This window comes from Heloderma suspectum, chromosome 2 (assembly GCF_057233095.1).
Source record: "Heloderma suspectum isolate Gila_16-S chromosome 2, 16-S_ref, whole genome shotgun sequence".
Classification (NCBI taxonomy): domain Eukaryota; kingdom Metazoa; phylum Chordata; class Lepidosauria; order Squamata; family Helodermatidae; genus Heloderma; species Heloderma suspectum.
In genome coordinates this window covers 299,117,247-300,070,585 of record NC_139459.1, presented here as the reverse complement: position 1 = coordinate 300,070,585, position 953,339 = coordinate 299,117,247, and the positions used below count along the sequence as shown (strand labels likewise).

At 42.8% G+C, this 953,339-nt stretch overlaps 3 protein-coding genes across 20 annotated transcripts; 2 read left to right on the top strand and 1 right to left on the bottom strand.

The window, feature by feature from the left end:
- Positions 1-12,325: 12,325 nt before the first annotated feature.
- On the top strand, positions 12,326-83,230 carry TASOR (transcription activation suppressor). 6 transcript variants are annotated; one of them, XR_014788526.1, is made up of 25 exons: positions 12,326-12,862; positions 21,962-22,107; positions 23,577-23,669; positions 24,898-24,970; positions 28,228-28,319; positions 29,365-29,517; positions 29,946-30,067; positions 31,281-31,312; positions 34,568-34,673; positions 36,398-36,498; positions 40,035-40,138; positions 40,310-40,382; positions 40,478-40,552; positions 45,828-46,520; positions 47,034-47,434; positions 50,984-51,131; positions 53,290-53,346; positions 59,869-60,821; positions 61,456-61,578; positions 61,811-61,970; positions 63,307-63,415; positions 63,807-63,985; positions 64,074-64,232; positions 64,554-64,757; positions 65,228-65,584. XR_014788526.1 is itself a non-coding variant. In XM_084840040.1 (25 exons), the coding sequence occupies exons 1-24, from the start codon at positions 12,496-12,498 to the stop codon at positions 82,550-82,552; spliced, it is 4,557 nt and encodes a 1,518-aa protein (XP_084696166.1). In that variant the 5' UTR covers positions 12,326-12,495; the 3' UTR covers positions 82,553-82,591; positions 83,099-83,230. The 6 variants fall into 6 exon arrangements, 5 of the variants coding, with proteins under 5 accessions (XP_084696166.1, XP_084696163.1, XP_084696165.1 ...); XM_084840040.1 differs by lacking the exons at positions 64,554-64,757; positions 65,228-65,584 and adding exons at positions 82,515-82,591; positions 83,099-83,230; XM_084840037.1 differs by lacking the exon at positions 64,554-64,757 and having other exon boundaries at positions 64,830-65,584.
- Positions 71,541-129,042, bottom strand: CCDC66 (coiled-coil domain containing 66). Of its 13 annotated transcripts, none has more exons than XM_084840042.1 (20): positions 128,862-129,042; positions 125,385-125,449; positions 124,304-124,329; positions 122,474-122,909; positions 119,245-119,410; positions 118,747-118,850; positions 117,726-117,853; positions 117,095-117,268; positions 115,837-115,968; positions 114,817-115,049; positions 114,418-114,502; positions 112,978-113,139; positions 108,240-108,387; positions 106,176-106,328; positions 91,483-91,958; positions 87,956-87,993; positions 84,281-84,555; positions 83,233-83,351; positions 72,931-72,981; positions 71,541-71,710 (listed from the first exon to the last, which is right to left on the bottom strand). In XM_084840042.1, the coding sequence occupies exons 1-20, from the start codon at positions 128,870-128,872 to the stop codon at positions 71,636-71,638; spliced, it is 3,057 nt and encodes a 1,018-aa protein (XP_084696168.1). In that variant the 5' UTR covers positions 128,873-129,042; the 3' UTR covers positions 71,541-71,635. The 13 variants fall into 13 exon arrangements, 10 of the variants coding, with proteins under 10 accessions (XP_084696168.1, XP_084696169.1, XP_084696176.1 ...); XM_084840043.1 differs by having other exon boundaries at positions 118,747-118,847; XM_084840050.1 differs by having other exon boundaries at positions 122,474-122,680.
- A 78,484-nt stretch (positions 129,043-207,526) lies between these two features.
- ERC2 (ELKS/RAB6-interacting/CAST family member 2) lies at positions 207,527-912,570 on the top strand. The gene is made up of 17 exons (XM_084832475.1): positions 207,527-207,791; positions 235,155-235,968; positions 351,632-352,048; positions 458,248-458,322; positions 463,123-463,164; positions 468,349-468,504; positions 476,195-476,362; positions 555,073-555,240; positions 595,806-595,943; positions 600,521-600,661; positions 604,774-604,914; positions 619,969-620,162; positions 653,996-654,131; positions 727,728-727,888; positions 844,659-844,806; positions 897,212-897,346; positions 911,679-912,570. The coding sequence occupies exons 2-17, from the start codon at positions 235,312-235,314 to the stop codon at positions 911,703-911,705; spliced, it is 2,904 nt and encodes a 967-aa protein (XP_084688601.1). The 5' UTR covers positions 207,527-207,791; positions 235,155-235,311; the 3' UTR covers positions 911,706-912,570.
- Positions 912,571-953,339: the final 40,769 nt, after the last annotated feature.

Sequence of the window (953,339 nt, the reverse complement as noted above, 5' to 3'; positions counted from 1 at the left end):
CATTTTGGAAAGAAAACTTAAAAACAGACTGTGATAGTTCCTTCTTCACAAACCCTGGTAATCTTCTGATTCTAGGAGGGGAGGTTTACTCTGGCAGCCAGGAATGTATGTCTAAGCTGTATGTTCCAGCACAGGTTTTTTTTCTGACTTGTTTGTATGCTCTGTAGAAGAGGGCCTTTTCTTTACGCTTTTCAAAACTCATTTTTGTTAATATTAGATACAGAGACTAATTCACAGGCCTCAGTGATACAAGTGCTCTGAGCTGCTTAAATTATCCTTTACCACTGGTTGTGTTGAGTTGGTATAAACTCCACCCACTGTGCATGTTAACACGGTTATTAACTAGCTCGCCACCAGCTGCTGGGGAACACAAGTGGGAGGGTGCTATTGCACTCATGCCCCACCTGTAGGCTTCCCATGGGCATCTAGCTGGCCATTGTGTGTGCAGAGCCAGGGCCTGCAGGAGAAGCCACCACCACCGGGGAAGAGGCGTGCCTGCTGCTGCCGGGCCTGCTGCTGCGGCTGCTGCTGCCGCCACCACCACCACCACCACCACCACCACCACCACCACCAGGCCTTCCCTGTAGACTTCTGCCTGGCAGACCGCCAGTCCCTGCAGGACCAGGCCCCCAGGTACCGAGCCAGCTGTGCTGCTCCACCTGCTCCTCCCTGGAGGGGCTACATAAGCTGGCTGGCTGAGGTGGCCTGGAAGAGCCAGGACCTGCAGGAGAAGACACCACCACCACCGGGGAAGAGGCGTGCCTGCTGCTGCTGCTGCTGCTGCTGCTGCTGCCGCCGCTGCCGCCACCGCCGCCGCCACCACCACCACCACCACCACCACCAGGCCTTCCCTGTGGACTCCTGCCTGGCATTATTTTTAAGGGGATTTTAATTGGTTTGTTTGTTTTGTTTTGGGGGGGGATTTTGTTGTGTTTTTAGGGGTGGGTAGCCTGTCTGATAGGCAGGAGCGAGGGGGCATGTGTCCACCTGATGCAGGCAGTGGGGGGAGTGTTGGGGGCCAGAACATACCGAGGCTGGGTGGCAGGCACTGGCGGAGCGCTAGGGGCAGGCCATGCCAGGTAAGGGGAACAAGGGAGAGATGTGTAATATCTGTCCCCTGTTCTGGGCCTGTCCAGAGCCAAAGGATGGTTGGGGGAGGCGTGACCCCATCTTCTGGCCTTCGTTTGCTGCTCTGCAATGCCAGGTCTGTTACCCAGAAAACCTCCCTCATCCATGACATGATCCTGGATGGGGGTGCAGACCTGGCATGTATTACGGAGACCTGGCTGGCCGAGGCTGCTGCTCCAACCTTTGCAGCCATGTGTCCAGCTGGATTTTCGTATGCACAGCAGCCGAGGGCTGGGGATCGGGGAGGGGGAGTGGCTGTTATCTACCGAGAATCCTTAGTCTTCACCAGACCCCCTCTCCGGGAGACCAAGGTTGCTGAGTGCATGTACTGGAGGTTGGGCCCGAAGGGCAGTCTGGGGATTCTGCTCATGTACCGTCCACCCCGCTGCACGACTGACTCCCTGGCTGAGGTGCTTGAGGTGGTCTCTGATGTGCGTGTACAGTCCCCTAACTTATTGGTGTTGGGGGACTTCAACGTACATTCGGAGGCCATCCTCACAGGAGCACTTTGGGACTTCATGGCGACCATGGCCTCCTGGGAGCTGCACCATATTCTAACTGGGCCCACCCATGTAGCCGGTCATGCACTAGACCTTGTGTTTGTTTCTGGAGAAGCGGGGAGTGATCTGGAAGTCGGGGGTATATCCACCACCCCCTTGTCATGGTCAGATCACTATCTGGTGACGTTGGACTTCTCGGTTCCACAACCCCTCAGCAGGGGTGGAGGACCCATTAAAATGGTCCGCCCCAGGCGTCTTATGGATCCAAATGGATTCCTGAACACGCTTGGGGATTCTCTGGGGCACTTCCGGTGGCGGAAGTCTCGCTCCAAAGACGATCAGACACGGGCTAGAGCTGTATCTTCAGCCTATCACGTGGCGGTGAAGGCAGCAAAAAAGGAATATTATGCTGCCTCTATCGCGTCTGCAGAGTGCTGTCCCAGGAGGCTGTTCCAAGTGGTCCGGAGCCTGGTCGGTCCTGTGGCTCCAGAACCACTGGAGCATTCTAAGGCCTCCTGTGAGGCCTTGGCAAGGCACTTTGCAGATAAAATTGATCAGATTAGGTGTGTTACTCTGCACGCTGTGGATACAGTTAGTGAGCAAGAGGCGGCCTGTGGCAAACCGGTTTTGTGGGATCGGTTCCAGCTTCTTCCTCCTGATGAAGTGGACAAGGTGCTTTTCAAATGTCTGGAGACGGTGAGTGGCTGGATGGGGAGGAATAAGCTGAACCCTGACAAGACCGAGGTACTTTTGGTGGGAGAGAAGAGGAGGCTAGGGGATGTTGGCCTGGTGTTGAATGGGGTACGGCTACCCTTGAAAGACCAGGTCCGCAGCCTGGGGGTCATTTTGGACTCCCAGCTGTCCATGGAGGCTCAGGTGTCAGCTGTGAGCCAGACAGTGCTGTATCAACTCCATTTGATACAGCGGCTGCGCCCCTTCCTTCCCGACCATCTGCTCCCATCGGTAGTACATGCCCTGGTCTCCTCTCGTTTAGACTACTGTAATGCACTCTACGTGGGGTTACCCTTGAAGACGGTTCAGAAACTGCAGCTGGTACAGAATGCGGCGGCTCGCCTGATTAAAGGCAGCCACCGGCAAGATCACATCACTCCAGTGCTGAAGGAGTTGCACTGGTTACCAGTTGTTTTCCGAGCCAAATTCAAGGTGTTGGTTTTGACCTTTAAAACCCTATATGGTTCCGGCCCAGCCTATCTTAAGGAGCGCCTCCAGCAGCACCAGACAGGTCGCTTAACAAGATCAGCCTCGGATGGCCTTCTCTCTGTCCCATCAGCCAGGACAGCTAGACTGGTGGGGACGAGGGAGAGGGCCTTTTCTGTGGTGGCCCCCACTCTGTGGAACTCCCTCCCTAGGGAACTCCGTCATGCCCCCTCTTTAATGAGCTTCCGTCATGCATTAAAAACGTGGTTGTTCAGGCAGGCATTTGGGGTGGGTTAGGGTATTTTAGAAAATGTTTTTATTGTAGAATTTTATTGTTTTAAACTGTTTTATTGTATGTTGTACATCGCCCAGAGCGGCTGGGTGACCAGCCAGATGGGTGATTAATAAATTTAATAATAAATGAATAAACAATGCCAGACTAGATAAGCCTATGGTCTGCGACAGCATAGCTGTTCTTATGTTCTTAATCTAAGAGCAGAACGACATGTTATACACAACACAAGTCTGCTGCTATAAGTGGCGGATGTGTTGTGCCCTACCCCAATACACAGCACAATGTATCTTGCATTCCGATAACACACAGCCCGATGACTTGGATTTATATACCATGTCCTATATCATGTTCTTGGCCAAAGCTCTCCATGTGGCTTAAAACATTATTATGTGCCTATGAAAATCCAGTCAGGTTGGTCAAGTTTATGCTCCTGTTTGCCAGTATTTTACTCTAATCTTCATAAGCAGCTTTTAATAAGTTGAATTCCACCACTGTTCCATCAGGCTTTTAACTTACACATTTCATTTCCAGTTTTGACTTTAATTTGTAACACTCGCTGCTGCCTGTGTTGTGTCATTTTGCTGCTATAATTTCCTGAATTTTATTGTGATGTTTTTAATTATTAGCTGACTTTGTGTTGATTTTTTTGTTTTACTTATAAGCTACTTTGGTTAGAATTTATAGAAAAGCGGGGTATAAATACAGTAAGAGAGCAATCCTATGGTCCCTGGGAGAGCATCCCAGGGATCATAGGATGGCTCATAAAACTGCTCCAAGGCTGGAGGCAGTGCTCCAACCTCAGATGGGGGAGTTGGAGATTTGACCCCAGATACTGCCCCTTTACAGCTGGTACACAGAAAACCACACCAGCTGCTTCTCCAAGGTCAGAAAAGTAACCTCAGAGGAGGAGGAAAGGGGATGTTTCAGTGGGTGGGGAGGAGACCGGAGAAGCCAGGATACAAATTGTCCTGACCCTCCTCCAGCCTCCTTTCCTCCCCCTCCAAAGTGCCCTAGCTAAAAAGCCCATCTAGCAAAAATACAGGAGATCAGAGGATGGGAAGGTGAAGATTGTCTCTGCCATTCCTCATACCCTGCCAGCTTCAGCCTAGCAGGGCTTAGGAGACTTGGAAGCCTCCAAGTTTGGGGTCCTTCAAGCAACGAGGGCACAATCAATAGGATTGCACCCTAATAACTTAAAATGGATTTTGGAGTTTAGGAATACTCTCCCTGCACCACATAATGTAATCACAAGGCCCTTGGACTAAAAGCCCATGAAGAATTCACAAAAATCTGGGCTTTGTGATGAGAAATCACACAGGCCAGGATGCAAAGAATGATTGAGCTAGTCCCATGAACCCAAGATGGGATTAAAATTTGTTTTTCCTTGAACAGTACCCTTCCATATCTGATAGCAAACTCATGTTCAAAGTGAGACTTTCAGAAGCATTTCGTTACTGAGGACAGTTGTTAAAAGCAAAAATATTCCACTAGGCTATGAAAATCCATTCCCAGAAAGCTTAGAAGCTCTTTGTATCCCAACCAAAATCATATTTTAGGTAATTCATTTTATTGTTAAATGTAACACACACAAAAAGAACACAGTGAAGTTGTTAGACTATTGCTGCCATCTGCTGGGACTATTTTAGTAAGTAAAATGACCTGGGAAAAAGGAATGATCTCTAGTACTAGTTTGTATTAAAATTTAATATTCAGTAATACAAAATTATTACAATCTAAATACTTAAGTATCCAATTTAGAATAAAATATGAAAAAAGGAAGAACTAAAATGCAACAATGAAGAAAATGTTAAGATATCTAAATATGGAGAAAGGGATATGTATGTGTGAGGGTTATCTTACTTTCACATGCATAAATGAACCAATCAAATCATCACATATCACTACTGCATCTTGGAGTTATGGTGGATAGCTGAAGGGAAACATCAACTCTGTATGGCCTCATTTCTTTTTTGACAGGCTTTTAATGCATCAACAGTTTTGCTGCTGTCTGCTTTGTATTATATTTTAGATTGCTGAGTTTAGGGTGCAATCCTATCCAGATGGTTGCCAAACTCAGAGGCTGCTGACTATCCTATGCAGGGCGGCTGGAGGACGGAGGAGATCCTGACCTCCGTGCTCCGGCCACCCTGAATTTTTGCCTGGAAGGGCAATTTTGGAGAGGGGGAGGGAAGGGACCTGGAGACTAGATAGGAAGCTGCATAAAGCAGCTTCTACGGTATCCTCTCCTTCCCACCCCCGGGACCACCCCCTTTTCCCTGTGTCTGTGCTCCATTTCTAAACGCGGAGATGTAGCCAGCATAGAGAGAACCACACTGGCTATGAGGGGGCGGGAAACACAGTTCCCAGAAAGAGAACAATCCTATGGCCCTCTAGACAATGTCTAGTGGCCATAGGATTGTTCCCTCCATCTGTTTCTGGTAGTATTTTTAAATGTGCTTGCTGTTTTGAAATGTGCTTTTGTGTTGCATATTTCCTACATTGTAAAGTTGTTCAGAATGCCCTATGAGTCAAAGTGCTTGTTTAAATGTAGACCTACTTAAATCATGGTATCTGTTTTAATAGCAAAAGGAACATGCAGATGAGTGCAGAACCCTTCCCTCCACTCCCTGGCTTACCTCACTTCAGTCTGTCCCCCAGGTGTTTTGTCCATAGTTGAGCTCCTACACCAGAAGCAACCATTTCCAAGGGGGTAGCTATGTTAGTCTATTGCAGAAAAAATAAAGCATTTTGCAGCACCTTAAAAGATAGCAATTGTAAACAGTGAGATCAGAAGGAAATTAAATGCAGAAAGTACTGACCGTGACAATCACATTATTAACATATGGCTAATTTTGGATGCCATCAAAGGCAGTAAATTGTTAATTATTTATGATTATTGTATTTTACTGCCTGGGAAAGGGAAAGATGCTTGTGGAATTTTCTGCCTTTGATACTTAAATAACTTGGCTAGCCAGGGGAGAGGGGGGTGCGATTTGCTGCTCTGCCTCAGGCAGCAAAATGTCTTGGGCCAGCCCTGACAGAGATATGAAAGTATATGGAAGTGAGTACATTAGACTGAAGATAAAAATAATTCTAATAACGTTATAATTTCCCATTTAATGTGTTCATATTGACATGACAATTTTTAATTTTGTACATTCTAAGTAAACATGTGTGCCTTTTGGTCTGTAATTTACCAACGAGTTATTCCAAAAACATTCTTCCTTGTTCTAGCCGTTGATAAAAATTGTCACTAAGTACTACTAGTCTTCTAGAACTACACACAGATGTTTAAATGCTGCCATTTTGTGCTGCTTTAATTTAGTACAACCATCTTCCCCAGTTCAGTAATGGTGACCACTAATACAGAGTAGAACCCACATTTGCCCATAAGGTAGAAGCTTTTTTTTAAGGCCACCTTTTTACTACTTTAGGGTGCAATCCTATGCATGTTTAGACAGAAAATGCTCTACGACTCCCAGCATTCCCCAGCCAGACATTCTGTGTGGGGAATGCTGGGAGTTGTAGGACTTCTTTCTGTCTAAACATGCATAGGATTGCACCCTTAATTATCCTTACTCTGAGTGCAAGAGCATAAGAGCAGCCCTGCTGGATCTGCTAGATGCTTCCTGAAAGTCACAAGCTGGGCAAGAAAACAACAGCATTCCTCCGTTGTTTCTTCCAGCAACTGGGGTACAAAGGTACACTGCCTCGGAATGTGAAGATTTTTGTTCAACCTTCTCCGGTCTGGGAATGATGGGAGTTGCAGTCCAACACCTCTAGAGGCACTAAGTGGGGAAGGCTGTTCTAGTTGGTTATCAAGGCTAATAGCTATTGATAGGCATACCCTCCATTAATTTGTCAAATCCCCCCTTTTATTTATTTTTTTATTCATTAAATTTATTAATCGCCCATCTGGCTGGTCACCCAGCCACTCTGGGCGATATACAAAGTATATAATAAAACAGTTTAAAACAATACAATTCTACAGTAAAAACATTTTCTAAAATACCTTAACCCATCCCAAATGCCTGCCTGAACAACCATGTTTTTAATGCGCGGCGGAAGCTCATTAAAGAGGGGGCATGGCGGAGTTCTACAGAGTGGGTGCCACCACAGAGACTTTTAAAGTCATTTAAGCTAGTGGCCAGCCACACTGTGGCAGAGCCAGACCATCTGTTCCCTCTGTTTAAGTCGACTTAGAGAGCAATCCTATGGCCGCTAGACACTGTCTAGAGGGCCATAGGATATGCTCATTTCTGGGAACCTGGAAAACAAACCGCCCCCCTCGTCCATGCTGCCTCGGAGGCAGTGCAGAGAAGCCCTGTCCTCCATGCTTGGAAGAGGAGTGCAGAGCGACTGAAAAGGGGCGGGGCTGGGGGTGTTCCAGGGTGGGGAGAGCGGAGCTGCGCGTATGACACATCCAATGTGTCATGCGGCAGCTTCCACTCCCAGTTGGCCCCCCCACTGCTAGACAGCCGAAAACGGCTGTCTAGTGAAAAATAGCAAGGCAGGAGAGGCGTGGAGGGAATGATCCCCCTGTGCCTCTCCTGCCTTGCTTTGGATAGGCGGTCACCTCTGAGGTCGGAGGCAGCTGCCTATCTAGTTAGGATTGCGTGCTTATAGTACTAGCATCAGGCTTGCTAGATGCAAGGGTCTCTCCAGTGATTCATGAGAAGATGGCATAACCCACTGAAACTTCTTTATCCTGGTGATTCAGTGGGGGACCAATGGGGGGGTGGATTCAGTGGGAGACTAATGGCAACCTGTGAATGGTTGTCATTGTACAAGGATGGGGAGCTTTAGGGTATTTGTACAAATAGCCAGGATTATGAGGTGAGAGACAGATTGAGGGCTTCTCTACATGAAGCTAAAATTGCTCGATGTTACCGGGCCTTTTGCTTCCAGAGTCCTTGAGAGATTGCAATCGGCTCCTTTCCATGTGTCCCCCCCCCGGTCTGCTTTTCTTTGTTTCTGGGCAAGTTCTATATGTTTCATTATAGAGCCACTAGATGGCGCTGTGATATTGCTATGATAAAGCGCTGTTTCATCAGTACACTATAGATTTACTGCGGCTCATAGCAGTAGGAGGAAAAATGCTGGACTTTCGTCATGATGAAAAAAACCGTGATAAAGGTTGCAAAGAGTGGGAGGTGCCCTGGAGGATGACGACGTGTATAATGTGAGGGGAAAAACGGGGGCTAAACTTCCAGGGCACCCGGTATTAAACACTTGGGCATGCCTTCTTCATGTAACTCCTGTTTTGGGCCTGAAATTGTAGGTGAGGTTCCTTTGAGGATTCAATTCAGTCAGATTATACAGTTAAAGGCTAAAACAGCAACATAAGCTAAATGTGTTTTATTAAAGATAGGAAAAGTTTAACAAACATACAAACCTTCACTCAGCAAAGCAAAGATAAAATACATTTACAAATAACTTGCCACTTTAAGTTACCATCATCCACACCTGTACTTTACTGGTAAAGGTCCCTCTTCTTCAGCAAAGGGACGCCCTCCTCCAAAGGGCAAGACTATGGAGCCATTGAGGCCTAAATACTAGTCTCAGAGCAACTTGAGTCTTGTGCCCAAAGGAGAAGAAAGACCCCCTTCTCTACCGCGCTTGAGCTTAAATATCCTTTCTAACACTGGTGACCTCATTTCTAATATATATTCCAATGTTTTCAAATCTATTGGTTTCAAATCACATTCTAGGCCAGTGTAGTGTAGTGTAGCCAGTGTAGTGTAGTGGTGAGAGTGACGGACTGGGAGCTGGGAGATCCGGGTTCTAGTCCCCACTTGGCCATGGAAGCTCACTGGGTGACTTTGGGCCAGTCACAGACTCTCAGCCCAACCTACCTCACAGGGTTGTTGTTGTGAGGATACAACGGTGAGGAGGAAGATAATGTAAGCCGCCTTGAGTTCCTTGCGAGAGGGAGAAAGGCGGGGTATAAATGCAATAAATAAATAAATAAATAATAGGCCACCCTTTCCCCAAACAGTCCATCCTTGATCCAGTCCTGATTTTGCTGGGTTATTTTGGTCCTGATATTTCAGCACTCTAGACTGATTTGTTTTCTTCTCACTGCAGCAAAGTTTCAGATGGCTAAAAGATACAGAAAGCCTCCGATAGTTAAAAGTTGTTATAAGGAAGTGTGGAAATTTTAAAGTGTGGATTTGTTAAATTTCTCTGCAAATCTAAACTTCAATTAATTTTAAGTTTTCATCTGCATTTTATGAGAGATAGTTTCCTTTGCTTTCATATGTAGACAAGACAAAGACATTGGGGCTGTATCCAATTGTGGCTTTCGGTTATCAGAAAACACTTCCACTTACTTCATGTTTTGGACTTACAGCTCCCAGAATCCTTGATTATTGGCCATGCTGGCTGGGGCTTATGGGAGTCGCAGTCCAATTAATTTAGTGATTATCAATTTATTTTAATTTGTAATTGTACTTTTAACTGTGTCTCCGTAGAATGTTTAAATATTTAATCTCATATTTTATGTTGATTTCCAATTGTACCTGGAGAACTTTGGAAAAAAAATATCCAAACATTTAAAAAAACATGTGTGCCACTGGCAAGCATATTTGTGGGCTGCTGTTTGTCCTCTAACAGTCAAATAGCCTTGCCGGCTGGTCCAGTGCTTCTGCTGTATTTAGATAAATGTTTATTATATTTATTTTTTTAGGAATTGGTTCAACTTCTGTTTTGCTTATCTTACTGTCAGGTTTACCACAGTTTAGTATCCCAAGACACTAAATCTCTAGATTCAGTCCAGCGAGATAACTGCTATGGAATATATAAAACTACAGATAAATATGAGCGACTTAAGACTACAAATAATGCTTTTGGGAACAGGCAGATTACTTTTCAGAACTACTTACTTAATGCCAGAAGTGTAATTTTCTACTGTTCTGAAAAAGATATGCAGCAGCCTACATGCACTAGCAGGCACGAGCATTCATTCCATTTTGTTCAGAACCTAAGTGAAGCACTGAGGGAGACCATCAAAACCATAAGCATTCATCCAAAAGGAAAATTAACTTGTAAAAGAATCATTTCTATATATTAGAAGTGATATAAAAACTAATTTTATTTTATCTTTGCTGACAGGAGAACAAAACCACATCTCCAGATTTTCTGTTTTACATGATTTTATTTATTTATTGAAATTATTTTTGCCCTGCTTTTTAGCTGAAAAGACTCCCAGCAGGCCTACATACAATCAATAAAACAAGACAGCCCCTGCCCACAGGGTTACAATCTAAAAGAATACAACACAAAAGGAAAAAGGGATGAGGAAGGAAGAGGAAAACAAACACAGGCACCAATCCTTAAAGTTTCATAGTAGTTCTTGTGATAAGCATCTGGAACAGAAACAGTTCAAGGAGAGGAAGAGCTAGCTGATTTCTCAGCAGACTTGGGGGTGTAGCCTTCCCTTCTATTCTCCCTCTGCTGCAGCCTGATGGAATGGCTGCTGCCAGGTAACAAAGAAAGACTTGTCAGTTACAGACTGAGTCATGAGCATTATCATCCCCCCCCTGCCCTGCCCGAGGGTTGCTCTGCCTTTAGCAGTTGAATGACGCACAAATGTCAACACAATGAAATTCAGCAGGAGCAACTTTCGACTATTGTTGCAGTTACATTTGCTTCTCTGCTTGCAATGCAGCTTGTCAAGGGAGAAAAGCCAAGCCAGGAGAAAAGCTGTGTGCCCAACCACCAGTAGAAGCTCCTGGAAAGAGATCTTCCTCTCTAGAGAATGAATGATTTCCACATAGAGACTACTGCTGTCTCTTTCTCATTTAGATCTGGTATGATAATCAACTCAGTCATGTTTTGATTTATCAAGGAACCAGGCACACATCCCAAGTTGATCTGGAAATAGTCACATGATGTTTTGCTTAGGGCAAAAGCACAAGATGCATGCAAGTTGGGCAAACACAATGCCCCTGACTGTATTTGAATGCTGGCTTTGGGCTGGGAGGAGGAGAGCAACTATAATGAGCTTTGCTGTGATCTGAAGGGTGTTTTGTGGGGTGGATTTTGGCTAGAAATCCAACCATTACAAATGTGGAGAGAACAGAGCTCTATAAGTTTTGTTAAGACAGGTGGTATCAAAAATTCCTTCATGGAAAAATGTTAAGGCCACAATTTTTAAAAACCAGCCTCAATTTATTTTGGCCACAGTGTATCCCAAACTGTATGCAAATTCAAAGCTGTGCTCTTTTAGATGGTTTTTGATTTGTTAATTCAAACAAATTGGACTACTGAGGTGAGCCAGTAAAGAGTGATAGTACATCCCAGCTACTGATCAGTAACACAATCTTGGGCTAAATTTTACAAGCACCCCTGAAGAGAATAGTAGCACTTAAAATTCTCATTTCAATCTTTTTGCTGGCCATGAGAATGGAAAAGAGCAAAAATGGAAGAGGAGTGTGTGCGTGTGTGGAATGCTACCATTTTCTGCTACAGTTCTTAAAATTTGTGAGGGAAACATAAATTAGCATAGATTCAAACCTTGTTCAGACACCCAGGAGAAAACAATAGCACAGCTAATTGCTGGACCTTAGGGCCAAAGGCCTTGGCTCCAAGCCCAGGTGGCCCTCAAAGGACCAGCCAAGAGTGTGGCAGGTGATGAGGGCAACAGATGCAAACTCCATTTTATTCCTCTAGCCATGATGGTGCTATGCCTTAACCGAGTTTAAAATTTCCACATGCTCAGTGTAAGCATATCAGTATATATCGCATCAGGGTTGGCAAACATTTTTGTGTTGGTTATCAAGAATGTAGACGCAGTTATAAAGGATGGAATGGCAACGGGGAGGGGCCTGAGAAATATTAGCTGGGCACTTTACAACTGAAGCAACATACACGGCCATCTGAAGGAGCCCCCTACGACCGTTAAGTCCAGGGTCTAAAATTATCTCTGACAGAGAAAGGCAAGTGAGGAAGCGCGCCGTTTCTTTTCACCAAGATGAAGACTAGCAAACAATCCCGTCGCGATTTTATGGCGACAGAAAGAAAATAAGTGAATATTCCAGCCACACTTTTCTTGTTCGGGTGGAATATAATATTTCCGACCGCAGCGCCAACATTCGCCTCGGCCCGCTCGGAGCCCCTCCAGCCCTCTCCAAGGCAAGCACAAGGCGTGACTCCTCGCATTTATAAGAAGCGCTGTACACTGATTGGCCGCAAACGGAGGGGAACAAGCTCCTCCTCTTTCCTGACGCCCCAGCGCCATGTTAGAGTGAAAGCGGGGAAGGAGGGAGAGAGGAGTGGTTGTTTGCTGTGTGGGAAGCCGAGGGCAGTATCCTTGGTGGCGCCGTGCATGGCTCGGAGGAAAGGGCGGCTTGTTGGGGGGACAAAGATCACCAGCGCGGGGGGGCGTTTCTCCTGATTGTGTTGTACGTCTTCATGGCGGATGTCGCGGCTATGAGCGGCGGTGAGAAAACGCCGGAGCCGCCTCAACGGGTGGGGAGCAGCAGCGGCCTCTCCCTTGGAGAGAACAGAGCTGCAGCAGCCGAAGCGGACGATTCCACACAAAATGGCGGCCGCCCTGAGAGAAGCCGAAGCGATGAGGAGCCGCCACTGGGGGCCGCCGCCGCCGAGGACAGGGGATCCCCGCGCAATGGCCACCGCAAGAGTAGCGTCTCCGCGGCCCAGGAGCAGGCACAGCCGCCGCAGCTTAGCGAGGGGCTGGGGGCCTCGCTCCCCAAAGCCTCTGAAGACCTGCCTCTTAAGAAAAACTTTCAGATTCCCAGGAAGAGCAGAGAAAAGAAAGGTTGTTCTCTCGCATCTCCCACCCCCACCCCTTCCTCCTCCCTTCTTCCCCCTTTTCGCTCCACATGCGTAGCGACATCTCGCGCAGCTGCATGCAAAGCCTTGCGGGTGTGGAGAAAAGCCTGCGCCATGGCGGGCTCGGATAGGCGCCCGGGCAGACGGATGTTCTTTTTTAGGAGAGAGAGAGAGAGAGAGCAAACGCCACCCGTTGGGGGTTTAAACAGCTGCGTTAGCGTGGAAAGAGGCTGGACGTGATGTTGGGGGGCTGGGAAATGGCTGGATGCTCCCCACAGCCCGACGTTCTCGCCAGCTCGCAGAGAAGATGGGTTCTCTGGGGAGCGCGGAGAAGATGGCTTGCCTGCCTCCTTTGCGCTCTCTGCAGTAAAGGAAAAGCATCCTTTGGTAGAGTGGGCTGCTAACCGAGTTAAACACGTCCACCTCAGAGAAGTTCTCGAATATCGGCTGTTTCATTCCCATGGAAAGCCACTTGTACCTCCCACACGTTTCAGGAGGGAAGTGGATGCCAGTACCACGTGCCCTTCAAAGGAAGTTCAGTCGCTGATCCGAGTTCCCTCGGTGTTTGACTGATCTTCTTACCTAATAACTCTTGGGTGGCAATGTGCTAATTTTTTTTTTTTTGTCTCCAGTTAGCTTTCTAATGAGAGTCTACTTTGAATCTTTTTCTTCCAAAGTGACCTCATTCTTGAACCTCAGTAAAGAATTGGGGATCAGCTGTTCTCAGGAGGCTGCCATTACTGTTCTTATGGAGTTTTTATCCTCCAAGAAGACTGTTTTAACTTAGGTAATGCAAAAATAGAGCAACTCTTGTTTTGTACGGCAGATGCCAAGGTAGGTTGGTTTGGAACCTCCCTGAAGCTGGCGTCTGTGTCTAGCATACATACAAAGATGAACCAAGTGTCCTCATAGGTTGAGAATCTTTCTTCATTATCAGCTGGTAGAAAAACCATAGACCAAGTAGGGTCTCTTTAGCTCTGTCCAAAAATCATGTAATATTACGTAGATAAAGCTAAAGGACCGGTTAGTTTCATATGTTTATGGACATTTTTAGGACTTCATTCCATTCTGAACTTTATTCAAACTTCAGGTATACAAGTTGGAACTGCACTACGTGACAGTTTCTAATTCTTTATTGCATGATCTCTATTAGGATGTATAGTGATACATCCTATAGATACTTTTAGGTCTACAACATAGATTGCTGCACCTTGCAGTGGCAAATTTAATTCTGGCTGCTCCTAAATAAACTTAATTCTGCAATTAAATTTTAAAAACAATACTCAGTGAGCCTCTTACAAATTCTGATTATTCCAGTAATTATAGGTCAATCTCTCTTAGCTCTTTTATCCTCTTCATGTCTTGACAGTTGGACAGTTCCTGTGTCTTAGTATAAGGTGTAGCTGTCTCGCTTATCAAAAGTGTCAGTTCAGTGTTAATATAACTATTGGAAACAACCAAAGTGTTTCAAGAGGTACCATTATTCAGTAATAAATCAGCTGTGGATGATAGAAGACTTGTGTACTAATACTACTTGCGCTTTTTGGATGTGTTGGAAGAATGTTCATAAAAAAACGTAGCAGTAGATGTGTGTTGTGAACACTCATAACATTGGAAACCAAGGGGAGTGCCTTCTTTTTTTCCAGAAAGCTTCAGATGAAAACTTACTTTATTCAGCATAATAGATGTATCTTTTTCCACTGGAAGAATTAAAGTCTGTCTGGTTCAGTTATGTATTTTCCACCCTTTGGAGTCCTTTTTTTTGTTACAATTGTATCTTACCCTTCTTCTAAGAAGCTCAGAGGAGGGTTGTTTCATAGACAGTTATCCAGGTATTGGCCAGACATGAATCTTCAGAACAGAAAGTATCTAGGATATCTTTTAGACCATTCTGAAGCTGCAAGTTTCTGTTGATGTCAGTTGTTTTCTCTCATCTCCTTAAAAAGAATACTGTGAAGTTGCAACTTTTTGTGGACAGCCTTAATTTAGAGACATTTTTAAAGTTCTAAATTTAATCGGAAAAATGTAAGAAATGTTATAGGCAAATGCTGGCCGTTTTCACACCTTGGCCCCTTATTATACAGCAGTAAAGTTTAATAAATAAGATGGAACATGATATTGTGGGAACCATAATGTCCAGAGAATTGTAGAAAATGTTTGACTCAAAAAGAGCAAAGCAATGAAGGAACTAATGGAGTGATTATGTAATTACCCTTTTCCCAGAGATTATTTGTGGCGAGTCATAGCTCCTCGGAGACATTATTTTCTAAATACCATTAAGTGATGGGGAAACTTGCTTTCTTTTTCAGAGGCATAAACTAGAGAACAATCCTTAAAAGATTTGAAATATGATTTAAAAAAAAGTTAAGGTGCATGAGGCCAGATTTAACACAGTCAGTTACCCTTTATCAAGTAGGGTAGTACATCTTTGCTTTTCTTTCAGGAGTGTTATCTCAAGTTTCTAGGTTAAACCTCAGGTTGAGATCATTTTTTCCCTTTAATTGTGGAACTTCTGTGACAATTTTATGCTTTATACTTTAAGGAAGTCAATTAATTAATGCACTAGTAGCAGAATGATATGTTCTAGAATGATTCCTTAAGTGATTGCAAGGACTCTGGAATTCTGTCTTGTTCCAGGGTAACAATGGGCAACTTGTGGCCCTCCAGGTGCTTTGGCCTACAACTCATCAGCCCTAGCCAGCGGTGAGGGATGATGGGAGATGTAGGCCAAAACGTCTGGAGGAAGTTACCCGCCCTTGTTCTAAGGGAACTAGCTTGAAACTATTTTCTTTAAAGGAAATATAAAGGCTTGAACAGCAGTATCATACTTGCTGACCTTACAGATGAAGGAAATAAATCCCTTCTTTCCAGTTTATATGGCAGGGATAATAGTTCAGTGGTAGAGCATATGCTTTCACATACCAAAAGTGCCAGGTTCAATCTGCAGCATCTCCAGTTTTTTTTAAAAAATGTTCAAGTAGCAGGTGATGGAAAAGACTTCTGCCTGAGACCCTGGAGATACTCCTCCAGTCAGAGTAGATGATACTGAGTTACATGGTAGTTTGACAGTATGGGTTAGCTTCTTACATGCCTACTATCAAGCCAAGATTCAGATGGCAAACTGCAAAGCAAACTAAGAAAGGTTCTTCCATAAAAATATAGGTGAACTGAAAAGCAGAAGAGTCTTCATGGAATTTAGGAGGACGACTGTAGTTGCTATTCAGTTCCTATTCTTTGTGCTTGGAATACAGCTTGCAGTTCTTGGAACTATAACCAATTCTTTCTGGTCCATATCTCTACCTTCTGGTTCATACTACACATAATCTGCTGTGCTCATCTTTTTATTTAGTGAGCAGGACCCAATGTATCTAATTCTTAGTTGCTATATTTCATGCAGTTGTGTTTACTTTGCAGAATTTTGTAAATGAATAGTGAAGATTGAAAACTATTTAAATAATTATTGACTCCAGTTTTCTGCTGCGGTTTTCTAATGTGTTATTCACCATGTGTAAATTTGGTAGACATCCTTATTTAGTGCTGGTGCTTGTTTGTTAAGCCACTGGTATAATGTACAATCTACATAGTCTCACGAACATATCTTCTGTGCTTCCTCCTTTTTTGGCCAGCCACTTCCTTCAAGAATTAAAGTAAACATTAACAAAGGCTGCTGGAAATGAAATGAGCCTCAGTTCTTCTTTCTCCTTTGCGAACTGCTCCCCCCCCCCTCACCATCCTCTTTACATGCAGAGAGGCTTGGGGGAAGGACAGGGGCATGCTTCCTCTCTTGAGGGGCTTCCGAAAAGGCCTTATTGTTAACCGCTGAGAGTACCAACTGCTGAGAGTTCCAAGCGGTCCGGAGTCTGGTCGGTCCAGTGGCTCCGGAACCTCTGGAGCATTCTAAGGCCTCCTGTAAGGCCTTGGCAAGGCACTTTGCGGATAAAATTGATCGGATTAGGAGTGTTGTGGATACAGTTAGTGAGCAAGAGGGGGTCTGTGGCAAACCGGTTTTGTGGGACCGATTCCAGCTTCTGATGAAGTGGACAAGGTGCTTTCATCTGTAATGCCGACCACCTGCTTACGTGATCATAGAATCATAGAATAGATCCTTGCCCATCTTGGCTCATTATGGGCTGCAGAGAGAGATTGGGTGAGAGGATCAGGGTGGTGGTGAACGCCTCCCTTGAGGAGGGAGTGATGCCATCAGCCCTCAAGGAGGCAGTGATAAGACCGCTCTTAAAGAAGCCCTCCTTGGATCCCCAAGTTCTGAACAACTTTCGCCTAGTCTCGAATCTGCCATTGTTGGGCAAGGTGATTGAGCGTGTGATCTTCCACACTTGGAAGAAGCTGGTTATCTAGATCCATTTCAGTCAGCCTTCAGGCCTGGGCATGAGACAGAAATGGCCTTGGTCACCTTGGTGGATGATATGAGGAGGGCTCTGGATAGGGGCGAATGCCCCTTCCTTGTTCTCGACCTCTCAGCGACTTTTGATACCGTTGACCACGGTATCCTCCTGGACCGCCTGGAGGGGTTGGGCATTGGAGACACTGTATTGCGGTGGTTCCGGTCCTTCCTTTCTGGCAGGTACCAGAGGGTAGCACTGGGAGAGGAGGTTTCAGACCCGTGGCTGTTCACTTGTGGGGTGCCACAGGGTTCCATCCTCTCCCCAATGCTATTTAACATCTATGTGAAGCCGCTGGGGGCTATCATCAGGAGGTTTGGGGTGCAGTGTCATCAATATGCGGATGACACGCAGCTCTACCTCTCATTCAAATCTTCACCAAAGTTGGCCGTAGAATCCCTGTCCAAATGTCTGGAGACGGTGAGTGGCTGGATGGGGAGGAATAAGCTGAAGCTGAACCCTGACAAGACCGAGGTACTTTTGGTGGGAGACAAGAGGAGGTTGGGGTATGTTGACTTGGCATTGAATGGGGCACGGCTACCCTTGAAAGACCAGGTCCGCAGCCTGGGAGTCATTTTGTACTCCCAGCTGTCCATGGAGGCTCAGGTGTCAGCTGTGAGCTGGACAGCGCCATACCAACTCCATCTGACGCAGCGGCTACGCCCCTACTTTCCCGACCATCTGCTCCCGTAGTATGTGCCCTGGTCTCCTCTCATTTAGACTACTGTAATGTGCTCTACGTGGGGTTACCCTTGAAGATGGTTCGGAAGCTGCAGCTGGTACAGAATGCGGCGGCTTGCCTGATTAAAGGCAGCCGCTGGTGAGATCACATCACTCCAGTGCTGAAGGAGTTGCACTGGTCACCAGTTGTTTTCTGGGCCAAATTCAAGGTGTTGGTTTTGACCTTTAAAACCCTATATGGTTCTGGCCCAGCCTATCTCAAGGAGCACCTCCAGCAGCACCAGACAGGCCGCTTAACAAGATCAGCCTTGGATGGCCTTCTCTCTGTCCCATCAGCCAGGACAGCTAGACTGGTGAGGACGAGGGAGAGGGCCTTCTCTGTGGTGGCCCCCACTCTGTGGAACTCCCTCCCTAGGGAACTCCGTCATGCCCCCTCTTTAATGAGCTTCCACTGTGCATTAAAAACGTGGTTGTTCAGGCAGGCATTTGGGGAGGTTAGAGTATTTTTAGAAATACGATGTTTTTAACATAGAATTCTATTATTTTAAACTCTTTCTATTATTGTACATCACCCAGAATGGCTGGGTGACCAGCCAGATGGGGGATAAATAAATTTAATAAATAAAATAAATAAATAATTGGATGGTATAAAAATGATGTAAATAGAATAGGTGCAAGTTCCTTCCAACATAAACTTTCCATAGCATTGGATAAAGGGGAAGTAGTAAGAGAGACTTGAGTGACTACTTGCTTTCTTGGAAGTTCCATAGGAGGTAAAATGCCCTGCCCCTATCCTCCAAGGTGCCTGTGTGTGTCTTGGGTATCATTTGAGTTCTGGTGAGGCTTTTTCAGAAAGGCTGTTGTACTGTTTCTGCAAAAGCCCCATCTGAAATCAGTTAAGATCCAGCCCCTCCCCATATCCTTTGTCATGTGGAGGATTCACAATACCACTTCAGACTGCAGGTGAAGAATTACATTTGAGTGCTCCCCTGTGTAAAACAGGAACAAAAATTCCAGGTGGAAAAGTAGCATAGAAGTAAGGTTGTACCACAGTATTCTTCCTTTCTCCTACTTTTGTATGTTTGAGACAGCCTTCCCCAACATGATATCCTCTAGATGTTTTGGACTACAACTCCCATAATACCTTACCATTGGGCCTACTGATGGGCTGATGAGAGTTGTAGTCCAAAATATTTGGAGAACACCACACTGAGGAAGGTTGGTAACATAAGGGAGCATTCCTTTATTTATTTAGAATTATACCCTGTCTTCCTTCAAAAAGGAGCACAAAGTGGCTTACAATATTAATAAAATGATAATAAAATCATACCACATTAAAACTACTAAAATACAACAATAATATAGTTATTAGTATAGTTACAGTATAAGTGACAGAAAAAACTGGAAAGCAGAGCAAGTGGCCACTGACTACGAAATACCTCATTTGCCAGTGTATTGAGCATTTATGGTAATGCCAGACTTTCTCTGTACGCTGGAAGGACTTAGGACTGCCTAATGGTTCTAGAAGTTTATTATGTAACCTAGCATCAGAATATAGTGTGGCGCTGGGCTGAAAACCATATTATGCAAGTAGACTTCCACTCGTGCAACAAGAGTTTCCCTTCACCTCCTTCCTCCTGCAGCCCCCTGCATATCCTACAAATCTGCCTTGGAGCATTCCTCACCCCTTTGAGCAGATTTGGGGTGTGCTTGGGGTGGGGTGGGGATGCAAGTGGGAGAGATAATTGGATCCCTTTCTGGTGTCTGTTCTGGTGGCAGGAGGTTATCATGGATGCAGCCCACTGTGAGGAAGAATGAAAGTAGAAGGAGTCAAAGGGAATATACAGTATGATCGGTTTATTTTTAGAATCTGATGTTTACGGATGGATGCTAAACATATGCCCAATGGAAGAAAATGAAAGCTAGGCTTTCATAACCTGGTATTTGTACTGTCAAATTATACCAGGCATAATTCCTATTATTCATTTGCTTAGATCACAATATAACTTTGAGTAAATCATATTTTAATTTATTCATTTCATTAGGCATAAGCATGCTTAATTCTTCATTGGATTGCGGCCATAATGTTTACGATGTGGAATTTCAGGTCGACTGAAGGGTATATTTACAATGTTCATTTGGTGTCAGACCTATAGGAGTAGGATATTTGCCTTGTTTAAATTTTTAGCTTTCCCAGAAACACAAAATACACAGTTAACCTAGATGGTAAACATGTAGCACATGTTGAAATCTTTTGCCTGCTACAACTGTAACCCTGTAATGCACCACAGGTACCCTACATCTATTCTGGAAGGTGCTTATAGTTTAGTTTTCTAGAAAGGAAAGAGTTGGGTAGTAGGGTACGTGTTAGCTGAATAGAAAGTATGTCTGTAGGCAGTAATATTGTAGAAGTCTTCTAGGAAAGGTTGCATACAGTGCTGGCAAAAAATGTTACTAAAAGCAAACAACCTACTCAGACCTGGGCAAAAATTGAAGATTAGATTACTGAACATTAATTTTTCTCTAGGTCTGAATGGGTACTTTATTAACAGGGAAACATGCAACCAAGTTTTCTTACGATTACATCTATAGCTGTGTATTTCTGTTCAGTGTGATAGAAGCACATTTGTTTGCTTCATCTCTGTTACTCGTGCTCCTCTAAACTTGTATAACCTCTTTCTGGCACAGCATCTTAACTGTCCAGCATACCTAATTAGTGATGAATACTTGTAACTGAATATTCAAACCACGCATATTGCAGTGATGGGGGGGCAGAAAGTGTTCCACTCTTAGAAATGTATTGTTCCCTAAGATTAATTAGTAACACAACAAATAATGAGTAGTGCAACAAATAAACATAATAGAAGTCAAATTGAATAGATGCAGCATTAGTCAAATATTAAAAAATCTGTAATTTTTTTTTCAGTTGACTATTCTTGAAAAAGCGCATGTTCATGTACACAACTTTTCAGGCATGGTAAAGTTAGTATGTTAACAATTTTCAATGCCTTTGCTCCCTTCAAATCTAAATCACATAAGGGAAGTCTGTGCTGTGATGTCTTAAAATATTTACAAATATTACACCAAAAATAATTTCCAAATAAAATGTTGAATTTGTTTGAATATAATACTTAAACCACAGTAAGTGTAATTCATTGACACATACACACAGGTCAGATGTTTCATTTCAACTACTTTTGACATCTAGAAAAACTTTTCAAATACACAGCATGTAAAATTAACCTGACTTGTTTAATTTGTTTTCTAAATATTAATTCTAACATGGTAAATCACACTTCCATCACTTTGAATATAGCAGAGAAGTTTCTGGAAAATCTTATGATTCATATGTGGAAAAATCACATCAAAAGCATTGTTTTGGATTGTTGTCTTTACAATTTGTTCATAGGAATAATAATTATTATGCCCACAAGTTAGTCCTTTCAAGTGCTTTGCAAACAGTTCAACAACTGATATCTTGGAAGCTTTTTTTCTTGCTGCAGCTCTATATATCCTGCGCCATGTTAAGTATATTGGGTATCTTGATACTGAGAACATTTACACAGTGGCTTACCTAGGTTTACTGTGAACAAGCAGAATGCTCATGCATGCAACTCATTCCCTCCCACTTCGCATGAGTGGATGAAACAAATCAGAAATGGGGAGCTTTGTGTGGCATCTGAATCTAGGATCCTGGTTTGTTGTTCCCAGACAAGGCAGGATTTGTAAGCCAAGAACAAACCCTGGTTTATTTCTGGCTTATGAACCTGCCTGTTTTAGGACAACAACCCAGGAGCCCAGGTTTGGATGTCACACAAAGCTTTTCATTTCTGAGTGGTTTTACCTGTACAAAAAGGAAGGAGCAAAGAAGCTGTATGCACCAGCACGTTGCTTGTTCACAGTAAAAGGATAAGGCAGCAATTTTGACTTAGGTGAGAATGTGGTCATTTAATAGCGAACACAAACTTGAATGATCAGAAGGTAACACTTTTCTTTCTCTGAAGCTCTTTTTCAGCCATTAACAAATGAATCTCGTGAATTTGAAGATGTGGTGAACATTTTGCATTCATCGTATTTAGAAATCCATTCAAAGGAGAACTTCACCTACAAAAAAGCTAGTTTGGTTCATAGTGAACTGTTGGAAAAGGAGGTGAGTACTCATTATTCACACATAATGAAATATTGCCTGAAATTCATACATAAAAACATGCAGCATTTATTCAATATCTGTTTACTTAGATGATTGAGTCCATTTTATTGATGGCTGTACCCTATGTAAGGAAAATTGTATTGAAAATGAAATACTTGTTTAATTTGAAGATACCAGATGTAACAAATAGGTAATGTATTTATTTAAATGAATAAAATAGCTTCCAGTGAGTTAAGTTACTTCAGTATAACAAGTGCACTTCAAGTCTGTAATGCTTTAATTCCTGTACTGTATGTACTGAAAGGATAATTGACAGGGCTGAAAAGCAGCAGGGTAGGAGTCATTTTATAAATAAAATATGTCCTGTTCCATCCTCTCTTCACCACCACCCCCTGTAGTCCCTACGTTCCACTTGAAAAACCTCTCCATGAGGTCTGGGGACCTTCCCATACAGAATAGGCATTGGTGTGTGTGTGTATGTGCCCCCAACTTGAGCAGAGGCATCATGTGAGTATGCAGCTCTGCTTGTGCTTGATGCCTCCTCCCACTTTGGGGCAATTTCCCCCTCCCACTGCATATCCACAGTCCATGGTGTTCAGAAGGATCTCCAGCCTCCAGAGAGGCTTTTGTAGGGGGCTGGGCAAGGGACAGGAGGGGATGACATACTTATTTTTCTTACTTACAAAATGATTTCTTTCCTGCCTTTTGGCCTTCAAAAGGGCCCCCAAAGCAGCTTACATCCATAAAAATATACAAATTGACATTAAAATATAACAGATATACCATTTGCGTGAGTAGCCTTCCACTCGCACAACCTTTGGATCCAACCTAGTTTCTTTGTGACTGAGTTCGCACAATTGCTGTAGGTCAATTTGGCTTATTTGAGTCGCGGCGTCCATGGGCGCCATCCTGAATATTTTAGCCATAGCTTGTTGTGTAGTCTGAACTGGGGGACCGTGAGCTATGTGAGGGTTAAACAACCCTCGCAGAACCCATGGCCTGTTTTAGGGATACGTGAAGGTTGTTTAACGCACGTATAATGCACTGTCCCCAAGTTCGGACAACACAAAAAGCCACGGTCGCCGCTTGAATATTAAAAATGGCCACTGCCATGTGCTGCAACCCACCATTGCTTAAATAAGTCATATGTCAAACATAGTGGGCTGTTTGGTTGTGTGAACCAGCCCTATGTGTGTGTCAGTCCTGGTACTTGGTTGGGTTAGTTTCCTGTGTTTTGCATAGCTCCTTGTTCCTCTGCTATAGCTTGCAAAGGTACAATAAATTATAGAAATGTAAATAATTTATATATAAGCATTTTAATAACATATTCAGGTCACAAAATTGTCTTTTGACACTCCGTTTATGTTTCTGCAGGATTCACATTTGTAAAAGCATAGACTTTGCATATTCCTTAAATTATAATGTGTGCTAGCTTTTCTTGTCTATATTTAAACCTTATCTTTTGAAAGTTCATAGAGAAACGAAGAGAATTAAAACGAGATGGCCGATCAGAAAAAGAGCTAGCTGAAACATATGCATTTCTGAAGGTTGACCGTGCTCTGGTGAGAATGGTATTTTTATGGAATTAACTATTAAAGAATATTTGTGTTGAAGGAGCCAGAGTTTATGTATGTTTGTGAAACATTTCAACTGACACTATTTTGCGTGAATTGAATTATGGAAAATGTAGATCTGATCTAGGTCCTAGATCCAGTAGTATAGAGAACCCATGCTGCTATTTGTCCTCCCTTCCTAGCACCAATTGACGGCTCAGCACTTAAGTGCGTGAAGTATGCAGGAAATCCAGTCTATTTTCTGGGCTTCCTTCTTCACAGGAAAAAGTGCTACTAGGAATAGCACATCAATGTCATGAGCTGTCTTGGTAACTTCAGTCTGACTGTACAATTGGAAAAGTGGTATCAGGGAGTACTGAGCTAGTTGCCAACAGTGTGATTTCCACAGGGAACAACAGAAACCTGTTTTGTACAAGTATATTAAAATATTTACAAGAAAACCGAGGTAACTCGGTGTCCCCTTGAAAAACATAGCATTCCTGCCTCAAAAGTACCACTGTGAATTATTCATATTCAGTCCTCTCCAAAAGAAGCTTCATGCTGCCTAAGCTCCTAGTCATGTACTCCATATCCATGCCCAGATCTCAAATACCGAGGCTTAGCTTACTTGCTCTGTGCAGTATGCTACCTCACCTAATGTTAACAGCTTCTGCTACTTTAATAGGCCCAATATGTACCTGTTGTCCTAAAGGTTAATTCAGGGTTCAGATATTTTGGCAGGCCTTGGTGGCCAACCAAAAATTTGTGATTGCCAGGAACATGCCCTATCTCAAATGAATGAGGTCCCTGATTTTGTGATTTAGCAAGAGGAGGCAGACATGTATGTTCGCTTGTGTCTACACTTTCTGGGCAGTCCAAGGTTAACACTTGACACCGGCAGAGACAAGCCAACACATCTCTGTCTTTGCTGCCGCCTTGGAGCCATAGAGCGGAGGTGAAGACTTGTTTTGTCTCTTGCTCCTGGCAAAAGGGAGTTTGTCAGCAAACATTCATGATGCGAACACTGTTAGTGCCTAACTCCTTTTCCCCCCGAGCATTTGGAATGATTATGAACATTCTGTGGCATTGCACAGGCTGAGCCAGTGAACGTTAGACGTTTCACTACCACAAGCTCAATATAGTATAATTGCAGTTTGAACACTATGTTTGGCATCTAATGCCATCTGTCTCCACTATAGTTACTTCAATTCTTATTAAACTATATGTTTAATTTCAGGTGCAAAATATATGTGAAAATGGCTTGCAGGTGGGCCATTCCAAGATAACCGTTCTTGGCAGCCCTTCTATGGGTAATTATCTCTTTTCATTGTCACTGAATTTGTGGCTTACAGAATACTAGAGAGATGATTCATTATTTCTGATCAGTATGGGAAGTTCAGCTCCTCCTGTCTCTAAACCTAGTGTAATATTTTCTTTTGGTATTGCTGACCTTCTGGTGCTCTTAATTCAGCTACATCAATCATTGGCTTTGTCTGACGAGTCCTTGTTGAACTTTTGAAATTTAATGATTACGTTTTTTTGAACGACTTGTCAGTTTGTGCTCTAAGAACAGTAGCTTTTCCAAGTTTCATTATAAAGATAAATTTTGCAAAAGTAAAGATTGGATTTTTTAATGAATTACTAGGGCTTGGAGCCTGTGCAGGGGTGGGGAACCAGTTAAGATGGCCCATCCCAGGAGGCTGATGAATCCAAGCAGTTTCCTGACTGTTCTTGGGGGCTTCTTGTCACCTTGGCAGGTGATTCTGTTGAAGGTACTGGCTTACCTCTGGAATGGAGAAATGGCTTGAGCCATTTACACAGTTGCTCCTGAGCACCATCTCCTGCAGAGTAGAGCCAACAGAGCAACCCGGTTCTCAAGGGACCTGGCGTGATGAAATAATGCCAAGAGACACACATTGATGAAAAACTAGAGCCTGTTTGAAGGCCTACTCTGCTGGTGATGGCAATGAAGAAATTATTTTTCGCCAGCGCAGTTGTGTCTGCACAGTTGTCCAAATGAGCTTTTCTGGATGGTCAAAGGCCACAAAATGTTGACCACTTGATAGCCTGTTGTGACCATTTTGTGCGATGCTTTGCAGATAAAATTGTTCATAAGTGTGCCAGCTTGGATGCCACAGTTGGTACAGGTCCAATGGATGTAACTTCTGCTTCTGGTTGTCTGGTTATTCAGCCCGAGGCTATTGACAGGATCCTTGGAAAAGTGAGATCTACCACATGTGTGATTGATCCTTGCCCCTCCTGGCTTATAAAAGTGGCAGGGGTGGAGGGAGATGGGCCAAGTGGGAGGGGTGGAGGGAGATGGGCCAAGTGGGAGGGGTGGAGGGAGATGGGCCAAGTGGGAGGGGTGGAGGGAGATGGGCCAAGTGGGTAAGAGTAGTGTAGCGAACAACTCTTTAAAACAGGATGTGATTCCATCATGCCTAAAAGATGCACTGGTGAGACCTTTGTAAAATAATAATAAAAATAACCCTCCCGAAACCCTACTAAATTCGATCATTTCTGGCTAGTCTCCAGTTCTTGGGCAAAGTGTGGAGTGTATGGTGGCATGTCAGCTCCAGGTGTTCCTGGATGAGGTGGAGTATCTCGCTTCAAGCCAGGTTATGGGATAGAGTCTGCTTTGATCACTTTGGTGGATAATCTGTGCCGAGAACTGGACAGGGGGAGTATATCCCTGTTGATTCTGCTGGATCTCTCAGTGGCTTTTGATACCATCAGTTGTATCCTCTTGACTGCCTAGCTGGATTAAGTCTCAAAGGCGCTGTTTTATGGTGGCTCCGGTCTGTCCCGAAGGGGGATTTTAGAAGGGGGTGCTAGGGGACTCCAGTTTGACGCTGTGGCCATTAGCCTATGGTATCCCTCAAGATTCTATCTTGCCCCCCATGCTATTTAACACATACATGAAACTGCTGGGAAAGGTCGTCCGGAGTTTTGGGGCTTGGTGTCATCAGTATGCTGATAACCTCCAACTTCTGGGCTGGTTCGCAAAATCACAACAAGCCACCATGGCTTGTTGTGAGCTGTGGTGTGTGCCAGCTGCGACTGGCATAATCACCATCCAGCCGTAGCTTATGTCACCTGAACCCGGGTGGCATGGCTTGTTGGAGGGTTAAGCAACCTTCAAATAACCCATGGGCTGTTGAAGAGTTATTTGAGCTTTGTTTAACCCTCCAACAAACCATGCTGGCTGGGTTTGGACAACATAAGCCTTGGCTGGGAGGTGATTATGTAAATTGCGGCTGGCATGCGCTGGAACACACCGCAGGTCACAACAGGCTAGTGTGGCTTGTTGTGATAGTGCAAACTGGGTCATTGTCTCCTTTCCATCTAAATCCAAGGAGGCTGTTCTAGTTCTAAATCTGTGTTTGATGTTGGTAATGGACTGGGTGAGGGAGACCAATTGAAGCATAATCCAGGCAAGACAGATGTGCTTCTGGTCAGTCGAAAGGCAGATCAGGGAATAGTGACTCAACTTGGTTTTGAAGACCCAAGTTCATAGTTTGGGTGTGCTGCTGGCCCTGATCTAGCCCTGAACCTGAATGTCCAGGTTTCGGTGGTGGCCAGGAATGCATTTGCACAGCTAAGGCTTGTGCCAATTGCATCCATTTCTGGAGATGTTGGGTTTGGCCATGATGACACGTGCCGTAGAACATCCTGTTTTGACTATGGTAACATGCTCTTTGTGGGGGTGATTTTGAAGACTCTTTGGATGCTTCTGCTGGACCAAAATATTGCAGCCAGACTGTTGATTGGGGTCAGCTATAGGGACCACTTGACACCCTTTTTACAACGGCTTCACTGGCCGTTGTACAGTTTCCAGGTACAGTTCAAAATTCTGGTTTTGACCTATAAAGCCCTACCCAACTTGGGATCAGTTATTTGAAATAACTGCATTCTCCCTTGAGGACTTGACCAGGAGAGGCTTTTATCTCTGTCCCATCGCCATTGGAGGCACATTTGGTGGGAACCCAAGAGACGGCCTTTCCGACAGCTACTCTCACGCTCTGGAACTCCCTGCCAAGGTGGGCAAGGCTAGCTCCATCTTTATTATCTCTCTTTTAGTAGGCAAACGCTCTTATTCAGTCAGGCTTTTGGCGGTAAGGCTGTTTTTTTGCTGAACTAAGTTTTAACTGGTGGATGCTTTTTATTTCTTACTACTTTGTAGCTGATGTGATTTTATGTGTTTTTAACTGATGTGTTAATTGATGTGGGTATATTTTTATTATGTAATACTTTAACTGTTTTTTATTTGTAGCCACCTTGAACATTAGTGGAAAAACGGGCCATAAATCAAATAAATAAAAATAGACTTATCATTATAGACAGTTAAATATTTGCATTTCTTTCTTGCGTGTATCACTACTGCCCTTTCAGATGTGGCAGGTTTTAGTAGTGTAATGGAAAGTTTAAAAAAATCCTTGAAATCACGTTTTTGTGGTGATGGTCATTCTGGTGCTCCTTGTATATTGCCAGTAAACAATTCTGATGTTTGAATAATTCCATAAAAGTTAAATCTTAGCTTGGCATTTGTTCTCTTCATACCCTGCAGGAGTGTATCTCTCTAAGTATGCTGATTTGTTGCAAGCCAATACTCTGGAGGCTAGAGCAACTGGTGATATTATTATTTTTAAAGTAATAAGGGTAAGTTTATAAGAGTTTGAGTTCACTCATGGTTCACTAGTGATATATTGCATTCCCTTTTCGTAAACTTTTTTAAGTTTAAAAAAGTTGCTGGCATGAGGCACTTCAAAGAGCCTTTTTCTATATAAATCAGATTGTAGTATTTTAAAATGTAAACATCTGTTACCAAGGAGTGGTTGTGCATATTGGGTACTATGCAATGGGGCCATGCGCGTGCGGCAAGCCCCACCAGGCCTCGGTCCACGCGTGTCCAGCCCCGCCAGCTGAGGTCCATGCACAGCTGCTATATAGTGCTTCTGGGGGCCTGCCGTGATGCGAGCGAAAACACTTGTTTCTGGAAGGGACGCAACGTGCCCCTTCCAGAAACCAACATTTTTGCTTGTGCAGGGCTTGACCCTGCAAGGACTATATTGTGGCCACATCTGGACCTGGGCTGGGGGTGCGCAGTCCAGGGCCCAGCTGGGCTGGCTGTGTGTGCACGGCCCCTATTGGATGCTGCCCAATGTCTGTATGATAAGATCGTTCCATAGGTGTAGATAATTTTCAGAACTGAAAAGAGCAGCCGGAGATGGAGTTAATAACATTGCAAGTAGACTTTTGAAAATGAAGAGATTAGGCTAAAGGAAAATATGTTCTTAGAGTATCGTGAATGAACTGTAAGAACATAAGTACTGTGCTGGATCAGACCAAGGTCCGTCTGGTCCAGCATTCTGTTCACACAGCGTCCAGCCAGCTGTCCCCATGAGAAACCCACCAGCAGGACTCTCCCACCCATGTTCCCCAGCAACTGGTGTACATAGGTATATTGCCTCTGATACTGGAGATAGCACATAGCTTTCAGGACAAGTAGCCATTGATAGCCTTCTCCTCCAGGAATTTATCTTTTAAAGTTATCTTTTAAAGATAACTTTTAAAGTTATTCAAATTACACTACTGTTTAATGTTTTGTGTGTGACTTTCTTGGATGGAAAGTGGTATGGGTTTATCTGTTTGTTATATGTATTGTACCTGGCACCTTTCTGATAGTCACTTTCTTACCTTTTAGGGGAAAATGAAGACTATATCTGACAACCGGGGAGGAATGGACTCCACTGTTAAAAGTACATTAGACCCTACGCCAAAGCACGAATGCCATGTTTCAAGGAATGCAAGCAGAATTACTTCTGTCTTAACTTATAGAGCATATGAGCGCACACAGGTAAGAGAATGGCAGTTATGTGAACACAACTGCACGTAAATGTTTCTGTACGTGCGGTTAACTTTGTAGGTTTTATATAATGGAGAGGTTACAATATAACCAATATAGCCTTTTGCAGCATAATGCATGTTAATTTTTGAAGAGTACTTAACATTTTTATTTATTTCATTTTTTAACAGGAAAATGTATACTCTGAACACACATTTAATTTGTTTTGTAGCAATTTGTTTTAAAAGTTCATTTTTGATTTCACAATGCTTTATCATTTTGTCCTTATGATAACTTTCAGCATAACTAGCACTATAGTCTAATTTCAGTGATGAAATAAGGAGTTTGAGACTTTGTTTATAAAATAAATTCAGTACATACCTGACAACATTGTACAAAACTACAAAGTTATATCTATGTTATTATGAATTTCTTTCCAGTATTATTTCTATGAATATGGCTTCGATGAGATCAGACAAAGACCAAGACATGTATGTCCATATGCAGTTGTATCATTTTCTTACAAGGATGAAAAGATACAGAAGTATTTGCCTCAAGTGAGGTAAGTTACGGGTTTATTTTTTTCAAAAGTAGTATTTAGAGTGAAAGACTTTAATTGTTAGTATTCTCAACTTACTATTACTTGCTGGCCATGATCCTGTATGCATACTTACTGCTTTGATTAAGAACTGAAAATGGGAGTATATAGCTCGCTCACACTGTGCAAGTGTTTGATTATTTAAAGCATATTTATCTTGCTTGTTAGTCAAAAAGGCTCTCCGAGCGGCTTAAGATGCAGCACAAAATGAAAAAGGGATGAAGAGGGAAACAAGCAAACTCGGTCACCAGTTCTTAAAATGTTATATAGTTCTTATAACGACTAGCTTGAGTGCAAACAGTTCAGGGAAAAGAGAAGCCCAGTGGAGCTGGTCTTGGGAGCCAGAGGGCAGTGCTACACTTAGCGATGTTAGAGAACAGGCTACGTAAATACGCAAGTATTTACGTAGCCTATCATAGCTAATGCAGGGACGCAAAGGGTGGCCGCAGCCCGGCAGCGGACGGAAGTCTGGCTGTGGGCGGCCCTGGCCGGCGGCTCCACAGGCTCCCCATGGAGCGGAGCTGGCCGGGGAGGATACTGAGGGGGTGGGATGGATTGCCTCCCCCCCCCCCAGCGGATGGCCCCAGCAGAACAGGGTACGTAATCCGTATACCCCTAGCTACAGTTGCCATGGCTAGCATGCATGCGTAATTGTTGAAGTCTGGAAATACCCTGAGCATGTTTTCTGTTTGGGGCTTAGGTCAATTTCAGGGTGGAACTTACTTACCTCATTTATTGCTGGGCTGGTAAGAAAAAAAATACCACTCATGCTATCTTCTGTCTTAAATTTTGATGATTATGGAAGCAGTTTAATCTGTTTGTGCTAGGAATTAATCTAGTACCTTGGAACAACTGGAATTTTTAGGGATACCACAGGATGATTTCAGAACATTTCTACACTACAGGTTATCTTGTAATTCTAGTGAATTGAGTCTCTTATTGACGAGCTGGGTAGTATCCATTGTGAAGAAACCCCATTTTCTGTACCAGAAATGTTGATTCTTTAAGTTGTGTACATTTATACCATCTTCAAGGTTGTTTGAGAAGAAAACATGTACATAAAGAGTTATTTAGTGCATGGCAGTTCAGTAATCAAGATCATAGAGTGGGAAATTACATGTGACGGAGAACACTACTTCTGGCTTTTTGATTTTAATTGTATGTATTTTGCTTGTAGATCAAAAATTTCTAATATGGATAAGAGCACCGGTAAGAATACAATTATTAAATAAAGCTGTGTGTCACTGACTGGAATTCTAACATGCATTGCATACTTATGGTGCTTCCAGAGCCTCCTGTCAAGTGGTTTTCTTTCCCTGCAACCCTCTGCTGTGCTTTGAGTCTTAGCAAAGTGACCTTGATTCTTTCTTATTGTATTAAATGGTGACCTTACATCAAAGGAGAGGGTGCTTAGATTCTTAGCTTAATACCCAGAATCATAGAATAGTAGGGTTGGAAGGGGCCTACAAGGCCATTGAGTCCAACCCCCGAAGAAGCTTCGGTGCCTTTGAGAGATCCCCTCAAAAGTTCTTTAATTTCCTCCATCTAATGTGCAACTTTCGTTCTCCTGAAGCCTGTACAATTTGCAATAATTTTAATCTCTTAATAATATTTATAGATGGAATTCCAAATATGAATAAAAACAAAATTGTTAAACCAATAAAAAATTAAATGTTATAAAACAGTGAAATTATTCCCAAAATGTCTGTTTTTTGCTCTATATGAAAGGAGACCAGGGAAGAATATACACATATATTCACAATTCCTGGGCTATTTCAGAAAAGGCCATGCTCCTGGTAGATCTTATCTTTCTAAAGGAAGGAAACTAGAGCAGGGCCTCTCTGGTAGATCATAAGGCTGGGGGGTGGGATGGGCAGGATTGACTGGAAGAAGGTCTTCCTCCAGATCCTTGGGACCCAGACTGTAGGGTTTTAAAGATCAAATCTAGTACCTTGAATTGAGCCTGGAAACAAATGCAGATGTGTTCAAAACTGGTGTAATGTGTTCTTGCATGCATACCTGTCAGCAGATGGATACAGTTTTGTACCAGCTACAGTTCCATGCCATCTTCAGGGGCAGCATAAGGTAGAGGATGTGGTAGTAGTCTATTCTGGAAGTCACGAAGAAAGGAATGAGAGTAATGGCATAACTGACGAATCGATAAAGTTGATAAAATTCCCTCCTGACCACAGCCACCACCTGAGAATCCAGAAGCAATGCTGTAGGTTCAGGAGCACCCTTGGACTACAAACCTGCCCCTAAGAAAAGCCAAAAGATTGACATTGCGTTGCTTTGCTGGACCACTTAGTCTTCCACCATCATGAACTCGATCTTATCTGGATTTGACTTTTGTTTACTCTTATTGAGTCAAGCACTATTCTTGGAGACCCCTTTAGGGAAACAGTCACATTACCTGGATCTGATGAAAAGGAGAAAATAGAGCCGAGTGTCAACTGAAATTTAGCCTCTGCTGTAGGGTTTACTTGCTTTCCAGGCAATACTTTGGTAGAGCCAAGGGGCCACTAAGCCATCTATTCCAAAGGATCTGTTCGTTGTCAGTCAGTGATTGTCCAGTGAAACTGATCCAAGACGAAAGGAGCATAAATAGGCGGGAGTTGACATCAGACTCCCAAGTACTTCAGATCTTTGGGAAGATCCCGAGACAAAGTTCCGATGAAAGCATGTATCTAGGAACTATAAGGCTCCATCTGTAACCTTAAATATTTGAGCAGAGTCAGGGTTCAAACCATGATGTCCACTTCTGATTTGACGTAACCATGATCTGCTCAATTTAGGCATTGTGGCACACTTTAATAATCGTGACTCAGGGAGTGAATCAGAGTGTGTAAGGTTGGAGGAGAGAGGGGACCTGAGGCATGGTTCTAACAACCAAACCATGATTTGGCGATGATGTCTGAACCAGGCCACTGACAGCAGCAGTGAAAGGTAGCACATGGAGAATATTTGCAGGACAGAGTTAAAGGTGTAAGTGTATATCTTTACAAAACACTAAACGGTGGACACCTTCACTTCAACAAAAGCTGCTTTTAGGTGAAAGATCCTGTACAGGTTTTTCCCATGCAGAGGAGTCCATTGAGGAGGTCACTGTTCTTGAGCAACCTGAATGTGACTACCGTCATTGCAATGGGGAAAGGAAGGCTATAACATTTCATTCTATTAAGTGAAGGAGAGAGGTTAAAGCTATGCCTACTATGTCATAGTCTCAGATTAGATAGATTAAGACCTGAGAGGCAAGGAGGAGATGTCCTTCACTATTTTTCTGTCTTTCTCTGTTCTCTGCTACACGTAGTCCTGGTTCACATGACACAACAGCCAGGTGCTGTTTTAACATGGCGCCTATGGGCATCCAACTTGCTGTGGCTTGTGTCGTGTGAACACAGGCGGCAGGAGGTGTTTGAACCCTCAAATAACCCATAGCTTCTTTTAGGGTTATTTGAGGGTTGTCTAACCCTCAACCTTGGCTGCCTGGGTTTGCATGCCTCGATAACCTATGGGAACATAACAGCCCCCATGCGTAAATTGGCCCGTGGTGGTATGTCATGTTGTGCGAACCAGCCCGCTGCTACTGTCAGAATGTGTGGTTTTACTTTTTCTTGATGTTCAGTGTATGTATATGGGAGTAGAACGAAACTAATACTTCGTGAGAGGGTATACTCTCCTTCTACTTGATAGCTTAGAAATTTACGTCAAATAACATTTCCAGTCGTTCTTGTTTTGGTGGCAGTGGATGAAAACATTTTGGAGGGATGTAATTTGACAATGTAATAGTGTTTTTAACTTGTGTTGCAATATTTCAGTAAAATGCAATAAATTCCCCTTTAGGCTGGGAGCTGTCATGTGCAGAAAAGTACTTTTATCTGCACAAAAAAAGACTTTCCAAGCCCATTACCTAAACGCACATAAGTTAACCCCTCCTCTGTAGCCAGCATGGAAACACAGGGTACTAGTCTCTTAGCAGGCTTGTTTTTAAAAAAGCCTTCTACTAAACTGGTTGGTGGAGGAGGGACAGAGCTGAGGGATGAGCTTCATCCCACCCCCAGCCAGCAAACAGAGGAGGAATAGTGAGATCTGTCCTTCCTCTGCTAGCCCAATTACTGGCCTGCCTGGAATTCCTGATTGCTTATGGCTACCAGATGAGTTGTTAAATACATGGATATCCATTTCTTGATGTTACCAATGGCATTTTAATTTTGAATATCACTACTTTGGATAGGTGACCCGTTAAATCCCCCAGTTCCCAACGAAACATTCTCCTTCAAGAAAATTCTTAGCTTCTTTGCTTGTGTCTGCATAGCCTTTTCATAATCCAAGACTTGGGGGGGATAAATGAATCTCATCAGAATTCTCTCTTTATATCCTTAGTCCCTTTAAAAATAAATAATTTTCAATGCAACATTATTTATGGAAAGGAAGTATTACACAGATTGTTCTTTTTTAATATAGATAAGACAAGTTACACATTATGGAAAGGGCAGCTTTTAAACAGAGGGACACTTGTATGTCATGCTGCTCTGAAATCGGAAATGCGTCCTTCACTTCCCTGTAAACTGTAAGTATTAAACATTCAAAACCAGACCTGAAATCAGTGTATGTTACACCAGATTGTGACAAATCTTGAAGGCCTAGAACATTCCAGTTCTGGACAACTCTTGAAGGTTTATAACATTTCAGTTCCAGGCTGGATAAAATTTTAAAATTTTTTAACAAATCAGAATTTTGAATATTTTTTTAAAATAAAAAATGAAATACTCTATTTCCCTCTAACTTAAAAAAAAACAGTTACAATTGAATTCCATCATAAATACGCTAAATTTTGAATATTCAAGCCAGCTTGTGTTGTCTGAACCCAGGTGATGGGTTCTGTGGGTTCAAGCCCTGCGTGCCTGGGTTCGAATGACACGGCAAGCCATGGTTGCAGCTCTGAATATTAAAAAACACAGCCCGGTATGTGCTTCCAGTTCACCATGGCTTAAAGCAACCAGATCAAAGAATGACCCACCAATCAAACATTGTCATTTATTTCAATTTTTAATCGCATGAAATTGGTTCTGTCCAGCCTCACTGCCACCTCTTGCTTCTTGAAAATTTTGGGTTTTCAGTTGTTGCTTCTCTGACGAAATCACATGTGTGAAGGTACAGGCTAGATAGGATGATTGTTGTTCTGTGCTTATGTGGTGATGGAGCTAGGCCACACAAGGCAGAGGAGTTGGTTACGACAGACAGACAGTAGAGGAGGGTAGATAAAAATCGATAATTAAAAAAATAAGAAAAACAAGATTTTTCAAAAATTCAGTTGGATTTTTTGATTTCTTTAAAAATGTAAATATTTAATTTATCTTAATAATAACTAAGTTAACATTACATAATCTGAATACAAGCATGTTAGCTGTAGAGAATCAACTGAATCAATTAATGCCTGTACCAGATACATTGAGTTGAAGGAGGCTTTTATATGAAGATGAAGAACCAATCTGATCCCTTCTCAGATACGAATAGTTACCCTCAACAGCCTACTCAACAGTGATGAAAATAAATTATACAGTTCTGTTCAGCAACTATCAAACTTTGCTTTGGTCTAATTAGTCATGGGCATTTTATTTTTGTTTTCTGCTTCGTTTTTGTGAGGCTGAGGCTGGGCTGAGACAAGTGAAACAGAAAGGAGCAACTCTGGAAAGAAAAAGAGAAGGCAAAATTGTCCAGTGTACATCTTCCTGTATTCCCATACTTCAGCTACAAGCCCATAACTGCTTGTCTGGGAGTAAGCCCCACTGAACTCAGTGCAACTTACTTCTGAGTAGACAAGTGTAGGATTGTGCTGTTAACTTTAAAATGTCATTGTCATACGAAAGACCCTATGGGAATATTTTAAAAGACATTCCCTCTATAGATAAAAAAGGAAAACATGCAGAATATACAGTGAGACAATGAGATGCAAAGGCTACTTGTAAGACTGAAACAGTGTAAATAATACTTAGTTTAAATAATACTTAGTTTGTGCTGTAGTTCAGGGAATATATGAGAAAGTTTCACTGGGAAACTTGATTTAAATCAGTTATTTAAAATGACCCTTTTCACCTTGATTAAAATCAGTCCACCCTGTCCAGTTCTATGGGTGATACCAAATTTTATTTTTTTGTTGCTACAAAGCTTTTCTAGCTTCTTTTATGCAAAATTCCAAAAGTACTTTTTAAGATGGTGTAAGAAAAACTGTTTACATTTGTGAAAAATGTCTGGTGACAGAAATCTTAGATTCCTTTATTGTTTGACTGCTAGGCCTGAAAAACTTGATGTTGAGATGGTTATGAGCATTGAACATTTGACAAAGTTCTCACCGCGTGTGTTAAATAAAGAATCGTATTCGGGAGAAAGGGAAGGTAAGACCTCTTGTAATTAAGGAAAGCATTTAATCATCAAAGTACCCTCAGTGTTGGATACCTGTATGTACTTGAAGAGATAATCAACCTATGCCCTTTGTAGTTAATAATGTTTAAGTGAAGGGGGATGATTGGCTTGGTTTAAAGGGTAATTAGTGCTTCTAAGAGAGTGTCTCAGCTTCTTTGAAGGAGCCAGTTGTGGTCTTTAGATAAAAATAGCTATAATAACAATGGTTGGTCACAAATCTCCCTTTTTGGGTCAAAGTATCTGAGTATTTGGTGGCAGTATACCTCTAGACACTATTAGATGAAACATTACTGAGGTCCATTTCAATTTGGATAAAGACCCATGTTTTGCATTAAAATTGCATTGATTGCCCTGGTGACAGTTACAAAGGTAGTACAAAGTGACAGCCACAAAGGGTATACAACTTTGCTGGGTCTTGATCTCTTTGTTCTGCTCCTTCAGTACCATTAGCCGTGGCTTGCTTCTGGTTTGCCCATCTGGAGTCTGGGTAGGAGGCACCATTTTGACGTGGTTCTGCTCCTACCTAGCAGGTATATTTCAGAAGGTGGTGCTGGGGATGACATGCCATTTGGTGTTCCACAGGGACCAGTTTTGTTTCTCATGCTGCTTAACGTCTACATGAAATTGCTGTGAGAGGTTGTCCAGAACCTTGGTGAGAGGTGACATCAGTATGTTAATGACACCAGTTCTGTTTCTCCTTTACGTTAAAATCTAATGAGAAGGTGGTAGTGCTTAACTTCTGCCCAGAGTCTGTAATGGGTTGGATGAGGGCTAATAGTGAAACTCAATCTACAGTGGCAAGAAAAAGTTTGTGAACCCTAATGATAATTACAGAAATTCCTTAGTTGTACTGTGTGATAGCCTTCATGAATCAAAACCAGTCCAATAAATTTCCAATAGGCTTTATATTAACCAGTTCCATGTCTTGTGAAATAAAATGATGTATAAATTAGGCAAACAGTGAGTACTTAAGAGTCAGGAAAAGTAAGTGAACCACTGGTTGCAACAGCTCTGTTAAAGGGAATAATTTGAATCAGATGTAATCCGTAATCAGGTAGATCATCGGGGTGACTTTGCAAGGCCCCACCCTATAGAAAGATCAGAAACTTTGTGAGTTTGGTCTTCACCATATGGTTGTGTGGAAACATGTCATGCCACACTCAAAGGACATCTCTGAGGACCTCAGAAATGCAGTTATTGCTGCTCATCAGTCCAGAAAGGGTTACAAAACCATTTCTAAGGGTTTGGGGTTCCACCAATCCACTGTCAGACAGATAGTCTACAAATGGAGAGAGTTCAAGGCCACAGTCACTCTACCCAGGAGCAGTTGTCCTACCAAAATCTCTTCAAGAACAAACCGGTGCATCATCCAGGAAGTCAAAAAGAACCCCAGAGTAACATCCAAGGATCTGCAGGCCACTGTCGCCTTGCTAATGTGAGTGTTTATGACTCAACAATCAGGAAAGCCTGAATAAGAATGGTGTTCATGGGAGGATAGCCAGGAGGAAACCACTGCTCTCTAAAAACATTGCTGCCCGTCTGAAGTTTGCTAAAGTTCACATAGATGATCCCCAAGACTTCTGGAACAATGTTCTCTGGACAGATGAGTCAAAGGTAGAACTTTTGGCCTTCAATGAGAAACGTTATGTTTGGAGAAAAACAAACACCGAATTCGAGCAGAAGAACCTCATTCCGACTGTCAAGTGTGGTGTGGGAATGTGATGATTTGGGCCTGCTTTGCTGCCGCAGGACCTGGACGGTTTGCCATCATTGACACAACCATTAATTCTGCAGTGTATCAGAAGGTTCTAGAGGAGAAAGCCGTCTGTGATCTGAAGGTGAACCAAAAGTGGGTTATGCAAGACGACAATGATCCTAAACATACAAGCAGATTTACAAAAGAATGGCTGCAGAAGAAGAAATTCCATGTTTTAGAATGGCCTAGTCAAAGTCTGGACCTAAACCCCATTGAAATGTTGTGGCAGGACCTGAAGCGAGCTGTTCATAGAAGCCCTCAAATGTCACTGAGTTGAAGCAGTTCTGTAAGGAGGAGTGGGTCAAAATTCCTCAAAACTGATGTGAGAGACCAACTGTTACAGGAAATGCTTACTTGAAGTCATTGCTGCTCAAGGTGGTGCCACCAGGTACTGAATCTAAAGGTTCACATGCTTTTTTGACATTTATTTATCCACAACTGATTCAACATTCGATATCCATGTGTGAAAAAGTAACATGTTTGTCTGTCATCTGTTACTCAGGTTATCTGTTCTTTATCTAGGATTATGGGGTTAGAGTAAGATCTAATAACATTTTAGGTTGGAAATATATGACAATCCTAAGGGTTCACAAACTTTTTCTCGCTGCTTTACTCTTAGTGGGTGATTCAGTGGACCTGGAAAACTGTCTTGCTGACTCTGGATGGGTTCACGCTTGTCTTTAAATACCAGGTTTGCAGCTTGGGTGTGCTGCTAGACCTTCCCTGGGGATGCTAAAGTAGTATGTATGGCATGAAGTGACTTTCACCAACTTGGGCTAATTCAGAACATACAGTAGCAGCCAAACTGTTAGCTGGGGTGCACCAGTCTTGAACGTATAATGCCTGCCTTCAGAGATTTACCATTTAACAAAGATTTACTGGCTTGGGACCAAGGTATTTAAAGGACCATCTTTCTCCCAGACGAACTTGCCTGCAACATAAGATCTGCGTCAGATCCTGCCATGCCCTAACCAGTAGAGGGTAGGGCATGGCAACTAGGAGGAGGGCCTTTTCAGTGGGTGGCACACGTTGTTTATGGAACCTTGACAGATTGATAGAGGCACCAATGCTGCTTTTATTTTGATGCTGGGTCAACCCTTTTTTTATTTTAAAAAACTTTAGTGGCCTTAGTTGTTCATTCTATTACAGGCTACTTTGGGTTTACAGATTTCGTTCTGCTTTTAAAATAAATGTTTAATTATTTTAGAGTAGGTTTTGCTGTTTTTATGATAAACTGCTTCTATTTTTGTGAGTTGCTGTTAAATAGAAAAGCAGCGTAGAAAAGTGTGTAAAATAATAATGGTTTGGATCCTAAGTCTCACAAGCAAAAGGAAGCTCACACAAAGGGACTTTCCCATCCCCTCCTCCCCCGACGCTCCTCAATCCTCTCTGGAGAGTTGGGGGACCCTCTGGAAGGTATGGGATCAAGAAATTACTCAAATTAGGTGGAGCCACCTGTGTAATCAGAGTACAGCCTGTACGATGTAGCTTTGCCCAATTTGGGACAATCCCCCCCCCCCCCGCTTCTCAGCTGCCCCCTGTTCGCCATCCAATATTGATTAGGAGGATCCTAAAACCTTTTGTGGAGTGCAGCTGGTAGTAGGGGATGAGAAAGTCTCACTGCACTAGCCTTCTTCTGCTCTCTCACTACTTAGAATCGAAGCCAATATAGGCAGAAAAAATATTTGCTTGTTTTGTGCCCTTCCAGAGGAGATGGTTTATGGATAGACTTTGTTCTTTCTATATTCTCAGAATTCAGGAATGGACTGTATTGTAGTCTATATGAAGTCGTGGAAAAGACTAGATCAGGAAGTAATTTGGAAGGTTTACTTCAAAAGCTAGAAAAAGACAAACTAGTGAGTATAGATTCTTTACATATTTACTATGTGTGTGGTTAACTTGGTTACTGTACTTTCTAATAATACACCATGAGCAGTCTTGCTCTACGCTTAGTAGTGTTCCAAATTTAAAATGCATATCTAGTGTTGCAGGCATATTTTTACAGTGTGTAAACTTCGTTTTTGCAGGTTATTATAAAACCACTTGTAGACAGAGGATACCTCTTACTTCTTTCTCCTGATCAAATGGCTTCCCCATATGGTATGCAACTTCTTATTTCTTCAACAGCATAGGTTTTTTTCTTTTAATAAGCAGCTTCATTATCTTATGGGTGTATTTTTTTTTTTTCTGGCTAGACAACCGAACAGGAAGGCCTCGCACTCTGCAAGCATTGTTTCTGTTTCGGAATCCTAGAGGTGTAGTGACTTCAGGTAAGTTTAAGTGTTTAATGTACAAGTGTGTTAATTGTTAGGTCATATGTTACTACTGGTGCTGCAATAGTGTCTGGGATACTAGGCCCATGACGTGACTCCAACCAAGAGAAGCAGGGCTGGAGAGAAGGCAGCGAAGGCAGTCCTGGTTTTCCCAGTTTTCCTTTCAGTGATGGGCAGGAGGGACAGTTGGGATTTGCTGACCATGTTTACTAGCCTAGTAACAGTCATTAAGGATCAGGAATGGGACTGAGAGTGTTCAGACGGCTGTTGTGCTGCCAGGGGAAAACAGCAACAATCGATGCATCACAGATGTCATACATGAGTCTGAGAGGCCCCTGGAAGCATGCACAACATGTACTGCTTACTTAATTTAAAGGACTGGGTGGTGGGCTAGCTCTCCCTTTGGAGAGGATGGTGGTTAAGGTATTGTCTGACTTCCTTCCATATCTGAGGCCTGAGAGGGTTGAGGATTGATACAGGTGGGCCCTGAGATCCTGCCAACGAACAGGACTGACTCTGTAAGCCCCAGATGAATACTTCCAAATGCAAAACACACCCTACATCAGGCAAAACACACCCATACACCACAACAAAGTGAACAAAACAAACTAGCTAACACACTGGTGAAACACATATACACACAGGCAAAACACCTCCTGTTACTCCCCACCAACCTGCCTAGCCACCATGACACTCCCTACCCCCCCCCCCAGCTTACCAGTTCTCTTTTCTGGATGGCTGGGCATTGTTGAATATAAAGGTGGTGCTGGAGGTGGTACTTCGCTTTGCATCATGACTGCCTCCCAGTTAAATATTTTTTAATTTAAATTAAAAAAAACAAAAAGAGGAGGGGCAGGGAGCCTGATGGGTGTCCCCTGGAGGTACCACAAGGTTCTGTTCTGTCCTCCATGATTTGAAATGTCTATATGAAACTACTGGAGGAAAGGCATCAGGATGTTTGGGCCCAGTGTCATCAATATCCAGATGACATTTAGATCTATCATCCCAGGGAGGTGGTGGAATCCTTGAACAAGTGTCTTCAGGTAGTTTTGGGGTGAATTGTGGTGAACAAGCTGAAATTTAATCTAGAAAAGATGGAGGGGATATGAGAGGGAAATCACCTGTTTTGGGTATAGGTTTACACCTAGTCCTAGAAGGGGTTGCACTCTCCCTGAAGGACCAAGTGCACAATTTGGAGAACTGGGGAGCCTCAGCTAGCAGTAGTGGCCAGGAATGTTTATTACCAGTTTAGGTTGCGAGCCTATCTCGAAAGGTCTGACTTTGCTTATTGATTATTCCAGGATCCTGGAAAAAGACTTCACTTTCTTATCAAATTAACTTATACATAATTTGTCAATGTGATTATATAGACCAGAAGTAGGCAACCTGGTCCCCTCCAGTTGTCTTGAATTGAAACTCCCATTACCCTTACTACTGGCCATGCTGATGGGAGTTGTAGTCCAAAATACCTGGAGGGCACCAGATTGCCTACCCCTGATACAGACTATATGTCCCACATCCTATTAATTTACTCATCAATCCTTTTTCAATTATAGGAGACAGCCATATGAGCTGCTGTTAAAACGTACATGATTATTTCAATATCATCTTTGTGAACTATTTCCCTAACAAAACTAACAATGGATATAATGATATATCATATCCTGTCCAGGGTCACTAACATGTTGTCCAGTAGGCCAATGGCTATGAAGTGGAACAAAGGTCCCCTAGCACCACCTTCTGAAACTGCTGTGCTAGAAATCACAGTAACACCGTACCACCTAAGCCCAACCCAGATAACTGTTCAAGAAGGCAGCTATTGTCAATGGTATTGAAAGGCTCTGAGAGGCCAGGAGAACCAACAGGGTTGCACTACCTCCATCGGTTCCTCAGCACAAGTCAACAGGGAGACCAGGGCTGTATCCATCCCAAATCCATGTCTGAAGCTGGATTCGAATGGATCTAAATAATCAGTCTCATCCTGCCAGCACTGTGGAACATGCTCCAATACCTTGCCCCACATTTGACACTTGATGGTAATTATCAGAAACCATAGGAAACTTAGTTTCTCCAACAGTGTCTTCACCACTGCTTCCTTATATTATTTATACACTGCTTCCCACTACTTTTTGGGGATCATGCCATACCCCAAGGAGGGGTATTAACCACTTCTGAAGTCCAGATAGCCTAGCCCAGGCCTATCACACAAGCCAGGATGGGCAAGGATTCAAGACGTGTGGGCAGTGTCAATCCTCCAAACAAGTTGTCCGTGTACTTGGATTGCACAGATGAAAATCATTAACAACATGATTAAAGGGTGCACTAGTCCTGGATCTCTGACTCTGTCACAACAATGGCATCCAGGTTAGCATAGATATGAGTGATGATCCACAAAAGGTTCAGCAAATTACTCACAGCAGGCTTTCAAGAGTTTCAAGCTATTGCGTTCCAGTGCCTACTCCAAGGAGGCCTTTAACCACTCGAAAACTTTGCTGGACAACACTGAGTGGGTGCAGTGGTGGTGAAGTAAGATTTCTTTGCCAACATCACTGCCACTGAATAAGATTGAAAATGGATACTTAGTCTGTGTTGAATCATATTTATTAGAGGTCTTCTGCCATTTCCTCTCTAAAAGTCAATCCTGATGTTTCATTACCCTCAGCTCCTCAAGATATCAAGGAGCTGATATGGTTCTGTGACTAGGTTGAGGACTTTAGGAGTGATTGTATCAATCACCTGGGTCATCTCATTACTGGTGTTGACCAGGGTCAAGGCAGGTATAAATAAAAATAATAAATATAGACAGGGAATTATTTCAAGAATGTAATACGATACCGTAACACTATCATTCAACAACCACAGTAAAAATAAATTAAAAATGCAATTTCTGTTACAAAGGCAGTCTAAAGTTATATAAATTAAAATGCCTGGGGAAAAAGATACGCCTTAATCTGGCACCAAGAAGATAGTAAATTAGGCACTAGGCATTCCTCCTTAGGGAGGACATTCCAAAGGTGGGGTGCCAGCTCAGAGAGAGACCTATGTATTATAACCAGATAGGGCACTTGGAGTAGTGCCTCAGTAGAAATCCTTAAGACGCAGGCAGGCAGGTATGGGAAGAGACAGTCCTTCAAATATGTGGGTCCCAAGCCTTTTAGAGCTTTAAATGGCCCCTTGAATTGTGTCCAGAAATGAATAGGCAACCAGTGCAATTCTTTTAAGATTGTAGTGATGTGAACCACTTGGGCAGTACCAGTTAATAGTTTGGCAACTGAATTTTGCAGTAATTCGAGCTTCTGAGTTGTGAAGGGCAGCTCCTGATAAATTGAGCTTTATCAATTTACACCATTACAGTAATCTATCTGGGAGGTTACCAGAACATAGATCGCCATGGCTAGACTATCCCTGTCCAGAAATGGCTACAACTTGTGAACCACCTTAAGCTGGTTAAAGGGTACAAAGCTGGATCTTGGAGCATTTCCAAGCTTGAAACGCATTTTTTTGGAATCCCATTTCAAATGCAGTTCCATTCAAAACAGATTGAACACCATTTTCCCAGACCCAGGAACCATCTACTGAAAATGCCTCCCAACAAACTCCAGGCACCAGTTCAGCACCTGCGGAACCACTCTTGATTCCAATGTCAAAGAGAAATAGAACGGAGTATCATCAGCATATTGATGGTGCTTCACTCCAAATCCTTGAATGACCTCACCCAGCAGCTTTAAATACAAGTTAATGAGCATGAGGGACAGAATACAAATTTGTAGGAACCCTAAATTGTTGTGGGGTTGAGCAGAAATCCCCCAAGGCCATCTTCTGGAGATGGTGCTGTAGAAGCAGAATCACCATGCCATGCTACACCCAATCCACAGAACTGATCTAGCAAGAGACCATGGTCAGTTGCACTAAATGCCACTAAAATGTTAAGGAGAAACAACAGGCTTGCATTCCCCTGGTTTCTTCTTCATCAGGGTGGCTAAGGTTGTTTCAGCACCAAAACCAGGTCTTAATTCAGATTGAAATGTGTCCAGGTAATTGGTTTCATCCAAAAGCACCTGGGGTTGAATCACCATCACCCTCTTGTGTACCTTGTCCAAAAGGGATATTTATGACCGAGTGATAATTGTTGCAGTCCTCTGATCCAGAGAGGGTTTCTTAAGAAGTGGTCACACAAAGTGCCTTGCGAACTTGTCATAGCAGGCTTCTAATACATCTGTTCTAGGATTTGGTTGTAATAAATCTTTACCATCCAGATGATGTGATAATGAGTAAAAGCACTCTGTATAGCATTAATGGAATGCAGATATTTAGAATCAGTGGGTTCTATCTAGTGGTGGCTATCTGCCAGGGGAATGGAAACCACTGGCATATTGGATCCCCCTTGCCCAGGAGTTGGGGGACCCTCCAGAGCAGATTTGGAGAACTTGTGGGGGGCTGCAGGAGAGAGGAGAGCAAGGGGAAGACCAGTTGTGTGAGAGGAAGTCTGCTCGTGGTGTTGGGTGTAACCCAATGTGCTTTCTCCTCAAATGTATAAGTATAACATCTAAAAAGTGAGTCATGTAAAGATTTTACAGTGATGCAATTCATCAAGTTAATCTTGGCAAAAGTCTTCATCAGCTCCTGGATAGCCAAATCTAGTTACTTTGCTTGTAACACATATATCTTGGATAGGAGAAGTATTATTTCAGCTCTTTCCTTGGTTTTGTTGATACTCGTCAGATTCAAAATTAATTTCTCCTTTGAGTCAGAATATAAGAATAATAATGATCCATCTTCTTCTACAGGAAAACCACAAGTACAAAGGTGCTATTTATAGCGTCCCTTCAGATATTATGAGGGCACAGTTTGTAATCTCACTGCCAAAAATGCTTTCTGAAAAGATAAGTAATTTTCAGAATCATGGAATATTGTTAAAAGGCAGGGGAGATCTATGATTTCTGATAGTCCCTTAGTAATGTAATTTGCTGTCTGTGGATCTCATAATGTATTTAATTTTACTTTAAACCTAGGCCTGTGAAGATCAAGGTTCAGATACTCGGCCATGAAGCTCACTAGATTACCTTGAATTTGTTACTGTCTTTCTGCCTGACCTGCCTCAGGGGGTTGGATAAAATGGCAGGGTATGTGTGTGTGAGAGAGAACTGTGTACACTGCCCTCTTGAAAGAAAGGCAGGATATAAATAAGTTTACTATGCGTTAATAATTGTGTTGCTTACTTAATGAATGATTTTCTCCCTTGATTTTCTTTCCGTCCTTACTTTGAACACAGCACACAAAAATGAACAGAAAAGTGGAAATACTTCATTATTACAAGAAACCCCTGTGGTTATGCCAGAACTTACAAGATTTATTCAGTCATTGCATTATGCTTATGTTCAGTCTCGTAAAGATCCTAAACCTGACTTAAATAATGTGGTGGAAAAGTATATAAATGACTATCTGAAACGATATAGTAAATATAAAGAGTTTATTTTATATAAGTATAAAGACTCCTTGGATGAGAGAAGGTTCTTGTATCCTGGCCCCAAAAATAAATCCCACCTTGAGAGCTCCTTGCGTGCATATATTTTTGGTTCTGAAGCCTACCAGATTCCTGTTTCTAAAGCCAAAAAAATAATGGATGGGAATCGAAAACCTCAGCAGTTCAGTCCTGTTTCAGATTATGAAGCTCCAGAAGAAGAATCTGACTTTACAAAGAGAAAAGGTGGCAAAAGAAATGGTTCTAAATGTGAAACAGTGGTTGCCAAGAGAAAGCCTAGTCACCCTGGAGACTATGATCAAGAAAGTATCCAAGAACTGATTAACTTAATTCAGTGTAAGAAGAAAAATGTCGATCGAGAATCTGATACAGAGGACAATAGAAATGAAAACAGACTGAAACGAAAGCTGGAATGTAAAAGAGAGAGCCCACAGAAACATTTAAAACTTAGCAATTCTTCAGAAAACATTTGTCAGTATGAAGGTAAGAGCTTCCAGACTACTATTGTTGACTTTGGAAAAATATGGCCTCATTTTTGCCATCTGTGTCAGGAACTTGCTCTTCTGGTCACTCTATAGCCCTAGCACAGCTGGAAATTAATTTGTGGGCATGAGCTTCCATAAAGAGCCTGCTTAATCTGATTCAGTCTAATGTTTGTGAATGCAATATCTCCCCTATCCTCCAATTCATTTAAAATGACAAGCAGCCAACTGCTTCAGTGCTGTGGTTTTCTTACACCCACGAAATTGGTAGTAAGCATACTGCAAGTCATTGGGCTTGAAGGAGGGGTGTAAATATAACATGGTGGTGCTTATACAAAAGAAGGCTATCCCTATATTGTGCCAGTACAGCCTTTTTCATTACCTTCCAACGGTTAGCGTAGAAATGTTTTTCCAGTCTATATTTTATATTAGTTATGTCAGCTGACTAAATGATGGCACAAGGCTTTTAGCACTTCCTGCTTTTCTCTCCCCCCCCCCCCCCCCAATTTTCTAGGTGGCAGGGCACCAGAATCAGTTCTTTCAGTGATAGCTGATCTTGGTGGACGTGACACTGATTTGAGACAGCAAAATGTTTCTGATCCTCCTGTTACTGACCTACCTCGTGTCCTGAAGATACTTTCAGAAATGTTTGCTAATGAAGATTTGCCATTGGCAAGATTGGTTAAACAAGTTTCAGCAGAAAACTATTCAAGGCAAAGTCTTGAGTACAACCCCATTCCAGTCAAGGAAGAACCTGAGGGAGAACCTGAGCTTCCTAACACTGCACGTGTTGAAAATACTCAATTCAAGGATCCCCAAAACCCAGTCAAACTGGAAACCAATGCACCATGCTTGCCTTACTCTGTTGATGTCTCTAATAATGAAGCAGACACGGATCATATGCTAAATTTAAAAGTAAGAACTTTTTCTTTTTGGAACGACAAACTCACTTTTTAAAATCTCAATATGTTATGTGACTATAAAATTGGGTTTGTTTTAGCATTTGCATCCGCAACTTCTGGTTTGACTGCTACAATGACTTAATGAATGCGTTCAACTCTTTTGAATAGAGGAAAAGTAAAGTAGTGTAGATTGAGCAAGACTAATGCAAAATTCTCATACACACATTTCTTAGAGAAGTAGGGGAGGCGTAGAAATAGTTGGGGGACATAGGTGGGAGGATGCTGTTGCACTCATTATCCTGCTTCTGGGTTTCCCACAGGCAGCTGATTGGCCACTGTGTGAACAGAATGCTGCACTAGGTGAACCTTGGTCTGATCCAGCATGGCTCTTCTTAGGTTCCTATAGTATGAGGGCAGGGATAGTTTTTCTGTAATGAACAATTCTTTTTGTGTCAGTTAAATTGTGACATTGAGGTGGCAAAAGCTTTAACTTGAAATTGAAGAATAATTATCAGCTGAGATACTATGTACATTCTCTTTCTCTAGATGCATGCTGCCAGTGAGTCTTGTTTTTCTTCAGTGAAGGGGGGCATCTGCAAGCTAATCCAGTTTTCTTGTCTCTTCAAATGGAGACCTCCCCCTACCCTTCTTTAGCAGGCTTTGCTATCCAGGGTCAAAATACAACTAGACAATTTATCTTTTTATTTGTTCCCCTCAGGCTAATGCAGAGTACATTATGACAGAATTTTCTGCAAGGATTGGCTTATAGGAAGGACTGTAGCTTATGGTAGAACATATGATCTGCATGCAGTTGGTCCCAAGTTCAGTCTCCAACATCTCTAGTTAAGGCTATGAAAGACTCCTGTCTGAAATCCCGAATCATGTAGCAGTACTGATCTAGATGGAACAATGGATTGACAGTGTAAGGCAGCTTCCTGTGACTACTGAGCTTCCAGGTGGATGAGTGCTCAGTAGGTGAGCATATTGGCACCGAGGTGTCCGGAATGCTTCCAGGAAAAGACTCAAAATGGCCTGCACCCACAGAGTGTGTTACAAGTTTGCGGTGTAAGCAGTGATGTGGGTTTTCCAGAGAATTTTCTGGAAAGTGTTCCAATGCAAATTACATTAATTTGCATATTCCATTGGAAAATGTTCAGTTTGCACTGGAAAATCACTAGAGAGTGATCTAATTTATCATGTTTACTAAATACAAGTAAAATAAACAACAAAGTTTTAAAAAGTGTCCATGTTAATTTTTTGTTTCGATAAACCACAGGTACATATTTGACATATTTACCTGACATATTTGAGGAATAAAATCAAAGTGCACATAATGCAATTAAATGTCATATTATGTAGACATTTTTATTGGAATACTTGTCAAAATTTAAAGATGATAGCTTATACTTAGAAACAAAGGTTAACACACTAATTCAGCCTTCCCCAACCTGGTGCCCTCCAGATATGTTGGACTACAACTCCGAGCATTCTTCAGTCAGCATGGAAGGCACCAGGTTGAGGGTAGGCTGCACAAATTACTTTTAGCAACCCTAAGAACTACGCATGATATCCTGAGAACCACTCACATATTTCAATACAGTTCAATTCTCTTCCACTGCGGTTGTTGGGACACCTTCAGTTTTACTGTCAATACTTATTAGTTCCATTTCACAATGACACATACATGTATTTCAGTGATTTATGCACATTTTCTCATATACTTCCTAAAGATAATCACCTGAAAACCATTAATTACAATTTTGAAACTGCCAAGCTTGCCTAACATTGTATTTGCAATTGGCATCCATTCATTGTTACTAATAACCTTATGAAATTGAAAGTTTTCTGCCAAAAAATTAGGGATGTTGGAGAATTCCACCATGGACTCCAGTGAGGCCAGATTCATGAGAATCCGGCCCCCTGGAGTCTGTGGTGGAATGGACTACCCCCCCCTCCGAAATTCCCCCCTGGAACGGACCTACCTGGTGGCGGCAGCGGCTCCAGGTCATCTTCTGGCCGCTGCTGGGCTGTGGCCGCAAATGGAGGCCGCTATGCCGGCCGCCATTTGCGTCCCTGCCAAGCTGTGATAGGCTATGTAAGCATCTACATAGCCTATTATGGCAAAAGGCAGAGACGCAAATGGTGGCTGCTACGCCATTTGCGTCCCTGTCTTTTGCCATGATATGCTACGTAGATACTTGCGTAGCCTATCATGGCTTGGCAGGGACACAACTGGCGGCCGGCATGGCGGTTGCCATTTGTGGCTGCAGCCCAGCAGCAGCTGGAAGTCTGGCTGGAGCCAGCCAGGGAGGATTCTGGGGGGGAGGGACGGATCGCCTCCCCCCCACACCATGGACTGCTGGCCAGAACGGGGTAAGTGTTTCGCACACCCCTAGAGAAAATAAAACACTGGAAAATTTTCTGTTATGGGTTTGCAATTTATCTTGATCCCAACCCTCCCAAGTCATATTATGTTTGTCACATAGTGCCAATTTGGGTCCTGGGAATGTCCCTCTGTCCTATTGTACTCTTTGTGTTTTTATTGATGTTAATTTGTTGAAAGCATTCTTCATTAAAGAGTATTATAAGGAAAAGCAGAAACAAGGCATGCATGCATGTGCGTGTGTTGTGGGGAGGAGGTAGGAATTTCTTCACAAGCAAAAACAAAGAAATTAGATTGGGCCTTCCTTGGGACTCTGGGAAGGGTTACCTGTTCCTAGGATGCCCTCCCTCCAACTGAAAAAAAGGAATAATTCATAGTAAATCCAGTGTTCCAGATACTGCAGACTTGCAAGTAATTGTGCAAACACAAACCACCTGTTGGACAACAAATTTGAGAACTGACTCCCTTTCTGGGTGTCTCAAAGTGATTCTTGCTTGCCACAATCCTAAGTCACTGGGCTGATTCATACAATCACCACAGCCCACTGTGGCTTATAAAAATCACAATAGGTTGTGGCCCATGCTGGTGGCCATTTTGAAAATTCCAACCCTGTCGGGGGGTTTCCATGGTTCTGTGATTTGAACCTGTGCAGCTCAGGTTGTTTGAGGGTTAAACAACCCTCAAATAACCCATGGTCTTTTTAAGGTTATTTGAGTAACCCTCAAACAACCCTTGCAGCTCAGGTTTGGATGACATGAGAAACTCTGGCAACCCCTTGCCAGGAGCTGATTATTGAAAATGACCGCTGGCATGCACTGCAGCCTACTAAAAAACCCACAGTGGGCTGCAGTGATAGTGCAAACCTAGTGAGTGTCTAAGTAAAGCATCAGCCTTTAAAGTGTTTTAGGCTGCAGTCCGATCCACACTTCCTTGTGAGTTAGTCCTGTTAAATATAGTTGTATTTCTGAGTAAGCATGCATGGGTTTGGACTTTCAGAATGTTTTTTTTTTGTAAGTGGTTGAATGGAGAATACTTTTGCGAGTGCTAAGGTTGGATATACAGGCATAATTGTTTTTGTAGACACTCTTAACATATTTTTACATAAAGGTGGGCAAAAGGTAATAGTACTAACATGACTGAAGTATAATTATCAATTGAAATGACTATGTATTTGTTTAGGACACGAGCACAGGAAGTGTAAGTAGTTTTGATGGCTGCAGCAGCCCATGTCCTAGCACACCCATCGAACAGAACTATCATAGGCAGCATTCCAACTCAAATAACGGTGAGGGGACTGAAATACACTGGAAACTGATTCCCATCACAGGTAAGTAACAGCTTTATAAGCATACAATCTAAAGTTTTGTATCTTTCAGAGATCCAGTTTTGAAATTAGCAGAGGGATGTGTGTGTTCAACTGCCTATCTCATTTTTGGGGTTCTCTTCTCATCCTTGGGAGCCTCGTGTAGCACAGAGTGGTAGGCAGCAGTATTGCAGCCGAAACTCTCCCCACGACCTGAGTTCGATCCCAGCAGAAGCTGGGTCCTGGGTAGCCGGCTCAGGTCAACTCAGCCCTCCATCCTTATGAGGTCGGTAAAATGAGTACCAAGCATGGTGGGGGAAAGGTAGGCATGACTGGGGAAGGCAATGGCAAGCCACCCTGCTATAGTCTGCCATGAAAATGCCAGTGAGAGTGGCGTCCCTCTAGGAGTCAGCAATGACTCGGTGCTTGCACAGGAGGAACTTTTCCTTTCCTTTCTCATCCTTAGGATATTCCTAATAGTGTTTGGTTACGGCGGTGGAGACTCTCCTTTGTGTGTACTGTAGTATGCCTGAGTTTGGTTTTTAAATAAGCAACTATGCAATAAATGTTGAGATTAGATCAGATGGTTTGCTAGAATTGATCTGTCATACACAGTGTATTGAGCTGGAATTGGGTACATTAGAATTATGTGAGGGAGTCAACTTGGAAGAGACCCAGGATGTCATGAAGTCTTTTAAGTTCCTACCCTGCATTACAGTACATACCATATGATGCCTGAATTGCCAGTTTCTATATTTTTGGGGCCTTCTCTGTTCCCCAGACACTGTTCTGTAGTTGGAAGTAATTTTTTGCCAGACACTGACTTGTTCCTGGATGGTCAGGCTGTAAAGTATGCTCTCTAACAGCAAGAGCTTCACTATTACAAGTGCATGCATTCATACATAGCTCAGGACATTGCGTACACTATTCAAAGAGGTGTTATAAAGAGTATGGAGTTTCCAGAGGGGTAGTTGTGTTAGTCTCTTACAGCAAAAACAACAGTCCTGTCGCACCATAAAAACTAACAAATTTATTACTTATTAATATGTTTTTGTGGACTGGTGTTCCACTTCTGATGCAAGATGTACCTTGAATTCTTTTTTTTTTCTTTATGACTGAAACTTACCAAATGTTCTACTACATTTCCATCAAAATTCGATAGGGAAGCCAAGACATCAGGTGAAATTGCTTCATAGGCTGGATTTGGTCCAGAGGTTGCCATTCCTAATCTAAAGCATTAAATGCAATTTCAGTCTTATTAAAAAAAAAAAAAGTCAAAGGAGGGATACAGAAACTTTCTAGGCAACCTCTTTGTCCAGCAGCATCATAATTTGAAGATGATAATGAACCTCATAGTGGAAAGCATTGCAAAAACAAACTTGTCTTACTGGAGTGTTTCAGGTGTTCTGTTAATTGGCTCTAACCCCCCCGCCCCCAAGAATGAAGTTTTTCTTTTTGTCAGTAGTTATCTTAACTTTTCTAAAAATCTGCAGGCTTGTGCAAGAGCATTTTTAGGCTAGTGTACTGAAAGGAGAGAGAAATATATTAATTATTCTGAGGCTAGTTTCTCAAAGATCCTTTTTTTCAACTGCAAATTGTCCAGTGGAATGCCTTTTTATTGTTGCATCACATTAATTCAACTAATTCCTGATTATCTTCTAAAATGCTGTATTGATACTGGGAAAAGGATTTGTTTGATCAAACAGCAGCAACTATATTTAAACATTCCTGGATTGACTTGCTTTTCGTGGTGGTTTCCGTATTTGTCTTTATGGACTTCAAAGAAAATGACGAGATCTGTACCATAGCATATTCAACTACATTGTATTTTTTTTCATTGAGGAATGCAAAGTCTTTGACACAATATGGGTGTGGAAGCAGCAGTGGCATGGTTAGGTAGCTCAAACCTTCTTAGTACACCAAAAATACTTAAGATAGGAATTCCGAGGCTGCTGCTTTTTGCAGTTTTAATAGATGTAATGAACTCTGGAATTCAAATCTTGAATGAAAAGGAAATTCCATGATATCCAAAGATTCTGGAAATTAATAGCAATCATCATTAATTTTATACTCTCTAAAGTGGGCTATTTTAAATTGGTATTGTAGCACAAAAAGTATGTGAAAGGATGTACTTTATACATATTGAGAAACTCTAAACTTGCTAACTGCTGCTCTCCCTCAGGAGGGGCAGGAAGAGTTCCTGAGGAGCAACTGAGAAAACATGGAGATAACAAAACAGGTGAGAAGGATGGCCTCTATTGCATATGCCCCTTGCTATCCAGATAGCTCAGAAGAAACCTTTTTGTAGTATTGGATTTTCAGCAGGAGACTGAGGGCCAGTTCAGTAGTTTTATGTAGTTGGGGAAATTAATCCACTAAAGCAAGTATATTCAGAGTTTGAACCTTAAGAAATACAGTCCGTTTAAAGCTATATAAGACATAATGTGGGTAATTGTGCAGTTGTACTGAATTTCATGTCTATAGGTCAGAATAGAAAAATTCTGCTTTAAGACTGTAACACTTTACAGTCTTACAGCATTAGCACATAATATTCTTGGCAAAGCTGCCCATTTCTAATCCAAAGTTGCTCTAGTTGCCACTTGAATTGGGGGCAGATCTACGTTTGTATGCATTCCAGCAGTTTCAAGTGTTAGACTGGCCTGTTTTCCACAAGGGAGAGTGTTACAAATTAATATGTCATGAAGAATGATAAATTGGGAGATAAAGAAGGAGAAATCAGTGCGAAAAAGACAAGATGTCGTAACGTAGACACAACCTATGTATTTTGAAGAAATGAAATTGCAAGTATTGTAGTGGTGCTAAATAAACTTTTGGTAGTGTGTTAGTATCATTTGAGAATTTTTTGTATTTCCGCACGAATGGTAGAAATGGGACTTTTAGCTTTAATTACTGTAGGAAGAAATAAGATCCAGAAGCCTCTATCTTCTGACTTGCTTTTGCAGGCAAACAAGTTTTTTCTTTCACTCACACACTGTAAGAATACTTCGTTGTTATCATTCGTACAATAGTACGATTGGAAATATATCAAGTTTTAAGTATTAAATCATGCACATGTGACTGTACAAAGTGCTTTATATTTCTTACTCATCCTCAGAACAACTTGGTAAGGTAGGTTCGTTCTTCCATTTTACAAATAGGGAGCTGAGGCTGAAGTCCTAGCATCCTATGTAAGACCATCCAGATGAATTAATATTGTAACTAAGATTCAAAGTCTGGCTCAAGCCCTTCATAATAAAGTATAATCATATGGAAAACAGCTTCATATTCTATAATTATGTGTATGGTTGTGCTGAGAAATTTGCCTGGAATTTATGCGGGTTTTTTGTCGGTTTGGGGGATTCATAACATAGCGTCCTCAGCATCTTTTTACAGTTATGCTAGATTTTGTCTTGAACTCCAGAAATATCCCAGGGTTACAATGTGTCTATTCAGCTGTTGCATAGGTACGAAGTAGCAGAAGTGCCAACAAGGTGAATGTGTTCTTCCTTGCATAGCCACTGTAGTGTCCTGAGAGGAAAGTGATAGCAGAGATGAGCAAACATTATGCCCATCTGAAACATGCACAGCTTCCAGTACAATTTTCCCTTTGGGCACTACAGGAGAAGTACAAAAGAAAAGTCTTGGAGCTATCTGCATTTGCGGTATTGTACATAACATGTGAAATATGTAACCTTATATCCAAACCAAAGAGAGAAGATCATGATGTTTGTCCCCATTATTAATTTTGCTCTTAGTTTACTGACCATAGCAGAATATTAAATGCTCTGCTTTTGCCTTTATCCTATTCAAACAAGCCTATTGAATAATGCTAGCCCGAATAATCTGTGTTGCTGCCTGATGGAAATCTCTTGATTTGACTCAGAATTTTGTAAGTCATGTTTTATTACTGATAACATTTTAAAAGCATCCCTCTCTTGAATGAAGCTGTTTTTTCACTGTCTTGTTCAGGTAGAATTTCAAGGTTTTGGAGAAAAAACTGTTGAAAATTGATCCAGACTTTGGGGCGGGAGGAGGCTCCCCCCCCCCCAATCTTCATATTTGTTCAATAAAACATTATTGACATTAAAATTTACTGAATCATAGAATAGCAGGGTTGGAAGGGGCCTACAAGGCCATCGAGTCCAACCCCCCTGAAAAATACATGGCCTGAAATACTCTTTGACAATAAATGCTTTCTTTTGAAGTTGCATTTTAGCAGCACAAGAGGCTGTATTGTGCCATGTTTAATGATGTCTAATAGCATTTATTTTTCTATCTTAAGTATATTGCTCATTGCTTCCCATTAAGCACTATGATGGATTTGGGGATGATCAAAGCCTTATAGAGAGAGGAGAAAGGGTAACTCAAAATAAAACAAAGTACTGAAATGAAAAGGTTCTTCTGGAAAATGTGAATTCAACATTGTATCACCATAATACTAAGCTTTCAAACTTGCCTAGGGGGTGTGAGACAGCTTGGTGTGCAGCCCCTCCCTTCCTTGTATAAAAGGGGAAATAAACAACCCCAGCAGAGTGACCTGGTTTGGGTAAAAACTGTGTGAGTTCACACAATTATGGAGGGAAAATAAGCCACAGTGACTTATTTTCCCTCTCTGCGCATGCTGATCATGAGGTGCCTAATTAGCATAATTACTGTCACCAGGAGCTGGTTGCCAGGACATCTGAACCCAGTGAGGGTGGCTGGCTGGGGTGGTTTACAGACCGCCCAGAAACCCATGGCAGAGATTGGATTCGGACAATCGCATAGGGAGAGGAGGCTGTCGTGGCTTCACTTCTCCCCTGCACACATGACTGCCATTTGCATAATTCCGCATGATGCAGTGCAGGTTGGCATGTGGGGGTGGCTTCATATCCAGCCTACAACCTGCGACTTGCAGTAGGGGTTGTAAGGCTTCAGACAACCTGTCAACCCACTCTGTATCGCAGGGAATTATGGAACTGACGGTTGTAGGAGCAGGGAGAGAAGCCACAATGGCTGCTCCTCCCTATGTGATCGTCTGAACACTCCCAGTCACTGCTCCGAAAAGGAACCATGAAAATGGGGGAAGCTAGGATTCCCCCTTTCTGGACTTGCTAGAGACTTGGGGAAGTGTTGAAAAGGTGGAGGACATTGACAAGTTTCGGTTTAACATTTAAAAGTGAGAGGATTTCATTGTCAAGTGGGAAATAATTGTCTCCCCTCCCTTTTTTTTTTGGTGCACCTACTTCTCTCACTTCCCTGCTCCTTTTGACAGCTGAAACATACAAGGAAATTGAAAAGGCAAGGCTACACTTATCAGACAGGCCTGTGCACTTGTGAAAAAGCCCCATTTGCATACTCCCACAGCCTTGAAAAATGAAAAATAAGGTGGCAGACAAGCAACAGTCCCTCTAAAATGCCGTTTGGGCATTGGTGGAGGGGCAGTAACTGGCAAGGGAGGCTGGAGGTGGCACTGGCAAGATAGTGAAGAGCGGCACAGGCTTTTTTGCTTTTCTTGCCGAGTGGCTCTGTAGCCAATCCTGGCAACCCACAATAAAATTGCTCTCTCAGGTTCTGACAACACGATAGCCCTCCATGGGTATGAGCATTCCCTACAACAAGCCATGGGTTCTCAGAGGGGCTTCTTGGCAGAAGTTAAGCTTCCCTGCGGCTGGCTGGCCGGCCATGTTGGGTTGTCGTGTTATGCAAACCCAGTCTGAAGAGCTCTGCTCGAGAGGCGATGATTAGGACTATTTCTCCCCTATATTCCTGCAACTGAGACAGACAACTAAGTGCACATGGCCTAGAACAGAGTCTCTCTGAAGGCTGCACAGTGGGCTGTCTTCCTTTTATTCGTGGAGTGGCCGTGGGGGAATGGGGGAAGAAATGGTCCCACATGCTGCCTCCAGAAAGGACCTCTGTCTTAAATAGGGTCCAGTTTTCAAATAATGTGCAAAGTGGCTAGACTTGCCTTCTCTTTCTATCTCCTGTAAGGAGGACCAAGAAGGTGAGTCCATGACATCTCCTGTATGTTCACCAGCTGCGCAAATGCAAATGATCCAGTTGCTTCATTTCTTTGTCCCTCCTCATGCTAGACAGAGAACACAGGCCAGGGATAGCTTGCTACCTCCTGTTTTTACTCTCATCCTGTCCCTCAGAGACAGAATGGAAGCCCATATTTCAGTCTCCTCCCTTCAGGGTCTGCTTTCTTTATCCCACCCAGATTTAAAGCCTTTAACTCTAAGCCAGAGGAAGGCCACCTTTTTGGGCCTGTGAGCACATTTGGCAATTTGAGAAACTGTGGGCAGCACCATAAAATGGCTGCTGTGGGAGGCGTGGCTAGTCACAAATGACAACCTAAAAATAAGATTGAGTGTAAAGTTCGCACATAATGGCAGCATAATGTGGGTTAATTAACCCACGATTTGCTGGGCTTGTGTGCCATTACTACTTTGAATAGACAATGCCCCACTGGACTGATCAGAGGTTATTTCATGATGTGCAAACCCAGACGCTATGGGTTAATTGTGGGTTAAACAATTCACAGTTAACCTACAATTAGTTCTTAGGTTCCAAACAACAAAAAGGACCTACCATGCTGTCTGGGGGTTGGTGGAAGTTGTAGGACTTCTTTTGTCTAAACATGCATAGGATTGCACCCTTAAAGAATTTTGGAATAGTCAACAAATTACTATGATTGGTAGCTAAATTTTTGTCGATACAAAGCAGAGGAAAGTTTGGCATAATCTGACGATTGAGTATGCTGTTGTTTTTTTCCTTTTGTTAAACGTCATATTCACATTTTGATAAACATTTGGCTAAATGCAACAGTTCTCATGGTCTTTAGTGATTTAAGAGTAGAAATAGAAATTTTGAGAGATGACCCTTAAAAGGGGTTGTTCAATACAACTTGTTAATAGGAGTTGATGTTGATAGGAGCTTAGCAGAACAAGTCTGTAGTCCATAGAGAGTGTCCCAGGGACCATAGGATTTCTTGGATTCTCCTTCTCGAAGCCACAGACAGTGCTATGTGCAGCCATAGATATAATATGATTCCTCTCCCCCACACTCTCACAGCCGTTACGGAAAGAATTGCGGTGCCTGCGTTCCGAGATTGCAAAAGCAGCTTTGGAGGACCTCATAGAGGTCAAAAAGGAGAGATTCTGGTGGGTGGGGAGGGGAAAGGAGAGGTCTGGATACAAAAAATGCTATGGTCTCTCCAGCCCCACACCTGCCAGTGTGCCTCTGCTAGACTGGATCAAAAGCCTGTTTAGAGGGAAAAAATGTAAAAGGATGATGGGGGCAAAAATCACCTCAGTTGCTCCTCCCAACCTATTGGCAACAGTCCAGCAGGGCATATGATACTCAGAAGCTTCTGATATTGGAGGCATCTGTCTAGTGGGTATCAACCCAATAGGGTTGCGGCCCAACACTGATTTGTTTCCCAGTGCTCCCTTAGTGGCTGATCTGTTTGTATACAGTGTTTGACGGTAGAACCGGAGCTCTAATTGTTAAGCTTAACACCCCCTGCTCCCCCCCCCCCGTTTTAATGATTTACAGGAGTGTTAGTCAAAACCCATTTTACTCTGCTGTGAAAGTTGCAAGCCAAAAGTGGAATCAGCTCAGTGAAACCTTGACTGTTTTCTGTGTTTATCAGTTGTGCTATTAATAATTTGATAAAACTAATCATCTTTTTTTGCCAGCAATGTGTGCCAATGGTTCAAAGGGTTCTTGAGTGTTTGCAGAACACAAATGAGATTTGTTTAAAAGTTTCTAGTGCAGTCCTTTAATTTCGTATGACAAATGTCCATTCAGAAGTCTCTATACCCTTTATCTTATGTTAAACTACCAAGTGATTTGTAGTTCAAATCGTACTACCAAGTGATTTGTACGTCTTTGGTGCTTCATGTTTTCTGCACGCTCCAGTGTTAAGCATTATTGCCAATCCAGCATATTTATTAAGCTCTGCATTCCTCATGTTAAAAAATACAGGAGGGAAACCTCTTGTTGAAGTTTTTCTTAAATAACATAACCTGTTAACGTGTGAATAGTTTATAGATAATATTATTTTCCTGGGAGCAATAGTAAGTTAGACATACATGCATAGCTGGAACATTAGAGTGGCATGCAGACAAAATTAATATTGGATTAAAAGATAAGATTTTGTATACAATTGGCAATAGTTACCAAAATAATAGAATATTTTTTGTGGTTGGCGTTTGAGGATTGATGGTTTCCATGTAGTTTGCATTTTTCTCTGATATTCTTTATTTTCGTGTCTGGAGTTTTAGAAATGTTGTATCCGGAACTAACAAAAATAAATGTGGGAGAAAAGCCAAATAGCAGCAACAAAAAAATCCTATGTCTTGTGCCACAGAGCTCATCAGGCAGAGTCATCTAGCACTGCCTGCCATAATAAATGCCTTGCTACTAAAATGGCAGGTACAGGACTGGCTACCTGATTCCTGGGCCTCTAGAAAGCTTTTCCCTTATGCTGTTCCACTTGCTACTGTGACAGGAACAGCAGTGCTGCACTGGTGCTGAGGCTGTGTTCATGAAGTTGTATAAGAGCATCAGATGTAAATTAGACCCATAGGCCTAATTTAGTGAGCTTTTGTTCTAACGTAATAGGTAAGGTGGTTAGACTACAATACTGAAAAAATGGCTCACGTGTAGCTTGAAATGGTTAACATATTCTTAATAGTTGTCAATTAAATGCACTTCAGCAAATTTATTGCTGTGGACTATAAATGTGTAATGCATATTGACTCTTCCTGTGCAGGCTTGAAATCTCCAGATGAGTCATTGGCTTATTCACCACCAAAGGATGCATCTGAAAATGACCCCCGGGTAATAAACAGGCAAAGAAGTTCTGATTATCAGTGTGCATACTCTGCATTTTCAGACATACAAAAGGGAAGGATAGAAGATGGAGTGTATACAGGTCAAGAAGAGAAATGTGAAGATGAGAGTGAACTTGAGAGAAATCACTGTGTGGCAAGTGAACACTCTATAAGTAGAATAATTGAAACAGTGATATTAGAAGAATACAATCTCTTTATCAGTAAGATCCAGGATATTTTGCAGCAGAAGAATATTATGTATGTTGGTGGAATATCCAAGCCTGTCCTTTCAGCTCAGGAAAGGGTCATGAAACTTTCTGAATATATATGTTTACAGGCATCAAATACTGCTGTCCAGGAATATGTAGAGAGACTGAGTGAAAAGCTCAACAATGTTGCTTTGTCATCGTCCTATGGTATCCAGAGTATGCCAGTTACTTCCAGTCCTGGGCCACCAGATGATTCAGTTACTGACACTGGATTGAATCCACCATCAGAAGAGGTTGTACCTCTTCCAAGAGATTTTGACATGGGACAGTTTCCAGAACTACCATGTAACAGTGTAGAAGGAGATTCAAACATTAATGAGCAGCATCCGTTGCTGAATTTGAACACAGGAAAAGAACAGAGCCCAGTGAGCACCAACACAGAGGTGAAGTTGACAGCTGATCCAAACATGTCTACTGCTGACCCTTTGCAACAAACAGATAAGATCCCGGAGCCTGTAGATAACTCAAACATTACAACCCAGCCAGCCCTGGCTGGTTTAATAAGCCAATTAAAACCTGAAGTGTTTGACAGCATTGTCAAAATTATTAAAGATGTACAAAAAAACATTGTGAAATTCTACATTCATGAAGAACAAGAAAGTATACTTTGCAAAGAAATAAAGGTATGCTTTCCTTTTTAATCAAGTCTCTGTGTATTGAGGTTATCTGCATGCTTCTTAGCAGGATATTTGGGAAATAAATTCGTGCTTGCCTAATACACGTTATTGGGAGAAGTTTAAGCATGGCACTGAGGCAGTCATTAATAAGTCATATCTTAGCTCATATATTTTTTGTATTTGCAGTTTAATTGTGTGTTCTTTGTAAATCACCCTTGTAATATAATTGAAGTGGTGTAGAAATACAATAATTACTCAAGCCATTACTATGTTGAATGAGGACAAAAGCAAGGTACACAGAATTGTTTACAACAAAACAAAGAGTGTTTACAGTGTGTTAAAAAGCAGTTGATACTAGAAAGCATTTTCCTTGTATAGACTTATTAAGGGTGGTAAGATTAATTTTTCTCTTGACAAGTCTATTTAGGATGCTGCAAGACTGGAAAATTGCTTGTTGGTTTTACAATAACATCATGATGTTGCAGGCAGAATAGCGTAATACGTTTTGCAAAGCATGCTAAGTAATCAAACATAACTGATGTAAAGCATGTTGTTTTACTAAGTTTCCTGATAATTAAATATGTTCGCTGGATATTTTAAATGTACTGTATTGGTTTAATACTTTCTATCCTTGGTTTAGGAATACCTTGTTAAACTAGGTAATACAGAGTGCCATCCTGAGCAGTTCTTGAGAAGAAGAGCTGACTTGGATAAGTTGCTTATAATTATTCAAAATGAAGATATTGCCAATCTAATTCATAAGGTATGTGAAATACGCAACCAACACTTCTGTGCATTAAAGTGGCTCTGATAATTTGTTGTGTTGCTGAGTAAATCTAACAGTGTCTTTTCCAGTCAAGTCTCGATTGGCATTTATAGGCTGTGTTGATAAGCTGCGGTGCATAAACATAGAGAAGTGCAATGGCCAATGTATAATCTGCAGTAATTTATTTTCATTGTATTATTATCTAATTATAATCGTATACTTTCTTTAGATACCATGTTTAGTAGCTTTGAAGAGGCAATCGTGTGTCAATTTTGCTGGTGTTGACAGTTTGGATGATGTGAAAAATCATACCTATAATGAATTATTTGTTTCTGGTGGCTTCATTGTCTCTGATGAATCTGTTCTCAATCCCGAGTTGGTCTCAGTTGGTAAGATGTTAATTTTTAATATAGCCAAGGGCAGAGTTTGAAGAACATTTCAGATTCCTAATTTACCTGTGTAATTTCTAGGTGCTCAAGTAGCCAATTACCAGTTTGTGTTTAAATCTTCAGTGGTTTTGTTTTAAAATACTGCTGTGGAATTCTGTTGTATAGGGTAGGATTTCTTATATCACTAAAACCCACTAGTTGTGAAAACATTGCTCAATCATAAATAAAAGTTGTTCTAAAGTGCCTCAGCTCTAGGTGCTATACAAAAGTAAAAGCAAATCGGCTTCTAGCCACAGGCACACAAATGTGGGTTAGCCATTATTGCTGTTTTTGGCTAGCAATAAGGTCCAGCACAGATTAAATATTCCTGATTTCCTAATGACTGGGAGATTTGGGGCATATGCTGCAGGCTTGCACTATCCATCCTCCTCCGTTTCATAGCATGATGTAGTGTTAAATCCATATCAGTGGTAACTCTGGTTAATGGTAACCAGATTCTCATGTACACATATGGACTCACTTCACATCCTGGTTAATCTTAACCATGGTTAGCTCCAATGCCCATGTAACACTAGACCATGGCTAAAGCAAAGCAGAGTTCTGCTTGGAAAAAAGGGGGTAGTGAGCCTGTGTATACTCCCAGTCTCCTAATTGTATTTAGGAGATTGGGATATGGACCCTCACCATTTGATGCTATCTACAGTGTTTTCCAACAAATGATGTAAGTTCATACCATTGATCCTGACTATGAATTTCTAAAATGGGAAACTTTTATACTACTAGTTCAAAGGATTGTCTAGTTTTCAACCAATGTTTGTTACTTTATGAAAATCTTGTTTTCTTTAGAAGTAATCACCACATGCAAATATAAAAACACAGTAGACCGAGCAGTAAAATTTTGCCTGTGATAATTACTCCATGCTTCTGAAAACGTTCTGTGAAACAAGAATGCTGGGAAAAGTTCAATTCTGAGACTGCTAAAATTAGAATGATGCAGTGGAAAGAGAAATAATTTTAGATGTAATTGACTTCTAGAATTTAAAAGGAGCTGTACTGGATCAGACCAAAGGTCCATTTATTCAGGCATCTTGTTTCCCATAGTGGCCAACCAAATGCTTCTAAGGAGATCACAAGCAAGGCATGAAGGCAATAACCTCCTCCCACTACTGATCCCCAGCAGTCCATATTCAGTGGGATACTGCCTCTGAACCTAAAGGCTCCACTCAGTCATTGTAACTGGTAGCTGTTGATATGATATCATGAATTTGTCTAATCCCCCTTTGAAGCCATCTAAGATAGTTGCCATTATCCCATTTTACTTTGTTTTCAAAATCAGATAAGCTTAAGAGTTTTCTGAAGTTCCTTGAAGAGTTGAGTACTCCAGATGGAAAGTGGCAATGGAAAGTTCACTGTAAAATACAGAAAAAATTGAAGGAACTTGGGAGGCAAGTATTCTTTCTTGGGTATCCAAATATTATAAACATCTGGGAATAACAAAATCATAGAATTTAGTCAGTTTTAGAATGTTGAAATAGCTTCATGGTCCTATCATGCTTTCAGCCACTTTTGCAGCTGCATTCTTTTGCTCTTCATATTAGTTTCATGCCCATGTTTAAAAAAAAAATTTTTTGCCTTCACAGGTCACCTTTTCCAAAGCAACACTTTCATTTAATAATTCTGCTTTCATTTTAAATGTTATTTAGGTTGTACTTACTGTTTGTTCTGAAAAAGTAAGGAACTAGCTTGTACATTTTTATCTAAGATGTCTGCGTTATGGTATATGCACATACCACACCTGCTTTTAAACAACGAAGGCTCCTTGCTCTTCCTCCACAGAACAAATACAAATGCCACAAGCTTGCTGACACTACTGAATGCTTATCAAAAGAAACATATGGTTGAGATTCTGTCGTACCATAGCTGTGATTCTCAAACTCGAAATCCTCCAGAATTAGATTGCCTCATAAGACTTCAAGCTCAGAATATACAACAAAGGCACATTGTCTTCTTGACAGGTAGGAAATCACTATTGGGATTGTCCTTTAAAGTAAGTGTGTGTGTGTGTGTGTGTATAAACTGAAGCATGTTTTTGTTTTCTCTTAGAAAAGAATGTGCTAACATTTGGGACTTACACTGATTATGGAATTGTGGTCACTACAGTTGATTACTTCATGCACAACTTTAAAAGCCTTGTTGGCTACCATAATTCAATTACTGAAGACAACTGCCTTTCTGCCCCTATTGATCATGAAAGACAATCAGGTAAATAACATGTTTCATTAATTTTGCTTACCTATAGATAGCTAGCAATGGGGAAGGGGTATCTTGGTGTCTCTACTAATTATAATTGAAATAGCAATAGGTCCAAGTTGCAGTTCACAATTTAAACTGAAAAGTGGAATGTAGTGCTGTGTGGCATCTTAAAATATAATTGGTCTAATGGGGTATCCAAGACATTCCGATTACATGTAGTGGGATTATGAGAAAGCTAGTGGAGATGAGGTTTGTCAGTAGTGAGTGAGGGTGTCAGTAATTGTGTTAGGTAATTTTCATATCAAATACTGACCTAATGTATAACTTTAGATGCTGTTTTGACATTAAATCCTTTGGAGCTGGAAGTTGGGGTTTCCCAACAGTAAGCATGAACACATTTCGCAGAAGCTTTTAGCATCGGAATATCCGGACGCTCACACAGAGGGTTAAATGTGTGTTGAGTAAGTGAACAAAAATGACAGAAGACCAGCCCTTAAGTGATATGCGACTTTCAGACCTGAAGCCTAACACTGTGTGAGTAGTGCGTAGTATTTTTAAACACGTTTTTTATTTCAATAGAGTAGGATTTTTCTCTTCTTAATGTAGTTCTTGTAGAAAATGATGAGAAGGATGAGGAGGACATGTCTTTGGATTCAGGGGATGAAGCATCACAAATAGAAGTTTGCAATGATGCCTCAAAGTATGATTCCCACTTGGAAGCTTTTCAGACAGAGACCAAAGGATCACTTGGAACAGACTCTAAGCAAAGCTTTCAAACTGATGCACTGCTGTCTACTGAAGGACGACACTGCCTTCTGACAGAACATGCTTCTAAAATTGACATGCAGGATATACAGCCAGTTACTCCTGTTTCTACAACATGCTGTACTGAAGGAGAGAGAACTAATGCAGTTGAACAAGTTCCTCTCAATAACTTTCAGATTTACAATAGACAGTTAAGTGTGCCCCATCAGTTCAGTCATTTTAATGTTCTCACTCATCAGACATTTCTGGGAACAACGTACCCCATGTCTACAAGTCAGAACCAAGAAGGTGGGAACTACTTTCTGACAGCCTACAGCCAGAACATGGATACGGACCAGTCTTCATCTCCCAGTAATTGGGATGTCAGTTGTGAATCTTCCAGGGTGTTTTCCAAGCAGAATTAAGCAAAGCTGAAATGTTTTTTTATAATTTGTTGTGGACTTTTCTGTTTAAAAAAAGTGAATTAACTGTTTTTATTCTCCGATCTAAACATTTCCTGTCTCTTATCTCAAATGTTTTCCTGTCTTATTTAAATCATGAATGGTCTGTACCAGGTGAAGCACCTGAAGTTTGAAATAAATATATATATTTTTTAACATTTATTGTACTTGAATGAACTTGTTTGGCACTTTTAAGTTTTTACATTTTGTAGTTCATGTGTAATTGAGGCTTCCAACTTGAAGTCTGTCTTACTGTAAACTGAATGTTTGCCTGAAGCATATGTGAAAGGCAAAGGCTTCATTTTTAAAGCAAAGTGTAACAGGATATTCAAACCACCTTTTCTTTATCAAAGCTGTTATGTATGTATGTGAAAGTTTTGTACAAAATCTTTATATAGCTATAAAGGCAGTTCTAGTTACTTTATCAAATATCCTGGATTTTTGGCGACATACCTCAGTTAGAACAAACAATGGGTGCAGTTCATTTTGAAAATAAAAAAATCATCCAGATGGGACCTAGTAGCAAGTTGCATTTTGTCTTGCATTCTGTTTCCAGGAAATAGATGCAGCAAAAGGGTTTTTTTGCTTTTGTCACTATAAATCAGATTGTACAGTAATCAAAAACACATGACATATGTGTTACTGTTCCAAGCCTAAAGCTCAAATTTTTCATATCAGTATTGCAATATTAAAATTAATCTCAAATGCAGATAAGTACTGTAGCGACTGTTTGGACACAATGCTTGCAGGCAGTGGTAGCTGGTGACTCCAGTTCCGGAGGGGCTGATTCCACGGGTTTTAGCCACTTTGGAGATAAGGTTCAGCACCTTGGATAGCACCGTTAGAGTTTTGGCTGGTAGTAACAAACCCAGAATGGAATCACCACTCCTCTGGTACGAGTCACCAGATGCCACTGCTTACAGGTCAATTCTATATAGCACAGGTGGGAAACATGTGGCCTTCCAGCTGTTAGACTGCAACTCCCATCTTCCCTTACATCTGGAGGGCCACACATCTCTCATTGCTGCTATATAGTAAGTGCACTGACTTCACTGAAATTAGGGGGCTTAAGGACATCTAATTCTGCATGGAGTTGCAACCTTAATACACTATTAAGTGTAATTTCTCTTATTGGCAGACTGCCATGATACAGGATTCTGGGTCTGAGTTTTTATTCAAGGCCTAACTGGAGAGAAGGCTATGATATGTAATTACAGGCCTCTTACATATGTAGTGGGGTGTTCTGTTTATTAATAAGAACTTAGCACTGTTCATGGTGTCTAAAACTCAGTCTCCTCTCCCACATCCCACAGATGTGCAGCATCCCACAACATAAAATACCATCAGTCTGTGTAATACTAATTCTGAGAACAGAAGAGATTGTTTTTGATTATATACATCATCTGCCATAAAAATGGCATGTGCTGTACAATAAAAAATGAAAAGCTAAAAGTCTAATTTAAACTACGTATTTACTTGATTAGAATGCTGGAGTAGAAGCAGGTCATTTAAGCATTAAATAAGTAGGCAAGGAAAGCCTTTGGAGAAGGCCTTAAATGTGGGCTGAAGCAAAGCAAACTTTGGTAATGGCTGAGTGTTTGATTTGGACACAAGGATGGCAGACATGAATAGAGTGGTCCAAGAGGTCTATTTATGGGTAAAGTGATTGGGCAAGCTAGAACCTTCTCACAGCTCATGTTTGAGCAGTGGTAATGGGAAAGTGAAGAAGAGTGAGGAGGACATTGCTATCTGGAGACTCTAATCCATAGTATATTTTTAAGAGTGATAGAGAGGGGGCAGGTTTTAAATGTTACTTGAGGAGAACTTGCACATAGAACTTGGATGTACAGCAGAAACTGAAAAGATTCAATTACATGAAAGGGATGAGTGATGTGCATATTTGCCTTAATAATTTTACAGTATTACTAAAACAGTTGTAAATGGCCAGCAACCTTGTCAGTTATGGGAGATAAGAACTGTCTCACAATCAGGCAGGTAAGCATTATAAAGCAAATGTGGAGTAGTGGATAGTGTGCTGGACTAGGACTGGGGAGCCCCAGTTAAAATCCATACTCTACCATGAAGCTCACTAAGCAACTTAATGCCACCCTTTCTTAGCCTAACCTACCTCATAGGGTTATTGTGAGGATAAAACATGTTGTAGCTGTGGGAAAAATAACTATGCCATCTTGAGCTCTTCAGAGGAAATAAGGGATATAAATGGTGTTCTTAGGCCACTTGTGACTACAATAGGTATGCATAGGCCAGGTTAGAAAAACAAAGTTGTAGGTTAGGATTTGTTTGCAAGATTGCAAGCCATGAGTTCCATGAGTTATTACAGTAGAGACAAAGCCAAGACTGGTTCTAGGTTTGAGGGGGCCATAGGCAGATCACCCCCTGGTGGGGTCTAGTGGGTGGTAGTACTCCCAAGCATAATCAGGCCTCTGTGTCTAGGCAGTGTTGTTCTGGGGCACTGAGAAATTAAAATGGCAGCTAGTTTCAGATGCCCAGCACTGATCAGAGCAGCACTTGGCTACTACCATAAATGTTGAAGGAAATTTTACTCATTTCTTGTTTTCTCTGCGTGGTCTGATTTGATTGTTTCAGTTTATGAGTATGTACTTGTAAGTGTATTCAGCAGAAAAGCTGACGACATACACTGTATTTAGCCGCTACTGCAATCCAATGTTCAAGTCAGCTAGACAAACAAAATTATTTTCTGCCTAGGGGGTGTAAAAATTTTAAACTGGTGTTGTGGGAACGTCATGCTGACATTGCAAGGAAATGTACTCTATACAAATAGCTTTTTCTTCTGAACATTACATCTCTTTTCATGTTCTATTTAATTTATATCCTGGCCGTCCTCACAAAGAACCCATGGCAGCTAACAGCCTATATAAAACACAGTACACCACATAAACAAGACTCTAAAACCACAAATATATAATAAAATACAATAAAACCATCAGCAATCGAGCAGTCAAAACCAAATAGAACACTTGCCTATACCCTCAAAACCTGTACAAATAAATAGGTTTTTAACTGGCATCCAAATGACAGCAGTGTGGGGGCAGCTGAATCTTTACCAGAAATGAGTCCATAGCTATGGTACTGCCACCAAAAGGGGGCTGCCATGTGTGGTAGCCCAAATGGCTACATTCATCAAGGGTTCCACAAGCAAAGCCTCTTTAGCGTGATCTTAACTCCCAGAATGGTTGGTATTGGGGGAGGTGGTCCTTCAGGTACCTAGGTCCTGAGCCATTTAGGGCTTTGTACAGTACAAAGCCAATTCAACTAGTACCAGTTCCTTGAACTGGACCCAGTAGTTCACTGTTGATAATTTGTTGGTTGTATTTAAACTGGAGTGTGTTGTATTAAGCCAGTTTAGTCCACAGACTTTTAAAGCCCCAACTTGGAAAATATTAACATTCCAGCTCAAAGATACATTGTTTCAAAAGAGTAGTATGTTCCAAATCCATAACAGTCTTGCCTGAGTACCATAGACATAACTAGGCTGCAGCTTTGTTCAACAAACATGTTCAAGGAAAACACTGGTGGAAAACCCTTACTGTCACTCAAGTCCTATATGATATTCCCACAAGTGTGATATCCAGTCTAAAACTAATAGATGGAATGGGGATGGTGTTACCGCTAGAGTTGGCCATGTCCAAGGCCACCTAAAATATATGCCAAGCCGTGTATATGACAAGTGCAGCAATGGCAAGTCTGAACACAGGGCAACTTGGTGGCCAAACCATTTTTGGATGACACATTGATGTCCAACAGAACAAATAGGTGGAACCAACATACCATGAACTCTGGTCTTCTGGATGTAGATCTAGTACAGCAAACAGGCAGAATACACATGGCATTGTGAATGCCTGCAAATTAGCTATCAGTTGTCTGAATGCTACGATATGCACGCTGGGCTTCTCTACACCAGACTTTTATCCTGCGATCCAGGTTGGTTACCCACGGAAGTTTGCGGGTCCTTCGTCAACCTCCAGGGCCTCTCCCATGCTTTGTGACCATTTCCCTGGCTTTATTTTTAATCATAGAATCATATAGTAGGGTTGGAAAGGGCCTACAAGGCCATCGAGTCCAACCCCCTGCTCAATGCAGGAATCCAAGGCAGAGCATCCCTGATAAATGGCTGTCCAGCCTCGTCTCGAAGGCCTCCATTGTGGGAGAGCCCACTACCTCCCCAGGTAATTGGTTCCATTGTATTGCTCTTACAGTCAGGATGTTTTTCCTGATGTTCAACCGGAATCTGGCTTCCTGTAACTTGAGCCCATTATTCCATGTCCTGCACTCTGGGATGATCAAGAAGAGATCCTTGCCTTCTCTGTGACAACCTTTCAAGTACTTAAAGAGTGCTATCATATCTCCCCTCAGTCTTCTCTTCTCAAGGCTAAACATGCCCAGTTCTTTCAGTCTCTCTTCATAGGGCTTTGTTTCCAGTGCCCTGATCATCTTTGTTGCCCTCCTCTGAACCCTCTCCAGTTTGTCTGCATCCTTCTTAAAAGTGTGGTGCCCAGAACTGGACACAGAACTCCAGATGAGGCCAAACCAGTGCTGAGTAGAGGGGAACTAGTACTTCCCGGGATTTGGAAGCTATGCTTCTATTAATGCAGCCCAAAAGACCATTTGCCCTTTTTGCAGCCACATGACATTGTTGGCTCATATTCAGCTTGTGATCGACAACAATTCCAAGATCCTTCTCACTTGTAGTGTTGTTGAGCCACGTATCCCCCATCTTTTAACTGTGCATTTGGTTTCTTTTTCCTAGGTGCAGAACTTGGCATTTATCCCTATGAAATGTCATTCTGTTGTTTTCTGCCCAGCGCTCCAGTCTATCCAGATCACTTTGAATTTTGTTTCTGTCTTCCAAAGTATTAGCTATCCCGCCCAATTTTGTGTCAACTGCAAATTCAATCAGCATTCCCTGCACCTCCTCTTCCAAGTCATTAATAACAATGTTGAAGAGCACTGGGCCCAGGACTGAGCCCTGCGGTACCCCACTCGTTACCTCTCCCCAGTTTGAGAAGGTCCCATTGATAAGCACTCTTTGAGTCCAATTCTGTAGCCAACTGTGGATCCACCGGATCGTTGTTTCATCTAGCCCACTTTGAGCTAGTTTGCTCATCAGGATAATTGGGAAAATGTGCCATTTTAACATGTTGGTTTGAATTGCGCATGTAATTACAGATTTGCACTGTAACCACAGCACCATCTAGTGGCTGTACAATGAAACATATAGAACTTGCAGAAAAAGGAAGTCCTTGGGGGGAAAAAGGGACGCGCATGTAAAGGACCGAACTTAATGCTGCAAAGACAGAAGCAGAAGCCTTGCAAAAGTTGCAGGCTAAAAAGCCTGGTGTAGATAAGCCCTCCATATTCTTCATAAATTGTATATCTATTGACAGATGGGAGGGAAACCATACTATAGTGATGTTCACCATCTGATTAGATGGAATTATAACCATTCGTAATTGTGATTGAATACAGCTATAATTATGCAAGCATAATAGACCGTAATATAAGGGCTAGCTAGGATCTCATCGGATCGGGATGGAAGACCTATGGGAGTTGAGAGGTATAATTCTGGAAGAGGGCATACACTGCCCACTATCTTCTGGGAAGACTGGCTGTAAAACTGGTAATTGTATTGCAGATTGATTTAATAAATAGGCTTTCATGCTTCTCACTGTGTCAACTTGCTTATCAGTGTGTTCCATACGTGCTGACACATTCTCTACAAGGTAACTAGCCCTGTTAGGGGGGACAGATACACTGCTGTTGTCATTTTTTTTTTAAATGGGGAGTGTTAGGAGTGTATAGCAGAAAGGGATACACGGCTCTCCCCACCTATCATGTATAAATCGATCTATCATCTATCGACATTTTTAAGAGGAGTACTAGCCTTGAGGACTTGTTGCTCTTCACTTACTACATTGTGTATCATAGGTACCTACTAGATATTCAACAATCACAATAGCAATGAATGCTCCATCTGTCAGAAGAATTGCATTAGCCCAATTACCAAAATACTGCTTTCAGTGCTCAAAAAAATCAAAACCAATATTGTTGCAACAGAAGCATGAACCTGATGGAAGATACAAAGATTGTATATAAGAAATAAGAGACTCACATTCTTGCACAATAAACTGATAGGGAAGACTGTTCTTAAGTGATTATTTCTACACATTATAAAACCTGACTGGAAGATGATCTGAGGAAGCCTCTCTGAGATCTGTATTCTTCAAAGTGTTTGAAAGAGACCTGAAAAATGATAAAACCAAACCTACTACTCAGTATGCCTTCCTGTAATAAGATAATAATGGATGACTGGGTTTCTGCGCATCTGCAGCAGAGAGCTTGGTATGGAATTTGGCAGAATCTGGCAATAGATGCAGAATCTGAATGCCAGCTTTAATTTAGAAAATGACAAGTTTCAGAATCTCCTTGGCTACTGCACGCTGGATAACCCCAGGCTACCTCGCTGATCCCTCCCCTCTCCCCAACAACACCAACTCTGTTGCTCACCATTTACTCAGACAACTCATACTGCTAAAGAAAAACCAATAGTTAAGAGTCACTTCAAGTTTTACGAACACTATTTGCACACTGCATTATTGGCTGTAGATAATGGGGTGTTTTTTTTTCCTTATTTTGAGCTTACTTTAGCACAGCAAGATTCAAAAACAGGGCTGAGTCATGGCTCTTCAATTAACGTCATTTATGGAATCATGGTGATGGTTCCTAAAATATAGCCGCTGTTTTAAAATGCATAAAGTTGAGCATACCGTTTACATAATTTAGTATTTTTTTTATAAGGCGTTGTATTAGCATTACTTTATAACACACAACCTGGTATTTTTATTTTGGGGATACTATATAATCTACTTAATTGCTTTTGAACACTACTTCTTGGCACAAATCCCTTCCATGCAACTAGCAACTTCGAGTTCTTCATACTCTTGTCACATTATTGCCATACAGATGGAGAGCACATGTGTGTGTTTAGATTTTGGTGCTTTGGCTAGCTGGGCTCTCAGTTTTCATCAAAAGCTCTTTAAAATGTAGGTTTTGTACTACTCTGGATGGTAATACAGGCTTGATGGTAACAACCATTACTTAAAATCAAAGATAAAACTTAAAGGCAACATAAACAGGCATGGCATTCAAATGCCCAATACTTTATTCCTCATGCTAAGAATATACATAATGTTTAAATTAGTTATACAAATATTCCATGTAAACAAAGCCACATGCACTGTTGCCTGCTAAATAAGTTCTTCCATTACTGGAAGTTTATCCTAAACATACAAAATATGTAATCAGTTATTCAAGCATCCTCAAACTGAATGAACAAAAGCCCACATTCTACAGACTTGGTTCATAATTACAGTAGTAAGTATAAAGTGCCAACGCAGCAAAATATCCATTTATCCAACTTGGAATTCTTAAAATGGTGAAATAAAGTTCTCTTCTTGACTTACACTGCTTGGAATAAAACATATCTCCAGTTCTTTCTGCTTCTGGAGGAGGCCCTGAAAAGATAAATGAGTGAAATTTTTACAAAAGTCTTAAAACAGTTCTGAATAGTAATAATCGACCCACACAGACAAGAAGGTAAAGAAGTAGTGTGAAGATATCCTAGAAAGCAAATGGCAACTGCATTCTCCTTATACCATAGGAGAAATTTCATTGCTCAAGGATGAAGAAGAGTGGCTGGCTGAGTCCGGTGTTGCATTTTATCTGGAAATAAGTATCTGTATTAGCATGGTATGAAGGTGAGCCTAATGCCAATGAACTGTACAAATTAGCAGTTCCTATTGGATGAGGCAATTATGAGTATATTCCGTTATTCTATTGCCTTTTCATCTACAATTCCCCACCTCTTTTGCCTGTGCTGTGTTTACTGCTTCAGGTTTTAGATGGTGTCAGAAATGAAGGAAAAACAATCTACCATTGAAACCTCTAAATTTTTTGACACACGGTGTTGAGAATCCATAAATAGGAAACCAAATTTCTTCATAAATATTCAGCTTAGCAAAGCAATGCAACTTGTCCAAGGGTGGAATAATTCCACCTATAACGGATGTATAAATTCAACAGAAAAACTTGCTTTCATGACCACTCTTATGATAATTTTGATTGTGTCCTCTTTAACAAAGAGGAATAGCTAGAAAAAAGGATGCATTCATCAGTCCTTGTTTAAGAGACAAAGAAAGAAAAATAACCCACACAAAGGCAACTGGATAAAGTTGGAAGCACTGTAGTACACTACTGGATGGGAGATTATTCAACATAGTTTCCTTCTTCCATTTGAAATGTTTCTTGGATTTAAACAAAGCTAGTACATGTGTTTGATTCTTCCTCAACTGCTACTGTGACATTTCTAGAACAGACACATTTCATGTCTATTTTTATAGATACTAAGGAACATGTTGAGTTGGATCCAAACTGTCAGTGGAAAGAAGATAGCTGCCCGTACTGTTCTACAGTGTTCGTGTAAGAGTTAAATAGCTCACATGCTTCTATTGATGCAAGAGGCTGCTCAAGCAGAAGAACATATTTTAGATTTAGGTTCACTTTTCTCATGCACTTCTTTACACAAGATGTAAAGCAGCCCTCCAGAGCATGAAAGATGCTTTCTGCATACATCTTTAGATCCAAACCATTATCCTTTTGGCTTCTCTCCTTCAGCTTCCTGGCTGCCTCTAGCCATGCTTACTCTTCTCATCCACCACTCAACAAAGATCCATATAGGGGATGGAAGTATAGATGGAGCCCAGTTTTCTTTACTTCTATTCCCCTGCTAAAAAAAAAAACCCACCCCCAGGTTTAGGGCTATAATGGTACCTATGTCCTCAAAAAGCACATCTAAATTTAAAGTTCCATAAATCCCTAGTTAATCTCTTGAGAAGTTAAGTTCTAAAGAATTTAGTTCTTTACTATGGTAGGGCCCATCCTCTTTGTTTTCTTGAAGCTTCTTAATTGAAGGACTGCATTTATAATTTAAAGCATTTTGAATATATATAGTGAGAGGGAGCAGGGGAGAGCGAGAGCGAAAGCATACTTCGATAATTACATTTCTAATTATTTTATAAATAGCAATTCAATTAAGAGGAAAAAGTAAATAGGGTTGCTATAAGTACATAAATTAATAGACTATGAATTTTTCATAAAAAACATTTCACAACAATGGGTAAAGGTACTGTAAAGGTACTCTACAACATTGTTGAATAATGGAGAACTGTTTTGTTCCGGACAAGCACAAAAGTGAGTAAAAATAAAATGCTGAATCTTGACAGTTTCAAGCAAAATGCTTTATTAAGCTTACTCTCTGAAGGTCAAGAACAATATGAAAATAGCCTCTTTTCTGTAGAAGGAGCAAAAACATTAGTCGCTCAATTCAAAAAGGTAGTTAAACGTAACGTTTTAGTTTTGCTTGAGACCTAACTATTGGCATTCTTCCTGCCTAGACGTTAATCCCACTACCTTTGTCACATTGTATTCTTGGAGATGGGTGACCTAGCCAAAGGACTACTGTAGCAACATTTAGACATTTCTACCTACTGTAACAAGATTACAAAAGTTTTGAAATAATTTGTGTTATTATTTCACTTATTTTAAACTTGCGTTTAAAAGAAGTTAGAATCAATATTTATCTAAATGGATCACTATAAGAAATTTTGAAGGAAGCATACATGCATGTCTCATACTGCTAGCGAAACCCTGTTGTGCACATTTCAATTTAGTACTGTTAACTGTATTTGGTTAAGAGCAACTATGAATGTAACACATGCTAAGCATACTGAACTTGGTTTCAATCTTATTTTGCAACATCTTCCAAATTAAAAGTAGCAATGGTACAGATACACAGCATGCTTTTAATGCCACAAAAGAAACATACAATCGAATGGAATAGAGTGACTCAGTCTACATATTATGTGGCCTTTTACTATAAGGCCCTATTTCAAAGTCAGACTAGCTTCTAAAAAAACATACAGGTCTGGCATCACATTCTGCTTCTTTTATTAGGATGCTGCATGTACCATGTACCTCTAACACACTAACAGTGCGATCTTGTACATATATCTTCAGTTTCATGTTTATTTTCATACTGTTCAGGATGTACTACTTATATTGTACCTACTGCTATACTGTTCACAGAAAGAGGATCTAAAGAATATGAATGAGTAATAGCCTAACTTCTGCCCTGTCTGTTAGTGTAAACTTTTAAAGAGTAGGATCAGTGCTTCTCAGTACCACAGAGATTATGGCAATTTACACTGTAGGAAAGAAGGCTAAGAGGAAATTCTTTTCTGTTCTTAAAGTACATGGAGAGCAGAAGGCAAGCTCTTTGCAATCATCTCAACAGAAGTACCTATTGCCATTTGTATAGATTCATGTAATTCACAACCTAAGTTGCACTGAAAGGCTGAATTTGTGAAGGGATTAACAAATCATGAATAGCATAACTCAAACAGCTACCATATAAGGCAGACAACATGGCCAGTCTTGAAAGCACGAGAATTGGAGGGTTCCAAAGAAGCAGGAAATCATGCCACAGAATCAAATAATAAAGGTTCAAGGCCAATTGACCTTGACGCCTACATTTAATAGCTGGCCCTACCATCGAGCAGAATGAGGTGCCCCCCCAGACGATGGATATTGGGGGTCAGTGGCAGCGAGGTGCTGGATGACAGAGCTGTGTTTGATGGATGGTGTGCCTTGTGCCCCCTAACCTAGCCTGCTGTCCTCAGGTTCAGTGGAGGACACTGTCCCATCACTATTGTCGAAGTAAGATTCAATTGTCAGTCTGGTCAGTTTTTGAACATGAAATGAGAATGGCACGATCTGGTCCTTTGTCTCAGGTAGCAAAATGTCTTGGGTAAACCCTGTTAATGCATGCTAAGCGAACATGAACTCCTCACCTTATCCTAGTTACTTATTCTTACCGCAGTCCAGTTAAAGTCTATGTAGGACTGATAAAGTCACTGGCATCCCCGACTCAGCTATAAAATGAGGGTTGCCAGGATAGTGTGGGGGTACATTCACTTCTTTTGAATGTAATAGGTAGTTTCCTGCAAAGCATTCTGGGACTGCCCATCTGCTCAAATGTAGGTATGTGCCTAAGTTATTAATCTAATCAAGGATCTGCTACTGATTTTCTCATTGTTTGGTATCCAGATGCCTTTATAAAATAGACTAGAAGCAACAAGACAACCAGAATGGAACAAAGAGCACTTACGATTATTCAGTCTAGAGTACCTTTGAACCCAATTGCTTTGAAGCAGGAACAGATCATCTTGTCTATACCACTGTTCCTTATAGAAGCTTTGGCAAGTTCAGAATCAGTAGGTGTTTACCAGATAAAGCTCTCATCTACTTAATGGTCTTTTACAACTCTATTCTGAGGTACATACACAACTTCTATTTCCTTGCTATGGGCTTTTTGTGTAGGTGGACTGTCGCGACAGGAGGCTAGTCACTTTACTAATAGCAGATAAGCGACTATAATGATAATGTCTTTATGCTGCAAATTGGCACAAGCAAAGTAGAGAGGAGAATGGGCTTAGGAGTTGTCTATATACAAAAAGAAAGATCGAGAGGTGAATCCAGTTACTTGATAACATAATAAAAATAATAAAAATATGAACGAAGGATAAAATAGCTTCAGAGGACAAGTGGGATTAAAAGCTTGGACAGGAAAATTTGGTTTTTTTCTTCAAACTCCCTCCACCCCCCATGGAAAAACCTAAGAACTTTATGAACAGATGTTATCAAAACAGAGCTAGAGCAGAGCTACACTGCTACCAAGCCTGTTCACAGGTGGACTGGCCTTCACTGGAGGGTAGCTGTGAAATAAGCAAGAAGATCCAACAAGCAAGCAAGCATGCACCTAATGGAAGAGTGTGATAGAGTTAATTGGGCGGCAATACTATTGATTGATTGATTGATTGTATTTTTATCTCACTCCTCAGCCAGAAAAGGCTTCTAGAGCAGCTTATGATCAATCAGTAAAACAAGACAGTCCCTGCCCACAGGTTTACAATCTAAAAAAGACACGACACACAAGAAAAAAGGGATAGGGAGGGAAGAGGAAAAATTAAGTAGGCTTTCAGCAGTATCCATGTATATCGTTTCCTTGCAAATATCCACATGACATCATGGTCTTGCCACTAATTCTTCATGGATAATTAAGGCTGAAGGGATGAATCTTGACAAAAATGAGTGGGAGCACATCAGGACATAAACAAATGGTCCACACACCTTCTGCAAAGCCTCTGCAACTAAGACAGAAAACTTTGTATTGGTGGCTGTCCTGCTTCTGGATCCAACCAAGGTGGTTAAGTGGGAGCTTGCTGGGTAACTTTGAGTCACAGTGTGAGTCCCAGATTAGTGTACCATTCTACAGAGAGGATAATTTGTTCTTGCATTCACCAGAAGACCCATAATCTTAAAAGGATGGACTAATGCTAGCTTCATGGATCACTGCCTTGTTGTAGCGAAGGGGCTTGCGTAACTCAGTGAAGCCATAAGCTATGCCGTGCAGGGCCACCCAAGACGGACAGGTCATGGCAGAGAGTTCTGACAAAATGTGGTCCACTGGAGAAGGAAATGGCAACCCACTCCAGTATTCTTGCCAAGAAAACCCCATGGAACGTATCACAAGGCTAAAAGAGATGACGCCGGAAGATGAGCCCCTCAGGTCGGAAGGTGTCCAATATACTACTGGGGAAGAGCAGAGGGTATTTCCAAGTAGCGCCAGAAAGAGTGAAGGGGCTGGGCCAAAGCCGAAAGGACACTCAGCTGTGGATGTGTCTGGTGGTGAAAAGAAAATCCGATGCTGTAAAGAACAATATTGTTTAGGAACCTGGAATGTCAGATCAATGAATCAAGGTAAGCTGGAGGTGGTCAAACATGAGATGGCAAGACTGAACATCAACATCTTGGGAATAAGCAAACTAAAATGGACAGGCATGGGCGAATTTAATTCAGGTGACCATCATATCTACTACTGTGGGCAAGAATCCCTTAGAAGAAATGGAGTAGCACTCATAGTCAACAAAAGGGTGGGAAAAGCAGTACTGGGGTACAATCTCAAAAACGATAGAATGATCTCAGTACGAATCCAAGGCAAACCATTCAACATCACAGTAATTCAAGTCTATGCCCCAACCACTGATGCCGAAGAAGCTGAGGTTGATCAGTTCTATGAAGACCTACAACACCTTCTAGAACTAACACCAAAAAAAGATGTCCTCTTCATCGTAGGGGATTGGAATGCTAAAGTAGGAAGTCAAGAAATCACCGGGATAACAGGCAGGCATGGCCTTGGTATACAAAATGGAGCAGGACAAAAGCTAATAGAGTTTTGCCAAGAGAACACACTGATCATAGCAAACACTCTTTTCCAACAGCACAAGAGATGACTCTACACATGGACATCATCAGATGGTCCATATCGAAATCAGATTGATTATGTCCTTTGCAGCCAAAGATGGAGAAGCTCTATACAGTCAGTAAAAACAAGACCTGGAGCTGACTGTGGCTCAGATCATGAGCTTCTTGTTGCAAAATTTCGGCTTAAATTGAAGAACGTAGGGAAAACCACTAAACCATTCCGGTATGACCTAAATCATATCCCTTATGAATATACAGTGGAGGTGAGGAATAGATTTAAGGGATTAGACCTGATAGACAGAGTGCCTGAGGAACTATGGACGGAGGTCTGTAACATTGTTCAGGAGGCAGCAACGAAATCCATCCCAAAGAAAAAGAAGTGCAAGAAAGCCAAGTGGCTGTCTGATGAGGCTTTACAAGTAGCTGAGGAAAGAAGGGAAGTGAAAAGCAAGGGAGAAAGGGGAAGATATATCCAACTGAATGCAGAGTTTCAGAGAATAGCAAGGAGAGACAAGAAGGCCTTCTTAAGGGAACAATGCAAAGAAATGGAGGAAAACAACAGAATGGGAAAGACTAGAGATCTCGTCAAGAAAATCGGAGATGTCAAGGGAATGTTTTGTGCAAAGACGGGCATGATAAAGGACAAAGAAGGCAGGGACCTAACAGAAGCAGATGAGATTAAGAAGAGGTGAAAAGAATACACAGAAGAACTATACAGGAAAGATCTTAATGTCCCCGATAGCCGTGATAGTGCCGTCACTGAACGTGAGCCGGACATCCTAGAGAGTGAAGTCAAGTGGGCCTTAGGAAGCATTAGTAACAACAAAGCTAGCAGAGATGACAGTCTTCCAGCTGAGCTATTTAAAATCCTAAAAGATGATGCTGTTAAAGTGTGGCACTCAATATGCCAACAAATTTGGAATACTCAACAGTGGCCACAAGACTGGAAAAGGTCAGTTTACATTCCAATTCCAAAGAAGGGCAACGCCAAAGAGTGTTCAAACTACCGCACAATTGCGCTCATTTCACATGCCAGCAAGGTGATGCTCAAAATCGTACAAGCTAGCCTTTAGCAGTATGCGAACCGAGAACTACCGGAAGTACAAGCTGGGTTTCGAAGAGGCAGAGGAACTAGAGATCAAATCGCCAACATTCGCTGGATCATGGAGAAAGCAAGAGAATTCCAGAAAAACGTCTATTTCTGCTTCATTCACTACGCTAAAGCCTTTGATTGTGTGGATCACAACAAACTGGCGAATTCTTAAAGTGATGGGAGTACCAGACCACCTTACCTGTCTCCTGAGAAACCTGTACGAGGGTCAAGAAGCAACAGTAAGAACCAGACATGGAACAACCGAGTGGTTCAAAATTGGGAAAGGAGTACGACAAGGCTGCATATTGTCGCCCTGCTTATTTAACTTATATGCAGAGTACATCATGAGAAATGCCGGGTTGGATGAATCACAGGTCGGAATTAAGATTGCCAGGAGAATTATCAACAACCTCCGATATGCAGACGATACCACCCTAATGGCAGAAAGCGAAGAGGATCTAAAGAGCCTCTTGTTGAGGGTGAAAGAGAAGAGTGCAAAAGCTGACTTGAAACTCAACATTGAAAAAACGAAGATCATGGCATCTCGCCCCATCATGTCCTGGCATATAGAAGGGGAAGAAATGGAAGCAGTGACAGATTTTACTTTCTTGGGCTCCAAGATCACCGCAGACGGTGACTGTAGCCATGAAATTAAAAGACGCTTGCTCCTTGGGAGAAAAGCTATGGCAAACCTAGACAGCATAGTAAGAAGCAGAGACATCACCTTGCCGACAAAGGTCCGTCTAATCAAAGCTATGGTTTTCCCAGTAGTAATGTATGGCTGTGAGAGCTAGGCTATAGGGAAGGCTGAGCGCCGAAGAATTGATGCTTTCGAACTGTGGTGCTGGAGAAGACTCTTATGAGTCCCCTGGACTGCAAGGAGGTCAAATCGATCAATCCTAAAGGAAATCAACCCTGAGTGCTCATTGGAAGGACAGATACTGAAGCTGAAGCTCAAATATTTTGGCCACCTAATGTGAAGAGAAAACTCTCTGGAAAAGACCCTGATGCTGGGAAAGACTGAAGGCAAAAGGAGAAGGGGACGGCAGAGGATGAGATGGCTAGATAGCATCACCAATGCAATGAATATGAACATGAGCACGCTCCGGGAGAGAGTGCAGGACAGGAAGGCCTGGCGTGCTATGGTCCATGGGGTCACAAAGAGTCAGACACGACTGAACGACTGAACAACAAATGCTAGCTACATATCAAAACAAACTACTAAAATTTTCTCAGAAAATGAAGGAAGATGGCATTTCTTTGTTAAATATTTCAGAATGTTGGGACTCTCATGTTACTATAGAACCATTTCTAACCTTCATGAAGTATGAAGAACCATGCTTGAAAGGGAAAATGTTTTGCTACACTAAATGTTTAAAAATTAAAAGGCAATACAAAGCCACACCTGAATTGGGACATTCAAAACCATCACATGATGTCGATCATTTTGACATTAACATCATGAGACTTTCAGAAAAAGCGAATGGCTAGAAGACCTCACTGATCAGAAGTGCCTTGCCATTCTTGCAATGTCAGGAGGGACAGGAATGGTATCTTGAGAGTTGAATACTATAAACTATACAACTAAAGAAATATGGCTCATGCAAGGTTGAACATTCATGGAGATTAAAGAAGATGGACAATATTTCTTGCTATTTGCAGTTCTTTTCATCACTCAAGAGAACTCATAACAGTTTTGTGGCTACTATACAGTAATGGACAGAAAATATTTGATGTAAATTTCTACCAAACTTCTGGACAGACGAATCATGCAACCCTAGGAGCAGACATCCACTTGGGAGCATACATTAATAGACAAGTGTTTTCATTCCTTGAACAAACCGAGATTGCAACTCTAAATCTTTAGCAACTATCACATTGGTCTTAAAACAGACATTTCACAAAATGACACCATGAAAAAAGACAAGTAAGTCCAGTGGCAGTAATTTTTATGTTCATCATCTCCCAGCAATTATGATCTATCTATCTATCTGAGATACAAAACTGCATCTCAACTATGAACTATCACTCCGACCCAAAAGGTTTATACGTAAGTATAATTCAATACAGAACCATAATTTTGTTCAGTTGAGTATTTTTAATTAATTGTTGTTGTCCCCCCCGCCCCCATTTGTTTTATGATATCTTAAACTGGAGAGTTTTATAACAGAATTGTTGTTTTTATGAAGATTATGAGATACTTTGTGGACTCTGGTCAAAAGGTGGGATACAAATCTAAAAATAAATATACAGAAAAGAATTATGCAATGGACATTATTGATAAGCCCATTATCAATAGTGTAAATAGGGCTTTAAGCATTAAACAGTCTCTTTCTCAAATGCTGATTCAGAAAGAAATGAAATGTCTTCACTTTTCCTTTTAATTTATAGATCTTTTACAAAGCAATAATGCCTTGGGGTCTTATCTTAGGGTAAACAGCAAGATGACTGAGAAGAACGTCAACTCTCAGTGCTGTCAGCTGTGCATTAATCTTTTTTTGTGGCAAATGTGCATCAATGTACCTTTTAAAATAGACATTTGTAAACACAATCTGGTTCTCTCTCTTACTGCAGGCCACTTAGCAAAAGAACATCCAGATGCCAGATATTAGTCATCTAATCATTCACTGATGCCACAATCAAACTCCAGAGTAAGTTTCATTGTGATTTATTCCTGTATCTTTCATTTCGTATTTAATCAATGAAGCTATGTAGTTTTTAGAGCAACTAAAAACTTAGAATGTCTGAAATGGTATATATTTCATAGCCATGTCCATTGTTCAACTGAAAAATGCATCAGATACTACAAGAATTGTGCATAGTCTCAGACCAAGTCTATGCATTACACAGAATGAGGTGGTAGAATTCTGGACTGTAGCACTTCAGATTGCAGCTGGAGCGGAGGCTCATTTTTTTTAACTCCTTCCCTCCGTAAAAAGCTTCCTGCATCTACCAAGTGTAGCACATCACAGAAAGGCTATTCTAATCTTCTTTCTCAGATGTGCCACTTTACATACAGTGGATTTTCAGATGGTCCATCTGTAGTCTGAAGTGGTACAGCCCAGAATTCTACACCTCATTCTGTGGAATATGAAGATTGGCTGTAATGTGTGCATGGATAAACTTAACATAGATTTTCTCTCTCTCTCTCTTAAAAGATGAAAACACAGAATGTGAAAAGAAATGGATGTTAAGAGGGGAGGAGGAGAATTGAACTAAACAAAGATGGAACTCACTAATTCTGAGCATGTAATACTAAAAAACTAAATAATGAATTCAGCTAATACTGTACCTGTCGTAGTTCTGAAAGTCCTTTGAGTATGGCCTGCTGCCTCTCTCTCACCATGTTAGGATTAAAAAGCGGATCCCTTACATGATCGGAGCTAAAAATCTGCCGTGGTGTATAAGTATCTAAAGGTAAATCCAGATGAAATTAACTGTATTGTAAATGCTGTGCAAGAGTTAAACCATTTTTAAAAAATAGTCCTAACTTCAAAATGGATATAGAAAGAAGACAATACATATATAAGCTTCTAAAATAATAACGTGTTTACAGGGCAATCCTATCTGCTGTTGTGGAGCACTCCGATGTCTGAACCTCTGAGACATCTAAAGCCTGAGAAACAGAATTGCTGCTCTTCTCTCCATCCTTGGGGCCAGTGTCTTCCATTTTCCTCTGAATTATCTCCCACTGAAACCAATGCGAGGGAATCAGTCTATGCCAGCTTCAGTGCTGCCATAAATAATTAGCTGAACTAGGGGCATAACTGAGGGCCAGGCATGCTGATGATACACAGTCCCTTCCAGCATGCCTCTTTTTACCCCTTTCCAACATCAGAAAGGAACCACCACTGACATTTCTGCAGGGGCTGGGAGGTGGGGGGAAATCTGAGGTCAGATCTCCCGCTCCAAGGATGGAGCTCTCTCCCTGCCCTAAAAAGGGGACATTCAACCCATTCTATGGCCCTGGGACTATAGGACTGCAGCCTTAATACACCTTTAGCAAATCTTAAAAAACATAGGGCAGCTTTCCCCAATGTGGTGATCTCCAGATGCTTTCAACTACAACTCCCATCTGTCCAAATACCTGGAGAGCACCATGTTGGGGAAGACTGTTCTAGGGTGATATTCACTCGTACAAAATGAGATTACCGCTGGAATATATTAGTAGATTGATTGATTTTCAGTGAATCGTTTTATGTTAGACTAATATTTCATTTTACACAATGTTGCACCAGAAGCAGTTCATTAGAACAAATACTTTTAGTAAAATAAAATTTTCAGTGAAATTGTAAAATATTCATTAATCATAGGCATTTCTTCAACTCTTACTGTAGTACCATTCAGCTGTTCATATTGCGGATCGTGCGTTGAGGGTCTAGTCATGGGTGCATCTGGATCAAGGTAATACACTTCATTTGTTCGCACGTAGGGAACAAAGTGAGATGAAGGTGGCCTTTCAGTTTCAGCACTTGGAGGAGATCTATCACTCTGATGCTTATCTGTATAGATACTTTTCTCTCTTCCATCATTGCTATTCTGAGCTGGGAAATCAGGAGTCTTTATTTGTTGCTGTAATCTGTTTTTAACTGCTGGAACAGGCGGTGAGTCAGATCTGTTTAAAAACAAAACAACCACCCAACTGTAGTAACTAGTTTCAAGGAGAGAGCTTAATGCGTTTTCTTGATGGAGTTAATATTAAATTATGCTTATGGGAGGCTCTGAATTCCTTATTTCTTCTAGCTCACTGACTTATCTCAGCAAAACTGCTGAGATACTATATGTCTAAAAGAGATGGTTCAGGTATATCTGAGCCATACCTTTTAAAATCTTGTTTTCATCTCTAAAAGCCTTCACTTAAGAGCATTCAGTATTGTACTCTGTAGCAGCACACCACATAGGCACAAGCTCTACCTACAGCTAAAGCAAATATTTTAAATTACATTTATAGCCTGCCTTTCCTCCAAGGTGCTCAAGGTGGTGTCCATGGTACCCTCAATTTTCAGCATCACAATAACCCTGTGAGTAAGTTAGACTGATGTAAAGCCAGACTTGCAGAACATTTGTCAAAGAATGACTTAAATCAGAAATGTATACAGATTCATTAAATTAAGGAAAAACAGTGGGTTTGATCCATTCGTGCCCTTCTGCAAACAGAAGGCTCCTTGCATTCACAGGATCCAGTGGATGCTTATCACTGGAGGAGGTGGGTGGGACAGTAGTTTTTGCTGATTTTCCTCTTGCTCCTTGCTCCTTCTTGCTCTTGCTCCCTCCTCCCACCACTGCTGCCCGCTTCCCAGCCGGTTTTCAAAACCATATCCTTATCCTCACCCATGTGCACCAAAAGGGGGGTAGGGGCTCTAACTCTATGACAGTTTGCTGGAATGGGGCAAAATGTTGTATGTGGGATCTCCTCATGGGGAGCCACCAAATGCTATACTGGATAACTGCTTGACTTTTCCTTTTCACGGAAAAGTGACCAGCTGCTTGTTACCCTTTCATTCCTTCGCTTCCCCACACTCTTCACCTTCCCTTCCCATCCCCCACCTCTTATTCGTATCCTGCAGCTCCTGACACTAACCCTAGCCTCCCCCCGCCACCAGCCAGCGGTAAAGTAACAACACAGAAATAAAGGGAAACTGTTTATGGGAATACAAAGCGGCTTGTTTGGCTTCTCTTGCTTGCTTGGAACTGGGCTTGCTTAATACTGCATTGAAGCTGCTAAGTGCAATCTGTTGCTAGACAGATCTCGGAAAAAGAGATCTGTTGGCTGGGGCAGAGCGGTGGCAGTAGTTTTGACCGCTCTTGCCAAGCGACTCTGTAGGTGATCTTTAAGCCACTCTTTAAGCCACTGTGGAGCACCAGAGAACACAATAAGCCATGATGGTTTAAATAAGCCACACTGCAGATCATAGCTTATCAGGGTGGCTTTTTTTGGCTAAATAAGCCACTGTGGTTGGCTTATGACACACATGACACAGTAATGGTGGTTTATAAGCTACTGTGAGTAGCTTATAAACCACCATAGCTTAAAGTGATGTGCGAACCCAGTCATAGAGTTGGAAGGGACCTCAAACATTATTGAGTCCAACCCCCTCCTAATGCAGGAAATCCACTGCTACAACATCCCTGATGTTGCTTAAATACCTCTAACGAAGTCCACCACCTCTGGGACACCTCAGTGAGATAGGAACAGGCTTATTGTGTTCTCTGGTGCTCCGCAGGCTAGCAAAAGTTTCCTGGGGCGATATGTTTGACACACAAGGTAACTTGGATAAAGATGAAGAAAAAAATATTTGTAATTAAATTTGATCGGGGAATTCTGAAGTATTTAAAATTGTTCACAATATGGTTCTAATATGAAACCATTATAGAACTGAAAAATGAGGACAACCTGTATAGTATTTTCACATACAGTAATGCTGGTCACTGTGTACTGAGTAATGTTTTAAGTAGGCAAGACCATCAGATGTCACTTCATGTTTGTAAATGGATTGCCTCAATAAACTTTAGAAACCTGATTTAATAGAAAACAGCTGTGCTCATGTTTGATATTTCATGGTTGATATTTGAGAGGGGGAGTGAGGCCATTCCACCAGCCCTGTTGAAAGAGTACTTAATTATTTGAGCAATATATATGATTGAATAATGAAGCCAGAGCTGGTGGCAAGGCCAGGAGCTGATAACTAATTAATGTCTGGTGTTGCGAGCTACACAGATAAACAGTCTACTTCTTGTCATATGATCCAGAACAACCGGCAGAGTTGAGCAGTAAGGCTGAGCCTCAGAAACTCACTCTCTCTGAGATTTCAAGACTTCAGAGAACTCCTTGACACTTGGTAGACTTTTTATTTCTATAATAAAATTGCACTAAACATGTAGAACACCTTAGATCTAAAGGTGTCTATTGTGGTTAAGTTGCATCACGTTAAGTTAAGGGACATGGATGAAACTTCTACCAGTTGTCATGGTGCCACCTTGGCTCAAAATCTACTTCTATTAAGGGTGCTGGCTGGTGAATGCTGGGAGTTGTACGACTTTATTCTGTCTAAACATGCATCGGATTGCACCTTAAGTCTTTGTAAACCACTCTGAGGGCAATTACTTTTAGTCTTTCCGTTTCTGTTGTTTTTAAATCTGTTGTTGTATTTTTAAACCTCTACACAGCTGCTGATTTTTACTTTGGTTTTATACTGTAGTTTTAAACTTTTCAGGCTGCAATCCTATGCATGTTTAGACAGAAAAAATCCTACAACTCCCAGCATTCCTCAGCCAACATGGCTGGATGGAAAATGCTGAGAGTTGTAGATTTTTTTTTCTATCTAAATATGCATAGGATTGCACCCTTAACATTTTATATTCTGTTTTAGCATGCTTTATTTTATTGTTTTAATTACTGTGAACTGCTCAGAGAGCTTGGGCCATAGGGTGGTACAGAAATACATACATACATACATACATACATACATACAATTGTAAACTGCCCTGAAGGCATTTGCCAGTGGGTGGTATACAAATCCAATCAATCAATGAATCGCTTAATTCCCAAAAGACATAAAGCCAAGAATGTGTAACTACGTCTGTTTGCATTCATCTCTTCTTACGCTGGCCCCTCCCCATCTTGTCTCCCCACCTGCCATCTCTGAATTCAGACTGCAGGGGCAAATGCACTGATGACACTATACAAATTAAAAACAGAAGGAATAATTAGATTTGGGTATTAAGAGTACAGTCCTATGCCCACTTACCTATGAGTAAGCCCCACTTAACTCAGTGGGGTTTACATCTCAAATGACATGAGCTGCAAGAGACACATTTTTATCTTTGCTATAGTCAAAAACTTCCATAGCTCTTAAATTTGGTTTCTCAACACAGGTTTTGTCTCTAAAGATAATTTTTGGAGAGAGAATTTATAGTCATTACACATTTAAAACTAAGTTCAAAAAGTTGTGAGAACCCTGATCTTGTGAACTTATACAAAAACTCATTGAATAGTTTAATAGAGAAGGAGATACCTTTGTTCAAGCAAACCGTTTTTTGCAGATGGTTCTTCCTAAAATAAAACCAAAATAAATGATAAGCAATTTCTCACCACTCTATTTTGTAGTTAATGCTTCAGTTAGCTTGCTTTTTTCTACCCTTTGAATGTTTTAAAAGCACCTTTTAAAACTTGTTTGGAGTTTCTATGGCACATATCAAAGGTAAGTTAGGAATTTATCTAGCTATAAACCACCATTACTGACATTGTGACATACTCTCCCAACCTTGTGTCACATACTAGTGTCTGGGATAAAAATGAGAGGGAGTGGTAAATACAGGTGGGGATGGGGTTGTGAAGAGAACTCTTCATCCCCACCTATCAGACTTGATGATAATTTTACTCAGCCTTCCCCCAATCTGGTGCCATCCAGATACTTTGGACTACAATTCCCATAATTTCTAGTCAGCATGGCCACTGGGGCTAGCCAGGTTGGCCAAGGCCGCTGTAACGAGGGACAGAATCCAACATAAGTCCTACTTAGAGTAGACCCATTGACATGAATGGGGCCTAATTGTTGTTGTTGTTCAGTCGTTAAGTCGTGTCCGACTCTTCGTGACCCCATGGACCATAGCACGCCAGGCCTTCCTGTCCTCTGCTCTCTCCCGGAGTGTGCTCAAATACATACTAATTGCATCGGTGATGCCATCTCGCCATCTCATCCTCTGCCGTCCCCTTCTCCTTTTGCCTTCAATCTTTCCCAGCATCAGAGTCTTTTCCAGTGACTTTTCTCTTCGCATTAGGTGGCCAAAATAGTTGAGCTTCAGCTTCAGTATCTGTCCTTCCAGTGAGCACTCAGGGTTGATTTCCTTTAGGATTGACTGATTTGACCTCCTTGCAGTCCAGGGGACTCGTAAAAGTCTTCTCCAGCACCACAGTTTGAAAGCATCAATTCTTCGGCGCTCAGCCTTCCTTATAGTCCAGCTCTCACAGCCATACATTGCTACTGGGGAAACCATAGCTTTGATTAGACGGACCTTTGTCGGCAAGGTGATGTCTCTGCTTCTTACTATGCTGTCTAGGTTTGCCATAGCTTTCCTCCCAAGGAGCAAGCATCTTTTAATTTCATGGCTACAGTCACCGTCTGCAATGATCTTGGAGCCCAAGCAAATACAATCTGTCACTGCTTCCATTTCTTCCCCTTCTATATGTCAGGAAGTGATGGGGCCAGATGCCATGATCTTAGTTTTTTAATGCTGAGGTTCAAACCAGCTTTTGCACTCTCCACTTTCACCCTCTAAGTTGTTCCATTCGTGTCAGTGGGTCTACCCTAAGTAGGACTTATGTTGGATTTTATCAAAGGTCTTATATTTGCATCCCATCCTTCTTCTACAGTGCTCAATATGACATCAGGGTTCTTCTCTTATCCTTATAACAATCCTGTGAGACGGGCCAGTTACTCAAGTCTAACCTAAGAGCACTTTGCAGGCATTTAGGTCAAAGAGTATCTCGAAATACCCTCAAATAACATTGAATTAAGTCAGGTGGTACAAGGCTGAAACTTCTGACATTTGATATAAAAATGTGCCCCGATACACAAAATATGGAATGTGCCGAAAAACACTGATAAACATTTGGGGTATGTACCTAAGTACATATTAATGTACTTTATTGTCTGAGCCACCCAGAGAATTTTTTGTTAAAGAGCAGCATATACATTATAAATACATAAGTAAACAAATAGGTAAATTACAAAATCTTACACAACACTAGAAGTCTTATCCATCACAGGGGCCCTTCCACTTAAATTACCTTGTATGTCATATACAAATTACCAAAAGATAAAATCAAGTACACTTGACTGCATTAAGAGGTGAGCGTGAAAGACGGAGGGGAAGCATAGTGGGCCTTAATGTGCCAATCCACATAGGAAGGAAGAAAACTAGTGAGGGCGGAGGTGGCCCCTGGGAAATTAGTTGGCAGATGCATTCAGGATTTGAAGTATTTTGATTCAGTCCTGTGGTTGTTGAACTACATGTCTGGGGATTTAAAACTGCTGCTCTAAATTGAATGAATTAAAAATTGCACATCAGCCTAAGCAATTGAGAGGGAAGCACATAAAATTGTATATAAATACCATCAATGCAAAAGCATTTAGCTGTTTGCTAGCACTAAATAAAGGTTCCCAGTAAAGGCTCATATGACTGCAGCCTCAGGGGCTTTTCTGGATGATTCGTTTATTATTCAATAAATACGGTTTAGGTTCTCATTTGTTGTATACAGTCAAGGCTGCATTTCTGTTGCGAGGATATTGCATTTTCTCAGCAATTATTCTTTCCCCATAGAGCACATTTCAGCCTTTCCCAACCTGCCACGCTCCAGATGTTTTAGACTACAATTCCCATCAGCCAGAGTGAGCATAACCTGTTTGGGGATGATGGGAGTGGTAGCCCAAAAATCTGGAGGACACCAGGGTAACCCTATAAACAGTATTACTAAAGATGGTGTGAAAACGGACGTTTTTAGCACAATGGTTACATTTTTTTCAGATATGATATTGTTCTCTTATTCCTGTAAGCCACCTTGAAGCCAGCTGTGGCAAAAGGCAGGATGTAAATTCTGTAAATAAATACTACAAAGATACATTGCCAGTTTGTTTCATTATTTTCTCAAATGTATGTGTTCATCATAGAAAAGTAATTCTGACCATGGAAATACGTCCTTGGAAAACCCAATTTCTTCTTTTTTTAAAAAACAAATCACTATTAAGTTTTGATGAATGAAAGGGATATATTCTATGACAGCATGCGAGCCGAGTATAAACAACAATTGTATTTTTGGGGGATAAAAACTGGTACTAGTGATTTATGTGAATATTCTCCATGAGCTACCAACTCTTTCAGGGGCAAACCCACTGCACGGGTGAGAGCAGCTTGAAGGGAAAGTATGGCTGCAATCCTATGCACACTTACTTAGGAGTAAACGCCACTGAACTCTATTGGAGTTACTACTGAGTGAACAGGCAATATGATCAGGCTTCACATCATGGTTAAGGCCATGTTCAGAGGAAGAACTACTTTAGTTTAATACAGGCTTAAGTCTATCACTGGGATAGAGGTGTTCCAGTGCAGATGTAGCAGCATTATCTTACTTTTGAATGGGAAGTGTCAGGTGGGACTGACACGCTCTTGAATACTGACCAGTTTGCATCTGTTTGGACTGTTTGCAATCAGAAGTGATTGAAACCCACAATACAACCAAACTGTGGAGTACAGCATTGTTTTCTATTCTGTTTCTAGAAATTTCCATTTATTTCCTGTATTTCTTGTGCAATGACTGGTATGTGTTAGAAATGCTCGCAGATATTGAGTATTTACCCTTGATTTTATTTTCTTTACATTTAAATCCTGTTTTTGTCTGATACATTGTGTCTTTCCTATTTCTCAGGTTTCATGCATTTAACTATTGTTATGAACATTTACATGTGTATGTGAACACAGCCTAAGCTAGGAAATGATTACTTTTGAATACGATATTAGTCATCGCATTTTTTACTGCATTCACCTTATTTTTAACATCATCTTCATGGTGAGGTGAGGGGGATCTATCTGGAGAAATGCCTTTCTTTTGACTGAGATTTCCAGGGCTATTTCTTTCAACCAACTGAAGCAGCTCCATTTGTCGTCGAGCTTTCTTTTCTTCCCTTTGCTTTTGCAGACGTCTTGGATATTTTTCTGATGCTGGAATATACCTTCTGCAAGGTTTGTTTATGTTCCAATCTGGTCTTTTCCCATTCCTTTCCATTGTCTTGGTTTGTTTCTGTTTTTGTGCATATTGTTTATGTAGATTGCTAAAACTGACAATATTCTCTTTTTCTGAAATCTTTTTATCTAGATACTGTGGTTCTTTCTTGCATTTTTTGCTGTTGAAGTCTACTTTATATTCTACAGCAATATCTGGAGATGCACAGCCCACTCTTCCTTTCCCAATTTGCTTGCTGCACATTTCAGAATTAATGTGTGCATCAATGTTAACACTCTCTGAAAAATAAAAATACATATTTGCACTTTTAAGTAGTCCTTTCAGCATACTACTACTAGGTTTATTCAAACATCACTCGGCTATTGGGCGGTATAGAAATAAATAAATCACTCAGATTTGTAGTGACCAATATTAGTCTATCATTTTTTCTTCGAATAGCCAAGCAACATAAGAACCACACATTCAGCATTAGTAAGCAATACTCAAAACTGAACAGATAATGAAATTAAAAACTAAGCACAATCCTACATGTCTAATCAGAATTACTCCTATTAATTTCAAAGAGTCTTACTCCAAGGTAAGTAAGTGCAGGATTGCAGCTGTACACCATGGGCAGGATCCAGAGTTAGGCTGGATCAATGGCACTAGAGGAAGTGTACTTTCCTGATCCCTCCTTCCCATGGCAGCCCCTCCGGCCCCCTGAAAATGCTACACAGAGAGTCAGGAGACCCTGATGAATGGGGAGAGCTGTGGTGTCAGCAGGAGGGGGAATCCTCTAAAATCAGGTAGAGGGGCCTTCCATGGGCACAGCCCTTCGTCTTGCTTTGGACAGATCTTAGATGGAACCCTAGAATGATCTACTCAGATACAAGTCACACTGAGTTCAGTGGGGCTAAGTCCTGGGTTAGTAAAGCTCACATTGTGTTGATAATTAAAGTTATTAATAACTTCACATCTCAGTCACTGGTTTCTACCCTACTTTATAAAACTGACAGGATATAATACACATTGCTTTTCTTCCAAGAAAAAAAAAATCAGTGATGCAAATTGTATTACTTTTATTAATGCACATGTAAAGATTCCTCTTACAATATAACTGTTCAACATTCCGTACTTTTTCTACTAGAGCATTTAAAAAATGAATAGCCTTTGTAAGCAGTTATAAACAAACAGAATGACTAGGTACTTTCACACGTTTTTATGGCGTTGATTTCACTGAATGTTTGAAACCTATTGTTCCTTGATAGCAGTGGATATTTGCTCCTAATCTTTTTTTCAGAGAAGTTGTCTACACCAATACCTCCAGTTACCTGATATTCAGCAAGGAGATGATTTCAGACCTCATATATTCACCAACCAACTTTATATTTCTTTAAGCAAGCAGAAACAGCTGTCTAGCCCTAAATCAGGGTCTGGAAGGTTTGGTCAGATGAACAAGGGTCAAGAAGCTAAATCCAGAGAAGGTGAAAATTATGCTAGCCCCATCGAGAGCATCTGGATCATAGCCCCATTGAGAGCATCTGGATCAAAATAAATGGAGCAAAGAATAAAAGGAACCTGATGGTCGGAGTCTACTACCGGCCACCCAATCAAGGAGAAGATGAGGATGAAACTTTTGAAAAGCAAATAGCCAATGTTTCAAGGGAGCATGATGTAGTAGTAATGGGGGACTTCAATTTCCCCGATATTTGTTGGGAGACAAATTCTGCAAAACATGGCCCCTCCAGTGTAGCAGCCATATCGGGGGTCAGACTAAGTAGCCTCATGCAGTCTCTTGCTTCATGTTCTTGCTGAGCTCTTGCTCTCTGAAATATATGTTTGTAAGCTGACGAGATGCAGGAATCTCTTAACTTGTCACCAAGGCTGAGGTCGTAGTAATATGTATATCATGTTCTCTGCTGTTCTCTGCTTATCATGGCTACCCTATAACCCATTTCTTGTATTATAAACAATGGTGCTAGGAGAGGAAATGCTGAATACTGCAAACCCACACAGAAAGGGGCGGGGGGGATTTTGCATATGTGTCATAATGTCTATAAAAACAATTTGCTGATATAAATCGGGGCTTTTGGCTCTTTGGAAGTGATTCCAGCCATAAAGCCCGCGCGTTAAATAAAGAAAAACTCATTTTCCTTCACTCCGTGGTCTCTCTGACTCTGAGTTCTGCAACATAAATGGTGCCGTGACTCGGATGTGGCAGGCGCTGAGACAGAGAGGTGGCAGTTGCCTGCTCTTGATCGCTGCACCGGGAGGGAAGGCTCGGCGCACGCCTCCCTTTCTTGGCGCCAGCGACCTTTTTGTCGGGTGAACGGGAGAAAGCCTGCGCCGGGACTGCCCGAATGGCTGTGCATGTCAAGAGAACCTTGGGAAGCGGAAGAAGGAACTTGAGCCCTGCCCATACTGCAGCTGCAATTGAGTTGAAACCCACATTGGAAGCCTTCAGGAGAAAGGCCACTGGGCAGAAAAAAAAGAGGGCCCCGCCTTATGAAGAAGGTCAGTTAGTATACGTTTACAAAAGGTGACCCACCCGATTGGGGGTGGAGGGGGGACTTGATCACTCCCCCGAGCAGGCACTAATACTCAGCAAGGCGCTGAGGAAACTGCTTCGCTCTAGTGGGAAAGTGGGTGGCAGGGACATATGAATGAAGTGGTGAAATTGATGATTGTGTGAGCGGCTACTGCGGTTTCTGTTGCATACCGTTGACCGTCCGGGTGCCCAGGCCAGTAGCAAAATGCGTGGTGTAAAAATTCCTTTTGTGTCGGTCAGTGAGACCCCTTACTCACTGACCAATCCCCTTTCCTTCATTGTGTCCATCTTTATCTTAGGAGGGAGGCTATGGGAGGTGGGGGAAGCAAGACTTGCACCCCCTTGAGATGTATGTTAAAAAAAAAGGAAAAAGATTTTTTTTAAAAAGAATTCAGAATAGAGAGAGGAAACAGCAAAGCGCTCAAGGTCGAGCTGAGAGGAAAAAAAAGAACAAGATCTGAGGCTGTTAATTAGAGAAATGTTGCACGACAGCCTACCTTTTAACGAAGCGTGGGAGTGTGAGGCCGAAGAAGTAGCCATTAGCCTAGCGCGCCGAGAGGGGGGGCAGGAGAATTGCCCACAATGTTCTGTGTTGTGCAACATCATCACCTCGCCTAATTGAGATGAAATCCCTAAAAAATGGAAACTGAAAATGAAGACCCAGAAGATAAAGGCGCAAAATGGAATAAAGGTGAAGAATCAGCCCACAGGGCACAGGCTAGACCCCTCTTCGAGTAGAAAGTGTGCCATAAGACTGTCCCAAGGCAGAATAAAGCGGAAAGACCATGATGAAGATCTCTGTCAAGGTAGCCGAATTTCATAGAGCCTGTAGACCATCAGCTATATGATTTCTGAAGAGCGTAACTGTTAAGCTTTTGCCGTGGGATTCCCTGCAATGAAGAAATCTCACTAATTTAAGTGTCCAGTGTTAGACTGCCTGAGTGTGTGTGCTGAAGAGACCGAGAATCTAGACAGCATGTTCCTGGCCAAGCCAAAATCACGCTACTACCATGCTCCTGGAAGCTGCAATAAACTGTGTAAGCTAGGAGACCCAACCTGATTAAGAAGAAAGAGAAGGCAAGAGGCAAAGAAAAAAACATTTGTAAAGAATAAGCATGGCCATAGTTGCCCCCAGGGTGAATTAAAAGCAGCTGATTGTGCCTGGAGCTTATTACCTGGGATAAAGTAGCCACAATAATGTAATAGTTCTTTAAGATGAGAAAATGTAACTAGAAAGAGAAGAGCCTATCCCAAATGTGCATCATTGGGACTAGTGTAGGGCAGAAAGGTTTAAGTAAGTGAGTTTAACTTGCAAAAAAGACAAATACAGAGACAAGGCTGGTGCATGAAGCGGAAAGTTTTATGTAAAAAGTTTGAAACATGATCTGCAATACAGGCAGATCAGCAAGAAAAAGAAAGCAAAAGAAAGAGAGAGAGAGATTTCTCTTCCCATACCAGTGAGTAAAAGTGTTATCAAGCACTTTGCCTGGGAAGCGAAGTTTGTTTACAGGAAGCTGTGCCTGAGAACCAAACACTTCTAGCCTATGCTGAAAATGCTTGCTAGTGTTGTGCTGCCTCATGGGTAACATGTATGGTATAAAACCCATTTAGCCCAATAGCTCGTGGTTCAGAAAAGCTGTCTGATCCAACCATTAGGTACGCCTGTGTGCTGTAAGTTACCCAATAAAGTCTCCTTATAAAAACAACAACAACAACAACCCTGCTGTTAGAAGCCATGAAGGCAGGTATGAAGAAGTCAGTTAATATGACCAAGGTGTCTAAAGTGCTGCAAGGTGCCACCAAGGCCCCAGAGCGTGCTTGGAGCGTCTTTTAGATGCCTATCGCCAATATACCCCCCTCGACCCAGAGGCCCAAGAAGACGTGGACGAAAAAATAGAAGACCCAGCAGAGGCACAGTGTGCCCAGTGTGGACAAGATGGACATCGGTGGCATGAATGCCCAAATAAAATAAATCAAATACACAAAAAAGAAAACCAAAGGAGCCAGAACGGGCGAGAGAGAAGAAAGCTTGAGAGGGGCCATGACATTGACTGTGAGGGGCCGTGTCATTGACTTCATGATTGACACTGGAGCGGCATCAAGAGCAAGCAAACGTTAGCCTTAAACAAGAAGTCCAAACACTGGGCAAAGTTCTTCAAGCCCAGCGTCACTTTGTCTTAGAAAATAAGCCCCAATTCCCATTACAGAAGTTCATCCTTTCCAACCAAGAGATAAAGTATGGGTCAAAAAGTGAAAAAATGACCCTTTGACTCCCAGATGGAGAGGGCCAAAAACTGTTATACTTTCCACCCCCACAGCTGTGAAAGTAGCTGGAGTTAAACCCTGGATACATTGGACACGAGTCAAAAGAGCGAGGGGGGGGGGAGTGGACTGTGACCAGAAATCCTGAAAATCCTTTAAAAATCATTCTGAAAAAGCAGTAAGAAGACTCAGGCTAGACCTTACTGTAGACACACCGGGAGACTGTCCACCCTGCGTACGGTCAGACCTGCAACTGGGGAAATTTGAAGAAGGGGACTAGACCCTACTGCAGCTAGCCAGGTGAATAGCTGCCCAGCGTACGGTGAGATTCCAAAGAAGATCAAATATGCATGTTGTAGTGTTAGTGGTGTTATATTATAGTTCCTCAATAAGGTGCGAAAAAGGGGGGTCTGCCCCTGAAGGAAAAAGTCTGTCCCAGCGATTCGCTGATAATTACTGGCTTCACCTAGCTAACATCACTGGAGTAAAGCATTTTTGTTTACCAAGGGATAAACCTGTAAACAGGCTTATTAGCTCTTGCCTAATACCTGTCTGTAAGCATCCTGAAAAAATTCAAAACGAGACTATGTTAAGCAATTTTAATATAAACTTGACTTATTCCCAAAATTCTGACTGAGGCATAGTTACGAAAATCTTACCCCCTACAGAGTTCACTCTACGTACTCCCATCGTAGCTGGAATAAATGCCACTTGTGCACAAATAATTGTCAAAAAAATCTTCTGAGAAATATAAAGCTATCCCTGGCCCCCTCTTCCACTGTAATGAAATTCAGAACATATCTTTTAATGCACATATACTTCTGCCTCATGGATAGTTTTGGACCTGTGGTTCCCGTACCTGGTCATTCATTCCAGCCAACTTGTCTGATAACCACCCATGTTGCCTTAGCTGCCTGGTGCCAATTCTTCCCCCGTGGCCAGAGAAAATCCGCCGACGGCAGCCTAAAGCACTCCAACTAACTGAAAATTGTAATAGCCACCTACAGCTATACGCTGACTCAGAAAAATTGGCACTGGCAGTATCGTTAGTTGGAGTTCCAGGTCTAGCATTGACTGATGGTCTAAAAATCAACTGGTTGGCTTGCAGCTTGGCCAAGAGCATAAATGCCACCTCACGAGCATTGTCATTATTAAATAAAGAGTTGCGTGATCTAAGAGGTGCTGTTCTAGAAAATCGAGCTAGTATAGATTACCTCTTCCTTCTTCATCATCTGGGTTGTGAGACGCACCAAAAGCTTTGCTGTTTTAATTTAACTAATAATAGTAACTCTGTAGATGAACAGATCAACAATCTGCACCATATAGTGGCTGACATAACAATGGGACAAAACAATTGGCTAGATTGGTTAACCTCTTGGCTCCCAAATCTTAGCTGGCTTAAAGCATTGTTCATCCTAATTCTACCAGTGTTGTTCATAGAGATACTGTTATGCCTTTGCATTCCTTGTCTTATGCGCTGTTTAACCAATCTGTTTTATGTCTCAGCTAGTAAAACTGCTGCCCTCTACACTCTAATAGCCCAAAAGGAGGTTAAGTGATATGTATCTTATAAAAAGTTTTGTATTGTGCTTTGCAGACTATTATGAGCATTCGCTTATCAGAAATGCTATAATTGTAATAAAATTATGCATTTAAGGGGGGAATGTAGCAGCCATATCGGGGGTCAGACTACGTAGCCTCATGCAGTCTCATGCTTCATGTTCTTGCTGAGCTCTTGCTGTCTGAAATATATGTTTGTAAGCTGACGAGACGCAGGAATCTCTTGTCACCAAGGCTAAGGTCGTAGTAATATGTATATCATGTTCTCTGCTTATCATGGCTACCCTATAACCCATTTCTTGCATTATAAACAATGGTGCTAGGAGAGGAAATGCTGAATACTGCAAACCCACACAGAAAGGGGTGGGGGAGATTTTGCATATGTGTCATAATGTCTATAAAAACAATTTGCTGATATAAATCGGGGCTTTTGGCTCTTTGGAAGTGATTCCAGCCATAAAGCCCGCGCGTTAAATAAAGAAAAACTCATTTTCCTTCACTCCGTGGTCTCTCTGACTGTAAGTTCTGCAACACCAGGAAATTCCTGACTTGTGTGGCGGATAACGTCCTCCTACAGAAAGTAGAAGAAGGAACTAGAGGATTGGCTATCCTTGACTTGATCCTAATCAACAGAGATGACTCAGTGGATAAAGTAGCAGTTACAGGAACTCTGGGGGAAAGCGACCATGTTATATTTGAGTTCTTGGTTCTAAGGGAAACAAAAGCCGAGTGTAGTCAAACGCGTACCTTGGATTTTAGGAAAGCTGATTTTAATAAACTCATCAGTGATCAGTAAGGTCCCATGGTAAGCGACGCTAATGAGAAAAGGAGTCCAAGATGGGTGGGAGCTTTTAAAAAAGGAAATTCTCAAGGCACAATTACAAACAATTCCAACAAGAAGAAAAGGTGGAAGACAACAGAAGAAGCCAATGTGGCTTCACAAAAAACATAGAGATGACCTGAAAACAAAAAAGGACACATATAGGAAGTGGAAAGAAGGCCAAGTAACAAAGGAAGAGTACAGGCAGGTAGCACAGAATTGCAGGGATGGTGTCAGGAAGGCTAAAGCTGCGAACGAGCTGAGGTTAGCGAGGGATGCTAAAAGCAACAAAAAGGCTTTCTTCAGCTACGTGCATAGTAAAAGGCAGAGGAAAGAAATGGTTGTTCAGTTATTAAATAAGGATGGCAGAACGATAACAGATGACAAAGAAAAGGGAGAGGTGCTCAATTCCTACTTGGGCTCAGTCTTCTCCCCAAAGAGGGTCTATGACCCCCCTGGCAAAGGCGAAGTACAGGCTGAAGGGGCAGGATTGCAGCTTGAGATCAATAGGCATATGGTCAAGGAACACCTAATTACTTTGAATGAGTTCAAATCTCCAGGGCCAGATGAACTGCATCCTAGAGTAATAAAGGAATTGGCAGAAGAACTCTCAGAACCGCTGCCTATTCTCTTTGAGAAATCATGGAGAACGGGGGAAGTGCCAGATGACTGGAGGAGAGCTAATGTTGTCCCTATCGTCAAAAAGGGTAAAAAGGAGGAACCTGGGAACTACAGACCAGTCAGTCTGACATCAATCCCTGGGAAAATTCTGGAGCAGATCATAAAGCAATCTATCTGTAAGCACCTTGAAAACAATGCCGTGATTACTCGAAGCCAACATGGATTTGTCAAGAACAAGTCCTGCCAGATGAATCTGATCTCATTTTTTGATCAGGTAACCTCCCTTGTGGATCGTAGGAATGCTGTAGACATAATATACCTCGACTTCAGCAAAGCTTTCGACAAAGTGTCCCATGATATCCTGATGAGCAAACTAGCTCAAAGTGGGCTAGATGAAACAACGATCCAGTGGATCCACAGTTGGCTACAGAATTGGACTCAAAGAGTGCTTATCGATGGGACCTGCTCAAACTGGGGAGAGGTAACGAGTGGGGTACCGCAGGGCTCAGTCCTGGGCCCAGTGCTCTTCAACATTTGTATTAATGACTTGGAGGAGGAGGTGCAGGGAATGCTGATCAAATTTGCAGATGACACAAAATTGGGTGGGATAGCTAATACTTTGGAAGACAGAAACCAAATTCAAAGTGATCTTGATAGACTGGAGCGCTGGGCAGAAAACAACAGAATGACATTTAATAGGGATACATGCCAAGTTCTGCACCTAGGAAAAAGAAACCAAATGCAAAGTTACAAGATGGGGGATACGTGGCTCAACAACACTACAAGCGAGAAGGTTATTGGAAATGTTGTAGATCACAAGCTGAAGATGAGCCAACAATGTCATGTGGCTGCAAAAAAGGCAAATGCTATTTTGGGCTGCATTAATAGAAGCATAGCTTCCAAATCCCGTGAAGTACTAGTTCCCCTCTACTCAACACTGGTTAGGCCTCATCTGGACTACTGTGTCCAGTTCTGGGCACCACACTTTAAGAAGGATGCAGACCAACTGGAGAGGGTTCAGAGGAGGGCAACAAAGATGATCAGGGCACTGGAAACAAAGCCCTATGAAGAGAGACTGAAAGAACTGGGCATGTTTAGACTTGAGAAGAGACGACTGAGGGGAGATATGATAGTGCTGTTCAAGTCCTTGAAAGGCTGTCACAGAGAGGAAGGCCAGGATCTCTTCTCGATCATCCCAGAGTGCACAACACGGAATAATGGGCTCAAGTGACAGGAAGCCAGATTCCGGCTGAACATCAGGAAAAACTTCCTGACTGTTAGAGCAATACGACAATGGAACCAATGACCTAGGGAGGTGGTGGGCTCTCCCACACTGGGGGCGTTCAAGGCGAGGCTGGATGGCCATCTGTCAGCGATGCTCTGACTTGGATTCCTGCACTGAGCAAGGGGTTGGACTCGATGGCCTTGTAGGCCCCTTCCAACCCTACTATTCTATGCTGATTTGGGAGGCTGGAGGCTTTAGAATGTTGCAATTTGTTATTGATATGATGCACGTTGCACTACTGGAACAACTGTACAGCCTAGGTGTTCTGTCACTACTATTGGATGAAGAGGTGCAGCACTGGCAGCCAGGAGTGCTTTGTAAGTTATCTAGTACACTATGACTGGGTTCAGACGACACGATAATTCACAATGGGTTAAATAAGCTACGATGGCTTATTTAACCCATCGTAGGTTATTGTGGCGCCTGTTGGGAATTTTTTAATCCATGATGGCTTCTTTGGCCAAAATAACCCACTCTGATAACACACAGTCTGCAGTAGGGGTTATGTAACCCACCGTGGGTTCTTGTGTTGTCTATCGGACACCATGGGTTGTTTTGCTCGCCTACAGAGTTGTGCGGCAAGAGTGATTCAGATCACTGCTGCACTGTTCCTTGCAGGCATTCTCTGTATAATGGGAACACCTGAAACCATCTCTGACACACAGCCTCCCCTAGTCAGGAGGTACCCGATCCACCATCAAAATCCTGCACAATTACTCCAGAGGACCAAAAATCCCAAGTGCTGCAAAAAGGGTTAGAGTTAGTACATAGGCAGCCTCCCCTAGTGGGGGGGAGAGGGAATGCACAAGTCCACTTTGGTGCTCTAACGATATTAGGAATATTTCCCAATCTTGCTATAACGCCAAAGCGGAATTGCGCATCCCCCCCCCCCCCCAGACTAGGGTAGGCTGCCTATCAACTTTTTCCTGATCCTGCCAACTTCCAAGGGCTTTGATGGTGGATCGGGTGCATCCTGACTAGGGGAGGCTGTGTGTCAACTTTGGTCCCAATCCTACAGTCCCCCAAGGTTTTATAACCACACCCCCTTTTTGCTGCACTTGGGATTTTTGCTGCTTAGTGAGTGATCGTGCGGGGTTTTGATGGTGCCTCCTAACTGGGGCAGGCTGTGTATGAAGTTTGTCTGGATTCGGCAAATGTCCAGCACTTCAGAGGTGAAACAGTGCCACTGTTTGGGTGGGAGGACTGCAGCAGGACAGGGGTCGGTGTGTGTGTGTCAAATTATACACAGTAGCTTAATAAACTAATAAGCTACTCACAGTAGCTTATTAGCCTGGTTGTGTAGCAGGGCATTGTGGACTATTTAAAAAATACGCTACTGTATCTTATTAAGCCACCATGGATTCTCATGATGTCCAAATGCGGCCTACCTTTGTCCCTTCATAGACAGTCGAAATCACACAACAGTAATCCATACCTTTGTAACCTTAAGGATCAAGTATGCGCTTTACATGGGGCTGCTCTTGAGAATAGTTTGGAAGCTGCACTATACGTGTTGGTGAGGGTCAGTGGATGATCACTTATTTAACCATTTCTGTGCAAACTGCATTGGCTATTTGGCTGTGGAACCTTAATTTAAGGTTCCTCTGGCCTGGAATGCTGCTTATAGGAGCCCACTTGCCTTGTAATATCAAGCACTGTGCTCTCTATTCAGGGAGTAAGATTTCTGTGTACAGATAACTTTCTCAGTGGTTGCCCTGGTTTAATAGAAAGACCTCCCCAAGACATGCATTTTTCAGTTCCTAATTTTAGGCACCTGTTCCAGGCCCATCTGCTTCATAAGGCCTTTGGTGAGGTGGAGGAAAGACTTTGTAGGGCTTAGGCTATTGATTCACACTTCGTTGCTGCATCTTTCTTTAGTTGTTTTAATAGATAAATCCAGCCTTCCCAGCATTGCTCAAGGTAGCTCATAAGTATTTTAAATAAACATCCACAATGTTAGACACATTTTTATGACTTAAAATTGCCCTGCTTTCCCCTAAAGCTCAAGAGACATGAAACATCAACTCATTTTCTATACCAACAGCTATGGGAATCCAACAGGACCTCCTCCCTCTGAGTATTTCAGCAAGTACTTATATATTTGGGAACAGACTTTGGAGCAGATTTCAGGGGGAATGAGAGAGGGAGAACGTCCCATTGCACAAGCAGACCTGCTCACACCATGTTGGATTCTGCCCACTGCATACTGGGTTGCAGCTTGACTGTCATTTAGGAGTGATTTGAAGTAGTAGCCTATCAACCTGGGATCTGCTCAGCCTTATTAAGAATTGGTCTATTGTGTAAAATTTATGATGGATTGTGAAAAGAATTCTAAGACTATAAGGCTACGCCATCATTCCCTCTAATTTGAAACTCAGTGGGTGAGTGCTGACAAGATTGTAGCCAAAATTTTAGCCACAGAGAAACAAGACAGCTATCAGCATGCTCAGGGAAACTGTAAAGGTTACGCAAGTACAACAAATCTTTAGGAAAAAACCCTAGGGAGACAGAACACCCCCCCCCCCCCCAATGAGGACTGAACATGTTCAGTGGCCTTCCAACAAATTAGTATGGCACATCATGCTATTGACTATGGCTCTAAAGCCATTGTGAGCACAGTTGGTCTGAGATGCCACACCTGGCTCTGATCCTCCAGCCTCTCCAAGCATTCCTGCTCGAGAATAGATGAGCTCCTTTTTTATGGCGAAAGACTCTTCAATGCTACAACCAATGACTCCCTGGAGAGAGTCCAGCACCTCCACACCATAGTCTTCAAGATGGGCATCAGTAAGCCGCTTCCCCAGCAACCCACCTCTCTTGCCCATGACAAGGATACTATTTATTCCACAACCAAGAATCTAGGTCTTCCTCCGCTTTTCAGCATCAATCCTACTCTCAACATAAATGCTCCTTCTTTCCACCCAAGAGCAGAGCTAACACCTGTAAGAGTTGACCTAACACCTATAATTTTGTTTCTGACTGTCCCCCATTTGGGAATTGCCTTGTCCACTTCCTCCCAGTGTGGCAGGCCATCACACCCGACTCTTGGGTCCTCAAAATTGTTGCCAAGGGGTACGGTGTAGAGTTCAATGCCCTACCATCTTCGGCCACTGTCAGTACCACTCTCCCTTCCCCAACTGTCCTTTCAGAAATCTGCTCCCTCATATGCAAGGGTGGCATCGAACCGGAAACGGCTGGCACTGAACACCTGGGTTTCTATTCCTGATATTTCAGTGTTCCAAAACACAATGGCAGACTTCATCCCATCCTGGATCTCTGGGATGTGAACTTCTTTATGTGCCCCAGGAAGTTTCAGATAGTCACCTTATTCCAGATCCTACCCCCCCTCCACAGGGACAATTGGTTTGCAGTCAATGACCTAAAACATACTTATTGTCACATCGTCATCCATCCTCACACCATCAGTATCTCCACTTTTGGGTCCTCAACCACTCGTACCAGTTCAAGATTCTTTCATTCTGTCTCTCAACAGCATCCTGGGTATTCATGAAGTGCATGGGGATCATAGCCACACACTTTTGCCTCCATGAACTTATCACCTTCCTATACATTGACAACTGGTTCCTGCGGAATCTCTTCCATTTACACAAGCCTTGTCCTCCTCCCTGTAGCCTCTCTATTGTCCTTGTTGGCCTCAGGGGAAAACCCTCTATGCCTATAGCAATGACGGATTTTCATCTGCTTAGCTTCAAAACTCTCTTCTTCATGGCTATAGCTTTGGCTTGTTGAGGTGGTGAACTCTGTGCTCTTTGGGCGGATGGATACCTTACCTTCCACAGAAATAAAGTTGTCCTCCATCCAGACATATCCTTTTCCCCCCAAATAGTCTCGAATTTCCACCTACAACAGGACATCTTCTTGCCCATGTTCTTTCCATCATCCTCGTCACTGCTGGAAATGTCTCTCCACATCCTAAATCTTCAAAGAGCTCTAGCATTCTACATTGATAGGACTTGATCATCCCAGCCATCACCCACATGATTTCTTTGTTACCAAGGCCCTCATAAGGATCCTCCTGTCTCCTTCCAGCAACTTGCCAACAGAGTTTGAGACTATACACCTTGTGTATGAACTGGTATCTCTCCCTCTTCCAGGTACCATTTGGCCCCATTCCACTAGAGTTTCTACTGCCTTTGCTAGAGAGTTTCAGTTTCAGTTCTGGACCTTTGCAGAGCTGCTATTTGTTTCCAACCATCAACCTTTGTCCGTCATTACCAGCTTGATCTACAGATGCTGCCTTTGGCAGAGCTGTTCTTTATTCAGTGCTGTGTTAGCACCCTGCCCCACCTCCAGTAAGTGTATAGCTTGCTACTCACTCATGTGTGTGTGATGCACAGAGACCATAAAGAAGTAAACATAGCTCGCTTACCTGTAGCCATAGTTTGAGTGGTCATCTTGCATTCACATGACCCATCCTCCATCCCCACGCAGGGTGCCTCCCTCAGTATCCTTCCGACTCCGTTCTCAAGGAACTAGGGAAGGCAGGAGCTGCACCTGGGGATATGCCAGATGGATGGGCTCCTGCCAAAACATTCTTCAGCTCTAGAATGTTCCAACCACGGCACTGCACAGGCACAGCACCCGTATGTGTGTGAATGCACAGATGAACACTCAAAGGACTACAATTACAGGCAAGCAACCTGTATTTCCCCTCTTACATCCTGGTAAGATTACCTAGATCTCCCTTTTCAGTCCCCTCCCCTCTTTACCAACATCTCATATGGCTGGAAATGTATATCCCACCATTTTCATGCTTCTCCCTCTGCCAGATAGCCTATGATTCTCACTCAGGGGAACTGCATAATCAGAGCTATATTGAACTCCTCCACATTGTTCTTCCTCTCCTTGCAATAGTTTAAAATCCAAACACAGTTTAGGAATACAGTCTCGCTCTGCATTTTCCTGGCTGTATCACTGATTTCAGGAATGGCTGAAATATTACAAATGGATTTCTTAAATATCTCCTTCCAATAAATCTCCTTAACTCTATCAAATTGGGCTTTGTTCTTCCACAGTTGTTACTCTTAAACTTAAAGGAAAGTTTAACGTCTCATTTTCTCGTACACTATCCCTGAGGTGGGGAACAAGTGGCCCTCCAGATGTTGCTGAACTACAATACCCGTCAGCCCTAGCCAGCATAGCCAGCATGGTGAGGGACGATGGGAATTGCAGCCCAACATCTGGAGGGCCACACACTCACCCCCTTCCCTGTGCTATGTCGCACATTATTGATTTAATGCTAAACCCACTTCATCAAAAAATCTCATGACAACTCATTAATGAACATGAACATGGGAAATCTTTCTAGCTAAATGTTCTGTTTTACTTGTAATAGTTGAAATACGATACCTAGGTCTATAGATAAGATAAAGAACATGCTGCTTAATGAACCTGTGTACCTGTCTGCACAGCAGTGTCCTTCCGAGGAGAGAAAGTAGTTTTGACATCCTGATTCAATATATTGCTTTTCTCTCCTGAACAGTGATCATGGTGATCACTGATATCCAGAAAGCTGTTCAGGTCAGTACAATAACTCTCACATGGTACATCACCTAAAAGAAAATGGGAGAGGGGGGAAATGTATACACATAATACTCCTTAAAACTCTAGAAATTAATGTTCTACATAATTACATCAGCTTAATGCAGAATTCACAACTTCATATGAATTTGTCAATTACTAAAAAAGGATTGTGCTGGAATAAAGGAGTTGTAAATTGTCAACACAGTTAATAACTAAAGATTATGGCATCTCTGTCCATCTTGACTAAAGCCAGTCTGAAATTTCACTGCAAATATTTGCAGGATAAGAAGGCTATCAGGAGATGTAAATGCCCCCACCCTCCAACCCTAACCCTATCTTTTCTGTGGTTCTTTGTGGCTGTTTACAGCACTATGTGTCCCCTTCCCGTTCCGCATTCAGTGCCATTTCAAAACAAACAAAGGCTTCCTGTTCTTTACAACAAGAGGTTAACCTGTTATGCAATTGACGTCATTGCACCAGATTTGGCTCTGTGGTACGTAGGACAAACCAACTTCTCTTATTACTCTCAGTAGGGATAGTTGGGCAGGGGAAGATGGAATGCACTCCCCTCATTGCCAAAGCTATTGCGCCAATGCCACTCCTCCCCAAACAGAAACATTTTAATGCCCCTTCATGTCCTGAGAGATTGCTGGAAAGTGTGGGTGGACATTTCAGAAATTCAGCACTTTGTTTTGGCTCATACATAGATTGTGTATCAGTGAATCAGAATCAGTCTGATTGTGGGCAGGTTAATAGACATCTCTGGAAAATGTTTTTTAAAAATACCTTGTATAACTGAGTCCTCTTGAAGGGCAATATGTTAGTGCCACATAAAATCATATAACAGCCTGCCTTTATTGGATGAAAGTGTTCCTGAGGTATGAATGAAAGTGTTACTAGAGGAAACATGCAGTATTAAAGGTTGAAGATTTGGGAAAAGCAAGGGGTGTGTACATGCAAAGTTGACTGGGGAATGTGAACAACAAGATGCAGTTAACCAATGGAATCTGGAAGAGAAAAACAATGGACAAAGAGACTTCCAAGATAAGCCTGGAGCCTGAGGCAAAGGCTGCATGAGTGCCAGCAAGTGAAATAGTAGTCAAGACCTCTGGAGAAAAGTAATGTCCTTTAGCATTGATGAGTCCAATTAATGTACAACCAGGACACATAAGCAACAGACATGCTTTTCCACATTGTGCTAAGGCTTAGGAAAGAAGAGTATTTAAGATACTCCCAAATCAACAGGACTACAAGGGAAGACCGGAACACCAGCGAAGCAGCTGCACACAGCGCACCTCCTGCTTCTGAGTATACAGCCTGGCTGGCCTCCAGGCCCTGTGGCTCCAACATGGGTAATGAATCTGAGTGTGGAAAGTGTGAATGGATTGAATTGCACTGCATTCTATCTAAATAAAGGTGTTCTAAAAATTGCATTTGGATTGTGTGTCTCAGTCTGAATCTCAGCCCATCTCAGCTGCGATTCCTAATTTTAGTGTATCAGAATTCCCAGGAGGGTCCGAAAACAATTCCAATTCCATTCTGTATAAATTAATGATGGATTTCAATCTTGAAGTATTATTATTTATATACTACCATTAATGTGCAGAGTATGAGAGGAAAGATCCCTGCCTCATACACCTTACAAACTAAAATTCAACACCAGGGAAACAGGGGACAGGGAATGAAAGGGAGGCTGGGGGTAGACTGAGGAAGAATGTGCCATTATTCCAGTTACATGTACTTAGCCTTAGTTACAGTAGGGCATGGTAACCTGGGGGCTGTACCCAAGCTTTAATGGAAAAGACGGGCTTTTGAAATCTCCTACCACCAAGCATTATAAAAAGGCACACATTTTATTCTTTGTATGTGGTTATCAAGGAGCAATTAAACATATGTCTAATCAGCTCTGTATAATTACCCCATTTATGCCTGGTACTTACCGCCACCAAGATTCTTCTGCAATTTGGAAATATCATGCCCTTTCTGAGCAAGATCTTTAATACGCTGTTCCTGTTTTAATCTCTGGGCCAGCTCTTGAGCTCTTTGCATTGTCTGATATAGCTCATTTGTTTTAAGGGTCATAATTTCCTAACAGAATAAAGAAGATATATACACATAAAAGCATTTAGCAAGGGAACAAAAAGGAAACCTTAATGCTGTCTTATACACTACTTATTTCTATGAATTGCATATTATAGGGATTTTTTTAAAGCAGGAGGTAGGGGTGTGTGTGTGTGTGAGAGAGAGAGATTGAGAGAGAGAGAGAGAGAGAGAGATTGAGAGAGAGAGAGAGAGCGCGAGCGAGCGAACTCACATGAACACAGGTATATACTAACAAATGGAAAAAGGTTTTCACTTGCAACCATATTCCTGTATCTAAAGCTAATGCGGCCTGGGATCTGAATGTGAGGCTGCCTGTGCTGGGCTGTGGTGAGCCAGAAGCTGGGGGACAAGCCAGTGTTCAGGGCTGAAGAGTAAGTCAGAACCAAGGGACAAACTAGGAGGAAGAAGCAAATCAAGAAAGAAGGACGACCAAAGGATACAGGAACAGGCTCAGAGCTCAGGAGGAACTTGGTGTTTGAGCAAGACTTAACTGGAACATGAAGACCTCTTCTACTTCTTCCTGCCCAGGAGGATTCCATAGCCACCCTGGCTGGGAGCTGTCAGTCAAGGGCTTGAAGATATTAAGCTATCTACGCAGAGACAGCAACACACAGTTCAGTGGCTCACTGCATGGGGCAGCTGCACACAAATTCAAAAGACTCCCAGTTCAAGCCCAAGCAGCTCTGGCAGAGGCAGAACCATTTGGAAATCTCCCTGAAGAACCAACTACTTCATGGGATCAGTGTAGAATTTCAGCTGATCCACCAACTACGGCCTTTCCTGGACAGGGATAACCTAGCCACAGTACTACATGCACTGGTAACTTCCTGATTAGACTACTGCAATGCATTTTACATAGGGCCGCCCTTGAAGACAACTCGGAAGTTGCAGCTAGTGCAAAATGCAGCAGCTAGACTGCTGACTGGAAATATCTCGTAAAAATCATATAACATCAGTTTTAAAGGGGTTGCACTGGCTGCCAGCATGCTTCCGGTCAGAATTCAAGGTTTGGGTAATGACATTTAAAGCCCTAAACGGCTTGGGACCTCGATATTTGAGAGTGCCTTTTCCTATATATGCCTGGCCAAGGACTGAGATCTGTTGGAGGGGCCCTCCTCTGCATCCCACCAGTGCAAGACATACACTACGGTAGGACTTGGGAGAGGATCTTCTCTGCTGTGGCACCCCGGTTGTGGAATGCCCTCCCCTTGGAGGCCCAATTGGTGAAGACATTGGTTTTATTTTGGTGCCAAGTAAAAACATGGCTTTTTACCAAAGCCTTTGAGGGCTAAATAATTCCTAACTAGCACACTGTTTTAACTGTTTTATTGTTTTAGATTTTAATTGATATTAGCTTGTTTAATAGTTTAATATGTTTTAGGTGTTTAAATTATTTATTGTTTTATACTGTTTAAACTGATTTTATCTGTACGCCGCCATGAAATCTTAATGATATAGGGCGGGATACAAATGTTTTAAAAAATACAATAAAATAAAATAATGAGCAACAGTCCCAAAGCCCTATAGAATCAAACAACCCCTCCCTTCCTGCTGATACTCCTTGAACTGCCACAAAAGATGATCCCAGAGGTTGGGGAACCCTCTGTAAGGGCGTGCAATGCAGTGCACAGCTGTGTGAATCAACATCAGCCTCCCCAGCCCTGACATGCACAGGTGGGTGTGTTCAGGTCATGGAAAGGGTACTTTGAATCCAAGCCTACGTAAAGAGCCAAAAAAGGGACAATGTCACAATCATAGGTGTCCACAGGAAGGGGCAAGGGGAGCAGTTAACTCCCCTCTGACTGAGCCATAATTTCTAGATTCCCAGCTTTCATTTTAAAAAAAGGCAAGTCTCTTCCCTTGTAGAATCCAAGATATGAGGCAAAATGTATAGCCACTATTCTCCCCATTTGTTTTGTGAGAAACTGTGAGAAACTAGCCCGCTCATCTTTCAGGGTTTTTAGTCAATGAATGAAGTCATGGCAATGGTCAATACATCTACCACCTGGGTGTGTTAAGCCTTCGGGGTGTGTTAAGCCTTTTTGGGGCCTTCCCTGTTAGGAAGTAATTGCAGCCTCATAAAAAAAAATTTAGAAATCCAGGAATTTAGTGTAGCTGTGGACAGTAGTGTGTCTACCAAAAACCAAAACATAGCAGCAATCATTAATATTTTTTTCTGAGTTTAGAAATAAATGAAAAATACCATGACACGGCATGTAGATAACATTCATTATTATTATACCCATATTGCAGGCTATGGCTGACAAAGTGTGGGTTACACCAGTCCTGCAAAGTACCCCAGTGTTGTTATCCCTATGGGAAGTGGGGTTAGAGTAGTTTAAGACAACTCTGCAGTGTAGTCCAGTGTTGTTATCCAGTCTCCTGGTGTGTTGGTGTTCCAGGGAAATGAAGATGGGGCTGCGAAGGTGATTGTAGCAGCAGTGCAATTTATTAAGGGCTACAGCACATTGTTGTTATGTATATAGCTTTAAGAGAACGTGCCATTCTTGGCTTTTGCAGGAGGTCCAAGTGAAACCTCTCCCTATCTCTCTCTTAGTGCAGGCTTTGGAGCTGAGAAAGTGTGCCATGCACTTCCGAAGTTAGTGTTTTCTCATGTACTGTAGTAATAAATAACCCTGTTGTGAATGTATCTAAATCTATTGTGCATTGCCTACACAGCAGGACCTAGGAGTGGAATGCAAGCCAAGCAGGTCCTCCCCACCCCAATAGTAATCATGCTCTTTACCGCTCTAATGATCCTTGGACCAAGGGCCATTACAAGGGGTAAAGGTAATCAGGGAAAGAATTGAGAGTTTCAGCTGCAGGTGGAAAGACACTGTCCAGACACCAGGTGTACCCACTGAGAAACAACAAAGGGGTAGATGCCATATACAAATTTCTCAGAGGCCAGGTCTACTTATTTTGGTAGACCTGATGCCCAGGCCGTGTTGCTGCTGAGTCACCAGAATTACCAGAAATGGTAGACCTCTGATGCTATTAGGGCTTTTAAAAAATGTGCAGCCATACACAAAATGTGCAGTTCCAGGGAAAAATATGCAATTCCAAAAGAACATTGCTGAAGTTCAAAATTCAAATCATGAAAGTTGTATTGTTAGCTGATGTAAAAAGTGGCTGATAATGTGAAAAGTAAAGTGAGTAGTCCAGGCTCTTCTAGAAGACACTCTGCACAGACTCCACTGCTACTCTCTAGAGTTGCCTTCCCCAACCTTATGCCTCTTAGATATTTTGGACTTTAACTCCCATCAGCCATAGCCAGAGTGGCCAATGGTCAGAAATGCTGAGAGCTGTAGTCGAAAACATCTGGGAGGCACCAGGTAGGGAATGGCTGCTCTAGAGAGTGTTCACCAATGTTTCCAAGATGAAGGAAACCATTCTAGAACAAATCATGTGAAGTTGTCAATGTTACGATAAAGGCAGTGATGCCACAAAATATCCAACATGAAATTCTTAAGACACCTGTACTGTGTTTGTGCCTCTGGATTTTTTCTCTTGTTCCTAGGGTTTTTTATCCCTCATTCCAAATGAAGGTTTTCATGATGCTTCTTGAATACAACACTCCTCTGCATTACTGTTACTCAATTCCCAGGACCTTCTACTACTCTGTGTAGGCTTGTAATTGTCATGGAATGTGATTCTAAGCAACAAAGCACACACACAAGGAAAACGCACAGGTGTGTTATAGAGGCACATGCTATGTGCACAAATGACAACCACAAACTGTTGTGCAGTTTTGCCCCTCCTGTAAAATTCCTGCGGATGACCATGGTAACTGTGTCCCTGTGTTAGAGCTGGCTGCTATACCTGGGATGCTGGAACTCAGTTCACTGAGCAGAGACTCATAATACCAGAAGCCTTGAGAGTGAAGAATTCATCTAAAGTAGGGGTGGACACTTTGAGGCCCTCCAGATGTTTTGGCCTACAACTCCCATTGGCCTTAGCCAGCATAGCCAATGGTGAGGATGATGGGAGTTTTAGGCCCAAACATCTGGAAGGCTACAAGCTGCTCACCCCTGATCTAAATCTAAAAGGAGGAGCGTGTTGACACCAAAGGAACCACAAAATAGAACTAACAGGAGGTTGGATCCAACTTTGTTGTTCCACCAGCAGAAGAGATACTGCTGGCGGATAGGATTTCCCTATCCTTTCTTTGCCCTGCAGCCTCCCAACCCTCAGGAGCAGATTTGGAGAACACCCAGGGGGAGACTGCAGAGAGGAGGAGAGGATAGGCAAGTCCTGTTCTGCCAATGATAGTCATTCCACTGGTGGAATGACAAAGTTGGCTCCAACCCAAAGCCTCATGGCACCTTAAAGACTAACAGATATGACACATGTTTTCATGGACTACAGCCCACTTCTATTGAGTCTTGTAAAGCATAGCACTTATTGCATAATTTATTTCAATGTTTATTTGGCATAATTTATTCTGGCTTGTAATCATGTGGAGGAGTAACTGGAAACAAATATTCTCAGGAATTCTGCACAAAGTACCATTATCGGCACTTGATACTAATTGCCCAGTTTAAATTTTGACATAGTACACTGTGAGATGCCTACCTCTTTTTGCTTTTGTTTGAGCAGATCTTCTTCAAACTGCTTCTTCATCAATTCCTGTTCTTTTGCAAGCCGGAGCTCGTCCTCTTGCTCTTCCTGTTTCCTTTGTTCCTCTTCAAGTTGTTTCTTCTGTCGTTTTTCTTCCACTTGAGCCATTATGGCTTTCTGGAAAAAATCATGATAAAATGCTCTTGAGAGATGTGGATAAGTAGATTTTAATGATTATTAAAAACAGACAGAGACATAGACACACACACCAATCGGGAAAAAAAAGCCCTAAAACGAAGACCCTCTTGGAATTATCTTCCATAAGACTTTTCCCCATTATTATATTATTATTATTATTATTATTATTATTATACTATCCTATTAATACCATTAGACTTCTTAAATTTCTCAATCTGGATTATGACTGTTAATGCTGTGTTTATCTTGGTCTAGTTTATTTACTTTTTCATTTTATAAAACAAATAGCTATCGCTCCCTCCTTTTTAGCATCTGCATTATATGGATTGTAATAGTTTTGTAAGTATATTAGAAAAACATTCTCATGGCTATATTTGGATTAGACAGGAATTGCATTGAACAGAAAGTATTTTCTGGTGCATGCAACTTAAGCGAGACTTCTAGAAGACGTTTAAACTTCAGAAGCAGCAGTGAAGAAACTCCCCTTTCTGCTACCTCACAAAAGAGATTTTAATCAGTTACTTGGGTAAGAGCGGACTTCAGGCCTGCTGATTAATTGCTCAGGTGACAAGAGCCAGAATGGTTTTTGCCTAGAGCACCTTGCACCTCTATTTTCTATTCCCATCCCCCCAAGGTCCTAAGCAAACAAATGAGTGTGGAAGTGTATGCGTGGGAGGAAGGAGTGGGCAGTGTAGCACCTAGGATTTGGGTGAAGATGAAGCTAATTTTTTAAAAAGAGCAGCTGAAGGTTTGGGAAATTAAACCTCAGATGTGCTATGGTTTCTAAAATTATAATATTTTGACTGATATCATGTGGCTCAGCTAAAGGTTTAAAGGAGAACGGAAAGTGATAACAGGGGAATCTATATTGTTAAGAGAGTTGTATAATGTCTGGAATAATGAAACTCTGATGGTGATTTCAACTAAGATGAGGGACCATTCAATGAAATACTGATAAAAGTTTATTAATAGTAGGCTTTCAGATCACCTGAGAAAAACTCAGCTGCAACATCCCAATGAAAGAAAGGTAAAGAAAGGTAACTTTTCCTTGTGGTGCTTCAGGTTATGTTTAAGAAAAGAAAAGCAATTTGTTATGGTCCTAACCACAATCCAAGCCTAACTACATCAGTGTGTTTCCTCTCACTTGTTCAGTTTTTTGTTCGTGGGGGGTTTCAGATATTAATATTTTCACAATCTTTGCGGCAAAACAGAAAATAAAAAAAGGAGTAACACTACATCAACACGTAGTGAGTCTACCTGATGTTCTAATTGTTTTTGCCGCCGCCTTTCTCTTTCCTCAAGTTGAGCAGGATCCAAAAGGGCAGTCATGGAACGAAGGAAACTATGAACAGAAAAGCATTTAGAGACACACATTATTATTTACATGAACATATCAAAGTACTGTGTAAGGACCCTATGACATTTCTCCACATCAGCTGTTATATTCACAATAATTTTGCACAATGTTTTTGTTCACTGATCAGCAATTTCAGTGCAGTAAGACAAATCTGAAGAAAATTGTACATGCGTACAGAACGCTAAAACCAAAACAAATGTATTGAGCGCAAAGTCTCCAAGGAACAGACAACATTATAAAATATTATGCTAATGAAATGCTGGCAGCAAGTTGACTGGAAAACTGAGGGGGACATTCACCTGGCTTTCTGATTTGGCTCTGAAATACTGTTTCCCATTGCTTTTCCTGAGATCTCCACCTCTGTAGGTGTAAAAGCTGTAGGTGTAAAAGCAGTCTGGTCCTGAGGTTCAAGGGAAAGGTATAAAGCTTCGGGTTGCTTTTTATACGTTGTATTTAAAGGGCATTGTGAAAAAGAGTTAGCATGATTCCTGAAAGAATCAAAATGCATTGTCCATTTGTCATGCTCTTCACCCTAAAGAAGCAGGAACAAAACATTTACATTTAATTTTATGCCTAGGTTTTCTGCCATAAATTCCTCAAAAACAGCAAACACCATAAATTACTTCCTGTAAATGCATGGATTATAGAAATATTTTAAGATCATTGCTATTTTAGATGCAAGTCCTTAAAGAGCAAGACTTGCATTTTTAGGTTCACTGGACAAGACACAAAGCTACTGAATGTGCACAAGCAAATCCCAAAGAGTATAACAGAACTTTGCATGCTCCATACTTCTTAACATTTTCCTTAAATGCTCTCCTATTGTAGTATCTAAAAGAAAGCATTGGGCTGCAAGTTAAGCTTATTTACTTGGAACTAAGACCCACTATTTTCAGTAGGAGTTCTGAGTGCTATTTTTCTTGCTAGAAAGGCAGGGTACAAATCATATAAATAAATGTGCACAGCTCTGTAGTATGAGGCTGTTTGTACAATCCTCAAGCAGGAGATATTTTTTTTGCTCCTTTGAGAGACGGCGGGATATAATGAAAATGGATAAATAACAGCTCACCCTCCTCCCTACATAGCCCAGGTAACATGCAACACAGGGGCTTACGCACAATACACACACACACACACGTGCACACACACAGATATAAATACATAAGGCAGAGTAGAAATGGCAATGTGCACCCACATGACAAAAACAAATGTTATTTCATTTCTTATTAGATGAGGGGAAAAACCTGTTCCTCAAACTGTTAATTCATTTTAAAACTATTACTTTTTTATTTCAAATTACACTTCATAATCACAGCTACCTTGGATAAATTATATTTTTCTTCTATTTTTCGTAGTTTGTCAGCTTCTTTTTGTTTATCAAGCTCTTCAAGCCACTTTTTCTGTTGTTCACGTTTGACAGCACTAAATGGATGCTCTACTGGTGTTGCTTCCTAAAAGAAGAAGACATGTTTTATTTCCATTAACCCTTTACTTTATTCAAACATATGTACACGTCTCCTGTACCTGTATAAAACATCCCATTTTTGAAGTGTAAAGGATGAAGATGAATTCAGGTGGATTCATTCAGCCTTTGCACTACAAAAATGGGACACTTCATCCAAATACAGCAGACATTCAAACCCACGTTGAATAATCACAAGCCGCTACGAGCAGACTGGATTCTGCAGTATTCTAAACCCATGCTGACATTTCTATGCACAGGTCTTGCTATTTATGGTGCACATGGAACATAGGGTCCCAACACTGGATGAAGACCTTGTCACTGTGGACCATAGTTACTGGATACACATCACATGTGCACTGAATCCTTAAGAAACAGCTAAAATCCATATGCATTTTATAAATCACACTTTGCTGGTTCACAATAAATCCATATTAAAAGATCTGTTTGGCTAGTGCATTATCTACCTTCTAGAAATGCAGATAAAATCTTATAAAATATAGTTCAGGCAACAGACTTTTCCCACACCACATTTCCTTAAGACTTTTTTTAATGGTTCCCTATATAGCATCTCATGCCATTTTATGTAACTGGAATAAATGACATCTTTCTTTAATTTACTTGGAGTGCTCTAGAACTAGTACTGTCTTGGTACCCACATCAAGTTCCAAAATTTTAAGAATGGCTTCTTTTCAATAACGAAGCTCAAGCGCTACATCCAACATTCTACCACACTACTGTTTGTTCACTATTGTTTCTTTTGTGTATATAATTGGAATGTACCTAAAAAGTTTAACGTCAAACTAAAACTAGAATTCAACGCAAAGTGTGCCCGAAAATCTATTTTTTCTTAGACGGGACAAGAGGACAGGAGGCAAAACATTACAACCTCTAAAGAGTTCCACATGACATATTAGGCTCTGTTTCTGATCCTTTGTAGGTTAACCAATCCTACCATTGCCCTTAAACTGGATATCCTATGCCTATGGCATCTCTGAATGTTGCCTGCCCAGCCAACCACTTGAAAACTGCCACAGAAGGGCATTCCATAAGCAGAGTAATACACTGACATTTAAGGCTTCAAAACACAAAAACACTGCACTGTAAATTCTTACCCCTAACACAAAGGCTGTTCGAATAGCAGCTGGTAAGTCAGGAGAACTGAAACTAGAGAACTGTCCAGTTTGGCCACTTGAAACACTGGGTGAAGCTTCACTAGCCTCAATGGTTAAACTTCCACAAGTGTGGATATCTTCCATCGCAGCACTCAAGTCATCTGAAAATGTCATCTACAAACAAAGTATCTTGGTGATTTCAAACAAAGTGCTTTTTTGCATTGGTGTTAAAATGTAAACACAATGTTTTATACAATTACATATTATGCAATTACATTTGTCCAGTAAGAAAGCAACCACCTCCCGTATTAGACATCAAAATTAATTCTAGGAGCCTTTGGCAGAGGATATCCCAAGGATATCACTGTTTCTTTAGGATGGGCCTGTAAAGATGTTTGGAACAGAGTGTGGAACCAAATGATCTGCCTAATCATAAAAGCAGTACGAATGCATGCCTACTGGTGGGGCTGGGAGTGGAAGAACAGCAGCAATAAAACGCAAAAGAGTTAAATGCAGACATCTATTTTCACTAACAGCATAGTGTGGAATTAGAATATAAATAAAAATATCAACTTTTTATAAGCAATGGATGCATTAAACAAAATGGTTCTTTTAATTTTTTTTTTTTTACCTTAGCTTGATCAGCCATTAGCACTTTTTCTGAGCAGCTTTTTCCTGTATCAGTTTTCTGCCATGGGTGAAGTTTTGACTCCGTTTCCAAATTTTCTTTGAGCTTCTTCTTTAAAGCTATCTGTTCGTCTTTTAAAAACAGAAACAATTGGTGGAACTACTCTTTGCCTACATGAACCTAGGCGAGTCTCAAGCTAGTGTGCTTTCCTCATCCCCTCTCTCCTCTGGCACAGCCATGAGGAGATCTGAAGCTCTCTTCCCATTTTTATTAGCTACAGTTCAGTGTTTTGTCCAAACCTTAAACCATGACTATGGTTGTGAAACAAACCAGCTTCATCAATCATGGTTTTGAGTTGGCTTGTTTCAAACAAAGCATAGTTAAGAATAACCAGTTTGACGATACAACAAGCTGCAGTTAATAAAAAATGGAAGCGAAAGCGTTTTAACTCCTCCTTGTGGCTGCTTTAGAAGAGGGAGCATGCAAGCCTAGGTTTATTGTGATTTCCAAGTGCAACCACTAAATATAAATAAATACATTGGCATAAGCAATAATATGAGGCCTTAAAAATCCACAGGATAATAATAGTGTCAGATAAGAAAAAAAGCTTTTATCAGCCATTGAAAATAGATGTTCGTTCTAAATTAAAAAACGTTCACCAATAGAAATTGCAGAGAATGTGGTAAGTAAAGGGGGAAAATCTACTTGGAGTAGATCCATTGAAATGAACGGGATTTAAGTTAGATTAACATTGGATACATCCCCTTAGTTTAAATACTGACCACTGAAGTTTGTATTAATTTTATTTATTTAATTTCTATACCACCCAATAGCCAAAGCTCTTAATATAGTTATATAAAATTAATAACACAAAAAACAGAACTACCCTATAAAGCTTCGGTTGTGGATTGATCATAGTTTACCACTTTATATACATTTAACTGAAGTAACAAAGTATTTACATAAAAGATGCCTATTTAACAATCAGTTGTCTAAAATATAAATGCAGCCAATTACACTCTACCCAGTTCCTTCTTCCATTGGGACTTCTTAGCATCCAACAGGGTTTTATCTCTCTCTCTTTCTCCCAAAGTACTAAACATGTCAGCTGGTTTCCATGAATTCCTGCTGAAGAAAATTAGAAGAGTTGTTTAAATCTAAGGTTAAAAGAACTACTAATTAGTAATGACAGAATCAGGGATGGAAGGAGACTATTAACGTAGGTTCATCCTGTTGTATTCTTTAAAGTTTTGCCTGCCTGCATGGTAAAAGAATCAGAGACCGAAGCTGTCTTCCTATTTTGTACAGGAGAGAGCAAGTGTCTTCTCTAATAACTCCCTCCTGAAGAAACAGATTAGCAGAGCCCTTCTAACCACAGAAAGCAGATCGTGGATCCAACTCTTATAGTATGCAAGGGCCTATCCTCCACCTACCCTGCTTATGGTAATATTCTCTTTCAAAAGCATTCATATCATTATAAAGTCAAACTAATCTGAAATTTTAGTTGATAAGAACTACATACATGATTGCTTTCTGTTCAGCATGCTTGGATGTTCCTTGTTTTTTGTTTGAAATGAAACTACTTTCACTTGGAACAGATGGAACTTCACCAGCCTTTTGGAGTAATCCCATTATGTTTTCCTCTGGAGTCTGATCAGCACGAGTGTTGCTACCTGCACTCTTTGAAACTAAAAAGAAAAAAAGGGCTCTTTAAAATTAATGCTACAGTAGATTTTCCTTGTGTCCAGCATAAAACCCTTTAAAGAAGCAGTAAAAGCCAGCTAAATTATACTAAGACCCAGTATACTAAATTATCCTTTCTTTGATAAAGGGTTATACTCCTAAGTTACTGCTGTGATTCCCAATCTACTTGTGAATAAAATGCAGGTGCATTAATCTGTTTCCGAAATATTCAACTTACTTATGTTTGTGGTTGAATTCACACTTTTAAAACACTGCCTGGATTTAAATTGCAACATTCACACACATTACAATCTATCGTGAATGGCATACACATTTTGTCACAATAAAAACAAATGGAGGCATAATTTTCCCTGTTGCTGCTTCCATTTATTGTAAAAAATAAAACATATAAATACAACTGGCTATTTAAATACCTGTATATTTTCCAATAAAACTCTGCAAAGTACGAAACAACTTTAAATCAACTTAGACTTGAGAGCAGACACAAATGCAGGTCTGATGCTATTTTTTATCACAATTGAAAAGTATTATTATGCCCTGTCAGTGAAATAATAAGGCTAAGTCTGCAAACCAGTAGACTCATTGAACTCAGTGGGATCTACTTCTCCGTGCAGACAATCATTGTAAGACTGCAATCCTACTAGAGAAGTCACTCATTTCCATGGGGCCTGTGTCTGAATGAATATGCTTACTGACTGCATTGTAAGATGACATTTCCAGTCTTTTGTCCTACTTAGCAAAGCTGTGTGTGTTAAAAAGCACAGTGCATATTAGCTAATGCTGGGAACCTGAAAGTATCTAACTTGCCTAGCAAATTATAGCAGCGGTTCCTATAGACAAGAGTGCTATTTTAAAATGGTTACATCAAAATGGAGAATTCAGATGAATTTAAATAACTCGAGAAAGCAGGCTTCTATTATATTGTGAATGAGCACAATGCAGATTACATTCAAAATACACAATCAGATGTGATGTCATTAAAGGGAAAGACTCCACACCAGGGCAGTTAAAAATCAGCAGAAAAGGAGGGTATGCCAAGAGGGAAGGGCCCAGGAGACTCCAGCTTTTCTTGGCTGACTTGTTTCCTTGAACCAGGAAACCTGCTCTTCTCAAGCCACAAGGATGGTAGACTTTTCTATCATGCCATAACACCGGCCAGAGTTACAAAATTCATTCTTGCTACACTTAGGGTGCAATCCTATCCGGATAGTCACCAGCCTACAAAATCAGAGGCTGCCAACTATCCTATGCAGGGCGGCTGAGCACAGAAGGGATCCACTCCTTCGTGCTCTGGCCTCCCCGCATTTTTGCCTAGACTGGCGATTTCGCCCATCTAGGTGCAGCTTCAGGCGGGGGAGGGATGGAAGGGGCCTGGCGACCTGATAGGAAGCGGCATAAAGCAGCTTCTGCAGTCTCCTCCCCTTCCCTCCCCACCTCTGGGACTGCCCCGTTTTCCCCGTCTCCGTGTTCCATTTCCAAGCATGGAGACATAGCTGGCATGGAAACAACCACGCCAGCTACGAGGGGATGGGGGAGGGGAGTGTGGTTTCTGGGAACCAAGGTCAGAGCCCGGGCTCCAACCTCAGTTACCAACAACTGAACAATCCTGTGTCAGCCTAGACAGTGTGTAGTGACCAAAGAATTGCTCCCTTATTTGATGATATTTTTTGCACCATGTTGCTACTTGCTGGCATGAAATGCCTGCTAGCTGTGACAAATGTTAACTGAGCTTGATGTTACATAGAAAATTGGAATTAGGGTGAAAGATAAAGAGTGAAAAATTTACAAGATGCTTTTCATGTAAAAAAGATATAAGTTGGCAAAATATGGAGATTAGAATATTGCAAGAGGATATAATAAAGGATGTCAGCACATGGAGAGATTTTTAGGAAGTGCTTTATGTTGTTCTGTTCTTTTCCACAAAATGAGTTCAGGCTGCAGTCCTATACACACACTTTCCTGGGAGTAAGTCCCATTGGATTCCCTTTGAATTCAATGTGACTTACTTCAGAATAGACATGCATAGGATTGCATTGCCAGAGGCTCAGTTCAGACACCACGCCTAAACCAAGGTTTGTGCTAATCAGAGTTTGGAACTCAAAGCATGGTTTGAGCTTTGCAACATTCACACATAAACCATGGTTTCTCTGCCTTCATTTCCAACCTTTCTGCTTTCAGCTTCATAAATTCAGTCCAGCCTCCCTGATGCAGCAGCTCAAATATTTCAGCAGACTTCACCATAGTTTGACAATTGGCATGTTGTCTGAATTCAGCTAGTTATTTAAAGATGCTTTTGCATTGTAATTGTCCATTTCCTCTATACAGAAACACAGACTCCTAGCTATAACTGGACACTGTCTTCCAGTCCATGTTGGAGGTTATATCAGTGTTCCTTCCTGGAGACAGACAATTAAAGTTCAGCTAGCTTGATAAACATACATGAAGGAAGTACTGATTGAAGACCTAGTTTGGAACATGGTAAAAATGTGTGGGCATCAAGATGTAGCAAATTTTCACTGTCCCAGCTTAGTGGGAGAATTGTCTTCTGGTATAATTAATACTAGCATGTGTCACCACAGGGTGCTAGGAACTATTAATACACCAAGCAGGTTTATAAGCAACTCACTACTCACTGACTTCTGCCTACCCCCCTCCTGAGGAGGATGTGTCTGTACTGCGTGAAAAATATGCATTTTCTAAATATGTGGACATGATCAATCAGTCTTCCACATTAGGACCCTTTAAGGGCATATAATAACAACAAGAATCATATGGGATTGGAATCTAAATTTACAAGAAATCTAACTATTTTTTTCTAAGCTCAAACAACTCCAAATATATATTTACTAAATATATATTATGGCTATGAATACAAGGGCCAGTGAAAAACTATTCAGCAATAAAGGAATTTTCCCATTTTTATCCCAATAGTAGCTTATTTGATCATTTAATTTCAGTGTAAACCTCTCCCTATTTCCAAAGCATCTGCCTTTGTTTAAAGCTACTAGGAAAATAATTTGGTTCTTAGTAGAAGATAAATATCTTACTTGTTTTTTCCTTCTTTTCATCTCGAAGCTGGGAGACTCCTTTGGTTCCTTCTTTTACAGCCATCAAAATCTGTTCAAGCTGCTGTTGTGTCAGACATACCAAATTGTCTCGTAGATCCTCAACAGAAGGCTTTTTAAGCTTCTTGTTGGACGCCAAAGGTTTCTTAACTGACATTCCAGTGTTATCAGGCTTACCAGTTGTGCTGTCTTTTTGGATAATAAAAGCATGATCTTTATTGCAGGGTTCCTTTGGTGAATCCTTAGTCAATATCAAAGTCTCGGGAGTTTTACCACCTTTTGTCACAGAAAGTCTTGATCCAGTTTTGTGTTTTGTTGAACATTCATTCTTCTCGCAGGAAGTTTGCACTGATTTCAGAATATGCCCATTCTGTTTTGCTCTCAATGTATGCTTTAAGATTTTGTTTTTATTACACATCTGTTAAAACAGTAATGATTTACCTATTATAATCGCCTCTAGTCTATAACTTGAAACTGCTCACCTAACCATGCCAATGAAATTACTTTTTAGTTGTCCCAGCTTTGGAAGTAGGACAATTCTTGCATAATTAATTTTAAGAATATAAGCCTATTTTAAAAGGAGCTGTACTGGTGGAACACAAAAGGTTTAAGCAGAAGTTCCTTTATTTGATCTCTCTCATCTCGATACTAAAAACTAGGGGTGGGCACAGAAGTCAATATTTGATTCAGGCCCCACTTTGGATAGTGGGCAGATTCAGCTTGGACCACTCTGGAAGAGAGCCATAGAACCTTTCTTCAGAAATTCTTGCTTTATGTCTCCCCACTGAATATCATAGGGAATTGTGAGAGGGAGGGGAGCCCACACCCCCACAAAGCACCCCATAGGCAATAAGGTCCTTGGCGTGGGTAGCCTTAATCCCCAAACCACCACCTTGGGGGGGGGGTATAGGCTTTTTTTTCTATCCTATGCAAACTAAAGGAGACATCAATCTCTCCACTGGTTTGCGTACCACAGAAAAAAAGCATCTGCAACTTTGAAAATGACTGCCTCATAGGGGAAAAATAAAGTCTGTGTATCCCTGAAAATGGATATGGGGGAGGGAGCCAATCCTTCACCAAGGACTCTTGGCAATATGGTACTTGGTAGGGTGTGGACCCCGCCTCACCCCCTATTTTGTGGGCACATAGATTGTATTTCCCCCCTTTGATGGCTGCCCTAATATGCACTTTTCAGAGCAGCATCAGTGCCAACAAGGACTGATCTGAAGGTGTGTATATCAGGGCAGCTGGCGAAGCCTCGATGCCCGGGAGACTGCTCTGAAGGAATGCATCAGGGCTCTGACAGCTGCCTTGAAGCACTCTGAAGCTCCCAAGCAGTCCAAAATTCAGGATGAGCCCATTCATGTGAGAGCAAAAACAAACCAACCCATATCAGCTAAAATAAAAGCAACGTGTAAGATCTTCACCTGACAACAAAAGATATCAAGGCCAGCACCAGGCCCTATCGCAGGTCATTACCTGCCTCACCTGATGGCAAGGGGACCCAAAGAAGGACCACCAAGGAAGATCTTAATAGCTGGGCACACGTTCATATGAGAGAAAGTGGTCCTTAAGTACTCTGAACCCAAGCCATTAGGGCTTTAAAGACAAAGACCTACAATTTTGCTGTGAGCTCCATATTGCTCGTAACATTTTCCTGAACTACAGTGGTTTCTAGTGAAATGCAAAATCAGAACAAATCTAGCTACAATTTTCTGCAACAGAAGCACTACAATAAAATGATATCATGGCTCTTATACTACAAGAAGGAGTTAGGTATGGCTATCAGTTTATGGAAAATAGTACACTTACTTTTATGCTTGCTTTGGACTTGCCCACTGTGAAAAATAAACAACAACACAAGCACAAATGAGAACAAGGACTAAGACAATTTCCACTTATTCTAGGGAAAATTATATCAGCTGGAAAAATCTTAGTGGCTGTAAGACTAGATCCTTTGTTTTCAATCATACAAAGTTTATTGAATATACATATTCTGCCCATATAATTCAGTACAACTGGGTGCTTCTGAACTTGGCAAATGGTGATTTGCCACAGTTTGTTAAACACACACACACACACAAGCAAATCAGGATCTGATTCTCATTGGTACAAGGATATATCTTGTTTTCTTCAGTTATGAGCCAGCTTCTTCCTTTGCACCACTGGCACTACTTCACTAGCACTCCAAGAATGCTTATACTTGGCAATGTGACAGAATGTTTCTTTGACTGTTGCAGCACATACCTCCGCTTGCACTGGAGCAGCTAAAAATGAGGAAGAGGTCAGGCTGCCCATATACTTTCTGACTTTCTAATGCAAATATTACTATAGAGGTATATTTTCCCTTTCTCCAAACCTTATTTAAGACAGATTAACTAACACTCTGAAGAAGCTTTAAAAACAGAAATAAGCTCAAAAGAAAAAAAGACCTGAAGTTTCACCAAAAAATCTCCCATAGGAGGTAACATGATATGCTATGGTGAACACAGAAAGCTGCCTTCTACCAAGGGAGACTATTTGTCCATCTAGGCCAGTAGTGTCTACTCTGACTGGCAGTGACTCTCCAGGATTTCAGGCAGAAGTCACCTGCCTGGCTGATCCTATCACCTTCCCATCACCTGCTACCTGATCCTTTGAACTGGAGCTGTCAGCAGGGATTGAACCTGGGACCTTCCGTACGCAAAGCAGGTGCTCTGCCTCTGAGCTACAGTCACTCCCCGATTATTGCGGCTACTGTGTTCACTGGATTGTGGCCAGTGTCTTCAGCATACCCCTATACTGGTAATCAAAACATAGCCATTCAAATAAATTAAAACGTGTGTTGTCATATGTTGTCAAAGTCACTTGGACAAAAGAACACTGTAATACATATAGACAGAAGTAACCATACCACAAGAAGCCAATATCAGCCTAGGTTTTCCATCCAGTATTTCAGTTTCAAGCTTTAAACCATCCCTGCAATATAACAGAAAGTGAAATGTTTCCATAATGGAAATTAACTTGGGAAAAATATGGAGTTTAATTTGTAAATAAGCCAGCAAGGCTGGCTTCTAATTTAAGGCTTTTCACAACAGTAAACAGCGGTTACAGTATGCCTTCTGACATAGGATGTCTTTCCCTCCTCCCCTCGCCCACTTTCAGTTGTTTCTCTTACAACCACACAATCCAATAATAGATTATATAGAAGAGGAATTAATCTGCCATTGTGGAATCACCCACTATCACTGTGGATAGAAAAGATAAATCAGCCTAAGTGGAATGCATATATATTAAGTGGATTTAGATTTCTAACACACTCTATGACTGAGGGTTTGTACAGATAATTATTTTGTGGACTGTTCTGTGCCCTAGGCTCAACCCTACAAAAAGAGGGGGAGCTGTTTATCTTTTAAAAATATTTGACCAGGAATGGGTGATATGTTCTATAATACAGAAAAAAGGGTTTAACTCATTACATTGCCACCACCAACAAACCTGAGCCTGCATGCTTCAAATTATTATTGAATACTGATGCTAGTGCTTTGCTATGGGGAAAGGGATTTTTTTTTCTCTTTTAAAATAGATATTAGCACATATATGGTAACATGCACACACATATGCCCCTTTAAAATGTGTATTTTAACAGGAGGACAAGAGCAGTTCCACATCTCTGAAAATTTACAGCACCATAATCTCAGGCTAGATAACATATATGGTATTTCTTAAGAGACTGTTAACAGTATACAAGTCATTACAACCAAAATATATGGGTGTGAACTGCCTAGAGAGCTTCGGCTATGGGATGGTATAGAAATATAATAAATGAAATGAATGAAATTAAATGAAAATATTTACAAGACAGGAAACTAAGGGTAGAATCCAATTAAAGTCCTACTTAGAGTAGACCCACTGAAATGGATGAGACTTGTTAGTCATGACTAACTTAAGTCCCATTCATTTCAATGGGTCTACTCTAAGGACTTTAATTGGATTCTACCCAAAGGGTTGTATGTAACATTTGTTTGTTTATTTATTTAATAAAATAAAAGGGACGTAAGATATATTAATATTGGACAACCCTAAATAACATGACGGTGAATCCTGGCTATTAAATGCCAGATTATATAAAAAATATTTTGTATTTCTACCAGAAAATGCTTGGTAGTCAAATGCTTCACCTTGGCAGACCACCAAGTATTCTGGGGAGGGGCTGAGAACATGATCATGGAGCCACTCTCGTGGAGGTTGGGAAAGAACAAGCTTGCCAAAAACCACTTCCTTGTGGTGAATAAAAATGGCATACTCGGGAGATCTCTGTACTCCATTTTGTCTGTCCCTGTGTCTCTGTCTGTCTCTCCCTCTCTCAAGGACAGACACAGGAGTCCTTCCACATACACACCCTGCCAGACACGCACTGAGTTTTCCCACTTGGGGAATGCCACAAGTCTTGGTGGCTGCCATCCTTCTGACTCAGGGGAGAGACAGAGAGAAAACGCAAATGCTCAAGTGCCTTGATTTGTTGGTTGAGCCAAGCAGCCCCAAATGAGGCAAGCTGGCTGCTTGTGCTGATCCTGTGCTCAGTCTCTGTGGCACTTGTGGAGTCCGTGCATGAGCTTCCTTTCTCTTTCTCCCTCCAGACTAAGACTTCTGGACATAATTCTTAATCCAGGGAGTGGAGGAAAAAGGGAATAGTCACATATCAGTACTGCGGAAACAACTGATTCCCTTTCTCTCTTGGGAGGAGGGGAGAAGAGAGAAGTGAATTACCAGCAGAGGCTCTGAGGAACAGATTGGAGATTGGGCAATTGTCCTCTATTTCTTTTTATTTGCAAGTCTAGGTCAGACACAGAAGCTAGGCCTTATATAGGGCCCCAGTTAAACATCCCCTGGAATTGTTCCTAGAAATCTAAAGAAAGCTATTCTTACTCTTCTATAGATAATTTATGTACAGCACATTGCACCAATAGGCAAACCTTGAAGTTATAATGGCATAAATGTCATCTGGCCTGACAAATCTAAGAAAAATGTCTAGTCTTCTTAGCAGATGGAAGTAGTAAGAAGCACCATGTTGTAACTTGAAGAGCCAGACACAGGTTGAATCTAGTAACATCTGAAAGCTGTAGGCCAAAGTACCTCCTCCATCCCTTGGAAAATATTTTGAGAACTGTTTAGCTACATCTCATTTACATGCTCTAAAGTTCACGTCATGGGGTATATGGGCAGAATATTTTTATTCTATAAAATAGAGAGGTTCATTTCCATTTTGGATAGGGATGTTTTACAAAAACAAAGAATGTCAACAAGACATTCAACTAGCTGATACTAGAGGATGATATTCATGAACCCTAGCGTTTATGCCTCTTGCCACTGAGACAGCTAACTCAGGCAGCAGATTCTGGGGCAGGGTGGCAGCTTCTGACCATTTCTCTCAAGTCCCCTAAGCTAGCCTGTTGCTCCTAGCTGTGGTGGAGGAAGCTGTCCCATCATGTGTAATGGATGGGGGACGCCATCTTGTCCTTTCCCTCGGGCAATAGAATGTCTTGGGCCAGCCCTGTTTGCGTCCATATAATTAGGGTTGCCAACTGACCAGAAAACAATGCCTTGGTCTGCTCCTGTGCCTTGAACATCAGCCCAGAACATCAGCAAACAACATTTTTCACCCCATAGACAAAAGCATTTCCATGGGTTCATTGCTGCTGATCCACGTTATTTGTGGCTGTTTAGAAACACAGCCACAAGGACTTGTTCAGAAGTTGGCACCCTTACATATAACAGCCTCCGTCCAACCGCACTGCTAGACTTGCTGTGCCATCACAACAATTTCTGGGACGGTACTGCTAGCCATATCTTAAGATCAAAGCAAGCATTTTCCAGGTTGAACATACTACAGAGGGGAGGGGGGAGAGGAATAATGCACGAGACCCTGAAGATCACACATCCTTTGCTCAGGTACACATAGATTTTGACATGCAGAGTCTAGCCACAGAATAACGTTTGCGGCAGGTCTTTCAACTTCCTAGGAAGCCACGTATGTATGAAGGCAGCCTTCCATCCGGGCAGATCTCCTGCATTCAGGGAATCCGCTCAGGGGTCAGGTAAGGCGGTTCCGCCTCGTGCCACCTCGGAGAGATTTACAAGGAAACCTCTCTGCTCTGGTGATCACAGCGGGGGAGCCACTGACATTACAGTCCAGCCTTCCCCAAGCTGTCACCCTCCAGATGTGTCGGACAACTCCCATAATCTGTGCTGGCTGGGGGATTATGGGAGGTGTAGTCCGACACATCTGGAGGGCGCCAGCTTGAGGAGGAAGGCTGCATTAGGCACACAAGGCGAGGCGGCTCGGCGCAGACAGCGGGGGTTCAGCCGCGCCGCGTCTCCGCTTCCTTACCCCAGATTCATGCTTCTTCCTCTGCTCTGGACTGGCACAGCAGCCCGTCAGCGAGCGCCTCGGCGCAAAGACAGCGACAGAAAAAGGAGCAGCAGCAGCAGCACAGGGCAGCTCTTGGGGATGCTGAGGCTGGACCGATCCCTGCTTAATGTGTGTACGTCGGTTGCTGCCACCGCACAATGAGAGGGGAGCCGATAGGTCTGTCGGGGCCCCGGTCCTTTCGCCAATGAGCTCCGCTCACACTGAGCGGGTAGCGCGGCCTGTCTGCAAAGCATTGTGGGAGTTGGAGTCCAGCCGAGTCTTTGAGTCTCCTCTCCCTCCCGCCCCCGTTCGTCCCGCCCTCCAGTGGCGCGCGCGCCGCCCCTTGACCGGGCGGGTGGAAAATGCCGTTAGAGGCGCCTTCGATGCCTTTGAGGAGGTCGTGCCTGGCTGGACGTTGTTCCGAAGCGGGTTCGGGTGAGAGAGCGTCTCGCTCTCGCTCAGCGGCTATTCGACCTCTTTTCCAGAGTCACTTAGTCCCACTTCCCCAGTCTCTCTCTCTCTCTCTCTCTCTCTCACACACACACACACACACACACGCACACTCTGGACGCGTTAGAGAGAGAGAGAGAGAAATTACATCTTTACCGGTGTTAGGCAAAGTCTCGAAAAGGCTCTGTTACCTGTCGTTCGAATAAATAAACCACAAAATAGGGAAAAAAGAGGCCGAATCTGACAGCAGTATATCCACCACGTGCACGCATGGGTTTTCATGCCTGCACTGTGTGCGTGTGTGTTTTAAATTATTAGTTGTTGTTTAGAGCAGCTTGTCTGATAGAAATCCATCTTTCTTCGGTGCTGTCTTCCCCTAAGGGTGGTTTTACGGCTCAAGATTGCTTGAGAATATTTGTGACCACAGATTTGGTTTGGCACGTGTCTGTCTGATACATGCTGTTTCATAGAATCATAGAATCGTGGGGTTGGAAGGGGCCTACAAGGCCATCGAGTCCAACCCCCTGCTCAGTGCAGGAATCCAGGTCACAGCATCCCTGACAGATGGCTGTCCAGCCGCATCTTGAACGCCTCCAGTGTGGGAGAGCCCTCTGCCTCCCTAGGTAATTGGTTCCATTGTCGTATTGCTCCAACAGTTGGGAAGCTTTTCCTGATGTTCAGCCGGAATCTGGCTTCCTGTCACTTGAGCCCATTACTCTGTGTCCTGCAGTCTGGGATGATCGAGAAGATATCCTGGCCTTCCTCTCTGTGACAACCTTTCAAGTACTTGAAGAGTGCTATCATATCTCCCCTCAGTCTTCTCTTCTCGAGGCTAAACATGCCCAGTTCTTTCAGTCTCTCTTCATAGGGCTTTGTTTCCACTGCCCTGATCATCTCTGTTGCCCTCCTCTGAACCCTCTCCAGTTTGTCTGCATCCTTCTTAAAGTGTGGTGTCCAGAAATGGAGACAGTACTCTAGATGAGGCCTAACCAGTGCTGAACTAGTTAGTAGTGAACTAGTTAGCAGTGCTGAACTACTAGGGGAACTAGTACTTCCTGGGATTTGGAAACTATGTTTCTATTAATGCAGCCCAAAAGCTCATTTGCCTTTTTTGCAGCCACATCACATTGTTGGCTCATATTCAGCTTGTGATCGACAACAATTCCAAGATCCTTCTTGCTTGTAGTGTTGTTGAGCCACGTATCCCCCATCTTGTAACTGTGCATTTCATTTCTTTTTCCTAGGTGCAGAACTTGGCATGTATCCGTATTAAATGCCATTCTGATGTTTTCTGCCCAGCGCTCCAGTCTATCCAGATCACTTTGAATTCTGTTTCTGTCTTCCAAAGTATTAGCTATCCTGCCCAAGTTTGTGTCATCTGCAAATGTGATCAGCATTCCCTGCACCTCCTCCTCCAAGTCATTCATAACAATGTTGAAGAGCACTGGGCCCAGGACTGAGCCCTGCGGTACCCCACTCGTTACCTTTCCCCAGTTTGAGAAGGTCCCATTGATAAGCACTCTTTGAGTCCGATTCTGTAGCCAACTGTGGATCCAGTGGATCGTTGTTTCATCTAGTCCACTTTGAGCTAGTTTGCTCATCAGGATATCATGGGGCACTTTGTCAAAAGCTTTGCTGAAGTCAAGGTATATGATGTCTACAGCATTCCCACAGTCCACAAGGGAGGTGACTTGATCAAAAAATGAGATCAGATTCATCTGGCAGGTCTTGTTTTTGACAAATCCATCAAAAGTTTAGTGTTGTGTATGCTGCTTTGTGAGGGCATGGCTTGGAAAAGTGGTCTAGAAGTGCCTTAAATAAATAAATAAAACCAAACTCCATTTCCTGGGCAAGATCTATCCCAGAAGTTTCACCTATGGCCCTTTCATCATTATGTAAAATTTAAAATTCATTCAGCAAGTAGCACCCTTTGTAAGAGATGTTTGGAAAACTGCTGCAAATTTACTCCAGATCAGCTAAAACAACAACATGCTACAACAGGCTACGTGGAAATTATACAGGGAACAGAATAATTACCATTCATCACAGAAACTATAACATCATTAAATAAATTAGCAAAAACTATGCTACCAGCAGCACAGCATACTCAGGGAGGTCAACTGTGCAAACACCCATGATTTAAACTTCAGCCAACACCACAGCAATATAATTATTAACAACAACAACAGTATATGTATATCCTTTTCAAACATAATGGTTCTCAGAACAATTCACACCAATAAAATTAGATTTATAGGCAGATGATATCAAACCAATGGTATCCTGCGGCTCCTGGCTGGCTCCCCTGAAAAGTGAGTGGGGGGAAAGGTGCTTCCCTGAAAGGGGTTGCTAGGGAAGCAGAGACCATTTCGCCAGATCACCATGTGTTCCTGCTGCCTCTGCTGCTGCTCTAAACAGAAGTATCGATGGCTCCCTCCCACCACAAAGAACTCATGGAGGCAGTGGCTGTTGGAGACACTGTGGGGGACAGCAACTTATAAAGTGTTTACAGTCCTGCTGGTGTCGCTGCATCACAAGGTCTGCAGTGATGACCATAGGAAACCACCACCACCCTTCCTGAAACAAGGTGCTAGGTTTATGGTTAGCAGACAGATGTTTTCAGTTTATGGGAGCAGGCTTCCTCACCTAGGCTGATGCCCAACTGGTGTTGTTCCTGGTTCTGCTCCCTGAAATGGGGTGGCAAAGGAAGATCCGTATGTTCTTCGGTGTCCTCTTCCCAGCCTCCCAGATGTTCCTGCTGCCACTCCTGCTACTGCTCTCATGTTCATGTGCTACAGCTATTTTTAACCAGGACAGAAATATCAGTAATCTCCACATGAATTAATTTCTGCACCTCCGCAAAACCTAGAAAGAGAGCACATTTTTAATTTATTATTATCTGTTTGAAGTATTTTTATGCTGCTCCCCAGCCAAAAAGGTGCCCGGAGTGGCTGAAGGTAAAGGTGTCCCCAGCCAGTTGTGTCCGACTCTAGGGGGTGGTGCTCATCTCCATTTCTAAGCCGAAGAGCCAGCGCTGTCCGAAGACGCTTCCGTGGTCATGTGGCCGCCATGACTGAACACCGAGGTGCATGGAACACTGTTACCTTTCCCGCCGAAGCGGTACCTATTTATCTACTTGCAATTTCTTGCTTTTGAACTGCTAGGTTGGCAGGAGCTGGGACTGAAGACGGGAGCTCACTCCGTCATGCAGCACTCGGGTCTCGAACTGCTGTCCTGCTGACCTTCTGGTCTGCAGTTCAGTGTCTTAACCACTAAGCCACCACAGTCCCACTGGAGCGGCTTACATATAATCAACTAAACAAGACAGTCCATGCCCACAGTCTTACAATATAAAAAGTCATGATACAGAAGGAAAAAGGAATGGGTACGAAAGGTGGGTGGGGGGAGAATTAATTCTTTCAGCAGGGCTGGTAAAATGGCTCCGTCTCATCTCAGTACAACCTGTTGGAATGGCTGCTGCTGTTGAGGGAGGAGGGGCCTTCATGCGGGAGGCCTTTCAGCAAGGCTGGTGGAATGGGTCTGCTCCCTCTCATGGTTCAGTCCCTGGTATCTCCTTCTTTAAAAACGTAGGTAGCTGGGAAGATCAATATCTAGGACCTTGAAGGCTCGGAGCAGGCAGGAGTGGCCGAGAATAAAACAGTATTGAGTAAAATAGCATTACAACGCATACTGTCAACATACACTGCACAGGGCCAGCATTAAGGAATGTGTCAGTGAAGGGTGCTGCCATCGAGGAGAGGAAAATTGTCCCATATCAGAAGGATAAAACATCTTGTAATCTGTTTTTTAATGATGGGTTGATAGCAACCCTGAAGGTCTGGTAGGGATAGGAAGGCAGGTTAAAATATTTTAATGAATCAAGAGCTGCTTGAGTGGTTGCAGCTGGGAACAGGAGGAGTGTTCTCCTACCTTCAGAGGCAAAAACAACTTCTGGCATAGTTTTGTGCGTTGGTTCTTTGCAGAATGATATATGTAAACTGTCATATATCAGCTGGCTCAATCCATGTCTTCAAAGGCTCCTCAGACAGGCAAGTTTTCTCACTCTGGGAAGCCTCCCCATCTGAGGAGGAGGAGCTTTGAAGGCCACACAGACAAACAAGCAACATTTTGTTGCATGGCCCCACTTGTGTCAGGGCCAGTGGGAAGCTGTCTTGCACCGAGTCAGACGGCTGCTCTACCTAGTTCATTGAGTGGCGGTAGTTTCAGACAAGAGTATTTCCCAATCCTGCCTAGAGATGGCAGCAATTGTACCTGGGACCTTTTGCACGCAAAGCACAAGCTTTCACAAGACTTATTTTACTGAAACTTCCTGTCCTTCCGAGTGGTCAGGCTCCAGAATGAGAAAACTATTTTCAGATGCTCAAACAATATGTAAGTTTAGTTGAGGAGCCACCAAACAAGGAATGCAAGTTGGATTTAGAAGTCATATATTAGAGATGACAAAGATTAGCAGAGGCACAAATTTCATTTCTAAATTATCTAGACAATAAGGATCTACAAGTCTGGAGAAATGCCAGAAATCTATCAGATGCACAGTTCCAAACTGCAAAGAACAGAGACAGAAAAATTACGGCAGAGGATGAAAGATACAAATCCTTGGTGGCTGCTGTAAAAGCAATTAATGAGTCTCTTGAGGGATGTATTCATAAGTCAAACAACAGCCTTGGAGAGTACTGTAGCATAGTGTGCTGCTCCCTCTGTGAGTTTCAATAGGTGTTTGCAAGGCTCACACGTAGATGTGTCTCTAAAATAATCTAATCTTAGTTTCAGTAAAAGTCTGGGAAGAAGTACAGAGAACTACAAAAGGACAAAGGAAATTTAGCAATTTTCAGATACCTGCTGATACTTGAATTAGTAGTCTATATTATTTTATGTTCCTGTTATTGTGCAATCTTCTATACACTTTTTTTTGTTTCTTTCTGTACATTTAGTTTCTTCAGTAGTGAAGAGTATTTTTGACCTTTTTATCTATAAGAGACTTCTTTATATCAACTATATTAAATAGCTACAATGAATAAAATGTAAATGAAATATTTATTTACCACATGTACTGGAGAGTAAGAGCAATTTAATCTCAACTAGGGAATAAGTGGGATTTAATCCCAAATTAATGGGGTTTACTTCTGAGTAAACATGCTCAGGATTGCATTATAAAGATAGATGACATTAATCAGCATGAAATGTATCTGAATTTTGCAAAGTTAATAATGGACCTAGAAGTTAGGAAATAAGTACTGAACTGAAATGTAACTAAACCCAAAATTTAAATTGTCAGCTCCCTGTTGTATTCAGATCGTCCATTACTTTAAAAAGAACACATTATAAATGTCTATTTGAAGGCAATATCTGACAATAATGTGAGTTCATGAGTTTACCTTATTTTAAACAGCTAATTTGTCCAATAATAGATGCTTGGTCACTTGTAATCTTGTAATCCTTATTGCAACCAGCAGGTGGCAGAAGATTCAAGGCAGAAACATTTTGTAACTTAAAGGAGAGTCATGTGAAGACACTGACATTTGGAAGTGTTTTTCAAAATATTTTACGTTAATTTTAATATATTTGAATTAACAACCCCAGCTTACAGGAGGAGGGTCTTTTTTAGTCAAAATAAATTTAGATATGGGCAGAACAAACCTAATGTGGGGGTGCAAGGGTGGGAAAGGTCTGTGGCAGCAGAGGAACTTACTACTTTAGCTCTTCGATTGGTGTAGTTTCCAGCTTTGTTTAGGGGTGTGTAAGGTGAACAAGGGGCCTAGGATTTTGCAGATCCTCAGCTGCCCTACCATGCCCCAAATCGCCCCACTGTCAGTGCAGCACTGCCAGCGAGGCAGCCACAGTGGCAGAAAGCTCTGCTGCCATCCAAGGAGGGCCTCCGTGGTCAGAGAGGGAGGCCCACAGCATCCAATCATATCTCAGCAGTAACATAAGATTGCTTCCTAAGTAGTATTCCAGTTGAAGGAAAACCTCCTTTGTGTACCTATAGAAATTATTTTATTGTTTACTGCAATACCATACATACTTTAGCCTCGTGTAAATCCATTAAAATATTGGCTCTTATTCCAAAGCAGAAACACAACTGACTGCCTATCACTTTGTGTTTCTGCTTTGTCAATTTACTTATGTGAAAGGATGTACTAATGTGGTGCAGTAAGGAGTAGGGATGTGAAGTGAGGAGACCCAAATTCAAATCCCCACTCACCTATGAAGCTCACTAAGTAGGCTTGGGCAAGTATAGTGTAGCTTACTTTAAAGTTTGCAGTGAGGTACAAAATACTGGTACAAAAATAGAATGTATGTTGCCTGAGCTCTTTTGAATAAGGGTAGAATACAAAAATAATAAGCCTAGGCAGGTTCTGCAGGATAACAAGGGTGAAAGTAGCCTAACTCACCAAAGTCTGAAGGGAGGAAAAAAAATCCAGATGGGGTAGCAAATTGGTAAATTCTTTTAGTCTGTTGTAGCAAAAGTCTTGTGCCACTAAAAAGTAAGAAAATTATTATGGCACAGTTGAATATACACATACACATGCATATAGAGAGACAGCTATTTGTAAACAGCGGGGGCAAAAGGCTGTGAAGTGCAAGAGGTAGCAGTAGATCTGTTACAAATGGCTGATTAGAGCCCAAACATTTACCAAATAACCGAAAGCAGCATCTTTGTTTAAAGCCACATTGGCTGGATCCAGTTCCGTCATTCCATCAGCAGAAGGATACTATTTGTGGAATGGGATTTCCATGTCATCTCCACCCTGCAGCCCCCCCCCCCCATATCTATTCCAGAGGGTTAGGGAATCCTCTACAGAACATTTTGGGAGGTATGAGGGGCTGCAGGGGGAATGTACCATTGTGTTACACATAAAAAGACTGGAGTCTACATGTACTTGAGGAATCTCATGTCTTGTTTCCCAAAGCTAGTATCTTTAGAATTAGCTGAGACAATCTTTTCAAAGATGATGGTACCTTCATGTACCAAGCCCAAACAGCAAGGGCACAAAGACAGACATTGGGTTGGATCCAGAATCTGCTTTCTGTGAGAGGAAGGGTCCTTCCATTAGAGGACTGGAGGATCTGCCATGGGAAGGAGGACGCAGGGAAGTCCACTTCTGCCAGTGCAGTTGATCTAGCATAAAACTGGATCCAACCCATAGTTCCTCACTTTTGAAACTCCCTTCCTCAGAATATCTGAAAAGCACATTTATCTTTCAAAAGCATATGTGGACAAGTATTGGCTGGTGCCCAGGCAATATCTAGGGCACTGAACACAGGTTTTATTTAGTTATTTATTACATTTACAGTCAGGGCCAGAAATATTGGAACAAGGATAATTGTTTTGGCAGTTGGCCTCTGTACACCACCGCATTGAAGTTGAAAGGAAACACACCCAGATGGGAGTGAAGTCAGGACATTCAGCTGTAATTCAAGGGGTTTGACAAAAGTGGGGCACTAACCATTCAGGAAGTACAGCCAGTGGCATACACACACACCCATCGTTGGTAGCTCATGAGTAATGGAACGAATGGCTGACAAGCACCTGCATGGCCAGATGTGGCCTGTTTCCTGGGCACCCCATGACCAATCAAGCAGATAAAAGGCCTGGAGGTGGTTCTGAGTGTTACATTTGCATTCGGTAGCTGTTCACTGGAACACCCAACATGAGGCCCAAAGAGGTGTCCATTTGAGTGAAGGAGGCCATCATTAGGCTGAGGAAACAAAATAAACCCATCACAGAGATAGCAAAAACATTAGGAGTGGCCAGCACAACAGTTTGGAGCATCCTGAAAAAGAAGGAATTAACTGGCAAGCTCAGCAACTGCAGAAGGCCTGGCAGACCACGGAAGACAATTAAAGTGGGTTACTGCAGAATTCTGCTCATGGTGAAGAGGAACCCTTTCACAACATCTAGCCAGGTCAAGAATGCTCTTGAGGAGGTAGGCATGTCATTGTCAACATCTACAGTCAAGAGATGGCTTTAGGAATGTAAATACAGAGGCTTCACAACCAGGTGCAAACCACTGGTAATGCTCAAGAACAGACAGGCCAGATTAGCCTTTGCCAGCAAACACCTACAAAAGCCTGCCCAGTTCTGGAATAAGATTCTTTGGACTGATGAAACCAAGATTAACTTGTACCAGGGAAGAGAAAAGTATGGAGAAGGAAAGGAACAGCTCATGATCCGAAGCATACCACATCATCTGTCAAACATGGTGGAGGCAGTGTCATGGCATGGGCATGTATGGCTGCCAATGGAACCAGGTCAGTGATGTTTATTGATGACCTGACTGCTGATAAAAGCAGCAGGTTGAATTCTGAAGTTTATAGGCATATACTTTCTGCTCAGATTCAGCCAAATGCTGCCAAACTGATAGGACGCCGCTTCATATTGCAGATGGATAATGAGCCAAAACATACAGCAAAAGCTACCCAAGGGTTTCTCAAGGCAACGAAGTGGATGTTCTTCAATGGCCAAGTCAGTCATCTGATCTCAACCCAATAGAGCATGCTTTTCACTCACTGAAGACAAGACTGAAGGCAGAAAGACCCACAAACAAGCAGCAGCTGAAGGCAGCTGCAGTAAAGGCCTGGTAAAGCATCTCGAGGGAGGAAACTCAGCATTTGGTCATGTCCATGGGTTCTAGACTTCAGGCAGTCATTGACTGCAAAGGATTTTCATCCAGGTATTAAAGGCGATCCTTAAGTTTGAAAGGATTTGGTTTGTTCCATTACTTATGAGCCACCAATGATGGGGGGGCGTGTATGCCACTGGCTGTCCTCCCTGAATGCCCTACTTTTGTCACACCCCTTGAATTACAGCTGAAAGTCCTGACTTCGCTCCCATCTGGGTGTGTTTCCTTCGACTTCAATGTGGTAGTGTACAGAGGCCAACTGCCAAAACAGTTATCTTTTTTCCAATATTTCTGGCCCTGATTGTATATCTTCCAAGGAGCTTAAGACAACGTATGTAGGGTTCCCAAGCAGTCTTCTATCCAGGCGTTAACGAAACCTGCTTAGCTTCTACAAGATCCTCTGTCATGTGCCTTCAGACCTCCATGCACTGTTCTGCAGGAGGTCTAGTCTCATGCAGGGAAAATGTTAACTCCTCTAATGGAGACTGGCAATTTTTTACCTTCACTTCTTCATGTTATTTAACTGTGTAGCTGCAGTGTGTATTCCCCTCAGTTCCCTCACTTACTGTAAGAAACAGGAGTTCACAGTGACACAAGGACAGGCAGAAAACCAGGTAATTGTCAAAACAGCATCACATTGGAAGGTGCTGTTCTTAAAGATGTTTTGTTGCCCAAGAACTGTTGAAGAAGCAAGCATAACATCCAGAAAGCATTTGGCACCTCCCCCCCAACCTACGCCTGGAATGGACCATCCACCCCTTGTGCATTCTCTGTCCTCCACAATACCTGCAGGTCTCACATGGTTCCCAGTGTGCCCTCATGCTGTTTATGTCTCATTTTGTGCTGAAAAGGAGGAAGGGAAGAGCATATATTTTAAATTCTGCGCTGTCCTAAAAAAAAGTCTTGCTATGGCATCAGAGGCTGGACATGAGCTGAGGGTTTGTGTTTTTAAGGCTATTTTGGTATTTTTATTTTGTGGTTTTAAATGTTTCCAGCCCTGAGCCATCAAGGACAGAGCAGGCTAAACAATCCAAATGGCTAAATGGAGAAAAAACCAAACCCACAGGAACACATTAGTTGGTTTTCCATCTAAAACAGCACAGTTTGTATGCTGTTCGTATGCTACCGATCGTTGGGTGGTTACCCGGCTTTTGTGCAGTTTCCCCCCAGTTCTAAAAGGTTGAAATGCCTCTCCTAAGGCTTAGTTCCTGGCTTTAAGAGCTTTAAGCTACAATACACTGGTATTTGACGGTATTTTTTAGCCCTTCCCCTTTTGCTTTTGGCCCTGCCCACCACTGGAATGTGGCCTGAGAGCTTCTCCAAAGTGGAATTTGGCCCTCAGCCTGAAAGAGGTTGTACAGCCCTGGTTTAAGACATCAACAAGTCATTATGTAGTGATACTAATTTAGAATGCTATGAGTCTTCACATTAGGGGTCTCCAGTATATGGCTTCTGCACTACACCTACACTATGCTACAAATCAGATGGTGAATACTACAGGGGAGTCCAGTAATCTTTGTCGGTGTAGAAACTTATTTTCGCCTAGGCTGGTAAGCACAACATTCCATCTAAGACTTCCGTGTGAAGAAAGCAGGTGATGCATTGAATAGGCAGCAGTGATTGGGCTATATATGTGCCAATGTCTCACAGGTTCATGAAGCTTTAATGAATTCCTGTTGTCAGTCTTCGAGCTGCAAGAATGTATTTGGAGAAACCAATCGGCCTTTGAAAGAAACGTGTGCATTATGGTGCCAAGTTTGTCATGAGGACCTCATTCCATTAAAGCCCCCCATCTTGCATGTTTCGCTCTTTGATGTTTTTCTTGGCAATGCTGCCCGATGACATATTCAGAAATGGAAATGTGGTGGTGAGGACTGAAGAAGGCAGAACTAAATTGTCCATATAATCTCTCTTGATACACCATCTGCACATGTAGCAGATTAACTGCTGACATGACTAGCTCCATCAAGCTTCCATTCCCAAAAGATCTGACTCAGTATTAGCTGCAGAAGTGGTTTTATTCAAGGAAATAGTGCTGGCCACTACAAGATAAATTTGTTATTCAAAATTGGCTTAAACTGATCTGAAGATAGGGATGGATGAATCTGTCAGTTTCAGTTTCTCTCTGTTTTTCATTTTTCCAGTTTTCAGTGTGGGTGGTCCCAAATTTTGAGGGTTTTTTTTTAAAGTTTGCATGAAGATTGATAAGCATTTTTGTGCATATTTCTCCTAGTGCATGCATTTTTGTATGCATTTTGCCTAAGATACACATTTTTTGCAAGCGATCTTCCTAACATAATGCATTTTAATGTAATTTTCCTTAATATACACATTTTCTATGCATTTTTTAAAATTGGAGAACTTCATTACAAAATTTGGAGAAGTGTGAATTTTGAAGGATAACTGAGTTTCGGCTCACATAGTGGTTCAAAAGTGTGAAATTAGGTAAGAACTGAACAAATGTCTCCCCCATCCCTGTCTGAATTAATAGTCTCAGAAAGGCAAACCCCTAGTAAGACTGGGTACACTGAAGGTATCTCAACATGGTATTGAATGTACACTTAGGCTGAAACCCTGAACACACTTACTAGGGAGTAAGCCACACTGAACACAGTATTTTATTTATTTTACTTTATTTATAGGCTGCCCCATAATAGAAATCCCTCTGGGCAGCTTACATAGTAAAATAATACCATTTAAAGATATCACATCGGAATAAAATTCAACAGATAAAAACTCATTTTAAGATCAAAACAGATTAATCAAAAGCAGGAAGTGGATGAATAATAATAATAATAATACTTTTTTTAAAAAAAGAGAGCTAAAACAAGAGTAAGAACAACAGGATAATTTGAAAGGCCTTGGAAAATAAAGAAGTTTTTGCCTGGCACTGAAGAGACACCAAAATAGGTTCTAGGTGGGCCTTCCTGTGTGTGTGTGCGCGCGCGTGCGTGCGTGTGTGTATTCCACAAATTTGTAGCCACCCACCATACCTCATTTGATTGGGCACTTGAAAAAGCACCCCAGATGAGTATCTCAGAGTACAGATAGATTATATGTGGGAAGAGACGATGCTTCAGTTACTGAGGTCCCAAACCATGGAAGACTTTAAAAGTTAAAACTAGCCCTTTGAATTGGTGGGACATTCCTCTGAGTAAACATGCACAGGATTGCGCTGTTAAATATAATTATGCATTCTGGTGTCTCCTAGACATTCTGCTAAGAGAATTGCTAGCCATTAGCATTGGTGGCACTGGTCTCCTGGATCACTTTGGGGACCTCCGTCTTCTTTTCCCTAAGAATCCATGCAGCCATCAACTGTTGCTTCTGAAGTTCAGTACTTTGGAACTGGTGAAAATGACATCAAACCAAAATTTAGGCATAATGGACTTGGTTGGAAAAGAAGGGAGACCATTCGCTTGTTCTAGGATCTTCATGCTGCCCACAGGGCTTCCTTATGCAAAGACGCACACAAAGGCATTTGAGAGAGGGCTCATTCTTGTGTACCATGAAAAAGCATTGTGCCTGCACCTTCTTTCCTCTGTTCATTCATTCAGATGCCATCCCTTAGTTCCAGGTTCCCAACATACCATTGTTTACCATTTCTTCTGAACCCAGTAAACTACAGTTTGTGCAATCCATACTTTTATTGTCATTATTTTATTACCCTGCTCTTAAGAACGCAGGAAGCTACCTTCTACTAGCCCATCTAGTTTGTCCATCTACTCTGATTGGCAGTGTCTCTAGGGTCTCTTTCATGTCATTTTTACCAAGGATGGCAGAGGTTGAACCTGGGACCTTTGGCATGCAAAGCATGTGTTCTGACACTGAGCTATGGTCCTTCCCCTTTCAGGGCTCAAGGCAGCATACATAGCCCCCATATTTATTAATATAGCAACCCTGTGAGATGGCTTTAGGCAGAGAGTTAGTAATGAGGATAAGGTCACTCAAGCTTTGTGGCTGAGTATGGATTTGTATCTGGGTTTCCCCAGTCTAGGTCTAGCACTCTAAACAGTACACCACAGTGGCTCTCATTTAGACATAATGACAAACTGTGGTGTGCTGAAAACCTTGAACTCAGGACCAAAACAGACAATATTTTAATTGTGTGTCTAGCAGCCACATTTCCCCCTCTTTTACTCTAGGGTAGGCACAGGGGGACTGATCCAGATCAGAACCCTAGCATAGGAGGTGAGCTTTTAAGATCCAGATTCAAGCCCTGCACCTACTCTAGGATATATATATATTTTTAAAAGGCATGACTGCTAGCCACAGATTTAAAGTAATGTCTGTTCTGACTGTAAGGGAGGGAAGGTGCATGTGCAAAGGGAGGAGGGAACTGGAGGCAAGGAGGGACTGCATTGGTGAAAGATTAAGGGCATCTCTACATGAAGTTTTTATCGTGCGCTTGTGATTGGTCAATCATAGAGGTTTATGGGTCCTTTACACAATGTTGTCAACTTCCAGGGCCTCTCCCATGCTTTATAACCTTTATCCTGTGTTTTTTTTTAAGATTGGGAAAAGACTGGCATCTTTCTAGAAGTGCAATGAAGCGTCTCAATGGCTGAGTGTACTTCCAATCCAATATACCACAGCACCATCTAGTGGCTGTATAATGAAACATATAGAACTTGCAGAGAAAGGAAATCCCTAAAAAAAAGCATGTGTGTGTAAGTACATGTAAAGGAGCCAATCTTAATCCCACAAAGAAGCTGGAAGCAGAAGCCTGGGTAAAAGTGTGGGATAAAACCCTGGTGTAGAGATGCCTTAATTCATGTAGTGCCTAACTGTGGTTAAGTGTTACATCTGAGACCCTATGAGATCCTTGGTTCAGATACACCTTGACTGGTTTTATTCAAAGTATTTCATTGCAGAGAAACACAATGAACAGTTTCCCACCTTCCTGGCACCAGTTTGTATCCTGATTTGGAATACACAAGTGAGCCTTTCAGGTTACATATTAAAATCACACATGAGCTCATGAGACAAAGAACAATAATTTTCAAATAACCAATACAAAGAATGTGCTTGAGTAAGATTACTGTTTCTTTCTGTTACTTGACATCTTTACATGTCAACTTGAAAGTGTAATAGAAAAGTCCTCAGCTCTTTAAGTAGCTGAAATAATAATTTTAGGGGAATAGTCCAGTTTCACTATGTCCACTGGCTCCAACCCAGTGAAAATTATCTATACCTAAATCTCATTGGATTAAACAGAACTTAAGTTGTTGGGGCAGATTGTTTTGCATCCTGTATGATCTCATGTTGATCTGATTAGGGAAATGCCAGCACCGATTGCATTCAGCTCTACTCTTCTGTCTATAAAACAGGGCTAGGCAACATGTGGCCCTCAGATGTTTTGGTCTACAACTCCCAGCATCCCTAGTGAAACATCTGGAGGGCCACAAGTCCCCCCCACACACACACACTATAGAACTAGGCTGGAAAATGGTGCTGCCTTCCTGGCTTGATTCTGCAGAAGGAGAAATAGAGCTGAAGGCTAATGTTGCTGCCACTGTTTTTCAAGCCTGGCTCAGTCCCAAACCAGAGCTTAGGGAAAATATTGATCCTAAATGATTTTTGCATGCAGAATCAGCCAGCGTGGCTTTTTCTCCAGTCAGGTTTTGATATTAAAGTAGCAAGGGAAATGCTGGTAGCTGAGGTTTCTTTATTCCAACTCCTCTCCAGATACAAGGCCAGAAAAATGGACACATGTTATAGATTTCCATGATCGAATTCTATATATATTTAAAAATATTCCTATTAAAGTAGCCTATACATGAAACCCCTTCATGGATCACTGCCTTGTTGTGGTGAAGGGGCTTGCATAACTCAGTGAAGCCATAAGCTATGCCGTGCAGGGCCACCCAAGACGGACAGGTCATGGCAGAGAGTTCTGACAAAATGTGGTCCACTGGAGAAGGAAATGGCAACCCACTCCAGTATTCTTGCCAAGAAAACCCCATGGAACGTATCACAAGGCTAAAAGATATGATGCCGGAAGATGAGCCCCTCAGGTCGGAAGGTGTCCAATATACTACTGGGGAAGAGCAGAGGGTATTTCCAAGTAGCGCCAGAAAGAGTGAAGCGGATGGGCCAAAGCTGAAAGGACACTCAGCTGTGGATGTGTCTGGTGGTGAAAAGAAAATCCGATGCTGTAAAGAACAATATTGTTTAGGAACCTGGAATGTCAGATCAATGAATCAAGGTAAGCTGGAGGTGGTCAAACATGAGATGGCAAGACTGAACATCGACATCTTGGGAATCAGCGAACTAAAATGGACAGGCATGGGCGAATTTAATTCAGGTGACCATCATATCTACTATTGTGGGCAAGAATCCCTTAGAAGAAATGTAGTAGCACTCATAGTCAACAAAAGGGTGGGAAAAGCAGTACTGGGGTACAATCTTAAAAATGATAGAATGATCTCAGTACGAATCCAAGGCAAACCATTCAACATCACAGTAATTCAAGTCTATGCCCCAACCACTGAGGCCGAAGAAGCTGAGGTTGATCGGTTCTATGAAGACCTACAACACCTTCTAGAACTAACACCAAAAAAAGATGTCCTCTTCATCATAGGGGATTGGAATGCTAAAGTAGGAAGTCAAGAAATCACCGGGATAACAGGCAGGCATGGCCTTGGTGTACAAAATGAAGCAGGACAAAAGCTAATAGAGTTTTGCCAAGAGAACATGCTGATCATAGCAAACACTCTTTTCCAACAGCACAAGAGGTGACTCTACACATGGACGTCACCAGATGGTCAATATCGAAATCAGATTGATTATGTCCTTTGCAGCCAAAGATGGAGAAGCTCCATACAGTCAGTAAAAACAAGACCTGGAGCTGACTGTGGCTCAGATCATGAGCTGCTTCTTGCAAAATTTCGGCTTAAATTGAAGAACGTTGGGAAAACCACTAAACCGTTCAGGTATGACCTAAATCATATCCCTTATGAATATACAGTGGAGGTGAGGAATACATTTCAGGGATTAGACCTGATAGACAGAGTGCCTGAGGAACTATGGACGGAGGTCCGTAACATTGTTCAGGAGGCAGCAACGAAATCCATCCCAAAGAAAAAGAAATGCAAGAAAGCCAAGTGGCTGTCTGATGAGGCTTTACAAGTAGCTCACAAAAGAAGGGAAGCGAAAAGCAAGGGAGAAAGGGGAAGATATACCCAACTGAATGCAGAGTTCCAGAGAATAGCAAGGAGAGACAAGAAGGCCTTCTTAAATGAACAATGCAAAGAAATCGAGGAAAACAACAGAATGGGAAAGACTAGAGATCTCTTCAAGAAAATTGGAGATCTCAAGGGAACGTTTTGTGCAAAGACGGGCATGATAAAGGACAAAGAAGGCAGGGACCTAACAGAAGCAGATGAGATTAAGAAGAGGTGGCAAGAATACACAGAAGAACTATACAGGAAAGATCTGAATGTCCCTGATAGCCATGATAGTGCGGTCACTGAACTTGAGCCGGACATCCTAGAGAGTGAAGTCAAGTGGGCCTTAGGAAGCATTACTAACAACAAAGCTAGCGGAGATGACAGTATTCCAGCCGAGCTATTTAAAATCCTAAAAGATGATGCTGTTAAAGTGCTGCATTCAGTATGCCAACAAATCTGGAACACTCAACAGTGGCCACAAGACTGGAAAAGGTCAGTTTACATTCCAATTCCAAAGAAGGGCAACGCCAAAGAGTGTTCAAACTACCGCACAATTGCGCTCATTTCACATGCCAGCAAGGTGATGCTCAAAATCCTACAAGCTAGGCTTCAGCAGTATGCGAACCGAGAACTACCGGAAGTACAAGCTGGGTTTAGAAGAGGCAGAGGAACTAGAGATCAAATCGCCAACATTCGCTGCATCATGGAGAAAGCAAGAGAATTCCAGAAAAACGTCTATTTCTGCTTCATTGACTACACTAAAGCCTTTGATTGTGTGGATCACAACAAACTGTGGCAAATTCTTAAAGTGATGGGAGTACCAGACCACCTTACCTGTCTCCTGAGAAACCTGTACGAGGGTCAAGAAGCAACAGTAAGAACCAGACATGGAACAACCGAGTGGTTCAAAATTGGGAAAGGAGTACGACAAGGCTGCATATTGTCACCCTGCTTATTTAACTTATATGCAGAGTACATCATGAGAAATGCCGGGTTGGATGAATCAGAGGTCGGAATTAAGATTGCTGGGAGAATTATCAATAACCTCCGATATGCAGACGATACCACCCTAATGGCAGAAAGCGAAGAGGATCTCAAGAGCCTCTTGTTGAGGGTGAAAGAGGAGAGTTTAAAAGCTGGTTTGAAACTCAACATTACAAAAACTAAGATCATGGCATCTGGCCCCATCACTTCCTGGCATATAGAAGGGGAAGAAATGGAAGCAGTGACAGATTTTACTTTCTTGGGCTCCAAGATCACCGCAGACGGTGACTGTAGCCATGAAATTAAAAGACGCTTGCTCCTTGGGAGGAAAGCTATGGCCAACCTAGACAGCATAGTAAGAAGCAGAGACATCACCTTGCCGACAAAGGTCCGTCTAATCAAAGCTATGGTTTTCCCAGTAGTAATGTATGGCTGTGAGAGCTGGACTATAAGGAAGGCTGAGCGCCGAAGAATTGATGCTTTCGAACTGTGGTGCTGGAGAAGACTCTTACGAGTGCCCTGGACTGCAAGGAGGTCAAATCAGTCCATCCTAAAGGAAATCAACCCTGACTGCTCATTGGAAGGACAGATAATGAAGCTGAAGCTCCAATATTTTGGCCACCTAATGCGAAGAGAAAACTCCCTGGAAAAGACCCTGATGCTGGGAAAGACTGAAGGCAAAAGGAGAAGGGGACGGCAGAGGATGAGATGGCTAGATAGCATCACGGATGCAATGAATATGAACTTGAGCACGCTCCGGGAGAGAGCGCAGGACAGGAAGGCCTGGCGTGCTATGGTCCATGGGGTCACGAAGAGTCGGACACGACTGAACGACTGAACAACAACAATACATGAAACACAGTTTTCCATTATTGATATTTCAGTGGGTGGAGATGGGAAGTATTCACTGACATTTGCATACTTCCGTGATGATATTTATAGCTCCTTCTTTGTCCTGCCACTTGGGTTTCACGCATCAGAACATTTCCTTCTATTTATTTAGTTTTATATAGAAAAAATATCTGTCACAAACAGATAACCATTTCCTCAGATTCGACGATGCCATGTCTTCTCCTCCAGAGATGGACAGCCCTTTAATTTTCCTTCCTCAGCTCCAAATTGGAACCAGTTTTCACTTATTTGAAACTCTAAGGGAGAAATTTGGAGCTCATGCAATACATGCATCATTCAGAATCAATGGAGGGTATTCACTGTCTGAGCTCAGTCCAAGATTGCATACTTTATTCTTCACAGGAAGGACCCAAACATCTGTTTAACTAATACCAAATAATTGCAACTACACTGGCTAAAAGATACCTTTTGCTTTCCAAGTGTGGTAAGCAGTGCTCATTATGTGCTGAACCAGGCAGAGAGCAAATAATCAAGGGTTTCTTATTTCCAGCCTTCTCCCTGCCTAAACTACAGACTTGTTGAAATGCTTATGTATTTTCTCTTCATGTTGTATAAGTTGAAGAGACCAAACAAGAAGCTTAGCAAACCTATATATGTTCTAAACATTCACTGAAATGGTTTGTGTTTGTGTATGTTGACCTCTTTTGTTGTCCTTTTTTGTGATTCTTATATGATTGCCACATTCAGTTTGAAACCAGTTTAGAAGATTCTCAGGGGGCGTTTCCACCAGTGATTTAGTTCAAGCTGGCAGTGTGTTGAGGTCGTTAGGGATTCATGACATTGTGGCCATCCAGCAGCCACCCCAGAGCTTATCAAAGAAAAACTGGATTTTCTGAGACTGCTTAAAGTCCAATTCTTTTCCTTAAGTCGGGTTCTCCCTGATATAGTTGTTGTATGCCCCAACCCCCACATTTAGCTGGGTTATGCTAGCCCTGCCCAGGGATGTGCCTTTCAGCATGACTCCGGTCAAGGGGTGTTTCCTCCCATTGTGCTGATTGAGGCTTGCCCTCTCACTGCCCACAGAAATAACAGAGAAGCCCCTGAATTGACATGGCACATTTTAACACCCAATTCCTTAAGTATGATTGAGCATGATCTCGAGGCTCCAATTCATTGCCTTAGGAAGAAAGTACTTCACAGCTTCCTTATAGAGATCCTGTGTGTTAAAATGGGGTCTGGTTTCTGTCTTTGTGTTTACTGCTCTCTCTCCCACAACAAACCCATTACTGTCTCATCAGAAGTAACTCCCATTGTGTTCAATGATGACCTGTGGGTTAAAATGGGGTCTGTTTTCCCTCTTTGTGTCCCTCCCCCTCTCCTAGAACAAGCATTTGTGTCTACTCAGAAGTAACCCCCATTGTGCTCAATGAGGCTTGCTCCTGAAATGCAGGTCCATCTGGGCTTTCAGGGGAAAGGAGAAAGGGTGGGAGGGGGGAAGCCTCTCTTATTGGTTGAGCAGCCCCTGCCAGTCAGATGACGTTCACTCCAACCCCCTCCCCCACCAGGAAGTATGTTCTGTGAAGTGATTCTTACTGCTGTGGAGAACCTGCTCGTGGAGCCCTGCTCACAGCAAAGCCAATTACTTTTAAAAAATCCAATACCACTCCATTAGCTTCTCCTTCTGTTGTCATGGAAACACGGCCTCAGTATTTTTGTTTACATTTCATTGTAATAGGTATTTTGATGATAAGTTACATACAGAAGATGGAAAGAAAAAAACAAAAAAACTTTTCTTTATCAGTAAAATGGTGTAATAATCAACCAAAGAGTTTATATGCTTCATAGCAGACTCCCATATTAAAGAATTCTTCATAAAAAACGATCCTAGAGCAATATTTCCTATAGCCTTTTTACCCAGCTTTGATTACATCTGATTAGAGAACTTTAGCTGATTTAGCTAAACTTCTTGGCATGGTTCAGAGACAATTAGGGTATGGTTTGACCTCATTGACTTAACTGGGATTGTGCGTTTTGCTTTTACAAAGCATTATTCATATACTTCAGCTAAAACAGGACTGTAGCTCAGTGGAAGGGCATATGCTTTGCAGGCAGAAGGTCCAATATTCAATCACTTGCCATTCCAAGCAGGGTGGGAAGAGACTCTGTGACCTGTCTGAAATGCTGGACAGCTGCTGCCAACCAGCATATACAGTACTGAACAAAATAGATTCATGGTATGGCTAGAGCAAGGGTAGGGAACGTGTGGCCCTCCCAATGTTGCCGGACTGCATCTCCCATAATCCCTCACCATTGCCTATGCTGGCTACGGATGGTGCTCATAGATGTCCATGTAGAAAGTGCACTAGCAGTGGCCAAAGTGGAGCTCTTGGGACCAGCCATGACAAGTACACGCACCAGAGGGTGTGCTATGAGGGTGGGATCCATAGAGGGGAAGATGATGCCAGCTACCTGTCTGTCCAGCAGGTGGCACCATTCTATACTCTCCCCAGACATGCATAGAGATCTCCAAGAGTCACTGGTATGGCTTCTACCACAAGTGATAGCTACAATTGTGACCTTGGGAGTAAGGTGTGGATATACGGCATGTTGTGGCTGCTTCCCATTCTGGGGAGCCTCCAGCTGGAAGCCAGAAACACTGGCTCTGGATCCAGGGCCTGGAACTGTGTGATAGGGAGGGCTGATGACTAGTGTCACTGGAGATGTTTCCCTCTTCTCTTCCTCCTCCAAGGGTGGGGCACAAAACACAGCATCTTACACAAATGAGTGGTTGCAGACATCCTGGGGTCTTCCATCACCCTTGATACTCCACCACTCTGGGCAGGATGTGCTGTGGGAGGTCTTGCTGGTAAAAGCCAATAATCTCAAGTGGTTCTAGTTTTAGGATAGCCCTGACTTGCTGCTCTCTGTCCAGTGACCACTTCTATTGGCAGGGACAGAGAAACACACCAGAGAGTGCAGGACGGACGGGCAGGGGGCAAGTGGGAGAGAAATGGTATGGTAGAGCCCCCTTCCCAATAACTCACCCAGCAGATGAACTACAGATTATCATTGAAGGTCTGGATGTCATACACCAGCCTTCCCCATCCTGATGTCCTTCAGATGTGTTAGACTGCAACTCCTATCATTCCCAGCTAACATGGCCGATCTTTACACCATCCATTGCTTTCCCTGTGGCTTGACTATGGCTTAGAACTGTCTCTCCACCTGTAGTGGCAATGGCATCTCTATGCAGCTGTGGGCCTGGGAAAGGGTATGTCAGTCCCAAAATGCCATCTATGCATGATGTGCCAGCACATGCCTCCTAGACTCCAGCTTGCCTGCTCCAATCTTCCCAGTACTTGGGATCCCTAGCAGCAGTGATATCTGCTCAATATCTAGTTGATGGAGAGATCCTGCAGTGAGCAAAGTTGGCTCCACAGCTAATCTATTTTCTCACATGGTTCTGTAGACCTCCCCACTTATGCTTGCAGGGATCTGGTATCTTCACCCACCATTACTTGAGATCATTGGTACTGCCAGCCATCTGCCTCCAGAAACTGGCTCTGGATCAGCTCACACAGAGCAAGTCACTAGCATGTCTGTGGCTGTTTCTCCCCAGTTTGGCTGCCCCTGGCATTTACAGGCTGGGCAGGGCAACAGAAAGGAGAGGAGGCCAGCCCTTACATTATCTCAGAGCTGCTAGACAAGAGCACAATCCTCATGGAGCTGCTGGACCCACAGCTCTCTCTCCAAAGCCTGCTGCCCCCCCTGGTTCATGAACAGAAGCATTCATGCATGCAGCTGCTGAGAACGTGCTGGCCTCTGCCACACCAGCCCCATGTGGGCATTGCCAGTAGAGTGTGGCCCCCCGCTTTGGCATCTCCTTGCAAGTGGCCAGCTACTTGAGGATCCCGCGGCCAACATGAACAGACTTAATTGAAGAAGCTGTTGAGTGACAAGACACGGATCCAACTGTGATTGAAATAAGAATGAAGATGGAGCTGGCATTGCACATAATCTCTGTGACATTGTCATGCTCCTTATGGTGTGTGTACAGATTGTGTCTTGCATCTTCTAGCCAAAGACCTGCACAGTGGTGCAGTGGTAATGTTGAAATGCAGGTGCTCGTCATGACAGCCACCATGGCCATGCCAGCAAGGAGAAGCCAAAAATGCAGGTAGCTGTATTGATCCATATCAAAACACCAGTTCTCACAGTTTTATCTTCATCAGGAGCAAGTCTTCTGTGATGCTAATGGCTCTTAGTTGCCCATTGAAGATCAAGACACCCCCAATTCCTGTGCATTACAAATATTCAAAACAATATATTGTTGCTGGGAAAATTCATTCCCACCCAATATTATTGCAGCTAAGCTCAGAGTGAATTCTGAGGGGCAGGGGGTGGCAGATGAGGTCGGCATCCCTGCTAATCAAAATGTGCTGGCACTGCATCCCTGTGAGCCCTGGCTCCACTACGCCATTGGGCATGCACCTTCACACACAGTGATATTGGATGCTCAGGCTAGTACTGCCTAGATTGTGACTCCATTCTGTTCTTATTTGGTTTCAGGAGTGAAGGCTGTAGGTTTAAACCCCAAACCCCTCAACATTAAAAAAACAAAACAAAAAACAAATGCAGAAGCTGGTCACTGGATGGATAGTGACCTGGGGGTCACTGGCCCAAATGTTAGGTTTTCAGGGCCAAATGATGAGGCTGATAGAAGACCCCCGACATGGAGAGGGAGTTTGTGGCTGTGTGGTGGAATTTTCAGGAAGTTCATGGCTTCATCCAGGCACTGCAGTTTACCATCGGGCACCCAGATGGGAGGAAGATGGATATACAGGAACTGCCACATATTCCATACATCCATATGCAGGCGACAGTTTTTTCCCAGCCTCCATTGAACACATTGTCTGGACTGCACTTGCACAGATGGACTACACATGCCCCCTCAGGGGCTCCCTGCATGTGGACTGCTGGATGTGGCTACCCACTGTCCCTTCTTACTTGTGTAACCCACTGATACATTTTTCTTTAAGAATTCCGAGGGAATATTCCTACACATGCTCACTAAAAGAGTGAGTTAAGGAGTGGCCATCATTTTAGGCAGTTACCAAACTGGAGCATAGAAGAAGCTTGCTTTCTCTTCCCTGTAAAACCTGAACCTTGGAGACAGAACTGTTTAACAATGTTGCTGTGGTGCTGGATCCTGATCCATATTGAGAAGGTTGCTGTGGAGCTGGAGGGAACTGAGTAGAGACTGTTTTTCCTTCTTTGGCCAGCAGAAAAAAAATCAAGCTTCAGAGAGAAGTTTTATTTATATGTTTGAATCATAGAATCATAGAATAGTAGGGTTGGAAGGGGCCTACAAGGCCATCGAGTCCAACCCCCTTTGTTGTGGACTCAAGCTATAAGACAGAACTTTGGGAGGGCTGTGCTCTGTTTTATTGTTTTGATGATAAGTGTATGGTTATGCATGTAAAATTATCACATGTGCATTATTATTGTTTTTAATTAAGATATTAAAATATATGTTAATTGTCCCTTGTATAAAGCCTTTGCTATGAGTCACCTTAGAGACCCTGAAGGAAAGTGTTACAAAATTACCTGAACAGCAGAGCTTGAAGGCTGTACAGAGGCAAATATTTTTTTAGTCATGGATGCCTGTATGCAATATGGTTTTGATACTTTTAAAACTGTTTTTAGTGGAGTTTCCCCTGTAGAAACTAAAGGAGAAATCAGAAGAGGCCTTAGGGCCTTTGGTCAAATAACTGATCTGCAGAGGATGAAGGGGGAACAAGAAGATATAGTTCTGTGTGAGTTTGAGGATTTTCCTTCTGTTATAAGGATAGGGGAGGAATGTGTTCTGCAAAAGCTGCAGCAGAAATGGGATGTTATGCTAGTTCATGATGATGCTATACAGCAAATTATGGTTAAGAGTATGGGATTAGAAGCCCAAAACAGACATTATGAGGATTTTGCAAATGTTGATGGAGTTCATTTTATTGACTCTAGAACTCCAGCTGTGAAAAACCCTGAGAATAAGAGACAGAGTATGCAAACAGTGACTAGGGGCTCCATCACACGGGCAGAGAATTCCACATTGATGCCAGTTCTTTCCCCATCCAGCATCATTGCAGGACTGGGTCATTCTCTTTAGATGGCTGCCCCCCATTGCATTATTTTTCGTTTCTTTCTTTCTCACAGGGGTGGTAATGCCACTAAGGGTGTAGCAATAATTCCTCCCTGGTTCCTGCCCCTTTCCCTCCCCTTGCACGTTACTGGTGGATGGGGACTGATGCGCTGTAAGTCTGCAACCCTCAACACACTTACTTGGGAGTAAGCCCCACTGAACTTAATGGGGTGCTCTGAATCAACAGAGGACGTTGATTCTGAGCTTGGTGGGGAGGGGGATCAGATCTGTCTCCCTTCATTGCAGGGAGGAATTTTACCCTCTTCTCCCTCCAATCAAGAAATGTGCTCAAGCATCTACATGGCAGACACGTGGTTTGAGAGCAATTCACTTCTTTGGCACCTGCTGTCTGGCGCTGCTGTTGCTGAGCGGGAGGTGCGCTGCGCTGCAGCCAATATTTGGGCAGTTTGGCAGCGGGTTCGCCTTGAGGCAAAGGGGAAAATCACTGGCGCAGGGGGGATGGGCACAGATCTTTCCTTCCTCAGCAAGACTTGAGTGCAGGCAGGAGTCGCCTTCAAACCATGCGCCCTTCCCTCCTTGCAAGGCAGGGAGACAGCACAAGCCTGCGCCTGTCAAATCTGCCCACAACCCCGCAGCCCATTCTCAATGCCTTCGTCATACTAACTGTGCCTTCAACAACTGAAAACAAATGCTCACAGCCAGTTTCTTTCTGCTATTGGAGAATTTCACAGGGAGGTCATGGCGCTCCTGTTCCATGGGCTGGAAAAAATACCACTTTTTTTGTGTTTGGGGAAAACATGAGATAGGCTGGGGGAAATGGCAGGAGACACCCTGGAGGGTAACAGCGTCATCTAAAGAGCCCGTAAACTTCCGTGACAGAGCCATCTTAATAGCAGGATAAAAGTTCCATGTGAAGAAGCCCTAGAACTCCTTTTACAGGCAGAGGCCTAGTGGAAACCTCCACTCCTGCTGCAGGGTTTTCTTTAGAGAAGCAACAACGTTTAGTGGAGCAGGTACTTGAAGTAGCTAATGGAACTGAATCTACGAAAGAGATAACGGTTAAATTAAAATGCTCTTCAGGCAATGTACTTAAATCTACTGGGGAAGCTGATTTTTCCACCTGGTGAGTACAGGTTAGATAATTGCTGGAAGACGATGCAATAACAGACAGGGCTAAAAGGAGAAAGATTATAGAAAGTTTGTTACCCCCTGTTTGCCCCGGCCGTGGGCTACTAAGGTTTGGAGGTGCCAAGATAATAATGAGCCAGATCCAGGTTTGCTTACAAGGAGACTTTATTGAGTACTAACAGCACACAGGCTTACCCAATGGTTGGATCAGACAGTTTCTCTGAACACAGAGCCAAGGGGTACAATGGGTCTTATACTATACATGTTAGCAGTGAGGCAGCATGACAGCAGCAAACATTAATTAGCATTCACCTGCAACTTTCCCAGCATAGACTAGCAGCCCCACATCAGAGGGGAACGATTAGAACTTTCCCAGCACAGACACCTGTAAACATAGCCTCACTTCTCAGGCACTTCCCAGGCCCTGATAAGATTCAGAGCTTGTTAGCATGGAATGTGCTGAGGCGGTGATATCGACCTTTGACTCATTTCACAAGCTCAGAGGCCCACTAGCAAGGAAACTGCACTAATAATGAACCTAAAGAAAGCATTATAGAACTCCAGGCCCCTCTAAAACTACAGGTGACCTGGTTACAGGCCTGGGGCCATTACACCCCCATTGCACGTAGCTCATGGGGTAGATAGCAAGGCAAGTGCTGAGGAATGCTATATAATTCTGGAAAAAGCTTATGGGAGTGTTATAAGTATTTCAAAGCTTAATGCTCAGCTCTCAGAGACTCATCAGTATATAAAAGAGTCAGCTTCATCATATCTGAGCAGATTACATACACAAGCTCAAGAAATTGTAGAAGCTGGTGGGATAAAGAGTAGTGCACTGGACTGCTATATAAAAGACCAGTTTTTCAGTGGATGTTGGCATGAGTCTTTGCTGACAAAACTTAAGCTCAAAAGAACTGTACAGGTCCCATATGCAGAATTCCTTTTTCAGGTGAGATCTATAGAAAAAGAACAATCTAATAAGCAAAAGCGGAAGCTTAGAGACAGGGGTTTGAGGAGAGAGGAAGGCCCATGAGTAAGAGCAGCTTGCAATTTGTGAAAGAGCCAAAAAGGTTCATAAGCAACAGGAAGAGGACAGAGAAATAAATTGGAGAGAGAGATGTCTGCAGCTTGAGCAGGAACTGGCACAACTAAAGATTACCCAGCAAAGATTGGATATGGCATTAAAAGATAAATCTGCCAGATTTAAGGAGAAAAATCGTACAGAAAGGCCAGCTATAAAGCAAAGAGACTGTGTGTGTTTTAACTGAGGGAAAACAGGGCATCAGCAGCGAAATTGTGAAAATGCTGCTAACCTCACATTAGTACATCAGCAGCTAACCAGTCAGTGCTTTAACACGGAAGGGATCTCAAAAAAGTGAGCCTCACAGTAATGCTGTTAGACAGTGGATTCCTGAAACAGATTTGGCTAAGGAGGACACTAAAGAGATAATTTAATACCTAGTAAGACCCCCTTGCAACAGATATGTCTCTTTAGATGCAGTCAAGGCTTCTTGTTTAATAGACACAGGTTCCCAAGTGACATGTATATGTGAGACCTTTTATTTCAAGCTCCTACTTCATAGAGAGTTGCAGTCCATTGGTTGCATCCTGCAAATTGAAGGAGCTGGAGGACAGCTAGTACCATATCTTGGATTTATATCCTTGGAAATAAGTTTACCAAAGGCTATCTGTGGGATCAACAGTAAGCATGAAGTTTTAGTTCTTGTCTGCCCAGATCAACGCATGAATCAAGAAGTCTCTGCATTAGAGGCATCAATGTATTGAAGCACTTGATAGAAGATGAAGAGGAAATGGGGTTCCAACTTTCTGAATAAGATCTCATCAGAAGTGTGGGCAAGTGTTTGTAGTAACCTTTTATGCAGTCAAAGAGCATGCCAAGAGACTGAAGATGAAACAGAGGTGATCCTGTGAGGATCCCTCAGGCAAAGTCACAACTGTGTCAGGAACGTTACACACAGCATCTGTGGGAAAGGAAGGTTCCATATTGCTGGAAGACCCAGGGGTTACACCTGGACCAGGTGGGCTTGCCATTTTTCCTCAGTTTGTAAAGATTACTAGTTCCAGTATGAGAATAGGGGTACAGATCAGAAGTTTGACTGAAAAGAATATAGTCTTGAAACCTCACACTGTCATTGCTAAAGGACAAGCGGTTGAATGGGTAAAACCTGTTCCTGTTCCAACATTTGTGATGGAAGAAAGAAAAAGTGTCTATAAACTACCCCTTGATTTTGAAAGTTCTCCCCTAACTATGGCTGAAAGAGAAGTGATAGCAGAGACCATTAATAAAAAAACACCCAATGCCTTTTCTATGCATGATATGGATTTTGGAAGAGTCTCAGGAGTGACACACAAAATGGAACTCACAAGTGATATGCCTTTTAAAGAACAGACTTGAAGAGTATCACCTTCTGATTTTGAAGATCTGCGTCAACATTTGAGTGAATTAGTAGCATTAGGTGTGTGATTGAGGAAACCTGCAGCCCTTACGTCTCATCAGTGGTGTTGGTGCATAAGAAAACTGGAGCACTTAGAATGGTGGTAGATTATAGAAAACTTAACAGCATGACTTGAAAAGATGCTTATCCTCTGCCTTGAATTGAAGAAACATTTGCATCATTGGCAGGAGCAAAGTGGTTCTCCGTACTGGACCTCAAAAGTGGATATTATTAGATACCAGTTCAGCCAAGTGATTGCCCCCAAATGGTCTTCACCAAACCATTTGGAAATTTACAGTTCAAGAGGATGCCACAAGGCCTAACAAATGCCCCAGCTACCTTCCAGAGGATGATAGAATGTGTCATGCATGGCATGCATCTAGTTGAGACAGTAACAATTTTAGATTATTTGATTATTTTCTCAGCGACTTGTGAGGAACACGAAGAGCGTCTCTTGAAAGTTCTGAAACAACTACAAGAATATGGATTGAAGTTGGCACCATCAAAGTGTTAACTGTTCCATACTTCTGTAAAATATTTGAGACATGTGATTTCTCAAAATGGAATTCACCCAGATAAAGAGAAAATCAGTGCTATTACAACGTGGCCAGTGCCAACTACTATAAAATAATTATGCAGATTTTAAGGATTTGCTGGATATTACTGGAGGTTTGTGGATAGATACTCTCTTACTGCAAAACCTTTGAATTCCCTTCTTGCTGGAGGTGGAAAAGGGAGGAGATGGGATGGAAGACAAATCCTTGCTGGTAGATGGGATGAAAATGGTCAAAATGCTTCCGAGACTTTAAAATTGAAGGTCACCACGGCACCAATTCTTGGATTTGCTGATTGGAAACTTCCATATATTATTCATACTGATGCAAGTTTCACTGGACTAGGAGCTGCCCTGTACCAGGCACAGAATGGAAAACCTTGAGTCACTGCTTATGCTAGCAGAGGACTGAGTTCTAGTGAACGCAATTATCCAGTTCATAAATTAGAATTTCTTGCCTTAAAGTGGGTTGTTTGTGATAAATTTCATGATTTTTATATGGTTTAGAATTTTTTTTATACGGTTTAGAATTTAGAGTGATGGCAGACAACAATCCAATGACATATGTGCTGAAGACTGCAAAATTGAATGCAGCTAGTCACAGGTGGGTGGCAGCTTTGCCCCTGTACAACCTTGATATTGTCTATAAATCTGGAACAGCAAATGTAGATGCAGATGCACTATCAAGAAGGCCACATGAAGCTATAATAGATGACCAGGAAAATCTGAAACAACAAGAGCATGTTGTTAGAATGCTTTCTCGTGCTCAGCCTAACCCTGAAGAGTGGAGTATTTGGAACAATGAAGTCTGTAAGGCAATTATGCAAACCCATGAAGTACAGATAGGCGCTGAAGCAGATAATTCTGGTGAGGAAGTACTACCATCTAGAAGCTGTGGCCAACTTGGCCACAGGTTCCCCCAAAGTTGACCCAGTAGCTCCCTTCCCAGGCCAATAGGCACTGTATTTAGCACTGAAGTTATACAGGACACACCACACCAACTGGAGGTTGGATAAAAGTTTATTAGGGGAAAGGAACAAAGAGGAAGGAATGGGGAGAGGTGGTAGGTTGTACAGGAAATTACAAGCAAGTTACAATATTCAATGCAAAACCAGAAATGCCAAACACCAAGGCACACACTCCCAAGAGCAAAATAATAAAGCTAGCTAGTCTATCCTATACATACCAAAGTATGGGCCTCTCAGGATAGCCATTGACCAGCAGCACATCCTAGTACCATCAGGGCCAAGAAGAGACACCTGCCCCTTTTTTAGCCCTCTTTTTATTGCCTAGCCCTAGCAACTCAGGGCAGATTTGAAACACCCAATCAAAGCCCAGACCCAGGACACCCCACTCCACCCCCCAAGGAGGCTGAATCTTCCCACCAGGCACAGCTGTTATCATTTTTCCAATTAGCTGGAGCAGAGCCTGGCCTTGAGCTGCTGGGCTGAGAAACAAAAAACAATCAACCTCCAGGTGGCTACTTTGTACGTGACTACCCAAGTGGCCCTCATGGCTCCTGCTTCTACCATCCCATTCTTGACAGGTAGACTTTAGTGGAATGTGGTCACATAAGGAAAGCTTCAGGAGCCTGTCTTCTGGCATACAGATTAGTTTAGGCCAATCATTGAATAAACAATAGAGACTCACATTTCTATTGGGAACATTCAAGTTGTGGTTCTGAACAGAACTGAAAAAGTGCTCCTGGGGGTCTTCTAACAAGGATTTGAGATTTCATTTTGAACACGTGCCCCCCCCCATTAGTTGTTCCTTGGAAGTCCCGTATTTCAGTACCATACAAGATAGTGAACATAACTTCTCTATAAGATTTTCAGGAATGGTGCAACTTGTCAACCCCCTTGAATCCACCAACATTTGAATATACTAGACATTGACTGCGTCATTTTTAAACTGGGTAGAGCTTAATGACTTTCTCAGCTGCCTATGCTGAAAAATACCAGCCCAAGAAAACAGTCAATTTGAACTTGCTCAATTTTAGGCAAGTAAATTCACCATTATATGATGAATAATATATTGGGTGTTTATGCTTTTGGGTGTTTATGGCCAAATACAACCACTTTTGTATTTTTGAAATTTATTCCCCTTCAAAAATCTTATTTATTTATTTATTTATTTATTTATTTATTTATTTATAGCAGTTGTATTCCATCCTATATCATTAAGATCTCAGAGTGGCATACAGGTAAAATAAATTTAAGGAGTATAAAACAATACATAATTTAAACACCTAAAACATATTAAACCATTTAACATGCTAATACCAATTAAAATTTAAAACAATAAAACAGTCAAAACACTGTTCTACTTTAGGGAATGCATTTAGCTCTCAAAGGTTTTGGTAAATAGCCATGTTTTTTACTTGGTGCTGAAATTAAATCACTGTCTGCGCCAATCAGGCCTCCAAGAGGAGGGCATTCTACAGCTAGGGTGCAGAGAAGGCCCTCTCCCACATCCCACCATAATGTTCGTCTTGCACTGGTAGGATGCAGAAGAGGGCCTGTCCAACAGATCTCAGTTCTTGGGCAGGCATATATAGGGAGAGTCGCTCTCTCAAATATCGAGGCCCCAAGCCACTTAGGGCTTTAAATGTCGTCACTAAAACCATGAATTCCGACCAGAAGCATATTGGCAACCAGTGCAATTATTTAAAACTGGTGTCATATGGTTTTTATGTGATGTTCCGGTCAGCAGTCTAGCTGCTGCATTTTGCACTAGCTGCAACATAAAAGTCATTTTCAAGGGCAGCCCCACATAAAGTGCATTGCAGTAGTCTAATCGGGAAGTTACCAGTGCATGTAGTACTGTGGCTAGGTTATCCCTGTCCAGGAAAGGCCCTGTCCAGGAAAGGACTCAGCCAAAGCTGGCCCCAAGTACTCTGGGCCACAGAGTCCTCTTGGGACTCCAGTGACAGGGATGGATCTAGGAGTACTTCCAAGCTACATACCTGCTCCTTCAGGGGGAGTGCAACCCCATCCAGGACAGGTCATTTACCTAATTCCTAGACTCAGAACCACCAGTCCACACAGCTTCCATTTTGTCAGGATTTAGCTTCAGTTTATTGGCTCTCATCCAGCTCATTATTGCCTCTAGGCACTGGTCCAGCACCTTCATCACCTCAGCCAACTCCAACGACAAGAAGCAATAGAGCTGAATATCATCAGCGTACTGGTGACACCCCACCCCAAAACTCCTAATGACCTCACCCAATGGCTTCATATAGATGTTGAACAGCATGGGGGATAGAATAGAACCCTGTGGCACCCCACAATTTCATAGCCATGGGGTAGAACAGGAATCCCCCAATACCACTCTCTGGAAGTGGCCCTGCAGGTAGGAGGGGAACCACTGTAGCACAGTGCCCGCAACTCCCATCCCGCAGAGCTGATCCACTGAGACACCATGATCAATGATGTCAAAAGCTGCAGAGAGATCCAGGAAGATCAACAGGGTAGCACTCCCCTTGTCTTTCACCTGGAGTAGGTCGTCCCTCAGAGCAACCAAGGCCGTTTCAGTGCCGTACCCTGGCCTGAAACTACACTGATATGGGTCCAGATAATCGGTTTCCTCCCAGAACATCTGAATCTGCCTAGCCACCACATGCTCAAGCACCTTGCCCCCAAAGGGGATATTAGCAATGGGGCGATAGTTCTCTGGGTCCAGGGGGGCCTCTTCAGGCAAGGGTGCACTACAGCCTCTTTCAAGGCAGCAGGCACCACCCCATGACAGAGTGAAGCATTTACCACCCCCTGGACCTGCCCAATCAATCCACCCCTGCTAGATCGTATTAGCCAAGATGGGCAAGGGTCAAATTTACATCTGGTGGGATAGACTGATTTAAGCATCTTGTCCACATCATCAGGCTGCAACAACTGAAACTGGTCCCAGGAAACGCAACCAGATGGAACACAGGACACCTCCCCAGACTCTGCGATAACCGTGGTGTCAAGTTCCAAAACAGTACGACCAACTTTCTCCTTGAAGTGCCTAGCAAATTTATTACAGCAAATGACTGAGGGTTCCAATCCCAATTTCTCTGAGCCCAAGCCAGATCCCAACAGGATCTTCACCACTTGGAACAATTCTGCCTGGCGACATTTTGAGGATGAGATAATAGAGGTGTAATAAGATTTTTTTTTTGCCATCCTCACTGCCACATAATAGGCATAAGGAAGAGTCTTTGCTAATCTTCTATTGTACTCACTCCAAGACCTGCACCACCTGTCATCCGGCCTGTTTCATTGCCCGTAGATCTTCTGTAAACCAAGGTAAATTATGGGCTCCACAGCACCGGAGTGGGCACTTGGGATCGATTGTATCAATGGCCTTTTCCCATCTCACCATTCCATAGTGAGACCAAGGCCTCTACCGAATCACCAGCCCTATCAGACAGAAAATCTCCCAGACCATTCAGAAATCCATCGGATTCCGTAAGTCTCCGGGGGCGGACCATCTGAATTGGTCCCCCACCCCTGCAGGGAGGATCTGCTACCGCCAAACCAAACTTCACTAGCAAATGATCTGACCATGATGATGGGGTTGTTGACCCCCCCCCCCCCCGCAAACCAGATCATCCATCATCCGCCCAACAGCAAGAAACAGGTCCAGGGTATGTCCTGCCACATGTGTCGGGCCAGTGATGTACTGAGACAGCCCCATGGTTGTCATGGTTGCCATGAAGTCCCGAGTGGGCCCTGTCAGGATAGCCTCGGCGTGGCCGTTGAAGTCCCCCAGAAGCACAGTCCTAGGGCTCTCCAGCACCACCTCTGAGACCATCTCAGCCAGCTCAGGCAGGGAAACTGCTGGACAGCAGGGTATGCAGTACACCAACAGCATACGTATCTCTTTGGCCCAACACAAGGTACAGATCCTCAAAACTGGTGCTCAGATGAATGGGTTTCCTTGTGAAGGAGATGGAATCCTTATGGATGATGGCAACTCCTCCCTCCTGACCCTCCAGTCCAGGTTGGTGCTGCACTGAGGACCCAGGTGGACAAAGCTGAGACAGATCCACCATGCCCAGCTCATCCATCCAGGTCAGCCCATTCATCCACAATCATGTAATGGATAGTAATTGTTTTATTATGGACCGACCTGGCATTCAAAAGGAGCACCAACAGATCAGAGGGCAGGCTGATAGGGCAACCTAGATTTTGAGGTATGGGGGAAGGACCGAAAGATGGGATAGATTTCAAATATACTGTATGTCCCACCATTCCCTTACTTGACATGTCCAACTCCCAACGCTATACCTCCCTCTGCCCAAGATTACTCCAACAGGGGCACCCTGTTCCTCCCCGCTCCCCTCGGATTCATCTGAGCACATATACAACTTTAAAATAATATAAAACTAATAACAAAAGGCCAGTACAGCCAGACAACAAACCAGGCCAATAAAAGATTGTAGCAACAACCTAAAATTAAATAGGCCTACTCCCCCTCCCCCCTCAAGCACTCCGTGTTTATACATTCCCATGAGGCTGTCAACCAGGCTATGGCTAGCCTCTCACCCTAGCCAATTGCCCCCACCCCTCAGCTCTCACCTAAGGGATGGTTGGACCTCAGCCTCCCCAGCTATCCCACACTCTCACTCTGGGATTGCTTACTCACCCAAAACATTCACGCACATGCATACACAGAGAGAGTTGCTTGAGAAGGGGGTGGTGCCCTCGTCACTCCCCGAAGGAGCGTCCCAAAGGGGTGTGCTCGCTTTGGTTTCACCCCTTTCAGTGGCAACCTCCAGGGAAGTTAATAAATGATGTGAATATGAGACAATAGCACCATCTCATCTGCATACAGGAAAACTGACAACTGTCTTTTGTTATTTATAAGGAAATTAAACAAAAAACGAGCAAGGGTACAGTCTTCCTGAACCTCACCAAGGCCACAGGAGTACTATTTGTAAACAGCCCTGTGGGAGTAGTTCTTATCATCAAGCCAGTATGGTTTCTCATGTGATCATTCATAAGTCCCTTCCATTCCATTTCTGCATCACGCTGTGAATTTAGAACACACACGTCTAATTTGCATGTTTTTAAAAAAACACCTATAAAATATGCATTGCTGTATGCATTCTACACCAAAACATGTGTATCTTAATATGTATATTTTGTATACATTTAAAATATGCATTTTATACACATTTTGGTACATTTTTTGAGATGAGAACTCTATCACAAAATTTGGAGAAGTGCAAAAATGGGAGGATAACTGTGTTTCAATCTGCATATTAGTGTGGGAAGTGCATATCAGGTCAGTTTTCTTTAAAATGTGGGCTGAATGAAATCCTTGAACATCTCTATTGCAAACAAATGTCAGCAATCTGTGATCTGTGTGATCTTAGAAAATGTATCCCACAGTTTCCCTCTATTGATTAGAGAGACAGTCAAAGGCTGTCTCAAAATCCACAAAAGCTCTGAACAGCCCATCATTCTTCATGTTGGTATATTTGTTTACTAAGGCTGCCATCCTATACACATTTGCTTTGGAGTAAGTCCCACTGAACTCACTGGGGCTTACGTCTGAGTAGACATGTACACGATTGCATTGTAAATGACCATTAGAAGGCAGTTGTCCATTGTGGAATAATCCAGTCTGAACCCTGACTGCTCTTCAGAGAGAATATTTTTAAGCCTCTTCTGCTCATCAGGGTCCAACAGCATGTAACAGACCCACCTCCCCAAGGATCTTGTTCATATCATCAGGGTGCACAAGCTGGAAGATATGCAAATGACCAGGTCAAGCGCAATCTCTATTCACACCTAGAACTATCTCTGGAAGTCAAGTAGCTTCCACGTTAGAACAGATACAAGGGTTTCCCTCCACAAAGTGCTTGTCAGATGGAAACAGCAGGCGAAGGGTTCCTCCATTTCCCTCTGCAGGCCAAGCTACAGTAGTGTCAGGAGCTACCAAGGGTCAAACTGGCAGCCTTTGGATCTGTGTGTGGGTTGAACTGCTCTGAACTGTGGGCTGCACCATCTACCTAGGCAATGGAAGAATCTTAAGTCCTGGCCCAACCCACCCAGGCTGGCCACTGGGCTTTCCTGGACCGGAAGGCTCAGGCCTTGTCTGATAACAGTATCTTCCTGAACTCTGGTGCATTCAGTCCTGACTTCTGGCTTTGTCTCACAGATTCAGCCCCAGCTGCTCCTTGGTTCTGGTTCCTGCTTGTTCCTTGCCTCTGATTCCTGACATACCCTTCAGCTCCAACTCCCTGGCGCAGCTCTTGGCTCCTGGTTCCTGGTTAATCTCTGACTGTTGCCTGTGGCTCAGTACTGACAAATAGGCCCTAATCACTCAGAAGTTGGAGCAGCTTCACTGGATGTCATTACAGAAACATAATGGAGATTCTAAGGCAGCAGTGTTGAACTTCTTTCAGCCCCAGGACCACATTTCATTGTGGAGAAGCTCTGGGGGCCACATCCTGGTGGTGGGTGAGGATGAAGGCTGAAAAGGCAGGGCTGAAGGCAATAGGAGTGGAGACGAAATACCAAACATGCCATCATATTTTTGCTTAAACCTCTTCCTGCCAGTAATTAAGCCTTTGGAGAGGCATTGGAACAATTTAGAAAAAACTGCACAAAAGTGGGAAACCATCAAATGATCGGCAGTCATGGGAAAGGTGATGGGGCTGGGGTTAAGGGGGCAATCCTGATGATCACTTTGGTCATTTCCCTGTTCCAGAAGTGGACTGTAGTTTTGACAGAACCACCAGCCATACTCCCCAAAGGTGGTATTATTGAATTATTGTTATTATTGAACTGGATCCAATTCTAATTTCATCCGACTGTTCTGCTCCTGGCTCACATCAAAACTCAAGGAATAGAAATGCACATTTTTATTCTCTTAATTGCTTCCCTGTAAAAAGAGAATAGAAATGAACAATCAACTCCCTGAAATCAAATGCCAGTATGAGATCACCTTATCTAACTAGCACTCTTGGCAATTAAGGAACTGGGCAAACAAACTATAAAGCAACAAGGGTTATTGCTGGAATCAAGCAAAAACCTTTCTCAAGAAAAGTGTGTGGATTTGAAAGAAATCTTTTCAGGTTGGAATGTCATGTTTCCTGCCTTTAGAGCAACTGTCCCTTGACATCATCACTTTCCCTCTTATCTTCCAGTCTCCCTGAGCAAGTGCTCAAACCCTGACGCCAAACTGCCCCAGCTTGGTGCTCTCCAGAAGTGTTGGACTACAACTCCCATAATTCCTGGCTTGAGTATTATGGGAGTTGCAGTCCAACACATCTGGAAGGCACCTGGTTGGGAAGGCTGCTTTATGCTGCCTTGCCTCCCAGTGGGCTTTGGCAGGAGCTCCAGGTGGTTAAGGAGGACTGGCCCTCCCCACACTGGAGCCAACCAAGATGTCTGGGTACGTCAGGCAGGAAATCCAAATGCCCCTCTATTCTAAAATAAAATAATCAAGTCAACTGTTATTTCTTTACCATGCCCACTCCCAACCTGCCTCTTAAGGTGGGCTTTTGTCAGCCTCCTTAATGGTAGGACTGGACCTGCATTCTTCAGTGTCTAGAATACTCATCTATATGACGGCCACTTCTGGACCACCCAAAAGAGGAAATGCATCACCAAAAAAGAGGACAAAAGAGGATAATGATGGCATAAATTAGCATATGCTAATTTAGATAGATAGTAAAAAAAAAAAAAAAAGGTAAAGGTGTCCCCAGCCAGTCATGTCCGACTCTAGGGTGCGGTGCTCATCCCCGTTTCTAAGCTGAAGAGCCAGCACTGTCTGAAGACGCTTCCGTGGTCATGTGGCCGGCATGACTGAACACTGAGGTGCGTGGAACGCTGTTACCTTTCCCGCCGAGGCGGTACCTATTTATCTACTTGCAATTTCTTGCTTTCGAACTGCTAGGTTGGCAGGAGCTGGGACTGAAGACGGGAGCTCACTCCGTCACGCGGCACTCGGGTCTCGAACTGCTGACCTGCCGACCTTCCGGTCTGCAGTTCAGCGTCTTAACCACTAAGCCACCACGGCCCCTGGATAGATAGTAGATAGATGCAAATTTAGAAATTATTATATTTTAATGATAATTATAATTTATTATTATAATTTAGTGTGAAGACTGACCAGGTAACCTGTGTGTCTTGCTCAGTCTGCTGTCCAGGTGCGGCTGATGGGCAACTTCAGGGCCCAGCTCTTCCTTCTCTTTCTCTTAGCCTTAGACTGGACATCCCTTCAAACAGAGGATGCATTCAAAACAGAGGATGGTTCTCTGGCAGCATTCAAATAAAGGACCTTGAGTGTGTGTGAACCGAGTCTCTGTAAGGCATTTTCAGGGGGCTGGAGAGGCTACCCTGGGAAGGAGGGGGTGGGGAAGTCCTCTTCTGCCAGCACAGTTGATCCAGCTTAAATCTGAGTCCAACCACAGAGTGTCTATGTGGCTCAGATAATCATTAAATACTCGCGTGCTGCAGTACCGATGACTACTGGATCCCCACCCCTCACACACATGCCTGGTATTTATTTTTTATTTAAAAAACAAACAAACAATGACATGATTGCTATTTACATCATTAATTTCATGTGTTGTGAGGCCGTAAGCATATCGGTGACAGGAACCAAAGTGGAAGGGACCTTTGCTGTGTCAGAGGATGGGACAGATTATGAGATTAGGTGGGTGTTCAAACCAGAAACAAGGGAAAATCAGTGGGATACTTGTTTATTGTATAAGCAAATATACAATATTTACTGTATATGTATGTCCGGCATTTTCTCATACATACAGGAGAACACATTGGCCCAGTTCACATGATCACGGAGGGGAAATAAGCCCCCTGCTCTGGTCATGTGCTGGTCATATGCCAGGGGGTTTGCATAATTATTGTTGCAAGCATGGCTTGTTATGTCATGTGAACCCGGCCAGGGTGGCTTGTTTCTGTGGGTAACAAACCCATGGGCTGTTGTACACAGGGTGGTAGGTGGGGGGACATAAGCCACTGTGGCTCATTTCCCCTCCATGATCGTGTGAACCTGGTTGCAGTGGAGGTATTTGGAAGATTATTTTGCACATTTGATGTTATGTGAAACAGGCATATTGATGCTTTTGATATTTGAACTTCTTCACCCCACTTTTACAAGTAGGCCAAGGGTGGTTACATACAATGATATTGTACATAATATCATATAACGGTGATATTAATATGGGCATGTTAACAATTCTCGACAAATTCTTAAATCTGGAGGATGTTCTAAAAGGTGAAGGAGTGTAGCGATACTATCCACTGCACTCCACAATGTCACCAGCAGAGGGCAGGGTTCAATGGTAAAAAATGTGAAGAAGAGAGAACTGTTTCCTATATTTAATTGCATTATTCTTGAAAGAATTTGCGTAATGCAGAAAGAGCACTTACATTCATGAAAGCTGAGAGAAATTACTGTGAACATGTCATCCTGGAGAAAAGTAATGAAGCATCCACATTTAGCCAGCTGCATAAATATAATACCAAATGACAGCTTTATCTAATGAATGCTGGTAATTATGTTTGCATCACTCTCCAATATATTTGTGTTGCATTTTCTTAGTGGAGAGCTGCATTTATTCAACATCTAAATTGCAGACTTTCAGAACCTTAGCAGAGGGAATTTAATGAAGTACAGTGGGGTATTATCTATCCATGTAACTTCCTTTTCTCACAAAAGAGAACTAGGATCAAACAACGGGCCCGTTTCTATGAGTGATTTACTCCAAACTGGCTGCATGTGGAGGCAGTGGGATACATGACATTGTGGCCATCCAGCAGTCACCCCAGAGCTTATCATGGAAAAACCAGATTTCCTGAGACTGCTTAAAGTCGGATTCTTTTCCACAAGTTGGGTTCTCCCCAGTATAGTTGCTGTGTGCCCCAACCCCTGCATTGACCTCGGGTATGCTATCCTTGCTCAGGGGTGTGCCTTTCACTGTGACCCCAGTCAAGGGGTGTTTCCCCAGTGTTTTTCCCCACCTGCGTTTCTCTGATGTTTCCACCATTTTCCCACTGGCTACCAGAGTCCCCCCCTTTTTTTTTTTAAGTAAATAATTAAACCAAAACAGCACTTTAGTGCTACGTTGCAAACCAGAAGTAAGCACTCCTCATTCACCAGCCACCAACTATATTGATGTTGGACATTTAAAGTCATTACTCTATCAAGGGCTAAGGCTTACACTACTAAAAGAGTGATGGGGTGAGGTGTACATTTTGAAGTTCCTGGCCAGGTCACAGTTCTAGAGCTAGAGGTAGTTACTGCTGAATCCTCAGTTGCACATTTAGAAGGCATCACTATCATGCCACAGTGAAAATGCCACAGTTCTCCAGCAGCACCACTACCTCATTACAACAGCATTGTGCATTTTTGCCATCAATACGCATACCGCATCTCAGTATTTCACTATCACTGTATCGCGAAATAGTGCTAACATGCATATGCACTATTGCGTGATAGCGCATCAGTTGAGGGGTTCTCGCTAACTCCCATTGTGCTCAGGGAGGCTTAGAATCATAGAATCATAGAATCATAGAATCATAGAAGAGTAGGGTTGGAAGGGGCCTACAAGGCCATCGAGTCCAACCGCTTGCTCAATGCAGGAATCCAAGTCAGAGCATCCCTGACAGATGGCTGTCTAGCCTCGTCTTGAATGCCTCCAGTATGGGAGAGCCCACTACCTCCCTAGGTAATTGGTTCCATTGTCGTATTGCTCTAACAGTCAGGAAGTTTTTCCTGATGTTCAGCCGGAATCTGGATTCCTGTAACTTGAGCCCATCATTCCATGTCCTGCACTCTGGGATGATCGAGAAGAGATCCTGGCCTTCCTCTCTGTGACAACCTTCCAAGGACTTGAAGAGCGCTATCATATCTCCCTTCAGTCTTCTCTTCTCAAGGCGAAACATGCCCAGTTCTTTCAGTCTTTCTTCATAGCGCTTCGTTTCCAGTCCCCTGATCATCTTTGTTGCCCTCCTCTGAACCCTTTCCAGTTTGTCTGCATCCTTCTTAAAGTGTGGTGGCCAGAACTGGACACAGTAGTCCAGATGAGGCCTAACCAGTGCTTGTACTTCCTGGGGAACTAGTACTTCCTGAGATTTGGAAGCTATGTTTCTATTAATGCAGCCCAAAATGGCATTTGCCTTTTTTGCAGCCATATCACATTGTTGGCTCATATTCAGCTTGTGATCGACAACAATTCCAAGATCCTTCTCTCTTGTAGTGTTGTTGAGTCACGTATCCCCCATCTTGTAACTGTGCATTTCGTTTCTTTTTCCTAGGTGCAGAAGTTCGCATGTATCCCTATTAAATGTCATTCTGTTGTTTTCTGCCCAGCACTCCAGTCTATCAAGATCACTTTGAATTTGGTTTCTGTCTTCCAAAGTATTAGCTATCCCGCCCAATTTAGTGTCATCTGCAAATTTGAACAGCATTCCCTGCACCTCCTCCTCCAAGTCATTAATACAAATGTTGAAGAGCACTGGGCCCAGGACTGAGCCCTGCGGTACCCCACTCATTACCTCTCCCCAGTTTGAGAAGGTCCCATTGATAAGCACTCTTTGAGTCCGATTCTGTAGCCAACTGTGGATCGTTGTTTCATCTAGTCCACCTTGAGCTAGTTTGCTCATCAGGATATCATGGGGCACTTTGTCGAAAGCTTTGCTGAAGTCATGGTATATTATGTCCACAGCATTCCCATGGTCTACAAGGGAGGTTACTTGATCAAAAATGAGATCAGATTCATCATGTTGGCTTCGAGTAATCACTGCATTGTTTTCAAGGTGCTTACAGATGGATTGCTTTATCATCTGCTCCAGAATTTTCCCAGGGATTGATGTCAGACTGACTGGTCTGTAGTTCCCAGGTTCCTCCTTTTTACCCTTTCTGAAGATAGGGACAACATCAGCCCTCATCCAGTCAACTGGCACTTCACAATTTCAGCCTGCTCCTGAAATTGCACTATCATGCATTTGTGCTATTGCGCAATAGCACTATCATGCAACAGCACATATATTCAAGGGTTCCTACTAATACGGTAGTGCGGGTTTAGAGGAAAAGCAGGAAAAATTGGTGGAATCGGGCATAGGTTGGGGAAGCAGAATACTAAGTAGACCCAGGGTACATCATGTATTCATTGGGTGAAAGGCAAACTAACTCCGCTAAATGCTGTGAAGTGCTGTTTCGAAAGCTGTATATCTCTGATATTTGGTTCAAGGCTTCTCGGGAGTAATTAATACCAGTTTCAATCCTTTGCATCATCGCCTACCCAGAGCTTCAGGGGGCAGGAGAAAGTGGGGGAGAGCCGGGGGGGGAGTCTCTCTGATTGGTTGAGCAGTCCCTGCCAGTCTGATGATGTTCACTTCCAATCCCCCCACCCCACCCAGAAGTATGTTTCCATCAGCGACTTATAATGGTGCGGAGAAGTTGTTAGTGGAGCCCAGCGTGGAGCCATACTGATTCCATGAAATATCTGGTATTCCTCCATTTGCTTCACCCTTCCATTGTCGTGGAAACACAGCCCACATGTTTTGTTTCCTTGACTGGAACTACACGCATCTTTTTCTGTTACAAAAGGTAGCTGTGAGGTGTGTGTGTGTGTGACAAAAATTGGGGCCATCGCTTGGGGGAGGTCTAAACTTTTGCCCAGGGACAATTCCTTGACTTAAATCACCTCCCACCAAAGCTGCTATTAGCCAGGGAGAGGAAAATGCATGGTTCCAGGCTACAATCCTATACACACTCACCTTGGGGTAAGTCCTATTGACTGAACTTACCTTGGAGCAAGTCCCATTGAACTTATTTTTGAGTAGACACACATAGGATTGTGCAGTTAAATTCTTAAGCCCATATGTTTTTCCCTCTATGGCTAAAAGCAGCTTCAAGGGGAGATTTAGATTGAGGCTGTGCCTGTGACAAAGGATTAGACCCCATCCCCTTCCTCCCTCCCACTACCTTTCAGAATTGAAAAAGACAGTGGGAATTCCTCCCTTGTCATGTGCCATTAGTGGGGAAGATGAGGGAGTCACTGCTCCTATGGCCTGCCCCTCCTTAGGTCTTGTTGTCCACCTCCTCCCTGCGTGCCGTAATAAACCAGGTTGTACTTGTATCTGAGGCTGGATCTATACCTCATGTCATATCAATATGATCCCATCATAGTGACGCTATGGGCGTTTTTACACAAGACATTTATTGTGTGCTTGTGATTGTTCACTCACAGAAGTTAGTGGGTCCTTTTCATGATGTTATCGACCTCCTTTGCATTTCTTGTTGTTTTTAAGGTTTATTCTGCCATTTTAAAAATGGCAGAAAATGCAGTAACAACACCCCCCCCCACACACACACACAAAACCGCATCAAAGAGATGGTGTAAAGAATCATGTCATATTTTAGAAATCTTGCAGTGTCATCTACTGACTGAAAAAAAATGAAATATATGAAATGTGCCCACAAAGGGATCTGGAAAAACAAGGGGAGCATTGTGCCCATTGTAAACCTGCGAACACTCTGGAAGAGGAAGCAGCAGTACATTCGTAGGATTTTTCCTCAATGTCCCTCTTGCGCATTTATACCTCATAGCACACACAATGACATCTGTTGCAGTATTTTGGATAATATGGAATAAGGAGCTGGAAATAATGCTAGAAAAGCAGTATACAGAATGTGTGATGTGCCCCAAAAGTTACCAGCACACTTCAATACCAATAAAAAGGACTAGTGTAGATCTCCCCAGAGCCACGGAGAAGGCCAGAGAGGGCAGGCAGCAGATGGCAGAATGTGGTGTGGGATGGACAGGAGATATTGCAGCTGCCTCAGCTCCCAGGGCATCTGGGAATTTAAATATTCAGTGTGGATCCCTAAGGCCTAGTTCTCGCAAACAGCAAAACAAAGCTACTCTTCTCCCCATCTAGTTTGCTTTGTGTAGCAAGTTATTTATTTAGTATGAAGGAGCAACTAAACTAAACTAATTCCACTGGCATACCATAAGAACTCTGAGTGAGCTGAAGGCTGCAATCTAATACACACTTACTTGGAAGTAAACCTTATTGAACTGAATGGGATGTATGACACAGCAGAGATGTATAGGACCACATTGTTAGTAATTCTTTGGATCCTGGACTTGGAAACAAGAGAATAGTTAATGGATGGAAATTATAATAAAAATACGGCTGTTATACAGTTAGCACAATGACTTGGCACAATGACTTGACCAAAATATATCTATTTGGAAAAGAGTATTTATGAAGGAGGTTGTAGGAGAGAACCTAAGGATACAATGTGACAGATTACTGATTAAAAGCAATACATTTCACTGTACAAAATACTGTGGGCAGGAACATAGGAAGCTGGCTTATACCAAGTCAGACCGTGTGCTCTACCATTCAGCTAGACTTCCTCTGGGGTGAACCCTCCTTGTAATCCAAGCTGGGGAAATAAAGCTTTTTAGTGCACAAGCAGGTCATTGTAACTGTGAAGATTCTGTATGTCTGATCTTATATCTCACACACCATCTTTGTTTTACAAACCACATCATGAAAGCAATTTACAGCTGGCGAAGGAAAGTAATATGTATCTCAGGAAACCTTCACTTATCTGTTGTACCATCACCCCCCAAAATTCACTACAACCCATTTGCATCTTCTACTCTAATGATCAGTCCAGCCTATTCTTCTGCTACCAGTTTCAAAACTACCTCATTGTTCCAGCATCAACATATGCAAGCAGAATCAAATTAATACCTTGTTTGTAGACCCTTGAGACCATCCTAAATAAATATTTCTGTTGATGCTTCTTATGCAAACTGTACTTTAATGGTGTGATCCTACGCATGTCAGACATTCAATGGGGCTTACTCCCAGGTAAGTGTGTATGGGACTGCTGCCTAACTTAGAATCATAGAATAGTAGGGTTGGAAGGGCTTACAAGACCATCGAGACCCTTCTCAATTCAGGAATCCAAGTCAGAGCATCCCTGACAGATGGCTGTCCAGCCTCATCTTGAATGCCTCCAGTGTGGGAGAGCCCACTACCTCCCTAGGTAATTGGTTCCATTGTCATATTGCTCTAACAGTCAGGAAGTTTTTCCTGACGTTCAGCCGGAATCTGGCTTCCTGTAACGTGAGCCCATTATTCCATGTCCTGCGCTCTGGGATGATCGGGAAGAGATCCTGGCCTTTCTCTCTGTGACAACCTTTCAACTTAACATAGAATTGGATCCCATTTTCTTCATAACTGATTAACAGAGGAGATCTTTAGATCTTACTTTATAAAACCAGAATTTGATTTCTCACTCACTTGATAATATCATGTTCATTTTACACTGATATCAAATACTTCTAAAACTGTACATGTTCACTTTACACAGCTGTAGGTGACTGCATGAGGTGCATAACTGACAAAACCTATACAAATCTATACAAATTAATCTCTTTACTCCAGATTAATTAATCCAGAATCATAACTATCTTTTGTTTCAGTACTCACAGTAACAAATGTGCATTGAAAGGATGGGTGAAATACACATTTTTGTTGGACTGGTTTACAAGTACAGTAGTCTAAATTGTATGCAGGAGTAACTCATTGGCTGTAGGCAATATTAAGGGGTGGCTTGAGAATGTCGCTTCTGTTCTAAGCCTATCTGCTTCTTATCTGCTTTTTAACCAGTTCTAATCTTGGAGCAAATTTTGTCTTGGAGCAAATCGTTTAATTTCCTCCATCAAAACAGATAGAAATAGGAAAAGCATGGTTTATATAAATATAAATTGTTCCTCTGGTGCCTTGTACACAGGGGCAGCCCTAGACTAGCTGCCAGCAACTGGCGCCATAGGTGAACCATGCAATCATTGCCCCCATCCCAAATCCGAAGGACAGATCTAAGCTGAGGTTTTTGGTAAACTGGGGAACATTTTGCCCCTATTTTCCATTTAATGAAGAGGCAACCCCCCACCCGACCACATCTTTGGAAGCAGAAATATTATCATTTACAATAAAATGCACCTTTTAATTTTATTTTTTTTTACTAAGCACTGTATCAGCACAGAGCGTCTGATAAAACAACAAAGGAAATGAGCACAGCCCTCTGCTCTGGGAAGGAACAGAAGTCCCATTTCAATGCCCAAGAGAAATCCCTGGAAGAAGGGTCCTGGTTGCATCCTCGGGGCGATGCACAGGCAGCCCCCAGGCTCAGCCCTCCAGAGGCAAAGGAAGTGGCTACTCTTTGGGGACCCTCTCACTCTTTGCCTCCAACTGGGAGCAGCCGCAGACTTAGCCCCACCATCCCCAGTCAGTCCCTTGGTCACCTCCACAGCCTTGGTCATATTTTCTCTGTACATGGACAGGAATGGAAATTCCTTCGTTGTTTTATGTGCATTTTTTAAGGTGTATTTTTTTCCTCGAATTTGGCACCCCACTTTCGACTGCCTAGTTCACCTATATGGACCAGCCACCCCTGTTGTACAAGCACTTCCTCCTGTGAACAGAAAGCAACAAAGAGACCATCTGCCCAGGTAGACTGTGACTGAGAGCTTTACCATCTGGCTGTGTCCCCTCCACCTGTGGCAGCTCCAGAGAGGCTGCTGAAGGCCAGAGAATATTGTCTCTTTGCAGGATCAGAGCCCCAATGCAGCATTTTCTCCAGGAGTCTCCCTGCCATCTGGCAAGAGCTTGCATCAGCCTCCTGGGGGTAGTGCATAAAAAGGTGGGCTGCCACCAAAGGGTCAGCGCAAAGAGGGGATTGCCCCTTTGGAGGAGCTGCTTTGGAGTGAGACACAACGGCAAGTGCCACCCCTCTAGCATTGAGTTGTCTGGCCTTTTTGACTGGGGGGAGTGGGGAGCGCTGGCTTCTCTTTTAGGCCCTGATCATGTGCCTGGGAGAGAGGATATGGGGTCAAGTGGGAGGACCTGAGGGCCCCCAATTAGTGTGGTGTCAAGTAGGGGGAGGTATGGTGTTGGGAGGAGGGCTAGCCAGGGAAGGGGAATGTGGCCCAGACAGTTAAGGCTGTACTATGTTCAGGCCCTCCCCACAATTGCAGGTCTGGTGGTTGTCCTTGGGCCTCCAGATTCTGCTTTCAAATGTCAGAACGGTTCAAAATAAGATCTCACTCATCTATGATCCAACATTGGATGAGGCAGCCAATCTGGCATGTATGACTGTGACCCAGGTGGGTGAGCAGGATGGAGGTAGTTTCTCCCAGCTATGCCTACTGGGGACTTGGTTAGGGTTAGGGTAGACCTGAGAGTCAGGGAGGGGGGTTTCTGTTGTCTATAGGAATTCTCTCTCTCTCTCTCTCTCTCTCTCCAGGCTCCCTGTCCATCTGACTACTAGTCCAGAGTGTTTGCTGTATGAGTAGAAGTCATATAGCTCCATGGTATACCCTGGAGCTGAGAATGATGCAACAAAATAGGAAATGGCTTGAGTTCAAATGGAAGAAAACTCCCAGTGGATGTCATCCAACACTGGTATACCATGGAGCTGTATGAGCTCTACTGCAGAGAGAGCGCTCAGGAGCAATCATGTCAGCTGCCCAGGTCATGTCTGCATTTCACAGATCGACCAGGGTTTTGACAGGAAAGCCAAACATATCAGCTGAAAACAAACAAACCCCAGAACCACCTGGAAGCCATTCAGATTCATTTGCTTCTGGGGGCAGACCATCTTAATAGGTCCCCTACCTTTGCAGAGGGTTGTAAGTCCACGATCGAGTATATTCAGGGACAGTGAAGGTGGCAAGGAAATGCTATCTCTTTGCCTCTGTTGTCTCCTCTATACGCTGCCAGCTGAGGTGTTTAAGGTTGTTTGGGGCTTATCATATGCTAGCCTTAGGGAGGCTGTGGAGCCATCAGAGGCCTGCTGTTATATGTTTGCAAGGCACTTCCAGGATAAAATCTCTTGCATCCACTGGGGCTCAGACTCCAGTGTTATAGCAGGTGAATCAGGTGAGGTATCCAGAGGACAGCCTTGCTGGATGAGCTTCAGTTGGTAGAGCTCAATGATGTTGGTAGAGCTCAACAAAGCCCTATGAAGAGAGACTGAAAGAACTGGGCAGGTTTAGCCTTGAGAAGAGAAGACTGAGGGGAGATATGAGAGCGCTCTTCAAGTATTTGAAAGGTTGTCACAGAGAAGGAGGCCAGGATCTCTTCTTGATCATCCCAGAGTGCAAGACACGGAATGATGGGCTCAAGTTACAGGAAGCCAGATTCCGGCTGAACATCAGGAGAAACTTCCTGACTGTTAGAGCAACACAACAGTGGAACCAATTACCTGGGGAGGTGGTGGGCTCTCCCACACTGGAGGCCTTCAAGACGAGGCTGGACAGCCATTTGTCAGGGATGCTCTGACTTGGATTCCTGCATTGAGCAGGGGGTTGGACTCGATGGCCTTGTAGGCCCCTTCCAACCCTACTATACTATTCTATGATTCTATGTCAACAAAGTACTTGGACAGGGTCAAGCAACCAATGCCATACTGGATCCTCCCCCCACCCTGGCTTATAAAAACTGGCAGGGAGGAAACACCTGGCTGGACCAGGGAGGAGAGTAACGCCTCTTTGACAGTGTTCCTTTCCAGGGCAAGGTCCTTCAGTGGGTGGTTGCCAACCAGCACCAGATGCTCTTGGACGAGACCAATTATTTGGATCCATTTTAGTTGGGGTTCAGGCTGGGTCTTGGCACAGGAACAGCCTTGGTTGTCCTGCACAATGACCCCTGTCATGAGAGAGATGGGGGAGTGTGACCCTGTTTATTCTCCTCAATGGCTTTCAGTACTATCGACCATGGTATAATTCTGGGGCAACTGGGATTACTGCATTACAGTGGTTTTGCTTCTGCTTGGATGGTTGGCTCCAGAAGGTGGTGCATAGTGGGTTTTGCTTGGCCCAATGGATTCTCCAGTATGGGGTTCTGCAGGGATCGGTTTTGCTCCTCATGTCGTTTAACATATACATGAAACTGTTAGTGGGATCATCAGGCATTTTGGAGTGCGTTGCCATCAGTATGCTGATGACACGCAGCTCTATTTCTGCTTTTCATTTTCATCAAATGAGGTTATAGATGTGCTAAATAGGTGTCTGGCTGCCACAACGGAGTGGATGAGGGCTAATAAACGGAAGCTCAATCCAGATAAGACTGAGATGCGGTTAGTGGATGGTTCTTTTGACCAGATGGAGGGTGTTTAACCTGTTCTGGATGGGGTTGCATTCCCCCTGAAAGAACAGGTTTGTCGTTTGAGGCTACTCCTGGAGTCATCATTGTCATTTGAGGCTGTGGTGGCCTCCGTGGCATAAAGTGCCTTTACCAGCTTCAGTTGGTGGCCCAGCTATGCTCTAACTGGGATAACATGGCTTCAGTCATCCATTGCTCTGGTAAGGTCCAAGTTAGATTACTGAAATGCCCTCTGTGTGGTGCTGCCTTTGAAGATGGTTCAGAAGCTGCAGTTTGTGCAAAATGTGGGGGCCAGATTGGTAACAGGGACAAGAGGGTCCAAATATAATAACAGCAATTCTGGCCTGCTTGCACTGGGTGCCTCTATGTTTCAGAGCCCGATTCAGGATGCTGGTTTTGACCTATAAAGCCTTACATGTCTCAGGACCACAATACCTGATGGACTGCCTCTTCCGGCATGAACCGACCCATCCACTATGCTCATCATCTGAGGCCCTCCTTCAAGTGCCTCCTCCAAGGGAGGCTCACAAGATGGCAACAAGGGAGAGGGCCTTCTTGGTGGTAGCCCCCCGATTGTGGAATGCTCTTCCCACTGAGGTCTGCCTGGTGCTAACATTGTCATCTTTTCTGGGCCAGGTTACAACTGTCCTCTTCTCCCAGGCAATTGGGTACATATGGTTGTGTTTTCATATGAGTTGTTTTATCAGGTCCTGGTATATTATTGTAACTGGGAATTTTTATAGCTGTTCTAAATAGTTTTTTTTTTAAATTGTATGTTAAAGTTTTTTATATTATGTTTTTGTTTCATAATTTTGTGAGCTTTGGGTATTGGGCAGTATAGAAATGGAATGAATGACAAAACCTTCACTTTTGTCAACTTCTTTTTGAAAAACCTATTTGGCTGTAATTTGCTGTTTTTAACCCATTTTGGATTTGGCGTTGAATTTATCTCAAAAATAATCTTAACAAGAAAAGCTCAGCAAATGCTGTGCTGCATGTAATTGAGGTTTTGTGATGGTAGGTGCTATAAATAAACAAACACACACACACACACACACACTTTTGTATTCCCAAAGATTAAAATCCACTTAATCCTTTTCAAACTGTATGGAAGGAGGAGTTATCATACTGGGTGATAATTGTGGGATTATCTTCTTCTTGAAATTAGGAAAATAATCAGGCTTTCCTTCAGATTCATAGCATACTGGGATATAGGCCTGCTGAATGAAACCCTTTTTTTTTTGTTTTTGTTCTGCTATGAAGGTTATATTTTCTTTTTCTGTCAGCCCTTAAAGCTTGGTGCTGTTGAATTAGATAAGTTTGAATAGATATATATAGGGACACTAGTAATTCGGGATATTTCTTTTGAACACACAAAGGAGATTTGTTGGGGAGATGCGATAAAGATGTTGAGCTATGGCTTTCAGAAATGTTTTTGTCAGCCTCAAAAGGGAAATAGGTTTATCTGTCCGACTACAAGATGGGACCAAAATTGTGATGACATGCATGGCAAGGCTTTGTGTTGCTAACTATGGTTCAAGGCGGGCTGCCAAAGCTTTCTCCCATGATGGTTTCCCCTGTGAATGCACTGTACACAGTTAAGTCCAGTGTCTATTCTTTTAGAGATAAGCAACAACCTGTAGCAAGGAAAGGCTTCCTCTGTTTTCAAGGAAATGTCATCTGCATGCAAAATCAATGGCAAATTGTTTTCTGAAATACTCAAAGCCCCCTGACAGCAACAATGTAGTAAAAAAAAACAAGATTGCACAGAAACCAATATTATCTGAAATGTGCATTCTTGCAACCCACTGTACTTTGGTGACTCACTCATATTTACCTGACAATTTTGCTGAGGTAAACAGAAACATAGGAATGAACTAAGCCACATTTATTAAACACTTTCCCCCTCATAGATTCCAAGCACCTCTAACCAACCATCACTAGAATGACCCAGTGAGCTTCATGGCCAAGTGCAGACTAGAACCCAGGTCTCCTGAGTCCCAGTCCAACACCCTAACCATTACCATGGGTCCATGCGTGCTGGCCTTGCCCCCAACATCTATGTGTTAACCAGAACCTCCTTTTCTCTGTGTGAAGCTCCTACCAATCAGCCACATGGGATGACCCTGGGTTCTAGTATTATGTAGGGGTGTACGAAACCCTGCTTACCTGGCTCCGCTGGGGTCCGCAGGTGGGGGGAGGCGATCTGTTCCTCCCCCCCCCCCGGAATCCTGCCCGGCCGGCTCCATGGCCAGTCCGCAGAGCCTCCGGCCAGGCCAACTTGCAGTGGGACCTCCAGCCACTGCTGGGCTGCTGCGGACGCAAATGGCGTCCTGCATAGGGGATGCCATATGTGTCCCTATGCCAGCCCATGATAGGCTACATATATATTTACATAGCCTATCACGGCTAAAGCGGGAACGCAAATGACGTAGGGGAAGCCATTTGCGTCCCTGCTTTAGCCGTGATAGGCTACATAAATATATAAGTAGCCTATCACAGGCCGGCGTAGGGACGCAAATGGCAGCCACTACGACAGCCACCATTTGTGGCCACAGCAGCCCGGCAGCGGCTGGAGCCACCGCCATCGCTGCCACCACCGCTTCATCTGCCGCCGGAGCTGCCGCCGCTGCTGCCACCAGGTAGGCTCCATTTCGCGGGGCTTTCGCGGGGTGGTGGGGCAGGTTGCTCCATTCCGCCACGGATTCTGGGGGGCCGAATTCACTGGAATTCGGCCTCCCTGGCAGAATTCTCTAACATCCCTAGTATTATGAGAGAAGGAGAAAAAATGTCTCCCTATCCACTTTCTTCACACCATGCATAATTTTGTATACCTCTGTCATGTCTCCCCTTACTCGCCTTTTTCCTCCCAAGTCCCAGATCTTGTAACTTTTCCTCATAGGGGAGAACTATGGGCAGAGGGACCTTCTATGAGCCCTTTCTCTCATGGAAGCTTCCTTCCTCTTATGGAAGGCAGGTCCTGGTTCCAACCCAATATCTGTAAAGGGGATCTTATAAAGCTGTACTTCTTCAAAATATCTCTAGGCCACCTTAAAGGAAAAGTCTTACCAAGGTGGCTTGCATCATAACACCCCATACAACAAATCCTATAGCAGTGATGTGAATAGGGTCCTCTTTACAGATGTTCTGGTGAATGCATTGATGGGAACATAGGAAGCTACTCTATACTAAGTCAGACCATGGGTACATCTAGCCCAGTGTTGTCAGCACTGGCCCAGTTCGCATACAATGAGAAGCCACCTTGAGTGAATTCTTCTACAGGGCTTCTCATTGCCATGGCAGGCGCCATTTTGAATATTTGAGCTGTGGCAAGGGAGCACTGTAGTTTTTTGTTACATGCAAACTCAGTGACGGTAGGTTGTTGGGATGGTTAACAAGCTACCCTCAACACTAAAATAGCCCATGGCTACTGGGTTGCTTGTCAACCACCCCAACAACCCACCCTCATGGGGTTTGCATGTAATAACAAGCTATAGTGCTCCCCCCCCCCGCTGCAATTTGAATCTTCAAAATGGTGGTAGCGGCCACTGCAACAAGAAGCCCTGCAGGGAAATTCATACATGGTGGCTTCTCATTATGTGTGAACCAGATCACTGACTGGTAGTGGCTTTCCAGGGCTTTAAGTAGGAATTTTCCCAGCCCCACGTGGAGATGCTGGGGATTGAACCTGGGACCTTCTGAATGCAAAGCAGGTGCTCTTCCATTGATCTACAGCCCTTCCTGGATGTTGGGGCAGGTCCAGCGGAGGGGGAGATGTCAGCAGAGGATGGCCTTGGTAGATGCAGTCACACTCTCCCCTCCATGCTTCATGTTTGTGGATGGAAAGGAATGGAGGAACAGGGTATCGATCTATCTATCTTTAATTTTCCCTAGGAGTTGGGAGAGGGGAGCAGGGGAAACTGGTCACAAGAAGAGAATTAACAGGAGATGAACAACACATGGAGAAAGGTGTGTGAAATTTCTCTCCTTCTGTTGAGCGGGGGGGGGGGGGGGCTTCAGGATTCTTAACAGTCAGGGCTCTGCCCATGGGGCTGCTCTCACATAGTATGTGTAATGTGCAATCAGGCTGTCATTAGTCCAATTTGAAATCAGTGGGGCAATCAATGCCACATGCACTGCAATCCAAAGCATGTTTATTTAGAAGTCCCATAGTAAGAAGTTCCTTAGTAAGTGTACTTAGGACAGCAACCTTAGTTGCAAACAACTTTTATTGGATTATGTCTAAAACCATAAGCTTTAAGTTTTCTGAAAGGCATTGGAGTTATCATTCTAGAACATTTGCCTGCAGGATTTGGCATAAGACTGAAAAGAAAAATACGCATTCTTTCTAGTAATTAGTGTTTCCAAGCTAAAGTATTGGTGGTGGTTGAACAAGCATGTTGCTTAGGAATGTGGTGGGGGGAGTTGGGGGAGACGGGACAAAAGAATATTGAGTTCGTCATAGGTGTAAAGTTTAGGTGTAAACTTGCAAGTGACACAATTTCTAAAGGTGAAGAAAACGAGGACAGCAAATTGCATATGTGTTGTTATTTGTATTAGATTGCTGCAAGGTTTACATATCTGACCTCATCTTTTGTTGAATCTTCATTACCTTCTACATATAATCTCTTCTACAAATGGCAAGAAAAAGGGGGAATTATTCAGGAACTAACATCCACTTCCATTTTCTATACTGACAAGTCATAGATAGATGGATAGGTAGATACATTTGTAGAAAAGGTCAGTTTGGACCGATACAATTGTCTTTCTCTGTGAAGGTTTTTCTACTGTTTGAAAAGTTTTACCATTTATGATCCTCCAGAAAACACTGGAGGAAAAGCAGCTGGGGCTATTTTCAGTGTGCATGCACGTATGCATGCGGGAACACACACATCCTCTTCACATGTTGTTACACAAAGGGGCAACATGGATATAAAGGGGTGGTGGGCCTGGATTTCATGCAGGGAGCCTGCACGAGTAGAGCAGGCTCCCCACAGCAGAAGCTCACCTAGGGTACAGGTAAGGCTCTTATGTTGCCATCACCCTGCCTCATTCACAAAATTTTAAGGGGCGGGGGAGGCATTGTCTTCAACTCTTAACTCTTCCATGTTTTCCCACTGCTTTTTCCATCTTTTCTCTTAACATAGATAATCTGTTAAGAAAGAAGAAGTGGAATAGCTGCACAATGCCTTCTCATTGGTAGTGCTAGGAGGTCTCCATCTGGAAGGACCTCCTGGACTCATGTGATTGGACTCAAGCCTTGCGTGAGCAGATGTCTGCTCAAGAAATGGGACCTCTGCTGGCGCTATGGGACTTCTCCATCCTCTCCTCCCCCTGCAGCCTCCCCCCCATACCCTCCAAACATGATCTGGAGAGTCTCCCAACCCTCTAGAGAAACTCTGGGGTGCATGTGGGGGGAAGGGAGCTGCAGGGGGAGGGGCAAATCCATTCCACCAGTGGTTCCCTCCCATTGATGGAACGACACTATTCGATACCACCCATGGGAAACTGGAAGGAGCCACGTGACCTTGGGGCAGGGCTAAAAATAGCCCCTGCCTGTTTGCATGAGTGCTGCTCTTTCACATGGCTCACATGTGAAGAGGGCTAAAGCCAGTCAAGCAGGAAATGTTAAGAAGCTCATCTCCTTCATGAGTCTGCCAAGGCAGCTTCCATGGCAGCATTTCATGGGGGGGGGGCAGGCGGGCGGGGAACCACCTTCAGGGAAAACCCACACACCATTCAGGTCCATGTGTAGTATGTTCTTCAAGTCAATGACTGAACCACTCCATGCCTACTGCTTGCCAAGAAAACCCCAGCACAAATATTTCATGGTGATGTATTTAAGATGGGTTGAGGAGAGAATTAATCATATTTGGCGTTGAGGGGTGAGGTTATGTTTCCTCAGGAATAAATGGATTTGTTCCAGTTCAGTGGTGTAATGAGGAGCAAATACCGCTTCTCCAAAGCAGTGCTGCATATGTTACTTTTGAAATGAGGCATCAGGGTGCTTTCCCACCTCATTTGAGGGCTCATAGACCTATCAACCAGACTTCAGTGAACAGAGCTTATTAGAAGAAAAGCCATTCATTTTATCATGGCAAAACAAGCTACATTGAATTACACTGCTCCTCTAACGGGAAACTAACTGCATGTGTCATTCATATGGACTGTTCATGAAATCATACCTTATTTTGTGAACTATTTGCTTTCATTCCACCAGATCATTACCACTGGAAAATAATACATTGTGGTCAGTATCCCCCCCCCCCACCCTGCTTGCATAATTAGGTGATGAAATATAGAACAGCATATGAAAAAGGCATGTGTGGTAGGTAAATTAAAGGCTTGTATATTGCTTACCTAAAAATCAAAGGCTTACAATAATTGTATGGAAAAGGCATACAGGAAAAACAGGAGTCTTGACTGCCAGAAAGCAAATGACTGAGTCATCAGCTTGAGCCTGCATCCATTTGTGTACACAGCTCTGGAACAATACAACAGCTCTGGAACAATACAACATAGTTCAGACAATTACCTGACATATTGGTGAATAGGAATGAGCCATGGCAAACCTTGGACTCATGTGCTTTCCCTCCCCTCCCCACTCCACCTCAACACTTCGGCTTCAGAGCAAATCACAGCTCTGTGTTTTTTTGTTTTTTTTTTAAACTCAGGGAAGAGTGGTTTGTTCTAACCATAGTTAGCTAAAACAAATCGGGATCAAGCCATGGGGAAGCAGATAAGCCCAAATGTTGCTGCAGCTTGTTACACAACTCTTGCCCAAGAATTTCAAACACCACAGGAGGTCTACATATTGAGTGAAAGGGGGAAAAACAAACAAACCTCTATAGTTATTGGTCTATAGGGTTGAGCTCAGATACTATGTTATGTTTTGCTCCCATAAGAATCTTTGTTGTGATTTAAGTCCCCAATCCTGTGCATGTTTATGTGGGAATAAAGATTTCTATAGAACTCAGAAGAATGTAAACCCAGTAAATAGGGATAGGATCAGGCTGCCTGCTATGCCCTCCATTTCTACCCATGATTCCTTAAAAATATGACCTGTTTTTCAGTTGCTATTGCTTTTTGTAATCTGGTCTCCAGAATGAAATCTTGCTTGACATTAGTTCTGTTCATTGTAATGGCATGTGCTAGTCCTACCCCACTGAAGTCCAAAAAGAAAACCAACCAACTCCTATTTAGTGTTGTATCATGGTGCCTTTTTTCTTTAAGTAAACTGTTAGCTTGATAATTAGCTTGTTTCCACTTTATTTTTTTATTTTTTATATGGGTTTGAGTTTGGGATTTGGTTTTTGGGACAGTGATGTGGCCTCTGCATGTTGGGATATTTTAAAACAAGATCTAGAACATGACAGCAAGCAAGCAAGCAGGCAAGATTTTGATAACAACATAGATAATCTTAATTTACAAATATGGCTGCATGCATTCCCCCCTCCCCCTGTTTTGATTACTGAGTGAACTCTTCTCTATGCAAAATAATTCCTGCAAAACTTAACCAATGCACAGGATATTGTAGGAAAATGGTGAACAAGAACTTACTGTACCTCAACATCCTGCTTCATGCTGAGAACTCTGAAGAAGTCAAATTAGGCTCCCCAAAAGCTGCTGTTGTACACACTTGGATGTTGATTGCAAGCATTATCTTAAGAGACTCATTTCTTACATTTGAAGAAAATTGCCTCTCTTTAAAAAGGCCCCAATTTGTGCTTTCATACTCCTGATGGCTTCACAACAGCTTCACCAGGAGGTGACTAAGAGCATCATCCCTTTTATTTTGAAGGTGTGGGGGGGGGGAGTGGAAGAAAAACACACACCTTAATGTCAGGAAAAGAGAATCTCATTCTATTTAGGAACAAATGGGCAGATTGCATCACAGTTTGCAGCCACTCTGGTTTACATGCACAAACGAATGATGGCAAGATGAAAGCAGGATGTAGCAGGGAATACGTTACCTTACTGCGTTAGCACCTAGTGCTGTAGGGTCTCTGCAAGGAAGCAGGTAGTCCTGATGAAACAGTGTGCTACCCAAAGAGCTTGCCAACATAAAGATATGCAGGTGAGGGAAAAAGCTCATACATACAGGTCTCTATAATCTTGCCATACCTGGTGTAGAGAAGAAAGAAGTTACCTGTATTGTCTTTGAGTGTGGTGTAATTCTTTATCATGCTTGCTGTTCCGAGGGGAGAGAGAATGTGCCTAATTCAGTCAGCCATCTAACTGTTGCATTGTGGAGAGTGGCTGGGTGATGCAGACCATGCTCAACTGTGCTCCAAAGACTGCATGAAAGCAAATGTGCTAACAATTTCATTGAGCTGTCCACCAGAACCCCAGAGTCTCTTCCTTGGTCAGTCACTACTAACTTGGATCCCACCAGGATATGAGAAGTTGGATTTTTTTTGTTCCAATATGCATCATTTTACACTTGTTTACACTGAACTGTGTTTGGCATTTTGATGCCCATTCTTCCAGTTTGGAGATATCCTTTTGGAGCTCTTCGCAGTCCCTTTTTATTTTAACCAGCCTAAATAATTTGGTGTCATCAGAAAACTCGGCCACCTCACTGGTCACTCCTAATCATTTATGAATAGATTAAAAGGCATTGGTTCCAATACAGATCATTGTATTGGGACCAGTGCTTTACATCCCATGGAGCAACGTAAACAGAGGCCACTAGTGACATCTTTCCTTCACAAAAATTGACCATTTATTCTTTATCTCTGCTTTCTGTTCTTTAACCAGTTACCTATTCGTAAGATGACCTCACCTCTTATTCCAAGACTAAGTTTGCTCTGGAGCTTTTGGTGAGGTACAAAGCCTTTTGGAATTCCACGTAAATATTATCTACCAGATCATCGCCCTGTCCACATGTGTACTGACATTCTATAAAAGGTTAGTGAGACAGGATATAACTTTGCAGAAGCCATGATTATTCTTTTTCAGCAGGACTTGTCCTTCTATATGCTTGATAATTTTATCTTTAATAACACTTTCCACCAAATTTATCTGGACTCGTTTATTAAAATTGGCATTACATTGGCCACTCTCCTATCCTCTGGTACAGAAGCTGATCTTAGGGACATGTTACATATTTTTGTTAGAAGATAAGCAATTTCACATTTGAATTCTTTAGGGTGCAATCCTATTGGGATAGGCAGCTGCCTCTGAACTTGGAAGCAACCACCTATCCAATGCAGGGCAGGAGCAGTGTGGAGGGGATCATCCCCTCCGTGCTTGAGCTGCCCTGCATTTATGGCTAGACAGCTGATTTCAGAGCGGGGGGGAGGGGGGAAGCTGGACGACACATAGGAAGTACCCCCAGGAACACCCCGTTTTTGCTGCTCTGCACTCCTCTTACAAGTGTGGAGTGTGGGGCCGATGAGGCAGTGCAGGAGGGGTAGTGGTCGGTTCTCAGCGTGGACTCCGGGGTTGGTTCCCAGGAACCAACGTATCCTATGGCTGTCTAGCCGCTGACTAGCGGCCATAGAATGGATGCCATCTGGACTTGGTGACTGGTTAGTTTTAAATTTGTCAATAATTTTCAGTAAGGTCAAAAACTTCATCTATCACCACTATTTGCTTCAGACTCCCTTTCTGAAAATATCAATTCAAGCACAGGTATCTGCCCTACATCCTCTGCAGTGAAGACAGATGAACATAATTCATTCAGCTTCTCTGCAGTCTCCTTATCCTACTTTAGTACTCCTTTAACTCAGTTGTCATCCAATACTCCAACCGTCTTCCTACCCAGTTTCCAGCTTCTGATATATTTAAAGAATTCTTTATTGTTGTCCTTAATGTTATTAGTGATATACTCCTCAAAATACTTTATTTGCACCTCTTATTGTCTTCTTGCATTTTCTTGTGCAAGTTTGTGTTCCTTTTTGTTGTCCTCGTTTGAGCAAGACTTCCAGTTTCTGAAGGAAGTCTTCTTTTTCTCTAATACTCTTCCTTGACACTGCTCGTTAACCACACTGGTGACCTCTTGGACTTGGTGCTGCCTTTCCTGACCTGTGGTAGACTCTACACTCTAGCTGAGCTATGGCTATTATGGTCTTGAGTAACCACCAAGCACTTTGAAGAAATTTAACCATCTTGGCCTCCCTTTTAGCTCCTTTTCACCAGTTCCCTCATTTTTGAGAACTTTACTCTTTTGAAGTCCAATGTGACAGTGATGGACTTTCTTGGCAATTTTCCACTTATGCATAGATTAAATTTGATAGCACAGTGGTCACCGTTTCCAATTGGTTCAACCTCTATTTAACCTCTTTGTTGTGACTGGAACATGTATACACCCAGTCAATGTGAGGGTAATTGAAGTTACCCATTACTGCAACTCCTCTTCATTTGGATGCCTCCCTGATTTCACTCTCCATCTCAAGATCACCCTGTACCCCTGGTCAGGGGATAATAACATGGGGCCTAGTATTGTCACCCACAGTGATTCTGTAGAGGAATCTGCCTCTGTTAAGGTTTCTGGTTTGCTTGACTCTGTGGCCTCTTTGACATACAGAGCAACACCACATTCAGTATGCCCTTCCCTGTCCTTCCTATAGAGTTTGTATGCAGGGATTATTGTATCCCAGTGTTCCCCCCCCCATTCCACCAGATTTCCATTATTCCCATATTTATTTAGTTATTGCATTTCTATACCACCCAATAGCTGAAGCTCTCTGGGAGTTCCACAAAAATTAAAACCACACAGTACAGCATAAATACAATTTAAAATATAAAAGCTTAAAACTACAGTATAAAAATACAACCGAAAAAAACTAGGAGCAATGCAAAGATTTAAAATACAGTAAGATTTAAAACAGCAAAGCTAAAAGACTAGAATGCTATAAAAATGCTGGGAAAATATAAAGGTCTTTACCTGGCACTGGAAAGAGCACAACATACATGCCAGGTAAACCCCCCTAAGGAGCTAATTCCACAGCCAGGGTGCCACAGCAGAAAAGGCCCTCTTCCTGGTAGCCACTATATCTAGGTTCTCCCTTAAAATGAAGCACCCCAACTCTCTCATCTTGGTTTCGAAGCTTCTAATATTAGCATAGAAGCACCTATACATGGTGTCCCTTTCCAGAGGTCTCTGGTGTATGCATTTTCTGCTAAGGCCCTTAGGCCTCTTTGATTATTTGGTACTACTGGTAAGGACAGGGAGCATTTTGCTTTAACAATTCCATTGTGATTTCCAAATGGCAAGAGAGCTGTTGCCCACCTGATATGTAATGGGGAAAGAATTACACCACTTTCTTATTTCTTGAGGATATATATATTTTCTAAGAGAATGGCACAGAGGAGAAAAGACCCTCAATCCTCTTTCTCAAATAATTATGCTGCAGAAGTATCCCTGTTTGGCATGAGCCTTACTTTGTAGTCCTTGTTGCCTGGTAGTTAATTGAAGAGCTTCATACTAGCTTCTGAATTAAAAAAGGTATTTTTCTTTAGGGGCTATATCTGGTTGCCATTTGATTCCTAGGTAGTTGACAGATGATTGAGTTGTCAGTAGCCACCCATTAGTATTTCAGTGGAGTAGAAATAAGCCATATATTATGCAGAGTACTTGTCATATCCACACCCTCTACATTCAAGGGTAGATTTTCAGCCCTTGCTCCCCTGGTTAGTGAGATCAATTCATCAAACTTGTTTTTTTTATTCTTACTGTGTCTCTCTTACTGTGTTCCCAAAGACACTTTTACATGTTACTAAATGGATGTTATTAAATGCATCTTGGACACTCATGGAGAATGATTAATTATGTTCTAGAAAAGGTTTTGCGACTTGCCTTATTTTAATGTGACTCTAACTATCCCATGTATATTAAATATAGTAGCAGTGCATTAGGCAGAGTTTGCTGTAGAAATCCAGAATGATGACTCCCCTTATTGTAACCTGAACTTTTGTGGCTTGGAAAATCTTTAATTGAGCTATTCTTCAGTGCATGAGACATCTATCATCCTTTTTATAGTAACTGCTGATATTCTAACATATGGTTCACTGTTTTTTTGCAGTACACACTTGCTCTCTGCTTAAGCCAAAGACCTGAAATACTTCCATTTGGAAGGCTAATCCATTTCACTCTTCCCCCAGTGTAAGTGAACCTAGAAGATCATTTAATAGAGTTCCACTTTTAGATAGCTTTTTCATAAATTAAGAAACCTATATTGTATTTTAATATTTATTTATTTTAAAATTTCCAGACTACGCTAAGGCTTATTTATTTATTTATTTATTTATTTGAAACAGTAATCATCCATGCCTTCATCCTAAAAAAGGTGGTGTACATAAAACAACCTAATATAATATAGTGCAATAAAACAACCTAAACTCTAAACATCAAAAAGTAACATTGTCAGACATACAACTATTTCAACAAGCTAAAAAGATACAAACTTGAATCTAAAAATCTACACTGGGGGGCAGGGAGCTTGTTTTAACATACCTGTGCAAATAAAAAGCTTTTCATCTGGTGCCAAAAAGAGTACAACATTGGCACCAGGTGGATCTCCCATGGAAAGGCATTCCAGAGTTGGAGTACCACCACAGAGAAGGCCCTGTCTTATGTAGATGTTAAACGTACTCCTCCTATGGTATGAGTGCAGAGGAGGGCCTGCACTGATGATCTTAATGCATGGGCAGGCTGATATGGGAGGGGGTGCTCTTTCAGATATTTGGGCCCCAAGCTCTTTTGTTGTCTACAACCACCATAAAACCTTGACCAAATCACCAATAAAATCCCCTAAATCTATAGTGCATACTTGCATGCACATGTACATCCTATGATACACAGCAGCAGTTTACCCCCCAAGGCTTGGTAGAATGGAAAGGTTTTACCTAGCCTCCCACAAATACAGTGTATTTGTGTCTCAGTACTGTGATCTCACCCATGCAGGGCAGTGTAAAGCAAAAGCAAACCATCACTCTTGTGCCAGATTCTCCAGAAGAACCACAGCTTTCCCTGCCATGGACCTCACACTCCTCATTCCTGCTCACCAATGCAGGCCATAATGGGGAGGTGATGGAGTGCTTGGCTTCAGGCCTGAAGGCTGCCCCTTGAAGGCTCTCCATTCCTGCCTGGGAGAGGTAGTAGAGGTCAGAAGGTATGTTGTTGTTGTTCAGTCGTTAAGTCGTGTCCGACTCTTCGTGACCCCATGGCCCACAGCACGCCAGGCCTTCCTGTCCTCTGCTGCGGTGATCTTGGAGCCCAAGAAAGTAAAATCTGTCACTGCTTCCATTTCTTCCCCTTCTATATGCCAGGAAGTGATGGGGCCAGATGCCATGATCTTCGTTTTTGTAATGTTGAGTTTCAAACCAGCTTTTAAACTCTCCTCTTTCACCCTCAACAAGAGGCTCTTTAGATCCTCTTCGCTTTCTGCCATTAGGGTGGTATCGTCTGCGTATCTGAGGTTGTTGATAATTCCCCCGGCAATCTTAATTCCGACCTGTGATTCATCCAGCCCGGCATCTCTTGATGTACTCTGCATATAAGTTAAATAAGCAGGGCGACAATATGCAGCCTTGTCGTACTCCTTTCCCAATTTTGAACCACTCGGTTGTTCCATGTCCGGTTCTTACTGTTGCTTCTTGACCCTCGTACAGGTTTCTCAGGAGACAGGTAAGGTGGTCTGGTACCCCCATCACTTTAAGAATTTGCCACAGTTTGTTGTGATCCACACAATCAAAGGCTTTAGCGTAGTCAATGAAGCAGAAATAGACGTTTTTCTGGAATTCTCTTGCTCTCTCCATGATGCAGCGAACGTTGGCGAATTGATCTCTAGTTCCTCTGCCTCTTCGAAACCCCGCTTGTACTTCCGGTAGTTCTCGGTGTGTAAGGGTTCATTTTGAGCCAAGACTCTGTGGGAACAAGAGATCAGCACTCTGTGACCTGTCCAGGGTGCTGAAAGTTATGTATCTGACTGCCGCTGCTTGTGGAATATATGTCCTATGTTTTCCTCTGCATTTGTATTCTGGGATCTGGATCGCAGCGCAGACTCTGCCTGCCCTGCCAGTTCCTGCTCAACTCGTTTGGCTGGGAGTGCTGATTACACCATCTTCTTCCCAAGGACACCTTGGTATTAAACCTACCACACCTTCCCTCTGCTCCACCAAGCCAAACCTCCTTCTGTTTTCTTCACCCACCTCCTGTCTTCCACGATAATTAAATGGAACCTCCATGTTCAGGGGCAGTAGAACTCTGAATAACCAATGTGGGGTAGCAAAAAACAGGGAAACATTGTTGCCCTCATGTCTTCCTTGTGAACTTTCTATAGGATTTGGCTGGCCTTTGTTGGAAACAAGCAGAGTGTTCCGCGCTGGACTGGATGGAGACTAGTAACCTCCCAAGGTCACAAACGAAGTATGAGGCAGGGGAGTGGCTCTGAGTCTCAAATGTCAAACTATTCCTTTGACCCAACATTTGCTGCTGCAATACAACATCTATTTTACAAAAGGAAAACCAGCGAGGCTGACAGACAATGGACTTGCCTGTGAAACAGTATGTCAGAAATAGATCATCCTTTCCCTTCTTAATCAACACCACAATAGACAAAGCTTCAGGCTAATGTGACTTTATTTTGCTAGAGAGACTAGCCTCTCTACAAATGCAGATTCAAGGAAACTATCAGACTGCCTCAGGCACTAAACAACTAATCAATCAACAATCTCTAAACAGAGGAGAAGAACCAGAGGGTGGAGAAGTTGCCAGCAGTTTGGGTATGAACCGCACAGCCAAGCTTGCTTTGCAGTGATGGCCTCCCTTAGGGTGGCTCCCTCCTATGTTGGCTTCCAAGAGTGGGTGTCTGGGCAGAGCATCTGAGCCCTGCCCCTAACTTTTCCCACTTCGCTTTGTGACATGCCCTAGCATTTCTCAAGTCATGCCCCTCCTCCTCCTCTGAAACTTGAGTTCCCATGGTGGAAGGAGGGGGCAGGGACTCAGCCTGGGCCATCTGTTTGCCAAGACCTTTGGAAGAATCTGTCCCAGCATCTAGGTGCTCCAGGGAGTGTCCCTCCCACACCTTTGATCTAGCAGCTCTAACTCTGACTCAGAATCGGAGCCGTCAGACATCTCAAAGGGCTGGGACTCATCCCTGACACAGTACAAGACAAGAAAGGGGTCTCAGACCCAAATACCAAGCCCTCCAAAATAATTTCCCTTTCCACAAATGACCAGTAATTTGCCCCAGAATTTGACACAAATTCATGGCATGACATGCTCTAAATTGCTCCTCATCTCCACCCCCCCACAAGATCTCATGTTTGCAAAGAGAAAAACAAAAAAAGCACAAGTTAAGGCAGTAAAGGCAGTCTCCTAAAGCAATGGTTCAAACACTACTTCTTCACATGGGGCTTCACAGATGGATAGAATTCATTGTCACAAGGTGCAGAGATGGCCACTCACTTAGATAACTTTAAAAATGCTTACATAAATTCATGGGTGGCGGGGGGGGGGGAGGTATATTGATGATCATGGTAGCTAAATGGAACCTTTCCCAACCTTAGTCCCCAGATGCTTTGATCTCAGCATATACCAAGAACTAGATGTGATACACTCAATACTAATGCAAACTGTACTTACATTTTATTGTTACCTGAATCAAAGATTGGTAACATTGTATTGCTACACAGCATGGTTCCTCCCCTTTCTTGGTTACCATGGGTTACACCTGGCAGAATGGTGGGGAGAGGAGAAGGCTCTTGAAAAAGTAAGCTTGTTCAATTTTCCTGCTTTTCACAGTAATAAATGTGGAAATTGACTCTGCTTTGGTGGAGTTGAAGAAATAAGTTTATGAAATTTATGTATCAATTATATATTAGTTTTCATTGAGGACAATATATGTTTATACTTAAGGACTCACCTTGCTGATTGGGTTTGATGAAATTTTCTCAGTGGGTTGTTGTGGGAGGTGGGGGAGGGTTGTTGTTGTTGTTTTGCATTGTTTTTGTTCTTAGCAAGCAAAAATAAAATAAAATAAAATAAAGGAAGGAAGGATTGTTGAAAAGAGAGTGGGGATAGGAGGTAGGTAGGTAAATATATTTGCAAAGTAGTTGGAAAGAGGGAGGGAGAAAGGGAGGAAGATTTGTTGGGGGGAGAGAGAGAGAGAGAGAAAGAAAGAAAGAAAGAAAGAAAGAAAGAAAGAAGCTGGCAGGGAAAGATATACAAAGTGGTTAAAAGGAAGGAGGGAGGAAGGAAGGATAGTTGAAAAGAGAGCGTGGGGATAGGAGGTAGGCTAACATATTTCCAAAGTAAGTGAATAGATGGAGGATGGGAGAAAAGGGAGGAAGACTGATGAGTGAGAGAGAAAGAAAGAAAGAAGCAGGCAGGGAAAGATATACAAAGTGGTTAAAAGAAGGAAGGAAGGTGGAAAGAAGGATTCTTGGAAAGAGAAACTGGGGACCATAATGTTATGGACAAATTGGATTTCCTATGTAATGTTTGTATTTTGTCAGAATTTAAAAAAAAAAACCAAAAAGAAAGAAAATGACTATGCTGGATGGCAATTAGTAGCCAATCAATTTTACTTCTAGTGCAAATGTTTAAAATATCAAATAGTATTCTCGAATGCAGAGTATTGCTAAGACGAAGAGACTAGCACTGTCTTTTTTCTTTTTCAAGGACGCCGTGACTGCATGTATGGCTGTATGAATTACTACCTGTTCTGCCATGTACAGACAAAAATCTACTTACAACAAACCATTTGGGAACCACTGTAACCTGCCTGGTCATAGAAATGGGATGGGAGAGCAATGTTACTTTATTTATTTACTTGAAACATTTATAGACCACCTTGCTACTACTCAAGGTGGCTCATAAAAGCACATTCAAACCAGTAATCTAACTTCAGCAATACTAATAAAAGATAAGTCATTTCCAAGAAGAAAAGAAATGCAAGGACCAAATCAACCAAATTTTCTTTTAGAATAAGTGAGGTGGTGAAGGAAGGATGAGTTTTCTAAAATTTACCTTCCCTTGCATGGGGCTAAAAGAGAGAGAGAGAGAGAGAGAGAGAGAGAGAGAGAGAGTCCATAGGCACGTCTAGAGGGGCTGAGGGAAGGAAATGGAAGGTATGTTTGTGTGTGGAAGGTTCTGCACTCTTTATATGCATGCTTCTTTTGATCTTAACATGGGCACTCTTCTCTCAGTCTTATACATTACTGATGGCAGTCCAATTTCACCAACCTTGACTGTTGAGGACAGAAACTGCAAAAGCTAGTCTTGAGGGATGAGGCCTGGACCAGCCAGGGAGCTGTCCAGCAGGACCCAGGCAGAAAGAGCTGTATTTGCAGAGCTCAGTGAGCAGTGAGCAAACTGTTCTCTAAGGATGGATGTATCAGTCTATTTCCAGTCTGGAACTAGGGATGTCAGAGAATTCCGCCACGGATCTTGGTGAGGCTGAATGCCAGTGCATTCGGCCCCCCGAACTCTGTGGCAGAATGGCTTGCCGCCCCCCGCCCCCCCGCGGATCCCCCCTGGGATGAGACTCACCTGGGGCAGATCTTCCGGGTAGCAGCGGCTCCAGCGGCGACTTCGGCGGCAGCGGCTTTGGCGGTGGCCGGTCTTCCAACCGGCTGCCACCGCCGCCATTTCCAGTCCAGGCTTGTGTAAAAAAAAAAAAAAAAAGACGTGATAGGCTACGTAAAGATTTATGTAGCCTATCATGGCTAGGTTAAAAAAAAAAAGACGTGATAGGCTACGTAAATCTTTACGTAGCCTATCATGGTTGGGTGGGTTTAAAAAACAACATCTGCATTCCTTCTTTTTACCGTCTTAATCTACGTAAATATTTACGTAGACTATGACGGCAAAAATAAAGGGGAACGCAAATAGCGTAGCGGGCGGTATTTGCATCCCCTTTTGATTCGCCGTTTTAGCCTACGTAAAGATTTACATAGGATAAAACGGTGAATGAAAAAGGGACGCAAATAGCGCCCGCTACGCTATTTGTGTTCCCCTTTATTTTCGCCGTCATAGTCTACGTAAATATTTACGTAGATTAAGATGGCCAAAAAGAAGGAACACAAATGGCAGCAGCCGTAGCCGCCGCCATTTGCATACACGGTTTATTTGTTTTTTACCCAGAGCCCTCCGCGGCCGGAAATCGGGCTGCGGACGGCTCTGGCCTGGCTGGGCCGGGCCTGGCCGGCTGCTCCGCGGAGCTTCCGTGGAGCACAGCCAGCCGTTCGAGGATTCCAGGGGGAGGAACGGAACACCTCCCCCCCCCAACATCAACATAATCCGCGAAAGGTAAGTCACTTTCGTACATCCCTATCTGGAATGGTTTTGCATGGTTCATAGTCCCCTTCCAACCCTACTATTCTATGATTCTATGGCCCTTCATAGATTCTATTCTATGATTCCAACCCTACTATTCTTTGATTCTATCTATGATTCATACAGAGCTGTTGTACATTTTTAGGCAACTGTGTGCACAGAGGGCCTGAGAGGTAAGACCAGAGGGGACTTCTTTGGGTAGGTGGTAGGGGAAGGATAGCTGAGATCCACCTTCCTGTTCAGATATTTTGGACTTCAGTTCCCATCAGCCCCAGCCAACATGGCCAATGGGCAGGAATATTGGGAGTAGTACTCCAAATCAACTGGCGGTCACCAGTCCGGGGGAGGCTGGCTTAGAACATGTAGCTTGCCTAATCTGGAAGCAAAAGGACCAATCAGCTACTCTGGATGGAACCAGCTTCCAATTGGCAGTCAATAGTGCTCTTACAGCAGTGCTACTAAAATAGTTACAGAAATTTCTACTGATACATTCAACTTCTGCTCCAAAACAATCCAAGTCAATATTCTCCATGAAATACATTGGATTTCCTTGAGGGTTTTTTGGGTGTAAACTGAGAATGCTCGATTATGTTGTATAAATTAAGGGAATATTTCTTATAGACTCCATTCTGGGGAAAAAATATTACAAAGGAGAGATATTTTCATTGTAAAGTATTTATTTCCAATCTCACACATGGTGGAACAGTCTCATTTACAGCTGAAGCAAAAATAAGTATGAAGTTTTTTTTAAAAATCCCATTTTATTATGTAGACACCAGTAATGTGCAAAAATTAACAAGCTTGAGATTAGGCAGGTTTAAAGTAAAATCTACAATAAGTTTAATGTTACGACATTGTGACTGTGCATAAATGTTGGAAGCATTTCTTATTCTCCATGCAGATTTTAATCATGAATATGCAAAATTACACACAAGGTGTTGTGCACAGGTCAAGGCCCTGGGTGGGGTTGGACATTCCCATCCCCATAGACAGATGCATCTTGCAAACTCAGTGGAGTCAAGATGAGTATTACAATTACAGCTACATTTCCAGAGCCAGATGGGGAGGTTCATCTGCATCAGCACCACAGGATCCACGCCCAGGGACCTGCTACCGCTTGCCTATCTCCTTCGCTCGACAGAGGCATTTGTCTAGACTGTGGAATTTAAGAAAGCAGCAATCTTCAATAGTAAAGGAGGAGGTGTGTCTGTCTGTCTGTCACCATCATAGATCCAAGACTGTGAAACTTAGACACCTGAAAATTAGCATGCATACTGAGAGGATCCTATTGATATGCACCCTGGGATTATTTAGTTTTTAAAACATATTAGGACGCAATCCTGTGCACGTTTAGACAGAGAAAAGTCCTACAATTCCCAGCATTCCCCAGCCAGCCATGCTGTAGGACTTTTCTCTGCCTAAATATGCATAGGATTGCAGCCTTAATTAATTTAAATTTATTTAAATGTGCCCATGTGTTTGAAGCCTACAGTACTGTCTTCAGTCATTAGGGGGCAGACCTCTGTAACCAGCACATAGCTTTGCTGATTGCTGTCCGTACCATTTGAAGTCAATGGGGATTAGTTGAAAGGACAGAGTTATATGGCTGCCTTCTACCTCTTGCTGTGGGGTAGCCCTCCATCAGGGGAATGGAGTGGGCAGAACCCACCCTCAAGGAGGTATAAGGGTGCACCATAACATGAAAATGTATCCAAGTCTGACAGCTGCATAACTTTACTAGATAGCTTCACTGTATAAAGTGAAGGACTATTCTAAACTATGCAAAGCTGGGTACGTTCGGAAGTGATTTATAAACTGAAAATGACATATTGGACTGATGAAGGTCAAAGGAAGAAGAGTTGAATGGGCTGTTAATATACATTACTATGTTGATTCACAAATTAAGGTTTGACAGACTGAGCTCTGTGGGTAGAAGCAGAAATAACTATAATTAACCCCCTTTTGATGTTGGCTGTCTCAATATTTGTTCCCAATACGTAATAACATTCTCATCCCAGATGTGGCCTAATATGATTGCTATAGTTTTTCTTATACATCCCTGTTCTAGATTTTTCATAGCCCAAATCAATATGTGAATTTATAATACCAACCCTGTCTTTGGCTGAAGCGTTACCCATCCATCTTCTTTTTTCATCATTTGGTTAGAAGGCAAATTTGCTCTCTCCCTTTTATTGGCAGTAATCATAGGGAATCATAGGGGCTTAGGTTGTTTCCTAGCTATGATTAACTGCATATTTCAATTCACAGAGTCACAGAAATGGCCAGGATCAAAACGTTCCCCCCACCCTGCCCCCATGCGGAGCAGAACTGTGCATGTGAAAAAAGCACCACGATGACAGAATAGAGGAGCTGCAGAAAGTTGTTTGCAAACAGCACCAAATGACAGCTCAAGTGAGGCAATCCAAACACTGTAAAAGCCGACCCCACTGTGCACAGGTTTTAAAAAAATACACATTAATTTCAAAATATTATTTTAAATGCATGTCTTTTCATTCACTTCATTTTCCAGTTCTTGCTTTGGAAAAGAGTGATAGAAAACACAGAAGAATATTTTACCGGGCATGTGGGTGGGTTGGTGGGGTTATAGTCATTACTTTGATTTGAGCCCTTTGCTTTCAGTTTTTTTTTTTTTTTTTTAAGCATTACATCATGCTGCTGCTGCTGCTGCTGCTGCTGCTGCTGATATTATTATTATTTTGGTCCTGGAGGAGCTGCTTTGTGTACTTCTGGTTATTGTCATGATTTTTCCTGGGTGGTTCCTGTTCAAGCTGTGCTTTTTTGTGAGGAAGTGACCAAAACTATTTGTGAATCATAACTTTATATGTGTGTCACTTTTCTAAAGCATCCAACATGTAATTCCTAACAAAAGAAAAGAAAGCAAAATGAGCTTCTGTTTAACGGCCACTTTTATGTGATTGCAACAGAAAGTGGAAGTGGAAACCAGCTTTGCTACTAAAGAGGCCAAGATAAAAGTAGCAGGAAGGAAACAGGTGATTAGTCATAAAGTTTAAACACAACTGTTCACCTCCTTGGCTCCTCCATTTTAATGATCAAGCATGCACCTGTAGTTGCTATTTTCAGTTGAGCAACGAGTGCTATTCATATTTAATTTTCTGTTTAAGGATGAAAAAAAAAAACCCTGCTAAGGAGCTCAAATATTCTCCATTTTAATTGAATCTTAAAATATGAAAGGGACCAGCTGCTTCTGAAAGGTAATTGTCACAGGTAAGGGGAGATGAGCAATGCTTGTGAAGGAAATGTTTTAACTGAAAGCAGTCAACAATTCTATTTATCTTCATGTCAAGGCCAGCAAGCAAATTCTGAACAAAATGTCTCTACATCTTTTAAATCAGCACAATGATGTAGGTAGAACTGGATTTTCCTATCTCAGAGATAACTGTTCTAAATATAAAAAGGGAGAACTCTGAATAAGTTTTCTGATAATAATACAGACCATACAGCATACATTCCTCAGTGCTGGCTGGGGAATGCTGGGGGTTGTAGGCCTTTTTTCTGTCTAAACTTGCATAGGATTGCACCCTTATTAACAATAGTAAAATGAAAGTGATTTGTTTGGGGGGCTTATCTGATCTTGTGTTTTCTGAGGGTTTAGGACAGCCTTCCCAACCTGGTATCCTCCAGATGTATTGGACTGCAATCCCCATAATTCCTAGCCAGCATGGCCAATGGCTGCACTGAAGGCAGCAGAGAGGACAAGAAACATTGAGGACTGAATTGGGACATTTATCATTGGCAGTGGAGGGGTCACTGGAGATCTTTGTGAGTGCAGTTTCAGTGGAGTGCAGGGGGCAGCTGAAGAAGCCAGATTGGAGGGGGTCAAAAGCGGAGTTGGAGGACAGAAAAGCCAAGATGTCAAGAGTAAGGAGCAGCATGCCTCAAGTTTAGAGGCAATGGGTAAAAGACTGGGTAGAAGCTGGAGTGGGAGTGAGGGTCAAGGGGTAGTTTTTTCATAATGGGAGTGTCATGTTTGAACACAGTAGGGTTGGAACTAAAGGCAAGAGAAAGGCTGATTATGTGATGAAGAGAGGGAATAATGGCAGGGTAGATGGCAATCAAGAGTTGGAAGGGAATGGTAACATGCATGAGTTAGATGAGGACAACAGTCAACCCATCAAGGAAGTTGGGAGGGAAGAGGAAAGGGCTGGGGGATGACAGAGGAGAGAGAGCTGAAAGAGGAGGGGTAATATCGGAGGGAGGAAGAGAGATTAGAGCAGATGCTTTCAATTTTAGCACTGAAGAAGGCAAAGTCTTGGGAAGACTCAGCAAAGCAGTTGGCGGTGGAAGAAGCTTTAGCAGGGCATCGATGGTAGAGAAGAGGCACTGAGGATTCCTGCTTATGCCTGCCTGCAAGACTTCTCAAAGTCAGAACAGTGGCTAAAAGAACATTGACAGGTGGGCAGAAAGGGAAGAGAAATGTCAAATGGAGCCCCTGAGCACTTTATTAACTGAGAGTTGGGAGGCACAGAGGAAGCAGCAGCAAGTGAGTCTACCAGATGCCCCATAGTAACCAACTGGCTGGGAGAGTATACAGAGGGCATATAGGCTGAGGCAATAAGGCCAGTGCTAGGGCAGATGAGGCACTATGACTATCAGGTGCTTGAAAGGTGGAAGCTGTCGCTGCCAGTGGGGCTGCTTAAATTCACAGAGTGGGACTACTAAGCACATATGGGCACCAAAAATATGCAGGGCTACTCTCTGTCTAGAGAAGCAACTGAGGAAGGTCTGGGGTGGGTGAACCTGCTGCCCCTCCCTAATGCAACCAATGAGGAAAAGCCAGTCTGGGATAGGCTGTGGGCATTCAGGTCAGGTGACTCTTGAGTTCTGGTTACTAGCACAAGGCTTGTGATACCAAGGTTCCAGGTCGCTCTGTCAGCTGCGGGACAAGAAGGCTGCAATCCCAGTAATAAGTGAGTCAGACATTTTCTTGAGTGAACATAGCTAAGACTGGGTTTTCTATTTATATCAGCCCGTGAGGTGAATTATGAATAAGGGTGTTTCTGGGAAAGAGCCTCTGAAATTCTGATTCCAGGTGATGATATATTTACAATATGACGTCCAATATAGTTAGCACTGAAGATGGTGAACTTGTTGAACTGTTACTAATGTTGAAGGTTATTAAAACAACTACTTCAGAGTGACGTTAGAGAAAGAGGCAGAGTTCTTAAGGAGTATCAGTATGGATTTGCTTTATATTTTACATTTTTGGCAGTGGCACCCAGACTACAGGACTCTCTCCCTGGAGAAATCTGTTAAGCCCTCTCTCTATGCATTTAGGAGCACTTTGAAAATGCTTTTATTTAGGTGGGCCTTTTAGAATCAGGTTTAATCTAGATGGGTTGGCATGAATTTTTAAAAATAATTTTTAGTTGCGCTGTTTTGTTATCTTGTGATTATCTTGGTTTTTATTGATTATGTGATGTTTTATTGTTTTAAATTTTTGTAAGCCACCTTGTGTAAATATATAAAATAAAGAGATATATTTCTCGGAATTCAGAGTGTGTAACATCTTTTCCCTTGATTCCCTCCTTGCTCCTACAGAGTATCCTCCAAACTCATACTTGCAGATAATATTGACACAACATTTGTAGTAAAAATGGCCAGATAATGCCCACAAATAACATATCCTTGAGCCTGCTCTTGTGTTACATGGGCAGATGGGCAAAGATTGCACAGCAACAATAATCTTGATCAGCAATATTCTCTGGAAGGAATATTCATGTCTGTAAACAATTTCAACTGGTTTTAGATACAGCAAATGTTATATCATGGGAAAGGATTAAATAACTATACAGTCTGAATGAAATCAACTTTAGTTTGTCCAAAACTGATATAGAAACTCTATCCACAGCAAGATAGTTTAGCAGCAGTACACATGCACAAAACAGAAATAAAATCAGCTTTTCTGTTTAAAAAACTGTAAGAAAAAAGTCAGTTTGTCAGACTAGGGCAAGGTTCGAGACAAGGCTTTTATCATGCAAGTGCTCTGCCTCATTCATGAAATTCCAGGAGCCTGTGTGTCCAGATGTTGTTTTCAGCTTGTAACACGCCCATGTTTTCCAACTACTTCTGCCTTTTTTCTTCCCTTTACTTCCCATAACACAAGCTGGAATGATGAGCTCTCCTAGAACTACTCAGCCATTGCTATTCTCTGTACACTACACAAAGAATTGCGATTTACTTTCCACACTTCAGGGGCTGGGGATAGTGCATTTATTGTGTGTGTACATTCCACTATGTTCCATCCACACTAGTAAGCATGACACAGCAGTGTGGGCAGGAAAGGGACAATTAATCCGAGCATCCCATTTTTTAAAACCATTTCTCCCTATCATTTTTTTTGTTTTTGTTTTTGCTAAAGCACTTTTAAATTCATTTAATAAATTAAAAAAAACAAAGTGGCAAATTTCATTCTAAAAATGAAATTAAAGTGTGTTTAAATTAATGTTAAAATTTGCACTAAAGCACTTCTAAAATTTCAGTGCAATTTCACAATTTCTTCATTCATCATGGTTCAGAATAGGGCCTTTAGAGAGCAATCCTATGCATGTTTAGGCAAGAAAACTTCTACATGGCTGGCTGGGAAATGCTGGGAGTTGTAGGACATGTTTCCTGTTTAAACATGCATAGGACTGCACCTTTAAGGTGCAATCCCATTGCCACTAGGCTGTGGCTAGACGGCCATAGGACTGTTCGGTTCCCAGAAAACTGCCCCGTAGGCAGCGCGGATTGTCCCTGGGCTATGCACTCAGAAGAGCAGAGCGGGGAAATAGGGGGTGTCCCTGGGGGCAGGGAGTGCAGAAGGGCTGGTACAATGCTTCCTATGCGTCGTCCAGTATCCCCCCCACTCTGAAGTCCCGTGGGTAGACAGCCAAAATTGGCCATCTAGCCATGAATGCTGGATGGCTGGAGCGCAGAGCAGAAGATCCCCTCCGCACTCCACCTGCTCTGCATTGGATAGGCCGTTGCCTCCGAGTTTGGAGACAGTCCTGCTAGGGTTGCTCCCTAAGTGACCTAGTGCCCTCTCTCTGTAACTCTTGATCACTACAAATTAGGCAGGGCCACCCCTTCTGGGTTTTCAGCACCTACTAAAACTCAACTGGAAAACACGCCTTTTCCAACAGGCATTCTCAGGAAGGTACTCTTGTCCTCTGTACATCACTTTGGGAACTAATATAAACAATTCATAAATATCATTCAATAAATAACTTCAGTAATGTGACAACGCAAAACACAGGTAAATGCTGAACAAAACCATGTGGTGATGAAAAGGCTTATTCAACACTCCCCCAGCAATAATTAAAAGCTATAATAAATAACCCAACAATAACACTATAGCTCTGTAATGTTAATTATGATCTGCCCATCTTTGTATTATTATTATATTATTATTATAAAGCTGTTTAAAGCCGGAGCTAGGAGCCTGAGTTCACTGAACTCAGTGAAGCCATAAGCTGTGCCGTGCAGGGCCACCCAAGACGGACAGGTCATGGCAGAGAGTTCTGACAAAATGTGGTCCACTGGAGAAGGAAATGGCAACCCACTCCAGGATTCTTGCCAAGAAAACCCCATGGAACGTATCACAAGGCTAAAAGAGATGACGCCGGAAGATGAGACCCTCAGGTCAGAAGGTGTCCAATATACTACTGGGGAAGAGCAGAGGGTATTTCCAAATAGCGCCAGAAAGAGTGAAGCGGCTGGGCCAAACCCGAAAGGACACTCAGCTGTGGATGTGTCTGGTGGTGAAAAGAAAATCCGATGCTGTAAAGAACAATATTGTTTAGGAACCTGGAATGTCAGATCAACGAATCAAGATAAGTTGGAGGTGGTCAAACATGAGATGGCAAGACTGAACATCGACATCTTGGGAATCAGTGAACTAAAATGGACAGGCATGGACGAATTTAATTCAGGTGACCGTCATATCTATTACTGTGGACAAGAATCCCTTAGAAGAAATGGAGTAACACTCATAGTCAACAAAAGGGTGGGAAAAGCAGTACTGGGGTACAATCTCAAAAACAATAGAATGATCTCAGTACGAATCCAAGGCAAACCATTCAACATCACAGTAATTCAAGTCTATGCCCCAACCACTGATGCCGAAGAAGCTGAGGTTGATCGGTTCTATGAAGACCTACAACACCTTCTAGAACTAACACCAAAAAAGATGTCCTCTTCATCATAGGGGATTGGAATGCTAAAGTAGGCAGTCAAGAAATCACCGGGATAACAGGCAAGCATGGCCTTGGTGTACAAAATGAAGCAGGACAAAAGCTAATAGAGTTTTGCCAAGAGAACACACTGATCATAGCAAACACTCTTTTCCAACAGCACAAGAGACGACTCTACACATGGACATCACCAGATGGTCAATATCGACATCAGATTGATTATGTCCTTTGCAGCCAAAGATGGAGAAGCTCTATACAGTCAGTCAAAACAAGACCTGTAGCTGACTGTGGCTCAGATCATGAGCTTCTTGTTGCAAAATTTCAGCTTAAATTGAAGAACGTCGGGAAAACCACTAAACCATTCAGGTATGACCTAAATCATATCCCTTATGAATATACAGTGGAGGTGACAAATAGATTTCAGGGATGAGACCTGATAGACAGAGTGCCTGAGGAACTATGGACGGAGGTCCGTAACATTGTTCAGGAGGCAGCAACGAAATCCATCCCAAAGAAAAAGAAATGCAAGAAAGCTAAGTGGCTGTCTGATGAGGCTTTACAAGTAGCTGAGGAAAGAAGGGAAGCGAAAAGCAAGGGAGAAAGGGGAAGATATACCCAACTGAATGCAGAGTTCCAGAGAATAGCAAGGAGAGACAAGAAGGCCTTCTTAAATGAACAATGCAAAGAAATCGAGGAAAACAACAGAATGGGAAAGACTAGAGATCTCTTCAAGAAAATCGGAGATCTCAAGGCAACGTTTTGTGCAAAGACGGGCATGATAAATGATAAAGAAGGCAGGGATCTAACAGAAGCAGATGAGATTAAGAAGAGGTGGAAAGAATACACAGAAGAACTATACAGGAAAGATCTGAATGTCCCTGATAGCCATGATAGTGCGGTCACTGAACTTGAGCCAGACATCCTAGAGAGTGAAGTCAATTGGGCCTTAGGAAGCATTAGTAACAACAAAGCTAGCGGAGATGACAGTATTCCAGTTGAGCTATTTAAAATCCTAAAAGATGATGCTGTTAAAGTGCTGCATTCAATATGCCAACAAATTTGGAACACTCAACAGTGGCCGCAAGACTGGAAAAGGTCAGTTTACATTCCAATTCCAAAGAAGGGCAACGCCAAAGAGTGTTCACACTACCGCACAATTGCGCTCATTTCACATGCCAGCAAGGTGTTGCTCAAAATCCTGCAAGCTAGGCTTCAGCAGTATGTGAACCGAGAACTACCGGAAGTACAAGCTGGGTTTCGAAGAGGCAGAGGAACTAGAGATCAAATCGCCAACATTCGCTGCATCATGGAGAAAGCAAGAGAATTCCAGAAAAACGTCTATTTCTGCTTCATTGACTACGCTAAAGCCTTTGATTGTGTGGATCACAACAAACTGTGGCAAATTCTTAAAGAGATGGGAGTACCAGACCACCTTACCTGTCTCCTGAGAAACCTGTAGAAGGGTCAAGAAGCAACAGTAAGAACCAGACATGGAACAACCGAGTGGTTCAAAATTGGGAAAGGAGTACGACAAGGCTGCATATTGTCACCCTGCTTATTTAACTTCTATGCAGAGTACATCATGAGAAATGCCGGGTTGGATGAATCAGAGGTCGGAATTAAGATTGCTGGGAGAATTATCAACAACCTCAGATACGCAGACGATACCACCCTAATGGCAGAAAGCGAAGAGGATCTCAAGAGCCTCTTGTTGAGGGTGAAAGAGGAGAGTGCAAAAGCTGGTTTGAAACTCAACATTAAAAAAACGAAGATCATGGCATCTGGCCCCATCACTTCCTGGCATATAGAAGGGGAAGAAATGGAAGCAGTGACAGATTTTACTTTCTTGGGCTCCAAGATCACCGCAGACGGTGACTGTAGCCATGAAATTAAAAGACGCTTGCTCCTTGGGAGGAAAGCTATGGCAAACCTAGACAGCATAGTAAGAAGCAGAGACATCATCTTGCCGACAAAGGTCCGTCTAATCAAAGCTATGGTTTTCCCAGTAGTAATGTATGACTGTGAGAGCTGGACTATAAGGAAGGCTGAGTGCCGAAGAATTGCTGCTTTCGAACTGTGGTGCTGGAGAAGACTCTTATGAGTCCCCTGGACTGCAAGGAGGTCAAATCAGTCCATCCTAAAGGAAATCAACCCTGAGTGCTCATTGGAAGGACAGATACTGAAGCTGACGCTCCAATATTTTGGCCACCGAATGCGAAGAGAAAACTCTCTGGAAAAGACCCTGATACTAGGAAAGACTGAAGGCAAAAGGAGAAGGGGACGGCAGAGGATGAGATGGCTAGATAGCATCATGGATGCAATGAATATGAACTTGAGCACACTCCGGGAGAGAGCGGAGGACAGGAAGGCCTGGCGTGCTATGGTCCATGGGGTCACGAGGAGTCGGACACGACTGAACGACTGAACAACAACAAGGAGCCTGTTGTTTATTCGGTCAGTCGCTTCCGACTCTTTGTGACTTCATGGACCAGCCCACGCCAGAGCTTCCTGTCAGCTGTCGCCACCCCCAGCTCCCCCAAGGTCGAGTCCGTCTCCCCCAGAATATCATCCATCCACCTTGCCCTTGGTCAGCCCCTCTTCCTTTTGCCTTCCACTTTCCCTAGCATCAGCATCTTCTCCAGGGTATCCTGTCTTCTCATGATGTGGCCAAAGTACTTCAGTTTTGCCTTTAATATCCTTCCCTCAAGTGAGCAGTCTGGCTTTATTTCCTGGAGTATGGACTGGTTTGATCTTCTTGCAGTCCAAGGCACTCTCAGAATTTTCCTCCAGCACCAAAAGCATCTATTGGGAGGTCAAATCAGTCCATCTTAAAATAATCAACCCTGAGTGCTCATTGGAAGGACAGATACTGGAGCTGAAGCTGAAATATTTTGGCCACCTAATGCGAAGAGAAAACTCTCTGGAAAAGACCCTGATGCTGGGAAAGATTGAAGGCAAAAGGAGAAGGGGCGGCAGAGGATGAGATGGCTAGATAGCATCACTGATGCAATGAATATGAACTTGAGCACGCTCCGGGAGAGAGCGCAGGACAGGAAGGCCTGGCGTGCCATGGTCTATGGGGTCACGAAGAGTCGGACACGACTGAACGACTGAACAGCAACAAAAATGCACGTGCATCCACCCATCTATCCAAAGGTATTCACACACGGTAATTTGGCAATTTTTAAAAATATATTCTCCATTGCCCCCTGTTTGCCTTGAAGGCAGGAGAAAAGAAATTGGGTCATGCCTCTCCCGCCCCCTTCAGGGATGTACGCAAACCTGGGTATGGGGGGGGGGGGTTCTCTGTTCTCGACAGCAGCGCTTCGGTGCCTACCTCCCCCTCTCTCCCCCACCCCTATTCTTTAAGAAAATAATAATAAACACAGAAATAAACACCCCGCCCCCCCGCTCTAGGGTGGGGACTTGAAGCCGCCGGGCTCGCAGAGAGCGAGAAGCGCGCGAGGGAGAAGCCTTCGCGGCGCCGGTTGTGTCAGGTCGGGTTCGCCGCGGCAGCCTCTCTGACGAGGGAGCTCGCTGCTGCCCCTAGCGGAGAGCCGCTGCGCCCCAGCGTAGCAGGCAGCTCCCCGGGAATGCTGGGAATGTTGAGTCAGGGGCTGGCAAGCCAGCGAGTCGGGCTCGCGGCTGCCTGGAGGGAGCCTCGCTTGGAGGGGGCGGGCAAGCAAGCGTGGGGCTGGCAAGGCGGAAGCCTCCCCTGGCTGCAGCAGGGTCTCCCCTCGCCTCGCCCCGCGCCTGCCCCTCTCCCCGCGCGCCGGCTGCACCGCAATGGGCTGCCCGCGAGGCGTGAGGTTGTAGCATCCGTGTGAGGAGGAGGACGCGAGGCAGATGCAATGATTTGAAAGGTGAGGAGCTGAAGCTCGAATATGGCCATTATGCATCTCGATGCATCAATTTGGACTCTCCCTCCCTCTCTCTCTCCCTCCCTCTCTCTCTCTCTCTCTCTCTCTCACACACACACACACTTAATTGTCTCTGCCTGTATAAACCATCCAGGGGTCGGCAAGGGCGGGGGATGAAAAGCGGGGTGGGGAGGAAGCCTCCTTTTGGAGAGAGCATTTAAAAAGAAAAGAAAAAAAGATACATGGCAATAAATGTGACCCAGCGCACATCTCCTTCTGGGAGTAGCGCTGAGTGCCTCTCCCTTCCAGAATCGCTGTCCTCTTTGCAATATTTCCTAGAAAATAGCCATGTAATTGCCTGCCTCTGTGTGTGTGTGTGTGTGTGTGAGAGAGAGAGAGAGAGAGAGATCCATTCAGAATTAATCTCATTCCCAAAGTGTTCTTGCACGAACTTGAGAAGAATCGGAAATGCCTGGGTTTGAAATAGCTGACATATGCGTAAAGCTTTTTCTTTTAAACAAATGTAAGGAAAAGAAGAGCCCCCCCCCCCACCGTTTCCCCGGCCGCCTGCGATGGAAGAAGGGCTCCCAGAAAGAAACAAGGATATATTATATTAGCAGTTACACAATGCACAAATGCAGGCGAGGGGTTTGTACATTTTAGTTCGATTTACGGTTGGAATATTATTTTAGGCGGCATAATCTTAGGATACAGGATGCAACCCGTGCGTATTTGGTTTGCATGCATGCCTTGCCTATTTGTGTATATTGTATGTGTATGTATATATCTGTTTTGCATAAAGATCTGTAGTAATAGCGTGGCGGGGCCGGGGGGTGGAATGCCTGTTTTATTAGCGAGTGTGATTGATTTCTAGGCGGCTACCTGCTAAGCCTAGAAAGGACAGCGGGGGATGATCTCCCTTAGCCGCGAATGGACATTTCTGTTTTGATGGACAAACCCATAGGCCAGTTGCATTGACTTGAAGTGAGCTCGGCCAATCGGTGCGGCCAGGAGGAGGGCAAATCCTCTTGTCAGGGATAGTTTCCTGGTTGGCTTTGTAAATCAGTGGTTTCGCTTAACTGTTTAGTCCTCTCCCCCACCCCACCCCTTTCTCCTCCGCAGTGAAATACAACCAGGAAGGATTCCCCCTCCCCATTGGTGGTACCCTCTACACCTTTCCCAGGCCTTTGCCAGAGCCCCTTGTTACTCAAATTGTGGTGGTCCTGTAAGAGAGGTGTCCTTTCCTGTTTTGGGGTGCAGCAGAAGCCATCCCATCACTCTTCGTACCCCAGAAGAGAGGGGGTGGCAGTGGCCAAGGGAGACTCCTCTTGCTGTTTCCTGTTCATTTTCCCAATGGTGGAATAATCTGATTTGATTTTAAAGGGACACTAGAGCCAGTGTGGTGTAGTGGCAAGAGTGTTGGAAAGGGAGATCCAGGTTCTAGTCCCCACTCGGCCATGGAAGCTCACTGGGTGACTTTGGGCCAGTCACACACTCTCAGCCCAACCCACCTCACAGGGTTGTTGTTGTGAGGATGAAATGGAGAGGAGGAGGATAATGTAAGCCGCCTTGGGTGCCTTGCAAGAGGAAAAAAGGCGGGATATAAATGCAATAATAAATAATAAATATATTTCTCTAGGTTTTTCTCTCACTAGAGTAAAGAAACCTTAGGTAACCTAACTCCAGTTATTTATGGCTAGATAGCATCACCGATGCAATGAATATGGACTTGAGCACACTCCGGGAGAGAGCGCAGGACAGGAAGGCCTGGCGTGCTATGGTCCATGGGGTCACGAACAGTCGGACACGACTGAACGACTGAACAACAACAACAGCAATACCATTCCATATCTAAAACAGATAGGTTGGCCGCTACTTCCCATGGGCTTCTACACTGAAAGATACAAGAGCCTTCACTTCTCAGTCTCACAGACATCATCCTAAAAAAGCATAGTAGGTAGGACTTGCCAGTGCTTGTGAGAGAAGAGCAACTTTACTCTTCTCCCCTCCCTGTCATGCCTTGCCAAATGTCACTTTTGTTGCCCCTTCATTTGGGAGGAAAGCATTTTCTCAGGGCTCCTTCACCCCTGAATAGAGAAGTTGTGAAAGATGGATCTGTTGATTATCTTCATGATGATATTATTGTGCTCTCACCTCTGGAGTAGAGGTTACATCTTCCAAAACATGCGACAAAATGCTGGCCTTTGGCACATCCCATTTTAAAGTGTCAGAAGCTAACCTGGACAGTTTTGGAAATTGTCATTTTTCCAACCCTGAAAATGTATGACCCAGAGAGAGTTTGGGGTAAGGGTGAAGGCAGGGCCCTTGTGCAGGCCTTGAAGTCAAAATGAAATATGATGGTGGTAGTGGTGATGGTTTTGACATCTCCAACACCTACCATATTCAGATTTCACCACCAAAAGAAATTTTGTGCACACATTACCCTGGGGTTACTTGTCATCTCTCTCCACATTGCACTGACGGTAGGGTGCGTATATTTGGTAGGTCGTCACAGCCATCTAATGATAAATCCTTCAGTTTCTTTTTAGGAAAATTCAGTGTGTGGTGTGCACAAACTTTCATCTCAGTTGAACATGAGAAATACGGTTCTTCTGCTTCTCCAATGCCCCTTTCTTTGTTTCTGTTTGGAGATGATAGCTGAGGGCCCTTGGGGTCATATTTGATCTCTATGCTTCTCCTTCCCTAGCCAATAGTGGCCAAATACTTTTGTTTCTTTTCAGCATCTCCAAGATCTCCCCTTTCCTCTTTACTGAATCCTAAAAACCTTATCATTGTTGTAGCAGCCTCCCATCTAAACTACTGCTACAGATTCCTTACTACTCCTATAGCTGGCGCTCCCTACTTTTGTTTCTTCCTTCCCCAGTCTGTTTGGCTCTTTCTCCCACATTGTGATGGCTGTATTACTGGTCTTCTTAAATCTTAGTGTAGGCTTCCTGACATAATACTTATGAATGTCAAGGTTCTAGTCCTTATTTTTTAAACTCTCAACTCCTGGCTCCTTCCCCATTTCTCCCTACACCCTTTTAGCTTCCTATACTTTACTCAAACATATTTCCAATCTGCTCCCTTTGTCTCATTCTACACTGACTCAGTGCCCTCTGTCATGCTGCTTGCTATGCTCAGAATTGACTACACCCTCTTTTGCCTCTCTCTCTCTCTCTCTCTCTCTCTCTCTGCATGTCCTGATTCAGATCTCTCCACAATCATGACCAGACCTCCAACCACATCCCTCATTCCACATCCTTTTCTTAATAGTTATTCAAGTGTTTGTGTGAATGCAGAATACTTGCCTTTGGGTGAACACCTCCATTTAACAACCTATCCTGATTTATATATGGCAGTGAAAATAGGTGTGTAACTTTCCAGCTCTACTTCCCATGGTTTAAAGGGCAAAATATCAGTGAAAATAAGATAGAGGGGTGTGTGAGAGAGATTGTGGGGGGGGGGAGGGAAAGACAGTAATGTCTGAGGTGGATGTTTCTATGCTAAGTGTACATATGGGCACTCAAGAGACAAAGGGCTTAGAAATTTCAAGAAGACAGAATATATTTGTGTGAAACATGCACAGGCTTTGCCCCCCCCCCCCCCATGACTAGATTACAGTTAATTGATTTAAAAATGTGAATGAACGTGAAACACAAATATTTCAGCGGAAGCAAAATATAATTGGAAGGGAGAAATTGGAATAGGCTTTAGCATGATGCATAATCTAGAATGTGTGACTTTAATAATGGGGCACCCAGCATGACACATTTGATATATCCATGTATACATAGTAGATTGTATGCACTGATTCAAGGATTGTCCGCACAATCCATTGAATCCAGAATTCAATGGATTGCATTTTAAAATAAAATAAAAGGAAGGATCTGTAATTGGTTTCAGTGCAGCAGAGTGTGTTTTTTGTGGTGCAAATATTTATTTGCATGTTGATTGCAATGTGATCCACGATTGCAGCTATGGATCGTGTGTGTGTATAGATATAGATAGTGTACTTCTGCTGTGCTCATGTATGATGTGTGTGAGATCTAACCATAGTAGGAAGACAACATGATCCATTACTAGAAATCTTGTGGAAGATGAGCAAGTTGTGAGGAAATAGCCAGATTCCTATTTCAGACTGGATTGTAGATTTTCTTTACAGATTATGAAGTGAAAATGTTTTGTTCCATCTCAAATCACTGAGAAAGGATCTGTGTTTGTTTACGCTCCGGATCCAATTTTTCTTGTTGCTGTAAGACTGGCAATGCAAGAGTTGTTTTAGGGCATCAGGGAAAACAGATGTAATAACTCTGAGGACAAAGACATTTTTGTATTGAGATATCTCTGTGTCTCTCAGCTACCTTTCCCCTATTCTGTGAAAGAAGGGAGCTTTGGGATGCACAGGTGCCTTAAAACAGACTCACAATTCCCCATATTATTTACTTAGTGGCTCATGATATTCAGTCTCTATAGCTGGGAGATGAAATTGGAGGTGTTCTCACTGGGAGCAGCAGAGGTAAATCAGCTTCTTCTAGTATTTTCAAGAAGTGAAAACGATACACTGACTAGATGCCAACATGTTTTGTAAGATGCACAGCATAAAACTACATTCTGTTGCTGCAAAGATCTGCTGAATCCCAAGTGATTCAAAAGGAAATGTGTTTTCTTCACTTTCTGAAGCTGTCAGCTATATAATGGCTGATGACTCTGTTAGGAATAGCATTAACACTGGTTCTAGGGATGTGTTCACACAAATATGTTTCTTTTAACCTTAGCATATTTCCCTCTTTCCTTGTCCTTGTGCAAAATGCTTCATAAGCCTTGCAACATTTACTCTGTTGGCCGTACAGATATACTTCCTCTTCTCTTTATTACTGGGTGGCTTTTTATACATTTTGGGATCCAGTGGGGTGTGTGTATATGTATATATGTTTAATTGTAGTTAAAAGCACCAAATTGATGCTGTTAAATTTGCTGGTGTTTGTAAAATGTTAAAAAGAGAAGGGAGGAAATGTTAAAGATTATTTCTGTAAGGGGTTGCAAAATAGGGTGATATGTACCACGTCAGAGAACATTGAAAGAGGCAACAAAATCTTTTGTGAAAATTAAGGGAAATAAGGCACTTTTAAAGCTTTGATAAAGCCAGGGGAGGAAGGGTTGGACAATGGCAGAGATGAAAGTAGTCGTGAAACTTTTGTCCTCTGACCTATTGCTACGATCAAGGAACATTGCAGTAAGATTGGTGTCTCTTTTTCTGAAGTATTAATTTCCATGATTAAAAACCAAGAAGCAAAGTGCAAATTGGGACAGGACATGGTGTTATATAGGTGGAGAGAATTTGTTTGCACAGTGCTGAGTCACTGAAGAAGATAGCAGTTTGCTTGACACTGCTGACTGGAGGAGACACCATCCATCAATTGCGGTATTATAGTGTGTTCAGGGTTTGAATCAAGTACGTTCTGCTCTGCGGTGGGGACCGAGTCCTAGCTAAAGCTGTATGTGACCAGTCTTCTGAATGTCCCTGCTACTTGCTTCTTGGCAAAATTTCCAGCCTCTAAACTGTGGTTTTTACTTGAACAAATTATACAAAACTTTATTGCTGTGGACATATCACAAGTATCTGTTTGTGGGCACACTCTGTTGCTAGACCATATGCTCTTTCCCTAAAGCTACACTGCCTGTCATGTATTCTTTTTCACCTGCAGAACCTGGTCCGCTAACACCATGCCCATTTTGTATCTATGGGTGTGAGGATTAAGCCTAGCCTATACACGACATTTTACTTGAGGTTTCTTTTGACACCTCGCAGGTGTAGATACAAGCCAGCTACATCCAATGTCATTTGAGGCAACATCCGTTCATGCAATGGTTCTTCTCCTTGCTCTCCTCCCCTCTGCCTGTCCCCCAGATTTGCTCCAGAGGAGGAATCCATTCCACCAGAGGTTTCTGTTCCGTTGGCGGATGGGTAGCATTGGATTCAACCCAGTGTATGGAAAAGAGGGCACAGTTTACAGAATCATTGTGTATTTCATTGGTACTAAGCATGAAACTTGCTGTGATGTGGAATATTTGTGGAGAGTATCTTCGGTGCTGGTTTTTAAGAATGTTAATAACAGCTTAAATTTGGATTAGCATGAGGCAGGGGGAGGGGACTTGGTCTTTTTCTAATGAAAACTACCCCTGAAACTATTTTCTCAGCAGAACAAAACATACAGTTACCGATATCATACATGTATGTGTGTTGTAGTTCCTTAGGCAATAGGCAGCTTTGGTGGGGGCGATTCTCATTGACAAGAAAGGAAGGTACAGGGTGCAAAGGCTTAAACAACCTCCCCACTTCCAGTCCCTGTCAGAACAGGAGCGCTCACAGCTGCTGTTAACATTTTGTAAGAAGGCAAAAGATCTTGTTCACAGATTTCCGTCCTACATCACATGTTTAGTTTGGCCCTAAGAGTTTTACATTAGAAGGTATATGAAAAGGGTGACGGCAGGGGAGACTCCTAAGAAAAGTGCTGCACATTACGATCAACCGAGGTATGTGTTGGCTCTAGAAACAGTGAGCAGTTTCCACACTGATTATATTCCTCCCGCACATACTCTGTACACATATGGGCATTACAAACATAATAGATTCTACCAATGAACCACCTAATTTGAGTTTCAGCAGCATTCAGTAGATGACACTTTTCCTTTTTTCTTTTCTTTTTTTTACTTTCCCACCTGTCAAACTTTCAAGGTCTTTTCACTGTTTGTTTTCATTAGTTGTTCCACAACTTAGGGTTGTATCCAATGGTGGCTTTGCTGTAGTGGAAAGTGCTTCCTCTTGTGCAAGTCAGGGGAAGCAATTTTTGCTGATCCCCCAAACTACTTCATTTCCACATCCCATCTGAGGGTCATGGCACTGTCTGGAATGGAATGGGTTATGGAATGGAGGGCTGCAGGAGCTGGGGGGATCATTGAAACTTTGCGTGCCCCAAATAGCCCAAGTGGAAGCACCTTCTGCTAAGGTAAAGCCACCATTGGATACAAACGTTTTTCTTCTATTATAGGTTGCTCAAAAACTTCTACTTGGTTCTTATCATTTCCCCCTCTTCATCCTGCAATTATTTGCTAAAGTTACTCTCATGTCTTCCTCTTCCTCTCATCTGTATGGATTTGATGTGCTTAGCCAGAGTTTTCTGGATTTCTCCAGCCTTTGCTAAACCTCACGTAAGGAGCATTTGCTTAAGATACCTGTTTCTGCTCCTGTCTTTCCAAGTCGTATGGTAGGTTGGTTTCTAACAGGGGAAGAATTAGTACTTTGTTAGTAACACTCTATTCTCTTTTTATTTTTCATTTCATGAAAGATTTGTCTGTCTTTCCTATCACAAAATATCTCATTTCCCCTTCATAAGCATATTTTGCTGATTATTTGTCAGTTGTGACAGCAGCGGACAAGGTTGAAGAGGTAGTTCATGCAAGTTTTAACAGAATATCAATCAGAGTTGGGATAGTGAATGAAACCGATATGAAAAGGAGAACTGCATTCATTATAACCATTCCCAGTGAGGGTACATTCTTCTAATCTACAGTCAGGGCCAGAAATATTGGAACAAGGATAACTGTTTTGGCAGTTGGCCTCTGTACACCACCACATTGAAGTTGAAAGGAAACACACCCAGATGGGAGCGAAGTCAGGACTTTCAACTGTAATTCAAGGGGTTTGACAAAAGTGGGGCACTACCCATTCAGGAAGTACAACCACTGGCATACCCCCCCCCCCATCGTTGGTGGCTCATAAGTAATGGAACAAACCAACATTTCAAACTTAAGGATCGCCTTTAATACCTGGATGAAAATCCTTTGCAGTCAATGACTGCCTGCAGTCTGGAACCCATGGACATGACCAAATGCTGTGTTTCCTCCCTCAAGATGCTTTGCTGGGCCTTTTCTGCAGCTGCCTTCAGCTGCTGCTTGTTTGTGGGTCTTTCTGCCTTCAGTCTTGTCTTCAGTAAGTGAAAAGCATGCTCTATTGGGTTGATATCAGGTGACTGACTTGGCCATTGAAGAACATCCCACTTCTTTGCCTTGAGAAACCCTTGCGTAGCTTTTGCTGTATGTCTTGGCTCATTATCCATCTGCAATATGAAGTGGCGTCCTATCAGTTTGGCAGCATTCGGCTGAATCTGAGCAGAAAGTATAGCCCTATACACTTCAGAATTCATCCTGCTGCGTTTATCAGCAGTTAGGTCATCAATAAACACCAGTGACCCGGTTCCATTGGCAGCCATACACGCCCACGCCATAACACTGCCTCCACCATGTTTGACAGATGATGTGGTATGCTTCAGATCATGAGCTGTTCCTTTCCTTTTCCATACTTTTCTCTTCCCATCATTCTGGTACAAGTTAATTCTGGTTTCATCAGTCCAAAGAATCTTATTCCAGAGCTGGGCAGGCTTTTTTAGGTGTTTGCTGGCAAAGGCTAATCTGGCCTTTCAGTTCTTGAGCACCTTGTTTTGCACCTTGTTGTGAAGCCTCTGTATTTACATTCATAAAGCCATCTCTTGACTGTAGATGTTGACAACGACATGCCTACCTCTGCAAGAGCGTTCTTGACCTGGCTAGATGTTGTGAAAGGGTTCCTCTTCACCATGAGCAGAATTCTGCAGTCATCCGCTTTAGTTGTCTTCCGTGGTCTTCCAGGCCTTCTGCTGTTGCTGAGCTTGCCAGTTAATTCCTTCTTTTTCAGGATGTTCTAAACTGTTGTGTTGGCCACTCCCACTGTTTCTGCTATCTCTCTGATGGGTTTATTTTGTTTCCTCAGCCTAATGATGGCCTCCTTCACTCGCATGGACACCTCTTTGGACCTCATGTTGGGAGTTCCAGTGAACAGCTACCAAATGCAAATATAACACTCAGAACCACCTCCAGGCCTTTTATCTGCTTGATTGGTCATGGGGTGCCCAGGAAACAGGCCACACCTGGCCATGCAGCTGCTTGTCAGCCATTCGTTCCATTACTTATGAGCCACCAATGATGGGTGTGTGTGTATGCCACTGGCTGTACTTCCTGAATGGGTAGTGCCCTACTTTTCTCAAACCCCTTGAATTACAGCTGAAAGTCCTGACTTCGCTCCCATCTGGATGTGTTTCCTTTCAACTTCAATGTGGTGCTGTACAGAGGCCAACTGCCAAAACAGTTATCCTTGTTCCAATATTTCTAGCCCTGACTGTATCTGGGCTGCTTTACCTTTTATAGCTGCTTGAAAGGATCACTTTAAATAGCTGCACATGGATGCTTTCACCATTTGGAGAGCAGCTTATTATGATGCTTACGCAGTTCCCTCCATGCCATGGCTGGCCCTTTTGGAAGTTTGCAGTAGCATGGATAAAAATTGCCTGAGCTGTGTGGTGAGTCACTGCCAATGAATGACTTGCCCAGGGGTGACTGCACAGCTGCCATGTAGAATGTTTTAAAATGGCATCCATGTGGCCGCTGTAATGTGCAAACGGACCCCCTCTCATTGTACAACAAGAAAAAAAAATATCTGGTGAAATTGAAAGAAAGTAAAACGTTAATATTCAAATACTTTTTAATATTATTGAAAAGCAGCATGTTGAGACAGAATATCAATGTAGTTTCTAAGAGAAAGTGCATTTGTCATATCATCTATTTTTCTCATAGCATTTATTGTCCTGCAATATACTGTGATTTGCTATGCACTTGGCTGTATTGCTCATTTAAGGAAAGACTTTAAAATCCTTCACCAAAGGACAGCATTTTATTACCTCCATTTTAAATGCACCTATAAAAGTCTTGGGTAGATTTATGTACTATGAAAACGGTTTCAGTGTGTACTGTTCCATTGGTCTTCAGTGAATGGGTTGGGCCCCAAAACTGAGTTGAAGCCCAACCTAAGGTGGATCACATCAGGGGTACAACTACCATTTTGTTTTGTGGTGGTGTTTCACACGTTTTCTTTAAAAAGAGAAGCTGAAAAATGAAGTGTGTGGCAGGAGAGAGATAGCAGAGTTGTAGAGATAGAGAACAAGAAAGATGGTCATGCACAACAATAAATTAAAAGTGGGTCCTGTGCTGCAGGTGAGAGTTAAAAGTTGGGTCTTGGGTCTCAGCAGTTTGAAGACCACTGCACTGTTCTATATGTTTTTCTGTACTAGAATAGTTTTTCTAACAGTGCCTACTCTTAGCATATTATCTGATGTTTTTGCATTTTTAAGGTGGTTTAAAGCCCGAGATTGCAGGTCTGTCACAAGTGGGAACCTCACGCTTTATGTAAAAGAATTAAGTTCCAACTCCTTTGATTGCACACAAAATCTGGAAATATTTCCTATTATATACCCAGTAGATCCTTACTGTAAACAGAGTTGATGTTTTAATTTGATATCTATGAAAACATAACCAATAATAATTAACAATATACTACCTTGGTGATGGCTACCAACTAGGACATTAAAAGGAGATTAGACTAAGAATGGGTGAATCTGTCAGTTTTGCTTTCTTCTTCATTCAATTTTTTTTAAAATCTCAAGTTCTTTTTGTTCCAGATATGGAGAACATAGCAAATTTCAGTAAATTCTTATCAAAACCGAACGGAACTGAAATTCTCACCCATCCCTAGATTAGACAGATGGATAAAGCTATTCATGGCTATTAGCCATGATGGCTAAATGTTACCTAAGAGCAGGAGGATGCTAAATTGTGTTGGATCAGATCAACACCCTATCTAGTCACTTTCACACCAGTGGGACTCTGCTTTTAACCTCTACTGAGTAGAGGAGCAGGCACAGGCTAGTCTAGAACAATCACAAAGCTAGACACAAAAAGGGAAAAGAGGCTATGGAAGGACAAGACTCTCCAGTGGTGGTGACCTGCAAGGTGTGTGCAATGTTTGTTTTCTTGCCTGAGAACAACATGGCCTACACCTGCAACAAGTGCAAGTTGATCACGCTGCTGGAAGAACAGGTAAGTGGACTGGAGCGGTGACTGTCGACCCTCAGGGGAATAAGAGAACACGAAGAGTTCTTGGACAGAATGGGGGAACTACAGCAGCAAAGGGCAGACCAGAAGCTTGAAGAGCGACAGCAAGATGAGGCAGTGGGAAATGCTGAGGTGAAGAAAAATGGAATAGAGGATACTCCTTGGAAAAGGGTGACAGTTAGGAGAAGAAGAACTAGACGCCACTCTGCACCAGTGGAAGCAGTGGAGCTGTGGAACCAATTCCAGGTACTTGCGGATGAGACTGGAGGACAGCCTGCAGAGGAAGAATCACAGGGGAACCTGCATGAGAGTGAGCAAGAGGCTGAAGGTCAGTCAAACAGAGGCGATGAAACCCAGGCCTACAAGAAGAAGAAGAGAAGAGTGGTAGTAGTGGGAGACTCCTTGCTGCGTGGGATCGAGACCCAAGTATGTCGCGAAGACCCATGGACTCGCCAGGTATGTTGTCTTCTGGGAGGACAGATTAGAGACGTGACTGAAAGGTTGCCTGCACTCATAAAGCCCACTGACAGGTATCCCTTTCTTCTCATCCATGTGGGAACAAATGATACCGCCAAGCGGAGCTACGAAGAGATCACATCAGACTTTGAAGCTTTGGGAAGGAAACTCAAGAACTTTGGGGCCCAGATAGTTTTCTCATCCATCCTTCCAGTAGTTAGAAGAGGGATAGAAAGGGAATGAAAAATACTCCGGGTGAATGACTGGCTACGAAGGTGGTGCCGATGACAGAGATTTGGATTCTGGGACCACAGGCTATACTTCCTGGAAGATGGGCTGTTGGCTAGGGATGGGTTGCACCTCACAAAGGATGGGAAGAATGTGTTTGGCCACAGCATGAAGAACTTCATCAGGAGGGCTTTAAACTGAATCCTACGGGGAAGGGAGATGTAATGTTGGGGGTAACAGTGGACGTAGGCGCATGCACTGCAATGGAAAGAACAGCTCTGATAGCGCCCAATAATAGTCTTCAGACACATGTAGGAAGAAAGCCAGACTATGACGCACATGGTCTTCGATGTCTATATACTAATGCCCAGAGTATGGGAAACAAACAGAACGAACTTGAACTCTTAATTCAAGAGGGAAATTATGACCTGATAGGTATAACTGAGACTTGGTGGGATGACTCTCATGACTGGAATACAGCAATTGAAGGATATAACTTGTTCAAAAAGAACAGGAGGAACAGAAAGGGAGGTGGGGTTGCACTGTTTGTGAAAAATACATATCTCTGCACAGAAATACAGGAGGAGGAGCTTGGTAGCCCCATCGAGAGCATCTGGGTTGAAATAAATGGAGCAAAGAATAAAAGGAACCTGGTGGTCGGAGTCTACTACCGGCCACCCAATCAAGGAGAAGACAAGGATGAAACTTTTGAAAAGCAAATAGCCAATGTTTTAAGGAAGCATGATGTAGTAGTAATGCGGGACTTCAATTTCCCCGATATTTGTTGGGAGACAAATTCTGCAAAACATGGCCCCTCCAGGAAATTCCTGACTTGTGTGGTGGATAACTTCCTCCTACAGAAAGTAGAGGAAGGAACTAGAGGATCGGCTATCCTTGACTTGATCCTAACCAACAGAGATGACTTAGTGGATAAAGTAGCAGTTACAGGAACTCTGGGGGAAAGCGACCATGTTGTACTTGAGTTCTTGGTTCTAAGGGAAGCAAAAGCCGAGTGTAGTCAAACGCGTACCCTGGATTTTAGGAAAGCTGATTTTCACAAACTCAGAACAATGATCAGTAAGGTCCCATGGCAAGCGATGCTAGCGAGAAAAGGAGTCCAAGATGGGTGGGAGCTTTTAAAAAAGGAAATTCTCAAGGCACAATCACAAGCAATTCCAACAAGAAGAAAAGGTGGAAGACAATAGAAGAAGCCAATGTGGCTTCACAAAAAGCTTAGAGATGACCTGAAAACAAAAAAGGACACATATAGGAAGTGGAAAGAAGGCCAAGTAACAAAGGAAGAGTACAGGCAGATAGCACAGAATTGCAGGGATGGCGTCAGGAAGGCTAAAGCTGAGAATGAGTTGAGGTTAGCAAGGGATGTTAAAAACAACAAAAAGGCTTTCTTCAGCTACGTGCATAGTAAAAGGCAGAGGAAAGAAATGGTGGTTCAGCTATTAAATAAGGATGGCAAAACGATAACAGATGACAAAGAAAAGGCAGAGGTGCTCAATTCCTACTTGGGCTCAGTCTTCTCCCAAAAGAGGGTCTGTGACCCCCCTGGCAAAGGCGAAGTACAGGCTGAAGGGGCAGGATTGCAGCTTGAGATCGACAGGCATATGGTCAAGGAACACCTCATTACTTTGAATGAGTTCAAATCTCCAGGGCCAGATGAACTGCATCCTAGAGTCATAAAGGAACTGGCAGAAGAACTCTCAGAACCGCTGTTTATTCTCTTTGAGAATCATGGAGGACGGGGGAAGTGCCAGATGACTGGAGGAGGGCTAACGTTGTCCCTATCTTCAAAAAGGGTAAAAAGGAGGAACCTGGGAACTACAGACCGGTCAGTCTGACATCAATCCCTGGGAAAATTCTGGAGCAGATCATAAAGCAATCCATCTGGAAGCACCTTGACAACAATGCAGTGATTACTCGAAGCCAACATGGATTTGTCAAAAACAAGTCCTGCCAGACAAATCTGATCTCATTTTTTGATCAAGTAACCTCCCTTGTAGACTGTGGGAATGCTGTAGACATCATATACCTTGACTTCAGCAAAGCTTTCGACAAAGTGCCCCATGATATCCTGATGAGCAAACTAGCTCAAAGTGGGCTAGATGAAACAACGGTCCGGTGGATCCACAGTTGGCTACATAATCGGACTCAAAGAGTGCTTATCAATGGGACCTTCTCAAACTGGGGAGAGGTAATGAGTGGGGTACCGCAGGGCTCGGTCCTGGGCCCAGTGCTCTTCAACATTTTTATTAATGACTTGGAGGAGGAGGTGCAGGGAATGCTGATCAAATTTGCAGATGACACAAAATTGGGTGGGATAGCTAATACTTTGGAAGACAGAAACCAAATTCAAAGTGATCTTGATAGACTGGAGCGCTGGGCAGAAAACAACAGAATGACATTTAATAGGGACAAATGCCAAGTTCTGCACCTAGGAAAAAGAAACCAAATGCACAGTTACAAGATGGGGGATACATGGCTCAACCACACTACAAGCGAGAAGGATCTTGGAATTGTTGTCGATCACAAGCTGAATATGAGCCAACAGTGTGATGTGGCTGCAAAAAAGGCAAATGCTCTTTTGGGCTGCATTCATAGAAGCATCACTTCCAAATCCCAGGAAGTACTAGTTCCCCTCTACTCAGCACTGGTTAGGCCTCATCTGGAGTACTGTGTCCAGTTCTGGGCACCACACTTTTAAGAAGGATGCAGACAAACTGGAGAGGGTTCAGAGGAGGGCAACAAAGATGATCAGGGCACTGGAAACAAAGCCCTATGAAGAGAGACTGAAAGAACTGGGCATGTTTAGCCTTGAGAAGAGAAGACTGAGGGGAGATATGATAGCACTCTTCAAGTACTTGAAAGGTTGTCACAGAGAAGAAGGCCAGGATCTCTTCTTGATCATCCCAGAGTGCAGGACACGGAATAATGGGCTCAAGTTACAGGAAGCCAGATTCCGGCTGAACATCAGGAAAAACTTCCTGACTGTAAGAGCAATACGACAATGGAACCAATTACCTGGGGAGGTGGTGGGCTCTCCCACACTGGGGGCGTTCAAGACGAGGCTGGACAGCCATTTGTCAGGGATGCTCTGACTTGGATTCCTGCCTTGAGCAGGGGGTTGGACTCGATGGCCTTGTAGGCCCCTTCCAACCCTATTATTCTATGAATCTATGAATCTATGAATAAGAACATAAGAAGAGCCCTGCTGGATCAGACCATGGGTCCATCTAGTCCAGCATTCCAACCAGCTGTCCACAGGAAACCTACAAGCAGGTTATGAGTGCAACAGCATTCTCCTTCCCATGTTGCCCAGAAACTGGTGTACAAAGGCATGCTGCCTGTGATTCTGGAGGTGGCATATAGCCAAGAGGGCTAATAGCCATTGATAGCTTTCTCTTCTAGGAATTTGTCTAACCCCCTTTTAAATCCATCCAAATTGGTGGCCATCGCTACATCTTGTGGTGGCAAATTCCATCGTTTAATTGTGCACTGTGTGAAGTCCAGCATTCTGTTCCCACTGTGACCAACCTGATGCCTATGGGATGCCCACAAGCGAGGTATGTGCAGTAGCCTTCTCCTGCTGCTCCCCAGTGCCTGATGTTCGGAGGCATGCTGCATTCTGCCTCTGACACTAGAGGTAATGCATAGCCATCATGACTAGTATCTTAGCAGAAAAGGGCAGGATTGATCAGATATGAGACTTGTCTTTGATAGGAGGGTTAATTCATTGAGACCTTGCTCTGGCATTGATATGTTATATACATAATTATCGTGCTTTGAAGCATGCAGAAGCACAAATTCTGAAATATTTCCATTCGAAGATATAAGACAGAACTAGAAGATTGACTAAACTGCAGTATGGTTTAAAAAAACAAACACTGGAACTACAAATTGTGTTCTGAATGTGTGTCTGATTATAGGTATGTACTAGCTGTGTGTGCCCTCCACATGTGGGACTACAACTCCCATCAGCCCCAGCCAACATGGCCTGGTGGACGTTGTAGTCTAACATATATAGAGGCTGCAAGGTTGGGGAAGGCTGTTATGTGTTCACAGTTTTTCCAAACACTGAAACAAATGGGGAACACATGGATTTCCATGAGTTCACATTGGCGCTTCCACACGGCCACTGGGATGGCTAGACTGAGTTTCAAATCCTATTGCTTTGGCTGACACTGTTAGGTACGAAGGTGGTGCTAACGTTTTCTTCTAGGGGCAGACATTCCTTCAAGGCAGCATACTTCTCAGAGCAGGAGTGGAGAATGTCTGTTCCTCCAGACGTTGTTGAACTACAGCTTCTATTACCATTGGCCATGCTGGCTGGGGCTGATAGGAGTTGCAGTCCAACATAAACTGGCAAGCCACACATTATCCACTCCTGCTCTAGAGCATCCAGGTTGTATTAAACTGATGTATCTCTTCACCAGTCTCCCAGCAACCTCCTCTTTCTCTTTTATGTTAGGTTGGAATTCAGTGTTATGTTGGAACTTAGCCCTAAAGTACTAGGGCAGGGACAGAGTGGTAATACCGTAAAATGCACTATGAGAGCGAGGGCTAAAGCCAACGTTATGCACGCGGACTTCCACACATGCAACAGGAGTTTCCATTCCCTCCTCCCCCCTGCACTTCTCCACACCCCCCAACCCTCTGGAGCAGATTTGGAGAGCACTTGGGGGCTGCAGGCAGAGTGGTAATTCCATCTGCCAGCAGTCTCTATTCTGCTTCCAGAAGGACACCATTGGATACAACCCAGAGACTGGAATGGAATGCCTGTTTTGTAGAACACCGCCTTTAGTAAAGTGTCTATTTAAAGCACTTTGGGTATTGTATTGAGTGCTGATCCAGAGATAATTTTCTGAATTATCAGCAGCACTTCATACGCAACCAGTGTTCCTTGGAGAGTTCCAGTCCAGAGCTGAGATTCATTCATTTTCTAAGTTTTGATGAGAAAGCAGCTTGAGATGTTATGGCTGTAAGTCATACTGCAAATATGTGTGTACACCCCCCCGCCCCTGAAAAGTTATTTGTTAATTGGATTTTGTTTTGCATTATCTGGATTGGAATATAAAGTTAAGCATAATTGTAACTTTTTATGCAAAACAAATAGTGCGATGTTGTATTTTTGCAATATTAAGTAATCCAGAATATTGATTTGTATAACACACCCTTCTGAACAAATGGTATATATTGAGGTCCAGCCTCTTCTATTTGCATCTCTCTCTGTGCTCATTCTCCACCATTTTCCTGGCTTCTGTTAATTCCATCACTACTGGAGTGGGCAGCTCCCTAAAGCAGCTGTATTATTCTTGGAGCAGATGCTTCATTCAGCATCTGCTGAATTTAGGGTCAAACTATGTGTTATAGTAAATGCATAGTATGCAACTGTGTCTGGGTTTGCTTGTTTTTAAACTTCATACTAAGCACATGGGTCCCTGATTTTCATCAGGGCTGCAACATATGGGGTTTAACCAATCTCTCTCCAGCTGCAATCCTGATAACACCCCTGTCTCCTCAGATGCAGTTTGCCTTAAAGAAGAGAGAAAGTTTCCTTTAGCAATAATGACAATGTTTTCCCTAAGGCTAACTGCAGCACTGGGGAAAGGGAGGCAATTTTCACCAGGATTGTGGATGGGGAGGGAAGGGATAAACCTCCCCTCCCCATGCACTGCAGTCTTAATGAAAATGATCACCTCATGTGTATTAAAAAAAGAAAGAAAAATTGCACACTATGCATTTAATGTAAAGTCTAGTTTGACTCTTAGAAGTGATGCACAATAAGGGTTGTAATAATCATGTTTAAAAATCACATAAAATAGTAATCACTGACAGCAGCTGAATGAGTTGCTTTCCTGACTGACTAGAATCAATAATAGGATGATAGCAGGGAACTGGCTAGTTGGGGAAATGCATGTTCTGGATGGGATCACATTCATGTAAGGAGAAGGTTCCTAACTTGGGCTGTACTCATGGACAGCACCTAAGTATGGGAGGCTGCGAAGGTGACATTTTACTTGGGCTCAGGGTTCTGTGGAGGCAGCAGTCTGGGATGCAAGCCCCATTCACTGAGATAAAAATTGAGGCTGAATTGTAGATCATGCTTGAGGATATTTATGCAAACCTATTTTCCTGTATCTATATACATATAGTGTAAACTTGTGAAAGTTGCTTCAGCCAGTTGGAAGCAGTGTTAGAACAGAACAAGCAGCATTTTGATCAGCCCAGTCTGTCTGCTAGAACAGAGAAAGAGAACACTCAGAATTTTTTTTTTTAATCTCCAGGACACTACAGTGGTTCAGTTTTATGCTATTCTTGCCAAATTGGTTGGCATGAAAAAAATGAGGATTGCTTTTTGAAATTTCAAAATTGATTAGTTTCTCTTTTCACTTTTACATTTTAAAAAAGCCATCAATGGCTGCATTCATGAATTGCTTTAAAGGTCACATTTGCACGTTGCATGCCCTATACCTGACTCTTTTGAACTTGGGAATTCCCAAGGCAATTGATTTCTGAAATGGACAAGAAATAAGAATTGAACAAAACAGGAATAATAGCTTGGATCCTGGGCAATCAATGACAATTTCATTGAGGGGGAGGTGTTAAAGCAGGGGAGTTGAACCTCAGGCCCAGGGGCCAAATTTGGTCCCAATCCAGTGCTCTGGAGCTCCCCAGGTGGCCACACCCCATACATCACCTGGTGGTTACCGCTTTTTCCTGCTTATCATTTGGTGGTTTCCTGGTTTTTGTGCGCCCGTCCCTCCATTCTAAAAGGTGGAAATGTCTCTCCTAAGGCCTAGTTACAGGAAGTAAGAACTTTAAGCTAGAATATACTGGCATTTTTGGCCCCACCCCTTTGCCTTCAGGCCCACCCACACTGGAATGCAGCCCCCAAGAGCTTCCTCGAAAGTGCACTCAGCCCTCAGGCTGGAAGAGATTTGGCCCTCCTGTGTTAAAGTGATCAACTCATAAGCATGTGCCAACACTGGCTGCTGGCTGGTTTTGAGTATCTGATCTGATGATGCAGGTAGCAGTGGTATAAAATCAGCACATATGCTCATAACATTCTTATCCTACGTGAGAATTTTAGGGCAAAGCAGCTCTCCTCAGAATACATTCAGGCTTTATGAGCTGGGAAAACTTGTATTCTGAGCCCATTATTTCCAAACTTCAGTGACATCATTAGCCCGCTGTCTGGAGCCACCGAGGCTAACTGGCACCCCAAATGCCTCAAACCTCTTTCAGCCCAAGGGCAGAATTCAGTTTCAGAGAAGCACTTGAGTCGAATGCCACCACCCACTTGTCAACAGGCAAGGACTCAGTGATGAAGCATATGCTTTACATGTAAAAGGTCCCAGGCAAAATCCCTAATATCTGCAGAAAGGGCAGGAAAAGACCCCTTTCTTTAACCCTGGAGAGCCCCTTCCCAGGAAACTCTAGAAAAATGGTATCTCTGATTCATATTGGAATAACGGAGTTCAAGGTGCTGCAAATCCTTATATGTTATTGGATACACATTTTTTAAAAATTGAAAGTTAAAATTAGTCTTGGGAATGGTTCAGATATGCAATGATTATTTGTGGATTACTTATTTATTTCTGATTATGGCAATTTTATTAAATTTATTTTCATTTGTATTTATTGTGCTTGAATTTTAATAGTTTGTCTTGGATTCTATCATCACTATCTCCATTGACTTGCACAGGGGCAAATGAAAGGGTGTATCCTTGAAAATAACTGGTGGATGGGGAGAAGCTCACACATTCAGCAAGGACCCTGTTACTCAAGGGTCACTGGTAAGGGGTAGGGCTTTCTTTAAGGGGTGCCACTTACAGGTAGCTCAGTGGCAGAGTCCCTGCTTTGCATGCAGAAGGTCCCAGGTTCAACCCCCGGCTTCTCCAGGTAGGGCTGAAAAAACTCCTGCCTGAAACCCTGGACAGCCACTGCCAGTCAGTGTCAGAAATACTGAGCTAGATGGGCCAATGGTCTGGCTCAGTATAAGGCAGCTTCTTAAGTTCCTATGAAATCCAAATTAAGAAAAAACAAATGCAAGTTTCCCAAAATAAATAAATTATGGAAATTATTTTAAATCTGAAAAACTAAATACAAAAACATGAAATATTTTCCAGTGCACATCCCTATTGTTCCCACATAGAAGACTCCTCATAAACATTCCATCTAAATCCAAGGAAGTTGTTCCGGTTCTAAATCGGTGCCTGATGTCAGTAATGGACTGGATGAGGGCAAACAAATTGAAGCTTAAACCAGCCAAGACAGAAGTGCCTTTGGTCAGTTGACAGACATATCAGGGAACAAGGGATGGGGTTACACTCCCCCTGAAGACTCTGACTCACAGTTTGGGTGTATTCTTGGACTCAGCCCTGAACCTGGATGGCCAGGTCTCTGCAGTGGTCAGGAGGATGTTCACACAGCTGATCTCATTCCTACAGACGTCTGATATGGCCATGGTTACACATGCATTAGTTACATCCTATTTGGAGTCAATGTGTGGCTGCTTCAAAAACTGTTCAGAAACTTCGGCTGGTCCAGAATGCTGCAGCCAGATTGTTGACCAGGGCTGGTTACAGGGAGCATGTGACTGTTTCCAGGCACAATTCAAAGATGCATATAATAACCGTATATGGCTTGGGACCATGCTACCTGAAAGACCACCTTGTCCGTACAAGCCTGCCCAGTTCCTAAAATCTTCTGGAGAGGCCCTTCTTTTGAGACCACCACCTTCAGAGGCACATTTGGTGGCAACCCAAGAGAGGGCCTTTTCGGAGGCCGCTGCCAAGCTATGGAGCCCCAATGAGGCCTTTTGCCAAGGGTGACGTCTGCTTGAAGAGATGAAGGCTGAATTTTAAAAGGGGAATGATAGTGCAGTTGAGGACAGAGGGTGGAGTGGGCAGTGGACTATAAACCTATCATGTTGTTGACTGCTTTCCCTGGCCCTCACCATATTTGTTACCTTAGTCATATAGATCATGTCATATGTGATTTTAAATTCAGAATTAGTTGATCTGGATTAATTTTAATTTATATTTGTTAAATCCAGATTAAATATGAATGGGGCTCTTTTGTATTTATTTTGTTCTTTCAAATTGAATGAAAGCATGTCCTTAGTGTTCAGCTAAAGGCACTTAGGGCACAACCCTATGCATGTTTAGGCAGAAAAAAGCCCTACAACTCCCAGCATGCTCCAGTCCAGCCAGTGATGGCTGGCTGGGACATGCTGGGAGTCGTTGGACTTTTTTTCTGTCTAAACATGCATAGGATTGCGCCTTTAGAATCTCTCTTCAGGCCTTCATGCTAAACATGTGAAGGTCTCGAGTGGAGGGCACAGAGCGTGTGTTCTGTAAATAACACACATTATTTCTTCATGTGTTCTGGCTAAACGTCTGAATAGGGCTCACGCATAAATGATACTATGCACCAAGGTGCACTGCAGCGATAGACTCTTCCCAGCAAGGGTATTTTATTGGGATTATTATGGAAATGTTCTGGACTGTCTTGACAAGGTCCAGACAATTGACAAATAGATTCCTAGTGCTATAGTTCCACACTTTTTCACCATATGCCCTGAGCTATCAACAACTGTTAATCTGGTGACTGAATTGGGAATGTTGCCACCATCACAACTGTGTTTCATTTTCATAGATTCCAGAAACTTGAATTTAGTCAGTGACTTATGGTGCAGTGCTATGCTTGCTGGCTGAGGAATGCTGGGAGTTGTAGGACTTTTTTCTGTCTAAACATGCATAGGATTGTGCCCTTAGTATCTTCCTCTTGTTTGCCAAATTTTGATAGAGAACATTTTGCTTCAAAGCAGGAGGCTGAATTAGCTGATCTTCAGGTCCCAGACCTAAATTTCTATACTTTTATGTGGACATAAAAGCTTAACACTCTTTCAATTGTACGTTGAGCTATCATTTAAACAAGATGCATCTAAGGGTAAGTTAACAATACATTAGAAATAAGGAGCATTGACAAAAAAGATCATCATTTGGAAATTGGATTCAGTCCCATTTTCGATTTGAAGATGAGGACATGCTTTTTTTTAAAAAAGTCCTTTATGAAGTATCCTTAGATGTTGCCAAGCTAATCTTATTTTTAAAATAAGTGTGCTTCTCTTATTAGAAGCCCCTCTTCTTCTGAAGTGTTCAAAACTGTTGGAAAGAGAAGTGTTGTTAAAGAACAGAAAGATCCTGCTCATGTCTGTCTTTTCTCTTTTTTTGCCTCCAGGCTCTTGCTGTGTGTTTGCTTTCTTTATTTCTCTCCATGGAGTTGTAAAGATGACCAACTGCTTATGGCTTACATAAAGCATTATGCACAACAATATGTATGTTTGAAGAAAAACTCAATAAAGAACAAAAGTTTGTTTTCTTGAAATGTGCTGTGCTTCATACATTATTTCACAATATGTGTATTGACCTCTAGGAGCTGATGCTGACATAATACCCTTGACTCCTTAACTGTGGCTAAAGGATAAAGTGGGCTGTGGGATTATTTGCTCTCTCCTGACTTGAGTGCAGATCCCACTCCACGTGCCCTGTCTCAGTCATAGTTAAAGGATATATCAGGACTAATGTTAAGCATGGTCAGTCCTAACCAGGGTTACTCTTAACCAGGATTTGAGACCATTAAACTCTGGTTAGCATTAGCCATGGTTAAAGTTGGCATCAGTGCTCATGCTTGGGGTTTCTAACTGATTTGAAGCTGGGGAGGATTTTTCTCCAAGTTAAATTTGACTTTGCCATTCTTTGGCATTCCATCTAGTATTTCTTTTGGTTCTGTTGCTTGAGTTATCTGGATCTATTTGCTCTCTGAGCACCTTTCCACATGACATCTGTCATTTGTTCATTGGCATGCTGTGTTCTGCACTGAATTATACTGTGGTCAAGATTGTGGGTCTGTGGGGGATAATCTGTGACTCAGATTAGATTACCTTTGATCTCTTCATCCTTTGATTCTATGGATTGTATAAGGTTTAAGGAATGATACTAGCCTTGGTAAATACTATATTTCCTACTCCTTGTCTTCAGTCTCCTATGTTGAGCTGGCTGATTTTGTTTATACTTTCACTCGCACAGCCTGGTCCCCTCCAGTCTGTTCCTCTGTTTTAATTTCTTTCCTCTTTCCTAGGTTCTGCTTTCTAGTATGTTCAAATATTTTCAGTCTTTTAAAATTGTTTCTGCACCTTGTCTTCTCGATATATCTTCCATTTCTGATGCTGTGATTGTCTCTTTCTTGGTTTTGTAAATTAAATGATGGGATAATATATGCATAAGAGTATTGCATTTTTTTAAAAAAGCTTCTGTGTTATTGTATTTGTTCTCTGCGATCCACAGTTGAACAGTATCTTTATTAGGTCCAACCAAAATTGCATAAAACATTGTGAAAGCTTTCAAGTTCTCCAGAACTCTACATCAGGCTAGATGGTACAAAAAGCAAGGGGTAAGGAAACAAAGGACAAAAATTGGTCCAGATGTGGTCATGAGGTTTGCATCTTAGATCCAGTCTCAAGGTGGAGGTTGTAGACTGACTGAATTGATCACTGCCAGGTGCTGTAGGTATCAAATTACACCTAGCATTCTGGGAAAAATAAGCATTTCTGAAAATATAAAAGGTGAGCTGATCTGATAAGGCAGAAATCTTGAAAATAAATGAACCCTAATTTAGAATGTGCTTTTTCCTAAAATAGACATTTCTATGTTGGTTGAGATGTTTAAAGCAGATGTTGCTGTTAAAGGAAGACAAAATAGAACAGAGGCATTCTTTTTATCTCATTTTCTGCTTTGAATTGTCTGTAAATGTGACTACAGGAAATGAGGATTTCATCTCATGCAGTCACATTTTGTCCAGAGGATTTAATCTAAAATTCATATTAAAATCCCTAAAACATTTATTGAAAAATGTTAATGAAATAAGAAATGGTTGTTCTAAAATTGTTATATCTGATTCTGTATCTGATACCTCTCCTCACTGAACACATTGGAATATGTCCAAGTGTAACCCTTGTCTGATGGTTCCTGCAAGAGAGTTGCTGAGGCGCAGTTTCTAAGTACAGAGAAAGAGCGGTCTTTGGGTTACTGGATAAATTCAGTTTTTTCAATACAACATCCACACAGCAGCTCAGAAGTGGATACTTGTGGCTGTCAAAACAACATCTGGCCTCCCCTTTACTGAAAAATATGGACAATGGATATTTGTGGTTGTGGACGTGCATGCTTTGAAAGCCTCTGCCTCTGGATCTCGTTTTACTTTTTATCCCTCTCTTCATAGGAATACATGCTACACTTGTCACAGCAGCATCTAGGGTTGGATTCAGATCTAGCTGTGTGCAAATGGACTTGCAGCAGTTGACTTCCCTGCCCCCTCCTCTCCATGGCAGCCCCTCCAGCCCCCTGTAATGCTACACAGAAGGTCAGGAGACCCTGCTGAATGGGCTGAGCTGTGGTGAGGGGAGAAGGGGGGGAAGCCTGAAAATCAGGTGGAGGCACTTTCCACGAGCAGAGTCCTCCGATCAATGGAAGGCAGATCCTGGATGCAAGTTGAAATTGCCATTACAATTGTCTCATCATGTGGGGTAATGGCCTTGAGACCCATTCCTGATCAGCTAGCCAGAAGATGAAGCAGCATTAGTGACTGAGCAACCTAATGAAACTCCTCCTGACCCAATCATAGGACTGGCCCAGCGATATACTAGGGGCCAGACATGCCTGCCTTGGCTTTGTAAATGTTGTGACAAGAGCACTGTTGCACCCCCAGCACTTTTGGTGGAGGCATACAGAGGTAGCTCAGCATCATCTCAGCTTGTTGCTATCCTTGCAACATGACAGCCTTCTGATCTCTCAGGTCATAAAACGCGCTTTTAAAGGGGAGGAAGAAAAGAAGCAACAGATATTGAAAATGAAATAAGAAAATACAAATAGTGTCCAGCCAACCCTTGATAATTTAATACACTTTTGTTATGCTGCTCAATATACAAGACGATGCAAGGTTTGTGTGTGCCTGTGCATTCGTGCCTGTGCATGTGCGTGTGCCTAGGGCAGCAAAATCCTTCGGTGGGCACAGGCACTGATCCCTAGTATAGCTATAGGACCTGTAATACATGGTCGTATAGCTATAGGACCTGGTGTAGCTATAGGACCTGTAATACATGGGGACCTCTGTATGTTTTCATGTAGAAAAGCAAGTAATACATTCATAAATAAAAAGCAATCAATAAATACCATAGAGCAGATCAGTAAAAGAATAAGAGACACTTTTGAAAAAAATGTTAGTAGGATGGATTGATGGACCAACACCATAAGTGGGACACACAAAACCCAAATTATTGCTGTACGTTAGCTATTAATCTTAGACTTCAAACAAGCCAAGAAAGAAAAGAATTTAATAGTCTATAGTTAAGATGTCCAGAATGTCAAAATAAGTATGTAAATATATATATAGGTCAAAAATGTAAACTGAGAACGAGGCAGAGTAACAAATAGCTATGCACCTTACCAGTGTTGTGCTACCCATTAGAACTGCAGATCTCTGGAGAGATACTCACTGATCATAGGAAGAAGGTTAACATGTTCAGTACCTGATTTGCTTCAGATTGTACAAAGAAGGTAAATTTTAATGAGACAAGAAGAAATATTGGCAGGAACAGAAGAGAATAGTGTAGGTGGGGTGAAGGGAGAGAGACATCTTAAAGAATGCTTTATTAGTTTTGAATTAATTCATGTCAGAAGGACATAAGATCATGAAGCAAATGTCATGACTAAGTACCACACACAAGGTTAGTTTGTAGGTTATCCAGAAATGAGCCTTGGGGTCAGCCCACTGCCACACACACAGCCAGAGCTTGAATATGTAAAGCTTATAATTTGAGTATAGTTAAGAGCAGAGACATCAGACTGACAACAAAGGTCCGCATAGTTAAAGCAATGGTATTCCCCGTAGTAACCTATGGCTGCAAGAGCTGGACCATAAGGAAGGCTGAGCGAAGGAAGATAGATGCTTTTGAACTGTGGTGCTGGAGGAAAATTCTGAGAGTGCCTTGGACTGCAAGAAGATCAAACCAGTCCATACTCCAGGAAATAAAGCCAGACTGCTCACTTGAGGGAATGATATTAAAGGAAAACTGAAGTACTTTGGCCACATCATGAGAAGACAGGACACCCTGGAGAAGACGCTGATGCTAGGGAAAGTGGAAGGCAAAAGGAAGAGGGGCCGACCAAGGGCAAGATGGATGGATGATATTCTGGAGGTGACGGACTTGACCTTGGGGGAGCTGAGGGTGGCGACGGCCGACAGGAAGCTCTGGCGTGGGCTGGTCCATGAAGTCACGAAGAGTCGGAAGCGACTGACCGAATAAACAACATATGGCTTGAGTATGCAGACTGTTCACTCTCTTGTTGCAGTGGATGAACTGCATGAATGGAGCCAGTTCACATTTAAGCTTCTGCTTGTCAAAAGGGTGGACATGTGATCACTTCCATACTCACTAGGTGCATAAAAAATAGACAATCTTGTATTTAGTTACGTGCTTAATGGAATTTATGCTTATATAGTACACACTGCTACATGGCCAATACAATTTAAGCATCTAATAGGCAACAGAGTTACATAAAGCAGAAATATAGTAGACCAACATCTTCTTTGAGAAAGGTAACTGATTCACTAGGTGTATGTCGACTTCTGTAAGTACTGCTTGCTCTCTGCTTCTTTACACAATCCTGATAACCCTCATTTGCATGCTGTGTTTTGATGAAGCATTGCTTGGGGAGGGAGTGGGTCTGTCTCTCTCTCTCTGTGTGTATTTTAGCAGAGAAGTAGCAGCATGTTTATACTTAATGTTTTCCTTTCCTCCAGCTGTTTTTACTTCTTCCCGACACACATTTTGGAACCTTGCAGAGGGAGTAAGCAGTGTTAGGAGTGGGAGATTCAGAGCAGAGAAGTGACAGGTCTAGGGAGAGTTAAACAACTCCTCTCCTTGATATTTCTCTACTCAAAATATCTGACCCCAAGTTACCTTTTGCTAAAACAAAGAAAAAGAGACTGTCCAGGGCTTATTAACACATCTTTGCCTAGATTATTCATGATTGTTGTCCTCCTCCCCCTCCTCGCAGTTGCATGAGAGAATTGGTGAGTTCACAAAGGAGACCATCTTTTTATTGCCTCCCAGACTGGTTCTTGTTATTGATAGTTGTGTGCGTATATTCCAGCAGCAATTAAAAAGGACGAAACAAAGCTATAAGTAATTAAAAGTAATTAAAAGCTATAAGTAATTAAAAGATGCTTTTTCCAGAGAACTTGTGTACCTGTAGAGTGGTTCTTTCTGGGTTCATTTCCTTCTATATTTAGGCATTCTTATTACTTCCTTCTGTCTATTATTTTCAACACACAGCGTTAACTGTGCTACCTAGTGTATGTTCTAGCAATCCATCTATCCTAATATTGTGTCCGCATACCATGTGTCATTTTTACACATTTCACCTTTACTTAACATTATAAGCCCATCGGCAATAAAAGTAAATATGCCACACAGAGTCACTACTTTAAAAACTTGTTCCCAAATGTAGATGGTGCACACTTGCGATTTCATAAATACATAAATAAAATGAATCTGTGCTTTCAGATTTTGGCACTGTAAACTTACTGTTACTAAATTCTAATTCTATGTTTTATTTCCAGATTTTCTGTCTGGGGAAGACATTTTTAAGGAAACTGTTGCCTTCTAAAAGAATACTGTGAAGCAGTTTGCCAACAACAGCAACTGGAAACAGAGGTTGAATCTCCCACTTAAGTGTGATTAATTTCTTATTAAGTAGTACCTCACATTAAAATAAAAATGTATGGAAGTGCAAGAACAATCAGTAACTTGGATGGCAGTCCTGCCAGATCCCCTCGGTTGCCGAGATCTCCTCGTCTGGGCCATAGGCGAACAAGTAGTGGAGGAGGTGGAGGGACAGGTAAGACGTTATCGATGGAGAATATCCAGTCACTTAATGCCGCCTATGCAACGTCTGGACCAATGTATCTGAGCGATCATGAAGGTGTGGCATCCACTACATTCCCAAAGGGCACGATGACTCTTGGAAGGGCTACAAATCGAGCAGTGTATGGTGGCCGAGTCACAGCTATGGGCAGCAGTCCTAATATTGCTTCCGCTGGTCTTTCCCACTCGGATCTCCTTTCCTATACCGATCAGCATGGAGGACTGACCACTTCAGCACATCATCACCATCATCAGATCCCTTCTATGCTGAGGCAGGTAAGGGATAGCACCATGCTAGATCTACAGGCTCAGCTTAAGGAGTTACAGAGGGAAAACGAACTTCTAAGGAAAGAACTAGACATCAAGGACAGCAAGCTCGGCTCCTCCATGAACAGCATCAAAACCTTCTGGAGTCCTGAACTCAAAAAGGAAAGAGTGTTGCGGAAGGAAGAAGCCGCCAGAATGTCTGTCCTGAAAGAGCAGATGAGGGTTTCTCATGAGGAGAACCAGGTAAGCAATTGTAAATGAAAAATAATGGAATGTTTAAGAAGCATCTGGTAAAATGTCTTGGCTTTGTAACCTAATTCCTTGTTGATGTTTCTGGCTACTATGTAGCACAAAAGTGCACCAATAGGCTGTATATAGTTTGCAGTTCCTTTGATGCATTGTAGCTGCAAATAACGACTTGGTCATTACCTGTTTTTTGAAGTAGCTTAAGTACGTTCAGCAAACTTTACTATGGAAAATGCCATATCTTTACTAGACTGAGAAAATGTACTCAGTGGCAGGTATGTGCTGGGCAGGGGCTTAACACAGTAAACAGTAGATCAAGTACTGTAAATTACAGTAAACAGTAAATCAACCATTGTAACCTTGTTGTGACTATTTTCTGACATTATGGGCCAGCTACAGAAAGAATTCAGTTACAAATATTGTGTAACAGTGGTGTTCCTTAAAGATAGCCATCTTGAAAAATTTAAGCATATTTTGGAGAACAGCTACTAATAAACTTCTGTTGATTGATAAAATGGGAACACATGATACTGGACCTCAAATTGCCCCAGCAATATTAAATGCTGCTCATGGATTTCTCTGTTTAAGGTGTGATAATTGTGGTGTACATTTCCCTCAGTGGTGTACATCTCATACTAAGTTTGAAAGTGAGCTAATAACTGCTCTCTTGCAAGTTATGGCCTGTGGTATATGAAAACAGAATTGAACACTGAATTATCACCTGAACATCTTCAAGCAAGCATCCAAGACTACAATAACTGGGATGGGGAAATTAAGCCTGAGGAAACTCTCCCGGTCGCTACTGGGAAATTCTCATGACTGCAGTATAATGATGTTAATGACAGGGTAGGAAATATGGCAACTACTTCATATGATACTTTGGGCTGGTTTACACTGGTGGTGATGGCATTGTCAAGTTTCCTTGCTCACACATGGACATCATATGAACCAAAAGTATATGCACACTAGATTACAAATTATTGCTGTGATTCCAGCAATGATGGCATGTTACCAAGCTTCTTTAGGACATGTATATCTATACATGTCTAAGGGCACAATCCTATGCATGTTTAGACAGAAAAAAGGCCTACAACTCCCAGCACTCCCCAGCCAGCATTCCCCAAACCAGTCTTTTACACTGGAGAAATAAATCCCTCCAGAACAGCAGATGACCGGGGGAATTCAGTCTGCTCCTAGAACAACCTCTTCTCTCTGCAGCCCCTGCCTCTGTTCTCTGCCAAATTAGCAGGAGCACAGCATAGGCAACTTTGGATCTTTGGTCCAGATAGTGGACCAACCCTGTAAGGTTCCCAATGAAGGGAAGCATATGAGACTTCATGACTTAACCCATACGAGAGTTTTATTAAAGGCAATTACTACCAAAAATCACTACCAAGTTACTGAAGGTTAGCAGATAAGCAGCTGTCCCAGAAAAAGAAAAGGAGGTGTCTACCTCTCCTTTATCTGCTGGGGTGGCTGGAGTGCAGGAGTGGGAGAGGGACCCTCAGTGGTAGAGTAAATCCTAAAGACAGGGCATGTGTTCCCAGGCCACAGGAGAACTTCTACAGGGCAGGACTGAGGGATGCAGAAGTGTAAGAACTGACACCAAGCTGGATGCTTTGAGAGAGAGCCACGGCAATGTGGATGCCAGCAAGACTCCTCTCTTGAAAAGTGTACTTAATTCAGGTGAATGAAACCACTTGTGGTGTTAAGAAACAGAAACCACGGTGTCTGCTGAAAGAAATGTGTTGGGAGAGAAAAAAGGGCTGGAGATGAGAGGGCTACTTTCTGGGAAAGGGACAATAGATGCAAGATGGGTGTGTTTGATGCTGGGTGGAAAATCACAAAACTGCACAGGGCTGTTAGTGCCTCTGGTAACAGGCAGCTCCAGAAAGGGCAGTCATATGTAACTGGGTAGATATCAATTTCTGCTTTTGGTTCACATATTCCTCCATGCAAATGAATCCAGAAGCATTCACTGAACATAAGGAGTTCCGTAGCACTACTATATATATGAACTGACCCAAAGGGTCCTTTGAAATAGATGGTTTTAAAATTCAGGCACATTGATTCCGTCTGTTCCATATGCATAAGTCCCACAGTGACTATGGTGATCTGAATCTGGGTGCTACATTGCAAATAGCCATTATTGTTGGAAAAGCTCCAAGTAACGATACCTCTTCCTTACAGTACCTTCAAGATTTGAGGTAAATTCCATCTATCTTACTCCTGGTGACTCCACATTAGCATCTGTTGTACATAAAATAAAATCTGTTTTTTCCCCCCCAAATGACTGGAAAATAGAGGTATGATGAAATTCAAAGATCTTAGTAAAGGGAATGAAGCTCTTCCCTACGGTGTTGATTATATTGAATGCGAAGGATTAAACTATGCATCAGTACCTACAGTTGACATCAATTTAATTTTCTGGTTACAAAATAGACTACCATCTAAATGTGAAAGTCAGGGTCTGTGGCCACAACCTAAGGGTATAATGATTTATAAGTGCTTTGTCTTAAATGATATTGATGGCTTTTCTACTAATGTGGAAAAAGAGATGGGAATGCTGATCTTGAAAGAAACAGGAAATTACTTTTGGTAGTAGGCTTTTCCTTTATAGCTAATTTAATATGAGAGTTTTTTAAACAAAAACTTAATCAACTAGGATCTCAACCATGTTGCAATAAGTATAAAAAACTTGCTCTGAGATGTTTCAAAAGTCGAAGTGTGATTTATTTATTTATTCGTGTCAGAAGCATCACAATTAAAAGACATACTATAACACATAACATTTAAAATATAAAATGTAGAGGTTAAAATATATAGAAATTAGACAAATCTTGCCCAGAAACTAGCAACATTAATTGCTTTCTGTCGTGCTGTCATAAGGTCCTCATGTGTACATTGGTCAGGGCACAAAGGACAAGTATACATATGTGTTGTTGTCTGCAAGTCTCCACAGTCACATAGGGCAGAGATCACTGGATAACCTCATTTATTCAAAGTGTCTCTAGATCTTGTTATACTCGTACGCAGTCTATTCAATGATTTCCAAACTTCCCAGCTTTCATCGAAACCGGGTGTGATGGGTTTCATTTATCATGGGTGAATAAACAAATTAGTTAATGTTTCTAAGACGGGGTGCAGAAACTCCAGATGATGGGCCTAATCTAGGCCACAGGGCAACCCAATCCATCTGATGCCCCCTGATGTCTTCCGGCCCATGAGGTGGGGGACCAGTCCAGCCCCCCACCCCAAAACAATTCTGCATCCTTGTTCTAATACATTTAGAAGATATTCTGGAATATATTTTCGTGATGCCACTGGCTTATCTTGTGATTTATGAAGATTCAGAACTAGTCTAGAATCACTTTTCTACAGCAAAGGTCTAATTGCTAAATATTTGTGTCCCAATCCAGTAAGGGAGAGCCATGTGTGACAGCAGAGTTTTGTGAGCAGAGTAGATACAGATGTGCATCTAGATGCACATCATAAGCCAGGCTGCATTGAATTGACTGGATGTATCTTTTCATGCACTTGAGGATGCGCATCCACATCAAGGGCCACCAGCTCTTGCAACTGGTTCCCATAATTAGAGTGGTGTTGGGACCATGGGATGCAAGCTTTAGCCAGCGGAATCAGCTAAAACTTCATTTGTTCCATTGGTAGGGTATGAATTGGTGGCACTTGCTTATTTCTTGAAGCTGTTTTGGTTCCAGTGTGTTACAGTGGTAGGGCATGAAAAAAAAATTAAAGATAGACTTCTAACTCATGTTAGCTTATATTAACAGAATTGTAAATTACCTTATTTTTGTCAGTATCTGAAAGCAGCAACTGTCTTGAGGTTATGGTAAATGTGCAAATCAATACGGCTGGTGTGCTGCTTAGAGACTGAACTGCTTAGAGATTTTATTATATTAAGTGCTACAGAAGTATTACAAATAATAAATAAATAAATAAATAAATAAATAAATAAATAAATAAATAGTGTCTGTCTGTGTCTCTCTCTGTACATGATGCACATACTGTATTCATGTATAATTTAATAGTTCTCTAAGCATGTGGGTAAAATAAGTTCTTGACCATTGTTCCTAAAAGCTTTAGAGAATTTAACAAATGAGGCCAGGGAGTCTGGTATTCTACGGTGGGTGTATGGTAGCAACAATTCCTGAAATATGACAGAAACAATTTGAGAATGCAGGGGAAAAAGTTCAGGAGTTGTTAAAGTAAATTGCCTATGAAATAAAGTATCCTGGAAAGCAATACAAACTCTTGCATGTATTTATGGTATCAGTATTAGCTCAAAACAAACACACAAGGAGGAAGTGACTTAACAGAAGTCTAAGCGACTGCACTAGACCAATAAGATCTTTTTATACAATGTTTGTAAATAAAGCCCTTGATGGTACACAAGCAATCACACCAATGGCATAACAATCGTATCAGTAATATCAGTTTTGGAGTTTCCTCCTAGAAGGACTATCTCACTCTCGACCTACAAACATAATTGACTATGTTGCCTTATTGTCCAGTACACTACTGAAAATTTATTCAGGAAGTGAAACAATCTTTCGATGGTATTAGTTATTAGAGTTTGTTACTAGTGTGTGTTATGTACCTTAAGAATTGTCTATAGGAGTTCCTGATGAAGACTATCTGCAGTTGAAACAGGAATATACCAGGGTTCCATAGACTGATTTGACTGATATGGTTGTTATGACATTGGTATGATTGTTTGCATGCCATCAAGGGCTTTATTTATAAACATTGTATAAAATTATCTTACTGGTCTAGTGCAGTTCTGTTAAGTCTCTTGCACCTTGTGCGTTTGTTTTGAGTGGTTATTGCAGACTTCGTTTTTTCTGTTTTGCATGGCATCAGTATTAGAGCATCAGGGACTTTCCAGAAGACAAACACTCTGTTTGTTTAGTGTGCCATGCTGTTACTGATCTAGCCTATGCAGTTCATTGTGCAAGGAAGTTTTGGGGAAGGGGAGTATGGCCTTGCCACAAGAGTGTTCCCTCCAACATGGCTTTCCGCCATTTTAAGCGTGGTGAAGATGGAGCTGTGAGCTCTTATGCTGGAATGAGGCAGCAAAGTACCTCTGAAGGACTAAATTTAAACCAAAAATAAAAAAATGGAAAGAAAGGTTCTCAAAACAATGAGGTGTTTCTGTGGGGATAGCAGGTGATGGGGTTGGAGGCAATCGTGCTGGTGATTTTTAAGTTTGGGGAAGGGTGAATTGAAAGGGCTTCATGTTTAATTGTCACAGCAGGGGAGCTCAGGATGTTAATATTTAAAAATGAACAATGAGAAAAGGTCACAAAATGGTGCAATCATGGAAAGAGGGGAAGTAGCAATGCTAATTACCACTGATATCATGGAGAATGCAATAGGTGTCCGTGGTACTCCATACAATGATATTCCACACAGCATTTACTATTGGACCTGGCATGCTAGAGGTAGGTGTGTGTGTGTGTGTGTGTGTGTGAGAGAGAGAGAGAAGATAGGAAAATGGGGTACTGCATCTTCCCAGAAACCAAATATTGAGACTAGTATTTTTGGGAAATGCAACAATCCCACAACAGAGGCAGAATATGAGTCTCCTTCAATAACTGAATTACAAGTGTGAATTTATTGCACAATGAAACCATTGCCTGGAAAGTTCCTCAGTCAAGATATTGTAATTTTGATCTAGATTGATCTCAAGCCAGTTAAGCTCAGAGTGTTAAAACAAAATTTGAAAATGGAAAGTGCCAAATTATTCTAAACACGGTTAATGCTTAGTGCCTATTGTTTTCATGACTTCTCTTTCTGTAGCCAGTTAGCCCTTATGCTGTTATTCAGTGCTTATGACGTGTAAAATATGCCTGTATTAACCCTTATCATAGTTGTCAGCTCTCCAGTCTATGGGAATTTCAGATGCTTTAAGGAAAAGGGCCTCAACTAAGGGAAGAGCTTATATCTTTGATTATCTCTTTTTAGGCGTTTTGACATATATGTACAAGCCAGTTCTTGGTTTCTGTCTCTTCATCACTCTCCAGCAAGATCAAGACATGGTAATGACCAGGGCCAGCCAGGTGACCAAGTCCTTTGTCTCAGGTGGCAGATGTGGCGGTGGAAAACAAGCAAGCCCTTTGTTGCTGCCTCTCTGAAACCCTGCCACTGTGTAGCCACCGCATCAGAATGGCCACACCCTTTCCTCCTGCCACTGCTGCTTCGGCCCCTGCTGCTGGCAGTCATCTGGCTGGGTATTCCTCAGCCAGGCCGGCACCCTGCCACACTGCTAGAGACCTGCTGCCAGCCAGGTGCTCCACAGCCAGGCTGACTCCCTCCTGAGCTGCTAGAGCTCACTGCCACTGTCCAGGTGCCCCATGGCAAGGCTGGCTCCCTTCTGGGCTGTGCAGCACTATTGATCGGTCATTTTCTTTCTTGCTTGAAGGTCAGATGCTGCTGCACTTTGAACGAATGAGAAAGGAAGGAGGGGCAGCTGCGCTGTCAGGCCTTCCATGGTCACCAGCATCCGGCTGGGCTGGCCAGCAGCCCTGAGGGACCAGATGCCCACAGACTGAGGATGAGCCCTGTGGCGAGAGGCCTTGAATAGGCCTCCCCCAAGTCTCACCTGGCCAAGACTCACAAGAGGTATCATGAGAATTAGGGATGTCTCGTAAGAGTTTGCCACAGGCTTCACAGGTGAAGTCTCATGAGACTTTGGCAAAACCTTGTGAGATTCGGAGCCGTTTCTTCACAGTGCTGCAGTGCTTGCAGTAAGTAGCTGTGGGCAGCGCAGCGGGTGGCAGAGGCGCTGCTTCTCTGTTTCAGGCCATGACGTGGTTTGGACCAGCACTGCTGAGGGTGGGTCAATGAAGGTTAAAGTGAGGGTTGGAGAGAAGGATGCTATACAGATAGGAGATAGCCTAGCTACTATTGGCTCACACAGTAACTTCTATGGGACAAAATATATGAAGCAAAATTAAAGGAGGGGCAAAGCCCAGTCTTCCACACCCCCAAATAGAGTTCACTCAGGTAGTGTTGTTTGATGCATGGCTTTTATTCACCCTCATGGGGAAATGTAAAGTCTGCACTTAGACGCTGTTTCAACTAGAACAAGATTTGTCCCCATCCCTGGCACTGGATAAGTGAACATACTGTGTTCTCCCAGATATGTCTGCAATATACAGGCCCGCTCTGCCATGTTCAGCTGCCTGAGTATAATAATAACAATAACAATAATAATAATAATCGCCATTTACCTTTCTGAAAATATTTACTTTGGCATTCTTTCACACTCAAAGATGTGTCAGTTTATGATCTCATAATCTTAAAATGAGATCCTGTGGGATGGTGGGGGTGGAGTATAATAGATTTGTTCTAAATATAGTTGCTGTAAGCGCATGGGCTCACAAAAGTAAAAAGAATCCTTACTAGGAAGAGCTCTGTGACATATTGAATAAAGTGTATCTGTGATATCTGTCATAAAAGGCATCTTCTACATAGTTTTAATTAATACCCACATGCCAGAGGCTTCAGAGAGGACTTGAAGCAGACTTGCAGTGTAATCCTATATGTCTACTACTCAGAAGTAAGCCTCACTGAGCTCAATGGGAATTATTCCCAAGTTAGGGTGCAGTCCTATGCATGTTTAGGCAGACAAAGTCTGGCTGGCTGGGGAATTCTAGGAGTCGTAGGATTTTTTTTCTGTCTGGACAGGATTGCGCCCTAAGTATGTCTTAAGATTTCCACCTTAATCAACTTGATTTGAGCACTGAATTCAGCAGTGCCTCCATCATTGTAAGTAATATGTGCTTTTTGTGTGTATTAGCACAGATCCCCTCATTAAAGATGCTCCCTGTGTACTCACAGCATATCTTTTGTAAAAGAATGGTTAGGATTAGTTACATTCTGCATTTGTGATTAATATTTGAACACACTATTAGAGAAAAAATAAACTTTTCTGTCTTTAAATCCCTTCCAGAAACATCTCTGTTTAAATCTCTTCCAGAGAAGAATGTCTATGGATATCGTGAAATGCAACGACCAAATGTGGGGGAAAATATTCTCATGGATGGATGACGTGAATATTCCTCCCACCCCCCTGCCACAGACACACAGACACACACACACATTTGGTCGTTGTTCTTCATGGTATTCTTAGACATTATTCTCTGTTAGGAGTTTACATAGAGAAGGTACTAAGAAGTTCCGACGCTGACACAGACTTTGAGTTGCCCACTTTGGTTTTCCAAAATTATGGTACATCAGGGTGAATGCTCATGAGTATATATGAAGATTGACTGTTCTTTATGAAGGGAACAGCCTGGGTCTGGTGTGGAATCTGGTATCTGGAATCTTGCTACCACAAGATGTAGTGAGGCCACCAATTTGGATGGCTTTAAAAGGGGTTAGACAAAGTCCTGGAGAAGAAGGCTTTCAACCACTACTAGTCCTGATGGCTATATGCTACTTCCACTATCAGAGGCAGTATGCCTCTGTTTGTCAGTTGCTGGGGAACATGGACATGAGGGTGCTGTTGCACTCATGCCCTGCTGGTGGGTTCCCTGTGTGTGAACAGAATGCTGAACTGATGGACCCTTGGTCCAATCCAGCATGGCTTTTCTTATGTTCTTATCCTGTGCGGTGTTCTCTGCTTGGCTGGTTACAGCTCTAGCAGCCTGCTGCTTGGGTTGAGATAGCTCATAGCTGGAAGTCTGTAGACTGAGTGGGAGACTGTGGTCTGTGCTGTCCGGCTTTCCTGCATGTAGCAACTGGAAAGCCAATGCATATGTCTGCAGGCTGACTGAATGCAGCCTGAAAAATGCCACCACTACATGCCTCATATTACGGGGAGGATTTCCACATGGCAGCAGCGTGTGTATGCATTTGCATTCATAGCATGCAGCATTAATGCTAACAGGAAAAATAGAGCTTGGCTGGATTTCTTCCCCTGGCTTTGCAGCCTCCCTTTTTGGGAACCAGCCATGAAGGTTAAATTCTAGCCAGTTGGCAGATCTACGCAAATGAAGGTAAAATTTTGGCAGGTTGCAAACCTACTCAAAGGAACATGAAGAAGTACCTCTAGACACATGAATAAATGAGTGCAAGATAGTGAAATACTCCTTGGTGGCAACCCCATACAAATCAATGTAAGATATGCAAAATGTTGTTATAGGACACACACAGAAAATCCAGTATAAAACCTAGTTGATTACTATATGCAGAAAAAATGATTTTCAGTCACTGATGTAACTGTTGGCTTCAAGGAAGAATTTCCTTACTTTTTTTCTTATTGGCAGATACAACCTCACTAATTTGTATCTGGAGCCATAGCGTAGCTTAGCTGATCTTTTATTTTTCATTTTGCTTGTATGATCTCATCTCAAAATCACACATTTCATTTGTGATTTAATGCAAGATAAGTGAGAAAAAAGATCAAACGTATAGCTTCAAATGTAAGAGTGTTGCTTGAATTTGACAGTCCAGTTATGAAAAATAACAAATTATACTGTCTGTAGTTTATAGGAAACGTTTGAACAGTAAAATAATGAATGCAAGTCCTCCAAAACTACAAACACAGTACCCCATTCATGCAAAAGTGGAAATAAAATAGGGTAAGAAATGTCAATTGTTACAAAATTAAAGTGTATTCCTCCCTTACAACATGGTCCTGTGCAAGTTTACTCAGAAGTGAGTCTTACTGTATTAAATGGGGCTTATTCTCAATTGTGTAGAGGTTTGCGAAGTTCATAGAGTTCAATGGGGCTTATTTTCAGGCAAATGGGTATAGGATTGCAGCCTTACTCATACATGATTTAGGCTGCAATCCAATGCAGATGGAGTAAGTCCCATTGAAGTTAATATGTCTTATTTCTGAGTAGACATGTATAAGATTGTGCTGTAAGTAGTTTAGGTACATACTGATATTCTAGTTTTATGCGGTCATCTAGTGTACAGCTCTACAAGGGCCATTTTGTCTTATATGTTCTAGTTAGACTGTCCTTTTCCTACAGGTTTCCTGGGCCTTCAGTCATTTTTTTTATTCCTGTTTGTACATTTGTTTGTGTTTTGTTTGTGTGAACATGTATAAATGAAGTATCACAGATGTTGAGAGTGTTATAGATATAAAATTAATTCATGTAATTCCTTATTTGTCATGTTAAGATCTTGTCTAAAATTAAAGTAAAAACACTGAGTTTCAACTTGAGTCCTGCCACCAAATGTTCTGTTTCCGCTCATTTCTTTTAACATTTCTTTTTTATCTTTTAAAATGTTATTTTTGTATATAGTTGCTCATTTTTAATTTTGTGTTGGATTGTATTCTTTATTTCTTTCACTGTCATTCTCTGGAACTGAGGACATTTTAGGTAAGTAAAACTATCCATTTTATGTTTTTGTGTGTGTCTGTGTTCAAGACGTGAGAAATTGTGTAGAAGTGTTGAGGAGATTGTAGTTGTTTTAGTGTTTTCAAAATGGTGTTTTAATAATGTGTATGTAGGTATATTTAGGTATAACATTTGTGACTGATCTATAATGTATTCATAGTTTACTTAGATATGCAGAATAGATTAAAATTATTTCAAAAGCCAAATTACTGCAGTATCAGTGAGAACAGAAAAACCGGTATTCTGAATCTAGCTGTATTTTCTGTATGTATAAGCCATCAATGTTGAACTCAATCTCTCTGTTTGTTCAGCTTCCTGTCTAGCTCAGAGGTCCAGATGTTTTGGACTTCAACTCCCAGAACTCTTGACCACTGGCCATGCTGGCAGGGGCTTCTGGGAGTTGAAGTCCAAAAAATCGGGACATCTACCTTCGGCCCAGCCCTGATCTAGGTAGTCCAGATTGCACTCACCAGTTCTGCAGCAGTCCTTTATAGAATCCACTTACAGTGCAATCTTATACGTGTCTTTAAAAGGAAGCCCAGTTGAGTTCAAGAGGACTTTCTCCCAGATAAGCGACTAGAGCAGAGACAGGGAGTGTGTAGCCCTTCAGGTGATGTTGGACTTCAGCTCCCACTATTGGCTATGCAGGCTAGGGTTCATGGAAGTTGCAGTCCAATGACATCTGGAAAGCGTCACACTCCCCATCCCTAGAGTATAACATGCCAGCCCTATCATTTCCCCTCCGCATTGGGTATTTAGAGAGTGGCTGTAAGGAAGTATGCCGTAAGCATTTCCTCCCATTTCTCCAGATATGTGGTGGGAGAGGATTATGTACTTCTTACTGAGATCTTGCTTGGATGAAATACGGGGATACAGCACAAAATTAAGTCATTTCCCAAACACTAGTGGACACTTTATAGGAACATAGTGACATTATTAATTTTTCAAGATGTTATGAAGTACTTCACTGCCAAATATTTCAGTGTTTTCATCAAAAGGCTTTCTTGTCTTGGGTAAATTCCCTCTCTCTGTACGTTCCTATGTGGTGATGATGGAGCTCTGAGGAAACAATGCACCCCGCCCCCAAGTGTTAGCTTTCTTTTCTGTCTGTTAACCTCAAGGCTCTCCAATTTGCCTGAAGAAGACTAGAAATCACCCCCCCACACACACACACACTAGAATGAGGGAGAAAACTGTAGAGAGATCAAGTCACTCCCATCTCATTATAATTTCAGTCCATTGAGAGCATCTGGGTTAAAATAAATGGAGCAAAGAATAAAAGGAACCTGGCGGTTGGAGTCTACTACCGGCCACCCAATCAAAGAGAAGACGAGGATGAAACTTTTGAAAAGCAAATAGCCAATGTTTCAAGGAAGCATGGTGTCGTAGTAACGGGGGACTTCAGTTTCCCCGATATTTGTTGGGAGACAAATTCTGCAAAACATGGCCCCTCCAGGAAATTCCTGACTTGTGTGGTGGATAACTTCCTCCTACAGAAGGTAGAGGAAGGAACTAGAGGATCTGCAATCCTTGACTTGATCCTAACCAACAGAAATTACTTAGTGGATAAAGTAGCAGTTACAGGAACTCTGGGGGAAAGCGACCATGTTGCACTTGAGTTCTTGGTTCTAAGGGAAGCAAAAGCCGAGTGTAGCCAAATGCGTACCCTGGATTTTAGGAAAGCTGATTTTAATAAACTCAGAACAATGATAAGTAAGGTCCCATGGCAAGCGACTCTAATGAGAAAAGGAGTCCAAGATGGGTGGGAGTTTTTTAAAAAAGGAAATTCTCAAGGCACAATCACAAGCAATTCCAGCAAGAAGAAAAGGTGGAAGACAACAGAAGAAGCCAACGTGGCTTCACAAAAAGCTTAGAGATGACCTGAAAACAAAAAGGGACACATATAGGAAGTGGAAAGAAGGCCAAGCAACAAAGGAAGAGTACAGGCAGGTAGCACAGAATTGCAGGGATGACGTCAGGAAGGCTAAAGCTGAGAACAAGCTGAGGTGAGCGAGGGATGCTAAAAGCAACAAAAAGGCTTTCTTCAGCTACCTGCATAGTAAAAGGCAGAGGAAAGAAATGGTGGTTCAGCTATTAAATAAGGATGGCAAAACGATAACAGATGACAAAGAAAAGGCGGAAGTGCTCAATTCCTACTTCAGCTCAGTCTTCTCCCAAAAGAGGGTCTATGACCCCCCTGGCAAAGGCAAAGTACAGGCTGAAGGGGCAGGATTGCAGCTGATAGGCATATGGTCAAGGAACACCTCATTACTTTGAATGAGTTCAGATCTACAAGGCCTGATGAGCTGTACCCTAGAGTAATAAAGGAACTGGCAGAAGAACTCTCAGAACCGCTGTCTATTCTCTTTGAGAAATCATGGAGGACGGGGGAAGTGCCAGATGACTGGAGGAGGGCTAATGTTGTCCCTATCTTCAAAAAGGGTAAAAAGGAGGAACCTGGGAACTACAGACCAGTCAGTATGACATCAGTCCCTGGGAAAATTCTGGAGCAGATCATAAAGCAATCCATCTGTAAGCACCTTGAAAACAGTGCAGTGATTACTTGAAGCCAACATGGATTTGTCAAGAACAAATCCTGCCTAGGGGTGTATGGATTCCCCCCATCTGTTCCGTTGGGGAATCTGTGGGGGGGAAGGCGATCTGTTCCTCCCCCCGCCCGGAATCCTCCAGAGCGGTTCCGCTCCGCTTGGATTCCGGGGCGGGGGGAACTGGCTTGAGGGTGCTTACCTTCCCTCCTGCCAGCCAGAGCCATTCGCCTCCTCTCTGTCCCTGCTGATTGCCTTTAAAAAAAAGTCCTTTAAAAAAAAAAAAAGGCTATCGCGAGGATGTGCCCATAGACTTATACGCAAATAGAGCGGTGAATCTTGTGTATAAGCCTATGGACATATAGACTTATACGCAAGATTCATGACTCTATTTGCGTATAAGTCTATTGGCACATCCTCCCTATGGCCTTTTTTTTTTTAAAGACTTTTTTTTTAAAGGCAATCGGCAGGGACAGGGAGGAGGCGAATGGCTCTGGCTGGAAGAAGCAGCTGAGTGCCATTTCGCCTCCAGTCCTCCTGGAGCAGAGGTAAGTGGTCCCGATCCGCTGCGGATACCTGAGGCCAGATGATCTCATTTTTTGATCAAGTCACCTCCCTTGTGGACTGTGGGAGTGCTGTGGACATAATATACCTCAGCTTCAGCAAAGCTTTCGACAAAGTGCCCCATGATACCCTGATGAGCAAACTAGCTCAAAGTGGGCTAGATGAAACAATGATCCGGTGGATCCACAGTTGGCTACAGAATCGGACTGAAAGAGTGCTTCTCAATGGGACCTTCTCAAACTGGGGAGAGGTACGAGCGGGGTACCGCAGGGCTCAGTCCTGGGCCCAGTGCTCTTCAACATTGTTATGAATGACTTGGAGGAGGAGGTGCAGGGAATGCTGATCAAATTTGCAGATGACACAAAATTGGGCGGGATAGCTAATACTTTGGAAGACAGAAACCAAATTCAAAGTGATCTTGATAGACTGGAGCGCTGGGCAGAAAAGAACAGAATGACATTTAATAGGGATAAATGCCAAGTTCTGCACCTAGGAAAAAGAAACGAAATGCACAGTTACAAGATGGGGGATACGTGGCTGAACCACACTACAAGTGAGAAGGATCTTGGAATTGTTGTCGATCACAAGCTGAAGATGAGCCAACAATGTCATGTGGCTGCAAAAAAGGCAAATGCTATTTTGGGCTGCATTAATAGAAGCATAGCTTCCAAATACCGTGAAGTTCTAGTCCCTCTCTACTCAGCACTGGTTAGGCCTCATCTGGAGTACTGTGTCCAGTTCTGGGCACCGCACTTTAAGAAAGATGCTGACAAGCTGGAGAGGGTTCAGAGGAGGGCAACAAAGTTGATCAGGGTACTGGAAACAAAGCCCTATGAAGAGAGACTGAAAGAACTGGGCATGTTTAGCCTTGAGAAGAGAAGACTGAGGGGACATAGGATAGCGCTCTTCAAGTCCTTGGAAGGTTGTCACAGAGAGGAAGGCCAGGATCTCTTCTCGATCATCCCAGAGTGCAGGACATGGAATAATGGGCTCAAGTGACAGGAATCCAGATTCCGGCTGAACATCAGGAAAAACTTCCTGACTGTTAGAGCAATTTGACAATGGAACCAATGACCTAGGGAGGTGGTGGGCTCTCCCACACTGGAGGCCTTCAAGATGAGGCTGGACAGTCATCTGTCAGGTATGCTCTGACTTGGATTCCTGCATTGAGCAGGGGGTTGGACTCGATGGCCTTGTAGGCCCCTTCCAACCCTACTATTCTATGATTCTGTCATTCTATGAAATCTTTACTGCTTCAGATACTACCCTTCATTTTAGTTCTCCTCTCTTTATTTTCTGAGTTGTGCACCTAATCTTTCTGTTGTGCAGTTTACAGTGTCTTGTTCAATTCGTAGAGGATGCCACCCTGTAGGCTATATCTGAGGTACAGAACCCTTTAAGGTGCCATGTGGAGAGAAACACACACACACACACACACACACACACACTCCATGTGATATTCTGTGGATTGACCTTCTACAATTACTTCTCTTGCACTAATAATTGTCATGGGTTTTTGGTTGTAGAAACAGACCATTCAAAGAATAATGTACACTGCAATCCCATTTTAGACAGAAAAAATCCTGCCAACATGCATAGGATTGCACCCTTAGCCAGGTCCTCAGAGTGCGCACATTTCTTGGATTAAAGTAATTGAGGAACAGGACTCTTGTTTGCCAGTTCCTCTATTTGAAGTATGCTTCATCATAGAACTGCATTGTGCTGCCTTAATGCCAAAGGGATAGTCATAATGCTAAAGGGATAGTCACGATTCCTGTCAGTCACTGGACCAGGCCTGGCACTTCAGGCTTTTGTTAGGGGGTCTACATCAGTTGTCTTGGCTCTGGTAACATTCATAGTAGCTCTAGTTATGTTATTTGTAGGGACAAGTAAGGTCCTAGCTTTATTACCTAGAACAGAAGAAGATTCTTGATAACACTTGCTTTAGAATTTTGGACTTGTAGCATGGAAGACATATACTTCATTTTCAGAGTTTCCTTAAGCAACTGGCACAACTTGGCTGTTTTCCATGGTCTTCTATAATTCTGGGGAGAAACGTGGTAGTCCATCATTTTAGGGTGCCTCACATAGAACATGAAGACAAAACACTACTTTTGCCTTATGAAAACCCTAAGGCAAATAAATGCTCCTATTTCTGATTGCTGTATATGAAGAGAAAAAGGGCCCCCATTATGTCAGTGTTAATCCATTCTATTTTGGGTCCCTCTGTGATAAAGGGAGGGTGTATTTGCTGTACCTCCAAAAGAAAAAAAGAGGTTATATTTTGTAGTCAAAAAACAACTCCTGGCTGCTGCATTGTCCTCTTGTTGGATAATTACAATTTTATTCAAAAAGAGTATTTTATTAGAAGTTTAACCTTCTCTGTGCTTTGGAAGGAATCAGTGCATTATCCTAAAAGGCCAAAATCCACTGTCAAATTAAACATGCTTAAACCCACTGAAATCAATGGGCTTGAGCACATTCTGTATTGGATTGTGGCCAAATTGTATTTAAGTGCAAAGACTGTACTTTGCCTTTAATATAGTTTAATATCTTGATCGCACACAAAAACATACACATTTTGTAGTGTGTATGTGGGACTTTTTTTAAATCAAGGAGTGAGAATCAAAGGGTGCGCAAACAGACACTTGGTCATCTAACCAATCTTTATTGTCCCCATCCCTACAGCCCCCAAAAGCCACTCCCAGAGATCAGTGGGCCTGAACAGTGGGCTGTGTCATGGGGGGTGCCAATTGGAGGGGAGAGTCATCCAGAATTGTGCATAAGAATGTGGTGCAACCTTTGGATACTACCTACAGTTTGGGTTGTTCTTTGGGCCTCATGAAATTGAAAGCCTTCATCAAAACAAACGAAGCCCAAAATTAAAAAAACAACTACCACACACACACAACATCCTTGGTTAGAATTCTGACATGCCATTATTTATATTAAATTTGGGGAAAGTCATTGATATTTGTAATTGATTTATTTATTGTTAGATTTATTAGCCGCCTATCTGGCTGGCTACCTGGCTGCTCTAGGTGGCGTACAATACAAATAACAACACAAAATGCAACATAGTCAATGAAACAAAACAACATTGCTCTAAAAAAAACCCTAACCCACCCCAAATGCCTGCCTGAACAGCCAGGTTTTCAAAGCCTGGTGGAAGCTCATCAAAGAGGAGGCATGGCAGTGGTCACTAGGGAGGGAATTCCACAAAGTGGGGGCCACCACAGAAAAGGCCCTCTCCCTAGTCCTCACCAGCCTAACTGTCCTTGCTGATGGGACAGACAGAAGGCATTCCGAGTCTGATCTCACTGAGTGGCATCCCTGGTGTTCCTGGAGGTGCTCCTTAAGATAGACTGGGCCGGAACCGTATAGGGTTTTAAAGGTCAATACCAACACCTTGCATTGGGCCTGGAAAAAAACTGGTACCCAGTGCAACTCCTTCAGCACTGGAGTGATGTGATCTCACCAATGGCTGCCTTTAATGAGGCGGGCCATGTTCTACACCAGCTGCAGCTTCTGAACCGTCTTCAAGGGTAACCCCACATAGAGCGCATTACAGTAGTCTGGGCGAGAGGAGACCAGGGCATGAGCTACTGATGGGAGCAGATAGTTAGGGAGGTAGGGGTGCAGCTGCCATATCAGATGGAGTTGGTAACAGCGCCACCCGGCTCACGGCCGACACATGAGCCTCTATGGACAGCTGAGGACCCAGGCTGAGGACCTGGTCCTTCAGGGGGAGCCGCACCCCATTAAACACCAGGTCTGCATCTCCCAACCTCTCCTTGTCTCCCACAAAAAGTACTTCGGTTTTGTCGGGGTTCAGTTTCAGCTTAGTCCTTTCCATCCAGCCACTCACTGACTCCAGGCACTTGGACAGGGTTTCTACAGCCAACCTTGGCGAGGATTTAAAGGAGAAGTAGAGTTGCGTGTCATCTGCATATTGGTGACACTGCACCCCAAACCTCCTGATGATAGCCCCCAGTAGCTTTATATAGATGTTAAATAACATCAGGGAGAGAATAGAACCCTGTGGCACCTTGCAAGTGAGCAGCCAAGGGTCTGAAGTCTCCTCCCCCAGAGCTACCCCCTGGTACCTGACAGAGAGGAAGGAATGGAAGCACTGTAATACAGTGTCCCCTATGCCCAACCCCTCCAGATGGTCTAGGAGGATACCGTGGTCATTGGTAGCAAAAGCCCCTGCGAGATTGAGGAGAACAACGAAGGAGCATTCGCCCCGTCCAGAGTCCTCCTCATATCATCCACCAAGGCAACCAAGGCCGTTTCTGTCCCATGCCCAGGCCTGAAGTCCAACTGAAATGGATCCAGATAATTTGGCTTCTTCCAAGTGTGCCTGCAACTGCAACGCCACCACCTGCTCAATCATGTTGCCCCCAAATGGCAGATTTGAGACCAGGCAAAAGTTGTCAAGTCTTAGGGATCCAAGGAGGGCTTCTTTAACAGTGGGCTTATCACCGCCTCCTTGAAGGCTGATGGCATCACTCCTGCCTCGAGAGAGGCATTCACTACTGCCTTGAACCCCTCCCAGAGTCTCTCCCTGCAGGTCATAATGAGCCAGGATGGGCAAGGATTGAGTAAGCAGGTGGTCGGCCTTAGAGATGAAAGCACCTTGTCCACTTCGTCAGAAGGAAGAAGCTGGAACCGATCCCACACAACCGGCCTGCCACTGGCTGCCCCTCACTCACTAACTGTATCCACAGCACACGGAATAGCACTCCTGATCCAGTCGATTTTATCCACAAAGTGCTTTGCAAGCTCATCACAGGAAACCTTAGAATGTGCTATTGGTTCCAGAATAACTGGACCAACCAGGTTCTGGACCACTTGGAATAGCCTCCTAGGACAGCACTCTGCGGATGTGATAGAGGCAGCATAAAAATCCTTTTTTGCTGCTCTTATTGCCATGTGGTAGGTTGAAGCTACAGCTCTAACCTGTGTTCGATCATCTTCAGAGTGAGATTTCTGCCACTGGTGCTCTAGCTGTCTCACCTCCTGCTTCAGAGCTTGCAACCATGGGGTGAACCATGGTGCAGTCTGAGCTCTGTTCAGGGGGAGAGGGCGTTTCAGAGCCACCTGGTCTAATGCCCCAGCATTCCAGCCATCCACCAGGGTCTCAGCCAAGCGGCCGTTTGCATGCTCCAAAGAATCCCCAAGCACAGTCAGGAATCCATTTGAATCCATAAGATGCCTGGGGTGGGCCATCTTAATGGGTCCTCCACCCCTGTGGAGGGGTTGTGGAACCAAAAAGTACAACCCCACCAAGTAGTGATCTGACCATGACAAGGGTTGGTGGATATACCCCCGATTTCCAGATCACTCCCTGCCTCTCCAGAAACAAATACAAGGTCTAACACATGACCGGCTATATGGGTGGGCCCAGTTGGAATAGGGTGTAGCTCCCAGGAAGCCATGGTCTCCATGAAGTCCCAAGGTGCCCCCACGATGATGGCCTCCGAATGTACATTGAAGTCCCCCAACACCGACAAGTTAAGGGACTGCGCACGCACATCAGAGACCACCTCAAGCACCTCGGCCAGGGAGTCAGTCGTGCAGCGGGGTGGATGGGTATTTGTGTTTCATTTACACTGAATATTCAAACTCCTTCCAAACTGACTTTCAAAGGTAGTTAGCAACTTCCATGAGCGTGATATATAATTCACAGTTTTATCTGTAAAACTGGATTTCCCTTAAATGTAGCCTTTCTGTCATTCTGTCACCCATACATACATTGTTTTTGAATTCCATCTCGGGCTCCCTTTGACTGCAAAGCCTCAAAAAAATCAACACTGCTGTTTCTCAGAAAGTTCTACATCATGAGCAGTTTCAGTCTCCAGAGTGGCCAGCGAGAATCAATATCCAGAGTGAAAAATACACATGGCTCCGATAATGACTGTCTACTTCACGGGTAAGCAACCTGGTGCTTTCCATATGTTTTGGACTACAACCCCCATAATCCATGACCATTGGCAATGCTGGCTCAGGCTTATGGGAGTTATAGTCCAAAACCTATGAAGGGCACCAGGTTGCCTACCCCTGGCCAAGTTCATAGAAGTTTTAACTCTTGCTCACAGAGGTATGGTGGTCCATGTTTGGCAGGTGTTGAACCAATATCTTGGTAACCTATTTAGTAAAGAGAGGGCAAGGTGTTAATGAGGTTCTAGAGCAGTAGAGATTACGCTTTTCTTAGTGAGGCACAAATAGTGGATATGATCAAAAGCAGGGGTGGGCAACACATGGCCCAGGATCTGTATGCAGCCCTCCCTGGCCTTGAGATTGATCCGTGCTATCCTTGCTGAAATTCGGCAGCACAGTGGCAAAAAAATGATGGTTTGTTGCCGAATTTTGGCAGCAAACCACTGCGTTTTTTTCCACTGTGGGTGGTGTGGCAGCAGGAGTGTGGCCTTTGGGGGCATGGATAGGCTGGAAATTGGTCCCTGGACCACCCAAAGTTGTCTACCCTGATCTAAAGGTTCATAGGGTTCAGATGTGGTCACAGATCTCAGTCTGACCAGGAGCTATGCTTCTCTGTGCATTGAGAATAATCTCAGGGATCTTCATCATGCTTTTACCTTTTTTCCCTCTCTCTCTCACTGTTTCTGATAGGGGAAGGTAAAAAAACCAAACTAGATTCTATCCTGTGCTCCTCTGAGCCATGAGATGGGAGAATTGCTGGGAGAGGATATACTGAGTGTTCCTTCTGTTAGAGAAGGGAGTCCATAAAATAGCAACTGTCTCTCATGCTAACATAGTGAGAATCAAAATTATGAAAGATCAAAATTGGTTGAAGTTACTCTATTATAAGTTACTAAGGGCACAATCCTATGGCTGCTAGTCAGTGGCTAGATGGCCATAGGATAGGTCGGTTCCCTGAGAACCAACCTCCACCCCCTCCCATGCTGCCTCGTAGGCAGCACGGATCAGCTCCGCACTTGTAAGAGCACGCAGAGCAGCGAAAATGGGGCCTTCCTCGGGGCAGGGAGGGCATAAGAGCCTTTCCGATGCTTCCTATCTGTCATCCAGCGTCCACCTCCCCTGCTCTGACTTCCCATGGCTAGACAGCCAAAATCGGCTGTCTAGCTGCAAATGCAGGGCAGCTGAAGCATGGAGGGGAAGATCCCCTCTGCACTGCTCCTGCCCTGCATTGGATAGGTGGTCGCCCCTGAGTTCGGAGGCAGCTGCTTATCCTGATAGGATTGCGCCCTAAGGTGATTTTTTTAATGGCTGCCCAAAAAAGACTGAGTGCCGGTGGGTTTTCACATCTAGCTCCTAGGTGTACTGGCTAGTTGACATACATATGATAAAGTGACAGCTAAGAACACATGACATGTGGTGACAAATGATCAAAAGTGGTGTGATAGAATTATCTGAGATGTCATGGAACAGCTTACTCTCAGAGGAGGCTGTTCATTGCCATTTAGACTCTCCAAAAGACCTTTTACTGTGTAAGAGTGAAATGTCCTCCCAATTTTAGTTGAGAAAAAAACATGTGTGCTTTAGCTATCAGGATTTGGGAAACACTTGTCTAGAATGTACAGTTCTGTTACCTTCTGTATTCTCTTCCACCTTAACAATCACGTGTGATGCAATTATACCATCAGAGATCCTTAAATGCCTTTTTAGCTGCACTTTGAAAATGGCCATATATTTCTGCTTTTATATTTTGGGCTTCTAGTCAAGTGAATGAACAGGATGGAGAATATTAAGTCCACTGTGAATTCAAGCTCCCAGAGAATTACTGAAGATTCTTGGGGGAAAGCATGACAAATTAGCAGAAAAGAGCAAAATTTTGTTTGCCCTCAGTAGAGGAGCATTTCTTGGTTACCTCTCTCACCGTTTTTGTTATATTTGTCTAGTTTTGTCTACAATACGTTGGTCTAATACATGTAGTCACTGGTACAGAATGTTTTGTCAAGATAATAGTATTCTACTTAGAAAATAGATGTCTCTGCCAAGCCACAATGCTAATTTCCCATATTTGCATTACTTGCTTGTCGTCATCAATTACAGTGTTATAGGGAAACGATTATTGTGTCCGTTTTAATTTTCTCCTTGGATTTTTTAATCCAGTAATTTGATTATATCCTTATTAAAACAGTCAGCATACATATTATGATAAACCACTGAATACATTTAAAATGTATTCATAGATAAAAATACAAACCAGGGTTCTTTTTGCTACCTGCTTTGCTTACCCATCCATAATAAATGTTAAAGTAGCCTTAGGCAAGAACACCACCCTTGATAACACAGAACTGAAGATATAGATTGCAATAACTGGTAAATAAACGTATTCTAATGATTCAGAGGTATTATATCGATGAGTACATCTTAATATACAAATCTTTATAAGTACACATCTTAAACCCAAAGCTAATTTGTATGAACAGTGTGTTTCCATTTAGAAATGAAATGATCATATTAAAACAAAAAGTAGTTTGTGATCCCGACACAAGATTTACTGTGCAAATCTGATGTATGTCTATTCGGTATCTTCTGTTGAGTTCAATGGGACCTAGTCCTGGGTAAGTATGTATAGGATTTGCTGCCTTAGTTATATAGAATTCAAAAGCTCCAGGTTTAGTGGCCTTCTGCTTCGTTTGCTATTCGGTAAGAATAATAACACAGCAGCTTTTATTCGTTATACATTAACATGTGTGGCCTGGTTTTTGTTTTAATGCAAACTTGGAAAGTCTAATGCTCGCCTTCCACAAGTGGGAGCTCTGCTAGTGGAAGGTGACTCAACCCGATTTTCAAGGATCTTCTCCTTCCCTCTCAGCCGGGTCCCCCAACCCTCTCTGTCATATTTATTTGGTAGGTGGTAGACTACCATGGAGAGGAGGGGGCAGTGAAGTCCACTTCCACCAGCCCCATTATGCACACTTATTCAAACCTATTAGAAATAAGTGCATAAATGATACCTTATATTCAGAACTATATTATGTAACTGTACACAATTATGTCAAGTTGTAATTCTGCAGCAGCCTTCCCCAAGTGGGTGCCTTCCAGGTGTTTTGAACTTCAGTTTCTGTCAGCCCCAACCAGCATGGCCAATGGTCAGGAATGCTCGGAGTTACAGCCCAAAACAGCTGGAGGGCAACAGGTTGGGGAAGGCTGTTCTATAGTATTCAGAAGCTCACTTTTTGAGGGCTGCTAAGGTGAATAGTTAAGCGCAGGAGCTGGAAGCGCCTGATTCAAATTGTAGCTCAACCCATGAATTGCTTCAACTGTAGTTTTAATACATGGACATATTAATCCTGTAGGAAAAAGTAAGTCATGTATGAAACTTGGCCACAAATGTTTTTCATCACAAGTATGCAATTTGGGCAACAGTTTCATGCATAGCTAGTGTACCCATTCTGCACCCATTCCTAGAGACCTCTGATCTGACCACAGTCATGCCTGCCTTAGTTACATCCCATTTGGGCTAGTGTAATGTGCTGTATGTGGGGCTGCTTTTGAAAACTTTTCAGAAACTACAGCTGGTCCAGAATGCTGTGGCCAGACTAATATCAGGGCAAGTTACAGAGAACATGTGATTCCATTGTTACAACAGTTTCATTGGCTACTGGTTTGTTTCCTGGCACAATTCAAAGTGCTGGTTCTGACCTATAAAGCCCTATATGCTTGGAACCAGGCTATCTGAAAGACCGCCTTCTCACATCTTGAGATCTTTTGGAGAGGCCCTTCTTTTGAGACTGGAACCTTCAGGGGTGCTGTTGGTGGTGATGTGAGTGAGGGCCTTCTTGGTGGTTTCTCCCAGGCTGTGGAACTCCCTGCCAAAGGAGGCTAGGTTGGTTCCCTCTCTGCTGTCCTTCCACAGACGGGCAGAGGTGGTTTTACTGAAGTGGGCTTTTGATGTGTATGTGGGTCTAACGGGTTGGATGCTGTTTTTATTCTTCATTGTATTTTTAATTGTGTTTTAATGTATTTGTTATTGTTTTAATCGAGTTTTATTTGTAACTGTAAGCTGCCTTGAATGCCATTTTCTCGGTAGAAAGGCGGGTACAAATCAAATCAATAAATATAGAATGGATGGGCTTTGCACGCATAAATGCACAATACTTTTTTGTCAGGCCTTGGCTAGAATCAGGCTTCAGCCACTTGGTTCCTGGGACCAACATCAGTCCAAGCGGCCTAGGAACAGATGCATGATCCAGAACAAGCAGGGTCTGATACCGAGTCAGCAGCTGAGGGTAAGAGGCAGGCGCTTAGGCAGGCAGTGTCTTCATACAAGAAACAAGTTGCTCAGACTGAGGAGCAAACTGTGAGGCGAAGGATTTATAGGGCCTGTTGGACAAGGGTGAATCCTTGGGGTCAACTGACTGTGTACTCAGGCAGGCTGACTTACGCATCACCAAAAATGAACACAAAAGAGGGCATAGATTTACATAAAATTTGCATATGCTAATTTATATGCAGCCTTGTAAATATGGAAATAATTAGCTTAGAAAAACCTGATGACTGAACGATGTGATATGAACACTAGCATGCCAAACACCCTTACAGAAATCTGTTTTTTTCCTAACCCAAAGTCTGTTTTTCCCCTTTATGTAAGTGACACTGGTAGCATTCAATACATGTTCAGTGAATTTTAGTTCGAAGTGGCCTCTCCTCTTTCTAAATTATATGAAAAAAAAAAATAGCTACATGGTGAAGTCTGGCAGAGATGTAATTTCACTTCCTATAACAAGAAAATAGGTGTTTCAGCATTAAGGAATGACAGAAGTTTAGACACTGAGGATATTACAGGACTTGTAAAGAAGGTAATTGCTGAATTGTTTAGCTGGAAAAAAGAATTGTACCAAAAATAAACAAGGCACGTGTACTGTACATTACATTTTATTTTGAAATATCCTTAATTGATATTATACTCCTTGTGTTGTCACTGTTCGTTTTCTAGTGTCCATATTCAGAGACTTCTGTGTGTACATGGATATTCTTGTTTTTGCATATATGGGAGCCTTCATTCATTTCAAAGGAGAAAACCAATCTCTGTATGCAAAGAAATGAGTATGCAGATCAGATTCCTCTGTTCCAACTTCTGTCCCTGGAACGCATGCCCAGATTTTTCTCTTGGAGGTGGTAGAGTTCAGTATGTCCCATGGCTCTCTTAACATCATCCATGAGCATTTTCTCAGAGCTTGGGCTATTCATTTCCTTAGCTCTTTTCCGACATTCAATGAACACACAGGGTGGGAGTGGGTGGAAGATTCAGAGTAGCATAGAACAGCCCTGACCTACAAGTATTTAGTGTAAGATCTGTAAAAGACTCCATAGAGGACTCTTGAATCCACGCAGGGTTTATTTCAGTCCTTACAGTGAATGCATGTAGGTCTGGATCAGCACTTCCCACCATGATCTCCTCCCATCTCCGTCTAGAAAAGTCCCTACACTGTTCAAGGTTCCCTCTCTGTCTGAGAGTCGTGGTTCCCTATCTGAGTGTCCTAGCTACTAGTCCTGATGGCTATGTGCTACCTCTAGTATCAGAGGCAGTATGTCTTTATACACCAGTTGCTGGGGAACATGGGCGGGAGGGTGCTGTTGCACTTGTGCCCTGCTTGTGAGTTTCCCATGGGCAGCTCGTTGGCCACTGTGTGAACAGAATGCTGGACTAGATGGACCCTTGGTCTGATCCAGCAGGGCTCTTCTTATGTCCTTATGTTCTGAAAGGAGGATGTTGCTGTTAGTCATCTTTTGATTGTTCCTCCTCCTCCCCTCTTATACAATCCTAATATGGCAAAATGGACCCTGATGTTAAATAGAAATAAGTTCTAGTAGATCTGCATTATCCATTGGTTACTACATAAGCTGAAGGCAGAGTTCACTGGTGCAGCAGAAGGAGCAGACAGTGATATTCAGGGCAAGGATGAACTATGACTACAACTCTAATTGTTCACAGTCCTGCCCACCAGAACTGGGAAAGCAATTGCTGACTGCATATATGGCTTTCAAAGTTGTCTGCAGAGCAGTTCAGAGGAAAAGTCCATGATTCTGGTCAGCATGGACCGATATGAAAGGATCGATGCAGGGTCCAGGGAGGAGGGTGATAAGTAGTAGAGCACATGCTCCGTAGTGGAGATTAGACAAAGTAATGGAAGATAAGGCTATCAATGGTGATTAGCTGTGATGTCTATATATTACCTCCAGTATTGGAGGCAGTCTGAATAACAATTGTTGGGGAACACAAATGGGACGGAGCTATTGTGTGTATGTCCTGCATGTGGGCATCCCATAGGCATGTGGTTGGTGACTGGGGGAACAGAAAGCTGAACTAAATAGGCCGCTTATCCAGTAGGGTTCTTCTTAAGTTCTTCTTAAGCATCTCCAGCAGTAAGGATGTTAGGTACCAGGTGTAGAAAAGAATTCTTTCTATCTGGGATCTTTGAGAGCCATTATCAGTTGGAGTAAATACTGGCCAAGATGGACCAGTGGGCTGATTTCGTATTAGCTAGTTTCATATGTTCATTTGCTTTAAATATCCATATGCTTAGGAGAGCCCAGACAGAGAAAGATTGGGGGTGATGGTTAAGTCTTGTTTCTGAGGCTGTTAGAGTAAGGGAGATTTCCCAGGTTTTGAGGCTGTTGGTGGCCACTCTTAGCTTAATGTGAAAGCTAAGATGGCTGCCATCAACTCTTTATTAGCACAATCTTTCTCTTACAGCCACATTGCTTAACCAATTTTGATGCCATTTATTGGCAAGCTAATATTAGGCTTAACATTTAACCAAAAGTTTTTTTTAGAAGAAATGTATTTTGAACAACAAAGCAAAACGTTTTGAGCAACAAAGCAACATTGTACAAAGTATGTTATGAAACCAACTATGTTAGTTGCACTGTGTTAAATAACACATAGTTTGGTGTATAAAACTACAATGTATAATTCAGCATTCATCAAAATTCATGAAGCAATGTGGCTGCAAAAGCAAGTTTATGCTGGCAAGGAGTTGGTGTTAGCCACTGAGGCTGCCTCCATTGGTTTTAGAGTCAAAGCTAAAGTGTACTGAGCAGGCACAGCTAGATTGGGATTCAGCAAGTTAAAAATTAAAAACAAACAAACACTCAAGCAAACAAGTATCCCTCACATGGCCTCAAAACTTGGTGAAACTCCCTGAGTCTTAAGGATGGCTGGTGAAGGGAGAAGGAATACACTGGGTTTGAGCCTCAAGAGCTATGCACTGTCCTCACCCCAGCTGCTTGATATCACTGACTTCTACTGACTCTGAGAGTGCATCCGCAGTGACAGGTACTCAAGCTGCCTGTCATGTCAGTAGCCATTTTCTTAAAACAAAATGGTGTGAGCTGAAAGTCCCTGAGAGAGTAAAACAATCAAAAGTTCTGTGTGAAGATTTCTAGAGAATACATTAACCAGATATTTGATATTTCATAGAGTAATGTGCTAAATAACAAGTTGTGATTAAAAATAGTATTGTTTATATACCCAAATGATGAATTATGATGAAAGGAGATGTTTTCTCATTACGCATTAATCCATCATAGTGTTTTTCATTTTAGTAGTTCATTTCATTTTGGCAAAGACTACCTGATTTGCTCTCAGATAGAGTGGTAAAAGGACTTATGAAAAGAGATGAATTAGCAACATGTAATGGATTCAGACCTATTTTAAGTTGCCTGTCAGACTGTCAGCTGCATGAAAAATCAGTGCTTTTTAGCAAATATATTAAAAAGACATGACTGGAGAAAAAATCATTGCAGTCGATAATCTGATCTGTTTAAGAAATTTAATTTGCTATTTTGATTTATGGGTGTATATTTTAACAGTTCATTTGTATAATACTTTTCCCATGACCCCCAATTCGACCTTGAAGTAAGTTAACCTTAAAGAACACTTGTCACCACTAGTTTTGAGTGTTAACATATAGTAAATGATAAAACGAAATCGCAGGTTTAGGATATAGCTGGAGAGTTATTCTTCAGGGCTGTGGGTAAAAGCATAGAAATATTTATGCATCTCCATAAGGGAAATTTTTGTTTACAATAGTTTGCTAAAGTTTGTTAATTGTTTTAACACAGTTAGTAAAATAAGAGGAATAGACCTTGATTAAGTATTTGGTCAAGTAAATGGAATCATTTTCAGTTACTTAGGCAGAAGTAGGGAATTCGAACTTTGCAAATTTCAATATGAACTGACCTGATTGTCACTTCCTGGACAGATGTTCAGATTGAAATATAGCTATTTGTTGAATTTTGCACTCCTCTGAATATTGCCAGGACTGATTCTTGGCTTGACAAAAGTATTGAAATATGTTTAATAATACATATTCTGAAATAAAATGTGTTTAGAAAGGCGTATGTTGGGATTTAAATGTGGTTTTAAATTCAGATGTTCATATAGAGTAAAATAAAACACTTGCAAATTAATGCGGAGCTGGGATTTACTTACAAATTAATGCGGAGCTGAGTGAACACGTGCAAAAAGTAACGCAGATCCGAAATAGACTGATCCATCCATTCTGTTGACCTTATAGACCTTACATGAACAAGCGTTGCTTAAGAAGTTTATACAGATTTTAAGGGGTTTCCCTTATCTGTTGACTATCAATCCTTCAAGGATTTGAAATTCTACAGCTTAGAAGCATGTGGCTGAATGCATTTACCACTCTTATTAGTGTGCTTTACAAACGGGATCTGATGCAGATTACACCACAGTTAGGTTTGCTCAGCTTACATCTGAGTTATGTGAATGCATATATTGACAAAGAACACACACATTGGTCTCAGAATATTACAAAAATACATTTGCAAACAATATATAATACTAGAACCACCACAGAAAGAAAGCTGTCTGAGTAAAAACATACGTACGCTCAGGAGATCTGTGTTCAAATCCCTGTCAGTCATGAAGCTCACTGCATGACTTTGGGCTAGTCACTATCTTTCAGCCTATCCTACTTCACAGGGCTTGAGGGAATTGAGGGAGGGAAGTAATGTACATCACCCTGTGGTGATTGAGGAGGGAAATAATGTACATCACCCTGAGCACCTTGGACAAAAGGTGGGATAGAATAACAACAAGTATGCACTTGCTTCTGTCTGTATCACCACAGGTCCCTCCGAACCATTGTCTTTATTTTCTTTCTCTATCCCAGAACACACGTTTTATTGTCCTCCCCACTTTTCTTTCTCACTGCACCACTACCACATAGCTGTTGATTGACTGCTTTAATTTATCAGTTTTGTTCTCTTGGTGCTTTGCTCCTTCTTGCTTGCATTGTCCATTTTGCAATGGCAGTGTTTATGGTTTAGATCTGGTCTTTCTATACCTGGGTGTTGCTGTTGCTGTTGCTCATCCTATTCATCTTTTCCAACAAAAAAGGCTGAGAGTCTTATGGTTTTTATGTTTGCCCTTCTTGGACTTCCAATGTATGCCAAGTTTTTATTTTCTATGCTCCTACTGTACAGCATATTTGGAGGCAATTATTACATGTTATTCATAATTGCCCATTTAAACTCTGTTCTCTTCACAACTGCCACGGCAAATGTCATATTCTGTAATATGGTGGTTTTCAAAGTGCATTTTGAGTAGTTCTCAGCTGAAGGAAGAATGCTTTGGCTCGAATTCAGAGACGGTGGGAACTTATCGCCCTGAAAATCGGTGTGATTGAGGGAATTCTTCAAAAAGTTTGGTGTGGCAGATAGTTCCTTTCCCCACTTTTGCTATTTTTGTGCCACTGCCTGTGATAGCAGTGGAGCTTCTCTCAGCAGCAGCCACCCCCCCCAATGCCCAGGGCATTGGGGGCATCTTGGGGGGAAATGGTAGCCACAAAAAAAGGCCATCTCCCACCCCAAGAATGCGTTGCAAAGACACCATATCTGGAGCATTTTGGGAAAAAATAGTGTCCAGGAAGATAGGCAGTGGCACTAAAATACTAACGGAGTAGGGGGAAGAAATGGTAAGTCCCCAAACTGTATGAAGAATCTTTACCCCCACAGAAATCACTGAATGGCTCCCACAAATTCAATACCTGTGAAAGGGACAATTAATTTGGGGGATGGGCATTTTGTTCAGCCCCATGAACCCCTGGGATCATCAGGGGCTTTTCGATTAGAAGATATCAGACAAACATGCCTGAAAAATAGCTTGTCCTTAACTACCAAATGTCCCCTGCAATGTGCAGCTGTTTGGCAGCATTAGGCTTGCCTATGGCCAAGCAGTCAGTTCAACTATGTGAACGGAACTTGAGCACAAGAGCATTTTCCCCTTCTCCAGACTATCTGCAACACACAGAGGTTCCAGGGCAGACAAGCTGATGCGGAAAAGTTTCCTTGAAGGCTGAAAATTACTTTCCTAACACATGTTTAGGGATTGTACCTGTAATCTGAAAATTACGAGTTCAGCACAGTATTAGGGCCAAAACAGACACAATGGGAGATCCATGATTGGTTCTGCCAACTTTTAAAATCTTTTTAAGGCAGCTGTGAAGGGCTCTGCTTTTGATTTAGCACAAAGCTGCTGGGGAAAGGAGGGATTAATTATTTGCCTATGGCTTTTCCCTGATCTGGAATGACCCCACCCCTCCATGCATGCACTAGTGCACGCATGCACACACACTTGTCCAGTGCCTATTTGTTTTGCTGGGGGATAAAAGAAGGTACATACATGAGATAGGTACCTGTATTTTTCTTGCAGTTGGACAAATAGCAGCTTAAGTGTGAGTGTTTGTGTACGTGTTAAGGATAGATGGAAGAGTATTTCCTATCTATATCAATTTGAATCTATTCATTTATGTCCCATTTCTGCATCAATCTGCAATTTAAAAACTCCTTGAAAATGTACATTATTTTTAAACATTCTCAAAAGGCACTCATTTTTGCATGCATTTTGTCCAAAAACTTAAATTTTGACACAGTTTATAACTAGGCTGACCATATTTCCTTGAGACAAAAACAGGATATTGGGATGACAAAAATGGGACGGGGTTATATAATATTCCGTATTCATGAAAAACCACAATATAACAAAACAACTGCAGCTCCCTTTGTGGTCTCTCAGACTATAAGAGACCTAAAAAACAACCTAAACTCACTGCAAAAGAACATGGAAAGGGGCGCAAATGAATAACACTTATTTGCATATACACACAAAAAAACCACTCATAAATATACATATATAAAATACTTTTAAAATATCGCATGAGCAGTAAACAAATCTGTATGGCATACCACACTGAACACTCTAATGCAGGACTGCAGTGGCCAGACTGCAAAAAATCATAAACGTACACCAAAAAGGAAAAAAAAAAGAAAAAGGAATGAACACCCCGACTGCTGTCACAAGTCGGTATATGCTAATGTCCCACCGGAGAGTTAAGCTGTAATAAAAAGCTAACAGCCTGTTGAACCGAAATATGAGTCTGAAAAGTTCGAATCAAACTGAATGTAGGGCAGAACGAATCTCTATGGGCGGAATGATGGTAGAAATAACAGCAAGACTCACCCTCCTGGCTCCCACACGCTGAATGGGGCTTAGCGACTGCCTCTTGAATTCCCCGCCACTGCAGACAAGCAAGGGGGCGGTGTCTGATCGTCGCTAGCTCAAGAAGCCTGGCCCTGGCTGGACAAAGGAAACGGAACTTCCTCTTTCGTCACACTAGTAGTTTTACTGCACGCGTTGATTAGCAAAGAGCCTTATGATAAACACGTTCAGTTTTTTACAAAAAATTAAAAACGGGACAAAATTGACATTTATATAAAATGACGGGATGGTCGGGAAATATGAAAAAAACGGTACTGTCCCATTTAAAATGGTATGTATAGTCAGCCTATTTATAACCTAAAATACACACTCGTACACATCTTGGTACATTTTTTTGAGCTGAGAGCGGTATCACAAAATTCAGAGACATGTGGACACCACAGGATAACTGTATCTGCATTAGTCTCAGAAGTGTAAATCACTTCACTTAAAAATGCAAACTGAGCAAAATCCTCAACCATCCCATGTGTGTGTCTATGATTTAGTTAGGGGAAACAGCATGGGGTGGGGTGGGGGGAATCAAGATCCTTTCCCTCAGTGCTACTGCTGTGATCAAAATCAAACTACCCACGACTGCTTTATAGTTCTGAAAAAGGTTGCAAGATTTGATAATGGATCTTCCACATCACATCTGTTTTGCCACTAAAGCAGATTCTTTTGAAAGCTCATCATTGAGGTCAAAACAAATATTGTGAATTCTTTTAAAAATATATGTTACATGTAGGAATAGTCATCACTGTTGTGCATTAACGGCAAGGACAACTTTTTCTTTGCTTTCAAGGGAATGAGAATGCAAGTAATGAATATTAAACAAGCATCTGGTGCAGTATAGCTAACCTAATTATTATAATTCTAATTATGTAGATTGCTTTTGTTAATAAGCAAGAGGAAGGCATAAACCTTGCTTTCATTGAATTCCTGCCCATATTTTTTCAGATAATTCTGGGATCTGCAAATGATACACTGTAATTTTCCACATAGCCTATTATTGTTCAACAAGTGTAGTTCAAAATAACCATTTTGGTTAGCAGCACCAAACTCCAGTATTGGACCTAAGTAACTCTGTGAATGTGTACTTACGAGGCAGAACGTAAGGGTAAGAATTTAAGGGTTTTCTTCCTAATGCATAGTTTTAATATTTATGTTCCTGAATTACTGATAAGTCAACTGTTCTTTAGGATGTGGGCAAAGCTCCTTGCTATGACCACAGAAAAAAATGAAAATGCCATTAACAAATATATAGGAATGTGTGCTAATTGCTATCACACAGGACTATTTATTTATTTTTTTAAAATGGTCACCTTTAAGAGTAGAACCCTCTCAAGGCAGCGCCTTAATATGTAATTGTACATATTAATCCTTGGCAGAATTCTGATAAAAAAGACCTAATATTAATATCACTAGAAATTGGCATTGTCCCTTTTTCAATGACTCTTTCTTTATGGTCCCTTTAAATCAGTAGCGTAAGTACGAGTAGCAGCAGCAGCAGCATTGTTTTAAATCTCAGTGTGTTTGTATTGTGAGCAGATGGGGTTGTATTTTAGACAGGTGGTTATGTTCATTTTAGTTTTCTTTTTTTTTAAGAGCAAATTTAATCACCCACTCACCAGCCTGCCTTGAGACTAATGAACCCACATGTTCAGAAATTAATTTCTAAGGGCTTCATGTTACACCAATCTGAGGTGAGTTGCTGCTGTGTGTCCCCACAGATGCTATTTGTGGCAGGTAGCAGCACCAGGAGATGCTGGCGAGATGTCAAGGTGTTGCAGAACCCAGAGTCAGAGAGACCACGGAGTGAAGGAAAAAGAGATTCTTTATTTAACGCGCGGGCTTAAGGCTGGAATCGTTTCCAAAGAGCCAGAAGCCCCGATTTACATTAGCACATTGTTTTTATAGACATTGTGACACATATGAAACGGCTCCTCCTCCCCCTCCCGCATGGGGTTGCAGTCCTCAACATTTCTCCTCCTAGCACCATTGTTTATAATACAAGAACTGGGTTATAGGGTAGCCATGATAAGGAGAGAACAGAAGAGAACAGCAGAGAACAAGATATACAATTGTATGACCTTTGACAAGATAAGGAATTCCTGTGTCTCGTCAGCTTACAACAATATATTCAAGGGAGAAAGAGCTCAGCAAGAACATGAAGCATGAGACTGCAAGAGGCTACTTAGTCTGACCCCCGATATGGCTGCTACAAAGGTTAAATATAGACATTTTGGGTGTCAGTGAACTGCAATGGACCGGAATGGGCCACTTCGCATCAGATGGCCACCAGATCTACTACTGTGGACAGGAGGACCACAGAAGAAATGGAGTAGCCCTCATAATTAATAATAAAGTGGCTAAAGCAGTGCTTGGATACAATCCAACAAATGACAGAATGATCTCAATTGGAATTCAGGGTAAGCCATTTAACATCACAGTGATCCCAATATACGCCCCAACCACAGATGCTGAAGAAGCAGAAGTAGATCAGTTCTGTGAGGATCTGCAGCACCTACTGGTTGTTGTTCAGTCGTTCAGTCGTGTCCGACTCTTCGTGACCCCATGGACCATAGCACTCCAGGCCTTCCTGTCCTCCACTCTCTCCCGGAGCGTGCTCAGGTTCATATTCATTACATCGGTGATGCTACCTAGCCATCTCATCCTCTGCCGTCCCCTTCTCCTTTTGCCTTCGATCTTTCCCAGCATCAGGGTCTTTTCCAGGGAGTTTTCTCTTCGCATTAGGTGGCCAAAATAGTTGAGCTTCAGCTTCTGTATCTGTCCTTCCAGTGAGCACTCAGGGTTGATTTCCTTTAGGATTGACTGATTGGACCTCCTTGCAGTCCAGGGGACTTGTAAGAGTCTTCTCCAGCACCACAGTTCGAAAGCATCAATTCTTCGGCGCTCAGCCTTCCTTATAGTCCAGCTCTCACAGCCATACATTTATTTTATTTATTTTATTTATTTATTTCATTTCTATACCACCCAATAGCCGAAGCTCTCTGGGCGGTTCACAAAAATTAAAACCAAACAACACACAATAAAACAATTTAAAATATATAGAACATTAAAACCACAATATAACAATACAACCACAATAAAACCTAGTAGCAGTGCAAGAGTTTAAAATACAGATTTAAAACAGCAAAGATAAAAATTTAGAAAGCTAAAATGCTGAAATGCCTGGGAAAATAAAAAGGTCTTCACCTGGCGCCGAAAGGAATACAATGTAGGCACCAGGCGAACCTCACTAGGGAGCTCATTCCAGAGCTGGGGTGCCACCGCAGAAAAATCCCTCCGCCTAGTAGCCACCCGCCTCACTTCCTTTGGCAGGGGCTCACGGAGAAGGGCCGCTGATGATGATCTTAAGGTCCGGGCAGGCACATATGGGAGGAGGCGATCCTTCAGGTAACCTGGCCCCAAGCCGTTAAGGGCTTTGAATGTTAACACCAGCACTTTGAATCGGGCCCGGAAATGGACTGGCAGCCAGTGCAGCTGGAAAAGTACATTACTACTGGGAAAACCATAGCTTTGATTATACGAACTTTTGTCAGCAAGGTGATGTCTCTGCTTCTTACCATGCTATCTAGGTGTGCTTTCCTCCCAAGGAGCAAGTGTCTTTTAATTTCATGGCTACAGTCACTGTCTGCGGTGATCTTGGAGCCCAAGAAAGTAAAATCTGTCACTGTCATTTCTTCCCCTTCTATATGCCAGGAAGTGATGGGGCCAGATGCCATGATCTTAGTTTTTTTAACGTTGAGTTTCAAACCAGCTTTTGCACTCTCCACTTTTACCCTCAACAAGAGGCTCTTTAGATCCTCTTTGCTTTCTGCCATTAGGGTGGTATCGTCTGCGTATCAGAGGTTGATAATTCTCCCGGCAATCTTAATTCCGACTTGTGATTCATCCAACCCGGCGTTTCTCATGATGTACTCAGCATATAAATTAAATAAGCAGGGCAACAATATACAGCCTTGTCATACTCCTTTCCCAGTTTTGAACCAATCCATTGTTCCATGTCTGGTTCTTACTGTTGCTTCTTGACACTCATACAGGTTTCTCAGGAGACAGGTAAGGTGGTCTGGTACTCCCATCTCTTTAAGAATTTGCCAGTTTTTTGTGATCCACACAGTCAAAGGCTTCAGCGTAGTCAATGAAGCAGAAATAGATGTTTTCTGGGATTCTCTTGCTTTCTCCATGATCCAGCGAATGTTGGCGATTTGATCTCTAGTTCCTCTGCCTCTTCGAAACCCCGCTTGTACTTCCGGTAGTTCTTGGTTCACATGCTGCTGAAGCCTAGCTTATAGGATTTTGAGCATCCCCTTGCTGGCATGTGAAATGAGCGCAATTGTGCGGTACTTTGAACACTCTTTGGCGTTGCCCTTCTTTGGAATTGGAATGTAAACTGACTTTTTCCAGTCTTGTGGCCACTGCTGAGTATTCCAAATTTGTTGGCATATTGAGTGGAGCACTTTAACAGCATCATCTTTTAGGATTTTAAATAGCTCAGCTGGAATACTGTCATGTCCGCTACCTTTGTTGTTACTAATGCTTCCTAAGGCCCAATTGACTTCACTCTCTAGGATGTCCGGCTCAAGTTCCATGACCGCACTATCATGGCTATCAGGTGACCATTATATCTACTACTGTCGGCAAGAATCCCTTAGAAGAAATGGAGTAGCAATCATAGTCAACAAAAGGGTGGGAAAAGCAGTATTGGGGTACAATCTCAAAAACAATAGAATGATCTCAGTATGAATCCAAGGCAAACCATTCAACATCACAGTAATTCAAGTCTATGCCCCAACCACTGAGGCCGAAGAAGCTGAGGTTGATCGGTTCTATGAAGACCTACAACACCTTCTAGAACTAACACCAAAAAAAGATGTCCTCTTCATCATAGGGGACTGGAATGCTAAAGTAGGAAGTCGAGAAAGAACCGGGATAACAGGCAAGCATGGCCTTGGTGTACAAAATGAAGCAGGACAAAGGCTAATCGAGTTTTGCCAAGAGAACACACTGATCATAGCAAACACTCTTTTCCAACAGCACAAGAGACGACTCTACACATGGACATCACCAGATGGTCAATATCGACATCAGATTGATTATGTCCTTTGCAGCCAAAGATGGAGAAGCTCTATACAGTCAGTCAAAACAAGACCTGGAGCTGACTGTGGCTCAGATCATGAGCTTCTTATTGCAAACTTTCAGCTTCAATTGAAGAACGTAGGGAAAACCACTAAACCATTCAGGTATGACCTAAATCATATCCCTTATGAATATAAAGTGGAGGTGAGGAATAGATTTAAGGGATTAGACCGGATAGACAGAGTGCCTGAGGAAATATGAACGGAGGTCTGTAACATTGTTTAGGAGGCAGCAACTCAATCCATCCCAAAGAAAAAGAAATGCAAGAAAGCCAAGGGGCTGTCTGATGAAGCTTTACAAGTAGCTGAGGAAAGAAGGGAAGCGAAGCCAAAAAAAGATGTTATTTTCATTATAGGAGACTGGAATACTAAGGTGGGTAGTCAAACGACACCTGGAATTACGGGCAAGCATGGTCTGGGAGAACAAAATGAAGCAGGACATAGGCTGATAGAATTTTGCCAAGACAACTCACGTTGCATAACAAACACTCTCTTTCAACAACCTAAGAGACGACGTTATACATGGACTTCACCAGACGATCGACACCGAAATCAGATTGACTACATCCTTTGTAGCCAAAGGTGGCGGACATCTGTGCAGTTGGTAAAAACAAGACCTGGAGCTGATTGTAGTTCAGATCACGAACTTCTTATTGCACAATTTAGAATCAGATTGAAGAGAATAGGGAAGACCCACAGATCAGTTAGATATGAGCTCACTAATATTCCTCATGAATATGCAGTGGAGGTGAAGAATAGATTTAAGGGGCTAGATTTAGTAGACAGGGTCCCGGAAGAACTATGGACAGAAGTTCGCAACATTGTTCAGGAGGCGGCAACAAAAAACGTCCCAAAGAAAAAGAAAACCAAGAAGGCAAGATGGCTGTCTGCTGAGACACTGGAAGCAGCCCAAGAAAGAAGGAAAGCAAAAGGCAACAGTGATAGGGGGAGATATGCCCAATTAAATGCAAAATTCCAGAGGTTATCCAGAAGAGATAAAGAATGATTTTTAAACAAGCAATGTGTGGAAACGGAAGAAGATAATAGAATAGGAAGGACAAGAGACCTCTTCCAGAAAATTAGAAACATCGGAGGTAAATTCCAGGCAAAAATGGATATGATCAAAAACAAAGATGGCAAGGACCTAACAGAAGCAGAAGAGAGCAAGAAAAGGTGGCAAGAATATATGGAAGATCTGTATAGGAAGGATAATAATATCGGGGATAGATTTGACGATGTGGTCAGTGAGCTAGAGCCAGACATCCTGAAGAGTGAGGTTGAATGGGCCTTAAGAAACGTTGCTAATAACAAGGCAGCAGGAGATGACGGTATCCCAGCTGAACTGTTTAAAATCTTGCAAGATGATGCTGTCAAGGTGATGCATGCCATATGCCAGCAAATTTGGAAAACACAAGAATGGCCAACAGATTGGAAAAAAATCAAGTTATATCCCCATACCAAAAAAGGGAAGCATCAAAGAATGTTCAAACAATCGAACAGTGGCACTTATTTCACATGCCAGTAAGCTAATGCTCAAGATCTTTCAAGGTAGACTCCAGCAATTCATGGAACGAGAATTGCTAGATGTACAAGCTGGGTTTAGAAAAGGCAGAGGAACTAGAGACCAAATTGCCAATATCCGCTGGATAATGGAGAAAGCCAGGGAGTTTCAGAAAAACATCTATTTCTGTTTTATTGACTATTCTAAAGCCTTTGACTGTGTGGATCATCACAAATTGTTGCAAGTTCTTGGTGGTATGGGGATACCAGGTCATCTTGTCTGCCTCCTGAGGAATCTGTATAACGACAACGTAGCAACGGTAAGAACAGACCACGGAACAACTGACTGGTTTAAGATTGGGAAAGGAGTACAGCAGGTTGTATACTCTCACCCTACCTATTCAACCTGTACGCAGAACACATGCGACGTGCTGGGCTTGATGAAGCCAAGGCTGGAGTTAAAATCGCTGGAAGAAACATTAACAATCTCAGATATGCAGATGATACCACTTTGATGGCTGAAAGTGAGGAGGAGCTGAGGAACCTCATGACGAAGGTGAAAGAAGAAAGTGCAAGAGCTGGGTTGCAGTTAAACCTCAAAAAACCCAAGATTATGGCAACCAGCTTGATTGATAACTGGCAAATAGAGGGAGAAAATGTGGAGGCAGTGACAGACTTTGGCTTTCTAGGCGCAAAGATTACTGCAGACGCTGACTGCAGCCAGGAAATCAGAAGACGTTTACTTCTTGGGAGGAGAGCAATGACCAATCTTGATAAAATAGTGAAGAGCAGAGACATCACACTGACAACAAAGGTCCGCATAGTTCAAGCAATGGTATTCCCCGTAGTAACCTATGGCTGTGAGAGCTGGACCATAAGGAAGGCTGAGCGAAGGAAGATAGATGCTTTTGCACTGTGGTGCTGGAGGAAAATTCTGAGAGTGCCTTGGACTGCAAGAAGATCAAACCAGTCCATACTCCAGGAAATAAAGCCAGACTGCTCACTTGAGGGAATGATCTTAAAGGCAAAACTGAAGTGCTTTGGCCACATCATGAGAAGACAGGATACCCTGGAGAAGATGCTGATGCTAGGGAAAGTGGAAGGCAAAAGGAAGAGGGGCCGACCAAGGGCAAGATGGATGGATGATATTCTGGTGGTGATGGGCTTGACCTTGGGGGAGCTGGGGGTGGCGACGGCCGACAGGAAGCTCTGGCGTGGGCTGGTCCATGAAGTCACGAAGAGTCGGAAGCGACTGACCAAATAAACAACAACAACAACAGCAGCTCCAGGATCGATTTTTGGTGGGAAAAGACTGCTAAACCCACTCTCTTTGGGCTGCTGTCCTGATCCAGATTGGGGCCTTGTGTGGCTGCTTTAATAAAGCATGTGTGTAACGTAACATACAGTTTGATCCTCGGAGCTTGTTCCTTAGTCCAGGCAAGTCGATGGCGTGGAATACGCTTAAGTTCATGGTGTTCATTAGAACCACTCTGTTGCATTTTATTTGTTGCTGTTTTTGAGAAAATCCCTAGGTAAGAGCTGAATTTCTTTAATACCAATCAGAGGTCAGGATCCAGCAAACTGCTTGACTACTTCTGGGCATCCAGCTTTGTACTTCTGTTTCTCAAACCACAGCCAGCCTCCCATACTGGATGGCATGCAACTAACCTAGATAGCAAAAGGAATCTGTGATATTGCAATGGGAGGTGTGATGTTCAAAGGAAAAAAGGGTTAAAAGAAAAAGAAAACCCATTGGATTAGCACAAGGCTCTGGACTTCATGACCTTATGGGGGAGGAGCTCTTTGGATGATAATGTGCATTACTTTACTTCAAGTATGGGAGCTGTAGTCCAACACATCTGGAGGGCAACAGGCTGGGAAAGGCTGGGTTAACATAAAGTAGCTCCAGACACCAGCCAGAATTAGTAACTTTTATAAAGTACAGGGTTAGTAACATTTATAAAGTACAAACTGGAAATAATCAACCAAAATCATGGCCAAGTCTTGGCTTCAGATGGTTTAATATGTTGTCTGGATTATAGATGCTGCACAGGAAAAGGGAGCTTGTTGGGTGGAGGCCTTGGAATAGAAGGCCTTGTGGTCTTTTCAGATCTATGATCGAAACAGTGGAAGGTGTTTTCAGAGTCTGGCTTTGAATTTTTGTTTTATCATACACCTTACTTTACATGTTATAGCTACATTGTTATGCCTCACTCTGCACCTGAGATAAGCATTAATCAGCCAGTTAAGCATTCCTGCTTAATTGCCTCACACTTAAAAGAACATAGTGATCCATAAAATACTGTGTAGGGGGTTATGTTAGAAAAGTGATTAAAATAATCTCAGGGACAGTTTTTGTCGTCTTATGTCAAACTGCCTGATTTGTTGTCTCTAGATAGTGGCTTTCTACTTCCGCTAGGAGAAATCTACATTGCTCTTTTAGATTTGTCAATTTATTTAAATATACGACCACCTAAAAATTCTCACTGCCCAAGTCTGAAGCTGAGGGTTGAAAAAGTGGTTGGGCAGGTGAAAAAAACACGTGTGGGGGTGATGTTTGCATCTAGATTTAAGCTGGAACAACTGTGCTGGCAAAAGTGGACTTCCATGCCCCCTTCATTCCACGGCAGCCCCTCCAGCCCCCTGAAAATGCTACACGGAATCAGGACAGCCTGTTGAATGGGATGAGATCTGGTGTGGGGGAGAGGGGGATCCCCATAAGTCAGGTGGAGGGACTGTCCATGGGCAGAACCCTTCCTTTTGTGGAAGGTAGATTCTGGATCTAACCCATTGTCAGGCCAATTGAAAACTCATAGTAATCTTGTGTATATCTTGTCTTGCCAATTACTTTTCCCCTTTTGAAGTAAATATATTCTCACTTTTTAAAAATAAAAGTACTAACATGCAGCATTTCCTTCATAAATGAGAATGCTCATGAAAAATGGAGCAAATTTCATTGTGCCTATAGTTTTTATTCTTGACTTGAAGTATCAAAACACTAGATGTCCCTTTTGGAATGGAGTCCTACTTCATCTTCATACCATAATCCTACAATCCGCCCATCATAGCTGAGTTAATTAAACAGATGTTGAGTTAACATTAAACAGATTAGTTGAGTTAATTAAACAGATGTATGCATTTGCTTTTCATATAAACAAATAACATACTTAGGACATATATTTAGTTATATTTTCATTGTCATGCAGAGATGCATTATTTGCACATCTGCTAGCTAAGGAGGAAATTATCCTGAGCAGCCATCAGCCCTGACATTGATATAGGCACATAACAGTAGCTACAGAATTAAAGTTCTCATGCAGTTGCAAACTGTACGAACTAGACAATACACTGTTTAGGTATCTTTAGTACTTTGGAATTTAACAGTCGCTGTACATTAGGAATCAAATGGTTGCTGCGTCACTAAGTTTATCCTGAGAAAAAGCAAGGTGTACACCATGAATAGAAAACCCATGGCTCTCAAGAAGTTTTTGGACCACCTTACTAGTTATTCACCAAACTTAGTTTCCTCTACTCTCTCATTGTTATTATTTAGTTACCTTTAATTCATAATATCATTGAATAGGTAGTAGATACCTAGGCTAGTAGTTTAACTTTTGAATATACATGTATTGTTCGTCTAATGTTGAATCAACTGTTAAATACTAAAGATGATTGAAAAGAACAAGAAGTATAATTTACATCTGGAACGCCCCAGCATGAAGTGTGGGGGAGGAAATCTCATCTCTAAGTTTAGCATTTTAAAGGCTGTATCCTATATTTGCTGACCCAGGATTAAGCTCCACTGAATCAATGAGATTTTCTTCGGAGTAGTCATGCGTAGGATTGCGCTATAAAACTGCAGTCCTTTGTGTAATTATCTCTGAGTAAGCCCCACTGAACCCAGTAGGACTTATTTTCAAGTAAACATGGATAGACTTGAGAGGCAATTCAGTATTTCCCTTTCCACTGTCATCTTTCCTTTAGTGATCTTCTGCCTACAATAGGGGTAGGCAAAGGGGGGCCTTCCAGATGTTTTGGCCTACAACTCCCATCAGCCCTAGCCAGTGTAGCCAATGGTGAGGGATGCTAGTAACTGTCAGTCAAAACATCTCGAGGGTCACAGGTTGCCCATCCTGGACTACAAAACGGCAACTCTGCCTGCAGCTTGCAAACTTTGTTAGTAAAGCTGTCAGTAGCAATAGCACGTATCTAGTTTTTTAACTTTTAAGATTATGCATTTGAGAGTCAAGGCCAAGCCACCACTGCAAGAGAATCCAACCTGATGCTGACATATACTGGCTGGGATCCAAAGAACTACTTTAGATTATATCAAAGGTTTGGCCATGCCTAACACAATCCCATATCACCAATTGATGTCTAAAGTCTTCTGCATTTCAAAAGTGGTTTGCCATGCAGTATTGGGGGTTGCTCAGATACAAGTCCAAAGCCCTCTGGAATGTTTGGCACCAGTGGCATGGTTCTTTGGATCCTGGCCATTAATATGCTTTATAAGAGTTATGCATGGGACCTGCAACAAAAAGTTGCTGTCTGGAGTCCTTCTGCTTGAGATACTCTGTTGAATCCCCCCGCCTTCCAGTTTCCGGTCTTCCCTCAATATTCGGTCATCATTGAGCAGGCATAGATTCTTTTTACCCCACCCCCTTCCTCCCTTGGTTTTTTTATTTTTGTACTTCTGCAAACCTTGGTGTTCTCCTGAGTCTGATGATATTTCCTCTTGTGTGTGGTTGGTGTCATTTTGCCTACGTAAGGAGTGGCACTTGGAGATTTTTTACCACTATTGGTATAGGATTAATTGGAAACCCGGAAGGCAAATTCAGTGTGAAATCGCAAGTCCCTGTTTACTCAAAGTTCTCTGCATATTCACTTCAACCTGAATTTGAATGTAGGCATCAGTAGTATTAGAACTCATTGTGGAATCCTGCTGGATGATATGTCCGGAAAATTTACTGTTTGTTTATAGTGCAATCCATTGAATGGACAGTGATTGCTGGAAGAACTGGCTATAAAATATATATAGGTTGTCAAGGCAAAACCTACAGTGACTAAAAGCAGAGTCCTTTCAAAGGGATGCATCTATTTAAGAACAGTCTGCTTAGCCAGATAAATACTGTATTGTGTCTCATAGTAAATCCTGTAATCTTTCCTAGTATATGGTTCCCTCTAGAATAAGAACAAATGTTTGAATGCTGAATTAAAATGTCATTGTCTTAATGAATATACAGAGAAGAGGTTCCAAGCTCTGACTTAGACTGGAGCTTTATCATTAATTTATGACTGAGATTTACAGTTTATGCTAATAATATATGCATGAGAGGAAGCTGGTAAGATACTATATGAAACTTGAAGTAGTTGAAGCTATACCTCTTCCTGCTCTGCGTGTCTCTTGAGATTAGAGCAGCTCAGCCAATCACTGCCAGAGGCTTCTCATCGCCACCAAATCCCTTAGAGCAGGGGTGGGCAACCTGTGGCCCTAGGCCTAATTTCATGTAGCTTTTGGCCTAATTGAAAGCAATCAGCTCAGAACTCTGGAAAGAGTGATCTGTCCCTCCCTGACAGCCTGTTGGGTGGGGAAGAACGGGGGGGGGGAGGGGAGAGAGGGAAGGAGGTGGCAAAAAAGGGATAGCCTTGTCCACTTTTCGTTCTGGCATTAACCACCACTGGTTTCAGCCATGCATACCATCAGCATGTGTCCCCCAACAGATTACTGTCAAGGGTAATCCTGCCTTCATTCATTCATTTATTATGTTTCTATATCACCCCATAGCTGAAGCTGTCTGGGCACTTCACAAGAATTAAAAACCATTACAATACATTACACAAAGTACAAAAAAACATTTGCATAAAAACATATAGATAGATAATATGCACAAGGACAACATATATCTGAAATGATTTTTTAAACAATTGGCCAAAGGCAGTCCAAGATGTAATTAAAACTCATTATATGCTGCCAAATACCTGGGAGAAGAGGGCAGTTTTCACCTGGCACTGAAAAGATGACAGTCTTGGTGCCAGGTGGGCCTCATCGGGGACATCCTTCCATAATTGGGGGTCCCACCACTGAGAAGGCCATCTGTCTTGCTGCCTCCCTCCGAGCCTTCCGTGGATGTTGAGCATAGTGTACAGGTCGGTTCATGCCGTGAGAGGCACTCCATCAGGTACTGTGGTCCCAAGCCATTCTGTGTAAACAGAATGCAGGACTAGATGGACCCTTGGTCTGATTCAGCATGGCTCTTCTAGGTCAAAACCATCACTTTGAATTGGGATCAGAAACATATAGGCAGCCAGTGCAAGCGGGCCAGAATTGGTGTTATATATTCGGACCTGCTCGTCCCTGTTATCAATCTGGCCGCTGCATTTTGCACAAGCTGTGGCTTCTGAACAATCATCAAAGGCAGCCCCACATAGAGTGCATTGCAGTAAACTAATGTGGAGGTTACCTTAGAGCATTACATTATAGATTAGCGTTTAATATATATCAGCACATTCACTTTGTTATGTGAAATCTATACATCGGTAAACACTACTGCTGTGTGCCGCATTAGGTCTTGAGGATGGTTTGAGGATGGCAAGATCCCCTTTCCTCCTCGTGAAAATAACGCAAAGTTCTCATGCCATTTTAAAAGTATTCACATCTAATAGGCAATTATGTGTTTAATTAAACCTCTCTCGATTTAGCTGTTTGGAGCCCTGGGGGATAACAGTTTATTTCTGAAAAAAGATTTGATGCATACAGACCTGATTCATCTCTCATTCGCATTGGTTTTTGCACTGGCTCACCTCCACTGGCTTCAGTAGTTGCTCCATGATTGAATATTTGTGGAAGTGAGAAGAATTTAGCTGCAATGTCTTTTTTTGTTCCTGCAGATGTCCCAGTTTCATCATGTTTCCCTGGGACTGTAGGTGTAAATTAAACCCGTTAGATGTTCAGTCATCTGTTAAAACAATTTTGGATTGTTGAACAAGATAGATCACCCACAGTTTTCAGGCACAGATAGAAATAATTGACTCATGTTTCAAATGTGTTCTTATTTAGAAGAGACTTTATGGCAGCTTCAAGAATTAGTAGGAACATTTACATTTAAATATTGTTGTAAGACTGGAATTACCCTAAGACTAGGAATTTGGACAGGAGAGGGTTCATGGCCCCGAAGGACTGCTTAAGGTTGGTCTAACCTGCTAGCCAGGCATACATATTTTTGTTAGGCAAACTACAGGTGGTTTGTTGCCATGGGAACTGAATGGTTACACAATTGCTTCTTGATGCAGGACCATTTTGGGAATGTTCTGAATAGGCAAAAACAATAATAGAATAAAGCTCCCAGCTCTGGATGAGGTAATCCAGGTGTCTGTGTACTGAAGAGAGATTGCAGTTTTAAAGAAACAGAGAAATACAAAGCTGAGATTGAGCTCTTTAAACGAACAGAGAAGTGCCTCTTTCTGGAGATCTGGTGTGGGGGTAGTGGACTTGGAGTGTTTAAGTTGGCTGCCTCCACCTATGCTCACCCTGTGTATTTATAAATAAACTCAAACATCATAAAATGCCAATAAGCCTCCAGTGACCTCCTTCCCAAGGGAACCAAACCTGGGTAAGTAGTGAGCCCCTGGAACTTTTCGATGTTCAGAGAAGTGGGTTAAGTATAATGACAACAACAGACACACACACATACATACACACACGTGTGTGTGTGTGTGTGTGTGTGTATGTGTGTGTGCAGCCCTATATCTATATCTGTAATTGCAAGGGGACAGGGAAAAGCAGTGAGCCCTCTGCCAACAGGAGCCATGTGTGCTTGGAAGATTTTGTCTCAGAGGTTGTGTGCCATGGTGCCTATATCTTCTGAGGCCAATACCACCCTGAGATACCTTCACAATCAAAGGGGATGTCTTACTTAATGCTGAAAGGCTCATTTGCAGGGGATAAGAATGGAAAATGCAGTTTCTGTTCCCCTCCACAATTCAGCTGCAAAGGGAAGTCAGTCATGTTCTCTGACTCTCAGAGGTGGAGGAGGTGTTGTCCAGTAAGCAATCATCTGTTACCCTGGGACCTTCCAGGCCAGAGGATGTGGCATTACTGCCTGTGATATAGTTATTTAACGGATTTCCCTTGAAGTACAATTTTTATGTGAGGGCTACCATTTTGCGGGGTACACTGAAAACATACATTCAATGTTACTTTTTTCTCATGTGAATTCTTACAAAAATAGAATTTGTAGAGGTCTTGCTATTCATCAAAATACAAGGCTTTAAAGTTCTCATTCAAATAATGTTCTTAATTATGTAGCGGAAGAACACAATTCTGGCAGATGACCACATCTCACTCACTGTGCCATGACACTATGCCATGACAACCTGCACATGCTGAAGCTTCTACCAGGGCCAGAAGAGTGAGACAGCTGGCTCAGGCAAGCAGGTGCTGCAGGGCAATGGTAGCCCCCTGACCATTCCTCCTGAGTCACCCATTTGTTTCCAGTGGTGATGAAGCTTGTTTGTTGCTGGCTTTTATGCCCACCCTGTAGCCCCAGAACTAGCCTGTTGCCCTCAGGTGCAATGGGGGATGCTGTCCCATCACCTGTATTGAAGATCCAGCTGCCAGTCTGGTAGGCTTCTGTATGTGGAATAGGGGCAACAAAATATCTTGGGCCAACCCTAAACAACTAGTAATGATACAGGAGCCCTGTCTTCTATTGTATCTGGTCATCCTAACTCAATTTATAGCATTTTCCTAGCTATCTGCTTGCTTGCTTTTTGGCATGACTTGAATTTATAGCTCTTTTAGTTTTCTACTGCCTGAACTCTGCATACAGTTTTTAGGCAGGTGACACCCAAAGTGTATTCCTTCCTATCTCAAGAATACTAAGACTTTCTGATGTGGGGCCAATACACCGTGCAACTGAGAAGTTGTTTGCTACTGATTTGCACACATTATGAAATCTAGTCCTAGATCTTTGTAGAACTTTCTTGAAACATATTTCCTGGTTAAGTCAAAGAAATATCTCAAAAATATTCTGATGGTTTCACAACACAATGGGCAGTTCACCAGAAAGCATTCCATGCCATCTGTGTGAATTTTTGTCAGTAACAATGTGGAGGTGGCTGTCATTCAGAAATAAAATATATCCCATCTGGCATTTTTTAGTCTTGAAACAAGGAACATTAGAGATATCTTCTAAGGTGTCTTTATAGGAAACAAAGGCAGGTTGCCATAAATTACAGCCCACAATGACCCATGTATGAAACACCCCCGTGACATTGTTCTTCATAGTTCACACACACTACACACAGCAGACATTTAGGGAGAGATGACAGGATCTCACAGCAGTCAACTCCAGGAGTTGCCTCATACTTCAGTGGGAAAGAACACAGTGGAAAAGAGGAGATGTGCATTCGAGTCCTGCCCCAGGAAGATGATTAAGTGATCTTTGTATGACCTGTTTTGGCTGCTCTGCCTGCAATAATGATTTGAGCTGCTAAAAAAACAAAACAAAATGGGTCTGGGAAGAAGTAGCATTGGAACTCATACCTCACACTCCACGGAGCATCTCCATAACCAAAGGAACAGATAGGAGCAAGACATATGATTTTATTTATTTAATAATTACATTTATATCCCACCTTTTTTTCTCTTACAAGGAACCCAAGGGGGCTTATGGGGTCCAACTTCTCTATGTTTTATTCTCAAAACAACCCTATGAGGTAGGTTAGTCTGAGAGTCTGTGACTGGCCCAAAGTTACCCAGTGAGCTTCATGGCTGAATGGGGACTGAAACCCAGATCTCCTGAGTCCCAGTCCAACACTCTAACCACTACACCACACTGGCTCTCATATGATGGGGATTTTGTAATCTTCCAGCCCGTGACATGCCTCCTTCCCTCCACCCCAACTCCATGCCAGCAGTAAATAGCGAGAAGCAGGAAGATAACCTGCACTGTTGGGTCCCATGCCATCACCCCTGCTGGGAGCATGGCCCAGGATAAGCTGTAGATTCCCAGTAGCGAATGGTGGAACCCAAGCCCAGCCCCCTGCTTGCACAGCTCATCCTGAAGACAGGCGAGATGAATGACAAAGGAAGGTGTCTGGTAATTATCAGAGAGTAGAGAGACCCTTGGCACAGTTTCAGCTTTTACTGAAAACAAAGGAATAAGGTTGCCAACTTTTCTCATAACGCAAGACCCCTGTACCTTTGAAAGCTGCAAGACAGACATGGGAGCAACAGGCTCAGCTTTCATCATTTATTTATTTATTTATTTATTTATTGCATTTATACCCCGCCTTTCTCCCTCTCGCAAGGAACTCAAGGCGGCTTACATTATCCTCCTCCTCACTGTTGTATCCTCACAACAACAACCCTGTGAGGTAGGTTGGGCTGAGAGTCTGCGACTGGCCCAAAGTCACCCAGTGAGCTTCCATGGCCAAGTGGGAACTAGAACCCGGATCTCCCGGCTCCCAGTCCGTCACTCTCACCACTACACTACACTGGCTCTCAAATTTATGTGTCAAATCATTCATATGTCACTTCTTCCACCCAACTAGTGCTCAAGGCAGCTTACAGATAGAATAAAAAGACTAAAATAATAGAACAAAATAAAACTACGAATGTAGCACTATGACACAAAAACTAAACAGCAGTCAAAAAGAGGAATCAATGAGCAGCATTGTAAAAAGTACATTCTTACTTGCCATCTGAATGCGATCAGCAAAATAGCTAGCCAGGTCTCCTTTGACAATGAGCTTCAAGGTCTGGGTGCCACTACCAAGAAGGCCTGATCATGCACCCCTGTCTTCTACTACACGACAGTAGTAGTAGAAGACAGGGACTACACGACTACTACATGAATCATTGCAATCTGGGTACAGCTACACCTACTGCACTACTATCTGTCCTAGATTCTTGAGAAACATAGGAGTACTGGATGACAAACGGGTGGCAAGCCCACAGGGGAATAGCTGGCTTTCTGCTGATCATTGCCGCTGCTAGTTTTGCTGTAGACCTCACCGATCTGTGGTGCACTGGGCAAGGGGAACATCCTCTCCTCTACTCCTATGGATGGCTGCTTGGGTGTCTGAGGAGAGGCAAGAGAGAGTCAGTCACTTCAACTAATAGTCCCTGTGCCTAGATGTTCAACAGGGGGGTGAGTGACTGTGGGGGAGTGCCTCCACTTAGGCACTCTTCCGGTCTTCATGCCTCAGCCCTACTCCCCCATTGGTAGTCTCACTGAGATTAATCTTGTGGCAGTAAATAAGTCTTTAATATGCACCTGTCCCTTGTGGGGAGTTGCACTGGATCTCAGTCAACAGTGCCAGTAGGTAAAATGGAGCCCCTGGTGTTTTGGTGGCATCCTGACAGTATTCTCAAGTGTTCTAAAAAGTCAGCTGTTCAATAGTGTGCTCTCCCAACTTTATTGTTAGTCCAGGCAAAGTCCTCCCTTTTCTGCTGTGCCCTTTCACCAGAGTTTCCATCACCAAATGACCATGTGAATTCAAAAGATGATTGCAAAAAATCACACCATAAAAAGCAAAAATAAAGCAAATTGTGCCAACAAAGAACCAATTGACTGTTGAGGTGTGGACCAGAGCACACCTATTTTGTATATTGAGCCTTGACACCAGTTAAGATCTGTCTGCAACTCTATAGATGGTCATCATGCATGTTTACCTCAAAATTAGGTGCTGATAACAATACTGAAATGTTTTGGTAAACATATTTCTCGTATATTTACAAGAACACTGGCATGCAGTTGTTCTTGGATTTTGGATCTTGGATTTTTAATATCCTCCACCAGTTTTTCATGGTCTCTAATATCAAGCAAGGTGCTTCTTATTAATTGATGAATGGAATCACTGAGGCTGCTTATAGCTGTCTGGGAAGAGACTCAAATCCTGCGGTTACCATGGCATGGAGGATTAGGGAGAATTGAGAAGCTGCCTTCGTTTTCCTGAGCTATACTAACCCATGCATTTTATAATGTGTATCTGATGATATTCTGCAAATACAATAAAATGGGCCAATATTGAAATACTTTGCATTTTAATTGGCTTGAGAAAAAGAGTACAGTCCACATGAGGAAGGACTCATGCTATGGTTGTAATCTGTTGCACACTTATTTACGTCTACTAGTTTGACATTTCTATCCTGCCTTTCTACAAAAAGTGTCCAAGGTGGCTAAAAAAATAACACTATGAAAATCCATAAAAGAAAAATAAGACTGCAGTCAAATAAATAAAGATCAGGGAAACCCTCCTAGTGACAATCAAGGAACTATTTAAAAAATCAACTAAAAAAAACCCTGTTGGAAAAGGTGAGTTGTCTTCGCTGCTCATTGAAAGGTGAGTAGTAATAGGGTCAGGTGGACTTCATCTGGCAGGGCATTCTACTAGTCTTGGTGCCATTAATTTTGTGGGAGGCAAAACCTCAAAATTAATAGGAAAAGTATTATTTTTGCCCCTGAAATAGGCCTTGCTGAAACACACTGGGCATTTTATAATTTTAAACAATTTTGTTTTCTAGTACCATTTTGAGGTTTTGTCTCTTTTTCGCTTTCTGTGTTTGGAAACTGCTCTCCTTTTTTCCTCTTTGATGGCACCATCACAGGCAAGGCCTTGTCTCTTGTGCACTCCTGCCATACTTCAGACTGGGGAGTGGAGGGACAGGAGATGGAGCAGCCTCGGTAAATGATCTAATAGGAAGACTGATATGGGTAGAGGTGATTCCTAAGATACTTTGTTTAGTGCTTTAAAGGGCAAAACTAACACTTTTAATTGAGTCAGAAAGCAAATTAGTAACCAGCAGAGATAATATGAAATTAAAGAAGTTGATCTTTTAAAACATAAGTACATGTTCTCCAATATGCCTCTATGTTCTTGTCAGTGGCCTGGCAGCAACATACTGTACCAATGGAAGTTTCTGAACAGTGTTCAAAGGCAACCACATAGAGCATATTAAAATAATGTAAGCGACTCAAGCCAGGTCTGCTTATCAAACAAAGTGTGCAGTTGGCATACCAGCTGGAGTTAACAGAACCAACTCCTAGAGGCACTGCTGCTACTTATTTTCTCCAGTACTGCGACACCTTCCATTTCTGATATCAGTGGTCTAGACAGCAAATAAAAAAATTACTTTAGGTGCAGTCCAATGCATGTTTAGATGAAAGAAAAGTTTTACAACTCCCAGCAGCCCTCCAGCCAGCCATATAGGCTGGGGCATGCTGGGAATTGTATGATTTTTTTCTGTCTAAATATGCATAGGACTGCACCCTAGTGGCTGGACCCACCGTCTTGATGATCCTACACTTGAATGATAACAGAGCTAGCCAGTTCCAACTGAACCAAACATTGTTTTAGATGCATTTTCAGAGACGAAGCACAGGATGTATGCTTATTCAGGCTTTCCAGCATGGTGTCAACTTACCAGATGCCCTAGGGGGCAGTGTTGAGCTACATCAGAATGTAGGAGTCTGGTGATTCCACATGTACAATATGTAAATAGTAAAGGTTTGTATATATGTATGGTGGCTGGTATGTATCTGGAATGATTGACAGGTCAGTGTGAGCGGGGTTTGGCAGAGCGTGGGCAAGAATGACAGTCTGGCAAGTGGAGGAAAGGGGGAGTGGCTGAGTGAGAATGGAATGCAGTGTGATTGGATGACAGCCTGTGCATAAAAGGTGGGGTAATTGCTTCTGTGAGTGAGGTAAGTCTTGGAGTTAGATAGACTGGAACAGCTCGATAAGTCTGGGATTAGACTGGGAGATAAAAGCGAGAACACCTAGTGAGATAGGCTGTGGGTGAGCGAGAGTGTGTCAGATAGTGTGGGAGAGGGTGTGAAGGGTTTTGAATATAGAACTAAAAGCAAGAGTTGTACCGTGCAGTTCATAGCGTTGCCATATTTTAATCATCATTCCTGATGTCCTTTCCTCATCCCAACCCAGTTCCTATTTCCAATCCTGTTGTACCAAATAAACCTGCTTTGTTTTCAGTTTTAAAAGACAGTTTCCTTTTTAGTTACTAAGAAGGGTTTTGTGGAATAACGCCCACGGGCTGGCTGCTTGGTCTGTGCTACCGAAAAGGAAGACAGCAGCTGTAAAAGGGTTATTGGTGGCAGCAGATGAGAGAGTGGTGAAGCATCACAATACACCAACACAGGGTTGTGGGTGAGAGCCTAACGGTGGCAGGGTGAGGAGAGACGTTGACCAAAGCACCTGACCTCGTGACTAGTAAAGGCAGACCCAGTGGCAAGGAGTTCTGTAGTCACACAGGGGGATGTGGAAAAGAGGGATTTGGGGGAGAATCTCTCCAGTGCAGAAGCATAGGTACTGGTTGGAAGAAGGGAGACAGCCCCTGCCCCTCTGGAGGTAAAGGGAGCCCCACAAGTGGTGACTACAAGTGGGATCATGAGGTGGTCAAAAAGGCCTCAGGATCCTACAAGGTGTTTTCACAGAAGGTCACTGAGAGATCTAGGAGAATCAGTAGGCTTGCACTATCTCAGTCCATCACCAAAGTGATGGTCATCCACTAAGGTGACCAAGGCAGTTTCAGTCCCCAAACTGGACCACAGGCCAGATGAAACAGATACAAATAATTAGTTTCTTTCAAGAAACCAATCAGTCAAGTGGCATTTGTGGTACTGTGTCCAGTTCTGGGTGCCCCATTTTAAGAAGGGTGTTGACAAGTTGGAACGCTTCCAGAGAAGTCCTATGAGGAATGGTTGAAGGAGCTGGTTACATTTAGTCTGGAGAAGAGTAGATTAAGGGGAGACATGATATCTTCAAATATCTGAAAAGCTGTCATGCAGACGATGAAGCAAAGTTGTTCTCTGTTGCTCCAGAGGGCAGGACTGGAACCAATGGGTGGAAATTGCAGGGAGGGAGATTTCAGCTACGTTCCATGCTAAAAGATATGACGCCGGAAGATGAGCCCCTCAGGTCGGAAGGTGTCCAATATACTACTGGGGAAGAGCAGAGGGGATTTCCAAGTAGCGCCAGGAAGAGTGAAGCGGCTGGGCCAAAGCCGAAAGCACACTCAGCTGTGGATGTGTCTGGTGGTGAAAAGAAAATCCGATGCTGTAAAGAATAATATTGTTTAGGAACCTGGAATGTAAGATCAATGAATCAAGGTAAGCTGGAGGTGGTCAAACATGAGATGGCAAGACTGAACATCGACATCTTGGGAATCAGTGAACTAAAATGGACAGGCATGGGCGAATTTAATTCAGGTGACCATCATATCTACTACTGTGGGCAAGAATCCCTTAGAAGAAATGGAGTAGCACTCATAGTCAACAAAAGGGTGGGAAAAGCAGTACTGGGGTACAATCTCAAAAACGATAGAATGATCTCAATATGAATCCAAGGCAAACCATTCAACATCACAGTAATTCAAGTCTATGCCCCAACCACTGAGGCCGAAGAAGCTGAGGTTGATCGGTTCTATGAAGACCTACAACACCTTCTAGAAGTAACACCAAAAAAAGATGTCCTCTTCATCATAGGGAATTGGAATGCTAAAGTAGGAAGTCAAGAAATCACCAGGATAACAGGCAGGCATGGCCTTGGTGTACAAAATGAAGCAGGACAAAAGCTAATAGAGTTTTGCCAAGAGAACACACTGATCATAGCAAACACTCTTTTCCAACAGCACAAGAGGCGACTCTACACATGGACATCGCCAGATGGTCAATATCGAAATCAGATTGATTATGTACTTTGCAAGCAGCTGAGGAAAGAAGGGAAGCGAAAAGCATGGGAGAAAGGGGAAGATATATCCAACTGAATGCAGAGTTCCAGAGAATAGCAAGGAGAGACAAGAAGGCCTTCTTAAATGAACAATGCAAAGAAATGGAAGAAAACAACAGAATGGGAAAGACTAGAGATCTCTTCAAGAAAATCGGAGATCTCAAGGGAACGTTTTGTGCAAAGACGGGCATGATAAATGATAAAGAAGGCAGGGACCTAACAGAAGCAGATGAGGTTAAGAAGAGGTGGAAAGAATACACAGAAGAACTATACAGGAAAGAACTGAATGTCCCTGATAGCCATGATAGTGCGCTCACTGAACTTGAGCCAGACATCCTTGAGAGTGAAGTCAAGTGGGCCTTAGGAAGCATTACTAACAACAAAGCTAGCGGAGATGACAGTCTTCCAGCTGAGCTATTTAAAATCCTAAAAGATGATGCTGTTAAAGTGCTGCACTCAATATGCCAACAAATTTGGAACTCTCAACAGTGGCCGCAAGACTGGAAAAGGTCAGTTTACATTCCAATTCCAAAGAAGGGCAACGCCAAAGAGTGTTCAAACTACCGCACAATTGCGCTCATTTCACATGCCAGCAAGGGGATGCTCAAAATCCTACAAGCTAGGCTTCAGCAGTATGCGAACCGAGAACTACTGGAAGTACAAGCTGGGTTTCGAAGAGGCAGAGGAACTAGAGATCAAATCTCCAACGTTCGCTGGGTCATGGAGAAAGCAAGAGAATTCCAGAAAAACATCTATTTCTGCTTCATTGACTACGCTAAAGCCTTTGATTGTGTGGATCACAACAAACTGTGGCAAATTCTTAAAGTGATGGGAATACCAGACCACCTTACCTGTCTCCTGAGAAACCTGTACGAGGGTCAAGAAGCAACAGTAAGAACCAGACATGGAACAACCGATTGGTTCAAAACTGGGAAAGGAGTACGACAAGGCTGCATATTGTCACCCTGCTTATTTAACTTCTATGCAGAGTACATCATGAGAAATGCCGGGTTGGATGAATCACAGGTCGGAATTAAGATTGCCGGGAGAATTATCAACAACCTCCGATATGCAGATGATGCCACCCTAATGGCAGAAATCGAAGAGGATCTAAAGAGCCTCTTGTTGAGGGTGAAAGAGGAGAGTGCAAAAGCTGGTTTGAAACTCAACATTAAAAAAACTAAGATCATGGCATCTGGCCCCATCACTTCCTGGTGTATAGAAGGGGAAGAAATGGAAGCAGTGACAGATTTTATTTTCTTGGGCCCCAAGATCACCGCAGACGGTGACTGTAGCCATGAAATTAAAAGACGCTTGCTCCTTTGGAGGAAAACTATGGCAAACCTAGACAGCATAGTAAGAAGCAGAGACATCACCTTGCCGACAAAGGTCCGTCTAATCAAAGCTATGGTTTTCCCAGTAGTAATGTATGGCTGTGAGAGCTGGACTATAAGGAAGGCTGAGCGCCGAAGAATCGATGCTTTCGAATTGTGGTGCTGGAGAAGACGCTTACGAGTCCCCTGGACTGCAAGGAGGTCAAATCAGTCAATCCTAAAGGAAATCAACCCTGAGTGCTCATTGGAAGGACAGATACTGAAGCTGAAGCTCCAATATTTTGGCCACCTAATGCGAAGAGAAAACTCTCTGGAAAAGACCCTGATGCTGGGAAAGATCGAAGGCAAAAGGAGAAGGGGATGGCAGAGGATGAGATGGCTAGATAGCATCACGGATGCAATGAATATGAACTTGAGCACGCTCCGGGAGAGAGCACAGGACAGGAAGGCCTGGCGTGCTATGGTCCATGGGGTCACGAAGAGTTGGACACGACTGAACAACAACAAGAAGATTTCAACTAAACATTAGGAAGAACACCCTTACAGTAATAGCTGTTCAGCAGTGGGACAGATTGCCTTGGGAGGTGATGGGTTCTGCCTCATTGGAGGCATTTAAGCAGAGGCTGGATGGCCATCTTCCTGGGATTGCTGGAGCTGCACCCTGCAGTGAAGAGCCTGCAATGTGCAGGGGGTTGGACTAGATGATCTCTGAGGTATCTTTCAACTCTGTGATTCTATGATTCTAACTCAGTGGAATTTACTTCAAAGTAAATATGCATACAACTGGGCTGTAGGTCACTTAACTCTTTTTGCCTACATACAATGGAGGCTCGTGGCTCTGATTTTGGTGAGGCTGTGATTCCATTCTGGGTTTCAGTCAGAACCCTAAAGGAGATATCCAAGGTACTGAACCCACTTTGGGGAGTTTTGGCTGGTTCTGACTAAAACCCAGGATGGAATCACAGCCCCACTGAAATTGGAACTCCCAGCCTCTACTGCCTGTATAATATGTACTTTTCCATGCCAAGCTTTTTATTCAGTTAATATTGCAATTGAAAGGAGTCATTTTGTGAAGTTATCCTATCTAAAACTTAATCCACAGACAGTGGTGTTCAATGTGTGTCACATAAAGATTTTCAGCTTGTCATCAAAGGAAGAAAAGAGCAAAATGCACGTACCCAGCTATGGGGCAGGAGTAGTATCGTGAGTGACATGCAGCATTTAGCATAAAATGTTAATAGAATGGTTTTTAAATTAGGTATGAGGCTGTTAACAATCTAAGGACACACTCAAGGCAAAGCTAGGCACTTCTAGGCTTCACTGATTTCAATGGGAGATTTAGTCTCCCATTAGAAATAAATTGGCTCTAGGGTGCTTGATTCTGCCCATTTTTTAAACCAGCAAATGGCATGATTAATTTTTCTGTATCTTTATCTGAACCTGATAAATATTTTCAGAAAATCAGTGCTTTCTTTAGTAAGTTTTTGGGAAGTTTCTCCCCGCCAAGATTATCTCTAGCAAGGATGCACCTTCCAATTAAAGAAGACGGATTTAGTTTTCCTGATCTTCCTTCTCTGCTGATTCATACTGAATTTTGGTCTTTCTCGTCAGCATCAGATCTTCTGCCTTGGTCAGTTTTGGAATTTGCTTGTCTGGTTCCTCTCTGTGAATGGATGGCAATAGGTTCTAGTCATACAAGAGTGCATAGGGTTCCTCTCTACAGTTAGAGATGTGTGGCATATAATGTCAAGTCAGTTACACTTTGATCCATTTTCTCATGCTAAGTTCACTTTATGGAGCAATCCAGATCTAAAAATTGGTAAGAAAATGTTTTTGTGGCGGACATGGACAGATAAGGCAATTTTTATTTTGTATCTACTGATGGGTGCAGATGATGAGTTTTTGTCATTTTCTATCTTGCATGCCAAATGTGACTTGCCAGCTATGGCTGTATAGCAACACTTGCAATGGCAGCTTTTGTTAGTATCTAGATGTGGCCCTGCTGCTTTTACAGCATCAGAGACTCTGTCATTATTGGGAGCACTTATTGAGGCTGGTCAGGCAAAGCGACTCACGATCCACGTCTATAAATGCTTGTTATTGGTGAATAAATATGATATACAGGGTTTTAAGAAGGAATGGAATAGGGACTTGGGTTGTCGCATTCTGCCTAATCAGTGACTGGAAGAGTGTTTTCGATTGGACCACAGTAAGCTTGAGGTTTACCAATCCAGAGCTTCTTTCAGGAAGGCACAGCTTTATAGCCCAACTTCAGCTATAAGCTGGTACATAAGAGGACCTAAAGCTCCATGGGATTCCTCCCTCCAGTCCCATCAATACTCTCAACTGTTTTGTGCATATAATATAGCTTCAACTTTCATGGAAAAAATCAGTAAAAAAACAAAAACAAACCTCCTTTCCCTTTATGAAGCTTTAAAAAGCCAGACAAATTGAACTTTCATTTGTATGGATAGAAACATATCAAACCCAATATTTTCCAGGACATACCAATGGACAATTTGCAAAAAAGCACCCTGACAACACATATTAATGTCTAGTGTGTACATCTGGTGAGTACTAAAACAGGTAATCCAATTGTAAAGCTGAAAGCACGGACAGGCTTTCTGATCCGATAGGCAGCCCAAAGGCAAAAATCTACCTTCACTGTTGATGATAGATAATTCCCTCCCCCTCCACTCAGACCACTTTCCCACCCACAATTGAGTGCTAGTCCTTTACTTCTGAAATACCAGAGCTGCAGCCTACAGTGACAACCAAATTACAGCATAGCACAAGCAGAATGGACCAAGGTGTATTAATGCTCATGTTTCCTGGTTTTGCAGGGAGCTAATTAATAGGACTTAACAGATGGGCAAGGGAAAAAATGCCCTTCATGCTCTCTGCAGGGAAAAGAGCAGAGTGTGTCTGACTGATTTTTGTGTGCGTATTTGTAGCGGAACCAGCACGGTGGTGTATAAAACAATGTCTGAGTTGCTCTATCATAGCATGGTGCATGTTGTTTACTATTTTGCTTCAGTAGGAAGAAGCAGAAATAGTTATTCATTAGATTTAAAATATTCTTACATTATTAAAAGCTTCTTCATACTTGTTATGGGCTACCTTCTCCTAGTATTTGCCTAGTAGCATTATGTATGAGTGTACATGAAATGGAAACCTCTTTTGTAGGAAAAAGACATTCTCTAACACCTTTGTAAGCAAGAAGAAACCTGAAGCCACAGCTTCATTTCAAATCCATGTGGGGACTTCAGTTTTCCTCAGCCCTGTGGTTTGTAACTTTGTCTATCTGTCCTCTGGCTTTGCCCAGTCTTTCTCTGAGTGTGCTTCTATATTCGAAGTTTAGTGTGGAATTGTCATGCTTTGTTCTTTCAATTAAAAAAATATAGCCGGGAAAGCATTTTGGAACTAATTTAAAACACTGATTTTAAGAAAATAAATGGGGTGATAAAATGGTGCCCACCACAAAAGGGAGCAATCCTAAATGAGGGGAACACAATGGCAGAATCTCCAACACTTCCAAAGCCCTGCTGGCTCATGGGATGGCTTTTCCTGGCCTAATTGTTCAGCAGATCTTTCTCCCTCCTCAGTTTCTTCACTGGAAAGCAGAGCACCTGCTCTAGGCAGGTGCAGTTGAGGAACCCAGTCCTGGGGCTCCTCAATGGAATGAAGGTGCTTTGGATCCATTTGGGGGTTACTGCTGGCAGGAACACAGCTGGTGGTAGATTTCTCCTAGTAATATATGAACATTGAAAATGAATTCTTCTAGGTCTGTGTTCTTGAGCTGTAGCAGATCAGCCAATAACAAATGGTTTTGATCCCAAAGAAAAAAGTAAGGCTTTGAGCCATGGACATACATAAAGTAGAAGCAGTTTTTAGTTGTCTTCCTATAACATTAGAGAAGCAGGGGGTACATTTTAGGGACACCTTTTTGCAGGTGCCCAAAGAAGAGTAATGTCAAGCGTGGTAGGTTCCAGTAACATGTGGCTTCATCACTGTGGGGAAACTGGGTGATGTGAGCCATTGTATATCATCTTTGAACACTATTTGACTTCCTGTTGTCCACTGAGTATCAGCAACTAATACAAATGAACTGTTAATATGGCTGCTATTCTAGACCTGTAGATGACCTAAATAATGCTAAGAACACAACAGTCATGGTTAGTAATGAATATTATAAGGTCAGTGGAGCATGATGACATCTTGTAGGACTGTCATTGTCTATTCCAGATATTCTCTCAATTACCCTTGTTACCTCAACAAGGGATTCTGTATCCAAATCAAATGATAAGGTTCAGGGAAAATTGTTTTTTGTGATTCTATGCTGACAGGAACACTAGATGAGACTTCAGAAAATTTGTAGTAGATAGCAATCAAATGGATTGTATTTACACATTTGATAAAATTTGTGTAAATATCTATAGCTTTCAATATCTTAAGAAAAAGCAGAAGGACAAATACTTCCTCCCATCTGAGGCATACTAATGGATAGACATTACAGCATCATGGACAGAGCTTGACTGCTTTTGTTTATAATTCCTAGATGTAGAAGAGCACTGGCTTCTCCCCTGTTTCCTCTAGTCTGATGCTGACTGGTGCTTCTTTAATTGGGAAAAGCTTGAGGAATGCTTCCTACAATGGAGTAATTCTCTCCTCTGTTCCCTGGGTTGGCAAAATGTCTAGGCAGGTTGAAGCACTACTACACCGACCAATAAATACTTACTAGGTATGCCTTAATAGCAAGGACTAGGTCAATTTTCTATCTATCCAATTGATGGACTAACATTGAGCACAATATTTTAATAGTAGTTGAAAGATTTTAATATATGAACTGGCTTTCTATCTGTACATCTTATAACTTATAAAATCAGCATGATTTATACAATCAGTTGGGATGCTATAATGGCATCCTGCATTGCAGATCTTGCATTGATCTCGAGATGGGATAAAATAACTTCCAAGGTCCCTTTCAACTATAGAATTCTATGAATGCTACTCACCATGGTCCAATTGCATGGAAAGTCTTCCAAAAGCACTGGTAGCTACTGAGAATATGGGGGACTCCCAATACAGTCTCGACAATCTACATGATGAGCAGCTTTTAATATTATGGCCATCATATGGAGCTGATAGAAAACTGGAATGCAGCTGCAAATGCATTGAAGACAATGAATTGGTCATCACTGTTCATTTCTCCATAGCATTTACCATATGGAGTTAATATACTGAGCAAAGTTCAAAATTACAAAGCTCCATGCTTTGTATCCATACAAAGCTCCAAGATACAAAGCTTTGTATCTCAGAATAACTGAGATGGGAATCCTGTCGTGATGCTTCATACAAACATGATGATTAAGCTTCAGCATATATAGAACACACATGGTTATTCTAAGACAATAATGGTATCCGTCAATGTTAATCAGTGTCAGATGGAAAGTGACTCTGGCTCTGGGGTATTAATAGTCAACAAGAAACTACTTCTTTGCTATTGCTGAGTTTTCAAGCCCGCTGTTTATGCAGATATGATTAAAATGAACAAAAGATTGTTTTTACATTGAAGTGTGCGTGCGTGTGTGTGTGTGTCTGGGGCAGTACCTCCTTTGCCATAGTATATGATGTAACCAGAGCTGGACCCAAGGCAGCGTACCAGAACAGATGGTGGACAGCCTGCACCATAACATAGAAACATCAAGGAAAAAGATCCACAGGTGAGGAGAAGCCTATACCATATAGCTCCATAGAGACACACCTATAAGATAAAGGCATAGGCAAAGCCCAGCTGCAGCATTAAGAAAGAGAAGATCCTCCTCCCTCATTGTGGTCAAGAGATGACACATGACCACTAAAGGAGGAACAGTTCCTTTTCTAAAATGTAAGATCAAAGGTCATTCAGGTATTGTACTCATCTTTAAACTGTTGGTAGCATGCAGCCCTCTTACCTGATTTTCTACTGAGATTCTGCAAGGTCATCCACATGGACTCATATTCAAGATAAAATGCCAGGGATTGTCACTCCCATGGAATTTCTTCATGGTGAGCATTTTCTGACAATGCTTGCCCACCTGAGACCATCCTTTAAGAAACTCACAGTTAGCATTACTACTTTTTAATTGGCTGTGCTTCCCTGCCTGTAACAGAAGTCTGACACATATAAATGTAGTAGATGAAGGTTTTCCTGGCCTGGCTATAAGCAGTGGAAAACGCTTTACACTGGGATTTCTGTATGTTGGATTGCTGTTAAATGACTAGGAGTAGGACCAGTCACCCTGTGGTAACCCTACTCCCATGATGTTATGTGCTTTCCAAGGGAACATGCCTGTTATATTACTGCTGAAATAATGCAAGAACCTCTTAGGAATTACATGTCCACGCATTTGAAAATGGTGTTCCTGCATCTGCACTGTCACGGGTCAGCTATTATTGAAGATCTCTTCCCCATTCAGTGAAACAGAGTATTCTCTCATGGGCTGGAAGACTGAGTTTCTGAAAAGTTATTATAGAAAGGAGTATTGGGTATACCTAGTGAGTACAGCGATTTAGGATGAGTATGGACTGGAAATAGGTTTATCTGCTTGCTAAGGGGAAACATTTTTTCCCCTATGGAAGGATAGTTGAAGCGGCAAGATTCTCTTCTGTTTTGTGTTTTAACATAATAGTTTGTACCATGTTTGAATCCTCAGTAAAATTTGCATTGGTTTAGTGATGCAAGCAGACTTGCAGGAATGATTACATGCAAGGAAAACAATGTTTCATAAGCTGTTACCTTCTCTTAGCTTTTATTCAGAATTCTTTCTTATAGTGCCACCAGTACACAAGGGAAGCACAATGGTCTGCTCTTAATTTTATTTTTCTTGGGATAGACTGACCTATACAAAACAATGTGTAAAAATAAATGTGGCTTCACATTGCATTTTTTTTTAAATTATTTCAGTACCTTATAATGTATTTCCTGTGGCTTGTGGTATCTGGCACTAATTTTAAATAGTCTCACAAGAGTGCTTCCCAACTTTTGTGTAGTTTCCCCCATTATAAAAGGTTGAAATGCTTCTCCTAAGGGGCTCGGTCACTGGCAGTAAGAGCTTTAAGCCACAATATGCTGGCATTTTTGGTATTTGTTTTGTGATTTTGGCCCCACCCCTTTACCTTTGGCCCCACCCACCACTGGAATGCGGCTCCTGAGAGTTTCTCTGAATTGAATTCCTCACCCATCCCAGAGGAAAGAAAGTCAGAGCTGTTGGAACTGGAGAACTGGTTGAGAGAGAGCTGGACCAATAACAGTAAAATATTGCTTAGATATTTTATCTCCAGTTTATTGCACATTCATGACTGGCCACTCACTGAATTGTGCAGGCCCATTACATGATGTTGTCATCGTCCAGTCATTGTCCCACCATAATCATTATCCCACCCACCTCTCCCATGTTTTCCTCAAACGGAAAAAATGTGGTATTTTTCCAGATAGGCGCAAATGGAACGCCATGACCTCCCCATGTATTTCTCCCCTAGCGCGAATGAACCACTGTGTGTTGGCGGCTGCGGGTGGTTGTTTTGGGTTGTCGGGGGTGTGGTCATGATGGTGAAGGTGATGACAACAGGCTGTGGGGCGTGCCGCCTCCCCAGGCCTGCACCGCTTTGGGTCCTTGCCATTTTCAGCCGGCAGCGTTCTGAACAAGGCAGCAGGACAGCAGAGTGGCAGTTCAGCAGAGCAGTGCGACAGCCTTCTGACCTGCTGGGACACCCCCCGTTGTGCATTCCCAGTGAGTAAATGGCAGAGATTGTCAAAAACACTGAACAGGGAGGCGGAGGGGTGGGGAAATTGGTGGGGGGACTGTCTGCATGTCAGTCCCCATCCACCAGTAACGTGCAAGGGGAGGGAAAAGGGCAGGAACCAGGGAGGAGCCGTCGCTACGCTCCAGGTTCGTGCAATGCTTTTTTGCGGAAAGGTGGTGATGCCTCTGAGCAGCATCACCACCCCCGTGAGAAGGAAAGAAACGAAAAATAACGTGTCGGGGACAGCCATCTAAAGAGAACGACCCAGTCCTGCAGTGATACTGGATGGGGAAAGAACTGGTATTGATGTGGAATTCTCCGCCTGTGTGATGGAGCCCAAAGGATCTGAATAAAATGGGGACACAGTCTAGTTAGGTTAGTTGGATGCCTTTATCCCTGTTTCTTTTATTACCTCATTGGTCATATGGGTTTTTGTGGTGTGTGTGTGTGTGTGTGTGTATCTCCATTCAGATTTTTATTTTTCCCCTGATTGACATTTTTCTTCAGTAAAATTTAAGCTTTGTCATTTGAAATATTGTGGTCTCTTTTGGGAGGGGGTTTACCTACCCTACAGTTAATATACAACCCCCACACTACCTAAAGTATATAGCTGAAAACCAGAGAGTTTTAGGGCTGGTTTGCTGGGAGTTTTCTACCCCCTGGCATTGGAAAAGGTCACAGAGCAAAGATGTGTGTGGGCACTCCCTTGTTTTCTCTTCCACTCACAGAGCAGGTCATTGACAGTTTAAGACACAGGGGCACAATCCTGCCACCCGGGGAACACTGCTCATTTCCCTATTCATTGGTGGGTTACATAAACACAGGATGAGTTTGTGTGGCTGCTGCCTATGATTCATGGAAACCCATCCCGGACTCAATATGTGTAGTGTACTTGCAGGTTGCTTACTTTGCCCAATATGCTCTCATCTTTTCCCAATACAGTCCCCCGTCATCTTTTCCCCAGCCACCTAAGAGTCAGGGCACTGAGTAGAGTGGATGGCCCTGTTCCTTTGCCCAAGGAACCACTTGGTTGTGCGGTGGGGCCGTTTGCTCCATCTCAGCAGGAGGGGTGCTGCCCACAGCCCCAGCTTCCTGTGCACATGATCCAGGTAGGGAGCAGGGCAAGAAGGCGCTTCCTGGCACAGCTGGCTCTTCCTCCTGCTCACTGCTTCTGAAGGGTTGAGTGGCAATGTAGGTTGCCAGTGTGGCAGGGATCCACCCTATGAGATGGTTTAAGTGCCCAAAGCACTGAAGAGGCACTCATGTATGAGGAAAGGGTCTGAGTACAGTCGTTTCGGATTTGTTTTAAAACAGACCGTTCCCCAAGTGATAGAGATACAAGAGATACAAGAGATACAAGCAAAATCCTGTTCAAGTTCCTATCCATTCTGTATCATGCAACAAAAATGGAGATGTGCATTTATACACAGGCCTGCAGTCACTGTTCTATCCTTGGGCATTTATTTTATTTTTAAGCACAATAGTGGCAGTGCCACCTGCTGCACTCCTGTGCCCTAGTATTGCCTATGACTGGTCAGTTGTTTTCCCTGCTTCCTGAGACACCGGGAATCCATTCTACTCTCCACAGTTGTAGACATTTCGGACTCCAGATGATATATTCTTAGTGGTTTGTTCAGTACCAGGGATCAGGAAATACAGGATTGCTAAAAATTGCACATCAATGCATTGCAGCGTTCATGCACTCTGTTGGAGGCAGCTTCATCTTAGTGTAGTAGACGATATGAAAATATATAGTGCAGTGGTAGTTATGCAGTTTCCGCCATTACTGCAATATTAATTTTCAGCACAATTTATTTTCCTATGCCTCTTTAAAATAAAAGCGGCCCTCAAAAAACTGCAAATGAACTATTTTTATTTCAAAATATGTATTTATACATTTTAAAAAGTGTGTGTGTATATATACTCTCCCTGGTATCCTCCAGATGTTTTGGAATACATCTCCAACATCCCTGACTGTTGGCCATGCTGGCTGGGGCTGATGGTAGTTGTAGTCCAAAACATCTGGAAGGCACCTGGTTGCTTATCCCTGAATGGGATAATAGTAAGATATTAAAATATTCCACTGCACAAAATATTCAGTTCAAATCCATACATAGCAAGAAATGTGCACTTAAAATTTGCAGTAATGACTGATACAGCAGCAGCAGAAGAACAAAAGTAATTGCATGTTTAATTCACCCTCATCTACCTGACAGCTGACTAGTTCTCCTCTTTTTGTATCTTCAACCATAATCAGGAGTAAATTAGCCAGTTGAAGAGCTCCAGCTTGGCAGGTAAGCCTGCTGGTTTTATATTTCAAGAAGGTCAGGGTGTTAGCATTCCTGGAAGGGATCTTCTCTAGCTTTAGCTTCCATTTGATAAAGTTCCTTAATGTATTGGAAGAAATGGCACAGTAAGCAGATTAGGGGGAAGCATGCGATTTATACAAATTCAACAGTTTTCTTCAGCATTTGTAAAATGAAAATAGTACCCATCCAGTATATTAACTGCTTCTAAAAGAAGGCTACTAGCTCCCCGCCCCACTTTGTGTTGTCAGAGATACAAAGTCTTGGTGTTTTTAATGTATTGTTTTCCTAAATCAGTAATTTCAACAACAGTTCAGCCCTGAGCTATGGGAAATGGACAGAATAGCGATCGAACTTCTCCATGCGTGGCAGTGCCACCTGCCGTAACGTATATAGGTCTTAGGAGCAGGATGGCTGACAAACAGTCAAAGCAGGAAGACTCAGATTGTACACAAGGGCTGCAAATCTCTCCTTAAAAAAAGCAAGAAAAATACCTTTATATGTCATGTTTTTCTGCAGTGGAACACAAGAGCTAAATAAAATCAGCATTTGCAGTGGGGAAGCCATGTGACCAGCAGGCTGCCGTCACAACATGGACATCAACACCTTTAATTCTACAGAGAAGTGCTTCCCATGGGGTTCCTCTAACTCACAAAGGGCCAAACTACATGTTCTTCAAATCAAGCATAGGAGAGCTATTAATTACCATAGTGTAAGCACGTGTGAGCCCAATTCGGATCGGGACCATGGCACTGTGGGAGCGTGGAATTTAACCTTCCCTCATCTCATTTTTGTCCTGAAATTCCACTCCCCCTGCATGGGGGGATTAAAAACACACACACACACACACACACACACACACACATCTGCATTGATTTCATTGAGCTTACACTGAGGTAATTAATTTATGTGACATTTGAAGAACATATAGCTTGGCCCTAATATCCTTTGGTTTTCACTTTTGTAGCCACCTTTTACTATAGAGAATTGGCCCTCAATTTTCTGACGATATCTTTTTTTTTTTCAGTGTTAGCAGGATGAGGATATTCCACTAAACTGAAAGTCTACTAGAACAAGTATCACCTCAGCTACAGACTCATTGGCAGGCCTGAGACAGGCCATGGTTCTCTCATTCTTGAACTTTGCTACCCTTATGCTTGAAAGTGCTTCCCAGGGTACCTGCGTGATGCTGCTGCTCTTTCTTTTTTCAAATCCTTGCTTAAAACCAACCTTTTTCCGTGAAGCCTTTGGCACAACCCCCTACTTCCCACTGCAACTAAGCCCGTAACCAAACCTAACTGCACATAGCTAAAATAACCACACATTCTTTCCCTGTTCACCCATGCCTCCATGTTCCACCCCTGCCTCTGTTGTTTCCCCTGTCGAGTTTTATAGTTAGCTCCTCAAAGCAAAGACCTGTCTTCCTGTAGTCTGTGAAGCACCGAGCACACTGATGATGCTATATAAATAATATATGGCAGCCTCCTATTTGCAATATGGGGATGATAATATTTTCCTACCTTAAGGAATGTAATATAAACATTCTTGGGGTAAGAGATATGTAAAGTACACTGAACACTTGCAATGGACTCTGTAGACCTTTATTATTATTACTATTAACCTAGGTTACACTGTGCCATGGCAATATAAATTTTGTAGGCTAGAGCAGTGGTCTCCAAACTTCTTTGATTGTGTACCCCTGTCAGTAAAAATGTTTTGAACATGCAGCCCAAAATATGTATATTTATTTATTTATAAATTATATACATGTATTACTGTACTAATATATACATTATAAAACATACACAAACACAAATTAAAAAAGGATGAGATAAAGATGAAGTAATCAATATTTTTAAAATAATGTTTTGTTTATTTTATTTATTAATGGTACAACCCCCCTTTTTGCTCTCACTAAAAATATTATTACTAATATTTTTTTTTAGTGGGAGTAATGTGATTGAATCTGCTTCATTACTTTTGAAAATCTTGGTTTAACACATCATGATACAGCGATTCAACAGTCTGTTTCTAAGTTCAGTACTTGGTTTTAATGGTGGTCATAGCTGACATAGCTCTTTCAGCTTCATTCTCCCAAAGGATAGCGGAAAGGGTTAACCTCCTCCTGGGCTGTTAACCCTTCCTGCTGTCCTTTGGCAGGATGGCAGCTGACAGGAAAGTACAGGCTTTCTTCTTGGGTTCATTCTGCCAAAGGAGAGTGGGAAGGGTTAATCTCCTTCCTGCTCTCCTTCAGCAGGAAGGCAGCTGCTCCGATGCCACTGAGCAAGCAACTGTGCCTTCCGCTGCTGTGCCTGGCAGAGACTGGCGCAGTTGCTCTCAGTGACTGCAGCAGAGGCAGGACAGGACTGGAGCCGAGAGAGAAATGCCGTGGATCTTCCCTCTCGGCTCCCGTCCCATCCTGCTGTTACTGCTCCCACCACCCTCATTGCACACAATGGCAGCTTGTCAGGGCAGCAGGAGGCTGCTCAATTATCAGGTGGCTCGTACACCCCAATGGATCGTCTTGCACACCCACTTTGGAGATCACTGGCCTAGGGATGACAATGAATTAGACCTTAAGATAGCCACAACATCTAGCTTAATGGGAAGACAGTGGCCTCATTCAGACGTAAATATAAACCAGGAGTACACAGCCCCTTTGCCTCCAAGGGCTGCATCCAGCATTGGATGCAGAAGCTGCATACATGGACGGACATGTTGTATTGTCCCTGCAGTAGGCTTTGAACTCTTAATTTAGAGGTGCCAAGATAGTGATAAATCAGATCCAGGTTTACTTACAAGGAGATACTTTATTGAGTACAATCAACACACAGGCGTACCCAATGGTTGGATCAGACAGCTTCTCTGAACCCAGAGCCATGGGGTAAAATGGGTTTTATACCATACATGTTAGCAGTGAGGCAGCATGACAGCAGCAAGCGTTAATTAGCGTTCATTCCCAGTATAGACTAACAGTGCTTGTTCAGAAGGAAAACAATTGGAGCTTTCTCAGCACAGAAACCTGCAGCTTGGCATAAACATAGCCTCACTTCCCAGGCACGTACTAGGCCCCGGTAAGATACTAGCCCCCTTCATGGATCACTGCCTTGTTGTGGCGAAGGAGCTTGCGTAACTCAGTGAAGCCATAAGCTATGCCGTGCAAGGCCACCCAAGATGGACAGGTCATGGTGGAGAGTTCTGACAAAATGTGGTCCACTGGAGAAGGAAATGGCAACCCACTCCAGGATTCTTGCCAAGAAAACCCCATGGAACGTATCACAAGGCTAAAAGAGATGACGCCGGAAGATGAGCCCCTCAGGTCGGAAGGTGTCCAATATACTACTGGGGAATAGCAGAGGGAATTTCCAAGTAGCACCAGAAAGAGTGAAGCGGCTGGGCCAAAGCTGAAAGGACACTCAGCTGTGGATGTGTCTGGTGGTGAAAAGAAAGTCCAATGCTGTAAAGAACAATATTGTTTAGGAACCTGGAATGTCAGATCAATGAATCAAGGTAAGCTGGAGGTGGTCAAACATGAGATGGCAAGATTGAACACCAACATCTTGGGAATCAGCGAACTAAAATGAACAAGTGTGGACAAATTTAATTCAGGTGACCATTATATCTACTACTGTGGGCAAGAATCCCTTAGAAGAAATGGAGTAGCACTCATAGTCAACAAAAGGGTGGGAAAAGCAGTACTGGGGTACAATCTCAAAAATGATAGAATGATCTCAGTACGAATCCAAGGCAAACCATTCAACATCACAGTAATTCAAGTCTATGCCCCAACCACTGAGGCCGAAGAAGCTGAGGTTGATCGGTTCTATGAAGACCTACAACACCTTCTAGAACTAACACCAAAAAAAGATGTCCTCTTCATCATAGGGAATTGGAATGCTAAAGTAGGAAGTCAAGAAATCACCGGGATAATAGGCAAGCATGGCCTTGGTGTACAAAATGAAGCAGGACAAAGGCTAATAGAGTTTTGTCAAGAGAACACGCTGATCATAGCAAACACTCTTTTCCAACAGCACAAGAGGCGACTCTACACATGGACATCGCCAGATGGTCAATATCGACATCAGATTGATTATGTCCTTTGCAGCCAAAGATGGAGAAGCTCCATACAGTCAGTAAAAACAAGACCTGCAGCTGACTGTGGCTCAGATCATGAGCTGTTTCTGGCAAAATTTCGGCTTAACTTGGAAGAACGTAGGGAAAACCACTAAACCATTCAGGTACGACCTAAATCATATCCCTTATGAATATACAGTGGAGGTGAGGAATAGATTTAAGGGATTAGACCTGATGGACAGAGTGCCTGAGAAACTATGGATGGAGGTCCGTAACATTGTTCAGGAGGCAGCAACTAAATCCATCCCAAAGAAAAAAAAATGCAAGAAAGCCAAGTGGCTGTCTGATGAGGCTTTACAAGTAGCTGAGGAAAGAAGGGCAGCGAAAAACAAGGGAGAAAGGGGAAGATATATCCAACTGAATGCAGAGTTCCAGAGAATAGCAAGGAGAGACAAGAAGGCCTTCTTAAATGAACAATGCAAAGAAATGGAGGAAAACAATAGAATGGGAAAGAGTAGAGATCTCTTCAAGAAAATTGGAGATCTCAAGGGAACGTTTTGTGCAAAGACGGGCATGATAAAGGACAAAGAAGGCAGGGACCTAACAGAAACAGATGAGATTAAGAAGAGGTGGAAAGAATACACAGAAGAACTATACAGGAAAGATCTTCATGTCCCTGATAGCCATGATAGTGCGGTCACGGAACTTGAGCCGGACATCCTCGAGAGTGAAGTCAAGTGGGCCTTAGGAAGCATTACTAACAACAAAGCTAGCGGGGATGACAGTATTCCAGCTGAGCCATTTAAAATCCTAAAAGATGATGCTGTTAAAGTGCTGCACTCAATATGCCAACAAATTTGGAACACTCAATAGTGGCCATAAGACTGGAAAAGGTCAGTTTACATTCCAATTCCAAAGAAGGGCAACGCCAAAAAGTGTTCAAACTACCATACAATTGTGCTCATTTCACATGCCAGCAAGGTTATGCTCAAAATCCTACAAGCTAGGCTTCAGCAGTATGTGAACCGAGAACTACCGGAAGTACAAGCGGGGTTTCGAAGAGGCAGAGGAACTAGAGATCAAATCTCCAACATTTGCTGGATCATGGAGAAAGCAAGAGAATTCCAGAAAAAACGTATATTTCTGCTTCATTGACTACGCTAAAGCCTTTGATTGTGTGGATCACAATAAACTGTGGCAAATTCTGAAAGAAATGGGAGTACCAGACCACCTTACCTGTCTCCTGAGAAACCTGTATAAGGGTCAAGAAGCAACAGTAAGAACCGGACATGGAACAACCAATTAGTTCAAAACTGGGAAAGGAGTATGACAAGGCTGTATATTGTCGCCCTGCTTATTTAATTTATATGCAGAGTACATCATGAGAAACGCCGGGTTGGATGAATCAGAGGTCGGAATTAAGATTGCCGGGAGAATTATCAACAACCTCCGATATGCAGACGATACCACCCTAATGGCAGAAAGCGAAGAGGATCTAAAGAGCCTCTTGTTGAGAGTGAAAGAGGAGAGTGCAAAAGCTGGTTTGAAACTCAACATTAAAAAAACGAAGAACATGGCATCTGGCCCCATCACTTCCTGGTGTATAGAAGGGGAAGAAGTGGAAGCAGTGACAGATTGTATTTTCTTGGGCTCCAAGATCAGCACAGATGGTGACTGTAGCCATGAAATTCAAAGACTCTTGCTCCTTGGGAGGAAAGCTATGGCTAACCTAGACAGCATAGTAATAAGCAGAGACATCACCTTGCCGACAAAGATTCGTATAATCAAAGCTGTGGTTTTCCCAGTAGCAACGTATGCCTGTGAGAGCTGGAGTATAAGGAAGGCTGAGCGCCGAAGAATTGATGCGTTTGAACTGTGGTGCTGGAGAAGACTTTTACGAGTCCCTTGGACTGCAAGGAGGTCAAATCAGTCAATCCTAAAGGAAATCAACCCTGAGTGCTCATTGGAAGGACAGATAATGAAGCTGAAGCTCAACTGTTTTGGCCACCTAATGTGAAGAGAAAACACCCTGGAAAAGACCCTGATGCTGGGAAAGATCGAAGGCGAAAGGAGAAGGGGATGGCAGAGGATGAGATGGCTAGGTAGCATCACCGATTCAATGAATATGAATTTGAGCACACTCTGGGAGAGAGTGGAGGACAGGAAGGCCTGGTGTGCTATGGTCCATGGGGTCATGAAGAGTCAGACACGACTTAACGACTGAACAACAACAAGATACTAGCCTTCATTAGCATGGAATGTGCTGAGGCTGCTACTATCGACCTTTGACTCATCTCACATGCTCAGAGGCCCACTAGCAAGGAAATTGCACCAATAATGAACCTAATGAACCTATGCATCTCTAGGCCCCTCTAAAACTACAGGTGGCTTGGTTACAGGCCTGGGGCCAATACACACACATATACATACACACACACACTGTCAGGTTTCCCTTTTGTCCCCGCTGAACTCCAATAGCAAAATCAAAATACAGACAAGAGGCTTCTATCAATGACTCTTTAATCCTTTTAATTCAGTGGGTCATTTTATTGTTCAGTCGTTCAGTCGTGTCCGACTCTTCGTGACCCCATGGACCATAGCACGCCAGGCCTTCCTGTCCTGTGCTTTCTCCCGGAGCGTGCTCAAGTTCATATTCATTGCATCGGTGATGCTATCTAGCCATCTCTTCCTCTGCCGTCCCCTTCTCCTTTTGCCTTCAGTCTTTCCCAGCATCAGGGTCTTTTCCAGAGAATTTTCTCTTCTCATTAGGTGGCCAAAATATTTGAGCTTCAGCTTCAGTATCTGTCCTTCCAATGAGCACTCAGGGTTGATTTCCTTTAGGATGGACTGATTTGACCTCCTTGCAGTCCAGGGGACTCATAAGAGTCTTCTCCAGCACCACAGTTCGAAAGCATCAATTCTTCGGCGCTAAGCCTTCCTTATAGTCCAGCTCTCACAGCCATACATTACTACTGGGAAAACCATAGCTTTGATTAGACGGACCTTTGTCGGCAAGGTGATGCCTTCTCCATCTTTGGCTGCAAAGTACATAATCAATCTGATTTCGATATTGACCATCTGGTGATGTCCATGTGTAGAGTCGTCTATTGTGCTGTTGGAAAAGAGTGTTTGCTATGAACAGCGTGTTCTCTTGGCAAAACTCTATTAGCTTTTGACCTGCTTCATTTTGTACATCAAGGCCATGCCTGCCTGTTATCCCGGTGATTTCTTGACTTCCTACTTTAGCATTCCAATCCCCTATGATGAAGAGGACATCTTTTTTGGTGTTAGTTCTAGAAGGTGTTGTAGGTCTTCATAGAACTGATCAACCTCAGCTTCTTTGGCATCAGTGGTTGGGGCATAGACTTGAATTACTGTGATGTTGAATGGTTTGCCTTGGATTCGTACTGAGATCATTCTATCATTTTTGAGATTGTACCCCAGTACTGCTTTTCCCACCCTTTTGTTGACTATGAGTGCTACTCCATTTCTTCTAAGGGATTCTTCCCCAGAATAGTAGATATGATGGTCACCTGAATTAAATTCGCCCATGCCTGTCCATTTTAGTTCACTGATTCCCAAGATGTCGATTTTCAATCTTGCCATCTCATGTTTGACCACCTCCAGCTTACCTTGATTCATTGATCTGACATTCCAGGTTCCTAAACAATATTGTTCTTTACAGCATCGGATTTTCTTTTCACCACCAGACACATCCGCAGCTGAGTGTCCTTTCAGCTTTGGCCCATCCGCTTCACTCTTTCTGGCGCTACTTGGAAATCCCCTCTGCTCTTCCCCAGTAGTATATTGGACACCTTCCAACCTGAGGGGCTCATCTTCCGGCGTCATCTCTTTTAGCCTTGTGATACGTTCCATGGGGTTTTCTTGGCAAGAATCCTGGAGTGGGTTGCCATTTCCTTCTCCAGTGGACCACATTTTGTCAGAACTCTCAGCCATGACCTGTCCGTCTTGGGTGGCCCTGCACGGCATAGCTTATGGCTTCACTGAGTTACGCAAGCCCCTTCGCCACAACAAGGCAGTGATCCTTGAAGGGGTCAGTGGGTCATACAGATGCTAATTGTCAGTAACTCACAGTCTACAAAGGAAAAGCCTTCAGGGAATTCAAAGGGTAACCAGGAAGATTGGAAGTTGCCTACTGTTTGAGAAAAGGCGGGCACACTTCCCTAATTTAAGGGGTGGGGTGGGGATCTCCCTCTGTTTCGTGTGGTATCTACACATAGCTGTTCCCGCCGGCCCAATCAGGCAGATCGCCTAAGCTCCACCGCTGCCATCTGTCTCTTGGCCCCGTGTCTGCGCCTGACGTCTAAGAATTCAGGCTGTCCAAGCCCCACCTCTCCCTGTTCACTATCTCTCATGGGGGTGTGTGAAGAGAGGCTCTCTCTGTCCAGCTGAACTACTGACACCTGAGGAGTCTGTCCTTCCCTGTCTGGAAGAGTCTGGGAAAGTTTCTCCCCCACGTTTTGCGTTTCCTCTTTGGACTGTGAGCTACTCTTCCACTGCCTATGCTCAGAAGCACCCCTGACACACATACTTCTTCCCACATACACACTCTTGTCCCCACACATACATTTCTTTTCCTCCCTTCTATTTCTCTAATATATTTATGTTATTCCCTTTTCATTTATTTTATCCTGTTCCATCATTTTTATAAAGGTCATTTGCTTTCTGCACCCTCCTCCTTCATTTTTACATTTTCTGAGAAAAAAGATGTGATTTACTATGCCTCTTGGCAGCAGCAGCAGCAGCAAGCAGAAAATCTCTCTTAGGCAGATCATTTTTAGGAGATGCTCCTAGAGGGTTCTAAGGGGAGATGCTCTAAGAGGGCTCTGTGGTTCGTGCCATAGGAGCCTAATTCCTAGGGTTTCCCTAGAAGCAGGAAGATGCTGGAAAATGAAGCTTTGCAATGGGCCTTATTCATTTTGAGGTTTCTGGCAGTGGCAGCAGATGCTGAGGGGCTGCTCGAAAGGGCTTGGGGGGGGCGCCTATAGGTCACACTTTTTATGCCCCTGTACTAAACGGTACTCTAGCATTATGAGGAAGAGCCTAGCCAGCCCTTGGGACATGTGTTTTCCCCCTTCTCTGGTGCAGCCATGAGAAGGAGTTTGGACTGTTTTAGATTAACTGTGGCTTGCTGTGTCGTGCAAGCTTGGAAAAACTGTGGTTAACGTTAATTATGGTTACTTAAAACAAGCCCACTTCAAATAAAAGTTGATGAAGATGCCTTGTTTCAATTAACAGTAGTTAAGCTTAATCACACTTTAGGCTTTGTATGTAACACTAAATGGTGGTTAATATAAAATGGAAGCAGGAGCTTCCAATCTCGCAGCTATCCCAGAAAAGGAGGGGGGGGGAGAGTGTGAGCCTTCTACATTAAGCGACCCCCCCGCAAAACCCCACATCCTTTACGGAGCTTCCTGCTTTCAGTTTCTTTGCAGGATTAGGAAGGGCTTCTTTACACTGCGGCCATGTGGTTTGAACTGAAGGAGTGCCTTCCTCTCTCCATGGCATGGCAAGGGGAGCCTTGTTTTCGTAGCGTAACTTCTGCTGTACTGTTTTATTGCAGCCCCCAGGAAACCTCTGACTTACTTCTGAGTAGACATAAAATGTAAGATTGTGCTGTAAGTCTGCACACTTGGCACACTTATGTGGGAGTAAGCCGCATTGAACTCAATGGGACTTACTTCTGAGTAGACATACAATCATCCTGTAAGTCTGTAACCGTTGGCACACTTACTTGGGAGGAAGCTCCATTGAACTTAATAGGGTGCTCTGAACAAGAGAGGACATTGCTTCTGAGCTTGGTGGGGTGGGGTATCAGATGTGTCTCCCTTGGTTGCAAGGAGGCGTTTTACCCTCTTCTCCCTCCAGTTGAGAAATGCAGATGCAGGAGATGCAATCGGCAGGCGGTTCTTGCCCTTGCTCCTGTCAAATCACATCCTGACTGCCCCCAACAACTGAAAACAAACGCGCACAGCAGGCAGACACGGTGGTTTCTTCCGCTATTGGAGAATTTCACAGAGAGGTCATGGCCCTCCTGTTTCGTGGGCTGGAAAAAATACCACATTTTTGCGTTTGGGGAAAACATGAGATAGGCTGGAGAAAATGGCAGGTAATGGCGTCATCTAAAGATCCCGCAAACTTCCAAGAGAGAGCGCGCGCGAGAGAGAGCCATCTCAATAGCTGGATAAAAGCTCCGTGTGATGAACCCGAGGTTCAAACTGGCTCATTTTTGTAAGGCTAAACCATAGATTAGCATTATGTCTGATTGCAGCCAGTATGTTTGTTTGTTTGTTTCAGCATGTATGCTCCAACTCTTTATGATTAATCATACTCAAGATTACAAATAAAATATATATCAGAACTAATTAAAAATAACTTTAACACTAAAACAAACTGCGGTTTTAAAAAATGCAGCATCATAAAGAACCATATTTGAGAGCCAGTGTGGTGTAGTGGCTACAGTGTTGGACTGGAGTCAGGAGATCCGGGTTGTAGTCCCCACTTGGCCATGGAAGCTCACTGGGTGAGTGAGGCTAAAATGGAGAGGAGGAGGATTATGTACGCCGCCTTGGGTTCTTTAAGGAGAAAAAAAGGCGGGGTGTAAATGTTAATAACAACAACAACAACAACCATATTGGCAGACAGGAAACAAGAGCCCATTTAAAAGGAGCAGGCCAGACGAAAAACGATTTCATAGTTTAGGCACCTACCCCTGAAAACTTCCTCTCTTGTTTCCACCAACTTGTTTTGATGAAGGACAATGACAAGGGCCTCAGAAACTGAATGCAGATTCATATGGGAGCACATGATTCTTGAGTTGTTCTGGTCCCGGTATATGAGAGTCTGTTGTCCTCATAATTCCTTAGAGAGTTATGCATCTCAAATGTGTTTATTTTTTATTGTACCAGCTGAAACATTTGGGGTTTTAATATGTGCACAGTAATTATTGCCACAATGATCAGAATTTGCTTTGTTTCTATCAAGAACAAACTGTTCAGTAGAACAAACGTTCATTATGATGAAGTTTTGGTGGAAATTGAGATGAATGCTGTTGGCAGTCTCCGAGTGTTATATCCATGACATTTATTTGAATTTCTTTTTCATTCAGAATATTAAGGAAATTATCAAAGTGCATTTGGCAGTTCCTTTGACAGTCAGTGATGGGATTGGTCCTTTCCTGTCATTTACGCTTTAGAAAAAATCTCTTTTGTAAAAGAATATCCCCCAGTCTGAAAAGTCATAATTGCAGCACTCGTTACTCTTGAGACCAATGATGACGCTAGCAAGTTTTTATTTTCGGCAGTGCTGTTGGCCTTTAACTGGAGAAATTAAACAAAAAAGGAATGGGAAATCGTAAAATTAGGGACAAATAAAAGCAAATGCTGTAAAACCTATTGACTTCAGTGGGCTAGGAACACCCTGAATATATTCCAGGAAATAAGAATGTCGCACTAAGGACTGAAATTGGGAAACCAATGTTTTTCCAAAGAGAGTTTTCAAGATTATAGAAACAAGAGGAAAGAATGAAGCAGTAGAGACATACTACATTGCTCTAGAGAAGAGAAGGGTTTGGGATAAAGTAATTTGTTTTTACTCTTAAAAAGAAAAAAGAAAGATACCATCCGGATTATTATTTAAATAAAGGGATAGAGGGTTACAGTATTAATTAGCAATAGTTGTCCTGTTCAATATATTTGTGAAGCAGCAAGATGTGAGGGAATAGCAATGTTGGCATGGGGACTTTATTTCCAGTTGTTGGCATAGTTATGTGATGGCTTGACCCTCCTTCCCCACCTCCACGACTTTCCCTTCAGGTGTCATCACTACCATCATCAGACTACAGCAACTCTCTCCTGGCATCTACAGGGACTGGTCTTACAGACAAGTAGCCACATTCCCACTGACCATCAAAAACTCACTATTGGTATTCATATTAAAAAGTCGGATCTGCATCAAAAATGCAGTGTGAAGTTCAAGAATTGCACTCTTAGTGTTCATGATGCTTCAGGTATCTTAATGTAAATATTCTATCAACTGTCCATTTGAAATTGGTGGTTGACTGAATCTCCAGAGATGCCTTTCAATAATTAGGGTTCCTTTCTCTAGAAAGAACTGCCAGGGTTATGTCTGGATATCCTTGCAGTTTAATGACGCTTATATCATTATCTCATTTGTGGGACCATGTGAGTCCTCTTTGCCCTTTAAAGAGTGAGTCATTGGGATAGCTTTTCATTCCCTGATTTTGGAGTTCTGTTCACTTAAAGGTCTTGCATCCAATTGATCTGGTGCTTTAGACGGGAAGGAAACAACTAGATTGTTTAAAAATTCCCCCTACTGGTGTGAGTGAGAGCATCTCTATGCCGGCCTAAAATCCTGCATTTAAAACGAGGCTTTCTGCTTCCATTTTAAATGCAGGATCACGATGGACTCCCTTTACATGCGCTTCCTTCCACCCCCCCTTTCCCCCTCCTTTTCTCTCTTATCTGAGTCTTCTATATGTTTCATTATACAGCCACTAGATGGCGCTATGGTCTAGCTCCTGTTATTGTGGCTTTTCCTTTTTCAAAGAGGGAACTCAAGTGGAACTCAAGCACTGTAATTTAATAGCTCATTAATTCCGATCTATTTAAAAAAAGAATAAAGGTCATTTAGTGCAGGAGACGCCCTGGAGGTTGACGATGTCATCTAAAGGGCCTGCAAATTTCTGTGAGTGAGCAATCTCAATGACAGGATAAAAGGTCTGTGTGAAGAAGCCCTGACAGAGGAACATACAGCGGAGGCAGTCAGCCCAGTAGAGGTGGGGCTTCGTGTGAATGAAGAGGATGGTGCTAGGGATGGTAACTAACAGGCCAGGATATGATAAAACAGACAACGCAGGGGTATAATTTTTCCCTTCCCCTTTAACATTAATTAAATCCTGTTGATCTGAGAAAATATTAGCCAGTTTAAAGCCTCTCATTTTAAAATAAGTTGACTGAATGTATGGTGACTGCTCAGCTCTTGGCTCAGCTCCAGCTGGATGAAACTTTTTTTTTAAAATCCCTTCTATTTGGGCTTCTGCACTGGATTAAGCAGGGCCAGCCCAAGATATTTTGCTGCCTGAGGTGAAGAACAAGATTGCGCTTCCTCCCATTTCATGTACAGAAGCTGACAGGACTGGCAGTTAAATTGTTCTTTAGTACTGGCAACAGGACAACATCCTCCACCACATCTGCAGGCAGCAGGCTAGCTTAGGGGTCGCAGAGCAGGGCATGTGGCACTCAGCTTTCTCTTCTAACACCTTACTGCTGCCTCTTGGCATCTGCCGCCTGAGGCAACCACCTCACTCTGCCTAATGGTAGAACTGGCACTGGGATTTGGGATGAAGATAACTTCTTTTGGCCCTGGCAGGCAATCTGCATCTGGAGCATCCTTCCACAACCTGGTGCCCTCAGATGTTTTGGACTACAACTCTTAAGTATTTCTGACCATTGGCCATGCTGGCTGGGGCTGATGGGAGTTGAAGTACAAAACATCTGGAAGGTACCAGGTTGGGGCAGGCTGATTTTGAAGCTGGCAGGGGTGATGCAAATGCTTTTTTAGGAAAGCATTTAAAAAACACACATTTAAAACAGTATTTATGTAGTTATGCTTACATTTTCCGCTTTGGGCCTCTTCTGAAGGGGAAAGGGAATGCAATAAGGCTTTATCATTAACTGAGGAATTACATTTTGTGCTTGTTTTTGCTTCTGTTTTCCTTCAGTTGGCAGTAATAAGTCTGCACAAATTCTTTTGGAAGTGTAGTCCCTATTCCTATACCTAAGCCAAAATATAGCTCTCTTGGGGATAAGGATTTTTTTTTTAAAAAAATCACATGAATGACTAGTTGTTTGCATTGCTAGCTCCTGCTGTCAGTGAATCAACGGGTCAAATGTTCCAGACATCTTAGCAGTGCAAATTGCTCTAACTTGGCTCAGAATTTCAAACCTCAAAATCCCCATGCTTGGATGGCTTCCTTCCACATCTAGAGCTGCCAGATGGCAAGGTTGCCCACCTATTACTTTCTCACATGCATCAGTGCCATTGGCAAGCTCCACAACACTGATCCCCTTGCCAGAGAAAAATGATTGAATCTCAGCAGCAAAGGCAATATAGAATCATGTTTGGGGATCTGAGGAGATTAGAGACAAGGACTGGACTTAGAAGTGCCTAGACAGTAGACAATGGACAATTTCTTTAAGAAAAGTGACTCCTCCATTTGGGAAAGTGAAGACGTGGAAGTGGCTGGGAAATATCAGGCCTTCTTCTTGAGTGTCCCGTGGTAAAGAAAATTGCAAGCCCTCTATGAAGAGGACTTTATCTCATTCCACTCACCTGCCATTTATTGCCATTTTTGTATTACTGATTTATCTTGTGATATTTGTATACTATTTTCTTAATGGTTCTCAAAGCAGTTCTGAATAACATTAGATATATAGGTGGATGTATAAGCAGATATTCTTTAAGCTATTTGCCTTTGGAATACCACTTGTTGCCAAAATATCAAACAAACCTGGACCGATATCTAACTGGGATGGCTCCTGGCCCTGAGACCCCTAAAGGTGGCAGCGGCAAAGGTAGATCTTGGGGCAGATGTTTTTCAGAGCCCTCTCTCCCTAGTGCACTAGGTGTTTCTGCTGCCACTACTACTCTGAGCATGTTTTGTGTCTTTGGACTGTACACCTTGAATAAATTAGTGGATTAATAAAAGGGCAGAACTCTCCCCGTGTCCTTATGCTTGCATTTGACTCCGTGCAAACAATTTTTGGAGAAAATGACCAGTTAACATATAAGTTGCTCTAATACTGACTAGCACTGTACAGGCACAAAGATAGATAGATAGATAGATAGATAGACGTAGGGATGCTGGAGAAATGTGTTTGGTTCGCATTCTTAAGCGAATGGTCCTAATTCGCATTTTCTGGACTGATGTGTGGATCAGAACGCAAGTTATCCATTAGATTGCACACTTCTCTGAATTTTGCATTGGAATTCCCAGCTCGAAAACGGCATACAAAATGTGTATTGTAGGGACGTTGCACACAAAAATACATATATTATAGATAGATACATACAAAGATATGTATATTAGGAAAGATGCATACTGTATGTGCATGTTAGGGAAGGTTGCATACAAAACTAAATGCAAATGTTTGTGCAGGGTATTTTTTTAAATTGTAGAATAATGCAGAAATGTGGTGGAATGGATTTATGACTGAATACATGCAAAATCAAGATGGACTGGTTATAGACTGATTCATACATCCCTAGATATAAGATAAATTAAACCTTTTTCCCTGAGGAAATTATAGCCTGAATAGTGGACCGTATCCAACACTGCCAGTCCACTTTGATGTACCACTACGAAAGCGACCTCTAGTGGTATGCCAATAGAGTGAGCTTGTGTGATGCGTTTCCCTGGAAAACTAGTTGCACCAGTTTACGCTACTGGCGTACCACTAGAGGTTGCTTATGCTAGTGATACGTCATAGTGGTGCGTCAATAGCATAAGCACACTGGCAGTGCTGGAAACTGTCCAATATCTTGAACAAGTACAGCAAAAGGGTATTTATTGCAGAAAGGCTATGTTGTTTGAAACCCATTTGCTCATACATCTGGCTCCATAGATTGGAATTTTCAGTGGGTGAGATTGCTCCCGTGGATGGGTATGGGAAGGTATATTAAAGGAGGAGCAAATATGTCTCCAGCCCCTTTGTCATGAACAATCTTAATTTACATACCTACTCTGACTGCTTTATCCCACTCATAAAGATTCAATATCTGTAGATATTTATTGCACCTCTATCCAAATAAATGTAATGTAGGCACTGGCAGCCATGTGCTTTACATTTATACTAAGTGACAGTACAGGAGACCAATGCTGGTATTCCCTAAGGCTGTGTAGAATTGGGCCCATGGGGCCCTTTTCCATTCTATGTGTCATTTGATCTGCTGGGACTTTTATCTCTGGGACAAAAGTGAGCTATGCTAGCTAGTTTATCTGTGCTATGTCTTAGCTGCACTTGCCTACGTTTAGGGAAGGTTACACTATTTGTTTTTGCATATAGAGAAGCTCATGTTATGACAGAATTTGAGAACATGGAGTTCTAGTGAGGGCCAGAGAGTGTGTGTAGATGGATTATTTCTGTGGTGCTTCCAAAGAGTAATTTGAAAGGAATCTTTATGATAGTTCTATGTCAGACAGAGAACTCTGCTGCTGCCTTTTCCCTCCGGCCCAGATTCAGCACTTGGAGCCCTAGGCCACCTCTCTTCTTCCTGGCAGGTCCCACTGCTACCCTGGGTTCCCAGCTGTGGGCTCCCTCGGCTCCCACCTGACAGCAGTAGTGGTGGGTAACCAACTGAGTTTCCAAGAATGCCCCTGACATAGGATTCCTCTGGGGCATTTTTGGAAATTCTAATAGAGGAGAGGCGGCCTACCAAACATATGAGAGGGGACATGTGTCCGGTAAGCATTTTGCCGAAGGTCCTGCCAGCCCCAGCTCTGCTCTTAATCCTCTCAGCCATATTTTCTGGCTAGGATATGGAATGTAGGGAGCTGCCTTGTACTCAGTCAGACCATCAGCCCATCTAGCCCGCTATTGACAACAATGACTGGCAGCAGCTCTCCAGGGTTTCAGGCAGGATTGACCCTTGGACCTTCGGCATGCACAGCTGGTGCTAAGATGTTAAGTCAGCCACAAAGATAGATAGCAGCTTCTTATGATGTTTCAGTTGCTTATTTTTCACTTTTGTTTTTTAAGATTTCCGTGCCACTTTTCAGGACTGAAGTCTTCTCAAAAAGATATACTATTACCACAAAGCAATGTACAGTAAGCCATCCAATAGTAAAGCATACAACAATTAAAAACTGTAAATTGATTAAAACCCACAACTCTGAACGAGCTAAAATAGCAGCGTAACAACAAAACATCAGCCTAATGTCAATTAAAAATGTCTAAAATTAAGCAAGAGCAATAATTAAACCATCCCCAAACCATAAGCGGACTGGAACAAAAATGTCTTCAGGGCCCATGTAGAAGGAAACAAAAAGGGGGCCAAATATCTCTCTCTGTTGTTGTTCAGTTGTTAAGTTGTGTCCGACTCTTCGTGACCCCATGGACCTTAGCACGCCAGGCCTTCCTGTCCTCCGCTCTCTCCTGGAGTGTGCTGAAGTTCATATTCATTGCAACAGTGATGCTATCTAGCCATCTCATCCTCTGCCGTCCCCTTCTCCTTTTGCCTTCAATCTTTCCCAGCATCAGAGTCTTTTCCAGGGAGTTTTCTCTTCACATTAGGTGGCCAAAATAGTTGAGCTTCAGCTTCAGTATTTGTCCTTCCAATGAGCAGTCAGGGTTGATTTCCTTTAGGATGGACTGATTTGACCTCCTTGCAGTCCACGGGACTCGTAAGAGTCTTCTCCAGCACCACAGTTCGAAAGCATCAATTCTTCAGCACTCAGCCTTCCTTATAGTCCAGCTCTCACAGCCATACGTTGCTACTGGGAAAACCATAGCTTTGATTATATGAATCTCTGTCGGCAAGGTGATGTCTCTGCTTCTTACTATGCTGTCTAGGTTGGCCATAGCTTTCCTCCCAAGGAGCAAGTGTCTTTTAATGTCATGGCTACAGTCACTGTCTGCGGTGATCTTGGAGCCCAAGAAAATAAAATCTGTCACTGCTTCCATTTCTTCCCCTTCTATATGCCAGGAAGTGATGGGGCCAGATGCCATGATCTTCGTTTTTTTAATGTTGAGTTTCAAACCAGCTTTTGCACTCTCCTCTTTCACCCTCAACAAGAGGCTCTTTAGATCGTCTTCGCTTTCTGCCATTAGGGTGGTATCGTCTGCGTATCTGATAATACGCAGACGATGTTGTTGATAATTCTCCAGGCAATCTTAATTCTGACTTGTGATTCATCCAACCCTTTCTCATGATGTACTCTGCATTTAAATTAAATAAGCAGGGCGACAATATACAGCACTGTCGTACTCCTTTCCCAGTTTTGAACCAATTGGTTGTTCCATGTCTGGTTCTTACTGTTGCTTCCTGACCCTCGTACAGGTTTCTCAGGAGACAGGTAAGGTGGTCTGGTACTCCCATCTCTTTGAGAATTTGTCACAGTTTGTTGTGATTCACACAATCAAAGGCTTTAGCATAGTCAATGAAGCAGAAATAGACGTTTTTCTGGAATTCTCTTGCTTTCTCCATGATCCAGCAAATGTTGGAGATTTGATCTCTAGTTCCTCTGCCTCTTCGAAACCCCACTTGTACTTCCGGCAGTTCTCGGTTCACATACTGCTGAAGCCTAGCTTGTAGGATTTTGAGCATCACCTTGCTGGCATGTGAAATGAGCGCAATTGTGCAGTAGTTCGAACACTCTTTGGCATTGCTCTTCTTTGGAGTTGGAATGTAAACTGACTTTTTCTAGTCTTGTGGCCACTGTTGAGTCTTCCACATTTGTTGGCATATTGAGTGCAGCACTTTCACTGCATCATCTTTTAGGATTTTAAATAGTTCAGCTGGAATACTGTCATCTCCGCTAGCTTTGTTGTTAGTAATGCTTCCTAAGGCCCACTTGACTTCACTCTCGAGGATGTCCGGCTCAAGTTCCGTGACTGCACTATCATGGCTATCAGGGACATTCAGATCTTTCCTGTATAGTTCTTCTGTGTATTCTTTCCACCTCTTCTTAATCTCATCTGCTTCTGTTCGGTCCCTGCCTTCTTTGTCCTTTATCATGCCCGTCATTGCACAAAACGTTCCCTTGAGATCTCCGATGTTCTTGAAAAGATCTCTAGTCTTTCCCATTCTATTGTGTTCCTCGATTTCTTTGCATTGTTCATTTAAGAAGGCCTTCTTGTCTCTCCTTGCTATTCTCTGGAACTCTGCATTCATTTGGGTATATCTTCCCCTTTCTCCCTTGCTTTTCGCTTCCCTTCTTTCCTCAGCTACTTGTAAAGCCTCATCAGCCAGCCACTTTGCTTTCTTGCATTTCTTTTTCTTTGCGATGGATTGAGTTGCTGCCTCCTGAACAATGTTACGGACCTCCGTCCATAGTTCCTCAGGCACTCTGTCTATCCGGTCTAATCCCTTAAATCTATTCATCACCTCCACTGTATTTTCATAAGGGATATGATTGAGGTCATACCTGAATGGTTTAGTGGTTCTCCCTACATTCTTCAATTTAAGCTGAAATTTTGCAAGAAGGAGCTCATGATCTGAGCCACAGTCAGCTGCAGGTCTTGTTTTTACTGACTGTATGGAGCTTCTCCATCTTTGGCTGCAAAGGACATAATCAATCTGATTTCGATATTGACCATCTGGTGATGTCCATGTGTAGAGTCGTCTCTTGTGCTGTTGGAAAAGAGTGTTTGCTATGATCAGCGTGTTCTCTTGGCAAAACTCTATTAGCTTTTGTCCTGCTTCATTTTGTACATCAAGGCCATGCCTGCCTGTTATCCCGGTGATTTCTTGACTTCCTACTTTAGCATTCCAATCCCCTATGATGAAGAGGACATCTTTTTTGGTGTTAGTTCTAGAAGGTGTTGTAGGTCTTCATAGAAACGATCAACCTCAGCTTCTTTGGCCTCAGCGGTTGGGGCATAGACTTGAATTACTGTGATGTTGAATGGTTTGCCTTGGATTCGTACTGAGATCATTCTGTTGTTTTTGAGATTGTACCCCAGTACTGCTTTTCCCACCCTTTTGTTGACTATGAGTGCTACTCCATTTCTTCTAAGGGATTCTTGCCCACAGTAGTAGATATAATGGTCACCTGGATTAAATTCGCCCATGCTTGTCCATTTTAGTTCGCTGATTCCCAAGATGTTGATGTTCAATCTTGCCTTCTCATGTTTTACCACCTCCAGCTTACCTTGATTCATTGATCTGACATTCCAGGTTCCTAAACAATATTGTTCTTTACAGCATCGGATTTTCTTTTCACCACCAGACACATCCACAGCTGAGTGTCCTTTCGGCTTTGGCCCAGCTGCTTCACTCTTTCTGGCGCTACTTGGAAATCCCCTCTGCTCTTCCCCAGTAGTATATTGGACACCTTCTGATCTGAGGGGCTTATCTTCCGGCGTCATCTCTTTTAGCCTTGTGATACGTTCCATGGGGTTTTCTTGGCAAGAATCCTGGAGTGGGTTGCCATTTCCTTCTCCAGTGGACCACATTTTGTCAGAACTCTCCGCCATGACCTGTCCATCTTGGGTGGCCCTGCACGGCATAGCTTATGGCTTCACTGAGTTACGCAAGCCCCTTCGCCACAACAAGGCAGTGATCTGGGAAGGAGAATATTTCTCTCTAGGGAGCAAGTTACATAAATGGTAAGCCAACAACAGGCTTACCAACTTGATTGTACCTACTGGTGGGTTGGCAAGCAGGATCTCCACATTTAACTGATTATGGGCTGCCTGTGATGACCTACCTGCACCAATATTCACCAAGTCTTGAGCAGTTAAAAAAAAGGAATGCTAGGCTGCAATAACTTGAATTAAAGCATCTGTGACCTGATTTTTCAAAAGAGCTGCACTTTCACACCTTCCATTTCAAATGAAATGGGAAACAGAGAGTGAAAAGCACCTGTAAAAGTCAAGCCATAAAATTCTCTTCATTACTGTCAAAGGAATTCAGAGTACACTGACTCTGCCTTTAAGAAAATGCTCTACACTGCTCCAGGAAAATTTGGCAGTGTCACAAATAATTTATAAACCTAGTTTCTCTCTGCACATGGGTTCCAGTACTGAAAATGACTTGGGCCAGGTTACAGGGAAGGCTGAGATTTATAATTAAAAAACAAACACAAAACCCCTTGGCTTTCATTCCTGTCAGATGCCATTATTAACATTAAAATGTATGTTGTCTCCTGCATTGGACAATATATATTTCAGTTGCAGGATGAGATGCTTATGAAGATCTCCTGACCTAAAGGCAGAGGAACAATTAAATAAACCTTGAGATTTCCTTTTATTGTGTTTTTGTGGGTGGTGGGGCGGGGGAGAGATGTGCCTCATCTTTTTGTGCCAGTTATCTACTGTAGGATGTCTATATTTATTTATTAAAGCCCCAAAACATTGCCTGTAATTTATGGTACTATCAGCAGCACTTCAGACAAGTACAGGCAATTGGTGATCTGGTGCCAACGTTGTGACCTAAACATAGCCATCTCAATTATCTAAACATCTCAACAAGTACTAAACAATGCTCCATAGTGACCCTTTAATGCAGGGATGCAGAATCTCGAGCCCGGGAGTCAGATCCACCTGGGATTTAAATCTGGCCCTTCCAAGGTTCCCCCAATGGCTACCCCCTTCCTCTTCCCCCCTCCCAACCACCAATAGTTTGTGGTTTCCTAGTCCCCCACCATTCTAAAAGGTTGACATGATTCTTCTAAGGCCTTGTTATTGGCAGTAAGAGCTTTAAGCTAAAACATGCTGGTATTTTTAACCTTGCTCCTTTGGCCCTGCCCCCTTTGACTTCAACTATGCCCACCACTTCCCTTCATGGACCACTGCCTTGTTGTGGCGAAGGGGCTTGCGCAACTCAGTGAAGCCATAAGCTATGCCGTGCAGGGCCACCCAAGACGGACAGGTCATGGCAGAGAGTTCTGACAAAATGTGGTCCACTGGAGAAGGAAATGGCAACCCACTCCAGGATTCTTGCCAAGAAAACCCCATGGAACGTTATAACAAGGCTAAAAGATATGATGCCGGAAGATGACCTCTCAGGTCGGAAGGTGTCCAATATACTACTGGGGAAGAGCAGAGGGGATTTCCAAGTAGCGCCAGAAAGAGTGAAGCAGCTGGGCCAAAGCCGAAAGGACACTCAGCTGTGGATGTGTCTGGTGGTGAAAAGAAAATCCGATGCTGTAAAGAACAATATTGTTTAGGAACCTGGAATGTCAGATCAATGAATCAAGGTAAGCTGGAGGTGGTAAAACATGAGATGGCAAGACTGAACATCGACATCTTGGGAATCAGCGAACTAAAATGGACAAGCATGGGCGAATTTAATTCAGGTGACCATTATATCTGCTACTGTGGGCAAGAATTCCTTAGAAGAAATGGAGTAGCACTCATAGTCAACAAAAGGGCGGGAAAAGCAGTACTGGGGTACAATCTCAAAAACGACAGAATGATCTCAGTACGAATCCAAGGCAAACCATTCAACATCACAGTAATTCAAGTTTATGCCCCAACCACTGACGCCGAAGAAGCTGAGCTCAATCGGTTATATGAAGACCTATAACACCTTCTAGAACTACCACCAAAAAAAGATGTCCTCTTCATCATAGGGACTGGAATGCTAAAGTAGGAAGTCAAGAAAGAACCGGAATAACAGGCAAGCATGGCCTTGGTGTACAAATTGAAGCAGGACAAAGGCTAATAGAGTTTTACCAAGAGAACATGCTGATCATAGCAAACACTCTTTTCCAACAGCACAAGAGGCGACTCTACACATGGACATCGCCAGATGGTCAATATCGACATCAGATTGATTATGTGCTTTGCAGTCAAAGATGGAGAAGCTCTACACAGTCAGTAAAAACAAGACCTGGAGCTGACTGTGGCTGAGATCATGAGTTTCTTGTTGCAAAATTTTGGCTTAAATTGAAGAATGTAGGGAAAACCACTAAACCATTCAGGTATGATCTAAATCATATCCCTTAGGAATATAAAGTGGAGGTGAGGAATAGATTTCAGGGATTAGACCTGATAGACAGAGTGCCTGAGGAACTATGGATGGAGTTCCGTAACATTGTTCAGGAGGCAGCAACGAAATCCATCCCAAAGAAAAAGAAATGCAAGAAAGCAAAGTGGCTGTCTGATGAGGCTTTACAAGTAGCTCACGAAAGAAGGGAAGCAAAAAGCAAGGGAGAAAGGGGAAGATATATCCAACTGAATGCAGAGTTCCAGAGCATAGCAAGGAGAGACAAGAAGGCCTTCTTAAATGAACAATGCAAAGAAATCGAGGAAAATAATAGAATGGGAAAGACTAGAGATCTTTTCAAGAAAATTGGAGATTTCAAGGGAACGTTTTGTGCAAAGACGGGCATAATAAAGGACAAAGAAGGCAGGGACCGAACAGAAGCAGATGAGATTAAGAAGAGGTGGAAAGAATACACAGAAGAACTATACAGGAAAGATCTTAATGTCCCTGATAGCCATGATAGTGCGGTCACGGAACTTGAGCCAGACATCCTAGAGGGTGAAGTCAAGTGGGCCTTAGGAAGCATTACTAACAACAAAGTTAGCGGAGATGACAGTATTCCACCTGAGCTATTTAAAATCCTAAAAGGTGATGCTGTTAAAGTGCTGCACTCAATATGCCAACAAATTTGGAATACTTAACAGTGGCCACAAGACTGGAAAAGGTCAGTTTACATTCCAGTTCCAAAGAAGGGCAATGCCAAAGAGTGTTCAAACTACCACACAATTGCGCTCATTTCACATGCCAGCAAGGTTATGCTCAAAATCCTACAAGCTAGGCTTCAGCAGCATGTGAACCGAGAACTACCGGAAGTACAAGCGGGGTTTCGAAGAGGCAGAGGAACTAGAGATCAAATCTCCAACATTTGCTGGATCATGGAGAAAGCAAGAGAATTCCAGAAAAACGTCTATTTCTGCTTCATTGACTATGCTAAAGGCATAAGCAATTTATGTCTTTAGGCAAAAGCAGAGACATCACCTTGCCGACAAAGGTTCGTCTAATCAAAGCTATGGTTTTCCCAGTAGTAATGTATGGCTATGAGAGCTGGACTATAGGGAAGGCTGAGCGCTGAAGAATTGATGCTTTCGCACTGTGGTGCTGGAGAAGACCCTTACGAGTCCCCTGGACTGCAAAGAGGTCAAATCAGTCCATCCTAAAGGAAATCAACCCTGACTGCTCATTGGAAGGACAGATACTGAAGCTGAAGCTCAACTATTTTGGCCACCTAATGGAAAGGGAAAACTCCCTGGAAAAGACCCTGATGCTGGGAAAGATTGAAGGCAAAAGGAGAAGGGGACAGCAGAGGATGAGGTGGCTAGATAGCATCACTGATGCAGTGAATATGAACTTGAGCATGCTCTGGGAGAGAGTGGAGGACAGGAAGGCCTGGTGTGCTATGGTCCATGGGGTCACGAAGAGTTAGACACGACTTAACGACTGAACGACACATGCCCGCTAATGGAATGCAGCCCCTGAGAGCTTCTCTGAAATTGAATTTGGCCCTCATACTGGTAGAGGTTGAACACCCCTATATTTTTGCAAAGAGCTGTTCAGTCTTTAGTATATTTTTTTTTACAAAAATATTTATTTGAAGATTTTTCAATTACAAAATACCTTAACCAACATTTCATTAACCAATACCACATAAAGCACTCACTTCCAACATAACCACCAGTTTTCAGTTGCATTTTCTTTTTTCAGAGTCTCCAGAGATCCAGTTAATTGAAAGTACAAACACATCATATATCAATAGAGAGACAGACACAGAGAATTGTGTTTAGCAGGCCTTTTGCACATCTTTTTAGAGTCAAAATGATGCAGAAAACCCAGGAACTGTTCCCCCAAGAAATTATCCTTGCGTTTTAGGATGTAAAATGATCCTAATTTGCATAGATATTTTGTCAATTAAAGGCAATTCCCAAATGCCCCTTAATAGGTAGTACCTGGGGCATTTCCATTGTGAAGCCAACTTACATTTGTCTGCGGGTAACAGAAGTTGTATTAATTTCTGTTGATTACTAGTAGTGGTGTACGGATTCCCCACTGTCTGTTCTGGAGGGGAATCTGTGGCGGGGGGAGGCGATCCATTCCTCCCCCCCGGAATCCTCCAGAGCGGGTCCATTCGGCCCGGATTCCGGGCGGGGGGGGGGGACTGGCTTGGGAGCGCTTACCTTCCCTCCTGCCAGCCAGAGCTGTTTGTCTCCTCCCTGTCCTGCCGATTGCCATGTCTTAAAAACAAAAAAAAGGCTATTGGGAGGATGTGCCCATAGACTTATACGCAAATAGAGTCATGAAACTTGCGTATAAGTCTATGTGTCCATAGGCTTATACGCAAGATTCACCACTCTATTTTGCATATAAGTCTATGGGCACATCCTCCTGATCTCCATTTTTTTTAAGGCATGGCAATCGGCAGGGACAGGGAGGAGGCGAATGGCTCTGGCTGGCAAGAAGCAGCCGAGTGCCATTCCGCCTACAGTCCTCCTGGAGCGGAGGTAAGTGGTCCTGATCCGCTGCGGATTCCTGAGGCCATATTCCAAAGAATCCGGCCTCATTTGAATCTGCAGTGGATTTCTCTGACATCCCTAGTTACTAGGATTACTCTTTGGTGGGTCCTGTATACCCTACAATGGACTTGATATAGCTAAGGATCATTCCAGTGATCCTTCAGCATGACACCAAATATGTAAATATGTTCCTCTGTTGCACCACCTCTTCCAACACTTATTAGGTTATTTCTTGTTAAAAGAATCTTACTGGGGTATAATACTTTCTTGTCAACTCTCTGATATTGGTGGATGGTGATGGAATGAATGAATTCCAAATCATTGTCCATTGAAGATGGGATGAATTCCAAATCATTGTCCATATTTCCTGCTTCTTCCACTTCCTTTGACCATTTCATTGCATATGGAAGTTCTGTATCCCAGTAGTGGTAGCCCATATATTAGTACAGAAACCAGGTATCACCTCTAAGGTAAGCATGTCTGTTAGCTACTACATTTTCAAAACTCACAGGGCTCCTGCAGACCTGGGCAATAATTCCCTTCACCTCCATAAGACATGGTAACTGCAAGTCCTGGTACCAGGGAATAGATTTCAGCTTAAATGTACTTTCGATGTTTTGTTGCTTTGTTTGGATACCAACATCTTCTGCTTTAACATATCACAGAAACTATGAGCTTTAAATCTCCTCTGGGAAAAGAAGAAGCCTGCAAGCCAGTTTTTAAAAATCATTTTCAGTCTATATTAATCTTTACAACAACTCTTTGAGGTAGGGCTACTATCATTCTGTTTCCCGCCTCCTAGCTGAGCAGAGCAGAGGAAGCTGCTCCAGCTGGTCTAGGGAATATATAAGCAAGCAAGCTCCCAGAGAGCAAGTGATGAGAGAGAGTGAACAGAGAGAGCAAACAGGAGTTTGGCAGAGGAATTACAGTGGAAGAGGAGACAAAGGCAAAGTGCTGAGAGGGCTGGAGTAAGCCCAGGGGACTGTCCTTTCCATTCTGAGTCACCATGTGCTTGCCATGTGCTCCTGAGAGCTCCAATTGAATTGAAGGGCTGTGGCCTGAGTACTCCAGGCAGCTGTGTGGGCAGGGAGTTTCAGTCTGTTTCCTGCCTCCTAGCTGAGCAGAACAGAGCAGAGGAAGCTGCTCCAGCTGGTCTAGGGGCTATACAAGGAAGCAAGCTCCCAGAGAGTGAGCGAACAGGGAGAGCAAACAGGAGTTTGGCAGGGGAGGTCAAGGGGGAGGCCCCTAACAAATTTTTGTTTTCAATTTCTTTTCTTGTAACTCATACCTCCATACTAGTGGGACTCTGTTGTTAACCTCCAGTGAATAGAGGACAAAGCACAGGCCATCCCAGTACCACCAGAAAGCTAGAAACATAAAGGGAATAGAGACTATGGAAGGAAAAGACTGTCCAGTGGTGGTGACCTGCAAGGTGTGTGCAGTGTTGGTTTTCTTGCCTGAGATCAACATGGCCTACACGTGCAACAAATGCAAGTTGATTACACTGTTGAAAGAAAAGGTAAGAGGACTGGAGTGGCAAGTGTCGACTCTCCAAGGAATAAGAGAAGATGACAAGTTCTTAGAATGATGGAGCTACAGCAGCAAAGCGAAGTGTAGAAGCTAGAAGAGCACAGCAAGATGAGGCAGAAAAGGAAAATGCTGTGGCAAGGAAAAGTGAAGTAGAGGATACTTCTGGAAAAGGGTGACTGTTAGGAGCAGAAGAACTAGAAGCCACTTGGCACCAATGGAAACAGTGGAACTATGGAGCCATTTTCAGGTACTTGAGGATGAGACTGGAGGACAGTCTGCAGAGGAAGAAGTACAGGGGACCCCGCATGAGAGCAAGCAAGAGGCTGAAGGTCAGTCAAGCAGAGGCAATGAAACCAAGACCTACGACAATAAGAAAAGAAGAGTAGTAGTTGTGGGAGACTCCTTGCAGTGTGAGATAGAAATCCAGGTATGTCGCGAAGACCCATGGACTCAACAGGTATGCTGTCTCCCAGGAGGATGGATTAGAGACATGACTGAAGGGTTACCTACACTCATAAAGCCCACTGACAGGTATCCCTTTCTTCTCATCCATGTGGGAATGATTGATACTGCCAAGTGGAGCTATGAAGAAATCATGTCAGACTTTGAAGTGTTGGGAAGGAAACTTAAGAACTTTGGGGCCTAGATAGTTTTCTCATCCATCTTTCCAGTAGTTAGAAAGGGAAAGAAAAATACTCTGGGTGAATGACTGGCTATGAAGGTAGTGCTGATGTGAGAGATTTGGATTCTGGGACCATGGGCTATACTTCCTGGAAGATGGACTGCTGGCAAGGGATGGGTTGCACCTCACAAGGGCTGGGAAGAATGTGTTTGGCCACAGCATGAATAACTTCATTAGAAGGGTTTTAAACTGAATCCTACAGGGGAGGGAGATGTAAAGTTGGGGGTAACAATGGATGAAAGCTCATGCATCACCATGGACACAACAGCTCTAATAGCACCCAACAATAGTCTTCAAAAACATGTAGGAAGAAAGCCAGACTAAAAAGCACATGGTCTTAGATGTCTATATACTAATGCCCAGAGTATGGGAAACAAACAGAATGAACTTGAACTCTTAATATGGGAGGGAAATTATGACTTGATAGGTGTAACTGAAACTTGGTGGGATGACTCCCATGACTGGAATATAGGAACTGAAGGATATAACTTGTTCTAAAAGAACAGAAGGAACAGAAAGGGTGGTGGAGTTGCACTATATATTAAAATACATCTCTCTGCACAGAAATACAGGAGAATGAGCTTGGCAGACCCACCAAGAACACCTGGGTTAAAATAAATGGAGCAAAGAATAAAAGGAACATGGTGGTTGGAGTCTACTACCGGCCACCCAGTCAAGGAGAAGACAAGGATGAAACTTTTGAAAAGGAAATTGCCAATGTTTCAAGGAAGCAAGATGTAGTAGTAATGGGGGACTTCAATTCAGAATCCTGGAGTGGGTTGCCATTTCCTTCTCCAGTGGACCACATTTTGTCAGAACTCTCTGCCATGACCTGTCCGTCTTGGGTGGCCCTGCACGGCATAGCTTATGGCTTCACTGAGTTACGCAAGCCCCTTCACCACAACAAGCAGTGATCCATGAAGGGGACAAAAAGCTTAGAGATGACCTGAAAACAAAAAAACAAAGGACACATATAGGAAGTGGAAAGAAGTCCAAGCTACAAAGGAAGAGTACAGACAGGTAGCACAGAATTTCAGGGATGGCATCAGGAAGTCTAAAGTTGAGAACAAGCTGAGGTTAGTGAGGGATGCTAAAAGCAACAAAGAGGCTTTCTTCAGATATGTGCATAGTAAAAGACAGAGGAAAGAAATGGTGGTTCAACTACCAAATAAGGATGGCAAAGTATAACAGATGACAAAGAAAAGGCAGAAGTGCTCAATTCCTACTTGGGCTCAGTCTTCTCCCAAAAGAGGGTCTGTGACCCCCCCCCCTCGGTAAAGGCGAAATACAGGCTGAAGGGGCAGGATCGCAGCTTGAGATTGATAGGTCAAGGAACACCTAATTACTTTGAATGAGTTCAAATTTCCAGGGCTAGATGGACTGCATCCTAGAGTAATAAAGGAACTGGCAGAAGAGCTCTCAGAACCACTGTCTATTATCTTTGAGAAATCATGGAAGACAAGTGCCAGATGACTGGAGGAGGGCAAATGTTGTCCCTATCTACAAAAAGGGGGAACCTGGGAACTACAGACCAGTCAGTCTGACATCAGTCCTTGGGAAAATTCTATAGCAGATCATAAAGTGATCAGTATGTAAGCACCTTGAAAACAATGCAGTGATTACTTGAAGCCAACATGGATTTGTCAAGAACAAGTCCTGCCAGACAAATCCTGCAACAAAGATGATCAGGGGACTGGAAACAAAGCCCTATGATGTGAGACTGAAAGACCTGGGCATGTTTAGCCTTGAGAAGAGAAGACTGAGGGGAGATATGATAGCGCTCTTCAAGTACTCGGAAGGTTGTCACAGAGAAGAAGGCCAGGATCTCTTCTCGATCATCCCAGAGTGCAGGACACGGAATAATGAGCTCAAGTGACAGGAAGCCAGATTCCGGCTGAACATCAGGAAAAACGTCCTGACTGTTAGAGCAATACGACAATGGAATTGACTACCTAGGGAGGTGGTGGGCTCTCCCACACTGGAGGCCTTCAAGACGAGGCTGGACAGCCATCTGTCGGGGATGCTCTGACTTGGATTCCTGCACTGAGCAGGGGGTTGGACTCGATGGTCTTATAGGCCCCTTCCAACCCTACTATTCTATGATTCTATGATTCCTGTTTTATGAAAAACTGGGTCTGAGAGGAGATAACATGTCAAAGCTCACACTGTCAGTTTATGGCAGGGTGTGTGCACCTTGAACCTAGGTACTATTTATTAAGTAGATCACATGTGCACGCGCACACACACACATTTATATTTATGTATAATGGTCTGTGTAATTTGCAAACTAGGTGAAAAGAGGGAGGGAGGAAGAAAGGGAGGACGATTGGTTGGTTGGGGGGGGGAGAAGCTGGCAGGGAAAGGTATACAAAGTGGTTAAATGGAGGGAGGAAGGAAGGAAGGAAGGAAGGAAGGAAGGATTGTTGGAAAGGGAGACTGGGGATCATCATGTCATAGACAGATATGGAGAGATATATTTCAGCAATTACAACTGAATCTTAAATCTCTGAAGAGCTTCTGTGGATAAATATAAGGTTGTTAATATATTGAAACTCCTGTAATCCCAGGTGACTGTAATCAGATTTCCTATGTAATGTTTATGGGTTGTTAGAAATTTTAAAAAATGAAGCACTATAAAACAGAAAAAAGCAAGTTAACGCAAAAAAACACAGAAACAAAAAATACCCCAACTCCAAAATGGCAGGGCGTGTGCACCTTGAACCTAGGTACTAACTCTAAGTAGATCACATGCAGACACACACAATTATATTTGTGCGGAATGGACCTTGTTATTGTGAAAGGATATAAGAACTAGAACAAAGAACAGGGATTAGACTGCAATCCAATGCTCACAAACCTATAAGGTCCTCTGAACACAGTGGGACATATTTCCGAGTAAACATGAATAGGAATGCTCTGGTAAAGGTTTTTTTAAAAAAATACTTTCACATAGCAGGACGTTTGTAGCATACATGTGAATATTTAACAATAGGGCCACAAGACTGCAAACCTGAAGGCAATTTGTTCCCAGTGATTTGTTGTATCCAGATTGTACCGTGAAGAATCCATCTATAAGTTTCCATTGGTCTTTCTGCTCACATGTATTTTTCATCTTTAGTTGTAGGACATGCATTTAGTGCCATCTTGTGGCCAAATGTTAGTCTTGCATTCCTTTCTTATTCTGTATGTCAGTTACAACAATTAGGGACTGATGATGAATCCAACAGAGAAAAATGCCAGGTTAACTGGTGACGTGGAGCTTGAGCTTCCCCCATTTAGACACTGTACTTAAAGGGTTTTTCAAAACCTGAGATGCTGCTTTTCTAGCGATCAACCCTTCTTACTCATCTACTCTGCTTTATTATCTCAGGATGGAACAACTTTTCCAGATGGTCATTTTCTCTGTTGGAGTGTCCTGAACTGCCTTTCAAGGGGGGGAAGCCATGTTAGTCTGTTGTGGCAAAAACAACAAAGAGTCTTATTTCACCTTAAAGACTAACAAATGGTTGTGATTGGAGCTACTGTGGGTTTGTTTGTTTGTTTCTTTGTTTGTTTATTTTAGTGCATGTCTAATCTGCCCAGTAACTAATTTTCTCTGGGCAGATTACAACCAGTTAAAAAACTAAAATGCCATTTTAAAACACAGTTAAAATATACCAGCCTAAAATCTCACATTTAAAATGGGGCTTGTTGCTTCCATTTTAAATGCAGGATCATCATGGATTCCCTTTACATGCACTTCCTTCCTCCCCGCCTTTTCCCCTCCTTTTCTCTCTTATCTGAGTCTTTGATATGTTTCATTATACAACCACTAGATGGTGCTGTGATCTAGCTCCTCTTATTGTGGCTTTTCCTTTTTCATGAGGGAACTCAAGTGGAACTCGAGTGTTGTAATTTGATAGCTCATTATCTCCGATCGTTTAAAAAATGGAATAAAGGTCATTTAGTGCGGGAGACGCCGTGGAGGTTGACATCATCTAAAGGACCCGCAAACTTCTGTGACTGAACAATCTCAACAGTAGGATAAAAGCTGTGTGAAGAAGCCCCTTCTTTCCTTTTATTTTCTCTAGCAGAGCATAGGGACAGATTTTGTTTTTCACAGGATTTGAATGGAAACTGATTATACACTGCAATTACTTAGTTCTTACAGAGGTTGACATTCTGAGCTGGAAAGCAAGTATTGGCACTGGAGTATGGAGAATGCTCTTTTAAAAATTTGGCTCACATGAAGTAGGAAACATTTGCTGCAGTTTCAGACTTGCTTTGTTTCTGGTTTGCCAGATGTAGTTTTTATAGCAGAGATGCCGTGTTTATTCCTCTCCAGCTTGCCCGGGCCACAGGGGATCCAGCCTGGGGCGGGTGTGCGTGTGTGTCATCTGCCTCTTTTTCATTGCAGGTACAGCTGATATTGTTATATGAGTCACTCAAACCTTTAGGTTTCAGTGTGCAATTGGAAATAATCTTGATTTAAAGTAATGAGAATTATTTCCAAGTAAATATGGTTAGGAAGGACTGGGTTTTGAGATTCTCTTTATGTATAATGTTTCGCTGCCTGGAGATTGTGGCAAAAATGGGTAATAATTATCCTGTTACTAGTAGTTTTATCACTGAGTAGCCTTAGCAAACCAGTTTTGAAATGAACTACATAGGTGGATGGATATTTTCACAAGGAGCATTGTGGAAAGTAGAAAATATGCTATTGTTGTTGTTCAGTCATTTAGTCGTGTCCGACTCTTCGTGACCCCATGGACCATAGCACACCAGGCCTTCCTGTCCTGCGCTCTCTCCCGGAGCGGAACTCTCCACCATGACCTGTCCGTCTTGGGTGGCCCTGCACGGTATAGCTTATGGCTTCACTGAGTTACGCAAGCCCCTTCACCACAACAAGGCAGTGATCCATGAAGGGGAGAAAATATGCTATACTAGCCACCATTTTCTTTATTACAAAATATCACATCAGCACAGAAGCCAACACATTTAGCAGAATGAGGCAGCGATAGAATCCGAGGGTGATAGAATGGACTGTACCACTTCAGACTGCAGGTAAATGACCTGAATTTTGAATATTCCCATACATTAAAAATCCATGCAACTAGAAAGCTAGCATGGCAGCACCTTTCACCTTGATAGTCTAGTTTTCCACTTAGAAGGAGCTTTAAAAAAACTCACGGAAAAACATTCAAAAATTGTTGAATGAATTAAAATGCGCACACACTCCATCTCCAGAAGCGGGTTATAGATGGAAAATACAAGACAGTAGTCATCCGAGATGGCTATAATGCTATCAGCTCCTAGGCTACTCTACAGTTAATGAAAATTTCATGTAAGAAGGCCAAGTGTGTGTCAGAACTTTGCAGGTGCCATCACCATGGATTTGCAGGCACTGACATGTATAGCTGTCAGAAAGTGAACAAGAATGCCACTCAGAAGTGTGACAATAATACGATGGAGGACACACAGACATCAGAAGATGGCAGTGAATGTAATTGATACATATACAGTTGTATGCATGCTTTCGTGATCTGAGTTGCACTATATAAGATCTATGAGCGACATATGCTATTATCACTAACGTGTTTGCTGTTGCCTTCTGTATAGCACAAAACAATACCTCATGGATGAACATGTTTGCTCACAATTGCATGTACTGAATAGTAGTTACTCACATATGCACTGATGATGGATGGAATAAATAAATAAAATTATATAATTCTTATTAAGCTCTTCACTAGCTCAAATAACAGTAATTTCAGGTTCTACAATATTGATTTCTAGCCAAATCTTAACTGATACTACTTATAAAATAGTGGAGGTATTATTTATAAAGAAACATTGCAAAAATATGGGTCCCTCCCATATTTCCCTCCCTCCTGTTCTCATTAATCCAAACATAGACCAAAGCTATATAACATAAAATGATGGTTAGTTATGTTCATGAATACTTTCTGTACAGTCATAAATGTGGGAGATATTGGCAATTTTCTGGACAAGCTAGCAGCCATTTTGAATGTCTGCCTCCTGCCCCCTCTGCAACACATGTCGATTTGGCACTATTGGGGGGATGTCTTAAAAACACACACACACACACTATGTCCTAATATTATAGCACAACTTTTCCTCAGAATCCTCAAATCTTATCAATTGTTCTTAGATTCAGTCATTCAGAGAGAAAGATTTTCCAGACATGACATGGCTCCTATGCCTTTAACAGCTTAGAAAGGAGGCTTTTGCTACCTCTGCTTTCCCCATCATTTTCTTACAGGGGAAGGAGAAGCTGTGCTTGCCATGCCATCCCCCCAATCCCCTCCTCTGCAGCTTTTTAGAAACAGGAGCTCTAATCTATATTCATCCATGCTGTATGATAAAGACTGGCTGTATTGGTTTTTCATTTTGTGTTATTGATCCTGCAGAGATATACTGTACCTCAAAAATTCTGTACTCATGTGGCCTATAAATAAAATGAATTTTCCACAGTCAGGGATTCTGAGAGAAGGACTGACTCACACACACAAAAAGACTATAGTAGTCCAGTGCATTAACAGACATAGTGTATAGAGTGCAAAACAATTGTACAATACTATGTGTGGTGTAGTGGTGAAAGTATTGGACTGGGAGCTGGGAGATCTGGGTTCTAGTCCCCACTCAGCCGTGGAAGCTCACTGGGTGACTTTGGGCCAGTCACAGACTTTCAGCCCAACCTACCTCACAGGGTGGTTGTTGTGAGGATAAAACGGAGAGGTGGAGGATAACGTAAGCTGCCTTGGGTTCCTTGCAAGAGGAAAAAAGGCGGGATATACATGCAATAAATAAATAATGAATAAAATTACGTAAAGGTTGGAATACTTTGGCCAGTTTTAAGCACCTTTATTATGAGAAAAAAGTAGGGAATTTTTGGAGAGAATTGAATGAAGCTGTCACCCAGAAAACAGGAGAGAGAGAGAGAGAGAGAGGAAGGAAGGAAGGAAGGAAGGTAGGTAGGACATGGCCTTTTTAGCCTAGTAAAACACGGTAAGTGTGGGGAACTTCATAACACAATGCTCAGATATTATGAGCAGGTGCCAAACAAAACGATGTTCAGTGAGCAGGGGAAGCTTTAATTTGAAATTACTTGGTAATGGTAACTGATAAAGTCATTAATTAATTGCATTTCTAATAGCCAAAGCTTTCTGGGCGGTTCATGAATATTAAAACCCTCCAATACAACATGATAAGACATAATATAAACCCTTTAACATTCAAAAATTTTAAACAGTTTGAAACAGCTAAAAACAATTAACAATAACAATAAACTACCAGGACCTGATAAAACAACTAATACTTTAAAAGCCCCATTGTATGTTTTCAAATGCCTGGTAGTGGTCATACGATGAAGCGAAGAGCTGTTGCTTATGAAGTGCACTTCTGGTGTCCAGGGATTACCACTTTAGTCCAGGGGTGGGCAACTTGTTTTGCCTTACAGCTCTCTCAGCAGCCCTTGCCAGCATAGCCAATGGTGAGGGCTGATGAGAGTTTTAGGCCAAAGCACCTGAAACTCAACATTAAAAAAACAAAGATCATGGCATCTGGCCCCATCACTACCTGGCATATAGAAGGGGAAGAAATGGAAGCAGTGACAGATTTTATTTTCTTGGGCTCCAAGATCACTGCAGACGGTGACTGTAGCCATGAAATTAAAAGACACTTGCTCCTTGGAGGAAAGCTATGGCACACCTAGACAGCATAGTAAGAAGCAGAGACATCACCTTGCTGACAAAGATTCATATAATCAAAGCTATGGTTTTCCCAGTAGCAACGTATGGCTGTGAGAGCTGGACTATAAGGAAGGCTGAGAATTGATGCCTTCGAACTGTGGTTCTGGAGAAGACTCTTACGAGTAGGGTTGGCAGAGAATTTCTCCATGAAACTTCGGGAGGCTGAGTGCCGACGCATTCGGCCCCCCGAAAGTGTTGGGGAAATTCTCTGCCGGCCCCCCGCCCCCCCCCCCGGGATGGGACTTACCTTCAGCGAATGTCCCTCTCGGCGGCGGGTCCTGGCGGCATTTCGGCGGCGCTTCGTCAGGGGTGGTGGCGGTGGCCGGTCTCCCGACCGGCTGCCACCGCCGCCATTGCAAAAAAAAAAGTAAAGTAAAAAACACACACACACACCCCCGTGATGGGCTACGTAACGATTTACGTAGCCTATCACGGCTAGATTTCCAAAGTCAGCTGTGATAGGCTACGTAAATCGTCACGTAGCCTATCACGGGTGACTTTGGGGGAAAAAAAAAAGCGCGTACGGAAATGGCGGCGCCCATGGGGCGCTGCCATTTGCGTTCCTTATTTTGGCACTTCTAGTCTACGTAAAGATTTATGTAGACTACGGCGAAAATAAGGGAACACTATTTGCGTTGCCCTTATTTTCGCCGTAGTCTGCGTAAATCTTTACGTATACTAGATGTGCCAAAATAAGGAACGCAAATGGCGGTCCCCATGGGAGCCGCCATTTGCGTATGTGCTTTTTTTTTTTTTTCCAAAGTCACCCGTGATAGGCTACGTGACAATTTACATAGCCTATCACGGCTGACTTTGGAAATCTAGCCGTGATAGGCTACGTAAATCATTACGTAGCCTATCACGGGTGTGTGTTCTTTTGTTTTTTTGTTACTTTTTTTTTCGCGGCCGGGTAGACGGGGCGCTCCTACCCGGCCTGAATTTCGCTGGCGAGGGATGGGGCGCCTCCCCCCCGGCCTGAATTTTGGCCGGCCGAGGCGGGGCGCCTCCCCCCCTCACCTGAACTTCGGGGGGAGAACCGAAGCGCCTCCCCCTCACCGCGAAGCAAGCTGCGGGACGAGGTAAGTCCCTTTCGTCCATCCCTACTTACAAGTCCCCTGGACTGCAAGGAGAGCAAATCAGTCAATCCTAAAGGAAATCAACCCTGACTGCTCATTGGAAGGACAGAGACTGAAGCTGAAGCTCAACTATTTTGGCCACCTAATGCGAAGAGAAAACTCACTGGAAAAGACGCTGATGCTGGGAAAGACTGAAGGCAAAAGGAGAAGGGGACGGCAGAGGATGAGATGGCTAGATAGCATCACCGATGCAATGAATATGAACTTGAGCACACACCGGGAGAGAGAGCGGAGGACAGGAAGGCCTGGCGTGCTATGGTCCATGGGGTCACGAGGAGTTGGACATGACTTAACGACTGAACAACAACAACCTGGACAGCCACAAGTTGCCCACGGCTTCCCTATTCAGTTAAAACTTGGGCCTTTTAGAATTAAAGCCTTGGTTCCACAAAGTGCCTAATGTGGCATTTCATCCCAATAACCTGGCAATGTTCATTCCCACTGCTAAGGGCAATGCTTTTACTGAGCAAGAAAAAAACCCAAAAACATAAGAATGGAACATTTGCTCTTTAACAGAAATTACTATTACCACACGCGTGCCTTGAAGTGGGCAATGCGTACCATCATCGTGGAGGGATAATTGTTGGGGCAATGGAAGGAGGAGAATTTGGCCCCTGGGGAAGAAATGAGGCCTTTTTCCTTGGCTCTTCTCTGTAAATGTCTCCTTTTGTTGGAGAGGTTTAGGCTACAGTCCTATGCAGTCCCTGGGAATTAGGCCCACTGAATGCCATAAGACCTACTTCTGAGAAAACATGCATTGCATGGGCTATGCAAAAGCCATGTCACTGTTGTTGCAACTATTTCTGAGGCCTCGCTACACACTTCATCTCTCCCTCCTCCCCTCCAAGGGTTATCTCCCCCTCTGAGTCACTTTGCAGCACCAGCTGGGGAACCAGCAGCACTGCCCCTAAATCTGGCATGGGTAAAGTAAACTGGCTTTCCTTGAGCTGAGGACAGTGCTTGCTCCAGGTTTTGGAGGGCCCTTGGGCAGGACATCCTGAACGGGCCCCTCTTCCTCCATGAGTCGACCTGCTCACCAGCATTGTTGTCAGCTGCTGTTCTTCCTCATTATTGCTACCACCTGCTTGTCTGCTAGGCAGAGGGGCAATGAGCAAGCAGGCAGTGGCAACTGCCTCCTCCTCCTGCCATCACCGTTGTGCTGGCCCGAGTGGGAGTCAAGTGGAAAAAGAGGTTACATGGGCACTTGTCAGTGGGCCCACTGCTAGGGTATGGGACCTTGGCAGGTGCCCAGCTATACCAACCCTTAATGCTGGGCCTGGCTTAGGAAGCCCCACTTCCTCCACTCCTGCCCTCTCCATATTTGATGTCAGCTGAGGACAAGTGATCCAGGCAGCCACTGACTCCACAACAATACCTTTTGGAAGCCACAGCTCAGGTGCTGTCCTAGGTATGGTGGCAAAAGAGCACAGGGCCCTTGCACCTTTCATCGTTGTGTAGAAGAGGGAATTTCAGCAGGTATAGTTTTCATGACACTCTACGCCCACTGAGATTCCATCTTCTGTACAACTAACAAAGGGGTGGGAACTCTGTCCTCTTAAGCATTGGGAAGGGGGAGAACAAAATGGGGAGGGGTATCACCAAATGGTACCTGCTGTGTGTGTGTGGGGGGGGGGGAATCAAAGGGCCCTCAGCTAGGCAGCCCAGATCAATGCTTTAATTGCTAGTTTTCTCAACCCATTCCACTTCATCCACACATGCAGTGGCTCTGTTTTCATGAAGCAATAGCACCACTTCATAATTCATTTTTTTAGTTCTATTGTTATCAAAATTATTTAAATAAATAAGGGCACAATCCTATTGATTGCACCCTTGATGATCAGAAGCCGCCGATCTTGGAGGCTTCTTTCCACGCCAGTTGGATCGCCAACCCCCACCCCCCAAGGTCAGAGCTCTGTCTCTGACTTACAAAAGTTTTTATAAGCAGTCCTATGGTCCTTGGGACAGTCACCCAGGGACCATAGGATTATTCTCTAAATAAAGAAATAATATGAGTATTGGCACTGTGCACACACAAAGTAAAATAAGCAGAACACAGAATGGAGGAATTATCATAGCATTATCACAGAATTATCTGGCTTAGAAACCAGCGCAAAGAATGCTGAAAGGTGAAGCATCACTAAGAACATCACCAGCAGGCCTGGAGCACATGCCTCCTTGGACAAGCTAGCCCTGCAGTTGCATTCAAACAAAATTGCAACAAGCCAGGTCTTTAAAAAGATGGGATGACATAACAGAAACATTTGCAGTGCAGTGGGCTGACAATGACATTGTCTGTATCCTCCATTACAACGGAGTGAATAAACAATGGTAATTCTAGAAAAAAAAGCCAGTGCAGAAACATCTTCAGTCAGAAAGAACGTCACAGGGTTCTCGGAGAGTTCTGTCTTCATAGTACATTGCCTTGGCTACTACTGATGGCTTTGTGCTACCTCCAGTACCAGAGGCAGTGAGCCTATATGTACTCCACTTGCTGAAACACATGGGTGTGAGGGTGCTGCATTCGTGTCCTGCTTATGGGTTCCTGGTCAATAGCTGGTTGGCCACTGTGTGAACAGAATGCTGGACTAGATGGACCCTGGGTCTGAACCAGCACAGCTCTTCTTATGGGTTGATTTTTCACCATCAGGAGGTGTGACTGTTGTCTTTTTTCTTCTCAATTCCCTCCTTTCTCACTGTAGCCAGCCCTCCCATGGGGCACATGGAGCCTCTTGTCTCAGGAGGCATATAGGGATGGCAGCAGGATGGCGGGATGGCACTTCTGAATAGGAGCCCACTTCTCACTCAGCTTCAAACCATCAGCAGCAGGCACCTGCCATTGTTAATCCCCCCCAGTGCAGTGCCTGATGTGACATTGACATCAGGCATTGCCCTTCTGGGAATTAACAATGATAGTTAATTGTAGAGAGGCAAGTGAGAGTTCAGCTCCTATTAAGAAGTGCCATCCTGTCACTCTTCCTGCTGGACCAGGTAAGGTGCTCATGGGGGGGTGGGGGGTGAGTGACGCAGCAGCAACTGCAGCTGGGGCCCAGAGGCCGATGGGGGGAGTCTGCTTATCTGCCTCAGGTGGCATCATGCCTTAGCCAAACCCTGTTTCTCCCATTCCCTTACAACAGAGGTGAGAAATTTGTGGCCCTCCAGATGTTTTGGTCTACAACACTTAGCCCCAGCAAGCGCAGTCAATAGTGAGGAATCATGAGAGTTGTAGGCCCAAACATCTGGAGGGCCACAGGTTCCTCAACCCTGCCTTACATTAATATAAACAAATTAAACTACTTTAGTCATGTTTATTTCATGTCTTTTTAAAAATGGCTAGTACGGTTTTAATTATGGTATAAATAATAGGAATAATCCCAAGGAGTGCATTGCATTTTGCTTTCTATTAGGCAAGGAAAAGCTAGTGAGAACATAATCTAAATTCATGTCCTTCAATGTTCATTAACAAGGGCTAACCTGGGATTCTCCTCCTCTACCCCTCTCTTGCTGTTTAAAGGAGTTTGAATGCATTTGAGCTTCCTTAATGTTCTATTCATGGTCTAATTGCGGCTGGGATTAAAAAAAAATGCTGAGGATTCTGTTCAAGAACATCAGAATAGTTGCCCGCAGTAAACTGTATGATTCAAATTTTGAGAGCTTTTTGTAGACAAGACACATTTGAGAATCTAAACTCAGGCGGGAATGGTTACGTTTCAGTTCTTTTAAAGAATTTTGTGAGAACTGAGGCTTTTTAACAATCCAAATACCAAGGCTCTCTGGAGAAGGAATATTAGTATCTTCAGCCTACAAGGAGAATAGAGAATTGTTGATGCAGTGAAAAGGCAGAATCTGAGTAACTGTGATTTTGATAAGAGCAATGTGTCCCCCCCACCCATATACTGATGTTCTGATTATAGAAGAAATAATTATGAAGCATGAGTGCCAAACAAAAAAAGAGTCTTCAAATTTGTTTTATTTAGTAAAAGTATCAAATAACAAATTATGTCACACTTCTGTGTTTATAATTTCATTTTAACTTGTCTATTTTAGTCAAAATAATTAAATAATTATTTAAAATACTTCTAGTATAAAGCTTTGTATGTATACATCTGACTTGTATACAAATGAAATTGACAGTTGGTTTTATGTCATGTATGTAGGACTATGTAGTAAGATGAGGTATTAACCAGATCTTAAACACTTTTACTTAGAAGTTAGTGTAATGGCAGGAGAATTCACTCCCAAGTAAGTATGATCACAACTGCAATCTTGGAGTTGGAAAATTGTCCCACAGGATCTGCTGACTGCATGATTCTATGTATATCTGCCCAGAAGTAAATTTCACTGTATTCAGCCTACTCTCAAGAAAGAGTGCCTAGGATTGCACTCTGAGTGTATAAATCTGCATATTCACTTAGGAGTATATTCCACTGAATTCAGTTGGACTAACTTCTAAGTAAACATGCAACAGGATTGGGCTGCAGATCCATGTTACTTTGGAATAGCCCTCTGTTACAGAGAGAAGGTTCCTGGTGCAATATTTTTATTGGTATATTATGTCTTAATGATCACCAGTTCCCTATCCTTTGTATGAAATCTGAATAAGGCTGCTTTTACTTCCTTGGGAGTTAAGCTCTGCTGAACTCAGTGGGACTTACTTCTGAGTAAACATGTGTGGGATAAGGCTGTAAGTCTAAGAAGTGATTTTATTGTGGTGCCCCTTTGTAAAGATTGTGTCAGTAGCAGAGTAGACGTCTTTTTTTAAAAAAAAATAATCTTTTATTGTGAATTTTTACAAAACAAAACAAACTGAAAACATTACAAAACCTAAAAAAGAGAACAAAATAAAAATAAAAATACAACAACATGTTCAAAATCCTCAGTTTCTAACATTACAATATTCAAGAGAGAGAAAGGGGAAAAAAGGGTACACATAAACTTCAGTAAAAGCAGACCAAATATCCTCATTTAAGTCCATTTGCAAGTTATGCCTATATACCACTGTTTCAAATGTTGCTAGTGTTGGTAAGTCTTCAGTCCATTGCATTATAGGCGGTGAGCTTTTATCCTTCCAATATCGTAGTATCAGTCTTTTAGCAACCAAAAATCCATTTACGCTGACCATATGTTAGATTCCAAGAAGCAGGTAAGTAGTTTAAAAGAACATTTACGTCAGTAAATCTTAAAGAGCTTTCCAATACAAAATTTATCTGTACAATAACTTCCTCCCAAAAGGAGATGGCCATTGGCCATTTCCAAAACATATGAGTAAAAGAAGCATTGACTGCATTACACCTCCAACAATTAGCTGAATTTGACAAGTCTTTACTAAAAAGATGTTGTGGCATCCAAAAGACCCTAAACAAGAGCTTTTGCTGCATAAGGTGTAACCGAAGATCCATTGAAATGTCCAATACAGACGCCAAAACGGCAGTTCATTGATTAAACAAAATAGGATGTACCAACCCCTCTTCCATTCCTGCTGCAAAACAATTGTGTGATATGTATTCATTGATAATAAATGTTTATAAACATGAATCGTAGGTCAATACATCTGATCAGCTTCAATAAGTATTTCCAATAGCGAAGGAGACTCTGAGGCAGTAAAAGCAGCAGGACCGCATCTAGATACCAACAAATGTTTTGATTGCAAGTACTGCCATTCTGCTGAAGCCGGCAGACCAAATTGATCTCGCAAAGTTGAAAATGCCAAAAACTCATCATCAACCCTCATTGATTGATCTAAAGTAAAGATCATCTTATCTGTCCAGGTCTGCCATAAAAACATTTTCTTGCCAGTTCTTAAATCTGGATTTCCCCATAAAGTCAATTTAGCATGGGAAAATGGATGAAACTGTAATTGACATGACATTATATGCCAAACTTCCCTAACTGCCAAAATTGTGGGAGGAACTCTGTCTAGCTTGATATGCCGAGAACCTAATTTAAAGAGAGGCTCCAGACAAGAATAGACGTCTTGCTTTTGCTGAGATGGCAGGCTGATATTGAAAACAGTTCACTTTTTTGTCTGTGCTGATTCAGGGGTAGGCATGGCTTACCAGCTTCTGCAGTGCCAGGTCTTCCCTGCCTTTTCCCTGTTCTCAGCTTGGAGTGTAAGCATGCCCTAAACATCCTATGTCCTTCCCTCTACCCAGTTAAATAAGAGCTTCTGTTGTATATGTGAATAGGGTGGGCATACAAAAAGAAATATGTCTCCACCACTATTATACCAAGTTTGGCCCTGAGGCACCAACATGTGCACAACTTGGTGTTTTTTTCCTGCTGCAACAGGTGAGATTCATTTTGAACTCTTAAGGATGATGCCATATATTATAGGACAGTGACTTTGTTTAGTTGTAATGGTAAAGTTTATGGTTTAGCATTACATGACTGAGCCTTGGACTTAGGCACTCATTCTCCTCCTCCAGCATGGCTGATTGAGGAGATTAGAAGCATTTATTTCCATTTTTTTTTAACTAACCATGGTTTATAGTTATGTCCAAACCTGAACAAACTGTAGTTAGTCTTTACTATGGTTTAGAAGAACAAGCTGACTTCAGCCTGTGATTTATGATCCTGGCTTGTTTCCCTAATCCATAGTTAATACTATTTCAGTTTTGCATTTGGACATAACAATAGACCATGGTTAATCAAAAGTGAAAGCTTCCAATATCCATTGTGCAACCACACTGGAGAAGAGGGAGTGAATGACCCTGAGGCTTGTTCACATAGTGTTTTAGCATTACTTCTGAACCAGATTGGTATGTGTCTCCCAGAAAGTAATTCTTTGTTATGAAAATAAGGATGTTAATAAACTCGCCAGGCTGCCCCTATTTTCATCTGTGAAATATTGGAGAGTAAGGGTGCAAACTCAACAGTGGCCACAAGACTGGAAAAGGTCAGTTTACATTCCAGTTCCAAAGAAGGGCAATGCAAAAGAGTGTTCAAACTACCATACAATTGCGCTCATTTCACATGCCAGCAAGGTTATGCTCAAAATCCTACAAGCTAGGCTTCGGCAGTATGTGAACCGAGAACTACTGGAAGTACAAGCTGGGTTCCGAAGAGGCAGGGGAACTAGAGATCAAATTGCCAACATTTGCTGGATCATGGAGAAAGCAAGAGAATTCCAGAAAAACGTCTATTTCTGCTTCATTGACTATGCTAAAGCCTTTGATTGTGTGGATCACAACAAACTGTGGCAAATTCTCAAAGACATGGGAGTACCAGATCACCTTACCTGTCTCCTGAGAAACCTGTATGAGGGTCAAGAATCAACAGTAAGAACCAGACATGGAGCAACCAATTGGTTCAAAATAGGGAAAGGAGTATGACAAGGCTGCATATTGTTACCCTGCTTATTTAATTTATATGCAGAGTACATCATGAGAAACGCTGGGTTGGATGAATCACAGGTGAGAATTAAGATTGCCGGGAGAATTATCAACAACCTCAGATATGCAGACGATACCACCCTAATGGCAGAAAGCGAAGAGGATCTAAAGAGCCTCTTGTTGAGGGTGAAAGTGGAGAGTGCAAAAGCTGGTTTGAAACTCAACATTAAAAAAAACGAAGATCATGGCACCTGGCCCCATCACTTCCTGGCATATAGAAGGGGAAGAAATGGAAGCAATGACAGATTTTATTTTCTTGGGCTCCTAGATCACCGTAGCCATGAAATTAAAAGACGCTTGCTCCTTGGGAGGAAAGCTATGTCAAACCTAGACAGCATAGTAAGAAGCAGAGACATCACCTTGCCGACAAAGATTCGTATAATCAAAGCTATGGTTTTCCCAGTAGTAACGTATGGCTGTGAGAGCTGGACTATAAGGAAGGCTGAGCGCCGAAGAATCGATGCTTTCGAACTGTGGTGCTGGAGAAGACTCTTATGAGTCCCCTGGACTGCAAGGAGGTCAAATCAATCAATCCTAAAGGAAATCAACCCTGAGTGCTCATTGGAAGGACAGATACTGAAGCTGAAGCTCCAATATTTTGGCCACCTAATGCGAAGAGAAAACTCTCTGGAAAAGACCCTGATGCTGGGAAAGATTGAAGGCAAAAGGAGAAGGGGATGGCAGAGGATGAGATGGCTAGACAGCATCACCGATGCAATGAATATGAATGTGGGCATGCTCCGGGAGAGAGTGGAGGACAGGAAGGCCTGGCGTGCTATGGTCCATGCAGTCACGAAGAGTCGGACACGACTGAATGACTGAACAACAACAAGGGCGCAATCCTATGCGTGTTTAGACTTGATTGCATAATGTGTTGTGCATAGAATTGTGCCCTAAATGAATCTAATTGGAAGTTAATCACTCAGTGGCATAGAGAGAGGCTCCTTCTGCACAAAAGCTATTTCAAGTACATTAGCTTTCATATTGGAACAAAGTTCACTTTCCTGGAAGTGCTTTTAGCTGCAATTTTTCCTTTCCTGAACTTCGAGAAGGTTTGCCTGTTTCTGTCCATTATTTGCCTGCTACTTCCTCCTTGGCTGGTAGGCCATCTTTTGAGCTTTGCTTGTATCTCATTGTGTTGATCTAATAGGCTGAAAGGGACACAAACGGCCTAGATCTTACAGGGTGCTCCCAGACAGACAACTCCTAGTGCTACCCAATCATTGCTCTTCTGCTCTAAGAACAAGCAGAATTGCAATTGACCTTCCACATTTCAGGGGTTATAGCACTTTTTGGGGTGTATACATCTCACTGTGTTCTGTCTACACCGTGGCTGTCACATAGCCCTGTGAGCAGCATTTGTCCTCTCCCCTCATCATTGTTTTAACTCTGAAGCCCCTGCTTTTATGAATTGTTTAATTACTGGCAGCAGTTGAAACAGACAAGCTGCATCTCAGTTTCTCCCCCACCCCCTCCTGCAGCAGCAGCAGCTTTTATTAATTCCTTCTCGTCATCCCCCTCTTCTCCTAACATTTCAAGCAGGAACTTCATTCTTTGCCCCCTGCTCCCTGTTCTCAGCACCATGTGTTTTGGATGCACGTTTACAGGTTTAAATTTTTGCAAAAATGCACCTACACTAAAAGAACAAACAAACAGCAAAGTATTTGCGCTATTTAACTAAAGTGAAATTCTGGAATATATAAAAGAAGATGATCTTGGAGTTTACCAGTCTCCTGCATGCTGCTAAGCTTTGAAAGAACAATTGGGTAAGCAGAGGAGCTCCTTGCACAATTGGAATAGGGATTTACTCCACCCCACCTTACCCTATTTTAGTATTTGGGCTGTCTATATTTGGGAGGGTGCTGTTGCAATTATGTCCTGCTTGTGGTTTTCCTGTGGGCAGCTGGATGGCCACTATGTGAACAGAATGCTGGACTTGATGGACCCTTGGTCTGATCCAGCAGGGCTCTTCTTATGTACTTACACATCCTGGGGGTGGGAGACAGGAGCTTTGCTCCACCAGGAAACCTCCTCACCAGGCTGTACACTCCATAGACTGGAGAAAGTCAGGGAGATGGCCGGTTGCTGAGCTATCTAGAGGTGCGAGAAGGGAAAGTTCATAGCAGCACTGGGCTACAGAGAAGCCTCCAAAGCAGTGAAAGGTCTCCTTGATTTTATCTGTTTTTATGTATTTTATTGCTTTATTGTAAGCTGCCTTGGGAGGGCTTCTGTCCTGAAAGGCGGCCAAGAAATATTTTAAGTAAATAAATAAATTGATTTCCATGCTTTTCCGAGAAATAAAAAATCCCCTTGCACTTCTCTTGCTGTCAGGTTCCTTGGTCCTCTCTGTTCGCAGTCACACACCCCAAGGCACCAGGCTTCAGGCTCACTACTTTATTGGTTAGCTACCAGGTTCTTTACAAATGCAAATCCTCGGAGACTCTCAGGCTACAAAGGAAAACAGCTACTCCGCACAATTACGAATATCAATAGAGGAGCCAAGTGGGAATCAGAGAGGTTGCCAGCAGTTTGAACAAGAACTTACTGGCCAGAATAACTCAAGGGGGGGATGCCCCTCCCTTACAGTTGTGCCCTCCTACGTAGGCTATCGCGCATAGCCAACCGGGTGGAACATCTGAGCTCCGCCTCTAACTTTTCCCGCTTCAATCTGTACTGGACTTTAGCACCCTTCAGGTCACACCCTGCACTCTCCTCCTCCTCCGAGACCTGGGTTCTCATGGGGGAGGAAGGGGGAGGGCCTTCAGGTCGAGCCATCTGTAAGCCAAGTTCCTGAGAAGAACGCCTATCCATATCTGAGCTCACTAGGGAGGAAGCCTCACCCAGTTCTGTCTGTTCCCATTCTGAGTCTGAGCTACTCACTATCTCCACACGCTCAGAATTGTTCCTGATGCCTGCCCCCAGAGAAAGGCTCTGCAAGTCTGTCAATGGGCTTTCAATGCTTCTACAGATCTTCCTTGCTTCCTGCCCCCAAGCTCTAGGCCAGGGAGGGGGAGCCTCTGATATGGCCTGGGGAGCCTTTCAGTTTGGCCATCAGCCTCACATCTCATCCAAGGCTCCTTCAGCAGTTCCACCAACCCCTACCTCCACAGCATCACTTTCTCTTCTGAGTTTGGGTTTTCTGTCTTTGCTTTCTCCTTTCTTTGTCTGCAACTCTCTAACTTGGTTCGCATGATCACAGGGGGAAAAAAGCCATGGTGGCTTATTTTCCCTGTCCGCATGTGCTGGTTGCGAGCCTCCTCATTAGCATAATTACCCTCACCAGGTGCAGGTTGTCATGATGTCCAAACTGGGCAGAGATGGGTGGCTGGGGTGATTTACAAATGACCCTGAAACCCATGGCTTGTTCTAGGGTCTTGTATGCTTGGTTATAACATCTTCTTTAGGAGTATGGAGCTTTTTGTAAAATTTATTATTTGACCTTACACTACCAATTTTATAGGACTAGATGGGTTCTCCTCCCACCTCAATGTGCATCACTAGTGCATTCATTATTTACTAAAGTGACATTTTATAGCTGCTGTAACAGTTAAGTGATCATATTTAGGCACAGTTCATAAAATCTTATGCACTTTATCTCTGAGCAGACATCTGCTGAACATTGGCTAAAAGAACACACCAGAAATCAATTTGCCTTAGCTAGTAACAACAGACAACAACATTCATATATGCAAATACATATAATATGATAATCTGGTAAGTCTAGGAAGCTAGCAAAGGAAATATATATGCAATTGTAACAAGTTCAACGCTAATAAAAAAAATTGAAGATACGAAATTATAAGAACAAGGAGGTGAAGTGATAAGGTTTTTATTATAATATGAATATTTTAAGCTGGATTTTCGCATTTGTCATTGTCTGTCCTAGCAGTTATTTTTATTTTATGTTCAATAGTATGTATGTACATTCTCTAAAAGTAACGTTGACCACTATATTTCTCCGTCACACAAAGCGTGAGAACTTCAAAAGTAAGACAAGTGCTTACTTTTAAAAATAAGTTTTTAAAACTTATTTTTAAAAGTAAAAATAAGCTTACTGCAAGTGCCTCAGGAGGAAGAATTTCAATGGCAATTTTTTTGTGCAGTGCTTTGTTACTAGGAGTTCTCCCCCGCCCCCCGCTCCTCTGGAATTTTAAGGCATGCTGTGAGCCCACGTGGCTGTCATCCCCAACCTTTCTCTCAATTGCTTGTCCCCAGTGAACTACCAAACAAATTACCTGTGCGCGATTTGCCTTAGAGCCAGAGCACACGGAACGGCTTCTGTATGATGACTTATCCCTCTAGCAGCTGTAATTTGTAGCACCAGCCATCATGCTGTTTTAGTGCTTGTTGCAGATTCTATGCCAGCACTGCCATTTTTGAGAAGCAGCTGACTCTGGCCTGGGCTCTTTCTGGTCAGGTGCAAGAATGACATCATGGTTGGCATGACGTGTTTTGGCCATGCCTGAGGGAATCCATCATGTGGACACTGTCTTTGATAGTCTCCACCTGATGGAAGTCACATGTGTTTCATCCTTTTGGTGTCAGTTCAAAGGCCATGAATTCTCTCCCCCCATCCCCCACCCCGGTCATCCAATCTGGTTTTCTTTTTGTTTTACCAGATTTGAATGAGAAATTGGTGCACCTTTCACCTAAAAATCAGGGCTGGGGAACCTATGGCCCTCTAGATGACATTGGACTCCAATTCCCATGAGCCTCAGCCAATGGTGAGGGAGGATGGAAGTAGTCATTCATCAGCATCTAGGGGGCCATTGTTCCCCCATCCCTGACCTAAATGATGATGGTTCACATTTTCATATTTAATCCAAGCTGACAAAAAGGTCACCAGTAAATCTCCAAAGTGCTCACGTGACTCAGTCATTAATTATACTTTTGGAGGCTCCATCTGTTGTTGTTGCTGTTTTCATTCTTGATATATTGTCCAGTTGTGAGTAGGGATGTACGAAAGTCACTTACCTGTTCACGGATTATGTTTATTGGGGGGGGGAGGCGTTCCGTCCCTCCCCCCGGAATCCAGCTGAATAATATATATATTATATTATATATATCAGTATCTGTCTTGCCAAAATTATGTGAATGATTACTGAGGTTAATATCTCTGTTTTAAAGACTGGGCATGAGGCAGCCAAAATTAAGTAAAGATCCAATGGGCTGGATCCAAAGTTGTGCAGAGCAGAACTCTGCAAATTGGATGATTCCACAGGTGGAAGGGGAGAAGTGATTTTTGCCAGTTCCCCTGCCCTTTTGCAGCCCCCTGTACTCCCCAAACCTGCTCTGGTGAGTTGTGGGACCCTTCAGAACAGGGTGTGAGGAGGCACTGCAGAGGGAAGGAGGAACTGGTGGAAATTGCCATCCCGACCCCACCGCCTTTCTCCAGTGGGGAGACTGCACTGGATCCCAGTTCTCTCCATCAATTCTCTCTCCCAGTTCTCCGCCCTTCTGTGTGCAGAGGATGAGCTCTGGATCCAACCCACTGGTTTCAGCGAGACACTTAAACGAGTCTTGAACTCATTCACTGAAATCAATGGAACTTATACACGCTTAACTCTTACTGGATCATGCCCATCCAAGTCTTAGATACCACACTTCAGGCCTCGCCCCATACGGTGACTGTGACGTTCTGTTATGGCATCCATGCCCCTTCCCCTCAGATATTTTAAAAATCGCCACCCCCAGTCCAAGGTTGGGTGCACTGGCTCCCAAGTGCAGCACTGGCTCAGACCCCAGCCATCATCCCATCATAATTTCCCCAGAGGGTTTCTGGAGCCATGTTGGATCCCACATCACCCCTGAAGCACTCTGGGAAAACAGATAGCAGGGCAGCTGGAGCTGGAGCCAGTGCTGTGCTTTTACGGCATGCTCCCCTATCCGGGAAAGAGTTTTTAAAAAGGGATTTTTTAAAAATGAACCATGGGTTGCATCAAAAGGATGCAGAAGGTTTCTTTTGGAGAAGCTGCCTTTTGCTTACGGAAAGGCTGTTCTATACCTTGTGCTAGAATGTTGCATGAAAAAAGTGAGATTAATCCAAATATGTTCTTCCACCAGCACAATCTCTTACGCAAGTGTGAGAACTGCTGTTCTGACAGTGACTGAACTTTTACACTAGCACTTGCACAAGTATTTGCAGAACAGGGCTAGAAGTTTAATTTTTGCGGTAATCATGGTTCTTTGGATCCAACCGAAATGCTTCCTGGCCTCCATACAAGAGTGTAATTGTTTTGCTTGAGGTGTGTGTGTGTGTGTGTGTGTATGAAAATACTGTAGAATTGTGACTGTATTGTATAAAACAATAGTGTGTTCTTTTCTGTTTATGGTACTTTATGTTAAATTTAGTTCTTTCTGTTGAATCTCCTTTGCTTGCACCTAAACTTTATGTTGATTTTGCTTCATTTTTTTTCATTTCCCATGCTGTTCAGTTTTTGGATGCCAGGAGAACAAAGGTTTGTTCACTCTTTGCAGTCAATTTGTTTACAAAATGCAGTATTGCTTATTGAATGATAATTATATGCCTGTTATAGATGCAGCAATCCTGCTTACTAAACTAGCTCATAATTTTTGTTAACAGTATCATTTAACAGTTTAATTCCTTTAGTTTCATACAGAGTGATTAGCGCTAACAACTTGCACAGTTGCACTGTACGAAGATACAAACTTCAAGTCTAAGAACTCCCCCCCCCCCCTGAATATTCAGGCTTGTTGGATACAGTGTTTGCTTGTGGAAGTGTCACTCTTTGACATTTACATTTTAATGCTGTTCTTTTCACTTCCTTGTCTTAGAATTTATTGTTACTATTATTGGTAGCTGTAATTGGCTCTGTCTGTCTGTGTTTGCATTCATCTCTTCATGATTTTTAACAGCAGCCAAGAAACTTCATTACAAATAACGTCACTTGCACATTTAGATTTTCACCACTAATTTTATTAATGATCGTGGCATTGCATTTTTGTAGACCAGTTGAATAAACCTTTATTCAGGTATTCCTTTTACATTGCAGCATCTTCAGCTAACTATTCAAGCACTCCAAGATGAGCTTCGGACCCAGAGAGACCTTAATCATCTCCTTCAACAAGAAAGCGGGAATCGAGGCGCAGAGCATTTTACCATTGAGCTGACAGAGGAGAATTTTCGAAGGCTTCAAGCTGAACATGACAGACAAGCAAAAGAGCTATTTCTCTTGAGAAAAACACTGGAAGAAATGGAACTGAGAATTGAAACCCAGAAACAGACACTAAATGCCCGAGATGAATCCATCAAAAAGCTTCTAGAAATGTTGCAGAGCAAAGGGTTGCCATCCAAAGGAATGGATGATGACAATGAACGGACTCGAAGGATGGCAGAGGCTGAATCTCAGGTTAATCATTTGGAAGTGATATTAGACCAGAAAGAGAAGGAAAACATACATCTTAGAGAGGTAAGGAAAGCATGTTCATTTTTAAGAAAGCACGTCCATTAAGGTTTTTTGTCATGATTTGAAAATAAAATGGAAAGCTGTTGGCCTGCTTTTCTTAACGGGCTTTTCAAATGGACATAGTTCATCAATCTACTTGTTAAGTGGAATAATAAATGTAGAATGTAGGTTTCAAAGCAGATCAGCCTTCCCCAGCCTGGTGCCTTCCAGAGGTATTGGGCTGGGAGTTGTAGCCCAACACATCTGGAGGGCATCAGGTTGGGGAAGACTGAAATAGATCATCATTCCTTGAGACTGTGCCCCTTTAAATTCTGGATTGTAATTCTATGGAAGTTCAATTACACTTTGTAACATTGCTGGTAAATTTTTTTTAGGTCACATAATATATTTATTTTGCTAGTTTAAGGTTAATTAGTTGATTTGTGTGTGTGTGTATGTGGGGGGGTCCTTGTGCGTCATATGCTGCATTCACTTAGTCAAATGCAACCTATTCCTCATGTTAAGCTGCTGGCTGCAATCCCACAGAGCAGCCACAGGCAGCGCTGAACTCAGAGTTCTCTTTAGGTCACCTGTTTAGAAGGGATGGTGGGCTAAAACCAGCTCCCCCTCCCTCCCCATGCCAAGCTGCTGTCTGGTGGGATTTTAGCTTTTAAAAAGGGCTCCACTCATTCAGTTCTGTCAGCTGGCTTGGGGAGGGCTGATGAGAATTGTACATGGTATTCATTTCCACATGTGGTTCTTCATCCAGCTAGGGATGCCTGCGTGTCCCCCAGCTGGATTGGGGCAACTGGTTATGCCAGACAGTTCCAGAAATTACATGCTCAATTGTTATAATTCTAATCTGTGCAAATGTTCATTTCAGCAATGTTTAAATTAAATCATACATGATTATGCGGAATATGAAAAACCACTACACACTGTAGACCATTACTGTAGACTATTACCTTTTAAAGGATGGGGAATCTGATATATTATGTGAATACCTGATTTAAACACTTGGGAATTAAGAGATTGCCTCACTGATACTACTTGCTGCCTGTTTTCATGGGGCAAAAGCTTCATATGGAGTTTGTCAGAGGTGATAGTGAAGACCAAAAGAAAGTACTCTTTTGGCTATTGGATTTCTCTTTCTCAGTTTTTCAGTGCTGCAAGGGCAATAATGCAGCACATCATCCCCTTTGTCATTATAAGCTGAACCAGCACTTCCTTCAGTTCTTTGCAAGTTGCTCCCTGGCTTATTTTCATTCAAGGAATGTTCACATATGTTGCATGATTCAGGTCATCATTGTGGTTTAGTCTAACCTGAACATACGAACATGATCTCAAACATTATGCAACAAGTCATCACAGTCTATATAATTGCTTTTCCTCTTTTCACATCAGCCAGTTGGACAGCAGTTGGAGACTAACACTTACGTGAAATGTGTGGAGTCCTGTCTCTAAAAGTGACACCAAAATTACCATTTGCCAGGAAGCAGTTAGCAGAAAGGAAGTCCCAGTTTGGTGTATCTTCTAGAAATATTTTTTTTCATGCTGCTTTCAGTGTTTTACTGTTGTCTTTACGATGGTTGTTAGTTGCCTTAAGAAACATTTGTGACTAAAATGCAAAGTAAGAGATACTGTAATGAACATTTAAAAAAAAATGTATTCTAGCACTTGCAGGAAAAAGAGTCTCCTTTCAGGATTGAGTTAAAGGGACCAGTGGGATCAAACAAACAAACAAAAAATTGCATCAGGAGCATTTTGATAATCCTAAAGAAATATATACATCTGCCATTTCTTGATATGCAGATTGCTACATCTTGTGAGAGAAGAATGAAGCAGCCTGAGATCACTCTTATTTCAGGGATATCTGTTGACTTTCATTGGACAAATTGTCTTACCTGAGTTTCCCTGTTTGCAAAATGGAAGACATGGCCTCTTTTACACAGGTTCCTCAGACGGTTGTGGCCTGATGGAATAATTGCCCCAGTACGTAAATACAGGTATCTGCTGTTATTCACACATAAATTCAAACACAGAGGGGGTTCTTGTCTTGTTGGAACCGCAACCTTTCTTCCTACACACTGCATTACAAACCATTTTAAACATGGTGGAAGTGGGGAGGAATTCAAATGTGCCCTGTCTCATAGCATTGGAAGTGGGTGAGCCAGTGTTTTCCAAAAAGAATGAAGCTTGCCTTATATGTCTTCCAGCTCTTGTATGCGCATGAATAAAACAGCTGAACTATGGACCACAGGAAGAAGGAGGACCATATTCTGGGCAGACCGTTGCTTTTTTTTCTTGTTATGGCCTTCTCATATTCATGGAAAATGTGTGTGGATCGGTACCAGCGTGCTTGTTAATATGGGTTTAGAGACATTTGTTCCTTGTTCTCATACTGTTTTCAAGTTCATAGAGCTGAAACTGGGTCTTTGCTTCAGCCGTGACGGCAGAAATATATTTTCTGAATCAATCCTAAGCCACCTTCAAAATGCTTTTTGCATTTACCTTAGGACATGTTTTCTGTTCTTGGTGTAAAACTAAGTGGAGGCATATTTGAGAATGGCTGGGTTCAGATATCTAGTCTTTCCCCCACACACAGATGACATCTGGCCAACGTAGTAACACCCTGATTTATAAAACAAAAGTAGTACTCATGTGTTAACAGTTTGTCTTCTGAATTATTTCTCTTCCAAGCTTCCCTCATATGGAGGTATCTTTCTTATTCTACTATGCTTTTGAAAGGCAATTTATTAACGCACAAGTGGAACAACAGAAGAACAAGCAATATTTCCATTTGATAATATTTTCCTTTTTATTACAACAGGGTTGGGTGATTTTGATTAACACATCTGCCCACTTTTCAAATGGTTCCCACTTGGTTGGATGGCTCAGCAGTGGTATTACCTAGTAGTTTGCTCACTTTGTCAAATGCTTCTAATGATTAATAACATTTCTGACAAGCATTTCTTTATCCTGATGATGGGCTTTATGATTTTATTTCATGGATATTTTTATGAGGAAAGAGTCATATCTGATGAAAATATACTTAAAAACCAAGTGTCTTAGAAGTGTGTCTTTTAAATTAAGAGTAATTTTCAACAACAACAATATTGGCCCCAATTTTATTATTGTCATGATTATCATAATCCATTAGTTTCAACAGAACTCAATCATAACTAACTTTAGTTGGACTTAGGGCCATTTGTATTTATAAAGTGTGTATGATCATTCCATGGTATACAGTCGTTAAAAAGATAGATGCCCTGGCAAAGGCGAAGTACAGGCTGAAGGGGCAGGATTGCAGCTTGAGATTGACAGGCATATGGTCAAGGAACACCTAATTACTTTGAATGAGTTCAAATCTCCAGGGCCAGATGAATTGCATCCTAGAGTCATAAAGGAACTGGCAGAAGAACTCTCAGAACTGCTGTCTATTCTCTTTGAGAAATCATGGAGAACGGGGGAAGTGCCAGATGACTGGAGGAGGGCTAACGTTGTCCCTATCTTCAAAAAGAGTAAAAAGGAGGAACCTGGGAACTACAGACCAGTCAGTCTGACATCAATCCCTGGGAAAATTCTGGAGCAGATCATAAAGCAATCCATCTGGAAGCACCTTGACAACAATGCCGTGATTACTCGAAGCCAACATGGATTTGTCAAAAACAAGTCCTGCCAGACAAATCTGATCTCATTTTTTGATCAAGTCACCTCCCTTGTAGACCGTGGGAATGCTGTAGACATCATATACCTCGACTTCAGCAAAGCTTTCGACAAAGTGCCCCATGATATCCTGATGAGCAAACTAGCTCAAAGTGGGCTAGATGAAACAACGATCCGGTGGATCCACAGTTGGCTACAGAATCGGACTCGAAGAGTGCTTATCAATGGGACCTTCTCAAGCTGGGGAGAGGTAACGAGTGGGGTACCGCAGGGCTCAGTCCTGGGCCCAGTGCTCTTCAACATTGTTATGAATGACTTGGAGGAGGAGGTGCAGGGAATGCTGATCAAATTTGCAGATGACACAAAATTGGGTGGGATAGCTAATACTTTGGAAGACAGAAACCAAATTCAAAGTGATCTTGATAGACTGGAGCGCTGGGCAGAAAACAACAGAATGGCATTTAATAGGGACAAATGCCAAGTTCTGCACCTAGGAAAAAGAAACCAAATGCACAGTTACAAGATGGGGGATACATGGCTCAACCACACTACAAGCGAGAAGGATCTTGGAATTGTTGTCGATCACAAGCTGAATATGAGCCAACAATGTGATGTGGCTGCAAAAAAGGCCAATGCTCTTTTGGGCTGCATTCATAGAAGCATCGCTTCCAAATCCCGGGAAGTACTAGTTCCCCTCTACTCAGCACTGGTTAGGCCTCATCTGGAGTACTGTGTCCAGTTCTGGGCACCACACTTTAAGAAGGATGCAGACAAACTGGAGAGGGTTCAGAGGAGGGCAACAAAGATGATCAGGGGACTGGAAACAAAGCCCTATGAAGAGAGACTGAAAGAACTGGGCATGTTTAGCCTGGAGAAGAGAAGACTGAGGGGAGATATGATAGCACTCTTCAAGTACTTGAAAGGTTGTCACAGAGAAGAAGGCCAGGATCTCTTCTTGATCATCCCAGAGTGCAGGACACGGAATAATGGGCTCAGGTTACAGGAAGCCAGATTCCGGCTGAACATCAGGAAAAACTTCCTGACTGTAAGAGCAATACGACAATGGAACCAATTACCTAGGGAGGTGGTGGGCTCTCCCACACTGGGGGCGTTCAAGACGAGGCTGGACAGCCATTTGTCAGGGATGCTCTGACTTGGATTCCTGCATTGAGCAGGGGGTTGGACTCGATGGCTTGTAGGCCCCTTCCAACCCTGCTATTCTATGATTCTATTATTCTATAAAGCTTACAACTGAATAAGACACAAAGCTAGGGGGAAAGGGGCATCGCGCAAAAAGTATGGAAAGTAAGAGGACCCTAAGGAAAAGTTGCTCTTTAAATGAGTTTTAAGAAAATACAATATGGACTATTTTATTCATTACATTTATACCCTTTCCTCCAAGAATCTCAGTGTGTCAGTTTAACCTCACAACAGCCCTGTGAGGTAGGTTAGGCTGAGTAATAATTACTTTCTCAAGGCCACCTAGTGAGCTTCATAGCTAAGTGGGGATATCATCCCCGGTTTTCCATGTCCAAGGCGAGCAGTCGATTAAATAGTGTAAACACAAACCACAGACTATGCATTCCAACTGCAAAACATAGGATGTCTGTTTTTTATTTTTTAAATTTAGTTATCACATCTCTCTTCATTTTTTTTTAAATTGTCCATAAGTCTGAGAGAACCTTAGTGAATATGGTTATTTTTTATCATGTGGAAATCTAGTACAGATGTTTGGTATTACTCTTTCTTAAACATAGTGACCACACGTGCTTTACCCTAAGTACCATTAAGTATTTTTTTATTATTGCTATTAAAATCTTGCCTTCGGCAAAGTCCCACTAAATCTCCAGTAAAGTCTAATGTTAAAATTCCAGCAAGTACTTTATATATACAAATACTCTCACACACTGTCTCTGTATATACTCTTGCATATTTAATACATTTTCCCTAAAATCAGAATCTGATGTCATCATTGTATGTAATTTGTAATCCAGGCCTTCTATGATAGCCCTTATCTTAAAATGTAAAGCAAGGCAGTGGTGCATGTGTATGTTCATAGAATGTAACAGGAAAATTTAAAATGTGAAAACCTTTGCTTCTGTCTTTGAAAATAGCCACCTTAAATGCTGAAGGTTGATAATAGGACGTGAACTGCTGGTGTGAATTATGTATTGCATGTTTTTAGAAGTTATTCATGGAGTAACGTTCCTTCTTCCATAGAACAGATGCTTTGCAGACGTTTTGTGTTTACTGTAAATGCCTTTCACTGGAGCCAGTAGTAATTTATGAAGGAAACGTTTTATCGACACCAAGCATTTCTTCCCCCACCCCTCCTGAGAAGTTAGTTACATAGATTAACAACCACTCTAGCTCCAGCCTCTTTATTAGGTTCATTAGTGTCTCTTTTCTTTTTATTTCTTTTGGCCAGGCTCAAAATATTAAACTAATCAGGGGCAGATGAATGGTGTTTCTTTAAAAACAACAACCCAAACACACATATATATGGCAAGAACCTAACTACCTTCCCCGCACAATCTGTATATGTGAGTCTTTTATTTTTTTAAATTATATTTTCTATAAATATCATTCTATAGAAAATATTATCCTTAAGACAATTACGTTCTATTAAAATTCTCTGTGTATATTAGAATACAATATTTTGAAGTGACTAGGTAGGTGTGGAGGAGGATTATGTAATCTTGGCAAGCGCCCCAGACAGGAAAAAATAGATTTACTCCAATTATACCCTAGAGAACAGTAATTATGCTCAGGGCTGGCCCTAGACATTTTACTGGCTCAAAGGCCCTCCCAAAGTAAAGGTACATAGTACCCAAGGCTGGTCAGGTTATTTTGGCACCTGAGGCAGAACATCCCGCAAGTGCCTCCCCCCACCCCCCCAGTAGTAAAAAAGACAATAATAATAAATTAAATGAATATGTACTTCCCTTTCATGACACAAAAAATTGGCTACCTGAAGCAGCCAATTCTGTTTTCATAATGGTAGAGCTGTCTCTGAACATTATGCCTGATGGCCTTCCTGCGAGGGTTGCATCAGTTTCCACAGTGTATATGAAAGATCATAAGACTTGAGGCCAGGTTGACCTTTTTGTGCTTTTCATCTTGGAAGGGTACACTGTTGCCTATCTTGGGGAAATGATAGGGTGTGCCAGTGATGATGCCCCGGCAATTTGCACTGAAATGCACAGCTCTTGTAACTGCATGGATCCCATTGGAGACCAGCCTTCCAGCAATGGCACCTGCCTCACCTGATGTGAAGTCTGCGTCACCAAGAACCAGCACAGCCGGTTTCCAAGCGCTACTGAAGGAGCCATGATAAAGACATAGCAGTCCAGCTGTACATCCAGGGTAAACTGAGCCCAGGGTTGGACCAAGCACTAGGATCAAGCCCAAAGGCTAGATCAGGGCATCTGTGGGATCTAGGGATTTACGAAAGTGCCCTTACCTGGCTCCGCCGGGTTCCGCTGGGGGGGGAAGGCGCTCCGTCCCTCCCCCTGGAATCCTGGCTGGCCGGCTCCGCTCCGTGGGGATTTCGCAGAGCCGCCGGCCAGCTCCGCCAGCAGCCAGACATCCGGCCACTGTCTAGCAGGGATGCAAATGGTGGCGGCCGTTTGCGTCCCTGTAGTCAGCCGTGATAGGCTACGTAAATCTTTACATAGACTATCATGTCTGACTTTAAAAAAAAACAAAAAACGCGCATACGCAAATGGCAGCGGCTACGGCTGCCGCCATTTGCGTTCCTTATTTTTGGCCGTCTTAGTCTGCGTAAATATTTACATAGACTATGACGGCAAAAATAAAGGGGAACGCAAATAGCGTAGCGGGCGCTATTTGCGTCCCTTTTTGATTCGCCGTTTTAGCCTACGTAAATATTTACATAGGCTACAACGGCAAATCAAAAAGGGATGCAAATAGCGCCCGCTACGCTATTTGCGTTCTCCTTTATTTTCCATAGTCTACGTAAATATTTATGTAGACTAAGACGGCCAAAAATAAGGAACACAAATGGCGGCGGCCATAGCGTTTTTTTTTTAAACCCACGCGTATCCATTTAGTTTTCATGGCATGAATACTGGGGTGGATTGCCATTTCCTTCCCCAAGGATCGTATTTAGTCTGACCTCTCTGCCATGACTTTCCCATCTTGGGTGTCCCTTCACGGTTTAGCTCATGGCGTCATTGAGGTGCTCAAGCTCCAGCACCACAACAAGGTAATGATTTCCTCTGCTGGAGTTGTACACTAGTAACAAAACCTTAAACCTGGCCCAGTAATGAATAGGCAGCCAGTATATATGTAAAACAAACAAACAAATAAAATGAATACACTTGCCAACATAGCATAAAACATGTTATCACATTGCAAGGGCTTGGATAAAATATCATAGTGCAGGAACTAAGATACGCATTTTTTGCATACGTGTTTTTTTTTAAACCCACCCAGCCATGATAGGCTACATTACGTAGCCTATCACGTCGTGTGTGTGTGTTTTTTTTTTAAACCCAGCCATGATAGGCTACGTAAATCTGTACGTAGCCTATCACGTCTTTCTTTTCTTTTTTTTTAAACAAGACTGGAAATGGCAGCGGCGGCGGCAGCTGGTTGGAAGACCAGCCGCCGCTGCTGCCGCCGCTGCCGCCGCTGCCGAAGCCCCCGCCAGAGCCGCTGCCGCCTGGAAGATCTGCCCCAGGTAAGTCTTGTCCTGGGGGGGATCCACGGGGGGGGGGCAGGCTGTTCCGCCACGGAGTTCAGGGGCCGAATGCACTGGAATTCGGCCTCACTGAGATCCGTGGCAGAATTCTCTGACATCCCTAGTGGGATCAGAGCCAGAGGATCAGCTCATGTTTGGCAAATCAGTGAGAGCCAGTATGGTGTAGTGGCTAGAGAGTTGGGCTAGGAGTTGGGAGATCTGGGTTCTAGTCCCCACTTGGCCATGGAAGCTCACTGGGTGACTGTGGGCCAGCAACTGACTCTCAGCTCAACCTGCCGCACAGGGTTGTTGTTGTGTGGATAAAATGGAGAGGGAAGGATTATGTACAGCGCCTTGGTTTCTTTAAGGAGGAAAAAAGGTGGGATATAAATGTAATAAATAAATAATAATTGTTGGAGGCACAGTTGGGCCTCCAATAGATAAGGCGATCAGTCAAAAAAAGGGTTCCGCTTCATAAGGCAATACAGGACCAGGAGCATCTTTACTGGTCTCAGCCACTCCATCCTCCCAATCTGGATTTGAGACTGAAAGACCCAGGAAAAGTGTGGGTGCATAGAGGGTAAGTTGTAAGCAAGCACAATTTGTGACATTGCCCAAAGTCATGACTGATCACAGGGCACGTCAGATAAGGCATCAACCTTAGCTTCCAATATCCTGGCTTTGTGGAGTTTGGGCCAATGTAAGATAGCCTTATAGTCTGGTCTTTTGAACTGACAGGTTTTTTGATAATTGAATAAATAAATCCAATAAATCCAACATCTAGGTCCGGGATGAAGAACCTCAGGCCTGGCATCCCAATCCGGCCTTCCTGGGGTACCAATCTGGCCCTCTGGGGTTTCCAAGATGGTCATGCCCCCTACATGTGGTATTTATTGTGCACTCGTCATTACCCTGATCACGGTTCTTTATGGGTTCTTTAGATGATGTAGTGACCCTCCAGTTTCGCTGCTGTTTTTAAAGAGCACTTTCAGCAAGTTTTTATTTAGAGCGGGGAAAATGCGATATTATTTATGAAAGCAAAAAAACCTGTGCTTTCCATGTGTGCAGTTGAACTATTCCACTGTATCACTGTGCCACCTAGAGGTTATGTAGTAGAAAAGCAGGAAGGGAAATACTCTTTGTGTAATGCTCAGATCTCAATTCTGCGACAAAACAGAAAGCAGATACAGTGGATTAACCGCCTTGTGTAGAAAAGCCCTACGGATGAGTTACTGGTAGCAAGACCTTTAAGCTAAAATATGCTCATATCTTTGGCCCGGCCCCCTTTTGCCTTCAGCTCCACCCACCACTGGAACACAGCCCCCAAGAGCTTCTCCTAAATGACATCCCTGGTCAAGATCAAGGTTCAAATCTCAAAGCAACCCATCAGTTAAGCAATAAAGAGCTGGCACAAGACCTTTTGCGGCCTGACATGAAGGGCAAGGACCCCCCCCCCCCAGTACAGAAGCTGGATTGGCAGTTGACTGGCAGTTACTTCAATGTTGTTGACAACGTTCACCCCACCTGAAGGCAGCATGCTAGCATTAGGAGTGCAGGGCTGTAACAGATGGAACAAAAGAAATCCGTTACTTTGAATGCAAACTCGATAGCAAAATAGATATCAGAGAATCACCACTATGAATGCAGAAGCAGCAAGCCGTCAATTTCTGACTTCCAAGACTTCACTGCTTCTCTCTGCCTTCCAGCAGCCATCTTTTCAGGCAGCCGCCTCACTCTGCTTAATGGTGGGGCTGGCCCTGGACTTAAGGTCCTGGACTTAAGGCTATGAAAACCCCTTCCCTGCTCTCTGCTTGGTTTCTCTCCTCTCTTTCCCTCCCACAGCCTTGTATTTTCTTTCTCCTGTCATAATTTTGCATCGGTGATGCTGCTTCTTTAACTGATGCTGTCTAAGGGCCAAACGACATGTTATGCTAATTGCGTCGCGTGTTCCTGAGCCTGATAGTTTAATTTACTCTTCTTTAAGCATGCACAGCACCAATTTGGATTGGGACCACTGCAGTCTGGAATGGGAGGATTAGACCTCCCCCCATCTCTCCCCCAAAATGACACCACCACCCCCGCAGTGGAGTTAAAAAAGAAAACAGAAAACAAAGTCTCAATTGGAGTCAATGTAGGCATTTTTTCTTGGGGGGACTGGATTTGGGGGGGGGGAAATACGTGGGGGGAAGATTTAACCCTTCCATCCCAGAGAGAGTCCCAGTCCAAATCAGGTACATGCTTAGATGAGAGTAGAAAAGAGAGATCAGCCTCAGCTATGCATTACATGATTAGCGTAACATGTAGTTTGGATCTAGAACATGGAATCCTGTTAGCAGTGACTTGGATGCTATCATTTTGGACATCTGGCTCACTAAGATCAGAGCCAGGGCATTTCAATAGCTATAGCAATAGTCACCCCACGCTCAGTTCACCGCCTGAGAATGGAGTAGCAGTTTGGCGGATACATGCATTCAGAAGCTCTTCCTGGCAGCTGGCAGCCATCAAGCCCCCTGCATGATGACTTGGGGGTTTGTGGAGGGGAAAAAATGGTGGCTGTGAGCAGTAGCATGAGGACAGAGTGAGTTTTGCACACCTGAATTGTGATTCCTACCTAATATTTATTTATTTAATTAAAACATGTACTGTATATCCCACCCTATATCATAGAATCATAGAATAGTAGGGTTGGAAGGGGCCTATAAGACCATCAAGTCCAATGCCCTGTTCAGTGCAGGAATCCAAGTCAGTTAGGATCTTAGGGTGGCGTACAGATAAAATTAATTTAGACAGTATGAAAGAATAAATAATTTAAACAGCTAAAACCGATTAAACCATTAAGCAGGCTAATACCAATTTAAAACAATAAAACAGTTAAAACAGTGTGCTACTTTAGGGAGTGCATTTAGCCCTCAAGGCTTTGATAAAAAGCCATGTTTTAACTTGGCACTGAAATGAAACCAAAATCTGTGGCAATCGGACCTCCAAGGGGAGGGCATTCCACAGCTGGGGTGCCACAGCAGAAAAAGCCCTCTCCTCCTTTTCACAATTACTGCGTAAGCGCCGTCCTTTCTTGGACAGATGAGATCTTGCTAGTTAGGTACATGCTTTTGTAGCCTTCAGATTTGACTGTTGTAATGTGTTCTATCTGGGACTGAACTAGAAGTTGAACCAGAAGCTAAAGCAAAATGGCTCTTACCTGGTTGCTTAGGATCAGTGGGAGGTGGGACCATATTCAGCCCATGTTATTATCATTTACATGAACTGCCAGTACGCTTCTACACTCAGTTTAAGATGCTAGTTTTAAGCTTTAAAGCCCTTAATCTCCTGGGAACTTCATATATCTGAGACTGACTTTCCTATCAGCCCTCAGTTATGTTCCTCAAATCAGGTTCTGCTTCATATTCTAACAGTGTGTAAGGTGAGCACCTCAGTTGTTAGAAGCAGGGCCTTTACAGTGACTGCCCTTAGGTCATGTAATGTGCCTGAGGTGTGAAGTTGCAACTCCAGGGGCTTCCAGGTGAGGCTTTTATTGTGTAATCACACTGCCTTGTTCACAGCATTTTACTAGGGGTTCAGGCATCATCATCTTCTACTTGCAAACTTTCTGTATTTTCCCAGTGCTTCTTTTTTCTTTCCACAAAAAATGTGGTAAGGAGGAAAAGACACAATGGCTGTACAATTGCTTTTGATTTGTAACACCAGGAAGGAACTCTCCCTCTGGAAGCACCCTGTCTTTAATTCCCTTTCAGGAAGAGTTGTAAGGCATGCTTATTCTTTTCCATCTGGCTTTTGGTGAGGCATGTTAGATGAGGCTGTGCTAGATGACTTTTCAGAGTCAGTAGATATTATTTTGCATTGTGTTTATGTTTGCAGTATTCTGTTTTTATTTATTTATTTTGCTAGCAAAAATTTATGGGAAAGTACCCATAAATCCTTTAAATAAAAAGAAATAAAACAAATAGTGTGAGTGGGATTATGGAGATGGTGCCCTTCTTTTGTATAATTTAATTCAAGATAGCTAAACATGTTCTTTCTATTTCTCTGTCTCATCAGACATTTAACTGTTTCAACACTAAGGGCTGGCTTGGAAACTCATGTCTAGCAGAACTGCTTATTTTATTAATAGAAATGTGAGCTATGATCCAACCCTTCTGGGAAAGCACTGGCTTCACACACACATCTGGTGAGAGAGGGGTAGCTCATAACCAAGAGGGAGGAAGAGAAATTGGTCGGCCTGGTTTATTTTTTTCTCCCTACCCCACCTAAGGTAGCCAGTTGTCCTAATTTACAGAGCACAGCCTTCTATTGGAAAGATTGTCAGAGGACAGTCCTCTATTGGAAGGTGTCCTCTATTTGAAAGCCTGTCTAGTTCAAGTCCTGTGACAAGATAAAGAACTGTAAGAAGGGAGAAGAAGGGCCTGGAAGTCATCCATCAGGAGTTAGCACCTTGGACAGCAGACTGAGCAGGCATGCAGGTCACCAGGTCACAATCTTCCTCACTATGATGAAATCTAATGTGTTTCTATTTAAATTGTATTTATTCTTTCCAGGGATAGCTAATACTTTGGAAGACAGAAACCAAATTCAAAGTGATCTGGATAGACTGGAGCGCTGGGCAGAAAACAACAGAATGGCATTTAATAGGGACAAATGCCAAGTTCTGCACCTAGGAAAAAGAAACCAAATGCACAGTTACAAGATGGGGGATACGTGGCTCAACCACACTACAAGCGAGAAGGATCTTGGAATTGTTGTCGATCACAAGCTGAATATGAGCCAACAATGTGATGTGGCTGCAAAAAAGGCCAATGCTCTTTTGGGCTGCATTCATAGAAGCATCGCTTCCAAATCCCGGGAAGTACTAGTTCCCCTCTACTCAGCACTGGTTAGGCCTCATCTGGAGTACTATGTCCAGTTCTGGGCACCACACTTTAAGAAGGATGCAGACAAACTGGAGAGGGTTCAGAGGAGGGCAACAAAGATGATCAGGGGACTGGAAACAAAGCCCTATGAAGAGAGACTGAAAGAACTGGGCATGTTTAGCCTGGAGAAGAGAAGACTGAGGGGAGATATGATAGCACTCTTCAAGTACTTGAAAGGTTGTCACAGAGAAGAAGGCCAGGATCTCTTCTTGATCATCCCAGAGTGCAGGACACGGAATAATGGGCTCAGGTTACAGGAAGCCAGATTCCGGCTGAACATCAGGAAAAACTTCCTGACTGTAAGAGCAATACGACAATGGAACCAATTACCTGGGGAGGTGGTGGGCTCTCCCACACTGGAGGCCTTCATGATGAGGCTGGACAGCCATTTGTCAGGGATGCTCTGACTTGGATTCCTGCATTGAGCAGGGGGTTGGACTCGATGGCCTTGTGGGCCCCTTCCAACCCTACTATTCTATGATTCTATGATTCTATGATTTGCAGCTCTACCTTCAAATTAATATTTGCTGTTCAGTGGTTCAGTCATGTTCGACTCTTCGTGACCCCAAGGACCATAGCACGCCAGGCCTTCCGGTCCTCCACTCTCTCCCGGAGTGTGCTCAAGTCCATATTCATTGCATCGGTGATGCTTTATAGCCATCCCATCCTCTGCCGTCCCCTTCTCCTTTTGCCTTCAGTCTTTCCCAGCATCAGGGTCTTTTCCAAGGACTTTTCTCTTCTCATTAGGTGGCCAAAATAGTTGAGCTTCAGCTTCAGTATCTGTCCTTCCAATGAGCAGTCAGGGTTGATTTCCTTTAGGATGGACTGATTTGACCTCCTTGCAGTCCAGAGGACTCGTAAGAGTCTTCTCCAGCACCACAGTTCGAAAGCATCGATTCTTCGGCGCTCAGCCTTCCTTATAGTCCAACTCTCACAGCCATATGTTGCTACTGGGAAAACCATAGCTTTGATTATTTGAACCTTTGTCAGCAAGGTGATGTCTCTGCTTCTTACTATGCTGTCTAGGTTGGCCATAGCTTTCCTCCCAAGGAGCAAGCGTCTTTTAATGTCATGGCTACAGTCACCGTCTGCGGTGATCTTGGAGCCCAAGAAAATAAAATCTGTCACTGCTTCCATTTCTTCCCCTTCTATACGCCAGGAAGTGATGGGGCCAGATGCCATGATCTTAGTTTTTTTTAACGTTGAGTTTCAAACCAGCTTTTGCACTCTCCACTTTCACCCTCAACAAGAGGCTCTTTAGATCGTCTTCGCTTTCTGCCATTAGGGTGGTATCGTCTGCGTATCTGAGGTTGTTGATAATTCTCCTGGCAATCTTAATTCTGACCTGTGATTCACCCAACCTGGCGTTTCTCATGATGTACTCTGCATATAAATTAAATAAGCAGGGCGACAATATACAGCCTTGTCGTACTCCTTTCCCTATTTTGAACCACTCGGTTGTTCCATGTCCGGTTCTTACTGTTGCTTCTTGACTCTCATACAGGTTTCTCAGGAGACAGGTAAGGTGATCTGGTACTCCCACTCTTTCAGAATTTGCCACAGTTTGTTGTGATCCACACAATCAAAGGCTTTAGTGTAGTCAATGAAGCAGAAATAGACGTTTTTCTGGAATTCTCTTGCTTTTTCTATGATCCAGCGAATGTTGGCGATTTGATCTCTAGTTCCTCTGCCTCTTTGGAACCCAGCTTTTACTTCCAGCAGTTCTCAGTTCACATGCTGCTGAAGCCTAGCTTGTAGGATTTTGAGCATAACCTTGCTGGCATGTGAAATGAGCGCAATTGTGCGGTAGTTTGAACACTCTTTGGCATTGCCCTTCTTTGGAATTGGAATGTAAACTGACCTTTTCCAGTCTTGTGGCCATTGTTGAGTGTTCCAAATTTGTTGGCATATTGAGTGCAGCACTTTAACAGCATCATCTTTTAGGATCTTAAATAGCTCAGCTGGAAGACTGTCATCTCCGCTAGCTTTGTTGTTAGTAATGCTTCCTAAGGCACACTTGACTTCACTCTCGAGGATGTCCGGCTCAAGTTCCGTGACCGCACTATCATGGCTATCAGGGACATTAAGATCTTTCCTGTATAGTTCTTCTGTGTATTCTTGCCACCTCTTCTTAATCTCATCTGCTTCTGTTAAGTCCCTGCCTTCTTTGTCCTTTATCATGCCTGTCTTTGCACAAAACGTTCCGTTGAGATCTCCGATTTTCTTGAAGAGATCTCTAGTCTTTCCCATTCTGTTGTTTTCTTCGATTTCTTTGCATTATTAATTTAAGAAGGCCTTCTTGTCCCTCCTTGCTATTCTCTGGAACTCTGCATTCATTTGGGTATATCTTCCCCTTTCTCCCTTGCTTTTCACTTCCCTTCTTTCCTCAGCTACTTGTAAAGCCTCATCAGACAGCCACTTTGCTTTCTTGCATTTCTTTTTCTTTGGGATGGATTGAGTTGCTGCCTCCTGAACAATGTTACGGACCTCCGTCCATAGTTCCTCAGGCACTCTGTATATCACGTCTAATCCCTTAAATCTATTTGTCACCTTCACTGTATATTCATAAGGGATATGATTGAGGTCATACCTGAATGGTTTAGTGGTTTTCCCTACGTTCTTCAATTTAAGCTGAAATTTTGCAATAAGAAGCTCATGATCTGAGCCACAGTCAGCTCCAGGTCTTGTTTTTACTGACTGTATGGAGCTTCTCCATCTTTGGCTGCAAAGGACATAATCAGTCTGATTTCAATATTGACCATCTGGTGATGTCCATGTGTAGAGTCGCCTCTTGTGCTGTTGGAAAAGCGTGTTCGCTATGATCAGCGTGTTCTCTTGGCAAAACTCTATTAGCTTTTGTCCTGCTTCATTACACCAAGGCCATGCTTGCCTGTTATCCCGGTGATTTCTTGACTTCCTACTTTAGCATTCCAATCCCCTATGATGAAGAGGACATCTTTTTTGGTGTTAGTTCTAGAAGGCGTTGTAGGTCTTCATAGAACCGATCAACCTCAGCTTCTTTGGCCTCAGTGGTTGGGACATAGACTTGAATTACTGTGATGTTGAATGGTTTGCCTTGGATTCGTACTGAGATCATTCTGTCGTTTTTGAGATTGTACCCCAGTACTGCTTTTCCTGCTCTTTTGTTGACTATGAGTGCTACTCCATTTCTTTTAAGGGATTCTTGCCCACAGTAGTAGATATAATGGTCACCTGGATTAAATTCGCCCATGCTTGTCCATTTTAGTTCGCTGATTCCCAAGATGTCCATGTTCAATCTTGTCATCTCATGTTTGACCACCTCCAGCTTACCTTGATTCATTGATCTGACATTCCAGGTTCCTAAACAATATTGTTCTTTACAGCATCGGATTTTCTTTTCACCACCAGACACATCCACAGCTGAGTGTCCTTTCGGCTTTGGCCCAGCTGCTTCACTCTTTCTGGTGCTACTTGGAAATTCTCTCAGCTCTTCCCCAGTAGTATATTGGACACCTTCCGACCTGAGGGTCTCATCTTCCGGCGTCATCTCTTTTAGCCTTGTGATACGTTCCATGGGGTTTTCTTGGCAAGAATCCTGGAGTGAGTTGCCATTTCCTTCTCCAGTGGACCACATTTTGTCAGAACTCTCCGCCATGACCTGTCCGTCTTGGGTGGCCCTGCACGGCATAGCTTATGGCTTCACTGAGTTATGCAAGCCCCTTCCCCACAACAAGGCAGTGATCCATGAAGGAGCAAATTAATATATGCAGGTTTTATTTAAATCCATGTCCTCTTTTGTCCTCTTCTTTGGTGATATGTAAGTTCCCACCCTAACTCCATCTCTTCCTCTCTGGTTTCTCAGCAGAGAGTGACTGATGGTAAACTCTAGGTACATGTGGCAATCCAGTCTCACCTGCACAGGCTACTCCCACCAGGAAGATGGAATAGCTCTGCACAGGGGCTTGAATCACAGGGTGTGTCAAGAGAAGATGCATACCATCAAGCAGCCTTGGTTAAGGTACAATTGGCTGCAGGAAGCTGTGACTGTATGAGGTTTTGGGGAGCCCTTGGGCAAGATGCTCAGTACCTCCACTCCTTGAGTATGCCTACCTCCTCCTCAGTGCTGTTGCCACCTCCTGTTCACTTGCCTTCCCCTCTGGACTCAGTTGTTGCCACCTCCCAGAGAGAGAGGGAAACGAAGGTGTGCAGAAGTTGCCTCTCTTTCTCCTTGTTCTTCTCACTGCTTGCTCACTCATAGATGGCAAATGAACAGGCAGCAACAGCAAGAAGGAGAAACAGCAGGGCCAGGGGTCTCCAGGGGTTCACAGTAGAGCCCCCTACTGGGGCGTAGGCCTTGGTATGTATCTGACAGTGCTGACCCCACATGCCAGTCCTTAAGGAGAGTAAGCTGGGCTGCTGTGACGCCTTTCTCCCAATCGCTCTTTAGCCACCCCCTCACTGGCCTCCAAATACATGCAGCCAATGTGCCATGCTCTCCCGATGAAGAACGGCTGCATTATGTACTACATCTCTAAGCTGCTATACATACACTAGACGATGGGTGTTTCCATATATGAGACTTAAAACAGCTGTTGCTTTATGTGTTGTGCAATTCAAATGTAAAATCTACATTGGTCAGCATGCTGATTCACCTTATGAATGCCTGTCCTTCTTGTTCTCTTCCTCACTGACAATATATCAGATAGTAATATAGATTGCAAGAGATACGGTTAAAGGTGATTTTAGTCTATCTCATAAAAATGTATGGTCTGTGCCTACTGTTTGCAGAAGAATGTGTTAGAAGTTTTGATAGGATTTTGTGTTTCTTCACACTATTGTAGAGCCTTTCCTGACTTGGTGAACTCCAGAAGTGTTGGACTGCAATTCCAGTCATTTCCAGCCAGCATGACCTGGCTAGGAATGATGGAAGTTGCTTTCCAGCACATCTGGACAGCACCAGGTTGGGGAAAGTATGAGGAAGAGCTGTTGGAATACACTACAGCCATTAGTTACCACCCACTGAATGGAAGGGAAAATAACTGGCTGAAAAGCCACTAAATGGTTAATGCATGTAGGGAGTTGGGATGCTGGTTTTGATGTCACTTTTGCCTGTCTTGCTTCGCCTGTTTTTGTTGTAAGAAGATGCCTACTGATATTAAAGTAAAGGTCGTGTTTAAAGCTTACAGTGGTCTTCTGTCTCAAGTGTGGTCAGATAAAACTTACTCTGTAACAAGAGCATGGGTAGATTGGCTTTTTCCTTTTGTATGCAAATTTAAAAAAATTTCCCACCTCAACTGTTGAGGTCTCTCTTCATAAATGTTTTTTTCTCTTAATGAAACTCCCAAACTTTTCTGCTTCCAACTGCTCTTCCCTTATTTCACTAAATAAGTCCTGTATCCCTATAAGGCCAACATAGCCAAAAGTGAACTATACCCAATTAGTGCAGATTCATTCACCTGTGGATTGAGTTTGAAAGACTAATGAGGCATTAACAACCTATATAATCACTAGCTCATCAGGCATCTTCTTTATCCAGCTCAATTTTATATTATTATTATTATTATTAGCTTGAATTACAGCCTGCTGATTTTACTGTTGATGTTCAGTACTGTACTATAGAAATACGATCTGCGAAGCTGAAGCTTTTCACTTCTGTGAAATTAGTTAAGTCAAAGCTTTTTCTCCAATATAATCTCATTTATCAAAATGTGGTGGAGACATCAGAAATGTGGATCAGGTGAGTGCTACCTACAGAGGAGTTATACTGATATCTGTCTGCCTACCAAAGGATTCTCTGCATTAGGTTATGCATTTCAGAACATCTGAAGTTTTGGTTGTGTGGATGTTGTTGCATTTTGTTCCTAAGGAAGATGAGAAAATATCTGATGATAACATGAAAATGCATGTTGTAAACTTCTTCTTTTTTGCTGTAGAGGTTAATACAACTGATCTTCACCCAAAACCCTCACACATGCAAAGCTGAGTTTAGTTACTAACAGTGCAATCCTAAGCATATTCACTCAGAATTAAATATACTAAATTCTCTGGGAATTACCCCCAAATAAACGTGTTTAGGACTAGGAATGTAGCCTAAAGGTATGCCATCACCACTTACAGTTCTATGGTTATTAGCTATGTGAATGTTGTCTAAATGTTCTCCTTCTCTTCAGTATTTATTTTCTCACTAAAGGAATAGAATTATGGTTTAATTACAAGTATCAGAAGGGGTAGCAGCAACGTCTTGAAGATTTTGAATCAGGAAATAGCTGTTTGGTGAAAAAATAATTACCTTTCTAAAATGTTTAATTTTGAGGGGATATACATACATACACGGGGGGGCGGGGAGCGCTCAGGCTGTATTTCAGACATCGATATACCTCCATTTGCAATTAGGGCACTTGTTCGGTAAGCATTTAGACTTGTCCTTCCATCTCAAAATATCTTCCCAATAGCTTGGTTTGTGGTGTCATCTAAAAGTATTAAAACCCATATTCTCTGTTGTCACTTACCAACTGGATCTCCAGTTGGTTTTATCATTTTTTTTAGAGAGAAAGGTTAAGTTGATCTAAGTGTAAATAAGCATGAATGCAACATAGATTGTATGAACAGTATGGCTACAATTATATATGGATGCATATATATGTTTTCACTAGATGGCACTCTTGAATGAGGTTTGTGAGATTTTGCCCTTTTGTGACTGAGCAGTGAGTTGTGGGAAACCCTTCCAATATGCTGTTTCTAAAAATGACTGCTTCTGCATTGTTAAATTGGTAAGTGTAACTTTTCATAGGGATTTGGTAACAATTTGGTACAATCGCAAACGAACTATTTCCCTGGTTGCAAAAGGAACAATCAGTTGTTCTCTTACTCGATACAAAAGAACTGTGTCTCATTCTTACATAGTTAACAAATATTTTATCATGGATACTTACTATTTTGGGATAGTAATGTTTAACAGAATGTTTGAGATAGTAATGTTTAACAGAAACATTAGTCAGGCTTTTGCTATTGATCTGAAATGTCTACATAAAATCAAAATGAGTAAAGTTTAAATGACAGTTTATGCCCCAATTAATGTGTTAGTTGTTTTGCTGCAACAGACTAATAGCATGACTTCCCCTGTGGAATTTGCCACCGTGTTCATCATGCCTTACTGTCATCTTCATATATATAGGATTGTAGCCTTAGGTAGTAGATACGAGAGACCACTTTCTTACAAGTGCTCACATTTGAGCAGTCATGTTTTGAGAAGGAAACATAATGTTCCAAAGCGATTCCTCTACATTCAGCTAAAAATGTAATACCAGTACATTAAAAGACAGACCAGCTGGCACATAAACACAGCTACAGAATCTCAGAGAATAAGTTATAAAGCTTGAACTGAGGGGGATTTACTTAAGAGTAAGCATGCATAGGATTGGGCTGCACAGTGATCATAGAAAATGTTTACTTTAAAAACATTTTTGGTTTGGAGTTAAAATTCTTTTTACTGAACAGATATGGACTTGAAATAACTAACTTATTTGTCTCTAGTTGAAATTAAATAATTGTTCTGGAATAATGGCAAAATCATCTTACTCTCTATCACAGACAAAATAGTTTCTCCCCCTCCCTGATTTATTTGATGGAATCAGCAGTACTTTCAAGGCAAGAATATGAAATTTTTATTTGTCCTTGCAATACTGATGTGACTGATGATTGATTTTATTGCTTGTCTGACTGTATTTTCTACCAGTCAATGAAAGCATGCGGGACCAATGCATAATTGATTTCCAGTACTAGTGATGCAGTAGTTGTCATTTTTTATGATGTAACTGAAATACAAAATGTATGAATGTGTTAAATCAGAAATTAGACCGCTAGGGGTGTGTGTGTGTGTGTGAGGGAGAGAGAGAAAGAGAGAGAGAGGGATTATTCCATGATTCCTACTAAGTATTTTAAAAGGAATATATGGCTTCCTTCTGAGGTTTTTTGCTTTGCTGTTCTAATATCACAGAAATGCATAACCCCTTGTGATGTCATAAGAACTGGGTAAGAATTAGAACATGCTTCTAAGCATCTTGGGAACCCTGAATCTGACAGCTGTGGAAGTCATGGGCTAGGTTAGGGACACATTTCCCGAGCAAGGATTAGAATATGTGGAAAAAAACAGCCCAGCCATGGTGTTAAAGCCATATATCTAGGAATAGAAGTGACATTTGGATGGGCTTTCTAGGTTAATGGCAACATCAAGGCAGCATTACAGAAAGAAGAGAATTTAATCTTCCTCCAAGACAGTAAGAGATCATCAGTGATGAGCGACAGACAGAACCAATAACCCCAGGCTTTGTGAATTTACACACACACACATGCACACGCACTAACACGTGTGTGTGTGTGTGTGTGTAATCTCCACTGTCATTTCAAACCTTGTGAAGTAAAGTATGAATAAGTCCCTTGCAACTGGGTGGTGGTGCTCATTGTAGTAACAACTTGCACCATCAGAATTTGAGGGACGAGCAAGATTATTGCAGAGCAGTGCAAATAAGATCAGAAGACACTAAAAGGATTTTTTTTAATGCAGAAGAATCCATTTAAAGGTTTGTTTCCTCAGCCTGTGTGCCAACTGGCATGAAAATTATACAGCTTAAACCCTGGAGGATTTGAGAAGATGTGAGCATTTTGTATCGGCCTGCTCGCTTCTCTGCCGCTCAGGTTCCCCCTGTAGCAATATGAACAGTGAGCCTCGAAGAGCAACATAATGTGCAGTTGTTTGGGGGAAAGCAAAGAATATATTTCAGTGCTTACTATCTGAGGTGTTCTTGATGTCTTGGCAAGCAATTACTATATAAACATGAGTGCTGGATTTATTTTTACAGTAATTTCTGTAAACTGTTAAAATGCAGGCACATCAATGAGTGCAGGAAAGTTTTAAAAATTGTGTTACAGTGAGCTTTTAGTTTAAGATTGTTTCCCAAGTATCTAAGCTTTAAAGAAATGGTGGTGTATGTGTGTTTTTTCTTTTCAAATCTTCAGTGGATTTAGGAAGCAGGGTGTTGTATGTCTAAGTCTTTGTTGGCTTCAAAAACCTCGTCTAAAATGACTAATGCTGCCATAGTGATCTGTATTCATTTACAGTGTAAAATGCTTTTAGAAAGCTGTACTCTTGGAAGAGAAGGAGCTGGAGCTGGTTTAAAAACAAAAAATAAAGCCACATTGTTTTTTGATGTACTACTTGGAGCTGTGTGATAAAACTCCTAGATAGGCATTTGCAGAATCTAAGCTAAAATACGAAATAATCTTGTTAGAAACATATGATCTCTACATGTCGTGACACTAATGGGATGGAATATATGCAAAATGTATATAGAATTTGGGCTTTGGGTTTTTGTGATGTAAAGCCAGCCTAGGTCATGTTGTTACAAGGTAGCAAAGACCTGAAAACAAATGAGCCAGATGAGAAACCAAACTGCCAGTTTTGCTCTTAGCTTCCAACATAAAGATTTCTTGGCCTGATTGCTGCATATTCAAATATGTTTGGCAGTATTTCTAAAAAACACTGCTTTACTATACTTAGCATTTACAGTGCTGGACTTTGTCTTTAATACAGGAAGCCCCTCCGGGATTCTGTAATGTGCTAAAAAAGATCTTGTCTAAAACTCATGAAAATAAATAACATCTAAATCTGGTTTGAATAAATGAGTAAAATGAACAAAACCCTTTTTTGTGTGTTCAGTTTATATGTACAGTTTACGTGTATATTTATATATGTGTACATACTGGCATCCCTATAGCTACAGGGCGACATATATTATAAAACCCACAGTCATGCATCCAAAGCCTGCTTCATTCACATATCTCCCTTTTTCTTTGAGATAGATGGGTTGACCATCTTTCCAGCAATATATATTCCAGTCTTCTTCCACACTCAAAAAGGAATATTAACAGGCCCATCAATTTATTTATTTGTTTATTTGCACTGTTACAGGAAACTCTGTTCCCTGCTTAATCTGGAAATATGGTCATCCCAATCAACAAAGTGTTTTATTTTTATGTGTTTCATTATATGGCTGGTTAAATTGAAACATGGCTTTTCTTTCTCACTTTCTGGTTATTTTCTATGGGGTTGATAGCTTAAATAGGCAACAGAGATTTCACTTGCTGGCCTAAACATTGGTTGAACATCTAGATTACTTCATGCACAACTAGATTCTGGGGAGGGAAATAACAAATGAACCCATTGGGAATCTGATGCAGTCAGATTTAGGAGACAACCCCATGCCCGCTTTCCTGCATTGAACTCAGTGGGATTTACTTCTGAGTAGACATGAATAAGATTGTCCTTCAAAGGACACATACCACTGATATCAACAAGAGCTCAATATTAGGTGAGCAGAGCCCTTGTCAGTGATAGACCCCCAGTTATAGGTAAAGTCTAGGTAAATCCTTTTTAAAATTATTTTTGTGGGCTTTTAAAACAGTTGTATTGCTGCTCTGTTTTAAAGTGGTTTGCCTCTGTGACTTTTTTTTTTATTTTTTTAGGTCTTCACAGTGTGTGGTGACTGCTATGTTTTAGTCTCTGCTGATTTTAAATGGATTGTTTTATGGTGCTGGTTTTGATTTTGATCCTATGTATGGAGTTTTTATGGAACTTTAATTGTATTTTATTTGTATTTATATAAGTCACTATGAGAATAGCTTGAGTGCCATTTTTCTCGGTAGGAAGGCGATCCATCCATCCATCCATCCATCCATCCAATAAATACATAAATAAAAATTATAGGGCAACTAATAAACTGAATGAATGAATAAATAAATAGGTGCCTCCATTTGAAATTAAGTGCTTCACTCTGGCTAAATCATGTTTTATGCCATGTTAGCAAGCAGAAAATGGTCCAAATGGAGAGGTGGGGAGAGAAATGTACAAAAAGTAAACATTCTCAAAAGTACTTGGACTGAACCTGTGAAGCTATTTATTTGCAGGGGAACCATTTCAGATTTTAACTGTAGATGATATTCAGAGCCAGCAGGTAGATATGCTAAAAGTTTAATCATGAAAAAGCACCCCATTTGGGGAAGTTCTGTTACTATTCTCTGTCATGTTTAAAAACAAAACAAAAACACTTCATAATAATTTGGGACTTCAATTCAAGTTGGACTGGCTTGGTATTGAAAGCAGATTGCCAGATGTTTCTATGGTATGGAGGTTTAAAACATGACACACACACACAAAAGAGTAACTGAGCTCTGCTGTGGATCCTACTTACACTTCCTGGTTGCCATTCATGCTTCTAAGCATGAGCAGCAGGAGTGCTTGTTTTCTTGTGAAATAAGTCTAAGAGGGAGGGGCCATAGTTCAGTGGTAGAACCCATGCTCTGCAGAAGGCCCCAGGTTCAATCCCTGACATCTCCTTCCTGAAACTGAACAGCCACTGCCACTCAGGGCAGCAGATTATGCTGAGCTACATGGACCAATGGTCCAACTTGGTAAAAGACAGCTTCCACTGAATAGGTGGGGAGGAATACTAGTCAGGGGAAGACGTACTGAGGAAGAATGGAGCTCACCAGGAATCCAGGAGAGGGAAGACAAACCTTTGAATGAAGTTCTTTAGGAAAGGCTCCTGCTCATCCCACAGTGTCAGAAAAAAGTTTTCTTTTGTCATCACCTGAAAACTCTCCAGAAGCAATAAACATGAAAGATGGTCTATACAGCATGATGAAGATTGTGGCCAACCCCAGGATCCATCTGCAGACTTCCCACTTTGGAAGAGATCCTATCCCTTCTTCCATCTGTCCCTGTGAGCCCCAGTTTACATCACAGTTACGTCTCCAGAAGATGATGATTTGTTCAAACCTATAAATATCCAGCCCTGATTTCCACCCACAGCGAATAAATGACCCTATTCAGGGAGTTCTTTTCATCTTAGTGACCCCAGAGCTCCAATTTGCTGGGCAACTCTCCTGGAGGTCTCAGTTAATTGACTGAATACTGTCAGTAGTTGTTGTTGTTCAGTCGTTAAGTCATGTCTGACTCTTGGTGACCCCATGGACCATAGCACGCCAGGCCTTCCTGTCCTCCGCTCTCTCCCAGAGTGTGCTCAAGTTCATATTCATTGCATCGGTGATGCTATCTAGCCATCCCATCCTCTGCCGTCCCCTTCTCCTTTTGCCTTCAATCTTTCCCAGCATCAGGGTCTTTTCCAGGGAGTTTTCTCTTCGCATTAGGTGGCCAAAATATTTGAGCTTCAGCTTCAGTATCTGTCCTTCCAATGAGCAGTCAGGGTTGATTTTCTTTAGGATGGACTGATTTGACCTCCTTGTAGTCCAGGGGACTTGTAAGAGGCTTCTCCTGCACCACAGTTCAAAAGCATTGATTCTTCGGCGCTCAGCCTTCCTTATAGTCCAGCTCTCACAGCCATACGTTACTACTGGGAAAACCATAGCTTTGATTAGACAGACCTTTGTCGGCAAGGTGATGTCTCTGCTTCTTACTATGCTGTCTAGGCTTGCCATAGCTTTCCTCCCAAGGAGCAAGCGTCTTTTAATTTCATGGCTACAGTCACTGTCTGTGGTGATCTTGGAGCCCAAGAAAATAAAATCTGTCATTGCTTCCATTTCTTCCCCTTCTATATGCCAGGAAGTGATGGAGCCAGATGCCATGATCTTCGTTTTTTTAATGTTGAGTTTCAAACCAGCTTTTGCACTCTCCACTTTCACCCTCAACAAGAGGCTCTTTAGATCCTCTTCGCTTTCTGCCATTAGGATGGTATCGTCTGCATATTTGAGGTTGATAATTCTCCCAGCAATCTTAATTCCGACCTGTGATTCATCCAACCCGGTGTTTCTCATGATGTACTCTGCATATAAATTAAATAAGCAGGGCGACAATATACAGCCTTGTCATACTCCTTTCCCATTTTTGAACCAATTAGTTGTTCCATGTCTGGTTCTTACTGTTGCGTCTTGACCCTCGTACAGGTTTCTCAGGAGACAGGTAAGGTGGTCTGGTACTCCCATCTATTTGAAAATTTGCCACAGTTTGTTGTGATCCACACAATCAAAGGCTTTAGCATAGTCAATGAAGCAGAAATAGACATTTTTCTGGAATTCTCTTGCTTTCTCCATGATGCAGCGAATGTTGGCGATTTGATCTCTTGTTCCTCTGCCTCTTTGGAACCCAGCTTGTACTTCTGGTAGTTCTCGGTTCACATGCTGCTGAAGCCTAGCTTGTAGGATTTTGAGCATCACCTTGCTGGCATGTGAAATGAGCTCAATTGTACGGTAGTTCAAACACTCTTTGGCATTGTCCTTCTTTGAAATTGGAATGTAAACTGACCTTTTCCAGTCTTGTGGCCACAGTTGAGTGTTCCAAATGTGTTGGCATATTGAATGCAGCACTTTAACAGCATCATCTTTTAGGATTTTAAATAGTTCAGCTGGAAGACTGTCATCTCCGCTAGCTTTGTTATTAGTAATGCTTCCTAAGGCCCACTTGACTTCACTCTCAAGGATGTCCGGCTCAAGTTCAGTGACTTGAGTATCATGGCTATCAGGGACATTCAGATCTTTCCTGTATAGTTCTTCTGTGTATTCTTTCCACCTCTTCTTAATCTCATCTGCTTCTGTTAGGTCCCTGCCTTCTTTGTCCTTTATCATGCCCGTCTTTGCACAAAACGTTCCGTTGAGATCTCCGATTTTCTTGAAAAGATCTCTAGTCTTTCCCATTCTGTTGTTTTCCTCAATTTCTTTGCATTGTTCATTTAAGAAGGCCTTCTTGTTTTTCCTTGCTATTCTCTGAAACTCTGCATTCAGTTGGATATATCTTCCCCTTTCTCCCTTGCTTTTCAGTGCCCTTCTTTCCTCAGCTACTTGTAAAGCCTCATCAGACAGCCACTTTGCTTTCTTGCATTTCTTTTTCTTTGGGATGGATTGAGTTGCTGCCTCCTGAACAATGTTACGGACCTCCGTCCATAGTTCCTCAGGCACTCTGTCTATCAGGTCTAATCCCTTAAATCTATTCCTCACCTTCACTGTATATTCATAAGGGATATGATTGAGGTCATACCTGAATGGTTTAGTGGTTTTCCCTATGTTCTTCAATTTAAGCCAAAATTTTGCAATAAGAAGCTCATGATCTGAGCCACAGTCAGCTCCAGGTCTTGTTTTTACTGACTGTATGGAGCTTCTCCATCTTTGACTGCAAAGTACATAATCAATCTCATTTCAATATTGACCATCTGGTGATGTCCATGTGTAGAGTTGCCTCTTGTGCTGTTGGAAAAAATTGTTTGCTATGATCAGCGTGTTCTCTTGACAAAACTCTATTAGCCTTTGTCCTGCTTCATTTTGTACACCAAGGCCATGCTTGCCTGTTATCCCGGTGATTTCTTGACTTCCTACTTTAGCTTTCCAATCCCCTATGATGAAAAGGACATCTTTTTTTGGTGTTAGTTTGTAGAATCATTATCAAATGAAGAATATTTTATGGCTTCCTGGCAGGACATGAAATCCTCTAACATTGCCACATTGCTTTTCAAGTATGGTGTTTAATTGCTAGAATTATTCAGGACCATCTGTTTTTTTCTTTTCTTTTAAAAGGTGACATTTTTCATTGGTGGCAGAACCTTACTGGTAGATACAAACCATGGATTGTGGGAAAAGGTTTACCTATAAAGACAGGGAAAGGACGTAATAGGATAGACAGGGATTTCCACCTTCACTGATCTGGATTGGTCAAATTGGTTGCTTAAAATAAATTGGGTCCAAGGAAGCAAGAGGAACAGCATATATCACTCTAGCACATAATTTTCTCTACTAACACGGGGCTAAGGAACAAGGATAAAATTTGATTGTGTGATAGGCTTTTGCAGACTACATATCCCTGGGAACATTGGTTTATTCAATAATGACTCAATATATATAGGGCAAAGATACAGGCATGTCCTGAACCATTATCATATATGGTATCAAGGGGGCAACTCCCCCCATGCCCTCTAAATGACAATTCTGAGTATTTGATTTGAGTGGTTTAAATACGTAAAAATTCAGGGGTGCAGAAATGTGTCCACTCTAATAGGAATGAATCATACCTGGAATAACTGCCACAGTCTGGGTATGTGTGTGTGTTCACTAGCGATTTACTTCAAGCGGGCTGCGTGTTGAGGTTGTTAGGGATACATGACATCGTGGCCATCCAGCAGCCACCCCGGAACTTATCAGGGAAAAACTGAATTTCCTGAGACTGCTTAAAGTCCGATTCTTTTCCTTAAGTCGGGTTGTCTGGAGTATAGCTGTTGTGTGCCCCAACCCCTGCATTTACCTCGGGCATGCTAGCCCTGCCCAGGGGTGTGCCTTGACCCCAGTCAAGGAGTGTTTCCTGTCCCCGGTGTTTCCCAGCATAAACCAATTCAACTATTAAATAAGGATGGCAAAATGATAACAGATGACAAAGAAAAGGCAGAAGTGCTCAATTCCTACTTGGGCTCAGTCTTCTCCCAAAAGAGGGTCTATGACGCCAAGGCGAAGTACAGGCTGAAGGAGCAGGATTGCAGCTTGAGAGTGATAGGAATATGGTCAAGGAACACCTCATTACTTTGAATGAGTTCAAATCCCCAGGGCCAGATGAACTGCACCCTAGAGCAATAAAGGAACTGGCAGAAGAACTCTCAGAACCACTATGTATTATCTTTGAGAAATCATGGAGTGCCAGATAGGGATGTTGGAGAATTTCTCCACGAATCTCCGGGAGGCCGAATGCCAATGCATTCGGCCCCCTGAAATTGGTGGGAAAATTCTCCAACACCCCCCCGCCCCCCCTGGGATGGGACTTACCTCATGCGAATGTCCCTCGCGGCGGTGGGTCCCGGCGGCGGTTCGGCGGCGGTTCGGTGGCAGTTCGGCGGCGGTTCGGCGGTGGCTGGTCTTCTGACCGGCTGCCGCCGCTGCCATTTCAAAGTAAAAAAACAAACGTGATAGGCTACATAAAGATTTACGTAGCCTATCACGGCTGACTTTGAAAAAAAAAAAAAAGCGTGTACGCTATTTGCGTTGCCCTTATTTTCGCCGTAGTCTACGTAAATCTTTATGTAGGCTACCCATGCCCAAATAAGGAATGCAAATGGCGGCGCCCATGGGCACCGCCATTTGCGTACGCGCTTTCCTTTTTTTTTTTTTCCAAAGTCAGCTGTGATAGGCTACGTAAAGATTTATGTAGCCTATCATGGCTGACTTTGAAAATCTAGCCGTGATAGGCTACATAAATCTTTACGTAGCCTATCACTTTTTTTTTTACTTTACTTTTTTCTTTCGCAGCCGGAGAGGCAGGGCACTCCCCTCCGGCCACAATTTCGGTGGGGAGGGATGGGGCGCCTCCCCCCCACCAGAATTTCACCAGGGAGGGACGGGGCGCCTCCCCACCCACCAAGAATTTCGGGGGGAGAAACGGAGCGCCTCCCCCCCCACCGAAAAAAGCTGCGGGACCAGGTAAGGGACTTTCGTCCATCCCTAGTGGAGGAGGGCTAATGTTGTCCCTAACCTGGGAACTACAGACCACGACCAGTCAGTCTGACATCATTTACTAGGAACATTCTGGAGCACATTATAAAGCAATCCATAAGGTAAGCACCTTGAAAACAATGCAGTGATTACTTGAAGCCAACATGGATTTGTCAAGAACAAATCCTGCCAGACTAATCTGATCTCATTTTTTGATCAAGTAACCTCACTTGTGGACTGTGGGAATGCTGTGGACATAATATACCTTGACTTCAGCAAAGCTTTCAGCAGAGTGCCCCATGATATCCTGATGAGCAAACAAGCTCAAAGTGGGCTAGATGAAACAATGATCCAGTGGATCCACAGTTGGCTACAGAATCGGACTCGAAGAGTGCTTACCAATGGGATCTTCTCCAACTGGGGAGAGGTAATGAGTGGGGTACTGCGGGGCTCAGTTCTGGGCCCAGTGCTCTTCAACATTGTTATGAATGATTTGGAGGAAGAAGTGCAGGGAATGCTGTCAAATTTGCAGATGACACAAAATTGGGCGGGATAGCTAATACTTTGGAAGACAGAAACCAAATTCAAAGTGATCTTGATACACTGGAGCGCTGGGCAGAAAATAACAGAATGAAATTTAGTAAGGATAAATGCCAAGTTCTGCACCTAGGAAAAAGAAACCAAAGGCACAGTTACAAGATGGGGGATACATGGCTCAACCACACTACAAGCGAGAAGGATCTTGGAATTGTTGTCGATCACAAGCTGAAGATGAGCCAACAATGTGATGTGGCTGCAAAAAAAGGCAAATGCGCTTTTGGGCTGCATTAATAGAAGCATCGCTTCCAAATCCCGGGAAGTACTAGTTCCCCTCTACTCAGCACTGGTTAGGCCTCATCTGGAGTACTGTGTCCAGTTCTGGGCACCATGCTTTAAGAAAGATGCAGACAAACTGGAGAGGGTTCAGAGGAGGGCAACAGAGATGATCAGGGGACTGGAAACAAAGCCCTATGAAGAGAGACTGAAAGAACTGGGCATGTTTAGCCTTGAGAAGAGAAGACTGAGGGGAGATATGATAGGGCTGTTCAAGTAATTGAAAGGTTGTCGCAGAGAGGAAGGCCAGGATCTCTTCTCGATCATCCCAGAATGCAGGACACAGAATAATGGGCTCAAGTGACAGGAAGCCAGATTCCGGCTGAACATCAGGAAAAACTTCCTGACTGTTAGAGCAATACGACAATGGAACCAATTACCCAGGGAGGTGGTGGGCTCTCCCACACTGGAGGCATTCAAGATGAGGCTGTACAGCCATCTGTCAGGGATGCTCTGACTTGGATTCCTGCATTGAGCAGGGGGTTGGACTCGATGGTCTTGTAGGCCCCTTCCAACCCTACTTCTGTTCTGTTCTGTTTTGTTCTGTTCTATTCTATTCTAGTAACTCCCATTGTGCTCAATGAGGCTTGTGCACATCAGAATTTACAGAGTTCCCCCTGAATACAGATTTTAAACACTGATTCCCTGAAGCCTGTAAAGCTCTTTGCTGAACTTGCAGTTCTCCATGGCTTGGTTTATTGCCTAAGGAAGTAACTACTTCACACCTCTGTTACAGTGCTCTTGCACAGCATCGGGTTACAATGGGGGTTGGTTTGCTGTCCCTGTGTTTACTGCTGTCTTTCCCAGAACAAACCCATTAGTGTCTCCTCAGAAGTACCCCCCATTGTTCTCAATGAGGCTTCCCCTCTGAATGCCCACATCATAATTTACAGAGATCCCCCTGAATTGAATACAGAGTTTAAAGTACTGATTCCCTGAAGCCTGTAAAGTGCTTTATCGAAACTGCAATTCTCCGTGGCTTGGTTTATTGCCTTAGGAAGTAACTACTTCCTTATAGAGATCTTGCAGTTAGAAACAGGGCTGGTTTCCCATCTTTGTGCCCCCCCCTCATTCCCAGCACAAGCATATGTATGTCTACTCAGAAGTAACTCCCATTGTGCTCAATGAGGCTTGCTCCTGAAATGCAGGTGCACCTGGGGTTTCAGGGGAAAGGGGGGAGCCTCTCTTATTGGTTGAGCAGCCCCTGCCAGTCAGATGATGTTTACTCCACTCACCCACCCCCAACCAGGAAGTATGTTCTGTCAAGCAATTTTTACTGGTGCAGAGCACTTGCATGTGGATCCCTGCATGGACCAAAGTGCAGCACAGCTGATTCCTTTTTCAAAATTCGGTACTCCTCCATTCGCGTCTCCTTCTGTTGTTGTGGAGACACGGTCCAGAAGTCTTTGAGTTTTTCAGTGCTGCTAGCTATGTAAGTCATAGATCACTGCATGCCCCCATGCAATCTCGGATTTTTAACTTTCCATAGCCAACACAGCACTGGAATGTGGCTGAGGCTTCCTAGGGTTGGGCATCCTTTTATTTCCCTGGGGATTAGGAGACCCCCTAGGAGACTCACCATATTTGATAAATGGTTTCGTTATCTATTGCTCTGAGGGAGAACGTTGAGCATCAACAAAGTAGATTAATGAAGACCTTTGTGTAGATCCTTAGACGGATATTGCTGAAAGAAGGAACGGCTGAGCAGGCTGAGGAACACCTTCTTAGATGTTTTTTTCTTTTAACCTGTGCATATAAAACAGGTGGAGGAAGTAAAGTTCAGAGGATGAACAAAAGAATGATATATAAGCTGTGAAACAGATAGAATGTTACCATATTTGGTTGCTTTATACAGAGTCAGATCATAGGAGTCAGCCCTGGCTCTCCAAGGGCCTTTCTCAGCTCTACTACTCATGAGATCCTCTTTAGTCAATGAATTAATTCATTCGTTCATTCAATTTCTATACTGCCCAGTACCCAAAGCTCTCTGGATGGTTCACAGCATGATAAAACATAATATAAAACTTTAACATTCAAGAATTTAAAACAAGTTAAAAACAAGTTAAAAGCAGTAAGACTACCAGGACCTGATGACAAAAACCTAAAACATGCCATCATGTGCCATCAAATGCCAGGGTGGAGGTGGGGGGAGAGAAAAGTCTTAAGCTGGCACTGAAATGATGACAATGTTGGCACTAGATGGACCTCACTGGGGAAAACATTCCAAAGCTGGGGGGCCATTTTCCAAACTGCCGTTGGAGGAGGCACTTGGAAGTCAGAGGAGAGCGTCAGATATTGATAGTAGTGTATGGATAAGTTCATACCAGGAGAGGAACTGCCTTAGGTATTGCAGTCCTGAACCATGCAAGGTTTTATAGGTCAAGGTCAGTAGCTGAGAAACACACAAGCAGCCAGTGCAATTGGGCCAGAATCAGTATTATATGCTCAGACCTTCTGGCCATGCATTTTGCACAAGCTGTAGCTTCTGACCCATCTTCAAGTGCAGTCCCATGTAAGTACATTGCAGTAATATAACTTGGAGGGTACCAGAGCATAGACTACTGAAGCCCAGTTATCTAAATAGGGGCTTAGCTGGGCCACCAGCCAAAGCTGGTAAAAGGCATGCCATGGGACTGAGACCAACTGACCCTACAGTGACAATGATGATTCCAGGAGAACTCCTGAGCTACAAACCTACTCTTTCATGGGGAGTACAACAGTTTGAACTCCCTCCATCCAATGAACAAAGTCATAGCAATGAATGACACACCCATTATCTTGAAAAGGAGCTTCATAGTTCATTTTTAAGCTGGTGGGGAGGTCTTCACTGTTGGGAAGTGACTGCTGCCCCCCAAACAATTCAGTAATCCAGGGTTGTAGTTTAGCTGTGATGGGGCAATAGTGTGTCTAACATCCAAAACGTAGGGAGTTCATTATCTTTCTTACTCAGGTCTTTTTTCTTTTCTTTTTTAATGATCTTTTCCCCTGAATTTCTAAACATCTTAAAATTACACTGCCAACGCATGTTGATAACATCCGTTATTATTATACCCATATTGAAAGAGCAGGGTCTGTGCCTGAAAGAGTGTGGGTTATGCCAGCCCTGCAAATTAGCCCAGTGTTTTTATACTCATTTTGCTGTTGGGAGTGAGGAGGTAGATTCGTATGACAATCCTGCAGTGTAGTCCAGTGTTGTTACCCAATCTCCTGGTTTGCTGGGTTTTTTAAAAAAATTATTTTTAGGGAAATGCAGGGGGCGAGCTGTGAAGTTGATTGTAGCAATGGTGCAAGTTTCTGTTTTCTCCTGTAGGACTTGAGGGGTGGTGTGTTCTCTCTCTCTCTCTCTCTCTCTCTCTCTCAGTGTAGGAGCTGAGGCAGTATGTCATGCAGTTTCCCAGAAGTTAGTGTTTTCTCATATATTGTAGTAATTAGGAACCCTGTTGTGAAGGTACTTGTATGTTGCCTAGAGAGCAGAGCCTAGAGGTGGACCGCAAGCTGAGCACATAAGCTCACCTCTCATATAAATCACTGCCACAGCCATTGCAGAGATGAAGGGAGCCAAAGTAAGAATTGAGGACTTTAGCTACAGGTGGAAAGGTGTTGTCTACCCCAGGTCTACCCACTGAGAAAAAACAGAGCAGTAGACCTAGAATGCAAGTTTTCAGAGGCCAGATCTGTCTATCTGTCTTGGGAGACCTGGTGCCCAGGCCTTGTTGCTGCTGTGTCACCAGATCTACCAGAAATGGTGGACCTGTTCTCTGATTCTGTCAGGACCTTTTAAAAATGTGCAACCAGACTGAAATGTGCAGGTCCAAAAGTACATCTGTATAGATCAAAATTCAAATCATGTAGAATTTGTATTATATATGCTGATATAAAAATTAACAAAGTTAAAAGTGAAGTGAGTAGTCCAGACTAATCACCCACACATAGGCTGCATAAATGTGTGTTCCTGTCATGACAACAAGAGGGCCTAAACATGACAACAAGAGGGCCTAAACAACTACTCTACAACATGGAACCAATGGAGGAGGGGTAACCCTGGACTTAATCCTAAATGGTGTCCAGGGCTAGTACAAGATGTGAGTGTTGTTGAACCAGTTGGAAACAGTGATCACAGCACTATCACATTTAATTTATATGGAAGTGGAAAATTGCCAAAGATGTCCAACACAGCCAGTAGGACACTTTTCAAGAATGATAGGATTAGTAAAAAAATAAAGTTGAAAGGGAAGGTCAAGAGGGTTACATCTCTCCAGAATGCTTGGGGCTTACTAAAAACCACAATGACAAAAGCTCAGCTAGAATGTGTGCTGCAGGTCACAAAAGGTACCACCAAGTCCAAGAGGACACCAGCAAGGTAATGAGGAGTGTCAGAGAGGTATTAGGGATTAGAAGGCTTCCTTCAGGAAATGGAGGTGTTGCCCAAATGAAGAGAACAAAAAGGAAGACAAGAAACTTGCACAAAAGAAATGCAAGCAGACACTATGGGAGGCAGAAAAGGATTTTGAAGTACGTATTGTTAACAACATTAAGACCAACAATAAAAAAATCTTTAAATGCCTCAGAAGCAGGAAGCCAGCCAGGGAGGCTTACTAAAGGAGGCTAAAGAGATTGCAGATAAGCTGAATGAATTCTTTGCATTTGTCTTCATGGTAGGAAGTATAGGGCATATACCCATGCCTGAACTAATATTTTCAGGAAGAGAATTGGAGGTACTCGGGCAAATTGTGGTGATGGTGACAAGAGATGAAGTTGTACATCTTATTGCCAAATTGAAAACTAAGAAATCACTGGGTGAAGATAGTATTCATCAAAGAGTTCTTAAAGAACTCAAATGTGAAATTGCTAATCTTTTAACAAAAATATGTAATGTGTCCCTAAGATTGGTCTCTGTACTAGAGTACTGGAAAGTGTAATGCCAATTTTTTAAAACAGATGCAGTGTGGATCCAGGAAAGTACAGGCTGTTCTGGGTAAATTGTTTTGGGTAATGTCTGTTCTTTCCACTTTGTTGGAAAGAAAAAAAAAATTGTTAAAGAAAAAAAATATCAAGCATATAGAAGGACAAGCATGTAAATACAGATGATCTGAAAGACATAGTTTACTTTGACTTTCAAAAGGTTTTGGACAACGTCCCTCACCAAAGACTCCTGAACAAACTTAGCAGTCATGGAATTAGGGGAAAGGTCCTCATATGGATTGGTAACTGGCTAAAGCACAGAAAGCATAGAGTAGGAATAAATGGACAGTGGAAAGATGTAAACAGTGGAGTCCCTTAAGGATTTGTTTTGAGACTGGTACTTTAAACTTGTTCATAAATTATCTGGAGTTAGGGGTTACCAGTGAGGTGGCAAAGTTTGGTGATAACACCAAATTATTTAGGATGGTTAAAACAAAAAGGGACACCAAGGAGGTCCAAAAGGATCTCTCCTGACTGAGGGAATAGGCATTAAAAATATTTATTTGTTTGTTTCTATACCGCCCAATAGCCGAAGCTCTCTGGGCGGTTCACAAAAATTAAAACCAAACAGCACACAATAAAATAATTTAAAATATATAGAACATTAAAACCACAATATAACAATACAACCACAATAAAACCTACCAGCAGTGCAGGAGTTTAAAATACAGGTTTAAAACACCAAAGCTAAAAGTTTAGAAAGCTAAAATGCTAAAATGCCTGGGAAAATAAAAAGGTCTTCACCTGGCGCCGAAATGAATACAATGTAGGTGCCAGGCGAACCTCACTAGGGAACTCATTCCAGAGCCAGGGTGCCACAGCAGAAAAAGCCCTCCTCCTAGTAGCCACCCACCTCACTTCCTTTGGCAGGGGCTCACGGAGAAGGGCCGCTGACAATGATCTTAAGGTCTGGGCAGGCACAAATGGGAGGAGGCGATCCTTCAGGTAATCTGGCCCCAAGCCCTAATGGCTTTAAATGTTAATACCAGCACTTTGAATCGGGCCCGGAAATGGACTGGCAGCCAGCGCAACTGAAAAAGTACTGGCGCAATATGAGCTCGCTGGCCAGTCCCTGTTAACAATCTTGCTGCCCTATTTTGGACCAGCTGAAGTTTCCGGACCGTTTTCAAAGGCAGCCCCACGTATAACACACTGCAGTAATCCAGACGAGAAGTTATCAGAGCATGGATAACTGTAGCTAGGCTATCTCTGTCCAGATAAGGGCGTAGTTGGTATACCAGTCTAAGCTGATAAAAAGTGCTCCGTGCCACTGAGTTCACCTGTGCCTCAAGTGACAGTTCTGGATTGATGTAAGCAAGTATAAAGTGATGCATTCCTTCTGTCATAATACTAGAACCTGGAGTCATCCAGTGAAGGTCAATGGTGGGAGATTCAAGACAGATAAAAGGAAGTGCTTTTAAACACAGCACATACTTAAGCTATGGAACTCACAATTACAAGTCTAGTGATGACTGCAACTTGAATGGTTTTAAAAGGGGATTATAAAAATTCATGGAAGATAAGGTTATCAGTGGCCAATAGACATGATGAGTATGTATTACTTCCAGTATCAGAGGCAATTTCCGAATACAGCTTGCTGGGAAACATGAGTGGGAATCCTGCTTGTGGGCTTCCTATGAGCATCTGATTGGCTGCTGTAGGAACAGAATGCTGAACTAGATAGGCATTCAATCTGATCCAACACAGTTTTTCTTATGGTTTTATGTACCCTGACTAAGTCTACCCATTTCTCCTCTCCCTGCCAAACAAAGACATTCCCCACAAGTGATGTGAAGTTGTCAGTGTTATGATACGAGTGGTAATGTCAGGGAGAGAGCAATCCTATGTCCCCTCTAGACAGGAAACTGTGCTCCCCACCCCCTCCCCCTCCTAGCTGGTGCAGAGAGAACCATGCCAGCTACCTCTCTACACTCACAAAACAGAGTGCAGAGATGGGGGAAAAGGAGGCATTCCCAGGGGAGGGGAGGGGACTGGGTACATGGAGCTATGAGGTATCCCTAGCCATCCCCAGCCTCCTTCTGTCCCCAAAACCTCCACTAGATGTGCAAAATCATCCATCTAGCGAAAATGCAGAGCAGAAGGCATGAGGCACCTCCTGCCCTGCATTGGATAAATGTAAGCCTCCTACAGCCCTGAGGACCCCCAAATAGTTGGCACCAAAACAGTTGCCTACAATGTCTTTTTTATAACTTACAGCAGAAGAGGTCAGGTATGCTGCAGAGTGAAGCCATGGTTAGGCCTGGCATCTTCACTTCCCCAGAAGGCCTCCCCACATAGGCCCAGAGGAATCAAGAACTCAGAGAAATCAAGATGGCGGGCACAGCTGGGAGGGGAAAGAAGGTGCCTCTTGCTCCAGTGCTGCATGGTAAGAGGCAGAGAGCAAGCTGGGGGAAGTGAGCACAGAGGAGAAAGAGAGAGCACTGAGGGGGTGGCATCAAGGAGTGAGGAGAAGAGCAAGCAGGGGGCAGTTGGAAAGACCAATGAGGGGGAGAGAGTGAGAGTGCAAGCAGAAACATGTAGAGGGTGACTGGAAAGAGCGAGGAGAGAGATCTATTGGTAAGTTTAGTTTTTAATTATTTTAATTAGCAGTCTCTGTTTTTATGGATTTTATTGAAATGTGTTCATGGATTTAAAAAAAAAATTGTATTGACTTTGTGTGGGTTTTATCTTGTATGTTTTCTTAAGAGGGTTCCACCCTTAAAGGTGGCCTAGAAATAGTTTTAGATGGTGAGAGACATAGAACATACAGGCACTGAAAAGACTGAGGCAGGAGAGAAGCCAGGGAGATGGAGCACCCAGGAGTGGTCCCCCCTGGAGGGCATCTTGCTCAGGGCCCCTCAACCCTGACAGCACCACTGGAGGAGAAATTAATTCTGTTTCATAGTTTAATGTGAACTTACCTAATTTTGCACTTTTGAACAAATACACAAATTGAAACTCAGCTATCCTTCAAAATTCGCATTTCTCCAAATTTTGCAATGGAAAGCTTCAATCAAAAAATGCTTACAACAGTGCATATCTTGGAGGGGGACACACACACAAATACATATATTAGTGAAAATAATGTTCAAAAATGCATTCTATTAGGAAAATTTCTTGTAAAATGTGTATATTAGGCAAAATTGTGTACAAAAATGAGGGCATTAGTAGAAATGCACACGAACATGTATGAATTTTCATTCGAACAGTAAAAAAAAATCTCGAAGTTCAGGATGAACTGAATTTAAGACAAGAAAAATGTGAAACTGACAGAAATCCAAACTGACCAATTTGACCATACTTAGCTGTGTGTGCTATGCACATTAATTAAAATTACATACCACCATGCTGCTTTTCCCTCCCTCCATAAAAATTCCTATGGACACCCATGATTAGTCCCAGCTGAGCTGATGGACTGGGCTGTGCTCTTTCTCCTCTCCTTTAATTGCACCCAAGTGGACTACAAACCTGTGCTGTGCATCCTCCAAGCTCAGTTTCCCCTCTGAGGGCCCCTTTCAGCTATGAAGGAATACTGCCTCACCTCAGTTTAAAGCAGGGATGAAAAAAGTGTGGCTGGAAGTGTGCTCTCCAATGAGCCCCAGACCCCCAGCATCTGCTGCTGAAGAAGAAATGGGGGTGATGGGGAGGGAAGGAAAACAAATTCTAAGAGCAGGCTCTGTGGTTACTACCATAGAATCCTCATTCCTTTAGAGTCCCTGGAGGTTCCTAGGAAGCAGTGCTTGAAAGTTCCTGTGTCAGGAGCACCCTAGCTGCCTCTTGCAGTCCCCACCAATAGCCAACTCAGGACACAGACGATGAGGAATTCTTTCCAAGACTTTATTCCTATATTACTTTATGACTCTTTCAGAATACTAGTTGCTAGTGCCAAAGCAAGGAACAGCACTGGGGAAAGATAGCTGAGTAGCCTAAGCTCCAGGTAAGGCAGTTGGTCCCCGTTTGAAGGAGAATCACGGGAAGACTCTGAACTTATGGGCCTCTTTCCCTTGGGTCCTCGGGACGCGACCGTTGTTTGCACACCAAACGAGCGCTACGCCTCCTTTCCGCGGCCTCCATCTGTCGTCACTCCCTGCATCTGCACCGAGCATCCAGCAAGCCCCCCCTCCAGCGCTCTCTTGCTGCCAGGGTCACTATCTATCCCAGGAATGCTGGCAGGAGGAATCTCTGCCAGCTGCTGTGCCTGTGAGGGATGAGTGGGCTCCTCTCCCACGGATTGCTGTTCCTTCTCAGAATCAGAACTGCTCTGGGGCTCTATTGGCTCAGTTTCCATCCTGCCAGATTCCTAGGACATCTTTGGGATGCTCTAGGAACAAGGCTTCTATGTTAGGAACCATAGAGCCCGTTCCTAGAGTGGTTCCCCCCCCTTTGGGGGTTGTGATCAGATTGGGGTGGTTGGGGAAGGCTTCAGCTCCTTGATTCTGTGAAATGGGACAGTCACTGTTGCAGTAAGACCAAGATATTTTGCTGCTGGGGTAAGTGTGTGAATGTGTGTGTGCATATGTGAGAGAGAATGTGTGTGAGTGATGTGTGTTTGTGTGTGCCCATGCAAGTGCATTTGCACACATATGTGCAGCCCCTGACACCTAAGCAGATATCTGATGTGGCCCTTGGGGCCAAAATAGTTGTGCATCACTGGTTTAAAGGATTGCAAAAGTAATCCTTTATAGTACTGGCCTCAGAGGGTGTGAGCTTCGGGGTATGCATCTTCCAACACCCTGAGGACATCTTAAGGTATAAGGGTGGCTGCCCCTTCAAAGCATAAAAGAACACAAGGGGGGAAGAATTTGGACTTCAAGGATGCTGAGAGAAAATACCTCCCCCTCCCCCTTTGAAATTGTCATGGGTCCCAACTTGAGTAGAGGGAGAAGGGGAAACCAAGCATGACAGGCTGGCAAAAATTGGTAAATATTTTATTAGTACCATTTAATCTTGACAAATATTCGTTACTCTTACAAGTTTTCATTATTGTTCCATTCAGTAACCTATTCCTGATGTTGAAGATTAGCTTTCATGCAGTCCTTGATGTTTTTGGCTCATTTACTAGATTTCTTTCATAAATGCAGAATCTTGATTGAAACTTCAAAAATGTCACGCTCTGTGCTGCAGTAGGAAGTTCTTGTAGGTGGGTTGCAACAGCCAACGTATTCATTGCCTTTAGAAGTTTCTGACTCCGTTGATGTATTGAATATGGACGCAGGTGTGTGGATGTTTTGAGTTTACATCTCTAAATTCAAAGGTGCTGGTTAGAATTAGCACTAGTTTTCTTTTCTTTTGCCACCCTTTGGATTCTATTTGAACTCTAAAGCTTATTTGTCATGGTCTGAAAGTACTAGCCTTAATCAAAGGCTGTGATTCTGAAACCTGAGGCAGCAGAATGAGCCCCATTCATTTTATGCATTGAAGATCAGGCTCCAGACTAACAAGGGTACTTATTCTTATACACCAATTAACAGAGATGGGAACAAACTATGAACAAGTGCTAGTCTGTTACTGTGTGTAACATCAACTTTTATTTTAGCCATATTTCTGTTTCCTTGTTTGTATGATTCAGTAGCAAGTAGGTTTTAAAATGAGGCCAGCAGGAATGTTCAAACATTCTGAACATCACATTTTGGAGAGTGTGCATTCCACTTACACATTGCATTCTTTCTGGAGAGAGCTGCTCTTACTAGACAAAATCCGGTAACTGTTGGTCACAAAGAGCAATAACTATGGGCATTGCTTATACCAGCCATCCCCTTTATTAGTCTGTAGGTAAACACTGTGCTAATTGAAGGCATATGTCCTTTCAGTTAATGTTGAGGTTAAAGCAACATTAGAAACTGGGGAATTGGGAAGACACCTTATCCCTTTGAAAAATATATGTTTAACGAGGAAGATTACTTATTTCTAAGTACTTGGCACTAAAGCTCTGCTGAGCAGGATTTTGTGTTAAATATTTTATGTTTGCTTTTCTTTCTAAAAATAGTTCTTGGAATTGTAAAATACACAATACAAAGGTGCCCACTTCCAGTCTTAAAACTGTTTAGTATGCAAATTTTGTTTGAAGCCTTTTATACTGTAGTCTGCTGTGTGTGTGTATTTCTTGATGTGGATTTCTAGCCCTTTGCCATTCAAGGGCTTAGGAGAGGTTAAACACTGCTCCTTTGGATAGTAGATTTGTGATTCTCCTCCTTTCTCCTTTTTTTTAAAGTTTGAAAGCAGCTGTGGTCAGCCCAAATCGGGTTGGGGTCACAGTGCTAGGAAAGTGATGTTCAACCTTTAACTTGTATATTACCTATATGTTTTCCCCAGTGGGGCAAATATGAGCTCCAGGGGCAGGTGGGCAGTTAGATCAGGAAACAGCATGGGGGAAATGGTTTACCTCCCTCCCCCACCAGCATCATTGCCCCATTCAGATTCAACCTCCCTGTATCTCCTTATTTTTTTAAAAAAGGGAACATAGGATTGCCCAATCATAAATCTTCAGCTTCTTATTGAGCTTTGTTCTAAGAGCCATTAGCCCAAGGGTCAAACTAGATGTGACTTTAAGTATTTTTTTAAAAATCCTGTGCTTGTGACTGGCCACATCTTTCTTTAAATTAAAAAACCAACAGCTATTAGGAAGCCTCAAACTGGATGGGACTGTGGTATAGAGGGAAAGGGTGACGCCCATCCCCCGTGCTATATTTCGACTGAAAGTCGCTTCCCAAAGTTGCTATATGCCCTGAATTTTTAAAAAGAAATTACAAATTTTTAAAAATTGAACAAATGGCTTTGGGGAGCAGTTTTCAGTAGGGTGACCACTTATGTGTCACCGAAAAAGCGGAAATGGATGACCAAAAACGGGGACAAAAGAGGACACAGATTTGCATAAAATGTGCATATACCTATATAGGTTGAGATGCACATTAGAAATAATTACTATAATTCAAATAGAAATAATAAATCTCACCATAGTGGGGAAGAAGGCTGTGACCAGCTGGCCTGTGTGCCTGCTCAGTCTGCTGCCCAGGTATGAACTGCTAAAGGGTAACCAGGGCCCTGATCTCTCTTCTTATGGTTCTTTATCTTTAAAACCAGCTTGGATATAGAGGATACCTTCAAACAGAGGACTGTCCTCTGATAGTCCTTCAATTAGAGGATGGTCCTCTGTAAAGTAAGGCACATGGCCACCCTAGGTTTCGGCAGTTTTCCCTAGTGGTATGGTTCCAACAGGATCAGCACTCCCCCCACCCCCCGAATGCATTATGAACCTCAATGGCTTTATATGGGCAACCATTTTATTTGTAAAGGATTGTATTTCGTCATTGCTAGAAAGATTTATACATAGGAAATGCTTTCCGTGTACAGTATATGCTATCATACATGTAGTAACAAAAGTATTTTCCCCCTATCAATTTTCCTGAGTTTGTGCAAATTTCTTCCTTTTAGCTTTCACAGAATAATGTAAAACAACTCCTGGCTTTATTGTTACTGAAATGTAACACTGAAACTTTCCAGTAAGGATTGCTATCATGTACCAAGCAACATTCTGAAATGAGTTCTACATATTTTTTATATATTAGAACATTTTGCAGATGTGGATGGTATTTTTAAAGGGAAACCCCTTTCCAATGATTTCTCCAACAAATGAGCTGTCAAAACTCTTGCCTGGAAAAGGAAATGCATTTTTCAAAAACACTCAGTTTACTGGCAGGAAGGTCTAATGAACAGTATTCTAAGGATGGATTTATACACAGCAGTACCTGGAAAAATAAAATGACTAATGTTAGTACTGTGATGATTAAACTGAAAGTGAATTATTGTCACTGTGCTAAATTGAATTTGAGAGGGGAAGAAGTTTTACATTGTGCTTTTCTGGTAATAGATGTAGGCTATCAGAATTCAACTTGTATCATGCTCAGAGACTGAAATCTAAGTTATCCTGGAAAACATAAAGGACATGAAATAGAAGAAAGAGTGAGGCTCAGTTCATGGGCTGTTTCCAATGTTCATCTAATTTAAATCCCATTCATATCAATGGGTCTATTTGAAGTAGGACTAACATTGGATATAACCCAGCATTTCTAAGATGGAAGAAAATAGTACCGCTACTCATCTTGAGGAATGAAAGAGTATGGTATAGTATTTTGATTATTGTTACCACCTGATAAGGCAAAAAAGAGAGTGCATTTTTAGAGAGAGCTCATTGCATGTCCACTTAAGTATACAACTGTGTTTCAGCGATAAGAGTCAGCAGGTCTGGCATGGTATAATAAAATGTCATTCTGGTCGAAAAGTAAGTTTGTAGCATAACCAGTTTCTGACCCTAGTTTGGAATATCCAGGAGATCGGTTAAAAAATACAAATGATTTTCTTAAAAGTTACTCACTTTTCTTATTTGTTTGTTTCTTTACTGTCAATAATTATAACCCGGGACAGCAAACAAAATACATCCATAAAAATACAATGATATAATATTAGAGTAAAACTTTAAAATAAAAGTACAAAACCCCCAATCTATTAAAAAGTAATGTAGTCAGTATAATATAATTTCCAGAGCCACAACAATAAAACATCCAATAAAACAGCAGCATGACCAATAAAACACACAAAACAAGTGGAAAGCCATTTGAACAGGTGGGTTCTCAAAGCCTCTTTCAGGACTGCAACTGAAGGGGCCAACTGCAGATCCATTAGGAGGGAGCTCCAGAAGGGTGGGACCACTACCAAGAAGAGCCTTCCCTAGTGGTTTCCAATATAACAGATATTAATGGTGGACCAATGAATAGAGTGTTCTATGCCAATACTTTCTTGTTATTCATGAAGTGATGCAATATCTGTTATCAGAGAAATAGAAGTTTAGCCCTCTCAAATAAATGCTGCATCTTACCATCTCAGAAAACATTGTTCTGAGATTTACAAAGGCCCACATCATTTACTATTAGGTTCGGGGTCTTATTGTACTAATAATAGCTTAATTATGAATTATAATAAATCTAAGGTCTTGGTGTTTTATCAAAAACCATAAGAGGTCTAAATGGGTTCTAAATGGTAATGCAGTAGAAGAAGCCACTCATATAAAATACTTAGATATTCAAATGCAAAATACCCCAGCCAGCGTGGCTTATTGTCAGAAATGCTGGGAGTTGTAGTCCAAAGCATTTGGGAAGCACCAGCTTGGGGAAAGCTGCTTTAACTATTTCAGACTATAAAGCCCAGTCTCTGGCATAACTACATTTGGCCGCATGGAGTACTGGCTTTAACGCTCAACTGGAAAGGATACAATCTGGTTTCCTTAGAAAGGTTTTGGGTTACCACTTCATGTGGGGAACATAGCTGTATATCTGGGAGTGAGTATGCTATCAGTTGAATCTAAAACCTAGATAAATGCCCTAAAATGGTGGTTTTGTTTGTACTTTTCCATTGTCTCTTCTAGTTATATTCACTTCTTGCTTTCCAATTCCATCATTAGTCAGTGGATGTAAGCTGTGAAAAAAGATTATTTTGCTATGTTTCTCTACTGAGATTTGAAGTAATTGTGGTCTAAAGAGGCTCAGCTTTCTGTTGCCCAGAGGTTGATAGAGGTCTATCAACTTAGATTTACATCATTTGAGAATTGCAGCTGATATGTTTTCCTCTTCGCTATCTTTAATATTCCAAATTATGGATGTGTCGGGGCTTCATATTTAAGACATCAACTATTTAGACCTACAGGAGAGTATTTGTGCTTGCTTGTTTTACTGCTTTGCCCTCTGCTTTCCTAACTGGACAACTGGAGAGCCAGCGTGGTGTAGTGGCAAGAGTGTTGGACTAGGATCTGGGAGATCCGGGTTCTAGTCCCCACTCGGCCATGGAAGCTCACTGGGTGACTTTGGGCCAGTCACAGGCTCTCAGCCCAACCCACCTCACAGGGTTGTTGTTGTGAGGATAAGATGGAGAGGAGGAGGATAATGTAAGCCGCCTTGGGTTCCTTGCAAGAGGAAAATAGGCGGGGTATAAATGCAATAAATAAAATAAAATAAATAAATTTAATAAGATTCCACTTAGTGAATGACTTTGGACTTGTGGAACTGGAAAGATAGAATCTGTTGGTCATGTACTGCAATTTGTATAGGGAACCCAGAAAGAAGCTGATTATTAAGAACTCTACCTAGTTCTCCACCACTGAAACACTGATATCTTTCTGATATCTAATTGATGTCTTTGTTTATATGATGCCTATGTTTCTTCTATCTTCAGTGCAAATCAGGAAACAAATGGTGAAGTAAGAACCTCCTTTTGGCTCCTCTGTAAAGTTATCTCAATTTTTTCCTGTATTAAGGGAGCTATCCTATGGCTGCTAGTCAGCTAGACGGCCGTAGGATATGTCGGAGCCCATACTCCAAGGTCGGTTCCCTGAGAACCGACCTTCCCCCCCTCCACGCTGCCCGCAGGCAGCTCGGAACGGCCCCGCGCTCCGCGCTCGGAAGGGACGCATGGAACAGCAAAAATGGGGTGTTCTGGGGGGCGTTCCAGGGCTGGAAGGTGGAAATGCTGGTACGAGACATCCAATGTGTCGTCCGGGAGCCGCTTCCCCCGCTCCACCGTTCCACAGCTAGACAGCCAAAATCGGGTGTCTAGCCGCAAATGCAGGGCGGCTGAAGCGCGGAGGGGATGACCCCTCCGTGCTTCTCCTGCCCTGCAATGGATAGGCGGTCACCTCCGAGTTTGGAAGCAGCTGCCTATCCCAGTAGGATTGCTCCCTAAATGTTATTGGACTGTGACCTTCATTCATTCTTTTGAGATTTACAAAATCAGGGGGACTCAGGGATGTATCCAGGAAATTAATCTTGTTGGAGTCCAAGAAATTCTGCTGGGGCTGATTGTTTTTGGACAAAATGTGCATGCATGCATGCGCACTCCAGGACACCTAATGTGGGCAGATTCTGGGGTGGAGTCAAAGGGATCGGGGCAGATCTTCATGTCCCCAAGGCCTTTGACATTAATTGTACAGTGCCCAATTACAGAACAGTATGGCTTTAAGGACCATTTTGAATTGCACAGTGACGTGTCATTGTACTTTATGCACATAGGGTGCACCTTTACAAAATATCTCTGCATTTTCCGTGTGTGTGTATACATGCTTTGTTGCTTACAGTCACATTCCATGACATTAGAAAACTGTACTGAGTGTCAAAAAATCCCTCAGAACTGGGAATTTGACAGCACTAATGCCAAAGAGGCATCAAGCTACACATAAGAGGTATCATGAACTCTAGCAAAACTTTATTTGGTGTGAGGGATATAAAAACCTAAAAAACAAGAGGGAGAAAAAAACAGATGCACAAACATAGTACAGCAATCTCTGATACCAATGTCATATTGGATATTTCCAGGCATCACTGTCCTAGTCATAACGTTGACATTGAGAGCCAATGTGGTGTAGTCAGGAGATCCGGGTTCTAGTCCCCACTCGGCCATGGAAGCTCACTGGGTGACTTTGGGCCAATCGTAGACTCTCAGCCTAACCTACCTCACAGGGTTGTTGTTGTGAAGCTAAAATGGAGAGGAGGAGGATTATGTATGCTGTCTTGGGTTCCTTAAGGAGGAAAAAAGATGGGATATAAATGTAATAAATAAATAAACTTTACCTGACTTGATTTCCTTCATCTTGGTAAACACTCCATGGAGAGTAGCAGTGGAATCTATGGGGAATGTCTTTGGCAGGGGGAAGAGAAATGGTTATGCTTGCTCAGGATTTAGGGTTCTCGTTCTTAAGGAACCTGGACCTTGACTTTTTGCACTTTGATCAGCCGCTTTTTACATCAACTTCCACATGCCTGGAATTTTGCTCCTTGACTTTTTGCACTATGATCAGCCACTTTTTACATCAACTTCTGCATGCCTGGAATTTTGAACTGGAGAAATGTTCTTTTGGAACTGCACATTTTATGTCTGGTTGCACATTTTGAAAGAGCCCTGCTACAGAGAGCCTGGATAAGGCCTTCCATTGTGAATGTAGACTGGTAGAAACAGTACCCAAACAATTCTTTAGGCTTTCAGCAGGTATAGCTTGTCATGCAAGTTACACCTGCTGAAATTCTCTCATCTACACAACTAAAAGTGTAGGGGTCCTGACTTTTTTTCATCTGGCTATCCTAACTATAACATAATTCAGACTGGTGATGGGTGAAAAATGTCAGTTTGGTTTTGATAAGAATTTACCAAAATTCACGAAGTTCTCCATATTCGAGGCAAAAAGAACTTGAGGCCAAAAGTTTGTGTGTCTATATTAATAGAATCCGGGAGAGTTCATTTGAGGTGCTGGGGATGATGGGAGCTGTAGTCCAACATATCTGGAGGGCACCAGGTTGGGAAAGGCTGGCATGGACTATACAGAGAATGGGATAACACAGAAATAATGAGTAGGAAGCACACAAAACCAAAGGTTGCATTCAGTGCTGTGCTCTCACACAAGGATGCTTGTACAGAGGGAATTCTCCTCGCCACTGCTGCCCTCTGCCCCCTGAAAAGCTTCTCCCGAGGGTCAGTGAACCCTCTGTAAATGCCTAGGGTGTAGGGTGGAGGCTGCAGTGCGAGGGGAAATGGGGGAAAATTGGATGGAGGTGTTATTTTGTAGTTGTGTGTTTGTAAAAACAAATAAATAAATAAATTGGCCAATAAAAATATGAAAGAAAATTAGAAAGGTGTAAAAGAATGGTGAAAGTCTGTGGCATTATACATGGCTATCCTGTCATAGTCACTTTCCTGGGGAAAATGATAATAAGAATAATACAAGGGTTTGCTGAACTTCTCTGAGAATTGAGGTCAAGAGCAATATATATGAAAGATAGAAAGACTAAAAACTTGTTTTAGTCTTTCTATCTTTCTTAAATATTTTACCTTAAGACTGACTGCATCCATAGCTCTCTCTCTCTCTCTCTCTCTCTCTCCACACACACACACACACACACACACACACCGCAATCCTATGAACGTCTACTGGGAAGTAAGTCCCATGGAGTTCGGTGGGACCTACTCCCCAGTAAATATATATAGGATTGCAGCCAAAGTGTCTTTCAGTACTCTTGTCATCTGTTTAGCTTCTGTTATAATAGAAATTCTAAGAAATAGTAGTTTTCATCATTTGTTTTAGATGGATACTTCTAAATCTACATATAAAAATCCAGTGTTCACTTAGACAGGTATTCAGTGAGGCTTGATTGCCCACTTCCTAATATCATTTGCCAGTTTTGAATTCATTTTTTTTTGTTTGTACAAGCTTTTCCTTTAGAATGCCCAACATTACCCTCCATGTAGACAGAATCTACCTTTAACGTAACCTTTGGATTAGTGGCCATAGACTTCAAAGTATTTTGTGAAGGTTGGAAGGAATACCTGCTTTCTTTCTAAAATTAAAATAGGCACAGCAGGATTAAATTACTTACTCAAGCAAGCATAAAGTAACTTGCTTATTACATTTAAAGATGAGCTTTTCCATCCCACCAGCTCACTGCCATCTTCTAAAAGTTCTGAAAGTTGCTGCCTTCTGAACAATGTTACGGACCTCCGTCCATAGTTCCTCACGCGCTCTGTCTATCAGGTCTAATCCCTTAAATCTATTCCTCACCTCCACTGTATATTCAGTGACTGAACTGAACAACAACAACAACAAAAGTTCTGAAATGGAACAAATCATATTACAATCAATGTCCTAATATTATTTCCTCAAATTCAAGACCGTTCATAGTTTTGGACAACTCATCTACAGCCCAGTGCAGTACAGTTGTGTTCAACACCCTAATCCAAGCTCAGTTCCTTGTTGTTGTTGTTCAGTCGTTAAGTCGTTTCCGACTCTTTGTGACCCCATGGACTATAGCACGCCAGGCCTTCCTATCCTCCGCTCTCTCCCGGAGTGTGCTCAAGTTCATATTCATTGCATCGGTGATGCTATCTAGCCATCTCATCCTCTGCCGTCCCCTTCTCCTTTTGCCTTCAGTCTTTCCCAGCATCAGCGTCTTTTCCAGGGAGTTTTCTCTTCGCATTAGGTGACCAAAATATTTGAGCTTCAGCTTCAGTATCTGTCCTTCCAATGAGCACTCAGGGTTGATTTCCTTTAGGATGGACTGATTTGACCTCCTTGCAGTCCAGGGGACTCGTAAGAGTCTTCTCCAGCACCACAGTTCGAAAGCATCAATTCTTTGGCGCTCAGCCTTCCTTATAGTCCAGCTCTCACAGCCATACATTACTACTGGGAAAACCATAGCTTTGATTATACAGACCTTTGTTGGCAAGGTGATGTCTCTGCTTCTTACTATGCTGTCTAGGCTTGCCATAGCTTTCCTCCCAAGGAGCAAGCGTCCTTTAATTTCATGGCTACGGTGATCTTGGAGCCCAAGAAAATAAAATCTGTCATTGCTTCCATTTCTTCCCCTTCTATATGCCAGGAAGAGATGGAGCCAGATGCCATGATCTTCGTTTTTTTAATGTTGAGTTTCAAACCAGCTTTTGCACTCTCCACTTTCACCCTCAACAAGAGGCTCTTTAGATCCTCTTCGCTTTCTGCCATTAGGGTGGTATTGTCTGCGTATCTGAGGGTGATAATTCTCCCGGCAATCTTAATTCCGACCTGTGATTCATCCATCCCGGCATTTCTCATGATGTACTCTGCATATAAGTTAAATAAGCAGGGCGACAATATGCAGCCTTGTCGTACTCCTTTCCCATTTTTGAACCACTCAGTTGTTCCATGTCTGGTTCTTACTGTTGCTTCTTGACCCTCATACAGGTTTCTCAGGAGACAGGTAAGGTGGTCTGGTACTCCCATCACTTTAAGAATTTGCCACAGTTTGTTGTGATCCACACAATCAAAGCTTTAGCATAGTCAATGAAGCAGAAATAGACGTTTTTCTGGAATTCTCTTGCTTTCTCCATGATCCAGCGAATGTTGGCGATTTGATCTCTAGTTCCTCTGCCTCTTCGGAACCAAGCTTGTACTTCCGGTAGTTCTCGGTTCACATACTGCTGAAGCCTAGCTTGTAGGATTTTGAGCATAACCTTGCTGGCTTGTGAAATGAGCGCAATTGTGCGGTAGTTTGAACACTCTTTTGCATTGCCCTTCTTTGTAATTGGAATGTAAATAGGGATGTCAGAGAATTCCACCATGGATCTCGGTGAGGCCGAATGCCAGTGCATTCGGCCCCCCAAACTCCATGGCGGAACGGCCTGCCACCCCCCCGCCACCCCGCGGATCCCCCCCGGGACGCGACTTACCTGGGGCGGATGTTCCAGACGGCGGCAGCTCAGTAGGCGGCTTCGGTGGCGGCAGCGGTGGCTGGTCTTCCAAACAGCTGCCGCTGCCGCTGCCGCCGCCATTTGCAGTCTGTTCCCCCCCCCATTCGTGATAGGCTATGTAAAGACTTATGTAGCCTATCACATCTGGGTTAAAAACAAAAATGTGTACGCAAATGGCGGCGGCTACGACCACCGCCATTTGTGTTCCTTATTTTTGGCCGTCTTAGTCTACGTAAATATTTACGTAGACTAAGATGGCGAAAATAAAGAACACAAATGGCGGCAGCCGTAGCCGCCATTTGCGTACGCGTTCTGTTTTGTTTTTAACCCAGACGTGATAGGCTACGTAAGTCTTTACGTAGCCTCTCACGGCTGAATACAGGAACGCAAACGGTGGTGGTTACGGCAGCCGCCATTTGCGTCCCTGCTAGCCAGTGGCCGGATGTCTGGCTGCTGGCGGAGCCAGCTGGCGGCTCCGCAGAATCCCCGTGGAGCGTAGCCAGCCAGCCAGGATTCCAGGGGGAGCGCCTCCCCCCCCAGCGGAACCCGGTGGAGCCAGGTAAGTGGGGTTTCGTACACCCCTAAATGTAAACTGACCTTTTCCAGTCTTGTGGCCACTGTTGAGTGTTCCAAATGTGTTGGCATATTGAGTGCAGCACTTTAACAGCATCATCTTTTAGGATTTTAAATAGCTCAGCTGGAATACTGTCATCTCCGCTAGCTTTGTTGTTAGTAATGCGTCCTAAGGCCCACTTGACTTCACTCTCTAGGATGTCCGGCTCAAGTTCAGGTTCTTAGTATCTAAGGTTGTTGATAATTCTCCCAGCAATCTTAATTCTGACCTGTGATTCACCCAACCCGGCGTTTCTCATGATGTACTCTGCATATAAGTTAAATAAGCAGGGCAACAATATGCAGCCCATGTATTAAAAATCCTTTGTCGTCTTTGAATGGTTCAGCTTCATATCATCACTCTACTGATTTACCTCAACATTTATAATCACATATTAAAATTAGCTCGCACTTTTTATTTCAAAAAATTACTTATTTTCTCTTGGACTACAAGAAGACATCCGTGAGCTTTTGTTCCTACATCATTTACCAACACACTGTTATTACCAGTTGAAAACATCTTTAGTTGTGTGTGCCATTTAGTGAGAACAGCAAAGATTAAAATTTCAAGAATCAAAGCATAGCTGTCAAGAATGAAGGAAATTATGCAAGAGGACCAAGAGACTTGCACAAAGCAAGGCTGTCAGGGAATAAGGTGTGGGCGGCAGCATGTATGCAAGGGGAAAATTGCCTGTGGGAGTTTACAGGCTCTTTGATAATGTATCTGTAACTTTGTTTCCAAAGATTGGTAAGGGTCATTAACAAAAGTGCCTGCATTTCAAAAGAGTGGCCATGCTGATCTGTGAATGAACAAAAGTGCTGTGGCAATTGAGAGTCTGATTTACTGTGGCCTAAACATTTGTAGGTAATATTGCAGTCCCTCCAGTGCAAATAGCATTGTTTACCAGGATAACTTAATGTTATTTATTTATTTTACTCATTTGTTTCATTTCATTTCTATACCTTCCAATAGCCGAAGCTCTCTGGGCAGTTCACAGAAATTAAAACCACAAAACACAGCATAAAACAATATAAAATATGAAAGCTTAAAACCAATATAACAATACAACCAGAATAAAACCTAGCAGCAATGCAGAGATTTAAAATACAGATTTAAAACACAAGAGCTAAAAGATCAGGAAGCTAAAATGCTAAAATACTGGTAGAATAAAAAGGTCTTCACCTGGTGAGTAAATGTGTTTAGGATTGCAGGAACTGAACATTTGTGTGTATGTATGTATATGCACATAAGTAAAATTTACATATATGTGTTACGTCCCACATCTGCCAGTGAGAAATCTGCTAAAGTCTGGGTGCGTCCCACTAACTTAATAGTGTGATGGGAACATAAGCAATGATGAGAAGATTTCATGTAAGACATCCACTTTAATGAAATTAGACTGAGTAGATAGCTGTTTAGCATTAAGATAGCATCAACACATTTTTTCTGATTAAACTCCCTCCCCACTTCTGAGATCCAAATAAATTGTTTTGCATACAGCTTGGTTCTGGAAAAAAGTTCAGTTAACACAGATCATGTTTGCCTTGTGTATTGCTTAGATCTACTTTCATCCTTCCACCCACCCACCCATTTATTACATGTCTATACCACCCAATAGCTGAAGCTCTCTGGGTGATTTACAAAGATTAAAAACTATTAAAATACATTATACATATTAACCATTTAAATACATTTTATACATAGCAAAAGAACCATTTACATGCAAACATATAAAAAGACAACACACACAGACACGCATATATCTAAACAATTTTAAACCAATAAGACAAATCCAAGCTCTGACTAAAGCCTTTTAGGAATGATTTTGCACCAGGGCTCAGCCCAGTGTTCCAGATTGCCTCGAAGGATATACTAAGTGCCTAATCTAATGACTGTTCCTTCACAACTGAAGAACTGTCTATAGCAATTCTCTAACATTAAATAGATTATTTACTGTATGTAACTAATTAGTCCCTACTGTGAAGGGAAATATTGGGAAGGATCTGCATCTAGGATTACTTTAAGAAGCAGTGGTTCTTGATAAAAAGAAAAAGAAAAAAAAAAGCTTTATTTCTAGGCAGGCTTGAGCCCAAACACCTCACATTTCAATTTAGAAATATATGAATTTATGAAGAAGCGTTGTAAGTATACATGGTAATATGCATGCTGGGGGAACTCCGTATCATAGAGTTCCATAAATTTACCCATGCATGAATGAGGAAGCAGAGGGCTTCGTCATCTTGTCAGCTTTTTTGCACCAGCTTCCAGTATCCGAGGCTGAGGTTACTTCACCCTGTGAACTCATTAGCCAGGATGTGGCCTTTATGGTTCCTCCAGTCCTTGCAAAGTGGCCATGTGGCCTCTTTTGGAGAGGACAGTGGTCTATTTGAACGGCTGCCAGAGGACTGTCCTCTGTTTTGATGTTGTCCTCTATTTGAAGGGCTGTCCAGTCCATGTTTGGTATAAAGATGAAGAACCCTCAGAAGGAAGAACTGGGCCTTGAAGTTGCCCATCAACAGCAACTAGATAGCAGATAGAGTAAGGCACACAGGCCACCTGATCATGGTCTTCCACTAGGGTGAGATGGACCATATTTCTATTTAAATTATAATAATTATTTCTAAATTTGCATCTATACATATAAATCAGCACATGTACATTTTATGCAGATTTGTGTCTTCTTTTTTGACAATGCGTGTCCTCTTTTTGGGCTATTCACAAGTGGTCACCCTAGTATCTGGACCGCTTTCTGCTTTATTTACCGTGCCAAAGGGCCTTCTTTCATTACCTTAAATGCTCTGCCTGGAAACAGAGCCTTCTGCAGAGTCTCTCTCCACCTTCTGCTGCCAGCTAGTCTTGCCATCCCTTCATGCCTGGTGTCAAGCTCCAGCCTGGGGGCCTTCTCTCTCCAGGTCATGCTCTTCTTCCTCACGTGCCCTCCTTCCCTCATCTGCTTCCTCCACAAATGCTCCCCTTCCCTGGGCCATGCCCTTCCCTTTTGACTCCTCAGTCGCCTGGCTCTGCCCCTTCCTTAGCCTTTCTCTTGTCTTTAACTCTTCTTCTTTTATTATGTATTTATTATGTATTTATTTATTACATTTACGTATATCCCGCCTTTTTTCCTCCTTAAGGAACCCAAGGCAGCGTACATAATTCTCCTCTCCATTCTATCCTTACAACAACAACCCTATGAGGTAGGTTGGGCTGAGAGCCTGTGACTGGCCAAAGTCACCCAGTGAGCTTCCATGGCTGAGTGGGGACTACAACCCGCCCGACTCCCAGTCCAACACTCTAGCCGCTACACCACACCAGTTCTTCTTTTGCTAGGCTTGCTTAGCCCACCACGGCCCTGCCTCCTCTGGGCTCTTTCCCATGCCATCATCCTCTCCACATGCTCCTTCCCAGGTATCTCACAGCATCATAAATATAGCTATGCAGATTTGTGGGGTGAGAATGTGTTTCTAAACATTTTATTTCTTGGGAAAATCTGTGTGCCAGCTAACACGATTGGCATTGCGCTAGCACGACATAATTTACCTTAATGGTTGTATTCTGTTGGATACTGCCCTATGTCTTCTAACACCTTGCTGCCATTTCCGGCCATCCAGCATCCCACTGAGGTGGCTGCCTCCCTCTGACTAATAATGGTAGGCCCTGATGAGCTTCATCAAGAAAGTAAAAGCGACATGATAAGCACAGAAAATGGGACAGAGCTGTCTAGTAATTCTTAACATCCCCCTTGCTGCAGTACCTTCTTGACTTACAAGTATGCCAGAACTCAGAGGGGTTGTCCACATTTAGCCTTGCTTACAAGGAGCAAGCCTGTGTCGGCATATGAGAAAAGGAAGACAGGGTGCAGCAAACAATAGGATTGAGCAGTGAATGTGATTTAATTTGTTTTCTCTGGATGCACAGCTGTGAGCTATGATTACAACAGATGTCATCTCACACAATAACTACACTTTTATGATTAAGTGAAAATACTGGTTCTGCCATAACTAGATATTGTCCAGCCAGGGTGGTTTAAATTATTACCGTCAACCAACGCCCTGAGCAAGATGAGACAGATACAGAAACTAATGAGAAAAGACTAGATTGAAAGTAGCAGAACAAAAGACATATGTTACAGGAGGAAAGGGAAATCATGTTGTTGCAGATGCATACTAAGGAATAGCTAGGAGACTCTTGAGAATAGAAATTAGAAATAGAAATACTAGAAATACTAATAGAAATTCTAAGTACTAGCTAGGAGAATCTTTAGAATAGAAATTGGAGGGAAGAGACCATTATTATTATTATTACTACTACTACTACTACTACTACTACTACTACCACCACTACCACCACCACCATTGCTATTATTATTATTATTGGTTTACTTATAGCCTACCTTTAAGTAGGCTATAAGTAAACCAATAGCTGCCTTGGGTTCAAAAGGGAACCCAAGGCAGCTAACCAACAACCAAAGTGAAAAACAAAACAAACATAGTAATTAAATTAGGCAATAAAACAAAACATTACAATACCAAATCAATGACAAAAAGAACACAGCAAGAGGGGAGGAGTCATTCAAGTCTATCAGCACCAATGAGATAGTTTTCACCAAATGCCCAAACATGGTTGGAGAGCAGGTGAGGTGAGCTCCTGGGTCAAGGGGTTTCATAGTCTGGACAGTCCAGCCAAACAGGCTTTGCTGTCTGACCCACATTTCCACCATCTGCACTTCCAATGGTGGGGAGATGGAGAGCAGGGCCTCCAAAGATTGTCTAAGTGGGCTGGCAGGATCATGCAAAGGGCTGGGCGCACCCGATCTCGTCTGATCTCGTAAGCTAAGCAGGGTCAGCCCTGGTTAGTACTTAGATGGGAGATCGCCTGGGAATCAGGCTTCCTGCATTGAGGAGGGGTTTGGACTCGATGGTCTTGTAGGCCCCTTCCAAGTCTATGATTCTATGTTGGGGAAAGGCAGTCTTTAAATATCCTAGTCCCAAGCTATTTAGGGCTTTAACAAGGATCACCAGCACTTTGACTTGTGCTGAGAAACAGTCGGGAGGCCGTTGCACTGCCACAAGGTATGGAAAGGCAAAGGGCAGGACAAACAAGGGAAAATACATAGAGAAGAACAAATCCTGGATTTAATGGATACTTTTAAAAAACATGGTAGATGTTTTTCTTTTATACCATTTGGATTCAAAACCTCTAATGTTCTGGATTTTTTTCAAAATATTTTAAAGAGAGAATATGATGTAAAGGGCCCATTTTTTCATGACACACACACAGATAATTTATATATATATATATATATATATATATATATATATATATATGTATGTGAATGTAAACAGCACTCAATACATATGAAGCGTTTATGAAAGAGGGTGCCTTACTTAAGAACACAAGAGCCCTGCTGGGTCAGACAGAAGGTCAGTCTAGTCCGGCATTCTGTTCCCAGAGTGTTCTGGGAAGGCCACAAGCCGGATATGAGTGCAAGAGCACCCTCCCGCCCATGTTCTCCAGCAACCTGTTGTATTTTTCAGTATTAAGAGGCATGTTGCTTCTGACCCTGACTAGTAGGCACTGATAGATTTGTAAGAACCAGGGTATATGACACTTCCCATACCCACCCTGGATTAGGTAAAAGAATGAGATGATATATATCAGAGTTTTTATTGGCTCTGCTTCCTGCAAATTGTCAAACTTTCTGTGGAGGACAGAAGCACCTGGAAAGGTCCACTTATGTGCAGGAGCTAATGGGTGGATGGATAGCAATGTACCACATATGCTTTGCATGTCAGAAGTCCCAGGTTCAATCCCTGGCATCTCCAATTATAGACTAATTAAGATGGTTCTTATGACATGATAACCCAGCATAGGTGATCACCCATGATGGGTTGTTGTGGCATCCAAACCCAGTACGGTTCCAGCAAGGTGGTTTATTTTTCACAAATAAGCCACCCTGAGAACCCATGGCTTGTTGTTGGGTTGTTCAGGATGGCTTGTTTTCAGGGTGGCTTGTTGTGATGTCTGAACCCAGCAGGGTGACTTCAACTTGAGTTATTGGGAACGGCTAGAGAACCACCCAGCAAAAGTGGTGAAAACCCCTGCCACTCTTCACAATCTCACTAGTGTCACCACCATCCTCCTTCATCCCTTGTAATTGCTGTCCAACCCGTGCTCCTAAAAATCAAGAAGAAAGGACACCAAACATGTTCACAAGCTTCCCCCCCCCAGTCTTGTGCAAGTGCACGCAAATGAAAGTCCACTGATATGAAATTTGCATAATTTCCCCCTCAGCTTTACTGCTCCGCCTTGAAATTTGCATATTTTCAGCAATTTACCTCACTGCTCTGCCATGGAATTTGCATAATTTTCCCCTCAGTTTTACTGCTCTGCCTTGACATGTGTGTATATTTACCAATCCTCTTCACTGCTCTGCCTTGAAATATGGGTCTGATTTGCATATCTTTTCCAATCCACTTCACTGCCCTGCTGTGCCTTGGAAGTTGCATATGTTTACTGATCCCCTTCACTGCTCTCTAACCCACATGGATATCTGACAGCTAACAATGGAGGGCCAGTGGAGGGAAGTGATGACCAGGAATGGGGGAGGGGAACTGAAAGTGACCGGCAACTTCAGGAGAAGGATCTCTCTTTTTTTGTAAGTGTTCTCTAGCAAGGGATGTGCTGGTATGCTTGGCTAAATAGCAGACAGGTGGTCTCGCGCAAGACCCCCCCAATAATAATAATAATAATAATAATAATTGCAAATGTGTTACCACCTTCATAAAAGCACAGAAAATGAATTCCATTTCATGATGTCATGTGGGGAGGGGGGGGAGTTTCCCTTGGGAGCTGGCCCACCAATTGCAGAAAGACTGCCGATGTAGGGACTGAGGAAATGAGTTCTGCTGCAAAGGCACCTGGGATACATGCCAGGAGCTGGCAGAAGGACTGAGGGAGGAAGCCACTGAACGCCTGATTGTCTTTCAGGTTAGCAAGCCAACAAGCAACCCATGGTGGCTTATTCTCAGCATGGCTTAGTGTGATGTGCAAACTCACCCATTGTTTGTTGAGTCCAGATCAGCACTCTTCTTCTCTCATTGGTAGCAGCCTGGAGGATTTCCTAATCCTGCTATCCAGGGTTACAGTGGTGGTGGGGTTTCATGAGGTTGAAAACCCGGGACTTTTTTTGGAGCTGGGTCTCAGCTGGGTCCCTCTCACTCCCAGCCTACCGCTGTGGGGCAGGTTGTGGGTGGCCACCACTACTGCTTTTGCAGCAGCTACTCGCCCCGAAGTGCCAGGCATGGGGCAGGAAGAGTGGCGAATTCCTCCTCCCCCATCCGGACAGCCCGTCTGGGCAAGTCAACCTCACCCAGCAAAGGGTTTATTTACCCTCTCTTGCAGCCCACCTTCCCTCCCTCCAAGATGGAGAGATGGAGGAGCTGCCCACCATGCCTTCGGCTGTGCCTGCGCCTGCGCCATCACCATCCAGTTTCAGGGAAGGACGAGAGCATGTGGGTCAGGCTAAGTTGCTTGCTGGAAATGCTGATCCTCATCGTCAATCCTGTGCCCTCAGCAAGCCCAGCCAGTTGTAGAGTGGTGGCAACCCAGCACACATGTGGCAGACACAAAGTGCCCTGCCCGAGAACACACGGGCCAACATCAGACTCAGATAGGTCAGCTCGGTCAATTTGTTGGGTGGCGGTGGTGGCAGCCAAAAAAGGCAGCGGGGTGTGCAGGGGCAGGGGTGTGTGGAGGACAGAGAAGAAGGAGGAAGTCTATATGAGTGAAAAATAAATGAAAAGACATTTTAAAAATTAAATTAAAATGGTAAGAAATACCTGGGAATACACCGCATTGCAATCTATAGGCTTACTCCCAGGAAGACATATATGTGGATATTGGGAGCCCTGATGCAGCGGCCACTTTGCCTGCCTCTACACAGCCCGCACAGCTCTGGGCAGGGGCCGCAGAACTTGTCCATCGCATCTCTCACCCAGCCTTTCCCAACCTTGTGCCTTCCAGATGTGTTCGACTGCAAATCCTATCATCCCCTCTCCCAGCCAGCATGGCCAATATGCTGCCTGGAGCTGATGGGAGTTGTCGTCCAGAAAATATGGAGGGTGCCAGGTTGGGGAAGGCTGCAGTCTGCTGTGTTTTTTCTTCTTCGCTGTTCCTGCAGAGGGTGAGGGCCTAAAGTGCATATTACCAGCAACCCTGATGGCCTTTAAGTAAAGCAGCTTTTTTCTTGTTCTCCCTCTCCCTCTCTCTCCACACACACACACACACACATTTCCTCCATATATGTGCTTTGTGCTTACTTGAGAGTAAGCCCCATCACCATGAGTCTTTATTCTATCCATATGATAGGGTCACTATTTTATCTGAGGTAGAAAAAATACATCATCATCATTGTCCATACTTGATGTATTATTTATTTAATTAATTGACTGGATGTATCGTCCACTTCATCCCAAAGGCTCAGGGCTGGTAACAACATATGCTAATCAATCTACTTTATCTTTCCCTGTTGCTAGTCACCAAATGACAGTTTGAATAAAACATGTCCTCACTCAGCTGCTTCCGGAAGATGCACAGACTTTAGTGTTTACAATATATGTGGTACTTAATAGAGAATCATTAGCAAAAAAGTCAGGTCTCTGCCCATTGTTGTTGTTGTTTATTCAGTCAGTCGTTTCCGACTCTTCGTGACTTCATGTACCAGCCCACGCCAGAGCTTCCTGTTGGCCGTTGCCACCCCCAGCTCCCCCAAGGTCGAGTCCGTCACCTCCAGAATATCATCCATCCATCTTGCCCTTGGTTGGCCCCTCTTCCTTTTGCCTTCCACTTTCCCTAGCATCAGCATCTTCTCCAGGGTATCCTGTCTTCTCATGATGTGGCCAAAGTACTTCAGTTTTGCCTTTAATATCTAGGGATGTCAGAGAATTTCGCCATTAATCTTGGGGAGGCCGAATACCAGCACATTCAGCCCCCCGAAATCGGTGGCGGAACGGTCTGCCCCCCCCCCCGGGACGGGACTTACCTTGGGTGGATCTTCCTGGCGGTGGCGGATCCGGCAGCGGTTCGGCGACGGCAGCGGCGGCTGGTCTTCTGACCGGCTGCCGCTGCCGCCATTTCCAGTAAAAAAAAAACAAAAAACAAAAACAGTGATAGGCTACGTAAAGATTTATGTAGCCTATTACGGCTAGATTTTTAAAAAACACTGTGATAGGCTACGTAAATGTTTACGTAGCCTATCACGGCTGATTTAAAAGAAAAATAAACACACGTGCGTGTGCAAATGGCGGCGCCCATGGGCGCCGCCATTTGCGTTCCTTATTTTGGCACGTCTTAGTCTATGTAAACATTTACGTAGACTAAGACGGCGAAAATAAGGGGAACGCAAATAGCATAGACGCTACGCTATTTGCGTTCCCCTTATTTTCGCCATCTTAGTCTACGTAAGTGTTTACGTAGACTAAGACGTGCCAAAATAAGGAACGCAAATGGCGGTGCGCATGGGCGCCGCCATTTGCATACGCGCATTGTTTTGCGGAGCCGGCTGTCGGCTCCGCAGAATCCCTGCAGAGTGGAGCTGGCCGGCCAGAATTTCAGGGGGGAGGGATGGAGCGCCTCCCCCCCTGGCCAGAATTTCGGGGGGAGGGACGGAGCTCCTCCCCACCACCACGAATGTCACCCTTTGAAAAGGTAAGTGACTTTCGTACATCCCTATTAATATCATTCCCTCAGGTGAGCAGTCTGGCTTTATTTCCTGGAGTACGGACTGGTTTGGTTTTCTTGCAGTCCAAGGCACTCTCAGAATTTTCCTCCAGCACCACAGTTCTTGCAGCCATAGGTAACTATGGGGAATACCATTGCTTTAACTATGCGGACCTTTGTTGTCAGTGTGATGTCTCTGCTCTTCACTATTTTATCAAGATTGGTCATTGCTCTCCTCCCAAGAAGTAAACGTCTTCTGATTTCCTGGCTGCAGTCAGCGTTTGCAGTAATCTTTGCACTTAGAAAGACAAAGTCTGTCACTGCCTCCACGTTTTCTCCCTCTATTTGCCAGTTATCAATCAAGCTGGTTGCCATAATCTTGGTTCTTTTGAGGTTTAACTGCAACCCAGCTTTTGCACTTTCTTCTTTCACCTTCGTCATGAGGTTCCTCAGCTCCTTCTCGCTTTCAGCCATCAAAGTGGTATCATCTGCATATCTGAGATTGTTAATGTTTCTTCCAGCGATTTTAACTCCAGCCTTGACTTCATCAAGCCCAGCATGTCGCATGATGTATTCTGCGTACAGGTTGAATAGGTAGGGTGAGAGTATACAACCCTGCCGTACTCCTTTCCCAATCTTAAACCTGTCCGTTGTTCCGTGGTCTGTTCTTACCATTGCTACTTGGTCGTTATACAGATTCCTCAGGAGGCAGACAAGATGACTTGGTATCCCCATACCACCAAGAACTTGCCACAATTTGTGATGATCCACACAGTCAAAGGCTTTAGAATAGTCAATAAAACAGAAATAGATGTTTTTCTGAAACTCCCTGGCTTTCTCCATTATCCAGCGGATATTGGCAATTTGCTCTGCCCTCTAGTTCCTCTGCCTTTTCTAAATCCAGCTTGTACATCTGGCAATTATTGTTCCATGAATTGCTGGAGTCTACCTTGCAAGATCTTGAGCATTAGCTTACTGGCATGTGAAATAAGTGCCACTGTTTGATAGTTGGAACATTCTTTGGTGCTTCCCTTTCTTGGTATGGGGATATAAGTTGATCTTTTCCAATCTGTTGGCCATTCTTGTGTTTTCCAAATTTGCTGGCATATGGCATGCATCACCTTGACAGCATCATCTTGCAAGTTTTTAAACAGTTCAGCTGGGATACCGTCATCTCCTGATGCCTTGTTATTAGCAATGGTTCTTAAGGCCCATTCAACCTCACTCTTCAGGATGTCTGGCTCTAGCTCACTGACCACACCGTCAAATCAATCCCTGATATTATTATCCTTCCTATACAGATCTTCCATATATTCTTGCCACCTTTTCTTGCTCTCTTCTGCTTCTGTTAGGTCCTTGCCATCTTTGTTTTTGATCATACCCATTTTTGCCTGGAATTTACCTCCGATGTTTCTAATTTTCTGGAAGAGGTCTCTTGTCCTTCCTATTCTATTATCTTCTTCCGCTTCCATGCATTGCTTGTTTAAAAATCATTCCTTATCTCTTCTGGCTAACCTCTGGAATTTTGCATTGAATTGGGCATATCTCCCCCTATCACTGTTGCCTTTTGCTTTCCTTCTTTCTTGGGCTGCTTCCAGTGTCTCAGCAGACAGCCATCTTGCCTTCTTGGTTTTCTTTTTCTTTGGGACGTTTTTTGTTGCCGCCTCCTGAACAATGTTGCGAAATTCTGTCCATAGTTCTTCCGGGAGACTATCTACTAAATCTAGTCCCTTAAATCTATTCTTCACCTCCACTGCATATTCATGAGGAATATTCGTGAGCTCATATCGAACTGATCTGTGGGTCTTCCCTATTCTCTTTAGTCTGATTCTAATTTGTGCAATAAGAAGTTTGTGATCTGAACTACGGTCAGCTCCAGGTCTTGTTTTTACCAACTGCATAGATGTCCGCCACCTTTGGCTACAAAGGATGTAGTCAATCTGATTTCGGTGTCAACCATCTGGTGAAGTCCATGTATAAAGTCGTCTCTTTGGTTGTTGGAAGAGAGTGTTTGTTATGCACAGGGAGTTGTCTTGGCAAAATTCTATCAGCCTATGTCCCGCTTCATTTTGTTCTCCCAGACCATGCTTGCCTGTAATTCCAGGTGTCGTTTGACTACCCACCTTAGCATTCCAGTCTCCTGTAATGAAAATAACATCTTTTTTTGGCGTACTATCCAGTAGGTGCTGCAGATCCTCATAGAACTGATCTACTTCTGCTTCTTCAGCATCTGTGGTTGGGGCTATATTGGGATCACTGTGATGTTAAATGGCTTACCCTGAATTCGAATTGAGATCATTCTGTCATTTGTTGGATTGTATCCAAGCACTGCTTTAGCCACTTTATTATTAATTATGAAGGCTACTCCATTTCTTCTGTGGTCCTCCTGTCCACAGTAGTAGATCTGGTGGCCATTTGATGTGAAGTGGCCCATTCCAGTCCATTTCAGTTCACTGATACCCAAAATGTCTATATTTAATCTTGACATCTCCCCAATAAACACATTCAATTTTCCCTGGCTCATAGATCTTACATTCCAGGTTCCTATGGTGTGTTGATCTTTAGAACATCAGATTTGTCATTCACCACCAGCACCATCGCCGCTAGCCGTCCTTTCGGCTTTGAGCTAGCTGCATCATCACATCTGTGGCTAGTTGAACTTATCCTCTGTTCCTCCCCAGTAGCATTTTGACCATCTTCTGACCTGGGAGTCCCATCTTCTGATGGTATACCGACATATCTCTGGTTGTACTGATCCATTTAAGTTTTCATGGCAAGAATACTGGGGTGGGTTGCTGTTTCCTCCCCCAGGGATCGTATTTAGTCTGACCTCTCTGCCATGATCTTCCCATCTTGGGCGTCCCTTCACAGTTTAGCTCATGACATCATTGAGGTGCTCAAGCTCCAGCACCACAACAAGGTAACGATCTCCTTTGCTGGAGATCTCTGCCCATAGAAGCTTATAAATCTAAATTGAAATTCAAATTGAATTTGTAATCTAAAGTTACATAGTGGTCTGAAACTTAATTTGATTAAGTTTTGATTATACAAGTGATGATGATGATGATGATGTTCTCCTTTTTTTTCACACCTTTTAGATATAATGTGCCTTTAGGAAGTAAGGGTGTGGAGATGTGAATGACCTAGACCCTTGTCCTCCTCTTGAAAATAAGCTCCCATTGTTTTGTACCTTTTACTAAAAACACACACATAAAGCTGATTTACATACCCTTAACTGAGGTTTGTTGCGGGGGGGACGGGACTCATTACTTTCTTAAAACTCCTGATGCTTAAACGTGTTCTTGGAGTTGTCAAACTATACCCCAGAACCAGCAGCCATAGCCAGCTAGAGCAGCATCCTATCCCACTCTGACAGTTCCAGGGCAGGAAAGGAGAACAGGGCCACAGCAGTACACCAGCTCTCTCAGTAAGTGTGTTTAGGATTGGTAACTTTTTGTGCTTAACAGTGGTGGGGGGGGGGCGAGGGAGGGCTTGGAGAAAAGATATAGAAAAGTTTCCTTCACATTTTGATGAACATGAAGAAGATAGAGGCAGATGGGTGGTGCAAATGAGAAGCAAGGTGATGCCTTGTTCAGCTGTTGAAGTAACATTTATTGTAAGAGTTCCCCTTCATGGATCACTGCCTTGTTGTGGTGTAGGGGCTGGCGTAACTTAGTGAAGCCATAAGCTATGCCGTGCAGGGCCACCCAAGACAGACAGGTCATGGCAGAGAGTTCTGACAAAATGTGGTCCACTGGAGAAGGAAATGGCAACCCACTCCAGGATTCTTGCCAAGAAAACCCCATGGAACGTATCACAAGGCTAAAAGAGATGATGCCGGAAGATGAGCCCCACAGGTCGGAAGGTGTCCAATATACTACTGGGGAAGAGCAGAGGGAATTTCCAAGTAGCGCCAGAAAGAGTGAAGCGGCTGGGCCAAAGCCGAAAGCACACTCAGCTGTGGATGTGTCTGGTGGTGAAAAGAAAGTCCGATGCTGTAAAGAACAATATTGTTTAGGAACCTGGAATGTCAGATCAATGAATCAAGGTAAGCTGGAGGTGGTCAAATGTGAGATGGCAAGACTGAACATCGACATCTTGGGAATCAGCAAACTAAAATGGACAAGCATGGGCGAATTTAATTCAGGTGACCATTATATCTATTGCTGTGGGCAAGAATCCCTTAGAAGAAATGGAGTAGCACTCATAGTCAACAAAAGGGTGGGAAAAGCAGTACTGGGGTACAATCTGAAAAATGATAGAATGATCTCAGTACGAATCCAAGGCAAACCATTCAACATCACAGTAATTCAAGTCTATGCCCCAACCACTGAGGCTGAAGAAGCTTCAAAATGAAGCAGGACAAAGGCTAATAGAGTTTTGCCAAGAGAACACGCTGATCATAGCAAACACTCTTTTCCAACAGCACAAGAGGCGACTCTACACATGGACATCACCAGATGGTCAATATCGAAATCAGATTGATTATGTACTTTGCCACCAAAGATGGAGAAGCTCTATACAGTCAGTAAAAACAAGACCTGGAGCTGACTGTGGCTCAGATCATGAGCTTCTTATTGCAAAATTTTGGCTTAAATTGAAGAATGTAGGGAAAACCACTAAACCATTCCGGTATGACCTCAATCATATCCCTTATGAATATACAGTGGAGGTGAGGAATAGATTTAAGGGATTAGACCTGATAGACAGAGTGCCTGAGGAACTATGGACGGAGGTCTGTAACATTGCTCAGGAGGCAGCAACTCAATCCATCCCAAAGAAAAAGAAATGCAAGAAAGCAAAGTGGCTGTCTGATGAGGCTTTACAAGTAGCTGAGGAAAGAAGGGAAGCGAAAAGCAAGGGAGAAAGGGGAAGATATACCCAACTGAATGCAGAGTTCCAGAGAATAGCAAGGAGAGACAAGAAGGCCTTCTTCAATGAACAATGCAAAGAAATCGAGGAAAACAACAGAATGGGAAAGACTAGAGATCTCTTCAAGAAAATTGGAGATCTCAAGGGAACGTTTTGTGCAAAGACGGGCATGATAAAGGACAAAGAAGGCAGGGACCTAACAGAAACAGATGAGATTAAGAAGAGGTGGAAAGAATACACAGAAGAACTATACAGGAAAGATCTTCATGTCCCCGATAGCCATGATAGTGCCGTCACTGAACTTGAGCCAGACATCCTAGAGAGTGAAGTCAATTGGGCCTTAGGAAGCATTAGTAACAACAAAGCTAGCGGAGATGACAGTATTCCAGCTGAGCTATTTAAAACCCTAAAAGATGATGTTGTTAAAGTGCTGCATTCAATACGCCAACACATTTAGAACACTCAACAGTGGCCACAAGACTGGAAAAGGTCAGTTTACATTTAGGGGTGTACGAAACCCCACTTACCTGGCTCCACTGGGTTCCGCTGGGGGGGGAGGCGCTCCCCCTGGAATCCTGGCTGGCTGGCTCAGCTCCACGGGGATTCTGCGGAGCCACCAGCTGGCTCCGCCAGCTGCCTGACATCCGGCCACTGGCTAGCAGGGACGCAAATGGCGGCTGCCTTAACCGCCACCGTTTGCATTCCTGTATTCAGCCGTGAGAGGCTACGGGTTAAAAACAAAACAAAACGTCTGGGTTAAAAACAAAACAAAACGCGTACGCAAATGGCGGCGGCTACGGCTGCCGCCATTTGTGTTCTTTATTTTCGCCATCTTAGTCTACGTAAATATTTACGTAGACTAAGACGGCCAAAAATAAGGAATGCAAATGGCGGTGGTTGTAGCCTCCGCCATTTGCGTACACATTTTTGTTTTTAACCCAGATGTGATAGGCTACATAAGTCTTTACATAGCCTATCACGAATGGGGGGGGGGAACAGACTGCAAATGGCAGCGGCGGCAGCTGTTTGGAAGACCAGCCACCGCTGCCGCCGCCGAAGCCGCCTACAGAGCTGCCGCCATCTGGAACATCCGCCCCAGGTAAGTCGCATCCCGGGGGGGATCCGCAGGGTGGTGGGGGGGTGGCAGGCCGTTCCGCCATGGAGTTTGGGGGGCCGAATGCACTGGCATTCGGCCTCACCGAGATCCATGGTGGAATTCTCTGACATCCCTATTTACATTCCAATTACAAAGAAGGGCAATGCAAAAGAGTGTTCAAACTACCGTACAATTGCGCTCATTTCACATGCCAGCAAGGTTATGCTCAAAATCCTACAAGCTAGGCTTCAGCAGTATGTGAACCGAGAACTACCGGAAGTACAAGCTGGGTTCCGAAGAGGCAGAAGAACTAGAGATCAAATTGCCAACATTTGCTGGATCATGGAGAAAGCAAGAGAATTCCAGAAAAACGTCTATTTCCGCTTCATTGACTATGCTCAAGCTTTGATTGTGTGGATCACAACAAACTGTGGCAAATTCTTAAAGTGATGAGAGTACCAGACCACCTTACCTGTCTCCTGAGAAACCTGTACCAGGGTCAAGAAGCAACAGTAAGAACCAGAGATGGAACAACCGATTGGTTCAAAATTGGGAAAGGAGTATGACAAGGCTGTATATTGTCGCCCTGCTTATTTAACTTATATGCAGAGTACATCATGAGAAATGCCGGGATGGATGAATCAGAGGTCGGAATTAAGATTGCCGGGAGAATTATCAACCTCAGATACGCAGACGATACCACCCTAATGGCAGAAAGCGAAGAAGATCTAAAGAGCCTCTTGTTGAGGGTGAAAGTGGAGAGTGCAAAAGCTGGTTTGAAAGTCAACATTAAAAAAACGAAGATCATGGCACCTGGCCCTATCACTTCCTGGCATATAGAAGGGGAAGAAATGGAAACACTGACAGATTTTATTTTCTTGGGCTCCAAGATCACCGCAGACAGTGACTGTAGCCATGGAATTGAAAGATGCTTGCTCCTTGGGAGGAAAGCTATGGCAAGCCTAGACATCATAGTAAGAAGCAGAGACATCACCTTGCCGACAAAGGTCCGTCTAATCAAAGCTATGGTTTTCCCAGTAGCAATGTATGGCTGTGAGAGCTGGACTATAAGGAAGGCTGAGCGCCGAAGAATTGATGCTTTCGAACTGTGGTGCTGGAGAAGACTCTTACAAGTCCCCTGGACTGCAAGGAGGTCAAATCAGTCCATCCTAAAGGAAATCAACCCTGAGTGCTCATTGGAAGGACAGATACTGAAGCTGAAGCTGAAATATTTTGGCCTCCTAATGTGAAGAGAAAACTCCCTGGAAAAGACCCTGATGCTGGGAAAGATCGAAGGCAAAAGGAGAAGGGGACGGCAGAGGATGAGATGGCTAGATAGCATCTCCAATGCAATGAATATGAACTTGAGCATACTCCGGGAGAGAGCAGAGGACAGGAAGGCCTGGCGTGCTATGGTCCATGGGGTCACGAAGAGTCGGACACAACTTAATGACTGAACAACAACAATTGTAAGAATTGGTTTGTGCCAGTTTTTAGGATTTATCACACAGTCCTATGCATGTTTACTCAGAAGTCAGTCCCACTATGTTCAATTGCCAATTGGGCTTTCTCCTAGGTAAGTGTGCCTAGGACTGCAGCCTTAGCTGCTTTCTCAAGATCTCTGTAAATTTAATTCGAAATAAACACCTACTGGATTGCACTGTTAATTCTTGAACATTAATTTCTACTTATTAAGTGGAATTGCCAAATGCAACCTGCTCTGTCAGCTAAAATTTTTCGTACAATGTACCTGGGCAAACAAATGCTAGTGGAGGGAAGGGAAACAGAAAAAAATCAGTTGTGGGGAGGGGAGGGGAGAAATAAGGTGTGTGTGTGTGTGTGTGTGTGTGTGTGTAATTCAATCCAGCTGGGTGTGTGGACATTTCTGTTGGAGGGTGAGGGGGGAGAGATAATGAAGGAGCTTAGGGAAGGCTAATGGGTAATGTTGGGGTTCTAAGGGAGTGTGCAAGGGGGCTGTTTAAATGAGAAGGGATCTGTCCATGAGGCCTGAGTTGAGAGGGTGAAGCTTCCATAGAGTATCATATTTTGAAAACCCCAAATGTTTGTGAGTGAGTGAGTGGGTGGGTGAAAAATATTTTAACACCCCTGCATTTTTTTCTCAGACGTCCAACTGAAATACCACTGCCCTACTCTCAGCTGCACTGTTTTTGGATCACAGGTGAAGGCTGTATATCTTACAAGGTTGTACAATCTTAGAAGGAGTTGTGGCTGTGAGGGGGCGTGGCTGTGACTATCATGAAGGGACCCTGAAGGTTTGAATTTGCGACTACACTACTGCTACTATCTATTAACCTCCATGTGAATATCAGGAAGCTCACTGTATATGGAAAAGTAGTTCATCAAGGAGAAGGATGTGGGGACGTATTCAGACATGGAATTCTGCATCTGTGTTCTCATACCATCCAACAAAGATCATAGCATATTATTTTCATCATGGCCAATTCAGCTTTCAGTGAGAGTACTATAGGGGTTTAAACGAACTGAGAACTGAACATACATTAATTAAATGGAACTAACTATTCACATTAACAGGCTACAGTGAGACACATCTTCATGAGCAAAAAATACAGCTCAACCTTAATTTAAGACATGGCTGGCCTTTTTTTTAAAGTAGCAACTCAGTAACATGCTTTTTTCTGTGTTTGGCATTATCTTGCATTAATGCAAGAGGTGGTATTGAGGGGCAGATTTAGAAGGTACCATTCCATCAAGTTCCGGTAGCTGCCTGGAAAAGTAAAGGATTGGCAGCTACCAAGAAAAGTGCTGCTACCTAAACATTTTCTAAGATTCGTTATTGAATATCGGTTCATTAATTAATTGGCTTTACGGAGTGAATGTTCTTCAGGCGATGAATTAAAAATTTTAAAGAAATATATCCGAATGTGATATTTGCTTTTTTATTTAACGTTTCAGTGATTTAAAAGCTAGATTTAGTAGATTAAGTGCTTGGTTTGGAGGCAATTCATTACTGAAAATATGGAGCCTAATTCCATGCTATTCTTCAAATTGACAGGTGATCTTTATCATCAATGAAATAAGCGGTTGGCCTACCCTGTACAGATTTAATCAATAGCTACATTGTGGGGAGAGAAGGGGTTAGAAAAACAACAAAAGTGGGGCATCTACAGATATACAGAGGTATGCATACAACAGCCAGTGAATGAACACAGGGTACTGGTCATGGCTGGAACCACGGAAATCAGTACAAGACCTCTTGTGGTAAGTTTCTCCTGGTTAATGGAATCACTTTTTAGATGCATTTGTGTTGTTTGTTTTTCATCAAAGAAGTCACAGTGACATATTCAACAAAATATTTTTTCTTTTCTCATTCCCCCTCCCCTTCTCTGTCAAAATTACTTTACCATATTTTTTCCCCAGTTTCTTTGCAATCATTCTTGGTAGGAGGTGGGAGGAGGATGGAGAAAAAAATATGTGAACCGAATATCAGTTTAGTTTCTTTCCATTTCTCTTGCAGGTAAAATACTATGTCATCTGTTAGGAATTATACAGCTAGAAGAGAAGAGTATGAAAATGCCATTAATGATCCTCAATCTAAAGGATTTTAAACCAAGCAGGTACGATTGGAGTTCTTTGGCATGTGTTTCTTTGTCTTTGATAGAAGTGTTGTGTTGCCGCTGTATTCTTGAAGTGTTGCTATGAATGAAGCAAGTAATTGATAAGAGTATGAATAGTTAAGAGATTGGTTTTTTGAGTTTCTGTAAAAGTATTAGCATAATAAACTATCCTTTTTTTCATTATAGATTTTAAAGATTGCATAGGGGGAATTCATTTACCTAGCAGATTTTCTCTCAGAAGACTGAGGAAGATGGGAATGCAAGGAGTTTGACAAAAAATAATGTGCACTTCACCGTCTGCTGCAAGCTTAATGTCACATTGTGGATTGTTCTCAGGAAAGAGTGAAAATTCAAATTGTGCAATTTGTTTTTGCCTGTTTTTAATAATGTATACCTCTGTCTGTCTGTTTATCTATTTGTGCTTGCTTGCGTGCGTATAGACAAATACACCCTGTAGAAATAAATATCATGGCAAAAGTGCGGGTAGGGAAGATGTTTACTGTAGAGGACTTCTTATTCTGTCTTCCTGATGACTGGGGAACCACTGTATTTTATGGATCGTTTTAACTTCTGGAATATTGACGAGAATGTGATATTCATTTTGACTTTTTGCTAATTTTATATTATGTAACTAATATCATGTCTTCTTCATTCATGCAATTATTTTGAAATCAATCAACATATAGGAACCACTTTGCCCTGTAAAATGCAAGCATATGCACACTAGCTTTTTTTTTTTTAGAATTTTGAGAAAAGTTTCCACATACTGGAATCTCACATTTCTTACATATTTCTTAAAAGCAAAGTTACAGTTATAAAAATATAAATTATTACACATTCATGTGATGTTAATAGAGGCTTAACAATTTACACTAAACAGCGAATGGTTAAACTATTGGGGTCTAAAGAGGGTTAGATTCTGTGGGCAGGTTTCAAGGGGAGGGGAAGAAACAGTTATAAACATATATAATAAACAAGTAGAATTATTATACTAAGATATTAGCAGAGTTAAATTTTGTTGGAAATTTATAGCTTTTTTCTTTCGGTTATTATACTTAACTTGAATAATCCTCATTGTTAAGGTTGGCATATATTGACACTAATCTAAGGGACCCTTTTGACAGAATAAATATTTTAACAACAGCAGCTACGACATACAATGTAACAGCCACTGATTACTGCTAATAGAACGTCAAGGAAAAGATGCCTGCAGAGGCTCCCACACAATTAAGGTAATGCCACTCAAAAGTCCTACATTGGGGTATTAGTTAAATAATCAAGGATAAACCAATCTTGGTAGATAGAGGTGTCTTGGAAAAGCCTTCTAGAACTAAATGTTCAGTGTGGACTACATCTCAGGTAACAATAGTTTATTGACTTGTAGTTGCTCAACCTTTACACTCTTTGGAATCAGATACATTGTTAGCATGGTTAGGTATTAATGAGTTAACAGTTGCATAGAAATTATTGCAATTAGTATTAGAAGCAAATGGAAGCAGTTTTATATGTCAGAAAAGATGAAAATATTGCTTTTAAACAAAATACAGTTTCTTCAACCTCATGTAAGCACTTATTTATTTCATTTTTATACTGCCCAATGGCTGAACTGCTCTGGGTGTTTCACAAAATTAAAACCACAAAAATGCAACGGGAAATACAATATAAAATATAATAGATTAAAACTACAGAATAAAGATACAACCAGAGTAAAAGTAACAACAGTGCAGATATTTAAAATGCAACAGCAGTTTTAAGACAGCTGAGCTAAAAAAACCTGGAATGTTAAAATGCTAAAAATGCCTGGGAAAATAAAAAGGTCTTCACCTGGTGCCCAGAAGAGTACAACATAGGCGCCGTGCAAACCTCTCTAGGGAGTTTGTTCCACAGCTGGGGTGCTACAGCAGAAAATGCCCTTTTCCTGGTAGCCACTTGCCTTACCTCTTTTGGCAGGGGCTCCTGGAGAAGGACCCCTGAAGATGGTCTTAGGGTCCGGGCAGGCACATATGGGGGGAGGTGATCCTTCAGATAACCTGCCCCAAGCCGTTTAGGGCTTTGAATGTTAATATCAGCACTTTGAATCCGGCTCAGAAAGGGACTGGCAGCCAGTGCAGCTGGGAACGTACTGCCATAATATGATCTCATTGGCCAGTCCCTGTTAGCGATCTCGCTGACCTGTTTTGGACCAGCTGAAGTTTGCAGACCATTTTCAAAGGCAGCCCTTTGATATTAATTAATTAATTAATTAATTAATTAAGTCATTTGTATAAATATAGTTAGTGAGCTGCATCCTGATGGGGTTTTTGGTGTCTGTGGCTAAAACTGGAGCCAAATCAGCCCAATGCAGCTCATATTGGATGTATCCCTAAGGTAGATGGGGGAAAAGAAAAATAGTAATCTGGTAGTGGATGGGTAGTAAATCTAGCTCTAGATATTTGCAGAGCTGTTGTTATCATTTAATTGCCACTTGACTGAGGGCTTTCAGAATGTGCATGTGTGCACACACACAGAGATTTTATAAAATGTGGGGGCTAAGTCATCATGTCAATTTAAACTTAACACCTTTGCACTTATTACTTGATTAATTTAATTCTAATGTAGAAAGAAATTACTGAAGCATTAGTACAGTTTCCTCTCCTTAGACAAAAAATAATGAAGTTCGTTTGTTTGTTTAGACTTCTATTTTGCTTTCTTGGCCCAAACTCTCAGAACAGCTTACAATAAAAGCATCATTTAAAATCAAACAGAACATCCCGCAGTTAAACCCTGTCTAAAATTTTGAAATTAACTGTAATACGAATAGGGGTGGACGAAAGTTACTTACCTGTCCTCAAAGGACGTTCGCGGTGGGGGGGAGGCGCTTCGCTGCTTCCCCCGTGAAATTCAGGCCGGGGGGGAGGCTTCCCACCTTGCCCCGGCCGAAATTCAGGCCGGGGAGGAGGCTTCCCGCCTCACCCGGCCGCGAACGCGAAAGTTAAAAAAACAAAAACAAACGCCCCCTGATAGGCTACGTGACGATTCACGTAGCCTATCACGGCTAAATCTGCAAAGTCAGCCGTGATAGGCTACTTCAATCGTCACGTAGCCTATCACGGGTGACTTAAAAAAAAAAGCACGTACGCTAATGGCGGCCCCCATAGGGAGCCGCCATTCGCGTTCCTTATTTAGTCGCTGTAGTCTACGTAAATGTTTACGTAGACTACGGCGAAATAAGGGCAATGCAAATAGCGTTGCCCTTATTTTCGCCGTAGTCTACGTAAATCTTTACGTAGACTACAGCGACCAAATAAGGAACGGGAATGGCGGCTCCCTATGGGGGCCGCCATTATCCATACACACTTTTTTTTTTTTAAAGTCACCCGTGATAGGCTACGTGACGATTGACGTAGCCTATCACGGCTGACTTTGCAAATCTAGCCGTGATAGGCTACGTGAATCGTCACGTAGCCTATCAGGGGGCGTTTTTGTTTTTTCTTTGATTGCAATGGCGGCGGCGGCAGCCGGTCGAAAGACCGGCTGCTGCTCCCGCCCCGCTCGAACACCCGCCGAACTGCTGGCCGGACCCGCTGCCGGGAGGGACATTCGGCGAAGGTAAGTCCCGTCCCGGGGGGGGGGTGCGGGGGGGGTTCGGAGGATTTCTCCCCGAAACTTGTTTGGGGGGCCGAACACGTTGGCGCTCGGCCCCCCGAAGTTTCGGGGAGAAATTCTCCGCCAACCCTAAATACGAAGTCAAACAACAACAGAGAGGAAGAACCGTGAGTGTTTATTCTAGGGTTCATTCAATAATAGCTCATCAAATCATCTTCGCTTCAGGAGATGAATGTCCTCTGGAAAAGCCTGTCAACCCTATTTTGCAAAAGGTGAGGAAAGATTTGGTGGCCCTTTCTATAGACTGCGTGGGGCCACAACTGAAAAGGTCCTAGCATTTGTGACCACCTACCATGCTTGAGAGCAGGGATCATTTACAGAAGGATACAACTGATCTCAGAGAATTGAGTGGGACCTATGGGCAAAAGTGCTTCTTAAGATAATCAGGACCCAGATAATTTAGGCTGCAATACTATACAATCTTACCCAAGGGTAAGCACCATTGAATGCAGACATGTATAGGATTGTGCTGTTTGAGTTTTAAAGTTTGAAGCCATTTCTCGAATTGGCACTGGTAACATCCTTTTATGTGCAGCTGGAATGATCCCTTCAGCTGTCTTCCATCATTAAGCCTCCTGCTGTAGGGTGAGCAGTACATTCAACTGGCCCTGTGAAAATACCCCACATCTCATGTCAGTAATTTTACTTCCCTCTGGTATAGTAAGGCTTCTTTTGTCTCAAATGTCAAAGGGTTTTATACACAGTTATGTCTTGGTGTATTTTCAATTTTACAATCCACAGGGAATACGTTGTAGGAAAGTGCGCAGACTTTAGTGCATTCATCTAGCAAAGAACTGGTTATGTGCCCACAGAATTTTTATCAGCATTTGGTCTCCAGGGCTGGGAAAAATACCTAGAAATTGGGACTGATTTTCTTCTTCCCCAGACCACATAGTAATTAAATAAAGACATCTTGTATCTGCATGTGCTTCCTAAGAAATTCTAATTATATTATAATGTCATAGGGTAAACATTTAGAAAATGAAAGGTTTGCGTACTGGTAATGTATGTATAAAATAGTCCTAAATCAGAGAAATCTAGAGTTTTCTCTGATCCCCCACCCTCAATTGTTTCTAGGAAGCCTTACCAGATTGTGTTTTACAAATATAATGACTTTTATTCAGTCAAACCCTGCTAATACAAATCATTCTGCTAAAACAGTAGACCCTTGTGTCAAGATTTGCTTTTTGTAAATCAGACATCAGCCCCCAGGTAGTTTTACCCTTTAAGCTCTTAGTTCTGTAATCAGGAGGAAGAAATAAGACCAGGAATTTTATTTGTATGTTCATTTATGAGAATGTCTGCTGCTGGTTTTATTTTAATTATGATTTTTTAAAAGGGTATGTAGATTGCATCACTGGTATAGCACAAATCTGGCAAGAATAAAAAGACAAAAGCATGCATACTAAGTGGCCTATGAATTCTTATATAGCTGCAAGCATGTATAACTTGTGTTTTACGCCATAGTTGTGTCCAATACTATTCAGATAAAATGAAGATTATCTGCATTCTAGTGGGTGTGAACATCTATAGCCTTGAATTTACAGGGGAGGCACAAAAACAAGGATGAAGTTACTGAGCTGAAACTTTTCAGAAAATTATTTTCTGACTTTTTTTTTAAATGTTCCTTTTCAAGCTCCTCCTGAACTGCTGCAGAATTTCAATACTTCCTGGGGAATATTCAGCGAAATGGCCTCCCAATTTCACTGTCAATGAATTTTGACTGCAACTTTGGATCCACTTTTAATATTTAATCTTTGTTGAAGGAAGCAATGGGTTTGGCCCCTACTCTTTTTAGTCCTCTCATTGCCCACTGCATCCTTCATCTGGTGCTAGTATGTACTAACGATAGTTTCATTCAACATTAAGGGTGCAATGCGATGCATATTTAGACAGAAAAATGTCCTACAGTTCCCAGCATTCCCCAGCCAGTTATGCTGGGAGTTGTAGGACCTTCTTGTCAGGAGCGCCCTAGCTGCCTCTTACAGTCCCCTCCAATAGCCAACTCAAGACACAGACGAAAGGGATTCTTTCCAAGGCTTTATTCCTTTTTCAACTTAATGACTCTTTCAGATGCTAATCACCAGCAACTAAGCCAGGAACTGCACTGAGGTAGCTAGCAGAGTAGCCTAAGCTCCAGGTAAGGCAGTTGGTCCCTGTTTGAAGGAGGAGGGCGGGAAGATTCTGAACTTATGGGCTATGGAGAGGTCCTCCCTCTTACCCTTGGGTCCTTGGGACGCGACCGTTGTTTTAGCACCAAGCGAGCAGAGCGCCTCCTCTCGGCGCCCTCCATCTGGCGCCACTCCCTGCGTCTGCGCCGAGCATCCAGCAAGGCCCCATCCCCCGCTCTCTCGCTCTCAGGGTTCGCTATCTCAGGAATGCAGGCAGGAGGACTCTCTCCCTGCCGCTGTGCCTGTGAGAGATGAGCAGGCTCCTTTTCCACGGGTTGTTGCTCTTCCTCAGAATCAGAACGGCTCTGGGGCTCTATGGGCTCAGTTTCCACCCTGACACTTCTTCTGTCGAAACATGCATAGGATTGCGCCTTAAGCAAGCCAAAATTCATAATACTTGAGAAAGCTGTCCTAGGAATAATCTGGGAACTGGGGCAAACTTCCAGCGGCTGATGCTGTAAAAATCCCCCTCCCCTAAGGAAGAACTTCTCAGAGGAGACATAATCATGGGTTTAATCCTGGCCCTTCGTTACTACAAAGTTTAATCTTCCTCAGTGCCCTGGAAAAATGTCATAATGGAACATTGCAATTTATGGCATATCGTTGCAAATAGGAATGCAGGTGTTTGTTAAGACAAGCTAGTGGAATCATAGTGCACGGCTGTGCTTCTTACATGACCCCTGTGTGATAGTCAAGGGAAACTACCGTAGTTGGGATTTCTTTGAAGACAGAGGAGCTTCCATGCAATGTGCTTGTATTCACCATGAGTAAAGTGGGAGCTCATTGTTAGAACTGAAGAAAATACTCAAGTTTGTCAAAGGTTTAGGACTTGGTTGCTGGGCTCTCTATTAGTACTTTGAAGTGCCCATGATAACCAGCTGGAAGTTCTGTATTGCTACAATTTCTTAACAATAACAATAATAATAAAATAAAGGAAGCATTAATCACGCTTAAGATTTCTGATGTTTCTTATGATTCTTTCTAGAGCAGTAAATCTACAAAACACGCTGGTCCTTTTCCCCTCTAAAATATAATCTAGAGTCTCAGTACTTGGTAAAATACACATAACAGCTCTGGACCAGAGCTACAGTTTTTTTAAAGGGATTGCCAGCTTTGCTGTAGCACTTTGTGCTTTGCATCCTGGTGACACATGGAAGGTCCTGCTGGAGGGCTCTGACACACCAATTCCTCCCTCTCTCTAACTAGAGGGAGTGAGGAAGATTTATTGCTAAATAGTGTTACATGTATGCAACCTACTTCCAAGCAGCAAGAAGTTTCAGAGGTACTTACTCAGATTTCAGTTTCCTTGGAAAGAGATTCTTGGAGACTTATACCATTTCTGTGTTATAAGGTTTATTTACACATATTACATATAGGTGAGTATAACATATGGATCCACAACTTTAGCACTCCAACAGATTCCTGTTCCCCATCAGATGTCTAGGGAACCCGTAGTATCATAAGATTTCTTGCAGACAGCAAGTCAGTTCTCTACCTTCTTTTCAGATCCATTTCCAGAAAGACTGACTTCCTGTTATCCACACACATACTTAGCTTCCTTCTATTGTTCTCATCAGGAATGGATAGTGGCCTTCTATAATTTGGTGGATCCAAAGAGGCCTGAAAGAAAGGAAAATAGCCATTAGTGCCATTCTGCTAAGGCTCTTGTGCAAGAGTTCAGGCACTGCCAATAGGTAAGTTCTACAGGAGTTCTTCTGGTTCTGCTTGCACAAGAGGTTGTGCAAGATCTTATGCTAGAAAAATAACATCTCTTAAATAAATTTTATTATGCAGTAACCCAACATGAATGGAAGATGCCTTCTCCCTATGGAAGGGTAGCTTTGGATCAATTTAGTTTAATACCATGATACCGCTTCCTGTATTAACAACAACAAAAGGTCTTAGTTGGCAAATGTTTGACCATTGCACTTTGGCAACGGATGAAGAGCATTGAATTACCATTGCTATAAAGTTGTACATTGTAATTTGCTTCTGTTACAATAAAAAAATTAAGAAGCAGACCTGTAGCTTAGTGGTAGATCACATGCTTAGCATGTGCATAGTCCCAAGAACAATACACAGCACCTCTGGTCAGAGATCCATGAATTTTGACTGGTCTTAATGGCCAACCACAACTTTATGGTCATGAGGACCTTGTCCTTTCTTGTCGTTCCCAGGACCAAGGCCTTGCCCCTTCTTCAAAACACAGAATGATGTCAGGGACAGATTCCCACTTCCCTTTCCAGCTTGGAGTACCTGGAAAGTGCAGAGCCAAGCCAAAACACCTCCACCTCCCCTCTTTAGCTTGGAGCTAGGCTTTGGTTTTGCATTTGCTGGGGGCTTGAACTTTTGACAAGCACAGATTCAAAACAAATCCAAGACTTCCTCTGAACTTTATGGAGCTGTGGAGACCTCCCCACAGGGGTTGGGAAGAAGCCTGGGGCTTGTCACACTTTCCAGAGCCTACCCAACATGCACCATGTCAAGTGTGGTGAACAAAATTGTGGATTCCTATTTCCAGGTAATGGTTCTCAAATAGCAGTGTTGGGAAACGTCTCTGCCTGGAGACATTTCAGAGTAGATAATACTGGACTAGCTAGACTAGTGGCATGACTGAATATCAAGCATGCTCTTACACCTTTGCCTTAAAGCCACCTTCTGGTTTGCATTTAATCTATAGCAAGGGGGTCAAACCCTGTGTATGGTACATACTGACATCACATGTCAGTGTTTTAGTGTTTTACAGCTTGTACATAAAACATGTCGAAGTGTAAGCTATTGGTTTAAGATTTGTGATAAATGCTTTTAGTGCTAGTTACAGTCATCCTGACATTTTTATGATATGAGCTTCAATACCCAGAGTAATGGAAATTTGACCTTGTTTAAGATTAGTATGTACTGGTAAAGGACTGATTGGGCAAAATGCCCGCAGGAGCATCCATTTATTCCTGTGTTGTCTAGATCTGATAAAGCTAATCAAACATATCACATGGCCACAAATCTTTTTACTGTGCTGCCAAATATCTTGAATTGTAGGAAGTTAGAAAACTTCTAGGCATTTTAAGATAGAGGAGAAGGAACAATAAAATCCATTTATTCTAATAGTAGATATGACATGTATCTGAATGTAACAGTAGCTGAAAAAATGATAGTGGGTATTGTCAATGTACATTTGAATTGCAGTGTGAGATTTTGGGTGGAGGGAACCTCTAGCAGCCTTATATTTATGCTCTATTTATTTTTTGGTAAAATCTCATTTGGCTTGGTAGCATTGTGTCAGGGTTCAGTAGTAAAAACCCTTGGAGTATTGCCTAAATATATGCTGTATCTTGTCCTATGAGTCGCAAATGGTTTAAGAGCAGCCTATGATCTTCTGTTTTTATCATTGTTTTACTCCAGGGTCCCCCAACCATTTTGGCCTGGTGGGGCACATTTGAAATGTTTAGAGTGTGCCATGGGTGCTTTCAGAAAATGGCTACCGTGGGAGGTGGTGGTGGGGTGCCCATTCACATAATGGTTGCCATGGAGGTTGCCTGGCTAGTTACAAACACCCATTTCCCAGAAGGCAAACTGGTGAGGCTAAAAGAAAGAAAATTTGCCCAAGAACCTAAGTACAAGGTAGAGGTGGGATCTGAGTCCAGAATGCTGAATCATGTATTTGCCCCCATCAAGCACAACAAAATACCCATTTCATAGAAGGTAACCTAATGTTCAGAGGAACACACACACACTTTCAGGGAACAGATGCACACCAGGCAGCCGCACCAAAAAAGAAAGGAAATGACCCAGGCAAAAACACACACAACATACACCAAATCGGCAAAACACATACCACTCCACCCACCCCCAGACTCATGTAAAACACACACACACACATGCACAATCCAGGCAAACATACACACCACACACAAACCCACTGGCAAAACACAGACCATACCAACAAATAAACCAGCTAGCACTCACGTGCACGCTCATGTGCGCAACTGACAAAACATTCCCCTTGTTCCCTGCTGCCTCCTCTAACTGCCCCCCCAGAATGTTCTCTACGGCCGCCACCACCCAGCTTACCTTTTTTCTTTTTTCTGGGTGGCTGGGCACACTTCAAAATGAAATTGCAGCCACTCGCCATCTATTTCCAAAAACACCTCTGGGCTGCACATGGGCCCCAGGCAGATTCTTGGAAATTTAGATGGTACTGGAGGTTGGCACTTGGCTTTGCAGCATGACAGCTTCCCAGTTTTAATCAAATTTTTTTTGATGATTTAATCAAAAAATTAAAATAAATCTTAAAAAATAAAAGAAAATCAGGAGGGGGAGAGAACCTGGTGGTCATCTTATAGGCCCTATACCTCCCTTGGTGACTGCCAGGCTCCCTGGCCCTCCTAATAAGACAGAACCTTACAACACCCCATAAGCCAATGGCCATGGAGTAGAGCAAGAGTCTCTACAGCACTACCTTCTGAGGCTGATTGCCAGGAAGTACTGCATTAACACCATGCTTCCCAAACCAAACCCATGATCCAGAAGGATATCTGATGGTCCAGAAGGATATCATGGTCGATGGTACTGAAAGCTGCTGAGTGTTCCAGGAGAACCAACAGGGTTGCACTCCCTCCATCAATTTCCCAGTGTAAGTCATCCACCAGGGTGACTAAGACCCTGTGGGTCTGAATCCCAAGTGGGTCTGAATCTAAATGGAATGGATCTAATAATCAGCATCGTCCAACCCTGCCTGGAGTTGAAAAGCCACCACTCCAACACCTTGCCCAAGAATTGAAGATTAGACACAGGATTAGGTAGGGATGGTGGAGAATTCATCCACGGACTCCAATGAGGATTCTCAAGAATCCGGCCCCCCAGAGTCCGTGGCAGAACAGAACACTTAATCTCCGCCTCCCCGCAGAATCCTCTTCGGCTGGATCCTCTGGCTCCGGATTGCCAGCGATATGGCCGCCATGCCATTTCGCTGGCTGAAGGGGACTGACTGCGGACGCAAATGGTATCCAGGACGCCATTTGGGGCCGTAAAGGTCTTAGTCCAGGATGCCATTTGTGGCCGTAAAGGTCTTAGTTTAAGCTAAATGCAGCCATTTACGGCTGCATTTACCTCAAACTAAGACCTTTACAGCCACAAATGGCATCCTGGATGCTATTTGTGTCCACAGTCAGTCCCCTTCAGCTAGCAATATGGCATGGCAGCTGTACTGCTGGCACTTAGGAGCCAGCCAGTGGCTCTGCGGAATTGCCGTGGAGCGGAGCCAGCTGAAGAGGATTCCAGGGGGAGGAACGGCGGGCAGATTCCCCATGGACCGGCAGGTAGGGAATCCACCCATCCCTAAGATTAGGTGAAATTCCGCATCATTGGATCTAAATTTGGTTTATTTAATGAAGGCCTCACCACAGCCTCCTTCAATGCCTTAAAGAAGCATTAACCACCTCCGAGGTCCAAATCTTGGTCACAGTGGGACATCAGGCATGCCAGATCTTGTACACCAGAGCCTACACCACGTAGACCCTTTACCACCTGAAGAAGCTGCACTGGACAACATCGAGCAGACACAATGGTGACAGAGGAGTAAGACTCCTTTGCTGCCATCAGCACCATGCAGTAAGATCAAGCTGGATTCTTGCCTGTATTTGGTCATATTCATTACAAGTATTTCACCATTTGTGTTATAATAACTGAGACTGTTGTTTCATCACTGTCAAGGGCTCCTTGGAGGCCTTTCTCAGTCTAATCCAGTAGCCAAGTCCAGACACAGACAAAGGGATTCTTTTCAAAGCTTTATTCCTCTTTTACAACTTAACAACTCTACTGTTAGCAACTAGATATGAGCAGCAGAGTACCTATGCCCTAAGTTGAAACAGTTGGTCCCCGTTTGAAAGGGAATCACTGGCAGACCCCTGAACCTAAGGGCTAGGGAGAGTCCCTCCCCTTTTCCCTTGGATCCTCTGGGCGCAGCCGTTGTTTGCACGCCAACTGGGCACTATGCCTCCTTTCCGTGCCCTCCATTTGGCGCCGCTCTCTGCGTCAGTGTCGCACATCCATCAAGTCTGCTTCCCGCGCTCTGTCACTCCCAGGACTGCTATCTAAGCTAGGAATGCTGGTGGGAGGAATCTCCGTCAGCTGTTGGCCCTGGGAAAGAGGAGCACGCTCCGCTCCCAGGAGCAACTCCTCTTCCTCAGAATCAGAACTACTCTGGGATTCTATGGGCTCAGTGTCCACCCTGACAATCACCCTCAGCTACTCAGAATACCAAGGAGCTGATGTGGCTGTACAACTGGACTGAGGACATTTGGGAGCAATCATACTGATAGCCTGAGCTGTTCCTAGCAGAGACCAGGGCCATGGCAGGACTGCCTGCTAAACTTTAGGGATGTACGAAAGTCACTTACCATTTCGCGGATTGTGTTCATGGGGGGGGGGGGGAAGGCGCTCCGTCCCTCCACCCCGGAATCCTCAACGGTGGGGGGGAGGCGATCACGGCCGCCTCTGCTCCGCGGCAGCTCCGCGGAGCAGCCGGCCAGGCCAGCGTCATCCACAGCTGGATTTCCGGCCCTGGACTGGCTAGTGCGGACGCAAATGGTGGCTGCCATAGCAGCCGCCATTTGCATCCAGCCAGGGAGCTGTGATAGGCTACATAAGTCTTTACGTAGCCTATCATGTCTGGGTAAAAAACAACAACACAAAAAACGGCATATGCAAATGGCGGTGGCTACGGCAGCCACCATTTGTACTCCTTATTTTTCGCTGTTTTAGTCTACGTAAATATTTACATAGGTTAAAACAGTGTATAAAAAAGGAACGCAATTAGCACCCACTATGCTATTTGCATTCCCCTTTTTTTTTGCCGTAATAGTCTACGTAAATATTTACGTAGACTAAAACGGCAAAAAATAAGGAATTCAAATGGCGGCCGCTGTAGCCACCGCCATTTGCGTACGCCGTTTTTTTGGGGGGGGGTTGGCTTGCTGTGATAGGCTATGTAAAGACTTACGTAGCCTATCATGGCAAAGGCCAGAATGCAAATGGCGGCTGTGGCAGCCGGTCGAAAGACCAGCCGCCGCCGAAGCCGCTGCTGGAGCCGTTGCCGTCCGGAACATCTGCCCCAGGTAAGTCTCGTCCCAGGGGGGATCCGCGGGGGGGGCAGGGGGGGCAGGCCGTTCCGCCATGGATTTTGGGGGGCCGAATGCCAGTGCATTCGGCCTCACTGAAATCTGTGGTGGAATTCCCCACCATCCCTACTAAACTTGCAGGAAAATCCTCAAGAGACCTAAAAAACAAACAGCTCCCCCTTCCAGTCTCTTCAGCCTCCAAGGGTTGACCATCACATTTGGTACTCCACACCTGCAGAGATTACAGGTAGCTCAAAGGTCCGACTTTGATGATCAGGTAACCATCATCAGTCCATGCCAACAGAGCCACAATTGGCTTCCCCAAGAACTGCTAATTTTTCCCCTGTCCAGTCCAGAAGACAGATCCAATGTGTGTCCTGTCACAAGTGTTGAGTCAGATATAATTTGACATGGTATCTATGAAATCCTGAGCTACACCGAAAATTAGCCCCAGTGTGAATGTTCAAGTCCCCCAAGAGGAGACTCTGCAGAGGTATGAGGGAGATTTAAATGGTTGCTATTTGTTTAAGCCACTGCTCTTTTGTGCTCCACAAACGGTGCATGCAGGGCTTAATTGTGCCAGAGTTTGCCAGGCATCTGTTTCCAGTGTCTAACATCATGCCTAGAATATATTCAGAACAGGTGAAAGTGCCCAGAGTCACAGTCCCAATGGTAGCATTGCCACACAGACCTGAGCCCCAGTATCTTAAAAAGAAGAAAGCAATTAAGCACCGAGTGAATGTACAAATTTTTAAAAAGGAACCTAAATTGTACCTTGCTTCCTATTCATACAGAAATAAGATGCAAACAATTTCCAGCAAATAGATGCTGATGTCCATGGCTGATTTCTAGTTAGCTCTAATTCTGAAAAAGTATGTTTTGTACTGATTTTTCAAAAAAATTGATTGTATACATACACACATACATACATACGTATGCACATTCTTCAACCTGGTTACAATTTAAGGATGTTTACTCAGCAGTAAGTTCCACAGTGTTCAATGTGTACAGGATTGTTGTGTACAGGATTGTGTACAGGATTCCAATCTAAATGTACTTTTTAATAGCTGGTCTCCTTGTAAGGTCAAAAACAGGTTTGGAGTATTGTATTGATTTATGGGACACGGATTGACATAGGTCCCAAACAAACCAGATTCGTGGTTGCTGAAGTGAGACAAATCACAAATGTATCAGTTTAACAGTTTATTGATTACACAAAGATGATATATGGAGGCAGAAAGAATATACAAAGAAAGCTCACATCCCCTCAATTGACAAGAGCAGCCCTCTGTCACAGCTGATTGTGTGCTGGAGACCTCACAGCACATGAGATGCCACCCCACGGACTAACAGATTCTCCAGGCTGGTAGCATGCTTATTCCCCTTGGAGCAAGACCAAATTGGTCTGCTCTTGGCACAAGCTTATATAGTTCCCTATATGCTCTTTCCCTAAGTTGCTCAAAGCATTGCAGGTTGGGAAATCAATCACCCTTTCCCTGAGTTCCCCTCACCCCCATAGGAGGGGGAGTTTCTCAGCTCCTCCATGAGAATCAGGGCATGACACCCTTATCTTTAGAAGGACGAGGTAGCTTGGCATAGGCCTTGCAGCTCTAAGGTTTGTTGACATATGGAGCTGTACTTGCTTGGTACCAATTAAGGTGTGTGAGAGGCCCACTTGAAGCTGCCCATTATACCTTAGTTAGCTAAAGCTTCCTAAAATCTACTTACTATATAAAGCTATGCAAGCCTCTGCATTCAAACAGCATATAAGTCACCGTGTCAGTTCACATCTGACTCCTCGCCAATTCTTCCTGTGTCAATCCGCTACAAGCATTTATAAATAGACGGATTGATTAATTTTATATAGTGCTCCAAACCAGTACTTGAGGGTGGTTTATAATTAAAAAACAAACATACAATACAAACACTAAACAATGATCCATAAAACAAAAACTTTATAAAAATAACACCCCAAACCTCACATGAGGCAAGATATAAACCTAACAATTCTCCAAGTAAAAATAACAGTCCAGTCCTAGGCTTGAACAATGCCAGCTGTGCAAAGATTGCTACTGACATCATTCCAAATTATGCTGGTGTATTGAAATTATTATGGCATAGCATTGACATTACAGCATCATATCTTTAGGACAGTGTAAATGCGACAGCATAACAACTCTGGCTAAGGAGAGGAAACAGGCAGAGTTCGAGCCAAGGCGCGGGTGGATCAGAGGGGTGGCCAACTTGATCCAGAAGATAAGCTCTAGTGGGTTAGTCCTTTCTTATTTTATTTATTTTTATTAAATTTATATGCCACCTTTCCAGCCAAAATAGCACTCAAACCAGCTAACAATAATAAAATAAGATTAAAAACTGAATCTTAATCAAAACATAAAAAACAATGAAAAACACAATTAAAACACAACAATAAATAAATAGACAGCACCCAACCAGTTAAAAACCCCTTCCCCACCAGACAAGCTTACATGCCAGAAAAGTCAATGAAGAGCCCAGATGCCCATCCATGCACCACATAGAATGATAGAGAACAGGAGTCTGACAACCTCAGTAGCCAGTCACTGCACAGCATCAGGTAAATCTAAACCCCAGCAAGGGAACACAGCTCATGTATCAAGATGTGTGGTATAGGGCTGAATTCTTCTGTTCCCAAACCTACAGAACCATGAGTATACAAGTGGGAATGGTGATGGTGAACTTTAGTGAAACGAGGATTCTTTGAACAGAGGAAGCACTTTGCATAACAACAAACAACCAAGATTAAAACAAAACAAAACAGGAAGGATAGATGGATAACACTTATGTTATCAGGACCATTACAGGTGCTCTGCCTTAAGACTCCAGATACACATGCCCAACAGGAATAACAGGCTCACTGCTGCAAGGAAAAGACATCTCAACACAGGTAAGCAAGGTGTGTGGGGTGCGGCTGGTGTTGGCCACCAGGGAACAGGGTCCATGACTCAAAGGAGGACTCCTGGAAAGCTTTTAGCCCAAACTGCATAAAGTCAATAGATCTTTTATGCAGTTTGCATAAAGGATCTGTTGCCAACATACACACATGCACCTTCCCATATTTATTTATTGCATGTTGACCTTGCTCCTAATACAGCTAAGCTCCTATTGTATACTGGAGAAAGCAATTGAGAATAAAGCAATCTTTGTTGCGGAATACCAACTGGTCCATTCCATTAGTACTACTGCTGGCCAAACACTTCTAATTTCTTGTTTCTTGCAGGATTAGAGTCAAAGCAAAACAAACAGAACTGGCAGACTGAATTCCACTGCAACACTCTTGAGGGGATGAGTGAGTATTGGCTTAATGACAGCTTTATATCCCTGTTCATTAATGCCAATGTAAACGTCAGAGGAATCACCAGCGGGAGAGTGGGAAGTTAGGCTGAGGCATGCGGATTGCATGAACATCTAGGTAATAGTTCTCTTTCTCTCATACTCACCTACTAATGGGTAGCTACTACTGGTATGCAACTACTAGCAGTCGCAGGTGCTATGCATGATTTAGTACTATCTCTATGTCTCTCTTGTCTCCCCACAGGCAACCAGGCAGCCATCCAGTATGCAGAGAGGCAAGGATGTTCTCTACTTCATCCCATGCAGGCTACAAGCAAGGCCTACAGCATCAGCAGGGATCAGTGGGGAACCAGTTATTTCCATGTAGAGTTGCTGCTGTTGTGCTCCCAGGGCTCCTGTGTCTTTCAAAAGTATATGGCAGATGAGTCTAACAGGTGCAGCTGCTGCTGCCACCATGAAGGTTCAGTGATGGGGACAGCTGCAAGCTGTTACTCCTCTGTCTGTCACACAGCTTTTACAGCCTTCCCCACTCAGGTGTCTTCCAAATGTTTTGGACTACAGCTCCCAGCATTTCAGACCATTGACCATGTTTGCTGGAGCTGATGGAGTTGAAGTCCAACACTTATGAGGGGCACCAGGCTGAGAAGGCTGTTATATAGGCACAGTAGCCCTGCAAAATCAAACCGATTGGCGACCACATCCTTCTGTATTGCTGTCAGAACTTATTCCACAACTGATGCTGATAAATAAGAGCTGTGACTATTTTAGCTGTGTCTCTGGTTTCTTCTTCTTCTTACAGATAGCAGATTCCACCCTCATGCACCACATATCTCACCTAAAATGTCTTCATGATGGGAAAAGAGTGGCAAGGGAGAGTGAGATTGCAACCACAACACCCCACTAGGTATAAGAGTCTGTCTCTTGTCCCAGTGTTGCCAGTAGATCACCCTGAAATCTTATTTGATGATGGGTGTTATAAAAATATTTCACATAAATAAATAGCATGGGTGATAGGGACATGCTACAATAGGGCAGTGCCCTTTTGCAACCCTTCATGGTTACTGCTAGTGTGAGAAATCAAGTTGGTGTGCATAAAAGAGAAGTGGGATGGGAGAAAGCGAGTCCTTGATTGGAAAAACAACCAGCAGCTGCTGGCAAGCAACCAAGTGAACACAGGGAAGGCATAGCTGGTTGAGATGAAGGGGTTTGGTAAAATGAAATGCACCTCGAGGCCTGAATAGAGCACACGGTTGGCAGAGAGAGGCCATTTGTTTTGGGGCCAATCATTCTGGCTGTAACACTGCGCTGTCTCTGTGTTGTATGCATGTGCATCATACTGCTCTTATACAGATCTACGGTGTGACCACGCTTGTAATACTGTGTGCAGTTCTGTTCACTACATGTAAGAAGATCACAGAGTTGAAAAAAGTGCAGAAAAGGCCAACTAAAGTGATGACTAGGCTGCAGCAACTCCCCTATGAGGAAAGGTTACAACAGCGTTTGGGATTCTTTAGCTTAGATAAAAGGCGAGTAAGGGGAGACATGATAGAGGTGTACAAAATTATGCATGGAATGGAGAAAGTGGGTAGGGAGACATTTTTCTCCCTCTCTCAAAATACTAGAACCTGGGGTCATCCTATGAAGCTGATTGGTGGGAGATTCAGGACAGCTAAAAGGATATACTTTTCACACAGCGCATAGTTAAACTATGACATTTGCTCCCGCAAGATGTAGTGATGGCCACGAATCTGGATGGCTTTAAAGGGAAATTGGACAAATTCCTGGAGGAGAAGGCTATCAATGGCTACTAGTCCTGATGGCTATATGCTACCTCCAGTATCAGAGGCAGTATGCCTATATACACCAATTGCTGGAGAACACAGGTGGGAGAGTGCTATTGCACTGGACTGATGGACCCTTGGTCAGATCATGTGTTCAGCCAAATGTCCATTTGTCCTGTTTCTACATTAATCTGTGATTTTTAAAGAAAAATTCACACCAAAATTAATATTGAAATATATATTTTCTCTCAAAGTATGTGTTTCTAATCTTTATCCTAAAATATGCATTTTGGTACATTTTGGAGCTGAGAACTGCATCACAAAATTCAGAGAAGTGTCAAACCCAAAGCATAACTGACTAAGGTGACCTTCCTGGAGAAAAAGGCTATCAATGGTTAGCTACTAGTCCTGATGGCTATGTGCAACCTCCAGTACCAGAAGCAGTGAGCCTATGTACACCAGTTGCTGGGGAACATTGGCAGGAAGGTGCTATTGCACTCATGCCCTGCTTGTGGTTTCCTGGTCCACAGCTGGTTGGCCACTGGGTGAACAGAATGCTGGACTAGATGGACCCTTGGTCTGATCCAGCAGGGCTCTTCTTATGTTTTTAGGTGCATGTCAGAATTTGCAAAGAATAAATTCCATCATGAACTCCCCCCCCCCACACACACACACACTCACACTAGGACTGTGTGGTTAGGGTGTAGCTCTCTGGTGTAGGAGGCTTAGGTTCTAGCCCTCTCCTTTTTCCTATCCAAAGTTAACGGAGGCTTGTGGAGGCCACCATAGCTTTCCCCTGCAGTGGGAGTTGACACTCCTCCATTGTTGCCCTCTTTCCCATTGGCCTACCAACCACATCATAGTTGTGGCAGTCAGGTGGAAGAATACCAGCTCCACTTGACATGTCTGCCCACCCTACAGTTGTGTGGGTTGGAGTCTGCCACAGAGGTCAAAGAGGGTTGGAACCACCAATAGGAAGGGGACTGGGCTCCTTTCTAGATATAACAGCCCCATCATTTACTCTGCAAGAGGATAGAATGATGGAGGAAACCTTCCTGGTTGGATAGTTCACCCCCTCCAGGAAGATAAAAGGCAAGAGCAACTGACGAATCAAATCCTGTTCTCAAAGCCATATAGACAAGGGTACAACCATGTCAGAATACCATCTCCATAGCTCAAACATCGAGCACTCCTATAGGGAAAGGAGAAAGATCCCGAGAAAGCCAGTGGTGGAACTAGGCAAGCTGAGCCACATCATACTGGGTTGTTCTCCCCCGGTCTACTTTCCTAGATTATTTCTGTTTTCCCTTCCCCTGTTCATTAAATAGTAGAAGCTGTATTCCAGCCTGGGACTCTGCAGAGGTCACGGCAACCGCCTGTGCCTGTTAGGAGGACTCCAAAGTGCCGACTCCAGCAGAAAGCACAGTGATTCCCTCTGGTCTGGCTCTCTGTTGCTCTATGGGCAGACCCCGAGGCTTGCGGCACACATGCGCCACACCTACAGCGCTGGCCCTACCACTATGCAGACTGACGAGGCTGCATGAGGTGGCAGAGCAGGAGCAGTGAAAGGTTATTCCACTCCCGTGCCCCCCCCCAGGACAGGAGGGCCCACCGCTGCCGCCGGCTGCAAATGCTCTGAAGAGCCCCGCCAGCGGCTCCCTTGCCATGGCATTTGCCATGGCAAAAGAGTGACCGGCAGGGCTCTCTGGAGCAGTTGCCCATTTTCCTGTTGCACGCCCCCACTTTCCCTCACAGGAGCCAAGGGGTCTCGTGAGGGTTCAGGCGAGCCCTCATGGGTGCCTGCAACTGAGCAGCAGAAGGAGGAGGAGGGGAGAGCAGCGGCAGCAGCAGCATGAGTTCTCACCTCAGGCAATGAGATACCTCGGACTGGGGTTGTGCATCTGCAGTATACAGTATCCCGTGTTTACAACTTGGTATTTGGGAGATGTTTACAACTGTCAATTTCAGCATTTTTGACAGAAGGAGAACTGTCGACCTGTTCCCTTTTACATTGCTGCGTTTATGAACAGAAGGTGGCTTTTTTGGTAGAAAATCCTACTTCGCTTTCATCTGCTTTAGGCTACTATTTTTGTTTTGTTGAGCAGATTTACATCCAGATGTTTTCACAAATAAAATGTCACAATCGTTTAATATCATTTAAGAAACAAATAGGTAGAATGAGACACCATAAATTTTGTTTCACCATTCCAGTCCAGTCAGGGGAGCTCGGGTCATCTCCATTTTCTTTCCTGAGCTTCACTGAAGCTTGGCCATTCCCCAGAATTGTGGATTGATACCTTTAAGCTTTTGAATAAGCTTTCATGAGAACTATGCTGCTGTGAGAAGTCAATACTGTTCTGTATAAATAATAATGCATCCAATCAATTGCATTAAATATGCAACCTACCAAGTCTGCACCTTCTTTGTAAAATTGTTCTTATAAAATCAGAGGGCTGCTAAGTTGATACTAGAACATTAATGAACTGTCTTACTGAGTCCTTGACTATTTGTGAGTCTTTTTTGGAAATGCTTATGTGAATGTGTGGTTTACCTTCTTCAAAAGAAGAAGAAGTGGCTAGAGTATTCCATGTCTAGGAAAGTTTGCTTTTAACTTTAAGGGAGCAGTCCTTTGTCCCCCAGACAGCATCTGGTGGACTTAGGATTATTTGGTTTCTGGGCTCTGAGGTTAAAAACAGTTCTCTGACCTCAGAGCCCAGAAACCGTCGACCCTGCCCCCATCCTCCATGGAGCCAGTGTAGCTCTGGCTACATCTCCATGCTTGGAAACAGCACAGAAATGAGAAGAGAGGGCATTCCCAGGGACAGGCAGGGAATAAGAATGGGGCGGTGGCCATACAATGCTTCCTATGGCCTCCCCAGCCTCCTTCCCTACCTCTCTAAAGCCCTGCTGTTAGACGGGAAAAATCACCCGTCTAGCAGCAATGCAGGGCGGCCGGAGAGCGGAGGTGAAGATCGCCTCCACGCTCCAGCTGCCCTTCACTGGATACCCAGCAGCCTCCAAGTTTGGAGGCTGCCAACTGTCTTCATAGGATTGCACCGTTCGACTCTTGAATGGTTGAGCAGCAAATCGGCGACTCTTCCAAATTGATCAGGCTGCTAATCAAAAGGTTATTTAGCAAAGGGATTTGTACTACAACTGAATATGGCAGTTAAATTAAAGGAGAATGGTTGATATTTTTTAAGAACTTTTGATATGCTATTAATGGACAGAAAAATTTCCCATCAGATGGTAATGTTACACTAGGGACAGTCTCTTCTATCTTGCAGATCTTGACATATCGGCCCAAATGAACAATACTAGTATCTCCTTCACCAATCCTATATTATAAATGTAAAAAACAAGGCAAAACACTGAAGTTAAGATTAGTGTGGTATTCAAAAGCACCAGATTATTCTCTGTAACTAAACTGTAAAGAGGCAGATGTCATTTAGTTATTTCTTTGGTTAAGGGTTTCGGACAGAATATATAAAAATCTCTGTTGCAATTCACAATTTTCTTTAGGTTTTATGGTATTAATTCAGTAGCATAGCACCTGAACATAGCATTGTGTCTTTTCGTTTTCCTAGGTGTTTTAAATTAGAAATCAACCACAGCCAACTGCAGTTCTGTTTTTGTTCCTTTTTTTTTTTAACTATTTCACAGAAAATTAACCATTTTAAATATTTTTATGTGATGTTATTGGTATATTTTTTATTATATTCCCTGCATCATCATTAGATTTTCTAAAATTAATAGCTGGCCAAATATTTTGCAGGAAAAAAAATGACAAATCCTGAGGTAAAGATATGAGCCCTCCCCAGCCATTGGCTCATCTGGTGTGAAGTCACAGTATCCTGGGAGGGGGGGAGGATCTTCATGACAATGGAATAAGAAGTATGTTGGGGTCTTACCCGTATTTTCATGGAATTGGCTTTGGTCTATCAGGGACACATGAAGCAAGATAAGCCGAGTGTAGCATACCTTTAAAATCTGGTTTTCAGGGGTCACATAGCGCTTGAAAGGAATGTATGTCAGGGTCGAATGAGGGGGAGTAGAACTGAATGTTATCAACCTGGCAGGGGCTGCTCAACCAATGAGAGAGGCTTGTTTCCTGCCCCTGTCCAGGCTCCCCCCCTCCGCTACTACATTATTATGAATGGAGAGCAACTTATTTTCCCCATGTGTGCAGATTTCCCTGAAGAAGCCAAAATCCACAGTTTTCTGATGCAGCATTTGAAGGCTTCCCCTGAGAGCTTTCTCCCACCCAAATTTCACCACATTCCAGCAATCTGCTGCAGAGTTATTGCTCCCACCCCATTTTTCTCCATGTGTTCAGTTTTACCTATTGCTTCCAACCTGCCCCTTCTTTCTTTCTCCTTCTCCCTGCTTGCAATGAGAAGCTACTGTAAACCCGAAAGATCATTACTGTGATAAAGTGATAAAGTGGAGAAGGGACTTTATATAACAATGGCGAAATGACTTTACATCAGAGAAACTACAGAATATCAAAGAAGCACAACATCGCAGTAGTGATTTCACAGAGCAATGGAGAAGTGAAATAGCTCTTTAGGACAAGTTACTAAAGTTAACCCTTTCACTTCAGGGGAGCAAGATTTATTTCCTACTTTTGAGTAAACATGCACAGAAGGGCAGGAGCATGTTAAAGATTAAAAGCAGGCTAGCTAAGATGAATGCGTGTCCCTACTGCTGTGGTAATGTGAGGGGTTGCAGCCTGCAGCTGCAGCTCAGCCCAAAACTGTGTCACCCTGAGACAGGTCTGGGAGACTCTACCTATGGATAAGTTTTTTTATAGCACTCCATCCACTCCTATTTTTGTTTAGAGATTTACCATAAGCTATATACTTGATTTGTCCTTATTTTCTCATCTTCTTTCCTGTTCCGTAAACACTAGTTGTTATTTCTGTTTTATTGAGTTGTCTTCTGGTTCCTGCTACATCCTTGCAGGAAATGTGGGGCTGTTGAGTTGGAGGCATCACATCACACACAATTCTGGGACCCTGGCCTCCTTCTGCCTCATCCATCTCACTACAATTTGAACCCAGTTTCCATATCTCCTCGCCAACGCATGCACACACACACACACACACACACACACGGTTGCTGGTGGGGAAAATGGGGTTAAAAATTCATAAACTTTCCACTTAAAACAGAACAAGGATGAGTGCATGAAGCGTAATTTGTAAGTGAGCATAATCTGCAAGACTGTATAACATCTTAACTGCTTGTATGGCATGGCTGTTGAGGTCCGTCCCTTAATTTATAATTTATGTGCTTTTCGTAGTATGAGTGAAAATGTTAAGTGCCTTAACTCTCATCTTAAATGGATGGATTTTAAAAAAAAAAAATTATCATGGAATGTTTACTTAAACTAGATCAGATAAACTTCACATACTTTATAGACTTTGCCAGAGACTGAAGAAAAGCCCCTGCGGCCATGATTTCTGGAAAGCATTTTGCACTAAAGGGAATGCTATGGCCACTATGCTTGAATTTTCTTTTGTCTTGCACAGCACTGAGTCAGTATTATTTAGACTCTTTCCCAGCTGCCTGTAGGTTTGCATTGTTCTGGAGCCAACATTTTGTTTGACTCCATCTTAGATGTGACTGGGACAATGTGGCATTTCAGCAATTATAGTTAGAATGACACAAGCAGAACTTGTACCTTTCCCACTGTTTTAGTAATGATGTTCTCGACTGTTCACTCCTGACCAGATATTTTAATTAATGACAAGGTAATTGGTCAGATTGTTCAAATAACTGTTGGTTCTAAATGTTTAGGTTCAATCAGGAATGTCAAAATGAGATAGTCAAATGTGTTTTCTTGGTATGATGATTGAAGCCGTCTGTGTTGTGGAGGTGTAGAATTGCTATTACATATGCCACCAACCTGCTGTGATTTTATTGCTTTAGAGAACAATCCTATGGTCCCTAAGTGAGCATCTCAGGAACCATAGGATAGTTTGGATTCCCCCTCCAAGGTCAGAGACAGTGGTCCAACCTCGGAAGCGGGAGTCAGAGGTCCAACCCCACCCCCTCGCAGCCAGCATGGAGAGAATCACATTAGCTGCCTCTCTGAGGTCAGAAGCTTGGCCTCAGAGAGGGGGAAACAGGGGTTTTCCAGTGGGCAGGGAGAACAGGAAACTAGAAAGGCCAGGATATGATTTATCCTGAGCCTCCTCCAGCTGTCTTCCCTCTCCCTCTGAAGCACACTCGCTAGATGAAAAATCAAAAGAATGGAGGGCGGGGAGGCAAAGATCACCTCCGCTGCTCCTCCCATCCTGCTGGCTTCACCCCGACAGGCATAACAATCTCAGAAGTCCCTGAATTTAGGGGCTTCTGAGCAGCAATGGCTCAATTGATAGGGTTACACCCATAGCTATTTTTTAACCTGGGAGTGATTGGAACAAGGCTGACAATGAGGGGGAAACAGAACTTGAACTCTGCTGGAGAAGGCATGAGCTGATGGTTTAACAAGCAAAAGACACTCATATCTTTGTGCATTCTTGCACAGCTTAGTTACTGCTACACAGTAACAATAACACCCTTTTGTGTGTGCAAAATATACCCTAGAGATAGGGCTGTACAAATCAGTTACCTGTTCTGATCGGGGCATCCACTGGCGGGGGGAGGCGCTCCGTCCCTCCCTCCGGAATCCTCAACGGGGGGAGGAGGCGCTCCCGGGGATTCCGCGGAGCCGCCGGCCAGCTCCGCCAGCAGCTGGACATCCGGCCACTGGCTAGCAGGGACGCAAATGGCGGCTACCATAGCCGCCACCGTTTACGTCCCTGTATTCAGCCATGATAGGCTACGTAAAGACTTAGCTGGTCTTCCAACTAGCTGCCACTGCTGCCATTTGCAGTCTGGTCACTTCTTTTTTTTTTTTTTACATAGATGTGATAGGCTACATAAAGACTTACGTAGCCTATCACGTCTGGGTTAAAAAAAAAACACCCGTGTCCGCAAATGGCGGCGGCTACGGCCACCACCATTTGCGTTCCTTATTTTTGGCCGTCTTAGTCTATGTAAATATTTATGTAGACTAAGACGGCAAAAATAAGGGGGAACGCAAATAGCGTAGCTGGCGCTATTTGCGTTCCCCTTTATTTTCACCGTCTTAGTCTACGTAAATATTTATGTAGACTAAGACGGCCAAAAATAAGGAACGCAAATCGCGGCGGCCATAGCCGCTGCCATTTGTGTACGCGGTTGTGTTTTTTTTAACCCAGACGTGATAGGCTACGTAAGTCTTTATGTAGCCTATCACATCTATGTAAAAAAAAAAAAAAGAAGTGACCAGACTGCAAATGGCAGCGGTGGCAGCTAGTTGGAAGACCAGCCGCCACCACTGGAGCTGCCGCTGTCCGGAACATCCGCCCCAGGTAAGTCTCATCCCGGGGGGGATCCGCGGGGGTGGTGGCAGGCCGTTCTGCCATGGATTTCGGGGGGCCGAATGCACTGGCATTTGGCCTCACCAAGATCCGTGGCAGAATTCTCTGACATACCTACCTAGAGGGCAGAAAGAAGTTAGGCAAGACCAATCGTGGTCAGGTCTGCATTCACTGGAAGTCAGATAGCACTGGATGTGCTATGAACTGATAACCTTGGATAAGGTCCAGATATGTTGGATCAACTGCGCTGGTGGAAGTGGACTTCCCTGCCCTCTCCTTCCCATGGCAGCCCCTCCAGCCCTCTGAAAATGTTACCAAGAGTGTCAGGAGACCCTGCTGAATGGTCTAGCTGTGGTGTGGGGGGAAGGGGGAACCCCCCAAAATCAAAATGCGAGCAGAGCCCTTCCTGTCGCTGAAGGGAGATCCTGGATCCAATCTTTTATCTCTTGCTGAATTTACCTCACTTAGGTTTCATGCCATCAGCAATGCATCACAATTAAAGTAAATGTCCAGGCTGGAGATAAGATAAAATAGCTGCAGTCCTAATTGGTTTGTCTGTAACATCAGACCTAGTGCTTCTCATGGGGTAGTCACCCAAGTGTTCATGCTCTGGTCTTTGTCATAAGCCTTCAGAAGTCAATGTTGAAGACTGAAATTCCAACTATGCTGGACTACTGGATGGAAGAGGTTTCTTAGCATACTGACGGTAATAGTCAAATACTTCACGCTGCCATCTGACACAAGAAGGGGAGGCTTTTAGGCCAAGCTTCCCTAGCAAGTCAACTTCCCTAATAGGTCAATCTTAATGTCCAAGGCTGATGTGGGGCCCCATTCTGGATCAGGAAGAAGGCTGCAACAAAGCCTTTATCTATCTTATTCTGAGAACAAGCTCTTCTGAGATCAAGAGAGTGCACTTCTGCCAAATATTTCCCCGTTGAAAAGAGTTAGCATATGTACAATCACCTCAGCAGGTTCATTGGGGCTGATACATATTACAAGAAGCTTTTCAGACCTCAAATTACAGCAGCTTCATGAAATATTCAGCATTTAATCTATGTAATTTTTAAATCTAAATATGCTTCAGAGGAGTTGTGGAGGGAAAAAGTCTATTTAAAAAAGTGTGACACTACAAACGTGTCATAATTCTAAAAAAAGAAACTCTACAGAACAAATTATATACAGAACACTGTATGCCTTGTGGGAGCTTATAAACATTTGAATCTGATTGGAAGGGTTACCTACACAGAATAATAAACTGCAAGTCATTTTCTGATCTTCTCCAGAATTCCATTGTCTGTTGCATTTTACCAGAAGGAATAGGAAAGAAAAGCTTTTAAGTAAGTTTGATTTATACTGCAAACAGGAAAAGTATTATGAGACAAGGCTGCGTATTATGATAGACATCTAGGAATACTCATCTCTGGCAGTCTATACATCTTTGACAAAAGGGGTGGAAACTCTGGCTTGTTTCCATGGGTGATGTATAACATTTTGTTCATACGCCAATTCATTCTAAGTACCCTTTGGGAGCTGTTCAGTTTTAAAACCAACCGTAATATCTGTTGATGAGATCCTGGCACGATTGCTCTTTGAACAGCCAGGTTTTCCCCTCTCTCTGTCCTGACACAATGCAGTTGTCAGATATTCTGAAGATGTTATACATTAATGTTTAAACTTTCCCAATTGATTCACTTCTTACTTTAGGGCCAATTTGGATGTTACTCTAAATGTGGGGATTATGGAAATGGCAGTCACCTCAACTTCTGCATTCCCTGCATTTAAAGTAATGTCTGATTTGGCCCTCCGACTTTTGGCTGAGACATACAGTTAGGACATAATGCTGCCAAAGTTAAACACTTTTAAGCCCCATTGCTTTCAATGGGAGAATTAAGTACATTATCAAAACTCTACAATTTAAAGCAATGGTGGCTAAATGTCCTTAACTTTGGTCAGATCAAGACCTAAGTGCACAATGCTATGCATGTTTACTCAGATGTAAGCTCCATTTTGCTCAATGGGGCTTTCTCCCTAGTAAGTGTGTTTAGGATTGCAGAAAAACTAAGGGGCAAAGCAGACATGCCAAATATATGATTGCATTTAATGCAGGGGTGCAGAACCTCTGGCCTGGGAGCCAAATCTGGCCCTCCAGCGGTTGCAGTTGAGCCCTCTGGGGTGCTCCAGAAGGCACACACCCTTCCCCGGGCCCTCTCCTTTCCCCCCATCACCAATCATTTGGTGGTTTCCTGGATTTTGTGCAGGCTTTCCCCACTCTAAAAGCTTGAAATGCCTCTCTTAAGATGTTGTTACTAGTATTAAAATTTTAAGTGAAATAGGCTGGTATTGTCAAGTTCCTCCATCCTCACTACTTTATTAGTTAGCGACTAGCTTCTTTACAAATGGAAATTCTAGAAAACTCTCAGACTGCAATGAAACAGCTAATCCACACATCTACAAATATCAATGGAGGAGCTGAAGTGGAAGTTAGAAAAGTTGCCAGTAGTCTGGGCAAGAACTTCTCAGCCAGACTAGCTTTGCAGGGATGCACCTTGCTTAGGGAGGCTCCCTCCTACATAGGCTCCCATGAGTGGTCAACCTGGCGGAATGTCTGAGCCCTGCCCCTAACCTTTCCCACTTCGCTCTGCGACGGACCCTAGCATCCCCCAAGTCACGCCCCTCGTTCTCCTCCCCCTCTGAAACCTGGGTTCTCATGATAGAGGAAAGGCGGGGCATTCAGGCTGAGCCATCTGTGAGTCAAGGTCTTGGGAAGAAAGCCTTGCCGTATCTGAGCTCACTTGGGAGGGTGCCTCCCCCTGTTCTGGCTGTTCCCATTTGGATTCTGAATCTGATATGCCAGATATCTCCACACTCACATTCATTTCTGACAGATATTTGGGGTATTTTAGCCTCACCCATTTTGCCTTCAGCCCTGCCCACCTCTAAAATGCAGACCTAAGAGCTTCTCTGAAATGGAATTCAGTCCTGGAGCTGAAACAGGTTCTGCACCCCTGATTTCAGGTGCAATCCTATGCATTTTTAGAGAGAAGAAATTCCCAAAGGACTTTTACAACCTTAATGTGTCTTGTTTTTTCTTCTAAATAACTACTGTTATGGGTTCCCAATCAGGACCATGGTGAGCAGGGAAGGGTTCCCCCCGCATCTCTTTGCCCCTCACTGTAGTCTCTATGAAATTGCACCTTGAAGCCATTAGCTCCCTCCCAGGCCTAATAACAGCTTCAGGAGGACAATTTTCATTGACAGTGTAGCAGTGGAGAGGGTTAAATCCCCTTCCCCATGCACCATGGTCCCAGTACTGATCCCTTATGCCCTCCTGCAGCTGTTATTTGGAAGGGGGGAAAGGCTAGACACACTAAATGCAACCACACATTTAACAACATACCTAGTTTGAACCCGCAAGACCTAATTGAAAATTTGTATTTTTTTACATTAGTTTTAGTGTAAGGATAAAGGGCAATTCAAACACCTTAACAAAACGCATTTCAAAATTGTATTTAAAGCCTACAAAACACTTCAAGACAATAGGCAAAATCCATTGGGAATATTACACTGTAAAAAATATTTCACAGTTGCTATGGAGCTAAGAAAATAACTGCGCTAAAAGGTATAAGGCATGCTCCATTGGCTCTTACGTACATCCTTGACAGCAGTAATGGTAGGGACAACTTTCCAAGTTCAGTACATACACAGAACTTTCCCTGACACTGAAGGGAAAGGTACAGCTCTGATCGAACAGGCTTTTTAAAAAACACGCAGTACCCTATGATCACTCAGTAGCTGCCACCACAAAGAAAATAACTGTGCTTATGTTGAAATCAGATAATTCTGTGATTGTAACTTTCTGCAGACTAGCCAACAATCTCACTATTGCTGTTTTATTTTGTACTGATTTATTTTTATAATAAGAAGCCATGGGGGAAGACACTGTACATAACAAAAAGCCAAGCAGTTTGATTCAGGAACACCTCAAATCTAAGAAGCGTACTGAGGGAGCAGTCCTATGTCCCTTAGACAGTGTCTGGGGGACATAAGATTTTTTTGTTTCCTGGCTCCATGCTCTTAGACAGGGCTCTGAGCTCAGAGCCTGTCAAGATTCCCTTTTGCCCCTGCTGTAAACTTCAGAACCCAAATCAAAACACAGACAAGAGGCTTCAGTTCTCGGCTTTTACTCCACTACTTCAGTGGGTCATACAGATGCAAATGGTGAGTGACTCACAGTCTACAAAAGAAACGCCTTCAGGGAGTTCAAAGGAAAGCTACGAAAGTTGCCTACCGTTTGAAGAAAAGGCGGGCTACTGTCCAAACTTAAGGAGTGGGGGTGGGGGATCTCCCTCTCTCTCATGAGGCCTCTAAGCGCCGCTGTTCACACTGGGCCAATTGGGCAGACCATCTAAGCTCTGCCCCTGCCATCTCTTCCTTGATTCTGCATCTGTGCCTGGCGTCTAAGAATTCAGGCTCTCCAAGCCCCACCTCTCCCTGTTCGCTATCTCTCACAGGGGTGTGTGAAGAGAGGCCCTCTCCGTCCAGCTGGGCCTTTGAAGCCTGAGGAGTCTGTGTCTCTATCTTTGGACAAGCCTGGGAAATTTCCTCCTCCACCTCCTGCAATTCCTCTTCAGAGTCTGAGCCACTGAGCCACTCCCTGTGCTCAGAGGCAACCCTGACAGAGGCAGGAAACCGTGTTCCTCTCCCCCTCATATCTGCTGTGGAGAAAACCGCACCAGCTGCCTCTTCACACTCCGTAAATGGAGTGAGGAGACAGGGGAAAGGAGACATTCCTGGGGGCAGGGAAGAGGCTGGGGCAGCTGGCTTAGACCATTTCCTATTGCCGCCCAAGCCTCCTTCTCTCCCCCTCCCCAAAGCCTCTGTTAGACAGGTGAAACTGCCTGTAGTTAAAATGCAGTGTGGGAGGCACAAGGTGCCTCCCTCCCTGCATAGGATACTCATAACCCTCCAAGTCTGGGGGCTTATGAGTACCTGGGCACAATACATAGCATTACGCCCTTACTCAGTGTATTGGATCTGATTTTGAAAGAATGCCAAAGACTCGGGTGTGAATTTACACAGAGTCATAGGCGTGTTTAATTACATAGGTATATTGATCTGCTAAAGCAGCTGGAAATTTTTATGAAGTTACAGCTGGTTCTCATACCTGTGTTTACAAACAATGAAGGCTAATGCTTTTTGCTACTAACAGAAGCTGAACAATGCACAGTAGTCATTCTTCACATGTGTACCTTCTAGTTGATAAGGATGCTTCTTTCCATGCTGTGAGTAACTTACTTTCCTGCCAAGAGAAAGCACCCCCCCTTCTCCTCTTTGGCTGAAGGGAGGACAGTATGTGTGGGTCTTCTGACAGTCTGAACTAGGTGATGACATCAGCTCTATAAAATCCTGAGCAGATTGGCTTGTTACCTGTTCTCATCTGCGAGGGGGAAGATGCACCACCTCTCAGATAACCAGACCTGGGATGGCGCCTGTCATTTATTGGGGAACCGGGGTGACTGAACTGAGAGTTAAGGGCATGTGTAAGCTTCTTTGCTTTTATTATCTGCATCCATTTTTCATCAGTCAATTTTATCATTCTTTCAGACAAGTGAACTTGAGTTATATTGGTACCTTCAATTCTGTTTAGTGTGTGGGTCCTGGCTAGATTAGGCCCCAGATTTAAGACACTCACATTGCTGTTCAAGGAGAAATGTGAGAATCCAAAATGCTTTGGTTTTAATTCTTTGAAACTAATTTTATTTTCTAATAAGCAAATCGATCGTCGTATTTATTTATTTATTTTACTATATACATTTACGTACATTTCTTGTTATACCTGGCTTCTTGAAGCTGCTTACCACTATAAAAATAAGGGGAAAGGATTTCTCAGAGGTGCCTGAGGGAGCAATCCTATGCCTCCTGACAGCATGGGGGGAGGGGATAGGATAGTTTGGTTTCCTGGCTCCACAGACCTCAGAGCCAAGATACCATGCTCCGTGCCCCTTCTCCCCTCACAGCCAGCATGGAGAGACCTGCACTGGCTACCTCTCCACACAGAAAACAGAGCACAGAGATGGGGAAAAGGGAGTGTTCCCGGGAGCAAGGAACAGAGGAGACCAGGGTGGCTGTGATACAACGTATCCTATGGCCTTCCCAGCCTCTTTCACTCCTTCTCTGAGGCACCACCACTAGATGGACAAAATCGCCATCTAGAAGCAATGCAGGGTGATTGGAGTGCAGAGGCAAATATCTCCTTCACTGTCCTCCTGCCTTGCATTGGATACTCGGCCACCTCCAAGTTTGGAGGCTGTTGGCAATCCACAAAGGATTGTGTCTTAAATTTTTTAACCACTTTCAGTGCCTGTTCATCAAACCTAATAATGAACATAGTCAGATCACCTCATCAAACCGAAGAGTTTAATCTCTCTTTTATCAACAGAGGAGAGGGTGCATTCAGAACCTTCAGCTTAATAAGCAATGTGACAGTTGTTTAGATTTCCCATTTAGGAGCAAGAAGAGTGAATGGAGTGTAGCCTTCTCCCTGATTTCCTGGCTCCTGTCTGACAAAACAAAACACTAATAGGAGTTTACAGGTAATGTTTTGAGGAGAAGAGTACAAGCTTACTTCCCACCACTAACACTACTGGAATAAGGGTGCTGATGGATTCTTCAACCTATGAAAGCACTCAGGACAGTGCCTATAGCCTTTAGGTCAGGGGTGGGAAACATGTGGCTCTCCAGATGTTGTTGGAATAGAAATCCCATCAACCCTGACCATTGCCCAACCTGCTGGGACTGGAGTCCTACAACATCTACTGTTCCTTGAGGTGGAGGGCCACGTTGGGATGTGCATCCCATTGAAAGTAATGCAGTGTAGAGAAAGAACATCATCCCAATGCACATTTTGGTGTACATCTGAATGAAGATTTTGTTTCTGGAATTCACATCTAGATTTGCATCCAAATCTCAGCATGTGTCAGCTGCTTTCCTTCTTCCCCTAATACATGCTCCCTTGCAAATGTTTTTACACCCTGTTGCTAGGGGGGTGAAATACTGCAGAAGGGATGGAGGACATTCATGGAAGTCTCTCCCCTCATTTGAGCTCAGCATGACTCTGCAGTGTCAGGGCTGACGTTCTGGAAGGACACAGGGTGGTAATCCAGCAGCTCAGCAGAGGTTAAAAGATGGCTCTGGGCAAGGATTCATGCAGCCTTTGAGTGCAGCTCAGCCTACACAGAGTAACAAGTTGCTCAAACTGGGGAGCCAGGCCCGAAGCAGCAGTTATGGAAGGCCAGGCTGCACTATTCTATTGCAGGGGTGTTGAATCTCTTTCAGTCTGAGGACCAAATTCAATTCTGGAGGAGCTCTTGGGGGAGGGGGCTGCATTCCAGTGCTGAATGGGGTCAAAGGCAAAAAGGATGGGGCCAAGACTGCCAGTTGAATGGGGAAAACAAAGTGCAAAAGTTGGGAAACCACCAAATGAGCGATGGGCTTGGGGAAAATGGTGGGGCCAGAGGAAGGGGGTATGGCCATCTGGGGAAGTCTGGAGCACCAGATTGGGACCGCAGGAAGGCCAGATTTGGCCTGAGGTTCAACACCCCTGCCCTATTGGCTCCTCAAGTCCCCAGATTCTTGCAGGGCTGAAAGCTGCAATATACTTTTCACCTGCAGTGGTGGTGCTGTATAGCGCAGCTGAGCCCTGCCACCAGAGACTCCGTTTTGTTATCCCTGGTACCTTACATGAAGCCAGAAGCGTCACAGACTTTGAACTAACATGCCTAACTAACATGCCTAAAGGATACAGGCCAAGCTGCTATAAGAGAAAACCTGGGGGTGAGTTTCAGAGGGTTATGCTTGTTGCCTGCTGTTTTGGTCAGTTGTTGTGTCTCTTATTCAAAGGGCTGGTGATTATGATGGATGTTTTTCTCAGTCACTAAGGGCCAAACTAGACATGACATCAGAGATGCATGGATGGATAGCTAACACCTTTTTTGTTTTTTGTTTGTTGATAAAAGTAGTAATGGGTGGGGCTGATTTGCTGGAGCACTGGGGAGGGAGAAAGGGTTTAAATGAAATCACTAACAATGCAAATTGCTTCCCAGAGCTGCTGTTAGCTGTGGAGGGGAACATGCAGGAACCTTCTTATATGTTTTCTTCTCCATGGCTCCGGGGGGTGGGGGTGGGGTTTTGGATCATGGCTTCAGCATGGGGGGAAAAAAACCCCTAACTCCTTTCCCCAGTGCCAGTGCCCTGATCCAAATTGGCTCCCAATTTAGCAAAGAAATAGATGTCAGAGGTTTATTCATAGAATCATAGAATCATAGAATAGTAGGGTTGGAAGGGGCCTACAAGACCATCGAGTCCAACCCCCTGCTCAGTGCAGGAATCCAAGTCAAAGCATCCCTGACAGATGGCTGTCCAGCCTCGTCTTGAATGCCTCCAGTGTGGGAGAGCCCACCACCTCCCTAGATAATCGGTTCCATTATTTGTACATCCCTAATGTTGTGTGGCCCTCATATCCATTATATAATAGTGTAATTAGGGCATCCAACAAGATATTTAGATTATTGTTGAAGTGAAATGATAAACTGTCTGCTTTGAATGGAGAAGTGAAGAGTGAATGACATGCTCAGGAAATTATTCTTTTTCAATATTTTTCCATCCACCATTTGCAGAAGCACAACCTGTAGTTTACCTTTTGGATGGTTCAGCCAAGCACATTATAGAAGACTAGAGCATGGGCAGGGCACCTGTGGTCCTCCATATGTTGTTGTACTCCAACACCCAGTAGCCCCTGTCAGAATGGCCCATGGTCAGGGATGATGGGAACTGTAGTCCAAATACACATCTGCAGGGCCACAGGTTCCCCATCTCTGGAGTGGGCAGCTGGTTGGCCACTGTGTGAACAGAATGCTAGACTAGATGGATTCTTGGTCTGATCCAGCAGGGCTCTTGTTATGTTCTTATGATAAGCAGGAAAGAAGTTGTAGTTGAATTCCAAATTTGTTTGGTCATTCCCCATAGCAGGATACTGAAAAGGTGATGAGTGAAGGAGCCAGAAGACAATTAGCATGCATAAGTCACAGATAACAGAGGGGTCGTTGTTTGTCTGAATCTTTTAAAATGTCATCAAATTGAAAATATCTGAACTCTCCTTTAACTTTTAAGTGCACAGTTGGGAAGTTCTGCCAGAGTCTGCTGAAGTGAATGGGTAGTGCTCATGTGCAACTTGCATCCATTTCAATGAGGCTTGTTCCAGAGAACTGTGCCTGCTGCTGGACAGTGCTTTATGTTAATTCTCTAATTACGAATTCGCAGGTAGTAAAACGTAGCATCCTGTACGTTTTACGAATATTACCTGTTCATAAAACCCTGATCCTTAAACATGTTAATCTGGACGTGAGTTGTACTGAAATTACTTGAACTAACTTCCAAGAAAATATCTTTAGGGACTGAAGTGCAAGTTCAAAAAATATCGTATCACGAAAGAAAAAGATGAGCCAACATAATAGACCTACTTTAGATGGTTCTGCATCAATTCACTATATAATTACTATTCGTAAAATGTCAAATTTGAATGTAATGTCTGTAAATGTCTTATTTCAACTATCAGTGGAAAAACTCTGAGCAGTGAAGTTCAGCAGAAGATTTTAAATGATGTTTATTTCTTCCCTACCATTTTTTTTTTAAATTAGCAATATAATGTACTATTATTGAATGCCTTATTATTTCGTGCCCTGGCAGAGAGGCAGCTGTGTTGTAATCTCTCTCAGTCCAAATACAACATGCTGCCTTTGTCACAGTTGACATTCATTATTGATAAAGGTTTCAGAAATAGCGCATGTGCTGGCAGCCTTGCCTGTAATATAAGATAGAGACTGCGGTGATGCTCGAGATGCCACAATGCACCTGTAGCATTTAGGCTTATGCATCTCTTCTGAACTCTGAATTCTGCTGTGGACTGTAAAAGATCTGTGTTATATTGACAAAAGAACGGGAAGATGAGTCACCAGGCTTACTTCTATCGTGTCCCTCCACAGGAACTGCACAGAAGGACCCAACTTCAGCCTGAGCCAGCGAAGACGAAAGCTCTTCAGACAGTCATAGAGATGAAGGTATGAACTTTGAATGCTTGCCAGTACCCTTCATTTTAGTGGAATAGCCACTATGCGTGCCTGGTGGTTTGAGCAGTAAGTCATCCCTACCTTTTATTATGGAAAATACACAGGTTTGCACAGCATGATTGTGTCAGATTGCCTCCCACACCTTGTTCCCAAATGGGTATCCATCTGTTAAATGTCCCATAGTTTAGTGTGGGTGAAAAATGCTGCCTTTTAGTCTAAACCGACATAGCTGAGAGAGCAAAATATAATAATATTAATTGTCTCCCAAAAGGAGATATATTTTGTTTTGCAGTATTTTTCTGTCAAATTCCATTTTTCCAGTCTCTTCTCGCAGCAAACACAGCTTTTCTTTCAAGCAACTTGTTTCGTGAGATATTTTTAGCAAGAATCCTAACAAACTGTTTTTGGCAGAATTTAGGAAATAGGAAAAGAAAATGGCTTTCTGGTTTAATAACCATACTCTTTGTAGTTTCACCTGGTATCAAAGCAGGCTGATTATTTTCCAGTATGCATCATAGTCATTCTTTGCACCTGTTGCCATAATTCCTTGTCTGGAAGAAGATTCCTTTAGATATTAGGCATACCATGAACATTCTAAAAACAATAGAACGTTCACATTCATAACGTACATAAATATTGGGAATTTATTTATTTGTCAGTAATTATAGCAACTTTGGGATCTGATCTCGTGAAAGCAGCCAATATGTTGATTTGGCTTGAGGCAGCTACTTACATGATAGTATGCGTCTTATTAACCATTTTTCTGTCACTGTAGCAGAATGCTTTATACTCTTGGCTTTATTTATTCACAGAGTGCTCCTGTGAGGTAAGTCCTATTTCACAGATAGAAATTCAGGCTGAGAGAGATGGGCACAAATAACTATTCATTTGACTACACTGGCTCTCACTATTTGAATTGTTCCTAAATTTGTACCCATTTTCAAACAGAGAGGAGAGAGGAGTGATAGTGAGATGTTTGGGAGGATTTAGATGAGCATTTCCCCCCTGCATGGATGACTTCTGCAAGTCACTGCAGTGAGGTCTGTTATCTGACAGGGATGATCATGGTATGCCTCATCAAAGTAATGGATTCCAATGACATGTTGCTTTTGACAAACTGCAAATATTTTGCTTTTTGAAAATCTAGTTGCAGTGAATGCATCACAGGACTCGTTCCAACTACTGAGTTCCATGTGATTCCTTCCAAGCATGACTGGAAAAGAAAGCCATGAAGCTTACTTGGTGATTTTGGGCCATCACTCTCTCTTAGGTTAACCTATTTTACAGGATTGTTATGAGGAATGGGGGAGGGAAATTTAGAACCATGTATGCTCCCTCAGGTTCCTTGGAGAAAAGGTGGGATATTAAATAAATAAATAAATAAATAAGCAAGCAAGCAAGCAAGCCAGCCACCCAGCCAGCCAGCCATTAGCCAAAGAAAAATATATTGGAAGATCTATTCACAGATCTCCCATTGCATGCCTAGTTATGACCATCAACTCTATATTGATTTTGGTACTATATCTAGGATTGTAACTATATGTTTTTATATCACCTAGTCATTCAAACAATATCATATAACATATTGGAAGATCAAGAATTGAAGTATATGATATATTTCAGTAACAGGACTAGGAATTAGTCAAATGGTTACTCTTTTAGACAGTATAAAGATAAGAGACACACCTAACCAACATGTATTTTGTATTTGCCAAACTTAGTTATGCTAAAAGGCACAAGTAAAAATAAAGTGTATATACAATGACATGCATTCAGAAGAGTGATAGTATATTATAATTCTGTATCTGATTCTTAAATAGGGCTTTATTCCTTTTATTTTCGTTTTAAGCTTTCTCAGCTTATGAATACTAGAGACTGTCAGCCAAACATCTGGCTGATTTAGTTCAATATGTGACACCCAACCTTACTTACACAACCTTTTTCATCTCTTAGCTCATGGTGTCCCAGCCTCATTACCAAAGGGACTGGGACCCAATCCCCATGAACCCCTTCCCCATGCTGGTAGTTGCCATGTGGTCTCAGTAGCTAGTTTGGCACCACTACTTCTATGATAAACTTGTGTAATGGGCTCCTGGGCAAAGAGTGTAGGTACAGTGTAGATCCAGATAATTTATCCTGGATGGCTGTGAGGTTTGTAGGTACACCAGAAATGATGTGGGTCTGTGAGTCCATCTCATGTTTCCTCTGGATACCTGTAAATTGTTTTGTCTGGCCTGCCTCTCCCTTTCTTCACCCTCATACAGCCTCTCCTATCCCTATACCCCAATGCATCATTCCCCCCCTTTTCATTGGTCACAACTTTCATTGTCTCTCTGACCCTCTTTTCATCAGGACCCTGCCTCATCCATCTACTCTTCCTTCAGTCTTTTGTTTCTCAGAGCCCTTCCTACTCTGACCCTTTTCTTTAGTCGTGCTGCCTCCAAGCTCCCTTAGTTTCCCTATCTTCTGGACCATTTTCCCACTGAATTTCACAGCCCTCAGAATCCCTGCTTGCCATAATGGGCTCAGGTCTTCCATCCCTTAAGCCCCGTGTACGGTTTTTCTTACTGTTTCATTTTTCTAACAGTACTGCCATATTGTTTGCAAGCTTCCTGCTGTAGATAGTTTCTTCTGAGCACTTAGAATGTTCCTGAACATTTCATGACATTGCAGCAGCTCAGCCAGGGGTGGGAGATGGATGCAGGCAGTTAGCCGAAAACTACTTCTTTGTATTCTGTAGAAGATCAGAGTTCCTACATAAAGGAAAAGCACAAAGAAAGTTAGTCGACTGGGATGAAACAGTGCAGAATATTGCTTCTGAAGTGTTTTCTTTTAAAATATGAAAACCTTTTTGTCAGGCTCATCAGACCACAAACCTTCTGGGTGCTACACTGCTGCTTCCAGAGAGGAACACGGGCAAGATGCCCTCAGTAGCTTCCTCCTCCCTCAGTGGATCTACATGCTCCTCACCGTTGCCTCCTGGGTGACCCTGGCTGGCTGCTGTTGTAGCGTCTCCTTCTCGTTGTTGTCAACACCATATGCGTGCTTGTCATTGAGAGCTGGTTAGCAACTGAGCAGGTGTTGGCTGCTGATGCTCCCCTTCCTCCTCATCAGTTTGCTTGCCTGTCTCCTTGCTTTCCCCCAATAGGATGAGTGGGAGATTGCATGAGCAGCAATGCTGGTGAAGAGGAAACGCAACAGCCACTGCTGCCTGATCATTCATTTCATCCTATCCCACTCGGAGAAAGAGGCAAATGGATCCAGGCTGGCTTCAATCCCAGCAGCAGATGCTTCTTAACCTTCTTGCCACCATCAGCACTTGCACTCTCTTTCTTTATGCCTTCCTGTCCCAATCTCTACCCCCCTCCTGGCCAGACCATGCTGTCCCTAATGCTGGCCTTGGGGAGTGGGCGCTGTTCCTTAGCCTTTGTATCTCTTCAGAAAACTGTACATGTCCTTGATGCTCCTAAGTAGCTTTACTTCACCCATTCCCCATTGTAATCAGTCACTGTCATTTTCTGTCTTTGTATATTATATTTTCCCGTCCTGTTAGCAAATTTTGGCTCTGCACCTTTGGCCTACAACTGATAGACTTGGTTCTTCTCTCTCCCCATATCTGTTTCAGTTCTGCTTACTGGCCCTGCAAGCCCTTCCTTAGTGCCCCAGTCTACATACTGTTTCCCTTCTCTAGATCTTCCTTACTTGTCTGGACTGCTGTTTGGGAATTGATCTCAATTTTCTTCTCTGGCTTATCATTTTGCCTCACTCCTAGATTAGATGGCTTGGCCCAGTTCGCTCAGTGAAAAAGCAACAATCTTTCAGAGATCCAGGTCTCCTTCTCTCTTCCTCAGAGGCCCAGATCCTCGAGGGGTATGGGCTCCCTCCACATGGGATATTATTTGTATATTTTTTAGTGTTCAGTAAATAACGAATACTTAAGACAGAACAAAATGTTACTCACTGTGTTCCCAATCCAAAGGGATATTTGCAACACAGTTTCAGAACCCCTTTCTGGATGCAGCTCCCCTCACCTCCAGATAATTGACTTCAACAACATAAGTAGAGCTGTGCTGAATAAGGCCAAAGGCCGATCTAATCCGGTGTTCGGTTCCCACTGTGGCCAACCAGATGTCTATGGGAAGCCCACGACAAGAATATGAGTGCACTACCATCCTTCTGGTCATGTTCCCTACCAACTGGCACTCAGATCTCAGTGAAGCATCAGAAATAGCCTCTAAAGAGGCTGATCTCAGAGAAAATCTGGTATAAGAGCACGAGCCCTTGCACATACACAAAGCATCTCATTGAATTGTGAGCTTTGGCTGCAGTCCTGAGGATCAGATACTTCACCCATAGACAGCATCCAGGACTTTTCTTCTTTAAAACTAGAGAAAGATAATTTTTTAAAGCTAGAAAGCTTTAACTATTCTTCCAGATTTAGGAGGGGGGATTGCCCTACTGTGGCATCCTAGTTAATCTGGATCAGGTTCTCCTTACAATAAAAGACCTTAGTAAGTCCCTGATAATACTCATAACATGCAAACCAAACAAATTTCTTCCCCATCCAGACTCAGAACTTATTCTGAGCAAGACCAGTGATAATAACAAAGATTTGCAAGAACCCATTTCAGTCCACTTATTTCAAGAGGCGGATTTATATTAGGTGTGCAAAATATGGAAAAATAGTGATATACATAGTGAAAACTCTGTCTAGTGTACAAGAGAGGAAGTCGGTGTATCAACAGTTCTTAAGTGAATTAAATTTTTTGTGGCTTACCTTGCTTCTTGCAGAGAGAACCATCTCTATGTATTGATCCAGCTGTGATATTTCAGGTATGTTACAGCATTGTTGCTGAAAAGCTGAGTGTGTAGTGTGTAGTGCATAATGTTTACGCTGCATCAGCCTGCCTTTACTCTAGTTTTGAAGCTAAACGTAGATCTTTCTATGACTCTAGTATGAACACATACACGAACAGAGTCACAATACACTTCGCATGAGATTCTTTGATTTCTCTTTTTGTGAACTACTCCTTATGCTTTGCTATCTTATAATAGGATATCACTTTTGACAGGGCATTTCCTCTTCTTAAGCTTACTCTGTTTAGTCTGTTTCCTCTAAACATTTTAAATCATCTTTCAAAGTCTGGGAGCTTAGGAGGAGGCAGAGACCTACTATGCAGCAAGGTTCTATAGTAAAGCCCAGTTGCTTCTTAAAGATTCTTAGACTGCTTTTTACACACGCACGCACACACACACACACACACACACACACATGGCTGTAAAAGCTGGCAGATAGGCCAGAGTTTTTAAACCATTCACTCTTTACAAGTTGTTCTTTTTGCTCTTTTTCGATTTCAGTTAATGCCTCAAGATTGCTTCTTAAATTTTTATTACATGCTCTGCTTCATGCTCATTAAGTCGGTTTGTGAGTAATCTACTCACAAATTCATAATTACCCACCAAATTACCCACGGAAAGAATTTTCAGATAATTCTAAGTAACATATATTATAGTATTATCATTTGTTCACTGACATTTCATGAAAATAGAGTCAGTGTTCTTTTAATTTACTGCTTATGAGATGAATCTTTAGCTTTGCTGAATATTTCTTAGAAAGGTGGGATATAAACGCTGGGGGAAAGGGGTAATAATAAAGAATACCAGGCAATTTAGAGCATTTTTTCACCATGCATTTCCATGGGATGGTTGTATGTTGGCTCCATGCTATGGCTACGGATGTGCAAATCACCAAAATTTGAGCTTGTGGAGTTTCTGTCAATTCCATCTCAAAGCTTGTTCCTATTTGTGACCATATCAAATTGAGAGCTTTGTTTTTTGCTTTTCACATGAAAATTTGTGCATGTTTTCAGGCACATTTCCCCAAACATACAGATCGATGCACATTTTTAAAATATATGCATTTTCTTCCAGTGATTAAAGCATGTTCATGCACATTTTTCAAAAGTACAGGTATTTCAATGTGCATTTTTCAAATGTACCCATGTTGCAAATGCTTTTTCTTGTTATTCTGCGAATCGCATCGCAAACTCAGAAAGATATGAATGTCATGATCATGTTTGGTTCCTTGTTTGATTCCAGGAGGTGTGAACTTAGTAAACTCTGTTGAAAAACAAGCTGAAACAAAATTCCCATGCATCCCTAGCTATGGCTTCAAGCTGGAAGACCCTATGGCAGATATGTGTAATTGTGCTCCAGCAGTATACGTATTCCTTTAATACTGGTGGCAGGGTGTCTTGTGTCTTTTGTTTTGGAGGTATGGGTTTCTTCACCATTTTGTCTTTACTTCCTGCTGGGATGGAGCATCAGGAAGGAAAGTGGAAGGCATTGCCTTACCAGTAGTTTTATTATAATGCTTGATACATCATTCATAGAACATAATTATGCATCCCGGTTATGGAGGATACTGAAATGCACAACTTGACAATGCACATATTTCCCAAAGACATAAGATGTAAAGATGCCAATGCTGTGATTTTATCACTCCCTTTGTTTAATTATTCGAGAAGTTAGTTACACCCAGTGTTGGAAGTGATCTTATTTCGAGTAAGCACCTTTCATGTCAGCTGTTGCATCAGCTTCTTTTAACCACACAGACTGAACTCTTCAGGCCTTCTGTCTAGAGGTTTGCTTTTTACACCTCACTAGTTTTGTAGTAGATGTTTGAACTCCCTGTACATGTTGGTTATCAATGAGGATGTTATCAGCAAGGGTGTTATCAATGAGGATGTCAGACACATTTAGCTTTACTTTCCAGGTGCTCTTTCGTTTTGAGTTTACAGTGTAGTATAGATAAGTGGGGCCTGCAGCAGAATGTTGCAGTGTGGAGTGCTCTTGTTCAGGGTGTCAGCTAACCATCCAGCCAGCCATGCCCTCTTCCAAGATCCTCCATTTCATCCTTCCTCCCCTGCCTCTGCTTTTTCAGTTTTCTGCCCAACCACTGAGTATGCCCTCATTGAGCTGTTTGGGTCCCCGCCCCCCTTAGTGGGTTTCCCCCCCCCCAAAAAATATTTTTTGTACTCCCGCAAACCTTTGGGTTTCCAAATGCCTGCTAATATCTCTGACTTGCACATGGATGGTGCCATTTTGGTTAACTAAGGATCCATACTCTCAGAATTGAGTTCTCTATTATTATATAGCAGGGCTGTGGAACCCCTCCGTTAGAACATATGAACATAAAGTCACAATTTGTGTTGCTCAAACGTATGCAAGGACTTCCCACTTTGCAAGGTATTTTGGTATAGTTGGGATCCTAAGGTAATTTAACTTGAGGAAGTTCACAGAAGGAAAGTTTCTCATCCTGACCTATCCTCTGCAGCTACCTGCACGGTGCACCTCCCAAAAAGCCTCTGCAGAGGGTCAGAGGCCCTTCTGAACAAAGTTGCCTGGGGGGCTACTGGGGGGAGGAAGAATTGTTTAAAATCTGGAAGAACTCTAAATCTTTAAAGGGTTTTTTCACCTTTTAATTAAAAAAACTTTCAAGATCGCTTCCTAAAAACAAACATAAAATAAGGCAGAAGGACTCCAAGGCACAAGGCCCGCCCAGTTCTAAAGAGTTTCTATGTGGAGCTGTTGCAGAGTGGAATAGCACAGGCTTAGCATACCAGGAGTCCCAGGTTCAGTAGCTGGCTACAAAGACCTGGGATAAAGGCTGAGAAGACATCTACAGGAACATAAGAAGACCCGTGCTAGATCTGACCAAGGGTCCATCAGTCTAGTATTGTGTTCACGCAGTGGTCAACTAGCTGCCTGTGGGAAACTCAGAAGCATGACATGAGTGCAACAGAACCCTCCCACCCATGTTCCCCAGCAACTGGTGTACATAGGCATACTGCCTCTGATACCGAAGGTAGCATATAGCCATCAGGACTAATAGCCATTGATAGCCTTCTCCTCCAGGATTTTGTCCAATCCCCTTTTAAAGCCATCCAAATTGGTGGCCATTATCACTACATCTTGAGGAAGTGAATTCCATAATTTAACTATGCAATGTGTGAAGATCAATACATACTCAATTAAATAAAAAGCAGAAGTGACTTACTATAGATTAATCCTCTTCTTTGCAATGTTCTGCTAGCAATGCACTGAAATATGTGCCAGTGGAACAATTAAAGATTGTAAACCAGTACCCATACCATAAAATGCAGGCCTAAAGTAACAGCTATGGCTAATACAAATACAAAGTGTTTGGGAAATGCTTGCTGACTTGATCAAGTTAAATTTATAGACTGAAATATGTGAAACAAATGTTTCAATCCTTTGTTAAACACAGAGTGGTAAGAGGGATACCTGCTTTGGAGCAAAAGCCCCCAGGACAAGTTAAAGGACTATGAGCTGAATGACAGATTCATGTTAAGTACTTGATTTCATGTATCTTGGCCACTCGCAGCTGAATTTGTCAACTACATCCATTGGAAAGATCTGGTGATCTGAAAGTTCTGGACATAGCTACATTGAAGTCATCACTTGATGTTGCTAGCACTGAGTGATGAATAATGATGAGTGATTCAGCCCTTAGACTTGGAGAGAAAGGTGGCTATGGCAGATCATATTTTGTGGGCCTAGGTGCGCCCCGTGCATAGAGATGGGGGCTCACAAATGCAGCCAAATGTGCACATAGAGTTTGTTACACCATCATCACATTATCCTGCCCTACCTTTAAACATTTCCTGTCCCTCATGTTGAGTACCAGCATTCTAAATTGTAATCTACCTGAAAACATGGTAACTGTTTCTCTGTATTGTACAGAAAAAAATGACTCCATAGTCTGAGTGGCAGGAACTTTTCAGCATCTCAGTGAATTTATTAGGTGAGCCTTGAGGCACTGGGATAGTTCTCCACGTTAGGGACCAATGAAACAAGTGCAGCATAGTGGAGGCTTCCATTTGGCTTGGATGTATCCCAGAGCTATTTTTCTGAATGCTTAAATTAGCTTTAGTTAGAATGTTGTAGTATGTATGTATTTATTTAATTGCATTTCTATACCGCCCAATGGCTGAAGCTCTCTGGGCGGTTCACAGAAATTAAAACCAAAGAGCACACAATAAAACAATATAAAATATATAAAACATTAAAACCACAGTATAACCATACAACCAGAAGAAAACCAGAAGAAAACCTAGCAGCAATACAGGGATTTAAAATACAGATTTAAAACAGCAAAGTTAAAAGTCTAGTATTTAAAGAGACTGTTGCTTTTCATACCAGGGAATGTGGCTTTATTTCCCATGGATCACCAGGCTGGCAAAATAGGCATCTCACAAGAGTTGTAGATGCTACACTTAGTATCCCAAGATTTATTTATTTATTTACTGTACTTTTTAATTGCCCAATAACCAGGGTACAATACATGAAAAAGATACAGTACAAACATTAAAAACAAAAAATAAAAACAACATAGAATAAAATCAAGATAAAACCACCAGCAAAGAATAAAAACATGACAACATTATAAAAACAAATTAAAACCAGCAGCAGAATAGAGTACTAAAATAACTAAAAGCAGTTCTTCAGATGCTTGGGGGAATAGAAAGGGTGTTCACCTGGGACTGGAAAGACCATAACATAGGTGCCAGATGAGCCTCTCTGAGATTCCACAAATGGGGTGTCACCACTGAAAAGACCCTCTCTCTTGTAGCTCCCTGCTGTACCTCATTTGGCAGGGTCTCCTGGAGGAGGGCCTCTGACGATGATCTGAATGTCTGGGTAGATAAATATATACTTATATTCAGCCTTGACAATAATTTCTGTAGTTTATCTCTGTGTGGTTTACTGGCTTTAGAGTCGAGGCAAGGTTTTTACTACAGTGTGTCTTGACATCTTTTCTTGTACAACTATCTGTGGGCTTATTCCAGGGCAATTAGACCAGAAACAGCTCCAATTTCTTGTGCCAACATTGTTCTTTTGCTTTGTTGCTCTTGTATTTCAGTTTCTATGTGTGCCTTTTATATAAACAATTTTTATAATAATTGCATACCAACACTTCTTTTAAAAAATTAGGACACAAAAATAGCTTCACTGGAGCGCAATATCAGAGACCTTGAAGATGAAATACAGATGTTGAAGACGAATGGAGTTCTGAACACAGAAGACCGAGAAGAAGAAATCAAACAAATAGAAGTTTACAAGAGTCACTCAAAGTTCATGAAAAATAAGGTATACTCATGTCATAAAATGAGAGCCATTGCAAGTTCTGATTTTGGAGGGAGGTGATTTTACTGTCTTGACCATTAATTTGAAGAGGCTAGTATTAAAGAAAACTTTCCTGAAAAGTAAAATAATATTACGTAGGTATACTGCTTTCATTGGTAATTTACTTCAGTGAGAGAGCTTTCCATGTTATATTCTACGTACACAGATGGCCTTTGTTAGAGCCATGTCAAACTAGTGTGAAAAACGTGATGTAGTTTGATAGCATTCCCTGGGGGGAAACCATATTAAGTTGCCACAGAATGAGGAAGTACTTTTGTCCCCTTGAATAAAAATCATGGCAATAGCATCCTTGTTATCAATTCTCTGGTATCAATTCTTGCTAAGTAATTACAGCAAATGCACCTGTGGGATTGAAGTCAGTTCAGAGTTCCTTCGTGGGGTAGGCTTTCCACGTGCACAACAGAGACTCGTATGCTGTTAGCAATGTGTAAAAACGTGTAGCTGTACATGCAGCTTTTAGGCACTACACAGGTTTAGAATCTACTGGAATGTGAAGATGACACATGTACTTCAGGCATAAATCCCTTGAGTTACCCCTCCTATATTAGACACCCACAATCGCTACTTTAAATAATGGGCGAAACAAAAATATGCTTGGTTTGGTTTGCTTTCTCTTTAGAATAACACTTCTCACAATGAACCATATCAGTTTGGGGTCATATATGAATGGATTGGAATTTCATTAACATAAAAAGGAAGTTATAATGACTTTGAAAGGAAGGGATGCAATAGATTCTTCAGCTGTTAAAGTGCAGATGAATGAGAAGAAGACGGTTGCATATGGTTGTTTTGTCACAGCCATCTGATCAGTCCTTTGATAATCATGCCACATTCTGATGAAAGTCTGTATAACCTCTGTCAGCAGGCCTGTCCTTCCTCTGACAATTGAGATTTGCAGCAAAAGATACTACTTCTGCCATTCATCAGAGGACCTTTCAAGGTGGAAAAAATATTTATATGGCTGTCAGCAAGGAGATCTTGTTATACCCTATCTGTCGAACCTGAGATCACTGATACGGAACTTTGATAAATATAAGTCCTGACTGATGGCAAACAGTAGAACAAGGCTCCTTTCATGGCCATCAACTCTAGGTGTTATAATGCTCTTTGAATTGAAAAAGTATTTAAAGACCTTTCTAATTTAAATGAAGGAACATATGTCTGCTAAAGGCAGACTATTGTGGACACATTGCTTCCCCTCGCCCCCTTCATCAAGATCTTCTGCTTTTTCTCTATAAAAATTGAGGCCATTAATATTAAACAGTTTCTTCCTAGCTCCATAACCATATAGCCTTTTATAGCTTAAATGACAAAAGGTTGGAAAATGGAAGGCGGAGATGGGGAAGAGCTCCCTCTCGTGTGACAGTCTTCGGCTCTGATGGTACATAACGGTCTAGGCATCCCAAAATGTTTTAGACCTTTATAGAAATGTCATAATGCTGGAGATAAATGGATAATCAGAATTCTAAGAACTAGAAAAGATGGTGCTCAGCCCTACACTGATGTGTTGTGCCCCAGCACAACCATCTTAAGTGCCAGCAGTGGTGTATGCTTCTGCCGCCAAAAGTTCTCCTTAGCCTTCATTTCCTGGTCATACAGTTGCATCTGACTGGTGCACGTTTGTGCAGTACTTAAAATACCTATATGGGGCTGTACAAAGTAGAAAAGCCTAGTCCCCCTCCCCCTACTTCTTAAGGGAGGATAACCAATATCACTGTTACAGACACAGCTGCTGTGCTGGTGTTGGGGCCCGGATCAAGTCCTCACACCTACATCACAGGCTGAGTGCAATCTACTCTGTTGTACTTCCATGCCAGAGGGTGAATATAGATGGCCGTTTACCATGGTATGTATGTAAGCACTTAGTATTCCAGCCATTGGGAATACCCTACCAATTCTTGAACAGAGTTTTATTGCTTACCTGATTCCTTCAGTTTCTGAAGTGGTATAAGTGAATTCTTATAATCACTTGACTGTGAAACACAACTCCCTTACCAAATTTAACAATGGCAAATAAAGTCTCCTGTGTAAACCCTGAATATGAGATCAGTTCAGTGGGACCATCCAGGCTATCACAATTGAATGCAAATGATTCCATGCAACATATTGATAATTGTTTTAATATTTCCAGTCATGATACAAGAACGATCCTCCTCCTCGTGGCTTCATTATTGTTAAGTCTGCCCTTATCTTTCTAGTGTAGTAATCCAAACATTTCATGTAGCCATGCAAAACAATTTAAAGAATTGCTTATATTTTTCAGACAAGAGCCTGGATCCATTGGCATTGTTGTGTGAGTGTAAGACCTTTCCGCTAGTACACATATAACCCCATTGATTTTTGCCAACTTCCCTTTCCAGCTGCAGCCTCCTATGCAACATTCAAGAGGGTCCCTCTATACTCAGGAGCAACTTCGCAGTACAGTAGGCTACAATGAGAAGGGGGAGGCTAGAAAGCCTTGTTTAATAAGCAGAGCCCTCTTCACCAAAGTTGGATCAAAGCCAAGATATCCTATATATCAATATACAAACTAGCTTCAAAAATATGCGTACAAAGAATAAAAGGCACAAAATATTCCTCAGTCAAAAAACCTATTAAGCCAGGAACAGACGTAGGGAAAAAACAAATACGTACACAATATCAGGATCCTTTATCACATAAGCTAATAGTTACATATAATGACACACAAATAATAAAAATCCTAATAGGCCTACTACTATAAAATATGTTACAAGACCAAATACATGTTGACAAAAAGTCTTCATCAGTGGCCTAATATAACATCACAACATAACAACTCTGTAAAAAAAAATAAGAGCAATTAAAAGTTAGCACATCCAAAATAAAAAATTAACAATATATTTTTTAAAAACATAAATACTCACCAATAGAGTTTGTCTCTTATACACCAAACTTTAAAAAAAGAAGACAAAACAATTCTTTTCAATTATCTGTTGTAAACTATCATTCTAAATAGACTGACAATTTTCCATACTGATTTGAATCATACACACTTACTGTCTCAGGGTTGTATCCAATATTAGTCTAACTTAAATCCCATTCATTGTAATAGGTCTACTGTAAGTAGGACTAACACTAGATAACACCCTCAATTCCCAGTCCACAAAATTAGCTTTCACATAACTTACCAATGATACATTATTAGGCCTTATTAATAATTTATCATTGGTGATGAAGACTTTTGTTTTGAAACACATATGGCTTATGTTGTGATATATTTTATAATACTAGGCCTATTAGGATTTTTATTATTTGTGTGTTACATGTAACTATTAGATTATGTAATAAAGGATCATGTACAGTGTTCATTTATGTATAAGTTTTTCCTTAAATCTGTTCCTGGTCAAAAATATATGTGCTATAAATCTACTCTTTACAAATTATGGGACTGAGTCAAAACACAGTTTGTGTTTTCGAACAAACTTTGCCCCTGTGAAATGCAGCCTTCATTTTGGTGATTGTTTTGTGGCCTTGCGAAAAAGGGTAGAAATGTTTGCCCATTCAAAATGAGGACAGAAAGCATTGCCATTCTTATGGCTTCCTGCAGCCAAATTCTATTTGCCAGCAGGTCTCTTCAGAGTGAGGGCAATACTTTCTGCCCTCACTCTGCTGGCTGCATGATGACATCATTATGCTGTGTGATCCCTGATTGGTAGGGTTGCCAGGAAAAATATGCCCATTTTTTTTGCTTAAACAATGGTGCTGAAACTGTAGATTGAGGAAAATATGAACAATATTTCTTCATTGCAAATATGCAATGAACAAACAGGCAATAAATGGAAAAAGTAAGTGTGATGTTCCTACCCGAGGTTCCACCTTTTCCCCAGCCTCCACTCTGAAACTGAGAAACAAACCGCTCAGGAACGCCTGCTTTCACTTTGGGACAGCTGTACCCACTGCCCCACAAGCTTCAGCCCTTTTACCTTCTCTGGGTTCCAGAGAAACTCAATATGCTCAATTGGTTCTCTCAACCCACTACAGGAGAAGTAACCAAGAAATGGATATAATAAAGGTAGCATAAAATCAAATAACATGTGGGAATTAGGATTTTAAAAAACAAATAAAAAATTATTTAAAACATGAAAAGTTATAAGTTATTATTATTCATTAATACTTGGTCCTAACTTCCCTACCCCTTCTAAAATCCTATACACAAACCCCGCTAACTAGATGTTGCTTCCACGATCCCGAAGGTCCTATCTGACTAACTGACAGCTCATCCTTTATGATTAATCCTTTATTTATCAATCCTTTATTTATCCTCAGAATCCTCACACACACTCAGGCCCCTCCCACCTTTCACTCACTCTCTGGCATACTATTAACCCTATCTTATTTGGGTTACATTTAACAATGCGAACACAAACATTAATACAACAGGCATACGTTACAGTAAGCAAAAGGGGTTTTATGAAACTTTTTGCACACCAAAACCCTGCCTTTTGGCCCTCTAAGAAATTATGAGATACTTTGTTTCATAAAAAGAGCCTTAGCCTTTTGTTTTGTTTCAAGCATTAAATAATTCACCAAAAAAGACCTGGTTATTCTAACTTGCTTCAGATACTTTCTTTTTTATATGTGTACAGCAAACCTTTCTTCCAGTTTGCAAATTAGCTAGCTGGAGCTATTTGCTAATGAACAGATAGGCATAGCATATCTGCAATGAAACTGACACTATGTTCCATGACTGTTTATCAGGGGCTGGTTATATTGAGGTCGAGGATAAAATTCGGAAGATCTTTTGGTAAAGATTAGGTTGTGGGATGGCCATATGGGACTCATATAAAACACATGCTCAAGTACATATTGGCTTCAACTTTGCCTCCATTTGTATTGTGTGGAATTACTCTCACCTTATTGTTTTTATTTCAGTTTTGGCTCTATATCTGAGCTTACTTATAATGGGCTGGCAGTTTTGTGATCAATGCATGGGAGATATTTGCCATTTTTACAAATCCCTTTTTTAAATGGTGTGCTTCTGAGTAAGTTGAATACTATGTTTCAGTTTTATCCTTTAATTTTTTTCTGAACTCCACCTTCACATTTTTGTGCATTCAGATTATTCATAACTTGCCATTCCTTCCTCCTTTGCTCTTCGTCTCCCCTTTAGACTGTAAACCTATGTACTGGGGCTACTTTTTAAAGAAATATCCATAAAGTATTAGCTAATTTTGAGTGTTTCACATATAATTAATGCTAATTATTATTAAAAGGTCACTAGAAAATTGTTCTATCAAGATAACAAATCTTACGAAGAAAAATGAGCTTGCTTTCTACTGTAAATATCCCACATGTGCACAGGAACACAGGAAGCTGCCTTATACTGAGTCAGACCCTGGGTCCATCTAGCGCAGTATTGTTGACACTGACTGGCAGCGGCTCTCCAGGGTTTCAGGCAGGATTCTTTCCTAGCCCTACCTGGAGAAGCCGGGGATTGAACCTGGGACCTTCATGTGCTCTATCACACTGAGATAATCGCATAATGCCTTTTGGATTTGATTCTAAAAGAATTCATTTCATGTGGTGAACTGAAATAAAACAGTGTGGGACTTGTAAGAAATATTTTCCTGTAACATGGGACTCTCTACTATTACAGCTTATAAATACTGTACTTTACTAATTTGGAGCACATGCATTAAGCATTATAAAGTTGTGATCAAAATCCACACTCTAGTTCTACATCCTCTTTTCTCCTCTTCTCTCAAACTGTAGCTGTGGGATAAATGGGATCACATTATGGCCTTGTAGTAGGCCCCTTCCAACCCTACTATACTATTCTATGATTATTGGTAAAGGTGGTTCAGCATCTTATAGTCACACACAAACACAACTTGTGTCCCCCAGTTAAATATTTGTTTTAGTACTTATGTTACTGAGAAAAACATGGGGCCATTTTGATAATGCCAATTGATATATGGATTTTTGACAACTGAATTTCCTCCTAATAAATGCCAGTTTTTAGATGACAGTTCTTTATTGTCATAAACAAAATTAAATCCTATTACACCTTTGTCTATCTTACAGCAGTGGGAATTCAGTTGTTCTGAATGTTGTGGGGTGTCTGTTTGAACCCATACAATTTCATGTGTGGAAAATGGTCCATTTGACCTGAATCACCACTACTCAGTCCAGTTTACAAAGAACAGGGGATGGGAAGGTGAGTTTAGGTATTCATCCTCCTGGGCCAGGCCTTTGGATCATGTGTGTTAACTACTGGTGAATATGAAGTCACATATGATCTGGGCATACATACAATTTTAATTTTCTTTCTTTCCCTTTTGGGAGGGGGAAAGATTGTGGAAATTAGGTAAATCATGCATACATGCAGATGCCCAGGTCACATGAGACTTTCCACCTCTTGAAGAAGGTGCATGCCATCACAAGGCATGTCCCTCTCCCCACCATGTGCAGACCATTTCCAGAAAGATGAATTCTTGAATGAACTCTGAACTGTAGGATGATGGCTTGAGCCACATATTCTGTCTAAATGTTAAGCTGTATCATAGGAGCTTATTTGCCATGGATTATCAGTTCCACAGCACCGCCGTAATATTTAAGTGTCCTCCCTACATAAAGCCCAGCTGTTTGGGTCCTGGCCAGGATTGGAGGTGACAGTGTTGTGATTGGTGCCATCCACATGGTTGCTGGCTGTGAAATATTACAGCAACACCATGAGGTGGACTCACAGAAAAGCAGCTTCCACGCAGCACTAGTGAAATGTTTAAAGGGCATGACAACCCTCATTTACATGTTAATAACATAAAGGGGGTCCACATGAAGGGCATCATGCCCCTGACATCCGCATGTTGAGCATGGACATCTGAGGTGGGGAAGTCTAAGCATTTAGACCTCTACGTTTGCAGGCTTCTCCAGCTCAGACATCTACACCCAATGGGGCTGTTCACACAACATGCTAACCCACACTCAGTGGTTGAGTGTGGATTGTTGTTAAATGACGGGTTGTTTGTTGAACTGTGGGTTAGTGTGTTGTCTGAACCCATGATATTTTCTGAAGGGTGGCTTGTTAACCACTCTGAACAACCCAACAACAAACCATGGGTTCTCAAGCTGGCTTGTTCGAGAAAAATAAGCCACAGTGCATGGCTAATAAGCCACCCTGTAGAAAATGTCCTGGGTTCAGACAACAGGCTAACCCACAGTTCAACAAACAACCCATGGCTCAACAACAACCTACACCCAACCACTGAGTGTTCTCATGTTGTGTGAACCCAGTCCCTATGTAGCTATTGGAGAGTGGGGTTGGGAAGCTGCACAACCTTGGGCTCTGGGCCAGCGGCATGGCTCTGCTGCTCCATTCGATGCATACACCTCCTTCTTGTGCTTAATGCATGAACAGAGGTACAGTCTGCCCTTGATTGGGAAGGAGCAGTATTGGAGGAGCATTGGCCTTTTGAATACTTTGAGTGTGAGATAGAGCTATGCAATAATGATAAAGAGTACCCATTCTTTAAAATGCTAATCATATGTGAACATAACTAGATTTACTTTGACTTGTTTGTTTCTCTTTTGTCTTGATGACTCTTCTCTGAACTCAGAAAGTAGTATGACATGGAAATTGCTGAAATGAATTGTTTTTTTTTTTTAATTGCAGATTGATCAACTGAAGCAGGAGCTTTCAAAGAAAGAATCAGAACTTCTTGCCTTACAAACTAAGCTTGAAACCCTTAGCAATCAGAATTCAGATTGCAAGCAACACATTGAAGTGCTTAAAGAGTCGCTTACTGCCAAAGAACAGAGAGCTGCCATACTTCAGACAGAGGTAAGGTATTTTATTAGCATCTAATGTAGTATAAATGTTTAGTGAATAGAGTGTGTCAGAATTAGAAATGATGTATTGGGTACAAGACTGTGCAGAAGACAAAATTTGACCTTTTAAAAATTGTTATAAAATAGTAAGATAGCTTGAGCAATTAGCTGATGCCAGGACCAGCCTGGTAATACTTGCAAAATATCTACTGAGTTTGATAGCAGGTGGGCTTTTGTTGGAATTGGAAACCAACAATCAGTGTACGCGCATATAATTTAATTTCTCCCTTGCTGCTAGTATTCAGTACAGTTGCTTTCAGTTATCTCTTTTATAATGCTGTTTTAGTTGTACATTTGGAATTGGCAAACAGTTCAGAAGAATGGACACATTTGTATAAAGAAAATAAACACTTGCCTGTCAGGAAAAAATGCATTAAGAGGAACATTACAGACTTCTGCAAGCTAGGGCCAAATGATACATTACATGGGAGATACGTAAAGTTTCATTTGGTAAAGCCTTCCCTCCCTTTATTCCAATCAAATTTGGAGCTCCCATAGCTTTTAAGGTTAACAACAACTATTACTACTTCTGCTGGGAGGCATGCATCACTTCTCACTTGGCCCTTAATTCTTCCCACCTGATAGAATTCATGGGACAAAAGGTTAACAATTGTTTAGCTCTTCTTAACTGTTGGAGAAGAAAGCCCTATTGTATACCACACGCTATACTGCATCCCCTTACAATTTACAAATAAAGGATGTTTAAGGGAGCAATCTTATTGGGATAGGCGGCCATCTGTGAACTCAGAGGCGACCGCCTATCCAATGCCTGGCGGGCAGAGCATGGGGGAGATCGTCTCCTCCGCGCTGCAGCCATCCTGCATTCATGTCTAGACGGACGATTTTGGCTGTCTAGCTGCGGGACTTCGGAGCATGGGGGGGAGGCTGGATGATGCATAGGAAGCACTGTACCAGCACTTCTGCACTAGCCATCCCTGCCCACCCTCAGAAACACCTCCCTTTGCCCCGCTGCACGCTGCTCTTCCACCCTACGAGGCAGTGGGGGTGGGGGCGGAGGCGGTTCCTGAAAACTGAACAATCCTATCGCCATCTAGCTGCTGTCTAGTGGCCCTAGGGTTGCGCCCTAAATAAAATCTAGAGGTTATAAATCTACTATCACTGGTGCAACAGAAACATCCCTAATTCAAAATACAGGTTTATTTGCACCATCACGATATTGACAAAAGAAAAATGAGCCTAACCTTTAAACCTGAAATAATTATACTGTCATGCTTTAAATCCTTTTGTGGCTGTATGTCATCTTTCAATTGCTCTGATCTTGATTATGATGAAGCATCCCACTTTACTGACTCTTAAAAAGTCTCAAATTTGTTATATTTGTCATTAGCAGGTGAACTCAATCACTTAGATGTTTAACTACTTAGATGTGATTTCCCCTTTATTTTAAAAATAAATAATGTAGGAAGGATGAGTGTCCCTTAGGCTCAACTAAATAAGAGTTCTGGATATTATCTTGTGTTCTCCATTAATATCTATGACAGTTGCAGTTAAAGTGGTAAAAACTGACACCATTTTAACTGAGAGTTCAGGATTGCCTCATGATGAACTGTTGGAGCTGAACCTGCATGATAAGATATTATTGTTCTTTTTGTTCCTTCTTTCCTGTTCCACTCTGTCTCATTTGCTCAATTACAAAAAGTTCAAAGGAACTTGATGCAATTTTTAAATTTAATTTTGTTTTGGTGTATATTTTTCCTTTAAAATAGGGTGCCTCTTATTAAAATATTGCACAAAACGTGCATAGAAAAAAGGGCTGGTGGTGTTAACCGGTGTTCAAGTGGCAGATTAATCAGATTAATTAATTGATTGACTGGTGAGTTCAGTTTTGATCAGTGAGAACAAATTTTAATTGATTGTTATTCTATTGTTACATTTTGTTATGGACATTATCGAAAACAAATAAATTAAACTGAACTGAATTGGTGAGACTCAGAAAAGGGTATACTTTTAAAAAGGCTGTTTTGATACTGGTATGTTGTTGTAATAGAGGATTATAAAGAAAATACTACCAATGGTCTTTTTTCCTGACGAGTGGTATATTTTGCTTATTGAAATGTAAGCTATCTTAATTTTATTTCATTATCTCAAAAAGGCACCTGTATAATGTAAATTCAGATAAAATAAGTCAAAGGGCAGATCAACTAAACTATTATCTAATCAACTGACAGTTCTAATAAATTGTTAAGACCTTATGATATTCGAAGCTGTGTTTATATTATGGCGGACACCTCATCGCCGCTATTCCTTTGAGTACTTACTGTCTCTAATACTCAAGAACCATGAAGATCTAGACACATGTCACAGGCTATGGCTCTTGTCAAGGCTGCACCCCTGCTGCATAGCTTGGCTGAGGGGGAGCATCCTTGTGCTTTAGGAGCCACTGGGGAAAGAAAGCCATTTCCCTACATTCTGCCCACCACTAAATCCCTGCACATGTAGCAGAAGGTCCTCACCAGGTCATGGAAGGCCAATAAATTGTGGACAAAGTGAGAGGTAGGATTGTTTGTTGCATTGTCTTTTCATCCATCATTCAAAGCTCAATGAACTTTTTTGCTCTGCTGATGGGCCTGTTGGAAACATTTTTCCTTTATTCTGTTTGCCACCCAGTGGAATGCAAGCTGATTTTGCCCCAGTATTTATCCGAACCAAATCAGACCCAACATTCAGTGAAGTCCTGTATCTCATTCACAGGCCATGCCTAACAATAACCAAGGGGGTGGGACCTGGAGGGCCCAAGGACCCATGGGCCAGATAGGGAACCTCTGCAGGCAGGATAAGGCCAGAGGTTCACCATCCCTTTACTAAAACATATTTTATTTAGCTTAACTCTGGCTTGTTTGTGCACCCCATCCTGTCCAAGCCAACTAACTATGGATTTTTTTTGTGGGGGACGGGAGGGGCAGGAAACTATGATCTGAAGCCATGGTTTTAAGTCTGCTGATATTAACTGTGGCTTGACATCCAAATTTGGTCTCTTAGCTTAATCCTAGTTCATTGTGTCGTTCCTCTTCTGCTGCCTGCCTAGCTACAGAGATGCAAAGGAAGAATGGCTAGACAACCAAACTGCTCACACAGCTCAGACACTCTCACTGGCACTTTCGCAGGCCTCGCTGTCCCTCTTCATTCACCCTCAACAGACTTGTTTCCTTGCCCACCAGCTTGCTAGAAGGTTTCGCTCTCCAGTCTGGCTGCCTAGCTCTGCAGCAACCTTGCAGTGGAAAGAAATGTGAAGGGATCATGGGCACTTTTACCCAAAGGATATATGTTACGACCATCTTTATTCTTAGGAAGTTATACCAGCAGTTCAACACATGCATCTACAATTTGATATAAAAGCTTCACCCTATGACCTCTACAGCCTTCCACTCACTTTCTGGTAAACTTTTTTCTGCAACAATCTATCCTGAAGTCTATCCTGAAAACCCAAGCTATTGCTACCACCTGTTCATCTACTAGCTTGTCCCTAAAGTTTTAGTACTGTGGGAAAAAATCCCCATGTGTCTTCACTGAAACAGTAGCCACAGCAGGAAAGACTTTTGTTGGGATAGTTGGGAGGAAAGAGTTAAGAAACAGAAGCTTTAGGACTGTGTTTTGCTTTAGGGACTTGCTCAGAGCAGCAGAAGACCTCAGAGGAGGAGAGCATTTATGTGCCATTTTTCTGCAGCCATCCAAAGTCAAGAAAACTGGTGATGTGGTGACACCTTCCCAGTCCTTGGATGACAGAAAACACTTTGTTTGATAGTCTGCAAGAGGGATCTTAGTTTCTTCAACAAACCATGGTTAAAGCAAACAATGACTTAGTGTTATGCTTGAATGTGGCTAATATCTATTAGTTTAGATTAGTTTATTAAGGGCGCAATCCTATGGGTTATGCCCTGGGTACTTGTAAGCCCCCGAACTCGGAGGCTTACAACTATCCTATGCAGAGAGGGAGGTACCTTGTGCCTCCCATGCTGCATTTGAGCTAGACAGTTGATTTCACATGCCTAGTGGAGGCTTTGAGGAGGGAAAGAGGCTGGGGTGGTAGGAAAAGGCATAAGCCAGCCGCCCCAGCCTCCTCCTCTCCCTGCCCCCAGGGATGCCTCCTTTCCTCCGTCTTCACGCTCCATTTACCAACTGCAGAGAGGTAGCTGGCATGGTTCACTCCATGCTGGCTGGGAGGGGGAGGGGGAGGGGAGCATGGTTTTTTGGCTCTGAGCCCTGTCTTCGAGTGCGAAGCCAGGAAAATGAAAAATGCTATGTTCTCCAGAAGCTGTCTAGGGGACATAGGATTGCTCCCTTCATTTATATATCACTTCACATAACTAAATGGAATCTTGAAGCAATTCACAAAAAAGAAAAAAAGATCACTTCCGCCACATTTTGAATGTCTGCCTTCATCCTCTGTCATGTGATAACTTCTTAGGACACCAGGATATTGGAATGAAACTGAATCCACTTAGAATGGGCACATTTGTACCTACAGTACCTACCTTATTACGCAATCTGATGAACCATGGTGTTGACTTATAAGAGAAAGCACAAATTCATGGGAAAGAAGACTCAATTAGCTACCTCAGTAAGCTTCAATTAAGTAGACAGAGATCGTTTCACCTGTGAGAAGTCGTTCCAAAACACAGAGGTGTCAAAACTTTAAGGATGCCCACTTTACAATTGTCCCCACTTGTACTTTGGCTGAAGTTTGACTTCAGATAATTGCTTACTAAGGTGTGAAAGCATTTGGTTAGATGAATATTTTTGTTTATTTAATTTTGTTTTACCCTACATCTCCCACTGTTGAAATGGTTTATGAGATATTTAAAATGTATTAGTACTATAGTAGGAGGTGAATGCAAATATTGTATGAAAAGAAAGAAATACAAGCAAATTATGTGGAGTTTTGGTTATAGACTACCAAAATAATGTATTGGGAATACTCTGAAGGACGCTTGCCTTTCAGCGAAGGATTTGCTGGTGGTGGTAAGGTACAACTTCCATGAACAGAAAAGGTAGCTAATGGCTTGTAATATAACAGCGAAAAGAGGAGGAAGTGTCTAACTTTTCATTCAAGTCAGGATATCTAATAGGAAGGCTGTATATAAACATGATTCCTATTACAAAGTCTTCAATGATAAGAGAGGTTTGGATGTGGTAGATTGCACCTTATTTGAGATTTGTATGCACCTTCCAATTTTACAGCTATATTAAACGGAATGCCCTTTTAAGCTACATGTTCTATAAAAAACAGCATTAATTTATAATAAGAATAATTTGTAATATTATGACAATATTAACAGTGAATATAATTATATTTATGATAAATGATTATCATATTTATTCAAAATAATACTGGCGTTTTGATAACTAAGGGCGCAATCCTATGCATGTTTACACTGAAAAATGTCCTACAATTCCCAGCATTCCCCAGCCAGCATGGGGAATGCTGAGAGTGTAGGTTGAAGGACTTTTTTTCTGTGTAAGCATGCATAGGATTGTGCCTTAAAGATGGTATAAAAGTCTTTAGTCTTCTGCGCTGAAACTTAGACTGCATTTTGAGCAATTTATGTCACACTTACATAATTAAATAGCCTAATAAATTGATGTCGCTTTGAAGCACAGCATGCTACTTTTACTTTATATGTTCCATTGAGGGCTAGGTGATTTTCATCCTATGCTTTGAACTAAGTAGCGTGAGCCTAATGATTTTATCAGACAGCATCACAAAGAGCTTTCTTTTCTATCTTTAAGACTTCTTTGTAAAAGGAAATGGAGAAAGATTCTTAATGATGTCCACTTCATACAGGAAGCAATTTGGTTAAAATTAGCTGTAATTGTTCATGTGCAAGAGCTATTTGGCAGCAGAACTGAATACATTAAAGGCACCTTTTTCTGGGGGATCAGATGGAAATGAGAGCCTCCATATGTGTAATAGGTTAATACGACGCTTAGGCTTAATTCAGTGGTGCTCATTTCAGAACAGAGTAGAAAGCAAGAATTCCAACATAAAGCAACTACATAGCTGTATTAACGGGTGTACATTAATTTTGTAGTTTTCTGAAATTTTATTAGTAAATAATAATACATCCTCAAAGAGGAGCATGGTTTGTTAGCTCTAAAATAATGTTGTGCCACTCACGGATTCAAATGAGTTCAGATTTCTATGAATCCAGCCTCAGCGGACTGCCTTTTTCGGAGTCATGTGAATTCCCCAGGCTTTTAGACCATTCGTTGACTTTTTGCTAGAATTTGCGCAAATGTGCATTTGCAAACAAGAATGACATTCTCATACAAAAATCCAATTCCATCAGTGAGTGGATGACAGAACAAAAGATGCCTGAGAATGCGAAACACATATAGGATGGGTTTAACAAAGTCTGTACTTCCGTACCTTCAGACCCCACTTTTTTTTACAAACATTTTCCCTTTGTAGACAAGTTTCAGCATCCATCATCATCACCACCACCTCACCACCACCACCACCACCACCACCATTATTCCTGTTAATAGTTTGAATAGCATTGGGTGCAATCCTGGGAACTGACCTCAGAGCCCGCACTCCGAGGTCGGTTCTTTGAGAACTGACCTCCACCCCCTCCTGTACTGCCTTGTAGGCAGTGCAGAATGCCCCCGTGCTCTGTGCTCAGAAGAGGAGTGCAGAGTGGAGAAAACGGGGCGTTCCTGGGGGCATGCTGGGGTGAGGAGGGCGGAAGTGCCATTCCGATGCTTTCTATGCATCATCTGGCATCCACCACCAGCCCTGTTCCCCCTTCCCGCAGCTAGAGAGCCGAAATCAGCTGTCTAGCTGTGAGTGCAGGGTGGCTGAAGTGCGGAGAGGACAATCCCCTCCTTGCTGCTCCTGCCCTGCATTGGATAGGTGGCCGCCTCTGAGTTTGGAGGTGGCCGCCTGTCCTGATAGGATTGTGCCCTTAATGGCCATCCTGTGCCTTTTGGTATGGCAGCAAAAGTAGGACACTCATGGACAGTGTAAGTTACAAACTTCTTGGGGTACTCTGCAAGCATGCAGAAAAATATTAGCTCATAAACAAAAAGTGTGTGTGTGGGTGGGGGGTGGGGAATCAAATGGCCCTAAGAGGACTGAGCCCAGTCATGGTCTTACAGGGGACACTGTACACTGAAGCCAGTTGAGGTTGAGGATCAGATCCGTATGAATCAGCTTTAAGTGTTGGGGACTTAAAGAACCAATTATCACTTGACTTTTTATATTCCAGATCTACTACTCTGGCTCCCCAAAAGTCTCCTGCTCATTCTTGCTTGTTGCGCCTTATACCTTGAACTTTTTTCCAGAACATCCACATGATAACATCCTAAAACCCCCTCCTGAATATCTAGCTTTTTTATGAAGCCTTTAGTTTAACGCATTACTCCACGTTCCCCACTAAAACAAAGCCTAGAGGTGTGTCTAATCACATTTGCTCATGTCCATACCTTCTTACCCTTGCTTCTCTCTTGCCTCTGTTGACTCTCTATTGCCAGAATTTTAGATTGCAAGCTCCCTGAGGGAGGAACCCATTTTTTTATTCATATTGTGTTCCTCTGTAAAGTCTTATGCACATTGATGACACTAAATCAGCCAATAACTAATCTTAAGGGCGTATTTATATTTGTTGACTTCTGTTAATGTTTAAAGGTCTGATTTCAGAAATATTTAAAGATGAAGAATTGTTAAAGAAACTTTTAGTGGAGCAGCTATGTCCACACTAGCAGCTTTCTAATATCTATTGTCTTACTAAGGTCAGTGGCATAACATTTCAAACTATATATTGACCTAAAAAGTTAGTGTATGACTTTTGTTGACAAGTAACAAAAGCTTTAACAGAAAGATATTCTTCTCTCTTTCACTGGCTGTCATGATGTCCAGGCTGGAAAATGATTTACTGCCAGTCATTATGAGGTTCGCTGCCTCTGCTGCCTGCATTTCATTTTGTCCCATGTTGAGGGTGCACATGATGGCATTGCTGAACTTTGCAAACGTATATACAGTTTGTTTTGATTCTTTATTAATGATGGGAAAACCCTAAGGTCATACAAAAATAAACCAAAGTCCTTCTACTCCAGCTACAGTACATTGAAAATATCATTATGCTCTATGGACCATTGGGAAAGGAAAGATATTACAGTAATGGGAGCCCCTTTTTGTTCGGTAGAACCTTTTCCCACACATACTGTCTTTTAAAATATGACTTTGAGTTGCTGTTACATAAGGAGAATTAAATCAAATCCATATTTTTTAAAGAATGCATGTGTAGACATTTATTATTTCTACATTAAAGTTAGTGCTGATCCATAATATGGAACAATGTGGGATTTTCCAGGGAAATTGATGAGCCAGCTAACGTGATTGGCATTGCGTTAAAGCAGTTTACTCTAGTGCAACATAATTTATCTTAGCAGTTGTGCCCTGTTGGATACTGCCCTATATTTCTGGTATTACTATGTACAGTGACTGGATTTTTAATTTGTGCACACATTATCAGGAATTATCTTATATGACTTAATGTTAAAGCAAGCCAAGCAGGAAGTTTATTGAAGCACACTTTCAGTTTGTAAGGAGTTCTTGACCTAGAATCATAGAATAGTAGGGTTGAAAGGGGCCTACAAGGCCATCGAGCCCAACCTCAATGCTCAATGCAGGAATCCAAGTCAGAGCATCCCTGACAGATGGCTGTCCAGTCTCGTCTTGAACGCCTCCAGTGTGAGAGAGCCCACTACCTCCCTGGGTAACTGGTTCCATTGTCGTATTGCTCTAACAGTCAGGAAGTTTTTCCTGATGTTCAGCTGGAATCTGGCTTCCTGTCACTTGAGCCCATTATTCCATGTCCTGCACTCTGGGATGATCGAGAAGAGATGCTGGCCTTTCTGTCTGTGACAACCTTTCAAGGACTTGAAGAGCGCTATCATATCTCCCTTAGTCTTCTCTTCTCAAGGCTAAACATGCCCAGTTCTTTCAGTCTCTCTTCATAGGGCTTTGTTTCCAGTACCTCTTTTTATTTAGTATAGAGCCAGCTCTTCAAGCAACACAAACCCAATTTGGCAGGTGTGTTGCTTGAATGTAAATGAACTGAAAAATCAGTAGCTGTCTAAAAGGAAACTCTGTGCATTCTAAATACAGTCTTGCCAGCCAAATTTGGTTGATGAGAACAATACAGTAAGTCTGTAACTCAGTACTGATGTACTGAATGCTTTTGCATTAAAATTTTTTAAAAAATGAAACTGAGGTGGAAAGGTCATTATGATAGATGTCCAGTATATTCATTTTAAAGAAATAATCTTTTTGAACATAGATTGGGCTACAGATAGTAGCTACTTTACTATTATTTGTAGTAAAAAGTATAGACAGGAGAAGACAGTATATAATTCCTAGCGCAAAATTAAGCATCTTTCTTTCATTTAGTGTTGGGTAATTTTTCTGTCAGTTCACAAAGACATGTTCATCATGTCATGACATGGGTGCATATGCATGTGCAGCAGGAACCACTGGGGCTAGAACCTGGATTTTTTCGATCTGCAGTCTTCTGCCCCATGTGATGAGCTACTCAAGGTTGCAAGACAGACAATTCCCTAGTTATAATGTGCTCTTAGTCTCTAGGGAAGGGATGGAAAATGAGTGGCGCTCCAGATGTTGTAGGAGTGCAACTCTCAGCAGCCCTTACCACTGGCTGTACTGGCTAGGGCTGATGGGAGTTGTAGTCCAACAACAACAGGAGGGCCACGCTCTAGGGTAACTCCACCCATCCAGGCAGCCCAGTACTGGAACCTGTACTTTTTAATTTGATCTGGAGTTAGGGAAGAGCAGTGAAGTGGCCAAATTTGCAGATTATACCAAATTATTCACTGTGGTAAAACAAAATGGGGTTGCAAAGAGCTACAAAAGGATCTCTCTAGGCTGGGGAAATAGGTTCCACAAATGCAGTTCAATGTTAGCAAGTGTAAAGTGAGGCACATTGGGGCAAAAATTGTACCTTCATGTATACACTGATGGGATCTGAGCTGGTGGTGACTGATCAGAAAAGAGATATTGGGGTCATTGTGTACAGGTCAATGAAAACTTCAAATCAGTGTGCAGCAGCTATCCAAAGGGAAATTCCATATGACATGCAAGCATACACATGTTCAGTGTTTCCCCGTCTAAGGGACCTTTGAATGTTGGTTGTAGCACATATTGGCAGAGGTGAGCCAATGATGCACACACACACACACACACACACAAGTCTCTTAAAAAACAGGAGAATTTTATTAAACCCAGAAGGATTAAAATATACACAATAATTACTCTTGGGAATTAGGTGGTTGGCAAAAGGTGCTATATGAACTCCAGAATGGGCTGAATTAGTTTATATATAATAAACAAGCCTACATATATTAAGCAAATGAAACAAAAGGCAGAATGAATAGCATAGATCGAAGCTGGGCAGAAAGTAGGGCTCCAGATGTTTGGGACTTCAACTCCCATAAGCTTCTGCCATCATGGCCAATGGTCAAGAATGCTGGGAGTTGAAGTCCCAAACACCTGGAGATATACCTTCTGTCCACCCTGATCATTTGCCTTTTGTTTCATTTGCTTAATATGTATAGGTTTGCTTGTCATATACGAACTAATTGAGTCCATTCTCTTGGCATAGATATCCATGCACTGGTTTCAAGTGGTGGGGAAATTGGAAGGAAGACTAGGCCATAGGCATGCATGGACCATCTGGGTCAGACTGGATTGGGTAGAATCTAATCAAAATGGGGTGGTGCTAAAACTGCAGTGTGTGAGATTGGGGAAATCCCTGTCCAACTACTATACTTTTCAGAAATTATGCCATGCCTGGGGGGAATCACTCTGTGCCTGAGCTGCATATGTATCTACGTTTTTGATTGCTGTTCCCTATCTAATTATGGGACACTTAATCCAGTGCTGCTTGGTCAGATGGTGTTGCTAAATCTGAGGCCTAGTGAGTGACCAGATTTTGATGCCGGCATGGCAAAATCGCTTGCTGAATACCTTGTCATTCAGCTGGTCCTGTAAATTCTCAATGCCTTGACTTACTCCATGCTAGGCTGAATTTATTAAAGTGACTGTACTATATCCTTTCAACTACTGGGGTGGGATGTCTTATATGCTATGCACCAAACAGCTTGCCAAGAGGGTCAAGCTACACTATACATTAAATATGTAGCATTTAGCTGACCCCCTCTTTGTTTTTTTATTCCCAAGTAAGTGTGTGGGACCCAGATCCAAATTGGAACTACTGTGCATAGGTAAGGGAGGTTTAAACCTTCTCCCTACAGCTCTTGGTTGCCTCAAATTTGCTTTAAAATACCCTCTGTTGCTAGTCTTACATACTTGTATTCAAAATAGATTATATATTTAGAAAAATAGTGAAAGTTCAGCCCCATTCTGATATAACTTACATTCAGTTATGGAATTTCCTACCACAGGATGGAGTGATGACCACCAGCTTAGATGACTTTAAAAGGGGATTAGACATATTCATGGAGGATAAGGCTATCAATGGCCAGAGGGTACTTTTGCAAGCATATCCTTCTTGTGGGCTTCCCAAAGGCATCTGGTTGACCACTACAGGAGCAGAATGCTGGACTAGGTTGATCTGATCCAGCATGATACTTCTTACGTTGTTATGAATTAAAGAGAAGCATATGATTTTGTAACACTGGCTAGAAGTTATAGTACATTTCTCTGCCTTGTGTTTTAAACAGAAATGACATAGTTCTATATAAACTTGTATTCCTAGATTGATATTGTTCAGAGGGACTGCCAGCCTGAAATAATTAGGCAAATAGCTCTTCAGAAACAACTTCATTGAAACATGTTTGTATGACCTTTTACTATATAAACAGCTTTGACAGCATTTTACTAAAAAGCGGTTAAATGTTAAAAAAAAACCTTCAAAATAAACAAAAAAAATGTTGGTGAGTCAGTAACTATTCCCATAGATTTTTAAATGGTTAATAATTTGTAATCCTATTGTACTGTCTCTCTTATACAAACAGGTACAGGGTTTCCTTGTTAATTCAACATATTCTGGGGGAAATTCTGAAACCTTGATGATATTTTAAGGAATGGCATGTAAGGATGTCATAAGTACACAAATCATCTCTTGACATAGATGTTAAAGTTAACTTGTCGTCACTACTACTCCAATATTTTTGAGTTAAGCACACACCAGAGAACTTCAGCTTCGTCTTTTTAGCTATCCATCTTCTTGCAGATCTACAGGGCTCTCAACATCTGTTTAGTGGGAATTATGTCTTTAGTATAGGCTACTGGCAGTGGCAGGATTGTGTGTCTTACACAATTTTGCAATTGCACCATGCAAGAACAGAATTTAGTAGTGGGTACAACATTTAGCAGCCTGAGAATCTTGGGATGTATTTATGTTGCATTTCTATCTTTCTTTCATGGTGCTTGTAGGCCTTATGGTTGTGAAGATGCCTAGTGTGGAGCATCAGCTAGACCATGGGGTTTGGATGTGGGAAACCCAGATTCAAATTCCCACATAGTTGTAAAGCTCATTGGGTAGCTCTTGGTCAAATCAGTTTCTCTCAACCTAATGTACCCAAAGCAGCACTTTGAGCTCTTTACAGACAGGGTGGATACAAAGTAAACAATTAAGCCTTGATTGATTGATTGATTGATTGACTGATTGACTGTTAGACATGTATGGGTGATTTGATCAGGGAAGCAGTGTATCCTCTTCCCAACCTAAATTGCTCAAGGTGCTGTTACTCTGAGGAAGGGAGAATACAGTCATCTGTATCATGTCTGTATTCTCCCCCTCAGTGCAGAAGAAATAGGAGCTGGGGGTAATTTAGATCGGGAAACACTGCAGGAGGAAGTGTTAAATGCCCCCAAACCCCACACCACTTCTCCAATCAAATGACTAGTCCTCCACAGCTGCATTGAGTAAAAACAAAACACCAGGTAGTTGGAAGATCAGACGGATCTCCAATCATAAAAGATAGCTTGACCCTTCGACACATTTGACTACAATATGAAAGGCTCTGGTAACTTGATGGGGATTGTAACTAGTATGGATTTCTTCATTTTTAGTTTGTACCAACAAAGAGTTTTCTGTGGGTTAATCTAACCGAGCCATATGAATATATCAAATGTAATAGTGTGCTTTCATGTCTTCAAGCAAGGAAAAATAGGAGTGTAGGCAAAGAGCTTTTCTGATGCCGATAGACTGCCTCACAACTTTTCCATGATGAGTCAGTTGGGCAGCCTGAAGGCTCTAGTAAATAAAAAGTCTGTGGACTGCCTGGCACTAACATGCGGGAACAATTTTCTTAGTTTTCAGTTGCTGTGGGAAGAAATTACAGTTGTTGAACATAGTGAGCTATGAAAGTTGTGGTCATATACTGCAGAAGAAGTTGTAGTAAACTGCTACTGTGCACAATAACACCTTGTTAAAAATGCTGTTTTTGTTCAAGCAGTGTTTGTTGAAAGGAGACACAAGTTAATGAGTAGCCTCTTTATTAAAATAATAGCTTTTATTACACATGAACAGTATAGAAAATCTTCAACAGTAAAGTGCTAATTCACCCTTGCTGTATTTGTTCTATAATAAATTATCAAACCTCTTTGAAAAGTGGTCTAATTTTTCTTGTAACCATGGGAAGGATTAGTTTTTAACAAAATAATTGATTCAACAATAAACATCCTTGGTATTTTCCTCTTCATTATGTTACTTATTCATATCAGATGAGATCTCTCAGATCCATCTCTCTTTTAATTATTGATAGCTTTCACTTCAAGTATATTGAACTCAACATTCACATTCTAGACAGAGCTGGATCTACATTTTTGTTAAATATCTGAATATGAAAACATACCTGTGGAATGATTGCATGCTTATTTGTGTTTTAACTTAAGCAGTTCATTCTAGCAGTACATTAAGAAAAGTATTGTAGCAGTTTTAAAAATAATACATTTAACAGAGCAAGAGGGAAGCCACAAGATATGGCTTGTTAATCGCTATTCCAGGGATGTTGAACGTGTGGCTCTCCAGATGTTTTTGGGCCACAACTCCCATAATAGTTCACTATTGTCTACGTTCGCTAAGGCTGATAGAAGTTGCTGTCCCACAACATCTCGTCCTCACCCCTGCTCTATTCTGTATAGTATTATTTCCCACTCTGAACACTTCCCCAACCTTTACCCCTAGGGTAGCATCCTGGTGTCCTCCAGATGTGTTGGACTACAACTCCCATCTGACATTGAACATGCTGGCTGGGGCTTATGGTAGTTGTAGACCAACACATCTGGACTACAGGTTGCCTACCCCTGCTTTCACTCCATTTGAACATATTTAGATGAACATGTTTGATTGTGAGTATATTTGAACAAGGTGACAAATCGGGGAATGCCATTTTCTGGTGGTGGAGCATGGTTACAATTTGAGTAACTGGCCTACCTTTTGTTTTATTTATTTACTTACATACTTACTTACTTACATCATTTACAAACTGTTCTACATCTAAAAAAGATTCCTGAGCAGTGAACAATGAAGGGGGGGGGAAATAAAATAATATAAATATTTCAAATGAAGTTATACCTATAAAACCATGGCTGGTCATTCAGGAAAAGCTTGTCTAAATACAAATGGTTTTAGCAAATGCCGAAAAGAAGCAACGTTGATGGCTGCCTGACATCAGCTGGCAAAAAATTCAACAGAGAGGGAGCCAGTAATCTAGAAGCTCTGCTCCCAAGTGGACTGTAGAAGGGCCTCAGATCCATGCACAACCACCAAGAATACCTCATCTGATTACCTCAATGACCAGGCAAGTTGATAAGGGAGAAGGTGCACTCTCAAATATTCTATTGTTTAGGTCCCAAGTTGTTTAGGGCTTTATAAACTGGTAACAACATCTTAAACCTGGCCCAGTAGCAAATAGGCAGCGAGTACAGTTCCCCCACCCCTTCATGGATCACTGCCTTGTTGTGGTGAAGGGGCTTGCGTAACTCAGTGAAGCCATAAGCTATGCCATGCAGGGCCACCCAAGATGGACAGGTCATGGCAGAGAGTTCTGACAAAATGTGGTCCACTGGAGAAGGAAATGGCAACCCACTCCAGTATTCTTGCCAAGAAAACCCCATGGAACGTATCACAAGGCTAAAAGATATGACGCCGGAAGATGAGCCCCTCAGGTCGGACGGTGTCCAATATACTACTGGGGAAGAGCAGAGGGAATTTCCAAGTAGCGCCAGAAAGAGTGAAGCGGCTGGGCCAAAGCCGAAAGGACGCTCAGCTGTGGATGTGTCTGGTGGTGAAAAGAAAGTCCGATGCTGTAAAGAACAATATTGTTTAGGAACCTGGAATGTCAGATCAATGAATCAAGGTAAGCTGGAGGTGGTCAAACATGAGATGGCAAGATTGAACATCGACATCTTGGGAATCAGCGAACTAAAATGGACAAGCATGGACAAATTTAATTCAGGTGACCATTATATCTACTACTGTGGGCAAGAATCCCTTAGAAGTAATGGAGTAGCACTCATAGTCAATAAAAGGGTGGGAAAAGCAGTACTGGGGTACAATCTCAAAAACGATAGAATGATCTCAGTACGAATCCAAGGCAAACCATTCAACATCACAGTAATTCAAGTCTATGCCCCAACCACTGAGGCCGAAGAAGCTGAGGTTGATCGGTTCTATGAAGACCTACAACACCTTCTAGAACTAACACCAAAACAAGATGTCCTCTTCATCATAGGGGATTGGAATGCTAAAGTAGGAAGTCAAGAAATCACTGGGATAACAGGCAGGCATGGCCTTGGTGTACAAAATGAAGCAGGACAAAGGCTAATAGAGTTTTGCCAAGAGAACACACTGATCATAGCAAACACTCTTTTCCAACAGCACAAGAGACGACTCTACACATGGACATCACCAGATGGTCAATATCGACATCAGATTGATTATGTACTTTGCCACCAAAGATGGAGAAGCTCTATACAGTCAGTAAAAACAAGTTCTGGAGCTGACTGTGGCTCAGATCATGAGCTTCTTCTTGCAAAATTTCGGCTTAAATTGAAGAACGTAGGGAAAACCACTAAACCATTCAGGTATGACCTAAATCATATCCCTTATGAATATACAGTGGAGGTGAGGAATAGATTTTAGGGATTAGAACTGATAGACAGAGTGCCTGAGGAACTATGGACGGAGGTCCATAATATTGTTCAGGAGGCAGCAACTAAATCCATCCCAAAGAAAAAGAAATGCAAGAAAGCAAAGTGGCTGTCTGATGAGGCTTTACAAGTAGCTGAGGAAAGAAGGGAAGCGAAAAGCAAAGGAGAAAGGGGAAGATATATCCAACTGAATGCAGAGTTCCAGAGAATAGCAAGGAGAGACAAGAAGGCCTTCTTAAATGAACAATGCAAAGAAATGGAGGAAAACAACAGAATGGGAAAGACTAGAGATCTCTTCAAGAAAATTGGAGATCTCAAGGGAACGTTTTGTGCAAAGACGGGCATGATAAAGGACAAAGAAGGCAGGGACCTAACAGAAACAGATGAGATTAAGAAGAGGTGGCAAGAATACACAGAAGAACTATACAGGAAAGATCTTCATGTCCCCGATAGCCATGATAGTGCGGTCACTGAACTTGAGCCAGACATCCTAGAGAGTGAAGTCAAGTGGGCCTTAGGAAGCATTACTAACAACAAAGCTAGCGGAGATGACAGTCTTCCAGCTGAGCTATTTAAAATCCTAAAAGATGATGTTGTTAAAGTGCTGTACTCAATATGCCAACACATTTGGAACACTCAACAGTGGCCACAAGACTGGACAAGGTCAGTTTACATTCCAATTCCAAAGAAGGGCAGCGCCAAAGAGTGTTCAAACTACCGTGCAATTGTTCTCATTTCATATGCCAGCAAGGTGATGCTCAAAATCCTACAAGCTAGGCTTCAGCAGTTTGTGAACCGAGAACTACCGGAAATACAAGCTGGGTTTCAAAGAGGCAGGGGAACTAGAGATCAAATCGCCAACGTTCGCTGGATCATGGAGAAAGCAAGAGAATTCCAGAAAAATGTCTATTTCAGCTTCATTGACTACGCTAAAGCCTTTGATTGTGTGGATCACAACAAACTGTGGCAAATTCTTAAAGAGATGGGAGTACCAGACCACCTTACCTGTCTCCTGAGAAACCTGTACGAGGGTCAGGAAGCAACAGTAAGAACTGGACATGGAATCACTGATTGGTTCAAAATTGTTGTTTTGTGAGGATTGGGTTGTCAGGATAAAATGGAGTGGAGGGTGAGGATAATGTAAGCCGCCTTGGGTTCCTTGAAAGAGGAAAAAAGGTGGGATATAAATGCAATAAATAAATAAATAAATAAAATTGGGAAAGGAATATGACAAGGCTGTATATTGTCACCCTGCTTATTTAACTTATATGCAGTGTACATCATGAGAAACGCCGGGTTGGATGAATCACAGGTCAGAATTAAGATTGCTGGGAGAATTATCAACATCAGATACGCAGACAATACCACCCTAATGGCAGAAAGCGAAGAGGATCTAAAGAGGGTGAAAGTGGAGAGTGCAAAAGCTGGTCTGAAACTCAACATTAAAAAAACAAAGATCATGGCATCTGGCCCCATCACTTCCTGGCATATAGAAGGGGAAGAAATGGAAGCAGTGACAGATTGTATTTTCTTGGGCTCCAAGATCACCGCAGACGGTGACTGTAGCCATGAAATTAAAAGACGCTTGCTCCTTGGGAGGAAAGCTATGGCAAAGCTAGACAGCATAGTAAGAAGCAGAGACATCACCTTGCCTACAAATGTCCGTATAATTAAAGCTATGGTTCTCCCAGTAGTAACGTATGGCTGTGAGAGCTGGACTATAAGGAAGGCTGAGCGCCGCCGCTGAAGAATTGATGCTTTTGAACTATGGTGCTAGAGAAGACTCCTACGAGTCCCCTGGACTGCAAGGAGGTCCAATCAATCCATCCTAAAGAAAATCCACCCTGACTGCTCATTGGAAGGACAGATACTGAAACTGAAGCTCAACTATTTTGGCCACCTAATGCAAAGAGAAAAGTCACTGGAAAAGACCCTGATGCTGAGAAAGATTGAAGGCAGAAGGAGAAGGGGACGGCAGAGGATGAGATGGCTAGATAGCATCACTGATGCAATGAATATGAACTTGAGCACACTCCGGGAGAGAGTGGAAGACAGGAAGGCCTGGCGTGCTATGGTCATTGGGGTCACGAAGAGTTGGACACGACTGAACGACTGAACAACAACAACATTTCCCCCAGCAACCATGTTACATGCTGAAAAGGTGAAGCATTCTTCACCAGCTGCAGCTTCCAAACCAACCTTAGGGTCAGCATCACACTGAGGGCATTGCAGTAATCCAGTCTTGAGGTTACTAGAGCCTGTACCACTGTGGCCAAGCTATCCCTGTCCAAGAGAGGTCATAGCTAGTGTACAAGCTGAAACTGGTAGAAGACATTCTGAGCTGCCGTGGCCACTTGGCACTAGGGATGGACAAACCATCCGGGGCAGGGGAGCTCGACAAGCTGACCCCGCAGCTCGTGCAGCTCGTGCCCGCTCAGAGAACTTCCTTGCTCGCTCCGCCTGCCCGCGAGCTGTGCGAGCTGCCCCTCTTCCTCGCGCCAACTGTCAAAGGTTGGTGCAGGGAAGAGGGGCCTTGGCGCAGCCAGCGTGCGGCCTCTTGCCCTGGCCTCTAGCAGGTTGGGGGAGGGAGAAGAGGATAGGTGTCTCCTTCTCCCCGCCCCCAACCTGCTACAGAGGTGGCGGCAAGGGACAAGCTGGTCGTTTTCCTTAAGGCCAGGAAAACTTACGGAAAACGACCAGCCTTCCCCGTGCCACTGCCACTGTAGCAAGGATGGGAGAAGGTGGAGAGGCGCTGCCTTCTTCCTCTCTCCTTGCTGAGGGAGCAGGCGCCCGACCTCTTGCCTGACTCAGCAGGCCGCGAGTTGGGCGAGAGCTCAGGTCTGCCAGCTGGTGTCCGGGGGCCAAACCAGCAACTTCTCGCCAGGCTTCAAGCCCCAGCCGGATGCTCACAACATCCCTACTTGGCACTCCAGTGACAAAGAAGGACCCAGGACAGGAGTACGCCCAGAATATGAACTTGATCTTTCAGAGGGAGTGCAACCCCATCCAGAACAGGCAATGAGCCAATCCCCTGGACTTGGAAACCACTCACCCACAGGGCCTCCATCTTGCCAGGATTCAGCCTCAGTTTATTCGCCCTCATCCAGATCATCACTGAGTCCAGACACTGATCCAGGACTTGCACAGCTTCACCAGATTCAGATGTCAAGGAGATAATGCTGTGTCACCAGTATACTGATGGTACGTTGTTCCAAATCCCCTAATGACCACTCCTAGCAGCTTCCTATAGATGTCAAGCAACATTGGGCACAAAATAGTACCCTTTGGAACTCCATAGTTCAGTTGCCAAGGAATCAAGGGAAAGTCACGCAGTGTTACTTTCTGAAATTGGCCCCATAGGTAGGATGGAACCACCATAACACAGTGCCTCCAATGCCCAACCCATCATTCCAGTCCAGGAGGATGCCATGTTTGGTGAGAGCTCAAGCAGAATTAATAGAGTCACATTCTCCCTGTCCTTCTCGCAATAAAAGGCATCCAGCAGGGAGACCAAGACTGATTCAGTCCTGTAACCAGCTAGGAACCCAGTTTGAAATGGGTCAAGATCAGGGGTGGGCAACATGCAGACTGCGGGCTGCATGAAGCCTCTGCTGCTCCCCCCCCCCAGTGCATTCCCCCTGTCCCTGCATGCCGCTGAATTTTGCGGCAGTGGCAAAAAAATAAATAGCTAACTTGCTGCAGAAAATTATACAGAACTATATAATGGTCAAATTTAGCTTCAAATTTAGCTTTTCAAACTAAATTTGGCCATTGTAGCATTCTGTAGCTGTTTGCCACTGAAAATCAGTAGCAAATTGGCAGTTCTTTTTGCCACCACTTCATTCTCCAGGGCTATGGCAGGAGTGCACCCCACAGGCAGCAAAAATTGCCCCCAGACCTCTCCAAGTTGCTCACATGGTTAATCAGTATCCTCCAAGAGTGCTTGCAGTTGTCCCACCATCACCCTCCCAACTATCTTCACTAAGAAATGGGTATTCACAACTGGGTAATAGTTGTTGAATATCATTGGGTCCAGAGTGGGTTTGTTCAAGAGTGGGTGCACTAGTGCCTCCTTCAGGCACCAGGCATGAGCTCTTCACATAAATGTGCATTTTCACACTCTGGACCCAGTCATAACCCCCCCCCCCTTTCCTGGCTAGCTCTTTTTAACCAAGAAGGGCAAGAATTGAGAGGGCACGTGGTCAGTCGCATTGCTTCCAGCATCTTGTCCGCATTGTTAGGCTGCAACAATGGAAACTGATTCCCCAAATCAAGCAGATGGTGGCATCCGAAACCTCAGCTCATTGGACAGTGTTAACCCCCAAAGCACTGGAAAGAGCTCGACTGGATGGCTGCTCAAGGATGCAATGGAGGCTGCAAAATAGGCCTTCTTTGCTGCCTGCACAACCATACAGTAGGTACAGTTATATGTTCTAGTACATGCTTGGTCATCTTCACTTGAAGTCTTATGACATTTGTGCTCTAGCCAACATCCAGTCTTTCATTGTCCACAGCTTCCCCAGTGTACCAAGAAGCAAGGTAGGCTCTACAGAATTGGAGAGGGCACTCAAGTACAATGGAATTAATGGCCTGCTGCATATCACAATTCCACAGCGAGACCAGGGCCTCAGTTGAATTACCAGCTCTCTCCACTGGAAGAAATCTCTAAGAGCATTTAGAAATCTATTGGCTTCCTCTGGGGTGGGCTATCTGAATGAGTACCCCACACCTGCAGGAGGGAAATAATGCCGTCAGTCCAAACCAGGGAATGGTCTGACCACGACGGTGGGATTATGCGGATCTGCACCCTCCATTTTCAGACAATGGAGCAACACGGCAATTCACAGATCTCCTCTGCCTCCAGTGGTATAGAATCATAGAATAGTAGGGTTGGAAGGGGCCTACAAGGCCATCGAGTCCAACCCCCTGCTCAATGCAGGAATCCAAGTCAGAGCATCCCTGACAAAGGTATATCACTTGCACACACTAAATAGCCCTGGACTATTGTACTTTCCCCTCTGCTTGCCTGTCTTATTGCAAGGCTGACAGTGGCAAGGTGTGCGCTTGTATACAGTTACAATACTTGGCCGGGATAAGCTGTAACCCATGTGCCAATGCCAACGATACACTGAGGAGATAATTTTTTCCCCTCATGCCATTATGATTCTATCTCTGAGCCTTACTCCAATGTCCTGAGAGCACAACAGTTGCTCTGTGCCCAGAAAAGGCAGCCTGTGTTTCCCCCGCCTGTATTGCCCTGTCTTGCAAGATCAGCTAGAGGATCAGTAGCAAAATGGCAAGGGCCAAGCAGCTCATATATAAAACAGTTCACTAGAGAAGCACAATTAGTATTTTATCTTCAAAGGAATTACACACTGGAAAAAAAACTTTTGCAAATGTACATTTTTATTGAAGTAGTTCGAAAGCAAGAAATTGCAAGTAGATAAACAGGTACCGCTTCGCTGGGAAAGGTAACAGTGTTCCGTGCACCTCGGTCTTCAGTCATGGCGGCCACATGACCACGGAAGCGTCTTCGGACAGCACTGGCTCTTCGGCTTAGAAATGGAGATGAGCACCACCCCCCTAGAGTCGGACACGACTGGCTGGGGACACCTTTACCTTTTTTACCTAGTTTTACATTATATTATTTGCTCAGAAACATGCAGTGGCCATAAATATTACCAAGAGAGCTTTAATTATTCCATATTCTTCCATTGTTCTAAGTTTGTACCCTGCCCCATTTTGAATGCTTGAATTTGCTAACACTAATGTAAAAGAAATCTTCAGTGCGCATACATACAGGAATGTAGGAAGCTGCCTTATACTTAGTCAGACTGTTGGTCTATCTAGCTCAGTATTATCGACACTGACTAGCAGCAGCAGGGACTCCTCACGGTTTCAGGCAGGATTCTTTCCTGCCCTACCTGGAGACACCATGGATTGAACCTAGGACCTTCTACAAGCAAAGCAGGGGCTCTACCACTGAACTACAACCCTTTGCTTGCATCCCCCAAATTCCCAAGTGTTTCAGGAGGGCTGAAAGCACTTGGTACACACTGCTTTAGTTCTTACCCCTCTCAGTATTGATGATGATAACAATAAAATATGCCCAGCCTCAACCAGCTTAATCACAGCCACCAAAAACCAATCAAACCAGAAAAGTTTCACATGGTTGTATTTTATGTTTCATGAGGCATATATTATTATAATTATGTCACAATGCAGTCATATTACAATTGCTCTATGTGGTTCAAGGGGAATGAAAAGGCATCTTTCATGAAACCCCTTTTTCTGTCCTTTCAGTGTTTCATCTTCTGTCCCACTATGGGATCCAAAGCCACTCGTTGGATTAAACATGGGCAGGTAGAAGAGGCTGCAGGGGAAAAATCAGGGGTCACTTCTTGGTAGATATCCTTACCCTCACTCTTGACCCTGCAGCCTCTTTCTGCTCTGTCTGGCAGCAGGCCTCCAGGATCTCAAGCAGAGTTCTTTCACCTGCTACCTATCCTCTTTAACTGGAGATCACAGGAATTGAATCTGGGACCTAACATATATAAAGCATTTTGCTCTACCACCAAGCTTTGGTCCCTCTTTCAAAGCGACACTGCTGCAATGGAGGAGGAGGAGGAATCACTGTTGAATTGTCAGGATTTAGTTACATAAATTGCTTTAAAATCTAATGGAGAACAAAGTAGTTCTAACATAATGATGATTGACATTCTACCCGAAAGTATACTCTCAATTTTCAGTTTCAGTTTTCAGTTTCTCCCTTTTCCTGTAGGTGCCTTTATTTTGAGGACAAACCTCCCCTCAAAATGGATGATGAACAAACAGTGCATCTTGAGGTTCAGGAAAATGCCTGTCTTTATGAAAGGTGGGAAGAATGGGGAAAGAAGGTCTATATATTTCAGGGATCCTTGTGAGGGGGCACAGGCACACGTTGCACCTGAGTCCTTGTTGGTGAAGGCTAGGATGTCATAGTGAGGTAAAACTGCCCAGAGACCTAATGTGAGCAGATAGAGCAGGGCGGCAGAACTTCAGGCCTGGGGTTCAGGTCTGGCCCTCTGGGGGTCCCAATCCAGTCCTCCAGGATTCCTCAGAGGTCCATGCCTCTTCCCCCCAACCAACATTCTTTCAGTGGTTTCCTGGCTTTTTTTCCAGTTTCCCACCCATTCTAAAAGATTGAAATGTCTCTCCTAAGACTTAGTTGCTGGCAGTAAGAGCCTGAAGCTAATCTACAGCCAGGGCCAGAAATATTGGAGCAAGGATAACTGTTTTGGCAGTTGGCCTCTGTACACCACATTGAAGTTGAAAGGAAACACTTGACAAAGACAAAGACAATCATAATGGCATGAGGGTTTTGACAAAAGTGGGGCACTAACCTTTCAGGAAGTACAGCCAGTGGCATACACCCCCCTCCTTCATTGGTGGCTCATAAGTAATGGAACAAACCAACATCATTTCAAACTTAAGAATCGCCTTTAATACCTGGATGAAAATCCTTTGTAGTCAATAACTGCCTGAAGTGTGGAACCCATGGACATGACCAAATGCTGAGTTTCCTCCCTCGAGATGCTTTGCTGGGTCTTTACTGCAGCTGCCTTCAGCTGCTGCTTGTTTGTGGGTCTTTTTGCCTTCAGTCTTGTCTTCAGTAAGTGAAAAGCATGCTCTATTGGGTTGAGATTAGGTGACTGACTTGGCCATTGAAGAACATCCCACTTCTTTGCCTTGAGAAACCCTTGGGTAGCTTTTGCTGTATGTTTTGGCTCATTATCCATCTGCAATATGAAGTGGCGTCCTATCAGTTTGGCAGCATTCGGCTGAATCTGAGAAGAAAGTATAGCCCTATACACTTCAGAATTCACCCTGCTGCTTTTATCAGCAGTCAGGTCATCAATAAACACCAGTGACCCGGTTCCATTGGCAGCCATACATGCCCATGCCATAACACTGCCTCCACCATGTTTGACAGATGATGTGGTATGCTTTGGATCATGAGCTGTTCCTTTCCTTCTCCATACTTTTCTCTTCCCATCATTCTGGTACAAGTTAATCTTGGTTTCATCAGTCCAAAGAATTGTATTCCAGAACTGGGCAGGCTTTTTTAGGTGTTTGCTGGCAAAGGCTAATCTGGCCTTTCTGTTCTTGAGTGTTACCAGTGGTTTGCACCTTGTTGTGAAGCCTCTGTATTTACATTCATAAAGCCGTCTCTTGACTGTAGATGTTGACAATGACATGCCTACCTCCTCAAGAGCGTTCTTGATCTGGCTAGATGTTGTGAAAGGGTTCCTCTTCACCATAAGCAGAATTCTGCAGTCATCCACTTTAGTTGTCTTGTGTGGTCTGCCAGGCCTTTTGCTGTTGCTGAGCTTGCCAGTTAATTCCTTTTTTTTCAGGATGTTCCAAACTGTTGTATTGGCCACTCTCACTGTTTTTGCTATCTCTCTGATGGGTTTATTTTGTTTCCTCAGCCTAATGATGGCCTCCTTCACTCGCATGGACACCTCTTTGGACCTCATGTTGGGAGTTGCAACATGCAAATGTAACACTCAGAACCACCTCCAAGCCTTTTATCTGCTTGCTTGGTCATGGGGTTCCCAGGAAACAGGCCACACCTGGCCATGCAGCTGCTTGTCAGCCATTCGTTCCATTACTTATGAGCCACCACCGATGGGGGGGGGGGTGTATGCCACTGGCTGTACTTCCTGAATAGTTAGTGCCCCACTTTTGTCAAAACCCTTGAATTCCAGCTGAAAGCCCTGACTTTGCTCCCGTCTGGGTGTGTTTCCTTTCAACTTGAGTGTGGTGGTGTACAGAGGCCAACTGCCAAAACAGTTATCCTTGTTCCAATATTTCTGGCCCTGACTCTATGTTGGTATTGCTGGAATTTTTAAAATATTTTGGCCCCACCCCCTTTTAACTTTGATCCTGCCCACCCCTGGAAGGTGGCCCTGAGAGTTTCTCCAAATCGAATTCATCCCTCAGGCTGAAAGAAGTTCGGCATATAAATCAAAGTAACTGTAATGAAGGATATGTATAATGAAGACAATCACCCTAATCTAGTGAGGTGTGTATAGCTGTTCTGTTGGGGCATCCATCATGACCTTTCGCCCTTGTATCAATGGGAAGTTTAGATCTGTGCACATAAGCAGATGGATGTTTCAGAGCTTCCCTCTCTATTGAAGTGAAAATGGAAGCCCACTTACTATCAGGCAAAAGCTCCATGTATCAATCAGAGCATGCACTAAGACCTAGACTGTAACGTTGAGCCAGTTAAGAACATAGTAAGAATCCTGCTGGATCAGACTAAAAACCTATCTAGTCCTGCATTCTGCTCACACAGTGACCAATTAGATGCTCCTGGGAAGCTCACAAGCAGGATACAAAGGCAAATGCACCCTTTGACTCATGTTCACCAGTAGTTCCCCCCCCCTCCATCATCATCATCATTTCAATGTATGAGGTAATATATAACCATAATGACTATCAGCTACTGATAGCCTTATACTGCCATTAGGTGGCCATCACTGCATCATATGGTAGCAAATTCCATTATTTAACTATGCATTGAGTGAAGAAGTGCTTCCCTTTGTCTATCCTGAAACTCTCACCATTCAGCTGTATTGGATGACCCCAGGTTCAATTATTATAAGAGAGTGAGAAAGGCAAAGGCTATGTTCTCAAGACATAGCCCCCCAAAGCAGGGCTATGTCTTTTCTTTCATTTTTTTACCATTTATCTGGATAACTCATAAGCTGGGCTGAACATTGCTTGACTTTTCTTGTCACCTTTTTGGTGCTCTGCCAAAACTTCCTCCAATTTCCTGAAGGTTTCCTCCTCCGAAGTTTGTCTGCCTCATTCTTAAAACACTTTAAATTTCCTTTAAATGTCTTTTAATGTTGCTTTTCAGCTTACCTTATAGTTGCAGGTGGTAGAGGGTGCTGTGTTTTTTCTTTCTCTCTATTATACATCATTGATCGCTTTGTAGCCCCCCTAGCTGCCCGCACTTCCTGTTCTGAAAAAGCCCCATGGAAGGAGTTACCTCATGATGTCTTCACCTGAGCTTTAATTGAAGTGTGGGAAGCCAGGGTCACTGCAGACTCTGGAGAGAGGATTGAACAGTGCAAGTCAGAACACTCACACGCACCCCTCAGCCACCTCATAACTATGGTAACCACAAGTCCCATGCACCTCACCCATGAGAATTTAACTGAAATGTTCTTCTCCCTTGACTAAAAAAATGAAAGCAGTTTCTTTTCACTGTGTATGGAGAGATGCTTTATCCATAAAAAACACCTAGATTAGAGACATTCTGTGAACAATGAGGTGAAACAATGAGATGCTTTAAATATTACCCATTACAAGACAAGCTTTCTGTATTTTTATACTGAAGTCCCTAAGACACAAATATAGACATTTTTGTAGTCATTGTGGTCATTGGTAACAGTACTGGAGCAAATAAATAAAACCTAAATCTTTCAGTAAATCCTTTCCTAATAATTCTGGCACACACGGGCTTTTTTTTTTTTTTAAGAGCAGATATTCCCAGGACTAGTCCTGCCTTATCTCCTCCTCAAAGAAAGACTGTTAATCATCACCAAAGCCGAAACCTGAGGATGTTCTAGAAAATTGTAAGACCTTGTTATTTGAGCAGATTTAGAGTGGACAGGTTTAGCCAGGAATGAAGAGAGGTATTTGTTGGAATTATTTGGTACGTTGATATTTGTTTTATTGAATGTTTGTTGTATATATTTTGTACGTAAGGGTTTTTTTTTAATCCTTTGGTTGTAACCCGGTGTAAAACATTGACGATGAACTAAAAGTCTAAATAAGTACAGTAGTATGTACCTATTTTGCAGTAGCCTAGAAGTGCAGCTGCCATGTAGATATGCCTTCATATATCTTTTGGAAAGGCACTGCTGTCAATCAGGCATCAGCAACAGGGAATAAAACTTGTGTGCCAAGATTATTAGGAAAATATGAACTCTTCATTTGGGCAGGTAGCAACATTAGATTCATGTAGAATAGAAGAACATGTTCAGCTCAGATAGTTCATTCTTCAAAAGCTTTCATTCTCAAGAAAGTGCCTCCTGTACTTTATCCAGGGGTACTAAATTATTTGTTCATGTCTCCTTACCTTTATTTTGACCTTCATGACCTTTATATTTTCTTGGACACATTTCTAAAAAGGCTGTTCTTTTCATCTCATCATTTTCTTGCTCCTTACATTCTGGCAGACCTATTCCTGGGAAAGTTATATAGTGTCAGAAATGAATGCTTTATGACAGACAATTTCAGAACCCGGTAAGTTTCAGCTCTTAGTAATTAGCAACCTCTACCGGCTAAGCGAATGATCCCTTAGAATTTATCTATTACCAAGCATAATCTTCCAATAATTATATATCATTCAAAGGAAAAAAATAGAATTAAAAAAGATACACACAAGGAGTCATCTTTTAATCACATAGACCAGTTATAAAATTAAGAGTGCAACCCCATTGATCATGCCCTCAGTGATCGGAAGTCCTGAACTTGGAGGCTTCTGATCATCCAGGGCAGGGCAGGAGGAGCAGTGGAGGTGATCTTCGCTTCCCCATCCTCCCAGTCTGCACTTTTTGCAAAATGAGTTTTTTTAGCCCATCTAGCTAAATCTGAAGTGCAATGGCACTTCAGAGGGGCAAGGACGGAGGCTGGCAAGAGGCTCATGACAGCTTGTATCCTGGCTTCTTCAGTCTCCTCCCTGCCCCACCCACTGGAATGCACCCTTTTTCCCCTCTCCAAGGTAGATTTTCTGACCACAGAGGGCAACCAGCATGCTTGTTTCTGCACCAGCTTCGAGGGGGAGGGCAGCAGACCTCCAACTCCCCCTTCCAAGGTAGAATGCTGTCTCTGACCTTGGAGTGGGGTATCTCCAGTATCTGATGACCTCTTTGACTATGTATGTCTAGGGGTCACAGGATTGCTCCCTTAATCAATAATTTATAGAAATGAATTCATTAACTGTAGGATTCCCCCCTTTAAATATCAAAATGAGGAATAGAATTATTTATTATTTATTACATTTCTATACTGCCCAATAGCCAAAGAATTCTGATAGCTTCTTATTAATTAATTTGCTCATCTCATACTAATTCAATTCTTTTTATAAAGCAATTCAAAGCAAAAAATGGTCAGAGTTGATTAATTAAAGCCATTTAAATAGCACCCATCAAATCCTTTAATTAAGCAGTGAATCAAGCAGACAATTAAATAGATTAATCAATACCAAGTTAATCAACAGCAAGCTAATCAAAGAGGAAATCAAATATTCAAGTAATTTATCCCCAAGGTCCATTAAAAGTTAAGTAAAAGAGTGTTGAACTGTCAAAAGATTCTTACAGATTTTCAGAGTTGATTGCTTCTGTTGTTTTGCTACAAAAGTCTTTCAATGAGCAATCACATAATTCAGTTCATTCAGACTAATTAGAAGCAAGATATTTGGTCAGTTCCCTTATAAACAGACACAATATAATTCTGTCAATCCAAGGCAACAGCCTGAAGTGGGTTAAAGTGCAGAGTCCAATGATCAAAATCCTGAAAAGTTCAGTCCAGCCAGCCAAGATAGAGTCTCTAGATTTCCTTTTCAATAACTTCCAAGACACTAAGTGAAGCAGCTGTAGCATCATCAACTGTAAAGAGCCTCCCCTTGCTGTTCTTGCTTGCTACCAAAGCAGCGTACAAAAGTGGCAAGAGCCTCTGGCTGCACCCCCCTTGGTATCTGCAGAAAATATCTGATTGTCAGGAATCCTCCTGCAGCCTTCTGAGCCCTCCAATAGCCAGAATCAACAGTTAGACAAAAGGGCTGCTTTCCAAAGCTTTATTTCCATTCAGCCTAATGAGGCTTACAGATGCTAATTGCCTGAGACTAGAGGAAATACAAAGGAACAATCTACCAGAGGTTTCTAAGGGTTAGGACATCAGTTGTTCTCCATTTGGAGAAAAGTGTGGCAACTCTCTGAACTTAAGGAGTAAGAGGGGAAATTCTTCCCCTTTCGCATGGGACCTCAGGGCACAGCTGCTGACGTCGAGCCAAACAGACACCTCAGCTCAGCTCCTACAACCTCTTGCTTGAGCTTGCTCCTGCACCTCGTGTTTAAAAGCTCAAGTTGTCCCTCCCTTTCCATACCAGGGTCAGTATCGCTCCCAGGAATGTGAGCAGCCCCCCCCTCCAGCTGTGCCTCTGAAACCTGAGGGGGTTCCTCTCCCATGAACTTTATCTCCTCCTCAGAATCAGAGCTACTTTGGGACTCTATGGGCTCAGATCCAACCCTGACACTGATGAGCAAACAGCTGCAGCACCAATCTCTTCCCTGGTTTCCAGCCACGATGGCTGATGAGTGAGTTGGGCATACATGGGTGGGACTGAGGATTGATGACGGGGACCCTGCATACCTCCTGCTAGCTGCTTATTTTTTATTTTTTTAATTCCCCTCTTCTTACATTAGTACAACTAATAATTAACAATAGATTTATCATAATGGGAAAGATAAGGGCAAAAACAAAACAAAAAAGAGATAAGGAAGAACAAAATCATTACTGCACAGACCTCTGGTTGCTGCAACATTCTGAGCATAAAATAAAGGAGTATATTGTAACTACACAACTATAGAATGCCTGATCAAGATGCTTGCTGTTGCTGAGTAAGATGTTGAATGATGAAGTTCATAGAAAATTTGGTCGTACTGTCTTAGAAGACTTGGGATGAAATGGTCTTTTTTCATTCTTTATTTTTGTAATCTAATTCAACTAGATAGAAATATTTTCTCACATTTTAAAGTGGGGGGCAAGAAGACACCCCCCTTCCCACCCAATTTATCCTGGATAGATATAATTCATGTAAGGTGGAAACCGATCAGGTTGCTGCCCACTATATGGAAGCCTCTATTCTTGGAGGCTTCCAAAATTCCTATGCCCTTCCAGGCTGCTCTTGGCAGGGCTGGAGGAGCGATAGAGGCAATGTTTGCCTCTCCATCCTTGTTTTCACATTTTCCCACTAGACGGGCCACTGAGCACATCTAGTAGAGTTGGATTGGTGGGGGTAGGTCCGAGGCTGGACAGGCTGCCGGATACAGTGGATCCTGGCCTCCCTTGCTTGCTCACTGCCATGCCCCTCCCTTTCCTCTCCTCCTCCAAGGTCATGACACCAGTCTCAGAAGAGGAGTCATTGTGGACCTTTCTATGGTGGCTGGAAGGGGAGTGGGGGTGAAGAACTAAGAGGGGATTTTCACCTCAGCTCTTTCTACGGCCTCAAAAGTGAAAATCCCCGGTATCCTATGACCCCTCAGACAATGTCTAGGGATTGCGCCCTTAGTGTCATACCATTTTGGGATCAAGCAACAATGACAAAGTCAACACAGCTGCACCAGTACATATTCTCCATAGAAAGCACTCAACCGAAAAAATAATATTGACTGAATATAGCAATATGAATTCTTTTAATAAACTTTGAGAAATCCTATGACCCCAAACGTGTTGGAATTTTGTACCCATTGTGGTTACATTCAGATGCTAAACATTTATTTTCTTCTAAGGTCTTTTATATTGTATCCAAGGATATGTATTTGTAATTTACTTGAACGTGACAGACAATTCACACTAAACATGGGAGATCTTGTGTGATTTCTTGTGAACACCATGAAGTGTGAAAGGGAGATGTGTGTCTGTTAAGTAATTAGGATGAACTGCGGGCAGCCATGTGCCAGAAAGGGGTCGCTGACCTTGTTCTGTGGCAGCACTAGTTCGTGCTCAACATGGCAACTGAGTCTGTCACATAAAGTGTGAATTGGCTTTCACTCAAGGTTGCTTTCCTTAATTTGAGGAGACCAATGAGAAAAGAGTATTGTCCCAACATGTACGATTTGGTTTGAATCATCTCAGTTTAAAACGAACAAAGTTCCTCCTCACTATGTATGGTAAAAGATTAAAAAAATGAATGTGAGACTGAGAGAATTTTTTAAACAAGACTAGTCGAGACCCTCCTGGACTTGATTGACTTGAATTAGCTTGATTGCCTTTTATCAATTGCAGCTGCTCTGTTTAGCATAAAAATGCAAAACATCTAAAAATCATTTGCCTTGCAGCATAGTAGAAAGATGTTTTTGCTTAGTTTTTAAGATGTTTCAAATGTGTATTCTATACAGATTCCCTGAGAATAGATCCAGAACGTATCTAGTTACAGAGAATTAGTACAAATTTTGTAAACTTTCAGAAAATTAATTGAAGAAAAAAATGCTGCATTATGAATGACATATTTAGGTATTTTTAAGCTTTTAACTGTTGTAAATTAAACAATTCTGAGATGTTTGTTATAGTGTCATAGTCAAACATCTGTTGCTAAAGATTCAAAGAAACGTCTCCAGAACTTTTCACATAATGTACAATTAGTCTCACTTGGCTGAACACTGTCATGGTTCAAAGAAAAATCCAGAAGTCATGTAAAACTAATTTTCTGTCAGAATCAGAGGAGAGACTTATAGCCTGTTATGGTATATTGCAACCTGATTTTGAATATATATTTTAATTTAAATAAGGGAGGAAAATAATGTTTAGGAATGCGCTGCACAATGCTTGGGGCATATTTTTCAGGCCCTAGGGTGAAAAAATACTGCCTTCCCCACCCTGCTTCCTGTTATGTGTGGGATATGCAAGTTTTGACTTGATTGTCTTTCATAGGTGTACTTGAAATGAAGGGGAAGCAGAAATAATTGCCCTATCATGTGTATATGAAAGAGGCACAGAGACTCTCCACCCCCGCCCCATGACTTTGTAAAACTGAAATTGGACTTCCAGTCACAGCTTCCATCAGGAGGATATTCAGCCTCCCCACTGTGCAAAGTTACACACTAGCGCATTATCCATTTAAATTTACATTCCTTTCACGCTCAGTTAAGAAGAGGAGTTTGGCCATCACGGGGGCTATAAGATTAACATGAGATAGGACAACGTCTGTGTAACTCATGGAGCTGTCCTGGGTTCTATAGATTCTGCTGCTGAACTTGGGAACGGCTACCTTGCTACTCTGCTTCCAATAACTCACTGTCTCCATTTTCTACCTGGTACTGGCCACCTCTGCCATCTCATATCTACCTGTTTACAGTTTAGATGTAACTCTCAGTACCCAAGCTTAATAATCAAGAAGTTATTGCAGCAAAACTAAAAGAAACCTATTTTATTCGTTTGTTTGTTTGATTTATAGAATCATAGAATAGTAGGGTTGGAAGGGGCCTACAAGGCCATCGAGTCCGACCCCCTGCTCAGTGCAGGAATCCAAGTCAGAGCATCCCTGACAGATGGCTGTCCAGCCTCGTCTTGAACGCCTCCAGTGTGGGAGAGCCCACCACATCCCTAGGTAATTGGTTCCATTGTCGTATTGCTCTAACAGTCAGGAAGGTTTTCCTGATGTTCAGCCAGAATCTGGTTTCCTGTAACTTGAGCCCATGATTCCGTGTCCTGCACTCTGGGATGATCAAGAAGAGATCCTGGCCTTCCTCTCTGTGACAACCTTACAAGGACTTGAAGAGCGCTATCATATCTCCCCTCAGTCTTCTCTTCTCAATGCTAAACATGCCCAGTTCTTTCAGTCTCTCCTCATAGGGCTTTGTTTCCAGTCCCTGATCATCTTTGTTGCCCTCCTCTGAACCTTCTCCAGTTTGTCTGCATCCTTTTTAAATTGTGGTGCCCAGAACTGCACACAGTACTCCAGATGAGGCCTAACCAGTGCTGAACAGAGGGGAACTAGTACTTCCCGGGATTTGGAAGCTATGCTTCTATGAATGCAGCCCTTTTTTTGCAGCCACATCACATTGTTGGCTCATATTCAGCTTGTGATCGACAACAATTCCAAGTTCCTTCTTGCTTGTAGTGTTGTTGAGCCACGTTTTCCCCATCTTGTAACTGTTTCTTTTTCCTAGGTGCAGAACTTGACACTTATCCCTATTAAATGTCATTCTGTTGTTTTCTGCCCAGCGCTCCAGTCTATCCAGATCACTTTGAATTTTGTTTCTGTCTTCCAAAGTATTAGCTATCCCGCCCAATTTAGTGTCATCTGCAAATTTGATCAGCATTCCCTGCACCTCCTCCTCCAAGTCATTCATAACAATGTTGAAGAGCACTGGGCCCAGGACTGAGCCCTGCGGTACCCCACTCGTTACCTCTCCCCAGTTTGAGAAGGTCCTATTGATAAGCACTCTTTGAGTCCGATTCTGTAGCCAACTGTGGATCCATCGGATCGTTGTTTCATCTAGCCCACTTTGAGCTAGTTTGCTCATCAGAATATCATGGGGCACTTTGTCGAAAGCTTTGCTGAAGTCGAGGTATATGATGTCTACAGCATTCCCACGGTCTACAAGGGAGGTTACTTGATCAAAAAATGAGATCAGATTAGTCTGGCAGGACTTGTTCTTGACAAATCCATGTTGGCTTAGAGTAATCACTGCATTGTTTTCAAGGTGCTTCCAGATGGATTGCATTATCATCTGCTCCAGAATTTTCCCAGGGATTGATGTCAGACTGACTGGTCTGTAGTTCCCAGGTTCCCCCTTTTTACCCTTTTTGAAGATAGGGACAACATTAGCCCTTCTCCAGTCATCTGGCACTTCCCCTATCCTCCATGATTTCTCAAACAGAATAGACAGCGGTTCTGAGAGTTCTTCTGCCAGTTTCTTTCTTACTCTAGGAAGCAGTTTATCTGGCCCTGGAGATTTGAACTCATTCAAATTAATTAGGTGTTCCTTGACCATATGCCTATCAATCTCAAGCTGCAATCCTGCCCCTTCAGCCTGTACTTCGCCTTTGCCAGGGGGGTAATAGATCCTCTTTTGGGAAAAGACTGAGCCAAAGTAGGAATTGAGCACCTCTGCCTTTTCTTTCTCATCTGTTATTGTTTTGCCATCCTTATTTAATAGCTGAACCACCATTTCTTTCCTCTGCCTTTTACTGTGCACGTAGCTGAAGAAAGCCTCTTTGTTGTTTTTAGCATCCCTCGTTAACCTCAGCTCGTTCTCAGCTTTAGCCTTCCTGACACCATCCCTGTAATTCTGTGCTACCTGCCTGTACTCTTCCTTTGTTACTTGGCCTTTTTTCCACTTCCTATATGTGTCCTTTTTTGTTTTCAGGTCATCTCTAAGCTTTTTGTGAAGCCACATTGGCTTCTTCTGTTGTCTTCCACCTTTTCTTCTTGTTGGAATTGTTTGTCCAACAGGAAGTCAGGAATTTCCTGGAGGGGCCATGTTTTGCAGAATTTGTCTCCCAACAAATATTGGGGAAATTGAAGTCCCCCATTACTACTACATCATGCTTCCTTAAAACATTGGCTATTTGCTTTTCAAAAGTTTCATCCTCGTCTCCTCCCTGATCGGGTGGTCTGTAGTAGTCTCCGACAACCAGGTTCCTTTTAAAAATAAATGCTCCATTTATTTTGTCCAGATTCTCTTGATGGGGCTACCAAGCTCATCCTCCTGTATTTCTGTGCAGAGATATGTATTTTTCACATACAGTGCAACCCCACCCCACTTTCTGTTCCTCCTGTTCTTTTTGAACAAGTTATATCCTTCAATTGCTGTATTCCAGTCATGAGAGTCATCCCACCAAGTCTCAGTCATACCTATCAAGTCATAATTTCCCTCCTGTTTTAAAAGTTGAAGTTTGTTCTGTTTGTTTCCCATACTCTGGGCATTAGTAAATAGACATCGAAGACCATGTGCTTCATAGTCTGGCTTTCTTCCTACATGTTTCTGAAGACTATTATTAGGCACTATCAGAGCTGTTCTTTCCATTGCAGTGCATGCTCCTACGTCCATTGTTACCCCCAACATTACATCTCCCTTCCCCATAGGATTCAGTTTAAAGCCCTCCTAATGAAGTTCTTCATGCTGTGGCCAAACATTCTTCCCATCCTTCGTGAGGTGCAACCTGTCCCTTGCCAGCAGTCCATCTTCCAGGAAGTATAGGCCATGGTCCCAGAATCCAAATCTCTCTCGTCAGCACCACCTTCGTAGCCAGTCATTCATCCGGAGTATTTTTCGTTCCCTTTCTATCCCTCTTCTAACTACTGGAAGGATGGATGAGAAAACTATCTGGGCCCCAAAGTTCTTGAGTTTCCTTCCCAAAGCTTCAAAGTCTGACATGATCTCTTTGTAGCTCTGCTTGGCGGTATCATTTGTTCCCACATGGATGAGAAGAAAGGGATACCTGTCAGTGGGCTTTATAAGTGCAGGCAACCTTTCAGTCACGTCTCTAAGCCGTCCTCCTGGCAGACAACATACCTGGCAAGTCCACGGGTCTTCACGACATACTTGGGTCTTGATCCCACGCAGCAAGGAGTCTCCCACTACTACCACTCTTCTCTTCTTGTTGTAGGCCTGGGTTTCATTGCCTCTGTTTGACCGACCTTCAGCCTCTTGCTCACTCTCATGTAGGTTCCCCTGTGATTCTTCCTCTGCAGGCTGTCCTCCAGTCTCATCCACAAGTACCTGGAATCGGTTCCACAGCTCCACTGCTTCCACTGGTGCAGAGTGGCGTCTAGTTCTTCTTCTCCTAACTGTCACCCTTTTCCACGGAGTATCCTCTACTCCATTTTTCTTCACCTCAGCATTTCCCACTTCTGCCTCATCTTGCTGTTGCTCTTCAAGCTTCTGGTCTTCCCTTTGCTGCTGTAGTTCCCCCATTCTGTCCAAGAACGCTTCGTGTTCTCTTATTTCCAGGAGGGTCGACAGTCGCCGCTCCAGTCCACTTACTTTTTCTTCCAGCAGCGTGATCAACTTGCACTTGTTGCAGGTGTAGGCCATGTTGTTCTCAGGCAAGGAAACAAACCTTGCACACACCTTGCAGGTCACCACCACTGGAGAGTCCTGTCCTTCCATTGCCTCTTTTCCCTTTTTGTGTCTAGCTTTGTGATTGTTCTAGACTAGCCTGTGTCTGCTCCTCTACTCAGTAGAGGTTAAAAGCAGAGTCCCACTGGTGTGGAAGTGTGTGTTACAAGACAAATAAATGGAAAAAAGTTAGTTAAAAAATAAAATGAAATTAAAAAATGAAAAAAAAATGTTAGGGGCCTCCCCCTTGACCTCCCCTGCCGAACTCCCCTGTCCAACTCCTGTTTGCTCCCCCTGTGCGCTCACCCTGGTCGCTTGATCTCTGGGAGCTTGCTTGCTTCTGTAGTCCCTGGACCAGCTGGAGCAGCTTGCTCTGCTCTGCTCTGCTCAGCTGGGAGGCGGGAAACAGACTGAAGCTTCCCGCCCACTCAGCTGCTGGGAGTACTCAGGCCACACCCCTCCAATTTATATCCTGCCTTTCCATGAGAATGTGCCCAGCCAGTGGCTAACAGTCAAATTAATACAAAATACATGATCATAATAAAAATATCTCACCATATAAAAACTGAGCAGATTTCTGTACTTTATACAGTAGCTTCTTCGGCACACTATATTCTTCCAGAGTTATTTTTATACAGCACATAGTATTTTCTAATAAAGTGGTCTGTATATATCTTCTTGTGACAAAAATGGTATCACTTGAAGATAGTTTTTTTTCCTATGTGCAAGTGTACATTCCAAGTATGCAGAGCAATGCAATGCAAAAGAGTAGGCAAATGGTGGTTGAACTGGATTTGATCCCTTCTTGAACAGGAAGACACATCAAGATTCCACAAGATTTAGGGAGCTTGTTGCTAACTCTGTTGGCAATACATTCTAAACTGTGTAAACCAAAACGCTGTGTCTATCCCTTGAATGTTGGGTTGCACAATGACTGAAACAATAGTTCTTTGTGTCCTTGCTTCTCTGAGATTGTCGTAACAGATACTTGTTAACCCAGCTTCAAACTATCTGTGGTAGACTAATTAGGGAGTAATCTGCATTCAGTGCCTCTTGTGTTTCTCCTGTTTTGGTGATTCCCTGTGCTGTGTATAGCTTTGGGTCCCAATGACAGAAGTATGTGGCATTTAGAGATACAATTACGAGTATTGTAACTGGAGGCAAAATAGGACATTTGTGATGTGACATTTTCATGTAATGTTTATATGTTTGCTGTTTGCCCTGAAGGTCTGTTAACTGCTGTCATTCAGAATAATATTTGGCATTAATACAGTGCTTTTTAAGTGTCCAAAAGACATAAACGTTAATGCTTACCAACAACCTTGTAAGGGAAGCCAGTATTTTTGCTCTCTGTTGTAGAAGTGGGACTCAGGCTGAGTGATAATGACTTGTCTAAGACCAACTAGTGAGCTCAAGGCAGAGGCAAGATTTGATTGGGGGCTTACTGGCTTACAGCTCAAATACCCTCTACATATCACTGCATACATGTGTAATGTCTCATGCTTAACATTTATGTATTACTATCCATTTGATTTGTTTCCTTCTGCAAGTACTCCCCCCCTTGTTTATCACATTTTATTGCCTGTAAATTAGAGTTCTCTGTAATTTAAGACAGCAGGGCAACATTTGCCAATGTCTAGAATCTAGATCCATCCTATTCTTAGTTAGTGAAAATCACTGAAGTGACTACTGTAGGCAGAAATGTTAGCAGCTTCTCAGCATATCACCTTTAGCTTTATCAAGTCTCCAAAACAGCTCTTCTGTTTTCTGTTTCATTCTGTGATATTATGATACTGTTAAGTATGTGATGATAAATGTAATGAAATTTGCATAGTGCAGGACCCCAGGAAGTTAATCTCTGGAAGACTTAATATTAAGGCTCTTTCTGTATGCTAGCATTGTCCTGTTCTGCAAAATGAACCTTTCGTTTTGCAAACTTTTGAAAAAAAAAAAATAGAGCAAAGAGCTGAATGTCACCCATCTGCAGAATAATCTGTGTCTGGAAAAAAGATTACTCTTAGAATGTTTTCCATGAAAAGGAAAACAGATCAGGAATGGTATTTGTTTTGTTTTTATATATTAAACATTAATGGCAGATTTATAAGACTCCTGTGTTAATGTCAACTGTCCGTGATCAAGGAGTAAGTTTTCATATTCAGGGCCTCTTACTTCACCATTCTAGTAAATCTGCCTTCACATTACATTTATTTCTGCAGTAAATAATTTGTCTCCTAATTATTTCCACAGTATTTCATAGAGGAATCCCTACCAATATTTATCTGTCCATATACAATTACTTAAATCAGCGAAGGGGTATCACGCTTTACGGTTCTGTAGAAAGAGGTACACAGCTCTCGTGGTATGACATCAGTTTTCTAGACCCACTTCAATTCTGTTTCAGGCATGGCTTTGGCACAGAAACTGCTTTGCTTGTCCTGATGGATTACCTATTTGGGGTGAGAGATGGGGGAAATGCAACCTTGTTGATTCTCCTTGACTCTTGATAGCTTTTGAACCATCAACTATGTTATCATCCTGGACCAGATGTGAACTGGAGTTGCTGGGGCAGGGGCATAATGATATGGTGGTCCCATTCCTGCTTGCATGGCCAGTACCAGAGGGCACTTTTGGAGGACAACTGAAATTGTACTTGTGTTATAGGGGCCCACATGCTATTTAACATCTGTGTGAAGCTGCTGGGAGGGGTCATTCGGGGGTTTTGGATTAAGGGTTATCGCCATGTGGATGACATGCCTCTCTCGCACCCTCTTTGGGTTTCACCAAAGAGGGCTTTGCTATCAGCATGGCAGGAGCTGGGGATGTGTGCTCCTGCTCCACACCCTTCAGCCCCTGCATCACTCCCAAACTATTTGTGTGACCAAACTTTTCCTCTGCTATTAGGATCTTAAAAAGTAGTGGGCAGTCTCCACTCAGCACTTCATGTGCTGGATCTCTTCAACCATCTGCCTGTCTTACCAGCTGGCAAAGCTTCCGGTTCCAGACTCAGTGTGGGCACACTCCACTACATAAGAATGTGAGAAGAGCCCTGCTGGGTCAGACCAAGGGTCCATCCAGTCCAGCACTCTGTTCACACAGTAGCCAACCAGCTGCCCATGGGAAAACCACAAGCAGGGCATGAGTGCAACTGCACCCTCCTGCCCATGTTCCCCAGCAACCGGTGTACATAGGCTCACTGCCTCTGGTGCTGGAGGTAGCACATAGCCATCAGGACTAGTAGCCATTGATAGCCTTTTTCCTCCAGGAATTTGTTGAACCCCCTTTTAAAGCCATCCAAATGGGTGGCCATGACTACATCCTGTGGTAGCGAATTCCATAGTTTAACCATGTGCTGTGTGAAGAAGTACTTCCTTTTCTCTGTCCTGAATCTCCCACCAATGAGCATCATAGGATGACCCCGGGTTCTAGTATTTTGAGAGAGGGAGAAAAATTTCTCCCTATCCACATTCTCCACACCATGCATGATTTTTTACATGTCTATCATGTCTCCCCTTACTTGCCTTTTTTCCAAGCCAGACAGTCCCAGCTGCTGTAACCTTCCCTCATAGAGGAGTTGCTCCAGCCCCTTGATCATTTTAGTTGTCCTCCTCTGTACTTTTCCCGATCTACAATATCTTTTTTTTTAGGTACAGTGACCAGAACTGTACACAGTATTCTAAGTGTGGTTGCACCATAGACTTGTATAAAGGCAGTATGATATTGGCAGTTTTATTGTGAATTCCCTTCCTAATTATGGCTAACATGGAGTTTGCTTCTTCTTCTTTCTTTTTTTCAGTGACTGCACTCTGGATTGACATTTTCATCAAACTGTCCACCACAACCCCCAGATCACTTTTTTGGTCGGTCACGGCTAGCTCAGATCCCACTGCTAGCTCAGGTTATACTTGAAGTTGGGATTTTTTGCCCCAACGTGCACCACTTTACACTTGCTTACACTGAACCACATTTGCCATTGGATACCCATTCTGCCAGTTTGGAGACATCCTTTTGGAGCTCCTCACAATCCTTTTTTGTTTTAACCACCCTCAATAATTTGATGTCATCAACAAACGTGGCCACTTCACTGCTCACTCCTAATTCCAGATCATTTATGAACAAGTTGAAAAGCATTGGTCCCAATACAGATCTCTGTGGGAGCGCACGATTTACTTTCCTCCTTTGGAAGAATTTACCATTTATTCCCACTCTCTGCTTTCTGTTCTTTAACCAGTTACTGATCCATAAGAGGACCTCTCCTCTTATTCCATGTCTGCTAAGTTTGCTCAGGAGTCTTTGGTGAGGGACTTTATCAAAAGCCTTCTGGAAGTCCAAGTAAACAACATCTACTGGATCACCCCTGTCCACACATGTTTATTGACACTCTCAAAGAACTCTAAAAGGTTAGTGAGACAGGACTTACCTTCATGGAAGACATGTTGTGACGTCCGCCCCTCCTTTTACTCAGACTTTCCCCTATTATGCCTTCACCCCTAGGATAACGAGCTTAAAGGAGTGGGACATCACTGCCAAGTCAGCTGTACTCACTGTCTTAGCTAACCTTTTACCCAGCCACAATTAATGCCAAGTGTGTCAAACTGATGATCACTGTTACTGTTATTTATAATTTAGGTAGTGTAAATGAAGATCAAGCTGGCACATGGATTTAATTTAGGAAAATAAAATAAAAGTTTATTATTTTTGAGATGTAATTTCAGTGTTATAGATGTTATTATTTCATTTACATAGATATTGTTAAGTGACCTCAACCTGCCTCACTACCCCTCTAAATCCTCCTTTCCCATCCGAGGTGGTGGTCTGTTGAACTCCAGATCCCCTCTCCCTCAAAAACTAATTCCTAACTAAACTGAAAACAAGCCCTCCCCAGGCATCACTCCTCCTCTCCCCCAGGTAGAACTAAAACAGCCAATCACATACAAACCCCATCCTGCTCACAGTTAACCCCTTCTTACCTGTACATACTTTCCCTACAAAATTAAACACATTAATACAAATACAGCAAAACAGATCCACATAAAAAGCAGGTGATTTTGTCACACACGTTCATTCTTTTTCAGCAGGGCTTGTCTTTCTATATGCTTACTAATTTTCTTTAATAATGCTTTCGACCAGCTTACCCGGAACAGACATTAAGCTCACCAGTGTGCAATTTCCCAGGTCCCCCCTGAATCCCTTTGCTGTTACATTGCTGTTGTATTGCTGTTACATTAGCCATCTTCCAGTCCACTGATCTGTCATTTAATTTCATTTATTATATTTCTATACCTCCCCATAGCCGAAGCTCTCTAGGCGGTTCACACAAATTTAAAACCATTAAAATACATTATGTAAAATATAAAAACCATTCACATAATGACATAAAACAAATAACACACACAAGAACAACATATAGAGAGCTCCGGCTATTGGGTGGTATAGAAATGAAATAAATAAAAGATAAATATCTAAAACAATTTAAAACCATCAGCCAGAGACAATCAAGAGACTCATTATACGCCGCCAAATGCCTGAGAGAAGGGGGCAGTTTTAGCCTGGCACCAAAAAGATGACTATGTTGGCGCCAGGCGGGCCTCATCAGGGACATTATTCCATAAATGGGGAGCCACCACCAAAAAGGCCCTCTCCCTTGTTGCCACCCTCCGAGCCTCCCTCAGAGGAGGCTTCCAGAGGAGGATCCTAGATGTAGAGCATACAGGTCAGTTCATGCCAAGAAAGGCGTTCTGTCAGTTGCTGTGGTCCCAAGCTGTGTAGGGCTTTATGGGTCAAAACCAGCACTTTGAACTGGGCTTGGAAGCATATAGGGACATGTTGTATTTTTTGGTTAGAAGGTCATACAGCCTTCCTTTGTGGAGTTGTGGATCTTTGCAGAGCAGCTATTTGGTCCCAGCCCTCAACTTTATTCTTCCACTACTGATGTTCAGACCAGGACCAGCACTGCCTTTGGAAGCTTGGCTCGTTGGCTTCTTAGCACCTGCCCTGCCTCTGGTAAATGAGCTTACTATCTGCCTATACATGAGACTACACAGAGACCATGGACAAGAAAGACAGATTGCTCACCTGTAACTGTAGTTCTTCAAGTGGTCATCTTTGCAGTCACACAACCCACCTTCCTACCCCACTGCAGGTGCTGGTAGGTCTTTGTTTTCTCCCTTCAGTTCCATTTTTGTAACTGCTGTGCCAGTCAGAAGTTTGAATTGAGTGGGAAGGCAGGAGCATGAGCGTGTGATTGGAGGCTGGGGTCAGGGATCCCATCAGACTCTAGCCACCTATACAAGTGTCTCAAATGGAGCTCTGTGCAAGCACAGAACTCATATGTGTGACTGCCCAGATGAAGGACTACACTTACAGCAAGCAACTTGTCTTTATTGAAAACCGTGACATATCGCTTTTTTCTACTCCTAGTAGCAGCCAATAATGTGGAACAAGGAATTCGAAGTGAGGCTATTGTTTTCAGTAGCAGCCCTATGTGTTTGTTGTCACATTTAGTTCCAGTCAAACTAACAACATGCTAAAAATCAATCAATAGTATAAATGTTCTCAGGACTCTTAGTACTAGAAAGTGTTCTGAATGTTTCCTTTATTCTCTGATATTTCGTTAGACACACAATTCTAGATATTCTGTCTATCCCAATGATGAAGATATTCAATGTAAGGATCCCCCTGCCCCACAATCCACTTCTAAAAAAATCAAAAAAGCTTACTCTAAATTTTTCGAGGAGATGTACTCTAAATATGTGAATGTTTCACATAGTTCAACCATGTAGAAAGCTCTCAACATCACTCCCCCTGCCCTGTAAGTCCCTCTGGGAAAAGAATCTTTAAAAAATCATACATTTTTTCAAAATATATTGATCCTATATAATATGCTACAAATCATACTTTCAACTCTTTAATTGTACTGTGAACCATATTAGCGTTCTTTTTTAATGGAAGCATATGTGGGAAACCATGCAGATTAGATTAATGTGTATGATCAAATTTAGCACTAAGAAGCAGAACTTCCTGCCAACAAGCTCAATAGAAGTTAAGGATAAAGCAACAGTTGGAAAGTTGAAAGATTATAACTGTATTGCAAAAGGATAAATTCAGAAGCTGAATTCAGCCAAACTTACAGACATGCTGTTCTTTCACATGTGACCATTAGTCTTTGCATAAATGCTATATGTATCAAGAGCTAAAATAATGCTATGTGGCAACAACAACTTAAGTGCACAGAATTTTATTTATTTATTGCATTACTATTCTGTGTTTACTCCAAGAAGCTCAAGGCAGCATACATGATCCTCCTCCTCTCCATTTTATCTTCACAACAAGCCTGTGAGGTAGGTTAGGCTGAAAGTCAGTGACTGGCCCAAAGTCACCCAGGGAGCTTCATGGCCAAGTGGGGACTAGAACCCGGGTCTTCCCAGCCCTAGTTCAGTACTCTAACAACTGCACAACACTGGCTCTCCACAAGCACCCATTGTCTTTGATGTGTGTGGAGATTAGAGATAAAAGAATCTGTCATTTTTCTCTTCTCCCACATTCCATTTTTTAAAATCTGAAGTTCTCTCCATTAAAAAAATCCTGAATGTTGGTAAATTCTTATGAAAAATGAAGTGAATTCAAATTCTCACCTACCTGCACCATCAAATTTAATAGTTACAGCTATTCCCAGCATGGAGAAGAACATGAAGTACCTACCTGCCATGTAGCTGTTAAAGATAAGGAGCCTGTCAGAAAAAAGAGGTGGCAATTGTAATTTAGAATTGGCACGGTTGAATACACAGGGATTCAAACCCAGAGTTAAGCACTGAAAACCTTGGCCTGGATGAATAAATTTGTCAGTTACTGTATCTTCCACATTCAATATTTTTTAATACCAATTTTGGCAAATTCTTATAAAAAATGAACCGAAACAAAATTATTGAGTACAACCATGCTATGCTACTAGTTAGGGATTTCAAAGGAATGTGTAATGGATTCAAATGAGTTTGGATTTCTATGAATCTGACCTCTGGGTTCTGCAGCAGACCAGTTTTTTTCAAGTTGCACGGACTCCATGGACTTGCAGACTGTTTTTTTTTTTTTTTTTTTTAAACTTTTTTGGGGGATTAGCGCAAATTCACACTTTTGCTAATGTGTACTTGCACAAGTAGAATGAAATTCTCATACATCCCCAAAACATATTCAGTTCTGTCAGTGAGTGGACAATGGAACAAAAGATGTCTGACAACTTGAATAACACAGACGGAACAGATTTAACAAAATCCGTACATCCCTACTACTCCTACTAGGGCACAGCATGTTTCCCTTGACTTGACAAAACAAACCATTTCCCAAAAGATGCTGTGCATATGTTGAAATAAGCGGATAAAATTTAACCCCAGCAAAGTCCATGAGAAAAAAAACAGACAGTAGCTGTCATATTGCTGGAGGTCACCCATCAAATTTTAAAGTTCTATGAATAAGCCATTTTTTCACCTTTCTATCTCAAACCAACTCTCCGTACAGTACCAAGGTTCAGATCAATTAACTTAGCTGTTTTCTAAGTATACGCTATAGAACCTCCCCCCCCCCCCCCGATTTCTGGTTATAATGGCAGAATGTGATTCATCCATCTCAGCCTTAACATAGTGCTGGCCCTGTAATATCATTTAAAGCTGCAGTCCAATATTAAGAAGGGGAAATCCAGCCAAGAAGATACTAAGATTTATATCTTGATTGACTCTCCTTATACTTCACAGAGCCAAATTTTCCTCTCTAGATCAATGATCTGAAATAGAAGGGGCTACATGTGGAATGCTATACGTGTTTTCTTGGAAATAAATCCCATGTGTTCAGTGGGCTTAATCCCGATTCTCACGGTAGTGAGCATACGTTTGTAGCTTGTTTGTTTACAGATATCTGGACAGAGCATGCTGGAAGCAAAACAATACCTACACCAGCCAGCACAAGAAACCTGACAGCAACATGTTCCCAAAGCAAAATTGGGAAAAGCTGGCTGCTGGGCAGCATCTATTTTGTAATGAATCAGGCCTAGGTGATGAATGTGAAAATGTTTCTTTTTATCCAAATGGGTTTGGGGTAGAACTGGGTAATGAGGGTACAGCAAGGCATGCTAGCCAGTCAAAGGGCCCTGTGGGGAGATGCACAAGCCAGGAACATTTGAAGAAGGTCACCCTGTATTTGTGTATATGCTGATGCTAGAAGCCTCCAAGCCAGGAAGGGGGAGTTGGAGTGCTTTGTTTTAATGAAGAACATAGATATAGAGAGCATAACGGAAACCTGGTAGAATGGATGTGGTTATCTCTGGATGGAGACTCTATAGCAATTTTCCCCAATTTGGTGGCCTTCTCATGTTTTGTTTAGCAACTCCCATCATCCCTGACCATTGCTGTCTAGGGCTGATGGGAGTTGTAGTCCAGAACATCTGGAGGGCACCACATTGAGAAAGGCTGCTCTATAGAAAGGGGGTGGAATTCACAGGGTCATGTTTAGGCATATGCACAGGCACATTGGGGTCATGTTGCTTTGTATATCACAGAAGGCGCAGTATCACACAAACTAGTGGGTGGCAGTGCCAGACCCCCAAAGCAATTCAGTATGGGGACATACTATTGTACCCCTGACCAAAATGCTCAGGGTAGCGTTGAGATGGAGAACGAAATAATTTCTTATTATTATTACATTGCTATACTGCCAAATAGCCGAAGCTTCCAAAGGATCATAGAAGCATAGAATAGTAGGGTTGGAAGGGGCCTACAAGGCCATCGAGTTCAACCCCCTGCTCAGTGCAGGAATCCAAGTCAGAGCAATCCTGACAAATGGCTGTCCAGCCTCGTCTTGAAGGCCTCCAGTGTGGGAGAGCCCACCGCCTCCCCAGGTAATTGGTTCCATTGTCGTATTGCTCTTACAGTCAGGAAGGTGTTCCTGATGTTCAGCCAGAATCTGGCTTCCTGTAACTTGAGCCCATTATTCCGTGTCCTGCACTCTGGGATGATCAAGAAGAGATCCTGGCCTTCCTCTCTGTGACAACCTTTCAAGTACTTGAAGAGTGCTATCATATCTCCCCTCAGTCTTCTCTTCTCAAGGCTAAACATGCCCAGTTCTTTCAGTCTCTCTTCATAGGGCTTTGTTTCCAGTCCCCTGATCATCTTTGTTGCCCTCCTCTGAACCCTCTCCAATTTGTATGCATCCTTCTAAAAGTGTGGTGCCCAGAACTGGACACAGTACTCCAGATGAGGCCTAACCAGTGCTGAGTAGAGGGGAACTAGTACTTCCCAGGATTTGGAAGCTATGCTTCTATTAATGCAGCCCAAAATAGCATTTGCCTTTTTTGCAGCCACATCACATTGTTGGCTCATATTCAGCTTGTGATCGACAACAATTCCAAGATCCTTCTCGCTTGTAGTGTGGTTGAGCCATGTATCCCCCATCTTGTAACTGTGCATTTGGTTTCTTTTTTCCTAGGTGCAGAACTTGGCATTTATCCCTATGAAATGTCATTCTGTTGTTTTCTGCCCAGCGCTCCAGTGTATCAAGATCACTTTGAATTTTGTTTCTGTCTTCCAAAGTATTAGCTATCCCACCCAATTTAGTGTCATCTGCAAATTTGATCAGCATTCCCTGCACCTCCTCCTCCAAGTCATTCATAACAATGTTGAAGAGCACTGGGCCCAGGACTGAGCCCTGCGGTACCCCACTCATTACCTCTCCCCAGTTTGAGAAGGTCCCATTGATAAGCAGTCTTTGAGTCCAATTCTGTAGCCAACTGTGGATCCATCGGTTCGTTGTTTCATCTAGCCCACTTTGAGCTAGTTTGCTCATCAGGATATCATGGGGCACTTTGTCGAAAGCTTTGCTGAAGTCGAGGTATATGATGTCTACAGCATTCCCACGGTCTACAAGGGAGGTTACTTGATCAAAAAATGAGATCAGATTAGTCTGGCAGGACTTGTTTTTGACAAGTCCATGTTGGCTTCGAGTAATCACGGCATTGTTGTCAAGGTGCTTCCAGATGGATTCCTTTATCATCTGCTCCAGAATTTTCCCAGGGATTGATGTCAGACTGACTGGTCTGTAGTTCCCAGGTTCCCCCTTTTTACCCTTTTTGAAGATAGGGACAACGTTAGCCCTCCTCCAGTCATCTGGCACTTCCCCCGTCCTCCATGATTTCTCAAACAGAATAGACAGCGGTTCTGAGAGTTCTTCTGCCAGTTCCTTTATTACTCTAGGATGCAGTTCATCTGGCCCTGGAGATTTGAACTCATTCAAAGTAATTAGGTGTTCCTTGACCATTGTCAGGGTGGACACTGAGCCCATAGAATCCCAGAGTAATTCTGATTCTGAGGAAGAGCAGTTGCTCCTGGAAGAGGAGCACGCTCCTTTATCCCAGGGCCAACAGCTGATGGAGATTCCTCCCACCAGCATTCCTAGCTTAGATAGCAGTCCTGGGAGTGACAGAGCACGGGAAGCAGACTTGATGGACGCGCGACGCCAACGCAGAGAGCGGCGCCAAATGGAGGGCGCAGAAAGGAGGCGTAGTGCTCGGTTGGCGCGCACACAACGGCTGCACCCAGAGGATCCAAGGGAAAAGGGGAGGGACTCTCCCTAGTCCTTAAGTTCAGGGGTCTGCCAGTAATTCCCTTTCAAACGGGGACCAACTGTTCCAACTTAGGGCATAGGTATTCTGCTGCTCATATCTAGTTGCTAACGGTAGAGTTGTTAAGTTGTAAAAGAGGAATAAAGCTTTGAAAAGAATCCCTTTGTCTGTGTCTGGACTTGGCTACTGGATTAGACTGAGAGAGGCCTCCAAGGAGCCCTTGGCAACCATATGCCTATAGATCTCAAGCTGCAATCCTGCCCCTTCAGCTTGTACTTCGCCTTTGCCAGGGGGGTCATAGACCCTCTTTTGGGAGAAGACTGAGCCAAAGTAGGAATTGAGCACCTCTGCCTTTTCTTTGTCATCTGTTATCGTTTTGCCATCCTTATTTAATAGCTGAACCACCATTTCTTTCCTCTGCCTTTTACTATGCACGTAGCTGAAGAAAGCCTTTTTGTTGTTTTTAGCATCCCTTGCTAACCTCAGCTCATTCTCAGCTTTAGCCTTCCTGACGCCATCCCTGCAATTCTGTGCTACCTGCCTGTACTCTTCCTTTGTTACTTGGCCTTCTTTCCACTTCCTATATGTGTCCTTTTTTGTTTTCAGGTCATCCCTAAGCTTTTTGTGAAGCCACATTGGCTTCTTCTGTTGTCTTCCACCTTTTCTTCTTGTTGGAATTGTTTGTGATTGTGCCTTGAGAATTTCCTTTTTTAAAAGCTCCCACCCATCTTGGACTCCTTTTCTCGCTAGCATCGCTTGCCATGGGACCTTACTGATCATCGTTCTGAGTTTGTGAAAATCAGCTTTCCTAAAATCCAGGGTACGCGTTTGACTACACTCGGCTTTTGCTTCCCTTAGAACCAAGAACTCAAGTACAACATGGTCGCTTTCCCCCAGAGTTCCTGTAACTGCTATTTATCCACTGAGTCATCTCTGTTGGTTAGGATCAAGTCAAGGATAGCCAATCCTCTAGTTCCTTCCCCTACTTTCCTTCTTTCTACTTTCTTCCAACAAATATTGGGGAAATTGAAGTCCCCCATTACTACTACATCATGCTTCCTTAAAACATTGGCTATTTGCTTTTCAATAGTTTCATCCATGTCTTCTCCTTGATTGGGTGGCCTGTAGTAGACTCCGACCACCAGGTTCCTTTTATTCTTTGCTCCATTTATTTCAACCCAGATGCTCTCAATGGGGCTACCAAGTTCCTCCTCCTGTATTTCTGTGCAGAGATATGTATTTTTCACATACAGTGCAACCCCACCTCCCTTTCTGTTCCTCCTGTTCTTTTTGAACAAGTTATATCCTTCAATTGCTGTATTCCAGTCATGAGAGTCATCCCACCAAGTCTCAGTTATACCTATCAAGTCATAATTTCCCTCTTGTATTAAGAGTTCAAGTTCGTTCTGTTTGTTTCCCATAACTCTGGGCATTAGTATATAGACATCGAAGACCATGTGCTTCATAGTCTGGCTTTCTTTCTACATGTGTCTGAAGACTATTATTGGGCGCTATCAGAGCTGTTCTTTCCATTGCAGTGCATGCGCCTACGTCCATTGTTACCCCCAACATTACATCTCCCTTCCCCGTAGGATTCAGTTTAAAGCCCTCCTAATGAAGTTCTTCATGCTGTGGCCAAACACATTCTTCCCATCCTTCGTGAGGTGCAACCTGTCTCTTGCCAACAGCCCATCTTCCAGGAATGGGAATTTGGATTCTGGCCATGGTCCCAGAATCCAAACCTCTCTCGTTGGCACCACCTTCGTAGCCAGTCATTCACCCGGAGTATTTTTCATTCCCTTTCTATCCCTCTTCTAACTACTGGAAGGATGGATGAGAAAACTATCTGGGCCCCAAAGTTCTTGAGTTTCCTTCCCAAAGCTTCAAAGTCTGACGTGATCTCTTCGTAGCTCCGCTTGGCGGTATCATTTGTTCTCACATGGATGAGAAGAAAGGGATACCTGTCAGTGGGCTTTATGAGTGCAGGCAACCTTTCAGTCACGTCTCTAATTTGTCCTCCTGGGAGACAACATACCTGGCAAGTCCATGGGTCTTCGCGACATACTTGGATCTCGATCCCATGCAGGAAGGAGCCTCCCGCTACTACCACTCTTCTCTTCTTCTTCTTGTAGGCCTGGGTTTCATTGCCTCTGTTTGACTGACCTTCAGCCTCTTGCTCACTCTCATGTAGGTTCCCCTGTGATTCTTCCTCTGCAGGCTGTCCTCCAGTCTCATCCGCAAGTACCTGGAATCGGTTCCACAGCTCCACTGCTTCCACTGGTGCAGAGTGGCGTCTAGTTCTTCTTCTCCTAACTGTCACCCTTTTCCAAGGAGTATCCTCTACTCCATTTTTCTTCACCTCAGCATTTCCCATTTCTGTCTCATCTTGCTGTTGCTCTTCAAGCTTCTGGTCTTCCCTTTGCTGCTGTAGTTCCCCCATTCTGTCCAAGAACGCTTCGTGTTCTCTTATTCTCCAGAGGGCCGACAGTCGCTGCTCCAGTCCACTTACTTTTTCTTCCAGCAGCGTGATCAACTTGCACTTGTTGCAGGTGTAGGCCATGTTGTTCTCAGGCAAGAAAACAAACATTGCACACACCTTGCAGGTCACCACCACTGGAGAGTCTTGTCCTTCCATAGCCTCTTTTCCCTTTTTGTGTCTAGCTTTGTGATTGTTCTAGACTAGCCTGTGCCTCCTCCTCTACTCAGTAGAGGTTAAAAGCAGAGTCCCACTGGTGTGGAAGTGTGTGTTACAAGACTAATAAATGGAAAAAAGTTAGTTAAAAAATAAAATAAAATAAAATAAAAAAAAATGAAAAAAAAATGTTAGGGGCCTCCCCCTTGACCTCCCCTGCCAAACTCCCCTGGCCAACTCCTGTTTGCTCCCCCTGTCCACTCGCTATGTTCCCTCGGTCTCCGGGAGCTTGCTTGCTTCTGTAGTCCCTGGACCAGCAGGAGAAAGTGTTGTAGTAAGGGTAAGCACCTAGAACAGTTGGTCATGGAACCGACAAAAGGGGAGTTGACCTTGGATTTAATCCTAAGCGGTGTTGCCCAGGACCTAGTACGAGATGTAAATGTTGTTGAACCACTTGGAAACAGTGACCACAGTGCTATCAGATTTAATATATATTTGAGTGGAAAATTTCTCAGGAAGTCCAGCACAGTCACATTTGACTTCAGAAGAGGAAACTTCTCCAAAATGAGGGAACTGGTGAAAAGGAAGTTAAAAGGAGGAGTCAAGAGGATTAAATCCCTTCAGAATGCTTGGAGTTTACTCAAAACCACAATAATAGAAGTCCAGCTAAAATGTATACCACAGGTTAGGAAAGGTAGCTCCAAGTCCAAGAGATCGCCGGCATGGTTAACGAGCAGTGTTAAGGAAGCTATTAGACAAAAGAGAGCTTCCTTCAGAAAAGGTGAAGGGTACTGTTGCACTCATGCCCTGCTTGTGGTTTTCCCGTGGGCAGCTGGTTGGCCACTGTGTGAACAGAATGCTGGACTAGATGGACCCTTGGTCTGATCCAGCAGGGCTCTTACGTTCTTAAGGGTGAAGTCAGTTATCCTCAGATAGACTTGGCAGATGTTGTATTCTCATCATGACAGGGTCTCATTCTTTCCTCTACAGTTGTTGTTGTTTTTTTTTTTTTTAACCCAAAGCAGCCTGGCCAGTGCGCAATTCTGAGTGGAGAAGGGCATGTGGAGAGAAGATGTTTAGCCCTTTCCCCTCCAGGCTTTTTCTAGCTCAAATCTCTCTCACCAAGCTGCTTTCCAACTTGTGGGGAGAACTCCTGTATTTCCTTCATGGGTGCTAAAGCAGCATGGAGAGAGTTTTGAGCTGGAAAAGGATGGAGAATCACATAGTTTCTCTCTCCATGCACCCTTCCTCCAGTTAGCCTTACTGCCTGCCTAGACTATGTTGGGTAAAGTTTTTTGTCGTAATTGGGAAATGTGTTTTCTTCTTTAAACTACACTAATTTAAAAGGAAGAAAACAGCTGGTAAATGTATCATGTTCAATAATTTTATGGCCACAGACTTTTATAGCATATAAACACACCACAAAACTGGCTGTGGATCAGCACAGAACAGAAGCTAATTTTTTTAATGTATAAAACAAACATGGCAAGATGATGGAGTAGGGAGTGGGATGGTGGATAAAGGACTAGATTTGCTTCTGATTTTATCCTCTGCCCACCCCGCAAAAACAAAAAACAAACACACAACCCTTGAAGTGATTAATCCTGTAGATATGTTGTTCTGCTATGTAAGTTAAGAGTATAAAAAGCTAGACTGTATTTAAATAGAAACCTCACGGGTGTTTGAAGTGGTACTTCCTGCTATTCTTAGGCTGCAATTCTGTCTGTATTTCCTTGGGAGCATGCCCTGTGGAATACAGCAGCCTTCCCCAACCCGGTGTCTTCCAGATGTGCTGGACTGGGGCTCTTATCTGGGTGATATGAGAGTTGATGGGAGTTGTAGTCCAGCACATCTGGAGAACTCCAGGTTGGGGATGACTGGAATACAGCATGACTTACTTCTGAGCAGCACCATTTATTACTCTGGCCAAAAATGTCAAAGCCTGATAACTGCTGGAGTAGAGATAGATAGTGTCAGTGTAAAGAATCTTCGTCATTCCTTGCATCCAGCCTTTCACTGGAAAGCCAAGGGTGTATCCAATGTTAGTCCTACTTAGAGTAGACCCACTTAAATGAATGGTGTTTAAGTTAGACTAACATTGGATGCAACCCCAAGAGAAGAATTTCAGCTATGGCTGTTATAGTATATGTGAACATGCCTTGAGCACCATTGGGGGGGGGGGTTAGAACAGTAGAGGTATAAATCAAATAAAAATAAAAAATCTTAATTATCCCACTGGCGTGATTTTTTTTAAAGTCAATTGGTTTAATGGGGGAAGATGGGAAATGTTCTGGAAGCACAGAATGATTCCCAGCCCTGCCTTATTTTTAAGTATACTTCTTTGGTCTTTGGTTTGGGATCCAACTTCAGTTGTCACAGATCAGATCCAGTTTTCAAGTGCAGCAGGATCTTTTTCAGAATTAGTATGCATTCCTTAGCACACAGACTCGGCATTTATATTGTGCTTTACACAGTATGAAAAAACCTTGTGGGTAAGTAAGCCAGGGGGAAAGTAATTACTTATTTAACCATCTGATTTTTCAACATAGAAGTTGGGGAAAAGATAATGTGGACAATTCACTTTCTGTCTTTTAATTATTTAAGACTCACAGTTGATTAACTGAAAAACTTCTGATCCATTACACTGCTCAGTTATGGCCTAATTAACTAACCTTTACCCAAACTGAAGCTTTTTTTAAATAAGGAGAACATCGTATTATAGTGTCACATTTCTGTATAACAGGGAATTCAGAATTAAAGTATTTCTGTGATCAGACCTGACAATTCTGAGGTAAATAATGTGGTTCAGGGACATGTACAATGCTGTAATACAGTGGTACTTAGCAGGATGTGGAACAACCGCCTCCCCTCCCCAAACAGCTTGCAATGGTGAAACTCTCCCAATTTGCTCTCTAGTTTCATCTGAGGGCTTTTTTAGATGGAATTATATTCTTTGGTTGTTTGGGAACCTGGTTCGTATGTTTTAACAAACTAATCAATTCAGTGGAGGGTGGTGGCTCTAATGGAGCTGTCCAAGGTTATGGACCTATTTTGGAGATAGGGTTCAGCACCTTGGATAGCTCTGTTGGAGTTCTGGCTGGTTCTGACTGAAACCCAGAATGGATTTACAGCCCCACGGAAATCAGAGCCACCAGCCTTCACTGAATCAATTAATCACATTGTTATATCTCTTACCTTTCTTCCATCCTGGAATTCAAGATGCCATATATAGAGTTCCCAGGTGATCCCCTATCCAGTCATTGACTGGGTCCAGACTTATTTAAATTGAGCATAGTTGCTTCATCATCTGTCTTCGGACTATGGCCTCTTCTTGCTTCCTCTCATGATGGAAAACTATTGCACAGTAAATTCATTATGGAGTAGCGCTGCTAGAAACAGGGACAAAGAAAGACAGATATGTCTGATCCCCCACTTTTGAAAATATAGAATCCAGCTGTTTACTCAGAAATGTCTCCATCTTGAGCAAGCTCACAGCCTATTGTTGCAGTGGAAAGAGAAATAAAATTGGGAATCTTTATATTAACAAAGCTGGAGATGATTTCAGATGTTGTACTAGGTAAAAAAAAGTCAATAGAAGCCAAATTGAGTAGTTTTACCTAGTAGATGGAGGGGATGAACCTTCAGAGAATAAAGTCCCCATTTCAGGTGGCATAAAATCCTCTTCCTCCAGTCTAGGGTCCCACTGATCAATGGCTAAATTTGACTGGTTATTTTCTTCCCCTTCCACCAACCTGCTTTTTGTAACATCTTGCCTGATGATCTGGAGATCTTGAAAGCTTGCACATTTTTTGTCATCTTTTGGTTGGCCTAATAACAGTATTACACTAATATGGATTTTGAAACTGAATAGGTGTCACTTCCATCTGATGGGATGTCCCCTTGCCAGTGTCATGGAATTATGGTACAGCTAAGTGATAATCTCAACAGAAAGAAATGTACAGAGCAAAGAACTAATCTCCCATAAGCCTTGTGTCAGGCAAGCAACCTGACAGACCCATGATCAGATTCTAAGTTCATATAGTTTTCATCTATATTATGGAATCAGGAATGTGCATTACTCATTCATACACAAGCGTTTGCAACTAATTAGTGACAAAAAGTGTTGTTAGTTTCTGGGGGTTTCTGCAGGAAATATTGGTAGCCAGCAGTGCATTATATTGCTTCCTGTTATAAGGCAAATTGGAATTGCTTTTGCAATGTATACATTTACCACTGACACGTGATGGCATTTTAAAAGCTTGGTATGATTTCATCATTCTTTGAGATAGATTAAGATCTGGGAGTTTTGCCTAAAGTAGTGGCCTTTCACCTTTCTTGCACATGTACGTGAATATTGTGTAAGAGCTTCGGTTTGTACTTCTGTATATGTGTTATGGTCATAGTCAATCATCAGGTTTATTTCTCAAAAAGTAGAGCATTTTTGGATGACTTTTCTTGGGCAGTTTCCCATTCTCCATTCATTTTTATCTTTGACAATTTTAACTGTCAGTTTGCATTTCTCCAGGGCTGCTAGTTTGTTACTTTTATCAGTTGTGAAACTGAAGACCCAGCTGGCACACCTCAAGTTGGTGATTCATTTCTTTGGCTGCAAACATTTCTGATCTTTTGATAACCCTTGCTCACTTCTTCAGTGTACTCTTTGGAGAACCTTTTGTTCAGAACAGTTTGTTGTGAAATTTTTATAGCTGGTTGGCACCAGAACCTGACTTTCCTTTATATCTGAGCTGAGAAGCAGCAGTTTAGCTGTTATCACTAGATGATCCTGCCAGTGGCTAAGTTCATTTTGGGATACCTGTAGAGTGTTGCACAAGGACTGCAACATCACTGGAAAGCTATATTTAAAATGAAGTTTCCTATAGTGCCCTTCAGGCACAGCCCCCCAGCTGAGTGGAAGCTGCTTTTTTCACTTGGCTGGGGACTGCATCTGGAGAGCACCGTTTACAGTTGTTTCTGCATACCCTTGTATTATCACCATCACCATCACCATCATCATCATCATCATATTTCTATACCACCCCATAGCTGAAGCAAAGATTAAAAAACATTAAAAAATATAGTATACAAAGTTTGAAAACCACTTACCTAAAAACATACAAACCAACAGTGTACACAGGGACAACACATATCTAAAACCAACTTTGAGCAATCAACCATTACCATAAGACAAATCCAGGACCTGATTAAAACTCATCATATGTGGCCAAATGCTTGAGAAAAGAGAAAGATAACAATGTTGGCACCAGGTGAGCTTCATCAGGGAGATCATTCCATAATTGAGGGGCCACTACCGAGAAGGCCCTCTCCCTTTTTGCCACCTTTCAAGCTTCCCTTAGAGGAGGCACCCAGAGGAGGATCTTGGATGCTGAGCGTAGTGTGTAGGTAGGTTCATGTTGTGAAACATGACATGAACCTACTTGCTTGTGAAATCTAAGAAAAACATTTTAATTCAGCATAGACTGTTGTTTGATGTGCTTGTCCCATAAGGAAGAGGATTATAGGTTGCATCAAATGGTGTCATTCTGCCAGTGGGAACCAATGGCAGAAGAGATTTCCCCTTTCACTCTGCAGCCCTCCATGCACCACCCAAACCTGCTCTGGAGGGGTGGGGGACCCTCTGGAGCATACTGGAGGGTGCATGGGGGGGCTTCAGGGTGGGAGAAGAGGATGGGGAAGTCCCATCAAATGACCATTGGTTCCAATCCTGTGTATTTCCCTTGGCTAACACACTAGGGCAGGGAAACTGTATTTTCCTACCACTCAGGGCATATCTACACTACACACATAATGCACCACTTTACCGAGGCTTCTGTTTCCGGATTCTTTGAGGGATTGAGATCGGCTCTGTTACACCTATTTTTGGGGTATGTGGGGGGGTTCTTTCTCTTCCTTTCCTTATGTTCCATTGCACAAGCACCAGGTAGTGCTGTGGTATTGTGGAATTGTGTAACTACACTAGGCTTTATCCCTCCATTCACAAATACCATCAGACTTTCATCATTAGAAAAAACCCCAGCTAAAATGGTGGCAAAGCATAGGAGGATGACAATGTCATGTAAAGGACCCACAAACTGCCTTAAGTGAGGAATCGTGAGCACACAATAAATGCCTCGTGTAGAAAGGCTCTCAAACTGATATGTGCAATCCCTTGGCTCGGCACACAAACAGCCCCAAATCTCCTCATTTTACTCCTCAAATTCATTTATTTGTTTATTACAAACATGCACTGCTCCTTGCATGTTATATTAATGCATATTTTATATTGTTAAATTTAATCCAGGTAAAATAGGTTAATTGTATGCCAGAGAGTGAGTGAAATGTGGGAGGGGCCTGAGTGTGTGTGAGGATTCTGAGGTTATATAAATGATGAGCTCTCAGTTAGTCAGATAGGGCCTTCGGGATCGTGGAAGCAACATCTAGTTAGCGGGGTTTGTGTATAGGATTTTAGAAGGGGTAGGGAAGTTAGGGCCAAGTTTTAAAAAATCCAAATTCCCATGTGTAGTTTGATTTCACACTACCTTCATTATATCTATTTCCTGGTTACTTCTCCTGTAGTGGGTTGAGAGTACCAATTGAGCATATTGAGTTTCTCTGGAACCCAGAGAGAGTAAAATGCCTGAAGCCTGTGAGACTGTGGGTACAGCTGTCCCCAAGTGAAAGCAGGTGTTTCATGAGTGGTATATTTCTCAGTTTCAGAAGTGGAGGCTGGGGAAATGGTGGAACCCCGGGCAGGAATGTCATACTCATCCTTAAAGAGGTCAGGGCAACTTACATGCAACTCCCCAATCCAGGCTTGATGGCTGCTAGATTCTTTTCTTAGGAATGAGCCCTGGGAATACTTAGTTCAGTTTTCAGCAGCTAATGAGATTACTGTCCCTTTAAAAGCTGTTGCTTTGTGCATCTTTATTGTCAACATCTGGAAAAAACAAAAACAAATCTAGGGTAGGGGGAGCCAGGGGAGAAGCTGCTTTCAGTACATGCTGCACAAAAGCTCTCAAAGCATGGGAGTGAAAAAGTAAAAAAAAAAACCCAAACCACCCCCTTTGGAAGGAATTCCCCACTCCTTGGGGAAGGAGTGGGGAATTGCAGGCTTGAGGGACAAACAAATCTGGACTTCCTGGGTTTCCAATCCAGCCCTCTGGTGTTCCCTAGAGGTGCACACCCTTTCCTCTGGCCCCACACCTGTCCCACAACCACCAATTGTTTGGTAGTTTCCCGGATTTGGTGCAGTCTGCCCGCCCCCATTCTAAAAGGTTGAAAGGCCGCTTCCAAGGCAGAGTTACTGGCCGTAGGAGCTTTAAGCTACAGAATGCTGGTATTTTTAATACTTTGGCCCCACTCCCTTTGCCTTCAGCCCTTTGCCTTTGGTCCTGCTCACCACTGGAAGAGAGATTCCTGAGAGCTTCTCTGCATTTGAATTTGGCCCCTGGGCTGAAAGAGGTTCCTCACCCTGTTTTAGAGTTTCTTCAAGTAAGTCCAAGTTAGAGCAGGGGTAGGCAGAAGGTAGATCGAGATGTACTGGTACATCTCTGGTTATGTTGCAGTAGATCACCAAGGGAATCTTGGCAACAGCAAAGCAGCTTTTCCCCCTTCTAAATCCACTTGTTAGAATCCCTATGCGGTGGTAACTCAGATGTTGATGTGTAGTTGTATATGTATTTCATCCCAGTGTGTGGCTTATGGGGTTCTGTAGTTGATTGGCTCCATCTCCTGGTCACCATTTTGTGCCTGGCTCCAACTGGTGACCTTGGGGTTCTAGCAGAAAAAACTAAGTAGAACCCACAAGCCTGAAATCTGTCCATGCCATTCTTCAGGGAATCCAGCATTTTAAGGGTGTCAGGAATAGGGATGCATTACTGAAAATACTGTAACACTAAGATGATACCCTTGTGTACACAGAGATTGGAGAAATGACACAGAAATGAGCAAGTGTTACTGTGTGTTACAGTTCAAAGCGCCTGCTTGCCTTTCATTGTCGGCAGCTTCTAAATCCTGAGCCCAGACACTTGTCCCAGCATGCCCTGAAAATTAACCCACTTGGGTGTGCGTTTGGGACATTGCAAAGGATGGTCTGAATTGTCAGATCAGGTAGCTCTCATGCAAAATTCACAACTTCAGCTCCAACCGTTTGCTGACTTTACTTCTAGCAGTGTCTTTGCACATGGTTGGAATCTTCAGGTGCTAAGGATCCTTATTATATTTTCTGTGGGAAATTTGTATGTTTATATAACCTTCAACAATGGGAGTCCTATTTTTGTCAGTGTGTAATTGCTGGCACTAAAGCACATTCTGAAAATAAAGAAGTTAGATGCTGTTAAGATGCGAGCTGCTAACCTCATGAGCCCCATAGTATTTCTAACTCTGACTGAACTTAGCTAAAGTAGAGGCAGGTTTGTACTGTGTGTCATTGGCCATGTTGCAAGGATGCTAAAGCATAGATTCATTTGCAGGCCTGTCTCAGTGCCACATGAATCAGTAACCTAAGAACTATGTTATTCATCAGGTCAAAAACTGTTTCCTGGAATGCCCTTTTACTTCTATTAAACCACTTCCCCCACAATCTTTCGCCATGAGGTGCAGGTGAGTGTTCTGACAGCCTCTTTCAAGATGATAAAATTCTAAAAACACAGACTCCAGTCACTAGTATATACATGCCTAAGGGGGGGTTGCAGAAACACCACCATCAGCTCTCTCATTGTTCATTCCCTTAGCTGGCTAAAAATGGATAGCCGTGTGCTTCTCCTTGGCAAACTCCACTGGACATCATAGAACCTATCCTGGCAGAGTGAGTGCAAGATTAGCACCCAAGACCTCCTAGATACCATTATTAAAATTGGCTCCACAATATAAAAATTGGCCCTACAATATAGCTCTTGGATTGCCCGCCATTACGGACTCAGGCAAATATTTGGACAGGCTCCAAGCAGGAAAATTAAGAAAGGGGCAAAGGCTTGTATGCATGCACCTGTGTTGAAACACAAAGGGGCATAGCATTTGTGACTTCTAAGTTGGAGAAAAGCCAAAGGGCTTTCGGCAGGTTTTGAAGGGGGAAGGAGAGAGAAATCATAGAGCCGTAATGTGTTGATAGATAGATTGGCAGCCAGATTGGTGGCACAATTGGCATCTGAGGAGATACTTCATTAAAGCGGGGCCCATTTATTCACTTACTGTTTTTATTTATTTATTAAAGTAATAGTTTGGACTACAATAACATTCTTTATGTGGGGCTGCTTTTGAAAACTGTTGGGAAACTATAGCTGGTCCAGAATGCTGTGGCCCATCTGTTGATCAGGGCCAGTTATGGAAAGCATGTGACTCCCTTGTTACAGCAGCTTGACTAACTACCACTTTGCTTCTGGGCAGAATTCAAAGTGTCTTTTTGCCAGCAGTCAAAGACCACTTTATTCAAGAAGGCCTTGGGTGTGTAAGCTGGTCTGTTGGGTTGGATCCAATTTTTATTTTGTTGTTGGGTTTTTAATTATGTTTTAATGCATTTGTTTTTATTATTGTTTTAATCCAGTTTTATTTGTGACTGTAAGATGCATTGAATGACATTTTCCTTGGTAGAAGGGCAGGGTACAAATCGAATCAAATCAATCAATAAATGTATTTATATATCACTTTTCTACCCCACAGGGCCCTCAAAATGATGTAAAATAAAATAATAATTCACAACATAAAAACAAAAACAGAGCATTATTTTAAAACAGGAAAAATACGCTTTTGGGATGCAAAGGCCTGGCAAAACAGAAGTTTTTATTGCTTGTCTGAAACGCCATAGGACTGGAGCCAGGCTGACCTCCCTTGGGAGGGAGTTTGACAGTAGAGGTGCTGCTACAGAAAAAGCCCTGTCTCATGTACTAACCACCCTAACCTCTCTTGGTGGTGGGACATGCAACAAGGCCTCTGATGAAGGCCTCAGATTACAGGCATATGAGATGAGGTGGTCTTTCAGAAATCCTGACCCCATGCCGTTTATTTATTTTATTATTAACCTTTATATGCCACTTTATTTGCTAAAATGCTATCCAGCAGTTTAAACAGTACAGCAGTTTAAAACAATAAAACCTTAAAACAATACAAAGAAAAACATTAAACACAGTAAAACATTAGAACAGTAAAACCACCACACAATATAAAGGGCTAGATTACGAAGTTGTCTCCTCACATCCCCAGAGAATGGGGGCCAATCATAATTCTTGAGGGAGTATAATGCCTCAATTAAGGCTTTATAGCTCAGTTTAGGCTTTGTAGGTCAAAACCAGCACCTTGAATTGGGCTTGGAAACAAATTGGAAGCCAGTGCAGTTGGTTCAAGACCCAGTGGTATATGGTGTGTGTGTGTTATATGATCTCTAATGCACACACCAGGTAATAGTCTGGCCACCACATTTTGCACTAACTGTAGTTTCCAACTATAGTTACCCTAAATGAGAATTGGGACCATACTCACAAAATCAGAATTTGCACTGAGAAAGCAAGAAGCGCCTTTAACTGCCTTAAGAAAGTTATTTGGAACTTAACCCTAAACCTTCATACTTGAACTTGCATGCTAAGGTGCTGTGTTTTCTCCATGCTGATGTATGGAGTGGAGGCCTGGACTCTCACAGAAGCTGCCTGTACACACCTGGAAGCATTCGAGCTGTGGTGCTACCATCGCATGCTTAGAATATCAGACACATTATGTAACAAATGACACCAATAATGCAGAGAATGGGAAAAACCAAAGAAATTCAGAAACATATTAAAGAAAAGAAGCTATCATGTTTCGGTTGTAGAATGGCAATGAGAAATATCGGCTTTTACAACTCATAATGGAAGGCAAAGTGGAGGGAAAAAAGGACCTGGATGACAGAGGACATCATGGCTGCAGAATTTGAGACAGTGGACAGGAGTGACATCTACTTCCTTATTTTGAACAGCAATAAATACGTTTATGTGAGCCAGAGTGATTGCCAACGTCCAATGAAGATATGGCACAGAAAGAAGAGAGATAATTTCCAAACTCACTTTGAGGGCAGCCCCATATATAGAAATTACAGTAGTCTAAACAAGAGATAATTAAGGCATGGATCACCATCGCCAGGTCTGCCTTCTCTACAAAGGGGTGCAGCTGGGCACCAGCCAAGGTGGGCAAAAGTGCTCCAGGACACAGATGCTACCTGGCCCTCCAGAAGCAATACTGGGTCCAAGTGTACTCCCCATATATTGGCTTTGTCTTGTAACAACCAAAATACCTGTCAAGTGCCTAGCACTTGGCTTCCGTTGTAGCTAGTCAAACACTTTTATTATGCAGACTAAAACCAGATCTGCATTGCCTCAGGTTCAGGTACAGACGTAATCCACATGCAGAAATCAGGAGCAGACTTCACCAGCCAACTTTGCATAATAAGGACCTACATAAGCTGCAGTTAGCTGTCTCAGGTTACAGCACTATAACAGAGAGTTGCAAGGAAACTGTCCATGGGTCCCATAGCCGCCTCTTCCTAACCTGAGGAGTCTAACCAAGTCTCGCCCTCAAGGTAGGTCTTTTCAGAGAGACACCTTTCTGGCTGCCAGCCTACTTGGAGCTCCTCCCTTCTCAGGTGACATCTCACTCTCAGGTGTCTCTTCCTCCCAGCATTAGATGCTGCATTCCCACGGTTTCACAGGCCCCTGACTGGCTATTCTCCAAATGATTAAACTGCAGCTGGGGATCCTCCCTTCTGTTGCCCTCCATGATCTCCTGCTCCTGCCTGCTTGGCACTTTGACAGTACCTTCTCCCTCCCCCTCCCCTTCTGACCCCGAATCGGTTCGCGTATCCTTTTGGGGTGTGCCTGCAGAAGTCCTGGGCCCAATCCCTACAATACCTATCTAATAGATTAGTATTATAAAATTTGCAGGCTGAATTTGCACCGTGTAAGTAAATTGGCCAAGGACCATGATCGGTTGATGCAATTTAAGTTTGGGCAAAGGCAATGGCTTTCTGCAGCTTGTTGGCGGTGCAATATCCCCTTCTTATATTCCTCAAATTAAAATTAAAATCAATCGTTGTTTCTGTGACAGGACTTATTTGGGTTTGCTGTGCTCCTTCTACAAAAATCTACATATTTGTAAGTAAAATACCTGTATCTAGATAATTAACAAAGAGAACCAGGATAGCTAGTGTAAAGTTTATTATTTATTTATTTTGTTTAAAGGTTTTATACAGCATATTTTGTGGTATACAAGTAAAATTTGTGTTATCAATAGAATTTAAAAACACAAAGCACAATAAAATGATAAAACAATTATAAAATCAAAATGAAAAGTTAAAGCCTGATAGCACTGTATACACAACAGTGCCTGATGAAGTCATAACTCCATTATAGGCCAAGCTAAGGTGGGAGGCCTTTAGAGCCTGCTTGAAGGCCTGTAATGAGGGGTCTTCCTAGTGGATATCAACTGGAACAGGCTTTCACAAGCTTGATACTGTGTGTGTGTCCTAAGGAGTAGCCCGACTGGATTCAGTGGGATTTGATTCTTTGTGTTCATAGGATGTCAATGTATCTTAACATAGCTTTAGACAGAGGGCTGTAGTGAATTTCATCTTAATTTGTATCTGCTTTTCTAAAACCAATTTCAAGAATTATTAAAGACAGAATATTCAGAATATGAGAGCCTTTCTAGGATTGATAGCTATTAAAATTGGGTTTGAGTATTGTGAATTTACAACTATCATTACATTGTAAAATAACATTGACTCACGAATGACCCACTTCCTTTTTCTGTAATTCAAAAAAATATTATGACAGCTATAGATTTATAGCAAACATAAAAAACAGTGAGGTAAGTTCAGTGAGGTAAATCTGGTGTTGGAAGTTTTATTAAGAAAAATGTTCAAGTATTAACACATGTTACTGTTCCCATGTTACTCTTTTTTTCTTCTTCTTTTGCCTGAAAGTGAATTGAACACTAAATTTGGACTATGGGCTTGTTGCTTAAAATTTCCTAATCTTAACACTACAAATAGTCAAAATAAAAATCTGAATACACCAGACTTTACATAATTGGCAGTGTTCCTAATTCAGATATGACCAGAATAGTTTACTACTGCAGATTATGTTAATTTCAATTTGGCAGGAGAAGTGCTGAAAGTGTAGCATGTCTGAACCCATGGTCTAGCAGCACTAGCACTAATGATGTTGCACTAGCATAAATCAACACATGTACAATATCACTTGTGATTGCTACTGCAAAGGAGAAAAGTGGCCATTTGCTGCCAAAACGCACCAGCGGCACTGAATTTTGGCAGCAAATCTCTGCTTTTTCCCTTTCTGCTCGCAAGCCAAAAGACATTGCACTAACATTGATTTATGCTAGTGCAACATCATTAATGCTAATGCGGCAACACCCTTGGATCCTACCCCATGTCTCACTAAATCAGTGGATAAATGCAACAGGTAATGAGATGTAGGGGGAAGAATAGGTATTTACCACATGCTCAGAGGCTGTGTTTTCTCCAGCATTTTCATGTGCAGAGAAAGGTGTCTTAGATGAGATATGATAAGGGATTCTCAGCTTCAAGGATATGAAACACATTCAACATTGGTAAGTACATGCTCACACTTAGCATGGTTTGTTTTATTCTGTAGTTGTGAAAGTGGCTGGACACATAAAACCAGCTAGAGGATTTATTGCATCCTTCTGCTGGTTTTTTATATCTTTCCCCAAGACTCTTCATGAGTCTTCTTTTTATGTCACATCTTTCTTCACTCTTACCTCACCAGATTTCACAATTCACACCTCAGGCATGATCCAAAGAACCAATGCATGAATGCAAAGCACTTCCACGCAAGCATAGAGGGGTCAGTGATTTTTACTTCTGGTTTCATCACGACTGGGGAAAGCAATGGCAAACCACCCTGCTACAGTCTGCCATGAAAATGCCAGCGAAAAGCGGCGTCTCTCTAGGAGTCAGCAATGACTCGGTGCTTGCACAGGAGGAACCTTTCCTTTCCTTCATCTTTTCACACAATTTTGAATCCTGCCCTGAAGGGTCCTTTGACTTTCCAGGAGTGGCTTTGGAGCAAGTGGGCTGGGCCCAGGAGGAGGGATGACTGGCAAGGGAAAAGTTATGTGTGTTTGCAAAATCCCCAGTGTACATGGGGTGTTCTGCATGTAGCCCTTTGAATCCTGACCCCTCAGTTTAATGCTCAGTATTTAACACCTGAGTATGAAAAACTTGAGAACTTTGATTTCTAGTGCCATATTTCAGATTGAGTGCTGCTGTAAGTAATTCTTCAGATATAGCAATGCATCAATTCATTGCCTCTTATTCAAGGCAAACTGCTATCTTGCAGTTCAGTTTAGAGTCCAATCCTATGCATGTTTAGACAGAAAAAACTCCTACAACTCCCAGCATTCCCCAGCCAGCATCAACAGAAATGCCAAATCCAGTGCCATCAATAAAGACTTCTTTAGTAAATATACATTCAAACTAAAAAAAACCCTTGCAGTTTCTAGTCTGCTAGCATCAAAACGTGCCATCAAAAATGGCATAGCTAATATAGCACTCCCCTTCATGGATCACTGCCTTGTTGTGGCGAAGGGGCTTGCGTAACTCAGTGAAGCCATAAGCTATGCCGTGCAGGGCCACCCAAGACGGACAGGTCATAGCAGAGAGTTCTGACAAAATGTGGTCCACTGGAGAAGGAAATGGCAACCCACTCCAGTATTCTTGCCAAGAAAACCCCATGGAATGTATCACAAGGCTAAAAGAGATGACGCCAGAAGATGAGCCCCTCAGGTTGGAAGGTGTCCAATATACTACTGGGGAAGAACAGAGGGTATTTCCAAGTAGCACCAGAAAGAGTGAAGCGGCTGGGCCAAAGCCGAAAGGACACTCAGCTGTGGATGTGTCTGGTGGTGAAAAGAAAATGCTGTAAAGAACAGTATTGTTTAGGAACCTGGAATGTCAGATCAATGAATCAAGGTAAGCTGGAGGTGGTCAAACATGAGATGGCAAGATTGAACATCAACATCTTGGGAATCAGCGAACTCAAATGGACAGGCATGGGCGAATTTAATTCAGGTGACCATCATATCTACTACTGTGGGCAAGAATCCCTTAGAAGAAATGGAGTAGCACTCATAGTCAACAAAAGGGTGGGAAAAGCAGTACTGGGGTACAAACTCAAAAATGATAGAATGATCTCAGTACGAATCCAAGGCAAACCATTCAACATCACAGTAATTCAAGTCTATGCCCCAACCACTGATGCCGAAGAAGCTGAGGTTGGTTGGTTCTGTGAAGACCTACAACACCTTCTAGAACTAACACCAAAACAAGATGTCCTCTTCATCATAGGGGATTGGAATGCTAAAATAGGAAGTCAAGAAAGAACCGGGATAACAGGCAGGCATGGCCTTGGTGTACAAAATGAAGCAGGAGAAAGGCTAATAGAGTTTTGCCAAGAGAACACGCTGATCATAGCAAACACTCTTTTCCAACAGCACAAGAGATGACTCTACACATGGACATCACCAGATGGTCAATATCGAAATCAGATTGATTATGTCCTTTGCAGTCAAAGATGGAGAAGCTCTATACAGTCTGTAAAAACAAGACCTGGAGCTGACTGTGGCTCAGATCATGAGCTCCTTGTTGCAAAATTTTGGCTTAAATTGAAACACGTAGGGAAAACCACTAAACCATTCAGGTATGACCTAAATCATATCCCTTATAAATATACAGTGGAGGTGAGGAATAGATTTCAGGGATTAGTCCTGATAGAGTGCCTGAGGAAGTATGGACGGAGGTTCATAACATTGTTCAGGAGGCAGCAACGAAATCCATCCCAAAGAAAAAGAAATGCAAGAAAGCAAAGTGGCTGTCTGATGAGGCCTTACAAGGAGGGATGGCGGAGAATCTCCCTGTAACTTCGGGTGGCCGAGCGCCAACGTGTTCGGTCCCCCGAACAAGTTTCGGGGAGAAATTCTCTGCCCCCCCGCCCCCCGCACCCCCCCCCCCGGGACGGGACTTACCTTTGGCGAATGTCCCTCCTGGCGGCGGGTCCAGCCGGCGGTTTGGCGGGTCTTCGTCCGGGGCGGGAGCGGCAGCCGGTCTTTCGACCGGATGCCGCCGCTGCCATTCCAATAAAAGAAAAAACAAAACCCCATGATAGGCTACGTGACGATTAACGTAGCCTATCACGGCTAGATTTGCAAAGTCAGCCGTGATAGGCTACGTAAATCATCACGTAGCCTATCACGGGGGCGTGTTTTTTTTTTAACGTTTAATTTCGCGGCCGGGCGAGGCGAGGCGCCTCCTCCCCGGCCTGAATTTCGGCCAGACGAGGCGGGAAGCCTCCCCCCCGGCCTGAATTTCGGCTGGGTGAGGCGGGAAGCCTCCCCCCCGGCCTGAACTTTGCGGGGAGAGCAGCGAAGCGCCTCCCCCCCACCGCGAAAAGCTGCGAGACCAGGTAAGTGACTTTCGTGCACCCCTATTTACAAGTAGCTGAGGAAAGAAGGGAAGCGAAAAGCAAGGGAGAAAGGGGAAGATATATCCAACTGAATGCAGAGTTCCAGAGAATAGCAAGGAGAGACAAGAAGGCCTTCTTAAATGAACAATGCAAAGAAATGGAGGAAAACAACAGAATGGGAAAGACTAGAGATCTCTTCAAGAAAATCAGAGATCTCAAGGGAACGTTTTGTGCAAAGATGGGCATGGACAAAGAAAGCAGGGACCTAACAGAAGCAGATAAGATTAAGAAGAGGTGGAAAGAATACACAGAAGAACTATACAGGAAAGATCTTAATGTCCCTGATAGCCATGATAGTGCGGTCACTGAACTTGAGCAGGACATCATTGAGAGTGAAGTCAAGTGGGCCTTAGGAAGCATTAGTAACAACAAAGCTAGCGGAGATGACAGTCTTCCAGCTGAGTTATTTAAAATCCTAAAAGATGATGCTGTTAAAGTGCTGCACTCAATATGCCAACAAATTTGGAACACTCAACAGTGGCCACAAGACTGGAAAAGGTCAGTTTACATTCCAATTCCAAAGAAGGGCAATGCCAAAGAGTGTTCAAACTACTGCACAATTGTGCTCATTTCACATGCCAGCAAGGTTGTGCTCAAAATGCTACAAGCTAGGCTTCAGCAGTATGTGAACCGAGAACTACCAGAAGTACAAGCTGGGTTTCGAAGAGGCAGAGGAACTAGAGATCAAATCGCCAACATTCGCTGCATCATGGAGAAAGCAAGAGAATTCCAGAAAAACGTCTATTTCAGCTTCATTGACTATGCTAAAGCCTTTGATTGTGTGGATCACAACAAACTGTGGCAAATTCTTAAAGTGATGGGAGTACCAGACCACCTTACCTGTCTCCTGAGAAACCTGTACGAGGGTCAAGAAGCAACAGTAAGAACCAGACATGGAACAACCAAGTGGTTCAAAACTGGGAAAGGAGTACGACAAGGCTGCATATTGTCGCCCTGCTTATTTAACTTATATGCAGAGTACATCATGAGAAATGCCGGGTTGGATGAATCACAGGTCGGAATTAAGATTGCCGGGAGAAATATCAACAACCTCCGATATGCAGATGATACCACCCTAATGGCAGAAAGCGAAGAGGATCTAAAGAGCCTCTTGCTGAGGGTGAAAGAGGAGAGTGCAAAAGCTGGTATGAAACTCAACATTAACAAAACTAAGATAATGGCATCTGGCCCCATCACTTCCTGGCATATAGAAGGGGAAGAAATGGAAGCAGTGACAGATTGTATTTTCTTGGGCTCCAAGATCACTGCAGATGATGACTGTAGCCATGAAATTAAAAGACGCTTGCTCCTTGGGAGGAAAGCTATGGCACACCTAGACAGCATAGTAAGAAGCAGAGACATCACCTTGCCGACAAAGGTCCATCTAATCAAAGCTTTGGTTTTCCCAGTAGTAATGTATGGCTGTGAGAGCTGGATTATAAGGAAGGCTGAGTGCCAAAGAATTGATGCTTTCGAACTGTGGTACTGGAGAAGACTCTTATGAGTCCCCTGGACTGCAAGGAGGTCAAATCAGTCCATCCTAAAGGAAATCAACCCTGAGTGCTCATTGGAAGGACAGATACTGAAGCTGGAGCTCAACTATTTTGGCCACCTAATGCGAAGAGAAAACTCCCTGGAAAAGACCCTGCTGCTGGGAAAGACTGAAGGCAAAAGGAGAAGGGGACGGCAGAGGATGAGATGGCTAAATAGCATCACCGATGCAATGAATATGAACTTGAGCACGCTCCGGGAGAGAGCGCAGGACAGGAAGGCCTGGCGTGCTATGTTCCATGGGGTCATGAAGAGTCGGACACGACTGAACGACTGAACAACAACAACACAATATAGCACTAATTTGGACAGACAAAACCAGCCATGGTGTATATGGATGATATACCCTTACCATGACCACTGCCCTTACTTAGCGCGATCCGAAATGGCAGAACCCATATTGAATAGTTTCCCTAAGAGCTGGCTGCAGTAATTCACATATTGAGAGAGATGCTGGGTGAGTGTTGAAGCTGCAAAAGCAAGATAGTTGAGGCTAAAATCTTCTGGGAATTTACCTTGTCCCTAACAACAAAAAGCAACCAACAATGTTTAAAACTGCTTCACCTCGCATTACAAATAGTCATGCCTAGTTCACCATTTCTTTACCATTTCCAGAAACTGTTTCTTCTTTTTTTCAAGCATACCTTGTCACTAAAGTGTTATAAAAATGCAAGAGTCCTGCACAAGATGGCAGGGCTAGCACATCCATTTTCTCAAATATGTGTGCCCCCAAAACACATTATTATGGTGCGTCCAGAATGCTTTCAGTGTTAGCCAATATATACAATTTTGTTGCAATATTATAGAAAATAAGAATACTTTTGTAGATTGACAAGAGTGGGGAACAGTTAGACTGACGCTCCCTCTTTCAAGCCAGCAGCGTAAGGGCCACATTCAGTGTGATGTGGGTGACCCATTATTGGAACTCTCAGTATTATCCATGTTCTTGTAACATCTTGGTTGGACTACTACAATGTGTGGTCTATGAGGCGGCCCTTGAAGATAATTTGGAAAGTGCAGTTAGTTTCCAAGGCTTTTAACTGCAGCAACTCACTGGGGAAACATTCAAAAGAATGTCACTGCCTTCCAGTTCATTTTGGGAGCAGATTCAAGGTGCTGTTGCTGACCATTAAGGCTTTAAAAGGCTTGGGTCCCAGCTACCTAAATCTCCAAATCAACCTGCCTGGACGGAAAGGATCAATTGCCAAAGCTCTCCTTTAGGTTCCCCCACAATCGGAGGTAGTGACCAGGGTGAGGGTGCTTTCAGCTGTGGCACTGGCTTTGTGAAACACTCTTCCCAAAGGGGCCTACCTGTGGTGCCTACACTGCTACCTCTTAACAGAGGAATCAAATAATCTCCTTTTTATTCTCCAAGGCTGTTAAGGAATTTTAGATCTCATTTTACTGTTTTAATTAGTGCTCTGTTTGTTCTTGTGCTGATTGTATTTTTGTTGTTGTATTATGTTGCATTTTATGTTGAAATCTTTCAGTAAACTGCCATGGGATCTTTTTGACAAAAGACGGTATATAGATTCCTTAACTAACTAAAAGCGCTGTCTGATAACAGTGCTGTCCCGAAGTAAGCCCTGCTAAGTTCAGTGTGTGAGACTGGTTCCCAGACAGTTCAGTGTGCATAGGACTGCAGCCTAAATATCTCCATTTTTTAATGCTTCAGAGCAGCCACGTGAAGGGGGGCGGGGAGCTGGGTTGAATATGTGATTTTACACACACACACACACACACACACACACAACATTTAAGTATGTATTTTTCTCTCAAAATAATATTTATAAATGTGTTTTGTCTCAAAATACACATTGTAAACATTTTTCATAAGTTCTTTTTAGCGGAGTACAGTGTTGGAACCTTCAGGAGGTGTGAAAGATGGATAATTGAAGTTTCAATAGACCTCTTAGCCCAGGAGGTGCTGTTTTGAGTCAGTTTGTTTCAAAATTTGCAAAGATCAAATTCCCCAAGCATCCCTAGTCTTTGTGACTCATAGTTAAAAAGGCAGGGTTTTTAAAAGGAAAAGCCAAAGCGGCAAACAGCTTTTTTCATACAACTACCACTTGAGTTCTGTTTGGCATCAAAAGTGTGCCAAGAGCTTCTTGTGCCCTGCTGCATTGAATTCTTCTTGTGCGCCTTATGGAAGGAGATGCCATTTTATAGTAACTGTACATTTGTACCTAGCTTTAGCAAAGCAAAGAATGTCATTCTCTGAGCTGCTTTTCAGTTGACACATCTGCATGGTCAGAAATGAATTCAGAAATGACATAATGCTTGTTTAATGCATAGTGGATACCCATATTGGAAGTGGCTGAATACAGTTCAGGCAGAGGCAGTTTCAGTTGCTGGGAAAACCATTCTCTCTCTCTCCCCCTCCCTTCCTCTCCCCCCCCCCCCCGGGATTGAGTGCATAAAGCTGCAAGAGAAATAAGAAGCAGGGAGAATAACCAGCATTCCACATCTCATTTGTGCATGGAAAAATATGTCTGCTTACACAAGACCACACACAAGACTATGCATATGTACTAGCTGTTCCCTAGTGGTACTACCCTATTCATTGCTCCTTATTTTTGTGACCAGGACTACTCTCACTTTGTATTGTTTAGGAAGGCATCTGTGCAACTGAGCTAGGACTGCTTACAGCTGGGAAAATAAAGTAAGTAAATGCTGGACCAAAGCTGGACGAATGTAAGCTAGGAATCAACTTCAGCTCCAGCTTTTGTCATATTTGGTCTTGTGGAGAGAGGCAATAAAGACAGTTCAACCCTTCCTTCCTACTGTCCACATGAGAGAAAGTAGGAAGATGTCGATATCCTTGGAAATGGAAAAAATAAATGAATAAAAACTTTACAAGAAAAGCCTGAGGATTGTAAGAATAGTTATAAAGCGGGCTTCATCAGAAGACAGTAGTTTTAAAGGTTGGTGGAGATTGGAAGGTTAATTCTGATATGTTTAAAATACAGACAGCTTAAGCCCCCCAGCAGTATCCCAAAGTGCCATCAGGGACTGATTTTGCTGTCATTTTAATACTTGGAATACCATTAAGGCTGCAGTCCTATACACACTTGCCTGAGAGTAAGCCACACTCATTTCCTTGGAACTTGCTTCTTAATAGATATGCAGAGGATTCTGCTGGAAATGCCATCTCCAGTGCTTCTAGCCGACATCAATATGATCTCTTCTCCCTCAGCGTTTGCTGGATTCTAGCATGCCGTTGTAGTTTTTCAAACAGCATTGCCAGGCCCCAATCTGGAGGTCCCCTTCATGGATCACTGCCTTGTTGTGGCGAAGGGGCTTGCATAACTCAGTGAAACCATAAGCTATGCCGTGCAGGGCCACCCAAGATGGACAGGTCATGGCAGAGAGTTCTGACAAAATGTGGTCCGCTGGAGAAGGAAATGGCAACCCACTCCAGTATCCTTGCCAAGAAAACCCCATGGAACATATCACAAGGCTAAAAGATATGACGCCGGAAGATGAGACCCTCAGGTCGGAAGGTGTCCAATATACTACTGGGGAAGAGCAGAGGGTATTTCCAAGTAGCGCCAGAAAGAGTGAAGCGGCTGGGCCAAAGCCGAAAGGACACTCAGCTGTGGATGTGTCTGGTGGTGAAAAGAAAATCCGATGTTGTAAAGAACAATATTGTTTAGGAACCTGGAATGTCAGATCAATGAATCAAGGTAAGCTGGAGGTGGTCAAACATGAGATGGCAAGATTGAACATCGACATCTTCGGAATTAGAGAACTAAAATGGACAGGCATGGGCGAATTTAATTCAGGTGACCATCATATCTACTACTATGGGCAAGAATCCCTTAGAAGAAATGGAGTAGCACTCATAGTCAACAAAAGGGTGGGAAAAGCAGTACTGGGGTACAATCTCAAAAACGATAGAATGATGTCAGTACGAATCCAAGGCAAACCATTCAACATCACAGTAATTCAAGTCTATGCCCCAACCACTGATGCTGAAGAAGCTGAGGTTGATCGGTTCTATGAAGACCTACAACACCTTCTAGAACGAACACCAAAAAAAGATGTCCTCTTCATCATAGGGGATTGGAATGCTAAAGTAGGAAGTCAAGAAATCACCGGGACAACAGGCAGGCATGGCCTTGGTGCACAAAATGAAGCAGGACAAAAGCTAATAGAGTTTTGCCAGGAGAACACGCTGATCATAGGAAACACTCTTTTTCAACAGCACAAGAGGTGACTCTACACATGGACATCACCAGATGGTCAATATCGAAATCAGATTGATTATGTCCTTTGCAGTCAAAGATGGAGAAGCTCCATACAGTCAGTAAAAACAAGACCTGGAGCTGACTGTGGCTCAGATCATGAGCTTCTTGTTGCAAAATTTCGGCTTAAATTGAAGAACGTAGGGAAAACCACTAAACCATTCAGGTATGACCTAAATCATATCCCTTATGAATATACAGTGGAGGTAAGGAATAGATTTCAGGGATTAGACCTGATAGACAGAATGCCTGAGGAACTATGGACGGAGGTCCGTAACACTGTTCAGGAGGCAGCAACGAAATCCATCCCAAAGAAAAAGAAATGCAAGAAAGCAAAGTGGCTGTCTGATGAGGCTTTACAAGTAGCTGAGGAAAGAAGGGAAGCGAAAAGCAAGGGAGAAAGGGGAAGATATATCCAACTGAATGCAGAGTTCCAGAGAATAGCAAGGAGAGACAAGAAGGCCTTCTTAAATGAACAATGCAAAGAAATGGAGGAAAACAACAGAATGGGAAAGACTAGAGATCTCTTCAAGAAAATCGGAGATCTCAAGGGAACGTTTTGTGCAAAGATGGGCATGATAAAGGACAAAGAAGGCAGGGACCTAACAGAAACAGATGAGATTAAGAAGAGGTGGCAAGAATACACAGAAGAACTATACGGGAAAGATCTGAATGTCCCTGATAGCCATGATAGTGCGGCCACTGAACTTGAGCCGGACATCCTCGAGAGTGAAGTCAAGTGGGCCTTAGGAAGCATTACTAACAACAAAGCTAGCGGAGATGACAGTCTTCCAGCTGAGCTATTTAAAATCCTAAAAGATGATGCTGTTAAAGTGCTGCATTCAATATGCCAACAAATTTGGAACACTCAACAATGGCCGCAAGACTGGAAAAGGTCAGTTTACATTCCAATTCCAAAGAAGGGCAATGCCAAAGAGTGTTCAAACTACCACACAATTGCGCTCATTTCACATGCCAGCAAGGTGATGCTCAAAATCCTACCAGCTAGGCTTCAGCAGTATGTGAACCGAGAACTACCGGAAGTACAAGCTGGGTTTCGAAGAGGCAGAGGAACTAGAGATCAAATCGCCAACGTTCGCTGGATCATGGAGAAAGCAAGAGAATTCCAGAAAAACGTCTATTTCTGCTTCATTGACTACGCTAAAGCCTTTGATTGTGTGGATCACAACAAACTGTGGCAAATTCTTAAAGTGATGGGAGTACCAGACCACCTTACCTGTCTCCTGAGAAACCTGTACCAGGGTCAAGAAGCAACAGTAAGAACCAGACATGGAACAACCGAGTGGTTCAAAACTGGGAAAGGAGTACGACAAGGCTGCATATTGTCACCCTGCTTATTTAACTTATATGCAGAGTACATCATGAGAAATGCCGGGTTGGATGAATCACAGGTCGGAATTAAGATTGCCAGGAGAATTATCAACAACCTCCGATATGCAGATGATACCACCCTAATGGCAGAAAGCGAAGAGGATCTAAAGAGCCTCTTGTTGAGGGTGAAAGAGGAGAGTGCAAAAGCTAGTTTGAAACTCAACATTAACAAAACTAAGATCATGGCATCTGGCCCCATCACTTCCTGGCATATAGAAGGGGAAGAAATGGAAGCAGTGACAGATTTTACTTTCTTGGGCTCCAAGATCACCACAGACGGTGACTGTAGCCATGAAATTAAAAGACGCTTGCTCCTTGAGAGGAAAACTATGGCAAACCTGGACAGCATAGTAAGAAGCAGAGACATCACCTTGCCGACAAAGGTCCGTCTAATCAAAGCTATGGTTTTCCCAGTAGTAATGTTTGGCTGTGAGAGCTGGACTATAAGGAAGGCTGAGCGCTTTCGAACTGTGAAGAATTGATGCTTTCGAACTGCGGTGCTGGAGAATACTCTTACGAGTCCCCTGGACTGCAAGGAGGTCCAATCAGTCCATCCTAAAGGAAATCAACCCTGAGTGCTCATTGGAAGGACAGATACTGAAGCTGAAGCTGAAATATTTTGTCCACCTAATGCGAAGAGAAAACTCTCTGGAAAAGACCCTGATGCTGGGAAAGACTGAAGGCAAAAGGAGAAGGGGACGACAGAGGATGAGATGGCTAGATAGCATCACCAATGCAATGAATATGAACTTGAGCACACTCCGGGAGAGAGCGCAGTACAGGAAGGCCTGGCGTGCTATGTTCCATGGGGTCACGAAGAGTCGGACACGACTGAACGACTGAACAACAACAACAACAACAATCTGGAGGTGCCTGTCTCTTCAGAAGCTTTAATCAGCCTTGAGGGGGTGGTGCCACTGCACCTCATGCCTCACCACTGGTCTTTTCAGCTACTCTCCTCTCTCACCTGTTGTGGGGCAAAACTAGAATCCTGCTTACTGTAGGGCTTTGAAAGTGACAGGCAATTTCTGAATCCAATTCAAAGTGCTGGTTTTGGTTTTCACCTTTAAAGCCCTAAATGGCTTTGATCTTGATTATCTCAGGGAATGTTTCTTCCCATACGAGAGCCCCTCCAAGCATTTAAGATCTTCTGAGGATGTCCTGCCTGAGGTTCCATCTCATATACAGGCTAGATTAGTTTCTATAAGGAGCAGGGATTTCTCTGTGGCAGCCCCAATGCCCTGGAATGAGGTGCATTCAGCCTCTTGCTGTTGTCTTTTTGGAGAGAGTTTTTAATCTTTGATACTGCTTTCCCCTTTTCTTTTTTCTGTGGTGAGTCTCCTGCTGTTTATTAAGATCATTTAATCCATTGATGGATTTTATTTCTTTGATTTCTTTGATGTTTTATTGCTTTATTTTGTAAAGCACTATGAAATTTTATGAATTTTTAAAAATAAAATAAAATATCCTGGTTAACACCTGGTTACTCTGTTTGCAAAGCCCTGTAGGGAGTTTGCTTTGTTCTAGATTTATATTACAAAAAGGAAGGAGATAATTTGTATGTGATGCTTCCCCCAGTGTCAGGATGGAAACTGAGCCAATAGAACCCCAGAGCAGTTCTGATTCTGAGGAGGAACAGCAATCTGTGGGAGAGGAGTGCGCTCATCTCTCACAGGCACAGCAGCTGGCAGAGATTCCTCCTGCCAGCATTGCTGGGATAGATAGTGACCCTGGCAGCGAGAGAGCGCTGGAGGGGGGCTTGCTGGATGCTTGGTGCAGAAGCAGGGAGCGACGAGCGATAGAGGGCACGGAAAGGAGGCGTAGTGCTTGTTTGGTGCACAAGCACCAGTTGCGTCCCGAGGACCCAAGGGAAAGAGGGAGGAACTCTCCCTAGCCCATAAGTTCAGGGTCTGCAAGTGATTCTCCTTCAAACGGGGACCAACTGCCTAACCTGGAGCTTAGGCTACTCAGCTATCTTTCCCCAGTGCTGTTCCTTGCTTGGTCGCTGGTGGTTAGCATCTGAAAGAGTCATTAAGTTGTAAACGGAATAAAGCCTTGAAAAGGATCCTTTTCATCTGTGTCTTGAGTTGGCTATTGGAGTAGACTGTAAGAGGCAGCTAGGGTGCTCCTGACACCCAGCATATGGCCATATGAATGGGGAAAGCTTCACCTACCAATTAAGACCTTTCTCTTTTCCCAGGCATTTGGCAGCATATGATAAGTTTTAATTGATCCTGGATTGTCTTATGGTTATGGTTGTTTGCTTGAGATTGCTTGTTTAAAGTTGTTTTAGATATATGTTCTCTTGTGTATATTGTGTGTTCGTGTATTTTTTTGTAAATGGATTTTAATCTCTGTATACTGTATTTTTTAATGTTTTTAATCTTTGTAAACCTCCCAGAGAGCTTTGGCTATTGGGCAGTATAAAAATGTAATAAATAATAATAATAATAATAATAATAATAATAATAATACAGCTTGTCGTGGAGCTCTTAAATGCAGAACAGCCCTCTAGAAAGAAAGTTGGAAACCTTCCTAATCCGTAAGTTTCTTTCTATTTCTGAAGTTGTTCAGTTCATTTCCATACACTGAGGATAAGCCCTTATTCACACTTTCCTTAAACTATTGATTCAACTTTACCTTTTTTTGGAGACTTTGAAGATTAGGAATAGGTTCTTCTTCTTCTTCTTCTGTACAAGGACTATAAAATACATGGCTGTGTATTCATAGGTGACATGCATCTACCGTCTAAATCCATTGTTCCATATCAGTCCCTGCATGTTCTAACAGAAACGAAGTATCACATGTGGTGGTGGTGGTGGTGATGATGTCTTTATCCAGAATCTTTAATAAAAGGGAAACTTCTACATTCCATTAAATTCAATGTATATCTTTTCTCCAGTGTATGGAAATGAACTGAGCCATTTCAAGAACGGGAAGAAACATGCATCCTGAGATCTAATAGATCATCCAAATTGGTCCCAAATTGACTTGCAAAAATAGATTTGCAAAGCTTTTTGTTCAGAACAACTTTAGCATTGCAAAACTCAGAATAGAAAATGGAATAAATCATTTTATTCCTTTACAGACTTTTCCTGCTTAAAACATGCTGTTTTCAAACCAGGAAAAGATAATTAATATAAATGGATTCACCTGTCCGCTCTTCCCTTGCTGTTCTGTATTTTAGAAAGATGGTCTTGGTTAAGACACCATTAAAAAATGTAAAACTCAATCCCAGATTAAGTGAAGGGCTGGTATGGCATTGTCATTGATTTGGGGTTGTTGTTTTTTGCAGGGGGAGGGTAGTTAGCAAGATATGGCATGGTTGCAATTTCAAATACCCATCATTATTATCTTTATATTGTGCATTGCTTGCTCCCAGAGAGATAACTCAGAAATATACTAAGAAAATTAAAAAAACAGTTGGAAATTTGACTATTGTCTGTTGTTGGTAGATTTGTGAAAAAGTATCTCAGAACTGAAAAAATTGGTTTTAAGAACAATTAAGCTGCAATCCTATGCTCCACGGGAGGTCATCTCAGGGACCATAGGATACTTTGGATCTCCCAAGAATAATTATTCTTATTCTTATTATTTTACGGGTTGCCTTTCAGCCCAAATAGGGCCCCTAAATGTGGAGAGGTCCACTCTTGGAGGGGGTAGCCTGTCTCAGGTGCCCCCTCCTGTCCCCTACAGAAACCTCCATGCCTCTCTGACACTGGAGTTCTGTCATCGGTAGAAGCAAAAAGGAGGCGGATCAGGGGGCTGTCATGAGTGTCATTCCAGTCCCCAGATAGGTCCCCCAAATTGGGGAAAATGTACACTAGTTATGGAGCTGGCTTACATAATTTGCCTCCTATTGGAACCAATGGGAGGAAATTAATTAAGGGGGGGGTCGAAATGAAAAGGGAAGAACAAAATAAAACGTCTCTCCTCCCTCTGTTCTGCTCTGCTGGTGAAAACCTGCGAGGCCTTTGTATAAGGCGGTTCTTGTGCCTTCAGGCCTCCCTTCCCCACAGACTAGTGGGGCTGCTTTGTTAAAGAAACACTAAGTTCTTCTTCATGGTCTTGGCACAGAACACACATACAGCACTGATGCAGAAGAAAGTTCGGAACCGTCCAGAGCTGGGCTATAAAAATTTTGGTGGGAAACCACCAGCACATGCTCAAAGAGCATGGCTCAAGCCTTCCAATTTTCTTTTAATACTGCATATAAAAAACTTTAAACTGCCATCCTCATAACCTATACAGAGCATATCAGACTCGGTGATGTTTAAAAACAAAATAGGATGCTGGTACACCACCAAGCAGCTGCTTGATGCCCATAGTAAAAGTGCATTACTTCCCACCCCCAACTGACAATTGACTGGGAATGGAACAGAGAGTACATATATAAACTGTGACTTCCCCAGCAGTCAGAGTGAAGGGGAGAGGGTAGTCAATGGTGGCCAACTGTTACAGTTTCTTACCAAATGGACCACAAATAGGGCCTTTCTGATGTTTGGAAAACGGTGGTTGCCTGTCCTCAGGTTTCTGAGAAACTTATTTCATTGGTCTCTTCTCTAGCTTGAAAATCTAAGGTTAAAAGTTAGTTTTCAAATATGTTTTTATAAAAAGAAACCCCAGAGAACTACAGAATTAACATGGAAAATGTGTTCAACAACCTTAACTACTCTTCATTCATTAATACTTCCACATATTCATATTTTTATATAGGTTGATGCCTTGAGATTACGTTTAGAAGAAAAAGAAAGTTTTCTTAATAAAAAAACCAAACAACTGCAAGACCTCACGGAAGAAAAGGGAACTCTGGCTGGAGAAATTCGAGATATGAAAGACATGTTAGAAGTCAAAGAAAGAAAAATTAATGTCCTTCAAAAAAAGGTAAGTTTGTCATGACAAAACCATTTACCATTAGGTGATTGTAGCAGAAATATTTTACACAGAGGTGACAAGAGCAAGGAAAAGTAAGGAAGAACTTGGGAAGGAGACAGCTTCCTCATCTTGATTATTGATGACAAGAACACAAAGCGAAGTTTTTGGAAGTGAGAATGGAGAGAAAATAGTCTGATTTTTCCCATTTGCTTTTTCTTTGCAATTTCACCATCTATTGATTACTTCAAACATTGCTGTGTGTAGAGGTAAGGGATTGGACTGCTGGTTGCTGATGTCACAAGGGCACTGTAATGTACAATTTCAGATAGCCCTTGAAATCGTTGCCGTTTCTAAGGGCAGGGAGAGTTGAAGGGATTCCTCCAAGGTGAAAGGGTACAGGTCCACATACACAGCCTACCTTCAGCTTTCTGACAGTACCATTTTTCCTGCCTGTATCAGCATAGCAATTCAGGGGCAAGAGGCAGATTCGCCCTCTTAAGCATTATTTTCCTAAAGGATTTTATATGCCTGCAAACTTTGGGGATCCTCCAAGCCTGGAGTTACCTCCTTCTTGTTCTTCAGTAGCCCCATTTTGGCTGCATAGCTTATTAGATATCAATAGGTAAATATTGGTCTGATAGTCAGAAGTGTGTACATTTTTGTACAGAGTACATCTATTCCTGCATTCTTATCTCTAACTATGATGTGTGAGAGTGATTGATTTTTTTCATGTAAATGGAACCAAATAATTCTATCAGGAGTATTTTCTGCTCAGTTTTGAATTAGATTCTTTTTGCTGCCATTAATGTTCACAATATCAGTTGTGCTTAAAACATCTAATTGCATATATATGGAGAAAAAGCATTAGATCTGAAAATCAGGTTCTAATGAACAAATATAGACTCCTACTTCAATGTTCAAATTTGTCCCAGAGGGAATTCTAGCAGATTCCTGTATATGTTTTCTGTGATATTTGTAGAGAAATGTGCTCAAGAAATAGTGGAGAAGATGCAAAATGCAAACAAGCTTTGTATAGCTGAATCAGATTAATATGGGGCTTTGAAAACTAGCTTATTTTTCTAGAGTGAATTTTATCATCACAAACACAAGTTAATCCATGTTTTTACTCAAAAGTTGAAACAGAATTTTTCTGCAAATGTAATGGTTTAAATTGTATAGCAAGGATAAAAGATTAGAAAAAGAATTTGTGAAAAAACTCCCAGGTTTCCTATGTGGCCTTCAGGAGTGCATGATTTATTTCCTACAGATGGTGTGATAAATTCATTCAAAGATGATTTATCTGAAGAAAGTTTTAACTGAAACATTATCCTCTTTCCCCTCCAATTGTTTAAGTAAATTCATATCATTATACTATAAAGAAAATGTTCACTGTTTATTTTCCTTAGGTCTGGTGTGCAGTCCCCCAAGTTAGACATTCAGTAGTTTTCCATTTAATCTGCACTCTTTTTTTTTTTTTTAAAGCAGCATTAAAAAATTGGTCTCCTTACTGAGTCAATCCACATTTAGACTGATTATACAGCATGGCTTCCTTTTTGAAAGCTGTTTCCTCTTGGCTTTATCCAGAGGGCTGTCTCACCCTTTCCCCAGCACCCAGTAAATTATTCTGTCCTTTAGTCATTTCATAAAGTGGCACAGAGGCTTCCTTGTCTATTTAATGCTTTGACATACATTTTAGAAAATCTACTATATCCCATGGTTAAAATCATACAAGAACCTCTGTTACTTTATTGTTCCATTTTTGGAGAATCCCAAGATAATTTTTTGCCTAAACCTTCTGACCCCTCCCAAGTTCTGTCACAACTAACTTTAACACGTGTAGCAGTTGATTTTATTGAAAAAGATCCTGAAAAATAATAAGCCCAGGAGCAATACCTCCATTGTGGAAGATCTGCTTTGCATGCAGATATTCCTAGGTTCAAGCCTAGGCTTGTAGTTAAAGGGTCAGGTAGCGGATGATGGGAATGACCGCTGTCTGGGAACCTGGAGAACTATTGCCAGTCAGAGTGTACAGTCCTGGGCTAAATGGACCAGAGGTCTGACTTTGTATAAGCCAGGTGGTTCATGTGTCTCATCTTACGAGGTTTTTTTTCTGATTAGTCCTGTACAATTGGGACTTTTAGCTTTCTCTCTTCATGTGCTTACTTAATGCCATACTACTATGTAGTTCTTTCTGAGTTCTTCCCAATTGCGCAGTGGGGTAGAATCCCAGCAGGACTGTTTTATGATAGAAGGTGAGGATTCTTCCCAGTAAAAAATAGGACCTCCAAGCCAGCTTGACCACAGGAGTATGACAAATTTTAATGAGGAAACGCTAAAGAAGTTGAGTATGTTAAGTCTGGAGAAGCAACAAATAAAAGGTGATATGATATGCATTTGCAAATATTCGAAGGGCTGCTATATAGATTATGGAGCAAATCTGTTTTGTTTTCCATTGAGTAGGCCAAACCAATGGATTGAAATGACAAGAAAGCAGATCTCAACTAAAAATTAGGAAGAACTTCCTGACAGTATGAGTTGTTCAACAGTGAAACAGGTTAACTTAGAAAGTAGTTTTTAAGCAGAAGTTGACTGACCACCTCTCAAAGTTGCTAGACCAGAGGACTTCCTGCATTGGCAGGGGGTTAGATTTTAGACGGCCTTTGAGCTGCCATCCAACTCTATGATTCCATAATTGCTGAAAACCCTCTAGTCTGACACTGGCATGGTTCATTTGCAGTGAAAAAGGAAACAGTAAAGCTGGTATCCACTTTTATCATCATCATCATCATCTTATTATTATTATTATTATTATTATTATTATTACTACTATTATTAACCTAACAGAACAACACACTGCCATCACAAGGTAGTTCACAAAATAATAATAATAGTAATAATATATGATAACATATCCCAGTAGCCCACTAATTTCTAAGCAACATCAATATAATGTTTTAAAAGCAGAGTACATTAAAATTAACCATTCTTTGGCTAAAAAAGAGTCCCCTTCTAAGGCAGTAGTGTCACTGACTGAATCACCCTGGTTACTTCAAACTTAAGCTTGATTTATATATATTTATTTATTACATTTCTATACCACTCAATAGCCGAAGCTCTCTGGGCAGTTCACAAAAATTTGAGAAGAAAGCCAATATCTATAGCAGGATTGTTGTTGTTGTTGTTGTTGTTCAGTCGTTCAGTCGTGTCCGACTCTTCGTGACCCCATGGACCATAGCACGCCAGGCCTTCCTGTACTGCGCTCTCTCCCGGAGTGTGCTCAAGTTCATATTCATTGCATCGGTGATGCTATCTAGCCATCTCATTCTCTGTCGTCCCCTTCTCCTTTTGCCTTCAGTCTTTCCCAGCATCAGGGTCTTTTCCAGAGAGTTTTCTCTTCGCATTAGGTGGCCAAAATATTGGAGCTTCAGCTTCAGTATCTGTCCTTCCAATGAGCACTCAGGGTTTATTTCCTCTAGGATTGACTGATTGGACCTCCTTGTAGTCCAGGGGACTCGTAAGAGTCTTCTCCAGCACCACAGTTCGAAAGCATCGATTCTTCGGCGCTCAGCCTTCTTTATAGTCCAGCTCTCACAGCCATACATTACTACTGGGAAAACCATAGCTTTGATTAGACGGACCTTTGTCGGCAAGGTGATGTCTCTGCTTCTTACTATGCTGTCTAGGTTTGCCATAGCTTTCCTCCCAAGGAGCAAGCGTCTTTTAATTTCATGGCTACAGTCACCGTCTGCGGTGATCTTGGAGCCCAAGAAAGTAAAATCTGTCACTGCTTCCATTTCTTCCCCTTCTATATGCCAGGAAGTGATGGGGCCAGATGCCATGATCTTCGTTTTTTTAATGTTGAGTTTCAAACCAGGTTTTGCACTCTCCTCTTTCACCCTCAACAAGAGGCTCTTTAGATCCTCTTCGCTTTCTGCCATTAGGGTGGTATCGACTGCATATCGGAGGTTGTTGATAATTCTCCTGGCAATCTTAATTCCGACCTGTGATTGATCCAACCCAGCGTTTCTCATGATGTACTCTGCATATAAGTTAAATAAGCAGGGTGACAATATGCAGCCTTGTCGTACTCCTTTCCCAATTTTGAACCACTCGGTTGTTCCATGTCTGGTTTGTTTGTTTGTTTGTTTGTTTATTTATTTCATTTCTATACCGCCCAATAGCCGAAGCTCTCTGGTTCTTACTGTTGCTTCTTGACTCTGGTACAGGTTTCTCAGGAGACAGGTAAGGTGGTCTGGTACTTCCATCACTTTAAGAATTTGCAACATTTTGTTGTGATCCACACAATCAAAGGCTTTAGCGTAGTCAATGAAGCAGAAATAGACGTTTTTCTGGAATTCTCTTGCTTTCTCCATGATCCAGCGAACATTGGCGATTTGATCTCTAGTTCCTCTGCCTCTTCGAAACCCAGCTTGTACTTCCAGTAGTTCTCGGTTCGCATACTGCTGAAGCCTAGCTTGTAAGATTTTGAGCATCACCTTGCTGGCATGTGAAATGAGCGCAATTGTGCGGTAGTTTGAACACTCTTTGGCGTTGCCCTTCTTTGGAATTGGAATGTAAACTGACCTTTTCCAGTCTTGCGGCCATTGTTGAGTGTTCCAAATTTGTTGGCATATTGAATGCAGCACTTTAACAGCATCATCTTTTAGGATTTTAAATAGCTCAGCTGGAATACTGTCATCTCCGCTAACTTTGTTGTTACTAATGCTGGCTACACAAAATGCCAGACAAGGAGGAGGAATTGAGGGAGGAGTCTGATACTTCCCAGATGACTCTGTGAAGAAGAATGGGAAAATGGATTAGTGCATCTGTGCCCCATGATACACGAAAAGAGGAAGTGTCTTAGGCTGCAATTCTATACACACGTAGCTGGGAGTAAGCCCCACTGAACACAGGGGACTTACCTCTGAGGAAACATGCATAGGATTACACTGATAGTACATTTTCAATAAGTGAAAAGTGGTGGAATGAAAGGACAAGGGGGAAAATGGTGTGACCCTGAGGCCAAGAAGGGAATGTTAAATTATGTTAGTTAAATTATGGAAAGTGACAGAGATTATGACATTGACTGAAATTATTAACACTGGAGAAGTAAGAAACACAACTGAGACTTTTGGCACAAAATGGTTTCCTTTGTTGAGTTTATGATGAATAGGCACAATCTAGATTTGTTAAAACACAGACATTTTATCTATAATAAAAGCGGATGTGTGCCCGTCTGTTAGCACTATAGTGTCAAGACCATGAACTTAGACTTAGCATGCATACTAAGGGGGCTCTAGGTATGTGACCTCAGGCTATTTGTTTTTAAAACACAGTAATTAATTTTTACTCATTTAAATTTATCCCTGTGTTTGAAGCCTGCAGTGCCATCTTCAGTCACTAGATAGCAGACTTCCTTAACCAGCACATAGCTTTGCAATCAATAGAGTTTGAAGCCAGGAAGGAGTGTTCTGAAGGACAGAGTAATATGGCTTCTCCCTTCTCCTGTTGTGCAGCAGTCCACCCTCAGGGAAATGGAGTGGATAGACCCTTCCTTAGGGGCTATAGGGGTGCACCATGACAGGGGTGTGCCTGGGTGTCAAGAAGAAAAACAGGAACATGTCTCCGGTGCTGGTAAACAGTTCTCTTTATTGTTATTTGCAGTTCAATGCGTTTCAAAGAATCAGTCTCTCCTTCATCAGGAGCAATAAGATATCCTTCTAACTAGCATGCACAAATGAACCTTCCACCTTTTTCAAACAGCAGTCTATTTAAAAAAGCTGGAAGGTTCATTTGTGCATACTAGTTAAAAGAAAGACATCTCATTGCTGAAGATTATTGCTCCTGAGGAAGAAGAGATTAATTCTCTGAAACGTGTTGAGCTGTAAATAACAATGCAAAGAATTATTTCACCACCACTGGGGACATGTTCCTTTTCCTCAGCTATCAGGTGCTGTTTTCCCCCCTTTTCCTCTCTCACTCCACTGTGCCTAGGGGTGCCAGTGGCCCTGTCTTCAGCAAGACTGGATGGGCACAATGTGTTTGACTCTGTGAGCTGCGCATCGGCACGTTTGCTTCAAGGCTTCACTGGGTGAAACTCAGGGCTATTTCATACAGTGTGAAGCCAGGTTCGTTCACTCATATGATATAAATTAAGATGTTGACTATTTTTTTAGGCAGCATTGTTGAAATTAATAATGTATATATTTCTTATTCTTATATTCAGTTCCTACGTTGTGAAATTCTGTTTATGCATTTTCAGGCAAATGGCCTCAAAGTGAAAAGCCAGCCTTTTACTTGCCAGTTGGTACATCTGGCAAGTAAAACCATAAGCCTCAGGGATCACCATAGGCCTCAGGAAGCTATCCTTTTGGTTGCTGAAAGACCAAAAAGGATCTTAAGACAACTTTGAATAAATATTTTAGAGTACACCAAGGGTATACTTATCAATTCTAAAATATCTCCGAGAATGAGTTCTTATTTTCCTTAGAATGATGTATTCAGGTACACAGATGAGCTAGCATGCTAGCAGATGTCTGTGCAATGAGTTGACAATCATCTGTTCTTTTCACAATAAATATAGTGTTGTTTGTAACAAACATGAGAACACTGCCAGTGCTAGAGGTGTAGGATAGGAATGTACTCTATTTAGATTTCCCCCACTCCCCGATTATGTTGCCACAGGATAATAATAAACTCATGTTAATGTCAGAAGTGCAGTTCAATATTTCTTATAAAACCTGTGGCATCAGAATTTCATTTAATGCCATCACAACTTCGTCATGCTGCTTTAATGCTTTTGCATAACCTGGCTACTCTTCCATTTCATGTCTGCCAGTTTAGCAAGGCTGGTCCTCCCAGGAGGCAGGGTGGGTTCTCTGCCTCAGATTGTGGGGCAGGAGGAGTGGAGAATTGCATGCTCTCCCTCCGCAAGGATCCCTCTCCTGCAGGTGCTTCTGGGCAGGTACTCTGGAGAGCCTTGCTGGCTGCTCTCCACCTGCAGCATTTGCCATAGCGGGAGAGCGGAGCTGATGGGCCTCTCCAGAGCTGCTGCCTGGCACCACAAGAGTGAGTGCTCCAGGGAACCCTGCTGACTCGCTCTCCCACTGTGGCAAATGCTGCAGGTAGACAGCAACAAGTGGGGCTCTCCAGAGAAGCCACCCATCCTCTAGCTCACCCTAAGGATCCTTTCCGGGCAGTCCAGAGGGCAGGTGGGCTCTCTGAAGTGCTGTGTTGGCCAGAAAAAGCATTACAGGCAATCTCCAGGGACACCACTCCCACAGTGCCTGCCTCTGAGGAAGAATAAGGGAGCCAGGCATTTGGGTCTCTGGGGAGCCGTACCAACCACTTTTTATGGCCGACATTGCTCTTCAGAGAGTATCATCATCAGCAGTGATGGCGGTGGTGGTAGCAGCAGCAGCAACAACAATGTGGAGGTAGGTGGGAGATGCAGCTGGGAGACGTGAGACACGGCACTCGCTGGGGGGTGGAGTGGAGGGAGACATGGTGGAGATGCGCATGAGCTCTCCTGCCTCAGGCAGCTAGACAGCTTGCACTGGCCCTGCAGTTTAACATGAAAAAGGACAGTATCATTACCAGTATCACTAGATTCTGTGGCTGAAAACAAAGGATCGTCAGTGTTTTAGAATTATACTTTAAAAAATGATTATGCATATCAGCAACAAACATCAAATATGATTATTATTATTATTATTATTATTATTATTATTAAAATTTCCTAGACACCTTTCTTTAAAAAAAATACTCAAGGCGATATACAAATGAAAGCATACAAAAATTAAAACAATTCAAAACAGCTAATATGATTATCAGTGAAATACCACAACTCCATGAAACAACTAAAACATCAGTGACGACCATTAACAAATCAACTATACTACTATGCATTAAGGCGGGGGTGGGCAGAAGGTAGATTAGGATCTGTTGGTAAACTTTGGGGTGATTTGCAGTAGATCGGCAAGGATTTCTGCTTCCCAGTTGATTAACAATAATTAACAATTTTCCCACCTAAATTAGATTGTTGAAATGAAGAAAGCTTGGAGTAACCAGGAGTGGACTTTTGTGTGAGCTCAGTTCAATGCTGGTACTGGAAACAAATTCCTAGGCTCAGAAAATGTTCAGAGTCACCCTGTTCTTGGCTCTCATTGGTGGATCTTAAAAGGTTCCAGTAAAAAGCCAAATAGATCTGAGAAGCCTGAATTCCTCCCAATACATTAAGGAGCCCATCATATGCTGTCAAATATTTGGGAATAGAGAAAAGTCTTAACCTGCTGCTGAAAAGATGACAATATACAAATATAGCATTACATCCAAATATTAACAGGAGAAGTACGTAGCAACTTAATACATACCTATTACCTTCTCACTCAGACAGCAACCAAAACATCTATATGTCCAAGGTATACCCCATCCCCTTTCTTTAAGAACTGTATTTCTTTGAGACCCACCTCTTCTGGCAATGACCCTCTCATATTATTTTATTTATTTATTTCTATTTATTTACAGTATTTGTATACCACTCTATATCTAAAACAGATTTCGGAGAGGTGAACACAAAAGATAAAACAGCCAAATGAGAAAAAAGATTTTTTAAAAAACACATTAAAATTATGCTTTTTAAAATGAAAAACAGTGCCATGCCAATAGAAACTGTGACTGGTCAGTTAAGGAATGCATCTTGGAACAGTGCTGTTTTCAGGAGGCACTGGAAACAATGCAATGTTGGTGCCTGCCTGACCTCCAGGGGCAGGGAGTTCCAAAGAAAGGGGGCCACCACGCTGAATGCTTTTCTCCAGGTGGACTCCAGTCGGGCCATAGGTCCATGTGGAAGTACCAGGAGCAGGCCCTCCAATGACCTCAGTGACTGGGCAGGTTGGTAAGGGAGAAGGTGCTCTCTCAAGTATCCTGGTCCCAAGTTGTTTAGGGCTTTGTACATTAGTACTAAAACCTTAAAGCTGGCCCAGTAGCAGATAGGCAGCCAGTGCAGTTCCCTCAGAAAGGAGTTACATGATGGGCAGGGGCAGTTCCTGACAACAGCTGAGCTGCTGTGTACTGCACTAGCTCCAGCTTCCAGAGCAGCCTTAAGGGCAGCCCCGCATAGGGACATGGCAGTAATCCAGTCTTGAGGTTACTAGTGCCTGTACCACTGTGGCCAAGCTATCCCTGTCCTGGAGAGGCCATAGTTGGTGAACCAGCCGAAGCTGGTAAAGGCACTCTGAGCCGTCATGGCCACTTGGGCTTCCAGCTGCAGTGATGGATCTAGGAGTACCCCCAGACTACGGACCTGATCTTTCAGACGGAGTGCAACCCCATCCAGAATAGGCAATGAGTCTATGTCCTGGACTCAGGAACCACTCACCCACAGGGCTCCTCAGTATACCAGCGAGCAAAATAGGCTCCACAGCACTGGAGAGAGCACTCAACTGCATTCAAGTCAATGGCCCTCCGTATCTCACTGTTCCACAGTGTGGCTAGGCCCTCAACTGGATTGCCAGCTTTCTCCACTGGGAAATCCCCAAGAGCATTCAGAAATCCATCGGATTCCATCAGTCTCCTGGGGAAGACCATCCAAATGGGTTCCCCATCCCTGCAGGAGGGAAGTAATGCTGTGAGTTCAAATATCACCAGGGAATGATCGGACCATGACAATAGGGTTACTTGGACCTCCCTCTCCCCCTGCCCACCAATTTTTAGATCACTCATCTCACAGCTTGGAGCAAAAAACAAATCAAGGGTGTCTCCTACTTCATGTGTTGGGCTGATAACAAACAGACAGCCCCATGGTTGTCTTGAAGGGCATGAAGTCCCAAGCTGGAGCTCTAGAAACAGCCTCACCATGGAAGTTGAAGTCACCCAGAAGTTGAACCACCATCCTGGGTTCCTCCAACACCACACTTGAGACCATCTCCGCCAGCTCAGTCAGGGAGGCTGCTGGGCAACATGGTGGGCGGTACACCAGCAGCATCCCCAAACTGTCTCTATGGCCCAACACCAGGTGCAGCCCCTCAAGGCCTGCTCCAAGGTGGAGTGGTTTCCTGGTGATAGAGACAGAGGTTCTATGAACCACAGTGACTTCCCACCCCCGCCCTCCAACTTATATGGGTGCTGCACTGAGTACACAGGTGAGCAGAGCTGAGTCAGGTCAACCCCACCCAGGTCTCAGTAATACACATCAGATTGGCCTTCTCATCCACGATTAGGTTGTGGACGAGTGCGATCTCATTGTGGACTGACCTGGCATTAAATAGCAGCATGGTAGAGGGTCCTGAACCTCAACCCAAGAATAATTTTCAAATGAAGAATTACTGAATTTGTAGATTTATGAAAACATGCTATATCCTGAGTTTTTGCCACTTAGTGCTGAAATGTATATGTATACATGTGAAAATTTCTGAAAGCAGAGGATGTTCTCTTGGACTTTTTTGAACATAAGAAACTTGTGGAAATAGCTGTAGGCAGGTTTTTGTTTTGTTTTGTAGAGGATAGGAATGTGATAATAAAAAAGGATTAAAATACTACTCACTTTCACCTACAAAGCTTTCCATGTAAAATTATTATAGTTCCCATATTTAACAGCTAGAGGCTCATAACTAATGAATGACATATTGCCCTAACTTACAAGCCAATTAGAGTTTGCAGTAGATGTCATAAAACCATAGTTATAATGTAATGTTAGTATGCAAGGATTAAGCTGTATATGCTTGGTGGTACTGTCCTGCTCAGATTAAAATCAAAAGTATGTGGCCCAGATTCCAGCATACTTTTGCTTTGAGATTTAGAAGTATTCTAAAGTTAGTAAAATTATATCTGTATAGGATGCCCATCAGGTATGTAGTTTTAAAACCTGGATGGGGAGAGCAATCCTATGGCCCCTAGAAAGCATGGGGGGTGGGTGGGGTGGATACAATAGTTCTGATTCCTGGATACGAGGGCGGAGACAGCACTCCAACCTCAGGCCCAGGAGTCTAAGCTTCCCTACCCCTTCCAGCCATCGTGGAGAGAACTGTGTGGGCTGCCTCACTGAGTTCGCAAAAGTGACCTCAGAGAGGACAGAAAAGGGGACATTCTGTGGGCGGGGAGGAGACTGGGGAAGCAGGGATATGAGCCATCCCCAGACCACCTCAGCCTCCTTCTCTCGCCCTCTGCAGGGCCCTAGCTAGATGGACAAAAACACCTATCTAGTAGAAATGCAGAGCGGGAGAAGCGCAGAGGTGAAGATCGCCTCCGTGCTCCTCCTGCTCTGCATAGGATGCCCCTCAGCCTCCGAGTTTGGAGGCTGGCGGGTATCCCAATAGGATTGCGCCCTAAGCTGCTGAACAGTTTGGAGCAATGTTAACTTGGGTTTGAGGGCTGTTGAGCTGCTTGCTTGTACACATTTTGTAAAATATGAACTAGCTCTAGACTAATAAGGGAAATACCAGCTGTGAAGCATTCACAGAAAAATCTCCTCACGAAATTAGAAAGATAAAATGATCACTTGGTGACTTCATCATCATAGTGGAAATGAACATCTGAGCTGATGGTAGCAGTTTTAGAATTCTCTGGGGTTCTTGAAATGAAAGCTGTAAGAAGTAAGGACCCTGCAAGAAGACAATAGCAGTCGTAAGAAGAGTCATAGTAATGGAGGTAGGGCTTACTTAAAGGAACTTGTCTAGTTTTGTAATTGTGAGAGTAGAAAAGTGACTTGATTTTTGGGACAGTTCTTGCAAGCACTTTTGCTACTTTCAAAGTAAATGTTGAAATTGGTGACTATTCAGCGCAGCGATAAATAGCACCCCGATTCACCTTCAGAGCTGTGGGCATGTTAAATATGTGGCTAATTGCTGAAAATACCTTTCCTCACTTTACAGTTGCAAGAGTTGTTTTGGGTTATTAGCGGAACAAACGTGACAAGACAGATGTCCAGACAAATTGCATTTCTGATGTAGTCATCCAGCTTCCCAAGGCCGGAGGCTCCTACTGCTGCTTAGTTTAATGACAGATGTCCTCATCATTGAATATCCTTTCAGGGTAGCAAGGTCCATTCAAACCTTCTTAAAATGGCTATTTTAATCTGTAATTATTCAGTTGTGGAATGGTACAAATTGGTTAGTGATTTGGAACCTAGCTAATATAAAATCATATATAATTTAAAGTTTCTTGACTCCAACGCATTATATGATATTTATAACTATCTCACTTCTCAAACACCAGGATCTCATGCTACCAATGATGTTTCCTGGAAATAGACATTTTGGCATTCCAGAGTAACAGAACTAATTCAGCTGCGTTTAAATACAGGCTTGATCTGTTTCATGCTGAGAAATTGTTTTATCATCTACTGTAGTGTGTGCTAGAAAATGTGCCATTTCATTAATTACTGCAGCCACTCTCCAGTGTATCAGCTACTGGAGAGATCCTTAAACTCAAGATACCAGGGAATGAGAACAAAAAGAAAAGGCTTATCTCTCTTTTTTAATAGACAATATATTTATTTCAGGGGGAAATGTACAAAAGATTAATCTTACGGCTAAGCAGTGGCAAAGGGTAGCTGGAGCGGGATATGCCAAAAAGAATAATTTTGGCAAGTAAGTGGACTGTGCCCTATTAGACCTAAAGATGTAATTTACTATTGGTGGCTCACTGGGCAGGATGCTCTGACAGCTACAGCAGCAGCATGAGTGGCGCATGTCCTGTAACCCATCACTCATTGTTATGCCATTCTAAATCCTGGCTGCCACATTTTACCTTAGTAGGTTTGTGCCAGTATTGTGAGCTCTGTGATTTATATAGATGAATGACTTCCAGTTGCATTCCCTTTGTGCCCCATCCTTGCTCCAGCTATTTGTCTGCTGCAAAAGCAAATGTCACTGGGCAGAGCTCAAAATCTTGGGTATATCCTCAGAGAAGGACTTCTCACATATCCCACCCAAATGAATATCAGCAGGACATGGATAAAGGTCTCTTCCATAGATCATACTACCCCATTTATTCCTTAAGAATCATGCATTCAACTCACTTTTGTATTCCAACTAAAGTCTCCATTTACCTAGTGGTTTTTCTCTGTGTGTTTTGTTTTAATCATTCTTGGAAAAGCATTACACTTCACATCTCAGCATAGTAATTATTTCACAAAGGCTGAATGTTGCAAAGACTTGAGAAGAATATGTTTTTTAGAAGTTTTGCTATAATGATAAATGAGAGTCTTTTATTATCTGTATATTCCTTTCTTTACATTATGGTTGCCAGATGTAGACAGAACTTGCAGTCCAGTTTGGTCAGAGTGCTTTGATAATTTTCTTATTGCCCAGTTAATGTGTATGTATGTGGTTGCAGAACTGGAGATGGTATGTTTGTATGCTGGAGAGAAAGCCCATCTTCAGAAGAGAAACTGAAACTTAATCACTTCCTTTTAGTACACCTGAATGTAATTTAAATACTTAATCAGATTTAGTTCTAAGATCAAAGTGGGTTTGGTTGTATTCCGACATCCCATTCCAATTTGATTCTGAAAGTTGAGGAAAATAGCTCTTTGGCTGTCTTCCACTCAACCTGAAAGCTGGAGAATGCATCATTTTTTGTGTCTCCACTGCAACTGTGGCCACGTTCATATTTTTATTTGGTACATTTTTATTTGGCCCAACTATTGTATGACTTTTTTGGGAGTGTCCTTCTGCACTTAGAAAGGATTTATATTTGGTATTATCATAATAAACATAAAACCGCCAACATTTTAGTTGGAACTGTAAAGCTTTTCCTCTTTGGCTACAACCCTAAGCACATCTACTGGGGAGTAAGCTCCGTTGATAGCAATAAGACTTACTTCCAGATAAAGGTGCTTAGGACTGGGGTGTGAGCAAAGGATGAGTATTCCCAGATGCATAATGATGTTATCAGTGTGGGCCTCTTTTGGCCAGCTTCCTCACAGCAGTTCATTTTTGTGTTATGCTCCTGCTCTTCCTCATCTGAAGTCTGGCAACAGAAGCCAGGTCCCCAGAACAAGAGCTTTTCTTCCTTTGACTCCCTTCTTCTCTCTTGATGCTGTCTGCCCCAGAGCAGCTTTAACAACCTTGTAAAAATGTCAGCTGGCTTGAGGGCAGCTCCCTCTCTGTGGCTAGTACCCTTCTGGCATTCTTTTCATGTATTTCCTCATTGCTTTGAGGGCAATCAGTAGTCAGGCACTTTTCAGTAATGGGTATACCACATACCTGCCTCTCAGTCATTGTCTAACAGGCCAGAGTAGACTCTGTTCCTCAGTAGACTTCACTGTAAATAATAAGCGAACATCATTTTACATCTTTATAAATAGACATTAGAGGAAAATAATTACTGAATGATAAGGTGTGAAGGGAATATATACAAGCAGATATAAACATGTTATAGCCCTTCCCTTCCTGGACTATACTACTTCTAGAAAGGGTAGGCTTGAGTATTCGCCTACATAAAAAGATTCCCTGTATGTGGAAAGCTTCTGTATGAGAGTAGAAAGATTCCAGCATTGCCTTCCCCCTGATGTGCTAGCTTTCCATGGACAGCAAGTTCTTTCACAGGAGAACATTCAAATCTGCGATCTTTCACTTGCAATCTGAAACAGTCCAGTCCAAGGAGGACTGTGCCATGTAGTCTTTCTGGATGCTCCAGTTGTTAAAAAGTGCACAGATTGGGTAATGATGGCTATTAATGAATATAAATTTATTTATCTATAATACTTCTTAGTCTGCCTTTCAGTCACAAAAAATCCCCAAAGATGCTATCATCATAAAAAGGGTAGAATTGACACCCATTAAGAAAGTCTGAAATATAATAAAAAATATACCGTGGTTGATTATTCTGAATGCTTGAGCAACTTGCCCAGTTAGGGAATATTCTAGATTTCTAACAAGTCAGGAAGGGATAGGTCAAGCTCATATGTAGTAGGATTATGTACGCCGCCTTGGGCTCCTTAAATGAGGAAGAAAGGCGGGATAGAAATGTAATCAATCAATCAATCAATCAATCAATCAAACTTCTCCAAGAATCTTATCATGTCCTCAGATTGCACAAACTGAAAGAAAGCCATGCAAACATGGTAAGAGAAAGCCTTAGACACATCTAGTATTGCTCCTGAACTTGTGGTTCAGAATCATTGCTAGTACAAGGTCACAGTATGTGTGGTTCAGGGTCAGGTTATACACAAAACTGTGGTGAACCAACCTTCTTTCCTTCCTTCCTCCTGGTATTTTTGTATGTGCAACGATACTATTCTGAGCAATAAAAAGTATTGCACCTTCTCCAACAGAACTTACCAAAAATATATTTTAGAGACTGACTGTTTGCAGGTTTCATGCTTTCTTTTCCAACATTCCTTAGGCAAGAAGAACGTATATCTCTCAATTATATTTATCTGAATAGTCAGGAAAAATGCATTTCTGCTTTTAATAATAGGATAATGTTTAACATCTTTGTTAGCTTATTTCCTCTGAGTGACGTATCATTTAGCAGATATAAATGATTAGTGTCATCCAGCATTTCCATATTGCTAGTTTACAGATAAAACCTGTGTAGGGAATAAGCGACTAAAATGCCCCCACTGTTGTTCTCTGTTCTCAGGGGCAACATTTTCCTCATGATGACTCTTCAGCATCATAGTGACATCACCCATTTGCTCATGGGAGTTGTACAGACATTTTAACCCAGTAGTATAGTAGTGGTAGAGTGCATCTTTAAACAGAGACAGATGTGGTTTAAATGTACAGAATATATATTATCAGGCTTCCCCAACCTGGGGCCCTCCAGAAGTTTTGGGCTATAACTCCCTCCTCCCAGTGACAAAAGTATTGCTGGGAAGGGGAGAAGACGTTAACCTTGTCCTCATCCCTGTGAACCTAATCAACATTGCTGGGATCTGGGCAAAGTTAAAGCTCCCACCCTACTCCAGCGGTCTGGATCAGGATATGTGTGTGTGTGTGTGTGTGTGTGTGAGAGAGAGAGAGAGAGAGAGAACATGAACACATGTCCACGTGCAGCCACACACACACCACCACATGAGGCTTTCGGGGCCATAAAAATTGCCCATCTCTGCTGTAAATAGTAGAGAAAACAAAAGCCCCCTTTTCAGCCACAAAAGAGCAGGGTCTGTCCCACTTTCTGGAACATTCAATTAACTGTTCTTGGAGCCAAATCTGAGATTTGGACAGTATGGACCAAGTTGCCTCTCTATCCCAGATCAAGCCACTAGCCTGATCAGATTAACATTTCCTTCCTTGCTTTATTACTTGCCACTTTGAATTTACTGTGCATCGGTATTAATCGGTACTAATAGGTATTGGTGCACCTTAAAAACAATATTGAATGTTACATTCTTTATGCATGTTACATTCTTTCTCCTGACCAATGCTTCCTTGGGAGCCATTTCACTGATTAGCACTAAGCCAGTGTTGCTGTATAGTAGTGGGTAGAATACTAGAATACTTGTAGTGGGGAGACATGGGTCCCAACTCAGCCCTGAAGCTCACCTTGGCTGATCGTTCAGCCTAGCCTACCACACAGATTAAGTTGTGGCGAGGGAAAAAAGGGTTAACCCTGCCTGCATATAGTTTTCTGAGCTCCTCAGAGAAGGAGCAGGTTACAAATGTAATGTAATTGGGATGACATAACCACTTGCTGGCATTTGTGGGCAGATCAACAGGCGAAATGTTTCACCTGTGTTACTACTATTGCCACTTTATTCTCAGTGGAATGTAAATTATTATTCCTGTTTATGCAATGTGCAGTAGCTGCTTTCCAGTAAAGTATGTTTATTAGTCCTGCTGTAGGTAATGACTGTTTTACTTCAGATTTTTCCTCTCACTGGAAACTTTTAGTAATGGAAATATGTGTGGAGACAACAAGCACATCAGCATCCAATTAAAGCATATCTCTGTCTGATGTTATAAACACTGTTTAGATTTTTATTAGGTCCTTGTTCAATGTATACTTTTGAGCTGTGAATTTCTTGGAGGAGGGTTAAATAAATATAAATTTAACCCCAACAGAGCAGACTGAGTGTGGCATGTCTTATTAATTTCCTGTCTTGTGAGTTCCCTTTGAAAATTTGGCTTAAAATGAGTAAAAATAGGTATGCCTTCTTGCCGCAACTGACTCTTCTTGATAAAGATCTGACTTGCTGTGGCTTTGTTCAAATTGATTGTCTTTGATCTCTCAGCAGTGTTTGGTGATTTTGGTTGACTGGAGAAGTAAAAGAAAAGGGAGGGGAGGCCTTTGGAATAACTCAACAAGTCTCTTTTACTTAGGAATTGGTGCCTCCAGAAAAGGAACATTCTACGTGAGTCACACCTCATATGCCAGTGTTAACACTACCAACAGTTGCTACATTTATCCAGTAATTGCTATGGTTTAGTTGGCTTGCTCTTATTTAACAGTGAAGCTTCTGCTATGAATTCCTTATTTGGCTTGGCTGCTTCACTTTCAGTAGGACAAAATAGGTAAGTTGATACCTTTCATAGGAATAGCATGTGTTAGTGAAAGTGTACACATTTTAGCAGACGTCTGGAACATTTGTACACTCTATTGACAATAAAATATGGTCTTACAAATCACCTTATCTACTTTGGAGTTGTTCTTTAGATCCAACATGGCAATTACATGGCAAATACTTTATCTTTGGTGGGTAACGTGGGTACACATTGAATAATGAACATATTAACATTTCCCTGGAGTACTTGGATTAGTTAGGTTTCTGATGTTAGAGGTCCTGTGGGTTGGGAAACCAACTACTCTAGATGGAAGTTTACAACTGGTCTTAGATGGGGTTGCATTCCCCTTAAAAGATCAAGGAGGTAGTCTGGGAGTCCTTCTTGACTCTGCACTACCTGGGAAAGCCCAGGTGGCTGTGGTGTTGAGGAGTGTGTTTTACCAGCTTAGGTTGGTCCTACCACAGTACGCCAGCTGCAGCCCTATCTGGACAGGACAGACCTTGCTCTGGTTATCCATGCACTAGTGACATCCAGGGTGGACTACTGTAATGTGCTTTATGTGAGGCTGCCTTTGAAGACAGTCAGGAAACTTCAGCTGGTGCGGAATGTGGCTGTCCAAGTGTTGGTGGGGGTGAGGCGACCAGATCATATAACACCTATACTGCGCCAGCTGCACTGGTTACCTGAGTTTCCAAGCCCAATTTTAAGTGCTGGGTTTGACCTTGAAAGCCTTAAATGGTTTGGAACCAAATTACTTGAAGAACCACCTTCAGCCATATCAGTCAGCCTGCACCTTAAGATCAGCAACAGAGGTCGTTCTCACTTGCCCACCTTTGAGGGCAGTTAGCTGGGTGACTAGATGACAGAGGGCCTTTTCTGCAGTCCATTATACAAAATTATAATTAAAAGTGAGATTTCCATTAAACACGGCTAAGTGGAGGTGAGAAAGCAGCCCGGGAGATCCAGGTTCTAATCCCCACTCGGCGATGGAAGCTCACTGGGTGACTTTGGGCCAGTCACAGACTTTCAGTCCAACCTACCTCACAGGGTTGTTGTTGTGAGGATAAAATGGAGGAGGAGAAGGATTATGTCTACTGCCTTGGGTTCCTTAAGGAGGAAAAAAGGTGGGATATAAATGTAATTAAAAAAAAGAAAGCTGTTTGTTGTTGTTTATTTGGTCAGTTGCTTCTGACTCTTCGTGACTTCATGGACCAGCCCATGCCAGAGCTTCCTGTCGGCTGTCGCCATCCCCAGCTCCCCCAAGGTCGAGTCCATCACCTCCAGAATATCATCCATCCATCTTGCCCTTGGTCAGCCCCTCTTCCTTTTGCCTTCCACTTTCCCTAGCATCAGCATCTTCTCCAGGGTTTCCTGTCTTCTCATTATGTGGCCAAAGTACTTCAGTTTTGCCTTTAAGATCCTTCCCTCAAGTGAGCAGTCTGGCTTTATTTCCTGGAGTATGGACTGGTTTGATCTTCTTGCAGTCCAAGGCACTCTCAGAATTTTCCTCCAGCACCACAGTACAAAAGCATCTATCTTCCTTTGCTCAGCCTTCCTTATGGTCCAGCTCTCGCAGCCATAGGTTACTATGGAGAATACCACTGCTTTCACTATGCGGACCTTTGTTGTCGGTGTGATGTCTCTGTTCTTAACTATTTTATCAAGATTGGTCATTGCTGTCCTCCCAAGAAGTAAATGTCTTCTGATTTCCTGGCTGCAGTCAGCGTCTGCAGTAATCTTTGCGCCTAGAAAGACAAAGTCTGTCACTGCCTCCATGTTTTCTCCCTCTATTTGCCAGTTATCAATCAAGCTGGTTGCCATAATCTTGGTTTTTTTGAGGTTTAACTGCAACCCAGGTTTTGCACTTTCTTCTTTCACCTTCGTCATAAGGTTCCTTAGCTCCTCCTTGCTTTCAGCCATCAAAGTGGTATCATCTACATATCTGAGATTGTTAATGTGTCTTCCAGCGATTTTAACTCCAGCCTTGGCTTCATCAAGCCCAACACATCGCATGATGTGTTCTGCATACAGGTTGAATAGGTAGGGTGAGAGTATACAACCCTGCCGTACTCCTTTCCCAATATTAAACCAGTCCGTTGTTCCGTGGTCTGTTCTTACCGTTGCTACTTTGTCGTTATACAGATTCCTCAGGAGGCAGACAAGATGGCTTCGTATCCCCATACCACCAAGAACTTGCCACAATTTGTTATGATCCACACAGTCAAAGGCTTTAGAATAGTCAATAAAACAGAAACAGATGTTTTTCTGAAACTCCCTGGCTTTCTCCATTATCCAGCAGATATTGGCAATTTGGTCTCTAGTTCCTCTGCCTTTTCTAAATCCAGCTTGTACATCTGGCAATTCTCGTTCCATGAATTGCTGGAATCTACCTTGCAAGATCTTGAGCATTACCTTACTGGCATGTGAAATCAGTGCCACTCTTCGATAGTTTGAACATTCTTTGGTGCTTCCCTTTTTTGGTATGGGGATATAAGTTGATTTTTTCCAATCTGTTGGCCATTCTTGTGTTTTCCAAATTTGCTGGCATATGGCATGCATCACCCTGACAGCATCAACTTGCAAGATTTTAAACAGTTCAGCTGGGATACCGTCCTCTTCTGCTGCCTTGTTATTAGCAATGGTTCTTAAGGCCCATTCAACCTCACTCTTCAGGATGTCTGGCTCTAGCTCACTGACCACACCATCAGATCTATCCCCGATATTATTATCCTTCTTATACAGATCTTCCATATATTCTTGGCACCTTTTCTTGATCTCTTCTGCTTCTGTTAGGTCCTTGCCATCTTTGTTTTGGATCATACCCATTTTTGCCTGGAATTTACCTCCGATGTTTCTAATTTTCTGGAAGTGGTCTCTTGTCCTTCCTATTCTATTATCTTCTTCCGCTTCCACACATTGCTTGTTTAAAAATCATTCCTTATCTCTTCTGGCTAACCTCTGGAATTCTGCATTGAATTGGGCATATCTCCCCCTATCACTGTTGCCTTTTGCTTTCCTTCTTTCTTGGGCTGCTTCCAGTGTCTCAGCAGACAGCCATCTTGCCTTCTTGGTTGTCTTTTTCTTTGGGGCGTTTTTTGTTGCCGACTCCTGAACAATGTTGCGAACTTCTGTCCATAGTTCTTCCCGGACCCTGTCTACTAAATCTAGCCCCTTAAATCTATTCTTCACCTCCACTGCATATTCATGAGGAATATTCGTGAGCTCATATCTCACTGATCTGTGGGTCTTCCCTATTCTCTTTAGCCTGATTCTAAATTGTGTGATAAGAAGTTCGTGATCTGAGCTACAATCAGCTCCAGGTCTTGTTTTTACTGACTGTATAGATATCCGCCACCTTTGGTTATAAAGGATGTAGTCAATCTGATTTCGGTGTCAACCATCTGGTGAAGTCCATGTATAAAGTTGTCTCTTAGGTTGTTGGAAGACAGTGTTTGTTATGCACAGTGAGTTGTCTTGGCAAAATTCTATCAGCCTATGTCCCGCTTCATTTTGTTCTCCCAGACCACGCTTGCCTGTAATTCCAGGTGTCGTTTCACTACCCACCGTAGCATTCCAGTCTCCTGTAATGAAAATAACATCTCTTTTTGGCATATTATCCAGTAGGTGCTGCAGATCCTCATAGAACTGATCTACTTCTGCTTCTTCAGCATTTGTGGTTGGGGCGTATATTTGGATCACTGTGATGTTAAATGGCTTACCCTGAATTCGAATTGAGATCATTCTATTGTTTTTTGGATTGTATCCAAGCACCGCTTTAGCCACTTTATTATTAATTATGAAGACTACTCCATTTCTTCTGTGGTCCTCTTGTCCACAGTAGTAGATCTGGTGGTCATCTGATGTGAAGTGGCCCATTCCAGTCCATTTCAGTTCACTGACACCCAAAATGTCTATATTTAATCTTGACATCTCCCCAATAACCACATCCAATTTGCCCTGGCTCATAGATCTTACATTCCAGGTTCCTATGGTGTGTTCATCTTTAGAACATCGGATTCGTTGTTCACCACCAGCACCATCGGCCGCTAGCCGTCCTTTCGGCTTTGAGCTAGCTGCATCATCACATCTGGGGCTAGTTGAACTTATCCTCTGTTCCTCCCCAGTAGCATTTTGACCATCTTCCAACCTGGGAGTCCCATCTTCCGATGGTATACCGACATATCTCTGGTTGTACTGATCCATTTAGTTTTCATGGCAAGAATACTGGGTTGGGTTGCCATTTCCTTCCCCAGGGATCGTATTTAGTCTGACCTTTCTGCCATGACCTTCCCGTCTTGGGTGTCCCTTCACGGTTTAGCTCATGGTGTCACTGAGGTGCTCAAGCTCCAGCACCACGACAAGGTAACGATCTCCTTTGCTGGAGATAGAAAGCTGTAGCTTACTTAATTTTTGAAGACTGATTCATGTAATTCCATGAACATACAATGTTTTTACCATTGCATGGAGCTATAATCTAAGCATGCCTACATATGGAAAACAGCATGTTCAGCCCATGATGGGAAAGGCCCAAGACTGTGGTGTATTGTGGCATGCAAAGTTTAAGCCCAGTTATATTCACAATGATCTGCTAATCTGGGTGCGTGGTTGGCATGCCCTGTATAGTGATAAGAAAGATCCAATTGACTTTGCAAGTACAGTGAAAAACCATAGCTTTGAGATTATTTTTAGGGCACCTTCACTGAGGGAGAAAAAGAGGAAGACAGGATACACAACCTCATCCTTCAACTTTAGGCAGGATGAAAATTAGAATAGGCATTCTCTACCATAGAATATTATATAATCACAATTGATTCAAAACAGAATCGGCAGTATTCTGCATGGCTGTGTTTAAATATACAAGGAAAACATTCATGAACGAGTGCACTACAACTCTGTCAGTTGTCCCTATATGTGACCCCTAATCACAACTCTCAAGTATGCACTTACATGAAGTTTGCAAGTAACACCCAGTTAATCAGGGTGGTAAACACTAAATTGAATTGCAAGGAGCTCTAAAAGGATCTTTCTAAATTGGGTCGAAGGGGTAGCAAAATGGAAAATGCAGTTTGGTGTAAGTAAGTGTAAAGTGATGCACATTGGAGCAAATAAAAGTCCTGTCTTCAGATATACAGTGATGGGGTCTGAGCTGGTGGTGACTGACCAGAAAAGAGATCTTGGGATTGTAGTGGACAGCTCAGTGAAAATGTCAACCCCAGAGAGCAGTGGCTGTGAAAAAGGAAAATTCCTGCTAGGGATAATTAGGAAATGGAAAATAAACCTCCAATTTGTAACGACTTTATACAATTCTATGGTGCAATCACACTTGGACTACTGTGTACAGTTCTGGTTGCTACATCTCAGAAATGCTATTACAGAGCTGGAAGAAGTGCAAAAAAGGGTGACCAGAATGTTCAGGGAGCTGGAGCAACTCCCTTATAAGGAAAGGTTACAATGTTTGGGGCTTTTTCATTTAGAAAACAGGCAAGTAAGGAACTTAACAGAAGTTTATAAAATTTTGCATGGTGTGGAGAAAATAGATAGGGAGATGGTTTTCTCCGTCTCTCATAATACTAGAACCTGGGGTCATCCCATGAAGCGGAATGGTGGGATATTCAGGACAGATAAAAGGAAGTACTAGTATCCTAGGAAATGTAGACTCACTGAAAAAGTATTGTAGAAAGAGGCAAAGAATTTGAGGAAAATTACCTGTATAGCAGCAAAATGAGTAATTTTAAGGCATTAGAAATACTATAATATAGATACAAACATGAAAATATAATCTTCTTATGTATATGCATGTCTCTTGATAAACATAATGTCTTTTTTGATAAATGCCATGAATTTTGAAGTGTTTATTTCTTACAGAAGTGGATATTCACATCTTGCCCACTAACCATGGTTCTTCAGATCCCTTGTTCTTTTCTCTCATCTTATGCCTTGTAAATTTCAAGCTACTGTTTTGTTTCTCTTGCCCTGCTTTCCCCATTGTGCCGTCTTCTGCTTTGAATAGCCTTCCCACTCTTTCCCATTCAAGCCACCTACTAGCCATTCCTTCCTTTTAAGTCCTTCCTCAAAATACTTTTTGTTCCATAAAGCCTTTCTGGCCCCATTGATGTATCTGTTCTGCACTCTATGCTGCTTGTTTTTTTGGTAATGATTTAGTCGGCCTCTCTTTACCCATCTCCTTGTTGCCTTTCTCTTATCAAACATTCATCTCTATGTTACATCAAGTGAGCAAGACCCATGTTACTTCTGTGTCCCTTGTATCACCGAGCACACTCTGGGGGCCAAACAGATATTGAATAGCAATGACAATTTTGATAGCTTATGCTTACTATCACTGTGAAGCCATTATCATTTAAAATGTGTTTGTTTCTGTGTTAAATACATGCTAGGATCACTCTTTTTGCCAAGATCATTAGACTGAGATGTCATGTTGTTGCAGTAAAGATGGACACAATGTACACAAGGAAAACTTTTTGTTAATTAAAGCCATGGTGTTTAATCATGGAACATGATCCTGGTCTGGGGAAATAGCTTAGAGTTTTTCTCTTATTGGATCAAGTCTTTAAATTGTTACCAAAAATCTGTTAATGTAATATTTTAAATACATTTCTGACTATCTTGACATTTGATGACCGCACATAATTCTGAAAAATGTTTTTGGCTGCAGATCAACGGGGGCTCACAAAAACTGTTTCCTATTCTGTCGATCAGGCTGTTACATTTTTTCAGTGTGTTATAGTGGGCAGAACTTAAATCTATATTAATTAAACACATTTTTTCTTTAAAAACTACTAGGTGTTCAGAGGTTAGTATGACACATGGCTATGTAAAACAACTGATTAAAAACTTGAAATTATCAGACAGGAAACAACCTAAATGTCACCTACTATAAACTGCTCTACTGAAGTAAGATTGTATACCTGCGTACTTCTCAGAGTTCTCCCAGATCATAAAACATATATACGAATGTGCTCATATGTGAAAGAAAATCCATTTCAGAAAATGTATAGTATGCCTTCTCTCACTATCTAAGATGGCTAATTGTATTAAATCACTTATAGTGCAATCCAAGGCATATATGTTCAGAATTAAGATGCATTGAACTCAACGGGACTTACTTTTGAACAGTCCTACTCTCAGGCAAGTATATATAGGATTGCAACTTCAGCGTCTATCCATAAGACCCTGTTTGTGTGATGATTACCATATGAAGCTTATCACAGCCTCGAAAATACTTCATCAGACCTTAGTAGCCTCCTCATATACTTACTACCCTGTGTCCCAGCACAGACTACGTTAGCCAATTGTGGTACGTTTTAGTGGCCTAAAATGAAAAACAAAGCACCAACTCTTCCCAACCTCCCTGGGTTGCCAGCAGGTGATTCTTTTTCACTGGAGGTAAATAGGGGAGTAGGTATTTATAAGCGTGGTTTATCCTGTGTGAGTTCCACCCAAATGTTTGCGCATGGCAGCAAAGCCTCGCCAATTCATCCTGGATTTCCATCCACTGTCAACTAAAGCCTTCATCCTGGTTCTGTGAGGGAGATAAATGCATGGAAGCAGCCATCCCTGTTTGATATAGAGCCAGTAGGACAAGAGGATGGTATGTGTGAAGCTCCTGCTACAGCATTGCCACATACTGCATGCCAGGTTTCTTTTGCTGTATCTGGAACTGTGTCCGCTACCTTTCTCAGATGGTTAGCTCTGACAGCTTTGACCACACTGATCACATGTTTAGGGGGCCAAATCTGTTCTATCTCTCCAAACAAATATGCTCTATCAGGACTGACAGTGCTGAGCTTTTGATGATTTGGGTGGTGGTGGTGGAGCTGTAGGCATGCACAATTGTTTGCGGGCAGCCCTGTTGTTGCTGTGCCTGTATGTCTCTGGGTCGGGACCGTAAGAGTTGTAACTTATTATTTTATTTATTGTTAACATTTATAGACCGCCTTATCAGCTAAAAAACCATCAAGGTGGAGTATAGCAATTTAAAACAATAAAACCTTAATACAATAAAAAAGGACATTAATAAACATTTTTAAAAGATGCATTTTCACACCCTCCATAAAAGCCAAGGTAACTGTGCAGATCACCCTATGAGAAATATATATTCATGGTGGGGGGGGGACCACATTTGTGCCTGGTGCAGGGAGCTGGAAAGGGACTGATGGAGTGGTCATGCGGTTGCCTGGGAGTGAGGGTGACTTACAGGAGTGGATTAGAATAGAAACTGAGCCTCTCCATTCCATCATTGGGGTTTATAAAGGATCTAGTTGAAGACTCAAACAGTGGAGGCTGGTTGCTCTGATTTTGGTGAGGCTGTGAGTCCATTCTGGGTTTCAGTCAGAACCAGCCAGAACTCTAAAGAGCTTTCCAGGATGCTGAACTCTATCCCCAAACTAGGTTCAGTGCCTTGGATAGCTCCTTTAGAGTTCTGGCTGGTTCTGACTGAAACCCAGAATGAACTCACACCAAAGCTGGAGCCACTAGCCTCCACTGGACTCAACTTGTGAGTTGGCTTCCTTGGTCATATGTATGTTTTACCCCCCTCCAGGCATTCTGAAGAACATGTGAGGGCTAAAAGTGGAGATAGTGTTGGGGCCACACATTCCACAACCTTGCTGCATGGAGTGCCGAGATCTTGAGCGGGAATGTACTCAGGTTCAGTTGAGTGCAGGGAGGTCAAGGAATGAAAGGGTGGGGCCCATCACATCTGGGGATATTGGGGGCAGGGCCAGCACGTGGGGCCCTATCCCTGTCCGCACGTGTAGCCCTCACACATTCTTCAGAATGTCTAAAGAGGGCTATGGTTGACCTATTCCACCACTAAAGAGAGAGAGACCAGATCCCAAGATGCTGCTGATGGTTTATTAAGAGTAAGGATGGCGGAGAATTCCGCCACGGATCTCAGCGAGGCCGAATGCCAGTGCATTCGGCCCCCTGAAATCCATGGCGGAACAAAGCCCCCCCCCCCCCCCGCGAAAGGCGCGCGAAACAGAGCACCTACCTGGATCTGCGGCCACCATTCGCTTCATGATTTCTCCCGTGATAGGCTATGTAAATACTTACGTAGCCTGTCACGGCTAACGCAAGGATGCCATTTGCATCCCTGAGGAGGCCATGACAGGCTACGTAAATATTTACGTAGCCTATCACGGGGAAAAAAAGGGAACGCGAATGGTTGCCGCCATAGCCGCTGCCATTTGCGTTCCCTTTTTTTCGCCATGATAGGCTACGTAAATATTTACATAGCCTATCACGGCCAAAAAAAGGGACACAAATGGCGGCAACTACTGCGGCTGCCATTTGCGTCCCTGCGCAGCCCAGCAGTGGCTGGATGTCACTGCGAGCAGCCCCGGCTGGCAGCTCCGTGGAGTCGCCGCAGAGCAGAGCCAGCCGGTGAGGATTTCGGGGGGGGGAGGGACGGAGCGCCTCCCCCCCACCACGGATGTCGCAAAACGAAACAGGTAAGTCGTTTCGTATATCCCTAATTAAGAGTCCAATGCATTCCAGCCAGAAAGGTCTTCTTCAGAGCCTAATTATAGAAACTCCTGAGGAAGGTGTTTCTGGTTGAAATGTGTTGGACTCTTACTAAACTGTCAGCAACATCTTGGGATCTGTTTTCACTGTTTGGCGGTTTGGTGAATGCTTTCCAATGTTTGGTGGGGTTTTTTGGTGTTTGCACCTTCTATTCTGATAAGTTTAGGGTGCCTTGATGTGGGCCTTGGTTGGTGATGGTTAATGCAGCCAGGAAGGACATATCAGACATCGAGATTGGCAAGGGTGGGGTGCTTGGGTTTTCTTTTCACCTTCCTCACAGCAAAGTTGCAGTGAACAGCTTTAATGTAATATATTACTGTGGTGTTCTTGATACTGAGCTTTTCTACACAAGACGTTTAGTGTTTGCTCATTCCTTACTCAGGGTTGTTTAGATGATGTCATGACTCCCCTGTTTCATTTCTGTTTTAAAGAGTACTTCCATTGGCTTTTTTTAGAGCAGAGAAAATGGAGCATTATTTGTGAAAGCAAAAGAAAATGTTTTTCCTACTTGTGAAATTGTTTTATTCTGCTATAGCACAGTGCCACCTAGAGGTTATGTGGCAGAAAAGCAGTAAAGCTCAAGCTCATTGTGTAGAGCTCAGATTTCAATTCTGCAATGAAACCGAAAGTAGATACAGTGGAGTAACAGCCTTGTGTTGAAAAGCTCACTGTCAAAACATCTATGATGGGAAATGGACAATAGTCGCACCTCCAGGTGCTTGGCTTGAGTAGGGCTAAGGGACCTACATGAGCCACTGCCTTGGGCTTCTCTTCTTCCCCAGTTTACCCACCATGGTTGGTTTCCCCCCATGCCATCAGCAGCAGTTAGGCTTTCAGTAACAGTGCAGTGTCCCTGCTCCCTTTATGTCAATTCTATGGAAATTGTAAGCAATAAAAATTGTGGCCTGTTTCAACCCAGCTCTTTGCGTGGCTGCCACGTCTTCTCTTCCTTCTGTGTGAGTACGAACTTTGTTTATAACAACAGTTAATAGAGTATACTGAGTGTTCAGTAGGTCATTTGCAGTTTGAGAGAGAAGCAAACCGATGATAAGTTGTATTGACCAGTGACCATTTTTTGTATAGGGTGTTTGCATTTGGACTGAGATATATGTGTGTGTATGTGTGTGTATAGATTATATGCATGCATTCATGCATACATACATACATAAGAAGTGTGCACTGACACCCCCCCCTTCAACTCAGACCCTGATTCAGCATTTTGGAAAACATCCTGCTTCTGCTCGGGCCAATTTGTAGTCGGTCCACTTCAGCTTAGCACCAAACCTAAGTCAAGGTTTGGAAAAAAGAGTATTTATGCTTCCTGTTGACTATCATGAGAAATTAGGAAAAATCTGTTACTTTTTTCTCTTGGTCAGAACTGGAAGATAGTACATAGTAGCCCCCTAGAAGGGGATTACACCTGCCCAATGTCAGAAAAAGAGGTGTAGGGTTTATATTTTGATTTTCTTTTAAAGGGAACTGCCAATAACATGTTTATTCCTTGGAAGAATTGGGTAACAATTTCAGGATTCATTGCCCCATCAATTGAGATCATGTCTGCCAAATTTCAGAATGATACCCACAGGGTATCATTTGTGCAAGGGTAGCCTTGACATTTTGAGGTCTCCAAAAGAGGACATATGGATCTCGCTATGTTCCTTGTGGACCATTGTTCTGAAAATTACAGACAGCGTAGAGTTGTCTCTAAGTAAGAAACCAGAAGGATAGATGCAGCCGTTAATGTGGAAGGGGAGTTCTCCAATTTGGGGGATAGAGTGATTTGCTTTCCCTCCCCCCCCCAATAGTTTTTGTATGAAAATGCACAGGTCATTAGACGTGTCCCCCAGGCAAAAAACCTGCAAAGTTCCTGAAGAATATACATGCAGGCAGATTTAGAATTATTAGAATTTATTTACATTTCACCAATGTTAGCAGCAGGGGAACATGGGTGGGAAAGTACTATTGCAGTCATGTACTCTTTGTGGGTTTTGTTTTGTGCAACTCCTCTCTACCTCCTCCTTGTTATGTGCAAGCTCTCATTGTATCTTTCTCCCCATAACTTCATTTGTGCCAAGACTTCACCAGGATTCAGCCAATGAGTGTATTTTCAAAACTAGGGCTAAGTTATGGAGAAACTCTGAGCATGTACTAAGTGCCTTTCCCTCACCACTGAAGCTAGAGTTCATGCAAATAAAACAACAACCACAAATGACAAAACATGCATAGGACTGAGCTGAAAGGGTAGTTAATTCATTAGACAGAAATTGGGTAGGCACTGTATTAAGCCTGCAGTACCATGCTCACAGCTCAGGACTTATTTCTAAGTAAACATGCAGAACATCAAGGTGCAAACCTCCCTGCAAAAGTAACTTGTGCTGGAATCCTACGCACAGTTTCCTGAGGGTAAGCCTCATTAAACATAATGGGACTTCTCAGTAGGCATACATAGGATTGCATAAATTAGCAGCATTTATCTCCCCTCCACTTAAAAAGCAAACTAAAACCTCCTATTTTTATTAAAGCTTTCTGTTCAGAGGAACACAGGAAGCTGCCTTGTACTGAGTCAGACCCTGGGTCCATCTAGCGCAGTACTGTTGACACTGACTGGCAGCAGCGGCTCTCCAGGGTTTCAGGCGGGATTCTTTCCTAGCCCTACCTGGAGATGCTGGGGATTGAACCTGGGACCTTCTGCATGCCAAGCATGTTCTCTACCACTGAGCTACAGCCCTTCCTATGGCTGGATAATGGCAACTGACAAACAAAACAGCCCCAGATTTGTGGGCATCTCTACACCAGCCTAAAATCCTGCATTTAAAATGGGGCTTTCTGCTTCTGTTTTAAATGCAGGATCACGACGACTCCCTTTTTCACGTGCTTCCTTTCCCCCTGCCCCCTCCTTCTCCTTCTCTCCATATTTGATTCTTCCATTAACTTTCATTGATCTCACTCCTCTTCTTGCCACTTTAACTCTTTTTGACAGAGGGAACTGAAGCAGAACACAACGGGGTAATTTGATAGCTTATTATCTGTGATCTATTTAAAAACAGGACATAGGGCATTTAGTGCAGGAGATGCCCTGGATGATCACTGCGTCATGTAAAGAGCCCGCAAACTTCCATGAAGGAGCAATCACAGGATAAAAGCCCAGTGTGAAGGAGCCCTGTTTCTCTGCAACCATGTGAACCACTTTTCTCAAAGACTTGAATGAGAAGGAGAAAAACCAACCCTCTTGTCTGTTTGTATAAAGTCAAATACAGTTCAGAACTTCTCTTGCCCACCAAAGAGAATTCTCTTTAAGAATTCCCCAGGATATGCTCTGAGTGGAATAAAGAAGAGAAAGAAAGAACAAGATTGGGGACAGAAGAAGAAAAGAAGAATGGTGATTGGAAATGCGGGGGGGGGGGGATTCCCTAAGCCAAGTGGCTCCTTTCAGAGAGCCCTTCAAATTCCCTTCAGGGGAATTTAGGAGGCTGTGGAGGGTTTGTAAGGATTGCACGTACTTGAATTAACTTTATGAGGTGAGGTGGCTGAAGCTTTTTTCTAGCTTTTTTAAAACTGTGGGACCTATTTAAAAGCCCCAGAAGTTTCTTGATCATGATGCCACATACTCCTAACCCTCCTTTTGGGATTATTTGAGTCCTACAGCTATTTAGGAGAAATTAAAGTGGAGGTGGAGAAAGAAGTTTGTGGAGGCTGATTGGATCCTTTGCTGTACTGAAGCTACTAAACTTCTGCAGAAGCCAAAGGTTCCAGTTCAGGGCAGTAAAATCAGATGCTGTGTGAATACCAGTATTTCACATGGAGCTCTTTCTTCCCTTCCTTCTCTCTCTTCAAAATTTCATTGCAAGCAAGCTCCTAACAGTGGGCATGTAAGAGCAGAAAAGTAGGGGAGAGAGGAAAAAACAATGAGCAGACTGTGGAAGGAAAGGTGGTGTTCACACTGGAGTCCCTATTGATCTGCCAAGGAAGTGTGTCCTAAGGCCTCCTAGTAACAGCAAGGCTACTGAGCTCAGAGGGAAGAAGCACGCTTGTATTAAGTAGGGCTGTGCGCTGCTTCGGATCAGGATCCGAATTCCAAACCGAAGCAGGGTGATTTGGACCACATTGGTCTGGATCTGAAGTGGGTCCAGATCAGGCTGAAGTGGGCTGGATCAGTACAAATCAATTCAGATCACTTTGGATGATTCAGAAGCCCAGATAGCCTGTCTGAGAAATGTAACAATTTCCTTAAGATTATAAGAGGGAGAGGAGGAGTTGGGAGGGGGGAACTGAGCTTTGGCAACTGACATCTAGCTGCCAATAGGGTTGAACTTTTTTAACCCAGCAGTCTCCAATCAAAGTGGGGTGACTGAGAGTGGGGTACAATCACTACTCTATAAAGAAAGGTTTCAGTGTTTGGGCTATTTAATTTAGAAGAAAGGCAAATAAGGGGGAGGTTTATACAGTTATATGGAGTAGTGAAAGTGGAGCAGTGCAATAAATAAGCTGAGTTCAGTGTGACTTTTTTCCAGGAAATGTGTATTGCAGCCAAAGAGATGTTTAACTTTTTTCTTCCCTTAATGAGGAGCCTCAGGCCATCCAGTGAAGTAGAATAGTGGCAGATTCAGGACAGACAAAAGGAAAGTACTATATGCACTTCAAAAAAACCTATAGACAGCAACTTCCTAATGGTCACCTTAAACACCTTCTGGTTAGGATCTCTAATCCCCAGTGTGGCTTGACAGTTTTTACTTTTTGTTTTAGTCTTTCAGAAAAGGAAACTTTATACATGGCTAGCACAAAAGCCACTGGACCAAACTATCTGAAATTTGGCAGGTTCATAGAGGCTGCCAGGTTCCCAAATTCCATGACGTATGTGAAGCACAAAAAAAATTAAAGCTATTTACTTTGACAAATTTTCTTGAAAAAAGCAAATTTTACCTGTGGCTAGCACAAAAGTCATTGGACCTAACTGTCTGAAATTTGGCAGGTTTAGTCAACTCTTTAGGGGCTGTCAGGCCCCCAAATTCCATGCACTTATGTGGAACCACAAAAAAATGTATAGCTCTTTGCTCTGACAGATTTTCTTGAAAAAACAAATTTTATCGGTGACTAGCAAAAAAGTCACTGGACCTAACTGCCTGAAATTTGGCAGGTTCAATCAACTCCATGGGGGCTACCAGGTCACAAAATTTCATTTATAATTTCATTAATTTCATCATACAAACTAAAAAAGTTATGTTTTCCAATACAAGTCAATGGGAAAATGTAAAAAAAAAAAAAAAAGGCAATTAGGACAGCTCAAAAGATCTGGGGCACAGCTTAGAAGATCCGGGGCCCATGCCCAGGTGGGTGTCCATAGACTGATGCCTCTGCATGCAGGTATCTTGTGATCCTTACAGCAGCTCTATAAGTTAGGTCAGTATTGTTATTGCCAGATTGCTACACCAGCTCTCTAAGAAGATTTAAAAATTGACAGAAAGACTCACAATTCTAAGAATGTAGCAGAAAATACACTTCTTAGAAGAAGAAAGAGTTTGCTGGAAGAGGAGGAGGCAGGGCCGGCCCACAACATTTTGCTGCCAGAGACGAAGGACAAGATGGCACCCTCTTCCATTCCTTGCAATACAAAAGCAAACTGGACTGGTAGTTGAATCTTTCTTCAAGAATGGCAGGGGGACATCTTCCACCAAAGGCTGGCAGGGCAGGCCACATGGCCCACAGCTCTGTCCTCCAGCACTTTGCTGCCACCTCCCAGCATCTGCTGCCTGAGGTAACCGCCTCACTCTGCCTAATGGTAGGGCTGGCCCTGGAAGAGGGAGAAAATGATATTAGATCTCAACATGGCATTATTTTATCCTACACAAATGTGTGCTGTTTTCTATCTTGGTTCTTTTAATGGTTTACATTGCAATAAAATCTGAGAGAAGTTTGAAAGCATATGCTGTTTTTACTAAGCAGGATGGAAGAGGCTTCAGAACTTAATGCCCAGTTTTCCAAGGTTTTTCTTTTGATTTGTGACATAGCTGGTTTTGGGTTAATTTTATTCCAACATGCTTAATTCCTTGCATATCTAATACTAATTTCTGAAAATGAAATTAGAAACCAGATTAAACCAAAATCAATTTTGGAATCAAAATCTTTAAATCATAATTTTTTTGTCTGATATAAAAATATTGTATGAAGGAAAACAGTATTAAAAATATTGACTTGAGTTAATATTACCACGGTTTCATAAAAAGACTGTGTAGAAAGTTCTGGACAAATTTTCTCTTACATAATATTTTAAAACAAGTCCTTAAAGGGTACTTCCCATTATTGGTGGCAGTCATTACTTGCAACTTATTTTGTCTTAAAACTTGTTAATGAAAGTTATTTCTTTTCAGTACTTAAGCTTCTGTAGAATCATAACACTTGTCTTCAGGTGAGATTTAGTTAAATCCTTTGACTATTTAAGAAGCATTCCAGAAACATTCGCCAAAAAAGTGACAAGATTAGCACTTAAAAAGTTTATTGACAGGACACATAATTGAAAAGATTGCATGTGAAAGGTTTTAATGATTTTTAATAGATATAGTGGGAGCTTTAAATGCTGTGATTATACCCATTTATTGAAATACCAAAGGATTATGTGAAGTCATTTTTAATAGGTAATGGTACAATATCACTGCAGCCAAAGCAGAAGGAGATTACACATTAACAGCGCATATGTTGTTCAACTTGTCTGATCTTGTCTATTGCATGCTGGTTAGAAACAAATTTAAGGCTAGCTTGTTGGTGTCTGGTGTGTGTGTGTGTGTGTGTGTGTGTGTGTATATATATATATATATATATATATATGGTTTTTTAAAAAAAGACGTCCTTCTATAGAATTAAAAAATGTTTATCCATTGACCAAAAGAATTAATCCAAATTTGTTTACGAGTGCATGTAAATGTAAACAAATGAGTAAATGTAATCAAACCATGCAAATGCATATAATAAACTATTAATATTTCTACATTATAAACTAAATAGTCCTTCTAAATAGTATCGTTTCTTTATTTCTCAGTATTGTAATAGTCATATCCCTTAATTGGAAAATGAAGAAAACTCAACAAAAAGATTTAAATACGAATAGATTTGCCATGATAATTTCAGATAAACTTACTCAATGTAAGAAAAAAAAGAATAATATGTTATTAAGTTATGGCTGCAATCCTATGCACACTTAATTAGGAGTAAGCATCACTGAAATCAGTTCCTCCCAAGAAAATGTACACAGGATTGCAGCCTTAAAAACGACACCCTCAAAACAAAAACAAGTAGACCCACAGGAATTTGCATACATAATTGCAACATTAACAATGAAAACAGACACATGGATATTAAACAACAACCCACGTTTTTCCTTATTAATATTAATATTAATTCATTTTGAATTTATTTCTACTATTTCTGAAAGCATCTGTAAAAATAGCAAGTTTGCTTTGAGCATGGAATGGAAAGCTGGAGATACATTTAAGAAATAACATCTATTATGGGTATTGAAAGAGTATAAGCATTGGGGGTTTTGGATCTATTTGTTGCCCTCCCCAGCCAAACCTGCAGCTGTGAAGCTATCAGGATTTTATGCCTTCAGGAACATCCTTTTCCTACTAACTTCAGGCTGTGTTCAGAATGATATATTTGAAGACGCTTGTGATTCAGTGAAGATGCCTATAATTTGCTGCCTATGTTCTTTATCTCTGAGGAAAATTTTTTTTTGCTAAATGTAGCATTTTGAGACCTGCTGTCTTGGAGAAAGCTTTAGTCATGTTCAAAAATGGCTTTTAAGATGAAAGAAATAATGTAAATCTATTAGCATTCTGATAAGCACCTGACAGAGAGAAGAAGTGCTTTAGGGTGTCTAGGCTAGGGCTGAATCTACACATAGCAGTTATACTGTTATCAAAACTATTGGTGCCCATTGGTGCCATGTGTACCAATAGTTATGATAACGATATGATAATGGTATACCTGCTATGTGTAGATTCAGCCTAGTATACATAGCATAACCTGATGATAATAAAAGCTCTTGTCTAAGCTCTGAATACTAATTACATGGTGGAGGTGAGGAGATTTTTTTTTTTTTTTTTGCAATTCCTTCTTTTGGTTGTTTTGTCCCCATCTATTTAAGCTTATGGTTTGCTGAATGTGAAATGTGCAGTGGCTTTAGTATTCCACAGGGTGTCATGAGGTGGTTGTTAGAACCATTATCGTACTGCAGAAATAAAAGAAGCATGGTCTGCTATCCTTTGAACACCAGTGAGTGTCCAGTTTGGAAGTACTGTATACATACAGTATAAAACTATAGGCTTTATACTTTTTCTGTATCTCCATAAAATATACACCCATGTGCAGAAACATTGCTTTCCCAGGAGGGAGCCATTTCACATTCGCACAGAGCCATGGGGATGCATATATTTAGCCTTCCAGGTTCCCAAAAGGGAAGCAGTAATATTACCATGTCAAAGACATGGGGCATTAAGGACTCTTCAGCTTAATTCTTTTGGGGTGAGTTCAAATAATCACTTTTAAGTGACAGCAAGCCCACCAGTGGGCTTGTCACCTCTCGGCTGTCTTCCATGACTCCTGTAATTCTTTGTGATAGTTGATTTCCCCTCACACACACTTACTTAAGATCGGTTGTGCAGTGTCTCGCAGTCCTAGTGGATGGAAATGGACTCCAAATCAAACGTCTTCAGATCTCACTGCACAATAATGGGCGTACTATGCGGTGTAACACTGAAACAACTGTAGCCATCTGTGCAGCTGCAGCAATCCTCCGAGGAGTCTGAGCCTTTGTGCTGCAGTCTACAGAGGTAGCCTGCAATACAAGCTTTTTGGAATGTGGGGCTGCTGCTGACCCTTTCCATTGTTTTGTAAGGAGTCTGTCACCAGTCCCTTATCACCACAGAGGGTTTTTTCCCCTAGCTTTTAAGGGGCACTTGTTCAAGGATAAGATGCTTCTTACGCCATTGCAGCACAAGCTTCTGTTTGCATAACTGTGTGTAGTCTTACTACTGATATTTGTAAGCTGCTGTAAATAAAAATGCTCAGAATGAATGAATGTGGATGCTTTATGGCCCCATAGATTGTGCTGTAAGGCAGCAGTGCTATATGCAGGTGTACATTAATATATTCCACTTATAATTAGGGATGTCAGAGAATTCCACACGAATTTGAAATGGGATCAATTCTGACAAATCCAGTCCGCGGAATCCTCCTCAGAATGGGGCGGCCTGGTCGATCTGGACCGGAGCTCATGCAGACCCCCCTTTTTTTTCTGTCTGCCAAATGGCAGATTTTATGAAAATAATCCCGAAAAGAAATCTGTAAATTGGAAATGGAAGAAGAACGCGAACAGATTTACCCTTTTTACTATATAGGCATTTTTTCTGTGACCCGAGGCTTTCTTTCGCTGGGGCTGAGATGCAAAGTCCATGGAAATCCTCCATCTTTTCTGTTTATTTTCTGTGGAGGTGAGATTAGGTGAGGTGGTCAGGTCCGGTGAGGTTGAGGTGAGGTGAAGTCAGGACAGGCCCGGTGAGGTCAGGTGAGGTGATGTCAGGACAGGTCAGGTGACCGGAAGTTACGTGGGGAATCCCCGCGAAGGCCTTTACTCTTTTTACGAAAATAAATAGGCATTTTCCCTATGACCCGAGGCTTATGGAGACTGACAGTGGGCACGTGGAAAGGATTTTTCAGTGGTACTTACGGAATTATTTACGTACGTTCGGGGAGCTGAAAAAAACGGGGGTATCCAGGGCATGTGGACGGCGGAACGGGGCGGCCCTCAGCTCTGCGGAATCCTTGCAGAGTGGAGCTGCTCCACGACGATTCCGGGGGAGGGGACGGATCGCCTCCCCCCCGCCGTGGATTCCCCACCGGAACGGACGGTGGGGAATCCGTACATCCCTACTTATAATACTCATCTGCATGTAATTCCAAAGTATCACCACCTACATACTTCCCAGTATCATACTGGGAAGGAATAACGTGAGGGGAGTTCAATGAAATATGTTCACTCAAAGCTAACCTATGATAGTGTTCTCAGACTGGCTGAAAAGAGCCATTGTTGTTGTTGTTGTTGTTCAGTCGTTAAGTCGTGTCCGACTCTTCGTGACCCCATGGACCATAGCACGCCAGGCCTTCCTGTCCTGCGCTCTCTCCCGGAGCATGCTCAAGTTCATATTCATTGCATTGGTGATGCTATCTAGCCATCTCATCCTCTGCTGCCCCCTTCTCCTTTTGCCTTCAATCTTTCCCAGCATCAGGGTCTTTTCCAGGGAGTTTTCTCTTCGCATTAGGTGGCCAAAATATTGGAGCTTCAGCTTCAGTATCTGTCCTTCCAATGAGCACTCAGGGTTGATTTCCTTTAGGATTGACCGATTTGACCTCCTTGCAGTCCAGGGGACTCGTAAGAGTCTTCTCCAGCATCACAGTTTGAAAGCATCAATTCTTCGGCGCTCAGCCTTCCTTATAGTCCAGCTCTCACAGCCATACATTGCTACTGGGAAAACCATAGCTTTGATTATACGAACCTTTGTCAGCAAGGTGATGTCTCTGCTTCTTACTATGCTGTCTAGGTGTGCCGTAGCTTTCCTCCCAAGAAGCAAGCGTCTTTTAATTTCATGGCTACAGTCACTGTCTGTGGTGATCTTGGAGCCCAAGAAAATAAAATCTGTCACTGCTTCCATTTCTTCCCCTTCTATATGCCAGGAAGTGATGGGGCCAGATGCCATGATCTTCGTTTTTTTAATGTTGAGTTTCAAACCAGCTTTTGCACTCTCCACTTTCACCCTCAACAAGAGGCTCTTTAGATCCTCTTCGCTTTCTGCCATTAGGGTGGGAAAAGAGCAATACGAGAACATAATTTGTCCCATCTATACTATTTTATACTTATTTAGCCTGATTCATACTGTAGACTCTTCCTGCTAAGAGACCCTGCTGTTGTGTCGATTACATAGGGCCAAGTCATACTGGCTTTGCACCAGCTATATCCTTAGGGCAGCTGTCATCTCGATGCCGTTCTTGTGAGATTATTACAGTGATGGAGGAAGCAGCAGTTGAAGTCTTGCCCTCTGATTTGATTTACATGCTGCGAAGGTTTAACTGAAAGATGCAAATTGCTCATCCCAAACACTTGCATTGCCTTGTCTTCCCATGAAGCAAAAGTAGCAGCTTTACAGTGCATGTAGTGACGTTGGTTGTGATGCAGCGCTGGCTGTTCGTTTGCTGCTGACACCACATGTCTTAGAGCAGCCTTCTCCAAACTGTGCTCTCCAGATGTGTCGGACGACAATGCCCATTATCTCCAGCCAGCACAGCCAGTGGCCATGCTGACTGGGAATGATGAGAGTTATAGTCCAGCACAACTGGAAGGTGCCAGATTGGGGAAGGCTGCCTCAGGGTATTTAAAAGCCCTATTATTGGAAGATGCTTAGATTGTGTGGGGCGCTCCTTGAAGGCAGTTCTGTGGCAAACTGAGGTGGAATGCATTGGGAACATATTAAAGGCATATCCCAGAGTCTGCATTGACTACATATTACCTCCCCAAGTAGTATTCTTATTTGTATTCGTATCATCAGCTGTTGGGTTTTGCTTATAAAGGCCTCAGGCTGAAATCCTGTACACATTTACCTAGGGGTCTCATGGAACTCAAGATTATACTGTTAATGGCTTTTATCCATTTTTATCAGGGTGGGCAACTTGTGGCCCTCCAGATGTTTTAGTTTACAACTCCCCTCACCCCTCACCATTGGCTATGCAGGCGTGAGCTTATGGGAATTGTAGACCAAAACATCTGGAAGGCCACAAGCTGTCCACCCCTGATCTGTGTGTGTGTGTGTGTGTGTGTGTGTGTATGGGAAGGTTGCCACTGCTCTCTGGCCCATCAAGCTTGCCTGTGCTATGTATGCAGCTAGGCCCTGATCCAGCTGTAGCTATGTATGAGTAAGCACATTCAAGAAATAGTGCTGCTGGATGGGGACATCCACCTCCAGCAAGAGAATCATACAGACAGTTCAGTGGGGCCTGGATAAGCATCATGATGCAGTTCCATCAGAGTAAGCAGAAGCCTGGTTCTATGTGTGGAATTGTGGATCTCCACTTTTTGATTTGGGTTCAATTATAAATGATGAAGATATGTAGAAATGTGTTCTCGGGAGAAGCTCCACAGTTAAAACAGGGATTATATTAATACATAAATGAGGTTAGGCAACTGCCCATGTGATCTAGCAAAGCCAGATCATATTTCAGAAGAGCTGCATGCAAGTAGTTATGGGAGTTCTTAAAAAAAGGAGGTGGTTTTAAATGCAAGTTTACCTAGTTCAGCCCTCTCTCCCTGGTCTGAGCCTATATCAGATTGGGCACAGAGCCTTAGAGTTTAGGCCTGACTCAAATTGCGCTTATTCTCCCCCCAAGAGCCTTTGTCACAAGTCACTTCCATTTCCCAGTCCAAAGTATACCCATGGAAAGCAAGGGGTTATACTGGAGCTTTGGTTATGCCTTAGAGAGCTGCTACAAGTATGGAATACGCAGCAGCATCCAGATTCACCAGGAACCATGGGGAAGCATGGTTCCTGAAATCCCCAAATATAGTTTCCATGATTCCTAGTAGCCCTGTGGGCTGTCACCAGTGGAGGCTGATGGCTCTGATGTAAGTGGGGTGGTGAAGCTGCTCTGGGTTTTAGTCAGTGCAAAGCACCTTGGATAGCTCCTTTAGAGTTCTGACTGGTTCTTACTGAAACCTGGAGCAGATTCACTGCCCCAATGACATCAGAGTCACCAGCCGCTACTGGCTGTCACACATCCTTGCAGCAGCATCTAGAGCAGCCTTCATCAAACCTAGTACTCTCCAGATGTTTTGAACTTCAGCCCCAGCCAGTAAGGCTAATGGTCAGGAATTCTAGGAGTTGTATCCAACAACTCTGGAGGGCACCAGGTTGGAGAAAGCTGCCCTAGATGCTGCTGCAAGGATGTGTCATCACTTCCTAGTACATTTTGGAAAGAGGAAGGGGAGGTGGGGAATCTCTAGGCCCTATGTACTCCCAATTACATCATTGGCAGCATGATAGTTCCTTGATTCGTAATTAATGCAAATATAAAAGAAATAAAGTTCAAGTGTCTGTTCAAAGCTCACTGAATGTAGTTGTTTTAAGGACTGCTCTGGGGGGACATGTGTGTGTGTGTGTTGTGGGTATGCTTTTCACTGTCTTTAACTTCAAGATCTTTTGATATGTTTGGCTTTCGGAGACTGAGGTTAAACCAGAACGGAGTGATTTCAGATTATGCAATTTTTAGTAATGCATTTGTTATTATTTTTAAATCCCTCCTCTATTTTTAATTGAGAAAGTAGGCTAGAATTTGATTTTAGGTATACCTTTCACATACCAGGAAGAAATGGCAGAAAATTGTAGCTGCAAGGAACAAGCAACAGGCTGCCACGGCGTGCTCATGAATTGCCTAGTTCTATCAGTATAGCTTGAGATTCTGAAGCTATGTTGGTAAAAGATAAATACTGATAAATATCCTTTCAATGATACTGAGTAATCTTTGCCATTTTTTTTAAAGATTGAAAATCTTCAAGAACAACTTAGGGATAAAGACAAGCAACTCACCAATCTGAAAGACAGGGTGAAATCGTTGCAGACTGACTCCAGTAACACGGACACTGCTCTAGCAACATTAGAAGAAGCTCTGTCAGAGAAGGTATGGTCCTGCTTTGTTTTATTCAACGTCTCCTCTTTAGAGCTGGCTCAGACATTCTAACTATTGGCTCCATTGTACAAATAATTGCACACAAGTGACCTGCTCGTGTGAGCAGTATTAACACCGTATGACTACCCAAGGAGTCCCAGTGCCAGATTTGGTGAGCAGGGAGATTTCTGTACAGCTGGGCATGACTGAGTCATTGCTGAAGCTGCCACTGGGGTGTTCTTAAGTATCCTGACATTTAAAATGTTAGGGCTTAGCCCTGTTGCATCCTCACTCAAATTAAGCCCTGATTGGCAGAGCAGCTGCATTTACTTTTATGTTGGTAAAAAGTTAGGGTCACTGTAGTCTCACTGCAAATAAGCAGTTCAATGCGTCTGATATAGAGTTTTCAGCCACTGCAGCTTAGTTCCTGCTTGCTTTTGTGAATGATAAAATGCATGTAGATTAGGCCTGTAAGCAAATAGATATACGCACCAGGAATGCTTGCCAATGCAAATAAGACTAGAAAGGATACATTGTTAGGATTTCATCATGTTAGTGGTTAATCAACGAAAACATGGTATATAAGGGCATTTAAACATGTGTTTTCAACATCTAGCTCATGGAGATTACGGTTCAATTAATCTTCATTTTGTGCTTGAGAATTATGTTGTTTAGCCTTTAATAAAATACAAAATTTAAAACATGATTAACAGTCAAATGCTTTTAGGGTCAAGCTTGTACCATCAGGGTAGGAAATACATTTTAAAGGTGTAATTGTTTAACAAAATAAATGTTTATAAGTCATAATTTTATGCAGTAAAAGAATATTTAAAAAGCAGATGCCTACACAATTTTGCAGAAATTTGGGAGGTTACTCTCCTTCCCAGGCAATTTAGAGCCTAAGGATAGAATCAGTCTAGCACAGTGCAATTAAAATTTGAAACGAGATAGGCATTCGAAACAAGAGGGGGTTCAAAAATGCAAGATCCCTCCTCTGCTCAAGTTAATCAGCTTCATTTTGAGTTTGGACCAGCCCGCCTTTGGGCTGGGCCAAACTCAAAGTGGATTGCATGCCCCACTTGATTCACTACCCCATTCTTCCTGCCACCTAAGGAAAAAAAAGTTTACTTTAGGAAACTGGAGAGGTGCCAGGAGCACTTCTGATCTGCTTCCCTGCCTTCCCTTCTGCTGCTTGTTTGTTTATTTCCTCCAAGGAAGGCAAGGTGGCAAACATGAGGATAAGCCCTGCCCTTATCCTCACAACAACCCTGTGAGGTACTCTGCTTCTTGTTTACCCCCCCCCCCCACACACACACCATATCTCAAGATAAAGATTTTTTTCTTGAAGTGGAGAAATTGGCATGGAGTGTGAGCAGAGTGGGAGGCAAGTCTTTTTAACTTTGGTCCAAACTTGAATTGGATGAATCATTTCAAGCAGGAGAGTAGAGATGATATGGAGGCTTTGACAAAGGTTGGAGATTGGGTTACTCAAGTGTTCAAATCAAACACCTGAAAGGCGTTTTAGGTTTAAGTTTTTCAAGTATTTGATTTGAACTCTGAAGAAGCCCAGTTGATTTTTGGACCTAGCAAGGAGATACTCCACCATACCTAATAAATAATTTTGGTAATATGAAAGGCATCTCTGTCTGACTGGGCACTTGTCCTGCCCATATAAACTCTGAAATGACATGCTTCCTCATTAGACTGGCTATGTGAACTGCTTTACAGAGAACTGTCCTCTGTTTGAAGGGTTGCCCAGTCTAAGTCTGGTTTAAAGATCATAGAATCATAGAATAGTAGGGTTGGAAGGGGTCGATAAGACCAACCCCTGATACAGAACAATAAAAAAGGAGACCAGGGGGCAGGGTGAAGTTCCTCATCAATAGTTAACACCTGGATAGCAGACATGAGGAGGCACACAAGTCATCTGGTTGCTGTTTTCCCCACTATTGGGAGATATATTGTACTTCTATGCAAATTATAGTAATTATTTTTAAATCTATTAATATAAATCAGTTTATGCAAATTTTATGCAAATCAGTGCCCTCTTATGTACTATTTTGGTAATACATTTCTTCATTTTTGGTGATATATAAGTGGTCATCCCATTCCTTGTGCCCTATTCCTCTCCCACACTGAGTTTCAAACAGGGAAAAGGTAGTTGGCTATGGACCCCACTGCCCTAACTGGATTTTTGCAAATTTGGTACCCTTAAAGAGGGAGGGAGGGATAGACAGAGCCTTGCCCAGTTCTGAAACTTCAGGATTGAATTTCATAACTGGCTGTTTGGAACTGAATGTTTGGAACCTTGAGCAGGAGCTGGGGATTGTTATGAAACAGTGCAACTCAATGTTCCTCAGTGGAGACTATTCCTTCTTCATTCCACAATATGTGGAGGTTTAGTGATACGAATTGAGGAGTTTGGGGGAGGTTGTATAACACCTTTCATCTGTTGTTGAAGTTCTGGACAAGCAGAAAAGACAGATGATTTCTTGACCACTGGTGGGTTTTCATGCAAGGTGGATCGATTTACATTCCCCCCAGCATTTCAGAAATGAAATAGGGACACATTTGTAACAGTGCAATTCTCAAAACAAGGATCACTGACTGAGACCGCCCCACCTTCTGTATGATGTATTCATTCATTCCACCCTTCCCCAACCTGGTTCCCTTCAGATGATTAAGACCACAACTCCCATCATCCCTGACCATTGGCCATGCTGGCTGGGGCTGATGGGTGTTGTTGTCCAAAATATATGGAGGGCATTAGGTTAGTAAAGGCTGATTTACTCTGTAATCCACAGATATAAAAGCCAGGATGGTGTTTGATTAGAGATGTATATGGGAAATGTCTCTATTTTATTTGATTGGAGATATAATAAAAAGTAATAGTTCTAGAATAGTTATCAATAGTTCAAAACATTCCTCAGGAGCTGTAGTGTGTGGAACTGACTGTGTGCTCACTGCATGATGTCTTAGTTTTAATGTGTATGTGCTTGACTCTAGAGATGATGCATCTACTCCCCACTCCCAATTTCCTGGAGAGGGAATTGAACCCTGAAGAATGAGAACTGTAGAAACTCACATTAAAACTTTCAACAAGGCATTTTTCAGAGTCAAAAACAGGAACACGGATTATCTAGGGACAGGCAACAGAAAATAAGGACCGTTAGACTTTGTTTGTTTGTTTGTTTGTTGAATGTGGATGCCACTTCGGAGTCTTGTGTAATTTTTCTGCAAAATATGTGAGCTTTGTCCTTTCAAACACCACAGGAATCAAGCGTGACCAAACACGGTAAATGTCTCAACATGGTTATCCTCTCAGGATGGGATGTGGGTTAGTGTTATGATAATATCCACTAATAATCACATTTTAAATGGATACTCTCAAACTCTGTTTGACTTCTAGCAAATGCCCAAGTGTATCTAAATGTGTCAGTGCTGCGCATTTGCCTTATTTTAGGAGGTGAACTAGGATTAGGTGCAGTTCAGCATTGCTATCAATCTAAGGACTTCTAGCTTTTCTTTAAAAATGCTCTTAAAATGCAGTAGCTAATAATACCTGTTCTATATCAACATTCTTATTCCAAGATCATTGGTCTTAGAGATGATTATTTTTCTATGTCAAAAAGCTCCAAATGTGTATGCTTGGAAAGTCCCTTGACTGAGGCCTTATTACTTGGTTAAATAAATGTCTTCACTTGAATGTTAAAAATCTCACAATAATATTAACATTAGTTATATATTGGTACATCTACTACAATACATAGCTTTTTGCCATAGTACTGATCAAACAGAAAGCACTTTTGTGTGATGTACTATATTGTATTACAGGAGAAAAGAGCTAAGCTTATTGGGGAAACACAAATATTTGCACTCTCTTCTTAGAGTGTATATTGAGTGCTGCCTTTTGAAATGAAGCACATATTTACACCTCAGGAGTACGTCTCATGTTTGGCTTCTATGAGAGAAGAAGCTGGTCATTTCCCTGCCTCCAACAGAATAAACTGGGATATCAGTATACTGACCATAGCTGCTTGTCCAGCAGAAAGGAAGAAGTGGGGAAGTTGCACTGGAAACCTACATTTGCACCCTTCTGGGACAACCACTAATGGAGCAATACCCTCCCACTCATGATTTTCAAAAATGGCTTTTCTACCTGATACAGGTAGATGATACTATCAGAGACAGTCAAAAGCACATAAGACAAGGCAGTGCACCCACTGTATGACCCACCAAGCCAAAAGCAATCTGTCTGCTATGACTATTCAATTCATCACCTGTTTTTTTCTGCTTGTCTTGGACTTCAAAACTGGGGAGGGTATCCGTGAGTACCTGGCAAACTACAGTATATTGCCTGATGGCCTGTGTGTAGCTTGATGGGTCACACTTGGGAAGGCCTGACTTAGGTGCATAGAGCTAGGTGTGCAGTAGCTTGGATTATGGCCTCATTATTGATGTTTTGCTATTGAGAACAAATCCCGAGTTTATATTGAAAAGGTAAAATATTGTTTTAGCTTCTTATGTAGCCACATATTTTTCAAGCTGTTGGTTCAAGTTATAAAGTGTAGCCATATTTTCATTTTTAGGAGAGAATTATAGAGCGATTAAAGGAGCAGAGGGAGAGAGATGACCGTGAAAGGATTGAAGAAATTGAATCTTTTAAAAAAGAAAATAAAGACCTGAAGGAAAAAGTGAATGCTTTACAAGCAGAGCTAACAGAAAAAGAGGTCAGTATTTGCATTAATTAAATACTTGTATTGCTGTGATTCAAGTATCATATACAGTTTTATAGTCAGGCTGAAATGTTATAAGCAAAAACTGCTGTACTTAAATGATTCTGGCTGTCAAATCTCCAAAGCAACTATTTTTCTGAGCCTCCATCTTTTATACAGTTTTAAATGGTGGGTCGGATCCAAAAGTTCTCTTCTATGAACAGATGGAGGTTTCTAGGAATGGAAGGGAATGGGGAGAGGTAATTTTTGCCAATTTCCTCTCCTGCTTTCTTTGTGCCACCTCCCATACTGTCCCAGAGGGTCCCACAACCATCCAGAGCAGATTTTGGGGGGTGTTAGCAAAAGTAGCTGAATGAATAAAGCAGACTGAATCCAGAAAATGAAGAGGTTGGCAAATTTTACTGAGTCATAAATAGTCCCTGGTTAAGTATAAAACAGCAGAGCAAATCAGGCCAGATGTCTAACAGAATAAAACCACCACTACTACAGAACATAATGAACATGCTGGTCTTTTATATACATGTTCCCAGTCCTAAAAGAAAATTTATCTAGATCCACCTGGCTGCTAGGCAACATCCATCCCACCCCCACACTTGTGGCTTTTCTTCACACCCAAGGTTGTCTGATGCACTCAGAGCTGTTAATTAGGTCTGCACCCTGAGTAACTCCTGTCATTGCACCTTCTAACTGTTTTAAAAACCCAAAGAACAAATTAATTCTTATTTAGCTCCTTTTGGGCATGTGCCCCGGCCAATACCGTTCCAACAGATAGATGCAGAGGGATAGGGGGACCAAGACCCGAGATCCAACCATTATGTGAATAGAACTCCACTCACAGAATTTAGGATCCAACCCGATATTTAATACTGAACAAAGAAAATCTGTCAGTACATTTCCTCAGATTTGTTTATGCATTTTTAGTTCATCTTTGGGGGCTTGCAGAAGCATACATGCTGTATCCCTGTTCTTATTTTTACCATCAATTTGAACAATTGTGCTAGTTAGCTTACTCCCTTTTAGATTGCTGCAATGCATTGTACATGGGGCTGCCTTTGAAGATTGTTCAAAAACTTCAGTTAGTCCAGAATATAGCTGCAAGAGCACTAACTGGGATTGGGGTTAATTATTACATGACACCAGTACTTTATCATGCTTTCTGGCTCCTGGTCTGTTTCTGGGCCCAATTCAAAGTGCTGGTTATGACCTTTAAAGTCTTTCATGGCCTACGACCATGATGTATGAAAGAGTGCCTCTTCCCTTATGTACTTACCCAAGCCAAGCCCTGAGATCATCAACAGAGGTCCTACTCCAAGCATCTTCTCAAGCTAAGATATGGCAGGTGGCAATGAGTGAAAGGGCCTTCTCAAAAGTGGCCTCCAATGCCCTCTCCAAAGAGGTTTGCCTGGCACCAGCTTTAATGTCTTTTCAGCACCAGGCAAAGGCCTTTTTATTTTCACAGGCCTTTAGAACTCTATGGGTGGGATCCAGATTTAAGCTGGATCAACGGTGCTGGCAGAAGTGGACTTCCCCACCCCCTCCTCCCCACACCTCCTTTTTCAAAGCCTCCATACCGCCTCTACTCCTGTGCTTGTAAGAATTACTGAGATAACATATGTGAAGCTCTTTGAATAATCTGAAGTGCTATATATATAATGATGAAGACGAGTACAATGTCACATTTTAATTTTTCTGTTGAGACTTTCTGTCGTACCCTTTTGAAAATTGGTATTCGCTGTGAACTAGTAGGTAAAAATGTTGAGAAAGTTGTTCCATTATTCTTTTTCTCCAAAATACTTATTTCTACTAAAAGCCCTGTTAACAAGAATGAATGACAAAAAAAAGTTGTGCCACTGTGTTGGTTGGTTCTATGCAAGGCTATGATGACAGCTCTCCAGCTCTATGCTGTAGCAATAGAATTAAACACTACACATTATCTAGTCCTGGAGGCTGGCAGTAGGGATGCTTGTGAAGTCATCTCTTATGGCTTCACTGGAAATGTTTACTGGCATGGAACTAATAATGCCAAAATCCATGGTTCTTCCACAGGTGTATTTCCAATTGTGTGTTCTGTTTAAAGACTGCTACTATTATGACTAATTTTTAAATTATATTGCTGCAGAGATCCAGACATCTGGACCTGCATAAACAGGGAGTTTTTTTCCACCCTAAAGATTGGCAACTCCACACCTCTCTCTATTACCCCCCCCCCATATATTTATAATTAGGTTTAAGGTTTAAAATGGGTGCACCTGGACTAGAGAGAGAAAAGCACTGACAAAGATTTAAAATAGGTCCGTTGACCTTAATAAATACAGAATAAATAAACATTAGCCTGTAGCAACCCCTATGGTGGGGTTGATATTAGGAGTGTGCTTTGGATTTGACCAAATTCCAAACTGAATCGAGCTGATTCAGACAGATTCACAGTATGTCAGAACTGAAGCAGGGCTCCTCCAAAGTGGACTGAAACTGAGGGCTCCTTCACACTGAGCTTTTATCCTGCGATTGAGATTGCTCCTTCACGGACGTTTGCGGGCTCTTTACATGACGCTGTGATCATTCAAGGCGTCTCCTGCACTAAATGCCCCTTGTTCCATTTTTAAATAGATTGCAGATAATAAACTATCAAATTACCCTGCTGTGTTCCGCTTCAGTTTCCTCCGTGAAAAGCTTTAAAGCGGCAAGAAGAGGAGTGAGATCAATGACAGATAATGGAAGACTGAGATACAGGGAGAAGGAGGGGGGAAGGGGAGGGGGGAAAGGAAGCAGGTATAAAGGGAGTCAGTTGTGATCCTGAATTTAAAACGGAAGCAGAAAGCCCTGTTTTAAATGTGGGATTTTAGGTTGGTGTAGAGATGCCCTGAATCTGCACCCTCCTGAAGCTTTGTTAGCAATTCAGATCCAGAGGGACATAGAGACACAGATTGTGCCTGCAAAAATTGATGCATTTCACCCCAAGATCTCTATATAAGGAAAGAGGGGAGAGTGGAGGGGGTGTAGTTCTGTGACTGGCAGCTCTAGCTTTGAAGCACAGTGAATGGTTTTACTAGGGCTCTCCAATCCCAGTGGCTTGAGGGAAGCATGCTGAAGTAAAAATATCACAGGACTGTTCCAGTGATCCTTGCTAGTTTTCTCTCCCAGGAGCCGGAATGTTAACAGAGATTTGGTAGGGTGTGTGAAACCTGGAGGTGGGGTGTGTGTGTAGCACTGGGTGCTTTTTGGACAATGCTGAATGTTCAGGTTCTTCTGACTCTACCACTGTATATACTCCATATCTATCAGCCACCCCAGTTGTATTACACTTTCTGTGACTTTGGCGCCAACTGATCAGAAAACAAACAAGAGGCGTACATTGTTTTTTCATTCATTTTAATTCTCTAGCTCCTGCACCCATCCTTCTGAGATTTTGCAGATTTCTTGCTGAAGGACACCTCTATGCCATTTTCATACGAAGTGCCAACTGCCTCCCCCACAAAAATTAAATAAATAAATATGGAGAGGGGGAAGGAGAAACAAATATCCTCCACCTAATATGAAGACTCCCCTTCCACAAAAAACACTGCCCCTGTCCTTCCAAAAATTTGCAAGTTTCTTAGCTAGGGCCACCTCTATGCTATATGTAGTTTTCATAATAATTGCCTGCAAAGAACATAGGGGGATAAGCACAATATTTTTTAACATGCACACACATAAATTGCAAAGACTGCTCTTTCACAAAGACACCTACACCTATTCATCTGAAACATGGCAGGCATGATCCCCACAGAAGGGGCAAATTTTATTTGCAATTCTGAATAAGGTGTTGGCACCAGTTCCCTTAAAAGAAAAAGAAAAATCAAAGCCACATACTCTCTGCATCTGCATAGGTGCTATGCACCTGTGCTGTTGATTTCCTTTAAGCTCTTTGCACCAGACACTGAACACAGTGTAAGACTTACTTACCCATGGTTACTACCTATGGGCTTTGAAATATCAATGCAGGTATTTTTGAAAGGACTGTCGCTTTGTGCAGCCTTCAGGTCTGCTGTGCAAGGCTTACTAGATTAAAATAAATGTCTTCTGGTAACCTTTTCTTTCAATTGTTTCTTTTGTATATATTCTTTTAGTCTAGCTTAATTGACCTCAAAGAACATGCATCATCATTGGCTTCGGCAGGGCTGAAAAGAGACTCCAAGTTAAAGACTTTAGAAATAGCCATAGAGCAAAAGAAGGAGGAGTGTAGTAAGCTAGAAGCACAACTGAAAAAGGTAAATACTGTCTAATAATAATATCTTGTTTTGGATGCATGCATGCATTTCTGTAGTGAAAAATGTTATACTTACTCGTTTCAAGTTCAAACTACAGTTAATGAATGGAAATGTTCACTTTAACAAAGGTTCTAGTTAAAAGGCTTTTCTTGTTAATAAATATGTGTCTGCTTCATCTGTTGAAATCTAAGGTGTTTTCTATATGAGCTTAAAATATGTGGGTGTTTTTTAAAATAATAATGATGTGCTGCTGGCAGTTTAAAAATGTGTTTAGTGGAAAAGTAATCTAAATATATATAAGAATTAATTTTGATGTACAGAATATTTAATCACATTTAGTCTAATATTTTATCACAGTGATTTGGGAATCATGTTAATACATTTCTACCATACATTCTTTCTCTTTCCTATGTCAGTATTGTGTGTGCTCATTGTTGAAACACAAGCTCATGACATACTCCTTGGTTTAAGCATCATATTTGCCTTCCGTACCTTGTGAATAAATTCCTGTTGCCAATAGATCATTTAACCACGGGCACAATCTAGCTAAAGCTAAGCACGTTTAACTTTCATTGAACGTGGAACTTTAAATGCTTAAATCTGGCTGTTGTTTAGCCCACACATCAGTTTGGAAAGGCATTTATAAAACAATTACTGAAAACATGAACATTAATTTCAACAAGGATATAGTGCAAGGTTCTACACACACTCCAAAAACAGAAAGACGTTCTGTGAAACCTTGTGCAAAGTTACAGAAATGGGAGTGTATGGGGACAAGACATTCACTTCAATCCTCATATCAGAGTTGAATGGCCTGGCTGGTGCTTGACAGTTCAGGGCAAGTTGCGACCCATTAAGAAACAAAAGATGATAATACACATATAGACAACATCGAGATGCAACTCAAAACAGTCCTAAACTGACTGAAATCTGAGATAAAATAATTTATGAATATCAGCATAAAACAGGTAACATCCAATGCAGCAATGTAGATTTTGCATCCACAAAATTCAAGAAATGTGCATGCCGGTTGGATTTTGTGATGCAATCACTCCTTTCACACAGATTTTGCACACCATGGCCCTCTGGAAGCTTAGGATCCATTTTCATTTTGTTGCTGGGCCATGCAATGCTAGTATTCAGAGACCCAGCACCAGTGATTTTAAAGCGTTGGATTACTCAAATGTAATGAGTCTATATTTTTATACCAATTTCAAGGTTTTTGTTTTAATCTGTTGTCTGAAGCCTGGCTTCATTTGTTGCTTTGGGACTATACTGGGAATACTAGAAAAGTAAATATTTCAACTGATTCTTTTACAGTGGTCCTATATCAAACCTACAGCATCATCACTTAACATAGTTGTAATAGAAATAGTTGAAATTCTAAGCCAGTGCTTTATGACTACGTAAATGTTGTGTTTATATATTTAAAACCATTTACTCATGGAAAAATAAGTGAGTTTAAAAGCCTTTTTATGTGTTTAAAGAAGCATGTTTATGAATAAAAAAGCAAAGGCTTAGTAAAGGAAAGCAAAAAACGTAATAGTTTTATTATATAACAAATACAGCAAATATTCCTTGATTTGAGGTGCTTCCACACTGAAGGCTATTTATTGATTTGATTTGTACTCTGCCTTTCTACCAAGAAAAGTGGCACTCAAAATGGCTTAAATCATAAATAAAACTTGAATAAAACAATAATAAAACAAATACATTAAAACAATTAAAAATATAACAGTAACAGAATCAAAACAGCACCCAACCCAACAGACCTACTTACACACCAAAGGCCATCTTGAATACAGTGGTCTTTGCTAGCAGAAGGACAGCAGAGAGGGAGTGAACCTAGCCTCCCTTGGCACGGAGTTCCACAGCCTGGGAGTGGCCACTGAGAAGGCCCTCTCTCGCATCGCCACCAAATGTGCCTCTGAAGGTGGCAATGTTGAAAAAAGGGTGTCTCCCAACAATTTTAAGACCCAGGCAGGCTCATTTGGAGAAGGGGGTCTTTCAGATAACCTGGTCCCAAACCATACAGAGCTTTATAGGTCATAATCGGTGCTTTGAATTCTGCCTGGAAACAGACCAGTAGCCTGTGAAGCTGTTGTAACAAGGGAGTCACGTTTTCCCTGTAACCAGCCTCGGTCAACAGACTGGCTGCAGCATTCTGGACCAGCTGAAGTTTCTGAACAGTTTTCAAAAGCGGCCCCACATAGAGTTCATTACAGTAGTCCAAATGGGATGTAACGAAGACATGTGAAACCATGGCCAGATCAAACATCTCTAGGAAGAGAAGAGGTGCGGTTGGTGCACTAGTCTCAACTGCACAGACATGCTCTCGGCCACCGCTGAAACCTTGGCATCCAGATTCCGGGCCGAGTTAATGAGTACACCCAAACTGCAAACCTGAGTCTTCAGAGGGAGTGTGTGATGTTCCTGCCCTGGGTTATACCTTCTCCAGCTTCCACCTGATGAAACTGAGAAGAAAACCCCTCAGGACATCTGCCTCTGCTGGGTCAGTTGTCCTCAGTGCCACACACAGCCTCAGCCCCTTTTACTTGCTGGGTTAAAGAAACACCCAATATGCCTAATTGGTTCCCTCTATCCAATACAGGAGAAGTAACAAGGAAATATCTTTTTGTAATGGTAGCGCAATAAGACAAACCAACATGTGGGATTTTTTAGTTAAAAACAAACTAAAATGTATTTAATGCAAGAGTTATATATTATTATTAATCTATGTTTGGATTAACCTACCTATCTACTCTACCACTTCAAAATCATATACCCCAAACCCCACTGACTAGATGTAGTTTCCTCAATCTCTAAGGCCCTATTTGACTTCTGTCAGTTCATTCCTTTTATAACCTCAGAATCCTCTCTCTCTCTCTCCCTCTCCCCCCCCCATCTCTCTCTCTCTCACACACACAAGCCCCTACCATCTTTCACTCACTCTCTAACAATCTATTAACCATATCTTACCTGGGTCACATTTAATAATACAAACACATACATCAATATAACAGGCATACATTACAGAGTGTAACTCCAAAATTACAACTTTGTTTTGAACCCCCCCATAGAATTATAATAGACACCAGACTATATGTTACTAAAAATATAAATTAAAAATTTATTTAAGTGTAGCTAAAACTCAAAATATTATGTGAGAAAATGGGCATATGATGGCTCTACAGGCTTAAGAGTTCAGTCATTTTACTTTTAGGGCATTAAGTGTGTGCATTTGGTTGCTAATGAAAGTGACAAAGGATCGCAATATCTTCATGCCTGCATATATCATTTTTAAAAATTGCTTTCTGTAGTAGTGATGGGCCAGGAAATTGTAGGAATGACAGAACTGCAAGATTTGTTAAACACTGGAAAAGAAATTGAAAATGAAACTTCAAAAGCACATTTTTAAATGCATCATTTTTAAAAACTTGCTTCATGTAATGTATCATTCCAAAACACATACACAATGAAGAATTTTGGTTATACTTCAATGTAGGGGTGGGCAACTTGTGGCCCTCCAGATACTTTAGACTACACCTCCTAATATCCCTCACCATTGGCTATACTGGCCAAGGGTGATGGGAGTTGTAAGCCAAAACATCTGGAAGGACAAGTTGCCCATCTGTGCTTTAAAATAAACAATGATCAAAAATATCAAACCACTGATGGTACTTACTGTCATGATAGTAAGGAGTAATCAAGGAAGTATGTGCTGTGCCTGAAGTAAATTTGTGGAGGATATGCATTTTTTTCTTACCACTTTGTATTTCTGCCAGTTATTGTATTTATATGATTTTGAGCTAGGGAATAGATAAAATAGGGAACTCCCCTCACCAAAATCCCAGCTCTTTCAGGTTTCATATGCTTCATTGCTTCTCAGTTTGATAGTTATACATCAGCTGCCTTTCCATTGGGAAGGTAATATAGAAACTATAGCTTAAATCCAGCATCTTATGAGTGGACCTCCACTTGCACAACAGGACTTCCCCATCTTCTCCTCCCCCGCTGCAGACCTCTGCATGCCCCCAGTTGGCTCTGGACTATTCTCCAGAGCAGATTTGGGGGCATGCATGGGGCTGCAGGAGAACGAGAAACCTCTTCCACTAGCGGTTTCCATTCTGCTGCTGGAAGGACACCGCTGGATTTAAACCTATAAAGGGGAACAGTAAATCACACTGAAAAGTGAATCTCATCAAATATTTCATTACAGTATACTACATTGTAATGTGAAATCATATCTCTGTTTAAGGCGGACAACCAACTACACTGAATATCTGTATAGGATGTTAATTTATCTTAGGCGGAGGTAAAAAAAGAAACATACAGCTAAATATAAACACATTGGACAGTACTATTAGGGCAGGACCTGAAGTGCCACGGGAAGAGCTTCAGCCCAGCGCACAGTAGGGTTTCAGCAGCCTGCCTTTACCATTGCAGTCTGAAGAGCTGCTCTGAAAGTCAAGGGGACACACAGTGCAAGGAGTTGCAGCTGGAAAGAGAAATGTGGAGAGCTTCACTACACCGTGAAAGCACTAGGGCACATGCATAGGACTTTTAGAATCCTGGCCTAATAAAACAAAGATTACAATTTGAAACACACAGGAACATTAACAGAAACATTATTTGTTCATTGTTATGCCGATGCTCTTATGAATATAAATCCATCACTAATTAAGAAGTAATAAAGATTCAATATATTTCTAAAAAGACCGTAATCCATAATCTGCTTGTTTTGGAGTGGTGTCAATATTTTCCCTTGATGGGTAGCTGTAGGTTTTCAATCACAGGCATCCTGTTCAAATTGCTAATGTTGGGAGTTGTCATAGATGAGTCCCATAGGGTGGCAGGACTTCAGTGAGACTGCTCTGGAATAAGTGGTCTGCAGCTTGCAAAGTTATTTGTTTTGCTTCCCTTATATTCTATCCACTTCAGAATGTCTTTCTTTTGTGTCTCACCACTGCTTGGATTTCCTCACTACTACTGTTTGCCAAGCTGTACTGTTCAGCATTCAAATAAAACTGAAATGCAGTTTTGTATTAATATGAAAGGAACGCTATAAATTTAATGATAAAGTTTAATTAATCTTTTATTATTACCATCTTTGAAGCTTTGGTGATAAATTGCAGCCTTGGCCAAAAGCACTCCTAGTGATTCATTGCTGGAGACCAGCACTTAATGTATCATCAAAAGTGGACAGCTTTCTGTATTTCATGGGTTATTTCACTTGAGAAAGGGAAAGTAACACAAACCTTAGATTTCTTACTCCAGCTATTCTTTTTTAGGAGCCAAAGTCAACATTTATTTTTCCCCAGTGCCTCTCACTTCCACTAAGGAATGTTTAGAAACTTAAATTTCTACTTCTTTTTTTTTAAATTCCAAGTTCTTCTGTGCAAATGTGCTGGATTTGCTGAGCTAATACTGTTTTCCTGGATCTTTCCTTCTTTTCCTGTCTGTGCTTCATTCCTTCCCAACTTTGCAATGTAGCAAGCTGAACAGTTGTTCAATCAGATGTACAATCCAGTAAGTCATTTCAGAAAGTATCCGCTGTAACATATGAAAGCATGAGGATCCATTTACCCACCACCATGTTGTACACTTCCTCTGTGGAGCTTTGCAAAACTATGATGATCTCATTTGCTTTACGTTAAAATAAATGAGCTTTGTGGACTTCAAGGCCGTATTGTTTTTTAAGATATGGAAAACTGTTGTTATTAGACAGCGGACTAATAGCCTTGCATTCAAATTTGAAGCGCCTTCAGGTCCTCAACTACTTAATTGTAAGAAAGCATGCAGATAACAGGCTTTGTTGTTTTTTAATGCTATGCCCATGGAGTACTTTATTGGATCCTTCAAATTAAAATTAAGCTTTGTGATGTTTTTCAGAATATCTCAAAACTAAGAATAAATACCAATTGTCTGTTTTAAAAGCTGTAGACTAGTATGTTTTGTCCAGTAGACAGGTGAATTTCACTATAAAAAGGAGATTAAATGTGTGATATTTGTAATATAGCAGCGTTATGAAATCCTAAACGTATTTGCTTGAAAGTAAGGCCCTCTGATTTCTATAGGACTTTTTTCCATATGTAAGTGTACACAGGATGCCAGCCTCAGTATGAAATAATCAAAGGTGCTTTACTGTGCATTTTAAAAGAGAAAGATATAATGATTGTTTTAACGTTGAATATTTTAGTTGTATTTCTATGTATTCAACATTGTTGAATGTAGAGACTAAAATTTTATTGTGACATATTGTGACATGGAGTAGAAGTCTGCTTCAACAGCTGCATAATACAAGAAAGAACACTCAACAGACATCAGTTAGTACAGATAACTACACATACACATTGTAAGCCACTTGAGAAATAGCAGTACACATTCACATAGATATTATATATGAAAGCTATTTTCAAATTTTTATTAACAGATTTACATTAATTATGAAAATTCTTGTACCTTTTAAAGGCAGAAGTAATGATAAAACTATTTTATAGTAACCTGAGTTCTTTAAATTACATACTATTAATGTTTTGTAATTGCAGTTTGAAAATGTGACATGTCCCTAAGCAAGAGTTGTGCTATATAGAGAAAGGGCATTACTTCTCTTCTTTATAGCTGAGCAAATTCCACTGTTGTAATGAAAATTTAATGTCAGATGAAGAAAGAATAGGACTCATAAAACATACCACATTTATTTATTCAAAATTACCCTGTACTTATGTTTGGCATTCAGTAGGTCTTAAGTCCTGTTATAAAACCTAAATTTATTCCTACTTTGCCCTACGTATTATGTGGATAAATAGATTTCACTTGCTGTGAGTATATCAAGCTTGTGCTTTTAGACCAGCCTTCCCCAACTGGTGTTCTCCAGATATTTTGGACTACCACATACAGCATTCTTGACTGGCTGGGGCTGATGGGACTTGAAGTCCAAAATATCTGGAGTGCTCCTGGTTGCAGAAGATTGTTTTAGACAAATTATCAACAAAGCATCCTGTGTTTTGACAAAAACAAGTAAATATGCAGCAAGGTAAGTTTGGGTAGATGGCAAATGGGTGTGATTGCTCCTGATTGATGCAGAAGGAGCTTCATTCCCATTCTACACTTCATTGTCAACTGGTATGTTTGTTCAGCCACTGAATATACATTGACTGAAATGTATTCTACACTTCATTGTCAACTGGTATGTTTGTTCAGCCACTGAATATACATTGACTGAAATTAATTCTAAGCAGAGGTGTTCTGACACCAGTGTAATACATGTGAAATAATTTCCACTTTCTTGTTTCATATGCAGAACCTTCCTTCCTTTTTAAAAAGGATACCTAATTTGTAACTACCATATCAAATCTAAGAGGTGATTCTTACATATGTCCCCAGTGTAGAGCTTGTACATATGATGGATATGTGAAGGATCCTCAGGCTTGCACACTTTTGTGTGAACCAAGGCATATATACATAAATTGACATGTATACATAAGGTTCTCAAGTACACATGTTTATTTGAGAACCTTTCTTGTTATCATACGATTGCGCAAGCAGGGCCTGGTTGCATATCGGATTTACACTAAAGCTTCTGAGTGCAGCAGGGTAGACTACACAAATCTAAGGCCTACTCCCTCACCCCAATACAACCTACACTCTGGGAACTGTTCCTAACTCTTTTTCTGTCATAAATTTGGGTCCCCTAACCTAGTATATGGTTTTAGTCAGCTGAAGCCAAAAGCACTATAATGGTTTAAATCCCAGTATGTTGGCTTAATATAGCAATAGACTGGAGCCAGTGTGGCATAGTCAATTCAGAGAAGCAGATAGCATACCCATGCTTTTTCTGCAGGATCTCCTACATCTCAAACTTCTGTTTAAATTCCTTCAGCTATAAAACCCAAATTAGAAATTTGTTATTGGCAGCTGCTATGGCGAAAACAGAGGGAGAAGAAGAAGAAAAAAATAACAGCACTGAATCTGACAGGCTGTTTTTAGTCAGGATTGTGGTCGGGATTGTGAGCATATTCTGTAATGATCTTTTCTTCTTTACTATATTCCTTATGCTATAATTATACTGAGTTCACCGTTCTTAACAAAATTATAAAGTTAGAATTCATCAGGTATTCAGTACATTGCCATTTGTCAGACTCTCACAAATAATTACATTATTCACTGTTTTTGAATGGGCAGGTCAAAAGATCCGACATTCTGCCTCAAGACAAAATATTTATATGTTTTATTTATATGGAGATTTCTATCCTGCCCTTCTGCTCATGTACCACTTACAGTGGCTTAGAACAATTTAAAACCATGATAAATATAAAACAATGCATTCAGTAAAAATATATGTCACTGAACAACTACCCTACAGATTAGTCCAGATGATGTCATCACAGTGTGCCAAAAGCAGAACCAGGGACATCGCAGTAAGGTGTAAACAGAACAAAGAACAACCATCATCATTTCCATATTATTGAAATAAATGCTAATTTTGTTTTGATAGACAAAATGGAAAACTATTTGTATTGTGACTGCATGGAAATTGTTTATTGTTTAACAGTAATTTCTTAAAGAGGACTTTGGAACATAATGTTGTAGATTACTGCTACAGCAGGATTAGAATAATTTCTACTATCTATTCTACAAGCCCTGGAGATTCTGGGGCTCTTTCTTTACTGTGGATGTGACTTTTTTAAAAATGTGAGAACACATAAGTGTTAGGAGTTGGTTCATGATAAGTGGAGTCCTTGTGCTTCTCCCAAAGGTGATAAAAGGGGAAGATGAAATTTATTCTGAATCCCTCAAGGGCAGCCCCTAGCCTAGCAACTAGGCTGGAAGACAAGGGGTCTGTGATGCTAAGGAACTGGACTCTGTCCTGCTTCACAGATCTCCCTCATGTCAGGAAAGGGTTCAGGTACAGAACTCCCATCTTACAAGGTATTACACTTACTAATAACATTATTTCTCCTTAGTTCTGGAGAGGATTGTTTCCCCTGTTATCTAGGCTAACAAGAAACTGTTTAGGAGGCGACTAGAACAGGGAGATTCTTTGCTTGATTCCACTCTGCACCCCACCCTCATCCAGAATCACAGCACGTCACACACCAGCCCTGATGCATGGGGACTTATAAAAGCTTAAACCAAACAGATTTTTTTTAAAATAAAGATGCAGTACCTTACCTTTGTGGGGGTGGAACAATCCTTGTTGCTTCAGAGAATCTTTCACCAGTTGGCAGGATTCCAAGACTGTGTTTGGCAAGGATATGGTGGCGTTCGTTGCCTTTGACTTTTCACTGGTGGGTTGGGTGTCAAATGCTTCATGCGCTGATACATCACCGGCTAAACTATTTTACATTTGAAATTTGTATCCAAAAGGAAAAGCTAAAGGATCCACCTTTTTGAACCACCCTTGTGAAAAATAATGATCAATAGGTAAAGCCTTGATTTATTTAATGCTAGTGGAATCTCATTGTTGAGTTCAGTGCACACACCATGCAATCTGGTGAATGACTAGAACTAATTATCCAGATAAAATGAGTAGTCATCATTGCACTATATCCCAGCATAGGACTAATTTGGCCACAACTTCCATTTTAACCGTTTTGTGGATTGTAGTGTTTGGAACTTGCAGATTACATTTTGGAGTTCCTAAATTTGCCCTGAGATAATTCATACCTTGTTTTTTTCTGTCTATTAAAACATTATTATTCATCTGACTGATTCTGGTTTCCAATTGTTCTGTGAAAATTGAGCAATAATGACAGTAAGCAGAACACAACTTCTAAATACAGAACTTCAAAAATACAAAGGAGGCCAGCTTTAAATTGCTGCCTCTAATTCGACTAAGTAGAATTGAACCTTACAGTAATCTCAGATTTCATATTGTTGATCAATAGAGTTTGAAGGATCTAACTAAAGTGTTTTCTTGCATGTATCTTTCTCCTGTCTCATTTTATTTATTAATCATTATATTGATATTTTGGCACTTTTAAGTCAAGGTGTACTGTTCTTATGTACCAGTGGCAGAAGAATAAACGGTATCCGCAGCATGCTAATAAATAAAGCATATGTTTTCAGTTTATATTCAGCACAACAGTGTAATATTGGTGTCTATAATAGGTTGGAAGATATGGAAAAATTAAATAATATGGAAACCTGTAAGGCAGCTTCATTCATAAGAACTGGCCAAGAGTTTTTCTCCATGTGTCCCATTTCTCCATGTGTCCCTTTCTGTCTATGGGATTGTGTGGAGACATGCAAATTGGTTGGCAATGTAGACAGTCCATAGCCTTTTCTATTATCCTGACAACTGCCAAGAGTGGCACTATTACTACATCACTATGAACACCCCCACTAACCCCTCAGAAATATTAACTAGAAAGCTTTGGGGATTTACTGTAAGCCTAGTCATTAAAATATCATCCCATAAAGACATGTTTCAGTATGATTTTCTAAATCTGGAAGAATCAAGGATTCTAAAATTCAACTGCAGGAAACCATCCAAGTCCTCATGCATCTAAAATTCTCTTCTGGGTATTCCCATTTATTAGAAAATAGTATAGTATATCTTGTGACAATTCAAAACTATGATTGTAAGACATAGGCATATTTGATAATGCAAGTCCTTTGCTCTATACAGTCATTTTTGGAGCATTATTTTCTAAAATCATTATGTTGTTTCACTCAACTTTCTATAAATATTTGGAGAGAATCAAATTACATGAGGTGTAATCATGATAACATATGGGTCTCCTTTTCTATAAGCTTATCCTGTCTATACTTAGGTCGTTGTCCACAACTGACTGCACTGCATCGATGTTTCAACCCACCAGTGTTAGCAAAGGCAGCTAAAGTCTGGCAAGCCCCAAGTAGCTCTTGGGCCTTTAAGCACTGCAAGGCTGAATCGGCTGTGCATCTTCCCCCCAACCTGCTTTGACAGGCCAGAGCAGTAGCAACAGTTCGTCAGACAAGCACATTGAGGCCCAGATTTGAGCTTCCCTGCTGCCACTGATGCTGGCAGCAGAGAGGGGGAGAGGCCTTTAACACCAATGTTGTGGACCACACCCTTTGATAACATAATCGCTCAATCTCTCTGTTGTGTAATAGTTTTGGAATACTGTGAACTCTCAGTTTCGTTCACTGAATGTTTTGTGGGACAGTGAAGAAAAGTAGATGGAAACTAGGTGAAAAATATTAAGAGCCTGGAGATTAATGACAAACATCTTCTTTACATGCCTTAAAGATACAATGCACCTGACTGAATTGTGTTTTAATCCATATAATAACATTCTTCTGATTCATTCAAACAATTGAAGAAACTCCTAGTTATAATTGCTACAAACCCAGCCCAGTTATAATTGCTACAAACAAACCCAGTAATTTGAGCACCCCCCCCCCCCGGTAAGTCTCAAGCTAACCCATTATCATGCACATAGTAAACAATATTTTAACACCATGAAGCTGAAGGAATATAAGAAATAAATGATCAAGGATGTGCCCAGTATATGTAGTACAAGGAATGTTTTCCTCACTGTGTATGGAGTTTAAGTGAATTCTCCTATCTCTTGCAGAGTTGCCCCGTGTGGGCGTTCTGTTGCTATACCATGCATATTGTGATGTGCCTGGCTATTCACAGCAGAGCGAGGTCTTCTCAGGCCTCACTGTACCATAATTAGCAGCCAGCTCTTCCTCATTTTCCCAATGCACAGCGCAGGCTACCCACAGCATGGGCATGAGTAGTGCTGCACACAGGGACCTGAAGATGAACCAGCACGGGATGCGGCCCTGTGAAATATGGGAGGGTCTCATCATGTTCAGGTGTGGGCAGCTCTATACATGCAGCATAGCAGAGTCTGAACCTTTTTTTCCTACTCACACATCATAGTTGTTTAGAATGAGGCTGAACTGAGACAGGGAGGAGGAGTGCATTTTGGGTAAAAATTTGCTTCCTATAATATGAACCCCCCCCCTTTTGTTGTTGATTGGTGGGAGTGCAAAAAGTAATGAAAATGTTTATACATTTGCCCATGCTGCCTACCTAGTTCAGTGGGCTCATACATACATACATACACATACATACACGCACAGACACACACACACACTCACTCATACTGCTCTATATATGTGTCTGCACAGTGACTTCGCTGCTTTAGCTGAATGACCTTAACATCACGGAAATGTTCAGCTGATATAGTTGAACATAATTACTAATTATTTTGGAAGTTTGGGCAAGAAGAGCAATACGACAATGGAACCAATAACCTAGGAAGGAAGTGGGCTCTCCCACACTGGAGGCCTTCAAGATGAGGCTGGGCAGCCACCTGTCAGGGATTCTTGCATTGAGCAGGGGGTTGGACTCGATGGCCTTGTAGGCCCCTTCCAACCCTACTATTCTATGATTCTATAAGAATGGCACTATCTTGACAAAAAAAAAATCAAGCACTAATCTGATGAAGTAGGTTTTACCTATGAAAGGTTGTGTAGAAAACCTAGATTAAAATATCAGTCAAAAAGGTGCTAATTAATTATTTTACTGACGGTTCAGTTTTGTTCATCTAAATTACTTAATTCTGCATAATGAACTTTATCACACACACCATTTTAAATGCACCACATAGTACTTCATCAGCCTCTCACATTCATATTTTCCATTTGAAGAAAATGTAAATTTGGCAAAGAGGATAATTGTTATAATCCTCAGCATTCGCAATTGTCAGATGTGCAATATCTGTGTTTCAGCTTTCTTGAAAAAAATTTTCCCAGCCCATTCACTAAATGACAACTTCCAGGATTCTTAAGGAAGGCCATGCCAGTCAGTCCTATCTATATCTTATATAACTATCTATATCTTATATAATTATGAGACAGGCCCTTAATGGTGCATATGCCCCAAATAGTTCCACTTAAAAGACTACGATGAAGGGTTAAGGTGCTGGGGGATCAAGGCCTTGCCAGTGAACTCAGGATCTTCTGAGCAGACTTCCAGATAAGCCTCCCCATGATATTGTTGTTATATTAGTCTGTTCGTGCATTAAGTTTATGGTGCACATATATGCCTTTTTTGATTGTGAACTACCTGAGCTGGCGTATTTATGTTGTGAGGCTTTTTTCTGTAGTTGGCTACAGGAAGAAAAAGGGTTTTTTTAAATCCCAGAGCAGATAATAAAAATCTCAATGCATAAACAGGGCTCTACTGCAGGCTTTTGTTGGGATTCAGAAGCCTGGGCACAGAACTGCAACCCACTGGGAGTTCTAAAGCACTCCCCACAGCACCATCTCTGGTGCCCCTCAAAGCAATTACTGGATCTTGGATTTTGATTTAACATTAAATTGGACAAGTTGCAATGAACTTTCAGAAGTGATTGAGGTTCTTGGGTCCCAGCCCTGGGTGTAAAGATCAAAGGCTTGATTCGCATACCATTGAAGTCAAGTGCCACAACTCCAATTTGTTTTAAATGGAGCTGAATTGAACTTTATGGCCACAATCCTTCAGGTACCAGATGGAATCTTATGCAAGCTCCCATTGAAATGAATGGAGGTTGCATACTAGACACTCTTGGGAGATTGTGCCCTCTGCATATGGCGTATGTTATGTTTTACTTACACGGAAAATGCTTCCCTCCTATGTTGAAACTTAGGGCTGCTCCAAACATGGTGAATTTCCTATATCTCTTATACTTCCATGTAAAAAAGAGAGCCTGCAAATTGCTTGCACATTATCAAACATGACAAATCTCACACAGATCTGTTTCACTGTGGACAAATGATTCACATGTGATTTGCATGCATTTTCTTTTATGTCCATGTAGAAAATTCATCACATTTGAAGTGGCCTGAGAATAAGAAATCCACTCAAACTAAATTATTTCCTAAATTATCCTCATGCTTAAATGATATGTTACATGCAGAAAAAAAACCAAGCCATTAAGTCACCTGATTTATATCCATTTCTTCATCCTAAAAATGTTTTACTTGATCTCAGGACTTTTGCTGAAAAACAAAAAGGATTAAATCATTGCAAAGAATGTCAACCTCCTACAAGTAGATGTTAGCATTACCTTTTATCTAAAACATGCATGCTTCATTTTAACCTACAGTTGTTTTATTGCTTGCTTGTTTATTCCCCTAAATAATAAATAAGTATAGATCTATAAAAGTAAAAACCAGCATCTGTTCCATATTGTTAGATAGCAGAGGGACATGCAGTTCTTCTGAGTGTCCCTAATCTTTTAAAATGTATGTGTGTACATTGAAAAAGTGTTCTCTGAATTATGTGTGTTTAATGTGCACTGCGGTTAAACTACTTGTTTTCTCCCTGCCTGCTCTTTGAAGATGCCAATTAGGAATAATGGGAAACAAGGGGTAGGCTAAGCATTGCAGTGCATTCTTGTTTACATCTGTGTGTGATTATTTCAGTCTAATGTTTTAAACACTTTGGCCCATTCATGCTCTCATTGACATTAATGGGGCTTTTGCCATTAGCTTTAATGGGAGCAGGACTGGGCTTTGCACTCTTGTTTTTTGTTGTGTTCATCATATTCTTTCTTGTTTGTGAACGGACCACCCACCCATGCATGTGTTTGCCAGGTATATTTATTTGTGCTGTTCCACCAAGGGGCTTGTTTCTTCTTATGTTTCAGGTTAAGTATTTGCAGTATGAAAAAAAGGATTTTGGGTAAAACTGTCTGTTGAATGCAGTCTCATTCTTGTCTAAAATAAATACTTTGCATTAAACTGTTCATAAATGGTTTAATGTGGTTATTAATTAAACCATATTATATGCTGGCTTATATTAAGTTGTTCAGTACCCCTTCCACAAACAATAGTAAGAACTTTGCTATTGAAAACAAAAGTTAGCACTCTCTTTTATAGAGCAGGGAATTATGGTTTTCCTCCCCAAAGTTCTTGAAATGGTATTTTTTTTCAATGCCCTGTTATAGGAATCAATGAGGAAACCTTGCCAACTAACAGGATACCCATAAATCCTTTCATCATCTGGATCTATAGAATAGTATTGCCAAAGTATCTTAAATGTTGGTGATGTTTTAAAAAATTCAACAGGCTCATGAAGCTGAGGAGGAAGCACGGATGAACCCTGAATTTGCTGACAGAATGAAGCAGCTAGACAAAGAGGCAGCCTACTATAGAGAAGAATGTGGCAAAGCTCAAGCTGAAGTCGACAGGCTTCTAGAAATCCTCAAGGAAGTCGAGAATGAAAAAAATGACAAAGATAAGAAAATTGCTGAACTAGAAAGGTAAATTTCTCATAGCTTGCGTTTTCTCACGAATGCATTTTACATTTATCTTCGAGGAGAAACGATGGCAACATGTATAATTGAAGTGTGTAAGAGGAACAAACAAAAGCCAACTGGCTATTCATGGTGTTATACCACAGAATGAATGTACTGGTTTGTTCAAATATTTTTGAAGGCCAGGAACAGTTTTGGTAGGCTAACTAGCTCTTAGTTTCTTCTGGAAATGCAGGATTTCTTTACAATACTGTAGAAAGAAAGAAAAAACACACACTAATTTTTTTGTTATAGTTTTATAGAAAGGAAGAGAAGAATGTTGCACAATACATTTATTTATTGCATTTATATCCCACCTTTTTTTCCTCTTTCAAGGAACCCAAGGCGGCTTACATTATCCTCCTCCTCTCCATTTATCCTCACAACAACAACCCTGTGAGGTAGGTTGGGCTGAGAGTGTATGACTGGCCCAAAGTCACCCAGTGACTTCCATGGCTGAGTGGGGACTAGAACCCAGATCTCCCAGCTCCCAGTCCAACACTCTTGCCACTACACCACACTAGCTCTCACACTGGCATCACATGTAGGTGATTAGAAACTGGGACGTGATTGAAAATACTGTAGAATATAAGTAAAAATAGAAATGGATCTCAACACATTGAGAAGAATAAAATGATTTTAAATGTAAAAAATTACACTCAGAACCAAATGAACAAATATATGACTGGATAACTAGCTAGGTTGTGGGTAGCTGAAAGGGATTAAGTTATGACTGAGTCAATAAAATGATGCCATCTTATACCTATTGTTAGGCTATATTAATGAAAGCATTGCATTCATATATTGGAATGATAAGACAACTCTACTAAAGACTGACAAGACTTAATTTGAAATTTTTAATTTGTGACACTACAAGTGAAGACTGATCTTAGCAGACTGGAAAAGATTCAGACATAAATGATAATAAAGGCCATTTGGTTAGGTACATAGACCTGTACCTTGTGGCTCAGAGCTGTAATTGCAGCAGCTCTAAAAACCACAAATTTACATTCTTTAAATTGTCTAGGTAGTATAAGTTATTAATGGTCCTGATAAATAAAGGATGCAAAAATAATAGATAATAATGAAAGACTAAACATGGCATTTTAAAAAAGGAAAGTGATCAAGATGCCAGAATTCTTCACACATCCTGATCCCCCATCTCTTTCTTCTCCCCCCCCCGCACTCTCATCTCATTTTGTTTTTAAAGTACCCTCCCAGAGTATTTTTGTTAAAGATGGAAAGGAGAGAGACAAAAACGCAGAACTCCCAAACTACCATGATATTCATGATACAGCTGGTCCTTATAACTGGCTTCTCTTAGGGAAATTGGGCGGGATAGCTAATACTTTGGAATACAGAAACAAAATTCAAAGTGATCTTGATAGACTGGAGCACTGTGCAGAAAACAACAGAATGAAATTTAATAGGGATACATGCCAAGTTCTGCACCTAGGAAAAAGAAACCAAATGCACAGTTACAAGATGGGGGATACGTGGCTCATCAACACTACAAGCGAGAAAGATCTTGGAATTGTTGTCGATCACAAGCTGAATATGAGCCAACAATGTGATGTGGCTGCAAAGAAGGCAAATACTATTTTGGGCTGCATTAATAGAAGCATAGCTTCCAAATCTCGGGAAGTACTAGTTCCCCTCTACTCAGCACTGGTTAGGCCTCATCTGGAGTACTATGTCCAGTTCTGGGCACCACATTTTAAGAAGGATGCAGACAAACTGGAGAGGGTTCAGAGGAGGGCCACAAAGATGATCAGGGGACTGGAAACAAAACCCTATGAAGAGAGACTGGAAGAACTGGGCTGTTTAGCTTTGAGAGGAGAAGACTGAGGGGAGATATGATAGTGCTCTTCAAGTACTTGAAAGGTTGTCACAGACAGGAAGGCCAGGATCTCTTCTCGATCATCCCAGAGTGCAGGACATGGAATCATGGGCTCAAGTTACAGGAAGCCAGATTCTGGCTGAACATCAGGAAAATCTTCCTGACTGTTAGAGCAATACGACAATGGAACCAATGGCCTAGGGAGGTAGTGGGCTCTCCCACACTGGAGGCGTTCAAGACGAGGCTGGACAGCCATCTGTCAGGGATGCTCTGACTTGGATTCCTGCATTGAGCAGGGGGTTGGACTCGATGGCCTTGTAGGCCCCTTCCAACCCTACTATTCTATGATTCTATGAAGTTGCTTCCCCTTTGTTACCCCTCAATTAATACTTTGCAATAAATGACATCCATCAGACTACTGGTTCCAGCCCCAAGAGTACCTTCTCATATAGCATTTTAAAATATGAACAAAATAAGACAACACCGCCCCCCCCCCCCATCACACTGACACTTCTCCACCTTTCTCAGCCAGACTCTTCAATGTTTGTCAGGTGGGCCAATGTCTATTGACAGCCTGCCAAATATTCTGTGCATTCAAGAGAAGCGACATAGTTCTGAAGGGGTGAGTAGGGCCAGAGCTTTGATGCTGATGGCATCTCTGGAGCAGGAAAAGGCTGGCCTTCACTCTCTTCCTGGCAGGCCATTACTCACTCACTGGAACTCTCCTTCCTTCCAGCTGTAGCAGACACTGTCAAATGGTCATGTATTCAAAAGATACCGCAATCCAGGCTGGCTAGAGAAGGGTGTTTATGTTTACAGTATACTGCTTCAGGGTAGGTTGTTGCTGAAATGATCTCTGGAGTCTCTTAACTGCTTTAAAATCTATAATTCTATGCATCAACTGCTTTAATTTCTGAATTTAATCAATTCTGAGGCTTGTTTCCAAGATGCCAATGCCTGATAAGTCTGATAAGGCTTTCCTAATTGTGCAAAGTTCCCAGCAACCCTAATACATTTTTACAACAGAAGCTCATATGAAGGAATGAGATCATTCTTATATACTCGGAGGTTCTATGTTGTGTACTCTTTTGTGGAGGGGACTCCTGTTTCTGCTTCTACATATGAAAAAGGCAATTGGAATCATCCCTAATGTAAGTGCTCCTTTCTCAGAAGGGTGCAGGATGCTTGCTTACATTGATCAGAGAGGCACAGCAATTTCAGGAAATTTGCAGATTCAAATAATATTTTATGAAGAAAATTTCCCATTATTTTCCAGTGTACAGTTTATGGTTTTATGATTTCACATCAAAAAGGACACAGGTTACGTTCGTTATATGATGATGAATATCATCATCATCATCATAATTTCTATACCACCCTATAGCCAAAATTCTCTGGCTGGTTTACAAGAATTCATAAAAAGATACAGCAACAATATCACAAAAATATGACATGATAAAAACAGTCTAAATTTTTTTAACACACAAACTTTAAAACAATTTCAACAGCTAAGGGAGCAATCCTATGTTCCCCAGGCAGCATCTACGGGGACATAGGATTATTCGGTTTCTGGGTTCCGAGGTTGGAAACAGGGTCCGACCTCAGAGCCCAGAAACTGCGCTCCCCCTCCCCCTCGTAGCTATGTCTGGCTATGTCTCTTTGCTTGGAAACAGAGCATGGAGACAGGAAAAGGGGGCATTCTCAGGGGAGGGGAGGAGAAGAGACTGGGGCTGCGGACATACAACTTTTCCTATGGCTGCCCCAGCCTCCTTCCCTCCTGCTCTGAAGGGCTGCTGCTAGACAGGCAAAATTGCCCATCTAGAAAAAATGCAGGGCGGCTGGAGAATGGGTGTGAATTCAGATCGCCTCCGCCCTCCAGTTGCCAAGCAGTGGATACTCAGCAGCCTCTGAGTTCAGAGGCTGCCAACTATCATCATAGGATTGTGCCCTAAAAACAATTTTGGTAAACCATTTCCACATAGTCTTGTTCAAAACAGCAGGCAAAGATGCCCCATCATATGCCATTAAATGCCCAGGAGCAGAGGGCAGTCTTAACCTGGCACCAGCAGGACACAGTTGGGAGCTCATTCCACAGTTGGGGGGCCACCACTGAGAAACCCCTCTCTTTTGTTGCCACCTTCCGAGTCTCCCTTCGAAATGGCACTCGGAGGAAGGCCTGAGATATTGATTGTAGTGTATGGGAATGTTCAGCTCAGGAGAAGCCTTCCATCGGTTATTGCGGTCCTGAATCTGTAAGGCTTTATAGGTTAAAACCAGCACCTTGAATCAGGCTTGGAAATATAGGCAGCCAATGCCTATAGTGTTTGTATGTGGTGTTTTTGAGAACCTTCCCTAAGTGGTGCTCAAGAACTGAATGTTTAAACACATATCCATTTTTATATCAAACTGAACAGTCAATGGATCTTTCTTTCCTTCACATTCTACAACTTCTTCTTAAGCCCCATTATCACAAGAAGCTGTTAAAGCTAAAAACTCAGCATGGATAAAATTGGGATTAGAAATGTCTCTTAATAAAAAGAATATTCACAGTTGCACTGGTAAAGATTAAACAGGGGAAGATATTTTGGATGCATAAATCATCCTTATTCATTTGAGCAGAAGCTCACCATTTTAATTCATTAGGACTGGAGAGAAAGAGATTATCCCATTATTATAACCCGTTGGATATAACATACTGAGGTTCTGACTGTCATAGCACAGCTGCTGGATGCTGGATGTAACATACTGAGGTTCTGTAAACCTTCCTTAAAAACAGCTGTATTGGCTACTCTCAGATACTTGTAACAATATCTATCACAAAGGAAGATAGTAGGTGACAAGACTCTGGAAGCAGATCTAAAGTTCACAGATATTTTCTCTACCTATTATAGAAGCATTGTATATCTCATTACAGTTTCTTGTATGTTTAAAATGAAATGTGAAAAACAACAGCGGTAGGTGAACAGAAGCACATGTACCATTTAATACACCTGTTAAACAATATCAGAGGAGTTTTTTTTAAATGTAAGACTATATTCTTGAATTCATCGGAAAACAAGTCTGCAAATGAAACCTCCTGAAAGCAGTACTTGGTGTAGTTTATCATCATGTATATAATGTATTCACATACATAAGATGAAGGATGGATCATTATTAGTGAACTGAATTATATAAATGACTGCATTTTCAAAGTGTACATATATTGCTCATATACTTACCTGCATATCTGTTTACCAGAACATTCTTCCAGGAAATAAGTAATCAATGTACATTAACCATCCTCCCGCAATGTGTCTCTGAGGGCCATTTCACATTTTTACTTTTTGCATAATGACTGTGCATTTGCTTTCTGTTTCTTGCTCCTAGTCCATATGTTTTTCTTCAAGTTAGGGGTTTTGTTGCTGGGATACATATTTTCTAAGGATTGTACTTGAGCCTGCGTGAAACGGAGTTGTGTAGCTGTCATAGCACAGCTGCTGGATGTTGGACATAACATATTGAGGGACAAACAAAATAATTTCCCCTCTGCTATTTTGTGAAACTTCTCAGTGTTATGCTTTTAAGGGGCATGTGTGTGTAAAAATAATTGTTGCAAGCCTTGTGCTCTTTCTCTGTGTGACTCCTCCTAGAAACATCTTGGAAGATATTGCTAAGTGGGGTGTTGGGTGTTGCTAAAAGGGTAAATGAACAGCAGCATGGCTATGCTGCCCCTCCAAGTTAATCTTCTTGTCTTCTATTATGTGTGGATGGACTGCAATTCTGTCTGGGAGTGCAATAGTGAAAATGCCTGGGAGTGCAATAGTGAAAATTAGGGGTGAACGAAAGTCACTTACCTTTTCTCGCAGCTTTTTCGCGGTGGGGGGGAGCGCTTCGCTGCTCCCCCCGCGAAGTTCAGGCCGGGGGGGGAGGCTTCCCGCCTCGCCCGGCCGAAATTCAGGCCGGGGGGGGAGGCTTCCCGCCTCGCCCGGCCGAAATTCAGGCCGGGGAGGAGGCTTCCCGCCTCGCCCGGCCGCGAACACGAAAGTAAAAAAAAAAAAAAAAAAAGTCCCCTGATAGGCTACGTGACGATTCACGTAGCCTATCACAGCTAGATCTGGAAAGTCAGCCGTGATAGGCTACGTGAATCGTCACGTAGCCTATCACGGGTGACTTAAAAAAAAAAAGCGCGTACGCGAATGGCGGCCCCCATAGGGAGCCGCCATTCGCGTTCCTTATTTAGTTGCTGTAGTCTACGTCAATGTTTACGTAGACTACGGCGAAAATAAGGGCAACGCAAATAGCGTTGCCCTTATTTTCGCCGTAGTCTATGTAAACATTGACGTAGACTACAGCGACCAAATAAGGAACGGGAATGGCGGCTCCCTATGGGGGCCGCCATTATCCGTACACACTTTTTTTTTTTTTTTTAAAGTCACCCGTGATAGGCTATGTGACGATTGACGTAGCCTATCACGGCTGACTTTGCAAATCTTGCTGTGATAGGCTACGTGAATCGTCACGTAGCCTATCAGGGGACGTGTTTTTGTTTTTTTTTCTTTCATTGCAATGGCGGGGGCGGCAGCCGGTCGAAAGACCGGCTGCCGCTCCCGCCCCGCTCGAACACCGGACGAACCGCCAGCCGGACCCGCCGCCGGGAGGGACATTCAGGGAAGGTAAGTCCCGTCCCGGGGGGGGGGGGCGGAGGATTTCTCCCCGAAACTTGTTCGGGGGGCCGAACACGTTGGCGCTCGGCCCCCCGAAGTTTCGGGGAGAAATTCTCCGCCATCCCTAGTGAAAATGCGTATGTGGCATCCTTTCAGCAATGTTGTGGAATGCTGCATAATGAAATGAATGCAGTTTAGCAAGTACTCAGCAACTTAAGGAACTGGGCACTGTTTTTTGTTTTGTTTTTTTAATTTTCAGATCCTCTGATTTGAGAGAAATTTAGCAAAATAGAACATCTTGTGCCTTCACTGGAACTAGCTTTTAAAGTAGTTCATTTGCAGAATATAATGAAATGCAGAGAGAGACAATATATGAAAGGATCCTATGCCTTTCTTTGTGCATATGAATGTGATTTCCTGCATGAGATTTGTGTGTGTGATTTATGTGAACTTTCTGAATCATTTATAATACAGAGCCATTTCAACAATTTACTGTCCACAGACTACAGAGCAAAAGCAGCAGGAATTCTAATGAGTGGATAGTTTAGATGTTTCACTTTAATTTCATTCTGAGAAATGAATCTCAGATGTATGCAAAACAGGACAAAAATGGGTGGTATATTTCTGAAATGACCTGGTGAGCTCTGTCTCTGAGTAGCATGATATGACTGGGCAAGAACAGTAAATTGTTATGATTTTCAGTTCAGACCCTGTAGAGATATCTGCTTACATGATTCCTTGCACTGGAGAGGCTACTTATTAACTCCAGTCTCTCTAACATTTTCAACAGTACTGCCTTCCTCCTGTCCATGATTACCCACAGCCATAAACTGGGAATCTCTGTTCTACTGAATGATCTGAGAATACTTCCAAAGGAGTAAAGAGGGCTTGACACAAGCACCTTCTCGATTTGTAGCTATTGGCAGTAGTTAGCTAAGTACTAGTTCTTGTACCAATTAGTAATTAACTCACGTGCAAACAGCTCTCTCTTGGCTGCCTGGATGAGTTTCCTCCAGATCTTCTCTCATCAATCATTATAGAAGCATCAAGGGGTACCTTCCTCCCCCACAGCCCCTGCCACCCATTTCTGCACTTTCTTCAGGGTTGTTTAATATCCTGGCCTTATGAAAACTGACTCTTCTTTGAGATCACCCCCAGACTCTCTCTGGAACTGGTTCATCATGGGTTCTTTAGAGCAGGGGTGGGCAACTTGTTCCTCCAGATGTTTTTGCCTACAACTCCCCTCAGCTCAACCCAACATAGCCAATGGGGAGGGATGATGGGAGATGTAGGCCAAAATATCTGGAGGGCCATATGTTGCCCAGCCATGATATAGAGGTGAGATAGCAGGACTTGGGCAATTGGGTCTAGGGTGTGAATAGTCCCTTTCTGACCCATGCAAATTTCTTCACGCAGACATATTAATAAATGTTTTACATTTTAAAGTGCTGTACTAGGTTAGAGGTGGTATGCTTATCATTTCTAACTTTAAATCCTAGATAGTAAGTCTAGCAGGACTTAGTGGAAATGTTCCACGGTAGTTGTAGACTTAAGCAGCAGGTGGTTTAATTGTCATTTTAGTTACTGATGGGATTGAGCCAGTTACCACTGGCTTTAAAACTATACTGAAGATAGAAAACAGCATAGTTTTTCTGTGCATATGAGATTGAAGATTAATAGCATATTGGCTCTGTTTTAACATGCAAAAGATAAAAAGACACCATGAGTGTATCCCCCTTAAAAAAAAAGAAAAGATCAGTTTCTCTTTAATGAGTCTCAACTACAGCTTTTGAAGTCAGGGCACAATTGCTAATCACTGTGAATTACCTCTGTTGTTTTACGCACAGCTGCAAATCCCTGTAAGGAGATGTGTGTCAGAAATTTCCTTTTGTTGTAGAGGGAAGGTGCTACTTATTACCAACTTCAGGGAAGTGTGGACCCAAAATTGAGCTGAAGCTTGTAGACCCAGTTGAGCTTGCCTTATTTGCTAATGGTGGGACAGAAAGATAAATAGAGGCCCTGTGAAGCCTAGTCCATTACCTTTCTCTTCTTGCTTTATGTGAAAAGATTCTGTATTGAAAGATACAAAATATCCGCATCCCCCGCTTGTGTGTATCTATGCTAAGTTCCTTTCATTATCATGTGGCGAAGCTTATTAGAGATCTTGTAACTGATAAACTCCTAAAGGAAATCAACCCTGACTGCTCATTGGAAGGACAGATACAGAAGCTGAAGCTCAAATATTTTGGCCACCTAATGCAAAGAGAAAAGTCCCTGGAAAAGACCCTGATGCTGGGAAAGATTGAAGGCCAAAGGAGAAGGGGACGGCACACGGCGGAGGATGAGATGGCTAGGTAGCATCACCGATGCAATGAATATGAACTTGAGCACGCTCCGGGAGAGAGCGGAGGACAGGAAGGCCTGGCATGCTATGGTCCATGAGGCCACGAAGAGTCGGACACAACTTAACAACTGAACAACAGCAAACTGATAAACGCTATGCTACAGGGCCAGCTACATGTACGAAGGGGATCCTGGAAAAGTGCCGCTTGCAGGGGGCCCATCATCAGTATGGGGCAGGGCGGCGGCGGCAGCAGCAGTGCCATGAACTGCCTGCCATTTTAAATTTCCCACAGTGTCTCAGATCACTCTGAGGTACTGTGGGAATTTAAAATGGTGGATGGCTTACAGCCACCAGTTCCACTCAAAAGCAAGCTAAGGGGATTGGCAGATGGATCCAATGCAGAACAGGGGTCAGCAGCTGTGAGCCTTTGGCAGCTGTGTGAGGCTGCTGGGTCCCAATACTGCACCTGTCTATACCTCTAATATTGCCCATCTTTTTCTGCCTTTTTGTTCATTTGTTCTTTCAAAGTGCACAATGTCCAGGAGATACAATAATAAACATACTTCATTTGGACTGGTGCTAGCCAACTTCAAATTGAGAGTGGGGATCCCCAAATAAAAATAAGAAATGGAACAAGGAACGTGTTTCACGAGGTGCATGGAATCAGGCCATTCCAGGGAGGGTGGTTGTGCCTCTCTGAAGCAGAATGGCTTCTGCATGTGAGCAACCAAGTTTTTTAGACAAAATCCTTAAGTGTAGGTTGTAGTTTTGCAGTTTCTTTTTATTACCACACTTTTACTTACCTGTGCAGGGTTTTGATATGTGTTCTTCATGACAAAATTTCAGTCAGGGCGATTGGGAAGAGGGCTCCAACTGAAATGTCTGCAGACAGTTCAGCTAAAGAAAAACAAAGAGAATAAAATAAAAGAAACCAGCATACCCAATAGTGGTGTAGCTGTTTCTGATGTTTAAAAAACAAATAAATCACCTTTTGCAAAATGGTGCAGGAATGCGCACCTGTGATGGCTCTGGGGACTATTTGATTTTGGCATTAGATAAGAGTTTATATGTGTGTTTTGGCTAATTGAAAGGACATGTTAAATATTTTTGTACAAAATAAGTTATCAAGCATCTGGCTATTCTCAGTGATGAAGTATTAGTCTTATTCTTAGGACTGAAAAAAATTGCTCTCAGCTTTGAGAAAGGGTAGACTTCTATGGAAAAAAGTGGTGTCTTTGATCAGTATAAGTGATCAGTACTTGAGAATCTCTGGCATAAAACTCTTTGAACATCTAGCCAAGCCATTTAGCTTCCTTTATTTTTCATGGGTGAAGATGTCTTGCTGCATATGAGTCATCCTCAAATCCATGTTGGTCCACGCAATGCCTTTTTAAAATAAAACCAACATGAATACCTCCTGCCAAACATCTGCCTTAGCAACTGCCACCAACTTCATTGTGTTCCACTTGTATGTGTATACAGTGAGGGTGTATACATATTCCAAGGTAGCTTTTCCATAATACATAATCAACAAGGTTACTTCCTCTTATACTGTTATTTTGCTCATCACTCATCAAAGAAACACTGTACACTAATGTTGTTTGTTGGTTTCCTTTTTAAAAATAGACTGCTGATATAACATCTGCTCACTTTTATGTTGAAAAACTAATGTTTTTCCTCCCTTTATTCTCTTGCTATCTCCCTCCTTTTTTGTGTTTATTTTCCAAATGGCTGCTTTCACCCCTGCTCCAACCAGCTTGACATCCAGGTCAGTAGCTTTGGTATCTTATTCTCTCATCATTCACTTATCAGGTCCCCTTCATCTATAAAGTGATGGACATAATTTCCACAGGCTATTTGCATTTAACGTTGCATCCTGCATTCCTAAGTTGTTTTTGTTTTGGTATGGTAGACATTTTCCAAGAGCTTGCTGGTCACTCTGTTCCCAGATGCAAAAATAACTTCTCTAAAGTATTTTATATTGAGATAGAAAAACTCATTATAAACTGGCAATGGTAAATTCTCAATACTTCCATGGATAATACTTCTGTAAATCACAGTGTTTTGAAATGGTTGGTCACGTACTGGATATTCATGTCTTTTGTCTATTTTTGAAAGTTTAACTTTGTTAAGGATATTTTCCTCCACGCATGTTAGAACAGAGTCAGAGTGATGCATTGGTTAGGTTCAGATCCCCCACTCAGCAATGTTGCTCAATGGATGACATTGGGCCAGTTACCAACTCTCAGCCTAACCTACTTCACAAGGTTGTTGTGAGGATATAATGGGGAACAGGAACATGTATGTATGTCATCTTGAACTCCTGGGAGGAAAGGCAGGGTATAAATGAAATAAACAAACAAACAACCCAAACAGATTTCAAGAGATAGGAACTGTAATGACATCATGTAAAAAGTCAGGAAGTTATGCAGAATAAACCGGATAATCTTGTGACTAGAATAACAAAAGTAGAATGAAGTTGAAAAATGCACCTTCCGGTTTGGCCCCCAATGACTTTGGTACACCCCAAATTCATTTTGACAAACAAAAACAAAATGGTGCTCCATAGCGTTTGTGGAGCCCTAAAGTGGACAGATTTAGTTTTTAAAAATTCCCTATTCCAGTGTGGCCTGCAAGATGGCAGGGGAGGTGGGGAGATGTCCCCTGGACCTCCCACAGTTGCCCACCCCTGTGTTAGGAAGGTTCTCCTAAGTTTAGCCAAACTATTCTTCCCTGCAGTTTCCATCCATTTTTTCTTGTCCTGGCTTCTAGAGCAACAGAGATCAGCTCTGCTCCATTTTCTTTATGATACCCCTTCAGATATTTGAAGTCTGCTATCTTCTCTTCACCAGGCTAAACAGGCCCAGGTCTTTCAGCTGTTCCTAACAGGATCTCCCACACTGGAGGCCTTCAAGACAAGGCTGGACAGCCATTTGTCAGGGATGCTCTGACTTGGATTCCTGCATTGAGTGGGGGGTTGGACTCGATGGCCTTGTAGGCCCCTTCCAACCCTACTATTCTATGATTCTATGATTTGGTTTCCATGCCCTTCACTGTCCTGGATGCCCTTCTTTGGATGCACTCCAGTTTGTCCAAGTCCTTCACACTACTCACATTAGTTGGTCCCATCAGCCAGCTCTAATAACTTCTGAACTGACTCTTACCATGCAGCTGATATCTTACCAGGGCCATGCAAGTCCCCTCCAGTGCTTTTTCAAATTTGGTACCAAAACTAATGGTAATTATTAATGGCATAGAAAGCTATAATAGGATTAATAGAATGTGTAACTAAATGTTCTATTATGAGTCAATCAGTAGTTTGCAAATGTGGAGTGTGAATGTGGGTCAAAGTATTTCTTCTATAGAATAGGGGTGGGTGAGGGGGGCGCTCTGCAAGTCTGTTTCTAAGCTAGTTACTTTCCTCCATCACATTCCTGGTTTTTACCTGGAGCAGCTGTCTTCCATTGTGAGACCTAGACACAAGCATGCCTTTTCACAAATCATTCAGAGTTTTTGTAATCTTTGGAATGAATAAAAGAAGGAATCTATCTGTTTGCATATGTTTCCCAGGTGGTTAATTCTGATCATCTTAAAGCTTTTATTTGTCTGCAGGGTTCCAGGTATCAGATGGGCCTAGGGGCACATTTATTTAACTTACAGCTATGGCAGCATTTCCAGTCTGCATTTGTATGACTGCAAAAATCTGAAGTCTCTTAGTATAACTTAAAGGAAAACTGAATGATAGATTTACCCAGAAGTATTTTTATGGACTGCAGGGACTTCAGATGATCATTTGGAAAAAGCTTGTGTAAACTACTGTCCGTGTCCATTCTAGTGGAACTGGCTCTTGCTGGCTGGTCACCAACAGTTGAGATCTGTGGAGTTAAATTTATCAACAAGAAAAGATAACTAGATACATGGCTCTTGATAGGGATGTACGAAAGTCACTTACCTTTTCGACGAGGCGATTCGCAGTGGGGGGGAGGCGCTCTGCACCTCCCCCTGAAATCCTTCTCTGGCTGGCTCCACTCCGCGGAGATTCTGTGGAGCCGCTGGCCAGGGCCACCCACAGCCGGAAATCCGGCTGCTGGGCAACTTCTTTCTGGAAGAAAAAAACAACAATGGCGTACGCAAATGGCGGCGGCTATGGTGGCCGCCATTTGCGTTCTCTATTTTTCGCCGATTTATCTTACGTAAATATTTACGTAAGGTAAAACAGCGAAAAAAAAGGGGAATGCAAATAGCATAGTGGGCACTATTTGCGTTCCTTTATTTTTCGCCGTTCTAGCCTACGTAAATATTTACGTAAGATAAATCGGTGAAAAATAGGGAACACAAATGGCGGCCGCTGTAGCTGCCGTCATTTGCGTACGCCGTTTGTTTGTTTTTTTAAATTGGCTTGCCGTGATAGGCTACATAAATACGTAGCCTATCACGGCAAAGACCAGGATGACAATGGCGGCTGCGGCAGCCAGTTGAAAGACTAGCCGCCGCCACCGCTGCCGGGCCCGCCACCGGAGCCGCTGCCGTCCGGAACATCCGCCCCAGGTAAGCCTTGTCCTGGGGGGAATCCGTGGGGGGGCGGGCCATTCTGCCACGCATTTCGGGGGCCCGAATGCCAGTGCATTTGGCCTCACTGAAATCCGTGGCGGAATTCTCCGCCATCCCTAGCTCTTGAAAGCTCAAGTTGCACCCTCAGACAGAAGAGCGTTCAGCAAATTCTTAGCTGAACATGTATGACAAACCGGGGCCTTAGAAGCAAACATTTTGTCTTTAACATATATCTGATATTTGTTATACGTTACCCGGAAAAATGAACAGTTAGTACTCTGGACACACATGGACAGAGAGCTGATTTGTAGTTGAAAGCACCCCAAATTCTTTACTGTTAATGCCTTATTCTTGAGGAAATGCTCATGAACTTCTGTGATGTAAAGGACCAGACCATGGCACTTTTGTTTGGTGAATATTTTCTAGAGATGCTGGCCACAATCGACAAAGAGGTTTGGGTGAAATTTCACATGATGTGAGCAGAGGTCCACTTGTGTGATGGAATGTTCCCCTCCCCATTGCAGTCCCCTCACCCACCCACGCCAAAACTGGTCCAGAGAGTCCCTGAACCATCCGGAGCAGATGTTGAGACAACATGGGGGTGGGGCTGCTGGCCTGGGAGAATAGAAGCATTTCTGTCAGAGGAAGGACTTAATAGGATTCCACCCTTCGGGTGCTTGTTAAGGTCAACCTCAAAGGGGAGGCAAGCTTTAGAAGTCCCCGACTTCTCTTCTAGCTCGGATTGAAATCTAAGCTGGCTGGGGGAGGGGAACACTGCAGCAGCTAAACTGGAGGGAGAATGAGGGGTCCTCAGTGGTGGCTTGTCTCTTTTTCTCCTATCCTTTGACTTAGCTCCTGTAGGGAGTTTCCTCCTGTCTCGTTGCAAACAAATGGAGCTGCTTCTTTTCATTAACTTTCCTTGAAGTGGTAAAACCTGCCTGCAAGGACAAATCAGAGGATGGGGGAAGGCGAACCAGAGGGGTGCAAACTGTTTCTTAACTCCAGTTTCCTCCCTGCGTCATCATCTCCCCCCTCCCCCCACACACAATTAGGAACTAGTGGAGCTATTTATTCCTATGGGGATGGGAAAAGCCTACCAATAGAACTTGGGGTGGCTCAATATTACCTGAATCCTTCTGATTTTTTTTTTTTTTTAAGAATGGTGATTTCCAAGTTAATACAAAAGAAATATTGAGAAGTTCACCCTTCTCTACTGTCTTCTCTGTTTGGGTCAGTTCTCTTCAGTTTTTCTTGTGAAGATTTTATGTGGTTATTATCCTACATTCAGACCTACAATGCTGTCTTCTTCCTGGGTGTGTTTGTTTTGGGAGGGGGCTAGCTCTTCCCTATGGCTGTGGTGAGGGTGAATGGCCAATGAAACCAGACTACAATTCCCAGAAGGCAATATGATTATGTGTTTCTGCCATATGCCAACATTATGGAGTGGGAGAGAACTCTTACAAAGCTGACGAGCTTTTTTTACATGTTCACCAAGCAAGTTCATTAATACCAAACCAATTCTGAATCAAGGTGAAAGGTTTCCCGTCACCAGCATATAGCTGTATAATGTTTTTACAAATCTTATTTTCTAGCAAAGAAATAGATGCATCAAATAAGTGTTGGCCTAGGTTTCCTGTGTATAAATAGTAATTTAATTTTACAGGAATGTTTAAAAAACTACTAAGGGCGCAATCCTATGGCCGCTAGTCAGCAGCTAGACGGCCATAGGATAGGTCGGTTCCCGGGAACCGACCTTGGATCCCACACTCCAAGGTTGGTTCGCTGAGAACAGACCTCGACCTCCTTCCACGCTGCCTCGTAGGCAGTGTGAAATGGCCCCATACTCCACGCTTGGAAGAGGAGCGCAGAGCGGCCAAAACAGGGCATTCCTGGGGGTGTGCCGGGGCTGGGAGGGAGGAAGTGCCTTTCCGACGCTTCTTTTGCGTCGGCCGGTATCTCCCCCCCACCCCCTGCTCTGATTTCCCATGGCTAGACAGCCAAAATTGGCTGTCTAGCCGTGAATGCAGGGCAGCGGAATTGCAGAGGGTATGATTCCCTCTGCGCTTCTCCTGCCCTGCATTGGATAGGCAGTTGTCTCCGAGTTCGGAGCTGGCCACCAATCCTGATAGGATCGTGCCCTCCAACTTTTAAAAACAGTGTTTCTGATACTCTACATGGATGATTGTTCCCTGCCAAGTGGTGGTTAGGCATGTCAACCTTTGACAAATAAGTGATCAGTGCTCTTAGTGCTAACAACACTAACCTTGTTTGGTGCTAGTTTCTGGAATTTTCTTCCTGCAACAAACCTTTGTACTCATTCAGATGTGTACATGGAAGCCTGGATTCTGCAGGTGGAGTGCCCTTTCTGGTTGCTTAGAGAGAGAGAGAGAGAGAGATACTGCAGTTCAGCGTCTTAACCACTAAGCCACCGCGGCCCCCATATATACACACACACACACACAAATCAGGTTTCTAGTGTAGAAGATACGTTAGCTAAAAATTGACCTGAGAAGTATATTCTAGGTGCTGAGTAATCTTTTAGCACTGGTGTGTGTGTCTGTATATATCTATACCTATACATATCCCATCCAACACTATAAATGGCAAGTGTCATGTATCTGTATGCTCAGGAACACTCAACAAATTAGAAATTATAGAATGCATGATGTAAATGTTGTTGTGGTTGTTGTTGTTCAGTCGTTAAGTCGTGTCCGACTCTTCGTGACACCCACGTACCATAGCACGCCAGGCGTTCCTGTCCTGCGCTCTCTCCCGGAGCGTGCTCAAGTTCATATTCATTGCATCGTTGATGCTATCTAGCCATCTCATCCTCTGCCGTCCCCTTCTCCTTTTGCCTTCAATCTTTCCCAGCATCAGCGTCTTTTCCAGGGGGTTTTCTCTTCGCATTAGGTGGCCAAAATATTTGAGCTTCAGTATCTGTCCTTCCAATGAGCACTCAGGGTTGATTTCCTTTAGGATGGACTGATTTGACCTCCTTGCAGTCCAGGGGACTCATAAGAGTCTACTCCAGCACCACAGTTCGAAAGCATCAATTCTTCAGTGCTCAGCCTTCCTTATAGTCCAGCTCTCACAGCCATACATTACTACTGGGAAAACCATAGCTTTGATTAGACGGACCTTTGTCGGCAAGGTGATGTCTCTGCTTCTTACTATGCTGTCTAGGTTTGCCATAGCTTTCCTCCCAAGGAGCAAGCGTCTTTTAATTTCATGGCTACAGTCACCATCTGAGGTGATCTTGGAGCCCCAAAAAATAAAATCTGTCACTGCTTCCATTTCTTCCCCTTCTATATGCCAGGAAGTGATGGGGCCATGTGCCATGATCTTCGTTTTTTTAATGTTGAGTTTCAAACCAGCTTTTGCACTCTCCTCTTTCACCCTCAACAACAGGCTCTTTAGATCCTCTTCGCTTTCTGCCATTAGGGTGGTATCATTTGCGTATCTGAGGTTGTTGATAATTCTCCCAGAAATCTTAATTCTGACCTGTGATTCATCCAACCCGGCGTTCCTCATGATGTACTCTGCATATAAGTTAAATAAGCAGGGTGACAATATGCAGCCTTGTCGTACTCCTTTCCCAATTTTGAACCAATCGGTTGTTCCATCTCTGGTTCTTACTGTTGCTTCTTGACCCTTGTACAGGTTTCTCAGGAGACAGGTAAGGTGGTCTGGTACTCCCATCTCTTTAAGAATTTGCCACAGTTTGTTGTGATCCACACATTCAAAGGCTTTAGCGTAGTCAATGAAGCAGAAATAGATGTTTTTCTGGAATTCTCTTGCTTTCTCCATGATCCAGTGAATGTTGGCGATTTGATCTCTAGTTCCTCTGCCTCTTCGGAACCCAGCTTGTACTTCTGGTAGTTCTCAGTTCACATGCTGCTGAAGCCTAGCTTGTAGGATTTTGAGCATCCCCTTGCTGGCATGTGAAATGAGTGCAATTGTATGGTAGTTTGAACACCCTTTGGCATTGCCCTTCTTTGGAATTGGAATGTAAACTGACCTTTTCTAGTCTTGTGGACACTGTTGAGTGTTCCAAATTTGTTGGCATATTGAGTGCAGCACTTTAACAGCATCATCTTTTAGGATTCTAAATAGCTGAGCTGGAATACTGTCATCTCCGCTAGCTTTGTTGTTAGTAATGCTTCCTAAGTCCCACTTGACTTCACTCTCGAGGATGTCCGGCTCAAGTTCCGTGACCGCACTATCATGGCTATCAGGGACATTAAGATCTTTCCTGTATAGTTCTTCTGTGTATTCTTGCCACCTCTTCTTAATCTCATCTGCTTCTGTTAGGTCCCTGCCTTCTTTGTCCTTTATCATGCCCATCTTTGTACAAAACGTTCCCTTGATATCTCCGATTTTCTTGAAAAGATCTCTAGTCTTTCCCATTCTATTGTTTTCCTCCATTTCTTTGCATTGTTCATTTAAGAAGGCCTTCTTGTCTCTCCTTGCTATTCTCTGGAACTCTGCATTCAGTTGGGTATATCTTCCCCTTTCTCCCTTGCTTTTCACTTCCCTTCTTTCCTCAGCTGCTTGTAAAGCCTCAGCAGACAGCCACTTTGCTTTCTTGCATTTTTTTCTTTGGGATGGATTTCATTGCTGCCTCCTGAACAATGTTACGGACCTCCGTCCATAGTTCCTCAGGCACTCTGTCTAACCGGTCTAATCCCTGAAAACTATTCCTCACCTCCACTGTATAAGGGATATGATTTAGGTCATACCTGAATGGTTTAGTGGTTTTCCCTATGTTCTTCAATTTAAGCCAAAATTTTGCAAGAAGCAGCTCATGATCTGCTCCAGGTCTTGTTTTGACTGACTGTATAGAGCTTCTCCATCTTTGACTGCAAAGGACATAATCAATCTGATTTCGATATTGACCATCTGGTGATGTGCATGTGTAGAGTCACCTCTTGTGCTGTTGGAAAAGAGTGTTTGCTATGATCAGCATGTTCTCTTGGCAAAACTCTATTAGCTTTAGTCCTGCTTCATTTTGTACACCAAGGCCATGCTTGCCTGTTATCCCAGTGATTTCTTGACTTCCTACTTTAGCATTCCAATCCCCTATGATGAAGAAACAATCCCCGCTTGTTTTGGTGTTAGTTCTAGAAGGTGTTGTAGGTCTTCATAGAACCGATCAACCTCAGCTTCTTCGGCATCAGTGGTTGGGGCATAGACTTGAATTACTGTGATGTTGAATGGTTTGCCTTGGATTCGTACTGAGATCATTCTATCGTTTTTGAGATTGTACCCCAGTACTGCTTTTCCCACCCTTTTGTTGACTATGAGTCTCCATTTCTTCTAAGGGATTCCAAGAATTCTCAGCCCCAATACAAACAAACAACTTAATTCCTTGGCCTGTATCGATGCAAGCATCATGTGATTTCTCACCCATTAGGCATTCTAAAGTGTACGGCTTCTCCACGCTAATCAGTTGGTAAACTGATCATCAGTGTTAGTAATTATTTAATCAGATAAATAAATAAATAGTAATCTGTGGAAGGTCATATTGAATGGGGAAGGTATTTCCCAAGCTCCAGAGTTTCATGACTCGAGTTGACTTTTAAGGTATACCTTAGCCCTCTTCAGGTGTTTGAACCACATGTAACCTCTACACGTGAGGAGGGGGAGTGCAGATAAGCATGCTGTCTCCTCATTGCCCTCCATATGTAGGGGTGGCTTTCTGCGGTGGAGAGCCCCCTCTATCCAGGAGTTTCTCCACATGATTTACAATCCCAATTGTCCAGGTTTCAAAACTTCATGGAAAACCTCCATGGATAGAAGAACTGCTCTTCTGCACACAATTTCCCTCTACACATGGAGGGTGACAAGAATAGCAATGAGGATGCGGAGCTTGCATACTCATCCCTGCTCCCTGCATGTAGATGTTATACACACTTTAATCCCCTGGACTCTTGTTTTTCCTTCTTTTTCTCCATGGTTTTCAGTTTTTAAGTTTAAGAATTCAAATTTCAACTGCAAGTGTTATTTATATATTTTGAAAGATATAGATATTTGCAGGTTTTGGTGAGAATGTTTTGTAATATTCACTTACATTTTACTCTTTTGAAAAAAAATTAAATATATAAATAAAACGTACTCACTTTATTGCAGACTCACAGTTTATTGCTGTAATATACTAGGCAGAAGTGGAAGGAAATGGGTGGGGAGTCTAAGGATGAGGCCTTGCTCTAGAGCATAATAAGAGCTTATTACATGAGAATCTGTAGTCATATGTCTAAAGTAACCGTTCTCTGTGTGTTTTATGATGAGGTACCTAGGTAGAGTTGTGTATTTGTGATTTTTTTTTTATTTTAAGGTGTGAATAATACTTTAAATACAATATTTTACTGACCTCATTGAAACAATATCATTATCAGTATGAATAAACTTTTACACTGTGAGAACATATTACCCATCTCCTTCCCTAAACAAATGATTATGAAGGAGTGAGAAAACCAGTCGCATGCGGTGCATGGAGGGATAGGGCTTCACTTCAGAGCAACAGAACAAATCAGTAACTTGAGACAAGCACACACAGAATTACAAAAAACCAAACAAACACAAAACCATCATTGGTGTCCATATTGCTGTACTTTACTACACATTTAAGAATCGGGCAAACTTCCCCACATTAACCACATGGCAAGGTGGCTATTTAATTTAACTCAAAACTGGAGTTCAGAATCAAAGGTTTCCACATCATGTCAGAGTTACCCGTATTTGACTGAAGGTTTTGCAAGGCCTTTTGTGAAGTCAAAGCAGCTCAAGGACTTGTAAGCCTAGGGCTGGGCAGCTGACTCACTTGTAGGAGTAACACAGGCTCGCTGTGATGTCAGAGCAAATCAGCCAATAGTAAGAACAGCAGGGCAGTGTAGATGACTAAGGCAGAGGAAAGGAGGAAAGCTAGAAGGAAGGAGGCTAGTTGACACTTACAGACTAGCCTTTAATGTATAACAAAGATGTCTTAATACATATTTAAGAAAAACTAAAGAAATCACGTGTGAAGAACTATCTGCCCTGTAAGTCACTGTTTTGTTATTTTGTCCTAGCAAAACTATTGGCTTAATTAAAGAAACCTGACCTCCTAATCCTGCCAATTTTATTCCTTAGGGCCTAGATTAAGCTACTAGTTTATACCTTGGTTTACTGGAGAATTCCAGCAATATGTTAAGGTTTCCCAGCTTGCATAATCATTAATATCAGTGCTTTGTTTAAGAAAGAAAGCCTTTATAAATGTTACATGCTTTTCTAGCTGCTGCTTTTATTTTTATTCTTTTTCCTTTAGAGTAGTTTGAAATGAATTATGAATGATACAATACTTTCCTTTTAAATATGTTTTCTTCTACATTTGAGATGCCAAATATAGTAAATGGTAAAATAAGAACTTATGGTATAACTCAAGGACTCTCATATAGGTAGATACAGTATAGGAACATGTTTCAATAGAATAGCAAGTGCAAGGTGTTTTCACATGAGCCTGTGCTGTTGGTCTGCCTAATCATTTCTGTGGAAGAGTAAAACTCAATGAGATGTGCAACCCAAGGTCTAATAAGAGAGTTTTAAATATAACATTGGAGCCTTCTGCAGTTTCGTCAAACATCAATATGTTGGTTTCAAAGGCAGCTAGAACTGTTGTTCAAAGGATTTCCATGTATAAAAAGTGACTTATTTATAGTAAGTAACTTGGAGAATATGGAATGCTGTAGTCATCACTGAAATAGTTTTATTTCAATAAGAGGCATATCTGTAAGTTATCTTTTTATGACTAATTTCATGTATTATATAGAGCTAAATTTTAAGAACAAGCAAATAAGCCTTTTTATTTTGGTCAAATACTTGCCTTATTTATTTATTACATTTCCTTACCACCTAATAGCCAAAGAAAGGCTGCAGAATGAAAATAATGATATGAAAACATATCAGCGTAAAGTCTTTACAAGACATCTTTTTGTTTTAAAAGAAATCAGATGAGGAAAGGTAATGCCCAGAGTATGGAAAACAAACAGAACAAACTTGAACTCTTAATACAAGAGGGAAATTATGACTTGATAGGTGTAACTGAGACATGGTGGGATGACTCTCATGACTGGAATACAGCAATTGAAGGATATAACTTGTTCAAAAAGAACAGGAGGAACAGAAAGGGAGGTGGGGTTGCACTATATGTGAAAAATACATATCTCTGCACAGAAATACAGGAGGATGAGCGTGGTAGCCCCATTGAGAGCATCTGGGTTAAAATAAGTGGAGTAAAGAATAAAAGGAACATTGTGGTCAGAGTCTATTACCGGCCACCCAATCAAGGAGAAGATGAGGATGAAACTTTGAAAAGCAAATAGCCAATGTTTCAAGGAAGAATGATGTAGTAGTAATGGGGGACTTCAATTTCCCCAATATTTGTTGGGAGACAAATTCTGCAAAACATGGCCCCTTCAGGAAATTCCTGACTTGTGTGGCGGATAACTTCCTCCTACGGAAAGTAGAGGAAGGAACTAGAGGATTGGCTATCCTTGACTTGATCCTAACCAACAGAGATGACTTAGTGGGTAAAGCAGCAGTTACAGGAACTCTGGAGGAAAGGGAAGCAAAAACCTAATGCAGTCAAATGCGTACCCTGGATTTTAGGAAAGGTGATTTTAATAAACTCAGAACAATGATAAGTAAGGGAAAATTCTGGAGCAGATCATAAAGCAATCCATCTGGAAGCACCTTGAAAACAATGCAGTGATTACTCGAAGCCAACATGGATTTGTCAAGAACAAGTCCTGCCAGACTAATCTGATCTCATTTTTTGATCAAGTCACCTCCCTTGTGGACTGTGGGAATGCTGTGGACATCATATACCTCGACTTCAGCAAAGCTTTTGACAAAGTGCCCCATGATATCCTGATGAGCAAACTAGCTCAAAGTGGGCTAGATGAAACAATGATCCGGTGGATCCACAGTTGGCTACATAATCGGACTCAAAGAGTGCTTCTCAATGGGACCTTCTCAAACTGGGGAGAGGTAACGAGTGGGGTACCGCAGGGCTCAGTCCTGGGCCCAGTGCTCTTCAACATTGTTATTAATGACTTGGAGGAGGAGGTGCAGGGAATGCTGATCAAATTTGCAGATGACACAAAATTGGGTGAGATAGCTAATACTTTGGAAGACAGAAACAAAATTCAAAGGGATCGTGATAGACTGGAGCGCTGGGCAGAAAACAACAGAATGACATTTAATAGGGATAAATGCCAAGTTCTGCACCTAGGAAAAAGGAACCAAATGTACAGTTACAAGATGGGGGATACATGGCTGAACCACACTACAAGCGAGAAGGATCTTGGAATTGTTGTCGATCACAAGCTGAATATGAGCCAACAATGTGATGTGGCTGCAAAAAAGGCAAATGCTATTTTGGGCTGCATTACTAGAAGCATGGCTTCCAAATCCCTTGAAGTACTAGTTCCCCTCTACTCAGCACTGGTTAGGCCTCATCTGGAGTACTGTGTCTAGTTCTGGGCACCACACTTTAAGAAGGATGCGGACAAACTGGAGAGGGTTCAGAGGAGAGCCACAAAGATGATCAGGGGACTGGAAACAAAGCCCTGTGAAGAGAGACTGAAAGAACTGGGCATGTTTAGCCTTGAGAAGAGACGACTGAGGGGAGATATGATAGCGCTGTTCAAGTACTTGAAAGGTTGTCACAGACAGGAAGGCCAGGATCTCTTCTCGATCATCCCAGAGTGCAGGACACGGAATGATGGGCTCAAGTTACAGGAAGCCAGATTCCGGCTGAACATCAGGAGAAACGTCCTGACTGTTAGAGCAATAGGTCAATGGAACCAATGACCTAGGGAGGTGGTGGGCTCTCCCACACTGGGGGCATTCAAGACGAGGCTGGACAGCCATCTGTCAGGGATGCTCTGACTTCGATTCTTGCACTGAGCACGGGGTTGGACTTGATGGCCTTGTAGGCCCCTTCCAATCCTACTATTCTATGATTCTATAATTCTGTGACTCAGTGGTAATATCCCACCCAAATGTTCTGTTGTCCCTAATAACTAAAACTGTACATAAAACGTAAAGTAATTTGGCACTGATTCTATGGATCACTGAATATGGAGACAATTCCACCTACCGCAAGGCCCATCGTCTGAATTTCAGAGAACCAGTGATGTGTAGCAACAAAGAGCCAGATGGGCCAAATATGCTTAGGAAACTGGTGTAAAGTTGCAGAACTATGTATCCTTGACTCTTCTCAATTTTGCATTCTCTGTTATTCACCACCATAAGCCTGGAAAATAAAATCTAACGACAATACAAATTCCAGTATACCCACTTTGCACATAAGTAGGATGATGTCATGATTGGATTGGAGCATATATGGCAGAGTTCTTACATGCTATCGTTCAATACTCCTTTGAGGAAACAAGCAGGCTGTAAGGTGCTATAGCCTGTTCCTGCATCCTTTGTTTTGAAAAGTGCTTGAGGAAGGTGGGCAATCTGTACTCCTAAATATTCTACTTTGTGTGCCTTTAGGGTTCGGGAGATCCTTTACCAACCTGATAATATTTGTGTAATAGAACAGAAGAGGAAGCCAGCCAGCTCAAAGGGGAGTGTAGTTCCCATTATCTTGTATTAGTGTACCTTTTGTGCTTCTTAATGTAAAAGCTTATCAAAGATTTGTTAACTTAATAGGGAAACAAAAAGCTGTTTAAATATTTTTGCCTGCCTTGAAATAAAAGCTTGCTGTCGACCAAAAAGAATGTCACGCAGACTGTCATTTCTGGTGGGTCTGTTTGAGTCACTTCCTCCTAAAAGCAGACATTACTCTGGGTATTTTGCATGCTTAAGGCTTAGATACAATTTATAGTGCTATAAAATGGAATAAAGAAGGTGGTGCAGATGGCTGATTACAGGTTTCAGTCTTCTTGCTCAATGAGTAACAAGTAGTCTTAGTCATAATTCACATAAAACTAGATCTGATAAGCAGGTAAGAATTCTGAAGCCAAAATTAAAGATAAAAGACTTTGTAGGGGGCAAAGATGTAAACATGACGAGGCTCTTAATTATAGCTCTGGGCTGCTCAGGCCTGTTTTGCATGTTGTTGCGAAAGGCAAATAAATTGTGGCAGTGACTAAATAGGATAGTGACCTGGCCAGTTCAAACACTTGGTTGAGCTTTCTCATCAATTTCAGGCTCTTAAACAGTGGTATCATCTCTTAAAAGCAAAGCCCAGGCAATCCATTTAATTTTTGTATTTTTTATTGCTCGGAATCTCGACTCAGCAAAAAATACTTGACAGGGTGGGCAGAAATGTTGAAGCTGATTTAAATCAAAGCAAAGAGAAAGAAGGTGGTAACCCTAGGTTGATGGAGTAGTAGGACTGAAATTGCTATACAGTTTATTATGTACTACAGAAGCCAGGTCAGATTAGTATAGAATCTAAAGGAGGCTGCATTATAGTGGATGCTTGTGAAATTTCCCCCTCTGAATGTCACACTGATTTTGGAGTTTGAATTTACCTCTTTGTAGAGCAGCATTAACAATCCACCGTTCTTCTTTTTTGTAATTTCTGGGCCTTGGTCAGACTGTTGGGCACATGCAGTTGGGTGCTGTTGGATACAGCTTCAATTGCATCAACATTTATTTTACGTGTTTATCATAGAATCATAGAATAGTAGGGTTGGAAGGGGCCTACAAGGCCATCGAGTCCAACCCCCTGCTCAATGCAGGAATCTAAGTCAGCGCATCCCTGACAGATGGCTGCCAGCCTCATCTTGAATGCCTCCTGTGTGGGAGAGCCCACTACCTCCCTAGGTCATTGGTTCAATTATAATCAATATGCCCATGTGCTTCGGTAACTTGTAAGAAGAAAAATGTTACAGACTGAAAACTAGCTTGCCACATTGCATCAATTCCAGAAATTAATTGTAGAAATCTTCTAAGTTAAATGAGAAGGCAGTCAGTCAGTCAGAGCAGAATGTGTGGCAAAACCATTACGAAACATAACAGAGGTCATGCGTTCATCCCTACTGTGTTAAATCAGCATCTCTAATGTTACGTACATAATTCAGGGTGCAACCCTAGGCATGTTTAGACAGAAAAAAAGTCCTACAATTCCCAGCATTCCCAAGTCGTCATGGAAAATAAGTAAATAAACATTATTTATTAGGAATGTTGTTGTGTTACTTTTTTTCTTACCCAAATAAAGAGGGGGACAGTCATTCTAAAAGGTGGTCTATACAGTGCTAAAATAAATTATATATAATGTTTGTAGTAAAGAGTTTCAGGTGGATTAGGACTACCTACATCCATAGTACTTTTCATCCATTCATCTGAATGTTTGTAGGAGAGAGAGTAGGATCACATCTGTGCAGCTGGGAATTGCAAGGCCCTCACTTGCCTGGGCAGAGATCTTTACTTTCACTAGATGACGTTTGGCTTGAAGCTTACAAATATAGCCTCTCTCAAATATTTAAATTAGCACACAGCTCTTGGATTCCTAATTTGGCACTGATTGTTCTATGAATGCTAACAATAATTAATGTGATTAGCTTTTCATATGTGAGAGTTGCTGGTTGACTTAATTTTGAATCCTACCAAGTTCTGGTATTGTGGTTACTTCTCAGAACCTCTGTGCTGACCATAGTTGTTCTTTCAGCACTTCTACTGTGAGATCATTAAGAATATTAGCAAGTACAAATAGCTAATTTAATTCTGCAGTCCTGCTGCATGATATTATGTTGAATAACTGGGAATTATGTTGTGAGTGGCCAGCTCTGAAGTCTTGATGTCTTGGACTACACCTTCCATTATCCCCAGCCAGCAGTGCCCACACTGGCTAGAGATGATGGGAGGTGTAGACCAAGACATCTAGAGAGCATTGTGTTAGGGAAGGCTGCTGTTTTGTCCATGGACTGCAAGGAAAATCTAAAACACTCTTGACTAATAGTAAACTCTTGACTCATAATACAGAGTGTGTGATAATATATAATTTTACATCTTAGCTTTGCAATAAAACATAGCTATATTCTCATATTGTGTATACTATAATAATTAGAAAGGTGTCTTAGTACTAGTAGGGACTGAAGACCTGCAGTTAGGCTGGCCAGATGTAAGGGAGAACAAGGCTCTTGTGCCCTTTAATGGTTGGATCACATCAAGAAATGCAGCATGTCCAACTTGACATGCAGGGGTGAGAAAAACTGCACCCAGGGAAGTCCTCTCTTCTACACAGCTATTAAAGGTACATCTGGTAACCCAGCCGTAATGCAATTTTGAAAGGGAATATAACTGATACTTTAAGGGAGCAATCCTATGGCTGCTATACAGCGGCTAGACAGCCATAGGATATGTTGTTTTCCAGGAACTGACCTTGGAGCCAGCAATCCAAGGTCGGTTCCCGGAGAACCGACCTCCCCCCATTTCAGCGCTGCTTGTGAGGCAGCGCGGAACAGCCCCATCCTCCACGCTTGCAAGAGAAGTGCGGAGCAGCCGGAAAGGGGCGTGGCTGGGGGCGTTCCGGGGCAGGGAGGGCAGAACAGCCTGTACAACCCATCCTATGTGTCATACAGCAACCTCCATCCCCGCTCCGTGCCCCCACGGCTAGACAGCCACAATCGGCTGTCTAGCCAAAACTGCAGGCAGGAGGAGCGCGGAGGGAACGATCCCCTCCGTGCTTCTCCTGCCCTGCTTTGGATAGGTGGTTGCCTCCGGGTTCGGGGTCGGTTGCCTATCTTGATAGGATTGTGCCCTAAGCTACCCTTTCCCAGCCTGCTGCTCTCCAGATATTTTGGACTGCAACATCCAGAATTCCCTTTCATTGGCCATGCTAGCTTGGGCTGATGAAGGCTGCTTTAAACTAAGTAATTATAGTGTTTATAGTATTTTATTGTATATTTATTTATTGCCTATTTGGATACTTTTGTATGTTTTTTTTTTTTTTAATCCTGAGAGGGTTCTACCCTTAAAGGCGGCTTAAAAATAATTTTAAATAAATAATGGTACAATCCTATGCATGTTTAGACAGAGAAAAGGCCTACAACTCCCGGCATTCCCCATCCATGGTGGATGGGGATTGCTGGGAGTTGTAGGCCTTTTCTCTGTCTAAACATGCATAGGATTGCATCCAAATGTCTCTTTTTACCCTTCATATAAGGTAATGCTGATTTTTCTGTATAACCTGCAAAATAAAATCAGGCATCATCTTTAGAATAAAACCACTCATTCCATAGCAAGTTTCCTTACCTGTTCAAATATTTTCCATCGCTTCTGTTCGCTTCCATTTCTTTTCTTTTTTTACAAATAGATCTTAGGATAAAAATATTCCATGTATAAAATCTTACTCTTAATTCACATGCTAAATATATATTTTGATACGATTTTCTGTTGTTGATTTATTTTCTGTTAATTGCTACGGACCACAGCATAGGTAAACTTATTACCTATAATGTAGCCCAAACACAGTGTTGCATATTTCTGTTATGAAATTGGCAGTGAGATGCAAAGATTTCTGGCATACTTGTAGGTTTTTGTAACTGGCTTTCAGACATTTAAGATTTTTGTAACTGGCTCCCACCATAACAATGTTTAATGTGATGAAAAGTATTGGAAGCAAAGTATTCTTTAGGGGACCATTACAAACTTTGCTTCTTCCTTGTGTAGGAGTCTTTTGCATATCTGCATTTTTGGGTTGTTGTTTTTTTAAGCAAACAATTTTTAACTTTTCAAGATGGATAAATGCTGCCTTGACCATGAAATACTACTTATTTTTGGCTGACAATCCTTAGCTTTTGGCCAGCATAGTGAGGCGCCTAATTAAAAGTTGGCAACTGAACATACTGGCTTGAATTTCTGTTAATATCAAAAATGAAGGGAAAAGGCAGCTAGAAATAAAAAGGACATTGTCAAAATGCATAGAAGTCTCTGTTATTCCTCACAGTAAATAGTTAGGCTTTCTTCTGGCATATTTTATGTGGACAGGATTGATGTATTGTAAAGAATTCTCCCACATGGTGGCGGTAACTCCAACAATGGATTTTTAGACAACTTTTTTTTTTAAAAAATCAGGTAACGTCGTTCCTTTCAATTCCTGGACTCCAGAAAGTGAATCAGTGTCGAGCACAAGGCCTTGTAATGTGACTGTAGCAGGGAATACAAAGGGTATCATATATGTGAATAGTGATTTCAGTTCTCCTGCCAGTCACTGTGTAGCCAAAATGGCATCATCCTTGCACACGATCAGCAGGCTTGGAGAAGCCCCAAGGTTTACAGAAGTACAAAACATATTTAGAACCCATTAAAGGTGTGTGTGTGTGTGTGTGTGTGTGTGTGAGAGAGAGAGAGAGAGAGAGAGAGAGAGAACCAGCCAAACAATCCAATAGCAGGGGTGAAAAAGGTGGAGCCTGCAGGCAGCCGTCCAGGCCTTGTCTGGTGGCTCCCAGACATCCAGGATCTGCTGCTGCCCAAAAACAGGGGAAAGGGGAGAAGAAAAAAAACATCTCTAGGAACAAACTCTATTGTTCCCACCATAGAAGTTTAATTCCTAGAGTGTCCCTGGAGCATCCTAGGAAGCAGTTCTTGAAGGTTGCTGCCAGCTTTCTAGGATGCTCTGTGGATGCTCTAGGAAAGAAGTATCCATGGCAGGAACCACAGAATCCATTCTTAGAGTGCTTTTTATTCTACGTGGTTGGGATGGCTACGGAGGAGGGTTGATATAAAACAGATGTTGTTGCTGCAAGACTAAGGTTTGTTGCTGCTGGGGTGTGTGTGAATATGTGAATGAATATCTGTGCAAGCGATGTGTGCAAGCGTATGTGCAGACACCTGAGGCAGCCCTTGGGGCTGAAAAGGTTGTGCACCCCTGCAATAAAGACTCATAGACCATGGAATGCTGATTGACCACTGCTGGTGAGGGGAAATGGAAAATCAAGTGGAGGGGGAATGGAATGGAGTGCCTGGAATTCTGAACAAGAGCACCCCAAATGGCAAAATTTTATTGCAGGTTCTTATCTATTTAGTTTATACCCAGGATTCCATACTTAGTGACCCATTAGGTTTCTTGTTTAGGGAATCAGAAATAAAACCCTAGGGCACTTGCTTTTATTCTGCTAGTCGCATCCTACTTCATAGCATTGTTGTGTAATAGCATAGAAATACTTACTTTTGCAGATAAAAGGAAAATATTTATTTGTTGTGGTCTCTCCTCTGGTGATCCTGCCTAGAACATTTAGAAAAGAGGTGAATACTTAGGCTGCATGTCAGAATGAAGTGGGACTCATCTGGGCTGTGAGGTAGTGCACTATTTGCTAGTGGGGTGGATGTTTTAAGTCTGAAATAAAAATATAAGCCCCCCCCCCCCAGCTTCCCATCAGGGCTGTGCATTTTTCTTTCTTTAATCTCCAGTTTCTAGCTGACATCAATTTCAGAGGACATATATTGAGCATGTTATTTAACTGGACTAGTTTCTTTTAACAGTGGAGAGATAATACATTTTAGCAGTTGTTTGTTGTCTACATGTCTACAAAAAACAACAACAACAACCCAGGATGTTGGCAAACATGGGTCCTTCCCCCCTCTGGTTTATGGTAGATACTGAGATAGGATCTAGCAATAAGTGATCCCTGAAGCAGGTTATTTCATCTATTTGTCATTGTGTAAACAGAATAACTTGAACAACATGGTGAACAGGCCACCAACCACTGCACCTCTACATCCCAATCTATTGGTTTATTTGGTTTAATCTTTTCTATGTTTATATGTCTGTCCATTTAATCTTTTTAATAGTTCTTTAGCCTTCTTTATTTCCTTTGCTCATAAATATCATCCTGTCTTTATCTTGACTTACTTTCCATCTTCCATAAATCTATGATTCAGTGAATAAAATTATAGAAGATGAACCAAATATGCAGTTGTCCTAGCGCACTGAGACTCAGAAATATATTGTGCATAACAATACTGTATGTAGTAGTACTCTAGCAGGATACATTAAATCTTAACAGTTTGCTCAGAGAGTCACTTTGGGGCTGAGGGTTTCAGAAAAGGAAATTAATGGGGAAATTACACTGTACACTGTTGCTTTTGGTTCATAGGCCTGTTCCCCAGAACGATGCCTCATTATGCTTCTTAGTTCTGTTCCCATTTTAGTAAATATTGCTGTTGGTTTTTTTAAAGTATGAAGCTGTTAAGTTCTCACCTTCCACTCTGAAACTCCCCTGGTGAAAACATAGCATTCCTATGGCATTACTTCATCCATATCAAGTTCTCTGATAGCTTAACAAATTGCTGCCCAGGGTATCCTATAAAATGCAGGCCTATTGTAGTTTCTGGTGGCCTTCCTACTGAATGGCATTTGCATCACGATGGTTTCCATTTCTATTAAAACAACATACTGCCCTTCTGATTAAGAAAATGTCATCAGGGAGCATTTTAAATTATGGCTAATCAAGCTGAATGGGCAAGCAACATGCTCAGCATTAATATTAAGCAATAATTACACAATGTCTGCTGGCTAGTGGAACCAGGTCCTTCATAATAGACAATTATAAAATTAAATCAAATTTGCAGAGCATGTCTGCCCATTTATTTTCTGTTTCAGCTGACGTTTCCTTCATTCTGGGTTCTGGTGTGATCATGATGAAATCGACATCTGAGTGCTCCATCATGGGCACAAACAGAGACTGAGTTCGCTATATTCTGAAAATTGTTAGCTATCTGGGTCATGTGGTCTCTTGATAAAAACACATCAGGTAGTCAGTCAGAGGGCAAATACATGACCATACCAGCAGCATATAGTGAAGTGTTAATCCCTGTTGTAATTTGCAGAGCTGGCTCCAGTTTTGAAGGGGCTTTCAGCATAGCAACCTCTGGTATCGTTCCCCTCCTCCTGAGCCCTAGTGGACTTACTTGCTGGTGTAGGGCAGCAGCAATGCCTCAGTGAACACTATAATGGCCTAGACTCTAAGCCTTAGAGCTACAATTTAAATTTCCTACAATGCTGTGGAGCACCCCTAATGTAGTGCTAGTCCAGGGCATTTTGGAATCTCCAAGCCTCCGTGGAGCACCAGAAAAGGGAGGCCTGGGGCAGGTGTCAGTGGTGGGCCCTCCTGGGGTGCCATGCAAGGGTACAAAGTGCTGCTGGCAGCCCAGGTGCTTTGTCAGATGTGTTGATTTTCCCTTGACCTGTCAGAGCTTTGAGTTGACTAGTCTTATGGTCATTATTTGCAGTTCTAAACCCTCATCACAATGATATGCATAAAGTGTTAGCTGAGAATATAAGTAGGTTCTTTCTTTTCCAACCAATCATTTACCTTAACCATACTTTAACAGCTCATAGTGCGTCACATGTGGGCATCACTTTTGTGATGCATCAATGATTAAACTGGGACTACCTTAGTAGTAGACTCCATGATATTCGGAGACAATATGTGTGCTGCATTTTCAACCTATCACCTGTTCTTCTTACACAACCTACTAAGCTGTGTTACTTCACCAAACGCCCCTGAACAACTCACATTTTGTCCAATCAATAACAAGCGCAAAACTAAATTTTATGCATGTGTCAGTGCTTACATAGCAACTGATGATTGTGGTAAGCGCTAATCAAAATATCTCAAAGTAGTCAGGAATTTGTAACTTCGTTAGATACTGATTCCAAGATGGAATAATACATTTGAAGAATATGGATTAATTTCTCCTAAAGAGCTTCTGTTATCATTTTCTATTTTATTTATGGAATGATTTTTTAATGACACCCTTCTAATCAAAGTGTGCTCAAGGAAGCATCACTAACATGCCTACATTTGATAAATAATGGTAGATCATATACATTACAGACAGAGGAGTGGATTCAAATTCTGTCAATGGGCTCCTTCTGTTTGTGTAAGCGCAGGATTTGGAGGTTCCAAAGGATAGAGTTTTTTAAAATTTAGAAGATGAACCTGCAGGATGTGAAATTATTTTTTTCATTAGCAATTATATTGTGCAAAAAGTAAGAGAGAAGAGACTGTATTTTTGTACCCCTTTTCTTTCTCCATGTTCTTTTCACCAAATAAAGAAGGAAGGTCCTAAATCAAATTTTCCTGTAGTATAAAAATATGAATTGCTATGTCGCACTATATGAGGTAGAAAACTAATTGTAGATCTGGAGGTAGTAACTAGCCTTCTAGGCAATTTTTTTTTTTTTAATATTAACTCTCTGGGATTGTTACTGATTTTTACCCTAGGATTATGGTAGAGTTTAGATTTCTCACGTAAATACCATCTGCTTTCAAGTTACAATGGTACCGGGTGACTCTTCTGTTCTATGTGCTATTACTTTTCAGTAAAGATCTTAAGACAGAATAATGCTCTTACTTACTAGATATTCACAAAAATGGTTTTCAGTGCAAATAATAAATGTCTAGGGCCCACTTTGGGAATATAAGATGATGGACCAACTGTAACAGCATCTTGCTGTCCAGCTGTAGCTAAATATTTTTTACTACAGTGTCTACTACTGAAGAAACTGGAAAATGCCCAGTGATCATATGGGCATTAGAAAATATCCTTTCCCTTTGCCAAAAAGGGATTAGTGTGTAGATCTCATTTGGAATTTGCACATGACTATTATTATATAGATAAAAAGAAGGGAATTCCTCAGAATCATGAGAGAGTCAAATAAATTAATATCTAAGAACCCAAGTGGGTAGAAACTCTGTTCTATGATTAGTTTTTCAGACTTTCATGAAAAATAACACCAAATAACACCAAATAATCCTTTAAGTTGAAGAATATCATTTTCTTTATACTTTTAAATTGATATAACGGAATAACATGTTAAATTCTCTGAAGAATGTTGATTCTTTTAATGTTTGGCATGAATTTGGTTCTTTTAAAAATACATTAGCTTGGAATTTATCTTTAGAGTTAATTTCTTTTGCTGAGGAAAACTGTATCTGTGAATTACGTTAATGTGTTCATTTTTCTGAGAATAAGCCAACAACCCTGTAATCTATCTAGGCCACCCAAAGCAGAAGGGCAAAAAGCACACCAGTAATGAAATGTTGTGCTATCTTTAAAAATTGCCTTTAAGACAGAGAGATTTGGGACTTGGGGAGATTTTTGTCTAAAATGACACTGAGGAAGCAGACTTGCAGCAAACCTGACAAATTATTATATATATTTCTTTTAAAAATCGTCTCATGCACTCATATTGTATCTTAGATAGATAGATATTGAACAGTGTAAAGAAATTAAAATAATTGCTAATTTGTTACATTTCATATGCAACTTTCTGATTCTTAAATTATTTTCTCAGTTTAAGATATGTTGTAGATAACTACCTGGTGATAAGCAAATGATTTATGCCATTATTTACACATTTGCACTAGAACATTAATAGACCCATCAGAATTAACAGGCGTATGCATACAAATTTTAGACACATGAAGGATCAAAACAAGAAAGTGGCGAACCTGAAGCACAATCAACAAATGGAAAAGAAGAAGAATGCCCAGTTGCTAGAAGAGGTTCGTAGGCGTGAAGACAATATGACAGACAACTCTCAGCATTTGCAGGTGAGTAGCGTTATTGATTACGCTCTAAAGTTAGCATGGAAAATATTTTTTAATTTGTCTAAACATTCTGGTGGAATTGTGTTGTAAATCCAAATAAGCAAACACATTTACTTCAGACCTGATGACTGATAAAATACTGCTTCATGGAAGCAATTTTTCTTGACTGACAAAAAAAGTTGGATACAGACAGAAAACAGCCCACTGTCATGCTGATAAGCACATTATGATATAGGCAAACAGTTCTCATAATGACTTCTACTGTCTGGATGTGCTGAGAAGGCTTGGGTAGTTAGAAATGGTGATGTCCATTTGTACAGCGAACAAAAAACAGCATTTGACTTGTTACAGGAATATGGCTGTATTCCGCTGTGTATCACAAAATGCTGACTATAATTCTTAATAAATAAAAACACTTATGGTTTTAAGCTCTTTGTATATTCATGCTGTTGTGCTCTGTCATGCTGTTCTAATTTTCCAAGTCATCTTCCATACTAGCCAGAAGTATTATTTTAATTTGAATACAGAAAAAGGAGGAAATTAGCGACTGTAAAAGTTTGGACTAGTGAAACATCATGGTGGGGGAAATATAGGAAGAGAAGGAAACTCCCTCCCTCTGTAAGTCTAAAGCGATACAATCCAGCATTAGATAATAATGGGAGACTGCAGATCATGTTTTGCTTCTGTGTCTTTTGTTACCTAGTTTTATTTGCTCACAAATAAGTTCTGTACCTATGGATTTGTTCCTCAATATCAGCTGCTGCACAAAACATGGATCCTTCTTATTTAATTGATTACATCTAAGTCATCTGGGCAGGCTTTTTGACTGAGGAGCAGCATTAAAATACTTCAAAATAAATAAATAAATCTGTTCCCATCAATCTACTATATTTACCTGATGTTGATATAACAGCTGCATGATACCAAAGAATGGCAAGATGTGATGGTGCTCCTGTACCTTCGAAAGCTGTGTAAATGGGGGGATTTTCCCAGGTTGCCAGGCAAGGAGGAGAAAGGATATACCTTGTCTTATGAGGCTCCTCTTTTGAGTAGAACGGAGGCATGTTACTGCCAGGCCTCAGCAGGAGTTCTTTGGATATGCTGGATACTTGTTCTTTCTGTTGTATCTGATATATATGTTCACATGTTTGAAAACTAAGAAGAGCACCTGCATTTAGTATTTGTTCTGTCTGTGTTAAAAATATTTCATTGCTTCAATGATGTCTCATTGAGTTCGCCCTTTTCACCTATAGAGGAGCTCTACTATTGCCATCAACACCTCTAGCAGTGGCCAAAAAGGTTAAGAGGAGAGAGAGGCTGCTGTTATCGCTACTCCTGTTGAGCCCTCCCACCTCCCCCAAGCCTTTCAGAGAATTTCAGCTCCTCCTGGAAAATACCTGTGAACTACCCCCCCCCCCCACTTTTCAGCACCTGTTAATGGAGTGGCTGATCGGGGGGATTTTTGCTCAGCCTTACAACATCTCTGTTCCCCTCTCTATTATATTTCTGTTTTTGTGAAAATCAGGTTTGAGGCAGCAGAACCTAGAGGCTCCTGCCTATACTCAGACTGAGTCTAAATCAGACGTGGTCTGATTAGCAAACCTTAATACCCCCCCCCCCCCTTAACCGAGTTTGTACTATGCATGAGATGACTCTTCAGTTTTTCACTGGGCATTACTTTTTTAAAAAAAGTAGTAAAACACTAAAGACAAAATTTGGATAGACTACAGGTTTCAAATGTATTGAAGTATTAATACACTACACAAATGTCTTAGGGTTGATCTACATGCTTTATTTATTTGTTTATTTATTTCAAGCCTTTCTAAAAAGCTACTTTTTAGGCCTATGTCCTCTCAAAGCAACAAAATGAGGGACAAGGTACAATTTAAAGGTGATCATATGAGAGGATAGATGTTCAGAATGATTATGGATGCACAGTAATCCCTTCAGGATCCATCAGTCTCTGGGGGCACGCCATTGGATTAAGTCCTTCACTCTTGTGGAGGTTACAGGTAGCTTTGAGGTCAAAACTAATCAGGTAACAATCTGTCCATGACAATGAAATGTTACTGGTTCCCCTTCACACAGATCATTATTTTCCAGCTCCAAACAGAACAACAGCTCCAAGGTGTGCCATGCTGTATCTGTTGGGCATGATATCACTTAAGATAGGCCCATGATTGTCATCATGGCAGCCTCAAAGTCCCAAGCTGGTCCAAATAAGGTGGCTTCAGATTAGATGTTGAACTCCTCTAGGACTAACAGCCTTTGCGTCTTTGAGCACCACCTCTGCAAGATCAGTTAGGGAGACTGTTGTGCGGAGGAGTGGACAGTACATCAACAGAACCCCAATCAAACTCAAGTTCCCAAATACGAAGTATAGGCATTCAAATCTGATATTCATGGCAGGGTACCTGACCAGAAGGACTTGGCATTCATTAACGGAACTTTCAGACTCCAGGGTCCTGGAGACCAGCCACCAGTGTTAATCATGGTTGAAGGACAAATTGGAAGGGGAGATAGCACTTAGATTTGTAATTTCCCTTCCCCTCACCTGACATCTCTGTCCTCCCCCACCATCACACCCCCTGCCTGTAATCACATTGGTGCCCTGATTATATATTCCTCTCTGGTCTCCAGCCACATCCTGGCATTGCTAATCTTGCCAGGGTTAAGACAGCTTAGTCCGAAGTTGAAGCAGATTATGCAAGTTCCAGTGATTAAACTTTCCAAAGTATCCAGCTCTCAATTAAAAAAACAAAATATTAATTACCAAGTAAGGTAACAGTAACAGTCCCCCTCCCCAACGCCTGGACGTTTCTCAACTCAGGAACCTGGTCCTTGCTCCCTGCCCCCTGAAGCAAAGCAGTGGATGATCCCCTTTGACATCACCCTTTGGCAGTGACTCGCCAGTGGGAACTCTCACCCACACTGAGCCCACAGTTAACAACCCAACTCGGAGGCCTCTGTAGTTGGGCCCAACATTAGAGGCCACTGTAGCCATCCTCAAGTTCTTGTCATCGGTCAGTCTGTTGCCGGATGTTGCTGCACGCCACAGCAGCACCTGGGAAGCTCCTGCCCCTGGCTTCTCTGTTGGCCCAGCTGCCACAGCCAATCTCTGGCAGCTCAGTTGAGGGGAAAGGCAAACCCTTATAAAGCTAGTTTTGCAGCAGAGCTGATGGTGGCCTTCTTTTCCTTTTCTGCCCTTGCTGCAGCCTATCATGTTGGTCTACTTGATTGTGTCTACTTGCTATGGTGGCAGCAGTGGTAAGCCATCATGTGGAGCTTGTTTCAAATGGATTCCCTTCCTGACAAATGAACGACAGTGTTTATAACATTATATGTAGCTTTAATGTTGCACCACTACAGTTTGAATTTAAGATTTACTGCTGCAGACCACACAGCAATATTCAACATAAATGGCTGAGTTTCACATTCAATTTTCATTACTTGAATCATACACTTTTTCAATCTAGCAAATTCTTTTTGTAAATGCAATCTCATTCTGAATCCAAAGAGACAATAGTTGTCATTGTTGGCCATGTTCCTTCTCTCCCCCCGCCCCTCTCTCACTAGTCTATTAAATTAATGAACTAGCATATGAAGAAATGTAAGAGCCAATATTTTATGCCAATTTTCTGTTAAATATCTACACAATTCTCTCCAACTCATTGCTTGAAAACGAAAGTGTATTTTTGTGTGCTTCCGTTTTCAAATTATGGGTTCCTTGGGGATAATAAGGTTTCTGCTTTTCCAGTGGTTAAGCTGAAGTCTGATCAGTTTGAAAAATTGAGGTTTCCATACATATTAAATATTTGTATCCTTACAAAGCAAGAGGCATGCAACAAAAAACTAAGAAAAACCAGCAGAGAATATCATGCAACTGTGTGTACATTGGTGATTTGTTCACGGGTACTTCCCTCGCCATTTTTCTGCTTCTCTAATTATAGATGGATTTTGCCAGGATAGGAAGTGTAACTAATAACTTGAACCTCAAAAATGTCTGTCTTTCAGCAAAATGTATAGTGTATTATTAATTTCACACACTTCAGTGAGATTTCTCTCTCTCTCTTTTTCTTTCTGTCAATAGATGCTTTTCTTTGTTTTAGTCATCTCCATGTGGTTAAGCATTCAGTGTATCTTTATATCTTTTCTTTGCAAGAAAAAAAAATGTATGTATGAATTAGCCTTAACATATTCATTTTCCATGTTCATTCTGTTCTTAAGTTTTATTATGGGGTTTAATTTAGAAAAATCAATCTGTGCAACTCACGATTCATTTCAACAGGTTTAGAAAGTATTAATGTAATTAAAATGCAAACAATCAGAAGTTGAACTAGCTCATTCTAAGATTGCTGAATGTGATAACTTACAGATATGAGGATATCTGAGTTGAATATGGATTTGATTTTTACCATGGGTGACCATTGAAGCACTTTCTTTTCTTGGCTAGCAGAGATTTCATTAAACTGTGGATACATTCCATATGTACTGAACCTCTGCCAATGTTTTGTTACTGTATTGAACATACATATTTCAGTGATTTCAGCAGAAGAGAAAAATATTTGAGAATTAATGAAGGGCACATAGGTTGATTGATAAGTTTGAGGAATGGCAGTTTTGGGGATTTGATATGGATTTTGATTGAACAGTGCTGTTATCAGAAGTTTTGATTGTTTTTGCTGCATTAAAATTGCCCTATAGGCATTCTGTGAAAATCTCATTTACCAGTACCTTCAGATATTTTTTTCATACATGGCAGGACAAAAGAATATGGCTGCAATCCTATACACACTTTCCTGGAAGTAAGTCCCGTTGAACTCAGATGGAGCCTTACTTCAGTACTTCAGATCATGCTCAGAAGAAAGAACTAAAAATACAGTCCGGCACATATTTATATAGACTTATAAATGGAACTTAAATATGTCAAACTGTTCTCTAGACTCTGACCCTGAAATGATAAAAATGATGAATAAAATATGATAGAATTAGAAAGAAATAATAATAATCTCCCATATCAAAATCTGAAAGCTGTTCAGAAGCATTAATGAAATAATCTCCATAGTGATTTTGTAGAGTAGAAGCTCCTTTAAAAAGTACAACTGGGAGCTTAGGGGAACAAACCTATGGCTGCTAGTCAGCGGCTAGATGGCCATAGGATATCTGGTTTTCTGGGAACTGACCTCACAGGCTGCGCGGAACAGCCCCGTACTCCGTGCTCCAAAGAGGAGAGTGGAGCAGCCAAAATGGGGTGTTCTGTGGGGCGTTCTGGGGCGGGGAAGGCTGAAATGCCGTTACAACACATCCTATGTGTTGTCGGGCAGCCTCCCCCACTCCGCCTTCCCACGGCTAGACAGCTGAAATCAGCTGTCTAGCCGCAAATGCAGGGCAGGAGAAGCACAGAGGGAACAATCCCCTCCTTGCTTCTCCTGCTCTGCATTGGATAGGTGGTCGCCTCCGAGTTCAGAGGCGGCCGCCTGTCCCCATAGGATTGCACCCAAAATGTTGCCCAAAGTCCACCAGCTATTTAGCATTGTGTCATAACTGGTTAGACATCGTCAGTGCTGAGGCAAACTCCTCTGAGGACAGATGCGAATGGCCATGGGTGGTATTCAGCAGAGTGATAATTAAGCAGACTGCTGGGGAGTAGGTTGCAGGAAAAGACCCGCGATGGAGTCTTGGCCAGAAACAGGATCTTCCAGACCATGGACAGCTCCAAGGACGACACTCAGTTTGTATTATGGAGCTGCAGAGTTCAACTGAATATTTTGTATTTAGATGCAGGTCCTGAAGACTGTTCTAAGTCCAGCTCTCTTACTGTAGGGTCTCTGAAAAATGCTCATGCTTTGGTGAACCTCAGAAGAAGTTCCAGAGCTGGAGAGAAACCCCTAAGAATGCCTCTCTGTGTGTCCTTACTGTTCTTTCATATTGATGATATGAATAAGAGGATGTTTTCCATTCTATTGATGCTATGCATAAGAGAATGCTCTCAGTTATCTGAGGGATTGTGGTGGGGTATACGGGAGGATCAATTTCAAGGATATGTATGGCATGTAAAAAAAAAGAAAGATATGCTTTAACTATTGAAGAAAACAATTCACATTTTGTAAAGCACAATGACTTTCTCATTTAGATAAGGTTTATTCATTCAGGATTTATGACCCTATATCTTTTAAGACATGTTTTATAAGATATTTTTAACATGTATATGTATAGACACTTCAAGAATTACAGTTGTTAGAAAAATCTGCAACAAAACCCCCAGGAATTTTTCATGAGATACACCTTTCTTCCCTCCCCCCTCAGTGTTTATTTAATAATTCACACATGTGGGACTCTTGTAATCTCTAAGGGGCAATCACATTCAACATGCATCAAAAGAAGTAGTTCAGTTAAACCAACTCTCCCTATCCAGCAATAATTACCACAGGTTTACACTGAGATATAGTTGCAAAAGGTTAGTCAGGAGGGCATCTGCAAATCAAGTCATATGTCAACTCTACATCAATAACCTCATTATAATAAGATGTTAGCATTTCAGCACATCGCAGCGTAATGTAGAAAACTAAAAGAAGTTCATTTCTTTGCTGTTAGGTTTGACTTATTGCTTGTCTAATATCTTAGTAAGTTATAAATTTAAACACCCAAGATTATATAAATTATAATCAATGTCAAAGGCAATAATTTAAGACAAAAATTTAGCACTCTTAAAAGTAGCAATAAATCACCTATGTCTTATAAAGAAGTGGATCTCAGTCAATTCAATACAAATGTAGAGTTTATAAGCCAAGTTTACTATTTAATATAAATACAGCTTCTATTGTATGTTGCATGTTAAGTTTTCAAAATTTAAATTCCATAGGCTTCACTAAAGTTGTACATTAATGAAAGGGATTTCCTGTGAGCATCTTTCTGCTTTTTAAACATTGTTCAGAACGTGTTATGACACATTTATTTATTTATTTATTTCCATCTGTACCCTACCTTTTGGCCTACATTTCTCCAAAGCAGCTAACAACATGGTAAAAAGATTTAAAACTTGTTATTGTTGTTGCTGTTTTTATTGTAGGCTTTTATTGTTGTTTTTATTGCTATTTTATTGTGTTTACATTTTAATCGCCTTCAATATTTCAACTGTTTTTATGTATTTTATTGCTGTGATCTGCCTTTGGAGGGCTTCTGCCCTGAAAACTGTCCAAGAATTTTTTAAATGAATAAATAAAATAAAAGAATAAGATTGTTTTTATTGAAACATGATAAAACCAATAAATCAAAATTAAAAAAATCATTAGAATAATCAAATGATATATTATTTATTTGAACAACATTATAATAAAATAAGAAAACTACACAAAATAAAGACATAATTCCAGAGATGACTAGAAATTACAATACATGTATAACAAAAACTGTTGTCATCAGTTAAGACAGAGTCCCATCTAGGTTTTGCAATCATGTAGTCACAATCCTTCTAGGATTTGTGACTACATGAAAGGAATGATTGTAAAACCCAGATGATTTTTGAGGTAAACAGAGATGTTCACCCATCCTTAGCACCAGCATAGTGAGGATTTAAAACTTATTGTGAAGCTTGCTCCTGTCTAATAAAATTCTTTGCCCTCATACAGTCTGAAATGACACTCCCAGGAGGATCCAAGCCTCCTTTTACCATCATTGCAATATTATTGTTTTATTTTTCTAAAAAGTGAAGATATGAGGTATTTCTGGCCTTTCAGTGTATCCAATCATTAAAATAAATGTAAAAGCACAATATGTAGGGAAAAAGAAAAGAAAAAGTATCAGAACTTTTTATGCTTATATGCTGGTTTATGGCCATCTACTGACAAACTGCTCTATAAATGATTATGTTATTTCTAGATAAGTTGTGTTAGTTAATGTGCTTTATCTAAGTCCCTTCATCTTGAAACTTTTGCATAGCTTTAGGAGACCCAGCTGATCGAGGGAGGGTGTGAGGCGTGCTTTTAAAAAATAAATCTGCTTTCACCTCCTGCGTAGTTTCCACAGCATAGCAACCATCTCTTACCTAATTTTGCACTTCGGAACTGATACCCAGACTGAAACTCTGGTATCCTTTGAAATTCACACTTCTCTGAATTTTGCATTGGAGCTTTCCAATCAAAGAAAGTGTACAAAAATGATTTATACATTAGGGAAAAGCGCACACAATAACGCATATATTAGGACAATAATGTTGAAATGTTTTATATTAGGAAACTGTCTTGCAACAATGGCTATGTTAGGCAAAATTGCAAATTAAAATACATGCATTAGGAGAAATCTGCACAAAAATGAAAATAGAAAATGTTGTGTGAACTTAAAAAACAAATCTCAAAGTTCAGGACGAACTGAACTTAAAAATGGAAAAATGAGAAACAGGGAGAAACCAAAATTGACTATCTCTAATGGAAGCTGTGAGTGCCTCTGCATCCCTAGACTGCAAATTTCAATCTCCTGAAAACCTAAAACATACTGATCTTTCCGCCTTTCACAATTTCCAGGGTTTTCTGAAGGTCTCCACTGAATTCTGCCATTAAGCACCTATGAATGCTCTCCTCATGGATGCCATAGACCTGGCAGCCCCTCAGCATGGCATTGGCATTCAAGGTGTCTCTATGCCATATGTACTGCCACAGACATCTCAGGAAAGCACGAGAAATGCTTAAACTTGAATCCCTACACTATCGTGTCGGGTTGTGGTGATTTCAATCAATCCCAATAAATTCTTCAAAGGATTTGGCATCAGATTTTTCAGGCACTGGGCTTCTTACTAAATGTCCAATCCAGGTGTAGGTAGCCTGCTGTTTCCCTCTAGATGTTTTGGAGTACAACTCCCATTATTCCTGATCATTGGCCATGCTGGCTGGGGCTGAAGGGAATTGAAGTCCAAAATATCTGGAGGGCACCAGGTTACCTAGTCTGTGTTCTAACTGAAATGTCTTTCCTCCACTAACACTAAATAAAATGACACAGTTCTTGCTATCGTCATCAGTGTCAGTAGCAATTAAGTACTGGAGAGTTACACTGCATATTGTACCCCAGTCCTCCTGATCAGCATCATATTCCTTCATAATTACATAAGCAGTCATTTTCTAGTTGAAATGCTACTTAGAATATTTGAAGAACTAAGAGACGTTGATTTACCTTCATCTCCAGTATAACTTCTGTAAGCTACACCAGAGCAGTGAAATGGTGAAAGAACAGCTGGTCATTTATCTGGCCAGGGGAGCAGGAAAATATTTTATTAATTTAGTTTAGTTTAGTTTTATTTATTTTTATTCCACCCAATAACTGAAGCTCTCTGGGTGGTTTACAACAATTAAAACCATAAAATGCAAGACAAAATTCAGATGATAACATACAATATAAAAGTTTTAAAATTTTAAACTACAATATAAAAAAACCATAATAACTAAACAGAAGCTAGCAGCAGTGCAAAAATTCAAAATACAATACCAGATATAAACAAACTGAAAAACTAAAATATATCTGGTCTCTCTCCCCCCTCAACAAGTGATTCATACTGTCAAAGCTAGCAGTGCTGCCCTGCCAACTGGAGCTGGACATGAGGCTTCTGATTCAGCACCACAGCCCATATTCTGCACCAGTCCAACAATGAATTGTGTGTGCTGCATCTCTGTGTGTGCATGTTTTCTGGCTGAGCAGCCTGCTGGTAGGGATGGCGGAGAATTCCTCCACGGACTCCAGTGAGGCTGGGAATCTGGCCCCCCGGAGTCCATGGCGGAACAGCCCCCCGCCACTCCGCAGAATACCCCCAGGACGGACCTACCTGGTGGCGGATGCGGTGGCGGCAGCAGCTCCGGCAGTGACTCTGGTGGCGAATGAAGCAGCGATGGCGGCTCTGGCTGCTGCCGGGCTGCTGCAGCCGCAAATGGCGGCCGTCGTAGCAGCCGCCATTTGCATCCCTATGCTAGCCCATGATAGGCTACGTATATATTTACGTAGCCTATCACGGCTAAAGCAGGGACGCAAATGGCGTAGGGGACATATGCGTCCCTGCTTTAGCTGTGATAGGCTAGGTAAATATGTAGCCTATCACGGGCCAGCGTAGAGACACAAATGGCCTCCCCTATGCAGGACGCCATTTGTTTCTGCAGCAGCCCGGCAGCGGGTGGAGGCCCTGCTGCGGACTGGCTGCGAAGTGGAGCCGGCTGGGCAGGATTCCGGGGGGGGGGAGGAACCGATCGCCTCCCCCCTGTCGAGGATTCCGGGGGGAGGAACGGATTGCCTCCTCCCACCTGCAGACCCCAGCGGAGCCAGGTAAGTGGGGTTTTGTACACCCCTACCTGCTGGTGCATACACATAATCCTCATTGGATTAGATCAGCAAATCTACTGGTAGGGTTGCTGGAGAAATTCGAGACAGACAAAAATGAGCTCGGATTTCTAAGAATCTGACCTGCCGAATCTTCTGTGGAGCAATGCCCTCAGGCAGCACAGAGTCTGTGGACTTCCGGATGATTTTTTTACTTTCCCAAAATTTATGCATATAAATTCGTAAGAAAATACATATGTTTCCGCTGAGGAAACGTTGAATGGAATGGGGACAATATGCTAAATATTACCTACTAAGGTAAATTATGTAAATACTTACGTAAATACTTACGTAAATACTTATGTAATTATTTGTGTATTTTTCCAGATGATGAAAAAAAAATCGCATCCGTCTGTGGGTGGACAACAGGACAAAAGGCACCTGACAATCCGCGTAACACAGACGGAGCGGATTTTACACAGTCTACCAGCAATGCATAATCCATAAAACACTCATGTTATGACCCAGTAGATCGTAACGCAGTGGTAGAGCAACTGGCTTTGCATGGACAAGGTCCCTGGTTCAGTCCCTAGTTTCTCTGGTGAAAGGAGCTCAGACAGCAGGGCTAGAAAAGACATTCATCTGAGACCTTGGAGAACCACTGTTAATCAGAGTACATGATACTAGGTTATATAGACAGATGGTCTGACTCAGTAAGATCCTTTTGTCCTAGCACAGTTTTTACAGAGTGAAGTCATGCTTTTATATTGCATTGATGATCATAACAAATACGACTTGCACCTTACCACTGCATACAGTTTAAAATATTACAGGAAAAGCTCAGGTATTGACTTGTTTTAATACTTCCACCATAGTTTAAACTCATAAAATGCATGTCTCAAAATCACAGTTACGTAGATGGCAGGAAATGTCTAAAATTTGATACATAATGTTTTATAATACCCACTGTTATGACTCCAGACAATAAAGCATCTCACTAATGAGCATATGCTGACAGATGCCTTCTGTATCACTAGCTGAGGCTGTCTTTATTTTGTCTCTGGAGAAAGATCCACAGTAGCAGCCTTGAGCAGTAGATAGGTTTACTAGGTAATGCCAAGGATGGCAGAAGTGAGGAATGTTGGAGACATTGAAATAAACCACAACAATGAAAGGGATTTTGTTCTTCTTGGGAGCACGTAGTTTCTATAATTTGAGAATACCATGTAAAACCTGGAAAATTCCCCACATTTATTCAGTGGTCATTAAGTTCAGAATTAAGTCACACAGTTTCTGCCCTCAGTGAAAGAATTCTTTCTCTCTCTGTTGCTCTGTGTTTTTTCAACTGTTTTTACTTGAATGATGTTTTATCTGGCTGCCACTTTTATGTTCTCTCATTTGATTTTAGATGGCTTTATATTGTGGATGTTACTGTTGTTCACTACCCTGGGTATATTTTGTTGAAAGATGGGGTACAAATGTAATAAAATAAATAAAACTTTGCACTGAGGGAGTAAAAGTTCTAAATTCATCTCTAGTTAGTTCCATATAATGTTTATTAACTCAAGTGGACATTGCATTCAAGGTGAAAAACATAGGAATATAGGAAGCTGCCTTATACCCAGGGCCAGCCCTGTCATTAATCACACTAGGGGAATGCTTCAAGCAGTAAATGCTGAGGGATGGGGAGCAGACAGAGCTCTCTGAGTTATGCAGCCTGCCCTGCACCCCTAAGATGGCTTGCGGTTCTCAGCTGTGGTGAAGGATGCTATCCCATCGACAGTGTCGAAGAAGTAAGATTCAGCTGCCAGTCCAGTTGGCTTCTGTACACTGAAGGGGAGGATGCCATTTTGTCCTTTGCTTCAGGAAGCAAAATGTTTTGGGCTGGCTCTGGTTGACTGGCAGCGGCTCTCTGAGATTTCAGACAGGAGTCTGCCTCTGCCCTAGTTGGAGATGCCAGGGATTGAACCTGAGAGCTTTTGCATGCAAAGCATGTGTCCCACCACTGACATACAGCCCTTCCAATGATGTAGGGCCCTCTTTTTCACACTTACATGGGCTTGTTCAGTTCATGGTTCCTTCAACTTTCTCCCCAGAAAATATGGACTGTATATATAGTAGTCCATTGAGTATACTCTGGCTATTTCCATATTTCTCTTTCACACTGCAATGCAGTTAAGGCTACTAACACACTTTCCACTGAAGACAGGACAAGTCGACCTACTATATTTTTGAAACCACATTACTCTTGTGACTATAATGCGATATGATACACTAAGCAAGTGACGAAAATTAAGAATATATTTATCTTTGCTTCCTTATTTGATAGTTAACTTCTGTTACACAAATTGATCTACTTCAAAGTTTCCAGAACGTATGTTGTTAAAACTACTGGGCTTCTCAAAATATATTTGTTGGGCACTTTGAATGCAGCTGGATGAGGAAGACACCAAAGTAATTGCCTTTCCTTTTTAATCAGGCCACTTACAAAGCAATGCTATGCTAATGTTAGACTAGGACCGGAGATATGCTTCCATTGTGCTGGCAAATAGCTGCTGTATCTAATGAGTACTCAGCCCTCTCTCAGCAGATAGCACTTCCTGGGACAAGAGTTCAAGGCCCACCCAGAGAGGAAAAGACTCTTGCCAAGTTGCCAGTGGGAGGGACTTTTGCATGTAGTTCGCAGGGTTTGAACCCATACTGCAAGCTCCATGGAGCAGTTCCCTAACCACTTAGCCTCGATATCAGACAGCAGTCAGACACATCATGGGGTATTTGTTCTTCCCCCCACTCCCAGTCCCAACATCCAGTCATAGGCACTCGGAGCACAGGGATTGCAGGAAGATCCCTAGCTGGGTGGAACAGCTCAAGTTTTATATCCTGATTCAAATCAAAGGTACAAATCCACCCTAGGAAAGCGGGGAGAGGCCAATCAGGAGGAGTGCTGTATGGATCAACTAGCATAGGAACATAGGAAGCTGCCTTATACTGAGATAGTCCATTGGTCCATCTGGACCAGTATGGTTAACAGTGACACTGACTGGCAGCAGCTCTTCAGGGTTTCAGGCAAGGTATTTTCCAGCCCTACTTGAAGATGCTGGGGATTGAACCTGGGACCTCCTACATGCAAAGCAAGGGCTCTACCACTGAGCTTGCTATGGCCATTCTCCATAGCCTAGCTTCTGCATGGGCCACACAGCCCTTTGGCTCCTTCCCTTCCCCCTGGCTACCCATATGTCCAATCTACCCAACCTTCGAAAATGGACCAATCCAATCTATTTTACATAATAGGCCAGTCCTACTGGGCAGCATGAACCTAAAACCCCTCAACTGGTGTAACTCCAGCATAGGATTGTGCCCTTAAGGTTCTTGAAAATGCTTCCATTGTCAAATTCCAGATATAGGTGCAGGTTTGTCCTCTCTTTAACCAGATGGTTGAAGTATGCAGTGTTGATTTTAGTGCACTAAATTACTGGTGTGCTGTCAGAACCAATTAAACACGCTGAAAATGAAGCACACAGCTTCCCGATGTCATTACTTTGGATTTGTTTTTGTTTTGGTAGCACTTTTTCGTTGTGAAAGAAGCCTTATGAAAAACCAGAAAGCCACAGTTTCTAAAATGTTCACAGGTGAACAATATCCTCAAAAGTTTGCTGAATACTTGAACAACCATAAGGTCTCAGTTTTTTAAGTGGAACGCTCCTCTCTTAACCTGATTAAATTATTGGTTTATACATTTAGTCATTTTACAGGGATTTTTTACTCTTGCTCAAGCTTGAGGATTAAAGTTATAACTACACTGTGGTTCAGTTAGAAATATACACTTTCCTTTTGCGTGTTATGCCACATATTCTCTGGGAACATCTGTCTTATAACCCAAATAGAAAAGTTACAGAAAAAAAATTCCAATTTAGCAAACCGAGGATGGCTTCAGTGAATGAATTTGTCCTGAAGATTAAAACCTGTATGCCCAACATTAGTTGAGTTACAAGCCATGTTTCAGCAATAACTTTTAATATTTTCATATTAAAGAGAACTGGTATATGACCTCCTTATTAAAGTCCAAGAGGAAAAGAAGTTCTCAGTTTTCTCCTCTGATGTGCTTTTTCGTGATTTAAAATCTGGGACAAATAAACAGTGGCTAGCTTCTTGGTCTCAGGTAATGTGCAAAACAAAACAAGTAGGGGATATCATTTCATTACACCAACTTTGGCTTCAAATCCCTATTCAGTCATGAAGTTCATTAGGTGAACTTGGACCTCTCACTATCTCTTAAGTGCACAAGTTTGTTCAGAGGATAAAACAGGGGAAGGGAGCCACGTGTTCTTTCCTGAAGCCCTTGAAAGAAGAGTAGGATAAAAGTGTAACAACTCCCCATCCCACCTTAGTTAGACCTTTCTGTCCAAGGAAGGTCTGGTGACATCTGTGGGGGAGAATGTCATCTTGCAAATGGGGCTTGAAATGTCCTTGGGTACAATTCTACAAGGTGATTTGGCATCATTTGCTGGAGCATTGTTCAGGGGAAATGCTCATAATATAGCATCATTCCAACATTTCCTGCCCTATTTGTAAAGCACATAGAAGGAACGACAGTCCTAGCCACTTGAAGCATGCCCTACCTTTAAAAATATTTTTAAAAATATGGTAAGCAGTATATAAATCTATTAAAGAAATTAAATTGAATTAAAATGGTATTTGAAAAGAAGAAAAATAATGAAAAAAGCTCTCAGACCACCTTGTAAACATGACTAGTACAATGTGTTCCACCTCAACCAAATGTTCTCCCTTCCCCATCCAAAAGTACGCCCCTTCTCGAGAAACTGGGGCAGAGTCTGTCCTCCCCCCGAGTCCACCTCCCTCCAAATATGGGAAAAAAGTTTCAAACTGAACTTTTGGATCTGGCCCTAAAATAAGTTTTCAAGTTCAAGTTGAACAGTCTGCTCCAACGTTCATGTTATGTAAAAATATTCATTCGAAAAAAATGGAAAGGTACCAAATTTTAAGTTATGTCAGACTAACATATTGGCCTAACCCCAAATTATTTTTCAGTTCAAACACATTTAAAACATTTGCCAGTCAGTTACAGACTACAGACACTGTACTGACCCCAGACGTGAAACCTTTATTCAACCTTTTCTTAGTAGTTTAACCATCAATGATCTATGGTAAAACTTTAAAAATTTCAAATCTTGCATTCAGAAAAAAATATAGTGGGTCGGATCCAGACTTTGGTTCCCACCATCCACAGAAGGCTTCTGATCCAGTGGAGGGATCCCGCTGGCAGAATTGGGGAGGAAGCCATTTCGACTCCCCCTGCAGCAACCCATGACCTCTCAAAAAAAGTTCTGGAGGGTTGGGGGATCCTCTGGAAACAGTGTGTGAGGTGGCACTGGGGGTTGCAGGAGGAAGGGGAAATAGGTAGAAATCTCCTTCCATTTTCTGCCAGCAGCAGCATTCTGAGCAGAACTCCACTTAGGGGATGCTACTACCAGAAGAAACAAACTCTGGATCCAGAATTATACAGACTTGAATATATTTCCAGTATTTTTATTTATTTATTGTAAACTGGAAGGGGTCTTGCTGTTCCCTGTAGTATTTTACATGTTTGTTTGCTGTGCGCTCACACAAGATTTAGGGCTTCTCCACACAGAGCTTTTATCCTTATTGAGATGGTTCACTCATGGAAGTTTGCCCTTTAGATGACGTTGTTAACCTTCAGGGTGTCTCCCACCATTTCCCCCAGCCTATCCCGTGTTTTCCCCAAATGCAGCAAATGTGGTATCTTTTCCAGCCCATGGAACACGAGTGCCATGACCTTCCTGTGAAATTCTCCAATGGCATGAAGAAACCGCTGTGTCTGGGCAGCTGTGGGCATTTGTTTTCAGTTATTGGGGGGGATGCCATCAAAATGACAAGGGCATTGAGGATGGGCTGCGTGGCGTGTTGCACCCAGGAGTAGGGGTGTATGAACCCCGCAGCTTCCAATCTGGGGGGATCCATAGTGGGGAAATTTGGGCCTCTTGGGGCCCCGCAGATTCCCCAGGAACCTTGCCGCCTCTGGGTGGCTCTGCCCCTGGCTGCACCAAGGCCCTTATTCACCCTTGACAGCCAGTGTGGAGGACAAGGGCCTCAGCGCAGTACCCCATGTTCTCTCCCTTGACTGATTCCTTGAGAGGAAACTAGGGCAAGAGCACTGGGGGCAGGCCACACCGAGGCCCTTGTTCTCCGCACCAGCTGTTAAGGAAGCCCTTGACAACCCTGAGAGCCGCCCTGCGGGAAATGAGGCGGACATGAGTGGGGCTGGTCCACTGTGGACTCCACAGGTCAGATTCTTGAGAATCTGACCTGATTTGAGTCTGCAGTGGATTTCTCTGCCATCCCTACCCAGGAGATTCTAAGCGGGGATCCTCTTGGTAAGGAGGGAAGAACAGTCAGGAGACACCGGCTGTCAAGCCTGCATGGCCTCCTTCCTTGCACGAAAGGAGACCGAGCAGATTTGACAGGCATGAGGGCAGGAATCGCCTGCCAACTGTGCTCTCTCCCTTCCTTGCAAGGAGGGGAGGGAGCACAGTTGGAGGGCAACTCCTGCCTCTGCTAAAGCCTTCATGGGCTCCTTGCTTTCAAGAAGCTAGTGAAGGTTTGAGTGAGGGGAGGGGCCGAATAAATGGCAGAGATCCTGAGCACATGAAAGGCATCCAGCAACTTGCTGGAAAACCGGTGGGGGGTGGGGGGAAGGAGGGGACTCTCTGCATGTCACTCACGAGCCAACCACCAGTAATGTCCAAGGGGAGGGAACGGGGCAGGAACCAGGGAGGAATTTTTGCTATGGCCCCAGCACTTGTAATGAAACGTAATGGAAAAGGAGCGGTCTTTCTGAGTGGCTTCCCAGCCCCTGTGAAAAGGTGAAACACAGAACATGGTGAGATGGGGACACCCGTATAAAGGAGCATAACCCAATCCTGCAATGAAACCGGATGAGGGAAGCACTGAGATTGTTGCGGATTTCTGCCCCCGTGTGGTGGAGCCCTAAGAGTTTTGTCCCAATATATTGCCAGGGATTAAGGAAGGTATCAGGGTGGAAACTGAGCCCATAGAGCCCCAGAGCAGTTCTGATTCTGAGGAAGAGCAACAACCCGTGGGAGAGGAGCTCGCGCTCATCTCTCACAGGCACAGCGGCAGGGAGAGATTCCTCCTGCCTGCATTCCTGAGAGGGATAGTGACCCTGGCAGGGAGAGAGCAGGGGATGGGGAAGGCAGGCGCATGAGCGGCGCCAGATGGAGGGCGCCGAGAGGAGGCACTCTGCCTGCTTGGCGCTAAAACAACGGTCGCGTCCCGAGGATCCAAGGGTAAGAGGGAGGACCTCTCCATAGCCCATAAGTTCAGAGTCTTCCCTCCCTCCTCCTTCAAATGGGGACCATCTGCCTTACCTGGAGCTTAGGCTACTCTGCTAGCTACCCCAGTGCAGTTCCTGGCTTAGTCGCTGGTGATTAGCATCTGAAAGAGTCATTAGGTTGTAAAAGGAATAATGCCTTGGAAGGAATCCCTTTCGTCTGTGTCTTGAGTTGGCTATTGGAGGGGACTGTAAGAGGCAGCTAGGGCGCTCCTGACAGAAGGAAGGTTGGGATACGTGAAACATTAGGATGAATGGGAGGTGCACAGAAGAATGAGAAAGGAACAGTTTTGGGTTCAGAAATGCCACCTTTGCATCCCTCAAAAACTCCTTGACCCTTAGCCTCTGAAGAATGCATCCATGCATTTGTAAATATTTCGCTAAATAAATCTCGGATCTCTAAACTTGATTTTAATAAATGAAAACTTAGATTACATGTGGAGACTTGTTAGATTCTATAGTAGAGGATGTATTCTGAATTTATGGTAAGGCCCCAATGTGGAAATCCATCTAAGCTTTTGGTATGCTTTGAAATTTGGGTCCCTAGAATAGCAGTTTATTTATTAGGAACTGTTAATCCAATGTATGGGTTGGATACAGATTTAATTACATGTAAATATGCTGGCAGAAGCAGATTTCCCCATCCCTTCCTCCCATGGCAGCCACTCCAACCCCCTGAAAATGCTGCACAGAGGGTTGGGGGACCTTGCTGAATGGGATGAGTAATGGTGTGTGTGTGTCTGAGAGAGAGGATCTCTAAAAATGTGGCAGAGGCACCTTCTGTGAGTGGAACTCTTCCATGCATTGAAGGCAGATCCTGGATCCAATTGTATAGATTTTTAAAGGAAATTTATTTAGAGGTGGGGAGCTAGTTATCAAGACAAAGGTGAGTTGAGAGTGAGATATGATTAAAATTCACAGACTACAAGATCAAATGTATGAAACATGGCAACACGCCCTACAGGAGCAAATGGTCTAAGACAATCCTTCTTTTAGAATCGGAAGGGGATGATAAGTTGTTATGGGCGGTCAGGAGACAAGAGAAGTGCCTGAACCTGGGAAGCGTATTTAATATTTATTTATTTGTTTGTTTGTTTGTTTATTTTCTATATATCCAATAGCTGAAGCTCTCTAGGCAGTTCGCAAAATAGGAATATGCTGTATTTATGTAATATACCTTACTTAAAACATTTGTACCTCGCCTTTCCCAATTGTTTACAACATCAATTAAAACATTTTACATACACTTTCTCTGCATACATACAATCAAACAAAATAAGCTAAATAAAAAACAGTAAAGCCTAAACAGCAACAAGCCGAGAACCAGAAAAAAAATTGTCCTCTTGTCTATACAAAAGCCCTCCAAAATAAATGTGCCTTACAGGCCAGAAGGGAGGAACACTGCTAGGGGAGATGATTCCACAAAGCTGAGGTACCATAGCAGTCTCTTGAAGATGATCATAAAAATGCAGAAGAGGGCAACTAAAACGATCAAGGGCCTAGAGCACCTGCCCTGTGAGGAAAGGTTACAACCTCTGGTTAGGAAACAGGGAAGTAAGGGGAGACATGATAGCGGTATACAAAATTATGCATGGTGTGGAGAAAGAGGATTGGGAGACATATTTTCCCTCTCTCAGAATGCTAGACCCAGGGGTCATCCCGTGAAGCAGATTGGTGGGAGATTCAGGACAGATAAAAGGAAGTACTTCTTTACACAGCGCATAGTTAAACTATGGAATTCGCTATCTCAGGATGCAGTGATGCAGCCACTAATTTGGATGGCTTTAAAAGGAGGTTAGACAAATTCCTGGAGGAGAAGGCTATCAGTGGCTACTAGTCCTGATGGCTCTATGCTACCTCCAGTATCAGAGGCAGTATGCCTATGTGCACCAGTTGCTGGGGAACATGGGCAGGAGGGTGCTGTTGCACTCATGCCTTGCTTGTGGTTTTCCTGTGGCCAGCTGGTTGGCCACTGTGTGAACAGAATGCTGGACTAGATGAACCCTTGATCAGATCCAGCACGGCTCTTCTTATGTTCTTAAGGCAAGTGGTCTCATGCATTTGTAATGAGCTCTGGTTAATTACAGGTTTAGCAAGAGTTATACCTATTTTGTTATTGTTTATGTACATTTGTGTGTCATTTGGAGAAGAATAAATTCGAAGAAAAGGGATCAAAAGAAATACTTCCTTCCTCAACATCCTAGTGTAGGTAGTGGAATAATGGGGTACATTCCACACTAGGAATGCTTCTGGATGAGGCTTTTACTGTGAAATCGATCTGCTTCATCCACAGAATTTTACAGGAGGTAGACATCACCGCCTTTCATTTGTGATGTTTTCCCACCACATCTTCCATCTTTTTTCTTAGCTCAGAAAATTCACTAAGGAGGGAAGGATAGAATAGCACAATGTGCTTTGATTGTTATCACCAAGATCCAACCATCTGGAAGCACCCTGGTTTACAACCGAAAACATGATGAAACAAATGAAACAGAAATAGCTGAAGGTGGTGGGAGAAATGACAACGGGGAAGGCCGATCGACTCTTTTTTTCTATCCTCATATTTTGTACAATAATAAGATGACTCACTGGTGCTTTGAAATACCCACCATTTAGCACTGATTTGGAAAGGCAAAGTGTGTAACAAAACTTTAAGTAACGTGAATAGTTAACAGAAGGTTGTCCTGAACACAGCAAGATATTGTTGAATTTTACATTGTGTGCCACAGTTAATAAAATAATTATGCCTATTTTCCTGAGAAAGATAAATGTTATATATAGAGCTGCAAAGGAAAAATAGAGATGCTCAGATGCAACATGGGAGCAATCTCCCCTGCCCCTCCTGGAATACTTGGCATGAATAGAGCTTTATTTCTGTGTCCCAGTTAAGGAATCCTACAGGTGAGATTAGAACTAAGAAGAGCCCTGCTGACTTATACCAACAACCCATCTAGTCCTGCATCCTGTTTCCTGGAGAAGCCAATGAGATGCCTTCAAGAGGCCCACAAGCAGCCCCCCTCCCAGCAATTTGAGACTTGTCTTTATGAGTAATCAGTACTGAATTAGGGTCCTCTTCAGTATCCCCAGAGACACATTTGGCTGTAGTGCTACGTTTCAGGACAGACAGACATTGGCCTGTATATTTTTCAGGCGGGAAGAATGGAACATCGGACAATGATGATACACACATATTAGGGCTAAACTGAAGAACAGGGCGGTTCTTGTGAAGAATTTCAGCAGTGGCAAAAAGCCTCCTCCCTTTGGAAGATATCATGAAGGGCTGCAAAAGGGGGTGAATCCCTATCTAGACTGAGGGCAATGTCTTCACTCTGTTGGGTTTATGATATCATCACTTCAATCTGATTGGCTACATGGCATTGTGACAAGAATACTTATAGAATTTTTCCCCATGTGAGTACCTCTCCATGTTTTTGAGTTCTGAATTACCTTGTTTGCAGAGCAGCACTGATGTACTAACAATCTATTTACAATTTCATTTTTTTTAAATTTCTGGACATCTAGAAGCTGCTGTCCATGTGCAGTTTGCTGCAGCACATGTCTTTGTTTTCTGTCTAAGTTAACAATGCACAAACTGCTTGTGCATATTGATGAAACACATGCATCGATGGAGCTTGTATTTAACCCTGCCAATGTGACAGAGATTTCCCCTTGTTCACCTAGTTTTCCACTAGTTGCAGGTAATGAGATATAATGTTAAAGATGTCCATGAGCTTCTGACTGCCTATGGCAAGTGCCTCATCTTAGTAACTGTGCTGTCTTTACACTGAAATCAGCAGAAGAGAAAGTTCAGAACCTCCCACTGATTTTGAACTAGTCTGTTCTGGGGAAAGTGAGGGAGTTTAAAGTGAAAAGTGAATATGACTAGAACTTTAACAAACTGTGACAAATACAGTTCAAGCCAGATATACCAAGCAGCTTATAGGTCTTTTAGCAATGCTGGGTTGATTTATGGTTGCAAGAACTCAAGAGTTTTGCATAGTTTGACCCCAATTCTGGAAAAACAGTTTTGGTTTTGGCTGTGTTTCAGTTTGAGCTGAAAAGTCAGAGTAATGTTTAGGAAGGGAACGAAAGTCAGAGAAAAGGTTTGGATAAAAATGCAATGCAATAACAGCCAAGACTTTATTTTTAAAAGTCTCTAATTATCATAATTGTTTTCCATTTTCTTTTCATCTTGGAGATCAACACACACACAGGAATGAACACACACCCACAGTCACCTACCTTTGGGAAATGGTGAGCCTAAAAGTGGCAGCCACCTTGTGATGTAAAGTAGTTATTCTTAGACTAATTGACTCCATGGACATTAATCTGCATTTCTTGGGTGGGGCTTATTTACATGCAGATAAATAAGTATTCTCATTGGTATTCTCAGAATTATGCTTTTAGCATTGCTACCGTTGCCTCAACACAGGAAACTGGTACCACTTTGCCCTGACCCCAAATGATACTAGAAATATGGGAGTCCAAAGTTCTGAAGAGAAAAAGGTTGAAGAGTGAGAGATTGGTTTAAAGGGATTTTATGCTGCCATTTTAGCAGACAAATTGTTGAAGATGCTGGAGTTAAGTGACTTGCCACCAAAGCGGTGGTGCCAAAGTGGTTCTCCCTTTTGGAGGAGCTATTTCAGGAGGGAATGACAGCGACGACCAGCCTTCTTGTCAAGGAGAGGGGAGGAGAGAACCATGTTCTATGGCTATTTATAGTTTTTGTTTTTTGTTTTAAACAAATTGCTGGTCTTTATTAGCTAATGGAGCTGTGCAGCTATTGTCTGCTGGCAGGACAGATGTGTTTTGAAAAGGGGCTGAGAGATGGAGAGAAGCAGGGAATAGCCATTGTAACTGTAGAAGGCAGAGGGAGATCTGCTGAGGGGAGGCAACCAGGTCATAGGAAGGGATGAGAGTGCAACAGGATGTTGGTTGCTCCTGGATTGTCTCCCAGTTCAGAGAACCTGAGTGGACATGGTGACAGCCCCCCCCCCCCCGGTTGTACTGCTGCTGAATGCCAGATTAGTGAATGGGATAACAGGTATCCAGGCATTGATCCTGGATGAGCATGCTGACCTGGTTTGTACAACAGAGACCTGGTTGAATGAGTCAATGGGTGGGGGGAACTCTCCCAGGTTTGACCACCTGGATCTGGATGGAGCAGCAGGCAAGACTTGGGGGGAGGGGAGAGGTGGAGTTGCAGTTGTCTATCATGATTCTTACACCCTGATCAGGTGCCCCATTCCACAATCTTCATTTTTACTATTTATACCTGAAGGTATATGTTTGGAACTGAATACTGTCCATCTGACTATCCAAGAATCTAATCTCCCTTCCTGAACTAACCAGGATGGTCTCAGGAGTGGTGCTGGAATGCATCCCCCCCCCCCGGCTTGTTGTGCTGGGAATTTTCAACATACATGCAGAGGCTGCCCTGCTGGGAATGGCTCAGGACTTTGTGGCCTCCATGGATGCGTCCCAATTAATGTCTGGCCTCACTCATTCACCAGGGCACATGCTAGATCTAGTTTTCTGTGCTGGGTGGGATGATTATTATTTCAGTGTGGAGGAGATTTCAGCAGGGATGGACGAAAGGGACTTACCTCATCCCGCAGCTTGCTTCGCGGTGGGGGGGAGGCGCTTCGGTTCTCCCCCCGAAGTTCAGGCGAGGGGGGGGAGGCACCCCGCCTTGCCCGGCCGAAATTCAGGCTGGGGGGGAGGCGCCCGATCCCTCGCCGCCGAAATTCAGGCCGGGTAGGAACGCCCCATCTACCCGGCCGCGAAAAAAAAAGTAAACAAAAAACACAAAACACACACACCCATGATAGGCTACGTAACGATTTACGTAGCCTATCACAGCTAGATTTCCAAAGTCAGCCATGATAGGCTATGTAAATCGTCACATAGCCTATCACGGGTGACTTTGAAAAAAAAAAAGCGCGTACGCAAATGGCGGCTCCCATGGGGACCGCCATTTGCGTTCCTTATTTTGGCACGTCTAGTCTACAAAAAGATTTACGCAGACTACGGCGAAAATAAGGGCAACGCAAATAGCGTGCCCTTATTTTCGCCGTAGTCTACGTAAATCTTTACATAGACTAGACACGCCAAAATAAGGAACGCAAATGGCGGCGCCCCATGGGCGCCGCCATTTGCGTACGCGCTTTCCCCCCCCCAAAGTCAGCCGTGATAGGCTACGTGATGATTTACGTAGCCTATCACAGCTGACTTTGGAAATCTAGCCGTGATAGGCTACGTAAATCGTTACGTAGCCTATCACGGGTGTGTGTTGTTTTTTTTTACTTTACTTTTTTTTTTTGCAATGGCGGCAGCGGCAGCCGGTCGGGAGACCGGCCCCTGCCCCCGCTGAACCGCCGCCGAACTGTCGCTGGGACCCGCCGCCGAGAGGGACATTTGCCGAAGTTAAGTCCCATCCCGGGGTAGGGCAGGGGGCCGGCGGAGAATTTCCCCAACACTTTCGGGGGGCCGAATGCGTCGGCGCTTGGCCTCCTGAAGATTCGTGGAGAAATTCTCTGCCAACCCTAGATTTAAGTGATTCCGTTCTTATTGACAGATCACTGCCTGGTGCCGTTTAGACCTACTGGGACTTGGAGCCTCTTCAGGGGGGAGAAAGAATTAAGATGGCCTACTCCAGGATGCTGATGGATCTGAATGGTTCCCTGACAACTCTTGGGGATTTCGATTTTCCTGTCACCTCTGTAAGCACTGATTGACCTCTACAGTGGGGGAATGGCCCAGGTGGTTGACATGATCACTCCTGAGCATCCTCTCCTACTGAGGAGAGCCAAATGAGCTCCCTGGTTTTCCAGGTATCTGATATGTGTCTCTGTGTGTGATGAAATGAATGGGACAGTAGCTAAAGAGACATTGCTGGAGAACTAGGAACAAGTCTGACCGAATATGGACTAGGACTCATGTGAAGACCCACTCTGGTAGTGATGGTGGCAAAGAAATTATTCTTCGCTACCACCATTGCATCTTCACAGAGTTGCCCAGTAGAGCATTTTCAGGTAGTCAAAGGCCTATTACATTCTAGCCAATGAGAAAAAAATGTAGATTACTCACTAGCCTGTTGTGGCCAATTTGCACAACACTTTGTATATAAAATTGCTTGTATCCATGCAGACTTGGATGCTGCCGTTGGTCCAGTTGATGTAGCTCCCATATAAACTCCCATATACAAACGTACCGTGTACTCCCATATGAACATGCTCAGTTTTTTAGATGCACAGGAGAGGCCCTTTGCTCTGTCCTGAGAAAACCTGTCAGTTTTGTTTTCTCTCAGTCTTTGTTTTCCAGAATTAAGTTTGGTTCATCTCAAGCTTTGATTTTTTAAAAAAATTTGCATGAAAATTCATAAGCATTTTTGTGCACACTTCTCCCAATACATACATGTTTGTATGCATTTTCGCCTAATATTTTTGTAAGAAATTTCCTAATATGGTGCATTGTAATCTTGTTGTTGTTCAGTCATTCAGTCGTGTCCGACTCTTCGTGACCCCATGGACCATAGCACGCCAGGCCTTCCTGTCCTGCGCTCTCTCTCAGAGCGTGCTCAAGTTCATATTCATTGCATCGGTGATGCTCTCTAGCCATCTCATCCTCTGCCATCCCCTTCTCCTTTTTCCTTCAGTCTTTCCCAGCATCAGGGTCTTTTCCAGAGAGTTTTCTCTTCGCATTAAGTGGCCAAAATATTTGAGCTTCAGCTTCAGTATCTGCTCTTCCAATGAGCACTCAGGGTTGATTTCCTTTAGGATGGACTGATTTGACCTCATTGCAGTCCAGGGACTCGTAAGAGTCTTCTCCAGCACCACAGTTCGAAAGCATCGATTCTTCGGTGCTCAGCCTTCCTTATAGTCCAGCTCTCACAGCCATATTTAGGATTTTAAATAGCTCAGCTGGAATACTGTCATCTCCACTAGCTTTGTTGTTAGTAATGCTTCCTAAGTCCCACTTGACTTCACTCTCCAGGATGTCCGGCTCAAGTTCAGTGACCGCACTATCATGGCTATCAGGGACATTCAGATCTTTCCTGTATAGTTCTTCTGTGTATTCTTGCCACCTCTTCTTAATCTCATCGGCTTCTGTTAGGTCCCTGCCTTCTTTGTCCTTTATCATGCCCGTCTTTGCACAAAACGTTCCCTTGAGATCTCCAATTTTCTTGAAGAGATCTCTAGTCTTTCCCATTCTGTTGTTTTCCTCGATTTCTTTGCATTGTTCATTTAAGAAGGCCTTCTTGTCTCTCCTTGCTATTCTCTGGAACTCTGCATTCAGTTGGGTATATCTTCCCCTTTCTCCCTTGCTTTTCGCTTCCCTTCTTTCGTGAGCTACTTGTAAAGCCTCATCAGACAGCCACTTTGCTTTCTTGCATTTCTTTTTCTTTGGGATGGATTTCGTTGCTGCCTCCTGAACAATGTTACGGACCTCCGTCCATAGTTCCTCAGGCACTCTGTCTATCAGGTCTAATCCCTGAAATCTATTCCTCACCTCCACTGTATATTCATCAGGGATATGATTTAGGTCATACCTGAACGGTTTAGTGGTTTTCCTGACGTTCTTCAATTTAAGCCGAAATTTTGCAAGAAGCAGCTCATGATCTGAGCCACAGTCAGCTCCAGGTCTTGTTTTTACTGACTGTATGGAGCTTCTCCATCTTTGGCTGCAAAGGACATAATCAATCTGATTTCGATATTGACCATCTGGTGACGTCCATGTGTAGAGTCGCCTCTTGTGCTGTTGGAAAAGAGTATTTGCTATGATCAGCATGTTCTCTTGGCAAAACTCTATTAGCTTTTGTCCTGCTTCATTTTGTACACCAAGGCCATGCCTGCCTGTTATCCCAGTGATTTCTTGACTTCCTACTTTAGCATTCCAATCCCCTATGATGAAGAGGACATCTTTTGTTGGTGTTAGTTCTAGAAGGTGTTGTAGGTCTTCATAGAACCGATCAACCTCAGCTTCTTCGGCCTCAGTGGTTGGGGCATAGACTTGAATTACTGTGATGTTGAATGGTTTGCCTTGGATTCGTACTGAGATCATTCTATCATTTTTCAGATTGTACCCCAGTACTGCTTTTCCCACCCTTTTGTTGACTATGAGTGCTACTCCATTTCTTCTAAGGGATTCTTGCCCACAATAGTAGATATGATGGTCACCTGAATTAAATTCGCCCATGCCTGTCCATTTTAGTTCGCTGATTCCCAAGATGTCGATGTTCAATCTTGCCATCTCATGTTTGACCACCTCCAGCTTACCTTGATTCATTGATCTGACATTCCAGGTTCCTAAACAATATTGTTCTTTACAGCATCGGATTTTCTTTTCACCACCAGACACATCCACAGCTGAGTGTCCTTTCGGGTTTGGCCCAGCCGCTTCACTCTTTCTGGCGCTACTTGGAAATACCCTCTGCTCTTCCCCAGTAGCATATTGGACACCTTCCGACCTGAGGGGCTCATCTTCCGGCGTCATCTCTTTTAGCCTTGTGATACGTTCCATGGGGTTTTCTTGGCAAGAATCCTGGAGTGGGTTGCCATTTCCTTCTCCAGTGGACCACATTTTGTCAGAACTCTCTGCCATGACCTGTCCGTCTTGGGTGGCCCTGCACGGCATAGCTTATGGCTTCACTGAGTTACGCAAGCCCCTTCGCCACAACAAGGCAGTGATCCATGAAGGGGATTGTAATCTTATTTTCCCTAATATAAGCAATTCTTTATAAAAAAAAAAATATTGGAGAACTCCATTGAAAATTCTGAGAAGTGCAGATTTCGAAGGATAACCGAGTTTCTGTTTACGTAGTGGTTCAAACGTGTGAAATTGGGTAAATTTGCATCGAGATGTGAATTTCTTCCCATGCCTACCACCACCATCGGAGGTGCGTTTGAAGGTTACATGAGACAGGGCCTTCTTGGTGTCTCCTCCCAGGCTCTGGAATTCTGTGCCAAGAGAGGCCAGGCTAGCTGCATCATTTTTTTCTTTCTCCCAGCAGGCAAAGTTGATTTTATTCAGACATGCTTTTGGCTTTTAAATGTTTCCTGAAGTAGATTTTAACTGGTTGGTGCTGTTCCTTTCTTTTTTTAATGGCTGTGTTTTTAATTGATTTGGTTTTATTTTTTAATTATAATTTAATATTTTATCTTGTATTTTATTGAGAGCTATTTGTAGTGGAAATGTAAATAAATGGAATAAATATGTAATATATGTATAAATAAATACATGTACAATTATCAAAGGACAATCAGTTGCAAGCCAAGACTCTAATACTTGTTACATTCAGCTAATTAAAAACCCTGTATTTCATTGGAGGCATACTTAATTCCTCTTTTCCAGTCTTTGAATCAAAATAATATATAATTTTTTTGTCCACAGGAGAGCTATACTTTTATTAGAAACTACCACAATTTTGCAAAATATTAAGCAAGCTACTTTTGCTTTTCATTCTTTTGTGTTTCTGATCAGAAAAAAAATAATTGTCAAATATACCACTGCAAAAGACACCTCTAGATATGATACATAATCCACTGAGTGATAATCCACTGGATATATAATCCACTTGTGTGTGCACCATTAAATAAATGGAGTTCACACAATAACTGTGTTTTGATGTACTAAGGCTTGGTAGATGATAGAGAAACCATTAAATATTTGTCTCTCCAAATACTACATATTTCATCCTTTAAAAAACAGCAGAAATGTTATGGCTTCTTGTTGTTATGGAGCCATAGTCATGAATCCATATTTTTAAAAATATGTTATAAAGAGATTGCATTTTAAGCCTCATTTTGGCATTAAAGAGTTTCCTGCTTATGCTCAGATTGTCAAGTAGTTAAAAAAATAAAGTTTTGGGGAGATCAGTCAAGCAGGTTTGAGTTATGGAGTAGAGAAATTTAAACTGTAATCTTAGCCATATCCTGTAAGTCAGGACAGCCAAGTTTAAGTTTTGCCTTGCCTTTTATTTTATATGTCACCTCAATGTATTCTATATGTGACATTGGTATATGCATGATCATTAATATGAAATGTCCCCAGAAAGCAGGAGTGGACAATCTGTGGCTGAAGGGTCACATGTGGCCCTCAGCCAATTCCACGCAGGTGGGGGGAGTCCAGAGGGAGAGAAAGGAGGGTGTGAGGGGGAAAAAGAGAGCAAAGCCCAAACAGACTGAAGTGATGGATGGGTGGTGGGGGAAAAGCTCTCTGCAAGCGATCGGTCCAGACTTTTGGCTGAAGTGAACTGTACCCCCTAGCAGCCTGGTGGGTGGGGAGGAATAGGGAGAGGGAGATAGAAAGAGAGTGAGTGAGATTGTTGATCATTAAAATTGTGTGTGTGAGTGCTGTGTGTTTATATGTTTGTTACAATACAAATACAGTATTTTATTTTTTAAAGGTTTTTAAACTCTGTAAACCACCCAGTGAGCTTTGTCTATTGGGCAGTATAGAAATATAATACATGAAATATGAAATGAAATTAGTGGGAAAGGGGGATGTCAGAAAGCAAGAGAGAGAAGGAGTTTGAAAAATAGAGAGAGGAAAGCGGCTGGCAAAGAGGGAGAGAGAGAAACAGTTGGCAGAAAGAGAAACACAGTACTCTGTACTCTGCCCACTTTGGTTATGGCCCTGCCTAGCACCAGCATGTGCTCCCCTCCCCAACAGAATACCCTCAAGGAAATGACATCCTCAGTAGAAACAAAAAAGCTTTACCACTCCGATAGATAGATAGATAGGCTATATTTTTTAATGATATTTGTTTTTGCAACATCATATCTTTGTAGCTTTCCTTAGTAAAATTTTTGCAGCACTCCCCTACTATATATACTCAGTTGGTGTGATCAGCAGGATTCTGGTCCTACTGGGGCAAGCACATACTAAATATCTTTTTACTTCCTTGCATTTGTCCATGGAAAGCTGATGTTGTCCAGCAGAAAAGGACTTGGATTCAAAGCTGGAAAGTCTTTGTTCTGTTCCTAGCTCAGACTAGGAATGGCTGAATCTGCCAAGCCCACTTTCACTCGGGTTCTTGCTTTTCCACTGCTAAGTTCATACCATCCCATTTCTGCATCAGATTGCAAATTATTTTTAAGTTCATGTGAAATTTCATATGTATTTTCATGCACACTTTTCAAAATATACAAAATATTTTGTACACATTCTTCAAATGTATGCATTTTTGTGTGCACTTTTTCAAATGCACACATTTTTGAAGCAAATTTTTCCATTGAAGAAAGCATTTTTGTGCACATTTCCCCAAATATATGCATTTTTGTATGCAGGTTGTGGAATATACACATTTTTGTGCACACTTTTTCAAATGCACACATGTTTGGTAAGGTGTGTGTGTGTTTTTTTAGCGAGCTTCATCACAACCTTTGGAAGTGTACAGATTTCGGCATCTAACTGCATTCTGGTTCATATGCAGGTCTGTGAAGTGCGCATTTGTTAAGTTTGCGTTGAAATGAGAACTAGACAAATTTCTCACCCATTTCAGACTTGGATTCATTGAGCATTTAGTATTAGAATCTCTTAGCTTTTGCTTCCCATTAATAAAATGTGGACTTGCCTTCATAAGATTGCTGGAAAACAAATCTATGCACAAGTACTTGGAAATAAGTCCCCTTGAACTCAATGGGGCTTACTTCTGAATAGACATGTACAGGATTGAACTGTGAATGATGAAATGGTTTTAAAACACTTTTCATAGTGTTTCAACTGTTGTTTTAACAATGAACTATTTTCATTGATGACTGATGAAAAACTCATAAACTGACCCTTTCTCAGTGTTTTGTTTTTTGAGGATTTGCAGAAATAGGAATCCTTTCCAGCTGACTTCAGACCATCATATTTATGTGCCAAAAATTGTCACCTTCTTTTGAAGTGAATATTTGTAGATGTATGTCAGATACCTGATTTCATTCTGAGAAAGTGCAATTTTGAGAAAATGTAGATATAGTACAAAATAAGGGGATGCACTAAATCCATGCTTGCAATCTAATTTTTAATTTCATTTATGACAGTGAAGACTAAATGATTATTTTTCACCTATGCATAGTTTAATGTTAACAGAGGTAACAAGATATAAATGAATACAGAGCTCCTTATAAACAATAAAGAACACATATATTTCAATTCCTGATCCAACAAGTTATGTGTTCAGTGTTCCACTTTAGAGATGAGAAACTGAGCCTGTGGCTGCAATCTATACACATCTTTATCTGGGGGTAAGCCTCATTGAAAACCATGGGACTTACTTCTGAGTAGACATGCATAAGATTGCACTGTAAGAGAGTGTGATTTGTCGAAGGCCGCACAGTGAGTTTAATGTCTGCTATGGCCAAGTCAAACAAATTATCAATTCATACATGTTAGCTTTGTGTTCTCGCCTGCTCACAGTAGTGGGTTGTCATGTGAGCTGGATATACTTGCCTTGTCCCTGTGCGCCAGTGCTATTGATGTAGGGCAGGTGTAATGTGATCTGACTGCATTTTTCCTCTTAGTAGCCTGGTGGTGGCCACATCTTATACCAATGGTAGTTTCCAACAGTATTTAAAGGCAGCCCCACTTGGAGACATTGAAATAGTCCAGTCTTGATGTAACTAGTGTGTGGTTTTCACTTGTTCCAGTGTTCACTTGTTACAAATCCAAGTGATTTCTCTCCATTATGGCTATAATCACAACCAGTCCCAGTGTTTTGAAATAGTTTTCATATATCGTTTGTTATGGACTATATCACAAAACAGCGGATTAGATCCAGAGCAGAGTGAGTAGAATTCTGCTTGCACAGTAGGCCTCTCCTGCCCCTTCCTCCTTAGCACAGTCTCTTGTGTCCCCCTAAAAAACATTCCTGAGGCTTAGGATGGGGGGGGGGATTTCCAGGGGATCCAGTGGGAAGATCAGTTGAAATTTGGGCAAGGGAGGGCAACTTGCATGAGTGGAAGTACCTTTCTGCTCTCACTGGATACTTTTGGATCCAAGCCTATATTCTTCCTTATATAAACTATAAAGATAATCCACATTATTTTTTACTATGAGCATAATATGTGAACAATCCCTAAATTTTACTAGTGGTTCTAATTGCTGGTAGATGTGGTAAGGAAGGGTCTATCATCTTGACTGAAAGTCTGCAGTTTAATTAATTCTTTTACTACTAGTAATGTTATTGGTACATTAGCACAGCAAATCTCAAGCCAGTGAAGCTGCAGTTAAGAAGTGAAACAGAGAAGAATTTAGTGTCTAGAGAGCAGAAATTGAAACATCTGCAATCATCACCAAGCAGAACACAGAGCTTAAGAGCTGCAGACTTTACCTCATGAGAGGTCTCCACAAACAATGAGCTCTCCCTGCTCCCACAACACACAAAAACACCACCAGTCCCTCTTATGCTCATTTCCATCGGTCAGTGAAACTCACTTTGGAAAATTGTGGGCCATTTCCCTAAACAGAGGTTGTGTTTTCTGTATTTCTGCATCTTGTTGACCTTCTGTTTTTGAAAGTCTTCAGCACTGGGTTGCAACAACTTGCACAAACCTCCTTTTTCCTACCCCTATTCCTTTGCTTGCTTTGAGGCACTGAAATATTTTATGGCTGACAGTGGAAGAACTTAGATTCCGGACAACTCTCAAGGGCAGTTTGTCTAGCAAACAAATGAAGAAAGCATGTAACATAGATTTACAGCTCAGAGGAAGTCTATAAAGACTGAATATAAGTGAATGAATATAGGAAAACAGATGCAAGTCTATAATCAAAAAGGAAATGTGTTTTCATTGAAAAGTAATTTCAGAAGTGCTGAGAACCCATGAATCCCATTCAAGCCAATGGGTGACAGAAGTGCTCAGCAACCTTGCATATCAGCCTATTTCATTTTTATTAAGTGCCAGGACTTAAATACATTTGACCTCAGGCTGAACAATATTGCACTATTTCCATCCACAGCTGGAAAACACTATGGGATTCACTCTTCTGTATCCCAATGGGAACTCATAAAGATCCCCCTCCCTTGGCATACACTGCATTTATGAGTTTGCATGAAGATTAGTATCTATGTTTAGAATACTCTGCTTATTTTTGTTTAGCATACTAGGAGTAGGGATGTGAAAATCTGTAAAACTCAGGCTCGTCAAGGTTCTCTGGTTTCCACCTTAAAGCTCTTTACACAGTCTGTCCATATCAGATTGCGAGCTTTTTTTCATTCATACAAAAATATGTGTGTGTTTTGGTGCACATTCCTCCCCCCCCCCCCCAGTACACATTTTGGTGCACATTCTTTAAAAGGCTGCACTTTCCCCTCATTGATTGAAGTGCATCAGTGTGCATTTTTTTAAGACACACTTTTTTCATGCATCCTTTTCAAATATATGCATCACTGCACTTTTCTTTTTTCCGCAAATTGCATTGCAACTTCGGAAGTGTGAAGATTTTGACCACAGGATGTATTTGCGTTCGAGTTCAGGAGATGCAAATTAGATAAAGTCTGGTCTAAAATGAACTGAAATGAATATCTGAATATCTGATACATCCCTAAGTAGGAGTTCTCCATTGCTCCCACAACAAGTACTTACAATGTGCCTTCACTACCACGTGTCCTGTGGATTCAAAAACTACATGCAACACATGATCATGGCATTGTCCAATAAGTTATTTCATGTTAAAAAGGAAAAATAAAAAGGAAATAGAAATGTAATATACAAGCACTTAGTTCCTATATCTTTGTACACTTCATTAACTATGCAAGAGGCTATCTCAACATCTTGGACAGTCTGGAAGAAATTAGATTGACTCTCTGTGGTTTCCATTCTTGTCTGTTGCAAACACTTTGCATATTCCAAAATCATATTTTTAGTAATTAAAGAGCAAAGCAATATTTGTACCACATCTGGAAACTCAAATTAAACATCATGCATTTTTGAAATTGTAATTAACAATAGGGGTCCCCCCCCAATTGCTATTATTCATAGTAATTTTCATAATGTGCTGGTGATATGCTTGGCATTGTGATGGCAGTTGATCATGCAAGTATCTTCATTAAACACTCCCAGTAGAACTGTTATTTCCCTACCACCTCTTCTTTTCTTCTTGGAACTGCATTTCCCTGTGCTGTATTCCTGTTACATTTCTCAAACAAGGTTAGCTGGGGTCAGTATTTGGTTGGTAAACCTGTCCAGGGATACCATGGGGAAGCGGTGATGATGTTTTGGACAGTAGGCTTTGAATTACAAGAGGTGCTATCTTTTGGAGGTGATATAAAGACCATGTGTGGTCATTAATAATCCCTTGTCCTTTCCTTTACAGTAAGAATGTTAATCCCGGTGTCCTGGATTAATTCCAGCTCCTGTAATTGCTGTACATTCTACCTTCCAAAATTTTCTCTTCAGTGTAAATTTGATACAGCTTAATTCTTCCCTTCCTGGCCTAAGCATTTGTGGTACGTTGGTATGTAAGGCTAAACAGCTGATGATTTCAGCCCAGAATTAGCTGCATTTCAGTTGGATGATAAGTAAAAATTATCAGCTATGTATCATGAGGTGTTGAGGCAAAAGGCTAGATTGTGGTATGTATTCTAAAGCCAGGAAAATCCCCTAGGTTACACAATGTTACATGGTGGGGTGGGGGGATGGGATCTGTACGCACAATCTGTTTTATATATTATGTCGAAGAAAACTGAGCTTTCTGGTGTTATCCATACTGGTTTACAATCTGTTCCAGAATAGAGATGAAGTATGACACCTCCTTCCCTCATTTATCCCTGAAATGTTTGGGATATGAATAAAGAGGCCCTCTTTTCTGGACTCATGCACTGCTGAGCTATGCGAAAGGTCTAGAAACATTTCAGTGAGAATTTTATCTGCAGTTTCATGGAATTAAATGTTTTTTTCCATTGCTCAGCGGTACCTGATTTCTCTTTCATCATAAAATCCATGGTACCATCTTCGTAGAGTTCCCATTGCAAAAAAAGAAGCACAAATGAGGTATCTGATGTAATATTTTCCACATGGGAGTGAGAATGGGTCCACCTCATGGAAGTGCTGCATTGGAACAAGCCCTTATTAGACTGAGTAATTTAGGAGTGGACTCTGCACTGAGTAGCTCAGGTGTGCCCCCCCAGATGTTTTGGCCTATAACTCTCACCATTGGCTATGCTAGTTAGGGCTGATGGGAGCTGTAGGCTAAAACATCTGGAGGGCCACAAGTTGCTCATCCCTGGGGTACCTCACTAAATCTACGTGGTCCTCTTGTGGTTTCCAGACATTAATGAGCAGTAATTAGTGACTACATACAGAGTTCACACTATTCAGTAGGAAGTTGATTTATTGAGAGTGTTTTCAAAGCTGTAATATTTATGAAACTGCTTGAATCTTCCAGAAGTCTTCTTCCCTTACCTGTACAGGGGACCTGTGGAGGTACTGTTGGTTCTTGTAGCATCAGAGCATAATGAGAACACGAAGTTCTATTGTCTAGTTAGCAACCTATATTTATGCCCTTCATGGAGGAGTGGGATGGGGGAGTAAATCACAAGAACATGGGGCATTTCTTCTGCCCCAGGAATAGCAATTAACCAATCATATTCATAAGCAAGGTTTCATAACATGTTTCAGTTTAGCTACTTTTTAATTACTATGTTATAAGAGCTATTTCTGTATATGATAGGAACCATCTCCTTTGTCTTACTGCTCCCAAACAGCTGGACAGAGCATATTCTGGAGCCCTTATATTCCTGGGAACACAAGGCTTTTAATCAGGTGGCTTCTTTTATAAAATGGCTTTAGGCTGGTTCATGCTCTTGCAAGCAGACTCACAATGTGTAACAAATTTCTTGTTCATAATCCCATGTTTGATGTTTGGTTGTAGTAAGTCTGTGACAAATATAAAAATATGAGTCTATGTATGCCTTGTTTCTCCTAAATACATTTTACTTTTAAATATATTAGTTCCCTTTTATTCAGAAACTGAAATTATTCCTGGCTAGCCATAAATTGCAGGAGCTTTTTTTATTCATAGATAGGTTGATGTTTTCAATTTTAAACTCATTTTAGTGTTCTAAACCAGTGGTCTCCAAAGTGGGGTGCACAAGATGATCCATTGGGGTGCACGAGCCACCTGATAATTGAGCAGCCTCCCGCTGCCCTGACGAGCTGCCATTGTGTGCAATGAGGGTGGTGGGAGCAGTAACAGCAGGATGGGACGGGAGCCGAGAGGGAAGCTCCAGGGCATTTCTCTCTCGGCTCCAGTCCTATCCTCCCTCTGCCGCGCTCTGAGAGCATCTGTGCCAGTCTCTGCCAGGCACGGCAGAGGAAGGTGCAGTTGCTTGCTGGGTCATGGCACCGGAGCAGCTGCCTTCCTGCTGAAGGAGAGCAGATTTGTTCCAAATTTGCTGACCTTTTCTGTGATGACAAGTGGCTGTCAGTAGTATGCTACCTAGCAGATATATTTGAAAAAATCAGCACACGTAATCTGCCCCTTCAAGGTAAAGGTGGCGTTTTAACAATGAGTGAGAAGGTAACTGCTTTTTGAAAGAAACTCATGCTGTGGAGAGAGCATTTTGAAAATGGATGTTTGGAAATGGTTCCATTGGTATGTGATTTTATTGTCGAAAATGATGTTAAGTGTGTCACCTGTAAAAACTCTCATATCTGCACACAAAACTTGGAAGTGGAATTTTCTAGCCTGTTTAAAAATCTTCCAAATGAAGATTTTCAGTGGGTTTTGAACCCATTTGGTAAAAATATAAAAATGCAACATCTTCCAATTAGTTTGCAAGAACAACTGATTAACATCAGGGAAGAAAGAAATGTAGTAGCTGAATTTCAACAAAAACTTTTGCATAATTGGTGGATGGGATTGAAAAATGAATATTATGATTTAGTAAGTGTAGCCAAAAATGCACTTCTTCCGTTTGGATCTACGTATCTTTGTAAGGTGGCTTTTTGAGGTGCCATTGAAACCAAGTATAGAAATAAACTGAACTTAGAACCAGACCTTCGAATCACTGTATCACAAAGTGTTAAACCAAGATTTTCAAAAATAATGAAACATATTCAGTCACATTATTCTCACTAAAAATATTATTATTAATAATTATTTTAGTGAGAACAAAAAGTTTTTTGTACCGTTAATAAATAAATTATTTTTAAAATATTGTTTATTTCATCTTTATCTCATCCTTTTAAAATTTCAGTTCTTTGTGTATGTTTTATAATGTACATAATATATTAGTACAGTAGTACACATATATCATTTATAAATAAGTATACATATATTGGGAGTGTGTGCTCATAAAATGTTTACTGATAGAGGTGATCAAAAAGTTTGGAGACTGCTGTTCTAAACGATAGGGAATCTGGTTCCATTAAAACCTCCTATTCCCCTGTATTATACCAGTGTAGCTGCATTTGGTGAGGATTTCTGAACAATTATCTGTACATTCATTCTTATCGGAACTGACCTACTGGATCAAATGTCCCTCTTGTCCAGCATTCTGTTTCCAACAGCCATCAGCTAGATGTATCAGGGAATCTCACAAGCAGGGTATGCAGGCAAGAGCCCTGTTCTGTTGAGTGCTTCAGCATCTAGTACACAATAGGTGTACTGCCTCTGAGTATTCTGGGTGGATAGTGCTTGGGTCTGGTAAAGGAAGTTGCTGAGCTAACCTTTTTGTTGCAGAGATGCTGCGATTGTTCATGTAAAACAAGGTCATAGGAAGGAAAAAAGGAAGAGAACATGGAGGAAGATGGGGATTAACTGTCTTGTTGCCTCAGCAGTTCAATGGGACTTATTCTCTTGTGTTTGGGATTGTAGCTTTAAGTTACTTGTTATGCCCACTCTACTTTTTATGTTGCACCATGTCTTTAATGAAGTGCAAAATAAATTCTGGCCTGGGAGCAAGGTCAGTGTGATTGTAGTCCTTTAAAGCATTACTTAATTTAAAGAGTACATTTAAATTCATTGCATCTCATAGCACTAAGTATCACTTTTTGTGTTATTAAAATCATTTCTGCTCTAGATCCAGCACTGGGTCACATGTGTAATTCTGTGAGCTTCTGTGGCTGTGCAGTGGTTCATAGGCTCAGGAGATAAAAATTTGTTCATAGTTCTAATATTGCATGTGATGGTGGACTCCAGGCTATGAGTAGGATCCAGTGGTGCCCTACCACTTGCAGCCAGCACCACCAGTCCTGCTGTGCATGTGGCCTATCCCACTGGTGGCAGCAGTGTAGCACTTCCGGGAGCAAGACCCCAAACATCCAGAAATGCAAGTGTGTGGAAAGGGGCAGGTCATGCCTTCTCGAAACTAGTGTTTCCGGTTATTTGGGGGCTTTCCCCCAGAAGGGCTACACTGCCGCTGCCAGTAGCAGGGGCCATGCGCACGCCGGTGTCACACGCACTGGGATCAGCAGTGCTGGCTGCCAGAGGTAAGGCACCATTGCATCCAGCACCATGTATTGCACCATTGCATACAGCTGTTTCCCGCCTCCCAGCTGAGCAGAGCAGAGCAGAGCAGAGCAGAGCAAGCTGCTCCAGCTGGTCCAGGGACTACAGAAGCAAGCAAGCTCCCAGAGAGCGAGCGAACAGAGTGAGGGAACAGAGGAAGCAAACAGGAGTTGGCCAGCGGAGTTTGGCAGGGGAGGTCAAAGGGGAGGCCCCAACATTTTTTTTCTTTTTAATTTTTTTTTTTCATTTATTTGTCTTGTAACGCACACTTCCACACCAGTGGGACTCTGCTTTTAACCTATACTGAGTAGAGGAGCAGGCACAGGCTAGTCTAGAACAATCACAAAGCTAGACACAAAAAGGGAAAAGAGGCTATGGAAGGACAAGACTCTCTAGTGGTGGTGACCTGCAAGGTATGTGCAATGTTTGTTTTCTTGCCTGAGAACAACATGGCCTACACCTGCAACAAGTGCAAGCTGATCATGCTGCTGGAAGTAGGGATGGCGGAGAATTTCTCCCCGAAACTTCGGGGGGCCGAGCGCCAACATGTTCGGCCCCCCGAACAAGTTTCGGGGAGAAATCCTCCGCACCCCCCCGCCCCCTCCCCGGGACGGGACGTACCTTCACCGAATGTCCCTCCTGGTGGCTGGTCCGGCCGGCGGTTCGCCGCCATTACAATGAAAAAAAACAAAAACGCCCCCTGATAGGCTACGTGACGATTCACGTAGCCTATCACGGCTAGATTTGCAAAGTCAGCCGTGATAGGCTACGTGAATCATCACGTAGCCTATCACGGGTGACTTTGAAAAAAAAAAGAAAAAGTGTACGGATAATGGCGGCCCCCATAAGGAGCCGCCATTCCCGTTCCTTATTTGGTCGCTGTAGTCTACGTAAATGTTTACGTAGACTACGGCGAAAATAAGGGCAACGCTATTTGCGTTGCCCTTATTTTCGCCGTAGTCTACGTAAACATTTATGTAGACTACAGCGACTAAATAAGGAACGGGAATGGCGGCTCCCTATGGGGGCCGCCATTCGCGTACGTGCTTTTTTTTTTTAAAGTCACCCGTGATAGGCTACGTGACGATTCACGTAGCCTATCACGGCTGACTTTGCAGATCTAGCCATGATAGGCTACGTGAATCGTCACGTAGCCTATCAGGGGGCGTTGTTTTGTTTTTTTTTTTACTTTCGCGTTCGCGGCCGGGCGAGGCGAGGCGCCTCCCCCCCGGCCTGAATTTCGGCCGGGCGAGGCGGGAATCCTCCCCCCCGGCCTGAACTTCGCGGGGGGAGCAGCGAAGCGCCTCCCCCCCACCGTGAACAGCCTTCAACGACAGGTTAGTGACTTTCGTCCACCCCTAGCTGGAAGAAAAAGTAAGTGGACTGGATCAGCGACTGTCGACCCTCCGGGGAATAAGAGAACACGAAGAGTTCTTGGACAGAATGGGGGAACTACAGCAGCAAAGGGAAGACCAGAAGCTTGAAGAGCAACAGCAAGCTGAGGCAGAAGTTGGAAATGCTGAGGTGAAGAAAAATGGAGTAGAGGATACTCCGTGGAAAAGAGTGACAGTTAGGAGAAGAAGAACTAGATGCCACTCTGCACCGGTGGAAGCAGTGGAGCTGTGGAACCGATTCCAGGTACTTGCGGATGAGACTGGAGGACAGCCTGTAGAGGAAGAATCACAGGGGAACCTACATGAGAGTGAGCAAGAGGCTGAAGGTCAGTCAAACAGAGGCAATGAAACCCAGGCCTACAACAAGAAGAAGAGAAGAGTGGTAGTAGTGGGAGACTCCTTGCTGCGTGGGTTCGAGACCCAAGTATGTCGCGAAGACCCGTGGACTCACCAGGTATGTTGTCTCCTGGGAGGATGGATTAGAGACATGACTGAAAGGTTGCCTGCACTCATAAAGCCCACTGACAGGTATCCCTTTCTTCTCATCCATGTGGGAACAAATGATACCGCCAAGCGGAGCTACAAAAAAATCACGTCAGTCTTTTAAGCTTTGGGAAGGAAACTCAAGAACTTTGGGGCCCAGATATTTTTCTCATCCATCCTTCCAGTAGTTAGAGAAGGGATAGAAAGGGAACGAAAAATACTCTGGGTGAATGACTGGCTATGAAGGTGGTGCTGACGAGAGAGATTTGGATTTTGGGACCATGGCCTATACTTTCTGGAAGATGGGCTGTTGGCAAGGGACGGGTTGCACCTCACAAAGGATGGGAAGAATGTGTTTGGCCAAAGCATGAAGAACTTCATCAGGAGGGCTTTAAACTGAATCCTACGGGGAAGGGAGATGTAAAGTTGGGGGTAACAATGGACGTAGGCTCATGTACTGCAATGGAGGGAACAGCTCTAATAGTGCCCAACAATAGTCTTCAGATACATGTAGGAAGAAAGCCAGACTCTGAAGCACATGGTCTTCGATGTCTATATACCAATGCCCAGAGTATGGGAAACAAACAGAACGAACTTGAACTCTTAACACAGGAGGGAAATTATGACTTGATAGGTATAACTGAGACTTGGTGGGATGACTGTCATGACTGGAATACAGCAATTGAAGGATATAACTTGTTCAAAAAGAACAGGAGGAACAGAAAGGGAGGTGGGGTTGCACTGGCAAAACAATAACAGATGACAAAGAAAAGGCAGAGGTGGTCAATTCCTACTTTGGCTCAGTCTTCTCTCAAAAGAGGGTCTATGACCCTGCTGGCAAAGGCGAAGTACAGGCTGAAGGGGCAAGATTGCACCTTGAGATCAATAGGCATATGGTCAAGGAACACCTAATTACTTTGAATGAGTTCAAATCTCCAGGGCCAGGTGAACTGCATCCTAGAGTAATAAAGGAACTGGCAGAAGAACTCTCAGAACCGCTGTCTATTCTCTTTGAGCAATCATGGAGGACGGGGGAAGTGCCAGATGACTGGAGGAGGGCTAATGTCCTTATCTTCAAAAAGGGTAAAAAGGAGGAACCTGGGAACTACAGACCAGTCAGTCTGACATTAATCCCTGGGAAAATTCTGGAGCAGATGATAAAGCAATCCATCTGGAAGCACCTTGAAAACAGTGCCATGATTACTCGAAGCCAACATGGATTTGTCAAGAACAAGTCCTGCCACACGAATCTGATCTCATTTTTTGAACAGGTAACCTCCCTTATGGACTGTGGAAGTGCTGTAGACATCATATACCTTGACTTCAGCAGAGCTTTTGACAAAGTGCCCCATGATATCCTGATGAGCAAACGAGCTCAACGTGGGCTAGATGAAACAATGATCTGGTGGATCCACAGTTGGCTACAGAATTGGACTCAAAGAGTGCTTCTCAATGGGACCTTCTCAAACTGGGGAGAGGTAATGAGTGGGGTACCGCAGGGCTCAGTCCTGGGCCCAGTGCTCTTCAACATTTTCATTAATGACTTGGAGGAGGAGGTGTAGGGCATGCTGATTAAATTTGCAGATGATACAAAATTGGGCGGGATAGCTAATATTTTGGAAGACAGAAACAAAATTCCAAGTGATCTTGATAGGCTGGAGTGCTGGGCAGAAAAGAAAAGAATGACATTTAATAGGGATAAATGCCAAGTTCTGCACCTAGGAAAAAGAAACCAAATGCACAGTTACAAGATGGGAGATACGTGGCTCAACCACACTACGAGCGAGAAGGATCTTGGAATTGTCGTCGATCACAAGCTGAATATGAGCCAACAATGTGATGTGGCTGCAAAAAAGGCAAATGCTATTTTGGGCTGCATTCATAGAAGCATCGCTTCCAAATCCCGGGAAGTACTAGTTCCCCTCTACTCAGCACTGGTTAGGCCTCATCTGGAGTACTGTGTCCAGTTCTGGGCACCACACTTTAAGAAGGATGCAGACAAGCTGGAGAGGGTTCAAAGGAGGGCAACAAAGATGATCAGGGGACTGGAAACAAAGCCCTATGAAGAGAGACTGAAAGAACTGGGCATGTTTAGCCTTGAGAAGAGAAGACTGAGGGGAGATATGATAGCACTCTTCAAGTACTTGAAAGGTTGTCACAGAGAAGAAGGCCAGGATCTCTTCTTGATCATCCCAGAGTGCAGGACACGGAATAATGGGCTCAAGTTACAGGAAGCCAGATTCCGGCTGAACATCAGGAAAAACTTCCTGAGTGTCAGAGCAATACGGCAATGGAACCAATTACCTGGGGAGGTGGTGGGCTCTCCCACACTGGAGGCCTTTAAGACGAGGCTGGACAGCCATTTGTCAGGGATGCTCTGACTTGGATTCCTGCATTGAGCAGGGGGTTGGACTCGATGGCCTTGTAGGCCCCTTCCAACCCTACTATTCTATGATTCTATGAAAATGGGGGATACGTGGCTCAACCACACTACAAGCGAGAAGGATCTTGGAATTGTTGTTGATCACAAGCTGAATATGAGCCAACAACGTGATGTGGCTGCAAAAAAGGCAAATGCTCTTTTGGGCTGCATTAATAGAAGGATAGCTTCCAAATCACGGGAAGTACTAGTTCCCCTCTACTCAGCACTGGTTAGGCCTCATCTGGAGTACTGTGTCCAGTTCTGGGCACCACACTTTAAGAAGGATGCAGACAAACTGGAGAGGGTTCAGAGGAGGGCAACAAAGATGATCAGGGGACTGGAAACAAAGCCCTATGAAGAGAGACAGAAAGAACATGTCTAGCCTTGAGAAGAGAAGACTGAGGGGAGATATGATAGCGCCCTTCAAGGACTGGAAAGGTTGTCACAGAGAGGAAGGCCAGGATCTCTTCTCGATCATCCCAGAGTGCAGGACACGGAATAATGGGCTCAAATGACAGGAAGCCAGATTCCAGCTGAACATCAGGAGAAACTTCCAGACTGTTAGAGCAATATGACAATGGAACCAACTACCCAGGGAGGTGGTGGGCTCTCCCACACTGGAGGCGTTCAAGACAAGGCTGGACAGCCATCTGTCAGGGATGGTTTGACTTAGATTCCTGCACTGAGCAGGGGGTTGGACTCGATGGCCTTGTAGGCCCCTTCCAACCCTACGATTCTATAATCCTACCCAACGGTAGGTCACCGCTGGATCTTGTTAAAGGTTCTGCTGTATTACATTTGTCAGTCTTTATGTACTGCTACAAGACTCCTTGTGTTTTTTGCTGCACAGGCTAACACAGCTATCCTCCTGGAATCACTACTATAACCATAATTTACAGTATTATACATACATTAAGTTTGAATGGATTATTATAAAATCTCTAAAATTATTTTAAAATGTGGCAGTTTTTACCTAGATTTGCTTTGTTACCCACTATTGGTTCTCAATTTTTAATTAGAAATAAAATAAGCTTTCCAACTGCATGTGATTATGCCACCTCCCACACTGTACAAGTGCATGTTTATGGAAAGTGTCAAGATGATATTTAGGTTACTGTGGAATGGACTTCATCATTATGATAGTTAAAGGTCCCACTGCGGTTTTAATACCTACCAACCTCCAGTAACAGTAGAGCAGACAGGTGGTATTGGGTTGAGAAAAATGCAGTTGTAGCCTCAAGCAGATACTCAGGTCATGCATCTGTTTCATGGGTTATGGCAACATGATTTAGTTACAATCGAATAATGATTTTATGCCAATATTTCTTTACTTGCATATGAATGTAGCTGACCTTTTCTTTACAAAAACAGGATAATTGAAAGGCATTAAAATGTACATTTTCTCACACAGAATTTATATCTTGCTGTAGGATATAATACATGTGAAATATAGTAGAGTTTCATTTTATCAGCCAATCAAAACTTACAATGTTTATACAATTCATCTTACAACTGTAGGAGCTGGATGTAAGTCTGAATATAAAAATAGCCACTTGAATAGAAATAATATATAAATAGCCTTTAGAAGCTGGATGTAAGTCTGAATATAAAAATAGCCAGTGCTTATTATCAGAATATTTAGAGACCAGTGTCAAGTGTTAACGTTGTTACGGCAATTGCTAGGGATGTTGGAGAAATCTGCAATGGATTCAAATGAATTCGGTTTCTATGTGTCAAGGGCTCCTTGGAGGCCTCTCTCAGTCTAATCTAGTAGCCAAGTCCAGACACAGACAAAAGGATTCCTTTCAAAGCTTTATTCTTCTTTTACAACTTAACAACTATACCGTTTGCAACTAGATCTGAGCAGCACAGTACCTATGCCCTAAGTTGGAACAGTTGGTCCCCGTTTGAAAGGGAATTACTGGCAGACCCCTGAACTTAAGGACTAGGGAGAGTCCCTCCCCTTTTCCCTTGGATCCTCTGGGTGCAGCCGTTGTTTGCGCGCCAACTGGGCACTACACCTCCTTTCCGCGCCCTCTATCTGGCGCCGCTCTCTGCGTCTGCGTCGCGCGTCCACCAAGTCTGCTATCCGTGCTCTGTTACTCCCTGGACTGCTATCTAAGCTAGGAATGTTGGTGGGAGGAATCTCCGTCAGCTGTTGGCCCTGGGAAAGAGGAGCACACTTCCCTCCCAGGAGCGACTGCTCTTCCTCAGAATCAGAACTACTCTTGGATTCTATGGGCTCAGTGTCCACCCTGACATCATGACTCCAACTTACAGATTCTGCCGTGGACTGGCTTTTTCCAAGTCATGTGGATTCTGTGGACTTGAGGACCAGTTTTTCACTTTTGTGAGGGATTTGTGCTAATACAGATTAACACAATTGCACAAATGTGCATTAGCGCTAATGCAAATTAGCACTAATGTGAATTAGCGCAAGTAGAACAAAATGCTAGTCGAATAATCTGATTCTATCAGTGAGCAGACTACAGAATGAAAGATGCCTTTCAATCTGCGAAACACAGATGGAACGGATTTAACAAAATTAGTATATCCCTAATTGGTACTAAACATATTAAGATATAGCTTGCATCTGTATATAGGGATGTACGAAAGTCACTTACCGTTTCGCGTATCTGCTTCGTGGGGGGGGGAGGCGCTCCATCCCTCCCCCCGGAGTCCTGCCCGGCCGGCTTCGCTCCGTGGGGATTCCGCGGAGCCGCCAGCCGGCTCCGCCAGCAGCCAGACATCCAGCCACTGGGTAGCAGGGACGCAAATGGTGGCTGCCGTAGCCGCCACTGTTTGCGTTCCTGTATTCAACCGTGATAGGCTACGTAAATATTTACGTAGCCTATCACGTCTGGGTTAAAAAAAAACAAACGCGTATGGAAATGGCGGCAGCTATGGTGGCCGCCATTTGCGTTCCTTATTTTTCGCCGTCTTAGTCTACGTAAATATTTACATAGACTATTACGGCGAAAATAAAGGGGAACGCAAATAGCGTAGTGGGCGCTATTTGTGTTCCTTTTTGATTCACTGTTTTAGCCTATGTAAATATTTACGTAGACTAAGATGGCGAAAAATAAGGAACGCAAATGGCGGCGGCCGTAGCCACCGCCATTTGCTTACGCGTTTTTTTTTTTTTAATCCAGACGTGATAGGCTACGTAAGTCTTTATGTAGCCTATCATGTTTATGTAAAAAAAAAAAAAGCCTGGACTGCAAATGGCGGCGGTGGCAGCCAGTCGGAAGACCAGCCGCCACCACCACCAAAGCCGCCGCTGGAGCCGCCGCCACCTGGAACACCCGCCCCAGGTAAGTCTCGTCCCGGGGGGGATCCGCGGGGGGGCGGGGGGGGCAGGCCGTTCCGCCACGGATTTCGGGAGGGCAAATGCCAGTGCATTCGGCCTCACTGAAATCCGTGGCGGAATTCTCCGCCATCCCTATCTGTGTAACAGTTATAAAATATACTAATTATCTACATTGGGTAGCACACGTAGTATGCTCTCATAATAAATAAATAGTTTTCCTAAGAACATGTCTGAATGTGGAGAAAGGAAACAGTGAACACTTGCATGCTAAATCCACTGTATGGCGATAAATTAATCCCACCAAGTGAATTTTTGCATAACACATGTAGAGTGGAGAAGTGGTTTCTTTATATTCAAAGCTAACAAAGGAAAGGATGCTTTGTCACATTTGGCCCTATTAGTTGGACTTCCTGTTGCACTTGTATTGTTTATAGTCAAACTGCCAGCCCTAGCAGTCTGAGACTGATGGATTTTTGTTCTGCTATGTAAACCATAAGCTTCCTTCACTTTATTGTTCTCTTCTAATATATGTGTATGTGTGAATGTATTTGTGTGTGGGAAACAGATTATTTTCCTAATTTTGAGATACTCAAAATCAGTTTGCCTAAAATAGATGACAGTTCTATTTCAAATTTTTCTCTGTTTCTAGATTATCCACCCATCATGTTCCAAGAGGATTCTTGTTTCTTCCTGCAAGGCAATAGGGGGAAGTATAATTCTTTAGCAAGGAAAGGGCAGTTCAGGCATGGGCTAAGTTGTGACACCGCATCAGGATTTTATTTCTTTTACTGGCTTTCAAATCTTTACAAAGAAGGGGCATCTCGGCACTGCATTATGCTTAGTTTCAGTTATACATTGCATACGATCTGAGCTATAAAATTCAAGGATAAAGATCCTTCACAGACCAGAATTCAATTACTGGGGCTGGATGTGCCTGATCTAGTCTGATCTTGGCAGCTAAGCAGGGTCAGCCGTGGTTAGTACTTGGATGGGAGACTGCCTGGGAAGCACTGAGCAGGGGCTTGGACTTGATGGTCTTGTAGGCCCCTTCCAATCCTATGATTCTATGATTCTACTGCATGGAGAAATATAAATCTTCAGTTAGACTGGGTGATACTACATTCACATTAATTCAGCCCAGTCCAGTTCACTAATTACTTTATCTATGAAGTGGGAAGTGAAGGGGCATGTGAGAGCCTGTATCGCACTACATTGAGATTTCTGTAATAAATGAACAGGGCTACCATACTCTACTGTTTAGCAGTCCAAGGAGATCTGCAACCTTAGAGATTACTTTGATTTCTTTGTCTGCACAGTCAGTTACCATTGTCAGTTACATAGTAAGCATCATCAAACATTGCTCTCTTCCAATATATGAACTGTGATATAAAGGTCCATAGTGGTTTCATAGTGATGCCTTGCTCAGCTATGTTGATTTTAAAATCACGATTATTATATGTCGAGTTTAAAGCTCTGCGGGGTGTTTCATAATCCTTCACTCATTCATCCTTGTAATAAACCACAATTATGTTCATTTTACAAATGAGGAACTGAGTCTGACAATGAATTTCTCAAAGCCATGATTTGGTCATTACATTCTTTGCTGAGCCTACCTGAGGGCTTGTAATTAACACCATTTATAAGTGTTGTTTCTGTTTCATCAAGGTACAAATTTATGACATATCTTTTCAGTCAGTCATCCTCCCTCAGGCTTCCATGCATCTTGGCTTGGGGTAAATTATATTTATCTCCATTTGGCTTAACCTTAATCGTGTTTGTTGAGGATTGTATAGCTTTCTTTTCTAGATATTATTATGTGCTATATATTGTATTCAGGAGAATAGAATATCAAGAATTTAAAAATGACTAGGACAGAATTTTCTGCTTAACAAATGCTTCTTTAATTGTTTTTCAAATCGTCACTGGTTTTAATGTTGACAGACTTTTCTGGGTTGTGAAAAACTGTTTTGTGTTATTTGGATTTGTTTCTCACTATGTCATTATCTTATGTCTCCCACTGGCAATGTCTGGAGGGGAACATTAGTGTAAATTATAAGAGTGGCTTCCTGCCCATTTTCATCCTTGAGTCAGCAGCACCTCTGTCTCACCCCTTTTCCCTGGGTGGAAGCCTCTGTATTGGATCCACTAGGCTGGACTTCTTCAAAGTTGACTGACATGGGGTCCAGGAAAGAGAGTTAGCTTTCAGTTCCCGTGTTTGTCTTCCTCACCACAGAAGATAGACAGGGCTGCTTGACTCTCTGTGCTTGCATGAACAGGGTCACCAGAGGAAGAAGGAAGCTGTCAGAAACAAGCCTTGAGGTGGGGGGGGGGGCACTTGATTAAAGAAATCTGAGTTGATTAATCCTATGAATTCTATTTGATTGATTAATTAATCAATTACATTCACATATGAGTTAAAACAACAGTTATTAAGCAAAAAAACATACTTCGTTTTTAATTATGCATGTGTTCTTAATTGCTGGCATCACACTGGAAAAGGCATTCCTGTTTGTGAGTGAAGGGGGAATGCCTGCTTTAGCATGTTGCTTGCCATTTGTAATTGTTAAAAGTCCATGTATTAAAAATAATAACCTTTTAAAAATCTGCTGCCTGATTAGGCCTTTTTATTTGATTAATGGTGCAAACCAGTACATGTCTACTCAGTCTTATGGAGTTCTATGGGACTCACTCCCAGGTAAGTACTTATAGGATTTCAGCATAAAAGGGTTTTAAAAAATTCGTTCAGCGAAGTGATTAACTGATTGACAGAGTAATCCTTTGGTCCCTGGTAGAACATCCCAGGGACCATAGGATATTTCAGATTCCCCCACCCAAGGCCGTAGACATTCCTATGTCCTTGGGAGAGGGAATCATAGAATCATAGAATAGTAGGGTTGGAAGGGGCCTACAAGGCCATCGAGTCCAACCCCCTGTTCAATGCAGGAATCCAAGTCAGAGCATCCTTGACAGATGGCTGTACAGCCTCATCTTGAATGCCTCCAGTGTGGGAGAGCCCACCACCTCCCTAGGTCATTGGTTCCATTGTCGTCTTGCTGTAAACATCAAGACGTTTTTCCTGATGTTCAGCCGGAATCTGGCTTCCTGTAACTTGAGCCCATGATTCCGTGTCCTGCACTCTGGGATGATCGAGAAGAGATCCTGGCCTTCCTCTCTGTGACAACCTTTCAAGGACTTGAAGAGCGCTATCCTATCTCCCCTCAGTCTTCTCTTCTCAAGGCTAAACATGCCCAGTTCTTTCAGTCTCTCTTCATAGGGTTTTGTTTCCAGTCCCCTGATCATCTTTGTTGCCCTCCTCTGAACCCTCTCCAGTTTGTCTGCATCCTTCTTAAAGTGTGGTGCCTAGGGATGTACAAAAGTTCTGCCATGGATCTCAGGCAGGCCGAATGCCAGCGCATTCGGTCCCCTGAAATCGGTGGTGGAACGGCCCACCACCCCCGGGATGGGACTTACCTTGGGCGGATCTTCCCGGAGGCGGTGGCTCCGGTGGCCGGCTCCGGCGGCGGTTTGGCGGCTGCCGCCGCCAACATTTCCAGTTAAAACAAACAATCAAACAAAAAAAGTGATAGTCTACGTAAAGATTTACGTAGCCTATCACGGCTAGATTTTAAAAAAACACTGTGATAGGCTACGTAAATGTTTACGTAGCCTATCACGGCTGACTGCAGGGATGCAAACAGCGGCAGCTACGGCCGCTGCCATTTGTGTCCCTGCTAGCCAGTGGCCGGATGTCCGGCTGCTGGTGGAGCCGGCCGGCGGCTAGGGATGTATGAAAGGGACTTACCTTGTCCCGCAGCTTTTTTCGCGGTGGGGGGGAGCCGCTTCGCTTCTCCCCCCGAAGTTCATGCGAGGGGGGGGAGGCTTCCCGCCTCGCCCGGTCGAAATTCAGGCCGGGCGGGAGGCGCCCCATCCCTCGAAAATAAATAAATTATACGGCGAAAATAAGGGCAATGCAAATAGCGTTCCCTTATTTTCGCTGTAGTCTACGTAAATCTTTACGTAGACTACAGGGACCAAATAAGGAACGCAAATGGCGGCTCCCTATGGGGGCCGCCATTTGCGTACGCGCTTTTTTTTTTTTTTCAAAGTCACCCGTGATAGGCTACGTGACGATTAACGTAGCCTATCACGGCTGACTTTGCAAATCTAGCCGTGATAGGCCACGTTAATCGTTACGTAGCCTATCACGGGGGTGGGTTGTTTTTTTTTTTAACTTTCCTTGTAATGGCGGCGACGGCAGCCAGTCGAAAGACCGGCTGCCGCCCCCGCCCCTAACGAAGACCCGACGAACCGCTGCCGGGACCTGCCGCCGGGAGGGACATTCGTGAAAGGTAAGTCCCATCTCGGGGGGTGGGTGGGGGGGTGGCAGAGAATTTCACCACTGTTTTCGGGGGGCCGATTGTTGGCGCTCGGCCCCCCGAACTTTCGGGGAGAAATTCTCCCCCATCCCTACCGCCTCTCCGCAGAATCGCTGCAGAGCACAGCCAGCCGGCCAGGATTCCGGGAGGGAGGAACGGAGCGCCTCCCCCCCAGCCAGGATTCTGGTGGGAGGGACGGAATGCCTCCCCTCCAGCATCAGCATAATCCGCGGAAAGGTAAGTGACTTTCGTACATCCCTAGACTGGTGCCCAGAACTGGACACAGTACTCCAGATGAGGCCTAACCAGTGCTGAGTAGAGGGGAAGTAGTACTTCCCGGGACTTGGAAGCTATGCTTCTATGAATGCAGCCCAAAAGGGCATTTGCCTTTTTTGCAGCCACATCACATTGTTGGCTCATCTTCAGCTTGTGATCAACAACAATTCCAAGATCCTTCTCGTTTGTAGTGTTGTTGAGCCATGTATCCCCCATCTTGTAACTGTGCATTTGGTTTCTTTTTCCTAGGTGCAGAACTTGGCATTTATCCCTATTAAATATCATTCTGTTGTTTTCTGCACAGTGCTCCAGTCTATCAAGATCACTTTGAATTTTGTTTCTGTCTTCCAAAGTATTAGCTGCTATCCCACCCAATTTTGTATCATCTGCAAATTTGATCAGCATTCCCTGCACCTCCTCCTCCAAGTCATTCATAACAATGTTGAAGAGCACTGGGCCCAGGACTGAGCCCTGCGGTACCCCGATCGTTACCTCTCCCCAGTTTGAGAAGGTCCCATTGATAAGGACTCTTTGAGTCTGATTTTGTAGCCAACTGTGGATCCACCAGATCGTTGTTTCATCTAGCCCACTTTGAGCTAGTTTGCTTATCAGGATATCATGGGGCACGTTGTCGAAAGCTTTGCTGAAGTTGAGGTATATTATGTCTACAGCATTCCCACAGTCCATAAGGGAGGTTACTTGATTAAAAAATGAGATCAGATTCGTTTGGCAGGATTTGTTCTTGATAGGGATGGCGGAGAATTCCGCCACGGATTTCAGTGAGGCCGAATGCACCGGCATTTGGCCCTCCGAAATCCGTAGTGGAATGGCCTCCCACCCCCCGCCACCCCGCGGAATCCCCCCAGAACGAAACTTAGCAGGGGCTCCGGCGGCGGCAGTGGTGGCTCCTGCGGCAGCGGCAGCTGGTCTTTCGGCGAGCTGCTGCAGCCACCATTTGCGTCCTGCCAAGCAGCTGTGATAGGCTACGTAAGTATTTATGTAGCCTATCACGGCAAAGAGCAGACACGCAAACGGTGGCCGCTATGCCGTTTGCGCCGCTGCTCTTTCCGTGATAGGCTATGTAAGTATTTACATAGCCTATCGCGTTAAAGGCAGCCATGCAAATGGCGGCCACTACGTCATTTGTGTAGCTGCCTTTACATGTTAGGCTATGGCGGCCGCCATTTGTGTCCTCAGCAGCCGGCCGTGGCCGGAACTCCGGCTGCTGATGGCCCTGGCTGGCGGCTCCACGGAGCCTCCATGGAGCAGAGCTAGCCCAGGGAGGATTCCAGGGGGAGGGACGGAGTGTCTCCCCCCGCACCGTGAATCCAAGCTGCGAAAAGGTAAGTGACTTTCGTACATCCCTAGTTCTTGACAAATCCATGTTGGCTTCGAGTAATCACTGCATTGTTTTCAAGGTGCTTCCAGATGGATTGCTTTATCATCTGCTCCAGAATTTTCCCAGGGATTGATGTCAGACTGAGTGGTCTGTAGTTCCCAGGTTCCTCCTTTTTGCCCTTTTTAAAGATAGGGGCTGGATCTACACGTACCGCCTTTTTTCACTTCCAATGAGGTTTCACCGCCTGCCTTTCACACTACGCAGTAGCTGCCTCGAATTGGAACCGGAATTTCCCACTTCTGTGTTCCCGCTTTCAATTTCCCGTATTTCCCCTTAATGTGCTCTGATTTTCCGCCTTCACTACCATAGCTGGTCGTAGTCCCCTCCCCTGCCTGTCCATATACGGTGGTGTTTGTATTTCCCTCCTGTCCAATCATAGCTCTTGATGGCCCCATGTCTTCTTCCAGCTACTGATCGCATAGCTTCCTCAGCAGCCCCCGTTTCCTCAGCAACAAGCAAAGTTTGTTTCGTGGAGGGGCTTCTCAGCGATGCTTCACAACTTCAAAGCTCTGAAGGTCATGCCTCAATTAGAAAAATTGACCCTGCTTAGCTTCTGAGATCAGACAAGCGCACGCACATCCAGCCCTTTGCTTGTTGCTGAGGAAATGGGGGCTGCTGAGGAAGCTATGCAATCGGCAGCTGGAAGAAGACAAGAAGACATGCTTCACAGCTTCGAAGCTTCGAAGATCATGCCTCAATTAGAAAAAAAAAACATTGAGGAGAAGCCCCGATTTTGCGAGGATAACGCCTTAATTTAGAAGAAAACATCTGGAGCGGGGGATAGGAGGGAGTAAAACTTAGTCTCATTTGAGGGGATACAACAATCCCCTGCTCAATGCAGGAAGCCTGATTCCCAGGCGTTCACCCATCCAACTACTGACCGGGCTGACCTCGCTTAGCATCCGAGATCAGACAAGCGCGCAGGAAAACAGCACAGCGCTTGAGTGTGAACTGAGCTTGCGCATTCAATGAAGCACTGCAAAAGGGAAAATGGGTGAGTGTGAATAATCACGTTTTAATGCGAGAGCATTTAACCTGACAGGACACCGAATTCATTGCGATGGCAGGCGCAATGTAGATCGGCCCAGGGACAACATTAAGCCTCCTCCAGTCATCTGGCACTTCACCCATCCTCCATGATTGCTCAAAGAGAATAGACAGCGGTTCTGAGAGTTCTTCTGCCAGTTCCTGTATTACTCTAGGGTGCAGTTCATCTGGCCCTGGAGATTTGAACTCATTCAAAGTAATTAGGTGTTCCTTGACCATATGCCTATCGATCTCAAGGTGCAATCCTGCCCCTTCAGCCTGTACCTCGCCTTTGCCACCGGGGTCATAGACCCTCTTTTGGGAGAAGACTGAGCCAAAGTAGGAATTGAGCACCTCTGCCTTTTCTTTGTCATTTGTTATCATTTTGCCATCCCTATTTAATAGCTGAACAACCATTGCTTTCTTCTGTCTTTTACTATGCATGTAGCTGAAGAAAGCCTTTTTGTTGCTTTTAACATCCCTCGTTAACCTCAGCTCGTTCTCAACTTTAGCCTTCCTGATGCCATCCCTGCAATTCTGTGCTACCTGCCTGTACACTTCCTTTGTTGCTTGGCCTTCTTTCCACTTCCTATATGTGTCCTTTTTTGTTTTCAGGTCACCTCTAAGCTTTTGTGAAGCCACATTGGCTTCTTCTGTTGTCTTCCACCTTTTCTTCTTGTTGGAATTGTTTGTAATTGTGCCTTGAAAATTTCCTTTTATAAAAGCTCCCACTCATCTTGGACTCCTTTTCTTGTTAGAGTCGCTTGCCATGGGACCTTACTGATTATTGTTCTGAGTATATTAAAATCAGCTTTCCTAAAATCCAGGGTACGCATTTGACTCGGCTTTTGCTTCCCTTAGAACCAAGAACTCAAGTACAACATGATCGCTTTCCCCCAGAGTTCCTTTAACTGCTACTTTATCCACTAAGTCACCTCTGTTGGTTAGGATCAAGTCAAGGATAGCCGGTCCTCTAATTCCTTCCCCTACTTACTTTAGGAGGAAGTTATCCGCCACACAAGTCAGGAATTTCCTGGAGGGGCCATGTTTTGCAGAATTTGTCTCCCAACAAATATCGGGGAAATTTAAGTCCCCCATTACGACTACATCATGCTTCCTTGAAACATTGGCTATTTGCTTTTCAAAAGTGTCATCCTCGTCTTCTCCTTGATTGGGTGGCCGGTAATAGACTCCAACCACCAGGTTCCTTTTATTCTTTGCTCCATTTATTTTGATCCAGATGCTCTCGATGGGGCTACCAAGCTCATCCTCCTGTATTTCTGTGCAGAGTTATGTATTTTTCATGTACAGTGCAACCCCACCTCCCTTTCTGTTCCTCCTGTTCTTTTTGAACAAGTTATATCCTTCAATTGCTGTATTCCAGTCATGAAAGTCATCCAATCAAGTCTCAGTTATAACTAGTCATAATTTCCCTCTTGTATTAAGAGTTCAAGTTTGTTCTGTTTGTTTCCCATACTCTGGGCATTAGTATATAGACATCGAAGACCATGTGCTTCATAGTCTGGCTTTCTTCCTACATGTATCTGAAGACTATTGTTGGGCACTATTAGAGCTGTTCCCTCCATTGCAGTACATGAGCCTACGTCCATTGTTACCCCCAACTTTACATCTCCCTTCCCCGTAGGATTCAGTTTAAAGCCCTCCTGATGAAGTTCTTCATGCTGTGGCCAATCACATTCTTCTCACCCTTTGTGAGGTGCAACCTGTCCCTTGCCAACAGCCCATCTTCCAGGAAGTATAGCCCATGGTCCCAGAATCCAAATCTCTCTCGTCTAGGGATGTACGAAACACCTACCTGGCTCTGCGCCGGGCAATCCGCGGTGGGGGGGAGGCGCTCTGTCTCTCCCCCCGGAATCCTCGACGGGGGGGAGGCGATCCAGTCTCCCCCCCCCCCGGAATCCTGCCTGGCCGGCTCTGCTCCACGGCCAAGCTGCGGAGCCACTGGCCAACTCCGGCCGCCCACAGCTGGACATCCGGCCACTGGGCAGCCCTGCAGGGAAGGGCTGTAAAAAACCCCAGCGTAAGCAAATGGCGGTAGCCGCTGCCATTTGCGTACGCTGGGGTTCCCCCCCCCACCGTGATAGGCTACGTAAATACTTACGTAGCCTATCACGGCCTCCACAGGGACGCAAATGGCATCCCTGAGTTAGCCGTGATAGGCTACGTATTTACATACCCTATCCCGGCTATGAAGAGGACGAAGCAAATGGTGGCCGCAGGATGGCCGCCATTCGCAAAGCAGCATGGACAGGAGCAGGTAAGTGCTCCGTTTCGCGTGCCTTTGTGGGTTGGGGGCAGCGGGGACTTCGTCCTGCATGCCTTTCGTGGGTTGGGGGCCGCGGGCTTCGTTCCACGAAGGATTTCGGGTGGCCGAATGCACTGGCATTCGGCCTCACCGAGATCCGTCGCGGAATTCTCTGACATCCCTACTCTCACTGGCACCACCTTCATAGCCAGTCATTCACCTGGAGTATTTTTTGTTCCCTTTCTATCCCTCTTCTAACTACTGGAAGGATGGATGAGAAAAATATCTGGGCCCCAAAGTTCTTGAGTTTCCTTCCCAAAGCTTCAAAGTCTGACGTGATTTCTTCATAGCTCCGCTTGGCGGTATTGTTTCTTCCCACACAGATGAGAAGAAAGGGATACCTGTCAGTGGGCTTTATGAGTGCAGGCAACCTTTCAGTCATGTCTCTAATCCATCCTCCCAGGAGACAACATACCTGGCGAGTCCACGGGGTTTCGCGACATACTTGGGTTTCGATCCCACGCAGCAAGGAGTCTCCCACTACTACTACTCTTCTCTTCTTCTTGTTGTAGACCTGGGTTTCATCGCCTCTGCTTGACTGGCCTTCAGCCTCTTGCTCACTCTCATGCGGGGTCCCCTGTGATTTGTCCTCTGCAGGCTGTCCTCCAGTCTCATCTTCAAGTTGTTGTTGTTCAGTCGTTCAGTCGTGTCCGACTCTTCGTGACCCCATGAACCATATCACACCAGGCCCTCCTGTCCTGCGCTCTCTCCTGGAGTGTGCTCAAGTTCATATTCATTGCATCGGTGATGCTATCTAGCCATCTCATCCTCTGTCGTCCCCTTCTCCTTTTGCCTTCAGTCTTTCCCAGCATCAGGGTCTTTTCCAGAGAGTTTTCTCTTCGCATTAGGTGGCCAAAATATTTCAGCTTCAGCTCCATTATCTGTCCTTCCAATGAGCACTCAGGGTTTCATCTTCAAGTACCTGGAATCAGTTCCACAGCTCCAAGGCTTCCTCTGGTGCAGAGTGGCGTCTAGTTCTTCTTCTCCTAACTGTCAACCTTTTCCAAGGAGTATCCTCTACTCCATTTTTCCTCACCTCAGCATTTCCCACTTCTGCCTAAGCTTGCTGTAGCTCTTCAAGCTTCTGGTCTTCCCTTTGCTGCTATAGTTCCCCCATTCTGTCCAAGAACTCTTCATGTTCCCTTATTCCCCGGAGGGTCGACAGTCGCTGATCCAGTCCACTTACTTTTTCTTCCAGCAGCGTGATCAACTTGCACTTGTTGCAGGTGTAGGCCATGTTGTTCTCAGGCAAGGAAACAAACATTGCACACACCTTGCAGGTCACCACCACTGGAGAGTCTTGTCCTTCCATAGCCTCTTTTCCCTTTTTGTGTCTAGCTTTGTGATTGTTCTAGACTAGCCTGTGCCTCCTCCTCTACTCAGTAGAGGTTAAAAGCAGAGTCCCACTGGTGTGGAAGTGTGTGTTACAAGACAAATAAAGTAAAAAAAAAGTTGTTAAAAAAAATGTTGGGGCCTTCCCGTTGACCTCCCCTGCCAAACTCCGCTGGCCAACTCCTGTTTGCTCCCCATGTGTGCTCGCTCTGGTCGCTCACTCTCTGGGAGCTTGCTCACTTTTGTAGTCCCTGGACCAGCTGGAGCAGCTTGCTCTGCTCTGTTTAGCTTAGCTGGGAGGCGGGAAACAGACTGAAGCTTCCCGCCCACTCAGCTGCTGGGAGTACTCATGCCACCCCCCCCCCCAATTCAGTTGGAACTCTCAGGAGCACGTGGTGAGCTCACAGCCACTCAGAAGGATAAAGGGCAGCCCCCTGGGCTTCCTGCAGCCCACTTACCTCTTAGCCTCCGTCTCCTTTGTCTCCCACTGCAACTCCCCTGGCCAACTCCTGTTTGCTCCCCTTGTTCGCTCGCTCTGGTCGCTTGCTCTCTGGGAGCTTGCTCCCTTCTGTAGTTGCTGGACCAGCTTGCTCTGCTCAGCTCAGCTGGGAGGCGGGAAACAGGGTTCAAATTTATTTTATTTATTTATTATTAAATTTATTAATCGCCCATTTGGCTGGTCACCCAGCCACTCTGGGCGATGTACAACATACAATAAAAACAGTTTAAAACAATAAAATTCTACAATAAATACATTTTCTAAAATACCCTAACCCACCCCATCAAATCCCTTTGAATCCGAGTTAAAAGCCTTCCCTTCATAGCCACTGATGAAAGAACTGTGGTGGTTGCTTTCCAAGTTCACAAGAGTGACCTTGGATGACCTCATAGAGGTCAAAAAGGAGTTATTATGGTAGGCAGGAAGAGGAGAGGCCAAAATTTGGAGGATCTTGTGGCCTCTCTGTCACTCTTCCCCTCCCACCACTGACTATTTTTTTGAGGAGATGGAACAGGAAGCAAAATCACCTCTGTCCTCCTCCTGCCCTGCCTGGCTCTTGTCAGCAGGGCATAGGAAGGAACGGAGTGCCCCAATCTCAGAATGCTCCATTGTGAGCATAGGATTGCTCTCTTAATGTTGCAGCACTGCTTGTAAGCAAACCAAAAAATAAAGGCAAGAAGAAACAGGAAGTCTAGAAGGTAAGATAAGAAAAGAATGTGTTAGGAGAAAGGTTATATTTAAAAATAATGGAAGAAGGAAAAAATAAAATAAGACGCATGTTAGGGGAAAGAAATTATCTGGCACAGATAATGCCAACAACAGGTGCATGTAGGAAATAAGAGAGATCTCTCTTAAAACACAGGGTCGTATCTGTATACAAGTTGCTGAGGAACATGACGGGAAGGTGCTATTGAGCTCTTGTTGGTTTCTCACAAGCAGCTGGTTGGCCACAGAGTGAACAGAATGCTGGACTAGATAGACCCTTGGTCTGGTCCAGCATGACTCTTACGTTCTTATGTTCTTATCCCCCAGAGTGTCCCTTCTGTGAATGGAAGTGCTCCTTCTGTTCATCACTGGGACTGAGATTCAGCAGAGGCTCCCACTGGAGAAAGGTGGGGAGGTGATTTCACTGATTCCCTCTTCCTACTGCATTCCCCTGCACCATCTCCCACACTGTTCCAGAGGTTCCCACAACCCTCTGGATCAGCTTTTCAGGAGGCTAAAGGGGAAAAGGTATCAGTGAAAACACTTCCCTCTTCCTCCAACATGGTGCCAATGTAAGGATTGTCTTGAGCCTTGCAATTTACATTTAGGTACAATATGGGGTATGGGAAGTTTATAGTTTAAGAGGTAAGAGATGGTGATTATGGGGGGGGGAGTTAATGCTAATGGGTAACGGGGCAAGTAGGGGAGCAAGATCCATTGTATTAGAAGCTTGCTAGATGCCATATATAAATCAGTAAGAACAGTTGGAAGGTTATCAACTATCTCTTCCTTATAAGGAAACTAGGTAGAAGGTAAGGGGTCATAGAAAAGAACACATTGTGGTTTGGGATTCTCCTGTCTGGAAATACAGGGAATAAAAAAGGTTAACCACATAAAAGGAGAGCTAAGTCTCAGAAAGGAGTAAATATCTTACATCAAGGAGAGGTGATTTTGGGGACAAAAGGCTGGATTTTCTGGGAATAGGATGACCTATAATGTGACATGGACCAATAGATGTAAAAATTTTAGAATATGTAATGAGGAGGTCATCAAGTTCGGAAGAATATTTAAGTCCATGCATAGTGGGACAGGGGTGTCTTTCTCCTGGTTACAGGGCTTGCACAGGGGGTCCTGTATTGTAAAGAAAGTTCCAAATCTTTGCCAGAAAAGGAGGATCCTTTTGCTAGTAAAGTACAGGTATAAGTGATAAGCATACAGCTGCAGGATGTGTGAGTAGATCTTTGCTTTACTTGGCCGAAGGTTTATGTGTTTGTTAAACTTTTTCTTTCTTTAATAAATGCATTTAGTTTATGTCTTTGTTTTAGTCCTTCTTTGTAGAATTTAAGTAAATCTGAGTGAATGTGAACACTCTATTTCAGTCCCCAAAGGAACCTCACCTACAACATCAGGGCCAAGCTGAGACTGTTCAAAGTAAGTGTGCCTAGATATCCAATACTAGGGACCCTGAAATTTTAGCCTCCAGTTTTTCCCTTACATCACTTCTTGTCCTAATTTGGAGAAATATTATCCAGCTATGAGTTTTAAAATGCTCATAAAAGGATTGTATTATGCCTCTCATACCCATGGGATCTGTGGTATCTCTTAGAGCAAGATAGTATTTGAATTCCACTTGTTAATTTGTCTCAAAGGATTGATTTAGAGAGCAATTCTAACCCCCATATTTGGTGGCTGGATTGGGTTAGGATGGGGTGGAAGTTCCCCTCCACCAGAGGAGAGTGCTTCAGCAGGGGGGCATGTGTGGTCTCTGGTATGTCCACAGAGAGCTCCCCAGGCATAGATCTACCACGAGTGGTGTTTCTGCTCTCAGTAGGCCCTGAAAGCCCCCTCTGTTCCCCAGAGAGGAGGATTGGGGCCATTACCTATGCCAGCCTGGTGCTGGCATAAGTAATACCCTCCCCAATGAAACCAAAGGAGGGAATTGATAAAAGAAGAAGAGAAGAAGAAAGAATCGCTGGACAACTCTGTGGCAAAAAAACACCTCCCAGTTTCCACCACGGCCATTTGCTACTTCACTCCCACCCCTACCCCCCTATGATTGCTCTGTTACCTAGAATGCAAGTCTGGGACAAATTCAGAAAATATTTAAGTCCAGCATTATATACATTAACAATTTATTTTTTTTATGAAGATTCCATTTGAGTGAAATATGAAATGGTAAAATTTTGTGGCATTTTGAAAAGGGGACAATGTATTATTGGGATGACTTAGATATTATTTTTTAATTAGAGCAACCACATTCTAGTTCATGCAACTAAGGAGTTATGTAAGTAATGAGATTAGTAAGGGAGTGCTGTACAGGTTTTGAAAAATTACAAATAGCAACTGCAAACCTTAAGGAATGATTATAAACAAGTTATCAATTATTTATGAATATCTAAACAAAGGGGAGGACTTTAAGGAACTCTGGGAGAACGTCTTGAGTGTGAGAATGAGAGGAAATCAGCTTTTTCAGAAGTATGTAAAGCTTGATGTGCCAATCTGAAGGAAATCCTTTACAAATTAATGTATTATTGGTGTTTAACACAGAAAAAAATGAATAGGATTTATATAACTAATATATATCAATGTTGAAGATGTGGATTGGTGGACTGGAGATGTGGACTGACCAATTGCACATGTGATGGTCATGTCCAAACATTCCAGTTTGGATAAAAGAGATAGCAAGAGGTTGGTTGGATAAAATTTTACATTAGAACTCAAAATAATGATATCCGATCTCAGTTATTTAAAAATAACCAAGACACATCACATAGTAGTCTTAATTTTTTTTAAAGCTCCTAAGCTTGTAAGAAATCATGGAGAAAGCAAGAGAATTCCAGAAAAACGTCTATTTCTGCTTCATTGACTACGCTAAAGCCTTTGATTGTGTGGATCACAACAAACTGTGGCAAATTCTTAAAGTGATGGGAGTACCAGACCACCTTACCTGTCTCCTGAGAAACCTGTACGAGGGTCAAGAAGCAACAGTAAGAACCAGACATGGAACAACCGATTGGTTCAAAATTGGGAAAGGAGTACGACAAGGCTGCATATTGTCACCCTGCTTATTTAACTGATATGCAGAGTACATCATGAGAAACGCCAGGTTGGATGAATCCCAGGTCGGAATTAAGATTGCCTGGAGAATGATCAACAACCTCAGATATGCAGACGATACCACCCTAATGGCAGAAAGCGAAGAGGATCTCAAGAGCCTCTTGTTGAGGGTGAAAGAGGAGAGTGCAAAAGCTGGTTTGAAACTCAACATCCTCCTGGACTGCCTGGAGGGGTTGGGCATTGGAGACACCGTATTGCGGTGGTTCCGGTCCTTCCTCTCCGGCAGGTACCAGAGGGTAACACTGGGAGAGGAGGTTTCGGACCTGTGGTCACTTACTTGTGGGGTGCCACAGGGTTCCATCCTCTCCCGGATGCTATTTAACATCTATGTGAAGCCGCTGGGGGCTATCATCAGGAGGTTTGGGGTGCAGTGTCATCAATATGCGGATGACACGCAGCTCTACCTCTCATTCAAATCTTCACCAAGGTTGGCCGTAGAATCCCTGTCCAAATGTCTGGAGACGGTGAGTGGCTGGATGGAGAGGAATAAGCTGAAGCTGAACCCTGACAAGACCGAGGTACTTTTGGTGGGAGACAAGAGGAGGCTAGGGGATGTTGACCTGGTGTTGAATGGGGTACGGGTACCCTTGAAAGACCAGGTCCGCAGCCTGGGGGTCATTTTGGACTCCCAGCTGTCCATGGAGGCTCAGGTGTCAGCTGTGAGCCGGACAGCGCTGTATCAATTCCATCTGATACAGCGGCGGCGCCCCTTCCTTCCCGACCATCTGCTCCCATCGGTAGTACATGCCCTGGTCTCCTCTCATTTAGACTACTGTAATGCGCTCTACGTGGGGTTATCCCTGAAGACGGTTCGGAAACTGCAGCTGGTACAGAACGCGGCAGCTCGCCTGATTAAAGGCAGCCGCCGGCGAGATCACATCACTCCAGTGCTGAAGGAGTTGCACTGGTTACCAGTTGTTTTCCGGGCCAAATTCAAGGGGTTGGTTTTGACCTTTAAAACCGTATATGGTTCCGGCCCAGCCTATCTTAAGGAGCGCCTCCAGCAGCACCAGACAGGCCGCTTAACAATATCAGCCTCGGATGGCCTTCTCTCTGTCCCATCAGCCAGGACAGCTAGACTGGTGGGGACGAGGGAGAGGGCCTTTTCTGTGGTGGCCCCCACTCTGTGGAACTCCCTCCCTAGGGAACTCCGTCATGCCCCCTCTTTAATGAGCTTCCGTCGTGCATTAAAAACGTGATTGTTCAGGCAGGCATTTGGGGTGGGTTAGGGTATTTTAGAAAATGTTTTTATTGTAGAATTTTATTGTTTTAAACTGTTTTATTGTATATTGTACATCGCCCAGAGTGGCTGGGTGACCAGTCAGATGGGCGATTAATAAATTTAATAATAAAACATTAAAAAAACTAAGATCATGGCATCTGGCCCCATCACTTCCTGGCATATAGAAGGGGAAGAAATGGAAGCTGTGACAGATTTTATTTTCTTGGGCTCCAAGATCACTGCAGACGGTGACTGTAGCCATGAAATTAAAAGACGCTTGCTCCTTGGGAGGAAAGCGATGGCCAACCTAGACAGCATAGTAAGAATCTACTTACTAGATACCCATCATTCCTGTTTGGTCCTCTAATCCACATATTTGGTATAATATTTGGCGTTGTAATCATCATGAATTGGTAAAGAAAGTGCACAGTTACTGGGGCATGTTGTCCTTGAAGCAATTGACTCTCTTCTACCAAAGGTTTGCTTATATGGAAAATAGCAGAATATGGCAAAGTAGAACCCCCCAACCCCAACCAAGTGGGGAACTTTTTTTATTTCAGTGTATCACTCATAGATATTCTAGTTTTCATTTTGAATTGGGATTCATTTCTGTGTCTTGGTCTGCTCAATTTGTTTTGAAAGCTTCTTCAGTAATCTGGAATAGCCCTAATCATGTGTAAGAAAAACCTTGAAAATAGAAAGCCAGAAATACCTCTGTTTTCTGCCCTTCGTATCCACATGAACAATACTTTATGAATTATTGAAGACTGTCTGAAAGATTTACTTTGAAGACAATTCTAGTGGAACTTATGGCAATGAGAGAAAAGGCATTTTGTTGTTGTTCAGTCGTGTCCGACTCTTCGTGACCCCATGGACCATAGCACGCCAGGCCTTCCGGTCCTCCACTCTCTCCCGGAGTGTGCTCAAGTCCATATTCATTGGTACAGGTTTCTCAGGAGACAGGTATGGTGGTCTGGTACTCCCATCTCTTTAAAAATTTGCCACAGTTTGTTGTGATCCACACAATCAAAGGCTTTAGCGTAGTCAATGAAGCAGAAATAGACGTTTTTCTGGAATTCTCTTGCTTTCTCCATGATCCAGCTGGATCATGAATGTTGGCGATTTGATCTCTAGTTCTTCTGCCTCTTCGAAACCCAGCTTGTACTTCCGGTAGTTCTTGGTTCACATACTGCTGAAGCCTAGCTTGTAGGATTTTGAGCATCACCTTGCTGGCATGTGAATTGAGCGCAATTGTACGGTAGTTTGAACACTCTTTGGCATTGCCCTTCTTTGAAATTGGAATGTAAACTGACCTTTTCCAGTCTAGTGGCCACTGTTGAGTGTTCCAAATGTGTTGGCATATTGAGTGCAGCACTTTAACAGCATCATCTTTTAGGATTTTAAATAGCTCAGCTGGAATACTGTCCCCTCTGCTAGCTTTGTTGTTAGTAATGCTTCCTAAGGCCCACTTGACTTCACTCTGTAGGATGTCTGGCTCAAGTTCCATGACTGCACTATCATGGCTGTTAGGGACATTAAGATCTTTCCTGTATAGTTCTTCTGTGTATTCTTTCCACCTCTTCTTAATCTCATCTGCTTCTGTTAGGTCCCTGCCTTCTTTGTCCTTTATCATGCCCGTCTTTGCACAAAACGTTCCCTTGAGATCTCCGATTTTCTTAAAAAGATCTCTAGTCTTTCACATTCTATTGTTTTCCTCGATTTCTTTTCATTGTTCATTTAAGAAGGCCTTCTTGTCTCTCCTTGCTATTCTCTGGAACTCTGCATTCAGTTGGATATATCTTCCCCTTTCTCCCTTGCTTTTTGCTTCCCTTCTTTCCTCAGCTACTTGTAAAGCCTCCTCACTTTGATTTCTTGCATTTCTTTTTCTTTGGGATGGATTGAGTTGCTGCCTCCTGAACAATGTTACGGACCTCCGTCCATAGTTCCTCAGGCACTCTGTCTATCAGGTCTAATCCCTGAAATCTATTCCTCACCTCCACTGTATATTCATAAGGGATATGATTGAGGTCATACCTGAATGGTTTAGTGGTTTCCCCTACGTTCTTCAATGTAAGCCGAAATTTTGCAACAAGAAGCTCATGATCTGAGCCACAGTCAGCTCCAGGTCTTGTTTTGACTGACTGTATAGAGCTTCTCCATCTTTGGCTGCAAAGGACATAATCAATCTGATTTCGATATTGACCATCTGGTGATGTCCATGTATAGAGTCACCTCTTGTGCTGTTGGAAAAGAGTGTTTGCTATGATCAGTGTGTTCTCTTGACAAAACTCTATTAGCCTTTGTCCTGCTTCATTTTGTACACCAAGGCCATGCCTGCCTGTTATCCCAGTTATTTCTTGACTTCCCACTTTAGCATCCCCTATGATGAAAAGGACATCTTTTTTTGGTGTTAGTTCTAGAAGATGTTGTAGGTCTTCATAGAACCGATCAACCTCAACTTCTTCGGCCTCAGTGGTTGGGGCATAGACTTGAATTACTGTGATGTTGAATGGTTTGCCTTGGATTCGTACTGAAATCATTCTATCGTTTTTGAGATTGTACCCCAGTACTGCTTTTCCCACCCTTTTGTTGACTATGAGTGCTGCTCCATTTCTTCTAAGGGATTCTTGTCCACAGTAGTAGATATGATGGTCACCTGAATTAAATTAACCCATGCTTGTCCATTTTAGTTTGCTGATTCCCAAGATGTTGATGTTCAATCTTGCCAGCTCATGTTTGACCACCTCCAGCTTACCTTGATTCATTGATCTTACATTCCAGGTTCCTGTTCTTTACAGCATCGGATTTTCTTTTCACCACCAGACACATCCACAGCTGAGTGTCCTTTCGGCTTTGGCCCAGCCACTTCACTCTTTCTGGCATTACTTGGAAATTCCCTGTGCTCTTCCCCAGTAGTATATTGGACACCTTCCGACCTGAGGGTCTCATCTTCTGGCGTCATTTCTTTTAGCCTTGTGATAGGTTCCTTGGGGTTTTCTTGGCAAGAATCCTGGAGTGTATTGCCATTTCCTTCTCCAGTGGACCACATTTTGTCAGAACTCTCCGCCATGACCTGTCCGTCTTGGGTGGCCCTGCACGGCATAGCTTATGGCTTCACTGAGTTACGCAAGTCTGTTCGCCACAACAAGGCAGTGATCCATGAAGGGGACTTCTGCTCTAGGGGCCATCTAAATGGAATCACTTTGTGAAGCAATTTGGGCAAGCTCTGCATTTTCACAGAATCGAATTAGCTCTTTCCTAGGGATGTACGAAAGTCACTTACCTTTTTGCGGATTCTGTTCACGGTGGGGTGGGCGCTCCGTCCCTCCCCCCCCGGAATCCTCAACAGGGGGGGAGGTGATCCGGTCCTCCCCCCCGGAATCCTGCCCGCCCGCGAACTGGCTGGTGCAGACACAAATGGCGGCCGCTGTAGCGGCCGCCATTTGCTTCCAGCCAGGCTGCCATGATAGGCTACGTAAGTATTTACGTAGCCTATCACAGCAAGCCAATAAAAAAACAACGGCGTACACAAATGGCGGCGGCTACGGCGGCCGCCATTTGCGTTCCCTATTTTTCGCTGTTTTAGTCTACGTAAATATTTACGTAGGCTATTATGGTGAAAAAGAGGGGAACGCAAATGGCGCCCACTATGCTATTTGCGTTCCCCTTTTTTTCGCCTAATAGCCTATGTAAATATTTACGTAGACTAAAACGGCGAAAAATAGGGAACGCAAATGGCGGCCGCCGTAGCCGCCGTCATTTGCGTATACTTTTTTTTCTTTTTCGATTGGCTTGCCATGACAGGCTACGTAAATACTTACATAGCCTATCACGGCAAAGATTAGGATTGAAATGGCAGCCGCGGCAGCCAGTCAAAAGACCAGCCACCACCGGAGCCGCTGCTGGAGCCGCTGCCAGAGCTGCCGCTGTCTGGAACATCTGCCCCAGGTCCCGGGGGGAATCCGCACGGGGGGGGGGAACGGCAGGCCGTTCCACCACGGATTTCGGGGGGCCGAATGTGAGTGCATTCGGCCTCACTGCAATCCGTGGCAGAATTCTCCACCATCCCTACTCTTTCCATGGTGTATGCAGTGCTGTATTGCTCTGCTTTTGAAGTGTATACAGGAACTGAAGCCGCACTAGTTGGGGTGGGGTGGGTGAGTCCTGCCAGAAGTAGAAATGAACGTTAGCAATTGCATAGGTGCGGGGCAGCCAATGAGCGGAGGCTCGCTCCCCCTCCCTCACGTGTTCAACGAAGTGCAGTGCAGGACTTGCTTACAAGTAGATGTTCATGACAATCCCCACATACCCCACATACAAACACACATTTATGAGGCGGGCAGGCAAGCAGGCATCTGCTGCTGCTGGAGACTGAGCAGGTGCTGAGAGCAGAGAGCGCAGAGCTGGTGAGGAGGGAGAGTGACTAGCACATAGTCTTTGATATATCTCTGATCAGGCAGCTCACATGCTTTTTCACAACAGAATGTATATCTTATTAGAGGAGAAATTAGAGGGATAATAAGCAATATCATTTACTTGAAGGCTAAGTGCTTGGAATTCTCCAAAAGTAAGCATCTTTGTTCAGGACACACATCTTGCATCTCTGTACATTTCTGAAAACCACTTTTCTATGTTCAGGGAATAAAAACTTCTGGAATGTGAATGACTGAGGGGAATTACTCTAGTGCTAGAGAAACCTATTCCATCTGCTGCCCTGGCTTTATTTTGTTAGATGACCAACTGCTGTCAGTCCGGTGGTAGAGAAGCCCAGAAATTAGCATGATTTACCAAAATACTTGACCTTGAGAATCACAGTTTTGCCTCTGGTTCATTCTTTTACATAGATAAAACAGGCTAACTCAATATATTTGGTAGAGTGCCATGGAATCAGTTTCAAGAGACCAAATGTAGATGTAAATATATCTACATTTGCATTCAAATATAATTTAAAACAGGTTATTTTTAAAGACAAGTAATATAACTGAAATGTTTAACAAATCCAACTCTTTGATTTTTATTCACTTTGAAATTGGATGAAATTGGCACGGGGGGCGGGGGTGTCCCACAACATTACCTCCTGAATTGCATTCCCTTCTGGTGATTTTTTGCACCTGCTGCAAAATAATGAAACACTATTTGCAAATGTTGGGGGAAGAGGAAACATGTCTCCATTGCAACTAGGCCGATGCTCCCTCATCCCAATTCAGACTCATGTAGGTGACTACTAAGCCCTATTCTTCGGGCATTTCAAACATGATGAACCTAAGCTTGTGAGGAGAGGGAGCATATTAGCCCTGCCCTCTCCATCATCAATTTCATCACCCTCTACTCATGGAGGTCTACCTTCTGAGAGGAGCGTCTCCTGTATCCATGGAGGCTCTCCATGTGATCCAGGATGCTAGCAAATCAGTGTTCTGGATTGCGTGGAGAGTTTCCACGGATTAGGGATGTATGAATCCCCTACCTGCCAGTCCAGGGGGGGTCTGCAGGGGGGGAGGTGATCCATTCCTCCCCTCAGAATCCTCTTTGGCTGGCTCCGCTCCGTGGCGATTCTGTGGAGCCGCTGGCCAGCTCCGAAGTTCCAGCGATAGAGCCGCCATGCCGTATCGCTGGCTGAAGGGGACTACTGACTGCGGCTGCAAATGGCATCTGGGACGCCATTTGCGGCCATAAAGGCCTTAGTTTAAGGTAAATGCAGCTGTAAATGGTGGCATGGCGGCTGTATCCCTGGCAATCTGGAGCTGGAGGATCCAGCTGAAGAGGATTCCATAGGGAGACAGAGGTAAGTCTTCCATTCCGCCACGGACTCCAGGGGGCCGGATTCTTTAGAATCTGGCCTCACTGGAGTCGGTGGCGGAATTTTCCGCCATTCCTACCACGGATACAGGAGGCTCTCCTCTTCAGAAAGTTGCCCTCCACAAGCAGAGGGTGATAAAAGCAATGATGGAGTGGGACGTTGCTAGCGCACACCTAGGGTTTAGTCTTAGTTGCATGTGAAATGCCTGAAACGGGCTCTAGTTGGGGCAGAATGTGGATAAGGCATTGTATTTGGATGTACATCAGAATGTATATTCCATTGAAATAGCGTAGATGGATAACATCTGCAGCTGGATGAGCATTCAGTTGTAATGCTACAATAGTTTCAAGGGGTTACACTTCAGATTTCTCGAAATGTGCATCCCAATCCACATTCTGCCTTAAGCGATCATACACAATAGCTATATGTAACTAAAGCTGTATTGTGGTGAAAGTCTTGCTGCACAGTGATGGCAGGGGATGAAACCACCACCACCACATGGCAAGACAGGGAACATTCACCCAGTTGCTTATTTCTCCCATTCAGAGTAGGGGGCAATATCTTTGGGTCTTTGTTTGCCCTCAGTGATGTCATCACATAGTCAGACCTGATTGGCTGTGCATGTGCACTTGGACTATACGCTGAGAAATATTCATAGTCTTCACCCCAACTTTCTTCTAAAGTCTTCCAAATTCCAACATATTTTAATTCCAAATTAAACATGTGGAAATATTTAACACCCTCCCATGTGCTATAAATGCTATAAATCTAAATAATAGGTTTATAGCACGTGTATCGTATGTCCATGTTATAAATTGTTGTTTGACACATTTTAAGATACATTCCAATCATGGATTCAGTAATGGAAGTCTTGTTGCTAAAGAGGTCACTGGAAAAATACATTGGAACTTCAACTGACATGGAATTTGAGTGATAAATTACCATTAAATTATGAACATCCTTTGGGATGGGGCAGTTTCACTTGCATCAGAATCCACGTTGGAATCACAGCTTCTAGGCCTGGCCTAGGATCCACTGGTTTCTGTAGTTTCATAATCCTCTCTGTAAATAAAAGGTAGGCCTCCATTGCCATGAGTAGGAGGTGTTTGTTTGCTTCTTTTGCCCTGACTGGAGGTCTTGCACTCCGGTGCTCTCAGATTCAGCAGTGGTGTGAACCCCGCTGGTGTTTCTAAAGGCTTCAAGCATTGTTTATAGAGTGCCTTTCATGCCCCCAGAATATTAGCCCCTCTGATAGTACAAGGGAAAGGCAATAAAATCACTTTTCTTGCTAGAACAGACATGGGGAGGCTCAGGCCCTTGGGCCGGATAAGGCTCATGGAAGTTGCCCATCAAGCCTGCCAGCTTCTTTCTCAGTTTCTGCCCCTCTACCAGCACGAAAAAAGCTCTTTTCTTCAATCAGCACCTGATTAGAGACAAGCGTTTCTCCCTGCTGATAACTGAAAAAGGCTCTCTTTCTCAGCACTCAGCAGGAAAAAAGTCTCCGGTGTTTGTTACTCCTCTTCCTCTCCTCAGGGGGAAAAAACTTTTTCACAGGGAAAGAGGACAGAGTAGCATCTGTAGTGGGAAAGATCCAATGGCCCTTCTCTCTGATGAGAAATAACACTCTGAACATCTTTTCTCATCAGGGATGATGGGGCTAAACATTGTCCCATTGTCCCTAAAAGTCACATGGAACATCTTTTCCAGTGACTGGGAAAAGTTACATGGAGCATCTTTTCCAGTGACTGAGAGGCCAAATGGGCTTCTCCCATCTTGTTCCAACGCTCCTTCACCAAATGTGGGGTTTCCCTCTGCCATGGGGGATGGGAAGGGAGATGGGCAGGAAGGCCACCCATTGTGCCCTTCAAGCATTACAGCCAAACATTTGAAGTATCCCCTTGAGTGTTTCCAAGCACACACCAGTAACATTTCAGGGGTGCAATTGATTTTCAGAGCGAGCAGCTTGGTACTCATCCAACTGTATTTGGAATGGAAAATGAGAGTCTGTACATGTATAGAATTCACTTCATGTTTGTCTCTCTCCTCCCCCCCCCCCGCCAATCCTAAAAACTAATCACAATTCTGACAGACCTGAGCAAACACCTTCAAAGGGTGACTTTTAATGTACTGTGGGAAATCTAGGGAAGGGAATTAGAATTCGTAAGTCCAAATTAATTATGCAGTCTTTTCAACCCCCTAGAGGGGTTGAAACCCTTAACATGTAACCCTTAACATTTTTAGTAGCAGATTTGGGAATGAGCTGCAGGATATGGATATCTCTTTCTAGTATTCTGAAGTAACAGGTCAGACCCTAATGCTGTTCTATATTTTTTTATTTTAGGCTGCAATCCTATATATATTATCTGGGAGTAAACACCATTTAATTCATTGGGACTTACTTCTGAGTAGACATGTATAGGATTGCTCTGTTAGTTTAGAAGATTTCTTTAAAATGCAACACAAGTATTCAGTATAGTTTACACAGAGTTTTTATGGAATCCACAGAGTTTTCATGGAATCCATACATTAAGATAATACCTTCTTTGCTTTGCCATGTTGTATGCACAAATAAATTGAAGCATTTCTTGTATTTATCATTCATCTATAGAACTGGTACAACTGTAGATCAAGTCCAATGAAATAATAATTAATGAATAATAGGACTTGCTTTAGATATCCTTAATATAATTTTTGCTACAACTGTCACATCAAAGCAAACTAAAGAATTTCATACCAAATGTGCTCTAATATAAAAAAAAATCCTTGATACCAAACTGGATCTTCTTTAGCCAAATCAAGTTACTTTGTAAATAACATTTCTAAATTGGATTGTATTTTCTTTATTGCTATAATTCCATTTTTAATTCTGAAGAAAACCAGTAATTAAATCTCATGTTTCTTTACATTTCATGTTGTTGTTGTTGTTCAGTTGTTAAGTCGTGTCCGACTCTTCGTGACCCCATGGACCATAGCACACCAGGCCTTCCTGTCTTCCACTCTCTCCCGGAGTGTGCTCAAGTTCATACATTTCATGTAAGGTTCACTAAATCTGAACACATCATTATGCAAGTGCATTTTAATAAGTCTAAAAGTGTAAACTGTGCAATATCAAGAACAAAAAGAGTTTTAGTTTTGTAATGAGCCTTGTAACACCTATAATCTCTTTCTGCTGCCTCACAAAAACTAATGGGACGAGCATCCCTAACTTCAACATATCACAATTAAAGGGAGTGGAGAAGTTACCATGTGTGCTAGGAATCTACTTTTGTCAAGAAAACTCCCAGTTTGCCCTCTCTACGTGTGGTTGACCTAGTGAATGAAATAGTAGATGTGTGTATGATTCTAGGCATGCCTTCTCCAAAGATCAACATTTGTACACACTTTGGTCACCTTTTATGCGTAGTGCTATTGACATTAACCAGAGATGCCAGCCTGACAGCGCTGTACTTTAACACCAGCGAAAGAGTCGCTCTGCTGTACTTGCATGGTTTATCTAAAGAGACTTAAAAAAAAAAAATCACAAGCCTAATTGTTTTCCATCAAAGAGAATTCTCTTCCAGGCAAACTATCCTGTAAAGTAACAGGATTACCTTGAAGGTTGAAATTGACATAACTTTGAAAGCTAGGTACAATGACTAATCACTCTTCCTATTTTCAATTTCAAAGTAAGTCCCCCATGTGGAGATGCACTGGGAGGGAAAATAGATAGGACAGGGAGCGGGGTCCTTAATATCAGAGAAATAGAGAACTGAAGTGTACAGGAAAGTTACTGATGCTAGCTTTTGTTTATAAGAGGCTACTTCATCAGGCGTATCTGATAAAGTAGGATGTTACCTGTAGGATGTTACCAAATTAGTATTGATAGATCAGAGCTGGGTATCGGTAATCTGTAAATTTAAAGCAGAATTTAGGAAGCCTGTGTAATTAATTAAAGGAAATTAATGAGAGGAAACAATGAGCAAAAAAGAAGTCTCCAACACCAGCAATGTTTCAAAGTGTATAATTTTAGAATGACAGAAATGAAGTTGTATGCAATATGTGTATAAGTTATAGGATATGTTATATTAAACTCTGTTTGTACTGTACGTATTTGCTATGAACAGATTCCTGTACTACCGGGGAGCAGTCCTATGGTCATGCTGCGCCAGTGGCTGCTAGCTCACAGTTACATTGGGTTAATATAGTTGAGATATTATGGATTTCAAGCAGAAAAGTGGAAGGAAAAATGATACTTCTTTAAGGAAGATATAACAACACTAGCAGACACACCTTGAGTATCCCTGGGAACTCTGCTGCCCACGTTGCCTTAGCCATGCATGAAAGAAGACACTAATCAATGCACAGTGGTGGTAAAACAACCCCATGATATTGCCCAACTAGCACACTTCAAAAAGCAGCCTGGCAGCCACAAAGTCACCACCACAGCCTCCTTCCCCAGTGCAGACTACCATGGTGCAATCCAGCAACAGGTATGCATAGCCACATTCTTCAGCGCTTCCTGCAGAGAAATGTTGGAGCAACTTTCCCCAACCTGGAGCCCTACAGATGTTTTGGACTACAAGACCCAGGATTCTTGACCACTGGTCATGCTGGCTGGCACTGATGGAAGTTGAAGTCCAAAACATCTGGAAGGCACCAGGTTGGGAAAGGCTGTGTTAAATTCTCTTTGTAATGCAAAGCACACACAGCCTGCAAACCACAAGCCTTTTGACGTGTCAGCGCACACAGCAATTCAGTGCAAGATGGACTGACATTTGTATTATAATACACAGCTGTCTCTATAGCTCTGCTGTCAGGAAGCATGCATAGAAAGGGAACCCCAAAGAAAGATTCAGGTCCCACTGGGGGAATATTACTCCTGTACAACACACATCAGAACTTGCCAAACTATGCAATCGTATTACTGCCTATGTAAAGGAATGCTTTTGGCAATTCACAGGGGGCAGCAGCAGGATTTGCCTGGTAGCTCCTTAGGAAAGAGCACTGATAAAAAGAAGCAGGAGATGGCTGCTTGAGTCCCATCACAGGCAAACATTCAGTTTACCACCACACTGTAACACTTTATTGTTGGTTGCCTGACTAGCAACAGTGACTTCAGGTGCAAAAAAAGATGGCGGACGCAGGGCTAAAATCCACACTCCCAATACACAGAACAAATCCCTGACCACAAAGCCACAGCAGAGGACAAGAGAATCTTATGTTCAGTTGTGACTATGTGAACAGGGTAGAAGGAGGTGAGGAACAGCCACTTTGGGCTCTGCATTGACCTCAGTGGGAGCATCTTAATGTGCACCGCCTCCTTTGCCAGTATAACATTGTACCATCAGTGGGGTGAAACCAAACTGTAAACAAGCAGAGGATTCTGAAGATCTCCTCCTCCTGTGTCACATCGAAGTCTCAGTCCCTTTTTGGCTCTTACTCCAGCAGTGTAACGTCAGTGTCATGGTTATGCTACCATAACCATGGTGTAACATCAGCATAAATGCCCCATGCTGGCATATTTTGAGGCTCCTGAAATTAAGGCAAAACACTTCACATGTGAACCATCACCATAGGTCTGTAACAGCAGGTCGTATCATTTGTGTTTCAACTAAATGGAATATTGATCTCTCTAAAATGTAATTTCACCATTAAACCTGGAACCCAATGTGGCACACATAAAATTTTCAGAATTACCTAATGATGTTCCCCTGAAGTCAGTGGATATATTGCAAGGGTAAGGGAATCCAGGCTAGAATTAACTGTTCATTACAGATTACTATTATGACCGCTTAATCCATCTATGTCTTTTAGTTAGAAGAACTAAGGAATGCACTGGATAAGACTAGACAAGAACTGGATTCCACCAAAGCACGACTTGCCTCAACACAGCAGTCTCTGGGTGAGAAAGAAGCACATCTGGCCAATTTAAGGATAGAACGGAGAAAACAGTTAGAAGAGATACTGGAAATGAAGTAAGTACATTTACAGCTTTTGATTTTGATAGGGTTCAAGGGAATCTGGGTTCTCCTTTTATTTTATATTTCTGTGCATTATTGTCTGCTTAACTATGTATATACTCTGTTTCATGTACTGAATTTTCATACTCAATTTCTTTTGTAACCAAAGGGTGCTTTGTGTTAGTGGATTTACTGAATTGGGATGTGTAATAATTAGCACTGGGCTAAAATATTCAGCCCCGACTTTTGCATTGCTTTCAGGGATGTGGGGAAATTCCCCCCCCCCCCATGATTGGATTAATACTGGGGGGCAAGTGAATTTGAACAACGATCAGGTGGGAAGTGGGCTTTATAATGACAAGGTGGCCAATTAAAAAAAAAATCACAAACAAGGCTTTGCTGCCCTCTGCAGCCTGGTGAAGTTCCTTGTGTAATTTGGGTCAGAATGCTCCATGAGAACACACTACAACAAAATGTCATGATATAGCATTATTCCCATGGGGCATTTCATCCCAAATTTCAAAGGGACCACCATGGGGCTGCTGAGGGCAGCTAAGTTGCCGCTTGTAGCAGTGGCAAAGATTGGGGGTCGGGTGGGGGCTGGGTAAAAAACAAAAAACAAAACCTTGCCCCCATTTTCTTTAAAGGTAACCCAGCCTCGATACAAATATACTTTGAATTTGCCCAGCCCCCCCAAAAAAGTTACAGATTCTCCCCCCCACCCCATTGTGGGAATGAATGGTCTTGTGAAAGTGGTGGTGGTGTATTTGGCTCAGTCTTAGCACTAATGATAAATGCTAATCATAATTCAGAAATACAGAATCCCCAGGGTTTGAATCTTATCCATCCAAAACATCTAGGTATCTGAGTTCCACACTAGTTTTATATAAGTAATTGCATGTATTTACATTTCTCTGTCAGAAACACAGTCACAAATGGAAGTGTCACCTTGCAAGCTCAGCACTTGGTTGCAGAATCCTTGATAGTAACCTATGGAGAGGGGCAGTTTCCTGATAATAGTATCTCAGACGAGTGGCTATGGCTAGCTCTGGTGTCCTGTAGTCTTTCTGTCATTAAATAACTAATATAAATTTGTTTTTGTCCATTAGGCTTTCAAAATTCTATCTTATGAAACATTTTAATTTAGGTAGAAGATAGAACTGATATCATTTATTTGTTTTTTTAATTCAGAAACAGTTCTTGCATTTCTGAGAGAAATCAAGCCAGACAGCCATTATATTTCCTTTTAGGTGATCGTAAATCACTAGGGTAAAAAAAGAGATTGTGTTGTATATTAGTACCAAAGAAATAAACTACTGTGCCAGAAAGACCAGGTTGTAAAAGATGTGGGGTTTGTCAAAGAGGATTTTTGGTAGCTGACAAACATGACCTTAGTGTATTATGTCTGGAGGAATATCATGTTCCTGAGGAATGCCAAAACTGTTTTAATCTGTGTGACAGGGCAAGGATGATAAGGTCACTTATTATTCATGCTTTTTAATAGTGTATTTTTCATAGGAGGGTGTAATGAGATGGAAGGTAAGGTCAGTTTTAGACAGATGTTGCCAAGATTACAAAGCAGAATTGATGAAAAGCTATGAACATTCTATGCTATCACTATGCTTGTTCTTAAGAAACCAAAAAAAGAACAGAAGTATATAATTAAATTGAACTTCCTCCCCACCATAACGATAAGTATACATAATTATAGTACATTAAATCTGCAACATAATCTTTGAACTGGACAGCCTCCATAAGAAAGAGCCCAGTGTGGGCACATCTATAGTAAGGAATACACAGAAAATTAAGAAGGCAATATTCTGCATATGAAAATATACGTGGCTACATGATTTTAACTAAAATCCACAAGAACTCACGATCTAATGCTAGCGCTACATATAAATTTAATAGGATACAATGTTGATACTAAGTTTGATATGATATAAGAAGCCCATAACAAAAGAAAATGATATTTGTAATGACAGCATAGTATTTTATCACTAAATGGTGAAATTCAGATATTATTCTGTGACACTAATGGGCCATTATAATGTTGGTATATAGTAGTGCTTGCCTATGTTTTAAATTTTCATGTAATTTATTAATTTAATTAGTGTAGATAAGGAATTTTAGATACTTACTATTTTATTATTTAAATAGTGCAGACAGGATATATTTTGTGACTTTTGGCTTATAGTCAGCTATGCATGAATTGTATACCTAAGGGCTTTCATGATGATTTCCTATGCTTATATTATGTTAACGTTTTGTCTGCTAACCCTCTCTGGCTTATATTACCAAGATCCATCTTAATTTATGGTGTATAGTCAGTTGTCTGTTTTTAGACAACTCCTTCAATTGTCATTATGAATCCTTGTTAAAAGTACGGAATTATTTTAAGAAGTTTAAATTAAAGAGGGTGGCAACTTAATTCAGCAATGACTAGCTGTCACTTTAGCATATATGTTTGGAAGGAGGAACATTTGCTAGGAAAATATACAGCAGCAGCGGATAAAAAAAAGTTTGGTAGAGGGAGAATCCCACTTCTTGTGTTCTAATTGGTACCATAATCTGAAAGGGAAGGACAAATTTTCTATTGTATTGAAGTATAGAGCAAAACATTCATGTTATTCACAGGTGTGTGTTTTCAATGTTCTTTTATTTCCCCTAGAGTTTATTATTTGATACTGCTAAACAATGTCTACTGGGAAAGGTTTGTTATCGTACACTTTCTTTTATTTTCTCAATAACTCACAGTGACAGTAATGGCAATTTTGCTCACTTGTCAGTGAACAGCATGATGTGTGTTTCAATCTATCATTTCTGCTTAATTGCCTTAAATGTGTTTTACTTTTTTTTCCTATGCAAAATAAAACAGAATCTCACGGTGGGGTATTGCACAAGTATTGCATGAAGTCAACTGAAAATGTTGAAGTCATGTAAAGCATGATTCTTTGAATCAGAAATTAGAATTTAATAAGTATAATACCATGACATTCTAGGGAAATTTGGGGGCATGCCCTTCTAAGCTTTGGAAAGCCACATTAGTGGTTCAATATTGGTCAGTGGAAAGCACTGTATAACATCTAAAAGGTCTGCAACCATACTGAAGAGGCCAATAACATGTATTTTTCCTCAGAGAATCAACAATTCACTAGAAGGGGGGATCCAATTCTGTGGAAAAGACTTGGAAAAGATTGAAAAGATTGGGCCCCACCATGTGGTTATTGGCCTGTGTTATACTGGCTCTGTGGTCTAGACCCACAGAAAAGCACCTCTCATGGCGCTTAAATGTTTATATGGTTCCTACTAGGAAGTCATTATAGGAGTGTTCCACCTGTGACCCCTCTTTTTCAATATCTGTGATATTGGGGAGTGGTTTCTATGTACAAGCAAATGTAATTTCATCAATAACAGTATCAGTTCCATTATTCTCATCATCACTAGCTTTTTCATTAATGAATATAGATATTTGTTTTGTTCACCTCTCCCTACCCCCCAAATTTATTTAGACCTGATCACTTGTCAGAAGGTGTATGTGTGGTGGAAGAGAGCATGGTGTGTGCTCTGGATGGGTTTCCCCCTGTAGCGGCATTTGTGTGGCCAGTGGAGCGAATCCACATAAGAACAGAAGAAGAGCCCTGCTGGATCAGACCAAGGGTCCATCTAGTCTAGCATGCTGTTCACACAGTGGCCAACCAGCCGCTTATGGGAAACCCACAAGTAGGACATGAGTGCAACAGCACCCTCCCGGTCATGTTCCCCAGCAACTGGTGTACATAGGTATAGTGATACTAGAGGTAGCATATGGCCATCAGGACTAGTAGCCATTGACAGAAACAAAGATCAAAACTGCGTTTCAGGGCTTAGACTGGGATCTCTAGATAAGGGCAACCTATGTTACTACATTTGGGAAAACAAATAGGTAGATAACTCAAGTCTCTTGTACTATTCTTTACAAATAGAGAAGCCCAGTGTACTAGAGAGGGAAGTAGTAGAAGCTAGAAAGACAGACAGACAGAAGAAAAAAGAAAAGAAAAGAAAAGAGAGGGAATGGAGGAAATGCAACACATTATGATGGTATACCTATCCTGCCTTACGATCTGTTTGAAGACCTGTCAAAGGGGAGGGGGAGCAAGGGTCCTTGTTTGTTTACTTTTAAGATTTATTAGTCACCTTATAGCAAATAGCTCTCAGAGAAAAATGCAATAAAAACACAAATAAAACCCCTACACCCCAAATCAGAAGGAGCAAACAAAACTATCAGTTAAAAGTGGTAGAAGCTAAAATAACAGGCATCACAACAACAAGAGCTAAAAAATATCATAAGGATTTTTAAAAACATAACCTAGCAGCAGAAATATATAGAGGATTAAAAGGCCTGAGAGAATAAAAGGGTCTTTGCTTGATGCCAAAGAGATAACAAAGTAAGTAGGCACCAGCTGGGCCTCTCTAGGGATAACTGGATGGGTGGCAGTGGGTGGGAGGGGAGCTAATACTGTGGGGCTAATATTGGGAAGCTAATACTGTGGTTTTAATGCTTTTACATTTTATATTGTTTTATCCTGAGCTTTTTGGTTTTAATTTTGTGAACCGCCCAGAGAGCTTTGGCTATTGGGCGGTATAGAAATGAAATGAATGAATGAATGAATAAATAAATAAATAAATACGCACTGAAAAGGCTCAAGTCAGCCTCCTGCTGTACCTCAGTATGTAAAGTCACTTGGACCAGGTCTTTGATGACAGTCTCAGGGCTCCAGTAGGAATATACAGCAAGAGGCAATTCCTTCGACTGCTGCGGCCCCAAGCCATGAGGGCCTTTATAGGTTAATAGTAGCACTTTGAATTGGGCCCAGAAATGAGCTGGGAGCCATTGAAGATGATATAATACTGGCATAATGTGGTCATAATGCCCTGTTCCAGTAAGTAGCTTAGCCACCATGTTCTGTAGTAACTGAAGGTTTAGGATTGTCTTCAAAGGCAGCCCTACATACAGCACATTGAAACCATCTAAATGGGAGGATCACTAAAGCCAGGTTATGTCTATCAAAATAGGGTTGTAGCTGGCATACCAGCCTGAGCCGGTGAAAGGCACCTCATGCCACAGAGGATGCTTCTGGCTCGAATGGCAAAGATGAACTACAAGTACCACCAAGCTTTGAGCTTGATCCATTAGGACAGGGGCCAGCAATCTGGTGCTTGCAGGCACACTGGCACTTGCCAAGACCTGAGTGCACCTGCAATTGCCACACTTTCCCTTATCTCTTTGATAACGGTAGGGAAAGAGATTGCTAGATCAACTGTAACGAAGGTGGGGAAAAGGGTGCCCTTCGGAAAAACGGAGTGGGGGGGATGGCTGGGGGGGATCCCCCCCTCCACTAAGGATGCGTGAGGCATTAGGGTCCTTGGCGGTGGATGGCCCTCCAGGCATTTTTTTGGCAGGGAATCCTTTTCCCCAGTTCTTTTAAAGTCAATGGAGTGATCTGCGCCACCCACATCCAGGTCAGACAACCTATCCAGAAGGATACCCTGGTCAATAGTATGGAAAGCTGCTGAGAAGTCCAGGAGAATTAACGGGGTTACACTTCTTCTGTTCTCTCCTGGCAAAGGTCATCTTAGAGTGGGCCATCTCACTGAAAGTTGTTTCAGTGTCAAAACCAGGCTGAAATCAGACTAAATCTAGAAAATCCACTTCATCCCCAAGTGACTAGATCTCATTGGCCACCACTCACTCAAGCACCATGACCAAACAGAGGGGTTAGCCACCAGCCTGTACGTATTCAGATCTTCTTGGTCCAATTACGTTTTTTGCAGATGTGGTTGCTCCCTCCTTTAAGGAAACTGGTTCCACTTCATCTTGTAAGGAGTCATATATAACCTCCCAGATCCTTCCCTGCTAGATGTAACCAGTCATAGGGGTAAGGGTTGAAGAACCAGGTGGTTGATTGAACTTTATCAGGCACCTTTCCCACATCCTGGGGCCCTAAAAATTGAAATACATGGTATTTCATGTCATGGTAGATATAAGCAATCTTGTCCTCAAAATGTCTTGCAACTATGTCGCAATGTGCTACTGAATGTTCAATTAGATCTCCCACTGAGCCACTGCACAAAACCATGAACTGCTCAGAACAGCTCTGCCCTATTAGATTCGCGATGGGGATTCTTCCACCTGTATTTCAGATGTCTCCTGGCTTGGTTTATCACCCTCAGCTCAGATCTATACAAAGGAGCTGAACAGGCTGTGCAGAGTGGGAGATGATACTCAGGAGAGATCATGTCAGCCTCCTGGATCATATCTGTCTTCCACTACAGCTTTAAAAGAAAATATCCCAGAGCCCTCTGGAACCCATTGAAATCCATTAGCTTCCAGATGGACTTTCTTAATAGGTCTCCCCTGCAGAGAGGAATAGTTACTGTGAGCATAAATCTCAACAGGAAGTGGTCTGGCCATGAGAAGGGAATAAGTGAAAAATCCCTCACCTTCTTACCACCATCCTCCTGTCCAATAGTTAACACCAAATCTAGAGTGTGACTAGCTACTTGCACGGGGCCAATGACATGTTAGGACAGCCCCATGGTAATCATGGTGGTCAGGGGTGTCGTGGTAAATTTTGAAGCGGCGGTCCTCGTCATTGTAGGTCTCATAGCCACCCCTCCCCCCAATGAGAGTCCAAAAATTCAGAAGCCAGATATCCTCTGCCAAAGAATGGCTGGAGGGGAAAGAAGCCCATCCACTGCCAAAGTCCCTGTTGCCTCAAGGGTCCTTGATGGAGGTTGGGCTCCCCCCACCCAAGCCATTTTCATTTGTACTAGGAGTAGGTCTTTCGTAAAGTGAGTGGGCCTTCATTGTTCATTCAAGACCAAGCCACCCCAAAATACTTTGCATTACAACAGGGAACAATATATTATTGCTGGGAAAAGTAAATATATGATGATGAAAGTTTTTGTAAACTAGTTCAGCAACAGTGTTCATGTTGCAGGAATTAATTTTCCCTCTCATTGTAGGTACACTTTAATGTATTTTATATAATCCCCAGTAAATAGGCAGCATATTTATTGTTTCCACATAACGTATCCTTTGAAAAGAGAAGCAATTGGCTGGTTTTTTACAACCTGTGGTGTGCTTTCATTTAATTGTAGGATCCATGCTGAGAGCACAGAGAGTCATATCCCAAATTAAATACAAACAAAACAGCAGGATGTTGATACAACTGCAACTTCCACAGGAAGTAGTTAGAATGGTAATGTGGCCTTCTTGGAACTTGGGTGGAAATTCTTCTGTGACTCCTATTTCTGCCCCATAGCGCCGTAACACAGCATGTCTTGACTAACTTTTTTGACACCAACTTGCTAGCATCGTAAAGATTAGAAGAATCCAAATGAAGGCTTTGTTCTTGACTAAAATGAAGAGGGGTTTGGGTTTTTTTAAGTAAAGAGACAGAAGGCAATAAACTGTACCTCTTCAAGAGTCATTTGAGTGAACTGTTTACTTAGGAAACTGCTTTAGTCATTTTAAAGATAGATGGCTAATACCAACATTCCGCTAATTTTTCAGTATCTGTTCATCATACTGAAATAGTTCAACCTATTGTTAGCTTTATACTACAGAATTATCTTTAAACACACATCACTAGAATAAAGGTATAAAGTATGCCAGGTTAAAGAATGTACACGCATACGGCTGGGCTAGCTGTGCAAAGTTCACGCTTTGTAGATCTAAGCCACTCCACCCCCATACTATATGTTGGCATCTGCACATGGATATTATTTTGCTGTTATGATATACATTGCAGAACTCTGGAGATTCAGATTCTAATATATAGTGCAGGTGAAATACGTTGTTATTATAGTGTTCTTTTCCATTTTTATCTGAAATGAAGATTAGTCCATAAAAATAAGAGATTTTAGGAAATATGGGCAACCACCAGCCCTGTTCCAGAGAGTTAGGACAAACCTATTGAAAGTAATTGAATGCTTGATGAAGTCCTTATAATAAAGAATCTTTTATCTGAATTCAGATCAATGCACAGTGTAAAGAGACATATATTAAATGTACTTTTGCTGGTAGGGTACCGCTGTGTTTACTAATGGTATTTGCTAAGAAAGTACGTTTTGTGATCATCAAAGTGACTAAATTACAGTTTTAATATGGAATTTCACTGAGCTAAAACTGGTATCTCATTTTTTGAATGATGAAGAACTCATTCCAAGTAATTATGCTTTCAGTGTTTCCAGATGGGGCTGTTATCATGCAGTTGCCCTGCCCTAAACTGGAATTTTACAGGGGATCATCATCTTCCATTTGTAAACTTCCTATGTTTCCTTCTATCTTTTTCTTACTACAAACACATCTTTTAAGGAGGAAAAAAGGGAATAATTGCACAATGCCTTTTGATTAGTAATGCGCGGAGTCCTATGTCTGGAAACATCATAGGATTGGGCTATAATGTTCCCATATTAGCATTTGAGGGGGTTCCACAAGGAAATACTTGGCTTAAGTAGTTAGAAGTCATGGAATTCCATTTAGATCAGCCTTCCTCAAATTGGAGCCCTCTAGATGTTCTGGATTTCAACTCCCATTAGGTCCAGCCAGCATGGCCAATAGTCAGCAATGCTGGGAGTTGTAGTCAAAAACATCTGGAAGACACCAGTTTGGGGAAGGCTGATTTAAGCTAACCAGAGTCTGAAATTGATGGACTACAAGAAGGATGGATGTCTTGGCTACAAGAAGGAGACGAGACAAATTCTCAGTGTCCAATTCATGTAAACAATGAGCGATTTTCCTCGTAATTATCTGGTAGAAAGTATAGAAAACAAGTGGGACCTGCAACAAAATTTGAACGTTGCAGAGGAGGCAAGTGATGGTGATAGCCCTCCTCAATCACAGTTTGGGGGACAGCACTTCACTTCTGGTTCAGCGGCCATGAAATGGCATCCATCAGCAGCTACAGCCCATAGATGCCAAGAATGCTGAGGTGAGGAAAAATGAAGTAGAGGATACTCCTTGGAAAAGGGTGACAGTTAGGAGCAGAAGAACTAGAAGCCACTCTACACCAGTGGAAGCATTGGAACTATGGAACTGTTTCCAGGTACTTGAGGATGAGACTGGAGGACAGCCTGCAGAGGAAGAATTACAGGGGACCCCGCATGAGAGCGAGCAAGAGGCTGAAGGCCAGTCAAGCAGAGGCGATGAAACCCAGGCCTACAACAAGAAGAAGAGAAGAGTGGTAGTAGTGGGAGACTCCTTGCTGCGTGGGATCGAGACCCAAGTATGTCGCAAAGACCCAAAGACTAGCCAGGTATGTTGTCTCCCGGGAGGACGGATTAGAGACGTGACTGAAAGGTTGCCTGCACTCATAAAGCCCACTGACAGGTATCTCTTTCTTCTCATCCATGTGGGAACAAATGATACCGCCAAGCGGAGCTACGAAGAAATCACGTCAGACTTTGAAGCTTTGGGAAGGAAACTCAAGAACTTTGGGGCCCAGATATTTTTCTCATCCATCCTTCCAGTAGTTAGAAGAGGGATAGAAAGGGAAAGAAAAATACTCCAGGTGAATGACTGGTTACAAAGGTGGTGCCAGCACAAGAGATTTGGATTCTGGGACCATGGGCTATCCATGCTGTGATGATGGTGGAATGGCGAGAAGGGCTTCCCCTGAAGAACTCAGGGCATGAGTAGGCTGATAGGGGAGAATATGGTCTTTCAGATAACCTGGACCCGAGCCGTACAGGGCTTTATAGGACATGACCAGCACTCTGAATTGTGCCCAGAAACAGACCGGTTTTAACAAGGTGAAGCTGTTTTAACAGGGGAGTTGTATCCTCCCTGTAACCAGCCCCAGTCAGCAGTCTGGCAACAGCTCTTTGAACCAGCTGAAGTTTCCGAATACTCTTCTGAGGCAGCCCCATGTGCATTACAGTAATCGAAACGGGATGTGCAAATGCACTCCTGGCCACTGCTGAAACTTGGGCATCCAGGCTCATGGCTGAATCGAGAAGTACACCCAAGTTGCGAACCTGTGTCTTCAGGGGGAGTGTAACCCCATCTAGCACAAGCTGTATCCCTATTCCCTGATCTACCTTTCGACTGTCCAGGAGCACCTCTGTCTTGCCTGGATTAAGCTTCAATTTGTTTGCCCTCATCCAGTCCATTACTGCCAACAGACACCGGTTCAGCACCCCAACAGCTTCCTTGGAATTAGATGGAAAGGAAAAGTAGAGTTGGGTGTCATCAGCATACTGGTGACACTGAACCCCAAAACTCCGGACAACCTCTCCCAGTGGTTTCATGTATATGTTAAATAGCATGGAGGACAAAACAGAACCCTGAGGGACTCCACAAGCCAATAGCCAGGAAGTCGAACAGGAGTCCCCCAGCACCACATGAAGTACCAAAGCTGTTTCTGTCCCATAACTGGGTCTGAAGCCAGATTGAAATGGATCTAGATAATCTGTCTCATCCAGGAATCCCTGGAGTTGGGAGGCCTCCACGTGCTCCAGTATCTTGTCCAGAAATGGAATATTGGAGACTGGCCAATAATTATCCAATATGGTGGGATTCAGGGAGGGCTTTTTAACAAAGGTCTCACCACCTCCTTCAAGCAGGCTGGAACTCTGCCTTGCCTAAGGGAAGCATTAACCACTCCCCTTACCCACTCGGCCAGTCCACCTCTGGCTACTTTTATGAGCCAGGAATGGCAAGAATCTAGAACACATGTGGTGGCTCTCACCTCTCCCAGGATCCTGTCCACATTAGGGATGTACAAAACTCACTTACCTTTTCGCGGAATTTTTTGTGGTGGGGGGGAGGCGCTTTGTCTCTCCCCCCAAAATCCAGGTGGGGATTTTGCCAGCCGGCTCCACTCTGCGGCGACTCTGTGGAGCTGCCGGCCGGGGCTGCCCGCAGTGACATCTGGCCGCTGCTGGGCTGCGCAGGGACGCAAATGGCAGCCGCTGTAGCTGCTGCCATTTGCGTCCCTTTTTTTGGCTGTGATAGGCTACGTAAATATGTACGTAGCCTATCATGGTGAAAAAGGAACGCAAATGGTGGCGGCTACGGCGGACGCCATTTGCGTTCCCTTTTTTGCCATAATAGGCTATATAAATACTTACGTAGCCTATCACGGCAAAGACCAGGATGCAAATGGTGGCTGCGGCAGCCAGTCGAAAGACCAGCCGCCGCCGGAGCCCCTGCCGTCCGGAACATCCGTCCCAGGTAAGCTTCGTCCCAGGGGCAATCCGCGGGGGGGCGGGGGGGCAGGCCATTCCACCATGGATTTTGGGGGGCCGAATGCACTGGCATTCGGCCTCACTGAAATCTGTGGTGGAATTCTCTGCCATCCCTAGTCCACATCCTTGGGCTGTACAAATTAGGGATGTACAAAACTCCCCTTACTTGGCTCTGCCGGGTTCCGCTGGGGGGGGAGGTGCTCCGTCTCTCCCCCCGGAATACTGGCCGCCCAGCTCCGCCAGCAGCTGGACATCCGGCCGCTGGCTAGCGGGGACGCAAATGCCAAACGTTTGCGTCCCTGTAGTCAGCCGTGATAGGCTATGTAAAGTCTTACGTAGCCTATCACATCTGGCTTAAAAACAACAACGTGCGTATGCAAATGGTGGCGGCTACGGCCGCCGCCATTTGCGTTCCTTATTTTTGGCCGTCTTAGTCTACGTAAATATTTACGTGGACTAACGCAAATAGCGTCCGCTACGTAAAGACTTACATAGCCTATCACGTCTGGCTTTAAAAAAACAACAACGCACATATGCAAATGGCGGCGGCTACGGCTGCCGCCATTTGCGTTCCTTATTTTTGGCCGTCTTAGTCTACATAAATATTTACGTAGACTAAGATGGCGAAAATAAGGGGGAACACAAATAGCGCCCGCTATGTAAAGACTTACGTAGCCTATCACGTCTGGCTTAAAAAAAACAACAACGCGCGTATGCAAATGGCAGCGGCTACAGCCGCCGCCATTTGCGTTCCTTATTTTTGGCCATCTTAGTCTACATAAATATTTACGTAGACTAAGATGGCCAAAAATAAGGAACGCAAATGGCGGTGGCCGTAGCTGCCACCATTTGCATACGCGTGTTGTTTTTTTTTAAAAGCGAGACGTGATTTATTTATTTATTTTATTTATTAAATTTATTAATCGCCCATCTGACTGGTCACCCAGCCACTCTGGGCGATGTACAACCCACCATAAAACAATTTAAAACAATAAAATTTTACCATAAACATTTTTTTTAAAATACCCTAACCCACCCCAAATGCCTGCCTGAACAACCACGTTTTTAATGCACGACGGAAGCTCATTAAAGAGGGGGCATGACAGAGTTCCCTAGGGAGGGAGTTCCACAGAGTGGGGGCCACCACAGAAAAGGCCCTCTCCCTCGTCCCTACCAGTCTAGCTGTCCTGGCTGATGGGACAGAGAGAAGGCCATCCGAGGCTGATATTGTTAAGCGGCCTGTCTGGTGCTGCTGGAGGCGCTCCTTAAGATAGGCTGGGCCGGAACCATATAGGGTTTTAAAGGTCAAAACCAACCCCTTGAATTTGGCCCGGAAAACAACTGGTAACCAGTGCAACTCCTTCAGCACTGGAGTGATGTGATCTCGCCGGCGGCTGCCTTTAATCAGGCGAGCTGCCGCGTTCTGTACCAGCTGCAGCTTCCGAACCGTCTTCAAGGGTAACCCCACGTAGAGCGCATTACAGTAGTCTAAACGAGAGGAGACCAGGGCATGTACTACCGATGGGAGCAGATGGTCGGGAAGGAAGGGGCGCCGCCGCTGTATCAGATGGAATTGATACAGCGCTGTCCGGCTCACAGCTGACACCTGAGCCTCCATGGACAGCTGGGAGTCCAAAATGACCCCCAGGCTGCGGACCTGGTCTTTCAAGGGTAGCCGTACCCCATTCAACACCAGGTCAACATCCCCCAGCCTCCTCTTGTCTCCCACCAAAAGTACCTCGGTCTTGTCAAGGTTCAGCTTCAGCTTATTCCTCCCCATCCAGCCACTCACTGTCTCCAGACATTTGGACAGGGATTCTATAGCCAACCTTGGTGAAGATTTGAATGAGAGGTAGAGCTGCGTGTCATCCACATATTGATGACACTGCACCCCAAACCTCCTGATGATAGCCCCTAGTGGCTTCACATAGATGTTAAATAGCATCAGGGAGAGGATGGAACCCTGTGGCACCCCACAAGTAAGTGGCCACGGGTCCGAAACCTCCTCTCCCAGTGCTACCCTCTGGTACCTGCCGGAGAGGAAGGACCGGAACCACCGCAATACAGTGTTTCCAATGCCCAACCCCTCCAGGCGGTCCAGGAGGATACCGTGGTCAACGGTATCAAAAGCTGCTGAGAGGTCGAGGAGAACAAGGAAGGAGCATTCACCCCTATCCAGAGCCCTCCTCATATCATCCACCAAGGCGACCAAGGCCGTTTCTGTCCCATGCCCAGGCCTGAAGCCCAACTGAAATGGGTCTAGATAATCAGTTTCTTCCAAGTGTGCCTTCAACTGCACCGCCACCACCCGCTCAATCACCTCGCCCAAAAATGGCAGATTTGAGACTGGGCGAAAGTTGTTCAGAACTTGAGGATCCAAGGAGGGCTTCTTTAAGAGCGGTCTTTTCACTGCCTCCTTGAGGGCTGATGGCATCACTCCCTCCTCAAGGGAGGCGTTCACCACCGCCTTGATTTCCTCACCCAATCTCTCTCTGCAGCTCATAATGAGCCAAGATGGGCAAGGATCAAGTAAGCAGGTGGTCGGCCTTACAGATGAAAGCACCTTGTCCACTTCATCAGGAGGAAGAAGCTGGAACCGATCCCACAAAACTGGTTTGCCACAGGCCGCCTCTTGCTCACTAACTGTATCCACAGTGTGCAGAGTAACACACCTAATCTGATCAATTTTATCTGCAAAGTGCCTTGCCAAAGCCTCACAGGAGGCCTTAGAATGCTCCAGTGGTTCTGGAGCCACAGGACCGACCAGGCTCCGGACCACTTGGAACAGCCTCCTGGGGCAGCACTCTGCAGACGCGATGGAGGCAGCATAATATTCCTTTTTTTATGTGATAGGCTACATAGGTCTTTACGTAGCCTATCACGGCTGGCTACAGGGATGCAAACGGCGTTTTGTTTTGTTTTTAAGCCAGATGTGATAGGCTACGTAAGTCTTTACGTAGCCTATCACGTCTTGTAAACCCCCCCCCCCCCCGACAAGACTGCAAATGGCATTGACAGCAGCCGGTCGGAAGACCAGCTGCTGCCGCCACAGCTGCCGGCAGAGCCGCCGCCACCCAGAACATCCGCCTCAGGTAAGTCTCGTCCCGGGGAGGATCCGCAGGGGGGCGGGGGGCTGGCAGGCCATTCTGCCACAGATTTCGGGGGGTCAAATGCACTGGCATTCGGCCTCACCGAGATCCGTGGCAGAATTCTCTGCCATCCCTGGTACAAATTGAAAAGTATCCAACAACACTGGACAAGCAGGGACCAAAGTTACATCCACTGGGTCTGTATCAACTATAGCGTCCAAGTCAGAGTGGATCTGAGCAATTTTGCAAAGTGCTGAGCAAACTGTTCACAGCAGGCTGTCGAGGGGTTTAAATTATCCTCTTGCAGGCTAGTGTGTAAAAGATGTTGAAATCCTGCAGCACAACAAGCTGAGGGGTCTCCAACACCAACCCCGAGACTACCCCGGCTAGCTCAGGAAGGGAGACTGTTGAGCAGCAGGGCGGATGGTACATCAACAGAATCCCTATTCTTTCCTGGGCACCCACCTTCAAATACACACACTTGAACCCAGAAGACTTCGGGATAGGGCACCTGGTGAGGGGGATCAAATCCTGATAGACCACTGCCACTCCACTCCACCTCCCCGCTCCCCAGGTCTTGCCTGCTGCTGAACAGAGAACCCTGGAGGGCAGAGCTGAGAGAGATTACCCCCCCACACCCCCCAAGCTTCATCCAGCCAGGTCTCTGTAATACAAGCCAGGTCAGTGTGCTCATCCAGGATCAAGTTCTGGGTAGCAGTTGTTTTACCATTCACTGACCTGGCATTCAGCAGCAGCAGTTTCAACCCAGGGGGTCTGTTGCCAGCACCATCCAAGTTATTTGAATTGGGGGACAGTTTAGGGACAGTCAGCACCCTATTGTTACACACTCTGCCTTTAGAGTGTTACTGTCTCCCTGCTCTGTAGGGATGTACGAATCCCATTTACCAGTCCGCTGCCTGGGTCCGCTGGGGGGGGGAGGTGATCCGTCCCTCCCCCCGGAATCCTCCCAAGCCGCAGCCAGACTTCCGGCCGCTGCCAGGCTGCTGCGACCATCATAGTGGCTGCCATTTGCATCCTTGCATTAGGCCGTGATAGGCTACGTAAGTATTTACGTAGCCTATCATGGCCTAATGCAGGGATGCAAATGGCGGCCGCTACGATGGCAGCCATTTGCAGCCGCAGCCAGCAGCCCGGCAGCGGCTGGAAGACGACCTGGAGCTGCTGCTGCCACCACCGCCACCAGGTAGGTCCGTTCTGGGAGGGATTTCGGGGGGCGGGGGGGTAGTCCATTCCACCACGGACTCTGGGGGGGTGGGATTCTAAAGAATCTGGCCTCACTGGAGTCTGTGGCAGAATTCTCCAACATCCCTACCACTCTGTATCTCCCTCTGCCCTGTAGAACTGTAATGGCTCTTCCCTGGCTCCCAACACCCCCCCTTCATTAAAAAAACACATATCTAATGCAAGCAGTCCAGCAGGCCACACTGAGGCAAACAGTTCCCTTCCCTCCTTCAAGCAGGGGGACAGGCCCTCGCCCTCATGCTCCATTTGGGTCCCGCCCCCACTGGGGCCTAGGTTTTATGCCCCAGCTCCCGCAGGTGTTGCAGCTGGGAGTGGGGTGGTGCTTGGCTGGGCCTGGGTCTGCAAGGAGGCAGAGTAGAAGTCCCCCAGGTGGAGGTAGAGCTCCAGCAAGGCAGTAGCTTTGTTAAAGCTACTGCTGTAAAGTAGCTGTTACGGGAACTCTGGGAGCAAGCGACAGCGTTATACTTGAGTTCTTGGTTCTAAAGGAAGCAAAAGCCGAGTGTAGCCAAACATGTACCCTGGATTTTAGGAAAGCTAATTTTAATAAACTCAGAACAATGATAAGTAAGATCCCATGGCAAGTGACTTATGAGAAAAGGAGTCCAAAATGGGTGGGAGTTTTTTAAAAAAGGAAATTCTAAAGGCACAATTCCAACAAGAAAAAAGGCAGGAGACAACAGAAGAAGCCAATGTGGCTTCACAAAAAGCTTAGAGATAACCTGAAAACAAAAAAAGAACACATACAGGAAGTGGAAGGAAGGCCAAGCTGCAAAGGAAGAGTACAGGCAGGTAGTACAGAATTGCAGGGATGGCGTCAGGAAGGCTAAAGCTGAGAACAAGCTGAGGTTAGCGAGGGAGACTCAAAGCAACAAAAAGACTTTCTTCAGATACGTGCATAGTAAAAGACAGAGGAAATAAATGGTGGTTCAACTTTTAAATAAGGATGGTGAAATGATAACAGATGACAAGGAAAAGGCAGAAGTGCTCAATTCCTACTTTGGCTCAGTCTTCTCCCAAAAGAGGGTCTATTACCCCCCTGGCAAAGGCAAAGTACAGGCTGAAGGGGCAGGATTGCAGCTTGAGATTGATAGGCATATGGTCAAGAAACACCTAATTACTTTGAATGAGTTCAAATCTCCTGGGCCAGATGAACTGCATCTTAGTAAAGGAACTGGCAGAAGAACTCTCAGAACCACTGTCTATTATCTTTGAGCAATCATGGAGGACGGGTGAAGTGCCAGATGACTGGAGGAGGGCTAATGTTGTCCCTATCTTCAAAAAGGGCAAAAAGGAGGAACCTGGGAATACAGACCAGGCAGTCTGACATCAATCCCTGGGAAAATTCTGGAGCAGATGATAAAGCAATCCATCCGTAAGCACCTTGAAAACAATGCAGTGATTACTCGAAGCCAACATGGATTTGTCAAGAACAAATCCTGCCAGATGAATCTGATCTCATTTTCTGATCAGGTAGCCTCCTTTGTGGACTGTGGGAATGCTGTGGACATAATGTACCTCAACTTCAGCAAAGTTTTCAGCAAAGTGCCCCATGATATCTTGATTAGCAAACTAGCTAAAAGTGGACTAGATGAAACAACGATCAGGTGGATCCACAGTTGGCTACAGAATCGGACTCAAAAAGTGCTTATCAGTGGGATCTTCTCAAACTGCAGAGCTCAGTCCTGGGCCCAGTGCTCTTCAACATTGTTATTAATGACTTGGATGAGGAGGTGCAGGGAATGCTGATCAAATTTGCAGATGACACAAAATTGGGCGGGATAGCTAATACCCTGGAAGACAGAAATAAAATTCAAAGTGATCTTGATAGGCTGGAGCACTGAGCAGAAAACAACAGAATGAAATCTAATAGGGATAAATGCCAAGTTCTGCAACTAGGAAAAAGAAACCAAATGCACAGTTACAAGATGGGGGATACGTGGCTCAACAACACTACAAGCGAGAAGGATCTTGGAATTGTTGTCGATCACAAGCTGCCAACAATGTGATGTGGCTACAAAAAAGCAAATGCTGTTTTGGGCTGCATTAATACAAGTAGAGCTTCCAAATCACATGAAGTACTAGTTCCCCTGTACTCAGCACTGGTTAGGCCTCATCTGGAGTACTGTGTCCTGTTCTGGGCACCACACTTTAAGAAGGATGCAGACAAACTGGAGAGGGTACAGAGGAGGGCAAAAAGATGATCAGGGGACTGGAGACAAAGCCCTATGAGGAGAGACTGAAAGAACTGAGCATGTTTAGCCTTGAGAAGAGAAGACTGAGGGGAGATATGATAGCGCTCTTCAAGTGCTTGGAAGGTTGTGAGGAAGGCCAGGATCTCTTCTCGATCATCCCAGAGTGCAGGACACAGAATAATGGGCTCAAGTGACAGGAAGCCAGATTCTGGCTGAACATCAGGAAAAACTTCCTGACTGTTAGAGCAAGACAACAATGGAACCAATGACCTAGGGAGGTGGTGGGCTCTCCCACACTGGAGGCATTCAAGACGAGGCTGGACAGCCATCTGTCAGGGATGCTCTGACTTGGATTCCTGCATTGAGCAGGTGGTTGGACTCGATGGTCTTATAGGCCCCTTCGAATCCTACTATTCTATGATTCTATGATTCTGAAACAGAAGGTTCCAATTACCTCTTTTCATCCCCAAGTGACTTTATATAAACTTGTAGAGTTTATAGGGATCCTTGTCCTGCAAGAGGTGATTTTTTTTTCCTACCCAGACAATATCTTGTTAAGGTCTTGTTCAGGGAAGGTGAGGGAGATATTTAGGTCTATCTTGTCTACCTCAGAGACTACTGATGCACTTTTAGTTGAGAGCTCTCTTCTTCTGATGCAGGCATGTTAAATGCTGGACTTACAACAAAATTATATTGTAGATGGCAACATCCAGCATTAGGACATCACCCAGTTCTTTGGGCACATGGGGAGTTTATAATGCCAGTTCAACCACTAGGCATGCATGATGATCTTCTGACAAGAGTGATTGGTCTGGATTTCATGTGGTTGTTTTCAGAGGGTCTTCTGCCCTTTGGCTTGAAATTTCAGGACAAACATGCCTACAGAGTTAGATAACTGAGGATTTTTGGGTATCACTATGTGGTTGTCTGTTCCCAACCAGGCTCAGTATAGGGATATCCATTAGACCCACAGAGTGTCCTCCTTAGGCTTGATATCTGTCATTTTTGCAAAGCTTCCTGGTTCAGGAGCCAGGATGGCCTGGCATATCCAAGAAAAGATCAGCCAGCTTGCCTTGAGGGTTACCAGGTTAATGTTCTGGGCCATACAGGATAATAGCAAGAGACTAATAGTTCCCATTTTGGGGGGCAGCAGAACAGAAAGGTCAATAGAGGCATGAAATCTTTCAGTCTCTCAACAGGAAGTCTGCAAGGTCATAACGAAAGTGATGGTGCGTTTTACCAGCCTTCCAGGCATTCTGCATAGAAGTAATGAAATTACTTCAGTAGACTGAATGAGCCAGAGTATATTCTCTATTCCCATGTATTAAAATATGTAGCGTTGTGCTTCAGCCATCCATATATTTATATATACATATAGACACACACACACTATTCAGAACTCACATATTCCCCTTGGTGGATGCACACACATACTCTACTTGCAAAGCCACCTGTTCAAAACTTCCCACTCAGGATCCACAATTAGATTATCCATTTAGCAGAGTTCGATGTTATAGGTAAATCATGTATCCAAGAACTGAACTCATTCAGTCAGTACTGAATTAATAAATATAAGCTCAGCACAGATACCTCAAAGTGGTATGTCAGCCTTAGCTGGGATTAAGCAGGGGGGAAAAGTTGTTTTTATCCTCCACATATGCTGCATTTAATTCCAATATTAACTTGTTCTATAGGTCTGAGGAGAAGGTCTTGCCTTCCTTCTGCCTAAATCCATCCTCAAAGGAAAAAGAATGGTGCTATGTGGATGTTACAGGAGCCCTCAATTTCCTCAGGGTTCCAGGAATTCTAAATCTTGTTCATATCTGCTGGACAATTTTCTTTGAGTTCTGGGGTTTCTGTGGCTCCTTGGATAGGAGACTTGAGCCTGACTTATCTCTCCCAGAGTCATTTCTCACTGCAGTTCAGTCCTTGCAAAGTACTGTACCTTCCATAGAATATAGGAACTTGCCTTCAGTTGAATTAGTGTATAGGGCAGAAATCCAAAGACCTGCTCATAAAAGTAGGCACTATTGCATTAATACATTTGCCTTCTCTGATGCAGCCTTTGGTTGATGTGTCATAGAATAGAATCATAGAATAGTAGGGTTGGAAGGGGCCTACAAGGCCATCGAGTCCAACAACCTCTTCTGAAAGGTTGCATCTAGTATATGAGAGAATATAATCCCACCCTGGGGCTGTAGTGCTTTTTTACATCCCAAATTGCCCCACCCCCAAACCACTGAAGAAAGGAAAATTTTAACTTGCCATAATTTTCCATTCTCAGGGGTTCTGTGGTAGGGCAATCTTCCCACCCATTAAGAGAGAGAGAGAGAGAGAGATGCTGCACATGACAATCAGAGGTAGAAGCATGAGCCAGTAGCCTCTGGTTTATTCTTTTGGGATGTCTGAATCGTCAGCACCCAACTTAGAGATTCTGAGCCCAGTGGGATCTCCTAATGTTTCTCTTTCTTCAATATGTACCACTTAGCACACTTAGGGAGCAATCCTATCGGGATAGGTGGCCACCTCCGAACTTGGAGGCGACCACCTATTCAATGCTGGGTAGGCGGATCACTCCGCACTCTGGCCATCCTTCATTCGTGGCTAGATAGACGATTTTGGCTTTCTAGCTGTGGGACTTCAGAGCGGGGGGAGGGAGGCTGGATGATGACACATAGGAAGCATCGTACCGGCACTTCCGCACTCCCCATCTCTCCCTGCCCCTGGGAATGCCCCCTTTTGCCCCACTCCACATTGCTCTTCTGAGCGCGGAGCCTGGGAAGGATCCGCGCTGCCTACGAGGCAGCGGGTGAGGGGGCAGGGAGGCGATTTTCCAGGAACCGACCTCAAAGACGGTGCTCCAAGGTTGGTTCCCCCAAATCCTATGGCCATCTAGCCGCTGTCTAGCAACCATAGGATTTAACCCTTATACTGTTGAATGGTTTTGTTGTGTTTTTTTTATATACACTTTTCACTTGTCAGGGCTAAAGGGTTTTCTTCTTGGCTCTGGGCTTGGTCTGAGAGCTGAAGGGAAGCTTTGGTGTCATTTCTTGCTGCAGCCCTGTCTGCCAATCAGGAGGAGGCGCTTCCCAAATGTATAGACTGCCCCACCCTGGAATTCCTGGAAATGTATGGTAAGTTCAAATTTTCTTTTTACTCATAAATATAAGTAACACTGATTTTAATAAGATTTTCATCCAAGTAAGATTAGATAGAGATGGGGGCCAAATTCATTCAGTTTGCATTTTAATGTGAACATACCTAATTTAACATTTTCAAACCACAATGCAACTCAAAACTCAGTTATCCTTCAAAATTTGCATGATCTTTACAATGGAGTTCTCCAATCAAAAAAATGTGCACACTGGGGGAAATAATGTTAAAAATGCAGTATCTTAGGAAAATTGCTTGCAAAAATGTGTATATTAGGCAAAAATGCATACAAAAATGCACGTATAATGAGAAATGTGTACAAAAATGCTTATCAATTTTCATGTGTATTTAAAAAAAAAATCTCAAAGTTCAGAATTAGGGATGGTGCAGGTGCCCGACTGGGTCCAGGACTCCCATCGAGCTTGCCCCTGCCCGCACCCCTGGATTATACCTGCCAAGCCTGTGGCCTCCCCCTCCCCCGTTTGGGACCTCCTGGATGTTCCCTGCACTCACCCAGACCTGCCCGCAAGTGCCTGCCATTTTCCCAAGTTTGTTCTTACAAAAAAAAGAGGGTTTTAAAAATGTACATATTTAAATATGTGCAAATTTGGGCTGGGAAAGGCTGATCTACACAATATTTATGCCTCTAATATTGCGTATATCAGCCTTTCCCAGCCCGAATTTGCACATATTTAAATATGTGCATTTTTAGAGACATCCTTTTTTTCATAAAAACTAGCTTGGGAAAATGGTGGGTGCTCGCGGACTGGATCCAGGGTGAGTGCGGGTGGCTCAGCGAGCTCATGGGGGCTCGAGCATGGGTCTGAAGGGGCTTGAGTGGGGACAGTGCTTCAGCAGCCAAAACTGGATGGGGGTGGGTCTGTCCATCCCTATTTAGGATGAACCAAATTGTAATATGGTTATCTTTCAGTTTTTGCACTTCTCCAAATTTTGCAGTTCTTGGCTAAAAAACCCATACCAAAATACATATAAAAATGCACATTTTAGGATAAAAAACATTTATATATTCATATGTTGGGAGAAAATATGCTTAGAAATGCATTCAGAAATATGTATTTAAATATGATTTAAATTAATACAGAAACAGGGCAGATCTATGAACATTCACATCTCAGTGCAGAAACAGGGCAGATTTATGAAGGACCACAGGTGAGAGGGGGTTTGGAGGCACATGGAGGCTGGGAGTGACACTGTCACTCCCCTGATCTGATTTGAGTGACTCAGAATAAGTTGAGCTATTTTCCAATTTTGAGAGAGTAGCTCAGTGTATTGCAATCCAATCAATCCAAGGATTGCTGAGGGAAGGGTATTTCAAACATTGCACTAGTTGCCTCAAATTCATTCATACTTCTTTCTCTCCCTGATCCTCCCTTCTCAGGCACAAATGCCAAGTAGTTTGTGAGAAAGTGGTCCATTTACCAGTTATACTGCTTAGTATCTTTTGCCCAAATCCTGGCATTGCTCAGAGGAGCTGAGGCAGAAAGTACAAAGCAGTTTGTCAGCAAACAGGGTGAAACACTTGCTCATAGACATTTAGCATTTCTTCCCGAATTTCAGCCAGCAGCCAAGACAAAACAGCATGGTAACTCTAACATGTAGTTCTGCTTGCTTGGGGGGTCAGTGTGTGATAAGCAACACAGTTTTTCTGGTGGGCGTTGGCACACCCTTTTGCCCCTGTGGCACCTCCTATGTGGAATAGCAGCTTAGAGATTTCAGTCATGAAGCATCTAGATGGTTAAAGGGCTGAAAGTCTCTGAAAATGTAACCACTGTAATTAAAATATTATTTTAAAAACTTGCAACAAAGATTTACAGCTGATTTGTGTATCACATAATTATAGTTTTTAGGTGTGTGCATGTGTTAAATGATAACCACTAGAATATATATACACACATGTGTGCGTGTGCGTGTGTAACCCCTGAGGAAATAAAAGGTATTCTGCCAAGACTGATCTCAGCCAAAATCTTCCTTTATTTAAGATCATTGGAAACATGCTTCCTCAGAGTTTTATTAACTGAGGAAATAGTAATGATCAAAATGATGAAATAGGATCATATTTATGTTGAACTAAAGCCAACAAGGGAATGTGTGGGCCTCCATCTCTGATATGATAGTCAGGAGTACAAATGGTTCAAAAGACAGCAGCGTCAGTGAGGGAGTGGACGAATGGAAAGAAAAGCTAAGCTTCTGTTTTCAGGGATATCTTTCTCCCCCTCCCTTCTTTTTGAGGCTGACTGAATTACACCCTTGTCTACTGAAACCCTCTTAGTCTAATTCCCACAGGTCTCAGTGACACCTAGGGCAGCACTGATCAACTGCAGGCTCCTACATTGCTAACCTCAGCCAACAAACTGATTATGATTTTAGCAGATGTTGCAAAATAGAATGGCTCCGTTTTCTCCTTCTTGAAATAAGTGCTTCATGTTTGAGGCTTACAACATTACAATTTTATAAGAGGAATGAAGATCTCTCTAGTGGGATATTATGGATATACTACATGCTTGGATTTATAAGACAGAATGTCCAAAGAAGCTAAAGAGACTCAGTTCATTTACGTGAAACAAAATTGTTGCCTTGTGACCTGGTTTTGTGTAAGACATTTCTGTTGGAATATTTAGAGATACATATGTAGAAATGATGCAAGTGTTTGAAGTGTCCTACCTGGATATTTCCTTCTTCTTTGCGCAGTCTCAAACTTGGGTTCTGTGTGAATCTTCAGAACTTTCTAGTTCTCTTTCGCTAGCGGGAAGGTAGTCCTGCCCCTCTTATCAAGCAGGAATCAGCCCATCTGAGCCTGCTCCAATGTGTGGGGTGGTTGCCTTGCTGCTCAGTTGTTTTCTTACCACAGTAGAACAGGTATCTGGTACCAAACTTGCCACTACACCCTGTTCAGGATGCCACCTCCTCCCATCACAGTGGATGGAAAGAATATGAAGTAGCTCCTATTCTGTATTTCTGACAACACCAAGGCCACCTCCAGTACTTCACTGAATGGAAGGATATGAGCCAGAAGATTGGTTTTGGAAGGATGCATCAGATGTGCATGCACCAACCCTTGTCTGACAGTTTCATTGCCAGTACCAAGGCAAACCAGGACCACCAGCCCAGAAGGGACAGGGTCCTGGTATGGGGAGTGGTGTCTGGCCTGACCCAGGCCCAGACCAGGATGATTCCTCAGATGAAGAGCTTCACATTACAGAGTCTAAAGACGTTGTGGGACCCTAGTGATACTCAAGGCATCTCTGGCATCACTGGGGAAGCTACACTAGGCCCTTCAACAGTGGGGCACCCTGAGGAACCTCTAGACAGGACTGTGCTGTACTTCACCTGTAGTTGGGAGTTGTAGGCCTTTTCTCTGTCTAAACCTGCCTAGAATTGGGCCCTTAGAAACGGAATAGAATGTACTTCCAAGTATGTGTGCTTAGGATCCAGCTTCATGAAGATTTCCATATTCATACAGAAATGTTTTGTTTAGTCTGACTAATGTAAGATTCTGTTGGTATAGAACCTAAAATGATTTTAATTAACGGACAGATTTAGGAAATTCCAACTGTAATGTGGTATTTAAATGAATGGGGGATATTGGTATTTGAAAAGCCACTTACACTGGAGGGTAATGTAACCATTACTTCATTAGAGGTGCAACTTTACACTCTCAACATAAAAGTCTTTATTGAATGTAAACAATGATTTTGACAGAGGACTGCCTGGATTCGAAAATGGCTTTGTGAAATTTGTTCTGTTCATATTGATGCTGACTACTTTTATAAATGTTTACCTTATAATTTATTGTGATTCAGACCCTGCAGATGCTCTGTCTTCTGGTAAACGTAGCTATTCTTTAAAAAGAAAAAGCAAGAGCGGGGGAAGGGTACAAAACCCAGTCTCACTCTAGAGGGAAGGCCCCCTTACAGACCATATGAATCCACTTACATGTAAATTACTTGTCTGTATGAATTAAGGTGAAGGTTATGAAAGAACTGCTTTTCTATGTTTACTGTAGGATTTTTGACAGTCTCTTTCCTCTTTCAAGTAAATTTGGCTTAAGTCCATAGTCAGTACAGTTTTAAGTAAACTCCTCTTTTGTTACGTTAACAAGGTTATAACATCACTGGGGCAGATTTCCAGCTGCATGAACTGAGGCCTAAGAGTGCTGGCTGAGCGGGATAATTAAAACCTTAGGGTGGGAGAGTTTAAACTATCAAGTAAAATTGGATAAAAGGCTAATTGTCCACAGCAACATTATACATATTACTAAATATCTGTGAAATAAAGATAAATAGTAGTGGTCTTTATAATGCTTTATAATTATTATATCTAGGGGCACAATTTTTTGTAAAACCCCAAGGATGTATTTATTTTATTTTCTATAGTTTTTATATTTTTATTTGTCATGTAAAACACTTATTTATGAAGACATTAGATATTTTATGTCTGAGAAATATGTGTCTTAAGTTGTAGGCAAGAATAAAACAGATCAGGCTGTTCCATGCTTTGCCAAAGTTTTTCATAACTTAAACATTTGGGGGAGGGGGTTACATACCTTTGTTGACCTTCTAGAAGATGACATACAGTCAGGCAAGATGATGCATTACCACAAAGTTAAAAAACACACACCAGAATGAGTTGTAATGGCAGCTTGTACTGAACTAAATAAATTGTGAAGGCCCATTTGTTATTCATTAGGAGCAATAGAGCTAGATCACTGTTCTCCCCTCATAGGGTGCTCCGAAACCGAAGGTCATTTTACACTACTATCTTAGTAACATGGACAACAATTAATTCAAATTTAACAGCTTTTACAAATTTCCACACGTTTCAGTAGTACTGAATGCATAATTTCTATAATGGAAGTTTTCTAAAATAGTTTAAAGATTGTTATTAGTTCAGGGGAAAAGTTTAAAAACTGAGCAGATGGATTTCAGTATTAAATATTTAAGTATGCAAAACAGACTTCTGTGAAGTAATGCAGGCTGATTCCCACTGATTTGAAACATTTTCTTGAGGATCACCATGTTTCTGGATTTTAATCAGAATATAGTGTGTGTGTGTGTGGGGGGGGTTAAGAGTGAACTTTCCCTAGAGGAAGTAACATTTGAAGGGGAGGTTGGGGGCACCTTTAATAATGGCATCACTAGGACACCACTTACTAGTCGTTGCATAGGGGTGCTCCCATTCTACCTCTTTGGAAGAAAGCACAGTGGTGGGAATAGGGTGAGTGGAAAAGAGTTGGCCCATGAGCTCATATGGCCCACTCAATGAGGGGGAAGCAGTGATGTGCATATTTACAGTGGCTCCTTCACCCCTTTGACACACAACTTCTCACAACAGTACAGCATTCTCCCTGCCCCTTCCTGTTGTGTTTGGGCAATGCGGGATTCGCTGGGCAGGGATTTTGGGATTGGCACTGTCTGATTAGCCTTGAGGGTGGGGGCCTTTTGTCACCTAGTCTGCACTGGCAGAAAATGTTTCTTTGCAAACTTTCACCTGATTAAGGTAATTGCCTGGTTAGGCTGTAAGTAGAAGTCACAAGTAGTGGGCTCAGTGCTGGTTGGGCGTGGAAAGAATAGAGAAAAGTAGAACCAACACTGTCCAACAAGACTTCTGCAAGTGCAAGTCCTATTAAACTAACCTTTTAAAGTTCTTAGAGAATGTCAATAAGCATGTGGATGGGGCTGATCTGGTAGACATTGTATACTTGAACTTTCAAAAAGCATTTGACAAAGTCCTGATCTCTGCATCTCAAAAAGTGCATTGTAGAGCTGGAGAATATGCAGAATAGGGCAAACAGAATTATCCGGGGAGGTCTGGAACAGTTCCCCTATAAAGACAACTTAGAATATTTGGGGGTTTTTTGTTTAGAAAAAAGGATTGTGGTGGTGGTGGTGGGCACATAGTTGTTGTTGTTGTTCAGTCGCTAAGTCGTGTCCGACTCTTCGTGACCCCATGGACCATAGCACGCCAGGCCTTCCTGTCCTCCGCTGTCTCCTGGAGTGTGCTCAAGTTCATGGGGGCACATAGAGGCATATAAAATTATGTACAGTGTGGAGAAAATGATTAGAGGTTTTTCTGTGACTCTCATAATACTAGAACAAAGCTAAGTGGTGGAGGATTCAGACAAAAGAAATTATTTTTTCACCTAGGGCATAGTTAAACTATGGAATTCACTACTGCAAGATGTGGTGATGGCTTTAAAAGGGGATTAAACATATTAATGGCAGATAAGGCTATCAATGGCTATTAGCCATGGCTATATATTACCCCCAGGATCAGAGGCACTATGTCTCTCAATAGTAATTGCTGGGGAAACGAGTAGGAGGGTGCTGTTGCCTTCATGTCCTGCCTGAGGGCTTCCCATAGACTACTGTGGGAAACAGGATGCTGGATTAGATTGACCTTTGGTCTGATCCAACTGGGCTCATAAGCCTTTATCAGCTTGAGGCATCAAGGTGGTGAAGGAATTCTTCCCCAAAACAACCATTCAAGGTCCATCAGTCAGAGAGGATCTGGGCCAAATTCCTTTGGCGCTTGGCTGCCTCAGTACCTGAGGCACGAGGGTGGGGGGCACAGTCTGGGGCACTCAGCAGGCAGGACGCAGAGTCTTAGCTCCTGTGCCTCCATTGGAAACCTGGATGATTACATGTTGCAATACAAGGTGTGACCTATGCTTCAGTACCAGCCTAAATACTTTCACTTGAACCTACAGACTAGTCAAGATCCATGAGACCAGGGGAAGGCAAAATAGTGCCCATAGGCACCAATGTGCCCCTGGACACCTTTCGTGGTACCTGCCGAGTTGCCCTACCACTCCCACAATTTAAAAGATTAACACATTTCCTTCCCAGCAGCTGGGACTGCTTCAGAGCAAAATGAGAGCCTCCAGCCAGTGCTATCTTCAATTCCCATGAATGCCTCTGGGCCACAGATGGGACTCAGCAACGTTGTTAGGAAATGAAGGTGGCAGGTGGCTGCAGGCTGATGCTTTCCTCTGCAGCATGCCCATGACCAGGAAATAGAAGGGAAGCAAGAAAAGGGAACTCTCTCACTTCTGTCTGGTAAGCTGAAGGGAGGACTAAAGAGAGCAGTGCGCTAGGAAGAGCTATGGTAAAACAGCTGGGGGAGGGTCAAGGAAGCCAGCAGGAAACAAGCAGGGGTTGGAGGAATCAGCTGGGAGCAACCTGGGCAGAGGGGGTTGTGTGCTTCTGTGTCTAAATAGATGGGGGCTGCATCTGTGTGAAAAAGGAGAGAGAGGTGATCCAGAAGGGGGGATTTTGGAAGGACCCTGAAAGAGCATGAGTGTGAGTTTTTCATGTGCTTGCAGTGAGTAGTAGAAGGGAGGGATGTGTGTGTATGCATGAATGCATGCATGTTGGATATATGGTGTGTGTGTGTGTGTGTGTGAGAGAGAGAGAGAGAGAGAGAGAGAGAAAGAGAGCGAGCGCACGTTTGTGTGTGGTGAGCTGGACTGAGAGAAAGAGTTTGCCTTCTGTGAAATAGGTTTCTGTTGGTACTGAAAACTGGGTTCAAAGGAGTTGTTTAGTGTGTTAGGGCTCAGACCCCTTCTCTGCCTTGTATTCACTCTTTGGGGCAGTTACTTGTCCTTTGCAACTAGCCATGCCTCCCATGGCAGCCATTCAGTGGTGGTGTTCAGGATAGTTTCTCAAACTGTCAGATGTGCCCATGGGTTCAGGAAGGTTGCTTACTCCTGCACTACACCTATAAAGCTTGACATCTCAGCAATGTGTCTTTGGGGAAACTTGTTGAACAATGTGCCTTTCCCTCTGCCTGCTTGTTCTGGAACCTTATAACCAGCCTTTCTTAACTAGGAATTGTGGCAAATCTGTTAGTTTCACTTTTGCCCGCTATTGAAATTTTTAAATCTCAAGTTCTTCAACTCATTAATATAAAGAATTTTATGAATTTTAGGCAATTCTTATCAAAATTGAATGGAAACAAAATTCTCAGCCATCTGTACCAGCAACATTCAATAGTCACAGCTATTCCCAGCATGGAGAGGACCATGATGTACCTGCCTGTCATATATTGTTCATCTCAATTTCTTTTTGTCCTGATATGGAGAACTTTGTGAATGTTGGTAAATTCTTGTCATAACTGAACTGCAACAAAATTCCCACCCATCCCTAGCCTTAACCATGTCCTTTGCACCCTTGAATTTCTATTTTGCTGTTCTAGAATATTTACCACTGGCCTGTCTTTTATAGTATCCTCCGCCTTTGGATCTTGGTCTGCCTGTGCCAGGATGAGCCACCCACCTGCAGCCTGTTTCTGAACTTGGCTGAAGTATGACATTAGCCCCCAAGGCTTATCAGCATGGGGAGGGTAATGAAGTCAGACTCTCCTTGGCCCACCACCATGTGGGCAAGGAAAAATAAAGGACAATAAGTTACTGACTTGGACTTTGAGTCAGGGTGGGGTTGCACTGTTCAGGGTGGCAGAAATTTGGAAGTCATGGGAAAAAACCATTTTTTTAGAAATTTTGGAAAAATTGAAAAATAAGCAATACATATTTTTTAGCACTCTTTACAGATCTAAAGTCACTTTGTTCCTTTAGCACAGCCTTCCCCAACCTGGTGCCCTCCAGATATTTTGGATTTCAGCTCCTATCAGCCTCAGGCAGGAATGGCCAATGGTCAGAAATGCTGGCCATTATAGTCCAAAACATCTGTATGGCACCAGGTTGAGGAAGCAGCCTTTATGTTCCTAAAGATATATCATATTTTACCTGGTTTGCTCATAAAGTCATCATTATATTTGAAAACTTTAAAAAGTGAACTCAATAAATTTGTAATTATTGTCTGAATAAACTATACTTTTAATTTTAATATACCAAACATGATTCATTTTATGAGCAAACCAAGTTATGCGTAACATATTTTAGATTCCTAGTTTATGTGTGAACAAAGGGAACTTCAGCAAGTAGTCCCAACAACTGAATTATCCTAGAAGCCAGAAAAAGCAGGAACAACTGGAGGCAGAGGAAGACAAGTCCAGAAGAAACACAGGACTCTGTAGAACAAAACCCAAACTCTCAAGAATGGACATTTTCTTCCATATTACGATATGGTGACTCTGTTCACATGTTGGGAAACTGAGCATGACTTGGAGCATCCCAAAATGTATATCAGTAATAGATACATTTGATCAATAATTTTAATAAGAAGAAATAACTAAGCTGAGAATCTTACAGAGAGGATTAAAAACATTGTTCCCATGGTTTCATTATTTCCAGGTATTTTACATCTCTGGTTTTTCTATAAAAGTCTTCTTATTACATCGTTTTTAGAAATCATTGGGGGGTAAAGGCTTGGTAACAACATATAAACACCTTGTTAAATTTTAAAAGAAAATATTTCATAATCCAGAGCTGATTTCCAAGTTTGGGAGAAAAATTGGTCCTTGGAAAAATGGGAAAAAACTGTTTTTTTTCTGAATGTTCCTGTGTGTGTCCCCCCCCCCCCCGGCCTTCACATCTCTAGTTTGAGATGATGCAATGCCTTTTTCATACCTGCAAGTTACCATTTTCTGAAGCTGGCATGACTTCAAACTGGAGTATGAACCATTGGGCTGGGGAAGCCAAAGTTGAGTTGGATACGGGGCCTCAATCATGAATGGAGTGAACCAACAAAAAATCCAAATAAAGCACAAAGTTATTCAAATAGATGCAGATAGTTTTTGCTGCAGAATTATGCAGTATATTCCAACAAGCTGAGCTATATCAGCAATACTTCCTCTTGGAAAATGTAAAAAAGACATGTTTGTTTTCAACAAGTCATCATTCCTCTGAGGAGAAGCTTGACATGTTTGGGGACTGATGGGAGAGATTGTGATAAAGGTAATTTTTGATGGCATCCAGAGTGTAACATGTGCTCCAGACTTTAAGTGCATATGACCAATGACATGAAAACAGGCTTAAGACAGTCCATGGCTGATAGTATTGTTCAGTTTGGTTCTGTTCAGTACCAAACTGAAGTTCAGAGCAAGAGATGAAGGATTATATAATATAATAAATGGTGGTTGGTTAACTAAAAGTGTTTAGCAATCCAATGGGGATAGTCAGCCACCTCTGAACTTGGAGGTGACTGACTATCCAATGCAGGGCAGGCAGAGCGCGGAGGGAATCTTCTCCGTACTCTGGCCACCCTGCATTTGTGGCTAGATGGCCGATTTTGGCCGTCTAGCTTGGGTGGGTAAGAGCGGGGGGGGGGGAGGATGGATGGTGCAGAGAAAGCATCATAATGATGCTTCCACTGTCCCCTCCCTGCCCTGCCCCCAGGAACAGCCCCCTTCCCCCCGCTCTTACAAGTGCAGAGCTGGGGACAAGCCATGCCTCTTATGAGGGGGAGGGGACGGGGAGGCGGTTTTCTGGGAACTGACCTTGGAATGCTGGCTCCAAGGTCGGTTCCCAGAAACCGAAAAATCCTATGGCCATCTAGTCTCTGTCTAGCAGCCATAGGATTGAACCCTAAATGTTATTGGAAGGCTGCTCCTTGTTTCCAAAAGCAGCAGTAGATACTTGGTGCAGCTCCTGAACGGTAGTGACTAGTGAGTGGAGCACTGTATTAGGGGCTTCTATGTTTTTATTTAGATTTGTACCCCACCCTTCAGCAATGCTCTCAGGTCAGCTAATAATAAAATGTTAAAAGAAAGATACAAATATAATGAAAGAAAAAAATACAATACAACTTCATTGTAGCAGGATATAACATCAGAAACGGAGATTAAAATAACATGAATTGGTGTTTTAAAACTGTTCTAACCTGACATCTGTAGATGGCTTTAACAGCAACTGACAGTCACTTTCCTAATGGAAAATCATAGGCTGTTATATGAATCCCTAATGGTCCTACCCACACCCCACTGAATTACGAGATCAATAGAGAACCATATAACACTATTTTTGTGTGAAGTGGCAGATACGAGGTATCTCAATAGGAGTGAACATAGTACACGCGTTGACCCTTTGCCTCTAACATTTGCTGTGTTTTAATTTACGTAACTGGATTGCACTGGAATTGGAAAGGGAGATCTTTTAAATTTGTTTCCTGATTTTATTGTTACCTGTTCCCAATGGTTTAGAAAGAGGCAAAATGAGTTTTAATCCCTTTCACTTGACTTATTCCAGATAGGTACTCACTTCAAGGGTGTATGGGGACAAGCATACACCCCCACCCCCACCCCGATTTCTGGACACTAGTGGTTAATTGAAAGAAAGGCACTTTTCACATAAAAAGTATTTATGTATTAATTTCATTATTTGGAGCCTTTCTTTACCACCCTTCAGCTGAAATGACTCCCAGGATGATTTATAAACAGATGAAAACGATAGCATCTGTACAATAAAACAGAATGAGGTATCATCACAATACAAACAGCAAATAAAAGCAGCAGGTAGAACAAGTTCAGAGACTTGGGATCTTAAAAACTTGAAACGCCTTAGAAAATAAAAAAAGGTCTTCACTTGACAATGAAAAGAGAACAAAGTAGACGCCAGGCAATCCTCCTTGGTGTGGGAGTTCCATAAGTGAAGCCTCAGATGGCGGGGCGCCCAGAGGAAAGCCTCTGAAATGGTCTTAATGCATGGATTATGTGGAAAACAGGTGCTCCTTCCCAAGTTCCGAGCATGTAATGTAAACTGAATTGTAGCATGTAATTTAAACTGAAGAAGATGAACTCAAAGAAGCCTTAATTTCTCCTAAAACATAAAATGGCAATTATCTATCCAGTTATCACATTGGGTTTCAGAAAGGGAATGTGTTGCTATTGTTGTACTTGTCTGATGAATCAGCCTTTTAAAAGCATCTTTCATTGGCTGGTATAAATAAGGGCCAATCTACACTTACATTTTTTTACGCTTCCAATCAGGTTTCGCACCCTGTGTTTCACATTACGCCGTACCCGCTTCGTATTGGAGCCGCAATTTCCTGCCTCCCTGCTACCGCTTTCAATACTCTGATATCCCGAAATTTCCCACTCATGTGCTCTGCTCTTCCATGTTTGTTACCTTATAAGGTCTTGGTCCCCTCCCACGCCTGTCCATATACAGCAGTGTTTGTATTTCCCTCCTGTCCAATCACAGCTCTTGATGCCCCCATCTGGTCTTCCAGCTACTGATAGCTAGGGATGTACGAAAGCCACTTACCGTTTCGCGGATCTGCTTCGCAGTGGGGGGGGAGACGCTCCGTTCCACCCCCCGGAATCCTCGACGGGGGGGAGGCGCTCCGTCCCTCCCCCCAGAATCCTGCTCAGCCGGCTCCGCTCTGCGGGGATTCCGCAGAGCCACCGGCCGGCTCCACCCGCAGCCGGACATCTGGCCGCTGGGCAGCAGGGACGCAAATGGCGGCAGCCGTAGCCGCCGCCGTTTGCATCCCTGTACTTAACCGTGATCGGCTACGTAAATATTTATGTAGCCTATCATGGCAAAGTAAAAAAAACACGTACGCAAATGGCGGCGGCTACAGCGGCCGCCATTTGCATTCGCTATTTTTAGCCGTTCTAGCCTATGTAAATATTTACGTAGGCTAGAACGGCTAAAAATAGTGAACGCAAATGGCGGCCGCCGTAGCTGCCGCCATTTGTGTATGCTGTGCCCAGCCAGGAGACCAGCCACCCCCACCCCCGCTGCCCCCTCACCTGCTGCTACCGCAACTGCTGTCCCCGCCGCCGCAACTGCCGCCCCTGCTGCACCTTACGCCACTGCCGCTGCCGTACCTGCCGACCCTGCCGCCGCACCTGCCACCCTCACTGCCCCACCCGCCACTGCACCTACCGCTGCCACCGCTGCACCTGCCGCCCCTGCCACTGCCCCTTCCGCCGCCATTGCACCTTCCGTCGCCGCCGCCACACCTTCCGCCGAAGCTGCCGCCGCATCCACCCCAGTAAGTGCCATCCTGGGGGGTTCCGCAGGGCAGGCGGGGGGGGGGCAGGAGGCTGTTCCGCCACGGATTCCGGGGGGCTGAATGCCAGTGCATTCAGCCTCACTGGAATCCGTGGCGGAATTTTGGGATGTCAGAGAATTCCGCGACAGATCTCGGTGAGGCCGAGTGCCTGTGCATTTGGCCCCCCGAAATCCATCGCGGAATGGCCTGCCACCCCCCACCCCCCGCGGAGCCCCCCTGGGACGAGACTTACCTGGGGCGGATGTTCCAGACGGCAGCGGCTCCAGCGGCAGCTTCGGCGGCGGCAGCAGCAGCCGGTCTTCTGATCGGCGGCCGCCACCACCATTTTCAGTCTGTGTCTTTTTCTCCCCCCCCCCCATAGATGTGATAGGCTATGTAAAGACTTACTTAGCCTATCACGTCTGGGTTTAAAAAAAAAATGCGTACGCCAATGGCGGCAGCTATGGCCGCCGCCATTTGCGTTCCTTATTTTTCATCGTCTTAGTCTGCGTCAATATTTACGTAGACTTAAGATGAAGAAAAGAAAGGGGAACGCAAATAGCGCCCACTACGCTATTTGTTTTCCCCTTTCTTTTCTTTGTCTTAGTCTACGTAAATATTGACGTAGACTAAGACAGCGAAAAATAAGGAACGCAAATGGCGGCAGCCGTAGCCGCCGCCATTTGTGTACGCGTTTTTTTTTTTTTAACCCAGAGCCCTCCGCGGCTGGAAATCTGGCTGCAGACGGCCCTGGCCTGGGCCTGGCCGGCTGCTTTGCGGAGCCACCATGGAGCACAGCCAGCTGTCGAGGATTCCGGGGGGGAGGACCGGCTCGCCTCCCCCCCGTCGAGGGTTTCCGGGGGGAGGGACGGAACGCCTCCCCCCCATGAACAGAATCCGCGAAAAGGTAAGTCACTTACGTACATCCCTACCGGAATTCTCTGCCATCCCGACTGATAGCATAGCTTCCTCAGCACTGGACGTTTTCTCAGTAACAAGCAAAGGGCTGGAGGTTGTTCTTGTCTGATCTGGGAAGGTCAGCAGGGTCAGCCTTGGTGAGAACTTGGTATGGGAGACTGCTTGGGAATCACACTACCTGCATTGAGCAGGGGGTTGCTCTCCCTCAAATGACGCTAACTTTTACCTCCTTCTATCCCCTGCTTTCACTTTTTTTTTTCATTAAGGGGTTAACTTCGAATCTTCGAAGAAGCGTAGCTTTTCCAGCCCAATTTCTCTGCACACTAGCAGCCCCCTCCATGCTCGCAGCAGGACAGATACACTCACACATCCCGGAAGACAGCCATCACTATTCACGGACTATCATCCATAGGGATGTACGAAAGTTACTTACCTTTTCGAAGGGTGACATTCGTGGGGGGGGGGAGGCGCTCCATCCCTCCCCCCAAATTCTCTCCTGCCAGCTCCACTCCGTGGAAATTCCGCGGAGCCGCCAGCTGGGGCCGCCCGCAGCTGGACATCCATCCGCTGGGCAGCCTGCAAGAGTACATCCCTACCATTTGCTTTTTCCTTGAAATTGCTCATTGAAACAGATAGTTCAGTGAAAACTGTAATGTGTTCAGGCACTGAATCTCCTAAGTGACACCACACATTTACAGCCGGAATCTTATGAATATGAGAATTTGACTTTTTTACTGTTTTGTACCCAGATTCTACAATATTTCACAATGTTTTAATATTATACCTAGCAGACAGTAGAGAGCTAGAGATAGAAGGGCCCCACTAGTAGAAGGTGCCTTGCTTAATATTCAGGGAATCCCTTGCATCACATTCAGCAACCCTTCTGTGTAGCATTTTCAGGGCGCTAGAGGGGCTGCCATAGGGAGGAGGGGCAGAGAAGTCTGCTTCTGTCAGCGCAGTTGCACGTGCCTAAATCTGGATCTAACCAATCCTATATTTTTATCACAAGGGAGGCGAATTTCTGCCTCAGGCACCAAAATGTCGTAGGCTGTCTTTGTCTCGTCTCCACGATAATCCAGCAATGTTGAATTGATAAAATGATCTTTTTGAACCAAGTTAGCAGCCTGCATTTCAAAGCAGCAGGGTTGCTGCCAGAGTAAAATGAGTATAAAACATGCCACATTGAAAAATGCCTAAATGCACTAAAATTTTAACAGCCAATCCTGTGTACGTTTACTCAGAATCAGATCCTACTGACTTACTCCCATTGCAGCCTAAATGAGTCTCTCCTTCCTATGGAGATACATACAGTAGCTATTACTATGTTGTAAGTTTCTTAAACTAAAAATTATAGTAATGCTGTCTAGGATAGATCATTTCAAACTGAAGCTACAAAGTAAGATTAAAATCCTATCTATTAGAATACATCTATCATGGTCAAACTTTACTTATCAGCATCACATGTTACTGTTGTGAACCAGTTCAGATTTATTTTATCTTACCTAATAACTGACACACAGTGGGATGGTGTACTTATTCAACAGTTCAGTGTTGGGAGGAGATTCAAAGAACTCTGCAGAGCAGCCTTTGAGCATAGGGTGCACTCCAGAACAGGACATCTGTGTTCATGGAAGCTAATCTCTGGCATTCCATGAGACCCTCTGCCAAGCATTACCATCTTCATAGAAGTAGATCACTGGCATGTAAAGCAAAATGTGCAAACAAGCTGGCAGAAATAATGCCATGCTTTCATGCACCACCTAAGTAAGTTTACTACTAGGGTAGTAGCGTAGAAAATAGTTTACAAATGAGCACTAACTTTTGTTTGGGTAATCATTAATTTATAGCAGCTGGGAATATGAAAGAGGAAATGAATGTAAGATTTTGTTTGCCTAGTTACTAGACCTGTGGAATCCAAGAAGAGTTTAAAATGTGTTAATTTGGTGATTTGATATAAACTGAATAATGTATATACTGTCCCACTTTAAAACACTCAGAGAACATTTCCAGAGAGGGAATAGTCTGAGATGAATGGTACAATAGTTCAGCTTATGTTTTCCTGGCAGAAGGTCAAGCAATACCAGAGCTGAGGAAAACAATGAAATGTTAAGTATTTGAAGAGAGGATGCTATTAGGTATCAGTGTAATTCACAGATTTTCTTTTATTATATCCTGAGTACTAGAGCTATGTCAGTCTTGTAGCTCAAAATACCATTTTTAAAAAGCCCAGTATCAGAAGGTGGTGAATGGGGGTGGCCAGGGGGTCAAGAGCTATCAGGCCGAGATAGCTGCATGCCAAAGTTCTCCCTTTATCCAAGCTGTTGGAAATGTGAGATCTGACTTTGAACTAGATTGTAACTCTAGATGCAGATCTGTTAAGAGGTCAAACAAGCTGACAGATTTCATTGGAGACAAGCTTCTGATTAAATGGAGTTAACGTTAAGGAGCTGTATTCATGTCACAGTTGGGCAAAGACAGATGTGCAGATGAATAATCAAAATTAACAGCAGACCCCGTAAAGGGCTAACTAATCTGCCAGAAGAGCATCTGTCTCTTTTCTTCCCACAAGTGTATCAGCTCATAAAAATACAATTGAACATAACAGCGGCTAGAGCCTAGTAAGCCCCCCTGCTCATTAGTGAAACTTCAGAGACACGTTTCCTGTGGTACCATATCCTTTTCTGGCCAGTATTTTAGGAAGCACTAGGCAACAAAAGTTCATAGGAAGCAAGCAACTGGCATCCTGCTTCATACTCTGCTCACTTTAATGAGTTTGAGAAATGATTAATCAGGTTGACTATCCACATATCTTTCCAGAATGAGAAGCGGTGTGAATCAGGAGGGTTCGGCAGAGGCATTATTCTTTATTACTCTTTCTGTTCCTTCCTTTGCTTCAACACTTCCTGCTATCTCTCCACCCCCCCCCCCATTAATATTCTTTCCCTATAACACAGCCATATCTTTCTAACTTTTCCCAAACTGCTGCAGCAGTTCTGCTAGTCAAGTGAGCCACATTTTTCCATGGTTTATTGTGGTAGGTGATCTTTTACAGTACGATGGAGTGGTTCCCTTCTTTCAGGCAGGAAAACAAAAATGAAGACCAAACATTACACTGAAGTCTATCTGGCACTCACTTCCTTTGCTATGTGACTTCGCATAATACTGAGCCCACAGTGTGGACCAGGACAGGGAGTGAGAACAGGAATTATACAGAGATGGAAGATAGGTTAAAAATAGACACAACCTTATTGCTTATAGCTTAGGATCCAGATACTGGAACAATACACTTGCTGACTGATCCAGTTTCCCAGTCTGCATGCTAGGAAAGTGTTAATCGGTGGAAGAAAGCTCAGGCCCACCACAGGGCAGAGTTACACTGTGAGCCAGCTGAGCAACTGGGGGGCATGAGAGGCATGCCAGATCCCAAGCTGGGCTGAGCCTTGAAGTTACATTGCTGCATCCCTTAAGCTGACCCTGGAGAGGAAATGAGGAACCCACCCCCGATTACTCCTGCTTTGGGCCTGGCCCAATCCCTCCATTACTAGCAACAATTGTGACAAAGTTAAAGAGTAAATTAATTGAAGAAACAACAGTGAACATTACTATTAGGAAGGCAAACCCCTCACCTCTCTGAGCCACTCACGAGTGTGTTGGTATAATTTCTTCCCAGCTCGGTCAACCAGTGGCTTACCTGTTTCCATAGCAAGGTGAGGAGCACTGAAAAACAAGGTTGGTGGGCAGGAAGTCAGCAACAATAGTGCTAAAGCTATGAGCCAGACCCCTTACGCCTGAGGAGAGGGCCAAAAGGTAGAAGTACTCACTTTGTTCTTCTCCCCACACCCCTTCGACCAACCAGCACAGCTGACTGGCTCCTGGAGCAACACCCAGGCTTCAGTGAAGATGGCCAGTAGGTAGGCTTTGATGCTGTCTGGTTTTGTAGGAAAGAAGGATTATTCCACTCTCCCTGCCCTCCCCCACATCCCTGCAGCTGGCAAAATTAGAGGTCCCCAGTAAGCAGGGACCATTAATTTCTGTGTGACATGTAAGGACATAGCAAGAGCCTTACTGACCAAGGAACCACCTAGTCCAGCTTCCTGTTTCTGACAGGGTTCGGCCAGATATTCTTGGAAAGCCCACGAGCAGGGCACCCAGCAAGGCACAAAGGTAGTTTTAAGTGCGTGGGGATATTTTGAACTAATCGGTACTTCAGAATTATCTGTATGCTTAGGAGTTTTGCTGGCTCAGGGATAAGAGATGAATATCCCCAAAGAAGCAGTGTACATGCAGTCAATTAAACAAGACCAGGGGTTGGCGGTGTTGTGCCTGTGAGTGCCCTAACACCTGCGAAGACCCCTGACAGCACCCACCATGACCCCTTCCTGCAATTGAATCACTGTTTGGTTTTTAGCAAAGCTAGAACTTTATACTCCTGAGTTAACTTTTAGCAAGACCATTTCTCCTACCTCTTTCAATAGAATCTGTCAATCCTTACACTAGTGGATCAAACTCAGCAGTAAGTATGCATGGCTAAAGACTGAACAATATTTTCTGTTTCTTCTGAAGCCATATTACTTTTCCTGCTAAAATCCTTACTCCTGCTGCTCCTGTGGCTTTAAATTATGCTTAGTCGGTACGTACTGTGAGCAAATTAATCTCTAGACTTTGCTGTGATGTTTCAGGTAGAGTAGCATGTTTCTTTCTAAGAAGTTTGCTGACTCATTAATATGATAGGCAAAAATTCAGCAGGTGAGGCCTTTTTTTTTTGCATGGAGATGTAGTGATAGAACAAGAAAGCTTCACCTACAGTGCAATTCTATATCTGACTACTCAGAAGTAAGTCCTACTGAGTTCAATGGGGCTTACTTCCATGTAAGTAGATATAAGATCGCAGCCTTAGGACAAAATCCTGTGCAGAAAAAAGTCCTGCAACTCCAGCATTCCCAGCCAGCATTTCTGTCTAAACTTTCATAGGATTATACCATTAGTGAGTTTTTGCTTCTCATGTACTTGTTAAAGGCAGAAAATAGCTACCTGAAAAAAAAGTGACAATCCTTATTTCAGAAAGATATGTTATAGGTTTCTGTACTTTTATCATGAAGGATTCCTTGTCAAGTCTCTGTGAATACTGATTTTAGAAAATGCAGTATTGTTTTCCAGTAATGTCAGCAGATTCCCATATTCCCAAAAGCAACATTTCTGATGCTACAATATTAAATAAAATTATGAGTTTTAGCTGTTTCAAAGCTGAAAGCTGTCTTCTGGAGCATCATAGCTTTCAATGGACATGTCTTACTTTTATTTTTATTCAAAAATTAATTCAACATTTCAGCCAAGTTTATCTTCAGTATTAACCAGCTATTTATGACAGTGGCAGATAATTAATTTCCCCCAAATACTGACTTTTATCTAGAGTTGCTTGCATTAAGGCATACTATAGTCTCTTGTGGCATACAGAGGTGTCCCATTACCTGTCTTCCCTGCAAAACAAATTAGGTACCTGTCAGTTTTGTACAGAGTTTATTTATGTTTGACACAATGGGGGTGGCCTGCACTTTATCATCCATCTTCTCTATTTGCATAACCTTTCAGAGCTAATGGCTGCCATCTTGACAAATTAAGCTGGTTTCCTATGTCTTTCATGGATTAAGCCCTCTTGGACAAGTTGTACTTTAGTTTAATTCTTGTACAGTGTTTGCTAAGTGTTGTAAACAATACAGTCATTCATTTTCTTCTACCGACATTTGACATGCATCTGAAAAATCATATATTTGCTAAGACTTTTTCAGTTATATTCAGCATCAAATACTGATAATAATGCTAAGATGTCAGATGTACAAAAACAAGCCATTCTGCTTTAGTTTTATCATGTTCTTCATTGAAGAGGCTGTTTTGAAATCAGTAATGTGAAGGAATAATGATTTTGAAATGTTTATTGTTTTAAAAAGCAGTTTCTTTCTCTCACCACCTTCATTTCTCCCTCAGTTTATTTCTGCTGTTCATATGCTGCACTTGGTATGCATTTTTGTTATTATGATAAACAAATCTAAACTATACTTTAAACTGGGATCCAAGTGGAATCAAAGTCACCAGATAAATAGATGTTAGAACTTGATTTATGAATGTGCAGTAGCAGTCTTATGGAAACTCCTCTATTGCAAAAGTAGATTAACATTGTAACTGTTTCAAATCCTGGTGAGTGTATTAAAAAAAATCCATCAAATCTTGAAAAGTATACAACTTAAGAGTAATGTTATATGATGCAAACACTGTTCTGTCCAACTCCAGTATTCTCCAAAGCACCTGTATTATAGAAACATGTGTACCCTAGCAATCAATCAACACAACTTGTTAGCAGTATATCCAGGTGTGTGTGTTTCTTAAGAAGGAGAGTTACACTAAGGGTGCACATGGACAAAGGCTACATAGATGCGTGTATTTGGTGGCTGGATTTTATAGGTCTACTGCAGAGAAACAAAAATGACCATGGACTTTATAAGATACCATCTTCATTTGTATGTTAATAAAATATAATCCCTGCCTTTCAATGTGAACATCCTCAAGTTCCACTTAAAAACAACATAAAATCAACATAAAACACTAAAAATACAATAGGAAACCTTATTGTTTTCATAACATGACTCTTTGGGAGTAATTGTTAATCTTCCAATTTTCAGCTATTTGACCTAGCTGGGACCTGGTAGGTAGCCATTTGGAAACATTTGAAGCTCTTTCTAATTAATTAATTAATTAATTAATTACATTTCTGTACTTCTCAATAGCCAAAGCTCTCTGCGTGGTTCACAACAATTTAAACCATAACATACAAGATGATAAAATGCAATATAAACATTTAAAAGTTTAGAAGTACAGTATAAACTAAAAATAATAACCAAATAGAATTTAACTGCAGTGCAAAGATTTAAAATGTACTACCAGATTTAAAACAGAAACTGAAAAACTAAAATGCCTGGGAAAATAAAAAGGTCTTCCCACTGTGCTCTTCACTGAAAACAGCACAGTGTAGGTGCCAGGGGAGCCTCTCTGGGAAGTTCATTCCACAACTGGGGTGCCACTGCATAAAAGGCCCTCTTCTTCACAGGCACCCACCTCACTTCCTTTGGTGGGGCTCCCAGAGGAGGACCGCTGAAGGTGATCTTGAGGTCCAGGCAGATGTATATGGGAAGAGATGGTCCTTCAGGTAATCCGGCCCCAAGCCATTTAGGGCTTTGAATATTAATACCAGCACTTTGAATCGGGCCTGGAAATGGACTGGCCACCAGTGCAGATGGAAAAGTATTGACATAATGTGATCACGTTGGCCAGTCCCTGTTAACAATCTCGCTCCTCTATTTTGGACCAACTGAAGTTTCTAGACCATTTTCAAAGGCAGCCCCACATATAACGCATTGCAGCAATTCAGATGAAAGGTTATCAGAGCATGGATAGCTGTAGCTAGGCTATCTCAGTCCAGATAGGGATGTAGTTGGTATATCAGTTGATAAAAGGTGCTCCGTGCCACCGAGTCCACCTGTGCCTGTAGTGACAATACTGGATCCCAAAGCACCACCAAACTACGAACCTGATCCTTTAGGTGGAATGCAGCCTCCTCCAGAACAGGTTGAATGTATGAAGTGGCATCCTGAAAAATAACAGTGGAAGTCATTACTATGTAATGATATTGATTAATATATTGATTAAGTATCAATTTATTATGTTTCTTATAACATATAATCTATTGATAATGGGTCGGATCCAGATCCCATGTGCAACTGGGCTGGTGGAAGCAGACTTCCCTGTTCCCTCCTCCCCATGGCAGCCTATCCAGCCCCCAGAAAATGCTACACAGAGGGTAAGGGGACCATACTGAATGGGGTGACCTGTGAAGGGAGGGGGGGATCCCTGAAGGTGCAGAGGCACCTTCCATGAGTGGAACTGTTCCGTCAGTGGAAGGCCAATCCTGGATCCAACCCAATAGTTAACATTATTATTTAAATAAGAACTGCCAACATACTTCACAAATATTAACCAATTTATTTTCACCTCATTGTTGTGAGGTAGACAGTATTGAGAGTATTTCCGTTGTATGACAATGGGGGATGGTAGATTGACTGCTTTGCTTAGGGTTGGAAGAAACAGCAATTTTTGAGCTCACCAAAATTCTCTGAAATTCACTCTGAAGCTTGTTTGGGCTTGCTCCCATTTTAATTTTCGACCTGTTTCTCAGCTCATTCAAACAGGAAAAGAGTGCATTGTGAACAGGAAAGGCACGCATTTCTCAGAAGTGCGTACTTTTCCCCATTCTCTAAAGTGTGAAAATGCACTCTTTTTTTAAATGCACATTTCAAAGTGTGCATTTTCTAAAAATACACATTTTTCAAAGGCATGCACAAATTTGAGAATTTGTGAAAATTTCTTTTAAAAAAGTGCTCATGTTCACATTCAAGGTTGTGAATGGAACATGTTCACACTGATTTGTGAACAAAAATGAAATCCTCGTATATCCTTAGCATCGCTGTTTAGCTCACGTTTTATGCTATTGCTATATAGGAAGAAGTTACTTCCAAGTTCCGCCTAAATAAAAATCAAATGTGATGTTCACTCCACCTGGCACAGTCTAGAGTGGATTGGGATGTCAGAGAAATCTGACTGGGGGAGGGCGGGGGGGGGTCTAGTCTGCTGAGCTTTTGGTAGGGATGTACGAAAGTCACTTACCTGGTCCCGCAGCTTGCTTCGCGGTGGGGGGGAGGCGCTTCGGTTCTCCCCCCGAAGTTCAGGCCGGGGGGGAGGCGCCCTGCCTCGCCTGGCCGAAATTCAGGCCGGGGAGAAGCGCCCCGTCTCCCCGGCCGCGAAATAAAAAAGTGATTTTTTTTTAAAAAAACACACACCCGTGATAGGCTACGTAACGATTTACGTAGCCTATCACGGCTAGATTTCCTAAGTCGAAATTTCCTAATTTCCTAGATTTCCTAGATTTCGGGAACCGAAGCGCCTCCCCCCCACCGCGAAGCAAGCTGCGGGACCAGCTAGGTTTAAAAAAAAAGAAAAAAATATGTGATAGGCTACGTAAACCTTTACTAGGGATGTATGAAAATTCCGCCACAGATCTCAGGGAGGCCGAATGCCAGCGCATTCGGCTCCCTGAAATCGGTGGTGGAATGGCCTGCCCCCTGCCCCCCCCGGGACGAGACTTACCTTGGGCCGATCTTCCTGGCGGCGGGGGCTCCGGCAGTGGCTCCGGCGGTGGCTCCAGCAGCGGCGGCCAGTCTTCCAACCGGCCGCTGCCGCCGCCATTTCCATTTAAAAACAAAACAAAACGTGATAGGCTATGTAAAGATTTATGTAGCCTATCACGGCTAGGTTTTAAAAAAAAACGTGATAGGCTACGTAAATGTTTATGTAACCTATCACGGCTGACTTTAAAAAAACAAAACAAAAACACGTGTACGCAAATGGCGGTGGCCATGGCCACCGCCATTTGCGTACACGCGTTTTTGTTTTGTTTTTTTAAAGTCAGCCGTGATAGGATACGTAAACATTTACGTAGCCTACCACGGCTGACTGCAGGGACGCAAACGGTGGCGGCTATGGCTGCCGCCATTTGTATCCCTGCTAGCCATCAGCCGGATGTCCGGCTGCTGGTGGAACTGTTTGGCGGCTCCGCAGAATCACTGCGGAGCACAGCTGGCCAGCCAGGATTCCGGGGGGGGGGAGGAACGGAGCGCCTTCCCCCCTGGCGAAGATTCCGGGGGGAGGGACGGTACGCCTCCCCCCCCAACCATCAACATAATCCGCGAAAGGTAAGTGCCTTTTGTACATCCCTAATCTTTATGTAGCCTATCATGGTTGGGAGTGGGTTTAAAAACACATACACACCCGTACGCAAATGGCAGTGGCTATGGCCACCGCCATTTGCGTTCCTTCTTTTTACCGTGTTAATCTACGTAAATATTTACATAGACTATGATGGCGAAAATCAAGGGGAATGCAAATAGCGTAGCGGGCGCTATTTGTGTCCCCTTTTGATTTGTCGTTTTAGCCTACGTAAAGATTTATGTAGGTTAAAACGATGAATGAAAAAGGGATGCAAGTAGTGCCCGCTACGCTATTTGCGTTCCTCTTGATTTTCACTGTCGTAGTCTACGTAAATATTTACGTAGATTAAGACGGCCAAAAAGAAGGAATGCAAATGGCGGTGGCTGTAGCCGCCACCATTTGCGTAGACGGTTGTTGTTGTTGTTTTTTACCCAGAGCCCTCCGCGGCCGGAAATCCGGCTGCGGGCGGTTCTGGCCTGGCCGGGCCGGGCCTGGCCGGCTGCTCCGCAGAGCTGCCGCAGAGCACAGCTGGCCATTCGAGGATTCCGGGGGGAGGAACCGAGCGCTTCCCCCCTGGCCAGGATTCCGGGGGGAGGGACAGAACGCCTCCCCCCCACCATCAACATAATCCGCGAAAGGTAAGTCACTTTCGTACATCCCTAACGAGTACTTCCCGGGATTTGGAAGCCCTACTTGTATTAATGCAGCCCAAAACAACATTTGCTTTCTTGCAGCCACATCACATTGTTGGCTCATATTGATCTTGTGATCGACAACAATTCCAAGATCCTTCTCGCTTGTAGTGTGGTTGAGCCACATATCCCCCATCTTGTAACTGTGTATTTGGTTTCTTTTTCCTAGGTGCAGAACTTGGCATTTATGCCTATTAAATTTCATTATGTTGTTTTCTGTCCAGCGCTCCAGTCTATCAAGATCACTTTGAATTTTATTTCTGTCTTCCGAGGTATACGCTATCTCACCCAATTTTGTGTCATCTGCAAATTTGATCAGCATTCCCTGCACCTCCTCCTCCAAGTCATTAATGAAAATGTTGAAGAGCACTGGGCCTAGGACTGAGCCCTGTGGTACCCCGCTCGTTACCTTTCCCCAGTTTGAGAAGATCCCATTGATAAGCACTCTTTGAGTCAAATTCGGTAGCCAGCTGTGGATCCAGCAGATCGTTGTTTCATCTAGCCCACTTTGAGCTAGTTTGCTCATCAGGATATCATGGGGCACTTTTGTCAAAAGCTTTGCTGAAGTTGAGATATATGATGTCCACAGCATTCCCACAGTCCACAAGGGAGGTTACTTGATTAAAAAATGAGATCAGATTCGTCTGGCAGGATTTGTTCTTGACAAATCCATGTTGACTTCAAGTAATCACTGCATTGTTTTCAACTTGCTTCCAGATGGATTGCTTTATCATCTGCTCCGGAATTTTCCCAGGGATTGATGTCAGACTGACTGGTCTGTAGTTCCCAGGTTCCTCCTTTTTACCCTTTTTGAAGCTAGGGACAAGACAACATTAGCCCTCCTCCAGTCATCTGGCACTTCGCCCATCCTCCATGATTTCTCAAAGATAATAGACAGTGGATAGGCTGATTAGACCTCATAACTGACCTGTGTGAACTGAAACACCCACCAACATTTCACAAATGAAAATAGGGGCATTCCTATGGGTGTGTAGGAGGTATAGTCTGGCATCTAAAGGGGCTGTGACCCACTTTTCTGAATACAAGTATCCTACAAGTAGAAAGCAGATTTAACAAAATGTCTTATACAAAGATGAAACCCTTCACTAAATCAGCCCAACATTACTCAGTTGAGCAAGTCAAGGTACATACCGCAGTGAAAGAAATTATTAATTAATCCCACTTCTTAACCCAGGGATGAGGAATGTGTGGCCCTCCAGATGTTGTTGGACTGCAGCTCCCATCATCCATCACCATTGGGTATGCTAGCAAGGGCTGATGGGAGTTGCAGTCCAACAATATCTGGAGGGCCACATGTTGCCCACCCCTGCCTTAAGCTAAGTGTAAATTGCTTTTTAAATTGTCGTTGCTGCTTCTGCTGCTATTCTTCTTCTTGTTGTTGTTGTTTTATATGCCACCTTTAAAAGCCCTCTCAAGGCAGCTCCCCCCCTCCATTTTTTTTCAGTGCAATAAACATTAATGACAGCCAGCACTAAAACAGACAGCTTAAAAATTCTAGTCCAGAAAAATAGTAAAAGCAGGAAATAAATACAGGTAAATCCAGACAGCAGCAGTCCAACAAAATCTCTCTTCAAAGAAAGCCATGGAGAACAAATGGGTCTTTGAGACTCTTCTAAAAACCTATAATGAGGGGGGTCTGTTGAACCCTAGTTGGAAGTGCATTCCACTGTGGGGGGTGGAGGAGTTGCTGAAAAAGCTCTTTCCCTTGTGCCCATCAAACTGACTGTTCTTACCAGCGGGCCTCCATTGCTGATGTTAAAGTGTGGGTTGGCTGATATGGGTAAAGGCAGTTCTTCAGGTAACTGGGTTTCTCCCCAACTGATTAAAACTTTAAAGGTCATAACTAGCACTTTAAATTGGGCTTGGGATGTGCATATTCAAAATGGCGGCCAGTGTGCATCTTGGAACCCAATGGGTGAATGTACTTCATGGTGGCTTAATATGACATGTGAACTGGGTCATTCTGTTATTGTAGTTTACATATAACTCTTTTATTTCAGTAGTTAGCAAACAGATGTGCTCATGGGTCAATCTAGAACAACAGGCCACCCACCCACCAGGCCAGCCTCCTTTTTGCACAGCTCTTTCCCCATCTCCTAGGAAAGTTGTTATTTATTTATGCCAGAGATGCACAACCTATGGCATGTGAACCACATTCCCTCCCACCCTCAGGCCTTACATGTGGCCCTCATGGGTGCCCTGACTTCCCATTGCTGCCCTCCCCCAGTTTCCTGCTGCTTCTTTTGCCATTGCAGCCACCATTTCTGCTTCAGTTTCTGAGCAGTTAATTCCACCCCCACCCCCCACTATATCCAGAGCAACCTCTCCACTGCCAGTGTTGTGGCTGCCATTGCTGCTGAGTGCCTCTGAGAAGATGCTCTAGCAGTGTTCTCAGAGGGTCCTCAGTGTGGTAGCCACAGCGTCTTTTAGGAGCCATCCTCAGAAGGCCCTATGACTCTACCCTCCGAGTGTGGAAGCCAGAGCATCTGCTAAAATACTTTCTGCCAGCCAGTCTCAGAGGGTTCTATCACGTCTGCTCAGTGAGTGCTGCTGCTAGTATGTATGTCCGTGTATGCATGCATTCCGCCCCCAACACTTGTGGCCTATGGGGTGAAAATGTTGTGCACCCCCTGATTTATGCATAGGGTGGGGTCTTTTCATTTTTGGTTGGCTGCTACCACAGCTTCACTATGAGCTCTTTCTCAGCATGAGGCCTATTCAAGTAGAAGGCTGAAGTGAATAGCAGAATCAGCGTAGTCTCTGAGCCTTCAAATTGCAAGCTAGTGGGGCGGTATGATGGTGGGTTCTTCTTGGTCAGTTGGCTACATGGTCTTCTTCCCCCAGGCAGATTATGTTTCCCTGGTGAGGGTTCCAGACTGTGCAGATTGATCTTGTAATATCCATTACATGCTTGTAACTCACATGCTGTATGTCGGAGCATGATGCTTCCCTTTCAGTTGTTGCTACACGCCAAGCTATTACTTGTAAAAACAATCCCCTGCTGTCTTTCCCAACCATTGTGCATGGCATCTTTAGATTACCTTTAGATACATTAAGAACACCAACAAATTAATTAAAAACATTTCCCTGCTTTCTTCGCCTATTTAGAAGAGCATGTCTGGACCTCCTACTAAGAAATACAAACTTGCTTTAATAAACTGACAGCCATTGCTGAAGAAGACAATAGCTCTATTCAAACAACAAAGCCCAAAGTACATCCTGTACTATCACAGCAATTGCCATCATCTGGTGTGCTAGCACAACCCCTTGATTTACACATCTGGTGGCAGGATATTCTTAGTGCAGGGTGCGTGATTATAGAACTCTCTTCCCACAGTGATTTAACAAGGCTGACACATCTTTATCCTTGGGGCACAGGACAAGAGCCATTTCCGTTCCCAGAGAGAATGTTTTCCTTGGGGAACATAGCCAACGCAGCACTGCAGTGCCTTGTGCCAGAGTTTGGCGGTTCTGGCCTTGGAGGTCATATGGTCTCAAAGCTATAGAGCAAAAGGTGGTCTAGTTTACACTGGTATTCAGTTGTACTAATGTTGCTGCGTGAACTGATAGCTTCTGAATTGGAGTGACTGGGATGTTACTGCCCCAACACCCTTGGTCTTCCACCAGCACCAAAAGAAAATGAAGGCTATGCAATCCTCAGTGACAGCATTAGCCATTGTAGGTAAGGGCTGAATACCGTGCATGGATAATGCTTACTTCTTTTACATGTGCCTTGTGCCCTGCATCGTACCAGAGCTCGCCAACTACCCTTCTGTTGGAAAGTATAGATCAGGGGTTCAGAACCTCAAGCCCAGGGACCAAATCTGGCCCTCCAGCGGTCCCACTCTGGCCCTTGGGAATGTCCTAGATGGCCATGCCCCTTTTCTTGACCCGTTCCCCAAACCACCAATCATTTGGTGGTTTCCTGGCTTTTTTATGCATCCCCCCCCACTTCTGAAATGCTTCTGCTAAGGCTTAGTTACTAGCAGTAATATCTTCAAACTAAAATATGCTGGTAGTTCTGCTCCCACCATTGGAAGTCCCCCCCCCCCCGAGCTTCTCCAAAATGGAATTTGGCCCTCAGGCTGAAAGAGCTTGACCCCACCCCCATGACAGATTATAAAGATAGACGAATGCCCATTGGGGAGATGGGGCATTGAGTGCTTGAGAAGCACTGAGGAGTAGTGGTGAATCAGATGTGTGTGATGAAAGAAAAGAGGGGATCAATGTACATGTTGGGTGTATGTGTTGATGGGAGGCACGCGTTCCTGGGAGTAAGCTCCATTGAACACAGTGGGGCTTTCTTCTGAGTAAACATGCATAGGGTTGTTGTCCTGATTGATATCTGGATTCTAAACAGGCTCACATATATCACCTCTTCCTGGGACATAGAGTAGTTTCACCCATTATGTTTTTAGGTGTTAATTTTGTATCCCTGTTGAATACACTCAATGGCAAACTTGGGTTTGTTGCTGCAAAACAATCCACAGTGTTTCTCTTTCTTCAGTGCAACTGCAATTCCAGAACTAGAATTTCTGTATTCTGCCCAGTTGTTTCTTGTAGATCAGCCTGATGCCATTTATGTTGGATAAAATAGTCCTTTCTGAATTATATCTGCATAGTCAAAAGAAGGGATCTATATTGAATTAATGCTAATGAGATTATTTTGAGTAACAAGTGAAGATACAAACCAGGAAGCTGGCAAAAGAACCTGTGCCACCAGCGGAATATTCTGTTATCAAAATACATATCTCATGCTCTATGAAAGGCTCTATATAGATAGACTGATATCCTTGCAGGAAACATATACTCATAGGTCATAGGGTTGCTGTGTCTTTAGCCATACAATTCTGAAAATAAACCTCCCTTTAGCACAGATTGGCAATGACACACACTGATGGCCTCTGCTGAACTTCTTCCCTTCATGGAACTAGCAAAGGCACAGGAGCCCATTCAGCTTAGCCACTGCCACACAATATTTGCCATCTATGTATAGTGGCTCTTTCGACTTGTAGCAGCATTTACGTATCTTGAAACAATCAGTCGCCTTGAACAATGTCCCTAATTTGTTTCTGGTTTAAAGGAATGTACAAACTTTATTCAGAATAACATCTGAAGTAGATATTAATCTCTGTGGCAATTGTCTTTTATCTTTTACTCTTATCTGTTTACTCACTATGCCTCTGATCCTCAATTTTCCATCAGCACAAGCCTCATCCCTATAGATGCTGAACTGCCTCTCACCTAATCATAGATCTCACTTCCCAGACATTTTAGGAGACTGGTCATGTTTGTTATTGTCTGCGCTGCAGCTGCAGTTTGCATTTTCGTGACAGACCCAAACATACATAATGTGAACATGAAAAAGCCACAGTCAGAGCCTAGCTCTTTTTATTTTACTAAGTAAACAATTCAAATAATTATTTTTCCCTTTAGAACAATATAATAATATAAGTTTGAGTGAACGACATTACCGCCTTTACTTCTTCCACCTGTTTTCTTCAGGGTAAAGTCTATACTTATAAAGATAAATTTCTCCTTTTTGCCTGGAACACTGACAAGTCAGTTCATACTCCACTGCATCAGTATTCACAAAAATAATGGAAAAGCGAAAGCCTCGTATCCACAATATTGGGAAATATGAAACAGTTTTGGTTTTCCTATTCATTGTAATTGCAGGTAGAAATATTACCAATTGCCTCATGCTATTGGCTGAAAGGTGTACTAATCTGTTGTACTTTTGTAATATGGCTCTTTTTGGAAGAGAATGTATTGATATGCGAAATAAGCAAAGCACCTAAAATGCCTTCCAGGACAAACCTATACACACTTACAAGGGAGTAAGTCCCATTGAACTCAGTGGGACTTACTTCTGACACTGAGTGAACATTAGGGATGTCGGAGAATTTCTCCACGAATCTCTGGGAGGCCGAATGCCAACGCATTAGGACCCCCGAAATTGGTGGGGAAATTCTCCGACACCCCCCGCCCCCCTTGAGATGGGACTTACCTCGTGTGAATGTCCCTCGCGGCGGCGGGTCCCGGCGGCGGTTCGGTGGCGGTATGGCGGCGGCGGCCGGTCTTCCGACCGGCTGTTGCCGCCGCCATTTCCAAGTAAAGTAAAAAAAAAACAAAAACCTGATAGGCTACGTGAAGATTTATGTAGCCTATCACAGCTAGATTTTCAAAGTCAGCCGTGATAGGCTACGTAAATCTTTACATAGCCTATCACGGCTGACTTTGGAAAAAAAAAAAGCGCGTTCGCAAATGGTGGTGCCCATGGGCGCCGCCATTTGCGTTCCTTATTTGGGCACGGGTAGTCTACGTAAAGATTTACGTAGACTACGGCGAAAATAAGGGCAACGCAAATAGCGCCATTTGCGTATGCGCTTTTTTTTCCCCAAAGTCAGCCGTGATAGGCTATGTAAAGATTTACGTAGCCTATCATGGCTGACTTTGAAAATCTAGCCGTGATAGGCAACGTAAATCTTTACGTAGCCTATCACGTTTTTTGTGGGGTTTTTTACTTTACTTTTTTCTTTCACGGCCAGAGAGGCGGGGTGCTGCCCCCCGGCCAGAATTTCAGTGGGGAGGGATGGGGCGTCTCCCCCCGGCCAGAATTTCGGCAGGGAGGGGCGGGGCACCTCCCCAACCGCCAAGAATTTCGGGGGGAGAAATGGAGCGCCTCTCCCCCCGAAAAAAGCTGCGGGACCAGGTAAGGGACTTTTGTCCATCCCTAGTGAACATGATTAAGATTGCACTGCTAAAACTGAAAGCATATTTAGGCATCAAGTAATTTTTTTATATACTAGTGTTGCATTTTGAATGAGAAGAAAACTGGAGCATTCTAAGGCCTCCTGTGAGGCCTTGGCAAGGCACTTTGCAGATAAAATTGGATTAGGAGTGTTATTCCGTGCGCTGTGGATACAGTTAGTGAGCAAGAGGCGGTCTGTGGCAAACCGGTTTTGTGGGATTGTTTCCACCTTCTTCCTTCTGATGAAGTGGACAAGGTGTTTTCATCTGTAAGGCCGACCACCTGCTTACTTGACCCTTGCCCATCTTGGCTCATTATGGGCTGCAGAGAGAGACTGAGTGAGGGGATCAGGGCGGTGTTGAATGCCTCCCTTGAGGAGGGAGTGATGCCATCAGCCCTCAAGGAGGCAGTGATCAGACCACTCTTAAAGAAGCCCTCCTTGGATCCCCAAGTTCTGAACAACTTTCGCCCAGTCTCGAATCTGCCATTTCTGGGCAAGGTGATTGAGTGGGTGGTGGCGATGCAGTTGAAGGCACACTTGGAAGAAGCTGATTATCTAGACACATTTCAGTCGGGCTTCAGGCCTGGGCATGGGACAGAAACAGCCTTGGTTGCCTTGGTGGATGATGATGAGGGCTCTGGATAGGGGTGAATGCTCCTTCCTTGTTCTCCTCGACCTCTCAGCAGCTTTTGATACCATTGACCATGGTATCTACCTGGACTGCCTGGAGGGGTTGGGCATTGGAGACACCGTATTGCGGTGGTTCTGGTCCTTCCTCTCCAGAAGGTACCAGAGGCTAGCACTGGGAGAGGAGGTTTCAGACCCGTGGCCGCTCACTTGTGGGGTGCCACAGGGTTCCATCCTCTCCCCGATGCTATTTAACATCTATGTGAAGCCACTGGGGGCTATCATCAGGAGTTTTGGAGTGTGGTGTCATCAGTGTGCGGAATAAGCTGAAGCTGAACCTTGACAAGACCAAGGTAGTTTTGGTGGGAGACAAGAGGAGGCTGGGGGATGTTGACCTGGTATTGAATGGGGTACGGCTACCCTTGAAAGACCAGGTCCACAGCCTGGGGGTCATTTTGGACCCCCAGCTGTCCATGGAGGCTCAAGTGTCAGCTGTGAGCCGGACAGCGCTGTATCAACTCCATCTGATATCGCGTCTGCGCCCCTTCCTTCCCGACCATCTGCTGCCATTGGTAGTACATGTCCTGGTCTCCTCTCATTTAGACTGCTGTAATGTGCTGTACCTGGGGTTACCCTTGAAGATGGTTCGGAAGCTGCAGCTAGTACAGAACATGGCGGCTCATCTGATTATGGGCAGCTGCCGGTGAGATCATATCACTTCAGTGCTGAAGGAGTTGCACTGGTTACCAGTTATTTTCCGGGCCAAATTCAGGGTGTTGGTTTTGACCTTTAAAACCGTATATGGTTCCGGCCCAGCCTATCTTAAGGAGCGCCTCCAGCAACACCAGACAGGCCGCTTAAAAAGATCAGCCTCGGATGGCCTTCTCTCTGTCCCATCAGCCAGGACAGCTAGACTGGTGGGGACGAGGGAGAGGGCCTTCTCTGTGGTAGCCCCCACTCTGTGGAACTCCCTCCCTAGGGAACTCCGCCATGGCCCCTCTTTAATGAGCTTCCGCCGCGCATTAAAAACGTGGTTGTTCAGGCAGGCATTTGGGATGGGTTAGGGTATTTTAGGAAATATTTTTACTGTAGAATTTTATTGTTTTAAACTGTTTTATTATATACTTTGTACATTGCCCATAGTATCTGGGTGACCGGCCAGATGGGCGATTAATAAATTTAATAAATAAACAAATAAACAAAAGAAAACCCTGTCAAAGGTATAAAACAAAAGGAGAGGCAGTTTTGGCTGATGCCTCCTTCTCCCAACAGCCCTTTATCCCACCCAAAAAGCTGCTCTAGAGGGTTGTGGCCCCTCTGTAATAGTTTAATGGGAGGTGAAGTGGGAGGTTTCACAAAATGTGGGAATCAGTGAAAATCAACCCCCCCTTTCTCCTGCAGGGAGCTTCTGCTGTATATCAGTCTCTTCCACGAACAGAAGGAGCTCTTCCATTCTGGGGAAAGTCTAGATTGACCCCCAGTGAGAAAGTTAGGAATGTGCTGAAATCTTTCCCATAGAAATCAATTCAGCTTAAAGAAAAGTGCTTCACTTTGGCTGGATTGTGCCTTTTTTATTTCATACGGAGAAAGCCCAAATAATTTCTTACTAGTATGTCTCTCTCTCTCAGATTATAATTTTTTCAAAAACTAAAATGCTTAATTTTTATATACATTCTATGAACACAGATTATATATATATATATATATATATATATATATATATATATATATATATCACACACACACACACACAGAGAGACAGACAGAGAGAGAGATCCATATTACCAAATGTCAACTCTGATTTCCTGTTATATACAATAAAGAGCAACCTTCACTATGTCCCCTCAGGCAAAGATGAGAAGGACTGGAACAACATTCCAAAATGGCACGTGTCTTTGCCATTTTGACATTATCATTATCCAATAGATGCTTTCCCACAAGTGGGAGTTCAGAAATGCATTGGGAGCCCTTTCTGCTCTCTATATGTGCGGTAGAAAATTTCTATGCACCACATGTCCCTCTACAATGTCTATACTGTAACTGCCAAAATAAATATTTTATTACATTTATTTTTAGTTGGGATTGCTTTGCATATGTCCTCTTAAGATTGAACAGTCAAAGGTCAGGAAAGTTGACTTGAACTGCAGTTTTAAATTAGCTGTTTGCTGCATTGGGTGCATATGTGTATGTAGGTATGTATACTTCTTGATTAAAAGTTGAAGATGTTTCCTCACTAAAGAGGAGCAAAACCATCATTATCTGTCATACATGGAATCCAGTGGCCGCTAATCAAAGCTGAGCTGCATCTGCTTAAAATATACTTGGCAAAGACTTGTTTCAGTTGAAGGTTTTGCCATGTCAAGGGAATCTTTCACTCAAAGCAACGACCCATATTGTGTTGAACAAACACATGAGTTTTTCATTGAGAACAATAGCTTAACAAACCACTTCCCGGGAACACTGAAAGAAAAATATGTGCCTTTGGCAGTTCCTGCCCTGAATAGTGTTTATTTGAAAACACTTCAGATGTGTCTATATGAAATGTATGGAATAAAAATATTGAAAATAAATACCAAAAAAACCTGTACCCAAAATGGACTGATTCGGATTTGCTATGTTATAGTGCTGTGCCAAGAGAGGTGTTTCATATAGTGACATAAGTCTGCGATATAAACATACATTAATCGCAATACTGTAATGAACCCCAATTTTCTCTTCTTTGCCCTGCTTTTCTCTGTGGTGGGGGAAGATGTAACACAAACAAAAATGTATATGCAAAATATACAACCCTTGAACATTTTTCACAGTTTTTTTCTTGTAGATATATAATCACATTTTCCAAAGGGTCTAAATAATACTGATATTCTTTTGAAGCTGTGCCCCTAAAATCTCCCACAAAATGTATTTTCTCTTCTCAATGCATGTACGTTGTATTGTATGCTGCATGCATCTTGATGCAGGGGCCTCTTGAAGGAATAAGGGCTTTGAGGCACACATGGATCTCCTTTGACCACAAAGATTTCACACAAATTTCTTGGTAGTCCATACATGTCTCAAGAATCAGGACATGTATTTAAACAGTATTATTGTGAAATGTGATCACCTGCTGCATTATAAAAGGGATCAATGTGCTACTGTGTCTCACTCAAGACTTTTCAGCTAATGCTCCCATTGTAAAGTGAAGCTCAAGGAGCATCCAGTGTCTTTCAATAGGCAGAGTCTTAGGCTGCAGTCTTATACACTTTTACCTCTGGGAGTCAGTCCCATACAATTCAATGGGGCTTGCTTCTGAATAAACATGTATAGCATTTCACTATTAGTTTGGCAATCTTACCAATTCAGAGAGTATCCAGTATTTCAGAGGGTTAGAAATCCTGAAAAAATGTATCCACCTCCTTCAGCTTGTTGGTACTTACCTTTTAGAAAGCAACTTGCAGCCATAATCAGATCATTCATTTGATTCACACAACTACATTTGCTCTGATATTCTATTTTATCTGAAGGAATTTCCCAAGATGGCATTTGAACTTATATTGAGTTCTATCTAACAAGGAAGCACTCCAACTTTGTGAATGCTGAAATTTGGGAGGCCTAGCTTCTGTTCTCGGTTTTGCAGACTTTTTGAGCAAGTCATCTTTGCCTTTGTTTTCCAATTTCCAAAGTACATCATAATGTCTCTCTTGAGAGCAAAGTAAGATTTTGTGCTTCAGAAAGGTTGTGAATGCTGATGAATGTCTTTTCTTCTGACTCTACCAGATCTACACAGTGCAATCATTTATATAATACCCCCTACTAAACGAAATTAGGACAGAATAAATAGGTAAGTATCAGATATGCATCCTTTGTGTTCCCTCCTCACTCTTTTCTTCCTTTTTGGTTAGGTTTTGCCATGCTTGTTAATGGAAAAATTTAGATGTTTACTTGTACCCAAATGTTTTACTTAAAATTATTATTTTACCATGTTAACTATATTATGATATATTTTACCAATAAACAAATCACAGTTCAAAACACTGGTGTTGCCAATTGGAAGTAATGATCAGCAAAATTGTACACATTCTATTAATTTTTAAACAAATGTGAGCAGAAGCCTGGTCTCCACTGCTACTTTCCCCAGAAGATTATAATTTTGTTCCTTCCTTCCTTCTTTCCTTTATTTTTATTTATTTGTTATATTTTTAATATGCCCAATAATCAACATTCTCTGAACGGAGAGATATTTCCAATGTTTGGGCAGTGATTGCCATTGCTTAGGTAGCCAAAATGGCACTATACACACACAAGAGGAAGATATTAGCAGAGTTGAGGGAACCCCAAGGTTTGGAGAGGTTAACCCCCCCACCCCCCCATCCCAAAGCAGCCTAATAAGGACTGAGTGTGCCCAGCCTCTCCTTCCCACAGCAGCCCCTCTGGCCCCCTAAAAATGCTACACAGAGAGTTGGGAGACTCTGCTGGATGGGGTGAACTATTATGGGGGAGAGGGGGATCTCCAAAAATTGGGCGGGATGGGAGGGGCTTTTGTTAGTGGAGCTCTTCCTCTCGTGTAAGGTTTCTTCCTCTTGCAGAAGGTGGACCCAACCCACTGAAAGCAAACTGTGCGTGCTTCAGTTCAAGAATTAGTTTTAGATTCTCCTAGTTAAACTAGAGTTCAGGAAGACTGGGATGCAGGGTAGCATGAACCAATGGAACAATAAAGGAATGGAAGGGGCAAAATCCTCCCATCTCTATCTGTGCCTGCCAGGGCTGATCTCCTTTCATTTCATTTTGGGGATTTGCTTTATTTCAGGGGATATTTCTAGAACAGACAGAGGGGGTGAAACGATGTGGAGGGAGAGAACTGGAGGGATTTCAATTATGGCAGGAGGACCTCTCCCCTCCCAAAAAGTTTTTCAGTTTGCCAGTGGCTTTGTTGGAGTGGTAGCAGTGGATTCTGTCATTCTCAGTCCTTCCAGGGGCACTCTGGGAAGGAAGAAAGGCAGCCCCAGCAACTACCAGACCTCTGCCATTTTAACAGCTTTAAAAATGCTTAAAACCAAGGAAAAGTCCGAAGTACCACCAACCCCTCAGCAACTGTAAGTCATTCACAATCCTCAAAAAGGAGGCAAAACAGCTACCCCCAATTTGTTACCTGCAAATGGGGTGGCAAATTGGGGGCAGCTGTTTCAGACCATTCTTATGTTTCTCAGCATCACCTCAGCCCTGTTCTCCTTATATGCCTGCCAGGTTCTTCTGTCTTATCCCTCTTATTACTTGCCCCTAATTGTTTCTTCCTCTTTAGCAGAGCAGTCCAGAAAGTCTCATAAGGCTCTTCATTGAGCTGTTGGCTGAGAAAATTAGTATTTAATTTCACGCTCACACTTCACTCATTGATACTCATTGGGAAGATTTATTCCACTAGGATCCTGCATGCAGCAAGGCTGCTTAAATCCCATTGATTTCAGTTAATATAGGGAACGGATATGTAGATGTAGAACCTCAATTATATCAATTATTAAAATACGTTTTGGACATTATATTTGTGTGCCTGGAGTAAAACACACAACCTTTTTTTCTCTGCTTTAGCTGAAGTTACTATAGCGTTCCAGAGAGATTTGAAGAGCATCAGGTAGAAGATGAGGCATGTACTGCAGAGATAAAAATCAAATTAAATAAATACTCTTTCTAGTGTATAAATAATTTGGTTTTGTATCATGTTCTTTTAAAAATAGAAGAACATTAGTCATAGATCAATTAGGAGTGTTTGCTCTGTATCTTATACACTTATGCAACCCAGAAAAACATATTATTAATTTGAGAGTAGTCAGACAATTGAATATATTTGGTGACTTGTGACAGCAGAAAATCTCCAGTCTTCTCTGTGGTACTCTAAACATTAATTTTGAAAATTAAACAGCTCTTCCCCCCCCCCGGCAATTTTTTTTGTTTTGTTTTTGGTAATTTGGGGGTGGGGTTGCACAGATGTTGGCAAAGCAGTTGCATACCATATAATAAGATGGTGTGGAATGTGAGTCTTAATGGAAGACGCCTGGAGGTTATGGCTAAACACAGTTTTATTATGGCCATTGTAGTCAATGCAAGAAGGGCTTAATTAGCTAATAAGTAAAGGAAGTTATTTCAACCCGTTATTTATGAGCAAGTTAAAAGATGCAGTTAGACCATGTGGCTGTGTTTAAGTTTCCTGTTTATTCTCTCTCTCCCTCCTGCCCCCCCTCCCGCCCCAAATCTTCACAGTTCAGCTACATTCTTTGTATTGATCTTGGGGCTCAAAGGAATCATCTGAAATGATACTAATAATAAAGGCAAAATTGTTGTAGCTATGAGACCTTATGAAAGCCAGACATTTGTTTCTATGACCTTTTAGATACCTTTTGCACATCTAGAGAGTCCATTAGTGTAAGGATTGTGGCATTTTCAATAGAGATAGGTGAATGATAAGATACAGGATTTGCTAAATATATGATGCTCGCACAGGGCACAACCCTGCCAAATTCAGGCATTTTCAAGGTGCCATTTGTTTCAATGTGTTCCTGATGAAATCACTGAAGTGTAAAAGTGCCTAACTTTCTGGATTATAACCATAACGTGTAAGTAAACAGACTACTGTAGCATATTGTATGGTTCCTATTTTTTTGCAATTATATTTCACTTAAGTTAATCACTAAAATAACTTATTATAATGGAAAAATAGCTCTATCATGCAATCTTACTCTCAGGAAATGACTCATTATATATAATTTTCATGTTCAAGAAGAGATTGCTGCTCAGTCCTTTAATAATACCAATACCAGGTCTACCGCACAATCCAAATTTCAATATTTTAAAGGTTTCAATTATCATTGCTAAGTTCTGTAAGCAAAGCTAACATCAACTAAACATCAACTAAATTGACATCATTAGACATTAGTGTGCCTAGCTAAATCAGATAGCTTACTCTGATTATAAGCCATCAGAAGGAGCAAGTATTCTATGACTTTTTAATGGTGGCATACACACAACACTAAAATAACACTGTTGTGAAATATGAATTGAGTAAGATTGGCAGGTGAAAACTGATAAATCAGCCACTAACAACTGTTTTCCTTGGGTCTTCGTTTTCACAAACATTACATGTTCTGTTGCTTATGGTCTCAATTTGTTAATGAGCGATGTGAAAGGCACAGCTCTGATTCACTTGACATCAAGTAGGAGTTACAGGGAACTCTGTTCAGGGATTAAACACGGATTGTTGTTTTTTACATATTTACAACTACCTTGATGGAAGTAGTTTCTTGAAAGCTCCTGTGTTTGTAAGCATTATCACTGGAAATATAAATAACAAAATATATGGAGCGCTCTCTGACATACCTTTTCAAAAACAAAAAATCTTTTTTAGTGTTCTTATTTTCACAACAGTTTAGGAAACAAAGAAATTGCACATTTTAATTGTGACTTGCAAATTATGTTGTCTTTAGCAGTCAACATGTATACACAGAAATGTAAAGTCTAAAGTATTATTCTAAAGCCAGCAAGGTGTATATAAGAGAACATTGCATGATGTTTCAGAGAAATAGGCAGTATTCCAGGAGAGTGGGAGAAGAATAACAGTTCAGAGTCCAATAATGTTACTCTCTGTGAAGTTTTGGGTGAAGTTTTTATTACTTGAAGTTTCTGAATCATTTTAAGAGTAATCCTCAGACATTACAAGATTGCAAGCAGTAGATAATTATGATGATAATTATGATGATGAATCCTAATAAAGGAATTACAAAGTCATATTGAAGCTCCAGGAAAATAAGTACGAACTATTCCAGTGCTTGGGCTAATTGATAATGTTAATAAACTTCTCCAGTCAGTTTTAATTCATAATCTAGCCACTAGAATTTATTTCAGGTTTATTCAATTTGGTTTTAATCTGTTTCTTATTTAGACTTTAAAATCATGATTTGCTTATTGTCTGTGATCAGACCAAAACCCAATATCTTTCCACGCACGGGTAATCTCAGATCTCAGAGTTTGTGCAACTGAACAATTGAAAATGTCCAAAATTATCACTGCTCCCAGGGTGGATGTATTTGTGTGCATGCTTGATGGTTTGTTGTGATTACTAATCCATTATTTGCATACGTAAATGGCAAGATACCATTTGAGTCTTTCTTCCCATCTAAGTGGTGCTGTCAGGATGCTGAAGGAGCTACAACATAGACAAAGAAAGAATAGCAGGAGTAACCCCATTTTCACCACATATTTATTGTAGATGATATTTCTACACAATAGAAATTAGAATTTTCTAGTACTCCTGGTCTATGCTCACAATAAAAGGAATGAAAGTATTCTGAAAGTCTAGTTGTTGTAAAAATCAAAATGAACATCTTAATAAAATTCTGAAAACCTACAATTTGGGGCTCAATCCTATGCATGTTTAGATAGAAAAAAGTCCTACAACTTCCTGTATTCTCCAGCCAGCATGGGGAATGTTTTTCTGTCTAACTTTAAACATGCATAGGATTGTGCTCTAAACCACAGAAATATCACAAAATGGTGCATGACAGCAGCCCTATTCAGGGAATATGCTCACACATTCAATGAATGCAGGAGCAGGGCCACACTCATTAGCCCCACCACAACATTGCACAAGTCAATTTGCTCCAGCCCCCAAATTCTTCAGTATATACGTACATCATAAAGTTTTGCAAGGAGGAAACTTTCACATGTACAGCTGTATGTGTGAAGGCATCATCCTTGGACTCTTTCACACTTACATGAATGTCAGTGGGCAGGTCAAGCCAAACATGTACAATGTCAAGAACATAAGAAGAGCCATATTGGATTAGACCAAGGGTCCATCCAGTCCAGCATTCTGTTCACACAGTGGCCAACCAGCTGTCGATCAGGAACCCACATGCAGGACATGAGCACAACAGCACCCATGTTCCTCAGCAACTAGTGTACATAAGCTTACTGCCTCTGGTACTGGAGGTAGCACACAGCCATTAGGACTAGTAGCCATTGATAGACTTCTCCTCCAGATATTTATCTAACCCACTTTTGAAGCCATCCAAATTTGTGGCCATCACTACATCTTGACATAGCAAATTCCATAGTTTTAACTATGCACTGTGTGAAGAAGTATTTTCTTTTATCTGTCCTGAATCTCCCACCAATGAGCTTCATGGAATGACCCCAGGTTCTAGTCTTTTGAGAGAGGGAGAAAATTTTTCCCTATCCACATTCTCCACACCATGCATAATTTTGGTGAGGCTAGTTGATACAGGCCCGCTCGCTGTTAAGTCATTTAATGAATGCGTGACATATTGCATCAATAGGGCTATGGTGTAAGCAACTTGTCAGGTTCCTGGCTGTCATACCCGACCTAGGCTAGGATGACTCATTGGGTGGTGATTCATAGACTGCAGAGTCCAACAACCCTGTACATCATCCTGAAACTGACACTCCTGGCACCTCCAGGGAAGCTACACCAGGTCCTTCAGTACTGGTGGACTGATGAACCCCTGGATGGCACCCCTGAGGACCATACATCCCCCATAGAATTGAAGGAAAGGCCGAGCATCCACCCACCATAGAGTGCACTGGCACCAGAAGGTGGAGGCACAGCACCACCTGGAGGTGAAGCATGTGCCTCAGGAACATCAGCAACCGGGCTCCTCAAAAGTAAAGGCATCCTCATGATTAGGGCTTCTGCCAGAGGGCCTGTAATGAACTGCAGCTGAGCCCTGGGTAGAGCCCTGGAAGTTCTGGCTATATGAGCCTGCAGTCAGAGCTTACTAGGTGCCGGAAACAACACCTTACTTCAGCTTCTGGTGCCTTGAACCTTTGTTTTTCTGACCTTGCTCCATGACTGAATCCTCATGCTAGTGATGTTTGGACCCCTGCTTGACTCTGCTTCTCGGGGCAATCTAAACAGAAATGCTTTGTGAAGCGATCTGGGCAAAATCTGCATTATCACAGAATCGAATTAACTCTTTCCATGGTACATGCAGTGCTGTATTCCTCCACTTTTGTGGTGTATATGGGAACTGAAGCCACGTTAGTTGGGGTGGGGTGGGTGAGTCCCGCCGCAAGTGGAAATTAGAGATGGGGGAGAAATCCTCCACGGACCCCAGTGAGGCCGGATTAAAAAGAATCCGCCCCTCCGGAGTCCATGGAGGATTGGAAGACTTACCTCCGCCTCCTGGAGAAATCCTCACTGGCCAGATCCTCCCTGCCGACTGGCTCCGGAGTGTCAGCAATACAGCTGCCATTGCCGTATCGCTGGTAGGGGTGTATGAAACCCCACTTACCTGGCTCTGTTGGGGTCCGCGGGGGGGGGGCGGAGGCGATGCGGTCCTCCCCCCGGAAGAGCACACGGTGACTCAGAATGGAAAGTCCCTGGGCTTACTCCAGCCCACTCACCACTTTGCTTTTGTCTCCTCTTCCACTGCAGCTCCCCTGCCAAACTCCTGTTTGCTCGCTCTGATCGCTCACTCTCTGGGTGCTTGCTTGCTTGTATGTGTTTAGACCAGTTTAGACCCTAGACCAGTTGGAGCAGCTTCCTTTGCTCTGCTCAGCTAGGAGACAGGAAAGAGGCTAGAAGACAGGAAACAGTGGCTCCACTTGCTTCATTATCTTTCCATGGGATTTAGGACCCTCTCAGGTGTGCTATCCATGACCTCTTATTTGCTTTTCTACTCTAATATTGTTGTATATGGAATTTATGTCAGAAATTGGCTTATACTTTATGCCCTGAAAAGGTAAATATAGAACTTTACACTGGATACCTTAAGAATTAATGTCCGAGGCTGGACAGCCATCTGTCAGGGATGCTCTGACTTGGATTCCTGCATTGAGCAGGGGGTTGGACTCGATGGCCTTGTAGGCCCCTTCCAACCCTACGATTCTATGATTTTGTGATTCTATAATTGCTGTGATTGTATAGAACGTATGTCCTCCCATCTCTCATGCTAGGCTTAGAAGTTTTTTAACCAGAGGAAATTCTAGTTTTGGGGGCTTTGGACTTTTCCTTCTACATAGACTATGTTATGTCTCTGATGAGGAGGGATTCCATCAGTTTAGTGTTATACTATGGATAGTTAGGATCTAGAGGTCAAAAGAAGCCAATTTTGAGCCTGAATTTTGGGATTCTACTCTGGTAACATCTTGTACCAAGTATAATGTTCACATTCAGTGTCTCCATGCTACTGAAACACATACGTAACCATTTAATAGACAGTGAAGGAGCTGGTCTCTGCAAGTAATATTTTCTATAATGCTAAGGAGTATTAAATTGTGTTCTAAAGAGTTAAATGATCAATATAAGGAAAAGTCCATATTGCCTTTCAAAATAAATTTTTGATAGAGGAGAACTGGCACTGCTTTTATTAAAAAAGCAATAGAAGTGGGTTGGTAGAAGCAGGGATGGGGAACAAGTGGTCTTCCAGATATTGTTCTATTACAACTCCCATCAGCCCTAGCCAGCATAGCCAATGCTGAGGGGTGATAGGAGTTGTAATGAAACAACATCTGGAGGGCCACACGTTCCCCATCCCTGATCTACAGCAATGCACCATAGTAAACCATTGTCTACACACCTGCAAGCCACTTGCATGGGTTCTTGACATACAATATCTATACAATGTGGCGTAGTTCTTCTCCCTCTCCAATCTCTTGTCTAGTCTGTTCAAGGCTTTGAAGATTGGTAAGTTACCATTTAAGGGGCCGCGGTGGCTTAGTGGTTAAGACGCTGAACTGCAGACCGGAAGGTCGGCAGGACAGCAGTTCAAGACCCGAGTGCCGCGTGACGGACTGAGCTCCCGTCTTCAGTCCCAGCTTCTGCCAACCTAGCAGTTCAAAAGCAAGAAATTGCAAGTAGATAAATAGGTACTGCTTCGGCGGGAAAGGTAACAGCTTTCCGTGCACCTTGGTGTTCAGTCATGCCAGCCATATGACCACGGAAGCGTCTTTGGACAGCGCTGGCTCTTTGGCTTAGAAATGGAGATGAGCACCACACCCTAGAGTCAGACACGACTGGTTGGGGACACCTTTACCTTTTTTTTTTAAAGTTACCATTTGCAAGAGATGGAAGTGACCGTAGTCTTTACATCTTACACCAACATATATGAGAGAAATTCACTGGAGGATGTGATACTACAAGGCTAATGTGTGATAAATAGTACATAGGATATTGGTAATATCATTGGAACTCATAAGCAATGACAGAAATTTTGTCTGGTTCTAGTAGCAGATATAATTCAATTATTTTTCTTTTGTAAACCAGTTAAACATGAGAGGCACCAGTGTTCGTTTTTTTTAAAATGTCTTTTGTAATGTTTACATTTTGTAGAGTTTAGATAATTTGGTACCAATATCGAGCATTTAATAAATTTGACTGTCATAGGAAAAACATAGAGCAAAAAGATGTAAACATAATTCATTTGAATTATGTATTGTGTACTTCATCTATGAGAGAAACAGTATGTTTATCTGTTGACTTCCACTAAAATTTAGTGTCTATTCCTTCTTAATAACTTATATTTTTGTGTGTTTGACATGTATTTTATGTATTCCATGTGCATGGATATATAAGATACACAATCGTGGGGAGGATCTTGGGGGAAAAAGTACAGCACTATACTAAGGGGGAGGAAATACAGGACATTGTTGGTCTATTAATTTATTGAGCTCTCCCTTTTCTAGTGTAAAGGCAGTATTTAATCGTAATTAAAAACTGAACATGAGTTCTTATGTGCATTAGCTTGTACACATGCAACTCTGTAGTTCCTGGGCAATCTTTTAAGCTGATTCTGGCTGATGTTAGATTTATTGTTCTTGCTCCAGAGGAAAGTCTTTTACAAATCTTGTTGCTGACTGACAAAATTGCATCTCAGATTGTTTCTAGGGATGGGGTGGGGGAATTAGTTTGGTCTGGTTTTTAATATGAACTGACCTAATTCACACTTCCCAGGCTAATAAGTAAACTGGAATGCAATTATCTTCAGTTTTTGCACTTCCCTGATCAAAAAATGTATAAAAAATGCATGCATTAGGGAAAATAGCATACAAAAAAACATAGTATCAGAAAATTTGTTGGCAAAAAGTACACATAATGAGGAAATTGCTTACAAAATTGTGTATGAATTTTTGTGTACAAGAAAATGCACACAGTTTTGTGTGTGCAGACTTTAAAAATTCAGTCTTGTTGTGGCAATGGGATGGAACAAACTTGTGCTTGAAAAAATGCAAATGTTCTAGAAAGTGAAACAGACATATTTGTCTCCCCCCCGTTTTTTCCATTATAACATATTTGAAATCAGAGCTCAAATGGAGCCATACTACATTGCCTATAGTTGAGTAGATTCAAGCTGAAATAAAACTGACTAAAAATAGCAAGCTGTTTGATTAATTCTCCTGACCTTTAACATAAACATGTTTCTATTAACACCAGTTACCGCTTTCTTATACAATTTTGCACTTACATTCATGCCAGTTTAGTTGCCTGGCAATCTAACTTGTACCTAGGGTGGATGAATTTGTTGATTTCACTTCCTTCTGCATATGAATTTTTAAAATCTCAAGTTTTTTCCATCCCATAAATGAAGAAAATTGCAATTTTGGGGAAAGTCTTATAAAAATTGAACCAAAATGAAATTCTCACCCACCTACACAGGTCAAATTTGATAGGTACAGCTATTCCCAGCATGGAGAGATCATATTGTACCTGCCTGCCATGTAGTTGTTAAAGGCTGAGTAGCCTGTCTGTCTGCAACTAGGGCTGTGCACAGACCACCATCCCTGCTTTGCTTTGGATGCCAATTCAGACTTTCCAAAGCAGTCTCGTTTTGCTTCAGACCTACTTGGACAGGACCCCATCCACTTCACTTCGGATTTGGTTCTGAAGCGAGATTTGGATATCCGAATTATTCGGGTTTGACATTTTCCCATTGACTTGCATTGGAAAACAGAAATGGCCATAATGTTTTCGGTTTTCACAATAAACGCATGAAATGAGGACCTGTCAGCCCCCATGGAGGGGATCCCACCTGACAAATTTCAGACAGTTTGGCCCAGTAGTTTTGTGTTAGGTGCAGTGAAATTTGAATTTTTCAACAAAAACTCTCAAAGCAAAGAGCTATAACTTTTCACTATTTCCACAAAAGTGCATGCAATTTGGGAACCTGTCAGCCCCCATAGAGGGGATCCCACCCACCAAAGTTCAGACAGTTTGGCCCAGTAGTTTTTGTGTTAGGCACAGATAAAATGTGCTGTTCTCAGAAACTCAAACCAAAGGTCATAAAGGGATAATCAGAGAAGCTTGGTGTTTCAGTGGTGATTAGGAGGAGGTCGCTATCCCTAATCTCTGCTGTAGGTTTCTTTGAAGTGCAAATAACCCCATTCACCTAGTAATTTCCTATTCAGAATCAGAGTCGATGACCTCAGGCTCTCAGTCGTTTTGTCTGACAGAGGCAGGAAGACACAGCAAGCCTGCCAGAAGGGCACATTGACTTGAACTGGGAGCAACAACATTGGTCTTGTCCGATAGAGGCAGGAAGGCACAACAAGCCTGCCAGGAGGGCACATTGACTAGAACCGAGAGCAATGACAGGCTCCTCTCTTCCACTACAGAAGATGCTGCTCCTTTTGTAAGAGTGCCACTGCTGTTGCCTGCACCAGCCTCCTCAAACAGTGATCTCCGAGCACTGCAACTGGCCTCCACACTCTGCTGTCCTACACCAGGATGTACTAGCTGGACTGGGAGTGACCCAGCTTGGTTACCAGTGCTGCTGGTTCCACCAGCACCATGCCCACTAGGGATGTTAGAGAATTCCACCACGGATCCCAGGGGGGCCGAATTCCAGTGAATTCGGCCCCCTGGAATCCGTGGCAGAACGGAGCTCCCCACCCCTCCACCCCGCGAAAGCCCCGCAAAACGGAGCCTACCTGGCTGCGGCTGCGGCTTCTGCTCCAATGGTGGTGGTGGCAGCGGCTATGGTAGCCCGTGATAGGATAAGGCGGAGCGGAGCCAGCCGGGCAGGATTCCGGGGGTGAGGAACGGATTGCCTCCCCCCCCCCGTCGAGGATTCCGGGGGGAGGAACGGATTGCCTCCCCCCACCTGCGGAACCCAGTGGAGCCAGGTAAGCGGGGTTTCATGCACCCCTAATTGCCCACCTCTGCTCCTGCCAAGGCGCTGAAGATACTCCATATTGGTCTTGCTTTTGAGGGGTATTTTTTGATTCTGGTAGGAAAGCATATGGGAAAATTAATTGTTATGATCAATGTATATTGGCCAAATATTGATTCTCCGGCTATGTTTCATGATTGTTTTGCTAAACTGGTTGATATCGCTTATGATTATTTGATTGTGAGTGGGGATTTTAATGAGGTCTTGGATCTTTGTTAGATAGGAGTACACCTTCTCCTAAGACCCAATCTGCTGTGACGTTGGCACTCCAGGCTTATTTGATGGAATATGGTTTAACTGATGCTTGGAGAATTTTACATCCTGCTGACAGAGTGTATACTTTTATTTCACTAGTTCACCATAATTGCTTTAGATTAGAGTACTTTTTGATTTCTATATCTTTAGTATGTCAAATCTAGTATGTATGACATTGGTAATGTCAGACCATGCCCCTGTATGTTTGGAACTGCAATTTTCTGATACTCCTAGGCCCCCCAGTCTTTGGTGTTTTAATGTTTCTCTTCTCAATGATGAGAAGTTTAAAACTCAGATGTTAGCTGAACTTACAGAGTATTTTAATATTAATGAGGGTTTGTTGTTATTGTTGTTGTTCAGTCGTTCAGTCGTGTCCGACTCTTCATGACCCCATGAACCATAGCACGCCAGGCCTTCCTGTCCTCCGCTCTCTCCCAAAGTGTGCTCAAGTTCATATTCATTGCATCAGTGATGCTATCTAGCCATCTCATCCTCTGCCGTCCCCTTCTCCTTTTGCCTTCAATCTTTCCCAGCATCAGGGTCTTTTCCAGAGAGTTTTCTCTTCGCATTCGGTGGCCAAAATATTTGAGCTTCAGCTTCAGTATCTGTCCTTCCAATGAGCAGTCAGAGTTGATTTCCTTTAGGATGGACTGATTTGTAGGGATGGCAGAGAATTCTGCCACGGATCATGGTGAGGCCGAATGCCAGTGCATTCGGCCACCTGAACTCCGTGGTGGAATGGCCTGCCACCCCCCCGCCCCCCACGGATCCCCCCCAGGATGAGACTCACCTGGGGCAGATCTTCCGGGCGGCGGTGGCTCCGGCGGCGGCTCCAGCAGCGGCAGCGGCTGGTCTTCTGACTGGCTGCCGCCGCCGCCACTTCCACTCTTGTAAAGAAAAGAAAGAAAGAAAGAAAGAAAGAAAGAAAGACGTGATAGGCTACGTAAAGATTTACGTAGCCTATCATGACTAGGTTTAAAAAAAAAAACATGACGTGATAGGCTACGTAAATCTTTACGTAGCCTATCATGGCTGGGTGGGTTAAAAAACAAAGCAAAACCGCGTACGCAAATGGCGGCGGCTATGGCCACCGCCATTTGCGTTCCTTATTTTTGTAGTCTTAATCTACGTAAATATCTACGTAGACTATGACGGTGAAAAAGGGGAACACAAATAGCGTAGTGGGCGCTATTTGCGTCCCTTTTTGATTCCCCGTTTTAGCCTACGTAAATATTTACGTTGGTTAAAACGGCGAATCAAAAAGGGACACAAATAGCACCCGCTACGCTATTTGCGTTCCCCTTTATTTTCGCTGTCATAGTCTACATAAATATTTATGTAGATTAAGAGGGCAAAAATAAGGAACGCAAATGGCGGCGGCCGTAGAAATCCAGCTGCGGATGGCTCTGGCCTGGCTGGGCCTGGCCAGCTGCTCTGCGGAGCTGCCGTGGAGCACAGCCAGCCACAGAGGATTCTGGGGGGGAGGAACGGAGCGCCTCCCCCCCGGCGAGGATTCCAGGGGGAGGGACAGAACGCCTCCCCCCCCACCATCAACATAATCCGTGAACAGGTAAGTTACTTTCGTACATCCCTACTGATTTGACCTCCTTGCTGTCCAGGGGACTCGTAAGAGTCTTCTCCAGCACCACAGTTCGAAAGCATCAATTCTTCAGCGCTCAGCCTTCCTCATAGTCCAGCTCTCACAGCCATACGTTACTACTGGGAAAACCATAGCTTTGATTATACGGACCTTTGTCAGCAAGGTGATGTCTCTGCTTCTTACTATGCTGTCTAGCTTTGCCATAGGTTTCCTCCCAAGGAGCAAGCGTCTTTTAATTTCATGGCTACAGTCACCGTCTGCGGTGATCTTGGAGCCCAAGAAAATAAAATCTGTCACTGCTTCCATTTCTTCCCCTTCTATATGCCAGGAAGTGATGGGGCCAGATGCCATGATCTTCCTTTTTTTAATGTTGAGTTTCAAACCAGCTTTTGCACTCTCTGCTTTCACCCTCAACAAGAGGCTCTTTAGATCCTCTTTGCTTTCTGCCATTAGGGTGGTATCGTCTGCGTATCTGAGGTTGATTAATGAGGGTACAGTGGGTTAATGCACCATTGAGTGGGAGGCCAGTAAAGCTTTCATAAGGGGCCAAATTATTTCTTATGCTTCTTATCAAAAGAAGCTTAAAAAACTCAACAGACACATTTAAACAAGAAGCTGAAATCTCTTATAACTCAGTTTGCCACTTTTCCCACAGCTTTTCAAGAGCTACAGTATATAGGGATGGCGGAGAATTTCTCCCCGAATCTTCGGGGGGCCGAGCGCCAACGCATTCGGCCCCTGAAATCGGCAGTGAAATTCTCCGCCACCCCCCTGCCACCCCCCCGGGATGGGACTTACCTTTGGCGAATGTCCCTCCCAACGGTGGGTCCCAGCGGCGGTTCGTCGTCCTTTCGTCGGGGGCGGGGGCAGCAGCCGGTCTTCCGACCGGCTGCCGCCACCGCCATTACAATGTGCAAAAAAACCACAAACCCCTGTGATAGGCTACGTCACGATTAACGTAGCCTATCACGGCTAGATTTCCAAAGTCAGCCGTGATAGGCTACGTAAATCGTTACATAGCCTATCACGGGTGACTTTGAAAAAAAAAAAGCACGTACGCAAATGGCGGCGCCCTATGGGCACTGCCATTTGCGTTCCTTATTTGGTCCCGGTAGTCTATGTAAAGATTTACGTAGACTACAGTCTATGTAAATCTTTACGTAGACTACCGGGACCAAATAAGGAACGCAAATGGCGGCGCCCATAGGGCGCCGCCATTTGCGTACACACTTTTTTTTTTCAAAGTCACCCGTGATAGGCTACGTAACGATTTATGTAGCCTATCACGGCTGACTTTGGAAATCTAGCCATGATAGGCTACGTTAATCGTTACGTAGCCTATCACGGGTTTTTTTTTTTTTTTTTTACACTTTGTTTCGCGGCCGGGGAGACGGGGCGCTTCTCCTTGGCCTGAATTTCGGCCGGGCAGGGTGGGAAGCCTCCCACCCGGCCTGAATTTCAGCCGGGCGAGGCGGGACGCCTCCCCCCCCCTCGCCTGGACTTCAGGGGGAGAAGCGAAGCGCCTCCCCCCCACCGCGAAGCACCCGGGCGAAAAGGTAAGTGACTTTCGTACATCCCTAACAGAATACTAAGCCTGTTGTCTAGCAGCCAGGTGGAGCAAAATTACTTTCCTTTTTTAGCCTGGGTTTCTTGTGTATAAAAAGACTAACATGTTCACTATGTTCTGTAGTAGTGATGGTTTCATTCTGTTAGAAGCCTGGCTTGATTTGCTCTACTTCTTTATATATTTGGCTGCTTAGCAGGGGACTGCGAATGAAATTCAAAGGAACTGCTAGGCTAAACTGGCCTGGTGGGACTGTTTATGACTCAAAGTAGTTTGCCAAGCCCTTCAGTTTCTGGATTCAGGCTGCTTTATTCAACCACTTCTGCTTTTCCTATGTACATTTTCCCCTAATAGCCATATGTTGCATCCCAAAATGGCCAAGCTTGGTCTAACCTCCAAGAAAAGCAAATTCCAACATTATAGAGTGATTATCAAGAATGCCTTTTTGTATTACTTATTAAAAGGCTGTGAACTCAGTACCAGGTACAAATAGGTTTTGATACTTGATTCATTCTAGCATGCAAATCATCCCAAATCCTGAGACTATATTTGTGTGAGCCAAAACAATTATGGATTCAAGCTCTGTTCTTCAGTGACATTTCCTTCTTCAGTGCCTCAAATGGCTATGCTCATCTTGTAACAGATTCAGTTCTGCTTTCTAAAGTGGCAGATTTTCCTCCAAGGTATGGCTATACCAGACTATCGGTGGACCTTTATGCATAGGCATTGCAATGGCTTTTGGGAAATGCAGTGAATATACACCACTACAGAAACAAGTACAGGTGATCACAGACTGGACCTACCATGCTAAAGAAAATAAATATAGTATTATAAATATATATAGTAACAAGAATAGGTTTGCAAAATTAATTCCATTTCTACTGTTATTAATTTCAGTGTGTTGTGTAAATGTTTCAGCTTTTAAAGAATGAAAGGAAACTACAAATCCAGTATTCATGCTCTTTAAACACTAAACAGATTGTGGAGATTGCAGTAATTCATCATTTATGAAATAGTTCCATGATCAAGTTCAGAGTGATACTTCAGGCTCTTATGTAACAAAATTGTTCTTTTCTTCCACTGCTTGCAAATCTATCTTTGTAAATGATTATATATTGATGAATGAAAAGGGAAAGCCTGACAAACTCAAGTTAAAATAATCTCTCCCTAGAGAAGCTTCATTCAATGAGACGATGACCTTATGGTACATGTTTGGGACTAAGCCTTATGAAAAATAAATTGCAATACTATATCTTGATCTGTGGAGAAATAACCAAAGAGTAAGGCCCTGTCTTTTTATATATGCTCAGGGCTTTGTCCAAATATCTATCACATTTCATTTTTTGTTAGCATACAGAATGGACTTTGAGCTTCACTTTCTGTATTGTAACATTTCTAGTTAGAATAGACGTCTTATCTCATATGTTGATAAGAATCCTTGTGGAGCTCATTGCTCTGAAGAGGTACACTAACCTTGAGTTGTATCATTTCCGCACTACTTGTTTTTTATAGCCTTTCCTCAGTGATCATGCTGGAGCCATGTTTTGCAAAACAATATTTGTTGTTTATGTACCAAAACTTGGGGCAGTATCCAACAGAGTGCTTATGCCGATTCTTTTGCACTCTGCCAGTTGCCTTCCACAAACAGCACTCACAGCTTGCAGAATGATTTAGTCAGAGCTCCTGGGGACAACCCGAATTGAGTGGAAACTCTTGTTTCTGGAACAGGGCAGGTCAGTAGAGCTTGCATAAGGGAGCTCCGCTGACCTGTCCCGATCTAGAAACAAGGGTTTCTGCTCATTTTGGGGCTTCCTTTAGGAAACGTTAAATCTCGATTGCGTAAGCAGTGGGTCCCACTTGTGCAACAGGATCAGTGGGACCCACTGCTTGCAGAATGGAATTGGCAGGGTGGAAGGGACTCACCAGGTCATCAGCACCCCATTGGATACTATCCTGAGATGTGCATTTATAATTCTAATAGTGAACTTGCTGTGGAGCTAAAGTATAGCTTTTAGCTTGAAGCCTTTGCAAAAAAAATATAAATAGCTATTTCAGCAATACATATTCAACATTTTGTTTGTTTAGTATCAGGTTTTTTTAATTTAGCAAAGCAGCATGGCTGACTCATCTTTGCAACAAATTCACCTCTATGTGAATAAGAGCTTTTCTACACGTAGCTGAATCTACTTTCAGGTTTGTTGCAGAACTGAGATCTGAGCTCTACACAAAGAGCTGTTCCTTTCCTGCTTTTCCACTACATAACCTCAAGGTGGTGTTACGCTATAGCAAAATAATGCAATTACACAAGTACAAGGAAATACATTTTCTTTTACTTTCAGAAATAATACTTCATTTTCCCTTCTCTAAAATAAACTACGAAAGTGCTCTTAAAAAACAGAAGCAAAACTGGAGGGTCATGTCATCATCTAAAGAACCCGTAAACAATCGTGAGTACAGAATGACAAGCTCACAATAAATGCCTCATGTAGATAAGCTCTAAGATGCTCTTAGAGTATCTAAGATATACCTTCAGTCTTTTATAGGGGCTGTTTATAGTGTTTTGAATGTGGATTATTTTTTACAGGATATTCTTTTTTTAAATTGCATTTAAAGGAAAGCTATTTTCTTGCTGGTGAAACTGGAATCCTATTTGCATACTTCCAAAGAATGGAGAATTGTGCAAACTGATGCCCTTGCTGGAGGAAATACCTTATTATTGCATGCACCAGCACTAAAAATTAGTGATATTGGTTTTCCAGAAAAGCTAAAATAACAAACAAGCCCCATGTTAATTTTTGGTCCAATACACCAAGTATCTGATCTGAAATGTTAGTGGGGGGGGGGGAACTCAAGCACACAGTGGGATTTAAATGTTATATCATGTCATGTAGCAATTTTTATTGAAATAATTGTACAAAATTAAAGACAATAGCATGTATTTCCTTTGCATTGTTTTAATTTAAGAAAAAAACAAAAGGTACTGAAAACTGTTGACACACTAATTAATTTTAGCAACTCAAAGAAATGTACATGAGATGCTGACGCCAACATTATTTCAACAGAGTTCAGTTTTCTTCCACTGTGGTTGTGGGGCACCTTCATTTTCTCTGTCACTACTTAATTCTACTTCACACTGAGACATATATGTATTACAATGACATATACGAATTCTCTCACATACTTGTTAAAGGTAACCACCTGAAAAACATTAATTACAACTTTGCCAAGCTTGCCTAGTGTTGTATTTTCAATTGGCATACATTGATTTTTATTCATTTTTTTGTGGAAAAATTAAGCATTGGAAAAAAATTGTTTTGGAAATTTTTCCACTCCCATATCACTGCTAAAACTCATGCTATATATATGTAATTCTGGAATGAAGACCGCTGTACTTTTGAAGAAATGTAGGCTGTACCTCTTCATACAGTATGACTCTTTTTAGAGATGCTGTAGGGTTTCGATCCGACTGATTTATGCTACAGAATGATTCCATCCAGACTCTACTTTGCTAATATGCAGAGTAGAATGGTGTATCTTCAGCTTTCACACCTTTCTTTGTTCCTGTATTCTGGAATGCCATGTTCTGTATCACCTCTGCTTCCGCTACCAGTCAGAAAGTCATCATCCGGTTCCGGACCTATAGTGTTTGGAAAACAGCAGATGTGTGTGTGTTTTGGTTGAGTGTATCTGTCTGGGTGCTTCCATGCGCCTCCCTTCCCTCCCTCCTTCCCATTACAGATGTGCACATGTAGCTGTTGTAATGGGGCAGAAATTCATTCAGTTCAGATTTTGGCGTGAACTTAACCAGTTTGAACTAATACATGAACTGAAATTCTGTTATCCTTTGAAGTCCGCACTTTCTGAATTTTGCAATGGCATTCTCCAGTCAAAAGTGCATGCAAAATGTGTATATTAAGTGCACACAAACATGTGTTTGTGAAAGTAATGTAGTCAAAGTGCATTGTGTTAGGAAAAATACTTGCAAAAAATGTGTATTAGGCAAAAATCTGTACAAAAATGCAAAAGATAGGAGAAACTTGCACAAAAGTGCATACAGTTGTTCATGCATTTTTTTTAAAATTCAAAGTTCAGGATGAACCGAATGCAATGTTGGAAATGGAGAAATTGAGAGAAACTTAAATCAACAGATTCTTCCAGCACTCTTCACCATTTCCAATGGCATTTAAGCTCCCCACTTCCCATCTTCCCTCTCTCTCTGGACAGTGTGATGGAGATAATTGGAGCCAGAACTGGTTGCTCAGAGAGACCATGTAAAGCAGGTGCTGCCTTCTCTTGTTTGCTTACCTTTCTTTGTGCGCAGTGTAGTGGAAGGATTGAGCCCTATGGCACTGCCTGTGTTTGCCCAATCACGTGCCCTCTTTAGGTGAGTAAGAGGAGGTTGAAGTGGCTGCTTCTCACTCATTTTACTTTACTGCACTGTCTCTCTGGGTGTTTTTGTTTTAAAAACCCACATTTTGGCTGTAAGGAGTGTCCAGTGCCACTTGTGATTATTCTCCTGCCCCCTCCATCTGGAAGTCTCTACCTGCTGTCTCACCTTGGGGTGGCCTGTTGGGGAAGAATGCACTCAGAGTGAGCAGAAGTTAAGGCTAAAGGAGCAGCCACCACCTCTGCTTCCTTGCCCCCCCCCCCCACCACTGCTCTCCACGTGGCGCAATAGGGAGGATTGGGTGTAGCATGCCCACTGCGTCAGGTACAGAGACAGGGAGAAAATACAGTGCCTTGTGTAAACCGTCACCCCCCTTTGACTTTTCCACATTTTGTTCTGTTACAAACAGAATTAAAATGGATTTAATTAGGATTTCTTGTCACTGATCTACACAAAACAGTCCATAATGTTGAATTGGGGAAAAAATCTACATATTTTACAAAATGACTTACAAATAAAAAAACTGCAATGTCCAGATTGCATAAGTATCACCCCCTTTTGCTGTGACTCCCTTAAATAAGCTCTGGTACAACTAACTGCTTTCAGAAGTCATGTGATTAGTTGAACTAATTGCCCACCTGTGCGCAATTCAAGTGTCACATGATCTCAGATTAAATACAGCTGTTTTGGAAGAGTTTGTTGGAGAGTATATCTAAACAAACAAGCATCATGAAGACCAAGGAGCTATCAAAACAAGTTCAGGAAAAAGTTCTGGAGAAGCACCAATCAGGGTTGGGTTATAAAAAATTATCCCGAACTATGAACATCCCCCAGAGCACCGTTAAATCCATTATAACAAAATGGAAAGAATATGGCACAGCTGTGACTCTGCTTAGAGAAGGCCATCCACCAAAACTCAGTGACTGGGTAAGGAGGGCACTAGTCAGAGAAGCAACCAAGATGCCAATGGTAACTCCAGTGAAGCTGGAGAGATCCACAGCTGAGATGGGAGAAACTGTCCATGGGACAACTATCACCTGGATGCTCTACAAAGCTGGGCTTTATGGAAGAGTGGCAAGATGAAAGCCATTCCTGAAAAAAACCCATACCAAATCCTGTTTGGATTTTGCCAAAAGGCATGTGGGAGACACAGCAAACATGTGCGAAAAGGTTCTCTGGTCTGAAGAGCCCAAAACTGAACTTTCTGGCCTTACTGCAAAACTCTACATGAGGCACAAAGCCAACGCTGCTCATCGCCCTGAGAACACCATTCCCACGATGAAGCATGGTGGTGGCAGCATCACACTGTGGGGGTGCTTTTCATCAACTGAGACTGGGGAACTAGTCAGGAGTGAGGGCAAGATGGATGGTGTCAAATACGGGGCAATTCTAGAGGAAAACCTGTTTCAGTCTTCAAGGGACCTGGGCCTAGGGCAGATATTTGCCTTCCAGCAGGACAATGATCCAAAACACACAGGCAAAGTTACATTGGAGTGGTTTAAAAACAAGAACCTGAATGTCTTAGAATGGCCTAGTCAAAGCCCAGACCTCAATCTTTGGCAAGATTTGAACATTGCTGTTCACCAATGGTCCCCATCCAACCTGACAGAGCTCAAGCAATTTTGCCAAGAAGAATGGGCAAAAATTGCAGGATCCAGATGCGCAAAGCTGGTAGAGACTTACCCCAAAAGACTCACCATTGTTTATTTATTTATTCATTCATTTCATTTCTATACTGCCCAATAGCCGAAGCTCTCTGGACGGTTCACAAAAATTAAAACCAAGGAGCACACAATAAAACAATATAAAATATATAAAACATTAAAACCACAGTAAACAATGCAACCAGAATAAAACCAGAATAAAACCTAGCAGAAGTGCAGTAATTTATTAAAATACAGATTTAAAACAGCAAAGCTAAAAGTCTAGAAAGCTCAAATGCTAAAATGCCTGGGAAAATAAAAAGGTCTTCACCTGGCGCCGGAAAGAATACAATGTAGGTTCCAGGCAAACCTCACTAAGGAGCTCATTCCACAGCTGGGGTGCCACAGCAGAAAAGGCCCTCCTCCTAGTAGCCCCCTGCCTCACTTCCTTTGGCAGGGGCTCATGGAGGAGGGCTGCTGAGGATGATCTTAAGGTCCGGGCAGGCACATATGGGAGGAGGCAATCCTTCAGATAACTGCTGCCAAAGGTGCTTCTACCAAGTACTGACTCAGGGGGTGAATTCTGATGCAACCAACAAATGCCCGTTTGTTTTTGTTTAATTGACTTTTGTGCCACAATACACATATTTTGCACCTTCAAAGTGTTAAGCATGTTGTGTAAATCAAGTGGTAAAAATGCCAATTAAATCCATTTTAAGTCCAGGTTGCAACACAACAAAATGTGGAAAAGTCAAGGGGGGTGAATGTTTATGCAAGGCGCTGTATGTGAGTGGGTGAGTGGGTGAGTGAGTGAGTGAGTGAGTGGATGAGGCAGCTGCTCCTTGCATAACTAGCTGACTTTGCCCACTTGCGTTTGCACATGGCAGTGGTGGGGATTTGGCACAGCAGAGAGGACTGGCATCATGGGGAGGTTTGGGCCATATAAAACTGCCCAGAGGCAGGGCATACAAGCTGTTAACTCTGCCTGCTAACTTGTTCCCCTCTCTTTCTCTGGATTGTGCAGTCACAGATGGTCTCTGCATTCTCTACTCCTTTCCATGCAAACAGAAGGAAAAAAATCTCCCTTTGAGATGGGAGACGGGTAATTGACAGTAGGGAGGGTTTGCTAGAAACAGGAGAGACCTTGCTGGCCTCTCCTTATCTTGAAATGGGACTTCCGAGAGCAGCAGAGGTGGGAGCAAAGAGCATTGCAGGCTAGGGATGAGTGAGAATTTTGTTTCAGTTCAGTTCTGGTCATAATTTGCCAAAATTCCCAAATTTCTTCATATTCGGGAGAGAAAGAACTTGAGATTTTAAACATCTGAATGCAGGAGGAAGCAAAACAAATTCACCTGTCTCTATTTCAGGCCAGATACAAATTTGAAGGGGTTCAGGCTGGGCTTAAATGCAGTGATGCTTCTCAAATGGGGGAGTTGTTATTTTCTAATTCTCCCCCATCACCAGTCTGGTCTTCAAAGAAGTGCAGAGGAAAAGAAAGCTAGTTTTTGAGATGGGTCACTATACAATCCTAAATCCCTTCTGAGATTAAATAGATTTATTCTACTTATTTATCCCAGCAGCATAGTTGGATCAGGGTTTTGTTTTTTCAGCGACACAAGTGTTGTGTCTTGCACTGCTTCAGCTAAAGCTGATCCATAGGATGTTCTCTCCCATTCAGACACTAACATGTTGGAACAGGAACAAAATAAGAAAAGAAAGCATGGCTGCTACATTTTTTGAAAACCCATTAAAAACAATCAAGTCTGTTCATGGATTCACAGATTAACCAGAGGTTAACCATGGGACAGGACGTTTGTTGGTGTGAAAGGGATGATTTTGATTGATACATTTTGCTCAGGCTTAGGGGTGACTGCCATATTTGGATGAGGAATGAATTCCTCCTCCCTGCCAGGAAAGATTGCCAGGGATTCAAAGTTTCTTACGTTTTATATTGGTCTTCCTTCTCATGTGTGGTTTGTCTGAATGATTGCTCTTAAACTATTTGCTCTATAAGCATCGTTCTGCAGTATACCTGATTTCTCCTTGTGGCACACTATGGGCTGGATTAGAGATGTTGTGTTAGTGCCTGTCTGATAGATGGTTGCTTCTGCCTTTGGGTGTGTATGTGATTAAACAAAAGAGCCTTTTGGTCCCTTCGAATTTTGTACCATTACATTCTACACCACCTTTAAGTCATGGCAGAGTATTTGGCTCTACACCTACATTTTTATGTAAGCTAGGATTAAAACTATAGAAACTCAATCATGTACAATATTTTTCATATTTTGCTTTATTAATTTCATTTATGCATTACCTTCACCTGTGAAATTATTTTACCTGAAGAGTATGTCTTAGACCAAGTATTGTTTTGACATTACTCCTCTCCATTGCCATCACCATAGTCCTGTTCAGAAATAGCACCTGCACATTAGACAGATGTGTAAGCAGAGAGCAGGGTCACACCGACACCGACTAGCCTCATCCCTGATGTCTTGTGTGGCAATGAGCTGTATCCCCTGGCATCCGCACATGGTCTGTTTGTGGTGGTGCAGGGATAGAGCTCCAAGGAGTTAGAGGCAATACAGAAGGCAAGATCAGTGGGCAGTCTAAACACAGAAAGTTCCAGAGAAGAGTTAGGTTATCAGAGAAATACAAGGTGGGTGTCTTGGAGCTGATGCACATACATTGTTCCAGCACTCCGTGCCTAAAACAGAAGGCTTTTAGGCCTGAACCTTGAGAGCTGCACCCAGATCACAGCTGCAAGCTATCGGCGCCATTTGTGGGAGTGGTCTACTCATGATCAGAGACTTGCTCATTGGCATACCTTTACTCATGAGGAGCCCTTGTTCCTCAAGTGGGCACTTCTGCATCTCTCAGCTGGCCGAGCCTGAATCTTTAGATGCCTATGTTCCCTGGAGTTAGCTGACCTCTCGGCGTCTGCTGCTGAGTCTGAGAGAGGACTAAGTACATCATGAGGGCTAGGGTCCATGGCCATCTCCCCTGAGGGCCCAGGACCCCCCTGATCTGCATAAAGGTCCTTAGACTCAAGCAGCTCTTCCCAGTGCTTGGCTTGGGGGGGGGCAGCTCCAGGTCATCCTTTGAAGAGGCGTCCTCCAGAGCATGACATCAACATCTATGACCCATCCCTTGAAGAACCGATGGCCGTGCATAGCGGGAAACAGAAAGATACGTCAGAAATATATCGGAAAACTTAATGTGGACAATTCAGTTGATTTTATTCTGTCTTGCTTTTTCACTGATGACTATGAGATCCATCCAGGCTCATCAGCTGCATGTCTGGCACAAGTGCCTCTTGCGAGAGAAACAAGCATCTCCCTGGCCTAGATTTGACCATCTGAAAGATGTTATGTTTCTTTATCTTTCAAACACCTTGGAAGTGTTTTCTCTTTCAAGTGTGCCTGAGATACATCTTAATTAGTATAGTTTTCCACTTCCTGGGGAGCAATGGGACGATTGCTCTATCGGGAGGCATTCTGTTCCATTGCAAAGGAAGAATGACCTCACTCCCCACAGCTGTTACAGAGACAGAATACTTCTAAACTCAGTCAATCATACTGAGCATAAGTTCAGTCCTAATATATTACAGTCTTCTGTATCCTTATTATAGTAATCAGTGATTTTATAACTCTATAGGGAGGTGATGGCTCTCCATCGGTGGAGGTATTCAAGCAGCCATCTGTCAGGGATGCAGACTGGACAGCCATCTGTCAGGGATGCTTTAAGCTGGATTCCTGTACTGGGCAGGGGGTTGAACTCAATGGCCTAAATGGCCCCTTCCAACTCTATGATTCTAATACAGATTACTGTCTGGGGGGTGCTGGGAGTTGTAGGCCAATGTATCTAAGGGGCACTAGGTTGGGGAAGGTCACCCAAACTTTTAGGCCCATAAAGTCCATTGTGAAGTGATGTAACTTCTGTTCTTCTGTGGATATTTACATGTGTACACACAGAGATCAGTCCCTTATGCTGCCTGTTTCCTCCACACGTATCTTATAAAATTCAAAGGCAGCTGATGGATGATCCAATCCTGTCCTAAGACCATGTAACATGTATCTAAAGAAGCCTACAAAAGAGGTGGGGGCATTCAGGTAACCACCCCACAGATTGAAAGAACATGTGAGGGGGCACAAGGCCAGGATCCCAACTCTTGTGGAGAACTTGATGCATACACAAGGTTATACATATAGAGCCATGCAAACGTGTGGACATGGCCTCTTCAGTGTGCGGTGGGCCTAGCCTGCCCAGGCCCCATGACCCCTCACATGGTCTTTCAACATGGTGTAATCCTATGGGGATAGTCAGACGCCTCCAAACTTGGAGGCAGCTGACTATCTAATGCAGGGTGGGCAGAGCTTCTCCATGCTCTGGCACCCTGCATTTGCGTCTAGATGGCTGATTTCGGCTGTCTAATTGGGGCACCTCAGAGCAGGGAGGGGAGGCCGGATGGTGCATAGGAAGCATACAGGCACTTCCATGGTCCCCTTCTCTCTGGTCCTCAAGAAACGTCCCCTTTTTGGACACTCACACTGCTCTTCCAAGCATGGAGCTGGGGATGAACCACACCTCCTACAAGGCAGTGGGGAAGGGAGCGGGCAGTCGGATTTCTGCGAACTGAGCTCCGAGCACTGGCTCCAAGCTCAGTTCCCATAAACCAAAAAATCCTGTGGCCATCTAGATGCTGTCTAGTGGCCATAGGATTGTGCCCTACACCTCCCGTTTTTTCTGGTATTGTATAGGTACAGGTGTTCAACCTTTGCTCGCAACAAGACAGACAATTCTGGAACTTCCCAAGGCAACATGTCATTGCAAAGATTCTCTCCACACTAATGTTCAATCTGAATTAATTTTGCATCCTGCCTTTAGCAGAATATGGTGTACAATATTTCTTCACTCAAAAAGCCTTTGAAAACTATCGGCTTATAATCCTTTTAATTTTCCCCCTCTGGACTAAATATATCCCTGTCCTTCATTCTTTAGGCCCTGTCACTGTATGTGAGAGAGGCAACACTGTTCCCCTGGTTGTTGCTAGTCAGGTGACAGATGTTACTCTAGGTATACATTAAGAAGGTGATGTATGTCAATCCCAATTCCTTGAGGGTTCCCTGAGACTAAGGGACTGGACTCCTTCATTCTATGAGTTAGAACTAGGAATCAATACCATCAGAAAACAAAAGGATACTGCCATACTGTCATTTTAATATGGTGTATTTAAGGACGCACAAGTGGGACCCTGGCCTGGGCTACTTTCTTAGGGGAGAAGCCCTTCCTTGAGCTTTATTTGAGAGCTTTATGGAAGGGTCTGCATTTCCACAGGCATATTACCTCCTTCTTTTGCTGTAGCCTAATGCATCTTATAAATGCCCAGAAGCTACCGCCTGCTGATGGTGGAATGGGAGCATGTCTCCCTTCTCACCTCTTCTGGTTCACTGCTGACTCTGGAGCATGCATACTTTTTAGGTGCTTGAGCAACTGATTGTTTAGATCATGCCTGTGAACTTCCATCAAAAAGGTGTGTCACGGGCAAAAGACTTAGAGCATTCCATAGGTATAGTGCGGGGAGTGGGAGTGGAGGGAGGCACACTCAAGTCATACTTGCATTTTCTCATTTTTTTCCAACTTGTTAATATCTTGTGGTAATTATTTAGCTGAATTTGTATGAAATTTTAATAGCGCAGAGTACAGCAACAGTATTATTTCCTAAGTCTTACAAATGCTACTGCTATTCCTGTGCTGCAGCATCACAAGACACATTTTGTTCACGTAAGGCTTACACTCTTGAATACATCTAACAAGGTTTTCAGTAGAAAGTGAAATTTCAGCCACATTTCATCATGTTTGAACATTTTATACTATCAGGCTGAGACACAGAATTCTCTGATGAAGGCTTGGCTATGAAAAAAAAAGGAACCGATGAAAAACAATAATGATTTATAGTGCATAATTCCCAAAGAAGAGAGAATCTTGGCTAGATGAACAGGAAGATCGTTTTACGATTCTGTATATTCTGTATAGGGGAGGGGATATAGCTACAAACCTTTAAAAATGTTATAGGGAGTGTTCCGGGCCAAATTCATCCCTGATATTTTTAAAGTTCCAATCACAAGAGTCGCAGCAGGGATTACTTTCTTAGATAGGCAGCCAATTTAGGCATTTATATATACATGTATATGTCAGTGCGTTAACACACATGTGTATGACATGCTTAGTGTGCCATCGTCAAACCGCTCTTATGAAGTGGATTTATTGGGGCAGAACAGCAATAAATAGTTTGAAGACAGAAACCAATCTATGTAATATGTAACATGTGCATATTAATAAAATCTTCATCTGATTAACCAATTTGATATCACTTTTTGACGTTTTCTTTTAACAGGGTGATCATCAGTGCTTTCTACTGCGCAGCTCCTTTTGCTTGGAGTGACCTTCCCCTCCTAGTTCACCAAACCACTTACCTATCTCTTCACAAGTCTTTTTCAAGTTTCCAAAAATGTTTATCTCTGGCTCTCTCCGTCCATGTCTGTTCTCAAGATCAGGCCTTTCCTGAAACACCCTAACTCTGCATTACCCACATTGCCATGTGGACCATCTTCATTCGCAGTCATATTTATCATACCATGGCCTCCCTCCCATCTCTGTCTTGTCTTTCTAATGTGGATTGTAAACGTTCTGAGCAGGGATTGTGTTAGTTTCTACCTTCTGTAGAGCTCGTAGCATGCTGTGTGCTAGAGCCAATGTGTAGTAGATCTGGGTTCAAACCTCTGCTCAGACATACAACTCAGTGGGTGACCTTGGGTCAATCACAATTTCTTACCCTATCCCACTTGTTGCAAGGATAAAATAGGATAATCCCCACGTGTATTACTAAGTGGTCCTTGAAGCAAGGCTTGTATATAAATGCAATAGATATTCTGAAATAGTTATAAAAAAGTAATGATGAAATAGAGCCCACTTATGGTTAAGCCACGCAATCTGTCTTTTTACAACCATGTTTTGCAAAACCTAGTCTTTGTGATGATATTACTGGGCCTCTTTTAGAGGAACAGGAGAAGGAACAAAGCAACGTTTTCCTGTCTTCACTCTACACAGTCTTGAAGATAAATAGTAGACAGAATGTCTGAAAACAAGCAGAGAGCAGACATCTACAAGACTGTTTGCCCTTGAATGAGTTTTGTGAAATCTTGAGTACTTTGCCAGCTGGCCAGTTCTCTTTTTGTATTGGGTTTGTTTCTTGGGTTTTGTTTTGCTTTTTTATGCTATTTTATCTTTGCATAGTGTTCCTTGATACCATGGCAATGAATGACTTGTAAATATACACAGGAGTGGAGATTAAGGATAATAATATAAGGGTGCTGCTGTTTTACGAAGAAAAAAGGCCTTTTTACATCTAGTAATTGTTCATATTATTTTAATTTCTTTTAAAGTCTAGATTAAAATCAGAATAACCAATTTTGCTAGTTCAGATAATGTTTTGTAAAGTTCAACAGGCCAATCTAACTTGAAAAACAGTGAAATTCCCCTGGGGACACTTTGGGAATTAGCGACATACTGTAGAAGAAAATGTAAATAATGAAAGAGCAAAGAGCAAGGTCATAGAGAACACAGCCTGTTAACAGAAGGCTCTTAATATTGAATCACTGCATCTCTATAAATTCTGTCAGCAGAAAAGTCATAATTTCTGAGATGTAGAACTGGGTCAAGCAATCTGGCTTGAATGTTTTGCATATGTTAAATTGATTATGGCTACATTCCTGAGCAATCTTACTTGGCAGTTTGTCCTATTAAAAGCAATGGGGCTCACTTCCAAGTAAATACATTTTGGATCACAGTCCCAGGGAAATAAAATTACAAGATGATACTATTTTTAAGTAATTTGATTGGATTAGTTCAGTTAAATATAATGGGATTGGTGCTACAAAAACTCATTATTACAAAATGTGTAGCAACCAATATTGCAAGTGCTGCGTTTCTAAAGTATTAGTAGAACAGTTCTGCATCCCTTCTAAACTCGGATTAAAATATGCATGCAGGCGGTTGGGTAAGATAGTAGTCTAGTTCTGGATTCTTTCAGTCATAATCAACCTGGACAATCCAGTCAAGTGAGCCAAAGGTTAGTGAGGTGGAAACTGGAATTATAATAAGAAAGCCAAGTCATATTTAGATACTTGGAGAGGACAACATATTATGCATTCTTGTGAAGCAGGAACATAGGGAACAACCCATTCCCTCACTAGTATAGATGGAGGGCACATTGCAGAGGCTTTATGTCTGTCTAAACACATTAGGACCTAGGTGGGAGGAGATGATGGTGTCTGTTCTGTTACAGCTTTGTCACCACCCTGTGTCATGCTGTGCCACACTATGCCAAGATGACATGAGAAAGCAAGGAACAACCTCTCTCCTGTCCCTCCACAATTGGGCATCCAGCAGCATTGGTCTGTGCTTGTTGGACCGTACCATGTTGAGCATGGTCTACTCCAAACCCTTGGGTACCTACATTCTAAACAGATACTTTAAAGAATTGTGCCCTTATTCTGTATTAACCCCACTGACCAGAGAGATGAGGATTTAGAAGTATACACTGGGAAAAGCCCTCAAAGATCCTCTAGGATCTGATATACATAGCATGGATGGCAGCAAAGTTTGCTGGAGCCAGCATCAGTAACAAACTCTGGGAGCTTGAAAAACTCACCTCAAAGGAGAAGCAAGCTTTTAAAATCCCCAACTGCGACCCTATCTGGAGAGGGAGGATCTCGCCTTGGTCATTCCTGCTTTTGTGATATCCAGGCTTGACTACTGTAATGAGCTCTACATTGGGCTGCCTTTGAAATAAGGATGGTCAAATCGGCAAAATTCAAGCTTGCCGAAGTTCTCTAAATCCCATCTCAAAGCTCATTCTGACTCAAGTCCATATCAGATTGTGAGCTTTGTTTTTTTAATTTTGTGTGAAAATCTGTGTGCATGTTCTCGCATGTTTTTCCAAATGTAGGCATCTGTTGTGTGCATCTTTGAAATGTACACGTTCTTCTCCCACTGATTAGTGTATTTGTGTGCATTTTTCAAAAGTACAGATTTTTTCATGCACATGTTTCAAATGTATGCATACTTTCTTTTGGCCTGTGAATCACATTGCAAGCTGGGTAAATCCTTATCAAAAATGAACTGAAACTAATTTCTTATACATTCTTACTTTGAAAATGGTTCAGAAACTTCAGTTGGTGCAGTATGCAGCTGGCATACTGGTGCAGTATGCAGTTGGTGCAGTATGCAGTATTGATGGGAGCTGGGTGGTCTACTCATATGATACCAGTATTGCACCAGCTGCACTGTTTGCCAGAGTCCAATTTAAGCACTGTTTTTAACCTTTAAAGCCTTAAATGGTTTGGAAACACATTTCCTGAAGGACTGCCTTCTCGGCTTCTCCCATAACAGCCTGCCTGCATATTGAAGTCATCAACAGAGACCCTTCTCACTTGCGTGATGCCAAGGGTTGTTAGGCTGGTAAGTACAGGGGAAAGGGCATTTCAGTGGTGGCCCTGCACTTCTGGAATCAGGTTCCATCAGGAGGTCATCAGGCCCCTTCTCTGCAGGTCTTGGGGAAGGCTCTGAAATCCCACCTGGTTTTGCTGGCCTTCCCACAATCTGCAGGTTTTATAGGTATAATTTGTTTATATAGTTTGTGTAATATTTTATTGCCTATTTGTATATTTGTATGTTTTTTTATCCTGTATGCCACCTTGAGAGGGTTTTACCCTTAAAGGCAACCTAAAAATAATTTAAAATAAAATACATAAAACAAAATATTTTCTGGCCCAGATCAAAATCCAAACTGGAAATTCCCTTGCCTGTTCCCAGATGCTTTCACTGCTGGTCCCCTTTTCCCCAAACTCATCCTTCGTTTCCCTTATCTCAGGGATGGAGAACTTCTGGTTCATGGACCAAATTTGCCCTGCCAGACTAACACATCCAGTCTGTGGGGGCCTCAGGCAAGCCCCCCCCCCGAACCTTTGCCCCTTGAAAAGGGGAAACCCTTTGTGCGGAGCAGCCAGGTCCCTGACTCAAAGCACCAGATGGAGGAGCTCCAACCATCGCTTTGGCTGGGGACTAGATTACATCAGGTTGTGTGATGTCAAGGGTCATCGCCCCCACCCTGCCTTATAGTTTGACGATCCTGCCTTATCTAGATGTGGTAGCATGAGCAATGGCAGCGGCGAGAGAAAGGTTTCATCCTCCTTCCCTTCTCTAATGCTATGGTGGACTGCTTACCTGTGTGCTCAGCAAAAGAGTTCAGTGACCCATGGGGGATGTAGAATGGAAGGAAGGGAAAAACACACTTTCTACTCTCCACTGCCACTGCTCACACAACTGCACCTATCTGCTTTTAAAAGTTAAGGAGAAGGCGGAGTTGGGGAACTAGAAGGGAGGGCTTCTGGGGATGGGTGGGGGGATTTTTCATTTTTCATGAAAAATCAGGTGATGAGTTATTCTGAGGCAAGTCTGGAAGCACTTACTCATTCCTGTTACATAGCCAATGTCTGCCAAATTCTCCCCAGTTTCACATAATAATCTTCAAAAAGACCGGGGGGGGGGGGTGGCGGGTGGTGTGATTCTTGAGTTTTACTTGGCACTTTGAGGGGTTTTTTTCCCCATAGGATGCCTTCTTAAAAAGGTCCTTGCATTTTTCAAAGTATGCCAGGACCATGCAACAAAATTTCCTTGTCAAAGGTGTCTATTTCCTATTGCATATTTTTCTTGGGAAGTTTTTGATCCTGTGGGGAATTTGATCCTGCCTATTTATTTATTTGTTACATTTATATCCCATCTTTCCTCTAAGGAGCCCTCACAACAACCCTATGAGGTAGGTTAGGCAGAAGGCCTGCTCACATGTAAAAGTGGCAAGTTGTGGGTTAACTAACCCAGGATTTGCCACAGTGCATGCTGGGTGCATTCTGTAGCCTTTTTGAATATTCAACCTCCTATTGGGCTGATCAGGGATAACTACATGATGTCCAGCCCTGGACACTATAGATTAATTGTGGATTAAACAACCCACAGTTAATCTAACTACTAATTTAGGTTAACTGGGGTGTTGTTTAACCCACAAGTAACCTATAGTGTCCAGGTTTAGACATCACATAGCAAGCCCTGATTTATCTGATCAATATTCAAAATGGCCACAGAATGTGCCCAGCATGTGCTGTGGCAAATGGTGGGTTAATTAACCCATGTTTTGACACCATTATATGCAAACCAGGTCTGAGAATCTGTGACTGGCTCAAAGTCACCCAGTGAGCTTCATGACCAAGTGGGGACTAGAACCGAGATCTCCTGAGTTCCAGCCAAACACCCTAACCACTTCACCACACTGGCTCGCTTATGGTGTTTCTTATATTTTTTAGCAGTGTTTATATTAAAGAGCCTAATGAACTCCCTGCCATTATAAGAAGTTGACCCTTTTCCCCTACTACCAGTTCTCGTGAAATACTATAAAGCCACTTAGTAGCTTGGTATAAGAGGCTTAGGTGTGAGATAGGCACCAACACTAGTTTAATATGAACGATTAAACTAAGAGTTTTATTAAGGGATATGTTGTACATAAGGGTGTTATTCAAATTTTAGGATAGGAGTGCATTGTTGTTGTTTATTCGGCCAGTCGCTTCCGACTCTTCGTGACTTCATAGACCAGCCCACGCCAGAGCTTCCTGTCGGCCGTCACCACCCCCAGCTCCCCCAAGGTCGAGTCCGTCACCTCCAGAATATCATCCATCCATCTTGCCCTTGGTCGGCCCTTCTTTCTTTTGCCTTCCACTTTCCCTAGCATCAGCATCTTCTCCAGGATATCCTGTCTTCTCATGATGTGGCCAAAGTACTTCAGTTTTGCCTTTAAGATCCTTCCCTCAAGTGAGCAGTCTGGCTTTCTTTCTTGGAGTATGGACTGGTTTGATCTTCTTGCAGTCCAAGGCACTCTCAGAATTTTCCTCCAGCACCACAGTTCAAAAGCTTCCTTCGCTCAGCCTTCCTTATGGTCCAGCTCTCGCAGCCATAGGTTACTACGGGGAATACCATTGCTTGAACTATGCGGGCCTTTGTTGTCAGTGTGATGTCTCTGCTCTTCACTATTTTATCAAGATTGGTCATTGCTGTCCTCCCAAGAAGTAAACGTCTTCTGATTTCCTGGCTGCAGTCAGCATCTGCAGTAATCTTTGCGCCTAGAAAGACAAAGCCTGTCACTGCCTCCACGTTTTCTCCCTCTATTTGCCAGTTATCAATCAAGGTGGTTGCCATAATCTTGGTTTTTTTGAGGTTTAACTGCAACCCAGCTTTTTCACCGTCTTCTTTCACCTTCGTCATGAGGTTCCTCAGCTCCTCCTCGCTTTCAGCCATCAAAGTGGTATCATCTGCATATCGGAGATAGTTAATGTTTCTTCCAGCGATTTTATCAAGCTTCATCAAGCCCAGCATGTCACATGATGTATTCTGCATACAGGTTAAATAGGTAGGGTGAGAGTATACAGCCCTGCCGTACTCCTTTCCCAATCTTAAACAGTCCGTGGTCTGTTCCGTGGTCTGTTCTTATCGTTGCTACTTGGTCGTTATACAGATTCCTCAGGAGGCAGACAAGATGGCTTGGTATCCCCATCCCACCAAGAACTTGCCACAATTTGTTATGATCCACACAGTCAAAGGCTTTAGAATAGTCAATAAAACAGAAACAGATGTTTTTCTGAAACTCCCTGGCTTTCTCCATTCTCCAGCGGATATTGGCAATTTGGTCTCTAGTTCCTCTGCCTTTTCTAAACCCAGCTTGTACATCTGGCAATTCTTGTTCCATGAATTGCTGGAGTCTACCTTGCAAGATCTTGAGCATGACCTTACTGGCATGTGAAAGAAGTGCCACTGTTCGATAGTTGGAACATTCTTTGGTGCTTCCCTTTTTTGGTATGGGGATATAAGTTTATTTTTTCCAATCTGTTGGCCATTCTTGTGTTTTCCAAATTTGCTGGCATATGGCATGCATCACCTTGACAGCATCATCTTGCAAGATTTTAAACAGTTCAGCTGGGATAGCATCATCTCCTGCTGCCTTGTTATTAGCAAAGCTTCTTAAGGCCCATTCAACCTAACTCTTCAGGATGTCTGGCTCTAGCTCACTGACCACACCGTCAAATCTATCCCCGAATCATTATTATCCTTCCTATACAGATCTTCCATATATTCTTGCCACCTTTTCTTGATCTCTTCTGCCTCTGTTAGGTCCTTGCCATCTTTGTTTTGGATCATACCCATTTTTGCCTGGAATTTACCTCCGATGTTTCTAATTTTCTGGAAGAGGTCTCTTGTCCTTCCTATTCTATTATCTTCTTCCGCTTCCGTGCATTGCTTGTTTAAAAATCATTCCTTATCTCTTCTGGATAACCTCTGGAGTTTTGCATTTAATTGGGCATATCTCCCCCGATCACTGTTGCCTTTTGCTTTCCTTCTTTCTTGGGCTGCTTCCAGTTTCTCAGCAGTAGGGATGGGGGAGAATTTCTCCCTGAAACTTCGGGGGGCCGAGTGCCAACGTATTCGGCCCCCCGAAGTAGTTTCGGGGAGAAATTCTTCTGTCCCTCCTGTTGCATCTGGCTCTTGGGATAGTTATAAAGTAGCCCCAAATTGTAGGGATTCTTTTTTAGGCATCTGTAGTATCTTTGGAATGCCCAAGGGGTCAAAATTAGCTTACAAACAAGCTAATTTTGACCCCTTTGGTGCTCTATAGCTGCTATATACACCATTTCAATTTTGGGGGTGCCTGTGGGAGTGTATGTGTAGCCCATCTGGGGGCCTTGTTGGCAAAGATGCCCCCAGATGTCCTGCAGTTACTCTAAATGAAGTTGAACTCCCCAGAATATCTTACAAAATTGAATGGCTCTCTTTTAGAGATATAAAATACAGAAATACTTTCAAAGAATGTACTGGGTTTGCCAAAGGAAAACCCTAAACAGCATTTTTTGTTTTGGCAGCTGGGCTGAAAAACCTCTCTAGGTCAGTATAGTGAAAAATGACCACCAATAAAGTCTGTCCAGCTGACCTGTGTCTTCACCCTTGCAACAAACTCTCAGCAGGTTGAAATGGAAACACATGGACTTGTAAATGTATAACCTTTTGAGGATAATACTGTTTGTGAAATTTTTACACCTGATCTAGAGAATGAGCTCTGTGTGTTAAATCTGTAAGCAACTGGTGCCAAGGCTGATACATAGACTTGCATAATACGCACATGAAGCCAATCTGACATATAATTATCCTGAATTACATTAATCCACTCAGGCTTTTCACAGAACTATGGGGAAGTAATCTTATAATTTGAAGGAAGTGCCCACTAGGAAGCCCGATGGCATTAAGTGCTAGGCTCCCAAGGTTAGCACAATTCCATGCTTATGGCATAGTACCAGTACTGAGATTCAGCCCTAGGATTGGGAAACAGATTGGAACAAAGAGAAGGCAGCCCTTTTATCTACTCCTGGTTCTAAAAGATTACTTTCCAGGGATATAAAACAGCTTTAACCTTCAGACTGTGATGCGCTCTAGGCTTCAGACATTACTTTTACATTATTGGATTTATTGGTAGGTATTTCCTAAGATCCAGGAAGGTAGCTTCAGGTAAAACCAAGGGATAGCCAACTCACTATGCCTCATCAACAAACCTTCTCTCATGAGGTTCGGTGTAAAACTGTATCTGCTACTAGTAAGAGTGGGGAGACCCAGGTTTAAGTCCTCATTCATCCATGAAACTCCCTGTGTCACCTTGGGCCAGTCAGTAATTCTCAGCCTGATCACAGGGTTGTCATGAGAGCAATAAGGAGAAAGGGAAACCACATACAATATCCTGTGCTCCTTGTAAGAAAGGTGGGAGAAAAATGTAATAAATAAAATTATTCCTTATATAGCACCATCATTGTCCTTCATGGTTGTTTGCAGAGTAGCATAAACCAAACGGGCAGATCCCTGCCTCAAGAAACTTACAATCTAAATTACAGCAGTGGAAAGGGCACCACAAAGGGAGGGAAGAAAAGGGAGATGTGAAGGTAATGGGGGATTAATGTAAACAGATGCACTTATACATCCTAAGGCTTAGGAAGCAATCCTATCTTCACCAGGAAGCTGGCTGAGGAGGAGCCTTAGGAAGGAGTGTAAGTGCCACTCCACTGGCGGAGAGAGAGGTCCACTGGTGAGCTAACACCTGCACCAAGGGACACCCTCAGTAAACCGCAGAAAGCTCTGCTGTCATATACAGTCTGCCTGCCAACTGTGTTCCACTGGGAGTCGGGGGCAGAACAGGGATTCTGGGCACATCAGGGGTGGCTGTGAATCCGCAGGATCCAAAGTGCCTTCATTTCCCAGACACACAGCCAGAAAATTGCCCCACAACTACACCAGCCCTGGAATTGGTGTAGTTACTTCCCCTCACCCCATTGTAGTAAATGAAAGGGAAAATGAAAATTATCCCCTCCCCACCTCTTGGGGAGAGCCTCATGTGTAAGAAAGCCTTGTGTGGCGCAGAGTGGTAGGCGGCAGTATTGCAGCGAAACTCTCCCCACAACCTGAGTTTGATCCCAGCGGAAGCCGGGTCTCGGGTAGCTCGCTCAGGTCAACTCAGCCTTCCATCCTTCCGAGGTCGCTAAAATGAGTACCCAGCTTGCTGGGGGAAAGGTAGGCACAACTGGGGAAGGCAATGGCAAACCACCCCGCCATAGTCTGCCATGAAAACGCCAGCGTAAGCGGCGTCCCTCTAGGGGTCAGTAATGACCCGGTGCTTGCACAGGAGGAACAGGAACCTTTCCTTTTTTCCCCACCTCTTGCCCTGGCCACCACAGCAAGCCGACAAGGCTAAGGGTTGGCAGTTGCTCACTCCATCATGGAACATCTCGCACCCCCAAGGATAGGATTGCTCTGCCTGTGTGAGCTGGAGTTGAGGACGTTATCACTTTGCATTTCTGGATGTATCCCTTCCACTCTGAAATCTTTTCTATGTTTTGAATTTAATCATAGTTGTTTCGTACTGGCCTAGCTAAAAGAATCTCTGCATTTCAGTCCATTTATTCATTGAAGAATAAGCCATGGAAATTCTGTCAGTTTAGTTTTTTCCTTAACCATCCCATTTTTTTTAACAGAGCTCCTTGTAATTTTTTGTGAGTTCATCTATTATCGCCACTTGTCTGATATCCTTAAAGCCGTTTTAAGCAAGTGATTGGGAATATGTTTTATTGCTCTTGAAACAAAGTATTCCGGTCTAAAGAATGTAATTGGTGTGATTTACTACATTTTAAACATACGGGCAAGAGTCTCCAAGATATTGCACTTAGGAATTGTAGACAAAGAAGAACTCATTGAACCTGAGCAGAATTGTTTTCTTTCTGTTACAGAAGGAAAATATACTTTATCTCTCTCTAAGTGCATTTCTGTTTATAATGTACTATAAAGCCTAAAAGTGTCTATCATCCAGGTAATTGAAAAAAGAATGTGCCAGAATGAACAGATGCTAAATTAACTACTGAATGCATTTAAAAGGACAGAGTTTCCTGTGATAAAAACCCTTGTTTCTATCCCCAAGTAAATTTTGTCTGTTACAATCTTATATATGTGTAAGTTCCACTGAGTTCAAATTATTTCGTCTTACTCTTTTATTCTTGATGACTGAAAAAAGAAACTGCCACATTTATCACCTAGTCTGATTTTAACACCTTCTCTCTCTCTCACACACACACACTCTCACACACACATATACATACAGTGTGTGTGTGTCTATCATAAAGATAGAAAGACGAATGACAGAGTTTTAAAATATATATATTTTAAGCTCAGTGTTTTGGCTGCTGCCCTCATCAGTAGCTGTGCTGTTAAATGGGTATCAGGAGTGGCCATTTGGAATGCCTGGCGATGAAAGTTCCTGAGGAGAAAAAACAGATGTATGAGTGGTATACTGCTTACAAATTGTCCTCTAGGTTAAAGCCATTTGGACTAAGAGTTCTGAGCAGAGATCCAAAATTTTTCCCTTTTGTCAAGCATATCAGGGTCTTTTGTTTGTTCTGTTGGAAACACCTCCATGTAGTCTTTCGGATTTACAGTTGAGTTCAAATGTCTTGCAACCGGCTGCTCCATTTTTTGGTTAGAATCTCAGATCTGTGGTTATGGAATCTTGTTCTTAGACCCATTGTCGTTTTCTCTACTTATTGCATGCAACATCCTTTTTAATTTTTTTTTACATTCAATTCAGTAAACCACACAAGTAGAAGTGTATGTCAACAATTGTCTAATGCAATAAGTTTTGCTATATTAGTAATTATTATGCTCCTGAAAGAAGTGGTTTCTTGGAGGTAACTGCAGGTAATGCAACACATTGATTTACAATGATATGATCCTGGGTTGCAAATACCTTGTTTAAGTGCAGCTTTAACTAACAATTTACACAGATTGGGTGGTTTTATGAATGCAATGCATGGTGAAGAATTAATGGCTTCCATTAAGTGAGCACAAGAGGATATAATAGGGTAACTACCTTTAATTATCTTGTGGTAATTAAGGGCAGCAGGATGGTATTCAACAAATGGAATGCGGTTGTCTTTCAAAGAGTTAGCCTTTGCTTCATAAAGAAGAGTATCCCTGGATATTTGTTCAGTCGTTAAGTCGTGTCCAGCTCTTCGTGACCCCATGGACCATGGCACGCCAGGCCTTGCTGTCCTCCGCTCTCTCCCGGAGTGTGCTCAAGTTCATATTCATTGCATCGGTGATGCTATCTAGCCACCTCATCCTCTGCTGTCCCCTTCTCCTTTTGCCTTCAATCTTTCCCAGCATCAGGGTCTTTTCCAGGGAGTTTTCTCTTCGCATTAGGCGGCCAAAATATTTGAGCTTCAGCTTCAGTATCTGTCTTTCCAATGAGCACTCAGATCCCTGGATATTGTTGTTCAGTCATTAAGTCATGTCCGACTCCAGGCCTTCCTGTCCTCCGCTCTCTTACTGATGCTCAATGATGTTGTAGTCAATAATGTGACTAGGGTATCCACATTGTTGGAGGTGTTCTTTAAGTACATTAATCTTCTTGAGAAGTTTTCTTTGTTATTAGAAATGTGTGTGTGTGCGTGTCTATATATATATGTGTGCACTAGAGGCAATGGGAGTTGAATGACTAATGTGCATAGCACATGTGCACATTTACTGGTCAATATACATGTTGTCCCAACAGTCCTTAGGGAATGTGCATATCTGTGCAGCATTTTGTATGTTCTCTTAGGAATATGCACATTCTCTGATCGGTATGCATACTGTTCATGAACCATGTCCATGTCCTTGCTTTTATCTTTAATTCAGAGGTGAACAACCTGCTGTCCACAGGTCACATGCAGCCCACTATCTTAATGTTATGTGGCATCCCCTCCTGCCAGTCACCTGAGCAGCAGGGGAAAGGGTGTGTGTCTGAAGTCTCCTTTCCCTGCTGATAAGCTGAACTCTGTGGGTGTGGGTGTGTCTCTTTCTCATATCTCACACTCTCTTTCTCTTATCCAAATCATATATATATATTTCTCACACTCTCTCATATCCAAATCATATATAAATAATCATATAAAACATACAAATATAAATTTATATTTATACAAATATAAATAATCATATAAAACATACATGCTTTATGTATGTATTACTGTATGTATTGTGTGTGTGTGTGTTTGAATGAATGTGAACAGACACACACACCTCTCACCCTCTGTCCATCCATGCTAAGCCGTGGGGAAGAGGGATGTGACTGCAGAGTCCCACTGCTCAGCTGATCAGTGGGACTCAGCCCTCCTTTCACCTGTTTTCTACCAATCAGCTAAGCAGTACAGGGGGAGGTTTAACCCTTCACTCGCCTGCAAGCCCAGTGAAGATTGCCTTCCTCCATGCACTGCTATTAAGGTGTGTGTGGGTTTTTTTTTACCAACTAATCTTAATTGCAGTACAAGCACCCTCTTGGCCTCTTCAGGTCCCCAAGGCCTCTTGGAGATTATGCATACTGACTGGAGAATGTACAGAATCCTGTCAAGATATGCACATTCCCCAAGGGCTGTTGGAAAGTATGTATATTTACCAGGAAATGTGCACAATTTCATCTTCATGGACATATCATGTGCACATTCTCCATGAAGTGTGGTGAATGTGCACAGAGCCTAGTTCTTATGAACATTAGCCATTCAACTCATATTACCCCTAATACAGACATACATACACACACATGCATCTACACATGAGAGAGAGAAAGAGAGAGAGAGAGAGAGAGAGAGAGAACTAAAGGTCAAAATAAACATTCATTTCTTTAATAATAGTTATGGGAGAACCCCTTCAAAACAACTGTACCAATTAGGGATGCCATTGCAGTCTTAAATGATATAACAGAAAACTATGGAAACAACAAAGCATTGGCAGGAAAGCATGGAAATTCAGGATTATTGTCCCACTGAGCATCAAAAAAATTAAATGGACCAAGTTATGTGTTGAGATTTTCTAGTGACAGACCAGATTCTGTGAAACTGAGGGGAACAGGGCTGGGTGCAATGAAGCAATAATGATGCAGATACAGAGACACGAGAAAAGTCTGTGGTACGGACCAGGACCATAACCAGCAACAATAGAGTTTCCTGGTTGCTCAGGCAAGAGAGCAAGCTGGCAGTTTTAATAGGACTAGGCTGTCCCACATGAATGTCTCTGCCCTGTTGCTGTTCAAAGGCTTCTTTGTTGGTCTTGCTGGTTACACCATCATTTGTTCCTTTTTGGCAGAAGAATGGTAGTGCACAGATTAACTCCCTCGGGACTTTTTGCATGTTTGACTCCTGACACTTAGCCACAGATATGGCAAAAAACAAACATCCAAACACCCAAAGTCATCCTATGGGATTGTGACAAATGTGTGCTTTCAACCACATATGTCAGGCAGGTACAGGTGCTTTTGGTAGAGCAACCAAACTGTTTCATCAAAGTCTGGTAAACTTTGGGTACATTCTCAGTGGGAAAAGGACTTGCTATGGGGAAGGGTAAATTGGGAAAGCTGTAAAGGAGACAGGAACCAGTGATAAAGGTATGAAAGAACTGAAATGTGTTTTCCTCCATTCTCAGCCCTCCACAAAACATGCCTATGGCAAACTGGTCATCTGAATTTCCACAGAGTTCTTTTCACAGGTAGCAGTTGCTTTGTGCTCTTCAGATGATCCTGCTCCTAAGGGGGCAGCTTTACCTGCAGCACTATAGACCACTGTCTGTACCTTTTTTTGCTAAAGCAGCATCCGAATGTGGTCAGCACAGTCAGACCTGTGAGAGGATGGGGTGAGGGGGCAGTAAATGTTCTATTCCAGTAAGAGGGCTGGGTTTGTATTCAAAGGCCTGTATTTAGGTCTGCGTGAAGGCAATTACCTGATAAAAACCAACAATATAAAAAAGCCTCTCAAAGCAACATAAACTGGTTTTAGCATACCATGTTTACTATAGCACATATAGACATGAGAGATTTGTATCCTTTGCTAAGCCAATGCTTAAAACTGAGATGATGATGATGAAAGTATGCCATTGTGTCTTTTCAACAGAGAGATAGTGTTTCAATTTGTAAACATTATATGTTTAACTCTTACCCTCGCAAACTGCAGACTTTTAAAGACATTAAGTCTGCCAAATTATAGCCACTTATTTTGGCTTGATCTATTTTCAGCTAAGAGCCATGGAGAGGGGCTGCCAAACTTGTTTCTTTTCATTACCTGTTCTATGTCTGGCTTAAAGTTTAGATTTTAGAAAATGGAAAAAAGCTGTTTGTGAAATCACAAGGCTCTAGAGCTCTTAGTTTCCTCTTAGTATCAACGTTTATTTATTTAGTTTTGGGCTGGGTTTCAAACGGCCGAAATTGGAAACAGAGAAGGTGACTCTGAATACCATTTATCTGTATGTAAGCGAACATTCAGTGTACATTTAATTTTAAAAATTGCTGTTTCCTACGAGAGGGAGATATTTTTCACATTGTTAAAACATTTTTAGAGGTCACTAGGTGGTCATGTCACCAGCAGGGAGTTCTTGTTTGGCAGGCGGCATTAGCAGTTAGTAACAAATGCCTCCCAAGATTCTGTGTTCAAAAGGAGTTGCTTTGCAAGTAACAAATGCTTACAACCTGAAAACTGAAGTATAAAAAGTAGCAACAAGGGGGAAATGTTTGGAAATGTAAAACAGCATCTTTAGTGTCCAAATTGGACTGTTCAGGGAGTTGAAGATTACGTGTCTACTCTAAACTTCAGTTTAGAGTTTACAGAAGCAATAATATCTTAACTACCTCACTTGAAAGTCACTTCATTACCTGCTTTTGGATGGCTATTATTTTGTGCTATGCTGCATAGGCTGAGGCTTGGAATACATTTTTTCTTATTATATTGATTATGAAGTTATCTGTGACCTTCAATAGATTCAATTTCTCCCCTGTTTCAGTTTTGTTGAAGTAGATAACAAAACAAGAAAAATAGACATAGTTGAAGTAGATAACAAAACAAGAAAAGTACAACATAGGATTAAAATGTGTGTCATTTGCTTCCTTGAGAATAAATGGGTAATTTCAAAGAGTTTGAGGGCCACATTTATATATCAGACACAAATTCAGCTCTGGAAAATGTCTGGAGAGCTGATATTCTTACATGTAGGATGGGGACGCATGGAGTATTTCTTGATTTATTGGGAATAATCCTAAGTATGTGGTTCAGGTTTTTTTTAATGCAGTTGACCTGTTGTGTAGTTGATCAATTTCATTGGCTACCATGGAAGTAGTTGATCTGAAGACCATAGCCTAAACAAGGTAATGCAAAAGGTTAGAATATGGGACACTGCCGTCAAAGCAGACCATAGATCTCAGTACACTGACTGGCACTGGCACTCCAGGGTTTCAGACAGGATTCTTTCCCAGTCATATCAGGAGGTGCCAGGGACTGAGACTGGGACCTTTTGCAAGCAACGCATATGTTCTATCAGAGCTGCAGCCTTCTCCATGGAAAAATCTGTAGGTACATGTAAATTGCATGAAAGTCAATGTCATTGTTTCCAAAATGCTTAAGGCTTCCTTAATGAAGACGAAAGAAGAAATCAAACAACAGTACATATGGCTAGTGAGGACCTGGGGTGATGGTGAGGGGGAAGAAAAACTGGGCTGAGTGGACAGAGGAGGTAGCAGACCCTACCATGATGGTGGCAGGCAGTTAGCTTCTCCCATCATCCTGTTCTCTTGGCCCTGAGAGAGACCTTCTTATGAGTAATAACCTGCTAGTGATTAACTGCTACTTGTGAGGTTAGGAAGGAAGGAAACAGGTGTGGCTGGAGCCATATGTAAAAGTCAGAGGGAGGAGGACGATGACAGGATACCAGGAGCTGTGTCTGAGGTCAAAGGAATGTCTTTGAAGCTGCAGCCCTGTGCAAACTTATCCAAGAGTAGGTCCCATTGAACTCAGTGGGGCTTATTTCTGACAGAGTAGACATGCAAAGGGCTGCACCTTGAAGCTGCATTAACTGCAGCTCCTTAGGTGGCAGTGGTGGAAAGAATACCCACGTGAGCATTTTTGCAGCTTATTTGCATGGTTTGCAACAAATGGTATTTGAATGGCCTGCGGGTTTCCCTGTTTCATGTGTTACAGCCGCAGTGTGGGCCAGGCGGGATGTTATTTATTATTTATTATTTTATTATTTATTTATTGCATTTATATCCCACCTTTTTTCCTCTTGCAAGGAACCCAAGGTGGCTTACATGATCCTCCTCCTCTCTGTTTTATCCTCACAACAACAACCCTGTGAGGTAGGTTGGGCTGAGAGTCTGTGACGGGCCCAAAGTCACCTAGTGAGCTTCCATGGCTGAGTGGGGACTAGAACCCAGATCTCCCAGTCCAACATTCTTGCCACTACACCACACTGGCTCTCATGAATGAAATGTTGTCAAACAGAATGTTCATTTCTGTTTGACACATAATTTTAGTTCAGTGAGTTTTTTTCTGTTGAAAATGCCAACTAACAGGCTAGGTAGTATAGCTGAACTTGCACATGTTTTTCCCCTTTCTCCAGTATCTCTTATCTATCCTCTCATCAAAAAAGTAGATTTTAGGCTGGTAGTCTTTACATACTTCCTTGACAGCAATTGATCTCAGAGGGATGTTCTTTTGAGTAGAGTTGTTTAAAGTTCTTGGGATAGAAACCTGTCTTCTTCTGTACATTGCTCTGTAAAGTATGTATATTGATGGTGCTATATAAATTCCTGCTATACATAATGATGATGATAATGCACTGGCTATGGTGTTTCTACTCTCATAGTATATCTTGTGAATGGATTACAGCATAGCATTTTTGAAGATGCTTTTAGCTAAGGAAGGACCAGAATGAAACATGCTGCAGTATGAGGAAAAAACTCAAATCCTTTCTGGTGAAATACAGTGTTATGTGATCAGAACTCTGCTCACACAATGGGATTTTCTCCTCCTCCCTGCAGCCCTCCACTACCAAATCCACTCTGGAGCCCCCCCCCCCTCTGGTGCAGGATCTGAGGGTGTGATGCACTAAGGGGGAGAGGGAATGACCCCTCTTCATTCTGCTGATGGAAGTCATTTAACCAGCAGGAAGACTTAATTGGATACAACCCATTCATTTCAATAATTTCTTTGCAGCTGTACATATTCAAGAGAGAAGAGCCTCCAGTTCAGAGTTATATATTATTTATAGAGAAGTGTCTGCCTTATTTTGTTGCCATTCACCTTTATTGCTCTCCCAATCAAACAATCCAAAAGTGAAGACATTGTTTTTGTACGGCACGCTAAAGAGAACATTCAACAAAACTGAGTAGCCTAATCTTGGCTTTATCAGAATTAATCTCTCTCCATCTCCTACTGATGACTGTCCAGAAGCATCCAGTTTATCTGCAGCCTAATAGGAAATGGTCACTGGGAGTATTTTATACCTTGGTTACACAGGATGTAGTCTCCTGGATATATCCCTGTAGTCTCCTGGACACATTCAAGGCATCAGTTTTGATCTAGAAACATCTGTATTGTTTTGGTCTAACACAGCTAACAGGCAGCGTATCCCATACTTACCATAAGGATAAGGAGGAGGATAATGTAAGCCGCCTTGAGTTCCTTGTGAGAGGGAGAAAGGCGGGGTATAAATGCAATAAATAAATAAATAAATAAATAAATAAATACCACTGAGATCTTGAAGGGCAACAGAAAGCTCTAGTTTAAGTACACTATCTGTGCACCTGATAGATGGCTACCCCCAAACCATGGAATTCTCTTTCCCTGGAGACTCATCATATGTAAAGCCTAAGCATCATTCGGAACAATTGTAACACTTTTTTCAGTTGGGCTGGCTTTTGGTGACTGGGATTAAGTTGGTCTAATGTTTAAATTATTGTTTAATCTGTTTATAAGCAATCTTACCATGTACTTTTTAAGATCATTGACACTTTCAGCATGGTGTACTTGGCTACACTTTTAAATAAATAACAGCCCTTCCTATTAGGGATGTTAGAGAAATTGGCCGTGGATTCAAATGAGGCTGGATTCTTTGGAAACCAGCCTCCGGAATCCACAGCGGATCGGCCCCACTTACCTCTGCTCTGTGAGGATTCCGCACGGGATGGCACTCGGCTGCTTGCTCAGCCGGAGCCATTCTCCCCTGCGCCGATCGCCTTTTTTTTTTAAAGGCCATCGGCAGGATGTGCCCATAGACTTATACACAAAATAGAGCTGTAAATCTTGCGTATAAGCTTATGGACACATAGACTTATACACAAGATTCATGGCTGTATTTGCGTATAAGTCTATGGGCACATTCTGCTGATTGCCTTTAAAAAATAAATAAATGGCGATCGGCGTGGAGGAGAACAGCTCCAGCCCTCCAGGTAAGCAGCCCTGAAGCCGGGTGGTTCTACGAAATCCTCGTGGAGTTGCTCTGGAGGATTTGGGGGGGGGGAATGGATTGCCTCCCCCCCGGGCAGATTTCCCACGGGAATGGACGGTGGGGAATCTGTACATCCCTACCTCCTATCCATGCCTATGGAGAACGAAGCCACACTGGTTTCAATGTGATTTACTATCATAGGATTGCAGTTTAAGCATAATACATCTCTCTTGCCACCAGACTGGATTAAAAATATAATACTGTGGATCAATGCATATTAGAAATTATCCCTGTTTTGTGTCCAAGTACGTAGAAACAGAAGGCTCAACAGAACAGCCTTGCCATAGCTTGTGGTGGACCTGTACTTAAAGAAGAATTTGAATATTCCCTAGAGAAAAGGATTCGTCATTTCACTATGTTCATAGACATATAAAATTTGAGAGGAGATGCTGTAGCATCTATGGCATCTCCTCCCAAATTTTGTATAGATGGACATAGGTAACAAATCTACACCACATTCCAGTGGCCATTGGCATTTGATATGTACTAAAATTCCCCTTACCACTCGGCAGGATGCTACAGGTTATCAAGCTACCCCAAGGTGAGAGTGTTTACTGCAAGATGGCACTAGTAGGAGCTCCATATTTTATATTCTTTTCTAATTTTCTGGGGATTTTCTCTGAAATGCCATCTTGTTTCCAATCCTTTACCAATAGATGACTCAGCCTGTCTTATTTTTGTTAATATTGCACATGTCTGTTCTTAGTCACCTTTGCCCTGCGGCTAGAATGCATATCACTTCCTTTCATTAAGCTAAAGAGTTTGGGGAATACTCTTTTTCTTTTGGAACACTGGGGGATTCCAAGACTTCTTGTTCACCTTAGGGGAAAATAACTTGCTTCCTCTGTTACTCTTGTGGCAAGAATGCCCTAAAGCTTGAGTTATATCCAGTTGTGTCCTCCCCATTGATGGAAGCCTGTTTGATCCAGCAAAAGCTTATGTGAGCAGAAAGGTGGGGGAGGAGGTGGTTTTGGCAAATTCCTATTTCTTCTGCAGTCCCCTGCACCACCTTCCACGTTGTTCCAAAGGGTTCCTCAACTCTCTGGAGCACAAGGGGCAGCGTGCTACAGAGGGAAGGGGAATCAGAAAAAATCACCTCCCCTCTCTTTACTCTGCTGGATCACAGAACCTTCCATCAGTGGAAGAAATGCAATTAGACACAACACCTTGTTTATGTAAAACTAGGCTATTTATATAATCGGCTTCAGAAGTTCCAAATTCAAGTAAGTTCATCTCAGTCAGCAGGTTCCTGCTATTGATATTCATACCTATCTCTCACTCCGTATTCAGTGTAAGTGGCTACTATTTCCTAGCTAGTGTGGGCACAGTATAGTTACAGACAGAGCATTGTGATTTCAGTCAAGAAAATGTGCTAAACTTCAGACATAGGAATGGTCATAGATTAAAAGGACTGGGAGTGGTCCTTTTCTTGAACTCCAAGAACATAAATATTAACTTCTGTTTGTCTGTACTTTTTTCAGCAGTGATCCTCCTGTTTTATCCTTTGCTTGGGGGAACAATAGGCTCATTCATAAAGTGATCTGTAGATTGACAAGGAAGTTATAAAGTCATTGCTACAGAACTGTAGGCTATTGTTATAAGGTTGGCATACCTAGTACATTTGATCTGAATCATGAATCTGTGGGTTTTGTATCCATAGAATTTTTGATAGCATCCTTGACAGGGCAAGTATCTACAAAATACTAAAATAATTTATCACTCGTTAGCAAATAGTTGATCACGTAATAATGGAAACAGCCCATAAATCTCCAGGATCTGTTCCTGTCAACACTGTTTCCTTTGGGCTGTTGCAGTGATATTTAAGACATAAACTGCTATTTCTGATCACCTGTTCAGTGTCTTTATTCATGTGTGCCAAGTAAACAGATGTCTATATTCTCCCTAGGATTTCATTTCACAGAGAAATGGTATTATGCTGTTTGCTGTCAGTAATATTCCTCTTCCTCACAATTGTTCATCCCAGGATGGAAGGTATCGCTTGCATGAGCCACTAGGCCACCCCATATTGTACATTTGAGATGTACCAACTAGATGTACCAACTAGATGTACCAACTCTCCATACCAACTAGATCTCATGTGTGTCACGATTTTTTCCAGATGATGTTCTTGGTTTAGTGTGCTAAATGGTATACCAAAACCTAATTTTTGGTGGCTGCAATTGAATCCAGAACTTGGCCAAAAATGTTGGTAGTGGCATTATGTTCATTAACTCAACAAGGGCAAATGGACATGAGGATAGCCACTACAACAGAACTCCATCTCACTTGGTACTGTAGCATACAGTAAAGTACTGTTTTATGTTTGGTAGTAAATTCACTCCAACATGTATTTAGTTTTAGCGGCAAAAAGCAGAACCTTTTTTTTAATGCCATTTTCTTTTTATTGCACCATTAATCTTAAGTTATGATTGTGATCCTCTTGAGCACTCTGACTGTAGGTAAGAGAAGAATTCAGATGGTGGGGTCAGAATTCCATACATATTTGGCAGTGCAGTCCAGGTACAAATATATTTTTGGTGGATAATGCCTCTGCCTGCCTCCTATATTTCTGAGAGACCAATAGTCACTAATGGTAAGATGGGTGTACATGAAAAAGAGGGGGTCATCCCCCCCTCGAGTCTTCCTGATAGTATGGGTAGAAAGGTTAGGCATGCATAGATTCTAATTGAAAATGTTAAATGTTGAATCTTGGGCAATATCCCAAAGAACATCAGGTACAGTTAAATACAGTTAAATAATGCTCTATTGCCTTTGTACTAAACACAGGTAACACAACAGGAAGTAACAAGTATGAATAGATGTACCTAGTCTACTATGAAAGCACAGTATTTTCTCACAACTTCAGGACAATCCGTTTCCTTGTGCCTGTTCATGTCTGTTTGAGACATTCCCCCCTTTAATCACTGTCCTGAGGTTGTGATCAGTGCACCCCCTCTTTCCAAAATCTTTACATCTGCCTTTTGTAAAAGCTGGTTTCTTAGTCTGTAACAAATTTGGGAAACGTTTACCCACCAAAGAAGATCAATGAGTGAGCTGCCCTACCCAAATTTGAATCATATGACATGCATGCTCCTGGAAATGCCTGCAGCCACTCCTTTAACAAGGAAGTCATAATTAGTCAACATGAATCTGGTATCTGACTTCTTTTCATGCCTATCTTTAAAGCACTAATTAAGGAAATATTTTTGTGCTGTTGACTGAACTCCTCCTTTCCTTGATTCTTGAAATAACTTGGATCTGTTCCACATTTTCCTCACCTCCTAGCAATGCTTCAGATCTGTTCTATTTTGACACCATTCAGCTTTTAAATTAAAGCTAGGTCAGTTAGCCTGAGATGTTAGGAAGGATTTTTAACACTCTTTATATAGTGATTTTATTTTAAGACCACCTATATTAGTAGTACCTCTTCCCTGTAAGAGCAAAAGAGATTTAAAATTTGGCCAGTTGGCTGTAGGTGCCATTAGATGGCTATGCATTTTGCTTACCATTTCTTTAAATATTTTGGTCAGAGATCTACTTTAAGCATACACAGTTGGATTTTTTTTAAAAACTGGACAATAAGTGCCTGATGCCACATGGTAATGCTTCAACAGTGTGTTGCCATGTGGAACAGTGGGCTATTGTTCAAGAAATACAAGCTCAAAACCCTTTTGGGCATCCAGAACTAGTTGTGTAGTGTGTTGTATATGTGTTATTTGCCTAGTCATCTTTGTTTGGACAAGGGCTCTAGTCCAACAATTGTAATTCATAAATAATTTGCTTGAGTCTGATGATAACCTCTCACTAGACCCAGCGTATGTACCTTGCAGCCACCACCATTTTGGATTCAGTCCTGCACAAAGTTAACTGTGTATGAGTCAGATTGATACTAAGGTGTGCTTAATTGTGTTTCATGAGATCACCCTGCAAGCAAATATTATATCTTCAGCAATGGAGGCAGATGGCACTTCTATGGGCCAAATTGCACATTCAGGTTCTTGGGTAGGTGTGGAAGAAAAATGTGGGTGCCATGCTACTCATAGGGTAAGGTGGCCAGCACATTCCACAATGTTTTTGCCAGTTACATTGACTACCAGTTAGTTTTGAGTACTGGCATGACCTTTAAAGCCCTAAATGGTCTGGGACCAGGTTATTTGAAGGACTGTCTACAACCACATGAACCTACCTTCTACTAAGTTCAGCATCAGGGGGCTTGTTCTCTGTCCCGTCATTGGTCAAGATGAGGCTGGCAGGTACTAGGTACAGGGCTTTCTCAATGGTGGCCCCACAATTGTGGAATTCACTTTCCTGGAGGCTCTGCCAAGCCCTGGAAGCTCTGCCAAGACTTTTTTTTAGTCTGCAAGGCCTTTTTAAATTGATTGTTTTTAGATTAGTTCTTGTGTATTTTACTCTTCTTTTGGGGGGGTATTTTGTGATATATGGTTTTAGTGTGGATTTTGTTGTTAGTTACTGTTCTGGTGTACACTATCATGGGATGATAATTTTTTTATTCTGAAAGGAGGGGTACAAATAAATAATGAATAAAACCCTTGGTAACCCACTGAGACCAATTGTATAGGTAAAGATGCTCCTACCTTCTTCAGCTTGGGATTTTCACAAATTAAAGAAGCATCTGGGATTTCTGTTTGTCCTGTTATTTTGGATACTTTTCAGCTTGTGTAAATGTGGACAGGATTTTTGGAGATGTGAGCTTGATCACATGCACACCTGACTCTTTCCCATCCTGGTTTATTAGAGCTGCGAAGTTTGAATGGCTGGTTCAGTTGAGCAAGTAGTAAATGCTAGGGATGTTAGAGAAATCCGCCGCGGATTCAAATAAGGCGGGATTCTTTGGAATTCGGCCTCAGGAATCTGCGGCAGATCGGCACCACTTACCTCTGCTCCAGGAGGATTGGAGGTGGGACGGCACTCGGCTGCTTCTTCCACTGGAGCCATTCACCTCCTCTGCGCCGATCACCGTTTCTTTTTTAAAAAAAAAATAAAAGGCGATTGGCAGGATGTGCCCATAGACTTATACGCAAAATAGAGCTGTGAATCTAACATATAAGCCTATGGACACATAGACTTATACGCAAGATTCACAGCTCTATTTGTATCTATGGGCACATCCTGCTGATCGCCATTTAAAAAAAAGGAAAAAAAGAAATGGCGATCGGCGTGGAGGAGGTGAACAGCTCTGGCCGGCAAGGTAAGCGGCCCTATAGCTGGTGCAGCTTGGCGGAATCCTCATGGAGTGGAGTCACTCCAGAGGATTCTTGGGGGGGGAGGAACGAATCGCTTCCCCCCCGCACGGATTCCCCACCGGGATGGACTTGGACGGTGGGGAATCCGTGCAGGCCTAGTAAATTCTTCTTTGAGGGAATGCAGAGTACCACCTGTCTTGAAATAATCCATGGTGAGACCGTTACTGGAAAAAAACTTTCCTGGATTCCACTGTTTTGGACAATTATCATCCAATAAAATATTAAGGTGCTCAAATATGGGTGGCAGCCCTATTTGACATATTCCCGGATGATGATGATTATCAAAATCCTTTTCAGTCTGGTTCCTGATCTGATTTTGGGATGGGGACTGCTTTAGTCACTGTGGTAGATGGCCTACACTGGGAGCTGAATGGGGAGTGTGTTCCACTTGCTTCTGCTACACCCCTCGTAGGCTGGCTGGCTGTTGGAGGCAGGAAAAATGGAAAACCAAGGGGGAGGAAGAATGGAGTATTCTGGAAGAAAGCATGGCTGATTGGCTGGAACACTAAACATGAGCACTCTGCACTGCAACATTTTGTTGCAGGTCCTACTTTTATATACTAATAATGAATTAAATTTTTCGAGTGCCCGTCTTTACATGGCCAAATTGACACCATTCATGTACAAGAGAGCAGTATCAGTAGAATTTGCAGGAACCAATAAAAGAAGGAAAGTGCTTTAGGAAAAAATCCAGGGTGGAGGGAATCACCCCCAAACTGCCCAATGAGGACTGAGCGTGGTCATTGGTCATGGAATGCACACTGACTATGGAGGAAGATGATGGAGAACCAAAGGGGGAAGAGAGAGTGGAAGAGCTGGAAATCTGAAGAAGCAGACTCCACAGAGCAGGTCGCACTGATTTAAATACTTCATTTCTTTTAAACTACACCAACAGATCACATAAGAGTCCGAAAAGCATAATGTGGCATTTCTGCATGCTACTCCCAGTCTCTCTTACAGCACAATCCTATCCATGTCTAATCAGAACTAACTCCTATTGAATTTAATGAGACTTACTCCCAGGTAAGTGTGTATAGGATTGCAGCCTTAGACACTTTTTTTTCTGAGTCAAGTCCAAAGGCTTCTCTTTGACAATTCCACACACACAGACAGAAAGACTAACAACAGAGTATTCAAATAATATATTTAAGCTAAACCTTTTGGTTTCCACCCTCATCAGTACCTGTGCTGTTAAATGGGTATCAGGACTCAGGAGTGGCAGTTTGGAGTGCTTGGAAATGAAAGTTCCTTAGGAGAAAAAACAGGTATGAGTGGCATGTAATGCCTATGAATTATCCTTTAGATTAAGGCCATTGGGGCTAAGGCCATTGGGGCTAAGACTTCTCAATCTAGAGATCCGGAAATGTTCCCTTGTCAGTCTTGAGATCCAGAAATGGTTAAGCATGTCATTGTCTTTTGTTTATTCTATTAGAAGCATCTGTACATTCAAGATAGATAGATACAGTATAGATATAGATATTTGAATGCTATGCTTTTATTTATTTTTGAATGACAGTATAATGTTCACTACTTTCATGTGAGCAATGACCAGTCTGATTATAAGTGACATAGAATTGCTTATAATAATTTTTTGTGTAGCACCCTATAGGTTGAGGCAGTCTTGTAGTCCATCATCCCATCCACTATATCAGGAGTGGGCAACACGCAGGCTGCATGCATCCCTGCTCCCTCCCAGTGCAGCACCTGCTACCCCCATTGCCCCCTGCCATCCCTATTTTTTATTTTTAAAAATGAGCGGGGGGGGGAGAAGGAGTTGTGGTTTGCTGCCGAATTTGGTGGCAAACCACCACAGTAGCTTATAATGGACAATTTTAGCTTGTTTCCCACTTCCCTCCCTTTTTGCAGCATGAGGGCAGGGGTTGGGGTGGGGAGTGTGGCCTGTGTCAAGTCTGGGAAGGAATTGGACTGCATGAAGTTGCCCGCCCCTGCACTATGTGCTCTGCGTTCAGAAAATGTGATCAGTTTTACCCTTTCTTTCTTTCTTTCTTTCTTTCTTTCTTTCTTTCTTTCTTTACCATTGCAAATGCTTGGTCTCTTTTGCTGTTCTCAAAATAGGGGGAGATGTGGCAACTCAACCAAGTCCAACACAGGCTATTCTGGAGTTAAAGGAAGGGAGTGGAGAGAAGTTATCTATCCCTAATCTATATAGTCCCTGGGTTTTCTTTCATTTGTCCCTCAGTTTGATATTCCCATCCTGGAGAGTACTTCAGTCTGTGGATAGCTATAGAAAGAACAATAAGTCAGTATTTGATTTGTCCAGAAGATAATCCTGACAAATGTAAAACTTGAAGCTTTGTGGAAAATTGGCATTAGGCTTCCATTCTTCAGGGGGACCAACAGATATCTTTGTTGTTTTAGAATATTATGACACTTTGATTTTGAGTTATTTGTAAAATCTCAGTTAGAAAAACAATGGCAATTTTCCCCACAAAGCTTATAATTTGGGGGAGCATAAAAACGGGTTGAAAACTATACTCAAGGGATCAAACCGTTCTTTCTACAAACAACTTTTATCTTTGTCCTTTATAAACAAAAAAGCAATGCTGAAAGACAAGTAGCCTGACAGTGACAGATTACCTATCGTTTTGTTCGTCCTGTTTGACTTAGCTGGACTTTGGGCAGAGCTGAGCTCCATCCAAACAAAACCTTTGTATTCATATGCCATTAGATTCACCCTCCAGAATTTCTAATCGGTTGTGCTGTTAATATTTTTGTGTAGCACCCTATACGTTGAGGCAGGTAAACATATATTGTGTCTCTGTGTAAAAGAGCAAGATGGCTATCTACTTGTGGCAGGGGTGGTTGTAAAATTTTAAATAAGCAAAGTTAATGCCAGTTTTGAATGTATCGCTTTACAAAATCCATTTGTGTGACATACAGTTCAGTTCAAAATGTAACCAACTTTATAATTAAGAGTATTTTCATGATGGCCATAGAGCTGCTGCCCTCCCCCAATGGTTAAAAATATTTTTAAATATTTGGTGCTTTTGGTGCTCCGTAGCCACTTCGTTGTGCCAAAAGAGTAAACTTTAGTTGAAGACAAGCTTACTGTAACCACTGTAGCACTCCATGGTGCTACGGAGCAGCTTGCTGCCAAATTTCACAAACCAGCAATTTCAGCATGCGGGGGGGGGGGGGGATTTCATCCCATACTGGGTATACTGGGGTGAAAATGGCCCATGGACCTCCAGAAGTTGCCCACCCCTGCCATAGAGAAGCCTTATTTAAAAAAAAAAATACTGCGTTCTTATCTGAATTATTTTTTTTAATTGCATCCTTATTTGAAGCAAGATATAATCATTTTAAATTATAGTCTCCATGTCTGTAGCTCAGTGGTAGAGCCCCTGCTTTACATGCAGAAGGTCCCAGGTTCAATCCCTGGCATCTCCAGGTAGGGCTAGGGAAGAGTCCTGCCTGAAACTGTGGAGAGCTGCTGCCAGTCAGTGTCGACAGTACTGGGCCAAATGGACCTATGGTCTGACTCTGTATAAGGCAGTTTCTTATGTTCCTATGTTCAACTGGCTATTTTATTTGAATGATCGAATGGGTGCAGTGTTGTCTGTGCTTGTAAAAGCAGTACTGCTGAAATAAATATCCAGCACATTGATATTGGCTAAATTCCTCTGTCTGCTACAGTGCATAGGACTAGAATAATCTCACTGCCACCACTGAACTTATTCTGTATTGGACTCTTCCACAAATTATAAATGCTGACCGCTATTGCAGGTGTGCTATCACACACACACACACAGAGATGTGTGTGTGTGAAACGTTTTAAATGCAGATAACGTTCCTGTGTTTATTTCCTTAAACATATATGTGCATCCATAATGGATTAATAGTATGTTTTAACATACTTTTTTTTTCTTTTTGGGTGAAAGAAAGAAGCTGTTTCAAACAAGATCTCTCATCACTGTCTCTCTGAAATCACCTCCTACTGAACCTAAAGTTGAATACTCAGGGTCAGAAGGGAAAGAAAACAACCATTAAAGAGACAAGATGATTGAGCAGTTTCTTTTCTATTCTGTTATGATCGGAACATGAAAAGTAGAATATAGTTAGTTACAATGTTTTTAATTGCAACGTTCCATTGCATTTTTGTGTATTACACACAATGCATTGCATGATTATAACTGCGAGGATTTCAGAACAGGGAGCACCTTGTATTCAGAAATGTTGACATTTGAAATCTTTCTGTTATATCACACCAATCTTCCGTCTACCTATCTTGGTAATAAACTATCAGGGTTCCTATGAATAAAGCTTAGAATATTGTTCTCTGACTAACCTAGTGGGGAGTGAAACAGAAGTGTTTACATTATTCCCTTTTAAGTGGACTGTGATGTGGCAAGGCAATACGTTATTGTTAAAGGTTTGTGGGAGATTCTTTAAGAGGGTTAAACTGCATGACAGCAATCAAAAGAGAGCGTTTGTCAGTGTTTAATTCTATACAGTTTTTTTTTGGCATGGTTAAAACCATTTTTGTGTGTTTTATTAGTTCCATCTTGAGCATATTCTACAAGCTGAATGACAGTTTAGGGTTATTAAACCTGTTCTTAGTGCACTTTTGTTTTTATCCATTGCTAATGATCAAGTGTATGTTATTGAGCATATAATTTTGTTTCCATTGTTCCACCTATTTGTTAAAATAGTCCTTTTGACATTTTGTTAGGCTGTGGTCTCTCTCTTGAGCAAGCATGTATGTACATGGTCTCACACAGAAATATACCCATTCACATATTTCTCTTATACATATATTAAAGAAATCTAGAATGCGAGCACCTATGCACCCCCAGTTTCCGCTTCAGTAGCTATCTGTAGAATGAGAAGAAGCCCTTAAAGAAGCTAGCCTTGAGTACTGATGTCAAGATAAGTTACTAATTGCCATTTGGACTGGAGACCAATTGATAGAGCATGTGGTTGCTTCACAGCTCTAATTATTCCCGGACGACAACAAATGCTTGCAATAATGGTTTTCACCCATGTTTTGGGACCAAGACTGCTTTAATGACTCTAGTAGAAGATATTCATTTGGTGACTGACAGGAGACATAATGCCCTAGTGGGTTTATTGGACTGCTGTGCCATTTTTGATACAGCAGATCGTTCTTTATCTAGGGATTCATGTCTCTGCCCTACAGTCATGTTGGTCCTATCTAACCTTTTCAACAGAATAGAAATGGGTGACTTTTCAAGTCAGCCTCATGGAGGCTTTCCTTAGGGCTCTTTGCTCTGCTATTCAACATCTGTATGAGGCCACCGGGAAAGACTGTCTCATTTGTAGGTTTGGAATTAACCAACAATATGCTCTGACTGCAGCTGTACCCATAGTTTCTCACCAGTTCAGAACCAACAGTCTCACAGTTTAATGAATGCTGGCGGCGTGGTGGATTGGATGAGAAACAAACTGCAATTGAACTGAGACAAGGTGGAGGTTATGTTAGTGTGGCCATAGCTCAGTGTGACAGAGCACATGCTTTGCATGCAGAAGGTACCAGGTTTGATCCCAGGCTTCTCCAAGTAGGGTAAGGAAAGAATCCTGCCTGAAATCCTCAAGAGCCACTGCCAGTACTGGGCTAGATGGACCCAGGGTCTGACTCAGTATAAGGCAGCTTCCTATGTTCCTAACGTAGGGCTCCATTATACAATATGCAATTCAGAATTGTAGTCTTTGTTAAAATGGTGCAGACCTAAAATTGTTGGGATATATAATGTTAGATATTTGAACCTTGCATCTCAAAAATAGGACCAAAGAAATTAACAAAACACCTGGACACGTGAGATTTTGGAACTTACTTCCAGATATGTGAGAAATGCCACAATAACAGCTACTGTTAAGAGAATTTTGGCATCTCCTGGCCTGATAGTTATCTGTATCAGGAAACACAGAGATGTGCAAGAATTAAAGGTAATGTGATGAAGTGGGAAAGGTGATCTTTTTTTTAATCTGACAAGTTGAATCTTAAAGAAACTAGGCTAGCTCATCCATTCCTAATTGCACTTCTGTGCTCAGTTGCACAAGCGAGGCGTTTTCATGTATTGTGCCTTTGTATAAAATCCACTATAGTATCAGTTAAACATCTGATGTGAATCCTTGTGTTTGAATTTGGGTAGCACCGTATCTCTATGCAGCAGTAGAAAGAAACTGTGCTTAATAGGCTCTTCTGCTCTGGTAGAGCAGAGCTTTCCAAACTGTGTGCCGCGACACATTAGTGTGTTGGCGGCAGTGTGTAGGTGTGTCGCGCGAAATGCAGAAAATTGTGCGGAAGGGCACCGCGGAGCTCCCTTACTCGCGTTTGCTTCCCTTGGCCCCTCCCCCGGAACTTCCTAAAGCAGCTAATGATAAAGCAGCTAAGGCTTAGCTGCTTTAACATTAGCTGCTTTAGGATCATGTGGCGTCTTGACGTAGGATGCACGTGATTGGCGGTGTTGGAGCAGTACGGCGAGGGAGAGGCATGGGGCGAAGAGAAGGGAGGGGAGGTGCCGCCCTGGGAGCAGAGCTTGGCCGACGCCGGCGCGGAGAAGTGGCAGCCACCACCAGCCCTGCGAGATTTCGAGTGTGCTCTTCGCAGACTTCTGTACCGCGCTGCTGCACGGCCAGGCCACAGTAGCGTGCGGGTGGAAATGCCGCCTGGGACTGCACCAAGCGGGCCATCCGCCATCTTGGCCAGTTGGAACGGAGCTCAGTGGAGGCCAGAAGCCTCAGAATCAGCGTGCTCCCAATCACCCGGGCGAGCGCAGCTGCAGGCTGTCACCCAGGCAACCCACCTGCTGCTGCCTGAAGGGAGGCCACCCTCCCAAACCCAATGTGGCAAACAGCAAGCCACCCACCACGTGGCACTTATGATTTGATTTCTGCCATTTATTTTTATTTTTACTCTGCTGTAATTGTGGATTAACCACCCACCGGCAGTGTACCACCGGAGAGTGCTGGAACTGGACTCTGGACAAAGGCATTGCAAATATTTACAGCAATATAGCCTTGTAGTGAGACATATATATTTACACCATTTTTGTTGGACTTTTGCTTCTCTACTTCATGTGTTTTTGCAGCTGAGCTCCTACCTGGGCCTATGTGTCCTAATATGTTATATGTTATAAATAGTTGAGTTAATTTTGTTTATTTTTCACATTTTCTTGCACATATTTACATACTGTTACTTATAAATGACAACAGTGTGTGTCATTATCTTACAAATCATATATTTTTAAAAATATAAATGAAAGGTTTTCATGAGATATGTTGTATCCCCATACATTTCGTTATTACAATTTATGTATGTGTCCGTATCTCTTATAACGGGTTAGTTTAACCTCCGGTTTGCTAGTAAAACTGCATTACTGTGTCACGAAATGATGCATGTCTAAAAAGTGTTTCACCAACATGAAACGTTTGGAAAGCTCTGTGGTAGAGAAACCACACACAGGTCCTAAGGATTGAATGACAAATTTAAAATGTGCTCTGGGCTTCTTTAGGGGTATTCCTGGCTTCTGGGGGCTAGTAGAAGCAGAGCTCTCTCTCTTTCTCTCTTTCTCTCTTTCTCTCTTTCTCTCTCTCTCTCTCTGTGTGTGTGTGTGTGTGTGTGTGTGTGTCTTGTGCTGTGACACATATAAGGTATTGTTGGGGCGCTATGTAGAGATGTGAAAAGAGACAACTAGAAGACATTCTCATCCTGGGTTTTGATGCAGCCAGTGGTGTGGTGGAGCTGGGGCTCACAGGGCTGCAGCACCAGCACTTTTTGATTAGCAGGGATGCAGATGTCATCTGCCACCCCCCACATCAGAATTCCCTGTCCCCCTTGAGCTTAATGGCAATTCTCACAGTAGCTGAGGTGGCGGGGGGAATGAATTTTCCAAGCAACAGTATATGTTGTTTTGCAAAGTATTTGGGGAGTGGTTTGGTCTGGAGTGGGCAGTTAAGACCCATTAGCTTTACAAATGACCTGCTCCTAGTGGAGCTGAAAACTGCTAGAACTGGTTTGTTGATATGGATCAACCCAGCTGCTTGAATGTTTGGACTCTCCTTGGGGGTATGGCCATGGGGCTGTCATGATGAGCACCCGCACTTCAAAATGTATCACTACACCACTGAAAGCAGCTTACAAAGTGGTCTGCGGCCCACTAAGTTTTATGCCACAATAAATCTGGTAGTTTTTAAAATGTCACAATATCCTTTGCTGTCTTTATAACAACATACTAACATAGCTCTGGAATGAGAAGTAGTTAATTGGAACAAACCATTCTCCAAATTCATTTTTGCAGCCTTCCATAAGTGAATACCTTATTTTACTGTTCTTATGTTACCTAGCTTAAAAAAAAAAGAAGAATGATGAAGCCCAGCATAATAATTCAGGAGCTGTGCTGTATTCTGAATGCTCCTGAAAATGCCAGTGCAATGCTAAACATGCCTTAAGGCTTAAGCACAGTTGATCTGTGCCATTCCAAAGCAATTTGCATTAAGTGAAAACCCACGATATATAATTGTAAAACCTAGAGTTCGATGGGGACTGGACTGTGGGTGGGAGGGCAAATGGGCTGTTTGAAGTTAAATTTGTAAAAAAAAAACCCTGAAAGATCAGAAATAATCGATTACTTTTTAAAAAATGGTATGTTCCTGCCTCAACTATCTCCCACTTCTTTGAGATGTTTCTTTCAGTTAGTGCATTTCTCAGTCCTACACATTGGACTTTTCTAAACATACTATGCACATTAGCGATACTTGGATAGTTAGATTTATGATACACCCACTGAAGCCCAGGCTCTTGCTTAGATCAGAGCAGTCTGTAAGCTGAACACAAGAGGCTAATATTGGTCTAGCTGGCATTCTGCCCTTCAGTCTGATCCCATCAAAAAGATTGCATTTCATAGATGGCCTCACTGCCATGGCCTCAACCTCTAGTGCAATCCTATGCTCAAAAGTAAGTTCTACAGTGTTCAGTGTGGCTTACTCCTGTTCAGTTTGCATCTAATGATATTGTATTAATGTCCCACCGTTTATAGGTTGTCTGATGTTCACTAGTCATTAATATTAAACATTGAGGTACAGAAACATCCCTACAGTTCAAGCTAGAAAAAAAACAACACCCCTATATGGGGTACATTATATGCAGACTAAGACATGTCATACATCCATGATGCCTGATGTTATTTACTTCTTTTGCTTCAGGATTACTACAACTGAAAGGAAAACAAATGTTCTCCAAGAATTTTGATATATTTTTTTAAATCTTACCAGACAGGAAGCACTACTTGCTGCCATCAGCGAAAAAGATGCAAACATTGCCTTGCTTGAACTGTCTGCTTCAAAGAAAAAGAAAACCCAAGAAGAAGTGATGGCTTTGAAAAGAGAAAAAGACAGATTAGTCCATCAGTTAAAACAACAGGTTGGAAAACTCTCTTTCCCCCCTCTTACTATTCTTTCTGGGGACTTAAGATTATTCTCCCTGTCTTCTTTTACCTTTAAACCAAGTCTTTAAACCACGCCTGCACCATGACAGCTGGAGAAAAAGGTAGGATAAAGATACCTGTGGTCTTACTACTATTTTATTGGTATTTAGTATTTAGTGGCACGTTGGTTCGGCATGTCCAATATATTCTGCGGTATGCATCCTGTTTTCATTTTTCCATCATGCCTACCACTTTACTGTTTACATGACATCAGACACCATCATACTGAGATATGTTCCTTCTGTAAAATCCTACCAGTCCTTCATGTTTAGTTCCCGGTCTGTATATTGTTGTTTTATAGATGCTCATCAGCTTTAGAATTTATAAATGTAAGTGGATCTCAGTAGAAACTGGGCAATGATTTGCTTTAGTTCTGATCTGCAGATTGCATGAGTGTTTGTTTATATCTCTCTATATTATATGCTTTATGTGCAAATAATTATTAAATTTAATTCTGTTTTCCATTTTACTGATAAGAAAAATAACTGCAGAATACAGTCCGCAGTACAGTATAGTGGTTTGAATGTTTGTTTTGGACCAGACAAACCCAAGTTCAAATCACCACTCATCCACGAAACTTACTGGGTGACCTTGGGCCAACCACCATCTCTCAGGCTTACCTACCTTACAGGGTTGCTATGAGGATAAAATGGACAGATATGCCTCTTGGAGGTATACATGGAGCTCCTTGGAGGAAGGGTGGGATAATAATATAATAAATAAATATGTATTTTTACACCCAACTGACTAATGTAAATTATTTATTTTTACTGGGAATATATATATTTCAGTGATTACCCAGTTTACAATAATTATGTTTGCTAAGTAAAGAAGAAGAATGCTCAGATAACCTAGATGTTACGCTATGTTGTGTGTCATAGGAACGTATTGTTAACCCCTTCCCTCCAATAGAAAACCCGTAAAAAAAAGTAGACGACAAGGATGCATTAGTGTGAGTTGATAGCATTTTTCAAATGTTTTCCTTTGTGTGGCAGTATCACCCTTTCATTTTGTTTCTGTTACCTGCGAAGTAGGAAAACAATACACAGTCATACCAGTCTTTCCTGTCCCGACCCTCTGCAAGTAACCAGTCTGTTCTTTAGAACTCAGTCCTTCACAGATGAGCATGCCATGTCAACATTGTATTGGACTACCCAAATGTATCAATGTAATGATTCTCTTCCTTGAATCATACATTGTATATTGTAGCTTTCTACCCCCTAAAGCAACAGAATGCCAAACTGCTGCTTCTTACCTAAACTCCCTGCTCTTCTGATAGTTCTGATCTCATGCACCTAATCATTACAGCTTTTCCCCACAGGTCTATAGAAATAGGAAACTGCCCCAGAGCATGAACATATCGTCCATTTGTGATGCTGACTTCATCACAGACAATGGTGCCAAGTACCTGGGTTCCAGACATGATGCACACATGCCTCAGGTCAGTCAGCTATGCAGGAGACATTTTGCCCAAATGTCGTATCGTCCAGCAGCTCCACCTGCCTACCTTCTCCTTTACTTTTACAAATCCATTCCTGGGTTGTCAGTAGCCACAGCTGAATGGCATGGATTCAACACTATCATTATCATTTATCTTGTAGGCAATAGAAGAGATTTCCTACCTATTATATCAAATAATGTCCCTCTTTTCTCATTCTGCATGTCTCCCTGGAGACAAGGATAGATAGATTTTAAAAGTCATTTCCCAGCATTTAATCACACTCTAGCACAGGCAGTAGAAAGATCTCCAGATATTTTGGACTCCAACTCCCAGAAGCCCCTGCCAGCATGGCCCATGGTCAGGAATGCTGGGAGTTGGAGTCCAATACATCTGGAGATCTACCTTCTGCTCACCCCTGCTCTATCATGAGCAATAAGCAGAGCCCAGAATGGGACTATCAAACAAAGGTTCATTCTCATGCTGGGGTCACCAGGGGGTGGGGGTGGGGAGGTTGTTCCCTCCCTTACATGTTTCAAGGCGGACTCTCTGTGAACAAATCCTTGCCATTTACTTTCATTGGGGAAAGTATAGTGCTGCGTTTGGGAACACTGTTGGGCTGAAGGCAAAAACTGCTCTATACCTCATACGTTGGATGGCTCAGCCTTCACTGACAGGGATGCCACTGAGGCAGTAGAGGCTGGGGCTCTGATTTTGGTGGGGCTGTGGATCTATTCTGGGTTTCAATCAGAACCATCCAGAACTCTAAAGGAGCTGTCCAAGTTTCTGAACCCTATCCCCCAAATAGGTACAGCACCTGGGATAGCTCCTTTAGAGTTCTGGCTGGTTTTGACTGAAGCCCAGAATGGATTTGCAGCCCCACCGAAATCAGAGCCATCGCCCTCCACGGCACTGCGGGATGGGTGGAATGTATCTGTGTAATGATTGCTTCATTCCAAAATTTCCTTTTAACTGTCTAGAAGTGAACACTAGACAGCCTGACAAATAAGAAAACTTTTGCTGAGTCAGGAAGTCACTTAGCCCAAGGGCTAGCTTTTATCATTACCATCTTGTATTTAGAGAACTTCCCTTCCCTTTGATCCCTTTAACTTCTAGAAGTTTAATTTTCTGGGTACTTAGAGCAAAAGGATTCATACTGTGCTCATCTTAGTATTCATACTTTGAATATAGATGTATTCCTGTACTCCTACAAACTTCCTTATCACTTTCTAAACATAGATGGCAATGAGTTCCAAAGATCTTTTGTGTGAAGCACAGATCCTACCTTATTTCTGAGAAACTGAAAAGGAATCATAATTTGATAAACTTTGTAGATTAGAAACTCAGTCACATTCTAGATGAAAACTTAATTTGTAAAAGGAACAGAGTCTTCACATATGTCATCCTATAGGTTTCGGACAAAATCCTCTGAATATAATCAGTAATAAAACTATGTTCTCAAAATAGTATGATTGGATATATTTTTGAAACATATACTTCAGATGGTAACTTTTGTTGTTGCAAGTCCTGCATTTAAAAAAGAACCTTTAGGTTGACAATATGAACTTACCTGGTTCCATGAAATCCTGCTTTTGTTGTGGTTGGTCTGCCTTTATGCAGGCTTGTGTGCCATCTTAACTGGCATGGTTGACATTATCTCTTTGGTTGCTCCCATGCCATTTTGCTAATATGTACTGTATATTGTCTGTTCACACAGTTAGGGTTGATTATGTGGTAACATATCACTTCGTTGATGCCCAATCCCTTAACATATAAATGGTTCTTAGAACATGAACTTAATTGAAATATTCAAAACCACTTCATTTATGTCACCTGCCTTACCATCTGCACCTCTTTCCAGGTTTCCTCCCCTTCTGCAGTGTAGAAAAACATCACCCAAGTCCCTCAAATCTTTTAATTTTGTCTCTAGTACTTCACAGGGTTTTCCCCCAGGGCCAGTGCAAGCTCTCCTCCCGCCAACATCTCCAAATCCCCCACCAGATCTCCCCCCCACCTCCCAGGCCCTGCCACATCTACCCTCACTTCCCAGCCCCGTGCCACATCACCACCATCATCGCTTACCATTTCAACCCCACTGCTGTATGCTCACATCAGCCATAAAAGGCAGCTGGAATGGCTCTTCAGAGAGCTGACCAGGCCCAAATGCCTGGCTGGCTCTGAGGCATTTCCTTAGAGCCAGACATGGTGGGAGGAGAGGTGTCCCTGGAGATTGCTTGTGGTACAGGTGGGGAATTTACCTGCCTGAGGTGAAATCACCTCATGGAAAGGCTGCCCCATCCATGCCTTGTGTTTGTAGCAACATCACTGGTACCAACAGAGTGACAATTATGTTGCTGCATCTGTAATATTGATCAACCCCATTCTTTCTACCATCTTGCCCTCCAGGAGAGATGCCATTTGATTTTTCTTTGGTAAAACTTTAATATTTTATTCGTTTATTGAGTTTGTAGAGCCATCTAGAGCAGTGTGTGTGCTGTTTTTTGATTTTGCAAGACTTTATCCAAAAGAATAATTGATTTTCCTGTGTTTTTTGTGTGGCTCCCATTGTACTTTCCAATTATATATCAGGCAACAAAAAAAAGGGATATCAGAACAGGGGCACTTCTCTCAAAAATGAGGGAGTCATTTCAAGCCTTCCAAATCATGTTTGTATGATGTTTCTGAGTCATCCTTGTGGAACTTATAGCATTTGATTAGTGTGTAGTGAAAAAGTTTAATAAAGTTATATATTATGCCTTTTTCAAACACATGGTTTTTTATTTAATTACTAATTCTGAAATTACCTTTAGGCTGTCTTTAAGGCTGGAACCACCCCAAGGGAGTGTACAAGATAAAGGAACAATACAGAACAATTGTTGTTGTTGTTGTTCAGTCGTTAAGTCGTTTCCGACTCTTCGTGACCCCATGGACCATAGCACGCCAGGCTTTCCTGTCCTCCGCTCTCTCCCGGAGTGTGCTCAAGTTCATATATTCATTGCATCGGTGATACTATCTAGCCATCTCATCCTCTGCCGTCCCCTTCTCCTTTGCCTTCAATCTTTCCCAGCATCAGGGTCTTTTCCAGGGAGTTTTCTCTTCGCATTTGGTGGCCAAAATATTTGAGCTTCAGTTTCAGTATCTGTCCTTCCAATGAGCAGTCAGGGTTGATTTCCTTTAGGATTGACTGATTTGACCTCCTTGCAGTCCAGGGGACTCGCAAGAGTCTTCTCCAGCACCACAGTTCGAAAGCATCAATTCTTTGGCGCTCAGCCTTCCCTATAGTCCAGCTCTCACAGCCATACGTTACTACTGGGAAAACCATAGCTTTGATTAGACGGACCTTTGTCGGCAAGGTGATGTCTCTGCTTCTTACTATGCTGTCTAGCTTTGCCATAGCTTTCCTCCCAAGGAGCAAGCGTCTTTTAATGTCATGGCTACAGTCACCGTCTGCGGTGATCTTGGAGCCCAAGAAAGTAAAATCTGTCACTGCTTCCATTTCTTTCCCTTCTATATGCCAGGAAGTGATGGGGCCAGATGCCATGATCTTAGTTTTTTTAATGTTGAGTTTCAAACCAGCTTTTGCACTCTCCTCTTTCACCCTCAACAAGAGGCTCTTTAGATCCTCTTTGCTTTCTGCCATTAGGGTGGTATAGTCTGCGTATCTGAGGTTGTTGATAATTCTCCTGACAATCTTAATTCCAACCTGTGATTCATCCAACCTGGAGTTTCTCATGATGTACTCTACATATAAGTTAAATAAGCAGGGCGACAGTATACAGCCTTGTCGTACTCCTTTCCCAATTTTGAACCAATTGGTTGTTCCATTTTCAGTTCTTACTGTTGCTTCTTGACCCTTGTACAGGTTTCTCAGGAGACAGGTAAGGTGGTCTGGTACTCCCATCTCTTTAAGAATTTGCCAGTTTGTTGTGATCCACACAATCAAAGGCTTTTGCGTAGTCAATGAAGCAGAAATAGACATTTTTCTGGAATTCTCTTGCTTTCTCCATGATCCAGTGAATGTTAGCGATTTGATCTCTAGTTCCTCTGCCTCTTCGAAACCCAGCTTGTACTTCCAGTAGTTCTTGGTTCACATACTGCTGAAGCCTAGCTTGTAGGATTTTGAGCATCACCTTGCTGGCATGTGAAATGAGCGCAATTGTGCGGTAGTTTGAACACTCTTTGGCATTGTCCTTCTTTGGAATTGGAATGTAAACTGACCTTTTCCAGTCTTGTGGCCACTGCTGAGTGTTCCAAATGTGTTGGCATCTTGAGTGCAGCTCTTTAACAGCATCATCTTTTAGGATTTTAAATAGCTCAGCTGGAATGCTGTCATCTCCGCTAGCTTTGTTGTTAGTAATCCTTCCTAAGGCCCACTTGACTTCACTCTCAAGGATGTCCGGCTCAAGTTCAGTGACTGCACTACCATGGCTATCGGGGACATTCAGATCTTTCCTGTATAGTTCTTCTGTGTATTCTTTCCACCTCTTCTTAATCTCATCTGCTTCTGTTAGGTCCATGCTTTCTTTGTCCTTTATCATGCCCGTCTTTGCACAAAACCTTCCCTTGAAACCTCCAATTTTCTTGAAAAGATCTCTAGTCTTTTGCATTCTATTGTTTTCCTCGATTTCTTTGCATTGTTCATTTAAGAAGGCCTTCTTGTCTCTCCTTGCTATTCTCTGGAACTCTGCATTCAGTTGGATATATCTTCCCCTTTCTCCCTTGCTTTTCACTTCCCTTCTTTCCTCAGCTACTTGTAAAGCCTCATCAGACAGCCACTTTGCTTTCTTGCATTTCTTTTTCTTTGGGATGGATTGAGTTGCTGCCTCCTGAACAATGTTACGGACCTTATATCAGTCCCGCCTGGATATCAGCACAGCATGAATAACCGAGGCAAGATCTGACCTCTCCATGTAGAGTTGCATCTGGCATACCAGCCTAAGCTGGTATAAAGTATCAGCCATGGCCATTGCCGCCACCTGAGCTTTCGATAGGGATGTCAGAGAATTCTGCCACAGATCTCGGTGAGGCCGAATGCCAGTGCATTCGGACCCCCGAAATCTGTGGCGGAACTAAGTCCCCTGCCCCGCCCCCCAATAATTTGGCCCTGGAATGGAGCACCTACCTGCTGCCATCCACGCTGCATTGCGAATGGCGGCCACGTCTGCGGCTGCCATTCGCTTCTTCCATATAGCCGTGATAGACTACGTAAATACTTACATAGCCTATCACAGCTAATGCAGGGATGCCATTTGCGTCCCTGTGGAAGCCGTGATAGGCTACGTAAATATTTACGTAGCCTATCATGGCAAAACTAAGGGAATGCAAATGGCAGCGGCTACGGCCGCTGCCATTTGCGTTCCCTTTTTTTTGCCGTGTGATAGGCTACGTAAATATTTATGTAGGCTATTACGACAAAAGAGAGGGGCACAAATGGCACAGTGGCCGCCATTTGCGTTCCTTTTTTTTCCGTAATAGGCTACATAAATATTTACATAGCCTATCACAGCAAAAAAAAAAAAAAAGGGAATGCAAATGGCGGCCGCCGTAGCCGCCGCCATTTGCATTCGCAGTTTGGGGTTTTTTGCCGTGATAGGCTACATGACATGGCAAAGTACAGGGACGCAAATGGTAGCTGCTACGGCAGCCGCCATTTGCAACCCTGTGCAGGCTTCCCAGCGGCTGGATGTCTGGTTGCGGGCGGCCCCGGCCGGCGGCTCCATGGAATCTCCGTGGAGCGGAGCCGGCTGGAGAGAATTTCGGGGGGAGGGACGGAGTGCCTCCCACCCACCGTGAATCTCACCCTTTGAAAAGATAAATGATTTTCGAACATCCCTAGCTTTCGCAGTTAGTGCCAAGTCCAGGAGCACACCCAGAATGCACACTTGTGGTTTTAGATGGGCGGAGTGCAACCCCATCTAAAACCAGATGTATTATTTGTTCCAGATTGGTTGATTTCCCTACCCACAGTATTGCCATCTTGTCTGGATTAAGATTCAGCTCATTTACCCTCTTCCACCCGAAACTGCCTCCACAAGCTGGTTCAAGAGTTCAGTTTCTCATTATAGCCACATAAACCAGCTGGATATTTCAGTAGGGATGTACAAAAGTCACTTACCTTGAACGAAATTTGATTCGCGGTGGGGGGGAGGCACTCCGTCCCTCCCCCCGAAATTCTGGTGGGGGGGGAGGCGCTCCGATCATCCCCCCCGAAATTCTGGCCGGGGGGAGGCGCTCCGTCCCTCCACCCCCAAATCTTGGCCAGCCGGGGCGCAAATGGCGGCGGCCGTAGCCGCTGCTGTTTGCGTCCCTGCAGTCAGCCGGGATAGGCTACGTAAATGTTTACGTAGCCTATCATGGCTGAGTAAAACAAAAAACAAAAAACCCGCGCGTATGCAAATGGCAGCGCCCATGGAGAAGACAATAATGAGTTGTTGTGGGAAACAGAGAAGTACACACAAAGATGGAATCCGGACCCCATTGTAGCCCTCAGGATAGCTATAACTAGCCGCCGCCACCAGGAGGATTCACCCAAGGTATGTCCCGCCTCGGGGGGGGGCGGGGGGCAGACCGTTTCGCCACCAATTTCGGGGGGCTGAATGCGCTGGCATTCGGCCTCCCCGAGATTCATGGCGAAATTCTCTGACATCCCTATATTTCAGTGACTTTGAGTAATAGTGCTGAATTTCCATCATTCCATAATTGTTTAGTTGCGATTGCTATCAAGGTGGAATGTTGTGTCTTCATTTGGAGGACTTTTGAGGCTTTAGGGCTACAACCCTATACCCTTTTACCTGAGAGTAAGTGCACCACTGATCTCAATGAGACTTACATCTGAGCAGATATGTATAGGATAGTACTGCAAATCACACTGAAATGGTATATAATTAGGAAAACTCATCCTCTCAGCCCAGAAGGAAACAAGGAGGACAATTATATATTCAATGATTCTACCCTTTTCTAATGCCTTTATTTCTGTTCACATAAGGATAACATTGCTATTGTGATAGAGATAGCTGTTCATAGGAAATAAGACCTCATATATTATTCACTAACATTTATTATTCATTGAGACCATTGCGGATCATCAGACATTTTGAAAATGGGTGTCTAAAGGAAAATGTATTAGTTCAAATGCACTGCCCAACATTTCTACAAAAACAACTTCCTCAGGGACTACTGTTAATATATATAAATACATGCAAAATAAAATTAGGATGCAATCCTATCAGGATAGGCAGCCGCCTCCGAATTCAGAAGCGACTGCCTATCCAATGCAGGATAGGAGAAGCGTGGAGGGGATCTTACCCTCCGCGCTTCAGCCGCCCTGTATTCATGGTGAGACAGTCGATTTCAGCTGTCTAGCCGCAGGAAGGTGGAGCGGGTGTGAGCAGACGCTGGGCGACATATAGGCAGTGTCGGAATTTCACTTCCACCCTCCCCGCCCTGACACACCCCCAGGAACGCCTCATTTTCACCATTCTGCACTCCTCTTCCAAGTGCAGGGTGCGGGGCTGTTTCACACTGCCTACGAGGCAGCACGGGAGTGGGTGGAGGTTGGTTCTCAGGGAACCGGCCTATCCTATGGCTGTCTACCTGCTGACTAGTGGCCATAGGACTGTGCCTTTAATGTGCAAACAACATAATTCAGTGAAAAGCATAAATAACGCTCATTTAAAGAAGGCAACAGACTAACTTTAGGCAATATGAATTTGCTCCCTGAATAATATCTATGTAACATCTAGAATCCTTAAAAGAAAATCATACACACACACAATCAGGTTTATAAGCTAAGGCTGGGGTAGGGAGAATTCCCAAATTTGACCTTAAAGCTCATTCTATTTTGTTACCATGTCAGATTTTTTCTTTCCACATGAAAATCTGTGCGCATTTTTATGTGTATTTTTTCAAATGTACACATCAGTTGTGTGCATCTTTCAAATGTACACATTTTTCTCCTATTGATTAAAGTGAGTTTGTGCAGATTTTTAAAGTACGCATTTTTCATGCACATTTCTCAAATGTACACATGCTGTCATATATTCCCCCTGCCCTGCCCCCCACAAATCACAATGCAAGCTTGGATATGTACAGACTTCAACCACAGATTGCATTTTGAGTCCACGTTTGGTGTGACCTGGGTAAATCCCGATCAAAAACCAACTTAAAACGAATTTCTCACACATCCCTAAGCTGTGATCCAGTGAGCTATTTTAGGCATCCCAAGGGTTTGGCCATGCCAAATGAAATTTTTTATTTCATTTTTTAAATTTTTTTAAAAAATTTTTCTTTGAATGTTCAACCCTCTTTCCCATGTCATATCTGAAACTGATTTTTAAAGTCCGCTCAGTTTCAAAAGTAGTTTGCCATCTGGTACATTGGGCTTCTGTTTGCAAAGCCCCCCACCGCCTTAAGCGTGCAGATCCAGTTGTCCAGTTTTTGGGGAATCTGGCATGTATATCAAACACCCTGGGCCATTCTTGCCCAGATACATATAAATGTAGTGATAAAAAGACTGATAATTCTGAATCATATCCTCTGTGTATGAATAGAATACCCTTCCCCAACCTGGTGCCTTTTAGATGTATTGAACATCAAATCCAGCCAGCATGGCCATGGTTGGAGATAATGGGGGTTGTAGTCTAACATGCCTGTAGGACATCAGGTTGAGGATGCTGCACTAGAATATTAACATCCACTGTAGTCCTACTATAAGCAACACCCCCACCCCCCATGTGCTAGTTAAATGGTATGAAGGGATTCCTGATCCATTGTACTAAATCAAAAGTAAAGTTAAAAAATAAGTACATGGAAACTAGAGGCCAGAATAAATAGTGACATTGAAAACTGGTGTTTTCTATGGAGAAGCTGAGAGACAGCATGTCAGTGCACTATTGCTGAAGAAAGGAAGATCACATTGGTTTATCCTCAACCCAACATTGTCCCCAGAGCAACCTGCTATATGCTAGATAGGTTGGGTTTTACTTGCAGAAAACCTATGGAAGTATGGAGTGTAGACCAGCCTTCCCCAACCTGCCCCCTCCCGATGGTTTGGACAACAACTACCACTGTCCCTGACCATTGGCTATGCTAGGTAGGGCTGATGGGAGTGCAAGTCCAAAACATCTGGAAGGCACCAGGCTGGGGAAGTTTGTTGTAAAGGTAAGAGGCTCTGACTGTGTAGTCTTATAGTCTGTGTGTGTGTCTCTCTCATGCCTTACATGACAGTATTGCTTTATATAGTATGTTTTCTATGTTATGCTTTGCTTTATAAATTTACATGATATGGTATGGAATTTTTTTTAAAAAAAATTAGTTCTAAGGTTCAAGCAGTCAATACTATTAAACTTTGTGGATTAACCCAATATAACAAATTGTCTCACAGAACTCTATTGTGATTGGATTAATGCCAAGTGCACTGATTGCATCAGAATGCATAACGCATCACAGACTTATACTGAGACTGAATTGCCAAAACTCAAATATATCCAGGTTTGGTTCAGACACAGATAGCGATAAAACATTCTAAACGATCTGGTAGACTCCTCAAGCTTTCTCCTTCAGGTAGAGTCTACTTGGCTCTCTGTAATGTTTCCATGCGGCGTTTCCAAGGAATGTTGAAGGTTAAACTCTAGTTGCAGTGACTGAGAATAAACTAAAGATTGTGTTTCCACCAGCGATTTACTCCAACCTGGCTATGTGGTGAGGTCTCTGTGTTTCCATGACGTCATGGCCATTGAGCACCAGCCCTGCATTTTATCGCTGAGCAACCACTTCTTCTGAGACTGCTTATAGTCCAACTTTTCCAGCTTACCGCGGCTCCATTACTGACCTGTTTTCACAACTGCACTGGGTCCGGTATCATACTCCTGCCCATAGGGCGTGTAGCCCAGCCATTGTGGGTGTGTCGCTCTGACCTCAATGACCCAACCCTTTCCCTCCCTGTTTTCCGGAAGTTTCATTGCTGTTTTAGAGCAGGATGCTGAGGGACCAATTTTAAAACATCATTGAAAATAAGCACTAGAACACAACACATGACCCCAGTCAAGGGATGCTTTCTCCCATTGTGCTGAAAGAGTCTTGCCCTCTCAATGACCACAGAAATAACAGAGAAGCCCCTCAATTGACATGGTACATATCAAAGCCCTCAATTCCTTAAATGCAATTAAGCGCAATCTCGAGGCTTTGGTCCATTGCCTTATGATGTAACTCATTCACAGCTTCCATATAGAGATCCTGGGTGTTAAAATGGGGGCTGTTTTCAGTGTCTTTCCCACAACAAACTCATTAATGTCTCCTCAGAAGTAACTCCCATTGTGGTGGATGAGGCTGAGATTCCCCCTCAAGTGAAATGGCACACATTAAAGCCAATTCCTTAAATGTGTTTACGTGACCAAGCCAGGCTCCAATGAATTGCCTTAGGAAGAAAGTACTTCACAGCTTCGTTATAGCTAGGGATGTTGGAGAATTCTGCCACGGACCCCAATGAGGCCAGATTCCAAGAATCCGACCCCATTGGGGTCCGTGGTGGAATGGAGCACCCACCTCCATGACTCTCTGGAATCTGTCCAGGCCGGCCCCTCCACGCAGTGATCCTGCGGAGCCGGCCGCTGGCTCCGCAGCGCTGGCAATACAGCTGGCCGCCATTGCCATGCCGTATTGCTGTGCTAAGTCCGGATGCAAATGGCGTCCACTATTTGCATCCCTGTTTTCACACGATAGGCTACGCAAATTATATTTACATAGATATTTGCGTAGCCTATCACATGAATTTGCGTCCCTGTTTTTTCACTCGATAGCTATGCAAATATCTACGTAAATATAATTTGCGTAGCCTATCACGTGAAAACAGGGACGCAAATGGCATAGTGGATGCCATTTGTGTCCAGACTTAGCACAGCAATACGGCACGGCAATGGCAGCTGGCTGTATTGCTAGCGCTGCGGAGTGGGCGGCCTGCCCCACAGGATCACCACAGAGCAGAGCCGGCCTGGATGGATTCCGGGGGAGGGACGGCTCACTTCCCCCCCCCATGGACCCCCCCAGCTGGAACGGGGTAAGTGATCTGCCAACCCCTAGTTATAGCTATCCTGAGGGCTACAATGGGGTCCGGATTCCATCTTTGTGTGTACTTCTCTGTTTCCCACAACAACTCATTATTGTCTTCTCAGAAGTAACTCCCATAGTGCTGAATGAGACTTGCCTTTGAATGCCTACATCAGAACTTACAGAGATTCCTCCTCAATGAAATGACACACTTTTTAAGCCCAGTTCCTTAAATGCGATTAAGCTAGGGATGGCCGTGAATTTCTCCACGAATCTCGGGGAGGCCGAATGCCAACGCATTCGGCCCCCCGAAATTGTTGGTGAAATTCTCCGCCACCCCCCCGCCACCCCCCCAGGATGGGACTTACCTCCCTCGAATGTCTTTTTCGGCGGTGGGTCCCGGCAGCGTTTCGGCAGGGGCGGGGGCGGTGGCCGGTCTTCCGACCAGCTGCCGCCACCGCCATTACAAAATAAAGTAAAAAAACCCAAAATACCCATGATAGGCTACGTAACGATTAACGTAGCCTATCACGGCTAGATTTCCAAAGTCAGCCATGATAGGTTACGTTAATCGTTACGTAGCCTATCATGGGTGACTTTGAAAAAAAAAAAAGCTATTTGTGTTGCCCTTATTTTCGCCGTAGTCTACATAAATCTTTACATAAACTACCGGGACCAAATAAGGAACCATGGGTGCCGCCATTTGCATACGCGCTTTTTTTTTTTTTTAAAGTCACCCGTGATAGGCTATGTAACGATTAACGTAGCCTATCACGGCTGACTTTGGAAATCTAGCCGTGATAGGCTGCGTAAATCGTTACGTAGCCTATCACGGTGTTTTTTTGTTTTTTTTTCACTTTTTATTTCGCGGCCGGGGAGACGGGGCGCTTCTCCCCGGCCTGAATTTCGGCCGGGCGAGGCGGGGCGCCTCCCCCCCCGGCCTGAACTTTCCCCCCACCGCAAAGCAAGCTGCGGGACCAGGTAAGTCCCTTTCGTACATCACTAGATTAAGCACAATCTCAAGGCTTTGGTCCATTGCCTTAGGACTTAACTCTTTCACAGCTTCCATATAGAGATCCTGTGCATTAAAATGGGGGCTGGTTTCACTCTCTTTCCCACAACAAACCCATTACTGTCTCCTCAGAAGTAACTCCCCTTGTGGTCAATTTCCCTCTTTGTGTCCCCCCTTCCCAGCACAAGCATATGTGTGTCTACTCGGAAGTAATTCCCACTGTGCTCAATGAGGCTTGTTCCTGAAATGCAGGTGCATCTGGACTTTCTGGGGAAAGGAGAAAGAGGGGGAGAGGGGGGAGCCTCTCTTTGCAGCAAAGCTGATTCCTTTTTAAAAATCCGGTACTCCTCCATTAGCTTCTCCTTCTGTTGTCCTGAAAATATGGCTGAGGAGGTAGGAACACTGATGAGGTAATCAGACCCATCCCAGACTCCACTCAGACTCCACCCAGCCATCAAGAAAATAATTTGATTATTGCTCAATGGAAACCGCACAGAGCCCCAGGCTACAGCGATGATAAGCCGGGACTTCAAGCACTGTGGAATCTGTAAAAGGAGAAGATGCGATTGGGGAAACATTGCAACAAAGTTGCAAACAAAGTGAAGCCGATAGCATGGAAGCACACCCAAGGACTTTTATTATGTGTGGAAGGAAGGTACAGTGGCCAGGGTTCCAAAAATGGATATTCACCTGTGAGGGAAAACTGTGCTTACAGATGGAGCTTTAGTTTGACTTTTTCATAGGAATGTACGAAAGTCACTTACCTTTTCGAAGGGTGACATTCACGGTGAGGGGGAGGCACTCCGTCCCTCCCCCCGAAATTCTCTCCAGCCAGCTCCGCTCCGCGGAGATTCCACAGAGCCACCGGCCGGGGCCACCCGCAGCCAGACATCCGGCTGCTGGGCAGCCTGCAGGGACGCAAATGGTGGCTGCCGTAGCCGCCGCCATTTGTGTCCCTGTATTTTGCTGGGATAGTGGCCGCCATTTGCAGAGCAGCGCAAACGGCACCGGGTAAGTGTCCCATTTCACGCGCCTTTCACGGGGTGGGGGGCAGGGGGCTTCGTTCTGCCACGGATTTCGGGGGGCCGAATGCACTGACATTCGGCCTCCCTGAGATCCATGGCGGAATTCTCTGACATCCCTACTTTTTCATGCTGTCATTTCTGCTGTCAAACAGACACACTACTTGGCAGTTTTATTTAAAATGGGGCTTGCCTGTTCAGTAGTGGCAGTGGCTGCATCTTTGGTTCCTGCCCCTCTATGTTTTTCGATTGCTCCACATAACGCAGGGGTCACTTGAAGGAAAAACTCTTTGTATTAGGGCCTGTGCAAGACCTTTCCCTGCCTGAGGCAGGAAGACATACTGCTACTGCTGCTGCTACCAGTGGTTGGGGGGAAGTGTGAGTCGCTGCCGCTGAAGCCCGCAGTTCGGGGGGTGGGTGAGTGTGAGCTGCTGTGTGCCACTGCCAGGAGTGTGTGTGGGGGGAACATGGGGAACATGGGCCGCTGATGGGGGTGGGGGAGCACAAGCCACTGTGCACCACTGCTGGGAATGGGGCTGGTGAGGGAGCGTGCACTGCACTGCCTGCCCCCGCCACCTCCTGCCCTCTTCTCAATACCTTGCTCTGAGGGGTCCTTTTTCAGGGCAAGCCATTGGTGGAGAGCTGGCCCTGCAGATTGCCCTTGCCACAGCAGCACAGGCAATCTCTAGGGTCACCTCCCCGCCAAGGCCTCACTCACTCACTCTGCGCTCACCACAGCAGGGGAGCACCCAGTGTGGTTCTGCAGAGTGGCTGCACACCCCTGCTTTACTCAGAACGAGGCATAGGGTGGGCAGCAGTTCAGCAGCTGCTCTGGAAAGCTGCAACAGGAGCTTGGAGAGTGACTAGGAGGACGCTCTGGAGTGCCTGCCCACCCTCTGCCACACTTGGAGCGGGATAGAGTGGTGGTGGCAGAATTGGGACTCCAGGCGGTGCATGGGCTGTCTCATATACAGCAGCCGTCCCAAGCTGCTGTATGAGACAGGGAATTTACCCCGCCTCATGGGAGGGCCAGCCCTGCTCGGTATGCAACATGGCTGGAGCTGCAGGTCTTTTTTCTCCATTTTTGTTTAAAGCTTCTGCGCAAACTTTTCAGCCACAGGATTTTTGTAATACTTATTCCTTGGGTTAAAAACCTTTTTGGAGCAACTTTGCACAGAAGGCAGCACTCTTCGTGTATAGCATTTGTATAGGCTGTATGTTTTCTTCGTACCATTGTTCCTAAAGACTTGGAACGTAAGCCCTAATCTGTCACTTTCCTAGGCAACCCAACATTAACTGAAAGTGTATTAATATTAGGGATGTACGAAAGTCACTTACCTTTTCGCAGGGGTGCTTCGCGGTGGGGGGGAGGCGCTTTGCTTCTCCCCCCGAAGTTCAGGCAAGGGGGGGGAGGCGTCCCGCCTCACCCGGCCGAAATTCAGGCCGGGGAGGAGGCTTCCCGTCTCCCCGGCCGCGAAACAAAGTGTAAAAAAAAAACACAAAAAAAACCCCGTGATAGGCTACGTAACGATTAACGTAGCCTATCACGGCTAGATTTCCAAAGTCAGCCGTGATAGGCTACGTAAATCGTTACGTAGCCTATCACGGGTGACTTTGAAAAAAAAAAAAAGCGCGTACACAAACCCTTTTACCTACAATTAAAAACAGCTAAAAGCTGTTACAATAATATACCAGGACCTGATAAAACAACTGACATTTAAAACCCCACTCCTTATTTTCTCACTCTTTAGACCAGGGATGGGGATTGTGTGGTCCTCCAGATGTTGTTGGACTCCCATCAGCCCAAACTAGCATAGCCTATAGTGAGGGTTGATGGGAGTTGCAGTCCATCTGGAGGGTGACATGTTCCCCATCCCTGCTTCCAAAGCAACAGATATCAACAAAACACACATAGAGGCCCTGCTAGCAGGCTTACACATTTAAAAGGCAAGAAGGCACACAAGGGAAAGGAGGGAATGTTGTTTCTTCAAGACCATGAAGTGGTGAATGAAAAGCGAGCATTTATAGCCAATTTGGGCCAGGTAGTTCTTCCCTTGCTGGTGTTCTTGCTTAAATTGCTATTGGTGGCTCTTGTTTCCTTTGGCTGATGGATGGGGCCGAGGGTTCTTTCTGGCAAGCAGGGAGAGGCAGCCTCCCTGCAGTTGCTACTTCTCTGGACAATGGATGGGACCAAATCGGCCTTGCCTTTGCCTTGCTGTTATTCCTGGGAAGTGGAAGGTGCAGCCTGCCAGTGACCCTAGGCCTCCTGGCTGATGGCAGAAGCCAGAGTGTGCATCCCTTCTTTGTGACTGAACTTCTGTCCTAAGGTGGGATTGGACAGTGGAGTTCTGTAAGCAGTCAGGAAGGCAGTTGGAAGCTGGGGCTCGATGGAAAAATAAGTATTTGTCTGTCTTACTTTGATTATTAACTTGGCTTTGTAAGAATAATAGAAGATGTTACTTTTCTCTAAAAGGGAAATTAAACACATTAAGTTGAATCCAGTGATGCTCATCCACTAGTGGAATGGAAACTGCAAGTGGATTTCCCCTCCCCCCTTGCAGTTCCCCGTGTGCCCCCCAAATCTGCTCCAGAGGGTTGGGGGACCCTCTGGAGCAGGTTTGGGGGATGTAGGGGAGAGGCTGTAGGGGTTGAGAGGATGGGAAATCCTGTTGCACCACTGGAAGACTGTAACATTGGATCAGACCAATTGTTACTTAATGCATATCCAGAATGGCTTTGATGACGTCATTTCCTATGTGGTCAGAGCTGGCAGTTTTCACAGCAGCAGCAAAGTTTCCCTGTTATACTTGAGGTCACAGGTTGACAGAAGAAAATTCCTCAAGCGGTGGCAGCAGCCTGGTAGTACCACCAATTGAACTCTCACTCCCGCAGCATGAGGCATCTGAATAAAGAGGGGACTCAGCAGCCCAGTCACAATGTATATGAAGAAGATAAACTGATTTTCTCTATTTTTCTGAACCCTCACTATAAAACAAACCAAAATGGGAGGTGGAAAAACGTTTTTAGGATATCTTTAACCAACTGGCAACTAATAATATTAGTCCAAGAAGCAATGTCCCCTTTGTTAATTGTGCTTCTTATGTATCTAGCACATTTTAAATCTGCCCTTTCTCTAAGAAGTTCAGAGCATCTCGCTACTCCCATTGCATCCAGCAATCCTGGGAGGTAGGTTAGGCTGAGAAATAGTGACTAGGCCAACTCCATAATTGAGAAGGGATTTGACTCTGGGTAACCTCTATCCAAGGGTGCTTCCAGACAGATGGTTCCTTAGGGATGTATGAAACTCACTTACCATTTTGCGGATTGATGCGGTGGGGGAGGAGGTGCTCCGTCCCTCCCCCCGGAATCCTTGACGGGGGGGAGGCAATCAGGTCCTCCCCCCAGGAATCCTGCCCGGCCGGCTCCGCTCCGCAGTGGCTCCGCGGAGCAGCCAGCCAGGGCCATCGGCAGCCGGATTTCCGGCCACAGACGGGCTGGTGCGGATGCAAATGGCGGCCGCTGTAGCGGCCGCCATTTGCGTCCCTATGTTAGCTGTGATAGGCTACATAAGTATTTACGTAGCCTATCACGGCTAACTCCCCCCCAACCCAGCATACGCAAATGGCGGCAGCTATGGCGGCCGCCATTTGTGTTCCCTATTTTTCGCCATTCTAGCCTACGTAAATATTTACGTAGGCTAGAATGGCGAAAAATAAAGGAACGCAAATAGCGCCCACTATGCTATTTGCGTTCCCCTTTTTTTCGCCGTAATAGCCTACGTAAATATTTACGTAGGCTAGAACGGCGAAAAATAGGGAACGCAAATGGCGGCTGCCATAGCCGCCACCATTTGCGTACGCCATTTTTGTTTTTGTTTTTGATTGGCTTGCCGTGATAGGCTACGTGAATACTTACGTAGCCTATCACGGCAAAGATCAGGATGACAATGGCGGCTGCAGCAGGCGGTCGAGAGACCAGCTGCCACCGCCGCCGGACCCACCGCCGCTGCTGTCCAGAACATCCGCCCCAGGTAAGCCACGTCCTGGGGGGAATCTGCGGGGTGGGGTGGGGGGGCAGGCTGTTCCACCACGGATTTCGGGGGGCCGAATGCCAGTGCATTCAGCCTCACTGAAATCCGTGGCGGAATTCTCTGTCATCCCTAGGTTCCTAGTACTACCTATCAAAAGATATTGTGCAGCCATTCTGTCTTTTCCTCCTTAAGGGGAGAAAGAAAAAAGACAGGAGAAGCAGTGGAAAAGCACAGGAGGCTTACAAGTAGAAAGTGATGCTCTCTGGACCACTCGTAAAATTATGTGAATGAGGCAGGGTGATTACATGATAAAAGCCTTATCTGGAAGGACCCTTGGTCAGATATTCTATCAAGTATACCACACTGCCCTTAAATTCTTCATACCCTTTAGGCTGGATAGGCATCTTTCTATTTTATTGGATTTTATTAGGGTTTCCACTGTACTTTTTTATCAGACATCAGAGCTGGTTGTGGGATTGGAGGTAGTTGGAAAGATGGAGAAGTATACAGATGAAGAAGGGAAGCAAGTCATGTTTTCAATTTTGTATTTCATGCTGCAGATTTTATGAACACTGCTATTGAAATTGTTTACAAATTGAGGAAAGCCACATGGGAAATAATAGACTTACAGATTGATCTTAAGTATGTTTACTTGGAAGGAAGCTTTCACTGATTCCAGTGGGTATTACTTCCAGGAAAGTAAGCTGAGCCACATTGAACACAGTGGGACTTACTTCCAAGTAAACATGTTTAGTGCTACACAAGTTACAGCCTTACCAACCAACATGAGGGGCCAAAATGGAACTTGTGCAAAATCTCAGTGTTTAAAATTATTCAGATCAAATTAAATCCCTTAAGAAAAGGCCTTGCTTTTGGACTCTCCCTAGTTTCTGTATCCATGTCACGTGCAGCAAACACTGGAATAACTGCAGAATGCTAAGATATCTCAGTAGCCTTCACTGGGGAGGTCTGATAGACTTCAGTGTGTTTGGAGGATGGTTTTTAAAATGACATATTTAAGACTCTGTAAATCTCATGCCTGTCAACTTTTACTCTGTTCTTTTAACCAATGGAAAAATGTAATGAAGAAAGCAGAGATCCAGCTTAGAGAATGTGCCTGAAGAGAGCAGATTGAAAGGGGACATAAATCATATATATTGTAGCTGTGCGTCAATAAAGAGCTATTCTGAGCTTCTGGAGTCAAAGTCAAACCTTTCTTGAGCCTGGGCCCCATTGAATAGGTGTGGTTAATGTATTGCGGTTTCTGTGGCCAAAACCATATATTCAAGTGCCTGTTTGCATGTATGAAACAACACTCTCTGGTGCAGAACTAAAGAGAATGCGTATGACAGGCTTTAGGTGCGTTTAGTGCTGGAACTGCCCCTGGATGTGCCCCATCATGTAACAGATGTACATGACCATAATGACAGTTTCATCATATAGTAGATTTAGTTAAGCTAAGCAGATGCCATTATGCATGATATGGAGAAAGCGGAAACAGATAATTTTTTCTTTCACTGTCATAATACTAGAACCCAGGATCATCCAGTGTAGCTGAAGGTTGGGAGATTCAGGACAGATAAGAGGAAGTACTTCTTCAAATAGCACATAGTTAAACTATGGAATTTGCTACTATAAGATGAAGTGATGGCTACCAATTTGGATGGCTTTAAAAGGGGATTACACAACTCCATGGAAGATGAGGCCATCAGTGGCTACTAGACATGCTGGCTATATATAACTTCTGTATCAGAAGCCGTATGCCTCTGAATACATGTTGCTAGGGACATGAGCAGGTGGGTGCTATTGTACTCATGTCTTTCTTTGGGATTCTTGTAGGCATTTGGTTGGCCATTATTGGAAAATAGATTTTTCATCTGATCTAGCAGATTAGATTCTTAGGTTCTTATGCCTCAATAGTTAGGCGGGATGATCATTGTCTGTATCAGTAGTAATTACTGTTTTTTAGTGATGGTGGAGAATTCTGACACGGACTCCAATGAGGCTGGATTCTAAAGAATGCATTCTAAAGAATCCAGCCCCCCGGAGTCCGTGGCGGAACGGAATACGTACCTCCGCCTCCCTGTGGAATCCTATTCAGCTGGATCCTCCAGCTCCAGAGCACCAGTGATACGGCCGCCATGCCGTATTGCTGGCTGAAGGGGATTGACTACAGATGCAAATGGCGTCCAGGACACCATTTGTGGCTGTAAAGGTCTTAGTTTAAGTTAAATGCAGCCATTTATGGCTGCATTTACCTTAACTAAGACCTTTACGGCCAGAAATGGCGTCCTGGACACCATTTGCATCCGCAGTCAATACCCCTCAGCCAGCGATACGGCATGGCAGCCATATCACTGGTGCTTTGGAGCCGGCCAGCAGCTCTGCAGAATCGCTGCGGAGCCAGCCGAAGAGAATTCCGGGGGAAGGAACGGATTGCTTCCCCCCACAGGCGGATTCCCCACGGATCGGCAGGTAGGGAATCCACCCATACCTACTGTTTTCTTTCAGGCTGCTGCACCTTTTTATTTGCGCACATGAGCAGAGTATATGCATTACACAAACATCTGTGTAACTTTGTTGTAGGCAGCAAGCCTAACAAGCGTCATGAGAATACCACTACCAGAAAGCTGAGAGGCAGGTAATAGATTCTCTTTAGGAAACCCACAACTTTTCCCCTGGGGAAGAGAGACCAAAGTGAATCCCATTGATTTCCCCCACTTTCGGGGGGAAACAGTGCCTTGTGATAACAGCAGCCACAGCATAAATTCTAGGCCTAATCTCAAACATAATTGATTAATATAACAGTCTATATTAGGATATGAACTGGAGATATTTAGGTATGGTTAAGTTCTGTTGATAGCTAAAGATATTTTAAATATGGGTAGATTTAGCAAAATTGGACAAATGTTTTGGAGAGAAAGAATAGAGCACAAATAGAAAGAAAGTAAAACAGCTGCAAACCAAGCAGTTCATTAATGTTGAAATTTTAATTGTTTAGCAAACCTATAACTCAGTTTTAAGTATCATTATTCCTATTTTAGGGTTGTGCATGTTCCCATCAGTGCTGTATTAAAACAACATCAGTGGTTTGTCTCCAGTTGACCAAGTAATATTTCTAGTTAAAATTCCTTTTGAGAATTCAAAGATAAATGCTGCTAGTGAAATCTATACAGTGATGTCATTCTCTTTGAAATACTTTGCCTAAAAGCCATAATTAAAAATTCTCAAAGGATTGTTAAGACTGAGTAACTGATGCATTTCCCAATTGTCTTTTTCACTATTGGGATGGTCAGCCAAAAATGTAAATGGAATTGGCCAAAATCTGCCTGCAAGTATTTTACCCTAGAAACGTTCCAGCCACTTCAAGACCACAGGTGTCCATAATATATCAGCCAGAGACAAAGCTAATGTTTGGCAACCTTTGCTAGCTCATTAGCTCACTACTTCATAAAAGTATTAGGAATCAATAAGGTGACATTGAAATCTTATGACAGTGGAAGTTTATAAAAATTAACAGAGATCTAGCGATCTTTTTCTGTCATGTATTTGTCTAAAGTACATTTTCATCAAACATATCCAAGAAATTTATCCAAAAGTAGCATGTATGCACTCTGCAGGGAACAGGCTGGCTACAAAACTATTGATTAAAGTAATAGAAACCTGAGAAAAACTATCATGGAAACATCAGGAAATATTGTCTTGTGGGAGTCTTCTGTAATTCAGTTGTGCTGGGCATGCTCTTAGTAGAACTAAGAATAAGGAATAAGGAAAATGGGAACAGATCACTGAATACCCTGGCCAAAGTGGAATTATGGAACTTCCAAATGATGAATTTTACACCCTCCTTGGACATCTGAATAGTTTTATTATGTTAGGCATAATTCACAGAGAGTTTACACTGCAGTTGGAAGGCCTGCTAGCTCAACAGCATCACAATCCCCACTCAGCCAGGGACAAGCAGCACTAGAATGCTGGCCGGTGGAGGCTGGTGGCTCCAGTTTCAGTGGGGCTGTGGATCCATTCTAGGTTTCAGGCAGAACCTGCAAACTCCAAAGGTGCTATCCAAGGTGCAGAACCATAGCCCCCCAAAATAGGCTCAGCACCTTGGATCGCTCCTTGAGAGTTCTGGCTGGTTCTGATTGAAACCCAGAGTGGATGCACCGCCCCACTGACATCGGAGCTACCAGCCTCCACTGATAGTACCTAAAGAAACAGAGGACAACCTAGCTACTCTGACAGACATTCCCAACCGTTTCCTGGTGACTTGCTGCTACCCACCGATCCTGATTCCCAAGTCACTCAGTAATGGCATTTGCTTGGTGTTTAACAATGTTGGGAAGGCTCCAATTAGCACATTGCAATGGCCAAATTACCCCCAGTGTGCAGCTGAGCAGGCAGAAAGGAGCCACCATAGCACTGTCCTTGGGGCAGACTGCGATGGCTACGCAGGCGGGACAGCAGCTGCAGCTGAAGCCTATGTCCACAAATCCCAGGGCTCTCCACAGACAAGGTCTCAAAATCTCTAGCAGCACCTGCGCAGGCACCTGCAGGGTTTTCCAGATTCCTATATTTTGCTACAGCTTTGGTGGTAAAGAAGAGAGAGGTGTGGTGGCAGCCATCCATCTGGGTCTCGCTGTTGATTCCAGGAGTGTGTTAACATGCACCACCTCGTTTGCAGGCATAAAGGTACACCATGAATGTGTCTTTCATCAGCACAAAGTGATTGCAATACTGGCATAAACTAGGACCGATCTCCTGACTCACCTAATTGGGTAACTTGAGGATAGGATCACTGTTAAATCTTTCTCTCCAAAACCATTTTTATCTACACCCTCTTTGAATTTTACTTAAAAGCTTTCCAACTTAAAAACAAACAAACCAGTTTAAATAATATTAGCTATAAACATAGCAATATATCAAGATGATTAAAAATAATAACCTCTGTAAATAGAATTACCAGTTGGCTTTCCAGGAAATAGGCATTTCAGGGATTTCAACTGATTCCCTATGAAAAGTTTCTATCATGTATATGTGGAGATGGTAGAGATGTCAATGTCACTGTCAGGTTCTGTGCCCCAGTTCTTCCCATCTGAATCTGATGTATGTCATACAGTTGAACTGTTAATTTAACGTTGAACACTTTCTTGAGGTAGAGCTTGTTCTCAGTTTTGTACTCTCTATTCCCATTCAAGCTAAATGCATCTAATGTTCTAGGACAGGAATGGGCAAGTTGTGGCTCTCCAGATGGTTTGGCTTACAAGTTCCATCGGCCCTAGCCAGCGCAGTCAATGTTGAGGGATGTTATCATAAACTGTTATGATTATGTTATATATATGTTAATGGCGCAATGTGTTGATTATATTTCAAAAACTGTGGGGTCAGTTAAACCTCACATGCCTTTCATGTAGGTTTATGTACTTTACATGATGTATTGGGGTATTGTTGACCTGATGACTTATATGCAACTATATTGTTTTACTGGAAAAGAAAAGTTCTCAATGAAGCCATTTTAAAAACTTTTAAACAGAGTCATGCTTAATACCTTCCCACAGGTTTTTATTTTTATGGATTTCTTGGGGTGCATTTGAACCCAATACTGGATCAATGCAGTCAGTTTTTCTCTTGATGGAGGCATGCAGTATTTAAGGACATCTTGATCCTTTGTATAGGAAGATGTAATAGGACCAGGTCAACTATCCTAAGCTGGTGCCCTTCAGATATTTTGGACTACAAAATTGGCCATGCTATCTGGGTCTGATGGGAGTTGGTCCAAAACATCGGGAGGGCACTAGTTGACACCAGGCTGGGGAAGCCAGACAGTTAGGTGTTCCCAAGTCTCAGGGAGAACTACATCCTACCAGAACACGTATTTAAAAAATGATAGTTTTTCAGATATACATTGTCTGATGTCTACTCATTTAGAGTACATTGATCTCTAAACATCATGAGAAACTGAACATCAGGAGAAACTTCCTGACTGTTAGAGCAAGACGACAATGGAACCAATGACCTAGGGAGGTGGTGGGCTCTCCCACACTGGAGGCATTCAAGATGAGGCTGGACAGCCATCTGTCAGGGATGCTCTGACTTGGATCCTGCATTGAGCAGGGGGTTGGACTTGATTAGGGATGTACGAAAATTCCGCCACGGATCTCGGGGAGGCCGAATGCCAGCACATTCGGCCCCCCCAAATTGGTGGTGGAACGGCCTGCCCCCCCGCCCCCCCGGGATGAGACTTACCTTGGGCGGATCTTCCTGGTGGCGGCGGCTCCGGCGGCAGTTCGGCGGCGGCTCCGGCAGCGGTTCGGTGGTGGCGGCTGCGGCAGCCGGTCTTCTGACCAGCCGCCGCCGCCACCATTTCCAGTTAAAAAAAAAAAAGTGATAATCTACGTAAAGATTTACATAGCCTATCACGGCTAGGTTTTAAAAAAAAACCCGTGATAGGCTACGTAAATCTGTACGTAGCCTATCATGGCTGACTTTAAAAGACAAAAACAAAAAACGCATGTATGCAAATGGCGGCGGCTATGGCCGCCGCCATTTGCGTTCCTTATTTTGGCACGTCTTAGCCTACGTAAACATTTACGTAGACTACGACGGTGAAAATAAGGGGAACGCAAATAGCGTAGCATCTACGCTATTTGCGTTCCCCTTATTTTCGCCGTCTTAGTCTACGTAAATGTTTACGTAGACTAAGACGTGCCAAAATAAGGAACGCAAATGGCGGCGGCCATGGCTGCCGCCATTTGCGTACGCATGTTTTTTGTTTTTGTTTTTTAAGTCAGCCATGATAGGCCACGTAAACATTTACGTAGCCTATCACAGCTGACTGCAGGGATGCAAACGGCGGCGGCTACGGCCGCCGCCATTTGCGTCCCTGCTAGCCAGCGGCCGGATGTCCGGCTGCTGGTGGAGCCGGCCGGTGGCTCCGCAGAATCCCTGCGGAGCACAGCCAGCCGGCCAGGATTCCGGGGGGAGGGAGGAACGGAGCGCCTCCCCCCCAGCGAGGATTCCAGGGGGAGGGACGGAACGCCTCCCCCCCAACCATAAACATAATCCTTGAAAGGTAAGTACCTTTCGTACATCCCTAGACTCGATGGCCTTGTAGGCCCCTTCCAACCCTACTATTCTATGATTCTATGATCGCAGTGGGAAAGGTTACCACATACCAACTAAAACGAATGGGATATACAACTATTTCACTTTTGCTGGATTGTGCTCAGTCTTTGTGCTAGGAAGATCAATAGCACTTTACCATGATCAAAAAGCCTTACATACCCCAATTTATACCAAGTTTGGTATATATCAGTTTTGCTTTAAAAATGTTCAAAATTCATACTCAATAACAATGATAATCCACATGGTTTTTACCATCTGATATCATGCATAGCATTGATGACTGAACCTGTAAAATGCAGTGAAAAATTGGGTCCTATGTTAGTTACTCGTCTATGATGCAGTGTTAATGACTAAGACTAGCACATTTAGAATGGAAACTTGATGAAAGTGTGTTTCTGCACTAAAACAAATTCCACGTAAAGGTGGATTGTTCAACCTTCCACCTTTGAAAACAACAACAACAACAACAACAACAAACTGGATTGAAACAGAGAGGTGTCTCTAATTCTGTTGTTTCCTTGAAATCATACAGCTTTTTAGTTTTCTACATTGTACAGCTAACATTCTGATCGAAACCACACTGACCTGGAAGTACATCCCATTGGTTCCAGCGTGATTTAATTCCAAGTTAAGAATGTTTAGGATTTCAGCCCAATAGAAGTAGGCACAAGGGAAAATTAAAAACATACTTCATACTACTTGTATTTCAAGTCTAGAAAACAAAAATAGTAGCGATTATAGTTATACATTTTTCCTATTAAGTATCTTATCTGCTATAATAGTTTCCTTACTATTCCTTCTTAAATAATTATTACAGAAAATTATCTGTTTAATGAGTTATTTCCTGTCATAAAAAAGAAAGGCAGACTCAGCATCTTATATTGCCTGTATGCATTCAGGCCATGGTCTGAAATGTCTCCAGGCAGCTCCTTTTTCAAAGTGTTAATTATATATTTTATCCCAGTTCTTTGTGCTTTTGTTCTTATATCCTTCCGTGTAATTACCACAGTGAGTATTTGGGACGGAGACAAATACTTTCAGCATGAGCATGGCCTATATATTACTGACTACACTGTAGTACATAATATTTCCTGTGCACTGTGTCATATTTTTAACTTACAGAGCTTGTACAGATTTAGGAAAGAGAAGTTCCAAATGTGGTGACCGCAACAGTAAAAGTCAGATGGATTGTGTTCAAATCAACATAACTTTGTTCATCACAAATGTCATGGAAGTTGAAATTTTGCCATAGTACTTCAGATAAGTGTCTGCTTGGCACTTGGAACTACAGCGTTTCTCAATCTGCCAAATGTCTAATATTCCAGCTGGTCTTTCTGAAAGGACTATTCCCCGTCAGCATATGAAAGAAGGAGCTGTATTATGTGCTCTTGATTCCTCTTGGAATAAGCTAGGCCTATTCTGTAATACTGTATGGTGACAGGTGTCAGAGTTGTTAGTATTATTTAAATGCCAATTTAATGTTTAAAGCCACTGAAATAATGCATTGCCCGTCTGCTACTGTTGAAATTAATCAATCCAGATTTTTGAAAGGGCAATTGCCAAAATGTCTTTCTAAAACTCCTTTCCAGCAATATGGAAGGATTTGATTGTGTTACTTTCAGAAGCATGAGACCAGTTGGATGCAAGACATTTTAAAAAAAGGAACCATTCAGATTTCATTTGGCTCTTTACTTAATCACATGGGTCCATTTCTATTATTTCCCAGTCTATTTTAACATTTGTCTTTCACTTGGAGAGCATAATATGATGAAACCCATTCTGATGTCTTTTTCAACAGCTAATTTATTCTGGGTTAACTGCACTTATTACACAGCATCTTTCCTGCATACTTTGGGTATCTTCTTCCTAATGCGATAGCACATCCCAACCTGGTGCCCTCCAGGTATTTTGGCCCATTGGCCATGCTAGCTGGTGGGAGTCTGGAAGGCCCCAGGTTGAGGAAGGCTGCTATGGCATTTCCTTGGTTTGCGGGGTTTGGGCACAGAGGACAGGTCTCGGAGGCTCTGAGTGCACGTAAGCACACTGAGGTCAGCATGCTGTTGAGCAAAAACACCCCCTGCATTTCCACCTTCCCGTATTCTGACAGTGCATATTTGGGCACTTATCTACAAAAGCAGATATGTGGGTTTTGACATTCAGTTCTATATCATTGTTGTGGTACCTTGAAGACTAACACATTTATTATGGCATAAGCGTTCATGGACCCTGTGCACTTGAGTGAATAGGGACCGTGAAAGCTAAGCTTATGCCATAATAAATGTGTGCGTTTTCAAGGTGCCACAATACTCTTCGTTGCTTTTGCTGCAACAGACTAACATAGCTACCCCTCTGGAAATTGCTGCATCATCGTCGTGCATCACACAATATTATTCCCTGTGATTAGCTTCGTTGTCCATCAGCTTGTGTATCCAGTTGCTGCTAATTTTGTGTGTGTGCCAGGATCCAACAATAATATTTACAGTCAACAGCAAGTTTGGGTTACTGTCCTGAATATGCAGTTTACACATTGGGAGTGGAAAATCATTGATATTATTTGCAGCATCTCTAGACTGAGTGGTTATGCGTCCATGCACACACACACACCCCACATACACATCACACAACAGCTCTGCAGCAAGTTGATCCCCAACTCTTCAGCAGCAGCCAGTGGCATAAACACTACTCATGCTGCTTTGCTGGCTCCTAGCACTTGGAGCATGATTGAAGAACATAAGTCGACACCTCCATCAGTCCAGCAGAGGATCTAGTTGTGCAGGTGGGTGGATTTCCAAGCTGCCATCTTTGACAGCAAGTAATGGAGGAGCAATAAGGGCCCATGGGCATGCTCGCTGCTGAAACGTAAGGAAGGAGGAGGGGGGGTATTCTGGGCCTTGCAGTGGACTCTAGCAGTACATGTGACCACAACCTAAAAATGGTATGGATCACGTTTGTTGTTGTAGGCTCCTGCCCAGCACATCCTATGCACTACTTTCCTCACGTCCCAGCCTACAGGTTGTCAACCAACAGACAGGTGGTCTCCTGTACATCATCAGTAACTAGCGTAGAAGTGTGTCCTGCCCCAGTATGGGCCACAACTGGTGTAGTGACTAGGCATGCACTGTCTTTCCACTGTGCACAGATCACCCCCAGAGTTTTTGTTCAATTGCTGTGCATTTAGCCCATCATCATATAAGTTTGGATTTCAGAGGAAGCGTGTTGTTTGATTGGGTTGTAACCAATGTCAGTCCTACTTAGAGAAGGCCTATTGGAATGAATGGAACTTAAGTTAGTAATGTCTAACTTAAGTAGTCCCATTCATTTCAATAGCTGTACTCTGGGGGTGGAGCAAGCACCTCACGCCCAGGGCCCAATTCCAGCCCTACTGGGATTCCAATCTGGCTCTCTGTAGTTCTCCACTCCCGCTGATTGTTTGGTGGGTTCCTGGCTTTTGTGCATCCTAAAAGGATGAAATGCCTCTCCTAAGGCTTAGTTACTGGCAGTAAGAACTTTTAGCTAAAATATGCTGGCATTTTGCTTCCACCCCTTTTCTCTTTGGCCATGGCCCTTTTGCCCTTGGAATGTGGCCCGAGAGGTTCTCTGAAATGGAATTTGGCCCACATGCTGAAATGGGTTCTCCATCCTGGTCTACTCTCAAATAGGACTAATATGCACTACAACCGACATTTTTATTGAGTTCACTAAGTTCTTAGCAATGAGAGCACTGTATTTTTTTCTCCTAATGTGGTGGTAAGTTATAGGTCTTTTCTAATTATCAGACCTTGTTTCTCTGTGTTCTAGGTACTTTTATATTAGCACGAGACTGACATTCTCTTTCAAATCAGGAATCTAAAGAACTAATGTTGACTCATTAATACTATGGTAATATAAGCTTGAAAAAATCAAGAAGTAATGGGAACTAATTATTGTGTTTAGTGTTTTTCTCAATAGGAAAAAGTATGATTTCATGAATGCTATTACTTTGGAATTTCTGACCATATGGGAATAATTTCCTTAAATGAAGGATCATTTGACTCATTTGGCTAAAATAAGTACCTCTGGTATCTTTCTACTTTTGGAAGCTTAGCAACAAGTGTCATTATGAATATTCTGTGTTCCTGTGGAATGTTTCATGTAAATATCAGCAGGTTGGAGTTTTCATATCGCTGGATCCAGACTTACAGTGCAATCCTAGACATGAATACTTCGAAGCAAGTTTCTTTGAGTTCAATGGAGCTTACTCGTAGATAAGTTAGTATAGGGTTTCAGCCTAAGAGTGCAGTCTAAATCATGCCTACACATAAGTAACATACTGATTTCAATGAGGCTTACTTCCAGGTAAGTGTATATAGTTTGCAGCTCAAGTTAGTTGAACTTAGTTCTCTTTGAAATCAATGAGGAAAGTTAATCATGACTTAAGTCCCACTTCTTTCAATGGGAACCAAGTCCAAATAACTTAGATCCAACACATAGTCTTTTGAGGACATTGATGTGGCCTCCTCTAAAATATATAATTGCAAAGCAAGACTTTTCCAACTTTATTCATACCAAAGCTTCCAACTATAATTGCCCTACAAGAACTGAGAGCCATTGTGGTATAATAGTTGCAGAACAATAAATCCCCACTCAGTCACGAAGCTTACTAGAAAACTTGGTCCAGTTACTCTCTTTCTCAGCCATCACAGGGTTGCTGTGAGGATAAAATGGAGGCTGTAGAGAGAAAACCAGATATGTTGCCCTGATCTTCTTGGAGGAAGGGCAGGATATAAATGAAGTGCAATGGGTGCCAAATTAGGTGCAATAGATAGCTGCTAGAGGGAGGGTGCATTTTTTGTGGTGGTGCCCTGGTTGTGGGATGTCCTTCCCAGAGCAGCTCATCTGGCATCCACATTTAGGGATGCATGAGAATTTTGTTTCTGTTCACTTCTGATAAGAATTTACCAAAATTCACAAGTTTCTCCATATTCGGCGCAAAAGGAAATTGAGATTTAAAAAATGTGAATTGGGAGAAACAAAAATGGACAGCTTTGTCCATCCAGGCCCAGGGCTTTGAGTTCTTAGCTCTTAAAAGTCTGGGTTTGTATCCCAGTGGATTCAATCAAGTTAGTCCTTAATTAGGGTTGCCACCTCTTTTTTCCTGGCAAGCCCCTTGACTTTAACAACAGTACAACAGGCAGGTACATCATGGCCCTTTCCATGCTGGGAATAGCTGTACCCATTGAATTTGGCTGGTGCAGATGGGTGAGAATTTTGTTTCCGCTCTGGTAAGAATTTACCAGAATTCACAAAAGTTAATATTCAGGAGAGAAGGAATAGAGATTTAAAGAATTCAAAAGTGGGAGAAAGAAAATTAGACAGATCTGCCCATCCTTACCCACATTATGGTATTTTTTGGTGCCAGGTTTCCTTTCTTTTTTATTTTCCCTGGAAATTTAATCTTAGGACATATTGGTGCCTCTGCCATATTCATGTTTTGTTGCTGTTGGTTTTATTTTTTAAATTTTTATTCTGGTTGTTTTATTCTTTTTTGATTTTCTTTATGGCTTTAATTTTCATTGTTAGCCACCCAGAGAAAGTCATTTCTTGGGTGGTATATAAATACTGTCAATAAATAGTGTCAATAAATAATAACAGCAACAATGAGACATAGACTACTCATAGACATCCTCACAACAACCTTGTCACCTCTCTGGTGATTTCTGTAACCAGTAGTACCAGAATTATATACTGCATGTTATAATTGTAGTATGACATTGAGGAAGAATGTATGTATGAGAACTCCACATGGCTAACAACAAGATTCAGGACAGATAAAAGGAACTACTTCTTCACACAGCGCATATTTAAACTATGGAATTTGGTACCATAAGATGTCGTGATGGCCTCTCTCTCTCTCTCTCTCTCTCTCTCTCTCTCTCTATATATATATATATATATATACATACACACACACACAGTCAGGGCCAGAAATATAGGAACAAGGATAACTGTTTTGGCAGTTGGCCTCTGTACACCTCCACATTGAAGCTGAAAGGAAACACACCCAGATGGGAGTGAAGTCAGGACTTTCAGCTGGAATTCCATTCCAGTCCATTTCCGGGCCCAATTCAAAGTGCTGGTGTTAACATTCAAAGCCCTTAACGGCTTGGGGCCAGGTTACCTGAAGGATTGCCTCCTCCCATATGTGCCTGCCCAGACCTTAAGATCATCATCAGCGGCCCTTCTCCGTGAGCCCCTGCCAAAGGAAGTGAGGCGGGTGGCTACTAGGAGGAGAGCTTTTTCTGCTGTGGCACCCCGGCTCTGGAATGAGCTCCCTAGTGAGGTTCGCCTGGCACCTACATTGTACTCCTTTCGGCGCCAGGTGAAGACCTTTTTATTTTCCCAGGCATTTTAGCATTTTAGCTTTCTAAATTTTTATCTTTGCTGTTTTAAATCTGTATTTTAAATTCCTGTACTGCTACTAGGTTTTATTGTGGTTGTATTGTTATATTGTGGTTTTAATGTTCTATATATTTTAAATTGTTTTATTGTGTGTTGTTTGGTTTTAATTTTTGTGAACCGTCCAGAGAGCTTCGGCTATTGGGCAGTATAGAAATGAAATAAATAAATAAATAAATAAATAAATTCAAGGGGTTGGACAAAAGTGGGGCACTAACCATTCAGGAAGTACAGCCAGTGGCATACACACACACCCATCGTTGGTGGCTCATAAGTAATGGAACAAATGGCTGACAAGCAGCTGCATGGCCAGGTGTGGCCTGTTTCCTGGGTACCCCATGACCAATCAAGCAGATAAAAGGCCTGGAGGTGGTTCTGAGCATTACGTTTGCATTTGGTAGCTGTTCACTGGAACTTCCAACATGAGGTCCAAAGAGGTGTCCATGCGAGTGAAGGAGGCCATCATTAGGCTGAGGAAACAACATAAACCCATCAGAAAGATTGCAAAAACAGTGGGAGTGGCCAACACAACAGTTTGGAACATCGTGAAAAAGAAGGAATTAACTGGCAAACTCAGTAACAGCAAAAGGCCTGGAAGACCACAGAAGACAACTAAAGTGGATGACCGCAGAATTCTGCTCATGGTGAAGAGGAACCCTTTCACAACATCTAGCCAGGTCAAGAACTAGGGATGGACGAAAGTCCTTTACCTGATCCTGCAGCTTGCTTCGCGATGGGGGGAGGCGCTCCGTCCCTCCCCCCAAAATTCTGGGCGGGGGGGAGACGCCCCGTCTCTCCGGCCAAAATTCAGGCTGGGGGGGAGGCGCCCCGTCCCTCCGGCCACGAATCTCGTCTCCTGCCGGGATGCAAATGGCAGCGGCTGTAGCTGCCGCCTTTTGCATCCCTGCAGTCAGCTGTGATAGGCTACGTAAATGTTTACGTAGCCTATCACGGCTGACTTTGGGGGGGGGAAGCGCGTATGCAAATGGCGGCGCCCGTGGGCGCCGCCGTTTGCGTTCCTTATTTGGGCCCGCGTAGTCTACATAAAGATTTACGTAGACTACAGCGAAAATAAGGGCAACGCAAATAGCGTTGCCCTTATTTTCGCCGTAGTCTATGTAAATCTTTACGTAGACTACCCGGGCCCAAATAAGGAATGCAAATGGCGGCGCCCGCATATGCACTTTTTTTCCCCCAAAGTCACCCGTGATAGGCTACGTAACGATTTACGTAGCCTATCATGGCTGACTTTGGAAATCTAGCCGTGATAGGCTACGTAAATCGTTACTTAGCCTATCACGTGAGTGTGGTTTTGTTTTTTTTTACTTTTGTATTTCGCGGCCGGGAAGACGGGGCACTTCTCCCCGGCCTGAATTTCGGCCAGGCGAGGCGGGGCGCCTCCCCCCCCCGGCCTGAACTTCGGGGGGAGAACCGAAGCACCTCCCCCCCACCACGAAGCAAGCTGCGGGACCAGGTAAGGGACTTTCGTCCATCCCTAGGTATTAAAGGCGATCCTTGAGTTTGAAATGATGTTGGTTTGTTCCTGTCAGGGTGGACACTGAGCCCATAGAATCCCAGAGTAGTTCTGATTCTGAGGAAGAGCAGACGCTCCTGGGAGAGGAGTGCACTCCTCTTTCCCAGGACCAACAGCTAACAGAGATTCCTCCCACCAGCATTCCTAGTTTAGTTAGCAGTCCAGGGAGTGACCAAGCACAGATAGCAGACTTAGTAGATGCGCGACGCAGACGCAGACAGTGGCGCCAGATGGAGGGCGCGGAAAGGAGGCGAAGTACCAAGTTGGCGCGCAAACAACGGCTGCGCCCAGAGGCTCCAAGGGAAAAGGGGAGGGACTCTCCCTAGTCCTTAAGTTCAGAGGTCTGCCAGTAATTCCCTTTCAAACGAGGACCAACTGTTCCAACTTAGGGCATAGGTACTGTGCTGCTCAGATCTAGTTGCAATCGGTATAGTTGTTAAGTTGTAAAAGAAGAATAAAGCTTTGAAAAGAATTCCTTTGTCTGTGTCTGGACTTGGCTACTGGTTTAGACTGAGAGAGACCTCCAAGGAGCCCTCGACAGTTCCATTACTTATGAGCCAGCAACGATGGGGGGGGGGGTATGCCACTGGCTGAACTTCCTGAATGTTTAGTGCCCCACTTGTGTCAAACCCCTTGAATTACAGCTGAAAGTCCTGACTTCGCTCCCATCTGGGTGTGTTTCCTTTCAACTTCAATGTGGTGGTGTACAGAGGCCAACTGCCAAAACAGTTATCCTTGTTCCATTTCTGGCCCTGACTGTATATGGAGTTTGTAAGTATAGTAACGTGTTCCTGTTGTAAGTCTATGGTTATGGTGAATGTCTCTAGAATAAGAATGGGATGAGTGAAAGGGAAAATGGTAGATTTTCATATGTTAAATGATTGGCCGAGTGAGTGGGGGGGTGAAGTGTGTGTGCTATAACAGCTGGCTATTGTTCTTGTGTAAGTGGGACAGTGATATGATTTGATAGGGATCCGAGATTGAGAACTGATGTGTTAAGATTTTAGAACTGGGCGAGAAAGGTCTGTGATGATTGTGAAGTGTTTGATAAAGAGAGTGTGATCTGGTGTATGGTGTATGAGAGAACATAAATGAATAGAACCATTAAGAATTGCTTATTTACTGTTCAACAACTTATGTGCTCTAATTAATAAAGTGTATTTATTAAACCAACTCCTATGCCTTCTGCTCTTGGCTATGTAAGAGGAAGGTAATAAAGGAAACAATCGGGTGATATTATAAATGTGCCCTTGCAGATAGAGGACTGAGTGTGGGTTGGACCTGAGCCTTAAAGGTCCTGATGCCAGCGTGATTGTGTGTATGAAGGTGTTTCCTGCTTGGGCTGAGAAAGGTCTTAGACAAAGGGAATTCTCACTGGGAAGAGGCAGGAATGCCACAGCCACTAATTTGGATGGCTTTAAAAGGGGGTCAGTCAAATTCCTGAAGGATAAGGCTATCAACGGCTACTAGTCCTGATGGCTATATGCTGCCTCCAGTCAGAGAAGTATGCCTATGTACACCAGTTGCTGGGGAACATAGGCAGGAGGGTGCTGTTGCACTCATGTCCTGCTTTCGAGTTTCCCATGGGCAGGTGGTTGGCCACCGTGTGAACAGAGTGCTGGACTAGATGGACCCTTCGTCTGATCCAGCAGGGCTCTTCTTATGTTCTTATATTCATAAGACTGTACAGAATAAAAAGGTTTTGAAAAGACCAAAAAAGATTTTTTTTTTTGGAAGAATGGCATGCACAGTCATTCCTGTGCTTGATTTTTAAAAATTTAGGATGAAATCCTATGCATGCTGAGGCAGAAAAAAGTCCTACAATTCCCAGCATTCCTCAGCCAGCTGTACTGGCTGGGGAATGCTGGGAATTGTAGGACTTTTTTCTGTCTAAATATGCATAGGATTCTTTCCTTAGACATTAGATTATAGCCTAATGTTCAGTTGAAATACAATAATGACTATTTTACAAAGTACTTCTATAGTTTAGCTAGGTAAGAACTCTTCTCTAGTGGACATTTATATTCATTTTTGGAGTGTGGTAGAGCAATCTGGATTCCTCAGCATAATAATGACCAGATTCTGTTTATATAGACTCTTCATGAAGAGTGTTACTATCCTTTAAGAGGTTGTCAGTGACAAGTAAGACAGAGTTATATAGGGGGTTTAGCAGTGCTTAAAGCAAAGTATAATGTTGAGTAATTAACTCTGTAAAACTATAAATCAACTAAATCAATATTTCTATCACAGAGTTAATAGTGTGTGTGAGAGAGACATTATGCATGCAAGAACCACACTTGTAAAGACACATAATTAAAAGCCATGGTACTTGTTTAAACAAGGCCATGGTACAGTATTATCAGCCAAGTACTTTGGGCGTCAACCTGTTTTGCATGTCTCTCAATGGTTAATACACTCTCAGCTGCGAAGGAGAAGAACTGGACACCAAAGTCCATCATACTACCCTGATAGAAGAGATATACACTAGTCCACACAAAACAGCAATTACTTTATGAGGAAGTCACTGTTTTCTTCCACTTCTTCCCACTGATGTAAAAGACAATCAATGTCTTTATCTAAATATAATGCCTTTCAGGATCCTTGTCACTCAATTATTCTTAGTTCACTTTTGGATGTGCCTGCATTGCCAAATAACATAGTGCTGAATTTTTCTACCTATTTATTTTTTTATCATTTGTTGGAAGGAGGGGCAAAAAGAAATTGCATCCAAAAATTACAGGAAGCGTTGAGAATTTCCAAGAAATTTTTAGTGTGCAGGACTCCAGCGCTTACTGTACTGTAACAAGGTGGCTGAGGGTGTGGGTGGGCGTGCTTCATTTTACAACCTATGTCCTACTCTCCTGTGCTTTGCAGCCTCCCCAGCTGATTGTGTTTCCTGGAAAGCCTGATAGAGAACTTCCCCATGACTTCCCCTTTGGGGTGTTGCAGCGCTTACTGAGTGCCTGAAATCTGAGTGAGGTGTGTTGTTTAGGAATATATGAGAATTTTGTTTCTGTTCACAAAACATGCGAACATGCCCTGTTCACAACCCCAAATGCGAGCGCAGGCAAGAGAATGTTTGCAAATTCTTGAACAAGCAGTTGCATTTGAAAAATATGCAAATTTTGACAAGAAAAACGTTTGTAATTGTGCAACTTTAAAAATGTGCCATTTCATGCTTTAGTTTATGGGGCAAATTTGCACAACTTTGGAAATTTGCACAAATTTGAGTTTTTTAGCACAATTTTCACATTTGAACCACATTAATTTTGCACAATTTCCCTGTTCATGCAAAACAAACAGTGATCACAAGTGCAAGCACAAATCAAGGAGAGGCAAGCATTGAGCTGATGTTCAGAAAATCTTGGTGAACTCAAACATTGCTTGTTTGCCTGTCTCTGTTATTGCTATTGTTGTTAAAAGTTCTTTTAACAACAACAACAACAACACAAAGACTCAGTTTTGAGTTAAGTCATTGGTGTTTGTGATATATGATGGGAGGGTTTGTGTGTGTTTTCTTTTTCTTTTTTTACCATATTTTATAACTTTAAGTCAATATGTAGAGATACCCTTTCAGGAGCTGTGTTGTTACCTAAGACAATGACTTAGGTATTGATGTCTTTGTCCAGGAGTTTGTGGGTTGGATCCAGGATCTGCTTTCACTTGACAGAAGCTCTGCTCATGGAAAGAGCCTCTGTCCAATTTTGGAGGATCCCGCCCTCCCCTGCAGCACAGCACAATATCCACCAAATTTGGGTTGGTGTTAAAAGCAGAACTCTTGAGATATGACCCACCCCAACTTCTGTCACATCCCAACATTCAGCACCTATTCTTCTCTCCTAAGTTTTCTGTCCAACCCATATCCTGGGATGGAATGCTGGGCTATGTGGTACTATACAGGATACAGAAGATCTATGAAAAGGATTTACTATAGTTTCTGTAGACGTTAATAGCATCCATGGCTCAGGACCACAGTGCTTTGCGAAGGGCTTTAAACGCTTTCCCTTTTATCATTGTATTGACTGAAAATGCCCTTGCTGAAACTTCCATGAGGAGCAAATTGCTTCATGGGGATGATTTCAAACATGACAATGGGAGAAAAGTTTAATCTCATTTCCTAGCTCTATAATCTCAATTTAAATTCACCCCCCCCCACACCAGGAAATACTGCTACTAACATATTAAACAATGTGGGAGATCCTGTTTATGGATGTCCCATGCCAGGTTCAGCCCTCAGATCAACACTTTGGGTCATATTTGGAAGGGTTGGAAGCGGGTACCCATGTGCCCTTCATGGTCTCTCACCAGCCCACCTCCACGTCCAGCTGAGTACATTCTGGGGAAGGGAACCTATTTATACCTTTTTGTTAAAGCTTTTAAGAAATTTCAGTTCTTTACCTTGAATAGAGAACATCTTCTATTAAAACCTCTAAAGTGATCTCTTTTTCTCCACTTTTGAATAATTCCTTAACAACTTGTCAAAGCCAAATTGGCAGTACTGTGTTCAGTGCTTCCCTGGTCCCTGCCTCAGTAAGTTATTATTTGTGCTTGGCCTGAGAACAGGATTGTTATTTTCATTCTTGTGGTACCTTGACCAATTGTGAAAGCAGTAAAGGAGTTGGCATTCTTCACATGTATTTTTGCAAATGCAAGATGAACAAAAACACTGTCCTCTGCCTTATGCTTGACTTTAGCCTGAATAAATTGGCAATAAGGAAACTATATTTTCTAAAGGTATAACCTCTGCCCAACTTATGGGGTAAGCTACAGTTGCCTTGTCCAAACATAGCTCTCGACGTATCTTTTATTAATGCAAATACTTCCTTTATTGTATCTTATTCTTTATCGCTGATACTGTTTCAATGTACAAGAAAGGAAATCCACACCCTTGTTGATAATGAAAGCTGAAAGATTACAGTACATGAAGCACTTTGAACACTTGAGATGCTGAATATTAATTTATTACTGTTATTGATCTTCTTTGTCCCAGTGTGTATCACTTTGTACTTACTTGACATTTCATCTGCTAATTTGTGGGACCCTAACAGTCCCATACCATTTGACACTTCCACTCTTTCAGAGTAAAGAAATGGTAGGGCTCTTGCTTTCCTTGCGGCAATGTTTTTACGGTAGCGATGGGGAACCACCATCCCTCAGTCCAGATCCAGCCTGTGGTGCCTTTTGATCCACTCGTGGTCTTTCCTCCTTGGCCATCCCCAAGGTGCGAATTGTTACCAGTAGGAGATTCCTCCCTCACAAGCCTAATTGTTGTGCATGGCAGGGGGGCAGGGGGAGAGATTTTCACCAGGATGGTAGCTGCGTAGAGAAATGGAGAACGAGAGAGAGAGAGAGAGAGAGGAAATGGAGAAGAGAGGAAATAGACTGGAATAGATGGATGGATGTTTGTGTGGATGTCACCCTGTTTAGGCATTCAAGAGTGTGCATGAGAGCTTAAAGTGAGTACTGGGGTGGTACACATTTCCAGGTGCACCAGCTCTGTCCTCCTCACTTCAGACCTTGCAGTGTTGAACTGGCAAGATCTGAACAGGAGTTCTACCCATGTTCAATTGAACACAAGAAGTATCCTCAGCCCGATTGTGGACCCTGCCTTATCAGAGTTCCCTGTTGCATGGAGAGTTCTAGTTGTGTTCAAGTGAACAGGGGTAGGGCTGCTGTTCAGACTTTGCTGGATCATCATGGCAAGGTCTGAACTGAGAGGTGTCAGGCTGGCATGCCTGGAGTGTGCATGGCCCCGTCACAGTACCCACTTTGAGCAGCCACACATTTACTTGAACATCTGAACAGGGTGTATGTGTCTGTGTGAAGGTGTGTGTGTGTGTGTGTATGCATGGATGGGGGGTAGCAAGTGTGTGAGAGAAAGAGAAAAGTGTGTTGATGGTGATGGTCTTAAGTTAAGAGCATTGCCACTCTCTCTCTCTTTCTCTTTCTCTTTCAAGAACATCACCAGCCCATACTCTTTCTTTCTCTCTCTCTTTCCCCCATTCTCTCCCTGACACATTACCCCCTGAGGAAATGGGGCCCACAGTGGAAAAAAAAAGTTGCCCATCTGTTTTATGCCATTATATTACAGTCCTGTGCAAATTGTTGTCACCTTTGGACTAAGGACATTGTGCATGTACTTTGAAATTTAAATTCTTTTTGCTCACACTTAAAATTCAGTTTAAATTCTATTTGCTCACACTTATGGTGTCTCATTTTTATTTCACTTGGGCTATATCATGGATGTATATATACATATATCAGGCTGTCTGTGCTTCTTATATTTCCTTATGATACAAAAATGAGGAAGAACCTCAAAGATTAGTTAAATTGGAATGCTATTAATATGAGGGTATGAGACCTGTTTGCAGAGGGGGGGAAACAAATTCTGCAGGAAAGCCATAACGGTTGAATTTTGGCTTCCCTGTTTCTTAGCAACAAGTCTTAACTATTTTTCCACATTTAAATCACTTATACAAATATTTCATTATTAACCTGATCTGGATAACTGATAAAAGGATTTTTTTTTTGCTGACCCACAAAGATATTTTTAAAATAATGTTTCAATTTTATAATTTAATTTACAGATTGTGGTTTGGCTGTTGTGTGCTTTGCTAGCCAAGCCAGCTAAAGCTTTTGATTTCATTCCATTTCAACTTCTGTAGCATTCCAGAAAGATTTACTCATTTATATATTTAAAATATTTTACGCTGCCTTTCTATATGGTTTCCTATGCAAAATGCAATCCTGTCTACTGTTATGCATGTATAATCCAACTGAATTAAATGAGCATGAATATGTGCATTGCCACAGGTCAGGGCTGCAGCAGATAGGGCTATAATGCCTGATGGTTATCTTACTGGGCATGTCACTAATGTGGAGTTTTGGCACTGGTGGTTGCTTCATGCTCTTAAGCTTTATGGCAGAGATCCACATTCATGATTGGGAGGCATTTCTACACATACACTGGGAGCATGTTGGTTGTTTATTTTTTCTTCCAGGTGAATTCTTTCATACCACATCAATTGCTGTTCCTGTGGCTGACAAACTCTTTATAGGTGACCTTTCAAGACTTTGCGGGGGGAGACATGAAGGGCTGCAGTAGAAACATGAGCTAGAAAAGCCCCAGTATGCATGTGGTCCCTTGGATCCTAGACCATATATGCCCAAATTAGCTGTTTTAATTTTCTGCTTCATTTACCACATATTAATATCATATAAACAATAGGTTGGATTCAGAATTCGGGAACAATCCTATGCCTGTTTAGACAGAAAAAAGTCTTACAACTCCCAGCATTCCCCCATCAACCACGCTGGTTGGGGAATGCTGGGAGTTGTAGGACTTTTTTCTATCTAAACATGCATAGGTTTTCATCCTTAGAGTAGACCCACTGAAGTCCTGAGGGTTTAATATTAAGTAATACGTTAAATTAAAATTAATAAATTAGTCATGACTAACATAAGTCCCATTGATTTCAATGTATTTAATCTAAGCATGACTAAGTCTGGATCCAAGTTAATGTGTTCTCTAAAACAGATAGTTATTGTTCCATAAAGAAGTTTAGTAAAGTGGCTAGGCAAAATGATAATGAGATCAATAAAAAAAAAGGTATATCTAGCATTTACATGAAGGACAGTGGGGGAAAATGAGGACCTTACAAGAGAGAGATAAGTAGCAAATAGACAAATGTTCTACTAATATTTGACATGAATGATCCACATCTGTAGTGTATTTGGGATGCACACGTGGTATGCATACAAAAAGTGTAATAAGTGGTTTCCAATCACATGAGCTTCAGTAGGGTTATAGTATGTCTATGACTTTAATAGGTTTACATTAGGAATACAAGAATATTGTTAGGGGGTTGCTGTTATTATGCATAAATTTGGCACCATATTTTGTATATTTTGAGGCAAATGCAAATGTCTCAACTTTGTTGAAGCATCCAGGTAAACTTGAGGGAAGCAGTATGCACAGTTCACTTTCTTGATGGTAGCACACTTCAGTTATTTTAAAAATTAGACTAAAATTAAGCTAAGCTTAACTAAGCATATAGGAAAGAAATATTTTTATTTGCTTATATATGGCATAAATAAATACATATTTACAGGTCCTAACATGCACCTTTATTGTCTTATATGACAGTGATAAATCATGCATGCAGATTGTGTACTGAAGCCATGAAAAGGGAGACAAATGCAATAATAAAGAATGAAAAAGATAATGGAGGGGGAGGTACTGAAGACACTCCTTGTCTGGGTCACCATTTGGTTTAGGTTTGGCCCTGCACACCTTCCTAGATTCATTTCCTCACAATGTTCACCAAATAATGTACTTCCTATTTTGATGGTAGTGTGATCAGAATCGTCCTTATTCCCCAAATTAATAGCAAAATTGTTTTCACTTGTTAGCAGTAGTGAAACTAATTGGAATTCAGAGCACTGATAATTCCTTATGGTTGCAAGGCAACGTCTGTTAAATCCAGCAATTTAAGCCATAATTCTAAAGCAGTTTAGTCATACTGAAGTTTCACAGTCAAACTGTACATTAGGAGCAAGAGGTGTGAATGCCTCTCCACCACTTTTAAGTTTCTTACAAATAACATGGTGCAGATGGGGCTGCAATAGGGGAGCAGGGCTGCGCATATATGTTTCAAACACGATTGTAAGTGGAAGTTGTATAATGGCAGTTCTGTGTATATGTTCTCAAATAAAGACTTTGCAATAAAGTCTTATCATCGACTTTGCATATTTCTTGTTCATTATCTAAGACATATTCAGTGCATATCAGCACATTCACCAAATTCTTTTCATTTCAGAACCCTTTGTCTACTGGGACCTCTCCATTCAAAAGGTGACATATTGCAGGATAAGAAATCATACTTAGTCAAGCTTACCTTACAATATTTCTTATCCTATCAATGTGTCTTATCAACCGCATGTGAATATGACTTTTATTGCTTGTTCCCATTAGTGTTGATGAGATGGTTAAAGAATTTACCGACCTGCGGCCTGCTTGACAGTGTGATAAACTTTAAGCACCAATTTGCATGACATAGTTTGGTTCCATTAAATGAATGATCACAGAAAAGATTCCCAGGCAAATCTGTTGTAAAATTTAGATTAGAATTCTCTAAAACTCATTTTTCCATGGAATAACTGGCTATATATCTGCACCATACCCACATGCCCAATTCCCTGTGCACACACAATGTCTGCAGCAGGTTATCATAGGAATCTGGCCAGACACGATTCCCAAAAGGGGAACAAAATTTGTCATGTTCGTTCCCTTTCATTCTGTGCCGTACTGTTGTCAGGATAGTAGTCTGCACCTGAAGTTTCCACTATTTAACCATCAAGTCAAACCATGGAGATACATTTAGAGTTCAAATGCTGCTATTTTACTAGCAACTGAAATCATGTTTTAAAAACTGAAGTTAAAATACTAGGCAAGAGAAAATCTTATTTCTATAGAGTTATAAACTGTATTATTTAACTATCAAATATTAGTTTCAGAAGAATTAGCAAGCTAAGATCAGTCTTGATATATTGTCTCAGTATTTTCTGAAATAGATATTCTACAGTTAAGAGTCTAACATATTTTAGACACTCATAAACACATACAGAATCAAAGTACTAGAATGTAGAATTTTATTCTGCTTTGCTCTCTCATGCTCAATAGGAACAGATTTGTACAATAATGGACTTGAAATAATTTTGAAGGAAATCCAGGAAACTGCAGGAAGTGGTGACATTATGAAGTCAGTAGGTGGCACTCTCCCCTCCAGATCAATATTGTTCAGCAGCAGCACATTTCCATGGACACGGTGCTGCTGGAAATACACTGCGTCCCCCCCCCCCCGATAAACTAAGCTTTTAAACATATGTCGTCAATAAAAATCCCATCACATTTTTTTGCAAGTATAGAGATATAAAGCCCTTGGGGTCCTGGACAAATTCCAATCTAGTTAATTAATTTCTTCCTGGAATAAAACTATACCTGGCATTTCAGAGCCTACTGAACCTTAAAAGAATTAGTAAGTAAAGCAGGCAGCAGTAATTCACAGTATTTGGTTTAAAAGCTTGATAAAGATAATTATAATCATTCCATATTTTCTATTGCTTTTCATCCCCCCCCCCCTAAAACATCTGATTGTGGTATATTTGGAACCTTGAAACCACAAAAGACTGTTGAAGTCTATATTTTAAAGTAGAAATAACGTCACAGTGAAAGAGTAATTCAGTATAGAAATTTGTATTTTCTTATAACAGAACCACAAGAGAAGCCCAAAGTTTATATAACCATAAACTTTGTTTTTCTGTTACCCTAGCTATGTGATAACTTACCAAAACAAATCATCTTGTCCTGTGAAAATTCTGACATCTTACTAAAATTCTAGCACTGGTTGTTGTTTTTAAGACTTACGGTGAACAGACATAAAAGGTTAAGGATGGCTGATCAAATTGTGAAACCTCCCCTAGTATTAGTAGTGGCTTTGTGCCTATGGTTTGGATTCACCAGGAAGAAATATTAAAAGTGGTTTATTTATATTTCAGCACCAAATTAAGAAGATGGCATCATTCATTCACAGTTCTTATCCCACGACAAGCCTAATCCCCAACACCTCATTACAGGAAACATTTTCAGGATTGCATATATCATCTTGTTTAACTTGTGCATTTTATAGGGTACAGCTGAAAGGTAGGAAATTTAAGGCTGTTCATTGATAAGAAAATAAACAAATAAAACTTTAAGAATTTCTTTCAAAGGAGAAAAATGTTGCAAGACGTACAGTAACCAAGGTGCTATTTGCTAGGAACCTGATTGCTAAAAACCTAAGAGCAACTTCTTCATTATTGTAGAAAAAGCTTCTTGTTGGAAATATATATTTTGGGTATATACTCCAATCCTTCAAATACATTAGAATACTTGGTACTGTATAGGTGGCAAAGGTGTTCTCATGTGATTAGCACTATTGTATGTTTAAGACTCAATAAATAACATTCAACTGTAGGTCAGTAGCAAGCTTCTCTTCTTCTTCTGTTGTTGTTGTTGTTGTTCAGTCGTTAAGTCGTGTCCGACTCTTTGTGACCCCATGGACCATAGCACGCCACAACTTAGGATGCCAGCCAACAACTCATATTAAATTATGACTTCAGTCATTCAGTGAAAAGTAAACCCACATTGCCCTCTGGATAACAGTTTTGGCCTTCAAGAAGAATGTTGCATTAGCCTCCCTGTTAGGGTCGATTCACACATTACATTTTTTCATGCATGGGATTGCCTGCATTATGGTAAAGAAATAGAAATATTCGATGCATATGTTTTCCTGATCACGCTGTGCTCAGCAGGTCTCCAAATCTTATTCCTGAGATCATAAGCAGAACACCAACATCTATTGCATTATTATAAATATTTCAAAAAATAATTGCAGGAATAATCCTGTACATAGATTTTAAACCAGGGGAGGGCAACACCCCCTCCCCCCATGGGCCAATATAGGCCCTGCCACCGCTCACTGCTGCTGTTGAAAGTTGCAGCAATAGCAAAAAAAAACAACAGGCAGTTTGCCACTGAATGCTGGCAGCAAACTGCTATGGGAGTCTTAAAAAGCAAAATTTAGCATGTTTTCAAGCTGAATTTGATCATTTTGGTGTTGTGAAGCACTTTACTCCTCCAAAATTATTCCTAACATAATAGGAAGACTTTTATAGGGAGACCAGAGATGTCTATAAAAAAACTATAAAATTTCTGGAAATTTTGAAACCAATTTTAAAAAAATGAAGCAATTTTTAGTAACAGTTTAGACCACTTTAAGCCATTTAAAATGGTTTTTAAAACCTCCTTGTAAGATTTCCAGCAAAGTGATTTCATCCATTCCTTATTAAAACTATTGATACAATGTATCTTTTACTGATAGATCATTAGGGATGCTCCCAAGTCATGCCCAGTTCCCCAACATGTGACTAAACTTACTATGTCATAGTATGTGTAGAAAATAGGCATTCTTGACAGTTTGGGTTTTGTTGTATGGTGTCCAGTGTTTCTTGGCCTTTTCTGGTTAGAGGTAGGGATGGATGGACTCACCTCTGTCCGTGCTCGCCACCCATTCACTGTGTGAGCTGTAGCATGGTCCATGGTTGCTTGGAGAGCAGTGCTCAACTGCCCAACCCTCAACAAGCTGCCATTTTGTGAAAAAATGGCAGCTCGGGCTTTTCTATAGACGTAATGTTGCATAAATTGCAGCTGTAAAGGGACCATTCATACAACATTATGTCCATAATGTTGCATAAATGGTCTGTTTACGGACGCCATTTTTTCACAAAATGGTGGCTTGCTGAGGGGTTGGGCGGCCGAGCACCAATCACCGAGCGACCGTGGACTGCGCAGTGTGGTGAACTGGGAGCTGGACAGGGTGTGGTAAGTGGTGGCAGTCCGTGGACTGGAGTCTGGGAGGCTGAGCAGGGGGACTCCACCCCCATCTCAGACTCCCTCAACATTCCTAGTTAGATGCTGTAGCAGTCAATGAATGTAGTTCTAAAACCTGCATGTGAGAGAAACACTGTACATTATCCCACCACTGCCACTACATGCAATGGAACAATGTGTAGTTTCTCCCACCTATATTTCTTGGGTCTGTGGTACTCAGTGCCACAGTTTTAAATAAAGTTAGCTATTAGACTGCATCATTAGGGAATGCTGCCTCAGTTATAAAATCATTAACCACTCCACTACCACCAAACTAAACTCTCTATAGCTACTTTTATCTCTGTTTATATTAGAGGCTCGGTACCTTGGTTCCTATTGCAGGGATGTATTCCTTCCAATTTTGATTCAGCTCACCAATAAGAGCACTGAGGTCTGCCTTAATAATTATATTACTCTTTCAAATTTATTCAGTTCCTTAGATTTGGGGAAGCAATTTGATAATCTTTTAACTAGTATTTATTTTAATTATCCTTTCATAAGTATTGTTGTTTTGGGTGATCTGAATGCTAGGGTTAGTGATGGACTTTCTAAGCCTCCACTCGGATTGGGAAGACTGTTTCCCTCTGCAACCTTTTTCTAGGGATTGTTATCTGAATCAACAGTGGAAATACTTGCTCAAGCTTGTCTACCTACCATCCTAATGTTATTATATTCATTGGCAGTCTGTGGGATAAGTCAAGGGTTTACTTTACACATATTGCTAACTCAGGGCTAGTGTTATTGACTATTTAATTGTTAGTCCTTCCCTTCTTGCCTCTATAATAGAAATTGATATTTTGGATCGTATAGAAAGTGACCCCTTAAGCTTACTTTACTTTAAAATACATGCCACTTTTCTTATTAATAAATTACAGAGTAGGTCTTCCTTGGGACCGCGGTGGCTTAGTGGTTAAGACGCTGAACTGCAGACTGGAAGGTCGGCAGGTCAGCAGTTCGAGACCCGAGTGCTGCGTGATGGAGTGAGCGCCCGTCTTCAGTCCCAGCTCCTGCCAACCTAGCAGTTCGAAAGCAAGAAATTGCAAGTAGATAAATAGGTACCACCTCGGCAGGAAAGGTAACAGCGTTCCGTGCACCTCGGTATTCAGTCATGCCGGCCACATGACCACGGAAGCGTCTTCGGACAGCGCTGGCTCTTCGGCTTAGAAACGGGGATGAGCACCGCACCCTAGAGTCGGACACGACTGGTTGGGGACACCTTTACCTTTTTTAGGTCTTCCTTAACAGTATTTTGTGTAAAGAGCAAGCTGGGTTTAGGAACTCCTATTCTGCTATTGATCATTGCTACATTTTGTCTTATCTTGTTGGGGGGGAAAGCTATTATGAATAATGCAAGGCTTTTGGCCATGTTTGCTGATTTATCATCAGTTTCTGATTCTATGAATAAGAACTGTCTGTGGGCTAAATTGTTTGCCCTTGAGATAGATCATAGGTTGCCCGTGCTCCTACGAGGTCTGTATCAAGGTACTGCTGCTAGAATTAGAGTGCACCCAGTTTCAGCCACGAGGGAAGTTAACCAGGGGTGTGTGCTGGCAACTCTTATTTTTAAACTTTATGTTAATGAGTTGGGACAACTGCTTGGGGAACTGTATGCATGTCCATCTGCCATTCTGACCAGGAGTGGTCTTAAAAAGCAGATGGATCAACTGGTTAAATTTTGACAGAAGGAACAGCTTAGCATTAATTATAGTAAAACTAAATAATTCTGTTCAGTAAACAATCCCCTATATTTAAATGGTCAATTTCTAGTAACCCCATTCAGTGGGTTAAATCATTTAGGGTACATTCCTATGCATGTTCAGACAGACAAAAGCCCTACAACTCCCAGAATTCCCCAGCAGTCCTAGGCATATTTAGACACACGGCTGAATAGCTTTTTCTCTCTAAACATGGATGGGACTGTACTATTAGTTATCTAGCAATGTTTTTTTGCAGCTCTTGGAATGCTGAGCAGGATGCTATTGTCATTAAAGCAAGATGAATTGTAGGAGCCATCTTGAAGGTCCCTTACATTAAGTGTAGAAAACTGGTTCTCCTGGCCCTTAAAATCCTTTTGGGTTTGGTTGTTTCTTCTATGATATAGGGTGCAGAGCTTTGGGGCTTTAGCCAATCATTAGTTCAGGAATTTGAGAAGATTCAAAATTGTTCCCAAAAGAAAGTACTGGCTTTACCTGTTGGTCCCCTGCTGCTCATGTCTGTGTAGAAGTGTTTTTGTGCTGGAATACAAGTCCAACTGCTAAATTTTGACAATACAGTGTCAATTTTCACATTGTCATGTTTGGTCTGTAAAGTTTATGGCTTAAAGTTTAAGTAAAGTCCTTGAATTCTCAAAGGTCCAAATCTCATTTAAGGCATTTTGTGCCTGGAAAAGACTTTCTGTCTAATATCGTAATCATTAATTCTTCTAGGTTTTCTTGATTGTATCCACTTATCAAGTTAGATAATCAGAAAGCCACTAATTTGGATTTTATTACTTTAGCTTCACATAGGTATGCTTTTACAGAGTTAAGATTTAATGTTATATCCTCTGTTTTCTTAGAGGACTGCTATAAGAAATTACCATTGCAACATCATTCCTGTGTTTTTTTTTGTAAAACTGTCACTGAGGATATTGGCCATTATGTTACCCAATTTCCTTTTATAAGGATCCAGATGAAAAAATGTTTGTCTGAGTTTAGGCTCAAGATGACTTTTGTTACACCTAGTGAATTTGTATGTTTTCTGTTGTTTGATAATGAAAAATATGTTACCTTTTGTGTCTCATTATTTAAGAGCTAAATGTGTTGCTCAACTCTGAATGTTCCTTCTGTTATGTAACGGCTTTTAGCTAAACAAAAAAAATTACTATTCCTCCTCCTCCTCCTCCTCTTTATCCAATGGTGAAAAAGGACTGTAAAATGCAGTATTACAGATAAAAGCTTGAAGTGTTTTATAATCTGAATAACTAGCCTTTGTGTGCACCTCTGAAGGCTTGAATGCTTAGTCTCCAGAGGAATGACTACTTATAAATAAATGTTCAATCTACAATGCACATCTAGCTTATATTTGTATTTTGCAGTCCAGTTTTACCACTGATCCCAGAATATGAAGCCTGTAGAAAAGTGTGTATCTGCAACCTTTCTTGCTCCATGAGGTGATTGCTTAGGGGCTACTGTTAGGGATGCCGCAGAGTCTGTGGAGGGGAGGTCCACCCTCCTGCACTCCACCAGCCAAACCAGCATCTGCTCTCTCCTCCTAGCGAGCCACCACTGTGCGCAACCAGGGTGGCTTGGGTGCTTCTGGGTAGGTAATGTTGCATAATTGGCGGCCGTAATGGAGCATTCATGCCTGTAATGTTGCGTAAATGGGCTCTTTGCGAATGCAATTATGCAGCATTACCTACCCGGAAGTGCACAATGTTGCGTACAATGTTGCGTAACCCTAGGAGGACAGGCAACCCCGCATCAGGCTGTGATGAAGCTCGCTTGGTGCTATGAACAGGGGTGGGTGGGTGGGTGGCAGCGGTGGCTTGGCACGTGCCCGGCAAAGCTGGGTGTGGGTGAGTCCATCCATCCCTAGCTGCTGTATGTATCCAGTCTAGTTTTGCTCACTCAAGTCCCAATCTAGAGAGCATCTCTAGATGCTTCATAGTATGTGCATGTACTATGCTGCCACGGAAGTTGGAAGGGAAGAGTTTACTGTTCAAATTAAAAGTGCCCAAGGTCCTCCTGGGCATAGCCAACCAGTGTACACTTTAAAGTAGCTTTGTGAATATGTCCATAAAAGGTATTAGCCCACAAACATTTTGCTTGTTCTCTTAACCCCATATGCCTCTGTTAATCCTTTGTGGCAGCCCCCAAGTCAAATAGAAAGAAGCAATTGCTGTCGTCCCCCCATCCCACCCCCGGCCACCATTTATAAAAGCTTCTGAGACTAATTGCCTGGATGGGTGCAATTTTTACTCACTGCCAACAACCCGGTGAGTGGAGAGTTACTAGGCTGAGTTCTCTAGACAGTGGTGTGAGTGAGGCTGTAGTGTGCTTCTCTGGGTAGTGACCTCAGTTCTGAGCTTTGCATGGTATGGAGTAATTTCTGTTGCTGTAATGAGAAGTGATGCAAAATAGATAAGCCAATATCTTTTACTGGACCAACTTCTGTAAAAGCTATGTAAACTATGCACTGAATATTTCATAAAGAAGAATGGGAAAGTATCTGGTTCTTAACTACAGAAGAAAGAGGAGGATGACTTGCTATTTTAGCAAGTTTGTATAGATAGAATTATAACCCAAATATTTTTGATCTTGAAGCACAATAAACAGCGTGTTCACCAGCATATGCTCATTACAGAGCTTTCATAACCCAGTAGCTCAAGATCTCTATATAGGCTATTTCATCCCATCCCTACCCTGCAAAAAACAGGAAACATATAAATTGCACTTTTCACAAACACCATTTGTAGCTGTTGCACAGGTTCCTTCCTATATATGATTTGTACAAAACCTGTAAACAGATCTGCATGGACGTTAACATTGTTAATATTGTTAACACCTCTTCCTAATTAAACAAAGAGACTGCAGGGGTATAAATTAAGATTTGACAATTGTGAGCTGAGAAGCCGGCACTGACCTGATCAGCCCTGGATAGGAGAGTCCTACTGGGCAGCTCCATGTAGATGAAGGAGACAAATATTTTATATGGATATAGACAGATACAGTTTTGTCAATTTATTCCTCCTAGTTAGAGAGTAGACGTGCACAACTTGTGACTCAGTAAGCCAAATGTGGTCCACTACATGGCCTATGCTAAATCATTTCAATGTGTTGCCCTCTACACTGTTAAGTGGACGATTCAGTAATCTCCCTATTAATGAACGTCTCTGTCCATGTGGAATGGGCGCAATAGAGTCTGTTGATCGTAGGGATGTATGAAAGTCACTTACCTTTCCACGGATTATGTTGATGGTGGGGGGGGAGGCGTTCCGTCCTTCCCCCTGGAATCCTCGATGGGGGGGGAGCTGAGCCGTTCCTCCTCCCCGGAATCCTCCACGGCCGGCTGTGCTCTGCAGCAGCTCCGCGGAGCATCCGGCCAGGCCCAGGACAGAGCCATCCACAGCCGGATTTCCGGCTGCGGAGGGCTCTGGGTAAAAACAAAAACAAAATGTGTACACAAATGGCAACAGCTACAGCCGCCGCCATTTGCGTTCCTTATTTTTGGCCGTCTTAGTCTACGTAAATATTTACGTAGACTATGATGGCAAAAATAAAGGGGAACGCAAATAGCGTAGCGGGTGCTATTTGCGTCCCTTTTTGATTCGCCGTTCTAGCCTATGTAAATATTTACGTAGGCTAGAACGGCAAATCAAAAAGGGACGCAAATAGCGCCCGCTACTCTATTTGCGTTCCCCTTTATTTTCACCGTCATAGTCTACGTAAATATTTACGTGGACTAAGACAGCCAAAAATAAGGAACGCAAATGGCGGTGGCCATAGCCGTTGCCATTTGTGTACACATTTTGTGTTTTTTTACCCAGCCATGATAGGCTACGTAAATCTTTACGTAGCCTATCACGTCTTGTAAAAAAAAAAAAAAACCCAACAAGAATGCACTGGCATTCGGCCTCACCGAGATCTGTGGCAGAATTCTCTGCCATCCATAGTGATCGTGTACTCCTGTACTGTAATCTGTGTAAGACTGCAGAGAGAAGCTGATTTTTCCTTTATTAAGAACTCTCCTGGGATGACCTTCTGAAGAGCTGGTGATGTTCTATTTGAAGGATGATTCATCCTGTTTCACTGGGAAAGTTGCTAGGTTCTTTCACATTTCAATGCAAACAAGGGAGAAATATGTTGGTGCCATTTTAAAATGTATTGGTTTTATTTAGCTACTCTTAATTAGCTGCATCTTTCTTTTATATCAAAATTTATATTGGTCTGTGACCATAATAAACCATTCATTCATTCACTATGTCCCTACCAGGTCCATGACAACCATTGTGTTCGGCTTCTTTGGTCAGAGGTTGTGCAAGCAGGTAGAAGATTTGAAGCTCAGAACTTTGAATTAAATGTTAAGTTTGAGTCTGTAAGCAGGGAGGAATATTGTCAGTGACACAGTGCAGATCCAGCAAATGTTCTTGTTGACTGCTTAGAGATATTTTAAAAAATATAAACAATATATAAATCAATAATGATGATGATGATGTTTAGCATATTTTAGCATTTTGTTTGCTTTAATCTAAACAGACACAGAACAGGATGAAACTGATGGCGGACAACTATGATGACGACCATCACCACTACCACCACCATCACCACCACCACCATCACAGATCTCCTGGCAGAACACAGCACTCCAATCATAGACCCTCTCCAGAACAGGTCAGTCATGTCTCTCCTTTCCCTACCTTCACACTTACCTTTTTACCATGCCAATTTTCAAGATAAAATAAATATCCAAAGAAAAACATAAGCAATATAAATGATATGCTCTTTGAACTGAAACGAATAGCTTTGTTATTTATTTCCATCACTCCAAGAATCTAAACGTTTTCCTTCCTCTTTCCGTTTAGCTTTTTGTTCCTCTTGTTATGGTTTTCTTTCCTTCTTTTGCTTTCATAGCATTTCTGAAGAGTCCCGATTCAACTATTAAAACTAATGTTTCTGAAGAATTGCTTGTTTAATGGACTTTGGGGTTTCTGTTTAGATAGCTGTTCTATTCAAGTATCATTTATTATGGTTGTCTTTTATGAACTCAGCCTGGCCATAAGAATAAAATTGGATTGAATCTGTTCACCAGTATTAGCATAATATTGATGTTATAAAAGTAAATTTTCAGATACACTTTGCCCTATAATATCAAATTATCAAAACAACTGAGCAATTTTAATTGCTTCCGGTTTTAGAACACAAACTTGAAATATCATAGAATGCCTACAATATTTTCTACCAGCACCAAGAAAAAGAATCTGCCACACATAAAAAGAGAAGCTGAGAGTGTGGCTAATCTTGAGGGGTGGATCCAATGAACATAGGAAGAACATATGAGCCATGCTGGTCTAATCTAGTTCAACATTCTGTTCCCTCCCATGGGAAGCTCTCAAGGAGGATAAGAATGTAATAGCACCCTCCTGCTTGTGTTCCCCAGGCTGACTGCCTCTGATACTGGAGGTAATATATAACAGTCATGAGTAGTAGGGTTGAAGGGCTGAAACAACAAGGGGGAATGGATGAGTGTGTCGATATGGATTTGTGAAATTGGTGTCACAGTTGATAGGAATGACATTTTCCTAATTTTGATCAACATGAAATAAAATATTTACTAGTGCTCAGCCAAAATGCCTCCCCCAACTTCATCACCCTGTTTGCATCCCTCCTCCCCTGAGTCTTGATTTCATGAAGCCAAAAGGTTTCTGAAAATAACTTTAATCTCATCTTCAGTATTATAATTCTTTGAAGTTTATCTTCTGAAGGAAGAGCTCAAGCTTCCCTTAAAAGAACCACAAGTTAAGCTAATTATCAATGCCTCTTGGAGAGGAAAGGAAAATTTGGACTGGAAATCCATGGGTACAAGGAGATGGAGGAAATGATAACCAAGTCAATGATGTAGGAATGTATGTAGATAGATTAATTCAGGGCTAAAAGGAACATGTAAATAGAAGTGGGAGAAATTGTCTTTTTCAAGGCACTGGATTATTAGGTAACTAAACATGGGATGGATTTTGTCTGAGATAAGTAGGGAATATATGAGAGATATGTATACAGAATGGGTATGTAAACATAGGAATGATATAGGATGTCCATCTGCCCAAATGTAAACTAATCTAAATTACAATCTAGTAAAGGGGCATCATTTCAGAATGTGTCGATTTGAACAATGTATCATTTGCAGATCTCTGGCCATTTTTATTTTAACTGAATGGTAGCCCTAACGATCAGAGTTCAGACTGACCAGGAACAGAAAAGAGTCACTTGAATTAGATGGTAGAAGTGATACTTAAATGGTAATAGTATTGTGGAGACAAAGAGCAGAAGACCAAGGAAAAGTAACAGCGTATAGTACATATATCAGCAGTTCAGATTAATGGAGCAAGTAAACACTGTTTGGTTATGCCATTAGAAAATTATGCAGTAAACCAGCAAGTAGATCAGTTATCTGACCGCCAGCAAACAGACCTAAAACTAACTGTAAATGAATCATTGATGTTCTGGCATTTTTTAAAGAATTATGAATCATATTGCTTATGCCTGAGTTTTGTTTTATTCCTCATTCCATATAGTTACTGCCATTTGATTGCTGTGTTTTTATTATGCAAATCTTTGTTTCCAAACTTGCAACTGTGTGTCACTCACAAAATTCTGACCCAAACCATAATACTGGTGTGAAACCACAAATTACTCTGGGCAACTAATAAACCTCTTATGCTCAAAAGGCATTTTTTACTTTATGAAAGAGAAATGTTGCATGTTACCAAGAGCTGCCAATTTCAAAGTTCCTTGGAAATATATTATTGGGCCAACTGGGCCTACCCCTGCTCACCAGCACCTTTCATGGGGTCATTTGGGATGTTCTGTTCCAGGTGATGGGTGTAGTAGAAGAGGATTGCGGTCCAAGCGGGGAGCTCACAGACAGAGTTTTATTTATTTGTTTGTTTATTTTTTACACTTATATCCCTCTGAAAATAATAAAATCCCTTGGTGGTTCACAGTAAATAATAAAATCACATTTAAAATACAATATTAAAAATGCAGCATTAAAAACATTTCCAACTACAATAAAAACAATTCAAACAGCAGTAAAATGGAGCAGCATGATTAATTTAATTACAGCCCAGGGAAAGCCTGAGTGAACAAGTGTGTTTTCAGGAGGCATTTAAAAGGTGCCATATTTTCTGCCTCCTGAAATGCACAAGGGAGGATTTTCCAAAAGGTGGGTGCTGCCACAGAGTAGCCCCATTGTCGGGGTACTGCATGGCGATATTCCATTTGTTTTGGAATGACCAGCAAGGCCTCCTCTGACAATCTTAAAGCTTCCCTGGGTATGTATAAGGGAAGGCAGGCTGCTAGGTATCCTTGTCCTAAGTTGTTTAGGGCTTTGTATGACAATAGCATAATAGCTTATACATGGCTCGGTAGCTAATAGGCAGCCAGTGCAGTTCTTTTAACATAGGAGTTATGTGAGGAAAGCTAGGTGTCCCAGTGAGCACCCTAGCTGCTGCATTCTGCTGCAGCTTCTGAACCACGCACAAGGGCAGCCCCACATAGAGCAGTAGTCTAATCATGAGGTTATCAGTGCATGGATCACCGTGGCTAGGCTATCCCTATCCAGGAATGGGCGTAATTGGAGTGCCAGGTTCTGGAGATGAGATTCCAGCAAGCAGAGTCAAGTGAAGCAAAACAAAGTCAGGCAAGAGTTCAGATTCAGAATGGATAGTGCTGTATGGAAAGGTCTATACGAAGCTCAAGATGGAGTATGTTTTGAATGTTGTTTCAGCACCAGGTAATCTCAGACTGAGCCCTAAATAGAACTGTAATTCAGTCTGGGTAGGTAGCAATTTCTCCAGTGGGAGATGCCTCTTTAGTTGAAGGAGGCCTGAGGAACCTTGGGCCCAGAGGACAAAATGTGGTCCCAATCTAGTCTTCCTGGGGTTCCCAAGATGGCCTCACCCCTTCCCCTGACCATACCCCCTTTCCCACAAGCACCAGTCATTTAGTGGCTTCCCGGCATTTGTGTAGTTTCCCCCCTGCCTGTTCCAAAAGGTTGAAATTTGAATCCCCTGGAGGCATTCCTTTGCAGCCAGGAGAGTCAAGTGAAGCAAAACAAAGTCAGGCAAGAGTTCAGATTCAGAATGGGTAGTACTGTATGGAAAGGTCTATACGAAGCTCAAGCTGGTGTATGTTTTGAATGTTGTTTCAGCACCAGGTAATCTCAGACTGAGCTCTAAATAGAACTGTAATTCAGTCTGGGTGGGTAGCCCTGTCTCCAGTGGGATATGCCTCTTTAGTTGAAGGAGGCCTGGGGAACCTTGGGCCCAGAGGACAAAATGTGGTCCCAATCAAGCCTTCCTGGGGTTGCCAAGATGGCCTCACCCCTTTCCCTGACCACTCCCCCTTTCCCACAAGCACCACTCATTTAGTGGCTTCCCGGCATTTCTGTAGTTTCCCCCCTGCCCTTTCCAAAAGGTTGAAATTTGAATCCCCTGGAGGCATTCCTTTGCAGCCAGAGAGTCTTCGAGGATTTGCATCTATAATGAACCTGTGAATAATGAATTAAAAGTGTGAGACTGAAGCCTCTCCTTTTGTGTGTTTTTGAGAGCTTAAGGAAAGAGGGGGCCAAGGAATCATGACACCCTGCCTTTTTCAAAAGCCATTGACTCCTATAGTGCGGGAGAGACCACGGTTCTGCTATAGCTTCTTGGTTTTTCAGAGTTGACGGTTGGCAATGTGAAGAGGGGCTGGCCAAAAATCTTCTTTCAGCACTGAAGTCTCTGGGTCAGTGGGGACCTCCAAAGCTGGCTCTGAGGACAATTCCCTTTCACTCTCTGACTCTTCCTCCAGATACAATGCCTTGTCCCCTGAGAAGGGGTAGTCAGACTCTTGAGTTGCATTTTGAGCAACTTTTCCAGGAAGGAGGGCATTGCAGTGGTAGACATCTTTATCACAACAATGCCCCTGGGAATGATTCTACATCATGATGAGGTATTGTTCCCACTGGGCAATTTGGTGAGACGTTGCAGCACCACCATGTAGCTGATTGTAGGTCCACTGTCAGCTTTTTTTTGGTTAAAGTATAGAAAGGGATGGGAAAACCCCCTGCCACCTCCTCTCATAATGGAAAGCTCCCCAGCCCCCCAATTGGTAGATCTCACCATCCCCCTCCCCCCACAGATAAGCCTTTTTTGACAGCACTTTTCACCCCTCTCTCTCAAATCATTTGAAAAGTATCTGGTGAATACTTTGGCCCTGTTTAGTTAATGCCTAAATACTATCCTGATTATTGTAGAGCTTGTGTGCTTTTTTGGAGCTGCACTGATTTAAAGCTATTCGCAATGTAGACATTAGATATATGTACACAAGAAATTCACAAAGAATTTCCCCTGTTTTCCTTTCCGCTACCTTTATGAGAGCTACTGTATTGTAGTGGCTAAAGGACTGAGCTATGAACCAAGATGTTTGGGGCAAGCAAAATGGTCAAGAGGCTGGAGCAACTCTCCTATGGGGAAAGGTTGCAACGCTTTGAGACTTTTTAGCTTATAAAAAAGGGAAGTAAGAGGTGTATAAAATTATGTATGGTGTGGAGAAAGTGAAGAGGGAGATTTTTATTTCTCTCTCATATAATATTAGAACCCAGGGTCATCTAATGAAGCTAAATGGTAGGAGATTCAGGACACATAAAATAAGTACATAGTACATAGTTAAACTATGCAATTGTCTACCTCAAGGTGTAGTGATGGCCACCAATTTCAATGGCTTTAAAAGGGGATTAGAGAAATTCCTGGAGGATAAGGCTATCCATAGCTGCTAGTCATGATGACTGTTGCCCCCAGTATCAGAGGAAAGGCCAGTTGCTGGGGAGCATGGGTGGGAGGATGTTATTGCACTCATGTCCTGCTTGTGGGTTTCCCATCAGCATCTGGTTGACTACTGTGAGAAACAGGAAGCTTGACTAGATATGCCTTTGGTGTGATCCAGCATAGGTTTTCTTATGTTCTTAAGTTCCTTGAAGAAGAACTTTAGGGAGAGTGATTGCAGATCAGTGGTAGAGCACAGGCTATGCAAGCAGAAGGTCACAGGTTCAGCCTCTAGCATTTCCAGTTCAAAGGGTCAGGTATCGATGGAAGAACTTTGCCTGAGACTGGAGAGTCGCTGCCAGTCAGAGTAGACAGTACTGGACTAGATGGACAAAAAGCTCAACCTGGTATAAGGCAGCTTCCTACATTCTGAAGACTGATAGAAAGGATTTCTAAAGCTAGAAAGCTGGACACTGGTGTGGGTACAAGTTTGGACCTGCTGTAAGATTGGGGCTGCTCCAAGTATTATCTAATTCATTCAACACAGATGAAGAAATTACCTTCAAAACCCACAAAAACTCAACTCCTCATCCCCAGCCCCCTCTCCCCCAGCACAACAACTGCTGCTCCTTGGTGCCATTTTCCTCTGACTTTTTCTTTGTCCTCATCCTCATATTAGAGGTGGAAGGCAGATAAATGTTCTATGGTCCAACATCACCAAAGTCATGGGGCAGTGTCCAATGGTGCCAGTGTGCAAGCAACCCCTCCCACCAATTCCACTGAGCAAGCAGGATCCACCACTTGCACAACAGAGCTTGGCTGAGCTCCCTTATGCAAGCGCCAATGATCTGCCCATTCCACAAACAAGCATTTCCACTTGTTTCTACTTGCTCCTGAAAGCGCTAAATCTCCATTGTGCAAGCAGTTGGTCTCATTTGAGGAATGGAATTGGTGGGAATACAATGGAATCGGTGGGGACACAGCGCCACGTTGGATAATGCCCACGCGGCCACTCTAGGCAATCCTAATAAATGAAGTCAGGACAATGAAGGAGAAGGAAAATGGCACAAATAACAGCATCAACTATATTCCTAATTAGAGGCAAAAATAGCTGGAAAATGGGAGGTTCTTGTTGATACTCATGAAAATGAACCTGAAACAAGGCATGTCATACCTTACTTAAGATATACAGGTACACAGCGTTTTGTTTCCCAGACACTGAAGCTTCCTAACTCATCTGCCCCTCTATTAAAGCGGTTTATGCTGGATGCATGTACAGGTCTAGGCACCACCAAGTTTGATTTGACCTTACACGTTTCTCATAAACTGACTGAGGATTAACACATTGTCAGGACTTTATTTTATTTTATTTTTGTTGGGAAATGGTCCTATAAGTCTTTTCAGGTCACAGCAAGTTTTTTTCCCCAAGAAATGAAATCCCTTATGTGGCAACTAGTATGTAAAAAAAAGTATTGTCTGGAACACATAAAAAGCTTTCATAGTCTCAGGGCCAGTAGTTACATGTTTGACAACTCAAAGCATCAGTTGTAGGCAGCAGACAATAAGGCAAGAAGAGGATGCCTTATATCAGCTTTTTTTTTTTTTTAAAGACTTATTTCATGAGATGAGCACATTATTATCACTAGATTTACTTAACTCAAGTTGAGATGTTAATTCTTTGCATTCAGGGACATGAAAGGCATCTGTGATGTGTCTTGTCAGGCAGGGTTTTGTACTGAAGGAAGGAAGCCAGAAGAGTTCAAGTCATGAAGATTGCGTTGTGAAAGCATTTTTAATTGATGGCTCTGTCCTACCAAGTATTCTAGAACCACTTCACCACATAAAGATTCTAGTCATATTATGGTAGGTGTGGGCAAGCTGTCACAAAACCCCTTGGGCCCCTCTTTCATTAAGCACTCACACACACACAAAAGGAGAGGCTTCAGTCTCATGCTTTTAATTCATTGTTCGCAGGTTCATTACAGATGCAAATTCTAAAAGACTCTCTGGCTGCAAAAGATTGCCTCCGGGGGATTCAAATGGGATCACCGAAAGTTGCCCGCTGTTTGAAAGGGAGGCTGTCTGGCTAGGCTAACTTAGGGAGGGAGGTCCCGCCCCTCGCTTGCTGCTCCCCTGCATAGCCTCGCACGCATCGCTAACTGGTTCGACTGTCTGAGCTCCGCCCCTGGCGTTTCCTTCTTAGCTCTGCATCTCTACCTCGCGTCTCTTTGGTCACAGTCCTCAAGCCCCTCCTCCTCCTGCTCGCTGCTTCTCATAGAGGGGGGTGAGGGGGAAGCTTCATGCCTGACCATTTGGGAGTTGGTAACCTGAGAAGCCTACCCATATCTGAACTGGCGTGTGAAGCTGCCTCCCCCAGTTCTGGCTGCTCCTCTTCTGAATTTGAGCTGCTGACTATCTCCCTGTGCTCAGAATCAATCCTGACAAGCAGTGGCAGTAGCAAAGCTCCTTTTTCCCCAACCCGAAAAGTTTTTTTCACTGCCACTGCCACTGCAAGTGAAAGCAGAGCCAACCATGATGGCAGCCTGGCCTCCATTTTGCATCCTCCAGAATGCCCCTGACCTAGTGTATCAGTTGCCAAAAAAAAAAAATGGTGAAGAAATTTCAGAGATTATTCTGCAAAGTGGCCTTCTTTGGGGGGTGGGGGGTGCAGGTTGAGAAAAATAAAAAATATCTAGAATTTCCTCAGAAAAAATGTTTTCTGTGAAATTTTGGGACAATTCTAATGGTAGCACTAAGCACTTACATTCAGTTATGGGGTGGTGGTGGTGGCTGAATTCTTGATAAGCTTGTTGAAATGCTTGTTCAATGTAACAAATATTAACAGCTCAGAAAACATCATGATTAGGTATATAACGTTGCTGTTCACCTAAGGGGAAAAAACAAACCCATTATGACTCAAAACCTATTATGGCATGGGTGAAACAGAACATATTTGCTCACCCATAAGTCAGTTCTTTCCCGTTCCTGCATTAATCTGCAAGCTTAAAAAAAAACACCCCTTCATGAACATTCACATCTAAATACATCTTTTAAAACATATTTTCTCTCAAATTACATAATTTAAAAATATATACTGATACAGTTTTTGAGCCCAAAACTGCATCAGAAAAATCAAATGCTGGTGACTACGGTCTGATCCACTTGTGGAACAATCTCCCCAATGAGGCCTGCTTAGTTAGTGCCAACGTTGTTGTCTTTTCAGTGCCAGGTTAAGACCTTCTTTTCTCAGGCGTTTGGCAGCACATGTAGAGTTTTAATTGGCCCTGGATCTGTCTTTGGTTATGACTGTTCAAAGTTGCTTTTAGTTATATGTTTTCTTTGTGTATATTGTCTGTGTGTTTTATGTTAATGGCCTTTAAACTTTGTATATTGTATTTTAATGTTTTAATTCCTGTAAACTGCCCTGAGAGCTTTGGCTATGGGGTGGTATAGAAATGTAATAGATAATAATAGCTATAGTAGTAGTAGTAATAATAATAATAAAATAATAAATGTTACTCCGGGGGGTGGGGTGGATCAGGTCAGTTTCTACTGGAATTCGCAAAGATATAATTATCAAGAATTCCTAATTCTAATCAGGACTTTATCAGAGTATCGAAAAACTGGTGCGTGGCTGTAACAGGCCTTTGCCTTGAAGTTCTGCACTAGCTTCTGCACTAGCATAATAAGGGCATTTGTGCTACACTAGCACAGATGGGAAAGAGTGTGGTGTTCTCTATATCCTGCAACCATAACGGCACAGTTCTAAAGCCAGCCTGATATTAATAGGGTCAGAAACAAACTATTAATCAATGCTCACTCAGATCAAGTAGTGCCATTGAATTTACTGAGTTCTGAACAGCCTGAATACATGTTCTATTTTTATTACACATTGTCCTTAAAGCAAGAAACTATAGGCAGTAAGTACAGTGACAAGACATTGTTCATTTCTTTGTATTTTAGATCATACATAGTAGTAGTAGAAGTTGTTCTTGTTGTTGTTGTTCTTGTTATCATCCCATAAAGCACCCAACATTTTCTAAGCATTGTACCGAGATTAAAGATATGATGGTCCTTGCTCACAGACTCACAATTTGATATGCATGCTACAAAAGGGAAAAAAAAAAGGAATGGTGAGGGAAGAGAAAAGCAAGCAAATTCAGGTACCAACTCTTCAACTGACAGAATCTCCAAAATATTCTCTGTTCTGGACAGGTGGGCCTCCCTGTCTGTAAGTACACATATCGTATGCACTAAAGCTGGACTGAAGTATTCATCAGTATTTTCATCAGTTTCAGGAGTGGGGCAAAAACAGCCCCTGAAAATTGTAATAATCTTTGGGGCCTTATGGAATTCTGCAAATGGGGCAGCCATCCCACCCCCCATAATGCCCCTGGGAACAATGCTACCTCATGAAGTAGTGTTGTTCTGATTGGGGCATTCTCTTCAACTTTAAGAAGAAACAATGCTGGGTCGCTGTCAGGTCTACAAGGTCTCCTGCGGTGCAGTAAAACAGACAGGGACTAGAGTTTCCATCAACACTCCTTTATTATGCTAACAGTGGCCTTTCAAACTATTTGAGTCAGTAGAGGCAAATGACTGCCCTTGGGGCCTAATTAGCTAAGTCTGAGTTCTCTGTTAGGGAAAACTCCAATAAGGAAGGGGGTCGCCGCTCAACTAACAGTCCTCTACTACACAGAGTCTGAATGGGTTTCTAAGCCCCTCCTTCAGGGTGGGTACTCCCCCCTTGCCTCTGGTGGGTGGCCAACCTGGCAGAGCACCTCCCTCCTCTCACAAGGTCCGCCCTCTTGGATTGGCGGTGGACTCTTGCGTCTGTCAAGTCGGGCCCCCTCCTCCTCTGTAGGAAGCTGATTTCCCACAGGGGGAGGGGAAGGCAGTATCTGTACCTGACTCTCCTGATTGTTATGCCCTTGGGAAGATTCTACTCTGACTCCTGTAGAGTCTTGGGGAATTTTCTCCCACCCCCCTCTGTCCCAGCTGTTCTTCTCCTGGCCCTGCCTCAGAATCTTTGGAAGATGTGGCTCCATTAAATTGAACTGGGAGATACAAAGAGGCTGCAGTGGCAAAAATGGGGGTAGAGGAAGCTTTAGGGCAAACTGGTCCTCCATTGTGGGTAGGCTCCTTCCTTGGTTTTTGCCCCTGCAGCACTTCCGAAAAAGTCAGTCCAGTATCTTTGGCAGCCATGGATCCCATGTGCTGCTAGTGCATTTGATCTCTTTTTAGGTTATGGATTTAATCAAGTCCAGAAAAGAATTCAGGGCCTTTTGAAATGCTTCCCTCCTTTTACATTGACTCAAGGCTACAATGGCATAGAAGGTTACAAAGGCATCATAACCTGTGTGTATGCCAGCACAGGGGTTTGAGTAGCAATCCTCTCATCATGCAGTAGGAATAACTCAAGGATAGAATTGCACTTTTAAATAGAAAACCAGCAAAGAGAGGAGTGTGTGTGTGTGTGTGTGTGTGTGTGTGTACATTATATATAATCAGAGGCAAACAACTGGAATCGAGAGTTCAGATGACTGAATGATGTAAAACGGGAATGGCCACATCCCCTGACATCATTTGTCTCTGGTAGGGAGGATGTTCCCCCAGGGTCATCCACAGCGAAGCCACTTCACACGCCCTGTGCCTTTTCCCTTTGTGGAGAGTGCATGGGAGAGGTGAAGCACATGAGTGAAGTGGCCTCCACTGAAGTGGTAGCTGGAGACCTCCAGTCACCCACTTAGCCATGGCTCACACAGCACCTTCCCCATTCCCTGGAGATAACAGATAATGGTGGGGCTTCTTCTGGTAGAGAGGGTATAGAGGCCAAACCTTGCCCCCTGGATGAGTCCACGATGGCTCCATGGGCTGGATGGGGAACCTCCGCAGGCTGGATTAGGCCCATGGGCCAAGAGTTCCCTTTGCCTGATCTCTCTCTCTCTCTCTCTCTCTCTCTCTCTCTCTCTCTCTCCAGGTAGCAGAGGTTTCAGTTCAACCTATTATAATTTTTATTCAACAAAACAATGAATTTTAATACCTGTATCTAAATGGGCTAAATAGGTTTACTGTGTGACAGAAGGCCTTTTCGTGCTATACTTACCTGCCTTCTGTTCTGTTCTGTTCTGTTCTGTTCTGTTCTGTTCTCCTTCCTTCCTTCCTTCCTTCCTTCCTCAGTCATTCCCTTCCTTCTTTTTAACCAGGTACTTCTCACATCTGAAACATCCTTTGTTTTCAAAACCATGCCAGTTTAGTTCTTCCCAATGGTACTCTTAGTTAGTAAATCTGTGGCAGCTTCTGTTCTCTGTTACACACATGTAAACAAAATCATTCTTAAGATGTATGTCTTTCTAAAGTGCAGATGCAGAAGACTCTTTCAACACTATATATAAAACAGAAATATTTCAATCAGAAAATGATAAATAGTGTTTGGTAAGTTGGTTGGGGAAGGAGTTCATAGATGGAATGCACAATATGTTGTCAAAAAAGCTGAAGATCAAGCAAAAATAATGTTGCAATTGATTTCAAGATAATATGTTGAGGCTTGCCTGGTGCTGTTAGTTAATATGTTAGAAAAATGAATTCAGTCTGATGTTTTTGACTCCTGTGATAGCCATAATAGATTGTAGCATTAGTAGGATAATAAGTTGTAGAAGATGGATGTTTGCATCCCAGTCCTCAAGTGCTCTGCTATAAGATCACATGGGGTTTGACCCACCTAGAGCATTTTGAGAATCAGACTGGCCGGGGTAGAAAGTACGAGCAACTTCCTGTGAAAAAAAGAAGACACCCAGTTTCTCAAAATAATGTTTTCAGGATGTATAAAAGCAATGGTGAGGAAATTACATTTAAGAATAGCAACCTTTGGACATTTGTAGTGCGTATTTTGTTTTTATTGAATTTATAATCCTTGTAAACCATCCAGAGAGCTTCAGCTATGGGGTGGTTTAGAAACGTAAATAACAACAACAACAACAACATTTTATACAACAGCAACATTCTAATAACAATTAATAATGCTAGCCATCACATACATGTAGTACTCCACTTACACTACACATCGTGTGTGTGCGTGTGTGTGTACTGCTTAAAGCAAGCAGAACTGGCAAATGAAGGAAGGTAGAATTGCAAATCGAAACAAAAGGAATCCTGCAAAAAGTCAGGTGAGATGGGTGGTGGTGGCAGCAATGTTGCCTGACAGCTGAATTGGCACTCAACTTCCACCCATGCATTGGGGTAGTTCAGCTTGATAGGTGGTGACTAAAGTTGGGAGCCAAGCACGCTGACTCAGATCCCAGGCAAACACTCTGCCTCGTACAGAGAATCTTCACTTGCAGAGGTCGGCAGGGTTGGGGATGGGCCCTTCTGAGCCTGTGGGCCCTCAGCAGCTGCCCGACCATGCCAACCCCTGATGCCAGCTCTGAGAAGTACACTGACAGACTAGATCATGTCCAGGTGAGGTGTCTGGAAACCGAGTCCCAGGAGAAACAGTTGAAAGAGTTATGGCATTATCATTTATTATTTGCATTTATACACCACCCTATTTGCTAAAAAGCCATCAAGGGTAAGCCTTGAGACTAGAAGATGAGCAGCCCTCAAATCTGAAGGGCTAACACAGGGAAGATGGGGCAGACAGACTTGAGGACAGGATGAGAACCAGTGGCTGGAAATTGCTGGGAAGCAGATTTCAGCTAAACATTAGGAGAAACTTCCTAATATCAAATGCCCATTAATTTCAGCTGGGCTTCTTTAAAACAAGAGGGAAAAATCCAAGATATTCTCCCACATGAGCCTGTCTGGACTTTAGGATCTTCAAGGGAGGCCCTTCTCTCAGTCCCAGCACCATGAGAGGCACATTTGAGGGTCTTCTAGTTTTGGGTGGCTTCTCCCAGGCCCTGGAACTCCCTGCTGAGGGAGGCTAGGATCGCTCCATCTCTTTTGGCCTTCTGCTGGCAGGCAAAGGCATTTCTATTCAGACAGGCCTTTGTTGTTTAAGCTGGGTTGCTACTGAAGGGTGTGTGTGTAACTATTTCGATGTTGCAGTTGCTTGATGTGTTGTAATTGTGTTTTTATGTTTTAATTCTATTTCTGTTTTTATTTGGATTTTATTATTGTTAACCATCTTGACTGTCATTTTTGCCAGAAAGACGGAACATAAAGTTAATAAATAAATAGGAAAACCTCGATAGTGACATAGGGTTGGATCCAAAGGTGTGTGAATAGAACTCTAGTCATACAATGGGGCTGTACCAGTTTCTCCTCTGCACTGCAGCCCTCTATGTAGACACACACACACACACACACAAGCTTCTCCTGAGGACTGCAGAGCCTTCTAGAACAGCTTGGGATGTGGCCCATGAGGTTGCAATAGGACTAGGGAATCAGTGAAAATCACTGGGCATCCTGAGTGAGTGGAAATGCCTTTCCACTCATGCAATGCACCTTTGGATAGAAGCCATGCTGTTTTCCACCAGAATAGCATACTTAAAACATGAAGTAATAGATTGGATTGACTGTATAGTAAAAGTATACCTGTTTCAATAAATTTGTTGTTGTTGTTCAGTCGTTCAGTCGTGTCCGACTCTTCGTGACCCCATGGACCATAGCACGCCAGGCCTTCCTGTCCTCCACTCTCTCCCAGAGCGTGCTCAAGTTCATATTCATTGCATTGGTGATGCTATCTAGCCATCTCATCCTCTGCCATCCCCTTCTCCTTTCAATAAATTAGTTCATTTCTTATCAGGTTTTATCTTATGCTTTGGAGATATAAAATATTTTCATTATAGTAATTGCTGATGTATTTAGTCATGATATTTACAGTGCAATCCTATTCATGTCTGCTGTGAAGTAAGCGCTACTGAAATTAATGGTATTTGCTTCCAGGTAAGGATGTATAGGATTGCAGCCTTATTCTCTTTCTGCAATAGTTATGAATCAGTTTCCCATAGAAACTGAATTAGTTATTCAATCTTACAATCCCCTTTTGATAGAAAATAGCAACTGGATGCTAGAGATGTTTCCTTATTTTCTTGGTTTTGGTTGCTTGTGATATCATACAATGTAGTCGCTGCTTAAATTTCACAGTGTTTTATTTGATATGTTATATTTTAGTGTATCTTCGGTTGCACCAAATTAACTAATTGTTTCTTCTTTCATTTCAATGCTAACACCTCTGTGCATCTCTAATGTCTGCCTCGCAGGATGATGAGGAGGGTATATGGGCATAACCGGTTCCTATAAACCAAAGTTCCAGTTTTGTTTTGAGGGGTGAGATACCATTTTTATTCTCTATTTAGAAGCACTTCAATATTGTTTGAATTTTAAACTGCATTGGTAAGCGTATCTTGTGAATGTAAAATAAATGGTTTAGATCCTGACCTGTTCTCAGTGGAGTTATTCTGGTGCTGGAGGAAGGAGGTGAGGTGGCAATTTTCTCTGCTTCCCCCATTGCCCTGGAGCCCGGAATGCCACCTCCCACACTATTCCAGAGCGTTTGGGGTTCCTCCTGAACAACATGAACAATACTGGCACGATAGTGTGGGAACTCCCACACTATTCTGGAGGGTTCAGGGGAATGCTTTTGTCCAACAGGAAGCATCCAGTCAGGCCCTTTTATCTCTGTGAATAGAAAGAGGGCTTCCATTTATAGAGGGGCAAGTCTAGATCCAATTTGGTTTTTTGTCTGGAGTGAAAGAATGACAACATTTGGAATATTTATGGATGGACATCATTAACTAAGATAATTCTCATCCATATCATTATGTTCCCATGTTATTCAAGCTAAACATTTAAGAACTTTCCCCAATCCCCTCATAATATATTTTATTTATGGCATGCATTGGTCCTTTGCCTTCAGTCAAATTACACCAGTGTTGAATTGCACCAAAGTGTCTATTGCTTTCCTTGGTGCAGCTTACGCGTCCTGTAGCCATCCTATTTACAAATAAAACTTTTGCATAAAGAAATTATATAAGATGATGATGATGATATTATGTTCTGGAAAGAAAAACTGTCACAGCAGTTTTGTAATGTCAAGTCAAGTCAAACATTTTATTGTATGTGACTAATAACCATTAAAAACAATATAACTTCAAAAGTTTTGTAATGTTCTGAAATAAATGTGGTTGGTTCAAGGTTATAAACAGGAAAATATATATCTGGTTATATATTCACTGTTTGATTACAATTGTGTCACCTGCTATGTTTATATCTTCTTTATATGCCTTGGTATGTAAGATATATCATATATATCACTCGCTGCTCCAGCCAGTAGGGACTGAGTCTTATTTGAACAAAGACCAATGTATATTCAATTAATTATTTTAAATGTACATTTATGGGCACTTTGAGTAAAAGATAATGCCACAAAAATCATTTGTGGAAATGTTTCTGCATTGTAGTCATAGACATGTACAAAACCACTGGAAGAATTTCAGTTTTCATTTTCTGATTCTGATCACTGGATTTCTCTGAAATCTTACTGCTGATCTAAATTTCTAGCTAAGCTATTTGTCAGTTCATTCAATAGTATCAATTATATACATAATGAAATGTTTTTGAATAAGCAGGAATCATTCAAGGTTTTACACTTTTGCTGCTGTCTAACCAGCCATTTTTGCACTCATTTTAGTCACCAGCTGTATTCAGATGCTTTATGAATGCACAGGGGAAGGAGCGAAATTGCTCATATCCAAGCTTCACGTGTTCATTAAAAAAAAACTTTGAAAGAACCTCCACGTGTACATGTGGCCAACTCTCTGCCTGTGACTGGTCAACCTTCTTTTCAAGGTGTATGACAGGCCTGGAGGTTGGCAGGGATCTGTAGTTTTTTGCTGGCTTTGTGGGCCAAACCAAAAATTATAATGTCTAGTCCCCACCACCCAGGATGATCTCTGTCCACCCCTTCAGCTTCAAAGTTGGGAGGAAGGCTGGTTGCTAGTCACGCTCAGCAGGGGATGGCAGCACACTCACTATGCTGAGCTTGGCAGCTGGGATTGTTCAAGCCTAGAGATGAGGCATTGCAACCCCCCCCCTCCCCCCACTTATTTCCTGTCTGAATAGCATTTACTTTGCACTGCATCTAGGGTAAAATATCAGAAGGAAGAAGATGGTTTGGAATGAGCCAACATTGCACTAGCGGTGTCCATTAGTGCAACGGGACTTTCTTCCTCTCTCCTCCTCTCTGCAGCTGTCTGCTACCCAATTTGGTGTCTGTTGACTTTTTTCCCCAAGCACAGCATCTAAATTTATCTCCACCTTTGTTAATATCAAGACTGCCTGGAGGATTTCTGTTTGTATTTTCCACCTACCAAGGAACCTGTCTGGTTTGTCCAAGATGCAGACAGTTTTGAGTTAACAGCTGGATTTTATATTTTAAAAAATATATTTTAAAAAATATATTTTATATTTTAAATCTACAATTGTCTGCTACTTTCTCCTTCCCAGTCATCCTGGGGGCACTGAAACCTGAAACCAGTGCATCACTTGGCAGAGTCCAATTTGAATGCCTGAAAAGCCCCCTCCTCTATCTCATCTTAAGCCTCTGACTATGCAGACAGCCTGACTACAACATCCAGTAAGCCTTTCCCCGCTCTTCTGCCAACCTGCTTTTTGTAACATCTTGAAATCTGGAGATTTCAAAAGCTGGCACTTTTTGTGTATGTGATCTTTGAATTGGCCTAATAAAGGTATTAGGGATTTCAGAATTTTTCTTGGCTATAAGAAACACAGATGCTTTTTGTTTTTTGGTAATCCATACTTAGTTGTACAGATCTATAAGAAATTTGCTCCAAATAGCATTTTGGGGGCATCCGTCTATCTGCCATATGCTATAAATTCAGCCAGTACAAAGGCAAAGTAATATTAACTCTGGACAGTATTGAAGAAAACGTGACTTCGGATCTCAGAATGGTAATAGGGGTGCCATGTGATAGCAACCTCAAAAAGAATTTTGGATCGTTTCCAATGTAACAACATTCATCCAACCCCACACTTCTGCAGCAAACACCACCTGTGGAACCACTTTCCCCAAGAAGATCTCGAGTGCAGGGAGTACTAAATTACCTTCCTGAAAGTGAGCAAAATGTAATATGGCCTTAGTCATTTGAAAGGTTAGAAGTCTTGTGGATTCCAGATGACTTACCAAAGTGTAGTTCTAATTCAACTGAATTCCTAAATATGTAACATCATTAACTTGTTCTACATTAATATTATCTATTGTCACCTTCTTAGGTTTAGCATAGTTCAAAGAAGTTCCTTTTAACAAAATGATCCAGGGTTGTGCTATATTTGCATGCTACTAACAATTTTCTCTTGCATCAGTCACAAAAAAATGATACCAACAAATATTTGTTTACTATAATATTTTAAGGATATGCATAACATTTCTCCAGTCCCAGGCACTTTGCATCTGACACCCAACATAGCTTCTGATCTCAGCCTTCTTCCTTATAATTGATGCTTTCTTCTACACAATCTAAGACACAGGGTGAATTCCTCACTGTGAACAAAAACAGAGATTTTGGCAGGACCATCACCTCTGATACCATTCACACGATGGAGGAGTGGGGTCAAAGTGCTCTTTTGACCTGTGTCTCAGCTACAGCAGAAGCTAGTCTGTAGGAAGATCTAAGGATACTGATCCTTCAATCCTTGTACAATTCAAAATATGGCCCTAATTAAAAGTTAGTCACAGATAAAGCCATCTGTCTATGGACTGAAACACGTTGAGTTGGTAATACTGATAATTACTGGGTTTTATTTTCAGATAATAAGATATTAAAACTACCAATAGGTATATTCTCCATGACAAGGGTGCTTGGGAATAGTGAATTAGAGGATTATTATGAATATAAGGGTGTATCCATCAATACCAAAACAAGTAAAGATCGAAATCCATATAGTTATATATTTCTGATATAAATGGAAATGGTATATTTTATGAGATGTAGGATATGCTATAATAAATGTCAGACAGAAAAAAAAGTGACTATCCAGTATATAGTTACAAGTGTGTAAGTGCCTTTGAAATTAATAAGATTGTAAGCATGCTTAACTGTCTTCTGGATAATGCCCAGATTAGTAACAAAGAATACCAGCACTTAAGTTATAATACATACTGTTGCTAATCTTAACATTTCTCTCATCTGCTGTCAAGAAATACATATAAAAACAGCCTTCCTTTGTTTGTATGACCTTTCAGTAAATGTTTACTGTTTGTTTTTACATCACTCCATGGGTAATTATAAAGCTAAGGAAATATGCCATTTCAATAGGAGTGCCTTTTGCTGTTTGCAAGCCATACGATTTTCAACTGTTATTATCAGCTTTTACATCTCATAGCCTGTGTGTATGTGCACACACAGTAGAATTTTGTTTACTTTCCAGGCGCAAAAGTATTTAGGCAAAACAACCAACAGACCTTTGTTTGGTTGCCAGTGTAATTTACACTGTATTATTTTATTCCAGAACCCTGATAAATACCTTGTTTGCTATGCCAACGAGGCTGGGATGACTCCAGAACTTAGAAGCAGCAGCTTTCCTTTCCCCAGATTCTTCTGAAATGTAGACGTAGAATTATTTTTCCCATCCTCCTAACAATCAGTGTGAGGCTTTCATGGGCTCGGCTTTAGTAGTTTGCTGAAGTGAACATTCCCCCCCCCCCTCGCCCTGAGGAACGCACTCTTTCATGGGTTTATTGCCCAAGAATGTATCATTTAATTAGTACATGTTCTCAATGTTCTTCTTATTGTTATTTATTGTAAGACATAGTTCCTGATATCTGCTGCTGATCATATGATGCGGCTGGACTGAAAATTACTTTAATGGCTACTGTACCTCTTTGATGGGATTTTTAATTGTTCTCTATGAGGTTTACATGCTTGATTTTAAATGTACTGTATGCCAGCTTGAGCTGTGGGGAATGTAGGGTACAAATGTGTTAAATAAATTAAGATGTTAAGAAAGATCTGAGATGTAACCAAGTTCTAAATTATAATCCCTAAGCATAGTTACCTGAAAATAATTTTCATTGAAAGGGGTGGATTATTTTAAAACAGGGTATTTAATAATGAGATGTCAGATCAATGCATTTTAGTTATGACACTAGGTTATTATTTAAGATAGAAAAAATAGATGACTAATGATGGCATATATGTTTATAAGATGTTAAAATATTAATATCATCTGGATCTACAAAGAAATTAAACAACAGTACTTCATTTTAAATTCAAGCCTTTAAAGCTAATTATCCTATGGATGAGACTACAAGTTCTATTTTTAGTAAATAAATATTACTGTGATGGGTTTCCACCATTGGTTATAGTACATTGATTAAGTGGAGCTGGAGAAATGATAAAATGCTATGGGTAGACATAACAGGTGTGGCGGTAGTGGTAATTTTTCCAGAGGGTTGAAGTCGGCATGATAGAGGCATCACTGAACATGGTGCACACGTACATTTCTTTAGCCTCACCATCATCTCTAGTCAAACATGTTTTGCAGGTCATTGAGGCACAATCACTATAAAACCAGCAACGCGTCTTTGATCAGAGATGTACACTGAAGGCAATGAAGATTCTAGCACACCAGCTTCAACTCTCTGAAAAAGCAGTCTTGTTTGCAACCTTCAATTTTGTATGTACCTTGCATGCACTGGAATTTCAGTTACCTTTTTAGAAGCTGCCGTTGCAGAACCCTCATACTGGTCTTTAAACTCATCCATGTTCAAGAAGCAATTTGTGATTTGACACAAGCTCATTTAAATGGGAACTTCGGGGAAAGGGAAACTCCTAAGTTTAAAGAGCAGTTTGTGGGTTCTTTGAAAGGTGCTTCTAACAGTGTAACTCTGAGAAAATATAGGTGTATGTCCAGAATGTGTGTGTGTTCCCTTCTGGATCACATCCTGTACCAAGTATTAAATTGAACAGATGGCTTCAGCTTCTAAAATGTAAAGTCTCTCAGGAGACTCATAAATATATTGGACATGATCTTCAACAGACTTCCCCAATCCAATGAAAAGAGCAAGACTCCAAGAAACCAAATGTGTCTTGTGTATAATTAAATTCAGTTAATATTATCTCAATGACAGATTTTTTTTAATATTACTGTAGGGATACATTTACATAAAAATGGATAATGAAAATGAGAAAGAGAAATAATATATTTTCAACCCGCCCCCCCAAGTCAATTATTACACTGAATAATTGTATCGTATCCTAGAAATTTAATTCTAGGATACAATAACTTAACCTGACAAATATTCATACCCGAAATATGTTTCTTTCCTCTGTACTTTTTGTACTTTGTTTCGGACCACAAATTATGGTTCTAGCAATGCAGTAAATTATATTATCATATATTAATATGATATTTATGCTGACACATTTGTTTGGAGTTCAGAAAATTGAATTGTGTCATTGTCATCTTCCTTCAGCAAGGAAAGAAGCATAAAGCAAAAATGATTTAACACTGAACTAATACCAAAATGTGAGATTACTATTGATATGAAAATCGAATTTTCTGTAAAAGTAACAGTAAACAGTGCCAGCTGAAGCCCTTCTTGTTCTTTAGAAGCAGTATCTCCACAATTTGTGTAAGCATCCCCTGCTACATTACAGCACTTCATTAAGTCCTTCCTTGTCAAAACTGACTGAATGTACAGTCATTTTCAGTAAATTACCCAATTGCACATCTTACAAAGAATTGTCTGTTGTTGTCATTATCTCTGAAGGTTCAGTCTGGACTAGATCCTTACCTCTGAAGACTCCTGAAAAATAGCTACAAGAAGCATCTCCAAAGGACAGCATGACCCCTAAGTGGCATCTGTTGTAGGATTACTCAGCATTAGATTTGGATTGGCAGAAGACTATGCAGTTGAAGCCCCAGTTATCCATTAACCCTCCACAGATCAGCCACATATAGTTCTGACTGCTGATGTCACCATGTTGGTAATGCAGATTTGGCCATCTTGTAATGCTCAGACATATTATGAATCCCACCCCCCAGTTCTTCTGAAGAATCAAAACAAGAGTGTCAGGAGTGTCAAAACAAGAATCTGCATATGCAGCTATAAACTGGGATCCAGGTTGCTTTGTGTGTGCATATGCCAAAGTATGTTCAGTGAGAAAGAATCTTTGTGAGAATGAGCCCTACGTTTCAGGTCGGGCGCACTTTAGATGTAATGCCAAACCATGGGTTGATATTACATGAACAAGCCTTAGTGTACATGTTCCCTCCTCCCTCCTCTCTTTCCCTTGTGCAGTCCCTGACTACTTCTTTTGTGGCAAACCATAGTTTGCTGTTACATCCAAATTGGTATAAAATGGAAATGTGCAAACCATTATTTACCTAATGAAATTATAGATGAAATTATAAGCTGTGATTTTTTTGTTTGAAGAAACCATAGTTTAAACTAGCTAGAGTTCCCCCTGTGTTTTGATATAATGGAGAACTCTGATTAGTTTGAAACCAGAAGAGAAAGCTCCAATGTGATCATGGACAGAGGAGGAAGGGGTTATGCACAGACCTGAAGCTTGTTGCTTCTTGCCCATGTGCTGGTTTAATGCAGGGGTCACCAACCTTTTTGAGTCAGTGGGCACATTTGGAATGTTGAGGGAGTGTCATGGAAGGGGTTCCCATTCATAAAACGGCTGGTATGGTGGTCATGAAACACTCATTACCCAGAAGTAAGGATGGACGAAAGTCCCTTACCTGGGCCCGCAGCTGTTTTCAGTGGGGGGGTAGGTGCTCCGTTTCTCCCCCCGAAATTCTTGGTGGTGGGGAGGTGCCCCGCCCCTCCTGGCTGAAATTCAGCCTTGGGGGGAGGCACCCCATCCCTCGCCACCAAAATTCAGGCTGGGGGGGAGCGCCCCGTCTCCCCGGCCGCGAAATAAAAAAGTAAATTGGAAAAAAAAACGTGATAGGCTACGTAATGATTTACGTAGCCTATCACAGATAGATGTTCAAAGTCAGCCATGATAGGCTACGTAAATCTTTACGTAGCCTATCACGGCTGACTTTGAAGAAGAAAAAAAAAGCGCGTACTCAAATGGCGGCGCCCATGGGCGCCGCCATTTGCGTTCCTTATTTGGGCATGGGTAGTCTACGTAAAGATTTACGTAGACTACAGCGAAAATAAGGGCAACACTATTTGCGTTGCCCTTATTTTTGCCGTAGTTTACGTAAATCTTTACGTAGACTACCCGCTGTCAAGGGCTCCTTGGAGGGCTCTCTCAGTCTAATCCAGTAGCCAAGTCCAGACGCAGACAATGGGATTCTTTTCAAAGCTTTATTCTTCTTTTACAACTTACAACTCTACAGGTAGCAACTAGATCTGAGCAGCAGCATCCCTATGCCCTAAGTTGGAACAGTTAGTCCCCGTTTGAAAAGCAATTACTGGCAGACCCCTGAATATAAGGACTAGGGAGAATCCTTCCCCTTTTCCCTTGGATCCTCTGGGCGCAACCGTTCTTTGAGCGCCAACCGGGCGCTACGCCTCCTTTCCGCGCTCTCCATTTGGCGCCACTCTCTGCGTCTGCGCCGCGCATCCAACCAGTCTGCTATCGGTGCTGGGTCACTCCCTGGACTGCTTTCTAATCTAGGAATGTGGGTGGGAGGAATCTCTGTCAGCTGCGGGCCCTGGGAAAAAGGGGCGCGCTCCTCTCCCAGGAGCGACTGCTCTTCCTCCGAATCAGAACTACTCTGGGATTCTATGGGCTCAGTGTCCACCCTGACACCCGTGCCCAAATAAGAAATGCGAATGGCGGCACCCATGGGCGCCGCCATTTGCGTACGCGCTTTTTTTTTTTTCCCCAAAGTCAGCCGTGATAGCCTACATAAATCGTTACGTAGCCTATCACTTTTTTTTTTTTACTTTATGGGGAAATGGCGGCGGCAGCCGGTCGGAAGACCGGCCGACGCCCCCTCCAAAATGCCACCGAAACGCCGCCGGGACCCGCCGCCGAGAGGGACATTCGACAGAGGTAAGTCCCATCCCGGGAGGGCAGGGGGGGGCGGAGAATTTCCCCACCAATTTCGGGGGCCCGAATGCATTGGCATTCGGCCTCCCGGAGATTCATGGAGAAATTCTCCACCATCCCTACCCAGAAGGCAAACTCATGTCATGAGACTAAAAGAAAAGTAACCTGCCCAAAAACATTAGTACAAGGCACAGGTGGAGTCTGAGCTCCAAAACACAAAGCCACTCTTTTGAACTCTAATAAGATGGCACTGGAGAGAAGCCCTTTATATTGCAGCATGCCACCCCCCAGGTGTTTTTTTTAAAGTGTAATTTAAAGAAATCTTAAGTAAAACAAAAATCAGGTGAGATAGGGAGCCTGGCAGGCACCAAGAGGTGCCCACAGGCACCACATTGGAAACCCCAGATTTAGCATTTTGTATGCCCTCATTTGAACAGTTTTATTTATTTATTTATTTATTTATTTATTTATTTAAACTGCTTGATATTATAAGAGACTTCAGGTAGTAGTCCAGAATAAGGGTGCAAGATGGTTAACTGAGATTGAAGAGTGTGATGTGGAGGGTGACTACTCGGGAAAGGGCCTTTTTGTTGGTGGCATGGCACCCCAGCTGTGAAATGCTCTCCACAGAGAGACTCGCCCAGCACCAACTTTGTGGTCTTTTCAGTGCCAGTTGAAGACATTATCATTTCCCCAGCCTTTTAAACTTTTAATTTTTAAAACCAAAACTTGTTTAATTTATCTCTGTGTTATATTTTATTATTTATTGTTGTTGTTCAGTCGTTCAGTCGTGTCCGACTCTTCGTGACCCCATGGACCATAGCACGCCAGGCTTTCCTGTCCTGCGCTCTCTCCCGGAGCGTGCTCAAGTTCATATTCATTGCATCGGTGATGCTATCTAGCCATCTCATCCTCTGCCGTCCCCTTCTCCTTTTGCCTTCAGTCTTTCCCAGCATCAGGGTCTTTTCCAGAGAGTTTTCTCTTCGCATTAGGTGGCCAAAATATTGGAGCTTCAGCTTCAGTATCTGTCCTTTCAATGAGCACTCAGGGTTGATTTCCTTTAGTATGGATTGATTTGACCTCCTTGCAGTCCAGGGGACTCGTAAGAGTCTTCTCCAGCACCACAGTTCGAAAGCATCGATTCTTCGGCGCTCAGCCTTCCTTATAGTCCAGCTCTCACAGCCATACATTACTACTGGGAAAACCATAGCTTTGATTAGACGGACCTTTGTCGGCAAGGTGATGTCTCTGCTTCTTACTATGCTGTCTAGTTTATTATTTATAGTTGCATTTTATTGTTTTTTATTGTTATTGTAAGCCACCCAGAGAACTTTGTTAATGGGTAGCATATAACTTTTGTAAATAAATTAATAATGAAGTGATATAGCTTCAGGTGTAGAATCAGGGTGGCTAACTCTGATCAACAGTGTCATTGTTGACATTCAGCGACTGCGAAATTTCATGAGCCCTGTGGCCTCTTAGAGACAGATAAATTATGGCCTAAGTTTTTGTACACACTCATGTAACTCCGTATTTATGTATGTATGTATGTATTTATTTGCCATTCACAATATAGGTAGATAATGCATGTGAAGTGCTTTGAACATAGGAGGAAAGTGCTGGTATCCTTATTTTTTTAGAATTCATAAATAAGCTGCTAATATTCTTGCTTTTTTCTTCTCTTATAAGAATTAGCCCTTCTAACAATTTGCACTCTAAGGAAAGGAATTCACAAACATAAATTCTAAGATTAGCAATATATAGTCTTCTGCCGGTGCTGTTTTATTTCCTTGTTTTGATATGCAACTAGGTGCAATTAGAGATGTACGAAAGTCACTTACCTTTTCGGAGGGGTGATTCGCGGTGGGGGGGAGGCACTCTGCACCTCCCCCCGAAATCCTGATCCAGCCGGCTCCGCTCCACGGAGATTCCACGGAGCCGCCGTCCGGAGCCACCTGCAGCCAGACATCTGGCCGCTGGGCAGCCTTCCGGAAAAAAACAACAGCGTACGCAAATAGAAGCAGCTACGGCGGCTGCCATTTGCGTTCCCTTTTTTTCGCTGTTTTAGCCTACATAAATATTTACGTAAGCTATTACGGCAAAAAAAGGGGAACGCAAATAGCGTAGTGGGCGCTATTTGCATTCCTTTCCCCCCCCGCCATTTTAGCCTACGTAAATATTTACGTAAGCTATTACAGCGAAAAGGGAATGCAAGCAGCGCCCACTACGCTAATTGCGTTCCCCTTTTTTTCGCCGTAATAGCTTACGTAAATATTTACGTAGGCTAAAACAGCGAAAAAAGGGGAACGCAAATGGCAGCGGCCGTAGCCGCCGCCATTTGCGTATGCTGTTGTTGTTGTTTTTAGCTTGCCATGATAAGCTACATAAGTATTTATGTAGCCTATCATAGCAAAGGCAGCTACGCAAATGGCGTGGTGGCCGCCATTTGCATGGCTATCTTTGCCATGATAGGCTACATAAATACTTACGTAGCCTATCACAGCAGCCTGGCCGGACGCAAATGGCGGCCACTACAGCGGCCGTCATTTGAGTCCGCAGCAGCCAGCTGAGAGACCAGCTGCCGCCGCCGGAGCCACCGCCGGAGCCGCCGCTGCTGGAACATCCGCCTCAGATAAGCTTCGTCCCGGGGGGGGATTCCGCGGGGGGGGGGGAGGCTGTTCCGCCACAGGTTTTGGGGGGCCAAATGCCAGTGCATTCGGCCTCACTGAAATCTGTGGTGGAATTCTCCGCCATACCTAGGTGCAGTAGCAACATTGGTACACCTCCAGGAATGTCTTGAATCTCAGGATGTGGCGGAATTAACTGCTGCTTTTCTTCATTCATTCACCTTGAACACTGACATGATTGCATGTTTGAGAAAAATGCTCTGTACAAATCCCTGCTATGAAAATCTTTGTGATTACAAAGGGTGTTTCCCATTTACCATATATTGTTTGCTGCTGGCACAAATCCTGCCGAAATGCTAGTACATAGATGACTAGCTTTGCTTTTGAAGCGGAGTAAAAAAAATTACAATGGTGTATAGTCTGTGTTTTTGAAGCCAATGTTTGGATAAGAAGAATGCATTTTTATAGGACTTCTATCAGTGTGGCCTCTTAAACTGTGAGATATTGGGGGGGGGGGGTTGGTCTGGAATGGTGATTTGAAATTTAATCTATTTGGGTTTTCTGTTCAACTTCACACCTCTTTCATTTATTATGAATATAAAGGGCCTACTACCCAACTCAGGATAGGAAATTAAAACACTATAGGTTTTTACAAAATTCTCAAGGAGAACTTTGAGCACAAATTTTGAGAGCAAGGCAAAAAGGGTTCTGTGAAATTGGGCTCAATTTGGTGATCCCTCCAAATTTTTCAAAGGGTTAGTGAGGTGGGTGCTTACTATTGGTGACAGTTTAATGGCAGGTATTTTTCCCCTCTTTAATTTGTTTTAAAGAAAAGAAAGAAAGAAAAAAGAACATTCCCTTTCTAAGTTCAGGTTTAAACCAAACCACAACAAAACCGGAACTTCTGTTGATCATCAACACACACACCCCCCGAATGTCCTGGATATTGCTGAGGCTGTTGCTGAGGCTGCCAGTGTGGTGTGGTGGCCACCATTTGTTCTCTCGAATGTCCTGGATTGAGGCTGTTTCCAGGGCATTCTGGAAGAAATTGTGAAAGCCAGCCAGTGGTCAGCAAGAAGAACGTTGTTGTTGTTGTTGTTGTTGTTGTTGTTAAAGACAGCAGAAAACCCACCACTGCCCCACTGCCAATTAGTAAGCTCATCCCCCTGAACAATTTGAAGAATTCATCCTCCCAAATTGCCAAAACACTCCCCCCCAAATTTGCCACCAGTAACTTGGGAGGTGAATTCAGGAGTCCACTTCATTGAGCTCTAGATTTAATGTTAGACTGGTAATACTTTTTTAGATTCTAGTCTTCATATTTTGGAGTAAGCTCTGTGTTTATAACTAGACACATTTTATTTGGAACACATTCAGTTATCTTTGCTCATGCTGATAGACTCCATAGATAGGGCAAGATTTTCAAGTATTCGCTAATTTCAAAATGGTTTTCATTAGGGCAGAAAATTATATCTCGGGTTTTGTTTTTTGTTTTTTGAACCTGGAGTGCCACTGTGTGACTCAAAGCCTGCTTTTCAATATATGAAGTGCCGTAGGAACACAGGAGAAAAGATCATTGTGACTGAAATTATCATACACAGTTAGGGAGGTGATAAAATATCCTTGAGCTATAAATGCCCTAATTATGAAATACGGTAAATCTGATCCTCTAATTATATAAGAAAAAAAGCCACAGATGTACAGTGATATACTGAAGGTGGGTACATTGGGTGTGGCACCGCACATCAGGGCCCCCTTGTTCACTGGCTTCCAATGATCACATGACTACCAGTCCTTGCAGAAACATAAATTTATTATTCAGAAGGTGTCAAGTTCCATCACTGACAGCCGACACAAAATAAAGTATAAACCCACAAGTAGGGATGGCGGAGAATTTCTCCCCGAATCTTCGGGAGGCCGAGCGCCGACACATTCGGCCCCCCAAAGTTGGTTGGGAAATTCTCCGCCGGCCCCCCGCCCCCCCCGGGACGGGACTTACCTTCAGCGAATGTCCCTCTGGGCGGCGGGTCCCGGCGGCGGTTCGTCGCGGGCGGGGGCGGTGGCCGGTCTCCTGACCGGCTGCCACCGCCGCCATTGCAAAAAAAAAAAACTAAAGTAAAAAAACCCCAAACACCCGTGATAGGCTACGTAACGATTTACGTAGCCTATCACGGCTAGATTTCCAAAGTCAGCCGTGATAGGCTACGTAAATCGTCACGTAGCCTATCACAGCTGACTTTGGAAAAAAAAAAAAGCACGTACGCAAATGGCGGCGGCCCAGGGGCGCCGCCATTTGCGTTCCTTATTTTGGCACGTTTAGTCTGCTTAAAGATTTACGTAGACTACGGCGAAAATAAGGGCACGCTATTTGCATTGCCCTTATTTTCGCCGTAGTCTACGTAAATCTTTACGTAGACTAGACGTGCCAAAATAAGGAACGCAAATGGCGGCGCCCATGGGCCGCCGCCATTTGCGTACACACTTTTTTTTTTTTTTCTAAAGTCACCCGTGATAGGCTACGTGACGATTTACGTAGCCTATCACGGCTGACTTTGGAAATCCATCCGTGATAGGCTATGTAAATCGTCACGTAGCCTATCACGGGGTCTTTTCTTTTTTCTTTTACTTTTTGTTTCGCGGCCGGGGAGACGGGGCGCTTCTCCCCGGCCTGAATTTCGGCCGGGCGAGGCAGGAAGCCTCCCCCCCCTCGCTTGAACTTCGGGGGGAAAAGCGAAGCGCCTCCCCCCCACTGCGAAGCCAAGCTGCGAAAAGTGACTTTCGTACATCCCTATCCCCAAGCTGGGCAACTCTTTAGGGAAGTCTCTTTGTTACAAGGTCTCTTTAAGGTTGTGAGCCTGGGCTTGGACTCAGATATGTTGCCCTGCTCTCTCTTTCTTCCATGTCTGTTAGGGAAATTAGCCCTAGGACCAGGAGATCTTTCTCCTGGACCTCACCCTGGCGTTTTTCCTCGAGGAGGGAGTTTTAACCATGCTCCAGCATCTCCACTGTGGTCCCAGACATCCCGCCTCTGTGTGATTGTGACAGGAAGCCCTATGTCATTTTCCCAGTAGCCTACTGTATCTGCAGATGACCATGCCCTTCTGTTAAGTATCCTTGGACCTGCACCCTCAGTCTCTGTTTCTTCCTCCCAGGTAAGTAGTTTTCTCCACCTCTTTTGAACTGTCTTCTTTCCAGTCCCTACTGACTTATCCCTCTCCCCAAGGCACTACCAGCTGAAGGAATCAGGCTGTGAGCTGAGATGCCTCTTTCATCTTGTCTCAGTCCTTTCCCTCTCCCTGCCTGTTGTTCTTTGCCTTCTCCCAGTTCCGCTTCTGTTTCTGTCTCTCTCTCTCTCTCCCTCTCTCTCTCTCTCTCTCCACTTTTTCAATCTCTTCCCACCATCTTGTTTCCTCATCCTGTGTATAGGATTTTAGAAGGAGTAGAGAAGGTAGGGAAGTTTGGAACAAGCATTGATTAATAATAATAACTTACAACTTTTCATGTTTTAAATAAATCTTTGTTTTTAAAAATCCAAATTCCCACATGCTGTTTGATTTTATACCAACTGATTTTATAAACAGATTTTATATCTGTTTCCTGGTTACTTCTCCTGTAGGGGGTTGAGAGAACCAATTGAGCATATTGAGTTTATCTAGAACCCAGAGAAAGCAAAAGGGCTGAAGCATGTGGGACAGTGCGTACAGCTGTCCCAAAGTGAAAGCAGACGTTCCTGAGGGGTTTGGTTCTCAGTTTATGAGGAGAAGGCTGGGGAAAGGTGGAACACCAGGTGGGAACACCACAAGTGAATTGCTCCTTCATTAAGTAGCATGCCCTGTTGCAGCCCCGCCCCGAACTCTGGCCAGCTGAGCAGTGGCTCCCTGCTGCTTCCAGGATGCACTACGGCAAAGCAACCACTGCTTGCCTGGCATCCCCACTTTAATGTCAACCCTAGATGGTCTGTTTGCATTTTTGCTCATCACTCTGGTTGATAAGTGAGTGGTATGAGGGTCAGAACAGCTGCTATAGGATCCTGTGCAGCAGGGCGTGTCTCCGCATTCCCTGACAGGTCATCACATAGACATTGAAAGGAAAGAACTGTGATAGACAGACATGTCATCTTTCAGATGAAAAAAACATGATTTAGGGTTATTGATAATGAAACAGGGTTTGGAGGAGATTTGGCAGCACAGGTAACTGTTGGTTTGAATTCGTTAGATACATAATCTTTATTTTTGCTTTTAAATAATCAAGTAGGGCTTTTAAAAGATATCTATCAAGAATATATGAAACCATCTCATTTTCAGACATAAGAACTATTATAACATACTTGAGGGTGTTGGGACAAAAAGTAACAGCTTGATTTTCCTTCTAATTTTTATCTGCTATTACTGTGTATCAGAGATAACAGAAATGAACTCACTTTGGAAAAGAAAAAAAAGTTCAAATGTGCAGCTGCAAATCTCTCTCTGTGAAGTTTTACAGAAAATGTGTCTGCAAATTTAAGGTTACCACACAAATTCTGGTTTGGGGGGATGCCGTATTTGTTTAGAAGTTTTTACATCTGAACAATTTTGGACCTGTGAGAATTGAGTTTTGAATCCACAGTGTGTGTCTGTAAAATCTATGACTTTGGACATGTTCAGGAATAACTGCCCAGAGATCTTCAACTATTGGGCAGTACAGAAATGTAATAAAACAAATACATAAATTTGATACTTGTAGAAATAGAAAATTAATATTACCTCAACTTTATACACTAACGTATTTTATCTATACTACATGCAGGCCATATGAATCATACTAACTACCCCATTGCTAGAAAACTGCTTAAGTCGGAGTGGCACAAACATTACATTGGAGTGGCAAAAACAGGCACAACAGATAAGCTGGAATCCAGACCCTGAAAAATGAGGCAGACACAGCTAGTATGGGTGTGCTGAACTGGGACAGGAAGTTCTTGTTAACACAGCCATGGCAAAAGCCCCTTTCTGGAAGTGAGTCAGGTCACTAGTGTGATGCTATCTCTGAGATGCTTGGTGTTGTGTATACCTCCTCCCTGTTGTGGATCAATTCCCACAGGGAAATGGAGTCGATAATCCCCTCAGAGGGCTATTGGGGTGCCAGCGGCCATGGCTTCACACAGACGAGCCAGTCACAATATGTCCAACTCTGACAGCTGCATAACTTTGCTTGAAAGCTTTGCTGTATCAAACTAAGGCCTATTCCAACCAGTGCAAAACAGGTCCATTTGCTAGTTCATAGTTTTTGTTTTTCAGATTTGCAAGTTGCATTCAGTCCATGTCCTGAAAGAAATATGACTATATTAAGAGTGGTACTTGTAGCATACAAAGGAGTGGATCATACCAGGGGGCTGAAAGTCAGAACTCTTCAATTTAATTTTTCTCGTAAAATATATGAATGCAAGTTTTGTGCTCAATTAGGCAAAAGGATGTTGTTTCATTATCTGGAGCCCAGAGGCCTTTTAGAATGTGCACCTTTTCAACCATTTTATGTGTTTGCTATGTTGATACTTTGCTCTTGCATAACAAAAGAAACTTCCAGCTAGAAATGTGAAGGGATTATTATTATTATTATTATTTGTTGTTGTTGTTGTTGTTGTTATCACTAGGCTTTGTTTCACAAATGCACATCTTGTGTGTCAATGTTACTTTTCATTCTTTTATTCAAGATGAAATGAGTTCATGGCATCAACTCTGCAAAAGTGTTTTTTTTCCAATAGCGGTAGACCCTCAAAGCTATTCAAACTAGACCCGTGCTGAATTTTTGCTCAGAAAGGTTTTCAGGGCAAAATGCCCCTGAAAACTCCCACAAAAGTGCCTTAATCAGTTTTTATTTATGGGTGTTCACTGCCACTCCTCTGGTGCCATTTTCTTCTCTCTAGCCAATTGGGGATCACATAGCAAAGAAGATATTCCCATAATGCCATGTTGCCAGTCTGATGTGAACCGCCCAGAAAGCTTCAACTGTGGGGCAGTATAGAAATATAATAAATGAAATGAATGAATGATGTTGCTCTGTAGCAGTGTCACTGAGGGCAAACCAAGTAGCTTTGCCCACACTTGGGGAAGTGGGAACCTGGGAGCACATTCTTTTTCTCATGCTGCATGGTCAGGCAATGCACAGTGTAGGAATACAGGAGTATCACTGGTTTGTTTTGGCAATGTTGGGTTATGTTCCATTACTTTCCTGTTCCCACAGAATGGGCAGTTTCACCCTTGTTCACACAACTTCATAAAATTGCTGCAACAGGGCACTTTTCTGTTTATATGGGAAAAAACTTTCACAAAAGCACCCCGATTCAGCTCACCTCTGTGTTGTCTTTGCAATGCCAGTCTAATGTCATGCTTTATGGTTAACACCTAATCCCCTAACTCTTTGATCCCCTGGTGTTTCTTTGATATTTTGAATACCCCCCTCTATTTAACCTCAGGCTGTTGGATTGGTACCAACAGATATTTTTGTGTTTTTATTGCCCTTGTGCCTGGATCCACCTCCAATTAAGAGCTGCCTTCCACTACTCACTGCCATAAAGCTAGGGGGAAGGGAGACAGCAGCCAAGCAGCCATTATGCCTGGACCTAGACCTAGCTGGAGACCTCATCTCCCAGCACCATTGTGCATTGTATTTTAATTTATGTGAGCCTCTTTGGGAACTGATTTTTAACTGAAAATTAGGATAAAAATAGTACATTGGATTCAGAGATGCCGTTCTATAATGCACGGACCTTACATCCAGTGGAGGCTCCCTGAAACAGCAGGAGGTAAGGTGATCTTTGCTGATAGTTCCTCTGTCCTACGGCGCCTGTGCCACCTCCCTCTAGCTCCTGTAGCAAATTTGAAGGGTGCAGGAGGAAGGAGACATTGGTGAAAATCACTTCTACTCCCCTTACATTTACAAGAGCCTTCACTGGATCGAAGGCTGGTGCACAAACTGAAGGGCATCTTTGAATCCAACCCATTTTAGGGGTGTACGAAACCCCACTTACCTTGCTCCGCTGGGGTCCACGGGGGGGGAGGCAATCCATTCCTCGCCCCGGAATCCTCGACGGGGGGGAGGCAGTCTGTTCCTCCCCCCTCCCGGAATCCTCCCCGGCCAGCTCCACTCTGCGGCGTGTCCACGGAGCCGCTGGCCAGGCTGATCTGCAGTCGGGCTGCTGCGGACGCAAATAGCGTCCTGCGTAGGAGATGCCATTTGCATCCCTGCTGTAGCCATGATAGGCTACGTAAATATTTAAATATTTACATAGCCTATCATGACTACAGCAGTGACGCAAATGGCGTCCCCTACGCAGGATGCCATTTGCAGCCGCACATCGGAGCAGTGGCCAGCGGCGGCCAGGTCCGGACCGCCGGAGACAGGTAGGATCCGGTCCGCAGAGACTTTGCGGGGTGGTGGTGGGGATTGCTCTGTAATCCGTCACGGACTCCAGGAGGGCACATTGTAAAGAATCCAGCCTCACTGGAGTCTGTGGCGGAATTCTGCACCATCCCTACCCATCATAAACAAATGGACTAATTAGGCACACAGTATTTCAGTTGTATTGTCTATGGACACCTCTAAGAAGTGTGCCATTTTCATACAAATTGCCCCCCCCAAAAAAAACATGGAGGGGGGAGAAATGAATCACTCCCCTCTGCCCACTGGGCGGCTTGCTTGCTTGCTTGCTTGCTTGCTTATTTATTTAGTTAGTTAGTTAGTTAGTTATTTCTATACCGCCCAATAGCTGAAGCTCTCTGGCTGGTTCACAAAAATTAAACCCAAAAAGTGCAGGATAAAACAATATAAAATAGAAAGTGAAGACTCACTTTCAACCCAAACCACTGCACCTATTGTTCTGAAATACTGCAGGTTTCTTAGGTAAGGGCACTTCAATGCTGTATGTGATTTAATAATTGCCAACAAGAACAGGAGCAGCGTTTTTGGAAAACCCCAAACTGTGAAGCCTGCTCTTGCACACACACACGCACACACACACCCTGCACCTATTCATTTGCAGCTTGGCAGGCATAGTCCCCTCAGAAAGGGCAATTATCCCTCCAAATGTAATTCAAAGTATACCAAAATTTAAAAGCACCTAGCACAACCTCTCCTATTCCTATTTGTCTGAAATTTGTCAGGTTTCATCCCCTCACAAGGGGCTATTATGCCTGCAAATTGCATCCAGGTCTGTCAAACATCAAACAAGTTATAGGCATTTGTTGATTTCCAATTATAGTCATTGATTTGGATTCGGCTTGAGTCAAATTGGGCAGTCTCTGATTTGGCCCGAGGTGAATCTGACTGTTTTCTGAATTGCTGAATCAGGGTCCAAATGTTCTGGTGGGTACACACCATTGCTGTGTAAACTTTGTAGTTACAAACTTTCATAAAATTACACCACAGGAGACTGAAGTGTAGAATAAACAAGCTTTACTAGATGCTGTAAAACTCTTACTACAAACACTAAACTGATGGCTGTCCTAGGTTTCAGTTCTCTGCTGATGTTCTCCAGGACTATTTACCTTCTGTGCATCCACTCATGGAACATTCTGGTTCCTACTACCAGTACCTACTGCCATTTGCTTTAATAAAACGTTAGCAAATATCCTGAGAGAGAGGAAATAATGAAGCTAGGTGTGAATATTTTATGCACGTTCTTCTGCCTAGGAAACGAAATCTTAATGTTTTCCTCTGGCAACATGCTTCATTCAGCTGGAGAGCCCTTTAAAGACAAGAGGTAGAGAAATATATATAATAAGCTCTGTATGTCCAGTCAAAAGAAAATGTTCTCAGATATTGGATATACTATGAACAACTTTATAATTCTTATTTGCACAATTTATGACCCAGAGTAGTGGAATTTGTCAAAATGATTTATGTAGCTCTATTTAGTGCCTTTTAAAAAAAAAAGGGGGGGGGGAAGGTAGCTGAGCCATATTCAGTCTTCGACCATATTTACACTGGAAATGCTAGAAATTCTCTACCATTTAAAAACTCTTCAAGACAAACTCCACAGACCCATTTATATTGGCACAACCCTTCATACCAGCTATGTAGAAATAATGGCTTGGGTCCTAAGTGAATGGGAGGACAATTCACAGAAGGAAAACGTCCAGTCGCCTTCTCTCCATAAGAACATAAGAAGAGCCATGCTGGATGAGACCAAGGGTCCACGTAGTCCAGCATTCTGTTCGCACAGTGGCCAACCAGCTTCCCACAGGAAACCCACAAGCAGGACATGGGCACCCTCCCATCCATGCTCCCAGCAACTGGTTAATAGGCATACAGCCTCTGATATTGGCGGTAGCCTACTTTGTTCATTGTTGTTCAGTCGTTAAGTCGTGTCCGACTCTTCGTGACCCCATGGGCCATGACTTCGTGACCCATGGAGGCCTTCCTGTCCTCCACTCTCTCCCGGAGTGTGCTCAAGTTCATATTCATTGCATCGGTGATGCCATCTAGCCATCTCATCCTCTGCTGTCCCCTTCTCCTTTTGCCTTCAGTCTTTCCCAGCATCAGGGTCTTTTCCGGTGACCTTTCTCTTCGCATTAGGTGGCCAAAATATTTGAGCAGAAAGCTCCTAATCCTTGGGAGAGGCTTGGGGCGGGGGGGATGGGACACAAAGCTGCTGCAGGGGGAGGAAGGAATAGGAAATTATCCCTCCATGAACTTCCTTCTGTTTCCTTATTTTAGGATTCAAGTGAATCTGTTTTAATAGGATTGGATCTGCCAGTCTGGATAACAGATTAGAGTACTTTCTCATATTGCTCTTAAAGGATGGCACTATATGCATCATCACAGCCAGGCATTTTTTTCAATTCAAGGTGCATGCAACTACTTCAAAACATAAAAAAACCATGTTTATTATAGCAGATTACCATATTCATATGACCGTTAATCACTGGAATTTGGTTGAACAGGCTGGGAAGAACTGATCTCTTGCCATTCAATTCCTTGGGGTCTTTAGTGCAGCACCAACATAGGCTTGGCATCAATGGCTGGGAAGGAGGGATCATTAGCCTGGTGTAGTAGGACTCGCAGGGTTGAAATACCAGGACTTATTGATTAGCAGTGTTGATGATGTCATCCCCCATGCTTCCCTGCTCCCTCTGAGCATAGCTGCAAGCATCTGCGTAGCTGGGTGGAAATGGATGTTCACAGCAACAATATATTGTTATGAGCTATCCCTGCTGTAATGCAAAGTATTTTGGGGTGGCTTGGTCTTGAATGGGTAATTAAGAGATCACTGTGAGGGATTGGCGGGGCTCGCTGTCTCTTACCCAGAATCCTGCAGGCCCATCACAGCATTGCCAGGGTGCCCCTCACCCTATGCCAGGGCAGTGGCAAGCAGCAGCAGTCCAAAGGTATAGCAACTCCAGCCGGCACATGCTCAAGGTCTGGGCTAATTACTGTGATAAGATTCACCTGGAAGGGGGAGGAGGGGAAGAGGATGATGCGGGGGGGGGGGGAAGCAGGCGGATGCTGGATAAAAAGCAGGAGAAAGCGATAGAGGGGGAGGAGGGGAAGAAGAGATGTGGAGACAAACAGAGACCCTGACAGCAGGAGGGAGAGATGCAAGCCAGGAGTGAGGAACAGTGTTTAACCTGGGAAACGCCAAACTCCGCTCCTCAGGGGCAGCGTAATCTGTCAGGGAGAGAAGAGCTCTACCCCCCTTCCTTCATTGCCCCCTTAAGAGCAAGCTACCAAAAGGCTGCACTGGACTTTCCTGCTCGAGACTGGAGGAGTCAGCATTTTCCCCAGGAAAGGTACTGGGATGCAACAGCAGAGAAAGATTTAGCAGCTATGGGCACTGCATTTGGCAGAGACAAACTGTGGGAGGATTATTTATCTGCCCAGCATCAGTCCCTGCCGTAGGTGAAGGTGGAGAGAATTCTACTAATGAATGAGTGATTCCCGAATTGTTTTACTTTCTGTTGGAAGGCTACCAGTGTTGGAACTAGGAGTGACTTTCTTATTAAACTTTTGAGTTAAAGCATATTGCTAGCTGCTGTGTCTCTGATGGAGTCAGTGGACCAAGGAGGTGCCTTTGCCCCCAGACCCGCTCACAATCACCCATTGGCTGTACAAAAGACTTATTAAATACATATATAATACATATAAACACACAAATGGATGGACATAGTTGTCTGCATTTTTGATTCTCCTTGAGGACTGTCATGATGAGTGTGTACTCTTCAAAAATTACCATTGCAACCCTGATCACTAGTCTGTACGGATTCCATCTCCTTTCCTGCCCAATTGAGTTCTGAATTCAAATGTTTGCACCAGGTCAGGTGTTAGGCAATTAATAGACCAAGCATGCTGTTCCCCAACCATTTTCCCTGCCAGAGTGGACGGAGTTGCTCTTGGATTTGGTGTCAAGGACTCTCCAGGCATACAATGCTGTCTTCTCAGTGGCGTGGTTCAGGACTTCATGGCCACCATGAGGTTGTCTCAATATGTTATTGGCCCAATGCATGTGGTGGGTCATATTCTGGACTTGGTGTGCTCAATGAGGCAGAAGGATGGTGATCTGGACTTTAGACATTTTGAGCTGACTCTTTTGTCATGGTCAGATCACTTCCTGGTGAGGTGTAGACTTGCAGTGGTGTCTTCCATCTGCAAGGTGATGGATCCCTTAAAATGGTCTGCTCAAGAAGCTGATATTTCTGGATGTATTCCTGAGGGCTCTCAAGAGTTTCTGTTGGCACGGCTGGCAGTCCTGTCAGTGCCCTAATCTTTCTATGCAACGTGGAAATGATTTGGATGGTTGACATGATCACCAAGCAACTTCTCCCACTATATATATATATATATAGTGGGAAAAGATGTATATTACATTTAGGATAAGGCTATCAATGCCTACTAGTCACGATGGCTATATTTTACTTCCAGTACTGGAGGCAGTATTCTTCTGACTACCAGGAACATGACCAGGGGGTGCCATTGCATTCATTTCCTATTTATAGGTTTCCCACATACACCTGAACATGCACAAGGTGCTTGGAGTGTGGGATTCCACCTGCATGTTCAAGCCTTGCCAGTCCCAGCTCATAACATCGAGCTGGAAAGGGCTGACCAGCCAGATCCGTGAAGTCATTAAAGTGACTGCATGTAAACAACTGAAAGAGCTCTATGCTAGATTAGCAGGCCAAAGCAAGGACCTCTTTGCTTATAAAACAGGATAACATTTGGACTTGTGTTCACAATACTGAATACATCCGAGAGTGGCCTTTGAACCGTCCTGTGAATCTTATCCCTCCTACTGTAATATTATCTTCACCTGGCCCTGTCAACTGAAATCTGAAATTATGGCCCTGGGCATTGGAAATCATACATGATATAGGAGTAGTAATGTCTGAGAAATTTGCTTCAGTTCCTTGTAGAGCAGAATTTATCCAGTTCGCACCTCCTGAACTCAATCTGCAGTCAAAGTCCATATATTTCTGAACTTGCAGTGCGCTGTTTGGACCAAAGAAAAGTGCATTTGAAAATGGATTCATTTGAAAAACAGCGTGTCACAAAAATGCACACAAACACACTTTGATCCATGGGAGAAAAATGTGTATTTTTCAAAAATGTGCACAATTGATGGATACATTTGGAAAAATTTGCACGAAAATATGCACAAAAACCTGTGTGAACAACAACAAGAAATCTCAGGTATGGACAGGAGTTGGGATGAGATTCCAGGTGGAAATTGGAGAACCTTAACAGGCTCGGGTTTTCCTGATTCACACATACCTATAGGAGATGCCCTTAATAAAAGAAATAATGCCATGGTGTCTCAATACTTGGCAATAAAGCCAGTCCTGGACTTCCTTAATTATAGGAATCAAACCTTGTCTAACAGAAATTGGATATTAACTGATTTCATTGCACGCACAGATCTTTAAAACCAGGAACATATTTGTTAGGTGGCAAATCCCAATGGAATCGAATTAAAGAATTATTCCTTCTCACAGTTCTTAAATTTTTACTTTACAAGGATTTACTAAGGGTTTATGAGTTGCTGTAGTTCCCTAAAGCTTCACAATTCTACCACTTTGGTTGCTGCGGCTGCCAAGCGAGAACAGCTGGTAAATTCACAACCGTACATATTTTGTGTAGATTTTCAGACAAAATTCTCTGGCTCCTTGAGGGACTGTCCAGTTGGGATTTCAATTTAGTCCATTGATGAAGTGACATTTATCATGATTGGGAAGCTATTTTAGCTGCTGGGCGTATTGGTAGGCATCACATAAATAGACCCATTTTTTTGTTTTGCTTTTTAACATCACTTTGATTCTACTTTTTTCTTTTTGATGTATTGTGTGTCTGCTTTTTCATCAGTTTCAGGGGTAACTATAGCAGTGCTTGTAGGGGGAGGGGGAATGAACAACTTGGCTGCTGCTACTGTGTGATGACCAAGGGTGAATCATAGAATCATAGAATACTAGGGTTGGAAGGGGCCTACAAGGCCATCGAGTCCAACCCCCTGCTCAGTGCAGGAATCCAAGTCAGAACATTGCTTGGCGATGGTGGAGAGAGAGGAATGTGCTCTGGGTACAGCCCCTACACCAAGAAAGTAGCTAATTCAGGCCAATGACATCATAGACTTCTGCCCAAGATGGGTAGGAACATAGGAAGCTGCCTTATACTGAGTCTGTCCATTGATTCATCTCACCCAGTATTGCTGACACTGACTGGCCATGGGTCTCCAGAGTTTCAGAGAGGTGTTCTTCCAGCCCTATGTGGAGATGCTGGGGATTGAACCTGAGACCTTCTGCATGCAAAGCACAGGCTCTGCCACTAAGCTACAACCCTTCACAACTGAATTATTGAGAAGCTATTAAACTGAGTGAAGCTAGCCATGCTACAAGAGGAGCGTTACTGTGCAGCCTTCTGTAGCCACAGCCCTTTCCTCTGCCTCAACAGGGCTCCCTGGTAACAGCACGGGCAGCAGCCTCCCCCCCCCCCCGATAGATGCATTCAGTGACAGCAGCCTCTACATGTGCTGTATTGCCCCTTGGGAACAGCAGATTCTCAAGGCCATTAAACCGATATGCTTCTAACCATCTGAAAGCAATTACCTCCATCCTCTGCAAGCACCAACTGTACTCCAATCCTGCTGCTGGTGCTAAGGATGTCTGTCACTGGGAAATCCAGCCCTTCTTGTGCTCGCTGGAGTTCCGCAGCACACCCTCCTTGGCTTGCATTTGCAAGTCGAGCCATGGTTGTTTCCTGAAATCCTGGAACTTTTCCTGTATTTTTTCTATTTGCAGAAATAGACACCGTGTAATGTTTTGACATTTCAGCTGCAATTTGCATAGTTTATGCAAAATGCAGTCACAATTTGTGAAAATTATGCCAATCATGGTCACAATGTGCACAAATGTCTATTTCCGTAAATAAAAAAATTACAGAAAATCCACTAGAGTCGGGCCAGGTAGCGGAAGACATGCCGAAGTCTGAGGTGCCAAGCCAATGAAAGCTTATCGGGCTTTACACCACAACGGTATTCCTCCGACGTCCCTAGCCAGTGCCATAGTAAGAGGGAGATCCTGCCCTGCTCAACAGTGGTGGGGGGCACAGCAGAATCTACTCAGTATAGAAATGCATTATCTATGCCAGCCTTTCCCAACCTGGTGTTCTCCAGTTGTTTTGGACTTCAGCTCCCATTAGCCCCAGGCTGATGACCAGCATGATCAGTGATGAAGAATGCTGGGAATTGTAGTCCAAAACATCTGGAGGACACCAGTTTGGGGGAGGCTGATCTATACCATCTCTTGAATATACTAGCACTTATAGTGTCGAGACTCCTTGCTGGACACTGTACTGGGAGGGCTGTATTAAGATAATCAGGGAAGGCCCTCCTCTGCAGGTGCCGGTGCCCTGTGAAATACTATGAGTAGGTAGGAAGAGCTAGTTTCCTTTATAGATGAATGAAAGAAAGAAAGAAAGAAAGAAAGAAAGAGAAAATGTTGCTAAATGTAGAAATATTTTTTAATAGATTAAACAGGGCTAAGGGAAAGAAACACCCTACCATTAGGGAGACTGAAGCAGTTACCTCAGGTAGCTGATTTTAGGTGCCATGAGAGGGAAGCAAATGGTTAATTATGTAATTTATTATTATTGCAGCGTTAATGCCAGAGAAGAAGAGAGGTGCTTGTGGGATTTTCTGCCCCACGGAATTCACTAGAATCAAAATGCCTTGGGTACAATCCACCTTCACTTATGGTGAGGGGCACCATTTGCTGCTCTACCTCAGGCAGCCACATCCCTTGAGCCAGTCCTGAGAAGGAAGACTTCCCAAGCCCTCATGTGCTATGATTGATGTAAGGCATGGTGGCATGGATGGAGATGACATCTAGCTCAAAGTTAAAATGTTTGATAAAGGGTCAGTACTGGGAAGCTAAATAACTGCTCTTCAGAATTATTTTTTTTACCTATGTAGTCATTTTAGTTAGAAATTCATGGGCTTTAAAAACAAAACACACAAACCACCCATTTTTCTGCATTGCTACTTTAGCTTGCCGGTCAAACTTTGATCTTATTTTAAAGTTTTCAAAAGCTGCCCGTGTTGCAAGATTTTGGAAAATCTGATCTTACAGGTTTAACTTAAATATTGTTTCCATTTTGAAGCCTGTCATGTGGGTGCACCACAAAAGAGTGTTTGGTTTTTAGCCTTGATGCCTTGGGTGGTAGCATGCAATAAGTAACAAAATACTGGGAATAAAAGAAAAGTATTGAAATGTATCCCTCTAGCTATTGCCCAGTTGAGAGACAGAGAGAGAAAGAGAGAGAGAAAGAGACAGGATGTAAAATAAAACCAGCATTTCTCCCTTTGATCAAAGGAAAGATTCTCGCACCACCCAGCAGGCGATTAACACATAAGGAAATTCTCTTGTAAAAGACATTGACTGGAGAAAAGCAAGTATCTGCTTAGCACCTAGAAAGCAAACTTTACTTATCCGGTATGCAACTTTCAAAGAAAAAAATGAAAAAAGAACATTCCTTTCCAAGTTCAGGTTTATAAGTACAGCTAAGTCATCTCCAACAACTGTCAGCAAAGTGACTATTTCCCTAGATAGTTTGTCTCCAGCATAATACAACAGTTGCCACGTTTATAGGAGAGGAAACAGCAAATTAGTTCCTGTAGCTTAATAACAAAACAGGCAGTGAGATTCAGTTGGCATGTCAGTTTGCTTGTATTTCCTATTTATTATATTATCAGAATAAGGAAATCTGCTTTTCGCATCCCACAGTGATGTGGGATGATCTGAATCATCAGTTCCATTGAGGCACTACATACAGACCCTTTTTATTATGTCGCTTTTTGAAGCACAAGTAAGTGTCCTGAAACTTGCCCTGGATGTGATGTCACAACTGTCAATCATTTGCTATGAGTAGCCAGGCAGTGTCCTGAATGTCCTCCGGACAACTTCTTGTTTGCACTTCTGTTACAAAGAGTCTGTCATTGTTATTACACCTGCCAGTGTTCAGTGTCACTGACCTCTCATTTAATGCACAATCAAGTGTTTATTTAAAAAAAATGAAACTAGCACCCAGCCCTCTTAAATTAGAGGATTTGTCATGCACTGCCATCTACAACTGTGAGAAAAAGACAAGAATATAACGAATGCCAGTCTATTGGAAACTGTTGTTGAAACTGCAATATATTGTTTAGTGGTTTTTCTAAATGGATTTGTGTCTTCCAAGTGAACAATGGCATATTTACCCAATGGTCAGTGTGATGTCCCAGCCAGGAGTCCCACACCACAGCCTGGCCCATAGGAGTCACTAAGACTAAATACTTCCCCCAGCCTGTCTGCTGAGTCTAGGCTTCCTCTAACCACATCCAAAATAAAAACTTCAGTCTCCACCTACTGAGCCAGGGATGCACAGACATCAGGCTTGTGGGATCTACTTGGTTTTTAACTAGAACCCTGAGATCCAACAACCAGACGTAGGTGCAAAATAGTGTCTCGGGCAGCTGGACATATGTTAAGAATTAAGGAACAAAGTGCTTCTGAACGCACACTCATCCCAGGAATTTGTGATCAGTACCAGAACTCAGCTCACAAGTCTTTCAACACAAAACCCTTGTCCATCTGTCCCCACCCACCCCTCCAGCATTCTTTTTTTGGCAACGTAATTGGGGATGGGGAAAGCTTCTTAGCTGTTGCTTTGTTAGACAATGGGGAGTTGGGAAGTCGTGCTGACCTACTCTAAATCACCCAGAGATTGGCCAGTAGTCTACCTTCTGCCCACCCCTATCCTGAGCCATAGAAGAGTGGCAGGAATCTCCTATTTTTCACTGTGTAAGTCAAAGCCAGCATGTGGGGTGAGATATGTGATCCCAGAATCCACCCAGACCAGAACACATTCAGGAATATAAATAAGTAAATTTATTTATTTATGGAACATTAACAACTAGAACAAGTAGTCATTTGATAAAGAATAAGAACTCCCCTCTACAGAACAGAACAGAACTGACTTAATGTGTGACTACCCCTTTCCACCAGCTGTCTTGACTACCAGCCTTTACTTTGTCCTTTTCTCTCCCTCTCTGTGATCAAACTCTAACGGTAACTCCTCTACTGATAGTCCACCTGTCTCTGGGTCAAACTTAATGTTGTTCGAATTGCTTCAGTGTAAGTGTGCACAGCCCTTTTTTGGATCAGGCCCATGGCACTCCTGGAGGGGGGATTTAAGCTCCCACCCCTTTTTTTTTGTCCTGAAATTCCACCCACCCCCCTCCTGTGGGGGGGTATTAAAAATGTCTCTATTGGAATCAATGAAGACATTTTTCTTTTTATTAAACCCCTTCCCCCCCCCCCCGCTAATTTTGGGATGAAAGTAGAGGGAGTGAAAACTTAAATCTCGCCCTCCCGGAGCACCATAGTCCCAATCCAAATGGGGGCCATGCACACTTACACTGAAGTAAGTAAGGCAATCATGGCCCAGCATTTCATGGCATTTAGTGTGTACGTAGGGCCCTCCAAATAGAGGACTGTTCTCTGTAAAACAGGACACCTGGCCACCCTAGTTGTGTAGACCTGTTCCATGTAGTCATTGCAGTTGAAATAGCTAAAGATAGTGCAGACTACAGATCAGGCCTCCAGGGAGTCTGCACATACTCCCATTTCAACATTACATTCAGGACAAATGTGTCAAGGAACCTATATTCCTGTTCCCCTGCTGCTCATTGACTCAATTTGCTTTGAGGCTAGTGCAAATAAAGCAGAAACTGTAGATGAATAATTCAAACAGACTGTTCATGGACTGATTTTGTTAATATGGGCAAACACAGAAATTTAGTAATTATTATCTCTTTTGTTGCAACCAGACTGTTGACTAATGGAAATTTTTATTTAACCAATGATTTGTTTTTGGAAAATTGTGTCAAACATTTTTTTAAAAAAACCCTTTCACCAGCTGTAGTTGCATCATAGGTTTGTACCCTGGAGAATGATTCTTGAATGTAAATCATTGCTACAAAGATTTTGGTTTTTCCGCTGTGAAGAATCAAGAACAGAGAGGAAAGAAGAATCCATAGGAAACAAAGTGCAGCTCAGAGCCCCTGTTTAGGGAAGATCCCCCTTCTTAACTGAATTGAAAACCATTTAAAAAAAAAGAAAAAGAAAAATCTAAATTCTACTATAAAAGTACTTTAGGGATAAAACACAAATAAGTTACATGGTTTGGCATATCTGATGATTAAATATTCATTTGTTTATTGTTTAATGGTTGCCTCTGCAGATTTCTTTCCTCTTCATTTTGCATTGGATGGCATTATAATAGGTTTTGCAGCTGGTGCTTTTACACATAGTCTTGACTGTTATAGCAATTAGGGGCAATTGTAAAATGTTTAAACTTGGTTTTGACAAAGTAAGAACGACAGACACTGGTTTTCAGATAAAGATGCTCCTTAGCAACCATTTCCTCTCACTCAGGTATTTTCAATGGTCTTTCCACACTTTCCCAGGATGCTATAGATTATTTCAGCTCTTAAAATGTTATACTGGATGAGATTGTTTACTGGCAATTTGATGATATACAAGTAAAGTTCAGCTAATATGCATCGCATCTGTTTGGAGTTTGGCTCTCATGATTGTTCACTGTAACTGAGCGCAGGCAGCCATTTTGCTACCTGACGTGAAAGACACAATGGTGCTCTGTCTGTTCCACCTACAAGCACTGACCCAACTGGCAGCTGAATTCACCTCACCTGAGGGCAGCAGGGTGACTTAGATAGCAGGCTGCCAGAAACACACAGCTCTGTCCTCTGAAAGAAGAGAATGGTATTGACAGCATCATCTTGCAAGATTTTAAACAGTTCAGCTGGGATACCGTCGTCTCCAGCTGCCTTGTTATTAGCAATGCTTCTTAAGGCCCATTCAACCTCACTCTTCAGGATGTCTGCCTCAAGCTCACTGACCACACCATCAAATCTATCCCCGATATTATTATCCTTCCTATACAGATCTTCCGTATATTCTTGCCACCTTTTCTTGATCTCTTCTGCTTCTGTTAGGTCCTTGCCATCTTTGTTTTGGATCATACCCATTTTGGCCTGGAATTTACCTCCGATGTTTCTAATTTTCTGGAAGAGGTCTCTTGTCCTCCCTCTTCTATTATCTTCTTCTACTTCCACACATTGCTTGTTTAAAAATAATTCCTTATGTCTTCTGGCTAACCTCTGGAATTTTGCATTGAATTGGGCATATCTCCCCCTATCACTGTTGCGTTTTGCTTTCCTTCTTTCTTGGGCTGCTTCCAGTGTCTCAGCAGACAGCCATCTTGCCTTCTTGGTTGTCTTTTTCTTTGGAACGTTTTTTGTAGGTATGTATGAAAGTCACTTACCTTTTCGCAGAATTGATTCGCGGTGGGGGGGAGGAACGCTGTCCCTCCCCCCGGAATCCTCAACGGGGGGGGAGGTGATCCGATCCTACCCCCCGGAATCCTGCCCGGCCAGCTCCGCTCCGCAGCGGCTCCGCAGAGCAGCCAGCCAGGCCCATCCACAGCCGGACTTCTGGCTGCGGATGGGCTGCTGCGGACGCAAATGGCGGTCACTGTAGCGGATGCCATTTGCATCCAGCCAGGCTGCCATGATAGGCTACGTAAGTATTTACGTAGCCTATCATGGCTGGGCAAAAAAACCACAACAACAGCGTTCGCAGATGGTGGCAGCTACGGTGGTCGCCATTTGCGTTCCCTATTTTTCGCCATTTTAGCCTACGTAAATATTTACGTAGGCTAAAACAGCAAAAAAAAGGAACACAAATAGCGCCCACTATGCTATTTGCGTTGCCCTTTTTTTCGCCATAATAGCCTACGTAAATATTTATGTAGGCTAAAACGGCAGGGAAAAAAGGAACGCAAATAGTGCCCACTACCCTATTTGCGTTCCTTTTTTTTTGCCATAATAGCCTACATAAATATTTACGTAGGATAAATATTTACGTAGGATAAAATGGTGAAAAATAGGGAACGCAAATGGCGGCTGCCACCATTTGTGTACGCCTTTTTTTTTTTTGCTTGGCTTGCCGTGATAGGCTATGTAAATACTTAGGTAGCCTATCACAGCAAAGACCAGGATGCAAATGGCGGCCGCAGCAGCCGGTCGAAAGACCAGCCGCCGCTGGAGCCGCCGCCGTCCGGAACATCCGCCCCAGGTAAGCTTCGTCCCGGGGGAAATCTGCGGGGGGGCGGGGGGGCAGGCCGTTCTGCCACGGATTTTGGGGGGCTGAATGCCAGTGCATTCGGCCTCACTGAAATCTGTGGCGGAATTCTCCGCCATCCCTAGTTTTTTGTTGCCGCCTCCTGAGCAATGTTGCGAACTTCTGTCCATAGTTCTTCCGGGACCCTGTCTACTAAATCTAGTCCCTTAAATCTATTCTTCACCTCCACTGCATATTCATTAGGAATATTAGTGAGCTCTTATCTAACTGATCTGTGAGTCTTCCCTATTCTCTTTAGTCTGATTCTAAATTGTGCAATAAGAAGTTTGTGATCTGAACTACAATCAGCTCCAGGTCTTGTTTTTACTGACTGCATAGATGTCCGCCACCTTTGTCTACAAAGGATGTAGTCAATCTGATTTCGGTGTCGACCATCTGGTGAAGTCCATGTATAAAGTAGGCTGTGACCATACGTACCGTTTTAAATGGGACAGTACCGTTTTTTTCATATTTCCCGACCATCCCGTCATTTTAATATAAATGTCAATTTTGTCCCGTTTTTAATTTTTTGTAAAAAACTGAACGCGTTTATCATAAGGCTCTATGCTAATCAATGCATGCAGTAAAACTACTAGTGTGACAAAAGAGGAAGTTCTGTTTCCTTTGTCCAGCCAGGGCCAGGCTTCTTGAGCTAGCGACCATCAGACGCCACCCCCTTGCTTGTCTGCAGTGGCGGGCATTTCAAGAGGCGGTCACAAAGCTCCATTCAGCATGTGGGAGCCAGGAGGGTGAGGCTTACTGTTATTTCTACCATCATTCCACCAATAAATGTTGAGACAATGAGGGCTATGTTAGTTGTAAAACAAGATTGTGTCATGGAGTGTGAGAAGTTTTATGATAAAGTGTTGAAAGACCGAAATTTGCTGCATAAGATTACTTCATTGGAGAAATATTCATGGTACGATCGTGGTGAAATACACTTCCCCTCTATGTCTACCTAAATTTTTGTATGAGTTCTGTCAATGAAGAATAATTCTTAGCTCAATATGTTCATGTAATAAAACCTTTGTTATCGTCTTACTTTTTCATGAATACGGAATATTACATAACCCCATCCCATTTTTGTTATTCCAATATCCCGTTTTTGTCTCAAGGAAATATGGTCAGCCTATGCCTGCGGCAATTGCCTTGCCCTGGTTCAAGACCAGAAGAGAATTTTTCATGTCTAAGTAATATGTGTTTGTGTGTGGATGCACACATACACCCCTCCCCCCACACACATGTTAAATATAAATATAGATATCTATCAATCTATCCATCCATTATTTACATTTCTTAAAATTTTAGTGAACCACCCTGAGAGTGGGTATAGAAATTTTGGGTGGTATAGAAATGAAATGAAATGAATGAATGAATAAATAAATAAATCAACTTATTACTAAGAATGTGAGGATAATACAGAAACAAAGGTTCACTTCTTAAAAAAAAAAAAGCAGATGAATCTGTGCATGGAGTAAGAAGAGGAGACTTGCGATGACTTATCATAATTTGTATTTAGAAGTATCTTGATTTTAAAAACCAGATGTGTTTAGGAATGAGAACCTGGGAAAGAAAAATGAGTATGCACATTCAGCTCTTTGCGTATATGTACAATGTTCTCTGGATAACAGTCCATAAGTACTAAATTGGTATACTATTTGACTAATCCTAAAGCCCCACTTAGAAGTGATTTAGTTGTGATGATCCAAAGCCAATTCAAATAGAAAAGCCACCTCCAAAAAAATGCTGGAGAAACAGAGCTCTTCAGTTGTACGGCAGCTACTAAGAATGTATCTTATTTATATTTATTATTTATTTATTATATTTATTTATATCCCGCCTTTTTCCTAATACTGGGACTCAAGGCGGCCTTACAACGTTAAAACTTCTACAATTAAAACCTATGAATATAAATATAAATACAACTGTACAAAAGTTAAAAATGTAATTAAATCATCAATATTAAAATTGTAAAAATTAAAACATTAAAAGACAACCACCACAACAAAAATAATATCCATACGTCACATTTTCACAGGTCCAGACTAGGGATGGACGAAAGTCCCTTACCTGTTCTCGAAGCTTGCTTCGCGGTGGGGGGGAGGCGCTTCGGTTCTCCCCCCGAAGTTCAGGCAAGGGGGGGGAGGTGCCCCGCCTCGCCCGGCCGAAATTCAGGCCAGGGGGGAGGCACCCCATCCCTCGCCAGCGAAATTCAGGCTGGGTAGAGGTGCCCCGTCTACCCGGCCGCAAAAAAAAAGTAAAAACACACACACACACCCGTGATAGGCTACGTAATGATTTACGTAGCCTATCACGGCTAGATTTCCAAAGTCAGCCATGATAGGCTATGTAAATCGTCACGTAGCCTATCACGGGTGACTTTGGAAAAAAAAAAAAGCACGTACGCAAATGGCGGCTCCCATGGGGACCGCCATTTGCATTCCTTATTTTGACATGTCTAGTTTACGTAAAGATTTACGTAGACTACGGTGAAAATAAGGGCAACGCAAATAGCTGATTTTAGCTATATACAGGACTATATACGGGAAAAATATGGGACTAAGACGTGCCAAAATAAGGAACGCAAATGGCGGCGGCCATGGCTGCCACCATTTGCGTACGCACGTGTTGTTGTTTTTTAAATCAGCCGTGATAGGCTAGGTAAACATTTATGTAGCCTATCACGGCTGACTACAGGGACGCAAACGGCGGTGGCTACGGCCGCCGCCATTTGCATCCCTGCTAGCCAGCGGCCGGATGTCCGGCTGCTGGCGGAGCTGGCTGGCGGCTCCACAGAATCGCTGCGGAGCACAGCTGGCCAGCCAGGATTCCCGGGGGGGAGGAACAGAGCGCCTCCCCCCCGGCGAGGATTCCGGGGGAAGGGACGGAACCCTCCCCCCCCCATCAGCATAATCCTCGAAAGGTACGTGATTTTCGTACATCCCTAGGGGGCACCCCCTTGTTATCTATGATCTCTGATTGGCAATAACAAAGGCATTCCCCGTTGTGGCACTGGAAGGTGCCCTCTGTCAGCCAGATTGGGCACTCCGGCCTGCAGGCTGGAGGTTGCCATCTCCTGATATATGTTAACACAATCAATCATCTGGAGTTGACATAGTTCCTAGGCAAGTGAAGGAGAAATAAGTAAAGAGGTCCAGGAGCAGAGGTCCCTGTATATACTCGGGACTGTACCTGCCTGGTGGGCTAGAAAGGCACAAGGTAATCAGAAAACGAGCACCAACCTCTCTTGGCCTGCTGCTTTTCAGTACATCATGAGATGGCACCTTAAATTTTGTTTGCCAGCTGCCTTGATTACAAAGGAGGACAAAGGAGGATAAATATTTGCATAACATTTGCATGTGCTAGTTTATATATTTGTTGTTTATTGTTGTTTATTCGGTCAGTCATTTCTGACTCTTCGTGACTTCATGGACCAGCCCATGCCAGAGCTTCCTGTCGGCTGTCGCCACCTCCAGCTCCCCCAAGGTCGAGTCCGTCACCTCCAGAATATCATCCATCCATCTTGCCCTTTGTCGGCCCTTCTTCCTTTTGCCTTCCACTTTCCCTAGCATCAGCATCTTCTCCAGGGTATCCTGTCTTCTCATGATGTGGCCAAAGTACTTCAGTTTTGCCTTTAAGATCCTTCCCTCAAGTGAACAGTCTGGCTTTATTTCCTGGAGTATGGACTGGTTTGATCTTCTTGCAGTCCAAGGCGCTCTCAGAATTTTCCTCCAGCACCACAGTTCAAAAGCATCTATCTTCCTTCGCTCAGCCTTCCTTATGGTCCAGCTCTCGCAGCCATAGGTTACTATGGGGAACACCATTGCTTTAACTATGCAAACCTTTGTTGTCAGTGTGATGTCTCTGCTCTTCACTATTTTATCAAGATTGGTCATTGCTCTCCTCCCAAGAAGTAAACGTCCTCTGATTTCCTGGATGCAGTCAGCGTCTCCAGTAATCTTTGCACCTAGAAAGACAAAGTCTGTCACTGCCTCCACGTTTTCTCCCTCTATTTGCCAGTTATCAATCAAGCTGGTTGCCATAATCTTGGTTTTTTTTTAGGTTTAACTGCAACCCAGCTTTTGCACTTTCTTCTTTTACCTTCGTCATAAGGTTCCTCAGCTCCTCCTCGCTTTCAGCCATCAAAGTGGTATCATCTGCATATCGGAGATTGTTAATGTTTCTTCCAGCGATTTTAATTCCAGCCTTGGCTTCATCAAGCCCAGCACGTCGCATGATGTGTTTTGCGTACAGGTTGAATAGGTAGGGTGAGAGTATAAAACCCTGCTGTACTCCTTTCCCAATCTTAAACCAGTACGTTGTTCCGTGGTCTGTTCTTACTGTTGCTACTTGGTCATACAGATTCCTCAGGAGGCAGACAAGATGACTTCGTATCGACATACCACCAAGAACTTGCCACAATTTGTGATGATCCACACAGTCAAAGGCTTTAGAATAGTCAATAAAACATAAATAGATGTTTTTCTGAAATTCCCTGGCTTTCCCAATTATCCAGCGGATATTGGCAATTTGGTCTCTAGTTCCTCTGCCTTTTCTAAACCCAGCTTGTACATCTGGCAATTCTCGTTCCATGAATTGCTGGAGTCTACCTTGCAAGATCTTGAGCATTACCTTACTGGCATGTGAAAGAAGTGCCACTGTTCAATAGGTTGAACATTCTTTGGTGCTTCTGCTTCCCTTTTTTGGTATGGGGATATAAATTGATCTTTTCCAATCTGTTGGCCACTCTTGTGTTTTCCAAATTTGGTGGCATATGGCATGCATCACCTTGACAGCATCATCTTGCAAGATTTTAAACAGTTCAGCTGGGATACCGTCATCTCCTGCTGCCTTGTTATTAGCAAAGCTTCTTAAGGCCCATTCAACCTCACTCTTCAGGATGTCTGGCTCTAGCTCACTGACCACACCGTCAAATCTATCCCTGATATTATTATCCTTCCTATACAGATCTTCCATATATTCTTGCCACCTTTTCTTGATCTCTTCTGCTTCTGTTAGGTCCTTGCCATCTTTGTTTTGGATCATACCCATTTTTGCCTGGAATTTACCTCCGATGTTTCTAATTTTCTGGAAGAGGTCTCTTGTCCTTCCTATTCTATTATCTTCTTCTGCTTCTGCACATTGCTTGCTTAAAAATCATTCCTTATCTCTTCTGGCTAACCTCTGGAATTTTGCATTGAATTGGGCATATCTCCCCCGATCACTGTTGCCTTTTGCTTTCCTTCTTTCTTGGGCTGCTTCCAGTGTCTCAGCAGACAGCCATCTTGCCTTCTTGGTTGTCTTTTTCTTTGGGACGTTTTTTGTTGCCACCTCCTGAACAATGTTGCGAACTTCTATCCATAGTTCTTCCAGGACCCTATCTACTAAATCTAGTCCCTTAAATCTACTCTTCACCTCCACTGCATAGTGCATATTCATGAGGAATATTCGTGAGCTCATATCTAGCTGATCTGTGGGTCTTCCCTATTCTCTGTAGTCTGATTCTAATTTGTTCAATAAGAAGTTCGTGATCTGAACTACAATCAGCTCAAGGTCTTGTTTTTACCAACTGCACAGATGTCCGCCACCTTTGGCTACAAAGGATGTAGTCAATCTGATTTCGTTGTCGACCGTCTGGTGAAGTCCATGTATAAAGTCATCTCTTGGGTTGTTGGAAGAGAGTGTTTGTTATGCACAGTGAGTTGTCTTCAAAATTCTATCAGCCTATGTCCTGCTTCATTTTGTTCTCCCAGACCATGCTTGCTTGTAATTCCAGGTGTCGTTTGCCTACCCAACTTAGCATTCCAGTCTCCTGTAATGAAAATAACACCTTTTTTTGGTGTACTATCCAGTAGGTGCTGCAGATCCTCATAGAACTGATCTACCTCTGCTTCTTCAGCATCTGTGGTTGGGGCTATATTGGGATCACTGTGATGTTAAATGGCTTACCCTGAATTCAAATTGAGATCATTTTGTCATTTTTTGGATTGTGTCCAAGCACTGTTTTAGCCACTTTATTATTAATTATGAAGGCTACTCCATTTCTTCTGTGGTCCTCTTGTCCACAGTAGTAGATCTGGTGGCCATTTGATGTGAAGTGGCCCATTCCGGTCCATTTCAGTTCACTGACACTCAAAATGTCTATATTTAATCTTGACATCTCCTCAATAACCACATCCAATTTTACCTGGCTCATAGATCTTACATTCCAGGTTCCTATGGTGTGTTGATCTTTAGAACATTGGATTCATCATTCACCACCAGCACCATCAGCTGCTAGCCGTCCTTTCGGCTTTGAGCTAGCTGCATCATCGCATCTGGGGCTAGTTGAACTTATTTATTCATTTATTATTATTATTATTATTATTATTATTATTATTATTAAATTTATTAATCGCCCATCTGGCTGGTCACCCAGCCACTCTGGGCGATGTACAACAACAAAACAGTTAAAACAATAAAATTCTACATTAAAAACATCATAAAAATACCCTAACCCACCCCAAATGCCTGCCTGAACAACCACGTTTTTAATGCACAACGGAAGCTCATTAAAGAGGGGGCATGGCGGAGTTCCCTAGGGAGGGAGTTCCACAGAGTGGGGGCCACCACAGAGAAGGCCCTCTCCCTTGTCCTCACCAGCCTAGCTGTCCTGGCTGATGGGACAGAGAGAAGGCCATCCGAGGCTGATCTTGTTGAGCGGCCTGTCTGGTGTTGCTGGAGGTGCTCCTTAAGATAGGCTGGGCCGGAACCATATATGGTTTTAAAGGTCAAAACCAACACCTTGAATTTGGCCTGGAAAACAACTGGTAACCAGTGCAACTCCTTCAGCACTGGAGTGATGTGATCTCGCTGGCGGCTGCCTTTAATCAGGTGAGCCGCCGCATTCTGTACCAGCTGCAGTTTCCGAGCCGTCTTCAGGGGTAACCCCATGTAGAGCGCATTACAGTAGTCTAAATGAGAGGAGACCAGGGCATGTACTACCGATGGGAGCAGATGGTCGGGAAGGAAGGGGCGCAGCCGCCGTATCAGATGGAGTTGATACAGCGCTGTCCGGCTCACAGCTGACACCTGAGCCTCCATGGACAGCTGGGAGTCCAAAATGACCCCCAGGCTGCGGACCTGGTCTTTCAAGGGTAGCCATACCCCATTCAACACCAGGTCAACATCCCCCAGCCTCCTCTTGTCTCCCACCAAAAGTACCTCGGTCTTGTCAGGGTTCAGCTTCAGCTTATTCCTCCCCACCCAGCCACTCACCGTCTCCAGACATTTGGACAGGGATTCTACAGCCAACCTTGGTGAAGATTTGAACGAGAGATAGAGCTGCGTGTCATCCGCATATTGATGACACTGCACCCCAAACCTCCTGATGATAGCCCCCAGCGGCTTCACATAGATGTTAAATAGCATCAGAGAGAGGATGGAAGCCTGTGGCACCCCACAAGTGAGTGGCCACAGGTCCAAAACCTCCTCTCCCAGTGCTACCCTCTGGTACCTGCTGGAGAGGAAGGACCAGAACCACTGCAATATGGTGTCTCCAATGCCCAACCCCTCCAGGCAGTCCAGGAGGATACCATGGTCAACGGTATCAAAAGCCGCTGAGAGGTCGAGGAGAACAAGGAAGGAGCATTCGCCCCTATCCAGATCCCTCCTCATATCATCTACCAAGGCCGTTTCTGTCCCATGCCCAAGCCTGAAGCCTGACTGAAATGGGTCTAGATAATCAGTTTCTTCCAAGTGTGCCTTCAACTGCATCGCCACCACTCGCTCAATCACCTTGCCCCAAAATGGCAGATTTGAGACTGGGCGAAAGTTGTTCAGAACTTGGGCATCCAAGGAGGGCTTCTTTAAGAGCGGTCTTATCACTGCCTCCTTGAGGGCTGATGGCATCACTCCCTCCTCAAGGGAGGCATTCAACACCGCCCTGATCCCCTCACCCAGTCTCTCTCTGCAGCCCATAATGAGCCAAGATGGGCAAGGATCAAGTAAGCAGGTGGTCGGCCTTACAGATGAAAGCACCTTGTCCACTTCATCAGGAGGAAGAAGCTGGGCCTGGAACCGATCCCACAAAAGCAGTTTGCCACAGGCCGCCTCTTGGTCACTAACTGTATCCACAGCGTGCAAAGTAACACTCCTAATCCGATCAATTTTATCTGCAAAGTGCCTTGCGAAGGCCTCACAGGAGGCCTTAGAATGCTCCAGTGGTTCCAGAGCCACTGGACCGACCAGGCTCCGGACCACTTGGAACAGCCTCCTGGAACAGCACTCTGCAGACGCGATACAGGCAGCATAATATTCCTTTTTTGCTGCCTTCACCGCCACGTGATAGGCTGAAGATACAGCTCTAGCCCGTGTCTGATTGTCTTTGGAGCGAGACTTCCGCCACCGGCGCTCTAGCCGTCTCACCTCCTGTTTCAGAGCTCGTAACCGTGGATTGAACCATGGTGCAGTCCGAGCCCTGTTCAGGGGGAGAGGGCGTTTCAGAGCCACCTGATCTAATGCCCCAGTGATTGCGGCATTCCAGCCACCCACCAGGGTCTCGACTGAGTGGCCGTTGGCGTACCCCAGAGAATCCCCAAGCGCATTCAGGAATCCATTTGGATCCATAAGACGCCTGGGGCGGACCATTTTAATGGGTCCTCCACCCCTGCGGAGGGGTTGTGGAACAGAGAAGTCCAGCATCACCAGATAGTGATCTGACCATGACAAGGGGGTAGTGGATATACCCCCGACTTCCAGATCACTCCCGGCTTCTCCAGAAACAAACACAAGGTCTAGTGCATGACCGTCTATGTGGGTGGGCCCAGTTAGAATATGGTGCAGCTCCCAGGAAGCCATGGTCTCCATGAAGTCCCGAGGTGCTCCTGTGAGGATGGCCTCCGAATGTACGTTGAAGTCCCCCAACATCAATAAGTTAGGGGACTGTACATGCACATCAGAGACCACTTCAAGCACCTCGGCCAGGGAGTCAGTCGTGCAGCGGGGTAGACAGTATACGAGCAGAATCCCCAGACTGCCCTTCGGGCCCAACCTCCAGTACATGCACTCAGCAACCTTGGTCTCCTGGAGAGGGGGTCTGGTGAAGACCAAGGACTCTCGGTAGATAACAGCCACTCCCCCTCCCCGATCCCCAGCCCTCGGCTGCTGTGCATACGAAAATCCGGCTGGACACATGGCTGCAAGGGTTGGAGCAGCAGCCTCGGCCAGCCAGGTCTCCGTAATACTTGCCAGGTCTGCACCCTCATCCAGGATCATGTCATGGATGAGGGAGGTTTTCTGGGTAACAGACCTGGCATTGCAGAGCAGCAAACAAAGGCCAGAAGATGGGGTCACACCTCTCCTAGCCATCCTTTGGCTCTGGACAGGCCCGGAGCAGGGGACAGATACTACACATCTCCCCCTTGTTCCCCTTACCTGGCATGGCCTGCCCCTAGCGCTCCGCCAGCACCTGCCACCCAGCCTCGGTATGTTCTGGCCCCCAACACTCCCCCCACTGCCTCCATCAGGTGGACACATGCCCCCTCGCTCCCACCTATCGGGTAGGCTACCCA

Coding starts and splice junctions, on each gene's coding strand:
- TASOR (XM_084840037.1), top strand. CDS start 12,496: ATGGCGGATGTCGCGGCTATGAGCGGCGGTGAGAAAACGCCGGAGCCG. Junction 12,863..21,961: donor GAAGAGCAGAGAAAAGAAAG/GTTGTTCTCTCG, acceptor CTTTCTCTGAAG/CTCTTTTTCAGCCATTAACA. Junction 24,971..28,227: donor TCTTGGCAGCCCTTCTATGG/GTAATTATCTCT, acceptor CATACCCTGCAG/GAGTGTATCTCTCTAAGTAT.
- CCDC66 (XM_084840042.1), bottom strand. Junction 119,411..122,473: donor TGAAAAGAAGGAAAAAACAA/GTAAGATATTTA, acceptor TTTTCTTTTTAG/TTTCAAAGAGTGCAGGTAGC. Junction 118,851..119,244: donor GCTGAACAGAAAGCAATCAT/GTATGTAGTTCT, acceptor AATTTTCTTCAG/CAGGAATTCATGGAAACCAG.
- ERC2 (XM_084832475.1), top strand. CDS start 235,312: ATGTATGGAAGTGCAAGAACAATCAGTAACTTGGATGGCAGTCCTGCC. Junction 235,969..351,631: donor TTTCTCATGAGGAGAACCAG/GTAAGCAATTGT, acceptor TTTACATTGCAG/CATCTTCAGCTAACTATTCA. Junction 555,241..595,805: donor TTAATGTCCTTCAAAAAAAG/GTAAGTTTGTCA, acceptor TTTTTTTTAAAG/ATTGAAAATCTTCAAGAACA.